Below are 1,153,433 nucleotides of genomic sequence, written 5' to 3' on the forward strand. Positions count from 1 at the left end.
GTACAACAGTATGTTTGGTGGCCACGAGACCCCTCGCTATGTTAATTGATTGAAAAAGGTCTGCTCCCGCTCTTCCTCTCTCTCTCTCTCTTCCTTTCTCTTTCTCTCTCTCTCTCTCTCTCTCTCGCTCTCTCTCTCTCTCTCTCTCTCCCTCGCGCGCGCGCCCTCTTTATAACCGGACACGTGCCGTGCCGCCGAACCGCAGACGTCCGACCGCTTACGTCACACGCCCTCGATCGCCCCCTCCATACACGCGATGGACGTAGTCTTCTATAAATATGCTAACACCCACATCGCGCGTCTAACCTATCAATCACCTAAGTACTTAACTGCATTTCAATTTTAATCATATTAAATAATTCAATTTACAATTTCATATACATATGCAAAGGTGCTCAACTACCTACTTTCAACTACTTTCAAGGACCAGACCGCCACCTCTTCCTAGGAACCCTCGCCGAGTTTGAATTCTGTCAGTAAGGAAAGGTCACTTGCACTATCACAACCATCCTAAGAAAATTGCTCGTAAAGAAAGGACACTTGTACTAACCTCAGCCACCCGACCGCCACTTCCTCCTAGGATCAGGCGCCAAGTGTGAAATCTGCCAGTAAACAAAGCTCACTTGCGTTTTCGCTACCAACGTAAGAAAATTGCTGCAAATGAAGCGTACCACTACCACCACTTCCCAGGGGGCGGGTTGTAAAAGGACTCAGCCCGCACTAGACTGATGGAGGGAGGAAGGAGTGGACTTTATTTATTTGGGAGCAATTTACTTAGGGATGGAGTATATGTATCACAGAACACACGCTCTGACACGCTCCACAGCTTACAGACTTGCAAACCACTCCTACACAACTCATGTATAAAGCTCTACACACACTCTTCCTAATTGTAAACCGTCATAAATAACATGTTGCACAGCCTACAGACAGGCGAACCACTCATAAACAATGCACAGAATTTACGTCCATATAGCCAAACAACTCCTAAATTGTCAAAATAATAATCCATGTAAAAGACTCTGCTTGCTGATCGTCAACTGTCGAAATCATACACCAGCCTTTATTTAAATATTTAGAGGCAACACCACCACCAAATGTATTCGCCACTCAGTCCATAGCCCAGCTGACTTAGTTCACATCGATGCCACTAGAGGCCGCTGTAGTGACGCAAGTACCATAATCTAAGATGGCGCCACCTAGTGTGTTCACCACAAGCTCCAGACCCCAACTGTCTTAGTACATTTCCTCGCCGTCAGAGGACGCCACAGTGGCACGCGCTGATGACGGAAGTACAGTTATCCACGGTGGCGGTAAACAGTGTGTTCTCCACGAGGCCTACGATACTGTCGACCACTTCGTGACGTAAATCAAGATCGTGAGGGATGACGACTCAGCCTGCTCTGGGCTGCTGGGGGGGCGTAAAGCACGAGTTCACTCTATTTAGTTTCAAACATTCTCTTTAGAGATCGAATATATCCATCACACTGATACAAAATATGCACCCTAATGTGCTTGGCGTCACAATACGCAGTCAGCAGACGTGCACACAGCTCCTAATTTCAGTACACAATAGCAAACTGCTCCTAAATAATGCAGTACACATATCTGCAGACACACTCAGTACTTTTAAACTGTCCAAATAACGCATGGAACAGACTACAGGGCCGCTCGGAAAATAACGCAACAGACGCGCACAAGCACCCACCACCAACCCTCTCCCCCGCGAAGTCACACACCTGACAGCCCTCAAACGGCACACGGCTCCCTGCTCGGCTTCCGCAAACGTGAGGTGGCGACAGCCGCGATCATAACGTGATAGCAATCCTGCTCGCAGCAAATGTTCTCACTGCTCCTATGTCACATCACAATCAATCGAGCATTCTCATTAGCTGTTATCGAATTTACCAGTCAAATTACTAGCGCCGTCGCTATCGAAGCACCATCCACCTTTTCTTTCAGGGGCTCTCTCTCGTTATTTTGCAAAGATTGCTAAATTGCACACACAGTTCCCTCAACCTATACACCGCAAACCTGTTCTTTCTTTGTACAGACGCTACACTCATTCGTAATAAACTATTTTACACTGATCACCATTTTTCACAGACAACTAAACATCGCAAAGTTGTGTACAGGTCATCAAATGCAAACGATACTAGCAAGAATATTGGACCGTCAAGCCGATCTCCAACCAGGGAATATATCACCGAGTACCGTCAATTTCCGCTGTACTTCTCGATATCAAGAACACTGCACTAGCCTCCCGATCACTAACGCGGCATAATGCATAACATAATACACTGTAAATTATTTCTCCACAAAAAACAAATTGCAGCGTGCTGTAAACCATTGAGTAACTAGAAACAAGTACAGTAAAATGGTAATCGCACTCTCGAATACCGAAGTCGGTCATCTAACAGATCCGAGATGATCGTTATTCTCAACAAACGAACTACGGTCTTTTCCCACGTCTAGAGAACATGCAAACGTGTGTCCAACACACCACAATCCATATTCCCCCAACTAAATAAAGTCATCAAATGTGCAGAAGCAGTCGACCGAGCAATTTACATGGCAGGGAATAACGCTCCGCCGGCCGGGGTGGCCGAGCGGTTCTAGGCGCTAGAGTTTGGAACCGCGTGACCGCGACGGTCGCTGGTTCGAATCCTGCCTCGGGCATGGATGTGTGTGATGTCCTTAGGTTAGTGAGGTTTAAGTAGTTCTAAGTTCTATGGGACTGATGACCTTAGAAGTTAAGTCCCATAGTGCTCAGAGCCATTTGAATTTGAATAACGCTCCACTGCAAACGCGCCATCTTCTCAAGTTAAACTTCATCACGAAAGCACCCCAGCACATACTTAGTTCGCTATTCTGTCGTCTAGAACATGGTAAAGTTAACTATCATACATTCCTACACTCCAACAGACCTCTGCATTCGGAAGACCACTACCATTAACGTGGGAACGCGAATCAATACTACCACAGACTTTGCATACACGAACACATTCTAGAGAACGCCTCACATATTTCTTATATCATTATACTTACAATTAAATCGTACGATCTTGGTCTCAACTGAACGGTATTCGGTAATGAGGGAAGTATTGGAAGTACACTCTGGTGAACGCTCTGGCTCTGGAAATACCTGGACCCTCCTTAGCATTAGACGCACTGTTTCCTTCGCTATCACAGTACCCCAAGTCAAATCCACACACCCGCTACAACAGCACATAGACATTTCATTTACACAAACAGATATACTTTATTAGCCTGATCCCCAAATGCAGCCATATCACACATCCGCCCGATGAATTTTGAAAGCCATTCAGCTAAGGAACGCAGTATGTTACCGGTACTTGCAACTCCCTCACGCCGCTAGATATTTATCCAGTACGTGTAACGTATTCTGTCTCGATACCATGTCAGATGTTCCGTTATATATCCACTGAGATAAAGGCGATGACTCATTGAGAAGGCTCACAGCCACAAGTGAATCATATCTCGAAACGAGGCACCTTTCTCGAACCTATCTGCCGCAGTAAAAATCCTACATGGTCTTAGTCAGTCCCTACACATCTTGCAACTGCTCTCATTTATACAGCTTTGCACATGTGATCATACCATTTTAAGTCTGGACTGAGCAGAAGTCGGACAAAGCCATATCTACCACCTTCTGTAGTCCGTCTAGAAACAGAGCGAACTGAGTTACTGCGACAGGACCCTGTTTTGACCATTCGGCGGAAATGCGCGCATTGTGGTGCACCCCCAAACTACATACAAGTACTACAGATCCACATCCATTCAAATCTATAAGCCCAACATCCTATCATCGCTATTCCTTACCCCCTACCCCAGCAGACATAAATTAACAACTATAGAAGCTCAAATAATTTCATCCGATATAGAAATCACATAGACGCCATTACTCATGCGTTGACGCAAAGGTGCATTGGGGGCCCAGCGTGGAGAGAGAGACAGAGACAGAGAGATAGAGAGAGAGAGAGATTTCGCAATGCTTTCCAGAATAGCGCAGCGTGCAGCCCCCCAGGCATTCCTAACGGCATACTTCGCCCCTCACTGAATTTACCCCTCAAGCTGCTGATGCTACTGCTCCCTGGGTCAACCAAACCTATTAAATACGCACTTATTGATACACTACTGAGGGTAGTTTAAAGTTTGATCACCTCTACTCTAGGAGAATGATCGTATCCCACGTACTATACTGTAAATCGCAAGAAACGCCCACTGTGGCCTGTTTAGTTGTTTGAGACATTGTTTTCTAACGCGCTTTGTACACTGCCAAACATTTTTTTTCTGCCACGACTTCGACCTCTATGTCAGATTCTAAACTGGCATTAAGACGCTCTGATCCACGACCTCTCACAGAAAACTAGACATCACACTATGTAAATCATATTCTTACCACGGATAGCATAGCACTGAATTATTTTTAAATAAAACACACTTACAACATAACGAAACTAGAAGAGTTTGGCAGCGTTGTGAAGACGTTCCAAACTACCGTGCGAAAGTCTTTCATGACCTCTACATTTAAGTTCATATGTCGCCGTGACGGAACAGATGATGGCTCGGCCTTCCATTTCGAGTTGTTCGTTATTCTGCACTCATGTACGCGGTCGCTGTTTAGCTGCTAGCAACCCCCAGAAGTGGCCTCCCACCCACAAAACTTCTCCCCCCAACTCCAACAGGCTATTTCACTCAATCACTAAATGGTAACCGATGCGCGGATGTGATGCAAAAGACACCTTCGATGTACTGTAATATTAAGCAACAGACTTGATAGTTCGAAGAATTTTACACTAAGTTCAGCACTGGCCATTGATGTGACAGCATGGCCCCCCAATTTCAGTATCACAGCTAAACAGTCCCTTTTGCATCACTTTGCCGTGCAGTGCTATGTTATACGTCCCGATCAATGCCTTTGGGAACTGTCTGTGCAATTTAGCAATCTTTGCAAAATAACGAGAGTGAACCCCAGAAACAAAAGCTGGATGGTGCTTCGATAGCGACGGTGTTAGTAATTCGATTGGTAAATTCGATAAGAGCTAATGAGAATGCTCAATTGATTGTGATGTGAGTATTGGGGCAACATATGTGCTACAACATGCTGCATTGTTGCCAAATTTATTCAAGATGGCGGCGATGACGTCATCCAAGATGGCGGCATGTAGTCTTGGCAACAGTGCATGATGTCATCCAAGATAGCGGCTTTTGGCGCGAAAATAGAGCAATTGTGCCACGTCCACTAACCTAACCTCCAGAAAAAATGGCGGTAATTTTGAATTTTGGCGGGAAAATAGACCAATTGGGCTACATCCACCAACCTAAGCCTCCAGAAAAAATAGGCGCGAAATTCAAATTCCAACCGGATAATGCATGCAAAACCATACTTCTCTTTATTATTATTCATTATCATTTATTGTCATTTATTATTATTTATGTTCATTTATTATTATTTATTAATATTATTGGCCTACCTCCAATAACATAGAAAATCGCGCCAAATTCAATCATTTATTATTATTTACTCAATACGCCTGATTTTGGCAAGGAGAAAGCCAATTCCGTTACAATCATAACAAAAAATGGGTCACAAGTTCAAATTCCAACATGATAATCAGTCACACATACTAAATAGTCCACCTCATCCTACCAAGTTTTAATTTTTTCGCAGTCACTTATTGTTTCACTTGTAAGCTATGAAAATCGCATCAAATAATAATAATAAACCGCACTTCCACTAATCTAAGTCAACTCCTGTGAATTCGTGGGAAAAGGACTGAAGTGTTTATTTCAAACAGTACGTTCATCACTTGTTCTCCAACATACTTAGCACACACTGTGCTCGCTACGAGGTCCGGAGTCCAACTGTGTATTAGTTCGTATCTCAGCCAGCCGAAGACGCCACCGTGACGTCATTTAAGATGGCGGCAAGAAAGGTAATAGGGCCATGTCCACCAAGTTTGAATTTTCGCTGTCATTTATGTTTCCGCCGCTAAATTATTAAAATCGCGCCACTTGTACTAACCTAAGTCACCAGGTGGGGAAATGACTCTTTATTTCAGGCATTACGGTCATGCAGGTGTGTCCCAGCTGACTTGGCGATGCTCACAAAACGAACTGCAGAGCGCGGCTGAGGCACTCCGCTCTGTGCCCCGCCTGTCGGCGACCGCGCGCGACTCTCTCCGAAGGCCCCGGAGCTGCAGGTAGGCGCCGACCGGCGTCCCATCCCGCGCTAGCCACTGCTCCAGAGGCCGCTACATAAACATCCTGTCGCACCCGCGAGCACTTAACGCTGGATAGGATGGAACCTGTCGACCACGTGCTGGACAAAGGGCACGTTCCACCCCAAATTTATTTTTCTGAACAGGTTCGAACCTGCCGATACCTACCTCACACAACCGCCCGAGATGTTTGGAAAGTTCTATCACGTGACACGATAAAAGCTATATCGGTCCTAAAGCTCGCAAATTCCCAGCATGGACGGACAGGAGCCGACACGCTTGCTTTGTCCAAACCACCCTCACGCCACATGCCGCGCCACCAGCACGTGTGGTGGAGCACAAAGGACGCCCTCATTCCCATAAAATTTGCAATTCGAGACCGATAGACAGGAACCGACATGCTCGAACTGGAGTGTTTTTTCTACCGAGCTGGAAACTTCCTTGACGTCACAACGCGCGATCGACCACGTGGCTGTCGGACAAAGAGCGCTCTCACTAAGTTAACTGATCACCTGATTCTCATTATTCAGCCCAAATGCTTCGATTAAACCCAAGATCTTCGCGAAAACACACGTCCGTACACATGAGCCAACGCGCGCACCTAGCTTAGTACCTCCGCAAGTGAATGTAACAAAGTTCGCATGACTATTTAATTAATCCGATCAATTAATTAACCTGTCTGAAGCGGAAAACTGCCACGTCCACCTAGATTTGGAATCAATTTTCGCCACTGCCACGCCCACCTGGACTTGAAATGAAGTAGTTAAAGTCCCTACCAACCACCACGTCCTTTTACCGACCCATGTTCGTTGGCTAACATGTACTAATGCTTGCTTCCGTTTACTAACGTGCACTAACGTGTACTAACCTACATTAACTTATATCACATTCTGTCTATACAAATAATCCAAGCTTCAATTCTGATGGTTAGTTCGTGTTTCGCTACCAACACAAGAAAATTGCGCAAACGAAGCCACTAACCTAAGTCACCTGTGATGATTCAAAATCGTCTGCTTTGCCTCTCTCACACACCACGAGCGCGAGACCGCCCACATCACAGTCTGGACCTTTATACTCGCGTCGGACATACTCCTCTATAAATATTCTAGCTAAACTATGACCCTAATACTGTTGTTCACTCCACACGGTCTAGGACATGGCCAGAGCACACCCACAGTACCTAAGCCAAGAACATTGCTCGCCCCATCTCTAGTTAACCGCTGAGAGACGGAGATATGCTGCAATCACATCCCTCGCCCTCTCGTAGCTACTCGCCTCAGCAATTCGATCTAACAAAACCTCCAAGTAGAAAAAATAAGAACCAATACGAACTCTCTCATATTCTATATTGTCCCACAAATACTTAGCGTACATTTTATTTACGCATCGAGTATACCTATCACTCTCATACAAAAAACACTCGCCCTGATGTACCTGGTGTCATGTTGCACAGTCAGCAGACACGCAAACAGCTCTTAATTTCAGTGCACAATATCAAACTGCTCCTAAATAATGCAGTACACATAACTGTAAACACCATAACTACTCTTAATCTGTCCAAATAACGCATAGCAAAATAACTCAACAGACACGCGCAATCAACCTGTCCCACATCCGACAGCTCTCAATTCGCTCAAAGGCCTCTGTTCGATCCCTCAAACATGAGTAACAGCCGCATTCACACCTAACACCTGGGAAATTCGTATCACCTAGACGCCGAACATGACCATCCAAGCCAGGCCGCGCGCGTCGTCTGTCACCGCCCTAACTCAGTGCGGTCCAACACACATGTTAAGCCCGCATTCCATTGCTTACTGGCCTATATGCGACACATCTCCACCTTCACGTCTGTTGTCAGAAAAGCCGAGAGCGAGTTCACACACACTCACCGTCCACACACATTCCAGCGCTTCCCTCCCCTAACAATCTAAAACGATCATCTGACAATGTAAAAAAAAAAATAAGAGCCAGTCAGCCTCTCCGAAATTGTATAGTGCCCCCAAAAATAGTTAACGTTCGCTTTCGTGTTTTCTCAGCTTATTTGTAAATTCAAATTCTTACCCTAACAGAACTTGTTCACCAAAATAATACTGAATGCCCTCCTAACCTTCTACCATTCCAGCTCTCAACATACGGAAATGTTCTCAACCCTCCTATATCCCAGCACAACCGATTAATCATTATTATTCCTTCTTATCGAACTGACTGGCGTAAATTCTTAAGGTCGCGTTATCGAAGTACCATCCCGCTTTTCTTTCTTTCTGTGCTTACTTTCACAGAGATCGCTAAATTACCTCCACAGGCCCCTCAATCTACACACGCACACACACACACACACACACACACACACACACACACGCACACACACGCACACACACACACACACACACACACACACACACACACACACACACACACACGGTCATCCTGTCTAATCATTCCATAACATAAGCAATAGTAACTTTACAATCCATTATATACAAACCCTACACAATGTAAGCGTTTTAACTTTACAATACCCATTACATGCCCCAATTCTCTCCATTCCTAAGGAAGCACTGTGAACCTGCTCTTTCTTTCTACACAAGCCACACTCAGCGGTAATCAGCCCTTCTACATCAACGGACAGAAGTCCCTCTCAGAACTGTTCCACAAATTCGGCGATCGCTTCCCCTCAACACAAATGCGTTACTCTCTCTTCTTCTTCCTTGCCTGCTCCCTTTTTTTCTACAAACACATCCAGACTCATAGACTACAAGAACACACCAATTTTTATTCTAAGTACAGCATCATGTAAACCACTGAATAACCAGAAACAAACAGACCAAAAAATGATATTCGCACTTTCGAATACCGAAGTCGTTGATCTCATTATACTTACAGTTAAGTCTTACGATCGCAGTCTCAATTGATTGGCATCCACAATGAGCTAAGTATCGGAAGTACACTCTCTTGACCGCTGTTACTTTGGAAATATCTCTACCGTCCTTACGACTTCCTCTCTACTCATCACATAACATAAACAATATTAACTTTACAATGCAATATATACAAACGCTGCACATTGTAAACCACATTAACTTTAAAATACAGTATATACACATTTGACGCAAAACAGTGCACTTATCCAGTATATCTCTACAGCATGCGAAAAAAATATCCTATTCCTACGGTGTCTATATACAGCAATGTTCTCCAGTCCTAGGAAAGTACCGTCAACCTGTTCTTTCTCTCTACAGACCCGACACTCAGAGCTAATCTTCCCTCTTACATCAGCGGACCTAAGACACCCTCAGAACTCTTTTAACAAATTCGGTATCGTCCCCCCTCAGCACAAACGCCTTACTGTCTCTCCTTCCTTATCTGTTCGCTTTTCTACAAACATCCTCAGACTCATAGACTGCAAGGACATATGTACTTTCTCCATAATATTACACCATTTTAGCTGTACTTCTCAATATCATGCACTAGGCTACACCCTACCGATCACTAGTTCATCACAATTCCCAAGATATAGAGTTCAAATTAATTCTCTACAAACGCCAAACTTAATCTATGTGCAGCATGCTGTAAACCACTGACTAACTAGAAACAAACATACGCAAAATGATATTTCCACTCTCGAATACCGGTCTCAGTCATGTAACATTTTCGAGATGTTGGCTATAATTTACACGTCAACTAAGGTCTGTCCCAGGTCTAGAGAACAGACAAGTGTGTATCCAACACACCACAATCGATCTTCACTCAGCTAAAATAATAAAGGAAGCAAATGTGCAGAAGTAGTCAACCGAACAATCTACATCCCATCTAATAACACTCCAACCCAAATCAATCATCTTCTCAAATTCTGACTTGATCACCAAAGCCGCCCAATACATACTATTACTTCGCTATTCAGTCATCTAGAGGACATCAAAGTTAACTCTTACAGATCCATACACTCCAACAGGTCTCTGCATTTGGACAGCTGCTCCAGTTATTTATTATCATTTATGATCATTAATTATTATTTATTATAATTTATTATTTATTATTATTTATATCATGCGCGTGGGTTCGCCACGAGGTCCGGAGACCAGCAGCGGGCCTCATTCAAGATGTCCGATTTTGGTAGGGAGTTTGAATTTTGGCGGAAGATCATACAATTCGTTTACCTAACAAAAATGGCTCCAAGTTCAACTGTGTTTAGCTCCTATCACAACCACCAGAGCGCTCTATCATCACGTCAGTTGATTAATTAATTACCATCATTCAAGACGGCTGCACCCAGTGCGAAACGTGTCACCTTTCCCGAACCTGCATGCTACAGTAAAATTCCAGTTTGGCTTTAGTCACACCCTACACATCGTTCAGCTGATCCCATTGCCAGATCTTTGCGCATCTGATATATGCAATTTAAGTCGGAGAAAGACATATCAATTACCTTCTGCAGCCTGTCTACAAACAGAATTACCTCAGTTACTGCAGCAGGACCTTGTCTTGACCATTCGCCTGAAATGCGAGCGCCGCCGGCGGCATGTCAAAGCCACATATCTGTCCACCTAAACAGCCGTCCACTCGGCCCCAGGACCAGCATGCCGAAGTGGGCTCTCTCTATACCTGCTCTCCAGCTATTGTCTAACGACATACACTGCACAATGGATTCCTGAATAGCGCAGATCTGTATCTTCCCCTGCATCTCCAACTCTATTTGTAAACAGTGTCCCTCCCAGCCAGTGAACCCGTCATCATTCACGCTGCGCTGACAATTTCCACTCACAAATCTTAAATACTCTCATATATAAAAGCCTATTCACTCCTGTCAAAACTCACTTAATAATAAAAAAGCATTCTCCCTTGAGTATGCATTTAGAACAAATAGACAAACGTAATTCCAAGCTGAAGTCATACATATGATTAAAAAGAAAAAAAATGACCTCAATTTACGTTATCCGACATTTATTTACATGTCCTAATGATACAGTCGTGGATGAGTCGTGTCATCCACTCGCTCACTCCTTCAACAGACGCTTTCACAGAACTTGTTCTACTTATATGCCACCCACCCTGTTATGATAATTTTGTACAAGCATTTACGCCCCCCCACATACAACCCAGCTCAATAGAACATAATAATTCCTTTTTCCACAGATAGTCATATTCGATGAACAATTAAACGTACTAAATTACGCATACATGTAGTCAAATAAGCAAATACTTTTACCGAAATACACACTCCTCTCACTGAGGATAGGGCATTTAATATTGTATACTTAAACACAAACCAATGATAACAATATTCCGACGCGCACCTTGTCCTCGTAATAAAACACACGGGCCAATCACGTGACAGCATGTTTTCCTTATTTCAGTATCATAGCTAAACCGTACCTCCTCTACTTTGCAAATATCATTGCGAGCATTGATAGATGACTGCTCAGTACGTCCATTCACACTTAATTCAAGAACACATAAAAACGATCAAAGTATACTAGACAACAATATACATATTTCTAAGACCTCGCGCATAGTACTTGATCAATATCTCTGCGTATGGCGGTCACAGAGCAATCTCGCCCTCTTACGTTAAAAGACCATCCTCACTTCGGCATTGACCACCCTACCCCGCAACATCGCTACCCACTTAATCCTCAACCGAGCAGAGGAATATTGCTACACTTCACCTCTCCTGTCTGAATAGAGCTTTCCTAGTCCTAACCCATCCAAGTGCACCACGTTTCTCGAGATGTAACCAAGTCTTGGAGCTTAGCACACCATATCGATCTATAGTAACAGATCTCAATGTGCCTTAATTTAATAGCATACAGTTAAGAAGAACAAGAATGGAGTGATATTTTTATGCAACGTAGTTCGACATATATTTACATAAATCATCCAATCTATCATGTGTAAAGCACTGTAGCTGCATACGACTAGAACGCAGGCTATATCACGTGACTACAGGATCCAGATAGAACACTGGAAAAAAATTGTCCTTCATCAACTTGTCCTTCTCTTGAATAAATGAGTCAACGTTTAAATCGTACCTAGTTACAGCTCTATCTCAATCGATCATCCCATACACTCTCTGTTATCATTTAACACAGATGGGAGTAAGTTTAGGTGTGAATGATTCTCTGTCCTCCTGAAAATCATCAAATACAATATTCAACTCGCGTATATCACTGCTATACTACGCTATAATACGAACTCAAAGAGAAAAAAATTGACTACCTTCCTCTCGGTTCAAATGGCTCTGAGCACTATGGGACTCAACTGCTGAGGTCATTAGTCCCCTAGAACTTAGAACTAGTTAAACCTAACTAACCTAAGGACATCACAAACATCCATGCCCGAGGCAGGATTCGAACCTGCGACCGTAGCGGTCCTGCGGTTCCAGACTGCAGCGCCTTTAACCGCACGGCCACTTCGGCCGGCCACTACCTTCCTGATTCCACTCACTTCGATGTCATGGTTTTACTACGTTCCTCTTGTTGCTGCATACTTGACTCCATGTATAAATTGCTCCCTGCAAACCAAAAGATAAGCAAGCACGTCCTCATTTTCACCACATTTCGGTCTATATTAGGTTAGTTTATACGTATGTGCTAATCAGTTTTTGCATTTCTTTCGATTTTATGTCAGATCGATCGTTGCGACCGCGACATAACATATCGTTCTGTGTTCTAAAATTGCCTGTAAATGTAAGCCACACGTATCCAGTCACCTCCAAATTCGGAGAGCGCTTGCTCTGTCTTCTGTATGTCTCTGTACATGCACGCCTCGCGTGAGCTACCGCCGACCGTTGGGGCCGGGGGGATAGGTCCCTCTGCTGGTGACGACGTGAACTAAACCATTTGGGCTCTGGAGACCGTGGTGTGACCATCTCGAAGTCAACTGGGACACATCCGCATGACCGTAATGCCTGAAATAAAGAGTCATTTCCCCACCTGGTGACTTAGGTTAGAACAAGTGGCGCGATTTTAATAATTTAGCTGCGGAAGCATAAGTGACAGCGAAATTTCAAACTTGGTGGACATGGCCCTATTACCTTCCTTGCCGCCATCTTAAATGACGTCACGGTGACGTCTTCGGCTGGCTGAGATACGAACTAATACACAGTTGGACTCCGGAGCTCGTAACGAGCACGGTGGATGCTGCTGCGATCTCTAAGATGTGTACTAAGTATGTTGGAGAACAAGTGATGACCGTACTATTTGAAATAAAGACTTCAGTCCTTTTCCCACGAATTCACAGGAGTTGACTTAGATTAGTGGAAGTGCAGTGTATTATTATTATTATTTGACGTGATTTTTATAGCTTACAAGTGAAACAATAAGTGACTGTGAAAAAATTAAAACTTGGTAGGATGAGGTGGACTATTTAGTATGTGTGACCGATTATCGTGTTGGAATTTGAACTTGTGACCCATTTTTTGTTATGGTTGTAACGGAATTGGCTTTCTCCCCGCGAAAATCAGGTGTATTGAATAAATAATAATAAATGATTGAACTTGGCGCGATTTTCTATGTTAGAGGAGGCAGGCCAATAATAATAACAAATAATGATAAATGATAATAAATGAACATAAATGATCATAAATGACAATGAATGATAATGAATTATAATAGATGATAATGAATGATAGTAAATGTTAATAGATGTTAATGAATAATACTGAATAAAAATAAAGAGAATTACGGTGTTGCAGGCATTATCCTGTTGGAATTTGAATATCGCGCCTTCTTTTTCTGGAGGCTTAGGTTAGTGGACGTAGCCCAATTGGTCTATTTTCCCGCCAAAATTCAAACTTACCGCCATTTTTCTGGAGGTAAGGATAGTGGACATAGCACAATTGGTCTATTTTCCCTCCAAAAGCCTCCATCTTGGATGACGTTATGTGCTGTTGCCAAGTCTACATGCCACCATCTTGGATGACGTCATCGCCGCCATCTTGAATAAATTTGGCAAAAATGCAGCGTGTCATAGCACATAAGTTTTCCCACTATCGATGTGATATAGGAGCGGTGAGAACATTTGCGTATGTAGTGAGCAGGAAGGCTATCATGTTATGTCCGGGAGGAAGACTGGATTAGGCGATATTTTGGTAAACAGGTTCTGTCAGGGTGAGAATTTCCGTGCATACAAGCTGAGGCATGAAGAAAGCGGGCGTTAACTATTTCTGGGACACTTTACAATTCCCTAGAGGTCGTCGTGGCTCTTATTTTTTTACAAAGAGATGTGACGTAAGAATAAGATTGGGAAGGTTGTTAGATGAGTTTGTAATTATGCGCGTGCACTTGGCAGTGTTGCGTCGGTCATACTTGGGGGAGGGGGGGGGGGGCGGGTACGTGCGGTTGAGCGCATGTGTCAACACGCTTGCATTCAACAGCAGAGACAAGCGGCGCCTAGAGATGCCTCGAATATGAGACTAGCATGGACGCGCTTTAGTGTGCTATGACAGTATAACGGTGACTGTATAGAGGAATGCAACTTTCACGTGGCTTTCACGTGACGTTCGGTGGCGGCGGCTGGCGGGTGCAGAGGGGCTCGCGTCCCAGGCCGGTCGCGCCAGGAGCTGTGTCTAGGCGAACACGTATTTGGATAGGGATTTCACGGGCGTGGAGTAGGACCGCGGCTGTCGCCACCTCACGTTTGCGGAAGCCGAGCAGGGAGCCGTGTGCCGTTTGAGGGCTGTCAGGTGTGTGACTTCGCGGGGGAGAGGGTTGGTGGTGGGTGCTTGTGCGCGTCTGTTGCGTTATTTTCCGAGCGGCCCTGTAGTCTGTTCCATGCGTTATTTGGACAGTTTAAAAGTACTGAGTGTGTCTGCAGATATGTGTACTGCATTATTTAGGAGCAGTTTGCTATTGTGTACTGAAATTAGGAGCTGTGTGCACGTCTGCTGACTGCGTATTGTGACGCCAAGCACATTAGGGTGCATATTTTGTATCAGTGTGATGGATATATTCGATCTCTAAAGAGAATGTTTGAAACTAAATAGAGTGAACTCGTGCTTTACGCCCCCCCCCCCCCCCCCCCCCCCAGCAGCCCAGAGCAGGCTGAGTCGTCTTCCCTCACGATCTTGATTTACGTCACGAAGTGGTCGACAGTATCGTAGACCTCGTGGAGAACACACTGTTTACCGCCACCGTGGATAACTGTACTTCCGTCATCAGCGGGTGCCACTGTGGCGTCCTCTGCTGGCGAGGAAATGTACTAAGACAGTTGGGGTCTGGAGCTTGTGGTGAACACACTAGGTGGCGCCATCTTACATTACGATAATGTCTAGTTTTTTGTGAGAACCAATGGCTCAATACGCGTTAATGTCAGTTTAGAACCTGACACGGACCTCAAAGTTGTGGTGAAAAAAAAAAGAAAAGAAAAAGAAAGAAAGACAGAAAGAAAATGTATGCCGGTGTCCAAAGCGTGTTATAGCAGAAAAGAACAATGTATCAGGCAACAAAACAGGGAGCCTCTCTTGCGACTGATAGTATAGTCTGTGGGATACGACACTCCCACTACAGTACAGGTTGACACTACACTGGTCTGTACAGGCGACTGAGTGGATCAGTACCAGTATATTTAATGGGAGTCGGCGCATACGCTCGATGCCAGCCCATAAACGGTATTTGTTCTCCTTATATTTGGAGTGGAGAAAAATTGTGTAACCTGGGTAGCTGGTGCCAGTAGGAACCGAGATTACTGATGTTGTGTAGGTCGACAGCGCACTATTTTTAAACCACAGAGACTTGGCGCCACGAGCTCCGATTGGCCGCGGGATTGCCATTTGCCGTTCGTTGGTTGATGGGCAGCGCTATGGTTGTCGGTTCACACATACAAACGTTCCTCGCCTCGTCACTGCCATTATGTGATATGCACAAATATCGAATAGGTCTTCCTGTTTGTCTCTACTTTACATTAGATGCATTACACGTAAGCTTCGCTTCGGAGCATGCACACGTAACCAGAGATTTTGTCATACAGTAAGTGTAGTCACACAGCATTTGCTCGAAGAACAACGAGATATGGCTTTTGTTTATGGACTAGCCAATGGTAATGCACATGAAGCTCGATGGTTGTATGAGGAACCGTACCCAGCAAGACGCCACCCACACCCGCAAACGTTTACAGCAATTCACCATGACTTGCCGAAACAGGCATGTTAGCGGGATATCGTGGCGATGCTGGAAGACCTGGAACATGATGGTACACTGCTTTTGAAGAGACCGTTCTCGAGTGCTTCGAGGAAGCGCCTACGACAAGTACTGAAGTGGTTGGACACAACATGGGGGGGAGGGGTCACTCATCGGTTAGTCTGGGAGGTTTTGAGGGATGATGGCTAGCATCCATTTAGTTTCCACCCCGTCCAAGACCTAAATCCTGAGGCAGACTACGAACACAGGCTAGGGTTCTGCCTGTGGTTTCTGTGACATGTTGCATGAGATCCCAACTTACCAACGAATGCACCTTCCATCAGGATGGCCTTTACAACTCTCGAAATTCTCATTACTGGGCAAGGGTAAATCCTCACATCACGTACGTCCACGGACACCAGAAATGATTTTCGCTCAAAATTTGGGCAGGCATTATGGATGACCATCTGATTGGGCCAGTCCGTCTACCTCCTTGACTTACCGGGGAAAATTACCTTAATTTTTTGCGAGAAACTCTACCCAGCCCGCTGGAAGATGTTCCCCTGGACATATGGCTACGCACGTGTTGCAGCATGATGAGGCACCCCACATAACAGTCGTGCTGTAAACAGATATTTAAATGAACTCTTCGAAGGCCGGGTAATTGGCAGAGGTGCTCGTAGGACACGGACCCGCAATCACCGGACCTCACGCCACTGGACTTATTCCTACGGGGATTGTTCAAGGTTCTAGGTCACGCACGCGGACCACCTACAAACGAAGAGGAATTAATGGATCGCATTCAACATGCCGTCAATCACATCAGGGCAATCCCAGAATTCTTTGAAAGAGTTCGCCAAAACACCATTCGACGTTACCAAGCTTGTGTCGTGTCAGAGGATCGCCAGTTCAAGCACCTGTTTTAAGTAAACGATGTCCTAGCGACAGAAAAGGCCCTTTTCAGGGCCGACACAATTTGTAAAAGACTTTCTCTATGCGAACTAACAGCTGTTGATGGGTTTGTTCCCGGTATATCTTATCATGAAACTACAATGTCGGGACCCTGGCGGATTCGCCCCCAGACCCCCAGAGTGGAAGACTGGTTCGCTACCACTGAGCGTGCAGTCCACTTTGGATACATTGCGATCTCTGGCAGGCAAAGCATTCGCATTCATGTATTCTCCAGAGCATCCAGAAACAGGGCAATCCTGCAGCCAATCGCAGCACGTCTCGCTAAGATTCCGTAGTTTAAAGACTGTTTGTTGTCGACCTACACAACATTAGTAATTTTGGTTCCTACTGACACACACACACACACACACACACACACACACACACACACATATATATATATATATATATATATATATATATATATATATATATATATATATATATATATATATGTCAGGTGAAGTTGGCGAAGCTTTTATAGGTCCTTGTTTTTTATTGTCTGTTGGGTGGTACATGATAGAATGTTTCGTTGACAGATGTGGATCCACCCTGACAGACAGATCTCCTTCGAACTGCAGTACCTGACCTGTATGTAGATGGAGACACATCGCAATGCAGTAGCAAAATCCTCGTCCTTCTCCCAGTTCCAATAACTGCTTGCACTATCTTTTATACTGCCTTGTGTTGCAAAAAAATGGCTCTAAACACTACGGGACTTAACATCTGAGGTCATTAGTCCCCTAGAACTTCGAACTACTTAAACTTAACTAACCTAAGGACATCACACACATCCATGCCCGAGGCAGGATTCGAACCTGCGACCGTAGCAGTCGCGCGGTTCCGGACTAAAGCGGCTAGAACCGCTCGGCCACTGCGGCCAGCCCTTGTGTTGCAGGAGCAGGTTTCGTTTTACACAAAGCTGCAGGGATGGCAGGGAAGAGTCTGAGGAACAGTTAAAAGATGCATAGGGACTGTCTAAAACCACGTTGGAATTTTACTGTAACAGATAGGGTCGCAGAGGGTGAATCGTTTCAAGATATGAGACTGCCGTGAATATGATTGACCAGTGGCTGTAATCATTAAAAGACATCACCATAGGATCCAACGCAGGTATGTGCCTGAATGGAAAAAACTTGATTCCAAATCGCAGACAGCATTTCTACCAGAAAGCGTAACGGTATATATCTGTAAAGCTATTGTGCATTTCTTACGATCTCAATTTAGTGTTGCATATTTTGAAAGTGATACGTCGCATAGCACACTATCTACTCTATATGGTCATTCTCAATCAACCGTCGCCTTAAACCAGAGGATATATCGCACAACTTGCGACATGGCATCAGGATAGAATGCATTACAAATACTGGAGAAATATCTAGCAGCGAAGTGAAGGCGTTGCAAATACCGGTTTCATACCATGTTTCTCAGCTGCATCACTTTTTAAATTCGGTGATTTTATTACGAGCTTAGACAGCAGGCGGTGTGTACCTACCCTGTCGGTCTGTTAATAGACACCCTGTGATCACCGTATATATTCAATGTCGCGGTATTTGTGTGGGAACCACTTCATTTGGATGCAATACCGTACCTCGAGTTATAAAGCTTGTATAGTTTTTAACATGGGTATCGTTAGCGATACCTATGTGCGCCTGCAGAACCAAGATCCACTTGAGACAGTAATGTAGTAGTTGCGATCGTGTTTTTAACATCTGGTACCTTGTACAGCGATTACATCTCTCTTTCTAAAACACACTCGTACCACTCACAAGAAAAGAAAATGAGACATTTCCATCCATCGCAGATTTTCGCTCAGTATTGTTTCATATCGCCAGCATTCAGTTACTGGTGAAGTATTTTACTTAGTAGAGGGGATGCTTGACAGATTCTCCACGAGCACGTTATGTATGTGATCCGACATGTGAAAAGAAAATGACTATATCCTGTCGTAAGGAAGGTATGGATCTGATATGGAAAACTGCGATGTCCGCAAATGGAATGACATTTTTTTTTTTTTTAGTTGGGAAATTATGTCTGGTCATAAGAATGGTACAGACATTGCTATTTCCACAGCCACAGTTGTCAGGACGGGGTATTTCTGATACTTTGCTCACTGTCGAATGTCTTCCAATTGAGGCTGCAGTCGAAATATTTAAGTACAGTGATAAAATATATGTGGCTGGTTTCCTGGGACGATTCTGTGTGGTGTGTAGGGAGTAGGTGGCGGCAGAGGCCTGTGGCGGCAATGGTTCAAGTTTCCAGCTGACGGCAGCAGCCGCCCGAATGGAGAGGCCGGCTGGGGTACAGGAGCGCAGCTCACCTCACCGTGCCGACCTCTAGACGCCTCAATAGCATGCACTGGGCAGCGTTGGTGATCACGTGTTTTCCGTGGAAATCTGAGAAAATTCAATATGGACGTATGTTTGCACTGGAACATTACTCTCTCCCGTGTAAATTGTCCAGTTGATTGCTTCTGCACATTTCCTGTCTTTATTTGGTTGAGAGAACATCGGTTGTGGTGTGTGTTGTGTGCATCTAGATGGTGAAAGACGGGTGGAAGACAGGTTTGCTGATTGTCTAGACATGGGGAACACCTTAGTTAACTTTGCAAAGTACAAGGGTGATTTGGAATCTGTTATATCATTGACATTGGTATTTGCAAGTGGAGCTATCACTTTCCTATATTTTTTCGATTTTTCACGCAAAGTTCTTCGCAGATGAGATGAGTTTCTACTAACTCAGTGGTTTGCTTCACACTCCACCTTGCTAAAGTTTCGGGTTTCTAGAGATATAATGTAAAATCTTATCTTCAGAAATAGACGTGCAAGCGATCGGTAGCTAACCGTTATGCGGCTTATATCGAAAACTATCGCGTAAATGCTTTGATATTCTGGCAAATCATGCAAAAATACGAATGTTCTTGTAATTGTAGAGTCTGAAGATGGGTGTAGAAAGCGTGGCAGCAAGCAAGCAGGTCAGAGCCGGAAACAGTAACGTGTTTGTTCCCAGACAGAAGCCAGCCCAGCCTTTGTCCAACAGTTCAGAGAGTGACGGCGATCTGCTGAGGGCGCTCTGATCACACGTTGGGCCAGTGTGTGTGTGGATGACTGACTGACCTCGCGAAAAATATCTAATGCTGCGAGGGCTATGTATGGTGCACGTGATTATGTTTTTTTTGGGGGGGGGGATCTGTGTGTCTTCACGGTATATATATTAGTGTCTGGTGGTCGATAGCTATATGCAGAATGCACAAGTGCTGATTTTGTATAGTGACGGATATGAATTGTGTGTTTACTACATCAATATGGTATGTGATATAGCCCGGTTCGAGACCAGTTTCACAGTGAAAAGTTCAAGCATGCTTCGTCAGTAGCAGAGCAGTGTATCTGAGGAAGAGTCTTTCCATATTTGATGATCTGTAGATCACTTTTGCAGGGTTTAACTGTCAGTGCAATATGACTGATGCCTATTTCTTTTTCGATCAGTACAAAGTACTTTTGCCACTAAAAGTCTCGTCTGGAGAAAAAATGGTGGACAGTGCTCCCATAGCAGTAGGCAGTAGCAGTAGTTTAGTGGGTTTCACGTGTAATTGAGGAAGTGTCTTTCTGTATTTCATGATCTGTAGGGCACTTCTGGAGGGCTTAACTGTCATTGCAATATGGCCTTCTGTACAAAATAGTTTTGCTGCTGAAAGTCTCATCTGCAGATAATGACAGACAGTGCTCCCACACCGGTAGTAGCAGTAGTTTTGCAGGTGAATTCAGTAGGAGCCAATCAGAATGCTCTATTCATTCACAAGACAATTCTTTGTGCAGGATATAGGAGCCTGTAGAGACAGGGTCGAACCAGATGGGGCAAGGTATCTAGGAAAAGTTCTGAGAGTAACGTGATGTCTTCTTTGTTCGGGGTTCGAGGACAAGTTCAGGCAGACCATCGTCCTCTGGTGGAGTGCTGTCCCTTATCCGCCATTGCGGCTTTAGAGCATTTCAGACCAGCAGCTGTAGGACACCGAAAATTCGCGGAAAATTCCAGTCATTTTCCTCGCCTGTAGGACAGTGCTTCGAATTTTGTTTGCATTATTGTTCTGATTTTCCAGTCTGTGTTTGGACAGTGCTTCGAGAAGTGAGGAAAAAATAATGTTCCTGACTCCAGCATTAGCAAATATGAACTAAACCCACTCAGCATTTCAGTAAAGTGATGAACATCTCAGCAGCTGTAGGACCCTGAAAGTTTTCTCTCTCTCTCTGTCTCTCTCTGGCAGTGCCTTCAAACGAGCAGCTAAAAATCGAAAAGTGGTGAGCGTCCTATTTTTAGAATTAGAGGGGTACTTGTTTCGACTTCCCGATAGCGTCGTTTTGATGTGTAGAGTCAGATGCAGCTGATGCCGGTTTCGGGATGTGTTTCCCACAAAAGCGTGCGACGCGTCTCAGAGAGGTCTCACAAGTGTGCTGCAATCTTTTTACAGTGCATATTGGAGTGTAGCGGTATACACCACAAAACTGAAGCAAACTACTGTGCGTCGACCTTATTGGAAATGTATTTACAGACTTATTCAGTTGGATTCAGTAATTACCGAAGCAGTTGGTGCTCAAAGACAAGTGCACTTCCCACAAAAGCGTGACGGTGGCGGTATTCATCGGAATGAAACGTGTAATTGTTTAAATATTTTCACGTCATCTGCAAAACTCTCTGTTTGGGGAGTGGTACATTTAGATCGTGTGATATCTTCAAGTTGCGTATGTAACAATCTTCCGCAACCCCATACGTAATAACTCCTGAAGCAGTTCGTGTTCAACGGTAAAGACCGTCCGTGTGCCGGGGATGAGAAGGGAGGGAGTCCGCGAGAGGAAGTGCTAAACCTTCAGCTGCCGTGAGGCGGCGCGCTTCCTGGCCGTGACGTGAGCCGACGGGGAGCCCGGTGCGTGGTCTCTGGGGCCGGCGGTGGACGGAGCGTGCATTGCGATCGAACGATTTTCAACAGCTTCATCACATACGACGGGTGTTTCGTGGCAGTACTCCTTGTGCGTCTGGAATTAAAAAAAAAGCTATCTATATAATTAGTTCTTACAAGGCCTGCATCTTCCCAAACAGTGGAGAATGATGAGCAAACAGAATTTTTTATAAATAAACAATATACCATTGAATTTCCTGTCACGAGATCCTTCCTCTCCACCACAGAGCCGCCATTTTTCAAGTATGGGAGGGGAGGGGAAGAGCAGAAGGGGAGGGAGGGGATGTTTACAACAGGGGGAGGGGCTAATTAGTTTATCAATTTAATTAAGTAGTCAATCAAATTGATAAGAGTGAGAGGGGGCTATTCGAATAATTCAGGTCTGAAAGTGTGCTTGTATCAGCGAGGGGGAGGGGGAGGTCTTCTGAGGGCTCGGGTGGAGGAGGGTGAGGGGTGGGGGAACAATAGGCTTAGGACCTGTCAATCAAAAGGACGGATTGTCCCCAGTGGCTCATAACCTGTGAATCAAAAGAGTGCCTCTGAGTGCATACTTGCCCCTGATATAAGCACACACACTGACGAAATTGTGTGATGCTGGCCTCGGCCCACTACTCAGGTCCACTCAGAATAGTTAGTTGCTGCCGAGGAGATAGAGGGTTGGCGTGGAAGGGGGAGGCCGACACAGTCAGAAACTACCTTATACTGTGATGCGACAATGAATTAAGTAAAATTGTAATGGTGCGGTCTTACTGCACATGTATTTTTTATTTTTAATAATAATATTACAAAACTAATGAAGCAGTGTTATGCTTTACCTTCGTGTATTCTGAAAGTCTCACGTAGACGGCATCACAAACAATTGACACAAATTTGGCAACTGTGGATTAAGGAACCCGACACAGGTACTGTACTGAAGAATATGAATCGTCACTTGCCAAGAAACGTAATGTGCTTTGTAATTTTAGCTTTGACGACGATGCTTCACGAATTACAGTGTCTTTTTTTCTTCTTGCATTCTTCACTGTATTTAAAAGATACTTGTACTGGTTTGGTGACATTCGAAAGTAATTGAAATAAGTTTTTGGAGCTTTCACTACAATTTCTTTCGGCAAGATCGCTGCGCAACCGATCTGTCGCCTTTTCTTAATCCACTTACGAACCCAATCACGTTTCTTAATTTTTTTCTTCCTTATGCAGCGATTTCACGCAAAGAAGCATCAACTACTCCACAACTCGTGTAGCTGCCAAAGAGTTTAGACAAGAATGTATTGGAGTCAGAAGCGACGAATCTGAAGTGTACGCTGATGGCGGCGGGTCTAGAGACGTATACGAAACCGCTTACGAGCGAGCCGTTTGGAGGGAGGGGCGCCGCCAGCCGGTGAGCCGGCGCCGTCGGGCAGACCCGGCGCACCTGTCGCGAGCCGCCCAGCCGCCCAGCCGCCCAGCCGCCCAGCCGCCGCTCTCGCACCGCCACACACTGCGGACAGGTTTGCTATTTAACCCGGGATATCGGCGCAGAATCTGGTGATCGCGAAATTTACACCGACATCCCGCCGGCCAAATACTGGCAGTGAGAATTTTTTAAGCGAAAGGAATCGTACCGACTTACCCACGTGTCCATCGTCAACGCACAAGCTCGCGTCTGCGACCTCTGAGAATGGTTGTCGAACTGATAGTTTAAAAAGAAGTTGTCGATTACTTAAGGAAATTGAAGAATTTTAATGAAATGAAAAATGGTTTAATAAATTTATAGGCGGAGGTGAGGAACTCAGTCGAGCTGAAGAAATCGTGACTCGGTTTCGGGTAAATTGTAAATTTAGATAAAAGATTGCAGTAGGAGAAAGTTAGCTGTTGTCAAAAGAGGTTTGAATCTGTTTAACTTTGGACCCGACATTAAGTTTTCCTGCTCTGCGATTGTGAACCTAATGTTACAAGTCTGAGATGTGTTTTGTTAACAAAGAGGCAATACGTTAGATTAGAGTTTTAATTCGTTTGGGAATAAAGTGAAGTTATAATATTGTCGAATAACGAAATATTTGATTTTGCATTTGGATACTGCACATATTCTTAAGAATAAATGCTAAACTTTTTTAAGAACAGCTTTCTTGCCTAATGTTTAGACAAAAACTTCTAAGGAGGCCTCTCAAAAGCAAAAAATTAAAAACGAAATAAATGCATTTTCAGAATAAATGAGAAACATGAGCCACTTTAGTGTCCTCTTTACCCAATTGGACCCCTCCCTTTCACTCAATCCTGGATACTTCCTCGACATCACCCACGATTTTGCGACGCCGAACTTGTGAAGCAGGTAACCTCATCTCGTACGTTACTATCTTCCGGACGCTTTAATCGCAGTTATGTTGTCATACGACATTTAACTGCAACAAATCGTACTAAGAAAAGTGTTTTTTGACGGATCTTCAATACGTCTTTGACTGGAAACGGCATACTTTGAGAACAGCAAGCTACAAATCAAAAATTCCTTAATCACGAATATGACATTTCATCATAACAAATCGTACCAATAAATGACAAGTTTTCGAGAGATCTGTTTGTCGGCGCCCTGAAACGGTATATATTCGTAGGAAGTAAGTTAGAATATAAAACGCAGCAAATATGGGTTCCATGTAAGTGCCAATACGGCTGCAGCGTCTCTCGACTTTGTACTTAAAAGTGGCTTTCTTCTGTTTCACCGGTCTACGTTCCGACGCACGTTCAGAACTCGTACGGTGCTCGGTGTCGCTGTGCACGATCGGAATGACTCCCCTTCGCTTTTTTTCCTCGGCACGACGTCAGAAACTCGGCGCGCTCTACGTCGGCGTCGGAAGGCGCGGCGCGGCTGGCTGGCTGCTGACGCAACGTGGGGCCGCCGCTGCGAGTGCCCCCCCCCCCCCCGCTGTACTCGGCGCCGGCCCCCGGCCCCCGGCGTCGCCGCCTAGTCCCGGCCGCGCCGCGCACGCCGCCACACGCACATCGCCTCGCTCCGTCTCCACGCCGACGTCGACGCTACGAGCCGGCCACATCCAGTAAGTGCGACTGTTACGTCTTTGCGAGGCGTACCTATCGGATTTTTCGTACTACTCGTTTATTGTTGTTAAAAATATTCCCCCGGAAAACATCGACACTTTTACACGCGTCGGAACCAATCCGTGACATATTTACTTCACTGTGACGCTGGTAGACCTAGCTGTTACACGAGAAAAGTTATTACAGAAGGACTCCGAAGCTCCTCACGAAACTCGCTATCGAAGCGTTCTTCGGTTTGACGGAAAGAAGGAACGAGAAATCGTCAGGTGGTGAGTCAGGGCAATCGTGCGGGCAGGACTGTCAGACACACTACACGGGGTGATGCAGCTGAGACTCGCTACCCCACACCTATCCAGAATGAATAAAGCAGACAGTATAAGCGAATTTCCTGGCATTCGCAAGTAATTTTTATCGTTCGTAGTCGCCGAAATACGACGCCGACTTCGTTTCCCCCTTTTTTTATTTTCTAGCAGAATTATATACTTTTTCTGTGCCATTTGAAAGAAGCTCCTAAGGGAGTTTGGACGACATAACACGTACGGAACTCGATCAAACAGGCTTCCACTCACAGTAATGTGAGCACGTGTAAGAAGCCCGAGTAACCGCGCACTGCTGTGAGGCGTGCAGGTTCCAGAAGGCAGCGACAGGGACGTGCGACCGTGCCCACTCCTCTGCCGCGGAGAGTCCGATTGTGCTCGTCCCACAGATCCTCGACTGGGTTTATATCGGGGGAGTTTGGCGGTCAGGGGGGCACCGTAAACTCGTCCTGTTCCCCTTCGAACCACGAACGTGCGCAGCAAGCTGTATGACAAGTGGCGCCTAGGAGTAGACACGGTCCCAGAGGTTAGCTGCATACTCGTGTCCACCCACCGTGCCTCCCAGATTAACGACGTCACCCGGGCAGTGCCACGAAATCGTTCCCCAGACCGTAAAGCACGCATCTGTCTGATGTAACGTAAGACTCGATTCGTCTGAAACGACCACCTGTCTCCAGCTGTGGTACTGGCGTGGAAACTCCGACCTTCGCGGGTGCACGAACCGGGCGCCTGCTGCGGAGACCGGTACACTGCAATTTTGTCTAAACGGTCACCGAGGAAAACTATTAGTCGCCCCTTCATTCATCTGGGAAGTCGGCTGCTGGACTGCTGCTATGATAATATACACTCCAGCGATCACCGTCTCGGTATTTGTCTGGACAGAAAACCACCTCATTCAGAGGTAATGCCGTACCTCGATTCATAAAGCAAGTATATCTTTTAACACGGACACTTGTCTTCACCTGTAGAACCGAGACCATGTCTGACAGTAACATACAGTAGTTTTTGTGATCCGGTTTTTTAAAATCTGGCCAGTTACGACTCTCTTTCTAAGACACAGTGGTAACATTCGCAAGAAAAACTTGTGAGACATGTCCACTCATTACTGATTTTCTCTCAGTATTCTTGTGTGTCGCCTGGAATCGCTTATTAGCCAAGTATTATATTTAGTAGTAGTAGGGGATCTGTGATAGGTGCACCTTGAGCATCGGGTTTATAAAGTATGTGTTTGTGTTCCGACATGTGCAAAGGAGATGACTGTGGAATACTGTATCAGAGGGAAGAGTATGTCAAGTCATAAGAATGGTACATATATTTCTATTTCCAGAACCACAACTGTCAACCAGGTGTATTTCCGAGACTTCACGCATTGTCAAATGTCGTTCAGTTGAGACCGCAATTGTAACATTTAGTTGTAAGTACAGGGACTATATATATATATATATATATATATATATATATATATATATATATATATATATATATATATATATATGTGTGTGTGTGTGTGTGTGTGTGACCGATTTCTTAGGTTGATGATTCTACCTATGTGTGCTCGGTATGCAGCGGAGATGACGGGAATGATTCACATTTCCCATTAACTGTAGGAGCTGTCAGAATGAAGAGGCCTGTTGGAGTGTAGGAATGTAGATGAAATAGCTGTGTTGTCCTCTAAACGACCAAACAGCGTACCAATACATAGTACGTGTTGGAAAGCTTTCGTGATCACGTGGAAACCTGATGAGATTGAATATGGAGGTGCCTTTGCGCTGGACCGTTATCCCCTCCCATGTAAATTGTTCAGATGACTGCTTTCGCACATTTCGCGCCTTTATTTAGTTGAGAGAAGCTCGATTGTAGTGAGGGCATCTAGCGTGTGGAAGACAAGTTTGCCAGTTCTCTAGGCATGAGAAACATCTTAGTTGACCTTGTAAATTATAGGGGTGATTTGGAATCTGCTACATCACTGACATCAGTGTTCGCTAGTGGAAATATTAGTTTTCTTTAATTTTTTTAGAGTTTCCCCGTGTCTTCGCAGATGGGCTAAGCGCTAAAGTTTCAGGTATGTAGAGAAATAATTTCCAGTCTATATCTTCGGCATTATGTTGTGCGAGCGATCAGTAGGCTATTAGTGTGTGCAAGCCGTGCGAAAACACATGTGTTCTTGTAATCCCAGAGTCTGGAGATGGGTGTAGAAAAGCAAGCAAGCATGCAGGTCCGGACCAGAAACAGTAACGCATTTATGCTGAGGGGAGGCGAGAGCGAATTTGTAGAACAGTTCTGAGCATGACATCGAACTGCTGAGGGTGCTCTGGTCACATGTTAGGGGTGGATGCTCGCCCGACCTTGCGGTAAATATCTAGTGCTGCGTGTATATATACCGTGCTGTCTGTCTTGGCGGTATATGTACGAATGATGTGAAAGGGCTGACTTTGTATGGCGCAGGACAGAAATTGTATGCTTACTACATCGACACAGTACACGGTGATATAGTGATGGGTCGGAGATCGGTTTCACATTCTAATATTCGAGCTCCTGTTCTCGGTGGGAGAGCAGTGTATTTGAGTACGAGTCTTTCCGTATTTGGCACTATGTAGGGCATTTTGCAGGGTTTGGTTGTCGGTGTAATATGGCGGCCAGTGTAAAATAGTTTTTGATGCTGAAAGTCTCGTCTGCAGAAGGAAAAAAGACAGACGGTGCTTCAAAACTGGCGGCATCAGTAATTCGGCGGGTAAAGTCGATAAGAGCGAATCATAATGCTCGATTTATTCACAAGACATTCTTTTGTGCTGGGATATAGGAGTCTCTACAGAGTGGTGGGAACGTTTGTGTATGTGTTGAAAGCAGGAGGATAAGACGTGATGGTCGGGATGCCACGTTAGGACTGCTAGCATGTTATTCTGGTTCAGTTAGGGCAAGAATTTCCGTGTATACAAGATGAGACGTCATGAAAGCGAGCGTTAACTATTTCTGGCACACTATTCAATTTCTGAGAGGTCTCCTCCGTTCAGATTTTGCATAGCCACATGATATCAATATAAGATTGAGAACCTCGTTAGATGCACTTGTGACGGTTTGTAGCTACGTGCATACAATTCGAGGCATTGTGTCTGTCACACTGGGCAGTTAAGCACGGTTACAGGCATCACGCATGTTGCACTAGGAACAATGCACCCTGTGCTATTCAGTGACGACAGTTTCCCTAGGTATTGCATCAGCAATGGTAAAACAGACGTGCTGCCCAGAGGTGTCTCGCATATGGGACTGGCGTGAGCACACATTGGAGTTCTGTGACATTAGTATAACAATGAGGAATTGTAACTGAATACTCGAAAATAGAAGCAACTTTCACCCAGTCACTGTAGGTCGGAGTGGTGTGAGAGTGATGGCTTGCACTGGCTTGCATCCGACGGTCGTTCCAATCAGGTCGGGTCAGCAACAGTGCCTAGGTGAACACGTATTTCGAGACGAATTTCTCAGGTACCAAGTGTGAAAGGGATGTCGCCGCCTCATGCTTGCGGGACCCAACCGGGCACCTTTGCGTGGATTGACAGCTGATGACTGCTTCACTTCGCAGGGCCTTCCGCTAGCCTCCTGTGAGGTCCAGTCGACAGGGTGCAGGCGGTGCTTGCGCGCATTGATTGCATGTCTGTTGCGTTATTTCGCAAGTAGGTTTGTAGGCTGTGGTATGCGTTATTTGGACAGTTTACGAGTTGATTTTGTGTCTACACATCTGTGTACTGCATTATTTCGGAGGAGATTGTGTGTCTGTACTGAAATTACGTCGGTAATTTAGGAGTTGTTTGCGTGTCTGCAGAGTGTTATTTAGGAGTAGCTTACAAGTCTGTGGTCTGTGTGGTGTGACCTGAAGCATGTCAGGGCCAGAGTTCTGTATCAGCGTGATAAATATTCTCCACCCCTAAATAAATTGTTCCAAAATAAATAAAGCACTCTTCTTCCTTACTCTCTCCAGCAGCCCAGCGCAGGCTGAGTCATTTTAGCGCCATTTACCCCTCCAGACTACCATCTTGGATTATGTCACAGAATGGATGACAGCACCCTCTGGTGGCAGTACTGTGTATTAGGTCAGTTGGACTCTAGATCTCTTGGTGGAGACACTGCCTGCAAAATAAAGACTTACTTCCAGCACAAGCAGAGTCCTTTTCCCGCCCTTTACTTCCGCACCACACCACAATCTTGGATTACATCACAGGATGGATGACAGCGCTCTCTGATGGTGGTACTATGTTCTAGACCCAGACCTTGTGGCGAGCTCACTGTTTCCCGCCATCTTGGATAACGATACTTGCGTCATCAGCTGACATCGTGGCGGCCATCTTGGATTATGTCAGACAATGGATGACAGCACCCTCTGGTGAAGGTACTGTGTACTAGGTCAGTTGGAGTCTGGACCCCTTGGCGACCTTACTGGATGGTGATAGTGCCTCTAATTGCTTAAATAAAGTAATGCACGCAAAATGATGAAGACTTTTGTCAGGCACAGGCCGAGTCCTCTCGCCGCCAGTCCCTAGCAAGAGGTGGGTCAGTAGAAGTAGCCCAACTGAGCTTCCTTTACCACCAACATTCAAACTTGGCGCCAGTTCCTAGGAGGAGGTGGCGGTCAGATGACTTAGGTTAGTGGAGGTAGCCCAAGTGACCTATATTCTTGCGATTTCCTTAGGTTAGTAAGATAATCGTGGTGTGATGGATTATCATGTTGCAATTGGAACTCCATGCCATTTTTCTGGGGGAGGGGAGGGGTCTTAGGTTAGTGGAGGTTGCCCAATTGGCCTATCTCCCCGCCAAAATCAGCTATCTTGGATGATGTCACGGCCGCCATCTTGGATGATGTGATGCATTTTTGCCACGTCTACATCCCGCCATCTTGGATAACGTCACCGCCGCAATCTTGGATACATGTGGCAACAATGCAGAGTGGCTCAGAACGAACTTTGCCCCAATATTGATGTTGTGTGGGATGTTGGTAAGAACATCCCAACTCCGTGCTTCCAATTCAGCCAGTGCTCCGTGTTTCGTCCAGTACACCTCCTCTTTTGACCAGATGCAGGGTGTTGGGTCTGGACTTCTTGCAGGCCATTCGTGAGGTCCACGTCTACCCAGTCGATGTCACAGAAATTTCTTATCCAACCAGTTCCGTACGACACTTGCGAAGTGAGGCGTGTGTCAGCTTTCATGCACACAGTATTGTCAGTATTTTCCCATACAGATACCAGGGGTCAAACGTAATCCTGAAGCATCTGAAGGTAGCTTCCCCGTTCATTGTGTCACGCAGGAGATATTGGTCGATGACATTTGTAGCTGTTATTCCGCAGCACATTGTCACTTTTCGATGAGAGTGCTTCTTGTCCACCCCTAACTCCAGGACACTGCTCGGCCCAGTAATGGAAAGTGTGCCGGCTGACGAAACCTGTGACACGGAATACGGCCTCATCACTCCAGAGGATGTTGTGGAACAACATGTAATGGGGTTCCCGTCCTTCTTTATGCAACACTTGGCGCACAGCGTGCCTTGTGAGACCGCCCTCACGAGCTGCCTGGCGTGTTGATTTCCCTGGACTACGACTGAACAGTTCTTTACAATCGCCACATTCTCAAGTCACCGAGACGTGGATGGACGACCTGCTTTTGTTGCATCCTTTACCGAAACTGTGGTCATTAGCTTCGTGTGACAATTCTCTGTTGTCTCCGGACAAATTGTGGCATTACTTCCCTTCATCGTACGCCACCTTCTCTGCACAAGAACGATCGAATTCCACACCACGTAGCGTGAAGAATTCTGTGCTCGATAGACCATTTTTATTGCTGCTGAGTGTACTGCCTCTCGTAGCCACTGTCGGTACTACACGACACGAGAAATCACTACCGTATTTAATGTTTGCGTTATTTCAAATATTATTCCACGAATATTAAAACCTTAACAGCCATTTAGTGATACCTAGTTACTTCCCGCCCACCCTGTATTTAGTCATTCTGGATATATTCGGGGTAGCGTGTCTTAGCTGCCTCACCCTGTATAATTCCATGTCTTTTTCAGTCAGCTAATCAACTGTTTGATGTGCTGTGAGGCACGATTTTCGATTGGTTTCCCTGATTTCACCGATGACACGTGCAAACAAAATGTTAGCGACCATTCTCACATGACAGTTCTTCGTTCCTGTTAGGGAACGGCCACTACATGTTAACAGTAACCAAAGTAACGAGCTACTGCTGGAAATCTTTGGTGAACGAAGCGCTTTGGCTGGTTTCGGTCCCTCTCAGAACAACCAAAAGTTTGCTGACTGCTGCTTAGTTTCCGGCTCTTACGAATGTATCCACATTTCAACGCCTTTTACAATGCCGTTAACGGATTTTTCATCTGCTCGACCCCAGTCTCGCAGCATTTTCTTACATTAGCTGACACAAGCCTGTTTTCCACCTTCGGTCAGTTATGCAGAGTACAAATTGGTTCTTGGCTCTGACTTCCGATAATTTTTATTTCCTGACTTTTCTTGTTGAATTTTTCTATTTAGTAGGAGTTGGTGGGCAATTTGATTGCATGTTACTATAGAAAGTTGTTTAACTATCCTAGGGTCACCGTTAAGTTTATTTTCTAGGTTCCAGGCCACTTTGCTGCTGTGGGTCACATCCATCCTTTCCAGAGTTTCCTTCCATTTTCTTTGTACCGACTCATTAATCATCGTATAACCGTAATGTGCCGAACGTTACATCTATCGAACTATGTCCACAAGTTGGAAGAAAGCACAGGTCACATCCACCGACATACACGATAGAAAAAGTGATTCATAAAACCGCCGTCACACGTCATCGACATGCATCGGTTGTAGAATCTAAGAACGTAATCTCAGTCCTAACATGATGAGGTAATGACAGTCTCCGTGCCCACCAGCAAGAATTCCGGAAATATCAGTCAGCTAGCCTAGCACTTTTCTCTCATGACATCCAGGGCATGCACTGAGGCAGTCAGATAGATGGAGTATTTCTTCATATCCGAGAAGCATTTGACTCGGTATTACACCAACATTTATTTCGACGCGCAAGTCGCCGAAGTGGCGTGAAATCGAAAGACTTGCACCCGTCGAGCGGTCTACCTGACGGGAGGCCCTATTCACACGACTAACACTTATTAACGCAAGTTCTATCATATAGAGTATCAAATAAAACTTGTGACTGGATTGAGGATCTTTGGTAGCGAGAACGCAGAAAGTTATCTTGGATCGAGAATCATCGATAGATGTAGGAGTAGCTTCAGGTATTCCCTAGACCTAGGGGCCACGCGGTATGAGGCGCCATGTCACGGATTGCGCGGCCCCCACCGTCGGGAGTTCGAGTCCTCCCTCGGGCATGGGTATGTGTGTTGTCCTTTGCGTAATTTAGTTTAAGTAGCGTGTAAGTCTAGGAATAGATGACCTCAGCAGTTTGGTCCCTTAGGAATTCACACGCATTTTATTTCGTAGGGAAAGTGTTGAGACACTTGCTGTTAACGTTAACGACCTCGCAGACTGTATTAGCAGCAACCTCACACGGATCGCAGGTGTGCAGTTATCTATAACGAAGTTGTATCTCAGTAAGATACTGATAAGATTACAAAGTGTGGCAAAGATTAGCAACTCTCTGCAAATGTTCAGAGTGCATAATTATTCATTTCATAAGACACAGAACTGTCATATCCTATGACTACAACATTAATGCCGAGTTATAACAATTTTGGGGAAATGAAAGGAAACACAATGACCACATAGGGTCAATCGTAGTTAAAGTAGATTCCGGTTCATTAGTAGGATTCTGGGAAATCGCAGTCAGTCTAAAATGGAGCTTGCTTACAAAACACTCGTGCAACCAATTCTAGAATATTTGTGAACTGTGTGGGACTCATATCGAATAGGACTAATAAAAATGTACAAAGATGAACAGCACAAATGGTCACAGGTGAGTTTGACCCGTGGAGGTGTGTCAAGTAGATGTTGAAACAGTCGAACTGGCAGTTTTTCGCCATCCACGTTTACGGTGAAAAACTACCGCACGACAGCATAACAACGCGGCCGGCCGTCAGAGCGCGGCCCTTATAAGACGTGCGGCCCTAAGACGTGCGGCCCGGCGCGGCGCGGCGCGGCGCGGTTTGCGCTGGCGAGGTCGCTGCCTCCAAAGACGTCGTAGGTACGACGAGAGTGTCGCGGCCCCTGTCAGCACGAAAACAGACACGGGGGTGGGACGTTGGCCCAATTGTTCAGAAGAATACTTCGACCCAGAGCTTTTAACTAGATTTCGTCTGTCGTCAGTCTGCAGTTTTTTCTCACCATTGTTAACTGTATCTGCAACATGTGGTGTTAAATGGCCATATGTTTTTCTTAAATAGGTAATACAAAATTTCATCTCATTACTTTTTTTGAGAACCGAGAAAGCTTTATTTAGCAGATAAACTGAGCGTCATCTATTTACACTGAAAGAGACTGCTGCTGAAAATTTTGGTGTCCCTGTTTTATGACTGTAGCTGTTTTCTCACAGTTCCTCGTATTATTTCACAAAAACAATGCAAAATAGGCCTACCAATGCTGAACAAAAATTCCTCCCTCAGCATTTATAATTGGATAGAACATACTAGCTCTATTGATTGCCGCTCTCGTGCTAGTAGTAATTTCTAAAATACCTGCAGAACCAACAAATTCATGGCGCATAGCTGGCAGTACAGTTGACTGGATATTGGCACAGGCTGCATTGTTTCCAGATTTTCCTGTCCACCTCAGATTTTCCTGACTACCTCAGCCTATGATATCATCGATGACATCATTCACTTATGAAATGTGTTTGCAAATTGCCAATATGGTTATACATCAGATACAGGATTTACACGCCACATACGAAAGTTTGTGCCGGACTGGGATTCGAACCTGGATTTCCTATTTGTCACGAGCAGCCACCTTATCTGAACACTGCTCCACCACCGACTCAGACCTAGTGTCTACGTCCCATAATGGCCACACACAGATCTTGTGATTCCTACATAGGGAGACACATCGCTTTTCTCCTCAGATTCTCTCGCTTTGGCACGAAATACAATAGTACGGTGATTGTATTTAAAGTGTCTGCACAGCTCGATGCAATAGTCATTCAAACGTGCATGTGTAGTGTGCTCAGACAGCCAAAGTGGTTAAAGTGACCGCTTGTGAGAAGCGGGAAAGCCGGGTTCTTGTCCCGGTCTAGCACACATTTTCATACGAGTATGTCACTAATAAATGGTGTAGCTGGTGTATGACTGTATTTGCAGTTTGCGAATACAGTTCATAAGTTAACACAGCTGTCGATCCTCAGTAGTGTCTCTTCCTCCAGACATACATGGCGCAGACAGCTGTCGACTGAGCACTTAGCGAAGCCATTCTGCACGATGCCCAAGGCGTGGTCCGAGCCGAGGTATCTGCGTTCAGCGTAAGCACTGCTCCGCCAGGCTCACAGCAGCCAGCAGCTAAACACCTCCAGCGGCAGGAAGCTTGATGCGCACCCTACGTCGCAGGTTTCCGCACTATTCCGCGGTGCTGCCCACGCCAACACATCTGCTTCCATCGAGATGTTTACCAGTGAGGGTACTGAAGAGAGGAATCTCGTTAATCATTGAGTTTTGGGAAGCATTGCATATAGCTGTTATCAAGTAATGAAGAAAACATTGCATATATGAGTAGCTGAGCGTGAAAGTGGTCGAAATAAGGTGGAAAAGCGAATAGGGTAGAATAAAACAACTAGCAAAGAAGTTGCAGTAAGTCACTCAAAACCAGACTGTGCCACACTTGGTAATGCACAGTAGAGCCAGCCCAGTACATCGTCAGTAAAACCTGCTGTGAAATGAATGAGATCTCATAACTCGAGGCTGTAAGAAAGATGAATGGAGAGATGAAACGAAGGCCGCTTGAACTACTTTGATCACAAGTTGAAGCAGATTCCGATCCTGAACCAAGAGATGAGCGATGTAGAGCGGTTGAAAGGGCGTGTTGAGGAGAGCGTGCATAATGAGGAAAGTCTAGAAAGCAAAGAAACGGTGCTAACCAAACAAACCAATTCTCAAAACACTGGTCACAGCTGTCATGTAACAATAGAAAATTTGTTGCCAGCCTGTACAGTTAAAAGTGAGAATGTTAGGATAACAATAGAGGATGAGGTATACAGGGAAAAGAGTCACTGAAGCCGCTTGTACTCGGCGTATTGAGATACAGGAAGCTGGAATGGAACTTTAACTTGATGTAAGTACAACCTATCTGGCTGTTATAAGTGAGGATATGTCAGACGGTATATTACCAGTTAGTGTGTGTGAGTCGAGTGGTGTTACCGCTGTTCGAGGGAAGATCATGTTTGTATCTACTGACCAAATCTTGTGTGTTGAAACAGATTTGGAAGTTGGATCAAATGTCGATTCATTACTCAAGTTTCTACATCTACATCTACATTTATACTCCGCAAGCCACGCATCGGTGTGTGGCGGAGGGCACTTTACGTTCCACTGTCATTGCCTCCCTTTCCTGTTCCAGTCGCGTATGGTTCACGGGAAGAACGACTGTCTGAAAGCCTCCGTGCGCGTTCGAATCTCTCTAATTTTACATTCGTGATCTCCTCGGGAGGTATAAGTAGGGGGAAGCAATATATTCGATACCTCATCCAGAAACCTACCCTCTCGAAACCTGGACGGCAAGCTACACCGCGATGCAGAGCGCCTCTCATGCAGAGTTTGCCACTTGAGTTTGCTAAACATCTCCGTAACACTATCACGCTTACCAAATAATCCTGTGACGAAATGTGCCGCTCTTCTTTGGATCTTCTCTATCTCTTCTGTCAACCTGACCTGGTACGGATCCCACACTGACGAGCAATACTCAAGTATAGGTCAAACGAGGGTTTTGTAAGCCACCTTCTTTGTTGATGGACTACATTTTCTAAAGACTCTCCCAATGAATCTCAACCTGGCACCCGCCTTACCAACAATTAATTTTATATGATCATTCCACTTCAAATCGTTCCGTACGCATACTCCCAGATATTTTACAGAAGTAACTGCTACCAGTGTTTGTTTCGCTATCATATAATCATACAATAAAGGATCCTTTTTATATGTATTCGCAATACATTACATTTGTCTATGTTAAGGGTCAGTTGCCACTCCTTGCACCAAGTGCCTATCCGCTGCAGATCTTCCTGCATTTAGCTGCAACTTTCTAATGCTGCAACTTCTCTGTATACTACAGCATCATCCGCGAAAAGCCGCATGGAACTTCCGACAGTATCTACTAGGTCATTTATACATATTGTGAAAAGCAATGGTCCCATAACACTCTCCTGTGGCACGCCAGAGGTTACTTTAACGTCTGTAGACGTCTCTCCATTGAGAACAACATGCTGTGTGCTGTTTGCTAAACACTCTTCAATCCAGCCACACAGCTGGTCAGATTTTCCGTAGGCTCTTACTTTGTTTATCAGGCGACAGTGCGGAACTGTATTGAACGCCTTCCGGAAGTCAAGGAAAATGGCATCTACCTGGGAACCTGTATCTAATATTTTCTGGGTCTCATGAACAAATAAAGCGAGTTGGGTCTCAAACGATCGCTGTTCCCGGAATCCATGTTGATTCCCACAGAGTAGATTCTGGGTTTCCAGAAAAGACATGATACGCGAGCAAAAAACATGTTCTAAAATTCTACAACAATGTCATATAGTTTTGCGCATCTGCTCGACGACCCTTCTTGAAAACTGGGACTACCTGTGCTCTTTTCCAATCATTTGGAACCTTCCGTTCCTCTAGAGACTTGCGGTACACGGCTGTTAGAAGGGGGGCAAGTTCTTTCGCGTACTCTGTGTAGAATCGAATTGGTATCCCGCAGGTCCAGTGGACTTTCCTCTGTTGAGTGATTTCAGTTGCTTTTCTATTCCTTGGACACTTATTTCGATGTCAGCCATTTTTTCGTTCGTGTCGATTCAGTCAAGATAAATGTTGAGCATGACGTATGTTCTGACGTGACCATGGAGCATGGCACGAGTAATATGGGAGAATGTAAAGCAGCTGTAAGTATGGTAACAGAAGCAGTTGAAGTCTTTCCTGTGGTGATTGTAAAACTCCAGGCACGACAGGAATTCGTGCCAGCGATTTGCGCCATTCAGGTGAGTATGCCAATCCAAAGAGGCTTGTTCATACGCAAATTCCGAGAATGTTTGGTGCCATAATGTCGCAAAATGAATTCTGTGTGTGGGGTAGACTTGTTGATTAAGCAAAGAGAGGAGCGAACCGCAAATGGTCACATAAACATGCCAAGACAAAGAAGCGAAAGGAATGATCACACAGCGCAGTTAAACTTAGACGAGTTTTTCGCAGAAAGAGTTAAATCAAACAGCTGGTGTGTCGGACAACAAGCAGTGTAGGTTCAATGCTCGGCATCTCTGCTGCGGGAAGATATAGTTTGTCCGCACAAGAGTTAGTTATATACCGAGGGATTGACAACCACGAGATAGTATCCTAGAATTAAAATATTTCCACCACAGACGAGATTATTGCAGTAAATCTGGCCCTGCAAAATGTCAAATTGTCCACAAGGAAAAGGAATGGGCTTGCCAACAGGAAAGCAAGTCCCATGTTGGTCAGAAGGTCTTAATGAAAACCCACAGGCTCTTGAATAAAGAAAAAAAAAACACTATTTCGTAAATTCTTCTCAGTATACAACGGGCCACTCGAAATTCGAAAGATTTTAGATGCAACTGCAGTTAAACTGGAGTCCGCAAAGTCGACGAAGTTGTAAAGCATTCATCAGAAATATGAGATGAGTACCGGTACCAGATGCGTGCGTTGTTTTGATGGCAATATGAGATATTTGATGGATTTCACAAGAGAGATTAAGTTCCATGAGAGAATTAAATGGGGAGTCAAAATGTACTTTGCAGTCATTGGAAACACGAAAAGATTTTTTCTGAGTCTAACGTAGTGTCGGGTATCGGAATTTTTTTGTTTTAAATTATCCTTGGTTTGGGGAAAGAGTTGTGTGGTGAGGCGATAGGTATTAATGTGCTCGCCAGATAAGCAAGCATATGTACCATGTTGAGAGCAAAGAATAGGAGGAAGAGTTATTTATGTCTACGCTAAATGAGCGTCTGGACCATAGTGTGTACAGAGGATAGTGGAATTGAGAAAATTAGCGATGTTCATCGACAGGTCTAGGGCCTATGTTATAGATACATGGGGACGTTTTTGATATTTGTGTTAGGGAGCATGGAATGCACTAAAATATAAGTTTTTGTAAGCAAGTTTTCTTGTCTTTGCATATCATAGGATCTGAGATCCATAGCTAGGAATATGGCGGCCAACAGCTTATCACTTCTTTCTCAGGCTTGGTGCAGTGGACGCCTTTCTCAGTTTAGAGCAGTACACTTCGATCCTAGACTTAGAGCACAGTTTTCTCTTGGAGAGGAGACACAGAAGGACTCAATGCAGCAGCAAGCAGAATTCCAACTTTGTAAGACGGCCTGAGATTTGTCTTACAGGTTCCAATAGTAGCCACCTACACCATCTCGATTGATGGCGAAAATATCGAGCGAATTGACTGGTTAGGAAGACGTGAAGTCAGGCATATTCTGATACTTAGTTGAGTTGATGAAGGCTCATCAAAGACCGAGCACAATCTTATTGTCACTGCATGTCTACCGCAGCTACGTTTCACACAATTAAGAATGTAGGATGTTGATTGCTCTCAATCCTCATCTCCATTTTTTAGATCTTTGCCAAGTTAATTGATTCCAGTGGATCTCAGTAACATGTTATCCATATATGTTTCTTTCATCATGTGCCGCATTAAGTCTTACGTTATGTCACTGATTTTCCTGTGCACATGGAATATGATTGGAAGATATTTTGGATGTATTTGTGCCAAAATTTTAATTTAGTAGTTAGTAAATCACTTATCCACACAGTACACTTCAATGATTTTGTGAATTGCAACACTCATGACTCACCTACCAGGTCCAGCCTTTTCATATCGATAAACCCATTGCGCAACAGTTATTAATTTAGTGGTGCTGAATTTAAAAGAGTGCAAACGTCCACTGAGAAGCCAAGCTGAAGCAGATCCAATATATTCTAGAGAGAAATGCATTGAGGGCTCAGTTGGCTTTCGCACCTTTTATTATAATTTACTTGTGTTACATCTTTTACCAAATCCAAAATCGACTTTATCTAAGTATCCTCTATAGCAAGATATCTATTACTAAACAGTTTTCTTTAATTGGCTTCTTCAGTATTTGTTTTTGTCGCGTGAGGTGATATGTCGAACAGTTTAATTCCTTCATAGATAATACTATTTTGAGTTATTTTTAACTACCTTTTCAAATTTCATTTTAGTAGTCTATTTATCCACATTGTTCAATTAATTGTACATTTTTTTCCGTCTATAAAGAACGCTATTTTTATTTTATGTTTACTCTTCCTTGGTAAAAATAACTTCATTCTATACGTATTCTATGGTTTTGGACAGAGCTGATTCTCCATTAATTATCAGCATTAGTTGTCCATCTCTAATTGATAAATGTAGAGTACACACACGGTGCAGTTAAAATCCCCTATGTTTTTAACTGATCTTTATATTTATAGTTAGTGCAGTTACTACTTTTTGGTTATTATTCTTATGAACCTCCTCTGAAAACTTTACTCGTATTTACTGCATGTGCATTTGTTTCCCACAAAGAATTGAATGTACTTCTGAGTAATGTGTAACTGCAAGGCGACAGTTGTTAGAGCTCCCACAAAATAAGGTGACCTGTGAACACAAACTCTCGTTCCGAGTGCTGGGCGAGTCCAAACCACTGTTCTGAAGGGGTGGCCGCCTCATTGACTGGCATCTACCAACCTGCACACTCAGTACATTGCAGAGTACTTGTGGAGTGCACATGACGGTTTCTTAGGCTAAGTGGCAGTTTGAGTAAAAACACTTCGACTGGCAGAATTTATCAGTAAACTGTCGAAGAAGTCCCAACGAAGTTCGCGAATTTACTGCCTTCCAGAAAAGCTCTCGCGCTCAAATTATTCTTGGGACCGACAGCTGGCTGAAACTGGAAGTGTAAAGTCCTGAGATATTTAGCGAGTAGTGGAACGTATGTAGGAAAGACAGAGGCCATAGGAGAGGGAGTGTTCATTGCATTTGTCAAAAAAATTGTCTCTATTGAGGTCGAAGCTGAGCTTGACAGTGAATTTATCTGATGCATATAACTGGTTTAATACTGGATGTTTTTATTGGTACCCGATTCTGCTGTCACAGTTCTAGAGTCATTCAGAGAATGTCTATAGTCAGTAGCGCGTAAATACTAACTGGAGTATGGAGTGGGATATCTATGGATTATTGCAGGAGATACAGACAGACAGTCATGCAGAGTACTTTTGCAACGTTTTCTGAAAACTGTCCTGAGCAGCTCGTTTGGTAGGTCACACGCAGTGGAAATATCTCAGACCTGCAAATAGCTGCAAATAGACCGGTCCTTATCGAAACCGTCAGTATGGAAATGGAGATTAGCATTCATTATAACATTATAGCAACTATGGTTACAAAAGTTAATAAATCAGTTAAGAAGGCTAGGAGAGTGTTCCCGCTAGAAAGAATAGATAAGCAGTTGTTAGCATCTCACTTAGACAGTGATCTGGCATCACTTACAGTAGTTCCAGTAAATGGAAGTAGAGGAATTGTGGGCAAAGTTTGAGCAGATTGTAAACCGTGATCCGGAGAATTATGCGCATAGTAAGAGAATTAAGGACGGAAAAGATCCACCACGGTTTAATAACGAGATTCGGAAAATGCTGAGGAAGCAGAGGCTGTTGAGTCTCGGTTCAAAAGAGAACGCACAAATGACGACAAGGAGAACTTAGTACAGATTCGTGCGTCTGTGAAATGTTCTATGTACGAAACATACGTCTAACACCGGTACCACCGACATACCGTAGCAAAACATCTGGCAGAGGACCCGAGAAAATTCTGGTCTTATGTAAAATTGCTAAGCCCAAGTTTTAAATTTCATATTCAAGAAATCGTTCACGCAGAAGAATCGTGCAAACGTACCGTCGTTTGACGATCGAACAGACTCTCATATGGATGACATAGCAATAAGCATCCTTGGCGTACAGAAGCAATTGAAAGAGTTGAAGAAAAATAAGTCACCAGGTCCGGATGGAATCCCTATCCGGTTTTCCAAAGAGTACTCTACGGCGTAAGCCCCTACTTAGTTTGCATTTATTGTGAATCTCTAGTCCGGCGCAAAGACCCAAGCCACTGGGAGAAAACGAAGGTGACTTCTCTGTATAAGAAGGCATAAGAATTTTCTCGGAGACTTAGAGATCAATTTCCCTAGCATCGGTTTGAACTATGGATACAGGCAAATTCTATATTTCTTGATTTCTGGAAAGCGTTCGACAAGGTGCCCTATTGCAGGCTGTAATCAAGGTACGAGCATATGGAATAGGTTCGCAGATATGTCAATGGCCTGAAGACTTGTTAAGTTACAGAACCCAGTTGTTGTCGTGGGCGGCGCGTGTTCATCACAGACAAGTGTATCTTCAGGAGTGTGACAGCACTGCTACTGTTCTCTACATACATAAATAATTTATCGGACAGGGTGGGTAGCAAAATGTAGAAAAATATGATTTAATGCGGATGAGTAGGGAAAACAAGCCCGAAATGTTTGGATACAGCATTAGTAATGTCCTGGTTGACACAGTCACGTCGTTTAAATATCTGGCTGTTATGTTGCAAAGTGAAACGAGCGTGAGAGGGTTGTGATAGAAAAGGCGAATGGTCGGTCTCGGTTTATTGGGAGAATCTAGGAATGTGTGGTTCATCTACAAAGCAGACCGCATATAGGGCGCCAGCGCGACCTATTCTTGAGTGCTGCTCATTCAAATGTTTGGGATCCTACCGGGACTGATTAAAAGAAGACAACGAATGATTTGTCACTGGTAGGTTCGAACATCACGTAAGTGTTACGGAGTTGCTTTGGTAACTCAAATGAGAATCGCTGGACAGAAGGCGACGTTTTTTCGGAGAATACTATTGGGAAAATTCTGTTGCCTCTAAAACCACATCACGTAAGGACCACGAAGATAAGATGCGGGAAATTAGGTCTCATGCGGAGGGATATAAATAATTATTTTTCCTTCGCTCTATTTGCGGGTGGAACAGGTAAGTGAGTGACTGGTAGTGGTAGATGGAGCCCTCCGCTCCGTCACGCACAGTACGACGCCTTGTGGAGTACCTGTGTAGATGTACCCCTTCTATTTGTAATGTGGAATAAATCTAAAAGTTTGTAAACTGTTCATTTGTTTCTTCAGAAGCATATAAACAGTAAACGAGCTGACTGAAAAATGCAAGGCCAGACTCCTCTTCATAGGCGAGTGTTTTGACTAAAGCACTACGTGCAGCTGCCACGAGGTGGAAGAGTCGTGCAACTGTGCATATGCTTTAAAAACAAGAAATTTCTTGTAATGCTTCAGTAGTGCAAGACGCTTTCTGTCAGGGCAATTAAATTATTTGCTTTTCGCGCCATAATCTTGGGACTCTAATTACGAAAGAGTTGTCTAATCTCTTTTTGTGTATCTTTCATAGCACAACGGTTTTGTTATCACAGTTTCAAAGTTCCTCTGGAGCTGGCTTGTGAGACACTCCCATCGCCGGTCTCGTCTCTCACACAAAAGGACGAGCTGTGGCGGGGACTGCGCGGCAGTGCGCGCAGTCTGTGTTCATATTACGGCCGCGATAATTCCTTTTAATCGCGGAGTATCCAGCCATTGTATGTCAAGTTCTTTCTGTGTGAGTCAATAAAAATCTACAAGCGGTAACACGAATGGCAAATTTAGTGCCTGCAGATGTAAAAGCTTATTAGCAGTTGCCTATGCACAAGACTGGAAATCAGTAATGGACGTCGCCTGTGAAATGTGAATGCTACCTGAAATAGATGCCTGGTTCAAATGGCTCTGAGCACTACGCGACTTAACTTCTGAGGTCATCAGTCGTCTAGAACTTAGAACTAATTAAACCTAACTAACCTAAGGACATCACACACATCCATGCCCGAGGCAGGATTCGAACCTGCGACCGTAGCGGTCACGCGGTCCAGACTGAAGCGCCTAGAACCGCACGGCCACAACGGCCGGCACCTGAAATAGAATGGTCGATGCTATACGCCTATAAATTACAAACAGAAACGCTCGAGAAAGATTCTTTTGTCTTTGTTCAGAGATTACCAAAATTTTAAATGTTCTGGGTTTGCGTTTTCTGCACAGATCCGAAGTAACTCACCAAAAGTCAACTTTCCCTGACGACCGATGTCAGTGCTGACTGTGCGTGAGGAAAGGAATACTGAAGAAATACTGGAGCGCGTGCCGTGTGAGTGAATAATTCTGGCGACCCTCGGAGAACGCTTTTCTGAATGGAGGGTTTTGCAAAACAAAAACAGAAAATGGTAAAATTCACACAATGGCTTGGGAACATCGCGATGCAGTTGGGAGGATGATGATCATTAATGCCGTCACTCACATTCCACGTGGAGAAGATGTGAGGAGACATTTATCCAGGTAAAATTTGGAGTGGATCTGGACTCAGCAGGCCGAGTTCAGGTGTCAGCAACTAGTGGTAGCTTCCAGTAACAAATTGTGGCCAGCCTCTATGTACAAACAGCCGGCCTACAGTGGTGTGTGTGTGCCTGAAGCAGGTCTCGTGTCGAGGCAACACTGGCCAGGGTGGTGCGCTGCGCTGGCGGCAGCGCGCGCGCCGGCCGCCCTCACACGAAGCCCCGGCGTGTGCCTGGGTGTGGCCGAGCCGTGAGCGAGCGACCGTGGATTCAGTCCTCAGGCGATTGGATTTTGTTCCGTGACTGAGGGTGTTTGCTTGTGAACCCACGTTAAAAAATCATTTTTTTTGTTTCCCATCATTAATCAACATTACGAGTTTTCTAAATACAATCTAAAATAGAATTTTACATCGAAAGTTTTTTAAACACCAGTTTAAAGGGCCTCTGGCACTGACCCCATTTCTCTGTTTGTATCACATGTCAAATGTTATCAGAAGAGAGTTATGACGTATGATATGTGAACTACCTCTGAGATTGAGACTCAATAGGGCTACAAAATGTGTTAAAAGACAGTGAGAAATTAGTGTGTGCTGGGAATGTGCGAAAAAAGTCAGACACGTGTTTATGTAAAGTGATTAGTGATACGAACCTGTAGGTGGTCGTGGTAGTCTCACTGAGGAAACGGTAGGCGAGCTGCAGCCTTACTGTGGTTTAGAAATAAGAAGGAATCCAGGTAATATACTGTAGAAGACGTGAGGAAAGAAGTTTGAGCTACTTTCTTCCATAAAGCTTCTGTTGACGACAATCCACACGGTCTTTGTGACAGTGGTGTAAACTCGTGTTGGGGATGCAGAAAAGCACTTGCACTCTCTGCCACTTTGAAGTGGAACCGTTTAAGCCCATCTACAGGAGGATAATCAGCAAAAAAATAATGTCACGGTGCTTAAATGGACACACACAAAACATGAACAAATGTTTCAGCCAACTGATATGAGAACGCGTGCCAAAAACAGTGTTTGTCGGTTTCAGCGCATTGAGATTAAATGTGTATTGTGTTTTAATGACTGGGCAGCATGTCACTATGAAGTTTCCGAATTCTAGGAATATTTCCTGGATCTGATACGAAACAATCACTTTGAGTCCTTGAGAGCAGCCCGAGCTGACAAGTGCATTCTCGAGGCAAATAAGGAGGCCAGAACAACAAGGAGAAACTAGAAAAGGAAAGGGAGAAGATGAAAAATATATAACAAGACGAACGTGCAACCAGAATGCGTTACGGGCAAAAGAGTTGAGTCACAGAATACTATTTGAAGAAAAGTAAGCTGTAGACAGTAACCTACTAACAATAGGAGGAAAACATGTACCATTAATTAGTAAAAAGTTACCCATATTTTGCTCATGAAATATAAATACTTCTAGAACGAAAAATTTATTGCTCATGCGACATGACACCAATACAGAAACTATTGTTTGCACCCTTAGTTCCTAGTTTCTCTACTTGAAATTTGCTATAACCCAGACAGATTTTGTCTAGAAACCTGTTTGCATTTTTAGTTGTTGCATCACTTCTGACTTTTCCTAAATGGAACCATGCCGTTTTCTTCTCCACGTAGCACTCCTCTCTCTTATCAGATTTTTTCTGGGTACTGAAGCCGTGGCAGATGCTTGAGGGATTGTCCTTTCTTTCTCTAACCATTTCTGAAGTGCAGTCTTGCATGTTATTCCAGGCTTTGCAGGTGCATTCTGAGTAATTTCGTACATGTTGTTTGTTTCCAGTACTGCAATAGTGGATGTGATTTCCTTAACGAGCAGTTCTTTTCCTTTGATACACCTCACGTCAATCTTTATATGTATTGGGTGAAAAATATTATTCTGAAGGACTACAGAGTTGTAAAGACTGGATCAAGTCAACTTGTTGAATACACGAGCTATTGCTATAAAAGAAACAAAATAGTAATCTGAAATAAATTAGAAAAAAAATTGATCTTTACAGCAAAATAGATTTGTGAAATGACAGTATGACCAAAATGAAATGTGATCTTCTTGGTGGTATTGCTGAATTAAAAAATGACATGGTTGCTTTGAAATGTAATCTTGGTGAGATAATAGGAAAACAAAGTGAACTGATTAAAGAACTTAATGTTCATGTAAGCTCAGTCAGTGGAAAACTAACTGCTCATCACCAGACAGATGACATCAATGGAAAATTTTCTTCCGAAATTAGCAGAATAGAAAAAGTGTCAAGCCTCTGATAAAAGCCAGAGTGTAGGAATGTATATTGTCTATTAGGAAAAAAGTATGAGCACGAACTAAGACGAAGATCTCAGAATTGAGGAATATTGCATCTAAAGTAAATATGAGAGCATGATGAAAAGTATTATCTCCGAAATTTGTATGTGAAAACTCTTCAAGCTTTTCGAATAAAACAAATGTTATTAACAGTCTACATATTCATTTGTCATGTCCTCTGTCACTAGAGTACAGGAAAGTCTGTTGTCAATTAGAAAAAAAAAATATGCGCACAAACTGAGACAAAGATCTCAGAATTGAGGAATATTGTATCTGAAGTAAATATGAGGGCATGCTGAAAAGTAATTTCTCCGAAAATTTCGCTCTTCAAGGTTTTCGAATAAAACAAATGTTATTAACATTGAACATATTCATTCATTCCTTCGACGACTTCACTTTGATAGTAATGAAGCGTTTCAAGCAGAAGTGAGGTTGTTTCTCCACCACCAGTAAAACTTGTTCTCATAGGGAGAAATGGGTTCATCGCCATTGTTACTACGCTGAGAAAAAATATGTAGACATGAAGACTTAAGATGTAGACTACCAATAACATCTGTTTCATTTAAAAAGCTTTAAGAGTCTGTACATTTGCAGTTTGTAAATTTCGGATGCCTTAGTTTTCAGCACCCCCTCACCTGTGTAAAACAAAGCATAACGCTCCAGATGAAGAGATACTGAATTTAACCCTTTGACTGTCAAGAGTGCAATGCACGAAGCCTTCAGTGACTACTGTTGCAGAATTTGTAAGATGATCTTTCACAAGCCCCAAAGAAATTCTGGTCGTATGTAAAGGCTGGTAATGGCACTGAAGTTTATGCCCATTTACTCGTGGGTGGGCAGGAAATGAAACTGAGAGTAGCAAAGCAGAAGTAGAAATGCTCAGCGCTGTTTTCAAATGTACCTTTAGATAGGAAAACCCAGGAAAATGACCTCAATTTAGTCCCCGTGACACTCAAAAGATGAGTGAAATAAATGGTAGTGTCAGTGATGATGAGAAACAGTTGAATCGTTAAAACTGAACACATCTCTAGGGCCTCATAGAAACTCTATCAGATGCTTTACTTAATTTGCGGCTGAGTTAGCCCCTCTTTTAACTATACTATATTGTAGATCTCTTTAACAAAAAACCATGCCCAATAGTTCAAATGGCTCTGAGCACTATGGGACTTAACTGCTGAGGTCATCAGTCCCCTAGAACTTAGAACTACTTAAACCTAACTAACCTAAGGACGTCACACACATCCATGCCCGAGGCAGGATTCGAACCTGCGACCGTGGCGGTCGCGCGGTTCCAGACTGTAGCGCCTAGAACCGCTCGGCCACTCCGGCCGGCGCCCAATAATTGGAAGAAAGCACAGGTTATATCCCTTTACAAGATGGGTGGTGGAAGTGATCCGCAAAAATACCAGCTGATATCCTTGACATGTGTTTGTCATAGAATCTTAGAACATATTCTGAGTTTAAACGTAGTGAGATATGTCAAACAGGACGACTTACTCGGCGCCAGCCAGAAGAGATTCCAAAAACATCGATTATGTGAAACAAAACTCACACTTCTCTAATGTACGAAAGCTTTGGATCCAGACACTCATGACACACGTAGTATTTCTTAATTTCCGAAAAGCATTTGACTCATTATCACATCTATGCTTATTATCGAAAATACCATGGGATGAGGCATCAAACGAAATTTTCGACTAGATTGAGGATGTTTTGGCAGGTACAATGCAGCAAAATTGACTTGGATAGAGTCATTGACTAAAGTAAAAATATCTTTGGGTGTGCTCCAGGCACTTGTGTTGGAACTTTGCTGTTTTTGTTGTACATTAATGCAGACAATATTAATAGCAGCTTCATTCCTTTTGTATATGACGCAGTTATCTGTGATTAGATGCAGATACTGTCTCAAAACAGCTTCATACATATTCAATCTGATCTCGATAAGATTTCAAAGTGGTGCAAAGGTTGGTAACTTGCAGTAAATGTTCAAAAATGTAAAACTTTATACTTCACAAAATGAAGAAACGTAGTTTACTATGACGATAATATCAATGAGTCGCAGTTGAACTCATTCAACTCATGCAAATACTTGGGTGTAACACTTTGTAGGGGTACGAAGTTGAATGATCATGTAGGCTCAGTCTTGGGCAAAGCAGGTCATAGGCTTCAGTTTATTGGTAGAAGACTGGGTAAATACAATCAGTCTAGAAAGCAGATTGTCCACAATGCATTTATGTCACCCAGTCTGGAATACTGCTTTAGTGTGTTGGACCTGTACCGCGTAGTACTAACAGAATGTATTGAACATACAAGTATACAAAGAAGGGCAGCATCCGTGGAAGAGTGTCACAAAGATGCTGAAGTACTGAACTGCCAGACTCTTGAAAACGGAGTAAACTAATCTAGGAATGCTTACTCAAAAACCTTCAAGAACTGTTTTACATTATGTCTAGGAGTGTGCTACAATCCCCTATGTACCACATCCATGGAGATCTTGAGGACAAGATCAGATTGTTTACAGCATGCACAGCGCCATTTAAAAAATCATTCATTCCGCATTAAATACGTGAATGGAATGGTAACAAATCCTTATAACTGGTACAGTGGGGCATCGCCTCTGCCAGACATTCTATAGTTTGCAAAGCATAGATGTAGATGTAGACGTACTATTACAATTATTACGACACCATTAATTTCACCTAATCTTTATAAATAATGGCCTGTAGCTGTAGTACTTCGAGAATTTCTGCGTAAATTCTAGAACCACTCGTCCATCTACTGTCTCGAACACATGATATCTTAAATATAAGTGGGAGGGTGGAAGCATATCTACTGTGCCACCTGTTTCTGTGTGCAGCTTGGAAGTTTGTTATGAAAAGACTGGAAGAGTGTTTGCCGCTAGCGCCATCAGGAAAGAACATGGAGTAATTATAGGCTATTCTTTCCTGTGTTAGTGAAAAAAAGTACTGTGTTAGTAAAAAGACAAACGAACAATTGCTTACAGACTTTTATCTTACTTCATGTCTTAGCCCTGTATGACGCAGACGTATGTGATGTCCATAAATCATCTAGTTGTTAGACCATCTTATTATAAATATGTTTAACAGAGTCTGATGTTTCATGACTAAGTCGATTTGCAGAAGTTGTTGTCTGCGAAAGTTGAAAATATATTATGATTGAACTGAAAGTATTCTATGAGTACCCAATTATTTCAAGAATAGAGAAAGACTCTAATGAATTCCTATAACCAGCGAAAATCTTCAGAGAAGAAGCTTTTGAGAGACCGACGTAGCTGAATATTCAGAGAAGAGGATCAGCTAGTCACATCACGTAAGTCAGCTGATGAGAGTGAGGTGTGAATTGTGAATGCAATCCAGTTTCGCACCGCTTCTCGTGTCGTCAAAACTATTATATCATGGCGACCGTGACAGGACTCGAAGAAAGTGTGAATTTTAAGACGGAAACGGGTAAAAGATATTTTGAGTTGCCACAGCAACCAGGCATAACAAGATACGAGAACTGTTTCGAGTAATTGGATTTAGTCCAAGGAACCAAATGGAAGAAAGTGGAGAATGCAACACAGTAAAAGACTTAAGAAAGTAATAACATCAAAGGAATGGAGAGTAAACCTCAACATTTTAGACTAATAAGAGTTACACGGAGAATACTTGGACTAAGAAGATTGAATGTGAAGAGTACACAGCTCTCTTACACATGGAAACCGACTCCGACGGTGCCAGCTGCTGCTCACCGGTGCTGACTCCACATCCACTCGCTGACGTCGACGCTGACACCAATGTTCGATGCCGCCGGTACCAGTGCTGTTCACCGGTGCACAATTCACAACTGCTCACCGTCGCAGCTAGAGCTCTACGCCAGGTGAGCATAATACAATAATTGTTTGAGTATAAAGCAGACTAGGATCAAGAACAGCAACTAGCTTCAGAACCAACCGTGGCTATCAAAGTGAGTAGGGAAATGTCAGACTAGACTGTTGGCAAATTTAATTAAAGCCCAAAGTGCAGCTTTAAGAAATGAGATAGGCTCAGTACATTCTAGATTAGATTTAGTAAATACTCAGTTGAATGCTAAGTTGGATGAACAGAAGGTAGATTTTACTTTAAGTGAAAAGCTCGATGCATAGAGTGCTAATTTAAGTAGAGAAATAGACACAGTGAATATCCAATTAAATATTAAGTTAGATGCTCAGAGTGAGGTTTTAAGTAACCAGAGTGAAACCTTGAACAATCAAGCAACAAATATAGGTTTATTAAAGACTGAATTTGACACTTTAAATAAGAAACTCGAAAATATGAAGTTAGAACTAACTAGTTCTTCAAATACGCACGTAAATCAGCTGTTTACTGACTTTGACCAGACAGAATGAGCAATTTCAGAATTGAAGCTAGAATTTGATACTGAAGACAAATGTAATAGTGTAGAATCTGAATTAAGTGAAAAATTAGGATCATTTCAGAGTGTATGTAATATTACATTTGATGCTGTAAAGCAAAGATTACACACTTTAAAGGAAAGTGTTGAGAATCAGGACAAGCTAATTCCTATAGTCCAATCGCAAATTGCAGACGTTAACACTCGAGTTGATAATGTGGAAAGGAGTTTTAAAGAGAAACTGGCAACGTCAGACACAATAGATATAAGCAGTCTGGAGGAACAGGTGCCGGCCGCGGTGGTCTAGCGGTTCTAGGCGCTCAGTCCGGAACCGCGCGACTGCTACGGTCGCAGGTTCGAATCCTGCCTCGGGCATGGATGTGTGTGATGTCCTTAGGTTAGTTAGGTTTAAGCAGTTCTCAGTTCTAGGGGACTGATGACCACAGATGTTAAGTCCCATAGTGCTCAGAGCCACTTGAGCCACTTTGAGGAACAGGTAGGATAGACAGAAAGGTTGCTGTGAGAGTAACATCCGACAACGTGTCTCGAATTTTATCTTCTGAACTTAGTAATTCTAAGAGAAATGTAGATGAACTATGGAAAGAATTCAAACTTATGCAGGACAAAGTAGAAAATAGGGTGACTTCTCCTAACGTAGTATTAACTAGTGAAGTAATAACAGATTTACAATGGGGAGCAAATTCAGGGTTATCTAGAGAGTTCCGTAACTTTAAGCTGGATGGGGAAGTACAGCCTACTCATTTTTTGAAAAGCTTCCATCAAGCCTTGCCCAAGACTTGGGAACTTTCAAAAAAAGACTGAATTTGCGGTGGGATATCTTTTAGGAGAAGTCTCAGAGTGGGGTACAGTAAACATCGAAAATTTTTCGTCTTGGCAGGCTTCCAGAAGAAGTTTCAGTAGAAGTATTGTTCAGCAAGCGCCCAGGAAAAACTAATATCCGATATGCGGGACCCGAAGTATTACAACAGTACATGGGATACGATGCGAAAAGTATTTCGACTGGCATTTAACGAGAGCGAAGTACTTAGATAAACCGATGGAGGAAGAAGGGTTGGTCCGAATTTTAATAAGACGCTTACCCGTCTACGTTAGGAAAAATGTATTATGTAGTGGGTGGAAAACCATAGAAGAATTATTATCCTTTGTAGACGCACTTGATGCTTTAAACAAAGACCGCAACGATAACGTACATCAACGTGAAAATCAGAGTTACAGAAGAGGTAGTGATAATAGTAATTTTAAAAGACATGAGGCAAACTCAGCTAGAGGACACCGGTGTAACTGGAATAATAGTAACGAAAATTACCAGAAGAAGCATCCACCTTCAAATTTAGGTGTAGTAATTTCGTAAGAATTTGTACCAAGGAGTAATAGAGTACAAAATGATATCGTAATACCCCGATTTGGTAACCAACCAGTGATTACCAATAATGAGGAAAACATAGTGTGAACTGGATCCAGGGCCAGAACCCAGGTCATAGAAATGCAGTAGGATGCCTGTTTTATAATAGGTATGTTAATTTCATGCATAAAATACCAACAAAAGAATGCTTGTTACTAGAAGTCTCAAGCTAGACTACCAGTAATCCACAACCAATAATAGTAGGAATAGTGGAGAATGTTGAAGTTAACATATTTATGGACTCAGGGAGTGAGATGTCACTGATTTCTAAAGCGTTCTTTAAGACATTACGGACTAAACAACACTTACCGCTGTGGCCAATAACTAGTGTACATAGTCGGTATAACTGGAACGAAAAGTAAAGTGGTCAAATACGAAACCCAAGTAAACTGTAACATTGGGGATAACTCATTTCGTCAGACACTTTTAGTAGTAGAAAATATTAACAGGGATACCTTATTTGGGTTAGATTGGCTGTTACAATATAAAGTCATTTTAAACTTTCAGGAAATTCTTCCATTTTTTGAAAAGGGGGATAGTAGATATTGGATATCTTTTGTGACACATAACTGTTCTGGTAAACAAACAACTGAGAGTCGATGTCTAGATTAACTGCTACAGTAAGATTGTTACCCGCGACCGACAACATAAGTCACGTATCACACTGCACTGTAAACGAATGTCCAATACTAACCAATGACAAAAAATTAGATTTATCTAAAATTCTATTGGAATGTGAAATGGTATTTTCCGATCGTCCGGGTAGTATTAGTGACTATACATGTAAATTTAAAATCAGAGATAATACTCCATTTTTCTGTAAGCCATATCCAATACCGTCAAGCTTGATACAAGCAGTTAAAGAGGAAATAGATGAAATGATTGACAACAAAATAATAGAACGCAGTACGAGTGTCATGACTAACCCTTTAGTGGTATTAAAAAATGTTACAGGAGGTGTGCGATTAGTACTAGATGCGCGCACTTTGAATAAGCATATAGAGACAGAACGAGACAGGCCAATTAACACCGATGAATTGTTGTCCAAATTTGAGAAAGCAAAGTTTCTTAGCACGATGGACATGACTGCTGGATATTGGCAAATTAGGCTACATCCTGATTCAAAGAAGTATACAGCGTTTCTGTTTGATGGAAATTCGTATCATTTCAATTTGTTACCGTCTGGACTAAATATTTCGGTATCCGTGTTTATACATGCGCTGGACGAGGCATTAGGAAGAGAATTATTGAAGAATTTAATAATATATGTGGATGATATCCTTATAATCTCCGCTACCTGGAAAAAAATTGTATAACTCTGAGTAAAACCCTGAAAAAATTTAAAGAAAAGGGCATTACAGTTAAGCTGTCTAAACCGCACTTTGCGAGGGAAGAGCTTAAGTTTTTGGGGCATATTGCAGGAGTGCAAGGGGTTAGACCAGATCCAGAATGCATAAAAGCTATTAAGGTGTGTCCGCCACCTAAAACCATAAGATGGTTCAAATGGCTCTGAGCACTGTGGGACTTAACATCTATGGTCATCAGTCCCCTAGAACTTAGAACTACTTAAACCTAATTAACCTAAGGGCAGCACACACATCCACGCCCGATACAGAATTCGAACTTGCGGCCGTAGCGGTTGCGCGGTTCCAGACTGTAGCGCCTAGAGCCGCTCGGCCACACCGGATTTATTGGGGTGGCCGGATACTGTAGACGATATATACGAAGTGAAGAACTGAACGACCCAATAATTTTGCATTTGTTAAGAAAGGGAGTGCCGTGGATTTGGGACCAAGAGGCAAATGAGGCATCTGAAAACGTAAAAAGAGCACCAGTAGAAGCACCCATATTGCATCATCCGAGTATGGGCCAACCATTTAAGATTGCAATCGACGCATCTAAGTTGCTATCGTGGCAGAACTATACGAAGGAGAGTGGTGTATGGATAATGTAAATCACAGATCTATAGCTTTTGCTAGCCCTAGTCTTAATAAACACGAATTAAACTACACAGCCACTGAAAAGGAACTATTGGCAATAGTATGAAATATCCAAAAGTTTCAAACACTAGTACTGGGGTAAGAAATCCTTGTGTATACGGATCATCAAGCACTATCCTTTTTAATGAGTAGTCGGTTGAGCATAGTAGATTAATGTGATGGATGTTATTCCTACAGGAATATGATATTAAGATACAGTATGTAAAAGGTTCTGAGAATATTGTACCTGACGCTTTGTCTAGGTTACCTATGGGCATGGACGAATTAAAACGTACGGAAGGACCTGGCGTAATTTTTGCAATTAATTTTATGACAGTAGAATATCCGCACACTAGGGTACAAGAGATGGCTCAAAGAATAACTGAAAACATCCATCATGATTCCTATTTTATGGAAATATTTGCTGTGTGCATTAGGAACTCTTTATCTCCTAATCAAGCAGGGAAATGGAAGGTTATAGGGAATAATTTGTTTTGGAGAGACAGTATAACATCGCAACGTTGGCGTTTATGCATCCCGAAGTTAATGGAGGACGAGATTGTGTGGTATGTTCATACTGGATATGGACACTTCAGGAGAAACAAATGTATAGCTCATATGAATAAGTTCTTTTGTTTTAAGAAGCTAGGACATAAGGTAGCATCTTTAATTAGGACTTGTGAAATTTGTCAGAAGGTAAAACAGGGTAGCACTCATGTTAAATGCAAAATGTATCCAATCCTTCGTAATGTATTACACTATCTTACAGCAGCGGATTTCTTTTGACCAATTCCGAAAGGAAAGGGAGGAGTATCGTACATTTTTGTCCTCATAGAGTGTTGGTCGAAGTATGTTAAGTTGTATCCTATTAAGAAAGCAAATACACAAACCGTGGTTCACTGTCTAAACAATACTTTCTCGAGGTAGGCAAACCAAAACGATTTCTTACAGACAATGGGCCACAATTTGTCAGTCACGAAGTTAAAGAATTTTTACCTCGGAAGATATTCGTCAAGTATTAATATCCAACTATAACCCATCTTCAAATCCATGTGAATGAGTAATGAAGGAGAAATTATGCCGCACCTTCTGCCATGAAAAACATACGTTACGGGCAACGAAGATCAAAGATTTTGAACTTATTTTAAATGATCTACCACATTTATCAATCGGATTAACACCTTTAGAAGTAATAGGCAAACCTTTTATAAGAGAACCTCTTATTAAATGTTTCATTTGGACTGAACAGCCTACTGACGATTGCCAACTTAAACAGGCAATAGTCTCTAAAAATCGAATTGACAAGGCACAACAACGAGTGAGTAGACATAATGAGAAGGCTATCGAACCTCAGTACAAGGTCGATGACGTAGTTCTCATAAAACAGCATCTTCAGAGCTCTGCCCTGAAGAAGGAGACATATAAATTTTTCCAAAGGTATGAAGGACCTTACCGAGTACATGTGCTAATACATCCCAAAGCCTTATTTTTTGTAGATCCTCCCAGGGACGTTAATGTTCTGAGTTAATGGGTGGAGTGACGACCGTCAGATCCCTAGTTGTTTTCGGTGTTTCTTCTATACTATTTTTCCTACACTGAATTCCCATCAAATCTTAAACTATCCTTTAATCTATTCTTGAATTCTTAAACTATCCTATAATTTTAGCGTATAGAAAACCGAATATGACAGAAAAATAATATACTTAAGAGAATCACGGATAAACAGTGATCCCTAAACATGAAATGAATAGAATATTCTATTAGTGGAAAAAATAATGTCATGGTACTATTCAAACAGTGTGATATCTAGACGACATGAACTGAACAGAGTCTTTTATGTGTGTATAAAAGTGTAGTATAAACTGAATAACTAAACAACTATTTGATCATAGTGTATAATTTTCTATTTTTATAGAATATTTTATACCTTTTATGAGATGTGATGTAAAGGGGAGGGTTTGTATTAGTATTGTAAGGGGTGAGTATTGTAGATTACAGCATGATTTACACCAATAAATAAATCAGTGCTGACACAGAACACACACCACACCTTTCAAACGACCCTCGCAAACAAGTGTGACTGATTCTTCACCTTTTGCCATTCCATACAGGTTGCTAAGGTTTTCTTCAGGGACCTCATGGGTGAAGGTGAGAATGTCTATTCTCTAGGAGATGATTTAACACCTTACCTCCTCCGGCTTCTCACTCAAGTACTAGTGAGGTAGGGATCCTATGGAAGTGGGATGGGAAGGGTTTCCTGCCTTTGGGGCTATCTTGTCTCACTTATTCGATCTTAGCAACCATTTCTACTTTTTCCTTTCTTACTTCTCATTTGAGTTCCTATCTATCTTTCTCTCTTTCCATATTCAACTACTTCTATCGCAAATGTCCTTCTTATTTACTGTGGTTTCCAATAACCTACAACTTATTTCATATAAGTAGGCCAAAGAATCAGGCTGCACAAACTCACATCAACAAACACACAAAGATACACTTTAACACAAACACGACAATTACAAATTAGAAACCTGAAGCGATTTCACAACCGCCAAAGGATGTAGGGGAATAAGAATATATGCACATATGGGTAGATGCACACATTACACTGTTTTTATAAGTGATGGTTCTACATCATTTCTTTTTACTTTGTCTCTTCTTATATATATATACAGGTATATAAAGAAAGAAGGGTGGCAATCAACCCATGCATCTAAAGAGACAGGAGAAGGAGAGCTGGTGTAGTAATTATAAAACAGTGATAAGCCTAATTGGAGTTAATCATGATAACAGTTTGAGAAAAATCAGGGTAGCTAATATTCAGGTGAGTTATAGAGTAGTGGGGCTTGATCAGTATGTGGAGACATAGTATCTATGATGAGTTGCATATCTACTAAGAGTTGGTAAATACAGGTAGACATAGCGTCTACTATGAGGTGAACAATATGTATAGGCATAGTATCTGTTTATATGATAGAAGTGAGGAGTGGAAGAGGACTCTAGGGTATTAGATGGAGTATTAGAAAGTGGAGTTGAGGTGTAAAATAGATGTGTAGCTTTACCAGAGAATATTTAAATATAGTGTACATAAATATGTATACTAGGGCAATGAACCATGACGCCTACCCAGAAAGGATAAGGAGGGCACACCCAGCATTTATTGAATATAAAAGGCAGATAGGCTGACCTAAGAAAGGCTGACTTGTACTGCACGGACAGTGGCACCAAGAAGGGGATTGACCTGTACCATAGGAGAATAGGAATCAAGAGGGGCGTACCTACCGAAACGGAGTAGGGAGTGCACTCATAGGGTCAACTCTTAGGTATAGGCACTGTTCCTAAAGGGGAAAAGTACAGTATCTTGACAGAAATCACACATTTTATAGGAATTAGTCTGGTAAGTTTGAATTCTATGCATCACCAGCCTTATTACGTTTTATGTTTACAAGTGACAAAAAAAGGCACACTTTTATTTTACCCAAAGTTCTTCCAAACAACAATAAGTAATGAATATGTACATACTTAGGAAAGGTAGAATGGAAAGTTGGAACAAACCGTAGATTACTAATGGGTCATGCACACCTGGAATTAACGATTGGAGAAAAAGCAGAAAATAGAAAAATTTTGAGCCTCTCGATTTTCAGATATTGAAAGAACTAACTCCAACATGGATTGAAAAGTTCACATTTTATAATTGCAGTAAAATGGAAAAGAGGTATGACTAGGTAATAAGAACAAGAGTATTTACGGTTATTAGTAGAAAAAGACGTATTGTTGAAAAATAGTGTTATCCTATGTGACATTAATGTACATGGTGATTATGTATAAAATATTGCGTGTTCAAGCCGAGGGTAGAGATATGTAGTGCTTCGAGAATTTCTGCGTAAATTCTAGAACCACTCGTCCATCTACTGTCTCGAACACATGATATCTTAAATATAAGTGGGAGGGTGGAAGCATATCTACTGCGCCACCTGTTTCTGTGTGCACCTTGGAAGTTTGTTATGAAAAGACTGGAAGAGTGGCGGTCCACTGACGACGACACGTGTTTGCCGCTAGCGCCATCAGGAAAGAACATGGAGTAATTATAGGCTATTCTTTCCTGTGTTAGTGAATGTGATTATTGTAAAAAGACAAACGAACAATTGCTTACAGACTTTTATCTTACTTCATGTCTTAGCCCTGCGTGAGGCAAGACATATGTGATATCCATAAATCATCTGGTTGTTAGACCAATCATATTATAAATATGTTTAATAGAGTCTGATGTTTCATGACTAAGTCGACTTGCAGAAGTTGTTGTCTGTGAAAGTTGAAAATATATTATGAATGAACTGAAAGTATTCTATGAGTACCCAATTATTTCAAGAATAGAGAAAGACTCTAATGAATTCCTATAAACAGCGAAAATCTTCAGAGAAGAAGCCTTTGGGAGATCGACATAGCTGAATATTCAGAGAAGAGGATCGGCTAGTCACATCACGTAAGTCAACTGATAAGAGTGAGGTGTGAATTGCGAATACAATCCAGTTTCGCGCCGCTTCTCGTGTCGTCAAAACTATTAGATAGCATACTTTCAGATCGGAAAATTCCCATGTTGCAGGCCGAAACTAATAACAGATATCCTTCCCTGCAGTCTTGGCATATAAAAAGCTTTCCTAAGGAAAACTACAACAAAATACTCCTGTTCCTGAATCTTTCTTGTATGACATTCAGAACAGAAAGACAGAGTCGGGAAAATTCAGTTTGTGATCAGTCTTTATGTGATTTAATATACCCTTGTAAGATACATCCAACACAGAAAAGTCCCAGATCGGTTGGAAATATATGTAATCCTGAAGTTTTGCGGAACATAGTTAATAGAAAAACATTCCAGTAAAACTTTGCTTTTATATGGTTGTATGGCTAAATCTGAATTTGAAATAAGTGAAATAATCTGTGGGTTACATGGATCAATTGGATTGAATACTGCATATCATTAAGTCACTGGATAATTGTACGTTTATAAAATTAATACTTAAGGCACGATATTGCTAAAATAGCTTTCTCCTGAATTAGTTTATCATCAGCTTATTATACAGATCCAATCTTTGCAGAATGACTACCCACTTGCAGAAGGATATCAACATGGTTTCACAGAGGCCTTTATACTTCTTACTTCATATACAAATGGGACCTAACATAGTTTGAAGTTATAACTTAAAAGTAACTATCTGGTACAGGAAATTACAGGCCTTTCTGTCTGTAATTCGCATTGTCTAAAGTGAAACCATATTCCACATAAGATTTCCAGAAAGGAACTAAAACAATAATCAGAGTATTGCACCTGTCGAAAGCTGGACAACTTACTTTGTAATACTCATACAAAAAAGACGTAATTCACCATACCTCCCATGCAGCAACTAAGTTTCCAGTCACAACAAAAAATTGTGATCATATGCTCTTGTTTTTTCAGAAGTGTTACAGAGTATGATGCAAGCCTTTGTCAGGATTGTCCGTTACCACAAGATTCTTGGAATATCATATTCCTTAAGCTATATGCCAAGAAGAACATAATTGAAACAAGCTTTATTAAATAAGTAAGCAAATACATCAATGTACACAAAACACAGCATAGTTACAGAACATAAGTAAAAATGTATACCATCGCTCATCTTTTTCTGTGATATGTACATGCATTTATACCCTGATTCACTATTCCAAAAAGAAATTCAGCAATTGTGTAACTTAACAAAACCTTACACTTTGCTTTCAGAACATATGGAGAATGCTTACACAAAGCATGGGTATTAATACAGTAGTATGGCATGGCTCTGCAGGGAGTGCTGAATAATATACATTCTGTACTTCTTTGTCGAAAACATGGCTCTGCAGGGAGTGCTGAATAATATGCATTGTGTACTTCTTTGTCGAAAACAAAAAGGTATATGATCAACAAGGCCTTTGGTGCAAAGCAAAAGATTTTATATATTATTTTTCTCTATGTAAATATCTATTCATACTTGACAGGACGGAACAGATCATTAAAACTTCCCACAGCGCAATTCAAATGATGACAGTGAACAGTGTGGAATGAGATGGGATAACCAGTACGTCAAGGCGAAAGTTTCTCGAGAAAAGAATTTTGAGGTTTACATTTGTGTGGGGGTGGTGCCCTCATGTGGTAACATGAGAAGTTAACCTTTTTTCGCCACACTCATACATTAGTGGACATTGTGCCTTATCGTCTTCTTAGACATTATTTTACTTTCAATATTATTCGCTATTGACTATTACATCACGGAAGACGCTTCATCTCTCATATATATTATCAGTGTGATAACTTATCTACATATTTACAGACATTTATCTCAAATTTTGAATTTTAACATTTCTTCACAACCTGTACATAAAAAAATTCTTTTCCATATAAAATGGAACTTCAATTAACCAGTTATACAACTTTCTGTTAAATAATTTACACGGCATGGACCACGCTAAGGGTGGTAGTTTGTTAAAGATTTTTAGTCAGTTGACACTGGTAGAGCTGGTTGCCTTTAACAGTCCTAGGCTTGGAATATCCATTTCAATTTCTCCCCTCATACTGTGCAGGTGCATATCTCCTCTTATTTGAAACTCTTTTGCATTTTGTTAAATGTATAGTAATGAGACATATAGGCGAAGATATACAATGAAAAAATTAAGTATATTAAATTTACTAAACAGAGATCGACAGTGACATCTTGGTATAGCCATAGGCTTTCATTTATGACTTTTTTTGTATCTTCTGTATCTACTTTATATGTGTAGTGTGCCCCCATACCAGCAGTCCATAAGAAATGTGAGACTGGAACAGCCCAAAATGAGCAAATCTTAAATATTCTGAAGTAAACAAATCTCTCAGTTTCTATTCGGGTATGTTATTGGTGACATTTTTTTTACAGATATATGGATGTGTTTCCCCCAGGTCAACTTGGAGTTATTATGGAATCCTAAACGTTCGACCATTGCATTTTCTATATCGTTAGATAGTCCTAACAGAAGACAAGGGCTGCTGTTAATGCTGCAGAGAACCATTTCCCTTCTACACCCAATGATTCCATTGACACATATGTATTACTGAGCTGTCTTCATGAGTTGCAGTTATTGTTGTGTCTTCAGCAACCCAGATCACACGTTGGTGAACACGATGTGGCTAATCATTGACTGAAATTAAGGAAAAGAATGGTCCAAGAACTCGTACCTGTGATACATCTGTCTCAACGGTTTTCTTCAGAGAATGTCTCATTGAGACATAGTTTTCTGCTACTTCAGTATGAAGCTACTGTTTTTAATAACGTATTCTGTACTCCACAAAGTAAAGCTACTCAAGCAATATTTCATAAGGAATACAATCAAATACTTTACTTACATCACAGAAAACAAGTGAGGCAGTATTCTTACTTTAATCTAGTTTACAATGTTAGAACTGCTGAAGTGGTATTTTGTCCCTGTCTGCAGCCAAACCGATTGTCTGAAAGCAGTTTTTTTTTATTCAAAATGATCACTGAGGTGATTGTATATAAGAGTCAAATATTTTGGAAATTATAGGAGGTACTGAGACAGGTCTATAAGCTTGGAAAAGACTTTTGCCTCTTTAAAAAAAACAGCTGTAAATTTCGAATATTTTTATGGTTAAGGGAACTACAAAACTGTAGATCAGATGAATAGTGTTCTTGGATGACCCATACTAAACTATAGTATTAGAGTTAGAGTATTTTTTACTGCTGTTATGACATCAGTGGATGTGATAATTTTCTATTTAAAAGACTGTATTACTGCCAGCTGCTAGCCAAGTGGTTAACTTGCAGACATGTCAATCAAATTGATTCTGTTTCGAATGTCTTTCACTAAAGACACGGAGAACTCCTTCAGTTGATGATGTTCAATTGACACTTCTTGTTTGTGATTAGGAGTGTATACTTGTGTGATAATTTGCCATGCCACTTTGCACTTATTTGGAGCCATTTCTGTAAACCTTTCATAAGCTAATTTTTTCGTATGAAGAAGTTGAGTTCCATAAAAAAATATATTTCAGATATGTTGTATAATCTATAGCAGCCTGTTTAGTGTCTCTCTTACAATTATATCTATATACACTTCACAGTATCAACATTTGTTCCCGAATGCTTTCAAGTTCTATAGTATACCAGCTTGGCAAGTTTGTTTTAGGCTTACTATTCAAATTAGTCTTCCTTTGAGGTCAATAAGGGTAGCATACATCAATATATTTGTCAAGGAATCTATCAAACATATTTTCAACATTAGTTTGTCCAATCTGTGTTTCGTACAAAAAACCCCATTTTATGTAACGTAGTCTACGAACAAATACATTCAAAAACTCATATTACAGAACTCTGATCCATGTCACTACATTTTATTCGTGATAGGTGTTACTGGTGTGACACGACAGTTTGCTATAGAGTACTGTTCATCATCAGAGAAACATCTGTCTGCATGGGTAACAGTAAAAGTTTCATTAGAGAAGTTAACAATAGTATTATTAAGTAGGTTTATTTATGAGTAGCACTTCTGTTTGTACAGACTAAATTTAATGGCCTAAAGAGACTGAAAAAAGATCTTGATTCACGTTTGTCAGAGTTTGATATTTCTGTAGTGAAGTCACTGCAGATGAAGATATTTTCTTTTTCGTTTGTTTTTGTGACACACTGCAAATGATTTGTGGCAATTTGGATTTTTTCCCTTTAGTATTCTTAGACATAAGATGTCAGATATCTGAAAGAAAAAAATTTTAGTTTTTAACATACCTGGACAGAGAGAAAAGCCTACATTGCATACAGATAAGATCGTTAGTTCATGAAGCAACTGTCACTTTTCTTGAAGTGAAAAAGTCAACTAAACTGAAGGACAAAAATGGTTGTTTTGGACAACTTTTTGCACTCATAAGGAGATAAACACAATGAATAAGGTAATCAGGTTCTATGGGTTGCCCTATAAATATTGGCTAATATGTTTCTTTGTGTATGTATTTCCACTAGCGAGTAAATATTGATATTTTGAAATGTTTGGAAGACAGTTTTCCTGCCATTCTACTTCTGAGCTGTTTATCATACCAAATTTATCAAGAATATCCATTATGAAGTTTACTTTGATCATTAATAAACTTTATCAGGACGGGTTCTATAATTTGTATACTATATTCTGACTTTTTTAATCGCAGATGGTATGTCATAATCTCACCATCACCATTTGGTACTGAGCTACGCAAAGTGATGTTGTGCTGATGTTCTGATTTGTGTGAACCATTTGACTGCAATGGTGCCTGTTATTGTATTTCGTTAACGCTTAGTGTGAGTTGGTCTTATGTGGCATAGATGTGTCATTTTTATTACATTGTTTCCACAAGAAACATGGTTTTTTTAGTTAAGCAGTATGAAATATTTAAACATTGTTGTTGTTGTTGTGGTCTTCAGTCCTGAGACTGGTTTGATGCAGCTCTCCATGCTACTTTATACTGTGCAAGCTTCTTCATCTCCCAGTACCTATTGCAGCATACATCCTTCCGAATCTGCTTAGTGTATTCATCTCTTGGTCTCCCTCTACTATTTTTACCCTCCACACTGCCCTCCAATACTAAATTGGTGATCCCTCGATGTCTCAGAACATGTCCTACCAACCGATCCCTTCTTCTAGTCAAGTTGTGCCACAAGCTCCTCTTCTCCCCAATTCTATTCAATACCTCCTCATTAGTTATCTGATCTACCCATCTAATCTTCAGCATTCTTCTGTAGCACCACATTTCGAACGCTTTTATTCTCTTCTTGTCTAAGCTATTTATCGTCCACCTTTCACATCCATACATGGCTACACTCCATACAAATACTTTCAGAAACGACTTCCTGACATTTAAATATATACTCGATGTTAACAAATTTTTCTTCTTCAGAAACGCTTTCCTTGCCACTGCCAGTCTACATTTTATATCCTCTCTACTTCGACCATCATCAGTTATTTTGCTCCTCAAATAGCAAAACTCCTTTACTACTTTAAGTGTCTCATTTCCTAATCTAATTCCCTAAGCATCACCTAAGTCAACTCAACTACATTCCATTATCCTCATTTTGCTTTTGTTGATGTTCATCTTATGTCCTCCTTTCAAGACACTATCCATTCCGTTCAACTGCTCTTCCAAGTCCTTTGCTGTCTCTGACAGAATTACAATGTCATCAGCGAACCTCAAAGTTTTTATTTCTTCTCCATGGATTTTAATACCTTCTCCGAACTTTTCTTTTGTTTCCTTTATTGCTTGCTCAATATACAGATTGAATAACATCGGGGAGAGACTACAACCCTGTCTCAGTCCCTTCCCAACCACTGCTTCCCTTTCATATCCTTCGACTCTTATAACTGCCATCTGCTTTCTGTACAAATTGTAAATAGCCTTTCGCTCCCTGTAATTTACCCCTGCCACCTTCATAATTTGAAAGACAATATTCCAATCAACATTGTCAAAAGCTTTCTCTAAGTCTACAAATGCTAGAAATGTAGGTTTGCCTTTCCTTATTCTTTCTTCTAAGATAAGTCGTAGGGTCAGTATTGCCTCACGTGTTCTAACATTTCTACGGAATCCAAATTGATCTTCCCTGAGGTCGGCGTCTATCAGTTTTTCCATTTGTCTGTAAAGAATTTGCGTTAGTATTTTGCAGCTGTGACTTATTAAACTGATAGTTCGGCTTAAACATTAAGAGATTGAAATGGTCTGCGATATCAACTACAGTATTAAATAATTAATGGACACTAAACGACCAGCTGAATATGCAGTTCCTGGCAGTAATAAAACGCCATGACCAACGATGTATTATGTTGATTATTCGTCTACTCTATTATTAATATTCGTAGATGGTTCAAAAATAGGACCTAAGGGATCACTTTGCTGATCTTTATTATGCCCACAACTATTACAATTCAAACAATATATTCTCCCACCACACTCCTGCTTCATTATGACACAAGCAATAGTCATAAAAGAGGCCCAAGTATATTACAGACAAACAGGACATCACAACACAGCAGTTATACCAGATTCCAAAAGTGTTATTCAGTCTACTGAAAGTCCAAAATGAAACTTCAATATGAACATATACACAAAAGAAATTTTCACATGGCGGCACAAAGGAATCACCTCTACTTTGACTTGGACCCCTGGTCACTCAGTCACACTTACAGCCATCCTGTGTGTTCAGCGGTTCAGTATACACTTTTCTCAATTGTGCATATATTTAAAAAATCATTAGCTGCTTCTTTCTCATATTAAATGATTTTATGTACGTTTTCATAGTACACTCACGTTCAGAAAAAACAGATCACCTCGAAAGATTAGAGATAGGAGGCCGACGCTAACAATGGGACAAAGTTTGTACCACCCCACAGTGCATTGTTGCCAAATTTATTCAAGGCAGTGAAAAATTAGTGTGTGTTGGGAATGTATGAAATGCCAAAGCATTGCCCTGGCACGTTCAGTTTCTCTTCTGAATGCCTGTGAGTATGTCTATGGGTGTTCCCTCATCAGGGAGGGGCAAGAGGAAACGTTAGTAGTGAAATGTGCATCAGCACTGGTGGAAGCAGCATCTGAAATGTGAGTCACACTGATGAGAACGCACGAATTTACCTGAATTAAGAAGCTGCAGTCAAGCATTTAGCATGTGTGCATTCACTGTAAAGGAGTGATTTTATTCAGTTATTTATTTTGCTTTAGTTTTCATATGCATATTCATCTGTTCTTGGAGTTTGTTTTCAAAAATATAATGAACAGCATTTAGTATCTTTCTTTTGACAGCTTTAAATTTGGAAGAGAAGACAGCGGATCCAAGAAGGCGGCGATAGATGTGGCAACCTCGCAATGATGTCATGGTGGGATGTTCAAATTTTGGCAGGGAGATAAGGGCACTTGAGCTACCTCCAACAACCTAAGAAAAAGGCGGGAAAATAGATCACATGGGCTACTTCCTTAGTCATCCAACCACCATGTCATCCTTGGAATTGGTGGAAAAAGGACTCAGCCTGTGCTCGGCTGCTGAATAGGATGGATGTAAGTCTTTATTTTGCAAGCAGTCTTTATTCAAACAATCTGAGTTGTCATAGGCAGTAGCTCCATTCAGTGTCTTCACCATGAGGCCCACTGTCCAACTGACCTAGTTCACAGTCGTCACTGACCAGAGGGCACTGTCATCCGATGGCAGTCTGGGGCAAAAATGGCAGGAAAAGGACTCTGTGTCTAGCTGCTGGGAGAGGAAGGTGTGTACTTTATTTATGTTGGAACAATTTATTTAGGGGTGGATTTCGCGTAGTTCATTTATTACACTGATAAAAGCACTCGCTCTGTCGTGTTTGGGGTCACACTACATAGCCTATAGACCTGCAAACTACTCATAAAACACCAAAATAATGCAGTATAGACATGCAAACAACTCGCAAATTGTCCAAATAAAACATATTTAACGCTCTGACAACATGCTTACTAATTGTAAACTGTCGAAGTAATTCATTGCACAGCCTACAGAACTATTCACATATGCAACCATCCACTACTTGCGAAATTGTCAAAAATAATGCATATTTGACACCCTGCTGACATGTTCACAAAGCTTGAACAGCCGAAAATAACGCACTGCCCAAACACTTATTGCATGTAAAAAAAGCTTTCGAATATCGTTATGAAATTCAACTGTGGCTTACGATGAAACTGTTCCAACGCGCGCACACGCCGACGCCAGCTGGATGCGGGCCAGCGCCGGAGAGATGAACGCTGGGGTGCGAGCCGTCACTCTGACACGTCTTTTTTAGGGTATACAGCTACAATGCTTTGAGTCTTATACTGACGTCATGAATAAATATCAGCCAAGTCTTTCTCTGAATGCGCTACAGAAATCTGTTGCAGTGCTTCCCAGAATAGCACAGGGTGCATTCTCCCAAGCGATCATAATGGGACAACCCGTCCCACATGCGAGACATGTCTAACTGTGTGTATGTGCTTACCTGCCCAGTGTGACAGACGCATTGCCGCAAAATGTTCACGCAGCAACTCACTGTCGCAGGTGCAGCTAGAAGGTTCTCAATGTTATACTGATATCACATGGCTATGTCAATAAGAGTCAAGTCTACCTATCGGAAATAGTAAAGTGCCGCAGAAATAGTAAACGGTCACTTTTGTAGGCTCTTTCGTGATCTCTCAGCTTGTCTGCATAAAAATTCTTGTTTTAACAGGACCTGTTTACGAAAATAGCTCGGAATAACACTGAATGCATACTTCCTGATGGTGCTAACGAGGCACCCCATCCATCAGTGTTATCCTTCCTGGAAATCGTGAAGTCCGGCTATCAACAAACATCTCTGAAACGTCAAACTTTCTCACTGCTGTGTAGTGGCTGCTATGTAGCATCACAAAGGATCTCTTGTAAACGAATGGAGCATTCTGATTGGCTCTTACTGAATTTACCTGCCAAATTACTGATGCTGCCAGTGTGGAAGCACTGTCTGCTTTTTTTTTCTGCAGGAGTTTGTCTTTCAGTGGCAAAACTTCTGTACAGGGCGAGTGTTTTTATCAGTGTAATACACTCCTGGAAATGGAAAAAAGAACACATTGACACCGGTGTGTCAGACCCACCATACTTGCTCCGGACAGTGCGAGAGGGCTGTACAAGCAATGATCACACACACGGCACAGCGGACACACCAGGAACCGCGGTGTTGGCCGTCGAATGGCGCTAGCTGCGCAGCATTTGTGCACCGCCGCCGTCAGTGTCAGCCAGTTTGCCGTGGCATACGGAGCTCCATCGCAGTCTTTAACACTGGTAGCATGCCGCGACAGCGTGGACGTGAACCGTATGTGCAGTTGACGGACTTGGAGCGAGGGCGTATAGTGGGCATGCGGGAGGCCGGGTGGACGTACCGCCGAATTGCTCAACACGTGGGGCGTGAGGTCTCCACAGTACATCGATGTTGTCGCCAGTGGTTGGCGGAAGGTGCACGTGCCCGCCGACCTGGGACCAGACCGCAGCGACGCACGGATGCACGCCAAGACTGTAGGATCCTACGCAGTGCCGTAGGGGACCGCACCGCCACTTCCCAGCAAATTAGGGACACTGTTGCTCCTGGGGTATCGGCGAGGACCATTCGGAACCGTCTCCATGAAGCTGGGCTATGGTCCCGCACACCGTTAGGCCGTCTTCCGCTCACGCCCCAACATCGTGCAGCCCGCATCCAGTGGTGTCGCGACAGGCGTGAATGGAGGGACGAATGGAGACGTGTCGTCTTCAGCGATGAGAGTCGCTTCTGCCTTGGTGCCAGTGATGGTCGTATGCGTGTTTGGCGCCGTGCAGGTGAGCACCACAATCAGGACTGCATACGACCGAGGCACACAGGGCCAACACCCGGCATCATGGTGTGGGGAGCGATCTGCTACACTGGCCGTACACCACTGGTGATCGTCGAGGGGACACTGAATAGTGCACGGTACATCCAAACCGTCATCGAACCCATCGTTCTACCATTCCTAGACCGGCAAGGGAACTTGCTGTTCCAACAGGACAATGCACGTCCGCATGTATCCCGTGCCACCCAACGTGCTCTAGAAGGTGTAAGTCAACTACCCTGGCCAGCAAGATCTCCGGATCTGTCCCCCATTGAGCATGTTTGGGACTGGATGAAGCGTCATCTCACACGGTCTGCACGTCCAGCACGAACGCTGGTCCAACTGAGGCGCCAGGTGGAAATGGCATGGCAAGCCGTTCCACAGGACTACATCCAGCATCTCTACGATCGTCTCCATGGGAGAATAGCAGCCTGCATTGCTGCGAAAGGTGGATATACACTGTACTAGTGCCGACATTGTGCATGCTCTGTTGCCTGTGTCTATGTGCCTGTGGTTCTGTCAGTGTGATCATGTGATGTATCTGACCCCAGGAATGTGTCAATAAAGTTTCCCCTTCCTGGGACAATGAATTCACGGTGTTCTTATTTCAATTTCCAGGAGTGTAAATGAACTACTCGAAGTTAAACCCTGCAAAAGTGGTCTACAGATCGTCAAATATGGAAAGACACTTGCTCAAATACACTACTCTGCCACTGAGGACGGAAGCTTGAATATCAAAGCGTGAAACCGATCTCCAAATCGGCAATATATCACCACGTACCATGTCGATGTAGTAAACATACGATTCGTATCCTGTGCCATACAAAATCATCTCTTTTGCATCATGCATATAGGTGTCGACTGCCAGACACTCGTACATATACTGCGAAGACAGGCAGCATAAGAACATGCACCATACATCTACATCTACGTGTTTACTCTGCAATTCACACTTAAGTACCTGGCAGGGGGTTCATCGAACCATTTTCATATTACTTCTCTACCATTCCACTCTCGAATGGCACATGGGAAAACGGAACACCTAAATCTTTACGTTCGAGCTCAGATTTTCTTATTTTGTTATGATGATCATTTCTCCCTTACATAGGTGGGTGTAAACAAGATATTTTCGCATTCGGAAGAGAAAGTTGGCGACTGAAATTTCGTAAACAGATCTCGCTGCAAAGAAAACCGCCTTTGTTTCAGTGACTGCCACCCTAACTTGCGTATCATATCAGTGGCACTATAAACCCTATTGCACGATATCATGAAATGAGCTGCCCTTCTCTGCACTTTTTATATGTCCTCCGTCAATCTTACCTGGTAAGGATCCCATACCGCGCAGTAATATTCCACCAGAGGACAGACAAGTGTAATGAAGGTTGTCTCTTTAGAGGGTTTGTCGTATCTTATAAGTGTTCTGCCAACAAAGCGCAGTCTTTCTTTCGCCTTCTCCACTATATTATCTATGTGGTCTTTCCAATTTAAGTTGCTCGTAATTGTAATTCCTAGCCATGTAGTCGAATTGACAGCCCTTCGATTTGTGCGATTTATTGTATACCCAAAATTTATCGGATTTCTTTTAGTACCCATGTGGATGACCTCGTACTTTTCTTTGTTTAGTGCCAATGGCCACTTTTCACACCATACAGAAATTCTCTCTAAATCATTTTGTAATTGATCATCTGATGATTTTACTAGATGGTAAATTACAGCTCATCTGCAAACAATCTAAGGGGGCTGCTGAGATCATCACCTAGATCTTTGATGTAAATCAGGGCCTATGACACTACCTTGTGAAATGCCAGATATCATTCCTGTTCTCCTAAATGATTTACTGTCTATCACTACAAACCGTGACCTCTCTGAGAGGAAATCATGAATCCAGTCAGACAACTGAGACGATACTCCATTTGCACACAATGTGATTAATAGTCGCTTGTGAGGAACGGTATCAAAAGCCTTCTGCAAATCTAGCAATATGGAATCGATCTGAGATCCCTTGTCGACAGCAGTCATTACTTCATGGGAATAAAGAGCTAGTTGTGTTGCACAAGAACGATATTTTCTGAATCTGTGTTGTTATGTATGAATAAGTCATTTTTCTGAAGGTGATTGTCACAGCACTAGATACTTCCCGTGAGGTCGGCGGTCATCCACTGCAGCCGATGGTCACAAGTAATCTGCCCCGATGCGTGACTAGAGTGCCCACAGTGGGCCACAGTCACTCTCTGAACTGTTGTACAAAGTCAGGTTCGGTTCCCCTCGGCACAAAGGTGCTTTTGTTTCTGGCTCCGACCTGTTTCCTTGCTTGCCTTCTACACTTATCTCCAGACTCTGGGATTACAAGAACGCATGTCTTTTCAATGTTGGAACACGTGAGGCAATACTGACCTTAGACTTATCTTAGAAGAAAGATTAAGGAAAGGCAAACCTCGTTTCTAGCATTTTAGACTTAAGAGAAAGTTTTTGACAATGTTAGCTGGCATACTCTCTTTAAAATTCTAAAGGTGGCAGGGGTAAAATACAGGGAGCGAAAGGCTATTTACAATTAGTATGGAAACCAGATGGCAGTTATAAGAGTCGAGGGGCATGAAAGGGAAGCAGTGGTTGGGAAGGGACTGAGACAGGGTTGTAGCCTTCCCTGATGTTATTCAATCTCTATACTGAGCAAGCAGTAAAGGAAATGAAAGAAAAATTCGGAATAGGTATTAAAATCCATGGAGAAGAAATAAAAACTTTGAGGTTCGCCAATGACATTGTAATTCTGCCAGAGACAGCAAAGGACTTGGAAGAGCAGTTGAACCGAATGGACAGTGTCTTGAAAGGAGGTTATAAGATGAACATCAACAATAGCAAAACAAGGATAATGAAATGCCGTCGAATTAAGTCGGGTGATGCTGAGGGAATTAGATTAGGAAATAATACACTTAAAGTAGTAAAGGAGTTTTGCTGTTTGGGAAGCAAAATAACTGATGATGCTCGAATTAGAGAGGATATAAAATGTAGACTGACAGTGGCAAGGAAAGCGTTTCTGAAGAAGAAAAATTTGTTAACATCGAGTACAGATTTAAATGTCGGGATGTCGTTGCTGGAAGTATTTGTATGGAGTGTAGCCATGTATGGAAGTGAAACATGGACGATAAATAGTTTAGACAAGAAGAGAATAAAAGCTTTCGAAATATGGTGCTACAGAAGAATGCTGAAGATTAGATGGGTAGATCACGTAACTAATGAGGAGGTATTGAATAGAATTGGGGAGAAGAGGAGTTTGTGGCACAACTTGACAAGAAGAAGGGCTCGGTTGGTAGGACATGTTCTGAGGCATCAAGGGTTCACAAGTTTAGCATTGGAGGGCAGTGTGGAGGGTAAAAATCGTAGAGGGAGATCAAGAGATGCATACACTAAGCAGATTCAGAAGGATGTAGGCTGCAGTAGGTACTGGGAGATGAAGAAGCTTGCACAGGATGGAGTAGCATGGAGAGCTGCATCAAACCAGTCTCAGGACTGAAGACCACAAAAACAACAACAACAAGTTATTTCACATGGTTGCCAGAATATCATACCATTTTCGCGATACTTCTCAATATCAAGCACACAGCAATACCGTTTGCTTAGCAGTACCGCTTGCGCAGTATATTTAGAAACTCGAAAATTTAGAGGTCGAGCGTGCTGTAAGCCACTGAGTGACTACACAAGGATCTCGTCTGCAAAGACCTTTATGTGAAACCTTGGAAAAATAAAGGAAACATATTTCCAATTGCAAAAACCGATGTCGGTGATATAAAATGATCCTTATTATTTACAAAGTCAACTAAGGTGTTTCTCATGTCTAGAGAACCAGCATACGTGTCTTCCACCCGTCTTTCACCTGTTGGATGCGCACGCCACAATTGATATTCTCACAAACAAATAACGATAGGAAATATGCAAATGCAGTCAACCGGACAATTTATATTGAAGGGAATAATAGTCCAGCGCAAACACACATCCATACTGTCTTCTGAAATTTCCACATGATCACAAAAACTGTCCAACACAGTGAGAATTAGTTTGCTATTCAGCCATTAGAGGACGACACGGTTAAGTCAGCTAGATTCCTGCATCGCAAGAGCCCTTTCCATTCAGACAGCTTGTAACACCACAATCGATAGTGAGTAGTTTATTATGTGAAGTATAAAGTGTTTACTCTTTTCTGCTTAATGTCTTTGCATTAGTGTAAGGAAGTGGAGTTTAGCGAAATATGTTTTGTGGAATTATAACGGTGTGAAACTTCATTAAATCTGTTCGTTTATGTACTAGAAACTGCAATGTAAAAACTGGTTCATATTTAGGGATTTTGTATTGTATAATATAAAAGACATATGATTCCTCTCCACTACGAAAGTGGTTTGGCATGCAAAGAAAAGATGGAAGTGGCGGTCAGGCTGAGTGGGATGTGAGAGAGCACAAGTGTCAGTCAGTGGCCAGCAGTTGTGGAGTCAACACCGCAAGTGCCGACTGAGGCATTCGGTATCCTCATCTACGATGGAATGGCCTCCGATGTGGTTACAGCTAAAAAAAAAAAGGGTTCTCTCGCATTGGGAATGGGTCTAAAAATAATATTTACGTCGACAAGAGAAAATGAAAGAGCAATAATCAGCCAGATGAGAGACTAGGTAACCGCCACGTGCTCTCCACCGCTATTGCGCCACTGCTCCGACAACTTCAGGAGGTTAGAACTGTATATCAGTATGAACCAGTGTGTGTGTTTAACTTTTTTGTATCCCGCCTGGATGGTGGCACAGGAAAAGGTGAAAATCTCTCAGTACCGCCGTGTGAATTAAAATCACCTTTACTTTAGCAGCAAGAGTAATCCATAACTTTGCTCTGAGGTGCGAAGCCGAAGCAAAGTGTCCCAGCCGTCTGCTCTCGATCAAACGGACATAATCAGGAGCGGAGGGGCGGAGCTCGTAGATGTTTCCCGCTCCGGCTAGAGTGCGCTGTCGTCGGTGTCTGTCGTAGCACCAACTGTAGAACTCGTATTTAGGCCGTGGCATCGTAGCTATCGATACCACAGCCCTCCCCCCTGAAACGACGCACGGTCGTTGAGTCCGGCTTCCGACGGCGGGTGGAGGGAGCCAGGGGCGGCGCAGCTGAGGGGGCGGGCAGCGGAACTGCCGGAGCGCGCTGTCCACCCGCGACCCCGAATTGCTCGCGAGGCGGCGAGGAAAACGCCTTGTGGTAAGCCTGTCCAGGCCGCGCACCGCCACTGGGTATGCTCGGATAAGGAGGCGGACCAACGACCTCCACGGACGGCGGCGGCGGTGGCGTGACGTCAGCCTCAGCGCCCATCGGTTCTGCCACCGCGGAGGAAGACGGCGGCGGCGAGAGGTGGTGCCTCGGCGGCGGCGAGAGGCGGCCGTCCGGTGCAGCTGACCAGACCGGCAGCGGCGACGACGGCAGGAGCGCCCGCGGACGCCGCGGAGCCTCCAGTTCTGCCTGAAAACAACCAGTGGCAGAAAACTGACAGTGACGGAGGGACCAGAAATAAGGTGTGGCCGAGCTGGCGAAGAATACGTCCCTGCCCCCAGCGCTGCCTGCCAGAGAAAGCGCGATACGACACCAAATCGTGCGGTGCCGAGCCAGAACGAGGCGAAGCAGCGGGAGCGAGCGGCGGCGGGTGCAAAAGCTGCAGGAGCGACCGATGGGCGCGGCCGTGTAGCAGTTCCGCTGGGGAACGGGTGCCTCGTGGCTGAGAGCGATACGAAGCGAGGGAAGTCCAGAGCGCCCGCTCGCGAGAGTGCGTGGTGCGCAACTTGCTCATCTGCGACTTAAACGTACGCACAAAGCGTTCAGCCTCGCTGTTCGACTGGGGGCGGAACGGGGCTGAGGTCAGATGGCGAATGCCATTAGCGGCACAGAACGCTTCAAACTCTGAGGACACGGATTGGCGGCCATTGTTGGAGACAATAACTTCAGGAAGGCCCTCGATGCAAAAAATAGACGTCAAAGCCCGAATAGTACTGGCAGATGTAGAAGACATAAGTACAACATAAGGAAAGTTGCTGTATGCATCAGTAACTATCAACCAGCGGGTGTCGCAGAACGGACCCGCAAAATCAATATGAACGCGCTGCCAAGGCGCAGTAGGAGTCGGCCACGCAAAGAAGCTCTGGCGGGGAGCAGATTGATGCTCCGCAGGATAGCTACAGTTAGCAAGCAAATTCTCAATATGTTTATCAATGCTGACCCAAGTGCAGTGACGGTGCGCTAATTGCTTCGTCCGCAATATACCCCAATGACCAGTGTGCAGTAATTGGAGGATTTCCGACTGCAACGAACGAGGTACAACCACACGAGACTGATCATTGTCAGTTTGTAACAAGATAACACCGCCGTGTACAGACAAGTTGTGACGTTGCGCAAAGTAACGCTGTACAAGGAGATCACTAATCTGGGTAGCAAATGGAGGCCATTGAGTAAGAATGTACTGCAAAAAATCTGAAAAGCAACATTGGCGGCTGTCGCGGAGGCTATGCGACGAAAATCCACCGGAAAACCATCAGCTAATTCCTTATCTTGCGAATCAATAAACATGCAGGACAGTTCGGAAGAATCAAACCCTTTGTTAGGACCGATAGGCAGACGAGACAAAGCATCAGCATTGCCACGGTGGGCCGTAGGCCGAAACAAGATTTCGTAATTGTAGTTCGACAAAAACAAACACCAACGCTGCAACTTTTGTGCCGTACGGTCCGGAACTGGCTTTGACAGGTGGAACAACGACGTCAAAGGCTTATCGTCGGTGACCAAATACAACTTACGACCACACAAAAAAATCATGAAACTTAGTTACTCCACATACAATAGCCAAAGCTTCCTTCTCGATTTGAGAATAGTTTTGCTGGGCAGAATTGAGCAACTTAGACGCAAAAGCGATCGGGCGATCGACAGAATTAATGCGGTGCGATAGAACCGCTCCGGTGCCGTTAGAAGATGCATCGACAGCCGAAACAACTGGTTTGGAGGGATCGATAGGAATCAAACAGCAATCACTCAACAAAACAGATTTGACCTTGTGGAAAGCAGCCGGACATTCCGAAGACCAAACAAAAGGAACGTTCTTACGCCGAAGGCGATGCAAAGGCGCTGCAATCTGCGCTGCATTTGGTATAAACCGAATATAACATGTAATTTTTCCCAAGACAGACTGAAGTTCTTTGAAGTTCCTGGGTGGTGGAAAGTCTCTAATCGCACGACATGTGACGGCGAGGGGTGGATACCCTGTCCGTTAATCGTATGTCCTAAATACTGAATCTCAGTTCGAAAAAATTTGAACTTGTCTTTGTGCCACTTTAGTCCTGTCTGCAAAAGAACAGTACATAAGGCATACAAGTTCTGCAAATGTTCGTCATGGGTGCGACCTGATACAGCAATATCGTCCAAATAATTTGAACAACCAGGGACAGTGGCACACAACTGCTGTAATTAAGACTGAAAAATAGCAGGAGACGAAGCACAACCGAACGGAAGGGGGCGAAACTTTAACAATCCAAGATGGGTGTTTATCACAAAATAGCGCCGTGACTGTTCGTCGAGCGGAATCTGAAAGCATGCGTCCCGCAAGTCAGTCGTGGAAAAGAATTTTCCCGCACCAAGCTTACCAAAAATGTCTTCAGGACGCGGTAAGGGAAACGTAGCTACCACTGTCTGGATATTTACTATAGACTTAAAGTCAGCACAAATACGGAGACGACCGTTTGGTTTCTTCACACAAACTATTGGCGAAGCCCACGGTATCGGTACAGGCGGTGGCGTCGGAACCGCCTAAGTAGCTGCAGTTTGCAGTGTGACCAGTCCATTTATGGCAGCAAGCAGCTGCGTCATTTGCTGAGCCTGAAAACGTACAAGATCGGACAGCGAAGCCTGTTCCTGTGGCGAAGCCATGGTGTACACAAGTGAAAGTCTTGTACTGAAGCTACCACGAAAAGAAAGCAGTACCGACCAAAAAGGAAATGATAAGGGAAACCTCGTCGCCAATTTTTGTATCCCGCCTGGAAGGCGGCGCGTGGGTAGGAGCAGGAAAAGGTGAAAATCTCTCGGTACTGCCATGTGAATTAAAATCACCTTTACTTTAGCAACAAGAACAATACATAACTTTGCCCTGAGGTGCGAAGCTGAAGCAAAGTGTCCCAGCCGTCTGCTCTCGATCAAACGGACATAATCAGGAGCGGAGCTCTAGATCTCTCCCGCTCCGGCTAGAGTGCGCTGTCGTCGGTGTCTGTTGCAGTGCCAACTTTAGAACTTGTATTTACGCCGTGGCATCGTTGCTATCGTTACCACAAATATAGCAATAATAATCCAAGTGTTGCAAAAACTGGTATTTGAACCATGAAATTTTCCCCTTCAAACAACCAAGCAAGGTTCTTTCCTCAAAATACTTAAATCCGGGTATCCTGTATGTGAAAGACTGAAATTAATCTATTTTATTTTACGTTGAATTTATGAGAAGCTCCAAATTACTTTGAATAGCTTCTAATTTATCAGTCTCATTGCTTAATGTGAAGATCGTCAGAGAAAACTACTTACTTCACGAGTAATATAAAGGGCACATAATATTTATCTGATGAAAAGTTTTTAATTTGCTGTGAAATACTTAAATAGGAAAGTGCCAAATGGTTAGTATTAATGAATTTTAATGTGATTGATTAACATCACTTGTTTCACAAGTGATGAAAGAGACAGAAAAATTTGAAACCTTTTGAATATTCGCCTCACTTTGAACTTTCTTACCAACCTATATAAAAATATTGCTAGTGTATATTGTTTTCAAGCTTTGAGGGCTAAATGATTACGTGGGGTTGTAGTTCAGCATTCATTATAATGCAAAGATTTTCTGTAAAGTGTGCTTATTTGTGGATAAAGGAGTGGTCAGTTTGTAGACTTCCACTATGATATTTAATAACACAAAAAGTCATACTGAAAGCAGGTTTCTGTTAATGAACCTAAAACATTGACAAAGTGGAATGCATATGAATTGTGAGTATTGTGAATTTTATTGCATTTGTGATATCTGTAAGTGTGTTAACCTAAATTTAACTCTGGTCAGATGCTATTTAGTCTCGAGTTAGTCTTTGAGAATATATATATATATATATACTCTCAAAGACTAACTCGAGACTAAATAGCATCTGACCAGAGTTAAATTTAGGTTAACACACTTACAGATATCACAATATATATATATATATATATATATATATATATATATATATATATATATATATACTCTCAAAGACTAACTCGAGACTAAATAGCATCTGACCAGAGTTAAATTTAGGTTAACACACTTACAGATATATATATTGCTGAATTATTTAAAGACTGAAGTACTGATTGTAGTCAGCAGGTATAAAGTCTATATTTTGTTCCTGGGAATGCGAGTCTATGAAATTGAGTATAACATGCTACCCACTGTGTAGTTACGTCTGGTTATTTTAGGTGTTCATTGCACTTTTATGAGAAAGAATCTATAAAAGTCACTTTTGGAGGAGTATAATCAAATCCATAGAAAATAATTTTTCACATTATTATGCCTAGTTAGGCTGGCGACCATTTATTATTTCATTTATGTTAAAACTGTTTCTGTAATTTCTTACCAAATTTCAGTGTTTCTGTTGTCTACCGACTGCCCCTTACGCATCTTATGTTCGATACCCTCTTTCCGTTTGGTAACACATGGTCCAATTCAAAATTCCTCCCAGAGGGCAACACCATACTGTGCAGGTTTAAACCATTTTTGGTAATTATTAATCCAGTAGTGTTATACGTGGCGCCGCGTGACAGGACGCAGTTCAGTTTTTCTGTCAGAAATAATTCAGAACAGAAAAATCTAGTGTAAAAACAAAAGTACAACGACCAATAGACGTCCAGTGGCACAAACCTGTAACATATTAGGCAAAATTGTTGGTAGATCATTTCCTGGAGTAGAAAGCTAAAGATACAAAATAGTAACAGAATATAAGAAATGGATATAAGAACGAAAGTAGACCAAGATGGACAGGATGGGAGAGTAGAGAATGTATTAGGTGTCAGTAGATGACGCTACAAGACGACAGCAGGCTTACATAGAATATCACACACATGTAAATGATCAGATTCGTACGATGAACGTATCACAAATGGAACAAGGCTAGGAAGAGGAAGTGAGCAAAGACAGGGGATAAATCAACGAATCAAGGGATATGTTTGATTTGCCAAAGGTTAAAAGTGAAGTAAGTGAGTCACGAGAAGTAGGATTTGAATATGTAAACGCATCAGGACGAGAAAGCGAAAAATCACTAGATATGACAAAACTGTTTAAAATGTTGGCCGCACAGATTGCAGCACAAGGTAAACCAATTAGTAATCAACTTGCAGTACAGGGTCAGCAAATTAAAGCACAAAATAGCAGTATAAACTATCAAATTGAAAAACACGGCATTAAGATCAGTAATCAGATCGAAAAGCTAGACGCAAAAGTAAGCGTTATAAGTAACGCAATCAGGGATCAGAATTTTGAAGTAGACACTATATTATTCAAAGTGATATCGAAAAAGCGCATTATGGAGAAGATAATCAAAACACCAAAGTCGATGAAACATCAACTAATGGATTGACTCATTGCCTAAAAGTTGCATCCTTACTTGAATCAGATAGTGAAGAAGAACTCAGTGATAGTTCAGACAAGGGAGAATATAAAGAAGTAGACTAGAATGAATACATTTTTACCGAAAATAGATATGAAAGAATACATGATTTTTTTTCAGAACAAAACCTGTAAATTGAAGCTGATCCGAAAAAGAAAGAGCCACCAGATAATTCGATGCTAGGGCACGAATTGAGGGAGCCTCCAGATGATATGATACTGGGGCAAGCCTTGATCACAGTCATGAAAGAATTTGAAATTCCAAAACTAGAAGAGCCACCTGATGAGATGATAGCGGAACAGTAGTTACAGAGGATCGCTAAAGAAGTAGAGAAAAAAAAACCGAAAAAACCCCTAGATATACAGGAACGGTCAGTTGATAACACTCTCAGAACAATCTAATGGTCAAACAAGATTTGTTATGGGGAGAACAGGAAGATACAGGACACAGGATAATTAAACAAACCATTGTCCCAATTAAAATTTATGGTACTGAATTACAAGTACTTTTGGATACAGGTTCCCAAATCAGTGACATTTCAGAATCGTTTTTCGAGCATATCTCGAATAAACCAAGATCAGTTATGATATCTGTGAATGGGGTAAAGATGATAGGAGCGACTGGCAAGTCGAGTAAGCCTATATGTAAACATGTACTGATTGATTTTGAGATAAAAGGGCAAAAGTTTGAACATGACTTCTTAGTCGTACCTGAGTTAAGTGTCGAAATGATCCTGGGTATTGATTGGCTGAACAAAGAAAAGGTATTTTTAGATTTTGGGAACGGAATTATTAAAATTAATATTGAATCAAGTATTTTGGATATTAAATTTGCAGAAAATGAAGTTTTATGTGAGGCCAATGTTGAATCACTAGTGTTAGAATTGGATCCAGGAAATGATGGTTTGTCCAACCTTCGTTAAATTTGCCATGTAAAGAACTTAATGAATAGTGAAGCGAAAACTGAAACTTTTAGACCAAATGTTGATGAGATTCAAGAACTTACATATGAACAAAAAACTGAATTGTTGAGCTTTTTAACTGTTAACCAGGAAGTGTTCTCTGATAAACCAGGTATGGTTAAAAACTTTGAATACCATATTGAGGCAATAGAACATGAACCGTTTTTTGTAAGACCTAATCCAGTACTGATAGCAAAGAAAAAAGCAGTGCAAGCTGAAATTGACAAAATGATCGAATGGGGAGTGATCGAAAGAAGTAATAGCAAATAAAACAGCCCACTTATTATTGTAAACAAGAAGGACGGAGGTGTGCGAATTGTAATTGACGTACAAACTCTGAACAAGATTGTCAGAAGAAAAATAGACCAACCAGAAAACTTAGACGATCTACTACAAAAATTCCATAATGTTAAGTATTTAACTAGCCTTGACCTCACTACGGGTGATTGGCAAATCCCTAATCAGTGAAACCCAAGTGTAAAGTAATTGGTCAATATAATTGTTCTAATACCAAATGTACCTTTATTGACTGATGGAGGTTTCATTTTGGTTTCCAAAGTTGTATGTTATTATTCATGCAATTATCTTGACTTTTTTACCAAGTGTTATCCTGTTGAAAAGAATACTGTTATCAATTTTTTAATACCTGTCTGTAAGTTCCAGATTCTATATAAAAATCCAAATGTACTTTGTGTATATGTGTTCCTGGATGTGACAAAATGAAGACTGGAATAATAAAATACTGCAGTATGGTAAAAATGTAACACTGGGCAGCTAAGTAAGAATGTCAAAAATGAAGGGGACTGTCTGGAATACTTTGAGGGCAGTGAAAATGACTTGCCAATATGGGGCAAAAATGCATATATTTAGCCTGGACTGCCATACATCAAGATTGGGCAGTGTGTAAATTTGAAATGGTTCTTTTAAGTGTTGTCTATGTAAAAATGTGTCTAAGTGTTTGTTAACATGGACTGCCAAATGCTAATGCGGGCGGCAAAATAACCTGTGTAATTTTCTAACTACTATTGTGTGTATTTTGCAATGGTTTTTCTATAACAGACGGTCTATTCCTAAATGTGGGCAGTGAAAAATGATACTTGGTTCAAGATAAGTGTTTCTATTTACCTATGTGATTAACAAAAGTTCGGACTGCTATTAATAAGAGCAGTATTGAAAAATCCCTTTTTTGATAAATTTGAAAATGTATTTTGGAATTTCAAGTGTACAGTGTAAAATGTTTTGTGCTTTTGTTATGTATGTTCTTTGCATGCATACTTATTTTTCTCTTGGATGCTATACGATTTTCCCAAGTTATGTAGAACATACTGTGTACTGTTTGCTTATTGTTTTATAGAATAAGAATGAATTGTGGTACACATGGATGAAATGAGTATGTTTGATGATGTATTGTTTAACAATGGACTTAATGTTTCTTAAAGTAATATAAGAATGAATTTTACTGTATATGTCTTATTTTGAAAATGATCTGGATAAAATGCATTGTTTCTTAGGGCATTTATTGTAAGTTGTGATAATTTTTTATGCCCAACTTTAGTTGGATTGATCAATATTTTTAAACAGCTCACACTACATAGGTGTTATTGATGTTTCATCGATGTATCCCTGATGGGAAACCTCAATGAAAGATGGGTCATGTGTAACACCATAATCGATAGTGAGTAGCTTATTATGTTTACTCTTATCTGTTTAATGTCTTTGCATTAATGTAAGGAAGTGGAGTATAGCGAAATATGTTGTGCAGAATTATAACTGTATGTTTAAATAATGAAACTTTATTAAATATGTTTTTTTATATACGAGAAACTGAAATGTAAAAATTGGTTCATACTTAGGGATTTTGTATTGTGTAATATAAAAGACATAGTGATTCCCCTCCACTACGGAAGTGGTTTGGCATGCAAAGAAAAGGTGGAAGTGGCGGTCAGGCTGAGCGGGAAGCCAGAGAGCACAAGTGTCAGTCAGTGGCCAGCAGTTGTGGACTAAACACTGCAAGTGCCGAGTGAGGCATTCGGTATCCTCATCTATGATGGAATGGCCTCGGATGTGGTTACTGCTAAAAAAAGGTTCTCTCGCATTGTGAATCGATCTAAAATTAATATTTACGTCATGTGTGGCCTGAGCTCCCAGCTGGTGCACATCGACAGAGCAGAAAGAGACGTATATAGCTTCTTTTCTGTGTTTACTTCGTAGATTCTTACTTAAATTGCGTGTGAGTTTCGCATGAGAGGTGTAATTTCGAGTTTTAGTTACTGTAATCGTAAATTCAGGCAGATTGTAGCGCAGTCGTTAGGCATTTGTACAGGTTAGTTCGTACATTCTTTGCGTGTTTCCCTTGCGTTATCTAGGCACGGACTCGTGTTTCAGTAACTGTTGTTCAACATCGATTAGAATGGACAGGGACTGTGATTGCTGTGTTCGGATGAGGGCTGAGTTGGCATGCCTTCGCTCACAGCTGCAGACGGCGCTGGCTTCAGTCGTGCAGCTTGAGGCTGTTGCCGATGGGCACCACTGTGGGGAGCCACACTTGGGTTTCACGGGGATGTCAACCTCGTCCCATCTGTTTCCAGATCGGTCTGCCGCTGTGGTTGCCCCGGTTGCTGCCCGCAGTGGGGCTTAGCCCTCGCCTGTGGTTGATTGGGAGGTCGTTCCAAGGCGTAGCAGGCAGCGAAAGACGTCCCTGGAGGCTGATCAGAAAGCCTCCCCCGTGCGTCTGACAAACAGGTTTCAGGTACTGTCTCTGGCTGAGCCAGATGCAGCTGCCTGCTCTGTTTCAGAGGATGATTCTCAGCCTTCAAGGTCCGGGCAATAGCAGAGGGTGGGCTTATCGGTAGTTGGGAGCATAATGGGGCCCCTTAGGGATATGGCGGCTAAGGAGGGGAAGGAATCCAGTGTGCACTTCGTGTGCATTCCGGGTGGAGTCATCCCTGATGTGGAAAGGGTCCTTCCGGATGCCATGAAGAGCACAGGGTGCAGCCAGCTGCAGGTGGTGGCACATGTCGGCACTAATGGCATGTGTCGCTTTGGATCTGAGGAAATTCTCTCTGGAATCCAGCAGCTATCTGATTTGGTGAAGGCTGCCGGACTTACTTACGAGATGAAGGCAGAGCTCACCATCTGCAGCATCGTTGACAGAACCGACTGCGGACCTTTGGTGCAGAGCTGAGTGGAGGCTCAGACGGTTTTGCGACCGTGTTGGTTGTAGATTCCTTTACTTGCGCTATAGGGTGGTGGGGTTTCGGGTTCCGCTGAATAGGTCAGGAGTTCACTACACTCAGCTAGCGGCTACACGGGTAGCGGAGGCTGTGTGGCGTGGACTGGGCGGTTTTTTACGTTAGAAGGCCTCGGGAAATTACGGGGTGGGCTGCAATCTCAAAGGGTGCATGGTAAATACAGGACGTGCTTGGATCAAGGAACAGTCGGAATTGTAGTTGTAAATTGTTGTAGTTGTGCTGGGAAAGTCCCTGAGCTTCAAGCGCTAATAGAAAGCACAGAAGCTGAAATCGTTATAGGTACAGAAAGCTGGCTAAAGCCTGAAATAAGTTCTGCAGAAATTTTTGCGAAGTACCAGACGGTGTTCAGGAAAGATAGATTAGGCAGAATTGGTGGTGGAGTGTTTGTGTCTGTCAGTAGTGGTTTATCTTATAGTGAAGTCGAAGTAGATACTTCGTGCGAATTGGTATGGGTGGAGGTTATACTTAACAGCCAAACTAAGTTAATAATTGGCTCCTTCTACCGACCCCCAGACTCCGATGATATAGTTGCTGAACATTTCAAAGAAAATTTGAGTCTCGTAACATATAAATACCCCACTCATACGGTTATAGTTGGAGGGGACTTCAACCTACCCTCGATATGTTGGCAAAAATACTTGTTCAAATGCCGGCCGAAGTGGCCGTGCGGTTAAAGGCGCTGCAGTCTGGAACCGCAAGACCGCTTCGGTCGCAGGTTCGAATCCTGCCTCGGGCATGGATGTTTGTGATGTCCTTAGGTTAGTTAGGTTTAACTAGTTCTAAGTTCTAGGGGACTAATGACCTCTGCAGTTGAGTCCCATAGTGCTCAGAGCCATTTGAACCATTTTGAACTTGTTCAAAACCGGTGGTAGGCAGAAAACATCTTCTGAGATTGTCCTAAATGCTTTCTCCGAAAATTATTTCGAGCAGTTAGTCCACGAACCCACGCGAATTGTAAGTGGTTGCAAAAATACACTTGACCTCTTAGCCACAAACAATCCAGAGCTACTAGAGAGCATCATGACTGATACAGGCATTAGTGATCACAAGGTCGTTGTAGCTAGGCTCAATACCGTTTCTTCCAAATCCACCAGAAACAAACGCAAAATACAGAATGAGATTTTCACTCTGCAGCGGAGTGTGCGCTGATATGAAACTTCCTGGCAGATTAAAACTGTGGGCTGGACCGAGACTCGAACTCGGGACCTTTGCCTTTCGCGGGCAAGTGCTCTACCAATTTTTTTTTTCTTTAATCTCAATTTATTCCACATTGTTCGTTGAATTTGTTCGTGGCGGACGTCCGATGACACCGGTTCAGGTTGCTCGTTGATCCGCTCACTCAGGTCTTTTTATTACAGAGGGTAGCTAAACCCTCTGACCGAACACGCTGAGCTACGGTGCCGGCTTAAATGGTTTTAATGGCTCTGAGCACTATGGGACTCAACATCTGAGGTCATCAATCCCCTAGACTTAGAACTACTTAACCCTAACTAATCTAAGGACATCACACACATCCATGCCCGAGGCAGGATTCGAACCTGCGACCGTAGCAGCAGCGCGGTTCCGAACTGAAGCGACTAGAACCGCTCGGCCACAGCGGCCGGCACCAACTGAGCTACCCAAGCACGACTCACACCTCGTCCTCACAGCTTTACTTCTGCCAGTACTTCATCTCCTACCTTCCTGACTTAACAGAAGCTCTTCTGCGAACCTTGCAGAACTAGCACTCCTGAAAGAAAGGAGTCGTGCTTGGGTAGCTCAGTTGGTAGAGCAGTTGCCCGCGAAAGGCAAAGGTCCCGAGTTCGAGTCTCGGTCCGGCACACAGTTTTAATCTGCCAGGAAGTTTCATATCAGCGCACACTCCGCTGCAGAGTGAAAATCTCATTCTGGAAACATCCCCCAGGCTGTGGCTAAGCCATGTCTCCGCAATATCCTTTCTTTCAGGAATGCTAGTTCTGCAAGGTTCGCAGGAGAGCTTCTGTTAAGTTTGGAAGGTAGGAGACGAGGTAGTGGCAGAAGTAAAGCTGTGAGGACGGGGCGTGAGTCGTGCTTCGGTAGCTCAGTTGGTAGAGCACTTGCCCGTGAAAGGCAAAGGCCTCAGTCTGCTTTCGGCCGGTGAGCGGCGAGGACGTCTTGTTTACGTCCCGTCCGCAGAGTCGCGAGCGCGCGTAGTTTGTTAACTTCCTCGCCGCAGCTAATACTCGCGTCCGTTTAACACTGAGTCGCCATGGCTCATTCGTACAGAAAAGCTACCATCAAGATCAGCTTCCAGCCCGACTACGCGCGACCACGAGCCTTTGAAGTCGAACGATTCATCCGTGACGAAGTTCAAATACCACTACAGCACATCATCGGTATCCACCTATCCATCACAAGTAGCGTCGTTTACGTCAAGATGGTCGATGACGAGTTATGTCATGCAGTTGTGAACAGATGCGCGAACACTGTCAAGTTCAAACACTCCGATGGTCACATCGGAGAGGTTACTGTTGACCATGCTGGACTAGGATTACGCACACTAAGAGTCTTCGAACTCCCTTTCGAAGTGCCACCGGACGTCGTTACCTCAGCTTTCCGCCCTTATGGGACGGTAATTAGCCACGTGGCCGAACAATGGAACACCTTCGAGACGTACCAGGTCCTCAACGGCGTCCGACAAGTGAAAATTGAATTAAAGAAACATGTGCCATCCTACTTAGTCATAGGTGGCTGTCGAGCAACCTCGTACTTGTTATGCTTGTGGCCAGGCGGGTCATGTGCGCTCGGCGTGTATTCAACGTCAGGTTACACAACTTCCATTACATGACACGACACCACCTCCTACGCTCACAGCCCTCCCCCTCAATTACTCAGAGGTGACACGATCGACCGTCATGACAGACGACAAACACCTTGGAAGACAGGAAGCGTTAGAATGCACACCTGTCGCCAGTCCTGGATTGACCAACATCATTACGGTGTCTGCAGAGATTGAAGAACGCCGCCCATCAACTCCACATGAAGATTCGGACGAGAGAATGGATCTCGACCCTAGGGTTGTACCGACCTCTGCCTTTCTACCTGCGGGGGATGCGATACGGGAACCTCAAACTCTTTCGGACACAGAAACCCACGTCTGCAAACAATGGTCACCGAGAAAACATAAAAAGCGACGTCGCACACCCTCAGACGATTGCCTGCAGCGGACGTCTTCTCCAGTTGACGACCGGACGGCCGACGAAACGACGAGGAAAATGGATGAAACGAGATCGCCCTCACCTGTCACTTTGTCTGACTTTGACAAACCCGATTCCGCTCTCTCGGGCAAACAGACGGCCAGCACAGCGCCCGCCGTTGGTACACAACCGGAAACAACTGCGGATTCACCCTTAGTCACTCAGCCCACAAGTGATCTACCGCAGCCACCGTTAACTTACGGACCTTGGGTGGATGACATTGAAGACGATTCTACGGCCGCTGTGGTGGATGAGGAGAGGGGTCTCTCCTCCCACACCTCGGACCCTCCCGAGTAGCAACAGATGACGGCGCGGACGCGGCCAGCAGAACACAGGCCCCACCTTTTACGGCGACACTGACGGGAGCCCCCACCTCAGGAGACGATCTACAAACCTATCGCTTAACGACCATCAACATTAACACCATTCGGTCACGTACGAAGTTGTCGCTGCTCCAAGACATGCTCAATGCAGCAGACGTTGACATTGTCTTTCTCCAAGAAGTCTTCGTCGCCGATTTCCCGGGTATGTATTGTTATACGGCTCATGCGTCCCACGCCTCGCCAACTAACAGTGGAGTCGCAGTTCTCCTCAGAGAAGGCCTCGAGGCGGAGGAAGTCCGATATCTCCCCGAAGCTAGAAGAATGGCCGTAACTGTACAAGGCGTCCGGTTGATCAATGTGTACGCCTCTTCCGGAACGAATCGCCGTCGTGACCGATCGCTCTTCTTCGCAGAAGGAATAGCACCTTTTTTTCAGGGCAGGCACGATGACTTGATATTAGGGGGCGATTTCAATTGCACCCAAGCACCTAAAGATCAGCTGCCACGCCATTCACCGTGCTCCGAACTTGGGACGCTCATCGGCGATCTCCAGCTGGTAGATACATGGGAACATGTCCGAGGAAATAGACCGGGACACACCCATTTCACGAGTCACTCGTCTAGTCGCATCGACAGGATTTACGTCTCCCGTTCTCTCGCGGCAACGGTGAGCGACGCGGAGGTGTGACCAGTAGCCTTTTCTGATCACGAGGCCTATATATGTGCCGTCACCCTTCGTCGCCAACGGGTGTGGCGCAGCCGACATCCCTGGAAATTAAACCTTGCTCATCTCGCTTCTCCGGATTGTCGACGCGCCATCGAAGACACGTGGAGTTTGTGCGTCCGCCGCCTCCCAACGTATCCTACGTCGATTAGTTGGTGGTTAACCTGCGACAAGCCGGCCCTACGGAGAACTTTTATTACGTATGGTCGTGAGACTGCTGCTTGGAGGCGGCAGACCCTCGATTTTTATTTCACCGTCCTTCGCGAATGCGCCTCCTTGCCACCCACACCGGAACGACAGTTGACAGTTTAGCGTGCGAAAGCAGAGATCGTAGCCCATATGCGCCGACACCTCGAAGGGACGATCGTCCGAGCGCGGACACAACACAGACTCGCAACGGAATGACCCACTATGTACCACGTCATCCGAGAACGTACACTGCGAAGACGGGCGCTGATACATGCCATCACCACTGAGGACAGCCGTCATCACACCACACAACGCGATATTGCTGCAGCCTTCTTCGACCATTACGCGCGACTTATTCTGCTCAATGTTCCGACCCGACGACGGTGACAGCAGTCTCACAACTGGTTTACGGCATTGTTCCACGTGGTTTACAAACTGAATTATTGAACGACATTACAGAAGACGAAGTTATCGACGCAATCGGTAAAGGAGCGGCGAATAAGTCTCCTGGCCCCGACGGGCTCCTTGTGGAGTTTTATAGAACTTTCCAGTATTTACTGGTTCCCAAGTTGACAGACATCTGTCGGGAGCTTATGTCCCCCGCGGTGCCACTCCCTGAGACCTTCGTAGAAGGAATAATTATATCGGTTCACAAACCTAAAGGTGGGGCTCGAAAACAAGATTTCCGCCCGCTAACACTCGTCAACTGCGACACGAAGATATTCACCAGACTATTAGCAAACCGTCTACGACCGACCCTGTCTACATCTGTATCTACATCCATACTCCGCAAGCCACCTGACGGTGTGTGGCGGAGGGTACTCTGAGTACCTCTATCGATTCTCCCTTCTATTCCAGTCTCGTATTGTTCGTGGAAAGAAGGATTGTCGGTATGCCTCTGTGTGGGCTCTAGTCTCTCTGATTTTATCCTCATGGTCTCTTCGCGAGATATACGTGGGAGGGAGCAATATACTGCTTGGCTCTTCGGTGAAGGTATGTTCTCGAAACTTTAACAAAAGCCCGTACCGAGCTACTGAGCGTCTCTCCTGCAGAGTCTTCCACTGGAGTTTATCTATCATCTCCGTAACGCTTTCGCGATTACTAAATGATCCTGTAACGAAGCGCGCTGCTCTCTGTTGGATCTTCTCTATCTCTTCTATCAACCCTATCTGGTACGGATCCCACACTGCTGAGCAGTATTCAAGCAGTGGGCGAACAAGCGTACTATAACCTACTTCCTTTGTTTTTGGATTGCATTTCCTTAGGATTCTTCCAATGAATCTCAGTCTGGCATCTGCTTTACCGACGATCAACTTTATATGATCATTCCATTTTAAATCACTCCTAATGCGTACTCCCAGATAACTTATGGAATTAACTGCTTCCAGTTGCTGACCTGCTATTTTGTAGCTAAATGATAAGGGATCTATCTTTCTATGTATTCGCAGCACATTACACTTGTCTACATTGAGATTGAATTGCCAATCCCTGCACCATGCGTCAATTCGCTGCAGATCCTCCTGCATTTCAGTACAATTTTCCATTGTTACAACCTCTCGATACACCACAGCATCATCTGCAAAAAGCCTCAGTGAACTTCCGATGTCATCCACAAGGTTATTTATGTATATTGTGAATAGCAACGGCCGGCGGCGGTGGTCTAGCGGTTCTAGGCGCTCAGTCAGGAACCGCGCGACTGCTACGGTCGCAGGTTCGAATCCTGCCTCGGGCATGGATGTGTGTGATGTCCTTAGGTTAGTTAGGTTTAAGTAGTTCTAAGTTCTAGGGGACTTATGACCACAGATGTTGAGTCCCATAGTGCTGAGAGCCATTTGAATAGCAACGGTCCTATGACACTCCCCCGCGGCACACCTGAAATCACTCTTACTTCGGATGACTTCTCTCCATTGAGAATGACATGCTGCGTTCTGTTATCTAGGAACTCTTCAAACCAATCACATAATTGGTCTGATAGTCCATATGCTCTTACTTTGTGCATTAAACGACTGTGGGGAACTGTATCGAACGCCTTGCGGAAGTCAAGAAACACGGCACCTACCTGTGAACCCGTGTCTATGGTCCTCTGAGTCTCGTGGACGAATAGCGCGAGCTGGGTTTCACACGACCGTCTGTTTCGAAACCCATGCTGATTCCTACAGAGTAGATTTATAGTCTCCAGAAAAGTTATTATATTCGAACATAACACGTGTTCCAAGATTCTACAACTGATCAACGTTAGAGATATAGGTCTATAGATCTGCACATCTGTTCGACGTCCCTTCTCGAAAACGGGGATGACCTGTGCCCTTTTCCAATTCTTTGGAACGCTACGCTCTTCTAGAGCCCTACGGTACACCGCTGCAAGAAGGGGGGCAAGTTCCTTCGCGTACTCTGTGTAAAATCGAACTGGTATCCCATCAGGTCCAGCGGCCTTTCCTCTTTTGAGCAATTTTAATTGTATCTCTATCCCTCTGTTGTCTATTTCGATATCTACCATTTTGTCATCTTAGCTCCACCCTCCCTTATGCCCCCACTGACGACGCAAGACCCTTCTACTACTTCGGCAACTTTTACATTGAACACAGCTATGTCCGTATCGCAGTACCACCGACGAAACAGGCGTCGGCGCGGGATATATATCATATCCTACAGAAGAGGCGCCCACCAAACATCGTGGAGACCAAAAGCCCTCAGGTTAATTGGAAGGTGGTGTGGAAGACGATTCACGCGGTTAGACTGGACACAGCCGTCCGATCCACATGGTACATCACAGTCAATGGTAAACAGATCACCCGATCACGCCTCCACAAGATAAACATGGCGGAATCGCCTCTCTGCGTAGACTGCGGGATACCAGACACGGACGAACACCGTCTCACATGTGGCGCAGCAGAAGACGTATGGCGCTTGGTGCGACAAATTTTGTCGTATTTTCTACGAGTGACTCCTGAACACATTACACCTGGGTTTCTACTATTTCCGGATCAACAGTATTTCCCGCGCGCCAAGACCAACGCTGTCACGTGGATCCGTGCGCATGCGGTACACTACTTATTTCACGATGGACCTAAAGATGTATTCGACTTTTGGAACTACCTACGAGAACGTCACTGCAAGATCGTACGGAACCCAAAATACAGACAGTATTTTTCTAATTACTTAGGGTGTGCCCTACGCGACCCTCCACGCAGCTGGACCATCAACAGGTAGGAAAAGGCACCCATTGGGTAAGCTGATAAGACCAAGTTCGATTCTCGGTGGAATAACATGACATACGTGAAGACGTACCTGGATGATGAAGCGTAAGGAGAGTAGCGACACACCCTTCTGCATCATGTATGCAGCACTTTTTTTTCGTTTCCCCATATACATTCCCTCGGTGTAGGAACGTGCTGAGATATTGTTTTCCTTACTCCGAGCACGATGCGGTGCTAGATACATTTATTTTTGTTGTGGTATAAAGTAAAACCAAATTAAGAACAGTAAATAAAAAAAAATAAGGCGCTTCAGTCTGGAAATGCGGCACTGCTACGGTCGCAGGTTATAATATTAAAAAAAAAAAAAAAAAAAAAAAAAAAAGTTGGTAGAGCGCTTGCCCGCGGAAGGCAAAGGTCCCGAGTTCGAGTCTCGGTCCGGCACAAAGTTTTAATCTGCAGGAAGTTGCAAACGCAAAATAATTTTATTTTAAAAAGCGGATAAAGTGTCACTAGAAGCTTCCTAAGGGACAATCTCCATTCCTTCCAAACTGACTATGCAAATGTAGACGAGATGTGGCTCAAATTCAAAGATATAGTAGCAACAGCAATTGAGAGATTCATACCTCATAAAATGGTAAGAGATGGAACTGATCCCCCATGGTACACAAAATAGGTCCGAACGCTGTTGCAGAGGCAACGGAAAAATCATGCGAAGTTCAGAAGAACGCGAAATCCCGAAGATTGGCTAAAATTTACAGACGTGCGAAATTTGGCACCGACTTCAATGCGAGATGCCTTTAATAGGTTCCACAACGAAACATAGTCTCGAAATTTGGCAGAAATTCCGAAAAAATTATGGTCGTATGTAAAGTACACAAGCGGCAAGACGCAGTCAATACCTTCGCTGCGCAGTGCCAATGGTACTGTTACCGACGACTGTGCCGCTAAAGCGGAGCTATTAAACGCAGTTTTCCGAAATTCCTTCATCAGGGAAGACGAATGGAACATTCCAGAATTTGAAACACGAAAAGCTGCTAGCATGAGTTTCTTAGAAGTAGATACCTTAGGGGTTGAGAAGCAACTCAAATCGCTTGATACGGGCAAGTCTTCAGGTCCAAATCGTATACCGATTAGGTTCCTTTCAGATTACGCTGATACAATAGCTCCCTACTTAGCAATCATATACAACCGCTCGCTCACCGATAGATCTGTACCTACAGATTGGAAAATTGCGCAGGTCGCACCAGTGTTTAAGAAGGGTAGTAGGAGTAATCCATCGAACTACAGATCTATATCATTGACGTCGGTTTGCAGTAGCGTTTTGGAGCATACACTGTATTCAAACATTATGAATCACCTCGAAGGGAACGATCTATTGATACGTAATCTGCATGGTTTCAGAAAACATCGTTCTTGTGCAACGCAGGTAGCTCTTTATTCGCGCGAAGTAATGGCCGCTATCGACAGGGGACTCAAGTTGATTCCGTATTTCTAGATTTCCGGAAAGCTTTTGACACCGTTCCTCACAAGCGACTTCTAATCAAGCTGCGGGCCTATGGGGTATCGTCTCAGTTGTGCGACTGGATTCGTGATTTCCTGTGAGGAAGGTCACAGTTCGTAGTAATAGACGGCAAATCATCGAGTAAAACTGAAGTGATATCAGGTGTTCCCCAGGGAAGCGTCCTGGGATCTCTGCTGTTCCTGATCTATATAAATGACCTGGGTGACAATCTGAGCAGTTCTCTTAGGTTGTTCGCAGATGATGCTGTAATTTACCGTCTAGTAAGGTCATCCGAAGACCAGTATCAGTTGCAAAGCGATTTAAAAAAGATTGCTGTATGGTGTGGCAGGTGGCAGTTGACGCTAAATAACGAAAAGTGTGAGGTGATCCACGTGAGTTCCAAAAGCAATCCGTTGGAATTCGATTACTCGATAAATAGTACAATTCTCAAGGCTGTCAATTCAACTAAGTACCTGGGTGTTAAAATTACGAACAACTTCAGTTGGAAAGACCACATAGATAATATTTTGGGGAAGGCGAGCCACAGGTTGCGTTTCATTGGCAGGACACTTAGAAGATGCAACAAGTCCACTAAAGAGGCAGCTTACACTACACTCGTTCGTCCTCTGTTAGAATATTGCTGCGCGGTGTGGGATCCTTACCAGGTGGGATTGACGCAGGGCATCGAAAGGGTGCAAAAAAGGGCAGCTCGTTTTGCATTATCACGTAATAGGGGAGAGAGTGTGGTAAATATGATACGCCAGTTGGGATGGAAGTCATTAAAGCAAAGACGTTTTTCGTCGCGGCGAGATCTATTTACGAAATTTCAATCACCAACTTTCTCTTCCGAATGCGAAAATATTTTATTGAGCCCACCCTACATAGGTAGGAATGATCATCAAAATAAAATAAGAGAAATCAGAGCTCGAACAGAAAGGTTTAGGTGTTCGTTTTTCCAGCGCGCTGTTCGGGAGTGGAATGGTAGAGAGATAGTATGATTGTGGTTCGATGAACCCTCTGCCAAGCACTTAAATGTGAATGGCAGAGTAATCATGTAGATGTAGATGTAGATGTAGATGTAGATGTAGATGTAGATGTAGATGTAGAAGAGAAAATGAAATAGAGCAATTATCACCCAGATGAGAGACCAGGCAGCGGCCACGTGCTCGCCACCGCTATTGCACCACTGCTGCATCAACTTCAGGAGGTTAGAACTGTATGTCAGTATGAACCAGTGTGTGAATTTAATTTTGTAATAATAATCCAATTGTTGCAAAAATTGGTATTTGAACCGTGACATTTTTCTTTCCAATCAACCAAGCAGGGTCTTTTCCTCATAATACGTAAGTCTGAGTACCCTGTTTGTGAAAGACTGAAATTAATCTATTTTATTTTACGTTGAATTTATGAGAAGCTCCAACTTACTTTGAATAGCTTCTAATTTATCAGTCTAATTGCTTAATGTGTGGGAACATTAAGATCGTCAGAGAAAACTACTTACTTCACGAGTAATATAAGGGGCACATAATATTTATCTGATGAAAAGTTTTTAATTTGCTGTGAAATACTTAAATAGGAAAGTGCCAAATGATTAGTATTAATGAATTTTAATGTGATTGATTAAAATCACTTGTTTCACAAGTGATGAAAGAGACAGAAAAATTTGAAACCTTTTGAATATCCGCTTCACTTTGAACTTTCTTACCAACCTATATAAAAATATTGCTAGTGTATATTGTTTTCAAGCTTTGAGGGCTAAATGATTTTACGTGGGGTTGTAGTTCAGCATTTATTATAATGCAAGGATTTTCTGTAAAGTGTGCTTATTTGTGGATAAAGGAGTGGTCAGTTTGTAGACTTCCATTATGATATTTAATAACACAAAAAGTCATACTGAAAGCAGGTTTCTGTTAATGAACGTAAAACATTGACAAAGTGGAATGCATATGAATTGTGAGTATTGTGAATTTTATTGCATTTGTGATATCTGTAAGTGTGTTAACCTAAATTTAACTCTGGTCAGATGCTATTTAGTCTCGAGTTATATATATATATATATATATATATATATATATATATATATATATATATATATATTGCTGAATTATTTAAAGACTGAAATACTGATTGTAGTCAGCAGGGATAAAGTCTATATTTTGTTTCTGGCAATGTGAGTCTATGAAACTGAGTATAACATGCTACCCACTGTGTAGTTACGTCTGGTTATTTTAGGTGTTCATTGCACTTTTATGAGAAAGAATCTATGAAAGTCACTTTTGCAAGAGTATATACAAATCCACAGAAAATAATGTTTCACATTATTATGCCTAGTTAGGCTGGCGACCATTTATTATTTCATTTATGTTAAATCTGTTTCTGTAATTTCTTACCAAATTTTAGTGTTTCTGTTGTCTGCCAATTGCCCCTTACGAATCTCATGTGCGATACCCTCTTTCTGTTTGGTAACACACGCTCAAATTCAAAATTCCTCCCAGAGGGTAACACTGTACTGTGCAGGTTTAAACCGCAGCAGTGCTATAAGCCTCCTTCTCTTAGCCACAAACATGCATCTTTCCCGCCACAGGCCACCGCCACGCACTCGCAGGCACAATCGTCCTAGGAAACTGCCTAACACTGCGCTTACAATTGAATATTACGATCGCGGTCTAAATTGGATGACATTCGACAATGAGCGAAGTGTTTGAAATACACCCTACTGACGCATGTGGCATTTCTTCTTTCTTTTACTGTTGAACCTGAGGTCGGTTTGCAGCAGAGCGCCATTCCTCTCTTCTGCCTGCCTTCCTCTTCATTTCCACGTATGCCCTACCTCCAGCGTCACTCATTATCTGTTGCATGTAAGATATCCTTGTTCGCCCCCTCCGATCCCTTCCCTCAATAGCTCCTTCTGCTATTGTTCCAATGATGTTGTTGTGTCGTAATATGTGCCCTACAAGTTTGTCTCTTCTTGTTTGGATGTGCCTCCACAGAGATCCGGTTTCCTGTACTCTTCTAAGCACGTCTTCATTTGTTACTTTGTCTCTCAAGCTGATCTTCATCATCCTTCTATAGCACCACATCTCCAGGGCCTCTATCCGTCTTCTCTCTTCTCTTCCAATTGTCCAAGATTCACATCCGTATAGGGCCACACTCCAAATGAAACCTTTCGTGACACGTTTCCTTATTTTCAGACTGATGTTGTTACTGGTGCGTAAGTTCCTTCTCCGATTAATTGCAATTTTGGCCTTTTGTATTCTGGTCGCAATTTCTTTCTGGCTTCTACCATCTCTTGTGATTTTGCTTCCCAGGTAAGTAAATTCCTCTATCACTTCCAGCTCTTCTCTTCCAATTCTCATTCTCAGAGGTTCATATTCTGCTTCTGTACTGCATACCATTACTTTAGTCTTTTTCTTGTTTATTCTCATTCCATACTGATTTCATAGAATTTTTTCCATCCCCACCTCAGTAGTTTCTCGCACTTGGTCTACATCTTCCTGGATGTAAGCACTGAATATAAGAGGAGAGAGAGCACATTCTTGCCTTACCCCTTTTCTAATATTTTTTCTTCTTGTTCATGGTGACAGCTCCTAACCACTGCCACCTCAGTCTTATAGAAACTGAGTATCACACTGATGTCTTTGTACTTCATTCCACTTTTCCTCACGACTCTGAACTTCTCTTGCCAGATAACGTTATCAAATGCCTTTTCCATGTCTACAAAGGCAATATAAGTTGGTTTATTTTTCTGTAATTGCTTTTCGATAACGAGTCTCAGTGCCAGAATCGTCTCTCTTGTTCCAAATCCCCTTCTGAAACCAAACTGATCTTCACTCAGCATATCCTCCACCTTCTCTTCAATTCTCTTCAGAACTATTTTTATGAGAATTTTTGATGCATGTGATATTAGGCTTAGAGTTCGGTACTGTTCACATTTTGTAGCTGTTCCCTTCTTTGGTATAGGAACAATGATACATTTCTGGAAGTCTGTCGGTATCTCTCCTATGTTATAGATGGACCATTTTCATGCTGTCACCAGCATTCTATATTGGTTCTGCAGGGATGTCAACAATACCCGTTGCTTTGTTGTCCCGTAGTTCTTTCAGAGCTCTGTCAAATTCTTCTTGCAGAATGTCATCTCCCTTGTCATCTTCGTCTACTTTTCCTCCTATTACTTCCTCCGTAAGAGGTGTTCCGGCATACAACTCCTCTATGTGTTCTTTCCATCTCTTCATCATGTCTTCACCAAATAGCATTTTCCCCTCTTTATTTTCTATTGTGCCTGAGAGTGTTGTTTTACGTTTGTTAAAAAACTGATTTGCTGTTCTGTAGGCTAAATCAGTTCTTCCGTTTTGCATACGTTCTTCCACTTCTCTGCACATTTCTTCAAGAAAATTTTCTTTTGCTTTCCTAGCTTCTCTATTAACTAAATTCCTTAGTCTTCTGTATTCAGCTTTTCCTTGTTCATCAGTTGCGTTTTTGTATAATCTCCTGTTTTCTATAAGCTCAATAATATCTGCTGTAATCCATTTCCTCTTGTTTTTGGGTTGAGTTCTTCCAACTATCTTTTCTGCTGCTGTGTATATAAGAGATTTAATTTGTTCCCAGTCTTCATTTACTCCACCATGTTAAAAATTCTTAACTAGGTTGTCTGTTTCATGAGCATAGCGCTTTGCCAGTCCCTCACTTTTCATTTTTTCTAGTTCCCATTTAAGTTTTACTGGCTTCTTCTTCAAATGTTTGAATCTCAATGCACTTTTCATCAGGACGAGGTTATGATCACTGCCTATGTCTGCAGATGGATAGCTCCTGCAATCTTTTATCTGGTTCCTAAAACGTGCTTTCACTAGAATGTAATCAATCTGATGTCTCCTCAGGTCTCCAGGGGCCTTCCATGTGTATCTTCTTCTTTTGTGATGTTGGTAAAATGTGTTTACAACAACTAATTGGTTCCTCGAGCAGAACTCGATAAGTGGACTTCCTCATTCATTTCTTCTTCCAATCCATATTTGCCAACAATTCCTTCCTCCGGTTCTTCACCCACAATTGCGTTCCAGTCCCCCATGGCAATCAGGTTTTCATCTCCCTTAACATTTCTCATCGCATTACTTATTTCTTCGTATATTTCGTCAATGACTGCATCTTCTTCTTTGGATGTTGGCATGTATATTTGTATTATGACAGTGTCCTTTGGTTTAGTTTCAAGTTTGACTTGTATTATTCGAGAGCTATATTGCACATATCCCTTCACATGTGAGCCATAGTTTTTCCTCAAAATTATTCCAACTCCTCCCATTCCTGGTCTACGCGATGTTTAATTTTCTGTGAGAAACAATGGAACAGAATGTGTTAATGTCAGTTTAGAACCTGATTGAGACCTCAAAGTCGTGGCGGAAAAAAACAAAATATATGGCAGTGTACAAAGTGTGTTACAGCAGAAAAAAAACAATGTTTCAAACGATGACACAGGGTCGCAGGGAGTCTCTCTTGTGACTTACAGTATAGTTTGTGGGATATGGTCATCCTCCTACAGTACAGGCAATGCAACTTTACACTGGTCTCTGCAATGGATGAATACCTGTATATTTAATATGATCATCACATGTGCTTGATGCCGGCACGCAGATGGTATTTGTTATCGATAAATGGGAGGAAAGAGACTTGGTAAAAATCTTATCGAGTTCTCTATTGGATGAAGTTATTGGAACTTTAATAGTTCCTAATTTTGTCTGTTCGATGGTACAGAACAACGATGATAGCATGTTGGGGTGATAGATATGAATAGGTACTGAGGGACGTGGATGTGCTTCAGACTGCAGTACCTGTATGTAGTTTGCACAATGCACTAGCAAAAGTTTCGTCCTTCTCCCAGTTCCCATACTGACTGTTACACTACCTTGTGTTGCAGGAGCAGGCTTTGTTTGGCGCTGATCTTCCACATCATACATTGTTAGGGGAGCTACAACAACATGTTCCCATTCCCAACGAATGGTCAAAACATGGTCCTGTCACTCTAACACAGGTCACTCTGTTTCTTCACAGGTTACTCCGACTTCTGCTCAGTTCCGACTTAAATTGGAACGATCACATGCACAAAGCTGCAAAAAATGGCGGCAGTTGCAAGAGGCATAGGGACTGCCTAAAAAGCCACGTTGGAATTTTACTGTGGAAGACAGGTTCGAAAAAGGTAACTCGTTTCCAGATGCGAGAGTGCAAGAAATATGATTCACTAGTGGCTGTAATCGTTAAAAGACTTCTCAATACGATACAATGCAGGTATGTGGTTGAGTGGAAAGACTTGATTCCAAATCATAGACACAGTTTCTACTGGAAAGCGTAGCACTAGAGATCTGAATAGCTAGTGTACATTTCTTATAACCTCAATTAGCATGCCATCTACTGTTTGTGATCCTTCTCAGTTAACCATTACCTACAACTCAGTGGATATATCGTCGAACCTCTGACGTGGCATCTAGACAGAATGCGTTACAAATACTGGAGAAATATGTAGCGGCGGCATGAGGGAGTCAAATATCGGTTTCATACCATGTTCCTTAGCTGAATCACTTTCTAAATTCGGTAATTTTATTGTGAGGTTGCACCATTCACCATGTGTAACTACACTGCTGGTCTGATAATATAAACTCTGGCGATCACTGTCTATGCCCAGTGTCGCGGTATTTGCTTGGAAAAATCACTCACTTGGAGATAATGCCATACCTCGATTTATAAAGCCAATATATCTTTTAATATGGATACTTGTGTGCACCTGTAGAACCAAGACTGCTTGTGACAGTAACATGCAGTTGTTGTTACAATCGTGTTTTTTTAACATCTGGCAGTTTGTAAGATGTTTACACCTCTCTTTGTAAGACACAGTGCTTCCTAAGGCACTCACAAGAAAAACTTACGACACATGTCCACCCATCGCTGATTTGCGGTCAGAATTATTTCATATCGCCAGCAATCATTTATTGGCGGAGTATTATACTTGGTAGCAGGGGATGTGACAGATTCACCTTGAGCATCAGGCTTATAAAGAATGTGTGTGTGTTTTCTGAAATGTGCAAAGGAAATGACTATGTCCAGTCATAATGAAGGTATGGATTTGACGTGGAATGCTGTGATACCAAGGGGAAAAGTATGTCAAGTCATAAGAATGGTGCAGATATTTCTATTTGCAAGGCGATAGACCATTATTCTCTCCAATATCAATTGTCCAGTTGACTGATTTTGCACATTCCCATCTTTATTTGGTTGAGAGAACATCGATTGTGGCGTGCGCATCCAGCAGGTGATAGACGGGTGGAAGACACGTTTGCTGGTTTGCTGGTTCTCTAGATATGAGAAACAAATTAGCTGACTTTGTGAATTATAAGGATGATTTGGAATCTTTTATATCACTGCCATTGATATTAGCGAGTGGAAATATCAGTTTCCTCTATTTTTCGAGGTTTCACGTAAACATCTTCGCAGGTGAGATCAGTTTCTAGTTACTCAGTGGTTTACAGCACGCTCCACCTTGTTAAAGTTTCGAGTTTCTAGTTAAATAATTTCCGATATATATATTCGAAATTATACTGCGCAACCGATACTGCTAAGCAAACGACATTGCTATGTGCTTGATATCGAGAAGTATCGCGAAAATGGTATTATATTCTGGCAAACCATGTGAAATTACATGTGTTCTTGTAATCCCAGAGTCTGGAGATAAGTGTAGAAGGCAAGCAAGGAAACAGGTCGGAGCCAGAAACAAAAGCACCTTTGTGCCGAGGGGAACCGAACCTGACTTTGTACAACAGTTCAGAGAGTGACTGTGGCCCACTGTGGACACTCTAGTCACGCATCGGGGCAGATTACTTGTGACCATCGGCTGCAGTGGATGACCGCCGACCTCGCGGGAAGTATCTAGTGCTGTGACAATCACCTTCAGAAAAATGACTTATTCATACATAACAACACAGATTCAGAAAATATCGTTCTTGTGCAACACAACTAGCTCTTTATTCCCATGAAGTAATTACTGCTGTCGACAAGGGATCTCAGATCGATTCCATATTGCTAGATTTGCAGAAGGCTTTTGATACCGTTCCTCACAAGCGACTATTAATCACATTGTGTGCAAATGGAGTATCGTCTCAGTTGTCTGACTGGATTCATGATTTCCTCTCAGAGAGGTCACGGTTTGTAGTGATAGACAGTAAATCATTTAGGAGAACAGGAATGATATCTGGCATTTCATGAGGTAGTGTCATAGGCCCTGATTTACATCAAAGATCTAGGTGATGATCTCAGCAGCCCCCTTAGATTGTTTGCAGATGACTAGTAAAATCATCAGACGATCAACTCCAATAACAAAATGATTTATAGAGAATTTCTGTATGGTGCGAAAAGTGGCCATTGGCACTAAACAAAGAAAAGTGCTAGGTCATCCACATGGGTACTAAAAGAAATCCGATAAATTTTGGGTATACAATAAATCGCACAAATTGAAGGGCTGTCAATTCGTTTACATGGCTAGGAATTACAATTACGAGCAACTTAAATTGGAAAGACCACATAGATAAATAGTGGAGAAGGCGAAAGAAAGACTGCGCTTTGTTGGCAGAACACTTATAAGATACGACAAACCCACTAAAGAGACAACCTTCATTACACTTGTCTGTCCTCTGGTGGAATATTGTAGGATTTACGGAGGACATAGAAAAAGTGCAGACAAGGGCAGCTCATTTCATGTTATCGTGCAATAGGGTTTATAGTGTCACTGATATGATATGCAAGTTGGGGTGGCAGTCACTGAAACAAAGGCGGTTTTCTTTGCAGCGAGATCTATTTACGAAATTTCAATCGCCAACTTTCTCTTCCGAATGCGAAAATATTTTGTTTACACCCACCTATGTAAGGGAGAAATGATCATCATAACAAAATAAGAAAATTAGAGCTCGAACGGAAGGATTTAGATGTTCCTTTTTCCCATGTGCCATTAGAGAGTGGAATGGCCGAGAAGTAATATGAAAATGGTTCGATGAACCCCCTGCCAGGTACTTAAGTGTGAATTGCAGAGTAAACATGTAGATGTAGAAGTATGGTGCATGTTCTTATGCTGTCTGTCTTCGCAGTATATGTACGAGTGTCTGGCAGTTGACAGCTATATGCATGATGCAAAAGAGGTGATTTTGTATGGTACAGGATACGAATCGTATGTTTACTACATCGACATGGTACGTGGTGATATATTGCCGAGTTGGAGATCGGTTTCACGCTTTGATATTCAAGCTTCCATCCTCAGTGGCAAAGCAGTGTAATTGAGAAAGTGTCTTTCCATATTTGACGATCTGTAGACCGCTTGTGCAGTGTTTAACTGTCCGTGCAATATGGGGATCTGTACAAAATAGTTTTGCCGCTGAAAGAAAAAAAAAAGCGGACACTGCTTCCACACTGGCAGCATCAGTAATTTGGCAGGTAAATTCAGTAAGAGCCAATCACAATGCTCCATCCATTCACAAGACATCATCTGTGATGGGACATAGGAGTCTCTACATAGTGGTGAGAACATTTGCCGTTTCAGAGATGTTTGTTGAAAGCAGGACTTCACTATTTCCAGGAAGGGTAACACTGATGGACGGGGTGCCTCGTTAGCACCATCAGGAAGTATGCATTCGGTGTTATTACGAGCTATTTTCGCAAATGGGTCCTGTTAGAGGAAGAATTTCCACGCAGACAAGTCGAGACATCACAAAAGCTCCTATAAAACCGACCGTTTACTATTTCTTCGGCACTTTACTATTTCCGAGAGGTAGACTTGGCTCTTATTTACATAGCCATGTGATATCAGTATTACATTGAGAACCTTCTAGCTGCACCTGCGATTGTGAGGCACTACGGGAACATTTTGTGGCGATGTGTCAGTCACATTGGGCAGGTAAGCACATATACACGGTTAGACATGTCTCGCACATGGGACAGGTTGTTCCATTAGGCTCACTATTCTGGGAAGCATTGCAACAGATTTCTATAGTGCATTCAGAGAAAGACTTGGCTGTTATTTATATAGACACATGACTTCAGTACAACACTCAAAAATTTGTAACTGTATACCCGAAAACAGACGCAACTTTCACTTGCTGACTGCAGGCGGCAGCAGTGCCAGAGCAATGGCTCGCACTCCGGCGTTCATCTCTGCAGCGTCCAGCTCTAGCTCGCACCCGGCTGGCCCACATTGGAACACTTCGCTGATACGCCACAGTCGGATTTCATATTGATTGTTTGAAAGTGTTTTTTATGTGCAATGAGTGTTTGTGAAGTGTATTATTTTCAGCTGTTTAAACGTTGTGAGCATGTTGGCAGAGCGTTAAATGTGCATTATTTTTGACAATTTTACAAGTAGTGGATGGTTGCATTATTTTGTGAACAGGTCTGTAGGCTGTGCAATGCATTATTTCGACGGTTTACAATTAGTGAGCGTGTTGACAGAGTGTTAAATATGCTTTATTTAGACAATCTACGAGTTGTTTGCATGTCTGTACTGCATTATTTAGGTGATTTACGAGCAGTTTGCATGTCTGTAGGCTATGTAGTGTGACCCCAAGCACGACAGAGTGAGTGTTTTTATCAGTGTAATAAATGAACTATGTGAAATCCATCCCTAAATAAGTTGTATCAAAATAAATAAAGTAAACTCCTTCCTCTCCCCAGCAGGTGGAGACAGACTGAGTCCCTTTCCCAGCATTTTTGCCCCAGACCGCCATGGGAACGACAGCGCTCTATGGTTTCAGTACTGTGTACTAGGTCAGTTGGCCTGCGAACCTCACGGTGAACGTAGTAGGTGGAGCTACTGCCTATGACAATTCAAATTGTTTGAATAAAGACCGCCTGCAAAATAAAGATTTACGTCCATACTATCCAGCACCCCAACACAGGCTGAGTCCTTTTCCCGCTAATTCCAAGGAAGACATGGTGGCTGGATGACTTAGGTTAGTGGAGGTAGCCCAAGTGACCTATTTTCCCGCCATTTTCTTAGGATAGTGGAGGTAGCCCAAGTGCCCTTTTTTCCCCACCAAAATTTGAACTTCCCGCCATTTTCTGGGGCATGCGAGAGGTCAGTGGAGTGGGAGGGGTTAGGTTAGTGGAGCTAGCCCAATTGACCTATTTTCCCACCAAAATTTGAACATCATACCATGATGTCATTGCGATGTTGCCACATCTATCTCCGCCATCTTGGATCTGCCATCTTGAATAAATTTGGCAACAATGCAATGTGAGGTGGTACGAACTTTGTCCTGTTACTGACACTCCATCACTTTGTTGCTGAAGCGGGAATGATACCAGGAAAAGCCGCTTTTCTCTTCTGCTGCTCTGACGTTGGCACAATATTGCCGGAATTCCTGGTAGTGCACTGCTGGTTGCGTGAACCAAGTCAGCAGTATCCTACTGACATCTCAGAGCAGCAGTCGAGTGGCTTTTGCTGATATATACATTATAATGAATATCAAACTTTAATTATTACTTCGTCTCACCAACACCCAGTGACACTTAACAAAGCTCTCGTTTGCGTATCGCGCGGGGAATATATTACAGGAATAAACCTATCACAAAGCGCTCTGTGCCTACACAAATTACAAATTTTACAATCTACCGGTACAAAATTACTATTATTCCCCTTAAATTCAGACACTAGGCTTTGCAAGAAATAGCTCTAAACTCACTTCACCTTATTCTGGACATTGTCACCACCAAAACATACTTGTGTGAGAAACAAAGCTTTCCAGTAACTCGCCCCACAATTGTTGTAACTGCTGGTGTCGCTCTGTACGAAAAGCGTCATACAGTCTTCTGATGTAGATGTTGCCAGTGTCAGAAGTACAACCATTTCCTGACACAAGTTTAGTAAGAGGCGACTACTGGCAGAGCGTAAGTAGAGCTGTTTCTGTGTCAGGAGGCACTCTCCCAGTTCGCTCCTTGCCAGTTTTCCTCAGAAGGATGGTAGCGACCTGTGGTCGCTGATAGGCTCAGCGAAAGAAGATTCTGAATTAGTTAATTTCCATAAAAATTCAGGCATATAGTTGGCATCGTCTCACTGAGGAATCGCATTGTAAGCAGCCTTCAGCCCACTGACGGTATAGGACACTGCACACATCGTTCTGGCCGGCTGCCGTACTGGTGGTTCACCACTCGCAGTGGTCCCAGCTCTGACTTATCGCGATGCCGATGCAATGAGTGATGGTGGTGTGTGTATTGCATTTGTACACGCCAGTATTGGGTAACAGGGGTACTGGCGTTTTGTTAATGGAGGTTACATACGTTTGAGAGCAAACTTGATTGATTTATGACCCACTCCCTATCCTCTTAACCTACTGTTCTGCTGAGTGGTTTACAACCTCCTGGAGGTTGATTTTGTGTCCCTGTGGATACTCTGTCCTCTCGCTCTTTAAGTTTGATTGATTAGTTAATTAAATCGATAAATTAATTAAATCTTCCCCCCTCTGGTAAATCTGTGAGCCCTTCCCTCCACTCCCCTCCTGGAAATTGACGAGTCTGCGCTGCAAAGGAAGAATCTCACGATACAAGATTCAATTGCCTAGCAGAGGATATATTGTTTATGTATAAAATTCCATTTGCAGGGGTTGGAAATCTCTTGCTCATCATTCTCTACTGTTTTTGGAGGATGTAAAATACGTCGAAAGAAGTAACTAAATCGATCGCCTTTTTTCCGATCGCACAAGGAGTACCACTGCATGTAAATACACTGCTAAAAATCTTTCGATTGCGATGCAAGCGCCGTCCGCCATCTTCTGGGCTGCGCCGTACACAGCTGCCTCTGATATTCTTGCATGCTGGGAGACAGCCCTCCACACAGTGCTGCGTGGCGCGCGGACTGTAAGTTGCACTAATCCCACAACAAAGTGTCAGGTGGTAGCAACCCTTTCATATTTGATACCTGAGAAATTCATATCAAAGCACATGATCTCCCTCTCCCTCTCTCTCTCAGGTGGCCCCGTCCTGTCATGTACCACTGCTTGGGAGAATTCCAACCAACCTGTCCGAAACAGCAGACAATAGTGTCTCAGAATACCGCACTCTTTTTTTTCTGACCATCCGGAAGCCAGGTCACCCCCACAACCGTGGGTTGTGGCTGTTTCCTTTACCATCTCAAGAGGCTGCTTCTCACTGCTTCACCTGGACAATCTGCTCCCAAACACTCACCTTTCATACCAGGTCAGTGGAAGCAGCTGTTGTATGTGCTTACCCTGCTGAGCAGATACTGACTGAGCTGGTTCACAATACCACTGGCAGAGGACGCTAGAAGAAGCAACAAAACCCTTCTAATCCCTCCAACTCCCTCTTCTCCCCCCCCCCCCCCCCGCGCCCCTCCCCTTACCAACGCTGAGACAAAGTGTCAGGTTATGGCAGCTCATTCATACAGGAGGCAGCAACTCTTTGTTACTGATACCTCGGAAATCTCAGTACCACTACTGGGAACAATAAGCTGACCAATCAGGCATTTCATGTCTTAGCTGGAAGCGGTGCTGTGTAAAATACTTGTTGGAATTTCACATTTTGGCATAAATTTATGTCGTCATGGTGATGGAATTCCCGACCATTAAGTCTGCTAAATGCATTTTATAGAGCACTTTAGAATTCCTAAGTTTGTTCTCTCAACTACACCAAGTCGAAAAAGGAGGAGGAAAGGGTCTAGTAACAACAACAAATACCACTACAAGACAGAGTGCACTGCAACGTATTGAGAATCACTAAACCACAATCCTAGCAATTGTCGCAGCTAGATGCCTGAGATCACTTAAAACACTCATCCATACGACCCCCTGAACCCTCCCCCCCCCCCCTCACCCCACCCAAATGTCAACACACAGGGCGGCCACGCCCTCAAACACCACCAGTGCCGATGCTCAGAGGGAGGTTGGAGAAACCTACCACCATGACTACAGCCATAGTCACAGACGCACATGCATGCTGGAGTGCAACACTCTGGCCATGGAGGGCATCCAGGGATGACTGGGGTGGTAGGAATTTAGATGTTATCAATATGTCCAATGCCAACACTTGGCAGTGATCGAAAGTGAATTGCTCAGTTTTCAACGGAGAATACATGCGACACACTTGATTGGAGAGACATCCCAACACATACTGAGTGTTAATTTACTATTCAGCTATCCCGAGAGCATTACACTGCAATGGACGAGAACTAACTAGCTGGCTGGCCAGAACTTTTCTTTGAATCTAACTGCCAGTCACAGGCTAAGCTAATCCGTGACTTCCGGTGACTGGCTACCCCGCGCCATTCACCTGAACAGCCGGAAGAGTTGTCCTAAGAAATCAGCCACTTATAATTAAAAATAAGCATTACGATTGCAGGCCCAATCTGGTGACATTCGACACTGGGCAAAGTATCGGAAATACATCCTCCTGACAATGTGGCTCTGGGACGAATCTCACATTGAAATATAAATATCAGTGTCCTCCTTATGACTCAACTTAATTTTGTACATAAAATCTTTCATCCCCCTTACTGCTATCCATGCAATGAAATCGCAATTTGCCACATCAAATCCATACCTCCTGTACAACCAATTATAGTCATTTCTGTGGAAATGTTGGAACATGGACAACAGAATCTTTACATCCCAAGACATACTTTATAAGCCTGCTGATCACAGTGAATGTATCAAATGTCCCCTACTAAGTATAATACTCTGCCAATAACTGAATGCTGCTGACATGAAACAATACCGAGCGAAAATCAGCGATTGATGGACATTCTCCATTTGTTTTCTTGCTAGTGGTACCAGTGTATCTCAGGAAGAGAGACGTAATCGAGTTATAAGCGAGCAGCTATTAAAAACGCGATCACAACGACCACGTTAGAATCTTGCTGCATAAAAGTGTTCTCGGTTCCACAGGCACACACAAGTTCCGCTAACGACATCCGTGTTAAAAACTATACATACTTTATAAATCAAGGTATGGTATTGCTTCTGAATGAAGTGCTCTTCCACACAAATACCCACGACATCGAATATAAAAGGGTGGTCACAGCGTGTGTGTTAACAGACCGAAACTGGCTTTGCAGATATCTTTAAATGAATACAGCCACTGGCGAATAATATTCGTGGCACTCTCATATCTCAAAATGAATCGCCTCTTCGAACCTATCTGCTAAGGACCCCACATGGCAGAAGTCCAACGTCGTGTTTGAGAGTCCCTCTGCAAGTTCCTCAGTCTCTGCCCTGCTCTGCCTGCAGTTTTGTCCATGTAATCCTTCCAATCTAAGTCGGAACTGACCAGAAGTCGGATAGTGCTATGTCTGCCATCTTGTGCATCTCTCGGAGAAACAGGGTGAGCTGAGTTAACGTGACAGGACTGTGTTTTAATCACTTGGTGGCAATGGCAACATGTTATCACAGCTATGCCCACCGTGTACAGTGTGTAGGACTAGTGCCGAACGAAGCTTTCTCGTGCAACATGAGTTAGTAGGAAACACAGTGCAGCCAGTTATGGTAGTGTTTCTTATAAGAAGAGCCCACATCGTGCAGGAACTGGAACAAGGGCGAGGATTTTGCTTATGCATTGCAGTGCGTTTCCGAACTATATACATGCACAGGAGTCTGAAGGAGATCTGCATCCCTCAGGGCGCGTTCATGTCTGTCACATAAACATTATCTCTATCCTCTTTATTTTGTGCCATCCAACGAAGAAAAACTACGAATTATAAAAGCTTCACTAACGTCACCTGGTAGAGAACTCAATAAGACATCACCGCGTCCCTCACTTCTGATATATCGAAAACAAATACCGTCTGCATACTGACAATGAGCATACGTAGCGAATACTATTAAATATGCAGGTACAGTACTGGTCTACTGGAGTAGGCAGGCAGTGATCGAGGTCACTTGCACTGACCAACACAAAGTTTCTTCGCCTGTACTGTAGGGAGTCCGTATCCCACAGACCATCATCCTCAAGAGAAGGTCCCTATAGTAGTCATTCATAAGCAGTTTGATATATTGTTTTTCTACTGTAACACATCCAAGCAGCGTACGGCTGCAGCTTTGTACACTTCCATACATTTTGTTTTTCTGCTATGACTTTGATGCCTGTATCAGGTGCTAAACTGACATTAATGTGTTTCAATCCATTGGCTCTCACAGAAAGGTGGACATTGCACATTAAACTGTGCTGCTCCCAGAGCACACAGGATGTTTGAGATAAAAGACAGAGGCAGTATTTCTTACTGAAAAAAACGTGGAAGACATCGCAACATATGTAAACTAGAAGAGTTTGCAATGTTGTGAAGGATTTCCAAACAGCTGCCTCTACATTTAATCTTATCTTTCAAAGTGACACGGTAGCAAATCTCTAGGTGCTCAGTTTCGAAGAACCACGCGCATCGATTCCTCGTATTGTGCCCGTGCTGACCGTCCCACCGAGACTCTCCGTCTCGAACGAGTGGTGTTAGTCAGTCATTATGTAGTAATCGTCAGCATACCAGTGGACAGATGATCAATGTCTAGAGAATCCTCAGAACCACAGTCTTGAGCTATAAAATTAAATGTCACTTCGACCCCATTCTTGTGTTCAGCAACAAGTGTTGGACTACAGTACCCATCTGAAAGCCAGGTATATTGAAGCATAGGCTGATACACTGGAGCAGACAGCTATTTATGAATAATAGAATGCATTTTCAGTATGAAACTTTTATTTCCTGATGTAGAGTCAAAGTCATTTCAGAGGGTCCTTACAGAGTCTGTTGTACTTTTGGCATATATTTTATATTACCAGAAGAAATACACACCCATAGGCTGTATGTATTTTGACGTTTTTGGCAGAATGATCATGCATTCACTGTCTTTACTCACAATTGAATCATTTAGTATTGTTGTGTCCTTGTGAACACCCACGCCCGGGTTCCCGGGTTCGATTCCCGGAGGGGTCAGGGATTTTCTCTGCCTCGTGATGGCTGGGTGTTGTGTGCTGTCCTTAGGTTAGTTAGGTTTAAGTAGTTCTAAGTTCTAGGGGACTTATGACCACAGCAGTTGAGTCCCATAGTGCTCAGAGCCATTTGTCCTTGTGAACACTCCAAGAAATACAAAGTAGTATGCAATTCTGGTTTTTTGCGACACTCTCATTAACAACAGTCACGAAAAAGTATTTTAAATGGTCCTTTGACATTTTCTCACCAGTGCTAGCATCCAAATGTATGTTTGATGGAAGATTGCCTTCAAAAGTTTTTTTAACTTTTGTGCACAAAGCTTTTTCCTTAAGACAAACATACAGATTTTTATTTTGTGTCCGTTCACTGAAATCCAACATCTATTGTAGAATTATGAGCTGTATTGTTTGCAGACTGGACAAAGTCAACTCTTGATTTTCACCCCTTTTTTAAATATGGTCGCATAAGAAGTTACTTAAATCCACTTTCATTAATATTCCTAATGCAGTATGGCTGTGTCTGTGAACTTGCAGTTTGCTGGACTACTTCGACAAATCAGGCCCCAGATTGGCAAAAATGTGGGTGTTACTGGACGTCTGTGGCTGACATGATAGCAGTGATATGTTTATGACATGTTCTGCATTCCTGCTTGAAACGTGCTACGAAAGCCATAGGACATTTAAACTATGTGTGCCCAATTTCTCTTACTTTCTGCATTGTCCAGAATTTACAGTGCAAGTAATGGGCACATTTTCCTTCATTAATTGCTGTGTCAAACTGGGATAGAATGTGTTGTTTTATCTCCAGTTCTTTGACTGCCTTGTTTGTCCTAAATGGATGTTCATTACGTTTTTTTCTCCGCATGTACAGCTATTATTTTGATGTTCGATGGGCTTTTTTACATGAATGTCTTTTCAGTCATGAACTGCAGGTCGCAACTTTACATGGAGGTATATGATAATCATCATAAATAGGTTCAAGACGTTCTTCCGAAAATTTCGTAAAACAAAAACGTTTTGTAAAACAAAATATTGTTCGATTTCTTTTCTGGTGAGGTTTCACATTCACCAGAATTTTAGCTTCTCTTTGAGGATTACTATTTCCGCCACTGCCAATAGCACTGCAGTCTTGAACACAACTGATCACGTTGTTGTCTATGAAACCGTTTCTTCATACGCTATCCTATCCAGTGTAACTTCAGTCAAACGAATACTCATGTCGCTGATTAATGAGGTCCACCAAAAACACTGCGAAAGTGTCATCCTTTTCTCTTAATACCGTCCCTCGTTGGATAATGCCTTCTTAATTTGGATACAACGATATTTAAAACGTTCCAAACATAAATGGTTTCGTTCATTTTTGCTGTCTATATATGACAGTACTTACACATATATATAAAATACGTCAACATCTTGCTGAGGTGACTGATTTCCTCGTGTGTTAACCTTCCCCCGTCCCTCCACCTGGTCTGCAAGTGCTGTTGTGTACAAACCAAGAGAAACACAGTCACACACCATAGCAGGCCTGGTTAGATATATTAGATGGGTCTGTATGCAGATGTTTAAATACAAATTCTTGTTCCTTCTCTTGTCATAACGGTAACAGGCAGAGTGATCGTTAGTTGACCTGCCACGAACTCCGTTGCTGTCGGTAGGCAGAAGGTCCTAATACGGCTAGTGACAATCGTCCTGGTCGTAACATCTGGGTCTGTATGTGTTGCTTCCATTCAAAGGTCGTTGTCGATCAGTGTGACCGCAACTTCATCTGGTTGAAAGTCGCCTATATCGACTGTGAGCATTGCTAGTTCAGAGGATCACGATCTGGCATATGAGGAGCGTCTGGATTACTGTCGTCCTGCAGATTGTTCATATCTTCTTCAGTTATGAGGGTTCACACTGGTTTTAGTCAGCTATTGGATAATGTTATAGGGTTTCCGTTCACATCGCTAACGATTGTGTGATTGCCGTGTCCTATCACACAGACAGGCTACAATGTTGGCCACACAGTGCCACCACAGAACATCAAAAGTGTGCATTGCACAAGTCTTTTATGTGTGGATGGTTTTGTAACCAAGTATGCTGACGGAGAGGAACCAGTGAATTGCGAATGTGGTTTTTGATCCAGTGCACCAACCTGGGAAGTTCTAATTTATGCAGACGCCAAGAAGCACCCGCAGAATGGCCTCGTTCCACGCATCTTTCTGGCACGTGAGAGTTGTTCATCATGCAGTGTCATTGTTCAGTGGGATCATTGCTCTGGAATAGTACGCCATCAAATGATAGTAGGAGATGCAACCAAAGTTGCAGAGGACAGTGTAAAGTGCCAATTCGAACTGACGCTCCTGATCAATGGTGGTGGTATCTGGGCTACTAACTGAACCGTGTGATTTACCACGGTTTCTGATTTTTCCCTTGGTTTATTCCTGTTTGGAGTTTCCGCACTTTCCTAGAGGGCGTTGTAGACACTCTGCAAGAGCGCTGCTAGCGCGCCCGCTAGGAGGAGGAGCTGTGTGCCGTGCTCAGGGCAGACGAGGCAGTTGAGACGAGTGTTTGGCCCTCGACGACCGTTCTGCAGCGGGACGCCCGGCCCCTCTATACTAAGTGTGGATGGGCCGAAAAACCTGGGGCGTGAGGACACAAGAGGCCGTAAATCTTTGGACAACGTTTGGTTTCTGTTCATGGGATGAGGAAGCTATGAAGTCCGTCTGCAGCTGCCACTAACCTCCGGAAGGTAGTGTCGTCAATGAAAGTAAAATTTTTCATCCAGTTAGTGCAATGGCCGTCGTCTGGTGGGGCCAATCTCCCGGTGTTGTGGGAGCTATTAATAACTGTGTGGCAACGTTTCTCTGCTTTGAGTTTGTGATCGGAAATTGCCTTGCATGTGTGTTACTGCCCCCTTAAACGATCATGCATTTGTACACAATACTGACTTAAGGCGCGCATTGTAAAGAAACAAAAAAGAAACATTTTTTGGCTGTGGACCTTCTGCAAACCATTCTTTTCCCATAGACGGCGTAGGTCACTGTTTGGATAAGCACGTTGTAAAATCTTAAATAACCTTGTACTGTCTGGCGGAGAGATAGAGCCAATTAATTTTATGATGTCTGATATGCGAGATTATGTTAATGTTCGCCAATATCTATTGTGTTTAGTAAGTAGGCATATTTAACTTTAGCCGTTATTGTGTATATATTCTTGTGTTAAGGAGTTTAGTCCCATGGCATTTAAGTGCTCTATGTAATTATATTTAAGATAGTGCTAGAGTTTCTATTTGGTAATCCGCCTAGCCATGACTGATGTCAGTTGCTCAGTCTGTTTGAAATGTTGGGCCTATTGGGTAGAGACCATTCTTGACCTGCTTTCCTCAGCTCCGAAGTTCCGTATTGATACTACGGCGGTAGTTCTGCTGGAATCTCACTTGCAGAAGTTATCAATTCTTGTGAGCACAAATAAAGTGTTTAAAATTGTTTTATTTTAAAATTTAATTATTCTGAAGCCCCTCCGGCCCCAGCACACAGACCAGAGCAGGATCAAATATCGCTGACATCTGCCGGTATAATGATCCTGTAACAGGTAAAAGAAAACGTTAGCCATACCTAAACATAAAAAATGTAAAAAGTTGAAACTGATCAACCTAAATATAATTTATGCCCCAGATTAGCAAAATAACTTCAAACTCACTGATGTAGTAAGAATCATTAACTAGTATAAACGTCACTGAGTAAGCAGCTGCTTCTGGTGACTTCATTCTAAAGAGTTTTAAAGTAATTTGAAATAACTTTTTGTTTGAAATTTTTAAAGTAAAGATGACATATGGGTAATTTTGCGATGACTTCATGAAGAAGTCACACATCACTATTTCTAATAGTTTCAGGGCCATTTAATCTGAATTTGAATTACAAAGAAACAATTACTTGAAGTCATATACACCTCATACTGTAAGCTTATAAGGAAACTACCGTTTAGAAAAATGTGGACGTTTTATTCTACCCACAATTACTTTTTGGCGAGTGAAACGGAATCAAAATGAAATAAAAGATGAAATCGAAATGAATTTCAGAAATTACCAGTTCAGTGGAACTGAAATACAAAAGAACAAAAAAAGGCGACATTTTAAAAAGGTAAAATAACATTAAGTTTTAATTTATTGGTGCCACATACTAGAGAGCTAGTTTAAAATGACCTATTTTTGCTGAACATCTTGTAATATGTATTCTTAGCTGGTAATCCGTTTTACTTTCACCCAGGCTCAATTTTTCTACGTAAAAGAATATGATATTTCTTTACATTACGTAATAATATTTAACATTTCTAATATTAACGTACCACCAGAGAAAAATGCACCAACGTACCTGTAATACACTATATATCCTCTTCAGACCCAGTGTAGCAGTAAGGCAGGAGACGCCACACACTTACCGAACTATTTTCCAGTATAAAACAAACTTCACAACAGTCAACAATCATTAACGCGCGTCACAAAGGTAAAATGGCCGTAAACCTAGCAGAGTCAGTGCAAGGCTTATAAACGCTTGTGGCGCTTCCCGTGGACGTCTATGGAAGCTATGCTGTGTGCGCATCTGCTGTACAGCCTTCCAGGGAAATTACAGTTTATTTCAAGCTTGGGAAAATTATTTTAATTCAAGCTAAATTTTTACAGCTTGATGTAAACTGTGTAACAGGTTGATTTTTCAATCTCGAATTTTCAACTGAACCTAAACTCAATATCCACCTTGAAATAAGCTGTGTAACAGGCTGATTTTTCAATATTGAATTTTCAACTGAACCTAAACTCAATATCCACCTTGGAATAAGCTTGAGTGCTATCTGGGATATCACCTACTGACTTCATTCAGAGACTGAAAAGGTGATCCTTGCTCAAGTTTATGGGACTTTATTAACTGTTGATGTTTATTGTTTATGGTCTTAAAAATGTTTGTTAAAAAGGACTAATTTTAGATTCCTATTGTTTATTAAATCTTAAGTAATATAGCAAATACACTCCTGGAAATTGAAATAAGAACACCGTGAATTCATTGTCCCAGGAAGGGGAAACTTTATTGACACATTCCTGGGGTCAGATACATCACATGATCACACTGACAGAACCACAGGCACATAGACACAGGCAACAGAGCATGCACAATGTCGGCACTAGTACAGTGTATATCCACCTTTCGCAGCAAAGCAGGCTGCTATTCTCCCATGGAGACGATCGTAGAGATGCTGGATGTAGTCCTGTGGAACGGCTTGCCATGCCATTTCCACCTGGCGCCTCAGTTGGACCAGCGCGCGTGCTGGACGTGCAGACCGCGTGAGACGACGCTTCATCCAGTCCCAAACATGCTCAATGGGGGACAGATCCGGAGATCTTGCTGGCCAGGGTAGTTGACTTACACCTTCTAGAGCACGTTGGGTGGCACGGGATACATGCGGACGTGCATTGTCCTGTTGGAACAGCAAGTTCCCTTGCCGGTCTAGGAATGGTAGAACGATGGGTTCGATGACGGTTTGGATGTACCGTGCACTATTCAGTGTCCCCTCGACGATCACCAGTGGTGTACGGCCAGTGTAGCAGATCGCTCCCCACACCATGATGCCGGGTGTTGGCCCTGTGTGCCTCGGTCGTATGGAGTCCTGATTGTGGCGCTCACCTGCACGGCGCCAAACACGCATACGACCATCATTGGCACCAAGGCAGAAGCGACTCTCATCGCTGAAGACGACACGTCTCCATTCGTCCCTCCATTCACGCCTGTCGCGACACCACTGGAGGCGGGGTGCACGATGTTGGGGCGTGAGCAGAAGACGGCCTAACGGTGTGCGGGACCGTAGCCCAGCTTCATGGAGACGGTTGCGAATGGTCCTCGCCGATACCCCAGGAGCAACAGTGTCCCTAATTTGCCGGGAAGTGGCGGTGCGGTCCCCTACGGCACTGCGTAGGATCCTACGGTCTTGGCGTGCATCCGTGCGTCGCTGCGGTCCGGTCCCAGGTCGACGGGCACGTGCACCTTCCGCCGACCACTGGCGACAACATCGATGTACTGTGGAGACCTCACGCCCCACGTGTTGAGCAATTCGGCGGTACGTCCACCCGGCCTCCCGCATGCCCACTATACGCCCTCGCTCAAAGTCCGTCAACTGCACATACGGTTCACGTCCACGCTGTCGCGGCATGCTACCAGTGTTAAAGACTGCGATGGAGCTCCGTATGCCACGGCAAACTGGCTGACACTGACGGCGGCGGTGCACAAATGCTGCGCAGCTAGCGCCATTCGACGGCCAACACCGCGGTTCCTGGTGTGTCCGCTGTGCCGTGCGTGTGATCATTGCTTGTACAGCCCTCTCGCAGTGTCCGGAGCAAGTATGGTGGGTCTGACACACCGGTGTCAATGTGTTCTTTTTTCCATTTCCAGGAGTGTATTATGAGTGCAAATATTCTCCCATTGTTACACTCGCATGTTCTGTGGTTTACACTGAAGGGTGTGACAATAAATGCAAAATCTAAAGTGAAGCGTTGGGGCGAATTAATCCTTTCCCTTATCATTACTGTTAAAGATAACTGATTGTTTGTCGCTTGTTATTGAAACTGGTTGGGAGAATAGTTTGACCCCGTAGAAAGAGTACATCAGATGGTAGCAGAGCATGGTTATTCCCCTTTGATCAGTGGGGGGAGTTTAAACTAACTGCTTCATTCTTTTTCGTTTGCTGTTTGTGATATTTCCTGAGTGTTGCTCAGGGCTTGGTATGTTAAAAAAGGATCAATTGATTTATGAACTCGGGATTCGGCAGCTAGATTGTGTGGGGCATTGCATAACCTGGTTGTAATTTTTTTTCTGGAGAGGTCATAGGGCAAGTTAGTGACGCCATAAGTTTGATTAGTGGGGGAGTTGAGGACTTGCTCCAAAATGTTATGTTTCTCCAGGGGACCAATGTGACTCCTTAACAGAAGGGGCGTGTGCAGGCCCAGGTATGCCACTGGTCCTCAAGTATTCGAGATCTGGAGGCGTTCTCCTTGAATAAAGAACAACAGAACTTGCTCGAGCAACTTGATCGGGAGATCAATGAATTTCAGGGCAAGGCGGGTGTATTAGGATTGGAACGAATTCGTGATGATGATGAGGAAAGTCTGAGCAGAGTTTGAGTGGTCAAGGGCCTAAGATCCAAAGTCCGAGTGTATTTGCTAAGTTACCAAATCCCATTATGCATTTGTTCCACGGGATTGTCCAACTAACTATTGGTGATTTGGACCAAGTGCAGAAGGTCTTGTGGTTGAGGGTAAGTCTTGAAATCCACACGGATGCTCTGCAGGTCTTCCAATTAGTTATTTTACGTTTGCTATACCCGTTCTGTAAGCGGGTGCTTACTGAGGTCCTCTTGGAAGTCTTGTGTGGACAAGCCACCTTGCGCCAATTTAGAGAGTGTATTATTAAAGGCAAGTTGTCTCCGTATGTTCGTCAGCATTTGGAAACTCAGTAGCACTGAAGGGTCCAAGGCCTGACTGAAACATTAGCTCAATACGTGGGGCAGCTGCAGATGGCTGTGCGTGCCCTTAATATAGCAGTGGGGGAGCGAGTTACTGTTTTGGTAATCGTCCAAGGAATGAGACCTGAGGACCAGTCACGCACTCAGTTTGTCCCAGAACCGAGATATTATACAGATTCAACTGATCTCGTCAACTCTATTGATGCATTTAGTTTTTCTGATCAATGTCGGCAGGAAACAGCTGTAGGTTCCGATAATACCACGATCGTGAAACACCCTGAGACGTCTCATTCCTTATTACCACCTCATCGTAAATGTTACAGGTGTGGATCACTCGAGCACTTAGTTCGCGATTGTCAGACCGAGCGAACCCCTCGTTCCAGCAAATGACGCCAGGGGAGAGAGAGGCGCGGGTTTAAAAGGTGCGTTCCTAAGGGGTGTGCACATGTCAAACTAGTCGAGAAGGCTTTGCTCCCACGTCTCTGTGCTTTTTTTAATCATGAACCGGTCTGTGCATTGCTCGATACCGGGAGTGCCGTTTCCTTACTTGATTACTCTTGGTATTTAGAGTTTCGCGGCATATGCAAGTTTCCCTCCTTTTCTCCCGCTATACAGGGATGTCGTACTGTCAATGGAGACAGGTTGCCTCTGGTGAGGGAGTTGATACTTGATCTTGGTGGTACTACCTTTAGTTTTCTGTTTTGTCCCCACGAGAAGTTCGCGTTTTGTTCTTGTAGGGAATCCCTCGGTTTGAATCCTGTTAATAATATTATCTCCGAATTCGATGTCGGTCACTTGTCTGCTTCGCAGTGAGATAGTTTGCTCCAATTGTTGGAGCGCTATCCCCAGGTTCTTACTAATCGTTTGGGGGTTACTGACCGAATCCACTATAAAATTCGGCTGGTTGACGATATCCCGGTACGACAAGCTCCTTATCGGTTATCACCTCCCTACATGTGTGTTTTGCGAAACAAAAGTCAGGAGATGTTAGCGAATGATGTCATTCTGCCATCCACATCACCTTATGCTTCTCCGAAGTTTTTGGTCCGCAAGGAGAATGGCAGGGATTATCGACCCATGGTGGACTATCGCCAGCTCAACCAGAAGGTAATATTGGAGTCAGTCCCCATGCCTGAGCTCCATAATTGCTTCACCTGGTTTGATGGAGCCAGTTGGTTTTCGGTGCTCGATCTTAATCAGGCATACCGTAAAATTCCCCTAACAGAGGATTCTAAACCGGTAACGACTTTTGTTACAAATTGGAACCTATTCGAGTTTAATCGTGTTCTGTTTGGAATTGCCACTGGAGCTACTGTGTTAGCTCGTTTATTGGATAACGTCTTGGGAGATCTTAAATTTAATTGCCTATAAAATTATTTAGATGACGTTGTTATTTATAGTTATAGTTAGTTTTGACAAACATTTCAAACATTTGAGTTTAGTTTTGGACTGTTTAGGACAAGCTAGTTTAACCTTCAAACCTAATAAGATCAAACTGTGTCGTCATCAAATTTCCTTTTTAGCACATTTGGTCTCGGCAGATGGGATCAGAATCGACCAGGAACGAACGGTTAGTCTGAGACGTTTTCCAGTACCCCAAAATAAGAAGGAATTTGCGAGATTCGTTGGCATGGCCAACTACTTTCGTAAATTCTTGTGCAATTTTGCCGCCCCCCTTGACAGCTTACACAGTCAGAACAAAGAGTTCCAGTGCGGAGAGATCCAGGAGGTAGCGTTCCAGGGTCTCAAGACTGCCTTGAATAATCCGCCGGTACTGGTAGTTCCTGATTTCAATAAGACTTTTATTCTGCAGCCTGATGTGTCCAGGGGAGGCTGCCGCACTCATGCAGAAAGTCGATGGGGATAAACGTCCTGTCGCCTACGCCTCGCGTTGCCTTTCTGAAACCGAGGACAAATATTCCATCTATGAATTGGAAGCCTTGGCCGTCCTCATTGCTCTGGAGAAGTTTAAATTTTACCAGGAGCATCGAGAATTTTGTTTGGAAACATATCATCAGGCCTTGAGTTGGGTGCTGGCTCTCCCTAGAAAGACCAGACGTATCGCGCGTTGGGCGGTGCGAATTTCAGCATTTCGGTTCCAGGTCAGGCACATACGTGGAGTTGATAGATAACCAAGTCGCTGACGCTCTCAGCTGTATGTTTAATCATGAGCAAGAAGAGCTACAGGGTCACGATCAATTAAATGTAGGAAGTGTTCTTAGCGAAATCCCGGCGTTGTTTGTTGACATTGCTAGTAAACAACAAGAAGACCCTAGGTGGAGTCCAATTAGGGAGGCCCTCCTCTCTGGTAAGCACATTCTGCAATACAGTTTAAGTAAAGGTATCTTATGTAAGCAAGTTGGTAAGACCAGCCAGTCCAGAATTTGTCTTCCTCAGCTGTTGGTGAACCCCGTTTTCCAGTATTTTCATAACTCTGTTATGCGGGGCGTTTGGGGGTGACTAAGATGCTGGGGAAGATTAGTCAGCAACTCACTCGGCCTTCCATGGGGCGTCAGGTAAGGAGGCTCGTTAGTCGCTGTGATTTGTGTAAGATGGGGAACCCTAATGATGGCAGACGTACGGGACTGTTACACTCCAAGAGGGAACAGAACCCAATGGATAAGTGTTTTATTGATTATGTTGGTCCCCTTCCTCGCACCAGTCAGGGCAGTAAATATATTTTCGTCGATATCGATGCTTTTAGTCAGTTTGTGTGGCTTTTTCACAGTTGAGGAATCACAGCCAACCACACTATCCAATATCTTACTAAAATATTTAGTGTCTTTGGCCCTTCCAAGACTGTGGTTAGCGATAATGCCTCGGTTTTTACATTCTGCCAATTCAAGCGTTTTTGTTTTGGGAATGGTGTTCGCCCCATGACAACAACTCATTATTACCCTCAACTCTTCTTTGCCGAACGTTTTAACAGTACCTTGAAGGTGGCCTTGATCATCTACCATACTCGTTCCTCATCTAAATGGGAGCAGTCTCTCCTGTGGCTAAATTTTGCCTTCAATTCTGCTCGTCATGAATCATCTGGGATGACCCCTGCCTCCTTGATGTTGGCATATCCAATCAATTGCCTTCTTAGTAACTTGTGGCATGTCGATGATCTCCTGCCACAGGTAATCGACTCTCAGCTTATTAAATCCAATTGGCATAAGGCTAGAGTTAATATCCAGTGGGTGTATCAAAGGGAAAGGGCTCGCTATAATAAAGCTAGATGTCCCTTTCAAGGTACAGTTGGAGACATGGTGTTTCTCAAGAACCTTACTCCGGTTCACCAATCGGGGAGGGGAGCTTGGGGTAAGCTCATCCCATGTTTTGTAGGTCCCTCTATCATACAGGAGATAGTTAACCCCGTCAATTTAATAATTACGCATCCAGATAGCGGAAAAGTAATCTGGGTGCATGTTAGTCAAGTTACAATCTGCGGTAGTTGAGGATTTTCCCTTCCCCCGCTTCAAGGTGGGGAGAGGGGGGTTTCTGTTTTGGAGGAGAGGGTTGAACCGTGTCATTTACCACGGTTTCTGTTTTTCCCTTGGTTTATTCCTGTTTGGAGTTTCCGCACTTTCCTAGAGGGCGTTGTGGACCCTCTGCAAGCGCGCTGCTAGCGCGCCCGCTAGGAGGAGGAGCTGCGTGCCGTGCCCAGGGCAGACGAGGCAGTTGAGACGAGTGTTTGGCCCTCGACGACCGTTCTGCAGCGGGACGCCCGGCCCCTCTATACTAAGTGTGGATGGGCCCAAAAACCTGGGGCGTGAGGACACAAGAGGCCGTAAATCTTTGGACAACGTTTGGTTTCTGTTCATGGGATGAGGAAGCTATGAAGTCCGTCTGCAGCTGCCACTAACCTCCGGAAGGTGGTGTCGTCACTGAAAGTAAAATTTTTCATCCAGTTAGTGCAATGGCCGTCGTCTGGTGGGGCCAATCTCCTGGTGTTGTGGGAGCTATTAATAACTGTGTGGCAACATTTCTCTGCTTTGAGTTTGTGATCGGAAATTGCCTTGTACTGTCTGGCGGAGAGATAGAGCCAATTAATTTTATGGATGTCTGATATGCGAGATTATGTTAATGTTCGCCAATATCTGTCGTGTTTAGTATGTAGGCATATTTAACTTTAGCTGTTATTGTGTATATATTCTTGTGTTAAGGAGTTTAGTTACATGGCATTTAAGTGCTCTATTTAAATATATTTAAGGTAGTGCTAGAGTTTCTATTTGGTAATCCGCCTAGCCATGACTGATGTCAGTTGCTCAGTCTGTTTGAAATGTTGGGCCTATTGGGTAGAGACCATTCTTGACTTGCTCTCCTCAGCTCCGAAGTTCCGTATTGATACTACGGCGGTAGTTCTGCTGGAATCTCATTTGCAGAAGTTATCAATTCTTGTGAGCACAAATAAAGCTACCCTTGCCTCTGTAATTTTCGTCCGCTGCCCAGCAAGCTTCGCTTAATGATTAAAAATCGCCAACTGGTCTTCGTCCAACCTAGTGCCTCATGTTAGACGAGTTCCCTTTCCAGTTCAGGTAAATGTTTCCTCCTCCTGGTGGAGCCATCCTCTCTCCCCAGCCACACTGGGGTAAGAATTGCCCGAGTGTCTATTGCCGCTCAATGTTCCAGGAGAATGAAATAAGAGGTTAATTATCTACTCCACCGTTATGCCCAAGAAAGGCGAATTAGAGCAGTTCTGGATAATCTAAGTATTGTACACTATTAAGATAGTTCTAGGCTTGGAGAAATTGCTGTTTGGTAAACTTTAGCCTTCTGTGTCGGTAATCCGGCGTATTACACGATCCAACATTGTTGTAGAAGTGAAAGATTTGGTTTTGATAAATTTGCTGAGACATGACTTAATTATTTGCTATTATGTTAATTGCTTTAAATGAATCTTCTTTAATTTGTGCTTATAATTCTTAATGAGTGATCATCCTTAATGATGTAACATTTAATGTGCATCTGTAATGGTACTTTATTTCCGAAACCATTACCACCCGCCAACCCTATTTTTTGATACCATAGATTAACGAATATTTTTCTACATAATGTCTCATATTTTTCACACTATTCAAATTTGGTTTCATTTTTTATAAGCATATATGTCGAAATTTTGAGATGTTGAAATCGATATGATATCTAGTGTGAATATCTTTGTACTTATTGTTGTCTTTGAGACAGGTTTGTGACTTTTGGCGCGGAAGCGTACGGGATAGTAAAGTTTTTGTGTTGAATATGAACAGTCTTGTGTTGGAAATGAAAAGATGAGTTGGGAGAATAGTTTGACCCCGTAGAAAGAGTACGTCACTAATGCACGATATCCAAGCTGTTATGAAAGCCTTGGCCATGGATTCCATGTTGACATCAGTCAGGGGAATCCCTTCTGCCCTACAGTCAACCGCACAGAGAAGGTATTTGTAGTCTTCTGACTCTCAAAGAGGTTGTATAAGGTCTAAATGTACATGATGGAAATGCCTGCATGGTATTTCGAAACTTCTAAGGAGCGTCTGGGCGTGTTGTTTCACTTTATATCACTGACAACAAAGCATATGCACATCAAAATATGGCAGTCACATCTGACACCCGGCCAAACAAAGTCAAACAACTGGGTGCACAAGAGTGTGTAGCAATTGAAGATTGCTAACTACATAGGTTTCGGTAGGATCTGTCAGATCTTGAGTTGTGACACATAGGGGCCGAATGTCGTTCGATTTTGAGGTTGGAAGAATTGTCCATGAGTAAAGCTTGAACTCTTGGGTCCCCTGGTTTAATCCAAAATGAAAGAGATCATCTGCACTCGAGAAAGGTAGCCAGCCATGATGCCATACACATGTGCCAGGCGCCAGTTGAATATTGTACAGTTCAGAGGAATTAGAATGGAAATATTTTTTTCACATTTTCAGATTTTTATCTCATTATAAAATTTGCAATTTGATTAAACACACGGATGAGAGCGTCCACGACCTGATTATCAACTCCACGTATGTGGCTGACCTGGAACCGAAATGCTGAAATTTAAGGTAATAGATTTCCAGATTTTAACCAATCATTATTGTAAGTGTAAATCAGGGAATGAGCAGGGCATATCTGTAACAGAAATTATGAAGGAACATGTGGTGGTATGGAGGCCTCTGCAGCTATTGAAATTTTTAGTCGATCTGTGAATGAAAGGGGAGTGTGTTGTACTAAGTTCTTAAGTAATGGAGACTCAAAAGCATATAACAGTGTAATAGCCTCTAAGCCTTATGATGAGAAAATTATCACAAAGCTGGAATGTGTTCGTCATGTCAAGAAGAGGATGGGCACCAGGTTGAGGAAGTTGAAACAAATTTTGAGTGACAAGAAACTTTCTGATCATAAAACCATAAGAGTCAGGTTGACAGACAAAATGATTGATGAACTACAGCAGTATTATGGGATGGGCATTAGAAATAATACTGAGGATTTGATGATATGCAGCAGGTAGTATGGGCTACATTCTTCCACAGACTGTCAACTGATGAAAAGCCAGTACACCACATTTGCCCTCCGGGACCTGATTCATGGTGATATTACCGCAATGCCCAGTGCTCAAACAGTTCATACAGTCATAAACATTCCATCCCAGCACCAGTCATCGATATCATAACGCCTATTTACAGATACCTGGCAAAACCTGAATTACTGAAGATGTGTCTGCATGATCAGACTCAAAATCTCAATGAGTCATTCAATAATCTTATATGGACTCACAAAAATATGCTATTGTTGGAATGAAGACACTAAAGTGGGGGGGGGGGGGAGGTGTAAGTGATTTATTGCTTTTAATTGTGGCAAAATTGGTAGAGTGAAAGTGCTACAGCATATGTGAATTAATTCTGGAACAAACTGCATGAGAGAACTTGAGTGGATGGACAAGGTTCGCATTGATAAACCAGAGTATGTAGCACAGTTGGCCGCTAGGGAATCCAGAAAGAAGAAAAAAACTAGAAAAAGATCAAGAGGATGATATACAATATGGTGCAGGGTGCTTCTGAGTGACTAAAAATAAAAAAAAAACAAGCATATATTGAGTTACAGTTGTTTCAAACTTTAGCAGCCGTTCCTGAAAATTTACATTTTCTGTTGCATTTTTCCCTAAAGGAGAGTATTCAAATTTTCAGGGAGTAATAACATACCAATCCTGAGTCTACTGAAGTAAAAGAAGAACATAATGTTATGTACAATGAAAATTATTTAGGATAACGTACAAAAAAAGTACACAAAATTTTAACCATGTGTAAAATTGTATTTCTGAAAGCAGTGGCTGAAATGCCATTGTAGTTCAGTAGACTCAGAACATACAGTTTAATGTGCTGTAAAAGTTTCATGTCAATGGCTACAGTGGTTCCTGAAATACAGGGAAGCCAAGTCACTAAATTTAACATTGTCGGAATAGAGCATTCCAGCTCCCTTTAAGTCAAGATCATGGAAGGCCTGAGTTGACCATTGCTGTTAGGTGTCAGACAGCATCTACTAGAGGTTTGTGGTCAATGTAAATAAAATGAGGTCCCTGATATATTCTCAAAAGTATCATACAGCCTTGTATATCAACAGTAATTCACAGTCGAACACTGATCCTTTTGTTTAGGCTTCTGTTAGTTGCCTGGAGAAGAATCTGAATGACCTTGAATCGCCTGGCCTTTCTTGCTGGAGGACCACTCTGACAGCGAAGAAGCTAGCGTCAGTTGTGACAGTTATTTTTGAGCAGCTGGTATAGGTAGTTCCAGTGAGACTGCTGTCACAAGGTATTACTTAGAACAGTTGAAGGCTGTTTGCATGCCTGCAATCCATGCACGTTTTTGCTGGCCGTAGTGACCGAGTGGTTCTAGGCGCATCAGTCTGGAACCGCACGACTGGTACTGTTGCACGTTCGATCCCCTGCCTTGGGCATGGATGTGTGTGATGTCCTTAGGTTATTTAGGTTTAAGTAGTTCTAAGTTCTAGGGGATTGATGACCTCAGATGTTAAGTCCTATAGTGCTCAGAGCCGTTTGAACCATTTTGAACCATGCAAGTTTTCGTTTCCCTTGTGTAGGAGAGCCCATCAGGGTTTCAGTCAGAGGCCTGAATTTCTGCTACATGAGGTAAGTGTTGTCGGTAGAAGTTTAGGATACCAGGAACCGGCGGAGATCATTGTAAGATGGTGGTGATGGCAGCTGTTGGATGAAACCAGCTCAGAATGAAATTGATCTGATTCGCTCTGTGTTCAGAGTGTACTCAAGGAATCGCCAGCATAATAAATTTGGATACAGCTTCATTTTTCCGCAATTACAATTTGTCTTTGTTGATTGTCACGCCTGTATCGTGAAGGGCAGTGAGAAAGAATTTTAGGTGTTTTTCATGACTGTGGGAGTCGATAGAAAAAATTAAATTGTTGTCATGGTACACGAAACAGTAATTCATCTTGAGAAGTACTCCTTCAATAGAATCGGTCATGTCTATGCAGCGTTTTTTCAGACAATATGGCATTACCAAGAACTCAAATTGGCTAAAGGGCATAATAATGCCTGTTTTACCAACCATGTCGTGAAGGGCAGTGAGAAAGAATTTTAGGTGTTTTTCATGACTGTGGGAGTCGATAGAAAAAATTAAATTGTTGTCATGGTACACGAAACAGTAATTCATCTTGAGAAGTACTCCTTCAATATAATCGGTCATGTCTATGCAGCGTTTTTTCAGACAATATGGCATTACCAAGAACTCAAATTGGCTAAAGGGCATAATAATGCCTGTTTTACCAACCATGTCATCTGGATGCATGGTAGACGGTACCCCCCACCACGGACTGTATGGTGGCTTGCGCAGTATCTATGTAGAGGTAGATGTAGATTTGATAAAAAGCTCTGCAGCAGTCAATCGCACAAAAGTTCATAGCTCCCATGAGCGAATTTGTGAAATGTTGAAATTTTGGAAGAGTAAATGTCACGAATTGTGTGAGAATTTAGAGACCTGTAGTCATGCATGGTCTCAAGGAACCATCTTTTTTTGTACTAATTTTACAGGCAACAGACAAGTGCTGTTCTAGGGGTGGACGATCCCCCTGGCAACGATTGCTGTCTTAGCTTCCAGAAGAAGAGCTGGTGCAAGGCACTGTGCCTTGTGAAGAATGAGTGGATCTGGGCTCATGTTGATACGACATTTCTAACAGCCCATTAATAAAGTATAACACATGGTATGTCAAGTGAGGGGTCACAACACAATTGTCGAAGTGAAGATAGCAAGGCAGATAGTGCTGTAGTGACCTGTTTAGTTTTCAGCATGACACGTTGTGTGTTGTGGTGTGGACCAGCTGTAGCTGTGGTATGTGGCCATCCAGTGGGGACATGGCCACATGTGTTGGTGCTGCTGCAATGTGTGACATTTATTAAAGCTGGTCACGTGCATGTGTGAGTGTGAGGATGTCTCATGTGTCTGCTGACACAGGTCTTCATGGCACTATGTAGCCATTGTGAATCAACGTAGGTCTCTTGGAGTCATTCTTGATTTGTGTTGATGTTTTGTATGGTCATAACACACTCATACAGAACAGGGTAGCTATTGGTCAAGGTCGAGACGTAGGTTGCAGATGGGTGTGAACATTGTTTCACTTCCCACAGCGAGGATAGGGCAAAAAGACCTCAGATGGATTGTTGTATGGCATGATGAAACAAAGCGCCATAATAGAGATCATGTGAGAGACCGTATTTTCAAAGGAAGTCGACATCTATCACAGGTTTGGTGATGACAACTGTGTAAAAGGTCCGAGTGCAACATAGCTCATCCATAAGTTGTACAGCTGGCTCCACAGTGCCATGCATGCAGATTCTGTCATCTTTAGCCATGTGTCATTGCAGTCCTTGGCTTGCAGCATGCACTTCAAACACTAGACAAGATAGTGTGCACACGTCTGACCCTGTGAATATCAGTAAGTACATGTCTGTGGAATGGTCTCGGCTATACAGACATCCTTTGCGAGAAGTCCCTGTGGTAGAAGAGAGTTGACTTGGTGTTTTGCCACAAACCGATACACCTATCACTGCCTGTGGTAGGTATTTAGGTACAAGCAAAGTTGCCAAAAGTTGCTGGGGGGGGGGGGGGGGGAGGTGATGTGATTGGGTACTGTTCACAGTCGGCACTTGTAGAAGGGAGCGTGACGTTGACGTTCACTTCGTGCAAGGCTGGGCAGAGTCGAGACTGTTCAGATTGCGTGCTGGACAGTTGGATAGTGGTGACAGAGGTGCCTAAGTTGATGTATTGCCTGTGCTGTACAACCAAATGTAATTTGTCCACTAAGTCAAGTTTTTTGTATCTAATGGTTCATGTGCAGTCATTGTGAATTGTAGCAGAGGCAGAAGTTTTACAGTCCACAATGTCCAAAGGGTCAGGTCCAGTATTGACATCCAATCCATTAGTGAAAGTAAACTGTGCCATAATTGGGAAGGAGATACTTCGGTTAGTTCCTCATCTTAGAACCCCTGTTACACTCGCTTCTCAGGGGTGTGATTAATCCATTGTAGCAGTGCACAGAACTAAATCTCATGCTAGTCACTGTGATACACCGCTTCTACATTAGCCACTCTTTGTTCAGCAACGAAAATTCGGCAAAAAATCCATTGCGTAATTTATAGCAAGTCATGTTTTCATGAGACTCAAACATTGGACCAATAACTGTAAAACATGAACAAATCTCGTTACGTTCTTTTTGTCACAGTAATTAAATTCATATAGTCACTTTCAGCTTATTAAATCATGTGTGCACACAAATACGTGACTATAATTAAACTTCTGATAAACGTATATGAAATACACTAAACTTTGATCCAACTCTGAAAAGAGATTCATTTCTGCCTAGCACACATTCTAATAAACATTTCGGAACAGTTTTAATTCTGTCCAACAGATGACAGTTTTTACTAGCTCATATGTCTGAGCTACTCTGCCACTCGCTATCTTACATTTTTTATGCTAATAAAATCTGTACTACTGTATTTTTGAGGTAATTTTTGTCAAGAAAACATTTTGCTACCAGAAAACCACTTAGCAAGTGGGCGAATGACATTCTTTTATCAGAAGAACTTAGTTATTGTCTAAATCATACCCACTGTACAGTCGTAAGCAACCATAAAGGTTATTTTCTGGGAAAACAGAGGGAAACTTTGCACCACTGACAAAAAAGAAACAGAATAGGTCCACAGTATTTTCATTAATTTGTTTTAGACCTGATTCAGCTAGGGAGAAACGTTATGTTAAAAATGATTGCTGCTACGAGATTAATGTGTTGTAGTATGGTACTAGTGCAAACACGTGCTATAAGTTCGCCATTATACAGTTTACAGCACTGATACTATTAAAGAATGCCTGGAACCTACAAGAAAAGGAACACTTGCTTGGGAATGTTAAAGAGCATGTCTAAACCACTGCTAGGTACTAGTAAAGAAGTTAAGGACAGAAAAATCCTGTCAGTGCTTGATTATTCTAGTGATGAAGGCCTATTAGAACAACAAAGTCAATGTTCAAACGAAGGTTGGGAATCCTACTGAAGAAATCAAATGGAAGTGTTAGCAGCATCAACAGAGAACGAAGAGAGCCTATAAAAACCACAGGAAAAACTGAAACCAACCAGCAAACAGATTGTGTGTTAGTGACTACACAGCATGAAAATAACCATTACCTTGATATTATTGAAAGATTTATCGAAAATTGTGCAACCATAAACACCATCTGCCATTTCTTCATAACTGGAAATGGCCTGTAAATAAAGATGTACTTTCTCAGAAATAAACTAGTCAAATGAAAACAGCATTTTCTCAATGACAGAGATGGTCGAAGGTGATGAATTTGTGCAAAATATTTTCCTAGTATAGTCACTGACATTTTGACACACCAGCATACCTAATCAAACATTGTACTTTTCTTTGATGATAAATTTTATTCGCATTTGTTACTTTTTTTACATTTTGAATAAAGAGATTAACACTGTCGTGAACTTTCATTATTTTTGTCCTTTTGATACAAAAAAGTAGTAAATGTTGGTTTACTATAAGGTAACACAATTAATATTAAAGAAGGTAACATCGCTGCTAGCTATTAACCTGTATTTACATCACATGGAGCCTGCTCCAGGGGCAACTTTGCTCCAATTTTTAAAACATTATAAAATTCCAGAAATAAATCTTTGATATCTTTTTATGTTACTAAATGGTTTTTACATTGCCTTAGAACAGTCTAACTTCGTTTTTAAAAGGGAGCAAAGTAATCCCACTTTACGGTGTATTTGTTTAAAGTATCTTGTAGTCCATCTCCTCTGGCATTGTCTCTCCAATTTTATCCTCAATTGTAATCATGCTGAGCCTCATATTTATTGGTTGCTCATAAAATACAAGAATCCTTCTTTGTATACAGGGCGAACCTTAATAAATCCGACACTCTGCAGGGACAGATTCCTGACTGGAAATGGAGGAAAACAGGTCTATAAACATGTGTTCAGAAATGAACAGTGTACATGCAACGACAACAAATCGTCCTGGAACACAGCACAGAGCTGCTTCGCATCCACATCACAACAAATGTTCAAAGTGGCCTCCATGGCAGCTGTTATCATGCAGGATGCACATAACCGTACTTTGGCTAACACAGTGTTGGCGGGCCACTTGCCTGGAGCTTGTATTAGGGGTCGTCTCAATACCCTATAGAACTCGGTCCTCCAAATCTAGTCTACACACAATCCGCTACGTCCATGCATGTTCGTCTGTCTAAAAGGACTCATGATCACAAAACGGGCTTGAAAAGTTGTGTGACGTGGTTGGTGTAGGTAAGGGCATTTGTTTTAGTATAGCCGTGCTGCCTCTCGACTGTCTCCTCTCCTTGGCCATACAAAAACACCATCTCGACTTGTTCCCAAGATGAATACCGGATCATTTTGCTCCTTACACCACGGTGTCTCAATCACACAGTCTGAAACACAAGGAACACATGGTCAGATGAACTGTCGTTTGTCAGCGCCGTCTATGGTGGCAACGATGGGTTTCCTGACCATGTTCAAAGACCTTTTTTCCTACATTTTGTCTGTTTTTAAGAGTTCACCCAGTATTTCGTCATCCCTGGCGCCAGATCGAACAGATTTCGTTATTTGATTAGCTCTTTCCGGTAAACTGTCTACAGAGATTTTTTATTTTTATACATTACCGTTTCACTGTTTGTCGTAGGGTGAACTGCTCGTGATTTTTCTGTTTAATAACTATAAGCTGCTGCCCTCTGATCTTGGTTGCTGTATTCCTTGCTCTTAAATTTTCCTACTCATTTCCATAAATTCATCAATCAACTCTCTACAACACTAACGTGTGTCTGCTATTTTAAAATTCACTATGCACACACAGACGAGAAACACTAGCCTGAACAGACCTGGTAACTTTCACGCGTACCATTTTTTTGGCAATCTCCTGTCCACACGTTACAACTTTTCAACATAGATGCGACTTGGCACACAGATTCGAGCAATGTTACTCAAACTTGCAACTCCAACTTCCATATTTCCACCAAAGAGTTAGAAAACTATCTCCAGCATCTGACTTTCTGCACAACTCAAATCTGCGCAAATATACTGAGCACAAACGACGATCAGTTCGCGGTGATATGTGCACAGACACATCGTTGGTTACGCCTTCACAGCAAATCCATATTTAAATGTCGAAGAGCACAAACGACTATTAGTTCGCAGTGATACGTGCATGGAGGTATACCTCCATGGATATGTGCGCAGACACATCGTTGGTTATGCCTTCACAGCAAATATTTAAATGTCGGAATCTTCCCTCAAACTGGGTTTACACTAGCAGTCGCTTGCAGAAGTTATTGCTGCAAGTTATTGCTAGCCTCTTGCAGCTGTGTTTACACAGCAGCGCAAGAATTAAGCAAGATTCTTCCACAAGTTCTTTGGCAAGAAACTTGCGTCAACAACTTGCTGATACTGTTTACATATGCTTTCAGTACCACTACAATTGTGAGCCGAAGTGTAAAATGACAAGTAGATGGATGAGATATGCTGCAGCTCTTGTAATTGTAATGCAAAACGTGAAAAAGAAAAAGAGAAGTATTTGGGTTAGAGAGTAGATAATGAGAACATCACAAATTGGTGCCTTTTGCAAGAACTTAGTATCGAGAGCATGGATACTTTTGAAAACTTTTGCAGAATGTCCTCAAATGATCTGGAATATTTGTTGATGTTAACAGCGCCCGTCGTATCAAAACGAGACACAAACTTCGGTACTGCTATTTCAGCAAAAGAACGTTTGCTAGTCACTCTGATTTATAGCTACCGGTGAGCTAGGAATAAAATAGGCATTTCATTTATTTATGTTAAACATATAACCAAAAAAAGTTTGAATTTTGAAATCTTTTCTTTGTAGGAGACTCATACAAGTCCCTAATGTACTTGTTTCATATTCGCGTCAGCACGATTTCTCTGATCGTACCCGATGTATGTAGAGCCATTTTAACGTCTTGAAAAGGGAAAATTATTTGAAGGTATGTGAAAACACAACAATGAAATTAAATTTGTATTGAAATAAACTGCATTTTACAGAATGATATGCTTATAAAAATGTTTTTTTCTTCTAATGCTCATAAAATGGAAAGTGACAAGCTAAGTAAATAGAACATGTAATAATTACACATCGTCTTTTTCTAGACTCCTAAAACAACAAGCGAGTGGATGCAGGTGGCAAAGGGGTTGTGTCTTCAAGTTATGCTACTTTCTATGCACTTCTTTTATAGATGTGTCGAAATCGACGAGATTTCATTTAATGCGCACATCTTCTTCACTCTATCCTTAAAGTCTCGGTTATGCACGTTCCGTATTTCAGGGTAGCTCTCCACGGCTTCAATAAAATGTTCTGTATCCTGCTTCATCCATTTCGGTTTCTTCCGCATTTCTGAAATTTGTTTGCATATAATACATAAGATGGTTGCACAAAATTAAGTCACCACATTAAGTAAAATGTTAAATATGAGTGTTATGCTTACTATAACTTGCGCTTCCTACTTGCAGGAAATAGAAATAAATCCTAAAAGCTGCAAGTTACTTGCCGATACTTCTTGCGTGGTGTTTACACTGGAAGCGGAAAACGTGTGCAAGTCACTTCCGCAATAAATTGCTAAGGTCGCAAGTCGTCTTGGCGATATGTTTACACTCGCAAATCGCGCGGCAAGTTCCTCCGCGGATGTAAATTGCTGCAATAACTTGCTAGTGTAAACCGAGCATATTAGATGCTCCGGAAATCAATATTTAAAATCATATTCGTATTTGTTATAACTGTTTGCAATGTACTGTAGACCCTATGGCTGTATTGTAACCCAAATGCCAAATAAAATAACTTAAAAATTATATATATTATATATCTTTGTCGGTAACCATAACACTAGAGTTCATTTCGTGTTAAATTAAGTGTCAAAGAATATCACAAGAAGTCAAACTTTGAGATCAGAAACCTTAGCCACATAATAATTCATGATTCAACCGTCGTGTGAAGTTTTAAAGAATACCATCCTGGATGTGATAGAATGGATCGTTTTCCCCACTCGTACCGCAGTTAAATAATATACACATTATTTCAGTTCTATAAATGAAGTATTTATTCAGGTTTTACTTTATCTTATGTACTTTAGTTGGAAGCTGTGCGTCGACTGCTTGTACAGTCTAGTGACTTATCTTAGTAACTGGTATGCCAAATAGGTTAATTCACTTGCGCCTTTATAGATAACGTAATGCAGTGTTTTAAAGTGAACTGTTTGTGCCAAAGGAGAACTATTCTTTTATCGAAGAACACTGCATAAGTAAAAGGTTATGTGTCGCTGGCTTCTGGATCGTATACAAAACGCTAGTGAGTACTTTCGTATTTCTTGATGTAGTAAGTGCAGTGCCAGTCTTTCAGAATGATCTTTTGTTGTAATCTCTGCAGATTTGAGCGGTATATCCATAAAGTACACTATGTACGATCGCATTTCATGAATCTGCTTTAACCGGAGTGTGTTCTAATAGTTCGTTACGATTGCGTTATTATTCTAAGACCTACCAAGATATACGCATTTTATGCAGTGTAAGACTTGATACATAGTTTCGTTTTTAACATTCAGTCGTACTTTATGTGGGATACATCGGAACCCACATCCAGCTATTATGTGTGCTATATTGACCACCAATTACATGTTTGTGACTTATTTGAACCCTTTCTACTTAAAGACTTTAACAAGGGAAGTACATCATTCTGGGGTTGAGGAAAAAAGACCGTCGTGTTTCATCATTGAGGTGCTGTACAATTACTATCACATTCTTTACAGTTAGGTGACGAAAAGTCGCACAAGCTTACTTTTGTAGAATTACATGCAATTCGATATTCTAGATTAAGGGTTTAAAAATTCGTCTTAGCTACGTAGCAAGTAGCGTTGTTCATTGTAAATTTGCATGACAAACAGCAGTGTCTTGTAAACAGACCTGTCTTGTTAAAAGTGCACGTGTCTATTTTCCTCGAAAATACATGTATAAATGTTAAGCAAATAATAAGAGAGAAACCGCTAGCGTTTATACTATTTGAGAAACCAGTAGCTATATTCGAATAGCAGCTTTCCCACAATTTTCTTAGGTAATGTTTAGCTGGTGTAATCTGAAAAAGTTGAACAGTGTATTAATGGTTTATTCTTAATGCAGTCGACAGATTAAGCCCTCATGATTTGCGTTTCTATTGTTAATGTTCACTTTGGTTGGTTCCACATTCTTGGAAGTTCTCTTCCTTGGTTGGATGAATGTCAACAAAAAATTTATGTAGTGAAGGTAGAAGCCTCAGCTTGCTACACACTAAGATTGTGTGCTTGTTAACTCAAGAGACTCTCATTGAAGAGGACTGGAATTCAGATCCTATAATGGTCATCTGAAGTTGATCTTTTAATGATCCCAAAGTTCAGATCGGGAAGGAAATTTTAAGGTTGTCTTTCATGGGCCCATCCTAGCATCCTCTTTAAGAAAAATCGGAGAACTATGGAAATTCAAACTTCAGATGGCCATGATTAGGATCTGAATTCCAGTCCTCTTCAATGAGTCTCTTGAGTTAACAAGCACACAATCTTAGTGTGTAGCAAGCTGAGGCTTCTACCTTCACTACATAAATTTTTTGTTGACATTCATCCAACCAAGGAAGAGAACTTCCAAGAATGTGGAACCAACCAAAGTGAACATTAACAATAGAAACACAAATCATGAGGGCTTAATCTGTCGACTGTATTAAGAATAAACCATTAATACACTGTTCAACTTTTTCAGATTACACCAGCTAAACATTACCTAAGAAAATGGTGGGAAAGCTGCTATTCGAATATAGCTACTGGTTTCTCAAATAGTATAAACGCTTGCGGTTTCTCTCTTATTATTTGCTTAACATAGAAACGAAACGTGCTTTAGAGTGATCCCGTAAACGTGCAGACAGGAAAAGGCCAAAATGATTCAGTCATGTTAAAATAATGGGAAAAAGAAGACGAGTGACCTGCACAAGCAGAAATGTTTCAGGTAGGAAAAAGGAGAAGATTGAAAACAATTGTGTGCCTATTTTGTACTACAACATTCACTAACCCATCCAAATCGTTATTCTTTTAATATTTTCATTATTTGAAAATGTGAGCAGACAGTGAGAGGGAGAATATCGTCACAATCACAAGTTTTAAAATTATCAGACTTCATTACTCGGCAATACTTCACTTCAGGAGCAAAATTTGGCACTATCCTGGTATTAGAAGCTAATAGTTCGTGCCTTTGGAAAGAGAGAGGGATAGGGAGGGAGAGGTTACAGGGGAAGGGCCGCTCACCCAGAGGAGACACACACTTGCATTGAGGACAAGGGCAGGTGACACTTGGATCCTGGTGACCTGCCCTTCTTCTGTAACCTCCTCCTGCTACCCCTCTCCCCTTCCTGAGGGAGGAACTATTAGCTCCTAACACTAGGGTAGTATCGTGTATTTTTGTGTGTCAATGACTCGTAGTGGTACAAGGTACACTCCACCATACACTGTATAGTGGCTCACGGAGTACGTATGTGGATATAGATGTATCTACGGTACTGAAATTTTGTCTCCTGAAAAAAAAGTATCAAGTGTGTGATAATTTCTTAGTTTTCTCGAGTGGATTTTCCTTTTGACACAATTAACACAAGTTTTTCCACTTTTTTAAATTGTCCATTGTATCATTTTTATGATGTGGAGTTCATGTTATTGTAAATGTGATCAAAAGGATTTATCTTAAGAGTTTTTACATATATATGTGTACTATAACAGTAAAAATTGCATATTATGAGCATAATTATGGATATGAAAATCAATTTCGTAAGAAAGTTTGCAACCAGATTATTAATGTGACGTATACTATATTTTGTTATCCAAACATTTGCGCTCTTGTTGGAAACAAGGCTGACCGGGCAGAATCCAAATGAAAGCTTAATGAGTCTATAATGGTGCACACCAAATATTTCAATCTGACAAACATAAGCATTGTGCAGTTTTAAGTAAGCAAAAATAGTCTGCCAACACCACAAGCAGACACTAATAGCCACACACTAAACGAAACACTGAGTGTAAAATTCCATTATCTGGCTGGGTAATGAGTTAAGATGGGGTCAACACATTGACTGAGTGATTGAGAAGCTCAGTTTGACAAATTTTGCGTCGCACTGACCTAAAGGTGAGGCTGTCGGCTTATTTTTCAGATTTTCTTTCTGTGCCATCTGTTATCTTTTGGGAAAGTACACCTATAAAAATTAAAATATTTATTCAACAATATCTTCTCAAGTATGTGTTGGAGAGATGGCTCTGAAAATCTTACTCTCACTTCCCACGGAATTCTGCCTCAGTTTATCTATTGGGAAGATGGGAAGGCACGAAGATGTAACAGGCATGGAAGCCCAGCCAAGGAGTTAGTGAGCGTAATGTAACTATAAATACATTTTGAGGGACACGAACTGTATAGGCCTATATCTATTTTCCATTCTTATCGGACTAAATTCTTGTGAGTGTTTATAAATATAGGAGTGTAAATTGTGTGGATTGGTGCTTTTAAGGTCCTGGCCTCATATTTGGGAGGAGGGAGGCTAATGCTCTGTCCACCCATCTCTATTTAGGTGTTTTGTTCTTTCTGCAGCCTTAAACGTCAGAATGTATGACCTTTTCCTTGTATTAAGCTGACAAATCCTATAGCATTGTGAAATGATCCCCATATGAATAAATTGGTACATTATGTTTTTTGTTGCTGATAGTAAAGACCGGTCGTAGGTGAGTGTGATTTGCACATTGTCAGTGCAAAGAAATTTAAAAAAAAAATGCTATTAGCCATTTCTTGTAAATATTATCTGATGGTCTAAACTAATGAACTGAACACTGCTTTTAGCTACATAACAAGCAGCAGTGTTGACTGCAAAGCTGCATGATGAGCAGCCTTATGCTGTAAACAGCCATCTGTAGTTAGAGATGTAGATATCATTTTTCTTTGAAAAACACTGATTTGATCAAGTAAATATAAAGCTATCAGTAGAAGGTAAACAGCAGCTATTTAATATAACTCAGCAAGCTCTCTCTTTCCCCCAAAGTAGTGGTTTTTTGCTTTCCTCTTAAATTATGTAGTGACTTATCTGACTCAAATACAAAAAGTATTAAGCATTGTAGAAATGGTTAACTGTTTACACAATACAGTGTAGAGATTAAGTTGTAGGTGTTGGTTGTCTTTTGTAAAGGTATACCGTGACTTGCTACACATCCTTGAAGTTCTCGAAGGTATCCAAGGCACATTGAGGATTGATGAATAATGCCAGTTAAGTATACTGATGATCATGGGAATTTACTACTTAATGTGCTGGCTTTATTCCTCACACAGTCATGGCATGTACTCAGCCGTTGGTTTCTCAAATGAATAGTGTCTTTAGGACAGGTGGAGTGCTTGTGCATAATGTTATTAACTTCAGATAGATGCAGAATCAAATATTTGAAAACTGTGTCAGTTGCTGTATATGGTGCCATTTTCACGATGTCTTCACAACCCATTTTTGCATGTCAAATAGTTTTAACCTGTGGTAGAAAAACCAAAAGAAATAACAACAGATGGTCAATTTACATAGTTCTTATCCTTACTAGATCATAATTTTGCCAGAGCATTCTAAATGTGCAGTGGAGACTGTGTAGTAATTTTGCTGAAAAGTGTATTTCTTGTGTTGGATGTGAGCTTGTTAAATAACTTGCACAGACTATGAAATTTAGCTTTGCTGGCATCCTTCTTGTTTTCAATGACTATTGGCTCAATACAGGGTACTTTTTTGAAGTGTCCCATACCCTTTCTGCTTATGGTAGTGTTAAAGATAAGTCCTATAAACATATGCCTGGAAACAAGTACTTGTTGAGATGCATGTCATTCTGCGATATGATGGCCATCTGTATGCTGGCACTACTAAAGGTGCTCAATGTGGTTTATATTCATTCTTGCACATTCTTCAGCCGTCTTCCTCAAAGAATGGTGAACTGGTGCAAACACACCTGACTACCCACAGATTTGGTCTCATCCCTTGGGGCCACACTCTGTTAATGTGTGTGTGGGATCCAAAAATCTAAGGGGCTAAAGTGAAGTGGACAGGGTGACCACCTTATTAGACATTCTCAACCACTATGCCAATCATTATGTTAGGTACACTTATCTTGTGCTATTGGCTAGACTATAGCAGAATACCATGTCTCCCATTCCCTACACGAAATAATAGGTTTCCATTCCACTGCTTGTGTTGTTCACACTGCATTTAACAACTTATCTTACTTTAATCCACCACAACCTCATAATGATATTATCACAATAGTGGCTGCTTTTGTTGGAGTTAGTTGTAAATGCTACATCTAACAACAGCATAACAGCCAGTGCAGCAAGATCAGAGAACAGTAAGAAGTGAGCAATAAATGTCAACTAATCGTTCTTGAGACAAGTAATGTGGCCCACATCTTAACAGGTAGACGTGTTATAGGACTACTTCTTGATTTGACCAGCAATGTATCCTGTAAGAACACTGGACACACTTCTTTAAACACGTTGTGTATGTTGGATGTGTTCCACGATCCCATCAAGAGCCACCACCTTTGTGATTGATTCATCCATCCAGTCATCCACCATGATCTGTAGATTCCTTGAAAAAGAAGAACCTATAGGCATATGGAATGACCCAAAATATGCATTAACAAAACAGAGTATCGCTATACTGGTTAATGTTATTAATGCTTATGCCAGATACATTTAATCAAGCAAATTAGAAAGATAGCTGTGCTTGAAAGAAACTACTGTCTTCTCAGTTATAATAAATAACTGTCATTTATATCTAGTCAATTGCTTGATTACATGAGTATTTTTCAAAGAAATCAGTTACCTATATCTGCAAACACAGTCGTGTCTACTGTACATTACTATTTGTTGTGCATCTTCACAAGAACTCTGATGTGCATTGTAGCTGACAGAACTGTGTAATTGTTGAAAAAACATTTTCAGATATTTTGTAGATAGTATCTTATGAGCTATTTCTTAAATTAGGATTCCCATTTTTCTGCTTTGTTAGAGGTTCTGTAACTCCTCTGCGAGCCCAAAATAAGACACAAAAGTACACATGGAAATCACTTTCGTGTCTCATGTACTTTTTGTGTGTATCACATTTCAGCTGATACTGATTTCCACTGTCAACATCTTCATTGAGGACTAAATGTATTGGAACTAAATATAAGAAATCCAAATTCTTTAAAAGGCTTCTGCAAAATGTACAGTTATCTACTTTACACAGTGTTCTCAGTGTTTGGATTTGCTGAATAAATACTTTGTTTACCTCAGGTGCACCACCACAGAAGATAATTTCGTAAGACGACAATTAGTGAATGCAAAATAAGCCAATGCACTTGTCCTTAGGTCAACACAATCGGAGATGCTTCCGAGGACCAAACTGCTGAACTGAGTGGTTTGTTTGGTTTATTTATGTGTTGGATCCATTTTATTTTGTTATTCAACAGGATCTCAAGGAATTGTGCATACTGCGTTTCATTTAGTGTATGACAATTGACATTTAGTTTTGGTGCATGCAGCTCTTTTGTGTACCTGAGACTGTATAATAAGGACCTTTGTATGAAAGGAAAATTCAGTTGAGTAAACTGTTACATGATACCAAAGAAAACTACTCACCAAAACTTACCTTCAGAAGTTAAAATACCTAGCACTGTTCCCCCCAGGGGGGCTCACAGTTCTTTCGTGTGTGGCACACATGGGCCCCTGAGCTATTGCAGCCAATTCTTCCTTTCCTGCCTATTTCCTTCACCCTGCCCTCCCTCCCTATCCTCGGTCCTTTTTCCTGTTCTTTTATCCTTTTTGGCATTTTGGGCCGCACTTGAAGTTTGACCTCCACTTGAAAAATTCCTGTTTTTTAGTTTGAGACATTTGGGAAAGAACTCCCTCCCTAGTGTCTGCAGTGTGGATTCCTCTCCCCCCTTCCTTCCTCTCACCTTGCTCACCTGTAGCCCCCTTCCACCCTGCTAGGTCACCGCACGTGTAGTCAGTCCATGTGATCGGGCTGTTATGTACCCATATGGCTGAGCCCTCTGACACCACAGGGATCACACTAATCGTACCTGAGGTGTTCCCTCCCCAGGTATGCCAAGGAGTGGTTGCTTATCTTCTTGGAGCATTGGAACTCCCTGCAATGGCCGCCGTGCCAGACGGCCCTTGCTGTGGCTGGGTGGTGCCCGTGGGGAGAGCCCCTGGTCGGAGTGGGTCGTATTGGGGCAGATGCTTGGCACGTGAAGCGTATCAAGCTGCAAAAATCTGGCTGTTCTCAAACAGCCGTCTCTTCAAATGACGAAGGATCATTGAATGCTGCTTCATATGACCTGGCAACTTTCCCTGCCCTGGCTACACCTCACCTGCATTAGGATGCATGGGGACACATTCACCACCACAAAACCATTGTTTTTCTTGGAAAATATTGAGGACACATTTGGTGAAGTAAGATGTGGTCAGGCTCCTTGTTGATCAAAGCTGCTTCTGCCACACAATCCGCAGCTCCTGATGTCTATTACTCCTTGCCAATCTCTGAATATGGTCCAGAGAGTAATTTTTCATAGGGACCTCATCCTGCAAACTGATGAGGAACTCGGGGCTAATCTGGAGTGGCACGGAGTTCATTTTGTTTGACATGCACAGAAGGGTCACAAAGACAACCGCATCGATACTGGTGTCTTCATTCTGGCTTTCAAGGGGTTACCCTCTCAGAGAAGGTCAAGATGTGATATGAAGCCATGCAACCTTCCACCTTCACAGTACTTTTGGTGCTTGCGTTTTGTGCATATGTCTTCCCGCTGTACAGCAGGCCCTTTATGCGGTGACTGTGGCCACCCACTCCATGAGGGAATCCCCTGTGTTCCGCTACCTGTGTATGTCAATTATGCTGACCGCCACTCCCCTCGCTCGCAGGATTGCTCAACTTACAGGAGAAAAAAGAAGACCCGAGAACACAAGTCCCTGGATCACCTGTCTTATGCTGAGAGTATGAGACTCTCCATCCAGTGTCACTATTTTCAACTTTTGCCTCTGTTACTTAATCTTCTCCTCCTCCCTCGTCCTTACTCAAGCCCTGTCCCACTCTTCCTCGTCACTTCTCCTTCAAGCTGACACTCTGTCTCCCTCTTCCTGGGCAGTAGATTCCGCTACCCGTTCTTCGCCCTCACCGGTGAAGGTGGTTGCAACTTAGCCAGCGAACCGTCGATTCAAAAAGGTTTATTCCTGGGAAGATCTCTTGTGTACCTCGGGTTTGCAGCCAATCGCCAAAATCCAAAACAATCATCCAAAGGCAAACAGTCTTCCCCCTCTCAGACTCGTCGGCCCTCTTCAACTCTTCGGTCCTTTTCAACTGACCGTCTGTCCTCCCTTGACAGCTCGCCCTAAGCGGCCGTCGAGGTGAGTTTCTTCTTCATTCTCCGGTGTTCATACATTTTATGGCCCTTTTACAGTGGAATATCTGTGGCCTTCAGTCTAACGGGGTGGACCTCCAGCTGTTCCTGCGATCGCAGTGTCCGCTTGTCATTTGTCTCCGAGAAACTCAGCTGTTTCCTCAAGGCCATTTGGTTCTCTCCCATTTTACTTTGCTCCGGATGGACCTTTCCCTTACGGCAGAGATTCCTGCTCGTGGTGGGGTCGTGCTGCTTCTATGAGATCATGTTTGTCGTAGTCCTGTCCCCTTGCACACCCACCTGCAAGCGTGCACACCCACCTGCAAGCGGTTGCTGCCCGTGTTTTCCTTCCCGAATTTACATTTTCGCTTTGCACATTTATATCCCTTCGTCTTCTGCTGTCACTTGGGCAGACTTGATGCAGCTTGTTGCTCAGCTTCCTCCACCATTTCTGCTCCTCGGTGACAACAATGCCCATCATCCTCTTTGGGGCTTACCTGTTGCCAGCCCGAGAGGTTCTCTTTTGGCAGATCTTCTTAATCGTCTTAATCTTGTGTGCCTTAACACCGGTGAAGCCATGTTTCTCTCTGATTCCACACACACTTACTCCCACTTAGACCTCTCGATCTGCTCTGCCCAGCTCGCTCGACGTCTCGAGTGGTGTACTCTTTCCAGTACTTACTCGAGTGACCACTTCCCTTGTGTGACTCGCCTGTACATTCATTCCCCACCACAGTGGCCTGCTCATTGGAAATTCTCTCTTGCTGACTGGAGGCTATATTTCTCCTTGGCAGTCTCTGATGAACGGCCATTTCCCATCTGTGATGATCATCTACATCTACATTTATACTCCGCAAGCCACCCAACGGTGTGTGGCAGAGGGCACTTTACGTGCCACTGTCATTACCTCCCTTTCCTGTTCCAGTCGCGTATGGTTCGCGGGAAGAACGACTGTCTGAAAGCCTCCGTGCGCGCTCTAATCTCTCTAATTTTACATTTGTGATCTCCTCGGGAGGTATAAGTAGGGGGAAGCAATATATTCGATACCTCATCCAGAAACGCACCCTCTCGAAACCTGGCGAGCAAGCTACACCGCGATGCAGAGCGCCTCTCTTGCAGAGTCTGCCACTTGAGTTTGTTAAACATCCCCGTAACGCTGTCACGGTTACCAAATAACCCTATGACGAAACGCGCCACGCTTCTTTGGATCTTCTCTATCTCGTCCGTCAACCCGATCTGGTACGGATCCCACACTGATGAGCAATACTCAAGTATAGGTCGAACGAGTGTTTTGTAAGCCACCTCCTTTGTTGATGGACTACATTTTCTAAGGACTCTCCCAATGAATCTCAACCTGGTACCCGCCTTACCAACAATTAATTTTATATGATCATTCCACTTCAAATCGTTCCGCACGCATACTCCCAGATATTTTGCAGAAGTAACTGCTACCAGTGTTTGTTCCGCTATCATATAATCATACAATAAAGGATCCTTCTTTCTATGTATTCGCAATACATTACATTTGTCTATGTTAAGGGTCAGTTGCCACTCCCTGCACCAAGTGCCTATCTGCTGCAGATTTTCCTGCATTTCGCTACAATTTTCTAATGCTGCAACTTCTCTGTATGCTACAGCATCATCCGCGAAAAGCCGCATGGAACTTCCGACACTATCTACTAGGTCATTTATATATATTGTGAAAAGCGATGGTCCCATAACACTTCCCTGTGGCACGCCAGAGGTTACATTAACGTCTGTAGACGTCTCTCCATTGATAACAACATGCTGTGTTCTGTTTGCTAAAAACTCTTCAATCCAGCCACACAGCTGGCCTGATATTCCGTAGGCTCTTACTTTGTTTATCAGGCGACAGTGCAGAACTGTATCGAACGCCTTCCGGAAGTCAAGAAAAATAGCATCTACCTGGGAGCCTGTATCTAATATTTTCTGGGTCTCATGAACAAATAAAGCGAGTTGGGTCTCACATGATCGCTGTTTCCCGAATCCATGTTGATTCCTACATAGTAGATTCTGGGTTTCCAAAAATGACATGATACTCGAGCAAAAAACATGTTCTAAAATTCTACAACAGATCAACGTCAGAGATATAGGTCTATAGTTTTGCGCATCTGCTCGACAACCCTTCTTGAAGACTGGGACTACCTGTGCTCTTTTCCAATCATTTGGAACCTTCCGTTCCTCTAGAGACTTGCGGTACACGGCTGTTAGAAGGGGGGCAAGTTCTTTCGCGTACTCTCTGTAGAATCGAATTGGTATCCCGTCAGGTCCAGTGGACTTTCCTCTATTGAGTGATTCCAGTTGCTTTTCTATTCCTTGGACACTTATTTCGATGTCAGCCATTTTTTCGTTTGTGCGAGGCTTCAGAGAAGGAACTGCAGTGCGGTCTTCCTCTGTGAAACAGCTTTGGAAAAAGGTGTTTAGTATTTCAGCTTTATGCGTGTCATCCTCTGTTTCAATGCCATCATCATCCCGGAGTGTCTGGATATGCTGTTTCGAGCCACTTACTGATTTAACGTAAGACCAGAACTTCCGAGAATTTTCTGTCAAGTCGGTACATACAATTTTACTTTCGAATTCACTGAACGCTTCACGCATAGCCCTCCTTACGCTAACTTTGACATTGTTTAGCTACTGTTTGTCTGAGAGGTTTTGGCTGCGATTAAACTTGCAGTGAAGCTCTTTGCTTCCTTAGTAGTTTCCTAACTTTGTTGTTGTACCACGGTGGGTTTTTCCCGTCCCTCACAGTTTTACTCGGCACGTACCTGTCTAAAACGCATTTTACGATTGCCTTGAACTTTTTCCATAAACACTCAACATTGTCAGTGTCGGAACAGAAATTTTCATTTTGATCTGTTAGGTAGTCTGAAATCTGTCTTCTATTACTCTTGCTAAACAGATAAACCTTCCTCCCTTTTTTTATATTCCTATTAACTTCCATATTCAGGGATGCTGCAATGGCCTTATGATCACTGATTCCCTGTTCTGTACATACAGAGTCGAAAAGTTCGGGTCTGTTTGTTATCAGTAGGTCCAAGATGTTATCTCTACGAGTCGGTTCTCTGTTTAATTGCTCGAGGTAATTTTCGGATAGTGCACTCAGTATAATGTCACTCGATGCTCTGTCCCTACCACCCGTCCTAAACATCTGAGTGTCCCAGTCTATATCTGGTAAATTGAAATCACCACCTAAGACTATAACATGCTGAGAAAATTTATGTGAAATGTATTCCAAATTTTCTCTGAGTTGTTGTGCCACTAATGCTGCTGAGTCGGGAGGTCGGTAAAAGGAGCCAATTATTAACCTAGCTCGGTTGTTGAGTGTAACCTCCACCCATAATAATTCACAGGAACTATCCACTTCTACTTCACTACAGGATAAACTACTACTAACAGCGACAAACACTCCACCACCGGTTGCATGCAATCTATCCTCTCTAAACACCGCCTGTACCTTTGTAAAAATTTCGGCAGAATTTATCTCTGGCTTCAGCCAGCTTTCTGTACCTATAACGATTTCAGCTTCGGTGCTTTCTATCAGCGCTTGAAGTTCCGGTACTTTTCCAACGCAGCTTCGACAGTTTACAATTACAATACCGATTGCTGCTTGGTCCCCGCATGTCCTGACTTTGCCCCACACCCGTTGAGGCTGTTGCCCTTTCTGTACTTGCCCAAGGCCATCTAACCTAAAAACCGCCCAGCCCACGTCACACAACCCCTGCTACCCGTGTAGCTGCTTGTTGCGTGTAGTGGACTCCTGACCTATCCAGCGGAACCCGAAACCCCACCACCCTATGGCGCAAGTCGAGGAATCTGCAGCCCACACGGTCGCAGAACCGTCTCAGCCTCTGATTCAGACCCTCTACTCAGCTCTGTACCAAAGGTCCGCAGTCAGTCCTGTCGACGATGCACCAGATGGTGAGCTCTGCTTTCATACCTCTAGCGAGACTGGCAGTCTTCACCAAATCAGATAGCCGCCGGAAGCCAGAGACGATTTCCTCCGATCCATAGCGACACACATCATTGGTGCCGACATGAGTGACCACCTGCAGATGGGTGCACCCTGTACCCTTCATGGCATCCAGAAGGACCCTTTCCACATCTGAAATGACTCCCCCCGGTACGCACACGGAGTGCACATTGGTTTTCTTCCTCTCTCTTGCTGCCATATCCCTAAGGGGCCCCATCACGCACTTGACGTTGGAGCTCCCAACTACGAGTAAGCCCACCCTCTGCGACCGCCTGGATCTTGCAGACTGAGGGGCAACCTCTGGAACAGGACAAGCAGCCATGTCAGGCCGAAGATCAGTATCAGCCTGAGACAGAGCCTGAAACCGGTCCGTCAGACAAACTGGAGAGGCTTTCCGTTCAGCCCTCTGGAATGTCTTTCGCCCCCTGCCACACCTTGAGATGATCTCCCACTCTACCACAGGTGAGGGATCAGCCTCAATGCAGGCAGTATCCCGGGCAACCACAGTCGTAGTCCGATCGGGGGATGCGTGGGACGAGCTGGCCGTCCCCGACAAACCCCCATCTGGACCCCCACAGTGATGCCCATTGGCAACAGCCTCAAGCTGTGTGACCGAAGCCAACACTGCCTGAAGCTGGGCGCGAAGGGATGCCAACTCAGCCTGCATCTGAACACAGCAGTTGCAGTCCCTATCTATGCTAAAAACTGTTGTGCAAAGAACGTCTGAACTAATCTACAGAGAGCGTAAACTAATCGACACAAAATTTAAACGGTTATTAAAATACAAGATTGCCTAGTAAATGCAGTAATGCTGCTACTTGCGCACTGCTGACACACTGCTCGGCAGCGGAAGGAGATTACGCGATTTTACACTATTGAGGTACTAAAACGCGATGCTACAACTCTCAAATACTATAATACGCCCGAAATTTATGAATTAAACAATGCAAGTACCAAACACACGCAAAGAAATTAAGAATTAAACTATGTAACAAATGAGTGAGCTAGGAGTATACGACTTGCTGCTGCAGCTGCTTATCCAACGGCGGCAGGGAGCACACTCAGGTCGAGCACTTCGTGGATGTTATTCTCTCGGCTGCCGAATCCTCTATCCCTTGTGCTACTACTTCTCCCTGTTGGGTCCCGGTCCCTTGGTGGACTGTGGAGTGTGGCAATGCAATTCGTGCCCAACGATGTGCACTTCGTGTCTTTCACCGTCATCCTATGTTAACGAACTGCATCCACTAAAAGCAAGTATGTGTGCAGTGCTGCCACACTATTAAGGAAAGCAAGAAAGCGTGCTGGGTTTCTTTCACCAGCTTGTTCAACAGTTTTACTCTGTCCTCTCTTGTTTGAGATGGCATGCGCTGGCTTCCTGGGACTATCGCCCACTCCCTGATCCATGGTCTGACTGTGGCAGGAAACGTCATAGTCAAGCATGTAGATGTTTCCAATGCTTTGGGCCAGTACTTTGTGGAGGTTTCAAGCTCCACCCACTACCATCCTGCCTTCCTTCCTCGGAAACAGGCAGAGGAGGCTCGTGCAATCTCTTTTCTCTCTTTGAATCGAGAATACTACAATACTCCTTTTAATATGAGGGAGTTCGAACAGGCTCTCTTCTCATCCAGGTCTTCTGCTCCTGGGCCGAATACAATCCACATCCACAGGCTGCAGAATCTTCCTCCTGCGGGAAAACGCTTTCTCTTCGATACCTACAACTGTATTTGGACTGACAGTGTATTTCCCACGCTTCGGAGTGAAGCTATTATTGTTCCCCTACCCAATCCTTAGAAAATTTAAAAAGGGAAATGGATAGGTTAATGTTAGATATAGTGGGAATTAGTGATGTTCGGTGGCAGGAGGAACAAGACTTTTGGTCACGCAAATACAGGGTTATAAATACAAAGTCAAATAGGGGTAATGCAGGAGTAGGTTTAATAATGAATAAAAAAGTAGGAGTGCGGGTAAGCTACTACAAACAGCATAGTGAACGCATTATTGTGCCCAAGATAGACACGAAGCCCATGCCTACTACAGTAGTACAAGTTTATATGCCAACTAGCTCTGCAGATGACGAAGAAATTGAAGAAATTTACGATGAAATAAAAGAAATTATTCAGATAGTGAAGGGAGATGAAAATTTAATAGTCGTGGGTGACTGGAATTCGGTAGTAGGAAAAGGGAGAGAGGGAAACGTAGTAGGTGAATAGGGATTGGGGCTAAGAAATGAAAGAGGAAGCCATCGGGTAGAATTTTGCACAGAGCACAACTTAATCATAGCTAACACTTGGTTCAAGAATCATAAAAGAAAGTTGTATACATGGAAGAAGCCTGGAGATACTGACAGATTTCAGATAGATTATATAATGGTAAGACAGAGATTTAGGAACCAGGTTTTAAATTGTAAGACATTTCCAGGGGCAGATGTGGACTCTGACCACAATCTATTGGTTATGAACTGTAGATTAAAACTGAAGAAACTGCAAAAAGGTGGGAATTTAAGGAGATGGGACCTGGATAAACTGACTAAACCAGAGGTTGTAAAGAGTTTCAGGGAGAGCATAAGGGAACAAATGGCAGGAATGGGAGAAAGAAATACAGTAGAAGAAGAATGGGTAGCTTTGAGGGATGAAGCAGTGAAGGCAGCAGAGGATCAAGTAGGTAAAAAGACGAGGGCTAGTAGAAATCCTTGGGTAACAGAAGAAATATTGAATTTAGTTGATGAAAGGCGAAAATATAAAAATGCAGTAAATGAAGCAGGCAAAAAGGAATACAAACGTCTCAAAAATGAGATCAACAGGAAATGCGAAATGGCTAAGCAGGGATGGCTAGAGGACAAATGTAAGGATGTAGAGGCTTATCTCACTGGGGGTAAGATAGATACTGCCTACAGGAAAATTAAAGATTCCTTTGGAGAAGAGCTCAGATGGAAACCCAGTTCTAAGCAAAGAAGGGAAAGCAGAAAGGTGGAAGGAGTATATAGACAGTCTATACAAGGGCAATGTACTTGAGGACAATATTATGGAAATGGAAAAGGATGTAGACGAAGATGGAATGGGAGATATGATACTGCGTGAAGAGTTTGACAGAGCACTGAAAGACCTGAGTCGAAACAAGGCCCCGGGAGTAGACAACATTCCATTGGAACTACTGACGGCCTTGGGAGAGCCAGTCCTGACAAAACTCTACCGTCTGGTGAGCAAGATGTATGAGACAGGTGAAATAACCTCAGACTTCAAGAAGAATATAATAATTCCAATCCCAAAGAAAGCAGGTGTTGACAGATGTGAAAATTACCGAACTATCAGTTTAATAAGTCACGGCTGCAAAATACAGACGAATGGAAATATTGGTAGAAGCCGACCTCGGGGAAGATCAGTTTGGATTCCGTAGAAATATTGGAACATGTGAGGCAATACTGACTCTACGGCTTATCTTAGAAGCTAGATTACGGAAAGGCAAACCTACGTTTCTAGAATTTGTAGACTTAGAGAAAGCTTTTGACTGGAATACTGTCTTTCCAATTCTGAAGGTGGCAGGGGTAAAATATTGGGAGCGAAAGGCTATTTACTATTTGTATAGAAACCAAATGGCAGTTATAAGAGTTGAGGGGCATGAAAGGGAAGCAGTGGTTGGGAAGGGAGTGAGACAGGGTTGTAGCCTCTCCCTGATGTTATTCAGTCTGTATATTGAGTAAGCAGTGAAGGAAACAAAAGTAAAATTCGGAGTAGGTATTAAAATCCATGGAGAAGAAATAAAAACTTTGAGGTTCGCTGATGATGACATTGTAATTTTGTCAGAGACAGCAAAGGACTTGGAAGAGCAGTTGAACGGAATGGATAGTGTCTTGAAGGGAGGATATAAGATGAACATCAACAAAAGCAAAACGAGGATAATGGAATGTAGTCGAATTAAGTCGGGTGATGTTGAGGGTATTAGATTAGGAAATGAGACACTTAAAGTAGTAAAGGAGTTTTGCTATTTGGGGAGCAAAATAACTGATGATGGTCAAAGTAGAGAGGATATAAAATGTAGACTGGCAATGGCAAGGAAAGCGTTTCTGAAGAAGAGAAATTTGTTAACATCGAGTACAGATTTCAGTGTCAGGAAGTCGTTTCCGAAAGTATTTGTATGGAGTGTAGCCATGTATGAAAGTGAAACGTGGACGATAAATATTTTGGACTAGAAGAGAATAGAAGCTTTCGAAATGTGGGGCTACAGAAGAATGCTGAAGATTTGATGGGTAGATCACATAACTAATGAGGTGGTGTTGAATAGGATTGGGGAGAAGAGAAGTTTGTGGCACAACTTGACTAGAAGAAGGTATCGGTTGGTAGGGCATGTTCTGAGACATCAAGGGATCACCAATTTAGTATTGGAAGGCAGCGTGGAGGGTAAAAATCATAGAGGGAGACCAAGAGATTAATACACCAAGCAGATTCAGAAGGATGTAGGTTGCAGTAGGTACTGGGAGATGAAGAAGCTTGCGCAGGATAGAGTAGCATGGAGAGCTGCATCAAACCAGTCTCAGGACTGTAGACAACAACAACAACAACAACCCAATCCTGGTAAAGATAAATCTCTTCCTTCCAGTCCAATTTCCGTTACCAGCAGTGTTTGTAAGGTGATGGAACACATGATCAATGGTCGATTGGTGTGGGGGCTGGGCACACCATCTTCTCACTAATGCTCAGTGTGGGTTCTAAAAGTGCCGCTCGGCAGTTGATCATTTCATCACCCAGTTGAGATTCATCATGAATAATTTTCTGCAGAAGTGACAAACAGTGGCCGTTTTCTTTGATGTGGAGAAAGCCTATGATACCTGTTGGTGACAAGGCATTCAGCGTACTATGCATACATGGAGTCTTTGCAGTTGTCTTCCCACTTTCATCCGGGAATTTTTAACAGACCAAGTTTTCCAGGTACATGTGGGTTCCTCCTTATCCCACACCTTTTCATAGGAGAACAGGGTGTCTCAGAGTTCTGTACCGAGTGACGTCCTCTTCGTCATAGCCATCAACCCCATTATGGACTGCCTTCCAGCTGGCATTTCCGGTTCTCTTTTTGTTGATGACTGCTATTTATTGCAGCTCCCAGCATACGTGTCTCCTGCAATGCTGTCTACAGCATTGTCTGGACCGTCTCTGTTCGTGGAGTGTCACAAATGATTTCCGTTTTTCTGCTACCAAATCTGTAAGCGTCAACTTCTGGTGGTACAACGCGTTTCTTCCACCAGTTTTTGCAACTGGGCCAAAATGCACTCCCATTTGTGGATGCAACGAAGTTCTTAGGGCTTACGTTTGTTAGGAAACTCATTTGGTCTCCCCACATGTCCTACTTGGCTGCATGCTGCACCCGGTCCCTAAATGTCCTTCGTGTATTGAGTGGTACCTCTTGGGGAGCTGACCAGACTGTCCTCCTCTGCCTCCATCGCTCTCTTGTCCACTCCAAGTTGGATTATGGATGCATTGTCTACTCCTCTTCACGGCCGTTTCTCTTACGCCATCAATTCAGTACATCATTTGGGGATGCGTTTCGCCACTAGCCCTGTTGAGAGTCTCTACTCAGAAGCCGGTGAACTACCACTCTCATACTGGTGTGACATTGTACTCAATAGGTATGTGTGTAGGCTGTCTTCCATGCCATCCCACCCAACCATTGACTGTTTTTTTTTTTTTTTTTTTTTTTTTTTTTTTTGTTTACATTCTTGACCCTCAGTACGAGATGTACATTTCGTCTCTGCAAACCTCCCAGTGTCCGCTTTCGTCACCTGCTTCAGCAGCTGCAGTTCACACTTTCTGCCACTTTCTGAATGGGAGAGAGCACTTCACCACCTTGTGTTTGTTTAGACCTCAGCTTGTTCCCAAAGGATTCGACTCCCAAGCTGACCTATCACTGCAAATTTCTCGAACTTTGCTCACAACTTGCCGATAGCATATTTTTGTACACTGATGTTTCCATGTCCGCCCAAGGTGTTGGCTGTGCTTTTGTCGTCGGGGCTGATAAGTTTCAATACCAGCTTCTCGACCAGTGCACAATTTTTATAGCAGAGCTTTTTGCCCTCTATCGGGCTGTTCACTACGTCCGGAGGCACCAGCTAACTTCCTGTGTGATCTGCTCTGACTCCCTTAGTGCCCTTCAGAGTCTAGACGATCCCGATCCAGTCCACCCCATCGTTCGACGGATCCAGGACTGCCTCCATTTGTTCCCAGATGGTGGGGCCCAAGTGATGTTCATGTGGGTTTCTGGCCATGTTGGTGTGCCTGGGAATGATGCCGCTGATGCTGCAGCCAAGGCCGCAGTCCATCTCCGTCGGCCCGCATCTTACTCTGTACCCTCGCAAGATATTTGTACTTTTCTTTATCAGCGTATCACGTCCCCCCTGCGGGTCCAGGGTAAGACTAGGCCCAAGGTATTCCTGCCTGTTGTAATAGGCAACTAAAAGGAGTCCCTCCCTCTCAAGGGGGTAGTTTGCGTCTGAGTCCAGAGACGGACGGTTCACCGACTTCCATTTGTGGTCATTTTGGTTTTCCCCTTATTCTGGTTTCTTCCTTCCTTTGTTTGTTTCATTTCTTTGTCCTTCTCCCTCTCTCACTGTCTTCCTTACTTTTTACCTTACCTTCTTCTCCTTGCCTTCTCCCCCCAGGGGATCCACAACTCTTTTGTGGGACAATCTCGGACGGCGGGGTGTTCACTTTGTTCGGCGTGTTCAGAAGGGTCCTAATGACAATCGCATTGATACTGGTGCCTTTATCCTGGCCTTTGAAGGGGATACCCTCCCTGAGAAAGTTAAGATCATGGTTTATCGATGTGATGTGAAGCCGTACATCCCACTCCTATGAGGTGTTTTAAGTGCTTGCGTTTTGGACACGTCTTCCCGCTGTTCACAGGCCCCCCTCGTGGTGACTGTGGACGTCCACTCCATGAGGGGAGTCTCTGTGTTCCCCCTCCTGTGTGTGTAAATTGTCATGGTAGTCATTCTCTACGTTCACCAGATTGCCCAGTATATAAAAAGGAAAAGAAGATACACGAGTATAAGTCCCTCGATCATTTAACCTACACAGAGGCCCGTAAGAAATATACACGTCTTCACCCTGTGTCCATGACATCTAGTTATGCCTTGGTTACATCTTCACCCCTTCCTACCCCTTCCTTACCCTCATCCCGGACCCCTCTCCTCCCCCCCTCCCCTGCGGCTCCCACACCTTCTCCTCTGGGCGCTGCTCCCCCTCCCCAGCCGGAGAAGTGTCCCAATCCTTCGGCGTCTGCCGGTCAAGGGCGCCTCTCCCGGGATGCCCCTTCCCGGCACCTTCCAGGTGCCGCTCGACGACCGCGAGAGCCGCGGTCTGTCGGCCCCCAGGTCGCCCGTTCTCTTTCTGTTCCTGATCTTGCTGCAGCTGGCTCCTTTACGCCACACAGCCCTCCTCGATCTCAGCCTGAAAAGAAGAAGAAACATAAGTCCCGGGGCAAAGAGCCTCTGGTGTCACTGGATGTCCCTTCCCCGACTTCACAACCGGATTCTGACCTGTTGTTCATGGATGTTGCCCCCTCCTCGTCGGTGACGGGTGGGGACCTGGCGGTATGACTGGCTTTAGCGTGTTCAGCCCCCATTTAAATCATCGTTCTGTGGTTCTCCAATGGAATTGTAATGGATACTGTCGTCACCTTCCGGAATTGAAATCCTTTCTTTCGTCCTACTCTGCAGCTTGTGTGGTTCTCCAGGAATCTCATTTTACTGATGCTCACTCACCAATCCTCCGTGGGTTCCGCGTTTTCTGTCGAAATCGGGTCGGACCCCTGCGAGCTTCTGGTGGCGTTTGTACGTTGGTCCGTACAGACATTGCTAGCACGTGGATTCCTCTTCAAACTACATTGGAAGCGGTTGCTGTTAGGGTCCACTTAGACTCTGCAGTCACAGTTTGCAATCTCTATCTCTCTCCTGACAGGACTCTTACACCTGCTGCCTTAACTGCCCTTCTTCAGCAATTTCCTCCTCCCTTCCTCCTCCTTGGGGATTTTAATGCTCATCATCCCTTGTGGGGCAGTGCCTTTCCATCTAGATGAGGTCTTCTTATAGACCAATTTATTGCAGACCACGACTTGTGCCTTCTTAATGATGGCTCCCCTACTCATTTCAGTGCCGGTCATGGTACCTTTTCTGCCATTGATCTTTCTCTTTCTTCTCCCTCTCTCCTCCCTTCATTACACTGGTCGCCACACGATGACCTTTGTGATAGTGACCATTTCCCGTTGATTATCGCTCCCTTCCCGCTCCCCGATGGACAGGTTACCTCGTTGGTCTTTCCAACGTGCTGATTTGCCTCTATACACTGCACAGGTCGTGTTTTCTCCCTCTTTGTCGGGTTGGATTGATGACGTCCTATGTGACGCGTCTGACGCGATTGTTCGCGCTGCTAGCCTTGCTGTCCCGTGCTCATCTGGGCCATTTCGTCACCGGCAAGTCCCATGGTGGAGTACGGCCATTGCCATTGCCATCCGTGATCGCCATCAAGCTTTGCAACACTTATGAGGCACCCATCCGTAGGCAGCCTTACTACCTTTAAACGCCTCTGCGCTAAAGCCCGTTATTTAATCAAACAGAGCAAGCAGATATGTTGGGAATGATTCGTTTCTTCTCTTGGTTCTACTGTCCCCCTGTCACGGGTATGGGCTCTCTCCAAGGTTGCCATCAGCAGTCCACCCTCCCAGGCCTTCACCTCCCAGATGGCCTTTGTACGGACCCATTAGTTCTTGCAGAACATCTTGTGACCCATTTTGCAGTGGCATCAGCATCAGCCTCCTATCCAGCTGCTTTCCTTCACCAAAAACAGCGGGCTGAAGCTTCCACCTTATGTTTCACCCCTTGTGAGTCAGAATCTTACAACAAACCTTTTACTGAATGGGAATTACTTTCTGCTCTATCTTCTTCTCATGATACGGCCCCTGGCCCAGATTCCATTCATAACTAACTCCTTCAACATCTCAGTGCTCCACAACGGCAACACCTTCTTCGGGTGTTTAACCGTATCTGGCTCCAGGGTGACTTCCCTTCTCAGTGGAGGGATAGCATCGTGGTTCCTGTCCTTAAGCCTGGTAAGAACCCCCTATCTGTTGAGAGCTATCAGCCAATTAGTTTGACAAATGTTGTTTGTAAGTTACTTGAAAGGATGGTAGCCCGTCGGCTCAATTGGGTCCTCGAATCTTGGGATCTATTGTCCCCTTACCAGTGTGGCTTTTGAGAGGGACGGTCTCCAATCGATCATTTACTTCACTTGGAATCCGCAGTTCGGCAGGCTTTTTCCCAGCGCTGCCATTTGGTTGCAGTGTTTTTTGACCTTCGCAAGGCCTATGACACAGCCTGGCGCCATCACATCTTACTTACCCTTCATCAGTGGGGTCTTCGGGGTCCACTCCCGATTTTTATCCGCCAGTTCCTGTTCCATCGGTCATTCAGAGTTCGAGTTGGTACTGTTTTTAGTTCTCCACGAACCCAGGAGACGGGCATCCCACAGGGTTCTGTCTTGAGTGTCCTTCTTTCCCTCATTGCTATCGATGGACTTGTGACCTCTGTCGGTCCCTTGGTCGCCCCTGCCCTGTATGTGGATGATTTCTGCATTTGGGTTAGTTCCTCCTCGATGGCATCTGCAGAACGGCAGCTCCAGGGAGCTATACGGCGTGCCTCTGCATGGACCCTCTCACACAGGTTTCAGTTCTTGTAACCTCCCCCTCACTTATCGACCTTAATGACAGTGAAAAATTAAACCGCGTGTACCTAATGGAAATTTGGGAAAAGCAATCGTCACCGAAGTTAATCTGTCGGTAAAGAGGGAGGAAAGGGTTACATCTAAATGAAAGGAAAAATGCAAATGAAACTGGTGGAAATTAATTTTGAAAAGGGGTAAAGTTAATGAAGAAAGTAAATGTGCGGCCGTTACATTAACAATTAACTAGCGGTAATTAGATATTTGAGATTTGGGGGAAATTACGGTCGCCAGTCCTAAGGACAATTACTATAGTAACTGAAAAAGAAAGGTAATTATACGTATAATGAGCACTAGAAGCGTGGCAACTGAAGGTTGACACGTGTAGTGTGAAAACTGAAAGTTTGTCAGAAGTAATAACTTTCGCTGCACTCTGACTTAATTTAGCAAAAGAATTAATAAAACCGGAAAACTGAAAGTTAATTTAGTGACTGAAATTAATAAGAAGCTTTCTTTCTTAGCACATCGAAATTCAGTAAAATACGGTTAGTCTTGGACTACCTCAACAATCATTTCAAAAGCTACTTGAATCTACACAATTTAGAAATAAGAGATTTAGCTTTGAACTTGAATTAAATGATTCTGAACAATTAACAATAGTAAGATTTAGTACGTACCAAGCTGAGCTGCAGTCACAGGTAAGCTAAAATACGGTAACAAAACTCGCACTCTTAATTTGTGCTTGCGTAATCTAAATATTGTAACCAGCTATGAATACTTAAACTGAACTTTGAAATTAAAGCAGTGAAATGAAATGGAATGATTGTACTTTAATGTTGGCATCTGAATTTCAACGACACCCGGGTTGATTTCGGAAAAGGAAGGGACCCTGCTTGGTAATGCAATTGGGACAATGAGCAACAAAAGTTCATGCTAAGTTGCTGTAATTTTGTGATGCAACAATTTTAAAAGTCTGAAAAGCTGAGGTCTGCCATACAGTTCTAAAACTTTACGTGCTTCCAGTCTTCCTTGTTGGTTGATTGAAGGTTTGAAGCCGTCGATCGAGGAGGCGGCGACAGTCACTCATTGTCGGCCGTCGCTGTTGCAAAAGCTGGATGTTGGCGCGCCTTCTTCTCGACACGGTCACCAGACGAAACGGGCTCTTGATGTGCGCCAGCTAATGCTTCCCGTCCGCGACACCATGTCAGAAACTATCATCGCAAGTCGAGCCAGACTCTCCCATGCTCTGCCTGCGCTCCACGCGGCAGAGTTAACACTACCAAAGATCCTACACACTTTGATTCTTCACACGACCTATCGATGTAATCGTTCGATAGCAGTTTTACCTAGGCAAGACCCAGCGTAAAAATACAAATAATATTTACGAAACAAACCAATTTTTTATATATATATATATATATATATATATATATATATATATATATATATATATATATATATATATATATATATAGTAAAATCAATATAATAGAAGGAAACATTCCACGTGGGAAAAATTATATATAAAAACAAAGATGAGGTGACTTACCGAACGAAAGCGCTGGCAGGTCGATAGACACACAAACACACACACAAAATTCAAGCTTTCGCAACAAACTGTTGCCTCATCAGGAAAGAGGGAAGGAGAGGGGAAGACGAAAGGAAGTGGGTTTTAAGGGAGAGGGTAAGGAGTCATTCCAATCCCGGGAGCGGAAAGACTTACCTTAGGGGGAAAAAAGGACAGGTATACACTCGCACACACGCACATATCCATCCACACACACAGACACAAGCAGACATATATAGTAAAACAATTACAATTAGTAAAGACACAGAAATATCATATATTCAGGTAGCAAAAATAAGGAAAACAAATTATAGTACAATAGATGGAAATAGGAGGATATGCATTTCCGGCGTTACATTCTCTCCTTCAAAATCGCGGGTAGTCCACTTCTGTCACCGTACTACGATCCACCCTGATCCAGAGCTCTATCTCGATGCACAACGATTGCTTGTGGTCCCACAGTTTCGTTTCCTGGGTTTTCTTTTTGACAACAAGCTCACTTGGCTGCCCCATATCAGACTCCTGAAGGTAGGATTTTTCCGTAAACTCAATGTCCTTCGCTTCCTTGCCCACTCCTCTTGGGGTGCGGATCGTTCCCTCATTCTCCGTCTTTATCGTGCTCTAGTTGTGTCTTGCTTGGACTATGGTTGTCAAGTTTATGGTTCAGCTGCTCCTTCCACACTGCACGTGCTGGATCCAGTCCACCATCGTGGTATCCGTTTGGCCACCAGTGCCTTTCCTACTAGCCCAGTTGATAGTCTGCTGGTTGAAGCTGGGATCCCCCACCCCTCTTTCTGTTCGGCGGTCCCAGCTACTGGTGTCTTATGCACTCGCTATCCGTTCCTCTCCCACTCATGCTTCCTATTATATCCTGATCCCAGACCATGGACGTCGCCCACCCAACTCCCGTCCACGGGCGTGTTTACCGGTTGGGCTGCCCCTTGCGTCTCTTTGCCGTGATTTTCAGCTTCCTTCTTTGTCCTGTCTTCCTCGCTCCCTCCCCTCCACCCCCCCCCCCCCCCCCCCCTTGGTTAGTTCCTCGGCCTCGACTTCGGATGGATCTCCGCCGAGGTCCGAAAGATTCCATCCCCCGGTGGTGTTCCGTTCCTTTTTCCGCCAAATTTTATGGGAGTTTCGGGATGCTGTTGTTTTTTTACACTGATGGCTCTAAATCTGCTGCTCATGTGGGGTATGCCTTCACGTCCTCTGTTGGAACGGAAAATCATCTGCTGCCACCTACATGTGGGGACCCCCCTGCGGGTCCGGGGATTAGAATAGGCCCGAGGTATTCCTGCCTGTCGTAAGAGGCGACTAAAAGGAGTCCCTCCCCCTCAAGGGGGTAGTTAGCGCCTGCGTTCGGAGACGGACGGTTCCACGACCTATATTTGCGGTCATTTTGGTTTTTCACTTCTTCTCGTTTCTTCCTTCCTTCGGTTGGTTCCTTTCTTTGTTCTTCTCCAACTCACTGTCTTCCTTACTCTTTCCCTTGCCTTCTCCTTGCCTTCTTCTCCTTGCCGTCTCTGGTCTCCGCCTCGGCGTTTGAGACAGTCTGTCCTCTCTCTCTCTCTCTCTCTCTCTCTCTCTCTCTTCTTTTTCCTCTTCTTCCTTCCTTCCTGTGCGCACCTGAAGGCCGACCCACGCGTTCGCATGCGTAGCCAGTGCCGGGGTAACGCGTAATTCCCCGCCCTGGGTAGACAAGTAAGGCACGCACGTACCCCCTGGTAAAGGCCAGGCCCAGGGAGGGGTGATTGCCTGAGCTGATACCTTCTGACCATGCCGATTGGTCCCTCCGTCTGTTTCTCGGGAGGTGTAAACATTCACCTAAGGTGGGAGTGCCCTCTGAGAGGGTCCCCACAAGGAAGGAGCGCGCCATTGGAGACGCTGACAATCATGGGGGATTCCTCCGCAATGGATTTCTCTTCTTCTTCTCTCTCGACTTCTGCCCATAAATGGAAACTTGACCAGCCACCAGTGACAAAAGTACTACCGCCTGCCCCATAGTTCCTCGTAGTTTCTCGATCTGAGGACGGCAAGGATTTTTCCTCTGTCAACCCTTTCGTTATCCAGAAGGGCGTAGATGCCATAGCCGGATCTGTCAAGTCGTGTACCAGGTTGCGTAATGGTACCTTGTTACTAGAAACTGAGAGCGCCTTTCAGGCACAAAAACTGCTTCGGGCCACACTCCTGTACACGTTCCCTGTCCGGGTGGAGGCTCACCGCACTTTGAATTCGTCTCATGGTGTGGTATATACTCGATCACTCGACGGATTGACTGACGAGGAGATTCAGTCTTTCCTCGCTGAGCAGGGCATGATGGCTGTCCATAGGGTCATGAAAGAGGTCAACAATGACCTTGTACCGACCCGGACACTTTTCTTGACCTCTGATAATGTTCAGCTGCCGTCGCGTATCAAAGCGGGCTACGAGGTTATTTCTGTTCGCCCCTATGTCCCGACACCTACGCGCTGCTACCAGTGTCAGCGTTTTAATCACACTCACCAGTCTTGTTCCAATGCGGCTAAATGTGTCACTTGTGGCAGGGATGCCCATGAGGGTGACTGTCCACCTCCGTCTCCTCATTGTGTGAACTGTCAGGGTGACCATGCAGCGTCCTCCCACGACTGTCCCACCTACAAGGAACCATGGTCATCTGTTCGGCCAGTGCTAAGATCACGTGTCGACGTCTCCTCTTCCTCCCGTCACACCTCAGACACAAGCACCTTCATCAGCTTCTGCCATGACGAAGACCCAGAAGTCAGATGCACAGGCCTTCAAGACGGAACTGTCCTGTGCAGACTTCCTACGTACCTCGAACTCCCAGCCGTCGACCAGTACTTCCACTAAACGACCTTCCAAGAAGGCTCATAGGAAGCACAGTTCTCCCTCTCCGCCACGGCACATTTCTTCTCCTGCACCACCCAGCGGTTGCCGTCCCAGGCCGTCATCCGTTTCGCCTGGCTGCACCGCTGGTAGCCAAACATCTGGCCGTTCACCTGCAGAGGAAGCTCCCCCTCCCGGCCATCTTAACAAGATGGCCGATGAACCTATAGAACCAATGGATGGTGACTGTCCACCTACTGATAGCGGCGGCAGTGCTCTCTCGAAGCCAGGCCCTCAGCGGCCTTCGAGGTGACCCCTTCTTTCATCTTCCTTTTCTTCTCACAATGTCACTTCTTCATTGGAATATTCATGGTATTTGCTCCAACCGAGAGGACTTAAAGTTGCTGCTATGCTTGCACTGTCCGCTCGTAGTAGCTCTCCAGGAAACGAAGCTACGCCTATGCGACCGTATTGACTTGGCACGCTATAACTCTGTGCGTTTTGACCTACCCCCTGTAGCAGGTATTCTGGCTCATGGAGGGGTTATGTTGCTGGTCCGGGATGATATCTACTATGATCCCATCACATTACACACCGATCTGCAGGCAGTTGCCGTCCGAATTACTCTCCCCACTTTCACAGTTGCCATTTGCTCTGTTTACACTCCGTCGTCGTCTGCCATTACTAGGGCAGACATGATGCAAATTATTGCTCAGCTACCTGCACCATTTTTGTTGACTGGAGACTGCAATGCCCACCACCCCCTTTGGAGCTCTCCAGCATCCTGCCCGAGAGGCTCCCTGTTAGCAGACTTTTTCAACCACTTCAATCTTGTCTGCCTCAATACTGGCGCCCCTACTTTTCTTTCGGACACAACTCACACCTATTCCCATTTAGACCTCTCTATATGTACTACCCAACTTGCACGTCGGTTTGAGTGGTACGCTCTTTCTGATATGTATTCGAGCGACCACTTCCCTCGTGTTATCCATCTCCTGCATCATACTCCATGCTCAACTAGTTAGAACATCTCCCAAGTAGACTGGGGGCTCTTCTCTTCCAGGGCGACATTTCAGGATCAAAACTTCGCAAGCTGCGATAGTCAGGTCGCACACCTCACGGAAGTCATTCTCCCTGCTGCTGAATATTCCATCCCTCATATTACTTCTTCTCCATGTCGCGTACCGGTCCCCTGGTGGACCGCAGCATGTAGAGACGCTATACGTGCTCGTCGACATGCTTTACACACCTTTAAACGCCACACTACGATGGCGAATTGTATTAATTATAAATGATTACGTGCGCAATGTTGTCGTGTTATTAAAGAAAGGAAGAAACCAGCTGGGCTGCTTTCACAAGCTCCTTCAACAGTTTTACTCCTTCTTCTGTTGTCTGGGGTAGCCTGCGCCGGCTATCTGGCACTAAGGTCCTCTCACCAGTTTCTGGCTTGACGGTCGCGAATGACTTCCTTGTGGCCCCTGAGGATGTCTCCAATACCTTCGGCCGACTTTTCGCAGAGGCTTCGAGCTTCGCTCATTACCACCCTGCATTCTCCACCGAAAACAGGCAGAGGAGGCTAGGCCATCTAACTTCCGCTCCTCGAATCGTGAAAGTTATAATGCCCCATTCACCATGCGAGAACTCGAAAGTGCACTTGACCGGTCACGGTCCTTCACTCCAGGGCCTGATTCTATTCATATTCAGATGCTGAAGAACCTCTCTCCTGCCGGTAAAGGATTTCTTCTTCATACGTATAATCACATCTGGATTGAGGGTCATGTTCCCACGTGCTGGCACAAATCTATTGCTGTCCCGATTTCTAAGCCAGGGAAGGACAAGCACTTGCCTTCCAGTTATCGACCCATTTCCCTTACCAGCTGTGTCTGTAAGGTGATGGAACGAATGGTTAACTCTCGTTTGGTTTGGCTGCTTGAATCTCGACACCTACTTACCAATGTCCAATGTGGATTTTGTAGGCGCCACTCTGCTGTTGACCACCTGGTTACCTTGTCGACCTTAATTATGAATAATTTCTTGCGGAAGCGTCAGACAGTGGCTGTGTTCTTTGATTTGGAGAAGGCTTAAGACACCTGTTGGAGGGCGGGCATTCTCTGCACCATGCATACATGGGGCCTTCGCGGTCACCTCCTTCTTTTTATTTGTGCGTTTTTAATGGATCGAAAGTTCAGAGTACATGTGGGTTCGGTCCTGTCCGATGCCATTCGCCAGGAGAATAGGGTGCCACAGGGCTCAGTTTTGAGCATCGCTCTCTTCGCCATAGCGATCAATCCAATAATGGATTCCCTGGAGCACTGTCTTCAGTGTTGTCTTGACCGTCTTTACTCCTGGAGTGTCGCCAGTGGCTTCCATTTTTCTGCCAAGAAGATGGTCTGGCGCTACAACCAGTTTCTCCCACCATCCTTACATCTCGGTCCCATTGCTCTCCAATTCGCGGAGATAACAAAATTTTTAGGTCTTACATTTGACAGGAAACTTAACTGGTCTCCACATGTGTCATATTTCGCTGCCCGTTGTACCCGTTCCCTAAATGTCCTCCGTGTTCTCAGCGCGGCGGTACGTCATGGGGAGCGGGTCGAACCGTCCTACTTCGCCTATATCGGTCGATTGTCTGCTCAAAACTGGATTATGGGAGCTTTGTATACTCCTCTGCGCGGCCGTCCATCTTACGCCGCCTCAACTCTATACAACATCAGGGGTTACTTCTTGTGATCAGAGCGTTCTATACTAGTCCCGTCGAGAGTCTTCATGCTGAAGCCAGTGAATTGCCGCTAACCTACCGGCACGATATACTGCTTTGTCGGTATGCCTGTCGGCTATTATCAATGCCCGACTACCCGTCTTATCGTTCCTTTTTTGATGACTCTCTCGACCGTCAATACGGGTTGTATGAATCTGCCCTGCTACCCCCAGGAGTTGGCTTTCGTTGCCTCCTTCAGCAACTTGATTTTCCACTCCCTGCAACCTTTAAAGTGGGCGAGAGCCAAACGCCAACTTGGCTCCAGGCTCAGGTTCGCGTTCACCTTGACCTCAGCTTGCTCCCAAAGGAGGTTACCCCAGCTTCGGGATACAGATGGCTCTAAGACCAATGACGGTGTCGGGTGTTCTTTTATTGTCAGGGCACACAGTTTCAAATACCGGCTCCATGGCCATTGTTCGGTCTTCACAGCTGAGCTGTTTGCCCTCTATCAGGCTGTTCTTTACATCCGCCGCCACTGACATTCTGGTTATGTCATCTGCTCTGATTCCCTGAGTGCCATCCAGAGCCTCAGTGATCTGTATCCAGTTCACCCGTTCGTGCACCAGATCCAACGCTCTCTTCAGCAGCTGGCGGACGACGGTTCTCCGTTCCGGTTACCTTTATGTGGGTTCCTGGCCATGTCAGTATTCCTGGGAATGAAGCTGCAGATGCCGCAGCCAAGGCTGCAGTCCTCCAGCCTCGGACGGCTTCTTGTTGTGTGCCTTCATCTGATTTTAGCAGGGTCATTTGTCAGCGCATTTTATCACTGTGGCATGCCGATTGGTCTACACTTACTGAAAACAAGCTTAAGGCCTTGAAATCTCTCCCTACAGCTTGGATGACCCCTTCACGCCCTTCTCGGCGGGAGGGGGTCATTTTGGCCTGGTTACGGATTGGACACTGCCGGTTCAGCCACCGCCATCTGCTGACGGCTGCGCCGGCGCCGTTCTGCCCATGTGGGCAAGTGCTGACGGTGCGCCACATTTTAATGTCCTGCCCGAATTTTAATACACTGTGCATTGATCTTGGCCTGCCATGTACTCTGGATGAAATTTTAGTGGATGACCCAGGAGCAGCTGCTCGCGTACTTCGTTTTATCCACATTATAAACCTGTCTAAGGACATTTGATTATGCTGTTTTCTTTTAATCCCTTGCCTGTTAATGTGCCTTTTATAGTGTTGTACTTTTTAGTTGCTGTTGTAACATTGTGCCTCGCAGTGCATTCATAATTTAGTCTGGGTGCTAATGACCACTGTAGTTGTGCGCCCTAAAACCACAAAAGAAAAAAAGGGAAAAAGAAAAAGCGTATCACGTCACTTTGGCATGACCATTGGTGCTCCCTTCATGGGAACAAACTCAAAGAAGTCAAACCTCTCCCAACAGCCCGGTCGACTTCCTCCAGCTGTCTCGCCATGAGGAAGTAATGTTAGCTCGGTTGCAAATAGGGCAGTGCTGCTTTAGTCACCGCCACTTGCCGAGTGGCGACCGTGCACCCAGTTGTCCTTTCTGTAGCCAGCCATTAACAGACAGGCATTTCCTGATCCGTTGCCCCTATTTTAGCCACTGAGGGTCGGACTGCCATCTGCTTTGCCAGACATTTTAGTGGATAACGTGCAAGCTGTGGCTTGTGTTTTAAGTTTTTTAAAAAGCAGTAATATGACAAAAGAGATTTGATTTCTACCTGGTGACTTGTGTCTTGTCGATGTCTTTTAGATACTCTTCTGTGACGTCTTGATGTTTTAGATTGGTATTTTCTTCCTTTTTGTATTGGACCTCTCAACGGTTTTTTACCCTTGTGGTCCCTATACTGAACACTTATGACCCTAGATGTTTTGCGCCCTAAAACCCAACTACATAAATAAATAAATCTCCCCTGCCCCTCCCCTGCAGTTCCCACGACCTCCTGTCAGGGAGCCGCACCCCCTCTGCAGATAAAGAAGTGGTCCCCCTTCTTCGACATCTGGTGCTGATTGCGTTACCTCCCGGGACCCATCTCCCTGGCATCCATCGGGCCAGGAGACTCTTACCAGCACTGGGTCATGAGGTGCACTATCTGTGTGCCACAAGGTCGCCCGCTCTCTTTCAGTTCAACATCTTCCAGAAGCCTTTACTCCACCTGTGCCCTGTCCTCCTCCACCTCAGAAAGAGAAGAAGAAGAAGAAACATAAATCCCAAGACAAGGGAGCCCCAGAGGTGCCATCTTACCCATCGCAACTGGAGTCTGATATCTTATTTATTGATGTCACCGTATCCTTGTCGGTGACGACTACTGACCGAGTGACCTGACCTCCTCCTCGGCTTCTTTGTATCTACCTTGGACTCTCACCACACGATCACCCAGTGGAATTGCAATGGATACTATCATCACCTACTGGAAGTGCAATGTCTTGTCTACTCCTATTCTGCGTTTGGTCTTGTTCTTCAAGAAATGCATTCCCGTGATGACCACTCTCCAACATTTCGTGGTTATCGGGCATTCTGTCAGAACTGTGCTGACCCCAGGGTAGCATCTGATGAGGTCTGCACTTTGGTTTGCTCCGATGTCATTAGTGACGCGATCCCCCTATGTACCAACTTGGAAACAATGGTGGTTTGAGAGCAAACGATTTTGGCAATCACCATTTGCAAGTCTACCTCCCTCCAGGTAGGCCACTACCTTACGTTGCACTGCCTATTTTAATCTAGCAACTCCTGCCACTGACTTCAATGCCCACCATCCACTGTGGTTGAGTATCACTTCAATGGGTAGGGTATTCAATTGACCAACTACACTGGTAATCCCATATGACCTTTGTGACAGTGACTATTTTCTGGTGATTGTATTGTATCTCTGGTACTACCATGCAGACAGGCCCACACTTTGGGCATTCTGCAGGGCCAGTTGGCCTTTATATACGTCTGCTGTGCACTTTGACGTCTCCCTCTCATATTCCATTGACGTAGTCATGCAAGGCACCTCTGCTACTATTCTTCATGCCGCTGACACTGCTGTCCCCCTACCTACAGGTCCCCCTCATTGTCGACCAATACCGTGGTGGACCGAGGATGTCGCAGTTGCCGTCCAGGACCACCGACAGCGATTTAAGCGACACCCTGCACAGACCAACCACCTCACCTTTGAGCGTCTCCATGCTAAGGCTCGTTAACTTATTAAGCGGAGTAAAAAGGAATACTGTGAGCACTGTGTTTCCTCCCTGGGGATGTATGCCTCTCCATTGCAGGTTTTGTCCAAGCTTTGTAGCTTTCTGGGCCACCAGTGACAGTCAACTGTCCAGAGTTTGAACATCCATGGTGCTCTGTGCACTGATCCATTGGTCCTTCCAGAACACATTGCAACACACTTTGCGATAGCATTGTTATCCTCTTCCTATCCTCCTACCTTTTTCCAGCAGAAACCCTCTGTTTCATCCCGCACGATGTTGAGCCCTATGATGCACCCTTCACTGAATGGGAGTTGGTGCAGGCTCTTAAGTCTTCAAGAAACATGGCTCCAGGCCAAGATTCCATCCACAACCAGATGATCCAACACTTGGATGTTCCCCAGAGGCAGCAGCTCCTCAGAGTCTTCAACCGCATTTGGCTCATGGGTGCTTTTCCGTCACAATGGTGAGACAGTATAGTTATCCCCATCATTGAACCTGGGAAAAACCCAATGTCTCTAGATAGCTACTGCCCAATTAGCCTGATGAGAATGTATTTTGTAAACTGCTGGAAAGGATGGTCAGCTTAAGATTATTTTGGGTATTCGACTCTCGGGGCCTTTTTTCCCTGTATCAGTGTGGCTTCTAGGTAGGGCGATCTCCGACTCGCCTTTTACTCCGATTGGAATCAGCCATGCGACAGGCTTTTACTAACTGCCGGCACCTTGTCGCAATCTTCTTTGACTTCCATAAGGTGTATGACATGGTTTGGTGCCATCACATTTTAGTTACCCTCCATGACTGGGGCTTCCGTGGTCCCCTTCAAATTTTTATCCGTGAGTTTTTATCTCACCAGCTATTCCAGGTTCGAGTTGGCACTTCACTCAGTGCTAGAGATGGCAAACTCGTTCATCCTTGGTAACTAGTTCACTGCCGATCGTTCTTTTTTGGGAACCGTTCATTTTTACTCGTTCACCGTTCATTTGTGCTTGGTATATGGTTCTTATGAAAAACTGAAAACTAGTAGTGTAAGTGACTGAAGGATGGAGGGCACCAACAGGGGGCATTTGCCTCCCCCCCTGGAGTATAGAGTTTATATTCATTACAGAATTCTTATACACTTTTAGATGTAATTTCTGTGATTATGCAGAACCTCTCGTTTAGCCAACCATAGTGTGGCTGATTGCAGGGAAATAATATAGGGTGGCGCAGAGAAAACCTGCCCCGAGTACAGACTGCTTGCCAATTACGGACGATGTGTTGCCCGTTACGAGCTGATAAAACAACAGACAAACATGTAATAATTAGGCAGTGAAGAAATAACAAGCTGATGCCAGCAACAATTGCAAAACAATTGATGACGATGTGTAGAGAGCTGGAGAAGAGAACATGAAAATCTCACGCGACGCGCATGGGCTATAGCTCATGTAGTCTTGTAAACCTGTTGGTGGCTGTTTCCCAACTTAATAGAAAACAAGTGTCTTGTATAAAATTCTTCGTTTCGACTTCCACTACATAGCTATGCTACGTTGTAAACAATAATCGTTTACAGCCTATAAATACTTCACGTTGTCTCTTGAGTTTGTAGGCGAAGTAGAGACTTTATGGAAGCATAAAATAAAATGTAGTTTTCTCATGGTTGCGCCATACTCTTAGTAAAAATTAGGTTTTTATGTTGCGTTATTAAAGTTAATGCAGCAATAATAATAATAATAATAATAATAATAATAATAGTTAAGTTCGCAGTACTAAAGTTTTTGGTTTGAAAGCTCCTTCTGAACAAATGTTTTTGTGATAATAAGTAAGTACGATTTTATGGCAATCTGTCTGTTCAAATGGAGAGGCACCGCTTTTCCTACTGAGCCAAAATGACCCACAAACCATTTTTTTTTTTCAAAGAAATCAAATTAGCAGGTAATGCAAATTGGAAACACCCAAACTTAAAAGTAATTAGAGCCTTCCTAAATGGAATGTTTTGTATATGAAAGATACATGAAAATCGTTTTATATGAGTTTTTTTACTCTAAAAATTAAGCAAATTATTGAAAGTTAGCTGCTAAATCAAGTCGATGAAACCAAAAAATTTATGAATAACAAAAAGAGACTTGCCTTATTATAAGTATGTCTTCTGCTGTTCATCGATATAATGAAGTGAACTCATATGCCCGTTTATTACCTGAAAAGACGTACCTATTAGGTACAATGTAATTTTTATGTAATTTACTTAACTATAAAATACTTTTTGATTACCAGTCGTGGACACTGATTAGCCAGAACCAAGTGCAAGAACAGTTTGGAACACATGTAAAATAGGCGAGCGCAGTGAACAAAACGAACAACTGGATACTGAACTAACTAGGAGCAGTCGGCAGTGGAACTGCGACAGGTCGTCATGCGAAGAATTATGAGTATGGCCGAGGAAGGCCGAGACTGAGACGAGCACGCGACTGAGGCTGGAACGAGAACTGCCGAAGTGACCGCCACGACCGAAGTGAACTAGTGAACTATGAACCGATCGTTCCTCGTTCCCGGGAACTATAAGTAGACTGCCGCGACTGAAGTGAACTATGAACCGATCGTTCCTTGGAATTCATTCCTCAGTCCTTTCGTTCATCTTGGTGAACCGTTCCTTTGCACCCTTTCGTTTGCGAACTACCCATCTCTACTCAGTGCCCCTCAGGCTCAGGAGAATGGTTCTGTGTTAATTGTCACACTGTTCCTCATTGCTGTCAATGGGATTGTGACCTCTGTTGGACCTCTGGTTACCATCGCGTTGTACATTGACGATTTTTGCATCTGATGCAGCTCCCACTAGGTAGCATCTGCTGAGTGCCAGCTCCAAGGTGCCATCCGACAGTACTCTGCGTGAGCCACTGTCCATGGCTCCCAGTTTTCTCCCTCCAAAACGTGGGTTGTGCATTTTTGTTGTCAACCCACATTACACCCCCAATCCAGAACTTTATTTAGACAACCAGCTCCTTGACGTTGTAGCACAGTCGCGTATCTTGGGCCTTATTTTTGAACGGCTGCCCCACATTCTCCACCTAAATACTACATGTATGCAGAAGCTTAATATCTCCGCCTCTTGGCCAACACATCTTGGGGTGCAGACCATTCCACTCTTCTCCATCTTTACTGTGCTCTGGTCTTGTCCAGACTGGATTATGGTGGTCTGGTTTATGGCTCAGCAGCTCTTTGACCCTGCCCGTCACTGTGGGGTGCATCTGTCTATTGGTGCCTTTCGCAATAGTCCTGTTGATGGTCTCCTCACAGAAGTGGGAATTCCCCCTCTACACATCCAACAGAGCCAACTTCTTGTTTCTTATGCAATCGCCATTCACCAATTCCCTGACCATCCTATGTACCCTGTGCTCTTTGCCAATGAGGGATGTCTCATGTCTCCCTCCTAACACCTGCCCACGGGTAGGATTGCTGGTTGGCATGCGTTTCACTCCCCCGTTGGGATCTCTATGTCCACTCACTGGACTGCACCCCGTGTCTTTCCTCCCTAACCCTCCCGCCTCCCCCTCCTCCTCGGATGGTTCCTAGACCATGGATTAGGACCAATCCATCCCAGGGTCCTAAGGTCTCTGTCGCTCCTATGGTTTTCCGCTGTCTTGTATGTGTCATCCTTACAGAGTTCCAGGGTGCCACCATCTTTTACACTGATGGTTCTAAGACAATCAATAAGATGGGATACGCTCTCACACCTGGCTACAAACACCATTTATTGCAAGGATCATGTAGTGTGTTCACAGCAGAGCTTGTAGCCGTTCACAGGGCCCTCCTTTTATGTTTCTCTGGCCTCCCTACACAGTGTTTTAATTTGTTCAGAATCCACGAGCAGCCTGCAGGCTATCAACCAATGCTACTCTCGTCACCCTTTGGTGTCTGCTCTGGGTCCAAAGTCATGTGGTCATCTCAGGGAATGAACTGGTTGACCATTTGGGTAGAGAAGCAGGATACTTACTCCCCTTTCCTTTCATGATTCCAGCTGCGGATATGCGGATCTGCATCGAATCTCTCTTTGCCTAAAAGTGGAATGCCATCTGGAGCACTACTGCTCATAGTAATAAACTCCGCACAATCAAGGAGTTTACTGCAGTTTAGCGCTCGTCCTTCCACTCCTCACGTAAGGAGTCCACTGTTTTATGCCGTTTACACATTGGTCATACCCAGCCCATCAATTGTTTCCTCCTCCATAATGACCCACCCCCACAATGTGGTTATGGTGCCGTACTGACGATCTCTCACATATTGGTGGAATGTTCCCATCTTTTTGGCCCTTCGTGGTATGTATACTCTTCCCGATTCCTTAAATTTAATATTAGCAGACCATCCACAGGTGGTTGAACTGGTCCTCAGTTTCCTCTGTGAAAGTGGTTTTTATTTCCAGATATAAGGTTTTCCTTTAGTCTTGGAGCAGGGCCAGGTTGGTTGTGGTTGGGACTTCTTTTACAGTCTTCTCGGTCTGTGACCAGATGACTGCCACCCCCTTTTTTCCCCACTAGATTTGGTATCACCTTTTATGCCTTTACTGTGTGTGTTTAATGTTTATTATTTTATAATTTGACTCCCCTTACTGGATCCATCCACTTTTAGCAGATCCTCTTTCTTCTATGACTAACTTTGGAATCGCAGGACTGATGACCTCGCTGTTTGGTCCCATAACCCCTCTCAATTAATCAGTCAATCAACATAGCACAGCTGATAGACTGCTTTTGGAAATATTGGTGCCATCCTTTGGAGGAGATAGCAGTAACATGTGAAACTTTAAAAAGAAGGGCTTGTCCCTCAGACCCCAGGATCAGAGAAACAAATCTGTAGTAAGGACAAAGATGAAAGGGAAAGTATTAGTGAGAGAAGAATGTAAAACATGCTACACTGTGCCAGCTTCTGTCCAGAGATTATGATGATAATAGAGGAGGAAAATATCAAAGTGGGGTAGGGGATTAGGGAAGGAGAATGGAGATGAAAAGGTAAAAATGAATGATGAAAGTAGAGTAAATAAATAATAAACATATCTACTTGTTGAAATGAAATAATAATAATAATAATAATAATAATAATAATAATAATAATGAAAAGAGAGGAGGAAGGATTTTGTAGTAATGGAGGGTTAAGTTCAGAAGGATGTGGGATGTGAGGATATGCTGGAAGACTCATTTCAGTCTCTAGAGTACAAAGAAACTGGATGAATTATTCAACTAGAATGTGTGGTTTAGCTGACACGCACATCCCTGAATTGGTGGCGGAGGGAGGCAGGCAGGCTTTAATGCATTTAATCTGCTCCATATATGGGACAGCCTTTGTCCCCACCCATGAGATTGGCATGCTGACTTTTTGTCAAGCCGCTGATGATTATGATGTTGAGCACCCCTCACCGAAAATATTATTATTATTATTATTATTATTATTATTATTATTATTATTATTATTATTATCAAACATCATCTGGCACCCAGATCATGTTGTAGATCATGTTCTTCAATTTGGTCCTGGACATCTGCGGACAAAAGTTACGCAGGGAATGATATGCAGTATGCACTGTACCAAAAGTTACTTTATCTTTGATATTGTAGGATTTACCAGTGGTTGAGTGCTTAGCATAGGTTCTACAGCTGAAAATATTGCGGGGGCATGAACCCTGGTTGGATAGCAATAATGGTTTGGGAATGTCATACAGTTTGACAAAAATGTAATGGAAGTTAGGAGCTTGACCAGCTTGGTGTGTGGAGGGTCTCATTTCATGGTTTGTCATGAGAAAGTCATAGTCTCAGTGGAATGCTGTGTTGGGCCCAGGGTGGTACAGAATGACAAGGGGACTGCTGCTTAGTTTTTGAAAATTTGAGCTGTATTAGAAGTTGAGGAGGATAGTGCCCAGGAGATTTATTTGTGAATAACATCTGTGGAATAGTTGTGGGACAAGAAAGCCTGGGAAACGATGTGGGCATAGATGTTTGGGGATACATTTGTGGTGCACACACACTTGTGTTGTGAATGGCTTTGCTGTAGGGAGGAGAATATTCTATGTGGAGAGGTTGAAGCTGTCAAAGTGTAGGTATTGTTTGCTTACAAGGGAACCTCCCCATCGCACCCCCCTCAGATTTCGTTATAAGTTGGCACAGTGGATAGGCCTTGAAAAACTGAACACAGATCAATCGAGAAAACAGGAAGAAGTTGTGTGGAACTACGAAAAAAATAAGCAAAATGTACAAACTGAGTAGTCCATGTGCAAGATAGGCAACGTCATGGATAATGTGAGCTCAGGAGCGCTGTGGTCCCGTGGTTAGCGTGAGCAACTGCGGAACGAGAGGTCCTTGGTTCAAGTCTTCCCTCGGCTGAAAAGTTTAATTTTTTATTTTCAGGCCATTATTATCTGTCCGTCTGATGCAAAGTAACTGCGGTGTAGTATGGGGATGCTACACCTAAACAAACGTCGAAACACACGACGTCAGTTGACTACAGCGTAGGGAAAAGAGAGTATTCCTGCTAACGAGGCTCCCTGGCTGGCAGTTGACTGTTCGCTACTATGGACGAGAGTGCATTAAATATGTGAGATGTATTCCGTGGGCAATATGAATCCAGCAAATATAGCTCGCGACTTCAATAACAAGGTCAATGAATATTTTCCGAACTGTAAGGAATCGGAAAGTTCCTTAAGGGATCGAATGATTGTCGAACATTTGTATGATTATTTCCTACATTTGTTGATAAACAGTATGTTTGGTGATGATGATACCTTGCTGATTGGTACGGGGCTGTATGTACCAGATGATGAGATTGTTGACGATCCGTGTGAAGAACACGAAGAGGAAATACTGCGACTTCAATCTGATGGTTTTTCTTTGGGTTACATGAAGGAAATGCTCCAATACAGGTTACTGTCCAAACCAATTAAAAGATGCAAATATAGGTTATGGAGTTGTACACCTCTTGTGCAACCGCTAGATGTGTTGAAAATGTTAAAAACGTTTGTTTTGACAAAGCACAGGGAAAATTGTGAAACTGTTGCATTCATTTGTTGCAGTTTATGTGACAAACTCTTATGTTTTCATCACTTTTTTGGGAGTGATTATCACATCCACAAGAAAACCTAAATCGGGCAAGGTAGAAGAATCTTTTTACCCATTCGCCAAGTGTACAAGTTAGGTGGGTCGACAACATATTCCTGTCATGTGACGCACATGCCGTCACCAGTGTCGTATAGAATATATCAGACGTGTTTTCCTGTGGAGGAATCGGTTGACCTCTGACCTTGCGATCAAATGTTTTTTCAGTTCCCATTGGAGAGGCACGTCCTTTTGTCTACTAATCGCACGGTTTTGTAGTGCAGTCGCAAAACACAGACACTAAACTTATTACAGTGAACAGAGACGTCAATGAACGAACGGACAGATCATAACTTTGTGAAAATGAAGACAGTAAACTTTCCACTCGAGGGAAGACTTGAACCGAGGACCTCTCGTTCCGCAGCTGCTCACACTAACCATGGAACCACGACGCTCCTGATCTCACACTATCCTTGATGTTGCCTATCTTGCGAATCGACTACTCAGTTTGTACATTTTGCTTATTTTTTTCATAGTTCCACACAACTTCTTCCTGTTTTCTCGATTGATCTGTGTTCAGTTTTTCAAGGCCTATCCACTGTGACAACTTACAACTAAATCTGGGGGGGGGGGGGGGGGTGCGATGGGGAGGTTCCCTTGTTAGTGGTTGATATATGGACCGAGGTTTGGATGTAGGCTTAGTGAGATGGAGCTCATCATCAAAGACATGAAAACAATCAAGTGAATTTTGGTTGGGTAAAACAGTTAAGCTGTTGCAGGAAAAATGTCCTCCTTCACTCTGAGTCCAGACCATAAAGATGAACGCTGTAGCCAAAAGTTTCTGTTATACCAGAACCAATTTTTATTATACAAAAAAATTAGTTTATGATGAACAAAGAACCTTCAGAATTGATGATAATATGTAAGCAATGACTGTAGGCTTTCCCAGCTGATAGTCGTGTTATTGTCTATATTGAATTTATGGGCATAACTCAGTGGTTCAAGGCATAATTCTCTGCCTAACATTTAGTCTTCCAATGCTGGGGACATTTATGAGATTTTAATGACCGTTGTGGGAATACATATACAACTCGGCTTGCTGAGCTTGTTTCGGACTGTAACAGCTTTCTGAGTCATTGAGGCCTCTGATGATGTCTCCAGCATTGGAAGATGAAATGTGAGGCAGATAATTATCTATGTTATGCCCATAAAATACACTGATGGAAAGAATCACAACACCCTGAAGTAATTAATGTAGAATAATGAAATTTCGGTAATACATTTGTCTGGGTAATATATTTAAGTGATTAACATTGAAAGATCACAGGCTGGTGTGTGTGTGATATAAGCCATTGCAAATGTAAAATAGTGGTATATTAATAACTGTTGTAACCACCAGCATGTTGAATGCAAGCATACTAATGTGCATGCATTGTATAGCACAGGTGCCAGAAGCCAGTTTGTGGGATGGAGTTCCACGCTGTTGCACTTGTACGGTAAATGTAGAGATAGTTCATGTCGCTTGTGGAGACACTAGAGTTGTCGTCCAATGATGTCCCACACGTCCTCGATCTGATCTGGTGATTGAGCAGGTGAAGGCACAATGTTGACACTCTGTAGAGTTTTCGGGTTGCAACAACGGTATGTTGGCGAACATTATCCTGTTGGGGGGGGGGGAAAAAATAAATAAATAAATAAAGAAATAAAAATAAAAAATAAATAAAAATAAAATAAATAAATAAATGGCATCACAGCATGTCAAATCACAAGCTTGATGTACAAATTTGCAATCAGCACATATGGTATAACCACGAGAGTGCTGTCATATGATATTACTCTCCAGACCATGAGTCTAGGTATAGGTCCAGAATGCAGAACAGGTTGGTTGCAGGCCATCAGCTGGCCTTCTCCTAACAAACATGCAGTCACCACTGGCACAGAGGCAGAACCAACTTTCATCAGAAAGCAGAGCAGACCTCCACCCTGCCCTCCAATAAGCTCTCACTTGACACCCTCGAAGTCAAATGGGGGTGGTATGGGGTAAGTGGAATGCACATTACAGGGTATCTGGCTTGGAGCTGTTCTCGAAGTAACCGATTTGTAACAGTTTGTCGTGTCACTGCGATGCCAACTGGTGCCGTGTGGCCATCTGGCGCCCGGTCTTCTTGCGACCGTACGTACTCGTGACGACAGCTGCCAGCAGTCGTGTACAGTGGCCACATTGCTGCCAAGTATCTTCTCTGTAAGATCATGGAAGGAACATCCGGCTTCTCGTAGCCCTGTTACGTGACCTTGTTCAAATCAGTAAGGTGTTGATAATGGAATCTTTGTTGCCTTAAAGGTGACAGTGATGAAAAAAAGCTTGTAGGGTTCAGTAAAATTAAACTCTATTTCAGTTGGATTAAAAATGTTAGCCATACAGTTATGAAAAATAATAATAAAAAAAATTTACATGACACCATTTCTTGAACAGCATTGTCTTATCGTATTTTATAGGTCTGCAAGAGTATACTGGCTGTGTGCAGTGACATCTTGGGGTCAACTGATCAGAGAACAGCTTGGATTACAAGATATGCCCTATGTATTATTCAAATTTAGCTTGATGTATTCTTCCAGAACAAAACAAATATAAAATTGGCTCGGAATGAGAAAAATGAAACTGACTATATTTTCAAACAATGGAAAATCCGAGATGGAATGTAACAATATTATGAAAAGCAAAGCTGCTAATTACCATATTGCGGAGGTGCTGTGTCACAGATAGGCACGACAAAAAGACTTTCACAAATGAAGCTTTCAGCCAGCAAGACCTTTGTCAAAAATAGGTGATGCACACACAAACACACTCACGCAAATGCAACTCGCACACACATCTGACTATACTTTAACATACGACAAAAAAATTGTACCGGTCGAGCAATCCTAAATCCCTTTTCTATTACAAATGGTGATAGACTCGTGAGATAGTGAGTAAAAGTATATCAAAGCTAGAAAGAAAAAGACTCATCAAGTAAAAGTCAGAAATATAGATTGATAACTTATTCCAAAATAGGAATGTATATTAGAATATGTAAGCAACAAGTAAATAATCTTAGAAAATGAAGGTTATAAAAACAAACAAAAGAACAGTTATTTAAGAAAAGTAGTAATGCAAACAGGAAAAGGTGTTGAAGGTTCAGTGTGATGTAAGCAAAAGAGAAGGAAATCGTGTATAGGACAAAGCAACTATTAAAGATAAGGTAAGAATTCCAGGCAGACAAAAATAGGAACATGATACTGTATGATATATTAAACAACTATCTTCAAATGCTTTCAAGACAATGTGATAAAGTGCCATGAAAGTATCAACAATTGAAAACAATGAAAGTATGAGAGAGACTAAATGGAAACATGTTGGGTGGGCACTATGTTTCATCGGTTACGTTGCCAAAAATCACTTTAATAACAAAGAAAATTTTGTAAGTATTCCAAGTTTTGTTTAAATGTTCATATAGATCAAGAGATGAATTTTTTAAAAAAGCAGATGGGTTATAACAAAAATATTAACATTTTATTCATATCGGCCAAATGGGGTGCACACAGTAATTCGAAGTATAATGAGAACAATGTCATCTGGATATGGTGGTGTTTTAATAAAAATGGTTGAAGCTATTGTTATAGAATGTGGTGTGGGACAAAAATCCCCCAAAACTGTAGTAGTGGTGTAATGATTCCACTTCATATCAAAGGAGACAACCAAAACAAAAAAATAAATATGAATTATGCCATTATCTATGGTTTTCAGAAAGCTGTTCACTCAGATACAATGGAACCAGCCTGTATTAATTAACAGATTAAACAAGTCATTGATCATTGATGCTAAAGCTTCAATTTAGATGTCATCTGGTAATGAGAAATTAGGAATTTAAAGAGGAGTAAAGAAAGGAGTATCCATACAACGAATACTCTTCTCAACAGCTTTACAAGATCTTTTCAGGTCATTAGGAAACAGGAAAAATAAAGGAACTTGTGTTAATGGAACATTTTCAAACCACCTTTGCTATTATGACAACATTGCTTTGTTTATTTCTACTAAAGATGAAATTCGATGATAAACAGAACAACATAATGCTGCAAGTTTAGGAGGCAGCCTGAAAATCAACTACAGTAGAACATCGCTTATCCAAATTTCGGTCAACTGATTTGTTATGTGTGCTGCACTCTCCCAAGTACAATCTCCTTTGGCCCCGTTTAACACCCCACACCAATGCCGAGTAACTGACAATTTTAACCATTTGCGTTCTGTAATGATCTCTTATGTCAACTTTCTGCATAACGTAAAATTGTGATATAAAATGTCTGAACATAAATGTGCTGCCCTTTCTGTGAGAGGTAAATACAAGAGTAATAGGTAGCTAGAGGAAGGTGAATATGCAACCAAGCTATCTAATGAGTACAAGGTTGATAAGTTGATGACCAAGGATATCAAAAAACAAAAGACGAGTATTACAAATTTTATATCAGAGCTTGGTTCTATTGATTGATGGATAAACCATAAAACTATGAAGTTCACTGCAAACATGAATGTAGATGGTGCTGTTAAAAAAAATAATCAGAGGGAGAACCTGTCTCTGACCCCATTCTGTGTAAAGTGGCAAATCAATTAAATGAAACTCTTGGAGGACCAGTGAATTTGAAAACAAGTATGTGCTGGTTAAAATGCTTAAAGTCAAGACACTGCATTTGTGACTTCAAATATATGGGAAAAAACTGCTTGTTGATTCTTGCAAAATCAAACTAAGGATCGTATTAAGGAAAGAAGATTATAGTTTCAAAAATGTTTACAATGCGGATGAAACTGGGTTCAATTGGAAAAATCTGTTGTTTCATGTTGTGAATTAGTCGCCTGCTTCCAAAATAAACAATGCTCTTATTGCTGTTTTAGTTTGTGTCACTGCTACTGTAGTCCACCAACTGCTATGGTAAGTCATTGGTGAAAGTGAGAAACCATGTTGTTTCAAATATAATGATTGCCTGCTGTGAGGTATTGTTTACACATGACAAGAGTACCGGGATGGATAGTACAATTTTCATGGAATGGTTTAAGGGAGTTTTTGTACCCTCTGTATAAACTATCTGTTAAAGAATGACAAAAGGGAGAAAACATTACTGCTGCTTGGCAAGGCACCAACTCTTCCATCAGTTAGTATCTTAAACGAAAAGGACAAATTCATAAAAATGCTGTTTCTTCCACCTGATGTAATCTTGTTACAGCCCATAGGTCAAGGCGTTAATGAAACTGTCAAATGGTATTATAGAAAACAGTTGTTAAAGTTATTGTTAGAAAGAGAAGAGGAGGGAGAAAAATGTGTGTTAAGAAATCATAAAAATATTGATTTTAAAGGTGTGTCCTACATGATCGAAGCAGTGTGGGCTAGTGTAATAGTAAAGGTTTTGAGAAAAGCCTAGAATGGCAAAAATTCTAATTCAGTGTGTATCTTTCCTGGAGAGGGGGAATGCATGACTAAACTATTCATATGTGGCTAGGCTTGCTGAGACATAATATATAATGCTGTTATAAATGTATACTGGTATAGTTTTTATTGGTGAATAAAGGTGTACAGTTAAGATTATCTGAATACCCATGTCCCCCAGTTCCGATAATCGACACTGTCCCATACAATAAGACAGGTATAAAGTATTACCAACACATCGAGAAAAAAATAATAGTAAAAAACAATGGAGTGACAGAACCAATTAATGAGTTTTTGTGTTAGAGCAGTTGAAGGAATTCACTAGAAGGTGCTGAGTAAGTAAACAGAAGAGGTAAAATGGTCAGATGAACTTTTGGTTAGCAAAATAGGGTCCCAAATCTAAGGTTCCAGTGTGTCTGGAGTAGAAAATTTACAATCAGCACATATCACAAGGTTGACTTATGACAGTGAGGTATGGACTTTAGCTGCAAGAACCATTCAAACGGTAACTGAGGTTTTCTCATCTCACTGAGAAGTAGGCTGCTAAACAAATTGACTGGGTACTTATACTTGGCCCCTAAGCTGAGTATACTGGGAGTGGAAGATTGCGATTGGTTCCTAGCACATTTGTTGCTGAGACAAGCCCCAGCTCCTCCCAGAGCAGCCGGTTTACAGACTGTATAAGAAACAAACATGTTGCAGGTTAATGCATTACGGGTGTAACGTGAAAGTTTATGGCGAGTTGCTACAAGGACCGGTACAGCCTCTTCGCTCATTTTTGTAAATGGTATTAACAATCAATACACTCAACACTGCATAGGAATCAAAACTATATACACTGATGCTGATTATTGTTAGGGCACATGATACTGTTAAATAGCTAATTTTGGCAGCAACCAAAAACATTCCATAGCTGGCTCCACAAAGTTAGCTAGGTTCTGCTAATTGTAGAGGGGCTGTTTATGGCCCTCATTGAACCACCTCTGTCAGTTTTATAAAAATCATTTTTCAGTTTCCTTGTGCCCCAATAGTTATTCATTATCTTGGATCTCAGCTTTCTACCTTTGTCCCATTTGTTCGTTTGTTGTTCTTGGTTTGCAGACTGGTGTGTTTCTCTTTGTGGTTTTGTCCATTTTGTTTTTAAATATTCTGTTATAATTTGAAGTTTCCTCGTATCTTCCTTAACTTCAATAACCATCTGACATTGCTCATACTGTTCCACAATTTCCCTGTTGTTCATTTTATGATTTTGTTTTCTGGTTAACTGATTAGAAGTCCAAAGAGCAAAATGCATTTCTTCCTGTTTGTGCTCATCACCACTTCCATTTCCTTGTAGACTTTTTCACTGTAAACTCCATTGTCCATTTTTGGGTATTTTTTTGTTTATATACATTCTTATTGTTCTTCATTGTATATAGACTATTTGTGTAGCATTAGTTATTCTGAAAATGGTTCCACTTGCATATACTGTTTCTGGTTGTGTACATGTTTTCCAGTGAATTATTTTTGTGGCTATTGAGAAAACTTTTTGTCGTATTGAAGTATAAAGTATCACTTCATGAATGTGATAAGTTACTCCTGTTACCTGTATCTCTTACCAATGAATGATTAACATCATTTGCACATAGAAATTGCGCTAACAGTTAAGTGTATAATAATTGTGAATGTGCATATTGTCCACAAATTTGTTTGTATGTGCATGAAATTGGGAGTTTGTATGCTGCATTTCTGCAAGACAATTACCACCATTCATCATTTGCTTGGATGAAAGTTGCTCCGTGGAGATGTGCCCATTTCAGTTCTTTCTAAACCTACTGAGGATTTGAAATGTACTGGCGGATAAACTGACCAGCTTATGAAACTTCTGTTCCATCAATTAGCTTGTTCATTGAATGTTGTCAAATTCGAATCAGTAAAAGCAGTTATCGGTACATACCAGTTTATTTGACAAATCTCTAAAATATTTGTTCTTGGTTGTGTATCTGAGATTTGTTCGCTTATTTCACTGAATTCAGGTTCAGTAAAACCCTTAATTTGTTTCACTGGTTTCTTGGAATTTCTCCTTAACTTCATTCTGAACCAAATCACATTGTTGTATTACATGTATATGTAACTCTGTAGGTAACCCTTAGCTTCCATGTCATTTTTTGTCACACACTGTCCCAGGTCTGACAGACTGCTAGATTTAAATAGCCAAAAAGGTTACATTAAAACCACCTGAAAAAATATATTGAAATAAATTTTAAAGTTTATTTTTACATAAAAAATGCATTTCAACAGAAAGCTGCACAAATGAACATAATAATACATGATAATATCAACGCAATGAAAACTCAAATACCCTGCAGTCTAAAGTTTACTTTTTTTATGTTGTATTGTTTAATGTACTTGTAATGGTGAAAACATTAAAACTCCTATAAAAAGTTTTAAAAATGAAGAGGCTTTCTTTGCACTCACTGGAAATGTTTGTAGAGAATTCAAGTTAGATTGGCTTCTTGCAACAATGACAAATATAAAGTGTCTTCAGAATGAGATTTTCACTCTGCAGCAGAGTGTGCGCTGATTGATATCAGCAGAGTGAAAATCTCATTCTGGAAACATCCCGCAGTCTGTGGCTAAGCCATGTCTTCGCAATACCCTTTCTTTCAGGAGTGCTAGTTCTGCAAGGTTCGCAGGAGAGCTTCTGTTTAGTTTGGAAGGTAGGAGAAGAGGTACTGGCAGAAGTAAAGCTGTGAGGATGGGGGCGTGAGTCGTGCTTTGGTAGCTCAAGTGGTAGAGCATTTGCCCGTGAAAGGCAAAGGTCCCGAGTTCGAATCTCGGTCTGACACACAGTTTTAATTTATCAGGAAGTTTCATAAGGGGTGTTTTTTTTTTTTTTTTTTTTTTTTTTTTTTTTTTTTTTTTTTTTTTTTTTTTTTTTTTTTTTTTTTGTCACAGTTGGGACAAGTTTTGCATGTTTCAATTGTTCTACGATTTCTGCTCTTGTTTCTGCTACACCCAAAATACAGTGAAGGATGTACAAAGTTCACAGGGCATGTGACAGTTGTTGACTTGCTTTTTATTACCAATGGTTATGCAAGCTTCTTCAAAAAATTAAATTGGTTCACCTGACTTTTGTCTTTGTAGGAATTGTGAAGGACAAATGCATTCACCCAACTTATGTCCAACATGCGCAAAAATAATGCCACTGGTCCTCAATGGAAGAGGCTTCCCTAATCTTTGTTTCCACCAAACATATTTCTAGCAGAATATTTAGATAAAGATTTAGTCTCTACACTTTACCCTCATTACTCTGACCACTTATCATTCACAGAATTCATAGGTGGGAAAACAAATCTGTCTTCACTTTCGTACTGTTCCTATTCTGAATTACATTCACTTTCAAGTTCATTGTCACTATCTGATCCAACATCACTTCCGAAACTGTCTGCCTCGATAGCTGAGTGGTCGGAACGATGGAATGCCATGCAGGAGGCCAGGTTTGATTCCCAGCTGGGTCGGAGATTTTCTCTGCTCAAGGACTGGGAGTTGTGTTGTCTTGCCTTCATCATCATCATCATCATCATCATCATCATCTCATCCCTATTGATACCCAAGTCACCGAAATGGCACCAATCAAAAAGACTTGCCCCCAGGCGACCGGTCTACCCAACGGGAGGCCCTAGCCACATGACATTTCATTTCACTTCCCAAACAACCATCTAGCCATTTTCAAACAGTATCCTCAAAGTCGGGGTCCAAAAGGTGAACAGTAGACGAAAATCTGGCTAGTGAACCCATAAAGCAAAGTCCCAGGTACAGTCTCAGAGATCGCTAGCACGAAAGAAGCAGTAGGTTCACATCACATTCAAGTGGGTACTGACAAATGAAACAGCAGCAGCCTCGGGGGGAAAAAAACTACACAACACTGTAACCTCCTACACCATCTCTATGCAGTAGAAACAGAGTAAGAATAAATGCTAGAAGTCTGTCAGACTGAACCTGGGATGTTTAAGTGTTAAAGAGGCTATCGAGTTTTGCAGGACAGAAGTTACTCTGTTTTCAGGCTATATTTTAGTCCTGTTTTTAATCCAGAAGTTAATTCAGTTCTTGATGCATGAGGGGAGGGAGCACTGCACGTTGCTCGTATTTAGTTTGTGTGCTGTATCTGAATATAAGTTGTTGAGCCTGTTGTCAAGAACAACCCACATGTTTATTCTCAATTAACCAGATGAAAATACTTTACTTCTTCGCAATTATCATGTAATTTTGTCTTCTTTAAATGTTTTTGAGCCTCTGGCACATAATTTTATTGTTTTATGCACTTAACTGCTACTGTGAGACCGACTTCGTGGCTTACTATTACTTTTCGATTTAGTAGTACTGCAACTTAATTACGATTTTCTGCACTCTTTATTTTCTTTGTTCTTGTTCCCTTCCTCTTTTCTAGCTTGCAGATTTCATGTTCTTTGGCACGGTCACCTGTGTCCTTCATCAGTTAATTGTAGTTATAACGGTCGTTAAAAAAAAAGCCAGAGGCATAATTACCAAAACCAGTGCCTGTATGTTACACCCTGGCTGTTGACACTAGTCTCACTGTGACACAAGGAAGTGAATGGTTATCTCATAAAATTGCTGGGGCTGCAATGTTAACCATTTCCACATATACAGCTGGATGTCATCATCCAAGGTGAATTGTTTGCCTCTCAGAGCCTTTTTAAGGGGACCAAAAATGGCATAATCACAGGAGGAGAGGTCTGGACTGTATGGAGGGTGGCCGAGAACATACCATTTGAATTTCTGCAGGACTGCTGTGACTGTGTTGGCAGTATGTGGTTTTGCATTGTAGTGGAGCAGAATGACCCTACGGGTGAGACTGCCTGGTCGTTTTGATTTTATCGCTTGGCAAAGGGTGGTGAAGGTTTGCGAGTAACGCCGGGCATTCACTGTTGTCCTGTGCTGCAGGAAGTGAATCAGAAGGAGGTCATTTTGGTCAAAGAAGAACGTCAGCATAACCTTTCCTACACTCATGTGAATGTCCTTGGCTTTTTTTTTATGGTGGTGACCCTGGAGACACTGTTGTTTTGATTCTGGTTCATCTCCAGCCACCACTCGTGCCAGGAATGCATTCCCTTCCATAGCATAGTGCTGCAGATGAGCAAGACAGAGGGTCATTCGACTTGCTTCCTGGTGTGGCTGAAGACTGTCAGGCACCCATCGGGCACACACTTTGCGCATGTGCAGTCATTCCTTCACGATGTTGTGAACACTTCCAACATTCAATACGACCACGGCGGCTATGGCTTCCACTGTCACTCGGTGGTCCTGGGTAATGAGTGCATCCACCAACTGGACGATGTCATCAGGAATGCAGTGTGGTGTTCCAGACTGCATCATCATAACCTAACGACATCCATCCTTCCCTGAAGTGCTTGTGCTACATCTTGACCCTTGCAAGGAACGTGCAGTTTTCGCCGTACACTTGTGACATTTGTCGATGAGTGTCCGTCCCTCCTACTCCTTTCGCTGTCAGAAAACAAACACCTCTTTGCTCTCCTGTGGACGCCTCCATGTAGGGTGACCAGATGCAATTGTTTAAAAAGGAGGACAAACCGCTTCAAAAACAGGGTGTATGTGACTCGGAAGATCCGGGAAAAACCCGGGAATTTTTTCGTCCGGCAGAAAACCGGGAAAAACCCGGGAATTTTTTATAATTCCGTGAATTTTTCATTGTTTAGTTACCAGTTAAATTTTTGTGATTTTGACTGGTAATAACCAATACTCTAACGAAGGATATTACTGTATCCCGCTTCTGCAGAATAATACTGCAGCAACAAAACATGAACGAGAGGGAAAAAAAAAAACGAAAATAAAACTTAAGTTGCAAAGGAAATGCGCCATATACAACAACGAAACACAGCGTCTGCCAACCAAAGTGTGTCAAAGGCATTAGGAAGAATATGCAGTGCATCCTAACAACAAATTGCCTCCAATGAGCGTGATGTGACAGTGTTTTTACATTAGATTCATTTGAGCAGTTGCGGGCGAGCTCTTGCGCATGCGCAGTTGAGTCGCGTCTGAGTAGTACTTTCTCCCGCTTCTGGCTACAGAAGTGTGGCTGGGTGCCACTATCTAGTATTGTCCCGGTTCGGAAATATCGTAGATCCAGGGCTGATGCACAGAGCAGTCTGAGTTGTAGTGGGGAGGTGGGTAGTCTCCACGTGACCTGTGTTTAGATTTAGTGTTTGTGATGTTTCCTCTTCGTTTATTGCTCTCACATTAAATGAAAACATAACGAATTTCTGTGGCCAGGGGCTACCATATGAATTAAAATACGTTTGCATAATTAGGGAAGGCTAAAACATGTTGTTAGTTTCAGGTTTTATTTCCACCTTTCTGACAGTCAAACATTAATCGCCTTGCAGAACAATGAAGTTATTTTTGTCTGTTTGCTAAAGAGATTTGGCTTTTATTAGTCTTTTGCACCGAGGCAGTCAATTTATTTGAAACTAAGTGTTTAATTCCACATTGTTAGCTAGTTTCAACTGTTCGCTGCATTTCAAGTGCACGTTTTCCATCTTCTAGCTCGTATGGCATTATGCCATAATAAAGAACCAAACATGAGATAAAGCAGTACTGGTGCTCAAGAAAATTTACATCCGAATCTGGACATACGATTGTCCACTTTAAGGCGAATTATGCATTTTAGTATGGTTCACAAAATTCAGATGCTCTTGAAGTATCCTGTGGTGTCTTGTTTCTTTTATGACATAATGCAAGATCTCTTAATGTTTTACACGTACGAACATGCGGGCTTCCTGAGTCATCGTAGCTGCGCAGGTGCAGAGTGACACCTGTTATCTGGCGCTCTCTGTTAACTGCTGAAACGAACCAATTTCTAACAGGTCACGGGAAAATATTGCGAATGGTGGTTTGAAAAGTATTACTTTCAAAGTAAATTTCCTTTTACGCAAGAAGAACTATGTGAGAGAATGTACGATGAATTTCTTAAATCACAGAGCGTTTGACTCTCATTTAAAAATCAACTCTTTGAGGACGACCATCTAGAAGAATTATTAGCCCAGAAGATCAGACATTTACGTCGTTATTAAAATTTTTACTGGCACATTTCTGTGATGTATCTTGAAGTGTAACGCGCGCAAAGAGATCAGCATTATATGTGGAAGCCCCGCGTTTCATTTTCTACAGTGCTGGCAAACCACAAACATTCTAGGGATTGATAAGTTTTACAGCGCCGAGGAAAAGTATACTGTCACTTAAAACGAAAAAAGTGTATTTTCACCCGGGAGAAAGTGTATTTTCAACCGGGAAAGCAGGGATTTTTTTTTTCTTGTCCATGTATACACCCTGAAAAAGGATGACAAAGGAAGAAAAAAGAGGACACATCAAACGGGTCAACTGCAGATGAGGGTACCACCCGTCAGCTTTGGACAAGTCACGTAACTGCATGGAATTACCGATAAAACTAGTAGTTCATTGTTACTGATGGTCAGGTAGTGGTTAGCTGAGCGATATAAAAACAATTAAAAACATTGATTGTGGTGACAGTGTGGTGTCAATTGTTTTGTTATCGCAACAGCACGGAATTGTTTACAAAGCGAAAAATGTAAGACCATTCACCTCCCTTCATTTGACACCACGCTACCAACCTCTACAATTCAAGCAGCAGCTGACGACATGTAAACTGCACTTTAACCTTCAGAATACAAATAAATTGAATGACTATGAAACAATGAAATAAAACCACGACAGTTAATCTGTCGAGTTATTTCTTACCTTTTGGCCACTGAGACGTACGTTCCAGATCCACATATCTTACATTCCGCTTCAAATTCACTTCTCCCTTTCTTAAAGCGGGATATTTGCAGGAAAGGACATCAGAAACTGTACACTTTCGTTTAGGCATAGCCAAATATTTTACATAACTCACTCGGTTAAAAATTACACTCACAAATTACACGTGCACTACAGGAAGCCAAGCCAATACAAAGCGAAGATACGAAATGAAAATTTTAAATAATCGATATTTTGATCAACGATAACATCGACGATCCTGGTGCCACTAACTAACACTGCCTTCGTGCGTGTTTTTCACGAAGGCTGCGCCAATAGTTAAGGTATTTAAGAAAAGAGCAACAGAACAGGACAAATTGTAAATTTAACTGTATTACGCTCAACTTTGCGAAAAAGCCGGACACTGTAAAAATCCGCCTGGACCAAGGGCTAAAAAGGAGGACATGTCCGGATTAATCCGGACGTCTGGTCACCCTACCCCCATGTCACTGTTTGCAATGTGACTGGAGTGTTGGGTGATTAATGCATGCTGCTGGTAGCTCTATATAGTCACATGACGTGCATGCATGCCCGATGGGCTGTGAACTTCCACGCTCTGGTCAGAACCACATCTCGTTACACACGCCATGATCTTACCCTCCTGTCACCGGTTTGCGCATGTCACAGGTTTGCATATTCCACACTGTGGCTCATTTCTCATTTCTTTTTGTGTTCCCCTTATTCCTAAAAAGTGAAGGCTGAAAGGGTACAGGAACAATAGTACGATCACTTGAGATAAGCCTTTTTCTTTGTTGTGCTTGTGTACTGAGCTTATACTTTCCACTGATTTCATTTCCATCGTCTGAGATCTTGAAGCTGAAAATGTAAGTCCAAACTATCTGTCTAATCCACAAAATAAGAAATTTTACATTCTAACTGAATAAGATAGCAGGAAACTCTTCTTGTCTTACACTTCTGCCGATAAACATTAACACCCGTTACATTAACTGAACAGTCTTTCCACTTCCTGGGATTGAGGCAAATGAGACCTCCACATTCTCCTCCTTATTGTCACAAGCTTAAGCATCCTCTGGGATAAGATAGTGAAAACCAAAGATGAGCTAAGAGCGAATTCTGTGAAAGTAATTGCCTCTCACCACAAACTATTGGAGAACTGAATCTAGGAAATAGTATTAATTTATCTAAACATTTTCCAAAGTATAAACCTGAAGGGGATGTCCATCACATACATTTCTTAAGGTGCATCTGTTTCCCAAACCCAGGCGGTGGATGTGTTAATTCATATGGAGGGCACATAAAATCATTGTGGATGCAGTGTTCCTCATGAAGAACAGTGACTGAATTAGCAAAGGACTGTTACAAATAAAGAAAGAAAGTAGATTATGCGTAGATACCATCATAAGTGACTGGTAGATTGTAAGTGAAAAATTGTTGGACACTAGGTTAGATACTTTACTACAAAATACAAATAGGCAAGCTTTATGTTAGAAAGCAGCAAAATGACCAGATTAACTATTAAAGACAGCCAAACTACCATAGGAAGGAAGTGAGGATGTGAGAACAATGATTAACATGTCAGCAATAGGAGACATGGTTCTCTGTCTTGTAACCTGATTTCATAAACATTGTATATAATTAGAGTGTGCAACATCAGACATTGTTATGGTTTAACAACGAGTTAAGAAGTGTAGCAAAAATGATAACTAAATAGCAATATTTATTTTGCAAGGTTTGAAGGAGAGGAGGAAACAGAGACAACTTACAGGTATGGAAAATACTGGCATGGCACAAGAGCTAACACAGAGGAACTTTCTTTTTTTTAATGAAGGGAAGAGAATTGTTTTTAAAGCTCTGCATGTGGGCAATTCTAGCACTAATGTGAACGAGTCTCCCTAAATGAAGAGACTTATTTCCGGCAGTATACAGTACTGTATGTTTAAAAAGCAATATGGAGAAGTAAATGGAATTTCACTGCTGAATAATACTTGGAAGCAGAGAGAATGTAAAAGGTTTTAGATTCAACTGGAGGTATTAATTAGTTAATCTGTGTTTGTGGTGACATACCATACAAGGAGTGAAACTAAGAAGAGAATGAAAGTGTATTAGAGTAATAGAAGTTTATTTATACAGGGGTGTACATAAAGTCCAAGAACACTTTGTTTTTTATTGCACAAGAACTAAACATTGTACAGATATCATACATATGTCATTTTGAAGAGAAACCCTGAAAGTTTTTTTTTTTTTTTTCATGTATACCGCCACAGCGTAGTTTAGTAATTTGCTGATAGTCAGCGCTAGTTGCAAACATGAGTAGTTCAGGTGCAGAGTGAGCTTTCTGTGTTTTGGAGCTTGGCACAAACAAGTGTGGTAGAGTTGTTCAATGAATGTTTAGAACCAAGTATGGTAAGAAGCCACCAACAAGGAAGGCCATTTACCACTGGCACAACAAATTCATAATGACGGGTTTCTTGTTCCTGGCAAAGAGAAGCAGACGTCCCAGTGTGGGTGAAGTGAATATGTAGCATGTAAGAGAGACATTCATAAGGAGTCCTAAGAAATCGGTGCGTCGTGTATCCCATGAACTCGAAATGCCTCCAATGACAGTGTGGAAAGTCCTACAACAGAAGCTGTCTATGAAACCATTCAAATTGGAGCTAGTACAGAACCTCAATGATGACGACAAAGACAAGCAGCTGAACTCGCTATGTTTGTGACTAGCACTGAATATCGGCAAATTTCCAAGCTACGCTGTGGCAGTATACATGGAAAAAAAACTTTCAGGGTTTCTCTTCAAAATGACGTGTATGATATCTGTACAATGTTTGGTTCGTGCACAATAAATAATTGAAAGTGTTCCCGGACTTTATGTACACCCTGTATTTGTGGGAAGAAATAAATAGGGTGGTGGTGCTAGTGTGAAGACCCCACAGGATATAAATGGAGATTTATGTGCAGAAGATTTTTAATTGGTGATGAATATGAAGATGAATATTACAGTGGTACCTAGGAAAGTGCCATAAGAAAGAATAGATTATATACTTTTAAGTCTTAGACTGAATGATCGTAGGGATGTGGAAAACGAAGTATGATGATACATGCACGGTAAATGATTGTGAAAATGAACATCTTCAAGCAGCAGTGAAGAGTAAAGAAGAGGCAGTGAAGTCAGTAGCACAAATGTACATGGTACATTTAACGTGCACCACAGCACAGGAATTTCCTACACATACATCAGAATGAAAAAGAACTTAGTGTGGAAACTATTTCCTTAGCGACTGTTACAGATTGAGCAACCATAAGGTGAATATAAATGAAAATATAATATACAATTCGTATGTGAGGTGAACACAACGTGAACTGAAACAATATTTTCTAAACTGAGTTCTTGACACATGCAGAAGCGAAAGCAGTACATTTAATGTAAGCGCCTTCTTTAGTGGGAATGAATTATGAGTGAAATTACACATGACAAAAATACAGTAATGTTGCCGGTCACTCGTTATGCAGGTAAACATGTATATGTTATTGCCCCAATAAGGCAGTTATACAGCTTGAAATATGTGTACACAAATGTGAAATATTACGATGATTAACAAGCAGTGATGAAGGTAGGACTGTCAAGGGATAAAACATCCCTCATACTCACTCACAAACAAGCAGTCGTAAATATTGTACATAATATTTTCTGTGTGTAGTTGTGAAGGTAAAAATGCGCAGGAGGTTGGTCCTTCGCAACAAGAAAGGAAAAATACAAATATTCAGAATAAATGCAAGATTAATTCTAATTTACATGTTAGTGTACAGTAAGTAAAAATGTGTACCTTTTAGTTGAAGGTGGTGTACAGGGTGGTACTGCAGTTTTAGCTTGATGACACGTAGGCCTTTCCTAAGTTGCCAGGTACTCGTGTGTATGAGTACCTGTGTTACATGGGAAGGACGACATAGGGAAGATTGGTTCTGTCCATGAGTTGTTCATGGATACCCAGAATGGGTAAGGCAACTGCTCATGTAAAGTGGGAAATCCAGCTTCAAGGCCCAGTCCGGTACAGATTTTTACTGTTATATTTCCCTTATATGACTAATAGTTGTATGTATTCACAACTTCCAATAAAGTTCATGTATTTTGTAATGGCTATACCCACCACAGTGGACGTTCCTTCAGACATGTATGCATATCTGCAGGAATATTGCATCATTCTTCGTAACAGAGGTGCTGTAATATCATAATTAACTGCTGAAACCGACCATTGACTGTCAATTAAAATGACTCCCCTGTACGGGATTTACATAATATGTATGCAAGTACAGGTTGTGATGCAGGAACGATGACAAATGGAGTTTTGGGTCTGGTCAAGAGTCATGTACAAATAGCCAAGGCGGTTAAGGCAACCAATTACGTAAAGTGGGAAATCCGGGTCTGGTACAGATTTTCACTCTCATCTTCCCCTTATATGACTGATGGTTGTTCGTATTTAAAACTTGCAGGTGGTAGGACGACTGTTGCAGAGAGCACAGAGGCCATCGTGTTGAGCTCTAGTCATGTTTCATGCTGACGGTTTGGATTTTAAAATAATGCAGCTTGTTTCTTTGCTAATTTCTTGTTCCATGTCGCTGGGAAACGTATGAACTGCTTGTTCAAGACCACTTACTATGTCAGTGCTGGGTACATGGTGGTGAAGGAACAAAGTTAAGTCCCTTAACATGTGCTGAGATGGGACCCACATCAAGGTTACTTGCTGTCATGTCGATCACAGTACACCTGCAGTTTTTAATTCTGCCGCATGCTGTTGTGAAAGCTGACTGAATTTCCCTTTCCTTCTCCATGGCTCTCTGCCTTGATGATGATACTTGTGTCACCATTGCTGCGTCGATCCATCCCCAGTCTAAAGCTGAAAATGACTGCCAGTAGGAGCAGAACAAGCAAAAGCTCAAAGTCGCTTGTGTCCAGCTGTTTTCTGGTGAAGTGTATCCTCTCCTGCAGCTAGGTGAAACTGGGATGGCAAAATATTTTTGTGGTTACTGTAGAGTTGGTGGGATAATTAATGCTGGAAAATTGTGGGAACATTTTCTCATCACAATGGCATAGTAGGAAGCCTAGCTTTATAAATTGGCCTTCTTAACATGCAACTTCCCCAGGCATGTGATGTTGTACCACATCTCTTCTCTATAGAGCTACATTATGTACGAATTCATGCTTTCACAGTCATATGCAGTAATAAAATATTCTCGGGTTTCAAGCACGTCAAGTAGTTAACTGCCCATGAGCTTTCGCCAGAGATCTCTTCTGCCACTGTCAACTGGTTCACTGTCCCCCAGGGGCCTCACCACTCTTCAGTGGGTTTGTCCTTGGCCACTATCGGGCCTCAGCCCTTTGCAGCATCTCTTGCATGCTGCATGTCTATCCTCTTGCTATTCTTTTTCCCCTCCTATGGGGCACATGTCTGTTATTGGGAATGTTCCCCATTGTCTCTGGCTGACATAAGAAGTCTCACCACTGTTTTTTGTTCCCATTCCTTTCTTTGTTTCGCTTCTCCTCTTGTTCCTCTGCATCAGCATTTGAGGTTCTTCTTTTTCCTCTCCCACGTGTGCGCTCGCAATGGCCGGCCCGTGCATCTGACGCGTAACAGGTGGGTATACACCCTCTTGTGAAGGTGGACCCCAGTTGGAAGGAGGGGGCCATCAGAGATGCTGGCAATTGTGGGAGTTCTTCTCACAATGAGCCAATCATCTACACATTCAAAATACATGAAATGTAAAATGAAGCTAACAATTCAAAGACCCTTCCAACTGCACCACTATTTCTCATGGTTTCACATACTGAAGACGGTCAGTCTTTTGTAATGGTAAAACCATTTATTATTCAGAAAGGTGTTGATGCTATTGTCAGTCTTGTGAAATCGTGCTCTTCTTTACAGGATGGCGCTTTGCTTTTGGAGACTACTTCTGATTCTCAAACACAACAACTGCTTGCCACCTTGCTTCTCCATGGCTGTCCTGTTAGTGTTGATGCCTGTAGAACTCTGAATTCTTCCCATTTTGTTATGAACACTAGGCTGCTCGATGGTCTGACCGAGGCCAAAATCCGATCTTACCTCTCTGAGAAGGGTTGCTGTCCATCGGGTGATGAAAAAGGTAGATGCATCCTTAGTGCCCACCCACACTCTTTTTCTCACCTTTGATAGAGTGCTGCTTCTGTTCAAGATCAAAGCAGGCTATGAAATTATCAGTCTGACCGTGCATTCTGAACTTGGTATGTTGCTATCAGTGTCATTGTTTCAACCACACTAGATTGTTCTGTCAACACCCAGCCAAATGTATAACCTGTGGTAGGGATGCACATGAGGGCAATTTTTCGCCGCCTCCTCTCTGCTGTATCAACTGCAATGGTGTACGTACTGCCTCCTCTCGGGATTGTTCTGTGTATCTTGATGAGCAGGCTGTCCAGGAGATCCGGGTCAAGGTAGAAGTACCTTACTGAGTCACTCACAAGTTATTGGCTAGCCACAAACTGCGTTCTCCCGTCTGGCACTTATAGTTCTGTTCTTGTTACCTCTTGCTCCATGAAGGACGTGGCCATGCAGACATATGACCTCAAATTCAGCTCTGAGGCTGTGAAATCGCCCAGTGTCGAGATAGCATCACCTTCCCTGTCCAGCTGTACAACAAGCCATCAAACTCTCGCCTCAGGAGGCGAAGCCACCAGCTACACAACTGGTAGGATGAATGGACAGAAGGAGTACTCCTGTGAAGACTTCCTATGTCCCTCCAGCCAAACAACACCTGAGTCTTCCTCTGCTAACCGGAAAGGCTTGAAGAAATCCAACAAAGGCAAACGGTCTTCTCCTTTGCTTCGCCGACTCAAAGATCCTCTTAGACGGTTTTTCTGCGTTGGACTCCACAGACCAACAGCACAAGCAGGCCAATGCTTCTGTGGACCTTGTGGAGCAGGATCCTCCTCCTCCTGTGCCTTGTAGCAGCGAGACTTTGCAGACTGTCACTAGGCATTTCATGTGCTCCTGATCACAACTCTCCTCCAGCGGAACATTTGTGGTCTTCGGTCCCACAAAGAGTATTTATGGCTGCTTTTAGCTTTGCAGCATCCTTCTGTACTCTGCCTTCAGGAAACAAAATTGCATCTTCACGACCGCTTTGAACTTCCGCATTTCTCCCCGGTTCATTTTGACCTTCCCTCTGAGGTCAGCATACCATCTTATGGGGGCGTCATGCTTCCCATATGGGCTGACGTTCATAGTCAAGCCATCTCCCTGACTACTTGTCTTGAAGCTGTAGCAGTTTGCCTTTTCCTTCCTCATCTGACTTTTTCCTATGTACCATTTGCGTCCCTCTGTCATTCCATGTCACCAGGGCAGATTTCCTTCAGCTTATTGGGTAGCTACCCCCCACCCCCTACACCCATTTTTGCTACTTGGTGACTTTAATGTGCATCATTCCCTTTGGGGTTCTTCCAGAACCTGTCAGAGAGGTATCCTCATGGCTGATCTTAATCAACTCAATGTTTTCTGCCTTAACACTGGAGCACCCACATTCCTTTCAGACTCCTCGCACACCTATTCAGATTTCAACCTGTGCTTCTACACTGTCCATCTTGCCCATTGTCTTGGGTGGTCCACTCTTTCCGACATCTACTTGAATGACCATTTTGCATGTACTATCCGTTTGCTGACTCCTACCCCACCTGTGTGTACACCCAAATGGCAGCTTGCTAAGGCTGAGTGGTGGCTTTACTCCTCCCTGGCGGCCTTCAAGGTCCAGTTGTGATGATCAGGTGGAATACCTTCCAAACATTATCCTTACTGCTGCAGAATGTTCCATTCCTCGCACTTCCTCTTTACCATGCCTTGTCCCAGTCCCTTGGTGGACTGAGGCATGCTGTGACACAATTCACACGCGGAGACATGCTCTGTGTTTTTAATCGTCATCCTATGATGGCAGACTGCATTCATTATAAACAGATGAGTGAAAAGTGTCGTTGCCTTCTTCGGGATAGCAAAAAAGCTAGCTGGATTTCATTAACTTGTTCTTTTAACAGTTCCATCCCTTCCTCTGTCATGTGGACCAACCTCTGATGGCTCTCTGGGACCAAGATCCATTCCCCAGTTTCCAGCCTGACAGTAGCAGGCAATCTCATTGTGGACCCTATTGATATCGCCAACACCTTGGGTCACCATTCTGTGGAAATTTCGAGCTCTTCTCACTATCACCCTGCCTCCCTCCATTGGAAACGAGCAGAGGCAGCTCAGGCGATACCCTGTTCTTCTCAAAATTGAGAGTGGTACAATGCTGCCTCTACTATGAGGGAGCTAGATCATGCCCTCAGTTCATCCCAATCCTCCGCCTTAGGGCGAGACAATGTCCACATTCAGATGTTGCAGCACCTTTCTCTTGCAGGCAAGCACTGTCTGCTTAATATGTACAACCGATCTGAGCAGCAGGCACATTTCCGATACGTTGGCATGAAGCCACCATCACACTCATATTTCAGCCCGGTAAGGACAAAAACCTTCCTTCTAGCTACTGCCCCATCTCTCTCACCAGCTGTGTTTGCAAGGTAATGGAACATATGATTCATGCCCAGCAGGTATGGTGGCCCGAGTCTTGCAGTTTACTAACGACTGCGCAGTGTGGATTTTGAGCATGCTGTCCTGCAGTTGACCATCTCGTTAGTTTGTCCACCCTGCAGTTGACCATCTCGTTAGTTTGTCCACCCATGTCATGAATGGTTTTCTGTGGCAACCCCAGACTGTGGCCATGTTTTTTTGATTTGGAGAAGGCCTATGATACTGCTGGAGAGCTTGTATCCTCTGTACTCTTTACACATGGAGCTTCCGTGGCTGCCTGCCATGTTTCCTTCAGGATTTTTTAAAAGACTGAGTTTTCAAGGTATGCGTGGGTTCTGCCTTGTTGGACACCTTTATACAGGAAAACAGCGTGCCTCGGGGTTCCGTCTGAGCATTGTCTTCTTTGATATCATCATTAACCCTATAATGGCCTGTCTCTTTTTGTTGATGATTTTGCCATCTATTGCAGGTCTCCATGGATCTGTCTCACTGAGCAGCATCTTCAGCAATGTCTTGATCATCTTTACTCCTGGAGCATCGGCAGTGGCTTTCGTTTTCCAACTGACAAAACCATCTGTATGAATTTCTGGCAGTGCAATTGGTTTTTCCCACCATATTTACATCTTGGGCCTTTTGCTCTCTGCTCTTTGAAACTACAAAAATCCTGTGCCTCACGCTCGATAGGAAACTGTCTTGGTCCTCCCATGTGTCTTACCTGACAGCCTGCTGTACGCTGTGCCTTAATGTCATATTTGTTCTCAATGGTACTTCCTGGGGTGCAGACCAAACCACCCTTCTCCATTTCTATCGGTCTCTTGTCCTTTCTTCCCTGTGGGTCCAGGGGCTAGAATAAGTCTTGAGGTATTCCTGCCTGTCATAAGAGGCAACTAAAAGGAGTCTCACACGTTTTAGCCTTTGTGATGGTCACCTGTAGGGTTTGACCTCCATATTCCAAAATTTTACCAATGAGCAAATCGATTGGGGAGGGGCACCTTACATAGTGCATCGTGACTATCATGTGCCAAGACCTATCGCATCCGTTGTCGATGAGGATCTGCACTTCTCCTCATTCTCCAGCTGGTGGGTGGGTCACCCTCCTGGGTGCGTATTTTTCAATCAACTTTGTAGTATTGTTTTCTACACTGATGATGATTCTGGACTTGTTAGCTTGGTTGCACCTGATAACCAGCACGGTAGACAGTCCGTTGTGGTGGGGCCTCCTTGTACCCCGTTGGTTGTTGGTTGTAGCCCCCTGACCACACAGGGATCGCTCTGATAATGCCTGCACTCTTAACTCTCGACGTATGCCAAGGGGTAGATGCCCATCCCTTGGGGCATCGGGGCTCCCGGCAATGGCCATCCTGCCAGGTGGCTTTTGCTGTGGCTGGGTGGCGTCTGTGGGGAGGACCCCTAGTCGGAGTGGGTGGCATCATGACAGATGACACGCGATGAAGCGTAGTCCATCGTCTCTTGCTGGTGGTGAAACACCAGCAGTCTCTAAGCATTCACAAGCTCAATTCAGTGCACAGAAGTATGACCTCAAATTGTTACCCTCCCTGGCCACACCATGGGAGGAACGTCAGGCTAAGGATGGCAGCAGATCTTATTCACCTCGGTACCTTGTATGTTCGAGAGCTGATGGGGGGAATCTTTAAATGACGATGAAGCCTCAGTTTTTTTGTTGAGCATTTAGAGGACAAGTTTGGGGAGGTGGAGGGATTGTCCAAAATAAGAGCTCGGTCAGTCTTGATCAAAACGGCATCCTCTGCCCAGTCATGGGAGTTACTTGCTTGTGGCAAGCTGGGGGATGTTTCTGTAACCATAACGCCCCATAAGAGCTTAAATATGGTCCAGGGTATCATATTTCACAGGAACTTTGTTTTGCAGTCTGAGGATGAGCTGTGCGTCAATTTAGAGGGGCGAGGTGTACATTTCATCCAGCATGTCCACCGGGATCCGAGGGATAATCAGATTGCCACCGGTGCCTTCATCTTGACCTTCAAGGGTGACACATTGCCTGGGAAGGACAAGGTGATAGTCTATCGCTGTGATGTAAAGCCTAGATCGCCCCCAGTTCGGTGCTTTAAGTGCTGGAAGTTCAGCCATATGCCTACCCGCTGTACTTCCAGTGTCACATGTCGAGATTGTGGATGCCATTACATCCCGATACTCCAACTTGTCAACTGTGGGGAGTGCCATTTTCCTTGCTCGCCAGACTGCAGGATTCTCCAGAAAGAAAGGAAAATCATGGAGTAAAAGACCCTGGACCGACTGACCAATGCTGAGGCTAAGAGAAAATTTGAACGCCTGCACCCTGTACTTATGACATTGTCTTACGCCGCCGCTACAACAGTTCTGACACCATCAGCTCCACCGGCCGCTGTCATCACCTCTCACAACAGGAAGAATACACCTGCCCCCTTGATGGTGGGGGACATTTCCCACCCTGTTCTCCCTGTTGCTCCTGCACCATCTATTTCGGGAGCAACACCGCCCCCCCCCCCCCCCCCCAACCATCAGGGACCTCTGTCCCCACTTCTAAGCCGGTAGCTGGACAAGTGTAAGCCTTTGGTTCCTCTTATTAGGAAGGGGTCCCTTGGACACTCCCTTCCCAGGTTTCTGCTAGTGGAAAAGATGACACCTGCCAGTGGCTGAAGAGCTCAAAAGCATCCGGTTGCAGGGCTTCACGCATATCCTCAGTCCTGGAGACTGAGTCAGAGATGTCCTCCCAGCCAGGGAAACCCAAGGAGCAGTGAGTGAAATCCAGAAAGAAGACACCTAAGACCAAGGAAATTGCAGTGGTACCCACACCACCAGTACCTACAAGCTCTGCGTCCAAGGATGGGTTGGAGATTCTGGCATCCGCTGAGGACCTAGATCTCGCCAGACCTTCAGACACAGTGGATATAGACTGCTCAGGCAATGAGTTGGTGGCAGCAGGTGACTCTGAGGTGTAAACTGCCTCATGGAATGTTCCATGCCTTCCCAGTCTCACAATGTCATCATCCAGTGGAATTTCGGTGGTTTTTTCCACCACCTGGCTGAGCTACGGCAATTGTTAAGCTTTACGCATGCTTTCTGCATTGCCCTCCAAGAATCCTGGTTCCTGGCAATGTGGACCCCTGCCCTCCGCAGCTATAAGGGATATTACAGGAACAATAGCGACTATAATTGAGTGTCAGGTGGAGTTTGTGTTTATGTCCTAGACTCGGTCTGTAGTGACACTGTGGCCCTTCAAACCCCTCTTGAAGTTGTGGCTGTCAGAATAAGTATGACACAGGAAATAACTGTCTGCAATGTATATCTTCCTCCAATGGTGCAGTACCCCTGGATGTATTAGCTGCACTGATTGGTCAACTCCCTAAACCTTTCTTACCTTTGGGAGACTTTAATGCCCATAACCTCTTGTGGGATGGCACCTGCTTACTGGCAGAGACAGAGATGTCGAATCTTTACTGTCTTGGTTCAGCCTCTTCCTCTTAAATACTGAGGCCACCACACATTTCAATGTGGCTCATGGTAGTTACTCGGCCATTGATTTATCAATTTGCAGCCCAGGACTTCTCCCATCTATCCAGTGGAGAGCACATGATGACCTGTGTGGTAGTGATCACTTCACCATCTTCCTGTCACTGCCCCGGCATCAGGCCCACGGGCGCCTGCCCAGGTGGGCTCTAAACAAGACGGTCTGGGAAACTTTCACCTCTTCTGTCCCGTTGAATCTCCCCTACATGCTAACATCCATACGATGGTTGAGGAGGTGACAACAACAATTGTTTCTGTGGCAGAAAACGCGATCCCTCGCTCTTTAGGGTGCCTCCAGCGTAAGGAAGTCCCTTGGTAGTCGCTGCAAGTCGCTGAAGCAATTAAGGAGCGTCGGCGAGCTCGGCAGAGGCATAAGTGGCACCTTTCCCTGGAGCTCCTCATACCCTTTAAATGGCTATGTGCCCGCGTTCGCCAACTTACCAAACGACAGAAAAAGGAGTGTTGGGAGAGATATGTCTCGACCATTGGGTGCCATACATCACCTTCCCAAGTCTGGGCAAAGATAAAATGTGTTTCTGGTTACCAGACCCCAACAGGTGTTCCCAGTGTTACCATAAATGGTGTGTTATCTACCGACACAAACCTGATTGCCAAGCACTTTGCGGACCACTATGCTCGAGCCTCTGCATCAGAGATTTACCCCCCAGCCTTTCACACTCTCAAACGGTGGCTGGAAGGGAAAGTCCTCTCATTCACTACACGCCACAGTGAATCCTATAATGCTCCATTTACAGAGTCGGAGCTCCTCAGTGCCCTTGCACATTGCCCCGACACAGCTTCTGGGCTTGATCGGATTCACAGCCAGATGATAAAACATCTCTCATGTGACTACAAGCGACGTATACTCATCATCTTCAACCGGATCTGGTGTGATGGTGTCCTTCCATCACAATGGCGGGAGAACACCATCATTCCAGTGTTCAAACCCTGTACAAACCCGCTTGATGTGGATAGCTATCGGCCCATCAGCCTCACCAACATTCTTTGTAAACTGCTAGAACATATGGTGTGTCGGCAGTTGGGTTGGGTCCTGGAGTCACGTGGCCTACTGGTTCCATGTCAGGGCGGCTTCCACCAGGCTCACTCTACCATTGATAATCTCGTGTTCCTTGAGTCTGCCATCTGAACAGACTTTTCCAGACGCCAACACCCGGTTGCCATCTTTTTTGAATTACGTAAAGCATACGACACGACCTGGTGACATCATATCCTTGCCACATTGTATGAATGGGGTCTCCGGGGCCCACTCCCGATTTTTATCCAAAACGTCGTGTGAGAATGGTGTCCAATTACAGTGAAATGAACACCCTTAGCTGCTTAAAGGCGTTGACATGTGTCAACGGGGACAGATGAAAATGTGTGCCTGGGATCTCCTGTTTACATGGCGGACACTATCCATCTGAGCCACAGAGGACACAGAGGACAGTGCGACTGCAGGGATGTATCTCTGGCACGCCTCCCGCGAAACCCACATTCTCAACGTACTGTCCCGCACTACATTCGTAGTGCCCCACGTATTATACTCATTACTCGTGGCGCATTGCTGATTCCCGTAAGAGTTCAGGCACTGTTTGTGCATTTGCACAGAAGAAGAACATGGTCAAGTGGCTGGTGAGCCTTAACTATGTATATACTAAGATGGTATCTGTTCTTTCGGACATGTCCGAAAGAACAGATACCATTGGTGACCTTGCAGCTCGTTAGACTGAAATTACAATGAAATGAACACCCTTAGCTGCTTACATGTCTGAAAGAACAGTGTGTGACACACACACACACACACACACACACACACACACACACACACACGTGCGAATGCACAATCAGTGCCTGAACTCTTACGGGAATCGGCAATGCGCTGAGAGTAATGAGTATCGCGGGAGATGTGCCAGAGATACACCCCTGCAGTTGCACTATCCTCTGTGTCCTCAGTGGCTCAGATGGATAGAGTATCTGTCATATAAGCAGGAGATCCCGGGTTCTAGTCCCGGTCAGGGCACAAATTTTCATCTGTCCCCGTTGATGTATGTCAACGCCTGTAAGCAGCTAAGGGTGTTCGTTTCATTGTAATTTCATTCTAGCGAGCTGCATGGTCACCGATGGTATCTGTTCTTTCGGACATGTCCGAAGGAACAAATATCATCTTAGTATATATATATATATATATATATAGAATGGAGACCCGCAGGGCTCTGTATTGTCTCTCTATTTTTAGTGGCCATTAACAATCTAGCAGCAGCTGTCAGGCCCTCCATCTCACCTTCTATGTATGCAGGCGACTTCTGCATTTCGTACTGCAGCTCCAGTAATGGTGTTGCTGAGCGTTGCTTACAGGGAGCCATCCACAAGGTGCAGTCATGGGCTGTAGCCCATGGCTACCAGTTTTTCACCATGAAGATGTGTGTCATGCATTTCTGTCGGCAGCACTTTACCTTAATGACGATCCACTCACTGTAGTGGAGACATATCGATTCTTAGGTCTGTTTTTCGATTCTTGTTCGACTTGGTTTCCTCATCTTAGTCAGCTTAAACAGAAGTGTTGGCAGCACCTCAATGCCCTCCGCTGCCTGAGCAACAACTGGGGTGCAGATTACTCCATGCTGCTGCAGCTGTAAAGAGCACTTGTTCGATCCCATCACAACTATGGGAGTGTGATCGATGGTTCGGCGGCGCCCTCAGCGTTGTGTTTGCTCGACCCATTGCACCATTGCGGAGTTCGGCTAGCGACAGGAGCTTTTAGAACGAGTCCGGTGACAAGCGTACTGCTTGGGGCTGGAGTCCCTCCACTGAAGATCAGGTGTGCACAACTGTTCGCTAGTTACGTTGCACACATTCATCGCTCTCTTGAACATCCGAATTACCGTCTCCTTTTCCCACCTGCGGCAGTCCATCTCACACACCAGCAGCCCAGGTTCTCTCCAAACTGGAGTCCTTCCCCTACCACCTCTACTTGAATTCTGTTCATGTACGCCTTCATGGTGTACGCCTCGGCTGCAGCTTTGTCTGGACCTTCTGCATGGCCCTAAAGACTTTGTTAACCCCACAACTCTCCACTGTCACTTCCTCTTGATTCTTGACGTGTTCGGGGGCTCTGATATGGTTTACACCAATGGCTCGATGGCTGATGGTCATGTAGGCTTTGCGTTTGTTCGTGGAGAACGTATTGAACAGCACTCCTTGTCAGATGCCCCTCAGGGGGCTCAGCATTTAGTTGCTGGGTACGGGCTTGGTGACCCTGGGGTCCCTGAGCTGGGGACTGGGAAGCGCCACCAGTCCTCAATGCTGTAAGCTCTGAGCATGCTTCAACGACCTCCATAAGGCGTGACAGTGGAATGTTGTATGGTACAGAGCCCAGGGAACTTGGCTTAATTGCCTGGGTTGTGAGGATGGTATAAACCTCTATAAAAAAAACCTCAATCTCAAGGTGTGCTGTGCACCGAGACGCATGGCTGTTGAGGTAGAACAGTTACTAGCGAGTGACCTCTGGGGAACCTGCCACCCACCCAGTTGTATTAGGCTTACCCAGGCAAGTGGGGCTCTGTCTGGGTGGACATTCCTTCCCCTAGCTGCTCGTGGGACCACCATGAAACAAAATATGAATAGTGCGCAAGCACGAGTCTCTAAGAAAGGAAAGTTCAATGATTTACAGTATGACCCCCAATCGTTCCCTTCCCTGTCCACACCAGGGGAGGAACGGCGGTCTAAATTACCTGGTGAGACGTATTGTCCTCGATTTCTGGTTTTCAGCTGAACACATGGGGACTTATTTCTGACCACAAAGCCTCAGTTTTTTGTGGAAAATTTATAGGACAAGTTCAGAGAAGTTGAGGACCTATCTAAAATGAGATCTGTAGCAGTCCTCATACAGACAGCATCCCCAGCACAGTCACGGGGATTGCTTGCTTGTCACAAGCTCGGTGATGTTGCAGTCTCCATTATGCCTCATAAGAGCCTCAATATGGTTCGGGAACTTATTTTTCATCGTGACCTGTTGTTGCAGTCTGACAACGAGCTTCGTGCAAATCTGGAACGCCACGGTGTCCACTTTGTACGACATGTCTTCAGGGGACCTAAAGATAGTAGGCACCTTAATCTTGGTCTTGGCTTTCGAGGGAGACACCCTGCCTGAGAAGGTCAATGTGATGATATATCGATGTGATGTCAAGCCTTACGTCCCTCCTCCCATGTGCTGCTTTAAGTGCTGGAGGTTTCGGCACATGTCATCGAGATGTGACGCCAACCCTACCTCTTGGGATTGTGGACGTGCCTCCCACCCCAATGTTCCGTGTTCGCTGCCCCATGTTTGTTTCAACTGTGGACAGAAACATTCACTTTGCTCGTCAGACTGCGCGGTTTATCAAAAAGAATGGAAGATTATGGAGTATAAGACCTTGGACGGCCTCACTTACACAGAGGCTAAACGCAAGTACGACCGACTTCACCCTGTGCGCATTTCATCGACGTTTGCTGCAGCAGCTTCAATGTCACCGTCCCTGGCAACGAGCCCCCAAGCTCGGCCGCTTTTTGTGGCCCCTCCAGCCCGGCTATCTATTCCTGCCCCCCCCCCCCCCCCCAGGTAGTTGGGGGAACACCCTCTTCCGTTGCTCCCCTGTTATCAACATCGGGAGTAACAACCTCTCCTTCTTTGGGGACTTCAGTCCCCACCTCTGCACCGGAGAAGTGCCCGCCTCCTCTGGCTCCCCTCGTGTGGAAGGGATCGCTTGGTGCCCACCCTTCCACAGTTACAGCCCCTCCAGGTGTCAGCCAGTGGCTGAAAAAGCCACCAACTGAGGGCCGTAGGGCTTCCAGGTCTTCCTCGGTCCGTGAGACTGGGTCGGAAAGCCCACCCAGCCTGATAAACTGAAGGACAAACCAAAAAGAAGAAAAAGCAAAAGAAGGACATAGAGACAGAAAAGGAGTTCACCACTGCACCTGAAGATGATGTGGAGCATCTAGCGTCCCCTCAGGAGCTAGATGTTGCTCGACCCAAAGCTCCTATGGAAGTGGATCAGGCTACTTCACATTCGGTGGTGGCGAGCGTTTCTAAGGCGTAACCTATGCCCCCCCACCAGGTTCTTTCATGTCTTTAAAGTCAGACACCATTATCCTTCAATGGAATTGCCGTGGTTTTTTCCATCACCTTGCTGAGTTGAAGCAGCTTTTGTGCCGCTTCCCTGCCACTTGTCTGACTTGTCTGGCCCTACAGGAAACCTGGTTTCCTGTTCGGCGGACCCCCTCCCTCTGTGGCTACTGGGGTTACTATAAGAACCGTGTAGAATGCGACAGGGTGTCTGGCGGTGTCTGTGTTGATGTTCTTGCCACTGTTCCTAGTGCCCCAGTGCCACTTCATACGGCTTTCGAAGCTGTGGCTGTTAGAATCCAGGCAGGAATGGAACTTACCATCTGTTCCCTCTACCTTCCCCCGGACGAGGTTGTCCCTCTTGCTGCCCTAGCTGCCTTGTTTGCCCAGCTCCCCCCGCCATTCCTCCTTTTGGGGGACTTTAATGCCCACCACCCTTTATGGGGTAGGGCCCAGATCTCGGGCCAGGGTAGGAATGTTGAGGCTCTCTTGACACAACAGGACATTCACCTCCATAACACTGATGCTCCCACATTTTTTAACTTGACTCATGGCACATACTCAGCCATTGACCTCTCTCTTAGTAGCCCAGGTATTCTTCCATACCTCAGTTGGAGGGTCGATGACGACCTTTGTGGTAGCGACCAATTTCCTATCCTGGTTTCTCTTCTTCAATCCCAACCCCCTGACCAGCTGCCACGATGGTCTCTTCGTGGAGCTGACTGGGCAGCCTACACCTCAGCTACTATAGCTATTGCTCCGCTTCCTGGTGGTATTGATTTGGCAGTGGATGAGATCACTATGGCCATTGTTTCTGCTGCTGAGGCAACTGTCCCCTGTGCTTCAAGTCCCTTGGTGGACACCAGAGATTGCAGAAACTATCAAGGACCGCCGGCGAGCCCTGCAGCACCGGCGCCATCCTTCCCTAGAGAATCTGGTTGCCTTTAAATGGCTGTGGGCCTGGACTCTGTGGTTAATCCGGTGGAATAAACAGGACTGCCGTGAACGGTATGTTGCCACCATAGGTTCTTGCACCTCCCCATCTCAGGTGTGGTCGCAGGTTTGGCGCATTTTTGCCCTTCGCCCTCAAACCTGTGTCCCTTGCCTTTCTCTTCGTGGTACACTTTGTACTGACCCAATCGCCATCGCCGAACATCTGGCAGAGTACTTCGCTTGTATTTCCGCGACAAAGCAGAATTCTGCGCCATTAAAGAGCAGGCTGAGCGTACGCAGTTGTCGTTTCGCACGCATCGTTGGGAATGATACAACACCCCGTTTAGTGAATGGGAGTTCCAAAGTGCCCTTACAGCTTGCCCCGATACCTCTCCAGGTCCAGACTGAATTCACAACCAGTTTCTTCGCCATCTCTCGGCGGGACTGTCGGGGTGAATTACTCGCCCTGTTTAACCGCATCTGGACGGAGGGCATTTTCCCAACTCATTGGCAGGATAGCATTACCATCCCAGTGCTGAAACCTGGTGCAGATCTGCTGGTGGTTGATAGCTATCACCCTATCAGCCTTACCAACGTTATGTGCAAACTCCTGGAACGGATGGAGTCGGCAGCCCATGTGGATCCTCGAAGCTCAGGGCCTCCTAGCCCAGCAAGAGGGGGGCTTCCGTCAGGGCCGCTCAGCGATCGACAATTTAGTCTTGCTAGAGTTGGCTATTCGTACAGCTTTTACTCGGTGAGAACATCTAGTTGCTGTTTTCTTTGATCTTTGGAAGGCTTATGATACCACCTGGCGCCATTGTATTCTTGCTACGCTGTATGAATGGGGCTTACGGGGTCCACTTCCGATTTTTCTATGGAATTTCCTCTCCAATCGCTCCTTTCGGGTTCGAGTTGGCACATATTTTAGCTCTGCTCATATTCAGGAGCACGGTGTCCCACAGGGCTCGGTTCTCAGTGTTCCCCTCTTTTTGGTGGCTATTAATGGTCTTGCAGCTGTGGTGGGCTTATCGGTCTGTTCCTCTCTTTATGCCAATGACTTTTATCTTTATTACAGTTCCCCAAGCATCAGTGTCACTGAACAGCGGCTGCAGGGAGCTACCCGTAAGGCACATTTTTGTGCATCCAACCATGGTTTTCAGTTCACAGCCTCCAAGACATGAGTGATGCATTTCTGTCGTCGTGGCACGGTCTGTCTCCATCCGGACCTCTACCTTGCCAATGAACTCCTTCGTATTGAGGAGACGCATTGCTTCCTTGGCATGCTGTTTGATGCTCAGCTCACTTGGACACCTCATCTTCGCGAGCTTAAACAACGGTGCCGGCGGCACCTCAACATCCTTCACTGCCTCAGCCACACCGTTTGGGGGGGCTGCACGAACAACCCTCCTACAGTTCTATAAGGCCTTAGTCCAGTCCCATCTCGACTACGGGAGCATGGTGTATGACTCAGCAACACCTTCAACGTTGCAGATCCTCGACCCGATTCTCCATTGTGGCGTCAGACTGGCGACAGATGCCTTCCGCACTAGTCCGGTGACTAGCCTTCTTGTAGAAGCTGGAATCCCTCCCCTACGATTCCGCCGAAAACAGTTGCTTGCCTCATACATCGCCCGCGTCCATGTCTCGCCCAACCACCCAAACCGCAGGCTCCTTTTTCCATCTTCTGCGCTCCCCTCCCCACTACGGCGGACTAGGTCGGGTCTCCCGATTGCGGTCCGCGTTTGTTCCCTTCTCTCGTCACTCGAGTCCTTTCCCCTTCCTCCATCCTTCTGGCCCCCTTCTTCTACCCCTCCTTGGTCCCTCCCTCGCTTGCGGGTTTGATTGGATTTGTCCTGCGACTCCAAGTCCTCCGTTCCACCTGCCAGTCTTCGTCAACAATTCCTGGCTCCTCTTACCTTGTTTTGCGATGTAGATGTAGTCTACCCTGATGGTTCTGTGGTCGATGGACGCACTGGGTTTGCTTTCATCCACAGCGACTATGTTGAGCAGCATTCCCTGCCTTGTGGGAGCAGTGTTTTCACTGCAGAGCTGGTTGCTCTTTATCATGCACTCGCTCACCTTTCCTCCTGCCCTGGGGAGTCATTTGTCATATGCAGTGACTCCCTGAGTGGATTGCAAGCACTCGACCAGTGTTTTTCTCGGGACCCTTTGGTGGACGGTATTCAAGATGCTGTTTCTGCTTTCGCCGAGTGTGGTCGTTCAGCGACATTTGTGTGGACCCTGGGCCACATCGGCATTCCAGGAAACGAACGTGTCAATTGGTTGGCCAAGCAGGCCACCACTTCGCCACCCCTGGAGCTTGGTATCGTGGAAAGAGACCTCCGGTCAGCCCTACATTGCAAGGTCCGCGATGTCTGGAGCTCTGAAGCTCTGAATGGTCTGTCTTGAACACGCCAAATAAGCTCCGCATGGTAAAGTCATCCACAGCCGTATGGAACTCATCCTTGAGGACACGCGTATGGACTCAGTTGTTCCCTTCTGTCTCCGAATTGGACACACGCGGTTTACCCACAGCTATCTCCTTCGTCGTGAGAACCCGCCCAAGTGTCGCTGTGATGCAGGGCTGACAGTAGTCCATCTTCTGATGGACTGCCCCCTTTTAGCCCCCTTGCGGCAGTCCTTTAATTTACCAGCTGCACTTCCTTTAATTCTAGGTGGCGATGCCTCTATAGCTGACTCAGTTTTACGTTTCATCCGTGCAGCTGGGTTTTATCACTCACTCTAGTGTGGGCACTCTTGCATGATTTCTCAGGCTACACCCACTCCAGCGACTTTTAATTGTGATGTGGATACCAAAATAGTGTCTTTTATGGTAACAAGTTGTGTTGGTACCTCTATCAATGCTTTCCAGCTGGAGGTTCTTCATTTGTAGTTGAGAGGTTGACCTTTTACCTGATCCATCAACTACTGTAGTCTGTTTTACTCTAGTCAACTATTTGCTCTGCTCCTTTTAAGTGTCCTCTATTTTGTGTTACTGCGGTGTTCATTTTATCTCTGTACCCCTTGGTGTTCCCTCCCTCTGGATGCAGAGGTTACGCTTTTATTGTATAGGCCTTTTACAAGTATGTCTGTTTGGAACTGGGGCTGATGACCTCGATGTTTAGCCCCCATCAAACCCCAAAACCAACCAACCTTGTCACATGGTTGCAGTGTTTTCACTGCAGAGCTGGTGGCCATATCTCATGCTCTTGAGCACATCCGCTCATGCCCTGGCACGTCATTTCTCCTGTGCACTGACTCATTGAGCAGCCTACAAGTTATCGACCAGTACTACCCCCGCCATCTATGCCTTGGATGGTCCTGCTGTTCAGTGATGTTTGTGTGACCCTAGGACAAGTCGGAATCCCTGGCAACGAACTTGCTGACAGGCTGGCCAAACAGGTGACATGGAAACTGTTTCAGGAGATGGGCATCTCTTAAGCTGAGCTGTGTAATGTCTTACGCTGCAGGGTTTTCAGGCTTTTGGAGACAGAATGGCACAACAGTACGCACAACAAACTGTGTGCCATTAAGGAGACTACGAATGTGTGGCAGTCTTCCATGCGGTCCTCTCGCAGGGAATCGATTGTCCTCTGTCAGCTCCGCAGTGGCCATACATGGCTAATGCATGGTTACCTACTCCATCCCAAGGACCCACCTCAGTGTCGCCTGGCTCCCAAATGACAATCGTCCACCTCTTGCTGGACCATCCACTTTTCGCCGCTCTGCTGCAGACTTAAACTTTCTCAGCACCCTACCTTCAGTGTTGGGCGACAATGCCTCAGCAGCAGCAGCTTTAGTTTTACGTTTTATCTGTGAGAGTGGGTTGTATACTTCTACGTAGGTTTTAGCGCGTGTCTTTCGTCCCTCTGTGCCCTCCACCCTAATGCTTTTAGGGTAGAGGTTTTAATGTGTTGCAGTGTGGCTGGCTTTTCCTTTTTATTCTTGTGGTCCGCCAGCCACTGTAATCTGCTTTCTTGTTTTACTCTCTTCTGTTTCTAGCATCTCTCTGTTGTTTTCTTGTCCTCTTTTGTTCCTTTTAGTGTTTGTTGCCTTTCCTTCGTTCTTGTGGCTTTTCCTTTCTTTCTGTTTTGTGTTATATGTCTGGTATGTTTCATCCTCACACTTGTGGCATTGTTTTATGAGGAACAAGGGACCGATGACCTTGTAGTTTGGTCCCTTTCCCTCTCTTTTAAACCAACCAACCAACCTTGTCCTTTCACAACTAGACTATGGGTGCTTTCTTTATGCCTCTGCACGTCCATCCCTCTTACGCTGTCTCAACCCCATCCACCATAGTGGCACCCATTTGGCCACTGGCACCTTTTACACTAGCTCATTTGAGAGTCTGTATGCTGAACCTGCTGAACTACCACTGTCCTACCGCTGTGACTTTTTCCTCAGCAGGTATGCATGGCTACCCATCTCGTGCCCCCTCCTTTGACGATTCCTTGGATCACCAGTGTGGGTTGCATCCCTCTTCTCTGTTACTTCCTGGAGTCCGCTTTCAGCACTTGCTCCCCCCCCCCCCCCTCTCTCCCCCCCCCCCCACCTGGGGGGTCCACAACTCTTTTGTGGATACGTGCGTAGTGAGCACGGGACCCTGAGCTAATGTGGTCCTCCTTCCTTTCTGGGTTGCATACCTTCCTTTTCCATATCCTTCCCCATCCCCCATCTTCGCCCTCCCCTCTTTTCCTCTGCCTCTGCCTTCCATTTCTCCCCCTCTGGGAGTATGTTTTGTGCCTACATTCGGAGACGGATGCTCGAAAATGTAAAACAGTCTCTCTTCTTCGCTTTTTCTGCTGGCAAGTGTGTGAAGGCCGACCCACACATTCCCATGTGTAGCCGGTGACGGGGTAACGTGTAATTCCCCGCCCCGGGTAGACAGGTAGGACACGTATGTACCCCCTGGTAACAGCCAGGCCCAGGGAGGGGTGATTACCCGAGCTGATAACTTGCAAAAGTGCTGATTGGTCCCTCAGTCTGTTTCTCGTGAGAGGTGACCTGAGGTGTGAACAATCACCTAAGGCAGTAGTGCCCTCAGAGAGGGCACCCACGAGGAAGTTGCGCGCCATCAGAGATGCTAGTAATCGTGGGGGATACTTCCACAATGGTTTCCTCATCGTCTACTATTTCTGCTCACAAGCGTAAGTTCAATGAGTCTCAGCCACAGACAGTTCTTCCATCGTTGCCACAGTTCTTTGTTGCTTCTCGGTCTGACGAAGGTCAAGACTTCTCCATGGTCAACCCTTTCATTATTCAGAAAGGTGTCGATGCAATTGCAGGTCCTGTAAAGTCTTGTTCCCGATTACGAAATGGCACCTTGTTGTTAGTGTGGTGTCACCGCCAGACACCACACTTGCTAGGTGGTAGCTTTTAAATCGGCCGCGGTCCGCTAGTATACGTCGGACCCACGTGTCGCCACTATCACTGATAGCAGACCGAGTGCCGCCATACGGCAGGTCTAGTCTAGAGAGACTTACTAGCACTCGCCCCAGTTGTACGGACGACTTAGCTAGCGATGCAACACTGACGAAGCCTCGTTTATTTGCAGAGAAGATAGTTAGAATAGCCTTCAGGTAAGTCAATGGCTACGACCTAGCAAGGCGCCATAGCAATTGATAGTTATCGTATGAAGCATGTCTCATCAAGAACGATGTATACAAATGATGGATTAAAGTTAAGTATTCCAGAAGCTACGTACTTTTCTTTATAGCATTCATTACGTATCCTGTTTGACCTCACGCCATCCTGCGTGAGCTTATAGCGTGCATTTCGGCCTTCTCTAGCAATATAACAGTTAGAAACAGTCAGTGCCCTCTAGGCACAAAAATTGCTGCGTACTTCACTGCTACACACCTTCCCTGTCTGGGTGGAAGCGCACCGCACTTTAAATTCATCACATGGGGTCATTTATACATGCTCACTCGATGGATTGTCTGACGAGGAAATTCAAAACTACCTGTCTGACCAGGGTGTCACGGCTGTTCATTGAGTCGTGAAAAGGGTTGACAAGAACATCGTTCCAACCCGTACTGTCTTCTTGGCTTTTGACAGAGTTCAACTCCCATCGAACATAAAAGCGGGCTATGAGATAATTTTTGTTTGCCCTTACATCCCAAACCATATGAGTTTCTATCGGTGTCTGCGGTTCAATTCTACCAGCTAGTCATGTTCCAATCCGGCCAAATGCGTTACGTGTGGCAAGGATGCCCATGAGGGTGCTTATCCACCTCCATCCCCTCATTGCATCAACTGCATGGGTGACCACGCTGCTTCCTCTAGAGATTGCCCCATTTTTAAAGACGAACGGCTCATTCAGGAAATCAGAGTGAAGGAAAAGGTGTCGACCTTTGCTGCTCGAAAGTTGTTTGCCAGTCGAAAGCCCACTGTGCCTCACACACTGTCCTTGCCTCTCCTCGGCCAACAAAGGAGGCAGCCACTCAGACTTGTGATCTCACCTTTAGTGCCACGGTTGTCAGATCAGCCAGCGCAAAGATCGCCCGTTCAACCTCCCCACTCTCACCTGCTCACTCTATGGCTCACCCTTCATCGGAATCTGCTAAATCTCTAGCCCCAAAAGTCAGACACCCCGACTTCCAAAAAAGAGCCTACTCGTTAAGACTTTTTACGTACCCCAATTTCACAACCATCGGTTCCTCCTTCATCTTAACATTTTATTTCCAAAAAGGCTAATAATAAACCCAGTTCCTCTCCTTCTCCGCCACGGCATGTCTCATCTACAGCACCGCCTAGCGGTAACCGCCCTTGGCCGACTTCTGTGTCGCCGAGGCGCACTGCTGGTGGCCGATCAACCGGCTGATCGCTGGTGGCAGGAGCTGCTCCTGAACAACCTATGGATCAACATCTTCTGCCTTCGGCTAACTGCCTTTCCACGCTGTTGGTTGCATGCTCTGAGCAGTCGTTGAATTGAGGGCAACCTTGGTCACATTCTTCCATTTTCTGTCCACCCTATGTCCATTATCCATTGGAATATCCGCAGCATCCGAGCCACTCGGGATGAATTGTCGATCCTCTTACGATCCTACTCGCCGGTCATCTTCTGTCTTCAGGAAACAAAGCTGCGTCCCCGCGACCGCTTTGTTTTCCCCCATTTTCAGTCAGTCCGATTTGATCTTCCCTCTGTTGAAGGCAGTCCAGCACATGGAGGACTCATGATTCTTCTCCATGATACTCTCCATTATCACCCAATCCCCTTAAACACTTCCTTCCAAGCTGTCGCTGTCTGTCTTTTCCTTTCTGGATAAACCTTCTCTCTTTGTACTGTCTACATTCCATCGTCCACACCAATGGCACGAGCTGATCTCCTTCATCTTCTTGGTCAGCTTCCACCCCCCCATATTTACTGATTGGGGACTTCAATGCCCACCACCCGCTTTGTGGATCTCTGCATCCTTGTCCGCACGGCTCCCTATTGATAAACGTCTTCCACCAAGCGGATCTTGTTTGCCTCAACACTGCGGACCCTACGTTTTTGTTTGCCTCCATGACAAATTTCTCTCATTTGGACCTTTCGGTCGGTACTGTTCCGATAGCTCGGCGCTTCAAATGGTTCGCTCTTGCTGATACACACTCGAGTGACCACTTTCTATGAGTCCTTCAATTGCAGCCACAACTGCCATATATGCGCCCGAGACGCTGGAAGTTTGCCCAAGCCAATTGGACACTTTTCTCGTCTCTAGCGACATTCGATGACTGTCACTTTCTTAGCATCGACGATGAGGTCACTCATATTACAGAAGTTATTCTTACAGCCTCGCACCTCTGAATTGCCCCGGTGCCCCCCAGTTCCTTGGTGGAACGAGGCGTGCCATGACACAATACGTGAGCGGCGATGTGCTCTTCGCGTTTTCAGACACCATCCTACTTTGGCCAACTGTATCCGCTATAAGCAGTTCCGTGCGCGATGCCGTTGCGTCATCTGCGATAGCAAGAAGGCAAGCTGGGAATTCTTTACTAGCTCATTTAACACTTTCACTCCCTCCTCGGAAGTTTGGAGTCGGATTCGGCAGTTATCTGGAGCGCCTAGTTTCTTCCCGGTCTCTGGGCTCACTGTCACGCATGATAAATTAGTGGACCCCGTCGCAATTTCTAACTCATTGGGTCAACACTTTGCTGAGATTTCAAGCTCTTCAAATTACCCACCAGCGTTTCTCCCGAAGAAACGTGCAGCGGAAGTGCAACCTCTTGCTTTCTCTCAAAACTGCGAAAGCTACAATACTGTTTTCTCCATGCGGGAACTCCAACATGCACTCTCTTCTTCTCACTGTTCTGCCCCAGGACCGAATGGTATCCACATACAAATGTTGCTGCATTTATCATACCATAGTCTGCGTTATCTCCTTCGCCTTTATAATCGAATTTGAACCAACAGTTTTCCCAGACGATGGCGGGAAGCTATCGTTGTTCCTGTTCCGAAACCTGGAGAGGACAAACCTCTCCCCTCTAGCTATCGCCCCATTTCTCTCACGAGTAGTGTGTGTAAGGTTGTGGAGCGTATTGTGAATTGCCGTTTAGCCTGGAGGCTGGAGTCCCGCAGTCTTTTAACACCTGCCCAATGCGGTTTCTGAAAGCATCGTTCTGCAGTTGACCATCTTGTTGCTCTCTCCACTTATATCATGAACAATTTTCTCCAGAAATGCCAAACAGTAGCGATATTTTTGGATCTGGAGAGATCATACGAAACCTGTTGGAGGACAGGCATCCTCCATACACTGTTCTCTTGGGGCTTTCGAGGTCGGCTGCCCCTTTTTCTTTGTGAATTTATGGCAGAGCACACATTTAAAGTGCGGGTGAACACTACTCTCTCCCATACCTTCTCCCCAGGGCTCCGTGCTAAGTGTTGTACTGCCATAAATCCAATTATGGAATGTCTCCTTCCTAATGTCTCGGGCTCCCTCTTTGTGGACGATTTTGCAATCTACTACAGCTCTCAACGGACCAGCCTTCTTGAACGTCGTCTTCAAGGATGTCTCGATCGCTTCCACTCTTGGAGCATCGAAACCGGCTTTTCTCCCAGTAAGACCGTTTGTGTTAATTTTTGGCATTGTACAGAGTTTCTTCCGCCTTCCTTACATCTAGGCCCTATCAACCTTCCATTCATGGATGTCGCTAAATTCTTGGGTCTTATGTTTGACAGAAAACTGTGCTGGTCCTCCTACGTTTCCTAGCTTTTGGCTCGCAGTCTGCGATCCCTTAACACCCTCCGTGTCCTGGGGAGCGGACAGAGTGGTCCTTCTCCGCCTCTATCGCGCCTTAGTGCACTCGAAATTGGACTATGGCAGCATAGTTTACTCCTCTGCTCGACTGTCTATTCTTCGGCGTCTCGACTCTATCCACCACCGTGGATTACATTTAGTGTCTGGAGCTTTTTACACCAGCTCTATGGAAAGCCTGTATGCTGAGAGTGCTGAACCTCCACTGTCCAATCGGCGAGCTGTCCTTCTGAGTCATTATGCTAGCCATCTGTCTTCCATGCCTGCAAATCCAGCCCATGACATTTTTTCGACGCCTCCTTGGATTTAGGGTATGTTGGCCGTCATTCCTCCCTACTACCACCGGGAGTCTGCTTCCGTCAACTGCTCCATTCTCTTTCCTTCCACTTTCCTAAAACTTTCTTGACAACTTGGGGTACAGCACCGCCTTAGCTCCGGCCCCGGACCTGCCTGCTCCATGACCTTTGTCAGTTTCCCAAGGATGGTACCCCTTCTCTTGTTTATCATCGGGCATTTGCTGCTCTCTCTGCACAAATGAAGGATGCCACATTTATTTACACTGATGGCTCAAAAACATCGTTTGGTGTTGGGAGTGCCTATATTGTTGGCGACACCCCAAATCGATTTCGGCTTCCCGACCAGTGTTCAGTTTATACTGCGGAGCTTTACGCTGTTCTCCAGGCTGTCTAATACATCCGTCGCCATCAGCGGATACAGTATGTTATCTGCTCAGACTCTCTCAGCTCTCTCCTCAGTCTCCAAGCTCTCTACCCTGTCCACCCTCTGGTCCACAGGATTCAGGACTGCCTCCACTTGCTCCACTTGGGGGGCGTCTCTGTGGCATTCCTCTGGATCCCAGGACATGTTGGTATCTGTGGAAATTTGGCGGCCGATATAGCAGCCAAGGCTGCAGTCTCTCTTCTTCGGCCAGCTATTCGCATGATTCCCTTCGCCGATCTACGGAGTGTTTTATGTTGCTGTGTTGCTCTTTTATGGCATGCACATTGGTCAACACTTCCCAATTATAAATTGCGGGACGTGAAAGCTCTTCCCTGTGCTTGGACCTCTTCCTCCCAAACTCGTCATCGGGAGGAGGTAATTTTAACTAGACTCCGGATAGGGCACTGTCTTTTTAGCCATCGACACCTTTTAAGCGGCGATCCTCCCCCACTCTGTCCCCACTGTTCTCAACTGTGGATGGTGAGACACCTTTTACTTGAGTGCCCCTATTTTACTTCATTATGCGCCCGTCTACAGCTGTCGCCTGATATATCTTTCATTTTAGCAGGTGACATGCGATGAGCCGATCGTGTTCTCGAGTTCATTAGTGCCAGTGAGATGATGTCAGTCATTTGAAGCTCTTTTTGGGGACAAACAACCCCCCTTTCTACAGTGTTTTTTTAAGCTTTCTTTCTGTTTTTGGTTTCCCCACTTTTTTGAGCTTTGCTCTCATTGCTGCTGGTTTCCAGTTTCGTTTTTTGGCCTTTCCTAAGTCACAGACCGGGCACTAATGACCGTAGCAATTTTGTGCCCTAAAATCATAACCAAAAAAAAAGCACTTGCTCCGGTGGCTTAACTTTACACTACCTGCAACTTTCCCAGAGAGTGTGAACCCTTCACCATTTTGGATTCGTGAAACAGCCTGTGTTAACCTTGGCCTTCATTTGCTTCCTAAGGACACTACTCCAGTCTCACTGTATCGCCTTTAGTTTCACGAACATCACACTGAACTTCGCGGTAGTACCTTTGTGTAAACTGATGTCTCTGAATGACCGTGTTGTCGGGTGTGCCTTCGTCATTGGCGCCCGTGTCTTTTGATATCAGCTTCCAGCGCACTGCTCACTATTTACAGCTGTGCTCTTCGCCCTGTATCAGGCCACAGAGTACATCTGGCGACATAGATGTTTCAGTTGTGTCCTCCGCTCAGACTTTCTCAATGCCCTTCAAAGCCTATGTGCACTGTACCCCACCCATCCCTTAGTGCAAAGGTTCCAGAAAAACTGTCACTTGCTCACTCTTCGTGGAGCCACTGTGATGTTTGTGGGTTCCTGGTCATGTGGGTCTGCCAGGAACCAGGAAATGAGGCTGCTGATGCTGCTGCCAAGGCTTCTTCATACCGCAGGCCACTAGTTTCCTGTATTTCCTCCTCTGTGTTGCCATCTGTCAGGAGGTGGTGTCTCTTTGGCATCACCATTTGTCCTCCCTTCATGGGAATAAGCTCTGGATTATTAAGCCTCTCCCAGTGGCTTGGATGACATCCTCTCGGCCCTCCCGCAGGGAGGAGGTCATTTTAACTAGGTTGCGAATTGGGCTCTGCCTTTTTGGCCATCATCATTTGATAAGTGGTGCTCCCCCACCACTTTGTACACATTGTGCCAAAGTCTTAACTGTCCACCACTTCCTGACGGAATGCCCATTTTTTTAACCTTTTGCATTCTTGCATGGGTTTGCCGTCTGAGTTATTGGCTGTTTTGGCAAATGACGCATGGGCTGTCAACCGCGTTTTGTGTTTTATCCATCAAAGCATTATGGCGAAGGCCATTTAATTTTTAGTATTTGATCTCTGTTTCTGTATGGTGTTTTTTGTAGCCCTTTCTCCACATCCCTGTTTTTAGCTGTCTCCTCTCTTATGTCAGTTGGGATTGACATATAGTTGTTTTTTAACTCCTCTCCATCTTCATGTTCTATAGTTTTGACCCCAGTTGTTTTTGCGCCTCAAAACAAAACAAATAAGCGGTTGACTGTTGTGGATGCTGCTGAAATACAGTTCACGTATTTCATAACAGCTGTAGTCGCCGCAATGCTTTTTCCTTCAGACATGCATACATGTCCGCAGGAATATTGCATTGTTCTTGACAATACAGACTATACAATATTGTATCTATCCACTGATACTGGGCAGTGACTTCCAATTAAAATGTCCTCCTCTGTACGGGAATTACATAATGCGTCTAAGAGTTCAAACAGTCCTGCAGGAACAATGACATACGGAAGCTCGGGTCTCGCAATGAGTCGTGCGTGGATGGCCAAAGTGGGTAAGGTGACCTCTTGTGTAAAGCAGGAAATCTGGTTCAAGTCCTGGACTGACGCAGATTTTTCATGTCATCTTTTCCTCGTACTTCTAATTGTTGTTAGTATTTGCAACTGCAAATACCTTTTGTGTATTTCATAACGGCTTTATTCACTTCAGTGCCTGTTCCTTGAGACGTGCCTGTATTTCTGAAGAAATATTGCACAATTCTTCTTAATGACACAGACACTTCGTGAATCGTGAGCAGTTTAAAATTTGTGTCCTGTTATGGTCTTCAAATTTTGATGTGCTTTTGGTTAACCTTGCACCATTCTCTCTCTCTCATTGTCCGAGGACATGCTGAAAATTAATGCCTCTGAATTTTTTATGTGGAAGCTCATAAAGCATTTTCAGTAAAGCAAGAGTTCTTAACATTCTACATCTTTGTTCTTCATGTCCGCATTCTAATTTCTCAACACAGTCAACCAGATGAACGCATAGCTCCCAGCGAGTGACCTGTTTGTTGTTACTGTCGCTATAGAATGTTTGACTATGTAGACTGAGCCACAACCTCATCTCTGCTTGCACTGCTTCATCACTATCAAAGTGAAGTCCTCAAGGGTGTTCTTTAAGTTTTGGAAACAGATGAAAACTCGCTGGAGCCAAATCAGTACTGTATGGAGGATGATAGATGTCAGTGAACTCAAGGTATCAGATTGTTGCAGATGTCAGAGCACTCATTTGTGTCCGACATTGTCAAGCTAAAGGAGAGGATGCTCCATGTGTGGATGAACGTTTTATGTGGTAAGAAACATCAATTACAGCATGATGTTTCTCATGCACCAACATAGTTACATTACACACCACCATATTGCGTGCTAAAATTTGGAACCCTTTGGCAGTAGAGAGCTGCAAATATGAGAAGATGTAGAATGTTAATAATGTTGACCATATTTGAAAAGCTTTGAGAGTTCCATCTAAAAAATATGGTGGCATTACTTTTCAGCATGGCAGAGTATATTCCAGTGCACAGTTGAAGAGAGGTGGTTACAAGTAGTCTCCATGTCTTAAACCTGTTTTTATGGAAAATGGATCTGAAAATTATCCTCTAAAATGTACTCTTTTTGGTGGTTAATGTGAGTTCCATCATTTTGAATAATTTTGGGTGTAGTCTGAAATTTCTTAGGATTTTCAACAGTGAAGTTTCGTGGACATAGTCATATGCAGTGTTAAAATTGCAAAGATCATTGTGAGAAGCTTGTTTCCTGCTATATGCCACAACTAATTTTAAAGTGATGGTTTGTTGTGTGCAGCTACCCCAGGATCTATACTCTCACCAATTTCTAACTGTAGTGACTGTTTAAACCTACCATTTAATATTCTGGAGAACATCTTGTACATCCAGTCCTAGAGATATACACCTCTGTAGTTATTTCTAGTGCTTTGTTGCCTTTTATGTGGAATGGTATCAAAGGGTCATGAGTCACTATACAGAGGAGACATTGAGTCAGACAGGCACAATGAAAAGACTGCCAACATTCAAGCTTTGAGACAGAAAAAGCACACACTCTTTTGCTCAAGTACGACTCGTACACACGTGGCTACTGTCTCCTCCCACTGCAGTTTCGCGCATCCGATAATTGATGTGGGTTCAGCTAGTCCAATTACATCCAGATAGCTTCACAGTTAGACTCAATGATAACCTCGATAGAGGCAAAAGTTTTTTCAATTGCAATGAACACTGTTCCCTCATACAGTGTGTAACCTGTCTTTTCTAAGTACATTACATATTTTGGAGGTCCCTACTTTGGGTGTAAGTCAACTCTTGGTTTCAAGAATAATTTTAGCATGACAACTTTCTTGGAGGACAACAAATTCAGGAAGTTTATTATGAATACTTCGACAACATACAGTTAAAATTTTGGCAATCAGTTTGTCTTTGCTTATTGCACAGTCTGATTTTGCTCTTTGCATACTGACTGGCGAGCATCCATCAGAGGATCTCAAACTATCACCTAGCCTAAAACAGACCCATGTGCACTCCACAGGTTCTCAGCTATCTAGTACCTGCTTCAGTTATTTCACTTGTGTAGTGCACCCCTGATCCATCAAGGGAAGTCCTAAATTCTCCACCCCAAATGGAAGGTTCAGAAATCTGCAGGTTTTATATGTAACTTCAAAACATATTACTTCACAGTAACTTAAAAAAAATCATATCTTTTGCCTGGATGTATCAGGTATTTGCCCGTTACATCCTCTTGATTGAAATTATTGATCTTTACACCTTTTCCTTGGTCTTCTTAAAGGCATTATGCCCACTGGGTAATAATTCATCATTATTTCATGTATTCTGTCATCTTCCATTCTTGTGACATTGTCCATTCAGTTGTTCCTGCATTCCTTAATCTACTCATTTGAGCTTTTCATTCCCTGTCTTCTTTGATGTCAGCATTCGTCCTCCTGTTAGTGTGTACCAAGCTACACTTCTCAGAAACAACATCTCCAATGCTTGTATTTTTTATTCATTTCTTTTTGTTACAGGCAATTATTGACTTCCAAATGTTTTGTAGAACTTAGACAGAATTTTCTTTCTTACTTTAGTTCCTGAGGTTCTATATACTGTTCTGTTAACATAATGAAATATTTCTGCTTTCTTTTGTGCGTCCATTTCTATCATGAATGAGATACTTTGTTATTACTTTGACAGGGATTGGCTCCTAGCTCCCTGAAAGCCATAATGTCTTTTTTCTTTGAAGATACATGCAGATTATATCCCTCAATGATTGTGGATAAAACATTAACAGCTGCCTGGAGTGTGTTCTCAGCTCCAAGGTCATCATGACTTGGGGTGTGTGGCGATTGTTGAACAACTATCAGATTTTTTTTAAATTTATTATTATTATTATTATGGAGACTCAAGTTTAAGCTTTAATTAGAAGCAAACCAATAGACCTATCGCAAAGTGAGTTGCACCAGTATTTTTCTTGGTTTATTCTGGATTAGGCTATATGGAGCAGTCTTCATTTTAAAGTTCAGTATATATATTTTTATTGTAGATTGTAGTAGGGATTGTCTGATTTTCGGCATCTTCGCTATGAACTGCTCACTTTGAAACTATATAGCTTGGAATGTAAACGTCCGATATTAATGAAATTTTAATACATTACAGGCACATATATTGGTAGTGGAAAATCTCAAGTTACAGAATTTTTCAATCACGCAAAGAAAAGTTATGATTTTTCTAAAACAACTTTTTCTGAGCGCTGGATAAACATGTGACAGGAAGTGTGGGTTTGTTTTGAAGGTCTCGTTTGTTTTTTATTTATTTAGTTATTTTTATTCATTCATTCATAGATACGTTTCTTTGTATGGCTGTCGTCATTTCACACACCTGTATGCATCATTTATAATAGAGGTACGTAAGATGATAATGAAAACAGGTTATACAAAATAAATTCATTTTACAAATATTCATATGCACAATTTATCACCGCATTACGTAAAACAGAAGAGCCTACTACAAACTAGAGGAATGAATCATAAGACTTCTCCAATAAAACACCTTGGTTTCCTATTGCATGGAGTAAATTACAAACTGCAATGTATTTTGTTGCTTACAAGCTTATCCATCGTTTTTCTCTCCTTTGTAATTGGGCAACCTGCTTATTTATTTGTAATAATTTCATGTTGCATAAACTCTTTAATGGAATAAAAACTATATTTTTGTGATTAGCTTACTCTTTAATATATGTTTTAAGTTTGTATGGTTCTTTTATGTTTTTGATCCCTTTTGGCCGCTTATAATATATTTTGACTCTTTGATAAAGCATAGTGGCTATCTGACTGGGACACATTAAAATGTGCAGTGCCATAAGGCTCCATTTTGGGATTTTTACAGTTTATCATCTTCATCAATGACCTCCAATTTTGTACAAATGTGGCACAACATTTTCCTTTTATGGGCATACGCACCATTGATGAGGTTCTGGGATTCCAGCTTGCTCTCCGATTCCCTGCATATGAGCTCCCTTTGTTTTGTTTCAGAACTGAGATGGTTTCTGTTGCAACATTCAGTTCCGCAGTGAATTTTGCAGTTGTCGTCGTACTTTTCATCACAGTCCTCTTCAGTGACCATATTTCACAATCACTTAACACACATTTTTGTCCAGATGATGACCATTTATGCAGTATAAATCTTCAATACAATGTCTCTTGACACACCAAACACTTTGTGTTCTTCATGGGTAAGCAGCCAGATTTCACCATCCTGACAACATGATATTTCTATAGTCCAACAGGCCGCCATCTTCAAGTGATAGTGCAACTCACCTGAACATGGTGGCCAGTTGGACCACAGTAATATCGTGTTGTCAGGATGATGAAATCTCACTGCGTACTGTTGAAGAGCATAAACATTTACAACACGAGAAAAATCTACGTAATAACACCAAACACTTCAGCTACCTTGGTTATGGAAGCACCCACCATACGGTCTCCAACAAATGACCCACATTCAGATTCACATGACTGTGACATAATGCACTGACAGCTACCCAGAACAGTGTTCCAATGATGACTGACACTAGCAATCTATGGAGGACACTACACGAGTATCATTCACGGACAAATACAAAAGTGCAACCTGCAGGCTTGGCTATCATCTACATTTATGTTCAAGCATGAACCTCTGTTTTTTTGCAACCTTTGTAATTTAAAAGTGGAAAAGAAACGGTTTCTAGCTTTTAGAACTATTAGTTCCTTCATCAAGGACAAAGAAGGTGAGGTAGGGAAGGTTGGAAAGGATGGGCATGGATTTAGAGGTCAGGATGAGAATGATGAGGACAAGGCCACATTTCTGGGATTTTGGTTGTGGTACTTTATTCTATCTGTAATTTTCTACTTTTCTCAGAAGTACCTTACTAGCCACTCCTGTAATTTGCTGAAGTAATTGGACTAAAGGATATAAATTATGCTTGACAATGATATTTGTATTAAATGTAATCTAGAGATGGGTAAAACATTCTCAGTTAACTTGACACAGTAAATTGACTGATAACTTTTTATTGGAGGATTCAGTCACCAAAGGCTTTGTAGCCACAATGTAGAAGTAATTCAAATAATTATCAATGTGATTGATTAAATTAGCAGTAGCCATAATTGGTTTTTAATGTACTTTATAGAAGTAGTCTGCCACTGTTGCCTTTGCCTGTTGTATCATTGAAGGAACTTATTCTGTAGTTTTTTTGTCATGGAAGCAAAAACTTCTAATCTCTTCTTGTTAACTAATTTCACTGTAATTTTTAACAGCTGTTATCCTGTGTATGGAGATATGGAACTGTGGGCAAAGACATCACTTTTGCTGTGTTCCTTTGGATTCCTGAAAGAGTTCAGGCCATCTGAACCTTTCATAACCAGCTTCTTATTAGGGCCATGGAAAAATTTTACTGAAGAACAGGTAAATATCTGTGTAGATATAAGATATACACCATCAGTACAAAAAGTTCCGAAACTGGTTTTATTCCTGGCATGAAGTGACATCGTTGAACTAACTATTTGGCAGCTTTAACTGACAACAGTAAACAATAGATGTGTTTTTGACCAGGCAATGTTAGGTAGTGCCTGTGCAGCTGTAATGTGTCAGCATGGCCATGTCACAAATTGCTGTCGAGCAACATTTCTAAATCGAGTGTTGAAAGATATTTTCCACAATGTTTTGAAGAAGAGAAAAGTGTGTGTATAGTTTGTCCTGTACACCTTGACTCCCAAACAAACACGATGCATGAACAACTCCTGTCACTTGAGTGAAACATGAACTGCAGACAGTTGTTTTTAGGAACAATTATCACTGGTGATGAGATTTGGTGTTATCAATACAAACCTACCACAAAATGACAAAGTGTAGAAATCCACATAAAGGGTCAATGTTCAGACAAAGTAACTGACATTCAAATCAACATGATGTGCAAGTTGAAGAGTGACAATTTTACATGGTTGTGTGAACATTCGGTGCCTTATACTCAAGTGGGTGAAGACTATGTAGAACACCTGAAGCATTTAAACTGCCATCTTAACTTTTCAATATTTTTTGTTAATCCAGGTTTGATGCTTTTTGGATGGTGGGATATCATTTACAACAAAGATTAATGTTTTGAATGTGTTAGTGTAGATAAAGTTTATGAGATAAATGGAAAGAGAATTCTAACTAATGAGTACATAGTTGTATTTCTGATACAGAGTTTATCAAATTTATTGTGTTTTGTGGTATATAAATATTCAACAAATCATGGTGTGTGCAGTTTGCACTTTTTTCTCTTTTTGATATATACTGCCAGTTTTTTATCACTTGTGTGGTTATTTGTCATTTAGAGGTATCTTCCCGTGTCAGGTCACTGCTAATCCTATTTTATTCTTTGATTTAAAGTTTAAGCAATGTTTATCTTTGTGCTTCAGTGTTACTTTTATATGCACTTGAGAAAGTAGGGACTCGTAAAATATATCATTTGCATGATTAAATTGTGTGGAAGAGAACTGTTCAGTTTATCTACAGTATTAGTCACTTGATGAGCTCTGGAGCATCTGTGGTGCCTTTATTATACTCTGTTGCAGCCCCAGTGTCAGTGTAATGAATATTTTCAAGTGTCACTCAAAATGTTATAAGAAACAAATTGGTGGGTAACCGAACCTCAGATCGATCCATCTCACAGACCTAGATATTCTGCTACCGTATGGGATTTTCCCCACTTCCTTAATTTGATGCTTTCTTGGTCTTCCTCACTCCTTTGTATGGTTTTGCTTTGATACTGCACTTACAATATGTTCAAAGGTTGTGCCTGATTTTAGTGTGTTGCCTGTTTACAGATATTTGGATCTTTTTCTTCACTGTAAATTATTGTTCCTTTCATTGCAGTTCAGCTGATTGCTATGCTTGATTGTTTTCTGGTTTTGATTCAAATGTCTACTATTAACTGCACTGGTGCTATTTCTCTCAATATTAATTCATGCCCAAACAAGACAGTTAGACAGTATTCTTTTTTTGATTTTACTAGTCAACTTGTCTACATAGAGCCCCTTTCCTCTTGCTCCATTTGCAAGGAGAACAGGAAAGAAAATGACTAGTAGTGGTACAGGACACCCTCTGCCATGTGCCATACAGTGGCGCACAGAGAGTGGATGTAGATGTAGATATAGATATAGAAGTTCAACTTCTCCCCCCAGGGATCTCGCCGCTCCTTGGTGCTGAAGTGCTCGGTTACCATGGGCCCCCAGCCTTTGCATCATCTTTCACTTGTGTGCTGTATGTCTGTCCTCTTTTCCCCTCCACTTCAGTGTTTGAGCTTTTCTTCTTCTTCCTCCTCCTCCTCCTCCTCCTTATGTGCTCCTGAAGCTGGCCCATGCATCTGACGTGTAACAGGTGACTGACAGTGTAACGCATAATTCAGAGCCCTGGGTTGACTGGTAGGGTTCACACACATCCCCTGGTACAGGCCAGGCCAAAGGAGGGGAGATTGCCTGAGCTATTACCTTCCCAAATTGCTGATTGGTCCCTCTGCCAGGTGTTTAGCTCCCCCCCCACTCCCCACCCCCACCCCTCTGAGGAAGGTGGGGGGGGGGGGGGGTTGGAAGGAGTGCACCGTCAGAGAAGCTGGCAGTCATGGGGGATTTTCTAGCCAATCGTTCTCACAGCCAATGGCTATGAAACATAAACGGACTGAGGCTGACGATTCAGACTCTCCCAGCTTCACCACGGTTCCTTGTCGTTTGACATTCTGGAGACAGTCAATCCTTTGTAACAGTAAATCTGTTTCTTATTTGGAAAGGTGTTTATGCAATTGCTGGCCCTATGAAATTCTGCTCTCGTTTGTGCAAAGGTACTTTACTTTTGGAGACTATTTCTGATTCTCAAGCACTACAATTGCTTGCCACTTTGCTTCTCCGCGACTATCCTGTTTGTGTTGAGGCCCATAGAACTCTGAATTCTTCCTGTGGTGTTATTTACACTAGGCTGCTTGATGGTTTGACCGAGACAGAAATCCAAACGTACCTCTCTGATCAGGGTGTCATTGCCGCCGATCGGGTTACGAAAAAGGTAGATACATCCTTAATGCCCACACACACACACACTTTTTCTCACCTTTGATAGATGGGTGCTTCCATCCAAGATCAAAGCAGGCTATGAAGTTACCACAGCCTGACTGTACATTCTGAACCCAATGCACTGCCACCAGTGCCATCATTTCAACCACACTCGAATGTCTTGACACCCGGCCAAATGTGTAACCTGTGGTAGGGATGCACATGAGAACGATTGTCCACCTCCTCGTCTCCCATGTATCAGCTGCAATGGCGACAATACTGCCTCCTCTCGAAATTGTCTTATGTATCTCATGAGCGGGCTGTCCAGGAGATCTGGGTAAAGGAAAAAGTGCTTATCCAGTCACTCACAAGTTACTGGCTAGTCGCAAATCCTGCGTTCTACCATCTGGCACTTAAAGTACTGGTCTTGCTACATCTTGCTCCATGAAGGACATGGCCAAGCAGACATGCAACCTTAAATGCAGCTCTGAGGCTGCAAAATTGCCCTGTGTCGTGGTAGCATCTCTGTCTCCTCATCTAGCTGTGCAACAAGCCATCAGACAGTCACCTGCCATGGCAAAGTTATGTGCTACACAACTGGCAGGCCGGAAACGACAGAAGGAATACTCCTACGAAGACTTCCTACATGCCTCCAGCCAACAAACATCTGAGTCTTTCTATGGCAACTGGAAAGGCTCCAAGAATCAAAGGCAGACCGTCTTCTTCTTCATCCACTTGGAGGTCCTCTTCGATGGTGTCACCACATGATAACTTTACGCGGCCAATCTCAGTGTTACCTGTGCACACCACCATTCTTTTTCTGCAGATCGGTAGAGGGAGAATGCCAATGCTTCTGTAGATCTGATGGAGCAGGATCCTCCAGCCTCTGCACCCTGTAACAGCGAGTCTTTGAAGGCTGCCACTCCGCAGCCACCGAGGTGACACCCCTTCATTTTTTCCCCTCATTCCCTTTCTTTGTTATGACTCTCCTTCAATGGAACATTCATGGACTTCGATCAAACAAAGAGGATCTATGGTTGCTCTTAGAATCACAACATTTGCTTGTTCTCTGCCTCCAGGAAACAAAATTGACCATGACCACTTTGAGCTCTTGCATTGCTTTCTGGTCCATTTTGACCTTCCCCTCGTGGATGGCATTCCATCTCATGGGGGAGCCATGCTACTCGTATCGGATGACATTCATAGTAAACCTATTTCCCTGACTACTTACCTTAAGCTGTTGCAGTTCACCTTTTCCTTCCTCATGTGACCTTTACCCTTTGTACCATTTACATGCCTCCGTCATTTGAAGTCACCAGGGCAGACTTCCCCCGGCTTATTGGGCTTCTACCTCACTCCTTTCTGCTGCTCAGTGACTTTAAAGCACACCATTCCCTTTGGGGTTCTCCCAGAACCTGTCAGAGAGGTGCCCTCTTGGCTGATACATTCTCAATTAACTTAAATCCCTCTGCCTTAACACAGGAGCACCCACATTCCTTTCAGACTCCACACTCACTCACTCATTCTCATCTGAACCTATCCTTTTGCACTGCCCAGCTTGCCCATTGTCTTGAGTGCTCAGGTCTCTCTGATACATACGTGAGCAACCATTTCCCATGTGCTGTCCGTTTGCTGACACATACCCCACCTGCGTGCACACTCAAATGGCAGCTTACTAAGGCTGACTGGAGGCTTTATTCCTCCCTGGTGACCTTTGACAAACAACATTTTCCTGGTTTTGATGACCAGATAGAATATTTTATGAACATTATCCTTACCACCACAGAACATTCCATTCCTCGCACTTCCTCTATACCACGCTGTGTCCCAATCCCTTGGTGGACCAAAGTGTGCTGCAACGCAACTTGTGCGCGGAGACGTGCTCTCTGTATTTTTATCCGTCATCCTACAATGGAAAACTGCATTCATTTTGAACAGTTGCATGCACAGTGTTGTAGTGTTCTTTGGGATAGTGAAAAAACTAGCTGGATTTCATTCAGTTACACTTCGTCTTCCATCATGTGGGCTAACCTCCGACAGCTCTCTGGGCCCAAGATCCATTCCTCAATTTCTGGACTGACAGTAGCCAACGATGTCATAGTGGAACCTATTGCTATCTCCAACACCTTGGGCCATCATTTTGCAGACACCCAGCCTTCCTTCATCAGAAACGAACAGGGAAAGCTTGTGTGATTCCCTTCTCTTCTGAGAATCGGGAGTGCTGTAATGCCACCTCTACTATATGAGAGCTATATCGTCTTCTCACTTCATCCCGATCCTTTGTGAAAGGGCCAGACAGCATTCACATTCAGGTATTACAACACCTTTCTCCTGCGTGCAAACACTTTCTGCTTCATACATACAACTGCATCTGGGCAGAGTGCACGCTGGTGTGAAGCCACTGTCATACCTACACCTAAACTTGGTAAGGACAAAAAACTTCCTTCTAGCTACTGCCCGATTTCTCTCTTCAGCTGTGTTTGCATCTTGTTTATGCAATTTATTAAGCATTGAACTGTGTGGCTTTCGAGCATGCCATTATACGGTTGACTGCCTCGTCACTTTGTCCACCCTTGCCACGAATGGTTTTTTGCAGAAATCGCAGACTGTGTCTGTGTTTTTTTGATTTGGAGAGAGCTTAAGACACCTACAAGAGGACTGGTACCTTCCGTACTCGCTATATGTGGGGCTTTCCAGGCTATGTGCCTCGTTTCTTTCAGAAATTTTTAAAAGACCCAGTTTTCGAGGTACACGTGGGTTCTGCATCGTCGGACACCTTTACCCAGGAAGACGGTGGGCCTCAGGGTTCAGTCATTAGCGTGGTCCTTTTTAGTATTGCCATTAATCCTATAATGGCCTGTCTCCTGCTGGGCATATTCACTCTCTTTGTGTCGACTCGTCTCATCGAGCAGCGTCTTCAGCGATGTCTCGATCGTCTTTACTCGTGGAGCATCGACAGTGGCTTTCGTTTTTCTGCTGACAAAACCATTTGTTTGAATTTCTGACGGTGCAATTGTTTTCTTCCACTATCTTTACATCTTTGGCCAATTGCTCCTCAGTTCGTCGGAACTATGAAGTTCCTGGGGCTCCTGATCGATAGAAAACTTCCCGGGCCGTCCCTCGTCTTACGTGGCAGCCCACCTTATGCGGTCCCTCAATGTCCTGTGTGTCCTCGATGGTACTTTCTGGGGAAAGGTCGAACCACCCTCACTCCTCCGTTTGTACTGGTCCTTTGTCCATTCATATCTAGACTATGGGTGTTTTGCTTATGCATCTGCATTTCTACGCCTCTTATACCATCTTAGTACTATCCTCCACCATCGTGGCATCTGTTTGGTCACTGGCACTGGCACTGGCACTGGCACTGGCACTGTATGCAGAAGCTGCCAACTACTGCTGTCCTACTGCCATGACTTTCTTCTCAACAGATACACGTGCTATTTGTCTGCTATGCACAGCCACCCATCCTATGCCTCCTCCTTTGATGACTACTTTGATCACCAGTATGGGACACGTCCCTCTTCTGTTATCTCCTGGAGTTCACTTTCAGCTCCTGCTCCAGCAGCTAGCTGCAACTTTCCCGGTGGGTGTGAACCCTTCACCACCTTGGCTTCGTGTGGCAACCCGTGTTAACCTTGCCCTTCATTTGCTTCCTAAGGACACTACTGCATCCTCGCTCTATCGTCTTCAGTTTCTCAAACTTTGCACGCAACTTTGTGATAGTACCTTTGTATGCACTGACGGCTCTCGGACTGACTGTGGTGTCAGGTGTGCCTTCCTCGTTGTCACCGACATTTTTTGGTATCAGCTTCCGGAACAGTGCTCAGTATTTACAGCAGATCTCTTCGCCCTATATCGAACCACACAGTACGTGCGGCGACGTAGGCTTTTCGGTTGCGTAATATGCTCAGACTCTCGTAGTGGCCTTCGGAGGCTCCGTGTGCTGTACACCGTCCGTCCCTTGGTGCGACAGGTCTAGTAAAGCTGTCACTTGCTCACTCTTAATGGAGCCACTGTGATCTTTATGGGGATCCTGGCCACTTCGGTCTGGCAGAAAAAGAGGCTGTCGATGTTGCTGCCGATGCGGCAGTCCTCGTACCGTAACCCACTAGTGCTTACATTCCGTCCGATGATGTCTGTGTTGCCGTCTGTCAGCGAGTGGTGTCACTTTGCCGTCACTGCTGGTCCTTCCTTCGTCGGAACGTGCTGTGGGTTATTAAGCCTCTCCCAGCGGCTCAGACAATCTCCTCTTGGCTCTCTTGCCCTTCTTGCCACGAGGAGACCATTTTAATTAGGTTTTGTGTTGAGCACTGTCTTTTTATCCATTTGTTAAGTGGTGCTCCCCCACCACTTTGTGCACATTGCACTCAACTTTTTACGGCCCACCATTTCCTGACGGAATGCCCTTTTTTTAACCATTAATGTTCTTGTTTGTATTTGCCGTATGAGTTATCAGCTGTTTTAGCAAACGAAGTGTGGGCTTTTGACTGCGTTTTACTTTTTACACATCGTAGCAATATGGCGAAGGCCATTTAGTTTTTATTTCTGGACCTCAATTTGTCTGAGGTGTATTTTATAGACTTTTCCCCTCGTCCCTGTTTCGAGCTGCCTTCTCTTCTGTTTGGGATTGACGTGTAGTTGTTTTCAACTCCTCTCTTTGTATTAGTGTTCTACAGTTTTGACCTGGATGTATGTGACCCTAGTTGTTTTTGCACCCTAAAAAAAAATCTCTAATTTCTTTATTAGTATGTTTTACCAGATAGATCTGGACTCATTATAATTGTCTTCTTTATATCTGAGATCCATGTGGCCACAAGTGGATCTACATGGAATCCAGTTTAGCCATGGCTGTGCACCTATTCACAGAACTCTTTTTCTTGATGAGTTCCTAATCCAGAATTTTGTGCATCTACGGGTTGGCCAAAATTGAAGTGGTCTAGGCATTTGCACACCAGATACCAATCTTTTCATTATACAGTGCCTTTTCAGCATACAAGTCAGAATTTTCTTGATAATGGCATATAGACAGGCTGAATCTGAAGAAGTGAAAAGTAGAGTATCCAGATGTCTTGAGTCCATTCCATCCAGAAATTACCAGCAGACTTGAATATGAGGAGATTGGTGTGAAAGCTGTAACTAATGCTCAGCAGAAAATGTGTAAAGATAAAGCAGCAAATCCTATATGAGAACATTTTATTACAGTAATCTTTTTCTTTTATTTCTCTCTCTCTCTCTCTCTCTCTCTCTCTCTCTCTCTCTCTCTCTCTCTCTCTCTCTCACACACACACACACACACACACACACACACACACACACACACACACACACACACCCCTAATCAGCATTGTAATTTTGCCTGACCTTTCTGCAGACTGTCCTTTGCGTGGACAGCGCTTTCTAGTTGTTGGATTCATTTCAGACAGTTTCCTAAAGATATTGTCAAGAAATCCTAAAAATACTTTCTGTGCCAATTTTATTTTGATCAACTTTCTATGATTTCATCTTATTCACAGGAGCAAAATCTCCCATTCATGGATATTACTTGGGGTTCAGATTGTGCAATTTTCACTGAATGCCTTTAGTGCATGTACAGTGCATGATTGGTATTTTGAGACTATGTGTGTGTTTTTTTTTTAAACAAGCTTTGCATTACCGTTGTAAAATAAATGAAACTTTATATGGTTCCGGAGACCTTTTCCAGTCTCCAACATCTACGGTTTATATACGGTGACTGAAGCAGTGAATGGAAAATTTGTGGCAAAGCTGGGATTCAAACCCGGGTCTCCTCCTCACTAGCCAGATTTGCTAACCACTATGCCACCCTGGCACAGTGTCTTTGCACAGCTGTACGGAGTACCCTGGCATGACTCCCTCCTCAGTCCAAATTCCTGTTCATGCCTCGGCCCATTTGGTATTCCCCCTAAACTCAAACAGCATTGCAAGGGCTCGTCAACTACATTGGAAGAACACCTCAGCTTAGGTGTAAATCAGAATTTGTATTGAGGAAGGAGGCATGCTAGGGTAGTCAACGCAGTTGTGCAAAGGCTCTGTTCCAGGGTGGTGTAATGGTTAGTGCATTTGCCAAGTGAGCAGGAGACCTGAGTTTGAATTCCAGCCTTGGTACAAATTTTCGTTTGGCGTTTGTCTGCTTATACGCATCATAGACATTTGAGATTTGAAAAGCTCTTTGGAATTGTACATAGTTTCATTTGATTAAAAGAGTGTATGCCTGGGTTTCAGATAGGATTCCTCATTTTCTTCAGTGTTGAGGTTCTATTTCACTACAGTTGGAGATTCTCTGCAATGGTGTTCAAGTTTGGGGGGGGGGGGGGGTACCAGGTGGGCTGAGGAGTGAATGGGAATTCGGATTGAGGAAAGAAGCATGCTAAGGTAGTCTGTGCAGTTGTGCAAACCCATTATGCCAGGGTAGCATAGTCGCTAGAGTATCAGTCTAATGAGCACGAGCCCCAGGTTCAAATTCCAGCCTTGGTACAAATTTTCATTTGTTGCTTCAGTCTGCATATGTACATTTCTTAAGACTTTTTGAATGAGGCATGTAATATTATATGTGATGATAGTGGAATAAATACAATGTGTTAAGTCAATCAATTTGCTTCTGAAAAAAATCCGAAAATAATGTAGGGAAGAGAACAAATAAAACTAATTAATTGCCTTAGAATTTCTAGGTACAACAGTAGGATATGTTAGTGAAATATGAACTTTTAATACCAGATTATGAGTGCTAGAAGGGACAAAGGGAAACATGCATAAGGGACAAACAGTGGATTAAATCTTTAATTTTTGTCACAATTTGAGGTAGATTGAGGTTAAACAGAAATTTATAGCTGCAGTGGGACTGAAATTTTGAGAAAAAAAATGTTGTGTAGAAGAACCTACATGCAGGAATATATAGAGAAGAGAGATTTTGGGGCAGTTGTACACACAGTGACCATTGATTGGGGAGCAGAAAAGGGAAATAAAAAGAAATAAAGGAAAATGAGTTGGGGTTAGAATGAGAAGGACAAAGGGCAGGAAGTAACGAGGAGAAACAGAAAGGAGGGGGAGACAAAAGGTTGTTCTCTGAGGAGTTGGTTGAGGAGGAGAAGAATGTACAAAAAGAGAAAGAAGGGAATAAGAGTCCAGTACATGCTGGGCAGTACGTCATTTGCTGAAAGCTTGTCATGTGGTACTGAGAAGAGGATTGGAGTGAGGTACAGATGAAGTTTACTCTTCCTACTGCAGGAGTTTGTGTGTGGAAGTGTACTGTATCCTTTTAGTACCCTGTCTGATTGTGTCCATTTATTGCCACTTGAGGTTCAATAAATGTGTATAGTGCTGTAAATGCTAATGTGTGCATTGACAAGTAACTTGAATTAATTCTACTAGTGTGTTTCTCTGTATAATGGACTAATTTGCCAGTGCTTAGATGTTAAGTGGTTTCCGCCAGGAGAGAGTAATTGTAAAGTGTCAAATGGGGACATGTCAGGTTCTGTTTGTGTTAACATGTGTTTCCATTGCTCCTCACATGAGGCAGTGCAGTCATTAAAGTGCTGCACTTGTATTCAGGAAGACTGCGGTTGAATTCCATGTCTGGCCATCTGGTTTCTTTAAATTCCTTAAGGCAAATGCTGGGCCGATTCCTTTGAAATGTTTGTGGTCACATCCCTTCCTCAACCTTACCAATCAAAGCTTGTCTTCTGTAACTAATGACCTAATCATTAATGGAATATAGCCCTAATTGTTTACCCTTCATTGCATTCTTCCTTGCTGCTCCTGGTAGTCCTAGTGAAGAAGATGCACTGTTGGTAAAAACTAACACACAACCATGTTTGGGAAACTGTTATGTATGGTGATCATGTTTACAAATTCATGCCAATTATAACAGTGCACTACAAGTGTCTTAGAAAGTATTTCTCTTTATAGAGAGATACAAGTAATTTGGAAAAAAGGTTAACTTTTATATCTAGAAATGACTAGAGTGACTTGCTGAAACCTCAACTTCTTGACTAGACTCTTAAATGAATCATCTATATCTCACCTGGTTACTTTCCTTAAAAATTTGCTAGGAGAACACCCCATTGTAGAATAACTGCAAGGATGTTGTAATATGCAAAGATCCCACTATCAGAATAGTAGGAGGAATGCGAAGAATAAGGGAGTTTAAGTGTATGTAACATCATCAAGATAGTAAATGGAGATCGGGAAGAAACAATGAGTTTCATTCTGATCTTTGAGACTATAAAGTTGTCTGAACACACTAAAGCAAGATTTACACATCACAAGATACAGCCCTATGTTCTGGATCTCATTTATTATTATGAATGTCAGAAGTTTGGATTTGTTTAGAGGCAAAGAAAGAAGCAGAAAGTATGCATCAGATGTACTTGAATTTAGTTGGAGACCCCATGCTTCTCCATTCCAGTTTCCCTCACTTACTCCAACTGCCAATCTTTGAGTAAGAGTTGCTCTGTGTTTGCCAAAGTGCATAAAAGCTCAGCATTTAGTTACAAAACAAACATTGTGTGGTGAGCCAAGCAAGGCAGTTAATCAATAATGTACCACTGTTTGCTGTTAAATTTTTGATAACCCTGAAAAAAAAAAAATCATTAAGGAATATAGTTCAACACAGATACATGGTGATGCAATAGCAGATAACACTTACATATGAAAATCTATTTGCAAGGTACAAAATAAGATATCAGCCAACAAGGCCTTTGTCAAAAATACCCCCCCCCCCCCCCCACACACACACAGTGATGCAAGTGCATCCCACACACACATGACCACAGTCTGTTGCAGCTTAAGCCACACTATGAGCAGCAGCAGTGGCAGCAGCAGTGCATGATGGGAGAGGCAGCTGGGTGGGGATAAGGTGGTGGTTAGGGTGGGGAGGGAAAGGGATAGCAGGGTAGGAGTGGGGAATAGGGAGTGTGCAGGGATGATGTGGAGAGAGGGTAGGGCAGTTATGGCAGTCGAGAGCTTAGATGGAGAGTGGATGGAGGGGCGGGGGGGGGGGGAGGGAGGTTAGTGCAAAAGGAGAGAAGTAAAAAGTGCATAGGTGGAATAGAGCGCTGTGTAGTGCTGGAATGGGAAAAGGGAAGGGGCTGTGGGTGAGGACGACGACTGACGAAGGTTGAGGCCAGGAGGGATACGCGAACATAGGATACATTAACATAGGATACATTGCAGGGAGAGTTCCCACCTGTGCAATTCAGAAAATCTGGTGTTGGTGGAAAGGAACCATATGACCATATGATACAGGCAGTGAAGCAGTCATTGAAATGAAGAATGTTGTGTTGGGTGGCGTGCTCAGCAACTGGGTGGTCCAGTTGTTTCTTGGCCACAGTTTGTCATTGGCCATTCATACGGAAAGACAACTTTGTGGTTGTCATGCCCACATAGATTGTAGGACTGTGGTTGCAACTTAGCTTGTAGATCAAATGGCTGGTTTCATGAGTAGGCCTGCCTTTGATGGGAGAGGTGGTGTCTGTGACTGGACTGGAGTAGGTGGTAGTGGGAGAATGTATGGTATAGGTCTTGGATCTAGGTCCATTACAGCAATTTGAGCCATGAGATGGGTGGGTGGGAGGATGGGTTGTGTAGGAATGGATAAGTATAGTATGTAGGTTTGGTGCATGGCGGAATACCACTGTGGGAGGGATGGGAAGGATAGTGGGCAGGAAATTTCTCATTTCAGGGCATGACAATAGGTAGTCTAAACCCTGGTGGAGAATGTAATTCACTTGCTCCAGTCCTGGGTGGTACTGAGTTACGAGGGGAATGCTCCTCTGTGGCTGGACAGTGAAACTTTGGGAGGTGGTGGGTGACTGGAAAGTTAAAGTGTGGAAGATTTGTTGTTGTATGTGAATGGGAGGATAATTACGGTCTGTAAAGGCCTCAGTGAGACCCTTGGTATGTTTAGAGAGGGACTGCTTGTCATTGCAGATGTGATGACCACGGGTGGGTAGGCGGTATGGAAGGGACTTCTTGGTATGGAATGATTGGCAGCTGTCAAAGTGGAGGTAAGTTCAATATGGACAGAGGTAGCCATCTTTGAGGTGGAGGTCAATATCTAGGAAGGTGGGTTGTTGGGTTGAGTAGGACCAGGTGAAGTGAATGGGTGAGAACCTGTTGAGGTTCTGGAGGAATGTGGATAGGGTGTCCTCATCCTCGATTCAGATCCCAATGATGTCATTAATGAATCTAAACCAAGTGAAGGGTTTAGGATTTAGGATGTTTGGGTAGCAGTTCTCTAGATGGCCCACGAATAGATTGGCATAGGATGGTGCCATGTGGTTGCACATAGCCTTACCCCAGATTTGTTTCTAGGTAGTGTCTTCAAAGGAGAAGTAATTGTGGTTGAGGATACACTTGGTCATGGTGACCAGGAAGGAGGTTGTTCATTTGGTATCTGTTGGGCATTGGGAAAGGTAGCGTACAATAACAGTACAGCCATGGGAATTAGGGATGTTAGTGTAAAGGGATGTGGCATCAATAGTGATGATCAGAGCACTGTGAGGGAAAGGGACAGGAACTGTGGAGAGTCGGTGGAGGAAATGGTTGGTATCTTTTATATGGGAGAGTAGGTTACATGTAATGGGCTGAAGGTCTTGGTCTACAAGAGCAGAAATTCTCCCTGTGGGAGCACGGTAACTGGCCACAATGGTGTGTCCTGTGTGGTTGGGTTTATGGACTTTAGGAAGCATGTAGATGGTAGGAGTGTGGGAAGTGGTAGGGGTGAGGAGAGAGATGGATTCTGGGGAGAGGTTCTGGATGGGTCTAAGGATTTGAGGAGAGACTGGAGAGCCTGCTGGATTTCTGGAATGGGGTGACTGTGGCAAGGTTCGTAGTTAGATGTATCTGCCAGCTGGCAGAGTCCTTCTGCCAGATAATCCTTGTGGTTCAAAACAAGTTTGCATGTTGAGGGATTTGGGGAATGATGGTGAGGCAGGGTTTGAGGTTAAGAAATTCTGGAAATTTGAACAAGGGGGGTTAACAGGGTTGTTGTTGTTGTTGTTGTTGTTGTTGTTGTTGTGGTCTCCAGTCCTGAGACTGGTTTGATGCAGCTCTCCATTTTACCCTACCCTGTGCAAGCTCCTTCATCTCCCAGTACCTACTGCAGCCTACATCCTTCTGAATCTGCTTAGTGTATTCATCCCTTGGTCTCCCTCTACGATTTTTACCCTCCACCCTGCCCTCCAATACTAAATTGGTGATTTCTCGATGTCTCGGAACATGTCCTACCAACCGATCCCTTCTTCTAGTCAAGTTGTGCCACAAGCTCCTCTTCTCCCCAATTCTATTCAATACCTCCTCATTAGTTATGTGATCTACCCATCTAATCTTCAACATTCTTCTGTAGCACCACATTTCGAAAGCTTTTATTCTCTTCTTGTCTAAACTATTTATCGTCCACATTTCACTTCCATACGTGGCTACACTCCATACAAATACTTCCAGAAACGACTTCCTGACACTTAAGTCTAAACTCGATGTTAACAAATTTCTCTTCTGCAGAAACGCTTTCCTTGCCATTGCCGGTCTATATTTTATATCCTCTCTACTTTGACCATCATCAGCTATTTTGCTCCCCAAATAGCTAAACTCATTTACTACTTTAAGTGCCTCATTTCCTAATCCAATTCCCTCAGCATCACTTGACTTAATTAGACTACATTCCATTATCCTCGTTTTGCTTTTGTTGATGTTCATCTTATACCCTCCTTTCAAGACACTGTCCATTCCGTTCAACTGCTCTTCCAAGTCCTTTGCTGTCTCTGACAGAATTACAATGTCATCGTCGAACCTCAAAGTTTTTATTTCTTCTCCATGGATTTTAATACCTACTCCGAACTTTTCCTTTGTTTCCTTTATTGCTTGCTCAATATAGAGATTGAATAACATTGGGGATAGGCTACAACCCTGTCTCACTCCCTTCTCAACCACTGCTTCCCTTTCATACCCCTCGACTCGTATGACTGCCATCTGCTTTCTGTACAAATTGTAAATAGCCTTTTGCTCCCTGTATTTTACCCCTGCCACCTTCAGAATTTGAAAGAGAGTATTCCAATCAACATTGTCAAAAGCTTTCTCTAAGTCTACAAACGCTAGAAACATAAGTTTGCCTTTCCTTAATCTTTCTTCTAAGATAAGTCGTAGTGTCAGAATTGCCTCACGTGTTGCAACATTTCTACAGAATCCAAACTGATCTTCCCCGAGGTTGGCTTCTATCAGTTTTTCCATTCGTCTGTAAGGAATTCGCATTAGTATTTTGCAGCTGTGACTTATTAAACTGATAGTTTGGTAATTTTGACATCTGTCAACACCTGCTTGCTTTGGGATTGGAATTATTATATTCTTCTTGAAGTCTGAGGGTATTTAGCCTGTCTCATACATCTTGCTCACCAGATGGTAGAGTTTTGTCAGGACTGGCTCTCCCAAGGCTGTCAGTAGTTCTAATGGAATGTTGTCTACTCCGGGGTACCACTATCTAATCCCTCCAACCCTGTTGCACTCATGAATAGTGCATGGAAAGAATGATTGTCGGTAAACCTCTGTATTGGCTCTAATTTATCGAATTTTCTCCTCGTGCTCAAATGTGAGATGTATGTCAGGGGAAGTAATATGTTGTCAGACTTGTCCTGAAAAGTACTGTTCCAGAACTTCAATGGTAAATCTCTCTGAGATGCACAACACCCTCTTGTAACATCTGACAGTAGAGTTTGTGCAGCATCTCCGTAACACACTCCCATCAGCTAAACGATCCTATGACAAAACACGCCACTCTTTGTTGGTTTTTCTGTATCTCCTCTATCAGTCCTACCTGACAGGGACCCCAGATAGATGAACAATACTCAAGAATCTGGTGAACAAGTGCCTTGTAAGCCACTTCTTTTGTGGATGAGTTACATTTCCTTAAGATTCTTCCAATGAATCTGTCTGGCACCTGCTTTTCCCACTATCTGTTGATGTGGTCATTCCACTTAAGATCGCTTTGGATAGTTACGCTTAGATATTTTATGGCAGACGCTGTCTCTAGCTGTTTGTCATCAATATTGCAGCTGAACATTAGTAGATTGGTCTTTGGTTGAATCTGATTGGTAGGGTTGATGGTGAAAAAGTGGTTCCAGTGTAGGGACTATATAAAGGAGAGAAAATCTTCAGCAAGTTGTGCATGGTGGAATTTGGGACTGAGGCAAATGGTGAAGCTTTTGGAAAGGACTGATATTTCTGCAGGGCTAAAGCTTTTGGAGGAAAGGTTAATGACTGTGTTTCGGGCCTGTTTAGGTTTTGGATTCTGTGTGGTGGTGGGAGTGAGTTTTGGAGGGTGGGGTAAATGTAGTAGGTCTGTGAAATGGGGTTTGTCAGCTATCAGGGGATGTGAGGAGGTTTGGAGGTTGTTGAAGGGCTGGTGGTACTCACATGTTGGTAGTAGGAAGTGAACAAGGTGGAGACTTTTTGAGGTGGCATTGTGCATGTTCCTGAAGGGCAAGAGTTTCAACGTGTGTTATGGGATCCAGGAGTTTGGGATTGCAAGGTAATGTAGGCAGGAACCAGTGATAAATTTGGAGAGTGCCAACAATGAAACCAAAATCAGTGGCAAACAAATGAGGGTACCTAGATGGTGACGGGGCCAAAGTTGGGATAACTGTTTTTCTTAATACTATCTGACAGTCCTAATGAGTACTTCTTATCATCAAATTACAAGCAGCTACTGTCTTAATGTAGGGGTCACTGATGATAACAACTTGCTTTTTATAGTTGTCTGTGCATGACTCTAATAACAAACATCAGAGATTTCCCCATCTATTCCTCATTTTACAGACTTTGACATATAATGAGCTATAGTCCAGTGTTGAACTGTACAGAACTTCATTCTCACAAAGTACATTGATCTTTAGAACAGAGGGCTACTGTCATTCATCAGCATTGCAGTAGAGTTTTACTCATTTATTGGCCTCTCATTATGTTCACTTGCTATTGGAGATACTACTTGGTGGAAAGCTGGTAATGATTTGCCATATAGTGACTACTTCCAAATACAGTTTGACTTAGCCAGATTCGCAGCACCTGAAAGGAAATCCTAGATGGATTCTCAGCAGAGAAAACTGGATGCTGTACAGACAACTTAGTGTTTCAGAGCTACAGTAGCTCTGGTATGTAACAGATTTCATTACCAGTGTGATTTACCAATCTGCAGAAGTTATCAGCATATTCATCAGATGACTCTCTCTCTCTCTCTCTCTCTCTCTCTCTCTCTCTCTCTCTCTCTCTCTCTCTTGTTCGTAAGAGTTTTTAAGCCACATAGTCATGGGACTGGTCATTACATATTCAACAGAGAACTGATAAAGATTTAAAAATAGTAAGAGGAAACTAAGTAAAAGGTAAAAGTAAATTATCTATTGTTATGTGTACAAATAAATTACACATTACTTCAAATACCCCTAAGTGCTGTACGGAATGATGTTAGGGAGAAAACTGGTAAAACTGTTGTTTATTAAATAGTAAACAACAATTTGTTGTTTGTTATCCAAGTGCAAATGTAGTGCATCCATGGTGGAGCAAGGAATGCCACTTTGCAATAACCGATAGGCAGGTAACTTTTCAAAGGTTCAAATGGAAACAATTAACAAGAAACATCTCAGTCTATATATATAAACACAGATGATGTGACTTACCGAACGAAAGTGCTGGCAGGTCGATAGACACACAAACAAACAGAAACATACACATGAAATTCAAGCTTTTGCAACAAACTGTTGCCTCATCAGGAAAGAGGGAAGGAGAGGGAAAGACAAAAGGATTTGGGTTTTAAGGGAGAGGGTAAGGAGTCATTCCAATCCCGGGAGCGGAAAGACTTGCCTTAGGGGGAAAAAGGGGTACACACACACACACACACACACACACACACACACACACACACACACACACACACACACATATATATATATATATATCCATCCGCACATACACACACAGACACAAGCAGACATTTGTAAAGGCAAAGAGTTTGGGCAGAGATGTCAGTTGAGGCGGAAGTACAGAGGCAAATATGTTGTTGAAAGACAGGTGAGGTATGAGCAGCGGCAAATTGAAATTAGCGGAGATTGAGGCCTGGCGGGTAACGAGAAGAGAGGATATACTGAAGGGCAAGTTCCCATCTCCGGAGTTCTGACAGGTTGGTGTTAGTGGGAAGTATCCAGATAACCCGGACGGTGTAACACTGTGCCAAGATGTGCTGGCCGTGCACCAAGGCATGTTTAGCCACAGGGTGATCCTCATTACCAACAAACACTATCTGTCTGTGTCCGTACATGCGAATGGACAGTTTGTTGCTGGTCATTCCCACATAGAAAGCTTCACAGTGTAGGCAGGTCAGTTGGTAAATGACGTGGGTGGTTTCACATGTGGCTCTGCCTTTGATCATGTACACCTTCCGGGTTACAGGACTGGAGTAGGTGGTGGTGGTGGTGGGAGGGTGCATGGGGCAGGTTTTACACCGGGGGCGGTTACAAGGGTAGGAGCCAGAGGGTAGGGAAGGTGGTTTGGGGATTTCATAGGGATGAACTAAGAGGTTACGAAGGTTAGGTGGACGGCGGAAAGACACTCTTGGTGGAGTAGGGAGGATTTCATGAAGGATGGATCTCATTTCAGGGCAGGATTTGAGGAAGTCGTATCCCTGCTGGAGAGCCACATTCAGAGTCTGATCCAGTCCCGGAAAGTATCCTGTCACAAGTGGGGCACTTTTGGGGTTCTTCTGTGGGAGGTTCTGGGTTTGAGAAGATGAGGAAGTGGCTCTGGTTATTTGCTTCTGTACCAGATCGGGAGGGTAGTTGCGTGATGCGAAAGCTGTTTTCAGGTTGTTGGTGTAATGGTTCAGGTATTCCGGACTGGAGCAGATTCGTTTGCCATGAAGACCTAGGCTGTAGGGAAGGGACCGTTTGATGTGGAATGGGTGGCAGCTGTCATAATGGAGGTACTGTTGCTTGTTGATGGGTTTGATGTGGACGGACGTGTGAAGCTGGCCATTGGACAGGTGGAGGTCAACGTCAAGGAAAGTGGCATGGGATTTGGAGTAGCACCAGGTGAATCTGATGGAACCAAAGGAGTTGAGGTTGGAGAGGAAATTTTGGAGTTCTTCTTCACTGTGAGTCCATATCATGAAGATGTCATCAATAAATCTGTACCAAACTTTGGGTTGGCAGGCCGGGGTAACCAAGAAGGCTTCCTCTAAGCGACCCATGAATAGCAACAAGATTTTCGCACAAATTCTATTCCAAAAAATGTCTTTTCCATAATTTTTTCTGATTGCCATATCTCGTTTGTTCGCTCGATGTAAATTGTATTGGATGGTGTTTGATGCATGTAACAAATCAAAAGCACAAGATTAGCTACAATTCTTTATGAAAATTTCCACAATGTGCATCTTACTAAAAAATTTTAATTCCTTTGAGCAGTACACAAGTGTTGTGACTCGCCGATCTTTCAAAGTGCCGCCGCGCAGTTACGCGCGTCCTCTACATGCGGCGCTGTCTGCCAGCCATGCAGCAGCAGTGCCACCTAAGCGGCCAGCCAGCCAGCGGCCGCTAGACTTGGACTCAGTTATGATTTGACTGTTAAAGTGTACACACTTCTTACTCTGTTTACTTGATCTGTGACTTTCATGTATTGCGACTTCCTTGATATATATTTGTTCAGCTTGAAGTTATAACAATTGGCGGTGAGGTAGTGATGTTTCTTTTCCATCGTTGACCCACGTGTTTCCATGGCTACTTTAGAGCAACTATTGCAAGGTCTCATAGAACAGCAAACGCCTCTCACAAATGTGATTCATGATTTCGTCGCGCCATCAAATGCTGGGCGTCTCTTGTCGTCCTCTCTACTTCCTTTTCCTCCTTACGACGAGATGGTGGAAGAGTGGTCTGATTACGAAAAAAGTCTTCGACAGCACTTCTTGGCATTTCATGTCATGGATGAACAAACACGTAAGTCTCTGTTCCTTTCATGGATTTCACCTCAAATGTATCGGTTGTTGTCACAATTGGCTCCGTTGAAAGATCCTGCATCTTTGTCCTTTGCTAAAATGTGCTCACTTCTGTCCGTCTATTTTCAAAAGCATACGCATGTGGTAGCCTCTCGTGTTGCCTTTTATTGTTGTCAAAAACAACTGAATCAATCTTATCGCGCTTGGGCTGCTGAACTTCACGGCCTCAGTACAAAGTGTCAATTTGTTACTGAAATTCACAAAGAATCGTACACCGATTCCATGGTACAGGATGCTATTATCCGATCGCCGCCCGACAAAGAAGTTAGGCAACGTGCCCTTCAGTTGGCAAATCTGACTCTAGATGAAGTCCTATCCATCGGTCAGTCTATTGAAATTTCTCATGCTGCTGGAGCGCAAATAGAGGCATGGGGCGGCGTCGGGGAAATACAACCTCTGTGCGATGTTGATGAAGCGTGTGGCGTGTCCCCACCGGCCAACATGGCCGCAGTACACTCCCAAGTGCAGCCTCGGCCTAACTGTAAACAAACCTCTAAGAAACTGCAGCAAAACCCACGGCAACTTCCTTCATGTCCACGGTGTTTTACAAAACATTCACGAGAAGATTGTCCACAACGTTGGCCCTTGTGTCACAAATGCAAAAAAAAAAAAAGTCATGTGTCATCCATTTGCAAATCTGACCACATACACGATGTTCATGAACATGACACTGATTCTGATTCTGTGTTGTCTGTCAATTGTACTTCTTCCCTTTCAGGGAAGTTATTCCTCACTGTCCTGTCCAAATACTTGGTCGAGATGTTCGCATGCAGGTGGATACTGGTTCTGCTGCCACTATCATAAATTCCCAGACGTATCTTCAGTTGGGTTCTCCAATCCTGTCACCTGTCACTAGGCAATTACAGACTTACAATAAACAGAAGATTTCTCTCTTGGGACAATTTGATGCTGAGGTATCTTACAAATCTGTCGTTCGCACTGTTCCCATATTTGTGGTCAACCATAGTAACGCGGAGAATCTTTTCAGTTTCGATGCCTTTTGCGTTCTTGGGTTCTCCATAGATGACTCTGTCACTATCGTCTCTGGTGCTATCCCTTATGCTCAAATGGATTCCTTGTTGACGACATTTTCGTCCCTTTTTTTCTCCTGGGTTAGGCCATGCAAACGACTTTGAAGCTCATATCACGCTCAAACCCACTGCTCGGCCTAAGTTTTTTCGGGCTCGGCCCATTCCTGTGGCCCTTCATGATCGGATCAAACGGGAGCTGGATCGTCTCACTGCTTCAGGGGTCTTGCTTCCTGTCACTTCCAGTGAGTGGTCCTCTCCTGTCGTTGTCGTTGCTAAGCCAAATGCTGATATTTGTCTTTGTGGCGATTTCAAAGCCACTGTAAATGCTCAATGCCTTATCGACACTTACCCTATGCCTCGACCTGAAGAATTGTTCACTAAACTTGCTGGAGGCCAGTATTTTTCTAAACTTGACCTGTCAGAAGCTTATCATTAACGTCTTCTTGACGCTGCTTCCCGGCAGTTTCTGGCCCTTAACACGCCTTTTGGCCTCTATCAATACCAACCATTGCCATTCGGGGTTGCCAGCGCCCCTGCTCTCTTTCAGCGATTCTTGGATCAATTATTGCTCACTGTCCCTGGGTGTATAAATTACCAGGACGACATTGTTGTCACTGGTTCCACCAGTGATGAACATCTTCAAAATCTCTGCACACTTTTTCATGTCTTACAGACTGCTGATCTTAAGTGCAATCTTCAGAAATCCAAATTTTTTCGGGCATCTATCACGTACTTGGGGATTCAACTCTCTAGGGATGGTATTCGTCTGCTTCAGCAAACTGTCGCTGTGATTGATGCCCTTCCTCGCCCTACGTCTGTTAAGGAACTGCAGGCCTTCTTGGGGAAAATAGCATACTATCACAAGTTTTTACTGTCTGCTGCTTCAGTGGCTCAGCCGTTGCATCGTCTGTTGCATAAAAACGTGCCTTTTCACTGGTCCGCGTCATGCGATGCGGCTTTCCAGAAATTGAAGACTATGCTGAAACAGGCCCCGTGCCTGGCTACTTATCGACCTGGCCAACATCCTGTTCTTGCCACGGGCGCCTCTCAATACGGGGGCGGTGCAGTCCTTGTGCACAGTTTTTCTGAAGGTTCTGAACAATCCCATTGCTTATGCCTCCAAAACGCTCACGGATGCCCAACAAAAGTATTCTCAAATTGAAAAAGAAGCTCTGGCCATTATTTATGCTCTTCATAAGTTTGGTGTTTTTCTCTATGGATCCAAAATTCGTCTTGTTACGGATCACAAACTACTTGTTTCCTTGTTTCATCCATCAATGTCACGTCCAAACAAAGCTGCACATCGCCTCCAGTGTTGGGCTCTTTACTTGTCTCATTTCAATTATGAGATTCATTTCCGGCTGACGGCTCAACATGATAATGCTGATGCACTGTCTCACCTTCCCATCGGTCCTGATCAGGCATTCGATAGGGACGAACTTTTGTGTTTCCACCTGGATGTTGCCGAGCAGCGGGTTGTGGACGGGTTCCCCATCACTGGGGACCGGCTGGCGGTTGCTACGGGTTCTGACCCTACCCTCTCCCGGGTTTTACGCTGTATTCAGAAGGGGTGGCCAGATCGTCCGTCCACTAAGACTTCTGATCCGTTGTGGAACTACTACACTTTGCGTTACCACCTCACGGCTAGGGATGGTGTTATCCTCCTTTCCACCAAAAATGCTTCGCCGCGTGTTGTGGTACCTGCGTCTTTGCATGCTTCGGTCTTGCGCCTCCTTCACCAAGGGCGCTGGGGTGTCTCTCGCACAAAATCTCTGGCGCACCATAACGTGTACTGGCCCGGCATCGACTCTGAAATCGCACACATGGTCGCTGCCTGCGGCCTTTGTGCATCACAGGCCACTGTCCCGAAGTCATCTTTGTCACCGTGGCCTTCGCCTGAGAAGCCCTGGGAGCATATTCATGCTGACTTCACGGGACGTTTTTTAGGTACTTATTGGCTTCTCGTTATTGACGCCTACTCTAACTTTCCTTTCATTGTCCGTTGCACGTTGCCACCGCGGCAACCACCAATGCTCTAGCTTGCATTTTCTCTTTGAAAGGCCTTTTCTCTACTCTTGTTACTGATAATGGTCCGCAATTTGCCTCTTCCAATTTTGCAGATTTTTGTGCCCGTCATGGCATGTCACAGCCCCTCCGTTCCATCCACAGTCAAACTGTGAGGTTGAATGACTGGTCTGCACATTTAAGGCTCAGATGAGGAAACTCCTGACTTCTGCTGCTGGTGATGCGCTTCTCCAATTTCTGGCTTCTCCAATTTCTGGCTTCTTACCGTTTCACCCCCATGGGCGACCACAGTCCGGTTGAGCTCTTACATGGCTGACAACCCTGCACGCTACTTCATCTTCTGTGGCCTTCCACCCCACGGCCGCGGGTGCCTTCACTTGGCCGGTTCACCGCCAACGATCTTGTATGGGTACGGGGATATGGCAGGCGGCCAAAATGGAGTCCTGGCCGCATCGTACGACGACACCGTGTTGCAGTGCGTCATTCGGACCAGCTTCGGCCTCGTGTGTTGGCAACGCCTGTTCCGGATGCTGCTACACCACCTTCGGCTCTACCTGACGCTCGGGATACTAGAATCTCTCATTACTCACAATGCAGTCCTCTCACTATCATATCGGTGCCAGCACAAGAACTGATGCCACCAGGAGACGTCCCCATGCAGAAACCAGATGACAATTATCTGTTGGAGCAACTCTACTTGCCTCCTCCTCCTACGTGCCTCCTCCTCCTACGGACGCGGACATATCGTCCATGTCTCCTGTTATAACAACCGGACTTGCCGCAACGGGCAGATTGGTGCACGGGGCCCCAGCAGATTCAACCCCCACGTCTCCTGTCATCTCGACCCGTTATCATCGGGGACACTTCCGTCTGTACGGGAAGCCGCCTCCTCGAGACTTTACAGCCAGTGAAACAGCACCTATGGATGTTAGCAATCTATACAGGCCACCTCCATCAAGACCTGTGCAAAAACTTCAAAGGGGGGGAAAAGTGTTGTGACTCGCTGATCTTTCAAAGTGCCGCCGCACAGCTATGTGTGTCCTCTACATGCAGCGCTGTCTGCCAGCCATGCAGCAGCAGCGCCACCTAAGCAGTCAGCCAGCCAGCAGCCACTAGACTCAGACTCGGTTATGATTTGACTGTCAAAGTGTACACTTGTCTTACTCTGTTTTACTTGATCTGTGTCTTTCATGTATTGCGTCTTCCTTGAAATATATTTGTTCAACTTGAAGTTATAACAAAAAGTTTTTTTAATTCGTGTCCCTCTTCAGAGGTGCCAGTTATAACATTATGTTTACTTTTGTGCATTAACATACAGCTATAATCGGCAGTGGAAATATATTTGCAGAGAAAAGCACACAAATATATATATATTGTAGTTTAGGCCAATAGACATAACTAGTTATTGTAGTGGTTTTGAATGTCTTCACTGGTCAGGAATTTTACACCGAATGTGTGCACCTGTTTCTTTTTGAATCATCTGATCAGCCTGAAGTTGCTTTGCAGAGGAGGGTAAATGACTATTGAAAATATAATTGTTTTTGGATAGCTCAACCTGAATTTCCTAAGGGACTGAAGTTTATCATGCATATACCAGTAGAATAAGATGCAGAGAAAATATTTAGCTGTATGCAGCTTCCGTCCGATTTTGATGAAACAAAATTGTACAACTGTTACGGCGCCTTCCCTGGCCATCAATGGCCTACGTTGGCCCCACATAGTGCCACCCCAAAACAGCAGGGAATCTCCACCTTTCTGCACGTGCTGGATGGTGTGTCTAAGGCATTCAGCCTGAAGGTTACCACCAAACACATTTCCCGCGGATGTGGGGTTGAAGGCATATGCGACACTCACCAGTAAGAGAACATGATGCCAATCCTGGCGGTCCATTCCGCATGTTGTTGGGACCATCTGTACCGTGGTACATGGTGTCAGGATTGCAAAGATGGACCTCGCCATGGACATCGGGAGTGAAGTTGCGCACAGTTTGAGTTGTAACAAGACGTTCTGTGGCTCTATGGAAAGCGTTATTCAACATGGTGACATTGCTGTTAGGGTTCCTCTTAGCCATAATCTGCAGGAAGTGGTCATTCACTACAGTAGTAGCCCTTTGATGGTGTGAGCAAGGCATGTCTTTGACAGTTCCTGTCCCTCTGTATCTCCTCCACATCTGAACGACATCGTTTTGGTTCACTCAGAGACACCTGGACACTTCCCTTGTTGAGAGCCCTTCCTAGCACAAAGTAACAATTTGGACATGATCGAACTGCGGTATTGACCATCTAGGCATGGTTGAATGACAGAAAACGTGAGCCGTGTACCTCCTTCCTGGTGGAGTGATTGGAACTGATCAACTGTCGGACCCCCTCCGTCCAATAGGTGCTGCTCGTGCATGGTTGTTTACATCTTTGAGCAGTTTTAGTGATATCTCTGAACAATCAAAGGGTCTGTGTCCGTGGTATAATATCCACAGTCAATGTCTGTCTTCAGGAGTTTTGGGAACCGGGGTGATGCAAATCTTTTTTTGAGGTGTGTATATTGAAATTTTGTTCACACTAAAAAGTAATGTACTCATATTTGAAATAGGAAACATTGTAGGAATAGTGTAGTTTCAGTATAATTAACAAAAATGTAATTAGTGTTGTTACTTATTTTTCCTTGAAAACAAGAGCTATGTCACCAATTTTATATCATATTCCATGCATTTCAAATGTAACCACCGGACGATGACACCGTTTTTAAAATTAACAGCAACTTCTGTATTTGTAATTAGTGATTTTACTATATGCAACAATACATCAGCTGTTAGCAAGAGTATATAAGACCCATGCGAAATCGTGTGGGGAAGCCCAGTACGATGATAATATCATGAGCAGCACTCTGTGCATAATAAATTCTACACCTGAAACAATAACAGACTTTTCGCATGTTTTGAGAACCACGGTGTTTTCTGTCATGTTTTCACTAAAGAAACTTACAGGAAACATCAACTGTGGTGAAGGAATGGAATGAAGATATGTTCTGGTCAACTTTTATTATTTTGAACAAATGGAATTACACCCACCACAGCTACCACTGACGAAATTAATATTTCATAAAGATGTTTACTTTCAATTAGTTTCTATTGACAACATTCATCCTCATCAAGGTGGTTACATCGCAGTGGGAAACTTTGTGAGTGGAGATAAAAAAAAAAGTTACCACCATGAGATGGACTTTCTGGATTGGATAACACTTCACTAACACTAACAACACTGACAACAGGGCCTTGTTCCTAATGCACTAATTTATGTTAGAAATGAAGCAAAATATGGTGTTGCTGAACTTTGTAATTTGATTGGGAAGATAAATATCTACTCATCGATTGGTGACAGGAGAAAACACATAAAAGATATGGAAATAGGCAAGCTTTCGGATTCAGTGGCTCCTTCTTCTGGCAGAAGGATTGAAGGGAAAGGAAAACGGATGAAGATAAATGACTGGTGAGCCTTAGGAAATCGGGAGAGTTATGGAAAAATTTCCCAGAGGTCAGGGAAGACTTACTGAGTGGAATGAGAAGCAAAGACTGATGTTTGGTGCTTGCACCAGACAGCATTTGGAAATCTGAGAACTTAAACATGGAAGATAGGCTATTAATGACAACAGAAATTACTAAAAAAGAATTCTTGCATGACTACCACCAACTTATCAGTTAGGATAAGTGGACATAGACAGAGGGTGTACACCAGAAACACACAGTATCCTGTTGCAGAGCACAAACTGCAGCATGACAGTCATGACTGTGATGGCTGTTTCACCACACGTCGTCTTCTTACTGACAGCAGTTTCTCAGAACTTTGCAAGTGCAAAGAGGCATTACAAGATGTATTTAGTTCCCAACACCCCACTGGCCTAAATTTATGTTAACTTCTGTCATATCAGTATTTCTTTTCAGTAATTATTCCTTTTCTTCATTCTTTTTTATTTTTCTACAGCCTTTATTTTCCTACCTGTCTATTACCCCTCTTTCCCCCTCCTCCATCACCTGCAGCTGCCCGACATTTATAATGCACTGAGCTTTCCACTCTTATTGACTCTTGCATGATATTTTTCCTGGGATCTCTGTCTTGATTAATATCCTATCTGGAATCGTATCTGGTGCAGACTCCAGCAATCAGTCTTTCCTTCCCATTACACCTGGTGAGTCTCCCCTGACCCAGCATTTTGGGCAAATTCTCTATTACTCCCCATTTTCTAAATCTTGCTAGTTCTTTTCTGTCATCGCTCTTCCTTCTCCTTCGACCCTTCTGCCAAAAGGAGCAGCCACTGACCCGAAAGCTTGCCCATTTCTGTACCTTTTATGTGTGTTTCCTTCTGCCAGCTCTTGGTGAATAGTTTTTTTTATCTATCCAATCTTATTATATTATCAAACATTAATTTTTTGTTTAACTTTTTACATTGGTAGTTTCACAATTGTGTTGCAGTTGACTCCGAAAAATTAAAGTTGATCGTATTGCGAGATATTTCGTGTGGAAGATCACTTTCAGAGAGTTCCTTCAGAAACCTGTCCTATCGTCAACAGATACATTTTCCATAAAGAGGATCGTGACAAGCATTGAAGGATGAAGTGATTGTAATTTAACTTGGACAAGACAGTGAACTCGTGATGATTATGAAATGTACAAGTTAGACATTGGAAGTTGGTGCACTTTTCTCTCTGACACGAAAATTGTCATACACGACATAGATGCATCTTGTATGTCATATTGTTGGATGTTAATTTGCATTTGAATGAACAGTATCTTCGTGCTTTTGCATTATAAACTAAGCAACATACAAGCAGCAATGTTTGCAATAAAAAATAGTGCTGGAACCATTATCAGTTGTAACAAAAGTGGTGCAAATATATTGAATCCAATGATGCACCAAATATAGTGATGTGTAATACTGTTAATGATAGTGTCTATAAGCTCTTAGGGAAATTAATGCTAGCAAATATAGTGTTGCGTGGTGCTTTTAATGAGCTTCATAGGATGACAGTCTTCTTCCTAAAGTAGTCTCAGAGCAGCAAGAAAGAGACTATGAGCAACAAAATTCTACCCAGTGCCATTAGTTTGGGGAAATGAGTAGATTATTCATCCACTCATATTGTTCCATAGGTGCTATTAAGGAGGAGAACCTTCAGTTATGTTGAATGAGTCAAGGTATACTCATATATTAACAAAAGGCAACCAAATCATAGAAACTTAGTCTGTACACTTTGGTAACATTAAACTGTCACTGTAGTGCTTGATACTGTTAATGTTCATATCAGCTAAATTACAAAGAAATCTGGTGCCTCCTCAGTTACAATGAATGCCTACTGAGTAGCATATTAACTCATTACATTGGTATTTATTGGAGAACAGAAAATTTCAATCCTTGAATCTAGATATTCATATAATTTACAGAAAGAGTGATAAATGAGATATGTTTTTAATATTTGCATAAAATGATGGAAATTCCCAATTGATTGCTTCATGTTGCAAGGGACTATGTTGAATAGCTTATGCATCATGGTGCATAACTCCATTCTAAACCCTACACAAAGAGGAAAATCAACATAGTAATTACCTTTGTGTTTTGTACTTTGAATTTAGTAAAACTAATTTAATTATCAAAACCATAAATCATTCAGGAGTAAATATATTGGGAAGTTATTGTAAGAATTCCACCACATTTATAAAGACTTCTGCACAATGTGTGATTATCTACTTTACACAGTATTCTTATTACTTGATTCTGCAGAATAAATACTTTATTTACAGGTACTGTAGCTGCACTATTCCAGAAGAATATTGCATAAGAGAACAAGGAGTGAAAAGATGCAGAATAAGCTGATACTTCTGTCTTTAGGTCAACACAATGAGAGCTGCTTCCAGTGACAAAAAATGCTGCATTGAGCTCCTTATTAGTTTCTGTACTTTGACTTCACCCCAACGAATTTTATACAGTGTGTTTCACTTATCTACCATTAAAATCTACCTCTGGTACTAGCAGCTCATTTTTGTTTGCATTAAATCATGAAGTATGATTTCTTATGAAATTAAGACTTAAACTGTTTTCTGGAAACCAGTTGTTAGCCTTTTCAGCTATCATCTGATCGTAAAGATAATTTAATGCTAGTTCCATCAACTTGGTTCAAAATGGTAATATTCTTCTAGAAGCAACACCACAACCAGGAAAGTTGCTACTTTTTAGTGAGTTAGTGAATTTTGTAATTGTAATGACAGAGGCTGTAGCAACGGCAGAGTGTTGTATCTAGAACCTTAGCATGCTCCACCAGCAGCTGCAGTTGGTGATATGCCAACATGGCACACAGTCGGAGTGGGAAGCTTCCCAGTTTGACCTACTGCCATCTGGGCAACAGCCGGGCCTAGGTCACTGGCTCCTGCTAGAGATGCTTCTGCATGACAGAAATGTGATTTATTCTGCATGGTTAGCCTCAGACATTTATATTTAAATCTGTCAAAGCCAGTCTGTCATTATCGAACAGCTGCGCTATCATGTCCAGTCTGTGCTAGAGTGTGCCATACTGATTACGCAGCTGCTACTACTGCCACTGGCCTATAACCTTCAACTGCTGCCACAAGGCTTCAAACCTCCAACTGGCACCTGAGCACCTGGGCTTTGGACAGCTCTGCTCTCTGCCACTCCACAGGTTTATGATACCTGTGCCTGGCCAACTTTACGTGCTCTGAGACTCAAACTGGTGATTTTTTTCACCCTGTGCTATGTGGCAAACTGCAGCCTGCTGTATGCTGAGTGACAGCAACCATTGCTGCGGCCGTCCCATCCTGTTACCACTGGAAACTCTAGACATACACTGACACGTTGGGGCAAGCACAGTAGGTGCTCGCTACAGCTGATGAGGCTGACACTGGGAGGTTGATGCACCATGAGATACCATGTTGATGTATGTGCTGTACTCACCAAGGATTGACACTTGTTGCAACAAAGACTGAATGGATGTAAATAAACAACAATAAAGTGGGCCTTCTAACCGTGATCTGCCTTTTTCTCTTCCACTAGAGAATCACTGCCCACACCAAACCATCCTAGAAACCCCCCATTCATAATCTGCTGCTAGGGGTAGAATTTTGGAAAATAGTGTTTGCTGGTGTTCCATGCAATATCTGTACGAGTAAATGTAATGCATCTGAATTTCGTTATAACAGGGTGTATTGTATGCTGCCTCTGTGAAGAAGTATTCATTGAATTTTGTGCCCAGTGATTTGAATGTGTCACTATTTTCACACAAGCTATTTTCTGGGGTTTAGCCATCTTCCCATAATTTCTCTCTTAACATGGTAATTGAATTACTTCTTTGGTATAGTATTTTTTACCCCTTGGAATATGTACATAACCAGTCAGTACATTGTATTAACATTTGACCATCATGACAATACAAACCATTAACTATTGTTTTTATAAGTGAATTGTTGAAAATTGTTGGGTGTACAAACAAATTTTCAAGGCTTTACACTGTGCTCCTCAACCTCTGAATGGAATTTTACTGTTTACTGTGGCAAATAGTCCAAAGCCAGACATCAAGAACTTCAGGTGCCATTAACTAGAAATTCAGCATGAAGGTCTTCACAAACAGTGATTCTCTTGTGAAGTCTTCATAATCTTACTAAAACTCTCTGCTTTATGAAATTTAATACACCTTGCACAGGAGGTCCACTAGTACTACAAGCTTGTGTGTGTGTGTATATATATATATATATATATTTATATATATATATATATATAAAAACAAAGATGAGGTGACTTACCGAACAAAAGCGCTGGCAGGTCGATAGACACACAAACAAACACAAACACACACACAAAATTCAAGCTTTCGCAACAAACTGTTGCCTCATCAGGAAAGAGGGAAGGAGAGGGGAAGACGAAAGGAAGTGGGTTTTAAGGGAGAGGGTAAGGAGTCATTCCAATCCCGGGAGCGGAAAGACTTACCTTAGGGGGAAAAAAGGACAGGTATACACTCGCACACACACACATATCCATCCACACATACAGACACAAGCAGACATATTTAAAGACAAAGAGTTTGGGCAGAGATGTCAGTCGAGGCAGAAGTGTAGAGGCAAAGAAGTTGTTGAAAGACAGGTGAGGTATGAGTGGCGGCAACTTGAAATTAGCGGAGATTGAGGCCTGGCGGATGACGAGAAGAGAGGATATACTGAAGGGCAAGTTCCCATCTCCGGAGTTCGGATAGGTTGGTGTTGGTGGGAAGTATCCAGATAACCCGGACGGTGTAACACTGTGCCAAGATGTGCTGGCTGTGCACCAAGGCATGTTTAGCCACAGGGTGATCCTCATTACCAACAAACACTGTCTGCCTGTGTCCATTCATGCGAATGGACAGTTTGTTGCTGGTCATTCCCACATAGAATGCATCACAGTGTAGGCAGGTCAGTTGGTAAATCACGTGGGTGCTTTCACACGTGGCTCTGCCTCTGATCGTGTACACCTTCCGGGTTACAGGACTGGAGTAGGTGGTGGTGGGAGGGTGCATGGGACAGGTTTTGCATCGGGGGCGGTTACAAGGATAGGAGCCAGAGGGTAGGGAAGGTGGTTTGGGGATTTCATAGGGATGAACTAACAGGTTACGAAGGTTAGGTGGACGGCGGAAAGACACTCTTGGCGGAGTGGGGAGGATTTCATGAAGGATGGATCTCATTTCAGGGCAGGATTTGAGGAAGTCGTATCCCTGCTGGAGAGCCACATTCAGAGTCTGGTCCAGTCCCGGAAAGTATCCTGTCACAAGTGGGGCACTTTTGTGGTTCTTCTGTGGGGGATTCTGGGTTTGAGGGGACGAGGAAGTGGCTCTGGTTATTTGCTTCTGTACCAGGTCGGGAGGGTAGTTGCGGGATGCGAAAGCTGTTTTCAGGTTGTTGGTGTAATGATTCAGGGATTCCGGACTGGAGCAGATTCGTTTGCCACGAAGACCTAGGCTGTAGGGAAGGGACCGTTTGATGTGGAATGGGTGGCAGCTGTCATAATGGAGGTACTGTTGCTTGTTGGTGGGTTTGATGTGGACGGACGTGTGAAGTTGGCCATTGGACAGGTGGAGGTCAACGTCAAGGAGGGACTGCGTCAGCTTTCAGACAACACCACATACAAAGTTTGCCAAGGTAACCCCATTCCCGATGTCCAGGCGGAGCTTCAAGGAATCCTCAGAACCTTAGGCCCCCTGCAAAACCTTTCACCTGACTCCATCAACCTCCTGACCCCACCGACACCCCGCACCCCTACCTTCTACCTTCTTCCTAAAATCCACAAACACAATCATCCCGGCCGCCCCATTGTAGCTGGTTACCAAGCCCCCACAGAACGCATCTCTGCCTACGTAGATCAACACCTTCAACCCATTACATGCAGTCTCCCATCCTTCATCAAGGACACCAACCACTTCCTTGAACGCCTGGAATCCTTACCCAATCTGTTACCCCCGGAAACCATCCTTGTAACCATTGATGCCACGTCCTTATACACAAATATTCCGCACGTCCAGGGCCTCGCTGCGATGGAGCATTTCCTTTCACGCCGATCACCTGCCACCCTACCTAAAACCTCTTTCCTCATCACCTTAGCCAGCTTCATCCTGACCCACAACTTCTTCACTTTTGAGGGCCAGACATACCAACAATTAAAGGGAACAGCCATGGGCACCAGGATGGCCCCCTCGTACGCCAACCTATTCATGGGTCGCTTAGAGGAAGCCTTCTTGGTTACCCAAGTCTGCCAACCCAAAGTTTGGTACAGATTTATTGATGACATCTTCATGATCTGGACTCACAGTGAAGAAGAACTCCAGAACTTCCTCTCCAACCTCAACTCCTTTGGTTCCATCAGTTTCACCTACTCCAAATCCCATGCCACTTTCCTTGACGTTGACCTCCACCTGTCCAATGGCCAACTTCACACGTCCGTCCACATCAAACCCACCAACAAGCAACAGTACCTCCATTATGACAGCTGCCACCCATTCCACATCAAACGGTCCCTTCCCTACAGCCTAGGTCTTCGTGGCAAACGAATCTGCTCCAGTCCGGAATCCCTGAATCATTACACCAACAACCTGAAAACAGCTTTCGCATCCCGCAACTACCCTCCCGACCTGGTACAGAAGCAAATAACCAGAGCCACTTCCTCGTCCCCTCAAACCCAGAATCCCCCACAGAAGAACCACAAAAGTGCCCCACTTGTGACAGGATACTTTCCGGGACTGGACCAGACTCTGAATGTGGCTCTCCAGCAGGGATACGACTTCCTCAAATCCTGCCCTGAAATGAGATCCATCCTTCATGAAATCCTCCCCACTCCGCCAAGAGTGTCTTTCCGCCGTCCACCTAACCTTCGTAACCTGTTAGTTCATCCCTATGAAATCCCCAAACCACCTTCCCTACCCTCTGGCTCCTATCCTTGTAACCGCCCCCGATGCAAAACCTGTCCCATGCACCCTCCCACCACCACCTACTCCAGTCCTGTAACCCGGAAGGTGTACACGATCAGAGGCAGAGCCACGTGTGAAAGCACCCACGTGATTTACCAACTGACCTGCCTACACTGTGATGCATTCTATGTGGGAATGACCAGCAACAAACTGTCCATTCGCATGAATGGACACAGGCAGACAGTGTTTGTTGGTAATGAGGATCACCCTGTGGCTAAACATGCCTTGGTGCACAGCCAGCACATCTTGGCACAGTGTTACACCGTCCGGGTTATCTGGATACTTCCCACCAACACCAACCTATCCGAACTCCGGAGATGGGAACTTGCCCTTCAGTATATCCTCTCTTCTCGTCATCCGCCAGGCCTCAATCTCCGCTAATTTCAAGTTGCCGCCACTCATACCTCACCTGTCTTTCAACAACTTCTTTGCCTCTACACTTCTGCCTCGACTGACATCTCTGCCCAAACTCTTTGTCTTTAAATATGTCTGCTTGTGTCTGTATGTGTGGATGGATATGTGCGTGTGTGCGAGTGTATACCTGTCCTTTTTTCCCCCTAAGGTAAGTCTTTCCGCTCCCGGGATTGGAATGACTCCTTACCCTCTCCCTTAAAACCCACTTCCTTTCGTCTTCCCCTCTCCTTCCCTCTTTCCTGATGAGGCAACAGTTTGTTGCGAAAGCTTGAATTTTGTGTGTGTGTTTGTGTTTGTTTGTGTGTCTATCGACCTGCCAGCGCTTTTGTTCGGTAAGTCACCTCATCTTTGTTTTTATATATAATTTTTCCCACGTGGAATGTTTCCTTCCATTATATATATATATATATATATTGCTCCTTCCCTCTTTCCTGATGAGGCAACAGCTTGTTGCGAAAGCTTGAATTTTGTGTGTATGTTTGCGTTTTTTGTGTGTGTGTATATATATATATATATATATATATATATATATATATATATAAAAAACAAAGATGAGGTGACTTACCGAACGAAAGCGCTGGCAGGTTGATAGACACACAAACAAACACAAACACACACACAAAATTCTAGCTTTCGCACCCAACGGTTGCCTCATCAGGAAAGAGGGAAGGAGAGTATATATACAAAGATGATGTGACTTACCAAACGAAAGTGCTGGCATCTCGATAGACACACAAACATACACACAAAATTCAAGCTTTCGCAACCAACGGTTGCTTCGTCAGGAAAGAGGGAAGGAGAGGGAAAGACGAAAGGATGTGGGATGTGGGTTTTAAGGAAGAGGGTAAAGAGTCATTCCAATCCCGGGAGTGGAAATGTAAAATTGAGAGTGGAATGATGAAATATTATGAAAATGACAGATTGCTACTCACCATATAGGGGAGTAGTAGAGTTACAGACAAGTGCAACAAAAAAAAGACTGCTATACATTTAAGCTTTTGGGTAAAAGGGACTCTTCTAAAGTAGAACACACACACACACACACACACACACACACACACACACACACACACACACAAAAACTACAATCTGAAACACAAAATGATTTTATCTGGCCACTAGGTCCGGCCTCAGTGGCCAGAGACAGTACCTTTTTGTGTGTGTGTGTGTGTGTGTGTGTGTGTTTCATAATTTGGAAGAAAGCCTTTTGGCTGCAACCTCAGAGGTATAGCAGCCTGCGACTTATTGTCTTCTTTATATAGTGATCAGCAATCTGTCCTTTCCATTATACTGTTGTTAATATATATATTACTCACTTTTGCAGCAGTGTGAGTTTCAAGATGAGGCAAAACTCCTGTGTTTTGTGTTGTAAAGGAACATATAAAAAAGAATTCAGCAGTTTTGATGTCATTGCTACTCTCATTTTCAGTTGGTGGCTTGTTCATGAGTTTTTGGAGACTATTTTTGTAACCATTGACAGCCTTTACATATGACCAGAGTTCCTGCTACAGCAGTTGTCGAAAGCAGCATCCATTGCTCTCTTGACAACTAAACACATTTCATGCAAGATCTCTCTATCTATAGTCCTATGCTTCGTTTTTTCATTTTACATCTGTTATGTAGTCGTGTATGTCTTTAGAAGTTGCTTTACACTGACTGTGTACCAGGGAGTGTGTCTACCATCATGAACAGTTTCGCTAGGTACATAACTATCAAGTGCCTTATGGTCACTGACAACTGTTACCATTATCACTATTAAACTGATATTGTGTTGTGAGAAGTGGGGGGGGGCTGTGAGGGGGGGGGGGGGGGGGAGAGAGAGAGAGTGCACAGTTTTACTATCACGAAGCTGTGGGTTGATAGGTATATGATTCCAGATGGTCTTTTAAAGTACCTACTGCTCTAATACAACTTTTAATAAACGCAGAGATACAGTTACATACTATGTTAGATATATTTAAATAATTGTGTGGATCTGGGATGTGAAAGTGCTGATATGTGGATGTATTCAGTAATAGTGCTAATATTGATATCTAGTATAATTAGCAGTTGTATTACTATGAGTACTAACACCCTCTACATTACATAACTAACAAATGGCTAGACTATGTCTATAAATAATGTAAACAGGCAGACAATGTAATATGTTAAAGTATGGAACTTCACTTCAACAGGTATCGCTCTCTTCATTTCATGTCTAGGGGATATCAATTAGTTCATTGTATCATTTTTGTATACAAAATTCAGACAAAAAGCTGTAGATACACTTTTGGGGTAGCACTTGTGCAAACAGTGATTGTGTGTGTCATTCTGCCATGCCCAAAGACCAGCAATTAGTAATTTATTTACGTTTTGTTTGTACAGTATAGAATAAAAATATTTGAGCATAAATTAATTTTCATAATTGCAAATTACTGTAACAAGTACATAAAAATCTTAAAAATGAAACTTATTATTTTATATCAACTTAAACAAACTGTGTCTAGCACTTTCTTTGTGCATAGGAAATGTAATAACCTTACTTTGTATCAAGTGTTTCAGAGAGAGAGAGATGATGATGATGATGTAAATGAATTGTACAGGGGGAGTCACTGCAAAAAAATTTTGCAGTACGAATGGAAGTGTGTAATGTTGTATGCAGTAAAGAGTTTCAATGTTACATGCGTGTAGGGATATGTGATAATCAAAAAAATATTGAATTTAGTTGTTGAAATTAAATCAGAAAGTGCTAGTTCCACATTGCAATCTGGTTTCGCAGGACAGAGCAGATCAGGTTGTGGAAAGGGCCCCAAATCAATTGCTGCTAGTTGCACAAACGTACAAACTTTATTTGCTAACATTTTTTAATCATAACTGTCCTTAAAAGAATTCAGGAACAATAAGGCTGAAGGCCAGAACACAGGTTATTAAAATTGTGTTAAGTAATGCACACGGCTGAAGGCCTTATCTTAAAATCTTTCACATAAGGTTTGGCTGAAGGCCACATACAGAACATTAAAACAAATTAAAATAATACATGGCTAAAGGCCTTGCACAGTACTTGAGACAAAAGAAAATGAAAATTCCAAACAACAGAACAGTGGTTCTCAAAAGTGTTCCAATGATCAGCCTGGGGAGGAAACTCTAACAACAGGTTAGGTGAGACAGGCAGCCAAGCATAACACTACATAATCGGGTGGCAGTACGACCTAGGGACGGCTGAGGAACCAACCAGCAACCTAATCAATTCCCTTCCACCCAGCCAACAGCACGGCGACCAAAAATATCAGTGAGGACGAAGATCGCAGCAGCACTACATCTAGATAACTGGCATCTAAGCACAGTCGAGGCACAATAATCACTCAGAGAGAGAGAGAGAGAGAGAGAGAGAGAGAGAGAGAGAGAGAGAACATCAGCAAGCTGTCAAACTACATGTCATGCCGAACAACATCAACAAGGTGAGGCAAACACACTATTAAGTTACAATCATTCGCATAATTAAACACCATACAGGAAGACGGCCGCAAAATTTGCTGACTCCAGCACACCATACGTTGCTGCTTGCGGGAATGGCCCAGGAAGCAATAACCGGCAATGAACGAAGTGATGTCACAGCAGTTGAAGTTCCGTAACAGGTTAACTGATTACTCAACTCCAGTATCCAGGTTCGGTGGGCAACGAACTTTGCAGCTCTCGCAGCTGGAGCCTCACAACTGACTGTGCGTGCATGCCGCCAGTGCCCCCGGCATTACCACATGCTGCGGAGACTTCCTTGCTGCTCTGTCACAACTGACCAACTGCCTACTCCAGTACACATACAGCTTTCATCTCCCCAATGAAAATCACACAAGCTACACACAATTCCATGTAAACACTTGCACCAAGAACTCCGACAATCCTAAAACCAATCACCATGGAACACCAAGGAGAAATGATAAGTCACACACATAGTGTTTCCTAAGCGGTCGGTGACCAAATACCCATCGTCTGATGAGACGACTGAACGACCAACCGAGGTCGTCCCCACTCAAATTATGAGTGTCGGCAACGGTCGGGTGAGTCTTGGTTGGCCGGAGCTCGCTGCAGCTCCAACCCGACTCAACTCGATGTCTATTCAAAACTCGAAGACACGGCGACCCGGGCACACTGGCTGGGACCCAAACTTGCCCATCGGTGATGACATCTCTGCATGAGGAAGGAACCGACCCACATCTGGCAAGATGACCAACTGACGAGACCCAGAAACGGTTAAAAGACCAAATACACGTTGCTCAATGAGATGACCAACCGACGGTTGTTCCCGCTCTAATCTCCTTCCATCGGACAGTTCACGTGTGTGGCCAGCGGTTGGCAAGTACTGTCTGTCTGTGCCTCACTGGCACTCCGTCCCCGACTGAACTTGCGAAACACAACGAACCGGAAATACTAGCGTTCGCTTCAAAGATAATGCAACAGTGCTCTTATTGATAAGCCCTGCTGCTGCTGCCGTCTCTCGGGCAGGTAAGACAGGAACTTAGTGATGCCAGTAAATCGAATAAGAAAATGAGGTGGCAGTACCGTAAAGAGAAGATGACAACATTAAGCGGCTTGAACACGAGCCACGCACAGCTCACACACGTTTGCAAAACGATAAAAATCCAAGCTGTTTACATAATGACTATAGTCAACAATTGTTGAGAGCATCAATTCAATATGATTAGTACAAAATATGTTTCACTTCCTGCTCTTGAATAATTTTAAATATGTTGCAACAAACTTGTTGTTTTGGTTACAGATAAATTCTGTATAAATTCAACAAAAGGAGGAGCATTGCAATATGCACTCAAGCTTAGAGGGTCATGAGCTGCAAACAAATAGGTCGTGTGTGAATGAGTTTGTTGAGTTTTTATGAGCTACACCAGATAACTTTCGTATATAAACCATGAAGGAACATGCTGACAACCAACCATCCAGTAACTACTCAGGTGGAGAGAGAGAGAGAGAGAGAGAGAGAGAGAGAGAGAGAGAGAGAGAGAGAGAGAGAATGTGTGTGTGTGTGTGTGTGTGTGTGTGTGTGTGTGTGTGTGTGGTGGCACTGTTATATGTAATAATTTAGGCTGCTGTTAGAAACAGAGATGATAATGTTGCAAATTTGTATCATTTAGGATGGACTCAGATTTGGAGTGTTGGAAGACTGAGTAGTTTTTGCTTTTGAGTTGGATGCTATTGTTGTTTAAATGAGGTGATGTTTCAAGTAGACAAGGGTTGGTGCTGATGTGATGTGTGGTATTTTATGTATGCTAGTGTTTTAGTGTTATCCTTGAATCTCGTGTCAACTGATCAACCTGCCGAACTTGTGTAGAATCACAACATGATGTGGCTCAAACATTTAATCTTGTGTGCACCTGTATAGTCTGCGGGTTTTCATATATTGCTAGTGTGAGGTAATGTCCACACAATGTTGTTATCAGTCATGAAAGATATGTTAACACCTTTGTGTTTAAAGACATTGACAATTTGATATGAAATATCACCCAGAAAGGGGCTGTGTGGATGGTTTTATTCTCATTGAGTTTTTCGTGGTGTGGATGCCTCAGCATTATTGATTGTTTTATTGTATGTATTGTAGAGCTACTATAACCATGTGCATTGCCTGTTTGTTTCCCTTTTTATTTCTTGTGTAAACGTAAGTTTGTGAAGTGGTATTTGCCCAGCACTTTTTACCAGATACTAGAATGCTGCCGTCTTTGGGCTGTGGGGTGACAAGAAGAGTTGTAAGTTTTTGAAAACAGCCACAAATCATGCTTTGTATTTTTTATTGACCAGATTTGCTCTTCAAATGAACAAGAACATCACCAGTACATACAGATTAACGTTGGCTGACAGCATTAAAAATTGTGTTTAAAATTGGCTGATGGCTCTAAAGATTAAAGCTACTGTACTACAGTACCTAAACTTACATTTAAAGTACTTTAAACATCCTTTAAACGTAAGGATAGGTACTTTAGTACAACCAGTTTAATCATTAGAGCTGTCAACCAACTTTAAACTGTATATTTGGATGATTTTCTTGTTCATTTGATGAGCAAAATTGTTCAATAAAAGACATGACTTGTGGCTGTTTTAAAACTTGGGTTTAACTGGAGTTCCCCCTGTGTGCAGTGCCAGCTCTTCCTAAAGAAGAGTTTTGGTTGGTAATGTGTGTTGTAGGTTTCCTAATAACTGCAAATTGTTGTTTATTATCCATTATTCTAATGGTAATATATAGCAAGTCATCTATTTGTAGTTCTACAGTGAAAATTGTTTGACAGTTGGTTTATTCACTGATATCACCTTTAGTGCCATTCATTAAAATTACAGCATCATCTGCATGATTACAGAAGCAAATAATGTTTTTTGAGGATGTGGTGGTGAGAATTAAGGCTCTTATCTTCTAAGTTCTTTATGAATATTTCAGCCAAGCCATGTTTTTGCTTGTAGAATTTATTGATGAATTTAATTAGAATTGTGTGAGAATGTGAATTCTAGCAGGTGCAACACTTCCATAATGTTTGAGAGATCTATTTTTCACAATAATGAAACAATGGAAACTCCAGGTTGGAATATCAATAATGCAAGGAAAAGGATATATTGCTACTTACCATAAAGATGACGCATTAAGTTGCAGACAGGCACATTTAAGAGACACTTAAACACTAGCTTTTGGGCACATATTCACCAGAAAAAGAAAAAGAAAGGGAAAAAGAAACACACACCATTCGTTTACTCAAGCAGGCACACGTCATGCACACAACTGCCAACTCCGGCAGCTTGGACTAAAATGCAGCTTTCACATGGAATGGAACCAGCAATGTGGAGGAGTTGGGTAAGGTGAAAGAATGGAACTATATGGTTGGGGCGAGAGGGGAGCGCTGTCTGCTGAAGTGTGTAGGGCTAACAGGTGCAGAATTACGAGGTTGTGCGTCATGAGGTGGGAAAAAGTAGAGGAGTGGCGAAAGTTGGGCAGTGGCGTTGGCAGAGAGAAGCATTAAGAGGGTGGGAAACAAAAACAGGGAGGAAGTGGTAGGACAGAGGGAGGTGGAAACTGTTGGGTGGAAGGTGTTGGCACAGTATGTTCGAGGTCAGGATGATTTTGGGAGCGGAGGATGCCAGGATAACTCCCATCTGCGCAATTCAGAAAAGCTGGTGGTGGAGGGGATGATCTGGATAACTTGGGTAGTGAAGCAGCCATTGAAATTCAGCTGCATGTTGTGCCACAGGGTGGTCTACTTTGCTCGTGGCCATAGTTTGGCGGTGGCCATTTATCCTGGTGGACTGCTGATTGGTAGTCATACAAATATAAAAAGCTGTGCAATGATTGCAGTAGAGTGGGTATGTGACATGGCTGCTTTCCCAGGTACCCTGGCCTCTGATGGGGTAGGGTAAGCCTGTCACAAGACTGGAATAGGAAGTGCTGGGTGGATGGATTGGCCACATGTTGCACCTGGATCTTCCATAGGAGTGTGATCCTTGTGCATGAGGTTGAGATTGAGAGTCGTATAAGGATGGACTAGAATGTTGTGAAGGTTGGGTGGGCAAGGGAACATCTTCAGTTAGATGTACCCAATTTCAAGGCATGGTAATAGGTAAAGGAAGCCCTGGCCTCTCCACCAAATACAGACCCAAAACATACCCGTAATACTGTTGTTAACCTTTCCACCAGAACCCTCAGCACCATGGAAGTTTCAGTCCTATCCTATGTCCTCACTTTTGAGCCCTACACCCAAATTTAACCGAGCTGGACTTTTCAGGAGCCCACTCAACCAAACCCCTCAGCACCACGGGAGTTTGTCCTATCCAGTGTCCTCACTTTTGAGTTCTACGCCCAAATTTAACCGAGCTGGACTTCTCAGGAGCCTACTCAACCAAAGCCAACCTATTCCAGTTCATACCACTATCCAATCATGATCCTTCCCATCCTCCCACCTAACCACATGCTATTCACTTGCAGGAATTCCTTACCTCTTGGCCTCGCCATCCTTTCCCAGGTCCCTTCCTCAGAACACCAACCCTTCAGCAGAAGAAAGAATAGCCTTACAAAACAAATCCTGACCTGATAATCCTACCCGCAGACAAAGTTTCCACCACTGTCGTTATGAATGGCAGTGACTACTTGGCAGAAGGCTTCTGCCAATTATCTGACTGCACCTATAAACTATGCCAGAGTGATCTCATCCCAGAAGTCCTATACAACTTCGAATCCTTGCTGAAAAGTCTTAGCCCCTTCCCGGAACCTCTCCCCTGAATCCATTTCCCTGCTCGCCCCTGTGACACTCTGCACAGCCACCTTCTATATGCTCCCCAAAATCCACAAACCCAACAATCCTGGATTCTCCATTGTGGCTGGTTGTTATGCCCCATCTAAAAGAATTTCGGCCCTCATTGATCGACACTTGCAGCAATTGCCTGTAATCTAGCCTGCCACGTCAAGGATACCAACCACTTCCTTCACTAACCCTCCAGCATCCCCTTTGCCTCCTGGATTCATATTCATCACTGTTGATTCCACCTCTCCATGCATCAACATCATTCATGCCCATGGTCTTGCCACTATTACACACTGACTTTCACTACATCTTTCAGACTCCAACCCCACTACCTCAGACATCTTACTAACTTTATCCTAACTCACAACTACTACTTCTTTGAAGGTAAGGTATACAGACATATCCACAGCACAGCCATCTGCAAATACGTGGCACTCTCCTACGCCAACCTGTTTAGGGGCCATCTGGAGAAGACTTTCATAGCCTCCCGAAATCTCAAACCCCAGTCTGGTTCAGGTTCACTGATGATCATGATGTGTACTCAGGGCCAAGTCACTGTATCTTCAGTCCTTTAAACAGTACCTGCAGTATGGCAGCTGTCATCTCTTTCACACAAAAAATCCCTCTGGTACAGCCTGACCACCCAGGGATGGCATATCTGCAAGCTGAGGGTCTCACCAAGGCCTTCACAGACAGACACTGTCTCTGTCCTAGTCCACCAACAGATCTCCTGTGCCATTTCCTATCACACCCCCAATTATCCCACCACCCCAAGAATCAACCACAAGGGATGCCCTTCATCAACAAATACCACCCTGGACTTGGACAACTGAACAACATCCTTCACAATGGCTTTAATTACCTATCATCATTTCTTGAGATGAGGGACATCCTACCCAAGATACTTCACACCCCTTCTAAAGTGGTTTTCTGTTGTCCACCCAACCTCATCATCATCATCATCATCATCCGAGTCCATCCCTATGCCACTCCCAATCCCTTGCCACAAGGATCATATCCCTGTGGGAGACCCAAGTGCAAGATGTGGCCTGTCCATCCACCCAGCACTTTCTCTTCCAGTCCTGTCACAGGAAACCAGGTGTCTGTGAAAGCAGCCATGTCATATACCAGCTCTGCTGCAATCATTCCACAGCTTGATATTACTACCAACAAGCTGTCCACCCTGGTGAACAGCCACCGCCAAACTGTGGCACAACAAGCAGCTGAACATAACGTGCTTGACTTAAGTGGCTGCTTCACTGCCAGACTATTCTGAATCCTCCCCTCTACCATCAGCTTTTCTGAACTACGCAGATCAGAATGATCCTTACAGCACATTCTCTGCTCTCGAAATTATCCTGGTCTCAATCTACAGTAACGTACTGTCTCCACACCCTCCATCCAGTATTTTCCATTCCCTCTGTACAATCACATCCTGTCTATTTTCATTTCCCAGCCTCTTTGTGTGCCTACCTCTGCCAGTGCATCCGTCCATCTTTCCCCACTTCATTTCTTTTTTTGTTCCTTTTTTTTCCCCCACCTCCATGCCCCACAACTTCCCAACACTGCATCTATTGGCACTCTAACCCTGCACACTGTACCAGGCAGTGTTCTTCACCCCCCCCCCCCTCCCCCCGGTGCTCTTGCATCTCTTCACCTTCCCAACACCCTCCAGATTTCTGCTTTAATTCCATGTTACAGTTGCATTCTGTTTCGAGCTCCCAGAGTTGGAGGTCATGTGTGCATGAGGTGTGCTTGCTTGTGTGAGTGAATAGTGTATGTCTCTCTTTCTTTTTCTGATGAAGTCTGTGGCTGAAAGCTAATGTGTAAATGCCTTTCAATTCTGCCTGTCTCCAACCTAACGTGTCATCTTTATTGTAAGTAGCAATCTACATTTTCCGCACATTATTTAACAATAAAGGAAATTGCTGGATGAAAAAAATGAGGGAAAGGCATAGATCTCTTTTTACAAGGATATAGGACATGTCAAAGTATTTACAAATTTAGCTCAATTTAAAATAAGCTAATTCATATACACATATATTTACAGGCTTCTAGTTAGACACAGTCATTAGGTTTACTCCTAGTATCCAATACTTTTTTTTTACAAATAACTTATTTAATAATGTAATGCCACATCGTTCAGTCATATCTCACTATCAGTTACTGCACACACTATACACACATTGTTTCATAACACTTGGCTCACTACACACACACACACACACACACACACACACACACACACACTGGTGATCTCTGGGTCATTTTCTGTACCGCAACTTCCCATTTGCTATCCTGAAAAACTGAGTCACCATCCCTCCATAATGAGTGAGATGTTGAGCTCAGAAAGAGGAAGGGGTGTTAGTATTGTGCCATGCATAACTTTGGGGTGGATAAGTATTTCTAGAAAGGAAAAAAAGACGGAAAAAAACACAAAGTGAAGGTATTATGTGGAATGTTGGATATTTGATTATTATTATTACTATTTATTTGTATAACATTTTTTTTATCAAACCCCTACTCTGTTTTAGCTAAGTAATCCTTCAATGTATAAAATGTATTACATAACGGGTACTTTTTAGCTGCCATTTTAGATAAGTGTATTTTTGCAATTTCTTTCATCTCTTTTGGTAATTTATTGTACAGTTTTATTCCTTGGTAGAAAATGCTGTTTTGACTTCTTTGTTTATTTTTTCTTGGTTGAGTCTCTCTCTTGTTACATGGTCATGGACAGAGCTGTTTGTGCAGTAATTACCAATGTTATTTTTGATGATGAGTACAACTGACTGGCAGATGTATTCACATGGAGCAGTTAAAATCCCGAGTGTTCTGAACAGATCTTTGCAATGAGCTCGACTACTATCTTTAGTTATTATTCTTATGACTCTTTTCTGGAGTTTGAAAATTGTGTTCATATTTTGTGCATTTGTTCCCCTAAAAAGAATGCCATAGCTAAGAATTGAGTGTACATATGAATAATATGTAACTAAAAGACATTGCACGTTATACACTTACGAGAGGATTCTAAGGGCACAACATGCTGATGACATTCTGTGTGCAAGTACCTTAGTGTCTTCACACTACTTCAACTGAGAATCAATATTCATTCCTAGAACTTTTGCATTTGTTACACAGTCTATAGAGGAGCCATATACATTTAATTTAACGTTGTAATTTTTCCTCTTCAAACAGAAATTCATGGCATTAGTTTTCTTTATGTTCAATGTCACTTTCTTACTTATTGACCAATCATAAACTTCCTTGAGAGTTTCATTTGCTTGCCTGTTTTGACTGTGCTGGAAATGTCCCTGATGTGAAGGATTCATTTATTATATTTGTTAAGGGGCCTTGTATAAGCCCTGTGCATTGTATCAGTACACACATTGATACTTCATCTAAGCCTACTGACTTTTTATTTTTTAGTTTTTGAATTGTTTTACTGACTTCATTGTCTGTGATTGGAAGTAACATCATTGTATTTAGTACAACATTATTTACAAGTGTTATATTTGTTTGGGGGAATGTTTGCTGTAACTTCTATGCAATACTTCAAAAATGCTCGTTACATAGTTTAAGTGCTGTGGATCATTTATTACTTTATCCCCCTCCTTTAGAAGTATGTTATTCTGTGTTTGTTTGCCCCTCTTCTTTTCCCTTTCTATAACATCCCAGACTTTTATTCTCTACATTATGTATTATTTTGTCATTAAATGACTTTTTTGCAGTCATCAGCACCTTCCTATAGATATTTTTGTATTTATGATAGAAATTTAAGAATTCTGGCTTCTTAATACATGCTGTTATCCATCTGTTTTTGTGGGATGTTGAGACAGACATGCATACTTTTGGAAATGCCTTTTCAAAGTTCAATTTAAACAGCATGGAGAATTTAGAGAATTTTATATTCACATTGGTTTCCTTATACACTTCATCCCAGCTTTGTTTTTCAAGTTCCTTTGAAAAATCTTTAATTTTGATTTCTGTTAGTTGTCATTTGTAGGCTTGTAGTTGAGGGAATGATTCGATGCCTGACTTTACTGTTGTTATTTGACAGATATGGTCTAATAGTCAGAGATCTTTTACAGCTACATCACATTTTTCCCTGTCCATATTTGTGACCACATGGTCAATTACTGATGAAGTCATTGTGGTAACCCTTGCTGCACTATTGACCAATAGGGACATGCCAAAACTTTGAAGGATATTTATGAAGGTGCTGCTGGATTCATTTATGATGTTAGTGTTGATGTCCTCCCCCCATGAACCTTGCCGTTGGTGGGGAGGCTTGTGTGCCTCAGCGATACAGATAGCAGTACCGTAGGTGCAACCACAATGGAGGGGTATCTGTTGAGAGGCCAGACAAACACATGGTTCCTGGAGAGGAGCAGCAGCCTTTTCAGTAGTTGCAGTGGCAACAGTCTGGATGATAGACTGACCTGGCCTTGTAACACTAACCAAAACGGCCTTGCTGTGCCAGTACTGTGAACAGCTGAGAGCAAGGGGGAACTACAGCCGTAATTCTTCCCTAGTCCCCCATTCGGATCTCCGGGTGAGGACTACTCAAGAGGACATTGATATCAGGAGAAAGAAAACTAGTGTTCTATGGGTCGGAGCATGGAATGTCAGATCCCTTAATCAAGCAGGTAGGTTAGAAAATTTAAGAACGGAAATGAATAGGTTAAAGTTAGATATAGTGTGAATTAGTGAAGTACGGTGGCAAGAGGAACAAGACTTTTGGTCACGTGAATACAGGGTTATTAATACAAAATCAAATAGGAGTAATGCAGGAGTAGGCTTAATAATGAAAAAAAAAAAGGAGTGCAGGTAAGCTACTACAAACAGCATAGTGAACGCATTATTGTGGCCAAGATAGAAACGAAGCCCACGCCTGCTACAGTAGTAAAAGTTTATATGACAACTAGCTCTGCAGATGACAAAGAGATTGATGAAATGTATGATGAGAGAAAAGAAATTATTCAGATAGTGATGGGAGATGAAAATTTAATAGTCATGGGTGACTGTAATTCGGTAGTAGGAAAAGGAAAAGAAGAAAACGTAGTAGGTGAATATGGATTGGGCATAAGAAATGAAAGAGGAGGCCGCCTGGTAGAATTTTGCACAGAGCACAACTTAATCATAGCTAACACTTGGTTCAAGAATCATGAAAGAAGGTTGTATACATGGAAGAACCCTGGAGATACTAAAAGGTATCAGATAGATTATATAATGGTAAGACGGAGATTTAGGAACCAGGTTTTGAATTGTAAGACATTTCCAAGGGCAGATGTGGACTCTGACCACAATCTATTGGTTATGACCTGTAGATTAAAACTGAAGAAACTGCAAAAAGGTGGGAATTTAAGGAGATGGAACCTGGATAAACTGAAAGAACCAGAGGTTGTACAGAGTTTCAGGGAGAGCATAAGGGAACAATTGACAGGAATTGGGGAAAGAAATACAGTAGAAGAAGAATGGGTAGCTTTGAGGGATGAAATAGCCAAGGCAGCAGAGGATCAAGTAGGTAAAAAGACGAGGGCTAGTAGAAATCCTTGGGTAACAGAAGAAATATTGAATTTAACTGATGAAAGGAGAAAATATAAAAATGCGGTAAATGAAGCAGGCAAAAAGGAATACAAACGTCTCAAAAATGAGATCGACAGGAAGTGCAAAATGGCTAAGCAGGGATGGCTAGAGGACAAATGTAAGGATGTAGAGGCCTATCTCACTAGGGGTAAGATAGATACTGCCTACAGGAAAATTAAAGAGACCTTTGGAGATAAGAGAACGACTTGTATGAAGATCAAGAGCTCAGATGGAAACCCAGTTCTAAGCAAAGAAGGGAAAGCAGAAAGGTGGAAGGAGTATATAGACAGTCTATACAAGGGCAATGTATTTGAGGACAATATTATGGAAATGGAAGAGGATGTAGATGAAGATGAAATGGGAGGTATGATACTGCATGACGAGTTTGACAGAGCACTGAAAGACCTAACTTGACACAAGGCCCCGGGAGTAGACAACATTCCATTAGAACTACTGACAGCCTTGGGAGAGCCAGTCCTGACAAAACTCTACCATCTGGTAAGCAAGATGTATGAGACAGGCGAAATACCCTCAGACTTCAATAAGAATATAATAATTCCAATCCCAAAGAAAGCAGGTGTTGACAGATGTGAAAATGACTGAACTATCAGTTTAATAAGTCACAGGTGCAAAATACTAACATGAAATCTTTACAGATGAATGGAAAAGCTGGTAGAAGCCGACCTTGGGGAAGATCAGTTTGGATTCCGTAGAAATATTGGAACACTTGAGATAATACTGACCCTACGACTTATCTTAGAAAATAGATTAAGGAAAGGCAAACCTATGTTTCTAGCATTTGTAGACTTAGAGAAAGCTTTTGACAATGTTGACTCGAATAATCTCTTTCAAATTCTGTAGGTGGCAGGCGTAAAATACAGGGAGTGAAAGACTATTTACAATTTGTGCAGACACCAGACGGCAGTTATGAGTCGAGGGACATGAAAGGGAAGCGGTCGTTGGGAAGGGAGAGAGACAAGATTGTAGCCTCTCCTCGATGTTATTCAATCTGAATATTGAGCAAGCAGTAAGGGAAATAAAAGAAAAATTTGGAGTAGGTATGGAGAAGAAATAAAAATTTGAGGTTCGCCGATGACATTGTAACTGTCAGAGACAGCAAAGGACTTGGAAGAGCAGTTGAATGGAATGGACAGTGTCTTGAAAGGAGGATATAAGACGAACATCAACAAAAGCAAAATGAGGATAATGGAATGTAGTCGAATTAAGTCAAGTGATGCTGAGGGAATTGGATTAGGAAATGAGGCACTTAAAGTAGTAAATGAGTTTAGCTATTTGGGGAGCAAAATAGCTGATGATGTTCGAAGTAGAGAGGATATAAAATGTAGACTGGCAATGGCAAGGAAAGCGTTTCTGAAGAAGAGAAATTTGTTAACATCGAGTATAGATTTAAGTGTCTGGAAGTCGTTTCTGAAAGTATTTGTATGGAGTGTAGCCATGTATGGAATTGAAACATGGACGATAAATAGTTTTGACAAGAAGAGAATAGAAGCTTTCAAAATGTGGTGCTACAAAAGAATGCTGAAGATTAGCAGTGAGGAGGTATTGAATACAATTGGAGAGAAGAAAAGTTTGTGGCACAACTTGACCAGAAGAAGGGATCGGTTGGTAGAGCATAGTCTGAGGCATCAAGGGATCACAAATTTAGCATTGGAGGGCAGCGTGGAGGGTAAAACTCGTAGAGGAAGACCAAGAGATGAATACACTGAGCAGATTCAGAGGGATGTAGGTTGCGGTAGGTACTGGGAGATGAAGAAGCTTGCACAGGATGGAGTAGCATGGAGAGCTGCATTAAACCAGTCTCAGGACTGAAGACAACAACAACAACAACAACAACAACAACAACAGTGTTGATGTTAATGTCCCCACACAGAATTATGTTGACCTTTGTACTTGAGACTTTATGTAGAACTTTGAAAAAAGTGTCCACACTACCATTGGGAAATTTATACACTCCCTTGAAGTAGTTCTGCAGTAAGAGTTTGCCTTTTCATACAATGATAATACTACATGTTGGATTTCTGTGTCTCTGCACCAGTGCGGAGTAATACAAACTACTGTGCAGTTCAAAGATTGTAGCTCAACTTCTAATAGTTGTATTTTATTTTTTATTGATTGCATCGAGTGACATTATACTGAGTGCACTATCCGAAAATTACCTCTAGCAATTAAACAGAGAACCGACTCGCGGAGATAACATCTTGGACCTACTGATAACAAACAGACCCGAACTTTTCGACTCGGTAAGCGCAGAACAGGGTATCAGTGATCATAAGGCCGTTGCAGCATCCCTGAATATGGAAGTAAATAGGAATATAAAAAAAAAGGAGGAAGGTTTATTTGTTTAGCAAGAGTAACAGGAGGCAGATTTCAGACTACCTAACAGATCAGAAATGAAGATTTCTGTTCTGACACTGACTATGTTGAGTGTTTATGGAAAAAAGTTCAAGGCAATTGTAAAATCCTTTTAAGACAGGTACGTGCCGAGTAAATCTGTGAGGGACAGGAAAAACCCACTGTGGTTCAACAACAAAGTTAGGAAACTACTGTGAAAGCAAAGAGAGCTTCGCTGCAAATTTAAATCCAGCCAAAACCTCTCAGACAAACAGAAGCTAAACGATGCCGAAGTTAGTGTAAGGAGGGCTATACGTGAAGCGTTCAGTGAATTTGAAAGTAAAAGTCTATATACCGATCTGACAGAAAATCCGAGGAAGTTCTGTCGTACATTACATCAGTAAGTGGATCGAAACAGCATATCCAGACACTCTGGGATGGCATTGAAACAGAGGATGACACGCATTAAGCTGAAATACTAAACACCTTTTTCCAAAAGTATTTGACTTGTTGCCCCACTGCACACTGTTAATGAAGGTATGAGCATATGGAAAAGGTTCCCAGATATGTGAGTGGGTCAGAAACTTCTTATGTAATAGAACTCGATGTGTTGTCTTTGAAGATGAGTGTTCATAAAGAAAAGTTCATTATCAAGAGTGCCCTAGGAAGTATGATAGGACTGTTATTTTCTATATACAAAAGTTTTCTGGTGGACGGGGTGGACAGCAATCTGCAGTTGTTTGCTGAAGGTGCTATGTAGTGGCACCACCGTGTAGTATAGGGAATTTTGTGCGATATTCGGAGTTACAGCCAGGTGCGGGCCAGATTGCTGTAAGTTACACATACCAGCAATTGCGAAGTCATAGAGAGGCCACAGGGGCATAGAACTGCCTGAGAGGGTGCACACAGCAGTTTGCATGGCGCAAGTCGCAGGCAGAAGGGTTCCAATGGCCAGCCTAGCATGTTATGTGTATGTGACTCGGAGCAGCATGTTAACAAAACAGAGGCGCACAGCTGAGTATAAATAGGTGCTGTTTTCTAACGAGATTCATTGAAGTGTGACAGCTCTCCTGGACGATGGGGCGTATCACACCACTGGGCTACGTGCAGCAGCAGATGAGGCGACAGCATCTCAGTCCATAGCGGGTCATTGGTTCGACCCTCTGAGGCTGACGCAGGGTCCACAGCCAGCCAGGGCGGCCCACTCCTCGGCTCACTATCGCAGGCAGACTTCTGAGGCGAGGGCCGCAGGTTCGGATGCCAGATTGCGGGCAGATGTTGCCGCCACATTCTCAGCTATGCCAGCGAGGAAGAAGTGACAGTGGGGCCTGCGATGGCTTCTGGTAGAGCAGCGTGGCTCACACCGAGCAGCGCTGAGTTGCCAGCTGGCACAGCCATCCTGATGTAATCGGAACTCTGCAGCTGGCGAACAAAGCCAGCACAACACAGTATTGCATTGCGCGGGCCTCTGGGGTGCTACCTCAGCATTGCAGGGCCTGTGACACAAAACGAGGTGAATGGAACTCTGTAGAGGAAATGAATAAATCGTTTGGAAAGTTCTCGCCGAGTTTTAATATGGCACCTCATGGCACCCACCCACTACATTTGTTGTCAACACACCACATTTGTTGTCAACACACCACATTTGTTGTCAACACACCACATTTGGCGTTGGATACCACAACATATGGTGTCAGAATAGTGGACGTCGTCTGTACAGTACTACGTTCGAGCCCACCGCCTGCAGTGCAGTCACAAGATGTAGTGAGTGCTGACAAAATAGTTCTTGCTGAGTATTGAACATTTTCTTTCTTTTCTGTTTTTTCGAGTATGGCTCCAGGCAGGCCACATTTTAGATATTTTGCATAGACATATTATTTTGTCAGAATAAGTGTTAATGTGTTTGGAGCAGTAAGATGTTGTTTCTCATGGTATTTAATTACTTTTGTATTGGTTTATGATGATACTGAGTATAATGATACGGAGCTGTAGGAAGTCGGGTTATTTTTGTACTTAATGACTAGCTGGGAATGAAAGCAACACAATGCCAGAGTCGAGGACACAAGGTGTGTCGGAACCAGAAGTGGTGCGGATTTTGATGGGAAAGATAGCACAATTGATAGCGGACAATACACAGTTGAGAAATGAATTAACACATAGAAGTGAGCCGGAAACCGCATCTGATCAGTCGTTGTTGCCTAGGGTGCAGGAGATTGATCCAGCTGCCACAAGTTTGATTATTCCATTTTCTGGCAAGGCATCTGAGGAATTGCGTTCGTTTGTGGAGGACTTGGAGACTTCAGCGGTGATGAATGGTTGGTGTGATGAGCATTTGTTACATATAGCCAAGATTGGATTAATGGGTGAAGCAAAAACATATGTAAGGTGTTCTGAGACCTTAAGGAGGGCAGAACAGTTTAAGCAGTTAAAGGAAGGGCTTTTACAAAGGTACAAGAAAGAGAATAGTGCTCGGTACTGTAGGGAGAGGTTAAGTACAATGACAAAGAGAGAGGGGGAGACGGTGGAGAAAGTTGCGGACAGGATAGGGGAAATTAGTGAGTATACTTAAGAGTTGGGTCAGAGCGATGAGGCGAATAGTGTTCTGTTGCAGGAGGCTGAGCTGATGTATTTTTGAGAGGGTTACCGGCGCATATGTCATGGAAAGTGTGTGAAGGGACTCTGAAAGATTTGTATTCAGCTATTCAGCTAGCAATTCAATGTGAGGAAGTAGACACAGCTACAGGGGCATGCGAGTGGCAAACAGTGTTTGCAGCGGGTATAAAATGTTATAAGTGTGGTCGTACGGGACATGTGCAGAGGCAATTTACCCAGTCACCGAGGGATAGAGGAAGGGGTGGAAATCAGCAGTGTGTAGGATGAAGAAGTGGAGATAGGAGAGTTGGACAATCATTAAATGGCAGAGGGAACTCCCGTTTAATTTCAGTGCTACGAATACATATGCAGAGGTGGAATGTTCAGTGGTAGGATCCATAGAAACTAAAAAGTTAAAGATTTTGTTGGACACGGGGGGCAATTGTCAGTGGCTACTAAGAATATAATGGGACGAAGGGAGTTAGACCCACCACGTTATAGGTTGCATGGAGTGGGGGATAAGGAGGTCACACCTCTGGGGTCGGTGACAGTTGATTTTTGCATAGGGCAAGTCCAATTTAATGTATGCATGGAGGTAGTACCATGGGTGAGTGAGGGCTATGACATGATCCTAGGAGTAGATTTATTGCATCAACACCATGCCAAAATTGACCTTGGACAATGAACTGTGGAACTTGGAGGAATGTTATTTCCACTGGGGGAAACTTTCGTCAATCATTCTGTCGCGAGGGGCGGTCAACGTAATGGACAAGCCAATTGAACCACGTACATTACCATTAAGGCTTAATTCACATGAGTGTGGGACAAAGGGAGTTAGACCCACCACGTTATAGGTTGCATGGAGTGGGGGATAAGGAGGTCACACCCTTGGGGTCGGTGACAGTTGATTTTTGCATAGGGCAAGTCCAATTTAATGTATGCATGGAGGTAGTACCATGGGTGAGTGAGGGCTATGACATGATCCTAGGAGTAGATTTATTGCATCAACACCATGCCAAAATTGACCTTGGACAATGAACTGTGGAACTTGGAGGAATGTTATTTCCACTGGGGGAAACTTTCGTCAATCATTCTGTCGCGAGGGGCGGTCAACGTAATGGACAAGCCAATTGAACCACGTACATTACCATTAAGGCTTAATTCACATGAGTGTGTGTCGAGTGGCACTGGGAAGTCACTTTGGATAAGTGTCGAGTCGAATCTACCTGTGGGTACAGTATGTGTTATTGAATCATTGGAGGACAATGAAGATTTTGATTCATTGGGTTGTTTTGTGAAACTTAGTGTTGTACGCATACAGGAGAGGAACGACAGGCGAGGAGTTCCTGTGGACGTGGATAATTTTAGTGCTGTAGACGCGAATTTGAGGAAAGGAGTTGTAGATGTGCCAGATACGAAGACTGGTGTTCGGGAGGTAGGCAAAGCGATCAGCCACTAACTGCCAATAGAACTGCATTGTGTGACAAAATTAATGATTTGAAAGGAGGAGAAAGAGAGCATACGGAAAAATTATTGTAGAAATTTAAGGATTTGTTTTTTCCACAAAGGCCATTGCCAGCAACTCCATTAGTTCAACATAGGATACCAACAGGGAATGAAGCACCTGTGTACCAAAAACCATACAGAATACCAAGGTATTTGAAGCCAATTGTGAAGGATTTCATTGATCAGCATCTTGGGCACGGTGTTATAGAGTGTAGTAATAGTTGCTGGGGAGCGGGCATTGTTGTTGTGCCTAAAAAATCTGCAAATGGAACTAAGTAATACAGGTTCTGTTGTGACTACCGATACCTCAATAATAAGACAGTAATGGATGCATACCCCATTCCAAACATATGGCTCCAGAGGAACATCCAAAAACTGCTTTTCTATACCTGGAGGTCATTACTAGTACATTAGAATGCCATTCAGTTTGAAAAATGCTCCAGCAACATTTCAGAGGTTGCTAGACAGTGTCTTGAGGCGTTTGAAACCATGACAGTGTCTTGTCTATTTGGATGACATTATAGTGTTTTCAGGTAGTATGGAGCAACAAAGACGGCGGTTAAGCGATGTCTTTATGAGGTTAAGAGCAGCCCATTTGACATTGAGCCTGGAGAAGTGTAATTTAGCATTAGAAGAAGAAAAACATTTGGGTCATATTATCAGTAAGGACGGAGTGCGAACAGATCTGTGGTTGGTACAGGCTGTAACGGATTTTCGGGAACCGAAAACAGTTAAGGAAGTGCAGTCATTCATCAGAATCTGCAATTTCTATTGAAAGTTCGTTAAGGGTTTTGCAGATTTAGCATAGCCATTGATGTGATTGTTATGGAGCAGTGTGAAATTTGAGTGGACAGAAGAGTGTCAGAAAGCGTTTGACAAACTGAAAGAAGTGTAAACATCAAGTCTGGTTCTTGTGTTTCCAGATTTTGAAAAGGAGTTTATACTGGCAGAGAGAGAGAGAGATGCTTAGCATAATCTATGGAATCACATATATTAATGTTATTTATATGGGAGAAGATTTCGGGTAGTGACAGATCATGCTGCGTTGAAGTGGTTGTTGGGGTTGAAGGATCCGTCCACCAGACTTGCTTGCTGGGCTGTGAGGCTTAGTGAATTCAACTACGTGGTGGTGCACAAGCCTGGGAAGAGGCATGGTAATGCGGATGCACTAAGTAGGAAGTTGGCGAAAGTCATAGGTTATGACCTAGCAGTATGGCAAAAATTACAGGACGTGGACAATGATTGTAAATTATATCAGACACAGCCACAGTTTAATGTATACGACAGTCTTCTATGCAGGGAAACGAAGTCAGGGCCAAGGGTAGTAGTGCCAGTGAAGCTGAGGGCTGAGGTTTTAAAGGAAGCGCATGATCACGTGTTATCTGGACATGGAGGATGTAGAGCGACGAATAGGAGAGTGGCAGAGAGGTATTGGTGGAGAGGTAGGAAAGGAGATGTGGATCAGTATGTCAAAAATTGTGTACCATGCGTGCAGAGAGCAGATTTGAGCCAGAAACAGATAAAGCTACAATGATTACCAGAAGCAACATGTCCATTCTCTTTGCTGGGGATCGATATCTTAGGACCTTTTAGGCGAACACCATTGGGGAACAGATTAGTTCTGAACGTAAAGAAGTTGAGGACGAGCACGTTGCAGGAGGACAGAATGGGTACACAGAACAATTGGGAAGATTGTGAGTTTTTATGTGGATGCACATCACCATCAGTGGGACGAGTATTTGAAGCATATTGTATGTGCATACAATGCAAAAGTCCATACAAATACTGGTTTGTCTCCATATGAGATAGTGTACGGGCGAAAATGACATTACCATTTGCTTTAGTGAAGCTACGGAAAGGGACTGGTGAATCTGTATGTCAGTTCGCGAGAACAATTCAGGATGTTTGGAAATGGGTACAAAAGGCGAATACAAAGGCTCTGGAAAGGCAGGAAGATGCAATAAAGCAGAAATGAAGTTTACTGCAGTATAAAGTAGGGCCCCTATACTCAAAAAGGGAAAACAAAGAAGTTCCTCACGAGGTATCAAGGGCCATACCAAGCTGTTGAAACCACATCCCCCGCTAATGTTAAGCTTCAGCTGCCAACGAGGACAACGATAGTACACATTGGGCGGTTACGGCCATTTAAGGGTTGCCCAGATGTGATTCCAGGCATGTCACAGGAAGTAAAGAGGAAGAAAAAGAGAGTGAAGCGAGGTGCTAAGCACGGAGAAAACCAAGAAGATAGGGTACAGCATGAAGTACCATATGCTTTGCGATCTAGAAAGTAGTAGAGTATTTGTAATTTTTTTTTTTTTTTTTTTTTTTTTTTCGTGCCATGTATCATTGGGTTTGTATAGATTAATTAGGCATTGTATTTTATATGTGTTTTAGAGTATTGTGAGCCTGCTAGGGGCAGCAGTCTTTTTGAAGAGGGAGGAAGAGTGATGGTGATACCTGTCCTCAGGTCACTGAAAAGGGAAGTGTAGCGTCTGACGTATGTGGAGTGTTGTTGGAGGAGAAATCGAATGCAGTCCTGGAGAAATAAGTGTGTTGGAGTAAATTTTGTGGCAAAGCTGTAGTAAATATGTGTTGAATGATGTCAGAGTTATACGATTTCTTGTTTAAATTTTTAGTTATCGACAGTGCTGGGTCAGGAAAGTCGTGTTTATTGCACCAGTTCATATAATGTAAATTTAAAGATGAAAGTAGTCACACAGTTGGTGTTGAGTTTGGATCAAATATTGTGAATGTTGGAGGAAAATCTGTGAAGCTACAAATATGGGACACATGCACAGTGCAGTTATTCTTAACCAGGGGGAAAGGAATAGACTGTCCAAGTGACATCGTGGATCCAAAATTGAGCTTGCAACGGGTCGGAATTCATTGGATCTTCTCCACCTACGAGAATTTGGTAGTAATAGCAAGTTGTTTTGAGCAAGGAGTGTTTACAGAAGCGAAATGTGTAGAGCTCGAAGGAAGCAGAATTTTAATCAATGGAACTAAGTGTAACATAATAGGACCAACCTTCCACCTGCCAGCATTAATTTCAGGAGTCAAGCAATTGAATGTTACGCAGCCACAGCTGTACTGGCCAGAAACCACTTTAGAGTTTTTGCCAAGGCAGAATCTGACCATGTTAAATCAAACTCTGGAGCCAGGTGTGTTGAGATCTGTAAACCAGTTCATTTTAGAGCAAGAGGGGCACATATCAGCCAAACAGCTTGTTCAACACGTTGCTCAGTATAGGGAAAGGCACCTCTGTGCCAAGTGTCATCGCGGCCTTAATTTTTTTTGTGTGTGTGTGTGTGTGTTTTTTTTTTTTTTTTTTTTTTTTTTTTTTTTTTTTTTTTTTTTTTTCTGATAAGGCGGAGAGCTAATTCCAGGAGGGAACCAAAGGTAGCCCAAGTCCCAGTGGACTGGATACCGAGGGAATGAAACGACTAGGTACCATATTTACTTGAATCTAAGTCACACTCGAATCTAAGCCACACATGAAAAATTAGACTCAAAATCAAGGAAAAAAAATTTTCCCGAATCTAAGCCACACCTGAAATTTGAGACTCAAAATTCAAGGGAGAGAAAAGTTTTAGGCCGCACCTCCAAATCGAAACAAAGTTGGTCCATTGTAATATGAGACACAATTTATGTCAAATGAATGACGATACAGCTACAGTAGGGTGGTTCGAGTCGTAAGCTTAGCAGTTAAGCTTTACCAGGTAGCCATTGCTATGCGTCAGGCCCGTATTTATATGGGTACCCTTCTTTTTTCACGTGCTTCATTTGTTTTGAATCGATTGCTTATTTTTCTTTGATCTGATAAGTGCTGTTCTCTTTGTTATAGGTGTTTACGTCACTCTAAGCTGAAAATGCGTTGTTGCACTGTTGCCATCTACTCTCACCTATATACATGCAGAGCAGCACTGAGTCAAGCTCACTAAGCTTTTTTAGCTTGTACCACTCACATCAGTTGTTATATGTATCACTTACGTTAAGCCTTCTGTACAAGTCTTTTTGTCTTGTTATGTATGGAGTAAGGAGAGGTTTATTTATGTTATTGTTCAAAGGTTTATGAATAAAGCTATGTTTGTGTTACACGGATCAGTTTCATGTATTACTTGGTTACTTTGCAACTGGCAATGAGTTTGAAATGGTTTCCGCATGAGCAGTTTTTCCAGTTTTAGTTATTGTAGATGTCGTGCTACTTTGATAGTGACCACTTTATTGGTTTCCATTAACAGACACGTTACTATTCCATCGGTCTATCCACCCACTTTTCTTCTGGATGATGATTCAGCTGAGGATTTGAAAGCGTACAAAAAAGACCCAGACAGCATTTTTTTGACTTTCAGTGTGACAGACTTGAATTTGTACAAAGCCTTAGTCCTCTTGTGGATTCCACCCATGGTGTATCAATCGATTGCTATGTCAGTTTGTCCCTTTACAAGAATGGAAAGTTTTACTTTTGATCACATGCGCTATTTATTGTCCAACTACCATTGCAAATGAATGCATTGGGGTGAGTAGAATTCTTCCGCTGCCCAAACACACCGAAAAAGTCAACAAGGCCTTGGCAGCCGAGCTTCGTGGCCTTAGGTGTAAGTGTAAATTTGTTACTGATGAACACAATGACTCTTATGCAGATTCTGTGGCACATGATGCAATTATTCTGTTTAGGAAGTGTGACAGAATGATTTATTCTGTGAAAAATCCCCATTGGCAAAAATTTTGCAAATAGCACAGTCTTTTGAAGTTTATCGGGCAGCGGGTGACCAAATTGGAGGGTGGTGTGATATGGTAGCAGTGTCACAAGAGGTACTATCTAAGATGACAGGTAGCTTGCACGAGGAAGTGGGAGTGGCAGCAGTAAACATGTAGGCCCAGTGCTGAGCACACACATGCCACCTCAAGCAGCTACAACTGCCACGGCACCAGCATCAGTGTTCTCTGTTTCCATCTTGTCCAGCATGAACATATGGCATGCCCTAACCACTGGGCCACTTGCAATGCTTGCCAGAAGAAAGGCCACATCACCTCTGCATATTGTTTGCCAAAGGCTGCTGTTTAGGCTTGCCTCCACTGATACCGTGCATGGGGAAGGTGGTCACTTATAACAAGCAGAACATTGCACTTTGGGACAGTTTACAGCTTCTGCCTCTTACAAGTCAGTGGTTCATTCCATTAAATTTTTGGTGGTTGCTGATGCTGGTGGTGAGAACTTGTTTGGAATGGAGACATTTCATTTGGACTTTCTATAACCATCGCAGTCCACCTTGTGACTGATTAGGTACCGTATTCTCAATAGGAAAAACTGTATGAGGAATTTTTGACTTTTTTTCAGAAGGTATAGTGTATGCTTGAATTTTTCTGCTCATATTTTTTTTTGAAATCCACTGTTCGGCCTCATTTTTGTTGTGGATGTCCTGTTCCTGTCACCTCGAAAGATCAAGCGAAAGCAGAATTGGCTAGACTTCAATCTCTAGGGGTGATGCAGCCTCTTATGGCTAGTGAATGGTAGTCTCCGCTGGTTGTAGTTCAGAAGCCGTCGGGGAAACTTTTTCTCTGAGTCAAAATCAGTAGTACTGTCAACACACAGTTGATTGTGGATACATATTCTCTACTGCACTCAGGGAAAATGTTGGAAAAAATATTGGGTGGCCATTACATTTCTAATATTGATTTTCTGAAGCGTATCTGCAGATTCCTAGGGACGAAGAGTCCGTGTCAATTCTCTATCAATATTTTCACCTTCCTTTTGGTGTGGCTAGTGCTCCTGCTATTTTCCAATGATATTTTAGAGCAATTGACCATGCCTGTACTGGGTTGCATTGATTATCTGGATAATATTGTTGTGACAGGCTCCTCCATGTCCGATCACTTGAACTATCTGCGCACTTCATTTTCTGTGTTACAGTCTGCAGGCTTATGCTGTAACCTCACAAAATTTCAGTTTTCACAACCTTGTACTGTTTGTTTGAGGTTTGAGGTCTTGTGGGATAGGATTTGCCTTCTGGTAGACCACATATCCACTGTTACGTATATGCTTCGCCCCTCATCCACGAAGGAACTTCAGACGTTCCTAGGGAAGGTAGCCTACTACGATAAATTCCTGCCGGGGCAGTCACATTCGTCCACCCATCGCATATCTTGTTATGCGAGAATGTACCTTGTTGCTGGAGACTGAATTGTGAAAATGCTTTTTAAATTTTGAAATCTAAACTACTCTCGACTCCTTGTTTAACTACATTCTCTCCAGACCAGAACATTGTTTTCACAACTGACACCTGACGGTACAGCTTTGGCACGGTCGTACTGTACGGCTATGCAAACGTCTCTAAAAAAAACTTTGTCGTTTTTGCCTCTAAAGCTCTCACTCTGGCCCAGCAATGTCACTCTCAGGTGGAAAAAGCAGCTCTTGCCATAGTGTATGCTCTCTGAAAATTTCAAATTTTTTGTATGGCTCCAAGTTTCCCATTATTGCTGACAATAAACACTTGGTTTACTTGAGAACAAAGTCTTTTGCGATGCCACTGATATGTAAAACTGATATGTACAATGTTCTCGGTTTTCTTGTCGCATCAGTTTGGGATAAAATTTTGAGCATTCAACTATAGCCTCCATCGTCATTGTCAGGAGCAACTGTCTGTCTTCATTACTGCTGCGGTGGCCCTATGTAGCTCATGGACGGCTTCTGATTTGTCGGTTTGTGATTGGTTGGCGATTACGTACTGCTGTCGCAGGTGGTATCAGTGCCTGCAGGGGAGGCACCGCCGCTTCTGTGGGAACTTGAACACTCGAAGGAATGTCTCTGCTGGTTCTCTGCATAAAGCGCTCATTTCCATGCACTTCTCAGGTAACGTCTGCTATCGTGGTTAAAGTTCTTTTAGCTCATTCTTATTCCAACAGCCTCCTTAATGACAGAATCACAGTATGTGGAGGCAAGGGGCAAAATTTTTGTTTCATCAAACAGTATTTTGTTTGTTAGTGAGGCTGTGCTTCACAATTGCCAATTTATTTAGTTGTATATTTTTAATATGCTGTTAGTGTTCTGCACAGCTGTTGGGAAATGGTACAAATTATCTGACCTATATAATTACTTCCACACTTACAGGGGATATAAATCAATTCCAGAGACCCTGAGGCCGAGACTGTCCTTAACAGGACTCATCATCTCCTTAATTTTCCTAAGACGACAAAAAATCAGTCTTATACCCCTTCTACCCAGGACCCTTCATGTTTTACTGGATGTAGCACCATAAAGAGGAAGAACTGCAATTGGTGGTTCATTCACTGAATGTGCAGCATTTTCACGTTTCCTATTCTTGGGGAACACTGCCTTTATATGGTGTGCACCATAGCCATTCTTTCGGAACACATACTCCAGATGGTTAATTTCAGACTTCGAGTGGTTCTTGTTAGAAGCAGTTTTTGCTCTATATACCAATGTTGTTTAAAATGGCTCTTCTGAACAGGATGATGGAAACTCTTTGCATTAAGATATAAATCGGTAGGCAGTACACAGAGTGCCCGAGACGCCCGTCTGCCTGTTGTTGTACTAAAACGTCTAAGAACGGCAACCTTCCTTCCTTCTCCATCTCGACAGTGAGCCGTATGTTGGGATGTATGCTGTTCGTGTGTTCCACGAATTGTTCGAGAGCTTCTGTGTTTTGTGGCCAGACTGTAAACATATTGTTAACATTATGATAAAATTAGGATGAGCAGAGGAGAGCCAAATTTAAAGCGCATTCCTCAAACTCTCCATAAAAAAGTTAGCCAATGATGGAGACAACGGGGAGCCCATCGCAGTACCGTCTGTTATTGCATAAAATTTATTGCCGTACAAGAAGTAGGTGGTCATTGTCACGTGCCAGAACAACTTAGCAGTTAAGGAGATGATGTGCCGTGTCAAGGACAGGATTCCTGGAATTTATAATATCCCCTGTGAGTGTGGAAGCAATTATATAGGTCGGACCATTTCTACTGTTTCCAACTATAGTGCAGAACACCAATGCATATTAAAAATAGAGAACTAGCGAAACTGGCAATTGCGGAGCACAGCCTCATTAACGAGCATAAAATACTGTTTGTTGAAACAAAAATTTTGTTCCGTGCCTCCACATACTTGGATTTTGTTATTAAGGAGGCTGTTGAAATACAAATGAGCTAGAAGAACTTTAATGGTGATTGTGGATTTTATCTGAGCAGTGCGTGGAAACAAGCACTCGATGCAGAGAAGCAGAAGAGAGATTCCTTGCAGGGTTTATGTTCCAACAGAAGCAGTGGTGCCACCCACACAAACATCGACACTGTCTGCGACAGCAGCACGTAATCTTCAACCAATTAGACGCAGTCCGTGAGCTATATAAGGTCACCACAGCACCAGTGATGACAGTCAGTTGCTCTGGATGACGATGACGGAGGCTATCGTCGAAAGCTCGAGATTTTATCGTGAATTGGTGTGGCAAGAAAACTGAGACTGTTTTGCATAACTTGGTTTCCTTGTTTAAACCTCACACCTCCTTGCCTGACAATGCAGCACATCACTTACAGCACTGGGCACTGTTCTTGTCTCGCTATAATTATGAAATCCATTTTTGACCTATGTTTAAATATGCTAGTGTGGATGCCTTGTCCCATCTTCACATGGATCCTGATCCTGACTTTGATCATGAAGAATTGCATTGTTTCCATCTTGATACTGAAATGCAGGCTGAAGTCAGGGGTTTCCCAATTATGAGCTTGCAATAGCAGCTGATGTTGCCATTGACCCAGTTCCCCACCAGCTGGTTCAGATTTTCAACAGGGCCGGTCAGATAAACTACCGAGTTGGGCTTTGGACCCCTGTGCAACTATTTTTCCTTACTGTATGGCCTCTCTGTTTTTCATGTCATTTTGTTGTTGTGCACGGAAGACCTCTCTCCCAGAGTAGTCGTTCCCACCGTGTTAAGGCTGCATTCTCCAGCAGGTCATTGGAGGGTTTCCTGCACTAAACTATTAGCTAGAAGACATGTTTCTTGGCCAGGGATTGATGGCAAAATTGTCCATTTTGTCAGAGGATCTGAGCAGTGCACCCAACAACAGTTAGCTCCCAGAACAGCTCTGTCCCACTGGCCCACTCCATAGGAATGCATTCATGTGGACTTTCCCGATCACTTCTCGAATTCCTATTGGCTCTTGGATGTGAATACATTTTCCCAGTTTCCTTACTTTTCTGTGTCAACATCGGCTGAAGTCATGATTTGCACACTTTTGAGGGATTTTTCTATTGAGATGTTGCCTTGTACTTTAGTTTCCAATAGTGGTCCCCAGTTCATGTCTCACAACTTTCAATTGTTCTATTCCAGTCACGACATTCCTCATGTTATGGCTCCACCACTCCACCCTCAATCAAGTGGGGAGATGGAATGACTAGGTGTAGGTTCGAGTCCCAAATGAAAAAATTTGTTGTAGATTCTTTGCCAGATGACGCCCTTCTCTGTTTTCTGAGCACCTAGCACTTCACACCTATGAAGTTGAATTGTTCCGTGGCTGATAGTTACTCGTGCTCCTCCAACTTCTGTGGCCTGCGCTGCACCTGCTGCAGTCGGATTTGTCCATCTGCTTCGTGCTAGGATTGCCGGTTTACGCATAAGGGTTTGGTCACTGGCACAACTGGGTATCAGCTATTGTTGTCCGCTGCTTGGGACACCACCATTGTGACTTCGTTACAGCCGATGGGCTAGTAGTGTGCCACTATAATCAGTTGCACCCTTGCTCGCCGTTAGAAGCTGCTCGTTTATGGGTGCGGCCCCCATCACTGCAGCCCGCCCTGCCCCACCCTGCCACCCTCCCCTCGAGACCATCGTCACCTGCTGCGTAGGTGTCTCCATCCCGTTGGCTGCCTCCTCCGTGTGCGTTGCCCTGAGGTTGCAGCTTCCTGGCAACAAGGGCTGCACCCACACACTGCCACATCTTTGTATCAACTGCAGGAACAATCACGGTTCCTGAGTCCTGAATTGTGCTAACCTACACGAAGAATGCAAAATCCAGGCACTAAATTTCACAATTCATCTCTCATATTTTAAGGCTCAAAAAAAAAATTACCAGGCATCTTGTCAGAACTGAACTCGTCCAGAACGAGCATCTGAAGTGAGTTCGTACATTGGTTCACTCAGATGTCTCAGTGATTGGATACCCTCCATACCATGTTTGAAGCGACAGCAGTTGGAGGTGCAAACAAGCCCAGCAATCACCATTTGTAACATTTATTTACCACCCTGTATGGAGAAGTATCACTTTCTCTGGTAAGGACCTTCTTTCTAACCAGCTTTTTTCTGCTCTTGATCTGTATGTCCTCAATGAAATACTCCTAGTCACTTTTGTGTTGCCCATGTCACCTCTTTAGCTGCCGAGCTTATAATCTATTCCCCCCAATCTCGTGGCTTCACAACAGTGGTCGCTACATGATGATATTTGTGCTAGTAACCAGTTTAAAATGATTGTGTTGGTTCTCCGTCACACTTTAGCTCTATGGAGAGCCATTTGCAGTTTTATAACTGTACTGTCATCTTTGCCCTTTCTCTGTCAGACTGCATTAATGAGGTTGTGAGAGACATCTCTGATTTGATGAACCACACCACTGGAAGTGCTGTTCCCCCTTCTGCAAGCCCCCTCTGACACCATCCAGTGTGTTGGTGGATTATCCCAGGACCCTGTAACATCTAAAGTGACTCTTCACAGACAAACTTCCACACTTTTAAGCAGTTTCGTAAGTACAGTTGCTCACTATCTAAAGTGCCACATCTCCTCCTTGGGAACATAAGCCTCCTCAAGTATGGGCCAGCTTCTGTAATCTTCTGGGCTGCCAAAGATCAAGAACAGTTCCAAATTTCTTCCTAGTGTGGTATTTTTACCGATGCCTTGGCCTTGCTGAACACCTTGCAACTCACTTTACAATAGCATTGGTGTCCTCTTGTTACCCAGCTACCTTTCAAATGCATAAATGACAAGCTGAAAATATGTACCTATCCTTCACACACCATCACACCAAATTATGTAATTAACCATTCACTGACTGGGAGCTACTTCAGATTCTTGAGTCATCTCATGATATGGCTCCAGGCCCTGATTTGATTCATAATCAGATGATCCAACATCTGAATGTTACTCAAAGACTCCCCCTCTGAGCGGAGTTTAGAAAGTAAGTTATTTGTTATTATGGTAGGCCAAGTTCATTATATGCTGCACTAAACTTCAAAGTGACACACATAAATGACACTATTTTTCAACATGGTCACCAGGTCTCTGTAAGCAGTGGTTGGAACATTTTATTAGTTGTTCAGTTTCTCTACAGTAGAAATCTGCCCCTTGGTCACAGAATCATTTGGAGACTGCTGTGATTGCTGCAAATCAATTTGTTGATTACCTGGACATTGTCATCTGTTGTCGATGTCAACAGCCTTCCTTCCCAGTCAGCATCACCAACATTTGTGTGGCCTTGGTCAAATTGTTGCCATGGTGCATTTTGTCCCCATATCACTGTGGTTTCTGGGAGGGCAGTCATAACAGGTCATGTGATTAGATTGGAAACAGCAATCAGAAAGGGTTTTCCTAAACTCCAGCATATCATTACTGTATTTTTTGATCTACATAAACTGCTTGGTGCCATCACATTTTACTCACCCTTCATGACTGGGGCTTTTGAGGTTGCCTACCAATTTTTATTCATTACTTTTTATCCCACCAGTTGTGTCGAGTTGGAGTTTGCACAGTCCCCACACAGAGAATTCTGCCCCACAGGGCTCTGTGCTGAGTGTTTATGTCAAGAGTTTTGCATGTGGTGTAGCTCCCTCTCAGTAGCCTCAGTTGAATGCCAGCTCTAGATATCAACCTAAGGACCTCCATTTTTATTCTTTCGCATGGCTTCCAATTCTATCCCATGAAAACGTGAGTCTTGCATTTCTGTCACTGTGACCCGTAACTCTACTTAGGTATCCAGCACTTGCACGCTGTAGCAAAATCCTGATTTTTGGCACTCCTCTTTAATGAAAATCTGACAAGTCTGCCCATATTTGTCAACTGAGAATCAGCTACATGCTCTGCTTTCTTACCTACATCTCTTTGGAGGGGGGGGGGGGGGCAGATAGGACTACTCTTCTCCATATTTACCAGACCCTGGTCTCATCTTTCTTGGACTCAGTGGCAATGTCAGCTTTGGAATTGTTTGATCCAGTCCATGCCCATGGACTAAGACTGCCTGCTGCTGCTTTCTGGAGTAGTCCTGTAGACAGTATTCCTATCAAAATGGGAAACTTCCCTATTCAGTTCCAACACTCTCCAGTCTTGTTCTCTTATATAACTGCAATCCGACAATTTCCTACTCATTCAACTTACCAAATTCTGTTTTCGGATACAAGGGGCATTGATTACTTGATACCTTATGTGTGATTACCATTCGGAAAGTATATCAATGCCCTCTGCCGGTTTGTCCACGTAACCCCCTTAGAATGTGCAGCCTGCCCCCTTCCCACCCCCTCCTTGGTTTTCCACACATGCCCCTCGGTTAGTATCCAGACCACAATTTAGGATCGATCTATTTTGAGAACCTAGTACTTCAGTCCCTTCCATGACCTACTAGCATCTGTATCTCTGTTCCTCAGCAGTATCAGGGTGCAACTGCCATTTACATTGATGGTTCTGAAACGTTGTATAGGGCAGCAGTTGCTGCCAGGATAATGTGTTTTTACTGTGGATCTGACAAGTATTAACATTTACTTTCAGTAACTGATTCTTTACATTTATCAATTAATTATCTGATAATTTTGGATACCTATTTACTATCAGGAAGTGTGTGTGAAGTAATAGAATGACTTATTCTTGCAAAACATATTTCTAGTTCCCGAATGAGTTAGAATTTCTTTACAATGATGTTAATAGTAACTGAAAAAGCAATTTTACATCTACATCTACATGATTACTCTGCAATTCACATTTAAGTGCTCGGCAGAGGGTTCATCGAACCACAATCCTACTGTCTCCCTACCATTCCACTCCCGAACAGCGCGAGGGAAAAACGAACACCTAAACCTTTCTGTTCGAGCTCTGATTTCTCTTATTTTATTTTGATGATCATTCCTACCTATGTAGGTTGGGCTCAATAAAATATTTTCACATTCGGAAGAGAAAGTTGGTGACTGAAATTTCGTAAATAGATCTTGCCACGACGAAAAACGTCTTTGCTTTAATGACTTCCATCCCAACTCGCGTATCATATCTGCCACACTCTCTCCCCTATTACGTGATAATACAAAACGAGCTGCCCTTTTTTGCACCCTTTCGATGTCCTCCGTCAATCCCACCTGGTAAAGATCCCACACCGCGCAGCAATATTCTAACAGAGGACGAATGAGTGTAGTGTAAGCTCTCTCTTCAGTGGACTTGTTACATCTTCTAAGTGTCCTGCCAATGAAACGCAACCTTTGGCTCGCCTTCCCCACAATATTATCTATGTGGTCTTTCCAACTAAAGTTGTTCGTAACTTTAACACCCAGGTACTTAGTTGAATTGACAGCCTTGAGAATTGTACTATTTATCGAGTAATCGAATTCCAACGGATTTCTTTTGGAACTCATGCGGATCACCTCACACTTTTCGTTATTTAGCATCAACTGCCACCTGCCACACCATACAGCAATCTTTTCTAAATCGCTTTGCAACTGATACTGGTCTTTGGTTGACCTTACTAGACAGTAAATTACAGCATCATCTGCGAACAACCTAAGACAACTGCTCAGATTGTCACCCAGGTCATTTATATAGATCAGGAGCAGCAGAGGTCCCTAGACGCTTCCCTGGGGAACACCTGATATCACTCCAGTTTTACTCATTGATTTGCCGTCTATTACTACGAACTGTGACCTTCCTCACAGGAAATCATGAATCCAGTTGCACAACTGAGACAATACCCCATAGGCCCGCAGCTTGACTAGAAGTCGCTTGTGAGGAACGGTGTCAAAAGCTTTCTGAAAATCTAGAAATACGGAATCAACTTGAGATCCCCTGTCGATAGCGGCCATTACTTCGTGCGAAGAGCTAGCTGCGTTGCACAAGAATGATGTTTTCTGAAACCATGCTGATTACATATCAGTAGATCGTTCCCTTTGAGGTGATTCATAATGTTTGAATACAGTACCTACTGCAAACCGACGTCAATGATATAGGTCTGTAGTTCGATGGATTACTCCTACTACCCTTCTTAAACACTGGTGCGACCTGCGCAGTTTTCCAATCTGTAGGTACAGATCTATCGGTGAGCGCACGGTTGTATATGATTGCTAAGTAGGGAGCTATTGTATCAGTGTAATCTGAATGGAACCTAATTTGTATACAATCTGGACCTGAAGACTTGCCCGTATCAAACGATTTCAGTTGCTTTGCAACCCCTAAGGTATCTACTTCTAAGAAACTAATGCTAGCACCTGTTCGTGTTTCAAATTCTGGAAAACTGCGTTCAATAACTCTGCTTTAGTGGCACAGTCGTCGGTAACAGTACCATTGGCACTGTGCAGCGAAGGTATTGACTGTGTCTTGCCGCTTGTGTACTTTACATACGACCAGAATTTCTTCGGATTTTCTACCAAATTTCGAGACAATGTTTTGTTGTGGAACCTATTAAAGGCATCTCGCATTGAAGTCCGTGCCAAATTTTGCGCGTCTGTAAATTTTAGCCAATCTTCAGGATTTCGCGTTCTTCTGAACTTCGCATGCTTTTTCCATTGCCTCTGCAACAGTGTTCGGACCTGTTTTGTGCACCATGGGGGATCAGTTCCATCTCTTACCAATTTGTGAGGTATGAATATCTCAATTGCTGTTGCTACTATATCTTTGAATTTGAGCCACATCTCGTCTACATTTGCACAGTCAGTTTGGAAGGAATGGAGATTGTCTCTTAGGAAGGCTTCTAGTGACACTTTATCCGCTTTTTTAAATAAAATTATTTTGTGTTTGTTTCTGGTGGATTTGGAGGAAACGGTATTGAGTCTAGCTACAACGACCTTGTGATCACTAATCCCTGTATCAGTCATGATGCTCTCTATTAGCTCTGGATTGTTTGTGGCTAAGAGGTCAAGTGTGTTTTCGCAACCATTTACAATTCGCGTGGGTTCGTGGACTAACTGCTCGAAATAATTTTCGGAGAAAGCATTTAGGGCAACCTCGGAAGACGTTTTCTGCCTACCACTGGTTTTGAACAAGTATTTTTGCCAACATATCGAGGGAAGGTTGAAGTCTCCACCAACTATAACCATATGGGTGAGGTATTTATTTATGAGACTCAAATTTTCTCTGAACTGTTCAGCAACTGTATCATCGGAGTCTGGGGGTTGGTAGAAGGAGCCAATTATTAACTTAGTTCGGCTGTTAAGTATAACCCTCCACCCATACCAATTCGCACGGAGTATCTACTTTGACTTCACTACAAGATAAACCACTACTGACAGACACACACACTCCACCACCAAATCTGCCTAATCTATCTTTCCTGAACACTGTCTGAGACTTTGTAAAAATTTATGCAGAACTTATTTCAGGCTTTAGCCAGCTTTCTGTACCTATAACGATTTCAGCTTCTGTGCTTTCTATTAGCGCTTGAAGCTCAGGAACTTTCCCAGCACAACTACAACAATTTAAAACTACAATTCAAACTGTTCCTTGATCCAAGCACGTCCTGTATTTGCCATGCACCCTTTGAGTTTGCAGCCCACAACAAATAATTCAAAAAGAGGTAATTATAAAAGGACATAAAGTTTTGCATTAATATCATTTGAGTCTAAATACTATTTACAGGTGTATTTTGCATTGATAAATATGTGCATCATGTTGTATACTAATCCATTGTATCATGTTCTTCAGCAGAGAGCGAGAGTTTATCTTGACCAGTTTCATTACAACATATAAATCTTCCTACTTGTTTTGGTTGCCCTTTTTATGCCCATCACATACAACACTGTAACTCTACTACTCAATTATTGTATATTTAAAGTCTCCTCTGCTGACGACTGTATGATTGGCAAATGTATGTAACTTGTTCAAACTTCCCTGTATTTTCAAATTAACTGTCCAGTGTCTCATTGCTGTTAATTTTGTCTTGAGTATGATGATACTTACTCTAGTATGGTGATACTCATTACAATTCTTCCTTGTTTTTCTTATGCCTCCCTCATTTACTGAAGATCTTCAATTTATGTAAGGACTATGATCAGCTGCACTTCCACTCTTTGTCCTACTACTGTTATTTTGCCTACATTATTCAGGACTTCAGCTTGTAACCTGGCATCATAGATGCCCAGTAAGTAATAATACATGGGAACAACTCACAGTCTCTGATGGTTGACAGTGGCACCCCCCTGGGGGTTAGAGTAGGCCCATGGTATTCCTGCCTGTCGCAAGAGGTGAGCAAAAGGAGTGTCATATGTCTCGGCCATTATGTGATTGTCCCCTCTTGGGTTTGACCTCATATTTAAAAATTATTCTGAAGAGTGAGCCACTTGAGGAAGGGTGCCTTACTTGGGGTATTATGTCCATCGTGCGTTGAGATCTTTAGCCCCTTTCTTGTCGTCACATTGCAGTCCCGCCCATTCTCCATCCCTTGGGCGAGGATAAGCTGTCCATTATGCAGTGTCACTTTCTGTGCTGATGACAACCAGGGACTTCTTTGTGCCTGATATCCAGCACGGTAGCCAGTCCATTGTGGTGGGGCCACCATGTACCCTTTTGGTTGTAGCCCCCTGACAACACAGGGATAGCTCTGCTGATGCCTGCGGTGTTAACTCCCCATGTCTGCCAAGGAGTAGATGCCTATCTCCCTGGGGTATCAGGACTCCTGGCAATGGCCATCCTGCCAGGTGGCCCTTGCTGCGGCTGGGTGATGCCCGTGGGGAGGGCCCTTGATCAGAGTGGGTGGCATCAAGACGGATGACACACAATGAAATGTGGTACATCATCTCTTGCAACCAGCAGTCTCTTAAGTGTTGGGGGGCTCAATTTAATGCAAACACATATGACCCCAAATCATTACCCTCCCTGCCCACATAATGGGAGGAACAAAAAGCTAAGGTTGGCAGTGAAGCTTATTCGTCCCGGTACCTAGTATGTACGAGGGCTGACGGGGGGTGGGTGGGTGGGGGGGGTTGTGTCTTTCACGACGATAAAGCCTCAGTTCATTGTCGAGCATTTAGAGGACACGTTTGGGTAGGTGAAGCGCTCTGGATCAGTCTTAATAAAAACAGCATCCTCTGCCAAGTTACAGGCATTACTCGCCTGTAGCAAGATGGGGGATGGTTCTGTTACCATCACACCCCATAAGAGTTTAAATATGGTACAGGGTATTATATTCCACAGGGACCTTCTTTTGCAGTCTGATGACGAGCTGCGTGCCAATTTGTAGTGGCGAGGGGTTCATTTGGCTGGCGCATTCGTTGGGTTCCAAGGGATAATCAGGTTGTCACTGGAGCCTTCATCTTGGCCTTCGAGGGTGATACATTGCCTGAGAAGGTCAAGGTGATGGTCTACCACTGTGATGCCAAGCCCTATATCCACCCCCTGACCCGGTGCTTTAAGTGCTGGAAATTTGGCCATGTCTTCTTGCTGTACTTCCATGTCGAGATTGCGGAAGCCCATCACATCCCAATACTCATGTGCCCCACCTACCATCTGTGTCAACAGCGGAGAACATCATTCACCTTGCTCACCAGACTGCAGGATTTTACAGAAAGAGTGGAAAATCATGGAATATAAGACCCTGGACTGACTGACTTACACTGAGACTAAGTGGAAGTTTGAACGCCTCAATCCTGTTCGTATGACCTCCTCTTACGCCGCTGCTACCATTGTTCTAGTCCCATCAGCTCAACCTACAACTTTCACCTCTCAGAGCCCCCCTTGCTTGTGGGGGGGGGGGGGGGCACTACCCTCCCTGTTCCTCCTGCACCACCTACTTCAGGAGAGCAACACCCCCCACCCATCGGGGACATCCATCCCCACTTCTAAGCCAGAGAAGCGTCCAACTTCTTTGGCTTCTCTCTCTCACAAGGGGCCCTTGGGTCCCTCCCTTCCCAGGTTTCCACAAGTGGGAAAGATGATGCCCGCCAGTGGCTGAAGTGCCCACGAGAAAAGACCAAGAAGAAGACCTCTAAGACCAAAGAACTTGCAATGGCACCCGCCCCACTTCTCCCAACATGCTCTGCATCTGAGGATGGGGTGGAGATTCTGGTGTCTACTGAGGACCTAGATCTCGCCAGACCCACAGATACAATGGATGTCAATCACCCACGTCCTCAGTCGGTGGCAGCAGGTGATCTGGCGGCGTAATCTACCTCCTCGTTCCTTTCACGCTTTTTTCGGCCACGGGCAATGTCATTCTCCAGTGGATTTGCAGCGGTTTTTTCCACCACCTCGCTGAGCTCTGACAACTTCTCAGCCTTCACCCTTATTGTGCATTGCTCTCCAGGAAACTTGGTTTCCGGCGATGCGAACCCCCGCCCTCCGTGGCTATCGGGGATGTTATAAGAATTGGGCATCTTATGAGAGGGTATCTGGTGGCATCTGCATCTATGTCCTTAACTCTCTTTACAATGAGTGTGTGTGTACCTCTCCAAACACCTTCAAAGGCTGTTGCTGTTTGGGTGTGGACGCCTCAGGCTGTTACTGTCTGCAGTATCCGTCTTCCATTGGGTGGTGATGTCCCACAGCATGTATTGGCTGTGCTAATAGCCCAACTGCCGCCCCCTTTTCTGTTACTTGGCGACTTCAGTGCCCATAACCCTTTGTGGGGTGGCTTGGTGGTAACAGGCCGAGGCACTGTCGTTGAGCAGGTATTGGCACAGCTTGACCTTTCTCTCTTAAATAATGGTGCCTCCACACATTTCAGTGTGGCGCATGGCACATACTCGGCCATCGACTTTTCGGTCTGCAGCCCTGGCCTTCTACCATTTGTCCAATGCAGTGTGCATGATGACTTGTGTAGTAGTGACCATTTCCTGATCTTTCTGTCAGTGCCACAGCGTCACTCTTCTGGGCACCCCTCCGGATGGGCTATGAATAAGGCCGACTGGGACTTGTTCGCCTCCATTGCCACTATTGAGCCTCTTTCTAATGACACCATTGATGTGGTGGTTAATACGATCACCACGAGCATCGTTTCTGCCGTGGAATCTGCAGTTCCCTGTTCTTCCAGGTCCCCTTGGTGGAGGACTGTGCCGTGGTGGTCACCTGAGATCACTGAGGTGATTAGAGATCGCAGGCAGGCCCTCCAACATCATAAGTGGCACCCATCATTGGAACACCTTATCTCCCTTAAGTGGCTCCGTGCCCGAGTCATTGGCCTCAGTACCTCTCCATCACAGGTTTGAGCCAAGATTAAGTGACTCTATGACTATCGGACCCCCGTCAGTGTATCTGGGCTTTCCCTGAATGGAGCAGTCTGTACTGACCCTGACACAATTGCAAAACTGTTAGCAGAGCATTATGCTCAGAGTTCCGCTTCTATGAGTTACCTGCTAGCCTTCCGCTCCCTGAAAGAGTGGTTGGAACGTTGGAGCCTTTCATTCCACACGTGCCACCCTGAATTGTGCAATGCTCCATTCAGTGAGTGGGAATTCCAAAGTGCTTGTCCTGATACAGCTCCCAGGCCAGATCGCATCCACTATCAGATGCTCAAACACCTCTCAGTGAACTGCCAGCGATGCCTCCTAGACCTTTCCAACCGTATCTGGGTTGAGGGTGAGTATCCATCTCAATGGTGGGAAAGCAATATCATCCCAGTATTGAAGCCTGGCAAGAACCCTCTGGAGGTGGACAGCTACCACCCCATTAGCCTCACCAACATTCTGTGCAAGTTGCTCGAACACATGGTGAGCCTGAGGTTGAGTTGGCTGCTTGAGTCTCGGTGCCTTCTGGCTCCCTCTCAGAGTGGATTCCGTAAGGGCCGCTCTGCCACTGAGAATCTGGTCTGCCTGGAGTCTGCCATTCGTACGACATTTGCCCGCCATCAGCATCTGGTTGCCATCTTTTTTGACATGTGGAAAGCATACGATATCACGTGGCGACATCACATCCTCACCGTGCTTCATGGGTGGGGTCTTAGGGGCCCGCTCCCAGTTTTTATTCAAAATTTTCTGTAGCTTCGTTCCTTCTGCATGCAAGTTGGTTCCTCCCATAGTTACTCCCGAGCCCAGGAGAATGGGGTCCTGCAAGGCTCTGTCTTGAGTGTCTGGCTCTTTTTAGTTGCTATCAATGGGCTAGCTGCAGCTGTAGGAACATCCATATTGGCTTCTTTATATGCTGATGACTTTTGCCTGTACTATAGCTCCACTAGCATTGCAGCTACAGGGCACTATCAGCAGGTCGCAGTCTTGGGCAGTCACGCACTGCTTCCAGTTCTCAGTCGCCAAGACCTGCGTCATGCTTTTTTGCTGGTGTCATGCAGTTCACCCTGAGCCACGGCTTTATCTTGACAGTAAACCTCTTGCTGTGGTGGAGATGAACTTTTTTTTGGGCTTGCTTTTCGATAACCGGTTGACTTGGCTCTCTCATATTCGGCAGCTTAAACAAACGTGCTGGCGCCATCTTAACACTCTTCATTGCTTGAGTCACACCAGCTGGGGTGCCGATCGGTCTACCCTTCTATGACTGTATCAGGTGTTGATTCAGTCCCATCTCCATTACGGGAGCCTGGCTTATGGTTTGGCATCACCTTCCGTGTTGTGGTTGCTTGACACCATACTTCACTGTGGGATCTGACTTGCAACTGGAGCTTTCGGCACAAGCCCTGTAGAGAGCATACTTGGAGGCTGGTGTCGCACCATTGCAGATCTGGCGCCTACCTCTACTGGCCGCTTATGCTGCGCTTGTTTGTAGCTTGCCCGGGCATCCAAATTACTGTCTCCTGTTCCCCAACTTGGTCGTCCATCTTCCAGAACCAGGTCAGGGTCTACGATCGTAGTTTGCGTCCGGGCTCTTCTCTCTGGGCTCCAGTTTTTCCCTCTCCCATCTCTTTTCCGGGCCCATATACATATACCCTCATGCTGTGTGCCCTGCCCATGCCTTTGGCTGGATTTGGCACACGGCCCGAAGGACTCCGTCCCTCCTGTGGCCCTCTGCCGCCGCTTTCTTTCCGTCCTTGCTGCATTTCACAGCTTTGATGTGGCCCATACCAACTGTTTGATGTTTGCTGGTAGAGTTTGTTGTGTTGTTACTCTTGGGTATAATTCTGAACAACACTCTTTGCCGACTGGCTGCAGTGTTTTCACTGCAGAGCTTGTCACCATCTCTCGCACCCTAGAGTATGTCCGCTCCTGCCCATATGAGTCCTTCGGTATCTGTAGTGACTCCCAGAGCTATTTACGAGCTATCAACCAGTATTTCCCTCGCTCTTGTCTGGTGATGGCTATCCAGGAGTCCCTCCATACTCTTTCCCATTGCAGCTGTTCTATGGTCTTTGTGTGGACCCCGGGTCACGTCGGCACCCCGGGTAATGAATGTGTTGACACGCTGGCCAAACAGGCTGTCTGTGCACTGGCCTTGGAGACTGGCCTTTCGGACTGTGTTCTCCAATCAGTTTTGTGGCAGAAGGTCCTTGGCACCCTGCCTTCACCCGGCAAACTTCGGGTCGTCAAGGGGACTACAGGTGTGTGGCGCTCCTCCTTATGAGCCTCCCACAAGGAATTCGTTGTTCTCTGCCATCTACACATTGGCCACATCTGGCTGATGCACGGTCATCTCTTGCACTGCAAGGACCCACCTCTCTGTTGCTGTGGATCAGTGTTGACAGTGGTCCACATCTTGTTGACCTGTCCGCTTTTAACTGTGCTCAGGCAGACATTTGCACTGCCTGATACGCTCCCTGCACTTTTAATGGATGACACTGCAGTGGGAGACTTAGTTTCAAGTTTTATTTGTGCAAGGGGCTTTTATCGCTCAATCTAAGGGTTTGTCTTTTTTTTGGGTTGAGTCTGGCCTTTGGCCTATGGTTTTAAATTGGGGTTTTTAGTGTCTCTCTTGGTGGTTGGCTTTCCCTTTTTTGTTTCCATGGTCGGCCAACCACTGTCACACTATATGTGCTTTTAATTCCTTTTGTCTGATCTTTGCCTGTGTCTTTCTTGTTCTATGTTGTCCCTTGTCATCTCTGTTGCTTGTTTTTTGCCCACCCCCCCTCCCCTCCACTCCCTTGTGGGTGCTTCATGGTTGTGGAGAAGGGGACCGATGACCTTTGCAGTCTGGTACCTTCAACCCCCACAAACCAACCACCAATCACAGTGGCACTTCAGTTTGCTCTGTGACTCGAGTGTGTTATGTCATGTAATCTTATAGATATTGAATTTCTATCAAGTAAAGTGTGTTGTATACTCTGTAGCATTGTGTTGTCAATCATTTGCAATCACTATGTACTGGAGTTCCACAAATATATTTTAAACAGAGCTCATCATTTACAGATGTCGGTAACTATTTTCTTCGAAAAATAAGTCTTATGAAATAAAGTTTAAGCTACGATAGGCAATAAATAGTTGTCAGTTAATATTATGTTGGAGGCAGCAGCCTTTCTCCAAGAAGCAGTTTCTTTGTCATTTAGTTTACTTAGGTGGGTACTGTGAATACTATTAAGGAGTATAATGACAACTAATTGTTGCAAAACAGTATTCAGATTAATTCTATGATTTACTAGTCTTTTCTTAATAAATATGTTGACTTATTCCACATCCATGAAGATTCTCCTGCTTGAAGAGGTCTGAGGAACATGGTGAATGAATGAATGAATGAATGAATGAATATTGAACTGTCCTGGAGACGTGCAGTCACCTTGTCTGATACCTCTCTTACTAGCTATCTGATTCTGTTCCACAAAGTTATTCTCATTGGAGTAAGCTGCAGAACAAAAAAATCTATTCAAAATTATAGACAGTAATATTTTGCTATTCGTGTCACTTCTGCATAATTTTCATTGATGTGTCAGTACAGTTTACAAAGCAGTTTTTATTGTGCTTATTTCCCTAGTGTCTGAAATTATTCTTAAGGCAAACGTTGCTGAGCTTAGCCTTTTGCACAGATCTTGAATATGGTGGTGCCACTTCATTTTGCTATCTATATACAGACCCAAGAATTTGGAGGACTCAACCTTCAAAATCTCATGCTCACTCATCTTTAGGTTCATTTCATTAGTAACATTTGTGTTAGAAGAGAAATGAATGTAATTAGTCTTTTTTAGGTTGACTTTAAGGCCATTGGTTAAAAACCAGTTTGTCAAATCTGCAAAAGCTTTATTTGCAGCCTCATTTGACACATTCCCTGAGAGATTATTAACTGATAAAGTGGTGTCGTCAGCAAACAAGAGTATTTGCCCATATTCTGTACATAGTGCTAAGTCATTTATAAATATTAGAAAGAGCAGTGGGCCCAATACTAAGCCTTGAGGTACTCCTGCAGTAATGGAGCCCCATTCTGAAGATACCTGGCCACCATGCAGTCCTTCCACAATTACTTTCTGCTTTCTACCACACAGATAGGATTCAAGCCACATGCCTACGGTTCCACCCATTCCTAGCGTCTTGGCTTTACTCAAGAGAATATGGTGTCTTACACTGTCAAAAGCTTTTGACAGGTCACAAAATATTCCAACCGTCGTCATATTATTATTTATGGCTTCCATAACATTGTCAACAAAGGCATGTATTGCATCCACGGTTGATACCCCTTTCCGAAAGCCAAAGTGGCTACTGCTGAGGATGTTATATTTATTAAGATGCTCAACCATTCTACTGTGCATAAATTTCTCTAGTACCTTGGATAAAACTGAGAGTAATGAAATTGGTCGATTGTTTGTAGCCTCAGTCTTTTCTCTCTTTTTATAGATTGGCCATGTAAGCCCATATTTTAGCCTGTCGGGAAAAACGCCTTCTTCCAATGACGTATTACTAATTTAATTACTTATTTCTTTACAATAGTATTTCAGTAACTTACTGGAAATGTTGTCAACTCCAGCAGAATTTTTACATTTTAAAGACATAATTATTTTTTCTAATTCTATCACTGTAGTTTTTCGAAGATGCGTCTAATTTATTTTGTTAGTTAAGGTGTTATGCAAGTATTCTGTAGCTTTCTTTACAGAACCCTGGCATCCCATTTGGTTGGTGACTGTTAGGAAATGATTGTTAAAGATATTAGCCACCATTTTGGGAGCATCCACTGAAAAGATCCCAGTTCTTAAGCTAATCACTTCTTTGGCAGATAGGCTTTTCCCCGTCTCACTTTTAACATATTTCCATATGGTTTTCATTTTGTTATTTGATTTGTCAATTTCGTTTTTTAGATACATACTTTTAGATTACTGGATCACCTTCCTTAATATCTTAGAGTACACTTTATATTGCCCCATCACGAAATTTTGATGCCCTGGGTAATCCATGACTTAAATGCAGGGTTACATTGATTTTCTCTGACTCTTTTATTTGGAAACACCTCCTCAGAAAGATTTGATGTTAAATTAATAAATACATTAAATTTTGTGTTGACATTTGCTGAGTTCAGTACTTCAGACCAGTCTAATAACTGTAGTTTCTGCCTGTATCTCTCCATTGTTTCTTTATTTATTGGTGTCACATTTTTTCCAGATAGCTTTTGGTTTTCTGTTAAGATTTAAATGGGGGATTGTCAGAAGTATATCATAATGGTCTGACAGCCCATTTAGTACTTGACCGACTGTCAAGCTACTGTGCCTAGACTTGTCAACAAACACATTATCAATTAGAGTACTGGAGTGATCAGTTACCGTAGTGGGAAATTCAACTACTTGCATTAGACTGTAACAGCTCATTAGTTGCTCCAGCTCCATTCTGTCATTACTTTCATTCAGGAAATTTACATTAAAGTCGCCTAGTACTATGACTGAATTTTTTTTGATAACATTGCTTCAGTCTGTTTGAGAAAGATTCCAAGATTCCCTGCAGGTGCTCTCTAAATTGATAATATGACTAGTGATACACTATTTGTTACCAGTTCTATACCACACACTTCAAAGTGCTGCTCAATACAAAATTTGCTTACATCAAGAGTTCTAAATACTACATTATTTCTAACATAAAGCACTGTTCTGCCCCTCTCCATGTTGGATCTGCAATATTGAGATGCTGAACTGAATCCGTCTAAGCACAACATCTGAATATCACAAGTGACATGATGTTCAGTGAACCATAGTATATCTGGTTGCTTTTCTCTTTCAATATCATTTATGTTTATTAGTAGCTGGTCTAGTGAATTTTTAAGTCCTATTAGGCCAATGTTCTGATAGAAAATTGTGAGTGGTTTAGTCTTTATTAAAGCTGCACCATTTTTACGACTAGGCTTACTTGGTATCAGAGTACTTTCACTGTGAACATGTAGGCATACTGTTGGTTTGAGCTTCGGAACTTATGCTATATCCTCTTCTACTGCATTGAAGGATACCAAAAATCCTCCTGGAGCCTGGAAATTATCTTTCTTCGTGACTGCTTCACCACTTTTATGGTCGCTGCTGGAGATTCCAATGGTTCTGTCTGGCTGGTGTGTTGAACACTGTATGTTGCTGGCACAGGATACTGTATTTGAGTGAGTTGGCAAATCAGTTGAGAACGAACTGTTTTCGTAAATTAGGGTACTTAGTTCGCCATTTTCTATAATCAGTTCGTTTAATCTTTCACACAAAAATCGCTTCCCCTCATAGTTCAAATGTAATCCATGTACAGTATGCATGCATTTATCTAATGTCCCTATATCCAAAATCAAACATTTTTCATATCTTGAACAAAGCAGTTTAATCCTTGCATTTGTTTTTCTGGTCTCTTTGTTAACACACGAATGGTATGTTAAATCATGCCGATGTGGACTGGTAGCAACAACAGTATTTTTAGATTTGTTTTGTTCTAGAAACATGGACAAGCCTTCGACACATGTCTCAGCTTCATTAAACGCCATGTTATTTGCACCTGCTATACATACGATAAAATCATTGCCCAGCAACATTTTGCATTCTAAGTCTACATTTGCTACAATGTTTTTGGTTCTTGCTCCTGGCTGCACCACGCTGCTTACTTGGATTTTATTGTTTACACTTTTTCAGGGTTTCCGCTAACTTTCTTCCGTGGCTATCAGCAAGCAAGAGAATATTGCACTTTGATTTGGATTTCGGAGTGAATTTACAGTTGTCATCGTGCAGTTTATTGGGCTTGTTTATCTTGTTAACTGTCTTCTTTCCACTTGTCAGGACTGTTTCACTACCTTTAGTTACAGGGCTTCGATTTATGTAGCAATTTTCTTTTGTGACCTGGTTTGTTTTGGTACTCACTCGCTGTTTATGGAGCTCATTGTCCTTAGGGTGTTCGTCACTATTTGTCGACAGTACTGTGAGTCTGTTTTTTTTTTCAGCGAACACAATATCATTTACAAAGTTAGATACATGTTTTGCACAGCCTTTCCACTTCTCAAGATTCTCTACAGCTCCAGTTTGCAATTTATTTACAGTTTTATCATTAGGAACACGACACACCTTCTGCAGCTTTGTATTTTCATTTCTTAGTTGCGAAATTTCACGTCTCAGGACTTACACGATTTTTTTGTATACCATACTTGGAATTGTTTGTTTAATTTAGCTATTTCACTGTCACACTTCCCACAATTTCCTTTTTTTATGGCAAAACTGTAACTTCTTTTCGCTTGACCTCTATGAACAACCACACTAGACGCCATCTTGCACTACATCCAAACTAGCTGACAACTGATGTCTACTGAGGTAAGTTAATTAAATCCATCTACTTTTCATATGATTACATAAATTTTATGAATAAGTAAGTTTGTGTGCAGCATTTGGTGTAATAACATGTATTTTCGTGGGTCACAAGTGGAGCAACTGACATCTCACAGCGGAACCTGTAACTAGCGGAGACGGCACGCTTTTTCTTCTACTCTCTATGTGAGAACTATGGATGAGGGCAGCAGCCAGATTTCCTATTTCTAGACGTCCAGGATGTATTTGTCATGATGCCCCTTTGCAGGCTGTTAACAAAGGTATGAGCATATGGAATAAGTCTCCAGAACTTACTGTGGCCCTCTGGCCCTGAGTTGGTAGTAACAAGCTAGTGACAAGCTAGGCTGCGACTTCCTGGACTTCCACCATAGAACCCAGAAATGTAGGATCCCCAAAAATGGGTCAGATGTTCACTATACATCAGAGTCTGCTACTCAGGCAGCTGGCTGAATGTGGCCTCCACACAAGGTATTTTTTGATTAGGAAACTCACCATCCAGTTCAGATAACGACTGCTCTAGGAGACTTTAAAGTATTGGTGTAAGATACAAAGGAATGTACCCCACAGTCAAGAGTATTAAAATTCTAGTAGTTAACTGCAGCTGCAAGATACAAAGGAATGTACCCCACAGTCGAGAGTATTAAAATCATAGTAGTTAACTGCAAATGCATTCACAACAAAGTGCCAGATTTTGAAGCACTCCTGAGAAGTAGTGAAACTCACATAATACTAGGTACAGAGAATTGGTTAATATTTGAAGTTGACAGCAGTGAGATATTTGGGGAAAAAGTTAAGTGTACATTGAAAGGATAGCCTAATGGGAAATAAAGGTGGTACATTTGTTGCACTGGACAAAACCCTCAAATCCATTGAGATAGAAATTGAAGCTGCTTGCGAGATGGTTTGGGAAAGACTCGATATCAGTGATGAACATAAAATTTTAATTGGGGCCTTGCGTCAACCACCAGACTCACCTCATGATGTAACTGAAAGTTTTAAAAAACTCTCAGTTGGCTTATATGTAAGTTAATAATAATAATAATAATAATAATAATAATAATAATAATAATAATAATAATGATGATGATGATGATGATGATGATGATGATATTTATTCCACATTGAATAATCAAACACAATCCTGAGAAATAATACAATTTCAGGACATCATACAGATTATTGTTCTGAATAGATCAGTTTATAAGTTACAAACTAAAGGTTTGTTTGTATTAATAAATTTTACATTTTGCTGCATTTTACATTTGGTAATATACAAATAACAAACATGATTGTTATCAACATTAGATAACCTGTGGGTTGCTTGAAACTGAGCTTGACTTACTTACAAAGCATGTTTCATAAAGATAATGTACTCGTCTAGGGAATAAAAAGTGTTTTCAATTAGAATTCTTTTTAGCTGGTCTTTTATTTTGTTAGTAGAAAGGGCTGTAAAACTTTTTGGTGGGGCATTGTCTAGCTTCAGCCTAATATGAACTGTATTTTTTCATATAAAGCTGTTCTGTGGTTATTTACATAGTATCTAATTTTTGTCTTGTATGATTGTGATGCAGGGTCACAGATGAAATCTGAATATTGTTTTCATGAGCAATATAACTTTTCAACATGTATACACCTACAATGATAAGCACACCAAATTTTGGGAAAAGGTTCCGACATGATTCTCTATGTTTGGCACCACAAATAATTCTGAAAACTTTTTTCTGAACTGTTAATAGTGTGCTTGTGTGGGCTTCAGTTGTTGCGCCCCATATTTCTACAGCATAGTGTAAATTTGATGAGAAAAGTGCGTGGTAAGCAGCTTTTAGTACACACACACACACCCTTACAACATTTGGTAATGAGGTTTATGGCAAATACGTTCTTTGACAGCTTATAGGCTAAGGAGTCTATGTGCATGTTCCATTTGAGGTTGTGCTTCCCAAGAATTTTATCTATTTTTCCTTTTCTTACAATGTCATTTCCCATGGATAATCTGATGCCAAATTCTGTTTGTTTCTTTGTGTTAAATTCCTTAATTGCAGTCATTGAAGCCTTACATTTTGAAGGCTTACATTGAAACACTTGACTATTTTATTGGTTACACTGTTGCACAGCACCTCCAGTCTGTCATAGGCTTTGTGTTTGCACACAATTGATGTATCGTCTGCATACAATATTTTTTTACAGTAGAACAATACTGTATATCATTAACATAAATCAAGAAAAGGAGGAGTCAAAAGACAGAACCATGGGGCACTCCATACTAGATAAGAGTAATTTTGGATTTGAAAGACCTACTCTTTCTTTTGAGGAAGACAAATTGTTTTATATTGCTGATATATTATTTTATTAACTCAAAGCCAGTTCCTCTAATACCAAGGTTCTACAGCTTGTCAAGTAATATGGTGATGTTGACACAATCAAAAGCTTTTTCTAGTTCAAGGCACACTCCAGTAACATGCTTCTTGTTATCTATGGTGGTTATTATTTGTACTATTAATTGTGCTGTGGCCACAGAATTTGGCTTCTTTTTCATAAAGCCATTCTGATTTTCAAATATTAAGTTCTGTTGGCTCAGGAATGTCATTAATCTAGTATAAATAACTTTCTCAACTACCTTAGAAAATGCAGGTAAGATTGATGTGGGGCAATACTTTAAAATTTTACATTTATTATCTTTCTTGTGAGCTGGGGTTACTTGTGCTATCCTTAGACTATCTGGGGAACAACCTGATGCAATTACATCATTTATTGCTGTGGCCATGGCATGAGATATGTTGTCTATCCATCTTTTCACTGTGTTGATAGACAATCCATAATAGCCTGGTGAGCTTGTATTTTTTAATGACCTTACTATGTTTTTCATTTCCTTGCTATTAGTTGGATCCAAGTACATGCTTTGTTTGATTGGAACGCTCTTATATTTATACTGAAGATTAATGAAATGGTTATTGATGGATTTTCCAACAGAATGAAAATACTCATTAAAATCATTTGCGATCTGATATCGGCATTTCATGATACAACCTTTATGGTTTATATTAAGATCACTAGTTCATATAACCTTACAATCCCTAAAGCTATTTATTTATTTATTTATTTATTATTTATTTGTCCCGTAGATCAAATCAGTACAATGGCTTGTACAACTGATATGGGATAAGTCAGTACAAATATACAGTTTACAGGAGTCTAAAACAGTAAACAAGAACACAGAAGAATGATTATTTTACATTACCTACAAATTATGTTACCTAAAGTTACAGGTTTACAGAGAATTGTTACATGATGTGACAAAATTGACTTAACAACATTCAGCTTTGATACATTATCATGCACTAAGACAATTTTGATTCCAAATATTCCTGGATGGTATAAAAGCAGTCTTTTACTAAAAGAGATTTCACTGTCTGTTTGAATTTATTTATTTCTTGGATTTCTTGTATAAAAGTTGGAAGATGGTTATATAATTTTATTCCCATGCACTTGACACCATCACTGTACAGTTTTGTTGAGTGGGGAAGTATTCTTAGAGAGGTTTTTGATCTTGTGTCATAATCGTGGTAATCCATATTTTTGCTAATTTTGTCGATACTTTTTTTGGTAAAGAATAATAATTCTAGTGTGTATTGGCATGGGAGGGGCAAAATATTTAGTTTCTTAAATAATGGTTTGCAAGTGTCTCTTTGTTTTTTGAACATAATTGTTGTGACTATCTTCTTTTGCAGTTTGAATATCTTAATTGATTCAGAATTTTGGCCCCAGAAGATGATTCCGTAGTTAAGTACAGAGTGAAAGAGTGCATGGTACATTGTGGTTAGGGTACTTGTGTTAGTGACGTTCCTTACTGATCTAATCGTGAAGCATACTTTATTAAGTTTTGTGCTGGTAACATCAATGTGCCTTTTCCATGTGAGCGTATCAGTAATAGTGACCCCCAAGAATTTTATTTCATTTTCAAGTTTAACATTATTTTTTTCCAGTGATATAGTTGGTAGTAATGGTTTTTTGTTTTGGGCAGTGTGGAAGGTTATTCCAATTGTCTTTTTTGCATTAAGAAGCAGCCTGTTACTTTGAAGCCATCAACTTATTTGACCTGTGGTCCGATCTATATTAGATTGGAGAATTTGTTCGGGTGCAGATATGAGTACAGAGGTGTCATCAGCAAACAAAAGGGTTTTTGTGAGTGGTAGGCTGTGAGGAAGGTCATTTATGTAAAGTAAGAACAGCAACGGGCCCAGGACGGAGCCTTGGGGAACACCTTGCTTTATGGTATGTATGGAGGAATGTACAGTGCTAGCTGTACCTGAGAGCTTAGTTTCATTTAATTCGACATACTGCTTTTAAACCAGTCATAGGCATTTCCTCTTATTCCATAGGAATGCATCTTTTGCAAAAGTATACTATGATTAACCATGTCAAAGGCCTTTGTTAGATCTAGGAAGATGCCTATGGCTGGGAGTTTTTTGTCCACAAGCTCCAGTGCATGATCTAGAAATTCTTGTATTGCATCAGTTGTAGCTTTCTTACTTTGGAAGCCGAACTGAGCAGGTGACAGGATATTTTCTTTGTCTAGAAAGGACATGATTCTGGTGGCCATTATATATTCAAATACTTTAGTAAAAGTTGAAAGCAGTGCAATGGGTCGATAATTACTGGGATCCTCTTTGCTTCCTTTTTTGTGGACAGGTATAATTTTTGCAATTTTGAGCATACCAGGAAATGCACCATTCAGGAATGAGAAGTTTATTATGTGGGCTAGGGGTTTACTGATAAAGTTACTGCAATTATGAAGGAGGAAGCATGGAATTTGATCTTGTCCAGCAGAGGATTTTTTTTAATTTTGGTATGAAGTGTCTTTTCTATTTCAATTTCAGATTTAGTCCTTAAAAATAGAGTCTCAGAGCATAAGTTTGGTTCCAGTTGTAAGGGACAGCTATTTTTAAGGTGGTTAGCCAGGTTTTCCACTGTTTCTGTAAAGTAGTTATTGAATTCCTCTGCTGTTTCTTTCCCACTGGAGACTAATTTTCCATTTTTCTTAAGCTAATATCACTTTGTAGTTGTTTTCCTCTATTAGTATTCATATTAGTAAGTTGCCACATGCTTTTGCTCTTATTTGATGACAATTTGAGGTAGTTATCATTCTGTAGCTTTTTGGCTGCATTTACTACGTTCCTTAATATCTTTTTATATAGAGTAAAGTATGACTTAAATGCTTCACTACTGCCTAGTTTGGATTTGCTAATGTAAAAAAGTTCTCTTTTTCTTTGTGATGATCTAATGATTCCTGGGGTGATCCAGCTGGAGAGTTTTCATCTTTGTTGATCATTTTGTTTGTAAGGGAAAGTGGCAATTAAAATAATAACAGAAAATATCCAAGAATGCTTCATATTTGCTGTCTACTGTTTGAGCCTCATATAAATTTTGCCAGTTTTCATTTTGTATATCAAAGAGGAAAGTATGCATGTGGGTTTTATTGAAGTTTCTCCTCTGTACAGTGATTTTATTGTGTTCGTAACTGTTATTTTGCAACAAGACCCACATAATTAATGCATTGTGGTCTGAAAATCCTAGTTTGATGGAGGATACAGCACAATTTATATTGCTTGCTACTTGATCCAGACCAGTGGTACTGTGATTTGTTATCCTGGTTGGAGTGTTAACCATTAGGTCTAGGTTGTAGCTGTTCATAAAATTTTTAATGCTTAGATGGCTAGAGTTTTCTGAGAGAAAATCTATATTATAGTTACCACATATTAGAGCACTATATGATTTTCTTTTACTTAGATTTTCTATTACTGGTGCTACATTTTTGTAGAAAGTCCCTATGTTACCAGAGGGTGACCTGTAAAGTGCTATTATATAAACATTAAGATCTGTAAGCTCTGCACCTGACAGTACTATACGAATAGCAAATATCAGGAAGTGTAGCAGTACAAAAATGCAACTACCTCCACCTTTGTAAGATGTTCTTGAGAAGTGAGCTACAAGTTTAAAATTTGGTATCACAACACTTTCTATTTCAAAAGACTTCATGAAATGTTCATTAATACATAATATCTGTGTATCTGACAGTTCACTTGCACTTGATAGCAAAATTTCTAATTCATTAAGTTTGGTTTTGAGCCCTTGTACATTATGGATGTATACTTTTAGATCAAGAATTTTTTTGTTTAATTTTTTTTATAGATTGGTGAGGAGGTTCAGACTTTACCTTATTTACTACAATTTGCTGATGGAGTCATTTGCAAGTTTTATGGTGTATCTTTAACTTGTTTGATGATACTATCTTTAACTTGTTTGGTGATGCTAAGTTTTTTCTTTTCTCAGAGGGAGATAGAAAAGATCCTCCTTCTTGGGTATATTCTGCCTTGATCTTAAATTAACTCTTACAGGTGTAGCTGCTGCAGTCCTTTGTGGATCTTCTGATGTCTCCTCTTTCCTGCTTTCTTCGTTCTTGTCGAATTTGCTTTCCTCATTTTTGCCTGCAAGTCTTTCAGGAAGCTGATAGACAGATCTATTTCGTAATAGTCTTTCTTTAATTATTTCACTGATGTGATCGCACATAACACTTTTTCCGTCGTAATTAAGGTGCATTCCGTGTCTGATGTGTAGGTTTCGATGTAGTTTACTTACGTCCAGTACATTGCACTTTGCATATTCTGCACACAATTTCTTAATTTTGATGTTAGTTTTCCTAATTTCTTTATTAACACACGATCTGTAAATTAGGTCGTGTCTATGAGGCACAGTGGCTACTATTGTGTTCCTAGATTTATTCACTTCTAGAAAGTTCTGTAGCGTTTTAATGCAGGCATCGGCTTCATTTTTAGCTATGTCATTCGAACCCGCTATACGAGGTGCATTCAAGTTCTAAGGCCTCCGATTTTTTTTCTCCAGACTGGAAAGAGATAGAAACATGCGCATTGTTTTAAAATGAGGCCACATTCATTGTCAATATGTCCCAGAGATGGCAGCACTGTACGGCAGATGGAATTTTACCGCCAGTGGCGAGAATGAGAACTGTTTTAAATAGTTAAAATGGCGATGTTTTCCTTACTTGAACAGCGTGCAATCATTCGTTTTCTGAATTTGCCTGGTGTGAAACCAATTGAAATTCATCGACAGTTGAAGGAGACATGTGGTGATGGAGTTATGGATGTGTCGAAAGTGCGTTCGTGGGTGCAACAGTTTAATGAAGGCAGAACATCGTGTGACAACAAACCGACACAACCTCGGGCTCGCACAAGCCGGTCTGACGACATGATCGAGAAAGTGGAGAGAATTGTTTTGGGGGATCACCGAATGACTGTTGAACAGATCGCCTCCAGAGTTGGCATTTCTGTGGGTTCTGTGCACACAATCCTGCATGATGACCTGAAAATGCGAAAAGTGTCATCCAGTTGGGTGCCACGAATGCTGATGGACGACCACGCAGCTGCCCGTGTGGCATGTTGCCAAGCAATGTTGACGCGCAACGACAGCACGAATGGGACTTTCTTTTCGTTGGTTGTGACAATGGATGAGACGTGGATGCCATTTTTCAATCCAGAAACAAAGCGCCAGTGAGGTCAATGGAAGCACACAGATTCACCACCACCAAAAAAATTTCGGGTAACCGCCAGTGCTGAAAAAATGATGGTGTCCATGTTCTGGGACAGCGAGGGCGTAATCCTTACCCATTGCGTTCCAAAGGGCATTACGGTAACAGGTGCATCCTATGAAAATGTTTTGAAGAACAAATTCCTTCCTGCACTCAACCAAAATGTCCGGGAAGGGCTGTGCGTGTGCTGTTTCACCACGACAACGCACCCGCACATCGAGCTAACGTTACGCAACAGTTTCTTCGTGATAACAACTTTGAAGTGATTGCTCATGCTCCCTACTCACCTGACCTGGCTCCTAGTGACTTTTGGCTATTTCCAACAATGAAAGACACTCTCTGTGGCCGCACATTCACCAGCCGTGCTGCTATTGCCTCAGCGATTTTCCAGTGGTCAAAACAGACTCCTAAAGAAGCCTTCGCCACTGTCATGGAATCAAGGTGTCAGCGTTGTGAAAAATGTGTACATCTGCAGGGCGATTACGTCGAGACGTAACGCCAGTTTCATCGATTTCAGGTGAGTAGTTAATTAGAAAAAAAATCGGAGGCCTTAGAACTTGAATGCACCACGTACATACTATAAAGTCATTATCCTGTATTGTGTTCATCTGAAGATCAGTGTCTACGACATGGTGTGTTCCCGCTCCAGGTTTCACTATGCTAGTCACTGCCGTTTCTCGATTTTTCTCTCGGGGCATGCTTGATAGCTTTCTGCCGTGGCTGTCGGCAAGCAAGAGAATACCACACTTTTTCCTTAATGATACGTGTTTGCCCTTACCACTGTTTCCAAGTTTACTGTTGGTGTCTGAATTACAGGTTTTTACAACGTCACAATCAGTTGTACACTCGTTATGACACAAGACATCATATTTGTTTTTATCTAAGACAGTAACACTTTCAACAGTTTTTGTGATTTGAGACCGAACTTTTTGCGACACTGCTATCCACTCGGATGATTTATCATGTGTATCTTGTTTCACTTCACACGAGTTTTCCACTGTTTGTACTTCGCCAATTTCTTTCTTCAGTGCAGCTATTTCCCTTTTTAAATTATTGACTATGAATTGTAGGCTTGAAATTCATTTGTTTAGGGTTGTAATTTCAGCTTTACAATTTTCACAGGTTTTCTTTTTAACTACATAACTATAACTATTTCTCGTGTTAAAATTTCTGACTTCCACACTCGTTGCCATCTTGCTAAAGCCTCTTACTTTCCAGATGGCTAAGCCAGTGTTAGTATAGGTTCGTAACATTGCAGCTACGAATTTCCTTTTAGTTTCTAGCAGCAGATCTTCATAATAATCATGACAGCTCTTAAACTTTATCTGTAGTCTATTATTATTGTTATTGTTTATCATTGCATATTGGAAAAGTCTAAGCTCTTCTCTTGCTGTTTTTACTTCATGATTTATCAAGGGTGTTTTTTTTTTTTTGCAGTCATTTACTGGAAAGGTAATTTCTGGGCCTGAGATATGAAGCAATAATACAAATCTGATGCAAATCCACTGAAAGTAATGGTGTTTTTTCATCCCAGTGTAAGCTTTTCAGCAAACTGTTGAGATCTTTAACATTGTCATCATGGGTAGTTCTTTTACCACATATTGTTTCTTTTTGCTGTTGACATGAAGATTTGCTGCTTCTGTCAGTACCTGTACAGCATGGTGATCAGAAACGGCAACGGCAAGCTTCAGAACTGATGCATTGTATGTAAAGTGGTACATGTTAGTTACAATGTTGTCAGTGGATTATTTTATACTATTGATCTCTCTAGTGGGCTTGTTTCTTTGAAATGTTGAAGTTAAATTGTGCTATATTAGCATTAGTTTTTTTTAGAGCTGGAGTCATTGGACAGCATTAAGTTGCTGTTGTTGTGGTCTTCAGTCCTGAGACTGGTTTGATGCAGCTCTCCATGCTACTCTATCCTGTGCAAGATTTTTCATCTCCCAGTACCTACTGCAACCTACATCCTTCTGAATCTGCTTAGTGTATTCATCTCTTGGTCTCCCTCTATGATTTTTACCCTCCACGCTGCCCTCCAATACAAAATTGGTGATCCCTTGATGCCTCAGAACATGTCCTACCAACCGATCCCTTCTTCTGGTCAAGTTGTGCCACAAACTTCTCTTCTTCCCAATCCTATTCAATACTTCCTCATTAGTTATGTGATCTACCCATCTAATCTTCAGCATTCTTCTGTAGCACCACATTTCGAAAGCTTCTATTCTCTTCTTGTCCAAACTATTTATCGTCCACGTTTCACTTCCATACATGGCTACACTCCATACAAATACTTTCAGAAATGACTTCCTGACTCTTAAATCTATACTCGATGTTAACAAATTTCTCTTCTTCAGAAACGCTTTCCTTGCCATTGCCAGTCTACATTTTATATCCTCTCTACTTCGACCATCATCAGTTATTTTGCTCCCCAAATAGCAAAACTCCTTTACTACTTTAAGTGCCTCATTTCCTAATCTAATTCCCTCAGCTTTACCAGACTTAATTAGACTACATTCCATTATCCTTGTTTTGCTTTTGTTGATGTTCATCTTATATCCTCCCTTCAAGACACTGTCCATTCCATTCAACTGCTCTTCCAAGTCCTTTGCTGTCTCTGACAGAATTACAATGTCATCAGCGAACCTCAAAGTTTTCATTTCTTCTCCATGGATTTTAATACCTACTCCGAATTTTTCTTTTGTTTCCTTTACTGCTTGCTCAATATACAGATTGAACAACATCGGGGAGAGGCTACAACCCTGTCTTACTCCCTTCCCAACCACTGCTTCCCTTTCATGTCCCTCGACTCTTATAACTGCCATCTGGTTTCTGTACAAATTGTAAATAGCCTTTCGCTCCCTGTATTTTACCCCTGCCACCTGTAGAATTTGAAAGAGAGTATTCCAGTCAACATTGTCAATTGCTTTCTCTAAGTCTACAAATGCTGGAAATGTAGGTTTGCCTTTCCTTAATCTTTCTTCAAAGATAAGTTGTAAAGTCAGTATTGCCTCACGTGTTCCAGTGTTTCTACGGAATCCAAAGTGATCTTCCCCGAGGTTGGCTTCTACTAGTTTTTCCATTCATCTGTAAAGAATTCGTGTTAGTATTTTGCAGCTGTGACTTATTAAACTGATAGTTCGGTAATTTTCACACCTGTCAACACCTGCTCTCTTTGGGATTGGAATTATTATATTCTTCTTGAAGTCTGAGGGTATTTCGCCTGTTTCATACATCTTGCTCACCAGATGGTAGAGTTTTGTCGGGACTGGCTCTCCCAAGGCCGTCAGTAGTTCCAATGGAATGTTGTCTACTCCGGGGGCCTTATTTCAACTCAGGTGTTTCAGTGCTCTGTCAAACTCGTCATGCAGTATCATATCTCCCATTTCATCTTCATCTACATCCTCTTCCATTTCCATAATATTGTCCTCAAGTACATCGCCCTTGTATAGACCCTCTATATACTCCTTCCACCTTTCTGCTTTCCCTTCTTTGCTTAGAACTGGGTTTCCATCTGAGCGCTTGATATTCATACAAGTCATTCTCTTATCTCCAAAGGTCTCTTTAATTTTCCTGTAGGCAGTATCTATCTTACCCCTAGTGAGATAGGCCTCTACATCCTTACATTTGTCCTCTAGCCATCCCTGCTTAGCCATTTTGCACTTCCTGTCGATCTCATTTTTGAGACGTTTGTATTCCTTTTTGCCTGCTTCATTTACTGCATTTTTATATTTTCTCCTTTCATCAATTAAATTCAATATTTCTTCTGTTACCGAAGGATTTCTACTAGCCCTCGTCTTTTTACCTACTTGATCCTCTGCTGCCTTCGCTACTTCATCCCTCAAAGCTACCCATTCTTCTTCTACTGTATTTCTTTCCCCCATTCCTGTCAATTGTTCCCTTATGCTCTCCCTGAAACTCTGTACAACCTCTGGTTCTTTCAGTTTATCCAGGTCCCATCTCCTTAAATTCCCACCTTTTTGCAGTTTCTTCAGTTTTAATCTACAGGTCATAACCAATAGATTGTGGTCAGAGTCCACATCTGCCCCTGGAAATGTCTTACAATTTAAAACCTGGTTCCTAAATCTCTCTTACCATTATATAATCTATCTGATACCTTTTAGTATCTCCAGGGTTCTTCCATGTATACAACCTTCTTTCATGATTCTTAAACCAAGTGTTAGCTATGATTATTTTGTGCTCTGTGCAAAATTCTACCAGACGGCTTCCTCTTTCATTTCTTTCCCCCAGTCCATATTCACCTACTATGTTTCCTTCTCTCCCTTTTCCTACACTCGAATTCCAGTCACCCATGACTATTAAATTTTCGTCTCCCTTCACAATCTGAATAATTTCTTTTATTTCATCATACATTTCTTCAATTTCTTCGTCATCTGCAGAGCTAGTTGGCATATAAACTTGTACTACTGTAGTAGGTGTGGGCTTCGTATCTATCTTGGCCACAATAATGCGTTCACTATGCTGTTTGTAGTAGCTTACCCGCATTCCTATTTTCCTATTCATTATTAAACCTACTCCTGCATTACCCCTATTTGATTTTGTGTTTATAACCCTGTAGTCACCTGACCAGAAGTCTTGTTCCTCCTGCCACCGAACTTCACTAATTCCCACTATATCTAACTTCAACCTATCCATTTCCCTTTTTAAATTTTCTAGCCTACCTACCCGATTAAGGGATCTGACATTCCAAGCTCCGATCCGTAGAACGCCAGTTTTCTTTCTCCTGATAACGACGTCCTCTTGAGTAGTCCCCGCCCGGAGATTCGAATGGGGGACTATTTTACCTCCGGAATATTTTACCCAAGAGGATGCCATCATCATTTAATCATACAGTAAAGCTGCATGCCCTCGGGAAAAATTACGGCTGTAGTTTCCCCTTGCTTTCAGCCGTTCGCAGTACCAGCACAGCAAGGCCGTTTTGGTTATTGTTACAAGGCCAGATCAGTCAATCATCCAGACTGTTGCCCTTGCAACTACTGAAAAGGCTGCTGCCCCTCTTCAGGAACCACACATTTGTCTGGCCTCTCAACAGATACCTCTCCGTTGTGGTTGCACCTATGGTACGGCTATCTGTATCGCTGAGGCACACAAGCCTCCCCACCAACGGCAAGGTTCATGGTTCATGGGAGGGACAGCATTAAGAAAAGGCCTATAATAATTAAGTTCTCTTTCCCCCACTTGTAATTCATTGCTGCTAATTCTATAGCACCCTCAGTGCTGGTAGCACTTATATCTATTACATTATAGTTACTACCACTCACTGCAGAGCAAAAGATCACGGAGAGTAGCATACATACACTTAATTAGCTCATCTGTGTACCAATGTTCACATGTAACTAGAACATCAGGGTTATCAATTGCTGCAATGGTATCCACCTCATTGTACTTATTGCTAAGACTTTCAAAGCCCTGCAAAATTGATTTGAATGTGAGTTTGGATTGTTGAATGCTAGTTCGAGGTGTCACCCTACCAGGGCATTGTCTGTAAGACAACAGAAGTTGCACTGTATTATATTATGGCTGAGTTTCTCCTGCTGTACCATATAGGGCGATTTAGAGGTGCCAGGCTGCCCAGCGGGGTTTACAACTTTCTGCGGCTTGTCAGCAGTGGCTGTTTGTGCGGCAGGTCCTTTTATTGTGGGCTGTGCCATTCCATGGCAATGCACTTATTTACACTGTGTTGCATAATGTTTCGTCCAATTTAACTGATAATTAATTTACTCTCAATCTTTTTACCTCTCTTATTGATGTGCATACCATGAGCTGTATGCAGGTCTCTTTCTAGATTACTGACATTTACCAAAGTTACATTGCGAAATTTATTACATATTGCTTTAAGCCTATCATTTGTTTTATGCACTTCCATGTTCACAATAGATTGTTCCATAAGATCTTGTCTCTGTGGAATGTTAATGACAATTACTTTAGTGCCAGTCAACTAATCGACTCTTACTTTCATATGCATTTCCTTGATTTTTTGCCACATAATCTGTACCCCCCCCCCCATGCAAATGACACAATCATTTGCTGAGAAAGATGTACTATTTTGCATACACGGCTTCACCACAGCAGCAAGAGGTGCACCAGACGTTTGAACAGTCATTCTGTAATTATCAATGAAGACTTTAATAATCCTACAATCAGTTGGGAAAATTACAGCTTTGTTAATGGTGGGCATCCTGGGAAACATTATTAAATGCCTTCTCTGGAAATTCCTTAGAACAGGTAGTTTAGAAGCCTACTAATGATGAAAATATGTTAGATTGAATTGCAACAACTAGACTGGACCTTTTTGAGGAAGTTCCCATCAAAATAGTGTCAGTGACTATGATGCTGTTGTGGCAAGAATAATTACCATAGTACAAAGGGCAACTAACACAAGGAAAAAGATAGATATTTTGTGTAAACTAGAGGAAAAGCAGTATGTCATATCTCAGTGAGGTACTTGAAGCCTTTAGCACAGAACAGGAGCATGTAAAAAAATCATGGCTCAAGTTTACAACAACAGTTGACCATGCACTGCATAGATATGTACCCAGTAGAATAGATAATAATGGGAGGGACCCTTCTTGGCATACAGTCACTGTAAAGAAACTTTTAAAGCTACATAAGCTACTGCATAATAGGTAAGAAGCAAAGCATGCGGCTATAGATAGAGAGATGCTGAATGAAATGAATTTACCTGTTAAGAGAGCAAAGTGTGAAGATACAATGACTGCTTTAACAGAATATTGTCAAATGATCATTCCCAAAATAGAAAGAAATTCTGATCGTATGTATGTGCTATTAGTGGCATCTAAGCTAGTGTCCAGTCACTAGTGAATGAGACAGGGCTGAAATTCAGGGTAGCAAAGCTAGAAAAGAAATGCTTAACTCTGTTCCATTACAAAGGAAAACTAAGGAGAGTTGTTCGAATTTAACCCTCATCCCACTGAAAAGATGAGTGAAATTAAGTGTTAGTATCAGTGGTGTTGATTAACATGACTCCAGGGCCTTCCTGAATTCCTGGCAGATTCTATATTGAATTTGGGTTGAGTTACCCCTCTTTTAACTGTTGTAGATCATTTGAACAAAAAAATTGTGCCCAGTATTTGAAATAAGCATAGCTCAGATCTGTTTACGAGAAGGCTAGTAGGAGTAATCCACAAAACTACTGTCCATTACTCTTGACATCAGTTTGTTGTAAAATCTTAGAACATATTCTAGGCTTAAACATAATGTGTGCAAAATGACCAACATGGATCCCAAAAACACTGATCATCTGAAACCCAATGTGCACTTTTCTTACATGACATTCTGAAAGTCGTGGATCGAGGTGATTATGTAGATACAGTGTTTCTTGACATCGTAAAAGAATAACTACCCTATAGTTTATTAGCGAATGTGTGATCATATCAACTATTAAATTAACTTTGTTACTGAATCAAGGTTTTATTGGTAGGGAGGATGCTGAATGTTATTTTGATGGACAGTCATCAATAGTAGTAGAAATTGTTCCAGTCTTTCCCCAGGGAATTGTATTGGGATCCTTACTGTTCATGATGTATATTAATTTTGCACATAACATGACATAAAATCTTTGTCCCAGCAGCTAATGAACATGATGGATCCAGTCATTCTAACTGTGGTTACTCTATCTATTGAACTCTGCATGTTGCTTTCTCCCAGTATAGGAACATTACATAACTTTGTAATTGTTTACAGGTGATGTATCTAGTAAAAATTTCTTGCTTGATTAGGTGTCAGTTGGGGGTTGATTATAAAATTTCAGCGACTTACATTCCAATTGTGGTCAGTGGAGTGTATTTCAGTGGCTGATTACAGCTATATTTAGCTAGTGTGGTGATGTTTTGACTGTTTGAGCAACATGTGTTCTAGACCTGTTAATGAGAGATCTTTGAGACAGTAATATTGGTTGGTTCCCATGTAACTTAACAGTTTGTGACAATATACAGAGTTAATTAGAACCAGTCTACACTTTATTTAAATAGAGAAGCAGCTACACCTATCACTGCCATCTTAACACTCTCTTATTAGACTGAAACTCTTGTTATGTACCTCAGGGTTCAGCTGTTCTGTGCCCTGTTCTTTCTTGGCATCAGACTTTTCTTCTGTGCAGATTTATATATGTAAACTGGCTATAAAAGTAGACACTGCTTCTCTTTGCTCCATGGAGATTATGAATACTATCCAGCAGGTAGCTCTGCACTTATCGATTAATACTTTCCCACAGTATGTGGCTCAATGTTTACAAACTAATTGCAATAACACACATCTTTACTTTGAGTTCTATATTTGACATATGTGATACATGTGCTTCCCTGAATGACATGGATCACTACATCAGGACTAGAAAAGCTGATTACCAAGATGTGTCACTGTTCCCAATGTACTCCACTGGCCAATAAAGTTGCTACATCACGAAGATGATGTGCTACAGATGCGAAATTTAACCGTCAGGAAGATGCTGTGATATGCAAATCATTAGCTTTTCAGAGCATTCACACAAGTTGACGCCAGTGGTGACACCTACAATGTGCTGACATGAGGAAAGTTTCCAACCGATTTCTCATACATAAACAGCAGTTGACCGGCATTGCCTGGTGAAACGTTGTTGTGCTGCCTCATGTAAGGAGGAGAAATGCGTACCATCATGTTCCCAACTTTGATAAAGGTTGGATTGTAGCCTATCGTGATTACAGTTTATTGTATCGCGACATTGCTGCTCGCGTTGGTTGAGATCCAATGACTGTTAGCAGAATATGGAATCGGTGGGTTCAGGAGGGTAATATGGAACGCTGTGCTGGATCCCAACGGCCTCGTATCACTAGCAGTTGAGATGACAGGTATCTTATCCGCATGGCTGTAACAGACTGTGCAGCCATGTGTCGATCCCTGAGTCAACAGATGGGGACGTTTGCAAGACGACAACCATCTGCACGAACAGTTCGATGATGTTTGCAGCAGCATGGACTATCAGCTCAGAGACCATGGCTGCGGTTACCCTTGACACTGCATCACAGAGAGGAGCACCTGCGATGGTGTACTCAACGACGAACCTGGGTGCACGAATGGTAAAACGTCATTATTTTAGATGAATCCAGATTCTGTTTACAGCATCATGATGGTCACATCCCTGTTTATGACATTGCGGTGAACGCACATTGGAAGTGTGTATTCATCATCGCCATACTGGCGTATCACCTGGTGTGATGGTATGGGGTGCCATTGGATACACGTCATGGTCACCTCTTGTACGCACTGACGGCACTTTGAACAGTGGACGTTACATTTCAGATGTGTTAAGACCCACGGCTCTACCCTTCATTCGATCTCGGCGAAACCCTACATTTCGACAGGATAATGCACGACCGCATGTTGCAGATCCTGTATGGGCCTTTCTGCATACAGAAAATGTTCGACTGCTGTCCTGGCCAGCACACTCTCCAGATCTCTCACCAATTGAAAACGTCTGGTCAGTGGTGGCCGAGCAACTGGCTCATCATAATACGCCAGTCACTACTCTTGATGAACTGTGGTATCATGTTGAAGCTGCATGGACAGCTGTACCCCGTACACGCCCTCCAAGCTCTGTTTGACTCAATGCCTAGGCGTATCAAGGCTGTTATTATGGCCAGAGGTGGTTGTTCTGTGTATTGATTTCTCAGGATCTATGCACCCAAATTGCGTGAAAATGTAATCAGATGTCAGTTGTAGTATAATATATTTGTCCAATGAATACCCGTTTATCATCTGCATTTCTTCTTGGTGTAGCAATTTTAATGGCCAGTAGTGTAGGTACCAGTGGGCAGGAAACAATGCCATACTTATTGATAGTCTAATCAAACAGGAGCAACAGTGATACGGGTACTGACCTTCATCGTACATGTATTTATTGTCACTGTTTGTTTACAACCATTTCAAACTATTACTCTTCTCCATGTACAGCACTGAGAGAGGTGGGGTAATGGTTAGCATGCAGGTCTTGCATTTTGGAGTACGATAGTTCAGATTCTCGTCTGGCCACTCAGATCTAGGTTTTCTGTGATTTCCCTAAACCATTTCCAGCAAATGGCAGAATGGTGCCTTTTAGCGAGCACAACCAATTTCCTTCCCAACCTTGAAAAAATCTGAACTTTTGCCCCATCTCCAAAGACCTAAACATCTGTGGATCATTAAACTCTAATCTTCCTTCCTTGTTTTAATCTTCCTTCCTTGTTTTGTGTGCAGCACACACTTCCACCCTGAACTCAGCAAGTAACCTGGTTTTGTGAAACTCAGGGCCATTGAGGTGAACTTCCAATGCTTCCTTTATAACTGAATCCTAATACATTCTCGTCTGAGTCTGGGTGATTGTCTTTTGGAACCTTATTTTGCAACTGTTTTCCAAGCTGTGCTCTGCCACTGCCAATATATCTGATTCTCTGTGTTTTAAGTGACAGTTGGGTTCCACACAGTATACAGCTACAGTTCAGATGGTCTGACCAATATATTTAACATTACATTCATACAGAATTTGGCATAATTAACAGCTGAAGCCAATGGGAACTGAAGCCATAAAAAAATAAGTGTTGCTCTGTGATACTGGACAGCAGTTTTGCAGATCAATTCTTCTACCTTTCTTGTTGTTGATTATGATCTGTGTGTCCTTCCAACTACTGGGCACAGTTTTTAGGTTGAGGAAGTCATGGTGTGATATAGTAAAAACGGGGCTAAGTCAACTGCAAATTCTGTTTATAATCTGAAAGTGAGTGTTTCTCAACACTGCTCACACTAATGGATATGTCACCAATCTGTGCAGTGGTATAAAAATTAAACTGGGGAAGTGCTCGTGCATCCTTCTTTAGAAAGGAACATTTTAAACAGGGCTCTAGCATATCTACTTTTATTTTTTTACCCTGGATTTTGATTCTTATGTCGTCAATAAGTGTCCCCAAACCAGTGACACAGAGAGCCTTTTCATATTATTGGAATTTCTCTGGGTTTTTGGGGGAGATCTTTGGATATGATTCTGCAGTGGTAGTTGTTGAGGATTTCACACACTGCCCTTTTACAGCCAAAAGCAGTCACTCAACATTTATCTGTGTATAATTTTTTGCTCTGTTTTATGCCTATTATGCAGTAACCACTGTTTGTTTAGCAGTTTGTTTATAGTAATGTATGCTGTGGAAGGTCCATCACATACATATATATTCAGATCTTGGTTGACTATTCATCTCATCTTGAGAAATAGTTCCTCTACAGGTTCATACACTGTGTTAATTGTTTTGGCCTCCACCATGGCTTATGACATTGCTGTCTCTGTGACTAGTTTACTGGAAACATAAATCTTGTTTCTTATTTTAGTTGCCCTCAGTAGGTTGGCAATAATTGTTGCTATAACTCTCATGGTTACTGATAGCAGTCTCACTGTTGACATTCTCAAAAAGGTCAGGTCTACTAGTTGCCATTACATATAATATTTTTCTGTAATGACTGGACATGCATACTATTCAGAACTTTTCAGAGAAAGCATTTAATATTATTTTGCAGGTTGTCTTGTCACACTTGCTACTTACAAAGCTGTAATAATCCGTATTGATTAAACTTGCCTCAAGTGATACAGTGTAGTTGATGATCATGTGTATTAGTGAGCTGTCTCTCTAATTCTTTTGGTTACCCCTAAGGACACATTGGTGGTCAACAATGGATTTGGTTGTAAATTTTACCCACTCTTTGCTCTGAGTCTTGCCCAAACAATCTCTTATGCTGATGCAATTTCAATGACTTTGGATTTGAGTTTCTTGTCTGTTATGACAAATACACCACCTGCACTTCTCATTAGCCTGTCCTTTTGATATACACCAAAAAATTTCATCTCTGTAAATTTTGGATGTAAGCCAAGTTACTGCACCTAGTGTTACTTGAGTGCCATTGGTTTTTGTGTGTGCTTCACACAATTGGCCTTGTTGCAAATACTTCAGTAGTTGACCATTTGGATTTTAATAGTCTCATCTGTGGGTGGTTTTGAATATTATTTTAATACTATGGGGTCTTGTACATTACCTTGACTGGGCAGGGATTTGCCTCGTGTAAAAAGGGAGAGAAGGAGGGGGGGGGGGAGAGAGAGAGAGAGAGAGAGAGAGAGAGAGAGAGAGAGAGAGAGAGAGAGAGGCTTCTTGTGTACACCAAAGTCAGTGTAAGCTATCTGGGTAGCAGCCTCTGATGTGTAGTTTACAGTGTACCCCTAAACCACTTAAGTGGACACTACCACCCTCAACACAATATGTAAGGATGGGAAGTCACAGAACCTTCAAAGTCTATGGTTCAATCCTTCTACTTGATTCAGAGTCAGACTGCCATGATCATTTCTGAGGTCATGCTGCAGAGACCATACTGCAGATTCTGAGCTTTGTAGAACAAGGCTAGTCTTCTCCACTTTCTCAGCTAGTCACTGGAATAATTGAAGTATGACTTCTTAATCTTGAATGTGGGCATTCTTTTTCCAACACACACCACAGGCTGCAACAGGTTACAATGTATTCCATCAATGTGTGCTGTAACAGGTTGTTCGATGTCTCAGATAAGGATCCCAGGCACGTTCACTGAGTGTGCAAAGTGCTCCATCCCATCCCTTGTTGACATCTCCCTAAGGGAGCCAATCTACATTTAATATACACACTCTGCAAACCACTGTGAACTTTGAGGCAGAGTGCACCTAGCATGCCATCAGGGGCTCAGCATTGATTTATTGAGTACGGATTTGGCGACCCTGGGGTGCTTCAACGACCACCGCGCAGCATGGCAGTACAATGTTGTGTGTCTCAGAGAACTGGCAATAATATATATATATCCCTCAATCTCAAGGTGTGCCGTGCACTGATGCTGCCACATTTCAGTTGTATAAGGCTTACTCAGGCACATGGGGCTGTATGAGTGAGTGGACCCTTAGTTTCCTAGCTGCTCATGGGACAGATGGAATCCTTGAAATCATCTTCTTTTCCTCCCAGAGGGAAGTGTATACTGCCTGAGAATATTCACATCCATTCATCCAAAAGATTGAGAGAGGCTAGTCCTCCTGATAATAAGAATACTTTGGAATGCAGTAACAGTGCTCATGGAGTTGTGAATAATAATGTGTTTCTGGTGATATCCATAAGTATTTGGGAGGCCCTCCTGGAACAATTAAATCTATAAAATGGCTGCATAATGGCTCATTGTTTGTTGAAACTAACAGATCAAAGCAGGTAGACCTTCTTAAGAAATCATAAAAACTGGGTGACTATGATATCATTGTTGAGATGCACCTCTCTCAACGCCAGTAAGAGCATGGTCACATGCCGAGATATCGTGGACATGGACATAGCAGAACTGAAGCGACAATGGGCATCCAAGGGAAATGTTGACGTGGAGCAATGAATGCACAGGAATAATGGAGCAACTAAAAAGACTGCCACTTTCATTGTCACATTCAATTCTCTGACACTGTCTGAATATCTAATGCGGGATTCCTTTGACTTAATTTTTGGCCTTACATTCCAAACCCTATGCGGTGCTATGAGTTGTGAGGGTGAAGCAATCTGCGGGAACCGTGGAAAAGCAGTCATGGTGCTGGGACTGACTGACTGCCTGTCTCTGACGATCTGCATCAGCTGTTCTGGGAATCATCCAGTTTGGAGATGAGGCTGCCCTGTTATTGCTGAAGAACACAAAATACAGGAGATAAGTGACCTAGCAGATCCCCTATGCTGAAGCCAAAAAAGAATATAAGGCAATGGAATTCCCTGTGTTTGCCACCTCATATTCTTCCATGGTGCAGAAACCTATTCTCAAGGAGGACTGTTGGACACAGACGACGCCTAGTGTGCCTGTAACCACCACAAGCACCTGTACTTCCATGGGTACATGTCAATGAAAAAACAGTAAGGACAAAGCAATCCAGGCAACTGCACCAGGAAAGACCGACAACGGCTCCACGGCGAGCATCCAGAAAGTACAAGAAAAGAAGAGTGCCTCATCCTTGAAGGGACAGGGTGCAGTGAAAGACTCGAGACGTTCGGGACAAGCTGTCCTGAGTGCCGTCAGACATCATTCTTTTCCATCTAACTGATGAGGAGGATATCATGGAGTTAGATGCCTGGGATCCAGGCAGCCCCTCCACTCTCCCTCACTCTTCAAGTGCTTCACCTCCCCGGTGCAAAGACAGGAGTAAATTAAAACTGCACCAATGACTTGGTTTCCACTTTACAGTGGAACATGAATGGGTTCAGGACTCACATGGAGGAACTGAAACTCCCAGCACAGGCACGTCCCTTGTGCTATTATTTACAAGAAATATACGCTATACCTATACAAACACAGGGATATACACTATACCAAAAGGATGAACTGTCGGGGGAAAGGGCCAAGGGAGGTGTCGTAGTGTTTGTCACTAACACGCACTATCCTCTGCTCTCTCCTTGGCTACTGATCTGCAAGCAGTTGCAGTTCAAATTCATGTGTGTTGAAGAATCATTGTTTGCTGACTGTATTTCTCTCTGCAAGATGCACTAGACTCTGAGGCTGTCACGGATCTTATCATACAACTTCCATGACCATTCCTCCTCCTGGGAGACTTCAATGCCCATCATGTCCTTTGGTGCTCGACCAATAGTTGCCAAAGGCGTCGGATAATGGAAGGCCTCATGACATCTCATGAGCTGTGCACCCTCAACACAGGTACTCACACATTTCTCTACCACTACTGGCTCATTCTCAGCCATTGACCTTTCTTCTATTCTCCCACCCTCACTGACTCTGTTCAGTGGGAGGTCATTGATGACTTTCATTCCAGTGACCACTTCCCCATCCGCCATGACCTAATAAATGGCTCACCACCTGAAGTTAATCTCCCAAAATGGATGATCAGCAGGGCCAAATGGATGCGTTTCAGCCAGCTGGTTGTGTTCGAACACTGTGACAGTATCCAAGGATGGGTGAAGCACATCACACGAGTGATCCATCGTGCCACTCACTTCTCCATCCTGCAGTCCTCACATCATCTCAGGCGGCGACCAGTACCTTGGTGGACAGATGAGTGCTGTTCTGCGATCCGGACATTTTAAATGTTGACCAACATCAGATAACCGTAGGGCCTTTAGAGTCGTGAGGGCCAAGGCTTGACACATCGTTAGTTAGAGTAAGAAAAGGTCATGGCAAGCATTCCTGGACTCCATCATTCATTCCACTTCTTCTATAAAAGTATGGGAAGACATCCAGAGGATTTGCTATAAACACACAGCCATTTACCGATAGCAGCAGTACTGAAACAGTGATGTCTCCAGACACCACCCAGAGATATTTCTCAGATGCTGGCCGAACATTTTGCACAAATTACTGCCAATGTGAGCCAAGATCCAGCATTTTGTCACTATCGTGTGACTATAGAGGGAAAAGTTGGACTTCATGTCCAAAAGTTCTGAGGCCTACAACTCCCCTTTCTCCATGTGGGAGCTCAAATCAGCACTGACCCAGAATTGTGACACTGCACCCGGTCACAACCACATCTGGTACTGCATGCTTAGACATTCGCCAGTGGCATCAAAAGAAATCCTCCTCAGTTGTTTTAATCTAATATGGCAGACAGGCAACTTCTCCAACTCATGGAGGGAGGCAATTCTGATCCCTCTCCTCAAACCAGGAAAGGACTGTGCATGTCCCAGTAGTTATCAGAGTATTGCCTTAACAAGCTGTGTGGGAAACCATTGTCTGGTCTAGTTGTTAGAGACCAGGCAACTCCTTAGCTGCTGTCAGTATGGATTCCAAAGATTTTAGTTACTGTCAACAATCTGATGCTCCTAGAGGTGGTTATTCAACAGGCTTCCTTCCAGAAGCATCACAGTATTGGCATATTCTTCGATATAAAGGCATACGATACTACTTCGAGACACTGTATACTCACACAACTGCATCGATGGGGCTTTCATGGCCACCTCCTTATCTTTATAGAGTCTTTCCTGTCTCAGCAGTTTTTTAGGACCTGAGATGGTGACATGCTCTATGACTGATTTGAGCAGGAGAATGGTGTTCATCACGGCAATGTTTTAAGTGTAACCCTCTTCGCCATAGCCATCAACAGTATCACATCTGTGGTAAGGAGTCCTGTACAATGCTCCTTTTCTGTACCTCCTCCAGTGTTGCAATGGTGAGCCATCAGTTGCAACTTACAGTGCAGAGGTTAGAGGAATGGGCTATAAATATAGGTTTCCAGTTTTCTGTGTGTGTGTGTGTGTGTGTGTGTGTGTGTGTGTGTGTGTGTGTGTGTGTGTGTGTGTGTGTGTGTGTGTTCACTTTAATCTTTCTTGTCATATTTTTAATTACCTGCCTTGAATATGGCGGACACCATTCTACGTTTTAGAGACAGTGCACTTTCTGGGCCTCAACCCTGAAGGCAGTGAACATCATCAAGTGTCTTATCCACAGGTCTTGGGAGCAAACAGGATGTGTCTCCTTCAGTTTTATCAGGCTTTTGTGCATTCGTGGCTGGACTATGGTTGCACATGTATGGGTCAGTTAGGCCTTCTTACTTGTGGATCATTGACACTGTCCATCATAAGGAGATTTGGCTGGCCATGGGTGCTTATTGGACCAGTCCCATATCTAGCATCTGTGGTGACATGGGGGAACCACCACTTACCATTTGGTGCCAGCTCTTGATAGTGCGTCAGGTGTCTAAATTCTGTGCAGCTCCAACTTCAGGTGCACACTGTACTGTTGCTCGTCCACCTCTGGAACTCCTTTTTCCAACTCTCCATCAGCCATGATGCCTTTTGGGATCTGTGTGCAGTGTGTGCTGGAGTCACTTGATGTGGAGCCAGTATGACCCCAGATCCAGGGTTTTAACTGTCTGCTGCCCTGGTTACTGGAGAGGCCCAGAATGATTTTAGGTTTTGTGCGGTACAGGAGAGAGAGCACTCCTGCTTCCATTTTTAATGCCATATTTTCTGATATTTTATCTGAATACGACAACCATGTAGCTGTCTTTACAGATGGGTCCAAGCAGGGGGACTCTGTTGGTTGCATCCTGGTTCATGTACTCAGGCTCAGGCTGCCTTCAAAACTCACTGTCTTTGACACAGAGTTATATGTGATCTTGTGAGCACTGGAGCATCTGAGTCATTCTCCCAGTGTTAATTTCTCATCTGCTCAGATTCTCTGAGTGCCCTTTACTCTCTCCAACGTTTGTACCCAGCCGATACAGTAACCCAGAATATCCAGGATGCCCTCCTACAACTATGATTGGGGAAGGAGGTGTCTTTCTGCTGGATACCTGGGCACAATGGAATTGTGGGGAACGAAAGGGTGGATGAAGCAGCCAAGGCGGTGTGTTGTGATTGTCTGGTATTTTGGTGTGCTATCCCCCTGCACGCTATCACCTCGCTGTTGAGGTACAAAGTCACGTGTCGATGGGAAGACGAGTGGCTGACAGTGACTGGTAACGAGCTCTGTGTCATCACAACTTGGCCGTGGAGTACTTCCTTCCAGCCACATCGATGAGTTGAGGTCCTTCTTTCTCGGCTTCACGTAGGCCACAGCCCTGCGACACATGGATTCTTACTCTGGCGAAAGGACCATCCAATGTGTGGTGCTTGTGGCATGCGGATCAAGGTATTCCACATTTTAATGGACTGCGTTTTATCTGCCATCTATTTTATGTACTGATCAAGCAAATGTGGTTATGGTTTTAAAGTTTTGTGAATTGTCCAACGTTTTTAACAAGATTTTAGGGAGATGTTCTTAATGTGTCAAAGGGTGGCTGGCTCACCTTAGTTTTTTGTAAGTTGTCAGCCAGTCACATGTCCCTGAGTTTTTCTTTTAGTTCTTCTGTGTTTGGTTTTCTTTGTGTTTTAATTTCTTGATTAGCTCTCTTCCCTCCTAATTGGTTTTAGTGCATGTGATACAGAGTGACTTGTGTGTCGTTTAGAGTGCATGTGTGTCCAACACTTTTTGTTTATCTCCACATCATTTGTTTTCATGACCTTGCTGTTGCATGCCCATCAGACACACACACACACACACACACACACACACACACACACACACGCACACCTACCTGTACCTAGCACAGTACCACTTGTCAGTATGGAATGTGGGATGAATGACTCATTAAATGTTTCTCTGTGCTGTAATTAGTTTGTGAATACCCTATTGCAGGATCGTTTTCCTCATCTTCAAGAGGCTGTCAGTTTAGTGTTTTCAACATTTATCTGACACTCTCCTGTGAATAAAACAATCCTGTGACAATTTCCTCTGTCATTATTTGTATACATTCTGTATCTCTTATGAGCTGTATTTGGTATCTGTCCTACACATATGAGCAATATTTTAAGATGGGGCACAAAATTGATTTGTAAGCAGTCTGCTCTGTGGTCTGACTATGTTTTCCTGTACCCTGCCAATGTCTAAATCTGCCACAGGCCTTACCTGTGACTGAGAATGTGGCATTTAATTTCATACTCTTACGAAGTGTTAGACTTCAGTATTTGTTTGAATTGATTGACTACAGTATCAATCATTCACAGTTAATCATATGATATTACCTCAAATATGGACTTTCTGCTCAAGAATCTGTGCTGCAGACAACTCAGTGATTCAGTTTGGCTGTGTTCCATAATAAATGTATTATTGGTGATACACAGGCTACCTCACTATGGAATGAAAATATTTCCTGGAGACTTGAGATCCCTGCTGGCACATGGTTAGAATGAAAATGGTAATTCCAGTCTCAGGAATGTGGAAGGACTCACAGTTGGTCTAAGACTATGACTAGCATAGCTCTGCCTTGTTTACATGTCTTGCTAACTTTTTACGACCTGGCAGGTTTTATACTGTAGGTATGGTTGTCAGAGGACCTACTGCTACACATGAGTTCCTGGGATGCTGAGATAGTGGCTGAAAGAACATTAAGAGCAGCACACTGAGGGACTTCAGTCAGTGGCTGAGGCTGTGGGACATTCTCCATTATTTCTTGGCTTTCATTTTTCCTAAGTGAAGTTGGCGTAAATAGATAATAACGTGAATCTTAAACACCTGTATGCTTCTACCACTGCTTTAACAATGGATACTCCTGGTTGGACTATCAACAATATAAGGGAAAGGATAAATTGATACTCATCGAAAGATGAAACACTGAGTTGCAGACAGGCACACTGAAAAGACTGTTACAATTTACCTTTTTGCCAAAGCCTTCTTTAGAAAGAAAATGCACACACATTCATTCATATGAGTAAGCATACTTCACACACACTCCAGCAGCTCAGACCAGAATGTAACAGCAGTTCAGGAAAGCTGGTGCTGCAGGAGTGGATCCAGATGACTTGGGTTGATTTCATTGGCTGCTTCACATTCTGTGCCATCTGGATTCCCCTCCACCACAAGCTTTTCTGAACAGCACAAGTGGGAGTTATCTTACAACACATCCTCCATTCCCAAAATTATCCTGGCCACAACCTGCAGTAACCTACTGTCCCCACACATTCCACCCAATATTATGTGCCACCATCTTCCAATACATGTCCCTCATTGTGTGCCGCCTCTGCCATTTCACCCACCTGTCTTTCCTCTTCCCTGCTCCTCTCTTTTTGTACTTCCTCCATCCCTCCCCCATCTACATGATGCTGTGCCCGGTAGTCTTCATCCTTCCATCCAGTCCCTGCTTTCTCCAGCAGACAGCACTCCTCTCCCCCCCCAGCCATTCCCTGCAATCCCTTAGATCAAATATGGTATAATAGGATTATCAGGAGAGTGGAAAAAAAGAAAAGAAGTGCAGAATAATTAAAATTAGTGTGTGTGTTTTGTTACAGGGGAACAGAGCAGGAACAAAAATCAGGAATAGACTGATTTTCATTCTAAACAAAATTATTACACACAATATTGTAGATGTTCAAATAACTCAGAGAATTCAGCAGGGTGACGTCATCAACAACTGCTGATATTTCAACAGGAGCACACCCTCCCATTTTCAATGCATCACTACAGCAAGTAACTACTGTGCAAGGGAATTAAAATGCAAGTTTTCTGAGAAACTCTGGAAGGTGAAACTCACACACACTGTAAACACTAGCACCGTCACAAACCAAAGTTATCAACAATGAAGTTGATAATCAACAGGTGAGGTAGCTTTAACTCTGCCCCTCTGTCTTTTGACGAAGGAGAGAGCAGCATTCCTTGCAAAATTCAAACAAAAACCACCATCTCTCTTTTTAATGTGACTTGCTAATGTAATTTCAACAGCTTCCTTAATAGCAGTATCCCACTAGCTGGAAGTGCATACCATAATCTCTGTGTCATATTCCATAGAATGACCAGAGTGAAGACTACATTCCACAACAGTGGATTTGCTTGGCTGTTGTAACTGTGTGTGTTACTTATGCTCAATACACAGATCTTCCACAGTTTTGATAATCTGTCCTGTATATGACATGCCACAACTGCAAGGAATATATTAGATACCAATCTTACGCAAACTGAGATCATCCTTTACAGAACCTAAAAGGACCCTGATTGTAGGTTGCAGTCAAAAAACACACTTTATAGTATATTTCTGCAAAATGCAACCTATTTGTTATGTAAAATGCTCCCTGCTTAAGACAAAAAGGCCATAGACTTTGATGTCAACTCAGTATTATCATCACTCACTCATGGCACAGTTGGTCTATAGCACACTGCATTTCCGATCTGTCTTTCACTATAACCAGTCTGATGAAAGGTGACTTCAACATGGGCTAACTCAGCTGACAAACTCTCAGAGTCTGAGATGATATGGGCCCTGTGAACCAAAGTATGTGATTGAGCTGAATGGTGGCAACTGGTAGCTTTCAGAATCAACCTTCCTCTCTACCATCACTCTAAACATTCTACACTCCGTCTGAAGAGACTGTGAAAGGCCCAGTGGTACCAATTAGCTCCCGTGTCATCCTCTCAGCCCAGGTGCGTCACTGGATGTGGATATGGAGGAGCATGTGGTCAGCATGCCACTTTCCCAGCCGTTGTCAGTTTTCGTGACTGAAGGCACAACTTCCCAGTCAAGTAGCTCCTCAGTTTGCCTCACAAGGGCTGAGTGCACCCAGCTTGCCAACAGAGCTCGGTAGACTGTACGGCCACCCATCTGAGTGCTAGCCCAGCCGGACAGCACTTAACTTCGGTGATCTGATGGGAACCACTGTTATCATTGCGGCAAGGCCGTTGGCCAACAGATATTAGGGTGGGTTAAATTCGAGTGTCCTAAAAAAATTGTTCAAATTCACACTGCCATGAGGCCAAACAGTGAGCAGGGGAAACAAAGAAAAAAGTAGGCAGGTTTCAAAGCCACTGGCTCCAAGGCCCGTTCCTCAAACTCTTCCTTAAACAAACTGGCAATAATAGGTGGCAATAGCTGTACCATCACAACTCCACCTGTCTACTCCTAGTATTGGTCATTGAGTAAAAAGTAACTGGAAGTCAACACATGTTTGTTAATTCAGCACCAAACCTAACCTTAATCGACTGTACAGATCAGACAGAGTAACACTAGTGGAGAGAGAGACCACATCAAAACTTACTAGAATATCAAAGTCATTCAAATGCATCCCCTCTGATCATTGTAAGTAATCTGCTGAGTTCTTAACATGGTGCTTACATCAACCTACTGTAGGGCTCAATGGAGTAGCAAGGTGTTTTGCTACACCATATGTCAGAGCATAAATGTTACAAATGGATGAAGATTACCACTTCCTTGTGGACCTTAGGAAAGCCGTATAACCTAAGGGAACAATACAATAAGAATTAAGACTCTTGATAATCTTCTGCAATTAGGAACTTTTCTTCAGGACACTGCTAGTCTTTCTCTCAACACTTTTTGTGGGTTCAGCTCTAATCCTGTGACCTGCTGAATCAGACAGTAAATTATGCATCTCTTGAAAGTAGTCCTGCTTACCCAAAACAATGGTAGCACTGCCTTTGTCCACAGGTAAAATAACATCATCTGGATCAACTTTAATTGAATGTAAGGCAGCTTCTCATCTGGTGTGGTTTTACTCGTGGATGGTCTTGGGTGGACTTGCTCCACTCAGCACATGACATGCCTCCCTCCCAGCATCATCTGCAGCATCAGGAGGTAGTTAGAACAGCCTATTCAACAGAACTAATTAAATCAGTTTCTGAGTAATGCTATTTGAACCTTGCCCTAGCACTGATCAAGCTGTGTCATCAAAAGTATCTCTGTGAGGTTTATCATAGATCGTCAAGATATAATAGTAGTCTCTGAGTCATGGAAGTATTCAAACTTCACCAAATGCTTGGCAGTTACAGAATGAAATTCCCAGTCAGACTGTGATCAAGAAGCACCATCTATCATATCCCAAGAAAAGGCCAAAATTTTTGAGACAATCATTAAGTGAAGCCAAAACAATTCCTTGAAAACAATATCCAACTGTTGATGAGTGTAATGGATCCATTAACGAACAAGAGCTCGGCCAGCACATTGCTCGTTGTGGTTGATGGCAGGAAAACTAATATGAAGCACAATTTTGGCAAATGTTGGGAAAATATTTTGATCATTTGTCCTAAGAAAAAATGACACCACACACTGAAATCTTACTCTACTGGAGGCAAAGTTTATCCAGTGCAAGCAATGATACATCTCCCCCCCCATAGAAGTAAACAATTGAGACCTGAGTTTCTTCCAGTGTATGAATGTTCAAATAACTTGCAGGAATGTATCTAGTTGGCATCATTGATAACCACCAATTTTTTGACACGAGCATGCCCTGCCGTTTTCAAGGCATAACTGCAGCAAGTAATCACTGAGCAAGGGAATGTAAAACCTCAGTATTCAGAGAAAACTCTGGAACTGTAACACTCACTCACACTGTAAACACAGACGACACCACAAACCAAAGATGCCCAAAGTCAGAATTTATCGATAGTGGATTTAATAATCAATGGCTGAAGTAGCACTAACTCTGAGCCTCTGTTTTTTTGACAAGCGAGTGAGCAGGATTTCATCCAGAATTTAAACAAAAACCATCATCTGTATTTATAAAGTTAGTTGAACAGTGGAAAATCAAGGATGGAATTTAACAATACTGTGAAAAAAAAAAAGGTTTGCTACTCACAAGTCAGAATAGAAGCTGAGTCACAGATAGGCATAACAAAAAGACCGTCAGAAAGTGAGCTTTTGGGCAACTTGCCTTTGTCATAACACACACACACACACACACACACACACACACACACACACACACACACACAGGCGCACAAACATAGCTCACACACATGACCACAAGTCTCTGGCAGCTGAAACTAGACTGCGAGGAGTAGAGTATGATCATGGAGGCAACTGGTTGGTGAGGTAAGGAGGAGGTGGTGTGGGGAGGCGGACGGATAGCAGGATAGCCCATCCTCTGCTAGTAGGAGCATGCAGTAATGAGGTGCAGAGAAGGTAGGGCAGCTATATGCTGTCAGGAGGTTAATCAGAGGGTGGGGGAGGGGGTAGCAGTTAGGAGAGAAGTAAAAAGAGTGCGTGCATTGGTGGAATGTGTAGTGCTGGAATGGGAACAGGTAAAGGGCTAGATGGATGAGGGCAATGACTAATGAAGGTTGAAGCCAGGAGGATTACAGAAACGTAGGATATATTGCAGGGAGGGTTCCCACCTGTGCAATTCAGAAAAGCTGTGTTGGTGGGGAGGATCCTGATAGCACAGGCTGTGAAGCAGTCATTGAAACAAAAATCATAGTATTGGGCAGTTGTCCAGCTCCTTCTTGGCCAGTTTGTCTGTGGCCCTTCATGCGGACAGACTGCTTGATTTTTGTTGTGCCCACATAGAGTGCAACACAGTGGTTGCAGCTTAGTTTGTAGATCATGTGGCTGGTTTTATGGGTAGCCCTGCCTTTGATGGTATAGGTGATGTTTGTGACTAGACTGAACTAGCTGGTGGCATGAGGATGTGTGGGACAGATCTTGCATATAGGTCTGTTAGAGGGATATGAGCCATGAGGCAAGGATTTGGGAACAGGGGTTGTGTAGGGATGGATGATGATATTGTGTAGGTTCAGTGGGTGGTAGAATACCACTGTGGCAGGGTTGGGAAGGATAGTGGGTGGGACATTTCTCATTTCAGGGCATGACGGGAGGTAGTTGAAACCTTGGCTGAGAATGTAATGCAATTGCTCCAGTCCTGGGTGATACTGAATCACTAGCCTCCTCAGTGGCCAGATCGTGGGTCTTTAGGAGGTGATGGGTGATTAGAAAGATAAGGCTCAGGAGATCTCATTTTGTTCAAGGTTGGGTGGGTAAGTATTGTTTGTGAAGGCCTCAGTGAGACCCTCAGTATATTTTGAGAGGGGCTGCTCACTACTGCAGATGTGACAAACATGGGTGGCTAGGCTGTATGCAAGGGACTTCTTGGTATGGCATTGGTGACAGCTGTCAAAGTGGAGGTATTGCTGTTGGTCAGTAGATTTGATGTGGACAGAGGCACTGTTGTAGCCACCTTTGAGGTGGAGGTCAACATGAGGAAGATGTCATCTTTGTGTTCTGGATTAAGGATGAGATCACCCTATCCACATTCCTCCAGAACCTGAACACCTTCTCCCCCATTCGTTTCACCTGGTCCTGCTCAATCCAGTAAGCCACCTTCCTCTCGTGGCTCAGTACCGCCCTCGACTGGAGCAACTGTGTTACATTCTCTGCCAGCGTTTCGACTACCTCTCATCATTCCCTGAAAGGAGAAATGTCCTACCCACTATATGTGCCAGCCCTCCCACAGCAGTTTTCCACCACCCACTGAACCTACACCATATCCTCATCCATCCCCACACAACCCCTGCTCCCAACACCTTGCCTCATCTCTTATATCCCTGTAATAGACCTGTCCCATACATCCTAGTCCACTCCAGTCCAGTCCAGACACAAACATCACCTATCCCGTCAAAGGCAAGGCTACATGTGAAACCAGTCATGTGATCTACAAGCTAAGCACATACATTGTGCTCCACTCTACGTGGATGTGGCAACTAATAACCTGCCAGTCTGCATGAAAGGCCACCAACAAAACGTGGCTAAGAAACAGCTGGACCACCCTGTTGCTGAGCAGAGCATATTGCCGAACATGATGTTCTTCATTTCAGTGACTGCTTCACAGTTGTCCCATCTGGATCCTTCTCATCAACACCAGTTTTTCAGAATTGCACAGGTAGGAACACTCCCTGCAACATATTCTATGTTTCCATAACCTTCCTAGCCCCAACCTCCATTAGTCACTGTCCATACCCATCTATCCCCTTACCTGTCGCCATTCCTGCAGTACACATTTGACCAATGCACACGGTCTTTCTACTTCTCTCCTATCCACTAGCCCGCCTCTGCCCCACCCTCCGCGTAACACATCTAGCTGCCCTACCTTCCTACTAGCAGCACTTTACAGTCCCCCCCATCGCTACCCTGTTGTCCCTTCCCCTCTCCATCCCAGCACCCCTCCCCCCTCCCCCCTCCGCCCCTTACTCCCACTACCCGGTTGGCCTCTATCCTCATGTACTGCTGCTCGCAGTCTGGCTTCAGCTGCCAGAGACTGTGGTCATTTGTGGATGAGTTGTGTTTGCATGAGTGTGTGTGTCTATGTTGTCTTCTTTTGACAAAGGCCTTGTTGGCTGAAAGCTCACTTCCTGACAGTCCTTTTGTTTTACCTATCTGCAACTCGGCGTTCTCCACTACGTGTCGAGTAGCGACTATCGTCTTCACAGTATTGTTGTAAAGTTATTTGCTAACTTAATTTCAACAGCTTCCTTAGTAACAGTATCCCACTAGCTGGAAGTGCACATCATGATCTCTGTGTTGATGACTCTATAAGCAGACTGGTGCAAAGACTTTGTTCTGCAGTGGTGGATTTGCTCAGCATAAGTGTGTGTGCTGCATGTGCTCAGTACACTGGGCCTTACTGTCCTGATAGTCCAACCAGTATATGACATGCTACAAGTGCAACAAATATGGTAGACACCTGGCTTATGCAAACAGAGATCATTCTTACTGAACCTAAAAGGACTCTGGTGACTGTAAAACACACTTCACATCATATTCCATGGAAATACAACCAATTTTGTTTAAAATGTTCTTTATGTAAGGCTAAAAGACCTTAGATTTTCATGCAAACCCAATATTATCCATCTCTCACCCATTGCAATGGTCAAGAGCACAACACGTGTCTGGTCTGTCTTTCACTATAACCATTCTGATGAAGGTGACTTCGAGATGTGCTAACTCAGCTGACGAACTCTCAGGATCTTGGATTACATGGGCCTTGTGAACCAAGGTACAAAGTACCTCTTCATGTTAAGCCAGCTGGCCAGCACATACAAGTCAACCTGAGTGTCCCAACATACCGTCGGCCTTCCTTTCTGTGGCTCGGAGTCTCATACTGTATCTTGACATTTTGTAATGATTCTTATGGAGAAAGTATTTGATGTGGCAGCTTCATCTGTGTTAGGGAAAGTTAAATTTTTCTCTGACTCCCAAGTGTTTGCTAGTGTTTGATTTTATTAGTTTTGTTGATGAGCTGTTTTTAAATCACCTGATAATACAGATGAGGCATGTGGTGTGCTGATTCTGGGACATCCACCCAAGAGTAATGTCACAGCAGCTGAGAGGACTGCTTTACATTCACTTAAAGAGTTGATCCAGATATTGTTATTTTACCTGCAGACTAGGGCAGCGCCACCATTGCTTTGGGTAAGCAGGACTACTTTCAAAAGATGCAGTACCTACTGTCTGATTCAGCGTGTTCCAAGATCAGTGCTGACACCGTATAAAGTGTTGAGAGGAAGACTAACAGCATCCTGAAGAAAAGTTCCTTATTTCAGGAGCCTATCAGGAGTCTTAATTTCTATTGTGTCATTCCCCTTAGGTTATATGGCCTCCCTAAGGTCCATGAGGAAGTGGTCCTCCTCATCTGATTGTAACATTTGTGCTCAGATGTTTTGTGTAGCAAAACACCTTGCTACTTTATCAAGACTTTGATAGTCTAGTAAATTTGATGCGGTCTCTCTCTTCACTAGTGTTCCTCTATTTCATCTGTTACAGTTGACTGAGGTTAAGTTTGATGCTGAATTAAAAAACGTGTTGACTACCACTTACTTTTTATTCAATGGCCAATACTGGGAGCAGACACAACCATTGCAATGGTAAGCCCATTGTCACCTATTATTGCCATTTTCTTAACTGGAAGACATCAAGAAAATTGTCTTGGAGTCGGCAGCTTTGAAACCTACATGTTTTTTTCAGGTATTTAGATGATACTTTTATTGTTTGGCCTCATGGCAGTCAGAATTTGAATGACTTTTCAGAACACCTGAATTCAAGCCACCATCCAACTCAACATGCATGGATACTCTATACTTTTCTTCACAGGACCCATGTCATCTCAGACCCTGAGAGTTTGTCAGCTGAGTTAGCCCATCTTGAAGTCGCCTTTCATTGTAATGGTTATAGTGAAAGACAGATCAGACATGCATTGTGCTATCGACTGAATTTGCAATGGGTGAGTGATGATAATACCGAATTGGCACTAAAATGTACAGCATTTTTGACCTACACAGGGAGCATTTCAAACAGGATTGATTGTATTTTGCGGAAATATGATATGAAGTGTGTTTTCTGACCACAATCGATGATCAGGATACTTTTAGGTTCCATAAAGAATGATCCCAGTTTGCATGTGGCAGGTTTCTACCATATTCACTGTGTGTCATATATTGGTCAGACTACCAGGAGCGTGAGGACCAGCGTACTGAGCATAAGCATCACACATGCTTAGAACAGGAAAGCAAATCTGTCATTGCAGAACATTATCTTGGCACCATTCATCCTCGGTAATATAACAACATGGAGATTATGGCATGTGCTTCCAACTGTTGGTATAGTGTGTGGTGTTGAAATTAAATTAGCAAGTAACCTTATAAATAGAGATGGTTGTCTTTGTTTAAACTCTGCATGTAACCCTGCTCTCTCATAAAACAGAGGGACAGAGTTAATGCTCCCTCAGCTGTTGATTATTAATTTCACCATTGAGAAATTTTGATGTTAGTAATCTTTGATTTTTGATGGTGCTGATGTTTAACATTATAGGTAACTGAAGAAACCTCATACACAATAAAAACATTTGTTTAAAAAATGAAAGGAAAACGTAATCTGTGAAAATCCTTCATATGTATGGAGCAACATGATTCTAATGGGTATGTAGCAGAATTTCTATATAAAGCTACACAGTGTGGTAAATTAACAGGAAATCACACAACAAGTAAACATATGTTGGTAAGACTTGAACAGGTTAGTAAGAATCCAGAATTGAAAGAGGAGTTAGACATGAGGCTTTCATATCACCAAAACTATTTTCTTCACTGTATTTTCAAATCCCTAAACATGGACGAAGGAAGAAAGAATACTTATTATTGGTACATATGTGAAGCAACCTCATTTTGCTAGGTAATAACTGTGTAATGTCCGTTTCTCTCTGGTGCCTATCAGTTTGAATAACAAATGGAAGAAATGCAGCCAGTGTGGAAGAAGGCCAAAAAATAATTTATAACGGAGACTGAAATTTGTACAGCAATCCCACTGAGAAGAAAATAATACAAAATAAGAACAAAGTTGTGGAACTAATAATTACTATTTGTGTTATAAGCAGATGGACAGGAAAAGACATAAAAATGGAAGTAAAAGTGATCTGCATTTGCCTCTGTAAACTGAATGGGGTTTTCAAACTTACCTTCCAGTGTGTTTGGAAACTTCACAATTAGTATCTATTATCAGTTTTTATTTTTGGCAGCTGTAAGTTTGGTCATCTGGTATGCAGCCTTCAGTAGCTACATAGTTGCTACATGATGTACACCACACTGCTGTGATTAATTTTTGAGCTATTCGTGTTTGTTTATAATGGCTGACCCCTCTCTGATGAACAGCTTCATCACAAGTAATAGGCTAAATATCCATATCAGGTAGGCAAACTCCATTCATAAGCACTGTATGATGAAGTTCTGTGGTGGAAAACTAACACATTTTTGATAGCAGATTAAGACATTAATTCTTGCATTATTGACAGCCTGAATGGATTCACACTTTTCACACTCAGGCACTGATCAGTTAAAACACATGTTTAAGCAGCATAAAAGCCTTTACAACTGGTGACTTAGTGAAACAAAATAAGTGGACGCTATATATTAGAAATGGTCTATGTGCTAAAAATAAAGAACCAAGACAGGTCAATAGGCATGTTTTGTTTCAATACAAGGTTATTAGTAAGAAAATTAAATACATTCTGTGATAGACATTCTTGATGTGGCATGTTACACAATAAAGTAATCAAGAAAATGCACTGTTCCAACACAACAAAACTTATTTGAAAACTGATATTTGAATAAGGGTGTGTGTACCATTTTGACTAACAAATAAAGGTCTATGTCCAAACATATATTACTAATTTGTTTCTCTTTGCGAAGTATGTGGCGCAGATATTCAGCATTTGGATTTGCAGCTCCTTGTGTTGACCGTATTTGCAGTTAAAATTGTAGAATGTGAGGTCCGCCAGATATGCAAAACACTGTTTTTTCTCAATACCCAAATATGTTTCAGCACCACTGTGCCATCATCAGGGGGTTTATATTTTATTTATTCTGTAATGTGAATATTTTTATACAATTATTACAAAATTATGTGAATGTTTAGTTCAGACAATAGTTCTTTTCTTTTTGTTAATACCTTTACACTTGATGTGCATGATTTTTCCATATCTCGTGTATATTATTTACTACAGGTAGCTTGTCATCTGCAACCAAATGATGTTGATGATAAATTTTGCTGGGAGTTATCGTATCTGCTAGAATTTAATTTAGTTTGTCATTATATTTTGTGCTTATATTCATTTTTACTTAAGTTTTTCATGTGGCAAGCCATTTTCTCTCCCCATCATGGTGAGGTGTCATGATGCACACCTAAATATAGCACGTATTTTTGTGGAAAATATGTTTATTTTATTTAAAAGATGAGACTGAACATCTACGGTCAACTTTCATGAATAATGGCTATTCTAGCAAGGAGATAGACCGAGCACTTCACTCTGGGCAGAGAGTCGAGAGCAACAACAAACAGCAGCTGCCCAATGGCAAGGTTTTTCTTCCGTTCCTTAGTAATGTCACAAATTGTATTGGGAGAGTGATAAGCAAGTATGGGGTGTAAACTATTTTCAGACTCACCAGCAAAATAAAAGAATACTTAAGACCAGCAAAAGATGCGTGACCTCCTTTGGCTACATGAGTGGTATATAAAATTCCATGTAGTTGTGGACAGGCTTATATCAGTACCACAAAGAGAAGTGTGAACACCTTTCTGATGGAACATAAGATGAATTTCCACCTGGGTCACATGGATAAATCGGCTGTAGCAGAACACGAAACTTCCTGGCAGATTAAAACTGTGTGCTGGACCGAGACTTGAAATCAGGACCTTTGCCTTTCACAGGCAAGTGCTCTCCCAGATGTTATCGCTGTGTTGATGATGCTTTTGTAGTATGGACACACAGAGCAGAGGAGTTGGATGCCTTCCTCATACATCTAAACAGCTTTAATCCAAAAATCTAATTTACTATGGAGACAGAGAGTCATGGGCAATTGAATTTTCTGGATGTGTCTGTGATTAAATGATGGGACTTGCCCTCAAAAGGTAAAGATTCCGAGTTTGAGTCTCTGCCCGGCACACAATTTTAATCTGCCAGGAAGTTTCATATCAACGCACACTCCGCTGCAGAGTGAAAATTTCATTCTTGTAGCAGAACATGTTTACCAGGAAGGTAATCATGAAATAAAATTCAGCAATCTCTAACACTGTCTGAAAAGTGCTCAAAAGAGTCTTTTGATTATTTAGCAGGGGGAACTGGCTTTCTGCTAGAACCACTTATGTATTTTTATAAAATACAAGCACTGATCTACATCATCTCTGGATCACGCAAAAAGCAGGTGATGCAACATGATGCCCCCCCCCCCCCCCCTCCCCATATCCTGCACTGGACACAGTGATACGTGTAACCTACTTCAGACACTGACAGAACTGTGTCATTGATTGCACAGTAGAGTTTTTGTAGTGGTGACTGATGTAAAGAGCCACCCACGATTATGCCTGCCTATTTCTCTACGGTATCCTTCCTACTGAGAGCTCCACTGTATTTGCTCTCACGGTGATTGGCTGTGTGAAAACGTAACCATGCTCACTCAAAAGATAGTGTCGTAACTTGTTACTAGGCTGAAACTACTGTTCCTTGTGCCTCTCGCTCATCATGGTGATGGGGTTGAAAGATATATTCTTTCGATATACAGATGATGACAGTTTAGTCATAAACTGCTACATGAATGTACCGATACATAGACTCCCAAATTGTATTTGTGATTAATGATGAACAAAGTTTGATGAACTGTACAACTCACAACCAAAATACTAGAAGTAAAAATAATAATTACATTATAGAGTACTCATCCCTATCTAGGGTCCTATAATAGGTTGCCATCAGGTATAAAGCAAGGCACTGAAAATTTCTATAGACTCAAAATCAAAGTAAAAGTATATGTTATCAGCCACTTTTCCAAATTACAGAAGAGCTGAACTCAGGGACAAAAATACTGCATAACTGTCATGTGTGTATTAATGAGCTCTTTACTTTTCTGGTACACAAGAAAGTGAAAGTGTCCTTTGTAAAGTGACATAAGTGCTTTGTGTGAAGAAGTGTATGAAAACAGCAGCTGAGTAGTGTAAGATAAAGAATAATTTCTTTGTTTTTCTTCTGCTACATATATGCTGATATGTAAAGTAATACCAGCATTACCACTGTAAGCAGATTAGCACTAGTGATACTGTGGACAATTAGCCTGCAGTACCTGCTGCTGCCTGTTAATATACACTGTCACTCATCCCATGTCCATGAAGAATCTGCTTCATTATGAAGGTTACAGAACATGATGTGCCAAAAAATGAATAAGTATAGTTGTTGACTTGTTCTGCTCTGGTAATCCTTTTCATGCACAGAATAATGATTTCTCTGGATTTATTCTTCTTTACAGGACACTAAACACACCACAAACTGTTTATTTGCTTGCACATATGTTTATACATTGTAGTGTGGCTGAAAGAGGGGGCATTATGTGTAGTAAAGGCAGGACTGATCCCGTGCATGTATGGACGCCATACTTCTGGATATTTTGAACATTGTGTCTGTGCTGTAATTGACGATATGAAAATATGTTGAAGTTACAGGTTGTGTGGTGACTGCTTTCTTCGATGACATGTTTTGAATTATACGTCATATAATTAATAGAGATTGAGGAGGACACATCATCCATAGGTATTTATATTTGACTTCTTACCTGTGTGTGATGTGTTCTCCTTAACCTTGATTAATTTGATGATGCATAGATTGAAATTAGAGACTTCATGTTACACCTATTACTTGCACCTTTTCTTCGTGGGTATGTATGCCCTCTGCCTTACCTCATGAGTTTGTCAGTTAGAAGTAGAGTCACTGAACTATTACTCCCAAGTCTCTTGCAGTTGCCACAGTATCTGGGGAGTGCAAGCCATCCCAATAAATGGCATGCATCTCACTGTAAACAGTGCTGCAGTCACAGGCACCTACCCGCATCTGCGTGGTTACTTGTCCGTGTGACACCATACCTGCATTCCTCTGCTGACAGATACTTAAGTGAGCGCTCAGCCCCTCGACAGCCACTCAAACTCCGAGCTCCACACTGACCTCCAGCCATCCTTGAGTCTCTGCTTGAGACTACCATCCTCGCCACTGCTGCTACCCGTCAGAAAGTGCCATCTCGTGCCTTTGCCAGGATCACAGCCATTAGACATCCATTAACCTCTCCAGAAGGCTGTGCTTCAGTGAATGTGCTCCTTGCCTGTCTGTAAGCTCACAGCCTCATGGAACAGTGTCACTATGCATCCAAATCACCTCCCTGCTCATTGCCACTAACAACAATAGTGGACATTGTCATAGTGGCCTCTTACTATGCATTGTCATAGATGGACTTGCAGTTGCACTCTGCCATGGTTTTTTTCCTCTAAAGCTGTACTAAGTTCTTTCATGGTGAATAAACAAAGTGTCGTTACTGCAACACTTGCTCATCAATCGCTTCTTTGCTACATCACTTGGCCAAAGATACCACGTTGGGCAGTTAAAATTGTGACAGTCTCAGAAAGTGTCTTAAAGGGCATTCACTTACAGTATTTGCAGGTATCTTTTGTAATTCTTTCAGTGTATATCGTAACTAAGGGGTCTGGAAAAAATGTTTAAACCTCCCACAGACATCTCACGCTATCTCCAACTTGTAGCACTCCAGATTATATCCAGTTGCCTTGGTAGTTTGAACTGAAATATTAGAGATCTGAGATTGTGGCTTGTCCAGGATTTGGTGAAACTCATTAGCTTAATCACTGAAGTACTGTGCAGAATAATGGAATAATCAGTGTGTGTGGATATCCAGAAATTTGTTTTCTCTGAGTCGAGCGGGGAAGAATTTAAAAACTATTATCTGTAATGGCTTGTATTCTATACCATTCTCCCCTTTACACCTACAACCACACTATGCGAACCACCGTGAAGTGCATGGTGTAGGGCACATGCAATTGTACAAGTTCCATCCTGTTCCATTCATGTATGGAGGGCAGGGAGAATGAGTATTTGAATGCCTCTGTGTGTGTTGTAATTATTCTCGTCTTATCCTCACGATCTAGTGTTGGTGATACATAGGACTTTATAGTATATTCCTAGATTCGTCATTAAAGGGGACATTGTACGTGAAATTTGTTAAAATTTGACATTTCCTGTTATCTACTCCATAATGTACTTTGGACTTACCTGAACATTTTGGTATATAATACATTAAAATCAGACAATCATGAGACCTTCAAATAATATTTTGAATGTTGACGTGTGACTGTCAAATTTCGTGGCTACGCATATACTGCCACAGTTGAGCAGTCATATCTTTGGAACTACACAATTGCTTTGTTTTGTGCCTACTGCTACATTTCAGAAGTTGGCATTACTAATAAAAAAAAAATCAGTCCTTTGTATCTGATACTATTTCTCGTTGAAAGTAGTGTGATTATCAGCTATGTTTGTAGTAAACTAACTTCTATTGCTTTTTATAAATAAATAAAATGACTAAGCATAAAAGTAACTTCAAGAAACACAAATTTGTGGGTAACAGATATGTGAGACTTTCATTTCCTTCTGAAGTACTTGAAAACGTGTGCTAGCAGTGAAGGATGCCCCCTAGTGCATCGAAAAGGAAAGTAACTTTAGAAATGTGTGACAGTGATAAAAGTAATGATATTATGGACAAAGTCATTATTGATATGCAAAACCTTTCTGAAACTGTCTCTTGCTGTCTTTGTGGTGGTGAAGTTAAGGATATTGGAGCTAGAATAGGTGTGTCTAAATTAATTATTAAATGTCAGAAGCACAAAAACGAAAAAAAACTTTTCATACTTCATCAAAGTGTTCAGGTAATGAATTGTATGAAACTAATACGAGACTGTTCTATGGCCTTAGATTCATTGGTAAAGGTTCGAGGGCTGGTAATGTTCTCTGCACTGTGTTGAATTTGCCAAAACCACCTTCTAGGTATACGAAATATGCAACAGCAATTGGGGACTGTAAATGCTGTGGCTGAAGATTCAATGGTTGCTGCTATCAGAAGCTGTTGAACAAAATGAGGGCGACACAGACATCAGCATTGCCATGGGTGGATCCTGGCAAAAGCGTGGGTTTACTTCTAAAAATGGTTTTAAATCTGCAATAAGTACTGATACTGGAAAAGTTTTGGATTTTGAAGTTCTCAGTAAGTACTGCCAAGGTTGTACAGTGAACCAGAACAACAGATTACTTCGTAAGCAGCAGTGTATTGTTGGCCTTATTACTCTAAAGTTAGCAGTGTTTGAGGGTGCAATAACTTTTAATGGTGGGAACTATGAAAGACTTAAGGTTTTGTGGAAGTTAGGGGTAAGATTTGGACAGAACACAGCTAAAGGAACTCGGGAACTGGATGAGCTTCATGTACGTGAAGCAGAGTAAACTGCTCAGCAAATGACAAAAGAAACAAGAAAGAAAAGGAGGAGCAAGCACTGGGTTGTTGTGACACTGAAGAAGACACAGACTATGGACTAGGGCAATTCTAGTGCATAAAAGATGTAGAAATGTAAGTCTGTATAAGAATTTGTAATAAAAAGAGTTTTAAACCTCAATATCCCTGAACTACATTTTTTGCAATAAATGATACATTTTCTAAAAAAGTACTGATGGTAGGGAAGAAATTTTTGCAGCATAACAAGTGTGAGATTCAACACACATGGAACTAGAATAATTAAAATATCAAGTTTTTTATGTTCATTTATTTACAAAATTCTGTCAAAAAAATAAGTGTTTGAAAAAAAAAAAAAAAGAAAGAAAACGAAAACATGCCTCACAATACAATTTTAGTAATAATTCTAGTCCAGTGTGTCTTGAAAGGTGAATTCAATAATTATGGAAAATAAGTAAGTTTCCAAGATAATGGATCACAAAATTCAATAATTTGACATTGGTTGCGTAGGACATACAATGTCCCCTTAAAGCAGGTTTTTGAAACTGTGTTAGTAGACTTTCTCGGGGTAGTTTGCATCTATCTTCAAGAGTTTGTCAGTTCAGCTCTTTCAACATCTCGGTGACACTCTCCCGTGGGTCAACCAAAACTGAGACCATTTGTGCTGTCCTCCTCTGTATTTGTTCAATATTCCCTGTTAGTACTATCTGGTACAGGTCCCTCATAATTGAGCAATGTTCTAGAAGTAGTTGCATGAGTGATTTGTAAGCAGTCTCCATTGTAAATTGATTGCACTTCTCCAGTATTTCACCAATAAATTCGCCTACCACTTGCTTTACCCACAAGTGGACCTATGTGATCATTTCATTATGTATCCCTACAAAGTGTTACACCCAAGTGTATGTATGAGTTGGCCAGTTCCAAGAGTGACTCATTAATATTACGGTCATAGGATACTAGGTTTTAGAACATTTAAAGCATACTGCCAATCTTTGCACCACTTTTAAATCTTATTAGTATCTGACTAAATATTTAAGATGATTCTTTCAGACAGTATTTTAGAGTAGTAATACTAAAGAAAAAGGAAGAAAGAGAATTCTGGCATTCTTTTCCCAAAGAAGTTCAAAAATGTGCAATTGCCCTGCAAGACACACATGTTCCTTGGGTAAACTGTATAATGTTGTAAAATTCATTATGTTAACAGAGATGATAGCTAACTGTGGCCTGGAAAAGAATTGTGGCCTAATAATAGAGAAATGGATCCTCCAGCTCTTCAACATGGTATGAGCATATACTATATTCCAAAGATATGGCGAAAAAGCCAAGTAGCTGCCCTGCTAAAACCTGGCAAAGAAGAGGAGACAAAAAAAATTAGGCCAGTTACACTACTATGTCACTTCTGAATGGTGTGGCAAAACATCCTCCCTAATTTAAAGTTAAAAAATTAAGTAATTAATTTAAAAATAATAAAAATAAAAAATAAACAGTAATTAACACGAGTGATATCTACGGAATAGGAAGCTTTGTTTATGCGCATACTGTAGTGATATATTGACATAGTGACAGTGAATGAGCAACAAGACTTCAATAGGACATTGAACATATGGAACTATCTTTCAGGTTGTGCAGATTGTAATCTGTAATGATTCCAACCACACCACGGTGAAGATTATGCTGCTGGTGTGGAATCATTTCTGGTAAAGAGTTACTCATTTGCTGCTGCCCAGAGTGCTTTCTGGAGATGCTGGGACATTCCCTCTCATGGTGCAGCTCCTAACCAGAAAACCATTAGCTTATAGTTATGAAGCCTTAAAGCACATGGGGACACAGTTAGAAAAAGAGGAAGAAGGCCACATTGCATTCTAACTCCAGAAAACATTAATGCAGTAACTTTTTCATTTCAGCATTCTCCAAAGAGATATTCTTGAAAGCATCCTAAAGCTCTTCAGTTATCTGATAGGAATGTAAATTGAATTTTTAAACTGGACTTATGATTCCGTCTACACAAGATGGTAATTATTATAATGTTTGAGCAAGATTATGACGTTATGGTATGTTGATAATTTTTACTTTTGGACCATCTAATTACAGCTGAATGAAACACAGTTTTCGTGCCATACACATTTCACATTTATTCTTTGCAAGGCGTCTTCAGTGGCCTGGAAAATACACAAATTTTTGTTTATACTATTTAGTTTATACTTTGGGATGATGTATATGTGGGTTGTAAACAGTTCTGGCTATTACCTTTTATCATCATCATCATCATCATCATCATCATCATCATTTAAGAGTTCCAGTTTCCCAGGTACTGGTAATGAGCCGCTTCCACTTTGTTCTGTCCAAATACACCTGTTCATGGAGAACATCATCCACTGTCCATCCTCTGGTCACTAGATCAGCCTTAATCTAGTCCATCATCGGGTTTGAGGTCTCCCTTGAAGTCTTTTCCCGTCCACCTGTCTTTCCAAAATTATTTTAGCTGTTCTATGAGGGTAATCCCAAAAGTAAGGTCTCCTATTTTTTATAAGTACTTAGACCTGTTTATTTCTACAATGATTTACATCAGTTTACAGCTTGAACATTTAGCTATTTTTCAATATAATCACCATTTCTGTCGATGCCTTTTTGTTTAGACTCTGTGGCAGTATGCCCATGTCATACCAGTTTGCAGCCATGCTCGTCATCAAAGCTGAATCGCTTTTCAGCCAAATGTTCTTTTAACCTAGAGAACAGGTGTTAGACACTGGGTGCCAAGTCGGGACTATAGGGTGGGTGGGTGATTGTGTTCCACTGAAACTGTTGCAGGAGAGCAATGGTTTGCCAAGCGATGTGTGGGCGAGCGTTGTCATGGAGAATGTGTACACCCTTGCTCAACAGTCTTCTTCTCCGGTTCTGAATTACCCGTTTGAGTTTTTTCAGAGTCTCACAGTACCTGTCAGCATTAATTGTGGTCCCAGCGATTCATCTCTGATGACGAGGTGAAAGAAGAGGTTCGTAACTTTCTGAACACCATGGTGGTGAGTTGGTATGACATGGGCACACAAAAACTGCCGCAGTGTCTACAAAAATGCATTGACAGAAATGGTGATTATGTTGAAAAATAGCTAAATGTTCAAGCTGTAAACTGATGTAAACCATTGTAGAAATAAACAGGTCTATGTACTTATTAAAAAAAAGGAGACATTACTTTCAGGATTACCCTCGTAGTTGGCTCAATTCTCATCACATGCCCACACCATTGAAGTCTAGGTGCGCCAGTTGCATCTGATAGGGATATGTCTTTATTCCGGCTGCTTTCATCACCTCCTCATTCCTTAACTTGTCCATCTTAGTCTTCTGGATGGTGTATGTAAGAAATTTCATCTCTGATGCTTGTAGCCTTGATGATTCTCTTTTTGAGAGGGTACATGTTTCAGTACCATAGGTCAATACAGGTATGAAATAGCTATTAAACATCATCAGTTTGGCCAGTTTTGGAATCAGTTCATCCCATAAAAGTGATATTACTTGTTGGTCCTTTTTGCACTCTGTTGGTGATTTCATTTCTGACCAAGTTATCTCTGGAGATTACGCTTCCAAGTTAAGGAAAGCTGTCCACACACTTTAGTTGGTGGTCTCCTAGTTTTACACTTGCTGGTTGTCCAGCTCTGTTGACGGCCATCACCACTGTCTTGGTCTTGCTGATGTTGAGATTAACTGAGATTTCCGTTCATTGAGTCTGATCTGTACTTCCTCTACAGTTTCACCCCATATCATGCCAAAAGCAAAGGCAAATGTATTCAGTTCACCTGACTTCTCCTTGATGTTCATCATCATAGTATCCATAACAGTGATGAATAGTAGTGGGGACAGTGCATTTCCTTGCTGAACTCCACTCTCATTCGCAAACCATGACGATTGTCCTTCCCCAATTTGTACATAGTTAGTACAGTCTTTGTACAACATCTGAATTTTTCTTATTAGTACTTCAGACACATTCTTTTTCCTCAGGTATTCCCAGATCTTATCTCTTATAACACTGTCATAAGCTTTTTCTATATCCAGAAATACAATGACTAGGCTCTTGACTTTCTCCCAATACTTTTCCATCAACATGCAGGTGAAAAAAATTTATTGTTCATCTGTTACTTCTGAAGCCATGTTCCTCCTCCTCTAGCTGTGGTTCTATGTTAGTTCTCAGCCTCTTTTCTATGGTCTTATCAAGTATTTTCAGCCCAAGAGACAATAGGGTTATTCCTCTATAGTTGGTGGGTTTCCGCCTGCTATCTTTCTTAAACAGGGGAATTATTACACCCTTGCTCCAATCTGCAGGTATTTTGTTATCTGCCGATATGGCATTGAGTACTCAGTGCAGCGATTGTATGCCTTGGATACCTGCTGCCTTTATCATGTCTGCATTCATTTCATCTGCACCTGAAGATTTTCCTTTAGGCATAGATTTTAAGGCTGCCTCTGTTTCTGTCCAGGTGATTGGAGTTTCCTCATTGTAAGTGTGGATTTCCAGTTCTGTATTTGGTTCTTCAACTGATCTGTTTAATAGGAGGTCAAAATGGTTTTTCAGGATTTCTCTCTCGTCACATGTCACATTCTGTCCTAACCAGATTTCCATTTTAATCTTAAAGTGCTTTATTTGGTGTAGTAATATTTTAAAGATCTACTTAACAGGTTTCATGAATGTTGTTCTACATGTTGTGTTCTTGTTCCATTTTTAGCACTGAACTTTTTCTTATGACTGCAATTTGAAATTTTGTTTTTCAGACTTCGCAGTACTAGGAACTATACACTTGTTTTGATGTTATGTTTTGGTTTGTATTGCCAGCTGTTATTGCCAAAGATTGAATGTTATTGCCAACTACTGAATGTATTTTTGTGATACTATGCTCTCTCTCTCTCTCTCTCTCTCTCTCTCTCTCTCTCTCTCTCTCTCTCTCTCTGTGTGTGTGTGTGTGTGTGTGTGTGTGTGTGTGTGTGTGTGTGTGTGTGTGTGAGAGAGACTGACTGATCAGATTTATTTATTTATTTGTTTCTTACACCATGGACCCAATTATGGTTCTCTCACACGGATGTAGTGAGTGTCCAATTTTTAGTGTGTCAATGACAAGTACTTATAACTATGTTTACAAGTAAAGATTAGAATGTGTATAATATAGAAAACTGCATGAGACGTAGCCTTATCGCCCAGAGACCTAAATACAAATACGACAACACTGAGAGAGTTACATAACTAGTAAACTGTTTCATAATACAAGATCACAAAAATGAGAACCTTATAGATGCCAAAGAAAAACGTGGAAAATTAAGTATAGAATGACATATAAACCAGAAAGCCAAATATAAGCAGGACAACACTGCAAGAATTACATGTGTTATTTGAAAGTACAACTTAATGCTCAATTTATGTGATAATACACCTTACAGATTTTATGAGGTTTTAAGGCAGTTTTTCATTGTGTTTCATAAACTCTTCCATACTGTAAAATGACATGGCTAAAATGAATTGCCTCAGAAGCTCTTTAAATGTAGTTTTGTAGCCTATTTCACATTTGCCTTATGGAAGAAGGGCATTAAATATCTATACACCAGGGTATTGTACACCTTTCAGCACCACTATCAAATTTTTACATTTAGTGTGGAAATCTTGCTTTCTCCTCGAGTTGTATTGGCAGTATTCACATTTACATAAATTAGCATTGTTACTGACGTTCAGTAATTCTTACATCTGTCAACACCTGCTTTCTTTGAGATTGGGATTATTATATTCTTCTTGAAGTCTGAGGGTATTTCGCCTGGCTCATACATCTTGCTCTCCCAAGGCCATCAGTAGTTCTAATGGAATGTTGTCTACTCCTGGGGCCTTGTTTCGACTCAAGTCTTTCAGTGCTCTGTCAAACTCTTCATGCAGTATCATATCTCCCATTTCATCTTCATCTACATCCTCTTCCATTTCCATAATATTGTCCTCAAGTACATCGCCCTTGTATAGACCCTCTATATACTCCTTCCACCTTTCTGCTTTCCCTTCTTTGCTTAGAACTGGGTTTCCATCTGAGCTCTTGATATTCATACAAGTGGTTCTCTTTTCTCCAAAGGTCTCTCTAATTTTCCTGTATGCAGTATCTATCTTACCCCAAGTGAGATAAGCCTCTACATCCTTACATTTGCCCTCTAGCCATCCCTGCTTAGCCATTTTGCACTTCCTGTTGATCTCATTTTTGAGACGTTTGTATTCCTTTTTGCCTGCTTCATTTACTGCATTTTTATATTTTCTCCTTTCATCAATTAAATTCAATATTTCTTCTGTTACCCAAGGATTTCTACTACCCCTCATCTTTTTACGTACTTGATCGTCTGTTGCCTTCACTACTTCATCCCTCAGAGATACCCATTCTTCTTCTACTGTATTTCTTTGCCCCATTCCTGTCAATTGTTTCCTTATGCTCTCCCTGAAACTCTCTACATGTTAACTAAATGTTAACTTATTTTTAATGAAAATACCTACACTATCTTTTTCCTTGCTATCTTTACAGTGGTGGCTGGCTTCTTGTACCATTTGAATTCCTTCAGCAATGTGGTGGTCAGAGAAACATAAGATCTGAGCATTGTTTATGCAGTTTTTGGCATTTATGTTCACTTCTAGTTCAACTAGTTTGCTTTTAATTCCCGTTAAGTTTTGATGAAAAATGGACAGCTTGTCTGAGGTATTGCTTATCTTGTGGTTTCCTCTTCCTTGTGCTCATGGTTAAAACTTCTTCAGATGAGGACGACACACTACTTTGTCTACCTGCTATGTGCTGTGTGGGAAGCTGTTGATTCTCCTTTTCCTGATGCTGTGGCTGTCATTTCCACTGAAGACGATGGAGCTGTTGACTTGCTTGTGTGGGTGCAAAATTGCTGTTACTGTAGGTTCTGTGGGTGGTACTGGCCTTTTTGGTGAAGATGATATTGTTGATGACCTCCATGCAGTTGGGTGCACAGCTAGTGCTGCTGTAGGTTTAGTTGGCGTTATTGCTTCCTTTTCTGCTGTCATTGTGATTGATGTGACCTTAAGTTTGCTCTATTTTATGATGAAACTGAATCATCTTTAAATGCTCTCATTTCCTTTGTTCATGTTGTTAAGCTTACTGGCGGAGGGATTATTACATGACCTTCCATTGTGGTGCAGCTGATAGCACCATGCCCTGTAAAATGGCCTCTCTCCATGCCATTTGCATCAATAAAGGCAGCCAGTGGGAAACTGCAGCAGTATGTCTCTCTTTTCCCGTTGATTGTCTTAATTTCCGAGTTACACACTATTTATTAGGTCATGCCTATGTGGGACACTAAGGACGAGAACTTTAATTGTGACAGTTTTTCCAGAATTCATTTGAGTAATCTCATTGGATGACATTTTTCAGTACAATAGACATGATTTACACCCAATTACTGGAACATGCATTTTTTTGTTAATTGTTCACAGTTTTTCACAATCATGCCTAACAGAACTGTGGTTTTAATACCACTTGTAATTTTATAATGAAACTGCATAGCTGTCATTATACTGGCTACTTCTTTGGCATGGCCATCTCCTAAGATACATATTTCGCTTTTTTCTGCCACAGACTTGACATTTTGCTTCTCCATTGTAGATTCATTTTGTAAATACTCATTTTTGAGGTTTAAGTTTTTGCTGTTTACAGAATTAAACAAACCCTTTCCAACATTTAATTGGCAAGTATATGATACCAGCTTGTTGGGTTTGTTGTTAGGATGAACGTGAGCTTGGAATTTGTATGCTGCAGATAATGTAAATGCAGGGTTGTAAGGTTTTGAGTGGAGGTTTAAGGAAACAATAGTTCATAACACTTTCTTCAGAATTTCTTCTGTTTTTTGATACTACTTCCCACTTTTTCGATGTCAAGGCTGTATCTTCTTGCATTCTGCATATCCTGCTGTAAGCAATCTTAAACAGATTCATTTTGACCATTTAAAAATTTAGAGGTATCAGTTAGTTGTGAGGCATGCTGCACCAAGGAACAGCAACATGAGGCATCCGTCATATTTATTTTTGACAAACACGATGAGCGAATCCACCTATAAATCACTTAACACTATCTGATACCATCTGTAACTTTTTACACAACACACAATTTATATTGATTACATTACCAGAGTTGGTGGAGCAGTTTGCTTTAACTTAATCCTACCTACTGTGCATCACATGTCTGTGTGTGCAGGTTTAAAGTCAGTTGCGGGAAGAAGGTAGACGTGGCGGTCGAACGGCACGGACGAGTACCTGTTGAACAATCGATAGATGTGTTAGTGTGTGTTTATGGAAGAACCATGGAGTTTTTATGCAGCTCTGTGTCTATTGTGTCACTGACTATTGTTATGTGAAACAAGAACAATTGAGAAAAAGTATTCTTAAAGACTCTTTATCCGGCCTTGGTAAAGGCAAGACTTATTTTATGATTCAGGTGAAACAAAGTCATGATTATTAAGCTAGCTCTTTTATAAATGTCATTAAATTTGTTTCTGACATTGGACGGAGCGAGTGACTTACTGGAAGTCATATATGTATGTGGAAAGTGAGTTCAAATATACTGTTGGTTGGTTAATGAAATGTAAAGTTCGTGTATCTACTTATTTCACAAGTAGAGAGAGAAACTTAAATATTCCCGTACCTAGCATCATTCTATGGAGACAAAGTCAAGAGAGTTTTCGAGCAGCCAGCTGCGAATTTCAAGTAATTCACCTCATATGAAAGGAGTGGGAAGTTTGTACATCTACTTCACACTTTAAATCGGTATTTTAATGTGGCTGCATGCCAAGTGGAATGATTTTTATCATATTATTTATTTCATTACATGTGGTAGGGAGTTTGTATTGATGTGTGTCTGCTCATTTATCACATCTTTGTTTTCACAATGACTTTCTGGATGTGATAGTTTTCTTGCATTTGTGTAAGGTATTTGTCAAGGTTGTTTATCCTGGTTCTTTTCATATATTGTTTCATGTTTGTAGGATGGTGGTTGTGGTGTTTAAAGTGTTTTTCAAGTGTAAAGTGGTTTGTTTCATAATTCATTTCATCCCTATGCGTTGTGTCACAACTTTAATATTCGAGATTGTGACTTCCTGAACCCTAGAATATGTCCCTCTGGATTGTTGGTTGGCTTAAGTTTGTTGGATTTGCACAGTTTTATATGATATTTGGAAGCCCCGTTTCTTTAGTGTGTTGCACTCTGCTTTTTAATTTGTGTGTATAAATCATAGAGTATAATCAGTTTCTTTTCTGTGTCATGTTGTCAGCATGTATGTGTGTTGGGTGTGTTTGTGAGTTTGCAGATTGAGAGTTTTCTTGCATTCTGGAAATGCTGTGTATGTTTTGTATTTGTATTTTTATTTTTTGATTGAGTCTGTGTGCTACAAGAATGTCATACCCTTTGTTCTTAACTATTTGGATGACCGTACACATTTCTTTTCTATAGTTTCTCTTGTTGAGCAGAATCCTGTTTAATGTTTTTAACACATGGCTTAGTGCTGCAATCTTCTGGTTGTAAGGATGGTTAGATATTGAATGTACTGTTATGTCTGTGGTTGTTGGTTTTCTGAAAATGTTAAATGTATGTTTACTGTTTCCTTTTATTATATTCTTCAAGTGTGAATTTTATGTTCTGATGTGCTTGGTTGATTTCAGAGTGGAGTTCACCTGGTTATTTTTTTCTTCTTCCCCCCCCCCCTCTCTCTCTCTCTCTCTCTCTCTCTCTCTCTCTCTCTCTCTCTCTCTCTCCTTCCCTCCCCCCCCCCCCCCCCCTTCTTCCATGTATCTGTACGAATTTGATTATATGTCTTTCGTAAGTAGTTATCTTTTCAAATATCCAATTTTCTAAATGACAGATAAAATGTTGGTTAAATTTCCTTATCTTAGGGATCCCATGTGCAGTCAATCACTTTGCAATTAATATTCAGTCTCAAACTGGAAGTCGTTTTGTTCAGTTGTTAATCTGAGTAATTTATTATTTCTGTTGTTGCTTATGTAGTGAGGTTGCCATGGGATGTGAGATTTTGCTGTGCGTTTTCCATTTTTTTTTGTCTGATAGGAATGGAGGTATCCACATTCTCTATGTTGAATGAAATCAGTGATGCTGTGTGTCATACCTGTATGTTCTGGATCACTGTTCTGTTGTTTTCTATTTTATGATTAACTTCATTTGATGATTAACTTTGGAGACGTTTGGCTATGAAGTATCCTGGGGCTTTCCTGAGGTTAGCAGCTGATGTCATTGGTGTATCATTTTTTATACAGGGTGTTACAAAAAGGTACAGCCAAACTTTCAGGAAACATTCCTCACACACAAAGAAAGAAAATATGTTATGTGGACATGTGTTCGGAAATGCTTACTTTCCATGTTAGAGCTCATTTTATTACTTCTCTTCAAATCACATTAATCATGGAATGGAAAAACACAGCAACAGAATGTACCAGCGTGACTTCAAACACTTTGTTACAGGAAATGTTCAAAATGTCCTCCGTTAGCGAGGATACGTGTATCCACCTCCGTTGCATGGAATCCCTGATGCGTTGATACAGCCCTGGAGAGTGGCGTATTGTATCACTGCTGTCCACAATACGAGCACAAAGAGTCTCTACATTTGGTACCTGGGTTGCATAGACAAGTGCTTTCAAATGCCCCCATAAATGAAAGTCAAGAGGGTTGAGGCCCGGAGAGTGTGGAGGCCATGGAATTGCTCCGCCTCTACCAATCCATCGGTCACTGAATCTGTTGTTGAGAAGCGTACGAACACTTAGACTGCAATGTGCAGGAGCTCCATCGTGCATGAACCACATGTTGTGTCGTACTTGTAAAGGCACATGTTCTAGCAGCACAGGTAGAGTATCCTGTATGAAATCATGATAACGTGCTCCATTGAGTGTAGGTGGAAGAACATGGGGCCCAATCAAGACATCACCAACAATGTCTGCCCAAACGTTCACAGGAAATCTGTGTTGATGATGTGATTGCACAATTGCGTGCGGATTCTCATCAGCCCACACATGTTGATTGTGAAAATTTACAATTTGATCACATCGGAATGGAGCCTCATCCATAAAGAGAACGTTTGCACTGAAATGAGGATTGACACACTGTTGGATGAACCATTCGCAGAAGTGTACCCGTGGAGGCCAATCAGCTGCTGATAGTGCCTGCACACGCTGTACATGGTACAGAAACAACTGGTTCTCCCGTAGCACTCTCCATACAGTGACGTGGTCAACATTACCTTGTACAGCAGCAACTTCTCTGACACTGATATTAGGTTTATCGTCAACTGCACGAAGAATTGCCTCGTCCATTGCAGGTGTCCTCGTCGTTCTAGATCTTCCTCAGTCGCGAGTCATAGGCTGGAATGTTCCGTGCTCCCTAAGACGCCGATCAATTGCTTTGAACGTCTTCCTGACGGGACACCTTCATTCTGGAAATCTGTCTTTATACAAACGTACCTCGCCACGGCTATTGCCCCGTGCTAATACTTACATCAAATGGGCATCTGCCAACTCCGCATTTGTAAACATTGCACTGACTGCAAAACCACATTCATGATGAACACTAACCTGTTGATGCTACATACTGATGTGCTTGATGCTAGTACTGTAGAGCAGTGAGTCGCATGTCAACACAAGCACCAAAGTCACCATTACCTTCCTTCAATTGTGACGACTGGCGGTGAATCGAGGAAGTACAGTACATACTGACGGAACTAAAATGAGCTCTAACATGGAAATTAAGCATTTCCGGACACATGTCCACATAACATCTTTTCATTATTTGTGTGTGAGGAATGTTTCCTGAAAGTTTGGCCATACCTTTTTATAACACCCTGTATATCTTTGATTGGCTGCAAAGTATCAGTGCTTCTGGGTTCTGCTGTTTTATGTAGTATTTCTGTTTTTCAGTGAGTGCATGTTCAGTGTTTCACAATGTTTGTTTCAGTATTGCCTGAAATTGTGCAGTTGGGTCTGATTTCAGTATTTGTATGGTGTTGGGATTTATGTATTCCTGGAGTTGGGAATTACGTATTCCTTTATTTATTATTTTTTTAATGTAATGTTCTCTATCCATAAGTATTGTAACATTTCCTTTGTCTACTCTCATTATTACTGTGGTACTGGTTATTAACTTTTGTTTCAACACTTTCACAGTTGCTGCTTCTATGGTGGTTACTCTTATTATTCGTCTTCTGTGTGTGTTTATGTTACTAATTATCTTGTCAGTCCTTTGTTTATTTCATAATTATTTTGTTATTCTTCACATGTAAGGATGTGTTCAGTCTCTGCTATAAAAATTTCTATGTACTGATTGTTTAACTTTTGGTTGGTGCAGTGTTTCAACCCTTTGCCCAAGAGCATTTTCTCCTTTGCGTGTAGTTCTGTCTCTGTCAGGTTAACTAAACATGGGAGAAATGTTTGTTGGTGTTCTTGTGGTTTCACATTCCACATGTAAATGCATGTTTGTGTCTTTTATGTTGTTAGTTTCATTTTTTTCTGTCTACACCTATTTTGTGAATGTTTTACTGTTGTGTATATTTTGTTTTCAGGTTTTTCTGTCATGCAGAACTGTGGGGTTTCCTATGCGTTGTGATACCTGTAAATGAATCTCATACAGTATCATGTTTAGGTACTGTTTTTTTCTCAAATATAGTTGCTTCATTAAAGAATATAGCTTATTAATTAAAGATGATACACCAATGACAGCGGTTATTAACTTCAGGAAATTCCCAATATACCACCTAGCCAAACATCTCCAAAAGTTTATTTGATGATTAAGTTAATAATAAAATAGAAAACAACAGAATAGTGATAAACATAACAGACTTAATAGAACACACCCAGAACATACAGGTACCACACATAACCTCAGTGTTTTCATTTGACATAGAAAATGTGGATACTTTCATCACTATCACACAAAAAATAGAAGTCACACAACAAAATCTATCATTCCACAGCAACCTAATTACAAACTAATTACAGAAACAATGACAGAAATGACAACTATGCTCAGATTGATAGCCGAACAAAACTACTTCCAGTGTGAGAATGAATATTACTTGCAAAGTGATGTATTACCTGTGGGATCACCAACATCAGGAACTTTACCCAACATTTGTATCAGTCTTTCAGAAAATAAGATGCTTGAAAATGTAATCACTTATGGAAGATTAAAATTCATATTTTGGTACAGATATATGGATGAGCCAGATAAAAAAAAAAAACTCTACTCTGAATCAACCAAGCACATCAAAACAGCCACAAACACAATAACACATTAAACATCTAATCATCCTCACATCAGAACTTGTGGCACTGAGCCATATGTTAAATAGATTAAACAGGATTCTGCTCAGCAAGAGAAACTATGAAAAAGAAACGAGCACATTCATTCAAATGGGACAATGGGTGTGAAACACATGTAGTATGCACACTTGATCAAAAAATAAAAACACAAATGCAAAAAAAACACAATGTTCCCAATATTTTCATAATGGAAGAAAAATCACAATCCATAAACTCGAAAATTCACACAACACACACACATGCTGACAGCATCACACAGAAAAGTAGCAGATGGTACATTATGACTTACACACACAAATTAAGACACTGAGTGCTAAACATACAAAAGAAACAAGTCTTCCAAATAGGATATAAACTGTGCATATCCTCCAATCAAATGTAAGCCAACTAACAATCAAGAGGGATAAAGTCCAGGGCTCAGGAATTTACAAACTTGTGTGTCAAGGTTGAGATATTGTATCCATAGGAATGACATGTGTGAATACTAAAACAACCGTAGAATAAGATATGAAAAGAATCAGAATAAACAACCTTCACAAATATCTTACACAAATGCAAGAAAACTGCCACATCCAGAAAGTCATAGCTGAAAACAAACTTGTGATAAATGAGCAAACACAATTCAATACAGATTCTCTACTACACACATTAAAGGAAGTAATAAGATAAAAGTCATCTCACTAGCATATGCAGCCACATTAAAAAAGTACATATTCTACCTCCCTCCCCCCCCCCCCCTGTCCCTCTTCCACCCAGTCCACCACCTCTCCCCCCCTGTCCCTCTTCCACCCAGTCCACCACCTCTCCCCCCCTGTCCCTCTTCCACCTAGTCCACCACCTCTCCCCCCTGTCCCTCTCCACCCACTATCCTCTCCACTCTCCCCCTCCCCTTCACACACACACACACACACACACACACACACACACACACAGCATAGCATTTAAAAAAACCGTAGTTGGTAATAATATTCGACACTTGCCAACACCAACCAAATCTAACAGTTACAGTGCAATGAAGCCTGGAAACAAACATTTCAAATGGCAATTATGTGAATCAGATGAACAGTGCAAAAAATATAACAAAAGCATATTGTGTAGAACAACATCCATGCAACTTGTAAGTAGAAATTTAATTTACTACTACATCATGCAACTGTTTTGGACCTATATAAACTATATGCACAAACTAAGTTGACACTTGATGTGGTTGCTGATGGGAACGACTAAATGGGAAATGCATTTGCAGTCACTCCCATCAGTCACTGCCAAGTGTCAACTTGGAATGCATGTGTTTTACATCATCCCAAAATGTAAACTAAAAAACATAAACAGAATTGTGTACATATTCCAGGCTATTGAAGATTTCTTGAACAGAATAAAGGGAAATGCATATAGCATGAAGGTTGTGTTTCATTCAGGTGTAATTAGATGGTCCAAAAGTAAAAATTATCAACATATTATAATATTGTATGTAACTGAGGAAGACAGGACTGCCAGCTGCTTGGCCGAGCAGTTCTCGGTGCTTCAGTCCAGAACCACACTGCTGCCTCGGGCATGGATGTGTGTGACGTCCTTAGGTTAGTTCTAAGACTAGGGGACTGATGACCTCAGATAAGTCCCATAGTGCTTAGAGCCATTTGAATGATTTTTGAAGACAGGACTACAGTTGTGTGCAAACATCCTTGAAAATGTGCCTGACAATGCTGTGGTCCTTGGCAGTGATTAACATTTTCACTCATCAGGATATGTTAATTGTCTCTTGATATTAGACCTGATGGAATGCATGTGAACTTAATGGAAAGCTGCAGTGGCACGGTGTAATGTTTAGCTCTCTCTATACAGCTTAAGCGTTTTCGTTGACCTACTTGTTGAAGAATGATGGTTCTGCTTTCTTGCAGTATCGATGTCTTTTGCTAGCACCGGATGCTTCTCCGAAGATTTCACTGCTAGGAAGAGGAAATTTTCACTCTCTCGCTCTCTCTCTCTCTCTCTCTCTCTCTCTCTCTCTTCTTATTTAAAAAATACGCTACTCTTGGAATATCATTCAATGCACCAGAACATATTTATTGCCACTTTGTACAAAAAACAACTAAATTTTATGACGAAAGACAACACATTACCGGGCACCCAGAATCATTTAATTACACATTTTTGAACACAATTAATACATAAGCTTTTATCATGGCTGACTATCCACGTCCAGTCCACGTACTCTCAACAGCAGTTCAATGTCCAATAAACAGTCCCTGTTACGAGTCTCTCCATTTGTTTTTTAACAATACAAAGCTACATTACAAACAGCTGGCCAAGGAGCTTCCGGGCCGTATTTGTTTATTCTTGGCAGGTCACGCTGAACACTCGCCAGTGCCGACGAATTATCTCCCTTCCAGTTTTGCCTGCACAAACAATAAATGGGTGCAGTATCCCAGGCTCATCCTTATGCCCTGCTTTAAAATAATGCGTATTTGAAATGGCTGGAACACAAGTGTCTCCAGACTTTCATAAAATTCTGGGGGTACTACATGTCCCTCCCCTTAGCTCAAACACTCGTTATTTTGCACACAACATATAATTTAATAATTTTTTTTCTTAACACTTATCTTGTTACTTTGTACTACATAAAAACATTAGGTACAAAAGCTCTCTTCCATCTCCAGTATATCATTAAGCTGTTGGTAATATCTTTCATAGATATAGTACTATGATAAACTAATAGTACAACAAGTATTTGCTATTTCCAATAGATTTATCTACTCTTGCTTCCAGGATTGAGAAAAAATAAATCCCTCCCCTTAGCCAGTTTCAAAGTTCAGGTGTTATTCTGACTAGCTCACTTATATAGCCTTAATAACTAAATGTGTTTCGTCCGTGGTTGTAACTTTATTTCTTTTCATCGGGCTATTCGGTCTGCACAATCCTATTATTCATCAGAAATTTATTTGACTCGATACCTCTGGCTTAATATCTGTTTCTTTTTATCGCCATTCATATTACTTTGTACTACTATAGCTATGATCACAGGTGGATATACACTTCGTCCCCCCTTGTTCCTTTAGCTTAAGCTTACTATACCATTTCACTTGAGATGTGCAACCATCATTACTTAGCACATGTGCTCGAGCCCTTCCTGAGCACTACTTCCTCCCTTATCTGTGATGGTTGTTGTATTACTTGTCTGGGTCTTTGTATTTAATTGTTTGAGTGTGGAAGTGTGATCATGCGTCCTGATTCTTCGGCCCACTAAGGTTCCTAGTTGCAGATTTATAGCAATCACAGAAAAGAGAAGGACTTCAGCACTAGAAGTATAGGAATGTGGACAGAGGGAAAGATAGATTGGTACTCTTAAGAGAAGTAAGAAAGGAGATAAAAGAACTGGTTGTTAAGATCAAAGAAAGAAAGAAGACAGCCCCAAAGACAGGAAACCCTTCCCACCCCCCTTCCCCAGGATCCCCACTTCACCGGTACTTAAGTGAGAAACCAGAGGAGGTATGATGTTCCGCGTCTCCTGCAGAACAGACATTCTCACCATCACCTTTAAGTCCCCAAAGAAAAGATCTTAGCAACTCATATGGAACGGCAAATGATGAAGAACCAGTCACACTTGTTTGTGAGGGTTGTATGAAGGGCGTGGTGTGTAGGTCATGTCTGTGCCTATGCTACCCACCCCTTTCAAAATTAGATATAAACCCTCCCCAATCACATCACAGTTTACAAAAAATATAAAACATTCTATAAAAATAGAAATTATATACACTATAATCAAATAGTTACTCAGTTCGTCACTTCAATCTGTATTTCATACACATGTTCAGTTTATGTCATCTACGTATCATTCTTCCTAAACAGTACCATCATATTATATCTCCTGTTAGAATGTTACCCTGTTAGTTTTACCTCATGCTTAGAGGTTACTGTTTATTGTGACTCCTTAAATTAGTCACAATCGTGTAGTCATAATTGGTCTCTCTTAATACTAATATGAAAGGATAGCTTAAGGACTATAAATAGATTACAGGATAGTCAAAGATTTGAAGGGAGTTCAGTGTAGGAAAACTAATGTGGAAGTAACACCAAACCCAACTCAGGAACCGGCGGACATCACTGCACCCGTTGACACAGAACGTCAACGTCCTGGGGGGTTTTGTACATATCCTTGACAAATTTACATTCCCTTTTCCTCTCCCGTCACAGGATCTACTAAATATAGGGTTTTTTGATGCACTATTGATTGAATATGATAAGGTTCTACATATTTCAGAAAAAAATTTGTGTGTTTCTTTTTTCAGTGCTGAACTTCGAAGGTGTTGTTTTACTAACACTAAGTCATCTACATGGTATTCTGGGTCAGTTGCGGTTGCATTGTATTTATCTACCCTTTGTTGGGCGCTCCTGTGTAAGTTTCTACCAACTCTTTCCTGAATTGCTTGGTGATCAGTAGCTTTTTGCTGTGGCCACGTAAAACACTTAATTAGAGGTTCTCCTATAAATGGCTTGCCAATGGCTTCTATGGGCATCATTCCTGTAGACAAATGCGGTAGTTCGTTTAGAATAAGCTCAAAATCTTTCATTCTTTCTGCCCATGAGGTATGAGTGTCGTGGCAATATGTGCAGCACAACCTACCAATCTCTCTCATTACTCTTTCACTTGGGTTCAAAGATGGATTATAGTTGGATATTAAAATGTGTCGTACATTTCCCCAGGCTAAAAATTCCTTAACTTCATGGCTGGTAAACTGAGGTCCATTATCAGAAAGAAAACACCTCAGTTTACTTGTAGCTATAAAATATTCTTGCAAACACTTGATCACGGTTTGCTTATTAGCCTTCTTAATAGGATACAGTCTTACATATTTCGACCAACATTCTATAAGTACTAATATATAAGCAATGCCTCCCTTCCCTTTGGGTATGTGTCCAAAAAAATCGGCAGCTGTAAGGTCATGTAATGCTTTAGGAATAATCGGATACATCTTATACTTTACATGGGTATTATTCGCCTTAGCTCTCTGACAGATGTCACACATTTTAATAGTAGTAGTTACCTTACGTCCTAATTGCTTAAAATAATAAAACTTATTCATGTGAGCTATGCACTTTTTCACTCCAAAGTAGCCATATCCACTATGAATGTACTGTATTAATTTAGACTCTGCTATTTGTGGTATACACAGCTGCCAATAGCTTGACTCTTTGCTGTTTCTCCATAACAAGTTGTGATTTGTTACCTTCCACTGTTCCGTTTCGTTTACCGGTAATGACTCTCTTATACACATGGCATAGATCTCTGTAAAATAAGGGTCATGTTTAATATTTTCCGTTATCGTTTGGGCTAACTCATGTACTTTCCTTGTTGGATATTCTGTTGGTATAAAATTGATCACAAAAACTACCCCAGGTCCTTCTGTACGTTGTAGATCTTTCATGTTTTGAGGTAGTCGCGACGAAGCATCCGGTTCTGTATTCTCTGATCCTTTTATATATTGTATTTTAATATCATATTCTTGTAAAAACAACATCCACCTCATTAGTCTACTGAATAATAATCTACTACTCATTAGGAATGAAAAAGCTTGGTGGCCGGTATATATGTAGATTTCCGAACCCCATATCAAAGTTTGGAACTTTTCTATACTCCACACTGTCGCTAGCAATTCTTTCTCGGTAGCAGTATAATTTTGTTCATGCTTATTTAAGCTTCGACTAATAAATGCAATAGATCTATAATCATAGGTTACTATCTCCCATTCTCCTTGGAATAATTCTGCTGCAATGCTGTAATCTGAGGCATCAGTTGCTATCTTAAAAGGTTCATTCATTATGGGATGTTGTAAGATAGGCACATTTACTAAAGCTTGTTTTAGTTTGTCGAAGGCTTCTTGGGTCCCTTCGTCCCAATTCCATGATATACCTCTACATAATAATCTTAACAGTCTAGGGTCATTCATTTCTTGGCTTTGCACATAGCGTCGATAATAACCTGCCATTCCCAGAAACCCTTTTAATTGTTTAACGTTTCGAGGAGATGGACAGTTTGTAATAGGCTCGATTCTCTCAGGGTCTGGTTTAATGCCTTTTACTCCCACGATGTGTCCTAAAAACTTTAATTCCGGCCTTGCAAAGTGAGATTTCCTTAACTTTAAGGTGATACCCTTGTCCTTAAATTGCTCGAAAGTTTTTTTCAGTGTCCTACAATGTTCTTCCCAAGTAGGTGAAATAATCAAGATGTCATCTACATAAATAACTAGTTCTTTCAATAACTCTCGTCCAATAGCCTTATCAAGTGCTCTTATAAATACTGGTAAGATTTTCTGTCGAACAAAAAAGCAGTATACTTTTTTGAATCGGGATGTAACCAGATTTGCCAGTACCCAGCCGTCAGATCAACGAAGCTAAAATACTGTGCATTCTTAAATTTAGTTAATAATTCATCTATATTAACCGGACAATCTCTTTTGGTTTCAGTACGACGGTTGAGAGTGCGTGCATCTAGCACCAATCTCACTCCACCTGTAGCTTTTTTCACTACTACTAAGGGATTATTGTAGACATTCATACTCCTTTCTATTATGTCTTGATCAATCATTTTATTAATCTCCTCCCAAACCTCTTCTTTAAGGCTTATAGGTATAGGATATGGTTTGCAAAAAAATGGAGTCTCGTCCTTAATCTTAAATTTGCAAACATAATCGCTAACGGGACCTGGATTCTCTGAAAATACTGAATGGTATTTAGACAATATTTTCACTAAATCCGTTTGCTGTTCAATATTTAACACTTCAGATTCACTTACCTTCTTGCGAAAGTCGTCTTGTGGACATGCAGTATTAGTTAACTCTATCTCTGGAGACAACTGAGCTGACGCGGTTAATTGTAAACTTTGGTGTTCAGATATTTGTTTATACACACCGCTGTCTGTCGCAAACTTAATGCAATGTTTATTCTCGGGTTCCCCCACATAAATACAGTTCTCATTGAAATTTAGTATAACATTAAAATCGATTAACCAGTCTAAACCAAACAATGTCTCTATTTATGTCTTCCACTACTAGCAAAGGTTGTCAAAATGTCATATCACTTATACGGCAGTGTGCCAAGGTTTTGTATTTAACAACCTTACTCTTCTTTCTTCTATACCAACTATGTATACCCCAGTTACTGGTAAAACAGGTAAATTACTTTTAGTTTTTAATGTATTAAAGTATTCATTAGAAAAAAGTGATACTTCACTACCAGAATCTATGAATATGTCTACTTTGTGGTTTTCTATCTCTCCTGTTATAAAAGGTTGTGGTGGTGTAGTTATTTTGTTCATTTCCTCCAGCAGTAGCCACTCCTTGGTAGGTAGTTCATGCATAAAGGAAACCTGTACCCTCTTATTTAGGCTTCTCAATGTATTTCGACGACCTGGGCCCCGGCCCTGGGTCCAGATCGCTCCACGTTTTCCTCACGGGTAGCAACCACAGGACGATTTCCAAACGTTGGAACTGCAGTACCCCCTGTTCCACAGCTGTTGCTGGGCACGAATTCCTGCGTAGTTACCGGACCGAGGTTGGACGTTAATGGTCCTCATGAGCAACCCCCCTCTATTTACATTCCTGCTAGGTCGGTGGACTCGGGCAAGATTGTATTTATAAGGCTTTGACTGGTTATTATGATTCATGTTATTCCCCCTAAAATTTGTTTTTTTTTTTCTGCATGCAAGTTCTCATTCCTGTCTTTATTGATTGCATCGAGTGCGTCTACAAAGGATAACAGTTCCTCCACCGTTTTCCACTCACTGCATAGAATATCTTTTCTAGCATAAGTAGGTAGACATCCTATTAAAATTCTAACTAATCCCTCTTCTTCCATTGGTCGATCTAAATATTTCGCCCTTGTCAAATGCCAGTCAAAATACTTGCGCATTGTACCCCAGGCATTACTATAGTATTTAGGATTCCACAAATCTGAGATTGACTTCTCTTGTGCACTTGAGACCAATATTTTTTTTTAAACTATCTCTGAAAATCTTCCCAGATGCGAAGTTTTCGATATTTACTGTGCCCCATTCTGAAGCTTCACTTTCCAAATAACCTACCGCAAACTCTATTTTCTTAGCATCCTCCCAACTTTTAGGTATGGCTTGGTTAAACTGTTTTAAGAAATGTGTGGTGTGTACCTCCCCATCTGGTTTGAATGTCACATTGCAAATCAGTTATCATGTCCTTATTTAATATAATATTTTGGGAAACTGTGCCTTTCTCTGGTTTCTCCTGCATAAGCTAGAATTCTTTCCTCAACATTTCTGTCTTTCTTGGTGTTATCTAAATTGGAAGTTACTCTAGGCAAAGAGATATCAACACTTAGTTTCTCTTCAACCTTTCCTCCTATTAATTATTCTACTTGTTTTTCTAAGCCATTCAAATTTATAAGCTCTGCAGTCATTAACTTTTCTTTGAAGTTCTGTTCTACGGTTTCCACCCGTGATTTGACCCCTGAAATTTGCACCTGTACTAGAGGGAGCAACTTATCTTGTTTCTGGACATGGGTTTTTAGCGTAGTTAATTCTTGTTCGACCACCTCAAATGTAATGTTACATACATTTTTCAAAGAGTTGTATTTTTCATTAAATTGTGTTTCCAAATTACTACATTTACACTCTACATCATATTCTAATTTTTGAACTAAACCTTTTAGATTAGCTTCATTTATTTGTTCTAAATCCTTAAATAAAATATTTGTCTGTTCACTAAGGGAATCGGACAATTCTTTTTTCAATTCTTTTTTCCATTCTTGCATCTGATTACTTACGATATTAACTTGAGCCTCTAGTTTTGTGTTTTGAAAATCTAACTTAGAGTTTAATTCTGTCTTCAGTTTGTCTTGTTTTGTGTTCTGTGATTCATACTGCGCTTTGATAAACCTCATTAATTTGCCTAAATTTGGCCCCTGTTTTTTTATTCCCATAGCCCCAACAGACTCTATGGATTGATGTTCCTTTTCCATTGTGTTTTGTTTTGCCTTTAATCTAGTTATCATTAAAAGTACACTCACTTATTTCCACAACCCCCCCCCCCTCCACACACACTTCACAAACAATCAAAGGTCAGTAGTAGCTCACCCGGCATCGATGGAAGGCAGCGCCGGCACCGGTGTTCGGCGGCGTCAGCGTCGATGGACGGCGGTGTCGGCATAGGTGGATGGTGGCGCCGGCGTAGGTCGATGACTGCGTCAGCTTTTGTGGATGGCTGCAGCGGCGTTGGTGTGATGCGATGTCTGCATTGGTGTACGGCAGCGTTGGCATTGGTGGATGGCGCTGTCGGCGTAGGTAGACGTCGGCGTTGACGTTGGTGTGATGCGACTTCAGCGTTGGTGTGATGCGACTTCAGCGTTGGTGTACGGCGGCATCGGCATTGGTGGATGGCAGTGTCAGCATAGGTAGAAGGCGGTGGCGGTTTTTGTCTGCACCGCTGTTGGTGTGATGTGACTTCAACGTTTGTGTGCTGCGGCGTCGGCGTTGGTGTGCTGCGGCTTCGGCGTCGGTGTGCTGCGGTGTCGGTGGCGGTGTGCTGCAGCATCGGCGTTTTGAGACTAACTGCAGCGTTATGTGATTTTATTGATTCCCTTTATCATTTCACCATTTATCAACACGATATTTCTGGATAAGTTTTGTGGAATTGCTCTCCATCCTCGCTGTTATGGGTTGCTAAGGCAACTCCCAACTGCTTTTTTTTCCTTTTTCTTATAACTCCTTTAATATTTCCCCTTCTTTCTCAGGTCCTTTCTTTATGGTCGCCCCATTCTTGTGGTGGCCTGGTGTAACGTTAAGCTCTGTCTATACAGCTTAAGCGTTTTTGTGGACTTACTTGGTGAAGAATGCTGGTTCTGCTTTCTTGCAGCGCCAATGTCTTCTGCTAGCACCGGACACTTCTCTGAAGGAAGGGGAAATTTTCACTCTCTCTCTCTCTCTCTCTCTCTCTCTCTCTCTCTCTCTCTCTCTCTCTCTTTTCTTATTTAAAAAATAAGCTACTCTCAGAATATCATTCAATGCACCAGAACATATTTATTTCCACTTTGTATAAAAAAACAACTAGACTTTATGACGTAAGCCCACACATTATCGGGCACCCAGAATCATTTAATTACACATTTTTGAACACAATTAATATATAAGCTTTTATCGTGGCTGACGATCCACATCCAGTCCACATACTCTCAACAGCAGTTCAGCATCTAATAAACAGTCCCTATTTCGAGTCTCTCCATTTGTTTTTTAACAACACAATGCTAAATTACTCTTTGAAGCCAGCCACGGAGCTTCCGGGCTGTATTTTTTTATTCTTGGTAGGTTGTGCAGAACACTTGCCAGTGCCAACGAATTATCTCCCTTCCAGTTTCGCCTGCACAAACAATAAATGGGTGCAGTATCCTATGCTCATCCTTACACCCTGCTTTAAAATAACACGTGTTCGAAACGGCTGGAACACAAGTCTCTCCAGACTTTCGTAAAATTCTGGGGGCACTACAAAACTACTATTAAATATGAATGCATGGTATTTGTTCTTTCTGACATGTTCAAAAGAACAGACAGCATGCAGAATCTGCAGCTGTGATACATTACCTGTAAATTGGAGGTGGATGTGGGGGAAGGGGATTATTGATGTGAACTGCATTGGGGTCCTTTCTTGGATTCAGCGGTGATGATTGAAAATGTGAACTGAACTGGAATTTGAACCTGGGGTCTCCTGCTTACTAGGCAGTTGCATTAACCCCTTGTGGCACCAAGACACAGTGTTTACCACAAATGCATAGGCTATCTGATTCTGCACAAGTCTTGATCAATACAGCTGACATCAACAGCCCCTTCCCCTTCCTTTTCTCCCCCCCCCCTCCTCCACCTTCAATTTACACATAGAAATAAAAACCACTATATTATAACTATGCTGTTGTACTGAGTGTCATTGGAAAAGTTGAGAGAATTGTTTCTTACTGTTTTGAAGATGATGGTACTACTCTGAAAGTAAAATCTCAACAATACATTCACATGATCAACACTTTTTTGTACCAAGACTCAATATGCTGCAGATTGGCAATGAATGGTTGCAGCAGGATGGATTCAGTACTCATACATCTCAAATTTCCTTCAAGTGCTGGGATAGGTGTTTCCCAAATGCTTAATTTCTCTATGTGGCAATGCTGCCTGGCCAGTAAGATCACTGGACCTTACACCCTGTGATTTTTTTTCTTTGGGTGCATCTTAAGGCTGAGGTGTTCCAGTACCAGCTTGTGACTTTGTTAGTCTAAAAAATGGAATATGGGAAGAAACTGATCATAGTCCCCAAGAAATGCTCATCAGAGTGATACAGAATTTCTGAAGTTGAATTCAACAATACATTGATAGTGAGGGACACAACTTGAGTGATGGGTTGTTTAAACAGTGAAAAATTCATACTGTGTGGATATCATTCAAGCTAATGCAGCTTCTTTATTCTGATCCATTTGTTTTTTATTTGCACTTTAACTTAAACAGGTTTCTCACTGCAAGGTTAGGGAAGAATTGTCTTCCTCAGGGAAATGAATTGGTCCCAGGCCTCTTCAGTGACCAACCTATATCTCCCAATGTCAGGAGTTTCTTGTGTGCTGATCATCTCACTCTTACCTCACTTTGAATCCATTGAAGATACTACAGTGCAAACCAGCTTGATCCAAAATCCTGTAAGACATAAGTATGTACTTTCCATTTAAGAAACTTGGAAGTCAGTCAGAAATTAAAGGTAGTGTGAGTGTGAGTTGAAGTGTAACAATGTGATACGCAAAGTACTTAGGACTGATTGTCAGGGATCTCTTACTTATGAGAAGCATTGCATGAACACTAAGTTGAAAGTTTCCACCAGGAACAATCTCTTTAAAAAAACAGGCTGGCTCACAATGGGGTAATCAGGCCGAAACAATTTGAATTTCTGCAGTGACACTGTGTTATTCTATTGCACTGAGCACCTGTCCTGTTTTATTTAACTAAAGTCACACTAGGCGGGTGGATGTTGCCCTCAATGACACAAGTAGACTTACCATCTGGCAGGAATAGCTCCATCTTATGTATGAAGAGAAATAGCTTTGATTAAGGAAAAGAAGAAAATGAAGCAGGAGGTAACTTATCCATTACATGAATATGAAATGCTTGGGCAAAGACTGAAATCCAGGAAGAGCTTTCTCAGCACATCAGACATACTCTTTACCACAAATGTAATATCCATTTGTGGAAAGCTAAGAGACCCATTTTCTGGTAAGTATCTGAAACTCTACCACCTGGTTATGACAAGGAATCCAGGGTTATAATGGCAAGATAAGGCTACGACAATGAAGATAATATCAAGTGCAGATGTGGAGATGATTAGGCTGGGAGATGATTAGGCTGTTGAACATTTGCTTCAATGGTGTCATCTGTGTCCAAGTTCATGCATAGATGGGCCTTGGAGAATGCACTAGAAGTGGCAAAGTTGTGTTCAAATTTTATGTAATGTGATGTTTGTTAACTGCAAAACTTTTGCTTCTGACATGAGAATACTAATAATAATTACCATTCTGTATGTCAGTTTTTGTGCTTTTATGTCTGAGAATTCATGAACAAGATTTTTTTTTACGCCGGTACCCTACCAGATACTGTTATTGAGATGAAAGTATGAAGCTGATGTGTTCTGATATGATAAATAGTGTTGTAAACTGAGTGACAGTTGCACAACCACTGCCTTCTCCATAATTTTAATTTCCTTAATCTCTTTTCCATTTTAAAACATGTAGCATATAAATGAGCTTAACATTCAATTATCAGTGATTTTTTTTTTTTTTTTTTTTCCAGGTCAATCAAGAAATATATGCTGTAGGCACATATTCGTATTTGGCAGTTTTAATTGTGATCTTCCTTGTGACAGATGGACTGAGATACAAACCAGTGATAATTTTAACTGGGTTGACGGGAATTGCCACATGGAGTGTCCTGACATGGGGAAAGACCATCCCATTGATGCAGGTCTTTTCTTTTTTTTTAAATTCTAATGCTATAATAAGTGTTAAACGTACAGATCATTCTGTGTGCATATACAGATTAATGCAATGGACAAAAATGAGAAACAAAGATTAGAGTTTAATGTAGCCTAGACAAGGTTATAGAGACACAGTACAAGCCTGGATTAGGTAAGGAAGGGGAAGGAAATTGGCAGTGCCATTTTCAAAGGAATCATCATGACATTTGCCTTGAAAAATTTACAGAAAGCATGGAAAACCTGAATCTGCATCGCTAGATGCAAACTTGAACCATTGTCCTCTGAAGTGTGAGTGCGTTTGGCTAACCACTATGCCACCTTGCTCAGTATTGAAATGAACACTGGAACAGTTGATAATATGAGGGTCATCCACAAAGTATGTTCCGTTTATATTTCTATCCGCGGCAGCACTACGATTGCAGTTCTGAGCATGCACGGAAGTTACTCTGACTCAAGGAGAAGACATGTACACAAGTTTCAGATCACTGCTGCTGACTAATGCTTTGTAGTGCTTATTTATAATGTCAGCCATAATTGAAAATGTTGCCATGTGTGAAATCAGATATGTGTTTTGTTTTCTAAATGCAAAGAAAGTTAAACCAAAGGAAAGTCATTCACAAATCTGTGAGGTTTACGGACACAATGCTATGAGTGATTCAATGGTTAGAAGATGGGTCAGACTGTTCAATGAAGGATGTGATCAAGTGCACAATGAAGAATGAAGCGGACACCCATCTGTGGTTACTGATAAACTGGTTCACACAATTGAAGAGAAGATTAAGCACAACCATAAGTTTACACTTAGTGCCCTCGCTATGGAAGTTCCGCAAATCTCACGATCACTAATTCATGAAATTGTTACTGTAAAACTGAAATTTCGAGAACTTTGCTCACATTGGGTACACAAAGTTCTTACTGAACAACACAGAAAACAACAGATGGGCAGTGCACTTCAGTTTTTGACACGCAGCAATGATGAAGGCGATGGTTTTCTTTCTTGGATAGTCACGGGGGATGAAACTTGGGTATTGTACGACACCACTGAAACAAAATCTCAGTCAGGGGAATAGAGGCACACTTCATCCCCAATGAATGTTGAGCTTAAGCAAATCTTGACACCTCAAAAAGTCATGTGCACCATTTTTTGGGACAGAAAAGGCATTTACCTGGTTGATTTCTTACCACAAGGCCAAACAATCAATGCACATGGTTACTGCGAGACTGTTAAGAAATTGCATCGCGCAATACAAAACTAGGGCCAAGTTTTACGATCAAAATGTTTTGTTTTTTTCCACAATAATGCCCAACCTCACATGGTGAATGTGACGAAACAACTCTTATGGGAATTTCACTGGGACGTGTTTGATCATCTTCCGTACAGCCCGGACCTCGCTCCTAGTGACCTTCATCTCTTCTTACACTTAAAATCTGTCCTTGGTGGTCAACACTTCAACGATGATGACAACCTGAAAGAACTTGTTACCACATGGTTGAATACACAGGAGACAACCTTCAATGAAGAAGGCATACAAAAACTTATGCCACACTATGACAAGCGCCTACAAAATTTAGGAAGCTATGTAGAAAAGTAGTATAACAGTTGTAGATTTTTGTACAATAAATATTTTTTCTGTATCTGTACACATTTGTTTTATGTAACCAAACAGGACTTACTTTGTGGACATACCTCGTAGCATGTATAGTTTCGTCTGTGTCACTCGGGTACTTGTCTGCTTGAATACTGTGTCTCCATGTTCAGTTAATCAACATTAACAATATTTTTCATTATTTTCAGGAAGTTGTGTATGATTTTACTTAGATAGTCTTCTTTATCTCCCTTAATAGTAAGCTAACAAAAGAGTTAACATATATATTTTTTTAAATTTTATGATATGGAGTTTATTTAACTGATAAGTACAAATACCAGCGAATGTTTCAGTTGTGTGAAGAGACAGGAGGGTATGCAATTCAATACAATTTAACAAAATGGTAAATCTGAAGGTACTTTATTCAGCTGCTGAACATATTGGGGGAGACTTAAATGCTAAAGTTTTGATGTTAAATCTTGGCTTCACATTTCATTTAAGAAATGTGTCGTAAGGTTAATCTCATCCTTTCAAGCTTTATGAATTTTACTAGTTAAGAATGCTTCATGACTGGGATACTAAATTGTACAGAGACAACTGAACATGTGTACAGTTGGCAAAACAAAACTGTTCACATAAAAAATAACCAACAAGAGGAGCGTGCCTATTCACCGTCACTGATTTTGTCCTAATTTTTGGTATTTGAAGGGCTTATTCAGAAATGAAGGTGACAGAAGTAGGAGCTGCTGAGAACCAAGAGTTTAGGAAAAATAGCATTTTCAACATAGGTCAGGTGAGACATGGGCCATTTCAGTTAGCACAGTTTTTAGACAGCAGATAGCACACAGGAAGTGTATAGAATGAAAATCTAAGGACCAGGAGAGCGGGGGGAGGGGACGGTTGAGACCCTTTGGGTAAACTTTTTTTTCCTTTTTAATTTTTGCATTACTTACACTGCAATAAATCGAAATAATGCTCAATATATTGTATTTATTAATGTAGGCAAAATAGAATGTGGAATTGCAAATAATTTCCCAGAAAGGACTACACTTATATCATACACAAGAACTATGCAAAAAATTTTGTGAGAAGGGGTAGTAATTGTGGCATACAGGACTTCATATTCTGTTAGTCTCATTTTGACCTTTGAGCAGCCCTTGGCACGTGCACACAAATGATACGTTCCCTTTTTTATGATCAGTATCATCCCAGTACATGTAAATCATCAACTGTAAAATAAGAAAAGAATCTAATTCTTTATAAGAAGTCCTCATGTATGTGTTACAATCCCTTCCTGGAAATTTTTTAGCAATCCCAAATTTTCCTATGCCTCTTCTTTTCATACCTTTAATGGAAATATCAGTAAATACAGTATATTGAGCATTATTTCAGTTTATTTGCAGTACAAGTAGCATAAAGGTTGAAAAAAAAGTTTCTGCATGGGATCTCAGCCTCATGACCCTTGCATTACTGCTCTGAAACCTTTGCACTGGACCAAGCACTGCTTAGAAATTATTCTAACATAAGTGGCTCATGTCTCGTGCTGCCTGTTTTTTCCCTAAACACTTGGCCACCTGGAGCTTACATTTATTTCCCTTTAATTTCAGGCCAAGCCCCGTTTATACCGCAAATTTGAAAGAAACCAGTCATGACAAGTAGAAGTCACAAATTGTGGCAACACTTTTTCCCCGTTAATGCACATTTTGGATTATAGCGGCAATGTATTATCATATAAGCAAGACATACTATACAGTGTGTTCGAGAATTCCCATTACTAACTTGTAGACTTGTAGAGGGGAATGAGAGTACATAATATTTTGAATAGGAACCCATGTCAAGAAATTACAATTTCCATTCTATGACAGTTTCAATTCATATGTTAAAATTGTCCTCTTCTGCTTGAGGAATTGAATTAGCTGTTACAAACTACAATATTAGGAAAAAATTCAAAAGGAAGTGTAATGAAACATCCAGTTATCATTGAAGCACATTTATTTGTATTGTCAGTTAAACATTATGTGCTTACATTACTCCAAAACAATAAAGAACCCAGCGTACTGTATGTACAGAACAGTTCTGCTGCGTTACACCACTGACATGATGTGGAAACCGCCAACGTTGCTATAAACATTGTACCTACGAGGCATATTTGGTATACATTCTCCCTCAAACCTAGTGTCTCTTCAGTTTCTAGCATAGCAGCCAGAACACTTGCCAGCAAATCTTCCTCTATCTCTACAGTAGTCTAGTAAATTAAACTTTGTGTAAAATCCCACAGGAAGTAAATGTGGCAGTCATGGCTGCAACATGGTTGAACCACCTTGGCCTATCCATCTTTCACCACATTGTGTGTGGAGATATCTCTAAACTGTACATGAGAAATGAGGAGTTGTGCACCATCATGCTGAAACCACATTTCCTGATGGCCGTTTAGTGGCACAGCTTCCAAGAATGGGTATAATATATGTTATCCTGTCAACCCTATTACATACCAGGACAAGCAGTTCTGAGACTTTTCTCTTGCTCTCGCCAGACACGAACACGTTACGCAGCTGAATTGAAACCGTCATAGAATGGAAATGATACATTTCTGGGTATGGGTTCCTATTCGGAATATTATGTACCCCCACCCCTCTACAAGTCCTAGAACTCTGTAATGGGAATTTTCAAACAGTGCTAGATGCAGTAGGAAGTAGGTGTTAGCATCTTTGCACAAGTAGCTTGCAGTCAAACTACCTGGTCATTGAATCATATACTGGTTTCACCATCTGGACTTTTTTCCTATGTCCACATTGTGGAAAGTGCCAATAGCATTTCTTGGTAGGTTCTCTTGTCTTCATACCTACAGCATGTAGTCTTTAAGAGAGTTAATAGAGTATGAGCTATCAAAAACAGTATTACAAAATTTTAAGCAAAGTTCATTCAAGTTTTTTCAAAGCCATTCATTCTGTAAGGATGAGAGAGTGTTGTTACTTTGATGAGTAAGTGATTTTAGATCAGACAGACTTCTAACAAAATCTTACCTTTTATGAAAGTCATATTTGAAATGAAATGCAGCAGATAGTAACTAATCAAATAATTATCCAATTCTTTCACAGAAATGAAACTGGTAATTTTTTTTTCAAACTACGCACTCAAATGTAAGCACAATCTCAACAGCAATTGTCTGTCCCATCATTTGGGAACACTAAAATTCACTGTTACTTTCAATTTAGAAAACAATCAGGTCCAAATTAAGTTGCTGCAGAGAAGGTTTTTATCTGTATGCATAAAATTATTCACAGACAGAAGTAGCAGTCAGAATGGGATAGCAGATGCAGTAGACAAAATCATTAAAATGAAATTGAGTAAGTAAATATTTAACAGTGAGCTCATAAATTTTGGTCTTGAAATAAAATTACAAATATTCTGGGAAAAATAAGTTCAACTATTGAACATAATGGGTCTAAATAACATGTTATCGATGGATTGTTTATAACTACAGTACCATGGCTATCCTAAAATGTGACAGTATAGCATGTTAGGATATGCCATCTCATATTAGGGTAACTTCAGTTTGCCATTGTAGACTCATAGTTTTAGTGAGTGGTTTGACAATTTTGTTAACTTTGTGAAGACATCTGGTGATGATCCTGGTGTGCTAATACCAGATGGTCTTCATATCAGGTTTGTGTGGTAGAAGAAGCAAAATAAAACCATGTCAGCATCATGTGTTTACCCCAACGTTCCACATATAAAATATAGACTCTTTTTCAGAATTCATAGGACTGTTTAAATCGCTTTATTCCCAAGAAATAGAACTGGTGAGCAAATAATACAGGTGAAGTCATTTGAAGAGTCCTATTTGAGAGCAGTAACATTGGAAAATTCTATAAGCAGCTTCTGGAAAATGGGACTCTTCCTGTGTAACAGGCTTATACTTAGAGGCATAGACAATGCAATTTACCAGAAGTTTGACTTAAAAGTTGCATAAAATGGAATAAATGTAAGTACAAATGATATCTGCAAAGCTCGCAACATCACCAAGCCACATAAAGAGCCATCAATTATAGCAAAATCAATTTGTTAGGTAGCTAACATCTTCATACAGGGGGCATTTGGTACAATTCCAAGAGAAAAAACTTGTTTGGAATCAATGGAGACGGATTTGAAAGTTACATTCTTGAAAAAGGAAAAAAGAAGAAAAAAAGAAAAGTCTTCCAATCATTTGATCTTGATAAAACTTTAATTGAGGACAATGCTTTAGATGTGAATTCGGAAGATAAAGACACTGGATGCACATTCTGCAGTGGTTATTTCTGTGAAGACTAACACAGAAATGAATACAATGCAAGGATTGCTGTTCTTCTGCTGTCAAAGAATGTTGACTTGAAAAAAGAGTTTGATGTGCTTTACTGCAGTTCTTTTCCACAGTAAATGCAGAAAAAGTTAGAGTAAGGAAGAGCATATTATTATTTTATAGTTTTCCTGTTCTTATATTGCTTGATATTAAGTGTTTCCTCTGGCTGCCTCATAATAGGACATCATTTATATTTCAATTCAAATTGACTGATTCAAAATTTGCATGTTTCAAGTGTTAAGTAGCACAAATTCAATAAAAAATTTCAAATGCAAACATTTCACATAGATTTCCTATAACAAACATACAGTTATATCAAATACTGTAATATAAAGAGAAGATACGTGAGACAAGGAAAGATTCACATCAGGGATGAGGCTAGTCTGAGGTCCATCCACAATTGGCACCAATTACCAGCCTCATCTGACAAGCCATGGAAGCAGTTATCCTAAGGTAATATATCTCATCAATTGCAAGACTCTCCCATGTATCCAGCACTAGATCCGTGGTTGGTGACTGTGGTGCTAGTGTTGGCTAGTGTAAGTTCATGTGATGCTTCATTTTGACCCACAAATTTTCAATGGGTTTTACATTTGGCTCTCAAATGGGGCAGTCCACCGGTTCCAAGCTAGTCCATTACAAAAATTATTGCTCCACAGTTCAACTCGTGTGAACCAGAGAATGGTCCCGCTGGAACTGGATCACTCCACTGGGATAGCAGAGCTTCACACTTGGTATGTTTCATGATCTACATCCAGGTAGATACTCTACAAGCCACTGTATGGTGCATTGCAGAGGGTATCCCGTATCACTACTAGAAATTTATCAGTTTAATAAGTCACAGCTGCAAAATATTAACATGAATTCCTTACAGACGAATGGAAAAACTGGTAGAAGCCAACCTCGGGGAAGATCAGTTTGGATTACGTAGAAACATTGGAACACGGGAGGCAATACTGACCTTACAACTTACCTTAGAAGAAAGATCAAGGAAAGGCAAACCTACATTTCTAGCATTTGTAGACTTAGAGAAAGTTTTTGACAATGTTGGCTGGACTACTCTCTTTCAAATTCTAAAGGTGGCAGGGATAAAATACAGGGAGCGAAAGGCTATTTAGAATTTGTACAGAAACCAGATGGCAGTTATAAGAGTCGAGGGACATGAAAGGGAAGCAGTGGTTGGGAAGGGAGTGAGGCAGTGTTGTAACCTCTCCCCCATGTTATTCAATCTGTATATTGAGCAAGCAGTAAAGGAAACAAAAGAAAAATTCGGAGTAGGTATTAAAATCCGTGAAGAAAAAATGAAAACTTTGAGGTTCGCCGATGACATTGTAATTCTGTCAGAGACAGCAAAGCACTTGGAAGGGCATTTGAATGGAATGGACAGTATCTTGAAAGGAGGATATAAGATGAACATCAACAAAAGCAAAACAAGGATAATGGAATGTAGTTGAATTAAGTCGGGTGATGCTGAAGGAATTAGATTAGGAAATGAGACACTTAAAGTAGTAAAGGAGTTTTGCTATTTGGGGAGCAAAATAACTGATGATGGTCAATGTAGAGAGGATGTAAAATGTAGACTGGTAATGCCAAGAAAAGCGTTTCTGAAGAAGAGAAATTTGTTAACATTGAGTATAGATTTCAGTGTCAGGAAGTCGTTTCTGAAAGTATTTGTGTGGAGTGTAGCCATGTATGGAAGTGAAACACGGACGATAAACAGTGTAGACAGGAAGAGAATAGAAGCTTTCGAAATGTGGTGCTACAGAAGAATGTTGAAGATTAGATGGGTAGATCACATAAATAATGAGGAGGTATTGAATAGAATTGGGGAGAAGAGGAGTTTGTGGCACAACTTGATGAGAAGAAGGGACCGGTTGGTAGGACATGTTCTGAGGCATCAAGGGACCACAAATTTAGCATTGGAGGGCAGCGTGGAGGGTAAAAATTGTAGAGGGAGACCAAGAGATGAATAGACTAAACACATTCAGGAGGATGTATGTTGCATTATGTACTGGGAAATGAAGAAACTTGCACAGGATAGGGTAGCATGGAGAGCTGCATCAAACCAGTCTCAGGACTGAAGACCACAACAACAACAACAACAACTAGAAATTTCCTTTCCTGTTCCACTCATAAATAGAGCCAGGAAAAAACGACAGTCTATATTCTTCCATACGAGTCCTAATTTCTCATATCTTATCTTCACAGTCCTTACACGCATTGTATATTGGCGGCAGTAGAATCGTTTGGCAGTCAGCTTCAAGTGCCAGTTTTCTAAATTTTCGCAACAGTGTTTCTTGAAAAGAATGTCACTTTCCCTCCAGGGATTCCCATCTGAGTTCTTGAAGCATCTCCATAACACTTACGTGTTGTTCCAATCTCTGGTAACACATCTAGCAGCCAGCCTCTGAATGGCTTCGACGTCTTCCTTTAATCCAGCTCGGTACGGATCCCAGACACTCGAGCACTACTTGAGTATAGGTCACACCAGTGTCCTATATGTAGTCTCCTTTAAAGGTGAATCAGTCTTTCCTAAAATTCTCCCAATAAACTGGAGTCAGCCATTCACTTTCCTTGCCACAGTTCTCACAGGCTCGTTCAACCTCATATTGCTTTGCAACATTGTGCCCAGGTGTCACGCAGGACACTAATAATACTGTATCCGAACATTACAGGGTTTATCTTCCTACTCATCCACATTAACTTACATTTTTCCACATTTAGGGCTAGCTGCCATACATCAAAGACATTTTGTCTAAGTAATCTTAATCTTCCTAAAGTCACTCAACTTTGGCTTCTTACCATACACCCCAGCATCAACAATAAACAACTGCAGATTGCTGCCCTGGCTGTCCGCCAAATCATTTACGTAGCAAGAGAACAACAGTGATCCTATTACACTTCCCTGGGGGCACTCCTGATGATACCCATGTCTCAGATGAACAATCGCCATCAAGGACAACATACTGGGTTCTATTTCTTAAGAAGTTTTTGAGCCACTCGCGTATCTGTGAACTTATTCCATTTTCTTGTACCTTTTTTAACTGCCTGCAATGGGGCACTGTGTCAAATGCTTTCCATTAATCTAGAGGTATGGAATCTTCCTGTTGCCCTTCATCCATAGTTCTAAGTATATTTTTATGAGAAGGAAAGTTGCTACTCACCATATAGCAGAGATGCTGAGTCGCAGATAGGCACAACGAAGACACTCACAATTATAGCTTTCGGCCCTTAACGTCTTCGTCAACAATTGACACACACACACACACACACACACACACACACACACACACACACTCTCTCTCTCTCTCTCTCTGTCTCCCACGTGTGTGTGTGTGTGTGTGTGTGTGTGTGTGTGTGTGTGTGTGTGTGTGTGTGTTAATTGTTGACGAAAGCCTTAAGGGCCGAAAGCTATAATTGTGAGTGTCTTTCTCATAATATTGTTACATTCCATCCTGGATTTTCCATTGTTTAATTGTTCTCAGTATATTTTGTGAGAAAAGGGTAAGTTGAGTTTTACATGAATGATGCTTTCTAAAACAATGCTGATTCGTGGACAAAAGTTTGTCTGTCTAAAACATATTTACTATGACTGAACTGAGAATATGTTCAAGGGTTCTGCAGCAAACAGAAGTTAGGGATATTTGTCTGTAATTTTGTATGTCTACTCATTTACCTTTCTTATATACTGGAGTTCATGCCCACTTTTTCCAGTCGCTTCGGACTTTGTGCTGGGCAAGAGATTCATAATATATGCAAGCTAAGTAGGTGGCCAGTGCTGTAGAGTACTCGTCATACAATTGAACTGGGATTCCATCTGGACATGATGATTTGTATGCTTCCAAATCTTTCAGCTGTTTCTCTGTGCCCATATGTCATCCATATGGGAGTCAGTCCAATGGTCAAATGATGGTATGTTTGTACAATTCTCCTGTGTGTAAGATTTCTTGAATGTGAAATTTAAATCTTCAGCTTTCGTTTTGCTGTCTTCAACTGCCCCATCAGACTGGTCAACAAGGGACTGAATGGAAGTCTTAGACCTGCATGGTGATTTTACATACAACCAGAATTTTCTTGGGTTCTGTGCCAGATCTTTTGCTAAGGTGTGATGGTGGTAGTTGTATGCTTTGTGCAAAGATCCTTACACAGATGCACAAATTGCTACTAACCTTCCCTTGTTGTCATTTATGCATTCTCTTTTGAACAGAGAGTGCAACAGCCTCTGCTTCTTCAGCATTCACCAAATTTTGTTGTTAAACCATGGTAGGTCTTTTCCACCCTCTATCCTCTTGCTAGGCACATACACTATGTGATCAAAAGTTATGTGATCAAAATTATCCGGGCACCTGGCTGGAAATGACCTAAAAGTTCGTGGCGCCCTCCATAGGTAATGCTGGAATTCAATATGGTGTTGGCCCACACTTAGCCTTGATGACAGCTTCCACTCTTGTTGCAAGCATACATTCAGTCAGGCACTGGAAGTTTTCTAGGGGATGGCAGCTCATTCTTCACAGAGTGCTGCACTGAGTAGAGGTATCAAAGTCGGTCGGTGAGACCTGGCACAAATTCAGCATTCCAAATCATCCCAAAGGTGTCTGTAGGATTCAGGCCAGGAATCTGTTCAGGGTAGTCCATTACAGGGATGTTATTGTCATGTAACTTCTCCTCTACAGCCAGTGCATTATGAACAAGTGCTCAAGGCTGTTGAAAGATGCAGTCACCATCCCCGAATTGCTCTTCAACAGTGGGAAGCAAGAAGGTGCTTGAAACATCAGTGTAGGCCTGTGCTGTGGTAGTGCCATGCAAATCATAACCACATCATAGCACCATCGTCTCCAAATCTTACTGTTGGCACTACACACTCCGGCAGATGATGTTCACTGGGCATTCACCATACCTACACCCTGCCACCAGATTGCCACATTGGGTATCATGATTTGTCACTTCACACAACATTTTTCCACTGTTCAGTCATACAATGTTTATGCTACTTATACGTGATAGATGCCTAAAGAAATTTGGATTTCTGAAGATTACTCTTAAGACCGGCAGTCTGTAAGACATGAAAAAGTGTGGGGACAATTTGAAGATGTTCGTCACTGGTGGAGCCAGTGACAACAATGTCATCCTGGTAATTTATACACCCAGGGATAGTGAGCAATAATTGTTCAAGAATCACTGAAAGAGAGCGTGGACGCTGGCAACCCCGAATGGTAATCTTTGGTATTGATAGAGGCCGAAAGGCGTGTTAAGGACCAGAAACTGCCGGGAAGCAGTGTCAAGAGGAAGTTAATGATAAGCTTCTGACAGGTCAAGTTTAGAAAAATACTGGCCTCCAGCAAGTTCAGTGAACAATTCTTCAGGTCGAGGCATAGGGTAAGTGTCGATAAGGCATTGAGCATTTACAGTGGCTTTGAAATCGCCACAAAGATGAATATCACCATTTGGCTTAGCAATGACAATGACAAGAGAGGACCACTCACTGGAAGTGACAGGAAGCAAGACCCCTGAAGCAGTGAGACAATCCAGCTCCCGTTTGACTTGATCACGAAGGGCCACAGGAATGGGCCGAGCTCGAAAATACTTAAGCCGAGCAGTGGGTTTGAGCATGATATGAGATTCAAACTCGTGTGCACGGCTTAAACCAGGAGAAAAAAGGGACGAAAATGTCGTCGACAGGGAATCCAATTGAGCATAAGGAATAGCATCAGAGACGATATTGACAGAGTCATCTATGGAGAACCCAAAAATGCAAAAGGCATCGAAACCAAAAAGATTCTCCATGTTACTATGGTCGATCAGAAATATGGGAACAGTGTGAATGACAGATTTGTAAGATACCTCAGCATCGAATTGTCCCAAGAGCGAAATCTGTTGTTTATTGTAAGCCCGTAATTGCCTAGTGACAGGTGACAGGATTGGAGAACCCAGTTGAAGATACGTCTGAGAATTGATGATAGTGGCAGCAGAACCAGTATCCACCTGCATGTGAACATCTTGACCATGTATTTGGACAGTGAGAAATAACTCCCCCCCTCCCCCCCCCCCCCGCGACCGCCCCCCCCCCCCCCCCCCCCCCCCCGCAACAACCATGAACCTTGCCATTGGTGGGGAAGCAACCACAACGGAGGGGTATCTGTTGAGAGGCCAGACAAATTTGTGGTTCCTGAAGAGGGGCAGCAGCCTTTTCAGTAGTTGCAGGGGCAACAGTCTGGATGATTGACTGATCTGGCCTTGTAACACTAACCAAAATGGCCTTGCTGTTGTGGTACTGCGAACGGCTGAAAGCAAGGGGAAACTACAGCAGTAATTTTTCGTGAGGGCATGCAGCTTTACTGTATGGTTAAATGATGATGGCGTCCTCTTGGGTAAAATATTCCGGAGGTAAAATAGTCCCCCATTTGGATCTCCAGGCGGGGACTACTCAGGAGGACGTCGTTATCAGGAGAAAGAAAACTGGCATTCTACGGATCGAAGTGTGGAATGTCAGATCCCTTAATCGGGCAGGTAGGTTAGAAAATTTAAAAAGGGAAATGGATAGGTTAAAGTTAGATATAGTGGGAATTAGTGAAGTTCGGTGGCAGGAGGACCGAGACTTCTGGTCAGGTGAATACATGGTTATAAATACAAAATCAAATTGGGGTAATGCAGGAGTAGGTTTAATAATGAATAAAAAAGTAGGAGTGCGGGTAAGCTACTACATAGCATAGTGAACGTATTATAGTGGCCAAGATAGACATGAAGCCCATGCTTACTACAGTAGTACAAGTTTATATGCCAACTAGCTGTGCAGATGACGAAGAAATTGAAGAAATGTATGATGAGATAAAAGAAATTATTCAGGTAGTGAAGGGAGACGAAAATTTAATAGTCATGGGTGACTGGAATTCGACAGTAGGAAAAGGGAGAGAAGGAAACATAGTAGGTGAATATGGATTGGGGCTAAGAAATGAAAGAGGAAGCCGTCTGGTGGAATTTTGCACAGAGCATAACTTAATCATAGCTAACACTTGGTTCAAGAATCATAAAAGAAGGTTGTATACATGGAAGAATCCTGGAGATACTAAAAGGTATCAGATAGATTATATAATGGTAAGACAGAGATTTAGGAACCAAGTTTTAAATTGTAGGGTATTTCCAGAGGCAGATGTGGACTCTGACCACAATCTATTGGTTATAAACTGTAGATTAAAACTGAAGAAATTGGAAAAAGGTGGGAATTTAAGGAGACGGGACCTGGATAAACTGAAAGATCCAGAGGTTGTGCAGAGTTTCAGGGAGAGCATAAGGGAACAATTGGCAGGAATGGGGGAAAGAAATACGGTAGAAGAAGAATTGCTAGCTCTGAGGGATGAAGTAGTGAAGGCAGCAGAGGATCAAGTAGGTTAAAAAGACGAGGGCTAGTAAAAATTCTTGGGTAACAGAAGAAATATTGAATTTAATTGATGAAAGGAGAAAATATAAAAATGCAGTAAATGAAGCAGGCAAAAAGGAATACAAACGTCTCAAAAATGAGATCGACAGGAAGCGCAAAATGACTAAGCAGGAGGACAAATGTAAGGAAATAGAGGCTTATCTCACTAGGGTTAAGATAGATACTGCCTACAGGAGAATTAAAGAGACCTTTGGAGAAAAGAGAGCCACTTGTATGAATATCAAGAGCTCAGATGGAAATCCAGTTCTAAGCAAAGAGGGGAAATCAGAAAGGTGGAAGGAGTATATAGAGGGTCTATACAAGGGCGATGTACTCGAGGACAATATTGTGGAAATGGAAGAGGATGTAGATGAAGATGAAATGGGAGATACGATACTGTGTGAAGAGTTTGACAGAGCACTGAAAGACCTGAGTCGAAACAAGGCTCCGGGAGTAGACAACATTCCATTAGAACTACTGACGGCCTTGGGAGAGCCAGTCCTGACAAAACTCTACCATCTGGTGAGCAAGATGTACGAGACAGGCAAAATACCCTCAGACTTCAAGAAGAATATAATAATTCCAATGCCAAAAGAAGCAGGTGTTGCCAGATGTGAAAATTACCGAACGATCAGTTTAATAAGTCACAGCTGCAAAATACTAACGCGAATTATTTACAGATGAATGGAAAAACTGGTAGAAGCTGACCTCGGAGAAGATCAGTTAGCATTACTTAGAAATGTTGGAACACGTGAGGCAATACTGACCTTATGACTTATCTTAGAAGGAAGATTAAGGAAAGGCAAACCTTCGTTTCTAGCGTTTGTAGAGTTAGAGAAAGCATTTGACAATGTTGACTGGAGTACTCTCTTTCAAATTCTAAAGGTGGCAGGGGTAAAATACAGGGATCGAAAGGCTATTTACAATTTGTACAGAACCCAGATGGCAGTATAAGAGTTAAGGGGCATGAAAGGGAAGCAGTGGTTGGGAAGGGAGTGAGACAGTGGTGTAGCCTCTCCCCAATGTTATTCAATCTGTATATTGAGCAAGCAGTAAAGGAAATAAAAGAAAAATTCGGAGTAGGTATTAAAATCCGTGAAGAAGAAATAAAAACTTTGAGGTTCGCCAGTGACATTGTAATTCTGTCAGAGACTGCAAAGGACTTGGAAGAGCAGTTGAACAGAATGGACAGTATCTTGAAAGGAGGATATAAGATGAACATCAACAAAAGCAAAACGAGGATAGTGGAATGTAGTCTAATTAAGTCGGGTGATGCTGAGGGAATTAGATTAGGAAATGAGACACTTAAAGTAGTAAAGGAGTTTTGCTATTTGGGGAGCAAAATAACTAATGATGGTCGATGTAGAGAGGATATTAAATGTAGACTGGCAATGGCAAGGAAAGCGTTTCTGAAGAAGAGAAATTTGTTAACATCGAGTATAGATTTAAGTGCCCGGAAGTCGTTTCTGAACGTATTTGTATGGAATGTAGCCATGTATGGAAGTGAAACATCGACAATAAATAGTTTGGACAAGAAGAGAATCGAAGCTTTTGAAATGTGGTGCTACAAAAGAATGTTGAAGATTAGGTGGGTAGATCACGTAACTAATGAGGAGGTATTGAATAGGATTGTGGAGAAGAGACGTTTGTGGCACAACTTGACTAGAAGAAGGGATCGGTTGGTAGGACATGTCCTGAGGCATCAAGGGATCACAAATTTAGCATTGGTGGGCAGTGTGGAGGGTAAAAATTGTAGAGGGAGACCAAGAGATGAATACACTAAGCAGATTCAGAAGGATGTAGGTTGCAGTAGGTACTGGGAGATGAAGGAGCTTGCACAGGATAGATTAGCATGGAGAGCTGCATCAAACCAGTCTCAGAACTGAAGACCACAACAACAACAACGCATAACTTCCCTGAAAGGTAAGAAGTACAATTGACAGACAACACAGAATCAGAATCTGCGTCATGTGCATGAACAACATGTATGTGGTCGGATTTGCAAACGGATGACACATGACCCTTTTTTTGTATTTGTGACACACGGCCCAATGGTTTGGACAATCTTCTCATGAATGTTTTGTAAAACACCCCAGACATGAAGGAAATTGCCATGGGTTTTGCTGCAGCTTCTTAGAGGTTTGTTTACGGTTCGGCCGAGGCTGCACTTGGGAGTCTACTGTGGCCACATCGGCCAGTGGGGACACGCCACCAGCTTCGTCATCATCGCACAGAGGTTGTATTTCCCCGACGTCGCCCCATGCCTCTATTTGCGCTCCAGCGGCGCGAGAAATTTCAAAAGACTGAGTTGGATTTGCCAACTGAAGGGCACATTGCCTAACTTCTTTGTCGGGCACCGATCGGATAATAGCATCCTGTACCATGGAATTGGCATAGGATTCTTTGTGAACTTCAGTAACAAACTGACACTTTCTACTGAGGCCGTGAAGTTCGGCAGCCCAAGCATGATAGGATTGATTCGATTGTTTTTTACAATGATAAAAGGCAACACGAGAGGCTACCACAAGCGTTTGCTTTTGAAAATAGACAGACAGAAGTGAGCACATTTCAGCAAAGGTCAAAGACGCAGGATCTTCCAAAGGAGCCAATTGTGACAACAACCAATACATTTGAGGTGAAATCCATGAAAGGAACAGAGACTTACATGTTTGTTCATCCGCGACATGAAATGCCAAGAAGTGCTGTCCAAGACGTTTTTCGTAATCAGACCAGTGTTCCACCGTCTTGTCGTAAGGAGGAAAAGGAGGTAGAGAGAACCATGAGAGACGCCCCGTGTTTGATGCCATGATGAAATCATGAATCACATTTGTGAGAGGCATTTGCTGTTCTATGAGACCTTACAATAGTTGCTCTAAAGTAGCCATGGAAACACTTGGGTCAACGATGGAAAAGAAAAATCACTACCTCATCGCCAATTGTTATAACTTCAAGCTGAACAAATATGTTTCAAGGAAGACACAATATATGAAAGTCACAGATCAAGTAAACAGATTAAGACGTGTGTACACTTTAACAGTCAAATCGTAACTGAGTCCAAGTCTAGTGGCCGCTGGCTGGCTGGTCGCTTAGGTGGTGCTGCTGCTTGGCTGGCAGACAGCGCTACATGTAGAGGATGCGCGTAACTGCACGGCGGCACTTTGAAAGATCGGCGAGTCACAACAAGCTGGGCCTCCTTTGAAAACTGGCTGATAATTGGTATTGAAAGTAGGGTATTGTCAATAATGTAGTCCACAACAGAACTTGTTTTTCATACACTTTTATGACACTTGAGTGTGATCCAAGCTATTTCTTATGGCCAGTTTGGGTCTCTTACACTTCAGTTCAGAACAGATAAACAGACAGCTAAATACTACACATGACTGATATTCTACAAAATAGCTAGAGTGCAGTAACTTACCACTGACAATTAATCATAAATGTCTTCCTGTGGTAAATTAGGAGTCAAAACAGTCACTTAATAGGTCACTCAATACACTAACCTTCTGTACTAGTGAACATATAGCACAACGTGCACAGTAAGTATCAGTTTTCATCAGCAACATTATTCATGAACTAACACTATTGCCACAGTTTATTATTGAAGATTAACACTGGCAATGAGAATAACTACAAGTTCACACCCAAATTAATTGTTTATTATTCACTGAATCACAGGTTAATAAGCAGCAGGAAGCAGGACATGAAACATGTCATGAACACTGTACACATTTTGGTTTAACATATCGACCAGCCTGACAGTGATGAATTTTCCATATAGGCAGACATAGGTGTTACTCCACTACAGACTCACTGTAGAATGCATCCTTCACAGTAATGGTTGGCCTTATAAAGAGGCGCATAAGAATAAACTATTATTTTGGACACCACATAACACTTTAAAATTTGGCTAGGCCAGAACATACTATTTCATATCCAGAAGAAGAGGAGGAGGCCTTTCAAATAACACACTTTGATCCTAAAACAAATAATTTCTAGTAGGCTTGAACTTTAAAAAGTACCCAGTTTTAGGGAATTATAAATTTAGAACATTTCATCAAAGGAATTGTGCCATCAAAAACTAATTATACATTATCATCATTGGTCTAAAAACTACACACTCTCATTTGTTGGGTAGATGTTTGGCAACCCCAGGGTTCCTGAGCTGGGGCCAGTAAGTATTGACAGTCTTCTGTCACTGTAAGCTCTTCATGTGCTTCAGCAACTACTGTGCAGTGCAGCAGTGGTATGCTGTCACAGGAAACAGGGATCTTGGCTTACCGCCTGGATCGCAAGGATGGTAAAAGCCTCTGTAAAAGAAAATCCTAAATCTCAAGATGTGCTGTGTGCCAATGAGATGCATGGCTGTTAAGGTGGAACAGTCATTATTGGGCAAACTCTGGGGAACCTGCTGCACCTCAGTTGTATAAGGCTTATTTGGACATGTCAGGCTCTGTCTAGGTAGACTTTTATTTTCCTGGCTGCTTGTGGGACCATGATGAAATCCTTGAAATTATCTCTTCCTCCTCCCAGCAGTAAGGGTAGGCCACTAATACGTACAATCATCCAAACAAGATCAAGTAGCCTGTCCTCCTGACACAGGAGTTAATTTTAAAAGTTTTGGGTCTTGTAACAGAACACATGCTAGTAATCAGAATGTTTTTTAAAAGTGAAAAGAAAAGTGGGAAAGTTCAAGAAAGATTCAACTTTCTATAATCAAGAAGTCTTTGAGGGATTGCTGGCACTTAAAAATCAGTTAAGCAGTTGCATAATGGGACACCATTTGTAGAAACTTCTAGTCCCCAACAAATTAAGAACCTCCAGAAAGCTGAAAGCGTAGGAGAATCTGCCTAAAAACTGAGCTACATACCATCTTGAATTACAGCGAAGGTGTTGTGACATGCAGGCATCTGGCAGATATTGGTGAGTAGGAATTGAAAGTGAGTGGGCTCCAGAAGGCATAGTCGATGTGCAAAACATCATCAAGAGGGTGGCTGGAGATCTTGTAAAATCTGGCACCTTTCTCCTGACATTCAACAGCACGAGACATCCTGAGCATGGTGAGGCAGGTTTCCTTCCCCTAAGTGTGCATTCTTAGGTCCCCAAACCAATGCACCATTTCATTGTGAGCTCCATTAAGTTTCTTGGTATATAACTTGGTTCTTTAGGAGCAAGTCAGAGATTTCTCATTTTTGAGATGAGAGGCTGAAACTTATGTACATTGTTTTTGCACATTTTTGGTGAGATTATTCTTACTGAACCATATGCTCAGTGATGACATAAGTGGTTTAAACTTTTGATCATGGTCAGCTTTGTCTGTGCCTGTTACTGTTTTACTGTCTGTTTTAATATGTCTGCTTGTGTCTGTATATGTGTGGATGGATATGTGTGTGTGTGCACGAGTGTATACCCGTCCTTTTTTCCCCCCCTAAGGTAAGTCTTTCCGCTCCCGGGATTGGAATGACTCCTTACCCTCTCCCTTAAAGCCCACTTCCTTTCGTCTTTCCCTCTCCTTCCCTCTTTCCTGATGAGGCAACAGTTTGTTGCGAAAGCTTGAATTTTGTGTGTATGTTTGTGTGTCTATCGACCTGCCAGCACTTTCGTTCGGTAAGTCACCTCATCTTTGTTTTTATATATAATTTTTCCCACGTGGAATGTTTCCCTCAAAAAAAAAAAAAAATATATATATATATATATATATATATATATATATAAAAGAAAGATGATGAAACTTACCAAACAAAAGCGCTGGCAGGTCGACAGACACACAAACAAACACAAACATACACACAAAATTCTAGCTTTCGCAACCAATGGTTGCCTCGTCAGGAAAGAGGGAAGGAGAAGGAAAGACAAAAGGATATGGGTTTTAAGGGAGAGGGTAAGGAGTCATTCCAATCCCGGGAGCGGGGGGGAAAAAAGGACAGGTATCCTTTTTTCCCCCTAAGGTAAGTCTTTCCGCTCCCGGGATTGGAATGACTCCTTACCCTCTCCCTTAAAACCCATATCCTTTTGTCTTTCCTTCTCCTTCCCTCTTTCCTGACGAGGCAACCATTGGTTGCGAAAGCTAGAATTTTGTGTGTATGTTTGTGTTTGTTTGTGTGTCTGTCGACCTGCCAGCGCTTTTGTTTGGTAAGTTTCATCATCTTTCTTTTTAGATATATTTTTCCCACGTGGAATGTTTCCCTCTACTATATTCATATATATATATAAAATAGAGGGAAACATTCCACGTAGGAAATATATATCTAAAAACAAAGATGATGTGACTTACCAAATGAAAGTGCTGGCAGGTCGACAGACACACAAACATACACACAAAATTCAAGCTTTCGCAACAAACTGTTGCCTCATCAGGAAAGAGGGAAGGAGAGGGAAAGACGAAAGGATGTGGGTTTTAAGGGAGAGGGTAAGGAGTCATTCCAATCCCGGGAGCGGAAAGACTTACCTTAGGGGGAAAAAAGGACGGGTATACACTCGCACACACACACATATCCATCCACACATATACAGACACAAGCAGACATATTTGTGTTTGTTTGTGTGTCTGTCGACCTGCCAGCACTTTCATTTGGTAAGTCACATCATCTTTGTTTTTGTGTGTGTGTGTGTGTGTGTGTGTGTGTGTGTGTGTGTGTGTGTGTGTGTGTGTGTGTGTTGAGATATTCACACACTGCTGTGGTGGTTGTTCTAGCTTGTTGTCTAAATCGCTGCTAGTGCTCTGATATTAAAGAGAAACTGTTAATACAACTTTCTAATCTAGTGTAAAACAATTTCTCTGATATTTTTGAAAATGTGCTGAGTTGTGCTACTGGACCGTAATTAGCTACATCATTTTCTAGTTCCTTTTTGTGGAGTGGGGGGTAACTTTAGCATTCTTTAGGAGATAAGGGAAAACTCCATTACTAAATGGTGCTTTAGTTATAACAGTTAATGGTTCTACTGGTTCTACAATACATTCTCCAGAATTATTTACAATAAAATCTGGTATGTTGCCACTGCCATTGTAGTATTTATTTTTTAGTCTTTTTATAAGTGTGAGCACTTCAGTGTTTGAGGCTTTGTGGAAAAGCAGTGATTCTTTAATGTTTCCACATGTGTTAGGTGTTGAGTACTGGCTCTATCGCAGTTCTTATTTATCAGGAAGAAAATTGAGAGCAAATGATGAAGCTGATATTAATGATAATAATGGTTAAAATTATGTTGCAAAGGGAAGGGATTAAAATTACATTTAAATTAAGTAACTGAATAAAAATTATGATCTAAGATTTAAAAAAAAAAAAAAATGTATCTGATGAGATTTGAACCCGCAACCAACTACATGTCAAACTTGTATTCTATCCATTACACCATGGAACTAACTACATTATTCAGCCTTTTTTAATGGTATTAATTTGTCACACAAAATTCCAAATTTTTCTTTCATCAATTACTTGCAAATGAGGGTCCACCAGGGTGAATGGCTGCAGTGTGTGCTACATGGGATCTTAACTGTATCAGTGTATCAGTAGTTTCAAAACGTCTATCACAATCCTGTGGACCTCTCCTTGTGAACAATAAACTGTAGCAAAACAATTAAGTGTAGCAAAATACAATGTCAATAAGAATTTAGCAACTTTAACTATTCATTGTGTACGCATTACGTGTACTACTGAAAACAGAAAAGAAAAAAAAAATCTATATTTAAGGAGTGGGACTATGTTGAGTAGAGCTATCCCACCTTGCCTTCTTGTGACTCTCAGCTGTCACACAATGTTATAAGACGCATTCTGTTCCCTCATAAGGTGTGCCTAATCATCACATTATCACTGACAACTTACAGTTTCATAATATGCAAGTTATTTACGTTCAAAAACACATTTCATGGGCTCATGTTGCAGATGACATATTGTATGAGAAAATAGCATGTTGACAAAATTAATGTCGTGTAAGGAACAGATAGAGGAAAAGGCATCACATTGAAACACATACATGACCATACTATTAATCATATAAACATTTAAAAGGAATTTACCTTTACTCTGTAACAAACTGCATTTAACACCAAAAAAATACACAAAACTTTTTAATTGTGTGATTTGAAACAGTACGCAACATTAAATCTGATAACTAGTTTGGCTATTTATACAACCATCTTCAGGTCAATCATGGTAGTGAAATAGTGTCAATGTGTATTTATATCTGATGATATATCTCAGTACATTCTCATATAAGAAAGAACTTCAGTATGAGAATCTACAAAGATATGCAGACGTCACGACGTAACTTTACTATATATATGTTGACACCATGTCTTCAGCATGATTAATCTACATCTACATCTACATCGATACTCCGCAAGCCACCCAACGGTGTGTGGCGGAGGGCACTTTACGTGCCACTGTCATTACCTCCCTTTCCTGTTCCAGTCGCGTATGGTTCGCGGGAAGAACGACTGTCTAAAAGCCTCCGTGCGCGCTCTAATCTCTCTAATTTTACATTCGTGATCTCCTCGGGAGGTATAAGTAGGGGGAAGCAATATATTCGATACCTCATCCAGAAACGCACCCTCTCGAAACCTGGCGAGCAAGCTACACCGCGATGCAGAGCGCCTCTCTTGCAGAGTCTGCCACTTGAGTTTATTAAACATCTCCGTAACGCTATCACGGTTACCAAATAACCCTGTGACGAAACGCGCCGCTCTTCTTTGGATCTTCTCTATCTCCTCTGTCCATCCGATCTGGTACGGATCCCACACTGATGAGCAATACTCAAGTATAGGTCGAACGAGTGTTTTGTAAGCCACCTCCTTTGTTGATGTACTAAATTTTCTAAGCACTCTCCCAATGAATCTCAACCTGGTACCCGCCTTACCAACAATTAATTTTATATGATCATTCCACTTCAAATCGTTCCGCACGCATACTCCCAGATATTTTACAGACGTAACTGCTACCAGTGTTTGTTCCGCTATCATATAATCATACAATAAAGGATCCTTCTTTCTATGTATTCGCAATACATTACATTTGTCTATGTTAAGGGTCAGTTGCCACTCCCTGCACCAAGTGCCTATCCGCTGCAGATCTTCCTGCATTTCGCTACAATTTTCTAATGCTGCAACTTCTCTGTATACTACAGCATCATCCGCGAAAAGCCGCATGGAACTTCTGACACTATCTACTAGGTCATTTATATATATTGTGAAAAGCAATGGTCCCATAACACTCCCCTGTGGCACGCCAGAGGTTACATTAACGTCTGTAGACGTCTCTCCATTGATAACAACATGCTGTGTTCTGTTTGCTAAAAACTCTTCAATCCAGCCACACAGCTGGCCTGATATTCCGTAGGCTCTTACTTTGTTTATCAGGCGACAGTGCAGAACTGTATCGAACGCCTTCCGGAAGTCAAGAAAAATAGCATCTACCTGGGAGCCTGTATCTAATATTTTCTGGGTCTCATGAACAAATAAAGCGAGTTGGGTCTCACACGATCGTTGTTTCCGGAATCCATGTTGATTCCTACATAGTAGATTCTGGGTTTCCAGAAATGACATGATACGCGAGCAAAAAACATGTTCTAAAATTCTACAAGAGATCGACGTAAGAGATATAGGTCTATAGTTTTGCGCATCTGCTCGACGACCCTTCTTGAAGACTGGGACTATCTGTGCTCTTTTTCCAATCATTTGGAACCCTCCGTTCCTCTAGAGACTTGCGGTACACGGCTGTTAGAAGGGGGGCAAGTTCTTTCGTGTACTCTGTGTAGAATCGAATTGGTATCCCGTCAGGTCCAGTGGACTTTCCTCTATTGAGTGATTCCAGTTGCTTTTCTATTCCTTGGACACTTATTTCGATGTCAGCCATTTTTTCGTTTGTGCGAGGATTTAGAGAAGGAACTGCAGTGCGGTCTTCCTCTGTGAAACAGCTTTGGAAAAAGGTGTTTAGCATTTCAGCTTTACGCGTGTCATCCTCTATTTCAATGCCATCATCATCCCGTAGTGTCTGGATATGCTGTTTTGAGCCACTTACTGATTTAACGTAAGACCAGAACTTCCTAGGATTTTCTGTCAAGTCGGTACATAGAATTTTACTTTCGAATTCAATGAACGCTTCACGCATAGCCCTCCTTACGCTAACTTTGACATCGTTTAGCTTCTGTTTGTCTGAGAGGTTTTGGCTGCGTTTAAACTTGGAGTGGAGCTCTCTTTGCTTTCGCAGTAGTTTCCTAACTTTGTTGTTGTACCACGGCGGGTTTTTCCCGTCCCTCACAGTTTTACTCGGCACGTACCTGTCTAAAACGCATTTTACGATTGCCTTGAACTTTTTCCATAAACACTCAACATTGTCAGTGTCGGAACAGAAATTTTCATTTTGATCTGTTAGGTAGTCTGAAATCTGCCTTCTATTACTCTTGCTAAACAGATAAACCTTCCTCCCTTTTTTTATATTCCTATTAACTTCCATATTCAGGGATGCTGCAACGGCCTTATGATCGCTGATTCCCTGTTCTGTACATACAGAGTCAAAAAGTTCAGGTCTGTTTGTTATCAGTAGGTCCAAGATGTTATCTCCACGAGTCAGTTCTCTGTTTAATTGCTCGAGGTAATTTTCGGATAGTGCACTCAGTATAATGTCACTCGATGCTCTGTCCCTACCACCCGTCCTAAACACCTGAGTGTCCCAGTCTATATCTGGTAAATTGAAATCTCCACCTAAGACTATAACATGCTGAGAAAATTTATGTGAAATGTATTCCAAATTTTCTCTGAGTTGTTGTGCCACTAATGCTGCTGAGTCGGGAGGTCGGTAAAAGGAGCCAATTATTAACCTAGTTCGGTTGTTTAGTGTAACCTCCACCCATAATAATTCACAGGAACTATCCACTTCTACTTCACTACAGGATAAACTACTACTAACAGCGACGAACACTCCACCACCGGTTGCATGCAATCTATCCTTTCTAAACACCGTCTGTACCTTTGTAATAATCTGAGGATAGTGATATGAACAGCTGAAACTAGTTATGAAATTTAATGTTGAATATGGTATGAGATCTGTAGACAGTGAACAATTTTTGTGTGAAATATTTAAAAAAATTTTAAGAATATATAGGCTAACTGCCGGCCGGGTTGGCCGAGCAGTTCTAGGTGCTACAGTCTGGAACCATGCGACCGCTACGGTCGCAGGTTCGAATCCTGCTTTGGGCATGGATGTGTGTGATGTCCTAAGGTTAGTGAGGTTTAATTAGTTCTAAGTTCTAGGGGACTGATGACCTCAGAAGTTAAGTGCCATGGTGCTCAGAGCCATTTGAACCATTTGAACCATAGGCTAACTTTTTTGCAATTTTCTGATAGTTTCAGGTATTACTGCATTTAATATGATAAAAAAAACACATGATTGTGAAATTATCTCCAAATCAAAGATCAAATCACATTCACGCACTACAATTTGTGAATATAGGATGTTGTTTAATTTCTATTAAGCAGAAATGATTTATTTATTTTGGTTTCAATTATTTATTCATTCAGGAGTCGTCTGAAAATGATAGAAGGCTTGTCAATAAAATGTAATGAAATTAAATAGCTGAAGTGTTGCTTATTTTGCCTTAAAAATTTTTTTCCAAAAATTTTGTGTTCACCATCTTAACATTTGCTATTTGGTTAGATTTACTCTTGAAAAAAATTTCATCTCAGTAGGATTACATTAACCCCTGCCAACTAGAGGAAAAAATTTAATTTCGAGAATTTTAGGTTTTTCAGTTTTTAGCCATTGTAAAAGTTATTGAGGTCTGTATAAAATCAAAATTAAATAGCATTCAATTTCTAGACGGCCGTTTATATTCTCAAGGATGTTTTCAGTTTCTTGCAATAATGGTACAGTTTATGATGTTCTTCAACACAACACAATATAAATTCCATTTGATCCTCACCTAGCCAGTAGTCCATGATAATCTTGTGTCAATTTAACACACATTTCAACAGAGTCATTAAGAGCTTTTAACTCCTTCACTATCCTTTTGTGTCTAAATATGAAGTGCTGGTTGTCCATATCAAAGGGCATTCTTGAATAAAACCAGTGTCTATAATCTTCAGGCAAGCCAACAGATCATTGCTCTTGCTTGGTACGAAGTTGTCTCTTTTCTCTGATATGAAATTGTGTTAGGGGATGGAAATTAACAAATAAAAATCTATAATTAATGATAATCAGAATAATGTTAAACTTACCATTTAATGGACCATCCAGTTCTCCACAAAAAAGGAATTATCTGCTTTAAATTTGTAGATTCTCTTTGTCCAAATTTGCTACCATTTTGACTCTGGTCTGTAAATCTACTTCTCATCAAAGAGCAATAACAGAAAGAATTGTTCAAATAAATACTACAATAGGTGACTTTTGAATCATGGATCTACCTTTTCATATGATTTCAGATCTTTTATGAAGCAGAGATCTAGATGAGTAGCTTTCACAGCTCCACTGTACTGAAGCCACAGATTGGTATAAACAATTACAATGAAACAAGAGACATCTCTCAGTACATTCTGATTTTCAATAAATATTCAATTTGTGTTCTGAGAAGAAACTTTTTTAAGCAATAAAGTGTCCTTGCAACATGTCTTGTTCAATGTGTTGCACCAGGAGGGTGTAATTTACGTTCCCCCCACCCCCACCCCCCCACCCCCCTTTCCACCGAGTATCTTCCCAACATTACACAGACCTCTATGAGTTCACGATATCACCTCTCACTGCCGGTTAATCTAATTCACTTCCAAAAAGTCTAACATCTCCTTAATTTTTGCCTTGTTAAGAACAAATCTACAATCTTTTTCCCAGTGTGAAAATTACCGACATTAATACTTTTCCAGTTTTCTCTCAAATATAGAAAAACTGGTGCATCAGGGCTGCTTGTTACATCCTGACACTTTACATTCAAATACACTTTTGGAAATAAGTTTATATATTTGATGACAACATGGGAAATACAACTACTGCCTGTCCTCACTGTGTTCACATAAGATGCATACCCCATCAGGATAGACAGTGTTTGAGACAGTCGTGCCACTGCAGAGATTCTGTACATTTTTGTCAATACCCCAGTATGTTAATGCATTTTAAACAGCATTTGCTTGCTCTTTACCAGAACTATTCTGTAATTTTCAGACCCCAATGAGCTGTTCACTGTACAATTTTCGGGTCGCTAACCATTTGTACAGCTAATCTATAATTACGTTCACAATTTGTGAATACAGTTTTTCAATTTAATTGGCTGTAGATCATCAGCAGTGTCTGAAGGACATTGTGTAGCACTATTAAGACAGTGCAAAATACAGATATTGCAAACCTGAATGTTTAGGAAGTTAATACTGATTTCACCATCAAGACCTGTAGCCTTCAGATGTTGTTATTTAATTTGGGGGCTGTGACTCTTTCTAGGACTTCAGTTAATTTGTTGGAGAAAGAGTTCAGATTACCATTAGGTAAACAAACAGAGTAATTAACTTTTCATGGATATCTAACTTTGTTCATTTAATAGCTGCCAATTCAAAATATTTATCTACAATAATTGTCTGTAGATCTTCTCTAAGTTTAATCTGTATGCCACTTCTGATAGAAATAGTAAATCCCCACACTTTTTTAATGTAGCTCTGCAGTAGCAATTTGCACACTCATATGTTAGCAAAATATGCTGGATTTCGCTCTCGCTGCACTGGTGATATGTGATGCGTACCATTGCGCTATCCAAAGACTGTTACTTAACTTCAAGCTGATGCACTTTATTTGCATATTTTGGTGGAGCATAAATATTCTGAGCAAATGTCTTTTGTGTTGGTTCGCATGATTTTTCCCCCTCTGCCAACTGGTGGGTGTGCACCCCAGTGTTAGACATTATGTTCAGTGTACATGTTGAAGAAATTTCTATACTGATTGAGACACTTTTTAATGGAGTGGAACCTATTCTCATGATTTATCCTAAAAAGACCTAGTTCTCCTACCTATGATGACAGGCATTTTACCATTTGTGTCTCCACACACACCTGTTCTGCTCTCATTAATTACCACTCCCATTCCAGTCATGTTGACATGTAGACCATGCCTCATATAGCTGCATCTCCTGATAGTCCCCAAGGCACCAGGGCTGTGTGTACCTGGTCAGCAGTAATCAGTGCCACGTCCAGCTCTACATACATAGCTTAGCAGAGAGCAGTGTACAATAGGTTGATAGGAGGCCATCTGGAAAACTGTTTGCATAAACAAAATGAAAAATGTCATATAGTATGGCAGCCTGGTGCAAGTATTTCATTGGATGCCACTTGGGTGACTTGCGCAAAATCCACAATAGAGTTGTCCAGTTGAATCTTTGTAATTGTTAACATTACTACCACTATTACTCCAGCAGAGTTAAATAAGTGACTCTGCACTTGGAAACTCTTGATCCTGAAAATGTTCGCTGGTTTTTGTTTGGTATGTAGAGGAAATTATCCTTGTCTTTTAGATAATTTAATGGTTAAGAACATTTCTTACTACTTTTCTTAATTATTTGGGCCTTCAGCATGTAGTAATTGTTATTACATTTGATGTCATCACAATTTCAATAGATCATATTTCAGAATATTTTATTTAATGTATATCCACGTTCTGTTCCAGCTGGTGGAGGTACTCTACGGCGTTTTCATGGCATCTGAAGTTGCTTATTACACATACATTTATGCTAAGGTTGATCGTGTCCATTACCAGAAAGTCACTAGCCACACAAGAAGTGCCTACCTCACAGGGAGATTTACTTCATCAGTAGTCAGCCAGATATTGGTCTCTACTGGCACAATGAATTATTTTGAACTCAATCATCTCACTGTTGGTGGTAAGATAGACATTCTATTTTGAACACACACAATAATAATAATAATAATAATAATAATAATAATAATAATAATAATAATAATAATAATAATAAAATTTTATTGTCATTCAGCTGATTACAGCAATAGACAAAGTCAAGAGCATATATTTCTACATAAACTACTATTTTGTTGTAAATTGGTTTACATAAAATAGGTACACATTAGAATACAGTATTTTCATCTTCAAAAAATTCATCAATGGTGTAAATCAGATTGTTCACTAGTAGCTTGTATAATTTAGCTTCAAAAATATTTACACGCAGTTCTTTAAAGTCAGCACTTAGTCTATTAAACATCCTTAGTCCAAGAACTAGGTAGGAGATCTGCAATTTTGATAATCTATGATATGGCACATCTACAGATGTTCTGTTTCTAGTAATATGGCGATGAATATCACTTCTCAACACAAAATTAGACATTGTTTCTAATATACAATAAAACATTGTAGATGAGTAAGTTTACTACTATCATGATCTGTTGTTTAATACATGCAGCATTCAATGATAAAGAATGAGTAATCAAACAGCAACTCAAGTATCTTATGAATTTTCAATACACAATTATGGGAATGATAGATTGCTACTCACCCTAAAGGTGGCTTGTAGAGCTGCAACAGGCGCAGTGAAGAGTCTGTTACACACACACACACACACACACACACACACACACGACCGCTATCAGAGATGGTGGTCAAGTGCTTCTCAGACTACAGCAGTCGAATGTGTGTGAGGTGTGCTTGCTTGTATGAATGCATGCATGCTTTTCTATTCATTTCCTGATTAAGGCTTTAGCCAAAAGCTTAATGTGTAACAGTCTTTTCATTGTGCCTGTCTGCGACTCAACATGTCATCTTTAGGGTGAGTAGCAATCTATCCTTTCCATAATTGTTGATATTTCAACCGGCAGTTGCATTTTAGATAAACGAAGAGGTTTATGTAGCCACCTTATCACATTGAATATCATCATTTGTGTCAAAGTCAAAATGTGAATATGTCTTACCCTGTTCATAGATTATCCACCTTCAAGATGCCATGTGTTGTTCCAGTATGGAAATCAGCACTACTAATTACAGAACAAACCTACTTACCAATTATGCATCACAAAGTATGGCTGATCCACAGAATAATTTAAAAATATGGCTAAATTTTGAGCTTTTAGAATTTTCTAAAATTCCATCATTTCGTTTGAGATACGGGAGCAAGCTGCAGATGAAATGGGAACGTTATTTGAAGAATGGGGAGTGAAAACATAGAGGCTTTGAAGTAACAATCAGTAAATGCCTAGATCCAAATTAATTTAGTGTAATTTAGTGTAAACTTGCATGTGCATTTCACAAATTAACATTACATTCAGTATTTAATTATCCTCCCAACCTGGTACAAAAGCAGATCTGTGCCTTATCTTTCCAGTCTCCCACCACCTTCCAAAGTCCCACCATCTGGCCACAGAGGAGCATTCCTCTCTTAGCTCAGTATTACCCAGGACTGGAGCAACTGAATTACATTGTCCACCAGGGTTTTGACTAACTCTTGTCATGCCCTGAAATGAGAAATGTCCTGGTGACTATCTTTCTCACCTCTCCCACAGTGGTATTCCACTGTCCACCGAATCTTCAAAAGATACTCATCAATCCCCATGCTCCCAACCTCCCTTACCTCAAGGCTCATGCCCCTGTTTTAGACCTGTCCTACACATCCTCCCACCACCATCTACTCCAGCCCGGTCACTAACATCACCTATCCCATCAAAGGCAGGGCTACTTGTGAAACCAGTCACGTGATCTACAAGCACCCACTGTGCTGCATTATATGTGGGCATGACAACCAACAAGCTGTCTGTCTCCATAAATGGCCATGCAGGTGGGAACTTTCCTTCCAATAAATCCTACATTCCCATAACCCTCCTGGCCTCAACCTTCATTAGTCACTGCCCTCACCCATCCAGCCTGCTCTCTCCCTGTTCCCATTCCAGAACTACACAGCCCTCATTCCACAATTGTACCCAGTCTTTTTACTTTTTTCCTTTTCTGCTACCCCTGTCTCCCTCACCTCTCCCCTGCCCTCTGTCTAACCTGCAGCACTTCACTGTCTGTCACCCCTACTCTACTATCCCACCCCCTTCCCATCCCAGCCTAGCCTCCTCCTTACCCCCACCTATTCATCACTCCCATCATGCACTGGTGCTGCTGTTCACAATGTGGTTTCAGTTGTGTGTGCGGGCGCGCATGTGCGCATACGTGTAGTCTATTGTTGACCAAAAGCTTTATTTGTGACAGTCTTTTTGTTGTACCTATCTGCAACTCAGCATCTCTACTATATGGTGAGTACCAACTTTTCTTTTCATTGTTACAGTTCATCCTGGATTTTCCTTTGTTTGATTTATGTTCAGTATTTTTATTAGTGTTAATACTAACCAAATGTTTATAATCTCCTGTAAACTGACTTGTCCACATTGTTGTCATAAAATAATTTTCAAATGATCTATGGAACATGTTCGTAACTAACTAACTAACTCATACTATTAGAAGTGGTATGCCGCCTGTAAGCACTTTGAGTTGACAGTTCACATCTATGTATAACTACTTATCTCCCCTCAAACTGACTGGGCATGTGTGGTGGAGGGTACTTCTGGTTGTACCACAATCTGTTCTCTCCCCCTCCGCATTGTTCATGGCAACTGAATGGGCATAAATTGCTCCATAGTATAATGGAGCTTTAAGTTCATATCCTGTTTGGTAAGTTAATTTTTGCAGCCAATTCATTGTGCAACTCTTACACAATGGTTCTTGTGAAATACCAAATAGATTGTAAAGGCCAAAAATGAATTCTCACTTCCAGTTTGGAAACATTAGTGTCGTCAGGAGAAAACCACCTTTCACAATTGGTGACAGGTATCTTATCACTGTGTAACAGCAGAATGTTGAATGTTGACAGTCCTTTTTCATTTCTCCCCAGTCCATTATTAATTTATTTGTGGTCTTGTTAAGAAGAAAAAGTGTAACATGGCTTTCAGATCACTTTGTGTTCTCAGAAGTTACCCTAAATCTGGTTATGTGTGTATTGTGTGTAGATTAAATTTTTCCAGAAGGCACATGCAGGTTAATTAATGCAGGTGAAACATATATCATAACAAAACATTGGAAAGGGAATATTGTGTTTAACAGATCTTTAAGTGCATTTTCAAATGATCTATGGAACATGTTCGTAACTAACTAACTAACTCATACTATTAGAAGTGGTATGCCGCCTGTAAGCACTTTGAGTTGGCAGTTCACATCTATGTATAACTACTTATCTCCCCTCAAACTGACTGGGCATGTGTGGTGGAGGGTACTTTTGGTTGTACCACAATCTGTTCTCTCCCCCTCCGCTTCTGTGGTCAATATGTAACCACATGAACTAGTGATGTCGATAGTGTAAAGGGCATCCAATATTTTCAGTTTTGCCAAATAGAATCATTGAGTAGTAATGAGATTATGCAGAATTTAGTGAAGATTCATTGTAGATACAGTAGCAGTTCAGTTTTAGATTCTTTGATTTTATGTTTTTCACAATTTTATACCATAATCTTGTAGCCCCTGCGAAAAACCCATAAGACCAAAGCTAAAGGTTCCCTGATTTTACATTTCTTCAGAGTATGGTTCACTTTGATTCTATATTCTTATCAGAGTTTCTCTTCACTTCCTCCCATTTTCTTCCTACTGACATTGATGTGACTGAACGAGTTATAAGTGGCACAAACTAATGGTTTCCACTGCGGGTGGTGGAGGAGTTAAGGGAATATTTTAGGCCAGTGCAAAGAGGGGAGATGCGAGAAGGAAATGTTGGTGTAATCCACGGTCAGCATCTCACAATGTTTAGCTTCACCATGCAATTATGGTTGAAACTACTGGTAGGTGGCATCAGCAATGGAAAAACAGGATAGTTGACGTGAAGTGTTCCGGACCAAGCCAATACATGACAAAGAGGCCCAGCCCCCATCTTTTCTTGTGCCACTTATAACTCAGTCTCGTCTTTTTGCATGCATTCTGATGTACTGTGTTCAGCAACAGTAATGATCATTAACCTTTTAAATACAAACATTGAGTCTCGAAGAGTATGCTCAGTCAGAATAGAGGAAACATCAGTTATTTCTGACTAGTGAGCTCTTATTTGCTGATGTCTTGTTACATCACCCAGTAGCCAATGCAACCATCACACCAGACCAACATATGCAATAAACGTACCAACCTTACCCTACAAAACATTTGAAAATCTTAAAATATAAACAGGCACAGAAGTAATAAATCAAAGTCAGAATGAGAATTTATTTCTTATCCTCCTAGGTAGCAGTTTTACCAACACTCATAATGTCAACTGACATAACATAATTGCAAATTGATAAACAAACAAAGAAATTTCAAAATTTTATGTCAAATAATAGACCTATTTACAAAATGGTTTTTTGCAACTAGTAATACTGTATGTTTCTTGTGGTTGTGGTCTTCAGTCCTGAGACTGGTTTCATGCAGCTCTCCATGCTACTCTATCCTGTGCAAGCTTTGTCATCTCCCAGTACCTACTGCAACCTACATAATTCTGAATCTGCTTAGTGTATTCATCTCTTGGTCTCCCTCTACAATTTTTACCCTCCACACTGCCCTCCAATACTACATTGGTGATCCCTTGATGCCTCAGAACATGTCCTACCAACCAATCCCTTCTTCTACTCAAGTTGTGCCACAAATTTCTCTTCTCCCCAATTCTACTCAATACCTTCTCATTAGTTACGTGATCTACCCATCTAATCTTCAGCATTCTTCGGTAGCACCACATTTCGAAAGCTTCTATTCTCTTCTTGTCGAAAATATTTATCATCCATGTTTCACTTCCATACAAGGCTACACTCCATACAAATACTATCAGAAATGACTTCCTGACACTTAAATCTATACTTGATGTTAACAAATTTCTCTTCTTCAGAAACGCTTTTCTTGCCATTGCCAGTCTACATTTAATATCCTCTCTACTTCAACCATCATTAGTTATTTTGCTTCCCAAATAGAAAAACTCATTTAATACTTTAAGTGTCTCATTTTTTAATCTAATTCCCTCAGCATCACCCCAGTTAACTTGACTACATTCCATTATCCTCGTTTTGCTGTTGTTGATGTTCATCTTATATCCTTTCAAGACACTGCCCATTCCACGCAAGTGCTCTTCCAGGTCCTTTGCTGTCTCTGACAGAATTACAATGTCATCGGCGAACCTCAAAGTTTTTATTTCTTCTCCATGGATTTTAATTCCTACTCCAAATTTTTCTTGTGGTTCCTTTATTGCTTGCTTAATACACAGATTGAATAACATTGGAGAGAGGCTACAACCTTGTCTCACTCCCCTCCCTATCACTGCTTCCTTTTCTTGCCCGTTGCCTCTTATAACTGCCATCTGGTTTCTGTACAAACTGTAAATAGCCTTTCGCTCCCTGTTTTTACCCCTGCCACCTTCAGAATTTGAAAGAGGGTAATCAAGTCAACATTGTCACAAGCTTTCTCTAAGTCTACAAATTTTAGAAACATAGATTTGCCTTTCCTTAATCTATTTTCTAAGATAGGTCATAGGGTCAGTATTGCCTCACTTGTTCCAACATTTCTACGGAATCCAAACTGATCTTCTCTGAGGTCGGCTTCTACCAGTTTTTCCATTCATCTCTAAAGAATTCATGTTAGTATTTTGCGGCCGTGACTTATTAAACTGATAGTTCAGTAATTTTCACATCTGTCAACACCTGCTTTCTTTGGGATTAGAATTATTATATTCTTCTTGAAGTCTGAGGGTATTTCTCCGGTCTCCTACATCTTTCTCACCAGATGGAAAAGTTTCGTCAGGGCTGGCTCTCCCGAGACTGTCAGTAGTTCTAATGGAATGTTGTCTACTCCCAGGGCCTTGTTACAATCTAGATCTTTTAGTGCTCTGTCAAACTTGTCATGCAGTATCATATCTCCCATTTCATTATCATCTAAATTCTCTTCCATTTTTCCATAATATTGTCCTGAAATACATCTTCCTTGTATAGATCCTCTATATACTCCTTCCGCCTTTCTGCTTTCCCTTCTTTGCTTAGAACTGGATTTCCATCTGAGCTCTTGATATTCATACAAGTGGTTCTCTTTTTCTCCAAAGGTCTCTTTAATTTTCCTGTAGGCAGTATCTATCTTACCCTTAGTGATATATGCCTCTACATCCTTACATTTGTCCTCTAGCCATCTGTGCTTAGCCATTTTGCATTTCCTGTCGATCTCATTTTTGAGACGTTTGTATTCCTATTTGTCTGCTTCATTTACTGCATTTTTATATTTTCACCTTTCACCAATTAAATTAAATATATCTTCTGTTACCCAAGGATTTCTACTAGCCCTCGTCTTTTTACCTACTTGATCCTCTGCTTCCTTCAGTACTTCATCCCTCAAAGCTACCCATTCTTCTTCCACTGCATTTCTTTCCCCCATTCCTGTCAATTGTTCCCATATGATCTCACTGAAACTCTGTGCAACCTCTGGTTTAGTCAGTTTGTCCAGGTCCCATTTCCTTAAATTCCCACCTTTTTGCAGTTTCTTCAGTTTTAATCTACAGTTCATAACCAATAGATTGTGGTCAGAGTCCACATCTGCCACTGGAAATGTCTTACAATTTAAAACTTGGTTCCTAAATCTCCGTCTTACCATTATATAATCTATTTGAAACCTTCTAGTATCTCCAGGGTTCTTCCATGTATACAACCTTCTTTCATGTTTCTTGAACCAAGTGTTAGCTATGATTAACGTTATGCTCTGTGCAAAATTCTACCAGGCGGCTTTCTCTTTCATTCCTTAGCCCCATTCCATATTCACCTACTACATTTCCTTCTCTTCCTTTTCCTACTACCAAATTCCAGTCACCAATGACTATTAAATTTTTGTCTCCCTTCACTATCTGAATAATTTCATTTATCTCAACATACATTTCATCAATCTCTTCGTCATCTGCACAGCTAGTTGGCATATAAACTTGTATTACTGTGGTAGGCGTGGACTTCATATCTATCTTGGCTACAATAATGCATTCAGTATGCTGTTTGTAGTAACTTACCCACATTCCTATTTTTTTATTCATTAGTAAACCTACTCCTGCATTACCCCTATTTGATTTTGTATTTATAACCGTGTATTCACCCGACCAGAAGTCTTGTTCCTCCTGCCACCGAACTTCACTAATTCCCATTAATCCAACTTTAACCTATCCATTTCCCTTTTTAAAATTCTAACCTACCTGCCCAATTAAGGTATGTGACATGCCACACTCCAATCCATAGAACGCCTGTTTCCTTTCTCCTGACAACGACGTCCTCCTGAGTAGTCCCTGCCCGAAAATCCAATTGGGGGACTATTTTACCTCTGGAATATTTTACCCATGAGGATGCCATCATCATTTAACCATACAGTAAAGCTGCTTGCCCTTGGGAAAAATTAAGGCTGTAGTTTCCCCCTTGCTTTCAGCTGTTCGCAGTACCAGCACAGCAAGACCGTTTTGTTTAATGTTACAAGGCCAGATCAGTCAATCTTCCAGACTGTTGCCCCTGCAACTACTGAAAAGGCTGCTGCCCCTCTTCAGGAACCACACGTTTTTCTGGCCTCTCAACAGTTACCCCTCTGTTGTGGTTGCAACTATGGTACGGCTATCTTTATTGCTGAGGCACACAAGCCTTCCCACCAACGGCAAGGTCCATGGTTCATGGGGGAGAGGGGGGTACATAATTGAAAATGCTATCACTTTTGCTATTGGTGTATGAGGTAATTGAGCCATTTCCCAACACACTACTGTTACAAAGCGTACCTTAAAACACACAGTTTTGAGGGTTCTTTCCTTTTATGTTCATCTCAAAAGTAGCAAAAAATTATAGGCTACGTGGAGAAATAAATTGAGAACTGTGAAATATGGTGAAAACTGCTGGATTACAATGTCTCAGATGTTTGCAACACTTAGATGTTTGTTTTCCACCAGCTGTCTAGCATGATGATGTCACGTATGCAATGGCTTCTAGCATATAGAGTGATAGCAGGAAGCTTAATTGGTGGCTTGTTCCAAAATATGACTGATGTGATCACTGTATATTGCAAAACGATTTAGAAAAGATATCTGTGTGGTGCAAAAAATGACACTTGACCCTAAATAATGAAACTTGTGAGGTCTTCCACATGAGTGCCAAAATGAATTCATTGAGCTTCAGTTACATGATAAATCAGTCAAATCTAAAGGCTATAAATTGAACTGAATACCTAGGAATTATGATTATGAACAACTGAAATTGCAAAGAACACAAACAAAATGTTGTGGGGAAGGCAAACCAAAGACAGTGTTTTATTGGCAGGTCACCTAGAAAAGAGACACCCTACTCTACACTTGTCCGTGCTCTTTTGGAGTACTGCTGCATGGTCTGGGATCTTACCAGATGTGGTTAACAGAGTACATTGAGAAAGTTCAAAGAAGAGCAGCATGATTTGTATTATTGCAGAACAGGGAAGAGAGTGTCACTGATATGATACAGAATTTGGGGTGGGCATCATTAAAACAAAGGTGGTTTTCATAGCAGTGGGGGAATCTTGTTGTGAAACTTCAATTAAAAACTTTTTTAACCGTTTGCAAAAATGTTTTGTTGATCCCAACCTACATAGGGAGAAATGATCATTGTAATAAAATAAGGGAAATAGGAACTCGCACGGAAAATATAGGTGTTCATTTTTTCCACAAGCTGTTCAAGATTAAAGTAATATAGAATTATTTTGAAGGTGTGCGATTTTAAGAGTATCCATATAGATGTAGACATAGATAACAAATGGAGTTACTGTGGCTTCCACTTTGGTTTAATTTTAATAGTTACACCTCCTACACCCTTCACTGCCATGCATTAATTTTACTTTCATTAGTTCTGCTCAGGGCCTGTCAACAGAATCCGGAACATATCCTGCCTCTAGAAACTGCAGCCAATGTAGGGTACTCCGTCTGCGATATTCAGCACCACGATCAACAGGACATGGTCAGTGTTCAATGGCTTGTACCTCTTTGTTGCAATTCTCAATGGTCTGTAATGCAATGTGATGGCAGACAGATTGTTATAAATGTAACAGATTGGTGGAACAGAGAAACACTCAAATCACAGCAGGCTTAACTTTATTTCATATTCATTGGTATAAATACAGTGAAGAGTCAAAGAAACTGGTACACTTGCCTAATATGGTGTAGACCCTTGGAGCATGCAGAAATGTAGCAAAATGACATGACGTGGACTCAACTAATGTCTGAAGTAGTGATGGAGGGAACTGACACCGTGAATCCTACAGGGCTGTCCATAAATCCATAAGAGCATGAGTGGGTGGAAATCTCTTCTGAACAGCACGTTGCAAGGCATCCCACATATGCTGAATAATGTTCATGTCTGGGGAGTTTGTGGCTAGCGATAGTAGTGTTTAAACTCAGAAGTGTGTTCCTGGAGCCATTCTGTAGCAATTCTGGGCATGTGGAGTGTCACATTGTCCTGCTGAAATTGCCGAAGTACATTGGATTGCACGTGGACAGGAATGGATGCAGGTGATCAGAGAGGATGCTGAAGTACATGTGACATGTCATATCTAGAAATATCAGGGGTCCCATATCATTCCAACTGCACATGCCCCACAGTGTTACAGACCCCCCACCAGTTTGAACAGTCCCCTGCTGACATGCGGGGTCCATTGATTCGTGGGGCTGTCTCCAAACCTGTACACATCCATCCACTCAATATAATTTGAAATGAGATTCATCCGACCAGGCCTCATGTTTCCAGTCATCAACAGTCAATTCTCAGTGTTGACAGGCCCAGGCAAGGCATAAAGCTTTGTGTCGTGCAGTCATCAAGGGTACACGAGTGGGACTTCAGTTCTGAAAGCCCATATCAATGAAGTTTCATTGAATGGTTTGCACACTGACACTTTTTGATGGCCCAGCATTGAAATCATCAGCAATTTGCAGAAGAGTTGCAATTCTGTCACGTTGAATGATTCCCGTCGGTCATCATTGGTCCCATTCTTGCAGGATATTTTTCCACCTGTGGTGATGTTGGAGATTTGATATTTTACCAGAGTTCTGATATTCATGGTACACCTGTGAAATGGTCATACGGGAAAATACCCACTCCATCACTACCTGAGAGATGCTGTGTCCCATTGTTCATGCACCGACTATGACTCCACGTTCAAACTCACTTAAATCTTGATAACCTGCCGTTGTAGCAGCAATAATTGATTCAACAACTGCACTGGACACTTGTTGTCTTATATTGGCATAACCGAGTGCAGTGGCATATTCTGCCTATTTACATATCTTTGTATTTGAATACACATCCCTATACCTCTTTCTTTGGCACTTAAGTGTAAGTACCACGTGAGTAGGAAAACTTGTGTATATGTACATGCTTTCACGAAATGTGCAGTGTTTACACTACAGCAAGCAATGAGTTTGAAGTGCAAATGGTGCATGTTGGCAATACTGGAAAATGCTCCAATTCAACTGTTCACCTCAATGAACAAGGAAAATTTTACAAGCAATACACTAGAGGTCACTGTGTTCGTGTCACCTGAGTTTGCTGCAATGGCATTGGCTACTGAAGGAAAACACACAACCTAATGTTAGATTCTGATGCCTGTCACGGCATGTCACAGTTTTTGGTTTAATTCATCATGTTTATATATTTTTGCTTTTTCCTGAATAAGCACAAAGAACAGAACTATCAAAAATGCATGACATTGTACCCAGCTAGCAATTTCAAGTTCTTGATAGGATTGTTGTTATACATCAATGATTCCTTGAGTACTGATGAAATTCGTTACCACAAATTATTGTATAAACATTGCATTGTACATTTAATTTCCTTCACTTGTACAGATGTTATACAATGTATTGGAGATAATTATGATTTTAAATCTCATATTCCAATTACATATGTTTCTGCTTGTATTTTGGGGGTTTTAACATTTTCTTTGATTCTGTATTGTCCTTACTTTTGCCTATATATATATATATATATATATATATATATATATATATATATATATATATATATATATATATATATATATATATATATATAGTCTGGACCACTCATAATAGTAATCAGACACGCTGTATAGGTGTCAATCTTTTCAGAGTTTTTCAATTTGAAGGGTGTAGAACAACTGCTGTCCTCAGCATGAACTTAGACCCAACTCACGTGTTTGTTGTTTCTGCTGCTGCTGCTTCTGCTGCTGCTCTCTTTGTTCTTGTTGTGGTGCTGGTGGTTTTCGGCCCATTAACTGGTTTGATGCAGCTCTCCACTCTACTCTATATATCCATTTGAATCTTATTGCAGTAAGCAAGACTTGGTCTTTGTCTGCAAGTTTTACTCTGCACACTTTCCTCCAGTACCAGATTGACCATTGTTTGATGGCTCAGAATGAGTTTGATCAGTTTTAGTCAGTTTGTGCTGCTTATTTCTTCTCCCCAATTTGATGGAGTACTCCTTATTAGCTATTCGATGTGCCCATCTAATTTTCAGCACACTTCTGTAGCACCACAGTTCAAAAGTTTCTATTCTGTTCTTGTCCGAACTTCTTATTATCCATTTCTGTATTTATTTCATTTTTTATTTATTTTGTGTTCTGGTGATTTGTATTGTGAATATATATGAAAGGATATGGAATGAGTCAGTTTACAAGTTTTTTGTAGTTATGTTGTATATTATTTTGTACATAGTTCGAATAAATTGTATATTAAAGTACCTACAATTCAGAAACTCAGAAGTATTTAAATATGCTTACAATTATGTACAGACGTGTACACAAATAGTGATCTGAGAATGTATCTGATTGTTGCAGGTACATGCTTCAGGAACTCTTATTGTGTAAAATGGCCCTTACAATAGGAACTGTCTTATGTATTTTTTCATCCACTAAATAAATTATTTGTGAAGGAAGAACATTAAAAATCTTACACGCACTGAAATTGCCCTCCTCCCCTCCCATTTCTACCATACTCAGGTTCAAGTGCTCATAGTAGATGCCTTCTTTTCTTCTGCTACCATGATAGTGATACACCCTCCTAGGTTCAGAAAGGTTCCTTTCTCTCCTCCCCAGGACATTTCTAAAGGGAAGGCATGGCTTGTAATATGATGTCTGATCATGACAGTTGATAATGCATGTTCTGCACCATGCTCCCATGCTGGCTGCAAGGTTGGTAAGACATTCTTGTGGTAAGGCATTCCATTCCTCCAACAGCACGCTTGATAACTGCTGCATGGTTACTGGTGCATTTGGATATTCTGCAATGTGTCTCCCCAATGCATGCCAATGTGCTTCAAGTTGGGCCAAATGCCCTCTCATTCCAAGAGGTGTTCCATGTGTGCAGTTCAATGTGGCTGCACATTTTCATTCATAAAATTTAAGTTGGAGTCAAATGCAACCTGTAATGCCACATGTTGTCTGCCCTCTACACACATACTCCTTCAATGTCATTGCCCCCAAGCATGCAGTCTACCCCACATAACCTAGGTCTATGGTTTGTGGGGGCCTGTGATGATAAAATATTAATAACGAAGTTGGCTCATCAGTTAAGTCAAAATAATAATAGGAACATACTGTTCAACACAGTCATAGCAAACAACTCTGTCAGATTAGTTCAAGAAGACGTACAAGCAGAACACAGCATAGTATCTCTTGAAAATGGTGTAACTGTAGGAGTGCTGAGGTGATGAGATTGCTGTAGCCACCAACATTGGGCACCAAGCCAGCAAGGACAGTATCAGGCTGAATTGGCAGACCAACAAAAAACCAGTAACAACCCATGTCATTATGAGCTGAAGTTCATAGAACCTGACCGAAACTCCACAGCATGTATCAAATAAGAGACAGGTCTAGTAGCATATATTACTAGAAACCTGATGCACTACACTTCTGTGCCAGACAGTGGAATGTACTGGCTCACTGCAGGTTGCTAATGCTTTGGATTGATGGAATACTAAAATGCTGGTTTGGGCACGCATAATTTGTCTACTTTAAAGTCCAGATTGATATTGGCATTGAGGCTGCTAAATGGGAGGAGAGCTCTATTTACCTTGAGAACTGCGTTGTAAATTCCTCTTAACTGTTATGAAAAGGCAAAATACATAAACTGTGTACATTCAATGAAATGTCCCATGCAGTAAGCAACAACCGTGCAGGTTTACTAGATAAGAAATAAAAATGACGAGACAAATAAAATTCTGTTTACAGACAATATTTGTAGCAAGCATTGAAATTGTCAGCTGCTTCTAGAACCCTACAAGTAATACTTGGATACGCGCTGTGGCACTAGGCCACTGGTGTGCTACACTTTGAATATTCCTCCAAAGGTTCTGTGCAGGCCGGCCACCAGAGACCACCTGTGGAGGGCCAAATGACTTGTACACTCGGCATGGCATCTGCCGCATCATCTACTGGAGCCTTCCTCTTTATAAACGCAGTGCAGCCAGCACTCACACTCATATTGAGTTTATATTTACTGTCAGCAACTGGTTGTATCAGTACCCGAATTATTTTTATGTTTGAGTCTATGTTCTCAACTGTCGTTCAGTTGTATGTGGAAGAAGAATGAACGTTTAGTCATTATGGCTGTGCTGGCTCTCCTTGAGCAGCATCAGACTCTTACTGTAGCTGTCATGAATGTGTCGGCCACCTTGACTACACAGGCTTCCACACCATCAGTGTATCCACCACTCTTAGCCCTATATTACAATGTACCCCAAGGCTGGGAGGCTTATGAGAAGTAGCTTTGGCAATACTTCCTTGCTTTTGGTGTCACTGATGCAAACAAGTGTAAAGGTTTTTTACTTTCTTGGATTTCTCCTCAGATCTGCCAGTTGCTATGACAGGCAGCCCCATTCCAGGAACCTGTTTCACTTTTGATCAATGAAGTGTGTAAGTTGTTGTCAAATTATCACCATAAACATATGCAGTCTTCACAGCGCATGTAGAGTTATATTGTTGTCATAAACAGCCCCACAAGTCCTACCAGACTTGGGCAGCCAAACTCCGCATCCTCAGTCACAATTGTCAGTTTGTTACCAGTACTCATGGTGACTCCTATGCTGATTCTGTGGTCCATGATACTCCAGATGAGGAGGGGCATCAACACGCACTACAGTGTGAGAATTCGTCATTGGCTGAAGTGTTAAATATTGCTCAATCTTTCGAGGCATCTTGTGCTTGAGGCTTGGTGTGACATCACTGCAGTGGCTTCCATTCTTGGTCATTAGGTGTCAGATAGTTCTCGGGGGAAAGGAAAACATGGCAGCCATACAAACGCAGCCTCCACACTGCACTGGAAGCAATGCGCCAAACAACAACAGCAACAACAACAACAGAAGCACTCTACACTCCTGTCTGACCCATACTGTTTTGTGCAACATGACAGGCCCACCTGACCTAAGCACTGGGTGATTTACTACTACTATAGGAAAATAGGACAAATAGAATCAGGTGTCATTTCTTGTCTCTTCCTGTGAACATGGATATGGATGTTAATTGTATGCCTGCAGTGTTCACGAATCATTAAAAAAGTGTTTATTGAGGTGTGAGTGATGGGCAAAGTGCCCAGGCAAGAGGACAGCAGTGCAGCCATGATTTTACTAAACTCAAACATATGCAGATATGGGATCTCCAGCATTGTCTCTGGTTATTTGACATTTGGTGAGTTACAGCAAGCAGAATATTCCAATTTTGGGGCACTTTACAGCTTTCGCTACGTATTAATCTGTGGTTTCTTCCTTGAGTTTTTGATTATGGATTATGCTGGCACCCCAAGTTTGTTCAGTTTGGATGCTTTCAATGCTTTTGGCTTTTCCATTTTGGACACATGGCACCTCTTTTACCAATGATGATCATTACCAGGAGTTAAACTCTTCGTGTTCAGAGTTCTGATCTCTTTTCTTGGAGGGGTTAGATTATTCTACTAATTTTGTGGTCCACATTATCATGAAACCTACGCACAGGCACACTTTTTCTGTGTGCAACCTGTTCCATTGGCTTTGTTTGATCAAGTGAAATCAGTATTCGACAGGTTTATGTCATTGGGATTCATACATCGTATCATGTGACACTGAGAGAATAGTCTACCCCCCTCATGATTGTCAAAATCTCGAACAATCAGTTTCACCTTTACAGCAACTTTAAAGTTTCAATTAATGCTTAGTCTGTCATTGAACCTACCCTATGTCCCCTCCAGACAATTTGTTAGCTAAACTCACCAAACGGTTCCATGTGATTAACAAATCCCTTGGATTGTACCAATATTAGCACCTCCCACTCAGTGTGGCTAGCACCCAGAAATTCTGCAGCATTTCTTGGAATAACTGACTATGTCCATTGCAATGTGCATCAACTATCTCCGTGACATCATTATTATGGGTGTATCTACAGAAAATAATTTACGTAACTTATGCACATTGTTTGTAGTCTTAAGATATTGCAGGGTTGAAACTGAACTTAAATCAAGTCACACTTTTTTCAGTCATCTGTTGTGTATTTGAGGTTCAAGGTTTCTGAGGATAGTGTTGGGTCCTTACATCATCATATCACAGACACAGCTCTGCCTCACCCTACAATTGTCAGAGAACTCCAAACACTTTAGGTAGAATTGCTTACTATCACAAATTTATTTTTGGTGTGGCCACATTGGCCAATTCACACCATGAGTTGATCCACAAGAACATTCCTTTCCAGTGGATGCTGGCCTGTGACAGTGCATTCATGCTTTCGAAATCTAAATTACGTTGTGCTCTTTGTTTGGCTATTCTCCAGCCTGGCCATCACCCGGTTTTGGCTATGGATGTCTCTCAGTGTGGTCTCGAGGCTGTTCTTCACACATCAATATGAGGATGTTTCTGAACATCCAGTACCTCATACATCAAAAAATGCTCAACTCTGTTCAGCAGCACTACTCCCAAGGTGAAAAGGAAGCACTGCTATTGTCTATGCCCTCATAAAGTTTCATGTGAGCATTACTAACCACAAGCTCTTGGTTTTGTTGTTTAATGCTTCTGCTTTGTTTCCCAATAAAGCAGCACATTGCCTCCAGTATTGGGCCTTGTTTTTGTTTCACTACATCTATGAAATTCATTTTTCACATATCGCACATCTTGCCAATGCTGATGCACTGTTGGCTTCTAGTTGATCTGGATTCTACTTTTGATCATGATGATGTTGAGACACAATGTACAGTGAAAGGCACCAGAATCACAGCTGCTGTTGCTACCATTCCAGTTTTGCATCAAGTTATTTGCCTTGTTCAGCTAGGTTGGCCAGACAGGCATGTACACAGGTCTTCTGGTCCTCTGTATAACTCTTTTGCCCTCCATCATCCATTTTGGTATTTGATGGTGGTGTTCTCTTTGCTACTGATGAGCTGTTGCCTAGGGTTGTGATCCCAGGTGTTCTATGGCTGGATGTGCTTCAGCTCCTATATCGGAGACTTTGGAGTGTCCGCATGCCAAGTTATTGGTCCTTTGGGCCATGTTTTCGACTAGTGTTGATGGTAATGTACATCTCATGGCCTGCTCTCAGTGTACTACTCTGTGGGTGTCATCATGGGTGACACATTTTCCTTGGCCAACACTGCAGCATCCATGGGAATACATCTGTGTTGATTTTTCAGGACCCTTTCCAAATTCTTACTGGTTGTTGGTTTCTTGTGACACTCAGTTCTTGCTCTTTCTGAAAAACTGATGAAGTACCTCTTATGATAACTATTTTGATTTACTTCCAATAATTGCTTATATTTGGAGCTGTATATTGCAGTATCTATTTGAGCTACACACTTAAAGTGTATTTTCCAATAGCAACTAAGATTTTCTTATGATAGATAACACAGGCCAACGATGGAAAAACTTTTTTGCTGAAAATTCCTTATTCTGATGAATGAGTTTGGTATCGAAAGGAAGACTGGAGGCTTTTTATTGATTCATCCAAAACTAGGTTAAAGGCTGTTTTATTACACAATGGTAAAATGTATGCATCTATACCTATTGGACATTTTGTACATTTGAAAGGAAGCTATGAAAACCTAGAAATAGTGCTAAATAAAATATGCTGTTCTGCTCATGGTTGGATGATATATGGCGATCTAAAAGTAACATGCATGCTCCTTGGTCACTAAAGTGGCTTTACCAAATTTCCATGTTTCTTGTGTGAATGGGACAGTAGGTCTAGGGATCAACACTGGTGCAGAGAGAGCTGGCCCGTGAGGGATTCTTTAAAACCTAGTGAGAAAAACATACTACGAAAAAACCTTGTAGATCCAAAAACTGTACTTCTACCACCTCCACATATAAAGTTAGGTGTAATGAAACAGTTTGTAAAGGCTTTGCCTAAAGATGGTCCATGTTTTAGGTATCTCTGCCAAAAATTTCCACACCTTTCAGAAACTAAACTAAAAGAAGGCATCTTTGTCAGACCTGACATTAGAAAATTGATGTTTGATGTTAACTTCGAATCCACAGTGACCTTAAATGAGAAAGATGCATGAGTATCATTCAAGCAAGTCATTACAGAGTTCTTAGGCCATGAAAAAAGTCCCAGAATATGTTTCTATTATAACCACAGTGTTAAAGAAGTTTAAAACTTTAGGATGTTTAATGAGCCAGATAGTTCACTTTTTGAACAGTCACCTTGATTACTTCCCAGACAATATGAGAGATTAATTTTAATTTTAATAATCAACAGCCTCAGTTCCACTGTTTACCTAGAATTTACCTAGGTTTCAGTTGGGATAACCCAACCTTCTTCAGAATAACAGTGACTACCATTTGTCCATAGTGGACAACTAAAACTACAAATCCATAAATTATCGTTGCACTATAAAAACTTATCTGAAACTGCCTCGGCCCCACTTTGCGACTGCAATGCGGCGGCCTCGAGTGCTGTACTGGAACTGACCCTAGTGTCATGAGGCCTGCCTAGGTGGACACAATAACTTGCACTTGCCCATAAACTGTATGATAGTTACTTGTTGGGACAAGATGTGAACTTAAATCCTGAGCTTGAATTTACTAGTAAAGTGAAATAAAAGGTATAGCTGAGGAAAAGGGCATATATGTTATCCTGTGCAGAAGGTACTTAGATTGACTGTCTTAACCTGTATGATGTATTCATTGGTCATGGTATGAGGAAGACGACATGTGCTTACAAAGTATGGCCTATCTAGGAAAATTTTTGTGCTTAAGCATGAAGTTTAATCACCTAAAAAGACCTTAGGAGTGGGAAGGATAATATAAAGCCAACATTGTCTTTATTATGACTAGGTCTAGAAATTTTTAAGACGTAATTGTTAAGCACTTGCTTAGCTATGGTTACAATGCATGAATATCCTATTGACTTGGCACACAAATGGTCATGATTGAACTTATGAACAAGTCTGTATCTAATCTGTAACATCCGCCGATACGGGCCATATAAAATAGATGGTCATTATTCAAGATTAGTATATTTGACCTGAAATGATTTAGAATCAAGTCAAAAACTAACGCACATGCCTGATTGAGCTTCTTGGCGAAGTTATGGCTATGAGTTGCAGAAAACACTATAGTAGGGGATAATGTGGCAGCAATGGGGTACTCAATTTGCTTTCATGGAGGTGATCCACACACATACTGTAAAAACTGTGTGTGGACCATTGCCATTTAACTTAGGGAATGACAGCTGAATTATGTTTAAAACTAAAGTGTGACTTGGCAAACATCGCTCCGGTCAACAGACTTAAAATAATTGACTGACATGGGTCAATAGGTCAGTGTGTAGCCATACCTAAGCAAGTGCTTAACAATTATGTCTTAAAAATTTCTAGACCTAGTCATAATAATAATGATGATGTTGGCTTTATATTATCTTCCCCACTCCTAAGTTCTTTTTAGGTGATTAAACTTTGCGCTTAAGCACAAAAATTTTCCTAGATAGGTGTAAGCACATGATGTCTTCCTCATATCATGACCAGTGAATACTTCATAAATGTTAAGACAGTCGATCTAAGTACATTCTGCACAGGATAACATATACGCCCTTTTCCTCAGCTATACCTTTTATTTCACTTTACTAGTAAATTCAAGCTCAGGATTTAAGTTTGCGTCTTGTCCCAACAAGTAACTATCATACAGTTACTGTGCGAGCGCAAGGTATTGTGTCCACCTAGGTGGGTCTGATGACACTATGGTTAGTTCCAGTATAGCACTCGAGGCTGCCACATTGCGGTGACGAAGTGGGGCCGAGGCAGTTTCAGATAAGTTTTTATAGTGCAACGATAATTTATGGATTTGTAGTTTTAGTTGTCCACTATGGACAAATGGTAGTCACTGTTATTCTGAAGAAGGTTGGGTTATCTCGACTGAAACCTAGGTAAATTCTAGGTAAACGGTGCAACTGAGGCTGTTCATTATTAAAATTAATATTTATACAGTTGCTGACAGGGCCGCAAAATGTTGAAGATATTTAAATATGGGAGATGTTAGTGAGGAGCAAGGAGAGCATTTTCACCAGGACATTAATGTGATGGAAAAACGCTACCAAGGCTGCTGGAACACCAACATGTTGGTCACTTCACTGAGAAGTTCAGCAAGCAACTCATCGTAGAAAAAGCTACACAAGAAGCTTCAGAGAAAAAAGAGAAAGAAAATACAAACCAGTTCCAGCGGACAAGTGAAACCTCTATTAACTCATATCATAGTTGTAAGTAGCTTACTGTAAATACAGACCATGCTTATGTTGTAACAATGCGTTTCATTAATTTCCCCATTTACCGCATAGCATAGGATTTTTATACTATATAATAAAGAGCATATTGCTCAAAAACTATGGGTGATACAAAAAACTAATGCTAGATTTGGTTTCAGCAACATCAACTATCAAAGTAAAAAAAGTTTTTCAAAAAAAATTTTTCATTGATCTGTGTAATTTTTTGGGTCATACTGTATCATGATTTCCATTACAGCTGTTACATATTTTATGCTACATGATTAATTTCATTTGTTTCCCTTCTTTTTTATATGAATGATCATAATAGTTGCAGTTTGAACTACTTTTTCCCGTAGTTAAAACTATCTAGACTTTTTATCTTTCAACTTAACACCAATGATTTGATGTGTATAGCTGCCATGTTTGTGACATCTGTCGCATGTTCATTACATAATTGGCCAAAGCTGAAGGTTAATACCACACCTACAGTGGATCCATAATTCTCCTGATCTTGACGTCAATTGACAGTTGGATGATATGGGAACAGAAAGAAATACCAATACTGGAATGTCGTTTCCTACAAAGGAAGTGGAAACATGATAGAACAACAACAACAACAACAACAACAACTGATGATTCCTGATTACAGGTGACAGGCCAAGCATATTTGTTTCCAGTCTGATATCTCAACCCAACAGCTCTAGACTGATGAGATATATCTGTTAATATAACAATGAAAACAATAAATTATTGATAATATAAAGTAAATAAGAAGTGGTAGGAGAAAACACACACACACACACACACACACACACACACACACACACACACACACACACACACACAAAATTGTGTAACTTTTACAAGCTTTTGGAGCCAGTGGCTCATTCTTCTGGCAGAAGAGTTGAAGGGAGAGGGGTGAAGGAAAAGGATTGGAGAGGTTTAGGGAAAGGGTACAGTTCAGAAAAGTCACACTCCCCTGGTCAGGGAAGACTTACCGGAAGGGATGAGAAGAAAAGTCCCTGCCCAGAAATCCAAATGGGAGACTAATTTACCTCCAGAATGTTTCACCCAAACAGTAACCGAACAGTAGAGCTGGATGCCCTCAAGCAAAATTATAGCTGTAGTTTCCCCTGCTTTCAGCCTATTCCCACTATCAGCTTGGCAAGGCCATTTTAGTTGATGTTACAAGGCTAGGTCAGTCAGTCTTTCAGATTGAAAAGGCTGCTGCCTCTCTTCAGAAACCATACATTTTCCTGGCCTCTCAACAGATAACCCTCCTTTGTGGTTGCACCTGCAGTATGGCTATCTGTATCAATCAGGCATGCAAGCCACCCCGCCAGTGGCAAGGTTCATGGTTCATGGAGCCTAGAAAGTGTATATGATGTGTTCTTCTGTTACAGAAACAACATTACATGAAGTTTATTGGCACAGATTGTTCCCTTGAATGCATATAACTTTGGCAATGGTTTCATTAACCTTGCCTCTGACTCACAAATAGTACTTGGTATTTCACAAGAGATTGACCATGATGAACAGTGGTGAAAAGTTCCTAGAGCCATTTTTAGTAAACTCTCAGCAGAGGCACAGTACAGTTGTACTTTAATACAAAAATTGCCTTTGTATGTGCTTATATCACCACAATAAGCAGTTACCACGTTTTCTGATCAAGCCCTGACACTTCTACAACAACACTGCTTGTGCAGGGCACCAAACACACCACTTGTTTCTGACCAATTCCCTCAGCCCACCACTACACCTCATCTGCCATGTTTCCAGCTTGCCCCACTCGAGTCAACCACCTCCTTCCTCTCTAGCCAACCACTGCATGAGAGAGAGAATGGAGCTTCACAGACTGACTATTAATCACTGCTAGCATGGCACATACTCCCCTTATATTTTGACCATTGGGGAAACACATACTTGCCTTGAGGACCTAGTTTTATCTGGAAGATGTGAGCTCTAATTTGTTTGTTAGTCCAAGGTCCCTTAAGTTCACCATAACTAGTATAAAAAATTCAGTGTCCTCCAAGGGCAGCAACTTTTTATTGATTTTTGTCTGATGCCTTAACTACTCCTTTGTAGTTCTTAATGAGCACCCAGTCCCCCAATCTGGCAAGTGTTCAGCTGCCTCCCTTGATTATAGCATTTATTTTCTCTTTTGTAGGTTCACCACTATTTTGTTTTGACAACAGCTTCTTTGCAATCACCTGGTAAGAACCCATATTTTAACAAGTCCTCAGTGGACCACAAATTGCAAACAAGGGTGGCCTATCTATAACCCAACATGAGATCGGCCAGGGCACACTTATCACTCTCATGCCAAGCAATGTTGAAGGCCATTATGAACCATAGCAATTAACAGTCCCATCAACTTTGATGGCTACTACGTTATGCTGTTAATACAGATTTCAAATTGTGATTAATTCTCCCCACATGTGAAGGATTAGGATAATGGGATGCTGTTGTATGGTGATGTATTCCTATAGCAAGAGAAAATTATTTGAACTTGATGATGTAAACATGGTAGCATTATCCATCACCAAAGATTGGGGCAGGAAAAAGATTTAAAGAAAAATGCCTTGTAAATTCTGAATAACTACCTGGATGTTAAAAAGCTCGAGATGTTAACAACTAAACAAATCACGCAAACATGTCTACACACATGAGAATAACTTTACTACCACTAACTTATTGAGGTACAGAACTGACAAAGTCAATATATGTTCATTGAAAAGGTTTCTCCACTACCTTCAACACCAAGAATCCCACCTTACTGCTCCATGCTGGCTGAATAAAGGCACAGACATCCTAAGATGCTACACCTTTCAGATCTCCTTGTCCGTTCCTTTCCAAATGAACAGCTGCCTGATCTTTTCCCTGGTTTTCAAGATTCCAATCCCCCACTCCCCACCCCCACTCCTATCCACACAGGTGAGTTATGAAAATAACAGAACAACAGTGGGCACAGCCCCCTGGTGTGTGACAACCTCCAATTGTTTTGAGCTGTGTTCTGCAACATATGACACTGTCCTTCACCATGTATGGTTTTACCACTTCATACCATTTCAGCCTTTCTTTGGTCATGCACAGATGGTGGTCCTGATCATAAAAGACTCAAATACTCGGAAGAGGAGACAGAGTATGAGTCAAAATAGATGCTGGAATATGCTCATCATTCGCATCCACTGAACAGTGTTCATTCGCATGTTGTTCCTCTTCTTCTGCAGATACTGGGCTCACGCCATCAGTGATCATATTTGCTGACCCCTTAATGTTATGCCCATCAAATTTAAAACTCAGAATTCTAGTGGCCCACCTTGCAATGTGTCCATTTTTCTGTAGCCTGCCTAATACCCAACTGAGAAAATTTACAGCATTCAAGATAGTACTTAAACCTTTCAATTCCAAATAGAACAGCCAGTGCCCCAGGTTGTAGACTGAATATCTCTTCTCCGGTTTGTTCAATGCTTGGGAGGCATAGGCAGTCATCTTTTTACCCCCTTCGCACTTTTGCAACAAAACTCTCCCAAGCCCGGAAGCTGATCCATCCATTTGTAATATGAAGTCGATGTTAAAACTGTGTAAATCAAGCATTGGTGACGTTTTGAAGGCTTCCTACAAACTGGCAAATGTTGCATGCTGTGAGTACCCTCAATAAAATTTACATCCCTTTTTATGAAGCTAATTCAATGGGGTAGCTTTCAGCAAATCCACCAATGAATTTCCTAAAAAATGATTATTGTCCCAATGGTTTGAGATACTTCCGATAAACAATGTGGTGCTGGGAACTCCTCAATTGCTCTTACCCTTTCAGGATCAATACGTAAACCTTCTCCTGTTACATTATGTCCCAAGAACTTCATAGACAATCAAGCAAATACTGCCTTTGTAGGACTGACTGTTAACCCAGCCATTCCCATCTGTTCAGATACTTCACGTCCATATCTGGATGTATTCGTATCTGATATCTGAAAATACCACATCCATTAATTGGGAACGTACAACCACCCATGCTCCTAGAACAAACAAGATTTGATTAAACTTGAATAACTTCCAGTCAGTAACACAAGTTGTTTCTTACTTGGAACCTTCAGACAGTGATATCTGATTGTAGGCCTGGTTAATGTCAAGCTTGGTGAGACATGGTATTTACTGGTTCAAATGGTTCTGAGCACTATGGGACCTACCATCTGAGGTCATCAGTCCTCTAGAACTTAGAACTACTTAAACCGAACTAACCTAAGGACATCACACACACCCATGCCTGAGGAAGGATTTGAACCTGTGACCATAGCGGTCACGCAGTTCCAGACTGAAGCACCTAGAACCGCTCGGCCACACCGGCTGGTGGTATTTACTGGTATTAAGGAAAACATGGAAGGGAGGACCTTCCCCCACCAATGTAACTTTCTTTTCACACAACCTATTTATTTAACAATATATAATCATAAATTTATTTTCTATACAAATTAACAAATTTGTGAAATGAGTAAGCTTTTACAAGAGAAATCAAAACAAGAACAACATGACAATAGTTACAAGGGCCTGGACCTGTAGCATGCCCATTATCAAGTTAAACAGTGATGTTTACTACCGCACTGAACACAGTTTCTCTTATTAAATGCTCTTCTGTGACACATGAAAACATGTAAGTAATATTGATGACAAGAGTGTTTCAGTTATTCAACCAAATGATGTAAAATTTTTATTTTATTTGGAAACTGTATGTTGAGAGGTTCGGGGTTAAGATGCACACCTATGCTTAAAGGTTAAGCAAATTAGGAAACAATTATGACAATGATAAGGCATGCTTCAAAGCGAGCAACCTTTTCATTTCAATCAGCAACAAGATGTGACTGGATCCCAACCTGTCCCTTTTCACAATCTTGTTCTGACTAAGGCGCTGGTGACAGTTGGCTGTTAATACGTCAAAAGTTAAATTGCTTATCAGTTATGAAGGCCGCTCTGAAAGAACATTTTAAAACATTACGTATGAGCACTTATTACAAGAGAACTCACTCGGCAGAACCACAGGATCCAGTTAAAAATACACCAGTAATGACTTGGTCTTTCAAAAACAGGAATGCACAGCTTAGTACAACAGGTAGTTCTGATTGTCTCAAATACCATTACAATCAAGGAATTGAAGTGGTTAACATCTAAATCTAACGACAAGACCCCTGTTGGTTTAACGGCAACCTGTGCCTTGGTACAATTGTTCGACTATATTTCCGACCAGGAGCTGATTCTTTAGAACTAGAAAGGAACGGCAATATAATATAATATAATATATTTGAAACGAGAATATCTTCAAGGGTTCTGCAGCAAACCAAAGTTAGGAGTATTGGTCTGTAATTTTTCTGGGTCTGTTCTTTTACCCTTCTTATATACTGGAGTCACCTGCATTTTTTTCCACTTGCTCGGAACTTTGTGCTGGGTGAGGGATTTGCAATAAATGCAAGCCAGGTAAGGGGTCATTGCTCTTGAGTACTCTTTGTAAAATTGAACTAGTGTTCCACCTGGACCTAGTGATTTATTTGCTTTTAAATCTTACAATTGTTTCTCTGTTCCAGAGACGCTTATAACTATGTTGTCCATATGTAAGTCTGTCCAATGGTAAAATGGCGTTATGTTTGTACAGTTCTGTTGTGTGAACAATTTCTTGAATGTGAAATTTATAACTCTGGCTTTTGTTTTGCTTTCTTCAACTGTCTATCGTTGCCAATGTCAGCTGATGGACATTCTCCTGGGAGTCAAGTTTGTTGTTTCCGACGAAAAACTGACATTTAATTGCAACCCTCATACCCTCATAATGAGAATGGAACACACAAATTGCATCAGTCTCCAGCTGGCTTCTCTCCAAGGGTCTACCGCAGTCACGGTCACCGGATGGATGTTCTCCTGGGAGTTAGATCTGCTTAGCTTTTTTATGTAAGACAATAATTTTCTTGGGTTCTCTGCCAGATACTCTGCTAATGTTGACAGTGGCCGTTGGGGTATGATTTGCTTGCAGATCATTTTACAGATGCATGAATCTCTACTAACCTTTGCTTCTCATGTTTTGCGTGTTCCTGGAACAGCATCTGCTTCCTCAGCATTGTGATGTACAAATAACAAAGACTCGTCTGCAAAGATTCAGGGTGCCACTCCTTGTCCATTGTTGTCATCGCATGCACCACTTGTGTCATGCCTGTGTCAGCTGTGCTGACTGTCTGCAGTGTTCCATTTGTTGCAAACAAACCCATTTCCATGCTCAAGGTATGATGTGGCCAAATGATCCCAGTCAAGTGAGCGAACAACATGTCTGTCCTCTCGGGTGCTGTTCCAATAGGGCCATCAAGACCCTGCATGACATCAAATTTAGTCCTCTTAAATCCACCAAGAGTAGAATGACAAACGGCAGTCTCTGTTGATCTTAATCCTACAACTATCAAATTCTGACACGTGTCGGAGAAGAAAGACATAAATCTGTGACCTAAGACAGATGCACAAGTTAAGTGATCGAAAGTAAAAGTTTTATGTAGTAGCCAAATGAGAGCCCCATAGTACTGCTAGAGTCTTCATATTATGCCTCAGCTAGCATGCAATTTCAGGTCAGAATTTTGTGCTATGATATTTCCACTTAAGTATCATCAAGAGTAGAGATCAGAGATAGATTGTGAAACTGCAAACATCTGTTTATGAGAGATTCTGTTTAATGTACAAGAAGTGTTTCTTTCACATTCTCTTGTATCTAACTTTTAAGCTAGACTATTTTGCTCTTCCCTCTTCTTAACTTTCTTCCCATATCTTTCTTCTGAAGGTAACATCTATGAAACTTTACTCATTAAGAATGTTTTAGAAGGACGATGTTGAGGTTTTGACCACAGATGTGGCAATTATAGAGAATTTGGGTCAAACAACTGTACTTTAGCTGTACCTTTGAGAATTCCGTACAATGTGAAAACATAGTGTGGTTAAATCGGAGTCTGTAAACATTGTGGAATTGAACAAAAGTGGACTTGGATGTGGTGCCAGGAAATCTTCCTCTAAGCGGTTCATATGAAGCATCTATAGTACAGTGGTTTTCTGGAGAGTGTAACAAATGAGTCATATAACAGGCACATTCAGTGAGCAGACATGCAGGCCATGGAAGCCACAGTTTTTATTGTTCTTCAGAGAGGGCTGCAATAACTCCCAATATGTGAGAGAACATTTTCCTGCTGAAATATGGCCTGCAGACGTGTCTGAAAAATGGATGGGGGAATGGCAGCACCTCAGTTCTCAAATGTCCCAGATGTACTAGTTGTTGTCCAGGTTGTCCTTAAAATTTAGGAGTTGAGACAGCATGTTCATTGTGTTCTGTCAGTTCCATCATGAAAGTGGAGGCACAAGGAATGTGGAAGAGCTGAGTTATACAGAAACAGACAGGAGCAGCCACTGAGAGCTGCTTCTATTAAGAGTACTGGCAGAAAATTATGACTAGGGTTAATATAGTCTAACTGATATTATGGTAACTATCTCTAAATTACTTTATATGTGAATGTTAGAGACAAACAGCTATTTTGAAAGAAGCCACTGTTCCTTCCTATGTACTCCTAACTGTGCTACAGTTATTTACCTAACACTTCAAAGAAAGCATTTTAAGTTTACACAGACAGCTTACTATTAGGTGAATATAAAACGCAGTTCTGAACCCCAGGGAGTGATACATAATCTGTATAGAAATTATTTCTACTTCTAGTTTTGCAGTTGTGATCTGCTGAGTTCATCCTAAATCCACTCTTATTACTACATGTACCCTTATGAATTACTTGTATTGGCTTGTGAGAATCCCTGCATCCCTGAAGGGGCTTCTGCTAGATGTTCACGTGTCAGCTGTACACACTATTCTTGTTGCATACTTCTGTATAAAAAACACTTTTTCACCTTAGCTGCAATGCCACAGGTCATGCCACAAGACAGAACTGGCTTTAAATATGCTGTATCAATCTAGTCTACTGGTCAACACAGTGAGGAAGGTTTCTGAGATAGAACTGAGCTTTTTGGTTGAGTTATCCACATTCTGGAGCCACCTCATCTTATTGTCTATCTGGATGCTGAGAAACTTTACATATAGATCATCATTCAGTGTGTGCCCATCAAGTGTGTGCCCTTCTGGTACCTGTAACTAAGGTTTATTCATAATCTTAAGGGTTCCATTGTTGGCGATGGATCAATTGTAAGCCTGTTCCATTATTATCCTCACTCTGTATGGTACGGATGTGTTTGAGTCCTTTACCAAAATACTTGCGTTAGCAACAAATGTAACAATTTGTGTGGAGTACCCTGATTTCTGCAGTAAACCATTTATGTAGACCAAGAACAAAAGCCATCCAAGCACCAATTCTTGCAATACACCATATTTAATGTCACTTCGCTCTGAACTTAATCTCATTTCTGTTGCTTAATTTGCTAATGTGACCCTCTGTTTTCTATCGATAAGGAATGACTAAGTATAGGGGTAGTTTCTTTGACTAGTAACTCACCTGCTGCTTTAATTCTGAATAGAAATCATCAGGAACTGTGGCCAAAGACTCTTGGCATAATAAGTCACACTCAGTCTCCCAACAGCCATGTCAAAGAGGACAGAGGAGAGGACAGAGGTTCAGGGCACTCTCTTGCCCTCGGGGTGGTGTGGCGTTTGCTTGCTTTATTTCCTAATTGATTGACCTAAGTGTCAACATACTGCATTGATACACTTGCTGAAAAATGGGGGTTGAGGTTTAAGTCCAACACTGACTACTTTAAATGATGCAGCAGACAGGTGCCCATTTTCATTTCACAGTTCTTTACTTTCACTGTTCTCAAACACCCAATAATACACAGTTATAAGACCAGTGCACTATTGTTTAACTTTTGATAAGTCTCATTAATAGATTGATAGTGAACATCAACATACTGCTACAATAGTTTACTGTTGAAGGTCTATGAGCAGTAAAAACCTAACCACACAGTTCTTGCCATGTAATACAGTACTTGTTGAACAGACAGTGTCATTGTTTTAGCACTTGGCCTACTACACTTATTTCACAGCTAAGTGGATGCATTGTTGTTGATCTAACCAATACAGATTCCTTGTCTGAAACTCGGTCATGGACTGACTGTCTTGAGACCAAAAATTGGGTCCTTATATATCCTTACAATAATAGGTACTGAAACACTGAAACTATACATTGTTCGATGTTTAATTTACAGAAATTACTATTGAAACTTAACTCATTCAATTAACTGCATATATAGAAAAATTCCATCTTTTTAACAGTTTCTTCTACTACAAGGGTTAAGCTGTATTATTTGTTTAAAACATGAAATTAACATATATATATCTAAAAACAAAGATGTCAATATAATAGAAGGAAACATTCCACGTGGGAAAAATTATATATAAAAACAAAGATGAGGTGACTTACCGAACAAAAGCGCTGGCAGGTCGATAGACACACAAACAAACACAAACATACACACAAAATTCAAGCTTTCGCAACAAACTGTTGCCTCATCAGGAAAGAGGGAAGGAGGGGGGAAGACGAAAGGAAGTGGGTTTTAAGGGAGAGGGTAAGGAGTCATTCCAATCCTGGGAAAAATGGACAGGTATACATTCGCACACACACACATATCCATCCACACACACATATATATAGTTATAGAAACAATACTTCTGACAAAAGTGGTAATTACTTTGGAATTAATTAAGCCCTGGCTTTGCTAACATGTTTTCAAATAGACCCAGGTAAATACTTTAAGAATGCTATTAGTTGTTCCTCTAAATGTTTATAATTAGTATAGAATTTATATTTGTTATAAATCAACAATAGAATCTAAGTCGTGGAACAATTACTGATTTCACTCTTATAATGAAGGACATTAACTAGAAATAGTCAAAATAAATTAGGAAATCAATTACATACATAAAACTAAGCACAAAATTAGTTCTAGTGTTATATTCTTTAAGACCGTGGGCCAACTTTTCTCTTTTATAGAAATGCAGATTATACTCATGTATGTTAATGGTAGTTAGTAAGAAATGAAAAACTGAATTTTAAGGAGGCAGATGGCAAAACAAGAGGGGAAGTAAAAATATCTCAGCTTGCTTTGTCACAGTGGGAAATTGCCCCCAAAAGACAGAAGACTCAGGAGTAATCAGTGTCATGAGAAGATGCAAAAGGTAATGGAAACCACTGGATTAAAGATACATACAGTATATCCACAGGACATATGGTCTGTAATTGAAAAGTATCACAATGAGCTCTCCATTGTCAAAAGTCTCTGGATTAGTGCCCCATACAGATCTCTGGGAGGGGATTACCAAGGGGGAAATGACCATGAGAAAAAGATGGACTAATCAACAAAAGGATAACAGTGTACAAGGGATGTAGCAAGTTTGAATGTGGTAGGGATGCCAGAAAATTTGAAAAGGGAAATGCAGAGGCTAAATTCGCATACAGTTGGGATTAGTTAAGTAAAATGGAAAGAGGATAAGGATTTCTTGTCAGAAGAATAAAGGGTAACATTAACAGCAGCAGAAAATGGTATAACAAGATTAGGATTTGTTATGAATACGGCTGGTCCCGGCGGAGGTTCGAGTCCTCCCTCGGGCATGGGTGTGTGTGTTTGTCCTTAGGATAATTTAGGTTAAGTGGTGTGTAAGCTTAGTGACTGATGACCACAGCAGTTTAAGTCCCATAAGATTTCACACACATTTGAACATTTTTGTTATTAATAGTGTGTTGTAATAATAAAAAAAATACACTATACTTATATGAATGGAAAGAAAAATTAATTTAAAGTATATTACAATTGCATTATTAGAAATGTTGTACTTCTACAATTTTTGGCAAATTGGATTTCCTCTCTTACATGTCAACTGTAGATGCAGGCAGTGGACTTCAGGTTCATTAGTGCGTGTCAAAAATAAGAAAATCCTCCTTACTTAGTTCCACTTCACTTCAATAAAAAATACTTAATAGCGATATCAAATCTTCTCTTATTTCACAACATATGTGATACAAAACACTTGTAGTGCATCATACTCTGAGCTGCACTTCTTAACAGAAGCTTCTACATACAAGTGTCAGAAACAAAATTATGTACAAGGAAACTGAATAATTTTTTTTCTTCATTTGTCTGCACCTTACTGCACATTCATAATTAACATCTTTGCCAGTGCTTGTGATCGATCAGTTTTTCACTTTTTGTTTTTAATAAATTTTAACTTTACGATGTCCTAGGGTCTTTCACCATGTACCTACGCAATTGCCCCCACACTGTACACTGACATGGTATGGAGATATACAGTTTCTTTTTCTTTTTTGTTTCCAAAGAAAACTCATACATGTACTGAGTTACAACAATGTACATAACATGATAGCTTATAGCTTATACCTATGGTTGACATTCCATCCATGGCTTATACTACAAACATAAATTTCTTAAGTTTTAAAACGTAATAAAATTTTCATTAACTCGGTTCTGTTATTACTGTTTGTTAGTTTTGACTTAGCCTCGTTCATATCACATATAGTAATTAATTATGTAACACATTATTATGATACATTCATACTTCATTTTATAAATAGGCTTTTGTCACATATGGGAGCTCATTTCTTCCTTAGGTAGAGGCGGAAGGTAAACATTGGAAATAGGACTAAAACATTATGCATTGCTAGCCTAACTATGCTTGGCACCACCTCCTTTGTTTGGGAGGAAAGAAGGAAATACTCATCAACTGGTTCAAGGATATATGAGAAGATGTTACTCATACAGTCATGGATTAGTTGCCAAGGAACTTTTGTTTCATGGAAATAATGTGTACTGACTAATCATTCACATAGTGTCATATTGTTTCTTCATGTGCTAGTGCTGTTTACTTCAATTCAGGTGTAACTTAGTGTGAAATATGAAGTTTTAAACATTGTAGACTTATCTTTCTTTAATACCTGGAAATGTCAAGATTTCATGTGACACAATAAAAAGTAATTGGTTTTTGCAAAATCACATGCTTAAATGTTTATGTGTACTCTGCAGTGAATAGGTACTGATAAATGTCACGGAGATATACTGAGATGATGCATGATTTTATTTTCCATTGCCTTATGACCTTTTGATAAATATCCTTATAACTAAACTGTTTACTCAAGGTGTGGCCCATTTCTTCATTTGGTACGTGCTACTCCTGATGTAATTCTTTACTTCTGTGGTGTGATGATGCACTGGTTGCTGAAAGAAAAAAACTTAAAACTAACTCACAACTAATTGCATTATGTAGTTTGGTGGCCACTGATACATTTGGTCATTACATCCATGTGCAGATATTTCCATACTTTGTTTAAATTCATAGATATTCCTTTATTCTGTAACCCTTTATGATTACTTACCTTGCAAAGAAAATTATTTGATACTTCTTGCAGTATTTTGTCATTTGTCCTTAGTGTACACGTCTTGTATAATTTTTCATATTGCTTCCTTTAGCATGTAAATATGTGGTATATAGCTTAGTATTTAATTTAATCTCTGTGTATATATATCAATATTTTCCTTAGTTCTTAGACAACAGATGTAATTGTGTATTATTTCTGTTTACTTTGTATTTAAGTACTTGTGCATATTGCATTCCTATTTGGTTACACCTTCTGCCAGTCTGTTGTACATGTGCAATAGGTCAATGCCTCCTCTCCTACTACTGACGCCAATGCGTATTGCTGAGCACAGACAGCTGATCCATAAGCTAATTTTGCTTACATCTTCACTTTGCATGTAGTGGTGTATTACTTCTTATTGCTGTTAATTTTATGCCTATGTGTACAAATCAAAAGAATTACTTATGCTTCACATATTACTTTACCTTAAAATACACTCCATAAGAAAAATCACACTTAAAGTTATGTACTCTATGTACAATTATCTTGTGATAGAAAGAAAAAGTGTTACCTAGCTTCGTCATTCTATTCTTTTATATCTTTGTGAGGGTCGAGACCCTTGTCTCTCCCTGTTTTCTCATACATCTGTACATCTCAGGGTATGGTATTTTGCAAAATTTAGGGTGTGTACTTAAGAGGACTTGTTGCCCTTCAAAAAAATGTGTAACACATTTCAGTTTCTTATTATAAACTTTCTTTCTATACTCATCCCTGTTTTCTAGTGTAACCATGGCTTGTTTGATTTTGTCTCATAGTGGGTACCTTTGGTATGGGCGACTCCCACTCATTCATTTGTTTTGTGCGGAACATCAATTTGTTAGGTGTGAAACCTGTTGAAGAATGTGGAAAGTTGTTGACAACTTGCATGAAAGGCATTACATATCCTATCGATGGGGTGTGTTTGTGATGGGTGTATGTCCTAATAAACCAGTTAAATTCCTTATTGACTCGTTCTACTGGGCTTGCTTCTGGGTGAAAAAATGTTACTAATATGTGCTTTATGCCCTGTGTGGTCTCCCTCAATTCTTTTGCCATAATTTGTGGCTGTTGCATTTTTAGTGGCATACATTTTGATATGTTTTGAGAAAATATTGTATAGTGCTACTTTGTATCTTACTCCTCCTTTACTTTTTGGATACGTACCAGCTATGTCCAGGGATACTATATTTAGAGGGTTTTTTTGTGGGTACTGGGTATAACTCATTATATTTTGACACATTGGACACTTTATTAATACGTGTAGGACTCACCTCCTAAAATTTGGAAAATAACAAAATGCTGCAATTTTTTCAATATATTTGCCTACCCCATAATGTCCCCATACTTCATGTGTGTGACTTATAAATTTGTCGACATAATCTTCAGGAATACACACACACCATTGATGTGATTTTTCATGTTTCCTGTGAAACAAAATGTCATTGTACTCCTTATACCATTTACTTACCCTTCCACCTTCATCCTGCCTAAGGTTTTGCATGACTTTACTCCATCTGTGATCTTGCTGTTGTATAATTTTAATTTTCTTATTAAACTTATGTAATCAGACTGTTGCATTGTACCTTGCATGAATAATGTTTTGATTTCTGCATCTTTCTCTGTTGATTCACCAAATTCCTTTAAACCTTGTGGTAACCTAGACAAGGCATCTGCAATAACCTTCTTACTTGCTTTAATATAAAAGATCTCAAAATTGAATTCTTGTAAATATAGACACAAATTAGCTATTCTAGGATGCAATAGTTTACAGGTGAAAAGAAATGACATTGTCTCATGGTGACAGTAAACTTTGGTATTCTTGCACCACAAAAAAAATTTCTAACTTTTTGAATGCCCATATTACAGCTACACTTTCCAATTCTGACACAAAGTAAGAGCTTTCTTTTCCTGATAATGTGCGACTAGCAAAACTGATGGCCTTGGGTATTTTTTATACCTTCTCCTTCTTGCATCTTGAACAGGCATGTCCCCAGCCTTTGAGATCAGGCATCAGTGCATAGACAAAAATCCTTCTACATATCAGGGTGGCTAAGAATATTTGCATTGACTAATGGCTGCTTAATGTTATTAAAGTCCTCCTGACACTTATCATCCCATAACCAAAGCCTATTTTTTCATAACAAATTGAGTAATGCATCACTGTTCATCAATTGCTGTGGTACAAATTTAAGAAAAAAATGATGCTAGTCCTAAAAACGCTTTTAGTTGTTTATTATTCCTTGGAGCTGGACAATTGTGTAAGGTATCAAGTTTTTTTGGATCAGGTAATATACCGTCTTCTGACACAACATGTCCTAAAAATTTGACTTGCTCCCTACAAAAACTAGACATTTTTTCAAATTGGCTGTTACTCTGTAATCTGCATATTGTTGAAGCACCTGTTCAATGAGCCTGATATGTGGGTGTGGCTATTAGCATGTTGTCTACAGAAACAGGACTTTGCTAAGCAATTCTGGTCCTACAACAATATCCAATGCAGATATAAACACACTTGCACTAATTTCAGTCGAAAAGATAGGACATGGAATTCATAAATTCTGCCACCACCACATATTTTCAACTTTCTTTATGGAGCTTAATTTGCCAGTAGGACAACTTGAGATCGAGTATACTGAAATAATTTATATTGTAAAACTCTAGGAGCTGTTCATCCAATTTGTCTTGTCTTATGCATACTGGTACTATAATTTTATTGATACATCTAGCATCAAGAAATAATCTTACAGAACTGTTCGTTTTCCTATCTTATAATATAGGACTACAATAGGATGAAAATGAAGGTTGTATAATTCCCCTTAATCATATGATTGATCTCTTCCCTTACTGCCTCTCGTTTTGCCCATGGAATAGAATATGACATTACACAAAATGTTTCATGTGGATAGACTTCAAATTTATATTCATAGTCTTTGATTACTCCTGGCTCCTTTCTGAAAAATTTGCATACTTAAATAACTAGTTAGAAAGTTCTTGTCATTGGATATCATTAGTATCTGTGATTCACATAGTTTCTGCTCTGCCATTTCATAACTAACCTCAGTGTTTGCTTCTTGTTCAGTATCAAATTTGTTTGTGAAATATACAACTGGAAAGGAATATTGTAATATTACATTTGACTCTTGTTTGTTTTTGTTACTTTCATCAGGTGTTTTGACTAAATCAATAGAAAAAATCTGATCCTTTACATAAAAGTGGCATTTACCATTACCTACATCAATCTGTGTTTTGTATGTTCAAAACGTGTCCATACCAATGAGACAATGAACTATAAGTTTGTCAATTATAAGAAAATTGCACTTCACTGTAGAATGTTCAATTTGTAATGGAATAAATGCCCGATTTTTAACCAATTTAGTCTTACTGCTTGTAGCAATTTGCACCTTGCAATTTTGGACAGACAATATTTGGAATTTACCTCACTTCTTCAATTCATAAAAAAATGCATTTGACATTAGGTTGATGCTTGAACCTGTATCTAAAATTAACTGTGTGTCAATGTTATATGTGTTCAACTTAATGATTGCCTGTGTTGTATCTAGCTCAAGCTGATACAGATCATCCTTGATGTCACTTTGTTTGTTAAACCTAATGAAACTTGTTTGTAATTTTACTTTGCCCCCACTCCCTGAGAGATCAATAGCCTGGGACTGAACTATGGCCAGTTAGTGTTTTCTGATGGCATAGTGTGACTGAATTTATTACCTGGAGTGATTTCAGTTAGTTGCACTGTGTGGGTATTTCGCCAATTTGTGATCGCCAATTTGTGTTGTTAGCTGCTGTGGCATTATTTTGCTGCTCGAAGGTCAGCCGCAGCATAATGTAAGGCATGGCATTGTTGCCATACATCGGGCACTGATGCAGCTGACTTTTCTGTACATATTTGGTATAGGGCCTTGTGATGGTGGATTGTAATTCACTCATACATTGAAATTACTCCAGATGTTTTGAAAATATCTTTTAAAAATATCTTTTAATTTTTTTTTTTTTTTTTTTTTTTTTTTTTTTTTTTTTTTTTTTTTTTTTTTTTTTTTTTCCATTTCTGTTACTGTACTTGTTACCTCTGGGTATATAACTTTGCTGTTGTGTGTACCATTATTGCTGTGTGTTTGATCATGTTTTACTGACTGATTTACATAACTATGTTGTTGTTGTGGCCGATTTTCTGTTGCTCTATTGGGTTCAGGTCTTTCCTCATACATTAAGTCCATAGAATCAAGCACTGTCAGCAAACATTCAGTGTTGTGCTCTGCCATTGTGACTAATTTTTCTCTAATGTGCGATGGTAAATGACTTTTCAAAATTTTTGACACATCTACCTGTGATATTGGGTTCACCCAGTAGCGTGTCTTGTTCAGGTATTTTTCAAAGTATCTACGTAGACTACCATATTTGCCATTGAATAGTGCGGGGTTGAAAACCTCGCATCTGAGTCTTTCTTGCACTGCCTCAGACCAGTATTTGTCAAGGAAAACTCATTCAAATTGGATATAAATGCTACAATGTTCAGCCACACCAGTTGCCCATAGAAGAACGTCACCTTGCACATATCCCACGACAAATCTAATGTTCTGTGTGTGCGTCCAGTTGTCTGGAAAAAATGACTAAAAGCACTGATAAATACTACCGGATTCATTCTTTTGCCTTCTGTATTGAATGTAGGAAACTGTCGATGTCTCAGCAAACCTTGATCTGCAAAAACAGTTGATAAGACACATGGCAGGTTTGGTCGTATTTATGTTGTTACCTGTAATTCTGTCTGGTAATTGTTCAGATATTGGAGTTGTGGGTATGTTTACATTTTGCACTCTACAACTGTCACTGATACCTGCTGTGGGACTTGCGACAATTTGTGGATAAATGCCGATAGATTGTTATTTGTTCACTGCGGCCTGTGTATTACTTACATGCATATTTCGAGATCCAGTAATATTTTCTTCTAAAAATGTATGGATCCTATTATCCGTGGCTTGTAGGTTAATGTTTACCTTGTCCACTATTTCATTTTCTTTTTTCTGAATAGTCCTTTCTACTACATCTGTGTATAGCTTACAACTGGTTACTAACTTCTCGGCAATGGTATTACCCTTATTTAATGTACCTGCTTCAGCTTGTCTAATGATATCACTCAGATTTTCACTGATCTTCTCTCTCTCCTTCTTAGCATATGCTCCGAGTCAACTTCTAATGTTGCTACCCTTAAAGTAAGCTCTTCTACAGTTTGTGGTATGACTTTATAGTCTTTATTTAGTTTTTTAATAAGAGTGGTTACTTTTTTTTACTGTCAAAACCAATTGGTTTTGTGTGGCTTTAGTATTTGTGTTTGAATGTGTGATTTTCTTTATCTGTTGCTCTACTAGATCATGCTGATCATTAAAAGAATCTACCTTCTGTCTTAACTCCATAATATTACCTTTAAGTTCGGAAAGTACTTCATGCTTTAGTTGTTTTTTCATATTATTAAACTTTTCGTCACTTTCAGTGCAAAAATTCTGTAAGACCACGTCTTGCAAATCCTTGAATATTTGGTTTTGTTCTTGTTTTATTGTATTTAGGTCTTGTGTAACAGTGTTTTGTTGTGGTTTTATCATGTTCACATCTTGTTTCATATTACTGAAATTTGTATTGATACTATCTAATTTCATGGTTATATTAGATAGTAACTGCCATAGCATTGTGTCAGTTGTTCTGCTGTGGTTGCTGTCAGCTGTACTTTCCAAGTTAATGTTTGTGTTGTGCCTAAGTGGTGTTTGTAATGTGTTGTCAAAATTAATATTGGAATGGCTCTCCAATGTTTCATTCATGAGTAGTATATCAGTCTGGGTGATGCGTGACATTGTCTCATCAATTGTATACATTGTGTCATCAAGGTTATTGTGCTGTGGAGCGTCGCTATCATTTGTCACACCTACGACACTCATCTCTGACTTACTTAAACCTTCTGTAGTAGGCATGCATGACGCCTGAACTTCAATTGTTCGGTATCACAATTCTACACCACCTTGGCTGATTGTGTTTACGCTGTTGCTATCAATCATCGACTTATAGTTTTCTGCCATGCCGTATGAATACGGAAAAATAAAAATTTTACAAAAATGTTAAAATTTCATATGCTAATTATTACACTTGATAATTGTAATTTATGTGATGTGAAAGCCCATTTTGCATTTAGTATGATGTGCAAACTATTGTATTGGAATTCTTTATGTTTTACTAATAATGTGTATCCCACTGAAAAATCCCTGTAAATTTTTCACAATAAAATTCAAGGAAGGGAATAATGAAGAAAAGGTTTCTATCTACTTTGAAAGAGGTTCTACCAAGCAAACAAATTGCGTAGCTGTCCCACCTTTGCCGCACTGAAGAAAACAGCTTACTATGGAAAATTTTATGTCACTTGGGTCCAATTCTTATTGCTTTCCAAAATTTTCTCCTAGTTTTTGCCTTTTTGCTTTACTTACTCAGTGTTGTGATTCATGCAAACAGAAAATACCGACAATTAGTTTTTATGATCAATAACAATGTCATAGAAATTTTTTACTATATCAATAGTTAACAAACCCTACTCACTGGCAGTGCCCTGAAGTCCTGGAAGTTGTGTTGTAATAATAATAATGAAAATTTACAGTATAATACTAATATTGATATGTATATAAATGGAAAGTAAAATTAATTTAAAGTATATTACAATTGCATTATTAGAAATGTTGTGCTTGTAGAATTTTTGGCAAATTGGACTTCCTCTCTAACATTTCAATTGTAGATGCATTCAGCGGAATTCAGGTATGCCAGTGCATGTCAAAAATAAGAAAATCCTCCTTACTTAGTTCCACCTCACTTCAGTAAAAAATACTTAATACCGATATCAAATCTTCTCTTATTTCGCAACATATATGATACAAAACACACGTAGCCCGTCATACTCTGAGCCGCACTTCTTAACAGAAGTTTCTACATATGAGAGAGTCAGAAACAATATTATGTACAAGGAAAAATGAATAATGTTTTTTTTTCTTCATTTGTCTGCACATTACCGTGCATTTGCCAAGATTTATGGTTGATTGGTGTTTCACTTTTCGATTTAAATAAATTTTAACATTTTGATATTTTGGGGTCTTTCGCCGTGTACCTATACAGTAGGAAAGTAGGACAGAGAGCAAGTTACTGTTAACAGTACACTAATGGATTGTTCTCATCAGATTTGACAGCAAACAATATTTCTGGTATACATGCTAATGTGCCAGCAGGGGATGGAGATATAGAGAAAGTATATGAGGATACTGAATAGGTAATTCATGTGGTAAAGGCAGATGAAAATCTAATAATCATGGAGGATTGGAACAAAGTTGTAGGAGAAGGAATAGAAGAAATAGTAAAGGGAGAATAAGGGCTTGGTAGTAGGAATGAGAAGGGAGGAAGACTAACTGAGTTCTACAATAAATTTCAACTAGTAGTAGAGAATACTCTGTTCAGTAATCACAAGAGGAAGAGCTATGCTTGGAAAACTTCCAGAGATACTAGATGATTCCAGCTGGATTACCCAATGATCAGACAAAATTCCAACATCTATGATGAATGCTCAAGAAAAGATATAGACTCACATCACAATTTAATAATGAAGAGCAAATTTTAGTTTGAGAGAATCATCCAGTAGAACAGTGTGGAAGCAAGTGTGACACTGAAGTACAGAGGAATGATCAGATGAGTTAAAAATTCGTTAAGGATGTTGATACTGTGATACGGAATACCACAATAAGCAGTTCAATTGAAGAGGAGTTGATATCTCTAAAGAGGGCAATCACAGATGGTGGACAGACAAAGAATGGTAACTGCAACGAAACCTTGGATAACTGGAGAAATCACGCAATCAATTTAAAAAAGGGGGAAGTTAAAAAATTTTCAGCAAAAGACAGGAATACAGAAATACAAAACACTTTGGAATGAAATAAATAGGAAATGTTGAAATGTGAAGAAACTGAAAAAGAAATGATTGTTATAAGGATTGATTCACCATATAGAAAAATCAAAACAATCATCAGTGAAATAAAAAGCAGCAGTGGCAACATTAAGAGTGCAATGGAAGTCCAACTGTTAAAGACAGAGGTGAGAGAGGGTAGGTGGGAAGAGTATATTGAAGGCTATATGAGGGGAAGGAATTGTCTGATAACGTGATAAGAGAAGAAAATCTACATCTACATGACTACTTCACAATTACTTAAGTGCCTGCTAGAGGGTTCTTCAAACCACCTTCAGACTATATCTCTAACTTCCCACTCTCTTACAGTATATGGGAAAAATGAACACTTAAATCTTTTCGTTTGAACTCTAATTTCTCTTATTTTATTATGAGGATCATTTCTCCCTACGTAGGTTGGTGACAATAATATACATATTTTCACATTCAGAGGAAAAAGTTAGTGATGGAAATTTCATGAAAAGATCTCATCACAATGGAAAACCTTTCTGTTTTAATTATTACCACTCTATTCGCTTATCATATCTGTGACACTTTCTCTCATATTTTGCGATAATACAAAATGGACATCTTCGAGGTTCTTTGACAGTAAGGATCCCATACCACACAGCAATACTATAGCAGAGGTGAACAAGTATATTGTAGGCAGTTTATTTAGTAGACCAGTTGCATCTGCATTCTGCTAATGAATCACAGTCTTCGATTTGCCTCACCCAGAATGTCTTCTGTGTGATCATTCCAATTTAAGTGTTTTATAATTGTAGTTCCTAGACATTTAGTTGACTTGACCACCATTAGATCTTGTGGTTTATAGTGAAACCAATATGTAATGGATTTCTTTTAATACTCAAGTTGATAACCTCACACTTTTTTCTTATTCAATGACAACTGCCACTTTTCGCACTATGCGGATATCGTGTCTGAGTCATTTTGCAGTTGGTTTTGTTCTTCCAGTGACTTTACTAGACAGTAAATGACAGCATCATTTGCAAACAAGTGTAATGTGCTGCGAATACATAGAAAGAAAGATCCTTTATCATTTAGCTACGATATAGCAGGTCAGCAACTGGAAGCAGTTAATTCCATAAATTATCTGGGAGTAGGCATTAGGAGTGATTTAAAATGGAATGACCATATAAAATTAATCGTCTGTAAAGCAGATGGCAGACTGAGATTCATTGGAAGAATCCTAAGGAAATGCAGTCCAAAAACAAAGGAAGTAGGTTACAGTACACTTTTTCACCCACTGTTTGAATATTGTTCACCGGTGTGGGATCTGTACCAGATAGGGTTGATAGAAGAGAGAGAGAAGATCCAATGGAGAGCAGTGAGCTTCATTACAGGATCATTTAGTAATCACGAAAGCATTACGGAGATGACAGATACACTCCAGTGGAAGGCTCTGCAAGAGAGACGCTCACTAGCTTAGTACGGGCTTTTGTTGAAGTTTTGAGAACATACCTTCACCGAGGAGTCAAGCAGTGTGCTGCTCCCTCCTATGTATATCTCACGAAGACACCATGAGGGTAAGATCAGACAGATTACAGCCCACACAGAGGCATACCGACAATCTTTCTTTCCACGAACAAGACTGGAATAGAAGGGAGATACTCAAGGTACCCTCCTCCACACACTGTCGGATGGCGGAGTATGGATGTAGATGTAGAAGATGGCTGTTCAGATTGTCTTCTAAACCATTTATAGACATTAGGAACAGCAGAAGGCCTATAACACTTTCTTGGAGAACACCAGATATAACTTGTTTTGCTCAATGATTTTCCCTCAGTTTCTATGTACTGTGATGTTTCTGACAGGAAATCATGTATCCAGTCACACAACTGAAGTGATACTCCATAGACATGCAATTTGATTAGAATTCTCATTTGAAGAATGGTGTCAAAAGCCTTCTTAAATATAAAAATATGGATTCAGTTTTAGAACCCCTGTCAGTAGTACTTATTTCTTCACATTCATAAAGAGCTAGTTGTGTTTCACAAGAATGATATTTCCTGAATTTGTGCTGACTATGCGTCAATAGATCGTTGAGATAAATGTTTGAACACAGTATATGTTCCAAAATCCTAATGCAAATAGATGTCAGTGATAAGGGTTACAATTCATTGGATTACTTTTATTTTCTTTCTTGAGTATTGGTGTGACATGTTCAACTTTCCAGTCTTTTGGTATGGATCTTCCATCATGCAAGGGGTTCTGTATAACTGCTAACTACTCTGAAAGGAACCTAATTGGTATACTAACTGTGTCAGGAGTCTTGCATTTATTAAGCAATTTAAGCTGTGCCAATACACCAAGGACATTTACTTCCAAGTTATTGATGTTGGCAGCTGTTCTTGATTCAAATTCTGGAACATTCACTTCATTGTCTTTAGTGAAGTAATTTCAGAAAACTGTGTTTAGTAGCTCACCATATAGCAGAGATGCTGAGTTGTAGATAGGTACAATAAAAAGCTTGCAGCCAATCATTTGGTTGTGCCTATCTGTGACTCAGCATCTCCGCTGTATGGTGAGTGGCTACTTTCTTTTTCATTATATTGTTACATTCCATCCTGGATTATCCATTGTTTGTGTTTATTAACTCCACTTAAGTGGTGCTGTCATCAGTAATATTGCAGTCAATATCATGCAGTGAAGGTTTTGATTGTGTCTGATCACTGGTGTACTTTACATACAACCAGTGTCTTTTTAGATTTCCTGACAGTGTTTGAAATGGAGTTTTGCATCTTGCATTGAAGTTCATGCAAAGATTCAAGCATGATAAAACATATCCAATCTTCTTTTAAATTTATCATGCTATTTTTGGTGCTTCTGCAACAGTTCTGACCTATTTTGTGTATCATAGGAGATCAGTACAATCTTTAATTAATTTATTTGGTATAAATCTCACAACAGTTGCTAGTACCATTTATTTGAATTTAAGCCACATCTGGTGTACACTTAGATACTTAGTTGGGAAGGAATGGAGACTCTCTCTTAGGAAGGTGTAATGCAGATTTTTATTTGCATCTTTTATACATAAAGTGTGCATTAAATTTGGGTGGATTTGGATGTTGTGGTGATACGTTTTGTTACAACCACCTTGGTGCATCATGATGCTCCCTATTTACTAGGGTTAGTTTTTGCTAAAATTTCAAGTATGTTTCTGCAACCACTTACACTTTGAACAGGCTGCTGAACTAATTGCTCAAAATAACTTTGGGAGAAAGGATTGAATTCAATTTCTGACAGTGTTTAATACCTACCACTGGCTTTGAACATGTATTTTTGCCATCATATTGAAGGTAGATTGAAATCAACATCAACTATTATTGCATGACAGGGATACCTATAGGATGTGAGACTCGAGTATTGTTTGCACTGTTTAGCATCTGTTTCATCTGAGTTGGAGGGTCAATAAAAGGAACCAATAATTACAAGAAGTGTAGTCACTATTGAAAATACAATGAGACAGCATCTGTGCAATTTATTGGTGACATGTGAAAATTTATGCCAGATCAGGACTCAAACCCAGATTTCCTGCTTTACGTAGGCAAGCATTTGCCTTAACCACTTCAGTTGTCCTAGCATGCTTCCAGGACTGACAAAAATGTCCACATCTCACCATGTGTCCATGTCATGCACTTGCACAACCACTGTGGCTCCTGCACAGGAAGAGACTTACTTATCACTGTTGTGGCATTTGCCTAGGCATGCAAGTACTATTTGCTGTGTCTGTGTTTTAACAATCCTATGCAATGCCCTTCAGACACGGATGCATATCTGAAGGAAAAGATGCAGCTGCCATCTACAGCATATGAAATACAAGAAACGTATTTGCAGTTGTGAATGTAATGAGATTCAAGCTGCATAATTTATTAGTGATGTATGAAAACTGTGCTGGACTGGGGCTTGAACCCAGATTTCCATGCATGCATGTCTTAAGGATTTTGCACAGTAGACCATTAAATGCAGACACTGCAAATAGTATAGAACTAATTACAAATTAATCTGGTTGTCAAGTATAACCTCTGCCCATATTAACTGATTACCTGCTTGCCGAAGTGGCCGAGTGGTTCTAGGCGCTGCAGTCTGGAACCGCGAGACCGCTACGGTCGCAGGTTTGAATCCTGCCTCGGGCATGGATGGGTGTGTTGTCCTTAGGTTAGATAGGTTTAAGTAGTTCTAAGTTCTAGGGGACTGATGACCTCAGATGTTAAGTCCCATAGTGCTCAGAGCCATTTGAACCATTTGATTACCTACTTCAGTGTCACCACAAAACAATCTACTTCTAACAGCAACAAACACATTGACACCAAATGTATTTAATCTATGCTTTCTGAACACCATTATACACTTTATAAAAATTTCAGCTGTACTTGTCTTTGGCTTCAGCCAACTTTTGGTGTTTATAACAATTTGAGCTTCAGTACTTTCTATTTAGCACTTGGTGCTCTGGTTGTTTCTCAACAAAGGTATATTAATTATTGATTATGTCTACCCTCTTCTTCTGTTTGATGTGTATTTTTTAAAACTGAAGCATGTTCTCTACTTTCCCCAAGGCCTGTCCTTAAAACTGCCCAATTCATTCCACACAGTCTCTGATACCTGTGTGGCCACCTCCTGTTTGTAGTGGACTACAGGCCTATGTGAAACCTGAAACATGAGCCACCCTGTGGTGCAATTTGAGAAATATCTGCAAATTACACTGGTGCATAACTGCTTGAGCCATCCAATCAGCTTTGTACCAAAGGTTCATAATTACTACTTTCAATGATTCTACAGACGGTGAGCTCTGCCTTCATGATGCAAGCAAGGCTGGGAATCTTCATCACTTCAGCTAACCACACAAATCCAGAGAGATTCTCTTCTGAGACAAAGTGACACACCGTTAGTACCGACTAGAACCACACCGGCAGTTGGCTGCACTTGCACCCTGCTCTCTTCATGGCATCAAGAAGCACCTGGAATGACTGCCACCCAGTGTCCACACACTATGCAAATTAGATTCCTTCCTTTCCTTGGCCTAAGGGTCCCTACTATATGCCTAACATTGGAGCTCCCAATTACCTGTAATCTCACCCTCTGTGAATGCCTGGAATGACTCCTGTGTAACATCTGATTCAGCACCTTTATCAGCCAGAGTCAGCATCTGAAACTTACTTATCGGGTGAACTGAGGAGGGCTTCCAAACGGGCGCCCATAAGTCTTTTGCCTGAAGGGTCACCAACTGAGCTCAAATGCATATTTTGTTTCAGTCATTAGGTATAGTATAATTTTCTGGGGGTCTGAAAAAACAAATTTACTCAGAGCTTTTAGACTACAAAAAAGAATCATCCGAGCAATGGTGGGAGCAAAACCAAAGCAACATTGCAAACCTTTAACTTTTGTGGTCCTGTCCTCCTCAGTTGCGCGTAATACTACGGTATATTGATAATTTTTGTTTATGGACCGTCTGACAGCAACTGAATAAAACACAATTTTAGTGCCATACGCGTTTCGCCTTTATTTTCTGCAAGGCATCATCAGTGGCAGGTTGCGTAGACAGTTTCTTACATATTACGCTCCTGTTGCATTTTTGGTGTTGTTCTTCTTCCTATGAGCGCCAATTTGCTGTTTTTTCCGCATTCCACAGCACTATGCACTGAACGCTTGTTTTAATGCATTTAATGCATTAAAACATGCGTTCAGTGCATAGTGCTGTGGAATGCGGAAAAAACAGCAAATTGGCGCATTAAATGCATTAAAACAAGCGTTCAGTGCATAGTGCTGTGGAATGCGGAAAAAACAGCAAATTGGCGCATTAAATGCATTAAAACAAGCGTTCAGTGCATAGTGCTGTGGAATGCGGAAAAAACAGCAAATTGGCGCATTAAATGCATTAAACAAGTGTTCAGTGCATAGTGCTGTGGAATGCGGAAAAAACAGCAAATTAGCGCTCATAGGAAGAAGAACCACACCAAAAATGCAACAGGAGCATAATATCTAAGAAACTGTATACGCAACCTGCCACTGATGATGCCTTGCAGAAAATAAAGGTGAAACGCGTATGGCACTAGAATTGTGTTTTATTCAGTTGCTGTCAGACAGTCCATAAGTGAAAATTATCAATATACCGTAGTATTGCAAACCTTTATTTGTAAAAATCGATCTAATGTACATTCCAAGCATATACATCTATGAAACTCTCACTTTCACAAAAAGAAACCCACAACTTTTTGAGGGCAACTTCTTCTTGCTACATGTTACCTACCCACTGTTTAAAATCATATGAAAAAAACCCATACTATATGGGCATGAAATTTGTAAATAAAATATGGAAAGATATGGATGACCCAAATGTAAAAGGTACCAAAAGAGACCTGGAAAAATATGTGAAAGATAAATGTTACTATAGTGTAGAAGATTTCATGAATGGCAACAACGCATTATAATTGTAATTAAAATACCTCTTTGAAGATGTTACACCATATATATTATTAGTTTATTGTCTATTTTTAGTATTGTTATATATAGTGTAAAACTGACAAGTCACCTATGTCACAATCTTTGATTGTATAAGGCATGTTATGTGATAATAAAAATTGAATTGAATTGAATCTGAATGCAGCAATCATTTGCTCTATCCATCCTGAAGGTGGTGGAACTATTGAATAAACAGCTATTGAAGTGTATTGAAAGTGTACAAACACATCACTGCTTCAGAAGCGGGAGCTGCAGCCAAGCTAATGAGTTATACGAGTTAACTGGCTTTACAAATGAAATACAAATTATGTAAATATGCATTACACAGGTATTAAAATCCAGAACCATGGAGTTGATATGGAAGAGATAGGGGCTTCAGTATTAGAGTCAATATTTAAAAGAGATGTGGAAGACCTGACAGCTAAGTAAGTAGAAGGGACACTTCATGGGAATTTCAAAAATCACTGGAGAAAATGGCAACCAAACAACTATTCAAGTTGGTGTGTAGAATCTATAGTCAGGTGACATACCATCAGAATTTTGGAAAATGCCATCCACACAAGTACGAAGATAGTAAGAGCAGATAAGTACGAGAAATGTCCCACAATTAGCATAATAGATTGAGCATCCAAGAGAAAAGAAAATTATGGATCCTTTTGCACTTGGTAAAGAAAACAAAACTGAAGAAAATTCAAGACACATTTATAGAATATGTCATCAATTTAAAATCTACATCTACATCTACATTTATACTCCGCAAGCCACCCAACGGTGTGTGGCGGAGGGCACTTTACGTGCCACTGTCATTACCTCCCTTTCCTGTTCCAGTCGCGTATGGTTCGCGGGAAGAACGACTGTCTGAAAGCCTCCGTGCGCGCTCTAATCTCTCTAATTTTACATTCGTGATCTCCTCGGGAGGTATAAGTAGGGGGAAGCAATATATTCGATACCTCATCCAGAAACGCACCCTCTCGAAACCTGACGAGCAATGGTGGAAGATGTTCAAAATCCTGAGAAGTATGGAACATTGGGTGTTATACTAGCTAAGTATATATATGAGAATTAGATAGACATACTAACCTCCTTCTTTCCCTTCTCTCTGCCATCTCCTCCTCTCCCTCTCTCTGACCATCAACTCCTTCCACTTACATCTGTCCATTACCTCCTCCCCCATCACTCTGACCACCTTCTCCTCCCCTCTCCCCCCCCCCTCTCTGTACCATCTCCCCTTTCTCTCTCTCTATGTCCATTGTGTTGGTACAGGATGAAAGACCCTAAGGATATCGTAAAGTTAAAATTTATTAAAAACAAAAAGTGAAACACCGATCGACCATAAGCGTTGGCATAGACATTAATTATGAATGCGTGATAAGGCGCAGACCATCATTCAGTTTTTGGTACATGATTCTCTCTCTCTCTCTCTCTCTCTCTAGTATGTAGAAGTTCTTAAGAAGTGCCATTTTGGAAATATCAATGGCTACAAGTGTTTTGTATATTACGTGTTTCAAAATAAGAAAAACTTTGATACCAGTATTAAGTATTTTTTATTCAAGTGAAGGGAAACCAAGTAAGGAGGATTTTCTTAACTTTTACATGCACTCGTGTACATGGAGTCCACTGCCTGCAACTGCAACTGAAATGCAAGAGAAGTAGTCCGATAACCTAAAAATTCATACAAGCACAGAACATTTCTAATAACGCAGTTGTATTATCCTTTTAAAATGTTCTTCATATGTATATTTATTTTTAGTTTTTTTTTATTTACAACACAACTGTGCCAGGACTTATGGCACCAGTTGTGAGTAGGGTATGTTAACTATTGTTATGGTATGAAATTTCTAAGACATTGTTATGAATCATAGAAACTAATCGTCTGAATTTTCTATTTTTATGAATCATGACAGGGAGCAAGTAAAGCAAAAAGGCAAAATTTGAGGGGAAATGTTGGAAAGTAAATAAGAATTGGAAGTAGGTTACATAAAATTTTCCATATTAAGCAGTTTTATTTGGCGCAGCAAAGGTAGGACAGCTATGCAAGTTGCTTCGATGGTTACACTTGGTAAGGCCTCTTTTGATGTAGATAGAAACCTTTCCAACATTATTCCTTTCCTTGAACTTTATTTGTGAAAAATTTACAAGAATTTTTCAGTGTGATACATATTGTCAGTAAAACATAAAGAATTGCAATGCAATAGTTTACACATCATACTAGATGTAAAGCAGGCTTTGACTTCACAGAAATTACGATTATCAAGTGTAATAATTAGCATATTAAATTTTAACATTTTTGTGAAAATTTTATTTTTTGCATATTTACATAACATGGGTGAGAAGTATATGCCCATTTTTGATAGGGGTAGCAAAAATGCAATCAGCCAAAATGACGTAGAATTGTGTGATCGAACAATTGAAGTTCAGGCTCCATGCATGCCTACTGCAGAAAGTTTAAGTAGATCAGAAATGAGTGTCACAGGTGTGACAAACGATAGTGATGCTCCTCAGCAGAATAACCTTGGCTACACTATGTTTAAAATTGATGAGACAATGTCACGCATCTCCCAGAGTGACATACCACTCATGAATGAAACATTGGAGAGTGATTCTAATAAGAATTTTGTCAACACGTTACAAACACCAGTTGGTCACAACACAAACATTAACTTGACATGTATAGGTGACAGCAAGCACAGTAGTAGAACTGATACACTGCTATGGTAGTTATATCTAATATAAACACAAAATTAGATAGTATCAATACAAATTTCAGTGATATGAAACAAGACATGAACATGGTAAAACAGCAACAAAATGTTATTACACAAGGTCTAAGTAAATGGAACAAGAACAAGAACAAGTATTCAAGAATTTTCAAGACACGGTCTCACAGAAGTTTGATGACTTAGCCAAAAATTTTCGCACTGAAATCAATGAAAAATTGAATGATATGGAAAAAACAACTAAAGCATGAAGTACTTTATGAATTCAACAGTAATATTATGGAATTAAGACAGAAGGTAGATTCTTTCAATGACCATCATGATCAAGTAGAGCAACAGATAAAGAAAATCACAGCAGCAAATACAAACATTGAAGCCACACAAAACCAGCTGGTTTCGACAGTAAAAATGGCAATCACGGTCATTAACAAACTAAATAAAGACTATGAAGGTGTATCTCTAGCTGTAAAAGAGCTTACTTTAAGGGTAGTAACATTAGAAGTTGACTCCTGGCTTGGAGCATGTGCTAAGAAGGAGAGAGAGAGAGAAGATCAATGAAAATCTGAGTGATATCATTAATCAAGCTGAAGGAGTCAGACGACTTAAAGCATTGAAGTATGTATGCAAACTTTCACTCCTTTTACGCAGCCGATCTTCTTCGCTGGCTTCTGGAATCTCTTTAAACTTCTTCTCCAAAATGTGATGCTAGGTACAGATATTTTGAAAATTCTTCCTCTACTTGTGAAATAAGTAGATACTCGAAAGTTACTTTTCATCAACTAACGCTATATTAAAACTTCATACAGAACATAACTCTCACTGCTCACATAAACATCTGACTTCGTGTAAGTCACTCATATCGTCTCGCATCAGAATCAAAGTTAATTACATTTGCAAGTGAGTTGGCTTAATAACCATGACTCTATCACAGGATTCATAAAATACATCTTGCCTCTAGCAAGTCTGGAATAGTTGTTTTTTGTAAGAGTTAACTCTCCACTGTTCTTTTTTCACTAACAAAAGCCACTGACACTATTATCATTGAGTTACATAAAGGCTCCATGGTCCTCTCATATCCACTTTCACTAAAACTTCCATGTATTGCCCGACAGGTACTTGTTGGTGCCATTCGACTGCTGTGTCTACATTCTTCTCGCAACTGAATTTCAAACCTGTACACACACACACACACACACACACACACAAACACACACAAACAAACATGGGACACGCAGTAGGTAGGATTCTATCATCCCACACTCACATCTAAAGTACTGTGGGTTCGAGATGGTAGAAGGCTGAGTGGTTCTAGAATTTACACTGAAATTCTCGAATCACTACATGTCCCCCCCCCCCCCCCCCCCCCCCCCCAGATTGAACACATGATATTTTATACATAATCATTACGCAAGTAATATCATTCATAATAACATTTCATATCTTAACAATATACATTTTTTACATAAGTTTATATACATATCTCTTCTTACAGAAACAATTCTTTGTTCTTTCTTGAACAATTTTTCGTTCGACATGAGCATATACTTGAGGTTTTAGTCAGCTTTACTAATATTTAGGAATTGTGAGGACTTTTTTTTCTTTATTTTCTTTTTAAATTGAAAACTTCACGTGTTTATGACACATGAGTAATCTATTTTCTTCAGGTTACCCTCCATTCAGGGGCTGTTGCATGCAGCTACCATTATTTTGATTTGTAAATAATAGAGTTCAGCTATCAGTTGTTCTTTGGAATTTTTATTGGCAGATCTAGATTTTAGCTAGCAACTAGCCATTCTCAATGCTAAGAATAAAACAGGTACATAGTTAGATGATGTCATAAAAAAGTTGCAATTAGTGGCTTAATTCATATGGTTTGTATATTACATACCACTATCCTTTTTTTGGTCAATGCATGTAATGCCTGTTGGTCTGGCTTTGTACACAATTCATTGAATACTAATGTTTGTGGAAGGCGGACTGTGTGGAGAACACACTGGTTGGTTTTATCGCACCATCTTTGTGAAGTACATATAAACCTCAATGGAAGTAAACCACTTTTAATTTGAAACTTCCTGGCAGATTAAAACTGTGTGCCAGACCGAGACTCAAACTCGGGACACTTTTAATTTAATTACATGAAATGGAACATAAGTAAAATTCTTACATTGTCGTCTGACTTATTTCATCTTTATCGTCAAGTAATAAAATTTCCATGTTCACTCCTTGTGAGTCCGTTATTATTATTAAAACATTTAAATTACGTCAGGTGGCTAAAACTTTTTTAATTAAAAAAAAACACTTATTAAATTTATAAAAACACTGGAGGACACATGCTGTATAGATCTGTTGGTTGATGTGGCTTAGATATATTTATTTATATATTATATCTCCCTTTATTAAAACCTAATAAGTATATTGTTCATCATATTTACTAAATAGTTCATAGATGGTGCCAAACACCAGTCAGATGCATGGTTATTGCAATGTGGCTATTCCACTATACATATAGAGGGTGCTAACCTCTTTATTCCTTAAAGCCAATTTTCATTGTAAATGTAAAACAACCAATATATGGAATTGCTGTTAATAATACTGTTTATGCATCTGACCTAACATATCATGTACGAAGTTCTATTGGTTCAGAATTATGCTCATCATACTCGTATAGTGTACTGTAAATACCATAGTAACCTTATTTAATAATTTGCATCAGACAATTAAATTTACTTGTGAGACTGAAATAAATAAGTCTATTATTTTTCTAGACCTATCAATTCGAAATGAAAATGGTAGGCACACATTTGGTATATTTCATAAAGAGAGTTGTACTGATGGGATTGTGGATTTTACTTCAAACCACCCAGTTCAACATAAAAAGGCGTTTTTCAATTTTGCTATCAACCGTTTGTTTAAAATTCCTCTGTCAAAAAACGAACACAATGAGGAAATGGCAACAATAAGGCACATTGCAAAAGTAAATAACTATCCACGGGACTTTGTGCTATGTATAAGAACATAGCTAATAAATGCAAAAATAGGATGATGCCTTACAATAATAATACAGCTTCTAAAGAACATAGTATGTTTGTCAGCTTACCTTACTATGGAAAAATGAGCTCTAGGATTGCAACTATCCTTATAAAATACAATATGACTCTCTTTTGGTACCAAAAATATCTTAGGATGTATTTTGCAACACTCTGTAGACGTAAAAAAAAAAAAAAAAAAAATATGCATGCATCTGGAGTTCATAAAATTGATTGCCCAGACTGTAAGGCCTGTTATGTTGGCCAAACAGGAAGGAGGCTGGAAATCAGGTTTGGGTAACACATCGTATTGGGAAGAAAAGATACCATGGAAAAATCGAGTATGTCGGTGCATTTGCTTACGACAAAACATAAGGTGCTGACTTTGACATCCAATGTGAGGTTTCTGCATAAGTGTGAGAAGGGCGGGTTCCTCAACCTTCTGGAAGAGCTCAAAATCTCCTACCATCACAAAGATACCAGCAGCAAACTCATTAACGATCAGGTTGTTGTGAAAAATGCATGGTTCTGGGAGTTGTTCGAGGACTTGTTGCTGGGAACAGGTGTAGGGTTTGACCCAGGGGGAATGAGGTAACTCCTACCATCTTACCAATATGTAGCAACCATTTGCTGTATACTATATGAGTACGATGAGTATAATTCTAAACCAATAGAACTTCTTCCATGATATGTTAGGTCAGATGCATAAACAGTATTATTAACAACAATTACATATATTGGTTGTTTTACATTTAAAACGAAAATCATCTTTAGGGATGAGATAGGTTAGCACCCTCTATATGTATAGTGGAATAGCCACATTGCAATAACCATGCATCTAACTGATGTTCAACACCATATATGAACTATTTAGTAAATATTATTAGGTTTTAGTACAGGGAGACATAATATAAAAATAAATGTATCTAAGCCATATCAATCAATAGATGTATACAGCACATGTCCTCCAGTGTTTTATATATTTAAAACATTAAAAAAGTTTTACCCACCTGATGTAATTTAAATGTTTTAAGAATAATAACAGACTCACAAGGAGTGAACATGGAAATTTTATTACTTGACGATAAAGACGAAATAAGTCGGATGACAATGTAAGAATTTTACTGATGTTCCATTTCATGTAATTAAATTTGAAGTGGTTTACTTCCATTGAGATTCATATGTAGTTCACATAGATGGAGCCATATAACCAACCAATGTGTTCTCCACACAGCCCGCCTTCCTCAAATATTAGTATTCAGTGAACTGTGTACAAAGCCAGACCAACAGGTATTACATGTATTGACCAAAAAAAGGATAGTGGTATGTAATATACAAACCATATGAGTTAATCCCTTAATTGCAACTTTTTTATGACATCATTTGACTATGTACCTGTTGTATTCTTAGCATTGAGAATGGCTAGTTGCTAGCTGAAATCTAGATCTGCCAATAAAAATTCCAAAGGACGACTGATAGCTGAAATCTATTATTTACAAATCTATTTTCTATTCTTATCTTTTTGTACTACCTTTTCCCTAGTATGTACTATTTTCATTAGTTGTAGCTTGGAGGAACTTTGGCCGAAATGAAAGTGTTCTTTTGACACTCATTTATTTCTACAAAACACAATAATACTATTCATTCATAGAATTTATAATTTACAGAATAATTCCTATAAAATTTGTGACTTTTGTCATGATACTGTCCCCTTCTCCTAGGATCAGTACCTGTACCTTGCTTGTGGGTTGACCTTATGAGAGCACTTCCTCTTTCCATTCTGGTAGGTACATCCCTTATAAAACATCCCTATTTTTTAGGCCACAGGTCGTTCTATCTCCACGTAGGTACGCCTGCTCTATATACTTAATGAATGCTGGGTACGCCCTCCATATCCTATCTGAGTAGGCCTCATGGTTCATTACCCTAGTATACATTTCTATGTAAAACATAATTAAGTATTTTGTGGTAAAGATAGATTTATATCTTATGCTTCACATTTATTCTTTAATGCATCATTTACTCCCTAGCATGCTCCTCCCACTTATCAACATCTATACTTTCAATAGATACTATGTCAACATACACTATTCATGTCCCACTATCCTTCAATTCATTAGAGTATTTATTATACTGACATTTCTTATTGATCATCATGATTAACATTCTCTCTTGCTTGCTCATGTCTCTTTCTTAGTTTATATACACCTTTTCTTATGTATATTCAATGTAGAACCATCATAGCTTCCTATATACATGTGCATATTTATAGATGTACCCATATTTTCCCCTACAACACTTGGCAGTTCTCACTTCGTGACAGGCTTTCTAGTCTGTAATTGTATGTTTGTGTCTAAGTGTATATATGTGTATATGCAGATGTGTGTTCATGTAGTCTGATTCTTCAGCCTTCTTATCTAAAGATAAGATGTAGGTTATTAGAAACTACGGAAATAAGGAAGGACTTCAGCGATAGAAGTTTATGAATATGGAAAAAAGAAAAAAATATATGTGCTTGCTAAAATCAAAGAAGAGAAAGAAGATAGTCTGAAAGACAGGAAACCCTTCCCACACAGCCCCCTCTTCCACCTCCCCCCCCCCTCCCCCCCCCCCCCCCCCCCTCCGGATCTCTACTTCTCAGGTACTTGAGTGAGACGCCGGATGCAGTAGGTTTGGTGTTAAATCGTCTGCTATGGCACAGACTTGTCCCGCTTTCACCGTCAAGGTCCCCAAAGGAAATCCTAGCAACCCTATGGAAATGGAAAATGATGAAGAATCAGGCACACTTGTTTGTGAGAGTTGTTTGAAAAGTGTGCTGTGTGTTTTGTGTTAGTCATAATTTTTCTGTTCGTGTAAATCATGCTCTTGTCTACAATACCCACCCTCTTTCAAAATTTATACAAACCCTCCCATCTGTATCACATCTCATGAAAGGTATAAAATACTCTATACAAAATTGAAAATCTATACACTATGGTATCACAGTTGTTCAATTAGTCACCTAATATTATATTATCCATAAATATAATAATCTATTCATTTTTTTTGTTAAAATCACTTTCTTTCTTATTCTGAGATTCTCTTAAGATTTCTGTCTCTTGTAGTCATATTCAGTTTTTCAAGCACTAAAATTACAGGATAGTTTAAGATATTAGGAATAGATGACAGAATAGTTAAATATTTTAAGGGAATTCAGTGCAGGAAAACTATTTTGGAAGAAACACCAAAAACAACTCATGATCTGACAGTCGTCACTCCACCCATTAACCCCAAACATTAACATCCCTGGGGGATATACAACTTTACATCTTTCACATTGTACTTTCCTTTCTCTGATACAGTTGTAGGATCTACTAAAAAAAGAGTCTTAGTATAGATCACCGTTTGTACTCAGTATGGTCCTTCATATTTTTGGAAAAAACTTATGGGTCTCTTTTTTCAGAGTCGAGCTTTGAAGATGTTGTTTTATAAGGACCAGGTCATTGACATGGTACTGAGGTTCTATAGCCTTTTCATTATGCTTACTTACTCTTTCTTATGATTTTTCAATTAATTTTTTAGAAACTATTTTTTGATTTATTTCATAATCAATACTCGGTTGTTCAGGCCAATTAAAAAATTTAATTAGAGGTTCTCCTATAAATGATTTACCTACAACTTCTAAAGGTGTCAACCCAATCAGTAGGTGTGGTAATTCATTTAGTATGAGTTCAAAGTCCTTAATTTTTGTTGCCCACAAAGTATGTTTCTCATGACAGTAAGTACATCATAGTTTTCCAGTTTCCTTCATACTCGTTAACATGGGTTTGACAATGGGTTATAATTGGATATTAATACCTGACAAATACCTTCCCATGTTAGGAATTCCTTAATTTCATTACTCACGAATTGTGGTCCATTATCCGTAAGTAATCATTTTGGTTTCGTACTTCCAGAAAGTATTGCTGTAAACAGTGTATAACTGTTTGGGTATTTGCTGTTTTAATGAGATAAAGTTTAACCTATTTTGATGAGCATTCTATGATGACCAAAATGTATGATACTCCTCGCTTTCCTTTTAGAAATGGTCAAAAAAAAAAAAAAAAAAAAAAATGTCGCTGTGAGATTGTGCAATGACTTAGGAATAATAAGATACATTTTCTATTTCACATGAGTATTATTCTCTTTCACTTTCTGGCAAATTTCACAAGTTCTTATCAGAGATGCTATTCTATGCCCTAGCTTCATAAAATAATAAAATTTATTCTTATGGGCTATACACTTTTTGATTCGGAAGTGTCCATATCCTGTATGAACATATCACACAAATGCATCTTCCATTACCTTCGCAATACACAAGCGCCGATGTTGTGATGTTACAATGTCTCTCCAGGTATGACCTATAATTTTACATTTTCCTACTTTATTAGGAGGTAATGGGTTCCAAATACGCATAGAGAATATTTCTTGTAAAACAGGGATCATGATGGATATTTTCTGTTATTCTTTGCGCCATTTCCTTTACTCTGATGTTGGGATATTCTGCTGACATAAAATTAATGGCAAAAAAATGCCAGTTCCTTCCATACGTTTTAATTCTTCCATTCCTATGGGTAACCTTGATAAAGCATTGGTTACAATACTCTCAGAACCTTTTATGTATTGTATTCTAATATCATATTCCTGTAAGAAGAGTGTCCATCTCATTAACCTACTGTGCAGTTATTGGCTAGTTTTAGAAAGGATAAGTCTTGCTGATGTTTATAAATGTGGACTTCTGTTCCTCCTACTAGTGTTTGAAATTTTTGAATACTCCATACAATTGCCAATAGTTCTTTTTTGGTAGCTGTATAATTTAGTTTATGCTTATTTAGGGCTACGACTTGCAAAAGCTATGGTTCTGTGTTTTACATTATTTGGATCCCACACTCCTTGGAAAAGTTTGGCAGCAATACTGTAATCAGATGCATCTGTCAAGATTTTAAACAGTTTGCCCACCACAGGATGATGTAATATGGGTGATCCAACAAGCGCTCTTTTAACGTTTTCAAACACATCATTTTCACCTTGATCCCAAATCCACGGTACTCCATTTCTTAGTAAACAGAAAATTCTTGGGTCATTTAGTTCTTGCCCTTGTACGTACCATCTATAGTATCTGGCCATACCTATAAATCCTTTTAATTGTCTTACATTTTGGGGTGTGGATATTCTTTGATAGCTTTTACGCATTCTGGGTCTGATCTAATCCCCTATGCCCTTACAATGTGACCTAAGAACGTAAGTTCTTGGCACTGAAAGTATGATTTAGACAATTTCATTGTAATACCTTTCTCTTTAAATTTTTTCCGTCTTGCACAAAGTTAAACAATGTTCTTCCAAAGTAGCTGATATTATCAGGATATATACTACATATATTAGCAAGTCCTTTAATAACTCTCCTTAGTGCCTCATATAACACATGTATAAATATGGACACAGAGATATTAAGTCCAAATGGCAATACATTAAAATGGTATGATTTACCATAAGACAAAAATGCTGTATACTTTTTGGATTCAGGATGTAACTTAATTTGCCAATATCCCACAGTCAAATCCATCGTGATAAAGAACCTTGCCTTTTCTAATCTGGATAACAATTCATGAGTATTAATTAGTTGGTCTCTCTTGGTCTCTATATGTCTATTCAATGTACGAATGTCTAACACTAATCATACCCCACCTGTAGCTTTTTTAACCACGACCAGAGGATTGTTTATTATTCTGGAACTTCAATCTATAATATTGCTATCAATCATTTACTGATTTCATCCCTAACTGCTTCTTTCAAACTTACAGATATTGGATATGGTTTGCAAAAGAATGGGGTGTCATCCTTGATTTTAAATTTACAGATGTAGTCACTGATGTTACCTGGAAGATTGGAAAATACTACTTCATACTCCATTAGAATTTTATATAAATCTTGTCATTGTTGACTGGGCAATGTTAGGGGCTCGTTAACTTTGTCTTGTATATCAGTTCAGTGTGATACATGATTACGTTATTGATCTTTGGTGGCAATTGTGCATTAGCCCTTAATCGCAAGCACTGACACCCAGTTGTTTCTTTTCCAATGTAGTAATCTGTCACAAATGGTATCCAACATCTCCTGTCCCCTTTACCAAAACAAAGAAGATTTTCATCAATGTTTAAGATAACTTTAAACTCTAATAACCAATCTGAACCCAATAATAAGTGTCTATTAAAAATTTTTCTACTATAAACAGCATTTGACAGAAGAACATATTTCCAATACTACAGTTCACTTGGGTTTCGTATTTCACAATTTTACTTTTTGTTCTTGTTATTCTGACTATGTAAACTCCAGTTACTGTCAATAGCAGTAAGTGCTGCTTAGTCTTTAATGAATTAAAGAATGCGTTGGAGATGAGTGATACCACACTCCCTTAATCTATAGATATGTTAACTCAGAATTTTCTACAGTTCCTGCTATTATAGTTTGTGGGTTATAAGTAGCTAAGCTTTGTTCTTCAAGCAGCAACCATTCCTTTGTGGGTATTTTGTGGGTAAAGTTAACATACTTATATGGAACAAGGCCTCCTAATGTATCTCCATGACCTGGGCCCCGGCCCTGGATCCAAATCAAACTACGTTTTCCTCATTACTACTAATTACAGTCTGGTTACCGAAATGAGATATCACATCACCATTTTGTGTTCTATTGTTACTTGGTACAAATTCCTGAGCAGTCACTGGACCTAAATTTGAAGGTGGATGCGTTTTCTGATAATTGTCATCATACTTTTTCTTATTGCATTGGTGACTCTTGCTAAGTTAGTCTCATGTTTCTTAAAATTATTCCCACTACTTCTTTTGTAGTTCGGACTTTCACTTTTGTGTAAGTTTTCATTGCAGTCCTTATTTAATGCACCAAGGGCATCAACAAAAGATAGCAACTTCTCTACTGTTTTCCAACCACTACATAAAATATCTTTCCTCGCATTGCTCGGTAATTGTCTACTTAAAATTCCCACTAATCCTTCCTCTTCCATCAGCTTATCTAAATACTTTGACTGTGTTAGATGCCAATCAAAATACTTCCTCATAGTACCACATGTGTTATTGTAATTTTCTGGGTCCTATAGATCAGATATTAATTTTTCCTGGGTACTTGCAGACCGATACGTCTCTTTTGGAAATCTGCTCAAGAAGAAAAGTTCTCAATATTTACAGTCCCCCATTCTGTGGCTTCCCCTAAAAGGTAACCCACAGCAAATTCTATCCTTTTAGAATCTTCCCAATTTTTCGGTAAAGCTCAGTTAAACCTTTTCAAGAAATGTGTCAGATGTACATCTCCATCGGGCTTGAATTTAGGGAATTGTCTGGATAACCCCAAATTAGCTCCTTTCTACATTGTCTACTCATGTACTTACACCTTGTTGTTGTTGTGGTCTTCAGTCCTGAGACTGGTTTGATGCAGCTCTCCAAGTAAAGCTGCATGCCCTCGGGAAAAATTACGGCTGTAGTTTCCCCTTGCTTTCAGCCGTTCGCAGTACCAGCACAGCAAGGCCGTTTTGGTTATTGTTACAAGGCCAGATCAGTCAATCATCCAGACTGTTGCCCTTGCAACTACTGAAAAGGCTGCTGCCCCTCTTCAGGAACCACACGTTTGTCTGGCCTCTCAACAGATACCCCTCCGTTGTGGTTGCACCTACGGTACGGCTATCTGTATCGCTGAGGCACGCAAGCCTCCCCACCAACGGCAAGGTCCATGGTTCATGGGGTGGGGGGGGGGGGGGGGTACTTACAACTGTAATTTGCAATTGAATGACAGGCATTAATTTGTTCAGCTTACCTGCATTCTCTTTTAAAGTATTTAATCCCTGCTTTACAGCATTAAACTTAACATTACATACATTTTCAAAGGATCCTAACTTTTCATTGAGTTTGGATTCTACAGTATTACAGCTGTCTTCAATGTCAAATTCTGACTTTTTTGTTGGATCTAGGAAATTGCCATTTTGTTTCTGACTAAGGTCAGTAAACATTTGATTTGCATGACTGGTCAAGGAACTAGTCAATTCATTCTTTAAATCTTTTTTTAAAATTATCTACTTTATTATTCAATGCATCGAATTCAGTCTTCACAGCACCCATGCCTTTGCTTAGATTACTAAATTCTTTACTTTGTGAATCGAACTTGGCATTTAACAAACCCAAAGTTTCACTCTGAGCCTTCAATTGAGCATTTAATTGAGTACTTAAAGCTTCACTCTGGGCATCTAATTGAGAACTCATTTAGCCTAATTCTTTCCAGAGAGTCTCATTGTGAGAGGCTGAAAGTGCACTTTGGGCTTTGATTAGATATACTAACTCTGACCAGTCAGGCATTTCTTTGCCGACTTTGATAGCCATGGCTGGTTCTTGGGTTTCCTTGACTTGTTCAATGTTATTCATTTTCTTGCAAGCTTTAGATCTTGTAAGCATTTAACTAACTTTAAGTATGATAACTACACTAAAAAGATCACTGAACAGTTTGTACCACTTTGTACTAAAAGAATAAAGCTCTGTTTTACGCTCACCTGGCAGAGAATTTGTGCTGCGTTCGTGAGCAGATGTGGAGGCAGGTCAGCACTGGTGAACAGCAACTGGTGCTGGCAGGTCACATGTTGGTTTTTGTGTCTGCGTCCTCACCATGTGTGTGAGAGTTCTACAGTCTCTAATGTTTTTTGGGTGACAAGGGACAGTGTGGTACTGAGGTGCAAGACTCACACGTCTCTTGCAGTTGACTTACATATTGTGTGCAGCCAATCTTCTTCTCTGGGTAATCAGCTACGTCGATCTCCCAAAAGCTTCTTCTCCAAAGACTATAGTGGGTTACAGGAATTTATTAAGCTACTTCTGTATTCTTGAAATAATTTGTGTACTTGTGGAACACTTTCAGATCATTCATGGTATATTTTCAACTGTCAACACAAAGTAACATTTACTCCTTTTCACATAATTAAGTAAGCTCATACAAGTCAACTGGTATCTTTAAACATCAGACTCAATAAACACTAGTACACTATCATATGTTGTAACAATCCAATAATTTATGAACATCACATGTGTCCAGTCTCATGCAGAGCTAAGCTGTGAAGTAAGTTAAAAGTCTCTAATTTCAAGTGAGTCCAATGTGTGAATGTGCATAGAAATCTCTATTCAATTGTTCATTAGTCTTTTTTACAATGACCACAGACACTAACATGTCAAAGAATACTACATAATTATTCCCTGAGTTTTCATCACGTCTTCTGTGGTGCTGGCGGCAAACACTTGCTGTTGTCAGTGACTCACCCCTCTTACAGTCTTCTAATAACAAACCTCCAACCTGAACATAGAAACAGGTGGATCGGTAGAAACTTTCTCACTCTCCCGCACTCACACCTAAAATATTGGGCATTCGAGACGGTGGGTGGCTGAGTGTTTCTAGAATTTACACCAAAATTCCCGTTAGCTCAAACACGCGATATTTTATACAAATTAATTATGTACAATAATCTCTCACAAGATAATCCTTTATCATTTAACAGTACATCTCTTTCTACTAATAACTGTGCATATTTTACCACAATTATAAAACTTGAACCTTTCAATTTATGTTGGAGTTAGCTGTGTTCACTCTCCAAAAATTTGTGAGTACCAAATTTTTGTTTTTTATGCCTCTTCCAGTTGTAAATTCCAGGTATACATAACTCATGAATACTCTACTGCTTTGTTCTTACTTCCTGTACTACTTTTCCTAAGTATGTACTTATTTGTTACTTATTGTAATCTGGAGGAACTCTGGATAGAATAAAAGTGTTCCCTTCTTCTGACACTTGTAAATCTAAAACATAATAAGGCTATTGATGCATAGAATTCAAACTTACCAGACTATTTCCTTTAAACATGTGACTTCTGTTACGATACTGTCCCTTTTCCCTTTTAGTAACAGTACCTATATCTTACATGGGTTGATCGTAGGAGTACCCTTTCTCCTTCCGTTTTGGTAGGTACGCCCCTTTTTTATTCCTATCCTCCTATGGTACAGATCAATCCTCTTCTTGGTGCCCCTTTCCACTCAGTATAGGTCAGCCTTTCATAGGTCTGCCTATCTGCCCTTTTTCTCATCCAATAAATGTCGAGTGTGCCCTCTGTATCCTTCTTGAGCAGGCCTCCTGGTTCGTTGCTCTTGCATACATCTTTATGAATACTATTCTTAAATATTATCTGGTAAAATTACAAATCTACTTTACACCTTAACTCCACTTTCCAATACTCCCTGTAATACCCTAGAGTCCTCTTTCACTCCTCACTTCTACTATATAGACAGATATCATGCCCACATGTGGTAGATGCTATGTCTACCTGTATTTACCAACTCCCAGTAGATACTATGCCTTTTCTCAAGGGACTAGCACAGCATGTGCATTGATTGTTATTCTCCTGTCTTTATATACATGTAAATATATATACGAGAGTGACAAAAAATAACGATGCAGAACCTTCACATATCAACAATGTAATATGTGCATCTACTCAGATGTGGATATATCTGTATTCCCCTACATCCCTTGGCAGTTCTGACATCACTTCAGCTTTCTAATTCGTAATTCTCCTGTTTGTGTTTAAGTGTGTCTTTGTGTGTATGTATATGTGTGTTTGTGTATCCTCATTCTTCGGACTACTTATTGAAATAAATTGAAGGTTATTGGAAGCCACGGAAAATAAGAAGGACTTCAGTGATAGAAGGAGTATATTCATATGGAAAGAGGGAAAGATAGACCGGTACTCAAATGAGAAATAAGAAAGGAAAAAGTAGAAGTGGTTGCTAAGAGCAAAGAAGTGAAAGAAGATAGCCGCAAAGACAGGAAAACCCTTCCCACCTCCCTTCCCCAGGATCCCTACTTCGCCGGCACTTGAGTGAGAAGCCAGAAGAGGTACGATGTTAAACGTCTCCTACAGAACGGACATTCTCACCATCACCTTTGACTCCCCTGAAGAAAAATCTTAGCACCTATGGAACGGCAAATGGTGAAGAATCAGTTACACTTGTCTGCGAGGGTTGTCTGAAAGGTGGGTTGTGTGATTAGTGTTAGTCTTGCTTGTACTTACACTACCGACCCCTTCCAAAACTGATACAAACCCAGCCATTTACATTACATCTCACAGAAGGTATAAAATATTCTATAAAAATATAAAATTATACACTACAGTCAAATAGTTGTTTAGCCAATCACTTTACACTATATTTTATACACACATAAAATATTTTGTTCAATTTATGTCTTCTAGATGTCACTCTGCTTGAATAGTATCATGATATTATCTTTATACTAGTACTATATCCTATTTGTTTCATTCCATGTTTAGAGATCACTGTTTATCCTTGATTCTCTTAAAGAGGTCTCCATCTTGTAGTCATATCCAGTTTCCTACTTACTAACATTATAGGATAGTTTAAGAATTCAAGAACAGATTTGAGAGTAGTTGAAGAATTGAAGAGAATTTGGTGCAGGAAAACTAAGTTTGAAGAAACACCAAAAAGAACTAGGGATCCAATGGTCGTCACTCCACCCATTAACATCTCTGGGAGATTGTCTTTTACATTGTATTTTCCTTTTTCTGATCCTATTATAGGATCTACTTCAACTAAGGCTTTTGGATGTACCACCGTTTGCACTCAGAAAGGTCCCTCATACTTTTGAAAAAAATTGTGTGTTCCTTTCTTCAGGGCAGAGCTCTGAAGGTGATATTTTACTAGGACTAGGTCATTAACTTTATACTTAGGTTCAACAGCCTTCTTGTTATATTTACTCACTAGTTATTGTGCTTTTTCAATCAAGTTCTTTGAAACTATTGTTTGATTAAGTTGGTAATCAACAGTAGGTTGCCCAGACCAAGTAAAACATTTAATACATATTACTTCCACAGGTCTTAATCCAGTTGATAAATGTGGCAATTCATTTAAAATAAGCTCAAAGTCATTAACTTTCATTGCCCATGAAGTATGTTTTTCATGGCTGTATGTACGACATAGTTTCCCACTTTCTTTCATAAGCCTTTCACATGGGTTAGAAGACGGATTATAGTTGGAGGTTAATACCTAACTAATATCTTCCAATGCTAAGAATTCTTTAAAGTCATTATTAACAAATTGTGCTCCATTATTAGAGAAGAATCATTTTGGTTTGCGCACCTCGAGAAAGTATTGTTGCAGACAGTGTATCACTGTTGGTGTATTTGCTTTATTAATAGGATACAACTTAACATACTTAGACCAACATTCTATGAAGACAAAAATGTATGACACTCGTCCCTTTCCTTTTGGAACTGGTTGGAAGAAATCCGTTGTTGTAAGATCGTGTAGTGCCTTAGGAATGATTGGAAACATTTTGTATCTAACATGATGGTTACTCCCTTTTACTTTCTGACTGGTTTCACAAGTTCTAATTAAAGATGCTATCTTATGTCCCAACTTTTTAAAATAATAGAACTTGTTCATGTGGGGTAAGCGCTTTTTTATTACAAAGTGTCCATACCCTGTATGGACATACCACACAATTTCGTCCTCCATCAACTTGGGATGCATAAACGCCACCATTGAGATTTTATGCTGTCTCTCCAAAATAAATTTTGCCTTATATTTTTCCATTTCTCTGCTTGATTAGGAGGTAAAGATTTTCTATTAGACGTAGCATGTATTTCAGTAAAGTAGGAATCATGATGGATAGTGTCAGTTATTCTGTGAGCCATTTCTTGTGCCCTGTTGTGCGGATATTCTATTGTCATAAAATTAATCACAAAAATTACACCACGTCCTTCTGTACATTTTAAGTCTTTCATATCTACAGGTAATCTAGACAAAGTGTCAGGTACAATATTTTCAGAACCTTTTACATAATGTATTTTAATGTCGGATTCCTGTAGGAACAACAACCACCACATTAATCTACTATGGAATAAGCGACTACTCATTAAAAAAAGGTAGAGCTTGATGATCAACATATACATGGATCTCTGACCCCCATACTAACTTTTGTAATTTTTGGATACTCCATACTACTGGTAACAGTTCTATCTCTGTAGCTGTATAGTTTAATTCATGTTTGTTAAGACTTCGGCAAGCAAAAGCTATAGATCTGTGATTTGAACTTTCTAGACCCCATTCTCCTTGAAAAAGTCCCATTGTTATACCATAGTCAGATGCATCTGTAGAAATTTTTAATGGCTCACCCATAACTGGATGGTTTAGTATAGGGGATTCGACCAGTGTTTTTTTTTCACATTTTCAAATGCATCATTAGCCTCTTGGTCCCAAACCCATGGTATTCCCTTCCTTTATAAACGTGAAAGTCTTTGGTCGTTCAGCTGGCCATTCCAATAAATCCCTTTCAATTGTCTTATGTTTCTAGGGCGTAGACACTTCTTGTTGGCCTTTATATGTTCCGGATCGGGCTACTCCTACAATGTGCTGTAAAAACTTAAGCTCTTGCCTCACAAAATGCGATTTAGATAATTTTTCCTTTTCTTTAAATTTTTTCAGGGTTTTCCTTAAGGTTTTACAATGTTCTTTCCATGTAGCAGAGATTATAAGGATATCATCCACATATATTATTAAATCCCTTAACAATTCCCTTCCTAACACCTTGTCCAGTGTGTGTATAAACACGGATACCGAGATATTTAGTCCAAACAGTAACACATTAAAATGATATGATTTCCCATCAAATAGAAATGCTGTATACTTCTTTGAATCAGAATGTAACTGAATCTGCCAATACCTGGTAGTCAGGTCCATCCTTCTGAAATATTGTGCTTTCTCAAATTTGGACAGTAATTCACTGTTGTTAATTGGTCTGTCTTGTTCCGTCTCTATATGCTTATTCAAAGTGCATGCATCCAGCACTAACCACACATCTCCTGTAGCCTTTTTTGCCACTACTAAAGGCTTATTCATAACACTTGCACTACATTCTACTATTTTATTGTTGATCATCTTATCTCTTTCTTCTTTAACCACTTTCTTCAGGCTTACTGTTATCTGATGGGGTCTACAAAAAAATGGAGTATTATCTTTGATCTTAAATTTACAACATAGTCACTAATACTACCTAGACTATCAGAAAATACCATTTCATATTCCAATAGAATTTTAGATAAATCCAATTTTTGGTCATTGTTTAACACTGGGGATTCATTTGCTTTATTTTGTATGTTAGCTCGGTGTGATGCATGACTTAAGTTTTCAATCTCTGGTGACAATTGCTCTGTCGCTGTTAATCATAAATGCTGATTCTCAGTTATTTGTTTACCATTATAGTCATCCATCACAAACTTTACACAGTACCTGTCGCCACCTATTCCAAAATAAGGAAAATTCTCCTCAAAATTGAATATGATGATAAATTTTGATAGCCAATCTATGCCAAATAATACGTCTCTATTGATATTTTCCACTATTAAAAATGTCTGATGAAATGGGACATTCCCCATGATTCAGTTCACCTGGGTCTCGTGTTTAACAACATTACTTTTGGTTCCAGTAATGCCTACTACATACACTCCTGTTACCAGTAATAGCAGTAAGTTATGTTTAGTTCATAATGTATTAAAGAAACCACATGAAATAAGTGACACTTCACTACCAGAATCAATAAATGTGTTAACTTCAAAATCTTCTACCTTTCCAACTGTAATTGGTTGTGGATTAACAGTAGTTAAACTAGCTTCTTCTAGCAACAATCATTCTTTGGTCAGCACTTTATGCATAGAGCTAACATATTTATTACAAGCTAGGCTTCCTAATATATTCTACGACAGGATATTACATTTCCACTTTGTACTCTATTGCTACTAGGTACAAATTCCTGGGACATTACTGGGCTTATTTTCGAAGGTGGATGTTTCTTTTGATAACTTTTCGTTACTGCTATTCAGACTACACCAGTGTACTGTAGCTAGATTAGCCTCATGTCTCTTAAAATTACTATTAGTACTATTGTTACTTCTTCAGAAATTCTGACTTTCACTTTGATGTATATTCTCATTCCTGTCTTTGTTTAGGGCATCAAATGCGTCTACAAATGATAACAATTCTTCTATGGTCTTCCACCCACTACATAGTATATCCTTACTAACTAACCCCTCTTCCTCCACAGGTTTATCTAAATACTTTTCCCATGTCAGATGCCAGTCAAAATACCTTCTCACCATTCCCCACATACTGTTATAATACTTTGGGTCCCACAAATCAGATAATAATTTTTGTTGGGCACTCGCTGACCGATATACTTCTCCTTATGCTTTTTCTGGAAGTCAGCCCAACACGAAAAATTCTTAATGTTCACAATGCCCCATTCTGAAACTTCTCCTAAAAGGTACCTTACCATGAATTCTATCTTTTTTGAGTCTTCCCAGTTTTTCGGGAAGGCTTGGTTAAAACGTTTCAGAAAATGAGTTGGGTGTATGTCCCCATCTGGCTTAAATTTTGGAAACTGCCTGGATAGTCCAGAATTTGCTCCCCATTGTAGGTCAGTTATCGCCTCACTGGTTAACACAATGTTAGAAGAAGTCACTTTTTTGTCTACCTTATCCTGGATAAGTTTGAATACTTTCCATAAACTACCTATGCCTTTCTTCCAAAGCTAAATATGAAGAAACATTGATATGGGTTACACTCTCGGCCAATTTTTGTCTATTATTTCTTCTACTTGTTCCTCCAGACTGCTTATGTTTAAGGTATCTGATGTTGCTAGTTTCGCTTTAAAATCCCTTTCCACAGTATCAACCCGAGTGTTGGCACCTACAGTTTGCGATTGTACAAAAGGAATTAACTTATCCTGTTTTTCAATACTCTCCTTCAGGCTGTGCAACCTCTGATTTACAACATCGAAGGTAACACTGCATATGCTTTGAAATGATCCTAATTTTTTGACAAGTTCTGTTTCTACAATGTTACATTTATCTTCAATGACATATTCTAATTTTTTAGTTAAATCTTGAAATTGCTCATCCTGTCTCTGGTTAAATTCAGTAAATAGTTGATTAATGTGAGTATTCAAAAAACTACTGAGTTCACTCTTTAAATCTAACTTCAGATTTTCTACCTTATCATTTAAAGAGTCAAATGCAGTCTTTAATAAATCTATATTTGCCGCTTGATTGTTCAAGGTTTCATTCTGACCATTTAAACTAGAATGTACTAAACCTATTTGTCTCCTTAGAGCTTCATTCTAAGCATTTAATTTTTCACTTAAAGTTACACTTTGTGCTTTTAGTTTTTCACTTAAATTCACACTCAGTTCATCTCTCGAGGAAGCATTTTGAGCATATGACTCTGTTCTTAAAGTCCCGGAAGAGGTTCGAGTCCTCCCTCAGGCATGGGTGTGTGTGTTTGTCCTTAGGATAATTTAGGTTAATTAGTGTGTAAGTTTAGGGACTGGTGACCTTAGCAGTTAAGTCCCATAAGATATCACACACATTTGAACATTTTCTGTCCTTAAGGAAGCAATTTGAGTGTTTACAGCTGCTGAATCTGCATGCTGGGCTTTGATTAAATTCACTATTTGAGACAAGTATGGCCTTTCCCTATTCACCTTAATGGTCATGGTTGGTTCTGAAGTTTTTGCTGTTCTTGATCCATAATTTTATTGATCTTAGACCTAGTAATCATCTAAGAGAAAATTCACCCCTGAGTACAATAACTGTTATATATCATTCAACCGTCCCCTCATTTTACCAAATAATTACTGCTTTTCGCTCACCCAGCATAGAATTCTAGCTGCGTTGGTGAGTGAATGTGTAATCAGCACCGGTGGACAGCACTGGCAGCGGTGTTGAATGTTGGTTTCAGCATCGCATCAGCAAGCAGACGCAGAGTCGACACCTGTGAGCAGCATCTGTTGCAGTCGGCTAGTGAAGTGGCTGGTTACTGCGTCGGTGTCAGCGTGAGGTATGTGTGTGATGACTGCGTACTCTCCACACCCAATCTTCTTAGTCAAAAAGTTGAGGTCTTGTCTCTATTATTTTCTCACATCATTTGCTGTGTTGCACTTGTAACTTTCTTCCATTGGTTTGTTGGACTCAGTACGGTTACTGGAAACAGTTCTTGTAACTTGCTAGGCCTGGTTGCTATGGCAACACATAATATCTTCTTTCCATTTCTGTCTTGAAATTCCTGTTTTCTTTTGGTCCTGTCACTTGGGTTGCCACGTTCTATCATTTTTTGACAACAGACAATAATATCTTCTTTTTTCTGTAATCTATTGATCACTTATATGAACTTTAGTGTCAACATACCTGTTGTTTAATGATGTACTAGAACTGCCATGCAGAACATAATTCTCTTCTTAGACATATAAATATCTTTGTCATCTAACTCGTATCTTGAGCTTTAGAAATAATTAAGTACATTGAGACATAAGAGTTGGCTTAAAAACCATATGAAAATATGAACATGCATCTTGACTTCTCCAAGTCCAAGAAATGAATTAAGATAAAATTCTCTAGTCTCAAGTGAGTCCAGTACATGAATGTGCATAGAAATTGATATTCAATTGGTCATTAGTTTTTTTTTACAATCACCACAGACACTAAATGTCAAAGAATACTACATAATTATTCCCTGTGTTTTCATTACATCTTCCGTGGTGCTGGTGGCAAACACTTGTCATTGTCAGTGACTCACCCCTCTTACAGTCTTCTAACAACAAACTGCCAACCTGCACATAGAAACAAATGGATTGGTAGAAGCGATCTCACTCTCCCATGCTCATACCTAAAATATTGGGTGTTCGAGATGGTGGAAGGCTGAGTTTTTCTAGAATTTACACTGAAATTATTGAGGCACTACAACTCCCCACACCGGTTCTTCTTAATTGAAGTGTTATAGTCGTATTTCTTCTTAGAGAAACACACTGGGATCTTCTTCTCTATTTCTCAATTCAAAATTATGCTCCTTTAAATACTTTAGCACGTTCCATTGTCTCAGAGTAAATTCTCTGTCGTATTTGGTTTAATTACTATGGCAACATACAACAGCTTCTTTCCTCATTTTTTCCTGTTATTTCTGTCCTTCCTCACTGGTTGCCATGTTCTAACAGTTTGGACGACTAAAAGTGTATGTATGCAAACTTCCACTCCTCTTACAAGATGACTTACTTGTTATCCACAGCTGATCTTCTTCACTGGCTTCTGGAATCTCTTTAAACTTCTTCTCCAAAGAGGGATGACAGGAATATTGAAAATTCTCCCTCTAATTGTGAAATAAGTTGATACTCGAAGATTACTTTTCATCAACTAACGCTATATTACAATTTCATACAGAACAGAATTCTCACTTCTCACGTAAACATCTGACTTCTTGTAAGTCACTCGTATCATCTCACATCAGAAACAAAGTTAATTACATTTGCAAATGAGTTGGCTTAAGAACCATGACTCTATCACAGGATTCATAAAATATGTCTTGCCTCTAGCAAGGCTGGAATAATAGTTTTTTTTAAGAATTCTCTCTCCATTGTTCTTTTTTCACTACAATAGCCACTGACACTATTATCACAGAATTACATAAAGAATCCATGGTCCTCTCGTACCCACTTCCACTAAAACTTCCATGGATTCCCCGACAGATACTTGTTGGTGCCGTTCGACCACTGCATCTACGTTCTTCTCGCAACTGAATTTCAAACCTGCACACACAAACATGCGACGTGCAGTAGGTAGGATTCTATCATCCCACACTCACATCTAAAATATCGTGTTTTCGAGATGGTAGAAGGCCGAGTGGTTCTAGAATTTACACCAAAATTCTTGAATCACTACAGCAGGTATGTCAGATAAGGGTAATACCATTGCAAAGAAGTTAGTAACTGATTGTAAGTTATACACGGATGTAGTAGAAATGGCTATTCAGAAAAAAGAAAATGAAACAGTGGACAAGGTAAACATTAACCTACAAGCCATGGAAAATAGGATTCGCACTCTTTTAGAAGAAAATATTACCAGAACTTGAAATATGCATGTAAGTAATACACAGACTGCAGTGAACAAATCGCAACCTGTTGGTATTTATCCACAAATTGTCATGAGACCCACAGCAGGTACCAGTGACAGTTGTAGAGTGTAAAATATAAACATACTCACAACTCCAATACCTGAACAATTACCAACCAGAATTAGAGGTTACTACAATATCATCATAAATATGACCGAATATGCCACATGTCTGTCAACTGTTTTTGCAGATGAAGGTTTGCTGAGACATCAACAGTTTCCTACTGTAACTACCGAAGGTAAAAGAATGAATCCGATAGTATTTATTAGTGCTTTTCATCATGTATTTCCACCAAACAGGACGGAAGCACAGAAAATCAGATTTGTCATGGGATATATGCAAGGTTATGTTCTTTTATGGGCAACTGATGAAGCCGAACGTGCAATACTTATATCCAATTTGAATGAGTTTTCCTTGACAAATACTGGTCTGAGGCAGTGCAAGAAAGACTCAGATGCACGATTTTCAACACCGCACCACTCAATGGCAAATACGGTAGCCTATGTGGATACTTTGGAAAATACATGAACAAGACACACTACTGGACAAACTCAATATCACAGGTAGATGTGTTAAAATGTTTGAAAAGTGGTTTACCATCACACAGAAAAATTAGTCACAATGCCAGAGCACGACCCTGAATATTTTCTGTCATTGCTTGATTCTGTCCATTTAATCTGTGAGGAAACACCTGTACCCAATTGAGCAACAGAAAAACAGACACAACAACAACATAGTTATGTAAGTCAGTCAGTAAAACGTGATCTAAACACACAGCAATGATGGTACACACAACAGCAAAGTTACATACCCAGAGGTAACAAGTACGATAACAGGAACGGGGAAAACAAAATATTTAAAAGACATTTTCAAGACATCAGCTGTAATTTCAATGCATGAGTGAATTACGATCCAGCATCACAAGGCCGTGTGCCGAACATGAACAGAAACAGTCAGCCGTAACAGTGGATAACACGCAGCAACAATGCTATGCCTTACGTTATACTGCAGCCAACCTTTGGACAGCAAAATAATGGCACAGCAGCTGATGACACAAAATGGTGAAGTACCCACACAGTGCAACTAACTGAAATTACTCCAGGTAATGAATTAAGTCACACTACACTGTTGGAAACACCAACTGGTCATAGTTAGGTCCCAGGCTATTGACCTCTTCTCAAAGGCTGGTGGACTTGCTTGTTCCAGATATGGGAAGAATAAGGTAAAGATTTCAGTTTCGAGATAATTTGTATTAAAGGAAGTAAGAATGTTACTGCAGATGCCTTGTATAGGTTACTACAAGGTTTAGAGGAATTTGGTGAGTTAACAGAGCAAGATACAGAACTCACAATGTTATTGATACAAGGTACAACACAACAGTCTGATTACCATAAGTTTTGTAAGCAAATGAAAATTATACAACAGCAAGATCGCAGTTGGAGTAAAGTCATGCAAAAGCTTAAGGAGGATGAAGATGGAAAGGTAAGTAAATGGTATCAGGAGTACAAGGATGTTTTGTTTCATAGAAAACATGAAACATCTGATCAATGATGTGTGTGTATTCCTGAAGATTATGTCAGCGAATTTATAAGGCACACACATCTAATATGGGGACATTATGGAGTCGGCAAATGTACTGAAAAAATTGCAACACTTGGTTATTTTCCAAATTTTAGAAGGCAAGTCCTACAAATTTAAGAAAACGTTCAGTATGTCAAAAATCAAAACAGTCCACTGTTTCAAAATATACTGAGCTACACCCAATACTCACAAAAACCTGTCTGGATTTAGTATCGCTGGACATAGATGAACCATATCCAAGATGTAGAGGAGGAGGAAGATATGTAGTATCACTATATGATATTTTCTTGAAACATATCAAAATGTATGCCATTAAAAATGCAACAGCCACAAATTTCAGGAAAAGAATTCAGGGAGACTATTTGGGAAGAGTAGGTAAACCAAAGGTACTACTAACTGATAATGCTTCATATTTCATTGGGCAAAAGTGAAAACAATTTATGACCTCACCCAGAAGCAAGCCCAATTGAACGAGTCTTTAAAGAATTAACCGGTTTATTAGGGCATACACCCCTCGCAAACATAGTCAATGGGTAGAATACGTAACTCCTTTCATGCAAGCTGTCAATAACCTTCCACATTCTTCAACAGGTTTCAAACCTAACAAATTGATGTTCCAGACAAAACAAACAAATGAGTGGGAGTCGCCCATACCAAAGGTACCCACTACAGAAATAACACTACAAGACAAAATCAAACAAGCCATGGTTACACTAGAAAATGGGGCCGAGTATAGAAAGAAAGTTTATAATAAGAAACTGAAATGTGTTACACCATTTTTTGAAGGGCAACAAGTCCTCTTAAGTACGCACCCTAAATTAACAAAATTTGGCAAACTGAATTAAAAGTGGCAATTACTCTATTCAGGACCATATATAATTTCCAAAATACCATACCCTGAGACGTACAGATTAGTCTATGAGAAAACAGAGAGAGACAAGGGTCTCCACCCTCACAAAGATATAAAAGCTAGTATAGAATGATGAAGCTAGGTAACATTTTTTCTTTCTATCACAGTATAATTATACATAGTATACATAACTTTAAGTGTGATTTTTATTCTGGAGTGTATTATAAGATAAAGTAATGTGTATAGGCATAAGTAATTCTTTTGTTTTGTACACATAGGCATAAAATTGACAGCAATAACAAGTACTACACCGCTTCATGCAAAGTGAAGGTGTAAACAAAATTAGCTTATGGCTCAGCTACCCATGCTCAATAATACACGCTGAGGTCAGTAATAGGAGAGGAGACATTGACCTATTGCACATGCACGACAGACTGGCAGAAGGTGCAACTAAATAGGAATGCAATATGGACAAGTACTTAACTTAAATACAAAGTAAACAGAAATACTACACAATTACATCTATTGTCTTAGAATTAAGGAACATATTGATAAAAATACAAAGATGAGGTGACTTACCGAACAAAAACGCTGGCAGGTCGATAGACACACAAACAAACACAAACATACACACAAAATTCAAACTTTCGCAACAAATTGTTGCCTCATCAGGAAAGAGGGAAGGAGAGGGGAAGACGAAAGGAAGTGGGTTTTAAAGGAGAGGGTAAGGAGTCATTCCAATCCCGGGAGCGGAAAGACTTACCTTAGGGGGAAAAAAGGACAGGTATCCAGATTACGGTAAAAAGGAGAAGGTGAATTCAAAGTGAAACCAAAGTGAAACTACTGGCAAAAACAGAAAGAGGAAAATAAGATGACAGAAAAGATTTCGAAATGCAACAGTGACAATAACAAACGTAATTGTTGGATTCAAATTAATGATATCAATATAATGGAAGGAAACATTCCACGTGGGAAAAATTATATATAAATACAAAGATGAGGTGACTTACCGAACAAAAACGCTGGCAGGTCGATAGACACACAAACAAACACAAACATACACACAAAATTCAAACTTTCGCAACAAATTGTTGCCTCATCAGGAAAGAGGGAAGGAGAGGGGAAGACGAAAGGAAGTGGGTTTTAAAGGAGAGGGTAAGGAGTCATTCCAATCCCGGGAGCGGAAAGACTTACCTTAGGGTAAGTCTTACCTTAAGGTAAGTCTTTCCGCTCCCGGGATTGGAATGACTCCTTACCCTCTCCTTTAAAACCCACTTCCTTTCGTCTTCCCCTCTCCTTCCCTCTTTCCTGATGAGGCAACAATTTGTTGCGAAAGTTTGAATTTTGTGTGTATGTTTGTGTTTGTTTGTGTGTCTATCGACCTGCCAGCGTTTTTGTTCGGTAAGTCACCTCATCTTTGTATTTATATATAATTTTTCCCACGTGGAATGTTTCCTTCCATTATATTGATATCATTAATTTGAATCCAACAATTACGTTTGTTATTGTCACTGTTGCATTTCGAAATCTTTTCTGTCATCTTATTTTCCTCTTTCTGTTTTTGCCAGTAGTTTCACTTTGGTTTCACTTTGAATTCACCTTCTCCTTTTTACCGTAATCTGATACCTGTCCTTTTTTCCCCCTAAGGTAAGTCTTTCCGCTCCCGGGATTGGAATGACTCCTTACCCTCTCCTTTAAAACCCACTTCCTTTCGTCTTCCCCTCTCCTTCCCTCTTTCCTGATGAGGCAACAATTTGTTGCGAAAGTTTGAATTTTGTGTGTATGTTTGTGTTTGTTTGTGTGTCTATCGACCTGCCAGCGTTTTTGTTCGGTAAGTCACCTCATCTTTGTATTTATATATAAGGAACATATTGATATATACACAGAGATTAAATTAAATATTAATCTATATAAAACATATTTACAAGCAAAAGGAAGCATTATGAAAAATTATACGAGACGTGTAAGCTAAGGACAAATGCAAAATACTGTTAAGAAATGTCAAATAATTTTCTTTGCAGAGTAAATGTTCATAAATGGTAACAAAATAAATGAATGTCTATGAATTTAAACAAAGAATGGAAACATTCCCAACAGTGAAGACCGATCTCCCGATTTTCAGGGCAGTTTCAATACTTTCCTTACTATCTGAAAATCCTGCACCTTCGATATATTGGTGAATGACAATGTATGGCTGCTACTTGTCTATGTTAACTTGGTAGATTGGTGCGGTGGCTGTCGGGAGTGGCAGTAGGCGTAGCTCATGCTTCGTATGTACAAGGAAGTAAGGAACTTATCATTGGCATCATTCGGGGACAAATGAATATATTTCAACCAGTGCCAATTTCCTCCACTTCTGGTAGCACCAGCACAATCTTAAAGTTATCGTGGACAAGGAGTAGTCGATAGTTGTTCCAAGTGAAGTGTTTAGCATTGTTGTGTCTAAAAGGCAGTGTTGCCAAGTTTGGGGATTTCCTCCTAATAAATTTAGGGGAAATTAAGCTGCCTAGGGGGAAGCTAGAGAGATAAATGTTTCAGGGGGAAAAATATTTAAGGTTACTACCCTCCCATCCCCGCCCCTCCACCCTACAATTTCATTCTTGACTCCCTTTGACTGCCCCACTACCCTACTTGCTTACCTGACGGTGTGATAAATTATTTAGGGGAATTCGAAGTGTAATATAGGGGGAAACGGTGCGCGAGGGTTGGCATCACTGCTACAAGAGCATTGTCTAGAACTTAGGATCATTGTGTTCTCAGTTCTGTTGCATGATTTGTGTACTCAGTAGTGGTTGTTGGCTGCATTTCTTGGAGGTGTTGGTTATTTTTCATGCAGAATGGCGAAGAAATATGATGCAGTGTTCAGAAATGTGTATAAGGAAGAGTTTCCATGTTTAAGTGAATCGAGGAAGAGACAAACTTGTGCATTTTTAGTGTATGTAGATGTGACTTTTCAGTAGCTCATGGCAGGAAATGCGACATTCTGAAACATGTGTGAACTAAAAACACCAGGAGTGTGTCTACTGTGTAGAATGGAACGAGAAATTTAACTTCTCGTGTAAATCCTAAAATGTAGATTCTGTGATGAATGGCGGGGCTTTATTTACCGCATTTATTGCAGAAAATAACTTGCCTATAAACTGTGCCGACTATGCTGGACCTTCGTTTTGCAAAATGTTTCCCAATTCTGAAATTGCGAAACTTTATGGGTGCGCCAGAACAAAAATGACTGCTTTCCTTATGGAAATGTGCATGGAAGAAAAAGCGAAAGTTATTACGCACTTGCAGTCAAATCCATTCGCTATTGCTACCGATGGTAGTGATAAAACAGACTTTAAGTTATATCCTATTATTGTATCTTTCTTCAGCCCTGAACTTTGTGAAATTCAAAATTGCCTACTCTCTGTGCCTAATTTAAAAGGGGATGCCACTGGAGCTAATATTGCTGATCTTCTGCTTTCAACTTTACAGAAATTCCGTATTCCATTAGAAAACTGTCTGGCTTTTTGGTGCCGATAATGCTCCTGTAATGGTAGGGCAAAAAAAGGGTGTGGCAGGATGCTTGAAGCAAGAAATTGCTAACTTTATCATTGTAGGCTGTTCTTGTCACCTAATTAATCTTGCTGCTGAGAAGTGGGCGGCATGTTTGCCTTTAAACTTTGAAGAAAATATTATTGACATATTTTATTATTTGGAAAGGAGTGCAAAGAGTAAAGAAAAATGTAGAAAGTTTCAAACTTTAAATGACACAGAAATGAGGAAAATTCTGAAACGTGCCTACACAATGGTTATCGTTGAAAAGATGTTTGGATAGGATTTTGGAGCAGTGGGACCCTTTGGTTAGTTTGTTCAAGAGTGAAGTTGTAAGTAAGGATTCTGAAGTGGAAACTTTGAAGAATTATAAAATTCCAAAACATACTCAAAATGTAGATGTGTCTACTTCGTATCACAAGTCCAAGCACTGTGATAAGATTTCACCACACTCCCCGCTTAAAAGAAAAACCCAATCATCAGCTTTACAGAAAACCATTGACACTGTGGACCATGCTTTATCATGTGAGGAACAACTGTTCATGTTTCTGTCATCAAATTTACATAAATCTTTATGCCTTTTGCTTTCAAGTTTTATGCCTGTCTTTGAGAGCCCAATTGTAGCTCTTCAGTCAAGTGCCCCACATATTCACTTATTGAGGTCAATTTTGGAGGAACTATTGAAGAATGTGATGGCAAGATTTGTGAGACTACTCATTATTAAAACCTCCAGCTCTCTTATTGATGTAGATTATCACACTCCAGCAAATCAAAAGGATGATTGTGATCTGATGATAGGAAATTCTACATTTGCTTTGGTGACTACTTTGAAGCCTGAAAAAAGTCTATATTCTTTAAGTCTGTAAGAAAATGTTTCTTATCATCATGTGATTACATGACACAAATTTCCATTCAAAGATGAATTTTTAATGCATGCAGAAGTTGCAAATATTTCTATAATTGACAAAGCATCGTTTTCCAGACTTAGATTTTTCATAAACAGATTTCATAATATTCTGACTAGCGAAAGTGAACACTTAGATACAGAAGTTGATATTCTCCACTCTCAGTTCTGTAACTTTCAGCTGGAAGAAACCAACTTGGCAGCAGAGGGCGTTGGTAGGTCGGAAGAAATTGGCTGATGGGGTTCTTCAATATGATAAACTTACAAAGGTGATGCTGGCTATTTTGTCAATTCCAGATAGTAATGCGGAATGTGAGAGAATTTATAGCACCAAAACGCAGTTCAGGTCCATGCTTTCAGAAATGCCTTTGGAGAAATTTTTGATTTTAAAATCAGTTCAAAAAGGCAAGTGCTTTGAACAGAAATTTAGTTCAGAGTTTTTGAAGAAGACTAAGTCAGCTACGGGTGTGCTGAATAAGTAACTACTGTAATCGAACAAATTCAGACTGATAAACTATTCAGATTATTTGCTAAGCCTAACATGAACATCCTGTATAAAATTAATTTAAATTTGGGAAAGACGTCTTAAGGATATAAGATGCCGTGCAAATATGGGTTGCATTATGAAATGAAAATGCGTGTTCATTTAACAGTGACTTCTTCATACAAAAACTGTGCTAATGTCAAAACAGAAATCTAATATACGTTAATTTGTTTCCTCTGATCATAATTTCGAAATGTAGTTCTCTCGAGAGTGCTTCATTTGAATGTGTGAGAACCCAAAGAAACCTGCAGAGCTCATCATTCATATTGTTCAGCATGTTGAATGATAAATTATAAAGTCCGAAGGCTCAGGTATGTCCATTATTTAGTATTTATATGTAAATAATGAAGCAAATGTAATTGAACTGTTACAGTTATTGAACTATTGCAACTTTAATCGTCAGGGATGTGTTGTAATTCACAAAAGTACATCGCTAAAATTTTCCTGATTTTTCACTTTTGAAAGTTGGCATGTCTGCAATTAGCTTTAAGTTAGTTTTAAGTTGTTTTTTTTTTTTCAGTGACCAGTGCATTATCATGGTGTAGAAGAAGAGAATTAAGTAAAGAGTAGCAGGTACCAAATGAAGAAATGGGCTGCACCTTGAGTAAACAATTTAGTTATAAGGATACTAATACAAAGGTCATAAAGAAAATGAAAAATGAAATACATGTTGTTGCAGTGTATCTCCATGACAATTATCAACACCCATTCCCTGCAGAGTACACATAAACATTTAAGTATGATATTTTATCAAAACAAATCAATTTTGTCTCGTGTCACAGGAAAGCTTGGATAATGACATTTCCAGGTATTCAAGAAAGATAAGTCTATGATGGTTAAAACTTTATATTTCACACTAAGCTACATGTGAATTGAAGTAAATAGCAGTAGCCCATGAAGAAACAACATGACACTGCATGAATGATTAGGCAGTACACATTTCCTTGAAACAAAAGTTCCTTGGCAACTAGTCCATGATTGTACGAGTAGCATTTCCTCATAAGCCCTTGAACCAGTAGATGAGTATTTCCTCTCTTCCCTCCCAAACAAAGGAGGTGGCGCCAAGCATAGTTAGGCCAGTAATGTATAATGTTTAGTCCTCTTTCCAATGTTTACCTTCCTCCTCTACCTAAGGAAGAAATGAGCTCCCATAAGTGAGAAAAGCCTGGCTATAAAATGAAGCATAAATGTATCATATATTGTATCATGATAATGAGTATGTAATTAATTTGTATATGTGATGTGAACGAAGGTAAGTTGAAGCTAACATACAAACTGTAGTAACAGAACCCAGTTAATGAAAATTTTATGACATTTTAAATTTTAGGAAATTTATATTCGTAGTATAAGTGATGGATGGAATGTCAGCCATACGTATAAGCTATCATGTTATGTGTATTGTTGTAAATCAGTACTTGTATGAGTTTTCATTGGAAACTAAACTCCATATGAAGAAATGAACTTTAAAAATAAGCAATTTATACTATGTTTTGGATAGATATATGTGTCTTTCAACAACTAGGTGGTCAAGTGGGATGACATGAACATGCGTGTGCAACAAAATAATTCCTGAGTATCATGACTCACAATGCTTGACACATTTACAAGTGAACTATAGTTGGTCGAGCCAGTGCTTACCTCCTTGATGGATGCTGTTGGTTGGGGTTCCCTCCACTGCAAATGTGAGTATGACAGGTAAAAATGATGCCCAGACTGTAAAAATGGAGATTTTTCTGCCACAGTGTCGGATTTTGAACAATAAGCACACACCCACTGCACCCAGAATGATGACAAACACCACGGCAATTCTTCAGTATGTGACAGTCAATGTGAAATCAATACTAAGAATATGAGTGCACGCACATGTGATGGTAGCAGCTAACATGTTGACCATTGGTGACTAGTTCGTTGCCGCAAAATCGGCCAGTGTGCAAGCGCGTAACCTGTTAGCAAGAATGAAGCAAACTGAACAGTACTGTTAGGGCGGTAAATTAAAATATGTAATGGGTTATCATACTATGTATATAATCTTTTAATTTCCTGTAGAGCTCTAACATACATAGGAATAGGTGAGATATCCATTCCATTAAATAAAAGAGAAGCCAATAAATAAAGGGCATCGACCCCTATCGGCAGAACATGTACAAGCAGAAAACTGTACATCTCTATACCACGTCAACGTACAGTATGGGGGCAGTTGTGTAGGTACATGATGAAAGATCCCCAGGATATTGTAACATTAAAATTTATTAAAAACAAACAATGAAACCCTGATTGACTATAAACATTGGCAAAGATGTTAACTATAAATGCGCGGTAATATGCAGACAATTGAAAAAAACCATCATTCAATTTTCGGTACATGATTTTATTTATCACTTTTTCTAGTATGTAGAAGTTGTTGAGAAATGATGTTTCGGAAATATGACGGGCTACAAGCGTTTCGTATTATACATGTTTCTAAATAAGAAAAAAATTGATACCTGTGTTAAGTTTTTTATATTCAATTTAATGGAAACCAAGTAAGGCGGAATTTCATAACTATGACATGCTCTGTTGTACTTGGAGCCTGCTGCTTGCATCTACAATTGAAATGTAAGAGAATTAGTCTGATAGCCTAAAAATTCATACAAGCACAGAACATTTCTAATAACGCAATTGTATTATCCTTTTAAAATGTTTTTCATATGTACCCTGTGACCTTGATCCCTGTTTATAGTTATTGCCAATGAAACCATGACTGGGAATTGAAATTGCTCAAAATGAGTGGGTAAATTGGGAAAATTGGTATAAATGATATGAGAGAGACCGTCTGGCTGCTGGATCTATGTGGATATTAGCTTCAGTGACAATGTTTCACATAGTTTTAATCAGCAAATGGATAGGATTACAATGTTCAATTCACATTCCATAGTATTATTTGAACCATCAGCTGATAAGCCAAAAATACTACTTTCCTGTTACCTCTCAAAACCAAATGAGAGGAAGAAAACGAAACAGCACATATTTGTGTATACAATTTTTGTTTAAAATTGTATATAAGGAAAAATAATGCATATGGGTGGTACAGTTTGTCTAATGGTTTAAACACCTGTCTAAAGTAGTTAAATGTTTCTGCAAGAAAGAAATCGAAATAGCATATTTTCACAGCACAGGGCAGTACTTTCTTTCTTGCAGTTTGTATTTTCTTTCTTGCAGTTTGTACTTTCTTTCTTGCAGTTTGTACTTTCTTTCTTACAATTTGTTTTAATAGAAAACCTGTACATTGTTGTTTAAAACAGTTTTGCCTATGTCTGCCTGAATGCTTGTTAGAGTACAGTGAAAAATTTTAAGTAAGTTGGTTAATAACTATTTCAGATTTTTGCTAACAACGTTTCCCTATTATGTGTTATGTATATTTATACATTACATGTATTGAAGAAATAAAATGCAATTGGAGGGATAACATTTTTTTTCATCGAGTGGCAGCAGGGTAACACACTATAAGGGTATTAAAATTTGCAAACTGTCCCAACCAGTGCTCCCTTCTTGTGGTGGAAGACTTGATAGTGAAGGAAGAGGGATGAAGGAAACAGACTGCTGAGGTTTAGGAAGTGGGGTGAGTCAGAAAAAATCGCCAAGGACCCTGGGTCAGTGAAGCTTTCTGGAGGGGATGAGAATGTAAGATAGACTAAAGAAATGTATGGCTTATGTCTGCCCAAGTGTTTATTAGAAAATTGTCTAAATATGTAAAGTAAATCACTCAATAATTCTTGAGTTTTTTTGGTAGCAATGTTTGCCGCGCGCGCTGCCGGAGGTGTGTGTGTGTGTGTGTGTGTGTGTGTGTGTGTGTGTGTGTGTGTGTACACACACGAAAAAAGGTTTTGTGTCACCTCGGTTCTGAGAGTTCCAGAACCTCTACAGAAGATTAGAATAGAGATCAACAAATAACATTCTTTCCGCCATTTTTATTGCTTATGAAAATCACACATTGCGTGTTGTACCACCATACAGTGAGATATCCAGAGTTGGTGGTCCAGATTGTTGTACACACCGGAGGAAAAAAACCTTGTTTCACAAAGCGCCTAGCATCCATCGCACTTTGGTACTCATATGATTTTGAAACGCATCCCTTTTGGTTTTTGAACACATTCTAAGCTGATTTCGGAATGAGGGCGGCTAGTGTTGATATGCATAGTGTTCATGCGAAAAAAAGTGAAAATTACACCGATAAAAACAGCGTGTGCACGTATTGTAGTGATGAAATCAGAAAGTTAAATGATCGTGTAAATAGTCTGCAACTAACCATTAATACTCTGATGAGCAAACTAAAAATACTTACTACCAGATAGTGTGGACCTACATCAAACTTGCCTCACAGTAACCATGAAATTCCAGGCAAAGTGAAAAACGAAGTGCCTCATTCTCAACGAAGCTTATTGTATGAGCCTAATATCATGTTTACAAGCAGGTTCAGTGTGCAATCAACTATGCAAGATAAGAAACATTGTGCATATGATAAAACTAACTTCCGAGCTGAATATAAAACTACAAATATGCGGAGCGATACTTCCAAAAGAATGCCTAACAACTCGACTACTTTTAAGAAAGGAAATGAAACTGAAAGACCTGAACACTTGCGTGACCTAAATGTCAAGTATTTGTACAGCACTGATACTAAATTGTTTGGCCATGACGCCGGTGGACCTTCTAAACATGCAGAGAAACCTAAACGAAGAAAAGTAGTTGTGATGGCAGACAGTCATGGTCGTGGATTTGCTCGCCTTCTGAACGGTCAGTCCAGTGTACAAACAATCGCTTACATAAAGCCTGGTGCTTCTATGTCAGAAGTTTGCAATCGTGTATGATCCACAGACATTGCTGACTTATCCTCTGAAGACTTTGTTGTGCTAATTGGTGGGTCAAATGACGTATATAAAAACGAAACACACAAAGGAAAACAAGAACTAAAAAGGTGCTTAGGACAGTTGCCACACACAAATGTTTTAGTGCTGAACATCCCACATCGGCATGACTTACCGTCTTGGTCATGCGTAAATAAAGAAATATCAATGCCAACCAACAAATTTCAATACTTTGCAAACATTTCAGAAATGTAGAACTCGTAAATGTTAACAATATTGGGCGCAGATTCCACACATTACATGGATTGTATGTTAACAACATGGGGAAAAAACTGCTCGTCGGAAAAATTGAAGAAATTATCATCAAGAGGCATCAAACACTCAAAAGTAAAATCATCCTGGATTGGCCCCCCAAATGTTCGAAGGAAACAACGCCAGCAAGACCTCACTCACCAACATCAACAACAAAAGAAGGAACTAGGTGCCTCCAGTATTCAGGCACAGCAACAACCATGAATGCAGTAACAGCTCTACCAATTGCAGACCCAGCTCTAACACCAGCAGCAATATTATCAACAGTAGGATCAGCAGCTGAACAACTACCAGGGGAGCCAGACACAGAAAAAAATTCTGCTGCAGATGATAATAGAAGATTAGGTGCAGTCGGGAAAAGAAAACAGTACTTCCAGCACACCTGAATGATTTTTTATTGACAAGGTAAAGGTAAGTGATCAATTACATATGCCAAAGTCAAACAATATGCCAAAGCCTAACAAATCCTTTAATTTCATGCTGATTCATCAAAATGTCCAATCATTGCTAAACAAATTAAGTGATGTTGAAATTTTATGTACTGATGAGCTAAAAAACGCTTCTGTAATGTGTATAACTGAACACTGGCTGCCTAAAGATGCAATGTCAGTCACAAAACTTGCAGACTTCAATCTTTCATCATCATTTTCTAGAATTACATCCAGTCATGGAGGGTCACGTACATTTGTTAAAAGTGGCATTGATTATTGTAACATAAAACCCATTGAACTGTTAGCTGAAGAGAGAGTTTTTGAAGTATCTTGCAGTTGAACTCTCTGCATTAAAATTAATAATCATCTGTGTATATAGGAGCCCGGATGGGAGCTTAAATGATTTCTGTCATCAACTAGAAGCAGCTTTAAATACTATAAAAAACTTCAACAAAACAGTGAACTTATGTGGAGATTTGAGATTTCTTGAAAATCAATATTAAAAAGACCAGCAAAGCTTGATGATCCTACTGGAAACAAATAACATAAAAGCCACCATAGACTCTCCAACAACTAGCTCAACAATTGATCAGATACCAATAAACACAAACGTCAATCACAATTTCTGTGGCGGAAATCTTCAGTGATCACTATGCACAGTTTATTGCTTTGCACACCCCAAGTGAAACAACTGAGAAAGAGGAACTTAAAAAGAAACAAGGAAATTCACTTATATACAAATAAACCTTTTTGTTCAGAGACTAAGTGAAGAAATTTGGTATGAAGTGTATACTTGTGAAAATACTAACAAAAAGTTTGAAAAATTCATGGAAATCTTCGTCATACTTTGAAGCTGCATTTCCATTAAAAAACAAAAATGTCAACCTAACTACAAAAAGAACAAATGGATTACAACAGGTATTAGAATCTCTTGTGCAGAGAAACGAAGATTACACGATATAGCAAAGACAGAGAACATGCCTCCTGAATTTCATTTGTACCTAAAGAATTACAAGAGGATCCTCAAAAATGTTTTAAGGAAAGCTAAAACAGTGGCAAGTGACAAATACATTGAAAATTCAAAAAAGAAATCGAAAGCTACATGGGAAGTTATAAAAAATCAAACAAGTGAAAGTAAACAATATAAAAATATGAACTTATGTTATGAATGACAAATGATTTCTTGCCCAACAGAAATTGCGGACCTTCAACAAATATTTTGCAAACATAAGTGAACAGTTGGTGCGTGAACTGGAAGAACACAACAAAATATCACCTCCATCATGCAATAGTGTGAGAAATGTGTCTACATCTTTGTTCCTTTCACCCACAAATACTGAAGAAATTTTATCAGTTATAAAAACCTTGAAAACAGGGTACTCGTGGAAATGGTGGAATACCAGATGCAATTATTAAAAAATGCTGTCTTGCCTTAGCTGAACCCTTGACACACTTGTGCAACAGCTCACTGGCATCAGGAATCTTCCCTTCATGCTTAAAAACAGCAAAACTGAAACCACTTCAAAAAAGGAAATCCAGAATGTGTTTCAAATTATAGACCAATAGTCCTACTGCCTGTATTTTCAAAAATTTTAGAAAAAGTTCTTTTTTTATAAGAGATTGTTTGATTTCCTAAATAAAAATAAAATTCTCTCTCCTTCACAGCATGGCGTCGGGAAAGGCTATTCAACTGAAAGTGCAATATTTGAATTTCTTGATGAAATCTATACTAAACTGGATGCAAGTGAGTTTGTGACAGGCATATGTCTTGATTTATCTAAAGCTTTTGACGTCATTGACCATAATGCCCTACTGCAGAAGCTTGACCGATCAGGAATTAGAGGTATATCCAATGTGTGGCTCAAGACATACCTATGTGGTCGCAAACAGGTGGTTGAAGTGCAATATACTGACCATAACAAAATCAGCTACTACTATTCAGGATACGAAAATGTGAAATATGGTGTCCCTCAAGGATCAGTATTAGGACCCATTCTGTTTCTCCTCTATGTCAATGATCTTATGTACAACAAGTATTGCCAAACTACCCTCCAATTTGCAGATGATACAAGCTTCCTTATTAGTGGTAAAACAGAAGAAAAACTTAAAGACTCCACTATCCAAACAATGAACAGTGTAGAACAGTGGTTCAGCTACAACAAGCTAATTATAAACAAAGAAAAGAAAGTAGCGCTGAACTTCTATAATGTAAAAGGAGGACACCATCCAAACTTAGAAATAGAACTTAGGGACAGAGCTCTTGAAAGTGTTGACAGCACTAAATTTCTGGGACTCTGGCTCCAGAACAACACAAAATGGGAGGTACACATTGAATATTTCTAAAGAAAACTAAGCAAAACCTGTTACATGATATAGATCTTAAAATGTTGTTGCAGCAAAGCCAGCCTGTTAAATGTACACTACTCCTATGTGCATTCTGTAATTAAATATGGAATAATCTTCTGGGGCAATACAACAACAAATATTAAACTTTTCAGGATGCAAAAGAGAATACTAAGAATTATTGAAGGGGTAAGCAATATGAAATCATGCAGACCCATATTCAAAATACTGTCAGTTCTTCTTCTTCCTTGCATTTTTATCTATGAAACATCAGTTTTCATCAAACAATATATCAATAGACACCCAGATATCTTATTAAAAAATGAAGATATACATGCACACAATACAAGGAAAAAATCTGACCTTCATATGAAACAGGTGAGAACATCATTATGCCAAAAAGGCACACTACATACTGGGATAAAGATTTTCAATAATCTACCTAACCATATTAAATCAATCACTCTGGTCAAAGCGAGGTGGCGCAGTGATTAGCACACTTGACTCGCATTCAGGAGGATGATGGTTCTGTTCCGCATCTGGCCATCCTGATTTAGGTTTTCCGTGATTTCCCTAAATCTCTTCAGCAAATTCTGGGACGGTTCCTTTGAAAAGGGGATTACTGACTTCCTTCCTCATCCTTTTCTGATCTGATGAGACCGATGACCTCCCCAAAACAACCCAACCCTCACTCCGAGATGCCTGGACACTTTCCTTGTTGAGAGCCCTTCCTGGCACAAAGTAACAATGTGGTCATGATCGAACCACGGTATTGATCATCTAGGCATGATTGAACTACAGACAACATGAGCTGTGTACCTCCTTCCTGTTGGAATGACTGGATCTGATTGGCTATCAGACCCCCTCCATCTAATAGGCACTGCTCATGCACAGTTGTATACATCTTTGGGTGGGTTTAGTGACATCTCTGAACACTCAAAGAGACTGTTCCTGTGATACAGTCAACGTCTATCTACAGGAGTTCTGGGAACCGGGCTGATGCAAACCTTTTTTTGATGTGTGTATTAAAAATATGTGTAGCTTATGACTGTCCAAATATTTATTAGAGCATTGTGTAAATATTGGAAAGAAATTGGTTGAGGCCTTTTTAAGATTTCTGCTAACTATAAGGTGCAATCATAAAGTTACTACTATTTGAGGGTTGTTGTAGCAGTGTCTACTATTTGAGGGTTGTTGTATCAGTGTATATGCAACTTTGCACAACTCTGACATGGAGTTAAGTGTGGCATTCATGTCTTTCTGATGTGTGTGCGGTAAATGCAGAAATGTGGACTAGGATGACATTATTACCTAATCCATCCAAACAGGACCCCTGCGTTGTTTTTCTTTTGTGGGCTGCCAAAGGACAAAAACTGGCAAACATCCATCAGAGAATGAAAAATGTGTATGAGGCAACATGTCTGTCAAAAACCACTGTTGTGGGATAGTAGTGCTGCTTTATGATAACGCACGTCCCCATATTGCAAATGTCATAATGCAGGAGTTACTACAACTCAAGTGGGAGACACTTGAACACTTGCCATAGGTTGAGGGTTCGATTCTCAATTAAGGCTTATTTGTTTTTATTTGCTAAAAGTAGTCTGTGTGGTACACTATCTGGAGTCTTAATCACCACACAGCAATTACAGTGGGTCTTCTACATAACATTTACAGTTAGTACTATGAATACAGAAATGGAATACAATCGCTTTCGTTGGTCAGCTTTTAAAGAAACCTTTTGTCATGGCCTCAAATTGTTTCACACCACTGCATCTACTAGATTCCAACTTGTTTTGTGTGTACCCTCCCCCAATGGTCCCATCGATTAATACCAATTGTTATTCTTGCTATGTTCAGGCCCATTACATTTAGTTACAACCTTTGTCATCAGTAGAGCTAGCAACAAGCATTGCAAATAATTTTGATGGGACCATTGTGGGAGGGTACACAGAAAACAGGAGGACCTCCAGCATGCTAACGCAGATGGCAATCCACTGCACGAATTGCACAGCAGTGCTTTGGCTGCTGACAAAGGTAGTTATCATACATGTCATTATAGTGTTGCCAGAGTTCCAATCTTTAATGTCCATGTTCTACTCAGAATACAACAAAATTTTATGACTGACATTTTTGTATTGGTAGTGTGTGAGGAATCGCACTGTGAAGTCAGTATGCAAATTTGATTTTTCTTCACCCTGTATATATCTGTGTGTGTAAGTATATGTAATAAAAATGTAGCTTGTGTCTCCACAACCATTCATTAAAGTAGTATGTAAAAATTTGTAGTAAATCAGTCATGAACTTTTTGAGGTTTTTGGCAGGAGCTTTAAATGATGACTTGTCTTTATGTAGTAGTAAAAATGTACAAGAACCAAGAGGGGACAATAAGATCGGGAAACCAAGAATGAAGTGCTTGGTGTAAGGCAGGGATGCAGTCTTTTGCCCCTGCTGTGCACTCTGTACATAGAAGAATCAATGACAAAAATAAATGAAAGGTTCAAGAGTGAGTTTAAAATTCAGGGTGAAGTATGTCAGTGATGAGGTTCACTGATGACTTTGGTATCCTTGCTGAAAATGAAGAAAAATTACAGAATGTTTTGAACAGAATGAATGGTCTTACGTGTACAGAATGTGGATTGAGAATAAACCAAAGAAAGATGAAAGTAATGAGACGTAGCAGAAATGAGAACAGCAAGAAGCTTAACATCTAAACTGATGATCACAAAGTAGGTTAAGGATTTCCGCTTTCTTGGAAGAAAAATAACTCATGAAAGATGAAGCAAAGAGGAGACAGAAAGCAGACTATCACAGGCAGAGAGCGTGCTCCTGGCCAAAACAGTTCTATTAGTATGAAATATGGGACTCAATTGGAGAAAGAAATTTCTGAGAATGAATGTTTGGAGAATGGCATTGTGTGGTAGCAAATTATGTATTGTTGGAAAACTGGAAGAGAAGAGAATCAAAGCAATTGAGATATGGTGTGACAGAAAAACATTGCAAATTAGGTGGAATAAGGTATGGAATGAGGACGTTCTCCACATAATTGGCAAAGAAAGGTATATATGGAAAACACTGGCAAGAAAAAGGGGCAGAATAGTAGGTCATTTGCTATGTCAATCTTAGCCAATGTCACTGCCATTAGACACGAAAAAAAGTGTATCATAGCTTCTTTGAGGCAACAGTGAAATACGGCATTATCTTGTGGGGAAATGCTAGCAATTTGACAGGAATAAAGAATATTAACTTCAAGGAAAAAAATTATAAGGAACATGTGTAGTACAAAGCCAAGAGAATCTTTTTGGCCACCTACTAAGTGTTCCCTCACTGTATTTATATGAAATAATTCTTTTCACAAATAATAATCCAGAATTATCTGCTCCAAATAACTTCTGGCATGGATATGAAGCTAGAAACAAAGAAAGTTTCATGCTTCTTATGCATAGACTCAATCTAGATTCAATCTTTTCACACAGACCCCACAATGTATGGGGATGAAAATACACAAGAAGTTAAAAAAGACAAATTCTGGAAAGACTGAAACTGATCTGGTAGAATGAAAGTTGTGTATCACTCTGGTGCAAAAATGCTGTTACTCTAATGATGAATTTTTTAATGATGGCATGACCATTTGAGCAGCACAAAAATTAGTAGTATATACATACAAATAATTTATAGTTCTAGTAGATGTTGTGTTCCGTGTACAATCTGTCATAGTTACAAGTGTGACAAGTCTCCAGTATGCTAAATCAATGATTTAACAAGTATGTTATGAGACAATGAATTCTCATTCTGTGTTAAGACATCAGTGAATATTATCTATGGTACTAGAGGGAGCTGTAGAGGGTAAAAACTGTAGAGGAAGAAAGAGGTTGGAATACATCAAAAAAATAATTGAGGACACTGGGTGCAAGAGATACTGTGAGATAAAGAGAGAAGTGGAATTTGTTGGAAAACCGGAACAGAAGAGAATCAAAGCAATTGAGATATTGTGTGACAGAAAAACATTGCAAATTACAGCTGAAGACTGATTGATCATTCAAAAAGAGATAGATAGATAGATAGATAGATAGAGAGAGAGAGAGAGAGAGAGAGAGAGAGAGAGAGGGGGGAGGGGGGGGATAAGAGGAGGAGAAGAAACAGAAGAAGAAGAAGTTATGACTCAATCCATGCCATTTCTTACCTGGTAGAATTGTATGATCTACACAGTCAAAGGCTGTAATGAAATCACAGAAAAGGCCAATAGGGTAATTTTCATTATTTCGTTCTATTACAATTGATTTTTGGAGATCATATATTGCATTCTCAGTAGAGAATTCTTTACATAAACCAAACTGGCCTGCTTTTAAAAGCTTGTTTTCAAAATCATGATTCAGTACTCTGTCATAAGTTACTTTCTCAAAAAGATTTGAGTACACTGGAAGGAGTGAGATTGGTCTACAACTAGAAGTCAATTGCTTATTTCCATTTTGAATACTGGCATTACTACTCCATACTTCAGTTTTTCAGAAAATATTCCTTGAGTCTTCAATGGATTACAAAGGTAACCCAAGGGTGAAACAATAAAAACATATTTGAAGACAACAATACAAAAGTTCGTATTATTTTAAATATTTAAAATCAAAGTCTCAACCACTTAAAATCGTCCCTTGGTATTACTGAGGGGGTGGGGGTGGGTGGGGGCTTCTAAGGCCCATGGAGAATAAAATCAAATAAATTAATTTTAATTAACAAATTCTATAGTCACTCAGATGCAAATGCAGTAATGAACAATTAGCTTTGACTTCAACTTCATGTATCAAAGGATGTGACATATAGGTACTGAGCCAGTAGGCCTGCAGAGCCCCTTCTCCTTTCTCCACCCCATTTGTAATCTAGGTCTAAGTATTGGTTGCTATGTACTATTATTATTTCACATTCCTACCATTTGCACCATGGAACCCTTCTCATCCTAGATTCTGAATTAATTTCCGGTCCCGCTATTTCCATAGATATATTCCTCCTTTCCATATCTACTATCTACATAGCTCACGTTAACAAAGGAATAGTTGGTGGTGAAAGCTGAGTGTTATTTTCTTATTCATGTTTGTTGATTGCCAAGAAGGTACTCTTTTTCAATGTTATTGTATTTTTATGGAAACATTTATATCTACCTACACTGTGATGCCTATCTTTGTTATCAGTAAAGAGATCATATCAGTCTGTTTCCTTCCTACTTTCCTACCTTTGGTAGTATGGTAAAATTTTTAAATTCCTTTGGGGAATCAATACACAATCATTTCAAATTAAAAATGGAACTTAACAATATTATGAAAAGAATAGTCGCTATTCGCCATATAGCATAGAAGCTGAGTTGCAGGTAGGCACAACCAAAAGACTGTCAGGCAATGAGCTTTTGGTCAACAAGGCCTTCTTTGGAGATAGAACATGCACACATACACTCATGCAAATGAAACTCACACACAGTCTTAGAGGCTGCTGAGACCTTAGCAGCCTGAGACTGTGTTCATGTGTGTGTGAATTGCGTGAGTGTGTGCGTGCATTTTCTGTCTACATTGGAGACTTTGTTGACCAAAAGCTCATTTCCTGACAGTCTTTTTGTTGTACCTCTCTGCAACTCAGCATCTCCGTCATACACACATCAAAAAAAGTTTTGCATCACCCCGATTCCTAGAACTCCTGAAGATAGACAATGACTGTGGATATTGCAACACATACACACTCCCTTTGACTGTTCAGAGATGCCACTAAACCTGCCCAAAGATGTAAACAACCATGCATGAGCAGCGCCTATTAGACGGAGGGTGTCCGACGGCCCATCAGTTCCAGTCATTCCACCAGGAAGGAAGTACGCGGCTCATGTTGTCTTTAGTTCAGCCATGCCTAGGTGGTCAATACTGCGGTTCGATGGCATCAGCATTGTTACTTTGTGCTAGGAAGGGCTCCCAACAAGGGAAGTGTCCAGGCATCTTGAAATGAACCAAGGCGGTGTTCGGACATGGAGGAGATACAGAGAGAGAAGAACTGTCCATGACATGCCTCGCTCAGGCTGCCCAAGGGCTACTACTGCAGTGGATGACCACTAACTACGGATTATGGCTCAGAGGAATCCTGACAGTAACGGCACCATGTTGGATAATGGTTTTTGTGCAGCCACAGGACATAGTGTTATGACTCAAACTGTGCGCAATAGGTTGCATGATGCGCAACTTCACTCCCAACATCAATGGCAAGGTCCATCTTTGTAACCACGACACCTTGCAGCTTGGTGCAGATGGGCCCAACAACATGCCGAATGGATTGCTCAGGATTGGCATCACTTTCTCTTCACCGCTGAGTGCCGCATATGCCTTCAACCAATCGCTGGAGAGATGTTTGGAGGCAACCCGGTCAGGCTGGATGCTTTAGAGTAGACACACTGTCCAGCGAGTGCAGCAAGGCGGAGGTTCCCTGCTGTTTTAGGGTGGCATTATGTGGGGCCGACGTACACCACTGGTGGTCACGGGAGGCGCCGGTAACGGCTGTACGATACGTGAATGTCATCCTCCGCCCAGTAGTGCAATGACATCGGCAGCATATTGGCAAGGCATTGATCTTCATGGATGAGAATTTGCACCCCCATCTTGCACATCTTGTGAATGACTTCCTTCAAGACAACGATAGCGCTCGACTCGAGTGGCCGGCATGTTCACCAGACATCAACCCTATCAAACCTGCCTGGGATAGATTGAGAAGGGCTGTTTATGGACAGTGTGACCCATCGACCTCTCTGAGGGATGTACACCAAATCGCCATTGAGTAGTGGGTCAGTCTGGACCAACAGTACCTTGATGAACTTGTGGATAATATGCCATGACAAATACAGGCATGCATCAATGCAAGAGGACATGCTACTGGGTATTAGAGGTACCGTAGTGTACAACAATCTGGACCACCATCTCTGAAGGTCTCACTGCATGGTGTTACAATATGCAATGTGTGGTTTTCATGAGCAATAAAAAGGGTGGAGATGATTTTTATCTTAATCTCTATTCCAATTTTCTCTACAAGTGTGTACATGTGTGTATGTGAGTAGTAACTGTCCTGTTCATAATATTGTAATATTCCATCCTGGATATTCCATTATTAAAAATGGAATATGTTTCCTTTTGATGACACCTTTTGTTTGAATGGGTGATTCGCCGGTGTCATTACAGAACTACAAAGTCTAGAAAAGTAATCGAGGGTCAATATTGTTTATTTGAGACTTGCATTGTTTATTTGAGGCCTACAGAATTCTTGAAAACAATTTTGTCAAAATGCAAAACCAGTTTGTTTGCAACCTCATTCCGTTCCTTTCTCACTAGGATGTTAAACCAGTCACTAAAAGTGTTGTTCATGTCTGTCATGCAATCTGTATTTAAGGTGAGTGTTGCTAAGCATCATAAATGGACAAACCCCTTAACACATATTCTGAACAGAATATCCAAGCCAATGTAGAATCCAAAAGAGTTGATTTCCTCTCTTCTTGATTTCATATCACCATCACTTTCTATGAGTTGGGTATGTGTCTCATTGGCTGGGACTTGCTTTCTGGTATTTGGTTTAAAATTCATGTGTCAGCATCAGAATGGGGATTTTCTGATAGTAAATCACAAAAATTAAGGCAGTTTCCATCTTTCATCTCAGTACCATGTATTCTGTTCATAGTACAGTTAGTTTTGTCAACTATATTTATAATGCAAAAGTCGCTACAGGGATCACTAATATACTACTAACATTTTGAAGCTTCCAATTTTACACAGTCCTACATAATGTCACTTGTGCTTTTCTTGTTGAGTGCTGCTCTCTCTCTCTCTCTCTCTCTCTCTCTCTCTCTCTCTCTCTCTCTCTCTCTCTCTCACTGACACACACACACACACACACACACACACACACACACACACACACACACAGAGAGAGAGAGAGAGAGAGAGAGAGAGAGAGAGAAACTATAAACTCAACATTTGTAAATTAATTCCAAACAGCACACAAATCCTTCACTCATTCAATTTTGGTAGAACTTTTTAATTTTGTGTCATGCTTTGATAATATTTCATCTTTCTCCTGTTTCTTTAAAAGTGTGTTGTCCTTCCTGAGATTCTGAGTTTAAGAAACTCAGTGCTTTGAGCACTTTTAAAGTAATATCCATTTTTTTCTGCCTCTTATTGCTTACCTTGTTTGCCTGCTGTTGATCAGCTGGTACTCTCTTTATAGATGTTTCTTCATTCTCTCAAATATTATTCTTTCCATCTGGTTACTCATTTGCTCACACGCTACAGTTTTTTTACACTGTGTGTAACTTTTTTATATCTTGTCTGTTTTGACCTGGAAGTTTTATTTTCCCTCTTCATCATACAAAACAGTGATGTTTTTTGGCCACTTCTTGATGTGCTGCTGCTTGATATTCTTTAGCTGGTGGGGGTTTAACTGTTTTTCTGCTAGTTAGGTAGAATGAGGGGCTCACATGGCAGTCATTAGTGATGGTGCACTGAAGCTGAGCCTGAACCTGGTTGGAATTGCTTTGACCTTGATTTTAGTCTATCACATATAATAGAATGTGAATATGAATCAGGTTTGGTTTAGGTGAACCATCATAAAAATAATCAAATACCCATTAGCCACAGGCCTCAAGAACAACTCCACACTACATTTTTATATGGTGCATCATCCTGCCTCTTTATCAGTTATTACTATTAGTAATTAATACTACATTACACAAAATTAAATCAAACTATATGCAGCATTTCAAGCCATTGTTTTTGCATTACTAAATCACATGTATACTGTTTCTACAAAACATTTATGAGACATTGCAGAAATGTTACAATAATCTTTTTTGTCAAACATGCTTCATAATCATTTGTATTTATTTTTTGTGAAATATGTTTTTCAGCAATGGTTATAGCAACAGTGATTGCATTTTGTCTGCCAACTGTGCCACGAAGCATATATTTTCATCCGGAGACAAATAACAATCTTAATCAGCACTTGAAAAGTGTTGAGAGTCAATCCATATCAACAGCAGATCTTCCTGTAAGTGGTGATGCACCAGTACACGAAATAAAAAAAGAAAGATTTGTGGATATGCTGCTACGAGTATACATACATCTCTGGAAAGATTTTAAACTTGCTTACACAAATATATATGTTTTGAAGTGGTCACTTTGGTGGTGCGTTGCAACATGTGGCTTTCTGCAGGTGAGTATATTTTTACCATAACAGGTTTAATTAGTATCATTGCCAGACTTTAAGCGACCTTCAGGTCTTTTGAAGTATGGCAAAGGTTTTTTACTGTCATGTATATTTCCATAGACTGCCTTGGTGTAGTGTGAGCTGCTATGTCTTAAATTCTATAAAATATGAGATCAAGAAAAGCTTATCAAGTATGATCAATATTTCAACTTAAGTAGTGATATGTGGGAAAATGGCAACATTGTTAGGAAAACAATGTTTGAGGAAGGCTGCTTAACAATTCTACTGCATTCATTGTTTGCTTTTTGTGGGAATTGTGAGTGAGAGAATATGTAAAGTCATTGGACTAAGCCTCTGAAAAGTAATCCATCCATGAAAGGAATAGCTTATAAACCCTCATTTGACTGATTCCTTTGTACTGCTTTTCAGTGTCAGAGCCTAAATGGGTAGGAATATTCAAAGACAAACAGTGTGTTTTGTTATGAATTAGTTTAGTGAGTGTAGGAGTGTCATGCAATTCCTCATCCATCGCCCATGGCAGCTGCTACAATAATGTCATTGCGCATGATCTGAGCTGTCCTAGATTGCGGTCATGTGTGGATGAGGTGTGCAAGCTTGTGTGAATGAATGTGTGTGTTCCCATTTCTGAAGAAAGGCTATGGCCAAAAGCCAGTGTGTAAGTGTCTTCTAGTTGTGCCTGTCTGCTACTTAATGTGTCACCTTTAGGGTAATCAGCAATCTATATATTCATTACATTATTGATTATGCAATGGCTAAAAATTCCTATGAAGAGTGAAGCAAGATACTACTCCCTCCTATATGTATCTTATAAAGGAACCACAGTTTTAAAATAAGAGGAATTTGATCTCATACAAAGGTTTACCAACAGCTGTTTGTGCTCCACACACTTTACAAACAGAACAGGGGGATTTGATATGATACTGCTTTGTGAAGTGCTTTCTGCCAAACACTGTAAGGTGGCTTGTGGAGTACGACTATAGCTGTAGACATAAATGATACTCATGTTCTTAATGTGTATTAAGATAAAGTGATGGACAAGGGTAAAATGAATTTCAAAATTCCATTGCTACAGTGGTATTGTCATTGAATGTCACAGTCTTTCGCTTGTGTGATACAGCTTATTTTCTAGACTAGGACGTTGTCAGCAGACTCTAAGATAATTTCATGTATTTATTAAAGAAATATGAAAGGAATTCTCTCTTGCAGGCTCTATATTAATGACATTTTAATTTCTTCATTCATTCTACTAGTTCCATTGACATCGTCGAGAAAAAGAACCTTTGGGAATTTGGAAAAAGTCAAAGTATATACTAACAAAAGACCAGTGAATTATAAAAGGTTAATTTTTGTATTGTTTTAACAATAAGCTGACACTCTAGTTGTTAATGCCATTCATGCTTATGCCATATAAATTTAATTGAGTAAATTAAACAATGGAAAAATCTGGGATAGAATAACAAAGTGAATTAGGATAGACAAGAAAGAATCAAACCCACATGTATAAAACATCATCAAATTTCATTTTACAAATGAGTAAATGTGTTGAATATTTGATGATAAGCATATAATGGGGAGAAACCTGAGGAAAGATTTGAAACTGTTTTTAATGTTTGTTGGAGGGCACTAAGTGCTATCACTATCAAACACTGGAAGAGTACAGTTATGGTAATTTGTTCTCCATCTGAAGCAAACATTAGATTTTTCCTCATCTCAGTGTTCATGAGATTGTATCTCCTGAACTGTGTGTCATGCAACAATATAATTTTACAGGTACATTCAGTGGTATATGTAGATACTATCAGCAAAATGTGTCATGAAGAGAACTTGTAATAGAATAGTAGTTAAGTAATAAATTGAAACATTATGCCCGATGTTGAAGTTTATCTGCAGGAACAGTGAAAATGTAAGTGATAAACTTTTTTCCTTCCATCATTTTGCGCAGGGTGTCAGTAAGAAAAAGTTTGGCAAAGGTTTGAAATTATGCATAAAGTTTGTTGCAGGTCTTTAAGTGCTCTCATTCTCAAATGCTGGTTGAATAATCTGTATATTTGCTCAGTATGAGTTATGCTGCCTCAAGATATATACACAATTTTAAATGTAATATTTATCTTACCTTTAACATAATATTGTTCTGGTCTTCAGTCCAGAGACTGGTTTGATGCAACTCTCCATGTTACTCTATCCTGTGAAAGCCTCTTCATCTCTGAATAACTACTGCAACTTTCACCCTTCTGAATCTGTTCACTGTATTCTTCTCTGGACCTCCCTCTACGATTTTTGTCCTCCACGCTTCCCTCCAGTACTAAATTGGTGGTCCTTTGATGCCACACAATATGTCCTACCAACCAATCCCCTCTAGTCAAGTTGTGCCACGAATTCTTCTTCTCCCCAAATCTATACAGTACCTCCTCTTTAGTTATGTGATCTACCCATCTAATATTCAGTATTCTTCTGTAGCACAACATTTTGAAAGCTTCTATTCTCTTCTTGTCTAAGCTGTTTATTGTCTATGTTATAATAATAATAATAATAATAATAATCATATATAATTAATAAGATAGTTATTTTTTGTGGAATGTGTAATCAGTAATTGATTAGTCAGGAGGAAAGCTAATAATTGAATAGTAAAATGAATTTAAATATCTCATTAACACACACAAATCACTTTCTTAATCTTTTTTACCTTTTTTGTTGTTTGAAGTGAAAATCATTAGACTCTTAACATGCTGGAAAAACATTTTGTTTGCAATCTTAAAATCTCAGCAGAATGGAAAATTGTCTTCTCGCCTCCCAAGAAAATTCAGATCAGCTCTAAATTAATTTCATGGGTATCATGTTGACAATATAAGAAAAAATGTAGTAAAGCAAAATCTGTAACATTGTATAAATTGGGGATTGATAACCATTAGTATGAAATCAAAGCGGAAATGCCAAATTAATCAATTATTATTTCACAAAGTAAGTTGTTTATACAGACATCTGACATCTCAAACACTAATCACACAGTTCTGAACAAAATAAAGAATTGTGCCATATTTTGGTGAAACATGTCGAAATTACAGAAATCTCAGCTTGATTCTGGAGCAAAAGAAAAATATTCATAGTAAAGTCATTTTGGTAATTGCAGTTGCCGATAATAATGACACAACTAAACAAATTCCTAACAGGAATACAATTTCAGTTCATTTGAAACAAAATGGAAGAATGTAGGAGTCTGATAGCGTAAGGTGCTGTCGGAAAGGCGCGTGACTAAAGAGAGAGAAAGAAAAGACTAGTGCGCATTCTTATATAGGACAAAATACAGATGATAATGCTATGCCATTCTCATTATCCTGGGTCTACATATTCACTGACTTGCAGTGCAGTTAATTGGCACAAAGATTAAATTATATCTTTAACTTTTGATGTTTCGATAGGAAAGGAAAATAGTACATTATTACGTTGCGGGCAGGACGCAATATTAGAATGTTTCACTTCCATACATGGCTACACTCCATACAAACACTTTCTGAAAAGACTTTCTGACACTTCAATCCCTACTCCATGCTAACAAATTCCTCTCCTTCAGAAACTATTTCCTTGCCATAGCCAGTCTACACTTTATATCCTCTCTACTTTGACCATCATCAGTTATTTTACTCCCCAAATAGCAAAAATCTCATTTACTACTTTAAGTATCTCATTTCCTAATCTAGTACCCCCAGCATCACCTGATCTAAATTGACTACATTCCATTATCCTTGTTTTGCTTTTGTTGATGTACTTATTATATTCTCCTTTCAGGACACTGTCCATTCCATTCAAATGCTCTTCCAAGTCCTTTGATGTCTCTGACAGAACTAAAATGTTGCCGGCATACCTCAAAGTTTTTATTTCTCCTCCATGGATTTTAATTCCTACTCTTGTAACTGCCATCTGGTTTCTGTAGAAATTGTAAATAGCATTTCACTCCCTGTATTTTACACCTCCCACCTTCAGAATTTGAAACAGAGTATTCCAGTCAGCATTGCGAAAGCTTTCTGTAAGTCTACCAATGCTATAAACATAGGTTTGCCTTTCCTTAACCTACCTTGTAATGTAAGTGTTAGGGTCAGTATTGCCTCGCGGGTTCCAACATTTCTATGGAATCCAAACTGATCTTTCCCAAGGTTCAGCTCCTGCCAGTTTTTCGATTTGTCTGTGAAGAGTTCATGTTAGTATTTTGCAGCCATGACTTATTAAACCGATAGTTCAATAATTTTCACACCTGTCAACACCTGCTTTCCTTGCGATTGGTATTATTTTATTCTTGTTGAAGTCTGGGGGTATTTTGCCTGTGTCATACATCTTGCTCAGCAGATGGAAGAGTTTTGTTGTGGCTGGCTCCCTCATAGCTATCAGTAGTTCTAATGGAATGTTTTCTACCTCAAGGACCTTGTTGTGATTTAGGTCTTTCAATTCTCTGTCAAATTCTTCATGCTGTACCATATCTCCCATGTCCTCTTCCATTTCCATAATATTGCCCTGAAGTACATTGCCTTTGTATAGACCCTCTATATATTCCTCCCACATTTGTGCTTTCCTTTCTTTACTAAGGATGGGTTTTCTATCTGAGCTCTTGATATTCATGCATGTGGTTCTCTTTTCTCCAAAGATCTCTTTAATTTTCCTGTAGGCAGTATCTATCTTACCCCTAGTGATACATGATTCTACATCCTTACATTTGTCCTCTAGCCATCCCTGCTTAGCCATTTTGCACTTCCTGTCGATTTCATTTTTGTGACGTTTCTATTCTTTTTTGCCTGTTTCATTTGCTGCACTTTTATATTTTTTCCTTTTGTCAATTAAATTCAATATCTCTTCTGTTATCCAAGGATTTCTACTAGCCCTCATCTTTTTACCTAATTGATCCTGAGCTGCCTTCACTATTTAATCTCTCAAAGCCACTCATTCTTCTTCTACTGTATTTCTTTTCCCTGTTCTTGTCAGTCGTTCACTAATTCTCTCTCTGAAACTCTCTACAACTTCTGGTTCTTTCAGTTTATCCAGGTCCCAGCTCCTTAAATTCCTACCTTTTTGCAGTTTCTTCAGTTCTAGTCTACTGTTCACAACCAATAAATTATAGTGAGAGTCCACATCTGCTTCTGGAAATGTCTTACAATTTCAAAGCTGGTTCTGAAGCCTCTGCCTGACCATTATGTAACCAAACTGAAACCTTCTGGTGCCTCCAGGTGTCTTCCACATATACAATCTCCTTTCATGATTGTTAAACCATGTTTCAGTGATGATTACGTAATGCTTTGTGCAAAAGTGTACCAGGCAGCTTCCCCTTTCAATCTACTACTTTTCCTTCCCTTCCTTTTCCTACAGTCGCATTCCAATCCCCCGTGACTACTAAATTTTCATCTCCCTTAACCATCTGAATAACTTCTATCGCATCATACATTTTTTCAATCTCTTCATTGTCTGTGAAGCTCGTTGGCTTATAAATTTGTACTGCTGTGGTAGGTGCTGGCTTCGTGTCTGTCTTGGCTACAATAATGCATTCACTATGCTGTTCGCAGTAGTGTATCCACATTCCTCTTTTTTATTTTTATTCATTATTAAACCCACTCCTGCATTATCGTTATTTGATTTTGTATTTATAACCCTGTATTCACCCAGCCAGAAGCCTTGTTCCTCCTGCCACCAAACCTCACTAATTCCCACTATATCTAACTTTATCCTATCCACTTCCATTTTTAAATTTTCTAACCTACCTGCCCAATTAAGAGGTGTGACAGTCCATGCTCCAATCCATAGAACACTGGTTTCGTTTCTCCTGATAACGACATCCTCCTGAGTATTTCCCACCTGGAGATCTGAATGGGGTACTATTTTACCTCTGGAATATTTTACCCAAGATGATGCAATCATCATTTAACCATATAGTAAAGCTGAATGTCCTTAGGAAAAATTTTGGCTGTAGTTTCCCTTGCTTCCACTCATACACAGTACCAGCAGAGCAAGGCTGTTTTGGATGATATTACAAGAACAGATCAGTCAATCATTCAGGATGTTGCCCCTGCAACTACTGGTAAGACAGCTGCCCGTCTTCAGGAACCACACATTTGTCTGGCCTCTCAACAGATACCTCTCCATTGTGGTTTCACCTATTGTACGGCTATCTGTATTGCTGAGGGATGCGAGTTTCCCCACCAATGGGAAGGTCCGTTTTTCATTGGGGGTGGGGGGGGAGGGGGGGACACATAATGTTATACATTTTAATTAATAAATTATGGCAGTATTTTAAATTTTTAATTTTGGATGGTAATTATATGAAATACTGAACTGAAATTTTTTTGCCGCTGGGACCCATTAGAAATGCAGCCTGCAACGTAATCCATGCATTGTGAATCATGAACCATAAATGATGAACCGGGTTAGCCATATGGTAATGTAGATTACCACTCACCTCGTAGAAGAGGTGTTGACTAGCAGACAGACACATTCAAAAATAGGCAGTTAGTTAAGGTGTCATATTAAGTCCTTCACCAGATGTATATTCACATGCATGTGCCCAGCCACCCACATGCCCACCCACCAACACACACACACACACACACACACACACACACACACACACACAGCCACTGTTAGGAATGGAGGAAGATCTGTATCCTCTGGAGGCTGTGCTTTGGGGCAAAAAGAAAGAACAGAGAAAAGGAAAGAACTATGTAGATGGACTGGGTGGGGTGGTGAAGGGGTGAGGAGGGGGGGGGGGGATGGAAGGTGTGTGTGAGGCTCGACACAGGGAAGGGCATAGAGGCAGATAGAGGACAGAGACTAGTGATAGTTGAGGGCAGGGGGCATTATGGGCATGAAGGTTTGTTTCAGGGAGACTTCCCACCACTGCAGTTTAGAAAAAGTGGTGTTTGAGGAGAAAAAAAAAATAGATGAAACAGCCTGTTGAAGTCGAGCACACTATGTTGTGCTACATGCTAGCCAACTGGTTGGTTCAGCTATCTCTTGGCCAAATTTTGGTGGTGGCATTTCATGCATGCTTCACAAGCCACCATACGCTGCATGCTTCACAAGCCAACATTCACTGCATGGCAGAGCGAACCTGACACCGCTGGTGGTTGTTCATTTTCTTGTTCTACTCACAGATAGAAGGAGTGAAAACTGACTGACTGTATACGTCTGTAAGGCCCCTTATTTCTATTACCTTGCCTTTGTGGTCTCTGTGCAAAATGTGTGTTGATGACCATAGGATCATTCCAGTTCTCTAAACTTTCTGAATAGCATTCCATGAAAAGAACATAATCTTTCCTCCAGTAATTCCAATTTTAGTTCATGAAGCCTCTGTAACACATGTTGATCGAAACTGCTGCTACCAAATGTAGCAGTATGCTCCAGAATTTCTTTGATGTCTTCCTTTAATACCCATGATAGTGATCCCAGACACCTGTGCAATTCTCAAGAATGGGTTGTACAAGTGTTCATTAAGCTGCCTTCTGTACAAATGACCTACATGGTCCTAGAATTTTCACAATATTGCAGTGCTGACCATTCACATTACCTGTTGATGGTCCTATTGCTTGCTCCATCACTTTGCAGCATTACTCATAGGTGTTTAATCACTATGACTGTGTGAAACAGCACATTACTAATACAGTATTCTTATATTACAGGATAAATTTTATACTGCCTTGGATTACATTGCATTTTCCCACAATTGGCACACACTGCCATTCATCACAGTAAATAAAAATTTTATCCAAGTCACTAAGTCTACCTGCACTCACTCAAAGAAGACACTTTCCCATGCACTTCAGTGAACATCCATACTCTGAAAACCACTGTGAAGTACATGAAAGAGAGTACTCCCTGTTGTACCAGTTATTAAAGACTTCTTCACATTCCATTCATGCATGGGGCGAGACAAGAATGATTGTTTAAACACCTCTGTGCATGCTGTAATTAGTTTAATCTTGCCCTCACAATCTGTATGGCAGTAATATGTTGGAGGGTTACAGTTTATTTCTAGATTTATAATTTAAAATGTAACTCAATAAGTAGACTCTCTCCCAGTTCTGTTTCTTCAGCCTCTGTCTTGTGGTCCAAACAAATTTTGGATCATCCTTGCAGTCCTTCCCTGTTGTTGTTGTTGTTGTTGTTTTCAGTCAAAAGACAGGTTTGAAGCAGCTCACCATACTAGTCTATCCTGTGCAAGCTTTTTCATCTGTGAATAATTACTGCAATGTATACTCTTTGAACTTGCTTATTGTGTTCATATAAAGTCCTAACTCTACAATTTTTACCTCCCCTATCCCCACCCCTCCCTCCATTCCCAAACTGACTAGTCTCTGGTGTCTTACGGTAAGTCATCACAACCGATCCCTTTTTTTAGTCAAGTTGTGCCATAAATATCTTCTTTCACTTCATTAGTTATGTGATGTACCCATCTAATCTTCATCATTATTTTATAGCATCACATTTTAAAAGTTTCTGTTATCTTCTACTCACAACTGCTCATCTTGACCATTTCACTTATGTACACTAGTACACTCCAGACAAATACATCTAGAAAGGACTTCCTAATATTTAAATTCATAGCAGATGTTAACAAATTCCTCATTTTCAGAAATGCTTTTCTAGTTGTTGCTAGTCTGCATTTTGTATGGCTCCAACTTTGGCTGTCATCAATTATTTTGGTGCCCATATAGCAAAAATCCTGCACTACATTTACTGTCTGATTCCCTCAGCATCACCTGATTTATTTCAGCTGTATTCTTTCACCATTCTTTTATGGTTGTTGATATTCATCGCATAATCTCTTTTCATGGCTCTATTTCTCCCTCAACTTTAATTCAGTTTCCAAATTTCTCCTTGGTTCGCATCACTGTTTGCTGAATGTATAGATTGAGTAACATCGGAAATATGCTGCATCCCTGTTTCACTACTTTGTCGACCACTGCTTCCTTTTCATGCTCTTTGATTCTTATAACTACTGTATGGTGGCTATACAAGTTGTAAATGACCAATTACCCCTTGTATTTTATCTCTACTATCATCACAATTTCAAAGAGAGAGTTCCAGTCAACATTGTGGAAAACTTTCTCTGAATGAATATATCCTGTGAATACTAGTTTGTCTTTCTTTAACCTAGCTTCTAAGATAAGCCATAGGGGCAATATTGGCTTGCGTGTTTAAACATCCCTCACCTACCCAAACTGAAGTCAGCCTTTACCAGTTTTGAGTTCTTCTGTCAATAATTTGTGTCAGCATTTTGCAGCCATGCCTTATTAAGCTAATGGTACAGTAATAGTCACACCTGTCAATGCTTGCATTATTTGGAACAGAAATTATTACATTCATAATGAAGTCTGATAGTACTTCTTTTCTTTCACAGTAGTTTTGCCATGGCAGCCTTGCTAAATCTCAGGCAATGTTACGTATTTCAGGGCTTTGTTTCCACATAGGTCTTTTAATGCTCTGTCAATTTTTCTGGTGGTATCATATCTCCCCCCCCCCCCCCCCCCCCCCGCCCACCTCGCCTCCTCCCCCATGAACCATGGACCTTGCCGTTGGTGGGGAGGCTTGCGTGCCTCAATGATACAGATAGCTGTACCATAGGTGCAACCACAACTGAGGGGTATCTGTTGAGAGGCCAGACAAATGTGTGGTTCCTGAAGAGGGGCAGCAGCCTTTTCAGTAGTTGCAAGGGCAACAGTCTGAATGATTGACTGATCAGGCCCTGTAACACTAACCAAAATGGCCTTAATTTGTAGTACTGCGAATGGCTGAAAGCAAGGGGAAACAACAGCCATAATTTTTCCTGAGGGCATGCAGCTTTACTGTATGATTAAATGATGATGGCGTCCTCTTGTGTAAAATATTCCGGAGGTAAAATAGTCCCCCATTCGGATCTCCGGGGAATACTCAAGAGGACGTCGTTATCAGGAGGAAGCAAACTGCCGTTCTACGGATCAGAGTGTGGAATGTCAGATCCCTTAATCGGGCAGGTAGGTTAGAAAATTTAAAACGGGAAATGGATAGGTTAAAGTTAGATATAGTGGGAATTAGTGAAGTTCGGTGGCAGGAGGAACAAGACTTTTGGTCAGGTGAATACAGGGTTATAAATAAAAAATCAAATAGGGGTAATGCAGGAGTAGGTTTAATAATGAATAAAAAAGTAGGAGTGCAGGTAAGCTACTACAAAGAGCATAGTGAATGCATTATTGTGGCCAAGATAGACACGAAGCCCACGCCTACTACAGTAGTACAAGTTTATATGCCAACTAGCTCTGCAGATGACGAAGAAATTGATGAAATGTATGATGAGATAAAACAAATTATTCAGGTAGTGAAGGGAGACAAAAATTCAATAGTCATGGGTGACAAATTCGACAGTAGGAAAACGAAGAGAAGGAAACGTAGTAGGCGAATATGGATTGGGGCTAAGAAATGAAAGAGGAAGCCGCCTGATAGAATCTTGCACAAAGCACAACTTAATCATAGCTAACACTTGGTTCAAGAATCATGAAAGAAGGTTGTATACATGGAAGAACCCTGGAGATACTAAAAGGTTTCAGATAGATTTTATAATGGCAAGATAGATATTTAGGAACCAGATTTTAAATTGTAAGACATTTCCAGGGGCAGATGTGGACTCTGACCACAATCTATTGGTTATGAACTGTAGATTAAAACTGAAGAAACTGCAAAAATGTGGGAGTTTAAGGAGATGGGACCTGGATAAACTGAAAGATACAGAGGTTGTACAGAGTTTCAGGGAGAGCATAAGGGAACAATTGACAGGAATGGGGGAAGGAAATACAGTAGAAGAAGAATGGGTAGCTTTGAGGAATGAAATAGTGAAGGCAGCAGAGGATCAAGTAGGTGAAAAGACGAGGGATAGTAGAAATCCTTGGGTAACAGAAGAGATACTGAATTTAATTGATGAAAGGAGAAAATACAAAAATGCAGTAAGTGAAGCAGGCAAAAAGGAATACAAACGTCTCAAAACTGAGATCGACAGGAAGTGCAAAATGGCTAAGCAGGGATGGCTAGAGGACAAAAGTAAGGATGTAGAGGCTTATCTCACTAGGGGTAGATAGATACTGCCTACAGGAAAATTAAATAGACGTTTGGAGAAAAGAGAACCACTTACATGAATATCAAGAGCTCAGATGGAAGCCCAGTTCTAAGCAAAGAAGGGAAAGCAGAAAAGTGGAAGGAGTATGTAGAGGGTCTATACAGGGGCGATGTTCTTGAGGACAATATTATGGAAATAGAAGAGGAGGTAGATGAAGATGAAATGGGAGATGTGATACTGCGTGAAGAGTTTGACAGAGCACTGAAGGACCTAAGTCGAAACAAGGCCCTGGGAGTAGACCACATTCCATCAGAACTACTGACAGCCTTGGGAGAGCCAGTCCTAACAAAACTATATCATCTGGTGAGCAAGATGTATGAGACACGTGAAATTCCCTCAGACTTCAAGAAGAATATAATAATTCCAATCCCAAAGAAAGCATGTGTTGACAGATCTGAAAATTACCGAACTATCAGTTTAATAAGTCACAGCTGCAAAATACTAACGTGAATCCTTTACAGACAAATGGAAAAACTGGTAGAAGTGGACCTCGGGGAAGATCAGTTTGGATTCCGTAGAAATGTTGGAACACGTGAGGCAATACTGACCCTATGACTTATCTTAGACGAAAGATTTAAGGAAAGGCAAACCTATGTTTCCAGCATTTGTAGACTTAGAGAAAGCTGTTGTCAATGTTGACTGGAATACTCTCTTTCAAATTCTGAAGGTGGCAGGGGTAAAATTCAGGGAACAAAAGGCTATTTACAATTTGTACAGAAAGCATATGGCAGTTATAAGAGTCGAGGGACATGAAAGGGAAGCAGTGGTTGGGAAGGGAGTGAGACAGGGTTGTAGCCTCTCCCCGATGCTATTCAATGTGTATATTGAGCAAGCAGTAAAGGAAACAAAAGAAAAGTTCGGAGTAGGTATTAAAATCCATGGAGAAGAAATAAAAACTTTGAGGTTTGCCGATGACATTGTAATTCTGTCAGAGACAGCAAAGGACTTGGAAGAGCAGTTGAACAGAATGGACAGTGTCTTGAAAGAAGGGTATAAGATGAACATCAACAAAAGCAAAACCAGGATAATAGAATATAGTCGAATTAAATCGGGTGATGCTGAGGCAATTAGATTATGAAATGAGACACTTAAAGTAGGAAAGGAGTTTTGCTATTTGGGGAGAAAAATAACTGATGATGGTCGAAGTAGAGAGGATATAAAATGTAGACTGGCAATGGCAAGGAAAGCGTTTCTGAAGAAGAAAAATTTGTTAACATCGAGTATAGATTTAAATGTCAGGAAGTCGTTTCTGAAAGTATTTGTGTGGAATGTAGCCATGTATGGAAGTGAAACATGGATGATGAATAGTTTAGACAAGAAGAGAATAGAAGTTTTCAAAATGTGGTGCTACAGAAGAATGCTGAAGATTAGATGGGTAGATCACATAACTAATGAGTAGGCATTGAATACAATTGGGGAGAAGAGGAGTTTGTGGCACAACTTGACTAGAAGAAGGGATCGGTTGGTAGGACAATTTCTGAGTCATCAAGGGATCACCAATTTACTATTGGAGGGCAGCGTGGAGGGTAAAAATCGTAGGAGACCAAGAGATGAATACACTAAGCAGATTCGTAAGGATGTAGGTTGCAGTAGGTACTGGGAGATGAAGGAGCTTGCGCAGGATGGGGGAGCATGGAAAGCTGCATCAAACCAGTCTCAGGACTGAAGACCACAACAACAACAACAACAACAACAACAACATCGTATCTCCCATCTCATCTTAGCCTACTTCCTCTTTGCTTTCTATAATATTGTCGTCAAGTTTGTTTTCCTTTTACAGACCCTCCTTCCACCTTTCCATTTTCTGTTCCTTGTTCAGCACTTGCCTACGATGTGAGGTGTTAATATTCATAGTGCTACTTCTCTTTTCTCCAAAGGACTCATTAATTTTCTTGTAGGTGGCATCTATTCTTTCTACATCCTTGTGCTTGTCCTCTAACCATTCCTGCTGAGCCATTTTCCATTCTCTCTCAGTATGTCTTTCTAGAGTTATGTATTCCCTTTTGCCTGCTCCATTTTCAGCATTTTTGTATTTTATCCTTTCTTCAACTACACTGAACATCTCCTATGCTATTCGAGCACTTTTGCTGTGTCTGTGGCAGCTGTGCTGCAAAAATGTATGAAGAGACCCAGAGTTGTAAAATTTGAAATTTTCACGGCAAATCAACTGTTCAAAAAGATTTCAGGCTGTACGCATTGTCTGTCCTATATAGGCCATACCACATTGGCACGGTATTTTGTAAATTCCTGTCTTCTGCAGTAGAGCGTTGTACAGAACATCAACGTTGCATTCACCTACTACAACCCAGTAAGTCTACAGTTGCGGAACATTGTATTTCAAGCGGACATTCAATGAAGTAGGACAAAACTTCGATTTTGGCCACTGCAACAACTTTTTGGGACTCCATTATCAAAGAATCAGTTGAAATACGCATTGTGGGAAATCTAATGTACCGTGACAGTGGTTACCAATTAGATAACGCATGGAATCCCGTCATCTCCAAAATTTGCTCGAAGACTTCGACAGCTGCGGCCAGCGACAATACTGACGGCACCTGAGTACTGCAGTTCCACCAGTGAGGGCGCTGCCGCTGGGTGGTGTGGCCCCTCTGTCCACACAATTGCAACGCATGCGCGGCATTACTATCAGCGCACTATATAAGCTGGAGCGGAGAACTTCTTCGTTAGTCCCCGTTCGGCTCACCTGAAGATGGCTGGCAGTTTTCCAGCCAAAATATCATGCAATGAAGTTCACGACAGCTGGCTGCAAGCCCGAAATATTTTTGAACAGACCCAGAATTGCTCACGACCGTCCCAAGTCACCTGCATCCGTTAATGTGCATACCAGCCGATAGACAAAATTGCAGCAACGTTTGTCGCACGTGGATGTGAGCCAAGAAAAAAGCAATGGCAGTGCAAACTGAGCTGCTGTACAGTACAGATGCTTATTTCCAGAGTCTTAACTTCAATCTGCAGGCCACATGAGTTGAACTTAATGCTAGCGTCCCACAGATGCGTACAGAGGGTTGTTTGGTACTCTCCATTCATTTCCGTCTTCATCCCATCTGTAAAACATATGGTGCCCTTGGGTCATGAGAAAAAGGTTCATTTCATTCAGTATTTGCGTCCATTGTTCTCCCACGCTCACACGATCAGATGACATGCTCATCACCGAGGAGTGTATACCCTCCAACATTGGTGTTTGATTGGAACTTTTGTGCAAACACATTTATCACCATCACCGTTTAATGGACATTGTGGTGTGATCTGATTTTTATCACTCATTCATTTACCCATTTGACAGAATAAAAACATTTTCGGCAAGTGTTCTTATCAGTTCTCATTACCACACAATCACCATAGCCTACATCGTGAACAAAGTGCATGGGTGTGACAGTAATGTTGGCTCACTGCGTGACTGACATGTACGCGGTCACATGTTCCCCCTTCATTTGTGACCCATATGTGATGGCTAGGCCAAATACATGGTGACAAAGTTTGATCAGTGTGAGTTATGTGGAACTGCAAGTGCTCTACCATCCTGAACTTGGTGCTAAAGCAGAATGATGACTTTGGAAGAACTGCAAGAGACAGTAGACAGCAGACAAAAGACAATAAATGAACTGCTAGTATGCAGGGACTGGAGATCGAGCTACAGGCACTCTCCGTATGCACTCTCCACTGTTATGGGAGGGGCAGCCAATGCAGGATGTGTTTTGGATAAGTTGCTGTCCTTCTTTCCTCTGGACCCAAGTTTGTGGATCAGCCAAATTGAGGCAGTTTTCCTGAGCAACAACATCACTTGCAAAATCACCAAATTCTGGCATGTCGTGAGCCAGCTAGATCAAGACTATGCAACTGAAATGCAGAACATAATCACCGCCCTGCCGATCCTGTCTTCATATACACTACTGGCCTTCAAAATTGCTTCACCAAGAAGAAATACAGATGATGAATGGGTATTCATTGGACAAATACATCCTACTAGAACTGACATGTGATTACATTTTCACGCAATTTGGCTGCATAGATCCTGAGGAATCAGTACCCAGAACAAGCACCTCTGGCCGTAATAACGGCCTTGATATGCCTGGGCATTGAGTCAAACAGAGCTTATGTGGTGTGTGCAGGTACAGCTGCCCATGCAGCTTCAACACGATACCACAGTTCATCAAGAGTAGTGACTGGCGTATTGTGACAAGCCTGTTGCTCAGCCACCATCGACCAGACATTTTCAATTGGTGAGAGATCTGGAGAATGTGCTGGCCAGGGCAGCATTTGAACATTTTCTGTATCCAGAAAGGCCCGTACAGGACCTGCAACATGCAGTCGTGCATTATCCTACTGAAATGTAGGGTTTCGCAGGGCTCGAATGAAGGGTAGAGCCATGGTTCGTAACACATCTGAAATGTAACATCTACAGTTCAAACTGCCGTCAATGTGAACAAGAGGTGACTGAGACGTGTAACCAATGGCACCCCATACCATCACGCCAGGTGATACACCAGTACGGTGATGACTAATATACACTTCCGATGTGCGTTCACCACCATGTCGCCAACATGGATGCGACCATCATGATGCTGTAAACAGAACCTGGATTCATCTGAAAAAATGACGTTTTGCCATTCGTGCACCCAGGTTCGTCGTTGAATACACCATCGCAGGGGCTCCTGTCTGTGATGGAGCGTCAAGGGTAATCGCAGCCGTGGTCTCTGAGCTGATAGTCCATGCTGCTGCAAACGTCATCAAACTGTTCGTGCAGATTGTTGTTGTATTGAAAATGTCCCCATCTGTTGACTCGGGGATCGAGACGTGGCTGCAGGATCCGTTACAGCCATGCAGATAAGATACCTGTCATCTTGACTGCTAGTGATATGAGGCCATTGGGATCCAGCACGGCATTCCGTATTACCCTCCTGAACCCACCGATTCCATATTCTGCTAACAGTCATTGGATCTCGACCAACGTGAGCAGCAGTGTCGTGATACGATAAACCACAATCGTGCTGGGCTACAATCCGACCTTTATCACACAATCGTGCTGGGCTACACTCCAACCTTTATCAAAGTCAGAAACGTGATGGTATGCATTTCTCCTCCTTACACGAGGCATCACAATGACGTTTCACCAGGCAATGCTGGTCAACTGCTGTTTGTGTATGAGAAATCGGTTGGAAACTTTCCTCATGTCAGCACGTTGTGGGTGTTGCCACTGGTGCCAACCTTGTGTGAATGCTCTGAAAAGCTAATCATTTGCACATCACTGCATCTTCTTCCTGTCAGTTAAATTTCGCGTCTGTAGCACGTCATCTTTCTGGCGTAGCAATTTTAATGGCCAGTAGTGTAAGTGCCTAAGAGAGGAGTTAGTCCAGTGGGAGAGTAAGGTGACAGGAAGCCATTTCAGTTCCTGCTCCATCTGCAGGTCCTCATGCTATCCGGAAGCACAGTGTTCCAACACAAGTGCATGCGGTCAACCGGCAGTGTGGTATCAGCAGTTTTGCAGGTACTCCAATGGCATTAGAGCAGCTGCCGAATGGGTTTTTCTGGTATCATGCCAGCTTTTGCAAGGAAGCGACAAAGTGTTGGCCTCTCTGCTTGCACCCAAATGCCAGCTGCAACCGTGCCTAGGTGCACCTTGCTGTGGTCCATTATCCAGGTGTCTCTTTTTAATGGAAAGGGCTGGTAGTATGAAATAAATTGTTGACACTATTACAGATCTGTTTGTTTTCTCTCGATCTATGCTAAGAGACTGCCAGAAGGCCAAGACACTGTCTTTTTCAGTGGCAACAGTTTACAATACAATTGCATGGCATTTGTCACTGAAATTGGGACCTTGGACAGTGTCTTACATTCCCATGGATATTTACTGTGGCTAATGTCAATGACCCAATCCTGGGTGCAGATTTCCTCAACCGCTACAACTTATTAGCTGACATATTTAGCAACATGCTAATTGATTTGACAACAAATTTGAAAATAGTGGGACAGCAGTGGCTGGCCACCTTCTTCCCTCACACTGTGTGCAGACGTACAGGACAAATTTCGAGAATTCACACACCCACCCGTTACACTGAGGGACGTCCAACATTCAACAGTCCACTATATAGTGACTATGTACAGTCTGCCCTCCTCGTGCTGTCCACATGGACTTGCGCTTAGCAAATCACTATAGAGCAAAGGCTGAGTTGCGACAGGATATTGTTCAGCTATCATGCAACATGTGGTCCTCTGCAATGCTCTTAGTGCTAAAGAAAAATAATTTGTGGCATCCATGCAGAGACTATCATGCCTTAAATGCATGAACAGTGACAAACTGATATCTGGTACTGCACCTGCAGTATTTTAGCCGTGCCCTGGGAGGCTCAGCTATATTGACTGGGCAAACTCATTCATGCAGATCCCTGTGGCACCTGAAGCAATTATCACGCCCTTGGGCTTTTCGAAAGCTTGTACATGATGTTTGGCCTTTGGAATGCTGCCAAGACCTGGCAGCGTTTCCTGGATGGCATCTTACAATGCTTATTGTGGTGTTTTGCGAACCTCAGTGACATCCTCATCTATTTGAAGTCTCCTGAACTCCACAGCTGCTGCCTACTGACCATCTTTCGGCACCTGAGTGAGGCTGACATCCTCATTAACCCCTCTAAAAGTATATTCAGAGTCACAGAGATTGAGTGTCTAGGGCATTTAATCATCCCAAGAGTATCCACAACACTACCTCGCAAGGTACAGGTGATCCTGAACATGACGCACCCACAGACATCCGAAGACTTACGCCGCTATCTTAAAACAATAAATTTTTATCAGTGTCATATGCCTAATGGTGCTGGAGCCCCTGACTGCAGAGTCATTTCACCCTACCTCGAAAGGAGGGATTCCCATTAACTGGACAGATGCGATGGAAATAAGATTTATTATATCCAATCAGAGCCTCAAAAAAGCAGTCATGCCCACTTGCACAGTCCACAATGATGTTTGCCCATGGTCGTGGATGCTAGCCAGACAGCCATAGGTGCAGTGCTTCAACAATGTGATGGTAACACCTCACAGGTACTCGGTTTCTGCTCACAGAAGCTTTCAGAGTCGTAGTGCACTAGGAGTCCTTACGATTCTGAGTTGCTTGTGATGTTTGATGCAGTAAACTACTTCTGCCCATCTGTAGAAACTCGTCCTTTCATAATTTTCACTGGCCACAATCCCCTGACTCACACGTTTTGGTACAATAATACCAAATGTACACTGTGCCAATTCTGGCAGTGGGAGTATGTGTCACTGTTCTCCATGAACATCTGCCATGTATCCAGAATTGATAACACCATTGCTGACTGCTTGTCCCCGACTTGTGCCATTATCTGTTTTCCTGTGAACTTGGAGAACATTGTCCAAGAACAAGAGCATGACAAACAACCGAACAGCTGCTACCACCACACCTTCCAAGCCCTACAGCTCAAGCTAATTCCCGTTACTGGCTCCGCCCATAAAATGTGGTCCAATGTTTCAAGAGGGGCACATCACTCGTTTCTCCCAGAGAAATTCAAGCACAATGCTTTCGAATGAATCCATGGACTGTCACACCACAGTATCAACACCATTGTGTTACTAACGGCCACACATTTCATATGGCCAGGATTATGGAAAGACTGCCATCAATGGGCATGCCAGCGTGCCAAAGTCAGAAAGAATACCCGTGCACCCATCAGGACCATTCCCGATGCAACATGCAATGTTGTATATGTTCATGTTAATATTGTGAGTCCACTCCATCTGTCCTAATCCAAGCATTATCTTCTGGTGATGGTAGATCGCTTCACACACTTGCTGCAGGCAACGTCCATAGTGGATATCACTGCCGTGATCATCACAACAGCCCTCGTCGACACTTGGGTATTGTGCTTCATTTGCCCCAGTCACCTCAGGACGGATTGCAGCTGCCAGTTTAACTGTGAGCTGTTCACACAATTCACCTGACTGTGTGGTTTGCAGTCACACACAACTACCAGATACCACCCAGCATCAAAGGCATGGTCGAGTGGCCCCTTTGAACACTAAAAGCCGTCCTAACTTGGCATGACATGGCTTAGATGGAAGCACTCCTCCTGGTACTGCACGGCCTAAGAGTAGCATTGAAAGAAGAGGGCACTTCATCTGCTGACCGTGTGTGCGGACAGTCTCTTGCCTTCCCTGGTGCTTTTATGGAGGAGGCACCAATACTGTGTGATGCATCAGTCCTGCCACTGGCAGAATGCCTGCCTGCTCACATGGCCCACCTACAGCTTCACCCACCAATGCAGCACGGCACTAGCAAAGTGACCTACAGTGCCTTACATATGTCATGCTGTCTACTGACAAAGTAGAGCCATCATTTCGACCACTGTACTTGGGTCCACACCATGTCATCACCCACATCAAGAGAAAGCCGACCAAAGCATCAGTCGACAGATTCGAGCTGGATTATGTCCTGACTGCTCCTGACACCATTCATTTCTTCAACCCAGTAAGAGATCTGTTGATGGATGACACTTCCTCCGCTACCAGTCAAACAGAGCCTGCACCCACGACTGCCAACGATGCACGCATTCAGCCAGCTGTCATTGCACTGCCACGTGTGCTGTAGCCATGCCTCACCTTGCCGGGCCAGCTGGCTACTGCTCACTAAAACACTCTGCCCACCCCCACCACAGCCACCACCTAATTATATCGTGCACTCCAGCCACCAAGTCTGATTCAAATGCCCATGCTGCATCATAACAATGCCCCAGCTTGCACCTGCTGTAGACACCTTTCTCCAGTGAGCTGTGTCATCAACACATTGTCATCAGTCAAACTTCAGAACCTAACACCCACGTAACTGGCTGCTCGTCTGTTGTGTTCATGCCCCTGCACCTGTATCGTATCAGGCATTGAGGCCCAATTAACTTAGGGTGGGATTTTGTGTCCTATTCCGTCAAGCTCCAGACATCTCCCTCTGCACCACCAGGCTTATATGTTGCAGTTTGGGGAACCACGTTCGTGTGGCAACACCATTCTCATGTGAGTGTAGGTGCTTAGCACAATCTCCACACCTCCACAGTGCTGAAATGTCAAGTCCAGACTGAACCACTCATTGTGCTGCCATGACAGAGTATGTCTGTGAACTCTTAACAGTTAAATTCATAAACGTATTGTTAGCAGTGTTCGTTTTGAGACATCATCTTTTCATGTAACTCACAGCCTGCACTGCTTGCCGCTACTGTCACAAGCCAGCTGCACAAGGCCACACACACTGTGCACCTGCACCCTGACACCGTGCACCATTGCCGAATCACAGCTGACTTTGCTGCCTCCATTGTGCTCATGTTAATGAACAATGAAGTGCGCGAAACCAAACATCTGTCACACAAGCTGGATGCCTGCACTTTCTCACAGCTTCTGAGCTCTGCTCTCCAAGAGAGGATCTGTGCGGCAACTATGCTGCAAAAATGCACAAACAGACCAGAGCCACTCACAGCTGGCCCAAGTCAGCTGCATCAGATATCCGTCGTCACTAATACCTGGCGACAGACAAAATTTTGGAAATGTGCAGTGCACACGGATGTGGTTCAGGAAAGAACATCAGCCATGCAAACTGAGCTGCCGTACAGTGCAGATGCCTATCTTGAGGGTCTGTAACTTCATTCTGTTCAGCTTAATGTGAGTTCCCAACAGACATGTACGGAAGTTTGTTTGGCACTCCCCATTTGTTTCTGCATTTGCTTCATCATGTCCACGATATATGTGGTACACTGTGATTGTGAGAAAAAGGTTTGTCTCATAACAGACACGCATTCCCTGTTCTCCCGTGGTCACACGATCGGATGACGCGCCGCTCGTCACTGAGGAGTGTACACTCTCCAGGAATGGTTTTCGTACGGAACTGTTGCACAAACACAATTATCATAATTTCTAAGCAGTAATCTGATTTCATTTTTGTCACTTGTTCATTTACCCATTTGGCAGAATCGGTACATTTTCAGTGTACTTATCAATTCTCATTACCACGCGATCACCGTAGCCGACATCCTGAACAAACTGCGTAGGTGCGACAGTAATGTTGGCTCACTGCATGACTGACATGTAAGCAGTGATACCCACATGTTGGTGACCCGTATGTGATGGCTAGGCTAAATACATGGTAATGAACTTTCATCAGTGTGAGTCATGTGGACATGCTAGTGCTCTATCATTTACGCCTCACAAACGATGAATGAGTTTGTGAACAAACGATCCTGAACTTGGTGCTAAAGCAAGATGACGACTTTTGAAGAACTGCAAGAGACAATAGACAGTAGACAGTAGACAAAAGACAATAGATGGGCTGCTAGTATGCAGAGACTGGAGATCAAGCTACAGGCACTCTCCATATGCATGTTCTCTGCCCTCCTGGAACCAGCTGAGGAAAACTTCCATGTGCAAGGGAAGGCGAAACCAACACCTCCCACTGTTATGGGAGTGGCGGCAAGTGCAGGATGTGTTTTGGTTAAGTTGCTGCACTTTTGTCCTCTGGACCCAAGTGTGTGGATCAGCCAAGTGGAGGCAGTTTTCCTGAGCAAAAACTTCACATGCAAAATCACCAAATTCTGACATGTCATGAGCCTGGAGATCGATCTACAGGCGCTCTCCGCATGCATGTTCTCTGCCCACCTGGAGCCAGCTGAGGAAAACTTCCATGTGCAAGGGAAGGTCATACCTACACCTCCCACTGTTATGGGAGTGGTGGCAAGTGCAGGGCTTTTGAGTAAGTTGCTGGCCTTTTGGCCTCTGGACCCAAGTGTGTGGATTAGCCAAGAGCAGGTGGTTTTCCTGAGCAACAACATAACATGCGATATCGCCAAATTCTGACATGTTGTGAGCCAGCTATATCGAGACTATGTAACTGAAGTGCAGAACGTACTCACAGCCCTGCCAATCCTGTCTTCATATAAGCAACTAAGAGATGAGTTAATCTGGTTAACTTCATCATCACAAGAGCAACGTGTGCATAAGTTGTTGTGCCAAGAGGAGTGTGGTGACAGGCGCCATCTCAGTTCCCACACCGTCTGCGGATCCTCACACAGTTCAACATTGTCCCTGACTCACTGTTGCGTGCCATCTGGAAGCACAGCCTTCCAGTACAACTGCAAGCGGTCACTGCTGTGCAAACAGATATGCAGCTGGATGCTGTCTTGGGCTTGGCATATCGGTTGCATGACGCACTGGCAATGGTGCCCAATGGTGCAGTCATGGCAGCCTACAGTGCCATTGCTGCACCAGCAAATTTGACTCTGTGAAGACACACGTGTCCCGCAGCCACTGGCATGTGTTGGTGTGACATTAATGTTGTCTCACTGCACAATAGATATGTAACTAACAATACCCAAACATTCCTGCTTCGAGTCTTCTATTATTTCATTTTGATCCTCTTACTTTTTTCTGTACTTTTCTCTCTCAAAACAACCAGCTTGTCTTTTATTGTATTCTTTTTCCCCTCTTTCAGTCCAATATTGCCTAATACTTCCTCTGAAATGCTCAACAATCTCTGGTGTCTTCAATTTAGCCAGGTCCTAAACCTTCGTTTCGTACCTTCTAAACCTCTCAAAACAACCAGTTTGTCTTTTATTGTATTCTTTTTCCCTCTTTCAGTCCAATATTGCCTAATACTTCCTCTGAAATGCTCAACAGTCTCTGGTTTCTTCAATCTAGCCAGGTCCTAACACCTTCATTTCGTACCTTCTAAACCATTCTCTAGTCTTAATCTGCAATTCATAACTAATAAATTATGGTTAGAGTTCACATGTGTCCCTGGAAAAGGTCTTAGAAATTAAAATCTGGTTTTGAAATCTCTTTTGTACCACTGTATAATCAATCTGGTCAATGACGTCACCCAGCAGCAAACCCGTAAGTTATTTGAACAATCTGAAACCTTCTATACTCCCTAGCTTCCTCCACAGATACAATCATCTACCATGACCCCTAAACCAAGTGTTTGCAATTATTAAATTATATTCTGTGTAAAATTCTACAACACAGCTGTAGCTTTGATTTCTTTCCTTCAGCCCATGTTCTCCTTCTATCTTTCCTTTTCCCACAGTTGAATTCCAGTCACCCATAATAATTAGACTTTTTTTTGTCTATCTGAACAATTTCTTTTATATCATCATACATTATTTCTATATCTTTATTTGCAGAGCTACGTGGAATATGAACTTATACTACTGTTGTTGGTGTTATAATGAGATTGGAGGGATAAAAAAAAATCTACTCACCAAGCAGCGGCGGGATAACACACACACACACACACACACACACACACACACACAAAGGTTTAATTTATGCAAGCTTCAGGAGCCAGTGGCTCCTTCTTCCAGCAGAAGAGGTGAAGGGGAAGGAAGAGGGGTGAAGGAAAAGGACTGGAGAACTTTAGGAAAAGGGGTAGAGTTTGGAAAAGTCACCCAGCGAAGGGAGACTTAATGGATGGGATGAGAAGGAAAGACCCTTTTTTTCAGAAAATGAAAGATATATAAAACTGAAATGGAGTAAAGAAAGGAGTAGTTACTGTAAAGAAATCCTGAGATGGAAGGAATTAATGTAAATTAGGGCCATATGGGTGGCAAGAGCCAAGGACATGCTGTAATGCTGCACGAGTTTGGAGAAACTAGTGTCTGGTGAAAGAATCCAGATGGCATGTGTGGTGAAACAGTCATCGAGGTCACGACTGCCATGTCATTGAACATGCTCTGCAACAAGATATTGTGTGTTGCCGGTATACATCCTCCACCCATGCCCATTCACCCTAACTGATAACATGTTGGTAGTCATTTTCAGTGTAAAAATGCTGAACAATGTTTACATAACAGCTGGTATATGACATGTTGTTTAACAGGTGGCTCTCGGTTTGATAGTATTTGTTTTTCCAGTTATAGGGCTGCTACATGTGATAGAAGGATGCACAGGGCAGGTGTTGCATAAGGGAGCCATAAGGTAGGGGGATGGGTGTAGAAGGAGCTTATGGTCTGATGAGGATATTGCAGAGATTGAAAGGCCAATGAAAAGTATTCCAGGTGTGATGGGCAAAATCTCAGACAGAATGGATCTCATTGCAGTGCACAGTTTCAGGAAGTCATGGCCTTCTCAAAGTAGCTAATTAATATATTCAAGGCCAGGATAATACTGATTGACAAGTGGTGTGCTCTGAAGTAAATGTTTGGAGGGATCAGCAGTACCAGGATTAAATGTGCTGTCTGAGGATATCTGTTTTTGGACTAGGCTGGTGGGGTAATTACATCCAGTGAAGGCTGAGATGACAATGGTGATGTGTTGCTGTAAAGAGTCAGCATCTGAACAAATACGTTTGCCTCTAACGCCAAGGCTGTACGGTAGGGAATTTTTGAGCTGGAAAGTATGGCAACTGTCAAAATGTAAGTACTGTTGTTTTTTAGTAGCTTTGCTGTGGACAGAAATATGTAGCTGGCCTTTGGTGAGGAGGAGGTCAACATCAAGGAAAGTGGAATGGGATTTGTAGTAGGACCATGTGAAATTTAATTGGGAGACAGTATTTCTCATCCCATCCAGTAAGTCCCCCCTGACCCTGGGTTCAGGGTGACTTTTCTGAACTGTACCCCTTTTCCTAAACCTCTGCAGTTCTTTTCCTTCCCCTTCAACTCTGCTGTTGGAAGGAGCCACTGGATCTGAAAGCTTGCATAAGTTAAACATTTTTGCGTGTCATTATCATGTCACAGCTTGGTGAGTAGATATTTTTATCTGTCCACTGACATTATATTGTCAAAAATTGTTTATTTTTGTTGTTGTATGTTGTTGGTGTTAGCTTCACGTATATCTTGGCTATAATGGTGTATTCACTGTACTGTTCATAGGCATATTTCAGCTTTGCCCTTATTTGATTTTGTGTTGCACTGACATGACCAAAAGTCTTGTTCTGCCTGCCACTCCACTTCACTAATTCCCACTTTATCTAACTTCAGCTTCTATATTTCCTTTTATAAATTCTCTAGCCTAGCTATTCAATTAAGGGATCTAACATTCCATGCTCTGACCTGTAGAATGCCAGTTTGTTTTTCCTGATGACAACATCTTCCTGTTCCATTTCATATACTTACAAATTATTACACTCAGGTATTAGTATGGGTTGCCTGATTCCAGTTGTAACTCACTGATATTGTAGTCATAAGCTATTGTGTTTTTTGTCTTGTGAAGAGGAATGTTTTAAGTTTATGAACATTTGAAGCAAGTTGCCAGTTGCCAATCTTTGAAGCACTTTGACACCTTATCAAGACTGCACTGACTATTTGATATTTGTGAGCTTTTTCCAGACACTGCTTCATTGTAGATAACTGCATCATCTGCAGACTGTCTGTGGATATTGTTAGTATTGTCTACAAGTTTGTTAATGTACAACATGATAGCAAGAGTCTAACACATTTTCCTGTGGCACACCTGAAGTTCCTTATACATCTGTTGGAGACCTTCAATCCGAGACAACTTGCTGTGACCTCCCTATGAAGGAATACTCTACACAGTTACTAATTTCACTTGATGTACCATACTACTGTACTTCAATAATAAGTGTGGTTGTAATACTGAGTTAAATGCTTTTTGAAAATCAAGAGATATCGCATCTGTCTTTCAGGATTTCATATGAAATGAGTTTGAGTTGAATTTAACATGATCATTGCTTTCAGAGTCTGTGCTGGGTGGTGTGTGTGAAGTCATTTTGTTTGGGAGACCTCATGTGTTTGAGCTCAGTGTATGTTCGGAGTTCCTACAATAAATGAATGTCAAGGATACTGGACACGAGTTTTGTGATCACTTCTGCTACACTTCTTACCATCCATGCGTTATTCCAACTACTGGACACAGTTTTTTGTTTGAGGGATATATGATAAATTATTGTTAAAAGGGGAGTAACTCAGACTCAAATTCACTACAGGATGATAAGGATTCCACAAATTTCTGGAAATTTGTTCAATTTAAGCAGTACCTTCTGTTTCTCACTGCCAGTAATACCTGTATCACTCATCTTTGCAGTGAGCCAAGGATTAAATTGGGTCAATAATTTTTGATTTTGTTTTTTAATGGAACATTTGATAATGGAGTTTTTGTGCTTTTGTGCTTTTGCTTTGCTACCCTCAATTTCAGTTCCAGTCTCATCCATGATTGTGTGGACAATAACATTGGTACCACTAAGAGCCTTTACACATGATCAGAATTTCTTCAAGTTTTGCGACAGATCTGTCAATAATATTCAGCTGTGGTAGTCACTGAAGGCTTCATACATTGCCCTCCTGACAGCCAGATGAGTTTCATATGTATAGCACGATGCATTGTTTTACACCAGTTTTGCACTAGTCTCTGTCCCTTTAGAAAATTTCTTTGTGGTAGCTGTCTACTATGGAGACGATCTGTTCCATCATGAACTGTTGAACTATGTACCTTTCTATCCATTCCATGGTCAACTTTCCTTTTAAACCTGAGTGACAAGTTTTCTGCATGCTCATTTTCAGAGCTAAATGTTTCAAATTTGTTATTGAGGTACAACATATAAGATATTTCTGTAGTTTGTTGAACATATAAATAATTCTATTTGTTTTATTTGGCCTTTGAACTTTGGTAATCATTACTGGTATAACTGTCACACGCACACTGATACCATTTTAACTGTGGACAGCTAAAAAAAGTTCAAGTCTATTAGTTGTCAAGGGATCCAATATATTTTTATCATAATTAGGCTTCCAAACTATGTGTACTAAGTGTTTTCAGAGAAGGCATTTAGTAATGTGTCAAGGGTATCTTGCAACACACACCCCTTACAGAACTATATATTTCCTCTGATGATGACAGCATGATTGGGGGACTTATGTACTAGTGAATTTTCTCTGAAGTTTTTGGTTACATATGAGGTGAGTCTGGTGGTTGCTAGAATGAAACAGTTATAAGTTTATGCCCACTCTTGTGTCAAGGGTATCTTGCAACACACACCCCTTACAGAACTATATATTTCCTCTGATGATGACAGCATGATTGGGGGACTTATGTACTAGTGAATTTTCTCTGAAGTTTTTGGTTACATATGAGGTGAGTCTGGTGGTTGCTAGAATGAAACAGTTATAAGTTTATGCCCACTCTTGACACTGAGTCTTTCCATGCAGTCGTGCCTGCAGCTTCAATTTCAATGTTGGTGGCTTTGACTTTCTGGTTGATTGTGACAGATACACCACCTCCATTTTTTCATTTCAATATACAGTTACATTTTCCCCAAAATTCTCATTATCATCAATTTTTGATTTTGAAGTCTTTCCTGTACCTAATGTTATTTGAGCTCCACTGCTTTTAGGAGCACGTCAGACTCTAGCAGCTTATCACTAGGATTTTAACACCCTCACATGGCGGGGGGGGGGGGGGGGGGGGGGAGGAATTATTTTTTCTATCCTACACTGGCACTTCTGGGTCTCATTGTATCTATCATCATAGAGACTGGATAAAGAGTCACCGAATCTAATAACCCATGTGTGCGCCATACACACACCTACCTGGGTAACAGCCTATGATGTGTAGTGTACACCAACCCTTTTAGGCGAACACTACAGTTCTCAGCCTCGTGGTGTAATGCCAGGGAGTTTTAGCCTAAGTTTTTATAGAAACTACAAAGTCTGTAGTTCAGTCCTCTCACTTACTCAGAAACAGGAGGCCATGATCAGTTCTGGAGACAATACTGCACATTGTGTATTTGGTTGAAACTTCATGGGCACAGGTGTTCTTCTGAACTTTCTCTGACAGTTACTGAAATGATCCAAGTATGACCTCAGAAACCATATGACAAGCTTTGTTTGTTTCAACATGCAAAATCTACAGTTGATTATGTCATGTTCCCACAAGGGCTGTAGGAATAGCCTCTTCAACAACATTACATAGCTTTGGCATTGTGTCAACTGTTGGGCGCAGTCTCAATTCCTATATTGTTCTTAAAGAATCAGGTTCACCAACATCACTTGTAAATCTTGTTATTGATAACGAGTTTACACAGATCTAGATAGCTAGCAAGTTTGTAAAGAACTTGTGTTAATATGTTACAAGATTCAATGATGACAGCACATATCTGTTGAAACCAGTAAAAAGATTTTAAGAGGTCTTGGTGAACCTGATTCCTTAAGAAAATGTAACATCTTCAACATGTTGAATGAGACCCTCGGGCATGCACAATTTTTTAGCAGTACAATACTTTTTTTTTATAGAGATGTTACTTACCCTGTTTAAATTATCACTTCATCGTTTATAAACTCCTTCACTTACTTACCCTGTTTAAATCATCACCTCATCGTTTATACACTCCATCACTGAATAATACTATTTTTTCACTAAGAGTTCATGTAATTTTTTTCTTTAGATGACCAATTTCCATGCTCAGAATATCACAGCCCTTTAATTGATTGTATATTTTCATGTTAATGTATTTAGGAACCATAGAATATAGCTTTAATTTGTGTGGAAGAAGCATAAAATTTTGTTTTTGCCTAGTTGTGTAAGTATGTTTGATGTGAAATTCTTTGAAAAGTTCAGGTTTACTGTAGCGGAAAATTAGAATTTTAAAAATGTATAATGATGGGACAGATAATATTTAGTTTTTCAGACAATGGGCGACATGAGCTTCTTGGACATGTGGCACACATCTTCCTAATGATTCTTTTTCGAATTTTTAATATACATACCAGATAACCTGAATTACCCCAAAAAATTATGCCATATCTGATGACAGATTCGAAGTAACTATGATACACAATTTTTTGGCTGTCATGTCTATTACTTCATGTAACATTCCCATTGCAAAAGAAAGGCTACGTAGTTTGTTAACTAAATATTCTGAATATGCCTGCCAGCTTAAGTTTTTGTCCAAGTGTAGTGGTAAGAATTTCACTGTGCTTGCTGGTTCTATCTTCTCATTTTTATGTAGGACATAGATCTCACTCAGTTTGGATTGTTTTGTTTTGAACTGTGTGTGTCATGTTTTAGTAATGTTTAGTTTCAGATCATTTAATTGAAACCAGGCTTCCAGAGAATCCAAAGTGTTTACAACATAGTCAGTGATTTCTGCACAGCAATTTTTTTCAATCAGCACTAAAGTGTCATCTGCAAATAGGACAGACTTTACAATGATGTTCAAGGGTAAATCATTTATATAAAACAGGAAGAGGATTGGTCCCAAAAACAAGCCCTGGGGAACACCTAGTGAGATAGTTTTCCATTTATATGAGTAATTTGCAGAGTTAGATGTTATTATAACTCTTTGCTTCCTGTTTGTCAAATATGAGGTCAGCCATTGGAGGGCACTCCTGTCGATCCCACTTCTCTCTCATTTATAGAGCAGCATGGAGTGATTCACTGAATTGAATGCTTTGCTTAGATTACAGAAGATTCCTGCCACTTAGCTGCTGTTGTCCAATGAGGAGCTAATTCTTTCAACAAATGTGTTTATTGCATCTGATCTACTTTTTCCTTTTTGGAACCAAAAATGATTTTTGTCAATGATATTAAATTTTTAGACAAAATTTAATATCTTTTCAAATAACTTAGGGAAAACTGACAGGTTAGAGACATGTCTGTAATTTCCCATTTCTTCTTTTGGGACTTCTTTGTGTACTGGTCTTACTTTGGTTATACGTATTAACTCTGGGAAGCAACTGTGCTCAAAACGATTGGTTAATTATTTCTGTCAGAGGATGATACATTATTTTAAACACCATTTTAATTACTTTATTTGGGAGACCATCCCATATTGCAGAATTTTTTTTCAGGGATACATCTTTCGTTGTAACATTTGTAAATGCAGGAAGCTATTCTGAATTATAAGTAGACACATTTACATTAGATTTAGCTACATTTATAAGAAAATTATTGAAGCAATCAGATATTTGAACAGGGTTTACAGTGGTAAAATCCTGGTATTTGATTTTTGAAATTTCGTGGCTGTTTGATGATGTACCTAATTCAGAACTGATAATGGACCAGACAGCTTTTGACTTGTTCTTATGACCTCTGATGAACTTACTGTTAGACATTCTTTTGGCAGCCTTTACAACCTTTTGGAACACAGCTTTATATCATTTCACATATTCAACACAGTCTGGATTTATATTGAATTTCAGTTCATTATGCAAGTTTCTTTTTCTTATACTAGATATTTACATTAATCCATCTTAGTTTATTTATAGTTTTTTTATGTCCAATGCTAGGTGGAAATAACTCATTGAATATTTCTAAAAATGTTTCTAGAAATCTTCTAAAGTTTTAGGTAAGCCTACATGAAATGTTATAATCTACGGACCAGTTTATTTAATTTAGATTAATGTAAAACATATCCGTATTGTTTTTGTTGAAGTTTGTTTTTATATGCGTTTCGCTATCACTTTGTTTATTTATTTGAGAAGGTAGCTGGATAAACAAAGCAGTATGGTCAGAGATTCCCAAGTCAAAACTAAACTTACATTCACAGACAAACACATACTTTGTTCGTATATTATCTATACAAGTGGCTGAACAGGCATGTGTTCTAGCGGATTCTAAAAAAATTAATTTAAAACCAGAGTTTTGGATTATGTTTGTAAATTTTGCAATGTTACTGTCTTGAGTTAGCACATTTAAGTTGAAATCACCTGCAGTAACAACATTTTTCTTATTTTCTTTCTTGATCTTTTCTAAAAGACTGTGTAATTTAGATAGGAAAATTTTTGTTGTTGGATACCCTGGAATTCTATAAATAGAGATGACTAATGTATTTAGGTCTGTCAGTTCTATGCAGCAGCTCTCAAAAGAGCATTCCTCATTTAAATATTCATAGTTTCTTTTTAGATCATATCTCAAGCAAGCATTGACAAGTATGCATGAGTCTCCATGACTTCTATTTTTTCTAAAAAAGCTGCTAGCTGCATGAAAATTCTCTATTTTATTTAAAATATTTATGGAATTATCTGACAGCCAATGTTCATTTAAGCAAAGAACTTTAATATATTTGGCTTCTGCAAGTATAATTTGAAATTCTTCAAGTTTTGTACCTCCTTCCATTAATCCACTTACATTCAGATGCATCAAATAACTGTTTTTGGTTTTATTTATTTTACTAATTGCTTCTTTCACTAGACAACAATTATTATTAAGCTTTTCATGGGTATTTTAGATTCATGAATTGCTAACAACTTTTGCCTACCAAGATTTGCATTTTTTTAAATTGAGTGTGTGATAATCTATGTTTCCCAGGATTTTCTGAATTTTATTTCTAAAAAACAGTGAATCATTTCTGTCATTAGTCCACTTATATGCCACATACTTCTCCAGAGTGATTTACAGTTGGTTTCAACATTGTGCTTAATTTCTCTACATCCATCATACTCGAACTGATTTGCATTCATTATCTAAGTAGGATGCTAACATCTGCTTATCTGCTCTTTCCAGCATAAAAATTCTCCTTTTCTTCTTACTGAACTTATTAACAATGACAACTATTGTGACTTTTATGAAATTATGAACGCTAATCCCTGTCTCTATACTGACACTGTTGATAATGTCAGCCCATGTTTATTGCTATGAGGTCTAAAATATTTCCGTTGCTTGTGGGTTATTGTACTAGTAATTTGGGAGATTTTTTATGAAATCATTGACAACATCACAAGACTGACCTGCAGTTATCCTATTGATGACCCAATCTTTGCCTGGTAGGTTAAAGTAATCTCTAACTAATTTGACACAATCAGGATACTGAGTGTAGACTTTCTTTTTCATGATCCTACAACTATCACAGCAGAATTGAATGGCCAGTGAATACATCCAGTGCTTAATATGAGTTCATCTAGGCCAAATGCCTGTGTCCAGATAACATTCCAATCAGGTACAATTTCTATCTCAGTGGACACAGTATTTTTCTCAAATGCAGTGAATGCTCCCCTTTCTATGATGTCTTAACTTGTCTTTTCAGTATACATTCTGTGCCTCATTAAATACTTTCAACATTTCTAATTACTTCAGATTTGATACAGCTCATAGTTCAGAATATAATTTGAGTGTGATAGCTTTCTTGGATGGTGGTTAACTATAGGACTTTGTTATCAATGAAACTTCCTGGCAGATTATAACTGTGTGCCAGATCGAGACTTGAACTCGGGACCTTTGCCTTTCGCAGGTAAGTGCTCTATCATCTGAGCTACCCAAGCACGACTCACACCCCATCCTCTCAGCTTTACTACTGCCAGTACCTTATTTCCTACCTTCCTAACTTTGCAGAAGCGCTTCTGTGAACCTTGCAGAACTAGCACTCCTGAAAGAAAGGATATTGCGGAGACATGGCTTAGCCACAGCCTGGGGGATGTTTCCAGAATGAGATTTTCACTCTGCAATGGAGTGTGTGCTGATATGAAACTTCCTGGCAGATGGTAGAGCACTTGCCCGCGAAAGGCGAAGGTCTCGAATTTGAGTCTAAGTCTAGCACACAGCTTTAATCTGTCAGGAAGCGCACACTTCGCTGCAGAGTGAAAGGCTCATTTTGTTATAAGTGTTTTGGCAATTTACTGTTAGATTTTAACAGTCTAACAGACATTTGAAGTGCCTCTACCTTGTATGCAAAAGTGCCTTATTTTCTGCATACCGATTAGTAAGTGTTCATCAGAGGAACACAAACTGACACCTAGCCTAAAAGCATCTGTGTGCACACTACATGTACTGTACTCAGATAGCTGCTTATTTTGTGCACCGAGCGAGGTGGCGCAGTGGTTAGCACACTGGACTCGCATTCGGGAGAACGACGGTTCAATCCCGTCTCCAGCCATCCTGATTTAGGTTTTCCGTGATTTCCCTAAATCGTTTCAGGCAATCCATCTCTAATGACCTCGTTGCCGACGGAACGTTAAACAACACTAACCTAACCTATTTTGTGCAGTGCATTCCTGACCGATCTAGGGAAATTCTACAATTCTCCACTCCATAGTGCAGGTCCAGAAATCTGCAGTTAAGACCATCACAGAATAGACAGTCTCTGCTTGAGGCCCTCCATCTACTCCAAACCAAAAAGCACCTGGTCAACTCAGGGAATGGTACTACAAATTGTAGGCTCTGTGTGCATCCCGTGAAGAATGAGGGCAGCAGTTTTCACCATTTTGGTAATGAGATGAGCTGCAACTTGAAGGTAACTGCACTCTGCACTCTTGATAGCTGCAAGCAGGGTGTCCATCACATCTGGAATGAGGCCTCCTGGTAGATGCTCTTAGCGCACACTTGATTTCTTTCCAACTCTGGACGCTATTTCCCTAAGGACTTCCATAATGTGCCTAATACTGTAGCTCCTGGTAAGTAACAAACCTCTCTCCACGTGCCTGCCGGGACTCTGCTGATGAAGCAGCCACATGTCCATCACTGGGTGAATGGATGTGGTCAGATGGCCAGTATGCGCATCCACCTTCCATCTTGAGTGATGCACTTACAGTTCCTCCACATTGGGTGCCATGGAAGGTGCCTCAACAACTCACTCCAAGGATAAAACAAGCAACACTTGCTGTGCCCCCTGCGACATACCAGTTCCTCCACCTCGACTACACCTCAAGACGGCAGCCTGCACGTGGCTGACTTTGGACAGCTGCACCTTAAGCTGTTTGCGAATTGTGGCCAGCTCCTCCTTTGTCCACATACAGCAGGCACAGTCGTTATCCACCATAATTTGTTTTTATGGTCATGCTCACATAGAACACCACACAGGGGCTTCAGCTAAAGTGGTAGACCACGTGGCTGCTTGCACACGTGACCCTGCTTTTAGTGTGATAGGGAATGCCTGTGGCAGGACTGGAATGGGTGCTAATGCAACGATGTATGGAACTGGTTCTGCATGTAGATCTTTTACCATGATACATTATGCGATCAAAAGTATCTGGACACCTTGCTGAAAATGACTTACAAGTTCGTGGCACCCTCCATCGGTAATGCTGGAATTCAATATGGTGTTGGCCCACCCTTAGCCTTGATGGCAGCTTCCAAACTAACAGGCATATGTTCAGTCAGGTGCTGGAAGGTTTCTTTAGGAATGGCAGAGATGAGGCAAGAGCCTGAAGGAATTCCCAGTCTGTGAAAGTTTCATTACATGATTCAGCTTGGTGGGGCTAGGAGACATAGGAGGACTGTTAAACCTGTCATTTCTGCAGTAGCAGATAGCTAGACAAGAAGAGGGTGCCAATGTTGTCACAAAGTGGGTCACCAGGTGTTCAGCAAGAACTGACACCTTTGTACAAAGACAACCCTGTAGGAAAATACCTGAGAAACAGTTGTTGATTGTTGGTGGCCCAGAAGACTGTGGACTGTGGCCCACACATGGGATGAAGAGGGATATATTCCCAGGGAGTAGATGTAGCACTCCCAGCATTCCTTCTTACTGCATTTACATAGACAGCGAGCCTTAACACAATGTCAGTTAAAAGTGATAAGCTCGCTCTGCAAAGGCCATTGCTTGGGTGTTGCATGGCTCTTCAGTGATCCTCAGTGGCAATTGCAATTCTTAGGTCCACTGTGACACTGGCTTGTGGTCGAGGGGACCTGTGGAGAGGGGAACAGTAGTTCCTGCGAGATGGGTAATCGTGTCAGAGGCATCTTGCACAACCTTGTCAGTGAAATCTGACAGAGAGGGAGCAAAAGTAACATCAGAAAGTGGCCACTGTCACAAAGATCACCATGTAATGACCAATACAGTGAATCTACAAGACTGGAGGAAGAGATTGTTAGAATCATAGCTGAAAAGGTGATATGGGTGGCAATGAAATGGGTACCAGTAGCATCACCAGTGAGACACAGCTCATCGTCAATATGAAGTAGATGGCTTCTACCTGACAAAGTGTTACTCCCCCACAAGGGATGGTATGCATTGAAATCCCCAAGTAGGAGAAAAGGGAAGGCCGAAAGGTGTTGGATTAAGGTGGTCAACTCAATGTAAGTAAGTAGCTTACCTGGAGGTATGTAAATATTGGCAAATTTACACTTGCACTGCTATTGCTTCCAATGTTGTACAGAGAGGAAATCACCCACTGACCACATCTGTGCAAAACAATGTGTATATCCCTCCAGATGCCCTCTCAGGGCCAGCATGGTTTGAACATATGCACAAAAACAATGGAGTATTCTGGAAAGGTCATCAGTGAAGTGCATTTCTTGTAGAGGAAGGGGAGAAAAGTAAGGTGTTGTAGTTTCAGCAGGTGACAGTAATATCAGTTACCGTCTTGGTTGTCTGGGTCAGGTACGGAGGAGGACCGTTCCCACCCCAGGATCACTGCCTGTCACTGAAAGGGGTGCAACCCCATGAATGAACATTGGTTCAAAATCCACTGACATAGGGGGATCAGACATCTCTGGGGTCACCAGGGTATCCTTGTCCTGATTCTTCTTCTTTTTCTTCTTATTCTTCTTCTTCCCCATCACAGCCTTTGGTGGCCAAGATTCGTGTGAGGGCCCATCCATCAGATTTGCTATCTGTGCTAAGTCTGCTGACTCAGTGGCTACCAACTTGTGGGCCACCTGCTAGCTACCTTCTGATCACTGCTGACTGCCTGCTCTTGGGTCCCATGGTTCAAACCTGGTCCATCTAGCTGCCCAGCCATTGCTGCCTTCACAGGCAGGTTCTGTTGCCATCTGCAATCACCTGTGCAGGAACACATCACCATTGTGAGCTGCAATTGTCCATGCCGGGGTTCACAGTTTGATTCTGCATGGTCCAGTGCTTCCCACGCTTACACTATGGGATCAAAAGCATCCTGACACCTAGCTGAAAATGACTTACAAGTACATGGTGCCCTCCATCGGTAATGCAGGAATTCAGTATGGTGTTGGGCCACCCTTAGCCTTGATGACAGATTGCACTCTCACAGGTCAGGAGCTGGAAGGTTTCTTGGGGAATGACAGTCCATTATTCATGGAATTCTGCACTGAGGAGAGGCATCGATGTCAGTCGGTAAGGCTTGGCACAAAGTTGCCATTCCAAAACATCCCAAAGATGTTCTATAGGATTCAGAGGATTCAGGTCAGGAATCTATGCAAGCCAGTCCATTACAGGGACGTTGATGTCATGTAACCACTCTGCCACAGGCCGTGCATTATGAACAGGTGCTCGATTGTGTTGAAAGATGCTATCGCCATCCCTGAATTACTCTTCAATAGTGGGAAGCAAGAAGGTACTTAAAACATCAATGTAGGCCTGTGATGTGATAGTGCCACACAACACAACAAGGGATGCAAGTCCTCTCCATGAAAAATATGAGGTGCTATCCAAAATTTTTGGGTCTGGTGCTGCCATCTGTTGAAAACCTTAACTTTGGACTAATGGTCACCACCACCCTCCAAGTAGTTCCCATCTGCACATACACACTGGTCCCAGCACTTCTGCCACTGATCAAACATTTTCTGGAAGTATGTTCTTTGAGGGCATTTATCATCGCCAGCAATGCTTCCTGAAACATCTCTAGAGTGTCGAACCGATGACCTTTCAACTTGAGTTTCAGTTTTGGGCATAGCGCAAAGCCGTAAGATGCCAAATCTGGCGAGTATGGTGGGTGGGGTACAACTGCCATGTTTTTTGCCAAAAAGGTCCTGGTGAGCAAGGATGTGTGACAGGGTGTGTTGTCGTGATGCAGCAGCCAGTTCCCTCGATGCCAAAGTTCAGGCTGTCATCGCCGCACATTTTCACAAGGGCATCGCAAAACATCACAGTTGTTGTTGTGGTATTCAGTCCTGAGACTGGTTTGATGCAGCTCTCCATGCTACTCTATCCTGCGCAAGCTTCTTCATCTCCCAGCACCTACTGCAACCTACATCCTTCTGAATCTGCTTAGTGTATTCATCTCTTGGTCTCCCTCTACGATTTTTACCCTCCACGCTGCCCTCCAATGCTAAATTTGTGATCCCTTGATGCCTCAAAACATGTCCTACCAACCGATCCCTTCTTCTAGTCAAGTTGTGCCACAAACTTCTCTTCTCCCCAACCCTATTCAATACCTCCTCATTAGTTACGTGATCTACCCACCTTATCTTCAGCATTCTTCTGTAGCACCACATTTCGAAAGCTTCTATTCTTTTCTTGTCCAAACTAGTTATCATCCATGTTTCACTTCCATACATGGCTACACTCCATACAAATATTTTCAGAAACGGCTTCCTGACACTTAAATCTATACTCGATGTTAACAAATTTCTCTTCTTCAGAAACGATTTCCTTGCCATTGCCAGTATACATTTTATATCCTCTCTACTTCGACCATCATCAGTTATTTTACTCCCTAAATAGCAAAATTCCTTTACTACTTTAAGTGTCTCATTTCCTAATCTAATTCCCTCAGCATCACCCGATTTAATTTGACTACATTCCATTATCCTTGCTTTGCTTTTGTTGATGTTCATCTTATATCCTCCTTTCAAGACACTGTCCATTCCGTTCAACTGCTCTTCCAAGTCCTTTGCTGTCTCTGTCAGAATTACAATGTCATCGGTGAACCTCAAAGTTTTTACTTGTTCTCCATGAATTTTAATACCTACTCCGAATTTTTCTTTTGTTTCCTTTACTGCTTGCTCAATATACAGATTGAATAACATTGGGGACAGGCTACAACCCTGTCTCACTCCTTTCCAAACCACTGCTTCCCTTTCATGCCCCTCGACTCTTATAACTGCCATCTGGTTTCTGTACAAATTGTAAATAGCCTTTCACTCCCTGTATTTTACCCCTGCCACCTACAGAATTTGAAAGAGAGTATTCCAGTTAACATTGTCAAAAGCTTTCTCTAAGTCTACAAATGCTAGAAACATAGGTTTGCCTTTTCTTAATCTTTCTTCTAAGATAAGTCGTAAGGTTAGTATTGCCTCACGTGTTCCAACATTTCTACGGAATCCAAACTGATCTTCCCCGAGGTCCACTTCTACCAGTTTTTCCATTCGTCTGTAAAGAATTCGCGTTAGTATTTTGCAGCTGTGACTTATTAAACTGATAGTTCGGTAATTTTCACATCTGTCAACACATGCTTTCTTTGGGATTGGAATTATTATATTCTTCTTGAAGTCTGAGGGTATTTCACCTGTCTCATACATCTTGCTCACCAGATGGTAGAGTTTTGTCATGACTGGCTCTCCCAAGGCCATCAGTAGTACTAATGGAATGTTGTCTATTCCCGGGGCCTTGTTTCGATTCAGGTTTTTCAGTGCTCTGTCAAACTCTGCATGCAGTATCGTATCTCCCATTTCGTCTTCATCTACATGCTCTTCCATTTCCATAATATTGTCCTCAAGTACATTGCCCTTGTATAAACCCTCTATATAATCCTTCCACCTTTCTGCCTTCCCTTCTTTGCTTAGAACTGGGTTGCCATCTGAGCTCTTGATATTCATACAAGTGGTTCTTTTCTCTCCAAAGGTCTCATTAAGTTTCCTGTAGGTAGTATCTATCTTACCCCTAGTGAGACAAGCCTCTACATCCTTACATTTGTCCTCTAGCCATCCCTGCTTAGCGATTTTGCACTTCCTGTCGATCTCATTTTTGAGACGTTTGTATTCCTTTTTGCCTGCTTCATTTACTGCATTTTTATATTTTCTCCTTTCATCAATTAAATTCAATATTTCTTCTGTTACCCAAGGATTTCTATTAGCCTTCGTCTTTTTACCTACTTGATCGTCTGCTGCCTTCACTACTTCATCCCTCAGAGCTACCCATTCTTCTTCTACTGTATTTCTTTCCCCCATTCCTGTCAAATGTTCCCTTATGCTCTCCCTCAAACTCTCTACAACCTCTGGTTCTTTCAGTTTATCCAGGTCCCATCTCCTTAAATTTCCACCTTTTTGCAGTTTCTTCAGTTTCAATCTGCAGTTCATAACCAATATATTGTGGTCAGAATCCGCATCTGCCCCTGGAGATGTCTTAAATTTAAAACCTGGTTCCTAAATCTCTGTCTTACCATTATATAATCTATCTGATACCTTTTAGTATCTCCAGGATTCTTCCAGGTATACAACCTTCTTTTATGATTCTTGAACCAAGTGTTAGCTATGATTAAGTTATGCTCTGTGCAAAATTCTACAAGGCGGCTTCCTCTTTCATTTCTTCCCCCCAATCCATATTCGCCTACTACGTTTCCTTCTCTTCATTTTCCTACTGTCAAATTTGTGTCACCCATGACTATTGAATTTTTGTCTCCCTTCACAACCTGAATAATTTCTTTTATGTCGTCATACATTTCATCAATTTCTTCATCATCTGCAGAGCTAGTTGGCATGTAAACTTGTACTACTGTAGTAGGCATGGGATTTGTGTCTATCTTGGCCACAATAATGCGTTCACTATGCTGTTTGTAGTAGCTTACCCGCACTCCTATTTTTTTATTCATTATTAAACCTACTCCTGCATTACCCCTATTTGATTTTGTATTTATAACCCTGTAATCACCTGACCAAAAGTCTTGCTCCTCCTGCCACCGAACTTCACTAATTCCCACTATATCTAACTTTAACCTATCCATTTCCCTTTTTAAATTTTCTAACCTACCTGCTCGATTAAGGGATCTGACATTCCACGCTCTGACCCGTAGAACGCCAGTTTTCTTTCTCCTGATAACGATGTCCTCTTGAGTAGTCCCCGCCCGGAGATCCGAATGGGGGACTATTTTACCTCCAGAATATTTTACCCAAGAGGACGCCATCATCATTTAATCATACAGTAAAGCTGCATGTCCTCGGGAAAAATTACGGCTGTAGTTTCCCCTTGCTTTCAGCCGTTCGCAGTACCAGCACAGCAAAGCCATTTTGGTTAATGTTACAAGGCCAGATCAGTCAATCATCCAGACTGTTGCCCCTGCAACTACTGAAAAGGCTGCTGCCCTTCTTCAGGAACCACACGTTTGTCTGGCCTCTCAACAGATACCCCTCTGTTGTGGTTGCACCTACGGTTTGGCCATCTGTATCGCTGAGGCACGCAAGCCTCCCCACCAACGGCAAGGTCCATGGCTCATGGGGGGAACATCACAGTAGTACACGGAATTCACTGTTTGGTTGGGTGGGATGAATTCTTTGTGCACAATTCCCTTGGTATCAAAGAAAACGATGATCTTGCTCTTCACTTTGCTCTTCACCTGTCTCGCTCTTTTGGGTCTTGGAGAGCCCGGGCTATTCCACTGGGACGGCTCATTGTCTGTCCCCCAAACACTTGTTGAATCATTGCAAGGGTCTCTGTAGCATTTTTCCCAAGATTCACACAGAATTTGATACACACGTGCTGTTCTGTTCACAGATCTATGATAAAATCGCCACACACCAAAAACAGAGTATTATGGAAATCACTTTGGTCACGCAACACATCCACCCATCTCAATACCACACCGCACACTGACTCATCAGATATGCAGCTCTCGCCACCTAGCGGTACAAAGATCTGCTACTTCTACCTTCCAGATGGCAGCACTGAAAATTTTGGATTCCACCTCGTACAACCACACCATAACACCACAAATAGTGGCACCCTCCATTGGTAATGCAGGAGTTCAGTACGGTGTTGGCCCACGTTTAGCCTTGATGACAACTTCCACTCTTGCAGGCATATGTTCAGTCAGATGCTGGAAGGTTTCTTGGGGAATGGCAGCCCATTCTTCATGAAATGCTGTACTGAGGAGAGGTATCGATTTCGGTTGGTAAGGCCTGGCACGAAGTTGGCATTCCGAAACATCCCAAAAGTGTTCTATAGGATTCAGGTCAGGGCTCTGTGCAGGCCAGTCCATTACAGGGATGTTATTGTTGTGTAATCACTCCGCCACATGCCATCCATTATGAACAGTTGCTCGATTGTGTTGAAAGGTGCAGTCGCCTTCGCCAAATTACTCTTCAGTAGTGGGAAGCAAGAAGGTGGCTGAAACATCAATTTAGGCCTGTGCTGCAATAGTGCCATACAAAACAACAAGAGGTGTAACCGCTTTCCATGAAAAACATGACCACACCATAACACCACTGCGTCCGAATTTTACTGTTGTCACTATATGTGCTGGCTGATGACATTCACCATATCCACACCCTGTCATCAGATCACCACGTTGTGTACCACACTTCGTCACTCCACACAGTGTTTTTCCACTGTTCAATAATCCACTGTTTATGCCCCTTCCACCAAGCGAGGCATCGTTTGGCATTTACTGGCGTGATGTGTGGCTTATGAGCAGCCGCTCGACCATGAAATCCAAGTTTTCCTACCTACTGCCTAACTGTCACAGTACTTGCAGTGGATTCTTATGAAGTTTGGAATTCCTGTGTGATGGTGTGGAGAGGCATCTGCCTGCTACACATTATGACCCTCTTCAACTGTCGGCGGTCTCTGTCAGTCAACAGACGAGGTTGTCCTGTATGCTTCCATTTTAAATCACACCTAATGCGTACTTCCAGATAATTTATGGAATTAACTGCTTCTAGTTGCTGACCTGCTATATTGTAGCTAAATGATAAAGGATCTTTCTTTCTATGTATTTGCAGCACATTACATTTGTCTACATTGAGATTCAATTGCCATTCCCTGCACCCTGCATCAATTCATTGCAGATCCTCCTGCATTTCAGTACAATTTTCCATTGTTACAACCTCTCAATATACCACAGCATCATGCGCGAAGAGCCTCAGTGAACTTATGATGTTATCCACAAGGTCATTTATGTACATTGTGAATAGCAACGGTCTTATGACACTCCCCTGCAGCACACGTGAAATAACTCTTACTTCGGAAGACTTCTCTCCTTTGAGAATGACATGCTGCATTCTGTTATCTAGGAACTCTTCAATCCAATCACACAATTGGTCTGATAGTCCATATGCTCATACTTTGTTCATTAAACGACTGTGTGGAACTGTATCGAACGCCTTGTGGAAGTCAAGAAACACGGCATCTACCTGGGAATCTGTGTCTATTGCCCTCTGAGTCTCATGTACGAATAGAGCGAGCTGGGTTTCACACAATCGTCTCTTACGAAACCCATGCTGATTCCTACAGAGTAGATTTCTAGTCTCCAGAAAAGTCATTATACTCGAACATAATATGTGTTCCAAAATTCTACAACTGATCAACGTTAGAGACACAGGTCTGTAGTTCTGCACATCTGTTTGATGTCCCTTCTTGAAAATGGGGATGACCTGTGCCCTTCTCCAATCCTTTGAAACACTACGCTCTTCTAGAGTCCTACGGTACACCACTGCAAGAAGTGGGGCAAGTTCCTTCGTATACTATGTGTGAAATTGAACTGATATCCCATCAGGTCCAGCGGCCTTTCCTCTTTTGAGCAATTTTAATTGTTTCTCTATCTCTGTGTTGTCTATTTTGATATCTACCATTTTGTCATCTGTGCGACAATCTAGAGAAGGAACTACAATGTAGTCTTCCTCTGTGAAACAGCTTTGGAAAAAGACATTTAGTATTTCGGCCTTTAGTCTGTCATCCTCTGTTTCAGTACCATTTTGGTCACAGAGTGTCTGGACATTTTGTTTTGAGCCACGTACCGCTTTGACATCAGACCAAAATTTCTTAGGATTTTCTGCCAAGTCAGTACATAGAACTTTACTTTCAAATTCATTGAACGCCTCTCGCATAGCCCTCCTCATGCTACATTTCGCTTCGCGTGATTTTTGTTTATCTGCATCCTTTCAGAAATGTATACCTGAAGGTTGGGAACTTCATAAAGTTGATCATACATGCAATGTAATACAAGTGTCATCCACAAAGTAAGTTCCATTTCTATTTCTATCCATGGCAGCACTACGATCGCAGTTCCGAGCATCCATGGTAATTACTGTGACAGAAGGAGAAGACATGTACACCATTTTGAGATCGCTACTGCTGATGTGTGCTGTGTAGTGCTTCTTCATAATGTCAGCCGTAATTGAAAATGCCATCGTGTGTGAAATCAGATCTGTGATTCGTTTTCTAAATGAAAAAACAGTTAAACCAAAGGAAATTTATTAGCAAATCTGTGAGGTTTACAGACAAAATGCTATGAGTGATTCAATGGTTAGAAGATAGGTCAGAGTGTTCAGTGATGGACGTGATCAAGTGCACAATGAAGAACGAAGTGGACGCCCATCTGTGGTTACTGATGAACAGGTTCACACAATTGAAGAGAAGATTAAGCACAACCATAAGTTTACACTTGCTATGGAAGTTCCTCAAATCTCACAATCACTAATTCATGAAATTGTTACTGAAAAACTGAAATTTTGAAAACTTTGCTCACGTTGGGTACCCAAAATTCTTACTGAACAACACAAAAAACAATGGATGAGCAGTGCACTTCAGTTTTTAACACGCTACAATGAAGAAGGCGATGGTTTTCTTTCTTGGATAGTCAGGGGGGATGAAACTTGGGTTTCGTATGACACCCCTGAAAAAAAATAAATGGCAATCAATGGAATGGAGGCACGCTTTATGCCCAATGGAGGTTAAGACTAAGCAAATATTGACACCTCAAAAAGTCATGTGCACCATTTTTTGGGAGAGAAAAGACATTTTGCTGATTGATTTCTTACCACGGGGCCAAACAATCAATGCACATGGTTACTGCTAGACCATTAAGGAATTGCACCAGCCAATACAGAACAACCGCCAAGGATTACTGTCAAAAGGTGGTGTTTTTTTCCACAATAATGCCCGACCTCACATGGCGAATGTGACCAAACAACTCTTACGGGAATTTCACTGTGACACCTTTGATCATCCTCCGTACTACCCAGCCCTCACTCCTAGCGACTTTAATCTCTTCTTACACCTAAAATCTGTCCTTGGTGGTTAACACTTCAGTGATGATATGACCTGAAAGAACATGTTACCACATGATTGAATACACAGGCGGAAACCTTCTATGAAGAAGGCATACAAAAACTTGTGCTATGCTATGACAAGTGCTACAAAATTTTTGAAGCTATGTAGAAAAGTAGTTTTAACAGTTACAGATTTTTGTACAATAAATATTTTTTTCTGTATCTGTACACGTTTGTTTTATGTAACCAAATGGAACTTATTTTGTGGACATACCTCACATGAACTGGAGGTTGTAGGAAGCATCATATGAAAACTGATCATCAGCAGAACACAGTAGAAATTGGTGGAGTGTTGCTCCAATTGAGAGAAGCTGTTGCCAGTGAATGCTATACTGCTGCAAGGTTCATCCCCCCTCCCCAAAGTTGAGACTGAATAAATTGCATGCAAATCATTAAGACTGAATTTGTATGATATGATACTGTAGGCAACAAACAAATGTAGCATTACAAAATGGAGTTAACTTGTAATTAACATTTAAGTAAGGGGAATAAATGAGACTACTGTAGAGGATATTGCTAGTACAATATATGGGTTATGTGTCAGAATAGTTTTAGAGATAAATTTCTTGATATATATCATTGCAAACTTTTATTCCAAAGTGAAAGTACCAAAGGACATACCAAAACAGCGGAGTAAGAAAACACCAGGTAAACTAAAAGGAATAAGAAGTGTTGTTGTTGTTGTTGTGGTCTTCAGTTGTGAGACTGGTTTGATGCAGCTCTCCATGCTACTCTATCCTGTGCAAGCTTCTTCATTTCCCAGTACCTACTGCAACCTACATCCTTGTGAATCTGTTTAGTGTATTCATCTCTTGGTCTCCCTCTACGATTTTTACCCTTCATGCTGCCCTCCAATGCTAAATTTGTGATCCCTTGATGCCTCAGAATATGTCCTACCAACCGGTCCCTTCTTCTTGTCAAGTTGTGCCACAAACTCCTCTTCTCCCAAATCCTATTCAATACCTCCTCATTAGTTACATGATCTACCCATCTAATCTTCAACAATCTTCTGTAACACCATATTCCGAATGCTTCTATTCTCTTCTTGTCCAAACTATTTATTGTCCATGTTTCACTTGCATACATGGGTACACTCCATACAAATACTTTCAGAAACGACTTCCTGACACTTAAATCTATACTCGATGTTAACAAATTTCTCTTCTTCAAAAACGCTTTCCTTGCCATTGCCAGCCTACATTTTATACCCTCTCTACTTCGACCATCATCAGTTATTTTGCTCCCCAAACAGCAAAACTCCTTTACTACTTTAAGTGTTTCATTTACTAATCTAATTCCCTCAGCATCACCCAACTTTATTCGACTACATTCCATTATCCTTGTTTTGCTTTTATTGATGTTCATCTTATACCCTCCTTTCATGACACTGTCCATTCCATTCAACTGCTCTTCCAAGCCCTTTGCTGTCTCTGACAGAATTACAATGTCATCGGCAAACCTCAAAGTTTTTACTTCTTCTCCATGGTTTTTAATACCTACTCCGAATTTTTCTTTTGTTTCCTTCACTGCTTGCTCAATATACAGATTGAATAACATCGGGGATAGGCTACAACCTTGTTTCACTCCCTTCCCAACCACTGCTTCCCTTTCATGCCCCTCGGCTCTTATAAATGCCATCTGGTTTCTGTACAAATTGTAAATAGCCTTTCGCTCCCTGTATTTTACCCCTGCCAACTTCAGAATTTGAAAGAGAGTATTCCAGTCAACATTGTCAAAAGCTTTCTCTAAGTCTACAAATGCTAGATACGTAGGTTTGCCTTTCCTTAATCTAGCTTCTAAGATAAGTCGTAGGGTCAGTATTGCCTCACGTATTCCAATATTTTTACGGAATCCAAACTGATCTTCCCCGAGGTTGGCTTCTACCAGTTTTTCCATTAATCTGTAAAGAATTCGCATTAGTATTTTGCATCTGTTATTTATTAAACTGATTGTTCAGTAATTTTCACATCTGTCAGCACCTGCTTTCTTTGGAATTGGAATTATGGTATTCTTCTTGAAGTCTGAGGGTATTTCACCTGTCTCACACATCTTGCTCACCAGATGGTAGAGTTTTGTTAGGACTGGCTCTCTCAAGGCTGTCAGTAGTTCTAATGGAATGTTGTCTACTCCCGGGGCCTTGTTTTGACTCAGGTCTTGCATTGCTCTGTCAAACTCGTCACGCAGTATCGTATCTCCCATTTCATCTTCATATACATCCTCTTCCATTTCCATAATATTGTCCTCAAGTACACTGCCCTTATATAGACCCTCTATATACTCCTTTCTCCTGGTAATGGCGTCCTCCTGAGTAGTTCCCACCCGGAGATGCGAATGGGGGACTATTTCACCTCTGGAATATTTTACCCAAGAGGATGCCATCATCAGTTAACCATCCAGTGAAGCTGCATGCCCTCGGGAAAAATTACGGCTGTAGTTTCCCCTTACTTTCAGCCGTTAGCAGTACGAGCACAGCAAGGCCGTTTTGGTTAGTGTTACAAGGCCAGATCAGTCAATCCTCCAGACTGTTGCCCCAGCAACTACTGAAAAGGCTGCTGCCCCTCTTCAGGAACCATGCGTTTGTCTGGCCTCTCAACAGATACCCCTCTGTTGTGGTTGCACCTACGGTACGGCTATCTGTATCGCTGAGGCACGCAAGCCTCCTCACCAACGGCAAGGTCCATGGTTCTTAGGGGGGGGGGGGGGGGGTAAGAAGTATAAAAATCAAATTAGTAAGATTTATGCTTTTAAAAGATGATTTGTTAAGGGAATTTGTTAAAAAGAAAGAGCTGTGGATATTATTTAATTAGTTTGTTCTGTATTTATTGCATTATGGTTTAATGAACTATTGGGTATGTGTGAAAATTTAGGGAAGTTCACTCGATAAATAGCAGCCACAAAAGGATGCATTACTGTGGAAAAGATGCTCCAGCATGTTCAACATTACTGTAATGATTGATGCCGAAAGTCTTAATGATGAGCATCTGATTTTCTAGCACCATCCTGGTTCTGACTCTGGTTTGTGTAGACTGTATCCATTTTAGATGGAAAACTGTCCACCCATGTGAAGTCCCAGTGCATCAGTTGCCAGTGAATTGGGTCAACTTTAGGAAATAATGAATGGTACGTAAGTAGTCACTAAACGTTGTGCTTCATTCTAGATTTTATAAGAGAGATCAACACGTGTTGCATATGTATTGCAAATTATGAGATGTTTTGCCAAGACTTTTTCCAGAGATATAGATGGTCCCTGATCCGGTGGCCCAGAAATTCCGAAGAGGGGAGGCATGTTGCACCACAGCTCTGCCTGTCACAGCAGAAAAGTCCTATAACTGACTAAACAGGAGACACCACACTAAAGTGACACAAGAAGCCACATTATGGGGACAGTTAGGTGATTTTGTGTAAAGCTGATTATGCTGACACTATGGAAACTGCTTGTGGGAGGCTAAATCACTATACAGTTGCCAACATGAAGGAAAGTCGGGGCAACAGTAGTGTGGTCAGCCACTGGTCACACCTTGCCCCTCAATGCTGTTGTGGCTTAAAGACAAAAGCACCGCCATCTCGGAAATGGTAGCAGGCCAGGACGGTGTATATATTGCCAATTTTAGACAGGGATTGTGCAGTCGCCACCAGTACCCAGTTACAAGGGGAAATCTACACCAATGCCCAAGTCGAAATGGATCAGTGAACTTGTGTTGCCCGACTCTGTCTTCACTAGCAGTGAACTCGCTGTCTGCTCCGAGTCTGAATGCTGCTCCCAAATGGCAGACCACCTTTTGAGTAATAAGTGACTGCGTGTCGGGGCCCACGGTGAGGTTCTCCACACTCTAGCGTGTCCCTCATGCAGCCACTTATTCCTGCTCGCCTGTGTGGTTACCTTTGCCAACAGCAATTCAACAGACCCCTCCCATACTCGATTTGACACCAGCCCGTATTGCCGACCGTGTAGCCTCACTTACATGCTGCCTGTCATCTAGGGGAACACACTGTGTTAGCCATCAGGAAGGGCCACTGTTATAACCTTTAATCCTAATAAATTGCGTGGATATACAACGTAGAGCAATAGCAAGTTACATGCTTCCAACTCTGAATCTGTCACTCCACTGCCATGCCGTGACATGCGGCCAGCGCCGTACATAGCCAGGTGGCGCTCCCGCGCTCAGTGGAGCTGCGGAGTGCCTCTATCGCCGTGTTCGCGTACTGACGTAGCGGCACTTTTAAATCTCGTGGCACTGTCACAACACTTTTCCCCCCTTGAAAAAAAAAAACTCACTTCCTTGGAGACACGGACAGTGTGGAGACATCCGTGGCCTCTCGGGAGGCCCCGAGAAGATCCCGCAGAGAAACACGAGAGTATGGTCGAAAATGTCCAGGATGGAAGCTTGCGCGTGGAACGGGCCTCCTGGGTGAAAACTCCGAAGCAGCATCCATAGGTGTCGTGGACCTTGGGGTGTACTCCAGCGAGATGGGTCCCGGAGAAGGCGGCGTCGCGACTGGGGCCAGTTCCGGCGTACTCGGAAGCGGTAGCGACGTCGGCTGCAGCAACATGCACGGAAGATGAGCAGCAGTGACAGGACTGGCTTCTCGGGCTGGTGGAGCCGAAAGAAGGGGCGGTGGCACCGGCGTGGCCACCACTCGTGGGCACATCTGGTCGTAATGGCGAACAACCATGCCGTCGTCCATACGTATTTCACAAAGCCGGCGGCCGCGAAGAGCCTTGACCACCCCTGGAATCCATTTAGGGCGAGATCCGTACCCTCGTGCCTACACGTCGGCGCCCACTGAGTACTTGCCCGCACTGGGGGACACAGTACAAGGCCTGACAGGGTGAAGCAGGTGCAGTAGAGTTCGCGGTTGGCGGCCATGCAAGTGTTCAGCAGGGCTGCGATCACCCAGAGGCATGAAGTGATAAGAACTCAGAAATTGCAACAGAGTGTCATCTGTGGAAAAATCACTAAGGAATTTTTTCATCTGGCTTTTGAAAGTGCGGACAAGGCGCTCGACCTCCCCATTCGATTGCGGATGGAAGGGCGGTACTGTAACATGATGAATCCCTTGTCCAGTACAAAAATCACGGAAGGCCTGCGAAGAGAACTGAGGGCCATTGTCTGTGACAATCGTGGATGGAAGACCTTCTAGCGCAAAGATTTTGGACAAAGCCAGCGTTGTCACCACAGTGGTGGGCGACGGACATTGAACAACAAACGGAAACTTCGAGAAGGTGTCAATCAACAGTAGCCAATAAGCGCCGAGGAAGGGGCCGGCAAAGTCAGCGTGCACCCGTTCCCACAGCTGCACCAGATCAGGCCACGGAGAGGGCATTGTACGGGGTGCAGCCAGTTGTTGAGCACACTGACCACACGCAGCGACCATGTGGGCGATGTCTGAATCAATACTGGGCCAATGAACGTGCGTGCGGGCCAGGGACTTAGTCCGAGAAATCCCCCAATGGCCTTCATGCAATAGTTTGAGAACATCTTTGCAAAGAGAGGCTGGCACCACGACCCGAGGAGATGCGCCATCCATGGCCAGAAGAACAACACCATCACAAACAGACAGACGAAGGCGCAATTCATGGTAGTTGCGAAGGGGATCTGATGCCCGGCCCTTGGTCCTGTCCGGCCAACCCCGTTGAACAAAACCAATCACCTGACGCAGGACCGGGTCCTGCGCAGTAGCCGACGCGACCTGCGAACCTGTAAGTGGAAAACCCTCGACCGCACGACGTTCTTCCTCATCAATGTGGAAACAGAGGGGTTCATCTCGATCGAAAACCAGGTCGAGGCCCATTGGCAAACGCGACAACGTGTCAGCGTTGGCGCGCTGGGCCGTGGGGCGATAGTGAATCTCATAGTGAAAACGAGACAAGTATAAGGCCCAACTTCCAGGCGGTGAGCTGCCTTATCTGGAAGCGACGCCGAGGGGCTGAACAGAGCGACCAGCGGCTTGTGGTCGGTGATGAGGTGAAACTTAGAACCATACAAAAAAACACTGAACTTTTTTAGAGCATAAATGATAGCGAGCGCCTCCGTTTCGATTTGAGAGTAATGCCGTTGGGCATCGTTGAGGGTCTTGGAAGTGTAGGCGATGGGTCATTCCGACCCATCCTCATACCGATGGGCGAGAACAGCCCCTAGGCCATACTGGGACGCGTCAGTCGCCAGAACCAAGTGCTGACCTGGACGGAATGTGGCAAGACAAGGCGCCGACTGCAAATGAGCCTTCAGGTGGACAAAAGCCTGCTCACACTCGTCGGACCAACAGAAAGGAACGTTTTTGCGTAACAGCTGATGCAGAGGATGAGCTACCACCGCCGCGGATGGGATGAATTTGTGATAATAAGCAATCTTGCCTAGAAACGCCTGAAGTTCTTTGATCGTAGACGGCTGGGGTAGAGCGGTAATGGCCACAACGTGCTGTCGTAGAGGACGTATACCCTCATGGGACAAGTGGAAACCAAGATACACAATGGAGGGTTGGAAGAACTGTGGCTTGTCCAGATTGCACTTCAACCCAGCCGAATGCAGAACCCGAAACAGCGAACGCAAATTGCGAAGGTGCTCCTCAGTGGAGGCCCACATGACAACAGTGTCATCCAGATAGTTTATGCAGCCGGGAACGGAAGCCGTGAGCTGTTCCAAAAACTGCTGAAAAATGGCCGGCACGGTAGCGACGCAAAATGGTAACCGCTGGTACTGATACAACCCACAAGGAGCGTTGATGACAAGAAATTCCTTGGAAGAAGCATCCAACGGCAACTGATGGTACGCCTGCGATAAGTCAAGTTTGGAAAAGAACTGGCCCCCAGCGAGCTTGGTAAATAACTCCTGAGGACGGGGAATAGGATAAGTGTCAATGAGGCTCTGAGCGTTGACAGTGGCTTTAAAATCATCACACAATCGCAGACTCCCGTTTGGTTTAGAAACCACCACAATTGGCAAAGCCCATTCGCTGGAGGTAACAGGAAGGAGAATCCCTGAAGCTGTTAACCTGTCTATCTCAGCCTTGACAGGTGCACGCAACGCCATCGGAATAGGGTGTGCCCAGAAAAACTTAGGGCGAGCCGTAGGTTTAAGAGTAATGTGGGATCAAAATCCTTGGCACGACCCAGACCAGCAGAGAACACGGACGAGAATTCAGAACACAGTCCATCCAGCTGTTGATACGGAATATCCTCAGATATGAAGTGCACCTCATCATCAATGGAGAACCCGAACAACTGGAAAGCATCATAACCGAACAGGTTTTCTGTGCCCGCATTATCCACCACATAAAACGTGAGGGGCCTAACAACAGACTTGTAGGCAGTGGAAGCATCAAACTGGCCAACGATAGGAATTTTCTGCTTATTATAAGTTCGCAGATTCCGCATAACGGGAGACAAGGGAGGGGAGCCCAACGCCAAATACGTGCAAGAATTAATGAGATTTACTGCAGAGCCAGTGTCCACTTGCATGCGAATGTCTTTATCCAGAACACGAACCGTAACAAACAACTTATTTGTTTTAGAAAGCACACAGTTAACATCCATGTCCGATGCCTCGTCCTTGTTGACAGAAACTTTAGGGGACTGACACACAGAAGCAATGTGGCCTTTTTTCCGACATGAATTACACGTGGCCCAACGTTTTGGACATGCGGCCCTGTCATGCTGTATGAAACAATGTGGACAAGAAGGAAGTGCGGAACGAACCGGCTTCTGTGGTTGCTGTTTTCGCTGCGAGCGGGGTGGCCCAACGCGACGTTGTTGACGCGAGTGAACCACCGTCACGTCGTCGTTCCCCTGCGAAACAGGCAAATTGTCTGCGTCGAAAGTGGTCTGTACAGCGCCCACATCACACCACACATCTATTTGTGCACCAGCAGCGTGAGACACTTCAAAAGATTGAGCGATGCTGAGAACTTCGGACAACGACGGGTTTGGCAGTTGTAAGTCACGTTGCCGAACTTCTTTATCAGGAGCAAGCCGCAGAATAGCATCCCGAACCATTGAATCCGCATAAGACTCATGATGAGTGTCCGTGACAAACTGACATTTCCTACTCAGACCGTGTAGTTCCGCCGCCCAAGCCTGGTAAGATTGATGGGGCTGTTTACAACACCGGTAGAACGGCACATGGGCGGCAATGACGTGGGTGTTTTTTCGGTAATAGTTAGACAATAAGTCACACATTTCTTGGAAGGACAGAGAAGCAGGTTCCCACAGAGGGGCTAACTGAGATAGCAGCTGATAGATCCGTGGGGAAATCCAATATAGAAATAACGACTTACACATAGGAGCGTCGACAACGCCGAAAACCAAGAAGTGTTTCCGCAAACGCTTCTCATAATCCTCCCAGTCTTCAGCGGCCTTGTCATAAGGAGGGAATGGAGGCGGAGAAGAGGAAGACAGACGATGAGTAAGCGACATCGACAACGCCTGAATAGCAGCTGTCAGCTGTGTTTGTTGCGCCTGAATAGCAGCCGTCAGCTGTGTTTATTGGTCAATGAGCACTTGCATAAGCTGTTCCATGTCTGCCCCGACACGAACACACAATTCCACAACGCAGGAAAAAAAAATCCGACCTCAGCGCCAAAAAGTGTTATAACCTTTAATCCTAATAAATTGCGTGGATATACAACGTAGAGCAATAGCAAGTTACATGCTTCCAACTCTGAATCTGCCACTCCACTGCCGTGCCGTGACATGCGGCCAGCGCCGTTCATAGCCAGGTGGCACTCCCGCGCTCAGCGGAGCTGCGGAGTGCCTCTATCGCCGTGTTCGCGTACTGACGTAGCGGCACTTTTAAATCTTGTGGCACTGTCGCAACAGCCACCACAGTGCACACACACATCATTGGCTGTTGTCTAGTACATCTACGACTATTGCATTTGGGCACAAAATGAGTATCTGACATTGCTGTTTTTATGACAGGCCATCAGACAGCCATCTGGTATCCACCCATCACATCACTGTGATCAGGTCTTCATGACCTATAGCATCTCAGTTGCATAAATGACTACAGAGGTCCAAATTAGGAGCTGTTAGTTACTTTTGCCAAGAAGGCAAGTGGGGTAGGTCTGAGAAGATTGTGGAGTGAACTAGGTCAGTCAGACCCCAGATTGTGGGTGACCAGATCCTCCCCCTCCATAACCACTGTAAAAATGAGGGGAACTGAAGTCTTAAAAGTTAACAATGGTTTCTAATGTGTATCAGCTGTACTGAGGGTGAGTAGTGTTTAGTTATTCTCTCATCTTGTAATGATCCAGATTTCTCAAGTAAATAATCTGGAAAAAAACTGCTTTTGTTACATTGAGCTGAAATGTAGTGTGAACTTCCATTCTACACTGGAGCAAATTGAGTAAGCCAAACAATATTAAAGTTCACTATTATGTAAGATGGTTATACTTGATAGAAATTTTGTGTTGAAGTATCTCAATAGTTTGCTTATTTTCATACAATTTTATATGTCTGCAGACTAGTGAAAATAACATGAAATTTAGAAATTCTTCTCTCATGTGTCATCAGTTTGATTCTGTGTGCATGTAAAATGAAATTTTTTGAATATTTTATTTATTTTTGGGGATGAGAAGAAGAAAAAAAGATGAAATCTAACATGTAGATATTAGTTTGCGAACAGGATTTATGAAGGAGCTGATGTATTTTCTGACTTGCAACAATCTGACTTGCAACAACCTGACTTGTTCAAGCTGAGTTTTCTCAGATTTGATAAAGACATAAAAACATCACATCAAACTATGACATATCTCAGTCAGGCATCTCAGGAACCCTTGTATAAATGCTACATGCATCTAACAACACCAGAGAAGGAAAGTTGCTACTCACTATATAGCAGAGATGCTGAGTCACCATAGGCACAATAAAAAGATTCACACAATCGTAGCTTTTGGGCATTAAGGCCTTTGTCAGCAGTAGACACACATACACACACGCACACACACGCTCATGCAAAAGCAACTTGCACACATGTCTGCAGTCTCAGAGAGCTGAAACTACACTGCCAGCAGCAGCACCAGTGCATGATGGAAGTGGCGACTGGGTGGGGCTAAGGAGGAGGCTGGGCCGGGGAGGGGGAGGGATAGTATGGTGGGAGTGGCGGGCAGTGAAGTGTTGCAATTTAGACGGAGGGCAGGAGAGAAGGTGCGGAGGGGGGGAAGGGTTAAGTAGCTGAAAGGCGAGAAATAAAAAGAAATTAAAAGACTGGGTGTGGCGGTGAAATGACAGCTGTGTAGTGCTGGAATGGGAGCAGGGAGGGGACTGGATGGGTAAGGACAGTGACTAACGAAGGTTGAGGCATCTAACATTATTACGATAAAGTCTTATTTATTATCTACTGTAATCTAGCAATGGTTTTTTGAATTCTCCTAAAAAAGTGGAATATGGTGAGCTGGAGTGTGTGAACTTTTGACAGAGTAAGTATCCCTTAATCAATTTTCAGGAAAATTAAATGAAGTACCACATGACAAATGAATGAGAGCCTGTGATTTTGGTACCATGTGGGGTAATGAAGTAGTTAGCACACTGGACTCACATTCAGAAGGACATTGCTTCAAACCTCTGTCTGGCCATCCTCATTTAGGTTTTCCATGCTTTCCCCAAATCACTTAAGGGAAATGTTAGGCTGATTCCTACGAAACAGCATGGTCACTTTCCTTCCCCATCCTTTCCTAACTGAGCTTGTGCTCCAACTTTAATGATCTCATTGTCAATAAGACGTTAAACACTTCTCCTCTCCTCCTCTGTAATTTTGGTATGGAGGTATGGATTCTAAGATATTGACGCAGGGATGCAGAATCTGAGCCATTGTGTGCTATCTCATATATTACTACCTTAAAAATTTGAACCATTAAAATTTTAAAAGATGACAGTTAGATCAAAAATTTTTGTTCCACTGGAACAGTTATTTCTGATGAGAAATGATTAATAAATACATCTGCTTTTCTCTTCCACTTACTTAATGCTCTGGCCACTTTTGTCACTGCAGAATAATCAAACAATACTCCATTCACCAAACTCCAAATATTATCCAAAAGGCTCCAAAGACATGGTAATCTTAGTATTACAAGATGCATCAAAGCAGTAGCCTTTGTATTTATAAGTAATCAATGACTGTGTGCCTTCTTCTATAGCTAAGGCGTATTTTATTGTTTTGATGTCCACTGTTGTAATGTAGTTATTCTCAAAAGCTAATAAATGTATAGTCTGGTTATTAAGTATACCATTACTAGTAAAGGGATTAACTAGCAAAACATATATATGAAGGAACTAAAGGGCAGTCATTTAGCACTAAAACAAAAGTTGACTGAATAAAACATGAGGTGCAAGACCAGTGTGGCATCAGTATAAACATCGACCTGCAAACGAGGACTCTCTCTCCACTCACGAGTTCTTTGGATGAAAACTTTGAGATGATTATGTGACTTGTTGTATATACACGTGTAGATGCTTTTACTTAAATATACATCTATCTTGAAATATAAAGTGGAAGTGTTTGATTTCAGGATAGTAACCCATCACATTCCTACACTAGCAAGTCGGAGGGCTTCATCATCCCGCAACAGCCTGAAGTGGAACACATGATCCAGCCATTTCCTCCAAATGGCTTTGTGTTTGGTACCTAGGAGAGATTTCACATGTCACTAGTTCAGATATTCATGAAGCTTTTGAGTTGTTGAATCAAACATTTCTCTTTCAAAGGGATTGGTTCCTGATGCTCCTGCGATCATAAAACTTTCATTATAGTAGCCTTATCCTGTTGCGTCCATATAAAAAATTTTCGAGATAGGGAACAAGTATGGACACCTATTCAGTATAACTTTCCTCCATACATTCATTAACATTATAATTTGATCTCTAAATACTCATACAAAGGCATTCTACATAGGAAGGGAGATTAAACTTGACATCTTCATTAGCATCATCATCATCATCATCATCATCATCATCATCATTTCTGAACATTTGTTGCATTAGCTTGAAAATATTCTGTGCCACTACTCCATTAGGATGACTAGTATACATCTTGTTACAGGTATTGACATACATTCAACTTTTGTGGGACTCTATTCTGAATGAGAACAAAAAGGAAGAACAACAGCTCCTTTATAATGCTGCAGTTGAAGCAATTTACACAATTATTGGTAAGTAGGAGTGCAAAATATGGCACATTTTCATAAGTTTACAATTTTATTCTATGTGTTGGTCGTTCAGGTTCCATGAATATCATCAGTGTCACTGTTTCACTTAGAGTAATGTTACCGTTTGTACTTCCATTCCTTAAACAATTAAATAAATTTGATAATACCAGTGAAAAGCTTGCATGAAAAGTAAATAGGAAGATAGACTATATCACTCAATTCATGTGCATCTGCAGATATGCAATACATTACTACTTGTCACACAACTCCACAACGACCACTGCCACTTATCACATAGCTAAGAGAACCTGTCAATTTGTAGAACAATGGGGATTGTGTTTAAATTTCTTTTGAAGTAGTTGGAATTATCTACTTCTTGCCTTATGTTAGACGGGAAGTTGTTGAATACATTTGTAGCAGATTACATAACCCCCCCCCCCCCCCCCCCCCTCTGAATCCTAGGTAGGGCAAGGTCTGTTATTTTTGTGTCGTGCATTGTGATCTGCTTCACAGATTATTATTATTTATCTTTAGTTTGAATTTATAATTGGAGACAGCTCACAGAAATTTTATTTAGTTATATTAGCAACTGGTAACTAGACGACAATATTGCTTGTTCCTAATTACTTTAGTTATAGTGTGCATTACTTCATTTACTTTATGAATGAAACCTTGTGAGATTACAAAATACATTGCACTGGGAAATGGTCTCAGCCACATCCCTCTGAGAATTTTCAGCTGATGATGGCCATGTTATGTTGTGCTGATGACAGAGGAGAGGGATCTCCTGGGAGTTGGGAACTGACTCTGTGCACCAGATGTTGGACCTGTCATTTTCCGAAGCTCAGTAAGCTTGTGAACAGAAGTGCAACAGAGAAATGTTTAAGATTCAGTTTTGACACTGTTTTGCAAAGGTTTCTATCCCTCTTCATTGTATGTTGGCTCTGAAACTTGTAACCTCACAAGGTTTTTGTTCATGGAGCAAATGAAATACTTCCCGTTATACCTAAAATAGTTACAAATAACCAGTACAGTTACCAGGATACCAGTTCCTAGTATAACTGTATCCAGTATCAGTGAGCTGTCTCCGATAACGAAATTCAAATAGGAGAAAAATAATAATGATCTGTGAAAGAGATACTGAAGTGAATTACCAGAGGTTGAAAATACTGCTGCAGTTGTAAGATTCTTTTATTTAAAACAAGACTGATATCGGGCTCTTATACACTCATCTTCAGGTGTTATACGTTTGTGCAGTGACCCTGAGCACCACAATGGACGAGCATAGGATGCAGTGTATTAACAGCAAACACAAAGCTCTGGTATAATGCTCAGTTGCAGATGTTCCTCCAACAGCATTATTTGAAGCGAATTAATTGGCTGCAAAAACAAAATTAGGTAGCTATTTTCTAAGATACAGATTTGTAAACGTTTCATTGTGGTGACTTAATAGAGGAACAGTTTATCTCCAAACAACTTGACCATACATGTTTAAGTTCAAATGAAGTTTACCTACAGCACCACATGATAACCATTTTCATTAATATTCAGATTTTAGGAAAATGTGTAATGTATGTCAGGAAATACCTCAAAAGGCTTACTCCTTCCCATAGCTGTGAAGAATTATTATACAGTCACAGGCACAATAAAGAGAAACAACAATTCATACAAATCTTGTGATTTGGAAATAGTTGTGTCACAATCATGCAAGAGCAGTGTAGTTGTGCAAGACACAATCAGAAATGTATGTCATTGGAAACTAATGACGGATAAAAAAAGTTGTGGCGTTGATAGGTCATACGGACCATAGACAACATTAATCTTTGGGACTCAGGTCACTCATCCGAGCCACCATGTTAATTCAGTCTGTTCTGATACCTTGTACTATGTGCACATGTATGATAATTGTCAAAATATATGTATGTGCAGATATTAGTGGGGGCAGTTTATTCCATATACTGCTATTTGTATCCTGTTCCCATTAAGTTATTCGCCTTGGACTCACCCCATATTCGTAAAAGTGTATGAGAATTCTGCTTAGGATGAAACGTCTGTGTTACACTTTCAGAAGATGGTAGGTTTTGTGAAGAGTGTCTTCATTCATTGTGAGACATTCATTTGGCCTTCATGTGGAAACACTGTTCACCCGATAGTCTCTGTGCAAAGAAGAGGTTCAATTACACCCACCTCAAGCAGTTACACTGAGACATTTTACAATGGTGCTCATCACATGATGTGAATAATGGGTGGGAACTGCTGTTAAACCAAAAATAGTGGTTGTAGAAATTTATAATCACATCTAAGTGAATCTACATTACTAATGATGAAACAAATATGTTTCTGTGAGACATGCACAAAAGGAACATATGATGATGTGTGAGTGAATTATAAATCATGTCTAGCATTTTTCCCTAAAGAAAAATAACTATGCTAATTTTGGAAATGAAATAAGAAATTGGAAAATGTTTAATTATCTAAGTATGTTAAAGTGAAGTGTGAAGGCTGATACACTCGTCAATGCTGATTTTGGAAGTAAAATAAGAAATAGGAAAAATGAGTTATCTGACTGTGGTAATATGAAGTTATAATGGCCAATGGGAAATTTTTCATACTTTGTAAAGAATCACAGTAGTAGGAAACTTATGAACTTCCATCATTATTGTTTACACATTATGGCTGACTTTTAAGATTTGTGTTAGTAGACTGCTATTAAAAAATTATAAATACCTTTTCAAATATTTTATTCATATTTATAAACACTAACTATCTGTTATTTAAATACAATTTTGACATGCATGTGTAATAAGAAGCTAATGCAGCAGTTATTTTCTTTTTAGGAGCAATTTCATCTCTTGCCTGTGGCTGGTTAAGGTTCAATTGGCAACTGATTGGAGAATTATTTCTTACAATTTGTTCACTGCTACAAGGGAGTGCACTTTTAATTTCGGCTCTGACTAATTCATTATGGGTTTCATACGCACTTTACATTGTTTTTGGAATACTGTATCATACAGTGATGACAATCACAAAGTAAGTAAACATATTGTGTACATTGTTCTCATTTTGTTATTTTGTATAGCATACATGTGACATGTACCTGTCATAATCTTTGATTTAAAAAAACATATGTAACACAGTTGTGAAAGTAAGTGTTAGAAATTTGTGTTGCTTGTTTAGCACCAATATGGTAACCTAACTAACCTAACATCTTACATATAGGCAAATTCAAGGTAGCTTGCCTTCCCACACCTGCCGCATGTATGCCCTCACACCCACCCATCCATCTGAATGTGCATCATCTTCTAATGTCATCCTCCATTCAAATTCTCTTGCTGCCTTTTTGTCTCATTGCTTCCAGTTCTTGTACAGTTCTCTGTAGCAGAAAATTCACATGCAGCAGTGTCCCAATCAAGATATTTCTTCTTCCTGTTCACTCCCAATAATCTTCTTCCTCTTCTATTTTCTTCATCACTTCTTGACAGTAGCAGTAATATAAAATAAATAGTAAACTAGCTGAGAAAAAAAAATATGATCCACGTAAGAAAATGACCCAGATTCCAAGCTAGCACCACAATCCCACAATGAGGTAGTTGTCTCCAATATAATTAGCAATTGAACAAATTGACTCAGATCTGATGCAACTGCATTGTTTAATGCTTTGAGTGAGTTTCAACTGTAGGGTAACATTTGTAGGCCACCGCAGAGTTTGTAATGAATGTTATTTTATTATTGTATAATGAAACAGAGATTTAGCTTTTGTAATGTAAGTTCATTTTACCGTCATTTATTTAAACTAAGATTAAATTGTGATTTTGCTCATCCATGTTTACCTTGGTAATATAAAGACAGCTATTCTGTACACATGTACAAAGTACACCAAATGCCCACTCATGTTATAAAAAGCAGTGTGCCCACTCAAGAGTTAAGTCTGTCAGCCCACTTCAACTTAAGGACTTTGTAAGGTAGACATGCTGTGCTTTGGGGCAAATGGTAGGAGCAAAAATGAACACACTTTGTGCACTGTGATCACAGAGCAGAGCCTTATTGTTCCAAGATAACTGATTTCAACAGTCATCATCTGATCTTATGGAACTTGTTATAAAATTGTAATGTAACATTACATGAAGTCAAGACATGTGTATATGACAAATGACTTTTATGTGTATATGACAAATGACTTTTATGCTTTGACTTCATGAAATGTAACAAGACCATTTTATGATAAGTTTCATAACATCAGATGATGGCAGCTTAAGACTGTTGAAAGCAGTCATCTTGGAACAATAAAAATGTCTACACTGTGATTGTGCGATCGCAGCATAAGAAGTGTGTTTGTCTTCAAACTTAAGTGTTTCCTCAATAGCCATAGCCATATTTAATCCTTGACTCACTTCTTTAAAACTGTACACTCCATACACAACATTCAGTAAATCTTTTCTCAGCTCCTTTAGGATTCTTCTACATCTCCATACATAAACACACCACAGGCCACCATATTATGCATAGTGGAGGGTAAGTGTACCAGTACTGGTCGTTTCCTTTCCTGTTCCACTTCCAGATATAGTGAGGGGAAAATGACTGTCTACAAGCCACAATTTTTTACATCTTATTTTCGCGGCAAAGTGAGCTTTCCAAAATAAAAGGAATTTACTAACAGACAATCATATGAGCCTAGAAAGTAGGAAAAAGTTTGCCAAAACTTTTGTCTGGAGTGTCTTAACATACAGATGTGAAGTGTGGACTCTCAGAAAGGCAGAGAAAAAGAGACTGGAAGCAATGGAAATGTGGATATGGAGAAGAATGACAAAAACAAGTTGGGTAGATAGAAAAAGTAATGAACAGATCTTAATAGAAGTGAATGAGAACAGAATGCTGCTAAATTATATAGGAAGAAGAAAATCAAAAATGATAGAGCACACAATGAGAGACAAGCAATTCCTAAAGAATGTATTTGAAGGAAAAGTTTTAGGGAAAAAACCAAGAGGCAGGCCAAGAGCAATGTATTTTAATAACATCAAAGGAGATATGGGGATAAAATCATATGAAGAATTGAAGAGGATGACAGTGGAGAGAGGGACGTGGCTAAATCGACAAGGCATAGCCTTTAGTTTATGGTGATGATTTTCGTGGTCCTTACATGAATTGGGCATTGGCAGCAGTAGTATCATTTTGCAGTCAACATTAAATGTCAATTCTCTAAATTTCTGCAATAGTGCTTCATGAAAAGAGCTTTGACTTCCCTCCAGTAATTCCCATTTGAGCTTAAAAGAATCTCTGTAATATATGCATACTGATCAAACCTACTGGTAACAAATCTAGCAGCACACCTCTGAATTGCTTCGATGTCTTCCTTTAATTAGGCCTGGTGGGAATCCCGAACACTCAAACAATACTCAGTAATGGGTTATATTTGACTGATGTGATTGTGTCAGGCACAGCCTACTAATTTTGTATTTGGACATTACAGATTGGGTTTTGCACTCATCTGCATTAACTTACATTTGTCTACGTTTGGAGCAGTCTTCCATTCATTACACCAACTTGAAATTTGTCTATGTCACCTTGTATCCACCCCACAGTCACTCAAGGACAACACTTTCCCATACACAACTGCATCATCAACAAAAGCCATAAACTGCTGTCCACTCTGCCCATTAGATCATTTATATACATAGAGAACAAGAGCAGTCTTATCACATTTCCCAGGGGAACTCTTGACAATACCCTTGTCTCTGATGAATATTCACTTTAAAGAACAATGTCCTGGGTACTGGGCTCTATTACTTAGTCTTCAAGCCACTCACATATCGGGGATCCTAAACCATATGCTCATACCTTCATCAACAGTCTGCAGTGGGTCACTGTAGATGCCACATATACGCTAGTACCATGTAACACACTACTTTCCAAGATGTGCCAAGCACACATAAATGTAGAATCTTGTCTGTAAGTATGTGAATGAAGACAGTGACATAACAGTATTTCAAAAAGCCAAAGTGAGCAAGCAACAAAACAGAAATGATGAGCAAATGTGAACCAATTGTGCGACATCTAGCAGTACATTTAGAGAATGGAGAGAGAGTTTACTTCACAAAAGACCTCCAAGAACAGAACATTAACAGCTTTTTGCCAACTGTACCAAACTGATCCAGTCACAAAAACATTACTATATATCAACGTCCTACCTATTATACACTCCTGGAAATGGAAAAAAGAACACATTGAAACCGGTGTGTCAGACCCACCATACTTGCTCCGGACACTGCGAGAGGGCTGTACAAGCAATGATCACACGCACGGCACAGCGGACACACCAGGAACCGCGGTGTTGGCCGTCGAATGGCGCTAGCTGCGCAGCATTTGTGCACCGCCGCCATCAGTGTCAGCCAGTTTGCCGTGGCATACGGAGCTCCATCGCAGTCTTTAACACTGGTAGCATGCCGCGACAGTGTGGACGTGAACCGTATGTGCAGTTGACGGACTTTGAGCGAGGGCGTATAGTGGGCATGCGGGAGGCCGGGTGGACGTACCGCCGAATCGCTCAACACGTGGGGCGTGAGGTCTCCACAGTACATTGATGTTGTCGCCAGTGGTCGGCAGAAGGTGCACGTGCCCGTCGACCTGGGACCGGACCGCAGTGACGCACGGATGCACGCCAAGACCGTAGGATCCTACGCAGTGCCGTAGGGGACCGCACCGCCACTTCCCAGCAAATTAGGGACACTGTTGCTCCTGGGGTATCGGCGAGGACCATTCGCAACCGTCTCCATGAAGCTGGGCTACGGTACCACACACCGTTAGGCCGTCTTCCGCTCACGCCCCAACATCGTGCAGCCCGCCTCCAGTGGTGTCGCGACAGGCGTGAATGGAGGGACGAATGGAGACGTGTCGTCTTCAGCGATGAGAGTCGCTCCTGCCTTGGTGCCAATGATGGTCGTATGCGTGTTTGGCGCCGTGCAGGTGAGCGCCACAATCAGGACTGCATACGACCGAGGCACACAGGGCCAACACCCGGCATCATGGTGTGGGGAGCGATCTCCTACACTGGCCGTACACCACTGGTGATCATCGAGGGGACACTGAATAGTGCACGATACATCCAAACCGTCATCGAACCCATCGTTCTACCATTCCTAGACCGGCAAGGGAACTTGCTGTTCCAACAAGACAATGCACGTCCGCATGTATCCCGTGCCACCCAACATGCTCTAGAAGGTGTAAGTCAACTACCCTGGCCAGCAAGATCTCCGGATCTGTCCCCCATTGAGCATGTTTGGGACTGGATGAAGCGTCGTCTTACGTGGTCTGCACGTCCAGCACGAACGCTGGTCCAACTGAGGTGCCAGGTGGAAATGGCATGGCAAGCCGTTCCACAGGACTACATCCAGCATCTCTACGATCATCTCCATGGGAGAATAGCAGCCTGCATTGCTGCGGAAGGTGGATATACACTGTACTAGTGCCGACATTGTGCATGCTCTGTTGCCTCTGTCTATGTGCCTGTGGTTCTGTCAGTGTGATCATGTGATGTATCTGACCCCAGGAATGTTTCAATAAAGTTTCCCCTTCCTGGGACAATGACTTCACGATGTTCTTATTTCAATTTCCAGGAGTGTACGTGGAACACAACAAGAAAAATCTTTCAGTGATAAAAACAAGTGATTCCAGTAGAGGATCTTCCAGGAATCATGAAAATTCATGCACTAGTCTGAGTATAAACTCTATGTCCAAACAATGCCGAATGTTTGTAAATGTAGGAATATGGGATGCAGGAATATGAAACCTGCCTCTTTTGCTCGATCCAAGTTTTTTTGGATATCATGGGAGAAAGGGCAAGCTGAGTTTCATGCAAGTGATGCTTTCTAAGTCCATTCTGATTTGTGGACAGAAGATTTTCTGTCTCAAGAAAATTTATTACATTTGAACTCAGAATGCACTTAAGAATTTGTGGCATATGGATGTTACAAATATTCATCTGTGAGTGGCCCATTCTTTTACCATTTTTGTGTACAAGGGTCGCCAGTGCTTACTTCCAGTCACTTAGCACTCTGCTAAGTAAGGGCCCAATGCTGCAGAGTAATCTTTGTAAAACCGAATCGAGATTCTGTCTGGACGTGGCAGCTTATTTGCTTTCACCTCTTTCAGTTGCTTCTCTGTGTCATCCATGCGGGAGTCCATATGACAGTCATTCGACGGTATGTTTGTATGATCATCTAGCATGAATGATTTCTTAAACTTTGACTATCAAACTTAACATTTCCTTTTGCTGTCTCCTGTTGCCAGCTCAGACTGGCCAATGAGTGACTGGACAGAAGCTTTCATTCTGCTCAATGATACCACATGCACTGAAGAGCGAAAGAAACTGGTAAACCTGCTTAATATCATGTAGGGCCCCCACTAGCATGCAGAAGTGCTGCAGCATGACATGACATGGACTCGACTAATATCTGAAGTACTTAAATGGATATGGTGTCTGTTCTTTCAGACATGTCCAAAAGAACAGACACCATTGATAACCTGCAGCCGTCTAGGACAAAATTAGAACTATACACTACTGGCCGTTAAAATTGCTACACCGTGGAGATGATGTGCTACAGATGTGAAATTTAACCAACAGGAAGAAGATGCTGTGATATGCAAATGATTAGCTTTTCAGAGCATTCACACAAGGTTGGCGCCGGTGGTGACACCTACAACATGCTGACATGAGGAAAGTTTCCAACCCATTACTCATACACAAACAGCAGTTGACCGGTGTTGCCTGGTGAAGTGTTGTTGTGATGCCTCATGTAAGGGGGAGAAATGCGTACCATCACGTTTCTGACTCTGATAAAGGTTGGATTGTAACCTATCATGATTGCGGTTTATCGTATCATGACATTGCTGCTCACGTTGGTTGGTAACCTATCATGATTGCGGTTTATCGTATCATGACATTGCTGCTCACGTTGGTTGAGATCCAATGACTGTTAGCAGAATATGGAATCGGTGGGTTCAGGAGGGTAATATGGAATGCCGTGCTGGATCCCAATGGCCTTGTATCACTAGCAGTCAAGATGACAGGCATCTTATTCGCATGGCTGTAATGGATCTTGCAGCCACGTCTCTATCCCTGAGTCAAAAGATGGGGACATTTGCAATACAACAACCATCTGCATGAACAGTTTGACAACGTTTGCTGCAGCATGGACTATCAGCTCGGAGACCATGGCTGCAGTTACCATTGACGCTGAATCACAGACAGGATTCCCTGCGACAGTGTACTCAATGACGAACCTGGGTGGATGAATGGCAAAACGTCATTTTTTTGGATGAATCCAGGTTCTGTTTTCAGCATCGTGATGGTCACATCTGTGTTTGGCGACATTGTGGTGAACGCACATTGGAAGCGTACATTAGTCATTGCCATACTGGCATATCACCCGGCCCGGTGTGATGGTATGGGGTGCCATTGGTTATACGTCTCGGTCACCTCTTGTTTGCATTGATGGCACTTTGAACAGTGGACGCTACATTTCAGATGTGTTACAACTTGTGGCTCTACCCTTCATTTGATCCCTGCGAAACCATACATTTCAGCACGATAATGCATGACCGCATGTTACAGGTCCTGTACGGGCCTTTCTGGATGCAGAAAATGTTCGACTGGTGCCCTGGCCAGCACATTCTCCAGATCTCTCACCAATTGAAATCGTCTGGTCAATGGTGGCCGAGCAACTGGCTTGTCACAATACGCCAGTTACTACTCTTGATGAACTGTGGTATTGTGTTGAAGCTGTATGGGCAGCTGTACCTGTACATGCCATCCAAGCTCTGTTTCACTCAATGCCCAGGCATATCAAGGTTGTTATTACGGCCAGAGGTGGTTGTTCTGGGTACTGATTTCTCAGGATCTATGCACCCAAATTGCATGAAAATGTAATCACATGTCAGTTATAGTATAATATATTTGTCCAATGAATAACCGTTTATCATCTGCGTTTCTTCTTGGTGTAGCAATTTTAATGCCAGTAGTGTATGAATATCCTCAGCTGCTGACGGGTGTTGATGTATACCAACCGGGACAGGTGAAAATGTGTGCCCTGACCGGGACTTGAACCCAGGATCTCCCACTTGCATGGCAGATGCTCTATCCATCTGAGCCACCGAGGGCACAGAGGATAGTGCGACTGCAGGGACTATTTCATGCATGCTTCCTGCGAGACCCACAGTCTCACCTTGTGTGTTGCACTCCAATACACTCATTACTCATGGAAGACATTCTTACCAAGTCCTGTAAGAGTTCAGGTAATATGTGTGCATCTGTCAGAAGAAGAAGGTCATGGTCGGTATTGCCAGAAATATATACTTATATGGATATGGTGTCTGTTCCATATAAGTATATAGTTCTGGATATACCAGCCATGACCTTCCCCTCTTGTGCGGATGCACACGTTCCGCAAACACTACGAATGTAGTGTGTGGACGTACAAGGTGAGAATGTGGGTCTCGCGGGAAGCGTGCACGAAATAGTCCCTGCAGTTGCACTATCCTCTTTGCCCTCGGTGGCTCAGATGGATAGTAGAGCGTCTGCCATCTAAGCAGGAGATCCCGGGTTTGTGTCTTGGTTGGGACACATTTTCACCTGTCCCCGTTGATCTATATCAATGCCCTTCAGCAGCTGAGGGTATTAATATAATTCTAATTTTAATAGGGCAGGGAGGGCTCTAAAGGTGTGGTGAAGCTAGTCTCCCTAAGGGAGTACACCCAATACAAATCACCTGTTGCCTTGCAGTTGATAGAGAGATCTACAAAGGCTAAGGATGCACAAGGATGCTACCCTGCGAGCTGTCAGGGGCAACCCCCCAAATGGTTGGGCAGAAGATTAACACTCTCCCCCTGTAAAATATCAATTGTTGCGAATGCTAGCAAGGGAATAAGCCAGACAGATATTTCGATGACGACCCCAACAAACAAAAAAAGGATAAGAGATATGTACACAGGAACATAGAATGTGCAGAGCCTATACCAAGCTGGAGCCCTACATCAGCTGCTAACACAAGCAAACGACGACAGTATAAAAATATCGGCTCTTCAGGAAATTAGGTGGAAGGGGAGTGACACAATCGATGCAGGAAATTTCACTATCTTCTATAGTGGTGGGAGGATGAATACCTTTGGAACAGATTTTGTGGTCGCTAAGGAACTGAAACATGTGGTGATGTGCTTCCAACCAATCAATGAACAAATGTCCATAATAAGATTAAGGGGAAAATTTTTCAACATTACATTGATAAATGTACATTCACTCACAGAGGAGGCAGTGAACAACAAAAGAATGAGTTTTACAGTAAGGTAGAACAACTGTATGATCAGGCTCCCAAACACGATATCAAGATATTAATAGGAGACCTGAATGCAAAAATAGGAAAAGAAAAGGCCTTTCAGCCAACCAGAGGAAGACATAGCCTACATGAAATATCAAATGACAATGGATTTAGGGCTGTGGATTTTGCTATAAGCAAAGCATGACTGTCGGCTGTACATGTTTCCCACATAAAAAAAATACACAAAGAAACATGGATTTCACCAGATAGACAAACCAGAAATCAGATAGACCCTATATTGCTTGATCGGAGACATGGATCGGACATAGTGGATGTTAGGAGTATAATTTTAACTAATATTGTGTTTATACTGGTTGCTGTTGAGGAGGAAAGTTAGTTATTAGTATTTTATTAATGATCTCATTCATAAGCAGCCATTTCACAATCATCACGGTCACTCAAGAAAGTTATAATTAAGCTTTACTTGTTTAATCAGAATCGGACGATGACTCTCCTTGTCTGCAGTCTCGATGATTCGAAGTGATCTACAATCCTGTGTAAATAAAATGTCTTGGTTTTCTTGCATTGCGTAGTCAGTCAGAAAACCACAGATCAAGCAGAAAGTTTGCTTTGATAGAGTTTAATTATATGATGAAATAATGGAGCTCTTGGATCTAATAACTGCAGGTTCATTTCCAATTCATTGGAAGTTCACTTCTGATTACGAACGAAACGACAGCCTCCGTGCAAATTTCCAATTAGAGAATACATATATAATGAAATTCCTTACACCTTTGATGTAAATGCTCAGTATATATTTTCTTGAGTAGCATACAATATATTTTCAATCTCTTTCTTCCAGTAATCTCGATAACAAAATTACAATTATTCAATGCGTCTATTTGGCACGGAGAAGATCCTAGAAGTCCTCTCAACACACCAGAGATAATATTACAAAGAGTAATTATGCACTCATAGAATAGTAATAGTACTGTACTACTTTGCACATCGATTCTGCGAGTATATAGATGGTCAGGTAGGAAACGTAATTCACTCATAGAATTGTGCAGGGATAATTAGTAGAATATAAAGAGAAATTAAAGGAGCCAATGTGGAGCTGACTGCAATTCAGACCACCATCTAGTGAGAATTAAATATAGACAAATGATCTCAGTATTGAGTAAACAAAAAGGCCCCAAACAAAAGAGGTCTGACATTAAGAAACTGAAATTAGAAGAAATACAGAGAACATATCAGATGAAAATAGAAGAGAGGATTAAGAATGAGACTGACACAGCAAATGAACATATAGAAGTAATGTGGAAACGATGTAAGACTGCAATCCTTGAGGCAGCTGGAGAGATCTTAGGACATGAACAGGCTCAAAGAAAGGAAGATTGGTTTGACGAAGAATGTATGAGAAGAATTGAGGAACGTAATATAGCATGAATGAAATTATTGCAGATAACGACTTGAGCAAATCTGAGCGAATATAATGAAAAGCACCGTATAGCGAAGAGGGTCTGCAGACAGAAAAAAAGAGCACTAGAAAAGAAAAAAACTGGAAGAAATTGAACAGCTAGGAGAAGAGAAGCAAAGTCATGAAATGTACCAAAAGATTAAAGAAGGAAAGACCAGGTTCCAAGCCAGAACAAATATGTGTAGGAACTAAGAAAGGGATTTGATAGGGGAGAGTAATAAAATACTTGACAGGTGGGCAGAACACTTCAAATAGTTACTGAACCCGGAAGTAGAAGGGTTAGAATGAGAAGAACAGGTGGAACTAACTTACTATGGACCAAAGGTTTTAACACCAGAACCTACACTGGGGGGAGTGATGCAAGCCATTAAGACCTTAAAAAACAATAAGGCACCTGGAGAAGATCAGATCCAGGCTGAACTTCTCAAGTATGGTGGGGAAACACTGTGGAAAGCAATTCATAAAATAATACTGAATATCTGGCAAGAGGAGAGCATGCCAAAGGAGTGGAAAACAGCTATAATGTGCCCTATACATAAAAAAGGGGATAAATTAAAGTGCCAAAACTATCAAGGAATCTCCCTAATAAATATTACACATAAAGTTTTCTCCAAGATTCTAACCAGCAGGCTTACTACATATGTGGAAGAGAGAGTTGGAGAATATCAGAGTGGCTTTAGAAGAAATAGGTCAACAACTGACCAGATATTCACATTGCACATACTACTTGAAAAATGTTTCGAACCTCAGATTAACATACACTAATTTTATATCGACTTTAAACAAGCCTATGATAGCATCTCAAGAGTGGCATTGCTAAAAAGCTCATTAAACTTTCTATGATGCCCCTCAGCGAAACCAACTGTAAAGTAAAAATACAGGGCGAAATCTCCAGAGAAGTGGAAGTGTGGAAGGGACTTAGACAGGGTGACAGTATCTCCTCATTACTATTCAACCTTTGCCTAGAAAAAGTCATAAGTCAGATAGAGTTAAATAAATGGGGAACCTTCTTAAATCGTTCACTACAGTTCCTAGCCTACACTGACAATATGGCATTACTCATACGAAACACTGCTGTGCTAGGTGAAGCCTATCAACAACTGGAGAAAGGTGCATGGGAACTTGGCCTGACAGTCAACATAAAAAAGACCAAGTATATGACAATGACCAACCAACAAAAACTACCAAATTTAAGGATAGCCGACAGGGAGTTTGGAAGGGTGAGAGACTTCAAGTACCTTTGGTCAACTATCACTGAGATAAATGACATTGGCAGTGAGGTGAAATCCAGAATAGCAGCAGGTAACAGATACTGCTTTGCCACATTACCCATGCTTAGGAGTTCGCTTCTATCACGAAAATCCAGAATCCTCATTTACAAAACAATTATAAGACCAGTTGTTATGTATGGTGCCGAAATGTGGACCATGACTGTAAATGAGGAACGGATCCTTAGCATACGGGAGAGAAAGGTGCTACATAAAATATACATCCCAGTATATGAGCAAGAAGATTGGCGCATTCATACAAATGCAGAACTACAATACCTTTTTGAAGAGCCAGACATTGTTACTACCATTAAAATAAGAAAACTGTGGTTGGCAGGGCACATGGTCAGAATGGAAGAAGACAGAGCATGTAAGAGGATTTTTGATGGCAAGGCTGGAGGCAGACGGTGGAGGGGATGCCTCAGAAAGAGATGGGTGGATGGAGTTGAAGAAGACATGAAAAAGCTGGGTGTCAGATGATGGAGATGGAAAGCCATGGATCGGATAGAATGGCAGAATATTGTGATGCAGGCCAAGGCCCTTCAAGGGCTGGAGAGCCAAGGAGCAAGTAAGTAAGTGATTTCGTTCTAGATGGCTGCAGGTCATCAATGGTGTCTGTTCTCTCCTACATGTCTGAAAGAACAGACACCATATACATGTAAGTATATAGTTCTGGAAATACCGGCCATGACCTTCTTCTTCTGTGTGGATGCACACATATTCCCCGAACTCTTATGGGACTTGGTAAGAATGTCTTCCACGAGTAATGAGTGTGCTGGAGTGGGACACTATGAATGTAGTGTGTGGACATACAAGGTGAGAATGTGGGTCTCGTGAAAAGTGTGTGCGAGATAGTCCCTGCGGTCACACTATCCTCTGTGCTCTCTTTGGCTCAGATGGATAGAGCGTCTGCCATGTAAGCAGGAGATTCCGGGTTTGAGTCCTGGTCGGGGTACACGTTTCACCTGTCCCTGTTGATATATATCAACACCCATCAGCAGCTGAGGGTATTAATATAATTCTAAATATCTCAAGTGGTTCTTGAGGAAACTGAGACCATGAATCCTGTAGGGCTGTCCATAAATACGTTAAAGGTCGAGGAGGTGGAGATCTCTTCTGAAATCCAGGGTGCAAGGTATTCCAGATATGCTCAGTAATGTTCATGTCTGAGGAATTTGATGCTCAACAGAAGTGTTTAAACTCAGAAGAGTGTTCCTGGAGTCATTCTGTTGCAATTCTGGATGTGTGGGGTGTAGCAATGTCCTGATGGAATTGCCCAAGTCTGTCAGAATGTATAATGGAAATGAGTGGATGCAGGTGAACAGACAGTATCCCTACGTGTGTGTCACCTGTCAGAGTCATTTCTGGATATATCAGGGGTCTCATATCCAATTGCACATGTCCCACACCATTACAGAGCCTCCACCAGCTTGACAGTCCCCTGGAGACAAGCAGGGTCCATGGATTCATGAGGTTGTCTCCATCCACTCAATACAACTTGAAATGAGACTCATATGACCAGACAACGTGTTTCCAGTCATCAACAGTCCAATATCAGTGTTGACAGGCCCAGGCGAGGCATAGAGCTTTGTGTTGTGCAGTCATCAAGTGTACACGAGTTAGCCTTCAGCTCCAAAAGCCCATATTAATAATGTTTCAGTGAATGGTTCACTCACTGACACTTATTGATTGCTCAGAATTGAAATCTGCAGCAATTTGGGTAAGGGTTGCACTTGTATTCTCTTCAGTCATCACCATTCCCATTCTTGCAGGATCCTTTTACAGCCACAGCAATGTTGGAGATTTAATGTTTTGCCAGATTTGTGATATTCATGGTACACTCATGAAACGGTCATATTGAAAAATCCCCACTTCATCACTACCTCGGAGATGCTGTGTCCCATCTCTCATGCGCTGACTATATCACCACGTTCAAACTTACTTAAATCTTGGTAACCTGCCATTGTAGCAGCAGTAATTGATCTAACAACTATGCCTGTTTTCATATCTCTGTTTTATTTATTTATCATATGGCAATACAGACATGTAAGAAACAAACAGACAAATCACTAATATAACAAATGTTAATAATTGCAAACCAACATTACTAATATAACAAAGTTTACAGATTACAAACAAACATCAAGTCTATTAATATAATCTATTGACTCTGGAGTTGCCAGCAGGAAGTCATCAGGGCTCCCATTATAGGCTCTTCTGAAACACTCTTCAACAATGTGGCTGATGGTCTGACTTTCTCCGCAGTCACACTGAGGGGATGGTATTTTACCCCATTTATACAGGGAGTAAGCACATCTGCCATGACGAGTTCTAATCCTATTTAGAGTGGACCACGTTTTGAATGGTAGGTCAAAACCAGGTGGCTTTTGTGTGATGAAAGGCATGTTATGATTTTGCCATGCATTCCATTTTTCAGACCATGCATTTGTGATACTGAAACCTTCTTGTACACAGTTCCTTGCTGTTCTTGTTGGCGGGTTCCTAGATCGAAGCCTATTAGTGTCTGCAGCCTCAATGTCTTGGTTGATTGGCAGGCTTCAATTTCTCATGATGTTTTTGTATTCACGTACAAGGGCGTCAGTACGTCGCAGATGTGGTGGCGAGATGTGGCTTAATGTTGGGAGCCATTACGTTGGAGTGGGTTTAATTACTCCAGAAATCATCCTTAGAGTGTTATGCAACTGGACATCCACCTTTTTTATATGTTGGCTGTTTAGCCAAATTGGAGCACAGTATTTGGCAGCTGAGAATACAATTGCTAAAGCAGAGGTGCAGAGAGTGGAGGCCGTTGCTCCCCAGGTAGTACCACAGAGTTTTTGAATAATGTTGTTTCTTGTCTTTAATTTTTCAGCAATCTTTGTTAGGTGTTCTTTAAAAGATAGTGTTCTGTCCAGCGTCATCCCCAAGTACTTCAGAGTTTCATTATGCCTGAGAACGGTGTTTTCAAATCGAATGTTGAGTTCCTTTCCAGCGAGTTTCTTGTTGAGATGGAAGCAACTAACCTCTGTTTTGGAAGCATTTGGTTGAAGTGTCCACTTACAGAAATATTCTCCCATTATCTTCAGGTCTTTTGTTAGGATATCCTCAGATGCTTCAATTGTGCTACATCTTGTAGCAAGGGCCCAATCGTCAGCATACCCGAACTTTCTCGATTGTGTTTCCTGCAGGTCTGCAATATAGAGGCTAAACAGCAGTGGTGCAAGCACTGATCCTTGTGGTAAGCTATTCTTTAGTTTTTTGATGGAGCTGTAGTCAGTGTCCATACTTATTTGGAACACCTTATCATTGAGCATGCTGTTTATTAAGCGTGCTATAGATTTGCAAGGAATTACTCGAAGAATTTTGTACATGATGCCTTCTCTCCACACAGTGTCGTAAGCTGCTGAGAGGTCAATAAAGGCGACTGATGTTTTCAATTTTCTCTGGAATCCAGCCTCAATGTAAGTAGTGAGTGACAACACCTGGTCAGTACAACTTCTTCCTGGCCAAAAGCCTGCCTGTTCAACTGGGATCGCCCTGAACAATTCTGGGCTAATTCTGCTATATATAAGCCTCTCTAGTAATTTGTAAATTACAGACAGCAGGGCAATTGGTCTGTAGTGTTTTGGGTTGTCAGCTGGCTTCCCAGGCTTTAGAATAGCTATTACCTTAGATCGTTTGAGTTCTTGTGGGATATTGCCAGTTTGCAGTATGTTTGTGAAAAGTTGAGCCAGCCATACTTTTGTATACTTGCCACAGTTTATTATGAATTCAGGGTGAACGTTGTTGAAACCTGGTGCCTTTGTTGGTTTGACATCTTTCAGAGCTTTTTCTATGTCTTCGCTAGAGAAAGGGTGAGAGTGTTCAGTTTCTGTGGCTTCATGTTTTAAGATTTTGAGTTTTCGCTTCACTTGGATTGTATGCGTTTTATCCATTGGTGTCCTAGACGTGTTAACTAGATGTGCAGCTATGGCATTTGGTCTTACAGCTGCTTTTTGTCATTGTGTTGGTGGGCTGCTACCTAATTTTCTCAGCAGTGACCATGCTTGCCTGCTAGATGTTTGGAAATTGAGGCTTTCTACAGTTTCCGTCCACTTTTGTCTTCTGGCAGCATCCAAGCTGTGAAGCAGTTCATCTGCTATTTCTTGATCTCCGGATTCAAGGAAGCTCTGGTATAGTTCTACGCTGGTTTGGAACCATCCAGGGATGTATTCTTTGCGATACGCTCTTGGTGTGTGCTTCTTGGCCATGCTTGTCATGGCACCAACAAATCTTTGGTAATTTTTGCTAGTAGGTGGTATCCATCCCAAACATTTGTCCAGATCTGTGGAGAACCCTGTCCAATTGGCTTTTTAAAAATTCCATCATGGGCAAGGAATAGAGGTAATTAGGGGAATTTGAGTTCCTACCTCTATTATGATTGGACAGTGTTGACTGCGGAAAGTCTGGCAGAACTCTACGCGAGGGCATGTTGTTGGACGAGATGAAACACAGGTCAGGGTTCTATTCCTGTCTCCAGGCAGCTGATATAAATGTAAATCGATCCTTAGCATCAAGTACATGGTATAAGTATTCGTCTTCTGCCCATTTTGCTAGTGCTTCTCCATTTGCATCATTGTCTTTATACTTCCACTGTTCATGATGACTATTGAAATCCCCAGCGTATGCAGCAGGATGTGGCTGAGTTTGAAGAATGTGGGCTGGCCAACGTGTAGCAGGTGGCTTATAAATACAAGTACATGGTATAAGTATTCGTCTTCTGCCCATTTTGCTAGTGCTTCTCCATTTGCATCATTGTCTTTATACTTCCACTGTTCATGATGACTATTGAAATCCCCAGCGTATGCAGCAGGATGTGGCTGAGTTTGAAGAATGTGGGCTGGCCAACGTGTAGCAGGTGGCTTATAAATATTGGAGTCGGTAATGCTTCCGATTTTTGTGACAACGTTATGAATGTCTTTGTTGGTGGATGTAGAAATTAGGAAAGCATTTTCAATATCTTGTTTGACATATGTGGCTACTCCATAAGACCTATGACAGATCGCTCCCTACAGTTCCTAGCCTGGTATTTTGCCCCTTTTATTTAGTTGTTGCACTGTATCACAATGAGTTTCCTGTATAGCAACCAAGTCAATGTTGTCATTTTTTAATAGTTTTGATAGAAACTGGCACTTAGCATAACTTATGCCTTCTATGTTTATGTGACAAATTCGAACCATGGGTCCGAGTTTTCTGGTCAGAGGAACCTGAGAAGTGCCGTTTGGTCTGTCTGGTGACATAACTCAGATTATCTGACTGCCAGTATGTGCTAGTTCATTTAGCGTTACCCAGGGTGCACATGTAGTGTTACACTACAGACGCGAACTAGCTTTACACCCCCATATCTCTATATTTGAATATGCCTGCCTGTACCAGTTTCTTTGGCACTTCAGCGTATGTCCAGGATTTTCTGATGTTCTAGGCAAGACGTGGTGCTAAGATATGATGGAGGAAGTTTTGTGCTTTATACACTGACCTTTGTAAGGACATACAAATTTCTACTAACTTTTACCTGTCAACATTTATGCATTTGTTTTTGAACTGAGAGTACAACAATCTCCATTTCCTCAGTATTTACCCAATTTGGCTAGTAAACCACGGAGGATCCTTTCCATCCCTAATTGACCTACTTGGCACACACATGACGAGAGCACAATTTACAGTCATTTTAAACTATGCCTGTAATTCCTCTATGTCTATCATATTGGAGCTAAATGATGCCCATTTATTGCCTAAGTGAGATGCTAACAATGCTTATCTGCTTTTTCTAGGACAAATTCTCTCCTAGCCTCTCGGACAAGTGTATTAACTTCAGTAACCACTACTGCCTGTCTCTATACGACACTGTAGATAAGGTCAAGCCTGTCCGTGACTACAAGATCTGAAACATTTCCATTGCATATGAGTTTTCTAACTAGTTGTTCAAGGCAGTCTTTGAAAACCATGTTCAGACATCAGAAGACTCTTCAGTTGAAACTTCAAGGCCGAGAGGCTGTGGTCGACGTATAAAATTTCCACCTAACGTTTCGTCTCTGTCTAAGGGAGACATCTTATGCCCAGTAGCCAGACGACCTCAGAAGATGTCACCCACAGATGGAACGAAACGTCAGGTGGAAATTTTAAACGTCAACCACAGCCTCTCGGCCTTGAAGTTTCAACTGAAGATGACACTGGCTGCGAAAGCCTACATTGTACAATCGTCATGAGACTGCTTATCCGTACAACGTGCAGTGAATCCACAGATGTCCCATTCTACGCTCAGTAGATGAAAGTCACCCCCAACTGACGCTCGATGTTCGGGGCATATCCGCACTACTGGGCACAGAGCTTCCACTAATGATTCTACAACTGTTATGGCAGAATCAGATTATCATATGAACAACAGTGCAGCCACAATGCACCTAAGTTTGTTCTCCTTCCACATACAAGCAAACAACAGTTGACAACATAGACGCAAACATATAAATGATCCATATGGTGATACAAGTAGTTTCTGACAATAAGTATAACTTAATATGAGAGCGAGTGCCCGCTGCACTGCACTTACAAGGAGGAGGTTTCCAGTAGATGGCACAGTGGATACTGTGTTACGGGCACAAGTCATATGGCATACCACAGGTGGCCTCAGGTGGCTGGCCAATGCAAATGCCATTGATGGGATATTCAGAATATAGCACACCAGCAGCAAGGTGCCACGGTGCATATTCAAGCATCACACGAACGGTTATAGTACCCCTGCCCTTTTGGGGAAAGGGTCCTCCACTGACGTCGGCATCAGGACAACTGGTGAATCATCCGTGCCCTCTGCAGTAGGAATGGCAGGCAATGACAGTGGCAGCAGAAAGAGATTCCGGGCCAGAATCGGAGAGTAGGTGACAAACGGTGCAGTCACGAACAGATACCGCTGCCACTCCCCCAGGTGCAATGTTAAGGGCACCGGTATATTCTCAACACGATAGAACTGTGCTAATGCTGAATGTGTCAACTGCTCGGTCAGGGAATCTGGGGGCACCAGTGCCGAAGAACCCAAAGGCAGTGGAATTGCCGGTGGCAGCAAATAAAGTGAGAAGATCCGGCAGAAATCAGGGGGCGGGACCCTGAAGGGGAGGCAAGTGGCAGTGATAACCACAAGGAGAGCAGGTCTGGTCCTACAGCACGGATGCTCCACGAACCTGGGACAGGCACGGAGGGAGGAGCTGGAGCTGGTGGCTCACTGGCAGCTGCCACCACGGCACGAGGATGTAGCAGGTTGCGGTGCACACTGTACAGCGACAGTGGCCCGGGCGGCTGTCGACCGTCGGTACACTCTACTTCGGTCGGCAGCCGAAACCCTGAGCCCGGACTACTGAACCACTAGCAAATCGTAATGGGGGCTGTGCCAGTGGCCATTGTTGCTGATCATTGAGCACCGTGGCTGGACTCTCGTCCCACACCGGCACAGACTTGCAGTAATCGTCAGTTGTAGGCTTAAATTTATTTGTACTGCGGTGGCCCGGTGTAATATTAAGCTCTCTCTACACAGCTTAAGCGTTTTCGTGGACTTATTTGTTGAAGAATGCTGGTTCTGCTTTCTTGCAGCGCCGATGGCTTCTACTAGCACTGGACGCTTCTCCGAAGATTTCACTGCTAGGAAGGGGAAATTTTCACTCTCTCGCTCTCTCTCTTCTTATTTAAATAATACGCTACTCTTGGAATATCATTCACTGCACCAGAACATATTTATTTCCACTTTGTACAAAAAAAACAATGAAACTTTATGACATAAGCCCACACATTACAGGCCTCCCAAGATCAGTTAATTACACGTTTTTGAACACAATTAATACATAAGCTTTTATCGTGGCTGACTATCCACGTCCAGTCCACGTACTCTCAACAGCAGTTCAACATCTACTAAACAGTCACTATCTCGTCACTCCATTTGTTTTTCAACAATACAAAGCTACATTACTCTTTGCAGCTGGCCACAGAGCTTCCGGGCCGTATTTTATTTTTGGCAGGTCGTGCTGAACACTTGCCAGCGCCTACGAATTATCTCCCTTCCAGTTTCGCCTGCACAAATGGGTGCAGTATCCCATGCTCATCCTTATGCCCTACTTTAAAATAACGCGTATTTGAAATGGCTGGAACACAAGTGTCTCCAGACTTTTGTAAAATTCTGGGGGCACTACATATCCCTCCCCTTAGCTCAAACACTCATTATTTTGCACACAACATGTATTTTAATAATTTTTTTCTTAACACTTACCTTGTTACTTTGTACTACATAAAAACATTAGGTACAAAAACTCTCCTCCATCTTCGGTATTTCATTAAGCTGTTGATAATATCTTTCGTAGACATAGTAGTATGATAAATTAATAGTACAACAAGTATTAGCTATTTCCAATAGATTTATCTACTCTTGCTTCCAGGATTGAGCCAAAATAAATCCCTCCCCTTAGCCAGTTTCAAAGTTCAGGCGTTATTCTGAGGCGAGTCTTTTTTTTTTTAAGCTGTTGCAATGATAACCACTGGTTTTCCGGGTCTGAAAAAAATTTGTTGTTCTGAGGGTTTTCTCCTTTTTCTATTTCCTCGCGCAGGACTCATCTTTTCTATTTAAAAAATTTAAATTTTAGAATTCAAATTTACCAGGAGAAACTTTCCACTACAATCTCGGGTCACTATACCACCCTTTCCCTTTGGGTTCCAATTGACGTAAGGTTTGATACTATGAAAACATCTTCTTCCTCATCCTTGGGTAGGTACGCCCCTTCCATTTATACTAAGCTATGGTACAGGTCATTCCCCTTTTTGGTGCCCCTGCCCGCACAGTATAGGTCAGCCTCCTCTGGGGCTGCCTTCCTGCCTCTCTTCTCTCATTTCATCTATATTGGATGCACCCTCCCTATCTTCTCTAACAGTGATTCCTAGTCTTGCCCCTTTTGTACTCCTCTGCACACTATTTTATTTAAAATTTCCTGGTAAAATTTCTATGTACCTCCTCTCCTTTCCTCCTCCTGAGTCCTTCAGCCTACCTGCTTAAATTCTTTGCTTGTTCACTGCTTACAGCTCACTTATATAGCCTTAATAACTAAATATGTTTCGTCCATGGTCGCAAATTTATTTATTTTCTTCGAGCTATTCAGTCTGCACAATCCTATTATTCATCAGAAACTTATTTGACTCGATACCTCTGGCTTAATATCTTTCTTTTTATCTCCATTCATATTACTTTGTACTACTATAGCTATGAACACAGGTGGATATACACTTTGTCCCCTCTTGTTCCTTTAGCTTAAGCTTACTATACCATTTCACTTGAGATGTGCACCCATAATTACTTAGCACATGTGCTCAAGCCCTTCCTGAGCACTATTTCCCCCCTTATCTGTGACGGTTGTTACACCTCCCTGTGTATTACTTGTCTGTGTCTTTGTATTTAATTGTTTGAGTGTGGAAGTGTGATCGTGCGTCCTGATTCTTAGGCCCTCTAAGGTTCCTAGTTGCAGATTTATCACGGAAAAGAGAAGGACTTCAGCGCTAGAAGTATAGGAATGTGGACAGAGGGAAAGATAGATTGGTACTCTTAAGAGAAGTAAGAAAGGAAATAAAAGGATTGGTTGCTAAGATCAAAGAAAGAAAGAAGACAGCCCCAAAGACAGGAAACCCTTCCCACCCCCCTTCCCCAGGATCCCCACTTTGCCGGTCCTGTGCGTCGTGCTATATACATCATGATCGGTCAGAGTGCCCCCAGCGTTGGGCCGTTTGTCGCAAATGTAATAAAAAAGGACACATTGCTAAAGTTTGCCGCTCAGCCTCAAAAGAATCGAAGGAAGCAGGTACAGAGGACATGGACGTTGACGTTCAGGTAGTTTCATCGGGACAGGCTCCTGACGCATCGGCCCACAAACTCTTTATCGAGGTGTTGGTTCTGTCGCGCTGGTTACGACTGCAAGTAGATATGGGCGCGGCAGTTTCGTTGTTGAATGCCCAAACTTATTCTGACCTTGGATCGCCCCCATTGGCGCCAGTTTACCGGCGCCTACGCGGTTATGGTAAACAGTTAATGGTCAATTCACTACCGACGTGACTTACAAATCAGTCACTCGGCCTATTACTTTTATTGTTGTCAGTGATGCGAGCTCCGCTAACCATTTTGGCCTGGATGCCTTTCAAGCGTCCGGTTTTTTATCGCTGACACCATACAGTTGGTCTCCGAAGATGTTCCCTACCAATCATTGGAATCTTTGATCTCAGACTTTCCAGATATCTTTGAGGAGGGCCTGGGGCGTGTTTCAGATTTTGAAGCTCACTTAACTTTGAAGGCGTCGGCTCGCCCACGTTTTCTACGCACGAGGCAGATCCCCTTGGCTCTCCGCCCTCAGGTAAAGGAAGAGCTAGACCGGCTGACAGCCCTAGGGGTCGTTCTTCCCATTTCTTCTAGTGAGTGGGCTTTGCCCCTCGTTATTGTAAGGAAGCCCTCGGGAAAATTACGTCTTTGTGGCGATTCCAAGGCCACCATTAATTCCCAATTGGTGGTGGACACCTATCCTTTGCCTCATGCTGATGAATTGTTCTCCGCCGTGGCAGGAGGCCAATATTTTTCGAAAATCGATCTTTCGGAGGCTTATCATCAGATACCACTTGATGAGGACTCCAAACGGCTGGTGGTTGCCAACACCCCGTTTGGCCTATACCAATACCAGTGGTTGGCCTTCGGAATATCCAGTGCCCCGACGACATTCCAGCGTTATCTTGAGCACGTCACGTTGACAATCCCTCATTGTATTAATTACTTGGATGACATAATTGTCACAGGCCGCAGCGCGAAGGAACACTTGCACAACCTTCGCACCCTCTTTCTCAAATTCAGGTCTGTGGGCTTGCGTTACAACCTGCATAAGTCAAACTTCTTCCAACCGTCCATTGAGTATGTGGGCTACACCATCTCTCGGCATGGTGTCCAGCCACTAGGAAGTTTGGTCCAAGGTATCGTCGACCTTCCTCGGCCCGCTTCACTGAAAGAGTTACAAGCTTTTTTAGGCAAGATAGCCTATTACCACCGGTTCATTCCCAGGACTTCCACCGTAGCCCGCCCCCTGTACTGCCTTCTGCGCAAGGGTGTTCCTTTTGACTGGTCGCCTGCATGCGAGCGAGCGTTCACCTTGTTGAAGGGCCTCCTCACGTCAGCGCCTTGTTTGGCTATTTTTGACCCCCATAAGCCGTTGGTCCTCGCTACCGATGCTTCGCAGTATGGGGTGGGGGCGGTCCTGGCCTATCGCAACACAGATGGTTCCGAGCAACCGCTGGCGTTTGCGTCTAAAACTCTTAGTCCCGTCCAGGACCAGTACTCCCAGGTGGAAAAAGAGGCTTTGGCCATTGTCTATGATGTTATCAAGTTTCACCCTTTCTTGTATGGCACGAAGATTCAGTTAATCACTGACCATAAGCCGTTAATATCGTTATTTGGCCCTGCCTCTCAGATTCCGGATAGGGCGGCCCACAGACTACAGCACTGGGCCTTGTTCCTCTCTAAGTACCATTATGACATTCATTTTCGCCCTACCGGACAGAATGCCAACGCTGACGCTCTTTCCCGTCTTCTGGTGGGCCCGAATCCTACGTTCGATCGAGAGGAGATTATGTGTTTTCATTTGGATGTGGCGTCCCGCAAAGCGGTTGATGGCTTCCCGATCACTAGTTCTCGAGTCACCAGGGAAACGGCTGCTGACCTGTTTCTCTGGCAGGTAGTTTGCCTCATTTAGCAGGGGTGGTCATCCCGCCCTCCAGGCCAGGCCTCAGACCCTCTTCGTAATTATTTTATTCTACGAGACCGCCTCTCGGTCTTGGACGGAGTTCTCCTTCTGACTACCGATGATACAGCTCCTCATGTGGTTGTTCCTGCAAGTTTATGAAGGTAGGTCCTCACGTTATTACATGAGGGGCACTGGGGTGTTTCCCATACTAAAACCTTGGCTCGCAGACATGTGTACTGGCCCGGTATTGACAGAGAAATTGAGCACTTGGTGGCAGCCTGTTCCCAGTGTGCGAGCCAACAGGCATCTCCCAGTGCAACATTCTCTTCATGGCCGCCGGCAACCCATGCATGGGAACGTGTTCACATCGATTTTGCGGGCCCTTTTCTCAATGGCTTTTGGCTCATTGTCATTGATGCTTATTCCCGATTCCCATATGTGGTTCACTGCTCCTCAGCCACTTCAGAAGTTGCAATCCAGGCACTAGCAAAAATCTTTTCTGTGGAAGGTCTGCCATTCACCCTGGTCTCGGACAATGGACCACAGTTTATTTCGCAGACCTTCCAGGATTTTTGTAGGTGCTTCGGTATTCGGCACGTTTGCTCTCCCCCCTTCCATCCACAAACGAATGGGGAAGCCGAGCGCATGGTGTGCACATTTAAGACACAGATGAAAAAGTATGTGCGCGACTTTCCTGCGGAGGAGGCACTGACGTTTTTCCTGACGGCATACCGGACCACACCAATGGGAGACCGCAGCCCTGCAGAGCTCCTCCATGGGCGCCAACGTAGGACTCTGCTGCACCTCCTCTGGCCTGGTCCTCGCCAGTCTTCGCAAAATGGAGTACCTGGCTTTCCACTGGGTATGTCGGTCTGGGCACGTGGGTTTGGTCGCAATCCACGTTGGATACCGGCGGTGGTCCTGCGCCGAAATGGCCACCGGCTCTATAACTTGCAGGCGGAGGACCGGGTGGTATGTTGTCACCAAAATCAGCTACGTCTATGTTTGAGCACCCACCCTCTGAACTCTCGTACACCGGCTTCCCCATTGCCGCCACCCTGCTGTGACTCTGCTGCACTGTGATGGTTCTCAGACTTGGCAGCCTCCAGTAGCTCCAGCACCGGTATCGCCATTGTGCGAGATGCCCCAGCGAGAGCCGGCCCCCCTCGCAGGCCCGGTTTCTCAGGAGGCTGGCTCACCTGTGGTCGTCCCTTCCCCATTGTCGCCGCCACTGGGTCTTGCCCCTCCAGAGGTGGAACAGGATCTGGAGTTCGACAGCTTGTCACCCGTTCTGTCTCGGGCTCCGGTGGTGGAACGACGAGGGCCTCTTTGTGTGGGTCACTTCCAGCCGTATTCGAAGGTTCCGGCTCGAGGGTTGGCAGATCCCCTCGACTCCGGCCTTCCAATGGATATGGAGGTCATCGCTCCTGCCCGACGCTCCACCTTCCAACGCAGTGGATCACAGTGGCTTCACCCCCCGAAGGAGGAGGAGTGCACTAGCCACCGGAAAGATTGCGGGAGGCGCACATCGGCACGGCGCGTCACGGACGGCAGTTGCCGCAAGTAGAGTCCCGTCCACCAGAGGGCACGCGAGAATTCGGACGCGACCTCTGCCGGCGTAACAACAACAACAACTCAGTCAGCACGGGCCGTGCCCAGTCAGTAAACATCGGGCATGCATAGGGCACAGTCCCGGTCTACGCTAAGTGAAGTGCGACGTAAACGTGAACAGTGTTACTACAGCGCCCGTTGACACAGAACATCAATGTCCCGGGGGCTTTTGTACATATCCTTAACATTATACATTCCTTTTACCTCTCCCGTCACAGGATCTACTAAATATAGGGTTTTGTGGTGTAATATTGACTGAATACGATAAGGTCCTACGTATTTCAGAAAAAAATTTGTGTGTTTCTTTTTTCAGTGCTGAAATTTGAAGGTGTTGTTTCACTAAGTGGTATTCTGGGTCAGTTGCAGTTGCATTGTATTTATCTACCCTTTGTTGGGCGCTCCTATGTAAGTTTCTACCAACTCTTTTCTGAATTGCTTGGTGATCAGTAGCTTTTTGCTCTGGCCACGTAAAACACTTAATTAGAGGTTCTCCTATAAATGGCTTGCCAATGGCTTCTACGGGTATCATTCCTGTAGACAAATGCGGTAGTTCGTTCAGAATAAGCTCAAAATCTTTAATTATTTCCGCCCATGAGGTATGAGTGTCATGGCAATATGTGCGGCACAACCTACCAATCTCTTTCATTACTCTTTCACAAGGGTTCAAAGATGGATTATAGTTGGATATTAAAATGTGTTGTATATTTTCCCAGGCTAATAATTCCTTAACTTCATTGCTGGTAAACTGAGGTCCATTATCAGAAAGAAAATGCCTCGGTTTACTTGTAGCTATAAAATATTCTTGCAAACACTTGATCACGGTTTGCACATTAGCCTTCTTAATAGGATACAGTCTTACATATTTCGACCAACATTCTATAAGTACTAATATATAAACCACACCTCCCTTCCCTTTGGGTATGGGTCCAAAAAAATCGGCAGCTGTGAGGTCAAGTAATGCTTTAGGAATATTCGGATACATCTTACACTTTACATGGGTATTATTCTCCTTAGCTTTCTGACAGATGTCACATGTTTTAATAGTAGCAGTTACCTTATGTCCTAATCACTTAAAATAATAAAATTTATTCATGTGACCTATGCACTTTTTCACTCCAAAGTGGCCATATCCTTATGAATGTTCTGTATTAATTTAGACTCTGCTATTTGTGGTATACACAACCGCCAATAGCTTGACTCTTTGCTGTTTCTCCAGAACAAGTTGTGATTTGTTACCTTCGACTGTTCCCTTTTGTTTACCGGTAATGACTCTCTTATACACATGGCATAGATCTCTGTAAAATAAGTGCCATGTTTAATATTTTTTGTTATCGTTTGGGCTAACTCATGTACTTTCCTTGTTGGATATTCTGTTGTTATAAAATTGATTGCAAAAACTACCCCCGGTCCTTCTATACGTTGTAGGTCTTTCATGTTTTGAGGTAGTCGCGACAAAGCATCGGGTTCTATATTCTCTGATCCTTTTATACATTGTATTTTAATATCATATTCTTGTAAAAACAACATCCACCTCATTAGTCTACTGTGTAATAATCTACTACTCATTAGGAATGACAAAGCCTGGTGGTCAATATAAATGTAGATTTTATGCTCCAAACTATCGCTAGCAATTCTTTCTCGGTAGCAGTATAATTTTGTTCATGCTTATTTAAGCTTCGACTAATAAATGCAATAGATCTATGATCATAGGTTACTATCTCCCATTCCCCTTGGAATAATTCTGCTGCAATACCATAATCTGAGGCACCAGTTGCTATCTTAAAAGGTTCATTCATTACGGGATGTTGTAAGATAGGCGCATTTACTAAAGCTTGTTTTAGTTTGTCAAAGGCTTCTTGGATCTCTTGGTCCCAATTCCATGATATACCTGTACGTAATAATCTTAATAGTCTAGGCTTTGCACATAGCGTCGATAATAACCTGCCATTTCCAGAAACCCTTTTAGTTGTTTAACGTTTGGAGGAGATGGACAGTTTTTAATAGCCTCGATTCTCTCGGGATCTGGTTTAATGCCTTTTACTCTCACGATGTGTCCTAAAAACTTTTAATTCCTGCCTTGCAAAGTGAGATTTGCTTAACTTTAAGGTGATACCCTTTTCCTTAAATAGCTCCAAAGTTTTTTTCAATGTCCTACAATGTTCTTCCCAAGTAGGTGAAATAATCAAGATGTCATCCACTATCAAGTGCTCTTATAAATACTGATACTGATATTTTTAGTCGAAAAGGTAGTACATTAAAGTGGTAAGATTTTCGTTGAACAAAAAATCAGTATACTTTTTTGAATCGGGATGTAACCGGATTTGCCAGTACCCAACCATCAGATCAATGGAGCTAAAATACTGGGCATCTTTAAAGTTAGTTACTAATTCATCTATATTAACCGGACGATCTCTTTCGGTTTCAATATGACGGTTGAGAGTGCGTGCATCTAGCACCAATTTCACTCCAACTGTAGCTTTTTTCACTACTACTAAGGGATTATTATAGACACTCATACTCCTTTCTGTTATATCTTGACCAATCATTTTATTAATCTCCTCCCTAACTGCTTCCTTAAGACTTATAGGTATAGGGTATGGTTTGCAAAAAACGGAGTCTCATCCTTAATCTTAAATTTGCAAACATAATCGCTAACGGTACCCGGATTCTCTGAAAATACTGAATGGTATTTAGACAATATTTTCACTGAATCCATTTGCTGTTCAATATTTAACACTTCAGATACACTTACCTTTTTGTGAAAGTTGTCTTGTGGAGATGCAGTATTAGTTAACTCTATCTCTGGAGACAACTGAGCTGATGCAGTTAATTGTAAACTTTGGTGTTCAGATATTTGTTTATACACATAGCTGTCCATCACAAACTTCATGCAATGTTTATTCTCAAGTTCCCCCACATAAATACAGTTCTCATCGAAATTTAGTATAACATTAAAATCGGTTAACCAGTCTAAACCAAACAATACGTCTCTATTTATGTCTTCCACTACTAGCAAAGGTTGTCTAAACGTCATATCACTTATACGGCAGTGTGCCAATGTTTTGTATTTAACAACCTTACTCTTCTTTCCAGTTATACCAACTATGTATACCCCAGTTACTGGTAAAACAGGTAAATTACTTTTAGTTTTTAGTGTATTAAAGTATTCTTTAGAAATAAGTGATACTTCACTACCAGAATCGATGAATATGTCTACTTTGTGGTTTTCTATCTCTCTTGTTATAATAGGTGGTGGTGGCATAGTTATTTTGTTCATTTCCTCCAGCAGTAGCCACTCTTTGGTAGGTACTTTATGCATAAAGGAAACATGTACCCTCTTATTTAGGCCTCTCAATATATTTCGAGGTCCTGGGCCCCGGCCCTGGGTCCAGAGATCGCTCCACATTTTCCTCATGGGTAGCAACCATGGGACAATTTCGAAACATTGTAACTGTGTTACCCCCCGTTCCACAGCTGTTGCTGGGCACGAATTCCTGCGTAGTTACCGGACCGAGGTTGGACGTTAATGGTCCTCGCGAGCAACCCCCTCTATTTACATTCCTGCTAGGTCGGTGGACTCGGGCAAGATTGGATTCATAATGCTTTGACTGATTATTATGATTCATATTATTCCTCCTAAAATTCAAATTTTCTTGCACATGCAAGTTCTTGTTCCGGTATTTATTGATTGCATCGAGTGCATCTACAAATGATAACAATTCCTCTACACCCACTGCATAGAATATCTTTTCTAGCATAAGTAGGTAGATGTCTTATTAAAATTCTAACTAATCCCTCTTCTTCCATTGGTCGATCTAAATATTTTGCCCTTGTTAAATGCCAGTCAAAATACTTGCACATTGTACCCCAGGCATTACTCTAGTATTTAGGATTCCACAAATCTGAGATCAACTTCTCTTGTGCACTTGAAGACCAATATTTTTCCTAAAACTATCTCTGAAAATCTTCCCAGGATGTGAAGTTTTCAATATTTACTGTGCCCCATTCTGAAGCTTCACCCTCCAAATAACCTACTGTAAACACCATTTTCTTAGCATCCTCCCAACTTTTAGGTATGGCTTGGTTAATCCGTTTTAAGGCCTTCACATATGTCTGCTTATGTGTGTGTGTGTGTGTGTGTGTGTGTGTGTGCGCGCGCGAGTGTATACCTGTCTCTTTTTCCCCCTAAGGTAAGTCTTTATGTGTGGATGGATATCTATGTGTGTGTGTGTGTGTATACCTGTCCCCCTAAGGTAAGTCTTTCCACTCCCAGGATAGGAATGACTCCTTACCCTCTCCTTTAAAACCCACAGCCTTTTGTCTTTCCCTCTCCTTCCCTCTTTCCTGATGAAGCAACTGTGGGTTGCGAAAGCTTGATATTTGTGTGTGTGTTTTTTATTGTGTCTATCTACCAGTGCTTTCCCGTTTGATAAATCACAGCATCTTTTTTAATATATATATTCTTTAATATTTCCCCTTCTTTCTAGGGTCCTTTCTTTATGGTCGCCACGGTCTTGCGGTGGCCCAGGGGTAATGTGAAGCTCTCTCTATACAGCTTAAGCGTTTTCATTGACTTACTTGTTGAAGAATGCTGGTTCTGCTTTCTTGCAGCGCCGATGTCTTCTGCTAGCATCGGATGTTTATCCAAAGATTTCACTGCTAGGAAGGGGAAATTTTCACTCTCTCGCTCTCTCTCATCTTATGTAAAAAATACACTACTATTGGAATATCATTCAATTCACCAAAACATATTTATTTCCACTTTGTACAAAAAAAAAACAATGAAACTTTATGACATAAGCCCACACATTACCGGGCACCCAGAATCAGTTAATTACACATTTTTGAACACAATTAATTCATAAGCTTTTATCGTGGCTGACTATCCACGTCCAGTCCACGTACTCTTAACAGCAGTTCAATGTATAACAAACAGTCACTATTTTGAATCTCTCCATTTCTTTTTCAACAATACAATGCTACATTACTCTTTGTAGCCGGCCATGGAGGTTCTGGGCCGTATTTGCTTATTCTTGGCAGGTCACGCTGAACACTTGCCAGCGCCATCGAATTATCTCCCTCCCATTTTCCCCGGCACAAACAATAAATGGGTGCAGTATTCCATGCTCATCCTTATGCCCTACTTTAAAATAATGCGTGTTCGAAATGGCTGGAACACAAGTGTCTCCAGACTTTTGTAAAATACTGGGGGCACTACAGTACTCTTTTAATGTTTTTGAGAACAGTAGGCCTATCCTCATTCAAAAGAGTCATTTTCTGATTTCATTGTATAATTACATGAGAAACAGCTTATTTTTGAGAATTTTTGGATGCTTACAAACATATATTTTCATAACTTACCAGTATGAGTGTTTTGGATATGTGATGTATTTCATAGCAAATCAGCATTTGTCACTCTCAGTTCCAACGAATATATCATCTCTGAATTTCATTGTATATCAGTGTAAATAAAATTGTGTTTTTGAAAATTTTCAAAAGCTACCATTGTCCTGTGCATAATCTGAGTAATTTGTAGTAAGTCGGCATTTGTGATTTTTATACTGTAGCAGATATTCCAACAAATATCTTGTGTTACATCTAGTTTTCCCTTAAAGATGAGTACCCCTATGTATTATCTAGATTTATCATAAATTACTCTGTTTTTGAGTTTTCTTACAACTATAACTAATCTCAAAAGATTTTTGGGAACTAGTAATTTTTCCCACAGGATTTTGTGTTGCCTTAATACAAATCTTGTTTTATGTATTCACTTCAGTTTTTAGCTCAACAGATTAAAAGCTAATTAGCAGGCATACATTTAAAGTCATTTGTTCACTGTCTTATAATACATTGCACCAGCCAAAATGCAGCCCCACTGTGAATGCTGTTCTGGAACATGGGATGAACTGGTTGATGTTCATAAACAGCTGGAAGTCCCTCCAACTACTGTCAAATGATAGGAAGCTGCTGTGAATTGCTGTGTTGGATGAGATCTCAAGAGTAGTGTACCTGTGATACCAGTACTAGAGGTGGCCCAAGTGCTATCCCTCTTGTGGATCCTGTCTTCTCTGCAGAAAGTACAGGATCCATAATTACTCATCCACTGTACTGTGAGTGGTGTGTCAATGTTTGATCTAGGCATCCTGTACAAGGTGGACAAGGCCCAGGAAGGACACAAGGTATTGTACAAATTCACCTAACCAGCAAGTTTCATCGGAACTGAGCCAGCGGGACTCACTTAACCTGTTTGGGGAAACCTGTTTTGTCTGGTGTCAAGAAGAGGCAAATACAAAAGATTATGGGTCTATTAATCATGGGCAGTTCAATCATATGGCAAATGGTGGTACCCCGTAGGGAAATGGTAGCAAGGAATAGGGTGGGTCACCAGGTACATTCAGTAGGTATGCCCGGTGGCCTCCTTCACCGTGTTGAAAGAGGCCATTCCAGCAGCCACTGAGGGACCAGGGCACAACCAACTGCAGAATGTGGTGAATACTGGAACAAATTATGTTTGTCATCTGGGCTCTGAATTCATACTTGGATCATTCAAGCAACCTGCAGAGAATGTTAAGAAAACCAGCCTTGTGCATGGAGTTTAAATGAAGCTCACAATGTGCAGCATCATCCACAGACCTGATCGTGGCCCTTCGGTTCTGAGTCGAGTGGAAGGACTGAACCGGAGACTTCAAAGGTCCTGCGACAAGCTAGGCTTCAGCTTCCTGGACTTGCGCCGTAGAATTGACAACTGCAGGGTCCCCCTAAATGGGCCAGGTGTGCTCTTACACACCAGAGGCTACTACTCAGATACTGACTATGTGGGGGGTGCACACAAGGGTTCCTGAGATTAGGAGACTCATCATCCAATCCAAATAACAATATCTGTAGGAAATCCAGAAGTATCAGTGTAATATCAAAAGATATGCCTCCCACAGGTGAGAGTATTAAAATCCTAATGGTTAATTGCCAAAGCATTTGCAACAAAGTGCCAGAGTTTGTAAGGCTCAAGAAAAGCAGTGAAGTTCACATAATATTAGGTACAAAAAGCTTGGTGAAACCAGAAAAAGACAGCAGTGAGATTTTTGGGAAAATTCAAGTGGACACCAAAAGGATAGGCAAACAGTAAATGGAGGTGGTGTATTTATCACAGTAGACAAGATAGTCAAATCCACTAACATAGAAATTGAAGCTGCATGTGAGATTGTTTGGACATGACTCATTAACAGGGGTAGGCATAAAATAATGATTGAATCCTTCTATTACCCACCACATACATCTCCTGATGTAAATGAACACTTTAGAAAAAACATTGGTTCATTTGTATGTACATTCCCAAAGCATACCGTAATCATCGGTGGAGACTTTAATCATCCAAGAATAAGTTGGGAAAATTACATTATTTTTAGTGGAGGGCTTGAGACATCCTGTGAAGTCTTACTGAGTGCCTTCTCTGAAAACTACCTAAAAGTACCTAGAACAGTTAGTTGAGAACTCCATTTATGACAGAGCTATATCGGATCTAATAGCAACAAATAGACTGACCTCTTTGAAAATGTCCACATTGAAACTGGTATCAGTGACAATAACATGACTGCGGCAACAGTGATTACCAAAGCGAAAAGCATGACTAAAACAGCAGAAATATGTTCAGTAAATTAGATAAAAAATTATTAGCGTCATACCCCAGTGAGAACTCGAAACTTTCAGCATAGGGCAGGAGTGTGTAGAGGAGCTATGTCTCAAGTCTAAAAGAATAGATGACTATGCACTGGACTGATATTTCCCCAATAGAACAGTTCATAATGGGAGGCACTCTCCGTGGTATAGTCACTGTAAAGAAACTTCTAAGGAAATGGAGATTACTGGATAGTAGGCGTAAAACAAAGCATAGGGCTATAGATAAAGAGATGCTGAATGAAACACATTTGGCTTTCAAGAGAGTGATATATGATGCCTTCAGCAACTACCATAGGAGTCTATTGTTAAATGATCTTTCACAGAACCCAAAGAAATTGTGGTCATATGTAAAGGCTGTTTGTGACACCAACATTAGTGTCGAGTCCCTAGTGAATAAGACAGGAATTTAAATTGAGGGTAGTAAAATAAAAGCTGAAGTGCTTAACTGCATTTTTAAATGTCCATTTGGAAAAGAAAGCCCAGGAGAATTGCCTCAGTTTAATTGTCTCACCACAAAAGAGATGGGTGAAATAAGTATCAGTATCAGTGGTGTTGAGAAACATTTGAAATCATTATGTTAAGAAACATTTAAAATCATTAAAATTGAACAAAGCTCCAGGGCCTGATGGAATCCCTGTCAGATTCTGTACTGAATTTGTAGCTGAGTTAGCCCCTCTTCTTACTATAAACTACTGTAGATCACTTGAACAGAAAACCATGCCCAGTTCCTAGAAAAAAGTGCTGGTCACACCCATCTACTAGAAGGGTATTAGAAGTGATCCACAAAATTACCATCCAATATCCTTGAAATCAATTTGTTCTAGAAGCTTTGAATATATTCTGAGCTCAAACACAATGAGGTACCTCAAACAGAATGACCTCCTCTGTGCCAACCAGCATGGATTCCAAAACCATTGCTAATGTGAAACCTAACTCACACTTTTTTCACATGACATACTGAAAGTGTTGTATCAACAGCTGTTGAAACCAAACTATCAAGCAACCTTATAAACAGAGATGGTGGATTTTGTTTAAATGCTGCTTGGAATCTGGCTCTGTCTCTCAGCAAAAACAGAGGGACAGAATTAGTGCTCCCTCACCTGCTGGTTAATAGTCACATCGATATTTCTGATGTTGGTTTCTTTGGTTGTGTGTTGACTCTGCGGTTACTTGTTCTGTGTGTGGTATCTTCCTTGTTTCCCCTCTGTGAACCAAGGTATTAAATTTCCTTACACATTGCTTCTTCCTTGCAGTTGTGCCTTGAGAATGGCAGGGTGTGCTCCTGTTGAAATACTGGCAGTGGTTGACATCATCTGGCAGCAAACCCATAAGTTATTTGAACGCCAGGAAAAGTTATGATCTCACAATTTGAGTTCACCTCTTCTCACGATAGCTTCACAGTAAGACTCAATTTTGACCACACTAGACACAATATTTTTGTCTACAGCAGTGGCACCTAATCTTTTTTTTTATGTATGTTGCAGGCCTCACTTGATATTTCAGAGCTTTCTACCTCACATTTCAGCCAGCACTTGTTGCCAAGAGTAATTTGGGTGTGATAACTTTTTTGGAGGGCAGTAATCTCAGGAACTTTGTTATGAATATTTTGACAATTTACTGTTACAGTTTTGGCAGTCAAGGTATCTCTACTTTGTGCACGAACTGATTTCATTCATGTGTATTGACTGGTGAACATTTGTCAGAGGACCTCAGACTGCCACCTAGCCTAAAAAGCCCCTAAACTCACACCACAGGTACTCCACTACCCAAGTAGTTGCTTTATTTGTATAGTGCATCCCTGACATATTAGCGGGAGTCATATAACGCTCTGCCCCATAATGCAGATCCAGAAATCTCCAGCCGTGACCATCACAGAGCTGACGGAACTTCTGGTTGAGACCCTCCTCTCTGTTCCAAACCAAAAGACCTCGATTGACTCTCGGTGTGATGCTGCAAATTGTGAGCAATGCTTGCACCCCATGAGTGAGGCCAGCAGTCTTCACCATTTCGACCAGCTGCCTGTAGGAACTAAGGATGTCCTCAGAGCCCAAGCGTCACCATCATTTGTGCTAACATGAAGAACTACTTGCAGACTGATGCACCCTACATGCTCAACAGCTAGAGGCAGAGCCTCCTCCACATCTCAGATGAGTCCCCTTGCAGACACATAAGTGCACTTTGGAGTTGCTTCCAATCCTGGGCACAACTTCCCTAAGGGCCACCTGTCCACTCACAAAAGAAATGGTCAAGGTATGATGGCCAGCCTTCTGACTCCACACTGATTCTCCATTTTGAGCAATGCAACTGTATAACAGCCTGCCACTCACGCTGCAGTGAGTGTGGAGCCACCACGTTGGATATGCTGGAAGGTATCTTGACAGCATGCATGTGGGTGAAATGAGCAACACCTAAGGTGTTGCATGTGACATTCCAGTTTGTCTGTTATCCTCACACCCTGATGGAGCATCCTGCAGAAAGTTGACTGTGGTCATAAGAGTCAGCAGCTGTTCCCAAACAGTGGCCAGTTCCTCCTATGTCCACACACAGCAAGCTCACACACTGTTGATCCAACTACTACTAACATGGGAATTAATCTGTGAGGGGAAAAAAAAACAGATAAAGCTAAAAACATTGCTTCGCTAGATAAAAAAAATCTTCTGAACAAGTGGCAACAGGAGAACACGTATAGAAAAAGCTATTCAAGCTTTTGGAGCCAGTAGCTCCTTCTTCTGGCAGACAGATACAAGAGAAAGGAAGAGGGGTGAAGGAAAAGGACTAGAGAGGTTTAGGAAAAGGGGTAGTGTTTGGAAAAGTCACCCAGAACCCTTGATCAGGAGAGACTTACTAGACGGGATGAGAAGGAAAGGCAGATTCAGTAACAGTCAACAGGTGCAGTCCATCTGAATCTAACAAACAAATGATTACTGTGGTACAGACTGTGCGAATGTACACATTACTTTCAGTAAAACATGCAACTATACGTCTCAAACACAAAAATACACAGTGAATTTAAGAATTAGATGTTGTAAGCATACAAAACTTACAAGTGGTTAGCATACTGGACTCACATTTGAGAGGACAATGGTTCAAACCCATGTCCGTCCATCCTCATTTAGGTTTTCTGTGATTTCCCTAAACCATTTCAGGCAAATGCCGGGATGGTTCCTTTGGAAAGGCATGGCTGACTTCCTTTCCTGATCAGATGGGACTGGTAACCTCAGTGTTTGGTCCCCTTCCCCCAAATCGACTAACCAACCAATCCTCTTCTGGTTTCACCAATACTGCATTTTCATCTATTTATTTTATAGTCTTCATCCTTTCCAATTTGATTACAGTGCCTCTTGAACCCTCTACAGTCTTATCTATCAGTTCTTGTCTGATTGTGTTGAACAGGTTTGTTGACAGTTAGCATCCATGACTTACACCCCTCACTTCTCAACTCTTTCCTGTCCCCCCCCCCCCCCCCCCCACTCCTACTGTCAATTTTTGCTTTCTGTAGATTTACATTATTAAACTTCCATCTGTCCAGTCTATATTTTAAAACTGCCAGCAATATGCTTCAGTTGAATCTATCAAATGCCTTCTTCCAGTCAATAAAACGATATGCTCGCCCTTGTTCCTTTCCACAATTCTTTTTCTAGTCATCTTCAAACTATGAGTAGCATCTCATTTTCCTTTACCTTTTACACCATGCTGGTTTATTAAGCATAAACCTGTTGGAGACGGAAAGACTGTGCCTCACTCTGACCTTAGAACTGTACCAGTCAAAGGAGGGACCCACAGCTAGACTCAGAATCTGAACAACAGTTCATCTTTGGCATTATTTGCATAAAAATCACAGAGAGCAGTGAAAGAAGTGACAAATAGCAGAGAAAAATCCTACAATTGAGTGGGAAATGAACTCTGGGCCACTGAGTTTGTCGCCTGACAGTTAGTCATACCATATACTTTGCAAAAATGGATAAAACAAAACAGAATGAACTTAGAAATATTACTGCGGTCTAGAAAACACAATAGAGACCAAACAATACAATGAGAAGCTATTGAGATTATTTAAAGCAACATGTATGAAACAGAAGTGATATCTGCTTACAAGTATTCTGCAAATATGAGTAGTTAAGCATGACTGATTCATTTTGTTAAACATATAACATTTTAATGTACGTGGACACTGAGTGAAGCCATTATTACTCTGCAGATCAGTCTGAAAAGCCCAGTACTTTACTAGACATCACTGTTGTCTTCTGCTGACCCTTGAACTAAATTACCCAACCAGTTTTAGGGGAACTTACAGTTTATTGTGGGCAGTTTTCACATTAACACATACTAGCGGTGTTGAAAGAAATGAAATGATAAGTGACAGATAAAAATCCTGGAACTGTTTGGGGCTGGAATCCTAGACCTTTAGATTCACAGCCTGGAACTGGCTCACTGAAACACTATAAAAGGTTTACAGTTTAAGATGAGTGAGATGGGAGGATGAAAGTTCAAATCCTCACCAGGAAATCTAAATTTAGTTTTTTTGTTTTTTCATTAAAAAAAAATTGCTGTAATTCACAAAATGGCTGAAGTTATAAGTGCCAAAATCATAACTTAAAAATTGTCTTCTGTAACCCACTTAAGGCAGTTATTGGGACCGTTCTTCTGAAAAATGTGGGGCCAATTTCCCTCCACATACTCCTCCAGAGCTTGTGCTCAGTTTCAAATGATGTCATCAATGGCACATTAAATCATAAACTTCCTTGCTTTCCTTACAGCTAAAAATGAAGTAAATATGGTGTTAACCACATGATAAGCTGCTATATTCATTGTAAATAGACCTTCATTGTTGCAAATAAAGTTTTGTCATTGGTGACTAAAGCAGTGGTATGTAAATATTTTAAACATGGCTGCACTTTAGTGCAAGTGAATGAAAGAGCCAAACAGTGTGGTGGTATTCAGTTATTCAGAAGGACAAGAAACTGGCATACAATGTGACAACATAAATTACAATCAAAACATCATGGGCCAATAACATGTGTCATGCAGAAACTGCTAACTACAAAAAGCGTAGGCATGTCACAAACAACAAAATATATACTAACATAGGAAGTAGTACTTACAAACTTCACATTAGCAAACATTAAGTTAGTGAAGCGATCTAAGATGTCCACATGAAATGTGTCAGCAATGATCTGTACATCCATTTGTAAATGTAAAGACCCTTAAAATCAAGGGCTTGTCACATCAATAAAAACAATCACATAAAATGCCAGACCATATTAAAAGCTACATGCCGACTGAGGAAGAGTGAAGAGCATGGATACTGGGGAAACAAATCCTGAGGTGCATGCACCAATAGACATGTATGCTTGGTGGTATAAACAGCCAATAAGTGTGAGCACATTGAAATTACTAACAAAATTACAGAAATACACCAAGTGAATAAACTAATATTCAATAAAATGTTGAAAAAGACTAATACAAAATGAAATATGCTGCCATATATTAGGACCCTTATAGGACCATATGTGTATCATCATACAAAAATAATGCTGGCTTTGTATAAGTACGTTATTAGAAACATAATGACAGTAAACATATTAATATGACCACCAGTACATCATCATATGAAAACTGAAAATGACAGTGCACACACATGCTATTAAACATAGTGACAGTAAATTTGGAAGACACAGCTATTCTCCACAGAGAAGTCAAAGGGTATAGGATGGACCTTCAGGAACAATTAGAGATGTGTCAAAATGTATAAGTGCAAAGATGGAAATTTACTAAATGACCAGCTGCAGCTTGCCTGTAGACAATTTTTTGATGGCTTCAAACCCATTCTGTTAATGAAAAAATCTTCATGCGACTGCTGGTAGCCTTTGCGAGCAGTTAATTTCCTGAAAATTCTATTGTACAATTTTTGCGCATACGGTTTCATCTGTCAGTTTATGTTGTACTTTTGTTACACTTGCTTACTGTACAGGGACCTATGAATATTTGCTCTTTACTTTCACTATGTTTAATAGTGTGTGTGTGCACTGTCATAATTACTTTTTGTATTATTATGCACTGGAGGTCATATTACTCTGTTTACTGACATTATGCTTGTAATAATGTACTGATACACAGACATCATTATTTTCAAACAATAATTTACTGATGGTCCCATTAGGGTCCAAATGTATATATTTTATTTTGAATTAGTCTCTTTCAGCCTTTAATACTATACTTGTTTATTCGCAGGGAATATTTGTGTAATTTAGTTAGTAATTTCAAAGTGCCCATGCTTATTGCCTGTTTATGCCACCAAGAATACAGGGCTATTACAAATGATTGAAGCGATTTCTTAAATTCACTGTAGCTCCATTCATTGACATATGGTCACGACACACTACAGATACATAGAAAAACTCATAAAGTTTTGTTCGGCTGAAGCCACACTTCAGGTTTCTGCCACCAGAGTGCTCGAGAGCGCAGTGAGACAAAATGGCGACAGGAGCCGAGAAAGCATATGTCGTGCTTGAAATGCACTCACATCAGTCAGTCATAACAGTGCAACGACACTTCAGGACGAAGTTCAACAAAGATCCACCAACTGCTAACTCCATTCGACGATGGTATGCGCAGTTTAAAGCTTCTGGATGCCTCTGTAAGGGGAAATCAATTGGTCGACCTTCAGTGAGAGAAGAAACGGTTGAACGCGTGCGGGCAAGTTTCATGCATAGCCCGCGGAAGTTGACGAATAAAGGAAGCAGGGAGCTAAACGTACCACAGCCGACGGTTTGGAAAATCTTACGGAAATGGCTAAAGCAGAAGCCTTACCGTTTACAATTGCTACAAGCCCTGACACCCGATGACAAAGTCAAACGCTTTGAATTTTCGGCACGGTTGCAACAGCTCATGGAAGGGGATGCGTTCAGTGCGAAACTTGTTTTCAGTGATGAAGCAACATTTTTTCTTAATGGTGAAGTAAACAGACACAATGTGTGAATCTGGGCAGTAGAGAATCCTCACGCATTCGTGCAGCAAATTCACAATTCACCAAAAGTTAACGTGTTTTGTGCAATCTCACGGTTTAAAGTTTATGGCCCCTTTTTCTTCTGCAAAAAAAATTTACAGGACATGTGTATCTGGACATGCTGGAAAATTGGCTCATGCCACAACTGGAGACCGACAGAGCCGACTTCATCTTTCAACAGGATGGTGCTCCACCGCACTTCCATCATGATGTTCGGCATTTCTTAAACAGGAGATTGGAAAACCAATGGATCGGTCATGGTGGAGATCATGATCAGCAATTCATGTCATGGCCTCCACACTCTCCCGACTTAACCCCATGCAATTTCTTTCTGTGGGGTTATGTGAAAGATTCAGTGTTTAAACCTCCTCTACCAAGAAACGTGCCAGAACTGCGAGCTCGCATCAACAATGCTTTCGAACTCATTGATGGGGACATGCTGCGCTAAGTGTGGGAGGAACTTGATTATCGGGTTGATGTCTGCCGAATCACTAAAGGGGCACATATCAAACATTTGTGAATGCCTAAAAAAACTTTTTGAATTTTTGTATGTGTGTGCAAAGCATTGTGAAAATATCTCACGTTATTGTAGAGCTGTGAAATCACTTCAATCATTTGTAATAACCCTGTACATGTTTATTGGTGCATGCACCGTACGATTTGTTTCCATGGTATCCATGATCTCCTCTCTCCCTCAGTCGACATGTAGCTCTTAATATGGTCTCGCATTTTATGTGTTTGCTTTTACTGATGTGACAAGCTCTTGATTTTAGGGACCTGAACTTCTACACATGCATGTACAAATCATGGCTGACACATTCCCTGCAGAGATGTTAGATTGCTTCAATGACTGACTGTTCGCTAATCTAAAGTTTGTAAGTACTACTTTCCTATGTTGGTATATGTCATGTTCTTTGTGATGTGCCTACACTTTTTGTAGTTAGCAGTCTCTGTATGACCCATATTATTGGCCCATGATGTTTTGATTGTAATTTATGTTATCACACTATATGCAAGTTTCTTGTCCATCTAAAGAAGATGGGTTTAAATCTGCTGAAACTATGGTAAAGGTTAACTGAATTTATTACAACCAGTTGGCTGTCTCATTCACCAGGTATGTAAATATTATTTATTTATATGCTAATATTTATTACATTTATTTCCACATTTACTAAACCTAGCCTTCAAATGCTCTCTTACATATAGCCAGAGAATCTTTTCCAGTTAACATTATAACAGATCCTATGGAAAAAAGAATCACAGTGAGTTTCATTTCAAGTTAGGTCTTTCTTTAGAAAAATACATTCCATCAATCAGACTGCAACAAAACTGTGAATTTTATTCTCAGGAGTGGGACAAGTTAGTCAGCTTTCATAATCAGCTGGAAATCACTCTGACTGCTGTGAGTGGATATGCTGTATGAAATACTGAGAGTCACATACCAAGAGATATTAAAGGTACTGAGAGAACTGCCATTTCCTGTGGATATGGTCTCCTCTCCAGGAAATACAAGAGCAATCATAATCTACCTACCAGACTGTGAGTGAAATGATGGTGGTAGATCTAGGAGCTCTATACAGGGTAGGCATGGGCAATACTATATCGATATGTGTCACTGTAACCAATGTTCAAGGTGCTGTTTCCAACTGAAATTGAAACCAAGCCAGATGACACTCTTCACCTGAAGTGAAGTGTACTACATCCTAGGTCAGATCATGAGGAAGTGTGTGGAAAAGGGCAGGGGACTGTTAATGTTGGCAATTCAGACATATGGTGAATAATTGTACCGTTTGTGGAAATGGGAGCTAAAGATGGCAGCCACTGAGAGAGCAAGGTATTACCAGCCACAGATTGTGGCACTCGTTGCCAGTGAATGATGTCTATCATCTTGTCTTGAGGGTCATACTTGGATCATTCCAGCACATAGCAGGAAAAGTTGAGAAGGGCAGCATTACTAACAGAATTTCCACAAAGCTTACAATCAGAAGCATTGTCCCCAGAACCTGTCGTCCCTCTCTAACCAAAGACTTTTAAGTTTCCATGCCAAGCAAGGCTGTGACTATTTTGACTTGTGCCAAAGAACTGGTGGTGGTGGTTGTTAGTGTTTAACGTCTCGTGGACAACGAGGTCATTAGAGACGGAGCGCAAGCTCAGGTTATGGAAGGATGGGGGAGGAAATCGGCCGTGCCCTTTCAAAGGAACCATCCCGGCATTTGCCTGAAACGATTTAGGGAAATCACGGGAAACCTAAATCAGGATGGCCGGAGACGGGATTGAACCGTCGTCCTCCCGAATGCGAGTCCAGTGTGCTAACCACTGCGCCACCTCGCTCGGTGCCAAAGAACTGAAAACTTCATGGTTTCTCTAAACAGGCTGTTTGTGGATTTTTTTTAGGTTAGGCAACTCTTCATCTAGTCCAGATAATGATAGCTATAAAAAACTCTGAAGTATTAGTGTAAGATGCAAAGAAATGCCCCTTACAGATGAGACTATTAAAATTCTAGTGATCAGGTACCAGTGCAATGTAGTTACAGAAAATGGGCTAAGACATGAAATTGAAAGCACTGAGATTTCTGGAGAAAAACTAATTATTTATCAAAAAGATAGGGCAATGGAAAACAGAGATGATGTTTTCATTGCAGTAGTCAGGAGATAGAACTTGAAGCTGCATGTGAGCATATCTGGGCAAGATTCGCATCGAGGATAATCATGGAGCCTTCCATCATGTAGTATATGCTTCACAATAGTACAGTCATCAGTGGATGAGACTTTAACTATCAAAAAATTGATTCAGGCTGTTAAGGTTTACAAAGATCAGGCAAGACAAGGCATTCTGTAAAATAGTTCTAAATGCTTGCTCTGAAGGCTGCTTACAGTTAACAATGTATAGTTCCTAACCACATTCACAGTGGAAATCTATTAAATATAATGTCAACAAATAAACATGACATCAACAAGGATTTCCACATTGAAACCGATGTCAGTGATCATGAAGCAGTTGTAGCACTAGTGGTTAACAAAGTACAAAGAGCAACTAAAACACGTAGAAAAATAGTCATCAAAGTAAATTATGAGGCAGTAGTGTCATATCTCAAGGAATGACTTGAAACCTTTGTCTCTTAGCGTGGATGTGTAGATGAACTGTGGTGCAAATTTACCAGAGCAGCTGACCAAGCACTGGATAGGTATGTACCTTTTAGAAGAGTTTATGATGGGAAGGACTTTCATGGTATACACCCACTGAAAAAAATACTTCTAAACATACAGTGGCTATTGTACAATAGGTCTAATACAAAGCATAAGGCTACAAATAGAGAGATGCTTATTTAAACTAATTTGGCTATTAGAAAGTCAGTGGGGGAAGCCTTCGTGCACTACTGTAGCTGATTATTATCAAAAAATCTCTTACAAAATGCAAAGAAATTATGCTCATATGCAAAGAACATGGGCGACACACAAGTTAGTGTCCAGATGCTCATGGATGATACAGAAACTGAAATTGAGGGAACCATTGCAAAAGTGTAATTCCATTTTCGAATGTTACTTCAGAAAGAATTATCCAAGATTATGTCCCAATTTAATTCTAGCATCACTGCAAAGATGAGTGATATAGATACTAGTGACAGTGGTATGGATAAACAACTTAAATCTCTAAAATTGATCAAGGTTGTAGGCTCCAATGGTATCCCTATCAGATTCTACACATAATTTGCAGCTGAGCTAGCTGCTCTTTTAGCCAGAATGTATCGTGACCCCTGACAAAATACTGTGCCCAGTAATTGCTAGGAAGCACACATCACACCTATCTCCAGAACTATCATCCAATACAGGCACTGAAGTACAAATAATTAGTCCAATTTTCTTCCTACACAACTGTACATCAAGTGAAATTATTTCAGCTAGGTTCGACATAGGGAGAAGTCATCTTTAAAAGGACCTGGCTTCGTTCATCTTCAAACTTCTGTGGGGTTTATATTGGCACTTTTATGTACCCCTGTTGTAGGCTTGAACGAAGCTTACTGTTATGTAGCTGCAACCTCAAAATCTGTCAGGAACTTGGACAATTGGCTATGGGATATTGGTCATGATCCAGAAAATATGCAAAAGTCAAAACCTATGAAGAATTGTTGTTTCAAGATGGCACAGGTGCTTCACTGAAGGTCAAGAGAGACAAACCCTGTGCAGAATTCATGTCCATGAACTGAAACAAGGATAAACTACAGCATATGCATGATATGTACAAGTCAGACTGGCAGCTAGGTTTTTGAATGATTGGAGACCACATAGAAACTAATGAAATGACTGTGTACATCGTCATTACCCAGGACTTGCAGACGAGAAAAATCATTCTCAAGTTCATCCTAAAAGTTTTGACGAAAGATCAAAGGCAAAGCTGTGAGACTGTTTGTGAAGATCTTTTGCACCACATTCAAATAGACCATAAGTTTTTGGACAATGTGATAACTGGCAACAAAACATAGGTTTCTGCATATGACCCTGAGACAAAATGCCAAAGTGCCAAATGGTACTGATATTTCCTCACTAATAAAATAAAAGGTACAAAGGAGCAGGTCAAAGGTCAAAGCCATACTAATCTTCCTAACCTTCTTTTTTGTGATAACTGTGTGGTCTGTCACAGATTTTTACCAGAGGGACAGCCAGTAAGGGGTAGTTTCCTTGTGAAAGCAGAGAAGACTGAAAATAACAGTCAGCAGAATGGGGCCAATCAATACTTTAAACTGGAACGTGCATCATGAAAATGTGCCAGACCACATGCTTTGTGATAAATGCTGGCCTGAAATAGTACTGAAACTCTTCCCCAGCCTCCCTATAGCCCTCATGTAGCTCTGATGGACATTTTCATGTTCAATTGAGTGAAGACCACTCTCAAAGCCATGAGATTGTGTGGAAGTTAGAAGTGGATTTGGTATACTGCTCTAACATTTGAGAAAATAACTTTCAGGGTGCCTTCTAACAATTAAAAACTCGTTTGCAGAAGTGTACTGGTAGCTGTGGTTCCTGTTTTAAAGAATTTTAATTGTGTGTAATGATTTCCCCCTATACCCTTTTTTCCCCCTCTGAATTTGGATTCATTTCTTTTTATACAGTTGCTGTATCACTGATGTCAAGTTGCTGTTGGAACATATTTATAACTCAAATGTAATTTATTACTCAGATTTTATTTATTTATTTAGTCTGACCAGATTAGGTTCAAATGGTTCAAATGGCTCTGAGCACTATGGGACTTAACATCTTTGGTCATCAGTCCCCTAGAACTTAGAACTACTTAAACTTAACTAACCTAAGGACAGCACACAACACCCAGTCATCATGATGCAGAGAAAATCCCTGACCCCGCTGGGAATCGAACCCGGGACACGGGCGTGGGAAGCGAGAACGCTACTGCACGACCACGAGCTGCAGACTGACCAGATTAGGGACTTACATTTGAGTAAGAACAAAACATACCTAAAAAATGACATAACAATCACAATAATAATAATCTGCATTAATAATAATAATAATAATAATAATAATAATAATAATAGTAGAGGGCATTATGTTAAGTCCCATAGTGCTCAGAGCTCAGAGGGCATTAGGAATGATATTGATTAGTTTAGCACATTTCTGTATTATCAGAAGTGGAATAGATAATGAAAGAGGAGAAGACTGAAATGAAATAGTGACTGGCTGTTAAGAAATAGAGAACATTGTAGACAAGGGGGAGGGAAAAGTAGTGATGGAGGAAGGATTGACTATAGTGAGCACTGCAAACAAGCGTATGGAAGAGATAGCTATTGTGATAAAAAGTGTACCATTAGCCGCCTTTTGAAGTTTCAAAGATTTCAGATTTCTCTGATAGTTTGAGAAAGTTTGTTCCAAAGTCAGATTTCTGATACAGAAAATGATTTAGCAAACATGTAAGTGGTAAGTAGAGGTACAGAAAGGATTTTACTTTGTTGAGAACAAATATGTCTGATGTACTGTTCAGCTAGAAGTATAAGGCTTGAAGATAAGTGAAAATGAGTGCAATGATTGAGAAGACAATAGAGCAAACACAAGATACAATAATCCGTATGTTTTTTGGGACATAGCCATGATAACTGTTTATAGGCTGTAGTGATAAGATTGAAATAGTGAACATCAGAAATGGGTCATTCCACATCAAGGGGACCAGGGGTCACCACTCAGCCACCTGCAAATCTAATGAAATTTTGTGTGAAGGTTCTATATAGTCTTTGACGGTTATATACCAAATTTTAGACTAGTATCTTCAATGGTTGAATTTTTAGAGGCTTTTAAAGAGACACTGCTCATCTTTGTATCACATATGAAGGTGCAAATGTGCCAAGTTTTCTAGGCTTTTTGAAAGTTCTAGAAGACATTTTGTCATTTGCTTTAATATACGTAGACAACGTTTTATTCTGAATCATGTCTTGGCAAAAACTGCATATTTAGTCACACCTAAATGTAGATATAAGCCTCTAAGTGGCTAAAAAATTTGTCGCACCATTCGGAGAGCCAAAATTTGACCGACCATTGCTACTTTTCATATGAACCATTCACACCAAACTTTCAGGGGGTTATTCCTACCTATCATGTCTACATATGGATCCAATTTAATTAACATTGCATGCCTAGATTAAAAGATATGCATCTGAAAAGTTGGCCAAAATTTTCTGTGTGCAAATTTTAGGGTATTTTTGGTGGGCAATGTATCTCAACTGTGTCTTGTTCAATCATTTTATTCTTGCCACAGATGAAGAGAGCATGCTTTAGGCTTTGAAAACTGTATTATTTGACTTCTGGATCTTGCATTTTGATGAGTAAGAATATATTTCAAAAGTTATTATTTTAGCACTTGTAGAAGAATGAAAAAGAGATACTTTGCTCATTTAAATCTTATAATTAATTTTCTACTAAAATATGTAAATTAGTTTCAAACATTAATTTAACACGTGCCATAAAATTAAGTGTAGTACACAACACAGCAAATTTGTAAAAGAAAAATTCTAAAGAGTCAGCTCCATTTCTGGTTAAACAGTTCTACAGTTTTGTCAAGGACAGATTGTGGATAACTGTATTGTCTTCCTGGTGATGATGTTGATGGTGTATCTAAAGTCATGAAAATATGTTGATCAGGAATCCAGCAGGTGTGTTTAGCAGTTGGCCAGTGAAAGGAATGAACAGAACCATGTGGGTGCATAAAGCTGATGAGGACATCTTGTTGTTCATGTGAAACTTCACACACGTTTCCAAGCCACCAGCAATTGTCATGCATACATGCAACATACTATCCTGATTGTAAACATGCAATTGAGATAGCTGGAATTTCTTCATCTGCTTTGAAGGCATTAAATGTGAATGCTGTAGCATCATTGAAAACTCTGCATACTCTGAGGTGATTGCAATTAATTATCTTAAATTGATGGTTTACTCATGTTCCAGATATTTTATGTTCCATGGCAAATCTTGTTTCTCGATCAGGCTGAATTTTTTGATTTCTTCTTCTGGTACATAAAGAGTTTATGCCTGGAATACTATCATCACAGCATTTGAACAAATCATATGGAGACAATATTTGGTTATCTAAGGGCCTCTGCAGACTAGCACAGGCTCCTAGTCTCCTTGCACAATGTGATGTACAGTGGCTTGTTTGACAGTGATGCCAAAATCTTCTTCATGCAGACATAAACTGATGACATTTTTGAAATCCTTATGCTGAACAGTTGAACCTTCACTAAAGTAATAAATGTTCTTCATGTTTTCAGTCTTTGTCTTTAAATATGCTGTTAACTTTATTTGAATAGCATGGACAGCAATCATATCATGACGAAGACAGCTGCTGATGTAACATATGCTAATTCTCAGATATTCTTTGCCACCAAAATAGATAATAAATGGATGTCATGTGGCATGACTATTCTCCCAATGAAATCCTTGCACAGCATCTTGAACAACAAATTAATAATTTCCAGCAAAATCCATCAATATAATTAATTTATTTTCTGTGAGATTTCTTTTTAGCTGCTTAAGATATAAACTTTGATGTGTTGACACAAAGTGATGGCTTCTTAAACCAGTAATTTTCAAAATCAGTGCCTCCATGAAATCTTCAACAGTTCTGTGATGTGCCTCCAATTCTGCGTACTGTTTCTCTGTCAGTATGAACCCATTGCTTGAATTCCATTGGTTTTTCAGGGTCATAGTGTTTAAAAGCATCTTAAAGAAAAGCCTCTAGTTGCATTTTTCCTGGACATTCCTCACAATGTTGCATCATACAGTCTTTTGATTCTGAACTGCATACTGTTTTTTTCATCAAATCTTTATAGCCAGCTTGGATGGATATTGCTGAAGCCAACATTAATTTGGCATTTTGTTGAACTACACATACACATACTGAATGTGATTCCAGAAGCACCAACTGCAGTGCACCATTTCAGTTTGAGTTCACAAAATTTTGAGAAGCTCAGTTGATTTTCATATGCTTACAATAAGCAATGAACATTTCTTTCCAGTCACAAAGGAGTTAGCATTTCTACTTGTGAATCTTTTCCCCATTTATTCTTATTGCAACACAACCCTTTTTGCCTAAAAACAAGAAAACTCGTCATCTTAAAAAAAAAAAAATTAGGACATCTTGTTTACTTCATCATTGAGATTTTTTCATTTTTGGTTTGCAAGTGTTGCCAAAACCCTGTCTTCCATCTTTAGTTTCCTGGCCTCCTTCACCATTTTAACTGAAACAGCAAATTCTTTAACCACTTTTTCAGTAGTCCAACTGTTCAGGGCCAGTGTCCAAATTTGAATTAAAGTGCAATTTCTTGAAGTTTGACGCTTAATCTTAAGTTCTTTAAAGATGTCCATATCTTTACATGTTTGGCATTCTTTCGTTTGTATTTGAGCAATATCTTTTTGGGTCACACCAGCAGCTGTGGCAATTACCTTAGTGATGCTGCCTTGGGCTTTCAGAACTTTGTGCTTTATCTATTCCATTGAATCCCTTTTGCTGGTCTGTTGAAGCATCAACAACAACCATGTCTTCAGTGGATAGTGATTCTTGCTTATCCTGGTGGGATGAGTCTTTATTTATTTATTTATTATCATCCCAGTGATCACATTTGTGATATAGTATTTGTCAGGATACATTTTAACAACTGTATAATATCTTTACAACAATTTTTTCTATACTGAATTCATATGAATCTATCTTATGTTTAATTCAATATACAACTAATAAGTGTTTTTATAACATAATTTCTTGTGTGACCTATTCCTTGATGTTGTGATTTCATTTGTCACATTTATGATATCATATATTCTTATACAGTTGAGCAGAGCTATTCACTTATATTGTAGTGACATTTGTCAAGCATGTGGTTCTTTATATTCTAATACAGTTGAGCATAGAAATTCAGTTACACTGTAATAACATTTGTCAAGCATGTGATTTTTATAACAGTTTTAAATTTTGCCTCATTTTCCAGCTCTTTGATATGTTTTGGTAGTGCATTAAAAAGTTAGATGGCTTGATTACATACATGTTTCTGACTTCAGGTCCTTGTTACAGCTTGTAAGTGGAGATCTTTACATTGCCTTGTATCGTAATTATGGTAGTCTGTGTTGGTTTTCATTTTGTCATGATTTCTTTTGATCACCAACAGACATTTCAGAATGTATACTGATGGAATTGTTAAAATTTTCAATGCTTTAAAAAGGGGCCTACAATGTGTTTGAGGTGGGCTCTGGGTCATTATCCGAATAGTGCATTTTTGTAATTTGAAAATCTCATTTAGATGACAATTTGTTTTTCCCCAGAATACTATTCCATAGGATGTAATGGACTGAAAATAACCAAAATATACTAATCTGGTACAGTCATTACTACAAACTCTTGAAATTAGTATAAGTACAAAACATGCTGAATTTAGTTTTAGTGCTAAGCTCACCACATGGTCCTTCCAGTTTATCTTCTCATCAATGTGCATACCCAGGATTTTTGCACACTGTACTCTTTCAAGTTGTTTGCCCTCCATGGTGGGATTTAGGTCGTCATGTTCACTTATTTTCCCATATTGCACATAATTAGTTTTTTTTTTTTTTTTGCATTCAGTGTTAGCTTGTTTGCACTAAACCATTTTTGTATATCTTGTAGGATATGGTCCACAGTACTGTGCAATGACTGCTTCATATCACTAACTATTAAACTAGTATCATCAGCAAATAACATGATTCTAGCTTTCCTCTCTGACCCCTGAATATCATTAATGTAAATGAGGAACAGTTGGGTCTGATCTCAGTTTAATTTTTTGGTTAATATTTGGTGCTGTAATTTCAACCACCTGCATCCTCTTTTCCAGATATGACTCAAACCACTTTTTACCAGTCCTCTGATACCTATAGCTTCAAGCCTTTCCAAAAAGATGCTGTGGTCAACAGTGTCAAACGCTTTTGACAAATCTAGATTTATCCTGGCTACACTTTTTCCCTCTTCCAATTTACTGATTATTTCTTTTGTATATTCCAGTACAGCTGTCTCAATACTTCTCCCAGCTTGAAATCCATGCTGATTACTGTTTATGAGATTGTGGATATTAAGATAATGTGTGACTTTATATTTCATTAGTATCTCTAAAACCTTAGAGAAAGTTGGGAGAAGTGAGACAGGTCTGTAGTTTTCTATTTTAAGCTTATCACCCTTTCCAATGGGGTAACAACTTTAGAAATTTTCAGTTTCTGTGGATACATGCCCTCAGCCATTGACAAGTTTGCTATGTGTGCCAATGGTTTCACTATTTGATTAGCTGTTTTCTTTACTAGTATTATTGGCACCTCATCTACTCCAACTGACATCTTGGACTTGAGACTTTTAATCACTTTTAAAACTTCCTTTTTGTTTGTTGGAACTGCCATCATACAACTGGCTGCCTTGGGTGCTTCCATCTTAATCTGCTCCCCAAAATTCCTGCTTAATGTCTGGGGTACATTTAAAAAGTAATTATTTACATAATTAGGCATGGCATATTTATCTACCATTTTATTCTCCTCCTCTTTTAGAATAATTTCCTTATCTTTGATTGGTACCCCGGTTTCTTTTCTCACAATTTCCCATGCTATTTTAGTTTTATTTCTGGACTGGTTTATTTCCATATCATTACTTAGTAACTTTGCATTTGCAATTACTCTGCAGTATATGTTCCTATACCTTTTTACATATTCTATACAATCAGTATCTGCACACTCCCTCAACTCTGAATTAAGTTTTTTCATGTTTTCACATGATTTCTTAATGAGTCAAAGACTCACCATTAACAATTCAAGTATTTGTGAGATTAATAGTGGTACCAACTGGAAAATTACTAGGAAATCTACTGATGAAACTATTGAGATCTTTAAATCATGTCTCCAAAACGTAGACTGGAGTCCAGTATATAATGTAGAAAATGCCAATTCCAAATACAACCTTTTCAGTAATGAAGTGGCTCTAATATTTGAAAGTACCTTCCCAAAAAGAATATATAAAACTCATACTAAAAAATCCACCAACAAGCCTTGGATTACCACTGGAATTAGGATTTCTAGCAAAAGAACGAGAGAGTTGTACATTGCCTCAAAAAAATCAGATGACCCTAACCTTTTAAATAACTATAAAAAATACTGTAAAATATTGAACAAAGTCATTCTGAAATCAAAAAGTATGTATCTGTGCTCAAAAATTAATAACTCCACTAATAAAACCAAAACTATATGGGAAGTGATACGAAATGAGACTGGTGCAAATTACCCCAACAAGACCCAAAATATTGCTCTTAACAATGAAGGTAAGCTAGTTCAAAATCAAGATATTGTAGCTAAAATCTTTAATGAGCACTTTTTACTGTTGCTAAGAAAACAGCATGCAAAGGCTCCTCAAAAAAGGCAATAAAAACTCTGAAAGAATTTTTCCCTAACTCTATAGACATGATAGGTATGACCCCCATAACTGTGCAAGAAGTAAAAAAAAACCATAATGTCTCTAAAAAGTAAAAATTTGTCGGGTGTAGACAATATTTCCAGCCAACTGCTAAAAGCCAGCTGTAATCAACTCTCTAAAGTTCTAGCTCATATATTCAATTCCCAACAATTTGGTTTCAGATCAGGCATATCTATAACTGAAGCAAATTACACACTTACAAATAATGTTTTAGAATGCCTTGACAAGAAAAAATTACCCGTTAGCATATTCTGTGACCTGACTAAGGCTTTCGACTGCGTCGATCACACAACACTTTTAGGAAAAGCAGCCCAATATGGAATTCGTGGACAAATGGGTAACTGGCTCAGATCATATCTAGAAGACAGACAGCAGAAAGTAGTATTAGGTGTTAACAATTTACAAGTAGGAGAGGTAGAGTCTGACTGGGCAACAGTACATCATGGAGTTCCACAAGGGTCAGTCCTTGGTCCCCTCCTATTTATTATATATATTAATGACCTACCCCTGTCCTCAAATAGTGCTAGCAACATCACAATGTTTGCCGATGACACAAGTATAGTGACAGCCAGCAAAACCTCCACTGACGTAGAGTTAAATGCCAACCAAGCACTCTGCTCTAAACTGGTTCATGGCAAATTCTCTAGCAATAAACCTCAGCAAAACAAATTACATGCAGTTCCAATCCAGTTACATAAGCTCAGAAGAGATTAACATTGCACACGAGAGCCAACAGTTGCAGAGCGTTCAGTGCACAAAGTTCCTAGGCATTCACATAGATAACCGGCTCAACTGGGAATTCCACATACAGCAAACACTAAAACAGCTTAGCTCAGCAACATTTGCCATCCGAATAATCTCCAAAATTGGAGACATCAACGTATCAAAGTCTGCGTATTTTGGCTACTTTCATTCAGTGATGTGCTATGGAATAATCTTTTGGGGCAACTCACCACTTTCAAATAAATTTTTGTAAGCCAGAAAAAAGTAGTCCGAATTATTTGTAGTGTCCCTCCAAGAACCTCATGTCGAAATCTCTTTAAACAGTTGGGTATATTAACCACTACCTCACAATATCTCCTCTCACTCATGGCTTTTACTCTTCTCAATTCCTCTGAATATGAAACAAATGAGGCATACCATCATTATAACACAAGGCGGAAAGGTTATATGCACTGTGAACGGAAAAATCTCTCTCTGGTGCAAAAAGGGGTAAAGAACACAAATACTAAAATCTTTAACGCACTCCCGAGTAATATAAAGTGCCTTAAAGAAAATAAAATGCAATTAAAAAGAAAGCTAAAGGAATTTCTATTGGAAAAATGTTTCTACTCTTTAGATGAATTCTTCAATAGAGATCAGTAATTTGAGTAGTAATTCAGATTATTTCCTTTGTCATTGTTATCTGTATTTGTTTTTTATCACTATTGTATTTTTGTATTGTATTGTTTATTATCTTGATTATATTATTGTATTGTACCAATTCTGAATCATTCATCTACCATGTGTAATATATCAGTATGTTTTGTATTGTATGATATCTATGTTGTATCTGCTTTGACTCGTTCCACACTCAAGCGTAATCATGCCAGACTGGATCTTAGGAATATGTATCTTAAATAAATAAATAAAAAGTCATCCAGGAACTTGACTTTATGTGTCCAGTAGACTTGATTCTGGTCAGTTTATTTGGAAAACACATATCAAAGTTCATCATATAAATCGATGCAAATGCACTATGTGCCTCATCTGTACTTGTTTGGTTCATAACATCTAACCAGTTTTCATTTTCTAAGATACTTATTAAATGATGACAGCTGGCCACAGAGAAGTTTCTTTTGTAAATATTATTTACACCTTTATCTTCCTTTGACCTTAAAGGGATTTAAATAGTGAGAGCATTGTGGTCAGACAATCCTAAATCTATGTTTGTTACCTCTATGTCAGTTGCTGACAGAGAATATGTTATCTATGAGGCTGTTGGAGGTGTTTGTTATTCTAGTTGAATTGTTTATGTATGGTGACATGTTGAAACTCTTTAATATGTCCAAAATTTGCCTTTTTTGTTGACTTTCAACTAGAAGATTAATATTGAAATCAGTGCAAAGAATAATCAGTTTCTTTTTTGTAAAAAGTATTTAGCAACAATTCTAATTTATCAAAAAAGACTTCTATATTTCCACATGCTGATCTATACAGTGTTGTGACTATGACTTTTTTCATCAGGCCATATAGCTGGACAGCACCTGCTTCAAAAAACTTTTCAACACTTAAGTTCTCTGCTTCACATCTCTTTTTTAATTCCAACTCTTGTCTTAGGTTATTACCGATTCCACCCCCTTTTGCAATTTTCCTACAATAATGATTTGCCAGTTTAAATGGATTAATGTGAATACTACTAAATTCATGTTCCTTACACCAGTGTTCACTAATACACAAAACTTCAGGTTGGGTGTTACTTACTGCTATTTCGAGTTCACAATATTTGTTCTTGAAGCACTGCACATTTAGAGTCATAATCTTTAGAGCAGGGCAGTGAACACTGATGGCATTTCTCCTTTCGTTTAACACTGTTAACTTGGAGTTTTCATTAAGGCTAAATACCAAAAATCCTGTTGTACCACAGGTTTCTTGTTTCTGTTTCTTTTCCTACTTGAAGTGGATGATGCTGATTGATTGTTTATACTAGCTGTGGCAGCTGATGACATTTTAATATTAACTATAGCAGATGTTGATGTTTTTAGTGCGTCAGCAAATGTTTTCATTTCTTCTGCTCCTGCCCTCATTTGGAGTGGGATTTTAGGGCACTTTTCTATTGATATACAGCTTATTTCTTCTAGTATTTTTTCACCCATCATCTTTTTTCCATAATAGATCCTGTGCTGTCCATGCCTCATGAAATGATTACTCTCTGAGCTGTTTGCATCCGAAAAAGTTGCACACTTAAAAGCATGGCAGATCTTCCTAAATTTATTATTTCTTGACTTTTTGGCCCACTTCAAGTTTACATCTGGTACAAATTTTCTGACCAGGTTTAGAAACTGCAGTAGTCAGTAACTTCAACCTATCAGACATTGCAATGGTTACTGGTGTTAAAGTCTTCTTGGTTGTGTGTTCTGCTTTACCAAATGGGTTGCAACAAATTTTCTGCAGGAAGTGAAATTTTCTCATTGAAAAGGCATTAACGTAAGAAGAATTTGGGCATCTTCAGTAATATCATGTCTTAGAAGCTCCTTGTCCATTGGCATCATTTCCTTAACTGATTGTAGTTGACGTTTGCCATGATAGAATGGTGATGAAAGTCCTTGGTGAATAGGACCATCGCAATGAAGAATTTTGAAGTATTAGTGCCTCTATGAGTTTCTTTTTAAGCTGGAGAGAAAATACCTTTTTTATGTTTCTGTAGTGAATGAAGTGATACTGATATCTTTTTCATGGACTGCAGGTTTGTGCTCAGTCCAGTCTATGTGGTGGTCCAGAATTATCCCCATGTTCTTTGAATAAGAAGAAAAGCTTTTTTATGTGTCATTTAGGATTAAAAGTGGAACAGTCTTTTGTGAGCAATAAGTGAGTAAGCCAGCATTTACATACTGGATGGATGTGCACAGGCTGTTGGAGTTGCACATAGCTATAACTGAAAGTTATCAGCATGTAAATGATATTTGCAGTGAGACAGAATAATTGATGCATCATTAACATATAATGAGGAAGTAATGGGTTTAATACTGATCCTTGTGGGACACCTGATGTTCCAGTCATTATACACTGTTGGTAGCATAGTATCCTATTCACAATGCCTTATTTGTGCCAACCAGCAAGATCCCAAACCCATCGGTCATGTGGAATCCAACCTGCTCTTTTGTCACATGACATCCTGAAAGCTTCAGATCAAAGTAATTAGGTAGATTCCGTATTTATTAATGAAACTGCAATCATGTGGGGTACTGAATAGAATTTATGAATAGATTTAGGATTTACTGGTAGGGAAGATACATTTTCAATGGAGTGTAATTTACAGAACTAAAAGTAACTTTAGATGTGGTCCAGGTAAGGTTGTTGGTACCGCAGATGTCGATGTTGTATATTAGTGAACTGGGAAATATATTAATAGTAGCCTCAGACTTTTGCAGATGATACAGTTATCTATAAGTGCTATCTGGAAAGAGTTGCACAAATATTCATTCAATCTTGATAAGATTGCAGAGTGTTGCAAAGATAGTCTGTGTGACTTAAAAGTTCAGATATGTAAAATTGTGTCCTTCAGATGACACAAAAAAGTGGGATTCTGTGACTACAATATGAGTGAGTCACAGGACTCAGTCATCACATACAAATAACTGGGTGAAGAATTTGGAGGATTATAAAATGGAATGACTGTATACACTGATGAGTCAAAATATTATGACTACCTACTTAATAGCTTGTCTGTCTGTCTTTGGAGCAAAACACATCGCTGAGCCTGCATATCAGGGATCCAGCAGTTCACTGGTAGGTTTGTGGATGTTTGTGGCATTAGATGTCTCTGTACAAATCATTTAATTTGCATAGATAATGGGCCGCTGATTTACATACGCGATGATGGCACCTTATAGCTACCCAGATGGGTTCCACGGGATTTATATCAGGCGAATTTGGTCACCAAGCCATCAACATGAGTTCACTATAATTCTCCTTAGACCACTGTAGCATATTCTGGCTCCGAGATGCAGACAATTATACTGTTGAAATATGACATAGCCATCGAGCATGAATGAATGCAGGCGGTTTGTGCCTGTCAGCATGTCTTTGATTACTACCACAGGTCTCATGCAGGTGCAGGAGAATGTCTCCCTTAGCATTTTTTGAGCTCAGTGAGAACCACCTTGCAGGATTATCCCTGATGTAACATTCATATTGGTTGTGAGTAGAGTCATAATTGCACACAACTTGATATGATGATGCATACAATGCATACCTTTCTCTGAAGGTGGTATGGAAGGCACAACATGCCACAGGCACCCAAAATTGGCATAAATTATGAATGGACATCACTCTTGGTTGCGAACATTCTTAATATTTAAGAACTTTTTATTCTCTGTAGGCATTTCCACATATACCAGTTCCTGGTTCAAGAAATCTAGAGCATCACTTGTGGTAAATGAACTGAGAGATCTGCAACAAAAATACTTTGCACATTTTCTTGTACAGTTTGGTGGAAAGTAGAGATGGGCAAAGTTGTTCACTTCAGAGATTGATAGTTCCATTGAATTCCTCCCAGACTGAAGAAGTCTCATGTGTCAGGGTGGTGACAGGCTGAGAAATGAGCTCTGTTTTTTCTTGTTGAACAGCCAATTCTTTCACTTCTGCAATAGCCTTCACATGGCAGTCCTGAAATGTTCTGTTGTCTGAAAATCCTTTCCTGTAAATCAGGGGTCCAGTAACATAGCCTGATTAATCAATTTGTTACTGGAGTTAACCGTTTAAGCAAATTATCAGCCAATGACTGTTTTGTGAGGACATTCTTTGTTTTTGTCTTTAAAGATTTTAGTTGCTGTTCTATTAATCTTGGAAAGATTTTAATTTTTGAAAGTGAGACTTTTCTGTAAGGACAACTCTTTGGTTATCTCATCTAAAACTTTCAAAATGTATAAAGCCTGTTGCATTATCTTCCAGTCTGTATCTTTTATGTTTAAGGTGATTGATTTCCAACCTAAAATAGTCAGGGAAGAAATTATGGGACCTTTATTTAAAATAAATTTTTTGCAACATTTTGCAAGTAGGTTCCATTTGGTTGTGACATCTTGTTCCAGTTTCAGTCAGTCTTTTTTAAAGGTCAGCATGTCTGCGTGAGGCAAAGGATATCTCCTTGAGAAACATAACAACTTGTTTAATGTCGTCAATGGGTTCTGTATGGATTTCTGAATTGTGTGTCACGCAGTGAGGTTAAAAAATATATGCAAAGCATGGGATATGTGGAAGTTTGATAAGCATGGCAGTTAATTTCATATTTGAACCATCTTTTGTTATTATAGAAGTGATTTTAAAAGTGATATTGTATCTGTGATAACAGACTACCCAGTTCGAGATATTTTCTGCAGTGTGTCTATTTTTGAATTGTGAGCATTCTAAGAGATATTAGTTTAGCTGACTCTTTTCTTCTATAAAATGTGCAGTGAGTGCATAGAAGCTAATGTTATTTACAGTCACCCATGCATCAGACGTAAGGTAGACTCCCTTTGCGGTGGCCAAATCATTTTCAATTTTATTGAATAGCTCATGGGGCAAACTGAGCTGTAGAAAGTTTGGCAATGTTTTTCAACTTTGTTAATTATAATTTGGGCACAGCATACACACACACACACACACACACACACACACACACACACACACACACACACACATATATATATATATATATATATATATATATATATATATATATATATATATATATATATATATATATATATATATATAAAAAACAAAGATGATGTGACTTACCAAATGAAAGTGCTGGCAGGTCGACAGACACACAAACAACCACAAACATACACACAAAATTCAAGCTTTCGCAACAAACTGTTGCCTCATCAGGAAAGAGGGAAGGAGAGGGAAAGACGAAAGGATGTGGGTTTTAAGGGAGAGGGTAAGGAGTCATTCCTATCCCGGGAGTGGAAAGACTTACCTTAGGGGGGAAAAAGGACGGGTATACACTCGCACACACACACATATCCATCCACACATATACAGACACAAGCAGACATATTTAAAGACAAAGAGTTTGGGCAGAGATGTCAGTCGAGGCAGAAGTGCAGAGGCAAAGATTTTGTTGAATGACAGGTGAGGTATGAGTGGCAGCAACTTGAAATTAGCGGAGATTGAGGCCTGGTGGATAACGGGAAGAGAGGATATATTGAAGAGCAAGTTCCCATCTCCGGAGTTCGGATAGGCTGGTGTTAGTGGGAAGTATCCAGATAACCCGGACGGTGTAACACTGTGCCAAGATGTGCTGGCCGTGCACCAAGGCATGTTTAGCCACAGGGTGATCCTCATTACCAACAAACACTGTCTGCCTGTGTCCATTCATACGAATGGACAGTTTGTTGCTGGTCATTCCCACATAGAATGCGTCACAGTGTAGGCAGGTCAGTTGGTAGATCACGTGGGTGCTTTCACACGTGGCTCTGCCTTTGATCGTGTACACCTTCCGGGTTACAGGACTGGAGTAGGTGGTGGTGGGAGGGTGCATGGGGCAGGTTTTACACCGGGGGCGGTTACAAGGGTAGGAGCCAGAGGGTAGGGAAGGTGGTTTGGGGATTTCATAGGGATGAACTAAGAGGTTACGAAGGTTAGGTGGACGGCGGAAAGACACTCTTGGTGGAGTGGGGAGGATTTCATGAAGGATGGATCTCATTTCAGGGCAGGATTTGAGGAAGTCGTATCCCTGCTGGAGAGCCACATTCAGAATCTGATCCAGTCCCGGAAAGAATCCTGTCACAAGTGGGGCACTTTTGTGGTTCTTCTGTGGGAGGTTCTGGGTTTGAGAGGATGAGGAAGTGGCTCTGGTTATTTGCTTCTGTACCAGGTCGGGAGGGTAGTTGCGGGATGCGAAAGCTGTTGTCAGGTTGTTGGTGTAATGCTTCAGGGATTCCGGACTGGAGCAGATTCGTTTGCCACGAAGACCTAGGCTGTAGGGAAGGGACCGTTTGATGTGGAATGGGAGGCAGCTGTCGTAATGGAGGTACTGTTGCTTGTTGGTGGGTTTGATGTGGACGGACATGTGAAGCTGGCCATTGGACAGGTGGAGGTCAACATCAAGGAAAGTGGCATGGGATGATGTGACTTACCGAACGAAAGTGCTGGCAGGTCGATAGACACACAAACATACACACAAAATTCAAGCTTTCGCAACAAACTGTTGCCTCATCAGGAAAGAGGGAAGGAGAGGGAAAGACGAAAGGATGTGGGTTTTAAGGGAGAGGGTAAGGAGTCATTCCAATCCCAGAAGCGGAAAGACTTACCTTAGGGGGAAAAAAGGAAAAAAGGACAGGTGTACACTCGCACACACACACATATCCATCTGCACATACACAGACACAAGCAGACATATGATATGTGTGGATGGATATGTGTGTGTGTGTGTGCAAGTGTATACCCGTCCTTTTTTCCCCCTAAGGTAAGTCTTTCCGCTCCCGGGATTGGAATGACTCCTTACCCTCTCCCTTAAAACCCACATCCTTTCGTCTTTCCCTCTCCTTCCCTCTTTCCTGATGAGGCAACAGTTTGTAACGAAAGCTTGAATTTTGTGTGTATGTTTGTGTTTGTTTGTGTGTCTATCGACGTGCCAGCGCTTTCGTTCGGTAAGTCACATCATCTTTGTTTTTTTTATATATATATATAAAAAACAAAGATGAGGTGACTTACCGAACGAAAGCGCTGGCAGGTCGATAGACACACAAACAAACACAAACATACACACAAAATTCAAGCTTTCGCAACAAACTGTTGCCTCATCAGGAAAGAGGGAAGGAGAGGGGAAGACGAAAGGAAGTGGGTTTTAAGGGAGAGGGTAAGGAGTCATTCCAATCCCAGGAGCGGATGTCTGCTTGTGTCTGTATGTGTGGATGGATATGTGCGAGTGTATACCTGTCCTTTTTTTCCCCCTAAGGTAAGTCTTTCCGCTCCCGGGATTGGAATGACTCCTTACCCTCTCCCTTAAAACCCACTTCCTTTCGTCTTCCCCTCTCCTTCCCTCTTTCCTGATGAGGCAACAGTTTGTTGCGAAAGCTTGAATTTTGTGTGTATGTTTGTGTTTGTTTGTGTGTCTATCGACCCGCCAGCGCTTTCGTTCGGTAAGTCACCTCATCTTTGTTTTTATATAAAATTTTTCCCACGTGGAATGTTTCCTTCTATATATATATATATATATATATATATATATATATATATATATATATATATATATATATAAAAACAAAGATGAGGTGACTTACCGAACAAAAGTGCTGGCAGGTCGATAGACACACAAACAAACACAAACACACACACAAAATTCAAGCTTTCGCAACAAACTGTTGCCTCATCAGGAAAGAGGGAAGGAGAGGGGAAGACGAAAGGAAGTGGGTTTTAAGGGAGAGGGTAAGGAGTCATTCCAATCCCGGGAGCGGAAAGACTTACCTTAGGGGGAAAAAAGGACAGGTATACACTCGCACACACGCACATATCCATCCACACATACAGACACAAGCAGACATATTTAAAGACAAAGAGTTTGGGCAGAGATGTCAGTCGAGGCAGAAGTGTAGAGGCAAAGAAGTTGTTGAAAGACAGGTGAGGTATGAGTGGCGGCAACTTGAAATTAGCGGAGATTGAGGCCTGGCGGATGACGAGAAGAGAGGATATACTGAAGGGCAAGTTCCCATCTCCGGAGTTCGGATAGGTTGGTGTTGGTGGGAAGTATCCAGATAACCCGGACGGTGTAACACTGTGCCAAGATGTGCTGGCTGTGCACCAAGGCATGTTTAGCCACAGGGTGAGCCAGCACATCTTGGCACAGTGTTACACCGTCCGGGTTATCTGGATACTTCCCACCAACACCAACCTATCCGAACTCCGGAGATGGGAACTTGCCCTTCAGTATATCCTCTCTTCTCGTCATCCGCCAGGCCTCAATCTCCGCTAATTTCAAGTTGCCGCCACTCATACCTCACCTGTCTTTCAACAACTTCTTTGCCTCTACACTTCTGCCTCGACTGACATCTCTGCCCAAACTCTTTGTCTTTAAATATGTCTGCTTGTGTCTGTATGTGTGGATGGATATGTGCGTGTGTGCGAGTGTATACCTGTCCTTTTTTCCCCCTAAGGTAAGTCTTTCCGCTCCCGGGATTGGAATGACTCCTTACCCTCTCCCTTAAAACCCACTTCCTTTCGTCTTCCCCTCTCCTTCCCTCTTTCCTGATGAGGCAACAGTTTGTTGCGAAAGCTTGAATTTTGTGTGTGTGTTTGTGTTTGTTTGTGTGTCTATTGACCTGCCAGCACTTTTGTTCGGTAAGTCACCTCATCTTTGTTTTTATATATAATTTTTATATATAATTTTTCCCACGTGGAATGTTTCCTTCCATTATATTGATATATATATATATATATATATATATATATATATATATATATATATATATAGTCTCGTCAGCTACAGACAAAGGATGGTATTTCTGAAAATCGTTGTTAAAAGCTGTACATCTAATGCCATACTTTTATTTAATGTGAGTGACTTAATAATATTAAAAAATTCACTTATTGGTTGTTAGTGATGGCATTACAAAAGGAAATAAATCAAGACTTGGTCCAGAACCTGATGACACCGATGTGCTGGATGCAGCTTGAGACTTAATCTGCCTTTTTCAGAGGATACCTTCACCTGAGGTGAAGTGAGAATGGTTCACAAGAAATGATTTCTCGAATTTCTGCTGTATACAGTGATCTTGATGAGCTTCCTGACCTACATCGTTCCATATTTACTGTAGGATGCTTTGATTGTAAATGTCTCTTCAATTTTGATGATGGCAATGAGCTGCTGACAGTAGCGGCATTTTCCTTTTTCTTCCATTTTAGTAAAAATGGTGCCAAACATCGCTCCTAATTCTTCTAGGTGAAGGAAATGTGGATGACATGTTGTTGTGCAGCACTGAAAAGTACACATTTTAAATTGTGAAAACTTAAAGTGAGAACAAATATACATGCAGCACATTCAGTAATCAGAAGTTATAGAGTAGGCTTGGAACACTGTGATCTGTGAAACATGAACCTGCAATTGTAAAATATGTATCATATACAAAATGGTCTGAAACAGTCATAGTGATTAAGAAACACATGAAGACAAACCTGACAATATGTGAGGATTTCACTGCTGAAAGATAATTTTGAATAATGTGATATGTGAGTTTGAGCTACATAGCATGTGAACAAGTAATGGAAGGATATTGCTGCAGACAAAGGTTGGAAAAAGAAGTGCAAATGAGCTCTAAGGCCTGTGCTTTAGGAGCTAGGAATTTGTGTACTCATGCAGCCACTAGTTCTACCAGAGTGTCTGTATTGTTATTGTAGTACATAGTTAGCCATCACTTTCAACTCATTTTGACGAATTCTGCCATATATTTCAGAATATCAACATCCATGTCTTTCTTCTGATAAACATGGACACCTTGTCCAAGCCAAGCATGCTCTCAAGTGTCCTAAGACACCACAGAAGTGATAGATGAGGAGGTGGAGTATTGGCATACAAATGCTTCGACCATGCTACTCACATCAAATAGTAATGAAGACAAACAAGTAAAATATATTATAAGGATATAGGTTCCACCTTTTTCCAAACACACTGTTTTTTATTTTTACCCAAACATGTATCAGCACCTTTGTGCCATCACCAGTGGGTTTTTCTTTATTGAAAACTGTAAAAAGTGAATTATTTTAGATTATAACTGATTTTAATAAAGTGAGGCCTAAAGAACATTTTTGTTCGTTTTGGTTCTTACCATGATTTTATATTACATGGTTTTGCAAGACCAACTGTATGGTGTCCTGCACTGATAGCTTCTCATCTGCAAATGTTTTGTGTATATAATTACTTACATTTTGTTGTGACTAATCCTTCTTCTTTTAGGTTCCCAGGACACTGCACACACCTTGTGTAGTTTCTTTCTTTATAAACATCTTTTTACTTCACAGAATGTGGTGAGGACTGTGTTGTTGCATTTCCTAATCTTGTTGGTGTTCATTTGTTCCTAAGAGAGTTTGATGCCAAATTCAAATTTTGTTTACTTTGCTCTCTCTCTCTCTCTCTCTCTCTCTCTCTCTCTCTCTCTCTCTATGTGTGTGTGTGTGTGTGTGTGTGTGTGTGTGTGTGTGTGTGTGTGTGTGATTTTTGTGCTTTTGTTCCTTTTGTGTTTACAAATTTTTTGGTTTAATTTTTCTTTCATGTGGGACTTCTACTATTTTCCTCTCCTTTCCTCTCCTATCTGTTTTATGGTGTTTAGCTCCTGTGTGTTATTCTGTTTGTTTATGGGTGTTCTGTTCAATCTGTAGAGCATGAATCTGAAGTTGCTTGCTTGTGTGTCACTAGGTGCTTTGACAGATTTTGAATGGTGGTGCTTGTGGTTCTCAGTTTCCTGAATATTATGAAATCTTGGGTGGCTCTTGTTTTTGGTATGGTGAGGTCCAGAAAATTTTGTTTGTTGTCTGTTGCTGTTTCTAATGTGAAGTGGATTTTTGGGTGTAAGTCTATTATTTCCTTGCACAGCTGTTCTATATGTGTGTGTGGCTCATCAATCAGGCATATTATGTTATCAACAGAATGGTACCAGTATATGACTTTGTATTCTTTTGGTCTTATTATGTGTGTGAAGATCCTATTCTCTAGGTTGTTCATGAATATGTCAGCTAGGAGGCTACTAATTGGTGATCCCATTAGCAGTCCTTCATGTTGGGAATAAAATTCTTTGTTGAACATAAAGTAATTTTGTACTGTTATGGTCTTGAGTATGGTTGCTATTTCAATAATGTGTGAGACTGGTATGTTTTCTTGTAGTTCTAGTCTTAGTTTGATGATACTGATTATTTTATTTATTGGATTAGAAGTGTACATTTATGTGACATCAAATGATATGAAACTTGCTGTGTCTCGTATGTCTTTGTTCTTGATTCTCTCTACTAGTTGCATTGAGTTCTCTAGATTTATGTTGGTCTCAAAAGTGTATATGTTCTTTAGTAATGTGTATGTATGGTGGGCTAGGTGGTACAATGGAGCATTTCTGAAGTCAATGACTGGCCTTAAAGGGGTATGTTCTTTGTGCACCTTTAGTAGGGATTTTAGAGTGGGTGCCTTTTTTGTGTTTTTCATTTTATCTGGTGTTTTGAGAATGTATATTTTGATGCTTTTTAGTGTTTATTGGATGTTTCTCTGATATATTTTTGTTGGGTCACTGGTCAGGGTGATGTTGTTGTCCTTCAGACAACAAAAAGAAAAAGACAGAGTGCTTGCAAAAAGGCAGAACCCATATGCTATAATTGAACTGCAAATGAGGAAAGAAAGGACTAGAGCTGCTGATTCAAAAAATGAATAAGTCAAATATATGTTTGTAAATATTATATGTTTGTAAATGTCAAATCCCTTAAGAAAATTTGCCTAATATGCATCCTCTACAGACTTCCAAAAGTTGGTGGGGTAGCCTGTCTCAAAACTGACCTTTCAAAATTTGACTCAACTTGTTGTTGTTGTTGTTGTCATCTTCAGTCCTGAGACTGATTTGATGCAGCTCTTGATGCTACTCTATCCTGTGCAAGCTTCATCATCTCCCAGTACCTACTGCAGCCTACATCCTTCTGAATCAGCTTAGTGTATTCATCTCTTGGTCTCCCTCTATGATTTTTACCCTCCACACTGCCCTTCAGTACTAAATTGGTGATCTCTTGATGCCTCAGAACATGTCCTACCAACCAATCCCTTCTTCTAGTCAAGTAGTGCCACAAACTCCTCTTCTCCCCAATTCTATTCAATATCTCCTCATTAGTTATGTGATCTACCCATCTAATCTTCGTCATTCTTCTGTAGCACCACATTTTGAAAGCTTCTATTCTCTTCTTGTCTAAACTATTTATCGTCCATGTTTCACTTCCATACATGGCTTCACTCCTTACAAATACTTTCAGAAATGACTTCCTGACACTTAAATCTATACTCGATGTTAACAAATTTCTCTTCTTCAGAAACGATTTTGTTGCCATTGCCAGTCTACATTTTATATCCTCTCTACTTTGACCATCATCAGTTATTTTGCTCCCCAAATAGCAAAACTACTTTAAGTATCTCGTTTCCTAATCTAATTCCCTCAGCATCACCCGACTTAATTCGACTGCCTTCCATTATCCTGGTTTTGCTTTTGTTGATGTTCATCTTATATCCTCCTTTCAAGACACTGTCCATTCCATTCAACTGCTCTTCCAAGTCCTTTGCTGTCTCTGACAGAATTACAATGTCATCGGTGAACCTCAAAGTTTTTATTTCTTCTCCATGGATTTTAATACCTACTCGGAACTTTTATTTTGTTTCCTTTACTGCTTGCTCAATATACAGATTGAATAGCATCGGGGAGAGGCTACAACCCTGTCTCACTCCCTTGCCTACCACTGCTTCCCTTTCATGTCCCTCGACTCTTATAACTGCCATCTGCTTTCTGTAAAAATTGTAAATAGCCTTTTGCTCCCTGTATTTTACTCCTGCCACCTTCATAATTTGAAAGAGAGTATTTGGGTCAACATTGTCAAAAGCTTTCTCTATGCTAGAAACATAGGTTTGCCGTTCCTTAATCTTTCTTCTAAGATAAGTCAAAAGGTCAGCATTGCCTCACATGTTCCAACGTTTCTATGGAATCCAAACTGATCTTCCCCGAGGTCAGCTTCTACCAGTTTTTCCATTCGTCTGTAAAGAATTCGCGTTAGTATTTTGCAGCTGTGACTTATTAAACTAATAGTTCAGTAGTTTTCACATGGGTCAACACCTGCTTTCTTTGGGATTGGAATTATTATATTGTTCTTGAAGTCTGAGGGTGTTTCGCCTGTCTCATACATCTTGCTAACCAGATGTTAGAGTTTTGTCAGGACTGGCTCTCCCAAGGCTGTTAGTATTTCTAATTCCCTTCACCCATGACTATTAAATTTTCATCTCCCTTCACTACCTGAATAATTTCTTTTATCTCATCATACATTTCATCAATTTCTTCATCATCTGCAGAGCTAGTTGGCATATAAACTTGTACTACTGTAGTAGGCGTGGGCTTCGTGTCTATCTTGGCCATAGCAATGCGTTCACTATGCTGTTTGTAGTAGCTTACCTACACTCCTGTTTTTTTTATTCATGATTAAACCTACTCCTGCATTACCCCTATTTGATTTTGTATTTATAATCCTGTATTCACCTGACCAAAAGTCTTGTTCCTCCTGCCACCAAACTTCACTAATTCCCACTATATCTAACTTTAACCTATCCATTTCCATTTTTAAATTTTCTAAGCTACCTGCCCAATTAAGGGATCTGACATTCCATGCTCTGATCCGTAGAATGCCAGTTTTCTTTCTCCTGATAACGACGTCCTCTTGAGTAGTCCCCGCCCGGAGATGCAAATGGGGGACTATTTTACCTCCGGAATATTTTACCCAAGAGGATGCCATCATCATTTAACAATACAGTAAAGCTGCATGCCCTCAGGAAAAATTATGGCTGTAGTTTCCCCTTGCTTTCAGCCGTTCCCAGTACCACAAATTAAGGCCGTTTTGGTTAGTGTTACATGCCCAGATCAGTCAATCATCCAGGCTGTTGCCCCTGCAACTACTGAAAAGGCTGCTGCCCCTCTTCAGGAACCACATGTTTGTCTGGCTGCTCAACAGATACCCCTCCGTTGTGGTTGCACCTACAGTACTGCTATCTGTATCGTTGAGGCACGCAAGCCTCCCCACCAACGGCAAGGTCCATGGTTCATGGGGGGGGGGGGGGGGGGGGAGACTCAACTTAGGATCATATAAATAAAGCTAGGAAGACTACCTATTCACTGTGAAATTCCAGTGTGTAGTTTCTACTTCAAATGTAACAGTATTTCAGCTTGCACCTAACCATAATGCAGCCTATAGTCAGACCCCATATATGTATTTGCCACAAAATCCACAAGCAAAGAAATTCATACCTGGAGAATCAGTTCACAACACCATGACTTACTCTCTAAAATATACAAGGAATAAACTGTGACCATCTACAGATAAATTAAGTGTATCAGTGTACCTGAACTTGCAGTGGAGGCACAACGGATAATTTGGGAGATGACTTCCATATCAGTCACGGACATGAAAGACCAGCTCCTTAGATTTACTACCAAACTAATTGTATTACACTATAAGTATGTTCCTCCAAAGACTGGAAACCTGAAGGGAAAATCTGTGTCTTGACTAACGGAAGAGCTAAAACATTTCATGAATTTCGGAGACACTGCACATCAGACTCACAAATGATCTCCTACCCATGAAAATAAAATTGATTACAAGCAGAGAGCAAACAGAGTCAATCAATCTGAGAGAAATTGTAAGTAAGACATGTCAATATATTAATCTAAAACATGAAGAGCTCTGTGGAAAAGCTTCTGTGATGTAGGGAAGATGAATAAATTACAGCACCATGAACCAAAGTGGAAGCTGCAGCAGATCCCATTGTCTCAACCAAGGAAGTAAACCAGCACTTGACTTTACTGGTAACCTTTATTGACCCATAAACAAAACATAGATTTATTGGTTATTTCGAGGTAAATGACAGTAATTCAAAAATTTTCTTGAGATGACATTTACTGTACAAGATGGCATCGCAGTCCAAATGATAAGCCTATTGTTGACCCAATACTGCTCATAATAAGTATTGCTCCCTATACCTTGAAGATCTTGTCTGCAAAGCACAGCAGAACACTCGTTCCCCCATCAGAATACAAACAGTAGAGATCCGATTACTAAGAAGAGTACCTGTATACGTTTTGTCTGACAGGAGAGTGAATGTAGACGTCAGAAAAGAATTGTGAGTGAAAAACTTAAATGACAAGATTGAAGAATAAAGAAGCAACTGGAAGGATTATGTCACAAGAATGGGAGATGACAGATTACCAAAATTTGTGATATTTATTACCCAGTGGGGAAAAGATATTTAGGAAGACCAAGGCAAATGAACAATTTCGTTGAAGAGGTCATAACAGGCATCTCCTAATACATGCAGAGAGAAGAAGAGATAATGCATTAAAAATATTATACACTCCTGGAAATGGAAAAAAGAACACATTGACACCGGTGTGTCAGACCCACCATACTTGCTCCGGACACTGCGAGAGGGCTGTACAAGCAATGATCACACGCACGGCACAGAGGACACACCAGGAACCGCGGTGTTGGCCGTCGAATGGCGCTAGCTGCGCAGCATTTGTGCACCGCTGCCGTCAGTGTCAGCCAGTTTGCCGTGGCATACGGAGCTCCATCGCAGTCTTTAACACTGGTAGCATGCCGCGACAGCGTGGACGTGAACCGTATGTGCAGTTGACGGACTTTGAGCGAGAGCGTATAGTGGGCATGCGGGAGGCCGGGTGGACGTACCGCCGAATTGCTCAACACGTGGGGCGTGAGGTCTCCACAGTACATCGATGTTGTCGCCAGTGGTCGGCGGAAGGTGCACGTGCCCGTCGACCTGGGACCGGACCGCAGCGACGCACGGATGCACGCCAAGACCGTAGGATCCTACGCAGTGCCGTAGGGGACCGCACCGCCACTTCCCAGCAAATTAGGGACACTGTTGCTCCTGAGGTATCGGCGAGGACCATTCGCAACCGTCTCCATGAAGCTGGGCTACGGTCCCGCACACCGTTAGGCCGTCTTCCGCTCACGCCCCAACATCGTGCAGCCCGCCTCCAGTGGTGTCGTGACAGGCGTGAATGGAGGGACGAATGGAGACGTGTCGTCTTCAGCGATGAGAGTCACTTCTGCCTTGGTGCCAATGATGGTCGTATGCGTGTTTGGCGCCGTGCAGGTGAGCGCCACAATCAGGAATGCATACGACCGAGGCACACAGGGCCAACACCTGGCATCATGGTGTGGGGAGCGATCTCCTACACTGGCCATACACCACTGGTGATCGTCGAGGGGACACTGAATAGTGCACGGTATATCCAAACCGTCATCGAACCCATCGTTCTACCATTCCTAGACCGGCAAGGGAACTTGCTGTTCCAACAGGACAATGCACGTCCGCATGTATCCCGTGCCACCCAACGTGCTCTAGAAGGTGTAAGTCAACTACCCTGGCCAGCAAGATCTCCGGATCTGTCCCCCATTGAGCATGTTTGGGACTGGATGAAGCGTCGTCTCACGCGGTCTGCACATCCAGCACGAACGCTGGTCCAACTGAGGCACCAGGTGGAAATGGCATGGCAAGCCGTTCCACAGGACTACATCCAGCATCTCTACGATCGTCTCCATGGGAGAATAGCAGCCTGCATTGCTGCGAAAGGTGGATATACACTGTACTAGTGCCGACATTGTGCATGCTCTGTTGCCTGTGTCTATGTGCCTGTGGTTCTGTCAGTGTGATCATGTGATGTATCTGACCCCAGGAATGTGTCAATAAAGTTTCCCCTTCCTGGGACAATGAATTCACGGTGTTCTTATTTCAATTTCCAGGAGTGTATGTTATGATTTCTAATGAAATGTGGTTTTAATAAGTTTTGCAATTATATATAAAACACTGGTCTGATGTAAGAGGACTCCTGAAGGTCTTAATCTGTTCAGATTAAATCAATAAATAAAAGATTAAACATAATATACAAGTTGCCCCAGGCTGAATGTTAGTATTCAGGGATATGACAGGAACAATCATCTGAAGTAAAAAACTTCATGTGGACGTATGCACTGTTCTGAATGGCTTCTGACATAGAACATATTTCATGCACATTATTACCTTTTTTTTATTTTTTTATACCTCAGTATGTGACCTTTGCCTGCTTTATTTCTTGACTGATAGCCCTCAGTGTCAACGTACTGTTTTGTTATACTGGCTGCAAAATGGGTTGGGGGGGGGGGGGGGGGGGGAGTTCAACACTGACTACTGTAAATGAGGTAGTCGACAGTTGCTTAATTGCATTTCACCGTTATTTACTTTCAGTTTTCACAACCCCCTAATATTACACAATTGATATGGCCAGTTCACTACTGGTTAACTTTTGAAAAGCCTCATTAATAATTTGCAGGCAAATGTCAGCATAATGCTACAATAGTTTACCAGTGAACATGTATGAGCAGTAAAAACCTAACCACACAGTTCTTGCAGAATAATACGGTATGCATGATACTATTGAACAGACACAGTCATTATTTAACACATGGCCTATTTGTCACTTATTTCATGGTTGACATGTTTTTGAAATAGATCCAAATAAGTACTTAAAGAATGCTAGTGGTTCATCTTCCAAATGTTTACAATTAGTACAGAATTTATATTTGTTTATAAGTCAACAATAGAATCTAAATCACAGAACAATTACTGATTTCACCTCATAACAAAAGATATTAACTAGGAATAGTCAAAATAAATTAGGAAATTAATTACATACACAAAAGTAAGCACAAAATTAGATCTGGTGCTATATTCTCTTTTATGAAAATGCAGAGTGTGCTGATGTGTGTTAATAGTAATTAGTCGAAAATTAGAAAAAAATGAATTTAAGGAGGCAGATGGTAAAACAAGAGAGGAAGTAAAGAGATCCCAGCTTGCTTTGTCACATCACCCTTTCATTTGATTGACCAGATAGATATTGCAAATAGCTAACTGGGCAATTCAATGACCACAAGTGACCCCAGAAAATGAGTTTAACATTCTATACAAAAAAGCATATTACATACGAAGTCTTATCAAAAACTATTGTACATTGTGTTTTTCAAAATTTGTGCTTACTGGTATATGAACTGGCCATATGAAAATTTCCATACAAAATATTTACATACAGTGTATTGTACAGTGCCACAAAATATCTACAAGTTATATTTTTAATACAGATTATGCATCTTCATCATAAGTGATGTCCTTTTTGGAGAAACAAAGATTAAATTCTAACATACATATCACTTTATACAAGTCCTGTCTTGCTTAAAAAAAATAAATCACATGGGTTGCAAAAAGTTAAATTACACCATGCATAGCAGTCCATTTTTAGACAGAAAATTTCACGTTTTCAATATTTAGTATTTTTCACAAGCACTTCCACTCTTTTAATGAGTTTAAACACATTTTCTCATCATGTAGTCCACATCTTCAACAAGCCCAAGTGGCAGTTAGTACGGAAATGCACTGCTACCATTTCACTTGGAGGTGGTTCTCCTCCACCACAATACATGATAAAAGTTAGACAAAATACCCTAACTTTAGTACACTCACTTTTACTTCTAAGTAAGTATGAGAGAAAAATGTTTCACACCAATGGCAAATAATAGTTATTACTTCGTAAATAGATACATTACATAGTGCTCATAACATCACAATAATTAGCACAGAAATTGACTATAGTACGATAGGTGGGGTCTAGTATAAAATTTTAAAATCAAGTACACACCACACTGCAAAACATTACACTAGGTCATAACTCTGTCTGAAATGGGTTAAACTTGAAAGATTTGTGTTTGTTTTCTATTTGCAAAATAGTAAGAACTCAAGATGTGCAGTAGCATGGATTTATTAATCATTACATTATGAAGAAGAGTACAGTCACAATCACATAACTTAATCACTACTCAAAAATTAAGGATATGGAAGTTGTACCAAATCATTACCCTAATTCTCCACTCAACTCTGAGGACTACTGTCATTAAACCAGAAAATTAAATCCTCACAAAATCACAAAATGTTACCAAATAGTTGATCTGCCAGATTCACATCACTCTATCACCACAGTTATCAATTAATCAGCAATATTACTGTTCTTCTTTCCAGTATTACCATTTCAAGCTCATAATTCCTCAGAACAAACAGAAGTTTCCACAGTACCCTTCCTAGAGTCAAAGCTCTCTCCTCCCCAAAATTCACTCAAAATTCTCTGCTGCTTCTTTTTGGACCAATATTCATCAAAAAATGCTTTCTTAAAGCTGTGCCAAGAAGTACAACTATCAGTTACCTGAGCTGCCCGTCCATAAGCATCCATTTTCAAAAAACCTCTCACAAATGACATTTTCTCTTTGTCATTCCATTTTTCAGGCAAATCATTAAATTCCCTAATGAAATCCAGTGGATGCACTTCCCCATATGGTTCAAAATTATTAAATTTCTTACAACGAAGGACTGTTTGGGACACTAAATACTCTATTCTTTAGATTTTGTATCTCTTCCATCTTTTCCTCCATTTCAGCCCATTTTGAATCTACATTTTTATTTACTTTTACAACCTTTTCCTGTACCACTACTGTACACATTGTTTCTACCTCTGTTTCTACATCATTTTTAATCTGATCAATTTGGTTCTCCAGTTTAACCCTATTTTCAGCACAAAATTTCCTGGCTGCTTTGACTTCATCTTTACACTGTTTCTCAGAAGCCCCCACCCTCCTACTATAGTCATCACAAAGTTTCTTTTTCTCTTCTGCACATTTACTACTCATGAATGTTAATTTCTCATTAGTATTCTGTAGTACTTTCTTTACCTTCTCATCACAATCTTTCCCTATTGCCTCAAGCTTCTTATTTAATTTTGAAAGATTAGAGCTGACTACCTTAATTTTCTTTTTAATTTCTTTCTTCAGTTAATCCTCTAAGCTAGTCATGTCAGTTTTAATACTACTGTCTTCTTTCATACTGTTTTCCATCCTACTAATGTCTTCTTTCATACTTATATTACTCAAACTACTCTTATATTGCCTTAACATCATTACAATTTTCTGTCTGCCATAAACTTTTGCCCTTTCTGACTTTCGCTACTGGGTTCCTCCCCCTTAGCCTTAACAATTTCCTCCACTTCAGTACTGTTTTTGTCCATTTCACTCACATCACCACACTGTGTAGAAGATGCTTTTATGATTTCATCTACAATAGGACTTTCATTCTCATCATTCAAAGTTACATTCATGTCTGATTTGTAGTCACTAGTATCTACAGAACCAGTCCCCATTAAATCTTTCTGTTCATTTAAAAACTTAACCTCTACAGCTTTGTTATCAATCACATCCCTCTCTTGTTATCCATTTTCCCCCATCACACTGTCTTGTCCGTTAAGGCCACTCATTATGTATCACTTAATATAAAATGGCTTTTGCTATGGATTACCTTATCTTTATTCACTCATATCCTGCTGCTGCTGTTGTCATCTCAATTCGTCATCTGCACGGCTGCTGCAAGCTGTAATTTTTTCGATGAGGCGAGTTGTTTATCCCGGTTGGCTGCATCCACCTGCATGCTGATTGGCTCTTCCTGTACTTAATGGCTCATTCAATAGAACTCACTCGCTGAATGGCTGCTCTCACACTTTGGCACCTCCTTCATTAAACCACTGTACTGTAAATCATTTTTCAGTTCACTGTTCAGAGTTCATGAGTCCTAGCTTATTGTGCTGAAATACAACAGTCCTCACCCACCCAGGGCACAAAATGTGATGTACGCCTACTTTATTTCTTTGTTGATAGTCCTCGGTGTTGACGTACTGCGTTGTTATACTGGCTGAAAAATTGGGGGGGGTGGGGGCTGGAAGTTCAGCACTGGCTACAGTAAATGAGGTAGTTGACAGCTGTATAGTTGCATTTCACAGTTCTTTACTTTCACTTTTCACAACACCCCAATATTACACAGTTGATACGGCCAGTTAACTGTTGGTTAACGTTTGCTAAGCCTCATTAATAATTTCCAGGCGAATGTCAGCATACTGCTACAGTAGTTTACCATTCAACATGTATGAGCAGTAAAAACGTAACCACACAGTTCTTGCAGAATAATACGGTACATGTGGCACTATTAAATGGACACCACTGTTTTAATACCAGGCCTATTTGTGTTAAACATATTTTGCAGTTAAGTTGATGCATTGTTGTTGATATAACCAATACAGGTTCCTTGTCTGAAAATCGGCTGTGGACTGACTGTCTCAGAACCAAAAATCAGACCTTTATATATCCTCACAATAATAGGTACTGAAATTATACATTGTTTGATGTTTAATTTACAGAAATTACAATTAAAACATAACTCATTCAATTAACTGAATATATAGAAAAAATCCTTTTTAACAGTTTTAACAGTTTCTTCTACTACAACGATTAGGCTGAATTAATTCTTTAAATGATGAAATTAAAAGATATAGTTATACAAACAATACTTTTGACAAACCTGGTAATTATTTTGGAATGAAGGGCTGGCTTTGCTAACATGTTTTTGAATAGAGCCAAATAAATACTTAATGAATGCTAGTGATTTGTCTTCCAAATGTTTATAATTAGTACAGAATTTATATTTGTTTATAAGTCAACAATAGAATGTAAGTCATGGAACTATTACTGATTTCACGCTACAAGAAAAGATATTAACTAGGAATAGTCAAAATACATTACAAAGTTAATTTAACAATGGAAAATCCAGGATGGAATGTAACAATATTGAGAAGGAAAAGGCATTAATGGCCGAAAGCTATAATTGTGTGAATCTTTTTGTTGTGCCTATCGTGACTCAGCATCTCCACAATATTGTTAGGAAGTTAATTATATACACAAAACTAAGCACAAAATTAGATTTGGTGCTATATTCTATAAAACTAGGGTCCATCGTTTCTCTTTTATGAAAATGCAGATTATACTCATGTATGTTAATAGCAATTAGTTAAAAATGAATTCAAGGAGGCATATGGCAAAACAAGGGAGAAAGTAAAGAGATCCTATCTTGCTTTCTCACAAGTATATTCTCATTTTTACAGTGTACCATAGCAGTGTGGATATTGCTGCTAGCAACTGTCAGACTGAAATGTCCTCTCACATCAAAATAACTAGTATTTGTAGTCGACAACCATATTCCTTTGCTTATTCCAACCAATGAGTAAAGAATAATCGTATGTCTAGTGGGTCCAGGGCAAGCCTACTGCCACTCAGGCAAGCTGCAAAATTGCTGCCCCCCCCCCCCCCCCCCCCCGCCCCCCATTTTTTTATAAAAATTTGTGTAATGTTAAAATCTGCCTCTTTTTTGATATGTATGAAAACTTGACTTGAAAAGTTAGTCGTATGATTTAAAAAAATCTAACTCTTAAAAATAATTTTAATAAACCATGCAAATTTATGGTCATTGTAAATGAACATTTTTACGGTCGTGTACCGATAATGTAGTTTGCGGAAAAAATATAATTACAAGTTAATTTGCTTTGAACAATGAAGTGTACAATAACAAATTGTTTTCCGTTGAACAACATAAAAAAATAACGCACTAAAGAACTAAGCATCCGAACATTTAAAAAAACTGGAGAAATCCAACCATCATGGCTTTTGCTTGCACAAGCTCTTTCATTCGATCCGCATAAGTTTTGTTCTTTGCATGAATATATATTGTTGCAAGTTAATTTAAATAAGTTTGGCTCATCGATGATTTGAGATATGTTTTTTATCAATTTTAGCTTTGAGAAACTTCTCTCTCCGTTCGCAACCGTCACCGGTAGTGTTACACATTGGGGCAAAAATTATTTTGCACTATAAACTTTAAAGTCTCTGTTGGACCCATTCCGGGTTTCATAAACGCTGAAAGCACTTTTAAGTTCTTTCATCAAGTCCTGCGAGGCTTCGTCACATTTCGTCGAGACTATCAGAAGGTGTATTCTTCAGCTTGCCGATGTCATTCAGAAAATCAAAATGACCGCAATGAGACATCAGCTGAATGAATCTCTTGTCCAAAGATGTGGTGACTTCGTGTAAAAGATAATACTAGAATTCATTCTTGTAACGTTTCACGTTTCATTGGATCCTCTATTGTCTCATTCCTTTCTTCGTAGGTAAAGTGTCTTGGCCTCTTACGTTGTCAGGAAACACTTATCCATGGTAGCGATGGCTCTTCTGATTCTAATTCTGTAGCCAGTTCTTTGGAATCCGTCAAGAAAGACGAACTCTTCTTCAGTTCTGCAGTTCTCGAAACATTCTCACAAATTTTGAACTTTCCCACAGCCTCGAACATTTATGCCAGTGCTTTGGAGGGTCTTACTGACTACAGTAATGTGAAGCAGTACGCCTTACCATGTTGGCGGAGAAGTAAGAAAGGTGTATTATTTTATTTGATTCGCAAATGTCGTGGTTTCGTCAGCAGTCATATCACCAAATTCTTCTGATATGTGCACAAGCGCCCCCTAAACTCCTCCAATTGGAAACCTCAGCTTACTAAGTGCATCTATGCAGCTTTGCCACATAGTATCACTCAGCGCTTCAGCATCAGGTTAAGCAGACACATCTTCAAGACATCCAAACGGCGAACGGAGGACGAGAAATTTTCACTGTGGAAAACATAGAACCATCATGTTAGGAAAACATAGTGTAATTGTTTACAAGATTCAATGGGTAACTGCTACATGGTACATAGAATGCTCTATTGGTCAAATCTAAAATTCTTTCCCGAAGACTAAAATGCTCTCCCTTCCTGTTCGTACCATTGTCGTACCCTTGACCTCTCGTATTACACAACGTGTTTTTTTTTTAAATCTTCCAAGAACTTCGACCTGCGTGAAAGAGGAGATTGAAGAATCGAGCATTGGAAGAAATACCAGGAAATGCTTGCAAATTCTGACATTGTATACCCCTTCGGGTCGTGTCTTCTAGTTGAAGAGTACCACCACTGTTACCTGCTCCACTTTGGAAATGTATGGAGTGCAGTCTAAACTCATGCAGTAATACTTTGCGGATTTCGTCATTAATAAAATGTTGTTAGTTATAGATGACCCAATAAAATGAATTTCTTGCTTCTATGAGTCTTTTCCAAGGTATTAAAATTCCTGATTCAGCAATGTCTGCCTTTGAGAGGAAGTGAGATATACTCTTTCAGCGTAACAACGGAAAACTCTTGAAACAGTTGTACGATGTTCGCTTTCAATATTCAGTACCCTTTGATGATGGGCACGAACAATTCGTGAGTTTTTCAGTCCTTCAGACAACACGATCCATTTTTTTATCCGGATTCAAACGCCTAGTAGACTTCTCATGGCCTTCGAGATAAGAAACAAAGTATCGCCAGTCGCTTATACCGTTTGCAAGAAAAGCAGAAGACTGCGTCCTTGCTCTTTGAGCATACTAAACCAATGTCTATCCGCTTTTTCTAGATTGTTGGAAGAATAGCTGTAATGCACAAGATTGGAGGACCAGTTATCCTCTTTTTTGGGATATTCTCCAGCTCCTTTAACGTTGTCGAGAGAACTTCACGTGACCATTGTCATTCGAACGCAGTCGTCAATAACTTTCTGCCATAATCCGATATCTGAGTCAATTGTGTCGTCAAGTTTGGGTTTACCTTCAACCCCATCTGCGATGGTGGCTTCCGCAGGTGATCTCTCTCCGGTATGTTCCGAGTCGGGTCGCCTAGTTTCAGTTCTGCCTGATGTGTCGTTCTCCGAGCTTACCTCGCAAACCAGGTCTTCAGGCGAATGGAGTCCTGTTGAACATCTTCTATCAGCATTGCTACTGTGTTCGGTGAGCTTCAGTAGTTCTACTAGTTTCTTCAGTCTATGGCTCAGCATGCACCTTTCCACTCTAGACGCTGCTAGGTCGCTCTCTCTTTGGATTGATATGTTGTCGAGGTGCATCCTTTGCATCTTATCTTTTTCATCTTTGAGCGCCCCTTTTTTCTTATATTCAATGCCAGACAGTCTTTTCCTCCCGTCGGGCATGTCTAAAAAAAAAAAAAAGAAAATCCTAGAACTTTTTTTTTTAAATCTTTATTTCCAAAATCTTAATAATTATACAGTTTTAACCCACTACCTTACATGATTAGTGGGTCCAGATAATGCAATGATTACAATTGCAGCTAAATCCTAAGTTATATTTAAGTAACTAATTAGTATCGTACGCTGCAATGGGCAAAAACTAGTTGATTTTAATTTTGTAGGAATTACTTAATAAACCTAACTATTAACTAGTTACTACTGCCTACAGCGTTACATATGTGTCAGTCAAAATATAAACCTGCTTGTAGAGCCTTACTCATGAAGCTAAACCCAATGAGCGTGCCCCTGACACTGGGCAGGCCAAGATGTTAGTCGCTGCAAGTTTCTAGAAATGAAGTACCAAAAATCTAAGTCCTACAAGTAATTCTAACCTAAAGTCAAGTTTGGTGCTTGTCGTTGATCGGTAGTGTTGCACCCCACGCCCTCTAGTCCCGAACGCGGCGGATTCCAGACTGTAGAAGTTGGCCTGTACACGCTCAGGCGGTATGGGAATAGGGTACTGGACTCAGTAGGTGTTAAGTATTTCTCAAGTCCTTGCTAGTTTAGGTCTCTCAGATATTCCCTTAAAACTTTTTGTGATACTACGTTTGCCAATTTGTTGATAGTCTGAAAAGTGTCGTGTTGTCTGAGTAAGCTGTATGTGTTATGGTGTGGCAGTTGGTCACGTAACATTGAAGCTACATCATTGAAAAGGGGGCACTCGTAAACAACACGGTCAGGAACACCCTCCGGAATGCCACAGTCACTTGTGGGTGTAGCCTTCTTCCCGAATCGACATAAATATGTTGGGTAGGGCCCATGACCAGTGAGAAAGTGGAATAGTCCCCGGATTGGTTCGAAGTATTTCATTCCCATCCGTTCCCTAATATCCGGAAGAGGATCAAAAGTTCTATGTCCGGTTTCTTCAGCTTCCCAGGATTCTTGCCATAATTGGTCTCCTCTTAGTCTGATCTCAACCCTGTTCCAAGCCCTGAGCTCTGATGCCTAAAATCTCTACTGTTTTTTTCTATGTTCCCTTTCTTGGCCCAGTACCATGCAGCCTGTTCACGAATTTTGATGTCCAGGGGGCAGAGCCCCATTATGACTAACAGGGCTCCTCCCAGCGTTGTCCTGTATGCCCCCACTGATCTCACTATCATGTTCCTCTGGGCTCTTCTCACTGTCACGGCAGGCGCCACCCTCGTGAGTCTGTGCGCCCTGACTCCCGAGCCGTAACCCACTATTGATGTAAGTATGCTATTGTGATATAATTTAATGAGATGTGGTGGGAGATGAAATCTTTTATGTCCAATGGAAATGAGGTTATTCAGTACTTGAAGGGCTCTCTGGGTTACGGTGTCAGTGTGCTTCCCGAAGGACCACCTTTCGTCAATGATGATTCCGAGGCAGAGAGTCTCTCGTTGCTGGAGAACTGGTGAGCCCTCAATCCTCACTGTTGGGTTATGAATTAACTGTTCTTTCAGAAGAAGGTAGGTAGACTTGCCTGGTGAAATTTTCGTCTTTGTACTTCGGCACCAAAGTTGCAGTATCTCTATAGCTCTTTCTATCTTGGGCTCTATATCTTCTCGGCTATGGCTGCCGACCAGTAGGAGGAGGTCATCTGCGTAGGCTAGCACTACATCACTTTGCTGTAATTTGTCCAGTAACGGCTCCATATGGATGTCCCAAAACAGGGGACTTAGGACAGAGCCCTGGGGACATCCTTTAGTAATAGATTTTCCCACTCTTCCGCTAGGGGATGATAGCCAGACCTCCTGATCCTTGCAATAGCTCCTCAGAAACCCATATAACGGCCCTGGATACTCTTTCTCCCGTAAACAGGAGAAGAGCGAAGGCCACCACAGGTTGTTAAAGTCGCCACTTATGTCCACCATGATGCCGACAACGTACTTGTATGGGGTAGAGGCACAGACCTCGGCCACCAGGGCGAATGCATCAGATGCCACCCGCCAAGGCCTGAAGTCGAACTGCCTGCTGCTCATCCCGCACAGCACTCAGTGTGCAGCGTCTGTCAGCCAGTAGTCTTTCTAAGATCTTCCCCAGCAGGTCGAGCAAGCAGATTGGTCTGTAAGACTTCGTTTCTGCTTGGTCTTTAGCGTGTCCCTTCTTGACAATCACCAATTTTCCAAATCCGTGGGAACTTTTTCTGCCTAAGGCATTCATTAAAGAGGTGAGTTAGTGGCGCAACTATCGGGGGGCCAGGAATTGCACCACCTCCACCACAATGCCGTCCAGCCTGGGAGCTTTCCCTCTCTTTAGAGATCTTATATGGGCAGCCACCTCCTCTTCAGAGAAGTGGTAGACTGCCGTTGCATTGTCGTATTCATTGTTGTCATCAGGCAGCAGGGACTGGAGAAGGACCTCAGCAGTCTCCTGCCAAGACTCCATCATCCCGCCCCCGTGCCCGACGGTCGATAGCTCCATGGGAGAGCAGATTTTTTCTTGGACTAACTTGTAGGGTACACCCCATGGGTGTTCTCAACTCCTGGATCTCACTTCACGCAGTTCTTTTTGGAATCTGTCTTTTGCTTTCCGGTACAGTTGGAACCACCTTTGTCTTTCCAGCCAGACGACACTGCGCTGATAATGTCTCCTGAAACTTCTGACAGACCGGCGCATATCCTCCAGTTCGGCTGACCAAGGTGACAAAGAGGCCGCCATGGCCTTCCTCCTAGTAGGTACAGCAGCTTTCACCGCTAGAGTTATCACGCTTACCAGTTCCTCAGCTCTTTTGTCCACGTCAATGTCCTGGTGTATGTCACCCTCTGGCAATGCAGGAATGTCGCACTTCCTTGCTAGTCGTTCCCAGCCGGCTGTTTTGTAATTGTATTGCACCTCCTACTCCATAGCGCAGCAGCTCTCTCTGTCTCCTATGGTAAATGTTATGAGACTGTGGTCACTAGTGGTGGCGTTCTCTTCTACCTTCCATTGTTGAATGTGGTTGACTGTATTGGGTGTGATGAAGGTCAGATCAATGTTTGTTCCTTGACCACCTCCCACCACATAGGTTGGAGGGTTGCCTGGCTTGTTGGCCACCATCAGTTGCAAAGCCATAATGACCTCTTCTGCCTTCTCTCCATTTGGGTCCCTGGTGCTGCTGTACCATAGGGGGGATTTAGCATTAATATCGGCAGTTATTATTACTCTCCGACACTGCAACACCGTGATCACTGTGATCAGATGTCTCAGATGTCTCTCGATATCGTCCCCATACTGGAAGTACATGTTGATAATTATGATCACTCCCGTTGGAGATTGCAACTCCACGACGTTGCAGTGGCTAGTTGTAAATTGTGACAGTATTGCAGCCCTCAGGAGTTTGTTAGTTATTACAGTTGTCGCTATTGGGTCCTCTCCTTTACTTACAACTTGCCAAGTCGCAGCTGCAAAAGCTATTTTCCCAGCTTGGGAGTACGGTTCCTGCAGGCAGAGCACATCCAGTCTCCTCTCCCCCACCTCCTTACTTAGCTCCTGCATCACCAGTCTGCTGTTGTGAGTGTTAAGTTGGCTGATGGTAATTTTAGTCATTTATGGAATGTACATATGAATTCTGTCATTTGGCCAGGTCTTGCTCCAGTCGAAAGTAATACGCCTATTTGCCAAAACTGCTTGTTCATAGATGTTGTCAAGGTCGAATTTTTTTCCTCGTCTTTCAAAGGCTTTCTTAAGTAGGTCGCACAGGGCTCTGAAGTTGGTGGGGAGATTCACTGACTTAAGCTGTATCCTGTCCATAGCCTCCATTACCAAGAAGGTGACTTTCCTACCGTTTTCGTCTCCCACCCAGACCACGTGTCTTAAGGCAGTGGTCAGGGTAGTTGGCTGCTCTAATCTCGCTAATTGCATTGTGAATTCAATATTGGGATATACTCTAACTGGGTCATCTGGTGGCGATCTGACAACAGGAGTATCTGGTGTGGTGAGTTTTTAGCTAGAGCTAGTTACTATGTTTTCTTGGACTGGTTTCTGCTGAGCTTTGTTCTTCTCTGTCTTTGGGATTGCCACCGGCGCAGCCTCCACTACAGGATGCCGTTGATCTTTAGTCGGCCATGTCTCCCGGCTTGGGGAGGAGGGAGTTGCAGCTGTGAAAGGGAGCTCAGTTTGAGTCCCGCTATCCATTGTAAGTCAGTCTGAGTGCTCATATCAGTGGTTTCAATTTTGGTGGCGCCTGAAAGCGACCTCAAGAATTGCTTGAAAGCACTTGCCCACATGGCATCCCTCCTCCTTTTGCCTGGGGATTTTCTCTTAGGCATCCTGTTAGCCTTAGGACTGTCAGCCATAATCCGTTCTTGATACCAGTCTCTGTTCTAACAGCCTGTAAGTAGGGCAGTTGTGTCCGGTGGCTCCACAAGGTCTCTACCCCATCTTTTGCAAGGGATGCACACTGCTGCAGCCTTGCATTCTTTTCTGACATGACCGTCCTCACCACATTTTCAGCAGGCTGACCCCCTGGTACAGTGCCTGAGAACATGGTCAAGGTCTCCACAATTGTGGCAACATGGTACCACAAGATAGTCTCTTGTGTTGACCACGTGGAATCCAATGTATAGTTTGCCCATTGAAGTAATTAATTCTTTTCCACATGTGAGCGGAGACCTCGGCAACGTGATGGATCACATCATGGTCCCGAGGCCCCATTTTGAATCTCAACTTGAAGCTGTCTTTAAATTCATCATCTTTTAAGTCTTCGAAGTCCTGAGCCCTTACAGTTTCGCATAATTCCTCATTGGTCATAATAGTTGGCACATCATATAAGATTACTAAGGGGTTTCTTTTTCTTGGTGGCTCACATTTGACCACTGAGTTTAACTTGGTATTGTTTAGTAGTTTCTCTTTATCGTCCTCCGAGGCAACCTCAACAATTACTGAGTTTCTACTAGGTTTTACTTTATTTATTTTAATTTTGTCGTTAACTGAGTTAATTGTAGTCGTTAGCAATTCCTGAATCTTTCTAACACTAGTGCCTTGGCCAGGCAGGGTCCTTAGAAATACCATTGTGTATGGCCGTTTTGCTACACGTGCGATGGTATCTTTTGTAGTTTGCGGTTTGGGTGGCGCTTGTGTGTCCACTCCCGTCCAGGTCTTGCTCGGTTGCTTTCTCAGCCTCTCATTTTCTTTCTCTAATTCTTCCACGTGGCCCTCGAGCTTGGCATTGGCCATGGCCCATGCTGCCGGCTCGTTCTTGATAATTGTTAGTGCCACTTGACTGATCTTGCCATTCTTTGTATTCTGCTCCAAGAGCAGCGTGATTCTGGCATGTCTCTGCAAGACATTTTCATCAGCTGCCTATCCCAGCTCGTCCTGTGGAGTGGGTTCAGGCATCAAAGAAGCTGTGAGGGCGCACTATCACTCACTTCGGATGTGGCCATTTTTAGTACGAGTGATATAAAATATAAAGGTGGGAACCTGTCTCTTGCCCTGGACCGACTCCTCTGGCATAAGGGGCCGGGGGGGGGGGGGGGGGGGGGACTTCTGCAGCTCACCCACCGACCTCGCCCCTAGGTCAAGGCCACTCCCGAGCTGCTGGGCTCAACGCACCGTCGCCAGTGCAGTGGTCCCCTTCGGTGACTCCGTCATCGACGATTTCACGCGACGCTCCTCAGAAACTGCACCCCTCACTCTGGAGAGGCATATGCACCTCTCGTCCTTCGTCGCCTACTAGCCCGAGCTTCCACCTCTCGGCCAAGGACCCACTCCTACTCAGGTGGCGGGCCGGTCCCCCCAGTCGTTCGGCGGTCTGGACCCATCTAACCTGGCCCAGGCGATGTCACCACCTCCTTAGTTTGGCAGAACATGCCGGCCGTAGTGGCCGAGAGGTTCTAGGTGCTGCAGTCCAGAACCGCGCGACCGCTACTGTCGCAGGCTTGAATTCTGCCTCGGGCATGGATGTGTGTGATGTCCTTAGGTTAGTTAGGTTTAAGTACTTCTAAGTTCTAGGGGACTGATACCTCAGAAGTTATAACCCATAGTGCTCAGAGCCATTTGAGCCATTTGGCAGAACATGCCCCGGTTACCCAGGGGTACGGCGAAGCACCCTTGCCGATTCGCGCCGCGATCCCAAGCCGACAAACGAAGTCGGCGGCATGCAGAGCACCTGCTGGTCTGTGCCCTGCGAACAGAATGGGACTGGTGTTCGGTCCCTCGACACAGCTCCCCCTGTGCCACGCACCCTTTCTCTTTCGCATCGGGTTGGGTCGCAGCTCTCCCTTTTGTCGGAAGGCAGAAATGCCGAGCTTGACGTCTGGTACCACGGGAATGCGGAGAGAGCCAGTTGGGAAGGAGAAGCTATGGGACTTAACTTATGAGGTCATCAGTCCCCTAACTTAAAACTACTTAACCCTAACCTAGGTACATCACACACATCCATGCCCGAGGCGTGATTCGAACCTGCGACCGTAGCGGGCGCGCGGTTCCAGACTGTAGCGCCTAGGACATGTCTCAATCCGGCCTGTAAAGAACTAACTGTTAATATCGTTGTTTTTTATATATTTATCTTCATTGCGTTCTTCTTCTTCACTTTGCCCATTTCTCAAACTAAAGTGATGCCGGCACTGGTTTCATGGAGCTGAGGAATCCTTTTCTTGTTCTGCAATTTATTGAGATTATTTCACATTTCACCGAACCCATAGAATTTTTTTTCCGAATTACTAGTTAGGACTTCGGAATCTTGTGTAGATTGGGTTTCTGTTATTTTTCTTGAAATTAATTTTTCTGGATTAAAATTCCTTGAACTCATACAATAATAAATATCACATCGGAATATTATAGACTTTATATTGTGAATTATTAATGACGCAACAAATTAAAATTTTAAAAGGAGCGAGGTGACGTACAGTCAACAAAATAAATAACTTGTTGTTACAACAGTTAAAATTTAAAATTCTAGTCAAGCAACTAGGTTGTTCAGTGTGACATCAGGATATTTTTGTTGAAAAAAATACACGCACATGCATGTACTTCAATCGAACACTTTAAAAGAAAAATACTAACGCCCTTGGTTGATTGGACATATATGAACCTAAGAAAAAATTTACTGTTGAGAAGGTTTTAAAGGTCATTCCACAAAAACAGCTGGATCATTCAGCATCGTTCACAGCGCGCTAATTTATAATAATATACATTAATAAAGATCAGTTGCCACGTGTATGAAAACTCTACGTTGTTACCAAAAATATCGACAAATCGTGATGGATTTACTTCAGATTTTTAAACGACACGCCACTGAACATTCAGACATAAATGGCCATAGAGAAGACGGGGAGGAGTGGATGTACGGAGCTACTGAAGGAGGAGATGGGCAGAGAGAGGAGGGAAATGAGAAGAAGGGCAGAGAGAGAGAGCGCCAAGGAATTTAGGACCTATATGAAGTTCATCGCGCGGGTGGCGCAGTGGTCAGCACACTGAACTCGCATTCGGGAGGACAACGGCTCAAACCCATCTCCGGCCATCCTGATTTAGGTTTTTCATCATTTCCTTAAATCATTTCAGGCAAATGCCGGCATGGTTCCTTTGAAAGGGCACAGTCGATTTCCTTCCTAATCCTTCCCTAACCCGAGCTTGTGCACCGTCTCTAATGACCTCTTTGTCGACAGGGCGTTAAACACTAATCTCCTCCTTCTATATGAAGTTTCCTTAAATACTGAGCAACTGCAAAGCACTGCCTTTTTCACAAGTAATTTCTATAAATATACAAAATTACGTGTTCCTCAATCAATTACATTTGGAGGAATAACTAGTTGTTGTTTTTGTTGTTGTTGTTGTTGTTGGTGGTGGTGGTGGTCTTCAGTCCAGAGACTGGTTTGATACAACTCTACATGCTACCCTATCCTGTGCATGCTTCTTCATCTCCAAGTACCTACTGCAACCCACATACTTCTGAATCTGCGTAGTGTATTCCTCTTTTGGTCTCCCTCTACGACTTTTACCCTCCGCGCTGCCCTCCGATACTAAACTTGTGATCCCTTGATGCCTCAGAACATGTCCAACCGATCCCTTCTTCTAGTCAAGTTGTGCCACAAATTCATCTTCTCCCCAATTCTATTCAATACCTCCTCATTAGTTACGTGACCTATCCATATAATATTCAGCATTCTTCTGTACCACCATATTTCGAAAGCCTCTATTCTCTTCTTGTCTAAACTATTTATCGTCCATGTTTCACTTCCACACATGGCTACACTACATACAAATACTTTCAGAAAAGACTTCCGCACACTTAAATCTATTCTCGATGTTAACAAATTTTCTTGCCATTGCTAGTCTACATTTTATATCCTCTCTACTTCGACCATCATCAGTTATTTCCCTCCCCAAATATCAAAACCCATCTACTACCTTAAGTCACATTTTTAATCTAATTGCCTCAGCATAACCTGATTTAATTCAACTACATTCCATTATCTTCGTTTAGCTTTTGTTTATGTTCATCCTACATCCTCCTTTGCAGACACTATCCGTTCCGTTCAGCTGCTCTTCCAGGTCCTTTGCTGTCTGACAAAATTACAATGTCATCTGCAAACCTCAAACTTTTTATTCCTTTTCCGTGGATTTTAATTCCTACTCCAAATTTTCCTTTCGTTTCCTTTACTGCTTGCTCAGTATACAATTTAATAACATCGGGGGTAGGCTACAACCCTATCTCACTCCCTTCCCAACCACTGCTTCCCTTTAATGCCCCTGAACCCTTATAACAGTCATCTGGTTTCTGTACAAATTGTAAATAGCCTTTCGCTCCCTATATTTGACCCCTGCCACCTTCAGAATTTGAAAGAGAGTATTCCAGTTAACATTGTCAAAAGCTTTCTCGAAGTCTACAAACGCTAGAAACATATGTTTATCTTTCCTTAATCCATCTTATACGTCGTAGCGTCAGTATTGCATCACGTGTTCCAACACTTCTACAGAATCCAAACTGATCTTCCCCAAGGTCGGTTTCTACCAGTTTTTCCATTCATCTCTAAAGAATTCATGTTAGCATTTTGCAGCCGTGACTTATTAAACCGATAGTTCAGTAATTTTCACATCTGCCAACACTTGCTTGCTTTGGGATTGATATTATTATATTCTTCTTGAAGTCTGAGGATATTTTGCCTGAACCATACATCTTGCTCACCGGATGGAAAAATTTTGTCATGGCTGCTTCTCCCACAGCTATCAGTAGTTCTAATGGAATGTTGTCTACTCCAGGGCCCTTGTTTCGACTTAGGTCTTTCAGCGCTCTGTCAAACTCGTCACGAAGTATCATATCTCCCATATCATCTTCATCTACGACCTCTTCCATTTCCGTAATATTTCTCTGAAGTACATTGCCCTTGTATAGACTGTCTATATACTCCTTCCACCTTTGTGCTTTCCCTTCTTTGCTTAGAACTGGTTTTCCATCTGAGTTCTTGACATTCATACAAGTGGTTCTCCTTTCTCCGAATGTCTCTTTAATTTTCTTGTAGGCAGTATCTATCTTATCCCTAGTGATATTTGCCTCTATATTGTTACATTTGTCCTCTAGCCTACCCTGCTTAGCCATTTTGCATTTCATGCCGATCTCTTTCTAGAGACGTTTGTATTCCTTTTTGCCTGCTTCATTTACTGCATTTTTATACTTTCTCCTTTCATCAATTAAATTCAATATCTCTTCTGTTACCCAAGGACTTCTACTAGCCCTCGCTTTTTACCTACTTGATCCTCTCTTGCCTTCCCTATTTCACCTCTGAAAGTTACCCATTCTTCTTCTACTGATTTCTTTCTCCTGTTCTTGTCAGTCGTTCCCTAATACTCTCTCTGAAACACTCTAAAACTTCTGGTTCTTTCAGTTTATCCAGGTCCCACCCCCTTAAATTCCTACGTTTTTGCAGTGTCTCCAGTTTTAATCTACAGTTCATAACCAATAAATTGTGGTCAGAGTCCACATCTGCCCCTGGAAATGTCTTACAATTTTAAACCTGAAACCTTCCACTATCTCCAGGCTTCTTCCATGTACACAACCTTCTTTCATGATTCTGAAACCAAGTGTTAGCTACGATTAAGTTATGCTCTGTGCAAAATTCTAACAGGAGGCTTCCTCTTTCATTCCTTACCCCCTTCCATATTCACCTACTACGTTTCCTTCTCTTGCTTTTCCTACTATCGAATTCTAGTCTCCCATGGCTATTAAATTTTCGTCTCCCTTCACTATCTGAATAATTTCTTTTATCTCATCATACATTTCTTCAGTATCTTCGTCATATGCGAGGCTAGTTGGCATATAAACGTGTACTACTGTGGTAGGTGTGAACTTCGTGTCTGTTTTGGCTACCATAATGCGTTCACTATGCTGTTCGTAGTAGCTTACCCGCGCTCCTATTTTTTATTCATTATTAAGTCTACTCCTGCATTACCCCTATTTGATTTTGTATTTATAACCCTGTATTCACCAGACCAAAAGTCTTGTTCCTGCTGCCACTGAACTTCACTAATTCCCACTGTATCTACGCATTTCCCTTTTTTAAATTTTCTAACCTTTTTTTCCGATTGAGGGATCTGACATTCCACGCTCCGAACTGTAGAACACAAGTTTTGTTTCTCTTGGTAACAACATCGTCCTGCGGAGTCACCGTCCGGAGATCCGAATGGCTGACTATTTTACCTCTGGAATATTTTCCCCAAGAGGACGCCATCAGTTTACCATACAGTAAAGCTGCATGTCCTCAGGAAATATTGCGGCTGTAGTCCCACCTTGCTTTCAGCCGTTCGCTGTACCAGCACAGCAAGGCTGTTTTGGTTAATGTTACAAGGCCAGATCAGTCAATCCTCCATACTGTCGTCCCTGAAACTACTGGAAAGGAACCTCTCCACGAACCACACGTTTGTCTGGCCACTCAACAGATACCCCTCCGTTGTGGTTGCACGTACGGTACAGCTATCTGTATTGCTGAGGCACGCAAGCCTCCACACTACTGGCGAAGTCCATAGTTCAAGGTTAATTGACTGTACATGAAATAAAATTTGCTTTCTGCAGACCAAAGTATCTAATATGATAATGTCAAAATAATCTTAAATTCCTCTCTCTCTCTACTCTGTTCAGTGTAAGAATAAACCTGATGTAAACAAACATAAACACGATGATTGGTCAGAAGCCGCGGCACACGTTCACTGTGATGTTACGTTCGAAGTAGGTCCTACTTATGTATTAGAGATATTATTATTTATTACTAAGTTACGTTAAATGTAACCTAGTTATTATAATGTATTGACAGCCATCAGCTTTTTCGTGATGAAGTTTTAGTTGTGAATTTTTTTTATTTAAAAATCATGTACAGTTACGGTCGTGGTACTGTTGTGCTGATTGTCACGCAGTTAATACGCAGTATGAAAATGGCCGAGGCTTTTTCTGTTCTGTAGTGAAACACACATGTGGAACACGGTTAAAAAGTCCTTGAAAATAGGTTGATCCTAATGTTTTTCGTAAATTTAAGAGAAAAATCAGCTTCGAAGTTTTCCGAGGGACTGTGATACAGGATCGATACAAGTAACACATTGGATGCAGAGCGGAGTCAGTAGCGTAGTAGATTGATAACCTAATGCAATTCATGAGTTGCTATAATCAGTCTCGAGCTGTCTTTTCTTCGTTCAATTTGAAATACCTACATCTCGTTATTGTAAAATTCATCATCTTTTTATGAATAATGCTCGTTGCCTTATTTCTAATTACATACTGCAAGCGAAATTCCTGTTTCATTTCAAATAGAAATTCTTAATTATCAATATTTTATTAAAGATAGGTAACAAAAGCTGCTTAAATTAAGAAAACGTAAGTTAATATTTTAGGGCAAAAATGAAAAACCATATTGTCTTTATTTGGATTGTTCATTGTTTTATACTTCAGATGTCGTCACACACGAATCAGGGTGATAAGTGTCACAGAAACATGAAGATCATTTTCACAATATCAAGTTTTGTATCCCGCCTGGAAGGCGGCACATGGGTGTGCTCCTGTAAACTGAAGGGTAGGATGAATGTAGGAAGTGAGTAGGAGCAGGAAAAGATGAAAATCTCTCGGTACTGCTCTTAGAAATGATTTTACTATATCACAATAATTGCTGAATACATAATAACGTGAATACTTAACTTTGCACTGAGGAGCACGTAGGTGCGAAGCCTCAGACCTGTCTTAAGTAGTGCGAAGTCTCTACATGAAGCGAAACTGGAGCCAAGTGTGCCGGCCGCCTCGTCTCCATCAAGTGGGTAACACCTGCAGCGGCGCTCGTAGAGCTGAACAGCGCCTGCTAGAGGGCGCTGTCGTCGGTGTAATAGTGCCAACCCATCAACTTGCACCTACGCTGTGGCATCGCAGCTATCGATACCACATCAAGCACACCGTGCAAATGCTGCATTTTTACATTTGCCACTGTACCATTGCAATATGTTTTGTGGTGGTGTTCGTAGCGACAAACACTTGGCTGTAGAAATGGCTTACGAAGTCACCGCCACACTTTTTAATAGCGGGCCGACCGGTCCGCTGGAACAGTGAACAGAAAGATGAAAACCCAAACACTCTGATTAAATAAAAGTCGGTACTTATCTTTATTAACGAAGATACACAAACACAGTAGTGAACTCCGTATCTACAGAAATCTGTCTAGTTCGAGTCAGAGCGGCTAGGTCAGCGTCGGCTGACGACAAACAACAACTCTGCTGCGATGAACACACAACTGACTAGCAAGTACACAATTCGGTGGCGAGTATACAACTGTCCTAGCGCTCGCGACTCCAGCGCTTAAGAACCCAGAAGCCAGCGGTGGCGCGCGCAGACTTGCGGCGATTTCCTGTCTCGCTGGTGCTGCTTATGCAGACGGCGTCCGGACTTTGATGCTGCCAACCTTTTGGCAGCGGGCTCGGGTGGCATTACTGGCTAGGATATAACACTCCTCCCCCCCCCCCCCCCCCCCAAATCGCCGCACCGTCGTTGAATAATGACGTGGCGAGCGTCGACGGCGGGGGAGGGGTCTGGCCGCAGGCGTAGCAGAAGAGACCGGGGCGGAGACTGTTGTCGGTGGCAGTCCCCGGTCCGCACCCCAGCATTGGCTGCGCGGGGCCTCGGGAAACACCAACTGAAAACCGAGGTCAGGGTGCACGCCTGTGACCACGGGCGCAGCTTCTGGTACTGGACGCGACGGGGCGTCGGGACCCACGAAGAGAGGCAGCGTCTCCTGACGCTGCGTCGACGGCTGCTGAGTGGGCGCCGGACAAGGCGCTGCGGTGTCAGACTCCTTGGGGGTGCCCAAGAAAAGCGGCTGCAGGACAGGCTGCACAGCTACCGCTTGGGAAGGCGGGCCGGCTGAGGGGTCGACGTCCATCAGCTCCGAAGGCGGTGGCGACTGAAGAGGGACCGCAGGCGCTGGAGCGACCACCTGGGGCGCTCCCGGATGAAGCTGCACGGGATGCATCAACGGGACGGGCTGTCGGCGTGGTAGCGGCGACGGCTGCTGCTGCTGCCCTGGGGGCGGCAGCGAAGTCGGAAGGCGCGGCTGGAACCCGCCGCGGACCAAATCTGTGGACAAAGAACGAGCGGCAGAATCCGGGCGGCCAGCGCGGCGCAACTGGTTCTGATGCCTCCTGTGCACCCGAGTAGCACCTTGAACAGTATAAAAACCGCGACCCTGGACACTTATCACGGTACCACGTTCCCAACGACGGCGACCGTGATAAACTCTGAAAAAAACGGCGTCGTTGCGCTGAAAACGCGTGCGATGCTCAGAAGCGGCGGGTCGATCCGGGGGGTGCAACAACCGTAGTAGGGTGCGATGACGACGGCCGTGGAGAAGCTCCGCAGGCGAAGGGCCGTCGCGTGACGTGGTCCGGTACGACGACAGGAACGTGATGAGGGCCTGCTGACGAGAGTGCGTAGCACGAAGGCGGTCCATATGATCCTGGAATGTGCGTACAAAACGTTCCGCTGCACCATTCGATTGAGGGTGGAACGGCGGAGTAAGAACATGGCGAATGGCATTGGCAGAACAAAAACTTTCAAATTCAGCAGAGGTAAATTGTGGACCATTGTCAGACACTAACACTTGTGGAAGACCCTCAATACAAAAAATTGAAGTCAACGCCTGTATAGTTTGTGCAGACGTTGTAGACTGCATGGGCACAACAAACGGAAAATTACTAAATGCATCTATCACGATGAGCCAACGAGAATTCCAATATGAACCAGCGAAATCAATATGTACTCGCTGCCAGGGACCGGCAGGGCGTGCCCACTCAAAATAGCGTTGAGGCGGAGCAGCTTGGTGTTCGGCACACGTCGAACAATCTGTAGACATCTGCGTAATCTGCTTATCAATGCCGATCCATGTACAATGACGGCGGGCAAGCTGCTTGGTGCGGACCACTCCCCAATGACCTTGATGCAACAATTCGAGGACCTTGGATTGGAGCACTTGGGGAACCACTACACGAAGCTGGTCATTCTCGGTGCGTAACAGCAAAACTCCGTGCGAAACAGACAACAGATGACGTTGCGGATAATAGCGACGAACCACAGGATCCGATATGTCCTTTGCCTTGGACGGCCAACCACGTTCAACAAAACGTAATAGTAAACTCAGATGAGGATCCATAGCTGTCTCACGTGCCACCTGACGATAATCAATCGGAAAATCCCGGAGGGATTGATGCTCATCGGCGTCAATCTGATGGCAAGAGTCGTCAGAGGAATCGAAGTCATCATCGGCAGCAATCGGCAATCTAGAAAGCGCGTCAGCGTTTGCATGCTGAGCTGTAGGGCGATACAGTATCTCATACTGGTATTGTGATAACAAAAGAGCCCAACGTTGTAGTCTCTGAGCTGTCCGCTGAGGAACTGGTTTAGACGGATGAAACAGTGACGTCAGAGGCTTGTGATCTGTTACTAAATAGAATGGTCTACCATAGAGGTAGTGATGGAATTTTGTGACACCGAACACAATAGCCAACGCTTCCTTGTCCAATTGGCTATAATTACACTGAGCTTTGTTTAGCAATTTAGTTGCGAACGCAATAGGACGTTCGGTGTTACCGACTCGGTGAGACAACACAGCACCGAGGCCGAAAGAAGAGGCATCACAAGCTAACACCAGAGGCTTGTTAGGGTCGTAATGGACCAGACAACGATCATTCAATAAAGCCTCTTTAAGCTGCTGAAAGGCTGATTGGCAATCAGCTGACCACACAAACGGAACATTCTTACGGCGGAGACGATGCAACGGTGCAGCAATCTGTGATGCATTAGGTATAAACCTAATATAATACGTCAAGTTGCCAAGAACTGCTTGCAATTCATGCAGATTGCGAGGGGCGGGCAAATCACGAAGAGCTGCTAAATGTGACTGGGAGGGATGAATGCGTTGAGCATTAATAACATGTCCCAGATACTCCATCTCCGTAAGGAAAAATGAACATTTATCGATGTTGCAACGTAGGCCTGCCTGAGACAACACTTTAAACAAACACTCCAAATTACGGAAATGTTCAGCAGGCGTCCGACCGGACACAATATCGTCTAAATAGTTGCAACACGATGGCACATTAGCCAGAAGTTGTGACAAAAAACGCTGAAAAACAGCTGGAGCTGACGCACAACCAAAAGGCAAACGCAGGAAACGGAACAACCCCAACAACGTGTTTATGACAAAATACTGTTGTGATTGCTCGTCGAGGGGCAATTGCAAATATGCTTCACGGAGATCAATTTTGGAAAAGAAACGAGCTTCCCCTAACTTATCCATCAGCTCGTCCGGTCTAGGCAAAGGAAAAGAATCAATGACAGTCTGAGGATTAACTGTCGACTTAAAATCAGCACACAAACGTAACTTGCCAGACGGTTTCTTTATAATAACTAAGGGAGAAGCCCACTGGCTCGCTGAAACGGGTTGAATAACACCGTTGTTTTGCCAATGACGAAGTGCATCTTCTACAGGTGCCCGGAGGGCGTGAGGCACTGGACGAGCACGACAAAATCGAGGCTGAGCATTATCTTTTAACGTAATATGATCGGCAAAGTTCGCAGTGCAACCTAGTTCTTCTTTAAATATGTCACTGTATTGTTTACACAAAGCGGTTATGCTGTCTTGAGGAACAACAACAGAATTAATTTGCAACACATTGTCTTGGATAGACAGGCCAAACAAGTCAAAACAGTCTAATCCGAAAATGTTTACACTGTCTGCAGCGCGGAGCACTGTGAATGAAACTGTTTTTGTATTGCCACGGAATGTGGCTGGCACGCTACATACACCTAACACAGGAATTTGTTCTCCACTATAAGTAGCCAAAGAATGTTTTGCCGCTGAAAGTTTAGGGCGGCCGAAAGCCGCATATGTAGCACTATTTATGAGAGTCCCAGACGCACCAGTGTCTAATTGAAAATTGAAGGTCTTATCCTGGATGCGTAGTTTCACAAATAGTTTATTACACTGTCACTGGATCGGTGCAGTGGAGGCGGAAGACACAAAATCAGTGCGGTTAGCGCGTGTTCGCTGCTTACGACAACTCGTGGGTTGGGCGGGTGGAACAACAACACCCGCTTCACTTGCAGTCTGTACATTACTGTTTACAGCGTTTGAATTACGCTTGGGTCGCATAGTAGAGGGCTGGGTGGGTGGCTGATTGCGAACAAGTTTATTACCCACACGAAACGTGGAAGAGTCTTTAAACGCGACCTTCTGGGCGGGCTGGCTTTGAAGAACATGAATATCCATGGGCTGGGCAGCACTAGAATTGTTCTTGCGTTTACGCAAACAAACAGTCTGGATGTGTCCTTTCCTTTGACAAAAGTGACAAACCGCGTTTCTTAACGGGCAACGTTCACGTGGATGAGCAAGAACACACTTAGGGCAAGACTTAACTGTATCATGTTGCACACGCGGCTGACGAATGTGTTTAACATGACGCGGCCGGCTAGTGTTTACAGTCTGACTCTGCTGGTGGGGCCGCGGGCGTGACATAACTTGCTTAGCACAGGCAATTTGAGAAATACATGGCTGATCTAACTCACACTCAGCATAGTCAAAAGTATCTTGGGCTTCAATGATGTTCATCACAGTCTCTAATGACGGGTCAGGCAACTTTAAGATAGCAGCACGAATACGAGAATCTGCAATGTTTTGAGTAATAGCGTCTCGTAGCATGACATCACTGTAGGAAGCTCCACACACACAATTAAATCGGCACTGACGGGTGAGGCCCCGTAAATCTGTTAACCACTGTTTATTAGATTGATGTGGCAGTTTCTTTAATCTGAAGAACTTGAATCTGGCTGCTGCCACATGAACTCGCGACTCGAAATACTCAGCAAGGTTGTTAACAACAACGTCATAGTCTAAAGCTTCTGGCTGGGATTCCGGGAACAACTTACAAAGTAGTCGATAGATTTCCACGCCTGCAGTGGAAATTAAATAAAGCTGCCGCTCAGTACCTGTGATTTTGTAGACTGTCATGTGCGCCTGCAACTGCGCGAAATATTCTCGCCATTCTTCTCTTGATGCATCAAAAGCACGGAAATGTGGTGCTGCCTGTGCTTGTTCCTTTTGTGTTGGAAGATTAGCCGCTTGTTTGGCGATTGCTTCCACCAGACTTTGTATTTGCTGACTCTGTAACAAGATCAACTGTTGTAATTCGGCAGACATAGTGAACACAAATTAAACCAGCCCCCAAAAGTTTATCGCTATAATTAGTATAACCAGAAACAAGTTGAACCAGCCCTGCACACGAGTTCGGAAGTCCTCGTCGCCAATTTTGTGGCGGTGTTCGTAGCGACAAACACTTGGCTGTAGAAATGACTTACGAAGTCACCGCCACACTTTTAATAGCGGGCCGACCTGTCCGCTGGAACAGTGATCAGAAAGATGAAAACCCAAACACTCTGATTAAATAAAAGTCGGTACTTATCTTTATTAACGAAGATACACAAACACAGTAGTGAACTCCGTATCTACAGAAATCTATCTAGTTCGAGTCGGAGCGGCTAGGTCAGCGTCGGCTGACGACAAACAACTACTCTGCTGCGATGAACACACAACTGACTAGCAAGTACACAATTCGGTGGCGAGTATACAACTGAGCGGCGAATACAGATCTGTCCTAGCGCTCGCGACTCCAGCGCTTAAGAACCCAGAAGCCAGCGGCGGCGCGCGCAGACTTGCGGCGATTTCCTGTCTCGCTGGCGCTGCTTATGCGGACGGCGTCCGGACTTTGATGCTGCCAACCTTTTGGCAGCGGGCTCGGGTGGCATTACTGGCTAGGATATAACAATATGCACACAACAGAACTGATCTGGAATCAAGTAAATAGACTTGGCCCTAGAAATAACAAGACTATTAAATTGCCGGACTCGGATTCGAATAAGGAAGGAGCTAAGATATTACCAGACGACTGACTCAGTATGCTATTGCTCACACATAGCTCGCTCAGAAAAATTGCCCTGTGCTTAACTTAGGAAATTTCATCACTCTTGTTTGTAATTAGGACACTATGTTAGGTGAGAACGACAGCATTTTATGCTTTTCGTCAGGTCACCTAAGCAGCGTGTGGTTGTGCTGTATTTTTGCCGCATATTATTTCATTAACTTTAAAAATTCAATGATATTCGAAGCTATATTCTTTCTTTGCTCTTCTCTCTTTGCGTCTGAACTGAAACTGCTCATATCATTGCAGGTTAGTTGGACCAGCTGGCTGGCCAGTGCCGTCCAAGTTCAGTGCGCCGGTAAAACTGTTGTCCCGCATTATCACTCAGTCTATGCGTGTGTAAGAGTATCCTTACGTTCGAACTTGACTGTACTGGACACAACTTGGCTTCCTCTCACATGAAAGGAAATCCAGTGAGATTCAAGCAAACGCAGAAGAGTACATGGCGTATTGTTTATATCAGGTTCAGTCTTATGATTAAGAGAGTATAGTTGCGCTTCTGCCCGCTCTTTGAAATGTAGCCTTTTCCTAACCGTTCCTGTGGGTTTAACTTTTCATACAACAGCGAAGGAAGCGTTACAGAGAAGCGCAGCCTACTGAGAGGGTCCGACTTGATGCTTCAATAAGACTCAATGGCTCTATTTCGTAAATTTTATTCACTTTCTTCTGAACTTGCTGTTTCCGATGTAGCGCCTAGTGGAGAGTATGCGACTCGTAGTAGCATCCACAGAGATGAGGAGACGATTCATTTGCCGCCCTGCCAATTTTTCAAGTAATGTGTCATAAGGAAACAAATTTTCCTTTCTGCAGCCTTGAACAAAAATAAGTCTAACTCATCAGAAACGTGCATTCACAATAACAATTATGCTGTGCATGAAAAACACCTGTTACATAAGTGTAAATTATGTAATCCCAAATTACAACAAATATCGACGTGCCACTTTTTCCGCGGGGAAAGCAATAAAAGGGCATCTGATCAGTCAGGTTCCCTCGGCCAACTGCCAAAGTCAATTCTGTATTTTAAGTCGTAAAGACTGCAACAGTAGCTACAGTGGTTGTTCTAAAAATAAATACAACAACTCACAAAAATAGTAGTCATACTCAGCGGGTACATGAACACAACAATCGATACTCTGAAAACAAAATAAGGAAGAAATGAGTTCTCCCTCGCCCTGTTCCACAGGGGCGGAAAAGCTGCCAGTGCGATTCTGTACAGCACATGTGGCTCCCCGTGCGGCCGCACTCCTGATCTCTAGTCACGTGATTCCAGGCACGATGGAGACTGCTTGCGGCCTTGCGTAAGCGCTCATATCGCTCAGCGCTGCTGATATTTCAGTATAGGTTGGCACACTGTTCCATCACGTTGCACCCCTTCCCGCTGTTAAAAAAGTATGAAGAATTTACCGACTATCTGAGGCCCTTGCGCACTACAGCCAGCATCTGCAGCTCAGTATCCAACGCATTAGACATACCCTGTCAAGGAATACTGTGCATGTTCTTTTAGTAACGCACCTTTGCAACATCCATTAGCACGGAAGCGATCGATGTAAGCATCAGATGTTGTTCAGAGTCCTCCACACACCGCTTGTGCAATAATATTAACAATAATTACGGAACGTAGCGAGGGCCCTACACAACACCATGTAACAGTTCCGGGCGGTCTCTATGACCTGTGAGTCAGCTACCGTTATCGAGTGATACAGAAGCGAGTATGTATCGGAACGCTACCAGCCCGAGTAGTGTTTAGCACTCTGCGACGTGGATTTCTACCATCACTAGTTTACGTAATCGATTTCCACATTAAATAACTAAAACTGTAGACAGACAGCTGATATTTTGCACACGTCAAACACAGTTTAGTTGACGATTTGTATAAAACATCCATGTAAAGGCTCATAATCACACTTTTCGGTCATACTTTATACCTGTTGTCGTAATTACACTAATTTATGCGTGTGCTGCAACGTGAATGCTCCATGGCCAGCAGGATGTGATTTTTCTGTATGCATGATATCACACGAAACGTCTACTAATGAAGGAAATTTACTTTAAAGACACGCAGACCACTTTACAGCAAGACAGTAATTGTTTATTTAAATTACAATGACCTATGGCGGCAAAGTGCAAGGGATGGATACAGGTGGTCACAAGCGGACAGATCTAGCTGTTTGGAGGACCCTAACTATCCTGCCGCACAGCGCTGTAGCTATGACATATGGAGCAGTATCAATGCTGACAGTGCCTAAGACCATTCTACGTCAACACGCTTTTTCTCCACCAAAAAACTCCATTGTATATGTGTGGAAAACAGTAAATTTGCCATAATTGATACAACAGGAGAGAACAGTCGAAAAAATGGTTAAATGTGCCAAAGATGAGGTTAAATAAATAGACAAACGCTAAGCAACTGTATTAGGAGCTACTCTAAGTCATGTAGATCAAAAATTGTGCTGCCCGTGCTATCCAGAGAGCCAGTTTTTATCCTTTGTCAGGGAACTTCCCATGATTACATCTAAAGGAACGTTAGTGTGTGATCAATATTTTTCGATTCTGAAATTTACACTTCATCAAAATATTTTTTACGAGTCCATATACGTATCACATGCAGCTAGCAACTATTGCTTTGGAGAATGCCACAGCATTCAGAATAAGAGAACCTTACTGGTTCATCGAGCGCGCGCGCAAGCACGCACGCACGCACGCACGCACGCACACACACACACACACACACACACACACACAGACAGAACTAATAGGAGTACGACAGATTCGCCTTGTCTCTCTAGAATGCACCATTGTTCTGCAGAAGGAAAAAGCGCTGTTGCTATCCTTCTCATACACTATGTGATCAAAAGTATCCGGTCACCCCCAAAACATACGTTTTTCATATTAGGTGCATTGTGCTGCCACCTACTGCCAGGTACTCCATATCAGCGACTTCAGTAGTCATTAAACATCGTGAGAGAGCAGAATGGGGCGCTCCGCGGAACTCACGGACTTCGAATGTGGTCAGGTAATTGGGTGTCACTTGTGTCATATGTCTGTACGTGAGATCTCCACAGTCCTAAACATCCCTACGTCCACCGTTTCTGATGTGATAGTGGAGTGGAAACGTGAAGGGACACGTACAGCACAAAAGCATACAGGCCGACCTCGTCTGTTGACTGACAGAGACCACTGACACTTGAAGAGGGTCGTAATGTGTATAGTAGGCATGCATCTATCCAGACCATCATACAGGACTTCCAAATTGCATCAGAATCCAATGCAAGTACTATGACATTGAGGCGGGAGGCGAGAACACGGTCGATCGGCTGCCCATAAGCCACACATCTCGCCAGTAAATGACAAACGACGCCTCGCTTGGTGTAAGGAGCGTAAACATCGAACGATTGAACAGAGGAAAAACGTTGTGTGGAGTGACGAATCACGGTACACAATGTGGCGATCCGATGGCAGTGTGTGGTTACTGGGAAGGCCCAGTGAACGTGATCTGCCAGCGCTTGTAGTGCCAACAGTAAAATTCGGAAGCGGTGGTGTTATGGTGTGGTTGTGTTTTTCATGGAGGGGGCTTGAACCCCTTGTTGTTTTGCGTGGCAATATCACAGATCAGACCTACACTGATGTTTTAAGCACCTTCTTGCTTCCCACTGTAGAAGAGCAATTTGGGGGTGTCGATTGCATCTTTCAACACCATCGAACACCTGCTCATAATGCACGGCCTGTGGCGGAGTGGTTACACGACAATAACATCCCTGTAATGGACTGGCCTGTACAGAGTCCTGACCTGAATCCTATGGAGCACCTTTGGGATGATTTGGAATGCCAACTTCGTGCCAGGCCTCACCGACCGACATCGTTACCTCTCCTCAGAGCAGCACTCCGTGAAGAATGGGCTGCCATTCCCGAAGAAACCTTCCCACACATGACTGAACGTATGCTTGCGAGAGTGGAAGCTGTTGTAAAGGCTAAGGGTGAGCCGATACCATATTGAATTCCAGCATTACCGATGGAGGGCGCCACGAACTTGTAAGTCATTTTCAGCCAGGTGTCCGGATACTGTTGATCACATAGTGTATGTACTCGCTGCAGCTTCACTCTAGCGAATGCCTCATCTATAGTTTGTTTCCTTGAGTGTACCTTCGACATCATGTCGACCCATCCCTCTGTATAAATAACTAAATCTGTATTTTTTTCCACAAGCGGTCTACAATGAGCGCTCTCTCTCTCTCTCTCTCTCTCTCTCTCTCTCTCTCTCTCTCTCTCACACACACACACACACACACACACACACACACACACACACACACATAACCAACCTTTAGTGCAGTTCTCTATTAATTCAGAGGCACCTGGTGCTCTTATTCTAAGAATGCATCCAAGACTTCTCGCCAGACATTTTGACGTAGTACTTACGTCACTGTGTCACTAATTTAGGCAAATGTGCCAAATGTACATGGACACTGACGTTCACCTGCGCACAGACATTTTTGGTTGGTTCCAAAATGTATGTCTGGGCACATACCCTCTGGATTCTGCCTTCTATTTAACCGTGCCTGGGCTTTTCTGGGACGCAGTGCTTAGGAAGAAATGTGCCGACTTTGAACTTGTGACCGATATTGACAGCTCCTATTCTTCGAACGCGGGATTCGCTGTGGCCTTTGCCAGTGTGTGCACAGGTGAGCCAAGGAGTGAGGGGGAGTACAGGCCATCTGATGATTTACGTTACTATCTTTACCTGGATGTGAACTACCTCTATAGGCAAGGCATGCAACAAAGCCTGCCATTTGGAGGTTCCGCTGGATTTCCAAAGGAGAAAGCGACAGACTGAGGAAGAAGATCAAACATGTGGCTGCGGATGCAGATGATGCATATGTTCTGGATGTAGAGCTGGAATGTTCAACCCTCCTGCACGATGAGCACCGTGACTTGCCTTTATGTCTGGAGCGTCTAACCCTGCGATATGGTCCTGTCCTGAAGCTGTTGACAACTTTGGGGAAAAAAACAAATTTATATAGTTCACCACAGAAACTACCAGCAATGTCTTAGGTTGGAAATGAAAATTGTTAGTATCACCCACCGAATCTCCTTCAAGCAGGATCCCTGGTGGAAGGAGTTCATTGATTTGAGTAGCGAACAGAGGGCTCTCGTGACGTGTGATTGCCAAGAGCACTTTTACAAATTAATGAATAAATCAGTTTGCGAAAAAACCATAGCGAATGTTAGTACCGCAAACGGCGTTTTGGCGCGACATGTTACACCAAGTTTCAAACGGGTCACCATATTCAGTGAAGTACTAGTTGCTGTGGAGATGAATAAGATTAAAGTGCAGGTCGCGAAACCTTTCTATATCTCCAAACTTAACATATACAGTTTTTACTACAAGTTCGAAAAGCTAGACTGTGATGACGCCAAGTGACTTTGTGTGCGTACGATACTTTCATCTACTGGGTGAAAGGCTGAGATCCATGTGAAGTAATTTGGTACAGTCACAAAGAATTCGACACGTATGATTATTCGGCTGATAGTCCTTTTGGGATATCACCTCAAAACACATGCTCTGATAAAGTACGAGGCAAATAGTTTCACAAATTGTGGCGTGTATGTACACCCACTGTAAAGGTACAAATGCCACCTAGAGGCTCGCTGAAGGTGTGCATCGTGCGGTCTCAAAGGCTCTAATGATTGATGATTACAAGAGGTGCCTTCACGAAGGCGTTGCCACAGTTCGTGTGCTTGTAAAAAAAAATTGTGTGTGTGTGTGTGTGTGTGTGTGTGTGTGTGCGCGCGCGCGCGCGCGCGCGAGTGGGTGTGCGTGCGTTCTTTTTTCTTCACTTTCTGCTGCTAAGTTCTGCTTCCCATCTATATAAAACAGAAATCATTGATTAGATACTTGATATACTGAAATAATTGATTAAGAAATGTAAATAGAATGATCAGAGAGAAAACCGGTGTGAAATATCGAAAGAAATCTATTAGAAGGCAAATATAAATGTTGCATGAAAGCATATATAGAAACAAAAATGGGAGACGTAGAATTTAAGTTCTTGTTTCAGATAGTCATAAGAAGGAGAAAACACATTTGTAAGTAAAACTATTGCAAATTAGAAAAAACAGCTGTGTAAACACATCAAAAAATTGTAAAAAAACAGCATACCAAATTATAGGCTTAAATAGTGTTGTATAAAAAACAGTGTCTGATATGTCATCAGAAAATATTGCAAATAAAAGAACAAATCGTTAACAAAAAATTCCCAATAAACCATAATCTATTTTCCTATCACTGTTATTATTCCCACAGTAAGCCCTTATGGTATTATTGTTTATAACAGACCTGAACCTTTTCTCATAATGCACAGACACTGAATTAAGAAGCCTATGCAGTTGAGCTAGTTATACAGGATAATAAGGGGGAGAAAGAAGGGCTGCTCTATCCTCATTGGTCCTCTTAGGTTTCCTGCCATTCTTGTCATGTGACCGAACTGACTCGTCTTAATGTAATTTGTTATCAACAATTGGATACAGCTTACAAACTCTCCCTGTGATCCAGTGTTTCTCCACTTACAAAATAGAAAATTTGAGAAAATACATAAAATTGAGAAAAACGTTGAAAAATATGTAAAAATCAGTGTAGTTGCTTATCAACTTGCGTGTTGTTTTGTTGGCGCCACGTAATTTGTTACAACAAATAGATATGTCCCTTCCCTATGGTGCCCAGCTGCATAGCAACCCCTGCCACTCAAGCGTCCCGGCCATAAAAGATGTGGAGGGTGTTGTTAATGCCAATTGGTCCACAGGGGTGGGGAGGGGAGGGGAGGGAGGGGAAGACGGGATTACCATCATTTTTATGACACATTACGACTATAGCGCTATGTCATGACGTTGAATATAAGTCGCACTGCTGCCTGTGTGATGCCCCTGTGTAATCTTGATCAATTCCCGGTGGTTTTCCAGGGGAGAGGAAGTGGGGACCCAACAAGCCCAAGTGGGTAACCTGACACCAGATGTGTGACATGATACTCTCTTATCTCACCTAAGGTATGGGCACTACTCTCACTGCTATCATAGCGCACAGCACTGTATCGTGCTCCCTGCCGCCGTTGGATAAGCAGCTGCCAGCAGCAAGTAGTATACTCCTAGCTTACTTATTTGTTACATAGTTTAATTCTTAATTTCTTTGCGTGTTTTTGGGTACTTGCATTGTTTAATTCATAAATTTCGGGCGCATTGTAGTATTTGAGAGTTGTAGCATCGCGCTTTAGTGTTTACTTCGTAGATTCTTACTTAAATTGCATGTGAGTTTCGTATAGGAGGTGTAATTTCGAGTTTTAGTTACTGTAATCGTAAATTCAGGCAGATTGTAGCGCAGTCGTTAGGCATTTGTACAGGTTAGTTCATACATTCTTTGCGTGTTTCCCTTGCGTTATCTAGGCACGGACTCGTGTTTCAGTAACTGTTGTTCAACATCGATTAGAATGGGCAGGGACTGTTATTGCTGTGTTCGGATGAGGGCTGAGTTGGCATCCTTTCGCTCACAGCCGCAAGCGGCGCTGACTTCGGTCGCGCAGCTTGTGGCTGTTGCCAATGGGCACCACTGTGGGGAGCCGGACTTGGGTATCACGGGGATGTCAACCCCGTCCCATCTGTCCCCAGATCGGTCTGTCGCTGTGGTTGCCCCGGTTGCTGCCCGCAGTGGGGCTGAGCCCTCGCCTGTGGTCGATTGGGAGGTCGTTCCAAGGCGTAGCAGGCAGCGAAAGACGTCCCCGGAGGCTGATCAGAAAGCCTCCCCGGTGCGTCTGACAAACAGGTTTCAGGTACTGTCTCTGGCTGAGTCAGATGCAGCTGCCTGCTCTGTTTCAGAGGATGATTCTCAGCCTTCGAGGTCCGGGCAATCGCAGAGGGTGGGCTTATTGGTAGTTCGGAGCTCCAATGTTCGGCGCATAATGGGACCCCTTAGGGATATGGCGGCTAAGGAGGGGAAGAAATACAGTGTGCACTCCGTGTGCATTCCGGGTGGAGTGATTCCTGATGTGGAAAGCGTCGTTTCGGATGCCATGATGAGCACAGGGTGCAGCCAGCTGCAGGTGGTGGCACATGTCGGCACTAATGACGTGTGTCGCTTTGGATCTGAGGAAATTCTCTCTGGATTCCAGCGGCTATCTGATTTGGTGAAGGCTGTCAGTCTTGCTTACGAGATGAAGGCAGAGCTTACCATCTGCAGCATCGTTGACAGAACCGACTGCGGACCTTTGGTGCAGAGCCGGGTGGAGGGTCTGAATCAGAGGCTCAGACGGTTTTGCGACCGTGTTAGCTGCAGATCCCTTGACTTGCGCCATAGGGTGGTGGGGTTTCGGGTTCCGCTGAATAGGTCGGGAGTTCACTACACTCAGCTGGCGGCTACACGGGTAGCGGAGGCTGTGTGGCGTGGACTGGGCGGTTTTTTAGGTTAGAAGGCCTCGGGAAAGTACGGGGTGGGCTGCAATCTCAAAGGGTGCATGGCAAATACAGGACGTGCTTGGATCAAGGAACAGTCGGAATTGTAGTTGTAAATTGTTGTAGTTGTGCTGGGAAAGTCCCTGAGCTTCAAGCGCTAATAGAAAGCACAGAAGCTGAAATTGTTATAGGCACAGAAAGCTGGCTAAAGCCTGAAATAAGTTCTGCAGAAATTTTTACGAAGTCTCAGGCGGTGTTCAGGGAAGATAGATTAGGCAGAATTGGTGGTGGAGTGTTTGTGTCTGTCAGTAGTGGTTTATCTTGTAGTGAAGTCGAAGTAGATACTCCGTGCGAATTGGTATGGGTGGAGGTTATACTTAACAGCCGAACTATGTTAATAATTGGCTCCTTCTACCGACCCCCAGACTCCGATGATATAGTTGCTGATCAGTTTAGAGAAAATTTGAGTCTCGTAACAAATAAATACCCCACTCATACGGTTATAGTTGGTGGGAACTTCAACCTTCCCTCGATATGTTGGCAAAAATACTTGTTCAAAACCGGTGGTAGGCAGAAAACATCCTCTGAGATTGTCCTAAATGCTTTCTCCGAAAATTATTTCGAGCAGTTAGTCCACGAACCCACGCGAATTGTAAGTGGTTGCAAAAATACACTTGACCTCTTAGCCACAAACAATCCAGAGCTACTAGAGAGCATCATGACTGATACAGGCATTAGTGATCACAAGGTCGTTGTAGCTAGGCTCAATACCGTTTCTTCCAAATCCACCAGAAACGAACGCAAAATAATTTTATTTAAAAAAAAAAAACGGATAAAGTGTCACTAGAAGCCTTCCTAAGAGACAATCTCCATTCCTTCCGAACTGACTATGCAAATATAGACGAGATGTGGCTCAAATTCAAAGATATAGTAGCAACAGCAATTGAGAGATTCATACCTCATAAATTGGTAAGAGATGGAACTGATCCCCCATGGTACGCAAAACAAGTCCGAACGCTGTTGCAGAGGCAACGGAAAAAGCATGCGAAGTTCAGAAGAACGCGAAATCCCGAAGATTGGCTGAAATTGAAAGAGGCCCGAAATTTGGCACGGACTTCAATGTGAGATGCCTTTAATAGGTTCCACAACGAAACATTGTCTCGAAATTTGGTAGAAAATCCGAAGAAATTCTGGTCATACGTAAAGTACACAAGCGGCAAGCGGCAAGATGCAGTCAATACCTCCGCTGCGCAGTGCCGATGGTACTGTTACCGACGACTGTGCCGCTAAAGCGGAGTTATTGAACGCAGTTTTCCGAAATTCCTTCACCAGGGGAGACGAATAGAATATTCCAGAATTTGAAACACGAACAGCTGCTAGCATGAGTTTCTTAGAAGTAGATACCTTAGGGGTTGCGAAGCAACTCAAATCGCTTGATACAGGCAAGTCTTCAGGTCCAGATTGTATACCGATTAGGTTTCTTTCAGATTACGCTGATACAATAACTCCCTACTTAGTAATCATATACAACCGCACGCTCACTGATAGATCTGTACCTACAGATTGGAAAATTGCGCATTATTAATCACCTCGAAGGGAACGATCTATTGATACATAATCAACATGGTTTCAGAAAACATCGTTCTTGTGCAACGCAGGTAGCTCTTTATTCGCGTGAAGTAATGGCTGCTATCGACAGGGGACTCAAGTTGATTCCGTATTTCTAGATTTCCGGAAAGCTTTTGACACCGTTCCTCACAAGCGACTTCTAATCAAGCTGCGGGCCTATGGGGTATCGTCTCAGTTGTGCGACTGGATTCGTGATTTCCTGTCAGGAAGGTCGCAGTTCGTAGTAATAGACGGCAAATCATCGAGTAAAACTGAAGTGATATCAGGTGTTCCCCAGGGAAGCGTCCTGGGATCTCTGCTGTTCCTGATCTATATAAATGACCTGGGTGACAATTTGAGCAGTTCTCTTAGGTTGTTCGCAGATGATGCTGTAATTTACCGTCTAGTAAGGTCATCCGAAGACCAGTATCAGTTGCAAAGCGATTTAAAAAAGATTGCTGTATGGTGTGGCAGGTGGCAGTTGACGCTAAATAACGAAAAGTGTGAGATGATCCACGTGAGTTCCAAAAGAAATCCGTTGGAATTCAATTACTCGATAAATAGTACAATTCTCAAGGCTGTCAATTCAACTAAGTACCTGGGTGTTAAAATTACGAACAACTTTAGTTGGAAAGACCACATAGATAATATTGTGGGGAAGGCGAGCCAAAGGTTGCGTTCCATTGGCAGGACACTTAGAAGATGCAACAAGTCCACTAAAGAGGCAGCTTACACTACACTCGTTCGTCCTCTGTTAGAATATTGCTGCGCGGTGTGGGATCCTTACCAGGTGGGATTGACGGAGGACATCGAAAGGGTGCAAAAAAGGGCAGCTCGTTTTGTATTATCACGTAATAGGGGAGAGAATGTGGCAGATATGATACGCGAGTTGGGATGGAAGTCATTAAAGCAAAGACGTTTTTCGTCGCGGTGAGATCTGTTTACGAAATTTCAGTCACCAACTTTCTCTTCCGAATGCGAAAATATTTTGTTGAGTCCAACCTACATAGGTAGGAATGATCATCAAAATAAAATAAGAGAAATCAGAGCTCGAACAGAAAGGTTTAGGTGTTCGTTTTTCCCGCGCACTGTTCGGGCGTGGAATGGTGGAGAGATAGTATGATTGTGATTCGATGAACCCTCTGCCAAGCACTTAAATGTGAATTGCAGGGTAGTGATGTAGATGTAGATGTATCGTCGTACATGCGGGTTGCCTATCCTCCTCGCCTTGGGCTCGTACCCGTCCTCTACTCTGCTGCCTCTAACTTCATACGAAAAATTGGTGCGGAGATGCATGCGAAAAGGCAGTCACTCAATGAACGACCTGTGTTGGGTTCCGTGCTCTCGTCGAATATTGTTCCATCACGCTGGGGCATTCATAATGGTGATAACAGATACTCGCTCTCTTTCGTTATGCACAGTCATGGAGTTATTTTAAAGTTCAAATGTCAAAGTATATTGTGAAATTAGCTGTCGTTAGATGTGTCATTGGTCAGAAAATGCTATCTTTCTGAAGAAATTAAGCAAATCATCAAGTCCCACGCCTATTCTAGTTCAAAGCTGCCATCACGATCAATAAGGTCTTCCGCTAAACGTATTTCGATTGATTACTTAATTGCTGAATCCCAGAAGGATTTAGTCAAGGCCAAGATTTCCATGGCAGAATAATCCGTGGAATGTCCTGTGGCGATGCAATGCTCGGCTGTGGCTAACTTACTGGACTGCTAAAGGTGAATGTGGCGATCATGTTTAACGCATCTTTCACGCACTGTGCGCGTTGTCTGACCAATGTAGACTTTGCACAGTGGCATCGTATTCTGTGGATTCCAGCTCTCCCCAATCCCAGACGGTCCTTGCCAAACCGAGAAGACCACAAGACTTTGTAGCTGGACGGAACATTACTTTGGCATAATGTTTTCTTAGGATTGCCCTAATTTCGACCAAATCTCACTGCAAGTTTAGGAGGAGCGCCCTGGACTTGAAGCACTCCCTCTCCTCCTGATATTGTGGGTGATCAAGTTTCTCTTCCTTGAAGCTATGGTCACCTGATGTGGAAAATATCCATTATCTTTGAACTCTGATTGTAGGTGTTCCAGCTCCTTTGCATGGCTGTCTTCATCAGATACAACGAATCAATGCACCAACATTCGAAGGAAGTTCATAATTTGTGATGGATAGATGCCTGCAAATACAGGTCTGTATATATGGACTTATGGTAAACGGAATGTTCCAATGGTCAATTCACTTTCTGGCCTCTAGTTGCCACCACCCGTCACAAACTATGAGCGTCCTTCGAATTTTCGTGCACTGAGTATATGTTGTGTCTGATGGAAACAGCCTCGCAAAGGAGATCGAACACCTACAATCAGGGTTCAAAGGTAATGGATACTCTTCACATCAGATCAGAGCAGCTTTAAGGAAAAAGGAACGTGACCACCATAATATCAAGAGGAGAAGGAGTGATTCGAGTCCAGGGAGTCTCTCCCGTATATCGACAATATTTTGTCGCATTTGCGATTGCGGAGAGCTGTAATCTACGGAATGCATTGCCAATGCGGCAAAGTCTACAGTGTTCAGACTACGTGCACATTGCGTGAAAGATGCGTTGAACGTGATCGCCACACTCGCCTTTAGCAGCCTAGTACACGAGTCCTGCATCTCCACAGGACAAATGGCTCAAATGGCTCTGAGCACTATGGGGCTTAACATCTGAGGTCATCAGCCCCTAGAAGTTAGAACTACTTAAATCTAACTAACCAAGGGACATCACAAACGTCCATGCCCGAGGCAGGATTCGAACCTGCGACCGAAGCAGTCGCGCGGTTCCAGACAAGCGCCTAGAACCGCTCGGCCACTACGGCCGGCTCCACAGGACATCCAGTGGATTATTCTGCCATGGAAATCTTGGCCTTGGCGAGATCCTTCTGGGATTCTGTTACTATGGAATCAGTGGAAATACGTCTAGCAGAATACTTGTTAATCGTGATGGGTGCTTTCTACGAGATACGGCGGGGGACCCGGCGATTTCTTTAATTTCTTCAGACCAGTGACATGTCTAGTGACGGTGATTTTAAATTCCGCGAGTGCGCATTCCGACATAGAGTGCTCATGTTGTAGCACCATTACACATGCGCCTGCGTGTCATTAGATGGAGCGGTATTCAAAGAGGGCACGAAACTCGACAGAGGTCGCTCATGCAGTGGCTGCCTTTACGCATGCGTCTTCACGGGGATATTTGGTAAAAAGTTAGCACTGGGAACTGGCATCTTCATGCTTCGCAATACAGCCAGAGTTGGAACAACACTGGTGATCCCCCTCTCCATATTAGGAGACTCGTACAATGACTATGGTCAACAAAGAATGAAAATTATCTACCCTCAAATCTGAATGAATATCTCCACTGGATACAGACACGTGCATCCAAACCCTCCAGATGAACAAGAATAAACGAAACAGTAATAAAAGTTGCAGTGCAGAACACTCACCTAAAAGCGGATGAATGGGTGTCTCATCCGAAATATAGTGGCGAGAAGTCAATGTTATGCGGCTGTTGTCCCGAAAATTCATTGAATACTCTTTAGACCGGGAAAATTTCAAAACTGAGAACTGGTTATCTGTTTATAATTATCTGGCAGATCAGACCCATTGTTTCACAGTATGCAACCATTCCCATTCTGCCATGAAAGGGAATGGTAGGACTTATGTAATTTTATTGTCATTTGTATGCCTGTAATGGTAAGTCTGCGGCAAGTATATGTCACCTACTGTGTTTCGTAACCGTCAAGGGCCAGTCCACGAAAGCACTTGTGTTTTGGAATCGGCGGTTGTTTTGTTTTATCCATGCTGTATGGGAGTAGACTGTGAGAAGTTCTTTAGCAATGGTAATGGAGACATCACGCATAGTGCATTGTCTTATTCTGTGGCAGTTTATAAGTCTGAAGATCTTGTTGATGCTCAACATGTATCACCCAGTAGTTTGTGTGCTATCAAGTCTGATTTACATAAATAGTCGAAAGGTTAATACCGTTGCTGTAGTGACACTAACGACACCGACATAATAAGCCTACAGGCTAGAAAAAGAAGTACAACTTTTCGTGGATTTACTACAATACAAGGTTGCTGTAAATGTTCATTCACTTAATAAGCTCTATACTGTTCAAAGTATTACATGTACAAATATGGTTGATACATGAATACAGCCATGAACTCACCAACTTTGCATTTTGCACTCTACAAATGTTTTGTGAGTGCTGTTCTGTTCACAAGAGACACGTCCAAGTGGTAGTCAAGTTTGTTCCATGCTTTATATAGCAACATCACCACAGCAGCATTGATGGGTTCTCTGGGCTGTTCATGTGTTCTTGGTGTTCTTGGCAGGTGGAGTACGATCCTTGATGTATCCCAGAGGAAAAGGTCACAAGGTGTGCCAGTGTGGCAAAGTCTGTTGATCAGACTACGTGCACGTAGCGTGAAAGATGCGTTGAACATGATCGCCACACTCGCCTTTAGCAGCCCAGTACACGAGCCCTAATGACGCACAGGCGCATGTGTAATGGTACTATAACATGAGCACTCTATGTCGGAATGCGCACTCGCGGGATTTAAAATCACATGTCAAAATTAATAAATACAGGCAACATGGGTGAGGGGGGGGGGGATGAGGGGGGGAGCAAGGGAACAGAACCGTGTCAGCTTCGCTTCTGCAACCAAAACCAAGGGAACAGAACCACATCAGCTTCACATCTACACTCAATCCAGCGATGTGGAAAAATCATCATGTAGGAAGCGACAAACATCAATGCACGAGTGGCGTGGTGCCCTGTCTTATTCGAAGACGAAATTCTTGGAATCAGCACTCAGTTATAGAAACAACCACAACTGCTACACATCAAGGTTAGTAGTACTTGTCATAGTTTTCTCATAGATGAATAACAACTCAGACACCTTCATCTGTGCCTTCAGACAGAAAATTTTAACCTATGGTGAATCTCGTTCATGAACTACAATTTCATGAGGATTTTAAGTGTCCTGCGCACTCACAATGTGTCGATTAAGCTTGCCAGATGAATGAAAGATCACTTTATCACTAAATATCAAGTTGGAGGCAAAAATGTTCATTCTCAAGTAGTTGCTTCCTGCGTTGTGGCGCAAAATTGATGGCACCGGTTAATTGTACAATTTGAAATGTAATCGCCAACGCAAAATCTTCCACACAGTTTGTTGTGGTATTCCAAGTCCCTAACTTGCGCGGGCTGTTGATTTCTTTGGACTGCATGTAATACTTTCCCTCACACAGCCCACAGTGACATCTAGCATGGTTGGTCGAATGGTACTTTTCTTTTCACAGAGACAACCAGTGTCTTTAAATCGTTGATACCAACGCGCAAGCCTCTCTTCACATGATTGTTATTTTCCATAATTTCTTCTGAATGCACGCTGCGCTGTTGTAATAGATAACATCTCGCATATTCCAACACACAAAAACTCTTCTCCTGCTTTGTTGCCATTTTGTCAAGCCACTGCACTCAAAACGTCCACTGGTGGGCTCAATGCAAACTCGGTGAGTTTATGGTCCAATTCAAGCATCAGTCATACTTATTTATGTAATACTTTGGAAAATATAGAACTTTAAAATAAATTAATCATTTATAGTAGCCCTGTATTTTAACTACTAAAATGCAAGACACTGTAAGCGCTGAAGGTGTGACAGTGTCACCACTTGTGGTGCGATTGCTGTCATTTTGGCTTCACAGATCAGCTCCTTGATTTGCGCAGGTAGAAGCAAATTTTCATTTTGCAGGAATAACCATCGATTCTGTAAAGTTTGCTCCATTGGTCAGTCAGCTCGACCACCACTATGCGGCCAAAGTTGAAGGCATAATCAGAGCATCTCCTGCACGAGATTTGCACGATAAAGTGAAGTCACATTGCATCGTACTTCCTAATGAGACAATCTCTACTATTTCGTATTTATTCGCAAATCCCAGACCGTCGACTCTCAATAAATTTGTCCTTCTTGGATGGCGAAACGTAATGTATGATTGCAGATTGTATCACAAGGATTTGTGCTTGGATAGCCGAAGTAGTTAAGGCGACCGCTCACCTCAAGTGAGAAATCCAGGTTCAAGCCCCTGTGTGGCACAAATTTTCATTGCCATCGTTGTAACTCTTTGAACAAAATTGGTCCATATGACCTTTTTACTCATGGACTTTTGTTAAAATAAACTTATGCTTACCTTTTAACAGCTCAGAGGTAGCGAAGCACATCAGTGAAGACAGTTATGGACTCGTATTTGGAATTAACACATTCTTTGCCCTCATTCTACAATCCGTACTCACTGCTGTTGTTGTTGGGAATGGAGGCCTTGAACTGAATGCAAAAGACCAGGTAAGTTATTTGCTATTTACAAAATATATAATTTTGAGAATTAAAATGTATATTGCACTATATAGCAGTAGAATGATTAGTCATACGGACAAATGTTAGGTAGTTTGGTACTGTATGTTGTCAGCCATACAGAGAGATTGGGAGAGGGCGGAGGGAGGGGGAAGGGGCAGAGGGAGAGAGTGAGAGGGGCATGAGGGTGGGACGGGTGGGGGATGGGAGAGAGTCAAGGAAGCATCATGGCAAAAATAACTGATCTATACAACAAAAACCCAACTAGTGTTGCATAAACATTTTATTGAAAAATTGTTCTGTACTCCTCTTTTTATCCATCATTTGGCATTATCTGTTTGATTGCATGACAGTTGATTCTTCTTACAGCAAAGCTCTGTTACCACGTGGATTGCTGTACTTTCTGTGATTTAATATTCATCCCCCCCACTTCAGCTATTCATCCCATCACTGCCATTAACATCAAATTATCATCATGATTAAGACAGAAGATTCTAGTTCTTACATGATAGTAATCTCGTTCTTTGGCGTATTTTATGTGATTTTTGTCTTTTTTGGCATACAGCATGTCATCAGCAACATTATAAGCGGCTCTTATTAAGAAATATGAAAATTTGAACTTACATGCTGTAGTCAGTGCTATACTATTATTGCTTTAGTGTTATTATACCATTTTGGTGGGTACTAGATTGTAACATATGTATAAATAAAACGTGGGAAGATTGTGATAGTTTGTAAGTTTATAGAAGGCATGCTATCAGCTGTAAAAATGAACTGGGGTTAAATTCTATTGATGCATGGTTTCAAAATCGATCACCAGCAATTGACACTGATTCACCACCAACAGAGAGTCCTTCTCAACTGCCCCCAGGGGCTCGGCATTCATTTGCTAGATACGGGTTTGGCGACCCTAGGGTTCCTGAGGTGGGAGCTGGTAAGCGCTGCTGCCAGTCCCCTGTCACCATAAGCTCTGGGCTTGCTTCAGCGACCACCATGGTGGCGGTGGAATGTTGTGTGTTACAGTGAATGAGGATCTTGGCTTGACTACCTGGATCGCAAGGATGGAATAAACCTCTATAAAAAACCTCAATCTCAAAGTGTACTGCGCGCTGATGAGATGCATGGTTTTTGAGGTGGAACAGTTGTTAGGGGGCAACCTCGCCACACCTCATTTGTATAATGCATGTTACTCAGGCTCTGTCTGAGTGGACCCTTATTTCCCTAGCTGCTCGTGGAACCGAGATGGAACCCTTGAAATATTCTTCTTCTCCTCCCAGTGGGAAGGGTGTAACACCTGGGAGTTCTCACACCCATTCATGAAAAAGAATGAAGGGGGATAGTCCTGATAAGCAGCTTCTTGTCAGTAATGGGGCTCAAGGAGTCATGAATCACGTTGTCTTTGTAGTGATCAAGAGGAAGAAGGGGACGTTTGAAAAAGTGCCCCCTTCTGTATCCATAAAGGCTTAGAAGGGCTGGCTGATACCCTAAAGTCTATTAAGTGGTTGCACAATGGGTCCTTGGTTGTTGAGACTGACTGGGCAAAGCCGGTGGTACCTGTACTCCTTAACAAGTCATAGAAATTGGGTGAGTACGACATCATTGTTGAGTTACATTACTCCCTTATCTTCAGCAAAGGTGTGGTAACCCACCGTGGTATTATGGATATCGACGTTGCTGAACTCAGACAAGAATGGGCACCACAGGGGATCATAGATGTCAAACAAAGGACATGCAAGAACAATGGAGTGACTGAGAAAACTACCACTTTAATTGTGACATTCAATTATCCAATGCTACCTGAACACATTATGACAGGTTTCCTCTGACTTAGGGTTCGGCGCCGTGTACCTAACCTTATGTGACGCTTCAAATACCAGCGTTTTGGCCATACAACACTGCGTCGTAGATGTGAAACGACTTGTGGGAAGTGTGGAAAGGCAGCCCGTGAAACTGGGATGGACTGTCCATCTTCAGCAGTATGTATTAACTGCTCTGGAAGCCACCCAGTCTGGAGCCGAGCCTCCCCTGTTTTTGTAGAGGAACACAAAATTCAGGAAATCAAAGTGGCGAAACAGATCCCGTATGCAGAAGCCAAAAAGGACTATCAGGCGATGAAACCCCCTGTCTTTGCCACTTCTTATGCTTCGTAGGTGCAGAAACCTGTTACTAAGGTCGACGCTTCGACTCAGACGATGTCCAGTGTTCCATTATTCACCTCTAGCACCTATACTTGCACCTGTATGTGCCAAAGTAAAGTGAAAGACATAGCGATTCAAACAGCTACGATGGAAGGGACCAGTAATGCTTCCACAGTGCACAACCTGAAGGTACCCCAAAAGCAGAGTGTCCCTCAACGCCTAGTTTCTTTGAAGAAAACTGGCTCTCACCATCCCCTTTCCCCCTCATTCTTGCTGGAAACAGAGCAGGGAAAGGATCCCAACATTTGGGTCGAAAGCTGACCTGGGTGCCATCAGGTGTCATTCTGGCATGTCTGATTGATGATGAGGATATCATGGATTTTGATGCCTCATCACCAGACCCAGTCAGCCCCAAAATCTCGCCTCACTCTACAAGCGCCTCACCAGCTTGACACAAAGACAGGGGTAGATCAAGACTACATTGACGAAATGACTCCCATACTTCAATGGAATATAAATAGATACAGGACTCATCTGGCGGAACTGAGACTCCTTGTACAGGATAGAACCTTTTGCCTCTGCCTTCACGAGACTCATTTTAAATAGACTGACACACCTGTACTTGGAGGTTATCACCTTACTGGTGACTGGACAGAAGACGGGGTTGCAATGTTTGTAAAGGACACTTTTCACTCCTCACCTATTTCCTTAACAACAACACTACAAGTGGTTGCTGTTCGGATAGTGGCCCATGTTGACATCACAGTGTGTTCTGTGCGCTTATCACCCCATGAGCCTCTTAACAGTGGGGTCCTCACTCAACTTCTTGATGAACTACCCCAACCCTTTATCCTTTTGGGGGACTTCAGTGCACACAGTGCACTATGGGGCTCTAACACCACTTGCCCCAATGGTTGGGTACTCGAGGATATGCTACACACAACATTCTTATACTGTTGAACATGGTTCAAGCCACACATTTTAGGACTGCTACAGGTTCGTCTACAGCCATAGACCTCTCCTTCTGCTCGCCTGCTCTTGGGGACACTGCTCAGTGGGCAGTGGACAATGACCTTCATGGTAGTGACCATTTCCCAATCTGGATCCATTTGCCTCATGGAGCAGATCCTGAAAGAAAGCCACTGAGGTGGTTACTCAAGAAGGCTAGCTGTTTTAGAGCAATGTGATGGCGTCCAGGACTAGATGGATCACATTACAGCTGTGATCATGCTGCCGATGCATCCATCCCAAAGTCTGTGGAAGTGCCTAGGAGGTGACCTGTCCCTTGGTGGAACGATGAGTGTCGTTATGCAATCAGGCACAGGAGGGCAGCTATGCGCGGATTCAATCGATGCCCTACAGATGTAAATCTTACAAATTTTCGAGTAGCGCGCACAAACGCGAGGAGAATAATTCGGGAGAGTAAGCAGAGGTCTTGGCAAGAGTTCCTGCACTCCATCAATAAGTCCACATCCACAAGTAAAGTATGGGAAGCCATCATGAGAATCTCAAGGCACAACTCTTGACCGCCAATAGCAGCTGTACGAATACAGGAGTCTCTTGTAACATCGATGAGGGATATAGCTCAGACAATGGCTGAATCATATAATTCCATTACAGCTTATTCCAGCCAGAATCCCACCTTCCATCGAAATCGGGAGGTCCAGGAGAAGGCTGATCTTGTTTTCCGTTCCAATAACATGGAAGAATACAACCAGCCTTTTTCTCCGTGGGAGCTGGAGTCTGCATTGTCAGTTGCTTGTGATACGACCCCTGGAAACGACCTGATAACAGTTGGATCGACGGTCAAAGGAAGTCCTCCTTAAGCTCTTCAATAAAATTTGGATAATTGACGACTTTCCCAACTCGTGGAAGGAATCTATTTTAATCCCAATTTTGAAACCAGGAAAGGATCGGACAGACCCTGGTAGTTATCGTAGTATTTGCCTGACAAGCTGCGTGGAAAAGACACTGCAGCATATGGTCAATCAACGCCTCGTGTGGGTTCTTGCAACCAGGTCCCTACTCAAGTCACTCCTAGTGTGAGTTCAGGAGGTATCGCTCTACTCTCGATAACCTGATCCTGCTTGAAGCTGCAATTCAGTGAGCTAACCTTCATAATCAACACCTTATCGGTGGTTTCTTTGATTTGGAAAAGGCCTACGATACTACCTGCAGGCATAATATTTTGTCGCAGTGGGGATTCCGCGGACGTGTTCCGACCTTCATATGGTCCTTTCTCTTGGACAGATGTTTTAGATACAGGGTTGGGAATGCCCTGTCTGACCGTTTTAAGCAGGAGAATGGTGTCCCTCATGGGAGTGTTATAAGTGTCACGGCCTTCTCATTGCAATCAACAGTATTACAACCACAGTGGGACGTTCAGTACTATGTTCCTTGTTTGTGGACGACTTCTCCATCTTCTGTGCATCCTCCAGCCTCACCACAGATACTCGGCAATTGCAACTGACGATCAGGGGGTTGGAGGAATGGTCTTGCACCACAGGTTTGAGATTCTCATTAGAGAAAACAGCTTGTGTTGGTTTTAATCGTTTCCGCTATCTCTTTAATTTGCCCGTTTTAAAACTGGGGGACACCGTTCTCACTTTTAAGGAAAAGGTTAAGTATCTGGACCTTATCTTTGACGGAAAGTTAACATGGTTCCCACACTTTAAAGAACTGAAACTGAGATGTCTTCAGGCCTTAAACATGCTTAAATGTGTCAGTCATTGGTCTTGGGGAGCCGACAGAGTGCGTCTGCCCCAACTTTATAGGGCCTTTGTGTGATCACAGCTTGAATACGGATGCCAGATTTATGGGTCAGCAAGGCCTTGTGATGTAACAAAATAAAAGTGATGTTGTTATTCAATGGAAAAGTTGGAAATTGAGATTTCGTTTACTGTTTTATCAATCACAATTGGCGTAGGAATTATGGATTGACCATTGTCATAAACTATTGCATTATGAAATGTGAATAGTCTTTACTTGCAGTTTCGCGTTGCTTGAAGCAGTCACAGCTAGCGTGCTATTGATTAATAAATTGCATTATCGTCTTTCTAATTACTTCATGATCGTAGATACGATCATACCCGGTCGTGAAGTTATTGTTATGACAAAACATTTTTATAAGGGACCAGAAAGTTCTTAAGGGCGCAAAAACAGCTGTAACATCACACAAAAGGGAAATTCAATATTAAAGCCGATGCAAGAAGGCGATAAAGTAGTTTCCTTTTTGTCAATGTAACACGCACATTGGACTGCTGATCTTGGCGTCTGTAATCTTAGCAAAATGCGTAATTAAAATGAAAATAATACTGAAGAGATGATAGGAATGAGCACTGCTAAATGATTCAGTATTCCCAGAACTAATATTTATTATAACTAAAACATATATCGTACCTTAAGCTTAGTACTACAATGTCCGTTTCATGTCCATTGAGCGCTCTTTTATATAGCCATTGTCCTCTTGAGTCGCTCGTGCGTGGTCACGATAAGTTATAACAGTTCTTCCTCTTACACTTCACTCAAAGTTAGACGGAACACGTTTTTATTCATTTAGTAAAAATTACTTCAGACCGCTACAAATCTGCGTCCGTCTTAAGAAAAACAGTACAAGTCTTAGCGCTCAGGCTTCATTTGTTCTCCAGCGAAAAAAATAGGGAAGGATCGCATATCTATCCGTATTCTTCTGTTTATATTGCCGCCCAAATACGACGAATTACTTTATGTAGGAGATTCCACGGTCGCTATGCGACGCCTTATTATACATTAATCAATCTTTATAAACAAGTATTTGCCTTCTGGCTGAAAGTATTAACTATTTGCTGTTTTAATGAAGCCAAAAATAGCGAATATCACACCGCCTCCCACGAGGAGAGAGGGAATGCCGAAGGATTACCTCGATATTCGTGAGATATTCGTGAGTTTTGGTATGACACTTACATAATGTTACTGGCGTACTAAGTACATAAATTGAAATTACATTTATAAACATATATCAGATATTTATCATTTTTCAAAATAAAGTTTTTCACACTTTGTTCACCAGTCACTTAATACCAAGATTCACATTTACGTGCATATTTATGTTTGGTCCATATTTGCTTATAACAATAAGTGAACGTTCATTTCTCACTTCAGGGGATAGAATTCAGAAATTACATTCTCTTGAGCTTGACAACTAATACCTGAGTACAGTGAGTGTTTATTTTCACTAAACTGGAGTGGACAATGTTCGAGCATCTGTTGACTGATTGTGGTTCAGTTACAGTTTAACAACGTAGGACTACACTTGGTGATGCTTTCACTTTCTGTGCTAGCTGTCTGCGGCGTTCATCGTGCAGTACATCTGTCCTTTCCACTGTGGTGCCAGGAGTTCAAGTGGCTTCCCGGGTTTTTAATTTACAATATGAAACAGAAGAAGTGGAAAATTATTAGTATAACTTACAACCTATTGGATACATTGGTTAAGGATCGGGACCAGAGTCTTCCTATAGTTCACATTCATTTTGTTTTGTCCATCAAGGGACAGGATTCTAATTCATTTTAGCAGTGTTCAGGAGTGCCGGTATTATTGGCTTTAAGGTCTGAGTAATCTGACAATCTACTTCTCACTCATCTTAACTTCAACTCAAGAAAATTGCTTAATTTACGTATGAAAATGTAGTCACACAAGTGTGCAAATGTCTTTCCTCCAGTATGTACGATTGAAGTCATGTCGCTTAGCGGTTTAAAGTTTGGATTGTTTCGTCACCCACACGTGCGCCCCTCACAGCGGCTGCACAGTGTTGCGTGAGCTCCAGTACTCAGTATCCGTTCGCGCTCAGGCTGTGACTGAGCTGCAGGTCGTCGATCGCTCTTTCTTCTTCTCTTTTTTTTTTTTTTTCCCCCTTGTGAACTTTGTATCACGCGAGTGCATCGATACACACACATCGCGCACGTTTTCCATCGGAGGAGCCGGACACTCAAGCTGCCTCCATACTTCCCTGTCAACTGCCTCCCGTGGGGCTCACAGGTAAGTGACGACGAATATTTTAGCTGTCGCTGCACTTAGAACAACACTAAACTTTGCGTTACACCTATTGTCGTAGTCTTGACTTATTTTTACACTTGCAGGATAACACTACCACTATACCACTAATACACACTGAACAGTTACTATGCACGTCGCACTTTAGTGTGCATCTTCACACAGCATTCTTGCTCAGTTCCTTCGTCGATAGCATTCATTTACAAAACAATCAAATTTGCAGGTTTCCTCCATTGGTACAAAAAGATTTATATTCTACTATTTACAAAAGATCACTTACGAGCTAATATTTACAATTAATGGTCACTCTGGTTGAGTACTGTCGTGGAAATGAATTCTTGCGTACTGGAAATTTTCTTGTGTGAACTGTTAATGATAAGTATTGTGTTGAACAGCGCACTGACTACATGGTAACGGCTACTACATGTAGACTTTAAGTATTAAATATTAAGTATGGAAAAATTGTCTAGAGTGATGGACATGAAATGATACTTCTTCAACAAGCTGAAGCAGGAAATTAAGGTTTCAGAAAGAATTTCAATTCAACTTTAAGTTAGTATACAAAAAAAGTGCTTGCGAGGTGATTGCCCGGAGCTATATAAATATGTAAAGGTGAGAAATGGAGGAGGAAAGACATTTGCACACTTGTGTGACTACATTTTCATACGTAAATTAAGCAATTTTCTTGGGTTGACGTTAAGATGAATGAGAAGTAGATTGTCAGATTACTCAGACCTTAAAGCCATTAATACCGGCACTCCTGAACACTGCTAAAATGAATTAAATCCTGCCTCTGGATGGACAAAGAAAATGAATGTGCACTATAGGAAGACTGAACTCCAGACCAGTCCCGATCCTTAATCAATGTATCCAATAGATTGTAAGTTATACTAATAATTTTCCACTTCTTCTGTTTCATATTGTAAATTAAAAACCCGGGAAGCCACTTGAACTCCTGGCACCACAGTGGAAAGGACAGATGTACTGCACGATGAACGCCGCAGACAGCTAGCACAGAAAGTGAAAGCATCACCAAGTGTAGTCCTACGTTGTTAAACTGTAACTGAACCACAATCAGTCAACAGATGCTCGAACATTGTCCACTCCAGTTTAGTGAAAATAAACACTCACTGTACTCAGGTATTAGTTGTCAAGCTCAAGAGAATGTAATTTCTGAATTCTATCCCCTGAAGTGAGAAATGAACGTTCACTTATTGTTATAAGCAAATATGGACCAAACATAAATATGCACGTAAATGTGAATCTTGGTATTAAGTGACTGGTGAACAAAGTGTGAAAAACTTTATTTTGAAAAATGATAAATATCTGATATATGTTTATAAATGTAATTTCAATTTATGTACTTAGTACGCCAGTAACATTATGTAAGTGTCATACCAAAACTCACGAATATCTCATGAGGACGTGAGGATCGAGGTAATCCTTCGGCATTCCCTCTCTCCTCGTGGGAGGCGGTGTGATATTCGCTATTTTTGGCTTCATTAAAACAGCAAATAGTTAATACTTTCAGCCAGAAGGCAAATACTTGTTTATAAAGATTGATTAATGTATAATAAGGCGTCTCATCATAATTAACAGAGTTTCTTTGCTTCCCAAAAAAGAATAGCCTTCAGTACCAGCTCCGAAAGAAGTTTCTCGAAAACTGGAAGAGTAAGTGGTGCATATCTCTTGTGGGAAAACAGAGGCTGAAGCTAGATGTCCATTGAACTGGAATATTTCTTTCGCCACGTAACGTATCACATACTCTTTTGCCTCTCATGGTGGATTACGCATTGCTCCTCCATATTGAGTTCTCCCTCTTTTATGACACTCGTGCAAATCTGTTCAAGTTATGTTCACTCATTCCCTAATTTTTGTAACTTCGCGCTCTAAAGCTGTCAGGTGATTTTCGAAGATGGGTCAATATTCATTTCTGTAGCCGATTCTGCACAAATCCAGACGGATCATAATTTTATGAAAGAACGAGAGCCATAAATTTAAAGAACGAGACGTATGAATTAACCATTCATCCTTTAAAATCGTTACTAAGCCATTGGTTTGTAGGATGGTGTTTTCATTACACAGTTTTACCCAGTTACTCGTATTATTGATGCACTTCCCTATATTTGAAACACTATTGACACTCCTTGACAAGCAGTTACATCGAGTAGACACTAAATAAACTTGACAGTCCTTTTTCTACAATGCCGTCGAGGTCTGCTGCTGTGTATTGAGTTGCTGAAAGAAAGCTGCAAAGCCCCTGAATATTAGCGCACATCTGTTGATCCAAGCAGATGTAAGTATGAGAATCAACTGGTGGACATAACAGTGAATCTATGAGGCATTGGAAAACTTTTCCCAACATGACGAGACACTCATGACTGCTGCACCATTGTATGTTTGTGCTGTCAGTTTGAGTTGACAGTTATCCAAGTGCTAATTTGTCTGCTCTATAATACACATTGCCAAAGACTGAACAACATACTTTTCTGGTGCTGTGAAGTCCCAAAATCTTTCAATTATTCATTCATTAATGATGCATCTATATAATATAGCATCTGTATAACCCAAGATAAATAAGTGGTCTTGTCAGCTGTTACAGCCTAAAACTCCACATCCTTAATTTCATTTTAGCAGACTTGAAGCGTGTATTGGAGGAATCATTCTGGTTGGTTTTAGAGATGCATTTGAAAACTATTGCTTCATCTAAATGAGATCTTAAAACAGAGTCTAATTCTGGGCCAAAATTAATCAAGAACGAAAAACAAGATTTCGGAGATGATTCAGTCTCATTACGTCCACAGAAATGTATACAGTTAATAATTAGCTTTAGTATCAGTGGCAGCTCCTGTGTAAGAGCACAAGTGGCTGTGGACACCCTAACTTTCGACATCTTGTGGATTTATTGGTTATTTTTCTTTGAATGTTGTTAAATGTAGCAGATGCTGCAACCTGAAAGGTATAGGACTTAAATCTACAACGCAGCTGCTCCTCCAGACACCATGAAACTTGGCAACAAGGTCCCGAGCACACCTTCAGTTGTGCACGTTGTACGGAGCTTTTGCGCATGCGCACCTTGCGTGATGCAATTGCCTTAAGGGCCAAGTACATATGGATTTGATAAAATAAGGTGCACGGTTCACAGTGCTACTCAACTAGTTTACATCAGTGCCACTAGGTGGTAGCACACTGCAGCAGATTTTTATGCCTGTTCGGTCGGCATAAATCATAAGCACCTAAAGGACACCAGCGTCGATTGTGAGATTGTAGCATTTATACGTGCCTCTGAAATCTGATGATCTTATGGTGTGTCAGGTTTATCTCTGCCCACATTGTATGTATGAAAATTCACGAAAATCTGTATCACTTAAAAGTGGGATCAATGGCAATGTGCTTTAGGCCCTTATGGATCTCTGTGCCTCATTTATGCTCTAGTCAAATGACCATATTGAGAGACATCACTACTTGAACTTATTCATTTCCGCCAACGGCATTTTGTGTTTGGCGCTGGTTATTTACTGTGCGGGTATCGGCTTTCGTGTGCAATGTAAACATGAAGTATGCTGAATATATTTTAAATACTAACGCAAAAATAAAGCTGTGAGGACGGGTCGTGAGTTGTGCTTGTGTAGCTCAGTCGGTAGAACACCTGCCCGCGAAAGGCAAAGGTGCCGTGTTCGAGTCTCGGTCCGGCACACAGCATTAAACTGCCAGGAAATTTCATATCAGTGCATACTCCACTGCACAGTGAAAATCTCGTTCTGATAACGGAAAAGTAAATTACAAGGAAGAGTTAACCGCAAAGAAACTAGGGCCTCCGAGAACAGATCCTTTGATTGAGAGGGTGACAAAATGAAATAAGCATGACTGCAAGCGAACATTTAACAAGGAAGTGTACAATTAACACAAGTTCCTGTGTGGGTGCAGCGTAAGAATATCTGATGTTCAGCGTTGTAGTAAATTCGTGAATTAATGCATCTGTTAGGTATCATGTACATTTATACGAAAAATGGGAAAGCACTAAAACTTCCACTTACAGAAAAATGCGAAGTTGAGACCCGTGGAAACTTACACATTATTTCGTTATTGATCTAAACAGTACTTCATTATGTACAGAATAACAATTCATTCTTTTGACAGATAAGCTACGCATATTATTATTATTATTGTTATTATTTTTGGCAGTGGCTATAGTTGTATAAACTTACTGATAAGCGTAACTGTTATACAGCAGTTGCTATTAATTTCAGATTCTCAGATTTATCTGAATCTAAAAATTTGTGAACACCCAGAATGTACACTCACGAGTCGCCGTTTTTTACTATATAGCTATTATCCCTAACTTTTTGATTGTCTGACTCTGTGGAACTCCTGTACCTGCTGTCTAGTTGGGTAGCAATAAAGGCGTTTTTCAAATCAGTACCACACAGCTGTTCAGGTTTGTTGTACAGTTCAGAGTTAAGTTCTCTATCAAACTAAAGACCTTTTTCTTTCAGCTGTCTGCGAAATTGTTAAAGTCAGTGTACTCAGCCTCATGAGTTCTGATTTTTTCTTCAGACTTGGGTAAACTGAAGGGTTCAGGGAGCAAAGATGTTATTTCACATATTCACTTGTTATTACTTGAGCCTCAAAATTCACTACAGCACACGCTAAAATAACGGAGGCAACGCACAGGAAATAGTTATTTCGCTCGCAGCTAGATGTAAACTGGTAAGGATGTTGGAGAATCCCGCCTTGTTCAAAGATCTGAGTTCCAGTTTGCTTTGGAGTGTTATGACCCTGCTTCTGGAGCTGGCTGGGTTGCCTCAGGTGAAATGTTTATACAATGTTTATACACTTGCCTCCATACCCCCTCCTCCAACCCAACCCCCTCTCAGACACCCATGTCCACGTTTGCAAGCAGAATGCAACCCCAAGTCACCGTCGGCGCATTTTCATACCACCTGGATGCTTTCGCCACTTGGAGAAGAATCGGAGCATTTCATGAGATAAATAGCACACTACGTCACTAGTGGGACAAGGTTTGTAGGAGGACACGCTGCATTGTTGCCAAATTTATTCAAGATGGCAGCGATGACGTCATCCAAGATGGCAGCATGTAGACTTGGCAACAGTGCATGACTTCATCCAAGATGGCGGCTTTAGGCGGGTAAATAGGTCAATTGTGCTATGTCCGCTAACCTAAGCCTCCAGAAGAAAAAATGGCGGGAAGTTTGAATTCCAACAGGATAATGCATGCAAAACCCTACTTATCTTTATTATTATTCATTATTATTGATTATCATTTATTAACATTCATTATCATTAATTATTATTTATTATCATTTATTATTATTTATTATTATTGACCTGCCACCACTAGGAAATTCCCTTAAAATTCAAATTCCAACACGATAATAGCTGCAAAACCGTACTTTTGTTTATTATTCATTATCATTTAGTATAATTCATTATCATTGTCATTTATTATCATTCATTATCATTTATTATCATTCATTATCATTTATTATTATTATTATTATTTGTTATTATAGGCCTACCTCCACTAGAGAACTGCGCCAAATTCCAACACGATAATGTCTCGAAAACTGTACTTCTATTTATTGTTATCATTTATTATTTATTCAAGATGTCCGATTTTGTCGGCGAGAAAGCCATTTTCCTTACATCCATAACAAAAATCAATCACAAGTTCAAATCCCAACACTATAATCGATCACACGTACGAACTTTCTCCATCACTTATCTTTTTTCACTGGTAGCCTATCAGAATCGCGCCAAATAATAAACTGCACTTATAGTAACGTAAGTCACATCCCTGAAGACTTTATTTCAAGCAGTACGGTCATCACTTGTTCTCCAACACAAGCAGCACACATCTTTGATATCACAGTGCAGTCGCCACTACGTCTGCACTCCAACTGAATTAGTTCAAATCCTCGCCAGCCCCTGGCCAGCGCGCGGAGACACTGCTGATGCCTGTCACGTGAGGCGGCCGGCCGCGGTCCCTTGTCCGCTCACCACATGTATTCGTCGCCTCCGCACGTTTCCTGCCCAAACTGTTTGCGTCGGAGCTGAATCACAAAACGGTCGGCCGATCCCTGCCACACTTTTGGCGCCAAAGTTGTTTTCCTGGGCACGTTCAAACCTATCGATGCCGACCACTCACCATCCACCACGTGTCCTTGTGCAAGCGGCCGGCCGGTGTGGCCGTGCGGTTAAAGGCGCTTCAGTCTGGAACCGCGTGATCGTTACGGTCGCAGGTTCGAATCCTGCCTCGGGCATGGATGTGTGTGATGTCCTTAGGTTAGTTAGGTTTAAGTAGTTCTAAGTTCTAGGGGACTGATGACCACAGATGTTAAGTCCCATAGTGCTCAGAGCCAGCCTTGTGCAAGCGAGAACGCAGTGCTACACTTTTGGCGGCAAAGTCTGCTCGATAGTGGAATCCGCCATGACTGCATAACAGCACGTTTGGTCGGCACTAGAACGCTCGCTAATTGACTCTCTCTCGCATGAACATTATAACTGTACAATCGCTGCGCCACCGCCCCACTTACGTCCCACACGACGGACATAGTCTTCTGTAAATATGCTGATCTAACCTATCAATTACCTAAGTACTTAATTCCATTTCAGTTTTAATCATATTAAATAATTCAATTTACAATTTCATATATGTATGCAAAGGTGTTCAACTACCTAATTTCAACTACTTTTTGAAGACCAGACAGGCACCTCTTCCTAGGAACCAGCGCCGAGTTTGAATTCTGGCAGTAACGAAAGGTCATTTCTGCTTTCTCTACCAACATAAAAAAGTTGTTGGAAGGAAAGGGCACTTGTACTAACCTCAGCCACCCGACCGCCACTTCCTCCTAGGAACCAGCGCCAAGTTTGAAATCCGCCATTAAACAAAGCTCACTGGCGCTTCCGCCACCAACCTAAGAAAATTGTTGCAAACCAAGCTCATCACCGCTAAACTAAGCCACCAGCACTCAGCCTCTTCCTACACGTTTTGGGTAAAAGGACTCACCCTGCAATAGGCCCGTGGATGGAGGAACCGATGTACTTTATTTAGGAATGGAGTATATGTATCCCACCGACATGTTTCACTCCATACAGACCTGCAAAACACTCCTACATAACTCATTTACAATGCTCTAGACACACACTTGCTAATTGTAAACAGTTAAAAAAAACGCATACCACAGCCTTCAAACATGCGTACCGCTCGTAAATAATGCAAAATATTTACGTCCAAAGAGCCAAACAACTGCTAATTTTCGGAAATAATTTCAGTGCATAGGCTAGTGGAAGGAGGAACGAGTGTCCTTTATTTATTTGGGACATTATTTTCTTGAAACTTTTGCTTCTCATAGGTTTCGATATGTAAGGCTGACCTAAGGCATGTTCTGAACTCCACTAGTGCACTATACTTGGCAACACAACCACACCCATCAAGATATTGATTCCAATCCAGACCTGTCACTCCTCTACAGATAAATTTTTCCAGTTATTTGTCGACTCACTCACAGTCTGACCGGATTGCTGTTATCGCGCAAAAACGCTCTGGTTGCGCTGTGCTGCTCAGGGAAGTGAGGAAGAACTGCACTGTATTTATTTCACGCCCCTTTATTTAGTCGTGGAGTATATTTGTCACAAAACACCTGCACTGATCCATCTGTGGTCATCTGACACAGGCCACAAACACGTAAACAACTTCTAATTTCACCACACAATAGCAAACAGCTCTTAAATAATGCAGTACACAATATCAGCAGACGAGCTCTGTACTCTTAAACTCTCCAAATAAAGCACAGCACAGTGCACAGACATGCTCGCAAAATAGTGCAACAGACGCGCCCGAACACCACAGCTGCCAAACCGACCAAAAGTCTCTGGTCGGCCTCCCCCCAAACATGACCTCTACCCAGTCGCCTTCGCGCCTGACACCGAAGAAATTGATATCGCCTATGCGCCTTAGATTACGCTCCAAGGCAGGCAGCGCGAGTGCGGTCGGCGGGGGTGGGGGTTCCAGAGCCTCTAGCCAAGCTCAGCTTCCGAGCGCTTTGACAGCCGATCAGAAAGGGCACTCTCCTCTGACACATGTCAAAGCTGCATTGTTGTTCTCATGTATACCGCCGGCGTCTCAGGTCTGGACCTGCCTTCACGTCTATTGTCAGAATAGCCCATAGTTCGTTGCACACACGATTAATACGGCCGGGAAAACATTTACTACTCACCTGCAACCGAGATGGTGACGGAAAACCAATCACTGTGATCTGTGCTGCAGGCACGTGTAATCATTGAGAACACTCTATATATTTTTTCGAACAACTTATTTAACCATACAACATATCTATCCCACTATCACAATACAACCACCCAGGTGTGCCCTGGCCATGTTGCACAGTCCACAGACACACACCCAATCATAATGTCAGTACACACTATACCAAAATGCTACTAAATAATTCTTCATACAGATGTGGATATACGCTCAGTACTCGTAAACTATCCTAATAACGCATAGCAGAGCCTGCAGATCCGCTTCCAGAATAACTCATATATGTCCGAGAAGGGATTCACTACACTTTCAACTACCTAGTTTCAACTACTTTTCAAGGTCATTCAACGGCTCAGTTCCACATCCGAAATACAGGCTCATAGATCGTTGTATATGGGAAATATCTTACGATTTTCGCTAGCTTAGCAAATAAGAGAGGTCTAAATTCTCGTATAAAATATTTATTACCGTTGCATATTCATCTACACACAGAAAACAACGCTTTCTTTATTTTTCTTAGGTGTAGTTTTAATAATGTCCAACTTAATTTTTAACTTATAAATTAAATCCACATCCAAATCATCTATTTCTTCCTCCAAAGAGTAATTTGACAAATACAGAGAAGGTATATTCTCGAATTCTAATACATATCTAATTTTCTTCCTCTAAAATACTTATTTTATGGCTTTAACTATTAGCTCTGTTCCTTCCCACAGCTTTTCTAGGCGAGAGCATTCGGGGATTTTAATTTTTCCTCGTTATCTCCACCATGACGGTAGAGTTAAAGCGTTCCACGTCTTCCTGTGTATGTTGGCAACTCTTCTGCTCCACATTCTTGCGGGATTTCTGTGTGGAACATTAAGTTTACAACTTTTGCAAACGAGTGTTCATAAATGTAGTTATTCGATCAATTTTAAATTCGGCAAATTGCTGTTCTGTTGCTAGGTGGACAACATCTAGTTCGCCACACTTAGACATAATATAACCATCCTTTTTAAGCCGATCCAAATGGGAACAGAGCTTAATAAACACATTTTTCGTCTATCCCTTGGTATAGTAAACGTTCTCGACTCCACTGATTTCGGCCAGTACTTCAACAGGCTACCAGTTTCCATGGCTGTTTACTGTAAATGCCAATATTTTGTATTCCCCCTTCGTAGAGAGATTTTTCCATACACTGTGTTTCCCTGGCCTGCACATCCGCAATAGCCTCCTCCCTTTCCATTTGCAGCTTATATTCTTCCTTTATGGCAGCTATCTTCTCTGTATACTCTAGTTTTCTTTTCTTTAGCTCAATGTCATCCATATCCAGTTTCCTTTTTAGTGCACATAAAACATTAACTGCACTTGAAAGAGTTATTTCTTTAATGGGCAATGGTTTAAGTCTGTGTGATACAATTACCCTTTTTCTTAAGGCTTGGGGTATAACCAGCCCCAATTCGGCGATACCTATATCGTACGGTATTGTGGAGAACAGGGTTCTAGATTGAGAAAAATAAGTTTCTCCTGTTTTAACATAACACTTCTGCGTAATACTAATATTTTCTTTGTTGGAGTCTGTGTTAAGAACCTCTACATAGTTTACAGGTAGGTAATTAAAACTGTTTGCAGACAGAGCATATCTTATAAGCTTTTCTCGGTCCTGAGAATCCGGCAGACTCACGTGCACACCAGTCAATTTTCGAGTGTTCTTATTACCCCAGTAGACAACTTGCAGAACGTTGTTAAACACCACACAGCAACTGTTCTGTAAATTATTAGTTGGCCGACACCACATAGACGCAATTGGCACAGAGTAAAGTGGAGCCCATTGTAAATACCGCTTGTTAGTGCCTAATACACGTAAACAGCTCTGCACTGGGTCGAACACACGATCCATTCTGTAGTTGTATATAGTAACCTCACCTGTCCCTAACCTGCATGCTACAGCAAAATTCCGACTTCGCTTTAGTCACACCCTACACATCGTTCAGCTAACCCCATTTCCAGATCTTTGCGCATCTGATATCTGCAATTTAAGTCCGAGAAAGACATATCCATTACCTTCTGCAGCCTGTTTAGAAACAGGACGACCTCATTTACTGCAACAGGGCCTTGTCTTGACCATTCGCTGGAAATGCGAGCGCCGTCAGCAACATTTCAAAGCCACATATCTGTCCATCTAAACAGCCGTCCACTCAGCCCCAGGACCAACATGCCGAAGTGGGCTCTCTCTATACCTGCTCTCCAGCTATTGTCTAACGACATTCACTGCACAAATGGATTCCAGAATAGCGCAGATCTCTATCCTCCCCTGCATCTCTAACTCGACGTGTAAACACTGTCTCTCCTCTAGCCAGCGAACCCGACGTCAATAATGCTGCGCTGACAATTTCCTCTCACAAATCTTAAACACTCTCATATATAAAAGCCTATTCACTCCTGCCAAAACTCACTTATAATAAAAAACATCTCCCTTTCTCAGCATATATTAGTATGCATTTAGAACAAATAGACAAACATAATTCCAAGCAGAAGTCATACATACGATTAAAAAGAATAAAAAGACCTTAATTTAGGTTGTTGTTGTTGTGGTCTTCAGTCCTGAGACTGGTTTCATGCAGCTCTCCACGCTACTCTATCCTGTGCAAGCTTCTTCATCTCCCAGTACGTAGTGCAGCCTACATCCCTCTGAATCTGCTTAGTGTATTCATCTCTTGGTCTTCCTCTACGATTTTTACCCTCCACACTGCCCTCCAATACTAAACTGGTGATCCCTTGATGCATCAGAACATGTCCTACCAACCGATTCCTTCTTCTAGTCAAGTTGTGCCACAAACTCCTCTTCTCCCCAATCCTATTCAATACCTCCTCATTAGTTATGTGATCTACCCATCTAATCTTCAGCATTCTTCTGTAGCACCACATTTCGAAAGCTTCTATTCTCTTCTTGTCCAAACTAGTTCTCGTCCATGTTTCACTTCCATACATGGCTACACTCCATACGTATACTTTCAGAAACGACTTCCTGACACTTAAATCTATACTCGATGTTAACAAATTTCTCTTCTTCAGAAACGCTTTCCTTGCCATTGCCAGTCTACATTTGATATCCTCTCTACTTCGACCATCATCAGTTATTTTGCTCCCCAAATAGCAAAACTCCTTTACTACTTTAAGTGTCTCATTTCCTAATCTAATACCCTCAGCATCACCCGACTTAATTCGACTACATTCCATTATCCTCGTTTTGCTTTTGTTGATGTTCATCTTATATCCTCCCTTCAAGACACCATCCATTCCGTTCAACTGCTCTTCCAAGTCCTTTGCTGTCTCTGACAGAATTACAATGTCATCGGCGAACCTCAAAGTTTTTATTTCTTCTCCATGGATTTTAATACCTACTCCGAATTTTTCTTTTGTTTCCTTTACTGCTTGCCCAATATACAGATTGAATAACATTGGGGAGAGGCTACAACCCTGTCTTACTCCCTTCCCAACCACTGCTTCCCTTTCTTGTCCCTCGACTCTTATAACTGCCATCTGGTTTCTGTACAAATTGTAAATAGCCTTTCGCTCCCTGTATTTTACCCCTGCCACCTTTAGAATTTGAAAGAGAGTATTCCAGTCAACATTGTCAAAAGCTTTCTCTAAGTCTACAAATGCTAGAAACGTAGGTTTGCCTTTCCTTAATCTTTCTTTTAAGATGAGTCGTAAGGTCAGTATTGCCTCACGTGTTCCAGTATTTCTACGGAATCCAAACTGATCTTCCCCAAGGTCGGCTTCTACTAGTTTTTCCATTCGTCTGTAAAGAATTCGAGTTAGTATTTTGCAGCTGTGACTTATTAAACTGATTGTTCGGTAATTTTCACATCTGTCAACACCTGCTTTCTTTGGGATTGGAATTATTATATTCTTCTTGAAGTCTGAGGGTATTTCGCCTGTTTCATACATCTTGCTCACCAGATGGTAGAGTTTTGTCAGGACTGGCTCTCCCAAGGCCGTCAGTAATTCCAATGGAATGTTATCTACTCCGGGGGCCTTGTTTCGACTCAGGTCTTTCAATACTCTGTCAAACTCTTCACGCAGTATCGTATCTCCCATTTCGTCTTCATCTACATCCTCTTCCATTTCCATAATATTGTCCTCAAGTGCATCGCCCTTGTATAGACCCTCTATATACTCCTTCCACCTTTCTGCTTTCCCTTCTTTGCTTAGAACTGGGTTTCCATCTGAGCTCTTGATGTTCATACAAGTGGTTCTCTTATCTCCAAAGGTCTCTTTAATTTTCCTGTAGGCAGTATCTATCTTACCTCTAGTGAGATATCCTCTACATCCTTACATTTGTCCTCTAGCCATCGCTGCTTAGCCATTTTGCACTTCCTGTCGACCTCATTTTTGAGACGTTTGTACTCCTTTTTGCCTGCTTCATTTACTGCATTTTTATATTTTCTCCTTTCATCAATTAAATTCAATATTTCTTCTGTTACCCAAGGACTTCTACTAGCCCTCGTCTTTTTACCTACTTGATCCTCTGCTGCCTTCACTACTTCATCCCTCAAAGCTACCCATTCTTCTTCTACTGTATTTCTTTCCCCCATTCCTGTCAATTGTTCCCTTATGCTCTCCCTGAAACTCTGTACAACCTCTGGTTCTTTCAGTTTATCCAGGTCCCATCTCCTTAAATTCCCACCTTTTTGCAGTTTCTTCAGTTTTAATCTACAGGTCATAACCAATAGATTGTGGTCAGAGTCCACATCTGCCCCTGGAAATGTCTTACAATTTAAAACCTGGTTCCTAAATCTCTGTCTTACCATTATATAATATATCTGACACCTTTTAGTATTTTACTGCCTAGGTAGCAGAATTCCTTAACTTCATTGACTTCGTGACCATCAATCCTGATGTTAAGTTTCTCGCTGTTCTCATTTCTACTACTTCTCATTACCTTCGTCTTTCTCCGATTTACTCTCAAACCATACTGTGTACTCATTAGACTATTCATTCCATTCAGCAGATCATTTAATTCTTCTTCACTTTCACTCAGGATAGCAATGTCATCAGCGAATCGTATCATTGATATCCTTTCACCTTGTATTTTAATTCCACTCCTGTACCTTTCTTTTATTTCCATCATTGCTTCCTCGATGTACAGATTGAAAAGTAGGGGCGAAAGGCTACAGCCTTGTCTTACACCCTTCTTAATACGAGCACTTCGTTCTTGATCGTCCACTCTTATTATTCCCTTTTGGTTGTTGTACATATTGTATATGACCCGTCTCTCCCTATAGCTTACCCCTACTTTTTTCAGAATCTCGAACAGCTTGCACCATTTTATATTGTCGAACGCTTTTTCCAGGTCGACAAATCCTATGAAAGTGTCTTGATTTTTTTTAGCCTTGCTTCCATTATTAGCCGTAACGTCAGAATTGCCTCTCTCGTCCCTTTACTCTTCCTAAAGCCAAACTGATCGTCACCTAGCGCATTCTCAATTTTCTTTTCCATTCTTCTGTATATTATTCTTGTAAGCAGCTTCGATGCATGAGCTGTTAAGCTGATTGTGCGATAGTTCTCGCACTTGTCAGCTCTTGCCGTCTTCGGAACTGTGTGGATGATGCTTTTCCGAAAGTCAGATGGTATGTCGCCAGACTCATATATTCTAAACACCAACGTGAATAGTCGTTTTGTTGCCACTTCCCCCAATGATTTTAGAAATTCTGATGGAATGTTATCTATCCCTTCGGCCTTATTTGACCGTAAGTCCTCCAAAGCTCTTTTAAATTCCGATTCTAATACTGGATTCCCTATCTCTTCTAAATCGACTCCTGTTTCTTCTTCTATCACATCAGACAAATCTTCACCCTCATAGAGGCTTTCAATTTATTCTTTCCACCTATCTGCTCTCTCCTCTGCATTTAACAGTGGAATTCCCGTTGAACTCTTAATGTTACACCCTTGCTTTTAATGTCACCAAAGGTTGTTTTGACTTTCCTGTATGCTGAGTCTGTCCTTCCGACAATCATATCTTTTTCGATGTCTTCACATTTTTCCTGCAGCCATTTCGTCTTAGCTTCCCTGCACTTCCTATTTATTTCATTCCTCAGCGACTTGTATTTCTGTATTCCTGATTTTCCCGGAACATGTTTGTAGTTCCTCCTTTCATCAATCAACTGAAGTATTTCTTCTGTTACCCATGGTTTCTTCGCAGCTACCTTCTTTGTACCTATGTTTTCCTCCCTGTTGCCAGTCTACTCTTTATAACCTCTCTACTTCGACCATCATCAGTTATTTTGCTCCCCAAACAGCAAAACTCCTTTACTACTTTCAGTGTCTCATTTCCTAATCTAATTCCCTCAGCATCACCCGACTTAATTTGACTACATTCCATTATCCTCGTTTTGCTTTTGTTGATGTTCATCTTATATCCTCCTTTCAAGACACTGTCCATGCCGGCGGCCGGTGTGGCCGTGCGGTTCTAGGCGCCGCTACGGTCGCAGGTTCAAATCCTGCCTCGGACATGGATGTGTGTGATGTCCTTAGGTTAGTTAGGTTTAAGTAGTTCTAAGTTGTAGGGGACCGATGAGCACAGATGTTAAGTCCCATAGTGCTCAGAGCCATTTGAACCATTTGGATAGACGAAAAATGTGTTTATTAAGCTCTGTTCCCATTTGGATCGGCTTAAAAAGAATGGTTATATTATGTCTAAGTGTGGCGAATTAGATGTTGTCCACCTAGCAACAGAACAGCCATTTTCCGAGTTTAAAACTGATCGAATAACTACATTTAATGAACACTCGTTTGCAAAAGCTGTAAACTTAATGTTCTACACAGAAACCCCGCAAGAATGTGGAGCAGAAGAGTTGCCGACATACACACGGGAAGACGTGGAACGCTTTAACTCTACCGTCATGGTGGAGATAACGAGGAAAAATTAAAATCCCCGAATGCTCTCGCCTAGCAAAGCTGTGGGAAGGAACAGAGCTAATAGTTAATGCCATAAAACAAGTATTTTAGAGGAAGAAAATTAGATATGTATTAGAATTCGAGAATATACCTTCTCTGTATTTGTCAAATTATTCGTTGGAGAAAGAAATAGATGATTTGGATGTGGATTTAATTTATAAGTTAAAAATTAAGTTGGACATTATTAAAACTACACCTAAGAAAAATAAAGAAAGCGTTGTTTTCTGTGTGTAGATGAATATGCAACGGTAATAAATATTTTATACGAGAATTTAGACCTCTCTTATTTGCTAAGCTAGCGAAAATCGTAAGATATTTCCCATATACAACGATCTATGAGCCTGTATTTCGGATGTGGAACTGAGCCGTTGAATGACCTTGAAAAGTAGTTGAAACTAGGTAGTTGAAAGTGTAGTGAATCCCTTCTCGGACATATATGAGTTATTCTGGAAGCGGATCTGCAGGCTCTGCTATGCGTTATTAGGATAGTTTACGAGTACTGAGCGTGTATCCACATCTGTATGAAGAATTATTTAGTAGCATTTTGGTATAGTGTGTACTGACATTATGATTGGGTGTGTGTCTGTGGACTGTGCAACATGGCCAGGGCACACCTGGGTGGTTGTATTGTGATAGTGGGATAGATATGTTGTATGGTTAAATAAGTTGTTCGAAAAAATATATAGAGTGTTCTCAATGATTACACGTGCCTGCAGCACAGATCACAGTGATTGGTTTTCCGTCACCATCTCGGTTGCAGGTGAGTAGTAAATGTTTTCCCGGCCGTATTAATCGTGTGTGCAACGAACTATGGGCTATTCTGACAATAGACGTGAAGGCAGGTCCAGACCTGAGACGCCGGCGGTATACATGAGAACAACAATGCAGCTTTGACATGTGTCAGAGGAGAGTGCCCTTTCTGATCGGCTGTCAAAGCGCTCGGAAGCTGAGCTTGGCTAGAGGCTCTGGAACCCCCACCCCCGCCGACCGCACTCGCGCTGCCTGCCTTGGAGCGTAATCTAAGGCGCATAGGCGATATCAATTTCTTCGGTGTCAGGCGCGAAGGCGACTGGGTAGAGGTCATGTTTGGGGGGAGGCCGACCAGAGACTTTTGGTCGGTTTGGCAGCTGTGGTGTTTGGGCGCGTCTGTTGCACTATTTTGCGAGCATGTCTGTGCACTGTGCTGTGCTTTATTTGGAGAGTTTAAGAGTACAGAGCTCGTCTGCTGATATTGTGTACTGCATTATTTAAGAGCTGTTTGCTATTGTGTGGTGAAATTAGGAGTTGTTTACGTGTTTGTGGCCTGTGTCAGATGACCACAGATGGATCAGTACAGGTGTTTTGTGACAAATATACTCCACGACTAAATAAAGGGGCGTGAAATAAATACAGTGCAGTTCTTCCTTACTTCCCTGAGCATCACAGCGCAGTCCGAGTGGTTTTTGCGCGATAACAGCAATCCGGTCAGACTGTGAGTGAGTCGACAAATAACTGGAAAAATTTATCTGTAGAGGAGTGACAGGTCTGGATTGGAATCAATATCTTGATGGGTGTGGTTGTGTTGCCAAGTGTAGTGCACTAGTGGAGTTCAGAACATGCCTTAGGTCAGCCTTACATATCGAAACCTACGAGAAGCAAAAGTTTCAAGAAGATAACGTCAAAAAAATGGCTCTGAGCACTATGGGACTCAACTGCTGAGGTCATTAGTCCCCTAGAACTTAGAACTAGTTAAACCTAACTAACCTAAGGACATCAGAAACATCCATGCCCGAGGCAGGATTCGAACCTGCGACCGTAGCGGTCTTGCGGTTCCAGACTGCAGCGCCTTTAACCGCACGGCCACTTCGGCCGGCAAGATAACGTCCCAAATAAATAAAGGACACTCGTTCCTCCTTCCACTAGCCTATGCACTGAAATTATTTCCGAAAATTAGCAGTTGTTTGGCTGTTTGGACGTAAATATTTTGCATTATTTACGAGCGGTACGCATGTCTGTAGGCTGTGGTATGCGTTTTTTTTTAACTGTTTACAGTTAGCAAGTGTGTGTCTAGAGCATTGTAAATGAGTTATGTAGGAGTGTTTTGCAGGTCTGTATGGAGTGGAACATGTCGGTGTGATAGACATACTCCATTCCTAAATAAAGTACATCGGTTCCTCCATCCACGGGCCTATTGCAGGGTGAGTCCTTTTACCCAAAACGTGTAGGAAGAGGCTGAGTGCTGGTGGCTTAGTTTAGCGGTGATGAGCTTGGTTTGCAACAATTTTCTTAGGCTGGTGGCGGAAGCGCCAGTGAGCTTTGTTTAATGGCGGATTTCAAACTTGGCACTGGTTCCTAGGAGGAAGTGGCGGTCGGGTGGCTAAGGTTAGTACAAGTGCCCTTTCTTTCCAACAATTTTGTTAGGTTGGTAGAGACTGCAGAAGTGACCTTCCTTTACTGCCAGAATTCAAACTCGGCGCTGGTTCCTAGGAAGAGGTGCCTGTCTGGTCTTCAAAAAGTAGTTGAAATTAGGTAGTTGAACACCTTTGCATACATATATGAAATTGTAAATTGAATTATTTAATATGATTAAAACTGAAATGGAATTAAGTACTTAGGTAATTGATAGGTTAGATTAGCATATTTACAGAAGACTATGTCCGTCGTGTGGGACGTAAGTGGGGCGGTGGCGCAGCGATTGTACAGTTATAATGTTCATGCGAGAGAGAGTCAATTAGCGAGCGTTCTAGTGCCGACCAAACGTGCTGTTATGCAGTCATGGCGGATTCCACTATCGAGCAGACTTTGCCACCAGAAGTGTAGCACTGCGTTCTCGCTTGCACAAGGCTGGCTCTGAGCACTATGGGACTTAACATCTGTGGTCATCAGTCCCCTAGAACTTAGAACTACGTAAACCTAACTAACCTAAGGACATCACACACATCCATGCCCGAGGCAGGATTCGAACCTGCGACCGTAACGATCACGCGGTTCCAGACTGAAGCGCCTTTAACCGCACGGCCACACCGGCCGGCCGCTTGCACAAGGACACGTGGTGGATGGTGAGTGGTCGGCATCGATAGGTTTGAACGTGCCCAGGAAAACAACTTTGGCGCCAAAAGTGTGGCAGGGATCGGCCGACCGTTTTGTGATTCAGCTCCGACGCAAACAGTTTGGGCAGGAAACGTGCGGAGGCGACGAATACATGTGGTGAGCGGACAAGGGACCGCGGCCGGCCGCCTCACGTGACAGGCATCAGCAGTGTCTCCGCGCGCTGGCCAGGGGCTGGCGAGGATTTGAACTAATTCAGTTGGAGTGCAGACGTAGTGATATCAAAGATGTGTGCTGCTTGTGTTGGAGAACAAGTGATGACCGTACTGCTTGAAATAAAGTCTTCAGGGATGTGACTTACGTTACTATAAGTGCAGTTTATTATTTGGCGCGATTCTGATAGGCTACCAGTGAAAAAAGATAAGTGATGGAGAAAGTTAGTACATGTGATCGATTATGGTGTTGGGATTTGAACTTGTGATAGATTTTTGTTATGGATGTAAGGAAAATGGCTTTCTCACCGAGAAAATCGGACATCTTGAATAAATAATAAATGATAATAATAAATAGAATTACAGTTTTCGAGACATTATCGTGTTGGAATTTGTCGCAGTTTTTTAGTGGAGGTAGGCCTATAATAATAAATGATAATGAATGATAATAAATGATAATGAATGATAATAAATGACAATGATAATGAATGTTACTAAATGATAATGAATAATAAACAAAAGTACGGTTTTGCAGCCATTATTGTGTTGGAATTTGAATTTGGAGGGAATTTTCTACTGGAGGCAGGTCAATAATAATAAATAATAATAAATGATAATAAATAATAATAAAATAATAAATAATAATTAATGATAATGAATGTTAATCAATAGTAGTGAATAATAATGAATAATAATAGTCAATAATAATAAAGATAAGTACGGTTTTGCATGCATTATCCTGTTGGAATTCAAACTTCCCGCCATTTTTTCTTCTGGAGGCTTATGTTAGTGGACATAGCACAATTGGTGTATTTTCCCGCCAAAATTCAAACTTCCTGCCATTTTTTCCTGAGGTTAGGCTAGTGGACATACCCCAATTGACCTATTTTCCGGCTGAAAGCCGCCATCTTGGATGACGTCATCGTCGCCATCTTGAATAAATTTATCAACAACACAGCATGCCCTCATATGAACATTGCCCCACTACTTACGTCCCCATTTGTTTATGAAGTTCAAAAGCAAACACAGTTGAACAAAATTATTGGTGGGTAGTGCGAACTTGCAAACCTGTACCAGAGCCATCCCTGGAAATTTTTGCTTCTATGAATGGCAAATACTCACGTCTGCCATCAAGGATTATAGCTCAGGGCCCAAATGCTGAATTTATACATTCATCGACACACAATTTAGATTTGGTACTAAATGATTTTGTAATGAATATAAAAGTCCGGCATTTGTGTTTTCTTTAACAAATCTGTGGGGCAACAGGTAAGTGAGGGATTAGCTGTGTTTTTCAAAGTAACAGCTTGGATCTCTTAAGCTTAAATAGCATTAAGTGGTGGAATGATAGTTAATAATGAACATAGTACAGATTAAATTTGTATGATGCCTTTGTGTCATGTTAATATATATCTTGATTCTTTCCACATCCCTGGAACGTTTTCCTTCTGGGTAGCATATATGGTAACACAATGAGCGGATGAATATGCATTGGTTTGTTTCACTTTTTATGAGATTCCAAGCTGCTTTACAACTATTTTTGGGTTTTAAAATGTTGTTATCATTCACTTCACACTCATCTCTTTTAATTTTACTTTTGCAGTCTTCTTTGAGGTTTGTGTATATTTTCTTTCTTTAATCAGCTTATGTAGATCTATCTTCAATTATAAGAATCAGTATTCTTATTATATTCAGTCCTGAAAAACACCACATCATAATACTCTGTGGTCTATATTAAATATTGTTAACATTTTTGGAATTGGTTGCGCAGTTGATATTTAGTATACATTGTACAATTGGTAGAAACAAAAGTGGGATCCCTCATGTTCAGTATACTGATTTTAGTTCCCTTATCACATTTTCAATGTTTTTATTTTTTTAATGTAGTACTATATTTTTCACAAAACCTTTCTTACATACAGAGAGTAACTGCATTATTTTTAAACTTAGTCTTTTGTAACAAGATTCTCCTAATTTAATCACACTACATTCTACAGTCTCTATGCTCATTCTTATTATATTATAAGTTTTTCATTGAGGCAGTAGAAATTAAGTGAAACACAATATTTCTTTTTTTCTGTTATGTCCATGTTAATGCCACATTTTGTACTATTGACATCATGTGTGAAGGCAAATGGGCAGCTGTTAAAAACAACATAATGGTGATCTCTTTTGACCGAATGTGAATTATTGTCAAAAATGTGTACAATCAAAAAACATAAGTAAAAGCACTTATTTCTCTCTTGTTATTCTGATTGTTATCGCTATAATATTACAAAGTTGTTGTGTAATATGAGTATTAGGACTATTGCAGGATATTGATTTGAGATTATTCTGTTTCAGTTCCTTGTTTATGGAGGCTACTTCTTGGTTCTGGGTGCTTTCTTTTCTGTGGCGACAGTGTATACACTGTGCAGGCGTAACATATGCAGAGAAAAACTGTGGCTTTCCAATGATACAATGATCTCTGGCAACTGACACACTGTATTGTAATAATAGGTTTTTTTAACTTTGGCTTGTACTTAATGAGTAATTAGGTGATATAATTTTAGAAAATGAGCTAGTTTTCTTTCCTGTTGTGCACAATATTTTGTTTAATATCTATTAGGCAGTGCACAAAACGTAAATGAGTAGTAGTAATATTAAAGGGAAACTGCCTTGAGGTATTTCTTTCATTTTCACTTAATTTGATACATGTAAATGTAGAAGAAAACTGTAATAATACCATGCTGGTATTGCTTGTGGGAGTGGAAATATTGTTCTACAAAAATTAAAATTAATGTTTTTGTATTTGTGATCCAACCCATGAAAGTCAAATGACTTATTATTTCAAACTCAGGCTGGTAAAATGGTAAAAAGAACTATTTCTATCAGTGATATACATCAGTTGCCAATCTGAGAACTTAGTGTACACTATCTTTGTTCCAAGTAGTAAGGTGGAATCAGTAATGTTTTAAATCCACATTTTAAAACATAGGTCTTAAAAAAACAATTAACTACTCAACAAACATCCATTGGTTGAAGAATACGTGCTAATTATATGCACAAACCAAATGTAATAGGATGCAAATGTTCTGAGGAAGGAGGACGGATCTGTCAATATAGGAAGATAGCATAAAATTTGTTGTGGGCTACCACATATCCACATGAAAAAATGAAACAGTAATTAGAAAAAGCACTGAAATTTTTTAAACACATTCACAAAATGATTTTTGATCATGTCCCTGTTCGGGCGCCAAGTGTTGTGTTATTCAAGATACAGTGATGTTTTGTGTGTAACTTGGCGACAGAATCAGAGAGTGATTGAATCATCTTATAGTAACAAGTCACTAAATACCTGACATTCTTTGGACAGGAAGCAGCAGATTAATTTATTTGAGTTTAGTAGGAAGCAACATTATCATTTCCACGCGTTTTCACGACCGCGATGCAGTCATACTCGGATCGACACTAAGGGACCAAAATATTTACTGACTTTAAAAAAAATCAATACTACACAACTGAAAAGGATTGTTTCAGAAATGATAGGAAAACGATACTGTTCCTCCTGCCTCCGTGCTGCGTGGGTTCCATCAGCGTGATCGTAATTTCTGGAGATAAACTAATACAAAATGATTAACATTCAAGTAATGAGGAGACGGAGATACTTAAGTATAATTTGCCTAAATAAGCACACTTCATGTATAACACACGTTTTTTAATGCTACGTACCTTTTTATATTACAGTTACAATAGCTGGTGCGTATTAACAAAATCTTTGCACATCACAGACAATACTTGAGTTTCATGTCCTCTTGATGGTGCCTGTTCGTAATTAATTACATAAACCTGTGTTTCCTGATTGAGAAGACAATTAGCACATTTACAGACTATTTTGCACAAATTATAAAATACAGATTGCCACCTTTCATTTTTTCCTTTTTATGTCGCTATGTCTGCCAGCCCTTTTTTCGCACTACCTTTCTGTTGTGACATATATGCTTACTTAAGCATTTTAAACTACTGTAATGACCATAAGATACGAAGTTGCAGTAATTAACTCAGTTTGAGGAAGAATGTCGGAACAAAGTTAGCCAGGAAGTCTTTGAAAACGACAAAACAGTACGAATCGACAGATATGTTTTGAAATACGTCAGCGCCTATTGTTCTGTAGCAGTGTACAGTTCCAAATTTGATTTGTAATCATAAATTGATTCATTAGTCGTCTTGTTTCGTCTCTTCCCGCAGACGATTCTTGTGCTTGCGCTGTAGTATGGACCACGACCCGAATGCCAGCGAGCGACAGTCGAGCAAAGTCGGGACAAGCCGGGACGGGGATAGGAATGGGGCGCACGCAAATTACGCAAATATCCCGGTTGAGGCGAAGGCGCTCACTTCGCTAGCAGTGGTGCCCTCCAGCACGACACCGCCACAACACTCGAGTAGTGGACTTCCTACGCAAATCCTCAAATTAGAATGGTTTCACAATGTTGTAGCTAGGAGATATCCTTCTGGACGCAGCGCACATCTGAATTTTACCAGTAATGTCTCAAAGATGCCTTAAACTCCCCCGTCGGAACAAATGACAATCTCCACCTCCGCTTAAACCGTATCAACCCAAAGATTCTCCGCATACATACTGAAAACGCAAAAGGCATCTTGGTCCGTAGTCGCGCCTTGTGCGCTCTGGACGACGAAGAACTGTCGTCCTATCACCTCGCGCGTGTTAAAACACGGGCAAGATGTAATCATGTGACAGCGGTATTAACGGCGACTGGCGAGCGTCTTAGATAGAAAGCAGAGATTCTCCAACATATTACAGCCCACTACAGTGCCTTATTTCGAGACGTTGAGGTAGATGACGTAGCATTAAAGTATGACGTGCAGTCTGACATTTCAGACGCGGACTGTGAACAGTTGAGAGCGGAGGTGACAATACGAGACACAAAATCTGTTATACAATCATGCTCTAAAGGAAATTCTCTGGGATCCGATGGACTCCCAACCGAATTCTGTCAGGTCTTCTGGGACATCTTTGGAGAAAAACTCACCGATATAGTTAACGAAGTAGTTCGTGACACCAAAATTTTCTGGAAGGTCGAGTTGCGCTCGTCCCCAAAACACGACACACATGCCGTTTCCAAGAATTTCGACCCATCACGCTACTCAACACGGATTACAAAATCGCTGCAAAGTGCATTGCAGCGAAGATGAAGCCAGTTATGAACAAAGCTATCAGCTCCTACCAGACATGTTGAGTCACACACCGCAATATTTTGCACACAGCGTCTGTATACCGAGACATAGTAGGGCACACGGCAGCCATTCTATCCGTAGACTTCGCGAACGCATTCGATCGCATAAGCCATAAGTACCTGCTACAAGTCATGGCAAAAATAGGGTTTGACGGAGAATTTATCAAAATTATTCAAAATGTTCTCACGAGAGGAAGATCAGTAGTCACAATAAATTGATGGCAAACTAAACCGATCCCTATCTGCCGCTGTGTCAGACAAGGATGTCCGCTGTCGCTGTTCCTATTCGTTATTGCCACAGACCCGCTTCTCAGAACAATAGGCCGGACATCAAAAGCTGTACAAATATACAATGCTTCCATTAAATGTGTAGCGTACGCAGACTATGTAGGTACTTTCATTGACCGATTCGGTCCTCCCTTCGCCAGTACGAACGTGCGTTGGGAGCAGCGATCAGTACTCGTAAATCTGTGCTACTTCCACTGGGTCTGCAAGCCACCGATGTTGTCCGTCCATGGTACATAGTTGTGAGAGATCACAAGGTGACGGGCCTAGACGTAACTGCGTGTCCGCAGCATATGCAAGCACGAAATTGGAGAAGGCTTCTGAACTCCATGAAAGGCCTTTGCAGAAGCCATGCAATCCAGCAGCTTAACTTGCACCACAAAGGGAAGCTCTTCAGTTGCTTTATCCTCTGTAAGGCATGGTATGTGGCGCAGTTGCTTAGTGTGCCGAAACTAATAAGATGCGTTATATCTCAAGCAGTTTACTGGCTACTCTGGCGCCAGAAAATTTTTAAACTGCAAGCAACAGTCTGTGGCTTGGACCCTGCATGGGGAGGACCTGGACTAGTAGATTTCAACCGCAAATGTGCAGCATTGCTCACGAACGGCACTGCCACACGGCTGATGGCAGCCCTGCTGGAAACCTATCGGTCACACTCTGAATGCGTCCCAGTGTCGCTGGCGAACATCCCTTGTACGAGAATATATGCTGAATAGAAGTTATGTCCTCCGCACAGCCACGGATCCACACAGGACAGCACGGCAACTGTATATGGAATTGATGGAACAACCTCCGATTAATCAATTGCAAGTTCGCCTACCTACTGTAAACTGGAAGCAAATGTAGTCAAATATCAATAACAGTGCTTTTCGTCCGATGTGTCTGCACTGTGGTACGAAGTTGTCAATAATACACTACCCACCAATCAGCGTTTAGCCGATATCCATCTTCTTGCCTCCCCCATCTGTGCAGGTGTGGCGTGCCTGACACCAGAGAACACCGCCTGAAATGTCATGCTGTTTCTGACGTGTGGAGGACTTGCCAGTCGATGACAGCTCTCATTACTCAAACTACACCGGCCCACCTCTTTTTTGACAGTGTCATTGTACCAGACTTTAAATAGTTTCCACGTGCAAAACACAATATTGCTGTGTGGTTGTTGGGCCATACCGTCTACGCCCTCATCGATTAGCAAATTCGTGATGGGCTGTTTTATCTGACCTACGTTTGGGAACAATATTTTAAGACCAAAAACAGTGAGAAACATAATGAACATTCTGCAAATTTCTTATCAGCTGCATTGCATCATGCTTATGAGGAACTACTCAACTGTTAAGTTTTCCTGTGAAGATGTGTGCGAGCTCCTCTTGTTTCCTGCAATTGTCCTTTTACTCTCGCAATAGAGATTCGATGATTCGCAATGTAATCTCATTCTTGTGTGCTACATGTTGTTCTAGCAGAGATAATTCTTGACATATAGTTAACGTCAGGTGGTGAAATGGAATCAGCCACCATGTATGTGTCTATATCGACAAAAAAATTAAAAAATAATATATATTTAAAAAAAAAAGAGGGAAAGTCAGACAGAGACTACTGAGTAATAGGGTGCGGTTCCAAATGGAGAGTGGTGGTGGTGGTTAGTGTTTAACGTCCCGTCGACAACAAGGTCACTAGAGACGGAGCGCAAGCTCGGGTTAGGGAAGGATTGGGAAGGAAAACGGCCGTGCCCTTTCAAAGGATCCATCCCGGCATTTTCCTGAAACGATTTAGGGAAATCACGGAAAACCTAAATCAGGATGGCTGGAGACGGGATTGAACCGTCGTCCTCCCGACTGCGAGCCAAACGGAGAGTATCAGGAAAAAATACACCAGAAAAAAAAATAATAAATGATACACCGGTTCTCGTCTGGTCACCGAAGTTAAGAAACATCAGGTAACTGCCTGGGAACACCAGGTGCTGGGTTGCTGTTGGCTCCCTTTCATTTTCTCCTTTTTATGTCGCTACACCTGCCAGCTCTCTTTTCATACTACATTTCTGTTGTGACAAAGATGTTACCTTATGCATTTTAAACTACTATAATGACCGTAAGGTACGAAATTGCAGTAATTAACTCAGTTTGGAGAAGAATGTGCGAACAAAGTTTGCCGGAAGTCTCTGAAAACGACGAAACGGTACGAATCGACAGATATATTCTGAAATACGACAGCGCCTATTGTTCTGTAGCAGTGTACAATTGAAAATTTGATTTGTAATCATAAATTTTATCTTTCATCTTCTCGTCTCCTCATGTAGATGTTTCTCGTGCTTGCGCTGTAATACGGACCACGACCCGAGTGGCACCGAGTGACAGTCGATCAAAGACAGGGCCGAGACGAGACGGTGATAGAAATGAGGCAAAGAAGCTCACATCGCTAGTAGTGGCGCCCTCCAGCATGACACTGCCACTCCCCGCACAGGCTACACTCTAGTCAGCGGGACAGCAGGGACGAGATGCGTGGTCTCCGAGTGTCGGAGGCCGGCCGCGCCTGGCAGTGACAGGTGGTGCATCTAGCAGCTGTGCATCTCACACACGCGGCAGCGCGCCCCCTAATTCGGCAGTCGCTCTGCTGGGACATCGGGCGCGCGTTTTGCGCTGTACTGGGTGCCTGTTCTCTATCTTCCCGCCATTGGCCGATCGTTTCGGTACTCGAGAGCACCGAACGGTCTAGTGCTCGAATTAGAGTCCCTGCATTATTCAGTATGCACTCCCGGTAGCGATACCGTTCGGATCTACAGAACCGAAGCGCTGTTGTCGGTTTGTGTCACGCAAGCCAATAAAAAGCAAGCGCACTGCAGCGCGCACAGCGCCACGAACACAAAGCGGCCAGCAGACGACACAGGCGCGATATTCTTCCGAGTACCGAAAATTGTGTGTACGTTGCCGTAACGCATGGCGCCGCATTCCATCGAGCTCACGTGTCCGCCTTCATCGCCCTTGCTTCCTCCTTAACAGTATCAGGCGCAGTATATCCATTTCCATGATTCTCAGCTGAAATGCATAAAAAATTTTACAGTTTCTCCGACCACATGTGTCCATGCATGCATAATAACGATAGAGTATTTGACTGTATTCTGTAGATTGTCGTAAATGCCACATTATGTCATCTTATTCTCATTCACACTGACATCGTGTTTTGGATTTTACGTTTTGGAAAATGAGTTAGGAATTGTGTGTAGTACCACATTGTACTAATACATCTATAAACAACACCCGAAAAATTGATTCTGAGGGTTTCAAAGAATAAGAAGATAAACAGAATGTGATTATAACTCGCTCCTAGAGATCCAGATGATTAACTAGCTCGCTTCCCTATATGATACATCAATGATTTGGGTGTTAAAAACAAAATTGAAAAAAAAAGAAACGCATTTTCGAGAGCTCCTGCAGTTCGTCGAAGTTTATAACATGAATCTCATGAATGAAAATGTTTCGTATATGGTGCTACAGTCGAAAAATATTACGGCAGAGATCTTTCATCTCTGTCTACTGTGGCTGAGGACTCGATCGCAGATAAATGCTTGTGACAAGCAAGATTATGAAGATGACTGCTGCTAGTTACATTACCAGTAATTTAAGTTGTGCTCTTAGATTCCTGTCTAACCGCATACTCAGAAATCGCTACATATTCGGAAGAAATGGTGAATTATTTCTCATAAGCAAAGTTATAAAGGTCACTGTCGGTTGTTTCACTAGCAGCAGTTTCATCTCCAACAATATTTCGTATTATAAACATGCAGAAATCACGAAATTACGTGCATTATCTGAAAACTACCTTGAGCTGTTAAACAGACAACTGAACCGTGGCGATAACATATTAGACCTTCTGGTGTCAAACAGACCCGAACTATTTGAAACACCTAGCGAGGTGGCGCAGTGGTTAGCACACTGGACTCGCATTCGGGAGGACGACGGTTCAATCCCGTCTCCAGCCATCCTGATTTAGGTTTTCCGTGATTTCCCTAAATCGTTTCAGGCAAATGCCGGGATGGTTCCTTTGAAAGGGCACGACCGATTTCCTTCACAATCCTTCCCTAACCCGAGCTTGCGCTCCGTCTCTAATGACCTCGTTGTCGACGGGACGTTAAACACTAACCACCACCACCACCTATTTGAAACAGTTAACGCAGTACAGGGAATCAGCGATCATAAAGCGGTTACTGCATCGATGATTTCAGCCGTAAATAGAAATATTAAAAAAGGTAGGAAGATTTTTCTGTTTCGCAAAAGTGACAAAAAGCAGATTTCAGAGTACCTGGCGGCTCAACACAAAAGTTTTGTCTCAATTACAGATAGTGTTGAGGATCAGTGGACAAAGTTCAGAACCATCGTACAATATGCATTAGATGAGTATGTGCCAAGCAAGATCGTAAGAGATGGAAAAGAGCCACCGTGGTACAACAACCGAGTTAGAAGACTGCCGCGGAAGCAAAGGGAACTTCACAGCAAACATAAATATAGCGAAAGCCTTGGAGACAAACAAAAATTACGCGAAGCGAAATGTAGTGTGAGGAGGGCTATGCGAGAGGCGTTCAGTGAATTCTAAAGTAAAATTCTATGTACTGACTTGGCAGAAAATCCAAAGAAATTTTGGTCTTATGTCAAAGCGGTAGGTGGATCAAAACAGAATGTCCAGACACTCTGTGACCAAAATGGTACTGAAACAGAGGATGACAAACTAAAGGCCGAAATTCTAAATGTCCTTTTCCAAAGCTGTTTCACAGAGGAAGACTGCACTGTGGTTCCTTCTCTAGATTGTCGCACAGATGACAAAATGGTAGATATCGAAATAGACGACAGAGGGATAGAGAAACAGTTAAAATCGCTCAAAAGAGGAAAGGCCGCTGGACCTGATGGGATACTAATTCGATTTTACACAGAGTACGCGAAGGAACTTGCCGCCCTGCTTGCAGCGGTGTACCGTATGTCTCTAGAAGAGCGTATCGTTCCAAAGGATTGGAAAAGGGCACAGGTCATCCCCGTTTTCAAAATGGGACGTCGAACAGATGTGCAGAACTATAGACCTATATCTCTAACGTCGATCAGTTGTAAAATTTTGGAACACGTATTATGTTCTAGTACAATGACTTTTCTGGAGACTAGAAATCTACTCTGTAGGAATCAGCATGGGTTTCGAAAAAGACGATCGTGTGAAACCCAGCTCGCGCTATTCGTCCACGAGACCCATAGGGCCATAAACACGGGTTCCCAGGTAGATGCCGTGTTTCTTGACTTCCGCAAGGCGTTCGATACAGCTCCCCACAGTCGTTTAATGAACAAAGTAAGTGCATATGGACTATCAGACCAATTGTGTGATTGGATTGAAGAGTTCCTAGATAACAGAACGCAGCATGTCATTCTCAATCGAGAGAAGTCTTCCGAAGTAAGAGTGATTTCAGGTGTGCCGCAGGGGAGTGTCGTAGGACCGTTGCTGTTCTCAATATACATAAATGACCTTGTGGATAACATCGGAAGTTCATTGAGGCTTTTTGCGCATGATGCTGTGGTATATCGAGAGGTTGTAACAATGGAAAATTGTACTGAAATGCAGGAGGATCTGCAGCGAATTGACGCATGGTGCAGGGAATGGCAATTGAATCTCAATGTAGACAAGTGTAATGTGCTGCGAATACATAGAAACAAAGATCTCTTATCATTTAGCTACAATATAGCAGGTCAGCAACTGGAAGCAGTTAATTCCATAAATTATCTGGGAGTACGCATTAGGAGTGATTTAAAATGGAATGATCATATAAAGTTGATCGTCGGTGAAGCAGATGCCAGACTGAGATTCGTTGGAAGAATCCTAAGGAAATGCAATCTGAAAACAAAGGAAGTAGGTTACAGTACGCTTGTTCGCGCACTGCTTGAATACTGCTCAGCAGTGTGGGATCCGTACCAGATAGGGTTGATAGGAGAGAGAGAGAAGATTCAACGGAGGGCAGCGCACTTCCTTACAGGATCATTTAGTAATCGCGAAAGCGTTACGGAGATGATAGATAAACTCCAGTGGAAGACTCTGCAGGAGAGACGCTCAGTAGCTGGGTACGGGCTTTTGTTGAAGTTTCGAGAACATTCCTTCACCGAGGACTCAAGCAGTATATTGCTCCCTCCTACGTATATCTCGCGAAGACACCATGAGGATAACATCAGAGAGATTAGAGCCCACACAGAGGCATACCGACAATCCTTCTTTCCACGAACAATACGAGACTGGAATAGAAGGGAGAATCGATAGAGGTACGCAAGGTACCCTCCGTCACACACCGTCAGGTGGCTTGCAGAGTATGGATGTAGATGTAGAAATCATTACTGAGGAAGTGGTCTCTTACATGTAAGTAATAATGAATATTGCAGAAAAATCTTAACTTACATAAATAACGTGTTAGATATATGAAGAGGAAAAAAAAATAAAAAATTGCGACCACCCATGCGTGTCCTATCGTATCGCATTCCCTGCTAACCACTTGGCCGCGCCAAACAACAGATGTGCAGAACTCAATTCTTGTAGTATTGTGTAGAGGAACATAGGCTGACTTCATTGTCAAACGGTGCTGCGTAAGTCATAAATGTGTGATAGTTTGGAAGGTTTCCAATTTCAGGCTTCACATAACTGCTTTCCATTGTTACTTGAAAGTTGTAAACACATTTCGATAGTTACTAACTAACCCATTTAAGGGAAAAATTACACAAAGGCACTAGTAGCGTCAGTTCACACTAATGTAATATACGTTAGCAGAGCTGATGTCTTGATATTTAATGATCTTTAAACTCTTATTTGTATAAAAATAACACGTATTTTGAGAGAATATTGACCGAAAACTTTTTTTTGATGTAACCATTCACAGTAACAACCTAACCTAATCATATTTCTAACAAAGGAAAATAGTCAATTATGAACTCACTTTCCAACTGGATGCGTTCTCTGGTGATTCTTTAGTAACACAGTCACTAAATCCAAAGCTAAAACTGCTAAATATGTTTAAAATAACAAATTATAGGTGTAAGTAAACCACAGCTCACCGATCGACACGGCCAGACCGAAATCCAAATCCTCTCGGTGCAATTGTAAAATCTGTGGGAGAACTGTTCGATAACAAGTCTCAGAAGGTTACTGAATAGGATATTTCGATAAAGAACCAAAAATGACGTCACTAATGAGACTAACGTACTACACCGATCGGTACAGGATAGGGCCCTGGAGGCACACGTTGATGCGGAAGGAAGTGCTTCGCGTCAAATGCGGCCGATTTCGACCGAAAACTGCAATTTTGTGTATAGGGAGGCGAGCCGAATGTGATTTCTGCCGTGCTCCTACAGTATGAGCATGCCAACGGCCATACCGTGTCGAATACACTGGTTCCCGTCCGAGCACCGAAGTCAAGCAATATCGCAAATATACTTGGCTGCCCGGCTGCCTGGTATCACCTCGGTGCCTCGCGAGCAGTGTTTCTGCGTGCGACTCGGCCGCGCCGCCTCGGCGTTCTTCTGCTTCCTCTGCCGAGCGGCTGTTTTTCTTCTGGACTGTAAGTAATGGATACGATTTACGACGACAGTGAGGAAAGGCAGAACAATGTGGAGTGCGAATTTGATCGTTCCGTCGACAAACCCTCGGCTTTTGAAATTCATCGTTGGATACTTGAGAACTTGATGATAACGACCGATGACGTTTTTGGTATACAATTTGATGCGTTTCTAAATTCAGTGTTCTTTAAACCGAAATCTACCTATATGTGTGACGCTTTTGTGTCTTTCAATGGTGGTGCTCGGAAATTTCGGTATCTTGACTTTAGAATTGTAATGTGGCTGTGTCGCACGCTGGCTTTGGAGTTAGGCAAATTAAATTATTTAATCTGGCGTTTGAAATACGGAACGACACTAGCTCTCGTCATTTGCGGCCGTACGGCACTGTGTTGTCTGTTGACAAAGAAAAGTGGTCGTCTGCATACCTCTTTCAAGTTGAAAACGCTGTGCGGAGTGTGAAAATGGTTGTCAGACAACATATACCGTCTTTTGTTTTGGTCAACGGACACCGCGCGTTTGTGACATATAGCGGACAGCCACAAATTTGTTCTTTTTGCAGTGGGGTTGGCCATTACCGCCAAAACTGTCCGAAACGTAAACGACTTGCTCAGCTTCCGATTGAGGATTCATTTGCGCGGGGTGCGGGGCCAGCTTTGCTCGTGTCGCCGTCCCCCGCCGCAGCCGCTCACCGTGTTGCCGACGATAAGCTCGGTGCCGCCGCGGCGTCCGCGCGTGTGTCCACCATCGACAGCCACTGTGCTCTGCTTCTGTGCCTACCGTCTCAGAACCTTTGTCTCCGGCTCAGGGCGACGTGCCAGTTGTAGAAAATCCAGTTGTAGAAAATGTTTCACCAGAGACAGTGTCTGAACCCGTAGAAAAGTCGGCAAACGATTTTGTATCGGAATCTGTTTCGCAGTCTGTGACGGTACCAGAACCCTCTTCTCCCTTGACTGAACCCGTTGCTGTGACTGCCAGAGCTCGCATTCCAACTGCTGATGTGGAATCACAGGCATTTTTCGCAACACCTAAACCACGACGGGATGAACATACTTCTCGGAGTTCCAGTAGGCATCTGGTGGAACAGATTCTGGGACCACCCCCTCCCCCCCCCCCCCCCCCCCCCCGTTAACCCCACGGCGCGGGCGGCGGATGTCGAGGGCGGTGAATAGACTTAGTGTGTGGTGTAGCTTCCCCCTCCTCCCTCGCACATCTGCATATTGCGTGTTTTGTAGCTGTTTCGTCACTGCTTCTGACGTGGCTCCGCTGCAACTAACAGTCGAACGGAAATCTGAGGAGCCTGACCACCGGCCGCTAACGCAGGATCCCGTGTCGGACTGGACTCAGACGTCGATGCACTGTCTACAACAGTGACGCTGTCTGGATTCGATTTCCGCATTGACCTGGGGGACGTAATGTCACAGACGTCCTTCAGTGAATCATTGGAATGGTCGGATGACGTGGTTCAGGATGACGGAACCTAAACCTGTCTCTCTGATGTGCATTCCATCTATTCTTTGGTGGCTGAATTCCGTCCATCTTCACTATTTTTAACATGTAAGGTTTTTGTTTCTTGTATACTTTAATTGTGTATGACACTTGAGATTGGTTCGTGAAACATTTTAACTGTCAATGTCAACAAACAGAGCAACGAGCACAAGTTGTCGGCTCTGCTCACCTTTTAATGTGATTCCCATTGTCATGTAGGCTTCTTACAGGAAGTCACACGTATGGCTCTGTTGTTTTTTATCGACTCCACTGATTTTACCGTCGTGGATAACACAATGTAGGACGAACAGACTAGTACTGCTATTTTAATATGCCCCGATTTTGATGTTAGCAATATTGAAATGCTGCCCAATGGCCGCGCAGTAGACTTTATCGTTAATGGTGTTGCTTTTGTCAATGTGTACGCCCATGCCGGTGACAAACCGGCGAGGAATCGATTTTACGGTCAGTATCTCTGTCAGCTTCTCAATCGTAATAATAATGAATTAGTGCCTGCCTGGTTCATTGATGAATGAATGCGAAATTTTCATGCTTAACAAAATTTATTCACATTAATTGACATCGGAACTGCACACTCGTCATGTAAACAAACACGGACAGACTTCACTGATCTCTGTGACTTCCAAAAGTAACTTCAAAACTGACTGACAAAACAACAACTCAACAAATAACTCGCAGCCTCGCTGCATCGCTTTTTAGAGAATTTGAACAATAACTTCCAAAATAAAACATTATTAATTTTGTACAATTTTGATGTCACAATTAAAATTTACAAAACGTAAAGAAACAGCCGAATAACGTATAAAATACAAAATTAATTACGATACTGTCTCGTATTATTGTAGCTACGTAATTAATTACAGTTTGGATTTGGTTGCTAACATGTAATGGTAGTAGAGAGCTCGTACTTTATCCGATTAAATACATAGAACGTACAAATTAGGCCACAAATTCTGGAATTAGCAAAACTGCGAGATGTAAACAATTGGAGAGTTAATTAGAAATGCAGTTAGAACGACTATTAACTGCAGAGGAAGACATAGAAATAAATAATACATGAAAATACATCGCCTGGCAATAACTTTTAAGCTGTTTCTTAAGTTCAAGACGTTTTCCATTACTGGATTTTTAGATTACCATTTTGTTAATTAGAAGCATTGATTTTTCATGCTAACATCTCTGGAGTCTCTAGTTATTTATTGGTAAGGACTTATTACTTCAATTTCTTATTTACTTACTTAATTTAGTGTATGTACATAATTTTATTAATGACAACAATCTACCGATAATTATGACAACGCACGATCTTCTAGAACATTCTATACGCCTTCGCAATGAATATCAAGTTTTTTATCAGATAGGACTGAATGATATATATAAAGACACACACAAGGTCTTAAGAAGTACTGAATTATCCGATAACTATCTGGATGCATATAAAAAAGAAGGTGGTATCAGACATTTCATATGAATTTTGGGGAAAGCTGTATCGTTACAATTGGTTGACAGTTTTCAGCTCCGGGACACGTGGCGTGTGCTCACTCCGGACAAGACTCAGTTCACCTACTTTTACGCCACCGGCCACAGTAGGCTAGACAAGATTTGTGTGTCGTCGCTGCTCGCCGCCCACATCAGGAGGGGGGAAGTGATACGAGTTATTTTTTCCGCCACTGCAGTTATATGTGTCAACCCGTCGTACCACGTGCGCGGCCACCTCGACGCGAAAACATTTAGAAGCTTAACTGCAGTCTTTTGGATGACGCCAGCCTCACGCCACAATTGACTGACTTGTGGCGCAGGCTCCTGCGTGACAAGAGCGGTGACGGCAGTACCACACGGTGCTGGGGGTGGCGGTTGCTCAGCCGGCTATCAGGCGTTTTTTAATCGATTTTAATCGAGACGCGGCGCATTGGCGTCTGTCGACGACACACTTTTCACAGACCTTTCTGAAGGATCTGGCTCAGCGAGTCACAACGTCTCATAATCTGCTTTCTGTTTTTAACCAATTCAAAGCAAAACTCATCAATGATCTCCGATGGAAGAGTGTTGGGACAGTCACGTGGAGCCAACCTGTAGGTGACGTAGAAGGGGAACGGCTCTCTCTTTACCGTCTGAACAGAGAGCGAAAACGGCGCGAGAGGTTGGCCGTACGTGCCTAGATCAAACAGGATGGAACGACAACTTCTGATAGGGCAGAAATTGAGCGGGAGGTTCATGCATATTTTTCAACGCACTTTTTTTTTTGCAGAGGATACCACATGTTGTCATGTTGTAACATGAGCGGACAGAGCCCATCTAAATGAAATTTTCCTTTGGTGATTTAGGGGAAGCAGTGAAAAGAAGTCCTAGGGGAAAATCCCGTGGACTGGACGGAATCCCTGCAGAATTTTATTTAAAATTTTTCCGTCTTTTAAGTGACGAGTTAATTGCAATAATGAATGAAATCCACAACGGCACTGATATACCGCCGGAATTTGGAGAAGGGCGCATTGCACTACTCCCAAAATCGAACGCAACGCCGAATATCGACAGTGTTCGCCCTATAACATTACTGAAGGCCGACCATAAGATCGTCGTGCGGTGTGTTACGCACAGAATGAAGGAAGTTATGCCGAAAGTCGTAAGTGAACATCAGACTTGTGCTGTGAAAGACAGGAACATTTTGATGTCATTCTAGCATATCGGAATTGCGTCGGATATGTTAAAAGTAACAGGCTACGAACGGCTGCGATATTGCTGATCGATTTTAAAAATGCCTTTGATCGGATAACTCACACTTATCTGCGGCAAGTGATGGTCGGAATGGGATTTGGAACTAAAATAACAAAGATGGTGGAAAATATTTTGCGGAATGCCACGTCACGAGTCGTCATCAACGGTGTTCCAAGTAGTGTGATGCCCGTTACTTCAGTCCATGACGCTCTACGCCTTGGCGTTAGATCCGCTCGTCCGCTGCATCGCCCAGGAATGTCAGCTGATCTGCAGAGCATATGCTGACGACCTAGGAATGTTCCTCGACCAGCCGGCGGACATTGACAGACTGCACGGTGTTTTGAAACAATTTGATAGGGCAAGAGGGGCTCACTCGGAAAACCGTTTTACTCCCTCGTACACCTCGACTGCGCAGTGTACACGGCGATTGGTTCTGTGTTAAGCAACGCCAAACAGTGCTCGGTGTCATTTTGATTGACAATCCGCAGCGCATGGAAGCTCTTCACTGGCGGTCCACGTTGTATAAGATTCGGGCTGTTGCAAAAATATATGCACCCAGGAATTTGGCACTCCGTCAAAAGGTGGCTCTCATCAACACGCATATTTTGGCCAAAGAATGGTATGTGGCCCAAGTCCTACTGGTGCCGAAAGAACTGGAACGGGCCATTCAACAGGCGGTCTATTGACTGCTATGGAAGGGTGACATTTTTAAGGTTTAAATGGCAACCTGTAACTTGAACCTGACTGAGGGGTGGGGGGTTAGGCTTAGTTGATTCTCGCACCAAGTGAGCGGCGCTCTTAGTGAAGCCGATGATTGGAAATGGGCCACGCACTCCAACGGCTGCATTGTTACATAAATACCGTGCGCAGCCAGTGATCGCTCCAGTGTCCGTCATTCACATTCCGTACACGTTGAACTTCGTGCTCCGTTTCTATATTCACAACAGCTATCTTGTGCTTGTTGATGTCTGTGAGTGCAGTGTCAGTTATACCGTTCGAGCTTTTCGCGGATCGCTGGAGAAACCTCGCCACCGTCGCCATTCCGGAAAAAGTTCATGCGACTTGGTACAAAGTAGTGAATCGTACAATTCCGACCAGTGCCAAACTTCATTCTATTGACTTTATGTCGTCGGGAGCATGCAGCATGTGATTCGTGCACTGAGGAGGATACCATCGCACATCGATTCGTGTGTCGCAAATTCCGTGTTATTTTGGATATTGCGTGTGACATGGTTCGCTTAATTAATAGGGCGGACAGGCAACATGTGACAGGCGTGGACGCAATCGTGCCTCAGTGCGCGGCTTACTCGCCCACTAAACGTAATGCCACACTTTGGAGTCTTGGACACACAATTTATTGTTTTTTTCCCCTAAAATTGACTGAAGTTGTGGACAGAACATGGTCAGGACCTAGCTCGAGCAGCTTATCACCAAGTTTTTTACGGGTCGTCTTGGATCATGCATTTACCAAATTGTCAATTGCTTCATAGGACTGCCTACCTAATTTTGACTCATAACACATTATCGTCAGGTAATAATGCCAATAGTACTAATTAAGGTGGTTCAACGGGACTTTGATTACCAAAGTACTTACTTTCATCGAGTGATGGAACTATAGTTTGGTAAAGCTGCGTTTATATGGCACGAAAATTAGCGAAAAAGTAGAATGCTTTAAAGTTATGTAAATGGTGTTTTGTCAGTAGTAGTTTATATGTGCTTCTTTCCGTTTGCTTTTTTTCCCATGTGGATTGTTATTTGTAATTTTTTTCAACCACAACGAATGAAGGAACAGTCTTGTGAAGATAGTTTTCCTTAATTTTGATTTTGTATGTGCATTGAAGATGGATACCTTACCCTTTGTGCGGGTGGACATTCTGTTTTATTCTCAACGTAACCTCCATCGACCATTGGCGGCGACTGTTCCGAATGGTTCTAATTTTTATTTCCGGTGGATTTAGTTTTTCGGCAGACGCCAAGTATTGGTTGCCTTGGAAGATTGTGGTCACTGTGGTGACCAGGTGTGGCCAGGTGACACGGCGTTAAGAAGCCTATTTTTTCTGTTATTTGGAACACCATCAGGAAGACATTCTCATTTCAGGTCATTCTCAGGAATTGGAGAATATATTTCTTTTCTGTTTTCCGTACAGGAAGCCAACTGCACATATTACATTCAGAAAAGCTCGAAGATGAAGGCAATACTTGGAGAGCGTAAGGCTGGGCTACGAGGGGAGTTGGGAGGCCCACCAAAAATTTAAAAAATAATAAAAATAAAAATTAAAAAGGTACACAAAAAGAAATCATCATCATCATCATCAGCCAATTCAATCATTAAACGATGTGGCCTCTTCGTGTCGTGGATTCAGGTAGGCTTTCAGCATACTTCTCCAAGATGGACGGTCTTGGGCAGTTCTCTGCCAGGTGTTACCAGCGATCTCCTTGATGTCTTTGTCCCACCTGTCTGGTGGTCTTCCTCTAGGCCTCCAGTGCTCTCTCAGACTCCACTCCAGTACTAGCTTCCTCCATCTGTTGTCTTTTCTTCTTGCGACCTGGTCAGCCCACTGCCATTTCAAGGAACCTACTGTCTCTAAGATGTCATTAACCTTCGTCACAGACCGGATGTCATCTGCCCTTTTCCTATCGTTTCTTGTATAGCCCAGCATTGATCTCTCCACGGATCTCTGTGGTGTCCTAAGTTTCCCTTTTGTAAATGAGTTCAGTGTCCATGTCTCGCAGGCATACGTCTTCACAGGAAGAATGCATTGATCAAATACTGCTTTCTTCATATTTACTGGCATTTTTGATCTGAATACTGTCTGGCCGTATGTCTCCCTTCATATTTGTAATCTGGCCAAGGTAGACATATTCACTGACCTCTTCTAATAGACTGTCCGTGACTTTCACATCTCCAGCTGGGACCCATTTGTTAGACATCACTTTTGTTTTGGAAAGGTTCATGTTCAGGCCAAACGATTGACATTCCGATGCAAGATCTGTAACTAAGTTTTGGAGCTCAGCAAAGTCTTACGTTCCCAGCTCAGCTTTGACATAGCCATTTTCAGTACAGCAGAGAAGAGTTTGGGGAGATGGGATCGCCTTGCTTGACACCCCTCATGATGCGAAATTCTTGAGTTGATTCGCCGGTGTTAACATAAGCTGAAGAATTCTCGTAGATTTTCCTGAGCACTTCAATGTATGCTGCTCCCACTCCTTGCTCACTCAAAGCTTGGAGAACAGCTACATGGTTAACGTAGTCAAATATCTTTTCAAAGTCATCAAAGGCAATGCGGAGAGGCACTTGGTATTAATTCGCTCTGTTTATCACTTCACTAACGGTCAGAATGTGGTCAATAGTGCTAAAATTTCTTCGGAATCCTGCTTGTTCTATAGGCTGGGCTGAGTCTAGGGTGGAACTAATTCGGTATAACAAGATCTTTGTGAAAATTTTTTACAAAATTGAGAGCAAACTGATAGGGCGGTAGTTTTTAATATTGTGAATACTTCCTTTCTTGTGTATCAAAATAATCTTAGCCTTGTTCCACGATAGTGGGATTGAAGCATAGTGCAGGCAGGAAGTAAATACTTTTGCCAAGTGATTTATTGTTACCTCTCCTGCCAGTTTGAGCAGGTCAACACTGAGCTCATCATCACCCGGCACTGTTCCCTTCTTCGTGCTATCTGGAGCGCACTTGACTTTCGATGGGAGTAAAAGAAATGAAAAAAACAAAAAAGGTGATTTTGGGTCTCCTTCATTTTCCCCTTTTTATGTAGCTAAGATACGAAATTGCAGGAATTAACTCAGTTTGAGGGAGAGTGTGCTAACGATGTTTGCCAGGAAGTCTTTGAAAACGACAAAACAGTACGAATCGACAGATATGTTTTGAAATACGTCAGCGCCTATTGTTCTGTAGCAGTGTGCACTTCCAAATTTGATTTGTAATCATAAATTTGTTCTTTAGTCGTGTCGTCTCGTCTCCTCTCCTCCCGCAGACGTTTCTCGTGCTCGCGCTGTCGTACGGACCGCGACCCGAGCGGCACTCGAGCTAAGTCGGGACGAGTGTAAACGAGGAAATGGACTGGTGCGAATGCAAACAGTCTGTGCACTGTGCTCGAGGAACTCGCTGTTGCGGAAGGAAGTGTCTCGCGTCAAATGCGGCCGATTTCGACCGAAAACTATGATTTTGTGTGTCGGAAGAAGAGCGGAATGCGAATTCCGCCGTGCGCCTACAGTATACGAACGCCAACGGCCGTACGGCGTCGAACTACACCGGTTGTCGTCCGATCGCCGTAGTTAAGCGGCGCCGGGACCGGTGAGTAGAAGCCCGGCTGGGCCGGCTGGCCCGTGGCCGCAGCGCTGCGCGGCGCTCCGGCCGGCGCCCGCCCTGCTCTGCCTCGCGGCGTGTTTTTCGCTTGCCTTCTTCATTTCTACTCACGGTATGCGAAGATCGCGAGAATAAAAATCGGTGCGAATTCGACAGAAATGTAGCTCGTCCGTCCACCTCAGAAATTCACCGTCGGACGATTGCCGAGTTGAAATTAACGGACAGTCACGTCACGGGATTGCAGTTAGACGTGTTCTCGTATTCTCTCTTTGTGAACTAAATGACTCGGAACTCTGTGATACTATAGTAAACGTGATCGGTGGTGTGAGCAAGTTTAAGCGTGCCGACGGTAGTGTCAGCAACGTAAATGTGTCCGATGTCGGTTTTGGCGTGCGTACTGAGCGTGTCTTTAACCTTCCTTTTGAAGTAAAGAACGAGACTATCTCCCGTTGCCTCGGCTCGTACGGAACTGTTTTGACGTTCGTCAAAGAAAAGTGGTCGTCTGCGTACCCTTTTCAAGTTGAAAATGGAATTCGCAGTGTGAAAATGATGGTGCGAAAGCACGTTCCGTCATTCTCGTACGTGGCCGGTCATCGCGCCTTTATTAGCCATAGCGGGCAAGCTCAGACTCGCTGCTGCTGCTGCTGTCAAACTGACCACTTTGGCCGACATCGGCCGCGTCGTAGGCTCGGCGGTAACGCCGGCGCACAGACGACAGGGGCGGCCACTTGCTACGGACGTCACTCCCGACGCGGCTCGCCTCTCCGTTAGCTGGTGTAGATACCGCTTCGTCTGAACGATCTCACATGCCGGTACATTCGTCTGTGACGGGTTCAGAACCTGTTCCGACTATTGTTCCTCACACGGAAATGACAACGTCGCCCTCAGATATAGCTAAGACGGAAATTGACCCCACGGTTTCTTCCAGCGTTGCAGTACCTGTACAGTCAGACCCTTCTGATTCTATCCCTATTGACTGTGTTATCGTGCCGCCACAGACAGTATTTGACATGTCAGTGGCACCGTAAACAGAACCTGTCGGAGTGAGTAGCCTACTGTTCCCGTTTCGAACTCTCGTCAATCGGCTCCCGTTTCCGTGGCTGCTTCCGCCCAGACACGAGACGCTGGCGACCTCGCTTCTGTGAAGCGCGGTTCCGCTGACCGTCTACGCAGTGCCAGTACTCGTGCGTTTATGCCGCAGCGGCCGTCCTCCAGGTGGGAGCGTAGCCCGACACAGGAGAGGAGGGCCGTGTTCGCGCTCCAGGCCTCCACAGCAGCAGCGCCAGCAGCAGCAGCAGCAGGCGGCGTCGCAGCCGTGCCGCGTGTCACGACAGCGTCAGCCCGCGCGTGCGGACGACCGGCGGGCGTTTGAAGAATGCGTTACATTCTGAGAAAGTAGGCTCTGCAACCCGCGTCACCCCCGGTACAGTTTTCAAACGAGCGGAAAGCTGGAGACCCCCTAAGAGGCGCGCGCGCCCCTCTGCGCGACACTTTGTGTCGCTCCCTCGAAGACGAGACACGTCTATTTATTTCGGCAACCTCCGTATCACCACAACTGCCTGAGTAATTTGCCCTACACGTATCACTATGTTCGTTATTAGTTTATTAGCACAGTCACAGTATTTTGAGAGTACAGCCACGTCAGTGACCTTTCTGGTACGACCACTACTGCGACTCCTTTCCTGCCACGTTCCATCCAAAGCTGCATCTTGTACAGTTTGATGCGTAGCTTGTTGGGCTGCATCCCTAGCTGCGAGGTCTAATGCGTAGTCGTACGTGTCCATTTTGAAGGGGGTTAGGAACATTGGTAACACCACACAGCGTAGCTCCAGTTGCTCTACACAGCCTATTTACCGACCTTTCATTCGTGCAATAAACTTCAGTGTCATTAATTTTCGATGAAAGAAAACCGAAGATTGGTATAAAGTGACCAGCCAGATGAATACAGCGTCCAACTCTGTTCCAGAAAATCAGATCATTTATTTACGTCGATATATTCAGAAAATTCCTTGCCCTCGACAAGCATCTCAACATATCTTCAGCATGTTTCACTTTCCTAGTAGAAGTAATAGCAGGAGGAGAAGGTGCATAACTTCTGAGGATCACCTGCATTGGGATGTCTTCATTCTTCCGTGTTTGATGACGTTGAAACTATATTCCCCATTGACTGCGAGCTGTTTTTCAGTTGTTTCTGCCAAATCATAATTTTGAGTAACTTTATACTAGTCCTGGTTATTTTTACATGAAAATGCAGACCGTAAGTGGGAATGTTCTTCAAATAACTATCACATTCAGCACATGTAAATAAACAGTGAAGACAAAGATATAAACCGACAATGAGAGAGCAACTTTTGCAAACTGGCAAACACTGATGCTTTGTATGTGTCACATACCAACCAAATTAAAATGTGAACAGGTAGAGTCTGCAAATCGTGGCAAAATGTTGACAGAATTCCAATTTGTCACGGTAGCACACGGGCAAAACTCGTATAGAGACTTCTGGTAGCACAATCTCGGTTCGCTGCCAGGGAATTTGGAGTGTCGAACATGTATCAGACTTTCGTCATCTCCTATTCTTAGTGTGTCATTTAAAGTGTTCCATATTTGTTTTCATTTTGTAGTAGAAGCGACTTTCCTCACATTGTGTTTCTGATTACAACTTCTCGGGTATATTGCACTCTTCAAATTGTACTGTTAATATGTTCCTCGTATTGTGCTTGACATTTGCTGGCATCCGTTACTTTGGGCAGAGTAAATGATTCTGTCCAAATCCCACCCCACACACAATAAAAGACACTGTTGTAAGAAACCAGCTATTTATTACATCACGGTGTGGACAGCCTCAGTACAAAGATACATAAAACTGCTGGTGAGAGACGGTGCACAGCTGTACACAAAGCATTTGCCAGCCAGGGGATGCTCGCCATCGGCAGCAGGTGGCAGAGGCACCTCACCTAGGTCAGCGGTCTCTGGGCCCAGAGCGACTGAACGGTGTGCTACCTGAACAAAAGTACGTGTCGATGTGCGCTGCGATGGAGGTGTAAAGGTGCAGTAATGTGTGGGTTACTGATACCCTCCTTCCCCGAGCGGGGGAGTGGGGGTGGGTAGCAGAAAAGCTGAGAGATGCCCCCTCACCTACAGTGCATTGACTATCGTCTGAAGTGGGCGCCCTGGGCTCGAGCAGTACGTACTGGTAGCCAGGGAGGAGAGAGGCGTGAGCGCAGCCACCTGCACCTGCACCTGCACCTGCACCTGCACCTGCACCTGCACCTGCACCTGCACCTGCACCTGCACCTGCACCTACTCCCCCCACTCACCACCTCTAGGAGAGCAGGCGCAGGACCGTGCCATCCCGTACACGTCGGACTAGTGTCCAGAACAAATGAAGGCGGCACTGGCAGGTGGACTGCAGTTGTCGAAATCCGTGTGGGAGGCGCCAGCGCCAGTGTACGTAGCCCCGGCATCCCGCCCTGTGCCTGTGAGAGAAGGCACTGCAGGAGCGACGAGAGGCCGAGCCGTATCGTCCGCGCGGTGCCAGTCGACTGACGGGGCAGCCGGACACCACATCGGGAGGGTGGCCGGCCGAGGCCCGTGGACGTGGCGCCCGTGGCAAACTGCAATGACGGCGGAAGAGTTCTGCGTGTGGCGATTCGCGGGGAGTCTGTGCGCACCGAGTGCACGACTGATTATAATAGAATGCCACGAAGTGGTCGTCGGTTCGTGCCGTGAAAACGCGGTGCCCCCACTGACTGTGACGGTGTCTAGAATCCGATGCGGGTGTCGTACGAATGCTCAGGACTGCAGTTCTGGACACAAACCGCGACAGGGCCAGTGCCTCTGTATGACACAGGATACAGAGCAGTGCCTGTGGCTGTGGCTGCTGGCCGTGTAAGAGAAAAAGGTAAAGCACTCCTCTGCCAAAAATTTCGTGATATAAGTGCGCATTTTAGTTTTGAAGGTCCACACAGTATGTTCTGCCCCGTCATCGGATTACACACGAAAGACGGACACCGTCACACGTAGAAGGTAGGCCGCAGAGAGAAAAAGTTCTGACAGAGCCTCGACAGTTGCATCTGCTGTCGTACTGACGACGAAATACTTAAGGAAATGTGGAAAAGGCGTCGACAACCGATAACAGAAAAGTGTGTCTACAGGTCCAGGAGGTAGTGTGGGTACTGCCCAGGATGTTGGGGTATATTGCACAGCGCTACCTCTTTATTCCGACACTCGAGACAGGCCACAACCGGAGTAGAAGGGCAACCTGCGTGCCACACCACATTCCATTGTTGCCAAATACGAGGTGCATTCAAGTTCTAAGGCCTCCGATTTTTTTTTCTCCAGACTGGAAACAGATAGAAACATGCACATTGTTTTAAAATGAGGCAGCGTTCATTGTCAATACGTCCCAGAGAAGGCAGCACCGTATGGCAGATGGAATTTTAACGCCAGTGGCGAGAATGACAACTGTTTTAAATACTTAAAATGGCGACGTTTTCCTTACTTGAACAGCATGCAATCATTCGTTTTCTGAATTTGCGTGATGTAAAACCAATTGAAATTCATCGACAGTTGAAGGAGACATGTGGTGATGGAGTTATGGATGTGTCGAAAGTGCGTTCGTGGGTGCGACAGTTTAATGAAGGCAGAACATTGTGTGACAACAAACCGAAACAACCTCGGGCTCACACAAGCCGGTCTGACAACGTGATCGAGAAAGTGGAGAGAATTGTTTTGGGGGATCGCCGAATGACTGTTGAACAGATCGCCTCCAGAAACGGCATTTCTGTGGGTTCTGTGCACACAATCCTGCATGACGACCTGAAAATGCGAAAAGTGTCATCCAGGTGGGTGCCACGAATGCTGACGGACGACCACATGGCTGCCCGTGTGGCATGTTGCCAAGCAATGTTGACGCGCGACAACAGCATGAATGGGACTTTCTTTTCGTCGGTTATGACAATGGATGAGATGTGGATGCCATTTTTCAATCCAGAAACAAAGTGCCAGTCAGCTCAATGGAAGCACACAGATTCACCGCCACCAAAAAAATTTCGGGTAACCGCCAGTGCTGAAAAAATGATGGTGTCCATGTTCTGGGACAGCGAGGGCGTAATCCTTACCCATTGCGTTCCAAAGGGCACTATGGTAACAGGTGCATCCTACGAAAATGTTTTGAAGAACAAATTCCTTCCTGCACTGAAACAAAAACGTCCAGGAAGGGCTGCACGTGTGCTGTTTCACCAAGACAACGCACCCGCACATCGAGCTAACGTTACGCAACAGTTTCTTCGTGATAACAACTTTGAAGTGATTCCTCATGCTCCCTACTCACCTGACCTGGCTCCTAGTGACGTTTGGCTTTTTCCAACAATGAAAGACACTCTCTGTGGCCGCACATTCACCAGCCGTGCTGCTATTGCCTCAGCGATTTTCTAGTGGTCAAAACAGACTCCTAAAGAAGCCTTCGCCGCTGCCATGGAATCATGGCGTCAGCGTTGTGAAAAATGTGTACGTCTGCAGGGCGATTACGTCGAAAAGTAACGCCAGTTTCATCGATTTTGGGTGAGTAGTTAATTAGAAAAAAAAAATCGGAGGCCTTAGAACTTGAATGCACCTCGTATATTAGAGATGGCGGCAACGACGTCATCTGAGAAGGCAGCACGCAGACTTGGCAACAGCGCATGACGTCATCTGAGATGGCGGCTTTTGGCTGGAAAATAGGCCAATTGTGCTATGCCCACTAACCTAACCTCCAGAAAAATGGCGGGAAACTTGAATTTTGGCGGGACAATAGACCAATTGGGCTACGTCCACTAACCTAAGCCTCCAGAAGAAATAGGCGCCAAATTCAAATTCCGACGAGGTAATGTGTGCAAAACCGTGCTTGTCTTTATTATTATTCATTATTATTGATTATCATTTATTAACATTCATTATCATTTATTATTATTTATTATCATTTCTTCTTATTATTATTATTACTTTTATTATTTATTATTATTGGCCTACCTCCACTAGAAAATTTGCGCCAAATTAAAATTCCAGCACGATAATGGCTGCAAAACGATACTTGTCTTTATTATTATTGATTATCATTCATTATCATTCATCATTTATTATTATTTATTATTATTATTGGTCTATCTCCACTAGAAAATTGCGCCAAATTCAAATTCCAACACGATAATGTCTCCAAAAATGTTCTTCTATTTGTTTTTATCATTTATTATTTATTCCAGATGTCCGATTTCGGTGAGGAGAAAGCCATTTGCGTTGCATCCATAACAAAAAAAAAAACCTCTCACTAGTTCAAATTCCAACACCATAATCTATCACATATATCAAGTAGCCCACATCCTATGAACTTTCGCGCTCGTTTATCATTTCACTGCTAAGCTTTGAAAATCGTGTCAAATAATAAAATGCACTTATAGTAACCTAATTCACATCCTTTCATTTTGTGTGGGAAAAAAGGGCTTATGTCTTTATTTTAGGCAGTACGGTCATCACTTGTTCTCCAACACAATCAGTACACATCTTCGAGATCCCAGTGCGGTCGCCACGACGTCCACGCTACAACTGAATTAGTTGAAATCGTCGCCGCACCTGGCCCCTCTCCAAGGCGCCACGGTCGCCGAGCGAGCGGCCGCATAGCCACGCGCGCCACAGGTAAGGGAGCGGCCGCACCGCCCTACGTCACAGCCGGTCCGGCGCTCTCGTCAACATCACGCTTTCATGGAGTGGCTAGTCAGCCCCACGTGTCTTTCTGCGACCGAGAACGCCGTGCTACACTTTTGGCGCCAAAGTTTGCTCGTCAGTGGAATCCGCCATGACTATATAACAGCACGTTTGCTCGCCACGAAATCCCTCGCTAAGTTAATTGACTATCTCTCTCGCGCGCGTTATAACCGGACACTCGCCGCGCCGCTGCCCCGCTGACGTCCGACTGCTTACGTCACACACCCTCGATCGCACCCTCCATACACAAGACGGACACAGTCTTCTGTAAATATACTATCTCCCACATCCCTCATCTAACCTATCAATCACCTAAGTACTTAATTCCACTTCAGTTTTAATCATATTAAATAATTCAATTTACAATTTCATATACATATACGAAGGTGTTCAACTACCTACTTTCAACTACTTTTCGAGGACCAGACCGCCACCTCTTCCTAGGAACCCCCACCGAGTTGAATTCTGTCAGTAAAGAAACGTCACTTGCGCTTTCGCTACCAACCTAAGAAAATTGTGAGTAAAGAAAGGGCACTTGTACTATTCTCATCCACCCGACCACCTCTTCCTCCTACGATCAGGCACTAAGTGTGAAATCTGCCAGTAAACAAAGCTCACTTGCATCTTCGCTACCAACTTAAGAAAACTGCTGAAGACGAGGCGTACCACCACTACCACTTCCTAGGGGGCTGTTGGTAAAACGACTCAGCCCGCACTAGGCTGATGGAAGGAGGAAGGGCCGACCGGGGTGGCTGAGCGCTTCTAGGCGCTACAATCTGGAACCGCGTGACCGCTATGGTCGCAGGTTCGAATACTGCCTCGGGCAGGGATTTGTGTAATGTCCTTAGGTTAGTTAGGTTTAAGTAGTTCTAAGTTTTATGGGACTGATGATCACAGATGTTAAGTCCCATAGTACTCAGAGCCGTTTTTTGAAGGAGGAAGGAGTGTACTTTATTTATTTGGTAGCAATTCATTTAGCGCTGGAGTACACGTATCACAGAACACACGCTCTCACATGCCCCCCACAGCATACAGACCTGCAAACTACTCCTACATAACTCATGTACTACGCTCTACACACACACTTGCTAATTGTAAACCGTTAAAAAAGCCCGTGCACAGCCTATAGACATGTGAAGCACACCTAAATATTTCAAGACATTCAAGCCCATAGAACCAAACAACTCTTAATTTCTCTAAATAATAATCCATCTAAAATACCCTGCTCCATAATCGTCAACTTTTCAAAATCATACGCCTGTCTTTATTTAAACAACGAGAGATAGAAGCGCCACCACAGTCCACGGTCCAGTTGACTTAGTACACAGGACAACCCCGCCCCCCTCCCCCCGACATCAGAATATGTGAATAGTTTCACACATTTTTTTGAAACTTTTGCATCTCATAGGTTTCGATATGTAAGGCTGACCTAAGGCAGGTTCTGAACTCCAGTAGTACACTACACTTGGCAACATAACCACGCCCATCAAGATATTCATTCCAATCCAGATAAATTTGTCCATTTATTTGTTGACTCACTCACAGTCTGACCAGATTGCCGTTTTGGCGCAAAAAACGCTCTGGTTGCGCTGTGCTGCCCGGGGAAGTAAGGAAGGACTGCGCTCTATTTATTTCGAGCCCTTTTATTTAGTCATGGAGTATATTTGTCACAAAACACCTGCACTGATCCATCTGTGGTCATCTGACACAGGCCACAAACACGTAAACAACTCCTAATTTCACCACACAATAGCAAACTGCTCTTAAATAATGCAGTACACAATATCCGCAGACGAGCTCTGTACTCTTAAACTCTCCAAGTAACGCACAGCACAGTGCACAGACATGCTCGCAAAATAGTGCAATAGACACGCCCAAACACCCTCGCCCAATACCCTGCCCCAGCTGCCAAACCGACCAAAAGCCTCTGCTCGGCCTCCCGCAAACATGACCCCCTCACATTCGCATTCGCGCCTAACACCGGAGAAATTCATATCACCTATGCGCCTTAGATTACGCTCCAAGGCAGGCCGCGCGCGCGTGCGGTCGGCGGGAGGGGGGGGGGGGGTTCCAGAGCCTCCACCCAAGTTCAGCTTCCGAGCGCTCGTGACAGCCGATCAGAAAGGGCGCTCTCCTCTGACACATGTAAAAGCTGCTTTGTTCTTCTCGTGTATACCGCTAGCGTCTCAGGTCTGGACTTGCCTTCACGTCTATTGCCCATAGCTGGTTGACACACACGATTAACGCCTCCGCGAAAACACTTAGTACTCGCCTGCAGCAGAGATGGTAATGGAAAACCAATCACTCTGATCTGCGTTGCGGGGTCGTGTAATGATTGACAGCACTCTATTTTTTCAAACAACTTATTTAACCGTACAGTATATCTATCACACTATCACAAAATACCCACCCAGATGTGCCCTGGGTCGTGTTGCACAGCACCCAACTCATAATTTCAGTACATACAATAACAAACTGCTATTAAATAATTCTGCACACTGATGTGCAGATACGCTCAGTGCACGTAAACTTTCCAAATAAAACATAGCAGAGCCTGTAGATCCACCCGCAAAATAACTCAGCAGAAGTGCGCAGCTACCCCCCACCCCCACCCCCCCCTGCACCCTGTTCACAGGATCGTGAAGTCACTCATCCGTCTGATTACAGACCACCCACAGCCCCTGCTCGGCTTCCGCAAGCGTAAGTTGGCGCGGTCGACGCGCTCTTCAGTGTCAAAGCACACACAGACGTCCGTCCAGGACTGCGATCCGTCACAACCCTGAGCCGCGACCACTGCACGCGGGTGAAAGTCAACTTTATATCAACGTAGCAAAATTCCAAAGCGCAGCCTCCATATGCTAGACACATCATAGCAGCAGCACATGTCTTTACCTCCTATGACACACTGCGCATTGCTCCTGACACGACATTACACGGCCCTTTAATTAAACATAACTACATGTCCCTGCTCTCGCCTCATCGTGTGACCAGCCATCTAAAACCTTCTCAATATTATTATAAGTTTACTACATTTTTTTTAAATACATCTAATTTACTCCTCCCACCGCACGTAGCATCAGACCCGTCCTACCATCAACATACGCAAACGTCCTCAACCCTATCTTAACGCTCATATATCACCCCACAAACCATGTCCATGAATCAATTTACCATTCTCAACCCCTCTTTTAGAATCACAAACGTAGCCTCTATCTAAACACCAATCAACTCATCTTTCTCGCACTTTCAACAGTAAAATTAATTGTACACACACCCCGAAATGCGAAATGCAATTAAAGAGTCAAATTTTTATACAGACCATCAAGCACATACCAAACTCACACCAATACTCAAAGCCTGGTCCATATGTACCACCTCCAACGTGAATTAAATATTATTACCATTGCCACAATATTCTGCCAGCGCTCGATTTGGACCTTTTTCGGCTCTTAACTCTTGTCACTAGCAGTCCAATATCACTATCTATAGATTGCATTAATTTCCACATAAAAAAATCTAGTCCAGTTATCTATGTCATCAAACTGCCCCCTCTCACAATAGCATACAAACTCATCTTCTCCAGTCCTTATACAACTTTTATCAGCGACACGCTTCAGCCGCTATCCTCGATACTGAATACCCGACCAGCGTGCGTAAGGCCTGTGAAGACATCGCCGACGCGGGGTTGTATACTATAATCATCATCACATTTCACTGAACGACACGGAAAGACGCCAATTCGCTTGTCCTCGATGTTCCAATGGCTCACTCCTTCCATCCTGCATTACACTTCATCCATTCAACATACACATTCATTCGAGCCGCCGTTTAGAGACTCATACACTCCTGGAAATTGAAATAAGAACACCGTGAATTCATTGTCCCAGGAAGGGGAAACTTTATTGACACATTCCTGGGGTCAGATACATCACATGATCACACTGACAGAACCACAGGCACATAGACACAGGCAACAGAGCATGCACAATGTCGGCACTAGTACAGTGTATATCCACCTTTCGCAGCAATGCAGGCTGCTATTCTCCCATGGAGACGATCGTAGAGATGCTGGATGTAGTCCTGTGGAACGGCTTGCCATGCCATTTCCACCTGGCGCCTCAGTTGGACCAGCGTTCGTGCTGGACGCGCAGACCGCGTGAGACGACGCTTCATCCAGTCCCAAACATGCTCAATGGGGGACAGATCCGGAGATCTTGCTGGCCAGGGTAGTTGACTTACACCTTCTAGAGCACGTTGGGTGGCACGGGATACATCCGGACGTGCATTGTCCTGTTGGAATAGCAAGTTCCCCTGCCGGTCTAGGAATGGTAGAACGATGGGTTCGATGACGGTTTGGATGTACCGTGCACTATTCAGTGTCCCCTCGACGATCACCAGTGGTGTACGGCCAGTGTAGGAGATCGCTCCCCACACCATGATGCCGGGTGTTGGCCCTGTGTGCTTCGGTCGTATGCAGTCCTGATTGTGGCGCTCACCTGCACGGCGCCAAACACGCATACGACCATCATTGGCACCAAGGCAGAAGCGACTCTCATCGCTGAAGACGACACATCTCCATTCGTCCCTCCATTCACGCCTGTCGCGACACCACTGGAGGCGGGCTGCACGATGTTGGGGCGTGAGCGGAAGACGGCCTAACGGTGTGCGGGACCGTAGCCCAGCTTCATGGAGACGGTTGCGAATGGACCTCGCCGATACCCCAGGAGCAACAGTGTCCCTAATTTGCTGGGAAGTGGCGGTGCGGTCCCCTACGGCACTGCGTAGGATCCTACGGTCTTGGCGTGCATCCGTGCGTCGCTGCGGTCCGGTCGCAGGTCGACGGGCACGTGCACATTCCGCCGACCACTGGCGACAACATCGATGTACTGTGGAGACCTCACGCCCCACGTGTTGAGCAATTCGGCGGTACGTCCACCCGGCCTCCCGCATGCCCACTATACGCCCTCGCTCAAAGTCCGTCAACTGCACATACGGTTCACGTCCACGCTGTCGCAGCATGCTACCAGTGTTAAAGACTGCGATGGAGCTCCGTATGCCACGGCAAACTGGCTGACACTGACGGCAGCGGTGCACAAATGCTGCGCAGCTAGCGCCATTCGACGGCCAACACCGCGGTTCCTGGTGTGTCCGCTGTGCCGTGCGTGTGATCATTGCTTGTACAGCCCTCTCGCAGTGTCCGGAGCAAGTATGGTGGGTCTGACACACCGATGTCAATGTGTTCTTTTTTCCATTTCCAGGAGTGTATATCCGAACACATAGCATCATTCAACAACCATCACTTGCTCTTATCTAATAACTCATCCATCAGGTCTGGGGGCGAGGTAACCCCTTTCTTTCTTTCTTTCAGCAGGAGAGAGCAATTTTTTTTTATAGTGGCAGCTAAATTGCGCCATCAACTTAACACCACCAATCGCGAAACATATCTTCAAATACGTAAACACTCTTACTCAATTAAACAGCGTTCCCGCTGAGGACATGACCTTCAATATTACAGTTCTTAATCCGATAACCACCAAAACAAGTACTAAATGCTCAAACTAATCCCATTGCACCTTACAAAGCGGGAGTCCGAGCGCCTCCGGCGGCATATCAAAGCCACATATCTGTCCACCTAAACAGCCGTCCACTCGGCCCCAGCACCAGCATGCCGAAGTGGGCTTTCTCTATACCTGCTCTCCAGCTATTGTCTAACGACGTACACTGCACAATGGATTCCTGAATAGCGCAGATCTCTAGCCTCTCCTCCATCGCCAACTTGACATGTAAACAGTGTCTTCCCCAGCCAGCGAACCCGACGTCATTCACGCTGCACTGACAATTTCCACTCACAAATCTTAACGACTCGCATATATAAAAGCCTATTCACTCTTGCCAAAACTCACTTAATAATAAAAAAGCATTCTCCCTTGAGTATGCATTTAGAACAAATAGACAAACGTAATTCCAAGCTGAAGTCATACATATGATTAAAAAGAAAAAAAAAATGACCTCAATTTACGTTATCCGACATTTATTTACATGTCCTAATGATACAGTCGTGGATGAGTCGTGTCATCCACTCGCTCACTCCTTCAACAGACGCTTTCACAGAACTTGTTCTACTTATATGCCACCCACCCTGTTATGATAATTTTGTACAAGCATTTACGCCCCCCCACATACAACCCAGCTCAATAGAACATAATAATTCCTTTTTCCACAGATATTCATAATCAGTGAACAATTAAATGTACTAAATTACGCATACATGTAATCAAATAAGCAAATACTTTTACCGACATACACACCCCTCTCACTAAGGATAGGACATTTAATATTATATACTTAAATACATACCAATGATAACAATATTCCGACACGCGCCTTGTCCTTGTAATAAAGATACAATTCATTTTCCTATACTGTACAAAATCACCATTCTACATCAGAGCACCCTCAGTCGACCCAAGTCGCTCTCAGAACAGTTCAGCTAATCTGAGAGCTTTTTCCGGTTGGCGGAAACGCGTCAGTCTTTCTGATCACAGCCTGCTCGCTTTTCTACAGATATCTCGAGACTCACGTATTAGAAGACCAAAAATATTTTTAATATTATAAAATTCACCTCGTACTCGTCGATATTGAGCACAGTCCTAGTACTTTAGCGTGCCATAGACCTCTGACTAACTAGAATTCCTGACCAGCCGGCCGGAGTGGCCGTGCGGTTCTAGGCGCTACAGTCTGGAACCGAGCGACCGCTACGGTCGCAGGTTCGAATCCTGCCTCGGGCATGGATGTGTGTGATGTCCTTAGGTTAGTTACGTTTAATTAGTTCTAAGTTCTAGGCGACTGATGACCTTAGAAGTAAAGTCGCATAGTGCTCAGAGCCATTTTGAGCCAATTTCTGACCTGCACAGACATTAACACAGACTGATGCACGGTCTCTCACAGGAAACTATACCTTGCACCTTGTGAATCATATTCTTACAGTCGATACCATAACACTGAATGATATTAAATAAAGGACATCCACAACACAAGGAGACTAGAAGAGCCTGGCAACTTTCCAAACCTCCGGCCGAAAGTGATTGACGGCCTCTACATTTAAACTCAAATGTCGCAATGACCCAATAGTTGATAACTCTGCATTACATTTCTAGTGATTGTTCATTTTGCACACAAGTACGGGATCACCGTTTTCAGTGCTAGCAACCCCAGAAGTTGCGGTCCATCAACCACAATTTCTTCCCCAACTCAAACAAGTATTGCCACTCAATCATTATGTGGTACCCAACGCACGGATGGGATGGATAAGACACCACCGATCTACGTTAATATTATCCATCACAGCTGATATCGCAAAAAAATTTTACAGTAAGTACAACACTGACCAATCATGTGACAGCATGTTTTCTTGATTTCAGTATCATAGATAAACCATACCTCCCCTACTTTGCAAGTATCATTGCCAGCATTGATAGATGACTGCTCAGTACGTCCATTCACACTTAATTCTCGAACACATAAAAACGATGAAAGTATAACAGACAATGCTATACATATTTCTAAGACCTCGCGCATAGTACTCGATCAATCTCTCTGCGTATGGTGGTCACAGAGCAATCACGCCCTCTTACGTTAAAAGACCGTCCTCACCTCGGCATTGACCAGCCTATCCCGCAACATCGCTCCTCAATTATTCCTCAACCGAGCAGACGAATGTAGCTACACTTCACCTCTCTTGACTGAACAGAGCTTTCCTAGACCTAACCCCTCCAAGTATACCTCATTTCTCGAGATGTAACCAAGTCTTGGGGCTTAGCACACCATATCCATCTAAAGTAACAGATCTCAAAGTTCCTTAATTTAATAGCATACAGTTAAGAAGAACAAGAGCGGAGTGATATTTATACGCAACGTAGTTCGACACATTTTTACGTAAATCATCCAATCTATCATGAGTAAAGTATTGTACCTCCATACGAATAGAATGCGGGCTGTATCACTTGAATAAGACATCCAAATAGAACACTGGGGGGAAAAAATTGACTTTCAGCAACTTGTCCTTCTCTACAATAAATGAGTCAACGCTTAAATCGTACCTAGCTACAGCTCTATCTCAATCGATCATCCCATACACTCCTTCCGCCTTTCGCGAGGTGTACATGTACATAGAGATACAGAAAACAGAGCAAGCGCTCTCCGAATGTGGAGGTGGCTGGATACGCCTGGGTTACATTTACAGGCAATTTTAGAACACAGAACGATAGGTTATGTCGCGGTCGCATGGATGGATCTGACATAAAATAGAAAGAAATGCGAAAACTGATTATCGCATACGCATAAACTAACCTAATATACACCGAAATGCAGTGAAAATGAGGACATACTTGCTTAGTTCTGGTTCGCAGGGAGCAATTTGTACATGGAGTCAAGTATGCGGCAACAAGAGGAGTGAAGGAAAACGATGACATCGAACCGAGAGGAATCAGGAAGATAGTCAATTTTTTCTCAATGAGCTCGTATTACAGTGTATGTCTACTGAGGTAGCAGCGATACACACGAGTTGAATACTGTATTTGATGCTTTTCAGGAGGACAGAGAATCATTGTCTAAACTTACTCACATCTGTGTTAAAGGATAAGAGAGAGCGTACGGGATGATCGATTGAGATAGAGCTGTAGCTAGGTACGATTTAAACGTTGACTCATTTATTCTAGAGAAGGACAAGTTTCTGAAGGTCAATTTTTTCTCCCAGCGTTCGATTTGGATGCCTTAGTCACGTGATACAGCCTGCGTTCTATTCGTATGCAGCTACAATACTTTACACATGATAGATTGGATGATTTACGTAAAAATGTGTCGAACTACGATGCATATAAATATCACTCCGTTCTTGTTCTTCTTAATTGTATGCTACTAAATTAAGGCACTTCGAGATCTGTCACTATAGATCGATATGGTGTGCTAAGCTCCAAGACTTGGTTACATCTCGAGAAATGTGGTGCACTTGGAGGGGCTAGGACGATCATTCATCACAATAGTAATTACAGTTTTTTTTCTCAAAGTCTGAACTGTAAAAGAAAAAGACCACGGAAGTAGTGGATTTCCATGCAGTCTTGAAGAAGTAGTGTTGTCCATCCAACGGAAAGACAGAGCTGACTCTTGACATGCAGACAGGTAATGGGCCACAACAGAGCAAACCCACAACAGAGTCATTCGAATTTTTGAAGAATATTGGTAGGTAGGTCATCACAGAACAGATCCACTGTAGTCCTGGTAGAAAGTATGGTACTGGTGGGCCATCAAAGGTGCAGACCCACAGCAGTCCTTGTAGAGACGGCCAGCAGCCATCTGTTGCGGCTGTGCAGGTGCACAATCACCATCAAAGAGTGATGGACAATGTAGCAAGTCGATAAACCACTATTTATGCACTCACAAAGTTTTTGGAGTGGTCCTTAGAACCAGCAATGCTGTTAACCAGGCCCTTGCTGAATTATTAACACACGTGCAAACACTAACAGTCCCAACTTTTCGCATATTGTGCATATACTATGACCAACTGAAATGTGTGCATTGATATGAATGCTTATTAGTTACTTAATTTGATGGACTGGTGTCAATTACAATTTTATAACATTAGAAGACAATTACAAAGGTACAAAATGGTTCAAATGGCTCCGAGCACTATGGGACTTAACGTCTGTGGTCATCAGTCCCCTAGAACTTAGAACTACTTAAACCTAACTAACCTAAGGACATCACACACATCCACGCCCGAGGCAGGATTCGAACCTGCGACCGTAGCAGTCGCGCGGTTCCGGACTGAGCGCCTTAACCGCAAGACCACCGCGGCCGGCACACAAAGGTGCAGGAAACGTCATTAAATACATAATAATATGGATAACATTTGTATTAATACAAGCATTACAAAAGAATAGAAATAAACATACACATCAGTGTTACAGGAATTATGACATAAGTAAATACGTAATAGATCAGAACAGCTTTCGAAAATAATGTCTAACCATCTTTACGAAATAAATAACATATTATTAATGCAAATTACATTTGAGGATAACTGTATTCCTCATCATAGTGAAAATAACTTAGAAATGAAGAAATTCTACAACATAAACCTTGTTATCTAAACGCATAAAGACAAGAAAAACACAAATACACAAGTGTACACAAACACATAACGGAATAACACAAAAGGAAAGGTCAGGGTTTGTTTTCACTGTAACATTTGGTACTGCAGTCCAAACCAAAACTTCAATCCATAGATCTTTCCTCCTATTTCAGTATTCGTTCACACACAAAAAAATTCTATTAAAGCACGCATTCTGGATTTATATGTAAACATATTTCTTACCTCATAATTTATTTTCCATTATCTTACCTCATCCTTTGTTTCCAAGAAAATCCTACCTAAGCCTGGCAATAGACACTCACATCAGCCACTGCTCCAACACCTCGCACATTGTGCTACCCAGGCCCAGGTCCAGGCAATAGACGCTCATATTGGCCACCGCTCCACCTCCACACACCTGCTGCCACCCTGGCTCATGTCCTCAGAACAGGCGCTCACATCGGATACTGTGCCACCTCCAAACACTGGGTGCCACCCTGGTCCAGGTGATGGCAATCGAAACTCACATCTGCGTTCGTGCCACATCCTTGCTCTTGCTGCCACCCTGGCCCAGGTCCTAGCAATAGACGCTCACATTAGCCACTGCTCCTCCTCCACGTGCCCTCTGCTACCCTAGCTCAGGTCATGACAATAGAAAGCTCACTTTGGTGAGCGGTCCATTTCACCACACCTTCAGCCACCCATTCACAGGCCCTGACAATCGATGCACACACCTGCCACCACGCCACCTCCCGACACCTGCTTCCACCCAGGCCCAGGGACTGGCAATTAACGATCAATCAGCCACTGCACCACCTCGTCATGCCTGCTTCCACCCTGGCCCAGGACTTGGCGATGGACGCTCACATCAGCCACCACTCCACCTAATCGTGACTGCTGCCACCCTGGTCCAGGTAATGGCAAAGAGACGTTCAAACCAGACACAGCACCACCTCCCCACAAATGCTGTCATCCTAGCCCAAGTCTAAATCAACCAGCACTCCACCTCCGCTCACCTGCTGCCACCGTGGCCCATGTCCTAGCAATAAAGACGCTCAAATTGGACACGCTCCACCTCCACACACCTGCTGCCACCTTGGCCCAGGTCCTCAGAATAGACGCACGCATCAGCCACCACTCCACCTCCTCGAGCCTGCTGCCGTCCTAGCTCACGTCATGGCAATATACAGTCACATCAGCCACTCCTCCACCTCGTCATGCCTGCTTCCAACCTGGCCCTGAGTCCTGAAAATAGCCGCTCACATCGGCCACCGCGCCATCTCTAACACGCAGGCCCAGGTCCTGGCAATAGACACTCACGTCAGCCACGCTACACCTCCTCGCTCCTGCTGCCACCCTGGACCAGGTCCTGACAGTAGACTCTCACGTTGGTCACCGCGCCATCTCCTCCCGCTCTACTGCCTCCCTGGCCCAGGACCTGGCGTGAGCCAGATCGCTGGTCGATCATCAGCGATCGGCTTGTTATCTTTGGTGCGTCCCCGGGCATGAGCATCTTTGCGTTTTGGGCTAGGGCGCGTGGGACGGCCAGAGGCAGTCGGTTTGGGGCAGTCGGTGAGACTAGAGGAGTTAGGCTCGGGCCTAAGCAGAGGTGTGATGTCTGTTACGCTGGGGCATTTTGCTAATCGTGAAATTCCTGCAGCGGTTACTGGTTGCCTGGAAGGCATCTCATATAAAGTGTACAAAGCCTCGCAGTGAGAGGGGAATATGGAGTTGGTGTTGGCCTAGATGTTTGTACAAATTTTGAGGTGCCTGTGTGAGAAACACGGCGTGGGCCTGTTGGTTGCTTTGTCCTTCTGGCAGCCACCGCAAGCGGATTTCTGCCGGAATGTCTACAGTTTGTGGTGAGCGTAGTGTGAGCAAGTTCTCGTAGGATGTGCTCCCAGCCTGAGTCTTAGCCTGTGGTTTTTGTGGGTGCCAACCCCTTGTCTGTTACTGCTTCCGGGTGTCCTGTAAGATTTCACAGCAAAACTGTGTTTTTGTGGCATTCTGTGTTTCTGGCTCAGCCTCCGCCCAGGAAGGGGAAAGATTTGTGCCTCAACTGAAAGTAGGGGGGGGGGGGGGAGGGGGGAAGGTTCGATTGGACATCTTTGGAATTCCTTAATGCTGTAATTTAATCATAAAAAATTGTTCTTTCAGAATAAGCGCCTGTTTCCTTGGGACACTACAGTTCAAACAGGAGTGGCGTAATGCTAATGAGTATTTGTTATCGTCAAATGAAGTGTATTTAATGTCTTGCAGTTTTCTGGGGCACACAGCTGTGTTATTGAACTCATTTTCAAGTGTTCTGTCAGGTAAATGACTGCTTCCCACTTCAGTGTATTGTTTTGAGTAGTATTGTAAGGTTTTTTGGATATTTGTCAGTGGGGTGTATTGATTCAATTTTGTTTTTCTCTTTCTTTTGAATTACGGAGAATTGTTTAGTTTATCTGGTTATTGGCTTAACTCGCGCTTCACGCAGTAAATCAGCTGATATCGAAATTGTTTTTTTTATATTCCTGTTTAATGTCTGACAGATTCAAATGTAACTTCATTTATGTTATCTGAAATAAATGTGTTGGATTGATCTTAATGAATTATGTGCAATCGAAGTAAGGGACCCAGTCTTTCATTAGTGCTCAGCAGTGGCGTGTGCTTCGGGTTGTGAGCCCAGTGCTCGGACCAGTTCTGGTAGCAGAGCGTGGTTGCTCTGTGGTTACTGCTATTGCACATGCTTCATTTTTTAGTTAATGGCTATTGTCTTTAAATTGTAAATTTGTGGTTCTGCTGTGTGCTGTTCGTGTGTGTATTTTACAGAATTGTCATGTCGGGATGGTCGGTCATGGGGATTGGGTGCCTGAAGAAGGACCAATTGCAATACGAGTTACGGATTCGAGGGCAGCCTGACGACGGTGGCGTGAGTGAACTGTCTGCGCAACTGCGAGGTGGGCAGGTGGCCGCTCCTTCAGCAGGGCCTGAGCAGGCACACGGGGGCAAAGGCTTGCTGGTTATTGGAAGCTCCAGCGTTAGGCGGGTGTTGGAGCCCCTTAGGGAAATAGCGTACAGGGCTGGAAAGAATTGCAGCTTGCACTCGGTTTGTCTGCCGGGGGGCCTCATCCAAGATGTGGAAGCGGCCTTGCTTGCGGTAATCGAGCTTACAGGGTGCAGTCGTCTGCAAGTAGTTGCTCACGTTGGCACAAGTGATGCCTGTCACTTGGATTCTGAGGCGATCCTCAGTTCGTACAGGCGGCTGGCGGATTTGGTGAAGACTGCTGGCCTCGCTCACGGGGTGCAAGCAGAGCTCTCTATTTGCAGCATTGTTGCCAGAGTGGATTGGAGTCCTTTAGTTTGGAGCCTAGTGGAGGGTCTCAACCAGAGGTTTCGTCGACTCTGTGACGGCCTTGGCTGCAGATTTCTAGACTTGCACTATTGGGTGGGGAATTGTAGGACGCCCCTAGGTAGGTCAGGGGTGCGCTACACAAAGGAAGCGGCTACTCGGGTAGCAGAGTACTTATGGCGTGCACATGTTTTTTTTTTTACACTAGGCAGTAGTGCGAGATGTCCTGATGAACACTCACCAGTCGACGTGCAGGCAGGGAAATCAGGACGTGCTCAGTGTAAAGACACTTCTGCTATCAAGATATTAGCAGTAAATTTTCAGAGTGTTCAGAATAAAGTTCCTCAATTTACTGCCCTCCAGGAAGCGTGTGGTGAGCAAATTATTCTTGGGACTGAGACCTGGCTGAACCCTGAGATAGGAAGTTCTGAAATATTTAGTGAGAGTTGGAACGTGTATCGGAAAGACAGATTAGACACCGTAGGAGGTGGTGTCTTAATTGCAGTTGACAAAAATATTGTGTCTACTGAGGTCGAAGTAGAGTGTGATTGTGAAGTTATCTAGACACGTTTAACAGGGCTAGGAGAAATAAAGTTAATTGTTGGGTGTTATTACCAGCCACCAGGTTCCATTGTGACGGTTCTAGAATCATTCAAAGGGAGTCTACACTCTGTATCGCAGAAGTACCCGGATCATGCTGCATTAGTCGGAGGCGACTTCAATCTACCTAGTATACACTGGAATGTCTATGGATTCATTACAGGTGGTACAGACAAGCCGTCGTGTGAATTACTTTTGAACACATTATCCGAAAACTGTCTTGAGCAGCTAAATCGACAGCCAACGCATACTGGAAATATTTTAGATCTGGTAGCCACGAACAGACCAGACCTCATCGACGGTGTCAGTGTTGAGACAGGGATTAGTGATCATGATGTTGTCATTACGACTAAGGTTCCGAAAGTTAAAAAGTCGGTCAAGAAGGCTAGGAGAGTATTCTTACTAGAAAGAGCAGATAAGCAGTTCTTAGCATCCCACTTGGTAAATGAATCGACTTCATTTACTTCCAGTACGATGGACGTGGAAGAATTTTGGGCAAATTTTAAACACATTGTAAATCACGCATTGGACAAGTATGTGCCGAAAAAGTGGGTTACGGACGGAAAAGACCCACCGTGGTATAACAGCGAAATTCGGAGAATGCTCAGGAAGCAAAGACAGTTGTACTCGCGGTACAAGAAAGATCGGGAGAATGAGGACAGGCGGAAGTTAGTAGAGATTCGTGTTGTTGTAAAAAGAGCGATGCGCGAAGCATCCAACCACTACCATCGTCATACCTTAGCAAAAGATCTTGCTGAAAACCCAAGGAAATTCTGTCTTACGTAAAATCGGTAAGCGGGTCGAAGGCTTCCATCCAGTCACTCACTGATCAGTCTGGCCTGGCAACGGAAGACAGCTAAACGAAAGCTGAAATTTTAAATTTAGCATTTGAGGAATCTTTCACGCAGGAGGATCGTGCAAACATACCGCCGTTTGCGTCTCGTATAGATTCCCTTATGGAGGACATAGTGATGGACATCCATGGGGTTGTGAAGCAGCTGAGTGGGTTGAAAATAAATAAATCGCCAGGTCCTGATGGGATTCCAGTTCGGTTTTATAGAGAGTACTCTACTGCATTGGCTCCTTACTTGGCTTGCATTTATCGCCAATCTCTTGCCCAACGTAAAGTCCCGAGCGATTGGAAAAAGCGCAGGTGACCCCTGTATATAAGAAGGATAGAAGGACGGATCATCAAAATTACAGACCAATATCCTCAACATCGGTCTGTTGCAGGATTCTCGAAAATATTCTCAGTTCGAATATATGGAATTTCCTTGACACAGAGAAGTTGCTGTCCATGCATCAGCACGGCTTTAGAAAGCATCGCTCCTGCGAAACGCAACTCGCCCTTTTTTCACATTGTATCTTGCGAACCATGGATGAAGGGTATCAGACAGATGCCATATTCTTTGCCTTCCGGAAAGCGTTTGACTCGGTGCCCCACTGCAGACTCCTAAGGTACGAACATACGGGATTGGTTCCCAAATATGTGAGTGGCTCGAAGACTTCTTAAGTAATAGAACCCAGTACGTTGTCCTTGACGGTCAGTGTTCATCGGCGGTGAGGGTATCATCTGGAGTGCCCCAGGGAAGTGTGGTAGGTCAGCTGTTGTTTTCTATCTACATAAATGATTTTTGGATAGGGTGGATAGCAATGTGCGGCTGTTTGCTGATGATGCTGTGGTGTAGGGGAAGGTGTCGCCGTTGAGTGACTGTTGGAGGAAACAAGATGACTTGGACGGGATTTGTGATTGGTGTAAAGAATGGCAGCTAACTCTAAATATAAATAAATGAAAGTTAATGCAGATTAATAGGAAAAAGAATCCCGTAATGTTTCAATACTCCATTAGTAGAGTAGCGCTTGACACAGTCACGTCGATTAAATATTTGGGCGTAACATTGCAGAGCGATATGAAGTGGAACAAACATGTAATGGCAGTTGTGGGGAAGGCGGATAGTCGTCTTCGGTTCATTGGTAGAATTTTGGGAAGATGTGGTTCATCTGTAAAGGAGACCGCTTATAAAACACTAATACGACCTATTCTTGAGTACTGCTCGAGTGTTTGGGATCCCTGTCAGGTCAGATTGAGGGAGGACATAGAAGCAATTCAGAGGCGGGCTGCTAGATTTGTTACTGGTAGGTTTGATCATCACGCGAGTGTTACGGAAATGCTTCAGGAATTCGGGCGGGAGTCTCTAGAGGAAAGGAGGCGTTCTTTTCGTGAATCGCCACTGAGGAAATTTAGAGAACCAGCATTTGAGGCTGACTGCAGTACTACTTCACTGCCGCCAGCTCACATTTCGCGGAAAGACCACAAAGATAAGATAAGAGAGATTAGGGCTCGTACAGAGGCATATAGGCAGTCATTTTTCCCTCGTTCTGTTTGGGAGTGGAACAGGGAGAGAAGATGCTAGTTGTGGTATGAGGTACCCTCCGCCACGCACCGTATGGTGGATTGCGGAGTATGTATGTAGATGTAGATGTAGAGTTGCAGGAGCGGGTTTTGAAATTTCAAGTTCAGTTGAGTGCTTTGGAATGGGAAAGCGCTGCGGTGGAGGGTGAACAGGGAGGTGACGCTTCGTTGAATTTGCCAATGGAGTCCTCTGGCACCGGATCCCGAGATCAGACTAGTGGGACAATTATTTTGCTAAACTTCCAAACCCCTTGGTGCCCATATTTCAGGGAGTTTGTAACAACAACTGCACATATAATAATTTGTTCTTCTGATTTTCGATAAATTAGTGTAAGCAATGTTTTGATTTCATTTCTTTTTCTTTTCGTGTCATTATGTTAAAGAAACTGTAAGCAACTTTCGATGTGAATATTAATATTTATGTCAAATTTCAAGCAATGCTATAACAGAATTGAAGTGTAACCCATGTTGAATCTATTGTAACATGTTTAAAATTGTAATTGTGCGCCTGGTCCATACGTAGGCAATGGATTAGGATATGTGGAATGCAAAACCTTTGGTGAATACCCTGTCTGGAGGGGAGCGGTAAAAGGTGGATGGCAGGCGAGCGCGGGAAAATGCACACGGGCGCTGCACGGCATAACGGGCTCAGCAGAAGTAGTCGGAGTTAGGCGTCGGTCTGAGAAACACGCTCTGGATCGAGGAGGCTCTCCTGGAAAACGTGATTTCATTGAGCATCGGATGTGCTGTTTCCGACGACTGTACAGCATGGCTATATTCCATTTGCACTAAATGAAAAAGGATTGCGACGCTAAGAAGAAGCAAAGTGCCGATACATCAAGAGCTATAGCTGTGATTGTACGTGTGCTGTGCGCCTCGCCATCTCGCCGCCCGCCAACCGCCGCATCGACACGAACAGGTTGAAACATTTAGTACTGTACTCGTGTGGACCAGTGTTAATTTTGTTCCTGACTGTTCAATAACAACTTAACTTTTACCAGAATTGTCCTATCATTTAAGTATCCTCATCACTAACCTAGACAGGGTCCTTTCCACATGTTGTACAATCCGAGTGTCCCGAAATGAAGATTTAAAGTTTATGTTAATAAGAATTACCTGCAGACCTATCTATGCTAGAATAATGTTTAAGGAACTTTATTGTTAATGAATATACAAGTAAAGAACATAGGTCTGACAAAGTTGGAAGATAATGTTGAAATTGGTTTAGTAATGAAGTATAATTAATTTGAGACAAAAATAATGGTAGTTAAATAAGCAAGAAATAAGACAAAAAGAGTAGTAATTCATATATTGGAAACCTTGAGTGCTTAATGAGTTCAATAGTTAAAGAATTTCAATACAGTGACAATTACAGTTTCAGGGTCCCCCCCCCCCCAACCCCCTTTTCCTTTTCTATTCATTTAAATTCTGAAGTGTACTGAACTGATCTGACCAGCAAAGTTAAAGTCAATATAAAAAACTAAATTTATCAGTGTTTTACCCTTCTTAAAATTGACATTGTATGTGTGTTTCAAAAGTGCTATTTCTAGGGTAACCTATGCCCGATTTCAGTCGGATCAATAGACAAAACGCAGTTTGTAGTAATCATTATACTGTAATGTTGTGTATTTATAGCTTGTCCAAATTAGTACAGAAAGGGAAAATATTAGTTCAGTAGATTTTTCTGGTTCTAAAATTTATCATATAATGCAGTATTACTACGTGTTGTTATGCTTGTACATACATCCACTTGTACAAGGAAAAAACTCACTTAATGCCTAATCAGGCTGGCGACCGTATTATTAACAATTGGTAGTATCTGCTGTGTATGTTTCTTGCCCGTCCTAACGTGTAGTTGCACTTTAGACTTGCTTGATGTATCATTGTTGTTACTGAGTGGGTGTAAGTCTGATTTTGCCTCCATTCAGGTACACGCGGTCAACATAATTACTAAAATCCTTTCTTATAAGGTGAAGCCCGTCAACTTACCATAGTACAGGCTTTAAAGAGTTAACGTACGCCCGAGCGTAGACGTTACAAGTGGTGACCGTGACAGGACATCCAATTGTTATCGGTGACAAATTAATGTGAATACCGAGCAGTGGATGTTCAGTGGCACGAATTGCAATATTATTTAGTAAAATAAATAACAGTGAACGTCAAATACGATAGTGTAGTGCAATTTGCATTCAGTATGGACGGGAGAGTAGACAGAGTAGATGTGCCGAGCGTAATGGAAGAGGCGCATGGCAATAGCAGGAGTTTACGCGGACAGATAACAGATGGCGTTAGCGAAAGGCAATTGGCGTATATACAATACCATGAACATGTTAATGAACAGATTGAAATGTCGAGATTGCCTCGAACACAGCAAGAGATAAAACAAGAATTAGGGGATGACTTTGTAGACGATAGTGGGTACGTGAACGAATCCACTGACATGTTTGATTCTCCACAGATAAAGAAAGAACCGAAAGAAACTTTTGAAGTAGGATCGGAACACACCGATTCCGTAGAACAGAATAGTATGAAAATTTTAAGCATGAACGATTTGTTTGAACAATTAACCAAACAAATTGTAGGACAGAGTGATCAGCTTCAAAAACAAGCCAGTAATCGGGTTAGTCAGCTCAAAACACAGAATGATCAACTTAAAACACACGTTGCAGAGCAGCTCAAAACACAGAATGATCAACTTAAAACACACGTTGCAAAGCAGCTCAAAACACACAATGATCAGCTTAAAACACAGGTTAGTCAGCTTAAAACACACGTTGACGAGCAGCTTAAAACACAAAGTAATCAGATTAAAGCACAGGTCGAAGAACAAGGAATTAAAATTAGTAAACAAATAGAACAGGTAGAACAGAAAGTGGGTAATTTAAGTTCTGTGGTAAATACTATGAAAATTGAAATTGACACAATTAACAAAAATATGGATACTATGCAGGGGGAAATTGACAACATTAACAGTAGGTTTGATGTTGAAATTCTCAACATCCAAGAGAAAGTAGAGCCTCTAGTTGAAACGAAAGTAGACGAAAAAGTTTTCGGTCTTAAAACTGAGATCGTAAACGAATGTCAACACGGAATATCACAGTTGAAAAAGACAGTTTCAGACACTGAAAGAGAATTAGGCGAAAAGGTGACCGGATGTGTACTAAAGTGTGAACAAAATACATCGAAAATTCAAGGCAAAATTTTCGATCTTGAGGGTAAAATTAGAGATAGGCCTGGTGTTGTCTGTAATGGCACACCACTTACGAAGCTATTGGAAGGTGAGGAACGCTTCGATCCCGCCGAGAAACATAACGGATGGCATCCGTTAGATTTCATCAAAAATTGCGAGAGAATATTTCCTGAACACTTGTCTGATCAGGAAAAGATAAACGTAGTAATTAGCGCCTTAGCAGGTGACGCTAAGCGCTGGGGAATTAATTTGAATACCGAACGAATGACGTTCGAAGAATTTAAGCAAAAGTTTACGGAAAATATTGGTCCGAACAAAAACAGGATCATTTGTGGCGCGAGTTTATCATGGCCAAACTTCATGATAACAGGGGCAGGAATTCTTTAAAAGATTTCTGCGAATATTGGTACCGGAAGTTGACGCATTTAAGAGGAAGAAGATCCAATTCTGAAATAATATGGGAGTTATATAAAAAGCTTCCAGAAGATTCGAAGAGATACTTGGGAAGCAATCATCGTAGCTTCCAAGCTTTTCTCGAAAGGGTCGAAGACGAAGACCACTGGCGCGAAAGTCGTGCCAATTATCAAAATATTGGTAACAGGAATAATCGTAATAATGACGAGAGAAATCACGGCGAAGGGTTTCGCGTCAACGTGATACAGAGAGGAAGAGGCAGAGGAAGAGGAAGGGGAGGTTATCTAGGTCGCGCTAGAGGGTATACCGCGCAAGATAATAATGACGCGGGAAACTGATTTCCGCGAACGTTGCGGGCCAAACGGAAGCGGACAGTACATACCGGCCCCGATTTAAGAAATGTTACCGGACCGACAGTAAAGTTACGAGACAGGTTAGAGACAGGCGACATGTTGTTGCGAAACAAGCGTCAGGTGCGGGCATAAATGCGTCATCGTTGCCGCGCATATTAACAGGCGAGTGGAGCATCAGAGGGCAACGGCCCAGCCTAGCAAAACAGCTGTTCAGAGAGAAACCGATAACAATGCGGCAGCATTAGATACGAGCACTGCCGTAAGTACTGGTGCACACATTACGAGTGGTAATTCCGTGGCGAAGGAAATAGTAGATGAAACGGTGGAGACAAAGAGAGGCGCCGTTAGCAGTGTTAGCAAAAAAGTAAATGGCGAGAATGATCTAGCAGAAGTAATTGGCGGTGTGTGCAGATCGACGATCTGTACAAGGGCCTAAAGAAATGTGAGTGGGAGGATTTTAAGAAGGAGTATGAGGCAAGAAAGTTGATTAGAGAAAAAGGAGATAATAGAGACGTCGACTTAAGTACAAGAAGACAGACTCCTCTTACTGTCTATGATTTGAATCTTTCCTGGAGACCAGTTTTAGATTCCGATGCTTCACTTCAGGTTTACTATATCCCTTGGACCTTCACATTGACGATGAAACACAGAGATTGCATCGGAATTAAATACAAAAGGCACAATGCCGACTTAAGTACAGGAAGACTGACTCTTCTCACAGTCTATGTTTGAGTCTTTCCTGTGTCACCAGTTTTAGATTCCGATGCTTCACTTCAGGTTTACTGTATCCCTTGGACCTTCACATTGACGATGAAACACAGAAATTGCATCAGAATTAAATAAAAAAGGCACAATGCCGCCTTAAGTACATGAAGACTGACTCTTCATAGTGCCTATGCTTTGAGACTTTCCTGTGAGACCAGTTTTAGATTCCGATACTTCACTTCAGGTTTACTGTATCCCTTGGACATTCACACTGACGATGAAACACAGAAATTGCATCGGAATTCAATACAAAAGGCAAAATGCCGACTTAAGTACATGAGGACTGACTCTACTTACTGTCTATATTTCGTGCCTTCCCTGTGAGACCAGTTTTAGATTCCGATGCAAAACTGCAGGTTTACTGTATCCCTTGGACATTCACATTGACGATGAAACACAGAAATTGCATCGGAATTAAATACAAAAGGCACAATGCCGACTAAAGTACAAGAAGAGTGACTCTTCTTACTGCCTATGCTTTGAGCCTGTTCTGTGAGACCAGTTTTGGATTCCGATGCTTCACTTCAGGTTTACTGTATCCCTTGGACCTTCATATTGACGATGAAACACAGAAATTGAGTCTGAATTAAATCCAAAGGGCATAATGTGGACTTAAGTACAAGAAGAGTGACTCTTCTTACTGCCTATGTTTTCAGCCTTTCCTGAGAGGCCAATTTTAGATTCCAATGCTTCACTTCAGGTTTACTGTATCCCTTGGACGTTCACATTGACGATGAAACATTGAAATAGCATCGGACTTAAATACAAAAGGCACAATGCCGACTTCAGTTCATAAAGACTGACTCTTCTTAAGGTCTATAAATGAGTTTATACTGTCTCACCTGTTTTAGATTCCGATGCTTCACTTCAGGTTTACTGTATCCCTTGGACCTTCGGACTAACGATGAAACACAGAAATCGCATCGGAATTAAATGCAAAACGCACAATGCGGACGTAAGGATAAAAGGAGTGATTCCTCTTACAGCCTATGCTTTGAGCCTTTCCAGTGAGACCAGTTTTAGATTCCGATGCTTCACTTCAGGTTTACTGTATCCCTTGGAACTTCAAATTGACGATGAAACACAGAAATTGGCTCGGAATTTAAGGGGATACGGAATCACCTATCCCCGCAATGTTAATATATGCCTACTATAGGGAACATTTTCTCACAAACTACTGGAGACAGAGAGGTAAAAATTTTACTGTATGTGCATTCATATGTTACAACAATACTGAAACAACAGTTTATTGTCAAAGTATTATCTTACAGAGATATTGTACATTTATTTTTAAGTAAATTTTTTCCATCGCTTTTTACTAGACTATCACCCCTAAGTCTTTTGTAAATCAAGTAATTAAAAAATCGTTGTTTCAGTATGTAATAGGGACCTATGTCACTACGTCATAAAAATTTCAGACTTCTAGGTTGACCAGTACCTGAGATAATGTTCCTAGATGAAGTAAAAAGTAAACTTACGGGAAACGGAGAAAGAAGATTAAAACATTCCTGATCCGTAGCTAATACCCCCTTCACAGTCTTCATAATCATCTTCAAGTCTTCTTTTGGCACCCCTCTGCACCTGTCTTGCTTTTTTCACTAATGTCTTGATTATATTATCAGCATGCCTTAGTCTGTGCTGATCTAAAAAGAACATAGCACGTACCGTACGGGAACCAACACACATACCCAACTTTTGAAGGACCTGGCATTTAGTTATATTTCCAAGATTGAAGGTTGCCACAGCATCATACACACCAAAATGTAGTGTATTACTTCCGACAAACACTGTTTTTGGGAGACGATGCCATATCACACTATTCAAGCACTCGTTGGGGTTCTGCGTTTTTCCGTGAAGACATTTCATCAGAATACTTCTGTCAGCCAGATCTCTGAAAATGGGCTTTATTTCTGCCATGATGGCTGATGGTAGACTGTGGTGGTGAATGTATTTCTCTCCTGTTGTTAGTCCCCTATTGTATTTACACCAGCTGTTTTCACCTTTGGGGCACAAACCATGTTGTGGATGCTCATCCGTGGATGCGGTGTGGAAATATAAAGCCCATATAGCTCTCCTCATTTCTTCAAGATTGCCTGTATTTTGCCTGATTGCAAGGCCATAGCAGTTCTGAATGTGGTCTATTATGGAATCAGTCAATCTTCCTCTGCCATCCAAGGTTTTCCCATCATCTAGTTTTTTCCCTTTCATAACTGATTTTAACCTTCTCAGCCTGGCACCCATTCTCTTCTGCACATGTCCTATACATTCAAGTTTGCTTATATTTACACTGTTCCCATATGGTTTGCTTTCCAAAACTTCTTTGAATGCTTTAGAGTCACTATCTCCCAGATATTTGACATAGCGAACATTATACCACTGTGAAGAGCGATGAAAAATTTTCTTCACCCCAGCAACCTCCATGCCACCATTACTACCATAATAATTAGCAATACAGTCATCACTGTGTTCATTTTTCAGCCTGCCTGTGCAGCTACAGTATTTAGACATTATTGCAACATCAATAACCTTGCCAGTATCAACACTAGTTGCTGTTACAACACCATTGTTGGAGGTGTGGCCCCTTTTCTGCCACGTGCCATCAAACGCCACTGTGAGGTCACGACTGCCGTCATTTTCTTCCACTGCTTCTTCCACAGCAACCTGCATTGACTTCTGTGCTACATCTTCAACTGCAGATCCTAGTACATAATTGTAAGCTTCAAACTTTGAAGGTGCACTTGGAAGATTTAGAACACCACATAGCATATCACCAGCTGCTTTGCCCTTACCAATTGCTCGCAATCCATAAACTAACCTAATATTTACACTATAAAGTTCAGTTTTCTTGTATCCATTATTTACAGTTACTGAAACCGAACTTGGAAACTTACAGCTGTATTTACAAACACTGCATATTAAATTAAACTGGGCAGCCAGGCCAACATGGGATTCTACTTTCAGAGAAACGTTTCCATGACATTTTTTGCAGCACAAACTGTTTTCAAGAGCTTCACACAATATATTCGTATCAATGAGTTCAAAAACTTCATTCCCTCTATCAAGTAAATTATATTTCTCTTCCAAATCTCTTAGTTTTTTATGAGAAGCACTGTTTTCATTTGGTGTAAGTTCGTTCGGCAAATCAGTAATAAGTGGATTCACATTTTCCAACAGTGATGATGATGAACTGCTTTGCTTTGCTAATGAATCATTATTTCTTTTCTTTTGCCAGTTCACACGCTTTTTAAATACTTTTGCTTTAGCTCTAGGCTTTTTCACTGCGAAAAATGAAGCACTAAATACGAAATAACTCAACAACAACTACTTTCTTATATCACACTGTTTACAAAACAGTCCCGCCACAAAGTCAAAGAGTAACTTGAGGAAACCAGAGAGAAACATTTTCGGGCAACTAGTGTATAAATAGTCGCTGGAAACCGGGATATTTGAATTCATGTCACTTTAAAGGTACTGCCAAAAAGTTCATGGTCAGCCACGAGAGACGTGTATAACTAAAGCGCAATACCCGATCTCACAAATATATAAAAATAAAATAGTTATAATTGTAGTAGAGCTATGTATGATACGTCATTTTAAAGAGGAAACGTGGCAGAATATAATACGCCAATAAAAAAAAATTCGATTTTTTAACCCAAAATCCGATTCCGTATCCCCTTAATACAAAAGGCACAATGCCAACTAAAGTACAGGAAGACTGACTCTTCTTACTGTCTATGTTTGAGTCTTTCTTGTGTCACCAGTTTTAGATTCCGATGTTTCACTTCAGGTTTACTGTATACCTTGGACCTTCACATTGACGAAGAAACACAGAAATTCCATCAGAATTAAATACAAAAGGCACAATGCCGACTTAAGTACAAGAAGAATGACTCTTCTTAGTGCCTATGGTTTGAGTCTTTCCTGTAAGACCAGTTTTAGATTCCGATGCTTCACTTAAGGTTTACTGTATCCCTCGGACCTTTACATTGACGATAAAACACAGATATCGCATCGGAATTAAATGCAAAAGGCACAATGCCGACTTAAGTACAAGAGGAGTGACTCCTCTTACGGCCTATGTTTTGAGCCTTTCCTGTGAAACCAGTTTTAGATTCGGATGCTTCACTTCAGGTTTACTGTATCCATTGGACCTTCACCTTGACGATGAAACACAGAAATGGCATCGGAATTAAATACATAGGGCACAATACCGACTTAACTACAAGAAGACTGACTCTTCTTAGTCTCTATGATTTGAGCTTTTCCTGTGAGACCAGTTTTAGATTCCGATGCTTCACTTCAGTTTTACTGTATCCGTTGGACCTTCTCATTGACGATGAAACACAGATATTGCATCGGAATTAAATACAAAAGGCACAATGCCGACTTCAGTTCATAAAGACTGACTCTTCTTAATGTCTATATATGAGTTTATACTGTCTCACCAGTTTTAGATTCCGATGCTTCACTTCAGGCTTACTGTATCCCTTGGACCTTCACATTGACGATGAAACACAGAAATTGCTTCAGAATTAAATTCAAAAGGCACAATGCCGACTTAAGTACAAGAAGACGGACTCTTCTTAGTGCCTGAGCTTTGCGTCTTTCCTGTAAGACCAGTTTCAAATTCCGATGCTTCACTTCAGGTTTACTGTATCCCTTGGACCTTTACATTGACGATAAAACACAGAAATCGCATCGGAATTAAATACATAAGGCACAATACCGTCATAACTACAAGAAGTCTGACTCTTCATAGTGCCTATGATTTGAGCCTTTCCTGTGAGACCAGTTTTAGATTCCGATGCTTCACTTCAGGTTTACTGTATCCCTTGGACCTTCAAAATAACGGTGAAACACATAAATTGCATCTGTATTAAATACAAAGGGCACAATGTCGACTTACGTACAAAAAGAGTGACTCTTCTTACTGCCTATGTTTTCAGCCTTTCCTGACAGACCAGTATTAGTTTCCGATGCTTCACTGGAGGTTTACTTTAGACCTTTGATCTTTACATTGACGATGAAACACAGAAATTGCATCTGAAGTAAATTCAAAAGGCACAATGCCGATTTAAGTACAAGAAGACTGACTCTTCTTACAGTCTATGTTAGAGCTTTTCCTGTGAGACCAGTTTTAGGTTCCGATGCTTCACTTCTGATTTAATGTATCCCTTGGACCTACACATTGACGATGAAACACAGAAATTGCATCGGAATTAAATACATAAGGCACAATGCCGACTTAAGTACAAGAAGACTGATTCCTCTTAGTGTCTATGATTTGAGCCTTTCCTGTGAGATCAGTTCTAGATTCCGATGCTTCACTTCAGGTTTACTGTTTCCCTAGGACCTTCACTTTGACGATGAAACACAGAAATTGTAACGGAATTAAATACACAAGGCACAATGCCGACATAAGTAAAAGGAGACTGACTCTTCTAACGGTCTATGTTTAAGTCTTTGCTGTGTCACCAGATTTGGATTCCGATTCACCATTCCAGATTTAATGTATCCATTGGACCTTCACATTGACGATGAAACACGGAAATTGCATCGGAATTAAATACAAGACTCACAATGCCGACTTAAGTACAAGAAGAGTGACTCTTCTTACTGCATCTGGGATTGAGCCTGTCCTGTGAGACCAGTTTTAGATTGCGATGCTTCACATCAGGTTTACTGTATCCCGTGGAACTTCACTTTGACGATGAAACATAGAAATTACATCGGAAGTAAATACAAAGGGCCCAATGCCGACTAAAGTAATAGAAGACTGACTCTTCTTACTGTCTATGATTTGAACCTTTCCTTTGAGACTAGTTATAGATCCCGATGCTTAACTTCAGGTTTACTCTATGCCTTGGTCCTTCGCATTGACGATGTAGCACAGAAACTGCAGCAGAATTAAATACAAAAGGCACAAAGCCGACTTAGGTACAAGATGACTGACTCTACCTACTGTCTATGTTTTGAGCCTTTAATGTGAGACCAGTTTTAGATTCCGATGCTTCACTTAGGATTTACTGTATGAAGTGGACCAACACATTGACGATGAAACACAGAAATTGCATCGGAATTAAATACAAAAGGCACAATGCCGAGTTAGGTACAAGAAGACTGACTCTACTTACTGTTTATGTTTTTATCCTATCCTGTGGGACCAGTTTTAGATTCCGATGCTTCACTTCAGGTTTACTGTATCCCTTGGACCTTCACATTGACGGCGAAACACGGAAATTGCATCGGGATTAAATACAAAAGGCACAATGCCGACTTAAGTACAAAATGACTGACTTATCTTACTCTCTATGTTTTGAGCCCTTCCCCTGAGACCAGATTTAGATTCCGATGCTTCCCCTAAGTTTTACTGTATCCCTTGGACCTTCACATTGACGAAGAATCACACATAAACCATCGGAAGTAAATACAAAATGCACAATGCCGAATTAACTACAAGAAGACTGACTCTCCTTACTGTTTATGCTTTGAGCCTTTCCTGTGAGACCAGTTTTATATTCCGATGCTTCACTTCAGGTTTACTGTAACCCTTTGGACCTTCACATTGACGATGAAACACAGATATTGCATCGGAATTGAAAACAAAAGGCACATGCCGACTATGTACAAAAGGCACAATGCCATCTTAAGTACAAGAAGACTGACTCTTCTTACTGTTTATGTTTTGAGCCTTTCGTGTGAGACCAGTTTTAGATTCCGATGCTTCACTTCAGGTTTACTGTAACCCTTTGGACCTTCACATTGACGATGAAACACAGATATTGCATCGGAATTAAAAATAAAAGGCACATGCCGACTTGTGTACAAGAGGACTGACTCTACTTACTGTGTATAGTTTGAGCCTTTCTTCTGAGATCAGTTTTAGATTTCGATGCTCCACTTCAGGTTTACTGTATCCGTTGGTCCTTCACATTGACGATGAATCACAGAAATTGTTTCGCATTAAATACAAAAGGCACAATGCCGACTCAAGTACAATAAGACTGACTCTTCTTACTGTCTATGTTTTGACTCTTTCCTGTGAGATCAGTTTTACATTTCTATGCTTCACTTCAGGTTTACTGTATCCCTTGGACCTTCACATTGACGATGAAACAAAGAAATAGCATCGGAATTAAATACAAGACGCACAATGCTAACATAACTACAAGAATACACTCTCATCTTACTGTCTATGTTTGAGCCATTCCTGTGAGTCGTGTTTTATATTCAGATGCTCCACTTCAGGTTTACTGTATTCGTTGGTCCTTCACAATGACGATGAATAACAGAAATTGAATTGCATTATATACAAAAGGCATAATGCCGACTTAAGTACAGAAAGACTGACTCCTCTTACTATCTATGATTGAGTCATTCCTGTGTCACCAGTTTCAGATTCCGATGCTCCACTGCGGGTTTACTGTAGTCCTTGGACCATCACATTCACGATGAAACACAAACATTGTATCGGAATTAAAAACAAAAGGCACAATTTTGAGTTACGTACAAGAAGAGTGACTCTTCTTACTGTCTTTGATTGAGTCTTCCTTTGTCACCAGTTTTTGATTCCGATGCTTCACTTCAGGTTTACTGTATCCCTTGGACCTTCACGTTGACGATAAGTCACAGATATTGCAACGGAACTAAATATAATAGGAACAATGCCGACTTATGTACAAGAGGACTGACTCTACTTGCTGTCTATGGTTTGAGCCTTTCCTGTGAGACCAGTTTAAGATTCCGATGCAAAACTGCAGGTTTACTGTATCCCTTGGACCCTCACATTGACAATGAAACACAGAAATTGCATCGGTATTAAATACAAGACGCACAATGCCGATATGAGGACACTCTCGTCTTACTGTCTATGTTTGAGCCATTCCTGTGAGACCAGTTTTATATTCCGATGCTTCACTTCAGGTTTACTGTATCCCTTGGTCATTCACATTGACGATGAATCACAGAAATTGTATCGGAATTAAATACAAAATGCGCAATGCCGACTTAAGTACAAGAGGACTGACTCATCTAACCGTCTATGATTTGAGCCCTTCCCCTGAGACCAGTTATAGATTCCGATATTTAACTTCAGGATTACTGTATCGCTTGGACCATCACATTGACGATGTAGCACAGAAACTGCAGCAGAATTAAATACATTAGGCCCAATGCCGACTTAAGGTCAAGAAGACAGACTCTTCTTACTGTCTATGTTTGAACCTTTTCTTTGAAACCAGTTATAGACCCCGATGCTTAACTTCAGGTTCACTCTATCCCTTGGACCTTCACATTGACGATGTAGCAGAGAAACTGCAGCTGAATTAAATACATAAGGCCCAATGCCGACTTAAGGTCAAGAAGACTGACTCTTCTTACTGTCTATGATCTGAGCCCCTCCTGTGAGACCAGTTTTAGATTCCAATGCTTCACTTCAGATTTACTGTATCCCTTGGACCCCCACATTGACGATGAAACATAGAAATTGCATCGGAAATAAAAACAAAGGACACATGCCGACTTAAGTACAAGGAGACTGACTCTTCTTACTATCTATGATTTGAGCCCTTCCCCCGAGACTAGTTTTAGACTCCGATACTTCAATTAAGATTTACTGCATCCCTTGGACCTTCACACTGACGATGAAACACAGATATTCCATCGGAAGTAAATACAAAATGCACAATGCTGACTTAAGTACAAGAAGACTGACTCTTCTTACTGCCTATGTTTGAGCCTTTCCTGTGAGAACAGATTTACATTCCGATGCTTTACTTCAGGGTTACTGTATCCCTTGGTCCTTCCCACTGACGATGAAACACAGAGAATGCATCGGAATTAAATACAACGGCACAATGCCGACTTAAGTACAAGAAGACTGACTCAACTGTCTGTCTATATTTTGAGCCTTTCCTGTGAGACCAGTTTTAGATTCCGATGCCTCACCTCAGGTTTACTGTATCCCTTGGACCTTCACATTGACGATGAAACACCGTAATTACATCGGAATTAAATACTGAAGGCACAATGCCGTATTAGTACAAGGAGACTTACTATTCCTACTGTCTATGTTTTGAGCCCCTCCTGTGAGACCAGTTTTAGATTCCAATGCTTCACTTTAGATTTACTGTATCCCTTGGACCCCCACATTGACGATGAAACATAGAAATTGCATCGGAAATAAAAACAAAGGACACATGCCGACTTAAGTACAAGGAGTCTGACTCTTCTTACTATCTATGATTTGAGCCCTTCCCCCGAGACCAGTTTTAGACTCCGATACTTCAATTAAGATTTACTGCATGCCTTCTACCTTCACATTGACGATGAAACACAGATATTCCATCGGAAGTAAATACAAAATGCACAATGCCGACTTAAGTACAAGAAGACTGACTCTTCTTACTGCCTACGTTTGAGCCTTTCCTGTGAGAACAGATTTACATTCCGATGCTTTACTTCAGGGTTATTGTATCCCTTGGTCCTTCCCACTGACGATGAAACACAGAGAATGCATCGGAATTAAATACAACGGCACAATGCCGACTTAAGTACAAGAAGACTGACTCAACTGTCTGTCTATATTTTGAGCCTTTCCTGTGAGACCAGTTTTAGATTCCGATGCCTCACCTCAGGTTTACTGTATCCCTTGGACTTTCACATTGACGATGAAACACCGTAATTACATCGTAATTAAATACTGAAGGCACAATGCCGTATTAGTACAAGGAGACTTACTATTCCTACTGTCTATGTTTTGAGCCTTTCCTGTGAGACAAGTTTTAGATTCCGATGTTTCACTTCTGGTTTACTGGATCTCTTGGACACTCACATTGACGAAGAAACACAGAAAATGCATCGGAATTAAATACAAAGGGCACAATGCACACATAGGTAGAAGAAGACTGGCTCTACTAACTGTCTATGTTTTGAACCTTTCCTTTGAGACCACTTATAGAACCAATGCTTAACTTCGGGTTTTCTCTATCCCTTGGATCTTCACATTGACGATGTAACACAATTATTGCATCGGAATTAAATATAAAAGGGACAATGGCGACTTACGTACAAGAAGACTGACTTATCTTACTATCTATGTTTGAGTCTTTCCTGTGTCACCAGTTTCAGATTCCGATGCTTCACTTCAGGGTTACTGTATCCCTTGGACTTTCACATTCACGATGAAACACAGAAATTGTATCGGAATTAAATACAAAAGGCACAGTGCCGACTTAAGTACAAGAAGACTGACTCTTCTTACTGTCTATGATTTGAACCTCTCCTTTGAGTCCAGTTATCGTTTCCGATCCTTATCTTCAGGTTATTCTATGCCTTGGACCTTCGCATTGACGATGTAACACAGAAACTGTAGCAGAATTAAATACAAAAGGCACAATGCCAACTTAGGTACAAGATGACTGACTCTACTTACTGTCTATGTTTTGGCCTTTAATGTGAGACCAGTTTTAGATTCCGATGCTTCACTTCAGATTTACTGTATGAAGTGGACCAACACATTGACGATGAAACACAGAAATTGCATCGGAATTAAAAACAAAAGGCACAATGCCGACCTAAGTACAAGAAGACTGACTCTTCTTACTGTCTATGTTTGGGCCTTTCCTGTGAGAACAGATTTACATTCCGATGCTTCACTTGAGGGTTACTGTTTCCCTTGCTCCTTCCCATTGACGATGAAACACAGAAAATGCATCGGAATTAAATACAATGGGCACAATGCCACTTAAGTACAAGAAGACTGACTCTTCTTAGTGTCTATGCTTTCGGCCTTTCCTGTGAGAACAGTTATAGATTCCGATGCTTCACTTCAGGTTTACTGTATCCCTTGGACCTTCACATTGACGAAGAAACACAGAAAATGCATCGGAATTAAATATAAAAGGCACAATGCTCACATAGGTAGAAGAAGACTGACTCTACTAACTGTCTATGTTTTGAACCTTTCCTTTGAGACCAGTTATAGAACGCATGCTTCACTTCAGGTTTACTGTATCCCTTGGACCTTCACATTTACGATCAAACACTGAAATTGCATCGGATATAAATACAAAAGGCACATGCCGAATTATGTACAAGAAGACTGACTCATCTTACAGTCTATGAGCTGAGCCCTTCCCCTGAGACCAGGTTTGGAATCCGATGCTTCACTTAAGTTTTACTGTATCCCTTGGACCTTCACATTGACGATGAAACACAGATATTACATCGAAAGTGAATACAAAATGCTCAGTGCCGACTTAAGTAGAAGAAGACTGACTCTTCTTACTGTCTATGTGTGGGCCTTTCCTGTGAGAATAGATTTATATTCCGATGCTTCACTTGAGGGTTACTGTTTCCCTTGGTCCTTCCCATTGACGATGAAACAAAGAAAATGCATCGGAATTAAATACAATGGGCACAATGCCGACTTAAGTACAAGAAGACTGACTCTTCTTACTGTCTATGCTTTTGGGCTTTCCTGTGAGAACGGTTTTAGATTTCGATGCTTCACTTCAGTGTTACTGTGTCCCTTGGACCTAGACATTGGCGATGAAACACAGAAATTGCATCGGAAGCAAACACAAACGGCACAATGCCGACATAAGTACAAGAAGACCGACTCTTCTTAGTGTCTACGATTTGTGCCTTTCCCGTGAGACAAGTTTTAGATTCCGTTGCTTCAATTCAGGTTTGCCGTATCCCTTTGACCTTCACATTGACGATGAAAGACAGATATTGCATTGGAATTAAACACAATATGCACAATGCTGACTTAAGTGCAAGAGAACTGACTCTTCTTACTGTCTATGTTTTGTACCATCCTGTGAGATCAGTTTTAGATTCCGATGCTTCACTTCAGGTTAACTGTATCCACTGCTCCTTCTTATTTACGATGAAACACAGAAATAGCACCGGAATTAAATACAAAAGGCACAATGCCGACCTAAGTAGAAGAAGACTGACTCTTCTTACTGTCTATGTTTTGAGACGTTACTGTGAGACCAGTTTAAGATTCCGATGCTTCACTTCGGGTCTACTGTATCCCTTGGACCTTCTTATTGACGATGAACACAGAAATAGCATCGGAATTAAATACAAAAGGCACAATGCCGACTTACGTACAAGAAGACTGACTCTTCATAGTGTCTACGATTTGAGAATTTCCTGTGTGACCAGTTATAGAATCCGATGCTTCACTTCAGGTTTACTGTATCCCTTGGACCTTCTTATTGTCGATGAAACACAGAAATTGCATCTTATTTAATTACAAAAGGCACAATGCCGACATAGGTACAAGGAGACTGATTCTTCTTACAGTCTATGTTTTGAACCTTTCCTGTGAGACCAGTTTTAGATTCCGATGCTTCACTTCAGGTTTACTGTATCCCTTGGACCTTCTTATTGACGATGAAACACAGATATTGCATCGGAATTAAATACAATATGCACAATGCTGACTTAAGTGCAAGAGAACTGACTCTTCTTACTGTCTATGTTTTGAACCATCCTGTGAGATCAGTTTTAGATTCCGATGCTTCACTTCAGGTTTACTGTATCCCTTTGACCTTGTTATTGACGATGGAACACAGAAATTGCATCGAAATTAAATACAAAAGGCACAATGCCGTCTGAATTACAAGAAGACTGACTCTTCTTACTGTCTATGTTATGAGCCTTTCCTGTGGGACCAGTTTTAGATTCTGATGCTGCACTCCTGGTTTACTGTATCCCTTAGATCTTCTTATTGTCGATGAAACACAGAAATTGCGTCGGAAATAAATACAAAAGGCACAATGCCGACTTAAGTACATGAAGACTGACTCTCATTTCAGTTTATGTTTTGGGCCTCTCCTGTGAATCCAGTTTTAGATTCCGATGCTTCACTTCAGGTTTACTGTATCCCTTAAACCTTCTTATTGACGATGAAACACAGAAATTGCATCGGAATTAAATACAAAAGGCACAATGCCGACTTAAGTGCGAGAGGACTGACACTTCTTACATTCTATGATTTGAACCTTTTTTGTGAGCCCATTTTGAGATATCGATGCTCCACTACTGGTTTACTGTATCCCTTGGACCTTCTTATTGACGATGAAACACAGAAATTGCATCGGAATTAAATACAAAAGGCACAATGCCGACATAAGAACAAGATGACGGACTCTTCTTACAGTCTATGGTTTTAACCTTTCCTGTGAGCTCTGTTTTAGGTTCCGATGCTTCACTACAGGTTTACTGTATCCTTTGGACCTTCTTATTGACGATGAAACACAGTAATTGTATACGAATTAAATACATAAGTAACAATGCCGACTTAAGTACAGGAAGACTGACCCTTCTTACTGTCTATGATTTGAACCTTTCCTGTGAGACCAGTTTTAGATATCGATGTTTCACTTCAGGTTTACTGTATCGCTTCGACCTTCTTATTGACGATGAAACACTGAAATTTCATCGGAATTAAATACAAAAGGCACAATGCCGACAGACGTACAAGGAGACTGACTGTTCTTACTGTCTATGTTTTCAACCTTTCCTGTGAGACCAGTTTTAAATTCCGATGCTTCACTTCTATTTTACTGTACCCCTTGGACCTTCTTATTGACGCTGAAACACAGAAATTGCATCGGAAATAATTGCAAAATGCACAGTGCCGTCTTAAGTACAAGAAAATGACTCTTCTTACTGTATATACTTTGAACCTTTCCTGTGCGACCAGTTTTAGATTCCGATGCTTCAGTTCAGGTTTACTGTATCCCTTGGACTTTCTTATTGACGATGAACCACAGAAATTGCATCGGAAATAAATACAAAAGGCACAATGCCGACTTAAGTACAAGAGGACTGACTCTTCATACTGCCTATGTTTTGAACCTTTCCTGTGAGAGCAGTTTCAGATTCCGATGCTTCACTTCTAGTTTACTGTACCCCTTGGACCTTGTTATTGACGATGAACCACAGAAATTGCATCGGAAATAAATACAAAAGGCACAATGCCGACTTAAGTACAAGAGGACTGACTCTTCATACTGTCTATGTTTTGAACCTTTCCTGTAAGACCAGTTTTAGATTCCGATTCTTCACTGCAGGTTTACTGTATCCCTTGGAACTTCTTATTGATGATGAAACACAGAAATTGCATCGGAATTACATACAAAAGGCACAATGCCGACTTAAGTACAAGAGGACTAACTCTTCTTACATTCTATGATATGAGCCTTTCCTGTGAGACCAGTTTTAGATATCGATGCTTCACCTCAGGATTACTGTATCCCTTGGACCTTCTTATTGACGATGAAACACAGAAATTGCATCGGAATAAAATACAAAAGGCACAATGCCGTCTTACGTACAAGAAGACTGACTCTTCATAGTGTCTACGATTTGAGAATTTCCTGAGTGACCAGTTTTAAGTTCCGATGCTTCACTTCAGGTTTACTGTATCCCGTGGACCTTCTTATTGACGATGAAACACACAAATTCCATCGGAATTAAATACAAAAGGCATAATCCCGACTTAAGTACAACAAGACAGACTCTTCTTACTGTCTATGAGTTGAGCCTTTCCTGTGAGACCAGTTTTAGATATCGATGCTTCACTTCAGGATTACTGTATCCCTTGGACCTTCTTATTGACGATGAAACACAGAAATTGCAACGGAATTAGATACAAAACGCCCAATGCCGACTTAAGTACAAGAAAACTGACTCTTCTTACTGTCTTAGTTTTGAACCTTTCCTGTGAGACCAGTTTTAGATTCCGATGCTTCACTTCAGGTTTACTGTATCCCTTGGACCTTCTTATTGTCGATGAAACACAGATATTGTATAGGAATTAAATACAATAGGCACAATGCTGACTTAAGTGCAAGAGAACTGACTCTTCTTACTGTCTATGTTTTGAACCATCCTGCGAGATCAGTTTTAGATTCCGATGCTTCACTTCAGGTTTACTGTATCCCTTCGACCTTCTTATTGACGATGAAACACAGAAATTGCATCGAAATTAAATACAAAAGGCACAATGCCGACTTAAGTACAAGAAGACTGATGCTTCTTACTGTCTATGTTATGAGCCTTTCCCCTGGGACCAGTTTTAGATTCTGATGCTGCACTTCTGGTTTACTGTATCCATTGGACCCTCTTATTGACGATGAAACACAGAAATTGCGTCGGAATTAGATACAAAATGCACAATGCCGACTTAAGTACATGAAGACTGACTCTTATTACTGTCTATGTTTTGAGCCTCTCCTGTGAGTCCAGTTTTAGACTCTGATGCTTCACTTCAGGTTTACTGTAACCCTTAAACCTTCTTATTGCCGATGAAACAAAGAAATTGCATCGGAATTAAATACAAAAGGCACAATGTCCACTTAAGTGCAAGAGGACTGACACTTCTTACATTCTATGATTTGAACCTTTTTTGTGAGACCAGTTTCACATATCGATGCTCCACTTCTGGTTTACTGTATCCCTTGGACCTTCTTATTGACGATGAAACACAGAAATTGCATCGGAATTAAATACAAAAGGCACAATGCCACACAACAACAAGAAGACCGACTCTTCTTACAGTCTATGGTTTTAACCTTCCCTGTGAGTTCAGTTTTAGGTTCCGATGCTTCACTTCAGGTTTACTGTATCCCTTGGACCTTCTTATTGACGATGGGACACAGATATTGTATCGGAATTAAATACAATAGGCACTATGCTGACTTACGTGCAGGAGAACTGACTCTTCTAACTGTCTATGTTTTGAACCATCCTGTGAGATCAGTTTTAGATTCCGATGCTTCACTTCAGGTTTACTGTATCCCTTTGACCTTCTTATTGACGATGAAACACAGAAATTGCATCGAAATTAAATATAAAAGGCACAATGCCGACTGAACTACAAGAAGACTGACTCTTCTTACTGTCTATGTTATGAGCCTTTCCTGTGGGACCAGTTTTAGATTCTGATGCTGCACTTCTGGTTTACTGTATACCTTAGATCCTCTTATTGACGATGAAACACAGAAATTGCGTCGGAATTAAATACAAAAGGCACAATGCCGACTTAAGTACATGAAGATTGACTCTTATTACTGTCTATGATTTGAGCCTCTCCTGTGAGTCCAGTTTTAGATTCCGATGCTTCACTTCAGGTTTACTGTATCCCTTAAACCTTCTTATTGCCGATGAAAGAAAGAAAGTGCATCAGAATTAAGTACAAAAGGCACAATGCCGACTTAAGTACAAGAGGACTGACTCTTCATACTGTCTATGTTTTGAACCTTTTCTGTGAGACCAGTTTTAGAATCCTATGCTTCACTTCACGTTTACTGTATCCCTTGGAATTTCTTATTGACGAAGAAACACAGAAATTGCACCGGAATTAAATACAAAAGGCACAATGCCGAGTTAGGTACAAGAAGACTGACTCTACTTACTGTTTATGTTTTTATCCTATCCTGTGGGACCAGTTTTAGATTCCGATGCTTCACTTCAGGTTTACTGTATCCCTAGGACCTTCACATTGACGACGAAACACGGAAATTGCATCGGGATTAAATACAAAAGGCACAACGCCGACTTAAGTACAAAATGACTGACTCATCTTACTCTCTATGTTATGAGCCCTTCCCCTGAGACCAGATTTAGATTCCGATGCTTCCCCTAAGTTTTACTGTATCCCTTGGACCTTCACATTGACGAAGAATCACACATAAACCATCGGAAGTAAATACAAAATGCACAATGCCGAATTAACTACAAGAAGACTGACTCTCATTACTGTTTATGTTTTGAGCCTTTCCTGTGAGACCAGTTTTAGATTCCGATGCTTCACTTCAGGTTTACTGTAACCCTTTGGACCTTCACATTGACGATGAAACACAGAAATTGCTTCGGAATTAAATACAAAATGACAATTCCAACTTAAGTACAAGCAGACTGACTGTTGTTACTGTTTATGTTTTGAGCTTATCCTGTGAGACCAGTTTTATATTCCGATGCTTCACTTCAGGTTTACTGTAACCCTTTGGACCTTCACATTGACGATGAAACACAGATATTGCATCGGAATTGAAAACAAAAGGCACATGCCGACTATGTACAAAAGGCACAATGCCATCTTAAGTACAAGAAGACTGACTCTTCTTACTGTTTATGTTTTGAGCCTTTCGTGTGAGACCAGTTTTAGATTCCGATGCTTCACTTCAGGTTAACTGTAACCCTTTGGACCTTCACATTGACGATGAAACACAGATATTGCATCGGAATTAAAAACAAAAGGCACATGCCGACTTGTGTACAAGAGGACTGACTCTTCTTACTATCTATGATTTGAGCCCTTCCCCCGAGACCAGTTTTAGACTCCAATACTTCAATTAAGATTTACTGCATCCCTTGGACGTTCACACTGACGATGAAACACAGATATTCCATCGGAAGTAAATACAAAATGCACAATGCTGACTTAAGTACAAGAAGACTGACTCTTCTTACTGCCTATGTTTGAGCCTTTCCTGTGAGACCAGTTTTATATTCCGATGCTTCACTTCAGGTTTACTGTATCCCTTGGTCCTTCCCACTGACGATGAAACACAGAGAATGCATCGGAATTAAATACAACGGCACAATGCCGACTTAAGTACAAGAAGACTGACTCAACTGTCTGTCTATATTTTGAGCCTTTCCTGTGAGACCAGTTTTAGATTCCGATGCCTCACCTCAGGTTTACTGTATCCCTTGGACCTTCACATTGACGATGAAACACCGTAATTACATCGGAATTAAATACTGAAGGCACAATGCCGTATTAGTACAAGGAGACTTACTATTCCTACTGTCTATGTTTTGAGCCCCTCCTGTGAGACCAGTTTTAGATTCCAATGCTTCACTTTAGATTTACTGTATCCCTTGGACCCCCACATTGACGATGAAACATAGAAATTGCATCGGAAATAAAAACAAAGGACACATGCCGACTTAAGTACAAGGAGACTGACTCTTCTTACTATCTATGATTTGAGCCCTTCCCCCGAGACCAGTTTTAGACTCCGATACTTCAATTAAGATTTACTGCATCCCTTGGACCTTCACATTGACGATGAAACACAGATATTCCATCGGAAGTAAATACAAAATGCACAATGCCGACTTAAGTACAAGAAGACTGACTCTTCTTACTGCCTACGTTTGAGCCTTTCCTGTGAGAACAGATTTACATTCCGATGCTTTACTTCAGGGTTATTGTATCCCTTGGTCCTTCCCACTGACGATGAAACACAGAGAATGCATCGGAATTAAATACAACGGCACAATGCCGACTTAAGTACAAGAAGACTGACTCAACTGTCTGTCTATATTTTGAGCCTTTCCTGTGAGACCAGTTTTAGATTCCGATGCCTCACCTCAGGTTTACTGTATCCCTTGGACTTTCACATTGACGATGAAACACCGTAATTACATCGTAATTAAATACTGAAGGCACAATGCCGTATTAGTACAAGGAGACTTACTATTCCTACTGTCTATGTTTTGAGCCTTTCCTGTGAGACAAGTTTTAGATTCCGATGTTTCACTTCTGGTTTACTGGATCTCTTGGACACTCACATTGACGAAGAAACACAGAAAATGCATCGGAATTAAATACAAAGGGCACAATGCACACATAGGTAGAAGAAGACTGACTCTACTAACTGTCTATGTTTTGAACCTTTCCTTTGAGACCACTTATAGAACCAATGCTTAACTTCGGGTTTTCTCTATCCCTTGGATCTTCACATTGACGATGTAACACAATTATTGCATCGGAATTAAATATAAAAGGGACAATGGCGACTTACGTACAAGAAGACTGACTTATCTTACTATCTATGTTTGAGTCTTTCCTGTGTCACCAGTTTCAGATTCCGATGCTTCACTTCAGGGTTACTGTATCCCTTGGACTTTCACATTCACGATGAAACACAGAAATTGTATCGGAATTAAATACAAAAGGCACAGTGCCGACTTAAGTACAAGAAGACTGACTCTTCTTACTGTCTATGATTTGAACCTCTCCTTTGAGTCCAGTTAACCGTTTCCGATCCTTATCTTCAGGTTATTCTATGCCTTGGACCTTCGCATTGACGATGTAACACAGAAACTGTAGCAGAATTAAATACAAAAGGCACAATGCCAACTTAGGTACAAGATGACTGACTCTACTTACTGTCTATGTTTTGGCCTTTAATGTGAGACCAGTTTTAGATTCCGATGCTTCACTTCAGATTTACTGTATGAAGTGGACCAACACATTGACGATGAAACACAGAAATTGCATCGGAATTAAAAACAAAAGGCACAATGCCGACCTAAGTACAAGAAGACTGACTCTTCTTACTGTCTATGTTTGGGCCTTTCCTGTGAGAACAGATTTACATTCCGATGCTTCACTTGAGGGTTACTGTTTCCCTTGCTCCTTCCCATTGACGATGAAACACAGAAAATGCATCGGAATTAAATACAATGGGCACAATGCCACTTAAGTACAAGAAGACTGACTCTTCTTAGTGTCTATGCTTTCGGCCTTTCCTGTGAGAACAGTTATAGATTCCGATGCTTCACTTCAGGTTTACTGTATCCCTTGGACCTTCACATTGACGAAGAAACACAGAAAATGCATCGGAATTAAATATAAAAGGCACAATGCTCACATAGGTAGAAGAAGATTGACTCTACTAACTGTCTATGTTTTGAACCTTTCCTTTGAGACCAGTTATAGAACGCATGCTTCACTTCAGGTTTACTGTATCCCTTGGACCTTCACATTTACGATCAAACACTGAAATTGCATCGGATATAAATACAAAAGGCACATGCCGAATTATGTACAAGAAGACTGACTCATCTTACAGTCTATGAGTTGAGCCCTTCCCCTGAGACCAGGTTTGGAATCCGATGCTTCACTTAAGTTTTACTGTATCCCTTGGACCTTCACATTGACGATGAAACACAGATATTACATCGAAAGTGAATACAAAATGCTCAGTGCCGACTTAAGTAGAAGAAGACTGACTCTTCTTACTGTCTATGTGTGGGCCTTTCCTGTGAGAATAGATTTATATTCCGATGCTTCACTTGAGGGTTACTGTTTCCCTTGGTCCTTCCCATTGACGATGAAACAAAGAAAATGCATCGGAATTAAATACAATGGGCACAATGCCGACTTAAGTACAAGAAGACTGACTCTTCTTGCTGTCTATGCTTTTGGGCTTTCCTGTGAGAACGGTTTTAGATTTCGATGCTTCACTTCAGTGTTACTGTGTCCCTTGGACCTAGACATTGGCGATGAAACACAGAAATTGCATCGGAAGCAAACACAAACGGCACAATGCCGACATAAGTACAAGAAGACCGACTCTTCTTAGTGTCTACGATTTGTGCCTTTCCTGTGAGACAAGTTTTAGATTCCGTTGCTTCAATTCAGGTTTGCCGTATCCCTTTGACCTTCACATTGACGATGAAAGACAGATATTGCATTGGAATTAAACACAATATGCACAATGCTGACTTAAGTGCAAGAAGACTGACTCTTCTTACTGCCTATGTTTGAGCCTTTCCTGTGAGACCAGTTTTATATTCCGATGCTTCACTTCAGGTTTACTGTATCCCTTGGTCATTCACATTGACGATGAATCACAGAAATTGTTTCGGAATTAAATACAAAATGCGCAATGCCGACTTAAGTACAAGAGGACTGACTCATCTAACCGTCTATGATTTGAGCCCTTCCCCTGAGACCAGTTATAGATTCCGATATTTAACTTCAGTATTACTGTATCCCTTGGACCATCACATTGACGATGTAGCACAGAAACTGCAGCAGAATTAAATACATTAGGCCCGATGCCGACTTAAGGTCAAGAAGACTGACTCTTCTTACTGTCTATGTTTGAACCCTTTCTTTGAAACCAGTTATAGACCCCGATGCTTAACTTCAGGTTCACTCTATCCCTTGGACCTTCACATTGACGATGTAGCAGAGAAACTGCAGCTGAATTAAATACATAAGGCCCAATGCCGACTTAAGGTCAAGAAGACTGACTCTTCTTACTGTCTATGATCTGAGCCCCTCCTGTGAGACCAGTTTTAGATTCCAATGCTTCACTTCAGATTTACTGTATCCCTTGGACCCCCACATTGACGATGAAACATAGAAATTGCATCGGAAATAAAAACAAAGGACACATGCCGACTTAAGTACAAGGAGACTGACTCTTCTTACTATCTATGATTTGAGCCCTTCCCCCGAGACCAGTTTTAGACTCCGATACTTCAATTAAGATTTACTGCATCCCTTGGACCTTCACACTGACGATGAAACACAGATATTCCATCGGAAGTAAATACAAAATGCACAATGCTGACTTAAGTACAAGAAGACTGTTTCTTCTTACTGCCTATGTTTGAGCCTTTCCTGTGAGAACAGATTTACATTCCGATGCTTTACTTCAGGGTTACTGTATCCCTTGGTCCTTCCCACTGACGATGAAACACAGAGAATGCATCGGAATTAAATACAACGGCACAATGCCGACTTAAGTACAAGAAGACTGACTCAACTGTCTGTCTATATTTTGAGCCTTTCCTGTGAGACCAGTTTTAGATTCCGATGCCTCACCTCAGGTTTACTGTATCCCTTGGACCTTCACATTGACGATGAAACACCGTAATTACATCGGAATTAAATACTGAAGGCACAATGCCGTATTAGTACAAGGAGACTTACTATTCCTACTGTCTATGTTTTGATCCTTTCCTGTGAGACAAGTTTTAGATTCCGATGTTTCACTTCTGGTTTACTGGATCTCTTGGACACTCACATTGACGAAGAAACACAGAAAATGCATCGGAATTAAATACAAAGGGCACAATGCACACATAGGTAGAAGAAGACTGACTCTACTAACTGTCTATGTTTTGAACCTTTCCTTTGAGACCACTTATAGAACCAATGCTTAACTTCGGGTTTTCTCTATCCCTTGGATCTTCACATTGACGATGTAACACAATTATTGCATCGGAATTAAATATAAAAGGGACAATGGCGACTTACGTACAAGAAGACTGACTTATCTTACTATCTATGTTTGAGTCTTTCCTGTGTCACCAGTTTCAGATTCCGATGCTTCACTTCAGGGTTACTGTATCCCTTGGACTTTCACATTCACGATGAAACACAGAAATTGTATCGGAATTAAATACAAAAGGCACAGTGCCGACTTAAGTACAAGAAGACTGACTCTTCTTACTGTCTATGATTTGAACCTCTCCTTTGAGTCCAGTTAACCGTTTCCGATCCTTATCTTCAGGTTATTCTATGCCTTGGACCTTCGCATTGACGATGTAACACAGAAACTGTAGCAGAATTAAATACAAAAGGCACAATGCCAACTTAGGTACAAGATGACTGACTCTACTTACTGTCTATGTTTTGGCCTTTAATGTGAGACCAGTTTTAGATTCCGATGCTTCACTTCAGATTTACTGTATGAAGTGGACCAACACATTGACGATGAAACACAGAAATTGCATCGGAATTAAAAACAAAAGGCACAATGCCGACCTAAGTACAAGAAGACTGACTCTTCTTACTGTCTATGTTTGGGCCTTTCCTGTGAGAACAGATTTACATTCCGATGCTTCACTTGAGGGTTACTGTTTCCCTTGCTCCTTCCCATTGACGATGAAACACAGAAAATGCATCGGAATTAAATACAATGGGCACAATGCCACTTAAGTACAAGAAGACTGACTCTTCTTAGTGTCTATGCTTTCGGCCTTTCCTGTGAGAACAGTTATAGATTCCGATGCTTCACTTCAGGTTTACTGTATCCCTTGGACCTTCACATTGACGAAGAAACACAGAAAATGCATCGGAATTAAATATAAAAGGCACAATGCTCACATAGGTAGAAGAAGATTGACTCTACTAACTGTCTATGTTTTGAACCTTTCCTTTGAGACCAGTTATAGAACGCATGTTTCACTTCAGGTTTACTGTATCCCTTGGACCTTCACATTTACGATCAAACACTGAAATTGCATCGGATATAAATACAAAAGGCACATGCCGAATTATGTACAAGAAGACTGACTCATCTTACAGTCTATGAGTTGAGCCCTTCCCCTGAGACCAGGTTTGGAATCCGATGCTTCACTTAAGTTTTACTGTATCCCTTGGACCTTCACATTGACGATGAAACACAGATATTACATCGAAAGTGAATACAAAATGCTCAGTGCCGACTTAAGTAGAAGAAGACTGACTCTTCTTACTGTCTATGTGTGGGCCTTTCCTGTGAGAATAGATTTATATTCCGATGCTTCACTTGAGGGTTACTGTTTCCCTTGGTCCTTCCCATTGACGATGAAACAAAGAAAATGCATCGGAATTAAATACAATGGGCACAATGCCGACTTAAGTACAAGAAGACTGACTCTTCTTACTGTCTATGCTTTTGGGCTTTCCTGTGAGAACGGTTTTAGATTTCGATGCTTCACTTCAGTGTTACTGTGTCCCTTGGACCTAGACATTGGCGATGAAACACAGAAATTGCATCGGAAGCAAACACAAACGGCACAATGCCGACATAAGTACAAGAAGACCGACTCTTCTTAGTGTCTACGATTTGTGCCTTTCCTGTGAGACAAGTTTTAGATTCCGTTGCTTCAATTCAGGTTTGCCGTATCCCTTTGACCTTCACATTGACGATGAAAGACAGATATTGCATTGGAATTAAACACAATATGCACAATGCTGACTTAAGTGCAAGAAGACTGACTCTTCTTACTGCCTATGTTTGAGCCTTTCCTGTGAGACCAGTTTTATATTCCGATGCTTCACTTCAGGTTTACTGTATCCCTTGGTCATTCACATTGACGATGAATCACAGAAATTGTTTCGGAATTAAATACAAAATGCGCAATGCCGACTTAAGTACAAGAGGACTGACTCATCTAACCGTCTATGATTTGAGCCCTTCCCCTGAGACCAGTTATAGATTCCGATATTTAACTTCAGTATTACTGTATCCCTTGGACCATCACATTGACGATGTAGCACAGAAACTGCAGCAGAATTAAATACATTAGGCCCGATGCCGACTTAAGGTCAAGAAGACTGACTCTTCTTACTGTCTATGTTTGAACCCTTTCTTTGAAACCAGTTATAGACCCCGATGCTTAACTTCAGGTTCACTCTATCCCTTGGACCTTCACATTGACGATGTAGCAGAGAAACTGCAGCTGAATTAAATACATAAGGCCCAATGCCGACTTAAGGTCAAGAAGACTGACTCTTCTTACTGTCTATGATCTGAGCCCCTCCTGTGAGACCAGTTTTAGATTCCAATGCTTCACTTCAGATTTACTGTATCCCTTGGACCCCCACATTGACGATGAAACATAGAAATTGCATCGGAAATAAAAACAAAGGACACATGCCGACTTAAGTACAAGGAGACTGACTCTTCTTACTATCTATGATTTGAGCCCTTCCCCCGAGACCAGTTTTAGACTCCGATACTTCAATTAAGATTTACTGCATCCCTTGGACCTTCACACTGACGATGAAACACAGATATTCCATCGGAAGTAAATACAAAATGCACAATGCTGACTTAAGTACAAGAAGACTGTTTCTTCTTACTGCCTATGTTTGAGCCTTTCCTGTGAGAACAGATTTACATTCCGATGCTTTACTTCAGGGTTACTGTATCCCTTGGTCCTTCCCACTGACGATGAAACACAGAGAATGCATCGGAATTAAATACAACGGCACAATGCCGACTTAAGTACAAGAAGACTGACTCAACTGTCTGTCTATATTTTGAGCCTTTCCTGTGAGACCAGTTTTAGATTCCGATGCCTCACCTCAGGTTTACTGTATCCCTTGGACCTTCACATTGACGATGAAACACCGTAATTACATCGGAATTAAATACTGAAGGCACAATGCCGTATTAGTACAAGGAGACTTACTATTCCTACTGTCTATGTTTTGATCCTTTCCTGTGAGACAAGTTTTAGATTCCGATGTTTCACTTCTGGTTTACTGGATCTCTTGGACACTCACATTGACGAAGAAACACAGAAAATGCATCGGAATTAAATACAAAGGGCACAATGCACACATAGGTAGAAGAAGACTGACTCTACTAACTGTCTATGTTTTGAACCTTTCCTTTGAGACCACTTATAGAACCAATGCTTAACTTCGGGTTTTCTCTATCCCTTGGATCTTCACATTGACGATGTAACACAATTATTGCATCGGAATTAAATATAAAAGGGACAATGGCGACTTACGTACAAGAAGACTGACTTATCTTACTATCTATGTTTGAGTCTTTCCTGTGTCACCAGTTTCAGATTCCGATGCTTCACTTCAGGGTTACTGTATCCCTTGGACTTTCACATTCACGATGAAACACAGAAATTGTATCGGATTTAAATACAAAAGGCACAGTGCCGACTTAAGTACAAGAAGACTGACTCTTCTTACTGTCTATGATTTGAACCTCTCCTTTGAGTCCAGTTATCGTTTCCGATCCTTATCTTCAGGTTATTCTATGCCTTGGACCTTCGCATTGACGATGTAACACAGAAACTGTAGCAGAATTAAAAACAAAAGGCACAATGCCGACTTAAGTACAAGAAGACTGACTCTTCTTACTGTCTATGTTTGGGCCTTTCCTGTGAGAACAGATTTACATTCCGATGCTTCACTTGAGGGTTACTGTTTCCCTTGCTCCTTCCCATTGACGATGAAACACAGAAAATGCATCGGAATTAAATACAATGGGCACAATGCCACTTAAGTACAAGAAGACTGACTCTTCTTAGTGTCTATGCTTTCGGCCTTTCCTGTGAGAACAGTTATAGATTCCGATGCTTCACTTCAGGTTTACTGTATCCCTTGGACCTTCACATTGACGAAGAAACACAGAAAATGCATCGGAATTAAATATAAAAGGCACAATGCTCACATAGGTAGAAGAAGACTGACTCTACTAACTGTCTATGTTTTGAACCTTTCCTTTGAGACCAGTTATAGAACGCATGCTTCACTTCAGGTTTACTGTATCCCTTGGACCTTCACATTTACGATCAAACACTGAAATTGCATCGGATATAAATACAAAAGGCACATGCCGAATTATGTACAAGAAGACTGACTCATCTTACTGTCTATGAGTTGAGCCCTTCCCCTGAGACCAGGTTTGGAATCCGATGCTTCACTTAAGTTTTACTGTATCCCTTGGACCTTCACATTGACGATGAAACACAGATATTACATCGAAAGTGAATACAAAACGCACAATGCCGACTTAAGTAGAAGAAGACTGACTCTTCTTACTGTCTATGTTTGGGCCTTACCTGTGAAAATAGATTTATATTCCGATGCTTCACTTGAGGGTTACTGTTTCCCTTGGTCCTTCCCATTGACGATGAAACAAAGAAAATGCATCGGAATTAAATACAATGGGCACAATGCCGACTTAAGTACAAGAAGACTGACTCTTCTTACTGTCTATGCTTTCGGGCTTTCCTGTGAGAACGGTTTTAGATTTCGATGCTTCACTTCATGGTTACTGTGTCCCTTGGACCTAGACATTGGCGATGAAACACAGAAATTGCATCGGAAGTAAACACAAACGGCACAATGCCGACATAAGTACAAGAAGACCGACTCTTCTTAGTGTCTACGATTTGTGCCTTTCCTGTGAGACAAGTTTTAGATTCCGTTGCTTCAATTCAGGTTTGCCGTATCCCTTTGACCTTCACATTGACGATGAAAGACAGATATTGCATTGGAATTAAGCACAATATGCACAATGCTGACTTAAGTGCAAGAGAACTGACTCTTCTTACTGTCTATGTTTTGAACCTTCCTGTGAGATCAGTTTTAGATTCCGATGCTTCACTTCAGGTTAACTGTATCCGCTGCTCCTTCTTATTTACGATGAAACACAGAAATAGCATCGGAATTAAATACAAAAGGCACAATGCCGACCTAAGTAGAGGAAGACTGACTCTTCTTACTGTCTATGTTTTGAGACGTTACTGTGAGACCAGTTTAAGATTCCGATGCTTCACTTCGGGTCTACTGTATCCCTTGGACCTTCTTATTGACGATGAACACAGAAATAGCATCGGAATTAAATACAAAAGGCACAATGCCGACTTACGTACAAGAAGACTGACTCATCATAGTGTCTACGATTTGAGAATTTCCTGTGTGACCAGTTATAGATTCCGATGCTTCACTTCAGGTTTACTGTATCCCTTGGACCTTCTTATTGTCGATTAAACACAGAAATTGCATCGGATTTAATTACAAAAGGCACAATGCCGACATAGGTACAAGGAGACGGATTCTTCTTACAGTCTATGTTTTGAACCTTTCCTGTGAGACCAGTTTTATATTCCGATGCTTCACTTCAGGTTTACTGTATCCCTTGGACCTTCTTATTGACGATGAAACACAGATATTGCATCGGAATTAAATACAACATGCACAATGCTGACTTAAGTGCAAGAGAACTGACTCTTCTTACTGTCTATGTTTTGAACCATCCTGTGAGATCAGTTTTAGATTCCGATGCTTCACTTCAGGTTTACTGTATCCCTTTGACCTTGTTATTGACGATGGAACACAGAAATTGCATCGAAATTAAATACAAAAGGCACAATGCCGTCTGAAGTACAAGAAGACTGACTCTTCTTACTGTCTATGTTATGAGCCTTTCCTGTGGGACCAGTTTTAGATTCTGATGCTGCACTCCCGGTTTACTGTATCCCTTGGACCTTCTTATTGTCGATGAAACACAGTAATTGCGTCGGAAATAAATACAAAAAGCACAATGCCGACTTAAGTACATGAAGACTGATTCTCATTTCAGTCTATGTTTTGGGCCTCTCCTGTGAATCCAGTTTTAGATTCCGATGCTTCACTTCAGGTTTACTGTATCCCTTAAACCTTCTTATTGACGATGAAACACAGAAATTGCATCGGAATTAAATACAAAAGGCACAATGCCGACTTAAGTGCAAGAGGACTGACACTTCTTACATTCTATGATTTGAACCTTTTTTGTGAGACCAGTTTCAGATATCGATGCTCCACTTCTGGTTTACTGTATCCCTTGGACCTTCTTATTGACGATGAAACACAGAAATTGCATCGGAATTAAATACAAAAGGCACAATGCCGACATAAGAACAAGATGACTGACTCTTCTTACAGTCTATGGTTTTAACCTTTCCTGTGAGCTCTGTTTTAGGTTCCGATGCTTCACTACAGGTTTAGTGTATCCTTTGGACCTTCTTATTGACGATGAAACACAGAAATTGTATACGAATTAAATACATAAGTAACAATGCCGACTTAAGTACAGGAAGACTGACCCATCTTACTGTCTATGATTTGAACCTTTCCTGTGAGACCAGTTTTAGATATCGATGTTTCACTTCAGGTTTACTGTATCGCTTCGACCTTCTTATTGACGATGAAACACTGAAATTTCATCGGAATTAAATACAAAAGGCACAATGCCGACTTAAGTACAAGAAGACTGACTCTTCTTACTGTCTATGTTATGAGCCTTTCCCGTGGGACCAGTTTTAGATTCTGATGCTGCACTTCTGGTTTACTGTATCCATTGGACCCTCTTATTGACGATGAAACACAGAAATTGCGTCGGAATTAAATACAAAATGCACAATGACGACTTAAGTACATGAAGACTGACTCTTATTACTGTCTATGTTTTGAGCCTCTCCTGTGAGTCCAGTTTTAGACTCTGATGCTTCACTTCAGGTTTACTGTAACCCTTAAACCTTCTTATTGCCGATGAAACAGAGAAATTGCATCGGAATTAAATACAAAAGGCTCAATGTCCACTTAAGTGCAAGAGGACTGACACTTCTTACATTCTATGATTTGAACCTTTTTTGTGAGACCAGTTTCGCATATCGATGCTCCACTTCTGGTTTACTGTGTCCCTTGGACCTTCTTATTGACGATGAAACACAGAAATTGCATCGGAATTAAATACAAAAGGCACAATGCCGACACAACAATAAGAAGACCGACTCTTCTTACAGTCTATGGTTTAAACCTTCCCTGTGAGGTCAGTTTTAGGTCCGATGCTTCACTTCAGGTTTACTGTATCCCTTGGACCTTCTTATTGACGATGGAACACAGATATTGTATCGGAATTAAATACAATAGGCACTATGCTGACTTACGTGCAGGAGAACTGACTCTTCTAACTGTCTATGTTTTGAGCCTCTCCTGTGAGTCCAGTTTTAGATTCCGATGCTTCACTTCAGGTTTACTGTATCCCTTAAACCTTCTTATTGCCGATGAAACAAAGAAAGTGCATCAGAATTAAGAACAAAAGGCACAATTCCGACTTAAGTACAAGAGGACTGACTCTTCATACTGTCTATGTTTTGAACCTTTTCTGTGAGACCAGTTTTAGAATCCTATGCTTCACTTCACGTTTACTGTATCCCTTGGAACTTCTTATTGACGAAGAAACACAGAAATTGCATCGGAATTAAATACAAAAGGCAGAATGCCGACTTACGTACAAGAAGACTGACTCTTCATAGTGTCTATGATTTGAGCATTTCCTGTGTGACCAGTTTTGGATTCCGATGCTTCACTCCAGGTTTACTGTATCCCTATGACCATCTTATTGACGATGAAACACATAAATTGCGTCGTAATAAAAAACAAAATTCACGATGACGACTTAAGTACCAGAGGACTGACACTTCTTACATTCTATGATTTGAGCCTTTCCTGTGGGACCAGTTTGAGATATCGATGCTTCACTTCATGTTTACTGTATCCCTTGGTCCTTCTTATTTACGATGAAACATAGAAATTGCATCGGAATTATATACAAAAGGCATAATGCCGACATAAGTACAAGGAGACTGACTCTTCTTACTGTCTATGATCTGAGCCTTTCCTGTGAGACCAGTTTTAAATTTTGATGCATCACTTCAGGTTTACAGTATCCCTTGGACCTTCTTATTGACGATGAAACACAGAAAAGTCATTGGAATTAAATAGAAAAGGCCCAATGCCGACTTAAGTACAAGAGGACTGACTCTACTTACTGTCTATGTTTTGAACCTTTCCTGTGAAACCAGTTTTAGATTCCGATGATTCACTTCAGGTTTACTGAATCCCTTGGACCTTCGCATTCACGATGAAACACAGAAATTGCATTGGAATTAAATACAAAACGCACAATGCCGACTTAAGTACAAGAAGACGGATTCTTCTTACTGTCTTAGTTTTGAACCTCTCCTCTGAGACCAGATTTAGATTCCGATGCTTCACTTCAGGTTTACTGTATCCCTTGGACCTTCTTATTGTCGATGAAACACAGATATTGCATCGCAGTTAAATGGAATAGGCACAATGCTTACTTAAGTGAAAGAGAACTGACTCTTCTTACTGTCTATGTTTTGAACCATCCTGTGAGATCAGATTCAGATTCCGATGCTTCACTTCAGGTTTACTGTATCCCTTGGACCATCTTGTTGACGATGAAACACAGAAATTTAATCGAAATTAAATACAAAAGGCACAATGCCGACTGAAGTACAAGAAGACTGACTCTTCTTACTGTCTATGTTATGAGCCTTTTTCTGTGAGACCAGTTTTAGATTCTAATGCTGCACTTCTGGTTTACTGTATCCCTTGGAACTTCTTATTGACGATGAAACACAGAAATTGCTTCGGTATTAATATCAAACGGCAGAACGCCGACTTGCGTACAAGAAAACTGACTCTTCATAGTGTCTATGATTTGAGCATTTCCTGTGTGACCAGTTTTAGATTCCGATGCTTCACTCCAGGTTTACTGTATCCCTTGGACAATCTTATTGACGATGAAACGCATAAATTGCATCGGAATAAAATACAAAAGGCACAATGACGACTTAAGTTCAAGAGGACTGACACTTCTTATATTCTATGATTTGAGCCTTCCCTGTGGGACCAGTTTTAGATATCGATGCTTTACTTCAGGTTTACTGTATCCCTTGGTCCTTCTTATTGACGATGAAACATAGAAATTGCATTGGAATGAAATACATGAGGCATAATGCCGACTTAAGTACAAGGAGTTTGACTCTCCTTACTGTCAACGATCTGAGCCTATCCTGCGAGACCAGTTTTAAATTTTGATGCTTCAGTTCAGGTTTACTGTATCTCTTGGACCTTCTTATTGACGATGAAACACAGAAATGGCATTGGAATTAAATACAAAATGCACAATGCCGACTTAAGTACAAGAAGACTGACTCTTCTTACAGTCTATGTTTTGAACCTTTCCTGTGAGACTAGTTTTAGATTCCGATCCTTCAATTCAGGTTTACTGTATGACTTGGACCTTTTTATTGACGATGAAACACAGTAATTGTATCCGAATAAAATACATGAGTAACAATGCCGACTTAAGTACAGGAAGACTGACCCTTCTTACTGTCTAAGATTTGAACTTTTTCTGTGAGACCAGTTTTAGATATCAATGCTTCAATTCAGGTTCACTGTATCCTTTGGACCTTCTTATTGACGATGAACCACAGAAATTGCATCGGCAATAAATACAAAAGGCCCAATGCCGACTTAAGTACAAGAGGACTGACTCTTCTTACTGTCTATGTTTTGAACCTTTCCTGTGAAACCAGTTTTAGATTCCGATGCTTCACTTGAGACTTACGGTATCCCTTGGAATTTCTTATTGACGATGAAACACAAAATTGCATCGGAATTAAATACAAAATGCACAACGCCGACTTACGTACAAGAAGACTGAATCTTCATATTGACTATTATTTGAGCATTTCCTGTGTGACCAGTTTTAGATTCCGATGCTTCACTCCGGGTTTACTGTATCCCTTGGACCTTCTTACTGACGATGAAACACAGACATTGCATTGGAATAAAGTACAAAAGGCACAATGAAGACTTAAGTATCAGAGGACTGACTCTTCTTATATTCTATGAAATGAGCCTTTCCTGTGGGACCAGTTTTAGATATCGATGCTTCACTGCAGGTTTACAGTATCCCTTGGACCATCTTATTGACGATGAAACACAGAAATTGCATCGGAATTAAATACAAAAGGCACAATGCGGTCTTAAGTACAAGAAGACTGACTCTTCTTACTGTCTATGCTTTGAGCCTTTCCTGTGCGACCAGTTTTGGATTCCGAATCATCAATTCAGGTTTACTGAATCACTTGGACCTTTTTATTGACGATGAAACACAGAAATTGCCTGGGAACTAAATGTAAAATTCACAATACCGACATAAGGACAAGACGACTGACTCTTCTTACTGTCTATGATCTGAGCTTTTCCTGTGAGACCAGTTTTAAATTTCCATGCTTCACTTTAGATTTACTGTATCCCTTGGACCTTCTTATTGACGATGAAACACAGAAATTGCATCGGAAATAAATACGAAAGGTACAATTCCGACTTAAGTACATGAGGACTGACTCCTCTTTCATTGTATTATGTAACCCTTTCTTGTGAGACCAGTTTTAGATATCGGTGCTCCACTTCAGGTTTACTTAATCCCTTGGACTTTCTTGTTGACGATGAAACACAGAAATTGCATCTGAATTAAATACAAAAGGCACAATGCCAGCTTAAGAACAAGAAGACAGACTCCTCATACTGTCTATGTTTTGAACCTTTCCTGTGAGACCAGTTTTGGTTCCGATGCTTCACTTCAGGTTTACTGTATCCCTTGGACCTTCTTATTGATGATGTAACACTGAAATTGTATCGGAATTAAATACAAAAGGCACAATGCCCACTTAAGTACAAATAGACTGACTCTTCTTACTGTCTATGTTTGGAACCTTTCCTGTGAGACCAGTTTTACATTCCGATTCTTCACTTCAGGTTTACTGCATCCCTAGGACCTTCTTATTGACGTTGAAACACAGAAATTGCAACGGAATGAAATACAAAGGCACAATGCCAACTTAAGTACAAGAAGACCGACTGTTCTTACTGTCTATGTTTTGAACCTTTCCTGTGAGACCCGTTTTAGATTCCGAAGCTTCACTTCAGGTTTACTGTATCCCTTGGACCCTCTTATTGACGATGAAACACAGAAATCGCATCGGAATTAAATACAAACCCACAATGCTGTCTTAAATACAAGAAGACTGACTCTTCTTACTGTCTAAGTTTTGTACCGTTCCTGTGACTGTAGTTTCAGATTACGATGCTTTACTTCTGGTTTACTGTAACTCTTGGCCCTTCTTATTGACGATGAAACACAGAAATTGCTTCGGAATTAAATACAAAAGGCACAATGCCGACTTCAGTACAAAAAGACTGACTCTTCTTACTGTCCATGTATTGAGCCTTTCCTGTGAGACCAGTTTTAGAGTCCGACGCTTCGCATCAGGTATACTGTATCCCTTGGACTTTCTTATTGACGATGAAACACAGATATTACATCGGAATTAAATACAAAAGGCACATTGCCGACTTAAGTACAAGAATAACGACTCTTCTTGCTGTCTATGATTTGAACCATTCCTGTGAGACCACTTTTAGGTTCCGATGCGTCAGTTCAGGTTTACTGTATCCCTTCGACCTTCTTATTGATGATGGAACACAGAAAATTCATCGGAATTAAATACAAAAGGCACAATGCCGACTTAAGTACAAGAGGACTGACTCTTCTTACATTCTATGATTTGAACTTCTCTTGTGAGACCAGTTTTAGATATCGATGCTCCACTTCAGAATTACTGCATCCCTTGGACCTTCTTATTGACGATGAAACACAGAAATTGTATCGGAATTAAATACAAAAGGCACAATGCTGACTTAAGGCAAGAGGACTGACTCTTCTTACTGTTTATGCTTTGAATCATTCCAGTGAGACCAGTTTTAGGTTCTGATGCTTCACTTCAGGGTTACTGTATCCCTTGGACCTTCTTATTGACGATGTAACAGTGAAATTGCATCGGAATTAAATACAAAAGGCACAATGCCGACTTAAGACAAGAGGACTGACTCTTCTTACTGTCTATGTTTTGAACCTTTCCAGTGAGACCAGTTTTAGGTTCTGATGCTTCACTTCACGGTTACTGTATCCCTTGGATCTTCTTATTGACGATGTAACAGTAAAATTGTATCGGAATTAAATACAAAAAGCACAATGCCGACTCAAGTACAAGAAGACTGACTATTCTTAAAATCTATGCTTTGAACTTTCCTGTGAGACCAGTGTTAGATATCGGTGCTTCACTTAAGGTTTACTGTATCCCTTGGACCTTCTTATTGACGATGGAACACAGAAATTGCATCGGATTCAAATACAAAAGGCACAATGCCGACTTAAGAACAAGAAGACTGACTCTTCAAACTGTCTATGCTTTGAACCTTTCCTGTAAGACCAGTTTTAGGTTCTGATGCTTCACTTCAGGTTTACTGTATCCCTTGGACCTTCTTATTGATGGTGTTACACTGAAATTGTATCAGAATTAAATACAAAAGGCACAATGCCACTTAAGTACAAGAAGACTGTCACTTCTTACTGTCTATGTTTAGAACCTACCTGTGAGACCAGTTTCAGATTCCGATGCTTCGCTTCAGGTATACTGTATGCCTGAGACCTTCTTATTGACGATGAAACACAGATATTGCAACGGAACGAAATACAAAAGCACAATGCCGACTTAAGTACAAGAAGACGGACTCTTCTTACCGTCTATGTTTTAACCTTTCCTGTGATACCAGTTTTACATTCCGATGCTTCATTTCAGGTTTACTGCATCCCTAGGACTTTCTTATTGACGATAAAACACAAAAATTGCATCGGAATTAAATACAAAAGGCACATTGCGACTTAAATACAAGAGGACTGGCTCTTCTTACTGTCTATGTTTTGAACCTTTCCTGTGAGACCAGTTTTAGAATCAGATGCTTCACTTCAGGTTTACTGTATCCCATGGAGCTTCTTAATGACGATGAAACACAGAATTTGCATCGGAATTAAATACAAAAGGCACAATGCCGACTTAAGTACAAGAAGACTGACTCTTCTTACTGTCTATGTTTTGAGCCTTTCTTGTGAGTCCACTTTTAGATTCCGATGCTTCACCTCAGGTTTACTGTATCCCTTGGACCTTCTTATTGAAGATGAAACATAGAAATTGCATCGAAATTAAATATAAAAGGCACAATGCCGACTTAAGTACAAGAGGACTGACTCTTCTTACATTCTATGGTTTGAACCTTTCTTATGAGACCAGTTTTCGCAATCGATGCTCCACTTCAGGTTTACTGTATCACTTGGACCTTCTTATTGACAACGAAACACAGAAATTGCATTGGAATTAAATACAAAAGTCACAATGCCGACTTAAGTACAAGAAGACTGTCCCTTCACACTGTCTAAGCTTTGAGCCTATCCTGTGAGACCAGTTTTAGATTCCGATTTTTCACTTCAGGTTTACTGTATCACTTGGACTTTCTTATTGGCGATGAATCACAGAAATGGCATCGGAATTAAATACAAAAGGCACAATGCCGACTTAAGTACAAGAAGACCGACTCGTCTTACTGTCAATGTATTGAGCCTTTCCTATGACACCAGTTTTAGATTCCGATGCTTCATTTAAGGTTTACTGCATCCCTTGGACCTTCTTTTTGACGATGAAACAAAGAAATTGCATCGGAATTAAATACAAAAGGCACAATGCCGACATCAGTACAAAAAGACTGACTCTTCTTACTGTCCATGTATTGAGCCTTTCCTGTGAGACCAGTTTCAGATTCCGATGCTTCGCTTCAGGTATACTGTATCCCTAAGACCTTCTTATTGACGATAAAACACAGAAATTGCAACGGAATGAAATACAAAAGCACAATGCCGACTTAAGTACAAATAGACGGACTCTTCTTACCGTCTATGTTTTAACCTTTCCTGTGATACCAGTTTTACATTCCGATGCTTCATTTCGGGTTTACTGCATCCCTAGGACTTTCTTATTGACGATAAACCACAAAAATTGCATCGGAATTAAATACAAAAGGCACATTGCGACTTAAATACAAGAAGACTGGCTCTTCTTACAGTCTATGTTTTGAACCTTTCCTGTGAGACCAGTTTTAGAATCAGATGCTTCACTTCAGGTTTACTGTATCCCATGGACCTTCTTAATGACGATGAAACACAGAAATTGCATCGGAATTAAATACAAAAGGCACAATGCCGACTTAAGTACAAGAAGACTGACTCTTCTTACTGTCTATGTTTTGAGCCTTTCTTGTGAGTCCACTTTTAGATTCCGATGCTTCACCTCATGTTTACTGTATCCCTTGGACCTTCTTATTGACGATGAAACAGAGAAATTGCATCGAAATTAAATATAAAAGGCACAATGCCGACTTAAGTACAAGAGGACTGACTCTTCTTACATTCAATGGTTTGAACCTTTCGTATGAGACCAGTTTTCGCAATCGATGCTCCACTTCAGGTTTACTGTATCACTTGGACCTTCCTATTGACAACGAAACACAGAAATTGCACTGGAATTAAATACAAAAGGCACAATGCCGACTTAAGTACAAGAAGACTGACTCATCTTACTGTCTATGCTTTGAACTTTCCTGTGAGGCCAGTGTTAGATATAGATGCTTCAGTTCAGGTTTATTGTATCCTTTGGACCTTCTTATTGGCGATGAAACACAGAAATTGCATCGGAATTAAATACAAAAGGCACAATGCCGACTTAAGTGCAAGAGGACTGACTTTTCTTACTGTCTATGATTTGAGCCTGAGCTGTGAGTCCAGCTTTAGATTCCGATGATTCACTTCAGGTTTGCTGTATCCCTTGGACATTTGTATTGACGATGAAACACAGAAATGCATCGGAATTAAATACAAAAGGCACAATGCCGACTGAAGAACAAGAGGACTGACTCTTTTTACATACTATGATTTGAAACCTCCTTGTGAGACCAGTCTTAGATATCAATGCTCCACTTCAGGTTTACTGTATCCCTTGGACCTTCTTATTGACGATGGAACACAGAAATTGCATCGGATTCAAATACAAAAGGCACAATGCCGACTTAAGAACAAGAAGACTGACTCTTCAAACCGTCTATGTTTTGAACCTTTCCTGTAAGATCGGTTTTAGGTTCCGATGCTTCACTTCAGGTTTACTGTACCCTTGGACCTTCTTATTGATGGTGTTTCACTGAAATTGTATCGGAATTAAATGCAAAAGGCACAATGCTGACTTAAGTACAAAAAGACTGACTTTTCTTACTGTCTATGTTTGGAACCTACCTGTGAGACCAGTTTCAGATTCCGATGCTTCGCTTCAGGTATACTGTATGCCTGAGACCTTCTTATTGACGATGAAACACAGATATTGCACCGGAATGAAATACAAAAGCACAATGCCGACTTAAGTACTAGAAGACGGACTCTTCTTACAGTCTATGTTTTGAACCTTTCCTGTGAGACCAGTTTTAGAATCAGATGCTTCACTTCAGGTTTACTGTATCCCATGGACCTTCTTAATGACGATGAAACACAGAAATTGCATCGGAATTAAATACAAAAGGCACAATGCCTACTTAAGTACAAGAAGACTGACTCTTCTTACTGTCTATGTTTTGAGCCGTTCTTGTGAGTCCACTTTTAGATTCCGATGCTTCACCTCAGGTTTACTGTATCCCTTGGACCTTCTTATTGACGATGAAACATAGAAATTGCATCGAAATTAAATACAAAAGGCACAATGCCGACTTAAGTACAAGAGGACTGACTCTTCTTACATTCAATGGTTTGAACCTTTCATATGAGACCGGTTTTCGCAATCGAAGCTCCACTTCAGGTTTACTGTATCACTTGGACCTTCCTATTGTCAACGAAACACAGAAATTGCATTGGAATTAAATACAAAAGGCACAATGCCGACTTAAGTACAAGAAGACTGACTCATCTTACTGTCTATGCTTTGAACTTTCCTGTGAGGCCAGTGTTAGATATCGATGCTTCAGTTCAGGTTTAGTGTATCCTTTGGACCTTCTTATTGGCGATGAAACACAGAAATTGCATCGGAATTAAATACAAAAGGCACAATGCCGACTTAAGTACAAGAAGACTGACTTTTCTTACTGTCTATGATTTGAGCCTCTCCTGTGAGTCCAGGTTCATATTCCGATGATACACTTCAGGTTTACTGTATCACTTGGACCTTTTTATTAACTATGGAACACAGATTAAGCATCGGAATTAAATACAAATGGCAAATCCCGACTTGAGTGCAAGAAGACTGACTCTTCTTACTGTCTATGTTTCGAGCCTGTGCTGTGAGTCCAGCTTTAGATTCCGATGATTCACTTCAGGTTTACTGTATCCTTTGGACATTTTTATTGACGATGAAACACAGAAATTGCTTCGGAAATAAATGCAAAAGGCACAATGCCAACTTAAGTACATGAGGACAGTCTCTTCTTACATTCCATGATTTGAGCCTTTCCTGTGAGACCAGTTTTAGATATCGATGCCTCACTTCAGTTTTATGGTATACCTTGGACCTTCATATAGACGAATAATCCCAGAAATTGCATCGGAATTAAATACAAAAGGCACAATGCCGACTTAAGAACAAGAAGACTGTCCCTTCACACTGTCTAAGCTTTGAGCCTATCCTGTGAGACCAGTTTTAGATTCCGATGTTTCACTTCAGGTTTACTGTATCACTTGGACTTTCTTATTGACGATGAATCACAGAAATCGCATAGGAATTAAATATAAAAGGCACAATGCCGACGTAAGTACAAGAAGACCGACTGTTCTTACTGTCAATGTATTGAGCCTTTCCTGTGACACCAGTTTTAGATTCCGATGCTTCACTTCAGGTTTACTGCATCCCTTGGACCTTATTATTAGCGATGAAACACAGAAATTACATCGGAATTAAATACAAAAGGCACATGGCCGACTTAAGTACAAGAAGACTGACTCTTCTTGCTGTCTAAGATTTGAACCTTTCCTGTGAATGTAGTTTCAAATTATGATGCTTCACTTCTGGTTTACTGTAACCCTTGACCATTCTTATTGACGATGAAACACAGAAATTGCTTCGGAATTAAATACAAAAGGCACGATGCCAACTCAAGTACAAGAGGACTGACTTTTCTTACATTCTATTATTTGAGCCTTTGCTGTGAGACCAGTTTTAGATATCGATGCCTCACTCGAGTTTTATGGTATCCGTTTGACCTTCTTATAGACGAAGAATCCCAGAAATTGCATCGGAATAAAATACAAAAGGCAGAATGCCGACTTAAGAACAAGAAGACTGTCTCCTCATACCTCTCTATGTTTGAGCCTATCCTGTGAGACCAGTTTTAGATTCCGATGCTTCACTTCAGGTTTACTGTATCACTTTTACTTTCTTAATGACGATGAATCACAGCAATTGCATCGGAATTAAATACAAAAGGCACAATGCCGACTTAAGTACAAGAAGACCGACTCTTCTTACTGTCAATGTATTGAGCCTTTCCTGTGACACCAGTTTTAGATTCCGATGCTTCACTTCAGGTTTACTGCATCCCTTGGACCTTTTTATTGTCGATGAAACACAGAAATTACATCGGAATTAAATACAAAAGGCACAATGCCGACTTAAGTACAAAAATACTGACTCTTCTTACTGTCCATGTATTTAGCCTTTCCTGTGAGGCCAGTTTTAGAGTCCGATGCTACGCATCAGGTTTACTGTATCCCTTGGACTTTCTTATTAACGATGAAACACAGATATTACATCGGAATTAAATACACAAGGCACATTGCCGACTTAAGTACAAGAATACTGAGTCTTCTTGCTGTCTATGATTTGAACCTTTCCTGTGAGACTAGTTTTAGGTCCGATGCATCAGTCCAGGTTTGCTGTATCCCTTGGACGTTCTTATTGACGATGTAACAGTAAGATTGTATCGGAATTAAATACAAACGGCACAATGCCGATTTAAGTACAAGAAGAGTGACTCTTCTTACTGTACATGTATTGAGCCTTTCCTGTGACACCAGTTTTAGAGTCCGATGCTACGCATCAGGTTTACTGTATCACTTGATCTTTCTTATTGACGATGAAACACAGATATTACATCGGAATTAAATTCAAAAGGCACAATGCCGACTTAAGTAAAAGAAGACTGACTTTTCTTACTGTCTATGATTTGAGCCTCTCCTGTGAGTCCAGGTTTATATTCCGATGATACACTTCAGGTTTACTGTATCCCTTGGAACTTTTTATTAACGATGAAACACAGAATAAGCATCGGAATTTAATACAAATGGCACATCCCGACTTGAGTACAAGAAGACTGACTCTTCTTACTGTTTATGTTTCGAGCCTGTCCTGTGAGTCCAGCTTTAGATTCCGATGATTCACTTCAGGTTTGCTGTATCCCTTGGACATTTGTATTGACGATGAAACACAGAAATGCATCGGAATTAAATACAAAAGGCACAATGCCGACTGAAGAACAAGAAGACTGACTCTTCAAACCGTCTATGTTTTGAACCTTTCCTGTAAGATCGGTTTTAGGTTCCGATGCTTCACTTCAGGTTTACTGTATCCCTTGGACCATCTTATTGATGGTGTTTCACTGAAATTGTATCGGAATTAAATGCAAAAGGCACAATGCTGACTTAAGTACAAAAAGACTGAATTTTCTTACTGTCTATGATTTGAACCTTTCCTGTGAATATAGTTTCTCATTACGATGCTTCACTTCAGGTTTACTGTAACCCTTGGACCTTCTTATTGACGTTGAAACACAGAAATTGCTTCGGAATTAAATACAAAGGGAACAATGCCAACTTAAGTACAAGAGGACTGACTCGTCCTACATTCCATGATATGAGCCTTTCCTGTGAGGCCAGTTTTACATTCCGATTCTTCACTTCAGGTTTACTGCATCCCTAGGACCTTCTTATTGACGTTGAAACACAGAAATTGCATCGGAATTAAATACAAAAGGCACATTGCGACTTAATTACAAGAAGACCGACTCTTCTTACTGTCAATGTATTGAGCCTTTCCTGTGACACCAGTTTTAGATTCCGATGCTTCACTCAGGTTTACTGCATCCCTTGGACCTTCTTATTGACGATGAAACACATAAATTGCATCGGAATTAAATACCAAAGGCACAATGCCGACTTAAGTACAAGAAGACTGACTCTTCTTACTGTCCATGTATTGAGCCTTTCCTGTGACACCAGTTTTAGATTCCGATGCTTCACTTAATGTTTACTGCATCCCTTGGACCATCTTATTGACGATGAAACAGAGAAATTGCATCGGAATTAGATACAAAAGGCACAATGCCGACTTAAGTACAAGAGGACTGACCCTTCTTACATTCAGTGATTCGAACCTCTCTTGTGAGACCAGTTTTAGATATCGATGCTCCACTTCAGGTTTACTGTATCCCTTGGACCTGCTTATTGACGATGAAACACAGAAATTGTATCGGAATTAAATACAAAAGGCACTATGCCGACTTAAGTACAAGAAGACTGTCACTTCTTACTGTCTGTGTTTTGAACCTTCCTGTGAGACCAGTTTCAGATTCCGATGCTTCGCTTCAGGTTTACTGTATCCCTTGGACCTTCTTATTGACGATGAAACACAGAAATTGCAATGGAATGGAATACAAAAGCACAATGCCGACTTAAGTACAAGAAGACGGACTCTTCTTACTGTCTATGTTTTGAACCTTTCCTGTGATACCAGTTTTACATTCCGATGCTTCATGTCAGGTTTACTGTATCCCTTGGACCTTCTTATTGACGATGAAACACAGAAATTGCATCGGAATTAAATACAAAATGCACAATGCAGACTTAAGTGCAAGAAGACTGACTCTTCAAGCTGTCTATGCTTTGAACCTTTCCTGTGAGACCAGTTTCAGATTGCGATGCTTCACTTCAGGTTTTCTGTATCCTTTGGACCATCTTATTGACGATGAAACACAGAAATTGCTTCGCAATTAAATTCAAAAGGCACAATGCCGATTTAAATACACGAAGACAGAATCTTCTTACTGTCTATGTTTCGAGCCTTTCCTGTGAGTCCAGTTTTACATTCTGATGCTTCACCTCAGGTTTACTGTATCTCTTGGACCTTCTTATTGACGATGAAACATTGAAATTGCATCTGAATTAAATACAAAATGCACAATGCCGACTTAAGTACAAGAGGACTGACTCTTCTTACATTCTATGATTTGAACCCTTCTTGTGAGACCAGTTTTCGATATCGATGCTCCACTTCAGGTTTACTGTATCACTTAGTCCTTCTTATTGACGATGAAACACAGAAATTGCATCGGAATTAAATACAAAAGGCACAATGCCGACATAAGTACAAGAAGACTGACTCTTCTTACTGTCTATGATTTGAGCCTCTCCGGTGAGTCTATTTTTAGAATCCGATGATTCACTTCAGGTTTACTGTATCCCTTGGTCCTTTTTATTGACGATGAAACACTGAAATTACATCGGAATTAAATACAAAATGCACAATGCCGACTTATGGACGGGAAGACTGACTCTTCTTACTGTCTACGTTTTGAACCGTTGCTGTGAGACCAGTTTTAGATTCCGATGTTTCACTTCAGGTTTACTGTATCACTTGGACTTTCTTATTGACGATGAATCACAGAAATCGCATAGGAATTATATATAAAAGGCACAATGCCGACGTAAGTACAAGAAGACCGACTGTTCTTACTGTCAATGTATTGAGCCTTTCCTGTGACACCAGTTTTAGATTCCGATGCTTCACTTCAGGTTTACTGCATCCCTTGGACCTTATTATTGGCGATGAAACACAGAAATTACATCGGAATTAAATACAAAAGGCACAATGCCGACTTAAGTACAAGAAGACTGACTCTTCTTGCTGTCTAAGATTTGAACCTTTCCTGTGAATGTAGTTTCAAATTATGATGCTTCACTTCTGGTTTACTGTAACCCGTGGCCCTTCTTATTGACGATGAAACACAGAAATTGCATCGGAATTAAATACCAAAGGCACAATGCCGACTTAAGTACAAGAAGACTGACTCTTCTTACTGTCCATGTATTGAGCCTTTCCTGTGACACCAGTTTTAGATTCCGATGCTTCACTTAAGGTTTACTGCATCCCTTGGACCTTCTTATTGACGATGAAACACAGAAATTGCAATGGAATGGAATACAAAAGCACAATGCCGACTTAAGTACAAGAAGACTGACCCTTCTTACATTCAGTGATTCGAACCTCTCTTGTGAGACCAGTTTTAGATATCGATGCTCCACTTCAGGTTTACTGTATCCCTTGGACCTGCTTATTGACGATGAAACACAGAAATTGTATCGGAATTAAATAAAAAAGGCACTATGCCGACTTAAGTACAAGAAGACTGTCACTTCTTACTGTCTGTGTTTTGAACCTTCCTGTGAGACCAGTTTCAGATTCCGATGCTTCGCTTCAGGTTTACTGTATCCCTTGGACCTTCTTATTGACGATGAAACACAGAAATTGCAATGGAATGGAATACAAAAGCACAATGCCGACTTAAGTACAAGAAGACGGACTCTTCTTACTGTCTATGTTTTGAACCTTTCCTGTGATACCAGTTTTACATTCCGATGCTTCATGTCAGGTTTACTGTATCCCTTGGACCTTCTTATTGACGACGAAACACAGAAATTGCATCGGAATTAAATACAAAAGGCACAATGCAGACTTAAGTGCAAGAAGACTGACTCTTCAAGCTGTCTATGCTTTGAACCTTTCCTGTGAGACCAGTTTCAGATTGCGATGCTTCACTTCAGGTTTACTGTATCCTTTGGACCATCTTATTGACGATGAAACACAGAAATTGCATCGCAATTAAATTCAAAAGGCACAATGCCGATTTAAATACACGAAGACAGAATCTTCTTACTGTCTATGTTTTGAGCCTTTCCTGTGAGTCCAGTTTTACATTCTGATGCTTCACCTCAGGTTTACTGTATCCCTTGGACCTTCTTATTGACGATGAAACATTGAAATTGCATCTGAATTAAATACAAAATGCACAATGCCGACTTAAGTACAAGAGGACTGACTCTTCTTACATTCTATGATTTGAACCCTTCTTGTGAGACCAGTTTTCGATATCGATGCTCCACTTCAGGTTTACTGTATCACTTAGTCCTTCTTATTGACGATGAAACACAGAAATTGCATCGGAATTAAATACAAAAGGCACAATGCCGACATAAGTACAAGGAGACTGACTCTTCTTACTATCTATGCTCTGAACTTTCCAGTGAGACCAGTTTTAGATATCGATGCTTCACTTCAGGATAACTATATCCCTTGGACCTTCTTACTGACGATGAAACACAGATATTGCTTCGGAATTAAATACAAAAGGCACAATGCCGACATAAGTACAAGAAGACTGACTCTTCTTACTGTCTATGATTTGAGCCTCTCCGGTGAGTCCATTTTTAGAATCCGATGATTCACTTTAGGTTTACTGTATCCCTTGGTCCTTTTTATTGACGATGAAACACTGAAATTGCATCGGGATTAAATACAAAATGCACAATGCCGACTTATGGACGGGAAGACTGACTCTTCTTACTGTCTACGTTTTGAACCGTTGCTGTGAGACCAGTTTTAGGTTCCGATGCTTCACTTCAGGTTTACTGCATCCCTTGGACCATCTTATTGACGACGAAACACAGAAATTGCATCGGAAATAAATACAAAAGTCGCAATGCCGACTTAAGTACAAGAGGACTGACTCATCTTACCTTCTATTATTTGAACTTTTCTCGTGAGACCAGTTTTAGATATCGATGCTCCACTTCAGGTTTACGGTATCCCTTGGAACTTCTAATTGACGAAGACACTGAAATTGTATCGGAATTAAATACAAAAGGCACAATGCCGACTTAAGTACAAGAAGACTGACTCTTATTACTGTCCATGTATTGAGCCTTTCCTGTGAGACCAGTTTTAGAGTCCGATGCTACGCATAAGGTTTATTGTATCGCTTGGACTTTCTTAATGACGATGAAACACAGATATTACATCGGAATTGAATACAAAAGGCACATTGCCGTCGTAAGTACAAGAATACTGACTCTTCTTGCTGTCTATGTTTTGAACTTTTCCTGTGAGACCAGTTTTTGGTTCCGTTGCTTCAGGTCAGGATAACTGTATCCCTTGGACCTTCTTATTGACGATGAAACACAGAAAGTGCATCGGAATTAAATACAAAAGGCACAGTGCCGACTTTAGTACAAGAGGACTGATTCTTCTTACATTCTACAATTTGAACCTTTCTTTTGAGACCATTTTTAGATATCGATGCTTCATTTCAGGTTTACTGCATCCACAGGACTTTCTTATTGACGATGAAACACAAAAATTGCATCGGAATAAAATACAAAAGGCACAATGCGACTTAGATACAAGAGGACTGACTCTTCTTACAGTCTATGCTTTGAACCTTTCCTGTGAGACCATTTTTAGAATCCTATGATTCACTTCAGGTTTACTGTATCCCTTGGACCTTCTTATTGACGATGAAACACAGAAATTGCAACGGAATTAAATACAAAAGGCACAATGCCGACTTAAGTACAAAAGGACTGACTCTTCTTACATTCTATGATTTGAACCTTTCTTGTGAGGCCAGTTTTCGATATCGATGCTCCACTTCAGGTTTACTGTATCCCTTGGACCTTCTTACTGACGATGAAACACAGAAATTTCATCGGAATTAAATACAAAAGCACAATGCCGACTTAAGTACAAGAAGACTGACTCTTCTTATGGTCTATGTTTTGAACCTTTCCTGTGAGACCATTTATAGATTCCGATGCTTCACTTCAGGCTTACTGTATCCCTTGGACCTACTTATTGACGATGGAACACACAAATTGCATGGGAATTAAATGCAAAAGCCACAATGCGGAGTAATGAACAGGAAGACTGACTCTTCTTACTGTCTACGTTTTGAACCGTTCCTGAGAGACCAGTTTTAGGTTCCGATGCATCACTTCAGGTTTACTGCATCCGTTGGACCATCTTATTGACGACGAAACACAGAAATTGCATCGGAAATAAATACAAATGTCGCAATGCTGCCTTAAGTACAAGAGGACTGACTCATCTTACCTTCTATTATTTGAACTTTTCTCGTGAGACCAGTTTTAGATATCGATGCTCCACTTCAGGTTTACGGTACCCCTTGGAAATTCTAATTGACGAAGACACTGAAATTGTATCGGAATTAAATACAAAAGGCACAATGCCGACTTAAGTACAAGACGACTGACTCTTATTACTGTCCATGTATTGAGCCTTTCCTGTGAGACCAGTTTTAGATTCCTATGATTCACTTCAGGTTTACTGTATCCCTTGGACCTTCTTATTGACGATGAAACACAGAAATTGCATCGGAATTAAATACAAACGGCACAATGCCGACTTAAGTACAAGAAGACTGACTCTTCTTACTGTCTATGTTTTGAGCCTTTCCTGTGAGTCCAGTTTTAGATTCCGATGCTTCTCCTCAGGTTTACTGTATCCCTTGGACCTTCGTATTGACTATGAAACATAGAATTTGCAACGGAATTAAATACAAAAGGCACAATGCCGACTTAAGTACAAAAGGACTGACTCTTCTTACATTCTATGATTTGAACCTTTCTTGTGAGGCCAGTTTTCGAAATCGATGTTCCACTTCAGGTTTACTGTATCCCTTGGACCTTCTTACTGACGATGAAACACAGAAATTTCATCGGAATTAAATACAAAAGCACAATGCCGACTTAAGTACAAGAAGACTGACTCCTCTTACTGTCTATGATTTGAACCTTTCCTGTGAATGTAGTTTCTCATTACGATGCTTCACTTCAGATTTACTGTAACCCTTGGACCTTCTTATTGACGTTGAAACACAGAAATTGCTTCGGAAATAAAAGCAAAAGGCACAATGCCAACTTAAGTACAAGAGGACAGTCTCTTCTTACATTCCATGATTTGAGCCTTTCCTGTGAGACCAGTTTTAGATATCGATGCCTCACTTCAGTTTTATGGTATACCTTGGACCTTCATATAGACGAATAATCCCAGAAATTGCATCGGAATTAAATACAAAAGGCACAATGCCGACTTAAGAACAAGAAGACTGTCCCTTCACACTGTCTAAGCTTTGAGCCTATCCTGTGAGACCAGTTTTAGATTCCGATGTTTCACTTCAGGTTTACTGTATCACTTGGACTTTCTTATTGACGATGAATCACAGAAATCGCATAGGAATTAAATATAAAGGCACAATGCCGACGTAAGTACAAGAAGACCGACTGTTCTTACTGTCAATGTTTTGAGCCTTTCCTGTGACACCAGTTTTAGATTCCGATGCTTCACTTCAGGTTTACTGCATCCCTTGGACCTTATTATTGGCGATGAAACACAGAAATTACATCGGAATTAAATACAAAAGGCACAATGCCGACTTAAGTACAAGAAGACTGACTCTTCTTGCTGTCTAAGATTTGAACCTTTTCTGTGAATGTAGTTTCAAATTATGATGCTTCACTTCTGGTTTACTGTAACCCTCGGCCCTTCTTATTGACGATGAAACACAGAAATTGCTTCGGAATTAAATACAAAAGGCACGATGCCAACTCAAGTACAAGAGGACTGACTTTTCTTACATTCTATTATTTGAGCCTTTGCTGTGAGACCAGTTTTAGATATCGATGCCTCACTCCAGTTTTATGGTATCCGTTTGACCTTCTTATAGACGAAGAATCCCGGAAATTGCATCGGAATAAAATACAAAAGGCAGAATGCCGACTTAAGAACAAGAAGACTGTCTCCTCATACCTCTCTATGTTTGAGCCTATCCTGTGAGACCAGTTTTAGATTCCGATGCTTCAATTCAGGTTTACTGTATCACTTTTACTTTCTTAATGACGATGAATCACAGCAATTGCATCGGAATTAAATACAAAAAGCACAATGCCGAGTTAAGTACAAGAAGACCGACTCTTCTTACTGTCAATGTATTGAGCCTTTCCTGTGACTCCAGTTTTAGATTCCGATGCTTCACTTCAGGTTTACTGCATCCCTTGGACCTTCTTATTGTCGATGAAACACAGAAATTACATCGGAATTAAATACAAAAGGCACAATGCCGACTTAAGTACAAAAATACTGACTCTTCTTACTGTCCATGTATTTAGCCTTTCCTGTGAGACCAGTTTTAGAGTCCGATGCTACGCATCAGGTTTACTGTATCCCTTGGACTTTCTTATTAACGATGAAACACAGATATTACATCGGAATTAAATACACAAGGCACATTGCCGACTTAAGTACAAGAATACTGAGTCTTCTTGCTGTCTATGATTTGAACCTTTCCTGTGAGACTAGTTTTAGGTCCGATGCGTCAGTCCAGGTTTGCTGTATCCCTTGGACCTTCTTATTGACGATGTAACAGTAAGATTGTATCGGAATTAAATACAAATGGCACAATGCCGATTTAAGTACAAGAAGAGTGACTCTTCTTACTGTACATGTATTGAGCCTTTCCTGTGACACCAGTTTTAGAGTCTAATGCTACGCATCAGGTTTACTGTATCACTTGAACTTTCTTATTGACGATGAAACACAGATATTACATCGGAATTAAATTCAAAAGGCACAATGCCGACTTAAGTAAAAGAAGACTGACTTTTCTTACTGTCTATGATTTGAGCCTCTCCTGTGACTCCAGGTTTATATTCCGATGATACACTTCAGGTTTACTGTATCCCTTGGACCTTTTTATTAACGATGAATCACAGAATAAGCATCGGAATTTAATACAAATGGCACATCCCGACTTGAGTACAAGAAGACTGACTCTTCTTACTGTCTATGTTTCGAGCCTGTCCTGTGAGTCCAGCTTTAGATTCCGATGATTCACTTCAGGTTTGCTGTATCCCTTGGACATTTGTATTGACGATGAAACACAGAAATGCATCGGAATTAAATACAAAAGGCACAATGCCGACTGAAGAACAAGAGGACTGACTCTTTTTACATACTATGATTTGAAACTTCCTTGTGAGACCAGTCTTAGATATCGATGCTCCACTTCAGGTTTACTGTATCCCTTGGACCTTCTTATTGACGATGGAACACAGAAATTGCATCGGATTCAAATACGAAAGGCACAATGCCGACTTAAGAACAAGAAGACTGACTCTTCAAACCGTCTATGTTTTGAACCTTTCCTGTAAGATCGGTTTTAGGTTCCGATGCTTCACTTCAGGTTTACTGTATCCCTTGGACCTTCTTATTGATGGTGTTTCACTGAAATTGTATCGGAATTAAATGCAAAAGGCACAATGCTGACTTAAGTACAAAAAGACTGACTTTTCTTACTGTCTATGATTTGAACCTTTCCTGTGAATATAGTTTCTCATTACGATGCTTCACTTCAGGTTTACTGTAACCCTTGGACCTTCTTATTGACGTTGAAACACAGAAATTGCTTCGGAATTAAATACAAAAGGAACAATGCCAACTTAAGTACAAGAGGACTGACTCTTCCTACATTCCATGATTTGAGCCTTTCCTGTGAGGCCAGTTTTACATTCCGATTCTTCACTTCAGGTTTACTGCATCCCTTGAACCTTCTTATTGACGATGAAACACATAAATTGCATCGGAAATAAATACCAAAGGCACAATGCCGACTTAAGTACAAGAAGACTGACTCTTCTTACTGTCCATGTATTGAGCCTTTCCTGTGACACCAGTTTTAGATTCCGATGCTTCACTTAAGGTTTACTGCATCCCTTGGACCTTCTTATTGACGATGAAACACAGAAATTGCATCGGAATTAAATACAAAAGGCACAATGCCGACTTAAGTACAAGAGGACTGACTCTTCTTACATTCTGTGATTCGAACCTCTCTTGTGAGACCAGTTTTAGATATCGATGCTCCACTTCAGGTTTACTGTATCCCTTGGACCTTCTTATTGACGATGAAACACAGAAATTGTATCGGAATTAAATACAAAAGGCACTGTGCCGACTTAAGAACAAGAAGACTGACTCTTCAAGCTGTTTATGTTTTGAACATTTCCTGTAACACCAGATTTAGGTTCCGATGCTTCACTTCAGGTTTACTGTATCCCTTGGACCTTCTTATTGACGATGAAACACAGAAATTGCATCGGAATTAAATACAAAAGGCACAATGCAGACTTAAGTGCAAGAAGACTGACTCTTCAAGCTGTCTATGCTTTGAACCTTTCCCGTGAGACCAGTTTCAGATCGCGATGCTTCACTTCAGGTTTACTGTATCCTTTGGACCATCTTATTGACGATGAAACACAGAAATTGCATCGCAATTAAATTCAAAAGGCACAATGCCGATTTAAATACACGTAGACAGAATCTTCTTACTGTCTATGCTTTGAGCCTTTCCTGTGAGTCCAGTTTTACATTCTGATGCTTCACCTCAGGTTTCCTGTATCCCTTGGACCTTCTTATTGACGATGAAACATTGAAATTGCATCTGAATTAAATACAAAATGCACAATGCCGACTTAAGTACAAGAGGACTGACTCTTCTTACATTCTATGATTTGAACCCTTCTTGTGAGACCAGTTTTCGATATCGATGCTCCACTTCAGGTTTACTGTATCACTTAGTCCTTCTTATTGACGATGAAACACAGAAATTGCATCGGAATTAAATACAAAAGGCACAATGCCGACATAAGTACAAGGAGACTGACTCTTCTTACTATCTATGCTCTGAACTTTCCAGTGAGACCAGTTTTAGATATCGATGCTTCACTTCAGGTTTACTGTATCACTTAGTCCTTCTTATTGACGATGAAACACAGATATTGCTTCGGAATTAAATACAAAAGGCACAATGCCGACTTAAGTACAAGAAGACTGACTCTTCTTACTGTCCATGTATTTAGCCTTTCCTGTGAGACCAGTTTTAGAGTCCGATGCTACGCATCAGGTTTACTGTATCCCTTGGACTTTCTTATTAACGATGAAACACAGATATTACATCGGAATTAAATACACAAGGCACATTGCCGACTTAAGTACAAGAATACTGAGTCTTCTTGCTGTCTATGATTTGAACCTTTCCTGTGAGACTAGTTTTAGGTCCGATGCGTCAGTCCAGGTTTGCTGTATCCCTTGGACCTTCTTATTGACGATGTAACAGTAAGATTGTATCGGAATTAAATACAAATGGCACAATGCCGATTTAAGTACAAGAAGAGTGACTCTTCTTACTGTACATGTATTGAGCCTTTCCTGTGACACCAGTTTTAGAGTCTGATGCTACGCATCAGGTTTACTGTATCACTTGAACTTTCTTATTGACGATGAAACACAGATATTACATCGGAATTAAATTCAAAAGGCACAATGCCGACTTAAGTAAAAGAAGACTGACTTTTCTTACTGTCTATGATTTGAGCCTCTCCTGTGACTCCAGGTTTATATTCCGATGATACACTTCAGGTTTACTGTATCCCTTGGACCTTTTTATTAACGATGAATCACAGAATAAGCATCGGAATTTAATACAAATGGCACATCCCGACTTGAGTACAAGAAGACTGACTCTTCTTACTGTCTATGTTTCGAGCCTGTCCTGTGAGTCCAGCTTTAGATTCCGATGATTCACTTCAGGTTTGCTGTATCCCTTGGACATTTGTATTGACGATGAAACACAGAAATGCATCGGAATTAAATACAAAAGGCACAATGCCGACTGAAGAACAAGAGGACTGACTCTTTTTACATACTATGATTTGAAACTTCCTTGTGAGACCAGTCTTAGATATCGATGCTCCACTTCAGGTTTACTGTATCCCTTGGACCTTCTTATTGACGATGGAACACAGAAATTGCATCGGATTCAAATACGAAAGGCACAATGCCGACTTAAGAACAAGAAGACTGACTCTTCAAACCGTCTATGTTTTGAACCTTTCCTGTAAGATCGGTTTTAGGTTCCGATGCTTCACTTCAGGTTTACTGTATCCCTTGGACCTTCTTATTGATGGTGTTTCACTGAAATTGTATCGGAATTAAATGCAAAAGGCACAATGCTGACTTAAGTACAAAAAGACTGACTTTTCTTACTGTCTATGATTTGAACCTTTCCTGTGAATATAGTTTATCATTACGATGCTTCACTTCAGGTTTACTGTAACCCTTGGACCTTCTTATTGACGTTGAAACACAGAAATTGCTTCGGAATTAAATACAAAAGGAACAATGCCAACTTAAGTACAAGAGGACTGACTCTTCCTACATTCCATGATTTGAGCCTTTCCTGTGAGGCCAGTTTTACATTCCGATTCTTCACTTCAGGTTTACTGCATCCCTTGGGCTTTCTTATTGACGATGAAACACATAAATTGCATCGGAATTAAATACCAAAGGCACAATGCCGACTTAAGTACAAGAAGACTGACTCTTCTTACTGTCCATGTATTGAGCCTTTCCTGTGACACCAGTTTTAGATTCCAATGCTTCACTTAAGGTTTACTGCATCCCTTGGACCTTCTTATTGACGATGAAACACAGAAATTGCATCGGAATTAAATACAAAAGGCACAATGCCGACTTAAGTACAAGAGGACTGACTCTTCTTACATTCTGTGATTCGAACCTCTCTTGTGAGACCAGTTTTAGATATCGATGCTCCACTTCAGGTTTACTGTATCCCTTGGACCTTCTTATTGACGATGAAACACAGAAATTGTATCGGAATTAAATACAAAAGGCACTATGCCGACTTAAGAACAAGAAGACTGACTCTTCAAGCTGTTTATGTTTTGAACATTTCCTGTAACACCAGATTTAGGTTCCGATGCTTCACTTCAGGTTTACTGTATCCCTTGGACCTTCTTATTGACGATGAAACACAGAAATTGCATCGGAATTAAATACAAAAGGCACAATGCAGATTTAAGTGCAAGAAGACTGACTCTTCAAGCTGTCTTTGCTTTGAACCTTTCCCGTGAGACCATTTTCAGATCGCGATGCTTCACTTCAGGTTTACTGTATCCTTTGGACCATCTTATTGACGATGAAACACAGAAATTGCATCGCAATTAAATTCAAAAGGCACAATGCCGATTTAAATACACGAAGACAGAATCTTCTTACTGTCTATGCTTTGAGCCTTTCCTGTGAGTCCAGTTTTACATTCTAATGCTTCACCTCAGGTTTCCTGTATCCCTTGGACCTTCTTATTGACGATGAAACATTGAAATTGCATCTGAATTAAATACAAAATGCACAATGCCGACTTAAGTACAAGAGGACTGACTCTTCTTACATTCTATGATTTGAACCCTTCTTGTGAGACCAGTTTTCGATATCGATGCTCCACTTCAGGTTTACTGTATCACTTAGTCCTTCTTATTGACGATGAAACACAGAAATTGCATCGGAATTAAATACAAAAGGCACAATGCCGACATAAGTACAAGGAGACTGACTCTTCTTACTATCTATGCTCTGAACTTTCCAGTGAGACCAGTTTTAGATATCGATGCTTCACTTCAGGTTTACTGTATCACTTAGTCCTTCTTATTGACGATGAAACACAGATATTGCTTCGGAATTAAATACAAAAGGCACAATGCCGACTTAAGTACAAGAAGACTGACTCTTCTTACTGTCTATGATTTGAGCCTCTCCGGTGAGTCCATTTTTAGAATCCGATGATTCACTTCAGGTTTACTGTATCCCTTGGACCTTTATATTGACGACGAAACACTGAAATTGCATCGGAATTAAATACAAAATGCACAATGCCGACTTATGGACGGGAAGACTGACTCTTCTTACTGTCTACGTTTTGAACCGTTGCTGTGAGACCAGTTTTAGGTTCCGATGCTTCACTTCAGGTTTACTGCATCCCTTGGACCATCTTATTGACGACGAAACACAGAAATTGCATCGGAAATAAATACAAAAGTCGCAATGCCGACTTAAGTACAAGAGGACTGACTCATCTTACCTTCTATTATTTGAACTTTTCTCGTGAGACCAGTTTTAGATATCGATGCTCCACTTCAGGTTTACGGTATCCCTTGGAACTTCTAATTGACGAAGACACTGAAATTGTATCGGAATTAAATACAAAAGGCACAATGCCGACTTCAGTACAAGAAGACTGACTCTTAATACTGTCCATGTATTGAGCCTTTCCTGTGAGACCAGTTTTAGAGTCCGATGCTACGCATAAGGTTTATTGTATCGCTTGGACTTTCTTAATGACGATGAAACACAGATATTACATCGGAATTGAATACAAAAGGCACATTGCCGTCGTAAGTACAAGCATACTGACTCTTCTTGCTGTCTATGTTTTGAACTTTTCCTGTGAGACCAGTTTTAGGTTCCGTTGCTTCAGGTCAGGATAACTGTATCCCTTGGACCTTCTTATTGACGATGAAACACAGAAAGTGCATCGGAATTAAATACAAAAGGCACAATGCCGACTTTAGTACAAGAGGACTGATTCTTCTTACATTCTACAATTTGAACCTTTCTTTTGAGACCATTTTTAGATATCGATGCTTCATTTCAGGTTTACTGCATCCACAGGACTTTCTTATTGACGATGAAACACAAAAATTGCATCGGAATAAAATACAAAAGGCACAATGCGACTTAGATACAAGAAGACTGACTCTTCTTACAGTCTATGCTTTGAACCTTTCCTGTGAGACCATTTTTAGATTCCTATGATTCACTTCAGGTTTACTGTATCCCTTGGACCTTCTTATTGACGATGAAACACAGAAATTGCATCGGAATTAAATACAAACGGCACAATGCCGACTTAAGTACAAGAAGACTGACTCTTCTTACTGTCTATGTTTTGAGCCTTTCCTGTGAGTCCAGTTTTAGATTCCGATGCTTCTCCTCAGGTTTACTGTATCCCTTGGAACTTCTTATTGACGATGAAACACAGAAATTTCATCGGAATTAAATACAAAAGCACAATGCCGACTTAAGTACAAGAAGACTGACTCTTCTTACAGTCTATGTTTTGAACCTTTCCTGTGAGACCATTTATAGATTCCGATGCTTCACTTCAGGCTTACTGTATCCCTTGGACCTACTTATTGACGATGGAACACAGAAATTGCATGGGAATTAAATGCAAAAGCCACAATGCGGAGTAATGAACAGGAAGACTGCCTCTTCTTACTGTCTACGTTTTGAACCGTTCCTGAGAGACCAGTTTTAGGTTCCGATGCATCACTTCAGGTTTACTGCATCCGTTGGACCATCTTATTGACGACGAAACACAGAAATTGCATCGGAAATAAATACAAAAGTCGCAATGCCGACTTAAGTACAAGAGGACTGACACTTCTTACTTTCTATTATTTGAACCTTTCTTGAGAGGTCAGTTTTCTACATCGATGCTCCACTTCAGGTTTACTGAATCCCTTGGACCTTCTAATTGACGATGACACAGAAATTGCATCGGAATTAAATACAAAAGGCACAATGCCGAATGAAGTACAAGAAGACTGACACTTCTTAATGTCTATGTTTTGAACCTTCCTGTGAGCACAGTTTTAGATTCCGGTGCTACGCTTCAGGATTACTGAATCCCTTCGACCTTCTTATTGACGATGAAACACAGATATTACATCGGAATTAAATTCAAAAGGCACATCGCCGACTTAAGTACAAGAATACTGACTCTTCTTGCTGTCTATGATTTGAACCTTTCCTGTGAGACCAGTTTTAGGTTCCGACGCTTCAGGTCAGGATTACTGTATCCCTTGGACCTCCTTATTGACGATGAAACACAGAAAGTGTATCGGAATTGAATACAAAAGGCACAATGCCGACTTAAGTACAAGAGGACTGACTCTTCTTACATTCTATGATTTGAACCTTTCTTGTGAGACCAGTTTTAGATATCGATGCTTCATTTCAGGTTTACTGCATCCCTAGGACTTTCTAATTGACGATGAAACACAAAAATTGCATCGGAATTAAATACAAAAGGCACAATGCCGACTTAAGTACAAGAAGACTGACTCTTCTTACATTCTATGATTTGAATCTTTCTTGTGAGACCAGTTTTCGATATCGATGCTCCACTTCAGGTTTGCTGTATCCCTTGGACCTTCTTATTGACGATGAAACACAGAAATTGCATCGGAATTAAATTCAAAAGGCACAATGCCGACTTAAGTACAAGAAGACTGACTCTTCTTACTGTCTATGTTTTGACCTTTCCTGTGAATGTAGTTTCTGATTACGATGGTTCACTTGAGGTTTACTGTAACCATTGGACCTTCTTATTGACGATGAAACACAGAAAGTGCATCGGAATTAAATACAAAAGGCACAATGCCGACTTAAGTACAAGAGGACTGACTCTTCTTACATTCTATGAAACGAGCCCTTACTGTGAGACCAGTTTTAGATATCGATGCTTCACTTCAGGTTTACTGTATCCCTTTCACATTCTTATCGACGATGAAGGAGAGAAATTGCATCGGAATTATATACAAAAGGCTCAATGCCGACTTAAGTACCAGAAGACGACTCTTCTTACAGTCTATGTTTTGAATCTTTCCTGTGAGACAATTTATAGATTCCGATGCTTCACTTCAGGCTTAATGTATCCCTTGGACCTACTTATTGACGATGGAACACAGAAATTGCATGGGAATTACATACAAAAGCCACAATGCGGAATAATGAACAGGAAGACTGACTCTTCTTACTGTCTACGTTTTGAACCGTTCCTGAGAGACCAGTTTTAGGTTCCGATGCATCGCTTCAGGTTTACTGCATCCGTTGGACCATCTTATTGACGACGAAACACAGAAATTGCATCGGAAATAAATACAAAAGTCGCAATGCCGACTTAAGTACAAGAGGACTGACACTTCTTACTTTCTATTATTTGAACCTTTCTTGAGAGGTCAGTTTTCTATATCGATGCTCCACTTCAGGTTTACTGAATCCCTTGGACCTTCTAATTGACGATGACACAGAAATTGCATCGGAATTAAATAGAAAAGTCACAATGCCGAATGAAGTACAAGAAGACTGACACTTCTTACTGTCTATGTTTTGAACCTTCCTGTGAGACCAGTTTTAGATTCCGGTGCTACGCTTCAGGTTTACTGTATCCCTTCGACCTTCTTATTGACGATGAAACACAGAAAGTGCAACGGAATGAAATAAAAAGCACAATGCTGACTTAAGTACAAGAAGACGGACTCTTCTTACTGTCTATGTTTTGAACGTTTCCTGTGAGACCAGCTTTACATTCCGATGCTTCATTTCAGGTTTACTGCATCCCTAGGACTTTCGTATTGACGATGAAAGACAAAAGTTGCATCGGATTAAATACAAAAGGCACAATGCGTCTTAAATACAAGAAGACTGACTCTTCTTACTGTCTATGATTTGAACCTTTCCTGTGAGACCAGTTTTAGATTCCGATGCTTCACTTCAGGTTTACTGTATCCCTTGGACCTTCTTATTGACGATGAAACACAGATATTGCATCGGAATTAAATACAAAAAGCAAAATGCCGACTTAACTACAAGAAGACTGACTCTTTTTACTGTCAATGTTTTGAGCCTTTCGTTTAAGACCAGTTTTACATTTTTTACATTCCGATGCTTCATTTGAGGTTTACTGTATCTCTTGGACCGTCTTATTGACGATGAAACACAGAAATTGCATCGGAAGTAAATACAAAAGGCCAATAAGGCCGACTTAAGTACAAGAAGACTGACTCTCCTTACTGTCTATGTTATGAGCCTTTCCTGGGAGGCCCGTTTTAGATTCTGATGTTTCACTTCAGGCCTCCTGTATCCCTTGGACTTTCTTATTGACGATGAAACAGAGAAATTGCATCGGAATAAAATACAAAAGGCACAATGACGACTTAAGTACAAGAATACTGACTCTTCTTAGTGTCTATGGTTTGAACCTTTCATGTGAGACCAGATTTAGATTCCGATGCTTCACTTCAGGTTTACTGTATCCCTTGGACATTCTTGTTGACGATGAGACGCAGAAATTGCCTCGGAATTAAATACAAAAGGCACATTGCCATCTTAAATAGAGGAAGACAGACTCCTCTTACAGTCTATGTTTTGAACCTTTCCTGTGAGTCCAGTTTTAGATTCCGATGTTTCACTTTAGGTTTACTGTATACCTTGGACCTTCTTATTGACGATGAAACACATAAATTGCATCGGAATTAAATACAAAAGGGACAATGCCGACTTAGGCACAAGAAGACTGACTCCTCATACTGGTTATGATCTGAGCCTTTCCTGTGAGACCAGTTATAGATTACGATGCTTCACTTCAGGATTACTGTATCCCTTGGACCTTCTTATTGCGTCTGAAACACAGAAATTGCATCGGAATTAAATACAAAAGCCACAATGCCGTCTTAAGTACAAGAGGACTGACTCTTCTTACATTCTATGATATGAGCTTTTCCTGTGAGACCAGTTTTAGATATCGATGCTTCACTTCCGGTTTACTGTATCCTTGGACATTCTTATTGACGATGAAACACAGAAATTGTATCGGAATTAAATACAAAAGGCAAAATGCCGTTTAAGTGCAAGAAGACTGACTCTTCTTACAGTCTAAGGTTTGGACCATTCCTGTGAGACCGGTTTTAGATTCAGATGCTTTACTTCAGGTTTACTGTATCCCTTGGACATTCTTATTGTCGATGAAACACAGAAATTGCATCGGAATAAGATACAAACCAACAATGACGGCTGAAGTACAAGGAGACTGACACTTCTTACTGTCTACGTTTTGAACCTTTCCTGTGGGACCTGTTTCAGATTCCGATGCTTCACTTCAGGTTTACTGTATCAGTTGGACCTTCTTATTGACGGTGAAACACAGAAATAGCATGGGAATTAAATACAATAGGCACAATGCCGACTTAAGTACAAGAAGACAGACTCTTCTTACTGTCTATGTTTTGACCCTTTCCTGTGAGACCAGTTTTAGATTCCGATGCTTCACTTCAGGTTTACTGTATCCCTTGGACCTTCTTGACGATGAAACACAGATATTGCATCGGAATTAAATACAAAAGGCACAATGGCGAATTAAGTACAAGAAGACTGACTCTTCTTAATGTCTATGTTTTGAGCCTTTCCTGTAAGACCAGTTTTAGATTCCGATGCTTCACTTCAGGTGTACTGTATCCCTTGGACCATCTTATTGACGATGAAACACAGAGATTGTATAGGAATTAAATACAAAAGGCACAATGCCGACTTACGTACAAGAAGACAGACTCTTCTTGTTGTCTATGTTTTGAACCTTCCAGTGAGACCAGTTTTAGATTCCGATGCTTCACTTCAGGTTTACTGTATCCCTTGGACCTTCTAATTGACGATGACACAAAAATTGCATCGGAATTAAATACAAAAGGCACAATGCCGAATGAAGTACAAGAAGACAGACTCTTCGTACTGTCTATGTTTTGAACCTTCCTGTGTGACAAGTTTTAGAGTCCGATGCTTCACTTCAGGTTTACTGTATCCCTTGGACCTTCTTATTGACGGTGATACACAGAAATTGCATCGGAATTAAATACAAAATTCACAATGCCGACTTAAGTACAAGAAGACCGACTCTTCTTACTGTCCATGTTTTGGTCTTTTTCTGTGAAACCAGTTTTAGATTCCGATGCTTCACTTCAGGTTTACTGTATCCCTTCGACCTTCTTATTGACGATGTAACACCGAAAGTGCAACGGAATGAAAAAAAAAGCACAATGCCGAATTAAGTACAAGAAGACGGACTCTTCTTACTGTCTATGTTTTGAACCTTTCCTGTGAGACCAGTTTTACATTCCGATGCCTCATTTCAGGTTTACTGCATCCCTAGGAGTTTCGTATTGACGATGAAACACAAAATTTGCATCGGAATTAAATACAAAAGGCACAATGCGTCTTAAATACAAGAAGACTGACTCTTCTTACTGTCTATGATTTGAACCTTTCCTGTGAGACCAGTTTTAGATTCCGATGCTTCACTGCAGGTTTACTGTATCCCTTGGACCTTCTTATTGACGATGAAACACAGAAATTGCATCGAAATTAAATACAAAAGGCACAATGCCGACTTAAGTACAAGAGGACTGACTCTTCTTACATTCTATGATTTGAACCTTTCTTGAGAGACCAGTTTTCGATATCGATGCTCCACTTCAGGTTTACTGTATCTCTTGGACTTTCTTATTGACGATGAAACACAGAAATTGCATCGGATTATATACAAAATGCACAATGCCGACTTAAGTACAAGAAGACTGATTCTTCTTACTGTCTATGTTTTGAACCTTTCCTGAGAATGTAGTTTCTGATTACGATGCTTCACTTCTGGTTTACTGTATCACTTGGACTTTCTTGTTGACGATGAATCATAGAAATTGCATAGGAATTAAATACAAAAGGCACAATGCCGACTTAAGTACAAGAAGACCGACTCTTCTTACTGTCAATGTATTGGGCTTTTCCTGTGACACCAGTTTTCGATTCCGATGCTTCATTGCAGGCTTACTGCATCCCTTGGATATCCTTATTGACGATGAAACACTGAAATTGCATCGGAATTAAACACAAAAGGCACAATGCCGACTTAAGTACAAGAAGAGTGACTCTTCTTACTGTCCATGTATTGAGCCTTTCCTGTGACACCAGTTTTAGAGTCCGATGCTACGCATCAGGTTTACTGTATCACTTGAACTTTCTTATTGACAATGAAACACAAATATTACATCGGAATTAAATTCAGAAGGCACATCGCCGACTTAAGTACAAGAATACTGACTCTTCTTGCTGTCTATGATTTGAACCTTTCCTGTGAGACCAGTTTTAGGTTCCGACGCTTCAGGTCAGGATTACTGTATCCCTTGGACCTCCTTATTGACGATGAAACACAGAAAGTGTATCGGAATTGAATACAATAGGCACAATGACGACTTAAGTACAAGAGGACTGACTCTTCTTACATTCTATGATTTGAACCTTTCTTGTGAGACCAGTTTTAGATATCGATGCTTCATTTCAGGTTTACTGCATCCCTAGGACTTTCTAATTGACGATGAAACGCAAAAATTGCATCGGAATTAAATACAAAAGGCACAGTGCCGACTTAAGTACAAGAAGACTGTCTCTTCTTACATTCTATGATTTGAACCTTTCTTGTGAGACCAGTTTTCGATATCGATGCTCCACTTCAGGTTTGCTGTATCCCTTGGACCTTCTTATTGACGATGAAACACAGAAATTGCATCGGAATTAAATTCAAAAAGCACAATGCCGACTAATGTACAAGAAAACTGACTCTTCTTACTGTCTATGTTTTGAACCTTTCCTGTGAATGTAGTTTCTGATTACGATGGTTCACTTGAGGTTTACTGTAACCATTGGACCTTCTTATTGACGATGAAACACAGAAAGTGCATCGGAATTAAATACAAAGTGCACAATGCCGACTTAAGTACAACAGGACTGACTCCTCTTACATTCTATGACACGAGCCCTTACTGTGAGACCAGTTTTAGATATCGATGCTTCACTTCAGGTTTACTGTATCCCTTGGACATTCTTATCGACGATGAAGGAGAGAAATTGCATCGGAATTATATACAAAAGGCTCAATGCCGACTTAAGTACCAGAAGACTGACTCTTCTTACAGTCTATGTTTTGAACCTTTCCTGTGAGACCATTTATAGATTCCGATGCTTCACTTCAGGCTTAATGTATCCCTTGGACCTACTTATTGACGATGGAACACAGAAATTGCATGGGAATTACATACAAAAGCCACAATGCGGAGTAATGAACAGGAAGACTGACTCTTCTTACTGTCTACGTTTTGAACCGTTCCTGAGAGACCAGTTTTAGGTTCCGATGCATCGCTTCAGGTTTACTGCATCCGTTGGACCATCTTATTGACGACGAAACACAGAAATTGCATCGGAAATAAATACAAAATTCGCAATGCCGACTTAAGTACAAGAGGACTGACACTTCTTACATTCTATTATTTGAACCTTTCTTGAGAGGTCAGTTTTCGATATCGATGCTCCACTTCAGGTTTACAGAATCCCTTGGACCTTCTAATTGACGATGACACAGAAATTGCATTGGAATTAAATAGAAAAGGCACAATGCCGAATGAAGTACAAGAAGACTGACACCTCTTACTGTCTATGTTTTGAACCTTCCTGTGAGACCAGTTTTAGATTCCGGTGCTACGCTTCAGGTTTACTGTATCCCTTCGACCTTCTTATTGACGATGAAACACAGAAAGTGCAACGGAATGGAATAAAAAGCAGAATGCCGACTTAAGTACAAGAAGACGGACTCTTCTTACTGTCTATGTTTTGAACGTTTCCTGTGAGACCAGCTTTACATTCCGATGCTTCATTTCAGGTTTACTGCATCCCTAGGACTTTCGTATTGACGATGAAACACAAAAGTTGCATCGGAATTAAATACAAAGGGCACAATGCGTCTTAAATACAAGAAGGCAGACTCTTCTTACTGTCTATGATTTGAACCTTTCCTGTGAGACCAGTTTTAGATTCCGATGCTTCACTTCAGGTTTACTGTATCCCTTGGACCTTCTTATTGACGATGAAACACAGATATTGCATCGGAATTAAATACAAAAAGCAAAATGCCGACTTAACTACAAGAAGACTGACTCTTTTTACTGTCAATGTTTTGAGCCTTTCGTTTAAGACCAGTTTTACATTCTGATGCTTCATTTGGGGATTACTGTACCTCTTGGACCGTCTTATTGACGATGAAACACAGAAATTGCATCGGAAGCAAATACAAAAGGCCTATAAGGCCGACTTAAGTACAAGAAGACTGACTCTCCTTACTGTCTATGTTATGAGCCTTTCCTGGGAGGCCCGTTTTAGATTCCGATGCTTCACTTCAGGCCTCCTGTATCCCTTGGACTTTCTTATTGACGATGAAACAGAGAAATTGCATCGGAATAAAATACAAAAGGCACAATGCCGACTTAAGAACAAAAATACTGACTCTTCTTAGTGTCTATGGTTTGAACCTTTCATGTGAGACCAGATTTAGCTTCCGATGCTTTACTTCAGGTTTACTGTATCCCTTGGACATTCTTGTTGACGATGAGACGCAGAAATTGCCTCGGAATTAAATACAAAAGGCACATTGCCATCTTAAATAGAGGAAGACGGACTCCTCTTACAGTCGATGTTTTGAACCTTTCCTGTGAGACCAGTTGTAGATTCCGATGTTTCACTTCATATTTACTGTAACCCTTGGACCTTCTTATTGACGATGAAACACTAAAATTGCATCGGAATTAAATTCACAAGGCACAATGCCGACTTAAGTACAAGGGGACTGACTCCTCTTACAGCCTATGATTTGAGCCTTTCCTGTGAGTCCAGTTTTAGATTCCGATGTTTCACTTTAGGTTTACTGTATACCTTGGACCTTCTTATTGACGATGAAACACATAAATTGCATCGGAATTAAATAGAAAAGGGACAATGCCGACTTAGGCACAAGAAGACTGTCTCCTCATACTGGTTATGATCTGAGCCTTTCCTGTGAGACCAGTTTTAGATTACGATGCTTCACTTAAGGTTTACTATATCCCTTCGACCTTCTTATTGCGTCTGAAACACAGAAATTGCATCGGAATTAAACACAAAAGCCACAATGCCGTCTTAAGTAAAAGAGGACTGACTCTTCTTACTGTCTATGCTTTGATCCTTTCCTGTGAGACCAGTTTTAGATTCCGATGCTTCACTTCAGGTTTACTTTATCCCTTGGACCTTCTTGACGATGAAACACAGATATTGCATCGGAATTAAATACAAAAGGCACAATGGCGAATTAAGTACAAGAAGACTGACTCTTCTTAATGTCTATGTTTTGAGCCTTTCCTGTAAGACCAGTTTTAGATTCCGATGCTTCACTTCAGGTGTACTGTATCCCTTGGACCATCTGATTGACGATTAAACACAGAGATTGTATAGGAATTGAATACAAAATGCACAATGCCGACTTACGTACAAGAAGACAGACTCTTCGTACTGTCTATGTTTTGAACCTTCCTGTGTGACAAGTTTTAGAGTCCGATGCTTCACTTCAGGTTTACTGTATCCCTTGGACCTTCTTATTGACGGTGATACACAGAAATTGCATCGGAATTAAATACAAAATTCACAATGCCGACTTAAGTACAAGAAGACCGACTCTTCTTACTGTCCATGTTTTGGTCTTTTTCTGTGAAACCAGTTTTAGATTCCGATGCTTCACTTCAGGTTTACTGTATCCCACGGACCTTCTTGACGATGAAACACAGGTATTGCATCGGAATTAAATACAAAAGGCACAATTCCTACTTAAGTACAAGGGGACTGACCCTTCTTACATTCCATGATTTGAGCCCTTCCTGTGAGAACAGTTTTAGATATCGATGCCTCACTTCAGGTATACTGTATCCGTTGGACCTTCTTATTGGCGATGAGACACAGATATTGCATCGGAATTAAATACAAAAGGCACAATGCCAACTTAAGTACAAGAACAGAGACTCTTCTTGTTGTCTATGTTTTGAACCTTCCAGTGAGACCAGTTTTCGATTCCGATGCATCACATCAGGTTTACTGTATCCCTTGGACCTTCTTATTGCCGATGAAACACAGAAATTGCACCGGAATTAAATACAAATGGCACAATGCTGACTTAAGTACATGAAGACTGACCCTTCTTACTGTCTATTTTATGAGCCTTTCCTGTGAGACCAGTTTTAGATTCCGATGCTTCACTTCAGGTCTACTGTATCCCTTGGACCTTCTTATTGGCGATGAAACACAGAAATTGCATCGGAATTAAATACAAACGGCACAATGCCGACTTAAGTACTAGAAGAATGACTCATCTTACTGTCTACGATTTGAGCCATTCCTGTGAGACCAGTTTTAGATTCCGATGCTTAACTTCAGGTTTACTGTATCCGTTGGAACTTCTTATTGACGATGAAACACAGAAATAGCATCGGAATTAAATATAAAAGGCACAATGCCAACCCAAGTACAAGACGGCTGACTCTTCTTACATTCTATGAATTGAACCTTTCTTGTGAGACCAGTTTTAGATATCGATGCTCCACTTCAGGTTTACTGTATCCCTTGGACCTTCTTATTGACGTTGAAACACAGAAATTGCATCGGAATGAAATACAAAAGGCACAATGCCGACATAAGTACAAGAAGGCTGACTCATCTAACTGTCTATACTTTGAACCTTTCCTGTGAGACCAGTTTTAGATATCGATGATTCACTTCAGGTTTACTGTATCCCTTCGACCTTTTTATTGACGACGAAACACAGAAATTGCATCGGAAATAAATTCAAAAATCGCAATGCCGACTTAAGTACAAGAGGACTGACTCATCTTACCTTCTATTATTTGAACATTTCTCGTGAGACCAGTTTTAGATATCGATGCTCCACTTCAGGTTTACGGTATCCCTTGGAACTTCTTATTGACGATGACACAGAAATTGCATCGGAATTAAATACAAAAGGCACAATACCGTCTTAAGAACAAGAAGACTGTCCCTTCATACTGTCTATGCTTTGAGTGTATCCTATGAGACCAGTTTAGATTTCGATGCTTCACTTCAGGCTTACTGCATCCCTTGGATCTTCTTATTGACGATGAAACACGGAAATTGCATCGGAATTAAATACAAAAGGCACAATGCCGACGTAAGTACAGGAAGACTGACTCTTATTACTGTCCATGTATTGAGCCTTTCCTGTGAGACCAGTTTTAGAGTCCGATGCTACGCATCAGGTTTATTGTATCGCTTGGACTTTCTTAATGACGATGAAACACAGATATTACATCGGAATTAAATACAAAAGGTACATTGCCGTCCTAAGTACAAGAATACTGACTCTTCTTGCTGTCTATGTTTTGAACCTTTCCTGTGAGACCAGTTTTAGGTTCCGTTGCTTCAGGTCAGGATAACTGTATCCCTTGGACCTTCTTATTCACGATGAAACACAGAAAGTGCATCGGAATTAAATACAAAAGGCACAATGCCGACTTAAGTGCAAAAGGACTGACTCTTCTTACATTCTATGATTTGAACCATTCTTGTGAGGCCAGTTTTCGATATCGATGCTCCAATTCAGGTTTACTGTATCCCTTGGACGTTCTTACTGACGATGAAACACAGAAATTTCATCGGAATTAAATACAAAAGGCACAATGTCGACTTAAGTACAAGAAGACTGACTCTTCTTACAGTCTATGCTTTGAACCTTTCCTGTGAGACCATTTATAGATTCCGATGCTTCACTTCAGGCTTACTGTATCTTTTGGACCTACTTATTGACGATGGAACACAGAAATTTCATGGGAATTAAATACAAAAGCCACAATGCGGAGTAATGAACAGGAAGACTGACTCTTCTTACTGTCTACGTTTTGAACCGTTCCTGAGAGACCAGTTTTAGGTTTCGATGCATCACTTCAGGTTTACTGCATCCGTTGGACCATCTTATTGACGACGAAACACAGAAATTGCATCGGAAATAAATACAAAAGTCGCAATGCCGACTTAAGTACAAGAGGACTGACACTTCTTACTTTCTATTATTTGAACATTTCTTGAGAGGTCAGTTTTCGATATCGATGCTCCACTTCAGGTTTACTGAATCCCTTGGACCTTCTAATTGACGATGACACAGAAATTGCATCGGAATTAAATACAAAAGGCACAATGCCGAATGAAGTACAAGAAGACTGACACTTCTTACTGTCTATGTTTTGAACCTTCCTGTGAGACCAGTTTTAGATTCCGGTGCTACGCTTCAGGTTTACTGTATCCCTTCGACCTTCTTATTGACGATGAAACACAGAAAGTGCAACGGAATGAAATAAAAAGCACAATGCCGACTTAAGTACAAGAAGACGGACTCTTCTTACTGTCTATGATTTGAACCTTTCCTGTGAGACCAGTTTTGGATTCCGATGCTTCACTTCAGGTTTACTGTATCCCTTGGACCTTCTTATTGACGATGAAACACAGAAATAGCATCGGAATTAAATACAAAAGGCACAATGCCGACTTAAGTACAAGAATACTGACTCTTCTTAGTGTCTATGGTTTGAACCTTTTATGTGAGACCAGATTTAGACTCCGATGCTTCACTTCAGGTTTACTGTATCCCTTGGACATTCTTGTTGACGATGAGACGCAGAAATTGCCTCGGAATTAAATACAAAAGGCACATTGCCATCTTAAATAGAGGAAGACAGACTCCTCTTACAGTCTATGTTTTGAACCTTTCCTGTGAGACCAGTTGTAGATTCCGATGTTTCACTTCATGTTTACTGTAACCCTTGGACCTTCTTATTGACGATGAAACACTGAAATTGCATCGGAATTAAATTCAAAAGGCACAATGCCGACTTAAGTACAAGGGGACTGACTCCTCTTACTGCCTATGATTTGAGCCTTTCCTGTGAGTCCAGTTTTAGATTCCGATATTTCACTTCAGGTTTACTGTATACCTTGGACCTTCTTATTGACGATGAAACACATAAATTGCATCGGAATTAAATACAAATGGGACAATGCCGACTTAGGCACAAGAAGACTGACTCTTCATACTGGTTATGATCTGAGCCTTTCCTGTGAGACCAGTTTTAGATTACGATGCTTCACTTCAGGTTTACTGTATCCCTTGGACCTTCTTATTGCGTCTGAAACACAGAAATTGCATCGGAATTAAATACAAAAGCCACAATGCCGTCTTAAGTACAAGAGGACTAACTCTTCTCACATTCTATGATATGAGCCTATCCTGTGAGACCAGTTTTAGATACCGATGCTTCACTTCAGGTTTACTGTATCCTTGGACATTCTTATTGACGATGAAACACAGAAATTGTATCGGAATTAAATACAAAAGGCACAATGCCGTTTAAGTGAAAGAAGACTGACTCTTCTTACAGTCTAAGGTTTGGACCATTCCTGTGAGACCGGTTTTAGATTCAGATGCTTCACTTCAGGTTTACTGTATCCTTGGACATTCTTATTGACGATGAAACAGAAATTGTATCGGAATTAAATACAAAAGGCACAATGCCGTTTAAGTGCAAGAAGACTGACACTTCTTACTGTCTATGTTTTGAACCTTTCCTGTGGGACCTGTTTCAGATTCCGATGCTTCACTTCAGGTTTACTGTATCAGTTGGACCTTCTTATTGACGGTGAAACACAGAAATAGCATGGGAATTAAATAAAATAGGCACAATGCCGACTTAAGTACAAGAAGACAGACTCTTCTTACTGTCTATGTTTTGATCCTTTCCTGTGAGACCAGTTTTAGATTCCGATGCTTTACTTCAGGTTTACTGTATCCCATGGACCTTCTTGTCGATGAAACACAGGTATTGCATCGGAATTAAATACAAAAGGCACAATTCCGACTTAAGTACAAGGGGACTGACTCTTCTTACATTCCATGATTTGAGCCCTTCCAGTGAGAACAGTTTTAGATATCGATGCCTCACTTCAGGTATACTGTATCCGTTTGACCTTCTTATTGACGATGAGACACAGATATTGCATCGGAATTAAATACAAAAGGCACAATGCCGACTTAAGTACAAGAAGACTGACTCTTATTACTGTCCATGTATTGAGCCTTTCCTGTGAGACCAGTTTTAGAGTCCGATGCTACGCATCAGGTTTATTGTATCGCTTGGACTTTCTTACTGACGGTGAAACACAGAAATTTCATCGGAATTATATACAAAAGGCACAATGCCGACTTAAGTACAAGAAGACTGACTCTTCTTACAGTCTAAGGTTTGGACCATTCCTGTGAGACCGGTTTTAGATTCAGATGCTTCACTTCAGGTTTACTGTATCCTTGGACATTCTAATTGACGATGAAACAGAAATTGTATCGGAATTAAATACAAAAGGCACAATGCCGTTTAAGTGCAAGAAGACTGACACTTCTTACTGTCTATGTTTTGAACCTTTCCTGTGGGACCTGTTTCAGATTCCGATGCTTCACTTCAGGTTTACTGTATCAGTTGGACCTTCTTATTGACGGTGAAACACAGAAATAGCATGGGAATTAAATAAAATAGGCACAATGCCGACTTAAGTACATGAAGACTGACCCTTCTTACTGTCTATTTTATGAGCCTTTCCTGTGAGACCAGTTTTAGATTCCGATGCTTCACTTCAGGTCTACTGTATCCCTTGGACCTTCTTATTGGCGATGAAACACAGAAATTGCATCGGAATTAAATACAAACGGCACAATGTCGACTTAAGTACTAGAAGAATGACTCATCTTACTGTCTACGATTTGAGCCATTCCTGTGAGACCAGTTTTAGATTCCGATGCTTAACTTCAGGTTTACTGTATCCGTTGGAACTTCTTATTGACGATGAAACACAGAAATAGCATCGGAATTAAATATAAAGGGCACAATGCCAACCCAAGTACAAGACGGCTGACTCTTCTTACATTCTATGAATTGAACCTTTCTTGTGAGACCAGTTTTAGATATCGATGCTCCACTTCAGGTTTACTGTATCCCTTGGACCTTCTTATTGACGTTGAAACACAGAAATTGCATCGGAATTAAATACAAAAGGCACAATGCCGACATAAGTACAAGAAGGCTGACTCATCTATCTGTCTATACTTTGAACCTTTCCTGTGAGACCAGTTTTAGATATCGATGATTCACTTCAGGTTTACTGTATCCCTTCGACCTTTTTATTGACGACGAAACACAGAAATTGCATCGGAAATAAATACAAAAATCGCAATGCCGACTTAAGTACAAGAGGACTGACTCATCTTACCTTCTATTATTTGAACTTTTCTCGTGAGACCAGTTTTAGATATCGATGCTCCACTTCAGGTTTACGGTATCCCTTGGAACTTCTTATTGACGATGACACAGAAATTGCATCGGAATTAAATACAAAAGGCACAATACCGTCTTAAGAACAAGAAGACTGTCCCTTCATACTGTCTATGCTTTGAGTGTATCCTATGAGACCAGTTTAGATTTCGATGCTTCACTTCAGGCTTACTGCATCCCTTGGATCTTCTTATTGACGATGAAACACGGAAATTGCATCGGAATTAAATACAAAAGGCACAATGCCGACGTAAGTACAAGAAGACTGACTCTTATTACTGTCCATGTATTGAGCCTTTCCTGTGAGACCAGTTTTAGAGTCCGATGCTACGCATCAGGTTTATTGTATCGCTTGGACTTTCTTAATGACGATGAAACACAGATATTACATCGGAATTAAATACAAAAGGCACATTGCCGTCCTAAGTACAAGAATACTGACTCTTCTTGCTGTCTATGTTTTGAACCTTTCCTGTGAGACCAGTTTTAGGTTCCGTTGCTTCAGGTCAGGATAACTGTATCCCTTGGACCTTCTTATTCACGATGAAACACAGAAAGTGCATCGGAATTAAATACAAAAGGCACAATGCCGACTTAAGTGCAAAAGGACTGACTCTTCTTACATTCTATGATTTGAACCATTCTTGTGAGGCCAGTTTTCGATATCGATGCTCCACTTCAGGTTTACTGTATCCCTTGGACGTTCTTACTGACGATGAAACACAGAAATTTCATCGGAATTAAATACAAAAGGCACAATGTCGACTTAAGTACAAGAAGACTGACTCTTCTTACAGACTATGTTTTGAACCTTTCCTGTGAGACCATTTATAGATTCCGATGCTTCACTTCAGGCTTACTGTATCCCTTGGACCTACTTATTGACGATGGAACACAGAAATTTCATGGGAATTAAATACAAAAGCCACAATGCGGAGTAATGAACAGGAAGACTGACTCTTCTTACTGTCTACGTTTTGAACCGTTCCTGAGAGACCAGTTTTAGGTTTCGATGCATCACTTCAGGTTTACTGCATCCGTTGGACCATCTTATTGACGACGAAACACAGAAATTGCATCGGAAATAAATACAAAAGTCGCAATGCCGACTTAAGTACAAGAGGACTGACACTTCTTACTTTCTATTATTTGAACATTTCGTGAGAGGTCAGTTTTCGATATCGATGCTCCACTTCAGGTTTACTGAATCCCTTGGACCTTCTAATTGACGATGACACAGAAATTGCATCGGAATTAAATACAAAAGGCACAATGCCGAATGAAGTACAAGAAGACTAACACTTCTTACTGTCTATGATTTGAACCTTCCTGTGAGACCAGTTTTAGATTCCGGTGCTACGCTTCAGGTTTACTGTATCCCTTCGACCTTCTTATTGACGATGAAACACAGAAAGTGCAACGGAATGAAATAAAAAGCACAATGCCGACTTAAGTACAAGAAGACATACTCTTCTTACTGTCTATGATTTGAACCTTTCCTGTGAGACCAGTTTTGGATTCCGATGCTTCACTTCAGGTTTACTGTATCCCTTGGACCTTCTTATTGACGATGAAACACAGAAATAGCATCGGAATTAAATACAAAAGGCACAATGCCGACTTAAGTACAAAAATACTGACTCTTCTTAGTGTCTATGGTTTGAACCTTTCATGTGAGACCAGATTTAGACTCCGATGCTTCACTTCAGGTTTACTGTATCCCTTGGACATTCTTGTTGACGATGAGACGCAGAAATTGCCTCGGAATTAAATACAAAAGGCACATTGCCATCTTAAATAGAGGAAGACAGACTCCTCTTACAGTCTATGTTTTGAACCTTTCCTGTGAGACCAGTTGTAGATTCCGATGTTTCACTTCATGTTTACTGTAACCCTTGGACCTTCTTATTGACGATGAAACACTGAAATTGCATCGGAATTAAATTCAAAAGGCACAATGCCGACTTAAGTACAAGGGGACTGACTCCTCTTACTGCCTATGATTTGAGCCTTTCCTGTGAGTCCAGTTTTAGATTCCGATATTTCACTTCAGGTTTACTGTATACCTTGGACCTTCTTATTGACGATGAAACACATAAATTGCATCGGAATTAAATACAAATGGGACAATGCCGACTTAGGCACAAGAACACTGACTCTTCAGACTGGTTATGATCTGAGCCTTTCCTGTGAGACCAGTTTTAGATTACGATGCTTTACTTCAGGTTTACTGTATCCCTTGGACCTTCTTATTGCGTCTGAAACACAGAAATTGCATCGGAATTAAATACAAAAGCCACAATGCCGTCTTAAGTAGAAGAGGACTAACTCTTCTCACATTCTATGATATGAGCCTATCCTGTGAGACCAGTTTTAGATATCGATGCTTCACTTCAGGTTTACTGTATCCTTGGACATTCTTATTGACGATGAAACACAGAAATTGTATCGGAATAAAACACAAAAGGCACAATGCCGTTTAAGTGAAAGAAGACTGACTCTTCTTACAGTCTAAGGTTTGGACCATTCCTGTGAGACCGGTTTTAGATTCAGATGCTTCACTTCAGGTTTACTGTATCCTTGGACATTCTTATTGACGATGAAACAGAAATTGTATCGGAATTAAATACAAAAGGCACAATGACGTTTAAGTGCAAGAAGACTGACACTTCTTACTGTCTATGTTTTGAACCTTTCCTGTGGGACCTGTTTCAGATTCCGATGCTTCACTTCAGGTTTACTGTATCAGTTGGACCTTCTTATTGACGGTGAAACACAGAAATAGCATGGGAATTAAATAAAATAGGCACAATGCCGACTTAAGTACAAGAAGACAGACTCTTCTTACTGTCTATGATTTGATCCTTTCCTGTGAGACCAGTTTTAGGTTCCGATGCATCACTTCAGGTTTACTGCATCCGTTGGACCATCTTATTGACGACGAAACACAGAAATTGCATCGGAAATAAATACAAAAGTCGCAATGCCGACTTAAGTACAAGAGGACTGACACTTTTTACTTTCTATTATTTGAACCTTTCTTGAGAGGTCAGTTTTCGATATCGCTGCTCCACTTCAGGTTTACTGAATCCCTTGGACCTTCTAATTGACGATGACACAGAAATTGCATCGGAATTAAATACAAAAGGCACAATGCCGAATGAAGTACAAGAAGACTGACACTTCTTACTGTCTATGTTTTGAACCTTCCTGTGAGACCAGTTTTAGATTCCGGTGCTACGCTTCAGGTTTACTGTATCCCTTCGACCTTCTAATTGACGATGAAACACAGAAAGTGCAACGGAATGAAATAAAAAGCACAATGCCGACTTAAGTACAAGAAGACGGACTCTTCTTACTGTCTATGTTTTGAACCTTTCCTGTGAGACCAGTTTTACATTCCGATGCTTCATTTCAGGTTTACTGCATCCCTAGGACTTTCGTATTGACGATGAAACACAAAAGTTGCATCGGAATTAAATACAAAAGGCACAATGCGTCTTGAATACAAGAAGAGTGACTCTTCTTACTGTCTATTATTTGAACCTTTCCTGTGAGACCAGTTTTAGATTCCGATGCATCACTTCAGGTTTACTGTATCCCTTGGACCTTCTTAGTGACGATGAAACACAGAAATTGCATCGGAATTAAATACAAAAGGCACAATGCCGACTTAAGTACAAGAAGACTGACTCTTCTTACATTCTATGATTTAATCCTTTGTTGTGAGACCAGTTATCGATATCGATGCTCCACTTCAGGTTTACCGTATCCCTTGGACCTTCTTATTGACGATGAAACACAGAAATTGCATCGGAATTAAATACAAAAGGCACAATGTCGACTTAAGTACAAGAAGACTGACTCTTCTTACAGTCTATGTTTTGAACCTTTCCTGTGAGACCATTTATAGATTCCGATGCTTCACTTCAGGCTTACTGTATCCCTTGGACCTACTTATTGACGATGGAAAACAGAAATTGCATGGGAATTAAATACAAAAGCCACAATGCGGAGTAATGAACAGGAAGACTGACTCTTCTTACTGTCTACGTTTTGAACCGTTCCTGAGAGACCAGTTTTAGGTTTCGTTGCATCACTTCAGGTTTACTGCATCCGTTGGACCATCTTATTGACGACGAAACACAGAAATTGCATCGGAAATAAATACAAAAGTCGCAATGCCGACTTAAGTACAAGAGGACTGACACTTCTTACTTTCTATTATTTGAACATTTCTTGAGAGGTCAGTTTTCGATATCGATGCTCCACTTCAGGTTTACTGAATCCCTTGGACCTTCTAATTGACGATGACACAGAAATTGCATCGGAATTAAATACAAAAGGCACAATGCCGAATGAAGTACAAGAAGACTGACACTTCTTACTGTCTATGTTTTGAACCTTCCTGTGAGACCAGTTTTAGATTCCGGTGCTACGCTTCAGGTTTACTGTATCCCTTCGACCTTCTTATTGACGATGAAACACAGAAAGTGCAACGGAATGAAATAAAAAGCACAATGCCGACTTAAGTACAAGAAGACGGACTCTTCTTACTGTCTATGCTTTGAACCTTTCCTGTGAGACCAGTTTTACATTCCGATGCTTCATTTCAGGTTTACTGCATCCCTAGGACTTTCGTATTGACGATGAAACACAAAAGTTGCATCGGAATTAAATACAAAAGGCACAATGCGTCTTAAATACAAGAAGACTGACTCTTCTTACTGTCTATGATTTGAACCTTTCCTGTGAGACCAGTTTTAGATTCCGATGCTTCACTTCAGGTTTACTGTATCCCTTGGACCTTCTTATTGACGATGAAACACAGAAATTGCATCGGAATTAAATACAAAAGGCACAATGCCGACTTAAGTACAAGAATACTGACTCTTCTTAGTGTCTATGGTTTGAACCTTTCATGTGAGACCAGATTTAGATTCCGATGCTTCACTTCAGGTTTACTGTATCCCTTGGACATTCTTGTTGACGATGAGACGCAGAAATTGCCTCGGAATTAAATACAAAAGGCACATTGCCATCTTAAAGAGAGGAAGACAGACTCCTCTTACAGTCTATGTTTTGAACCTTTCCTGTGAGACCAGTTGTAGATTCCGATGTTTCACTTCATGTTTACTGTAACCCTTGGACCTTCTTATTGACGATGAAACACTGAAATTGCATCGGAATTAAATTCAAAAGGCACAATGCCGACTTAAGTACAAGGGGACTGACTCCTCTTACGGCCTATGATTTGAGCCTTTCCTGTGAGTCCAGTTTTAGATTCCGATATTTCACTTCAGGTTTACTGTATTCCTTGGACCTTCTTATTGACGATGAAACACATAAATTGCATCGGAATTAAATACAAATGGGACAATGCCGACTTAGGCACAAGAAGACTGACTCTTCATACTGGTTATGATCTGAGCCTTTCCTGTGAGACCAGTTTTAGATTACGATGCTTCAGGTTTACTGTATCCCTTGGACCTTCTTATAGCTTCTGAAACACAGAAATTGCATCGGAATTAAATACAAAAGCCACAATGCCGTCTTAAGTACAAGAGGACTGACTCTTCTTACATTCTATGATATGAGCCTATCCTGTGGGACCAGTTTTAGATATCGATGCTTCACTTCAGGTTTACTGTATCCTTGGACATTCTTATTGACGATGAAACACAGAAATTGTATCGGAATTAAATACAAAAGGCACAATGCCGTTTAAGTGAAAGAAGACTGACTCTTCTTACAGTCTAAGGTTTGGACCATTCCTGTGAGACCGGTTTTAGATTCAGATGCTTCACTTCAGGTTTACTGTATCCTTGGACATTCTTATTGACGATGAAACACAGAAATTGTATCGGAATTAAATACAAAAGGCACAATGCCGTTTAAGTGAAAGAAGACCGACTCTTCATACAGTCTAAGGTTTGGACCATTCCTGTGAGACCGGTTTTAGATTCAGATGCTTCACTTCAGGTTTACTGTATCCTTGGACATTCTTATTGACGATGAAACACAGAAATTGTATCGGAATTAAATACAAAAGGCACAATGCGGTTTAAGTGCAAGAAGACTGACACTTCTTACTGTCTATGTTTTGAACCTTTCCTGTGAGACCATTTATAGATTCCGATGCTTCACTTCAGGCTTACTGTATCAGTTGGACCTTCTTATTGACGGTGAAACACAGAAATAGCATGGGAATTAAATAAAATAGGCACAATGCCGACTTAAGTACAAGAAGACAGACTCTTCTTACTGTCTATGATTTGATCCTTTCCTGTGAGACCAGTTTTAGATTCGGATGCTTCGCTTCAGGTTTACTGTATCCCATGGACCTTCTTGTCGATGAAACACAGGTATTGCATCGGAATTAAATACAAAATGCACAATTCCGACTTAAGTACAAGGGGACTGACTCTTCTTACATTCCATGATTTGAGCCCTTCCTGTGAGAACAGTTTTAGATATCGATGCCTCACTTCAGGTATACTGTATCCGTTTGACCTTCTTATTGACGATGAGACACAGATATTGCATCGGAATTAAATACAAAAGGTACAATGCCGACTTAAGTACAAGAAGACTGACTCTTATTACTGTCCATGTATTGAGCCTTTCCTGTGAGACCAGTTTTAGAGTCCGATGCTACGCATCAGGTTTATTGTATCGCTTGGACTTTCTTACTGACGGTGAAACACAGAAATTTCATTGGAATTATATACAAAAGGCACAATGCCGACTTAAGTACAAGAAGACTGACTCTTCTTACAGTCTATGTTTTGAACCTTTCCTGTGAGACCATTTATAGATTCCGATGCTTCACTTCAGGCTTACTGTATCCCTTGGACCTACTTATTGACGATGGAACACAGAAATTGCATGGGAATTAAATACGAAAGCCACAATGCGGAATAATGAACAGGAAGACTGACTCTTCTTACTGTCTACGTTTTGAACCGTTCCTGAGAGACCAGTTTTAGGTTCCGATGCATCACTTCAGGTTTACTGCATCCGTTGGACCATCTTATTGACGACGAAACACAGAAATTGCATCGGAAATAAATACAAAAGTCGGAATGCCGACTTAAGTACAAGAGGACTGACACTTTTTACTTTCTATTATTTGAACCTTTCTTGAGAGGTCAGTTTTCGATATCGCTGCTCCACTTCAGGTTTACTGAATCCCTTGGACCTTCTAATTGACGATGACACAGAAATTGTATCGGAATTAAATACAAAAGGCACAATGCCGAATGAAGTACAAGAAGACTGACACTTCTTACTGTCTATGTTTTGAACCTTCCTGTGAGACCAGTTTTAGATTCCGGTGCTACGCTTCAGGTTTACTGTATCCCTTCGACCTTCTTATTGACGATGAAACACAGAAAGTGCAACGGAAGGAAATAAAAAGCACAATGCAGACTTAAGTACAAGAAGACGGACTCTTCTTACTGTCTATGCTTTGAACCTTTCCTGTGAGACCAGTTTTACATTCCGATGCTTCATTTCAGGTTTACTGCGTCCCTAGGACTTTCGTATTGACGATGAAACACAAAAGTTGCATCGGAATTAAATACAAAAGGCACAATGCGTCTTAAATACAAAAAGACTGACTCTTCTTACTGTCTATTATTTGAACCTTTCCTGTGAGACCAGTTTTAGATTCCGATGCTTCACTTCAGGTTTACTGTATCCCTTGGACCTTCTTATTGACGATGAAACACAGAAATTGCATCGGAATTAAATACAAAAGGCACAATGCCGACTTAAGTACAAGAATGCTGACTCTTCTTAGTGTCTATGGTTTGAACCTTTCATGTGAGACCAGATTTAGATTCCGATGCTTCACTTCAGGTTTACTGTATCCCTTGGACATTCTTGTTGACGATGAGACGCAGAAATTGCCTCGGAATTAAATACAAAAGGCACATTGCCATCTTAAATAGAGGAAGACAGACTCCTCTTACAGTCTATGTTTTGAACCTTTCCTGTGAGACCAGTTGTAGATTCCGATGTTTCACTTCATGTTTACTGTAACCCTTGGACCTTCTTATTGACGATGAAACACTGAAATTGCATCGGAATTAAATTCAAAAGGCACAATGCCGACTTAAGTACAAGGGGACTGACTCCTCTTACTGCCTATGATTTGAGCCTTTCCTGTGAGTCCAGTTTTAGATTCCGATATTTCAGTTCAGGTTTACTGTATACCTTGGACCTTCTTATTGACGATGAAACACATAAATTGCATCGGAATTAAATACAAATGGGACAATGCCGACTTAGGCACAAGAAGACTGACTCTTCATACTGGTTATGATCTGAGCCTTTCCTGTGAGACCAGTTTTAGATTACGATGCTTCACTTCAGGTTTACTGTATCCCTTGGACCTTCTTATTGCGTCTGAAACACAGAAATTGCGACGGAATTAAATACAAAAGCCACAATGCCGTCTTAAGTACAAGAGGACTGACTCTTCTTACATTCTATGATATGAGCCTATCCTGTGAGACCAGTTTTAGATATCGATGCTTCACTTCAGGTTTACTGTATCCTTGGACATTCTTATTGACGATGAAACACAGAAATTGTATCGGAATTAAATACAAAGGGCACAATGCCGTTTAAGAGAAAGAAGACTGACTCTTCTTACAGTCTAAGGTTTGGACCATTCCTGTGAGACCGGTTTTAGATTCAGATGCTTCACTTCAGGTTTACTGTATCCTTGGACATTCTTATTGACGATGAAACACAGAAATTGTATCGGAATTAAATACAAAAGGCACAATGCCGACTTAAGTACAAGAAGACTGACTCTTCTTACAGTCTATGTTTTGAACCTTTCCTGTGAGACCATTTATAGATTCCGATGCTTCACTTCAGGTTTACTGTATCAGTTGGACCTTCTTATTGACGGTGAAACACAGAAATAGCATGGGAATTAAATAAAATAGGCACAATGCCGACTTAAGTACAAGAAGACAGACTCTTCTTACTGTCTATGATTTGATCCTTTCCTGTGAGACCAGTTTTAGATTCCGATGCTTCACTTCAGGTTTACTGTATCCCATGGACCTTCTTGTCGATGAAACACAGGTATTGCATCGGAATTAAATACAAAAGGCACAATTCCGACTTAAGTACAAGGGGACTGACTCTTCTTACATTCCATGATTTGAGCCCTTCCTGTGAGAACAGTTTTAGATATCGATGCCTCACTTCAGGTATACTGTATCCGTTTGACCTTCTTATTGACGATGAGACACAGATATTGCATCGGAATTAAATACAAAAGGCACAATGCCGACTTAAGTACAAGAAGACTGACTCTTATTACTGCCCATGTATTGAGCCTTTCCTGTGAGACCAGTTTTAGAGTCCGATGCTACGCATCAGGTTTATTGTATCGCTTGGACTTACTTACTGACGGTGAAACACAGAAATTTCATCGGAATTATATACAAAAGGCACAATGCCGACTTAAGTACAAGAAGACTGACTCTTCTTACAGTCTATGTTTTGAACCTTTCCTGTGAGACCATTTATAGATTCCGATGCTTCACTTCAGGCATACTGTATCCCTTGGACCTACTTATTGACGATGGAACACAGAAATTGCATGGGAATTAAATTCGAAAGCCACAATGCGGAATAATGAACAGGAAGACTGACTCTTCTTACTGTCTACGTTTTGAACCGTTCCTAAGAGACCAGTTTTAGGTTCCGATGCATCACTTAAGGTTTACTGCATCCGTTGGACCATCTTATTGACGACGAAACACAGAAATTGCATCGGAAATAAATACAAAAGTCGCAATGCCGACTTAAGTACAAGAGGACTGACACTTTTTACTTTCTATTATTTGAACCTTTCTTGAGAGGTCAGTTTTCGATATCGCTGCTCCACTTCAGGTTTACTGAATCCCTTGGACCTTCTAATTGACGATGACACAGAAATTGCATCGGAATTAAATACAAAAGGCACAATGCCGAATGAAGTACAAGAAGACTGACACTTCTTACTGTCTATGTTTTGAACCTTCCTGTGAGACCAGTTTTAGATTCCGGTGCTACGCTTCAGGTTTACTGTATCCCTTCGACCTTCTTATTGACGATGAAACACAGAAAGTGCAACGGAATGAAATAAAAAGCACAATGCCGACTTAAGTACAAGAAGACGGACTCTTCTTACTGTCTATGTTTTGAACCTTTCCTGTGAGACCAGTTTTACATTCCGATGCTTCATTTCAGGTTTACTGCATCCCTAGGACTTTCGTATTGACGATGAAACACAAAAGTTGCATCGGAATTAAATACAAAATGCACAATGCGTCTTAAATACAAGAAGACTGACTCTTCTTACTGTCTATTATTTGAACCTTTCCTGTGAGACCAGTTTTAGATTCCGATGCTTCACTTCAGGTTTACTGTATCCCTTGGACCTTCTTAGTGACGATGAAACACAGAAATTGCATCGGATATAAATACAAAAGGCACAATGCCGACTTAAGTACAAGAAGACTGACTCTTCTTACATTCTATGATTTAATCCTTTGTTGTGAGACCAGTTATCGATATCGATGCTCCACTTCAGGTTTACCGTATCCCTTGGACCTTCTTATTGACGATGAAACACAGAAATTGCATCGGAATTAAATACAAAAGGCACAATGTCGACTTAAGTACAAGAAGACTGACTCTTCTTACAGTCTATGTTTTGAACCTTTCCTGTGAGACCATTTATAGATTCCGATGCTTCACTTCAGGCTTACTGTATCCCTTGGACCTACTTATTGACGATGGAACACAGAAATTGCATGGGAATTAAATACAAAAGCCACAATGCGGAGTAATGAACAGGAAGACTGACTCTTCTTACTGTCTACGTTTTGAACCGTTCCTGAGAGACCAGTTTTAGGTTTCGATGCATCACTTAAGGTTTACTGTATCCGTTGGACCATCTTGTTGACGACGAAACACAGAAATTGCATCGGAAATAAATACAAAAGTCGCAATGCCGACTTAAGTACAAGAGGACTGACACTCCTTACTTTCTATTATTTGAACATTTCTTGAGAGGTCAGTTTTCGATATCGATGCTCCACTTCAGGTTTACTGAATCCCTTGGACCTTCTAATTGACGATGACACAGAAATTGCATCGGAATTAAATACAAAAGGCACAATGCCGAATGAAGTACAAGAAGACTGACACTTCTTACTGTCTATGTTTTGAACCTTTCCTGTGGGACCTGTTTCAGATTCCGATGCTTCACTTCAGGTTTACTGTATCAGTTGGACCTTCTCATTGACGGTGAAACACAGAAATAGCATGGGAATTAAATAAAATAGGCACAATGCCGACTTAAGTACAAGAAGACCGACTCTTCTTACTGTCTATGATTTGATCCTTTCCTGTGAGACCAGTTTTAGATTCCGATGCTTCACTTCAGGTTTACTGTATCCCATGGACCTTCTTGTCGATGAAACACAGGTATTGCATCGAAATTAAATACAAAAGGCACAATTCCGACTTAAGTACAAGGGGACTGACTCTTCTTACATTCCATGAATTGAGCCCTTCCTGTGAGAACAGTTTTAGATATCGATGCCTCACTTCAGGTATACTGTATCCGTTTGACCTTGTTATTGACGATGAGACACAGATATTGCATCGGAATTAAATACAAAAGGCACAATGCCGACTTAAGTACAAGAAGACTGACTCTTATTACTGTCCATGTATTGAGCCTTTCCTGTGAGACCAGTTTTAGAGTCCGATGCTACGAATCAGGTTTATTGTATCGCTTGGACTTACTTACTGACGGTGAAACACAGAAATTTCATCGGAATTATATACAAAAGGCACAATGCCGACTTAAGTACAAGAAGACTGACTCTTCTTACAGTCTATGTTTTGAACCTTTCCTGTGAGACCATTTATAGATTCCGATGCTTCACTTCAGGCTTACTGTATCCCTTGGACCTACTTATTGACGATGGAACACAGAAATTGCATGGGAATTAAATACGAAAGCCACAATGCGGAATAATGAACAGGAAGACTGACTCTTCTTACTGTCTACGTTTTGAACCGTTCCTGAGAGACCAGTTTTAGGTTCCGATGCATCACTTCAGGTTTACTGCATCCGTTGGACCATCTTATTGACGACGAAACACAGAAATTGCATCGGAAATAAATACAAAAGTCGCAATGCCGACTTAAGTACAAGAGGACTGACACTTTTTACTTTCTATTATTTGATCCTTTCTTGAGAGGTCAGTTTTCGATATCGCTGCTCCACTTCAGGTTTACTGAATCCCTTGGACCTTCTAATTGACGATGACACAGAAATTGCATCGGAATTAAATACAAAAGTCGCAATGCCGACTTAAGTACAAGAGGACTGACACTTTTTACTTTCTATTATTTGAACCTTTCTTGAGAGGTCAGTTTTCGATATCGCTGCTCCACTTCAGGTTTACTGAATCCCTTGGACCTTCTAATTTACGATGACACAGAAATTGCATCGGAATTAAATACAAAAGGCACAATGCCGAATGAAGTACAAGAAGACTGACACTTCTTACTGTCTATGTTTTGAACCTTCCTGTGAGACCAGTTTTAGATTCCGGTGCTACGCTTCAGGTTTACTGTATCCCTTCGACCTTCTTATTGACGATGAAACACAGAAAGTGCAACGGAATGAAATAAAAAGCACAATGCCGACTTAAGTACAAGAAGGCGGACTCTTCTTACTGTCTATGTTTTGAACCTTTCCTGTGAGACCAGTTTTACATTCCGATGCTTCATTTCAGGTTTACTGCATCCCTAGGACTTTCGTATTGACGATGAAACACAAAAGTTGCATCGGAATTAAATACAAATGGCACAATGCGTCTTAAATACAAGAAGACTGACTCTTCTTACTGTCTATTATTTGAACCTTTCCTGTGAGACCAGTTTTAGATTCCGATGCTTCACTTCAGGTTTACTGTATCCCTTGGACCTTCTTAGTGACGATGAAACACAGAAATTGCATCGGAATTAAATACAAAAGGCACAATGCCGACTTAAGTACAAGAAGACGGACTCTTCTTACATTCTATGATTTAATCCTTTGTTGTGAGACCAGTTATCGATATCGATGCTCCACTTGAGGTTTACCGTATCCCTTGGACCTTTTTATTGACGATGAAACACAGAAATTGCATCGGAATTAAATACAAAAGGCACAATGCCGACTTAAGTACAAGAAGACTTACTCTTCTTACTGTCTATGTTTTGAACCTTTCCTGTGAATGTAGTTTCTGATTACGATGGTTCACTTGAGGTTTACTGTAACCATTGGACTTTGTTATTGACGATGTAACACAGAAATTGTTTCGGAATTAAATACAAAAGGCACAATGCCAACTTAAGTACAAGAGGACTGACTCTTCTTACATTCTATGATTTGAGCCTTTCCTGTGAGACCAGTTTTAGATATCGACGCCTCACTTCAGTTTTATGATATACCTTGGACCTTCATATAGACGAAGATTCCCAGAAATAGCATCGGAATTAAATACAAAAGGCACAATGCCGACTTAAGTACAAGAAGACTTACTCCTCTTACATTCTATGATTTGAACCTTTCTTGAGAGACCAGTTTTCGATATCGATGCTCCACTTCAGGTTTACTGTATCACTTGGACTTTCTTATTGACGATGAAACACAGAAATTGCATCGGATTATATACAAAATGCACAATGCCGACTTAAGTACAAGAAGACTGATTCTTCTTACTGTCCATGTTTTGAACCTTTCCAGAGAATGTAGTTTCTGTTTACGATGCTTCACTTCTGGTTTACTGTATCACTTGGACTTACTTATTGACGATGAATCACAGAAATTGCATAGGAATTAAATACAAAAGGCACAATGCCGACTTAAGTACAAGAAGACCGACTCTTCTTACTGTCAATGTATTGAGCTTTTCCTATGACACCAGTTTTCGATTCCGATGCTTCACTGCAGGCTTACTGCATCCCTTGGATATTCTTATTGACGACGAAACACAGAAATTGCATCGGAATTAAACACAAAAGGCACAATGCCGACGTAAGTAGAAGAAGAGTGACTCTTCTTACTGTCCATGTATTGAGCCTTTCCTGTAACACCAGTTTTAGAGTCCGATGCTACGCATCAGGTTTACTGTATCACTTGAACTTTCTTATTGACGATGAAACACAGATATTACATCGGAATTAAATACAAAAGGCACATCGCCGACTTAAGTACAAGAATACTGACTCTTCTTGCTGTCTATGTTTTGAACCTTTCCTGTGAGACCAGTTTTAGGTTCCGACGCTTCAGGTCAGGATTACTGTATCCCTTGGACCTCCTTATTGACGATGAAACACAGAAAGTGTATCGGAATTGAATACAAAAGGCACAATGCCGACTTAAGTACAAGAGGACTGACTCTTCTTACATTCTATTATTTGAACCTTTCTTGTGAGACCAGTTTTAGATATCGATGCTTCATTTCAGGTTTACTGCATCCCTAGGACTTTCTAATTGACGATGAAACACAAAAATTGCATCGGAATTAAATATAAAAGGCACAATGCCGACTTAAGTACAAGAAGACTGACTCTTCTTACATTCTATGATTTGAACCTTTCTTGTGAGACCAGTTTTCGATATCGATGCTCCACGTCAGGTTTGCCGTATCCCTTGGACCTTCTTATTGACGATGAAACACAGAAATTGCATCGGAATTAAATTCAAAAGGCACAATGCCGACTTAAGTACAAGAAGACTGACTCTTCTTACTGTCTATGTTTTGAACCTTTCCTGTGAATGTAGTTTCTGATTACGATGGTTCACTTAAGGTTTACTGTAACCATTGGACCTTCTTATTGACGATGAAACACAGAAATTGCATCGGAAATAAGTACAAAAGTCGCAATGCCGACTTAAGTACAAGAGCACTGACACTTCTTACTTTCTATTACTTGAACCTTTCTTGAGAGGTAAGTTTTCGATAACGATGCTCCACTTCAGGTTTACTGAATCCCTTGGACCTTCTAATTGACGATGACACCGAAATTGCATTGGAATTAAATACAAAAGGCACAATGCCGAATGAAGTACAAGAAGACTGACACTTCTTACTGTCTATGTTTTGAACCTTCCTGTGAGACCAGTTTTAGATTCCTGTGCTACGTTTCAGGTTTACTGTATCCCTTCGACCTTCTTATTGACGATGAAACACAGAAAGTGCAACGGAATGAAATAAAAAGCACAATGCCGACTTAAGTACAAGAAGACGGACTCTTCTTACTGTCTATGTTTTGAACGTTTCCTGTGAGACCAGCTTTACATTCCGATGCTTCATTTCAGGTTTACTGCATCCCTAGGACTTTCGTATTGACGATGAAACACAAAAGTTGCATCGGAATTAAATACAAAAGGCACAATGCGTCTTAAATACAAGAAGACTGACTCTTCTTACTGTCTATGATTTGAACCTTTCCTGTGAGACCAGTTTTAGATTCCGATGCTTCACTTCAGGTTTACTGTATCCCTTGGACCTTCTTGTTGACGATGAAACACAGATATTGCATCGGAATTAAATACAAAAAGCAAAATGCCGACTTAACTACAAGAAGACTGACTCTTTTTACTGTCAATGATTTGAGCCTTTCGTTTAAGACCAGTTTTACATTCCGATGCTGCACTTCAGGTTTACTGTATCTCTTGGACCTTCTTATTGACGATGAAACACAGAAATTGCATCGGAAGTAAATACAAAAGGCCTATAATGCCGACTTAAGTACAAGAAGACTGACTCTCCTTACTGTCTATGTTATGAGCCTTTCCTGGGAGGCCCGTTTTAGATTACGATGCTTCACTTCAGGCCTCCTGTACCCCTTGGACTTTCTTATTGACGATGAAACAGAGAAATTGCATCGGAATAAAATACAAAAGGCACAATGCCGACTTAAGTACAAGAATACTGACTCTTCTTAGTGTCTATGGTTTGAACCTTTCATGTGAGACCAGTTTTAGATTCCGATACTTCACTTCAGGTTTACTGTATCCCTTGGACATTCTTGTTGACGATGAGACGCAGAAATTGCCTCGGAATTAAATACAAAAGGCACATTGCCATCTTAAATAGAGGAAGACAGACTCCTCTTACAGTCTATGTTTTGAACCTTTCCTGAGAGACCATTTGTAGATCCCGATGTTTCACTTCATGTTTACTGTAACCCTTGGACCTTCTTATTGACGATGAAACACTGAAATTGCATCGGAATTAAATTCAAAAGGCACAATGCCGACTTAAGTACAAGGGGACTGACTCCTCTTACTGCCTATGATTTGGGCCTTTCCTGTGAGTCCAGTTTTAGATTCCGATGTTTCACTTCAGGTTTACTGTATACCTTGGACCTTCTTATTGACGATGAAACACAGAAATTGCATCGAAATTAAATACAAAAGGCACAATGCCGACTTAAGTACAAGAAGACTTACTCTTCTTACTGTCTATGTTTTGAACCTTTCCTGTGAATGTAGTTTCTGATTACGATGGTTCACTTGAGGTTTACTGTAACCATTGGACCTTGTTATTGACGATGTAACACAGAAATTGTTTCGGAATTAAATACAAAAGGCACAATGCCAACTAAAGTACAAGAAGACTGACTCTTCTTATATTCTATGATTTGAGCCTTTCCTGTGAGACCAGTTTTAGATATCGATGCCTCACTTCAGTTTTATGGTATACCTTGGACCTTCATATAGACGATGATTCCCAGAAATAGCATCGGAATTAAATACAAAAGGCACAATGCCGACTTAAGTACAAGAAGACTTACTCCTCTTACATTCTATGATTTGAACCTTTCTTGAGAGACCAGTTTTCGATATCGATGCTCCACTTCAGGGTTACTGTATCCCTTGGACTTTGTTATTGACGATGAAACACAGAAATTGCATCGGATTATATACAAAATGCACAATGCCGACTTAAGTACAAGAAGACTGATTCTTCTTACTGTCTATGTTTTGAACCTTTCCAGAGAATGTAGTTCCTGATTACGATGCTTCACTTCTGGTTTAATGTATCACTTGGACTTTCTTATTGACGATGAATCACAGAAATTGCATAGGAATTAAATACAAAAGGCACAATGCCGACTTAAGTACAAGAAGACCGACTCTTCTTACTGTCAATGTATTGAGCTTTTCCTGTGACACCAGTTTTCGATTCCGATGCTTCACTGCAGGCTTACTGCATCCCTTGGATATTCTTATTGACGACGAAACACAGAAATTGCATCGGAATAAAACACAAAAGGCACAATGCCGACGTAAGTACAAGAAGAGTGACTCTTCTTACTGTCCATGTATTGAGCCTTTCCTGTAACACCAGTTTTAGAGTCCGATGCTACGCATCAGGTTTACTGTATCACTTGAACTTTCTTATTGACGATGAAACACAGATATTACATCGGAATTAAATACAAAAGGCACATCGCCGACTTAAGTACAAGAATACTGACTCTTCTTGCTGTCTATGTTTTGAACCTTTCCTGTGAGACCAGTTTTATGCTCCGACGCTTTAGGTCAGGATTGCTGTATCCCTTGGACCTCCTTATTGACGATGAAACACAGAAAGTGTATCGGAATTGAATACAAAAGGCACAATGCCGACTTAAGTACAAGAGGACTGACTCTTCTTACATTCTGTGATTTGAACCTTTCTTGTGAGACCAGTTTTAGATATCGATGCTTCATTTCAGGTTTACTGCATCATTAGGCGTTTCTAATTTGACGATGAAACACAAAACTTGCATCGGAATTAAATACAAAAGGCACAATGCCGACTATAGTACAAGAAGTCTGACTCTTCTTACATTCTATGATTTGAACCTTTCTTGTGAGACCAGTTTTCGATATCGATGCTCCACGTCAAGTTTGCCGTATCCCTTGGACCTTCTTATTGACGATGAAACACAGAAATTGCATCGGAATTAAATTCAAAAGGCACAATGCCGACTTAAGTACAAGAAGACTGACTCTTCTTAGTGTCTATGTTTTGAACGTTTCCTGTGAATGTAGTTTCCTGATTACGATGGTTCACTTGAGGTTTACTGTAACCATTGGACCTTCTTATTGACGATGAAACACAGAAAGTGCATCGGAATTAAATACAAAAGGCACAATGCCGACTTAAGTACAAGAGGACTGACTCTTCTTACATTCTATGATACGAGCCCTTACTGTGAGACCAGTTTTAGATATCGATGCTTCACTTCAGGTTTACTGTATCCCTTGGATATTCTTATCGACGATGAAGGAGAGAAATTGCATCGGAATTATATACAAAAGGCTCAATGCCGACTTAAGTACAAGAAGACTGACTCTTATTACTGCCCATGTATTGAGCCTTTCCTGTGAGACCAGTTTTAGAGTCTGATGCTAAGCATCAGGTTTATTGTATCGCTTGGACTTACTTACTGACGGTGAAACACAGAAATTTCATCGGAATTATATACAAAAGGCACAATGCCGACTTAAGTACAAGAAGACTGACTCTTCTTACATTCTATGATTTAATCCTTTGTTGTGAGACCAGTTATCGATATCGATGCTCCACTTCAGGTTTACCGTATCCCTTGGACCTTCTTATTGACGATGAAACACAGAAATTGCATCGGAATTAAATACAAAAGGCACAATGTCGACTTAAGTATAAGAAGACTGACTCTTCTTACAGTCTATGTTTTGAACCTTTCCTGTGAGACCATTTATAGATTCCGATGCTTCACTTCAGGTTTACTGTATCAGTTGGACCTTCTCATTGACGGTGAAACACAGAAATAGCATGGGAATTAAATAAAATAGGCACAATGCCGACTTAAGTACAAGAAGACCGACTCTTCTTACTGTCTATGATTTGATCCTTTCCTGTGAGACCAGTTTTAAATTCCGATGCTTCACTTCAGGCTTACTGTATCCCTTGGACCTACTTATTGACGATGGAACACAGAAATTGCATGGGAATTAAATACGAAAGCCACAATGCGGAATAATGAACAGGAAGACTGACTCTTCTTACTGTCTACGTTTTGAACCGTTCCTGAGAGACCAGTTTTAGGTTCCGATGCATCACTTCAGGTTTACTGCATCCGTTGGACCATCTTATTGACGACGAAACACAGAAATTGCATCGGAAATAAATACAAAAGTCGCAATGCCGACTTAAGTACAAGAGGACTGACACTTTTTACTTTCTATTATTTGAACATTTCTTGAGAGGTCAGTTTTCGATATCGCTGCTCCACTTCAGGTTTACTGAATCCCTTGGACCTTCTAATTGACGATGACACAGAAATTGCATCGGAATTAAATACAAAAGGCACAATGCCGAATGAAGTACAAGAAGACTGACACTTCTTACTGTCTATGTTTTGAACCTTTCCTGTGAGACCAGTTTTACATTCCGATGCTTCATTTCAGGTTTACTGCATCCCTAGGACTTTCGTATTGACGATGAAACACAAAAGTTGCATCGGAATTAAATACAAAAGGCACAATGCGTCTTAAATACAAGAAGACTGACTCTTCTTACTGTCTATGATTTGAACCTTTCCTGTGAGACCAGTTTTAGATTCCGATGCTTCACTTCAGGTTTACTGTATCCCTTGGACCTTCTTATTGACGATGAAACACAGAAACGGCATCGGAATTAAATACAAAAGGCACAATGCCGACTTAAGTACAAGAGGACTGACTCTTCTTACATTCTATGATATGAGCCTATCCTGTGAGACCAGTTTTAGATATTGATGCTTCACTTCAGGTTTACTGTATCCTTGGACATTCTTATTGACGATGAAACACAGAAATTGTATCGGAATTAAATACAAAAGGCACAATGCCGTTTAAGTGAAAGAAGACTGACTCTTCTTACAGTCTAAGGTTTGGACCATTCCTGTGAGACCGGTTTTAGATTCAGATGCTTCACTTCAGGTTTACTGTATCCTTGGACATTCTTATTGACAATGAAACACAGAAATTGTATCGGAATTAAATACAAAAGGCACAATGCCGTTTAAGTGCAAGAAGACTGACACTTCTTACTGTCTATGTTTTGAACCTTTCCTGTGGGACCTGTTTCAGATTCCGATGCTTCACTTCAGGTTTACTGTATCAGTTGGACCTTCTCATTGACGGTGAAACACAGAAATAGCATGGGAATTAAATAAAATAGTCACAATGCCGACTTAAGTACAAGAAGACCCACTCTTCTTACTGTCTATGATTTGATCCTTTCCTGTGAGACCAGTTTTAGATTCCGATGCTTCACTTCAGGTTTACTGTATCCCATGGACCTTCTTGTCGATGAAACACAGGTATTGCATCGGAATTAAATACAAAATGCACAATTCCGACTTAAGTACAAGGGGACTGACTCTTCTTACATTCCATGAATTGAGCCCTTCCTGTGAGAACAGTTTTAGATATCGATGCCTCACTTCAGGTATACTGTATCCGTTTGACCTTGTTATTGACGATGAGACACAGATATTGCATCGGAATTAAATACAAAAGGCACAATGCCGACTTAAGTACAAGAAGACTGACTCTTATTACTGTCCATGTATTGAGCCTTTCCTGTGAGACCAGTTTTAGAGTCCGATGCTACGCATCAGGTTTATTGTATCGCTTGGACTTACTTACTGACGGTGAAACACAGAAATTTCATCGGAATTATATACAAAAGGCACAATGCCGACTTAAGTACAAGAAGACTGACTCTTCTTACAGTCTATGTTTTGAACCTTTCCTGTGAGACCATTTATAGATTCCGATGCTTCACTTCAGGCTTACTGTATCCCTTGGACCTACTTATTGACGATGGAACACAGAAATTGCATGGGAATTAAATACGAAAGCCACAATGCGGAATAATGAACAGGAAGACTGACTCTTCTTACTGTCTACGTTTTGAACCGTTCCTGAGAGACCAGTTTTAGGTTCCGATGCATCACTTCAGGTTTACTGCATCCGTTGGACCACCTTATTGACGACGAAACACAGAAATTGCATCGGAAATAAATACAAAAGTCGCAATGCCGACTTAAGTACAAGAGGACTGACACTTTTTACTTTCTATTATTTGAACCTTTCTTGAGAGGTCAGTTTTCGATATCGCTGCTCCACTTCAGGTTTACTGAATCCCTTGGACCTTCTAATTGTCGATGACACAGAAATTGCATCGGAATTAAATACAAAAGGCACAATGCCGAATGAAGTACAAGAAGACTGACACTTCTTACTGTCTATGTTTTGAACCTTCCTGTGAGACCAGTTTTAGATTCCGGTGCTACGCTTCAGGTTTACTGTATCCCTTCGACCTTCTTATTGACGATGAAACACAGAAAGTGCAACGGAATGAAATAAAAAGCACAATGCCGACTTAAGTACAAGAAGGCGGACTCTTCTTACTGTCTATGTTTTGAACCTTTCCTGTGAGACCAGTTTTACATTCCGATGCTTCATTTCAGGTTTACTGCATCCCTAGGACTTTCGTATTGACGATGAAACACAAAAGTTGCATCGGAATTAAATACAAATGGCACAATGCGTCTTAAATACAAGAAGACTGACTCTTCTTACTGTCTATTATTTGAACCTTTCCTGTGAGACCAGTTTTAGATTCCGATGCTTCACTTCAGGTTTACTGTATCCCTTGGACCTTCTTAGTGACGATGAAACACAGAAATTGCATCGGAATTAAATACAAAAGGCACAATGCCGACTTAAGTACAAGAAGACGGACTCTTCTTACATTCTATGATTTAATCCTTTGTTGTGAGACCAGTTATCGATATCGATGCTCCACTTGAGGTTTACCGTATCCCTTGGACCTTTTTATTGACGATGAAACACAGAAATTGCATCGGAATTAAATACAAAAGGCACAATGCCGACTTAAGTACAAGAAGACTTACTCTTCTTACTGTCTATGTTTTGAACCTTTCCTGTGAATGTAGTTTCTGATTACGATGGTTCACTTGAGGTTTACTGTAACCATTGGACTTTGTTATTGACGATGTAACACAGAAATTGTTTCGGAATTAAATACAAAAGGCACAATGCCAACTTAAGTACAAGAGGACTGACTCTTCTTACATTCTATGATTTGAGCCTTTCCTGTGAGACCAGTTTTAGATATCGATGCCTCACTTCAGTTTTATGGTATACCTTGGACCTTCATATAGACGAAGATTCCCAGAAATAGCATCGGAATTAAATACAAAAGGCACAATGCCGACTTAAGTACAAGAAGACTTACTCCTCTTACATTCTATGATTTGAACCTTTCTTGAGAGACCAGTTTTCGATATCGATGCTCCACTTCAGGTTTACTGTATCACTTGGACTTTCTTATTGACGATGAAACACAGAAATTGCATCGGATTATATACAAAATGCACAATGCCGACTTAAGTACAAGAAGACTGATTCTTCTTACTGTCCATGTTTTGAACCTTTCCAGAGAATGTAGTTTCTGTTTACGATGCTTCACTTCTGGTTTACTGTATCACTTGGACTTACTTATTGACGATGAATCACAGAAATTGCATAGGAATTAAATACAAAAGGCACAATGCCGACTTAAGTACAAGAAGACCGACTCTTCTTACTGTCAATGTATTGAGCTTTTCCTGTGACACCAGTTTTCGATTCCGATGCTTCACTGCAGGCTTACTGCATCCCTTGGATATTCTTATTGACGACGAAACACAGAAATTGCATCGGAATTAAACACAAAAGGCACAATGCCGACGTAAGTACAAGAAGAGTGACTCTTCTTACTGTCCATGTATTGAGCCTTTCCTGTAACACCAGTTTTAGAGTCCGATGCTACGCATCAGGTTTACTGTATCACTTGAACTTTCTTATTGACGATGAAACACAGATATTACATCGGAATTAAATACAAAAGGCACATCGCCGACTTAAGTACAAGAATACTGACTCTTCTTGCTGTCTATGTTTTGAACCTTTCCTGTGAGACCAGTTTTAGGTTCCGACGCTTCAGGTCAGGATTACTGTATCCCTTGGACCTCCTTATTGACGATGAAACACAGAAAGTGTATCGGAATTGAATACAAAAGGCACAATGCCGACTTAAGTACAAGAGGACTGACTCTTCTTACATTCTATTATTTGAACCTTTCTTGTGAGACCAGTTTTAGATATCGATGCTTCATTTCAGGTTTACTGCATCCCTAGGACTTTCTAATTGACGATGAAACACAAAAATTGCATCGGAATTAAATACAAAAGGCACAATGCCGACTTAAGTACAAGAAGACTGACTCTTCTTACATTCTATGATTTGAACCTTTCTTGTGAGACCAGTTTTCGATATCGATGCTCCACGTCAGGTTTGCCGTATCCCTTGGACCTTCTTATTGACGATGAAACACAGAAATTACATCGGAATTAAATTCAAAAGGCACAATGCCGACTTAAGTACAAGAAGACTGACTCTTCTTACTGTCTATGTTTTGAACCTTTCCTGTGAATGTAGTTTCTGATTACGATGGTTCACTTAAGGTTTACTGTAACCATTGGACCTTCTTATTGACGATGAAACACAGAAATTGCATCGGAAATAAGTACAAAAGTCGCAATGCCGACTTAAGTACAAGAGCACTGACACTTCTTACTTTCTATTACTTGAACCTTTCTTGAGAGGTAAGTTTTCGATAACGATGCTCCACTTCAGGTTTACTGAATCCCTTGGACCTTCTAATTGACGATGACACCGAAATTGCATTGGAATTAAATACAAAAGGCACAATGCCGAATGAAGTACAAGAAGACTGACACTTCTTACTGTCTATGATTTGAACCTTTCCTGTGAGACCAGTTTTAGATTCCGATGCTTCACTTCAGGTTTACTGTATCCTTTGGACCTTCTTGTTGACGATGAAACACAGATATTGCATCGGAATTAAATACAAAAAGCAAAATGCCGACTTAACTACAAGAAGACTGACTCTTTTTACTGTCAATGATTTGAGCCTTTCGTTTAAGACCAGTTTTACATTCCGATGCTGCACTTCAGGTTTACTGTATCTCTTGGACCTTCTTATTGACAATGAAACACAGAAATTGCATCGGAAGTAAATACAAAAGGCCTATAATGCCGACTTAAGTACAAGAAGACTGACTCTCCTTACTGTCTATGTTATGAGCCTTTCCTGGGAGGCCCGTTTTAGAATCCGATGCTTCACTTCAGGCCTCCTGTACCCCTTGGACTTTCTTATTGACGATGAAACAGAGAAATTGCATCGGAATAAAATACAAAAGGCACAATGCCGACATAAGTACAAGAATACTGACTCTTCTTAGTGTCTATGGTTTGAACCTTTCATGTGAGACCAGTTTTAGATTCCGATGCTTCACTTCAGGTTTACTGTATCCCTTGGACATTCTTGTTGACGATGAGACGCAGAAATTGCCTCGGAATTAAATACAAAAGGCACATTGCCATCTTAAATAGAGGAAGACAGACTCCTCTTACAGTCTATGTTTTGAACCTTTCCTGAGAGACCAGTTGTAGATCCCGATGTTTCACTTCATGTTTACTGTAACCCTTGGACCTTCTTATTGACGATGAAACACTGAAATTGCATCGGAATTAAATTCAAAAGGCACAATGCCGACTTAAGTACAAGGGGACTGACTCCTCTTACTGCCTATGATTTGGGCCTTTCCTGTGAGTCCAGTTTTAGATTCCGATGTTTCACTTCAGGTTTACTGTATACCTTGGACCTTCTTATTGACGATGAAACACAGAAATTGCATCGGAATTAAATACAAAAGGCACAATGCCGACTTAAGTACAAGAAGACTTACTCTTCTTACTGTCTATGTTTTGAACCTTTCCTGTGAATGTAGTTTCTGATTACGATGGTTCACTTGAGGTTTACTGTAACCATTGGACCTTGTTATTGACGATGTAACACAGAAATTGTTTCGGAATTAAATACAAAAGGCACAATGCCAACTAAAGTACAAGAAGACTGACTCTTCTTATATTCTATGATTTGAGCCTTTCCTGTGAGACCAGTTTTAGATATCGATGCCTCACTTCAGTTTTATGGTATACCTTGGACCTTCATATAGACGATGATTCCCAGAAATAGCATCGGAATTAAATACAAAAGGCACAATGCCGACTTAAGTACAAGAAGACTTACTCCTCTTACATTCTATGATTTGAACCTTTCTTGAGAGACCAGTTTTCGATATCGATGCTCCACTTCAGGTTTACTGTATCCCTTGGACTTTGTTATTGACGATGAAACACAGAAATTGCATCGGATTATATACAAAATGCACAATGCCGACTTAAGTACAAGAAGACTGATTCTTCTTACTGTCTATGTTTTGAACCTTTCCAGAGAATGTAGTTCCTGATTACGATGCTTCACTTCTGGTTTAATGTATCACTTGGACTTTCTTATTGACGATGAATCACAGAAATTGCATAGGAATTAAATACAAAAGGCACAATGCCGAATGAAGTACAAGAAGACTGACACTTCTTACTGTCTATGTTTTGAACCTTCCTGTGAGACCAGTTTTAGATTCCGGTGCTACGCTTCAGGTTTACTGTATCCCTTCGACCTTCTTATTGACGATGAAACACAGAAAGTGCAACGGAATGAAATAAAAAGCACAATGCCGACTTAAGTACAAGAAGGCGGACTCTTCTTACTGTCTATGTTTTGAACCTTTCCTGTGAGACCAGTTTTACATTCCGATGCTTCATTTCAGGTTTACTGCATCCCTAGGACTTTCGTATTGACGATGAAACACAAAAGTTGCATCGGAATTAAATACAAATGGCACAATGCGTCTTAAATACAAGAAGACTGACTCTTCTTACTGTCTATTATTTGAACCTTTCCTGTGAGACCAGTTTTAGATTCCGATGCTTCACTTCAGGTTTACTGTATCCCTTGGACCTTCTTAGTGACGATGAAACACAGAAATTGCATCGGAATTAAATACAAAAGGCACAATGCCGACTTAAGTACAAGAAGACGGACTCTTCTTACATTCTATGATTTAATCCTTTGTTGTGAGACCAGTTATCGATATCGATGCTCCACTTGAGGTTTACCGTATCCCTTGGACCTTTTTATTGACGATGAAACACAGAAATTGCATCGGAATTAAATACAAAAGGCACAATGCCGACTTAAGTACAAGAAGACTTACTCTTCTTACTGTCTATGTTTTGAACCTTTCCTGTGAATGTAGTTTCTGATTACGATGGTTCACTTGAGGTTTACTGTAACCATTGGACTTTGTTATTGACGATGTAACACAGAAATTGTTTCGGAATTAAATACAAAAGGCACAATGCCAACTTAAGTACAAGAGGACTGACTCTTCTTACATTCTATGATTTGAGCCTTTCCTGTGAGACCAGTTTTAGATATCGATGCCTCACTTCAGTTTTATGGTATACCTTGGACCTTCATATAGACGAAGATTCCCAGAAATAGCATCGGAATTAAATACAAAAGGCACAATGCCGACTTAAGTACAAGAAGACTTACTCCTCTTACATTCTATGATTTGAACCTTTCTTGAGAGACCAGTTTTCGATATCGATGCTCCACTTCAGGTTTACTGTATCACTTGGACTTTCTTATTGACGATGAAACACAGAAATTGCATCGGATTATATACAAAATGCACAATGCCGACTTAAGTACAAGAAGACTGATTCTTCTTACTGTCCATGTTTTGAACCTTTCCAGAGAATGTAGTTTCTGTTTACGATGCTTCACTTCTGGTTTACTGTATCACTTGGACTTACTTATTGACGATGAATCACAGAAATTGCATAGGAATTAAATACAAAAGGCACAATGCCGACTTAAGTACAAGAAGACCGACTCTTCTTACTGTCAATGTATTGAGCTTTTCCTGTGACACCAGTTTTCGATTCCGATGCTTCACTGCAGGCTTACTGCATCCCTTGGATATTCTTATTGACGACGAAACACAGAAATTGCATCGGAATTAAACACAAAAGGCACAATGCCGACGTAAGTACAAGAAGAGTGACTCTTCTTACTGTCCATGTATTGAGCCTTTCCTGTAACACCAGTTTTAGAGTCCGATGCTACGCATCAGGTTTACTGTATCACTTGAACTTTCTTATTGACGATGAAACACAGATATTACATCGGAATTAAATACAAAAGGCACATCGCCGACTTAAGTACAAGAATACTGACTCTTCTTGCTGTCTATGTTTTGAACCTTTCCTGTGAGACCAGTTTTAGGTTCCGACGCTTCAGGTCAGGATTACTGTATCCCTTGGACCTCCTTATTGACGATGAAACACAGAAAGTGTATCGGAATTGAATACAAAAGGCACAATGCCTACTTAAGTACAAGAGGACTGACTCTTCTTACATTCTATTATTTGAACCTTTCTTGTGAGACCAGTTTTAGATATCGATGCTTCATTTCAGGTTTACTGCATCCCTAGGACTTTCTAATTGACGATGAAACACAAAAATTGCATCGGAATTAAATACAAAAGGCACAATGCCGACTTAAGTACAAGAAGACTGACTCTTCTTACATTCTATGATTTGAACCTTTCTTGTGAGACCAGTTTTCGATATCGATGCTCCACGTCAGGTTTGCCGTATCCCTTGGACCTTCTTATTGACGATGAAACACAGAAATTACATCGGAATTAAATTCAAAAGGCACAATGCCGACTTAAGTACAAGAAGACTGACTCTTCTTACTGTCTATGTTTTGAACCTTTCCTGTGAATGTAGTTTCTGATTACGATGGTTCACTTAAGGTTTACTGTAACCATTGGACCTTCTTATTGACGATGAAACACAGAAATTGCATCGGAAATAAGTACAAAAGTCGCAATGCCGACTTAAGTACAAGAGCACTGACACTTCTTACTTTCTATTACTTGAACCTTTCTTGAGAGGTAAGTTTTCGATAACGATGCTCCACTTCAGGTTTACTGAATCCCTTGGACCTTCTAATTGACGATGACACCGAAATTGCATTGGAATTAAATACAAAAGGCACAATGCCGAATGAAGTACAAGAAGACTGACACTTCTTACTGTCTATGATTTGAACCTTTCCTGTGAGACCAGTTTTAGATTCCGATGCTTCACTTCAGGTTTACTGTATCCCTTGGACCTTCTTGTTGACGATGAAACACAGATATTGCATCGGAATTAAATACAAAAAGCAAAATGCCGACTTAACTACAAGAAGACTGACTCTTTTTACTGTCAATGATTTGAGCCTTTCGTTTAAGACCAGTTTTACATTCCGATGCTGCACTTCAGGTTTACTGTATCTCTTGGACCTTCTTATTGACGATGAAACACAGAAATTGCATCGGAAGTAAATACAAAAGGCCTATAATGCCGACTTAAGTACAAGAAGACTGACTCTCCTTACTGTCTATGTTATGAGCCTTTCCTGGGAGGCCCGTTTTAGAATCCGATGCTTCACTTCAGGCCTCCTGTACCCCTTGGACTTTCTTATTGACGATGAAACAGAGAAATTGCATCGGAATAAAATACAAAAGGCACAATGCCGACATAAGTACAAGAATACTGACTCTTCTTAGTGTCTATGGTTTGAACCTTTCATGTGAGACCAGTTTTAGATTCCGATGCTTCACTTCAGGTTTACTGTATCCCTTGGACATTCTTGTTGACGATGAGACGCAGAAATTGCCTCGGAATTAAATACAAAAGGCACATTGCCATCTTAAATAGAGGAAGACAGACTCCTCTTACAGTCTATGTTTTGAACCTTTCCTGAGAGACCAGTTGTAGATCCCGATGTTTCACTTCATGTTTACTGTAACCCTTGGACCTTCTTATTGACGATGAAACACTGAAATTGCATCGGAATTAAATTCAAAAGGCACAATGCCGACTTAAGTACAAGGGGATTGACTCCTCTTACTGCCTATGATTTGGGCCTTTCCTGTGAGTCCAGTTTTAGATTCCGATGTTTCACTTCAGGTTTACTGTATACCTTGGACCTTCTTATTGACGATGAAACACAGAAATTGCATCGGAATTAAATACAAAAGGCACAATGCCGACTTAAGTACAAGAAGACTTACTCTTCTTACTGTCTATGTTTTGAACCTTTCCTGTGAATGTAGTTTCTGATTACGATGGTTCACTTGAGGTTTACTGTAACCATTGGACCTTGTTATTGACGATGTAACACAGAAATTGTTTCGGAATTAAATACAAAAGGCACAATGCCAACTAAAGTACAAGAAGACTGACTCTTCTTATATTCTATGATTTGAGCCTTTCCTGTGAGACCAGTTTTAGATATCGATGCCTCACTTCAGTTTTATGGTATACCTTGGACCTTCATATAGACGATGATTCCCAGAAATAGCATCGGAATTAAATACAAAAGGCACAATGCCGACTTAAGTACAAGAAGACTTACTCCTCTTACATTCTATGATTTGAACCTTTCTTGAGAGACCAGTTTTCGATATCGATGCTCCACTTCAGGTTTACTGTATCCCTTGGACTTTGTTATTGACGATGAAACACAGAAATTGCATCGGATTATATACAAAATGCACAATGCCGACTTAAGTACAAGAAGACTGATTCTTCTTACTGTCTATGTTTTGAACCTTTCCAGAGAATGTAGTTCCTGATTACGATGCTTCACTTCTGGTTTAATGTATCACTTGGACTTTCTTATTGACGATGAATCACAGAAATTGCATAGGAATTAAATACAAAAGGCACAATGCCGACGTAAGTACAAGAAGAGTGACTCTTCTTACTGTCCATGTATTGAGCCTTTCCTGTAACACCAGTTTTAGAGTCCGATGCTACGCAGCAGGTTTACTGTATCACTTGAACTTTCTTATTGACGATGAAACACAGATATTACATCGGAATTAAATACAAAAGGCACATCGCCGACTTAAGTACAAGAATACTGACTCTTCTTGCTGTCTATGTTTTGAACCTTTCCTGTGAGACCAGTTTTAGGCTCCGACGCTTTAGGTCAGGATTGCTGTATCCCTTGGACCTCCTTATTGACGATGAAACACAGAAAGTGTATCGGAATTGAATACAAAAGGCACAATGCCGACTTAAGTACAAGAGGACTGACTCTTCTTACATTCTGTGATTTGAACCTTTCTTGTGAGACCAGTTTTAGATATCGATGCTTCATTTCAGGTTTACTGCATCATTAGGCCTTTCTAATTGACGATGAAACACAAAAATTGCATCGGAATTAAATACAAAAGGCACAATGCCGACTGTAGTACAAGAAGTCTGACCCTTCTTTCATTCTATGATTTGAACCTTTCTTGTGAGACCAGTTTTCGATATCGATGCTCCACGTCAAGTTTGCCGTATCCCTTGGACCTTCTTATTGACGATGAAACACAGAAATTGCATCGGAATTAAATTCAAAAGGCACAATGCCGACTTAAGTACAAGAAGACTGACTCTTCTTAGTGTCTATGTTTTGAACGTTTCCTGTGAATGTAGTTTCCTGATTACGATGGTTCACTTGAGGTTTACTGTAACCATTGGACCTTCTTATTGACGATGAAACACAGAAAGTGCATCGGAATTAAATACAAAAGGCACAATGCCGACTTAAGTACAAGAGGACTGACTCTTCTTACATTCTATGATACGAGCCCTTACTGTGAGACCAGTTTTAGATATCGATGCTTCACTTCAGGTTTACTGTATCCCTTGGATATTCTTATCGACGATGAAGGAGAGAAATTGCATCGGAATTATATACAAAAGGCTCAATGCCGACTTAAGTACAAGAAGACTGACTCTTCTTACTGTCTATGTTTTGAACCTTTCCTGTGAGACCATTTATAGATTCCGATGCTTCACTTCAGGCTTAATGTATCCCTTGGACCTACTTATTGACGATGGAACACAGAAATTGCATGGGAATTACATACAAAAGCCACAATGCGGAGTAATGAACAGGAAGACTGACTCTTCTTACTGTCTACGATTTGAACCGTTCCTGAGAGACCAGTTTTAGGTTCCAATGCATCACTTCAGGTTTACTGCATCCGTTGGACCATCTTATTGACGACGAAACACAGAAATTGCATCGGAAATAAATACAAAAGTCGCAATGCCGACTTAAGTACAAGAGGACTGACACTTCTTACTTTCTATTATTTGAACCTTTCTTGAGAGGTCAGTTTTCTATATCGATGCTCCACTTCAGGTTTACTGAATCCCTTGGACCTTCTAATTGACGATGACACAGAAATTGCATTGGAACTAAATACAAAAGGCACAATGCCGAATGAAGTACAAGAAGACTGACACTTCTTACTGTCTATGTTTTGAACCTTCCTGTGAGACCAGTTTTAGATTCCGGTGCTACGCTTCAGTTTTACTTTATCCCTACGACCTTCTTATTGACGATGAAACACAGAAATTGCTTCGGAATTAAATACAAATGGCACAATGCCGACTTAAGTACATGAAGACTGACACTTCTTACTGTCTATGTTATGAGCCTTTCCTGTGAGACCAGTTTTAGATTCCGATGCTTAACTTCAGGTTTACTGTATCCGGTGGAACTTCTTATTGACGATGAAACACAGGAATAGCATCGGAATTAAATATAAAAGGCACAATGCCAACCCAAGTACAAGACGGCTGACTCTTCTTACATTCTATGAATTGAACCTTTCTTGTGAGACCAGTTTTAGATATCGACGCTCCACTTCAGGTTTACTGTATCCCTTGGACGTTCTTATTGACGTTGAAACACAGAAATTGCATCGGAATTAAATACAAAAGGCACAATGCCGACATAAGTACAAGAAGACTGACTCTTCTAACTGTCTATACTTTGAACCTTTCCTGTGAGACCGGTTTTAGATATCGATGATTGACTTCAGGTTTACTGTATCCCTTGGACCTTTTTATTGACGATGAATTACTGAAATTGCATCGGAATTAAATACAAAAGGCACAATGCCGACTTATGGACGGGAAGACTGACTCTTCTTACTGCCTACGTTTTGAACCGTTGCTGTGAGACCAGTTTTAGGTTCCGATGCTTCACTTCAGGTTCACTGCATCCCTTGGACCACCTTATTGACGACGAAACACAGAAATTGCATCGGAAATAAATACAAAAGTCGCAATGCCGACTTAAGTACAAGAGGACTGAGTCATCTTACCTTCTATTATTTGAACTTTTATCGTGAGACCAGTTTTAGATATCGATGCTCCACTTCAGGTTTACGGTATCCCTTGGAACTTCTAATTGACGATGACACAGAAATTGCATCGGAATTAAATACAAAAGGCACAATGCCGACATAAGAACAAGAAGACTGTCCCTTCATACTGTCTATGCTTTGAGTGTATCGTATGAGACCAGCTTAGATTTCGATGCTTCAGATCAGGCTTACTGCATCCCTTGGATCTTCTTATTGACGATGAAACACGGAAATTGCATCGGAATTAAACACAAAAGGCACAATGCCGACGTAAGTACAAGAAGACTGAGTCTTATTACTGTCCATGTATTGAACCTTTCCTGTGAGACCAGTTTTAGAGTCCGATGCTACGCATCAGGTTTATTGTATCGCTTGGACTTTCTTAATGACGATGAAACACAGATATTACATCGGAATTAAATACAAAAGGCACATTGCCGTCGTAAGTACAAGAATACTGACTCTTCTTGCTGTCTATGTTTTGAACCTTTCCTGTAAGACCAGTTTCAGGTTCCGTTGCTTCAGGTCAGGATAACTGTATCCCTTCGACCTTCTTATTGACGATGAAACACAGAAAGTGCAAGGGAATTAAATACAAAAGGCACAATGCCGACTTTAGTACAAGAGGACTGATTCTTCTTACATTCTACAATTTGAACCTTTCTTTTGAGACCTTTTTTAGATATCGATGCTTCATTTCAGGTTTAGTGCATCCACAGGACTTTCTTATTGACGATGAAACACAAAAATTGCATCGGAATTAAATACAAAAGGCACAATGCGACTTAGATACATGAAGACTGACTCATCTTACAGTCTATGCTTTGAACCTTTCCTGTGTGACCATTTTTAGATTCCGATGATTCACTTCAGGTTTACTGTATCCCTTGGACCTTCTTATTGACGATGAAACACAGAAATTGCATCGGAATGAAATACAAACGGCACAATGCCGACTTAAGTACAAGAAGACTGACTCTTCTTACTGTCTATGTTTTGAGCCTTTCCTGTGAGTCCAGTTTTAGATTCCGATGCTTCTCCTCAGGTTTACTGTATAGCTTGGACCTTCTTATTGACTATGAAACATAGAAATTGCAACGGAATTGAATACAAAAGGCACAATGCCGACTTAAGTACAAAAGGACTGACTCTTCTTACATTCTATGATTTGAACCTTTCTTGTGAGGCCAGTGTTCGATATCGATGCTCCACTTCAGGTTTACTGTATCCTTTGGACCTTCTTACTGACGATGAAACACAGAAATTTCATCGGAATTAAATACAAGAAGCACAATGCCGACTTAAGTACAAGAAGACTGACTCTTCTTACAGTCTATGTTTTGAACCTTTCCTGTGAGACCATTTATAGATTCCGATGCTTCACTTCAGGCTTACTGTATCCCTTGGACCTACTTATTGACGATGGAACACAGAAATTGCATGGGAATTAAATACAAAAGCCACAATGCGGAGTAATGAACAGGAAGACTGACTCTTCTTACTGTCTACGTTTTGAACCGTTCCTGAGAGACCAGTTTTAGGTACCGATGCATCACTTCAGGTTTACTGCATCCGTTGGACCATCTTATTGACGACGAAACACAGAAATTGCATCGGAAATAAATACAAAAGTCGCAATGCCGACTTAAGTACAAGAGGAATGGCACTTCTTACTTTCTATTATTTGAACCTTTCTTGAGAGGTCAGTTTTCGATATCGATGTTCCACTTCAGGTTTACTGAATCCCTTGGACCTTCTAATTGACGATGAATCAGAAATTGCATCGGAATTAAATACAGAAGGCACAATGCCGAATGAAGTACAAGAAGACTGACACTTCTTACTGTCTATGTTTTGAACCTTCCTGTGAGACCAGTATTAGATTCCGGTGCTACGCTTCAGGTTTACTGTATCCCTTCAACCTTCTTATTGACGATGAAACACAGAAAGTGCAACGGTATGAAATAAAAAGCACAATGCCGACTTAAGTACAAGAAGACGGACTCTTCTTACTGTCTATGTTTTGAACCTTTCCTGTGAGACCAGTTTTACATTCCGATGCTTCATTTCAGGTTTACTGCATCCCTAGGACTTTCGTATTGACGATGAAACACAAAAGTTGCATCGGAATTAAATACAAAAGGCACAATGCGTCTTAAATACAAGAAGACTGACTCTTCTTACTGTCTATGATTTGAACCTTTCCTGTGAGACCACTTTTAGATTCGATGCTTCACTTCAGGTTTACTGTATCCCTTGGACCGTCTTATTGACGGTGAAACACAGAAATTGCATCGGAATTAAATACAAAAGGCACAATGCCGACATAAGTACAAGAAGACTGACTCTTCTTACATTCTATGATTTGAACCTTTGTTGTGAGACCAGTTATCGATATCGATGCTCCACTTCAGGTTTACCGTATCCCTTGGACCTTCTTATTGACGATGAAACACAGAAATTGCATCGGAATTAAATACAAAAGGCACAATGCCGACTTAAGTACAAGAAGACTTACTCTTCTTACTGTCTATTTTTGAACCTTTCCTGTGAATGTAGTTTCTGATTACGATGGTTCACTTGAGGTTTACTGTAACCATTGGACCTTGTTATTGACGATGTAACACAGAAATTGTTTCGGAATTAAATACAAAAGGCACAATGCCAACTTAAGTGCAAGAAGACTGACTCTTCTTACATTCTCTGATTTGAGCCTTTCCTGTGAGACCAGTTTTAGATATCGATGCCTCACTTCAGTTTTATGGTATACCTTGGACCTTCATATAGACGAAGATTCCCAGAAATAGCATCGGAATTAAATTCAAAAGGCACAATGCCGACTTAAGTACAAGAAGACTTACTCCTCTTACATTCTATGATTTGAACCTTTCTTGAGAGACCAGTTTTCGATATCGATGCTCCACTTCAGGTTTACTGTATCCCTTGGGCTTTCGTATTGACGATGAAACACAGAAATTGCATCGGATTATATACAAAATGCACAATGCCTACTTAAGTACAAGAAGACTGATTCTTCTTACTGTCCATGTTTTGAACCTTTCCAGAGAATGTAGTTTCTGTTTACGATGCTTCACTTCATGTTTACTGTATCACTAGGACTTACTTATTGACGATGAATCACAGAAATTGCATAGGAATTAAATACAAAAGGCACAATGCCGACTTAAGTACAAGAGGACTGACTCTTCTTACATTCTATGATACGAGGCCTTACTGAGAGACCAGTTTTGAATATCGATGCTTCATTTCAGGTTTACTGTATCCCTTGGACATTCTTATCGACGATGAAGGAGAGAAATTGCATCGGAATTATATACAAAAATCTCAATGCCGACTTAAGTACAAGAAGATTGACTCTTCTTACAGTCTATGTTTTGAGCCTTTCCTGTGAGACCATTTATAGATTCCGATTTTTCACTTCAGGCTCAATGTATCCCTTGGACCTACTTATGACGATGGAACACAGAAATTGCATGGGAATTACATACAAAACCCACAATGCGGAGTAATGAACAGGAAGACTGACTCTTCTTACTGTCTACGTTTTGAACCGTTCCTGAGAGACCAGTTTAGGTTCCGATGCATCACTTCAGGTTTACTGCATCCGTTGGACCATCTTATTGACGACGAAACACAGAAATTGCATCGGAAATAAATACAAAAGTCGCAATGCCGACTTAAGTACAAGAGAACTGACACTTCTTACTTTCTATTATTTGAACCTTTCTTGAGAGGTCAGTTTTCGATATCGATGCTCCACTTCAGGTTTACTGAATCCCTTGGACCTTCTAATTGACGATGACACCGAAATTGCATTGGAATTAAATACAAAAGGCATAATGCCGAATGAAGTGCAAGAAGACTGACACTTCTTACTGTCTATGTTTTGAACCTTCCTGTGAGACCAGTTTTAGATTCCGATGCTTCACTTCAGGTATACTGTATCCCTTGGACCTTCTTATTGACGATGAAACACAGGTATTGCATCGGAATTAAATACAAAAAGCAAAATGCCGACTTAACTACAAGAAGACTGACTCCTTTTACTGTCAATGATTTGAGCCTTTCGTTTAAGACCAGTTTTACATTCCGATGTTTCACTTCAGGTTTACTGTATCTCTTGGACCTTCTTATTGACAATGAAACACAGAAATTGCATCGGAAGTAAATACAAAAGGCCTATAATGCCGACTGAAGTACAAGAAGACTGACTCTGTTTACTGTCTATGTTATGAGCCTTTTCTGGGAGGCCCGTTTTAGATTCCGATGCTTCACTTCAGGCCTCCTGTATCCCTTGGACTTTCTTATTGACGATGAAACAGAGAAATTGCATCGGAATAAAATACAAAAGGCACAATGCCGACTTAAGTACAAGAATACTGACTCTTCTTAGTGTCTATGGTTTGAACCTTTCATGTGAGACCAGTTTTAGATTCCGATTCTTCACTTCAGGGTTACTGTATCCCTTGGACATTCTTGTTGACGATGAGACGCAGAAATTGCCTCGGAATTAAATACAAAAGGCACATTGCCATCTTAAATAGAGGAAGACAGACTCCTCTTACAGTCTATGTTTTGAACCTTTCCTGAGAGACCAGTTGTAGAGTCCGATGTTTCACTTCATGTTTACTGTAACCCTTGGACCTTCTTATTGACGATGAAACACTGAAATTGCATCGGAATTAAATTCAAAAGGCACAATGCCGACTTAAGTACAAGAAGACAGACTCTTCTTACTGTCTATGTTTTGATCCTTTCCTGTGAGACCAGTTTTAGATTCCGATGCTTCACTTCAGGTGTACTGTATTCCTTGGACCATCTTATTGACGATGAAACACAGAGATTGTATAGGAATTAAATACAAAAGGCACAATGCCGACTTACGTACAAGAAGACAGACTCTTCGTACTGTCTATGTTTTGAACCTTCCTGTGTGACAAGTTTTAGATTCCGATGCTTCACTTCAGGTTTACTGTACCCCTTGGACCTTCTTATTGACGGTGATACACAGAAATTGCATCGGAATTAAATACAAAAGGCACAATGCCGACTTAAGTACAAGAAGACTGACTCTTCTTACTGTCTATGCTTTGGTCTTTTTCTGTGAAACCAGTTTTAGTTTCCGATGCTTCACTTCAGGTTTACTGTATCCCATTTACCTTCTTGACGATGAAACACAGGTATTGCATCGTAATTAAATACAAAAGGCACAATTCCGACTTAAGTACAAGGGGACTGACTCTTCTTACATTCCATGATTTGAGCCCTTCCTGTGAGAACGGTTTTAGATATCGATGCCTCACTTCAGGTATACTGTATCCCTTGGACCTTCGTATTGACGATGAAACACAGATATTGCATCGGAATTAAATACAAATGCACAATGCCGACTTAAGTACAAGAAGACAGACTCTTCTTGTTGTCTATGTTTTGAACCTTCCAGTGAGACCGGTTTTAGGTTCCGATGCTTCACTTCAGGTTTACTGTATCTTTTGGACCTTCTTAATGACGATGAAACACAGAAATTGCATCGGAATTAAATACAAATGGCACAATGCCGACTCAAGTACATGAAGACTGACTCTTCTTACTGTCTATGATATGAGCCTTTCCTGTGAGACCATTTTTAGATTCCGATGCTTCACTTCAGGTTTACTGTATCCCTTGGACCTTCTTATTGGCGATGAAACACAGAAATTGCATCGGAATTAAATGCAAACGGCACAATGCCGACTTAAGTACTAGAAGAATGACTCATCTTACTGTCTACGATTTGAGCCATTCCTGTGAGACCAGTTTTAGTTTCCGATGCTTAACTTCAGGTTTACTGTATCCGTTGGAAGTTCTTATTGACGATGAAACACAGAAATAGCATCGGAATTAAATATAAAACGCACAATGCCGACCCAAGTACAAGACGGCTGACTCTTCTTACATTCTATGAATTGAACCTTTCTTGTGAGACCAGTTTTAGATATCGATGCCCAATTCAGGTTTACTGTATCCCTTGGACCTTTTTATTGACGTTGAAACACAGAAATTGCATCGGAATTAAATACAAAAGGCACAATGCCAACTTAAGTACAAGAAGACTGACTCTTCTAACTGTCTATACTTTGAACCTTTCCTGTGAGACCAGTTTTAGATATCGATGATTCACTTCAGGTTTACTGTATCCCTTGGACCTTTTTATTGACGATGAAACACTGAAATTGCATCGGAATTAAATACAAAAGGCACAATGCCGACTTAAGAACAAGAAGACTGTCCCTTCATACTGTCTATGCTTTGAGTCTATCCTATGAGACCAGTTTCGATTTTGATGCTTCACTTCAGGCTTACTGCATCCCTTGGATCTTCTTATTGACGATGAAACATGGAAATTGCATCGGAATTAAATATAAAAGGCACAATGCCGACTTAAGTACAAGAAGATTGGCTCTTATTACTGTCCATGTATTGAGCCTTTCCTGTGAGACCAGTTTTGGAGTCCGATGCTACGCATCAGGTTTATTGTATCGCTTGGACTTTCTTAATGACGATGAAACCCAGATATTACATCGGAATTAAATACAAAAGGCACATTGCCGTCGTAAGTACAAGAAGACTGACTCTTCTTGCTGTCTATGTTTTGAACCTTTCCTGTGAGACCAGTATTAGGTTCCGTTGGTTCAGGTCAGGATAACTGTATCCCTTGGACCTTCTCATTGACGATGAAACACAGAAAGTGCATCGGAATTAAATACAAAAGGCACAATGCCGACTTTAGTACAAGAGGACTGATTCTTCTTACATTCTACAATTTGAACCTTTCTTTTGAGACCATTTCTAGATATCGATGCTTCATTTCAGGTTTACTGCATCCACAGGACTTTCTTATTGACGATGAAACACAAAAATTGCATCGGAATTAAATACAAAAGGCACAATGCGACTTAGATAGAAGAAGACTGACTCTTCTTACAGTCTATGCTTTGAACCTTTCCTGTGAGACCATTTTTAGATTCCGATGATTCACTTTAGGTTTACTGTATCCCTTGGACCTTCTTATTGACGATGAAACACAGAAATTGCATCGGAATTAAATACAAACGGCACAATGCCGACTTAAGTACAAGAAGACTGACTCTTCTTACTGTCTATGTTTTGAGCCTTTCCTGTGAGTCCAGTTTTAGATTCCGATGCTTCTCCTCAGGTTTACTGTATCCCTTGGACCTTCTTATTGACTATGAAACATAGAAATTGCAACGGAATTAAATACAAAAGGCACAATGCCGACTTAAGTACAAAAGGACTGACTCTTCTTACATTCTATGATTTGAACCTTTCTTGTGAGGCCAGTTTTCGATACCGATGCTCCACTTCAGGTTTACTGTATCCCTTGGACCTTCTTACTGACGATGAAACACAGAAATTTCATCGGAATTAAATACAAAAGGCACAATGCCGACTTAAGTACAAGAAGACTGACTCTTCTTACAGTCTATGTTTTGAACCTTTCCTGTGAGACCATTTATAGATTCCGATGCTTCACTTCAGGCTTACTGTATCCCTTGGACCTACTTATTGACGATGGAACACAGAAATTGCACGGGAATTAAATACAAAAGCCACAATGCGGAGTAATGAACAGGGAGACTGACTCTTCTTACTGTCTACGTTTTGAACCGTTCCTGAGAGACCAGTTTTAGGTTCCGATGCATCACTTCAGGTTTACTGCATCCGTTGGACCATCTTATTGACGACGAAACACAGAAATTGCATCGGAAATAAATACAAAAGTCGCAATGCCGACTTAAGTACAAGAGGACTGACACTTCTTACTTTCTATTATTTGAACCTTTCTTGAGAGGTCAGTTTTCGATATCGATGCTCCACTTCAGGTTTACTGAATCCCTTGGACCTTCTAATTGACGATGACACAGAAATTGCATCGGAATTAAATACAAAAGGCACAATGCCGAATGAAGTACAAGAAGACTGACACTTCTAACTGTCTATGTTTTGAACCTTCCTGTGAGACCAGTTTTAGATTCCGGTGCTGCGCTTCAGGTTTACTGTATCCCTTCGACCTTCTTATTGACGATGAAACACAGATATTACATCGGAATTAAATACAAAAGGCACTTTGCGGTCGTAAGTACAAGAATACTGACTCTTCTTGCTGTCTATGTTTTGAACCTTTCCTGTGAGACCAGTTTTAGGATCCGTTGCTTCAGGTCAGAATAACTGTATCCCTTGGACCTTCTTATTGACGATGGAACACAGAAAGTGCATCGGAATGAAATACGATAGGCACAATGCCGACTTTAGTACAAGAGGACTGATTCTTCTTACATTCTACAATTTGAACCTTTCTTTTGAGACCATTTTTAGATATCGATGCTTCATTTCAGGTTTACTGCATCCACAGGACTTTCTTATTGACGATGAAACACAAAAATTGCATCGGAATTAAATACAAAAGGCACAATGCGACTTAGATAGAAGAAGACTGACTCTTCTTACAGTCTATGCTTTGAACCTTTCCTGTGAGACCATTTTTAGATTCCGATGCTTCACTTCAGGTTTACTGTATCCCTTGGACCTTGTTATTGACGATGAAACACAGAAATTGCATCGGAATTAAATACAAACGGCACAATGCCGACTTAAGTACAAGAAGACTGACTCTTCTTACTGTCTATGTTTTGAGCCTTTCCTGTGAGTCCAGTTTTAGATTCCGATGCTTCTCCTCAGGTTTACTGTATCCCTTGGACCTTCTTATTGACTATGAAACATAGAAATTGCAACGGAATTAAATACAAAAGGCACAATGCCGACTTATGTACAAAAGGACTGACTCTTCTTACATTCTATGATTTGAACCTCTCTTGTGAGGCCAGTTTTCGATATCGATGCTCCACTTCAGGTTTACTGTATCCCTTGGACCTTCTTACTGACGATGAAACACAGAAATTTCATCGGAATTAAATACAAAAGGCACAACGCCGTCTTAAGTACAAGAAGACCGACTCCTCTTACTGTCTATACTTTGAACCTTTCCTATGAAACCAGTTTTAGATTCCGATGCTTCACATCAGGTTTAGTGTATCCCTTGGACCTTCTTATCTACGAGCAAACACAGAAATCGCACCTTGAGCGTCTCCTGCGAGACCAGTTTTAGTTATCGATGCTTCACTTCACTTTTGCTGCATCCCTTGGCCCTTCTTATCGACGATCAAACACAGAAATTGCATCGGAATTACATACAAAAGGCTCAATGCCGAATTAAGTACAAGAAGACTGACTCTTCTTACTGTCGATGCTTTGAACCTTTCCTGTGAGACCAGTTGTAGATTCTGATGCTTCACTTAAGGTTTACTGTATCCCTTGGACCTTCCTATAGACGATGAAACACAGAAATGGCATCGGAATTAGATACAAAAGGCACAATGCCTACTTAAGTACAAGAAGACTGACACTTCTTACTGTCTATGTTTTGAACCTTTCCTGTGAGACCAGTTTTAGTTTCCGATGCTTCACTTCAGGTTTACTGTATCCCTTGGACCTTCTTATTGACGATGAAGCACAGAAATTGCATCGGAATGGAATACAAAAGGCACAATGCCGACTTAAGTACAAGAGGACTGTCTCTTCTTACATTCTATGATTTGAGACCTTCCTGCGATACCAATTTTCGGATATCGATGCTTCACTTCATGTTTACTGTATCCCTTGGACCTTCTTATTGATGATAAAGGACAGATACTGCATCGGAATTGCATACAAAAGGCACAATGACGACTTACGTACAAGAAGACTGACTCTTCTTACTGTCTTTCCTTTGAGCCTTTCCTTTGAGACCAGTTTTTGATTCCGATGCTTCACTTCAGGATTACTGTATCCCTTGGACCATCTTATTGACGATGAAACACAGAAATTGCATCGTAATGAGATACAAAATGCCTACAATGCCTACTTAAGTACAAGAAGTTTGACTCTTCTCACTGTCTATGATTTTAACCTGTCCTGTGAGACCAGTTTTAGATTCCGATGATTCACTTCAGGTTTACTGTATCCCTTGGACCTTCTTATTTACGATGAAACACAGAAATTGAATCGGAATTAAATACAACAAGCACAATGCCGACTTAAGTACAACAAGACAGACTCTTCTCACTGACTATGTTTTCAACCTCTCCCGTGAGATCAGTTTTAGATCCCGAAGCTTCACTTCATGTTTGCTGTATCCTTTGGACCTTCTCATTGACGATGAAACACAGAAATTGCATCGGAATTAAATACTAAGCTCACAATGCCGACAAGTACAAGAAGACTGACACTTCATACTGTCAATGTTTTGAATCTTTCGTGTGAGACCAGTTTTGGTTTCCGATAATTCACTTCAGGTTGACTGTATCCCTTGGATCTTATTATTGACGTTGAAGCACAGAAATTGCATCGGAATGGAATACAAAAGGCACAATGCCGACCGAAGTACTAGAGGACTGTCTCTTCTTACATTCTATGATTTGAGACCTTCCTGCGAGACCAATTTTCGGATATCGATGCTTCACTTCAGGTTTACTGTATCCCTTGGACATACTTATTGACGAGGAAGGACAGATATTGCATCGGAATTAAATACAAAATGCACAATGCCGTCTTAAGTACAAGAAGACTGACTCTTCTTACTGTCTACGTTTTGAACCTTTTCTGTGAGCCCTGTTTCAGTTTCTGATGCTTCACTTCACTTTTACTGCATCCCTTGGACCTTCTTATTGACGATGAAACACAGAATTTGCATCGGAATTAATTACAAAAGGCACAATGCCGACTTAAGTACAAGAGGAATGTCTCTTCTTACTGTCTATGTTTGAACCTTTCCTGTGACACCAGTTTTACATTCCAATGTTTCTTTTCAGGTTCACTGTACCCCGGGGACCTTCTTATTAACGATGAAACACAGAAATTGCATCGGAATTAAATACAAAAGTTACAATGCCGACCTATGTACAAGAAGACTGACTCCTCTTACTGTCTATGTTTTGATCCTTTCCAGTGAGACCTCTTTTGGATTCCGATGCTTCACTTCAATTTTACTGCTTCCCTTAGACCATCTTATTTAAGATGAAACACAGAAATTGCATCGCAATTAAATACAAAAGGCACAATGCCGACTTAAGTACAAGGGGAACGTCTCTTCTTACTGTCTATAATTAGAACCTATCCTGTGAGAACAGTTTTAGATTCTGATGCTTCACTTCAGGGTTACTGTATCCCTTGGACCTTCTTATTCACGATGAAACCCGGAAATTGCATCGTAGTTAAATACAACAAGCACAATGATGACTTAAGTACAACGAGACAGACTCATCCCACTGTCTGTGTTTTAAACCTCTCCCCTGAGATCAGTTTTAGATCCCGAAGCTTCACTTTACGTTTGCTGCATCCTTTGGACCTTCTCATTGACGATGAAACACAGAAATTGCAACGGAATTAAATACAAAAGGCACAATACAAAATAGAGTACAAGAAGACTGACTCTTCTGACTGTCTATAATTTGAACCTTTCCTGTGAGACCAGTTTTACATTCCGAAGCTTCACTTCAGGATTACTGTATCCCTTGGACCTTCTTATTGCCGATGAAACACAGAAATTGCATCGGAATTAATTACATAAGGCACAGTGCAGACTTAAGTACAAGATGACGGACCCTTCTTACTTTCTATGTTTTGGCCTTTCCTGTGAGACCACTTCTAGATTAAGATGCTTCACTTCAGGTTTACTGTATCCATTGGACCGTCTTATTGACGATGAATCACAGAAATTGCATCGGAATTAAATACAAAACGCAAAATGCCGACTTAAGTACAAGAGGACTGACACTCCTTACTTTCTATTATTTGAACATTTCTTGAGAGGTCAGTTTTCGATATCGATGCTCCACTTCAGGTTTACTGAATCCCTTGGACCTTCTAATTGACGATGACACAGAAATTGCATCGGAATTAAATACAAAAGGCACAATGCCGAATGAAGTACAAGAAGACTGACACTTCTTACTGTCTATGTTTTGAACCTTCCTGTGAGACCAGTTTTAGATTCCGGTGCTACGCTTCAGGTTTACTGTATCCCTTCGACCTTCTTATTGACGATGAAACACAGAAAGTGGAACGGAATGAAATAAAAAGCACAATGCCGACTTAAGTACAAGAAGACGGACTCTTCTTACTGTCTATGCTTTGAACCTTTCCTGTGAGTCCAGTTTTACATTCCGATGCTTCATTTCAGGTTTACTGCATCCCTAGGACTTTCGTATTGACGATGAAACACAAAAGTTGCATCGGAATTAAATACAAAAGGCACAATGCGTCTTAAATACAAGAAGACTGACTCTTCTTACTGTCTATGTTTTGAACCTTTCCAGTGAGACCTCTTTTGGATTCCGATGCTTCACTTCAATATAACTGCATCCCTTGGACCTTCTTATTTAAGATGAAACACAGAAATTGCATCGAAATTAAATACAAATGGCACAATGCCGACTTAAGTACAAGAGGAACGTGTCTTCTTACTGTCTATGATTTGAACCTATCCTGTGAGACCAGTTTTAGTTTCCGATGTTTCACTTCAGGTTTACTGTATCCCTTGGACCTTCAAAATGACGATGAAACACAGAAATTGAATCGGAGATAAATACAAAATGCACAATCCCGACTTAAGTACAAGATGACTGACTCTTCTTACAGTCTATGTTTAGAAACCTTCCTGTGAGACTAGTTTTAGATTCCGAAGCTTCACTTCAGGTTTACTGTATCCCTTGGACTTTCTTATTGACGATGAAACACAGAAATTGCATCGGAAATAAATTCAAGAGGCCTACAATGCCGATTTAAGTACAAGAAGACTGACTCTTTTAACTGTCTATGTTTTGAACCTTTCCTGTGAGACTAGTTTTAGATTCCGATGCTTCACTTCAGGTTACCGTATCCCTTGGACCTTCTTATAGACGATGAAGCGCAGATATTGAATCGGAATTAAATACAAAAGGTACAATACCGACTTAAGTACAAGTAGACTGACTCTTCTTACTGTCTATGTTTTGAACCTTTCCTGTGAGACCAGTTTTAGATTCCGATGCTTCACTTCAGGATTACTGTATCCCTTGGACCTTCTTATTGACGATGAAAGACATAAATAGCTTCGGAATTACATACAAAAGGCACAATGGCAACTTAAGTACAAGAAGAGTGACTCTTCTTACTGTCTATGTTTTGACCTTATCCTGTGTGACCAGTTTTAGATTCCGATGCTTCACTTCAGGTTTACTGTATCCCATGGACATTTTTGTTGACGATGAAACACGGAAATTGCATCGGAATTAAATACAACAAGCACAATGACGACTTAAGTACAACAAGACAGACACTTCTCACTCTCTATGTTTTGAACCTCTCCCGTGAGATCAGTTTTAGATCCTGAAGCTTCACTTCATGTTAGCTGTATCCTTTGGACCTTCTCATTGACGATGAAACACAGAAATTGCATCGGAATTAAATACAAAAGGCACAATGCCGACTTATGTACTAGAAGACTGACTCTTCTTACTGTCTATGCTTTGAACTTTCCCTGTGAGACCAGTTTTGGATTCCGGTGCTTCACTTCACTTTTACTGCATCCCTTGGACATTCTAATTGGCGAAAAAAACTCAGAAATTGAATCGGAATTAAATACAAAAGGCACAATACAAAATAGAGTACAAGAAGACGGGCTCTTCTTACTGTCTATGTTTTGAACCTTTCCTGTGAGACCAGTTTTAGATATCGATGCATCACTTTTGGTTTACTGTATCCCTTTGACCTTCTTGTTGACGATGAAACACAGATATTGAGTCGGAATTAGATACAAAAAGCGCAATGCCGATTTAAGTACAAGAAGACTGACTCTTCTTACTATCAATGTTTTGAGCCCTTCCTTTAAGACCAGTTTTACATTCCAATGCTTCACTTCAGGTTTACTGTATCTCGTGGACCTTCTTATTGACGATGAATCACAGAAATTGCATCGGAAGTAAATACAAAAGGCACAATGCTGACTTAAGTACAAGAAGACTGACTCTCCTTACTGTCTATGTTAAGAGCCTTTCCAGTGAGGGCAGTTTAAGATTCCGAAGCTTCACTTCAGGATTACTGTATCCCTTGGACCTTGTTATTGACGATGAAACACAGAAATTGCATCGGAGTTAAATACAAAAAGCACAATGCCGAATTAAGTACAAGAATACCGACTTTTCTTAGTGTCTATGATTTGAACCTATCCTGTGACACCAGTTTTAGATTCCGACGCATCACTCCAAGTTTACTGTATCCGTTGGACCTACTTATTGACGATGAAACACAGAAATTGCTTCGGAATTAATTACAAAGGGCACAACGCCGACTTAAGTACAAGAAGACCGACTCCTCTTGCTGTCTATACTTTGAACCTTTCCTATGAAACCAGTTTTAGATTCCGATGCTTCCCATCAGGTTTAGTGTATCCCGTGGACCTTCTTATCTACGAGGAAACACAGAAATTGCACCTTGAGCGTCTCCTGCGAGACCAGTTTTAGCTATTGATGCTTCACTTCACTTTTGCTGCATCCCTTGGACCTTCCTATCGACGATCAAACACAGAAATTGCATCGGAATTACATACAAAAGGCTCAATGCCGAATTAAGTACAAGAAGACTGACTCTTCTTACTGTCGATGTTTTGAACCTTTCCTGTGAGACCAGTTTTAGATTCTGATGTTTCACTTCAGGTTTACTGTATCCCTTGGACTTTCCTATAGACGATGAAACACAGAAATGCCATCGGAATTAGATACAAAAGGCACAATGCCTACTTAAGTACAAGAAGACTGACACTTCTTACTGTCTATGTTTTGAACCTTTCCTGTTACACCAGTTTTAGTTTCCGATGCTTCACTTCAAGTTTACTGTATCCCTTGGACCTTCTTATTGACGATGAAGGACAGAAATTGCATCGGAATGGAATACAAAAGGCACAATGCCGACTTAAGTACAAGAGGACTGTCTCTTCTTACATTCTATGATTTGAGACCTTCCTCCGAGACCAATTTTCGGATATCGATGCTTCACATCATGTTTACTGTATCCCTTGGACCTTCTTATTGACGATGAAGGACAGATACTGCATCGGAATTACATACAAAAGGCACAATGACGACTTACGTACAAGAAGACTGACTCATCTTACTGTCTATGTTTTGAACCTTTCCAGTGGGACCAGTTTTAGATTCCGATGCTTCACTTCACTTAGTGCATACCTTGGACCTTCTTCTTGACGATGAAACACAGAAATTGCATCGGAATTACATACGTAAGGCACAATGCCGACTTAAGTAAAAGAGGATTGCTTCTTCTTACTGTCTATGATTTGAACCGTTCCTGTGAGTTCAGTTTTGGGTTCCGATGCTTCATTTCAGGTTTACTGTATCCCTTGGACCTTCTTATGGACGATGAAACACAGAAATTGCATCGGAATTATATACAAAATGCACAATGCCGACTTAAGTACAAGAAGACTGAGTCATCTTACTGTCTATGTTTTGAACCTTTCCTGTGAGACCTCTTTTGGATTCTGATGCTTCACTTCAATTTTACTGCATCACTTGGACCTTCTTATTTATGATGAAACACAGAAATTGCATCGGAATTAAATACAAAAAGCACAATGCCGACTTAAGTACAAGAGGAATGTCTCTTCTTACTGTCTATGTTTTGAACCTTTCCTGTGAGTCCAGTTCAGTTGCTGATGCTTCACTTCACTTTTACTGCATCCCTTGGACCTTCTTATTGACGATGAAACACAGAATTTGCATCGGAATTAAAAAGAAAAGGCACAATGCCGACTTAAGTACAAGAGGAATGTCTCTTCTTACTGTCTATGTTTGAGCCTTTCCTGTGACACCAGTTTTACATTCCAATGCTTCTTTTCAGGTTTACTGTGCCCCGCGGACCTTCTTATTGACGATGAAACACAGAAATTGCATCGGATTTAAATAGAAATTTACAATGCCGACCTATGTACAAGAAGACTGACTCCTCTTACTATGTTTTGATCCTTTCCAGTGAGACTTCTTTTGGATTCCGATGCTTCACTTCAATTTTACTGCTTCCCTTAGACCTTCTTATTTAAAATGAAACACAGAAATTGCATCGTAATTAAATACAAAAGGCACAATGCCGACTTAAGTACAAGAGGAACGTCTCTTCTTACTGTCTATAATTAGAACCTATCCTGTGAGACCAGTTTTAGATTCTGATGCTTCACTTCAGGGTTACTGTATCTCTTGGACCTTCTTATTGACGATGAAACACGGTAATTGCATTGGAGTTAAATACAACAAGCACAATGATGACTTAAGTACAACGAGACAGACTCATCCCACTGTCTGTGTGATAAACCTCTCCCCTGAGATCAGTTTTAGATCCTGAAGCTTCACTTCACGTTTGCTGTACCCTTTGGACCTTCTCATTGACGATGAAACACAGAATTTGCAACGGAATTAAATACAAAAGGCACAATGCCGCCTTATGTACTTGAAGACTGACTCTTCTTACTGTCTATGTTTTGAACCTTTCCTGTGAGACCAGTTTTAGATTTCGAAACTTCACTTCAGGTTTACTGTATCCCTTGGACCTTCTTATTTACGACGAAACACAGAAATTGCATCGGAATTAAATACAAAAGGCACTATGCCGACTTTGTACAAGAGGACTGACTGTTCTTACTGTCCATATTTTGAGCCTTTCCTGTGAGACCAGTTTTAGGTTCCGATGTTTCACTTCAGGTTTACCGTATCCTTTTGACCTTCTTATTGACGATGAAACACTGAAATTGCATCGGAATTAAATGCAAACGGCGCAATGGCGACTTAAGTACAAGGAGACTGACTCTTCTTACTGTCTATGGTTTGAACCTTTCCTGTGAGACCAGTTTTAGATTCCGAAGCTTCACTTCAGGATTACTGTATCCCTTGGACCTTCTTATTGCCGATGAAACACAGAAATTGCATCGGAATTAATTACATAAGGCACAGTGCAGACTTAAGTACAAGATGACGGACCCTTGTTACTGTCTATGTTTTGAACCTTTCCTGGAGACCACTTCTAGATTAAGATGCTTCACTTCAGGTTTACTGTATTAATTGGACCTTCTTATTGACGATGAATCACAGAAATTGCAACGAAAATAAATACAAAAAGCACAATGCCGACTTAAGTACAAAAAGACTGACCCTTCTTACCGTCTATGTTTTGAACCTTTGCAGTGAGACCAGTTTTTGATTCCCATGCTTCATTTCACTTCTACAACATGCCTAGGACATTCTTATTGACCATGAAACACAGAAATTGCATCGGAATTAAATACAAAACGCAAAATGCCGACTTAAGTACAAGCAGACTGACACTTCTTACTGTCTATGGTTTGAACCTCCCCTGTGAGACCAGTTTTAGATTCCGACTCTTCACTTCAGGTTTACTGTATCCCTTGGACCTTCTTATTGACGATGAAACACAGAAATTGCATCGGAATTAAATTCAAAAGGCACAATGCCGACTTAAGTACAAAAAGACTGACCCTTCTTACCGTCTATGTTTTGAACTTTTCCAGTGAGACCAGTTTTAGATTCTGATGCTTCATTTCACTTCTACAACATCCCTTGGACATCCTTATTAACGATGAAACACAGAAATTGCATCGGAATTGAATACAAAACGCAAAATGCCGACTTAAGTACAAGAAGACTGACACCTCTTACTGTCTATGTTTTGAACCTCCCCTGTGAGACCAGTTTTAGATTCCGAGGCTTCACTTCAGGTTTACTGTATCCCTTGGACCTTCTTATTAAAGATGAAACACAGATATTGCATCGGAATCAAATACAAAAGGCACAATGCCGACTTAAGTACAAGAAGACTGACTCTTCTTACTGTCTATGTTTTGAACGTTTCCTGTAACACCAGTTTTAGATTCCGATGCTTCACTTCAGGTTTACTGTATCCCTTGGACCTTCTTATCGAAGATGAAACACGGAAATTGGATCGGAATTGAATACAAAAGGCACAATGCGGACTTAAGCACAAGAAGACTGACCCTTCCTACTGTCTATGTTTTGAACCTTTCCAATGAGACCACTTTTAGAGTAAGATGCTTCACTTCAGGTTTACTGTATCCATTGGACCTTCTTATTGACGATGAATCACAGAAATTGCAACGGAAATAAATACAAAAGGCACAATGCCGACTTAAGTACAAGAGGAATGCCTCATCTTACTTTCTATGATTTGAGCCATTCCTGTGAGACCAGTTTTAGATATCGATGCTTCACTTCAGATTTACTGTATCCCTTGGACCTCCTTATTGACGATGAAGGATAGAAATTGCATCGGAATTAAATACAAAATGCACAATGCCGACTTAAGTACAAGAAGACTGACTCTTCTTACCCTCTGTGCTTTGAACCTTTCCTGCGAGACCAGTTTTAGCTTCCGATACTTCACTTTAGGTTTACTGTATCCCTTGGACCGACGATGAAACACAGAAATAGCATAGGAATTATATACAAAAGGCACAATGCCTACTTAAGTACAATAAGACTGACTCTTCTTACTCTCTAAGTTTTGAACCTTTCCTGTGAGACCAGTTTTAGCTTCCAATGCTTCACTTCAGGTTTACTGTATCTTTTGGACCTTCTTATTGACGAAGAAACACAGATATTGCATCGGAATTAAATACCAAAGGCACAATGCCGACTTAAGTACAAGAAGACAGACTCTTCTTACTGGCTATGTTTTGAGCCATTCTTGTGAGCCCAGTTTTAGATTCCGATGCTTCGCTTCAGGTTTACTGTATACCTTTGACCTTCCATCGGAATTAAATACAAAATTCACAATGCCGACTTTAGTACAAAAAGACTGACTATACTTTCTGTCTCTGTATGAACCTTTCCTGTGAGACCAGTTTTAGATTCCGATGATTCACTTCAGGTTTACTGTATCCCTTGGACCTTCTTATTGACGATGAAACACAGAAATTGCATCGGAATCAAATCAAAAGACGTACAATGCCGACTTAAGTACAAGGAGACTGACTCTTCTTACTGTCTATGATTTGAACCTTTCCTGTGAGATCAGTTTTAGATTCCAATGCTTCACTTCAGGTTTACTCTTTCCGTTGGTCCTACTTATTGACGATCAAACACAAAAATTGCATGGGAATTAAATACAAAAGGCACAATGCCGACTTAAGTACAAGAAGACTGACTCTTCTTACTATCTATGTTTAGAACCTTTCCTGTGAGACCAGTTTTAGATCCCGATGCTTCACTTCAGGTTTTTCTGTATCCTTTGGACCATCATATTGTCGGTGAAACACAGAAATTGCACCGGAATTAAATTTAAAAGGCACAATGCAGACTTAAGTACAAGAAGACTGACTCTTCTTACTGTCTATTTTTTGAACCTTTCCAGTGAGACCAGTTTTAGATTCTGATGCTTCACTATACTTTTACTGCATCCCTTGGACCTTCTTATTGACGATGAGACACAGAAATTGCATCGGAATTAAATACAAAAGGCACAATGCCGACTTAAGTACAAGAGGACTGACTCTTCTTACATTCTATGATTTGAGCGTTTCCAGCGAGTCCAGTTTAAGGTATCGATGCTTCACTCCAGTTTTAATGCATCCCTTGGACCTTCTTATTGACGATGAAACACAGAAGTAGCATCGGAATTAAATACAAATAGCACAATGTCGACTTAAGTACAAGACTGACTCATCTCACTGTCTATGTTTTGAGCATTTCCTGTGTGACCAGTTTTAGACTCCGACGCTTCACTTGAGGTTTACTGTATCCCTTGGACCTTCTTATTGACGTTGACCCACAGAAATTGCATCGGAATTAAATACAAAAGGCACAATGCCGACTCAAGTACAAGAAGACTGACTCTTCTGACAGTCTATGATTTGAACCTTTCCTGTGAGACCAGTTTTAGATTCCGATGCTTCACTTCAGGTTTACTGTATCCCTTGGACCTTTTTATTGACGAGGAAACACAGAAATTGCATCGGAATTAAATACAAAAGGCACAATGCCGACTTAAGTACAAGAAGCCTGACTCTTCTTACTGTCTATGATTTGAACCTTTCTTGTGAGACCAGATTTACCTTCCAAAGCTTCTTTTCAGGTTTACTGTATCCCTTGGACCTCCTTATTGTCGATGAAACAGAGAAATAGAATCAGAATTAAATACAAAATGCACAATAGAGACTTAAGTACAAGAAGACAGACTCTTCTTACTGTCTATGTTTGAACCTTTAGAGTGAGACCAGTTTTAGTTTCCGATGCTTCACTTCAGGATTACTGTATCCCTTGGACATTCTTAATGACGTTGACCCACAGAAATTTCATCGGAATTAAATACAAAAGGCACAATGCCGACTTCAGTACAAGAAGACAGACTCCTCTTACTGTCTATGATCTGAGCATATCTTGTGTGACCAGCTTTAGATTCCGATGCTTCACATCAGGATTACTGTACCCTGTGGACCTCCTTAGCTTTTCCTGGGAGACCAGTTTTAGTTTCCGTTATTTCACTTCAGGTTTACAGTATCCCTTGCACCTTCTTATTGACAATGAAACACAGAAATTGCATCGGAATTAAATACAAAAGGCACAATACCGACTCAAGTACAAGAAGACTGACTCTTCTGACAGTCTATGATTTGAACCTTTCCTGTGAGACCAGTTTTAGATTCCGATGCTTCACTTCAGGTTTACTGTATCCCTTGGACCTTTTTATTGACGAGGAAACACAGAAATTGCATCGGAATTAAATACAAAAGGCACAATGGCGACTTAAGTACAAGAAGCCTGACTCTTCTTACTGTCTATGATTTGAACCTTTCTTGTGAGACCAGATTTACATTCCGATGCTTCTTTTCAGGTTTACTGTATCCCTTGGACCTCCTTATTGTCGATGAAACACAGAAATTGCATCGGAATTAAATACAAAAGGCACAATGCCGACTTAGGTACAAGAGGACTGACTCTCGTTTCAGTCTATGTTTTGAACCTCTCATGTGAGACCAGTTTTAGATTCCAATGCTTCACTTCAGGTTCACTGTATCCCTTGGACCTTGTTAATTACGATGAAACACAGAAATTGCATCGGAATTAAATACAAAAGGCACAATGCCGACTTAAGTTCAAGAGGACTGACTCTTCTTACATTCTATGATTTGAGCGTTTCCTGCGAGACCAGTTTTAGATATCGATGCTTCACTTCACTTTTAATGCATCCCTTGGACCTTCTTATTGACGATGAAACACAGAAATTGCATCGGAATTAAATACAAAATGCACAATGCCGACTTAAGTACAAGAGGATTTTCTCTTCTTACTGTCTATGTTTTGAACCTTTCCTTTGAGATCACTTTTAGATTCCGATGCTTCACTACAGGTTAACTGTATCCCTTGGACCTTCTTACTTTCCTGTGAGATCAGTTTTAGATTGCGATGCCTCACATCAGGTTTACAGTATCCCTTGGACCTTCTTATTGACGATAAATCACAGAAATTGAATCGGAATTAAATACAAATTGCACAGTACCGACTTACGTACAAGAAGACTGACTCTTCTTACTGTCTATGTTTGAACCTTTCCTGTGAGACCACTTTTAGATTCGAATGCTTAACTTCAGTATTACTGTATCCCTTGGACCTTCTTATTGACGATGTAACACAGGAATTGACTCAGGAATAAAATACAAATGGCAAAATGCCGACTTAAGTACAAGGCTGACTCATCTTAGTGTCTATGCTTTGAGCATTTCCTGTGTGACCAGTTTTAGACTCCGACGCTTCACTTCAGGTTTACTGTATCCCTTGGACCTTCTTATTGACGTTGACCCACAGAAATTGCATCGGAATTAAATACAAAAAGCACACTGCCGACTTCAGTACAAGAAGACTGACTCTTCTTACTGTCTATGTCTTGAGCCTTTCCTGTGAGACCAGTTTTAGATTCCGATGCTTCACTGCACTTCTACTTCATCCCTTGGACCTTCTTATTGACGAAAAAAGCAGAGAAATAGAATCGGAATTAAATACAAAATGCACAATTCAGACTTAAGTACAAGAAGACTGACTCTTCTTACTGTCTATGTTTTGAACCTTTAGTGTGAGACCAGTATTAGATTCCGATGCTTCACCTCAGGATTACTGTATCCCTTGGACCTTCTTATTGACGTTGACCCACAGAAATTGCATCGGAATTAAATACAAAAGGCAAAATGCCGACTTCAATACAAGAAGACTGACGCTTCTTACTGCCTATGATCTGAGCATTTCCTGTGTGACCAGTTTTAGATTCCGATGCTTCACATCACGATTACTGTATCCTGTGGACCTCCTTATTGCCGATGAAACACAGAAATTGCATCGGAATTAAATACAAAAGGCAGAATGCCGACTTAAGTACAAGAAGACTGACTCTACTTACTGTCTATGTTTTGAACCTCTCCTGTGAGCCCAGTTCTAGATTCCGATGCTTCACTTCAGGTTGACTGTATCCCTTGGACCTTCTTATTGACGATGAAACACAGAAATTGCATCGGAATTAAATACAAAAGGCAAAATGCCGACTTTAGTACAAGAACACTGACTCTTCTTACTGTTTATGCATTGAGCACTTGCTGTGTGACCAGTTTTAGATTCCGATGCTTCACTTCAGGTTTACTGTAACCCTTGGACCTTCTTATTGACGATGAAACACGGAAATTGCATCGGAATCAAATACAACACGCACAATGCCGACTTAAGTACAAGAAGACTGACTCTTCGCATTGTCTATGTTTTGAACCTCTTTTGTGGGATCAGTTTTAGATTCCGATGCTTCACTTCAGGTTCGCTGTAAAGCTTGGACCTTCTCATTGACGATGAAGCACAGAAATTGCATCGGAAATAAACTGAAAACTTACAATGCCGACTTAAGTACAAGAAGACTGACTCTTCTTACTCTCTATGTCTTTAACCTCTCCTGTGAAACCAGTTTTAGATTCCGATGCTTCACTTCAGGTTTACAGTATCGCTTGGACCTTCTTATTGATGATTAAACAGAGGATTTGCATCGGAATTAAATACAAAAGGCACAATGCCGACTTAGGTAGAAGAAGACTGACTCTCCTTACTGCCTATGTTTTGAGCCTTACCTGTGGGACCAGTTATAGATTCCGATACTTCGCTTCAGGTTTACTGTATCGCTTTGACCATCTTATCGACGATGAAACACAGAAATTGTTTCGGAATTAAATACAAAAGGCACAATGCCGACGTAAGTACAAGAAGAATATTCTTACTGTCTATGTTTTGAACCTTTCCTGTGAGACCAGTTTTAGATTCCGATGCTTCACTTCAGATTAACTCTATCCCTTCGACCTTCTTATTGACGATGAACCACAGAATTTGCATCGGATATAAAAACAAAAAGCAAAATGCCAACTTAAGCACAAGAAGACTGACTCTTGTTGTTGTCTGTGTTTTGAACCTTTCCTGTGAGACCAGTTTTTGATTATGTTGCTTCACTTCAGGATTACTGTATCCCTTGGACACTCTTGTCGTCGATGAAACGTAGAAATTGCATCGGAATTAAATACAAAAGGCAAAATGTTGACTTAAGTACAAGAAGACCAACTCTTCTTACTGTCTATGTTTTGAACCTCTCCTATGAGATCAGTTTTAGATTCTGATACTTCACATCATGTTTACTGTTTCCTTCGGACCTTCTTATTGACGATGACAGACAGAAATTGCATCGGAATAAAATACAAAAGGCACAATGCCGGCTTAAGTACAAAAAGACAGACCCTACTAACCGTCTATTTTTGAACTTTTCCAGTGAGACCAGTTTTAGATTCCGATGCTTCACTTCACTTCTGCTCCATCCCTTGGACCTACTTATTGACGATGAAACACAGAAATTGCATCGGAAATAAATAAAAAAGGCACAATGCCGACTTAAGTAGAAGAAGACTGAATCTTCTTACTGTCTATCTTTGAACCTTTCCTGTGAGACCAGTTTTAGATTCCGATTCTTCACTTCAGGTATTTCTGTATCCCTTAGACCTTCATATTGTCGATGAAACACGAAAATTGCATCGTAATTAAATACAAAAGGCACAATGGCGACTTAAGTACAAGAGGAATGTCTCTTCTTACTGTGTATGTTTGATCCTTTCCTGTGAGACCAGTTTTAGATTCCGATGCTTAACTTCACTTTTACTGCATCCCTTGGATTTTCTTAGTGACGATGAAGCACAGAAATTGCATCGGAATTAAATACAAAAGGCAAAATGCCGACTTAAGTACAAGAAGAATATTCTTACTGTCTATGTTTTGAACCTTTCCTGTGAGACCGGTTTTTGATTCCGATGCCTCACTTCAGGTTTACTGTATCCCCTGAACCTTCTTATTGACGATGAAACACAGAAATTGCATCGGAATTAAATACAAAAGGCAAAATGTCTACTTAAGCACAAGAAAAGAGACTCTTCTTACTGTCTATGTTTTTAACCTTTCCTGTGAGACTAGTTTTAGATTCCGATGATGCACATCAGGTTTACTGTACCCCTTGGACCTTCTTATTGTCGATGAAGGACAGAAATTGCATCGGAATTAAATACAAAAGGCACTATGTTGACTTAAGTAGAAGAAGACTGACTCTTCTTACTGTCTATGTTTTGAAACTTTCCTGTGAGTCCAGATTTAGATTCCCATGCTTCAATTCAGGTTTACAGTATCCCTTGGACCTTCTTACTGACGATGAAACACAGAAATTGCATCGGAATTAAATAAAAAAGGCACAATGCCGACTTCAGTACAAGAGGACTGACTCTTCTCACATTCTATGAATTGAGCCAATCCTGTGAGACCAATTTATTGATATCGATGCTTCACTTCAGGTTTACTGTATCCTTTGGACGTTCCCATTGACGATGAAGGACAGATATTCTATCGGAATTAAATACAAAAGGCACAATGCCGACTTCAGTGCAAGAAGACTCACTCTTCTTTCTGTCAATGTTTTAAAACTATCCTGTGAGACCAGTTTTAGATTCCGATGCTTCACTTCAGTTTTACAGTACCCCTTGGACCTTCTTATTGACGATGAAACACAGAAATTTCATCGGAATTAAATACTAAAGGCACAATGCCGACTTATGTACAAGAAGAATGACTCTTCTTACAGCCTATGTTTCGAACCTTTCCTGTGAGACCAGATTTACAATCCGATGCTTCTTTTCAGGTTTACTGTATCACTTGGACCCTCTTATTGACGATGAAACACAGAAATTGCATCGGAATTAAATACAAAAGGCACAATGCCGACTTAAGTACAAGAAGACTGACTCTTCATACTGTCTATGTTTGAACCTTTCCTGTGAGACCAGTTTTAGATTCCGATGCTTCACTTCAGGCTTACTGTATCCTTTGGAACTTCTTATTGACGATGAAACATAGAAATTGCTTCGGAATTAAATACAAAGGGCACAATCCCGACTTAAGTAGAAGAAGAGTGACTCTCCTTACTGGCTATGATTTGAGCCTTTCCTGTGGGACAAGTTTTAGATTCCGATACTTTACTTCACGTTTACTGTATCCCTTAGACCATCTTATTGACGATGAAGCACAGAAATTGCATAGGAATTAAATACAAAAGGCACAATGCCGACTTAAGTACAAGAAGACTGACTCTTGTTAGTGTCAATGCTTTAAACCTTTCCTGTGAGACTAGTTTTAGATTCCGATGCTCCACTTCAGATTAACTCAATCCCTTGGACCTTCTTATTGACGATGAAACACCGAAATTGCATCGGAATTAAATTCAAAAGGCAAAATACTGACTTAAGTACAAGAAGACTGACTCTTCTTTTTGTCTATGCTTTGAACCATTCTTGTGAGACCAAATTTTTCTTCCGATGCTTCTTTTCAGGTTTACTGTATCCCTTGGACCTTCTTATTGCCGATGAAACACAGAAATTACATCGGAATTAAATATAAAAGACACTGCCGACTTAAGCACAAGAAGACTGGCTATTCTTACTGCCTATGCTGTGAACCTTTCCTGTCAGACCAGTTTTGGATTCCGATGCTTCACATCAGGTTTACAGTATCCCTTGGACCTTCTTATTGACGATTAAATACAGAAATTGCCTCGGAATTAAATACAAAACGCACAATGCCGACTTCAGTACAAGATGAGTGTCCCTTCTTACATTCTATGAATTGAGCCCATCCTGTGAGACCAATTTTTTTATATCGATGCTTCAGTTCAGGTTTACTGTATCCCTTGGACGTTCCTATTGACGATGAAGAACAGATATTGCATCGGAAATAAATACAAATGGCACAATGCCGACTTCAGTACAAGAAGACTCACTCTTCTTACTGTGTATGTTTTGAAACTATCCTGTGAGAGCAGTTTTAGATTCCGATGCTTCACTTCAGGTTTACTGTATCCCTTGGACCTTTTTATTGACGAAGAAACACAGAAATTTCATCGGAATTAAATACTAAAGGCACAATGCCGATTTAAGTACAAGAAGACTGACTCTTCTTACAGTCTATATTTTGAACCTTTCCAGTGAGACCAGATTTACATTCCGATGCTTCTTTTCAGGTTTACTGTATCACTTGGACCTTCGTATTGACGATGAAACACAGAAATTGCATCGGAATTAAATACAAAAGGCACAATGCCGACTTAAGTACAAGAAGACTGACTCTTCTTACTGTCTATGATTTGAACCTTTCCTGTGAGACCAGTTTTAGATTCCGATGCTTCACTTCAGGATTACTGTATCCCTTGGAACTTCTTATTGACGATGAAACACAGAATTTGCGTCGGAATTAAATACAAAAGGCACAATGCCGGCTCAAGTACAAGAAGACTGACTCTTCTGACAGTCTATGATCTGAACCTTTCCTGTGAGACCAGTTTTAGATTCCGATGCTTCACTTCAGGTTTACTCTATCCCTTGGAAATTTTTATTGACGAGGAAACACAGAAGTTGCATCGGAATTAAATACAAAAGGCACAATGCTGACTTAAGTACAAGAAGACTGACTTTTCTTACTGTCTATGATTTGAACCCTTCTTGTGTGACCAGATTTACCTTCTGATGCTTCTTTTCAGGTTTACTGTATCCCTTGGACCTTCTTATTGTCGATGAAACACAGAAATTGCATCGGAATTATATACAAAGGGCACAATGACAACTTAAGTACAAGAAGACTGACTCTTCTTACTGTCTATGTTGTGAACCTTTCCTGTCAGACCAGTTTTAGACTCCGATGCTTCACATCAGGTTTACCGTATCCATTGGACCTTCTCATTGACGATGAAGGACAGTAAGTGCATCGTAATTAAATACAAAAGGCACTATGCTGACTTAAGTAGTAGAGGACTGACTCTTCTAACTGTCTATGCTTTGAAACTTTCCTGTGAGACCAGTTTTAGATTCCCATGCTTCACTTCATGTTTACTGTATCATTTGACCCCCTTATTTACGATGAAGCACAGAAATTGCGTTGGAAGTAAATACAAAAGGCACAATGCCGACTTCAGTACAAGAGGACTGACACTTCTTTCATTCTATGAATGGAGCCCATCCTGTGAGAGCAATTTTTTGATATCGATGCTTTACTTCAGGTTTACTGTATCCCTTGGACCTTCCTATTGACGATGAAGGATAGATATTGCATCGGAATTAAATACAAAAGGCACAACGCCGACTTCAGTACAAGAAGACTCACTCTTCATACTGTCTATGTTTTGAACCAATCCTGTGAGACCAGTTTTAAACTGCGATGCTCCACGTCAGGTTTACCGTATCCCTTGGACCTTCTTATTGACGATGAAACACAGAAATTTCATCTGAATTAAATACTAAAGGCACAATGCCGACTTAAGTACAAGAAGACTGTCTCTTCTTACAGTCTATGCTTTGAACCTTTCCTGTGAGACCAGATTTACATTCCGATTCTTCTTTTCAGGTTTACTGTATCACTTGGACCTTCTTATTGACAATGAAACACAGATATTGCATCGGAATTAAATACAAAAGGCACAAGGCCGACTTAAGTACAAGAAGACTGACTCTTCTTACTGTCTATGTTTGAACCTCTCCTGTGAGACCAGTTTTAGATTCCGATGCTTCACTTCAGGTTTAATGTATCCCTTGGACCTTCGTATTGACGATGAAACACAGAAATTGCATTGGAATTAAATACAAAATGCACAATGCCGACTTAAGTACAAGAAGACTGACTCTTCTTACTGTCTATGTTTGAACCTCTCCTGTGAGACCAGTTTTAGATTCCGATGCTTCACTTCAGGTTTACTGTATCCTTAGGACCTTCGTATTGACGATGAAACATAGAAATTGCATTGGAATTAAATACGAAATGCACAATGCCGACTTAAGTACAAGGAAACTGACTCTTCTTACTGTCTATGTTTGAACCTCTCCTGTGAGACCAGTTTTAGATTCCGATGCTTCACTTCAGGTTTACTGTATCCCTTGGACGTTCTTATTGACGATGAAACTCAGAAATTGCATCGGAATTAAATACAAAAGGCACAATGCCGACTTAAGTACAAGAGGACTATTCTTACTGTCTATGTTTTGAACCTTTCCTGTGAGACCAGTTTTAGATTCCGATGCTTCACTTCAGGTTTACTGTATCCCTTGGACCTTCTTATTGACGATGAAACACAGAAATAGCATCGGAATTAAATACAAACGGCACAATGCCGGCTTAAGTACGAGAAGACTGACTCTTCTTACTGTCTGTGTTTTGAACCTTTCCTGTGAGACTAGTTTTAGATTCCGATGTTTCACTTCAGATTAACTGTATCCCTTGGACCTTCTTATTGACTATGAAACACGGAAATTGCATCGGAATTAAAAACAAAAGGCAAAATGCCAACTAAAGCACAAGAAGACTGACTCTTGTTACTGTCTATGTTTTGAACCTTTCCTGTGAGACCAGTTTTTGATCATATTGCTTCACTTCAGGAATACTGTATCCCTTGGACCCTCTTATCGTCGATGAAACGTAGAAATTGCATCGGAATGAAATACAAAAGGCAAAATGTTGACTTAAGTACAAGAAGAACAACTCTTCTTACTGTCTATGTTTTGAACCTCTCCTATGAGATCAGTTTAGATTCCGATACTTCACATCATGTTTACTGTTTCCTTCGGACCTTCTTATTGACGATAACAGACAGAAATTGCATCGGAATAAAATACAAAAGGCACAATGCCGACTTAAGTACAAGAAGACTGAATCTTCTTACTGTCTATGTTTTGAACCTTTTCTGTGAGAGCAGTTTTAGATTCCGATTCTTCACTTCAAAATTTTCTGTATCCCTTAGTCCTTCATATTGTCGATGAAACACGGAAATTACATCGGAATTAAATACAAAAGGCACAATGCCGACATAAGTACAAGAGGAATGTCTCTTCTTACTGTCTATGTTTGATCCTTTCCTGTGAGACCAGTTTTAGATTCCGATGATTCACATCAGGTTTACTGTACCCCTTGGACCTTCTTATTGTCGATGAAGGACAGAAATTGCATCGGAATTAAATACAAAAGGCACTATGCTAACTTAAGTAGAAGAAGACTGACTCTTCTTACTGTCTATGTTTTGAAACTTTCCTTTGAGACCAGATTTAGATTCCCATGCTTCGATTCAGGTTTACAGTATCCCTTGGACCTTCTTACGGACGATGAAACACAGAAATTGCATCGGAATTAAATACAAAAGGCACAATGCCGACTTCAGTACAAGAGGACTCACTCTTCTTTCTGTCTATGTTTTGAAACTATCCTGTGAGACCAGTTTTAGATTTCGTTGCTTCACTTCAGGTTTACTGTATCCCTTGGACCTTCGTATTGACGATGAAACACAGAAAATGCATCGGAATTAAATAAAAAAGGCCAAATGCCGACTTAAGTACAAGAACTCTGACTCTTCTTACTGTCTATGTTTTGAACCTTTCTTGTGAGACCAGTTTTAGATTCGATGCTTCACTTATGGTTTACGGTATCCCTCGGACCTTCGTATTGACGATGAAACACAGAAATAGCATTGGAATTAAATACAAAAGGCACAATGCCGACCTAAGTACAAGAAGACTGAACCTTCTTACTGTCTATGTTTTAAGCCTTTACTGTGGGACCAGTTTTAGATTCCGATATTCACTTCAGGTTTACTGTATCCCTTTGACCATCTTATTGACGATGAAACACAGAAATTGCATCGGAATTAAATACAAAAGGCACAATGCCGACTTAAGTACAAGAAGAATACTCTTACTGTCTATGTCTTGAACCTTTCCTGTGAGACCGGTTTTAGATTCCGATGCCTCACATCAAGGTTTACTGTAGCCCTTGGACCTTCTTATTGACGATGAAACACAGAAATTGCATCGGAATTAAATACAAATGGCACAATGCCGACTTAAGTACAAGAAGACTGACTGTTCTTACTGTCTATGTTTTAAACCTTTCCTGTGAGACTAGTTTTACATTCAGATGCTTCACTTCAGATTAACTCTATCACTTGGACCTTCTTATTGACGATGAACCACAGAATTTGCATCGGAAATGAATACAAAAGGCAAAATGCCTACTTAAGCACAAGAAGACAGACTCTTCTTACTGTCTATGTTTTGAACCTTTCCTGTGAAACCAGTTTTGCATTCCGATGCTTCACTTCAGGTTTACTGTATCCCTTGGACCTTCTTATTGACGATGAAACACCGAAATTGCATCGGAATTAAATACAAAAGGCACAATGCCGACAAAAGGACAAGAAGACAGGCTCTTCTTACTGTCTATGTTTTGAACCATTCCTGTGAGACCAGTTTTAGGTTCCGATGCTTCACTTCAGGATTACTGCATCCCTTGAACCTTCTTATAGACGATGAAACACGGAAATTGCATCGGAATTAAATACAAAAGGCACAATACCGACTTAAGTACAAGAAGACTGACTCTTCTTACTGTCTATGTTTTTGAACCATTCTTGTGAGACCAGATTTACCTTCCTATGCTTCTTTTCAGGTTTACTGTATCCCTTGGACCTCCTTATTGTCGATGAAACACAGAAATTGCATCGGAATTAAATATAAAAGGCACAATACCGACTTAAGTACAAGAAGACTGACTCTTGTTACTGTCTATGCTGTGAACCTTTCCTGTCAGACCAGTTTTCGATTCCGATGCTTCACATGAGGTTTACTGTACCCCTTGGACCTTCTTATTGTCGATGAAGGACAGAAATTGCATCAGAATTAAATACAAAAGGCGCTATGCTCACTTAAGTAGAAGAAGACTGACACTTCTTACTGTCTATGTTTTGAAACTTTCCTGTGAGACCAGTTATAGATTGCCATGCTTCAATTCAGGTTTCCAGTATTCCTTGGACCTTCTTGTCGACGATGAAATACAGAAATTCCCTCGGAATTAAATACAAAGGGCACAATGCCGACTTCAGTACAAGAGGACTGACCCTTCTTACATTCTATGAATTGAGCCCATCCTGTGAGACCAATTTTTTGATATCGATGCTTCACTTCAGGTTTACTGTATCACTTGGAACTTCTTATTGACGATGAAACATAGAAATTGATTCGGAATTAAATACAAAAGGCAAAATGCCGACTTAAGTACAAGAAGACCGTCTCTTCTTACTGTCTATGCTTTGAGCATTTCCTGTGTGACCAGTTACAGATGCCGATGCTTCACTTCAGGTTTACTGTATCCCTCGGACCTTCTTATTGACGATGAAACACAGAAACAGCATTGGAATTAAATACAAAACGCACAATGCCGACTTAAGTACAAGAAGACTGACTCTTCTTACTGTCTATGTTTTTAACCTTTCCTGTTAGACCAGTTTTAGATTCCGAAGCTTCACTTTAGGTTTACTGTATCCCTTGGACCTTGTTTTTTACGATGAAACACAGATATTGCGCCGGAATTAAATTGAAAAGGGACAATGCCGACTTAAGTGCAAGAAGACTGACTCTTCTTACTGTCTTTGTCTTGAACCTCTCCTGTGAGACCAGTTTTAGATTCCGATGCTTCACTTCAGGTTTACTGTATCCCTTGGACCTTCTTATTTACGATGAAACACAGTAATTGCATTGGAATTAAATACAAAAGGCGCAAAGCCGACTTAAGTACAAGAGGACGGACTATTCTTATACTCTATGATTTGTGCGTTTCCTGCGAGACCAGTTTTAGATATCAATGATTCACATCACTTTTACTGCATCCCTTGGACCTTCCCATTGACGATGAACCACAGAATTTGCATCGGAATTAAATACAAAAGGCAAAATGCCTACTTAAGCACAAGAAGACTGACTCTTGTTACTGTCTATGTTTGAACTTTTCCTGTGAGACCAGTTTTACATTATGATGCTTCACTTCAGGATTACTGTATCCCTTGGACCCTCATATCGTCGATGAAACGTAGAAATTGCATCGGAATTAAATACAAAAGGCAAAAAGTTAACTTAAGTACAAGAAGACCAACTCTTCTTACTGTCTATGTTTTGAACCTCTCCTATGAGATCAGTTTTAGATTCCGATATTTCACATAATGTTTACTGTTTCCCTCGGACCTTCTTATTGACGATGACAGACAGAAATTGCATCGGAATAAAATACAAAAGGCACAATGCCGACTTAAGTACAAGAAGACTGACTCTTCTTACTGTCTATGTTTTAAACCTTTCCTGTGAGACTAGTTTTAGATTCCGATGCTTCACTTCAGATTAACTCTATCCCTTGGACCTTCTTATTGACGATGAACCACAGAATTTGCATCGGAAATAAATACAAAAGGCGAAATGCCTACTTAAGCACAAGAAGACAGACTCTTCTTACTGTCTATGTTTTGAACCTTTCCTGTGAGACCAGTTTTACATTCCGATGCTTCACTTAAGGTTTACTGTATCCCTTGGACCTTCTTATTGACGATTAAACACCGAAATTGCATCGGAATTAAATACAAAAGTCACAATGATGACTAAAGGACGAGAAGACAGGCTCTTCTTACTGTCTATGTTTTGAACCTTTCATGTGAGACCAGTTTTAGATTCCGATGCTTCACTTCAGGATTACAGCGTCCCTTGAACCTTCTTATAGACGATGAAACACGGAAATTGCATCGGAATTAAATATAAAAGGCACAATGCCGACTTAAGTACAAGAAGACTGACTCTTCTTACTGTCTATGCTGTGAACCTTTCCTGTCAGACCAGTTCTCGATTCCGATGCTTCACATAAGGTTTACTGTACCCCTTGGAACCTCTTATTGACGATGAAGGGCAGAATTTGCATCGGAATTAAATACAAAAGGCACTATGCTAACTTAAGTAGAAGAAGACTGACTCTTCTTACTGTCTATGATTTGAAACTTTCTTGTGAGACCAGTTTTAGATCCCATGCTTCAATTCAGGTTTACAGTATCCCTTGGACCTTCTTATTGACGATGAAATACAGAAATTGCCTCGGAATTAAATACAAAAGGCACAATGCCGACTTCAGTACAAGTGGACTGACCCTTCTTACATTCTATGAATTGAGCCCATATTGTGAGACCAATTTTTTGATATCGATGCTTCACTTCAGGTTTACTGTATCCCTTGGACGTGACTATTGACGATGAAGGACAGATATTGCATCGGAATGAAATACAAAAGTCACAGTACCGACTTCAGCACAAGAAGACTCACTCTTCTTACTGTCTATGTTTTGAAACTATCCTGTGAGACCAGATTCAGATTCCGATGCATCACTTCAGGTTTACTGTATCCCTTGGACCTTCTTATTGACGATGAAACACAGAAATTTCATCGGAATTAGATCCTAAAGGCACAATGCCGACTTAAGTACAAGAAGACTGACTCTTCTTACAGTCTATGATTTGAACCTATCCTGTGAGACCAGTTTTAGATTCCGATGCTTCACTTCAGGATTACTGTATCCCTTGGAACTTCTTATTGACGATGAAACATAGAAATTGCTTCGGAATTAAATACAAAACGCAAGATGCCGTCTTAAGTACAAGAAGACCGTCTCTTCTTACTGTCTATGTTTTGAGCATTTCCTGTGTGACCAGTTACAGATTCCGATGCTTCACTTCAGGTTTACTTTATCCCTCGGACATTCTTATTGACGATGAAACACAGAAATAGCATTGGAATTAAATACAAAAGGCACAATGCCGACATAAGTACAAGAAGACTGACTCTTCTTACTGTCTATGTTTGAACCATTCTTGTGAGACCAGATTTACCTTCCGATGCTTCTTTTCAGGTTTACTGTATCCCTTGGACTTTCTTATTTTCGATGAAACATAGAAATTGCATCGGAATTAAATACAAAAGGCACAATGCCGACTTAAGTACAAGAAGACTGACTCTTCTTACTGTCTACGCTGTGAACCTTTCCTGTCAGACCAGTTTTAGATTCCGATGCTTCACATCAGGTTTACTGTATCTCTTGGACCTTCTTGTTGACGATGAAACACAGAAATTGCATCGGAATTAAATACAAAAGGCACTATGCTGACAAAAGTAGAAGAACACTGACTCTTCTTATTGTCTATGATTTGAAACTTTCCTGTGAGACCAATTTTAGATTCCCATGCTTCAATTCAGGTTTACTGTATCCCTTGGACCTTCTTATTGACGATGAAACACAGAAATAGCATCGGAATTAAATACAAAAGGGAAAATGCCGACTTAAGTACAAAAAGACTGACTCTTCTTACTCTCTATGTTTTGAACCTATCCTGTGAGACCAGTTTTAGATTCCGATTTTTCACTTTAGGTTTACTGTATCCCTTGGACCTTCTTATAGACGATGAAACACAGAATTTGCATCGGAATTTAATACAAAAGGTACAATGCCGACTTAATTACAGGAGTACTGACTCTTCTAACATTATATGATTTGAGCGTTTCCTGCGGGACCAGTTTTAGATATCGATGCTTCACTTCACTTTAATTGCATCCCCTGGACCTTCTTATTGACGATGAAACACAGAAATTGCATCGGAATTAAATACAAAAGGCACAATGCCAACATAAGTACAAGATGACCGACTCTTCTTACTGTCTATGTTTTGAACCTTTCCTGTGAGACCAGTTTTGGATTCCGATGCTTCACTTCAGATTTACTGTATCCCTTGGACCTTCTTATTGACGATGAAACACAGAATTTGCATCGGAATTAAATACAAAAGGCACAATGCCGACTTAAGTAGTAGAGGACTGACTCTTCTTACTGTCTATGTTTTAAACTTTCCTGTGGGACCAGTTTTAGATTCCGATACTTAACTTAAGGTTTACTGTACCCGTTTGACCATCTTGTTGACGATGAAACACAGAAATTGCATCGGAATTAAATACAAAAGGCACAATGCCGACTTAAGTACAAGAAGACTCTTCTTACTGTCTATGGCTTGAACCTCTCCTGTGAGACCAGTTTTAGATTCCGATGCTTCACTTCAGGTTTACTGTATCCCTTGGACCTTCTTATTTACGATGAAACACAGTAATTGCATTGGAATTAAATAGAAAAGGCGCAAAGCCGACTTAAGAACAAGAGGACGGACTATTCTTATATTCTATGATTTGTGCGTTTCCTGCGAGACCATTTTTAGATATCGATGACTCACATCACTTTTACTGCATCCCTTGGACCTTCTTATTGACGATGAACCACAGAATTTGCATCGGAATTAAATACAAAAGGCAAAATGCCTACTTAAGCACAAGAAGACTGACTCTTGTTACTGTCTATGTTTGAACCTTTCCTGTGAGACCAGTTTTACATTATGATGCTTCACTTCAGGATTACTGTATCCCTTGGACCCTCATATCGTCAATGAAACGTAGAAATTGCATCGGAATTAAATACAAAAGGCAAAAAGTTAACTTAAGTACAAGAAGACCAACTCTTCTTACTGTCTATGTTTTGAACCTCTCCTATGAGATCAGTTTTAGATTCCGATATTTCACATAATGTTTACTGTTTCCCTCGGACCTTCATATTGTCGATGACAGACAGAAATTGCATCGGAATAAAATACAAAAGGCACAATGCCGACTTAAGTACAAGTAGACTGATCTTCTTACTGTCTACGTTTTGAGCCTTTACTGTGGGACCAGTTTAAATTCCGATATACACTTCAGGTTTACTGTATCCCTTTGACCATCTTATTGACGATGAAACACAGAAATTGCATCGGAATTAAATACAAACGGCACAATGCCGACTTAAGTACAAGAAGACTGAATCTTCTTACTGTCTATGTTTTAAACCTTTCCTGTGAGACTAGTTTTAGATTCCGATGCTTCACTTCAGATTAACTCTATCCCTTGGACCTTCTTATTGACGATGAACCACAGAATTTGCATCGGAAATGAATACAAAAGGCGAAATGCCTACTTAAGCACAAGAAGACAGACTCTTCTTACTGTCTATGCTGTGAACCTTTCCTGTCAGACCAGTTTTCGATCCTGATGCTTCACATCAGGTTTACTGTACCCCTTGGACCCTCTTATTGACGATGAAGGGCAGAATTTGCATCGGAATTAAATACAAAAGGCACTATGCTAACTTAAGTAGAAGAAGACTGACTCTTCTTACTGTCTATGATTTGAAACTTTCCTGTGAGACCAGTTTTAGATTCCCATGCTTCAATTCAGGTTTACAGTAACCCTTGGACCTTCTTATTGACGATGAAATACAGAAATTGCCTCGGAATTAAATACGAAAGGCACAATGCCGACTTCAGTACAAGTGGACTGACCCTTCTTACATTCTATGAATTGAGCCCATACTGTGAGACCAATTTTTTGATATCGATGCTTCACTTCAGGTTTACTGTATCCCTTGGACGTGACTATTGACGATGAAGGACAGATATTGCATCGGAATGAAATACAAAAGTCACAGTACCGACTTCAGCACAAGAAGACTCACTCTTCTTACTGTCTATGTTTTGAAACTGTCCTGTGAGACCAGATTCAGATTCCGATGCATCACTTCATGTTTACTGTATCCCTTGGACCTTCTTATTGACGATGAAACACAGAAATTTCATCGGAATTAGATCCTAAAGGCACAATGCCGACTTAAGTACAAGAAGACTGACTCTTCTTACAGTCTATGATTTGAACCTTTCCTGTGAGACCAGTTTTAGATTCCGATGCTTCACTTCAGGATTACTGTATCCCTTGGAACTTCTTATTGACGATGAAACATAGAAATTGCTTCGGAATTAAATACAAAAGGCAAAATGCCGACTTAAGTACAAGAAGTCCGTCTCTTCTTACTGTCTATGTTTTGAGCATTTCCTGTGTGACCAGATACAGATTCCGATGCTTCACTTCAGGTTTACTGTATCCCTCGGACCTTCTTATTGACGATGAAACACAGAAATAGCATTGGAATTAAATACAAAAGGCACAATGCCGACATAAGTACATGAAGACTGACTCTTCTTACTGTCTATGTTTGAACCATTCTTGTGAGACCAGATTTACCTTCCGATGCTTCTTTTCAGGTTTACTGTATGCCTTGGACTTTCTTATTTTCGATGAAACATAGAAATTGCATCGGAATTAAATACAAAAGGCACAATGCCGACTTAAGTACAAGAAGACTGACTCTTCTTACTGTCTACGCTGTGAACCTTTCCTGTCAGACCAGTTTTAGATTCCGATGCTTCACATCAGGTTTACTGTATCCCTTGGACCTTCTTGTTGACGATGAAGGACAGAAATTGCATCGGAATTAAATACAAAAGGCACTATGCTGACTTAAGTAGAAGAAGACTGACTCTTCTTGTTGTCTATGATTTGAAACATTCCTGTGAGACCAATTTTAGATTCCCATGCTTCAATTCAGGTTTACTGTATCCCTTGGACATTCTTATTGACGATGAAACACAGAAATAGCATCGGAATTAAATACAAAATGCAAAATGCCGGCTTAAGTACAAAAAGACTGACTCTTCTTACTCTCTATGTTTTGAACCTTTCCTGTGAGACCAGTTTTAGATTCCGATGTTTCACTTTAGGTTTACTGTATCCCTTGGACCTTCTTATTGACGATGAAACACAGAATTTGCATCGGAATTAAATACAAAAGGTACAATGCCGACATAATTACAGGAGTACTGACTCTTCTTACATTCTATGATTTGAGCGTTTCCTGCGAGACCAGTTTTAGATATCGATGCTTCACTTCACTTTAATTGCATCCCCTGGACCTTCTTATTGACGATGAAACACAGAAATTGCATCGGAATTAAATACAAAAGGCACAATGCCGACTTAAGTACAAGAAGACTATTCTTACTGTCTATGTTTTGAACCTTTCCTGTGAGACCAGTTTTGGATTCCGATGCTTCACTTCAGGTTTACTGTATCCCTTGGACCCTCTTATTGACGATGAAACACAGAATTTGCATCGGAATTAAATACAAAAGGCACAATGCCGACTTAAGTAGTAGAAGACTGACTCTTCTTATTGTCTATGCTTTGAAACTTTCCTGTGGGACCAGTTTTAGATTCCGATACTTAGCTTAAGGTTTACTGTACCCGTTTGACCATCTTGTTGACGATGAAACACAGAAATTGCATCGGTATTAAATACAAAAGGCACAATGCCGACTTAAGTACAAGAAGACTATTCTTACTGTCTATGTTTTGAACCTTTCCTGTGAGACCAGTTTTGGATTCCGATGCTTCACTTCAGGTTTACTGTATCCCTTGGACCTTCTTATTGACGATGAAACACAGAAATTGCGTCGGAATTAAATACAAAAGGCACAATGCCGACTCAAGTACAAGAAGACTGACTCTTCTGACAGTCAATGATTTGAACCTTTCCTGTGAGACCAGTTTCACATTCCGATGCTTCACTTCAGGTTTACTGTATCCCTTGGACCTTTTTATTGACGATGAAACTCAGAATTTGCATCGGAATTAAATACAAAAGGCACAATGCCGACTTAAGTAGTAGAAGACTGACTCTTCTTACTGTCTATGCTTTGAAACTTTCCTGTGGGACCAGTTTTAGATTCCGATACTTAACTTGAGGTGTACTATACCCCTTTGATTATCTTATTGACGATGAAACACAGAAATTGCATCGGAATTAAATACAAAAGGCACAATGCCGACTTAAGTACAAGAAGACTATTCTTACTGTCTATGTTTTGAAACTTTCCTGTGAGACCAGTTTTTGATTCCGATGCTTCACATCAGGTTTACTGTATCCCTCTGGGCTTTCTTATTGACGATGAAGGACAGTAATTGCATCGGAATTAAAAAAGAAAGGCACTATGCTGACTTAAGTAGTAGAAGACTGACTCTTCTTGCTGTCTATGCTTTGAAACTTTCCTGTGATACCACTTTTAGATTCCGATGCTTCACTTCAGAGTTACTGTATCCCTTGGAACTTCTTATTGACGATGAAACACAGAAATTGCTTCGGAATTAAACACAAAAGGCAAAATGCCGATTTAAGTACAAGAAGACTGACTCTTCTCTCTGTCTATGAATTGAGCAATTCCTGTGTGACCAGTTACAGATTCCGATGCTTCACTTCAGGTTTACTGTATCCCTTGGACCTTCGTATTGACGATGAAACACAGAAAATTTATCTGAATTAAATACAAAAGTCCTAATGCCGACTTAAGTACAAGAACACTGACTCTTCTTACTGTCTATGTTTGAACCTGTCCTGTGAGACCAGTTTTAGATTCCGATGCCTCACTTCAGGTTTACTGTATCCCTTGGACCTTCGTATTGACGATGAAACACAGAATTTGCATCGGAATTAAATACAAAAGGCACAATGCCGACTTAAGTACAAGAAGACTATTCTTACTGTCTATGTTTTGAACCTTTCCTGTGAGACCAGTTTTGGATTCCGATGCTTAACTTCCGGTTTACTGTATCCCTTGGACCTTCTTATTGACGATGAAACACAGAAATTGCGTCGGAATTAAATACAAAAGGCACAATGCCGACTCAAATACAAGAAGACTGACTCTTCTGACAGTCTATGATTTGAACCTTTCCTGTGAGACCAGTTTTAGATTCCGTTGCTTCACTTCAGGTTTACTGTATCCCTTGGACCTTTTTACTGACGAGGAAACACAGAAATTGCATCGGGATTAAATACAAAAGGCACAATGCCGACTTAAGTACAAGAAGACTGACTCTTCTTACTGTCTATGATTTGAACCTTTCTTGTGAGACCCGATTTACCTTCCGATGCTTCTTTTCAGGTTTACTGTATCCCTTGGACTTTCTCATTTACGATGAAACACAGAAATTGCATCGGAATTAAATACAAAAGGCACAATGCCGAAATAAGTACAAGATGACTGACTCTTCTTACTGTCTATGTTTTGAACCTTTCCTGTGAGACCAGTTTTAGATTCCGACGCTTCACTTCAGGTTTACTGTATCCCTTGGATCTTCTTATTGACGATGAAACACAGAATTTGCATCGGAATGAAATACAAAAGGCACAATGCCGACTTAAGTACAAGAGGACTATTCTTACTGTCTATGTTTTGAACCTTTCCTGTGAGTCCAGTTTTAGATTCCGATGCTTCACGTCAGGTTTACTGTATCCCTTGGACCTTCTTATTGACGATGAAACACAGAAATTGCATCGGAATTAAATACAAAAGGCAAAATGCCGACTTAAGTACAAAAAGACTGACTCTTGTTTCAGTCTATCTTTGAACCTCTCATGTGAGACCAGTTTAAGATTCCGATGCTTCACTTCAGGTTTACTGTATCCCTTGGACCTTCTTAATTACGATGAAACACAGAAGTTGCATCGCAATTAAATACAAAAAGCACAATGCCGACTTAAGTACAAGAACACTGACTCTTCTTACTGTCTATGATTTGAAACTTTCCAGTGCGACCATTTTTAGATTCCGATGCATCACTTTACTTTTACTGCACCCCTTGGACCTTCTTATTGACGATGAAACACAGAAATTGCATCGGAATTAAATACAAAATGCACAATGCCGACTTAAGTACAAGAGGATTTTCTCTTCTTACTGTCTATGTTTTGAACCATTCCTGTGAGATCAGTTTTAGATTCCGATGCTTCACTTCAGGTTTACTGTATCCCTTGGGACTTCTTACTTTCCTGTGAGACCAGTTTTAGATTGCGACGCCTCACTTCAGGTTTACCGTATCCCTTGGACCTTCTTATTGACGATAAATCACAGAAATTGAATCGGAATTAAATACAAATTGCACAGTACCGACTTAAGTACAAGAAGACTGACTCTTCTTACTGTCTATGTTTTGAACCTTTCCTGTGAGGCCAGTTTTAGATTCCAATGCTTCACTTCAGTATTACTGTATCCCTTGGACCTTCTTATTGACGATGTAACACAGGAATTGGCTCAGCAATAAAATACAAAAGGCAAAATCCCGACTTAAGTACAAGACTGACTCATTTTACTGTCTATGTTTTGAGCATTTCCTGTGTGACCAGTTTTAGACCCCGACGCTTTACCTCAGGTTTACTGTATTCCTTGGACCTTCTTATTGACATTGACCCACAGAAATTGCATCGGAATTAAGTACAAAAGGCACAATGCCGACTTCAGTACAAGAAGGCTGACTCTTCTTACTGTCTATGTTTTGAACCTTTCCTGTGAGACCAGTTTTAGATTCCGATGCTTCACTGCACTTCTACTTCATCCCTTGGACCTTCTTATTGACGAAAAAAGCAGAGAAATAGAATCGGAATTAAATACAAAATGCAGAATACAGACTTAAGTACAAAAAGACTGACTCTTCTTAGTGTCTATGTTTTGAACCTTTAATGTGAGACCAGTTTTAGATTCCGATGCTTCACTTCAGGGTTACTGTATCCCTTGGACCTTCTTATCGACGATGAAACGTAGAAATTGCATCAGAATTAAATACAAAAGGCAAAATGTTGACTTAAGTTCAAGAAGATCAACTCTTCTTACTGTATATGTTTTGAACCCCTCCTATGAGATCAGTTTTAGATTCCGATACTTCACATCATGATAACTGTTTCCCTCGGACCTTCTTAGTGACGATGAAAGACAGAAATTGCATCGGAATAAAATACAAAAGGCACAATGCCGACTTAAGTACAAAAAGACAGACTCTACTTACAGTCTATTTTTGAACCTTTCCAGTGAGACCAGTTTTAGATGGCGATGCTTCACTTCACTTCTGCTACATCCCTTGGACCTACTTATTGACGATGAAACCCAGAAATTGCATCGGAATTAAATACAAAAATCACAATGCCGACTTAAGTGCAAGAAGACTGAATCTTCTTACTGTCTATGTCTTGAACCTCTCCTGTGAAACCAGTTTTAGATTCCGATGCTTCACTTCTGGTTTACTGTATTCCTTGGACCTTCTTACTTACGATGAAACACAGAAATTGCATCGGAATTAAATACAAAAGGCAGAAAGCCTACTTAAGAACAAGAGGACTGACTCTTCTTACTGTCTATGTTTTGAACCCTTCCTGTGAGACCAGTTTTGGATTCCGATGCTTCACTTCAGGTTTACAGTATCCCTTGGACCTTCTTATTGACGATGAAACACAGGATTTGCATCGGAATTAAATACAAAAGGCACAATGCCGACTTAAGTAGAAGAAGACTGACTCTCCTTACTGCCTATGTTTTGAGCCTTTCCTGTGGGACCAGTTTTAGATTCCGATACTCCACTTCAGGTTTTCTGTATCCCTTTGACCATCTTATTGACGATGAAACATTGAAATTGTTTCGGAATTAAATACAAAAGGCACAATGCCGACTTAAGTATTAGAAGCATATTCTTACTGTCTATGCTTTGAACCTTTCCTGTGAGACCAGTTTTAGATTCCGTTGCTTCACTTCAGGTTTACTGTATGCCTTGGACCTTGCTACTGACGATGAAACACAGAAATTGCATCGGAATTAAATACAAAAGGCACAATGCCGACTTAAGTACAAGAAGACTGACTCTTCTTACTGTCTATGTTTTAAACCGTTCCTGTGAGACTAGTTTCAGATTCCGATGCTTCACTTCAGATTAACCCTATCCCTTGGACCTTCTTATTGACGATGAACCACAGAATTTGCATCGGAATTAAAAACAAAAGGCAAAATGCCAACTTAAGCACAAGAAGACTGACTCTTGTTACTGTCTATGTTTTGATCCTTTCCTGTGAGACCAGTTTATGATTATGTTGCTTCACTTCAGGATTACTGTATCCCTTGGACCCTCTTATCGTGGATGAAACGTAGAAATTGCATCGGAATTAAATAAAAAAAGCAAAATGTTGATTTAAGTACAAGAAGACCAGCTTTTCTTACCGTCTATGTTTTGAACCTCTCCTATGAGATTAGTTTTAGATTCCGATACTTCACATCATGTTTACTGTTTCCTTCGGACCTTCTTATTGACGATGACAGACAGAAATTGCATCGGAATAAAATACAAAAGGCACAATGCCGACTTAAGTACAAGAAGACTGAATCTTCTTACTGTCTATGTTTTGAACCTTTCCTGTGAGACCAGTTTCAGATTCCGATGCTTCACGTCACTTCAGCTGCATCCCTTGGACCTACTTATTGACGATGAAACACAGGAATTGCATCGGAAATAAATACAAAAGGCCCAATGCCGACTTAAGTACAAGAAGACTGAATCTTCTTACTGTCTATGTTTTGAACCTTTCCTGTGAGACCAGTTTTAGAATCCGATTCTTCACTTCAGGTTTATCTGTATCCCTTAGGCCTTCATATTGTCGATGAAACACGAAAATTGCATCGGAAATAAATACAAAAGGCCCAATGCCGACTTAAGTACAAGAAGACTGAATCTTCTTACTGTCTATGTTTTGAACCTTTCCTGTGAGACCGATTTTAGATTCCGATGCCTCACTTCAGGTTTACTGTATCGCTTGGACCTTCTTATTGTAGATGAAACACAGAAATTGCATCGGATTAAACACAAAAGTCACAATGGCGACTTATGTACAAGAAGACTGATTCTTCTTACTGTCTATGCTTTCAACCTTTCCAGTGAGACCAGTTTTAGATTCCGATGCTTAACTTCACTTTTATTGCATCCCTTGGAACTTCTTACTGACGATGAAGCACAGAAATTGCATCGTAATTAAATACAAAAGGCAAAATGCCGACTTAAGTACAAGAAGAATATTCTTACTCTCTATGTTTTGAACCTTTCCTGTGAGACCGATTTTAGATTCCGATGCCTCACGTCAGGTTTACTGTATCCCTTGGACCTTCTTATTGACGATGAAACACAGAAATTGCATCGGAATTAAATACAAAATGCAAAATGCCTACTTAAGCACAAGAAAACAGACTCTTCTTACTGTCTATGTTTTGTACCTTTCCTGTGAGACTAGTTTTAGATTACGATGATTCACATCAGGTTTACTGTACCCCTTGGACCTTCTTATTGTCGATAAGGACAGAAATTGCATCGGAATTAAATACAAAACGCACAATGCTGACTTAAGTAGAAGAAGACTGACTCTTCTTACTGTCTATGCTTTGAAACTTTCATTTGCGACCAGATTTAGATTCCCATGGTTCAATTCAGGTTTACAGTATCCCTTGGACCTTCTTACTGACGAAGAAACACAGAAATTGCATCGGAATTAAATACAAAAGGCACAATGCCGACTTCAGTACAAGAGGACTGACTCTTCTTACATTCTATGAATTGAGCCAATCCTGTGAGACCAATTTTTTGATGCCGATGCTTCACTTCAGGTTTACTGTATCCCTTGGACGTTCCTATTGACGATGAAGGACAGATATTGCATCGGAATTAAATACAAAAAGGCACAATGCCGACTTCAGTGCAAGAAGACTCACTCTTCTTTCTGTCTATGTTTTGAAACTATCTTCTGATACCAGTTTTACATTCCGATGCTTCACCTCAGGGTTACTGTATCCCTTGGAACTTCTTATTGACGATGAAACATAGAAATTGCTTCGGAATTAAATACAAAAGGCAAAATGCCGACTTAAGTACAAGAAGACTGACTCTTCTTACTGTCTATGCTTTGAGCAATTCCTGTGTGACCAGTTACAGATTCCGATGCATCAATTTAGGTTTACTGTTGTGGCGGCAGCACCGTCCAACGCACGAAGGGCTGAACTACGGCACTGCCGACACAAGTAGGGGCAGCTGTACCGTTATGCGGAATTTCGGCAACGGTGCGTCGCACACCGGACCGCACGGGAACAAAGCTGCCACCAGTGCGAGCTAGTCGACGCGACGCGACACACGTCTCCCCAGTTCTTCCGCCGCGGACCACGTGCGTCGAGTCAACGTGACTCCGCCGTAAATGCGTACGCGCGGTGGTAAACGCAGTCGCCGTTAAATTGTCTTTCGTTTCTTCGCGGACGTTACGGCGCCTCCGGTCGCGCCAAGAGCAGAACATTCTGTGACGCGGTCTTTTGTCTCGCTCGGTCCACGCGGTCGCGCCACGGCTCGTCACTGGAGTGTACACCCTCCGGGATCGGTGACCGAGCCGTGCCGCCAGTGCAACGCGCCTATGTAGACGGACATTAGCGAAGTATATTATTTGTCATTTATTGTAACGGCAGGAAAAATAAATGTGTCCGGTCCAGAAACCGCTTTAGTCATTTATTGCCACAAAGCCTCTCCCATGAGCATAGTGCGTGGGCGCGGCGATAAATGCCGGTACACTGCACATGAGCGACTGTAAGCGGAGATACAACACGTTCCCGCTACACTGGTGACCCCGACGTGATCTGAGGCTAAAAAAAAACACGTGGTGACAAACGTTCGTCGGTACGAGAGACGTGGAACCGCGAGTGGGCTTGCGCGCATACGCCCGCGCCGAACAGTGCTCCGTAGTAATTTTTTTTAACTAACTTTTTCTTGTATTGTTTTTGTGTGCGTATATTTTGATCGCGAACTGCTTAGTGTTATTTTTTTTTTCTTTTCGTGTGTTTCCCTTGTGTTATTTTCACTGTGTACTTTCCTCTTGTACGAGGATTCGACTCTGAGCTAAGATGGCGACACTAGAGGAGTTGCGAAAGACCGTCGAGGAACTGCTCGCACGCAACACGAGGCTAGAGAATGAGCTACAGGCACGGACTACACGCGCGGACGCCGCGCAGCCGCAGACAGCTCAGGACAATGTTGGCGCGCAAATCCCCGCCACAGCGACGCCTCCTACGACCGCCGGAACGCCGACAGGCGCAGGACGGGCACTGATCAGGCTGCCTCCCTTTTGGCCGCGCAACCCTGTAATGTGGTTCAGCCAGGTTGAGGCGGTATTTATGAGCAACCACGTGACCTGCGACCTGGCGAAATTTGGGCACGTAGTGAGCCAGCTGGACCAGAACTATGCGGCAGAAGTGCGGGATATAATCACCGCCCCACCGACGCAGTCGAGCTACAAACGGCTCAAGGAAGAGCTGATCCGGCGGATTTCGTCGTCAGAGGAACAGCGTGTGCACCAACTGCTGCGGCAAGAGGAATGCGGCGATCGGAGGCCCTCGCAATTCCTGCGCCACTTGCGGAGCCTCGCGCAGTCCGATATGGTGCCAGATTCGCTGTTGCGCACTATCTGGGTGCGCAGCCTCCCAGCTCAGGTGCAGGCAGTGATAGCCGCACAGACGGAGATGCAGCTGGACGCCGTCGCTAACTTGGCCGACAGGGTGCACGACGCACTGACAACGGCGCCTAGCACCGCGGCTGCGGCAGCTTACGACTCCGTCCCCCCACCTCCGTGGCGGCCAGCGCCTCCCGCACCCGCATCGGATGCCGACCTGCACCAGCTAGTGCAAAACTTGACCGCACAGGTGGCAGCTCTCTCGACGCAAGTCGACCGGTTGGCGCGCTCGCAGCAAGAGGGCAGTACGCGCCGCAGCGGCAGCAGACCGGGCGACAGGCGGCGTGGCTCGCGCAGCCGGCAACGCAGCAACAGCCGCTCCAACGGTACCCCGCCGACGTCACACCACGCACAAAGCGGCTACTGCTGGTACCACGCCCGCTTCGGCAACGAAGCAACCAGGTGCCGTGCTCCTTGCTCGCACCCAAACGCCAGCTGCGACCGGACCTAGGCGCACCCGGCTGCAATATGATATCGAAGCGTCTGTTTGTTGCGGAACGGGGGGCAGGCGTGAGGTACCTCGTCGACACGGGTTCGGACCTCTCGATCTTCCCCCGTTCTATGTTACGAGACCGCAGGAGGGCCGAGGCACTCTGCCTTACAGCGGCGAACAACTCCACTATTAAAACTTACGGCACACACAGCCGCAATATAGATCTGGGCCTACGGCGCACGTTCTCGTGGACTTTTACCGTGGCCGACGTCAATGAGCCGATCCTGGGCGCAGACTTTCTCGGCCACTACGGGCTACTAGCCGACATCGCAAACGGCCAGCTCATCGACGCCACGACTAAGTTAAAGATAGCGGGACAGCGCCGGCAGGCTGCATACTACAGCGTTAAACCCGTGAAGTGCACCGGACCGTACGCTGACATTCTGGAACAATTCCCCGACCTCACCCGCCCAGCCGGTGCACCGAGAGACATCAAACATTCGACGGTGCACCACATAATAACCATACCCGGACCCCCCACATCGTGTCGCCCACGTCGACTCGCGCCGGACAGACTCGCAGCAGCAAAGGCGGAGTTCGAGGCCATGTTGCGGCAAGGCATCGTGCGACCATCGAGCAGCCCATGGTCATCGGCGTTGCATTTAGTGCCCAAGAAAGACAATTCGTGGCGCCCGTGTGGGGACTATCGCGCCCTTAATTCGCGAACGGTGCCGGACCGATACCCAGTCCCACACCTTCAAGACTTCAGCTACGCCTTGGCGGGCTGCGCGGTGTTCAGCAAGATTGACTGCGCAAAGGCGTACACCCAAATTCCGGTGGCGCCCGAAGACATCGAAAAAACAGCCATCGTAACGCCCTTTGGGCTTTTCGAAAGCCTGTTTATGACTTTCGGTCTTCGGAATGCTGCCCAGACTTGGCAGCGGTTCCTGGACGGCGTCTTGCGAGGCTTGCCATTTTGCTTCGCGTACCTCGACGACATCTTGGTGTATTCCAAGTCGCCCGAACTCCACCGCCGCCACTTAACGACCATCTTTCAGCGCCTGAGTGAAGCCGACATCGTCATTAACCCCGCTAAATGCGAGTTCGGCGTGACGGAAATTGAGTTCCTCGGCCATTTAATTACGCCCACCGGATCGACACCGCTACCGGAGAAAGTTAAGGCAATACAGAACATGCCGCGTCCGCAGACGCACAAAGAATTACGACGCTACCTCGGCATGTTGAACTTTTATCGTCGACACCTGCCCAACGCCGCAGCAGTGCAAGAGCCGCTGACTAAGGCGTTACAAGGTCCTACTTCAAAAGGAAAGACCCTCGTGAATTGGACAGACGCAATGGAGCACAGCTTCACGGACTCAAAAAGGAATCTCGTGGAAGCGACGCTGCTCGCGCACCCGGTACATGACGCGGACTTAGCTGTAGTCGTGGACGCCAGCCAGGCCGCCATCGGCGCGGCGTTACAACAGCGCGTCGGCGGGAGTTGGCAGCCTCTCGGTTTTTTCTCCAAAAAGCTTTCCGATTCGCAACGTGCTTGGAGCGCTTATGACCGAGAGTTGCTTGCGGTGTACGCGGCGGTGAAATACTTCCGACCGTCCATAGAAGCCCGACAGTTCATCATTTTCACCGATCACAAACCCATTACCCACGCGTTCGAGAACAACCACACTAAGTGTTCACCGCGCCAACTCCAGCAGTTAGAGTACGTGTCGCAATTCACGACTGACATTCGACACATTTCGGGGATAGACAATATCGTCGCCGATTGTTTGTCCCGAGCGTGTGCCGTTATTTCACCCCCTGTGAACTTTGAGGACGTGGCCCAAGTACAGGAGAGTGACGAAGAACTACACCGATTCCGTCACGACACTTCCAGCGGCCTGCAACTGGAGCTGGTGCCTGTCCCCGGCTCCGCACGGAAGATTTGGTGTGACACCTCAACCGGCACGCACCGACCGTTTCTCCCGGAGAAATTCCGACGCAGTGCCTTCGACCGTATCCACGGACTGTCACACCCCGGCACCAACACCACTGCGACGCTCGTGGCTGCGCGTTTCGTCTGGCCCGGGCTTCGGAAGGACTGCCGCGAATGGGCGCGCACTTGCACGTCATGTCAGCGCGCCAAAGTCGGGAGGCACACCCACGCACCCGTGGGCACCTTCCCGGACGCGACACGCCGATTTGCACACGTCCACGTGGACCTCGTCGGCCCGCTTCCTCTCTCACAAGGCAAGCGGTACCTCCTAACAATGGTGGACCGCTTCACTCGCTGGCCGGAAGCAACGCCCGTCGCGGACGTCACAGCCGAGACCGTCGCCACCGCATTCGTCGACACCTGGGTGGCACGCTTCGGATGTCCCAGTCACGTGACAACTGATCGCGGCCGCCAGTTTGACTGCGCGTTGTTCACGCACGTCGCCAGATTGTGTGGCACCCGGTTACACAGGACAACCAGCTACCATCCGGCGTCGAATGGCATGGTCGAACGGTTCCACAGGACCCTCAAAGCCGCTCTAACCTGCCACGACACCTCATGGCCAGAGGCGCTTCCACTGGTGCTGCTCGGCCTGCGAGTCACGCCGAAGGAGGAGATCGGCGCGTCACCTGCCGACCTCGTTTACGGGCAATCCCTGACAATCCCGGGCGATTTTGTCGAAGATGCAAGACTCCCACGCGACGCCGTGGCACCCACTCTGGCGGAACGTCTGCGCAGTCACATGGCCGGCCTCCGAGCGCACGCACCGACGCGGCACGGCACCGGGAAGATATTCGTCCACGCCGACCTGCAGCGCTGCACGCACGTCATGTTGCGTACCGACGCAGTACGGCCACCTCTCCGACCGCCCTACAGTGGACCGCACCGCGTGATCGCCCGAGGAGACAAAACGCTGGTCCTCGAGTGCAACGGAAAGCCGTCGACAGTGTCAGTCGACCGCGTCAAACCAGCCTACGTCTTGCCCGCTCCATCAGCCACGCATTTCTTCGACCCGGCAGAAGATCTGTTCACGGACGACACGCCCTCTGCCAGCGGTCAGACGGAAAACGCACCCGGAGCCGCCGGTGACACGCAGCTGCAGCCCGCTGTCATCGCGCCGCCACGTGCGCCTCCCACCACCACGCCCAGGCAGCTGGTACGGCCGCCCGGACCGCGCCCACCACAGGCGCACCGGTCGCCCCCACCACAGCCGCCAGCGGACTACGTCACGCGCGCCGGCCGCCGCGTCCGATTCAAACGGCCGTGCTGCGTCGCCAGCGCGCCACGACACCGAAACCGGCAGTCACGCGCCCGAGCCGCCGAACGCCGTCAGAATTCGGCGCCCACGAGCCGCCGTCCGCTGTAGAGACCCGACCTCCAGCTGGAAGTGCCTTCGGCCGGTAACTCCAGTCGAGCGTTCGTCACAGCTCCTGGACCCGCGTTCGCGTCTTTTGCCTCCGCCGCGTCGGGCGTTGAGGCCGGATCGGCACCCGCGCCTGCTTACCTCATTCGCTTCTCCGTCGAGCTCCGGACATCGCGCACCACACCGCCCGGCTTGTCCGTAGTAGCTCCCGGACCCGCATTCGAGTTCCGACGGTAACGCACTCGCGCAAGCGCCTTCGAGACGTCACCACCAATGACCTGCAACGCGCGCCTTCACGCGCATCGCCACGGACAGTCGCAGCCAGTGCCTGCTGCCGCTGTCACTAGCCGCCAGCGCGAGGACACGCCCACCGCACGCTCGCCGGTCCGGCGCGCTGACGTCACGGGCCGCCGCCCTTCCGACGCCGACCGACCCCCACCAAAGCTGCCGCACTGCCATCACGCAGCGCGCGAACTTTAAACACACGCGCGCCACCGAACGATCGCCGCGTTTTCGCAGCTACGGGCTCCGCTCTCCAAGGGGGGATCTGTGTGGCGGCAGCACCGTCCAACGCACGAAGGGCTGAACTACGGCACTGCCGACACAAGTAGGGGCAGCTGTACCGTTATGCGGAATTTCGGCAACGGTGCGTCGCACACCGGACCGCACGGGAACAAAGCTGCCACCAGTGCGAGCTAGTCGACGCGACGCGACACACGTCTCCCCAGTTCTTCCGCCGCGGACCACGTGCGTCGAGTCAACGTGACTCCGCCGTAAATGCGTACGCGCGGTGGTAAACGCAGTCGCCGTTAAATTGTCTTTCGTTTCTTCGCGGACGTTACGGCGCCTCCGGTCGCGCCAAGAGCAGAACATTCTGTGACGCGGTCTTTTGTCTCGCTCGGTCCACGCGGTCGCGCCACGGCTCGTCACTGGAGTGTACACCCTCCGGGATCGGTGACCGAGCCGTGCCGCCAGTGCAACGCGCCTATGTAGACGGACATTAGCGAAGTATATTATTTGTCATTTATTGTAACGGCAGGAAAAATAAATGTGTCCGGTCCAGAAACCGCTTTAGTCATTTATTGCCACAAAGCCTCTCCCATGAGCATAGTGCGTGGGCGCGGCGATAAATGCCGGTTCACTGCACATGAGCGACTGTAAGCGGAGATACAACACGTTCCCGCTACACTGTATCCCTTGGACCTTCTTATTGACGATGAAACACAGAAATTGCATCGGAATTAAATACAAAAGGCACAATGCCGACTACGGTTCAAGAGGACTGACTCTTCTTACTTTCTATGAATTGAGCCCATCCTGTGAGACCAATGTTTTGATATCGATGCTTCACTTCAGGTTTACTGTATCCCTTGGACCTTCCTATTGTCGATGAACGACAGATATTGCATCGGAATTAAATACAAAAGGCACTATGCTGACTGAAGTAGAGGAAGACTGACTCTTCTGACTGTCTATGCTTTGAACCTCTCCTGTGAGACCAGTTTTAGATTCCGATGCTTCACGTCTGGTTTACTATATCCCTTGGACCTTCTTATTTCGATGAAACACAGAAATTGCATCGGAATTAAATTGAAAAGGAACAATGCCGACTTAAGTACAAGAAGACTAACTCTTCTTACTGTCTATGTCTTGAACCTCTCCTGTGAGACCAGTTTTAGATTCCGATGCTTCACTTCAGGTTTACTGTATCCCTTGGACCTTCTTATTTACGATGAAACACAGAAATTGCACCGGAATTAAATACAAAAGGCACAAAGCCGACTTAAGTACAAGAGGACTGACTCTTCTTACATTCTATGATTTGAGCGTGTCCTGAGAGACCAGTTTTAGATATCGATGCTTCACTTCACTTTTACTGTATCCCTTTGACCATCTTATTGACGATGATACACAGAAATTGCATCGGAATGAAATGCAGAAGGCACAATGCCGACTTAAGTACAAGAAGACTATTCTTACTGTCTATGTTTTGAACCTTTCCTGTGAGACCAGTTTTGTATTCCGATGCTTCACTTCAGGTTTACGGTATCCCTTGGACCTTCTTATTTACGATGAAACACAGAAATTGCCTCGGAATTAAATACAAAAGGCACAATGCCGACTTAAGTACAAGAAGACTGACTCTTCTTACTGTCTATGCTTTGAACCTTTCTTATGAGACCAGATTTACTTTCCGATGCTTCTTTTCAGGTTTACTGCATCCCTTGGACCTTCTTATTGTCGACGAAACACTGAAATTGCATCGGAATTAAATAGAAAAGACACAATGCCGACTTAAGTACAAGAAGACTGACTCTTCTTACTGTCTATGCTGTGAACCTTTCCTGTCAGACCAGTTTTGGATTCCGATGCTTCACATCAGGTTTACTGTATCCCTTGGACCTTCTTATTGACGATGAAGGACAGAAATTGCATCGGAATTAAATACAAAAGGCACTATGCTGACTGAAGTAGAAGAAGACTGACTCTTCTTACTGTCTATGCTTTGAAACTTTCCTGTGAGACCAGTTTTAGATTCCCATGCTTCCATTCAGGTTTACTGTATCCCTTGGATCTTCTTATTGATGATGAAACATAGAAATTGCATCGGAATTAAATACGAGGGCAGTTCAATAAGTAATGCAACACATTTTTTTTCTGAAACAGGTGTTGTCTTATTCAGCATTGAAATACACCAGGTTATTCCCCAATCTTTTAGCTACACAACACTATTTTTCTACGTAATCTCCATTCAATGTTACGGCCTTACACCACCTTGAAATGAGGGCCTGTATGCCTGCACAGTACCATTCCACTGGTCGATGTCGGAGCCAACGTCGTACTGCATCAATAACTTCTTCATCATCTGCGTAGTGCCTCCCACGGATTGCGTCCTTCATTGGGCCAAACATATGGAAATCCGACGGTGCGAGATCGGGGCTGTAGGGTGCATGAGGAAGAACAGTCCACTGAAGTTTTGTGAGCTCCTCTCTTGTGCGAAGACTTGTGTGAGGTCTTGCGTTGTCATGAAGAAGGAGAAGTTCGTTCAAATTTTTGTGCCCACGAACACGCTGAAGTCGTTTCTTCAATTTCTGCACAATACACTTCAGAGTTGATCATTTGACCATGGGGAAGGACATCGAACAGAATAACCCCTTCAGCGTCCCCAAAGACTGTAACCATGACTTTACCGGCTGAGGGTATGGCTTTAAACTTTTTCTTGATAGGGGAGTGGGTGTGGCGCTACTTCATTGATTGCCGTTTTGTTTCAGATTCGAAGTGATGAACCCATGTTTCATCGCCTGTAACGATCTTTGACAAGAAATTGTCACCCTCAGCCACATGACGAGCAAGCAATTCCGCACAGATGGTTCTCCTTTTCTCTTTATGGTGTTCGGTTGGACAACGAGGGACCCAGCGGGAACAAACCTTTGAATACCCCAACTGGTGAGCAACTGTGACAGCACTACCAACAGAGATGTAAAGTTGAGCACTGAGTTGTTTGATGGTGATCCGTCGATCATCTCGAACGAGTGTGTTCGCACGCTCCGCCATTGCAGGAGTCACAGCTGTGCACGGCCGGCCCGCACGCGGGAGATCAGACAGTCTTGCTTGACCTTGCGGCGATGATGACACACGCTTTGCCCAACGACTCACCGTGCTTTTGTCCACTGCCAGATCACCGTAGACATTCTGCAAGCGCCTATGAATATCTGAGATGCCCTGGTTTTCAGGCAAAAGAAACTCGATCACTGCCCGTTGTTTGCAACGCACATCCGTTACAGACGACATTTTAACAGCTCCGTACAGCGCTGCCACCTGTCGGAAGTCAATGAAACTATACGAGACGAAGGGGGAATGTTTGAAAATATTCCACAAGAAATTTCCGGTTTTTTCAACCAAAATTGGCCGAGAAAAAAAACGTGTTGCATTACCTATTGAACTGCCCTCGTACAAAAGGCAGAATAACGACTAAAGTACAAGAGGTATGTTTCTTCTTACTGTCTAAGTTTTGAAACTTTCTGTGAGACCAGTTTTAGATTCCGATGCTTCACTTCAGGTTTTCTGTATCCCTTGGACCTTCATAAAGACGATGAAACACAGAAATTGCGTCGGAATTAAATACAAAATGCACAATGCCGACTTAAGTAGAAGAAGACTGACTCCTCTTACTGTCTATGTTTTGAACCTTTCCTGTGGGACCAGTTTCAGATTCCGATGCTTCTCTTCACTCTTAGTGTATCCCTTGGGCCTTCTTATTGTCGATGAAACACAGAAATTTCATCGAAATTAAATACAAAAGGCAGAATGCAGACTTAAGTACAAGAGGAATGCCTCTTCTTACTGTCCATGTTTTGGACCTTCCCTGTGAGACCAGGTTTAGATTCCGATGCTTCACTTCAGGTTTACTGTATCTCTTGGACCTTCATATTGACGATGAAACACAGAAATTGCATCGGAATTAAGTACAAACGGCACAATGCCGACATAAGTAGAAGAAGACGGGAACTTATTACAGTCTATGTTTTGAGCTTTTCCTGGGAGATCAGTTTTGGTCTCCGATAATTCACTTCAGGTTTACAGTATCCCATGCACCTTCTTATTGACGATGAAACACAGAAATTGCATCGGAATTAAATACAAAAGGTACAATGCCGACTTAAGTACAAGATGACTGACTCTTCTTACTGTCTATGTTTTGAACCTTTCGTGTGAGACCGGTTTTAGATTCCGATGCTTCACTTCAGGTTTACTGTATTCCTTGGACCTTCTTATTGACGATGAAACACAGAATTTGCACCGGAATTAAATACAAAAGGCACAATGCTGACTTAAGTACAAGATGACTGACTCTTCGTACTGTCTATGATTGAACCTTTTCTGTGAGACCAGTTATAGATTCCGATGCATCACTTCAGGTTTTCTGTATCCCTTGCACCTTCATAAAGGCGATGAAAGAAAGAAATTGCATCGGAATTAAATACAAAACAACACTGTCGACTAAAGTACAAGAAGACGGGCTCTTCATACTGTCTATGTTTGAGCCTTTCCTGTGAGACCAGTTTCAAATTCCGATGCCTCTCCTCACTCTTACTGTATGCCTTGGACCTTCATATTGACGATGAAACAGAGAAATTGCATCGGAATTAAGTACAAACTGCACAATGCCGACATAAGTAGAAGAAGACTGGCACTTCTTACAGTCTATGTATTGAGCTTTTCCTGGAAGACCAGTTTTGGTTTCTGATAATTCACTTCAGGTTTACAGTATCCCTTGCACCTTCTTATTGACGATGAAACACAGAAATTGCATCGGAATTGAATACAAAAGGCACAATGCCGACTTAAGTACAAGAAGACTGACTCTTCTTACAGTCTATGCTTTGAACCTTTTCTGTGAGACCGGGTTTAGATTCCGATGCTTCACTTCAGGTTTACTGTATTCCTTGGACCTTCTTACTGACGATGAAACACAGAATTTGCATCGGAATTAAATACAAAACAACACTGTCGACTAAAGTACCAGAAGACGGGCTCTTCTTACTGTCTATGTTGTGAGACATTCCCGTGAGACCAGTTTCAAATTCCGATGCTTCTCCTCACTCATACTGTATCCCTAGGACCTTCATATTGACGATGAAACACAGAAATTGCATCGGAATTAAAAACAAAAGGCACAATGCCGACTTAAGTACAAGAAGACTGACTCTTGTTACTGTCTATGTTTGAACCTTTCCTGTGAGACCAGTTATTGATTCCGATGCATCACTTCAGGTTTTCTGTATCCCTTGGACCATGATAAAGGCGATGAAAGAAAGAAATTGCATCGGAATTAAATACAAAATGCACAATGTCGGTTAAAGTACAAGAAGACGTTATCTTCTTACTGTCTATGTTTTGAGCCTTTCCTGTGAGACCAGTTTCAGATTCCGATGGTTCTCCTCACTCTTACTGAATCACTTGGACCCTCATATTGACGATGGAACACTGAAAATGCATCGGAATTAAATACAAAAGGCACAATGCCGACATAAGTACAAGATGACTGACTCTTCTTACTGTCTATGTTTTAACCTTTCCTGTGAGACCAGTTATAGATTCCGATGCCTCACTTCAGGTATTCTGTATCCCTTGGACCTTCATAAAGGTGATGAAAGAGAGAAATTGCATCGGAATTAAATACAAAGCAACACTGTCGACTGAAGTACAAGAAGACGGGCTCTTCCTACTCTCTATGTTTGGAGCCTTTCCTGTGAGACCAGTTTCAAATTTCGATGCTTCTCCTCACTCTTACTGTATCCCTTGGACCATCTTACTGACGATGAAACACAGAAATTGCATCGGAATTAAATACAAAAGGCACAATGCCGACTTGAGTACAAGAATACTGACTCTTCTTACTGTCTATGTTTTGAACCTTTCGTGTGAGACCGGTTTTAGATTCCGATGCTTCACTTCAGGTTTACTGTATTCCTTGGACCTTCTTATTGACAATGAAACACAGAAATTGCATCGGAATTAATTACAAACGGCACAATGCCGACATAAGTACAAGAAGACGGGCTCTTTTTACAGTCTATGTTTTGAGCTTTTCCTGGGAGATCAGTTTTAGTTTCCGATAATTCACTTCACGTTTATAGTATCCCTTGCACCTTCTTATTGACGATGAAACACAGAAATTGCATCGGAATTAAATACAAAACGCACAATGCCGACTTAAGTACAAGAAGACTGAGTCTTCTTACAGTCTATGTTTGAACCTTTCCTGTGAGACCAGTTATAGAATCTGAAGCATCACTTCAGGTTTTCTGTATCCCTTGGACATTGATAAAGGCAATGAAAGAAAGAAATTGCATCGGAATTAAATACAAAACGCACACTGTCGACTAAAGTACAAGAAGACAGGCTCTTTTTACTGTCTATATTTTGAGCCTTTCCTGTGAGACCAGTTTCAGATTCCGATGCTTCTCCTCAGTCTTACTGAATCCCTTGGACGTTCATATTGACGATGGAACACAGAAATTGCATCGGAATCAAATACAAAAGGCACAATGGCGACATAAGTAGAAGAAGACGGGCTCTTCTTACTGTCTATGCTTTGAGCCTTTCCTGTGAGACCAGTTTCAGATTCCGATGCTTCTCCTCACTCTTACTGAATCCCTTGGACATTCATATTGACGATGAAACACAGAAATTGCAACGGAATTAAATACAAAAGGCACAATGCCGACTTAAGTACAAGAAGACTGACTCTTCTTACCGTCTATGTTTGAACCTTTGCTGTGAGACCAGTTTCAGATTCCGATGCTTCTCCTCACTCTTACTGAATCCCTTGGACCTTCATATTGACGATGGAACACAGAAATTGCATCGGAATTAAATACAAACGGCACAATGCCGACATAAGTTGAAGAAGACGGGCTCTTCTTACTGTGTATGACTTAAGCTTTTCCTGGGAGACCAGTTTTAGTATCCGATATTTCACTTCAGGTTTACAGTATCCCTTGCACCTTCTTACTGACGATGAAATACAGAAATTGCATCGGAATTAAATACAAAAGGCACAATGACGACTGAGGTACAAGAAGACTGACTCTTCTTACTGGCTATGATTTGAGCTTTTCCTGGGAGACCAGTTTTAGTTTCTGATAATTCACTTCGGGTTTACAGTATCCCTTGCACCTTCTTATCGACGATGAAACACAGAAATAGCATCGGATTTAAAAACAAAAGGCACAATGCCGACTTAAGTACAAGAAGACTAACTCTTCTTACTGTCTATGTTTGAACCTTTCCTGTGAGACCAGTTTTAGATTCCGATGCTTCACTTCAGTTTTACTGTATTTCTTGGACTTTCTTATTGACGATGAAACACAGAAATTGCATCGGAATTAAATACAAAATGCACAATGCCGACTTAAGTACAAAATGACTGTCTCTTCTTACTGTCTATGTTTGAACCTTTCATGTGAGACCAGTTATAGATTCCGATGCATCACTTCGGGTTTTCTGAATCCCTTGGACATTCATAAAGGCGATAAAAGAAAGAAATTGCATCGGAATTAAATACAAAAGGCACAATGCCGACTGAGGTACAAGAAGACTGACTCTTCTTACTGGCTATGATTTGAACCATTGCTGTGAGACCAGTTTTAGATTCCGGTGCTTCACTTCAGGTTTAATGTATCCCTAGGACCTTCATATTGACGATGAATCACAGAAATTGCATCGGATTTAAATACAAAAGGCACAATGCCGACTTAAGTACAAGATGACAGACTCTTCTTACTGTCTATGTTTTAACCTTTCCTGTGAGACCAGCTACAGTTTCCGGTGCATCACTTCAGGTTTACTGTATCCCCAGGACCTTCATATTGACGATGAAACACAGAAATTGCATCGGAATTCAATACAAACGGCACAATGCCGACATAAGCAGAAGAAGACGGGCTCTTCTTACTGTCTATGTTTTGAGCCTTTCATGTGACACCAGTTTCAGATTCCGATGTTTCTCTCCACTCTTACTGAATCCCTTGGACCTACATATTGACGATGGAACACAGAAATTGCATCGGAATTAAATACAAAAGGCACAATGCCGACTTAAGTACAAGAAGACTTAGTCTTCTTACTGTCTACAATTTGAACCTTTCCTGTGAGACCAGTTTTAGATTCCGATGCATCACTTCAGGTTTACTGTATCCCTAGGACCTTCATATTGACGATGAAACACAGAAATTGCATCGGAATTAAATACAAAAGGCACAATGCCGACTTAAGTACAACATGACTGACTCTTCTTACTGTCTATGTTTGAACCTTTCATGTGAGACCAGTTATAGATTCCGATGCATCACTTCAGGTTTTCTGTATCCCTTGGACCTTGATAAAGGCAATGAAAGATAGAAATTGCATCGGAATTAAATACAAAACGCACACTGTCGACTAAAGTGCAAGAAGACAGGCTCTTCTTACTGTCAATGTTTTGAGCCTTTCCTGTGAGACCTGTTTTAGATTCCGATGCTTCTACTCACTCTTTCTGTATCAATAGGACCTTCATATTGACGATGAAACACAGATATTGCATCGGAATTAAAAACAAAAAGCACAATGCCGACATAAGTAGAAGAAGACGGGCTCTACTTACTGTCTATGACTTGAGCTTTTCTGGGAGACCAGTTTTAGTATCGGATATTTCACTTCAGGTTTACAGTATCTCTTGCACCTTCTTATTGACGATGAAACACAGAAACTGCATCGGAATTATATACAAAAGGCACCATGCCGACTTAAGTACGAGAAGACTGACTCTTCTTACTGTCTATAATTTGAGCCTTTCCTGTGAGACCAGTTTTAGATTCCGATGCTTTACTTCAGGTTTACTGTATCCCTAGGACCTTCATATTGACGATGAAACACAGAAATTGCATCGAAATTAAATACAAACGGCACAATGCCGACATAAGTAAAAGAAGGCGGGCTTTTCTTACTGTCTATTATTTGAGCCTTTCCTGTGAGACCAGTTTCAGAATCCGATGCTTCTCCTCAATCTTACTGTATCCCTTGGACCTTCATATTGACGATGAAACACAGAAATTGCATCCGAATTAAATACAAACGGCACAATGCCGACATAAGTAGAAAAGACGGGCTCTTCTTACTGTCTATGACTTGAGCTTTTCCTCGGAGACCAGTTTTAGTATCCGATATTTCACTCAGGTTTACAGTTTCCCTTGCACCTTCTTATTGACGATGAAACACAGAAATTGCATCGGAATTAAATACAAAAGGCACAATGCCGAATGAAGTACAAGAAGACTTACTCTTCTTACTGTGTATGATTTGAACCTTTCCTGTTAGACCAGTTTTAGATTCCGATGCTTCACTTTAGGACCTTCATATTGACGATGAAACACAGAAATTGCATGGGAATTAATTACAAAAGGCACAATGCCGACTGAAGTACAAGAGGACTGACTCTTCTTACTGACTATGATTTGAACCATTCCTGTGAGACCAGTTTTAGATTCCGATGCTTCACTTCAGGTTTAGTGTACCCTAGGACCATCATATTGACGATGAAACACAAAAATTGCTTCGGAATTAAATACAAAAGGCCCAATGCCAACTTAAGTACAAGATGACAGACTCTTCTTACTGTCTATGTTTTAACCTTTCCTGTGAGACCAGTTATTGATTCCGATGCATCACTTCAGGTTTTCTGTATCCCTTGGACCTTCATAAAGGCGATGAAAGAAAGAAATTGCATCGGAACTAAATACAAAACGCACACAGTCGACTAAAGTACAATAAGACGTTATCTTCTTTCTGTCTATGTTTTGAGCCTTTCCTGTGAGACCAGTTTCGGATTCCGATGCTTCTCCTCACTCTAACTGTATCCCTAGGACCTTATATTGACGATTAAACACAGAATTTGCATCGGAATTATTAACAAAAGGCACAATGCCGACTTAAGTACAGGAAGATTGACTCTTCTTACAGTCTATGTTTGAACCTTTCCTGTGAGACCAATTATAGATTCCGATGCATCACTTCAGGTTTACTGTATCCCTAGGACCTTCATATTGACGATGAAACACAGAAATTGCATCGGAATTAAATACAAAAGGCACAACGCCGACTTAAGTACAAAAAGACGGGCTCTTCTTACTGTCTATGTTTGCGCCTTTCCTGTGAGACCAGTTTCAGATTCCGATGCTTCTCCTCACTCTTACTGAATCCCTTGTACCTTCATATTGACGATGGAACACAGAAATTGCATCCGAATTAAATACAAACGGCACAATGCCGACATAAGTAGAAGAAGACGGGCTCTTCTTACTGTCTATGATTTGAGCTTTTCCTGGGAGACCAGTTTTAGATTCCGATATTTCACTTCAGGTTTACAGTAACACTTGCACCTTTTTATTGACGATGAAACACACAAATTGCTTCGGAATTAAATACAAAAGCACAATGCCGACTTAAGTACAAGAAGACTGACTCTTCTCACTGTCTATAATTTAAACCTTTCCTGTGAGACCAGTTTTAGATTCCGATGCTTTACTTCAGGTTAACTGTATCCCTAGGACCTTCATATTGACGATGAAACACAGAAGTTGCATCGGAATTAAATACAAACGGCACAATGCCGACATAAGTAGAAGAAGACGGGCTCTTCTTACTGTGTATGACTTAAGCTGTTCTTGGGAAACCAGTTTTAGTATCCGATATTTCACTTCAGGTTTACAGTATCCCTTGCACCTTCTTATTGACGATGAAACACAGAAATTGCAACGGAATTAAATACAAAGGGCACAATGCCGACTGAGGTACAAGAAGACTGACTCTTCTTACTGGCTATGATTTGAACCATTGCTGTGAGACCAGTTTTAGATTCCGGTGCTTCACTTCAGGTTTCGTGTATCCGCAGGACCATCATATTGACGATGAAACACAGAAATTGCATCGGAATTAAATACAAAAGGCACAATGCCGACTTAAGTACAAGATGACAGACTCTTCTTACTGTCTATGTTTGAACCTTTCCTGTGAGACCAGCTATAGTTTCCGATGCATCACTTCAGGTTTACTGTATCCCTAGGACCTTCATATTGACGATGAAACACAGAAATTGCATCGGAATTAAATACAAAAGGCACAATGCCGACTTAAGTACAAGATGACAGACTCTTCTTACTGTCTATGTTTGAACCTTTCCTGTGAGACCAGCTATAGTTTCCGATGCATCACTTCAGGTTTTCTGTATCCCTTGGACCTACATAAAGGCGATGAAAGAAAGAAATTGCATCGGAATTAAATACAAAACGCACACAGTCGACTAAAGTACAATAAGACGTTATCTTCTTTCTGTCTATGTTTTGAGCCTTTCCTGTGTGACCAGTTTCAGATTCCGATGCTTCTCCTCACTCTTACTGAATTCCTTGGACCTACATATTGACGATGGAACACAGAAATTGCATCAGAATTAAATACAAAAGGCACTATGCCGACATAAGTAGAAGAATACGGGCTCTTCTTACTGTCCATGATTTGAGCTTTTCCTGGGAGACCAACTTTAGTTTCTGATATTTCACTTCAGGTTTACAGTATCCCTTGCGCCTTCTTATTGACGATGAAACACAGAAATTGCATCGGAATTAAATACAAAAGGCACAATGCCGACTTAAGTGCAAGAAGACTGACTCTTCTTACTGTCTATGATTTGAAGCTTTCCTTTGGGACCAGTTTTAGATTCCGATGCTTCACATCAGGTTTACTGTATCCTCTAGGACCTTCATATTGACGATGAAACACAGAGTTTGCATCGGAATTAAGTACAAAAGGCACAATGCCGACTTAAGTACAAGAAGACTGACTCTTCTTACTGTCTATGAATTCAACCTTTCCTGTGACACCAGTTTTCGATTCCGATGCTTCTCTTCGGGTTTACTGTATCCCTAGGACCTTCATATTGACGATGAAACACAGAAATTGCATCGGAATTAAATACAAAATGCACAATGCCGACTTAAGTACAAGAAGACTTACTCTTCTTACAGACTACGACTTGAACATTTCCTGTGAGACCAGTTTTAGTGTTCGATGCTTCACTTCAGGTTTACTGTATCCCTAAGAACTTCGTATTGACGATGAAACGCAGAAATTGCATCGGAATTAAATACAAAAGGCACAATGCCGACTTAAGTACAAGAAGACTGACTCTTCTTACTGTCTATGATTTGAACCGTTCCTGTGAGACCAGTTTTAGATTTCGATGCTTCACTTCAGGTTTAATGTATCCCTTGTACCTTCTTATTGACGATGAAACACAGAAATTGCGTCGGAATTAAATACAAAATGCACAATGCCGACTTAAGTACAAGAAGACTGACTCTTCTTACTGTCTATGATTTGAACCTTTCCTGTGAGACCAGTTTTAGATTCCGATGCTTCACTTCAGGTTTACTGTGTCCTCTAGGACCTTCATATTGACGATGAAACACAGAAATTGCATCGGAATTAAGTACAAAAGGCACTATGCCGACTTAAGTACAAGAAGATGGCCTCTTCTTACTGTCTATGTTTTGGGCCTTTCCAGTGAGACCAGTTTTAGATTCCGATGCTACACTTCAGGTTCACTGTATCCCTTAGACCTTCTTATTGAGGATGAAGCACAGATATTGCATCGGAATTAAATACAAAAGGCACAATTAAGCCGTAAGTACAAGAAGACTGACTCTTCTTACTGTCTATGCTTTGAAACTTTCCTGTGCAACCAGTTTTAGATTCCGATGCTTCACTTCAGGTTTACTGTATTCTTTAAACCATCTTATTGACGATGAAACCCAGAAATTGCATCGGAAGTAAATACAAAAGGCACTATGCCGACAAAAGTAGAAGAATACGGGCTCTTCTTACTGTCCATGATTTGAGCTTTTCCTGGGAGACCAGCTTTAGTTTCCGATATTTCACTTCAGGTTTACAGTATCCCTTGCACCTTCTTATTGACGATGAAACACAGAACTTGCATCGGAATTAAATACAAAAGGCACAATGCCGACTTAAGTACAAGAAGACTTAGTCTTCTTACTGTCTACAATTTGAACCTTTCCTGTGAGACCAGTTTTAGATTCCGATGCTTGACTTCAGGTTTACTGTATCCCTAGGACCTTCATATTGACGATGAAACACAGAAATTGTATCGGAATTAAATACAAACGGCACAATGCCGACAGAAGTAGAAGAAGACGGGCTCTTCTTACTGTCTATGCTTTGAGCTATTCCTGTGAGACCAGTTTCAGAATCCGATGCTTCTCCTCACTCGTACTGTATCCCTAGGACCATCATATTGACGATGAAACACAGAAATTGCATCGGAATTAAAAACAAAAAGCACAATGCCGACCTAAGTACAAGAAGATTGACTCTTCTTACTGTCTATGTTTGAACCTTTCCTGTGAGACCAGTTTTAGATTCCGATTTTTCACTTCAGGTTTACGTTATACCTAGGACCTTCATATTGACGATGAAACACAGAAATTGCATCGGAATTAAATACAAAAGGCACAATGCCGACTTAAGTATAAGAAGACTGACTCTTCTTACTGTCTATGTTTGAACGTTTCCTGTGAGACCAGTTTCAGATTCCGATGCTTCTCCTCACTCTTACTGAATCCCTTGGACCTTCATATTGTCGATGAAACACAGAAATTGCATCGGAATTAAATACAAGAAGCACAATGCCGACTTAAGTACAAGATGACTGACTCTTCTTACTGTCTATGTTTTAACCTTTCCTGTGAAACCAGTTATAGATTCCGATGCATCACTTCAGGTTTACTGTATCCCTAGGACCTTCATATTGACGATGAAACACAGAAATTGCATCGTAATTAAATACAAAAGGCACAATGCCGACTTAAGTACAAGAAGACTGACTCTTCTTTCTGTCTATGATTTGAACCTTTCCTGTGAGACCAGTTTCAGATTCCGATGCTTCACGTCAGGTTTACTGTATCCTCTAGGACCTTCATATTGACGATGAACCACAGAAATTGCATCGGTATTAAGTACAAAAGGCACAATGCCGACTTACGTAGAAGAAGACTGACTCTTCTTACTGTCTATGATTTGAACCTTTCCTGTGATACCAGTTTTAGATTCCGATGCTTCACTTCAGGTTTACTGTTTCCCTAGAACCTTCATATTGACGATGAAACACGGAAATTGCATCGGAATAAAATACAAAAGGCACAATGCCGACTAAAGTACAAGAAGACTGACTCATCTTACTGTCTATTATTTGAACCTTTCCTGTGAGACCAGTTTTAGATTCCGATGCTTCACTTCAGGTTTACTGTATCCCTAGGACCTTCATATTGACGATGAACACAGAAATTGCATCGGAATTAAATACAAACGGCACAATGCCGACTTAAGTACAAGGACACTGACTCTTCTTACTGTCTATGATTTGAACATTTCCTGTGACACCAGTTTTAGATTCCGATGCTTCACTTCAGGTTTACGGTATCCCTAGGACCATCATATCGACAATTAAATACAGAAATTGCATCTGAACTAAATACAAAATTCACAATGCCGAGTTAAGTACAAGTAGACTGACCCTTCTTACTGTCTATGATCTGAACCTTTGCTGTGAGACCAGTTTCAGATTCCGATGCTTCTCCTCACTCCTACTGTATCCTTTGGACCTTCATATTGACGATGAAACACAGAAATTGCATTGGAAATAAATACAAACGGCACAATGCCGACATAAGTAGAAGAAGACGGCCTCTTCTTACTGTCTATGATTTGAACCTTTCCTGTGAGACCAGTTTTAGATTTCGATGCTTCACTTCAGGTTTAATGTATCCCTTGTACCTTCTTATTGACGATGAAACACAGAAATTGCATCGGAATTAAATACAAAATGCACAATGCCGATCTAAGTACAAGAAGACTGACTCTTCCTACTGTCTATGATTTGAACCTTTCCTGTGAGACCAGTTTTAGATTCCGATGCTTTACTTCAGGTTTACTGTGTCCTCTAGGACCTTCATATAGACGATGAAACACAGAAATTGCATCGGAATTAAGTACAAAAGGCACAATGCAGACTTAAGTATAAGAAGACGGCCTCTTCTTACTGTCTATGTTTTGGGCCTTTCCAGTGAGACCAGTTTTTGATTCCGATGCTACACTTCAGGTTTACTGTATCCCTTAGACCTTCTTATTGACGATGAAGCACAGATATTGAAGCGGAATTAAATACAAAAGGCACAATTAAGACGTAAGTACAAGAAGACTCACTCTTCTTACTGTCTATGTTTTGAAACTTTCCTGTGCAACCAGTTTTAGATTCCTATGCTTCACTTCAGGTTTACTGTATTCTTTAAACCATCTTATTGACGATGAATCCCAGAAATTGCATCGGAAGTAAATACAAAAGGCACAATGCCGACTTAAGTACAAGAATACTGACGCATCTTACTGTCTATGATTTGAACTTTTCCTGTGAGACCAGTTTTTGATTCCGATGCTTCACTTCAGGTTTACTGTATCCCTAGGACCATCATATTGACGATGAAACACAGAAATTGCATCGGAATTAAATACAAAAGGCACAATGCTGACTTAAGTACAAGAAGACTGAGTCTTCTTACTGTCTTTGATTTGAACCTTTCCTGTGAGACCAGTTTCAGATTTCGATGCTTCACTTCAGGTTTACTGTATCCCTAGGACCTTAATATTGACGATGAAGCACAGAAATTGCATCGGAATTAAATACAAACGGCACAATGCCGACATAAGTAGAAGAAGACGGGCTCTTCTAACTGTCTATGATTCGAGCTTCTCCTGGGAGACCAATTTTAGTTTCCGATATTTCCCTTCAGGTTTACAATATCCCATGAACCTTCGTATTGACGATGAAACACAGAAATTGCATCTGAATTTAATACATAAGGCACAATGCCGACTTAAGTACAAGAAGACTGACTCCTCTTACTGTCTATGATTTAAACCTTTCCTGTGAGATCAGTTTTAGATTCCGATGCTTCACTTCAGGTTTACTGTATCCCTAGGACCATCATATTGACGATTAAACACAGAAATTGCTTCGGAATTAAATACAAACGGCACAATGCCGACATAAGTAGAAGAAGACGTGCTCTTCTAACTGTCTATGATTCGAGCTTCTCCTGGGAGACCACTTTTAGATTCCGATATTTCGCTTTAGGTTTACAGTATCCCATGAACCTTCGTATTGACGATGAAACACAGATATTGCATCGGAACTGAATACAAAAGGCACAATGCCAACATAAGTACAAGAAGACTGACTCTTCTTACTGTCTACGGTTTGAACCTTTCCTGTGAGACCAGTTTTAGATTCCGATGCTTCACTTCAGGTTTACTGTATCCCTTGGACCTTCTTATTGAATATGAAACCAGAAATTGCATCGAAGTTAAATACAAATGCACAATGCCGACTTAAGTAGAAGAAGACTGACTCATCTTACCGTCTATGATTTGAACCTTTCCTGTGGGACCAGTTTTAGTTTCCGATGCTTCACTTCAGATTACCTTATCCCTTGGACCTTCATAAAGGCGATGATACACAGAAATATCATTAGAATTAAATACAAAAGGCATTATGTCGACTAAAGTACAAGAAGACGGCCTCTTATAACTGTCTATGTTTTGAGCCTCGCCTTTGAGACCTGTTTTAGATTCCGATAATTCACTTAAGGTTCACTGTATCCCTTGTACCTTCTTATTGACGATGAAACACAGAAATTGCATCGGAATGAAATACAGAAGGCACAATTCCGACTTAAGTACAAGAAGACTGACTCTTCTTACTGTCTATGTTTTGAACCTTTCCTGTATGACCAGTTTCAGATTCCGATGCTTCACTTCACTCTTACTGTATCCCTTGGACCTTCTTATTGACGATGAAACACAGAAATTGCATCGAAATTATATACAAAAGGCAGAATGCCGACTTAAGTACAACAGGAATGTCTCTTCCAACTGTCGATGTTTTGACCTTTCCTGTGAGTCCAGTATTAGATTCCGATACTCCACTTCATCTTTACTGTATCCATTGGACCTTTTTATTGACGATGTAACACACAATTCGCATCGGAATTAAATACAAAAGGCACAATGCCGACTGAGGTACAAGAAGACTGACTCTTCTTACTGGCTATGATTTGAACCATTGCTGTGAGACCAGTTTTAGATTCCGGTGCTTCACTTCAGGTTTAGTGTATCCCTAGGACCTTCATATTGACGATGAAACACCGAAAGTGCATCGGAATTAAATACAAAAGGCACAATGCCGACTTAAGTACAAGATGACCGACTCTTCTTACTGTCTATGTTTTAACCTTTCCTGTGAGACCAGCTATAGTTTCCGATGCATCACTTCAGGTTTACTGTATCCCTAGGACCATCATATTGACGATGAAACACAGTAATTGCATCGGAATTAAATACAAACGGCACAATGCCGCAATGAGCAGAAGAAGACGGGCTCTTCTTTCTGTCTATGTTTTGAGCCTTTCCTGTGTGACCAGTTTCAGATTCCGATGTTTCTCCTCACTCTTACTGAATCCCTTGGACCTACATATTGACGATGGAACACAGAAATTGCATCAGAATTAAATACAAAAGGCACTATGCCGACATAAGTAGAAGAATACGGGCTCTTCTTACTGTCCATGATTTGAGCTTTTCCTGGGAGACCAGCTTTAGTTTCCGATATTTCACTTCTGGTTTACAGTATCCCTTGCGCCTTCTTATTGACGATGAAACACAGAAATTGCATCGGAATTAAATACAAAAGGCACAATGCCGACTTAAGTACAAGAAGACTTAAGTCTTCTTACTGTCTACAATTTGAACCTTTCCTGTGAGACCAGTTTTAGATTCTGATGCTTCACTTCAGGTTTACTGTATCCCTAGGACCTTCATATTGACGATGAAACACAAAAATTGTATCGGAATTAAATACAAACGGCACAATGCCGACATAAGTAGAAGAAGACGGGCTCTGCTTACTGTCTATGCTTTGAGCTATTCCTGTGAGACCAGTTTCAGAATCCGATGCTTCTCCTCACTCGTACTGTATCCCTAGGACCTTCACATCGACGATGAAACACAGAAATTGCATTGGATTTAAAAACAAAAAGCACAATGCCGACCTAAGTACAAGAAGATTGACTCTTCTTACTGTCTATGTTTGAACCTTTCCTGTGAGACCAGTTTTAGATTCCGATGCTTCACTTTAGGTTTACTGTATCCCTAGGACCTTCATATTGACGATGAAACACAGAAATTACATCGGAATTAAATACAAACGGCACAATGCCGCAATAAGCAGAAGAAGACGGGCTCTTCTTTCCGTCTATGTTTTGAGCCTTTCCTGTTGACCAGTTTCAGATTCCGATGCTTCTCCTCACTCTTACTGAATCCCTTGGACCTACATATTGACGATGGAACACAGAAATTGCATCAGAATTAAATACAAAAGGCACTATGCCGACATAAGTAGAAGAATACGGGCTCTTCTTACTGTCCATGATTTGAGCTTTTCCTGGGAGACCAGCTTTAGTTTCCGATATTTCACTTCTGGTTTACAGTATCCCTTGCGCCTTCTTATTGACGATGAAACACAGAAATTGCTTTGGAATTAAAAACAACAAGCACAATGCCGACCTAAGTACAAGAAGATTGACTCTTCTTACTGTCTATGTTTGAACCTTTCCTGTGAAACCAGTTTTAGATTCCGATGCTTCACTTTAGGTTTACTGTATCCCTAGGACCTTCATATTGACGATGAAACACAGAAATTGCATCGGAATTAAATACAAACGGCACAATGCCGACATAAGTAGAAGAAGACGGCCTCCTCTTACTGTCTATGTTTTTAGCTTTTCCTGGGAGACCAGATTAAGTTTCCGATATTTCACTTCAGGTTTACAGTATCCCTTGCACCTTCTTATTGACAATGAAACACAGAAATTGCATCGGAATTAAATACAAAAGGCACAATGCCGACTTAAGTGCAAGAAGACTGACTCTTCTTACTGTCTATGATTTGAAGCTTTCCTTTGAGACCAGTTTTAGATAACGATGCTTCACATCAGATTAACTGTATCCTCTAGGACCTTCATATTGACGATGAAACACAGAATTTGCATCGGAATTAAGTACAAAAGGCACAATGCCGACTTAAGTACAAGAAGACTGACTCTTCTTACAGACTATGACTTGAACATTTCCTGTGAGACCAGTTTTAGAGTTCGATGCTTCACTTCAGATTTACTGTATCCGTAAGAACTTCGTATTGACGATGAAACGCAGAAATTGCATCGGAATTAAATACAAAAGGCGCAATGCCGACTTAAGTACAAGAAGACTGACTCTTCTTACTGTCTATGATTTGAACCTTTCCTGTGAGACCAGGTTTAGATTCCCATGCATCACTTTAGGTTTACAGTATCCCATGAACCTTCGTATTGACGATGAAACACAGATATTGCATCGGAACTGAATACAAAAGGCACAATGCCGACATAAGTACAAGAAGACTGACTCTTCTTACTGTCTACGGTTTGAACCTTTCCTGTGAGACCAGGTTTAGATTCCCATGCATCACTTCAGGTTTACTGTATCCCTAGGACCTTCTTATTGACGATGAAACACAGATATTGCTTCGGAATTAAATACAAAAGGCACAATGCCGACAAGTACAAGAAGACTGACTCTTCTTACTGCCTAAGTTTTGAACATTTCCTGTGAGACCAGTTTTAGATTCCGATGCTTCACTTCAGGTTTACTGTATCCCTTGGACCTTCTTATTGAATATGAAACCAGAAATTGCATCGAAGTTAAATACAAATGCACAATGCCGACTTAAGTAGAAGAAGACTGACTCATCTTACCGTCTATGATTTGAACCTTTCCTGTGGGACCAGTTTTAGTTTCCGATGCTTCACTTCAGATTACCTTATCCCTTGGACCTTCATAAAGGCGATGATACACAGAAATATCATTAGAATTAAATACAAAAGGCATTATGTCGACTAAAGTACAAGAAGACGGCCTCTTATAACTGTCTATGTTTTGAGCCTCGCCTTTGAGACCTGTTTTAGATTCCGATAATTCACTTAAGGTTCACTGTATCCCTTGTACCTTCTTATTGACGATGAAACACAGAAATTGCATCGGAATGAAATACAGAAGGCACAATTCCGACTTAAGTACAAGAAGACTGACTCTTCTTACTGTCTATGTTTTGAACCTTTCCTGTATGACCAGTTTCAGATTCCGATGCTTCACTTCACTCTTACTGTATCCCTTGGACCTTCTTATTGACGATGAAACACAGAAATTGCATCGAAATTATATACAAAAGGCAGAATGCCGACTTAAGTACAACAGGAATGTCTCTTCCAACTGTCGATGTTTTGACCTTTCCTGTGAGTCCAGTATTAGATTCCGATACTCCACTTCATCTTTACTGTATCCATTGGACCTTTTTATTGACGATGTAACACACAATTCGCATCGGAATTAAATACAAAAGGCACAATGCCGACTGAGGTACAAGAAGACTGACTCTTCTTACTGGCTATGATTTGAGCCATTGCTGTGAGACCAGTTTTAGATTCCGGTGCTTCACTTCAGGTTTAGTGTATCCCTAGGACCTTCATATTGACGATGAAACACCGAAAGTGCATCGGAATTAAATACAAAAGGCACAATGCCGACTTAAGTACAAGATGACCGACTCTTCTTACTGTCTATGTTTTAACCTTTCCTGTGAGACCAGCTATAGTTTCCGATGCATCACTTCAGGTTTACTGTATCCCTAGGACCATCATATTGACGATGAAACACAGTAATTGCATCGGAATTAAATACAAACGGCACAATGCCGCAATGAGCAGAAGAAGACGGGCTCTTCTTTCAGTCTATGTTTTGAGCCTTTCCTGTGTGACCAGTTTCAGATTCCGATGTTTCTCCTCACTCTTACTGAATCCCTTGGACCTACATATTGACGATGGAACACAGAAATTGCATCAGAATTAAATACAAAAGGCACTATGCCGACATAAGTAGAAGAATACGGGCTCTTCTTACTGTCCATGATTTGAGCTTTTCCTGGGAGACCAGCTTTAGTTTCCGATATTTCACTTCTGGTTTACAGTATCCCTTGCGCCTTCTTATTGACGATGAAACACAGAAATTGCATCGGAATTAAATACAAAAGGCACAATGCCGACTTAAGTACAAGAAGACTTAAGTCTTCTTACTGTCTACAATTTGAACCTTTCCTGTGAGACCAGTTTTAGATTCTGATGCTTCACTTCAGGTTTACTGTATCCCTAGGACCTTCATATTGACGATGAAACACAAAAATTGTATCGGAATTAAATACAAACGGCACAATGCCGACATAAGTAGAAGAAGACGGGCTCTGCTTACTGTCTATGCTTTGAGCTATTCCTGTGAGACCAGTTTCAGAATCCGATGCTTCTCCTCACTCGTACTGTATCCCTAGGACCTTCATATCGACGATGAAACACAGAAATTGCATTGGATTTAAAAACAAAAAGCACAATGCCGACCTAAGTACAAGAAGATTGACTCTTCTTACTGTCTATGTTTGAACCTTTCCTGTGAGACCAGTTTTAGATTCCGATGCTTCACTTTAGGTTTACTGTATCCCTAGGACCTTCATATTGACGATGAAACACAGAAATTACATCGGAATTAAATACAAACGGCACAATGCCGCAATAAGCAGAAGAAGACGGGCTTTTCTTTCCGTCTATGTTTTGAGCCTTTCCTGTTGACCAGTTTCAGATTCCGATGCTTCTCCTCACTCTTACTGAATCCCTTGGACCTACATATTGACGATGGAACACAGAAATTGCATCAGAATTAAATACAAAAGGCACTATGCCGACATAAGTAGAAGAATACGGGCTCTTCTTACTGTCCATGATTTGAGCTTTTCCTGGGAGACCAGCTTTAGTTTCCGATATTTCACTTCTGGTTTACAGTATCCCTTGCGCCTTCTTATTGACGATGAAACACAGAAATTGCTTTGGAATTAAAAACAACAAGCACAATGCCGACCTAAGTACAAGAAGATTGACTCTTCTTACTGTCTATGTTTGAACCTTTCCTGTGAGACCAGTTTTAGATTCCGATGCTTCACTTTAGGTTTACTGTATCCCTAGGACCTTCATATTGACGATGAAACACAGAAATTGCATCGGAATTAAATACAAACGGCACAATGCCGACATAAGTAGAAGAAGACGGCCTCCTCTTACTGTCTATGTTTTTAGCTTTTCCTGGGAGACCAGATTAAGTTTCCGATATTTCACTTCAGGTTTGCAGTATCCCTTGCACCTTCTTATTGACAATGAAACACAGAAATTGCATCGGAATTAAATACAAAAGGCACAATGCCGACTTAAGTGCAAGAAGACTGACTCTTCTTACTGTCTATGATTTGAAGCTTTCCTTTGAGACCAGTTTTAGATAACGATGCTTCACATCAGATTTACTGTATCCTCTAGGACCTTCATATTGACGATGAAACACAGAATTTGCATCGCAATTAAGTACAAAAGGCACAATGCCGACTTAAGTACAAGAAGACTGACTCTTCTTACAGACTATGACTTGAACATTTCCTGTGAGACCAGTTTTAGAGTTCGATGCTTCACTTCAGGTTTACTGTATCCGTAAGAACTTCGTATTGACGATGAAACGCAGAAATTGCATCGGAATTAAATACAAAAGGCGCAATGCCGACTTAAGTACAAGAAGACTGACTCTTCTTACTGTCTATGATTTGAACCTTTCCTGTGAGACCAGGTTTAGATTCCCATGCATCACTTTAGGTTTACAGTATCCCATGAACCTTCGTATTGACGATGAAACACAGATATTGCATCGGAACTGAATACAAAAGGCACAATGCCGACATAAGTACAAGAAGACTGACTCTTCTTACTGTCTACGGTTTGAACCTTTCCTGTGAGACCAGGTTTAGATTCCCATGCATCACTTCCGGTTTACTGTATCCCTAGGACCTTCTTATTGACGATGAAACACAGATATTGCTTCGGAATTAAATACAAAAGGCACAATGCCGACAAGTACAAGAAGACTGACTCTTCTTACTGCCTAAGTTTTGAACCTTTCCTGTGAGACCAGTTTTAGATTCCGATGCTTCACTTCAGGTTTACTGTATCCCTTGGACCTTCTTATTGAATATGAAACCAGAAATTGCAATGAAGTTAAATACAAATGCACAATGCCGACTTAAGTAGAAGAAGACTGACTCATCTTACCGTCTATGATTTGAACCTTTCCTGTGGGACCAGTTTTAGTTTCCGATGCTTCACTTCAGATTACCTTATCCCTTGGACCTTCATAAAGGCGATGATACACAGAAATATCATTAGAATTAAATACAAAAGGCATTATGTCGACTAAAGTACAAGAAGACGGCCTCTTATAACTGTCTATGTTTTGAGCCTCGCCTTTGAGACCTGTTTTAGATTCCGATAATTCACTTAAGGTTCACTGTATCCCTTGTACCTTCTTATTGACGATGAAACACAGAAATTGCATCGGAATGAAATACAGAAGGCACAATTCCGACTTAAGTACAAGAAGACTGACTCTTCTTACTGTCTATGTTTTGAACCTTTCCTGTATGACCAGTTTCAGATTCCGATGCTTCACTTCACTCTTACTGTATCCCTTGGACCTTCTTATTGACGATGAAACACAGAAATTGCATCGAAATTATATACAAAAGGCAGAATGCCGACTTAAGTACAACAGGAATGTCTCTTCCAACTGTCGATGTTTTGACCTTTCCTGTGAGTCCAGTATTAGATTCCGATACTCCACTTCATCTTTACTGTATCCATTGGACCTTTTTATTGACGATGTAACACACAATTCGCATCGGAATTAAATACAAAAGGCACAATGCCGACTGAGGTACAAGAAGACTGACTCTTCTTACTGGCTATGATTTGAGCCATTGCTGTGAGACCAGTTTTAGATTCCGGTGCTTCACTTCAGGTTTAGTGTATCCCTAGGACCTTCATATTGACGATGAAACACCGAAAGTGCATCGGAATTAAATACAAAAGGCACAATGCCGACTTAAGTACAAGATGACCGACTCTTCTTACTGTCTATGTTTTAACCTTTCCTGTGAGACCAGCTATAGTTTCCGATGCATCACTTCAGGTTTACTGTATCCCTAGGACCATCATATTGACGATGAAACACAGTAATTGCATCGGAATTAAATACAAACGGCACAATGCCGCAATGAGCAGAAGAAGACGGGCTCTTCTTTCTGTCTATGTTTTGAGCCTTTCCTGTGTGACCAGTTTCAGATTCCGATGCTTCTCCTCACTCTTACTGAATCCCTTGGACCTACATATTGACGATGGAACACAGAAATTGCATCAGAATTAAATACAAAAGGCACTATGCCGAAATAAGTAGAAGAATACGGGCTCTTCTTACTGTCCATGATTTGAGCGTTTCCTGGGAGACCAGCTTTAGTTTCCGATATTTCACTTCTGGTTTACAGTATCCCTTGCGCCTTCTTATTGACGATGAAACACAGAAATTGCATCGGAATTAAATACAAAAGGCACAATGCCGACTTAAGTACAAGATGACTTAAGTCTTCTTACTGTCTACAATTTGAACCTTTCCTGTGAGACCAGTTTTAGATTCTGATGCTTCACTTCAGGTTTACTGTATCCCTAGGACCTTCATATTGACGATGAAACACAAAAATTGTATCGGAATTGAATACAAACGGCACAATGCCGACATAAGTAGAAGAAGACGGGCTCTGCTTACTGTCTATGCTTTGAGCTATTCCTGTGAGACCAGTTTCAGAATCCGATGCTTCTCCTCACTCGTACTGTATCCCTAGGACCTTCATATCGACGATGAAACACAGAAATTGCATTGGATTTAAAAACAAAAAGCACAATGCCGACCTAAGTACAAGAAGATTGACTCTTCTTACTGTCTATGTTTGAACCTTTCCTGTGAGACCAGTTTTAGATTCCGATGCTTCACTTTAGGTTTACTGTATCCCTAGGACCTTCATATTGACGATGAAACACAGAAATTACATCGGAATTAAATACAAACGGCACAATGCCGCAATAAGCAGAAGAAGACGGGCTCTTCTTTCCGTCTACGTTTTGAGCCTTTCCTGTTGACCAGTTTCAGATTCCGATGCTTCTCCTCACTCTTACTGAATCCCTTGGACCTACATATTGACGATGGAACACAGAAATTGCATCAGAATTAAATACAAAAGGCACTATGCCGACATAAGTAGAAGAATACAGGCTCTTCTTACTGTCCATGATTTGAGCTTTTCCTGGGAGACCAGCTTTAGTTTCCGATATTTCACTTCTGGTTTACAGTATCCCTTGCGCCTTCTTATTGACGATGAAACACAGAAATTGCATCGGAATTAAATACAAAAGGCACAATGCCGACTTAAGTACAAGAAGACTTAGTCTTCTTACTGTCTACAATTTGAACCTATCCTGTGAGACCAGTTTTAGATTCCGATGCTTCACTTCAGGTTTACTGTATCCCTAGGATCTTCATATTGACGATGAAACACAGAAATTGTATCGGAATTAAATACAAACGGCACAATGCCGACATAAGTAGAAGAAGACGGGCTCTTCTTTCTGTCTATGCTTTGAGCTATTCCTGTGAGACCAGTTTCAGAATCCGATGCTTCTCCTCACTCGTACTGTATCCCTAGGACCTTCATATCGACGATGAAACACAGAAATTGCTTTGGAATTAAAAACAACAAGCACAATGCCGACCTAAGTACAAGAAGATTGACTCTTCTTACTGTCTATGTTTGAACCTTTCCTGTGAGACCAGTTTTAGATTCCGATGCTTCACTTTAGGTTTACTGTATCCCTAGGACCTTCATATTGACGATGAAACACAGAAATTGCATCGGAATTAAATACAAACGGCACAATGCCGACATAAGTAGAAGAAGACGGCCTCCTCTTACTGTCTATGTTTTTAGCTTTTCCTGGGAGACCAGATTAAGTTTCCGATATTGCACTTCAGGTTTACAGTATCCCTTGCACCTTCTTATTGACAATGAAACACAGAAATTGCATCGGAATTAAATACAAAAGGCACAATGCCGACTTAAGTGCAAGAAGACTGACTCTTCTTACTGTCTATGATTTGAAGCTTTCCTTTGAGACCAGTTTTAGATAACGATGCTTCACATCAGATTTACTGTATCCTCTAGGACCTTCATATTGACGATGAAACACAGAATTTGCATCGGAATTAAGTACAAAAGGCACAATGCCGACTTAAGTACAAGAAGACTGACTCTTCTTACAGACTATGACTTGAACATTTCCTGTGAGACCAGTTTTAGAGTTCGATGCTTCACTTCAGGTTTACTGTATCCGTAAGAACTTCGTACTGACGATGAAACGCAGAAATTGCATCGGAATTAAATACAAAAGGCGCAATGCCGACTTAAGTACAAGAAGACTGACTCTTCTTACTGTCTATGATTTGAACCTTTCCTGTGAGACCAGTTTAAGATTCCGATGCTTCACTTCAGGTTTACTGTATCCCTAGGACCATCATATTGACAATTAAACACAGAAATTGCATCTGAACTAAATACAAAATTCACAATGCCGACTTAAATACAAGTAGACTGACCCTTCTTACTGTCTATGATCTGAACCTTTGCTGTGAGACCAGTTTCAGATTCCGATGCTTCTCCTCACTCCTACTGTATCCTTTGGACCTTCATATTGACGATGAAACACAGAAATTGCATTCGAATTAAATACAAACGGCACAATGCCGACTTAAGTAGAAGAAGACGGCCTCTTCTTACTGTCTATGTTTTTAGCTATCCTGTGAGACCAGTTTTAGTTTCCGATATTTCACTTCAGGTTTACAGTATCCCTTGCACCTTCTTATTGACGATGAAACACAGAATTTGCATCGGAATTAAGTACAAAAGGCACAATGCCGACTTAAGTACAAGAAGACTGACTCTTCTTACTGTCTATGAATTCAACCTTTCCTGTGACACCGGTTTTCGATTCCGATGCTTCTCTTCGGGTTTACTGTATCCCTAGGACCTTTATATTGACGATGAAACACAGAAATTGAATCGGAATTAAATACAAAAGGCAAATTGCCGACTTAAGTACAAGAAGACTTACTCTTCTTACAGACTATGACTTGAACATTTCCTGTGAGACCAGTTTTAGAGTTCGATCCTTCACTTCAGGTTTATTGTATGCCTAAGAACTTCGTATTGACGATGAAACGCAGAAATTGCATCGGAATTAAATACAAAAGGCACAATGCCGACTTAAGTACAAGAAGACTGACTCTTCTTACTGTCTATGATTTGAACCTTTCCTGTGAGACCAGTTTTAGATTTCGATGCTTCACTTTATGTTTAATGTATCCCTTGTACCTTCTTATTGACGATGAAACACAGAAATTGTATCGGAATTAAATACAAAATGCACAATGCCGACTTAAGTACAAGAAGACTGACTCTTCTTACTGTCTATGATTTGAACCTTTCCTGTGAGACCAGTTTTAGATTCCGATGCCTTACTTCAGGTTTGCTGTGTCCTCTAGGACCTTCATATTGACGATGAAACACAGAAATTGCATCGGAATTAAGTACAAAAGGCACAATGCCGACTTAAGTACAAGAAGACGGCCTCTTCTTACTGTCTATGTTTTGGGCCTTTCCAGTGAGACCAGTTTTAGATTCCGATGCTACACTTCAGGTTTACTGTATCCGTTAGACCTTCTTATTGACGATGAAGCACAGATATTGCATCGGAATTAAATACAAAAAGCACAATTAAGCCGTAAGTACAAGAAGACTGACTTTTCTTACTGTCTATGTTTTGAAACTTTCCTGTCCAACCAGTTTTAGATACCGATGCTTCACTTCAGGTTTACTGTATTCCTTAAACCATCTTATTGACGATGAGACCCAGAAATTGCATCGGAAGTAAATACAAAAGGCACAATGCCGACTTAAGTACAAGAAGACTGACTCATCTTACTGTCTATGATTTGAACTTTTCCTGTGAGACCAGTTTTTGATTCCGATGCTTCACTTCAGGTTTACTGTATCCCTAGGACCTTCATATTGACGATGAAACACAGAAATAGCATCGGAATTAAATACAAAAGGCACAATTCCGACGTATGTACAAGAAGACTGACGTTTCTTACTGTCTATGCTTTGAAACTTTCCTGTGAGACCAGCTTTAGATTCCGAAGCTTCACTTCAGGTTTACTGTATTCCTTAAACCTTCTTATTGACGATGAAACACAGAAATTGCATCGGAATTGAATACAAAAAGCACAATGCCGACTTAAGTACAAGAAGACTGACTCCTCTTACTGTCTATGATTTAAACATTTCGTGTGAGACTAGTTTTAGATTCCGATGCTTCACTTCAGGTTTACTGTATACCTAGGACCTTCATATTGACGATGAAACACAGAAATTGCATCGGAATTAAATACAAAAGTCACAATGCCGACTTAAGTACAAAAAGACGGGCTCTTCTTACTGTCTATGTTTGAGCCTTTCCTGTGAGTCCAGTTTCAGATTCCGATGCTTCTCCTCACTCTTACTGAATCCCTTGTACCTTCATATTGACGATGGAACACAGAAATTGCATCCGAATTAAATACAAACGGCACAATGCCGACATAAGTAGAAGAAGACGGGCTCTTGTTAGTGTCTATGATTTGAGCTTTTCCTGGGAGACCAGTTTTAGTTTCCGATATTTCACTTCAGGTTTACAGTAACACTTGCACATTTTTATTGAGGATGATACACACAAATTGCATCGGAATTAAATACAAAAGGCACAATGCCGACTTAAGTACAAGAGGACTGACTCTTCTCACTGTCTATAATTTAAACCTTTTCTGTTAGACCAGTTTTAGATTCCGATGCTTTACTTCAGGTTTACTGTATCCCTAGGACCTTCATATTGACGATGAAACACAGAAATTGCATCGGAATTAAAAACAAAAGGCACAATGCCGACTTAAGTACAAGAAGACTGACTCTTCTTACTGTCTACGTTTGAATATTTCCTGTGACACCAGTTTCAGATTCCGATGCTTGTCCTCACTCTTTCTATATCCCTTGGACCGTCATATTGACGATGGAACACAGAAATTGCATCGGAATTAAATACAAACGGCTCAATGCCGACATAAGTAGAAAAAGACGGGCTCTTCTTACTGTGTGTGACTTAAGCTTTTCCTGGGAGACCAGTTTTAGTATCCGATATTTCACTTCAGGTTTACAGTATCCCTTGCACCTTCCTATTGACGATGAAACACAGAAATTGCATCGGAATTAAATACAAAAGGCACAATACCGACTGAGGTTCAAGAAGACTGACACTTCTAACTGGCTATGATTGGAACCATTGCTGTGAGACCAGTTTTAGATTCCAGTGCTTCACTTCAGGTTTAGTGTATCCCTAGGACCTTCATATTGACGATGAAACACAGAAATTGCATCGGAATTAAATACAAAAGGCACAATGCCGACTTAAGTACAAGATGACAGACTCCTCTTACTGTCTATGTTTTAACCTTTCCTGTGAGACCAGCTATAGTTTCCGATGCATCACTTCAGGTTTACTGTATCCCTAGGACCATCATATTGACGATGAAACACAGAAATTGCATCGGAATTAAATACAAACGGCACAATGCCGACATAAGCAGAAGAAGACGGGCTCTTCTTACTGTCTATGTTTTGAGCCTTTCCTGTGAGACCAGTTTCAGATTCCGATGCTTCTCCTCACTCTTACTGAATCCCTTGGACCTACATATTGACGATGGAACACAGAAATTGCATCAGAATTAAATACAAAAGGCACTATGCCGACATAAGTAGAAGAATACGGGCTCTTCTTACTGTCCATGATTTGAGCTTTTCCTGGGAGACCAGCTTTAGTTTCCGATATTTCACTTCAGGTTTACAGTATCCCTTGCACCTTCTTATTGACGATGAAACACAGAAATTGCATCGGAATTAAATACAAAAGGCACAATGTCGACTAAAGTACAAGAAGACTGACTCTTCTTACTGTCTATGTTTGAACGTTTCCTGTGAGACCAGTTTCAGATTCCGATGCTTCTCCTCACTCTTACTGAATCCCTTGGAGCTTCATATTGTCGATGAAACACAGAAATTGCATCGGAATTAAATACAAAAGGCACAATGCCGACTTAAGTACAATATGACTGACTCTTCATACTGTCTATGTTTTAACCTTTCCTGTGAAACCAGTTATAGATTCCGATGCGTCACTTCAGGTTTACTGTATCCCTAGGACCTTCATATTGACGATGAAACACAGAAATTGCATCGTAATTAAATACAAAAGGCACAATGCCGACTTAAGTACAAGAAGACTGACTCTTCTTACTGTCTATGATTTGAACCTTTCCTGTGAGACCAGTTTTAGATTCCGATGCTTCACGTCAGGTTTAGTGTATCCTCTAGGACTTTCATATTGACGATGAACAACAGAAATTGCATCGGTATTAAGTACAAAAGGCACAATGCCGACTTACGTAGAAGAAGACTGACCCTTCTTACTGTCAATGATTTGAACGTTTCCTGTGACACCAGTTTTAGATTCCGATGCTTCTCTTCAGGTTTATTGTATCGCTAGGACCTTCATATTGACGATGAAACACAGAAATTGCATCGGAATTAAATACAAAAGGCACAATGCCGACTTAAGTACAAGAAGACTGACTCTTCTTACTGTCTATGATTTGAACATTTCCTGTGAGACCAGTTTTAGAGTTCGATGCTTCACTTCAGGTTTACTGTATCCCTAAGACCTTCATATTGACGATGAAACACAGAAATTGCATCGGAATTAAATACAAAAGGCACAATGCTGACTTAAGTACAAGAAGACTGACTCTTCTTACTGTCTATGATTTGAACCTTTCCTGTGATACCAGTTTTAGATTCCGATGCTTCACTTCAGGTTTACTGTTTCCCTAGAACCTTCATATTGACGATGAAACACATAAATTGCATCGGAATAAAATACAAAAGGCACAATGCCGACGTAAGTACAAGAAGACTGACTCATCTTACTGTCTATGATTTGAACCTTTCCTGTGAGACCAGTTTTAGATTCCGATGCTTCACTTCAGGTTTACTGTATCCCTAGGACCTTCATATTGACGATGAACACAGAAATTGCATCGGAATTAAATACAAACGGCACAATGCCGACTTAAGTACAAGGACACTGACTCTTCTTACTGTCTACGATTTGAACATTTCATGTGACGCCAGTTTTAGATTCCGATGCTTCACTTCAGGTTTACTGTTTCCCTAGAACCTTCATATTGACGATGAAACACATAAATTGCATCGGAATAAAATACAAAAGGCACAATGCCGACGTAAGTACAAGAAGACTGACTCATCTTACTGTCTATGATTTGAACCATTCCTGTAAGACCAGTTTTAGGTTTCGATGCTTCACTTCAGGTTTAATGTTTCCTTTGTCCCTTCTTATTGACGATGAAACACAGAAATTGCATCGGAATTAATTACAAAATGCACAATGCCGACTTAAGTACAAGAAGACTGACTCTTCCTACTGTCTATGATTTGAACCTTTCCTGTGAGACCAGTTTTAGATTCCGATGCTTTACTTCGGGTTTACTGTGTCCTCTAGGACCTTCATATTGACGATGAAACACAGAAATTGCATCGGAATTAAGTACAAAAAGCACAATGCCGACTTAAGTACAAGAAGACGGCCTCTTCTTACTGTCTATGTTTTGGGCCTTTCCAGTGAGACCAGTTTTAGATTCCGATGCTACACTTCAGGTTTACTGTATCCCTTAGACCTTCTTATTGACGATGAAGCACAGATATTGCATCGGAATTAAATACAAAAGGCACAATTAAGACGTAAGTACAAGAAGACTGACTCTTCTTACTGTCTATGTTTTGAAACTTTCCTGTGCAACCAGTTTTAGATTCCGATGCTTCACTTCAGGTTTACTGTATTCTTTAAACCATCTTATTGACGATGAAACCCAGAAATTGCATCGGAAGTAAATACATAAGGCACAATGCCGACTTAAGTACAAGAAGACTGACTCTTCTTACTGTCTTTGATTTGAACCTTTCCTGTGAGACCAGTTTTAGATTTCGATGCTTCACTTCAGGTTTACTGTATCCCTAGGACCTTCTTATTGACGATGAAACACAGAAATTGCATCGGAAATAAATACAAAAGGCACAATTCCAACGTATGTACAAGAAGACTGACGTTTCTTACTGTCTATGCTTTGAAACTTTCCTGTGAGACCAGCTTTAGATTCCGAAGCTTCACTTCAGGTTTACTGTATTCCTTAAAACTTCTTATTGACGATGAAACACAGAAATTGCATCGGAATTAAATACAAAAAGCAGAATGCCGACTTAAGTACAAGAAGACTGACTCCTCTTACTGTCTATGATTTAAACATTTCGTGTGAGACCAGTTTTAGATTTCGATGCTTCACTTCAGGTTTACTGTATCCCTAGGACCTTCATATTGACGATGAAACACAGAAATTGCATCGGAATTAAATACAAAAGTCACAATGCCGACTTAAGTACAAAAAGACGGGCTCATCTTACTGTCTATGTTTGAGCCTTTCCTGTGAGTCCAGTTTCAGATTCCGATGCTACTCCTCACTCTTACTGAATCCCTTGTACCTTCATATTGACGATCGAACACAGAAATTGCATCCGAATTAAATACAAACGGCACAATGCCGACATAAGTAGAAGAAGACGGGCTCTTGTTACTGTCTATGATTTGAGCTTTTCCTGGGAGACCAGTTTTAGTTTCCGATATTTCACTTCAAGTTTACAGTAACACTTGCACATTTTTATTGACGATGATACACACAAATTGCATCGGAATTAAATACAAAAGGCACAATGCCGACTTAAGTACAAGAGGACTGACTCTTCTCACTGTCCATAATTTAAACCTTTTCTGTGAGACCAGTTTTGGTTTCCGATATTTCACTTCAGGTTTACAGTATCCCTTGCACCTTCTTATTGACGATGAAACACAGAAATTGCATCGGAATTAAATACAAAAGGCACAATGCCGACTGAGGTTCAAGAAGACTGACACTTCTTACTGGCTACGATTGGAACCATTGCTGTGAGACCAGTTTTAGCTTCCAGTGCTTCACTTCAGGTTTAGTCTATCCCTAGGACCTTCATATTGACGATGAGACACAGAAATTGCATCGGAATTAAATACAAAAGGCACAATGCCGACTTAAGTACAAGATGACAGACTCTTCTTACTGTCTATGTTTTAACCTTTCCTGTGAGACCAGCTATAGTTTCCGATGCATCACTTCAGGTTTACTGTATCCCTAGGACCCTCATATTGACGATGAAACACAGAAATTGCATCGGAATTAAATACAAACGGCACAATGCCGACATAAGCAGAAGAAGATGGGCTCTTCTTACTGTCTATGTTTTGAGCCTTTCCTGTGAGACCAGTTTCAGATTCCGATGCTTCTCCTCACTCTTACTGAATCCCTTGGACCTACATATTGACGATGGAACACAGAAATTGCATCAGAATTAAATACAAAAGGCACTATGCCGACATAAGTAGAAGAATACGGGCTCTTCTTACTGTCCATGATTTGAGCTTTTCCTGGGAGACCAGCTTTAGTTTCCGATATTTCACTTCAGGTTTACAGTATCCCTTGCACCTTCTTATTGACGATGAAACACAGAAATTGCATCGGAATTAAATACAAAAGGCACAATGTCGACTTAAGTACAAGAAGACTTAGTCTTCTTACTGTCTACAATTTGAACCATTCCTGTGAGACCAGTTTTAGATTCCGATGCTTCACTTCAGGTTTACTGTATCCCTAGGACCTTCATACTGACGATAAAACACAGAAATTGTATCGGAATTAAATACAAACGGCACAATGCCGACATAAGTAGAAGAAGACGGGCTCTTCTTACTGTCTATGCTTTGAGCTATTCCTGTGAGACCAGTGTCAGAATCCGATGCTTCTCCTCACTCGTACTGTATCCCTAGGACCTTCATATTGACGATGAAACACAGAAATTGCATCGGAATTAAAAACAAAAAGCACAATGCCGACCTAAGTACAAGAAGATTGACTCTTCTTACTGTCTATGTTTGAACCTTTCCTGTGAGACCAGTTTTAGATTCCGATGCTTCACTTCAGGTTTACTGTATCCCTAGGACCTTCATATTGACGATGAAACACAGTAATTGCATCGGAATTAAATACAAAATGCACAATGCCGACTTAAGTACAAGAAGACTGACTCTTCCTACTGTCTATGATTTGAACCTTTCCTGTGAGACCAGTTTTAGATTCCGATGCTTTACTTCGGGTTTACTGTGTCCTCTAGGACCTTCATATTGACGATGAAACACAGAAATTGCATCGGAATTAAGTACAAAAAGCACAATGCCGTCTTAAGTACAAGAAGACGGCCTCTTCTTACTGTCTATGTTTTGGGCCTTTCCAGTGAGACCAGTTTTAGATTCCGATGCTACACTTCAGGTTTACTGTATCCCTTAGACCTTCTTATTGACGATGAAGCACAGATATTGCATCGGAATTAAATACAAAAGGCACAATTAAGACGTAAGTACAAGAAGACTGACTCTTCTTACTGTCTATGATTTGAAACTTTCCTGTGCAACCAGTTTTAGATTCCGATGCTTCACTTCAGGTTTACTGTATTCTTTAAACCATCTTATTGACGATGAAACCCAGAAATTGCATCGGAAGTAAATACATAAGGCACAATGCCGACTTAAGTACAAGAAGACTGACTCCTCTTACTCTCTATGATTTAAACCTTTCCTGTGAGACTAGTTTCAGATTCCGATGCTTCACATCAGGTTTACTGTATACCTAGGACCTTCATATTGACGATGAAACACAGAAATTGCATCGGAATTAAATACAAAAGGCACAATGCCGACTTAAGTACAATAAGACTGACTCTTCTTGCTGTCAATGATTTGAACCTTTCCTGTGAGACCAGTTTTAGATTCCGATTCTTCTCTTCAGGTTTACTGTATCCCTAGGACCTTCATATTGACGATGAAACACAGAAATTGCATCGGAATTAAATACAAAAGCTCAATAACGACTTAAGTACAAGAGGAATGTCTCTTCTTACTGTCTATGTTTTGAAACTTTCTGTGAGACAGTTTTAGATTCCGATGCTTCACTTTAGGCTTTCTGTATCCCTTGGACCTTCATTAAGACGATGGAACACAGAAATTGTATCGGAAGTAAATACAAAACGCACAATGCCGACATAAGTAAAAGAAGACAGGCTCTTCTAACTGTCTATGTTTGAGCCTCTCCTGTGAGATCTGTTTTTAATTCCGATAATTCACTTAAGCTTTACTGTATCCCATTTACCTTCTTATTGACGATGAAACACTGGTATTGCATCGGAATGAAATACAAAAGGCACAATGAAGACTTAAGTACACGAAGACTGTCTCTTCTTACTGTCTATGATGTGATTCTTTCCTGTGGGTCCAGTTTCAGATTCCGAAGCTTCTCCTCAATCGTACTGTATCCCTTGGACCGTCTTATTAACGATGAAACACAGAAATTGCATCGGAATTAAATACAAAAGGCACAATGCCGACTTAAGTACAAGGAGACTGACTCTTCTTACTGTCAATGATTTGAACCTTTCCTGTGAGACCAGTTTTAGATTCCGATTCTTCTCTTCAGGTTTACTGTATCCGTAGGACCATCATATTGACGATGAAACACAGAAATTGCATCGGAATTAATACAAAAGGCACAATGCCGTCTTAAGTACAAGAAGACTGACTTTTCATACTGTCTATGATTTGAACATTTCCTGTGAGACCAGTTTAAGAGTTCGATGCTTCACTTCAGGTTTACTGTATCCCTAGGACCTTCATATTGACGATGAAACACAGAAATTGCATCGGAATTAAATACAAAAGGCACAATGCCGACATAAGCAGAAGAAGACGGGCTCTTCTTACTGTCTATGTTTTGAGCCTTTCCTGTGAGACCAGTTTCAGATTCCGATGCTTCTCCTCACTCTTACTGAATCCCTTGGACCTACATATTGACGATGGAACACAGAAATTGCATCAGAATTAAATACAAAAAGCACTATGCCGACATAAGTAGAAGAATACGGGCTCTTCTTACTGTCCATGATTTGAGCTTTTCCTGGGAGACCAGCTTTAGTTTCCGATATTTCACTTCAGGTTTACAGTATCCCTTGCACCTTCTTATTGACGATGAAACACAGAAATTGCATCGGAATTAAATACAAAAGGCACAATGTCGACTTAAGTACAAGAAGACATAGTCTTCTTACTGTCTACAATTTGAACCATTCCTGTGAGACCAGTTTTAGATTCCGATGCTTCACTTCTGGTTTACTGTATCCCTAGGTCCTTCATACTGACGATAAAACACAGAAATTGTATCGGAATTAAATACAAACGGCACAATGCCGACATAAGTAGAAGAAGACGGGCTCTTCTTACTGTCTATGCTTTGAGCTATTCCTGTGAGACCAGTGTCAGAATCCGATGCTTCTCCTCACTCGTACTGTATCCCTAGGACCTTCATATTGACGATGAAACACAGAAATTGCATCGGAATTAAAAACAAAAAGCACAATGCCGACCTAAGTACAAGAAGATTGACTCTTCTTACTGTCTATGTTTGAACCTTTCCTGTGAGACCAGTTTTAGATTCCGATGCTTCACTTCAGGTTTACTGTATCCCTAGGACCTTCATATTGACGATGAAACACAGTAATTGCATCGGAATTAAATACAAAATGCACAATGCCGACTTAAGTACAAGAAGACTGACTCTTCCTACTGTCTATGATTTGAACCTTTCCTGTGAGACCAGTTTTAGATTCCGATGCTTTACTTCGGGTTTACTGTGTCCTCTAGGACCTTCATATTGACGATGAAACACAGAAATTGCATCGGAATTAAGTACAAAAAGCACAATGCCGTCTTAAGTACAAGAAGACGGCCTCTTCTTACTGTCTATGTTTTGGGCCTTTCCAGTGAGACCAGTTTTAGATTCCGATGCTACACTTCAGGTTTACTGTATCCCTTAGACCTTCTTATTGACGATGAAGCACAGAAATTGCATCGGAATTAAATACAAAAGCTCAATAACGACTTAAGTACAAGAGGAATGTCTCTTCTTACTGTCTATGTTTTGAAACTTTCTGTGAGACAGTTTTAGATTCCGATGCTTCACTTTAGGCTTTCTGTATCCCTTGGACCTTCATTAAGACGATGGAACACAGAAATTGTATCGGAATTAAATACAAAACGCACAATGCCGACATAAGTAAAAGAAGACAGGCTCTTCTAACTGTCTATGTTTGAGCCTCTCCTGTGAGATCTGTTTTTAATTCCGATAATTCACTTAAGCTTTACTGTATCCCATTTACCTTCTTATTGACGATGAAACACTGGTATTGCATCGGAATGAAATACAAAAGGCACAATGAAGACTTAAGTACACGAAGACTGTCTCTTCTTACTGTCTATGATGTGAATCTTTCCTGTGGGTCCAGTTTCAGATTCCGAAGCTTCTCCTCATTCGTACTGTATCCCTTGGACCGTCTTATTAACGATGAATCACAGAAATTGCATCGGAATTAAATACAAAAGGCACAATGCCCACTTAAGTACAAGAAGACTGACTCTTCTTACTGTCTACGATTTCAACCTTTCCTGTGATACCAGGTTTAGATTCCGATGCTTCACTTCAGGTTTACTGTATCCTCTAGGACCTCATATTGACGATGAAACACAGAAGTTGCATCGTAATTAAATACAAAAGGCACAATGCCGACTTAAGTACAAGGAGACTGACTCTTCTTACTGTCAATGATTTGAACCTTTCCTGTGAGACCAGTTTTAGATTCCGATTCTTCTCTTCAGGTTTACTGTATCCGTAGGACCATCATATTGACGATGAAACACAGAAATTGCATCGGAATTAATACAAAAGGCACAATGCCGTCTTAAGTACAAGAAGACTGACTTTTCATACTGTCTATGATTTGAACATTTCCTGTGAGACCAGTTTAAGAGTTCGATGCTTCACTTCAGGTTTACTGTATCCCTAGGACCTTCATATTGACGATGAAACACAGAAATTGCATCGGAATTAAATACAAAAGGCACAATGCCGACTTAACTACAAGAAGACTGACTCTTCTTAATGTCTATGATTTGAACCTTTCCTGTGAGACCAATTTTAGATTCCGATGCTTCACTACAAGTTTACTGTATCCCTAGGACCATCATATTGACGATAAAACACGGAAATTTCATCGGAATTAAAAACAAAAGGCACAATGCTGACATAAGTACATGAAGACTGACACTTCTTACTGTCTATGATTTGAACCTTTCCTGTGAAACCAGTTTTGGATTCCGATGCTTCACTTCAGGTTTACCGTATCCCTAGGACCTTCATATTGACGATGAAACACAGAAATTGAATCAGAATTAAATACAAAAGGATCAATGCCGAATTAAGTACATGAAGACTGACTCTTCTTACTGTCTATGATTTGAACCTTTCCTGTAAGACCAGTTTTAGATTCCGATGCTTCACTTCATGTCTAGTGTATCCCTAGGACCTTCAAATTGAGGATGAAACGCAGAAATTGCATCGGAATTAAATACAAAAGGCACAATGCCGACTTAAGTACAAGAAGACTGACTCTTCTTACTGTCTATGATTTGAACCTTTCCTGTGAGACCAGTTTTAGATTCCGATGCTTCACTTCATGTTTACCGTATCACTAGAACCTTCTTATTGATGATGAATCACAGAAATTGCATCGGAATTAAATACAGAAGACAGAATACCGACTTAAGTACAAGAGGAATGTCTCATCTTACTGTCTATGCTTTGGGCCTTTCCTGTGAGACCAATTTTAGATTCCGATGCTTCACTTCAGGTTTACTGTGTCACTTGCACCTTCTTAGTGACGATGAATCACAGAAATTGCATCGGAATTAAACACAAAAGGCACAAGTCCAATGTAAGTACAAGAAGACTGACTCATCTTACTGTCTATGCTTTGAACCATTCCTGTGAGGCCAGTTTTAGATTCCGATGCTTCACTTCAGGTTTTCTGTATCCCTTGGACATTCATAAAGACGATGAAAGAAGAAAATTGCATCGGAATTAAATAGAAAACGCACACTGTCGACTAAAGTACAAGAAGACGGGCTCTACTCACTGCCTATGTTTTGAGCCTTTCCTATGAGACTAGTTTTAGATTCCGAAGCTTCACATCCGGTTTACTGCATCCCTTGGACTTTCTTATTGACGATGAAACACAGAAATTGCATCGGAACTAAATACAAAAGGCATAATGCCGACATAAGTACGAGAAGACTGACTCTTCTTACTGTCTATGTTTTGAACCTTTCCTGTGAGACAAGTTTTAGATTCCGATGCTTCACTTCTGGTTTTCTGTATCCCTTGGACCTTCATAAAGACGATGAAAGAAAGAAATTGCATCGGAATTAAATAGAAAACGCACACTGTCGACTAAAGTACAAGAAGACGGGCTCGTCTTACTGTCTATGTTTTGAGCCTCTCCTTGGAGACTTGTTTTAGATTCCGAAGCTTTACTAGAGGTTTACTGTATCCCTTGGACCTTCGTATTGACGATGAAACACAGAAATTGATTCGGAATTAAATACAAAAGCACAATGCCGACTCAAATACATGAAGACTGACTCATCTGACTGTCTACGATTTGAACCTTTCCTGTGAGACCAGTTTTAGTTTCCGATTTTTCACTTCAGGTTTACTGTATCCCTAGGACCTACATATTGACGATGAAATACGGAAATTGCATCGGAATGAAATACAAAAGGCTCAATGCCGACTTAAGTACAAGAGGACTGACTCTTCTTACATTCTACGATTTGAACCTTTCCTATGAGACCAGTTTTAGTTTCCGATGTTTCACTTCAGGTTTACTGTATCCCTAGGACCTTCTTATTGACGATGAAACACAGATATTGCTTCGGAATTAAATACAAAAGGCACAATGCCGACTTAAGTACAAGAAGACAGGCTCTTCTTACAGTCTATGTATTGAGCCTCTCCTGTGAGACCAGTTTTAGATTCAGATAATTCACTTCAGGTTAACTGTATCCCTTGGACCTTCTTATTGACGATGAAACACAGAAATTGCATCGGAATTAAATACAAAAGGCACAAAGCCGACTTAAGTACAAGACGACTGACTCTTCTTCCTGTCTATGTTTTGAACCTTTACTGTGAGACCAGTTTTAGATTCCGATGCTTCACTTCAGGTTAACTGTATCCCTTGGATCCTCTTATTGACGATGAAACACAGAAATTGCATCGGAATTAAATACAAAAGGCACAAAGGCGACTTATGTACAAGACGACTGACTCTTCTTCCTGTCTATGTTTTGAACCTTTCCTGTGAGACCAGTTTTAGATTCCGATGCTTCACTTCAGGTTAACTGTATCCCTTGGATCCTCTCATTGACGATGAAACACAGAAATTGCATCGGAATTAAATACAAAAGGCATAATGTCGACTGAAGTACAGGAAGACGGTCTCTTCTTACTGTCTATAATTTGAGCCTTTCCTGTGAGACGAGATTTAGATTCCGATGCTTCACTTCAGGTTTACTGTATCCCTTGGACCTTCTTGTTGACTATGAAACTCAGAAATTGCATCGGAATTAAATACAAAAGGCACAAAGCCGACTTAAGTACAAGACGACAGACTCTTCTTCCTGTCTATGTTTTGAACCTTTCCTGTGAATCCAGTTTTAGATTAAGATGCTTCACTTCAGGTTAACCATATACCTAGGACCTTCCTATTGACGATGAAACACAGAAATTGCATCGGAATTAAATAGAAAAGGCACAATGCCAACTTGAGTACAAGAAGACGGGCTCTTCTTACAGTCTATGATTTGAGCCTCTCCTGTGAGACCAGTTTTAGGTTCCGATAAATCACTTCAGGTTAACTGTATCCCTTGGACCTTCTTATTGACGATGAAACACAGAAATTGCATCGGAATTAAATACAAAAGGCACAAAGCTGACCTAAGTACAAGACGACTGACTCTTCTTCCTGTCTATGCTTTGAACCATTCCTGTGAGATCAGTTTTTGATTAAGATGCTTCATTTCAGGTTAACTGTATCCCTTGGACCTTCTTATTGACGATGAAACACAGAAATTGCATCGGAATTAAATACAAAAGCACAATTCCGACTTAAGTACAAGAAGACGGGTTCTTCTTACTGTCTATGTTTTGAATCTTTCCTTTGAGACCAGTTTTAGATTCCGATGCTTCGCTTCAGGTTTACTGTATCCCTTGGACCTTCTTATTGACGATGAAACACAGAAATTGCATCGGAATTAAATGCAAAAGGCACAAGCCGACTTAAGTACAAGACGACTGACTCTTCTTCCTGTCTATGTTTTGAACCTTTCCTGTGAGACCAGTTTTAGATTCCGATGCTTCACTTCAGGTTAACTGTATCCCTTGGATCCTCTTATTGACGATGAAACACAGAAATTGCATCGGTATTAAATACAAAAGGCACAAAGCCGACTTAAGTACAAGACGACTGACTCTTCTTCCTGTCTATGTTTTGAACCTTTCCTGTGAGACCAGTTTTAGATTCCGATGCTTCACTTCAGGTTAACTGTATCCCTTGGATCCTCTAATTGACGATGAAACACAGAAATTGCATCGGAATTAAATACAAAAGGCATAATGTCGACTGAAGTACAGGAAGACGGTCTCTTCTTACTGTCAATAATTTGAGCCTTTCCTGTGAGACGAGATTTAGATTCCGATGCTTCACTTCAGGTTTACTGTATCCCTTGGACCTTCTTGTTGACTATGAAACACAGAAATTGCATCGGAATTAAATAGAAAAGGCACAATGCCGACTTGAGTACAAGAAGACGGGCTCTTCTTACAGTCTATGTTTTGAGCCTCTCCTGTGAGACCAGTTTTAGGTTCCGATAATTCACTTCAGGTTAACTGTATCCCTTGGACCTTCTTATTGACGATGAAACACAGAAATTGCATCGGAATTAAATTCAAAAAACACAGTGCCGACGTAAGTACAAGAAGAGGGGCTCTTCTTACTGTCTATGTTTTGAACCTTTCTGTGAGACCAATTTAGAATCCGATCCTTAACTTCAGGTTTTCTGTTTCCCTTGGACCTTCATAAAGACGATGAAACACAGAAATTGCATCGGAATTAAATACAAAAGGCATAATGTCGACTGAAGTAGAAGGAGACGGGCTCTTCTTACTGTCTATGATTTGAGCCATTCCTGTGAGACGAGTTTCAGATTCGGATGCTTCACTTCAGGTTTACTGTATCCCTACGACCTTCATATTGACGATGAAACACAGAAATTGCATCGGAATTAAATACAAAAGGCGGAATGAAGACTTAAGTACAAGAGGACTGACACTCTCACTTTCTACGATTTGAACCTCACCTGTGAGTCCAGTTTCACATTCCGATGCTTCACTTCAGGTTTACTGTATCCCTTGGAGCTTCGTATTGACGATGAAACACAGATATTGCATCGGAATTAAATACAAAAGGCACAATGGTGACTTAAGGTCAAGTGGAATGTCTCTCCTTACTGTCTATGTTTTGAACCTTTCTGTGAGGCCAAGTTGGAATCCGAACCTTAACTTCAGGTTTTCTGTTTCCTTTGGACCTTCATAAAGACGATGAAACACAGAAATTGCATCGGAATTAAATATAAAAGGCATAATGTCGACTGAGGTACAAGAACACAGGCTCTTCTTTCAGTCTATGTATTGAGCATCCCTGTGAGACCAGTTTTAGATTCAGGTAATTCACTTCAGGTTAACTGTATCCCTTGGACCTTCTTATTGACGATGAAGCACAGAAATTGCATCGGAATAGATTATAGATTATGATGTATCAGTTTAGGTTTTCTGTATCCCTTGGACCTTCATAAAGGCGATGAAAGAAAGAAATTGCATCGGAATTAAATACAAAACGCACACTGTTGACTAAAGTACATGAAGACAGGCTCTTCTTACTGTCTATGATTTGAGCCTTTCCTGTGAGACCAGTTTCAGATTCCGATGCTTCTCCCCACTCTTACTGAATCCCTTGGACTTTCATATTGTCGATGGAACACAGAAATTGCGTCGGAATTAAATACAAACTGCACAATGCCGATAGAAGTAGAAGAAAACGGGCTCTTCTTACTGTCTATGATTAGAGCTTTTCCTGGGAGACCAGTTTTAGTTTCCGATATTTCACTTCAGGTTTACAGTATCCCTTGCACCTTCTTATTGACGATGAAACACAGAAATTGCATTGGAATTAAATACAAAAGGCACAATGCCGACTTAAGTACAAGTAGACTGACTCTTCATACTGTCTGTAATTTGAACCTTTCCTGTGAGACCAGTTTTAGATTCCGTGGCTTCACTTCAGGTTTACTGTATCCCTAGGACCTTCATATTGACGATGAAACACAGAAATTGCATCGGAATTATATACAAACGGCACAATGCCGACATAAGTAGAAGAAGACGGGCTCTTCTTAGTGTCTATGATTGGAGCTTTTCCTGTGAGACCAGTTTCAGATTCCGATGCTTCTCCTCACTCATACTGTATCCTTAGGACCTTCATATTGACGATGAAACACAGAAATTGCATCAGAATTAAAAACAAAAGCCACAATGCCGACTTATGTACAAGAAGACTAACTCTTCTTACTGTCTATGTTTGAACCTTTCCTGTGAGACCAGTTTTAGATTTCGATGCTTCACTTCAGGTTTAGTTTATCCCTATGACCTTCATATTGACGACGAAACACAGAAATTGCATCGGAATTAAATACAAACGGGACAATGCCGACATAAGTAGAAGAAGACAGGCTCTTCTTACTGTCTGTGATTTGAACTTTTCCTGGGAGACCAGTTTTAGTATCCGATATTTCACTTCTGCTTTACAGTATCCCTTGCACCTTCTTATTGACGATGAAGCACAGAAATTGCATCGGAATTAAATACAAAAGCACAATGCCGACTTCAGTACAAGAAGACTGACTCTTCTTAGTGTCTATGATTTGAACCTTTCCTGTGAGACCAGTTTCAGATTCCGATGCTTCTGCTCACTCTTACTGTATCCTTTGGACCTTCATATTGACGATGAATCACATAAATTGCATCGGAATTAAATACAAACGGCACAATGCCGACGTAAGTAGAAGATGACGGGCTCTTCTTACTGTCTATGTTTGTAGCTTTTCCTGGAAGGCCAGTTTTAGATTCCGATATTTCACTTCAGGTTTACAGTATCCCTTGCACCTTCTTATTGACGATGAAACACAGAAATTGCATCGGAATTAAATACAAAAGGCACAATGCCGACTTAAGTACAAGAAGACTGACTCTTCTTACTGTCTATGATTTGAACCTTTCCTGTGACACCAGTTTTAGATTCCGATGCCTCACTTCAGGTTTATTGTATCCTCTAAGTCCCTCATATTGACGATGAAACACAGAAATTGCATCGGAATTAAAAACAAAAGGCACAATGCCGACTTAAGTACAAGAAGACTGACTCTTCTTGCTGTCTATGATTTGAACATTTCCTGTGAGACCAGTTTTAGATTCCGATGCTTCACTTCAGGTTTACTGTATCCCTGGGACCTTCATATTGACGACGAAACACAGAAATTGCATCGGAATTAAATTCAAATATCACAATGCCGACTTAAGTACAAGAAGACTGACTTTTCTTACTGTCTGTGATTTGAACCTTTCCTGTGAAACAAGTTTTAGATTTCGATGCTTCACTTCAGGTTTACTGTATCCCTAGGACCTTCATATTGACGATGAAACACAGAAATTACATCGGAATTAAATACAAAAGGCACAATGCCGACTTAAGTACAAGAAGACTGCCTCTTCTTGCTGTCTATGATTTGAACATTTCCTGTGAGACCAGTTTTAGATTCCGATGCTTCACTTCAGGTTTACTGTATCCCTGGGACCTTCATATTGACGACGAAACACAGAAATTGCATCGGAATTAAATTCAAATATCACAATGCCGACTTAAGTACAAGAGGACTGACTCTTCTTACTGTCTATGTATAGAACCTTTCTTGTGAGACCAGTTTTAGATTCTGATGCTTCACTTCAGGTTTACTGTATCCCTAGGACCTTCATATTGACGATGAAACACTGAAATTGCATCGGAATTAAATACAAAAGGCACAATGCCGACTTAAGTATAAGAAGACTGACTCTTCTTACTGTCTATGATTTGAACCTTTCCTGTGAGACCAGTTTTAGATTCCGATGCTTCACTTCAGGTTTACTGTATACCTAGTACCCTCATATTGACGATGAAACACAGAAATTGCATCGGAATTAAATACAAAAGGCACAATGCCGACTTTAGTACAAGAAGACTTACTCTTCTTACTGTCTATGATTTGAACCTTTCCTGTGAGACCAGTTTCAGATTCCGATGCTTGTCCTCACTCTTAATGTATCCTGTGGAGCTTCATATTGACGATGAGACACAGAAGTTGCATTGGAATTAAATACAGACGGTACAATGAAGACATAAGTAGAAGAAGACGGGCTCTTCTTACTGTCTATGTTTTAGCATTTCCTGGGAGACCAGTTTTAGATTCCGATATTTCACTTCAGCTTTACAGTATCCCTTGCACCTTCTTGTTGACGATGAAGCACAGAAATTGCTTCGGAATTAAATACAAAAGGCACAATGCCGACTTAAGTACAAGAAGACTGACTCTTTTTACTGTCTATGATTTGAACATTTCCTGTGAGACCAGTGTTAGATTTCGATGCTTCACTTCAGGTTTACTGTTTCCCTAGGACCATCATATTGACGATGAAACACAGAAATTGCGTCGGAATTAAATACAAAAGGCACAATGCCGACTTAAGTACAAGAAGACTGACTCTTCTTACTGTCTATGATTTGAACATTTCCTGTGAGACCAGTGTTAGATTTCGATGCTTCACTTCAGGTTTACTGTTTCCCTAGGACCATCATATTGACGATGAAACACAGAAATTGCATCGGAATTATATACAAACGGCACAATGCCGACATAAGTAGAAGAAGACGGGCTCTTCTTACTGTCTATGATTGGAGCTTTTCCTGTGAGACCAGTTTCAGATTCCGATGCTTCTCCTCACTCATACTGTATCCTTAGGACCTTCATATTGACAATGAAACACAGAAATTGCATCGGAATTAAAAACAAAAGCCACAATGCCGACTTATGTACAAGAAGACTGACTCTTCTTACTGTCTATGTTTGGACCTTTCCTGTGAGACCAGTTTTAGATTTCGATGCTTCACTTCAGGTTTAGTTTATCCCTATGACCTTCATATTGACGATGAAACACAGAAATTGTATCGGAATTAAATACAAACGGCACAATGCCTACATAAGTAGAAGAAGACAGGCTCTTCTTACTGTCTGTGATTTGAGCTTTACCTGGGAGACCCGTTTTAGTATCCGATATTTCACTTCAGCTTTACAGTATCCCTTGCACCTTCTTATTGACGATGAAGCACAGAAATTGCATCGGAATTAAATACAAAAGCACAATGCCGACTTCAGTACAAGAAGACTGACTCTTTTTAGTGTCTATGATTTGAACCTTTCCTGTGAGACCAGTTTTAGATTCCGATGCTTCACTTCACGTTTACTGTATCCCTAAAACCTTCATATTGACGATGAAACACAGAAATTGCATCGGAATTATATGCAAATGGCACAATGCCGACTTAAGTACAAGAAGACTGACTCTTCTTACTGTCTGTGATTTGAACCTTTCTTGTGAGACCAGTTTTAAAGTCCAGTACTTCACTTCATTTTTACTGTACCCCTAAGACTTTCATATTGACGATGAAACACAGAAATTTCATCGGAATGAAATACAAAAGGCACAATGCCGACTTAAGTACAAGAAGACTGACTCTTCTTACTGTCTAAGATTTGAACCTTTCCTGTGAGACCAGTTTCAGATTCCGATGCTTCTGCTCACTCTTACTGTATCCTTTGGACCTTCATATTGACGATGAAACACAGAAATTGCATCGGATTTAAATACAAACGGCACAATGCCGACGTAAGTAGAAGATGACGGGCTCTTCTTACTGTCAATGTTTGTAGCTTTTCCTGGAAGGCCAGTTTTAGATTCCGATATTTCACTTCAGGTTTACAGTATCCCTTGCACCTTCTTATTGACGATGAAACACAGAAATTGCATCGGAATTAAATACAAAAGGCACAATGCCGACTTAAGTACAAGAAGACTGACTCTTCTTACTGTCTATGATTTGAACCTTTCCTGTGACACCAGTTTTAGATTCCGATGCCTCACTTCAGGTTTAGTGTATCCTCTAGGACCCTCATATTGACGATGAAACACAGAAATTGCATCGGAATTAAAAACAAAAGGCACAATGCCGACTTAAGTACAAGAAGACTGACTCTTCTTGCTGTCTATGATTTGAACATTTCCTGTGAGACCAGTTTTAGATTCCGATGCTTCACTTCAGGTTTACTGTATCCGTGGGACCTTCATATTGACGACGAAACACAGAAATTGCATCGGAATTAAATTCAAATGGCACAATGCCGACTTAAGTACAAGAAGACTTACTTTTCTTACTGTCTGTGATTTGAACCTTTCCTGTGAAATAAGTTTTAGATTTCGATGCTTCACTTCAGGTTTACTGTATCCCTAGGACCTTCATATTGACGATGAAACACAGAAATTACATCGGAATTAAATACAAAAGGCACAATGCCGACTTAAGTACAAGAAGACTGACTCTTATTACTGTCTATGATTTGACCCTTTCCTGTCGGACCAGTTTTAGATTCCGATGCTTCACTTCAGGTTTACTGTATCCCTAGGACCTTCATATTGACGATGAAACACGGAAATTGCATCGGAATTAAATACAAAAGGCACAATGCCGACTTAAGTACAAGAAGACTGACTCTTCTTACTGTCTATGATTTGAACCTTTCCTGTGAGACCAGTTTTAGATTCCGAAGCTTCACTTCAGGTTTACTGTATCCGTAGGACCTTCATATTGACGATGAAACACAGAAATTGCATCGGAATTATATACAAAAGGCACAATGCCGACTTAAGTACAAGAAGACTGACTCTTCTTAGTGTCTATGATTTGAACGTTTCCAGTGAGACCAGTTTTAGATTCCGATGCTTCACTTCAGGTTTACTGTATCCCTAGGACCTTCAAATTGACGACGAAAAACAGAAATTGCATCGGAATTAAATACAAAAGGCACAATGCCGACTTAAGTACAAGAAGACCGACTCTTCTTACTGTCTGTGATTTGAATCTTTCCTGTGAGACCACATTTAGATTCCGATGGTTCACTTCAGGTTTACTGCATCACTAGGACATTCATATTGACGATGAAACACGGAAATTGCATCGGAGTTATATACAAAAGGCACAATGCCGACTTAAGTACAAGAAGACTGACTCTTCTTACTGTCTATGATTAGAACCTTTCCTGTGAGACCAGTTTTAGTTTCCGAAATTTCACTTCAGGTTTACAGTATCCATTGCACCTTCTTATTGACGATGAAACACATAAATTGCATCGGGATTAAATACAAAAGGCACAATGCCGACTTAAGTACAAGAAGTCTGACTCTTCTTACTGTCTATGATTTGAACCTTTCCTGTGAGACCAGTTTTAGATTCCGTTGCTTCTCTTCAGGTTTACTGTATCTCTAGGGCCTTCTTATTGACGATGAAACACAGAAATTGCATCGGAATTAAATACAAAAGGCACAATGCCGACTTAAGTACAAGAAGACTGACTCTTCTTACTGTCTATGCTTTGAACATTTCCTGTGAGACCAGTTTTAAAGTTCGATGCTTCACTTCAGGTATACTGTATCCCTAGGACCTTCAAATTGACGAAGAAAAACGGAAATTGCATCGGAATTAAATACAAAAGGCACAATGCCGACTTAAGTACAAGAAGACTGACTCTTCTTACTGTCTATGATTTGAACCTTTCCTGTGAGACCAGTTTTAGATTTCGATGCTTCACTTCAGGTTTACTGATTCCCTTGTACCTTCATATTGACGATGAAACACAGAAATTACATCGGAATTAAATACAAAAGCTCAATAACGTCTTAAGTACAAGAGGAATGTCTCTTCTTACTGTCTATGTTTTGAGACTTTATGTGAGACAGTTTTAGATTCCAATACTTCACTTCATTTATACTGTATCCCTTGGACGTTCCTATTGAGGATGAAACACAGATATTGCATCGGAATGAAATACAGAAGGCACAATGCCGACATAAGGTCTAGAGGAATGTCTCTTCTTACAGTCTATGTTTTAAACCTTTCGTGAGACCAGTTTTAGAATCCGATACTTCACTGCAGGTTTTCTGTCTCCCTTGGACGTGCATAAAGTCGATGAAACAGAGAATTTGCATCGGAATTAAATACAAAAGGCATAATGTCGACTGAAGTACAAGAAGACGGGCTCTTCATACTGTCTATGTGTTGAGCCTGTCCTGTGAGACGAGTTTTAGATTCAGATGCTACAGTTCAGGTTTACTGTATCCCTTGGACCTTCTTATTGACGATGAAACACAGAAATTGCATCGGAATTAAATACAAAAGGCACAATGCCGACTTAAGTACAAGAAGACGGGCACTCCTTACTGACTATGTATTGAGCCACTCCTGTGAGACCAGTTTTAGATTCCGATGCTTCACTTCAGGTTAACTGTATACCTTGGACCTTCTTATTGACGATGAATCACAGAAATTGCATCGGAATAAAATACAAAAGGCACAATGCCGACTTAAGTACAAGAAGACTGACTCATCTTACTGTCTATGATTTGAACCTTTCCTGTGAGACCAGTTTTTGTTTCCGATGCTTCACTTCAGGTTACCTTATCCCTTGGACCTTCATAAAGACGATGATACACAGAAATTGCATCGGAATGAAATACAAAAGGCAGAATGCCGACTTAAGTACAAGAGGAATGTTTGTTCCTACTGTCTATGTTTTGGACCTTTCCTGTGAGTCCAGTTTTAGATTCCGAAGCTTCACTTCATTTTTACTGTATCCAACGGAGATTCGTATTGACGATGAAACACAGAAATTGCATCGGAATTAAATACAAAAGGCACGATGCCGACTTAAGTACAAGAAGACTGCCACTTCTTACTGTCTATGTATTGAACCTTTCCTGTGAGACCAGTTTTAGATTCCGATGCTTCACTTCAGGTTTACTGTATTCCTTGGACCTTCTTATTGACGCTGAAACACAGAAATTGCATCCGAATTAAATACAAAAGGCACAATGCCGACTTAATTACTAGAAGACTGACTCTTCCCACTGTCAATGTTTTGAACCTTACCTGTGAGACCAGTTTTAGATTCCGATGCTTCACTTCAGGTTTTCTGTATCCCTTGGACCTTCATAAAGACGATGAAAGAAAGAAATTTCATCGGAATTAAATACAAAACGCACACTGTGGACTAAAGTACAAGTAGACGGGCTCTTCTTACTGTCTATGTTTGAGCCTTTCCTGTGAGGCTAGTTTTAGATTCCGATGATTAACTTCAGATTTACTGTAGCCCTTTGACTATCTTATTGACGATGAAACACAGAAATTGCATCGGAATAAAATACAAAAGGCACAATGTCGACTTAGGTACAAGACGACTGACTCTTCTTCCTGTCTATGTTTTGAGCCTCTTCTGTTAGACCAGTTTTAGATTCCGATAACTCACTTAAGGATTACTGTATCCCTTTGACCTTCTTATTGACGATGAAACACAGAAATTGCATCGGAATTAAATACAAAAGGCATAATGTCGACTGAAGTACAAGAAGACGGGGTCTTCTTAGTGTCTATGATTTGAGACATTCCTGTGAGACAAATTTTAGATTCCGATGCTTCACTTCAGGTTTACTGTATCCCTTGGACCTTCTTATTGACGATGAAACACAGATATTGCATCGGAATTAAATACAGAAGGCACAATGCCGACTTAAGTACAAGAAGACTGTCTCATCTTACTGTCTATGATTTGAACTTTTCCTGTGAGACCAGTTTTTGTTTCCGATGCTTCACTTCATCTTACCTTATCCCTTGGACCTTCATAAAGACGATGATACAGAGAAATTGCATCGGAATGAAATACAAAAGGCAGAATGCCGACTTAAGTACACGAGGAATGTGTCTTCTTACTGTCTATGTTTTTGGCCGTTCCTGTGAGTCCAGTTTTAGATTCCGATGCTTCACTTAATTTTTACTGTATCCATTGGACCTTCTTATTGACGATGAAACACAGAAATTGTATCGGAATTAAATACAAAAGATACAATGCCGACTTAAGTACAAGAAGACTGCCCATCTTACTGTCTATGTATTGAACCTTTCCTGTGAGACCCGTTTTAGATTCCGATGCTTCACTTCAGGTTTACTGTGTTCCCTGGACCTTCTTATTGACGCTGAAACACAGAAATTGCATCGGAATTTAATACAAATGGCACAATGTCGACTTAAGTAGAAGAGGACTGACTCTTCCTACTGTCAATGCTTTGAATCTCTCCTAAGAGACCAGTTTTAAATTCCGATGTATCACTTCAGGTTTTCTGTATCCCTTGGACCTTCATAAAGACGATGAAAGAAAGAAATTGAATTGGGATCAAATGCAAAACGCACACTGTCGACTAAAGTACAAGTAGACGGGCTCTTCTTACTGCCTATGTTTGAGCTTTCCCTGTGAGACTAGTTTTAGATTCCGAAGTTTCACTTCTACATCTACATCTACATCTACATCTACATTGATACTCCGTAAGCCAAACAACGTTGTGTGTCGGAGGGCACTTTAAGTGCCACTGTCATTACCTCCCTCTCATGTTCCAGTCGCGTATGGTTCGCGGAAAGAACGACAGCCGGAAAGCCTCCGTGCGCGCTCTAATCTCTCTAATTTTACATTCGTGATCTCCTCGGGAGGTATAAGTAGGGGGAAGCAATATATTCGATACCTCATCCAGAAACGCACCCTCTCGAAATCTGGCGAGTAAGCTACACCGCGATGCAGAGCGACTCTCTTGCAGAGTCTGCCACTTAAGTTTATTAAACATATCCGTAACGCTATAACGGTTACCAAATAACCCTGTGACGAAACGCGCCGCTCTTCTTTGGATCTTCTCTATCTCCTCCGTCAGACCGATCTGGTACGGATCTCACACTGATGAGCAATACTTCAGGATTACTGTATCCGTTGGACCTCCTTATTGACGATGAAACACAGAAATTGCATCGGAATTAAATACATAAGGCACAATGTCGACTAAAGTACAAGCAGACTGACTTATCTTACTGTCTATAATTTGAACCTTTCCTGTGAGACCTTCACTTCAGGTTTACCGTATTCCTTGGACTTTCTTATTGACGATGAAACACAGATATTGCACCGGAATTAAATACAAAAGGCACAATGACAACTTAAGATCAAGAGGAATGTCTTTTCTTACTGTCTATGTCTTGAACCTTTCTGTGAGACCAGTTTTAGAATCCGATCCTTCACTTCAGGTTTTCAGTATTGCTTGGACCTTCATAAAGACGATGAAACACAGAAATTGCATCGGAATTAAATACAAAATGCATAATGTCGACTGAAGTAGAAGAAGACGGGCTCTTCTTACTGTCTATGATTTGAGCCTTTCCTGTGAGACGATTTTTAGATTCCGATGCTTCACTCCAGGTTTCCTGTATCTCTTGGACCATCTTATTGACGATGAAACACAGAAATTGCAACGGAATTAAAGACAAAAGGCACAATGCTGACTTAAGTACAAGAGGAATGTCTCTACCTACTGTCTATGTTTTGGAACTTTCCTGTGAGTCCAGTTTTAGATTCCGATGCTTCACTTCATTTTTACTGTATCCATTGGACCTTCTTATTGCCGCTGAAACACAGAAATTGCATCGGAATTAAATACAAAAGGCACAATGCCGACTTAAGTACAAGAAGACTGCCTCTTCTTACTGTCTATGCATTGAACCATTCCTGTGAGACCTGTTTTAGATTCCGATGCTTCACTTCAGGTTTACTGTATTCCTTGGACCTTCTTACTGACGATAAAACACAGAAATTGCATCGGAATTAAATACAAAGGGCACAAAGCCGACTTAAGTACAAGACGACTGACTCATCTTCCTGTGTATGTTTTGAACCTTTCCTGTGAGAGCAGTTTTAGATTCCGATGCTTCACTTCAGGTTTTCTGTATCTCTTGGACATTCATAAAGACGATGAAAGAAAGAAATTGCATCGGAATTAAATACAAAACGCACACTGTCGACTAAAGTACGAGTAGACGGGATCTTCTTACCGTCTATGTTTGAGCCTTTCCTGTGAGACTAGTTTTAGTTTCCGAAGCTTCACTTCAGGTTTACTGTATCCGTTGGACCTTCTTATTGACGATGAAACACAGAAGTTGCATCGGAATTAAATACAAAAGGCACAATGTCGACTTAAGTACAAGAAGACTGACTCATCTTACTGCTAATGATTTGAACCTTTCCCGTGAGACCAGTTATAGTTTCCGATGCTTCACTCCAAGTTTACTGTTCCCTAGGATCTTCATATTGACGATGAAACACAGTAATTGCATCGGAATTAAATACAAAAGGCTCAATGCCGACTTAAGTACAAGAGGACCGACTCTTCTTACATTCTATGATTTGAACCTTTCCTGTGAGACCAGTTTTAAATTCCGATGCTTCACTTCAGGTTAACTGTATCCCTTGGACCCTACTTATTGACGATGATACACAGATATTGCATCGGAATTAAATACAAAAGGCACAATGCCGACTTAAGGTCAAGAGGAAAGTCTCTTCTTACTGTCTCTGTTTTGAACCTTTATGTGAGACCAGTTTTAGAATCCGATCCTTCACTTCAGGATTTCTGTATCCCTTGGACCTTCATAAAGACGATGAAACACAGAAATTGCATCGGAATTATATACAAAAGGCATAATGTCGACTGAAGTACAAGAAAACGGGCTCTTCTTTTGCCTATGATTTGAGCCTTTCCTGTGAGACGAGTTTTAGCTTCCGATGCTTCACTTCAGGTTTAATGTATCCTTTGGACCTCCTTATTGACGATGAAACACAGAAATTGCATCGGAATTAAATACAAAAGGCTCAATTCCGACGTAAGTACAAGAGGACGGGCTCTTCTTACTGTCTATGTTCTGAGCCTCGCCTTTGAGACCTGTTTTAGATTCCGATAATTCACTTAAGGTTTACTGTATCCTTTGGACCTCCTTATTGACGATGAAACACAGAAATTGTATCGGAATTAAATACAAAAGGCACAAAGCCGACTTAAGAACAAGACGACTGACTCTTCTTCCTGCCTATGTTTTGAACCTTTCCTGTGAGACCAGTTTTAGATTAAGATGCTTCACTTCAGGTTAACTGTATCCCTTGGACCATCCTATTGACGATGAAACACAGAAATTGCATCGGAATTAAATACAAAAGGCACAATGCCGACTTAAGTAAAAGAAGACGGGCTCTTCTTACTGTCTGTGTTTTGAGCCTCTCCTGTGAGACCAGTTTTAGATTCCGATAATTTACTTCAGGTTTACTGTATCCCTTGGACCTTCTTATTGACGATGAAACACAGAAATTGCATCAAAATTAAATACAAAAGGCACAATGCCGACTTAAGTACAAGAAGACTGACTCTTCTTACTGTCTATGTTTTGAACCTTTCCTGTGAGACCAGTTTAAGATTCCGATGCTTGACTTCAGGTTTAATGTATATTTTGGACCTTGTAAATGACGATGAAACACAGAAATTGCATCGGAATTAAATACAAAGGGCACAATGCCGACTTAAGATCAAGTGGAATGTCTCTTCTTACTGTCTATGTTTTGAACCTATCTGTGAGACCAGTTTAGAATCCGATCCTTCACTTCAGGTTTTCTGTTTGCCTTGGACCTTCATAAAGTGGATGAAACACAGAAATTGCATCGGAATTAAATACAAAAGTCATAATGTCGACAGAAGTAAAAGGAGATGGGCTCTTCTTACTGTCTATGATTTGAGTCATTCCTGTGAGACGAGTTTTAGATTCCGATGCTTCACTTCACGTTTACTGTATCACTCGGACCTCCTTATTGACGATGAAACACAGAAATTGCATCGGAATTAAATACAAAATGCACAATGCCGACTTAAGTACAGGACGACTGACTCTTCTTCCTGTCTATGTTTTGAACCTTTCCTGTGAGACCAGTTTTAGATTCCGATGCTTCACTTCAGGTTCTCTGTATCCTTTAGACCTTCATAAAGACGATGAAAGAAAGGAATTGTATCGGAATTAAATACAAAACGCACACTGTCGACTAAAGTACAAGAAGACGGGCTCTTCTTACTATCTATGTTCTGAGCGTTTCCTGTGAGACTAGTTATCGATTCCGAAGCTTCACTTCAGGTTTACTGTATCCCTTGGACCTTCTTATTGACGATGAAACACAGAAATTGCATCGGAATTAAGTACAAATATCACAATGTCGACTTAAGTACAAGAAGACTGACTCATCTTACAGTCTATGATTTGAACCTTTCCTGTGAGACCAGTTTTGGATTCCGATGCTTCACGTCAGGTTTACTGTATCCCTTGGAAGTTCTTATTGACGATTAAACACAGAAATTGAAACGGAATTAAATACAAAAGGCACAATGCCGACGTAAGTACAAGAAGACTGTCTATGATTTGAACCTTTCCTGTGAGACCAGTTTTAGATTCGGATGCTTCACTTCAGGTTTACTGTATCCCTGGGACCTTCATATTGTCGATGAAACACAGAAATTGCATCGGAATTAAAAACAAAATCATAATGCCAACTTAAGTACAAGAGGACTGACTCTTCTCACATTCTATGATTTGAACCTTTCCTGTGAGACCAGTTTTAGATTCCGATGCTTCACTTCAGGTTTACCGTATCCCTTGGTCCTACTTATTGACGAAGAAACACAGAAATTGCATCGGAATTAAACATTAAAAGCACATATCCGAATTAAGTACAAGAGGTATGTCTCTTCTTACTGTCTATGTTTTGAAACTTTCTGTGAGACCAGTTTTAGATTCCGGTGCTCACTTTAGGTTTTCTGTATCCCTGGGACTTTCATATTGACGATGAAACACATAAATTGCATCGGAATTAAAAACAAAATGTATAATGTCGACTAAAGTACAAGAAGACGGGCTCCTCTTACTGCCTATGCTTTGAGCCTTTCCTGTGAGACTAGTTTTAGATTCCGATGCTTCACTTCAGGTCACTGTATCGCTTGGACCTTCTTATTGACAATGAAACACAGAAATGGCATCGGAATTAAATATAAAAGGCACAATGCGGACTTAAGTAAAAGAGGACGGGCTCATCTTATAGTCTATGTTTGAACCTCTCCTGTGACACCAGTTTTAGATTCCGATAATTCACTTAAGGTTTACTGTATCCCTTGGACCTTCTCATTGACGTTGAAACACAGAAATTGCATCGGAATTAAATACAAAAGGCACAATGCCGACTGAAGTTCATGAAGACTGACTCTTCTTACTGCCCATGTTTTGAACCTTTCCTGTGAGACCAGTTTCAGATTCCCATGCTTCTCTTCACTCTTACTGTATCCCGTGGACCTTCTCATTGACGATGAAACGCAGAAATTGCATCGCATTTTAATACAAAAGGCACAATGCCAACTTAAGTACAAGAAGACGGGCTCTTCTAACTGTCTATGTTTTGAGCCTCTCCTGTGAGACCTGTTTTAGATTTCGAAAATTCACTTAAGGTTTACTGTATCCCTTGTACCTTCTTATTGACGATGAAACACTGATATTGCATCGGAATGAAATACAAAAGGCACAATGCCGACTTAAGTACAGGAAGACTGACTCCTCTTACTGTCTATGTTTTGAACCTTTCCTGTGAGACCAGTTTTAGATTCCGATGCTTCTCTTCACTCTTACTGTATCCCTTGGACCTTCTTATTGACGATGAAACACAGAAATTCCATCGGAAATAAATACAAAATTTACAATGCCGAATTAAGTACAAGAAGACTGACTCTTCTTACCGTCTATGTTTTGCACCTTTCCTGTGAGACCAGTTTTAGATTCCGATGCTTCACTTCAGGTTAACTGTATCCCTTGGTCCTTCATAAAGACGATGAAAGCTAGAAATTGCATCGGAATTAAATACAAAACGCACACTGTCGACTACAGTACAAGAAGACGGGCTCTTCTTGCTGTCTATGTTTTGAGCCTATCCTGTGGGACTAGTTTTAGTTTCCGATGCTTCACTTCAGGTTTACTGTATCCCTTGGACCTTCATATTGACGATGAAACACAGAAATTGCATCGGAATTAAATACAAAAGGCACAATGCCGACTTAAGCACAAGAATAGTGACTCTTCTTACTGTCTATGTTTTGAACCTTCCTGTGAGACCAGTTTTACATTCCGATGCTTCACGTCAGGTTTACTGTATCCCTTGGACCTTCTTATTGATGATGAAGCACAGAAATCGCTTCGGAATTAAATACAAAAGGCACAATGCCGACTGAAGTACAAGAAGACTGACTCTTCTTACTGTCTGTGTTTTGAACTCTTCCTGTGAGATTAGATTTAGATTCCGATGCTTCATTTCAGGGATACTGTATCCCTTAGACCTTCTAATTGACGATGAAACACAGAAATTGGATCGGAATGAAATACAAAATCCACAATGCCGTCATAAGTACATGAGGACTGACTCTTCTTACATTCTGTGACATGAGCCTTTCCTGTGAGACCAGTTTTAGATTCCGATGCTTCACTTCAGCTTCACAGTATCTCTTGGACCTTCTTATTGTCGATGAAACACAGAAATTGCATCGGATTTAAGTACAAAACTCACCATGCCGAATTAAGTAGGACTGGCTCTTCTTACTGTCTATGTTTTGAACCTTTCCTGTGAGCCCAGTTTTAGATTCCGATGCTTCTCTTCAGGATCACTGTATCCCTTGGACCTTCTTACTGTCGATGAGAGACAGAAATTGCATCGGAAGTAAATACAAAAGTCAGAATGCCGACTTAAGTACAAGAGGTATGTCTCTTCTTACTGTCTATGATTTGAACCTTTCCTGTGAGACCAGTTTTAGATTCCGATGCCTAACTTCAGGTTTACTGTATCCCTTGGACCTTCATATTGACGATTAAACACAGAAATTGCGTAGGAATTAAATACAAATTGCACAATGCCGACTTAAGTACATGAGGACTGACTCTTCTTATATTCTATGATTGGAGCCTTTCCTGTGAGACCAGTTTTAGATATCGATGCTTCACTTCTGGTTTACTGTATCCTTTGGACCTTCTTATTGGCGATGAAACACACAAATTGCATCGGAATTAAATACAAAGGCACAATGCCAACCTAAGTACAAGAAGACTGACTCCTCTTACTGTATATGATTTGAACCTTTCCTGTGAGGCCAGCTTCACATTCCGATTCTTCTCTTCACTCTTCCTGTATCCCATGGACCTTCTTATTGACGATGGAACACAGAAATTGCATCGGAATTAAATACAAAAGGCACAATGCCGACTTAAGTACAAGAAGACGAGCTCTTCTTACTGTCTATGTTTTGAGCCTCTCCTGTGAGACCTGTTTTAGATTCCGTTAATTCAGTAAAGGTTTACTCTATCCCTTGTATCTTCTTATTGACGATGAAACAGAGAAATTGCATCGGAATGAAATACAAAAGGCACAATGCTGACTTAAGTACAAGAAGACTGACGCTTCTTACTGTCTATGTTTTGAACCTTCCTGTGACATCAGATCTAGATTCCGATGCTTCACTTCAGGTTTACTGTATCCCTTGGGCCTTAAAATTGGTGATGAAACACAGAAATATCTTCGGAATTCAATACAAATGGCACAATGCCGACTTAAGTACAAGAAGACTGACGCTTCCTACTGTCTATGCTTTGTACCTTCCTGTGAGACCACTTTTAGATTCCGATGCTTCACTTCAGGTTTACTGTATCCCTTGGACCTTCTTATTGACGATGAAACACAGAAATTGCATCGGAGTTAAATACAAAAGGCACAATGCCGACTTAAGTACAAGAAGACTGACTCTTCTTACAGTCTATGTTTTGAACCATTCCTGTGAGACCAGTTCAGATTCCGATGCTTCCCTTCACTCTTACTGTATCCCTTGGACCTTCCTATTGACGATGAAACACGGATTTTGCATCGGAATTAAATACAAAAGTCAGAATGCCGACTTAAGTACAAGAGGTATGTCTCTTCTTACTGTCTATGATTTGAACCTTTCCTGTGAGACCAGTTTTAGATTCCGATGCCTAACTTCAGGTTTACTGTATCCCTTGGACCTTCATATTGACGATGAAACACAGAAAGTGCATCGGAATTAATAACAAGAGGCACAATGCCGACTTAAGTACAAGAAGACTGATTCTTCTTACTGTCTATGTTTTGCACCTTCCTGTGAGACCACTTTTAGATTCCGATGCTTCACTTCAGGTTTACTGTATCCCTTGGACCTTCTTATTGACGATGAAACACAGAAATTGCATCGGAATAAAATACAAAATGCACAATATCGACTTAAGTACAAGATAACTAACTCTTCTTATTGTAATTAGATTAAAAACAGCCGACCCGTTGCAAAGGATAAAGTAATCTTTACCTAGGTTTCGATTAGTATAAACCTATCTTCTTCAGAAGTAAGCCTGAGGAAAATGAACATCGTGATTTATATGAAAGGTATACACATAAGATTAGAGTTTAACATATATTAAGAGAATATTGTGCTAGAAAATATGAGAAGGATTTGTTGTACTTACAGTATTACATTAACATGGAGTGATACGTCGCTGACATTTTTACAAAGTTCTCCATAGCTCCATTAGTCAAAATCGTATATAGCCCTAAGAGTAGGGTTTGTCAGATAAATAAAATTAAGTACATGGAAGTTGGAGAGTGCATAAGCAACTGAGTAAAATCGGCCTGCGTGGTAGCACTGCGGCCAGGGCAGGTGGCGCTCACGTCGCGTACTATGTGTCGATTGGTTTACTGAAGCAACATGTAAAATATAAATATTAATTGCGTCCTTAGATAGAGTGACAGTAAATAAAAGGAAAGCATTTAACATTCCCATTATGACAATGTAGGAGCCTTAGAAACAATAACGTTGAAACATATTTCAAAAAGGTAGGTGGCGCATACGCCATGAGTTACATGCAGTGGCTTATACAGCCCAAAATAAAATTATGTTACCATATTAGTGAAGCACATAGAACGTATATAAGTCAAAACCTTAAGAATAAACAGTAATGGCATCCTAAGACATAAATCATGAAAGCTCGTCTACAATCCAGCTAATACACATTCACTGGGATCCGAGGTTTTAGGATAAGCGAGAATTACATGAGGGCCAGTGTAGTGGCAGCCATACATCAAGAGTAAATCACATTGCATAAAAGGTAGTGAGCTTAGAGATATAAAAATGCATTATAGCTTCCTGAGGAAATAGACAATTGAGGTTATCAACATTAATGTTACGAATTAAATAGTACGGGTTTAAAGCCTTCAAAAAATTGTCTACAGGCAAGGTTCAACTGATCGTTGAGTATATTACCGTCATTGAGCTCTAGATGTTTAAAAATAAATAACTCTTCCCACAGATCTAGTCTCCGTTCGTTAACTTGTCTGTGTAGGATAACCGTGTCTTCTAACTGTTTATTCGTGTGGCCGGCTATCAAGAGGTGTCCAGCAAAAGTAGAGTTGTGAACATTAGCTCCTTTTTTACGTAATAGATGTTCTTTACATCGAGTTTTAACAGCTCTGCCTGTTTGACCAATATAATATGAGGGGCATTTATTACAGGTTAGTTTGTATACACCTCAATTAGAAAACCAATCGTTAGCAATTTCTACTGAATGTATAAGATTTCTTTTTAGACTATCGTCTGTAGAAAAGGAGACGTTACAGTTATATTTTTTATTCAGAAGAGGTTTAATCCTATACGATACGTTACCCAAGAAAGGGATGGAAATAAATTTTTTAGTTTCTGTGGTATCTGTGGGGAGGTTACTACTCAAAGTCGAACAATTTTGGGAAATTTTCTTATTAAGCAATTGATCGATCATATTCTGGTTGTATCCATTATTAACAGCAATCGTTTTGATGACATTCAATTCCTTTTGTTGATCCGCAGGTGATAAGTCGTGGTTACCATTCGGTGAATGGCGGAATGAAAAAACGCCAGTTTGTGCGCTTTAGGATGAGTTGAGTCAGCAGGAATGACATTATCTGAATGTTTCCTTGCGGAAGATATTGAATTGAAATGTATTATCTTGTATAGAAATTGTTGAATCTAGAAAATTAAGCTCACGTTTATCATTTTGAAGTTCTTTTGTGAAGGAAATTTTTTCATGTAAACCATTGAAAGTGTTGAAGAGCTGCTCTAACTCATGGTCAGTGCCATCAAAAGCAATGAAAATGTCGTCCACATAACGTGCATAATAGCGGATTTTTTTGTGTAATTCTGAACTAGAATTGAAAAATGCTGTTTCCAGGGCGTTAATGAAAACCTCTGCTAGAATACCGGCAAGGGGGCTGCCCATTGCCAGGCCATCTGGCTGTATATACATTTTCCCATTAAATGTGAAATAATTGTATTTTAATATGACCTTAAGCAAACCAATAAGTTCAGCAATCTGAGTTTCACTTAGTTTTTTATGCTTAAAAAGATTTTCTTTTACAAGGCCTATGGTTTCATCCACCGGGACATTTGTATAGAGGTTGACGATGTCGAAGGACACCATTCTAGTGTCAGGTGTACATTTTACAGATTGAATATTGTTAATTAATTCCTTACTATTTCTTATAGAAAAGTTATTTTCAAATGTGAAAGCATCTTTAATTTTAAAATGGATTCGCCTAGCAAGAGTGTGATGTGGACTGCCTATACCATTCACTACATGGCGGATCAGATGATCTTGTTTGTGCAGTTTAAACTGGCTTCTGAGCACGGGTGGTTTGGGGTTCATATTTATAAACCCTTTCTTTTGAAACTTATTAAACAGGCTGACGGAATTAGTTAGAGTACGCCAGATTTCATTTTGCAGTTCAGCAGTAGGATCTACGGTAACCTCAGTGATGTCGTTTTCCTCAAAAAACTTTAGAGTTTTCTCTATATACTCATTTTTATAAGCCACGAGAATGGTGTTACCTTTGTCACTCTTAGTGACTAAGGCGTCGTGTTCTCTAAGTTTATGATTAATGCTTTTTACTATACTATATTCGCCCGACTGACTATTAGGAGCTAATTTAATTTCTTTTTCTATTATGTTATTACATTCGTAGGCAGATTTAACTTGCTCCGTTTTCTCTAATTTCAGAGATTCTAAACCGGATATCAGATCTACAATGAGATTACAAATAACTGGATATTTATCGAGTTTAGAAGGCAAGTTATATTTAAGGCCTTTACAAAATAAGTAATTCTCAGCCTGCGTAAAAGTGATATTAGTTTTATTTAGTACTCTTTCGTAAAATAGGTGCTTGCCACTATTGTGTGCTGTATTAACACTTTTACTTGTGGTCCTATTACTAAACTTCAAAAGCTTTCTTTCATGTCTAGCCTTGATTTCTTCTTTACGATTAAAGAGCCATTCATTAATATTATTTAACAGGTGGTCAATTTGAAAATTACAAAGATCTTTAAAAGCTTTAGAAATTGCTAACGATTGGTTTGCTAATTCAGGTGTATACAAACTAACCTGTAATAAATGCCCCTCATATTATATTGGTCAAACAGGCAGAGCTGTTAAAACACGATATAAAGAACATCTATTACGTAAAAAAGGAGCTAATGTTCACAACTCTACCTTTGCTGAACACCTCTTGATAGCCGGCCATACGCCTAAACAGTTAGAAGACACGGTTATACTACACAGACAAGTTAAAGGACGGAGACTAGATCTGTGGGAAGAGTTATTTATTTTTAAACATCTAGAGCTCAAAGACGGTAATATACTCAACGATCAGTTGAACCTTGCCTGTAGACAATTTTTTGAAGGCTTTAAACCCGTACTATTTAATTCGTAACATTAATGTTGATAACCTCAGTTGTCTATTTCCTCAGGAAGCTATAATGCATTTTTATATCTCTAAGCTCACTACCTTTTATGCAATGTGATTTACTCTTGATGTATGGCTGCCACTACACTGGCCCTCATGTAATTCTCGCTTATCCTAAAACCCCAGATCCCAGTGAATGTGTATTAGCTGGATTGTGGACGAGCTTTCATGATTTATGTCTTAGGATGCCATTACTGTTTATTCTTAAGGTTTTGACTTATATACGTTCTATGTGCTTCACTAATATGGTAATATAATTTTATTTTGGGCTGTATATGCCACTGCATGTAATTCATGGCGTATGCGCCACCTACCTTTTTGAAATATGTTTCAACGTTATTGTTTCTAAGGCTCATACATTGTCATAGTGGGAATGTTAAATGCTTTCCGTTTATTTACTGTCACTCTATCTAAGGACGCAATTAATATTTACATTTGACATGTTGCTTCAGTACCCCAATCGGCACATAGTACGCGACGTGAGCGCCACCTGCCCTGGCCGCTGTGCTACCACGCAGGCCGATTTTACTCAGTTGCTTATGCGCTCTCCAACTTCCATGTACTTAATTTTATTTATCTGACAAACCCTACTCTTAGGGCTGTATTTGATTTTGACTAATGGAGCTATGGAGATCTTTGTAAAAATGGCAGCGACGTATCACTCCATGTTAATGTAATACTGTAAGTACAAGAAATCCTTCTCATATTTTGTAACACAAGATTCTCTTAATATATGTTAAACTCTAATCTTGACTTATGTGTATACCTTTCATATAAATCAAGATGTTCATTTTCCTCAGGCTTACTTCTGAAGAAGATAGGTTTATACTAATCGAAACCTAGGTAAAGATTACTTTATCCTTTGCAATGGGTCGGCTGTTTTTAATCTAATTACGTGGAACCGTCGCTGTTACGCAGCTATGTTTAAAATAATGAAATTCTTGCCTGGCGAGGTATCAAAAGCTGCATCAGGGATATGGACATCACATTAAAAATTGTGAAAGCAGGTATGGCTATTGACTTTAATCAACAGTGCCTAGATAAAGACATTATCCCTGATTACGTGAAGGCGTACGTAAACATTAAACAGTGTAACAGAGTGCCTTCTATTAAAAAGGAGTTAGTGCATTTAGTCATTTCGGATAGCGTAGTGAATTTGTACAAGAAAAAAGATGTTCTTAATAGTGAAGCCCACTGTATACACCTATTTTTAACTAAAGCTTTTAAAGATCTTTGTAATTTTCAAATTGACCACCTGTTAAATAATATTAATGAATGGCTCTTTAATCGTAAAGAAGAAATCAAGGCTAGACATGAAAGAAAGCTTTTGAAGTTTAGTAATAGGACCACAAGTAAAAGTGTTAATACAGCACACAATAGATGCAAGCACCTATTTTACGAAAGAGTACTAAATAAAACTAATATCACTTTTACGCAGGCTGAGAATTACTTATTGTGTAAAGGCCTTAAATATAACTTGCCTTCTAAACTCGATAAATATCCAGTTATTTGTAATCTCATTGTAGATCTGAAATCCGGTTTAGAATCTCTGAAATTAGAGGAAACGGAGAAAGTTAAATGTGCCTATGAATGTAATAACATAATAGAAAAACAAATTAAATTAGCTCCTAATAGTCGGTCGGGCGAATATAGTATAGTAAAAAGCATTAATCATAAACTTAGAGAACATGACGCCTTAGTCACTAAGAGTAACAAAGGTAACACCATTATCGTGGCTTATAAAAATGAATATATAGAGAAAACTCTAAAGTTTTTTGAGGAAAACGACATCACTGAGGTTACCGTAGATCCTACTGCTGAACTGCAAAATGAAATCTGGCGTACTCTAACTAATTCCGTCAGCCTGTTTAATAAGTTTCAAAAGAAAGGGCTTATAAATATGAACCCCAAACCACCCGTGCTCAGAAGCCAGTTTAAACTGCACAAACAAGATCATCCGATCCGCCATGTAGTGAATGGTATAGGCAGTCCACATCACACTCTTGCTAGGCGAATCCATTTTAAAATTAAAGATGCTTTCACATTTGAAAATAACTTTTCTATAAAAAATAATAAGGAATTAATTAGCAATGTTCAATCTGTAAAATGTACACCTGACACTAGACTGGTGTCCTTCGACATCGTCAACCTCTATACAAATGTCCCGGTGGATGAAACCATAGACCTTGTAAAAGAAAATCTCTTTAAGCATAAAAAAACTAAGTGAAACTCAGATTGCTGAACTTATTGGTTTGCTTAAGGTCATATTAAAATACAATTATTTCACATTTAATGGGAAAATGTATATACAGCCAGATGGTCTGGCAATAGGCAGCCCCCTCGCCGGTATTCTAGCAGAGGTTTTCATTAACGCCCTGGAAACAGCATTTTTCAATTCTAGTTCAGAATTACACCAAAAAATCCGCTATTATGCACGTTATGTGGACGACATTTTCATTGCTCTTGATGGCACTGACCATGAGTTAGAGCAGCTCTTCAACACTTTCCAATGGTTTACATGAAAAAATTTCCTTCACAAAAGAACTTCAAAATGATAAACGTAAGCTTAATTATCTAGATTCAACAATTTCTATACAAGATAATACATTTCAATTCAATATCTTCCGCAAGGAAACATTCAGATAATGTCATTCCTGCTGACTCAACTCATCCTAAAGCGCACAAACTGGCGTTTTTTCATTCCGTCATTCATCGAATGGTAACCACGCCTTTATCACCTGCAGATCAACAAAAGGAATTGAATGTCATCAAAACGATTGCTGTTAATAATGGATACAACCAGAATATGATCGATCAATTGCTTACTAAGAAAATTTCCCAAAATTGTTCGACTTTGATTAATAACCTCCACACAGATACCAAAGAAACTAAAAAATTTATTTCCATCCCTTTCTTGGGTAACATATCGTATAGGATTAAACGTCTTCTGAATAAAAAATATAACTGTAACGTCTCCTTTTCTACAGACAATAGTCTAAAAAGAAATCTTACACATTCAGTAGAAATTGCTAACGATTGGTTTTCTAATTGAGGTGTATACAAACTAACCTGTAATAAATGCCCCTCATATTATATTGGTCAAACAGGCACAGCTGTTAAAACACGATATAAAGAACACCTATTACGTAAATAAGGAACTAATGTTCACAAATCTACCTTTGCTGAACACCTGTTGATAGCCGGCCATACGCTTAACAGTTAGTAGACACGGTTATCCTATACAGACAAGTTAAAGGACGGAGAATATACCCGTGGGAAGAGTTATTTATTTTTAAACATCTAGAGCTCAAAGACGGTAATATACTCAACGATCAGTTGAACCTAGCCTGTAGACAAATTTTTGAAGGCTTTAAACCAGTACTATTTAATTCGTAACATTAATGTTGATAACCTCAGTTGTCTATTTCCTCAGGAAGCTATAATGCATTTTTATATCTCTAAGCTCACTACCTTTTATGCAATGTGATTTACTCTTGATGTATGGCTGCCACTACACTGGCCCTCATGTAATTCTCGCTTATCCTAAAACCCCAGATCCCAGTGAATGTGTATTAGCTGGATTGTGGACGAGCTTTCATGATTTATGTCTTAGGATGCCATTACTGTTTATTCTTAAGGTTTTGACTTATATACGTTCTATGTGCTTCACTAATATGGTAATATTATTTTATTTTGGCCTGTATATGCCACTGCGTGTAACTCATGGCGTATGCGCCACCTACCTTTTTGAAATATGTTACTACGTTATTGTTTCTAAGGCTCCTACATTGTCATAATGGGAATGTTAAATGCTTTCCTTTTATTTACTGTCACTCTATCTAAGGACGCAATTAACATTTATATTTTACATGTTTCTTCAGTACCCCAATCGGCACATAGTACATGACGTGAGCGCCATTTGCCCTGGCCGCAGTGCTACCACGCAGGCCGATTTTACTCAGTTGCTTATGCGCTCTCCAACTTCCATGTACTTAATTTTATTTATCTGACAAACCCTACTCTTAGGGCTGTATTTGATTTTGACTAATGGAGCTATGGAGATCTTTGTAAAAATGGCAGCGACGTATCACTCCATGTTAAAGTAATACTGTAAGTACAAGAAATCCTTCTCATATTTTGTAACACAGGATTCTCTTAATATATATTAAACTCTAATCTTGACTTATGTGTATACCTTTCATATAAATCACGATGTTCATTTTCCTCGGGCTTACTTCTGAAGAAGATAGGTTCATACTCATCGAAACCTAGGTAAAGATTTCTTTATCCTTTGCAACGGGTCGGCTGTTTTTAATCTAATTACGTGGTACCGTCGCTGTTACGCAGCTATATTTAAAATAATGATCTTCTTACTGTCTATGTTTTGAACCTTTCAGTGAGACCAGTTTTAGATTCCGAAGATTCACTTCAGGTTTACTGTTTCCCTTGGAACTTCTTATTGACGTTGAAACACAGAAATTGCATCGAATTAAATACAAATGGCACAATGCCGACTTAAGTACAAGAAGACTGACTCTTCTTACTGTCTATGTTTTGAACCTTTCCTGTGGGACCAGTTTTAGATTCCGAAGCTTCACTTCAGGTTTACTGTATCCCTTGGACCTTCTTATTAACGATGAAACACAGAAATTTCATCGGAATTAACTACAGAAGGCACAATGCCGACTTAAGTACAAGAAGACTGACTCTTCTTACTGTCTATGATTTGAACTTTCCTGTGAGCCCAGTTTTAGATATCGATGCTTCACTTCAGGTTTACTGTATACCTTGGACCTTCTTATTGATGACGAAACATAGAAATTGCATCGGAATTAAATACAAGAGGCACACTACCGACTTAAGTACAAGAAGACTGACTCTTGTTACTGTCTATGCTTTGAACCTTTCCTGTGGGACCAGTTTTAGATTCCGATGCATCACTTCATGTTTTCTGTCACCCTTGGACCTTCATATTGACGATAAAACACAGAAATTGCATCGGAATTAAATACAAAAGGCACAATGCCGACTTAAGTCCAAGAAGACTGACTCTTCTTACTGTCTATGTTTCGAGCCATTCCTGTGAGACCAGTTTTAGATTCCGATGCTTCACTTCAGGTTTACATTATTCCTTGGACCTTCGTATTGACGATGAAACACAGAAATTGAATCAGAATTACATAAAAAAGGCACAATACCAACTTAAGTACAAGAAGACTGACTCTTCTTACTGTCTATGTTTTGAACGTTTCCTGTGAGACCAGCTTTAGATTCCGATGCTTCATTTCAGGTTTACTGTATCCCTTGGACCTTCTTATTGACATTGAAGCACATAAATTTCGTCGGAATTAACTAGTAAAAGCACAATGCCGACTTAAGTACAAGAAGACTGACACTTCTTACTTCCTATGTTTTGAACCATTCCTGTGAGACCAGTTCTAGATGTCGATGCTTCAGTTCAGGTTTACTGCATCCTTTGGACTTTCTAACTGACGACGAAGCACAGAAATTGCATCGGAATTAAATACAAAAGGCACAATGCCGTCTTAAGTACAAGAAGACTCACTCTTCTTACTGTCTATGATTTTAACCTTTCCTGTGAGACCAGTTTTACATATCGATGCTTCACTTCAAGTTTACTATATCACTTGGACCTTCTTATTGACGATGAAGCACAGAAATTGCATCGGAATTGAAAACAAGAGGCACAATACCGACTTAAGTACAAGAAGACTGATTCTTCTTACTGTCCATGCATTGAACCTTTCCTGTGAGACCGGTTTTAGATTCCGATGCTTCACTTCAGGTTTTCTGTATCCCTTGGACCTTCTTTTAGGACGATGAAACACAGATATTGCATCGGAATTAAATACAAAAGGCACAATTCCGACTTAAGAGAAGAAGACTGACACTTCTTACTGTCTATGATTTGAACCTTTCCTGTGAGACCAGTTTTAGATTCTGATGCTTCACGTCAGATTTACTGTATCCCTTGGACCTTCTTATTGACGATGAAACACAGAAAATGCATCGGAATTAAACACAAAATGCACAATTCCGCCTTAAGAACAAGAGGACTGACTCTTCTTACATTCTATGATTTGAACCTTTACTGTGAGACCAGTTTTAGATTCCGATGCCTCACTTCAGGTATACTGTATCCCTTGCACCATATTATTGACGATGAAACCGGATATTACATCGGAAATAAATACAAAATGCACAATGCCGACTTAAGTACAAGAAGACAGACTCTTCTTACATTCTATGATTTGAGCCTTTCCTGTGAGACCAGTTTTAGATATCGATGCATCACTTCATGTTTACGGTATCAATTGGACCTTCTTATTGACGATGAAACACAGAAATTGCTTCGGAATTAAATTTAAAAAGCACTATGCCGACTTAAATACAAGAAGACTGACTCATCTTATTGTCTATGTTTCGAACCTTTCCTGTGAGACCAGGTTTAGATTCCGATGCTTCACTTCAGGTTTACTGTATCCCTTGGACCTTCTTATTGACGATGAAACACAGAAATGCATCTGAATTAAATACAAAAGGCACAATACGGACTTAAGTACAAGAAGAATGCCTCTTCTTACTGTCTATGTTTTGAACCTTTCTTGTGAGACCAGTTTTAAATTCCGATGCTTCACTTCAGGTTTTCTGTAACCCTTGGACCATTATATTGACGATGAAACACACAAATTGCATTAGAATTAAATACAAAAGGCAAAATGCCGACTGTAGTGCAAGAAGACTGACTCTGGTTACTGTCTATGTTGTGAGCATTTCCTGTGTTACCAGTTTTAGATTCCGATGCTTCATTTCAGGTTCACTGTATCCCTTAGACCTACATATTGACGATGACACACAGAATTTGCATCGGAATTAAATACAAAAGGCACAATGAAGACGTAAATGCAAGAGGACTGACCTTTCTTACATTCTAGGATTTGAGCCTTTCCTGTGAGTCCAGTTTTAGTCATCGATGCTTCACATCAGGTTTACTGTATCCCTTGAACCCCTTATTCACGATGAGACACAGAAATTACACCGGAATTAAATACAAAAGGCACAATGCCGACTTAAGTACAAGAAGACTGACTCTTCTTACTGTCTATGATTTGAGCCTTTCCAGTGAGACCAGTTTTAGTTTCCGATGCTTCACTTCAGGTTTACTGTATCCCCTGGACCTTCGTAAAGACGATGCTACACAGAGATTGCATCGGAATGAAATACAAAACGCACAAAGTCGACTAAAGTACAAGAAGACTGGCTCTTCTTACTGTCTATGTTTTGAACCTTTCCTGTGAGACCAGTTTTAGATTCCGAAGCTTCACTTCAGGTTTACTATAACACTTGAACTTTCGTATTGACGATGAAACACAAAAATTGCATCGGAATTAAATGCAAAAGGCACAATGCCGAGTTAAGTACTAGAGGACTGACTCTTCTTACATTCCATGATTTGAGCATTTTCTGTGAGACGAGTTTTACATTCCGATGCTTTACTTCAGGTTTAATGTATCCCTTGGATCTTCTTATTGACAATGAAACACACAAATTGCATCGGAATTATATACAAAACGCACATTGTCAACTTAGGTACAAGAAGAATGACTCTTCATACTGTCTATGCATTGAACCTTTCCTGTGAGAACAGTTTTAGATTCCGATGCATCACTTCAGTTTTCCTGTATCCCTGGGAGCTTCTTATTGACGATGAAACACAGAAATTGCATCGGAATTAAATACAAAAGGCACAATGCCGACTTAAGTACAAGAAGACTGCCTCTTCTTACTGTCTACGTTTTGAGATGTTCCTGTGAGACTAGTTATGGATTCCAATGCTTCACTTCAGGTACACTGGATCCCTTAGACCTTCTAATTGACGATGAAACACACAATTGCATCGGAATTAAATACAAAAGGCACAATGCCGACTTAAGTACGAGAAGACTTACTCTTCTTCCTGTCTATGTTTTGAACATTTCCTGTGAGACCAGTTTTAGATTCCGATGCATCACTTCAGGTTTACTGTATCCCTAGGACCTTCTTATTGACGATGAAACACAGAAATTGCATCGGAATTACATACAAAATGCACAATACCAACTTAAGTACAAGAAGACTGACTCTTCTTACTGTCTATGCTTTGAACCTTTCCTGTGAGACCAGTTTTAGAGTTCGAAGCTTCATTTCAGATCTACTGTATCCCTTGGACCTTGTTATTGACGATGAAACTCAGAAATTGCATGAGAATTAAATACAAAAGGCACAATGCCGACTTAAGTACAAGAAGACTGACTTTTCCTACTGTCTATGTTTTGAACCTTTCCAGTGAGACCCGTTTTACATATCGACGCGTCACTTCAGGTTTACTGTATCCATTGGACCTTCTTATTGACGATGAAACCCAGAAATAGCATCGGAATTAAATACAAGAGGCGCAATACCGACTTAAGTACAAGAAGACTGACTCTTCTTACTATGTATGATTTGAGCATTTATTGTGTGACCAGTTTTAGATTCCGATGGGTCACTTCAGGTTCACTGTATTCCTTAGACCTTCATAATGACGATGAAACACAGAAATTGCATTGGAATTAATTACAAAAGGCACAATGCCGACGTAAATACAAGAGGACAGACCATTCTTACATTCTATGCTATGAACCTTTCCTGTGAGTCCAGTTTTAGATATCGATGCTTCACTTCTGGTTTACTGAATCCGTTGAACATTTTATTGACGATGAGACACTGAAAATGCATCGGAATTAAATGCAAAAGGCACAAAGCCGACTTAAGTACAAGAAGACTGACTCTTCTTACTGTCTATGATTTGAGCCTTTCCAGTGAGGCCAGTTTTATATTCCGATGCTTCACTTAAGTTTTACTGTATCCCTTGGACCTTCTTATAAACGATGAAACACATAAATTGCATCGGAATTAAATACAAAAGGCACAATGCCGACTTAAGTTCAAGCATACTGCCTCTCTTAACTCTCTATGTTTTGAACCTTTTCTGTGAGACCAGTTTTAGATTCCGATGCGTCCCTTCATGTTTACTGTATCCCGAGGACTTTCTCATTGACGATGTAACACAGAAATTGCATCGGATTAAAATACAGAGGGCACAATGCCAACTCAAGTACAAGAAGACTGACTCTTCTTACTGTCTATGTTTTGAACCTTTCCTGTGAGACCAGATTTAGATTCCGATGCTTCACTTCAGGAATACTGTATCTCTTGGACCTTCTTATTGACGATGAAACACAGAAATTGCATCGGAATTAAATACAAAAGGTTCAATGTCGACTTAAGTACAAGAAGACTGACCCTTCTTACTGTCTCTGTTTTGAACCTTTCCCGTGAGACCAATTTTAGATTCCGATGCTTCACTTCAGGTTTTCTGTATCCCTTGGACCTTCTTATTGGCGATGAAACATAGAGATTGCATCGGAAAGTAATACAAAAGCACAATGCCGACTTAAGTACAAGAAGACTGACTCTTCTTACTGTCTATGTTTTGAACCTTTCCTGTGACACCAGTATTAGATTCCGAAGCTTCACTTCAGGTTTACTGTATCCCTTGGACCTTCTTATTGACGATGAAACTCTGAAATTGCATCGGAAATTAATACAAGAGGCACAATGCCGACTTAAGTACAAGAAGACTGACCCTTCTTATTGTCTATGTTTGAACCATTCCTCTGAGACCAGGTTTAAATTCCGATGCTTCACTCCAGGTTCACTGTATCACTTGGACCTCCTTTTTGGCGATGAAACACAGAAATTTCATCGGAATTGAATACAAAACGCACATTGAAGACTTAAGTACTAGAAGACTGACTCTTCTTACTGTCTATGATTTGAACCTTTCCTGTGAGACCACTTTTAGATTCCGATGCTTCACTTCAGGTTTACTGTATCCCATGGACCTTCTTATTGTCGATGAAACACAGAATTTGCATCGGAATTAAATACAAAAATCACAATACCGACTTAAGTACAAGAAGACTGACTCTTCTTACTCTCTATGTTTTGAAGCTATCCTGTGCGACCAGTTTTAGATTTCGATGCTTCACTTCAGGTTTCCTGTATCCCGTCGACCTTCTTTTGACGATGAAACACAGATATTGCATCGGAATTAAACAATAAATGCACAATGCCGACTTAAGTACAAGAAGACGGACTCTTCTTACTGTCTATGTTTTGAACCTTTCCTGTGAGACCAGTTTTAGATATCTATGCTTCACTTCAGGTTTACCGTATCCCTTGGAACTTCTTATAGACGATGAAACACAGAAATTGCATCGGAATTAAATACAAAAGGCAAAATGCCGACTTAAGTACAAGAGGACTGACTCCTCTTACCGTCTATAGTTTTGAACCTTTCCTGTGAGACCACTTTTAGATTCCGATGATTCACTTCAGGCTTACTGTATCCCAAGGACCCTCTTATTGATTGATGGAACACAGAAATTGCATCGGACATAAATACAAAACGCTCAATGCCGACTTAAATATTAGAAGACTGACTCTTCTTACTGTCTATGTTTTGAATATTTCCTGTGAGACCAGTTTTAGATTCCGATGCTTCACTTCAGGTTTACTGTATGCCTTGGACCTTCTTATTGACGATGAAACACAGAAATTGTATCAGAATTAGATACAAAAGGCACAATACCGACTTAAGTACTAGAAGACAGACTCTTCTTACTGTCTATGATTTGGACCTTTACTGTGAGACCAGTTTTCGTTACACGACAGACTCTTCTTACTGTCTATAGTTTGAACCCTTCCTGTGAATCCAGTTTTCGATTCCGATGCTTCACTTCAGGTTTTCTGGATCCCATGGACCTTCTTATTGACGATGGAACACAGAAATTGCATCGGAATTAAATACCAAAGGCACAATGCCGAATTAAGTACAAGAAGACTGACTCTTCCTACTGTGAATGCTTTGAACATTTCCTGTGAGACCCGTTTCAGATTCCGATGCTTCTCTTCACTCTTACTGTATCCCTAAGTCCTTCTTATTGACGACGAAACACGGAAATTGCATCGGAATTATATACGAAAGGCAGAATGCCGACTTAAGTACAAGAAGTATGTCTCTTCTTACTGTCTATGTTTTGAACCTTTCCTGTGAGACCAGTTTTAGATTCCGTTTCTTCAATACAGGTTTACTGTATCCCTTGGATCTTCTTATTGACGATGAAACACAGAAATTGCATCGGAAATAAATACAAAACACATAATGCCGACTTAGGTACAAGAAGACTGACTTTTCTTACTGTCTATGTTTTGAACCTTTCCTGTGAGACCAGTTTTACATTCCGATGCTTCGCTTCAGGTTTACTGCATCCCTTGGACCTACTTATTGACTATGAAACACAGTAATTGCATCGCAATTAAACACAAAAGGAACAATGCCGACTTAAGTACAAGAGGAATGTCTCTTTTTATTGTCTATGATTTGAAAATTTCCTGTGAGACCAGTTTAAGATTCCGATGCTTCACTTCAGGTTTTCTGTATCCCTTGGACCTTCATATTGACGATGAAACACAAAAATTGCATCGCAATTAAACACAAAAGGAACAATGCCGACTTAAGTACAAGAGGACTAACACTTCTTACATTCTATGATTTGAGCATTTCCTGTGAGACCAGTTTTAGATATCGATACTTCACCTCAGGATACTGTATCCCTTGGACCTTTTTACTGACGTTGAAACACAGAAATTTCATCGGAATTAAATACAAAAGGCACAATTCCCACTTCAGTACAAGAAGACTGACTCTTCTTACTGTCTATGCTTTGTACCTTTCCTGCTAGATGAGTTTTAGATTCCGATGCTTCACCTGATGTTAACTGTATCCCTTGGACCTTCTTATTGACGATGAAACACAGAAATTGCATCAGAACTAAATACAAAAGGCACAATGCCGACTTAAGTACAAGAGGACTAACACTTCTTACATCCTATGATTTGAGCCTTTCCTGTGAGACCAGTTTTAGATATCGATACTTCACCTCAGGATACTGTATTCCTTGGACCTGTATAGTGACGTTGAAACACAGAAATTGCATCGGAATTAAATACAAAAGGCAAAATGCCCACTTAAGTACAGGAAGACTGACTCTTCTTACTGTCTATGCTTTGAACCTCTCCTGTGAGACCAGTTTTAAAATCCGATGCTTCACTTCAGGTTTAGAATATCGCTAGGACCCTCTTATTGACTATGAAACGCAGAAGTTGCATCGGAATTAAATACAAAAGGCACAATGCCGACTTAAGTACAAGAAGACTGACTCTTCTTACTGTCAATGTTTGAACCTTTACTGAGAGACCAGTTCTAGATTCCGATGCTTCATTTCATGTTTACTGTATCCCTTAGACCTTCTTAATGCCAATGAAACACAGAAATTGCGTCGGAATTAAATAAAAAAGGCACAATGCTGACTTAAGTAGAAAACGACTGACTCTTCTTACTGACTATGCTTTGAACTTTTCCTGTGAGACCAGTTTTAGATTCCGATGCTTCACTTCAGGTTTGCTGTATCCCTTGGACCTTCTTATTGACGATGAAACACAGATATTGCATCGGAATTAAAGACAAAACTCACAATGCCGACCTAAGTACAAGAGGGCTGACTCTTCTTACATTCTATGATGGAAGCCAATCCTGGGAGACCAGTTTTATATTCCGATGCTTCACTTCTGGTTTTCTGTATCCCTTGGACCTTCTTACTGACGATGGAACACACAAATTGCATCAGAATTAAATACAAAAGGCACAATGTCGACTTACGTACAAGAGGATTAACTCTTCTTACTTCTATGATTTGAGCCTTTCCTGTGAGACCAGTTTTAGATATCGATGCTTCACCTCAGGGTACTGTATATTTTGGGAGTCCTTATTGACGTTGAAACACAGAAGTTGCATCGGAATTAAATACAAAAGGCACAATGCCGACTCAAGTACAAGAGGACTGACCCTTCTTAGTGTCTATGTTTTGAACTTCTCCTCTGAGACCAGTTTTAGATTCCGATGCTTCAATTCAGGTTTACTGTATCCCTTGGACCTTCTTAATGACGATGAAACACAGAAATTGCATCGGAATTATACACAATACTCACAATGCCGACTTAAGTACAAGAGGACTGACTCTTCTTACTGTCTATGTTTGAACCTTTCCTGAGAGACCAGTTTTAGATTCCGAAGCCTCACTTCAGGTTTACTGTATCCCTTTGTCCTTCTTACTGACGATGTAACACAGAAATTGCATCGGAATTAAATACAAAAGGCACAATGCGGACTTAAGTACAAGAAGACTGACTCTTCTTACTGTCTATGTTTTGAACCTTTGCGTGAGACCTGTTTTGGATTCCGATGCTTCACTTCATGTTTACTCTATCCCTTGGTCATTCGTATTGACGATGAAAGACAGAAATTGCATCGGAATTAAATACAAATGACACTCTGCCAAGTTAAGTACAAGAAGACTGCCTCTTTTTACTGTCTATGTTTTGAACCTTTGCTGTGAGACCAGTTTTAGATTTAGATGCTTCACTTCAGGTTTACAGTATACCTTCGACCTTTTTATTGACGATGGAACACAGAAATTGCATCGGAATTATATACGAAAGCTCACAAAGCCGATTTAAGTACAATAAGACTGACTCTTCTTACTGTGTCTGTTCTGAACCTTACCTGTGAGACAAGTTTTAGATTCCGATGCTCCACTTCAAGTTAACTGTATCCCTTGGAAAATCTTATTGACGATGAAACACAGAAATTGCATCGGAATTAAAAACAAAAGGTACATTGCTGACATATGTACAAGAAGACTGACTCTACTTACTGTCTATGGTTTGAAACTTCACTGTGAGACCAGTTTTAGCTTCCGATGCTTCAGGTCTGGTTTACTGTCTCCCTTGGACCTCGATATTGAATATGAAATACAAAATGCACAATGCCGACTTAAGTACAGGAAGACGGGCTCTTCTTACTGTCTACGTTTGAACGTTTCCTGTGAGACCAGTATTTGATTCCGATGCTGCACCTCAGGTTTGCTGTATCCCTTGGACTTTCTTATTGGCGATGAAACACAGAAACTGCATCGGTATTAAATACAAAGGCACAATGGCGACTCAAGTACAAGAGGACTAGCTCCTCTTACATTCTATGATTTGAGCCTTTCCTTTGAGACCAGTTTTAGATATCGATGCCACACCTCAGGATACTGTATCCCCTGGACCTTCTTATTGACGTTGAAACACAGAAATTGCATCGGAATTAAATACAAAGGGCACAATGCCAACTTAAGTGCAAGAAGGCTGACTCTTCGTACTGTCTATGCTTTAAACTTTTCCTGTGAGACCAGTTTTAGATTCCGAAGCTTCACTTCAGGTTTACTGTATAACTTTGACATTCTTATTGACGATTAAACACAGAAATTGCATCGGTATTAAATACAAAAGGCACAATTACGACTTAAGTACAAGAAGACTAACTATTCCTACTGTGTATGATTAGAACCATTCATGTGAGACCAGTTTTAAATTCCGATGCTTCACTTCAGGTTTACTGTATCACTTGGACGTTCTTATTGTCGATGAAACACAGAAAATGCATCGGAATTAAATACATAACGCACATTGCCGACGTAAGTACACGAGGACCGACTCTTATTACATTCTATGATTTGAACCTTTCCTGTGAGGCCAGTTAATCCGATGCTTCACTTCAGGTTTACTATATTCCTTGGACCTTCTTATTGACGATGAAACACAGAAATTGCATCGGAAGTAAATACAAAAGGCACAATACCGTCTTAAGTACAAGAAGACTGACTCTTCTTACAGTCTCTGTTCTGAACCTTTACTATGAGACAAGTTTTAGAATCCGATGCTCCACTGCAAGTTAACTGTATCCCCTGGACCTTCTTATTGACGATGAAACACAGAAATTGCAGCGGAAATAGATACATATGGCACAATGTAGACTCAAGTACAAGAGGACTAACTCTTATTACATTCTCTGATTTGAACCTTTCCTGTGAGACCTGTTTTAGATATCGATGCCTCACCTCAGGATGCTGTATTCCTTGGACCTTCTTATCGACGGTGAAGCACAGAAATTGTATCGGAATTAAATACAAAATGCACAATGCCGACTTAAGTACAAAATGACTGACTCTTCATACTGTCTATGTATTGTACCTTTCCTGTGAGACCAGATTTAGATTCCGATGCTTGTCTTCAAGTTTACTGTATCCCTAGGACCTTCTTATTGACGTTGAAACACAGAAATTGCATCGGAATTAAATACAAAAGGCACATGCCGACTTAAGAACAAGAGGACTGACATTTCTTACAATCAATGATTTGAGTCTTTCCTGTGAGACCAGTTTTAGATTCTGATGCTTCACTTCAGGTTTACTGTATCGCTTGGAACTTCATATTGTTGATGAAACACAGAAATTGATCGGAGTTAAATACAAATGGCACAGTGCCGATTTAAGTCCAAGAAGACTGACTCTTCTTGCTGTCTTTGATTCGAACCTTTCCTGTGAGACCAGTTTTAGATTACGATGTTTCCCTTCAAGTTTACTGTATCCCTTGGACCTTCTTATTGACGATGAAACACAGAAATCGGCTCGGAATTAAAGATAAATAGCACAATGCCGACTTAAGTACAAAAGGACTGACCCTTCTTACTGTCTATGTTTGAACCTTTCCTGTGAGACCAGTTTTACGATCCGATGCATCACTTCAGGTTTACTGTATTCCTTGGACCTTCTAATTGACGATGAAACAGAGAAATTGCATCGAAATTAAATACAAAAGGCACAATGATGACTTAGGTACAAGAAGACTGACTCTTCTTACTGTCTATGTTTGAACCTTTCCTGTGAGACCAGTTTTAGATTCCGAAGCTTTACTTCAGGTTTACACTATCCCTTGGACCTTCTTATTGACGATGAAACACAGAAATTGCATCGGAATTAAATACAAAATACACAATGCCGACCTTTGTGCAAGAGGACTGACTCTTATTACATTCTATGATTTGAATCCTTGCTGTGAGACCAGTTAATCCGATGCTTCACTTCAGGTTTACTGTATCCCTAGGACCTTCTTATTAACGATGAAACACAGAAATTGCATCGGAATTAAATACAAAAGGCTCAATGTCGACTTAAGTACAAGAAGACTGTCTCTTCTTACATTCTATCATTTGAACCATTCCAGTGAGACCAGTTTTAGATTCCGATGCTTCACGTCAGGTTTACTGTATCAATTGGTCCTTCTTATTGACGATGAAACACAGAAATTGCATCGGAATTAAATACAAAAGGCACAATGCCGACTTTAGTACAAGAAGACTGACTCATCTTACTGTCTATGATTGATCCTTTCCTGTGAGACCAATTTCAGATTCCGATGCTTCAATTCAGGTTTACTGTAACCCTTGGACCTTCTTAATGGCGATGAAACACAGAAATTGCATCGGAATTAAATACAAAACTCACAATGCCGACTTAAGTACAAGAGGACTGACTCTTCTTACTGTCTACGTTTAAACCTTTCCTGAGAGACCAGTTTTAGATTCCGATGCCTCACTTCAGGTTTACTGTATCCCTTTGTCCTTCTTACTGACGATGAAACACAGATATTGCTTCGGAATTAAATACAAAAGGCACAATGCCGACATAAGTACAAAAAGACTGACTCTTCTTACTGTCTATGTTTTGAACCTTTGCTATGAGACCTGTTTTAGATTCCGATGCTTCACTTCAGGTTTACTCTATCCCTTGGTCCTTCTTAATGACGATGAAACACAGAAATTGCATCGGAATTAAATACAAATGTCACACTGCCAAGTTAAGTACAAGAAGACTGACTCTTCTTACTGTCTATGTTTTGAACTTTTGCTGTGAGACCAGTTTTAGATTCCGATGCTTCACTTTAGGTTTACAGTATACCTTGGACCTTTTTATTGACGATGGAACACAGAAATTGCATCGGAATTATATACGAAAGCTCACAATGCCGACTTAAGTACAAGAAGACTGACTCTTCTTACTGTCTCTGTTCTTGAACCCAACCTGTGAGACAAGTTTTAGATTCCGATGCTCCACTTCAAGTTAACTGTATACCTTGGACATTCTTATTGACGATGAAACACAGAAATTGCATCGGAATTAGAAACAAAAAATACATTGCTGACATATGTACAAGAAGACTGACTCTACTTACTGTCTATGGTTTGAAACTTTACTGTGGGACCAGTTTTAGGTTCCAATGCTTCACGTCTGGTTTACTGTATCCCTTGGACCTCCATATTGACTATGAAACACAGAAGTTGAATAGTAATTAAATACAAAATGCACAATGCCGACTTAAGTACAAGAAGACGGGCTCTTCTTACTGTCTACGTTTGAACCGTTCCTGTGAGACCAGTATTAGATTCCGATGCTGCACCTCAGGTTTGCTGTATCCCTTGGACCATCTTATTGGCGATGAAACACAGAAAGTGCATCGGATTTGAATACAAAATTCACAATGCCGACCTATGTATAAGAAGACTGACTCTTCTTACTGTCTATGTATTGAAACTTACAAGTAAGACCAGTTTTAGATTCCGAAGCTTGACTTCAGGTTTCCTGTATCCCTGGGACCATTATACCGACGATGAAACACAGAAATTGCATCGGAATTAAATACAAAAGGCACAATGCCGACTTAAGTACAAGAAGACTGACTCTTCGTAATGTCTATGATTTGAACTTTTCTTGTGTGACAAGTTTTAGATTCCGATGCATCACTTCAGGTTTACTGTATCCCTTGGACATTCTTATTGACGATGAAACACAGAAATTGTATCGGAATTAAATACAAAAGGCACAATTCCGACTTAAGTACAAGAAGACTGACCATTCCTACTGTGTATGTTTTGAAGCATTCATGTGAGACCAGTTTTAAATTACGATGCTTCTCTTCAGGTTTACTGTATCCCTTGGACCCTCTTATTGACTATGAAACACAGAAATTGCATCGGAATGAAATACAAATGTCACAATGCCGACTTAAGTACAAGAAGACAGACTCTTCTTACTGTCTAAGTTTGAACCTTTCCTGTGAGACGAGTTTTAGATTCTGAAGCTTCACTTCAGGTTTACTGTATCCCTTGGCCCATCTTATTGACGATGAAACACAGAAATTGCATCAGAATTAAATACAAAAGGCACAATGCCGGCCTAAGTACAAGAAGACTAACTCCTCTTACTGTCTATGATTTGAAGTTTTCCTGTGAGACCAGTTTTAGATTCCGATGCTACACATCAGGTTTACTGTATCACTTGGACCTTCTTATTGTCGGTGAAACAGAGAAATTGCATTGGAATTAAATACATAAGGCACATTGCCGACTTAAGTAGAAGACGACGTTCCCTTCTTACTGTCTATTTTGTGAACCTTTAGTGTGAGACCAGTTTTAGATACCGATGTTTCACCTCAGGTTTACTGTATCCCTTGGACTTTCTTATTGGCGATGAAACACAGAAATTGCATCGGCATTAAATAAAAATGGCACAATGCCGACTCAAGTTCAAGAGGACTAACTCTTCTTACATTCTGTGATTTGAGCCTTTCCTGTGAGACCTGCTTTAGATATTGATGCCTCACCTCAGGATACTGTATTCCTTGGACCTTCTTATTGACGTTGAAACACAGAAATTGCATCGGAATTAAGTACAAAATGCACAATGCCGACTTCAGTACAAAATGACTGTCTCTTCATACTGCCTATGTATTGTACCTTTCCTGTGATACCAGATTTAGATTCCGATACTTGTCTTCAAGTTTACTGTATCCCTAGGACCTTCTTATTGACGTTGAAACACAGAAATTGCATCGGAATTAAATACAAAAGGCACATGACGACTTAAGTACAAGAAGACTGACCCTTCGTACTGTCTATATTTTGAACTTTTCCTGTGAGACCAGTTTTAAATTCCAACGCTTCACTTTAGGTTTACTGTATCCCTTGGACATTCTTATTGACGATGAAACACATGAATTGCATCGGAATGAAATACAAAAGGCACAATTCCGACTTAAGTACAAGAAGACTAACTCTTCTTACTGTCTATGTTTTGAACCTTTCCTGTGAGACCAGTTTTAAATTCCGATGCTTCACTTCAGGTTTACTGTATTGCTTGGACCCTCTTATTGACCATGAAACACAGAAATTGAATCGGAATAAAATACAAATGGCACAATGCCGACTGAAGTACAAGAAGAGTGACTCTTCTAACTGTCTATGTTTGAATCTTTCCTATGAGACCAGATAATCCGCTGCTTCACTTCAGGTTTACGGTATCCCTTGGACCTTCTTATTGACGATGAAACACAGAAATTGCATCGGAGGTAAATACAAAAGGCACAATTTCGACTTAAGTACAAGAGGACTGACTCTTCTCACATTATATGATTAAAACCATTCCTGTGAGACCAGTTTTAGATTCCGATGCTTCACGTCAGGTTTACTGTATCAATTGGTCCTTCTTATTGACGATGAAACACAGAAATTGCATCGGAATTAAATACAAAAAGCACAATGCCGTCATACGTACAAGAAGACAGACTCTTCTTACGGTCTATGAATTGAACCTTTCCTGTGAGGCCAGTTTTAGATTCCGGTGCTTGACTTCAGGTTTACTGTATCCACTGGACCCTCTTATTGACGATGAAACACAGAAATTGCATCGGAATTAAATACAAAAGGCACAATGCCGAATTAAGTACAAGAAGACTGACGCTTCTTACTGCCTATGTTTTGAACCTTTCCTGTGAGCCCAGTTTCAAAATCCGATGCTTCACTTCAGGTTTACTGGATCCCACGTACCCTCTTACTGACTATGAATTCAGAAAATGCATCAAAATTAAATACGAAAGCACAATGCCGACATAAGTACAAGTAGACTGATTCCTCTTACTGTCTATGCTTTAACATTTCCTGTGAGACCAGTATTAGATTCCGATGATTCACTTCAGGATGTCTGTATGCCTTGGACCTGCTTATTTAAGATGAAACACAGAAATTGCATCGGAATTAAATACAAAAGGCACAATGCCGACTTAGGTACATGAAGACTGACTCTTCTTACTGTCTACGATTTGAACCTTGCCAATGAGACCAGTTTTAGATTCCGAAGCTTCACTATATGTTTACTGTATCCCTTGGACCTTCTTATTGACGATGAAACACAGAAATAGCATCGGAATTAAATACAAAATGGACAGATCCGACTTAAGTACAAGATGACTGACTCTTCTTCCTGTCTATGATTTGATCCTTTCCGGTGAGACGAGATTTAGATTCCGATACTTCACTTCAGGTTTACTGTATCCCTTGGACCTTCTTATTGATGATGAAACACAGAAATTGCATCGCAATTAAATACAAAAGGCACAATGCCGACCTGGGTACAAGAAGACTGACTCTTCATACTGTCTATGTCTTTGAACCTTTCCTGTGAGACCAGTTTTAGATTCCGATGCTTCCCTTCAGGTTTGCTGTATCCCTTATACCATCTTATTGACGATGAAACATAGAAATTGCATCGGAATTAAATACAAAAGGCACAAAGATGACTTAAGTAGAAGAGGACGGACTCGTCTTACAGTCTATGAAATGAGCCTTCCCTGTGAGGCCAGTTTTAGATATCGTTGCTTCACTACAGGTTTACTGTATTCCTTGGACCTTCTTATTGACGATGTAACACAGAAATTGCATCGGAATTTAATACAAAAGGCACAATGACGACTTATCTTGTTACATTCCATGATTTGAGCCTCTTCTATGAGACCAGTTTTAGATATCGAAGCTTCACTTCAGGTTTACTGTATCCCTCTGAGCTTCTTATTGACGATGAAACACAGAAATAGCATTCGAATTAAATTCAAAAGGCACAATGCCGACTTCAGTACAGGAAGACTGACTCTTCTTACTGTCTATATTTTGAACGATACCTGTGAGTCTAGTTTTAGTTCCGGATGCTTCACTTCAGGTTTACTGTATACCTTGGACCATCATATTGACGATGAAGCACCGAAATTGCATCGGAATTAAATACAAATGGCACAATGCCGACTTAAGTACAAGAAGACTGACTCTTCTTACCGTCTACGATTTGAACCTTTCCTGTGAGACCAGTTTTAGATACTGATGCTTCACTTCAGGTTTACTGTATCCCATGGACCTTCTTATTTACGATGAAACACAGAAATTGCATTGGAATTAAATACAAAAGACGCAATGACGACTTAAGTACAAGAAGACTGACTCTTCTTACGGTCTATGCTTTGAACCTTTCCTGTGAGTCTAGTTTTAGTTTCCAAAGCTTCACTTCAGGTTTACTGTATCCCTTGGACCTTCTTATTGACGATGAAACACAGAAATAGCATCGGAATTAAATACAAAATGCACAGTTCCGACTTAAGTACAAGATGACTGACTCCTCTTACTGTCTGTGATTTGAACCTTTCCTGTGAGACCAGTTTTAGATTCCGATGCTTCACTTCAGGTTTACTGTATCCCTTGGACCTTGTTAATGACAATGAAACACAGAAATTGATCGGAATTAAATACCAAAGGCACAATGCCGAATTAAGTACAAGAGGACTGACTCTTCTTACATTCTATGATTTGAACCTTTCCTGTGAGACCAGTTTTAGATTCCGATGATTCACTTCAGGTTTACTGTATCCCATGGACCTTCTTATTGACGATGAAATACAGAAATAGCATCGGAATTAAATACAAATGGCACAATGCCGCCTTAAGTACAAGAGGAATGACTCTTCTTACATTCTATGACTTAAACCTTTCCTGTGAGACCAGTTTTGAATCCCGATGGTTCAGTCCAGGTTTACTGTATCCCTTGGCCCTTCTTATTGACAATGAAATACAGAAATTGCAAAGGAATTAAATACAAAAGCCACAATGCCGACTTAAGATCAAGAGGACTGACTCTTCCTACATTCTATGATTGGAACGTTTCCTGTGAGACCAGTTTTAGATTCCGATGCTTCACTTCAGGTTTACTGTATCCCTTGGACCTTCTTATTGACGATGAAACACAGAAATTGCATGGGAATTAAATACAAAAGGTACAATTCCGACTTAAGAAGAAGACGACTGACTCTTCTTACTGTCTATGCGTTAACCTTTCCTGTGAGACCAGTTTTACATTGCGATGCTTCGGTTCAGGTTTACTGTATCCCTTGGAACATCTCATTTACGACTAAACACAGAAATTTCATCGGAATTAAATGGAAAAGGCACAAGTACAAGGGAACTGACTCTTCTTACATTCTATGATTTTGGCCTTCAATCTGAGACCAGTTTTAGATATCGATACTTCACATTAGGTTTACTGTACCCTTCGACCTTCTTGTTGACGATGAAACACAGAAATTGCATCTGAATTAAATATAAAAGCCACAATGCCGACATAGGTACAAGTAGACTGACTCTTCATACTGTTAATGTTTTGAATCTTTCCTGTGAGGCCAGTTTTAGATTCCGTTGATTCACTTCAGGTTTACTGTATCCCTTGGACTATCATATTGACGATGATACACAGAAATTGCATCGGAATTAAATACAAAAGGCACAATGCCGACTTAAGTACAAGAAGGCCTACTCTCCTTACTGTCTGTGTTTTGAACCTTTCCCGTGAGACTAGTTTTAGATTCCGATGCTACACTTCAGGTTTACATTATACCTTGGACTATCTTATTGACGAAGAAACACAGAAATTGCATCGGAATTAAATACAAAATGCACAATGCGGACTTAAGTACAAGAAGAATGACTCTTCTTACATTCTATGACTTAAACCTTTCCTGGGAGACCAGTTTTGAATTCCGATGCTTTACTTGAGGTTTACTGTATCGCATGGACGTTCTTATTGACGATGAAACACAGAAATTGCATCGGAATTAAATATAAAAGGCACAATGCCGACTTAAGTACAAGAAGAATGACTCTTCTTACTGTATATTATTTGTACATTTCCTGTGAGACCAGTTTTACTTCCCGTTGATTCACTTCAGGTTTACTGTATCCCCTGGACTATCATATTGACGATGATTCACAGAAATTGCATCGGAATTAAATAGAGAAGGCACAATGCCGAAATAAGTACAAGAAGACTGAATCTTCTTTCTGCCTGTGTCTTGAGCCATTCCTGTGAGACCAGTTTGAGATTCCGATGCTCACTTCAGGTTTACTGTATCCCTTGGACCTTCATGTTGACGACGAAACACAGAAATTGCATCGGAATTAAATACAAAAGGCACAATCCCGACTTAAGAACAAGAAGATTGACTCTTCTTACTGTCTATGCTTTAACCTTTCCGGTGAGACCAGTTTTACATTCTGATGCTTCACGTCAAGTTTACTGTATCCCTTGGACCTTCTCATTTACGATGAAACACAGAAATTGCATCGGAATTAAATGGAAAAGGCACATTGCCGGCTTAAGTACAATAGAACTGACCCTTCTCACATTCTATGATTCAGGCCTTCAATCTGAGACCAGTTTTAGATATCGATACTTCACTTTAGGTTTACTGTATCCTTTCGACCTTCTTATTGACGATGAAACACAGAAATTGCATCTGAATTAAATACAAAAGCCACAAAACCGACTTAAGTACAAGAGGACCGACTTTTCTTACATACTATGATTTGAGCCTTTCCTGTGAGACCAGTTTTAGATATCGTTGGTTCACTTCACGTTTACTATATTCCTTGCAGTTGCTATTGACTTTGAAACACAGAAATTGCATCGGAATTAAATACAAAAGGCACAATGCCGACTTAGGTACAAGAAGACTGACTCTTCTTACTATCTATGTTTGAGCCTCTCCTGTGAGTTCAGTTTTAGATTCCGATGCTTCACTTTAGGCTTACTGTTTCCCTTGGAGCTTCGTATTGACGATGAAACATAGAAATTGCATCGGAATGAAATACAAAAAGCACAATGCCGACTTAAGTACAAGAAGACTGACTCTTCTTACTGACTATGCTTTGAACCTTTCCTGTGAGACCAGATTTAGGTTCCGATGCTTCACTTCACGTTTACTGTATCCCTTGGACGTTCTTATGGACGATGAAACACAGAATTTGCATCGTAATTAAATACAAAATGCACAATGCGGACTTAAGTACAAGAAGACTGACTCTTCTTACTGACTATGCCTTGAACCTTTCCTGTGAGACCAGTTTTAGGTTCCGATGCTTCACTTCAGGTTTACTGTATCCCTTGGACCTTCTTATTGACGATGAAACACAGAAATTGCATCGGAATTAAGTAGAAATGGCACAATGCCGACTTAAGTACAAGACAACTGACTCTTTCTACATTCCATGATTTGAGCCTTTCATCTGAGACTGGTTTTAGATATCGATGCTTCGCTATAAGTTTACTGTATCCCTTGGACCTTCTTGTTGACGATGAAACACAGAAATTGCATCGGAATTAAATACAAAAGGCACAATGGCGACTTAAGTACAAGAGGACAGACTTTTCTTACATTCTATGATTTGTGCCTTTCCTTTGACGCCAGTTTTAGATATCGATGCTTCACTTCATGTTTACTATATCCCTTGGACCTTCTTATTGACGATGAAACACAGAAATTCCATCGGAATTAAATACAAAATGCACAATGCGGACTTAAGTACAAGAAGACTGACTCTCCTTACTGACTATGCTTTGAAACTTTCCTGTGAGACCAGTTTTAGGTTCCGATGCTTCACTTCAGGTTTACTGTTTCCCTTGGACGTTCTTATGGACGATGAAACACAGAAATTGTATCGGAATTAAATACAAAAGGCACACTGCCGACTTAAGTACAAGAAGACTGACTCTTCTTACTGTCTATGTTATGAACCTTTCCTGTGAGACCAGATTTAGATTCTGATGCTTCACTTCAGGTTTACTGTATCCCTTGGACATTCTTATGGACGATGAAACCCAGAAATTCCATCGTAATTAAATACAAAATGCACAATGCCGACTTAAGTACAAGAGGACTGGCTCTTTTTTCACTCTATGATTTGAGCCTTTAATTTGAGACCAGTTTTAGATATCGATGCTTTACTTTAGGTTTACTGTAACCCTTAGACCTTCTTATTGACGATGAAACACAGAAATTGCATCGGAATTAAATACAAAAGCCACAATGCCGACATAGGTACAAGTAGACTGACTCTTCATACTGTTAATGTTTTGAATCTCTCCTGTGAGACGAGTTTTAGATTCCGTTGATTCACTTCAGGTTTACTGTATCCCTTGGACTATCATATTGACGATGATACACAGAAATTGCATCGGAATTAAATACAAAAGGCACAATGCCGACTTAAGTACAAGAAGACTGACTCTCCTTACTGTCTGTGTTTTGAACCTTTCCTGTGAGAGTAGTTTTAGATTCCGATGCTACACTTCAGGTTTACATTATACCTTGGACCATCTTATTCACGAAGAAACACAGAAATTGCATCGGAATTAAATGGAAAAGGCACATTGCCGGCTTAAGTACAATAGAACTGACCCTTCTTACATTCTATGATTCAGGCCTTCAATCTGGGACCAGTATTAGATATCTATACTTCACTTTAGGTTTACTGTATCCCTTGGACCTTCTTGTTGACGATGAAACACAGAAATTGCATCGGAATTAAATACAAAAGGCACAATGGCGACTTAAGTACAAGAGGACGGACTTTTCTTACATACTATGATTTGAGCCTTTCCTGTGAGACCAGGTTTAGATTCCGATGCTTCACTTCACGTTTACTGTATCCCTTGGACGTTCTTGTGGACGATGAAACACAGAAATTGCATCGTAATTAAATACAAAATGCACAATGCCGACTTAAGTACAAGAGGACTGGCTCTTTTTACACTCTACGATTTGAGCCTTTAATTTGAGACCAGTTTTTGATATCTATGCTTTACTTTAGGTTTACTGTATCCCTTAGACCTTCTTATTGACGATGAAAAACAGAAATTGCATCGGAATTAAATACAAAAGGCACAATGCCGACATAAGTACAAGAGGACTGACTTTTCTTACATTCTATGATTTGAGCCATTCCTGAGAGACCTGTTTTAGATATCGATGCTTCACTTCAGGTTTACTGTATCCCTTGGACCTTCTTATTGACAACGAAACACAGAAATTGCATCGGAATTAAATACAGAAGGCACAATTCCGACTTAAGTACATGATGACTGACTCTTCTTTCTGTGTAAGTTGGAACCTTTCCTGTGAGACCAGTTTCAGATTCCGATGCTTCACTTTTGGTTTACTGTTTCCCTTGGACCTTCTTATTGACAATGAAACACAGAAATTGCATCGGAATTAAATACAAAAGGCACAGTTCCGACTTAAGTTCATGATGACTATCTCTTCTTACTGTGTAAGTTTGAACCTTTCCTGTGAGACCAGTTTCAGGTTCCGATGCTTCACTCTTGGTTTACTGTTTCCCTTGGATCTTCGTATTGACGATGAAACACAGAAATTGCATTGGAATGAAATACAAAAAGCACAATGCCGACTTAAGTACAAGAAGACTGACTCTTCTTACTGTCTTTGCTTTGAACTTTTCCTGTGAGACCTGATTTAAATTCCGATGCTTCACTTCAGGTTTACTGTATCCCTTGGACGTTCTTATTGACGTTGAAACACAGAAATTGCAATGGAATTAAATACAAAAGGCACAATGCCGACTGAGCTACAAGGAGACTGACTTTTCTTACTGTCTATGTTTTGAACCTTTCCCATGAGGTCAACTTTAGATTCCGATGCTTCACTTCAGGTTTACTGGATCCCTTGGACCTTCTTATTGACGATGAAACACAGAAATTGCATCGGAATTCAATACAAAAGGCACAATGCCGACTTAAGTACTAGAGGACCGACTTTTCTTACATACTATGATTTGAGCCTTTCCTGTGAGACCAGTTTTAGATATCGTTGCTTCACTTCAGGTTTACTATATTCCTTGCAGTTGCTATTGACTTTGAAACACAGATATTGCATCGGAATTAAATACAAAAGGCACAATGCCGACTTAAGTACAAGAAGACTGACTCTTCTTACTATCTATGTTTGAGCCTTTCCTGTGAGTTCAGATTTAGATTCCGATGCTTCACTTTAGGCTTACTGTTTCCCTTGGATCTTCGTATTGACGATGAAACACAGAAATTGCATCGGAATGAAATACAAAAAGCACAATGCCAACTTAAGTACAAGAACACAGACTCTTCTTACTGACTATGCTTTGAACCTTTCCTGTGAGACCAGTTTTAGGTTCCGATGCTTCACTTCAGGTTTACTGTATCCCTTGGACCTTCTTATTGACGATGAAACACAGAAATTGCATCGGAATTAAGTAGAAATGGCACAATGCCGACTTAAGTACAAGACAACTGACTCTTTCTACATTCTATGATTTGAGACTTTCATCTGAGACTGGTTTTAGATATCGATGCTTCACTATAAGTTTACTGTATCCCTTGGACCTTCTTATTGACGATGAAACACAGAAATTGCATCGGAATTAAATACAAAAGGCACAATGGCGACTTAAGTACAAGAGGACAGACTTTTCTTACATTCTATGATTGGTGCCTTTCCTTTGACGCCAGTTTTAGATATCGATGCTTCACTTCATGTTTACTATATCCCTTGGACCTTCTTATTGACAATGAAACACAGAAATTCCATCGGAATTAAATACAAAATGCACAATGCGGACTGAAGTACAAGAAGACTGACTCTTCTTAGTGATTATGCTTTGAAGCTTTCCTGTGAGACCAGTTTTAGGTTTCGATGCTTCACTTCAGGTTTACCGTTTCCCTTGGACGTTCTTATGGACGATGAAACACAGAAATTGTATCGGAATTAAATACAAAAGTCACACTGCCGACTTAAGTACAAGAAGACTGACTCTTCTTACTGTCTATGTTATGAACCTTTCCTGTGAGACCAGATTTAGATTCTGATGCTTCACTTCAGGTTTACTGTATCCCTTGGACATTCTTATGGACGATGAAACCCAGAAATTGCATCGTAATTAAATACAAAATGCACAATGCCGACTTAAGTACAAGAGGACTGGCTCTTTTTTCACTCTATGATTTGAGCCTTTAATTTGAGTCCAGTTTTAGATATCGATGCTTTACTTTAGGTTTACTGTATCCCTTAGACCTTCTTATTGACGATGAAACACAGAAATTGCATCGAAATTCATACAAAAGGCACAATGCCGACTTAAGTACAAGAGGACTTACTCTTCTTACATTCTACGATTTGAACCTTTCCTGTGAGACCAGTTCTAAATTCCGATGCTTGACTTCGGGTTTACTGTATCCCTTGGACCTTCCTATGACGATGTAACACAGAAATTGCATTGGAATTAAATACAAAAGGCACAATGCCGACGTAAGTACAAGAAGACTGACTCTTCTTACAGTCTATGTGTTGAACCTTTCCTGTGAGACCAGTTTTAGATACCGATGTTTCACCTCAGGTTTACTGTATCCCTTGGACTTTCTTATTGGCGATGAAACACAGAAATTGCATCGGCATTAAATAAAAATGGCACAATGCCGACTCAAGTTCAAGAGGACTAACTCTTCTTACATTCTGTGATTTGAGCCTTTCCTGTGAGCCCTTCTTTAGATATTGATGCCTCACCTCAGGATACTGTATTCCTTGGACCTTCTTATTGACGTTGAAACACAGAAATTGCATCGGAATTAAGTACAAAATGCACAATGCCGACTTCAGTACAAAATGACTGTCTCTTCATACTGCCTATGTATTGTACCTTTCCTGTGATACCAGATTTAGATTCCGATACTTGTCTTCAAGTTTACTGTATCCCTAGGACCTTCTTATTGACGTTGAAACACAGAAATTGCATCGGAATTAAATACAAAAGGCACATGACGACTTAAGTACAAGAAGACTGACCCTTCGTACTGTCTATATTTTGAACTTTTCCTGTGAGACCAGTTTTAAATTCCAACGCTTCACGTTAGGTTTACTGTATCCCTTGGACATTCTTATTGACGATGAAACACATGAATTGCATCGGAATGAAATACAAAAGGCACAATTCCGACTTAAGTACAAGAAGACTAACTCTTCTTACTGTCTATGTTTTGAACCTTTCCTGTGAGACCAGTTTTAAATTCCGATGCTTCACTTCAGGTTTACTGTATTGCTTGGACCCTCTTATTGACCATGAAACACAGAAATTGAATCGGAATAAAATACAAATGGCACAATGCCGACTGAAGTACAAGAAGAGTGACTCTTCTAACTGTCTATGTTTGAATCTTTCCTATGAGACCAGATAATCCGCTGCTTCACTTCAGGTTTACGGTATCCCTTGGACCTTCTTATTGACGATGAAACACAGAAATTGCATCGGAAGTAAATACAAAAGGCACAATTTCGACTTAAGTACAAGAGGACTGACTCTTCTCACATTATATGATTAAAACCATTCCTGTGAGACCAGTTTTAGATTCCGATGCTTCACGTCAGGTTTACTGTATCAATTGGTCCTTCTTATTGACGATGAAACACAGAAATTGCATCGGAATTAAATACAAAAAGCACAATGCCGTCATACGTACAAGAAGACAGACTCTTCTTACTGTCTATGAATTGAACCTTTCCTGTGAGGCCAGTTTTAGATTCCGGTGCTTGACTTCAGGTTTACTGTATCCACTGGACCCTCTTATTGACGATGAAACACAGAAATTGCATCGGAATTAAATACAAAAGGCACAATGCCGAATTAAGTACAAGAAGACTGACGCTTCTTACTGCCTATGTTTTGAACCTTTCCTGTGAGCCCAGTTTCAAAGTCCGATGCTTCACTTCAGGTTTACTGGATCCCACGTACCCTCTTATTGACTATGAATTCAGAAAATGCATCAAAATTAAATACGAAAGCACAATGCCGACATAAGTACAAGTAGACTGATTCCTCTTACTGTCTATGCTTTAACATTTCCTGTGAGACCAGTATTAGATTCCGATGATTCACTTCAGGATGTCTGTATGCCTTGGACCTGCTTATTTAAGATGAAACACAGAAATTGCATCGGAATTAAATACAAAAGGCACAATGCCGACTTAGGTACATGAAGACTGACTCTTCTTACTGTCTACGATTGGAACCTTGCCAATGAGACCAGTTTTAGATTCCGAAGCTTCACTATATGTTTACTGTATCCCTTGGACCTTCTTATTGACGATGAAACACAGAAATAGCATCGGAATTAAATACAAAATGGACAGATCCGACTTAAGTACAAGATGACTGACTCTTCTTCCTGTCTATGATTTGATCCTTTCCGGTGAGACGAGATTTAGATTCCGATACTTCACTTCAGGTTTACTGTATCCCTTGGACCTTCTTATTGATGATGAAACACAGAAATTGCATCGCAATTAAATACAAAAGGCACAATGCCGACCTGGGTACAAGAAGACTGACTCTTCATACTGTCTATGTCTTTGAACCTTTCCTGTGAGACCAGTTTTAGATTCCGATGCTTCCCTTCAGGTTTGCTGTATCCCTTATACCATCTTATTGACGATGAAACATAGAAATTGCATCGGAATTAAATACAAAAGGCACAAAGATGACTTAAGTAGAAGAGGACGGACTCGTCTTACAGTCTATGAAATGAGCCTTCCCTGTGAGGCCAGTTTTAGATATCGTTGCTTCACTACAGGTTTACTGTATTCCTTGGACCTTCTTATTGACGATGTAACACAGAAATTGCATCGGAATTTAATACAAAAGGCACAATGACGACTTATCTTCTTACATTCCATGATTTGAGCCTCTTCTATGAGACCAGTATTAGATATCGAAGCTTCACTTCAGGTTTACTGTATCCCTCTGAGCTTCTTATTGACGATGAAACACAGAAATAGCATTCGAATTAAATTCAAAATTCACAATGCCGACTTCAGTACAGGAAGACTGACTCTTCTTACTGTCTATATTTTGAACGATACCTGTGAGTCTAGTTTTAGTTCCGGATGCTTCACTTCAGGTTTACTGTATACCTTGGACCATCATATTGACGATGAAGCACCGAAATTGCATCGGAATTAAATACAAATGGCACAATGCCGACTTAAGTACAAGAAGACTGACTCTTCTTACCGTCTACGATTTGAACCTTTCCTGTGAGACCAGTTTTAGATACTGATGCTTCACTTCAGGTTTACTGTATCCCATGGACCTTCTTATTTACGATGAAACACAGAAATTGCATTGGAATTAAATACAAAAGACGCAATGACGACTTAAGTACAAGAAGACTGACTCTTCTTACGGTCTATGCTTTGAACCTTTCCTGTGAGTCTAGTTTTAGTTTCCAAAGCTTCACTTCAGGTTTACTGTATCCCTTGGACCTTCTTATTGACGATGAAACACAGAAATAGCATCGGAATTAAATACAAAATGCACAGTTCCGACTTAAGTACAAGATGACTGACTCCTCTTACTGTCTGTGATTTGAACCTTTCCTGTGAGACCAGTTTTAGATTCCGATGCTTCACTTCAGGTTTACTGTATCCCTTGGACCTTGTTAATGACAATGAAACACAGAAATAGATCGGAATTAAATACCAAAGGCACAATGCCGAATTAAGTACAAGAGGACTGACTCTTCTTACATTCTATGATTTGAACCTTTCCTGTGAGACCAGTTTTAGATTCCGATGATTCACTTCAGGTTTACTGTATCCCATGGACCTTCTTATTGACGATGAAATACAGAAATAGCATCGGAATTAAATACAAATGGCACAATGCCGCCTTAAGTACAAGAGGAATGACTCTTCTTACATTCTATGACTTAAACCTTTCCTGTGAGACCAGTTTTGAATCCCGATGGTTCAGTCCAGGTTTACTGTATCCCTTGGCCCTTCTTATTGACAATGAAATACAGAAATTGCAAAGGAATTAAATACAAAAGCCACAATGCCGACTTAAGATCAAGAGGACTGACTCTTCCTACATTCTATGATTGGAACGTTTCCTGTGAGACCAGTTTTAGATTCCGATGCTTCACTTCAGGTTTACTGTATCCCTTGGACCTTCTTATTGACGATGAAACACAGAAATTGCATGGGAATTAAATACAAAAGGTACAATTCCGACTTAAGAAGAAGACGACTGACTCTTCTTACTGTCTATGCGTTAACCTTTCCTGTGAGACCAGTTTTACATTGCGATGCTTCAGTTCAGGTTTACTGTATCCCTTGGAACATCTCATTTACGACTAAACACAGAAATTTCATCGGAATTAAATGGAAAAGGCACAAGTACAAGGGAACTGACTCTTCTTACATTCTATGATTTTGGCCTTCAATCTGAGACCAGTTTTAGATATCGATACTTCACATTAGGTTTACTGTACCCTTCGACCTTCTTGTTGACGATGAAACACAGAAATTGCATCTGAATTAAATATAAAAGCCACAATGCCGACATAGGTACAAGTAGACTGACTCTTCATACTGTTAATGTTTTGAATCTTTCCTGTGAGGCCAGTTTTAGATTCCGTTGATTCACTTCAGGTTTACTGTATCCCTTGGACTATCATATTGACGATGATACACAGAAATTGCATCGGAATTAAATACAAAAGGCACAATGCCGACTTAAGTACAAGAAGGCCTACTCTCCTTACTGTCTGTGTTTTGAACCTTTCCCGTGAGACTAGTTTTAGATTCCGATGCTACACTTCAGGTTTACATTATACCTTGGACTATCTTATTGACGAAGAAACACAGAAATTGCATCGGAATTAAATACAAAATGCACAATGCGGACTTAAGTACAAGAAGAATGACTCTTCTTACATTCTATGACTTAAACCTTTCCTGGGAGAAAAGTTTTGAATTCCGATGCTTTACTTGAGGTTTACTGTATCGCATGGACGTTCTTATTGACGATGAAACACAGAAATTGCATCGGAATTAAATATAAAAGGCACAATGCCGACTTAAGTACAAGAAGAATGACTCTTCTTACTGTATATTATTTGTACATTTCCTGTGAGACCAGTTTTACTTCCCGTTGATTCACTTCAGGTTTACTGTATCCCCTGGACTATCATATTGACGATGATTCACAGAAATTGCATCGGAATTAAATAGAGAAGGCACAATGCCGAAATAAGTACAAGAAGACTGAATCTTCTTTCTGCCTGTGTCTTGAGCCATTCCTGTGAGACCAGTTTGAGATTCCGATGCTCACTTCAGGTTTACTGTATCCCTTGGACCTTCATGTTGACGACGAAACACAGAAATTGCATCGGAATTAAATACAAAAGGCACAATCCCGACTTAAGAACAAGAAGATTGACTCTTCTTACTGTCTATGCTTTAACCTTTCCGGTGAGACCAGTTTTACATTCTGATGCTTCACGTCAAGTTTACTGTATCCCTTGGACCTTCTCATTTACGATGAAACACAGAAATTGCATCGGAATTAAATGGAAAAGGCACATTGCCGGCTTAAGTACAATAGAACTGACCCTTCTCACATTCTATGATTCAGGCCTTCAATCTGAGACCAGTTTTAGATATCGATACTTCACTTTAGGTTTACTGTATCCTTTCGACCTTCTTATTGACGATGAAACACAGAAATTGCATCTGAATTAAATACAAAAGCCACAAAACCGACTTAAGTACAAGAGGACCGACTTTTCTTACATACTATGATTTGAGCCTTTCCTGTGAGACCAGTTTTAGATATCGTTGGTTCACTTCACGTTTACTATATTCCTTGCAGTTGCTATTGACTTTGAAACACAGAAATTGCTTCGGAATTAAATACAAAAGGCACAATGCCGACTTAGGTACAAGAAGACTGACTCTTCTTACTGACTATGCTTTGAACCTTTCCTGTGAGACCAGATTTAGGTTCCGATGCTTCACTTCACGTTTACTGTATCCCTTGGACGTTCTTATGGACGATGAAACACAGAATTTGCATCGTAATTAAATACAAAATGCACAATGCGGACTTAAGTACAAGAAGACTGACTCTTCTTACTGACTATGCTTTGAACCTTTCCTGTGAGACCAGTTTTAGGTTCCGATGCTTCACTTCAGGTTTACTGTATCCCTTGGACCTTCTTATTGACGATGAAACACAGAAATTGCATCGGAATTAAGTAGAAATGGCACAATGCCGACTTAAGTACAAGACAACTGACTCTTTCTACATTCCATGATTTGAGCCTTTCATCTGAGACTGGTTTTAGATATCGATGCTTCGCTATAAGTTTACTGTATCCCTTGGACCTTCTTGTTGACGATGAAACACAGAAATTGCATCGGAATTAAATACAAAAGGCACAATGGCGACTTAAGTACAAGAGGACAGACTTTTCTTACATTCTATGATTTGTGCCTTTCCTTTGACGCCAGTTTTAGATATCGATGCTTCACTTCATGTTTACTATATCCCTTGGACCTTCTTATTGACGATGAAACACAGAAATTCCATCGGAATTAAATACAAAATGCACAATGCGGACTTAAGTACAAGAAGACTGACTCTCCTTACTGACTATGCTTTGAAACTTTCCTGTGAGACCAGTTTTAGGTTCCGATGCTTCACTTCAGGTTTACTGTTTCCCTTGGACGTTCTTATGGACGATGAAACACAGAAATTGTATCGGAATTAAATACAAAAGGCACACTGCCGACTTAAGTACAAGAAGACTGACTCTTCTTACTGTCTATGTTATGAACCTTTCCTGTGAGACCAGATTTAGATTCTGATGCTTCACTTCAGGTTTACTGTATCCCTTGGACATTCTTATGGACGATGAAACCCAGAAATTCCATCGTAATTAAATACAAAATGCACAATGCCGACTTAAGTACAAGAGGACTGGCTCTTTTTTCACTCTATGATTTGAGCCTTTAATTTGAGACCAGTTTTAGATATCGATGCTTTACTTTAGGTTTACTGTAACCCTTAGACCTTCTTATTGACGATGAAACACAGAAATTGCATCGGAATTAAATACAAAAGCCACAATGCCGACATAGGTACAAGTAGACTGACTCTTCATACTGTTAATGTTTTGAATCTCTCCTGTGAGACGAGTTTTAGATTCCGTTGATTCACTTCAGGTTTACTGTATCCCTTGGACTATCATATTGACGATGATACACAGAAATTGCATCGGAATTAAATACAAAAGGCACAATGCCGACTTAAGTACAAGAAGACTGACTCTCCTTACTGTCTGTGTTTTGAACCTTTCCTGTGAGAGTAGTTTTAGATTCCGATGCTACACTTCAGGTTTACATTATACCTTGGACCATCTTATTCACGAAGAAACACAGAAATTGCATCGGAATTAAATGGAAAAGGCACATTGCCGGCTTAAGTACAATAGAACTGACCCTTCTTACATTCTATGATTCAGGCCTTCAATCTGAGACCAGTATTAGATATCTATACTTCACTTTAGGTTTACTGTATCCCTTGGACCTTCTTGTTGACGATGAAACACAGAAATTGCATCGGAATTAAATACAAAAGGCACAATGGCGACTTAAGTACAAGAGGACGGACTTTTCTTACATACTATGATTTGAGCCTTTCCTGTGAGACCAGGTTTAGATTCCGATGCTTCACTTCACGTTTACTGTATCCCTTGGACGTTCTTGTGGACGATGAAACACAGAAATTGCATCGTAATTAAATACAAAATGCACAATGCCGACTTAAGTACAAGAGGACTGGCTCTTTTTACACTCTACGATTTGAGCCTTTAATTTGAGACCAGTTTTTGATATCTATGCTTTACTTTAGGTTTACTGTATCCCTTAGACCTTCTTATTGACGATGAAAAACAGAAATTGCATCGGAATTAAATACAAAAGGCACAATGCCGACATAAGTACAAGAGGACTGACTTTTCTTACATTCTATGATTTGAGCCATTCCTGTGAGACCTGTTTTAGATATCGATGCTTCACTTCAGGTTTACTGTATCCCTTGGACCTTCTTATTGACAATGAAACACAGAAATTGCATCGGAATTAAATACAGAAGGCACAATTCCGACTTAAGTACATGATGACTGACTCTTCTTTCTGTGTAAGTTGGAACCTTTCCTGTGAGACCAGTTTCAGATTCCGATGCTTCACTTTTGGTTTACTGTTTCCCTTGGACCTTCTTATTGACAATGAAACACAGAAATTGCATCCGAATTAAATACAAAAGGCACAGTTCCGACTTAAGTTCATGATGACTATCTCTTCTTACTGTGTAAGTTTGAACCTTTCCTGTGAGACCAGTTTCAGGTTCCGATGCTTCACTCTTGGTTTACTGTTTCCCTTGGATCTTCGTATTGACGATGAAACACAGAAATTGCATTGGAATGAAATACAAAAAGCACAATGCCGACTTAAGTACAAGAAGACTGACTCTTCTTACTGTCTTTGCTTTGAACTTTTCCTGTGAGACCTGATTTAAATTCCGATGCTTCACTTCAGGTTTACTGTATCCCTTGGACGTTCTTATTGACGTTGAAACACAGAAATTGCAATGGAATTAAATACAAAAGGCACAATGCCGACTGAGCTACAAGGAGACTGACTTTTCTTACTGTCTATGTTTTGAACCTTTCCCATGAGGTCAACTTTAAATTCCGATGCTTCACTTCAGGTTTACTGGATCCCTTGGACCTTCTTATTGACGATGAAACACAGAAATTGCATCGGAATTCAATACAAAAGGCACAATGCCGACTTAAGTACTAGAGGACCGACTTTTCTTACATACTATGATTTGAGCCTTTCCTGTGAGACCAGTTTTAGATATCGTTGCTTCACTTCAGGTTTACTATATTCCTTGCAGTTGCTATTGACTTTGAAACACAGATATTGCATCGGAATTAAATACAAAAGGCACAATGCCGACTTAAGTACAAGAAGACTGACTCTTCTTACTATCTATGTTTGAGCCTTTCCTGTGAGTTCAGATTTAGATTCCGATGCTTCACTTTAGGCTTACTGTTTCCCTTGGATCTTCGTATTGACGATGAAACACAGAAATTGCATCGGAATGAAATACAAAAAGCACAATGCCAACTTAAGTACAAGAACACAGACTCTTCTTACTGACTATGCTTTGAACCTTTACTGTGAGACCAGTTTTAGGTTCCGATGCTTCACTTCAGGTTTACTGTATCCCTTGGACCTTCTTATTGACGATGAAACACAGAAATTGCATCGGAATTAAGTAGAAATGGCACAATGCCGACTTAAGTACAAGACAACTGACTCTTTCTACATTCTATGATTTGAGACTTTCATCTGAGACTGGTTTTAGATATCGATGCTTCACTATAAGTTTACTGTATCCCTTGGACCTTCTTATTGACGATGAAACACAGAAATTGCATCGGAATTAAATACAAAAGGCACAATGGCGACTTAAGTACAAGAGGACAGACTTTTCTTACATTCTATGATTTGTGCCTTTCCTTTGACGCCAGTTTTAGATATCGATGCTTCACTTCATGTTTACTATATCCCTTGGACCTTCTTATTGACAATGAAACACAGAAATTCCATCGGAATTAAATACAAAATGCACAATGCGGACTGAAGTACAAGAAGACTGACTCTTCTTAGTGATTATGCTTTGAAGCTTTCCTGTGAGACCAGTTTTAGGTTCCGATGCTTCACTTCAGGTTTACCGTTTCCCTTGGACGTTCTTATGGACGATGAAACACAGAAATTGTATCGGAATTAAATACAAAAGTCACACTGCCGACTTAAGTACAAGAAGACTGACTCTTCTTACTGTCTATGTTATGAACCTTTCCTGTGAGACCAGATTTAGATTCTGATGCTTCACTTCAGGTTTACTGTATCCCTTGGACATTCTTATGGACGATGAAACCCAGAAATTGCATCGTAATTAAATACAAAATGCACAATGCCGACTTAAGTACAAGAGGCCTGGCTCTTTTTTCACTCTATGATTTGAGCCTTTAATTTGAGTCCAGTTTTAGATATCGATGCTTTACTTTAGGTTTACTGTATCCCTTAGACCTTCTTATTGACGATGAAACACAGAAATTGCATCGAAATTCATACAAAAGGCACAATGCCGACTTAAGTACAAGAGGACTTACTCTTCTTACATTCTACGATTTGAACCTTTCCTGTGAGACCAGTTCTAAATTCCGATGCTTGACTTCGGGTTTACTGTATCCCTTGGACCTTCCTATGACGATGTAACACAGAAATTGCATTGGAATTAAATACAAAAGGCACAATGCCGACGTAAGTACAAGAAGACTGACTCTTCTTACAGTCTATGTGTTGAACCTTTCCTGTGAGACCAGTTTTAGATTCCGATGCTTCACTTCACGTTTACTGTATCCCTTGGACCTTCTTATTGACAATGAAACACAGAAATTGCATCGGAATTAAATACAAAAGGCACAATTCCGACTTAAGTACATGATGGCCGACTCTTCTTACTGTGTAAGTTTGAATTTTCCTGTGAGACCAGTTTTAGATTCCGATGCTTCACTTTTGGTTTACTGTTTCCCTTGGATCTCCGTATTGACGATGAAACACAGAAATTGCATTGGAATGAAATACAAAAAGCACAATGCCGACGTAAGTGCAAGAAGACTGACTCTTCTTACTGTCTATGATTTGAACCTTTCCTGTGAGACCAGTTTTAGATTCCGATGCTTCACGTCAGGTTTACTGTATCCCTTATACGTTCTTATTGACGATGAAACACAGAAATTGCATCGGAATTAAATTCAAAACCCTCAATGGCGACTGAACTCCAAAAGGACTGACTCTTCTTACTGTCAATGCATTTCAACCTTTCCTGTGAGTCCAGATTTAAATTCCGATGCTTCACTTCAGGTATACTGTATCCCTTGGACGTTCTTATTGACGCTGAAACACAGAAATTGCAATGGAATTAAATACAAAAAGCACAATGCCGACTTAGCTACAAGGAGACTGACTTTTCTTACTGTCTATGTTTTGAAACTTTGCCGTGAGACCAGCTTTAGATTCCGATGCTTCACTTCCGGTTTACTGTATCACTTGGACCTTCTTATTGACGATGAAACACAGAAATTGCATCGGAATTCAATACAAAAGGCACAATGCCGACGTAAGTACAGGAAGACTGACTCTTCTTACAGTCTATGTGTTGAACCTTTCCTGTGAGACCAGTTTTAGATTCCGATGCTTCACATCAGGTTTACTGTGTCCCTTGAACCTTCTTATTGACGACGAAACACAGAAATTGCATCGGAATTAAATTCAAAGGGCACAATGCCGACTTAAGTACAAGAAGACTGATTCTTCTTACTGTCTTTGTTTTGAACCTTTCCTGTAAGACCAGTTTAGATTCCGATACTACACTTCAGGTTTACTGTATACCTTGGACCTTCTTATTGACGATGAAACACTGAAATTGCATCGGAATTAGATACAAAGGCACAATGGCGACTTACGAACAAGAAAAGTGACTCTTCTTACTGTCTGTGCTTTGGGCCATTCCGGTGAGACCAGTTGTAGATTCCGATGCTTCACTTCTGATTTATTGAACCCCTGGACCTTCTTGTGGCGACGAAACACAGAAATTGCATCGGAATTAAATACAAAAGGCACAATGCCGACTTAAGTACAAGAAGACTGACTCTTCTTAGTGTCTATGATTTGAACCTATCCTGTGAGACTAGTTTTTGATTCCGATTCTTCACTATATGTTTACTGTATCACTTGGACCGTCTTATTGACGATGAAACACAGAAATTGCATCGGAATTAAATACACTCCTGGAAATTGAAATAAGAACACCGTGAATTCATTGTCCCAGAAAGGGGAAACTTTATTGACACATTCCTGGGATCAGATACCTCACATGATCACACTGGCAGAACCACAGGCACATAGACACAGGCAACAGAGCATGCACAATGTCGGCACTAGTACAGTGTATATCCACCTTTCGCAGCAATGCAGGCTGCTATTCTCCCATGGAGACGATCGTAGAGATGCTGGATGTAGTCCTGTGGAACGGCTTGCCATGCCATTTCCACCTGGCGCCTCAGTTGGACCAGCGTTCGTGCTGGACGTGCAGACCGCGTGAGACGACGCTTCATCCAGTCCCAAACATCTTCAATGGGGGACAGATCCGGAGATCTTGCTGGCCAGGGTAGTTGACTTACACCTTCTAGAGCATGTTGGGTGGCACGGGATACATGCGGACGTGCATTGTCCTGTTGGAATAGCAAGTTCCCTTGCCGGTCTAGGAATGGTAGAACGATGGGTTCGATGACGGTTTGGATGTACCGTGCACTATTCAGTGTCCCCTCGACGATCACCAGTGGTGTACGGCCAGTGTATGAGATCGCTCCCCACACCATGATGCCGGGTGTTGGCCCTGTGTGCCTTGGTCGTATGCAGTCCTGATTGTGGCGCTCACCTGCACGGCGAGAAACACGCATACGACCATCATTGGCACCAAGGCAGAAGCGACTCTCATCGCTGAAGACGACACGTCTCCATTCGTCCCTCCATTCACGCCTGTCGCGACACCACTGGAGGCGGGCTGCACGATGTTGGGGCGTGAGCGGAAGACGGCCTAACGGTGTGCGGGACCGTAGCCCAGCTTCATGGAGACAGTTGCGAATGGTCCTCGGCGATGCCCCAGGAGCAACAGTGTCCCTAATTTGCTGGGAAGTGGCGGTGCGGTCTCCTACGGCACTGCGTAGGATCCTACGGTCTTGGCGTGCATCCGTGCGTCGCTGCGGTCCGGGCCCAGGTCGACGGCACGTGCACCTTCCGCCGACCACTGGCGACAACATCGATGTACTGTGGAGACCTCACGCCCCACGTGTTGAGCAATTCGGCGGTACGTACACCCGGCCTCCCGCATGCCCACTATACGCCCTCGCTCAAAGTCCGTAACCTGCACATACGGTTCACGTCCACGCTGTCGCGAAATGCTACCAGTGTTAAAGACTGCGATGGAGCTCCGTATGCCACGGCAAACTGGCTGACACTGACGGCGGCGGTGCACAAATGCTGCGCAGCTAGCGCCATTCGACGGCCAACACCGCGGTTCCTGGTGTGTCCGCTGTGCCGTGCGTGTGGTCATTGCTTGTACAGCCCTCTCGCAGTGACCGGAGCAAGTATGGTGGATCTGACACAACTGTGTCAATGTGTTCTTTTTTCCATTTCCAGGAGTGTACAAAAGGCACAATGCCGACTTAAGTACAAGAAAACTGACTCTTCTTGCTGTCTATGTTTTGAACCTTTCCTATGAGACGAGTTTTAGTTTCCGATGCTTCACTTCAGGTTTACTGTATCCCTTGGAAATTCTTATTGACGATGAAACACAGAAATTGCATCGGAATTAGATACAAAGGCACAATGGCGACTTACGAACAAGAAAAGTGACTCTTCTTACTGTCTATGCTTTGGACCATTCCGGTGAGACCAGTTGTAGATTCCGATGCTTCACTTCTGATTTATTGAACCCCTGGACCTTCTTGTGGCGACGAAACACAGAAATTGCATCGGAATTAAATACAATAGGTACAATGCCGACTTAAGTACAAGAAGACTGCCTCTCCTTATTGTCTATGTTTTGAACCTTTCCTGTGAGACCAGTTTTAGATTCCGACGCCTCACTTCAGGTTAACTGTATCCCTTGGACCTTCTTATTGACGATGAGACGTAGTAATTGCACCAGAATAAAATAAAAAATGCACAGTGCCGACTTAAGTACAAGAAGACTGACTCTTCTTACTGTCTCTGTATTGAACCTTTCCTGTGAGACCAGTTTTTGATTCCGATGCTTCACTTCAGTTATCCTGTATCCCTTGGACCTTCTTATTGACAATGAAACACAGAAATTGCATCGGAATTAAATACAAAGGGCACAATGCCTACTTATGTACAAGAAGACTGACACTTGTTACTGTCTATCTTTAGAACCTTTCCTGTGAGACGAGTTATAGATTCCGATGCTTCGCTTCAGGTTTACTTAGTCCCTAGCCCCGTCGTATTGACGATGATACACAGAAATTGTGTCGCAATTAAATACAAAAGGCACAATGTTGATTTAAGTACAAGACGACTGCCTCTTCTTACTGTCTATGCTTTGAACCTTTAGGGTGAGACCAGTTTTAGATTCCGATGCTTCACTTCAGGTTTACTGTATCCCTTGGACCTACTTATTGACGATGAAACACGGAAATTGAATTGGAATTAAATACAAAAGGCACAATGCCGACTTAAGTGCAAGAAGACTGACTCTTGTTAGTGTCTATGATTTGTACCTTTCCTGTGAGACCAGTTTTAGATTCCGATGCCTTACTATACGTTTTCTGCATCCCTTGGACCTTCTTATTGACGATGAAACACAGAAAGAGCATCGGATTTAAATGCGAAATTCACAATGCCGAGTTAAGTACAAGAAGACTGACTCTTCTTCTTGTCTATGTTTTGAACCTTTCCTGTGAGACCAGTTTTAGATTCCGTAGCTTCAGTTCAGGTTTACTGTATCCCTTGGACCTACTTATTGACGATGAAACACGGAAATTGAATTGGAATTAAATACAAAAGGCACAATGGAGACTTAAGTGCAAGAAGACTGACTCTTGTTAGTGTCTATGATTTGTACCTTTCCTGTGAGACCAGTTTTAGATTCCGATGCCTTGATATAAGTTATCTGTATCCCTTGGACCTTCTTATTGACGAAGAAACACAGAAAGAGCATCGGAATTAAATGCAAAATTCACAATGCCGACTTAAGTACAAGAAGAGTGACTCTTCTTACTGTCTATGTTTTGAACCTTTCCGATGCTGGACTTGAGGTTTACTGTATCCCTTGGACCATTTTATTGACGATGGAACACAGAAATTGTATCGGAATTTAATACAAAAGGCACAATGCCGACAGAAGTACAAGAAGACTGACTCTTCCTACTGTCTGTGTTTTAACCTTTCCTGCGAGACCAGTTTTAGATTCAGATGCTTCTCTTCAGGTTTACTGTATCCCTTGGACCTTCTTGTTGACGATGAAACACAGTAATTGCATCGGAATTAAGTACAAAGGCGCAATGCCGACTTAGCTACAAGAAGACTGACTTTTCTTACTGTCTATATTTTGAACCTTTCCTGTGAGACCAGCTTTAGATTCCGATGCTTCACTTCAGGTTTACTGTATCCCTTGGACCTTCTTATTGACGATGAAACACTGAAATTGCATCGGAATTAGATACAAAGGCTCAATGGCCACTTACGAACAAGAAGAGTGACTCTTCTTACTGTCTATGCTTTGAACCATTCCTGTGAGACCAGTTGTAGATTCCGATGCTTCACTTGAGATTTACTGAACCCCTGGACCTTCTTATTGACGATGAAACACAGAAATTGCATCGAAATAAAATACAAAAGGCACAATGCCGACTTAAGTACACGAAGACTGACTCTTCTTCTTGTCTATGTTTTGAACCTTTCCTGTGAGACCAGTTTTAGATTCCGTAGCTTCAGTTCAGGTTTACTGTATCCCTTGGACCTACTTATTGACGATGAAACACGGAAATTGAATTGGAATTAAATACAAAAGGCACAATGGAGACTTAAGTGCAAGAAGACTGACTCTTGTTAGTGTCTATGATTTGTACCTTTCCTGTGAGACCAGTTTTAGATTCCGATGCCTTGATATAAGTTATCTGTATCCCTTGGACCTTCTTATTGACGAAGAAACACAGAAAGAGCATCGGAATTAAATGCAAAATTCACAATGCCGACTTAAGTACAAGAAGAGTGACTCTTCTTACTGTCTATGTTTTGAACCTTTCCGATGCTGGACTTGAGGTTTACTGTATCCCTTGGACCATTTTATTGACGATGGAACACAGAAATTGTATCGGAATTTAATACAAAAGGCACAATGCCGACAGAAGTACAAGAAGACTGACTCTTCCTACTGTCTGTGTTTTAACCTTTCCTGCGAGACCAGTTTTAGATTCAGATGCTTCTCTTCAGGTTTACTGTATCCCTTGGACCTTCTTGTTGACGATGAAACACAGTAATTGCATCGGAATTAAGTACAAAGGCGCAATGCCGACTTAGCTACAAGAAGACTGACTTTTCTTACTGTCTATATTTTGAACCTTTCCTGTGAGACCAGCTTTAGATTCCGATGCTTCACTTCAGGTTTACTGTATCCCTTGGACCTTCTTATTGACGATGAAACACTGAAATTGCATCGGAATTAGATACAAAGGTTCAATGGCCACTTACGAACAAGAAGAGTGACTCTTCTTACTGTCTATGCTTTGAACCATTCCTGTGAGACCAGTTGTAGATTCCGATGCTTCACTTGAGGTTTACTGAACCCCTGGACCTTCTTATTGACGATGAAACACAGAAATTGCATCGAAATAAAATACAAAAGGCACAATGCCGACTTAAGTACACGAAGACTGACTCTTCTTAGAGTCTATGATTTGAACCTTTCCTGTGAGACCAGTTTGAGAATACGACGACTCACTTCAGCGTTACTGTATCCCTTGGACCTTCTTATTGACGATGAAACATAGTAATTGCATCAGAATAAAATAAAAAATGCACAATGCTGACTTAAGTACAAGAAGACTGACTCTTCTTACTGTCTCTGTTTTGAACCTTTCCTGTGAGACCAGTTTATGATTCCGATGCTTCACTTCAGTTATACTGTATCCCTTGGACCTTCATAATGACGAAGAAACACAGAGATTGCATCGGAATTAAAATCAAAAGGCACAATGATGACTTCAGTACAAGAAGACTGACTCTTCTTCCTGTCAATGTTTTGAACCTTTCCTGTGAGACCAGTTTGAGATTCCGTTGCTTCAGTTCAGGTTTACTGTATCCGTTGGACATTCATATTGACGAAGAAACACAGAAATTGCATCGGAATTAAATACAAAAGGCACAATGCCGACTTAAGTACAAGAAGACTGACCATTGTTAGTGTCTATGATATGTACCTTTCCTGTGAGACCAATTTTAGATTCAGATGCCTTACTATGCTTTTACTGTATCCCTTGGACTTTCTTATTGACGATGAAACACAGAAATAACATAGGAATTAAATGCAAAATTCACAATACCGACATAAGTACAAGAAGACTGACTCTTCCTACTGTCTGTGTTTTAACCTTTCCTGCGAGACCAGTTTTAGATTCCGATGCTTCACTTCAGGTTTACTGTATCCCTTGGACCTTCATATTGACGATGAAACACAGAATTTGCATCGGAATGAAATACAAAAGGCATAACGCCGACTTAAGTGCAAGAAGAGTGACTCTTCGTGCTGCCTATGTATTGAACCTTTCCTGTGAGACCAGCTTTAGATTCCGATGCTGGACTTCAGGTTTCCTGTATTCCTTGAACCTTCTTATTGACGATTAAACGTAGTAATTGCATCAGAATAAAATAAAAAATGCACAATGCCGACTTAAGAAAAAGAAGACTGACTCTTCTTAGTGTCTCTGTATTGAACCTAACCTGTGAGACCAGTTTCTATTCCGATGCTTCACTTCAGTTATCCTGTATCCCTTGGACCTTCTTATTGACGAAGAAACACAGAGATTGCATCGGAATTAAATACAAAAGGCACAATGCCGACTTCCGTACAAGAAGACTGACTCTTCTTCCTCTCTATGTTTTGAACCTTTCCTGTGAGACCAGTTTTAGATTCCGTTGCTTCAGTTCAGGTGTACTGTATCCGTTGGACCTTCATATTGACGATGAAACACAGAAATGGCATCGGAATTAAATACAAAGGGCACAATGCCTACTTATATACAAGAAGACTGACACTTGTTACTGTCTATCTTTAGAACCTTTCCTGTGAGACGAGTTTTAGATTCCGATGCTTCACTTCAGGTTTACTTAGTCCCTAGGAACTTCTTATTGACGATGATACACAGAAATTGTGTCGCAATTAAATATAAAAGGCTCAACGCTGATTTAAGTACAAGACGACTGCCTCTTCTTACTGTCTATGTTTTAAACCTTTAGTGTGAGACCAGTTTTAGATTCCGATGCTTCACTTCAGGTTTACTGTATCCCATGGACCTACGTATTGACGATGAAACACAGAAATTGAATCCCAATTAAATACAAAGGGCACAATGCCGACTTAAGTACAAGAAGACTGACGCTTGTAGTGTCTATCATTTGTACCTTTCCTGTGAGACCAGTTTTAGATTCCGATGCCTTACTATACCTTTACTGTTTCCCTTGGACCTTCTTTCTGACGATGAAACACAGAAATAGCATCGGAATTAAATGCAAAATTCACAATGCCGACTTAAGTACAAGAAGACTGACTCTTCTTACTGTCTATTATTTGAACATTTCCTGTGAGAACGGTTTTAGATTCCGATGCTTCACTTCAGGGTTACTGTACCCCTTGGACCTTCTTATTGACGACGAAACACAGAAATTGCATCGGAATTAAATAGAAAAGGCACAATGCCGACTTAAGGACAAGAAAACTGAGTCTTCTTGCTGTCTATGATTGAACCTTTCCTGTGGGACCAGTTTTAGTTTCCGATGCTTCACTTCAGATTTACTATATCCTTTGGACCTTGTTGACGATTAAATACAGAAATTGCATCGGAATTTAATACAAAAGGCACAATGCCGACATAAGTAAAAGAAGACTTACTCTTCCTACTGTCTGTGTTTTAACCTTTCCTGCGAGACCAGTTTTAGATTCCGATGCTTCACTTCAGGTTTACTGTATCCTTTGGACCTTCTTGCTGACGATGAAACACAGAAATTGCATCAGAATTAGATACAAAAGGCACAATGCCGACTTAAGTACAAGAAGACTGACACTTCTTAGGGTCTATGATTTGAACCTCTCCTGTGAGACCAGTTTTAGATTCCAATGCTTCACTATTTGTTTACTGTATCTCTTGGACCGTCTTATTGACGATGAAACACAGAAATTGCATCGGAATTAAACACAAAAGGCACAATGCCGACTTCAGTACAAGAAAACTGACTCTTCCTGCTGTCTATGCTTTGAACCTTTCCTATGAGACCAGTTTTAGTTTCTGATGCTTCACTTCAGGTTTACTGTATCCCTTGGACCTTGTTATTGACGATGAAACACAGAAATTGTATCGGAATTAAATACAAATTTCACAATACCGACTTAAGTACAAGAGGGCCGACTCTTCTTACAATCTATGATATGAACCTTTCCTGAGAGACCAGTTTAGATTCCGATGCTTCACCTCAGGTTTACTGTATCCCTCTGACCTTCATATTGACGATGAAGCACAGAAATTGCATCGGAATTAAATACAAAGGGCACAATGCCGACTTAAGTACAAGAAGACTTGATACTGTCGATGTTTTTAACCTTTCCTGTGAGACCAGTTTTTGATTTCGATGCTTCACTTCATGTTGACTGTATCCTATGGACCTTCTTATTGACAATGAAACAGAGAAATTGCATTGGAATTAAATACAAATTTCACAGTGCAAACTTAAGTGCAAGAGGACTGACTCCTCTTACGTCCTTTGATTTGAACCTTTCCTGTGAGACCAGTTTTAGATTCCAATGCTTCACTTCAGGTCTAATGTATCGCTTCGACCTTCATACTGACGATGAAACACAGAAATTGCATCGGAATTAAATACAAAAGGGACATTGCCGACTTAAGTACAAGAGGACTGACTCTTTTTACATTCCTTGATATGAAGCTTTCCTGTGAGACCAGTTTTAGATTCCGATGCTTCACTTCAGGTTTACTGTACCCTTTGGACCTTGTTATTAACGATGAAACACAGAAATTGCATCCGAATTAAATAGAAAAAGCACAATGCTGACTTACGTACAAGAAGACTTCTTACTGACTATGTTTTGAACCTTTCCTGTGAGACAAGTTTTAGATTTCGATGCTTCACTAAGTGTTTACTGTGTCCTTTGGACCTTCTTATTGACGATGAAACACAAAAATTGCATCGGAATTAAATACAAAATTTATAGTGCAGACTTAAGTGCAAGAGGACTGACTCTTCTTACATTCGAAGGTTTGAACCTTTCCTGTGAGACCAGTTTTAGATTCCGATGCTTCACTTCAGGATTAATGTATCCCTTGGACCTTCATATTGACGATAAAACACAGAAATTGCATCGGAATTAAATACAAAAGGCACAATGCCGACTTAAGTACAAAAGGACTGACTCTTTTTAAATTCTTTGATTTGAATCTTTCCTGTGAGACCAGTTTCAGATTCCGATGCTTTACTTCAGGTTTTCTGCATCCCTTGGACCTTGTTATTGACGATGAAACACAGAAATTGCACCGGAATTAAACACCAAAGGGACAATGCCGACTTAAGTACAAGAGGACCGACTTTTCTTACATTCGATGATTTGAACCTTTCCTGTGAGACGAGTTTTAGATTCCGATGCACACCTCAGGTTTACTGTATCCCTTGGACCCTCTTATTGACGATGAAAAACAGAAATTGCATCGGAATGAAATACAAATGGCACAATACCGACTTATGTACAAGAAGGCTGACTCTTCTTAATGTCTATGATTTGAGCCTTTCCTGTGAGACCAGTTTTAGATTCCGATACTTCACTTCAGGTTTACTGTATCCCATGGACCTTCTTATTGACGATGAAACACAGAATTTGCATCGGCTTAAATTACATAATGCACAATGCCGAATTAAGTACAAGAGGACTGACTCTTCTTACATTGTATGATTAGGGCCTTTCCTGTGAGACCAGTTTTAGATTTCGTTACTTCACTTAAGGTTTACAGTATCCCATGGACCTTCTAATTGACGATGAAACACAGAAATTGCATCCAAATTAAATACAAATGCACAATGTCGACTTAAGTACAAGAGGAATGTCTCTTGTTTCTGTCTATGATTTGAACTATTCCTGTGAGACCAGTTTTAGATTCCGATGCTTCACATCATGTTTACTGTATCTTTTGGACCTTGCTATTAACGATAAAAACACAGAAATTGCATCGGAATTAAAAACCAAAGGCACAATGCCGATTAAAATGCAAGAGGACTGACTCATCTTACATTCAATGATTTAACCCTTTCCTGTGAGACCAGTTTTAGATTCCGATGCTTCTCTTCAGGATTACTGTATCCCTTGGACCTTCTTATTGACGAAGAGATACAGAAATAGCATTGGAATTAAATACAATTTGCACAATGCCGACTTAAGTACAAGAGCAATGTCTCTTCTTTCTGTCTATGTTTTGAAATAATCCTGTGAGACCAGTTTTAGATTCCGATGCTTCACATCAGGTTTACTGTATCCCTTGGACGTTTTTATGGACGATTAAACACAGAAATTGCATCGGAATTAAATACCAAAGGCACAATGCCGACTTAAGTACAAGAGGACTGACTCTTCTTACATTCTCTGATTTGAAACTTTCCTATGAGACCAGTTCTAGATTCCGATGCTTCACCTCTGGTTTACTGTATCCCTTGGACCTTCTTATTGACGATGAAACACAGAAATTCCATCGGAATTAAATACTAATGGCACAATGCCGACATAAGTACAAGAAGACTTACTCTTCTTACTGTCTATGATTTGAGCCTTTCCAGTGAGACCAGTTATGGATTCAGCTGCTTCACTTCAGGTTTACTGTATCCCTGGGTCCTAGTTTTTGTCGATGAAACACAGAAATTCCATCGGAATTAAATACAAAATCCTTAATGGAAACTTAAGTACAAGAAGACTGACTCTACATACTGTCTATGATTTGAGCCTTTCATGTGAGACCAGTTTTTGATTCCGATACTTCACTTCAGGTTTACTGTATCCCATGGACCTTCTTATGGACAATGAAACACAGATATTGCATCGGAATCAAATACAAAAGGCACAATTCCGACATAACTACAAGAGGACTGACTCTTCTTACTGTCTATGTTTTCAACTTTTCCTGGGAGACCAGTTTTAGATTCCGATGCTTCACTTCAGGTTTACTGTATCTCTTGGACCTTCTTAATGACGATGAAACAAAGAAATTACATCGGAATTAAATCCAAAATGCACAGTGCAGACTGAAGTACAAGAGGACTGACTCTTCTTACATTCTATGATTTGGACCTCTAATCTGAGAGCAGTTTTAGATTCCGATGCTTCACATCAGGTTTAATGGATCCCTTGGACCTTCGTATTGACGAAGAAACACAGAAATTGCATCGGAATTAAATAAGAAGCACAATGCCGACTTAAGTACAAGAAGACTGACTCTTCTTACTGTCTTTGTTCTGAACCTTTCCTGTGAGACCAGTTTTACATTCCGATGCTTCACTTCAGGTTTACTGTATCCCTTGGACCCTCCCATTGACGATGAAACACTGAAATTGCATCGGAATTAAATAGAAACTGCACAATGCCGACTTATGTACCAAAAGACTTCTTACTGTCTATGTTTTCAACGTTTCCTGTGAGACCAGTTTTTGATTTCGATGCTTCACTTCAGGTTTACTGTGTTCTTTGGACCGTCTTATTGACGATGAAACACAGAAATTGCATTGGAATTAAATACAAAAGGCACAATGCAGACTTAAGTACAAGAGGACTGACTCTTCTTACTGTCTATGTTTTGAACATCTCCTGTGAGACCAGTTTTACATTCCGACGCTTCACTTCAGGTTTACTGTATCACTTGGACCCTCTTATAGACGATGAATCACAGAAATTGCATCGGAATTAATTACAAAAGGCACTATGCCAAATTAAGTAAAATAAGACTGACTCTTCTTACTGTCTATGTTTTGAACCTTTCCTGTGGGACAAGTTTCAGATTCCAATGCTTCACTTCAGGTTTACAGTATCCCTTGGACCTTCGTATTGACGATGAAACGCAGAAATTGCAAAGGAATTAAATACAAAAAAGCACAATGCATGCTAAAGTACAAGAAGACTGACACTTCTTACTGTCTATGTTTTGAACCTTTCCTGTGAGACCAGATTCAGTTTTTGATGCTTCACTTCAGGTTTACTGTATCTCTTGGACCTTCTTATTGACGATGGAACACAGAAATTGCATTGGAATGAAATAGAAAAGGCACAATGCCGACATCAGTACAAGAAGACTTCCTCTTCTTACATTCTGTTATTAGAACCTTTCTTGTGAGACCAGTTTATGATTCCATTGCTTCAGTTCAGTTTCTCTGTATCCCTTGGACCTTCTTATTGACGATGAAACGCAGATATAGCATCGGAATTAAATACAAAAGGAACAATGCCGACTTAAGTAGAAGAGGACTGACTCTTCTTACTGTCTATGTTTTGAACCTTTCCTGTGAAACCAGTTTTAGATTCCGATGCTTCACATCTGGTTTACTGTATCCCTTGGACCTTACTATTGACGATGAAACACTAAACTTGCATCGGAAGTAAATACAAAAGGCACAATTCCGACTTAAGTAGAAGAGGACTGACTCTTTTTACATTCGTTGCTTTGAACCTTTCCTGTGAGACCAGTTTTAGATTCCGATGGTTCACTTCGGGTTTACTGTATCCCTGGGACCTTCTTATTGACGATGAAACACAGAAATTGCATCGGAATTAAATACAAAAGACCCAATGCCGACATAAGTACAAGAAGTCTGACTCTTCGTACTGTCTATGATTTGAAACTTTCCTGTGAGTTCAGTTTTAGATTCCGATGCTTCACCTCAGGTTTACTGTATCCCTTGGACCTTCGTATTGACGGTGAAACCCAGAAATTGCGTCGGAATTAAATACCAAACACACAATGCCGACTTAATTTCAAGAAGACTGACTCTTCTTACTGTCTATGTTTGAACCTTTCCTGTGAGACCAGTTTTACATTCCGATGCTTCACTTCAGGTTTACTGTTTCCCTTGGACTTTCTTATTGACGATGAAACACAGAAATTTCATCGGAATTAAATGCAAAAGGCACAATGCGGACTTAAGTACTAGAAGACTGGCTCTTCTTACTGTCTATGTTTGAACCTATCCTGTGAGACCAGTTTTACATTTCGATGCTTCACTTCTGGTTTACTGTATCCCCTGGACCTTCTGATTGACGATGAAACACAGAAATTGCATCGGAATTAAATACAAAAAGCACATTGCCGACTTGAGTACAAGAAGACTGACTCTTCTTACTGTCTATGATTTGAACTTTTCCTGTGAGACAAGTTTTAGATTCCGATGCTTCACTTCAGGTTTACTGTATCCATTGGACCTTCTTATTGACGAAGAAACACAGAAATTGCATCGGAATTAAATACAATAATCACGATTCCGACATAAGTACAAGAGGACTGACTTTTCTTACATTCTCTGATTTGAGCCTTTCCTGTGAGACCAGTTTTGGGATCCGATGCTTCACTTTGGGTTTACTGTATCCCTTGGACCTTCATATTGACGATGAAACACAGAATTTGCATGGGAATTAAATACAAAAGACCCCATGCCAACTTAAATACAAGAGGAGTGACTCTTCGTACTGTCTATGATTTGAACCTTTTATGTGAGTTCAGTTTTAGATTCCGATGCTTCACTTCAGGTTTACTGTATCCCTTCGACCTTCTTATTGACGGTGAAACACAGAAGTTGCGTCGGAATTAAATGCAAAACACACATTGCCCATTCAAGATCAAGAGGACTGACTCTTCTTACTGTCTTTGCTTGAACCTTTCCTGTGAGACCAGTTTTACATTCCGATGCTTCACTTCAGGTTTACTGTATCCCATGGATCTTCTTATTGACGATGAAATCAGAAACATCATCGGAATTAAATACAAAAGGCACAATGCCGTCTTAAGTACAAGAAGACTGACTCTTCTTACTGTCTATGTTTTGAAACGTTCCTGTGCGACCAGTTTTAGATTCCGATGCTTCATTTCAGGTTTACTGTATTCCTTGGACCTTCTTATTGACGATGAAACACAGAAATTGCATCGGAAATAAATATATAACGCGCAATGGAGACTTAAGTACAAGAGGACTGACTCTTCTTACATTCTGTGATTTAAACCTTTCCTGTGAGAACAGTCTTAAATTCCGATGCTTCACTTCAGGGTTACTGTATCCCTTGGACTTTCTTATTGACGATGACACACAGAAATTTCATCGGAATGAAATGCAAAAGGCACAATGCGGACTTAAGTACAAGACGACTGGCTCATCTTACTGTCTATGTATTGAACCATTGCTGTGCGACCAGTTTTAGATTCCAATGCTTTACTTCAGATTCACTGTATCCCTTGGACCTTCTTATTGACAATGTAACACAGAAATTCCATCGGAATGAAATGCAAAAGGCACAATGCCGTCTTGGGTACAAGAGGACTGCCTCTCCTTACATTTAATGATTTGAACCTGTCCTTTGAGAGTAGTTTTTGATTCCGATGCTTCACTTCAGGTTTACTGTATCCCTTGGACTATTTTATTGACGATGAAACACAGAAATTGCATCGGAATTTAATACAAAAGGCACAATGCCGGTTAAGTACAAGAGGACTGACTCTTCCCACATTCTCTGTTTTGAACCTTTCCTGTGAGACCAGTTTATGATTCCGATGCTTCACTTCAGGGTTTCTGTATCCCTTGGACTTTCTTATTGACGATGAAACGCAAATATAGCATCGGAATTAAATAAAAAAGGAACAATGCTGACTTAAGTACAAGAAGATTGACTCGTCTTACTGTCTATGTTTTGAACCTCTCCTGTGAAACCAGTTTAGGATTCCGATGCTTCACGTCAGGTTTACTGTATTCCTTGGACCTTCTTATTGACGATGAAACACAGAAATTGCATCGGAATTAAATACAAAAGGCACAATGCCGACTTACGTACAAGAGGACTGACTCTTCTTACATTCTATGAATTGAACCTTTCCTGTGGGACCAGTTTTAGATTGCGATGCTTCACTTCAGGTTTACTGTATCCCTTGGACCTTCATATTGACGAAGAAACACAGAAATTGCATCGTAATTAATTACAAAAGGCCCAATGCCGACTAAAGTACAAGAAGTCTGACTCTTCTTACTGTCTATGTTTTGAACCTTTCCTGTGAGACCAGTTATAGATTCCGATGCTTCACTTCAGGTTTACTGTATCCCTTGGATCCTCTTATCGACGATGAAACACAGAAATTGCATCGGAATTAATTACAAAAGGCACATTGCCAACTTAAGCACAAGAAGACTGACTCTTCTTACTGTCTACGCTTTGAAACTATGCTGTGAGAACAGTTTTGCATTCCGATTTTTCACTACACGTTTACTGTATCCCTTGGAACTTCTTATTGACGATGAAACACAGAAATTGCATCGGAATTAAATACAAAAGACAGAATGCCGCCTTATGTACAAGAAGACTGATTCTTCTTACTGTGAATGTTTTGAACCTTTCCTGTGAGACCAGTTTTAGATTCCGATGCTTCACTTGAGGTTTACTGTATCCCTTGGACCTTCTTATTGACGGTGAAACAAAGAAATTGCGTCGGAATTAAATACAAAACACACAATGCCCATTCAAGTTCAAGAGGACTGACTCTTCTTACTGTCTTTGTTTGAACCTTTCCTGTGAGACCAGTTTTACATTCTGATGCTTCACTTCAGCTTTACTGTATCCCATGGATCTTCTTATTGACGATGAAATCAGAAATATCATCGGAATTAAATACAAAAGGCACAATGCCGTCTTAAGTACGAGAAGACTGACTCTTCTTACTGTCTATGTTTTGAAACGTTCCTGTGAGACCAGTTTTAGATTCCGATGCTTCATTTCAGGTTTACTGTATCCCTTGGACCTTCTTATTGACGATGAAACACAGAAATTGCATCGGAAATAAATATATAACGCACAATGGAGACTTAAGTACAAGAGGACTGACTCTTCTTACATTCTGTGATTTAAACCTTTCCTGTGAGAACAGTCTTAAATTGCGATGCTTCACTTCACGATAAGTGTATCCCTTGGACCCTCATATTGACGATGAAACACAGAAATTGCATCGGAATTAAATACAAAAGGGACAATGTCAAATTAAGTACAAGAAGAGTGACTCTTTTTACATTCTTTGATTTGAACCTTTCCTGTGAGACCAGTTTTAGATTACGATGCTTCACTCCAGGTTTACTGTATCCCTTGGACCTTCTTATTGACGATGAAACACAGAAATTGCATCTGAATTAATTGCAAAATGCACAATGCCAAATTAAGTAAAAGAAGATTGTCTCTTCTTATTGTCTATGTTTTGAACTTTTCCTGTGAGACCAGTTTTAGATTCCGATGCTTCACATCAGGGTTTCTGTATCCCGTGGACCTTCTTATTGACGATGAAACGCAAATATAGCATCGGAATTAAATAAAAAAGGAACAATGCTGACTTAAGTACAAAAAGATTGACTCGTCTTACTGTCTATGTTTTGAACCTCTCCTGTGAAACCAGTTTAGGATTCCGATGCTTCACGTCAGGTTTACTGTATTCCTTGGACCTTCTTATTGACGATGAAACACAGAAATTGCATCGGAATTAAGTACAAAAGGCCCAATGCCGACTAATGTACAAGAAGACTGACTTTTCTTACTGTCTACGTTTTGAACCTTTCCTGTGAGACTAGTTATAGATTCCGATGCTTCACTTCAGGTTTACTGTATCCCTTGGACCGTCTTAACGACGATGAAATACAGAAATTGCATCGGAAGAAGTTACAAAAGCCACAATGCCAACTTAAGCACAAGAAGACTGGCTGTTCTTACTGCCTATGCTTTTAAACTTTGCTGTGAGAACAGTTTTACATTCCGATGCTTCACTTCACGTTTACTGTATCCCTTGGAACTTCTTATTGATAATGAAACACAGAAACTGCACCGGAATTAAATGAAAAAGTCACAATGCCGACGTAAGTACAAGAAGACTGACTCTTCTTACCGTCTATGATTTGAACCTGTCCTGTAAGACCAGTTTTAGATTCCGATGCTTCACTTCAGGTTTCCTGTATCCCTTGGACAATCTTATTGACGATGAAACAGAAATCGCATCGGAATTAAAAACAGAACGCACAATGCCGACTTAAGTACAAGAGGACTGACTCTCCTTACATTCTATGATTTGAGCCATTCCTGTGAGACCAGTTTTAGAAATCGATGATTCACTTCAGGTTTACTGTATCCCTTGGACGTTCTTATTGGCGATGAAACACAGAAATTGCATCGGAATTAAATACAAAAGGCACAATGCCGACGTAAGTACAAGAAGACTGACTCTTCTTACCGTCTATGATTTGAAGCTTTCAGGTAAGAACAGTTTTTTATTCCGATGCTTTACTTCAGGTTTCCAGTATACCTTGGACCTTCCTATTGACGATGAAACACAGAAATTGCATAGGAGTTTAATAGAAAAGGCACAATGCCGACTTAAGTACAAGAAGAGTGAGTCTTTTTACTGTCTATGATTTGAACCCTTCCCGTGAGACCAGTTTCAGTTTGCGATGCTTCACTTCACGTTTACTGTACCCCTTGGACCTACTTATTGAAGATGAAACAGAGAAATTGCATCGGAATTAAATACAAAAGGCAGAATGCCGCCTTATGTACAAGAAGACTGAGTCTTCTTACTGTGTATGTTTTGAACCTTTCCTGTGAGACCAGTTTTAGATTCCGATGGTTCACTTCAGGTTAGGGTATGCCTTGGCCCTTTTAATTGACAATGAAACATAGAAATTGTATCGGAATTAAATACAAAAGGCACAATGCAGAAGTAAGAACAAGAAGACTGACTCTTCTTACGTCTATGATTTGAACCTTTCCTGTGAGACCGGTTTTAGACTCCGAAGCTTCACTTAAGGTTTACTGTTTCCCTTGGACCTTCATATTGACGAAGAAACACAGAAATCGCATCGGAATTAAATACAAAAGGCCCAATACCGACTTCAGTACAAGAAGACTGACTCTTCTTACTGTCTATGCTTTGAACCTTTCCTGTGAAACCAGTTTTAGATTCCAATGCTTCACTTCTGGTTTACTGTATCCCTTGGACTTTACTATTGACGATGAAACACTGAAATTGCATCGGAATTAAATACAAAAGGCACAATGCCGACTTAAGTACAAGAGGACTGACTCTTCTTACATTCTATGATTTGAACATTTCCTGTGAGACCAGTTTTAGATTCCGATGCTTCATTTCGGGTTTACTGTATCCCTTGGACATTCGTATTGACGAAGAAACACAGAAAGTGCATCGGAATTAAATACAAAAGGCGCAATGCCGACTTAAGTACAAGAGGACTGACTCTTTTTACATTCGTTGATTTGAACCTTTTCTGTGAGACCAGTTTTCGATTCCGATGCTTCACTTCAGGTTTACTGTATCCCTTGGACCTTCTTATTGACGGTGAAACAAAGAAATTGCGTCGGAATTAAATACAAAACACACAATGCCCATTCAAGTTCAAGGGGACTGACTCTTCTTACTGTCTTTGTTTGAACCTTTCCTGTGAGACCAGTTTTACATTCCGATGCTTCACTTCAGCTTTGCTGCATCCCATGGATCTTCTTATTGACGATGAAATCAGAAATATCATCGGAATTAAATACAAAAGGCACAATGCCGTCTTAAGTACAAGAAGACTGACTCTTCTTACTGTCTATGTTTTGAAACGTTCCTGTGAGACAAGTTTTAGATTCCGATGCTTCATTTCAGGTTTACTGTATCCCTTGGACCTTCTTATTGACGATGAAACACAGAAATTGCATCGGAAATAAATATATAACGCACAATGGAGACTTAAGTACAAGAGGACTGACTCTTCTTACATTCTGTGATTTAAACCTTTCCTGTGAGAACAGTCTTAAATTCCGATGCTTCACTTTAGGGTTACTGTATCCCTTGGACTTTCTTATTGACGATGACACACAGAAATTGCATCGGAATTAAATACAAAAGGGACAATGTCAACTTAAGTACAAGAAGAGTGACTCTTTTTACATTCTTTGATTTGAATCTTTCCTGTGAGACCAGTTTTAGATTACGATGCTTCACTTCAGGTTTACTGTATCCCTTGGACCTTCTTATTGACGATGAAACACAGAAATTGCATCCGAATTAAATAAAAAAGGAACAATGCTGACTTAAGTACAAGAAGATTGACTCGTCTTTCTGTCTATGTTTTGAACCTCTCCTGTGAAACCAGTTAAGATTCCGATGCTTCACGTCAGGTTTAGTGTATTCCTTGGACCTTCTTATTGACGATGAAACACAGAAATTGCATGGGAATTAATTACAAAAGGCCCAATGCCGACTAAAGTACAAGAAGACTGACTCTTCTTACTGTGTACGTTTTGAACCTTTCCTGTGAGACTAGTTATAGATTCCGATGCTTGACTTCAGCTTTACTGTATCCCTTGGACCGTCTTAACGACGATGAAACACAGAAATTGCATCGGAAGAAGTTACAAAAGCCACAATGCCAACTTAAGCACAAGAAGACTGGCTGTTCTTACTGCCTATGCTCTTAAACTTTGCTGTGAGAACAGTTTTACATTCCGATGCTTCACTTCACGTTTACTGTATCCCTTGGAACTTCTTATTGATAATGAAACACAGAAACTGCACCGGAATTAAATGAAAAAGTCACAATGCCGACGTAAGTACAAGAAGACTGACTCTTCTTACCGTCTATGATTTGAACCCGTCCTGTAAGACCAGTTTTAGATTCCGATGCTTCACTTCAGGTTTCCTGTATCCCTTGGACCATCTTATTGACGATGAAACAGAAATCGCATCGGAATTGAAAACAGAACGCACAATGCCGACTTAAGTACAAGAGGACTGACTCTCCTTACATTCTATGATTTGAGCCATTCCTGTGAGACCAGTTTTAGAAATCGATGATTCACTTCAGGTTTACTGTATCCCTTGGACGTTCTTATTGGCGATGAAACACAGAAACTGCATCGGAATTAAATACAAAAGGCACAATGCCGACGTAAGTACAAGAAGACTGACTCTTCTTACCGTCTATGATTTGAAGCTTTCCGGTAAGAACAGTTTTTTATTCCGATGCTTTACTTCAGGTTTCCAGTATACCTTGGACCTTCCTATTGACGATGAAACACAGAAATTGCATAGGAGTTTAATAGAAAAGGCACAATGCCGACTTAAGTACAAGAAGAGTGAGTCTTTTTACTGTCTATGATATGAACCCTTCCCGTGAGACCAGTTTCAGTTTGCGATGCTTCACTTCACGTTTACTGTACCCCTTGGACCTACTTATTGAAGATGAAACAGAGAAATTGCATCGGAATTAAATACAAAAGGCAGAATGCCGCCTTATGTACAAAAAGACTGATTCTTTTTACTGTGTATGTTTTGAACCTTTCCTGTGAGACCAGATTTAGATTCCGATGGTTCACTTCAGGTTTACGGTATCCCTTGGTCCTTCTAATTGACAATGAAACATAGAAATTGTATCGGAATTAAATACAAAAGTCAAAATGCAGAAGTAAGAACAAGAAGACTGACTCTTCTTACGTCTATGATTTGAACCTTTCCTGTGAGACCGGTTTTAGACTCCGAAGCTTCACTTAAGGTTTACTGTTTCCCTTGGACCTTCATATTGACGAAGAAACACAGAAATCGCATCGGAATTAAATACAAAAGACCCAATACCGACTTCAGTACAAGAAGACTGACTCTTCTTACTGTCTATGCTTTGAACCTTTCCTGTGAAACCAGTTTTAGATTCCAATGCTTCACTTCTGGTTTACTGTATCCCTTGGACTTTACTATTGACGATGAAACACTGAAATTGCATCGGAATTAAATACAAAAGGCACAATGCCGACTTAAGTACAAGAGGACTGACTCTTCTTACATTCTATGATTTGAACATTTCCTGTGAGACCAGTTTTAGATTCCGATGCTTCATTTCGGGTTTACTGTATCCCTTGGACATTCGTATTGACGAAGAAACACAGAAATTGCATCGGAATTAAATACAAAAGGCGCAATGCCGACTTAAGTACAAGAGGACTGACTCTTTTTACATTCGTTGATTTGAACCTTTTCTGTGAGACCAGTTTTAGATTCCGATGCTTCAATTCAGGTTTACTGTATCCCTTGGACCTTCTTATTGACGGTGAAACAAAGAAATTGCGTCGGAATTAAATACAAAACACACAATGCCCATTCAAGTTCAAGAGGACTGACTCTTCTTACTGTCTTTGTTTGAACCTTTCCTGTGAGACCAGTTTTACATTCCGATGCTTCACTTCAGCTTTACTGTATCCCATGGATCTTCTTATTGACGATGAAATCAGAAATATCATCGGAATTAAATACAAAAGGCACAATGCCGTCTTAAGTACAAGAAGACTGACTCTTCTTACTGTCTATGTTTTGAAACGTTCCTGTGAGAACAGTTTTAGATTCCGATGCTTCATTTCAGGTTTACTGTATCCCTTGGACCTTCTTATTGACGATGAAACACAGAAATTGCATCGGAAACAAATATATAACGCACAATGGAGACTTAAGTACAAGAGGACTGACTCTTCTTACATTCTGTGATTTAAACCTTTCCTGTGAGAACAGTCTTAAATTCCGATGCTTCACTTCAGGATAAGAGTATCCCTTGGACCCTCATATTGACGATGAAACACAGAAATTGCATCGGAATTAAATACAAAAGGGACAATGTCAACTTAAGTACAAGAAGAGTGACTCTTTTTACATTCTTTGATTTGAATCTTTCATGTGAGACCAGTTTTAGATTACGATGCTTCACTTCAGTTTTACTGTATCCCTTGGACCTTCTTATTGACGATGAAACACAGAAATTGCATCTGAATTAATTGCAAAATGCACAATGCCAAATTAAGTAAAAGAAGATTGTCTCTTCTTATTGTCTATGTTTTGAACCTTTCCTGTGAGACCAGTTTTAGATTCCGATGCTTCACTTCAGGGTTTCTGTATCCCTTGGACCTTCTTATTGACGATGAAACGCAAATATAGGATCGGAATTAAATAAAAAAGGAACAATGCTGACTTAAGTACAAGAAGATTGACTCGTCTTACTGTCTATGTTTTGAACCACTCCTGTGAAACTAGTTTAGGATTCCGATGCTTCACGTCAGGTTTACTGTATTCCTTGGACCTTCTTATTGACGATGAAACACAGAAATTGCATCGGAATTAATTACAAATGGCCCAATGCCGACTAAAGTACAAGAAGACTGACTCTTCTTACTGTGTACGTTTTGAACCTTTCCTGTGAGACTAGTTATAGATTCCGATGCTTTACTTCAGGTTTCCTGTAACCCTTGGACCTTCTTATTGACGATGAAACAGAAATCGCATCGGAATTAAAAACAGAACGCACCATACCGACTTAAGTACAAGAGGACTGACTCCTCTTACATTCTGTGATTTGAGACATTCCTGTGAGACCAGTTTTAGACGTCGATGATTCACTTCAGGTTTATTGTATCTCTTGGACCTTCTTATTGACGATGAAACACAGAAATTGCATCGGAATTAAGTGCAAAAGGCACAATGCCGACTTAAGTACAAGAAGACTGACTCTTCTTTCTGTCTGTGTTTAGAACCTTTCTTGTGAGACCAGTTTTAGATTCCGATGCTTCACTTCAGGTTTACAGTATCCCTTGCACCTTCTTATTGACGATGAAACACAGAAATTGCATCGAAATTAAATACAAAAGGCGCAATGCCGACTTAAGTACAAGAAGACTGACACTTCTAACTGTATATGATTTGAGCCTTTCCTGTGACACCAGTTTTAGATTCCGATGTTTCACTTCAGGTTTACTGTATCTCTTGGACCTTCTAATTGACGATGAAACACAGAAATTGCATCGGAATTAAATACAAAAGGCACAATGCCGACTTAAGTACAAGAAGACTGACTCTTCTTTCTGTCTATGTTTAGAACCTTTCCTGTGAGACCAGTTTAAGATTCCGATGCTTCACTTCAGGTTTACTGTATCCCTTGGACAATCTTATTGACGATGAAACACAGAAATTGCATCGGAATTAAATAGAAAAGGCACAATGGCTACCTAAGTACAAGAATACTGAGTCTTCTTACCATCTATGATTTGAAGCTTTCCGGTAAGAACAGTTATTGATTCCGATGCTTCACTTCAGGTTTCCGGTATACCTTGTACCTTCTTATTGACGATGAAACACAGAAATTGCATCGGAAATAAATACAAAACGCACAAAGCCGACTTAAGTACAAGAGGACTGACTCTTCTTACATTCTATGATTTGAGCCATTCCTGTGAGACCAGTAATAGATATCGTTGTATCACTTCAGGTTTACTGTATCCCTTAGACCAGAACACAGAAATTGCATCGGAGTTGAATAGAAAAGGCACACTGACGAGTTAAGTACAAGAAGAGTGACTCTTTTTACTGTCTATTATTTAAACCCTTCCCGTGAGACCAGTTTCAGATTCCGATGCTTTACTTCACGTTTACTGTATCCCTTGTACGTTCTTATTTACAACGAAACACAGAAATTTCATCGGAATTAAATACAAAAGGCAGAATGTCGCCCTATGTACAGGAAGACTGATTCTTCTGACTGTGTATGTTTTGAACCTTTCCTGTGAGACCAGTTTTAGATTCCGATGCTTCACTTCAGGTTTACTGTATCCCTTGGACCTTCTAATTGGCAATGAAACATAGAAATTGCATCGGAATTAAATACAAAAGGCACAATACAGATGTAAGTACAAGAAGACTGACTCTTCCTGCGTCTATGATTTGAACCTCACCTGTGAGACCAATTTTAGATTCCGATGCTTCACATCATATTTCCTGTACCCTTGGACCTTCTTATTGACGATGAAACACAGAAATTGCATCGGAATCAAATACAAAACGCACAATGCCGACTTAAGCACAAGAGGACTGACTCTTCTTACATTCTATGATTTGAGACTTCCTGTGAGTCCAGTTTTAGATATCGACGATTCACTTCAGGTTTACTGTATCCCTTGGCCCTTCTTACTGTCTATGTTTTGAACCTATTTGTGAGACCAGTTTTAGAATCCGATGCTTCACTTCAGGTTTACTGTATCCCTTGGACCTTCTTATTGGCGATGAAACACAGAAATTGCATTTTAATTATATAGAAAATGCACAATACCGACTTAAGTACAAGAGGACTCACTCTTCTTACATTCTATGATTTGGACCTTTCCTGTGAGACCAGTTTTAGATTCCGATGCTTCACTTCAGGTTTACTGTATCAATTGGACCTTCTTATTGACGATGAAACACAGAAACTGCCTCGGAATTAAAAACAATAGGCACAATGCCGACTTGAGAACAAGAGGACAGACTCTTCTTATATTCTGTGATTTGAGCCTTTCCTCTGAGATCAGTTTCAGATTTCGATGCTTCACTTTATGTTTACTGTATACCTTGGAAATTCTTATTGACGACGAAACACAGAAACTGCATCGGAATTAAATACAAAAAGCACAATGCCGACTTAAGTACAAGAAGACTGACTCTTCTTACATTCTATGATTTGAGCCTTTCCAGAGAGACCAGTTTCAGATTCCGATGCTTCACTTCGGGTTCCTGTATCCCTTGGACCTTCTTATTGACGATGAAACACAGAAATTGCATCGGAATGTAATACAAAACGCACTATGCCGACATAAGTACAAGAGGACTGACTCTTCTTACATTCTATGATTTGAGCCAATCGTGTGAGACCAGTTTTAGATATCGATGATTCACTTCAGGTTTTCTGTATCCCTTGGACCTTCTTATTGGCGATGAAACAGAAATTGCATCGGAATTATATACAAAAGGCACAATGCGGACTTAAGTACAAGAAGACTGACTCTTCTTACTGTATATGTTATTAACCTTTTTTTGAGACCAATTTTAGATTCCCATGCTTCACTTCAGGTTTACTCTACCCCTAGGACCCTTTTATTGACGATGAAACACAGAAATTACATCGGAATTAAATACAAAAGGCACATTGCCGACTTATGAACAAGAGGACTGACATTTCTTACAATCAATGATTTGAGTCTTTCCTGTGAGACCAGTTTTAGATTCTGATGCTTCACTTCAGGTTTACTGTATCGCGTGGAACTTCATATTGTTGATGAAACACAGAAATTGCATCGGAGTTAAATACAAAACTCACAATGCCGACTTAAGTACAAGAGGACTGACTGTTATTACATTCCTTGCTTTGAACATTTCCTGTGAGACCAGTTTTAGATACCGAAGCTTCACTTCAGGTTTACTGTATCCCTTGGACCTTCTTATTGACGATGAAACACATAAATTGCATCGGAATTAAATACAAAAGGCACAATGCCGACTTAAGTACAAGAAGGCTGACTCTTCTATCTGTCTAAGTTTGAACCGTACCTGTGAGACCGGTAATAGATTCCGATGCTTCACTTCAGGTTTACTGCATCCCTTGGACCTTCTTATAGAGGATTAAACACAGAAATTGCATCGGAATTAAATACAAAAGGCACAATGCCGACTTAAGTACAAGAAGACTGACACCTCTAACTGTCTATGTCTGAACCATTCCAGTGAGACCAGTATTACATTCCGATGCTTCACTTCAGGTTTACTACGTCCCTTGGACCTTCTTATTGACGATGAAACACAGAAATTGCATCGGATTTAAATACAAAAGGTACAATGCCGACTTATGTACAAGAAGACTGACTCTTCTTACTGTCTATGATTTGAACCTTCCTTGTGAGACCAGTTTTGGATTCCAATGCTTCACTTCAGGTTTACTGTATCCCTTGGACCCTCTTGTTACGATGAAACACAGAAATTGCATCCGAATCATATACAAAAGGCACAATGCCGACTTAAGTACAAGAAGACTGGCTCTTCTTACCCTCTATGCTTTGAACCTTTCCTGTGAGAGCAGTTTTAGATTCCGATGCTTCACTTCAGGTTTACTGTATCCGTTGGACCAACTTATTGACGATGAAACATAGAAATTGCATGGGAATTAAATACAAAAGGCCCAATGCCGACTTCAGTACAAGAAGACTGACTCTTCTTACATTCTATGATATCAGCCTTTGCTGTGAGACCAGTTTCAGAATTCGATGCTTTACTTCAGACGTACGGTATCACTTGGACCTTCTTATTAACGATGAAACACAGAAATTGCATCCGAATCATATACAAAAGGCACAATGCCGTCTTAAGAACAAGAGGACTGACAATTCTTACAATCAATGATTTCAGTCTTTCCTGTGAGACCAGTTTTAGATTCTGATGCTTCACTTCAGGTTTACTGTTTCCCTCGGACCTTCTTATTGACGATTAAACACAGAAATTGAATCGGAATACAAATTCATAAGGCACAATGCCGGCTTAAGAGCAAGAAGACTGACACTTCTTATTTTCTAAGCTTTGAACCGTTCGTGTGAGGCAAGTTTTTGATTCCAATGCTTCACTTCAGGTTTACTGTATCCCTTAGGACTTCTTATTGACGATGATGCACAGAAATTGCTTCGGAATTAAATACATAGGGCACAATGCCGACTTAAGTACAATAAGACTGTCTATTCTTAGTGTCTAAGTTTTGAACCTTTCCTGTGAGAGCAGTTTTGGGTTCCGATGCTTCACTTCTGATTTACTGTATCCCTTGGACCTTCTTTTTGACGATGAAACACAAAAGTTGCTTCGGAATTAAGTACAAAATGCACAAAGCCGACATAAGTAAAGCAGACTGACTCTTCTTACTATCTATGATTTGAGCCTTTCCTGTGACTCCAGTTTTAGATTCCGATGCTTCACTTCAGTTTACTGTATCGCTTGGAACTTCATATTGATGATGAAACACAGAAATTGCATCGGAGTTAAATACAAAACTCACAATGCCGACTTAAGTACAAGAGGACTGATTCTTATTACAATCTTTGCTTTGAACATTTCCCGTGAGACCAGATTTAGATTCCGACGCTTCACTTCAGGTTTACTGTATCCCTTGGACCTTCTTATTGACGATGAAACACAGAATTGTTATATACAAAACGCACAATGCCGACTTAAGTACAAGAAGACTGACACTTCTTACTGTCTATGATTTGAACCTTTCCTGTGTGACCAGTTTTAGATTCCGATGCCTCACTTCAGGTCTACTGTATCCCTTGGTCCTTCATATTGACGAAGAAGCTAAGAAATTGCATCGGAATTAATTACAAAAGGCACAATGCCGACTTAAGTACAAGAAGCCTGATCTTCTTGCTGTCTATGTTTTGAACCTTTCCCGTGAGACCAGTTTTACATTCTGATGTTTCACTTCAGGTTTACAGTATCCCTTGGACCTTCTTATTGACGATGAAACACAGAAATTGCATAGGAATTAAATACAAAAGGCACAATGCCGACTTATGTTCAAGAAGACTGACTCTTCTTACTGTCTATGTATTGAACCTTTCCTGAGAGACCAGTTTTAGATTCCGATGCTTCACTTCAGGTACTGCATCCCTTGGACCTTCGTATTGATGATGAAACACAGAAATTGCATCGGAGCTAAATACAAAAGCCACAATGCCGACTTAAGTACAAGAGGACTGAATCTTTTTACATTAATTGTTTTGAACCTTTCCTGTGAGACCAGTTTTAGATTCCAATGCTACACTTCAGGTTTACTGTAACCCTTAAACCTTCTTAATGACGATGAAACACAGAAATTGCATCGGAATTAAATACAAAACGCAGAATGCCGACTTAAGTACGAGGAGACTAACTCTTCTTACTGTGAGACCTGCATTTGATTCCGAATCTTCACTTCAGGCTTACTGTATCCCTTGGACCTTCTTATTGACGATGAAGCACAGAAGTTGCATCGGAATTAAATACAAGATGCACACTGCCGACTTAAGTACGAGAGGACTGACTCTTCTTACATTCTATGATTTGATCCTTTCCTATGAGGCAAGATTTGGATTTCGATGCTTTACTTTAGGCTTACTGTATCACTTGGACCTTCTTATTGACGATGAAACACAGATATTGCATCGGAAATAAATACAAAAGTCACAATGCCGACTTAAGTACAAGAAGACTGACACTTCTTACTGTCTATGCTTTGCACTTTTCCTGTGATCCCAGTTTTAGATTCCGATGCTTCACTTCAGGTTTACTGTATCCCTTAGACCTTATTAATGACGATGAAGCACAAAAATTGCATCGGAAGTAAATACATAAGGCACAATGCCGACTTAAGTACACGATTACTGACTCTTGTTACTCTCTACGCATTTGAACCCTTCATGTGAGACCAGTTTTCGATTGCGATGCTTCACTTCTGGTTTACTGTATCCCTTGGACCTTCTTATTGACGAAGAAACACAGAAATTTCATCGGAATTAAATACAAAATGCACAATACCGACTTAAGTACAAGAAGACTAACACTTCTTACAGTCTATGATTTGAAACATTCGTGTGAGACCAGTTTTTGATTCCGATGCTTCACTTCAGGTTTTCTGTATCCCATAGACCTTCTTATTGACGATGAAGCACAGAAATCGCATCGGAATTAAATACATAAGGCACATTGCCGACTTAAGTACAAGTTTACTGACTCTTCTTCCTGGCTATGATTTGAACATTTCGTGTGAGACCAGCATTTGATTCCGATGCTTCACATCAGGTTTACTGTATCCCTTGGACCTTCTTGTTGACGACGAAGCACAGAAATTGCATCGGAATTAAATACAAAATGCACAATACCGACTTAAGTACAAGAAGACTGACTCTTCTCACTCTCTATGTTTTGAACTTTTCCTATGATACCAGTTTTAGATTCCGATGCTTTACTTGTGGTTTACTGTGTCCCTTTGACCTTCTTACTGACGATGAAACACAGAAATTGCATCGGAATTAAATACAAAAAGCACAATGGCGACTAAAGTTCAAGAGGATTGACTCTTCTCACTGTCTATGCTTTGAACCTTTCGTGTGCGACCAGTTCTTGATTCCGATGCCTCACTTCAGGCTTACTATATCCCTCAGACGTTCTTATTGACGATGAAGCACAAAAATTGCATCGGAATTAAATACAAAAGCACAATGAAGACTAAAGTACAAGAGGATTGACTCTTCTTACATACTATGATTTGATCCTTTCCAGTGAGACCAATTTTAGATTCCGATGCTTCACGTCAGGATTACTGCATCCCATGGACCTTCATATTGATGATGAAACACAGAAATTTAATCGGAGTTAAATACAAAAGGCACAATGCCGACTTAAGTACAAGTGGACTGACTCTTTTTACATTCTTTGATTTCAACCTTTCCTGTGAGACCGGTTTTAGGTTCCGATGCTTCACTTTAGGTTTATTGTATCCCTTGGCCCTTCATATTGTTAATGAAACACAGAAATTGCATCGGAGTTAAATACAAATCTCACAATGCCGACTTAAGTACAAGAATACTGACTCTTATTACATTCCTTGCTTTGAACATTTCCTGTGAGACCAGTTTTAGATTCCGAAGCTTCTCTTCAAGTTGACCGTATCCCTTGGACCTTCTTGTTGACTATGAAACACAGAAATTACATCCGAATCATATACAAAAGGCACAATGCCGACTTAAGAACAAGAGGACTGACAATTCTTACAATCAATGATTTCAGTCTTTCCTGTGAGACCAGTTTTAGATTCTGATGCTTCACTTCAGGTTTACTGTATCCCTCGGACCTTCTTATTGACGATTAAACACAGAAATTGAATCGGAATACAAATTCATAAGGCACAATGCCGGCTTAAGAGCAAGAAGACTGACACTTCTTATTTTCTAAGCTCTGAACCGTTCGTGTGAGGCAAGTTTTTGATTCCAATGCTTCACTTCAGGTTTACTGTATCCCTTAGGACTTCTTATTGACGATGATGCACAGAAATTGCTTCGGAATTAAATACATAGGGCACAATGCCGACTTAAGTACAATAAGACTGGCTATTCTTAGTGTCTACGTTTTGAACCTTTCCTGTGAGAGCAGTTTTGGGTTCCGATGCTTCACTTCTGATTTACTGTATCCCTTGGACATTCTTATTGACGATGAAACACAAAAGTTGCTTCGGAATTAAGTACAAAATGCGCAAAGCCGACATAAGTAAAGCAGACTGACTCTTCTTACTATCTATGATTTGAGCCTTTCCTGTGACTCCAGTTTTAGATTCCGATGCTTCACTTCAGGTTTGCTGTATCGCTTGGAACTTCATATTGATGATGAAACACAGAAATTGCATCGGAGTTAAATACAAAACTCACAATGCCGACTTAAGTACAGGAGGACTGATTCTTATTACAATCTTTGCTTTGAACATTTCCTGTGAGACCAGATTTAGATTCCGACGCTTCACTTGAGGTTTACTGTATCCCTTGGACCTTCTTATTGACGATGAAACACAGAAATTGCATCGTAGTTATATACAAAACGCACAATGCCGACTTAAGTACAAGAAGACTGACACTTCTTACTGTCTATGATTTGAACCTTTCCTGTGAGACCAGTTTTAGATTCCGATGCCTCACATCAGGTCTACTGTATCCCTTGGACCTTCATATTGACGATGAAGCTAAGAAATTGCATCGGAATTAATTACAAAAGGCACAATGCCGTCTTAAGTACAAGAAGCCTGATCTTCTTTCTGTCTATGTTTTGAACCTTTCCCGTGAGACCAGTTTTAGATTCTGATGCTTCACTTCAGGTTTACAGTATCCCTTGGACCTTCTTATTGACGATGAAACACAGAAATTGCATAGGAATTAAATACAAAAGGCACAATGCCGACTTATGTACAAGAAGACTGACTCTTCTTACTGTCTATGTATTGAACCTTTCCTGTGAGACCAGTTTTAGATTCCGATGCTTCACTTCAGGTACTGCATCCCTTGGACCTTCGTATTGATGATGAAACACAGAAATTGCATCGGAGCTAAATACAAAAGCCACAATGCCGACTTAAGTACAAGAAGACTGACACTTCTTACTGTCTATGCTTTGCACCTTTCCTGTGATCCCAGTTTTAGATTCCGATGCTTCACTTCAGGTTTACTGTATCCCTTAGAACTTATTAATGACGATGAAGCACAAAAATTGCATCGGAAGTAAATACATAAGGCACAATGCCGACTTAAGTACACGATTACTGACTCTTCTTACTCTCTACGCATTTGAACCTTTCATGTGAGACCAGTTTTAGATTGCGATGCTTCACTTCTGGTTTACTGTTTCCCTTGGACCTTCTTATTGACGAAGAAACACAGAAATTTCATCGGAATTAAATACAAAATGCACAATACCGACTTAAGTACAAGAAGACTAACACTTCTTACAGTCTATGATTTGAAACATTCGTGTGAGACCAGTTTTTGATTCCGATGCTTCACTTCAGGTTTACTGTATCCCTTAGACCTTCATATTGACGATGGATCACAGAAATTGCATCGGAATTAAATACAAATGGCACATTGCCGACTTAAGTTCAAGAGGACTGACTCTTCTCACTCTCTATGTTTTGAACTTTTCCTATGATACCAGTTTTAGATTCCGATGCTTTACTTGTGGTTTACTGTGTACCTTTGACCTTCTTACTGACGATGAAACACAGAAATTGCATCGGAATTAAATACAAAAAGCACAATGGCGACTAAAGTTCAAGAGGATTGACTCTTCTCACTGTCTATGTTTTGAACCTTTCGTGTGAGACCAGTTCTTGATTCCGATGCCTCACTTCAGGCTTACTGTATCCCTCAGACGTTCTTATTGACGATGAAGCGCAAAAATTGCATCGGAATTAAATACAAAAGCACAATGAAGACTAAAGTACAAGAGGATTGACCCTTCTTACATACTATGATTTGATCCTTTCCAGTGAGAGCAATTTTAGATTCCGATGCTTCACGTCAGGATTACTGCATCCCTTGGACCTTCATATTGATGATGAAACACAGAAATTTAATCGGAGTTAAATACAAAAGGCACAATGCCGACTTAAGTACAAGTGGACTGATTCTTTTTACATTCTTTGATTTGAACCTATCCTGTGAGACCATTTTTAGATTGAGATGCTTCACTTCAGGTTTACTGTATCCCTTGGACCTTCGTATTGACGATGAAACACAGAAATTGTGTCGGAATTAAATACAAAAGGCGCAATTCCGACTTAAGTGCAAGTGGACTGACTATTTTACATTCTTTGATTTGAACCTTTCCTGTGAGACCAGTTTAGTATTCCTATGTTTACTTCAGTTTTACTGTATCCCTCGGACCTTCGTATTGACGATGAAACACAGAAATTTCATCGGCATTAATTGTAAAAGGCACAATGCCAACTAAAATACATGAAGACTGCCTCTTCGTACTGTCCATGCTTTGTACCTTTCCTGTGAGACCAGTTTTAGATTCCGATGCTTCACTTGAGGCTTACTGTATCCCTTGGACCATCTTATTGACGATGAAACACCGAAATTGCATCGGAATTTAAATACATAAGGCACAATGCCCACTAAGTAAAAGAAGACTGACACTTCTTACTGTCTATGATTTGATCCTTTCGTGTGAGACCAGTTTTAGATTGCGATGCTTCACTTCTGTTTTACTGTATCCCTTGGACCTTCTTACTGACGATGAAACACTGATATTGCATCGTAATTAAATTCAAAAGGCACAATGCCGACATAAGTACAAGAAGAATGACTGTTCTTACTGTCAATGATTTAAGCGTTCCTGTGAGACCAGTTTTAGATTCCGATGCTTACCTTCCGGTTTACTGTATCCCTTGGACCTTCTTATTGACGATGAAACACAGAAATTGCTTCGGAATTGAATACAAAATGCACAATGCCGACTGAAGTACTAGAAGGCTGATACTTCGTACTGTCAATGGTTTGAACCTTTCTAGTGAGACCAGTTTTAGATTCTGATGCTTCACTTATGGTTTACTGTATCTTTTGGCCCTTCTTATTGACGAAGAAACACAGATATTGAATCGGAATTAAATGCAAAAATCACAATGCTGACTTAAGTACAAGAAAAATGACACTTCTTACTGTCTATGTTTTTAACCTTTCGTGTGAGACCAGTTTTTGATTCCGATGCCTCACTTCAGGTTTACTGTATGATTTAGACCTTCTTATTGACTTTGAAGCACAAAATTGCATCGGAGTTAAATACATAAGACACAAAGCTGACTTAAGTACAAGAAGACTGACTCTTCTTACTGTCTATGTTATGAACCTTTACTGTGAGATGAGTTTTAGCTTCTGATGCTTCACTTCAGGTTTACTGTATCACTTGCACCTTCATATTGATGATTAAACACGGAAATTGCATACGAGTTAAATACAAAAGTCACAATGCCGACTTAAGTACAAGTGAACTGACTCTTTTTACATTCTTTGATTTGAACCTGTCCTGTGAGATCAGATTTAGATTCCGATGCTTCACTTCAGGTTTACTATATCCGTTGGACCTCCGTATTGACGATGAAACACTGAAATTCCATCGGAATTAAATACAGAACCACAATGCCGACGTAAGTAGAAGAAGACTGACTCATCACGCTTTCTATGTTTGAAGCTTTCCTGTGAGACCAGTTATAGATTCCGATGCTTCACTTCAGGTTAACTGTATCCCGTGGACCTTTATTTTGACGATGAAATACAGAAACTGCATCGGAATTAAATACAAAAGGCACAATGCCGACATAAGTGCAAGAGGACTGACTCTTTTTACATGCTTTGATTTGAACCCTTCCTGTGAGACCAGTTTAGGATTCCTATGCTTCACTTCAGGTTTACTGTATCACTTGGACCATCTTATTGACGATGAAACACAGATATTGCATCGCAATTAAATAAAAAGGCATAACGCCGACTTAAGTACAAGAAGACTGATTCTTCTTACACTCTGTGTTTTGAACCTTTCCTGTGAGACCAGTTTAGGATTCCTATGCTTCACTTCTGGTTTACTCTGTCCCTTGGACCTTCTGATTGACGGCGAAACACAGAAATTGCTTCGGAATTAAGTTCGCATGGCAGAATGCCGTCTTAAGTACAAGAAGACTGACACATCTTACTGTCAATGTTTTAAACCTTTCCTGTGAGACCAGTTTTCGATTGCGATGCTTTACTTCAGGTTTACTGTATCGCTTGGACCTTCTTATTGACGATGATACAAAGACATTGCATCGGAATTAAATACAAAAGGCACAATACCGACTTAAGTACAAGAGGACTGACACTTCTTACATTCAATGATTTGATACTTTTCTGTGAGACCTGTTTTTGTTTCCGATGCTTCTCTTCAGGTTTACTGTATCCCTTGGACATTCTTACTGTCGATGAAACACAGAAATTGCATCGGAATATAAATACATAAGGCACAATGCCGACCTAAGTACAAGAAGACTGACACTTCTTACTGTCTATGTTTTGAACTATTCGTGTGAGACCAGTGTTTGATTCCGATGCTTCACTTCAGGTTAACTGTATCCCTTGGACATTCTTATCGATGATGAAACACAGAAATTGCATCTGAATTAAATACAATGGGCACAATGCCGACTTAAGTACAAGAATACTGACACTTCTTACTGTCTATGCTTTTGAACCTTTCCTGTGAGACCAGTTTTAGTTTCCGGTGCTTCACTCAGGTTTACGTCAGACCTTGCACCTTCTTATTGACGATGAAACACAAAAATTGCATTGGAATTAAATACAAAAGGCACTATGTCGACTTAACTAGAAGAGGACTAACTCTTGTCACTGTCTATGATTTGAACCATTCCTGTGAGACCAGTTTTAGATTCCGATGCTCCACTTTTGGTAAACTGTATCCCTTGGACCTTCGTATTGACGAAGAAACACAAAAATTGCATCGGAAATAAATGCAAAAGGCACAATGCGGACTTAAGTACAAGAAGACTGACTCTTCTTACATTCTATGATTTGACGCTTTCCTGTGATACCAGTTTTAGATATCTTTGCTTCACTTGAGGTTTAGTATATCACTTGGACCTTCTTATTAACGATGAAACACAGAAATTACATCGGAATTAAATACAAAAGGCACTATGTCGACTTAACTAGAAGAGGACTAACTCTTGTCACTGTCTATGATTTGAACCATTCCTGTGAGACTAGTTGTAGATTCCGATGGTTCTCTTCAGGTTTACTGTATCACTTGGACCTTCTTATTGACGAAGAAACACCGAAATTGCATCGAATTTGAGTACAAAAGGCACAATGCCGCCTTAAGTACAAGAAGACTGACACTTCTTACTGTCTACGTTTTGTACCTTTCCTGTGAGACCAGTTTTAGTTTCCGGTGCTTCACTCAGGTTTACATTATACCTTGGACCTCCTTATTGACGACGAAACACAGAAAATGCATCGGAATTGAACACAAAAGGAACAATGCCGACTTATGTACTAGAAGACTGACTCTTCTTACTGTCTATGTTTTGACCTTTCCTGTGAGACCAGTTTTAGATTCTGATGCTTCACTACTGGTTTACTGTATCCTTTGGACCTTCATGTTGACAATGAAACACAGAAATTACATAGGAATGAAATACAAAAGGCACAATGCCTTTTAAGTACAAGAGGACTGACCTTTCATAGATTCTATGAAATAAACATTTCCTGTGAGACCAGTTTAAGATTCCGGTGCTGCACTTCAGTTGTAATGTATCCCTTGGACCTTCTTGTTGACCATGGAACACAGATATTGCATCAGAATTAAATACAAAAGGCACAATGCCGTCCAAAGTACTAGAAGACTGACTCATCTTACTGTCTATGTTTTGAAACTTTCCTGTGAGACCAATTTTAGACTCCGATGCTTCACTTCACTTTTACTGTATCCCTTGGACCTTTTTATTGACGATGAAACACAGAAATTGCATTGGAATTGAATACAAAATGCACAATGCCGAGGTAAGTACAAGAAGACTGACTCTTCTTACCGTCTATGCTTTGAACGTCTCCTGTAAGACCAGTTTTAGATATCGATGCTTCACTTCAGGTTTACTGTATCCCTTGGACTTTCTTATTGACGATGAAACACAGAAACTGCATCGGAATTAAATACAAAAGGCACAATGCCGACTTAAGTACAAAGGGATTGAATCTTCTTACATTCGGTGATTTTAGCCTCTCCTGTGAGATCAGTTTTAGATATCGATGCTTCACTTGGGGTTTACTGTACCCCTTGGACCTTCTTATTGACGATGAAACACAGAAAATGCATCGGAATTAAATACAATAGGCTCAATGCCGACTTAAGTAAAAGAAGACTGACTCTTGTTACGGTCTAGGTTTTCAACCATCCCTGTGAGACCAGTATCAGATTCCGATCCTTCACTTCAGGTTTACTGTATCCCTTGGTCCTTCTTATTGACGATGAAACACAGATATTGCATCGTAATTAAATACAAAAAGCATAATGCCGACTTAAGTACAAGAAGACTGACTCCTCTTACTGACTATGATTTGAAACTTTCCTGAGAGACCAATTTTAGATTCCGATGCTTGACTTGAGGCTTACTGTAGCCCTTGGATCTTCTTTTGACAATGAAACACAGAAAGGGCATCGGAATTAAATACAAAAGTCATAATGCCGACTTAAGTACAAGAGGACTGACTTTTCTTACATTCAATGATTTAAACCTTTCCCGTGAGACCAGTTTTAGATTCCGATGCTTCACTTCAGGTTTCCTGTATCCCTTGGACCTTCATATTGACGATGAAACACAGAAATTGCATCGGAATTAACTACAAAAGGCACAATGCTGACTTAAGTATAAGAGGTCTGACTCTTTTTACATTCTATAATTGGAACCTTTCCTGTGAGGCAAGTTTTAAATTCCGATGATTCACTTCAGAATTACTGTATCCCTTGCACCTTCCTATTGACGATGAAGCCCAGAAATTACATCGGAATTAAATACAAAAAGCACAATGCCGACTTAAGTGCAAGAAAAATGTCTCATCTTACTGTCTATGCTTTGAGCCTTTCCTGTGAGACCAGTTTTAGATTCCGATGCTTCACTTCTGGTATACTGTATCCCTTGGACCTTCGTATTGACGATGAAACACAGAAAATGTATCGAAATTAAATACAAAAGGCACATGGCCGATTTAAGTACAAGAATACTGACTCTTCTTACATTCTATGATTTGAGCCTTTCCTGTGATACCAGTTTTAGATATTGATGCTTCCCTTTAGGTTTACTGTATCCCTTGGACCTTCTTATTAACGATGAAACAAAGAAATTGCATCGGAATTAAATACAAAAGGCACAATGTCGACTTAACTACAAGAAGACTGACTCTTCTCACAGTCGATGATTTGAACCTTTCCTGTGAGACCAGTTTTGGATTCCGATGTTTCACTTCAGGTTTACTGCATACCTTGCACCTTCTTTTTGACGACGAAACACAGAAATTGCATCGAAATTAAATACAAGAGGAGCAATGCCGACTTAAGTACAAGAAAACTGGCTATTCTCACTATCTATGATTTGACCTTTCCTGTGAGACCAGTTTTAGATTCCGATGCTTCACTTCAGGGTTACTGTATCCCTTGGACCTTCTTATTGACGATGAATTACAGAAATGGCATCGGAATTATATACAAAAGGCACAATGTCGACGTAACTACAAGAAGACGGACTCTTCTTACTGTCTAATTTTTGAACCTTTCCTGAGAGACCAGTTGCCGATTCCGATACTTCACTTTAGGTTTACTGTATCCCTTGGACCTACTTATTGACGATGAAACATAGAAATTGCATTGGAATTAAATACAAAATGCACAATGCCGACTTAAGTACAAGAAGACTCTCACTTCTTACTGTCTATGTTTTGACCTTTCCTGTGAGACCAGTTTTAGATTCCGATGCTTCACTCCAGGTTTACTGTATCCCTTGGACCTTCTTATTGACGATGAAGCACAGAAATTGCATCGGTATTAAATACAAAAGGCACAATGCCAACTTATGTAGAAGAAGACTGCCTCTTCTTAATGTCTTTGATTTGTACTTCTCCTGTGAAACCAGTTTTAGATTCCGTGCTAGACGTCAGGTTTACTGTATCACTTGGACCTTCTTATTCACGATGAAACACAGAAATTGCATCGGAATTAAATTCAAAAGGCACATTGCCGACTTAAGTTCAAGAAGACTGACTCTTCTAACTGTCTATGCTTTGAACCTTTCCTGTGAGACCAGTTTTAGATTCCGATGCTTCACTTCTGGTATATTGTATCCCTTGGACCTTCTAATTGACGATGGAACACAGAAAATGTATCCAAATTAAATATAATAGGCACATTGCCGAATTACGTACAAGAATACTGACTCTTCTTACATTCTATGATTTGAGCCTTTCCTGTGTTACCAGTTTTAGATATCGATGCTTCCCTTTAGGTTTACTGTATCGCTTGGACGTTCTTATTAACGATGAAACACAGAAATTGCATCGGAATTAAATACAAAAGGCACAATGTCGACTTAGCTACAAGAAGACTGACTCTTCTCACAGTCGATGATTTGAACCTTTCCTGTGAGACCAGTTTTAGATTCCGATGCTTCACTTCAGGTTTACTGTATCCCTTGGACCTTCTTATTGACGATGAGACACCGAAATTGCATCGGAATTAAATACAAAAGGCACAATGTCGACTTAGCTACAAGAAGACTGACTCTTCTCACAGTCGATGATTTGAACCTTTCCTGTGAGACCAGTTTAAGATTCCGATGCTTCACTTCAGTCGTACCGAATTACTTGGACCTTCTTATTGACGATGGAACACAGACATTGCATCAGAATTAAATACAAAAGGCACAATGCCGACTTAAGTACAAGAAGACTGACTCTTCTTACTGCGTATCATTTGAATCTTTCCTGTGAGACCAGTTTTATATTCCAATGCTTCACTTCTGGTTTACTGTATCCCTTGGACCTTCTTATTGACGATGAAACACAGAAATTACATCGGAGTTAAATACAAAAGGCACAATGCTGACTTAAGTACAAGAAGACCGACTCTTCTTACATCCTATGATGTGAGCATTTCCTGTGATACCAATTTAAGATATTCAAGCTGCACTTCAGGTTTACTGTATCCCTTCGACGATCTTATTGACGATGAAACACAGAAATTGCATCGGAATTAAATACAAAAGGCACAATGTCACTTAACTACAAGAAGACGGACTCTTCTTACTGTCCAAGTTTTGAACCTTTCCTGTGAGACCAGTTGCAGTTTCCGATGCTTCACTTTACGTTTATTGTATCCCGTGGACCTTCTTAGTGACGATGAAACACAGAAATTGCACTGGAATTAAATACAAAATGCACAATGCCGACTTAAGTACAAGAAGACTGACTCTTCTTACTGTCTATGTTTTGAACCTTTCCTATGCGACCAGTTTTAGTTTCCGATGCTTCACTTCAGGTTTACTGTATCCCTTGGACCTTCTTATTGACGACGAAACACAGAAATTGCATCGGAATTAAATACAAAAGGCACAATGCCGACTGAAGTACAAGAAGACTGGCACTTCTTCCTGTCTATGTTTTGAAACTTTCCTGTGAGACCAGTTTTAGAATCCGTGCTTGACTTCAGGTTTACTGTATCCCTTGGACCTTCTTGTTGACGATGAAACACAGAAATGGCATCGGAATTAAATACAAAAGGCACAATGTCGACTTAACTACAAGAAGACGGACTCTTCTTGCTGTCTAATTTTTGAACCTTTCCTGAGAGACCAGTTGCCGATTCCGATACTTCACTTTAGGTTTACTGTATCCCTTGGACCCTCTTATAGACGATGAAACATAGAAATTGCATTGGAATTAAATACAAAATGCACAATGCCGACTTAAGTACATGAAGACTCATTCTTCTTACTGTCTCTGATTTGACCCTTCCAGCGAGACCCGTTTTAGATTCCGATGCTTCACTTCAGGTTTAGTGTATCCCTTGGACCTTCTTATTGTCGATGAAGCACAGGAATTGCATCGGAATTAAATACAAAAGGCACAATGCCAACTGATGTAGAAGAAGACTAACTCTTCTTACAGTCTATGATTTGTACTGTTCCTGTGATACTAGTTTTAGATTCCGTGCTTGACGTTAGGTTTACTTTATCCCTTGGACCTTACTGACGATGAAACACACAAATTGCATCGGAATTAAATACAGAAGGCACAATGCAGACTTAATTACAAGAGGACTGACTCTATTTACATTCTAGGATTGAGCCTTTCCTGTGAGACCAGTTTTAGATTCCGTGCCTGACTTCAGGTTTACTGTGTCCCTAGGACCTTCTTATTCACGATAAAACACAGAAAATGCATCGGAATTAAATAGAAAAGGCACATTGCCGACTTAAGTACAAGAAGACCGACTCTTCTTACATTCTACGATTTGAGCCATTCCTGTGATACAAATTTTAGATATCGATGCTTCACTTCAGGTTTACTGTATCCCTTTTACCTTCTTATTGGCGATGAAATACAGAAATTTCATCGGAATTAAATACAAAAGGCACAATAACGACTTAAGTACAAGAAGACTGACTCCACCTCCTGTCTATGTTTTGAACCCGTCCTGTAGGACCAGTTTTAGATTCCGATGCTTCACTTCAGGTATACTGTATCCCTTGGACCTTCTTATTGACGATGAAACACAGAAATTGCATCGGAATTAAATACAAAAGACACAATGCCGACTTAAGTACAAGAGGACCGACTCTACTTACATTCTATGACTTGAACCTTTCCTGTGAGACCAGTTTAAGATTCCGATGCTTCACTTTAGGTTTTCTGTATCCCTAGGACCTTCATATTGACTATGAAACACACAAATTGCATTGGAATTAAATACAGAAGGCACAATGCAGACTTAATTACAAGAGGACTGACTCTATTTACATTCTATGATTGAGCCTTTCCTGTGAGACCAGTTTTAGATTCCGTGCCTGACTTCAGGTTTACTGTATCCCTTGGACCATCTTGTTGACGATGAAACACAGAAATGGCATCGGAATTAAATACAAAAGGCACAATGTCGACTTAACTACAAGAAGACGGACTCTTCTTACTGTCTAATTTTTGAACCTTTCCTGAGAGACCAGTTGTCGATTCCGATACTTCACTTTAGGTTTACTGTATCCCTTGGACCCTCTTATAGACGATGAAACATAGAAATTGCATTGGAATTTAATACAAAATGCACAATGCAGATTTAAGTACAAGAGGACTGACTCTTTTTACATTCCATGATTGAGCCTTTCCTGTGAGACCAGTTTTAGATTCCGTGCTTGACTTCAGGTTTACTGTATCCCTTGGACTTTCTCATTGACAATGAAACACAGAAAATGCATCGGAATTAAATACAAAACGCACAAAGCCAACTTAAGTACAAGAAGGCTGACTCTTCTTACTGTCTATGTTTTGAACCTTTCCTGTGAGACCAGTTTTAGATTCCGATGGTTCACTTCAGGTTCACTGTATCCCTTGGACCCTCTTATTGACGATGAAACACGGAAATTGCATCTGAATGAAATACAAAAGGCACAATGCCGGTTTAAGTACAATATTACTGCCTCTTTTTACATTTTATGATTGAGCCTTTCCTGTGAGACCAGTTTTAGATTCCGTACTTGACTTCAGGTTTAATGTATCCCTTGGACCTTCTTATTGACAATAAAACTCAGAAATTGCATCGGAATTAAGTACAAAGGCACAATAACGACTTAAGTACAAGAAGACTGACTCTTCTAACTGTCTAGGCTTTGAACCTTTCCTGTGAGACCAGTTTTAGATTCCGATGCTTTACTTCAGGTTCACTGTATTCCTTTGACCTTCCTATTGACGATGAAACACAGAAATTGCATCGGAATTAAATACAAAGGGCACAATGCCGGCTTATGTACAAGAAGAGTGACTGTTCTTACTGTCTATGATTTGAACCCTTCCTGTGAGACCAGTTTTAGATTCCGATGCCTCTCGTCAGTTTTACTGTATCCCTTGGACCTTCTTATTGACGATGAAACACAGAAATTGCATCGAAATCTGATACAGAAGGCACAATGCCGACTTAAGGACAAGAGGACTGACTCTTCTTACATTCAATAATTTGTGCCTTTCCTATGAGACCAGTGATAGATGTCGCTGCTTCACTTCAGGTTTACTGTATCCCTTGGACCATCTTATTGACGATGAAATACAGAAATTGCATCGGAATTAAATACAAAAGGCACTATAACGACTTAAGTACAAGAAGAATGACTCTTCTTCCTGTCTATGATTTGAACCATTCCTGTGAGGCCAGTTTTAGATCTGATGCCTCACTTCAGGTTTACTGTATCCCTTGTACCTTCTTATTGACGATGAAACACAGAAATTGCATCGGAATGAAATACAAAAGGCACAATGCCGGCTCATGTACAAGAAAACTGACTCTTCTTACTGTCTATGATCTGTACTTTTCCTGTGCGACCAGTTTTAGATTCCGTTCTTGACGTCAGATTTACTGTATTCCTTGGACCTTGTTATTGACGATGAAACACAGAAATTGCATCGGAATTAAATACAAAATGCACAATGCCGAAGTAAGTACAAGAGGACTGACTCCTCTTCCTGTCTATGTTTTGAACCTTTCCTGTGAGACCAGATTTAGATTCCGATGCTTCACTTCAGGTTTACTGTATCCCTTGGACCTTCTTATTGACGATGAAACACAGATATTGCACCGGAGTTAAATACAAATGGCACAATGCCGACATAAGTACAAGAAGACTGACTCTTCTTACATTCTATAATTTGAACCGTTCCTGTGAGTCCAGTTTTAGATTCCGATGCCTCAGTTTAGGTTTACTGTATCGCTTGGACCTTCATATTGACGATGAAACACAAAAATTGCATCGGAATTAAATACAAAAGGCACAATGCCTACTTAAGTACAAGAGGACTAACTCTTTTACATTCTATGATTTCAACCTTTCCTGTGGGACCAGTTTTAGGTTCCGATGCTTCACTTCTGGTTTACTGTATCCCTTGGACCTACTTATTGACGATGGAACACAGATATTGCATCGGAATGAAATACAAAAGGCACAATGCCGACATATGCACAAGAAGACTGACTCTTCTTCCTGTCTATGATTTGAACCTTTCCTTTGAGACCAGTTTTAGATTCCGATGCTTCACTTCAGGTTTACTGTATCCCTTGGACCTTCTTATTGACGATGAAACACAGAAATTGTATCGGAATGAAATACAAAAGGCACAATGCCCACTTATGTACAAGAAGACTGACTCTTCTTACTGTCTATGATTTGTACTTTTCTTGTGAGACCAGTTTTAGATTCCGTGCTTGACTTCAGGTTTACTGTATCCCTTGGACCTTCTTAATCACGATGAAACACAGAAAATGCATCGGAATTAAATACAAAAGGCACAATGCCGACTTAAGTACACGAAGACTGACTCTTCTTACTGTCTATGTTTTGAACCTTTCCTGTGAGACCAGTTTTAGATTCCGTTGCTTCACTTCAGGTTTACTGTATTCCTCTGACTTTCTTATTGACGATGAAACACAGGAATGTAATCGGAATGGACCCTAGCATTATCGACGTATTTTTTGTTACATGTAATACCAACGGGGGGGCCTCAAAGGCCCATAAAGAATACCACAATTTATTTTATCATAAATCAAGTTTGTTTACTTCTGATACCTCTAATAACAATTCAAAATGCTTAGACATTGTTTTTGTATACTGGATATTAAAAGATGTTATTATAATAGGAATAAAATGACTAAATCACGAGATTCAGTTTATATATTTTTTGGAATAATGTTTCAAAATAGTGTTTTCTTATAAAAACGACTTTTTTAATTCGATACACTACATGAAGCAAACAAAATTTACTGTCTCATTCTGCAACGCATTTTTCACACAACACTGTCTTCCTGCTGTGTTTCCCACAGACGTGTTTGTGGCACTGAGAGCAGGTAACAGTTGACTTTCCCAGCTTGTTGTACTTGATCTCTTTAGATGCAGCTTCTTGGCAGCATAGGTGGCACCGTCCATGTGTTCCTGGTTCTGCTGTTGAGGATGATGGTTCTACAGAGCAGCTGAGCTTTCGTTGTGTGATGCTTTCCATTGCCATTATTACTGGCTTCTGAAGTCCATACAAATTTTGTGCCCGTATATCTACTTGAGATCTTATTAGTTCGATACCTAAGTTAGTGATAAAATTTCTTCTGCGGTTTAGCAAATTGTTTTTCCAATTCGGAAAGTTGAGGAGGAAGAGTGAATATGCATTTATTGCTGCTATGTCAATGAGTGTGTAGAAGAGGGACAAAGGCCATCTTCTTGTTCCTCTCTTTGTGCTGTAGTGTCTTGCCATCTGGTCTATGGTGTCCACGCCTCCCTTTGTAGAATTATAAAAAAGATTTATGTTAGTCTTTTTTGAGTCTTCATTCAACACCCCTTCTGAGTGATAAGTTGAAAGCATCAACAGCAGGCGTTTTGGCTTCTCGCGGACTAGCGTTGATGCAAGAGTAACTGGTGGCCTCTGTGTCTGAGGGTCAGTATAAGCAAAGATGGAAGAGTGTAAACTGCGGCCAGTTGTAGTCTTCAGCTCTTCAGGTATGTGTCGTCTGTTAGACTGTAGGGTGCCAAAAGTGTGAGGTGAAAATCATTCCATAGAGTCTCAGCAAGCTCCACTGAAGTATAGTACCGATCTGTCGTAACATTACGGCCTTATTTTTCAATAGGTTTTATTAGTCTCTTTACAATTTCCATCGGTCCATTTGAATGCTGTGTATTTCCTGACTTGCCTGTATAGTTGTCCATGCTGATCACATATCTAGTCTCAGAATCAGACAGCATTCGAATTAGAAAGCCGTATTTTCCAGGTTTTTCTTTTAGAAACACCTTGAATGGACAGCGACCACGGAACAAAGACAACATCTCATTCACTGTTGTATGTAGACCAGGAATGAAATACAATGGAAGTGAAGAATTCAAGCTTCCAAAAATTTCCCTCATTGGAACAAACTTGTCAGTCTGGCGACGAATTTCTCTTGTGTTCTTATCATCAAACCTCAATATTTTAGTCAATTCGAAAAATCGGGTCCGACTCATTGATCCATAGTACACTTGTCGGCCCTGAAGCAAAGACCATAAATCTTGGACAGGTATCTTATTGTCATGATTTGAACCCATGATTAGCAAGAGTCCTATATAACAAAATAACTCATCTTCATCTGTGTGCTGAATACCTAGCCGAGAAGCCTCTTCATTTGAGTGTAGTTTTATTAGATTCATAATTTGAGGTGTAAAAAAGAGCTCTATAGCCTCTTTCGGAGACGCAATTCTTCCTTGTTGTCCTAGCCCCATTCTTTCTCGCACTATATTTTGTACAGAACGCCGATATTGTCGAGATGACTTCGTAATATACTCTCGTCCACTTTTTGCAATGAATTTATCACATTCCGTATCATTATCATCTGGTGGATTGGCTTCAACCTCATCTTCATTCTCAGACGATGAATCAGTTCTAATTTCTTCCACATCATCATCCACTTCACTTTCCTCTAAATATGATTCGTTCAAAACTTCTTCTAGCACTCTTTCAATCGAACTATCACGTAAACGATGTCTACTCATGTTGCTGGTTCAACAGCAGCAAAAACACTGAAAATAACAATGGTCCGGTTCATAATAATATGTCTGAAGGCAACAATGCCAAAATTCGTTTCATGGTAAGAATTCGAAACGAGAGACTCAACCTCGTAAATCTTTCCTTGCTATTACCAACGGGTGGGCTTCTAAGGCCCACAGATAATTAAATCAAGTAAATGAATTTTAATTACATTTTTATTCCGAAATTCTGTAATGACTCAATAGTAAATTCAATAACGAACATTAACCTTTGCTTTCAAGTTCACATATCAAAGGGTGTGGATACAACATAGAAAAACTGAGTCAGTGGGCCTACGAGGCCCCCCCGTTGGTAATGCTAGGGTTAAATACAGAAGGCTCCATGCTGACTTAAGTACAAGAGGACTGACTCTTCTTACATTCTATGATTTGTGCCTTTCCTGTGAGACCAGTTTTAGACATCGCTGCTTCACTTAAGGTTTACTGTATCCCTTGGACCTTCTTATTGAGGTTGAAATACAGAAATTGCAGCCAAATTAAATGTAAAATTCACAATGCCGACTTAAGAACAAGAAGACTGACTCCTCTTCCTGTCTATGTTTTGACCCCTTCCTGTGAGACCAGTTTTAGATTCCGATGCTTCACTTCAGTTTTACTCTATCCCTTGGACCTACTTATTGACGATGGAACACAGATATTGCATCGGAATTGAATACAAAAGGCACAATGCTGACTTAAGTACAAGAAAACTGACTCTTCTTACTGTCTATGGTTTTGAACCTTTCCTGTGAGACCAGTTTTAGATTCCGATGCCTCTCGTCAGGTTTACTGTATCCCTTGGACCTTCTTATTGACGATGAAATACAGAAATTGCATCGAAATTAGATACAGAAGGCACAATGCCGACTTAAGTACAAGAAGACTGACTCTTCTTCTTGTCTATGATTTGAACCTTTCCAGTGAGACCAGTTTTAGATTCCGATGCTTCACTTCAGGTTTACTGTATCCCTTGGACTTTCTTATTGACGATGAAAAACAGAAATTGCATCGAAAATAAAAACAAATTCACAATGCCACTTAAGTACAAAAAGACTGACTCTTCTTACTGTCTACGTTTTGAACCTTTCCTGTGGGACCAGTATTAGATTCCGATGCTTCACTTCCGGTTTACTGTATCCCTTGGAATTTCTTATTGACGATGAAACACAGAAATTTCATCGGAATGACATTCAGAAGGCACAATGCCGACTTATGTACAAGAAGACTGACTCTTCTTCCTGTCTATGATTTGTACTTTTCCTGTGAGACCAGTTTTAGATTCCGTGCTTGAAGTCAGAGTTACTGTATCCCTTGGACCTTCTTATTGACGATGAAACACAGAAATTGCAACGGAATTAAATACAGAAGGCACAATGCCGACTTAAGTACAAGAGGACTGACTCTTCTTACATTCTATGATTGAGCCTTTCCTGTGACACCAGTTTTAGATTCCGTGCATGACTTCAGGTTTACTGTATCCCTTGGACCTTCTTATTCACGATGAAACACAGAAAATGCATCGGAATTAAATACAAAAGGCACAATGCCGACTTAAGTACAAGAAGACTGATTCTTCTTACTGTCTATGATTTGAACCTTTCCTGTGATACCAGTTTTAGATTCCGATGCTTCATTTCAGGTTTACTGTATTGCTTGAACCTTCTTATTGACGATGAAACACAGAAATTGAATCGGAATTAAATACAGAAGGCACAATGCGGACTTAAGAACAAGAGGACTGACTCTTCTTACGTTCTATGATCTGTGCCTTACCTGTGAGACCAGTTTTGGACATCGATGATACACTTCAGGTTTACTGTATCCCTTGGACCTTCAAATTGACCATGAAACACAAAAATTACATCAGAAATCAATACAACAGGCCCAATGCCGACTTAAGTATTAGAGGACTGACTCTTTTTAGATTCTATGATTTGAACCTTTCCTGTGAGACCAGTTATAGATTCCGATGCCTCACTTTGGGTTTACTGTATCGCTTGGACCTTCATATTGACGATGAAACACAAAACTTGCATCGGAATTAAATACAAAAGGCACAATGCCTACTTAAGTACAAGAGGACTGACTCTTTTACATACTACGATTTCAACCTTTCCTGTGAGACCAGTTTTAGATTCCGATGCTTCACTTCGGGTTTACTGTATCCCTTGGATCTTCTTATTTACGATGAAACACAGAAATTACATAGGAATTAAATACAAAAGGCACAATGCCGATTAAGTACAAGAGGACTGACTTTTCTTACATTCTATGATTTAAATCATTCCTGTGAGACCAGTTTAAGATTCCGATGGTTCACTTGAGGTTTGCTGTATTCCTTTGACCTTCTTATTGACAATAAAACACAGGAATTCAATCGGAATTAAATACAGAAGGTTCAATGCCGACTTAAGAACAAGAGGACTGACTCTTTTTACATTCTATGATTTAAACCTTTCCTGTGCGACCAGTTTTAGATTCCGATGCTTCACTTATGGTTTACTGTATCCCATAGACCTTCGTATTGACGATGAAACACAGAAGTTGCTTTGTAAATAAACACAAAAGGCACAATGCCGACTTAAGTACAAGAAAACTGACTCCTATTATGGTCAAAGTTTTGAAACTTTCATGTGAGACCAGTTTTAGTTTCCGATGCTTCACTTCAGGTTTACTGTATCCCTTTGACCTTCTTACTGACGACGAAACACAGATATTGCAACGGAATTAAATACAAATGGCACAATGCCGACTTAGGTACAAGAAGACTGACTCTTCCTCCTGTCTATGTTTTGAACGTATCCTGTGAGACCAGTTTTAGATTCCGATGCTTCACTTCAGGTTTACTGTAACCCTTGTACTTTCTTATTGACGATGAAGCTAAGAAATTGCATCAGAATTAATTACAAAATAAACAATGCCGACTTATATACAAGAAAACTGACTCTTCTTACTTTCTATGATTTGAACCTTTCCTGTGAGACCAGTTTTAGAATCCGTGCTTGACTTCAAGTTTACTGTATCCCTTGGACCTTCTTATTGACGGGGAAACACAGAAATTGCATCGTAATTAAATACAAAAGGCACATTTCCGACTTAAGTACATTAAGACTGACTCTTCTTACTGTCTATGTTGTGAACCTTTCCTGTGAGCCCAGTTTTAGATTCTGATGCTTCACGTCAGGATTACTGTATCCCTTGGACCCTCTTATTGACGATGAAACACAGAAATTGCATCCGATTTAAATACAAAAGGAACAATGACGACTTAACTACAAGAATACGGACTCTTATAACTGTCTTTGTTTTGAACCTTTCCTGTGAGACCGGTATCAGATTCCGATGCTTCACTTCTGGTTTACTGTATCCCTTGGACCATCTTATAGACGATGAAACACAGAAATTGCTCGGGAATTAAACACAAAAGGCACAATGCCGACTTAAGTACAAGAAGACTGACTCTTCTTACTGTCTATGTTTTGACCTATTCTATGAGAGCAGTTTTAGATTCCTATGCTTCACTTCGGGTTTACTGTATCCCGCGGACCTTTTTTTTGACGATGAAGCACAGAAATTACATCGGAATTAAATACAAAAGGCACAATGCCGGCTTATATACAGGAAGACTGACTCTTCTTACTGTCTATGATTTGAACCTTTCCTGTGAGACCAGTTTTAGATTCCGTGCTTGACTTCAGGTTTACAGTATCCCTTGGACCTTCTTATTGACGATGAAACACAGAAATTGCATCTGAATTACACACAAAAGGCAGATTGCCGACTTAAGTACATGAAGACTGTCTATGTTTTGAACCTTTCCTGTGAGACCAGTTTTAGATTCCGATGCTTCACGTCAGGCTTACTGTATCCCTTGGACCCTCTTATTGACGATGAAACACAGAAATTGCATCTTAATTATTTACAGAAGGGACAATGCCGACATAAGTACAAGAGAACTAACTGTTCTTACATTCAATGATTTGTGCCTTTCCTGTGAGACCAGTTTTAGATATCGATGCTTCACTTCTGGTTTACTGTATCCCTTGGGCGTTCTTATTGACGATGAAACACAGAAATTGCATCGGAACTAAATACAAAAGGCACAATGACGACTTAAGTACAAGAAGACTGACGCTGCTTACTCACTATGTTTGAACCTTTCCTGTGAGACCAGTTTTAGTTTCCGATGCTTCACGTCCGGTTTACTGTATCCCTTGCACCTTCTCATTGACGATGAAACACAGAAATTGCATCGGAATTAAATACCAAAGGCACAATGCCGACTTAAGTATAAGAAGACTGACACTTATTACTGTCTATGTTTTGACCTTTCCTATTAGACCAGTTTTAGATTCCGATGCTCCACTTCAGATTTACTGTATCCCTTGGACCTTCTTTTTGACGATGAAGCACAGAAATTACATCGGAATTAAATACAAAAGCCACAATGCCGACTTATATACAAGAAGACCTACTCTTCTTACTGTCTATGATTTGAACCTTTACTGTGAGCCCAGTTTCAGATTCCGATGCTTCATTTCAGGTTTACTGTATCCCTTAGACCTTCATATTGACGATGAAACCCAGAAATTGCATCGGAATTAAATACAAAAGGCACAATGCCGACTTAAGTACAAGAAAATGTCTCATCTCACTGTGTATGATTTGAGCCTTTCCTGTGAGACCAGATTTAGATTCCGATGCTTCACTTCAGGTTTACTGTAACCCTAGGACCTTCATATTGACGATGAAACACAGAAATTGCATCGGAAAAAAATTAAAAGGCACAATGCCGACTTAAGTACAAGGAAAATGTCTCATCTCACTGTGTATGATTTGAGCCTTTCCTGTGAGACCAGATTTAGATTCCGATGCTTCACTCCAGGTTTACTGTATCCCTTGGACCTTCATATTGGAAACACAAAAATTGCATCAGAATTAAATACAAGAGGCACAATGCCGACTTAAGTATAAGAGGACTGACTCTTTTTACATTCTATGAATTTAACCTTTCCTGTGAAACACAGGTTTACTGTATCCCTTGGAATTTCTTATTGACGATGAAACACAGAAATTTCATCGGAATGACATTCAAAAGGCACAATGCCGACTTATGTACAAGAAGATTGACTCTTCTTCCTGTCTATGATTTGTAGTTTTCCTGTGAGACCAGTTTTAGATTCCGTGCTTGACGTCAGATTTACTGTATCCCTTGGACCTTCTTATTGACGATGAAACACAGAAATTGCATCGGAATTAAATCGGGTCCGACTCATTGATCCATAGTACACTTGTCGGCCCTGAAGCAAAGATCATAATTCTTGGACAGGTATCTTATTGTCATGATGTGAACCCATGATTAGCATGTTGCTGGTTCAACAGCAGAAAAACACTGAAAATAACAATGGTCCACTTCATAATAATATGTCTGAGGGCAACAAAGCCAAAGTTCGTTTCATGGTAAGAATTCGAAACGAGAGACTCAACCTCGTAAATCTTTCCTTGCTATTACCAACGGGTGGGCTTCTAAGGCCCACAGATAATTAAATCAAGTAAATGTATTTTAATTACCTTTTTATTCCGAAATTCTGAAATGACTCAATGGTACATTCAATAACGAACAATTACCTTTGCTTTCAAGTTCATATATCAAAGGGTGTGGATAAAACATAGAAAAACTGAGTCAGTGGGCATACGAGGCCCCCCCGTTGGTAATGCTAGGGTTAAATACAGAAGGCTCCATGCCGACTTAAGTGCAAGAGGACTGACTCTTCTCACATTCTCTGATTTGTGCCTTTCCTGTGAGACCAGTTTTAGACATCGCTGCTTCACTTAAGGTTTACTGTAGCCCTTGGACCTTCTTATTGACGATGAAATACAGTAATTGCAGCCAAATTAAATGGAAAATGCACAATGCCGTCTTATGTACAAGAAGACTGACTCCTCTTCCTGTCTATGTTTTGAACCCTTCCTGTGAGACCAGTTATAGATTCCGATGCTTCACTTTATTGACGATGAGAAACAGAAATTGCATCGAAAATAAAAACAAATGCACAATGCCGACTTAAGTACAAGAAGACTGACTCTTCTTACTGTCTATGTTTTGAAGCTTTCCTGTGGGACCAGTTTTCGATTCCGATGCTTCACTTCAGGTTTACTGTATCCCTTGGACCTTCTTATTGACGATGAACCACAGAAATTGAATCGGAATTAAATACAGAAGGCACAATGCCGACTTAAGGACAAGAGGACTGACTCTTCTTACGTTCTATGATCTGTGCCTTACCTGTGAGACCAGTTTTTGACATCGATGCTACACTTCAGGTTGACTGTATCCATTGGACCTTCAAATTGACGATGAAACACGAAAATTACATCAGAAATCAATACAACAGGCCCAATGCCGACTTAAGTATTAGAGGACTGACTCTTTTTACATTCTATGATTTGAACCTTTCCTGTGAGACCAGTTATAGATTCCGATGCCTCACTTTGGGTTTACTGTGTCGCTTGGACCTTCATATTGACGATGAAACACAAAAATTGCATCGGAATTAAATACAAAAGGCACAATACCTACTTAAGTACAAGAGGACTGACTCTTTTACATACTACGATTTCAACCTTTCCTGTGAGACCAGTTTTACATTCCGATGTTTCACTTCGGGTTTACTGTATCCCTTGGACCTTCTTATTGACGATGAAACACAGAAATTACATAGGAATTAAATACAAAAGGCACAATGCCGATTAAGTACAAGAGGACAGACTTTTCTTACATTCTATGATATAAATCATTCCTGTGTGACCAGTTTAAGATTCCGATGGTTCACTTCAGTTTAACTGTATCCCTTGGACCTACTTATTGACGATGGAACACAGATATTGCATCGGAATTAAATACAAAAGGCACAATGCCGACTTAAGTACAAGAAGACTGACTCTTCTTACTGTCTATGTTTTGAACCCATCCTGTGAGACCAGTTTTAGATTCCGATGCTTCACTTCAGGTTAACTGTATTCCTTTGACCTTCTTATTGACGATAAAACACAGGAATTCAATCGGAATTAAATACGGAATGCTCAATGCCGACTTAAGAAAAAGAGGAATGACTCTTCTTACATTCTATGATTTGTGCCTTTCCTGTGAGACCGGTATCAGATTCCGATGCTTCACTTCAGGTTTACTGTATCCTTTGGATCTTCTTATAGACGATGAAACACAGAAATTGCTCGGGAATTAAACACAAAAGGCACAATGCGCGACTTATGTACAAGAAGACTGACTCTTCTTACTGTCTATGTTTTGACCTATTCTATGAGAGCAGTTTTAGATTCCGATGCTTCACTTCAGGTTTACTGTATCCCTTGGACCTTTTTTTTGACGATGAAGCACAGAAATTATATCGGAATTAAATAAAAAAGGCACAATGCCGACTTATATACATGAAGACTGACTCTTCTTACTGTCTATGATTTGAACCTTTCCTGTGAGACCAGTTTTAGATTGCGTGCTTGACTTCAGGTTTACAGTACCACTTGGACCATCCTATTGACGATGAAACACAGAAATTGCATATGAATTACACACAAAAGGCAGATTGCCGACTTAAGTACAAGAAGATTGTCTATGTTTTGAACCTTTCCTGTGAGACCAGTTTTAGATTACGATGCTTCACGTCAGGTTTACTGTATCCCTTGGACTCTCTTATTGACGATGAAACACAGAAATTGCATCTTAATTAATTACAGAAGGGACATTGCCGACATAAGTACAAGAGAACTAACTGTTCTTACATTCAATGATTTGTGCCTTTCCTGTGAGACCAGTTTTAGATATCGATGCTTCACTTCTGGTTTACTGTATCCCTTGGGCGTTCTTATTGACGATGAAACACAGAAATTGCATCGGAACTAAATACAAAAGGCACAATGACGACTTAAGTACAAGAAGACTGACGCTTCTTACTCACTATGTTTTGAACCTTTCCTGTGAGACCAGTTTCAGTTTCCGATGCTTCACGTCAGGTTTACTGTAACCCTTGCACCTTCTCATTGACGATGAATCACAGTAATTGCATCGAAATTAAATACAAAAGGCACAATGCCGACTTAAGTACAAGAAGACTGACTCTTATTACAGTCTATGTTTTGACGTTTCCTATGAGACCAGTTTTAGATTCCGATGCTCCACTTCAGGTTTAATGTATCCCTTGGACCTTCTTTTTGACGATGAAGCACAGAAATTACATCCGAATTAAATACAGAAGGCACAATGCCGACTTATATACAAAAAGACCTACTCTTCATAGTGTCTATGATTTGAACCTTTACTGTGAGACCAGTTTCAGATTCCGATGCTTCACTTCAGTTTTACTGTATCCCTTGGACCTTCTTATTGACGATGAAACCCAGAAATTGCATCGGAATTTAATACAAAAGGCACAATGCCGACTTAAGTAGAAGGAAAATGTCTCATCTCACTGTGTATGATTTGAGCCTTTCCTGTGAGACCAGATTTAGATTCCGATGCTCCACTTCAGGTTTACTGTATCCCTCGGACCTTCATATTGGAAACACAAAAATTGTATCAGAATTAAATACATAGGGCACAATGCCGACTTAAGAATAAGAGGACTGACTCTCTTTACATTCTATGAATTGAACCTTTCCTGTGAGACCAGTTTTAGATTCCGATGCTTCACTTCAGGTTTACTGTATTGATTGGACCTTCTTATTGACGATGAAACACAGAAATTGCATCGGAATTAAATACAAAAGACACAATGCCGACTTAAGTACAAGAGGACCGGCTCTACTTACATTCTATGATTTGAATCTTTCCTGTGATACCAGTTTCACATTCCGATGCTTTACTTTAGGTTTTCTGTATCGCTTGGACCTTCTTATCGACTATGAATCACAAAAATTGCATCGGAATTAAATACAAGTGGCACAATGCCGACTTAGGTACAAGAAGACTGACTCTTCCTCCTGTCTATGTTTTGAACGTATCCTGTGAGACCAGTTTTAGATTCCGATGCTTCACTTCAGGTTTACTGTAACCCTTGTACTTTCTTATTGACGATGAAGCTAAGAAATTGCATCAGAAATAATTACAAAATGAACAATGCCGACTTATATACAAGAAAACTGACTCTTCTTACTGTCTATGATTTGAACCTTTCCTGTGAGACCAGTTTTAGATTCCGTGCTTGACTTCAAGTTTACTGTATCCCTTGGACCCTCTTATTGACGGTGAAACACAGAAATTGCATCGTAATTAAATACAAAAGGCACATTTCCGACTTAAGTACATGAAGACTGACTCTTCTTACTATCTATGTTGTGAACCATTCCTGTGAGCCCAGTTTTAGATTCCGATGCTTCACGTCAGGATTACTGTATCCGTTGGACCCTCTTATTGACGATAAAACACAGAAATTGCATCGGAACTAAATACAAAAGGCACAATGACGACTTAAGTACAAGAAGACTGACGCTGCTTACTCACTATGTTTGAACCTTTCCTGTGAGACAAGTTTTAGTTTCCGATTCTTCACGTCAGGTTTACTGTATCCCTTGCACCTTCTCATTGACGATGAAACACAGAAATTGCATCGGAATTAAATACAAAAGGCACAATGCCGACTTAAGTATAAGAAGACTGACACTTATTACTGTCTATGTCTTGACCTTTCCTATGAGACCAGTTTTAGATTCCGATGCTCCACTTCAGGTTTACTGTATCCCTTGGACCTTCTTTTTGACGATGAAGCACAGAAATTACATCGGAATTAAATACAAAAGGCACAATGCCGACTTATATACAAGAAGACCTACTCTTCTTACTGTCTATGATTTGAACCTTTACTGTGAGCCCAGTTTCAGATTCCGATGCTTCATTTCAGGTTTACTGTATCCCTTAGACCTTCATATTGACGATGAAACCCAGAAATTGCATCGGAATTAAATACAAAAGGCACAATGCCGACTTAAGTACAAGAAAATGTCTCATCTCACTGTGTATGATTTGAACCTTTCCTGTGAGACCAGATTTAGATTCCGATGCTTCACTTCAGGTTTACTGTATCCCTAGGACCTTCATATTGACGATGAAACACAGAAATTGCATCGGAAAAAAATTAAAAGGCACAATGCCGACTTAAGTACAAGGAAAATGTCTCATCTCACTGTGTATGATTTGAGCCTTTCCTGTGAGACCAGATTTAGATTCCGATGCTTCACTTCAGGTTTACTGTATCCCTTGGACCTTCATATTGGAAACACAAAAATTGCATCAGAATTAAATACAAAAGGCACAATGCCGACTTAAGTATAAGAGGACTGACTCTTTTTACATTCTATGAATTTAACCTTTCCTGTGAAACACAGGTTTACTGTATCCCTTGGAATTTCTTATTGACGATGAAACACAGAAATTTCATCGGAATGACATTCAAAAGGCACAATGCCGACTTATGTACAAGAAGATTGACTCTTCTTCCTGTCTATGATTTGTACTTTTCCTGTGAGACCAGTTTTAGATTCCGTGCTTGTCGTCAGATTTACTGTATCCCTTGGACCTTCTTATAGACGATGAAACACAGAAATTGCATCGGAATTAAATCGGGTCCGACTCATTGATCCATAGTACACTTGTCGGCCCTGAAGCAAAGATCATAAATCTTGGACAGGTATCTAATTGTCATGATGTGAACCCATGATTAGCATGTTGCTGGTTCAACAGCAGCAAAAACACTGAAAATAACAATGGTCCACTTCATAATAATATGTCTGAGGGCAACAAAGCCAAAATTCGTTTCATGGTAAGAATTCGAAACGAGAGACTCAACCTCGTAAATCTTTCCTTGCTATTACCAACGGTTGGGCTTCTAAGGCCCACAGATAATTAAATCAAGTAAATGTATTTTAATTACCTTTTTATTCCGAAATTCTGAAATGACTCAATGGTACATTCAATAACGAACAATTACCTTTGCTTTCAAGTTCGTATATCAAAGGGTGTGGATACAACATAGAAAAACTGAGTCAGTGGGCCTACGAGGCCCCCCCGTTGGTAATGCTAGGGTTAAATACAGAAGGCTCCATGCCGACTTAAGTGCAAGAGGACTGACTCTTCTTACATTCTCTGATTTGTGCCTTTCCTGTGAGACCAGTTTTAGACATCGCTGCTTCACTTAAGGTTTACTGTAGCCCTTGGACCTTCTTATTGACGATGAAATACAGTAATTGCAGCCAAATTAAATGGAAAATGCACAATGCCGTCTTATGTACAAGAAGACTGACTCCTCTTCCTGTCTATGTTTTGAACCCTTCCTGTGAGACCAGTTTTAGATTACGATGCTTCACTTTATTGACGATGAGAAACAGAAATTGCATCGAAAATAAAAACAAATGTACAATGCCGACTTAAGTACAAGAAGACTGACTCTTCTTACTGTCTATGTTTTGAAGCTTTCCTGTGGGACCAGTTTTCGATTCCGATGCTTCACTTCAGGTTTACTGTATCCCTTGGACCTTCTTATTGACGATGAACCACAGAAATTGAATCGGAATTAAATACAGACGGCACAATGCCGACTTAAGGACAAGAGGACTGACTCTTCTTACGTTCTATGATCTGTGCCTTACCTGTGAGACCAGTTTTGGACATCGATGCTACACTTCAGGTTGACTGTATCCATTGGACCTTCAAATTGACGATGAAACACGAAAATTACATCAGAAATCAATACAACAGGCCCAATGCCGACTTAAGTATTAGAGGACTGACTCTTTTTACATTCTATGATTTGAACATTTCCTGTGAGACCAGTTATAGATTCCGATGCCTCACTTTGGGTTTACTGTGTCGCTTGGACCTTCATATTGACGATGAAACACAAAAATTGCATCGGAATTAAATACAAAAGGCACAATACCTACTTAAGTGCAAGAGGACTGACTCTTTTACATACTACGATTTCAACCTTTCCTGTGAGACTAGTTTTACATTCCGATGCTTCACTTCGGGTTTACTGTATCCCTTGGACCTTCTTATTGACGATGAAACACAGAAATTACATAGGAATTAAATACAAAAGGCACAATGGCGATTAAGTACAAGAGGACTGACTTTTCTTACATTCTATGATATAAATCATTCCTGTGTGACCAGTTTAAGATTCCGATGGTTCACTTCAGTTTAACTGTATCCCTTGGACCTACTTATTGACGATGGAACACAGATATTGCATCGGAATTAAATACAAAAGGCACAATGACTACTTAAGTACAAGAGGACTGACTCTTTTACATACTACGATTTCAACCTTTCCTGTGAGACCGGTATCAGATTCCGATGCTTCACTTCAGGTTTACTGTATCCCTTGGACCTTCTTATAGACGATGAAACACAGAAATTGCTCGGGAATTAAACACAAAAGGCACAATGCCGACTTATGTACAAGAAGACTGACTCTTCTTACTGTCTATGTTTTGACCTATTCTATGAGAGCAGTTTAGATTCCGATGCTTCACTTCAGGTTTACTGTATCCCTTGGACCTTTTTTTTGACGATGAAGCACAGAAATTATATCGGAATTAAATACAAAAGGCACAATGCCGACTTATATACATGAAGACTGACTCTTCTTACTCTCTATGATTTGAACCTTTCCTGTGAGACCAGTTTTAGATTGCGTGCTTGACTTCAGGTTTACAGTATCCCTTGGACCATCCTATTGACGATGAAACACAGAAATTGCATATGAATTACACACAAAAGGCAGATTGCCGACTTAAGTACAAGAAGATTGTCTATGTTTTGAACCTTTCCTGTGAGACCAGTTTTAGATTACGTTGCTTCACGTCAGGTTTACTGTATCCCTTGGACCCTCTTATTGTCGATGAAACACAGAAATTGCATCTTAAATTATTACAGAAGGGACATGGCCGACATAAGTACAAGAGAACTAACTGTTCTTACATTCAATGATTTGTGCCTTTCCTGTGAGACCAGTTTTAGATATCGATGCTTCACTTCTGGTTTACTGTATCCCTTGGGCGTTCTTATTGACGATGAAACACAGAAATTGCATCGGAACTAAATACAAAAGGCACAATGACGACTTAAGTACAAGAAGACTGACGCTTCTTACTCACTATGTTTTGAACCTTTCCTGTGAGACCAGTTTCAGTTTCCGATGCTTCACGTCAGGTTTACTGTAACCCTTGCACCTTCTCATTGACGATGAATCACAGAAATTGCATCGAAATTAAATACAAAAGGCACAATGCCGACTTAAGTACAAGAAGACTGACTCTTATTACTGTCTATGTTTTGACCTTTCCTATGAGACCAGTTTTAGATTCCGATGCTCCACTTCAGGTTTAATGTATCCCTTGGACCTTCTTTTTGACGATGAAGCACAGAAATTACATCCGAATTAAATACAGAAGGCACAATGCCGACTTATATACAAAAAGACCTACTCTTCATAGTGTCTATGATTTGAACCTTTACTGTGAGACCAGTTTCAGATTCCGATGCTTCACTTCAGTTTTACTGTATCCCTTGGACCTTCTTATTGACGATGAAACCCAGAAATTGCATCGGAATTTAATACAAAAGGCACAATGCCGACTTAAGTACAAGGAAAATGTCTCATCTCACTGTGTATGATTTGTGCCTTTCCTGTGAGACCAGATTTAGATTCCGATGCTCCACTTCAGGTTTACTGTATCCCTCGGACCTTCATATTGGAAACACAAAAATTGTATCAGAATTAAATACATAAGGCACAATGCCGACTTAAGAATAAGAGGACTGACTCTCTTTACATTCTATGAATTGAACCTTTCCTGTGAGACCAGTTTTAGATTCCGATGCTTCACTTCAGGTTTACTGTATTGATTGGACCTTCTTATTGACGATGAAACACAGAAATTGCATCGGAATTAAATACAAAAGACACAATGCCGACTTAAGTACAAGAGGACCGACTCTACTTACATTCTATGATTTGAATCTTTCCTGTGATACCAGTTTCAGATTCCGATGCTTTACTTTAGGTTTTCTGTATCGCTTGGACCTTCTTATCGACTATGAATCACAAAAATTGCATCGGAATTAAATACAAGAGGCACAATGCCGACTTAGGTACAAGAAGACTGACTCTTCCTCCTGTCTATTTTTTGAACGTATCCTGTGAGACCAGTTTTAGATTCCGATGCTTCACTTCAGGTGTACTGTATCCCTTGTACCTTCTTATTGACCATGAAGTACAGAAATGGCATCAGAAATAAATACAAAATGCACAATGACGACTTATATACAAGAAGTTTGACTCTTCTGACTGTCTATGATTCGAACCTTTCCTGTGAGACCAGTGTTAGATTCCGATGCATCACTTTAGGTTTACTGTATTTCTTGCCCCATCTTATTGACGATGAAACACAGAAATTGCATCGGGATTAAATAGAAAAAGCAAAATGCTGACTTACGTACTAGGGACCGACTCTTCTTACTGTCTATGTATTGACCTTTCCTGTGAGACCTATTTAAGATTCCGATGCTTCACTTCAGGTTTACTGTATCCCTTGGACCTTCGTATTGACGATGAAGCACAGAAATTGCATCGGAATTAAATGCAAAAGGCACAATGCCGACTTATGTACAAGAAGACTAACTGTTCTTACTGCCTATGATTTGAACCATTCCCGTGAGAACAGTTTTAGATATCGATGCTTCACTTCAGGTTTACTGTATCCCTTGGACCTCCTTATTGACGATGAAACACAGAAATTGCATCGGAATTAAATACAAAAGGCACAATGCCGACCTAAGTACAAGAAGACTGACTCTTCTTACTGTCTATGCTTTGAACCTTTCCTGGGAGACTAGCTTTAGATTCCGATGCTTCACTTCAGGTTTTTTGAATCCCTTGGAACTTCTTATTGACGATGAAACAAAGAAATTGCATCGGAATTAAATGCAAAAGGCACAATGTCAACTTAAGTACAAGAAGACTGACTCTCCTTACTGTCTATGTTTTGAACCTTCCCTGTGAGACCAGTTTTAGATTCCGATGCTTCACCTCAGGTTTACTGTATCCCTTGGACCCTCTTATTGACGATGAAACACAGAAATTGCATCGGAATAAAATACAGAAGGCACAATGCCGATTTAAGTACAAGAGGACTGACGCTCCTTACATTCTATGATTTGTGCCTTTCCTGTGAGAACTGTTTTAGATATCGATGCTTCACTTCAGGATTACTGCAACACTTGGACCTTCTTATTGACGATAAAACACAGAAATTGCATCGGAATAAAATACAAAATGCCCGATGCCGAATTAATTACAGGAAGACTGACTCTTCTTACATTCTATGATTAGAGCCTTTGCTGTGGTACTAGATTTAGATATCGATCCTTCACTTCTGGTTTACTGTATAGCTTGGACCTTCTTATTGACGAGGAAACACAGAAATTTGATCGGAATAAAATACAAAAGGCACAATGCCGACAAGAGTACAAGAAGACTAACTCTTATTTCTGTCTATGTTTTGAACCTTTCCTGTGAGACCAGTTTTAGATTCCGATGCTTCACTTCAGGTTTACTGTATCCCTTGCTCCTTCTTATTGACGATAAACACAGAAATTGCATCGGAATTAAATAGAAAAGGCAAAATGCCGACTTATGCACAAAGTACCGACTCTTCTTACTGTCTATATTTTGAACCATTATTGTAAGACCAGATTTAGATTCCGATGTTCACTTCAGGTTAACTGTACCCATTCGGCTTTCTTATTGACGATGAAACACAGAAATTGCGTCGGAATTAAATACAAAATGCACAATGCCGGCTTAAGTACAAGAAGATTGACTCTTCTTACTGTCTTTATTTTGAGCCATTACTCTAAGACCAGTTTTAGATTCCGATGCTTCACTTCAGGTTTACTGTATCTTTTCGGCCTTCATATTGACGATGAAACACAGAAATTGCGTCGGAATTAAATACAAAAAGCACAATACTGACTTAAGTACAAAAAGACTGACTCTTCTTACTGTCAATGTTTTGACCTATTCTATGAGACCAGTTTTAGATTCCGATGCTTCACCTCAGGTTCAGTGTATCCCTTGGACCTTTTTTTGACGATGAAGCACAGAAATTACATCGGAATTAAATACAAAAGGCACAATGCCGACTTATATACATGGAGACTGACTCTTCTTACTCTCTATGATTTGAACCTCTCCTGTGAGATCAGTTTTAGATCCCGTGCTTGACTTCAGTTCTACAGTATCCCTTGGACCTTCTTATTGACGATGAAACACAGAAATTGCATCCGAATTACACACAAAAGGCAGATTGCCGTCTTAAGTACAAGAAGACTGACACTTCTTACTGTCTATGTTTTGAACCTTTCCTGTGAGACCAGTTTCAGATTCCGATGCTTCACGTCAGGTGTACTGTATCCCTTGGACATTCTTATTGACGATGAAACACAGAAATTGCATCGGAATTAATTACAGAAGGAACAATGCCGTCATAAGTACAAGAGGACTGCCCGTTCTTACGTTCAATGATTTGTGCCTTTCCTGTGAGACCAGTTTTAGATATCGATGCTTCACTTCTGGTTTACTGTTTCCCTTGGGCGTTCTTAATGACGATGGAGCACAGAAATTGCATCGGAATTAAATACAAAAGGCACAATGCCGACTTATATACAAGATGACTGACTCTTCTTACATTCTATGATTAGAGCCCTTCCTGTGGTACCAGTTTTAGATATCGATGCTTCACTTTAGGTTTACTGTATCCCTTGGACCTTCTTATTGACGATAAAACACAGAAATTGCATCGGAATAAAATACAAAAGCCACAATGCCGACTTAAGTACAATTAGACTGACTCTTCATACTGTCTATGATTTGAACCTTTCCTGTGAGTCCAGCTTTAGATGATGATGCTTCACTTCATGTTTACTGTATCTCTTGGACCTTCTTATTGACGATAAAACACAGAAATTGCATCGGAATTAAATACAAAAGGCACAATGTCGACTTAACTACAAGAAGACGGACTCTTCTTACTGTCTATGATTTGAACCTTTGCTGTGAGACCAGTTTCAGATTCCGATGCTTCACTTCAGGTTTAATGTATCCCTTGGACCTTCTTATTGACGACGAAACACAGAAATTGCATCGGAATTAAATACAAAAGCACAATGCCGACTTAAGTACAAGAAGACTGACTCTTCTTACTGTCTATGTTTTGAACCCTTCCTGATAGACCAGTTTTCGATTCCGATGCTTCACTTCAGGGTTACTGTATCCCTTGGACCTTCTTATTGACGATGAAACACAGAAATAGCTTCGGAATTAAATACAAAAGGCACAATGCCGTCTTATGTACAAGAAGGCTGTCGCGTCTTACTGTCCACGATTTGAACTTTTCCTGTCAGACCAGCATTAGATTCCGTGCTTGACGTCAGGTTTACTGTATCCCTTGGAGCTTCTTTTTGACGATGAAACACTGATATCTCATCGGAATTAAATACAGAAGGCACGATGCCGACTTAAGTATAAGAGGATTGACTCATCTTACATCAAATGATTTGAGCCTTTCCTGCGAGACCAGTTTCAGATTCCGAAGCTTCACTTCAGGTGTACTGTATCCCTTTGACCTTCTTATTAACGATGAAACACAGAAATTGCATTGGAACGGTATACAAAAGCCACAATGCCGACATAAGTATAAGAAGACTGACTCTTCTTACTGTCTATGTTTTGAACCCTTCCTGATAGACCAGTTTTCGATTCCGATGCTTCACTTCAGGGTTACTGTATCCCTTGGACCTTCTTATTGACGATGAAACACAGAAATAGCTTCGGAATTAAATACAAAAGTCACTATGCCGTCTTATGTACAAGAAGGCTGTCCCGTCCTACTGTCCATGATTTGAACTTTTCCTGTCAGACCAGCTTTAGATTCTGTGCTTGACGTCAGGTTTACTGTATCCCTTGGAGCTTCTTTTTGACGATGAAACACAGAAATAGCATGGGAACGGTATACAAAAGCCACAATGCCGACATAAGTATAAGAAGACTGACTCTTCTAACTGTCTATGTGTTGAACCTCTCCCGTGAGACCAGTTTTAGATTCCGATGCTTAAGTTCAGGTTTACTGTATCCCTTGGACCCTCTTATTGGCGATGAAGCACAGAAATTGTTTCGGAATTAGATACAAAAGGCAAAATATCGACTTAAGTACAAGAAGACTGACTCTTATTCCTGTCTATGTTTTGAACCTTTCCTGTGAGACCAGTTTTAGATTCCGATGCATCACTTCAGGTTTACTGTATCCCTTGCCCCTTCTTATTGACGATGAAACACAGAAATTGCATCGGAATTAAATAGAAAAGGCAAAATGCCGACTAACGTTCTAAGGACCCGACTCTTCTTACTGTCTATGTTTTGACCATTCCTGTGAGACCTATTTAAGATTCCGATGCTTCAGTTCTGTTTTACTGTATCCCTTGGACCTTCGTATTGACGATGAAGCACAGAAATTGCATCGGAATTAAATGCAAAAGGCACAATGCCGACTTATGCTCAAGAAGACTAACTCTTCGTACTGCCTATGATTTGAATCATTCCTGTGAGAACAGTTTTAGATATCGATGCTTCACTTCAGGTTTACTGTATCCCTTGACCTCCTTATTGACGATGAAACACAGAAATTGCATCGGAATTAAATACAAAAGGCACAATGCCGACCTAAGTACAAGAAGACTGACTCTTCTTACTGTCTATGCTTTGAACCTTTCCTGGGAGACTAGCTTTAGATTCCGATGCTTCACTTCAGGTTTTTTGAATCCCTTGGACCTTCTTATTGACGATGAAACAAAGAAATTGCATCAGTATTAAATACAAAAGGCACAATGTCGACTTAAGTACAAGAAGACTGACTCTCCTTACTGTCTATGTTTTGAACCTTCCCTGTGAGACCAGTTTTAGATTCCGATGCTTCACTTCATTTTATCTGTATCACTTGGATCTTCTTATTGACGATGAAACACAGAAATTGCATCGGAATTAAATACATATGGCACAATGGCGACTTCAGTACAAGAAGACTGACCCTTCTTACTGTCTATGTTTTGAACCCTTCCTGATAGACCAGTTTTCGATTCCGATGCTTCACTTCAGGGTTACTGTATCCCTTGGACCTTCTTATTGACGATGAAACACAGAAATAACTTCGGAATTAAGTACAAAAGGCACTATGCCGTCTTATGTACAAGAAGGCTGTCCCGTCCTACTGTCCATGATTTGAACTTTTCCTGTCAGACCAGCTTTAGATTCTGTGCTTGACGTCAGGTTTACTGTATCCCTTGGAGCTTCTTTTTGACGATGAAACACTGATATCTCATCGGAATTAAATACAGAAGGGACGATGCCGGCTTAAGTACAAGAGGGCTGACTCTTCTTACATCAAATGATTTGAGCTTTTCCTGCGTGACCAGTTTCAGATTCCAAAGCTTCACTTCAGGTGTACTGTATCCCATTGACCTTCTTATTAACGATGAAACACAGAAATTGCATTGGAACGGTATACAAAAGCCACAATGCCGACATAAGTATAAGAAGACTGACTCTTCTAACTGTCTATGTGTTGAACCTCTCCCGTGAGACCAGTTTTAGATTCCGATGCTTCAGTTCAGGTTTACTGTATCCTTTGGACCTTCTTATTGGCGATGAAGCACAGAAATTGTTTCGGAATTAGATACAAAAGGCACAATGCCGACTTATGTCCAAGAAGACTAACTCTTCTTACGGCCTATGATTTGAACCATTCCTGTGAGAACAGTTTTAGATATCGATGCTTCACTTCAGGTTTACTGTATCCCTTGGACCTCCTTATTGACGATGGAACACAGAAATTGCATCGGAATTAAATACAAAAGGCGCAATGCAGACCTAAGTACAAGAAGACTGACTCTTCTTACTGTCTATGTTTTGAACTTTTCCTGGGAGACTAGCTTTAGATTCCGATGCTTCACTTTAGGTTTTTTGAATCCCTTGGGCCTTCTTATTGACGATGAAACAGAGAAATTGCAACGGAATTAAATACAAAAGGCACAATGTCGACTTAAGTACAAGAAGACTGACTCTCCTTACTGTCTATGTTTTGAACCTTGGCTGTGAGACCAGTTTTAGATTCCGATGCTTCACTTCAGGTTATCTGTATCACTTGGACCTTCTTGTTCACGATTAAACACAGAAATTGCATCGGAATTAAATACATATGGCACAATGGCGACTTCAATACAAGAAGACTGACCCTTCTTACTGTCTATGTTTTGAAGCTTTCGTGGGAGACCAGTTTTTAATTCCGTTGCTTCACTTTAGATTTACTGTATCCCATAGACCTTCTTATAGACGACGAAGTACAGAAATTGCATCGGAATTAAATACAAAAGGCACAATGCCGACTTATATACAAGATGACTGACTCTTCTTACATTCTATGATTAGAGCCTTTCCTGTTTTACCAGTTTTAGATATCGATGCTTCACTTTAGGTTTACTGTATCCCTTGGACCTTCTTATTGACGATAAAACACAGAAATTGCATCGGAATAAAATACAAAAGCCACAATGCCGACTTAAGTACAATTAGACTGACTCTTCTTACTGTCTATGATTTGAACCGTTTCTGTGAGACCAGCTTTAGATGACGATGCTTCACTTCATGTTTACTGTATCTCTTGGACCTTCTTATTGACGATGAAACACAGAAATTGCATCGGAATTAAATACAATAGGCACAATGTCGACTTAACTACAAGAAGACGGACTCTTCTTACTGTCTATGCTTTGAACCTTTCCTGGGAGACTAGCTTTAGATTCCGATGCTTCACTTCAGGTTTTTTGAATCGCTTGGAACTTCTTATTGACGATGAAACAAAGAAATTGCATCGGAATTAAATACAAAAGGCACAATGTCGACTTAAGTACAAGAAGACTGACTCTCCTTACTGTCTATGTTTTGAACCTTCCCTGTGAGACCAGTTTTAGATTCCGATGCTTCACCTCAGGTTTACTGTATCCCTTGGACCCTCTTATTGACGATGAAACACAGAAATTGCACCGGAATAAAATACAGAAGGCACAATGCGGACTTAAGAACAAGAGGACTGACTCTTCTTACGTTCTATGATCTGTGCCTTACCTGTGAGACCAGTTTTGGACATCGATGATACACTTCAGGTTTACTGTATCCCTTGGACCTTCAAATTGACCATGAAACACAAAAATTACATCAGAAATCAATACAACAGGCCCAATGCCGACTTAAGTATTAGAGGACTGACTCTTTTTAGATTCTATGATTTGAACCTTTCCTGTGAGACCAGTTATAGATTCCGATGCCTCACTTTGGGTTTACTGTATCGCTTGGACCTTCATATTGACGATGAAACACAAAACTTGCATCGGAATTAAATACAAAAGGCACAATGCCTACTTAAGTACAAGAGGACTGACTCTTTTACATACTACGATTTCAACCTTTCCTGTGAGACCAGTTCTAGATTCCGATGCTTCACTTCGGGTTTACTGTATCCCTTGGACCTTCTTATTTACGATGAAACACAGAAATTACATAGGAATTAAATACAAAAGGCACAATGCCGATTAAGTACAAGAGGACTCACTTTTCTTACATTCTATGATTTAAATCATTCCTGTGAGACCAGTTTAAGATTCCGATGGTTCACTTGAGGTTTGCTGTATTCCTTTGACCTTCTTATTGACAATAAAACACAGGAATTCAATCGGAATTAAAAACAGAAGGTTCAATGCCGACTTAAGAACAAGAGGACTGACTCTTTTTACATTCTATGATTTAAACCTTTCCTGTGCGACCAGTTTTAGATTCCGATGCTTCACTTATGGTTTACTGTATCCCATAGACCTTCGTATTGACGATGAAACACAGAAGTTGCTTTGTAATTAAACACAAAAGGCACAATGCCGACTTAAGTACAAGAAAACTGACTCCTATTATGGTCAAAGTTTTGAAACTTTCATGTGAGACCAGTTTTAGTTTCCGATGCTTCACTTCAGGTTTACTGTATCCCTTTGACCTTCTTACTGACGACGAAACACAGATATTGCAACGGAATTAAATACAAATGGCACAATGCCGACTTAGGTACAAGAAGACTGACTCTTCCTCCTGTCTATGTTTTGAACGTATCCTGTGAGACCAGTTTTAGATTCCGATGCTTCACTTGAGGTTTACTGTAACGCTTGTACTTTCTTATTGACGATGAAGCTAAGAAATTGCATCAGAATTAATTACAAAATGAACAATGCCGACTTATATACAAGAAAACTGACTCTTCTTACTTTCTATGATTTGAACCTTTCCTGTGAGACCAGTTTTAGAATCCGTGCTTGACTTCAAGTTTACTGTATCTCTTGGACCTTCTTATTGACGGGGAAACACAGAAATTGCATCGTAATTAAATACAAAAGGCACATTTCCGACTTAAGTACATTAAGACTGACTCTTCTTACTGTCTATGTTGTGAACCTTTCCTGTGAGCCCAGTTTTAGATTCTGATGCTTCACGTCTGGATTACTGTATCCCTTGGACCCTCTTATTGACGATGAAACACAGAAATTGCATCCGATTTAAATACAAAAGGAACAATGACGACTTAACTACAAGAATACGGACTCTTATAACTGTCTTTGTTTTGAACCTTTCCTGTGAGACCGGTATCAGATTCCGATGCTTCACTTCTGGTTTACTGTATCCCTTGGACCATCTTATAGACGATGAAACACAGAAATTGCTCGGGAATTAAACACAAAAGGCACAATGCCGACTTAAGTACAAGAAGACTGACTCTTCTTACTGTCTATGTTTTGACCTATTCTATGAGAGCAGTTTTAGATTCCGATGCTTCACTTCGGGTTTACTGTATCCCGTGGACCTTTTTTTTGACGATGAAGCACAGAAATTACATCGGAATTAAATACAAAAGGCACAATGCCGGCTTATATACAGGAAGACTGACTCTTCTTACTGTCTATGATTTGAACCTTTCCTGTGAGACCAGTTTTAGATTCCGTGCTTGACTTCAGGTTTACAGTATCCCTTGGACCTTCTTATTGACGATGAAACACAGAAATTGCATCTGAATTACACACAAAAGGCAGATTGCCGACTTAAGTACAAGAAGACTGTCTATGTTTTGAACCTTTCCTGTGAGACCAGTTTTAGATTCCGATGCTTCACGTCAGGCTTACTGTATCCCTTGGACCCTCTTATTGACGATGAAACACAGAAATTGCATCTTAATTATTTACAGAAGGGACAATGCCGACATAAGTACAAGAGAACTAACTGTTCTTACATTCAATGATTTGTGCCTTTCCTGTGAGACCAGTTTTAGATATCGATGCTTCACTTCTGGTTTACTGTATCCCTTGGGCGTTCTTATTGACGATGAAACACAGAAATTGCATCGGAACTAAATACAAAAGGCACAATGACGACTTAAGTACAAGAAGACTGACGCTGCTTACTCACTATGTTTGAACCTTTCCTGTGAGACCAGTTTTAGTTTCCGATGCTTCACGTCCGGTTTACTGTATCCGTTGCACCTTCTCATTGACGATGAAACACAGAAATTGCATCGGAATTAAATACCAAAGGCACAATGCCGACTTAAGTATAAGAAGACTGACACTTATTACTGTCTATGTTTTGACCTTTCCTATGAGACCAGTTTTAGATTCCGATGCTCCACTTCAGATTTACTGTATCCCTTGGACCTTCTTTTTGACGATGAAGCACAGAAATTACATCGGAATTAAATACAAAAGCCACAATGCCGACTTATATACAAGAAGACCTACTCTTCTTACTGTCTATGATTTGAACCTTTACTGTGAGCCCAGTTTCAGATTCCGATGCTTCATTTCAGGTTTACTGTATCCCTTAGACCTTCATATTGACGATGAAACCCAGAAATTGCATCGGAATTAAATACAAAAGGCACAATGCCGACTTAAGTACAAGAAAATGTCTCATCTCACTGTGTATGATTTGAGCCTTTCCTGTGAGACCAGATTTAGATTCCGATGCTTCACTTCAGGTTTACTGTATCCCTAGGACCTTCATATTGACGATGAAACACAGAAATTGCATCGGAAAAAAATTAAAAGGCACAATGCCGACTTAAGTACAAGGAAAATGTCTCATCTCACTGTGTATGATTTGAGGCTTTCCTGTGAGACCAGATTTAGATTCCGATGCTTCACTTCAGGTTTACTGTATCCCTTGGACCTTCATATTGGAAACACAAAAATTGCATCAGAATTAAATACAAGAGGCACAATGCCGACTTAAGTATAAGAGGACTGACTCTTTTTACATTCTATGAATTTAACCTTTCCTGTGAAACACAGGTTTACTGTATCCCTTGGAATTTCTTATTGACGATGAAACACAGAAATTTCATCGGAATGACATTCAAAAGGCACAATGCCGACTTATGTACAAGAAGATTGACTCTTCTTCCTGTCTATGATTTGTACTTTTCCTGTGAGACCAGTTTTAGATTCCGTGCTTGACGTCAGATTTACTGTATCCCTTGGACCTTCTTATTGACGATGAAACACAGAAATTGCATCGGAATTAAATCGGGTCCGACTCATTGATCCATAGTACACTTGTCGGCCCTGAAGCAAAGATCATAATTCTTGGACAGGTATCTTATTGTCATGATGTGAACCCATGATTAGCATGTTGCTGGTTCAACAGCAGAAAAACACTGAAAATAACAATGGTCCACTTCATAATAATATGTCTGAGGGCAACAAAGCCAAAATTCGTTTCATGGTAAGAATTCGAAACGAGAGACTCAACCTCGTAAATCTTTCCTTGCTATTACCAACGGGTGGGCTTCTAAGGCCCACAGATAATTAAATCAAGTAAATGTATTTTAATTACCTTTTTATTCCGAAATTCTGAAATGACTCAATGGTACATTCAATAACGAACAATTACCTTTGCTTTCAAGTTCATATATCAAAGGGTGTGGATAAAACATAGAAAAACTGAGTCAGTGGGCCTACGAGGCCAGCCCGTTGGTAATGCTAGGGTTAAATACAGAAGGCTCCATGCCGACTTAAGTGCAAGAGGACTGACTCTTCTTACATTCTCTGATTTGTGCCTTTCCTGTGAGACCAGTTTTAGACATCGCTGCTTCACTTAAGGTTTACTGTAGCCCTTGGACCTTCTTATTGACGATGAAATACAGTAATTGCAGCCAAATTAAATGGAAAATGCACAATGCCGTCTTATGTACAAGAAGACTGACTCCTCTTCCTGTCTATGTTTTGAACCCTTCCTGTGAGACCAGTTATAGATTCCGATGCTTCACTTTATTGACGATGAGAAACAGAAATTGCATCGAAAATAAAAACAAATGCACAATGCCGACTTAAGTACAAGAAGACTGACTCTTCTTACTGTCTATGTTTTGAAGCTTTCCTGTGGGACCAGTTTTAGATTCCGATGCTTCACTTCAGGTTTACTGTATCCCTTGGACCTTCTTATTGACGATGAACCACAGAAATTGAATCGGAATTAAATACAGAAGGCACAATGCCGACTTAAGGACAAGAGGACTGACTCTTCTTACGTTCTATGATCTGTGCCTTACCTGTGAGACCAGTTTTGGACATCGATGCTACACTTCAGGTTGACTGTACCCATTGGACCTTCAAATTGACGATGAAACACGAAAATTACATCAGAAATCAATACAACAGGCCCAATGCCGACTTAAGTATTAGAGGACTGACCCTTTTTACATTCTATGATTTGAACCTTTCCTGTGAGACCAGTTATAGATTCCGATGCCTCACTTTGGGTTTACTGTGTCGCTTGGACCTTCATATTGACGATGAAACACAAAAATTGCATCGGAATTAAATACAAAAGGCACAATACCTACTTAAGTACAAGAGGACTGACTCTTTTACATACTACGATTTCAACCTTTCCTGTGAGACCAGTTTTACATTCCGATGCTTCACTTCGGGTTTAGTGTATCCCTTGGACCTTCTTATTGACGATGAAACACAGAAATTACATAGGAATTAAATACAAAAGGCACAATGCCGATTAAGTACAAGAGGACAGACTTTTCTTACATTCTATGATATAAATCATTCCTGTGTGACCAGTTTAAGATTCCGATGGTTCACTTCAGTTTAACTGTATCCCTTGGACCTACTTATTGACGATGGAACACAGATATTGCATCGGAATTAAATACAAAAGGCACAATGCCGACTTAAGTACAAGAAGACTGACTCTTCTTACTGTCTATGTTTTGAACCCATCCTGTGAGACCAGTTTTAGATTCCGATGCTTCACTTCAGGTTTACTGTATTCCTTTGACCTTCTTATTGACGATAAAACACAGGAATTCAATCGGAATTAAATACGGAATGCTCAATGCCGACTTAAGAAAAAGAGGAATGACTCTTCTTACATTCTATGATTTGTGCCTTTCCTGTGAGACCAGTTTTAGATTCCGATGCTTCACTTCAGGTTTACTGTATCCCTTTGACCTTCTTACTGACGATGAGACACAAAAATTGCATCGGAATTAAATACAAAAGGCACAATGCCTACTTAAGTACAAGAGGACTGACTCTTTTACATACTACGATTTCAACCTTTCCTGTGAGACCGGTATCAGATTCCGATGCTTCACTTCAGGTTTACTGTATCCTTTGGATCTTCTTATAGACGATGAAACACAGAAATTGCTCGGGAATTAAACACAAAAGGCACAATGCGCGACTTATGTACAAGAAGACTGACTCTTCTTACTGTCTATGTTTTGACCTATTCTATGAGAGCAGTTTTAGATTCCGATGCTTCACTTCAGGTTTACTGTATCCCTTGGACCTTTTTTTTGACGATGAAGCACAGAAATTATATCGGAATTAAATAAAAAAGGCACAATGCCGACTTATATACATGAAGACTGACTCTTCTTACTGTCTATGATTTGAACCTTTCCTGTGAGACCAGTTTTAGATTGCGTGCTTGACTTCAGGTTTACAGTACCACTTGGACCATCCTATTGACGATGAAACACAGAAATAGCATATGAATTACACACAAAAGGCAGATTGCCGACTTAAGTACAAGAAGATTGTCTATGTTTTGAACCTTTCCTGTGAGACCAGTTTTAGATTACGATGCTTCACGTCAGGTTTACTGTATCCCTTGGACCCTCTTATTGACGATGAAACACAGAAATTGCATCTTAATTAATTACAGAAGGGACATTGCCGACATAAGTACAAGAGAACTAACTGTTCTTACATTCAATGATTTGTGCCTTTCCTGTGAGACCAGTTTTAGATATCGATGCTTCACTTCTGGTTTACTGTATCCCTTGGGCGTTCTTATTGACGATGAAACACAGAAATTGCATCGGAACTAAATACAAAAGGCACAATGACGACTTAAGTACAAGAAGACTGACGCTTCTTACTCACTATGTTTTGAACCTTTCCTGTGAGACCAGTTTCAGTTTCCGATGCTTCACGTCAGGTTTACTGTAACCCTTGCACCTTCTCATTGACGATGAGTCACAGAAATTGCATCGAAATTAAATACAAAAGGCACAATGCCGACTTAAGTACAAGAAGACTGACTCTTATTACAGTCTATGTTTTGACGTTTCCTATGAGACCAGTTTTAGATTCCGATGCTCCACTTCAGGTTTAATGTATCCCTTGGACCTTCTTTTTGACGATGAAGCACAGAAATTACATCCGAATTAAATACAGAAGGCACAATGCCGACTTATATACAAAAAGACCTACTCTTCATAGTGTCTATGATTTGAACCTTTACTGTGAGACCAGTTTCAGATTCCGATGCTTCACTTCAGTTTTACTGTATCCCTTGGACCTTCTTATTGACGATGAAACCCAGAAATTGCATCGGAATTTAATACAAAAGGCACAATGCCGACTTAAGTAGAAGGAAAATGTCTCATCTCATTGTGTATGATTTGAGCCTTTCCTGTGAGACCAGATTTAGATTCCGATGCTCCACTTCAGGTTTACTGTATCTCTCGGACCTTCATATTGGAAACACAAAAATTGTATCAGAATTAAATACATAAGGCACAATGCCGACTTAAGAATAAGAGGACTGACTCTCTTTACATTCTATGAATTGAACCTTTCCTGTGAGACCAGTTTTAGATTCCGATGCTTCACTTCAGGTTTACTGTATTGATTGGACCTTCTTATTGACGATGAAACACAGAAATTGCATCGGAATTAAATACAAAAGACACAATGCCGACTTAAGTACAAGAGGACCGACTCTACTTACATTCTATGATTTGAATCTTTCCTGTGATACCAGTTTCAGATTCCGATGCTTTACTTTAGGTTTTCTGTATCGCTTGGACCTTCTTATCGACTATGAATCACAAAAATTGCATCGGAATTAAATACAAGTGGCACAATGCCGACTTAGGTACAAGAAGACTGACTCTTCCTCCTGTCTATGTTTTGAACGTATCCTGTGAGACCAGTTTTGGATTCCGATGCTTCACTTCAGGTTTACTGTAACCCTTGTACTTTCTTATTGACGATGAAGCTAAGAAATTGCATCAGAATTAATTACAAAATGAACAATGCCGACTTATATACAAGAAAACTGACTCTTCTTACTGTCTATGATTTGAACCTTTCCTGTGAGACCAGTTTTAGATTCCGTGCTTGACTTCAAGTTTACTGTATCCCTTGGACCCTCTTATTGACGGTGAAACACAGAAATTGCATCGTAATTAAATACAAAAGGCACATTTCCGACTTAAGTACATGAAGACTGACTCTTCTTACTGTCTATGTTGTGAACCTTTCCTGTGAGCCCAGTTTTAGATTCCGATGCTTCACGTCAGGATTACTGTATCCGTTGGACCCTCTTATTGACGATGAAACACAGAAATTGCATCGGAACTAAATACAAAAGGCACAATGACGACTTAAGTACAAGAAGACTGACGCTGCTTACTCACTATGTTTGAACCTTTCCTGTGAGACCAGTTTTAGTTTCCGATGCTTCACGTCAGGTTTACTGTATCCCTTGCACCTTCTCATTGACGATGAAACACAGAAATTGCATCGGAATTAAATACAAAAGGCACAATGCCGACTTAAGTATAAGAAGACTGACACTTATTACTGTCTATGTCTTGACCTTTCCTATGAGACCAGTTTTAGATTCCGACGCTCCACTTCAGGTTTACTGTATCCCTTGGACCTTCTTTTTGACGATGAAGCACAGAAATTACATCGGAATTAAATACAAAAGGCACAATGCCGACTTATATACAAGAAGACCTACTCTTCTTACTGTCTATGATTTGAACCTTTACTGTGAGCCCAGTTTCAGATTCCGATGCTTCATTTCAGGTTTACTGTATCCCTTAGACCTTCATATTGACGATGAAACCCAGAAATTGCATCGGAATTAAATACAAAAGGCACAATGCCGACTTAAGTACAAGAAAATGTCTCATCTCACTGTGTATGATTTGAACCTTTCCTGTGAGACCAGATTTAGATTCCGATGCTTCACTTCAGGTTTACTGTATCCCTTGGACCTTCATATTGGAAACACAAAAATTGCATCAGAATTAAATACAAAAGGCACAATGCCGACTTAAGTATAAGAGGACTGACTCTTTTTACATTCTATGAATTTAACCTTTCCTGTGAAACACAGGTTTACTGTATCCCTTGGAATTTCTTATTGACGATGAAACACAGAAATTTCATCGGAATGACATTCAAAAGGCACAATGCCGACTTATGTACAAGAAGATTGACTCTTCTTCCTGTCTATGATTTGTACTTTTCCTGTGAGACCAGTTTTAGATTCCGTGCTTGACGTCAGATTTACTGTATCCCTTGGACCTTCTTATAGACGATGAAACACAGAAATTGCATCGGAATTAAATCGGGTCCGACTCATTGATCCATAGTACACTTGTCGGCCCTGAAGCAAAGATCATAAATCTTGGACAGGTATCTTATTGTCATGATGTGAACCCATGATTAGCATGTTGCTGGTTCAACAGCAGCAAAAACACTGAAAATAACAATGGTCCACTTCATAATAATATGTCTGAGGGCAACAAAGCCAAAATTCGTTTCATGGTAAGAATTCGAAACGAGAGACTCAACCTCGTAAATCTTTCCTTGCTATTACCAACGGGTGGGCTTCTAAGGCCCACAGATAATTAAATCAAGTAAATGTATTTTAATTACCTTTTTATTCCGAAATTCTGAAATGACTCAATGGTACATTCAATAACGAACAATTACCTTTGCTTTCAAGTTCATATATCAAAGGGTGTGGATACAACATAGAAAAACTGAGTCAGTGGGCCTACGAGGCCCCCCCGTTGGTAATGCTAGGGTTAAATACAGAAGGCTCCATGCCGACTTAAGTGCAAGAGGACTGACTCTTCTTACATTCTCTGATTTGTGCCTTTCCTGTGAGACCAGTTTTAGACATCGCTGCTTCACTTAAGGTTTACTGTACCCCTTGGACCTTCTTATTGACGATGAAATACAGTAATTGCAGCCAAATTAAATGGAAAATGCACAATGCCGTCTTATGTACAAGAAGACTGACTCCTCTTCCTGTCTATGTTTTGAACCCTTCCTGTGAGACCAGTTTTAGATTCCGATGCTTCACTTTATTGACGATGAGAAACAGAAATTGCATCGAAAATAAAAACAAATGTACAATGCCGACTTAAGTACAAGAAGACTGACTCTTCTTACTGTCTATGTTTTGAAGCTTTCCTGTGGGACCAGTTTTAGATTCCGATGCTTCACTTCAGGTTTACTGTATCCCTTGGACCTTCTTATTGACGATGAACCACAGAAATTGAATCGGAATTAAATACAGACGGCACAGTGCCGACTTAAGGACAAGAGGACTGACTCTTCTTACGTTCTATGATCTGTGCCTTACCTGTGAGCCCAGTTTTGGACATCGATGCTACACTTCAGGTTGACTGTATCCATTGGACCTTCAAATTGACGATGAAACACGAAAATTACATCAGAAATCAATACAACAGGCCCAATGCCGACTTAAGTATTAGAGGACTGACTCTTTTTACATTCTATGATTTGAACATTTCCTGTGAGACCAGTTATAGATTCCGATGCCTCACTTTGGGTTTACTGTGTCGCTTGGACCTTCATATTGACGATGAAACACAAAAATTGCATCGGAATTAAATACAAAAGGCACAATACCTACTTAAGTACAAGAGGACTGACTCTTTTACATACTACGATTTCAACCTTTCCTGTGAGACCAGTTTTACATTCCGATGCTTCACTTCGGGTTTACTGTATCCCTTGGACTTTCTTATTGACGATGAAACACAGAAATTACATAGGAATTAAATACAAAAGGCACAATGCCGATTAAGTACAAGAGGACTGACTTTTCTTACATTCTATGATATAAATCATTCCTGTGTGACCAGTTTAAGATTCCGATGGTTCACTTCAGTTTAACTGTATCCCTTGGACCTACTTATTGACGATGGAACACAGATATTGCATCGGAATTAAATACAAAAGGCACAATGCCTACTTAAGTACAAGAGGACTGACTCTTTTACATACTACGATTTCAACCTTTCCTGTGAGACCGGTATCAGATTCCGATGCTTCACTTCAGGTTTACTGTATCCCTTGGACCTTCTTATAGACGATGAAACACAGAAATTGCTCGGGAATTAAACACTAAAGGCACAATGCCGACTTATGTACAAGAAGACTGACTCTTCTTACTGTCTATGTTTTGACCTATTCTATGAGAGCAGTTTAGATTCCGATGCTTCACTTCAGGTTTACTGTATCCCTTGGACCTTTTTTTTGACGATGAAGCACAGAAATTATATCGGAATTAAATACAAAAGGCACAATGCCGACTTATATACATGAAGACTGACTCTTCTTACTCTCTATGATTTGAACCTTTCCTGTGAGACCAGTTTTAGATTGCGTGCTTGACTTCAGGTTTACAGTATCCCTTGGACCATCCTATTGACGATGAAACACAGAAATTGCATATGAATTAAACACAAAAGGCAGATTGCCGACTTAAGTACAAGAAGATTGTCTATGTTTTGAACCTTTCCTGTGAGACCAGTTTTAGATTACGTTGCTTCACGTCAGATTTACTGTATCCCTTGGACCCTCTTATTGTCGATGAAACACAGAAATTGCATCTTAAATTATTACAGAAGGGACATGGCCGACATAAGTACAAGAGAACTAACTGTTCTTACATTCAATGATTTGTGCCTTTCCTGTGAGACCAGTTTTAGATATCGATGCTTCACTTCTGGTTTACTGTATCCCTTGGGCGTTCTTATTGACGATGAAACACAGAAATTGCACCGGAACTAAATACAAAATGCACAATGACGACTTAAGTACAAGAAGACTGACGCTTCTTACTCACTATGTTTTGAACCTTTCCTGTGAGACCAGTTTCAGTTTCCGATGCTTCACGTCAGGTTTACTGTAACCCTTGCACCTTCTCATTGACGATGAATCACAGAAATTGCATCGAAATTAAATACAAAAGGCACAATGCCGACTTAAGTACAAGAAGACTGACTCTTATTACTGTCTATGTTTTGACCTTTCCTATGAGACCAGTTTTAGATTCCGATGCTCCACTTCAGGTTTAATGTATCCCTTGGACCTTCTTTTTGACGATGAAGCACAGAAATTACATCCGAATTAAATACAGAAGGCACAATGCCGACTTATATACAAAAAGACCTACTCTTCATAGTGTCTATGATTTGAACCTTTACTGTGAGACCAGTTTCAGATTCCGATGCTTCACTTCAGTTTTACTGTATCCCTTGGACCTTCTTATTGACGATGAAACCCAGAAATTGCATCGGAATTTAATACAAAAGGCACAATGCCGACTTAAGTACAAGGAAAATGTCTCATCTCACTGTGTATGATTTGAGCCTTTCCTGTGAGACCAGATTTAGATTCCGATGCTCCACTTCAGGTTTACTGTATCCCTCGGACCTTCATATTGGAAACACAAAAATTGTATCAGAATTAAATACATAAGGCACAATGCCGACTTAAGAATAAGAGGACTGACTCTCTTTACATTCTATGAATTGAACCTTTCCTGTGAGACCAGTTTTAGATTCCGATGCTTCACTTCAGGTTTACTGTATTGATTGGACCTTCTTATTGACGATGAAACACAGAAATTGCATCGGAATTAAATACAAAAGACACAATGCCGACTTAAGTACAAGAGGACCGACACTACTTACATTCTATGATTTGAATCTTTCCTGTGATACCAGTTTCAGATTCCGATGCTTTACTTTAGGTTTTCTGTATCGCTTGGACCTTCTTATCGACTATGAATCACAAAAATTGCATCGGAATTAAATACAAGAGGCACAATGCCGACTTAGGTACAAGAAGACTGACTCTTCCTCCTGTCTATTTTTTGAACGTATCCTGTGAGACCAGTTTTAGATTCCGATGCTTCACTTCAGGTGTACTGTATCCCTTGTACCTTCTTATTGACCATGAAGTACAGAAATGGCATCAGAAATAAATACAAAATGCACAATGACGACTTATATACAAGAAGTTTGTCTCTTCTGACTGTCTATGATTCGAACCTTTCCTGTGAGACCAGTGTTAGATTCCGATGCATCACTTTAGGTTTACTGTATTTCTTGCCCCATCTTATTGACGATGAAACACAGAAATTGCATCGGAATTAAATAGAAAAAGCAAAATGCTGACTTACGTACTAGGGACCGACTCTTCTTACTGTCTATGTTTTGACCTTTCCTGTGAGACCTATTTAAGATTCCGATGCTTCACTTCAGGTTTACTGTATCCCTTGGACCTTCGTATTGACGATGAAGCACAGAAATTGCATCGGAATTAAATGCAAAAGGCACAATGCCGACTTATGTACAAGAAGACTAACTGTTCTTACTGCCTATGATTTGAACCATTCCCGTGAGAACAGTTTTAGATATCGATGCTTCACTTCAGGTTTACTGTATCCCTTGGACCTCCTTATTGACGATGAAACACAGAAATTGCATCGGAATTAAATACAAAAGGCACAATGCCGACCTAAGTACAAGAAGACTGACTCTTCTTACTGTCTATGCTTTGAACCTTTCCTGGGAGACTAGCTTTAGATTCCGATGCTTCACTTCAGGTTTTTTGAATCCCTTGGAACTTCTTATTGACGATGAAACAAATAAATTGCATCGGAATTAAATACAAAAGGCACAATGTCAACTTAAGTACAAGAAGACTGACTCTCCTTACTGTCTATGTTTTGAACCTTCCCTGTGAGACCAGTTTTAGATTCCGATGCTTCACCTCAGGTTTACTGTATCCCTTGGACCCTCTTATTGACGATGAAACACAGAAATTGCATCGGAATAAAATACAGAAGGCACAATGCCGATTTAAGTACAAGAGGACTGACGCTCCTTACATTCTATGATTTGTGCCTTTCCTGTGAGAACTGTTTTAGATATCGATGCTTCACTTCAGGATTACTGCAACCCTTGGACCTTCTTATTGACGATAAAACACAGAAATTGCATCGGAATAAAATACAAAAGGCCCGATGCCGAATTAATTACAGGAAGACTGACTCTTCTTACATTCTATGATTAGAGCCTTTGCTGTGGTACTAGATTTAGATATCGATCCTTCACTTCTGGTTTACTGTATAGCTTGGACCTTCTTATTGACGAGGAAACACAGAAATTTGATCGGAATAAAATACAAAAGGCACAATGCCGACATAAGTACAAGAAGACTGACTCTTATTTCTGTCTATGTTTTGAACCTTTCCTGTGAGACCAGTTTTAGATTCCGATGCTTCACTTCAGGTTTACTGTATCCCTTGCTCCTTCTTATTGACGATAAACACAGAAATTGCATCGGAATTAAATAGAAAAGGCAAAATGCCGACTTATGCACAAAGTACCGACTCTTCTTACTGTCTATATTTTGAACCATTATTGTAAGACCAGTTTTAGATTCCGATGTTCACTTCAGGTTAACTGTACCCATTCGGCTTTCTTATTGACGATGAAACACAGAAATTGCGTCGGAATTAAATACAAAATGCACAATGCCGGCTTAAGTACAAGAAGATTGACTCTTCTTACTGTCTTTATTTTGAGCCATTACTCTAAGACCAGTTTTAGATTCCGATGCTTCACTTCAGGTTTACTGTATCTTTTCGGCCTTCATATTGACGATGAAACACAGAAATTGCGTCGGAATTAAATACAAAAAGCACAATACTGACTTAAGTACAAAAAGACTGACTCTTCTTACTGTCAATGTTTTGACCTATTCTATGAGACCAGTTTTAGATTCCGATGCTTCACCTCAGGTTCAGTGTATCACTTGGACCTTTTTTTGACGATGAAGCACAGAAATTACATCGGAATTAAATACAAAAGGCACAATGCCGACTTATATACATGGAGACTGACTCTTCTTACTCTCTATGATTTGAACCTCTCCTGTGAGATCAGTTTTAGATCCCGTGCTTGACTTCAGTTCTACAGTATCCCTTGGACCTTCTTATTGACGATGAAACACAGAAATTGCATCCGAATTACACACAAAAGGCAGATTGCCGTCTTAAGTACAAGAAGACTGACACTTCTTACTGTCTATGTTTTGAACCTTTCCTGTGAGACCAGTTTCAGATTCCGATGCTTCACGTCAGGTGTACTGTATCCCTTGGACATTCTTATTGACGATGAAACACAGAAATTGCATCGGAATTAATTACAGAAGGAACAATGCCGTCATAAGTACAAGAGGACTGCCCGTTCTTACGTTCAATGATTTGTGCCTTTCCTGTGAGACCAGTTTTAGATATCGATGCTTCACTTCTGGTTTACTGTTTCCCTTGGGCGTTCTTAATGACGATGGAGCACAGAAATTGCATCGGAATTAAATACAAAAGGCACAATGCCGACTTATATACAAGATGACTGACTCTTCTTACATTCTATGATTAGAGCCCTTCCTGTGGTACCAGTTTTAGATATCGATGCTTCACTTTAGGTTTACTGTATCCCTTGGACCTTCTTATTGACGATAAAACACAGAAATTGCATCGGAATAAAATACAAAAGCCACAATGCCGACTTAAGTACAATTAGACTGACTCTTCATACTGTCTATGATTTGAACCTTTCCTGTGAGTCCAGCTTTAGATGATGATGCTTCACTTCATGTTTACTGTATCTCTTGGACCTTCTTATCGACGATAAAACACAGAAATTGCATCGGAATTAAATACAAAAGGCACAATGTCGACTTAACTACAAGAAGACGGACTCTTCTTACTGTCTATGATTTGAACCTTTGCTGTGAGACCAGTTTCAGATTCCGATGCTTCACTTCAGGTTTAATGTATCCCTTGGACCTTCTTATTGACGACGAAACACAGAAATTGCATCGGAATTAAATACAAAAGCACAATGCCGACTTAAGTACAAGAAGACTGACTCTTCTTACTGTCTATGTTTTGAACCCTTCCTGATAGACCAGTTTTCGATTCCGATGCTTCACTTCAGGGTTACTGTATCCCTTGGACCTTCTTATTGACGATGAAACACAGAAATAGCTTCGGAATTAAATACAAAAGGCACAATGTCGCCTTAACTACAAGAAGACGGACTCTTCTTACTGTCTATGATTTGAAGCTTTGCTGTGAGACCAGTTTCAGATTCCGATGCTTCACTTCAGGTTTAATGTATCCCTTGGACCTTCTTATTGACGATGAAACACAGAAATTGCATTGGAATTACATACAAAAGTCACAATGCCGACACAGGTATAAGAAGACTGACTCTTCTTACTGTCCATGTTTTGAACCTTTCCCGTGAGACCAGTTTTAGATTCCGATGCTTCACTTCAGGTTTTACTGTATCCCTTCGACCTTCTTTTTGACGATGAAGCACAGAAATTACATCGGAAGTAAATACAGAAGGCACGATGCCGACTTAAGTATAAGAGGATTGAATCATCTTACATCAAATGATTTGAGCCTTTCCTGCGAGACCAGTTTCAGATTCCGAAGCTTCACTTCAGGTGTACTGTATCCCTTTGACCTTCTTATTAACGATGAAACACAGAAATTGCATTGGAACGGTATACAAAAGCCACAATGCCGACATAAGTATAAGAAGACTGACTCTTCTTACTGTCTATGTGTTGAAACTCTCCCGTGAGACCAGTTTTAGATTCCGATGCTTCAGTTCAGGTTTACTGTATCCCTTCGACCTCCTTATTGGCGATGAAGCACAGAAATTGTTTCGGAATTAGATACAAAAGGCAAAATAGCGACTTAAGTACAAGAAGACTGACTCTTATTCCTGTCTATGATTTGAACCTTTCCTGTGAGACCAGTTTTAGATTCCGATGCATCACTTCAGGTTTACTGTATCCCTTGCCCCTTCTTGTTGACGATGAAACACAGAAATTGCATCGGAATTGAATAGAAAAGGCAAAATGCCGACTAACGTACTAAGGACCGACTCTTCTTACTGTCTATGTTTTGACAATTCCTGTGAGACCTATTTATGATTCCGATGCTTCAGTTCTGGTTTACTGTATCCCTTGGACCTTCGTATTGACGATGAAGCACAGAAATTGCATCGGAATTAAATGCAAAATGCACAATGCCGACTTATGCTCAAGAAGACTAACTCTTCGTGCTGCCTATGATTTGAATCATTCCTGTGAGAACAGTTTTAGATATCGATGCTTCACTTCAGGTTTACTGTATCCCTTGGACCTCATTATTGACGATGAAACACAGAAATTGCATCGGAATTAAATACAAAAGGCACTATGCCGACCTAAGTACAAGAAGACTGACTCTTCTTACTGTCTATGCTTTGAACCTTTCCTGGGAGACTAGCTTTAGATTCCGATGCTCTACTTCAGGTTTTTTGAATCCCTTGGACCTTCTTATTGACGATGAAACAAAGAAATTGCATCGGAATTAAATGCAAAAGGCACCATGCCGACTTAAATACAAGAGGACCGACTATTGTTACTGTCTTTGTTTTGAACTTTTCCTGGGAGATCAGTTTGAGATTCCGTGATTGACTTCAGGTTTACTGTATCCCTTGGATCTTCTTATTGGCGATGAAACACAGAAATTGCATCGGAATTAAATACAAAACGCCCAATACTGACTTAGGTACAAGAAGACTGACTCCTCTTACTGTCTATGTTTTGACCTTTCCTGTGAGACCAGTTTTAGATTCCGATAGTTCTCTTCAGGTTTACTGTATCCCTTGGACCTTCTTATTGACGATGAAACACAAAAATTGCATCGGAATTAAATACAAAACGCACATTGCCGACTTAAGTACAAGAAGACTGACACTTCTTACTGTCTATGTTTTGAACCTTTCCTGTGAGACCAGTTTTAGATTCCGATGCCTCACGTCAGGTTTACTGTATCCCTTGGACCTTCTTATTGATGATGAAACACAGAAATTGCATCGAAATAAAATACAGAAAGCACAATGCCGACTTGAGTACTAAAGGTCTGACTCTTCTTACATTCTATGATTTGCGACTTTCCTTTGAGAACAGTTTTAGATATCGATGCTTCACTTCAGGTTTACTGTATCCCTTGGACCCTCTTATTGACGATGAAAAACAGAAATCGCATCGGATTGAAATACAAAAGCACAATGCCGACTTAAGTATAAGAAGACTGACTCCTCTTACTGTCTATGTTTTGAACCCTTCCTGATAGACCAGTTTTCGATTCCGATGCTTCACTTCAGGGTTACTGTATCCCTTGGACCTTCTTATTGACGATGAAACACAGAATTAGCTTCGGAATTAAATACAAAAGGCACAATGCCGTCTTATGTACAAGAAGGCTGTCCCGTCCTACTGACCATGATCTGAACTTTTCCTGTCAGATTCTGTGCTTGACGTCAGGTTTACTGTATCCCTTGGAGCTTCTTTTTGACGATGAAACACTGATATCTCATCGGAATTAAATACAGAAGGGACGATGCCGGCTTAAGTACAAGAGGGCTGACTCTTCTTACATCAAATGATTTGAGCCTTTCCTGCGTGACCAGTTTCAGATTCCAAAGCTTCACTTCAGGTGTACTGTATCCCTTTGACCTTCTTATTAACGATGAAACACAGAAATTGCATTGGAACGGTATACAAAAGCCACAATGCCGACATAAGTATAAGAAGACTGACTCTTCTAACTGTCTATGTGTTGAACCTCTCCCGTGAGACCAGTTTTAGATTCCGATGCTTCAGTTCAGGTTTACTGTATCCCTTGCCCCTTCTTATTGACGATGAAACACAGATATTGCATCGGAATTAAATAGAAAAGGCAAAATTCCGACTTACGTACTAAGGACCGACTCTTCTTACTGTCTATGTTTTGACCTGTCCTGTGAGACCTATTTAAGATTCCGATGCTTCACTTCAGGTTTACTGTATCCCTTGGACCTTCGTATTGACGATGAAGCACAGAAATTGCATCGGAATTAAATGCAAAAGGCACAATGCCGACTTATGTCCAAGAAGACTAACTATTCTTACTGCCTATGATTTGAATTATTCCTCTGAGAACAGTTTTAGATATCGATGCTTCACTTCAGGTTTACTGTATCCCTTGGACCTCCTTATTGACGATGAAACACAGACATTGCATCGGAATTAAATACAAAAGGCACAATGCCGACCTAAGTACATGAAGACTGACTCTTCTTACTGTCTATGTTTTGAACCTTTCCTGGGAGACTAGCTTTAGATTCCGATGCTTCACTTTAGGTTTTTTGAATCCCTTGGGCCTTCTTATTGACGATGAAACAGAGAAATTGCATCGGAATTAAATACAAAAGGCACAATGTCGACTTAAGTACAAGAAGACTGACTCTCCTTACTGTCTATGTTTTGAACCTTGGCTGTGAGACCAGTTTTAGATTCCGATGCTTCACTTCAGGTTATCTGTATCACTTGGACGTTCTTGTTCACGATGAAACACAGAAATTGCATCGGAATTAAATACATATGGCACAATGGCGACTTCAGTACAAGAAGGCTGACCCTTCTTACTGTCTATGTTTTGAACCTTTCGTGGGAGACCAGTTTTTAATTCCGTTGCTTCACTTTAGATTTACTGTATCCCATAGACCTTCTTATAGACGATGAAGTACAGAAATTGCATCGGAATTAAATACAAAAGGCACAATGCCGACTTATATACAAGATGACTGACTCTTCGTACATTCTATGATTAGAGCCTTTCCTGTTTTACCAGTTTTAGATATCGATGCTTCACTGTAGGTTTACTGTATCCCTTGGACCTTCTTATTGACGATAAAACACAGAAATTGCATCGGAATAAAATACAAAAGCCACAATGCCGACTTAAGTACAATTAGACTGACTCTTCTTACTGTCTAAGATTTGAACCGTTCCTGTGAGACCAGCTTTATATGACGATGCTTCACTTCATGTTTACTGTATCTCTTGGACCTTCTTATTGACGATGAAACACAGAAATTGCATCGGAATTAAATACAAAAGGCACAATGTCGACTTAACTACAAGAAGACGGACTCTTCTTACTGTCTATGATTTGAACATTTGCTGTGAGACCAGTTTCAGATTCCGATGCTTCACTTCAGGTTTAATGTATCCCTTGGACCTTCTTATTGACGATGAAACACAGAAATTGCATCGGAATTAAATACAAAAGGCACCATGCCGACATAAGTACAAGAAGACTGACTATTCTTTCTGTCTTTGTTTTGAACCTTTCCTGGGAGACCAGTTTGAGATTCCGTGTTTGACTTCAGGTTTACTGTATCCCTTGGACCTTCTTATTGGCGATGAAACACAGAAATTGCATCGGAATTAAATACAAAAGGCACAATACTGACTTAGGTACAAGAAGACTGACTCCTCTTACTGTCTATGTTTTGACCTTTCCTGTGAGACCAGTTTTAGATTCCGATGCTTCACTTCAGGCTTACTGTATTCCTTGCCCCTTCTTATTGACGATGAAACACAGAAATTGCATCGGAATTAAATAGAAAAGGCAAAATGCCGACTTCAATACAAAGGACCGACTCTTCTTACTGTCTATGTCTTGACCTTAACTGTGAGACCTAATTTAGATTCCGATGCTTCACTTCAGGTTTACTGTATCCCTTGGACCTTCTTATTGACGACGAAGCACAGAAATTGCATCGGAATTAAATACAAAAGGGCAAGAAGCCGACTTATGTACAAGAAGATGGAGTCTTCTTACTGTGAATGATTTGAACCTTTCCTGTGGGACCAGTTTTAGATTCCGTGCTTGACTTCAGGTTCACTGTAGCCCTTTGACCTTCTTATTGACGATGAAACACAGAAATTGCATCGGAATTAAATACAAAACGCACATTGCCGACTTAAGTACAAGAAGACTGACTCTTCTTACTGTCTATGTTTTGAACCCTGCCTGATAGACCAGTTTTCGATTCCGATGCCTCACGTCAGGTTTACTGTATCCCTTGGACCTTCTTATTGTCGATGAAACACAGAAATTGCATCGGAATAAAATACAGAAAGCACAATGCCGACTTGAGTGCAAAAGGTCTGACTCTTCTTCCATTCTATGATTTGCGCCTATCCTTTGAGAACAGTTTTAGATATCGATGCTTCACTTCAGGTTTACTGTATCCCTTGGACCCTCTTATTGACGATGAAAAACAGAAATTGCATCGGAAGTAAATACAAAAGCACAATGCCCACTTAAGTACAAGAAGACTGACTCTTCTTACTGTCTATGTTTTGAACCCTGCCTGATAGACCAGTTTTCGATTCCGATGCTTCGCTTCAGGGTTACTGTATCCCTTGGACGTTCTTATTGACGATGAAACACAGAAATAGCTTCGGAATTAAATACAAAAGGCACAATGCCGTCTTATGTACAAGAAGGCTGTCTCGTCTTAGTGTCCATGATTTGAACTTTTCCTGTCAGACCAGCTTTAGATTCCGTGCTTGACGTCAGTTTTACTGTATCCCATGGAGCTTCTTTTTGACGATGAAACACTGATATCTCATCGGAATTAAATACAGAAGGCTCGATGCCGACTTAAGTACAAGAGGGCTGACTGTTCTTACATCAAATGATTTGAGCCTTTCCTGTGAGACCAGTTTCAGATTCCGAAGCTTCACTTCAGGTGTACTGTATCCCTTTGACCTTCTTATTAACGATGTAACACAGAAATTGCATTGGAAAGGTATACAAAAGCCACAATGCCGACATAAGTATAAGAAGACTGACTCTTCTTACTCTCTATGTGTTGAACCTCTCCCGTGAGACCAGTTTTAGATTTCGATGCTTCACTTCAGGTTTACTGTATCCCTTGGACCTTCGTATTGACGATGAAGCACAGAAATTGCATCGGAATTAAATGCAAATGGCACAATGCCGATTTATGTTCAAGAAGACTAACTCTTCTTACTGCCTATGATTTGAACCATTCCTGTGAGAACAGTTTTAGATATCGATGCTTCACTTCAGGTTTACTGTATCCCTTGGACCCCCTTATTGACGATGAAACAAGGAAATTGCATCGGAATTAAATACAAAAGGCACACTGCCGACCTAAGTACAAGAAGACTGACTGTTCTTACTGTCTATGTTTTGAACCTTTCCTGGGAGACTAGCTATAGATCCCGATGCTTCACTTCAGGTTTTTTGAATCCCTTGGACCTTCTTACTGACGATGAAACAAAGAAATTGCATCGGAATGAAATACAAAAGGCACAATGTCGACTTAAGTACAAGAAGTCTGACTCTCCTTACAGTCTATGTTTTGAACCTTCCCTGTGAGACCAGTTTTAGATTCCGATGCTTCACTTCAGGTTAACTGTATCACTTGGACTTTCTTATTCACGATGGAACATAGAAATTGCATTGGAATTAAATACAAGAGGCACAACGCCGACTTAAGTACAAGAAGACTGACTGTTCTTACTGTCTATGTTTTGAACCTTTCATGTGAGACCAGTTTTAGATTCCGATGCTTCACTTCAGGTACACTGTATCCCTTGTACCTTCTTATTGTCGATGAAACAGAGATATTGCATCGGAATTAAATACAAAACGCACAATGCCGGATTAAGTACAATAGGACTGACTCTTCTTACTGTCTATGTTTTGAACCTTTCCCCTGAGACCAGTTTTAGATTCCGATGCCTCGCTTCAGGTTAACAGTATCCCTTAGACCTTCTTATTGACGATGAAACACAGAAATTGCATCGGAATTAAATACAAAAGGCACAATGCCGACTTAAGTACAGGAGGACTGACTGTTCTTACTGTCTATGTTTGAACCTTTCTTGTAAGACCACTTTTACATTCCGATTCTTCACTTGAGGTTTACTGTATCCCTGGGACCTCCTTACTGACGACGAAGCACAGATATTGCATCGGAATTAAATACAAATGGCACAATGCCGACTTAAGTACAAGAAGACTGACTCTTCTTATTGTCTATGTTTTGAACCTTTCCTGTGAGACCAGTCTAAGATTCCAATGCTTCACTTCAGGTTTACCGTATCACTTGGTTCTTCTTATTGACGATGAAACACAGAAATTGCATCGGAATAAAATACAAAAAGCACGATTTCGACTTAAGTACAAGAAGACTGACTCTTCTTACTGTTCATGATTTTAACATTTCCTGTGAGACCAGTTTTAGATTTCGATGCTTCACTTCAGGCTGACTGTATCCCTTGGACCTTCATATTGACGATGAAACACAGAAATTGCATCGGAATTAAATACAAAATGCACAATGCCAACTTAAGTACAAGAGGACTGACACTTCTTACATTCTATGATTAGAGCCTTTCCTGTGATGCCAGTTTTAGATATCGATGTTTCACTTCAGGTTTACTGCATCCCTTGGACCTTCTTATTAACGATGAAACACAGATTTTGCATCGGATTTACTTCTTACTGTCTATATTTTGAACCTTTCCTGTGAGACCACTTTTAGATTCCGATGCTTCACTTCAGGTTTACTGTATCCCTTGGACCTTCTTATTGACGATGAAACACAGATATTGCGTCGGAATTAAATACAAAATGCACAATGCCGACTTAAGTACAAGAATACTGACTCTTCTTACTGTCCTTATTTTGAACCATTACTGTAAGACCAGTTTAACATTCCGATGCTTCACTTCAGGTTTAGTGTATCCCTTTGGCCTTCATATTGAAGTTGAAACACAGAAATGGCGTCGGAATTAAATACGAAAGTCACAATGCCGACTTAAGTACAAGAAGACTGACTCTTCTTACTGTCTATGTTTTCAACCTTTCCTGTGAGACCAGTTTTATATTCCGATGCTTAACTTGAGGTTTACTGTAGCCCTTGGACCTTCTTATTGACGATGAAACACAGAAATTGTATTGGAATTAAATACAAAATTCACAACGCCGACTTAAGTACAAGAAGACTGACTCTTCTTTCTGTCTGTGTTTTGAACCTTTTCTGTGAGACCAGTTTTAGATTCCGATGCTTCACTTCAGGTACCCCGTATCCCTTGTACCTTCTTATTGACGATGAAACAGAGGTATTGCATCGGAATTAAATACGAAAGGCACAATGCCGGCGTAAGTACAAGAGGACATTCTCTTCCTACATTCTATGCTTTGAACCTTTCCTGTGAGACCAGTTATAGATTCCGATGCTTCACTTCAGGTTTACTGTATACCTTGGACCATCTTATTGACGATGAAACACAGAAATTGCATTGGAATTAAATATAATAGGCACAATGCCGACGTAAGTACAAGTAGACTGACTCTTCTTACTGTGTTTGCTTTGAACCATTCCTGTGAGACCAGTTTTAGATTCCCATGCTTCAATTCAGGTTTACTGTATCGCTTGGGCCTTCTTATTGACGACGAAACACAGAAATTGCATCGGAATTAAATACAAAAGGCACAATGCCGACTTAATTAAAATAAAACCGACTCTTCCTGCTGTCTATGTTTTGAAACTTTCCTGTGAGACCAGATATAGATTCCGATGCATCACTTTACGTTTACTGTATCGCTTGGACGTTCTAATTGACGATGAAACAGAGAAATTGCATCGGAAATAAATAAGTAAGGCACAATGGCGACTTAAGTAGATAAAGACTGACACCTCTTACTGTCCACGTTTTTAACCTTTCCTGTGAGAACCGTTTGAGATTCCGATGCTTCACTTCAGGCTGACTGTATCCCTTGGACCTTCATATTGACGATGAAACACAGAAATTGCATCGGAATTAAATAAAAAAAGCAAAATGCCGACTTAAGTACAAGAGAGCTTACTATTGTTACATTCGATGATTTGAGCCTTTCCTGTGATACCAGTTTTAGATACTGATGCTTCACTTCAGGATTACTGAATCCCTTGGACCTTCTTATTGGCGATGAAACACAGAAATTGCATCGGAATTAAATACAAAAGAATCAATGCCGACTTGAGTACAAGAGGACAGACTCTTCTTACTGTCTATGTTTTAACCTTTCCAGTGAGACCACTTTAAGATTCCGATGCATCACTTCAGGTTTACTGTATCTATTGGACCTTCTTATTGACGATGAAACACAGAATTGCATCGGAATTAAATACAAAAGGCACAATGCCGACTTAAGTACAAGAAGACTGACTCTTCTTACTGTCTCTATTTTGAACCATTATTGTAAGACCAGTTTTAGATTCCGATGTTTCACTTCAGGTTTACTGTACCCATTCGGCCTTCTTATTGGCGATGAAACACAGAAATTGCATCGAAATTAAATACAAAAGGCACAATGCCGACTTAAGTACAAGAAGACTGACTCTTCTTACAGTCTTTATTTTGAACCATTACTGTAAAACCAGTTTTAGATTCCGATGCTTCACTTCAGGTTTACTATATCCCTTTGGCCCTCATATTGACGATGAAACACAGAAATTGCGTTGGAATTAAATACAAAAGGCACAATGCCGACTTAAGTACAAGAAGACTGACTCTTCTTACTGTCTATGTTTTCAACCTTTCCTGTGAGACCAGTTTAGATTCTGATGCTTAACTTCAGGTTTACTGTAACCCTTGGACCTTCTTATTGACGGTGGAACACAGAAATTGCATTGGAATTATATACAAAAGGTACAACACCGACTTAAGTACAAGAAGCCTGACTCTTCTTACTGTCTGTGTTTGAACTTTTCCTGTGAGACCAGTTTTAGATTCCGATGCTTCACTTCAGGTACCTTGTATCCCTAGTACCTTCTTCTTGACAATGAAACAGAGATATTGCACCGGAATTAAATACAAAAGGCACAATGCCGGCTTTAGTACAAGAGGACATGCACTTTTTACATTCTATGCTTTGAACCTTTCCTGTGAGACCAGTTATAGATGCCGATGCTTCACTTCAGGTTTACTGTATCCCTTGGACCATCTTATTGACGATGAAACACAGAAATTGGATTGGAATTAAATACAAAAGGCACAATGCCGACTTAATTACAAGAAAACAGACTCTATTTGCTGTCTATGTTTGAAACTTTCCTGTGAGACCAGTTATACATTCCGATGCTTCACTTCAGGATTACTGCATCCCTTGGACCATCTTATTGACGATGAAACACAGAAATTGCATCGTTATTAAGTACAAAAGGCACATGCTGACGTAAGTACAAGTAGACTGACTCTTCATACTGTCTACGTCTTCAACATTTCCTGTGAGATTAGTTTTAGATTCCGATGCTTCACTTCAGGTTTACTGTATCCCTCGGACCTTCTTATTGACGATGAAACACAGAATATGCATCGGAATCAAATGCAAAAGGCTCAATGCCGACTTGAGTACAAGAGGACTGACTCTTGTTACTGTCTATCTTTTAACCTTTCCTGTGAGACCACTTTAAGATTCCGATGCATCACTTCAGGTGTACTGTTTCCATTGGACCTTCTTATTGACGATGAAACACAGAAACTGCATAGGAATTAAATACAAAAGACACAATGCCGACTTAAGTACAAGAAGACTGACTCTTCTTACTGTCTATATTTTGAACCATTCCTGTAAGACCAGTTTTAGATTCCGATGTTTCACTTTAGGTTTAATGTATCCCTTCGGCCTTCTTATTGACGATGAAACACAGAAATTGCGTCGGAATGAAATACCAAAGGCACAATGCAACTTTAGTACAAGAAGACTGACTCTTCTTACTGTCTATAGTTTCAACCTTTCCTGTGAGACCACTTAAAGATTCCGATGCTTAACTTCAGGTTTACTGTAACCCTTGGACCTTCTTATTGACGATGAAAAACAGAAATTGCATTGGATTTAAATACAAAAGGCACAACGCCGACTTAAGTACAAGAAGACTGACTCTTCTTACCGTCTGTGTTTTGAACCTTTCCTGTGAGACCAGTTTTAGATTTCGATGCTTCACTTCAGGCTGACTGTATCCCTTGGACCTTCATATTGACGATGAAACACAGAAATTGCATCGGAATTAAATACAAAATGCACAATGCCGACTTAAGTACAAGAGGACTGACACTTCTTACATTCTATGATTAGAGCCTTTCCTGTGATGCTAGTTTTAGATATCGATGTTTCACTTCAGGTTTACTGTATACCTTGGACCATCTTATTGACGATGAAACACAGAAATTGCATTGGAATTAAATATAAAAGGCACAATGCCGACGTAAGTACAAGTAGACTGACTCTTCTTACTGTGTATGCTTTGAACCATTCCTGTGAGACCAGTTTTAGATTCCCATGCTTCAATACAGGTTTACTGTATCGCTTGGGCCTTCTTATTGACGACGAAACACAGAAATTGCATCGGAATTAAATACAAAAGGCACAATGCCGACTTAATTAAAATAAAACCGACTCTTCCTGCTGTCTATGTTTTGAAACTTTCCTGTGAGACCAGATATAGATTCCGATGCATCACTTTACGTTTACTGTATCGCTTGGACGTTCTAATTGACGATGAAACAGAGAAATTGCATCGGAAATAAATAAGTAAGGCACAATGGCGACTTAAGTAGATAAAGACTGGCACCTCTTACTGTCCACGTTTTTAACCTTTCCTGTGAGATCCGTTTTAGATTCCGATGCTTCACTTCAGGCTGACTGTATCCCTTGGACCTTCATATTGACGATGAAACACAGAAATTGCATCGGAATTAAATACAAAATGCACAATGCCGACTTAAGTACAAGAGGACTGACGCTTCTTACATTCTATGATTAGAGCCTTTCCTGTGATGCCAGTTTTAGATATCGGTGTTTCACTTCAGGTTTACTGCATCCGTTGGACCTTCTTATTAACGATGAAACACAGATTTTGCATCGGATTTACTTCTTACTGTCTATATTTTGAACCTTTCCTGTGAGACCACTTTTAGATTCCGATGCTTCACTTCACGTTTACTGTATCCCTTGGACCTTCTTATTGACGATGAAACACAGAAATTGCATCGGAATTAAATAAAAAAAGCAAAATGCCGACTTAAGTACAAGAGAGCTTACTATTGTTACATTCGATGATTTGAGCCTTTCCTGTGATACCAGTTTTAGATACTGATGCTTCACTTCAGGATTACTGAATCCCTTGGACCTTCTTATTGGCGATGAAACACAGAAATTGCATCGGAATTAAATACAAATGAATCAATGCCGACTTGAGTACAAGAGGACAGACTCTTCTTACTGTCTATGTTTTAACCTTTCCAGTGAGACCACTTTAAGATTCCGATGCATCACTTCAGGTTTACTGTATCTATTGGACCTTCTTATTGACGATGAAACACAGAATTGCATCGGAATTAAATACAAAAGGCACAATGCCGACTTAAGTACAAGAAGACTGACTCTTCTTACTGTCTCTATTTTGAACCATTATTGTAAGACCAGTTTTAGATTCCGATGTTTCACTTCAGGTTTACTGTACCCATTCGGCCTTCTTATTGGCGATGAAACACAGAAATTGCATCGAAATTAAATACAAAAGGCACAATGCCGACTTAAGTACAAGAAGACTGACTCTTCTTACAGTCTTTATTTTGAACCATTACTGTAAAACCAGTTTTAGATTCCGATGCTTCACTTCTGGTTTACTATATCCCTTTGGCCCTCATATTGACGATGAAACACAGAAATTGCGTTGGAATTAAATACAAAAGGCACAATGCCAACTTAAGTACAAGAAGACTGACTCTTCTTACTGTCTATGTTTTCAACCTTTCCTGTGAGACCAGTTTAGATTCTGATGCTTAACTTCAGGTTTACTGTAACCCTTGGACCTTCTTATTGACGGTGGAACACAGAAATTGCATTGGAATTATATACAAAAGGTACAACACCGACTTAAGTACAAGAAGCCTGCCTCTTCTTACTGTCTGTGTTTGAACTTTTCCTGTGAGACCAGTTTTAGATTCCGATGCTTCACTTCAGGTACCTTGTATCCCTAGTACCTTCTTCTTGACAATGAAACAGAGATATTGCACCGGAATTAAATACAAAAGGCACAATGCCGGCTTTAGTACAAGAGGACATGCACTTTTTACATTCTATGCTTTGAACCTTTCCTGTGAGACCAGTTATAGATGCCGATGCTTCACTTCAGGTTTACTGTATCCCTTGGACCATCTTATTGACGATGAAACACAGAAATTGCATTGGAATTAAATACAAAAGGCACAATGCCGACTTAATTACAAGAAAACAGACTCTATTTGCTGTCTATGTTTGAAACTTTCCTGTGAGACCAGTTATACATTCCGATGCTTCACTTCAGGATTACTGCATCCCTTGGACCATCTTATTGACGATGAAACACAGAAATTGCATCGTAATTAAATACAAAAGGCACATGCTGACGTAAGTACAAGTAGACTGACTCTTCATACTGTCTACGTCTTGAACATTTCCTGTGAGATTAGTTTTAGATTCCGATGCTTCACTTCAGGTTTACTGTATCCCTCGGACCTTCTTATTGACGATGAAACACAGAATTTGCATCGGAATCAAATGCAAAAGGCTCAATGCCGACTTGAGTACAAGAGGACTGACTCTTGTTGCTGTCTATCTTTTAACCTTTCCTGTGAGACCACTTTAAGATTCCGATGCATCACTTCAGGTGTACTGTTTCCATTGGACCTTCTTATTGACGATGAAACACAGAAACTGCATAGGAATTAAATACAAAAGACACAATGCCGACTTAAGTACAAGAAGACTGACTCTTCTTACTGTCTATATTTTGAACCATTCCTGTAAGACCAGTTTTAGATTCCGATGTTTCACTTTAGGTTTAATGTATCCCTTCGGCCTTCTTATTGACGATGAAACACAGAAATTGCGTCGGAATGAAATACCAAAGGCACAATGCAACTTTAGTACAAGAAGACTGACTCTTCTTACTGTCTATAGTTTCAACCTCTCCTGTGAGACCACTTAAAGATTCCGATGCTTAACTTCAGGTTTACTGTAACCCTTGGACCTTCTTATTGACGATGAAAAACAGAAATTGCATTGGATTTAAATACAAAAGGCACAACGCCGACTTAAGTACAAGAAGACTGACTCTTCTTACCGTCTGTGTTTTGAACCTTTCCTGTGAGACCAGTTTTAGATTCCGATGCTTCACGTCCGGTTTACTGTATCGCTTGGACCTTCTTATTGACGATGAAACACAGAAATTGCATCGGAATTAAGTACAATGGGAAAATGGCGACTTAAGTACAAGTAGACAGACTCTTCTTACTGTCTATGATTTGAAACATTCCTGTGAGACCAGTTTTAGATTCCGATGCTTCACTTCAGGTTTACTGTATCCCTTGGACCTTCTTATTGACGATTAAACACAGAAATGGTATCGGAATTAAATACTAATGGCACAATGCCGACTTATTTACAATAAGACTGACTCTTCTTTCTGTCTATGCTTTGAGCCTTTCCTGTAAGACCAGTTTTAGATTCCGATGCCTCACTTCAGGCTTACAGTATCCCTTAGACCTTCTTATTGACGATGAATCACAGAATTTGCTTCGGAATTACTTCCTACTGTCTACGTTATGAACCTTTCCTGTGAGACCACTTTTAGAATCCGATGCTTCACTTCAGGTTTACTGTATTCCTTGGACCTTCTTATTGACGATTAAACACACTAAAGGCATCGGAATTAAATACAAATGTCACAATGCCGACTTTAGTACAAGAAGACTGACTCTTCTTCCGGTCTATGATGTAAACCTTTCCTGTGAGACCAGTTTTAGATTCCGATGCTTGACTTCACGTTTGCTGTATCCCTTGGACCTTCTTATTGACGATGAAACACAGAAATTGCATCGGAATAAAATACAAAAGACACAATGCCGACTTAAGTACAAGAAGGCTGACTTATCTTACTGTCTATGTTTTCAACCTTTTTCTGTGAGACCAGTTTTACATTCCGATGCTTAACTTCAGGTTTACAGTAACCCTTGCACCTTCTTATTGACGATGAATCACAGAAATTGCATTGGAATTAAATACAAAAGGCACAACGCCGACTTAAGTACAAGAAGACTGACTCTTCTTACTGTCTATGTTATGAATCTTTCCTGTGAGACCAGTTTTAGATTCCGATGCTTCACTTCAGGTACACTGTATCCCTTGTACCTTCTTATTGACGATGAAACAGAGATATTGCATCGGAATTAAATACAAAACGCACAATGCCGGATTAAGTTCAAGAAGACTGACTCTTCTTACTGTCTATGTTTTGAACCTTTTTTCTGAGACCAGTTTTAGATTCCGATGCCTCACTTCAGGTTAACAGTATAACTTAGACCTTCTTATTGACGATGAAACACAGAATTTGCATCGGAATTAAATACAAAGCGCACAATGCCGAATTAAGTACAAGAGGACTTACTCGTGTTACATTCTATGATTTGAGCCATTCCTTGATACCTGCTTTAAATATCGATGCTTCACTTCAGGTTTACTGTATCCCTACGACCTTGTTATTGACGACGAAACACAGGAATTGCAACGGAATTAAATACAAACGGCACAATGCCGACTTAAGTACAAGAAGACTGACTCTTCTTGCTGTCTATGTTTTAACCTTTCCTGTAAGACCACTTTTAGATTCCGATGCTTCACTTGAGGATTACTATTTCCCTTGGACCACCTTATTGACGACGAAACACAGATATTGTATCGGAATTAAATACAAACGGCACAATGCCGACTTAAGTACAAGAAGACTGACTGTTCTTATTGCCTATGTTTTGAACCTTTCCTGTGAGACCAGTCTTAGATTCCGATGCTTCACTTCAGGTTTACTGTATCCCTTGGACCTTCTTACTGACGATGAAACACAGAAATGGCTTCGGAATTAAATACAAAAGCACAATGCAGACTTAAGTACAAGAGGGCTGACTCTTCTTACATTATATGATTTGAACCATTCCTGTGAGACCAGATTGAGAGTCCGATGCATCACTTTAGGTTTACTGTATCCCTTGGACCTTCTTATTGACGATGAAACACAGAAATTGCATCGGAATAAAATACAAAAGGCTCAATGCCGACTTGAGTACAAGAGGACTGACTCTTCTTACTGTTTATGTTTTAACCTTTCCTGTGAGACCACTTTAAGATTCCGATGCTTCACTTCAGGTTTACTGTATCCTTTGGACCTTCTTATTGGCGATGAAACACAGAAATTGCATCGGAATTAAAAACAATAGGCACAAAGACGACTTATGTACAAGAAGAATGACTCTTCTTACTGTCTATACTTTGAACCATTCCTGTGATACCTGTTTTAGATATTGCTGCTTCACTTCAGGATTACTGTATCCCTTCGACTTTCTTATTGACAATCAAACACAGAAATTGCATCGGAATGAAATACAAAAGGCACAATGCGGACTTAAGTACAAGAAGACGTACTCTTCTTATTGTTTGTGTTTTGAACCTTTCCTGTGAGACCAGACTTAGATTCCGATGCTTCTCCTCAGGTTTACTGTATCACTTGGTTCTCCTTATTGACGATGTAACACAGATATTGCATCGGAACAAAATACAAAAGGCACGATGCCGACTTAAGTACAAGAGGAATGTCTCATCTTACTGTCTATGATTTGAACCTTACCTGTGAGACCGGTTATAGATTCCGATACTTCACTTTAGGTATACTGTATCCCTGGGACCTTCTTATTGACGATGAAACACAGAAAATGCATCGGAATTAAATACAATAGGCTCAATGCAGTCATAAGTACAAGACGACTGACTCTTCTTACTGTCTATGTTATAACCTTTCACGTGGGACCACTTTTAGATGCCGATGCATCACTTCAGGTTAACTATATCCCTTGGACCTTCTTATTGACGATGAATCACAGCAATTGCATCGGAATTGAATACCAATTGCACAACGCGACATAAGTACAAGAAGACTGACACTTCTTACTGTCTGTGTTTTGAACCGTTCCTCTAAGACCAGTTTTAGATTCCGATGCCTCACTGTAGGTTTACAGTATCCCTTAGACCTTCTTTTTGACGTTGAAACACAGAATTTGCATCGGAATTAAATACAAAACGCACAATGACGACTTAAGTACAAGAGGACTTACTCTTCTTACTTTCTATGAATTGAGCCTTTCCTGAGATATTAGTTTTAGATATCGATGCTTCACTTCAGGTTTACTGTATCCCTTGGTCCTTCTTATTGACGATGAAACACAGAAATTGCATCGGAATTAAATACAAAAGGCACAATGCCGACTTAAGTACAAGAAGACAGACTCTTCTTACTGTCTTTGTTTGAACCATTCCTCTGAAACCAGTTTTAGATTCCGATGCTTCACTTCAGGTTAACTGTATCCCTTGGACCTTCTAATTGACGATGAAACACAGAAATTGCATTGGAATTAAATACAAAAGGCACAATGCCGCCTTAAGTACAAGAACACTGACTCCTCTTATTTTCTGTGCTTTGAACCAATCCTGTGAGACCAGTTTTAGATTCCAATGCTTCACCTCAGGTTTACTGTATCCCTTGGCCTTCATATTGACGATGAAACACAAACATTGCAACCGAATTAAATACAAAAGTCACAATGCCGACGTAAGTAGAAGAAGACTGACTCCTCATACTGTCTATGATTTGAACTTTTCCTGAGTGACCAGTTTTAGATTCCGATGCTTCACTTCAGGTTTACTGTATCCCTTGGACCTTCTTATTGACGATGAAACACAGAAATTGCTTCGTAAGTAAATAAAAACGGCAAAATGGCGACTTAAGGAGAAGAAGACAGACTCTTCTTACTGTCTGTGTCTGAACCTTTCCTGTGAGACCAGTTTTAGATTCCGATGCTTCACTTCAGGTTTACTGTATCCCTTGGACCCTCTTATTGACTATGAATGACAGAAATTGCATCGGAATTAAATACAAAAGGCACAATGCCAACTTAAGTACAATTAGACTTACCCTTCTTACTGTCTATGTTTTAACCCCTCCTGTGAGACCAGTTTTACAGTCCGATGCTTCACTTCAGGTTTACTGTATCCCTTGGAACTTCTTATTGACGGTGAAACACAGAATTTGCATCATAATTAAATACAAAACGCACAATGCCGTCTTATGTACAAGAAGACTGACTCTTCTTATTGTCTATGTTTTGAACCTTTCCTGTGAGACCAGTTTTAGATTCCGATGCTTCACGTCAAGTTCAATGTATCCCATGGACCTTCTTATTGTCTATGAAACACAGAAATTGCATCGGAATCAAAGACAAAAGGCACCATGACGACTCAAGTACAAGAGGAATGTCTCTTCTTACTGTCTATGATTTGAACCTTTCCTGTGAGACCGGTTATAGCTTCCGATACCTCACTTTAGGTTTACTGTATCCCTTGGACCTTCTTATTGACGATGAAACACAGAAATTGCATCGCAATTAAACACAAAAGCACAATGCCGACTTAAGTACAAGAGGGTTGTCCTTGTTTACTGTTTAAGCTTTGATCCTTTCCTGTGAGCCCAGTTTTAGATTCCGATGGTTCACTCCAGATTTACTGTATCCCGTGGACATTCTTATTGACGATGTAACACAGAAATTGCATCGGAATTAGATACAAAAGGCACAATGCCGACTTAAGTACAAGAAGACTTACCCTTCTTACTGTCTATATTTTGAACCTCTCCTGTGAGACCAGTTTCAGAGTCCGATGCTTCACTTCAGGTTTACTGTATCCCTTGGACCTTCTTATTGACGGTGAAACACAGAAATTGCATCGGAATTAAATACAAAACGCACAATGCCGACTTATGTAAAAGAAGACTGACTCTTTTTATTGTCTATGTTTTGAACCTTTCCTGTGAGACCAGTTTTAGATTCCGATGCTTCACTTCAGGTTTACTGTATCCCTTGGACCTTCTTATTGACGATGAAACACAGAATTTGCATCGGAATTAAATGCGAAAGGCACAATGCCGAGTTAAGTACAATGAGACTAACTCTTCTTACATGCTATGATGTGAGCCTTTCCTGCGATACCAGTTTAAGATATCGATGCTTCACTTATGGTTTACTGTATCCCTTGGACCTTCTTATTGGCGATGAAACACAGAAATTGCTACGCAATTGAATACAAAACGCACAATGCCGACTTAAGTACAAGAAGACTGACTCTTCTTACTATCTATGTTTTCAACCTTTCCTGTGAGACCAGTTTAGATTCCGATGCTTCAGTTCTTGTTTACTGTATCCCTTGGACCTTCTTATTGACGATGAAACACAGAAATTGCTTCGTAATTAAATAAAAATGGCAAAATGGCGTCTTAAGGACAAGAAGACAGACTCTCCTTACTGTCTGTGTTTGAACCTTTGTTGTGAGACCAGTTTTAGATTCCGATGCTTCACTTCAGGTTTACTGTATCCCTTGGACCCTCTTATTGACGATGAAACACAGAAATTGCATCGGAATTAAATACAAAAGGCACAATGCCAACTTAAGTACAATTAGACTTACCCTTCATACTGTCTATGTTTTGAACCCCTCCTGTGAGACCAGTTTTACAGTCCGATGCTTCACTTCAAGTTTACTGTATCCTTTGGAACTTCTTATTGACGGTGAAACACAGAATTTGCATCGGAATTAAATACGAAACGCACAATGCCGTCTTATGTACAAGAAGACTGACTCTTCTTATTGTCTATGCTTTGAACGTTTCCTGTGAGGCCAGTTTTAGATTCCGATGCTTCACTTCAGGCTTACTGTATCCCTTGGACCATCTTATTGACGATGAAGTACAGAAATTGCATCGGAATTAAATTAAAAAGGCACAATGCCGACTTAAGTACAAGATGACTGACCCTTCTTACCATCTATGTTTGAACCATTCCTGTAAGAGGAGTTTTAGATTCCGATGCTTCACATCAGGGTTACTGTATCCCTTCGGCCTTCTTATTGACGATGAAACACAGAAATTGCTCGGAATTAAATACAAAAGGCACACTTCCGACTTAAGTACAAGAAGGCTGACTCTTCTAACTGTCTACGTTTTGAACCTTACCTGTGAGACCGGTTTTAGACTCAGATGCTTCGCTTCCGGTTTACTGTATACCTTATACCTTTCTATTGACGATGAAACAGAGAAATTGAATCGGAATTAAATGCAAAAGGCACAATGCCGGCTTAAGTACAATAGGACTGTTTCTTGTTACACTCTATGATTTGAACCTTTCCTGTGAGACCAGTTTTAGATTTCGATGAATCACGTTAGGTTTACTGTATCCCTTGGACCTTCTTGTTGACGATGAAACACAGAAATTGCATCGGAATTAAAGACAAAAGGCACAATGCCGACTTAAGTACAAGAGGAATGTCTCTTCTTACTGTCTATGATTTGAACCTTTCCAGTGAGACCGGTTACAGATTGCGATACTTCACTTTAGGTTTACTGTATCCCTTGGACCTTCTTATTGACGATGAAACACAGAAAATGCATCGGAATTAGATACTAAAGGCACAATGCCGACATTAGTACAAGAAGACTGACCCTTCTTACGGTCTATGATTTGAGCCTTTCCTGAGAGACCAGTTTTAGATTTCGATGCTCCACCTCAGGTTTGCCGTATCCCTTGGACCTTCGTATTGACGATGAAACACAGAAATTGCTTCGGAATTAAATACAAATGGCAAAATGGCGACTTAAGGGCAAGAAGAAAGGCTCCTCTTACTGTCTATGCTTAAACCTTTCCTGTGAGACCTGTTTTAGATTACGATGCTTCACTTCAGGTTTACTGTATTCCTTGGACCTTCTTATTGACGATTAAACACAGAAATGGCATCGGAATTAAATACATATGGCACAATGCCGACTTAAGCACAAGAAGACTGACCCTTCTTACTGTCAATGTTTTGAACCTTTCCTATGTGAAAAGTTTAAGATTCCGATGCTTCACTTCAGGTTTACTGTATCCCTTGGACCTTCTTATTGACGATGAGACACAGAAATGGCATCGGAATTAAATACAAAAGGCACAATGCCGACTTAAGTACAAGAAGACTGACATTTCTTACTCTCTATGTTTGAACCTTTCCTGTGAGACCAGTATTCGATTCCGATGCTTCACTTCAGGTTTACTGTATCCCTTTGGCCTTCTTATTGACGATGAAACACAGAAATTGCGTCAGAATTAAATACAAAAGGCACAATACCGACTTAAGGACAAGAAGACTGACTATTCTTTGTGTCTATGTTTTGAACCTTTCCTGTGAGACCAGTTTTAGATTCCGATGCTTAACTTCAGGCTTACTGTATCCCTTGGACCTTCTTATTGACGATGAAACACAGAAATTGCATCGGAATTAAATACAATGTCAAAATGGCGACTCAAGTACAAGTATACAGACTCTTCCTACTGTCTATGCTTTGAACCTTTCCTGTGAGACCAGTTTTACGAGGATCAGTCAAAAAGTAATGCCTCCTATTTTTTTTTCTACGTTTAATTGTCAGGAAATTTAAATGCAATTACATAGGTTGAAAACCACAACATTGAGGATCATTTTGTCATTTTTCAATGTAATCTCCGCCCATCTCTACAGTTTTGGTCCATCTTTGAACAAGGGCATGTATCCCAGCACGGTAAAAATCACAGCTCTGCTTCCTAAGCCATTGACGCACGGATGTTTTGACGGCCTCCTCATCTTCAAAATGAATCCCACGATGAGCTTCTTTTAGTGGCCCGAACAGATGGAAGTCTGATGGTGCCAGGTCAGGGCTGTATGGGGGATGAGGCAAAACTTCCCATCCAATTTTGACAATCTCGTCAGAGGTGTGACGACTGGTGTGTGGTCTTGCATTGTCATGCAAAAGAAGAACATCTGCCATTGATTTTGTTGGGCGAACTCGCTGAAGACGTGCTTTAAGTTTGTTGAGGGTTGTGACGTATTGATCAGAATTTATTGTGCATCCCTGCTCCAAAAAATCAACCAGAATCACACCCTCTGTATCCCAGAAAACTGTTGCCATAACTTTCCCTGCCAATCGCACAGTTTTGAATTTTTTCTTCCTCGGCGAGCTTGTGTGACGCCACTCCATTGACTGCCTCTTTGATTCGGGTTCAAAAAAATGCACCCATGTTTCGTCCCCGGTCACAATTTTTTTCAGAAACTCATCTCCCTCCAAACGGAAGCGCTGCAAGTGTTGGGAGGCTATTGTTTTCCTTGCCTCTTTATTCTGATCGGTTAACATTCTTGGAACCCACCGTGCACAAACTTTTGAGTACCCCAATTGTTTAATAATCGTGATCACACTGCCTTTACTAAGAGAAATAATGCGACACACTTCATCTGCAGTCACCCGACGGTCACCACGAATGATGTCATCAACTTGCTGAATGTTGTGTGGAGTCACTGCACTCACCGGCCTGCCGCTCCGCTTTTCGTCAGTCAACGGTGTTTGCCCTTCAGCTTCCTTACAACGACGAACCCATCGTCTAACAGTGCTGACATCCACTGTCACAACACCATACACCTTCTTCAGTCTTTCATGAATGCGTATGGGCGTTTCACCTTCTGCATTCAAGAATTCAATCACACAACGCTGTCTCAAACGAACATCGATGTCGGCCATCTTACAAACTTCTGCTGTGCTGCCACCTGTTGACACAGAAAGTTACTACTGCAGTGGATTGCAGAAGAAGGTTTGAGGAATGGCGCCAAATTCAAATTATTCACTTAACTTAATTTCTTTAAGTAGAAAAAAAATGGGAGGCATTACTTTTTGACCGACCCTCGTAGATTACGATGCTTCACTTCAGGTTTACTGTATCCCTTGGACCTTCTTATTGACGATGAAACACAAGAATTGCATCGGAATGAAATACAAAAGGCAGAATGCTAACTTAAGTACAAGAAGACTGACTCTTCTTACTGTCTATGTTTTGAACCATTCCTGTAAGAGCAGTTTTAGATTCCGATGCTTCACTTCAGGTTTACTGTATGCCTTGGACCTTCTTATTGACGATGAAACACAGAAATGGCATCGGACTTAAATACAAAAGGCAAAATGCAGTCTTAATTACAAGAGGACTGACTCTTCTTACATTCTATGACTTGAACCTTTCCTGTGAGACCAGATTTAGAGTCCGATGCATCACTTCAGGTTTACTGTATCCCTTAGGCCTTCGTATTGACGATGAAACATAGAAATTGCGTCGTAAATTAATACAAAAGGCTTAATGCCGACTTCAGTACAAGAGGAATGACTCTTCTTACTGTTTATGTTTTAACCTTTCCTGTGAGACCACTTTAAGATTCCGATGCTTCACTTCAGGTTTACTGTATCCCTTGGACCTTCTTATTGACGATGAAACATAGAAATTGCATCGGAATTAAAAACAAAAGGCACAGTGCCGACTTAAGTACAAGAAGACTGACTCTTCTTACTGTCTATATTTTGAACCACTCCTGTAAGACCAGTTTTAGTGTCCGATGCTTCACTTCAGGTTTACTGTATCCCTTCGGCCTTCGTATTAACGATGTAACACAGAAATTGTGTCGGAATTAAATACATAAGCCACAATGCCGACTTAAGTACAAGAAGACTGACTCTTCTTACTGTCTATGTTTTCAACCTTTCCTGTGAGACCAATTTTAGATTCCGATGCTTAACTTCAGGTTTACAGTAACCCTTGGACCTTCATATTGACGATGAATCACAGAAATTACATTGGAATTAAATACAAAAGGCACAACGCCGACTTAAGTACAAGAAGACTGACTCTTCTTACTGTCTACGTTATGAACCTTTCCTGTGAGACCAGTTATAGATTCCGATGCTTCACTTCAGGTACATTGTATCCCTTGTACCTTCTTATTGACGATGAAACAGAGATATTGCATCGGAATTAAATACAAAACGCACAATGCCGGATTAAGTACAAGAAGACTGACTCTTCTTACTGTCTATGACTTGAACCTTTCCTCTGAGACCAGTTTTAGATTCCGATGCCTCACTTCAGGTTAACAGTATCCCTTAGACCTTCATATCGACGATGAAACACAGAAATTGCATCGGAATTAAATACAAAGCGCACTATGCCGACTTAAGTACAAGACGACTTACTCGCGTTACATTCTATGATTTGAGCCATTCCTTGATACCTGCTTTAGATATCGATACTTCACTTCAGGTTTACTGTATCCCTTCGACCTCCTTATTGACGGCGAAACACAGAAATTGCATCGGAATTATATACAAAAGGCACAATGCCGTCTCAAGTACAGTAAAACTGACTCTTCTTACAGTCTATGTTTGAACCTTTCCTGTAAGACCACTTTTAGATTCCGATGCTTCACTTCAGGTTTACTGTATCCCTTCGGCCTTCTTATTGACGATGAAACACAGAAATTGCATCGGAATTAAATACAAAACGCACAATGCCGACCTAAGTACAAGAGGACTTACTCTTCTTACACTATATGATTTGAGCCTTTCCTGAGATGCCAGTTTTAGATATCGATGCTTCACTTCAGGTTTACTGTATAACTTGGACCTACTTATTGACGATGAAACACAGAATTTGCAACGGAATTACTTCTTACGGTCTACGTTTTGAACCATTCCTGTGAGACCACTTTTAGATTCCGATGCTTCACTTCAGGTTTACTGTATCCCATGGACCTTCTTATTGACGATGAAACGCAGAAATTGCATCGGAATTAAATACAAAAGGCACAATGCCGACTTAAGTACAAGAAGACAGACTCTTCTTACTGTCTATGTTTTGAACCATTCCTGTGAGACCAGTTTTAGATTCCGATGTTTCACTTCAGGTTAACTGTATCCCTTGGACCTTCTTATTGACGATGAAACACAGAAAATGCATTGGAATTAAATACAAATGCACAATGCGGACTTAAGTACAAGAAGACTGACTCCTCTTATTGTCTATGCTTTGAACCTATCCTGTGAGACCAGTTTTAGATTCCGATGCTTCACCTCAGGTTTACTGTATCCCTTGGACCTTCTTATTCACGATGAAACACAAAAATTGCAACCGAATTAAATACAAAAGGCACATTGCCGACGTAAGTACAAGAAGACTGACTCTTCATACTGTCTATGTTTTGAACCTATCCTGTGAGACCAGTTTTAGATTCCGATGCTTCACCTCAGTGTTACTGTATCCCTTTGACATTCTTATTCACGATGAAACACAAAAATTGCAACCGAATTAAATACAAAAGGCACAATGCCGACGTAAGTACAAGAAGACTGACACTTCATACTGTCTATGTCTTGAACCTTTCCTGTGTGACCAGTTATAGATTCCGATGCTTCGCTTCAGGTTTAGTGTACCCTTCGACCTTCTTATTGACGATGAAACACAGAAATTGCATCGGAATAAATACAAAAGGCACAATGCGGACTTAAGTACAGGAAGACTGACTCTTCTTATTGCCTATGTTTTGAACCTTTCCTGTGAGACCAGTCTTAGATTCCGATGCTTCACTTCAAATTTACTGTATCCCTTCGGCCTTCTTATTGACGATGAAGCACAGAAATTGCGTCGGAATTTAATACAAAAGACACAATGCCGACTTAAGTACAAGAAGACTGACTCATCTTACTGTCTATGCTTTCAACCTTTCCTGTGAGACCAGTTTTACATTCCGATGCTTAACTTCAGGTTTACAGTAACCCTTGGACCTTCTTATTGACGATGAATCACAGAAATTGCATTGGAATTAAATACAAAAGGCACAACGCCGACTTAAGTACAACAAGACTGACTCTTCTTACTGTCTATGTTATGAATCTTTCCTGTGAGACCAGTTTTAGATTCCGATGCTTCACTTCAGGTACACTGTATCCCTTGTACATTCTTATTGACGATGAAACAGAGATATTGCATCGGAATAAAATACAAAACGCACAATGCCGGATTAAGTTCAAGAAGACTGACTCTTCTTACTGTCTATGTTTTGAACCTTTCCTCTGAGACCAGTTTCAGATTCCGATGCCTCACGTCAGGTTAACAGTATCCCTTAGACCTTCTTATTGACAATGAAACACAGAATTTGCATCGGAATTAAATACAAAGCGCACAATGCCGACTTAAGTACAAGAGGACTTACTCGTGTTACATTCTATGATTTGAGCCATTCCTTGATACCTGCTTTAAATATCGATGCTTCACTTCAGGTTTACAGTATCCCTTCGACCTTGTTATTGACGACGAAACACAGGAATTGCAACGGAATTAAATACAAAAGGCACAATGCCGACTTAAGTACAGGAAAACTGACTCTTCTTGCTCTCTATGTTTTAACCTTTCCTGTAAGACCACTTTTAGATTCCGATGCTTCACTTGAGGATTACTATATCCCTTGGACCTCCTTATTGACGACGAAGCACAGATATTGCATCGGAATTAAATTCAAACGGCACAATGCCGACTTAAGTACAAGAGGGCTGACTCTTCTTACATTCTATGATTTGAGCCATTCCTGTGAGACCAGATTTAGAGTCCGATGCATCACTTTAGGTTTACTGTATCCCTTGGACCTTCTTATTGACGATGAAACACAGAAATTGCATGTGAATAAAATACAAAAGGCTCAATGCCGACTTGAGTACAAGAAGAATGACTCTTCTTACTGTCTATATTTTGAACCATTCCTGTAAGACCAGTTTTAAATTCCAATGTTTCACTTCAGGTTTACTGTATCCCTTGTACCTTCTTATTGACGATGAGACACAGAAATTGCATTGGAATTAAATACAAAAGGCACAATGCCGACTTAAGTACAAGAAGACTGACTCCTCTTATTGTCTATGCTTTGAACCTAACCTGTTAAACCAGTTTTAGATTATGATGCTTCACCTCAGGTTTACTGTATCCCTTGGACCTTCATATTGACGATGAAACACAAAAATTGCAACCGAATTAAATACAAAAGGCACAATGCCGACGTAAGTAGAAGAAGACTGACTCCTCATACTGTCTATGATTTGAACCTTACCTGTGTGACCAGTCTTAGATTCCGATGCTTCACTTCGAGTTTACTGTATCCCTTGGACCTTCTTATTGACGATGAAGCACAGAAATTGCATCGGAATTAAATACAAAGCGCACAATGCCGACTTAAGTACAAGAGGGCTTACTCGTGTTACATTCTATGATTTGAGCCATTCCTGTGATACCTGTTTTAGATATTGCTGCTTCACTTCAGGATTACTGTATCCCTTCGACTTTCTTATTGACAATGAAACACAGAAATTGCATCGGAACGAAATACAAAAGGCACAATGCGGACTTAAGTACAGGACGACTGACTCTTCTTACTGTCTATGTTTGACCTTTGCTGTAAGACCACTTTTAGATTCCGATGTTTCACTTGAGGTTTACTATATCCCTCGGACCTCCTTATTGACGAGGAAACACTGATATTGCATCGGAATTAAATACAAATTGCACAATGCCGACTTAAGTACAAGAAGACTGACTCTTCTTATTGTCTATGTTTTGAACCTTTCCTGTGAGACCAGTCTTAGATTCCGATGCTTCTCCTCAGGTTAACTGTATCACTTGGTTCTTCTTATTGACGATGAAACACAGATATTGCATCGGAATAAAATACAAAAGGCACGATGCCGACTTAAGTACAAGAAGTCTGACTCATCTTACTGTTGATGTTTTTAACATTCCCTGTGAGACCAGTTTTTGATTCCGATGCTTCACATCAGGTTTAATGTATCCCTTGGACCTACTTAGTGACGATGAAACACTGATATTGCATCGGAATTAAATACAAAAGGCACAATGCCGGATTAAGTACAAGAAGACTGACTCTTCTTACTGTCTATGTTTTGAACCTTTCCTCTGAGACCAGTTTTAGATTCCGATGCGTCACTTCAGGTTTACTGTATCCCTTGGACCCTCTTATTGACTATGAGTGACAGAAATTGCATCGGAATTAAATACGAAAGGCACAATGCCAACTTAAGTACAATTAGACTTACCCTTCTTACTGTCTATGTTTTAACCCCTCCTGTGAGACCAGTTTTACAGTCCGATGCTTCACTTCAGGTTTACTGTATCCCTTGGACCTTCTTATTGACGATGAAACACAGAATTTGCATCGGAATTAAATGCGAAAGGCACAATGCCAAGTTAAGTACAATGAGACTATCTCCTCTTACATGCTATGATGTGAGCCTTTCCTGCGATACCAGTTTAAGATATCGATGCTTCACTTATGGTTTACTGTATCCCTTGGACCTTCTTATTGGCGATGAAACACAGAAATTGCTACGCAATTAAATACAAAACGCACAATGCCGACTTAAGTACAAGAAGACTGACTCTTCTTACTAACTATGTTTTCAACCTTTCCTGTGAGACCAGTTTAGATTCCGATGCTTCAGTTCTTGTTTATTGTATCCCTTGGACCTTCTTATTGACGATGAAACACAGAAATTGCTTCGTAATTAAATAAAAATGGCAAAATGGCGACTTAAGGACAAGAGGACAGACTCTCCTTACTGTCTGTGTTCGAACCTTTGTTGTGAGACCAGTTTTAGATTCCGATGCTTCACTTCAGGTTTACTGTATCCCTTGGACCCTCTTATTGACGATGAAACACAGAAATTGCATCGGAATTAAATACAAAAGGCACAATGCCAACTTAAGTACAATTAGACTTACCCTTCATACTGTCTATGTTTTGAACCCCTCCTGTGAGACCAGTTTTACAGTCCGATGCTTCACTTCAGGTTTACTGTATCCCTTGGAACTTCTTATTGACGGTGAAACACAGAATTAGCATCGGAATTAAATACGAAACGCACAATGCCGTCTTATGTACAAGAAGACTGACTCTTCTTATTGTCTATGCTTTGAACGTTTCCTGTGAGGCCAGTTTTAGATTCCGATGCTTCACTTCAGGCTTACTGTATCCCTTGGACCATCTTATTGACGATGAAGTACAGAAATTGCATCGGAATTAAATTAAAAATTCACAATGCCGACTTAAGTACAAGATGACTGACCCTTCTTACCATCTATGTTTGAACCATTCCTGTAAGAGGAGTTTTAGATTCCGATGCTTCACATCAGGGTTACTGTATCCCTTCGGCCTTCTTATTGACGATGAAACACAGAAATTGCGTCGGAATTAAATACAAAAGGCACAATTCCGACTTAAGTACAAGAAGGCTGACTCTTCTAACTGTCTACGTTTTGAACCTTACCTGTGAGACCGGTTTTAGACTCAGATGCTTCGCTTCCGGTTTACTGTATACCTTATACCTTTTATTGACGATGAAACAGAGAAATTGAATCGGAATTAAATGCAAAAGGCACAATGCCGGCTTAAGTACAATAGGACTGTTTCTTGTTACACTCTATGATTTGAACCTTTCCTGTGAGAGCAGTTTTAGATTTCGATGAATCACGTTAGGTTTACTGTATCCCTTGGACCTTCTTGTTGACGATGAAACACAGAAATTGCATCGGAATTAAAGACAAAAGGCACAATGCCGACTTAAGTACAAGAGGAATGTCTCTTCTTACTGTCTATGATTTGAACCTTTCCAGTGAGACCGGTTACAGATTGCGATACTTCACTTTAGGTTTACTGTATCCCTTGGACCTTCTTATTGACGATGAAACACAGAAATTGTATTGGAGTTAAATACAAAATTCACAACGCCGACTTAAGTACAAGAAGACTGACTCTTCTTTCTGTCTGTGTTTTGAACCTTTTCTGTGAGACCAGTTTTAGATTCCGATGCTTCATTTCAGGTACCCCGTATCCCTTGTACCTTCTTATTGACGATGAAACAGAGGTATTGCATCGGAATTAAATACGAAAGGCACAATGCCGGCGTAAGTACAAGAGGACATTCTGTTCCTACATTCTATGCTTTGAACCTTTCCTGTGAGACCAGTTATAGATTCCGATGCTTCACTTCAGGTTTACTGTATACCTTGGACCATCTTATTGACGATGAAACACAGAAATTGCATTGGAATTAAATGTAAAAGGCACAATGCCGACGTAAGTACAAGTAGACTGACTCTTCTTACTGTGTATGCTTTGAACCATTCCTGTGAGACCAGTTTTAGATTCCCATGCTTCAATTCAGGTTTACTGTATCGCTTGGGCCTTCTTATTGACGACGAAACACAGAAATTGCATCGGAATTAAATACAAAAGGCACAATGCCGACTTAATTAAAATAAAACCGACTCTTCCTGCTGTCAATGTTTTGAAACTTTCCTGTGAGACCAGATATAGATTCCGATGCATCACTTTACGTTTACTGTATCGCTTGGACGTTCTAATTGACGATGAAACAGAGAAATTGCATCGGAAATAAATAAGTAAGGCACAATGGCGACTTAAGTAGATAAAGACTGACACCTCTTACTGTCCACGTTTTTAACCTTTCCTGTGAGAACCGTTTTAGATTCCGATGCTTCACTTCAGGCTGACTGTATCCCTTGGACCTTCATATTGACGATGAAACACAGAAATTGCATCGGAATTAAATACAAAATGCACAATGCCGACTTAAGTACAAGAGGACTGACGCTTCTTACTGTCTATGTTTTAACCTTTCCAGTGAGACCACTTTAAGATTCCGATGCATCACTTCAGGTTTACTGTATCTATTGGACCTTCTTATTGACGATGAAACACAGAAATTGCATCGGAATTAAATACAAAAGGCACAATGCCGACTTAAGTACAAGAAGACTGACTCTTCTTACTGTCTCTATTTTGAACCATTATTGTAAGACCAGTTTTAGATTCCGATGTTTCACTTCAGGTTTACTGTACCCATTCGGCCTTCTTATTGGCGATGAAACACAGAAATTGCATCGAAATTAAATACAAAAGGCACAATGCCGACTTAAGTACAAGAAGACTGACTCTTCTTACAGTCTTTATTTTGAACCATTACTGTAAAACCAGTTTTAGATTCCGATGCTTCACTTCAGGTTTACTATATCCCTATGGCCCTCATATTGACGATGAAACACAGAAATTGCGTTGGAATTAAATACAAAAGGCACAATGCCGACTTAAGTACAAGAAGACTGACTCTTCTTACTGTCTATGTTTTCAACCTTTCCGGTGAGACCAGTTTAGATTCTGATGCTTAACTTCAGGTTTACTGTAACCCTTGGACCTTCTTATTGACGGTGGAACACAGAAATTGCATTGGAATTATATACAAAAGGTACAACACCGACTTAAGTACAAGAAGCCTGACTCTTCTTACTGTCTGTGTTTGAACTTTTCCTGTGAGACCAGTTTTAGATTCCGATGCTTCACTTCAGGTGCCTTGTATCCCTAGTACCTTCTTCTTGACAATGAAACAGAGATATTGCACCGGAATTAAATACAAAAGGCACAATGCCGGCTTTAGTACAAGAGGACATGCACTTTTTACATTCTATGCTTTGAACCTTTTCTGTGAGACCAGTTATAGATGCCGATGCTTCACTTCAGGTTTACTGTATCCCTTGGACCATCTTATTGACGATGAAACACAGAAATTGCATTGGAATTAAATACAAAAGGCACAATGCCGACTTAATTACAAGAAGACTGACTCTTCTTACTGTCTATATTTTGAACCATTCCTGTAAGACCAGTTTTAGATTCCGATGTTTCACTTTAGGTTTAATGTATCCCTTCGGCCTTCTTATTGACGATGAATCACAGAATTTGCTTCGGAATTACTTACTACTGTCTACGTTATGAATCTTTCCTGTGAGACCAGTTTTAGATTCCGATGCTTCACTTCAGGTACACTGTATCCCTTGTACCTTCTTATTGACGATGAAACAGAGATATTGCATCGGAATTAAATACAAAACGCACAATGCCGGATTAAGTTCAAGAAGACTGACTCTTCTTACTGTCTATGTTTTGAACCTTTCCTCGGAGACCAGTTTTAGATTCCGATGCCTCACTTCAGGTTAACAGTATAACTTAGACCTTCTTATTGACGATGAAACACAGAATTTGCATCGGAATTAAATACAAAGCGCACAATGCCGAATTAAGTACAAGAGGGCTGACTCTTCTTACATTATATGATTTGAACCATTCCAGTGAGGCCAGATTGAGAGTCCGATGCATCACTTTAGGTTTACTGTATCCCTTGGACCTTCTTATTGACGATGAAACACAGAAATTGCATCGGAATAAACTACAAAAGGCTCAATGCCGACTTGAGTACAAGAGGACTGACTCTTCTTACTGTCTATGTTTTAACCTTTCCTGTGAGACCACTTTAAGATTCCGATGCTTCACTTCAGGTTTACTGTATCCTTTGGACCTTCTTATTGGCGATGAAACACAGAAATTGCATCGGAATTAAAAACAATAGGCACAAAGCCGACTTATGTACAAGAAGAATGACTCTTCTTACTGTCTATATTTTGAACCATTCCTGTGATACCTGTTTTAGATATTGCTGCTTCACTTCAGGATTACTGTATCCCTTCGACTTTCTTATTGACAATCAAACACAGAAATTGCATCGGAATGAAATACAAAAGGCACACTGCGGACTTAAGTACAAGAAGACGTACTCTTCTTATTGTTTGTGTTTTGAACCTTTCCTGTGAGACCAGACTTAGATTCCGATGCTTCTCCTCAGGTTTACTGTATCACTTGGTTCTCCTTATTGACGATGTAACACAGATATTGCATCGGAACAAAATACAAAAGGCACGATGCCGACTTAAGTACAAGAGGAATGTCTCTTCTTACTGTCTATGATTTGAACCTTTCCAGTGAGACCGGTTACAGATTGCGATACTTCACTTTAGGTTTACTGTATCCCTTGGACCTTCTTATTGACGATGAAACACAGAAAATGCATCGGAATTAGATACTAAAGGCACAATGCCGACATTAGTACAAGAAGACTGACCCTTCTTACGGTCTATGATTTGAGCCTTTCCTGAGAGACCAGTTTTAGATTTCGATGCTCCACCTCAGGTTTGCCGTATCCCTTGGACCTTCGTATTGACGATGAAACACAGAAATTGCTTCGGAATTAAATACAAATGGCAAAATGGCGACTTAAGGGCAAGAAGAAAGGCTCCTCTTACTGTCTATGCTTAAACCTTTCCTGTGAGACCTGTTTTAGATTACGATGCTTCACTTCAGGTTTACTGTATTCCTTGGACCTTCTTATTGACGATTAAACACAGAAATGGCATCGGAATTAAATACATATGGCACAATGCCGACTTAAGCACAAGAAGACTGACCCTTCTTACTGTCAATGTTTTGAACCTTTCCTATGTGAAAAGTTTAAGATTCCGATGCTTCACTTCAGGTTTACTGTATCCCTTGGACCTTCTTATTGACGATGAGACACAGAAATGGCATCGGAATTAAATACAAAAGGCACAATGCCGACTTAAGTACAAGAAGACTGACATTTCTTACTCTCTATGTTTGAACCTTTCCTGTGAGACCAGTATTCGATTCCGATGCTTCACTTCAGGTTTACTGTATCCCTTTGGCCTTCTTATTGACGATGAAACACAGAAATTGCGTCAGAATTAAATACAAAAGGCACAATACCGACTTAAGGACAAGAAGACTGACTATTCTTTGTGTCTATGTTTTGAACCTTTCCTGTGAGACCAGTTTTAGATTCCGATGCTTAACTTCAGGTTTACTGTATCCCTTGGACCTTCTTATTGACGATGAAACACAGAAATTGCATCGGAATTAAATACAATGTCAAAATGGCGACTCAAGTACAAGTATACAGACTCTTCCTACTGTCTATGCTTTGAACCTTTCCTGTGAGACCAGATTTAGAGTCCGATGCATCACTTCAGGTTTACTGTATCCCTTAGGCCTTCGTATTGACGATGAAACATAGAAATTGCGTCGTAAATTAATACAAAAGGCTTAATGCCGACTTCAGTACAAGAGGAATGACTCTTCTTACTGTTTATGTTTTAACCTTTCCTGTGAGACCACTTTAAGATTCCGATGCTTCACTTCAGGTTTACTGTATCCCTTGGACCTTCTTATTGACGATGAAACATAGAAATTGCATCGGAATTAAAAACAAAAGGCACAGTGCCGACTTAAGTACAAGAAGACTGACTCTTCTTACTGTCTATATTTTGAACCACTCCTGTAAGACCAGTTTTAGTGTCCGATGCTTCACTTCAGGTTTACTGTATCCCTTCGACCTCCTTATTGACGGCGAAACACAGAAATTGCATCGGAATTATATACAAAAGGCACAATGCCGTCTTAAGTACAGTAAAACTGACTCTTCTTACAGTCTATGTTTGAACCTTTCCTGTAAGACCACTTTTAGATTCCGATGCTTCACTTCAGGTTTACTGTATCCCTTCGGCCTTCTTATTGACGATGAAACACAGAAATTGCATCGGAATTAAATACAAAACGCACAATGCCGACCTAAGTACAAGAGGACTTACTCTTCTTACACTATATGATTTGAGCCTTTCCTGAGATGCCAGTTTTAGATATCGATGCTTCACTTCAGGTTTACTGTATAACTTGGACCTACTTATTGACGATGAAACACAGAATTTGCAACGGAATTACTTCTTACGGTCTACGTTTTGAACCATTCCTGTGAGACCACTTTTAGATTCCGATGCTTCACTTCAGGTTTACTGTATCCCATGGACCTTCTTATTGACGATGAAACGCAGAAATTGCATCGGAATTAAATACAAAAGGCACAATGCCGACTTAAGTACAAGAAGACAGACTCTTCTTACTGTCTATGTTTTGAACCATTCCTGTGAGACCAGTTTTAGATTCCGATGTTTCACTTCAGGTTAACTGTATCCCTTGGACCTTCTTATTGACGATGAAACACAGAAAATGCATTGGAATTAAATACAAATGCACAATGCGGACTTAAGTACAAGAAGACTGACTCCTCTTATTGTCTATGCTTTGAACCTATCCTGTGAGACCAGTTTTAGATTCCGATGCTTCACCTCAGGTTTACTGTATCCCTTGGACCTTCTTATTTACGATGAAACACAAAAATTGCAACCGAATTAAATACAAAAGGCACATTGCCGACGTAAGTACAAGAAGACTGACTCTTCATACTGTCTATGTTTTGAACCTATCCTGTGAGACCAGTTTTAGATTCCGATGCTTCACCTCAGTGTTACTGTATCCCTTTGACCTTCTTATTCACGATGAAACACAAAAATTGCAACCGAATTAAATACAAAAGGCACAATGCCGACGTAAGTACAAGAAGACTGACACTTCATACTGTCTATGTCTTGAACCTTTCCTGTGTGACCAGTTATAGATTCCGATGCTTCGCTTCAGGTTTACTGTACCCTTCGACCTTCTTATTGACGATGAAACACAGAAATTGCATCGGAATTAAATACAAAACGCACAATGCCGACCTAAGTACAAGAGGACTTACTCTTCTTACACTATATGATTTGAGCCTTTCCTGAGATGCCAGTTTTAGATATCGATGCTTCACTTCAGGTTTACTGTATAACTTGGACCTACTTATTGACGATGGACTTAAGTACAAGAAGACAGACTCTTCTTACTGTCTATGTTTTGAACCATTCCTGTGAGACCAGTTTTAGATTCCGATGTTTCACTTCAGGTTAACTGTATCCCTTGGACCTTCTTATTGACGATGAAACACAGAAAATGCATTGGAATTAAATACAAATGCACAATGCGGACTTAAGTACAAGAAGACTGACTCCTCTTATTGTCTATGCTTTGAACCTATCCTGTGAGACCAGTTTTAGATTCCGATGCTTCACCTCAGGTTTACTGTATCCCTTGGACCTTCTTATTTACGATGAAACACAAAAATTGCAACCGAATTAAATACAAAAGGCACATTGCCGACGTAAGTACAAGAAGACTGACTCTTCATACTGTCTATGTTTTGAACCTATCCTGTGAGACCAGTTTTAGATTCCGATGCTTCACCTCAGTGTTACTGTATCCCTTTGACCTTCTTATTCACGATGAAACACAAAAATTGCAACCGAATTAAATACAAAAGGCACAATGCCGACGTAAGTACAAGAAGACTGACACTTCATACTGTCTATGTCTTGAACCTTTCCTGTGTGACCAGTTATAGATTCCGATGCTTCGCTTCAGGTTTACAGTACCCTTCGACCTTCTTATTGACGATGAAACACAGAAATTGCATCGGAATAAATACAAAAGGCACAATGCGGACTTAAGTACAGGAAGACTGACTCTTCTTATTGCCTATGTTTTGAACCTTTCCTGTGAGACCAGTCTTAGATTCCGATGCTTCACTTCAAATTTACTGTATCTTTTCGGCCTTCTTATTGACGATGAAACACAGAAATTGCGTCGGAATTTAATACAAAAGACACAATGCCGACTTAAGTACAAGAAGACTGACTCATCTTACTGTCTATGCTTTCAACCTTTCCTGTGAGACCAGTTTTACATTCCGATGCTTAACTTCAGGTTTACAGTAACCCTTGGACCTTCTTATTGACGATGAATCACAGAAATTGCATTGGAATTAAATACAAAAGGCACAACGCCGACTTAAGTACAAGAAGACTGACTCTTCTTACTGTCTATGTTATGAATCTTTCCTGTGAGACCAGTTTTAGATTCCGATGCTTCACTTCAGGTACACTGTATCCCTTGTACATTCTTATTGACGATGAAACAGAGATATTGCATCGGAATAAAATACAAAACGCACAATGCCGGATTAAGTTCAAGAAGACTGACTCTTCTTACTGTCTATGTTTTGAACCTTTCCTCTGAGACCAGTTTCAGATTCCGATGCCTCACGTCAGGTTAACAGTATCCCTTAGACCTTCTTATTGACAATGAAACACAGAATTTGCATCGGAATTAAATACAAAGCGCACAATGCCGACTTAAGTACAAGAGGACTTACTCGTGTTACATTCTATGATTTGAGCCATTCCTTGATACCTGCTTTAAATATCGATGCTTCACTTCAGGTTTACTGTATCCCTTCGACCTTGTTATTGACGACGAAACACAGGAATTGCAACGGAATTAAATACAAAAGGCACAATGCCGACTTAAGTACAGGAAAACTGACTCTTCTTGCTCTCTATGTTTTAACCTTTCCTGTAAGACCACTTTTAGATTCCGATGCTTCACTTGAGGATTACTATATCCCTTGGACCTCCTTATTGACGACGAAGCACAGATATTGCATCGGAATTAAATTCAAACGGCACAATGCCGACTTAAGTACAAGAGGGCTGACTCTTCTTACATTCTATGATTTGAGCCATTCCTGTGAGACCAGATTTAGAGTCCGATGCATCACTTTAGGTTTACTGTATCCCTTGGACCTTCTTATTGACGATGAAACACAGAAATTGCATCTGAATAAAATACAAAAGGCTCAATGCCGACTTGAGTACAAGAAGAATGACTCTTCTTACTGTCTATATTTTGAACCATTCCTGTAAGACCAGTTTTAGATTCCAATGTTTCACTTCAGGTTTACTGTATCCCTTGTACCTTCTTATTGACGATGAGACACAGATATTGCATTGGAATTAAATACAAAAGGCACAATGCCGACTTAAGTACAAGAAGACTGACTCCTCTTATTGTCTATGCTTTGAACCTAACCTGTTAAACCAGTTTTAGATTATGATGCTTCACCTCAGGTTTACTGTATCCCTTGGACCTTCATATTGACGATGAAACACAAAAATTGCAACCGAATTAAATACAAAAGGCACAATGCCGACGTAAGTAGAAGAAGACTGACTCCTCATACTGTCTATGATTTGAACCTTACCTGTGTGACCAGTTTTAGATTCCGATGCTTCACTTCAAGTTTACTGTATCCCTTGGACCTTCTTATTGACGATGAAGCACAGAAATTGCATCGGAATTAAATACAAAGCGCACAATGCCGACTTAAGTACAAGAGGGCTTACTCGTGTTACATTCTATGATTTGAGCCATTCCTGTGATACCTGTTTTAGATATTGCTGCTTCACTTCAGGATTACTGTATCCCTTCGACTTTCTTTTTGACAATGAAACACAGAAATTGCATCGGAACGAAATACAAAAGGCACAATGCGGACTTAAGTACAGGACGACTGACTCTTCTTACTGTCTATGTTTGAACCTTTGCTGTAAGACCACTTTTAGATTCCGATGTTTCACTTGAGGTTTACTATATCCCTCGGACCTCCTTATTGACGAGGAAACACTGATATTGCATCGGAATTAAATACAAATTGCACAATGCCGACTTAAGTACAAGAAGACTGACTCTTCTTATTGTCTATGTTTTGAACCTTTCCTGTGAGACCAGTCTTAGATTCCGATGCTTCTCCTCAGGTTAACTGTATCACTTGGTTCTTCTTATTGACGATGTAACACAGATATTGCATCGGAATAAAATACAAAAGGCACGATGCCGACTTAAGTACAAGAAGTCTGACTCATCTTACTGTTGATGTTTTTAACATTCCCTGTGAGACCAGTTTTTGATTCCGATGCTTCACATCAGGTTTAATGTATCCCTTGGACCTACTTAGTGACGATGAAACACTGATATTGCATCGGAATTAAATACAAAAGGCACAATGCCGGATTAAGTACAAGAAGACTGACTCTTCTTACTGTCTATGTTTTGAACCTTTCCTCTGAGACCAGTTTTAGATTCAGACGCCTCACTTTAGGTTTACTGTATAACTTGGACCTACTTATTGACGATGAAACACAGAATCTGCATCGGAATTACTTGTTACTGTCTACGTTCTGAACCTTTCCAGTGAGACCACTTTTAGATTCCGATGCTCCACTTCAGGTTTACTGTATCCCTTGGACCTTCTTATTGACGATGAAATACAGAAATTGCATCGGAATTAAATACAAAAGGCACAATGCCGACTTAAGTACAAGAAGACTGACTCCTCTTATTGTCTATGCTTTTAACCTATCCTGTGAGACCAGTTTTTGATTCCGATGCTTCACCTCATGTTTACTGTATCCCTTGGACCTTCATATCGACGATGAAACACAAAAATTGGAATCGAATTAAATACAAAAGGCACAATGCCGACGTAAGTAGAAGAAGACTGACTTCTCATACTGTCTATGATTTGAACCTTTCCTGTGTAACCAGTTTTAGATTCCGATGCTTCACTTCAGGTTTACTGTATCCCTTGGACCTTCTTATTGACGATGAAGCACAGAAATTGCATCGGAATTAAATACAAAGCGCACAATGCCGACGTAAGTACAAGAGGGATTACTCGTGTTACATACTATGATTTCAGCGAATCCTGTGATACCTGTTTTAGATATTGCTGCTTCACTTCAGGATTACTGTATCCCTTCGACTTTCTTATTGACAATGAAACACAGAAATTGCATCGGAATGAAATACAAAAGGCACAATGCGGACTTAAGTACAGGAAGACTGACTCTTCTTACTGTCTATGTTTGAACCTTTGCTGTAAGACCACTTTTAGATTCCGATGCTTCACTTGAGGTTTACTATATCCCTTGGACCTCCTCATTGACGACGAAACACTGATATTGCATCGGAATTAAATACAAAAGGCACAATGCCGACTTAAGTACAAGAAGTCTGACTCATCTTACTGTTCATGTTTTTAACATTCCCTGTGAGACCAGTTTTTGATTCCGATGCTTCACATCAGGTTTGCTGTATCCCTTGGACCTTCTTAGTGACGATGAAACACAGAAATGGCATTGGAATTAAATACAAAAGGCACAATGCAGACTTAAGTACAAGAAGACTGACTCTCCTTACTGTCTATGTTTAAACCTTACCTGTGAGACCAGTTTTAGATACCGATGCTTCACTTCAGTTTTAGTGTATCCCTTATACCTTCTTATTGACGATGAAACAGGGAAATTGCATCGAAATTAAATACAAAAGGCACAATGCCGGCTTAGGTACAAGAGGACTGTCTCTTCTTACACTCTATGATTTGAACCTTTCCTGTGAGACCAGTTTTAGATTCCGATGCTCCACGTCAGGTTTACTGTATCCCATGGACCTTCATATTGACGATGAAACACAGAAATTGCATCGGAATTAAAGACAAAAGGCACAATGCCGACTTAAGTACAAGAAGAATGTCTCATCTTACTGTCTATGAGTTGAACCTTTCCTGTGAGACCGGTTATAGATTCCGATACTTCACTTTAGGTATACTGTATCCCTTGGACCTTCTTATTGACGATGAAACACAGGAAATGCATCGGAATTAAATACAATAGGCTCAATGCAGTCTTAAGTACAAGAAGACTGACTCTTATTACTGTCTATGTTTGAACCTTTCACGTGGGACCACTTTTAGGTTCCGATGCATCACTTCAGGTTTACTATATCCCTTGGACCTTCTTATTGACGATGAATCACAGCAATTGCATCGGAATTGAATACCAATTGCACAACGCGACATAAGTACAAGAAGACTGACACTTCTTACTGTCTGTGTTTTGAACCGTTCCTCTAAGACCAGTTTTAGATTCCGATGCCTCACTGTAGGTTTACAGTATCCCTTAGACCTTCTTTTTGACGTTGAAACACAGAATTTGCATCGGAATTAAATACAAAACGCACAATGACGACATTAGTACAAGAGGACTTACTCTTCTTACTTTCTATGAATTGAGCCTTTCCTGAGATATTAGTTTTAGATATCGATGCTTCACTTCAGGTTTACTGTATCCCGTGGTCCTTCTTATTGACGATGAAACACAGAAATTGCATCGGAATTAAATACAAAAGGCACAATGCCGACTTAAGTACAAGAAGACAGACTCTTCTAACTGTCTTTGTTTGAACCATTCCTCTGAAACCAGTTTTAGATTCCGATGCTTCACTTCAGGTTAACTGTATCCCTTGGACCTTCTAATTGACGATGAAACACAGAAATTGCATTGGAATTAAATACAAAAGGCACAATGCCGCCTTAAGTACAAGAACACTGACTCCTCTTATTTTTTGTGCTTTGAACCAATCCTGTGAGACCAGTTTTAGATTCCAATGCTTCACCTCAGGTTTACTGTATCCCTTGGCCTTCATATTGACGATGAAACACAAACATTGCAACCGAATTAAATACAAAAGTCACAATGCCGACGTAAGTAGAAGAAGACTGACTCCTCATACTGTCTATGATTTGAACTTTTCCTGAGTGACCAGTTTTAGATTCCGATGCTTCACTTCAGGTTTACTGTATCCCTTGGACCTTCTTATTGACGATGAAACACAGAAATTGCTTCGTAAGTAAATAAAAACGGCAAAATGGCGACTTAAGGACAAGAAGACAGACTCTTCTTACTGTCTGTGTCTGAACCTTTCCTGTGAGACCAGTTTTAGATTCCGATGCTTCACTTCAGGTTTACTGTATCCCTTGGACCCTCTTATTGACTATGAATGACAGAAATTGCATCGGAATTAAATACAAAAGGCACAATGCCAACTTAAGTACAATTAGACCTACCCTTTTTACTGTCTATGTTTTAACCCCTCCTGTGAGACCAGTTTTACAGTCCGATGCTTCACTTCAGGTTTACTGTATCCCTTGGAACTTCTTATTGATGGTGAAACACAGAATTTGCATCGGAATTAAATACAAAACGCACAATGCCGTCTTATGTACAAGAAGACTGACTCTTCTTATTGTCTATGTTTTGAACCTTTCCTGTGAGAACAGTTTTAGATTCCGATGCTTCACGTCAAGTTCAATGTATCCCATGGATCTTCTTATTGTCTATGAAACACAGAAATTGCATCGGAATCAAAGACAAAAGGCACCATGACGACTCAAGTACAAGAGGAATGTCTCTTCTTACTGTCTATGATTTGAACCTTTCCTGTGAGACCGGTTATAGCTTCCGATACCTCACTTTAGGTTTACTGTATCCCTTGGACCTTCTTATTGACGATGAAACACAGAAATTGCATCGCAATTAAACACAAAAGCACAATGCCGAATTAAGTACAAGAGGGTTGTCCTTGTTTACTGTCTAAGCTTTGAACCTTTCCTGTGAGCCCAGTTTTAGATTCCGATGGTTCACTCCAGATTTACTGTATCCCGTGGACATTCTTATTGACGATGTAACACAGAAATTGCATCGGAATTAGATACAAAAGGCACAATGCCGACATAATTATAAAAAGATTGACTCTTCTTACTGCCTATAATTTTAACCTTTCCTGTGAGACCAGTTTTAGAGACGGATGCTTCACATTAGGTTTACTGTATCCCTTTGACCTTCATATTGACGATGAAACACAGGAATTGCATCGGAATTAAATACAACAGTCACAATGCCGACTTAAGTAAAAGAAGACTTACCCTTCTTACTGTCTATATTTTGAACCTCTCCTGTGAGACCAGTTTCAGAGTCCGATGCTTCACTTCAGGTTTACTGTATCCCTTGGACCTTCTTATTGACGGTGAAACACAGAAATTGCATCGGAATTAAATACAAAACGCACAATGCCGACTTATGTAAAAGAAGACTGACTCTTTTTATTGTCTATGTTTTGAACCTTTCCTGTGAGACCAGTTTTAGATTCCGATGCTTCACTTCAGGTTTACTGTATCCCTTGGACCTTCTTATTGACGATGAAACACAGAATTTGCATCGGAATTAAATGCGAAAGGCACAATGCCGAGTTAAGTACAATGAGACTAACTCTTCTTACATGCTATGATGTGAGCCTTTCCTGCGATACCAGTTTAAGATATCGATGCTTCACTTATGGTTTACTGTATCCCTTGGACCTTCTTATTGGCGATGAAACACAGAAATTGCTACGCAATTAAATACAAAACGCACAATGCCGACTTAAGTACAAGAAGACTGACTCTTCTTACTATCTATGTTTTCAACCTTTCCTGTGAGACCAGTTTAGATTCCGATGCTTCAGTTCTTGTTTACTGTATCCCTTGGACCTTCTTATTGACGATGAAACACAGAAATTGCTTCGTAATTAAATAAAAATGGCAAAATGGCGTCTTAAGGACAAGAAGACAGACTCTCCTTACTGTCTGTGTTTGAACCTTTGTTGTGAGACCAGTTTTAGATTCCGATGCTTCACTTCAGGTTTACTGTATCCCTTGGACCCTCTTATTGACGATGAAACACAGAAATTGCATCGGAATTAAATACAAAAGGCACAATGCCAACTTAAGTACAATTAGACTTACCCTTCATACTGTCTATGTTTTGAACCCCTCCTGTGAGACCAGTTTTGCAGTCCGATGCTTCACTTCAGGTTTACTGTATCCCTTGGAACTTCTTATTGACGGTGAAACACAGAATTTGCATCGGAATTTAATACGAAACGCACAATGCCGTCTTATGTACAAGAAGACTGACTCTTCTTATTGTCTATGCTTTGAACGTTTCCTGTGAGGCCAGTTTTAGATTCCGATGCTTCACTTCAGGCTTACTGTATCCCTTGGACCATCTTATTGACGATGAAGTACAGAAATTGCATCGGAATTAAATTAAAAAGGCACAATGCCGACTTAAGTACAAGATGACTGACCCTTCTTACCATCTATGTTTGAACCATTCCTGTAAGAGGAGTTTTAGATTCCGATGCTTCACATCAGGGTTACTGTATCCCTTCGGCCTTCTTATTGACGATGAAACACAGAAATTGCGTCGGAATTAAATACAAAAGGCACAATTCCGACTTAAGTACAAGAAGGCTGACTCTTCTAACTGTCTACGTTTTGAACCTTACCTGTGAGACCGGTTTTAGACTCAGATGCTTCGCTTCCGGTTTACTGTATACCTTATACCTTTTTATTGACGATGAAACAGAGAAATTGAATCGGAATTAAATGCAAAAGGCACAATGCCGGCTTAAGTACAATAGGACTGTTTCTTGTTACACTCTATGATTTGAACGTTTCCTGTGCGACCAGTTTTAGATTTCGATGAATCACGTTAGGTTTACTGTATCCCTTGGACCTTCTTGTTGACGATGAAACACAGAAATTGCATCGGAATTAAAGACAAAAGGCACAATGCCGACTTAAGTACAAGAGGAATGTCTCTTCTTACTGTCTATGATTTGAACCTTTCCAGTGAGACCGGTTACAGATTGCGATACTTCACTTTAGGTTTACTGTATCCCTTGGACCTTCTTATTGACGATGAAACACAGAAAATGCATCGGAATTAGATACTAAAGGCACAATGCCGACATTAGTACAAGAAGACTGACCCTTCTTACGGTCTATGATTTGAGCCTTTCCTGAGAGACCAGTTTTAGATTTCGATGCTCCACCTCAGGTTTGCCGTATCCCTTGGACCTTCGTATTGACGATGAAACACAGAAATTGCTTCGGAATTAAATACAAATGGCAAAATGGCGACTTAAGGGCAAGAAGAAAGGCTCCTCTTACTGTCTATGCTTAAACCTTTCCTGTGAGACCTGTTTTAGATTACGATGCTTCACTTCAGGTTTACTGTATTCCTTGGACCTTCTTATTGACGATTAAACACAGAAATGGCATCGGAATTAAATACATATGGCACAATGCCGACTTAAGCACAAGAAGACTGACCCTTCTTACTGTCAATGTTTTGAACCTTTCCTATGTGAAAAGTTTAAGATTCCGATGCTTCACTTCAGGTTTACTGTATCCCTTGGACCTTCTTATTGACGATGAGACACAGAAATGGCATCGGAATTAAATACAAAAGGCACAATGCCGACTTAAGTACAAGAAGACTGACATTTCTTACTCTCTATGTTTGAACCTTTCCTGTGAGACCAGTATTCGATTCCGATGCTTCACTTCAGGTTTACTGTATCCCTTTGGCCTTCTTATTGACGATGAAACACAGAAATTGCGTCAGAATTAAATACAAAAGGCACAATACCGACTTAAGGACAAGAAGACTGACTATTCTTTGTGTCTATGTTTTGAACCTTTCCTGTGAGACCAGTTTTAGATTCCGATGCTTAACTTCAGGTTTACTGTATCCCTTGGACCTTCTTATTGACGATGAAACACAGAAATTGCATCGGAATTAAATACAATGTCAAAATGGCGACTCAAGTACAAGTATACAGACTCTTCCTACTGTCTATGCTTTGAACCTTTCCTGTGAGACCAGTTTTACGAGGGTCAGTCAAAAAGTAATGCCTCCTATTTTTTTTTCTACGTTTAATTGTCAGGAAATTTTAATGCAATTACATAGGTTGAAAACCACAACATTGAGGATCATTTTGTCATTTTTCAATGTAATCTCCGCCCATCTCTACAGTTTTGGTCCATCTTTGAACAAGGGCATGTATCCCAGCACGGTAAAAATCACAGCTCTGCTTCCTAAGCCATTGACGCACGGATGTTTTGACGGCCTCCTCATCTTCAAAATGAATCCCACGATGAGCTTCTTTTAGTGGCCCGAACAGATGGAAGACTGATGGTGCCAGGTCAGGGTTGTATGGGGGATGAGGCATAACTTCCCATCCAATTTTGACAATCTCGTCAGAGGTGTGACGACTGGTGTGTGGTCTTGCATTGTCATGCAGAAGAAGAACATCTGCCATTGATTTTGTTGGGCGAACTCGCTGAAGACGTGCTTTAAGTTTGTTGAGGGTTGTGACGTATTGAACAGAATTTATTGTGCATCCCTGCTCCAAAAAATCAACCAGAATCACACCCTCTGTATCCCAGAAAACTGTTGCCATAACTTTCCCTGCCAATCGCACAGTTTTGTATTTTTTCTTCCTCGGCGAGCTTGTGTGACGCCACTCCATTGACTGCCTCTTTGATTCGGGTTCAAAAAAATGCACCCATGTTTCGTCCCCGGTCACAATTTTTTTCAGAAACTCATCTCCCTCCAAACGGAAGCGCTGCAAGTGTTGGGAGGCTATTGTTTTCCTTGCCTCTTTATTCTGATCGGTTAACATTCTTGGAACCCACCGTGCACAAACTTTTGAGTACCCCAATTGTTTAATAATCGTGATCACACTGCCTTTACTAAGAGAAATAATGCGACACACTTCATCTGCAGTCACCCGACGGTCACCACGAATGATGTCATCAACTTGCTGAATGTTGTGTGGAGTCACTGCACTCACCGGCCTGCCGCTCCGCTTTTCGTCAGTCAACGGTGTTTGCCCTTCAGCTTCCTTACAACGACGAACCCATCGTCTAACAGTGCTGACATCCACTGTCACAACACCATACACCTTCTTCAGTCTTTCATGAATGCGTATGGGCGTTTCACCTTCTGCATTCAAGAATTCAATCACACAACGCTGTCTCAAACGAACATCGATGTCGGCCATCTTACAAACTTCTGCTGTGCTGCCACCTGTTGACACAGAAAGTTACTACTGCAGTGGATTGCAGAAGAAGGTTTGAGGAATGGCGCCAAATTCAAATTATTCACTTAACTTAATTTCTTTAAGTAGAAAAAAAATGGGAGGCATTACTTTTTGACCGACCCTCGTAGATTACGATGCTTCACTTCAGGTTTACTGTATCCCTTGGACCTTCTTATTGACGATGAAACACAAGAATTGCATCGGAATGAAATACAAAAGGCAGAATGCTTACTTAAGTACAAGAAGACTGACTCTTCTTACTGTCTATGTTTTGAACCATTCCTGTAAGAGCAGTTTTAGATTCCGATGCTTCACTTCAGGTTTACTGTATCCCTTGGACCTTCTTATTGACGATGAAACACAGAAATGGCATCGGACTTAAATACAAAAGGCAAAATGCAGTCTTAATTACAAGAGGACTGACTCTTCTTACATTCTATGACTTGAACCTTTCCTGTGAGACCAGATTTAGAGTCCGATGCATCACTTCAGGTTTACTGTATCCCTTAGGCCTTCGTATTGACGATGAAACATAGAAATTGCGTCGTAAATTAATACAAAAGGCTTAATGCCGACATCAGTACAAGAGGAATGACTCTTCTTACTGTTTATGTTTTAACCTTTCCTGTGAGACCACTTTAAGATTCCGATGCTTCACTTCAGGTTTACTGTATCCCTTGGACCTTCTTATTGACGATGAAACATAGAAATTGCATCGGAATTAAAAACAAAAGGCACAGTGCCGACTTAAGTACAAGAAGACTGACTCTTCTTACTGTCTATATTTTGAACCACTCCTGTAAGACCAGTTTTAGTGTCCGATGCTTCACTTCAGGTTTACTGTATCCCTTCGGCCTTCGTATTGACGATGTAACACAGAAATTGTGTCGGAATTAAATACATAAGCCACAATGCCGACTTAAGTACAAGAAGACTGACTCTTCTTACTGTCTATGTTTTCAACCTTTCCTGTGAGACCAATTTTAGATTCCGATGCTTAACTTCAGGTTTACAGTAACCCTTGGACCTTCATATTGACGATGAATCACAGAAATTACATTGGAATTAAATACAAAAGGCACAACGCCGACTTAAGTACAAGAAGACTGACTCTTCTTACTGTCTACGTTATGAACCTTTCCTGTGAGACCAGTTATAGATTCCGATGCTTCACTTCAGGTACATTGTATCCCTTGTACCTTCTTATTGACGATGAAACAGAGATATTGCATCGGAATTAAATACAAAACGCACAATGCCGGATTAAGTACAAGAAGACTGACTCTTCTTACTGTCTATGTCTTGAACCTTTCCTCTGAGACCAGTTTTAGATTCCGATGCCTCACTTCAGGTTAACAGTATCCCTTAGACCTTCATATCGACGATGAAACACAGAAATTGCATCGGAATTAAATACAAAGCGCACTATGCCGACTTAAGTACAAGAGGACTTACTCGCGTTACATTCTATGATTTGAGCCATTCCTTGATACCTGCTTTAGATATCGATACTTCACTTCAGGTTTACTATATCCCTTCGACCTCCTTATTGACGGCGAAACACAGAAATTGCATCGGAATTATATACAAAAGGCACAATGCCGACTTAAGTACAGTAAAACTGACTCTTCTTACAGTCGATGTTTGAACCTTTCCTGTAAGACCACTTTTAGATTCCGATGCTTCACTTCAGGTTTACTGTATCCCTTCGGCCTTCTTATTGACGATGAAACACAGAAATTGCATCGGAATTAAATACAAAACGCACAATGCCGACCTAAGTACAAGAGGACTTACTCTTCTTACACTATATGATTTGAGCCTTTCCTGAGATGCCAGTTTTAGATATCGATGCTTCACTTCAGGTTTACTGTATAACTTGGACCTACTTATTGACGATGAAACACAGAATTTGCAACGGAATTACTTCTTACGGTCTACGTTTTGAACCATTCCTGTGAGACCACTTTTAGATTCCGATGCTTCACTTCAGGTTTACTGTATCCCATGGACCTTCTTATTGACGATGAAACGCAGAAATTGCATCGGAATTAAATACAAAAGGCACAATGCCGACTTAAGTACAAGAAGACAGACTCTTCTTACTGTCTATGTTTTGAACCATTCCTGTGAGACCAGTTTTAGATTCCGATGTTTCACTTCAGGTTAACTGTATCCCTTGGACCTTCTTATTGACGATGAAACACAGAAAATGCATTGGAATTAAATACAAATGCACAATGCGGACTTAAGTACAAGAAGACTGACTCCTCTTATTGTCTATGCTTTGAACCTATCCTGTGAGACCAGTTTTAGATTCCGATGCTTCACCTCAGGGTTACTGTATCCCTTGGACCTTCTTATTCACGATGAAACACAAAAATTGCAACCGAATTAAATACAAAAGGCACATTACCGACGTAAGTACAAGAAGACTGACTCTTCATACTGTCTATGTTTTGAATCTATCCTGTGAGACCAGTTTTAGATTCCGATGCTTCACCTCAGTGTTACTGTATCCCTTTGACCTTCTTATTCACGATGAAACACAAAAATTGCAACCGAATTAAATACAAAAGGCACAATGCCGACGTAAGTACAAGAAGACTGACACTTCATACTGTCTATGTCTTGAACCTTTCCTGTGTGACCAGTTATAGATTCCGATGCTTCGCTTCAGGTTTACTGTACCCTTCGACCTTCTTATTGACGATGAAACACAGAAATTGCATCGGAATAAATACAAAAGGCACAATGCGGACTTAAGTACAGGAAGACCGGCTCTTCTTACTGTCTAAGTTGGAACCTTTCCTGTAAAACCACTTTTAGATTCCGATGCTTCACTTGAGGTTTACTATATCCCTTGGACCTCCTTATTGCCGACGAAACACAGATATTGCATCGGAATTAAATACAAACGGCACAATGCCAACTTAAGTACAAGAAGACTGACTCTTCTTATTGCCTATGTTTTGAACCTTTCCTGTGAGACCAGTCTTAGATTCCGATGCTTCACTTCAAATTTACTGTATCCCTTCGGCCTTCTTATTGACGATGAAACACAGAAATTGCGTCGGAATTTAATACAAAAGACACAATGCCGACTTAAGTACAAGAAGACTGACTCATCTTACTGTCTATGCTTTCAACCTTTCCTGTGAGACCAGTTTTACATTCCGATGCTTAACTTCAGGTTTACAGTAACCCTTGGACCTTCTTATTGACGATGAATCACAGAAATTGCATTGGAATTAAATACAAAAGGCACAACGCCGACTTAAGTACAAGAAGACTGACTCTTCTTACTGTCTATTTTATGAATCTTTCCTGTGAGACCAGTTTTAGATTCCGATGCTTCACTTCAGGTACACTGTACCCTTGTACATTCTTATTGACGATGAAACAGAGATATTGCATCGGAATAAAATACAAAACGCACAATGCCGGATTAAGTTCAAGAAGACTGACTCTTCTTACTGTCTATGTTTTGAACCTTTCCTCTGAGACCAGTTTCAGATTCCGATGCCTCACATCAGGTTAACAGTATCCCTTAGACCTTCTTATTGACAATGAAACACAGAATTTGCATCGGAATTAAATACAAAGCGCACAATGCCGACTTAAGTACAAGAGGACTTACTCGTGTTACATTCTATGATTTGAGCCATTCCTTGATACCTGCTTTAAATATCGATGCTTCACTTCAGGTTTACTGTATCCCTTCGACCTTGTTATTGACGACGAAACACAGGAATTGCAACGGAATTAAATACAAAAGGCACAATGCCGACTTAAGTACAGGAAAACTGACTCTTCTTGCTCTCTATGTTTTAACCTTTCCTGTAAGACCACTTTTAGATTCCGATGCTTCACTTGAGGATTACTATATCCCTTGGACCTCCTTATTGACGACGAAGCACAGATATTGCATCGGAATTAAATTCAAACGGCACAATGCCGACTTAAGTACAAGAGGGCTGACTCTTCTTACATTCTATGATTTGAGCCATTCCTGTGAGACCAGATTTAGAGTCCGATGCATCACTTTAGGTTTACTGTATCCCTTGGACCTTCTTATTGACGATGAAACACAGAAATTGCATCTGAATAAAATACAAAAGGCTCAATGCCGACTTGAGTACAAGAAGAATGACTCTTCTTACTGTCTATATTTTGAACCATTCCTGTAAGACCAGTTTTAGATTCCAATGTTTCACTTCAGGTTTACTGTATCCCTTGTACCTTCTTATTGACGATGAGACACAGAAATTGCATTGGAATTAAATACAAAAGGCACAATGCCGACTTAAGTACAAGAAGACTGACTCCTCTTATTGTCTATGCTTTGAACCTAACCTGTTAAACCAGTTTTAGATTATGATGCTTCACCTCAGGTTTACTGTATCCCTTGGACCTTCATATTGACGATGAAACACAAAAATTGCAACCGAATTAAATACAAAAGGCACAATGCCGACGTAAGTAGAAGAAGACTGACTCCTCATACTGTCTATGATTTGAACCTTACCTGTGTGACCAGTTTTAGATTCCGATGCTTCACTTCAAGTTTACTGTATCCCTTGGACCTTCTTATTGACGATGAAGCACAGAAATTGCATCGGAATTAAATACAAAGCGCACAATGCCGACTTAAGTACAAGAGGGCTTACTCGTGTTACATTCTATGATTTGAGCCATTCCTGTGATACCTGTTTTAGATATTGCTGCTTCACTTCAAGATTACTGTATCCCTTCGACTTTCTTATTGACAATGAAACACAGAATTTGCATCGGAACGAAATACAAAAGGCACAATGCGGACTTAAGTACAGGACGACTGACTCTTCTTACTGTCTATGTTTGAACCTTTGCTGTAAGACCACTTTTAGATTCCGATGTTTCACTTGAGGTTTACTATATCCCTCGGACCTCCTTATTGACGAGGAAACACTGATATTGCATCGGAATTAAATACAAATTGCACAATGCCGACTTAAGTACAAGAAGACTGACTCTTCTTATTGTCTATGTTTTGAACCTTTCCTGTGAGACCAGTCTTAGATTCCGATGCTTCTCCTCAGGTTAACTGTATCACTTGGTTCTTCTTATTGACGATGTAACACAGATATTGCATCGGAATTAAATACAAAAGGCACAATGCCGGATTAAGTACAAGAAGACTGACTCTTCTTACTGTCTATGTTTTGAACCTTTCCTCTGAGACCAGTTTTACATTCAGACGCCTCACTTTAGGTTTACTGTATAACTTGGACCTACTTATTGACGATGAAACACAGAATCTGCATCGGAATTACTTGTTACTGTCTACGTTCTGAACCTTTCCAGTGAGACCACTTTTAGATTCCGATGCTCCACTTCAGGTTTACTGTATCCCTTGGACCTTCTTATTGACGATGAAATACAGAAATTGCATCGGAATTAAATACAAAAGGCACAATGCCGACTTAAGTACAAGAAGACTGACTCCTCTTATTGTCTATGCTTTTAACCTATCCTGTGAGACCAGTTTTTGATTCCGATGCTTCACCTCAGGTTTACTGTATCCCTTGGACCTTCATATCGACGATGAAACACAAAAATTGGAATCGAATTAAATACAAAAGGCACAATGCCGACGTAAGTAGAAGAAGACTGACTTCTCATACTGTCTATGATTTGAACCTTTCCTGTGTAACCAGCTTTAGATTCCGATGCTTCACTTCAGGTTTACTGTATCCCTTGGACCTTCTTATTGACGATGAAGCACAGAAATTGCATCGGAATTAAATACAAAGCGCACAATGCCGACGTAAGTACAAGAGGGATTACTCGTGTTACATACTATGATTTGAGCGAATTCTGTGATACCTGTTTTAGATATTGCTGCTTCACTTCAGGATTACTGTATCCCTTCGACTTTCTTATTGACAATGAAACACAGAAATTGCATCGGAATGAAATACAAAAGGCACAATGCGGACTTAAGTACAGGAAGACTGACTCTTCTTACTGTCTATGTTTGAACCTTTTCTGTAAGACCACTTTTAGATTCCGATGCTTCACTTGACGTTTACTATATCCCTTGGACCTCCTCATTGACGACGAAACACTGATATTGCATCGGAATTAAATACAAAAGGCACAATGCCGACTTAAGTACAAGAAGTCTGACTCATCTTACTGTTCATGTTTTTAACATTCCCTGTGGGACCAGTTTTTGATTCCGATGCTTCACATCAGGTTTGCTGTATCCCTTGGACCTTCTTAGTGACGATGAAACACAGAAATGGCATTGGAATTAAATACAAAAGGCACAATGCAGACTTAAGTACAAGAAGACTGACTCTTCTTACTGTCTATGTTTAAACCTTACCTGTGAGACCAATTTTAGATACCGATGCTTCACTTCAGTTTTAGTGTATCCCTTATACCTTCTTATTGACGATGAAACAGGGAAATTGCATCGAAATTAAATACAAAAGGCACAATGCCGGCTTAGGTACAAGAGGGCTGTCTCTTCTTACACTCTATGATTTGAACCTTTCCTGTGAGACCAGTTTTAGATTCCGATGCTCCACGTCAGGTTTACTGTATCCCATGGACCCTCATATTGACGATGAAACACAGAAATTGCATCGGAATTAAAGACAAAAGGCACAATGCCGACTTAAGTACAAGAAGAATGTCTCATCTTACTGTCTATGAGTTGAACCTTTCCTGTGAGACCGGTTATAGATTCCGATACTTCACTTTAGGTATACTGTATCCCTTGGACCTTCTTATTGACGATGAAACACAGGAAATGCATCGGAATTAAATACAACAGGCTCAATGCAGTCTTAAGTACAAGAAGACTGACTCTTATTACTGTCTATGTTTGAACCTTTCACGTGGGACCACTTTTAGGTTCCGATGCATCACTTCAAGTTTACTATATCCCTTGGACCTTCTTATTGACGATGAATCACAGAAATTGCCTCGGAATTGAGTACAATTTGCACAACGCGACATAAGTACAAGAAGACTGACACTTCTTACTGTCTGTGTTTTGAACCTTTCCTCTGAGAACAGTTTTAGATTCCGATGCCTCACGTTAGGTTTACAGTATCCCTTAGACCTTCTTATTGACGTTGAAACACAGAATTTGCATCGGAATTAAATACAAAACGCACAATGACGACATTAGTACAAGAGGACTTACTCTTCTTACTTTCTATGAATTGAGCCTTTCCTGAGATACCAGTTTTAGATATCGATGATTCACTTCAGGTTTACTGTAGAACTTGGACCTACATATTGACGTTGAAACGCAGAATTTTCATCGGAATTACTTGTTACTGTCTACGTTTTGAACCTTTCCTGTGAGACCACTCTTAGATTCCGATGCTTCACTTCAGGTTTACTGTATCCCTTGGACCTTCTTATTGACGATGAAACACAGAAATTGCATCGGAATTAAATACAAAAGGCACAATGCCGACTTAAGTACAAGAAGACAGACTCTTCTTACTGTCTTTGTTTGAACCATTCCTGTGAAACCAGTTTTAGATTCCGATGCTTCACTTCAGGTTAACTGTATCCCTTGGACCTTCTTATTGACGATGAAACACAGAAATTGCATTGGAATTAAATACAAATGGCACAATGCTGCCTTAAGTACAAGAGGACTGACTCCTCTTATTGTCTATGCTTTGAACCAATCCTGTGAGACCAGTTTTAGATTCCGATGCTTCACCTCAGGTTTGCTGTATCCCTTGGACCTTCATGTTGTTGTTGTTGTGGTCTTCAGTCCTGAGACTGGTTTGATGCAGCTCTCCATGCTACTCTATCCTGTGCAAGCTTTTTCATCTCCCAGTACCTACTGCAACCTACATCCTTCTGAATCTGCTTAGTGTATACATCTCTTGGTCTCCCTCTACGATTTTTACCCTCCACGCTGCCCTCCAATACTAAGTTGGTGATCCCTTGATGCCTCAGAACATGTCCTACCAACCGATCCCTTCTTCTGGTCATGTTGTGCCACAAACTTCTCTTCTCCCCAATCCTTTTCAATACTTCCTCATTAGTTATGTGATCTACCCATCCAATCTTCAGCATTTTTCTGTAGCACCACATTTCGAAAGCTTCTATTCCCTTCTTGTCCAAACTAGTTCTCGTCCATGTTTCACTTCCATACATGGCTACACTCCATACGAATACATTCAGAAATGACTTCCTGACACTTAAATCAATACTGGATGTTAACAAATTTCTCTTCTTCAGAAACGCTTTCCTTGCCATTGCCAGCCTACATTTTATATCCTCTCTACTTCGACCATCATCAGTTATTTTGCTCCCCAAATAGCAAAACTCCTTTACTACTTTAAGTGCCTCATTTCCTAATCTAATTCCCTCAGCATCACCCGACTTAATTAGACTACATTCCATTATCCTTGTTTTGCTTTTGTTGATGTTCATCTTATATCCTCCTTTCAAGACACTGTCCATTCCATTCAACTGCTCTTGCAAGTCCTTTGCTGTCTCTGACAGAATTACAATGTCATCGGCGAACCTCAAAGTTTTTATTTCTTCTCCATGAATTTTAATACCTACTCCGAATTTTTCTTTTGTTTCCTTTACTGCTTGCTCAGTATACAGATTGAACAACATCGGGGAGAGGCTACAACCCTGTCTTACTCCCTTCCCAACCACTGCTTCCCTTTGATGCCCCTCGACTCTTATAACTGCCATCTGGTTTCTGTACAAATTGTAAATAGCCTTTCGCTCCCTGTATTTTACCCCTGCCACCTTTAGAATTTGAAAGAGAGTATTCCAGTCAACATTGTCAAAAGCTTTCTCTAAGTCTACAAATGCTAGAAACGTAGGTTTGCCTTTCCTTAATCTTTCTTCTAAGATAAGTCGTAAGGTCAGTATTGCCTCACGTGTTCCAGTGTTTCTACGGAATCCAAACTGATCTTCCCCGAGGTTGGCTTCTACTAGTTTTTCCATTCGTCTGTAAAGAATTCGTGTTAGTATTTTGCAGCTGTGACTTATTAAGCTGATAGTTCGGTAATTTTCACATCTGTGAACACCTGCTTTCTTTGGGATTGGAATTATTATATTCTTCTTGAAGTCTGAGGGTATTTCGCCTGTTTCATACATCTTGCTCACCAGATGGTAGAGTTTTGTCAGGACTGGCTCTCCCACGGCCGTCAGTAGTTCCAATGGAATATTGTCTACTCCGGGGGCCTTGTTTCGACTCAGGTCTTTCAGTGCTCTGTCAAACTCTTCACGCAGTATCATATCTCCCATTTCATCTTCATCTACATCCTCTTCCATTTCCATAATATTATCCTCAAGTACATCGCCCTTGTATAGACCCTCTATATACTCCTTCCACCTTTCTGCTTTCTCTTCTTTGCTTAGAACTGGTTTTCCATCTGAGCTCTTGATATTCATACAAGTTGTTCTCTTATCTCCAAAGGTCTCTTTAATTTTCCTGTAGGCGGTATCTATCTTACCCCTAGTGAGATAGGCCTCTACATCCTTACATTTGTCCTCTAGCCATCCCTGCTTAGCCATTTTGCACTTCCTGTCGATCTCATTTTTGAGACGTTTGTATTCCTTTTTGCCTGTTTCACTTACTGCATTTTTATATTTTCTCCTTTCATCAATTAAATTCAATATTTCTTCTGTTACCCAAGGATTTCTACTAGCCCTCGTCTTTTTACCTACTTGATCCTCTGCTGCCTTCACTACTTCATCCCTCAAAGCTACCCATTCTTCTTCTACTGTATTTATTTCCCCCATTCCTCTCAATTGCTCCCTTATGCTCTCCCTGAATCTCTGTACAACCTCTGGTTCTTTTAGTTTATCCAGGTCCCATCTCCTTAAATTCCCACCTTTTTGCAGTTTCTTCAGTTTTAATCTACAGGTCATAACCAATAGATTGTGGTCAGAGTCCACATCTGCCCCTGGAAATGTCTTACAGTTTAAAACCTGGTTCCTAAATCTCTGTCTTACCATTATATAATCTATTTGATACCTTTTAGCATCTCCAGGGTTCTTCCATGTATACAACCTTCTTTCATGATTCTTAAACCAAGAGTTAGTTATGATTATGTTGTGCTCTGTGCAAAATTCGACCAGGCGGCTTCCTCTTTCATTTCTGTCCCCCAATCCATATTCACCTACTATGTTTCCTTCTCTCCCTTTTCCTACACTCGAATTCCAGTCACCCATGACTATTAAATTTTCGTCTCCCTTCACAATCTGAATAATTTCTTTTATTTCATCATACATTTCTTCAATTTCTTCGTCATCTGCAGAGCTAGTTGGCATATAAACTTGTACTACTGTAGTAAGCATGGGCTTCGTATCTATCTTGGCCACAATAATGCGTCCACTATGCTGTTTGTAGTAGCTTACCCGCATTCCTATTTTCCTATTCATTATTAAACCTACTCCTGCATTACCCCTATTTGATTTTGTGTTTATAACCCTGTAGTCACCTGACCAGAAGTCTTGTTCCTTCTCCCACCGAACTTCACTAATTCCCACTATATCTAGCTTCAACCTATACATTTCCCTTTTTAAATTTTCTAACCTACCTGCCCGATTAAGGGATCTGACATTCTACGCTCCGATCCGTAGAACGCTAGTTTTCTTTCTCCTGATAACGACATCCTCTTCAGTAGTCCCCGCCCGGAGATCCGAATGGGGGACTATTTTACCTCCGGAATATTTTACCCAAGAGGACGCCATCATCATGTAATCATACAGTAAAGCTGCATGCCCTCGGGAAAAATTACGGCTGTAGTTTCCCCTTGCTTTCAGCCGTTCGCAGTACCAGCACAGCAAGGCCGTTTTGGTTATTGTTACAAGGCCAGATCAGTCAATCTTCCAGACTGTTGCCCTTGCAACTACTGAAAAGGCTGCTGCCCCTCTTCAGGAACAACACGTTTGTCTGGCCTCTCAACAGATACCCCTCTGTTGTGGTTGCACCTACGGTACGGCTATCTGTATCGCTGAGGCACGCAAGCCTCCCCACCAACGGCAAGGTCCATGGTTCATGGGGGGGTTGGACCTTCATATTGACGATGAAACACAAACATTGCAACCGAATTAAATACAAAAGGCATAATGCCGACGTAAGTAGAAGAAGACTGACTCCTCATACTGTCTATGATTAGAGCCATTCCTGTGATACCTGTTTTAGATATTGCTGCTTCACTTCAGGATTACTGTATCCCTTCGACTTTCTTATTGACAATGAAACACAGAAATTCAATCGGAATGATATACAAAAGGCACAATGCGGACTTAAGTACAGGAAGACTGACTCTTCTGACTGTCTATGTTTGAACCTTTGCTGTAAGACCACTTTTAGATTCCGATGCTTCACTTGAGGTTTACTATATCCTTTGGACCTCCTTATTGACGACGAAACACTGATATTGCATCGGAATTAAATACAAAAGGCACAATGCCGACTTAAGTACAAGAGGAATGTCTCATCTTACTGTCTATGATTTGAACCTTTCCTGTGAGACCGGTTATAGATTCCGATACTTCACTTTAGGTATACTGTATCCCTTGGACCTTCTTATTGACGATGAAACACAGAAAATGCATCGGAATTAAATACAATAGGCTCAATGCAGTCTTAAGTACAAGAAGACTCACTCTTCTTACTGTCTATGTTTGAACCTTTCATGTGGGACCACTTTTAGATTCCGATGCATCACTTCAGGTTTACTATATCCCTTGGACCTTCTTTTTGACGATGAATCACAGAAATTGCATCGGAAATGAATACAATTTGCACAACGCGACATAAGTACAAGATGACTGACTCTTCTTACTGTCTGTGATTTCAACCATTCCTGTAACAGCAGTTTTAGATTCTGATGCTTCACGTCAGATTTACTGTATCCCTTCGGCCTTCTTATTGACGAAGAAACACAGAAATTGCGGCGGAATTTAATACAAATGGCACAATGTCGACATAAGTACAGGAAGACTGACCCTTCTTACTGTCAATGTTTTGAACCTTTCCTGTGAGACCAGTTTTAGATTCCTTTGCTTCACTTCAGGTTTACTGCATCCCTTGGACCATCTTATTGACGATGAAGTACAGAAATTGCATCGGAATTTTAAAAAAAAGGCACAATGCAGACTTAAGTACAAGAAGACAGTCTTTTCTTACACTCTATGATTTGAACCTTTCCCGTGAGACCAATTTTAGATTCCGATGCTTCACGTCAAGTTTAATGTATAACATGGACCTTCTTATTGTCTATGAAACACAGAAATTGCATCGGAATCAAAGACAAAAGGCACCATGCCGACTCAAGTACAAGAGGAATGTCACTTCTTACTGTCTATGATTTGAACCTTTCCTGTGAGACCGGTTATAGATTATGATACTTCACTTTAGGATTACTGTATCCCTTGGACCTTCTTATTGACGATGAAACACAGAAATTGCATCGCAATTAAACACAAAAGGCACAATGCCGACTTAAGTACAAGAGGGTTGTCTCTGTTTACTGTCTAAGCTTTGAACCTTTCCTGTGAGCCCAGTTTTAGATTCCGATGGTTCACTTCAGGTTTACTGTATCCCGTGGACATTCTTATTGACGATGTAACACCGAAATTGCGTCGGAATTAGATACAAAAGGCACAATGCCGACATAATTATAAGAAGATTGACTCTTCTTACTGCCTCTAATTTTAACCTTTCCTGTGAGACCAGTTTTAGAGACGGATGCTTCACATTAGGTTTACTGTATCCCTTGGATCTTCGTATTGACGATGAAACACAGGAATTGCATCGGAATTAAATACAAAAGTCACAATGCCGACTTAAGTACAAGAAGACTTACCCTTCTTACTGTCTATATTTAAACCTCTCCTGTGAGACCAGTTTCAGAGTCCGATGCATCACTTCAGGTTTACTGTATCCCTTGGACCTTCTTATTGTCGATGATACACAGAAATTGCTACGCAATTAAATACAAAACGCACAATGCCGACTTAAGTATAAGAAGACTGACTCTTCTTACTGTCGATGTTTGAACCTTACCTGTGAGACCAGTTTTAGATGCCGATGCTTTACTTCAAGTTTACTGTATCCCTTATACCTTCTTATTGACGATGAAACAGAGAAATTGCATCGGAATTAAATACAAAAGGCACAATGCTGGCTTAAAAACAAGAGGACTGTCTCTTCTTACACTCTTTGATTTGAACCTTCCCCGTGAGACCAATTTTAGATTCCAATGCTTCACGTGAGGTTTAGTGTATCTCTTGGACCTTCTTATTGACGATGAAACACAGAAATTGCATTGGAATTAAAGACAAAAGCACAATGCCGACTCAAGTACAAGAGGAATGTCTCTTCTTACTGTCTATGATTTGAACCTTTCCTGTGAGACCGGTTATAGTTTCCGATACTTCACTTTAGGTTTACTGTATCCCTTGGACATTCTTATTGACGATGAAACACAGAAAATGCATCGGAATTAAATACAAAAGGCACAATGCCAACTTTAGTACAAGAAGATTGACCTTTCTTACGGTCTATGTTATGAGCCTTTCCAGTGAGACGAGTTTTAGATTCAGATGCTTCACCTCCGGTTTACTGTATTCCTTGGACCTTCTTATTGACGATGAAACACAGAAATTGCTTCGGAAATAAATACAAATGGCAAAATAGCGACTTGAGGACAAGAAGACAGACTCTTCTAACTGTCTACGTTTGAACCTTTCCTGTGAGACCAGTTTTAGATTACGATGCTTCACTTCAGGTTTACTGTATCCCTTGGACCTTCTTATTGACGATTAAACACAGAAATGGCATCGGAATTGAATACAAATGGCACAATGCCGACATAAGTACAAGAAGACTGACCCTTCTTACTGTCAATGTTTTGAACCTTTCCTGTGAGACCAGTTTTAGTATCCTTTGCTTCACTTCAGGCTTACTGTATCCCTTGGACCTTCTTATTAACGATAAAACACAGAAATTGCATCGGAATTAAATACATAAGGCACAATGCCAACTTAAGTACAATTAGACTTACCCTTCTTACTGTCTATGTTTTGAACCCCTCCTGTGAGACCAGTTTTACAGTCTGATGCTTCACTTCAGGTTTTCTGTATCCCTTGGAGCTTCTTATTGACGGTGAAACACAGAATTTGCATCGGAATTAAATACAAAACGCACAATGCCGTCTTATGTAGAAGAAGACTGACTCTTCTTACTGTCTATGTTTTGAACCTTTCCTGTGAGACCAGTTTTAGATTCCGATGCTTCACTTCAGGTTTACTGTATCCCTTGGACCATCTTACTGACGATGAAGTACAGAAATTGCATCGGAATTAAATAAAAAAGGCACAATGCCGACTTAAGTACACGATGACTGACCCTTCTTACTGTCTATGTTTGAACCTTACCCGTGAGACCAATTTTAGATACCGATGCTTCACGTCAAGATTAATGTATCCCATGGACCTTCTTGTTGTCTATGAACCACAGAAATTGCATCGGAATCAAAGACAAAAGGCACCATGCCGACTCAAGTACAAGAGGAATGTCTCTTCTTACTGTCTATGATTTGAACCTTTCCTGTGAGACCGGTTATAGATTCCGATACTACACTTTTGGTTTACTGTATCCCTTGGACCTTCTTATTGACGATGAAACACAGAAATTGCATCGCAATTAAACACAAAAGGCACAATGCCGACTTAAGTACAAGAGGGTTGTCCTTGTTTACTGTCTAAGCTTTGAACCTTTCCTGTGAGCCCAGTTTTAGATTCCGATGGTTCACTTCAGGTTTACTGTATCCCGTGGACATTCTTATTGACGATGTAACACAGAAATTGCGTCGGAATTAGATACAAAAGGCACAGTGCCGACATAATTATAAGAAGATTGACTCTTCTTACTGCCTATAATTTTATCCTTTCCTGTGAGACCAGTTTTAGAGACGGATGCTTCACATTAGGTTTACCGTATCCCTTGAACCTTCATTTTGACGATGAAACACAGGAATTGCATCGGAAATAAATACAAAAGTCACAATGCCGAGTAAGGTACAAGAAGACTTACCCTTCTTACTGTCTATATTTTGAACCTCTCCTGTGAGACCAGTTTCAGAGTCCGATGCTTCACTTCAGGTTTACTGTATCCCTTGGACTTTCTTATTGGCAATGAAACACAGAAATTGCTGCGCAATTAAATACAAAACGCACAATGCCGACTTAAGTACTAGAAGACTGACTCTTCTTACTATCTATGTTTTCAACCTTTCCTGTGAGACCAGTTTAGATTCCGATGCTTCACTTCTTGTTTACTGTATCCCTTGGACCTTCTTATTGACGATGAAACACAGAAATTGCTTCGTAATTAAATAAAAATGGCAAAATGGCGACTTAAGGACAAGAAGACAGAGTCTTCTTACTGTCTGTGTTTGAACCTTTCCTGTGAGACCAGTTTTGGATTCCGACGCTTCACTTCAGGTTTACTGTATCCCTTGGACCCTCTTATTGACGGTGAAACGCAGAAATTGCATCGGAATTAAATACAAAAGGCACAATGGCAACTTAAGTACAATTAGACTTACCCTTTTTACTGTCTATGTTTTGAACCCCTCCTGTGAGACCAGTTTTACAGCCCGATGCTTCACTTCAGGTTTACTGTATCCCTTTTTAACTTCTTATTGACGGTGAAACACAGAATTTGCATCGGAATTAAATACGAAACGCACAATGCCGTCTTATGTACAAGAAGACTGACTCTTCTTATTGTCTATGTTTTGAACCTTTCCTGAGAGACCAGTTTTAGATTCCGATGCTTCACTTCAGGTTTACTGTATCCCTTGGACCATCTTATTGACGATGAAGTACAGAAATTGCATCGGAATTAAATAAAAAAGCACAATGCCGACTTAAGTACAAGATGACTGACCCTTCTCACTGTCTATGTTTGAACCTTACCTGTGAGACCAGTTTTAGGTTCCGATGCTTCTCTTCAGGTTTACTGTATCCCTTGGACCTTCTTATTAACGATGAAGTACAGAAATTGCATTGGAGTTAAAAAAAAAAGGCACAATGCAGACTTAAGTACAAGAAGACAGTCTCTTCTTACACTCTATGATTTGAACCTTTGCCGTGAGACCAATTTTAGATTCCGATGCTTCACGTCAAGTTTAATGTATCCCATGGACCTTCTTATTGTCTATGAAACACAGAAATTGCATCGGAATCAAAGACAAAAGGCACCATGCCGACTCAAGTACAAGAGGAATGTCTCTTCTTACTGTCTATGATTTGAACCTTTCCTGTGAGACCGGTTATAGATTCCGATACTTCACTTTAGGTTTACTGTATCCCTTGGACCTTCGTATTGACGATGAAACACTGGAATTGCATCGGAATTAAATACAAAAGTCACAATGCCGACTTAAGTACAAGAAGACTTACCCTTCTTACTGTCTATATTTTAAACCTCTCCTGTGAGACCAGTTTCAGAGTCCGATGCATCACTTCAGGTTCACTGTATCCCTTGGACCTTCTTATTGACGGTGAAACACAGAAATTGCATTGGAATTAATTACAAAACGCACAATGCCGACTTATGTACAAGAAGACTGACTCTTTTTATTGTCTATGATTTGAACCTTTCCTGTGAGACCAGTTTTAGATTCCGATGCTTCACCTCAGGTTTACTGTATCCCTTGGACCTTCTTATTGACGATGAAACACAGAATTTGCATCGGAATTAAATGCGAAAGGCACAATGCCGAGTTAAGTATAAAAAGAGTAACTCTTCTTACATTCTATGATTTCAGCCTTTCCTGCGATACCAGTTTAAGATTTCGAAACTTCACTTCCGGTTTACTGTATCCCTTGGACCTTCTTATTGGCGATGAAACACAGAAATTGCTACGCAATTAAATACAAAACGCACAATGCCGACTTAAGTACAAGAAGACTGACTCTTCTTACTGTCGATGTTTGAATCTTACCTGTGAGACCAGTATTAGATGCCGATGCTTTACTTCAGGTTTACTGTATCCCTTATACCTTCTTATTGACGATGAAACAGAGAAATTGCATCGGAATTAAATACAAAAGGCACAATGCTGGCTTAAAAACAAGAGGACTGTCTCTTCTGACACTCTATGATTTGAACCTTTCCCGTGAGACCAATTTTAGATTCCAATGCTTCACGTGAGGTTTAGTGTATCCCTTTGACCTTCTGATTGACGATGAAACACAGAAATTGCATTGGAATTAAAGACAAAAGGCACAATGCCGACTCAAGTACAAGAGGAATGTCCCTTCTTACTGTCTATGATTTGAACCTTTAATGTGAGACCGGTTATAGTTTCCGATACTTCACTTTAGGTTTACTGTATCCCTTGGACCTTCTTATTGACGATGAAACACAGAAAATGCATCGAAATTAAATACAAAAGGCACAATGCCGACTTTACTACAAGAAGAATGACCCTTCTTACGGTCTATGTTTTGAGCCTTTCCAGTGAGACGAGTTTTAGATTCCGTTGCTTCACCTCCGGTTTACTGTATTCCTTGGACATTCTTATTGACGATGAGACACAGAAATTGCTTCGGAAATAAATGCAAATGGCAAAATGGCGACTTAAGGACAAGAAGACAGACTCTTCTAACTGTCTACGTTTTAACCTTTCCTGTGAGACCAGTTTTAGATTACGATGCTTCACTTCAGGTTTACTGCATCCCTTGGACCTTCTTATTGACGATTAAACACAGAAATGGCATCGGAATTGAATACAAATGGCACATGGCCGACATAAGTACAAGAAGACTGACCCTTCTTACTGTCAATGTTTTGAACCTTTCCTGTGAGACCAGTTTTAGAATCCTTTGCTTCACTTCAGACTTACTGTATCCCTTGGACCTTCTTATTGACGATAAAACACAGAAATTGCATCGGAATTAAATACATAAGGCACAATGCCGACTTAAGTACAAGAAGACTGACTGTTCTTACTGTCTGTGTTTTGAACCTTTCCTGTGAGACCAGTTTTAGATTCCGATGCTTTACTTCGAGTTTACTGCTCCATTGGCTATTCTTATTGACGATGAAACACAGACATTGCAACGGAATTAAATACAGAAGGCACAATGCCGACGTAAGAACTAGAAGACTGACTCTTCGTACTGTCTCTGCTTTGAACCTTTCCTGTGAGACCAGTTTTAGATTCCGATGCTTCACTTCAGGTTTACTGTATCCCTTGGACCTTCTTATTGACGATGAAACACAGAAATTGCTTCGTAATTCAATAAAAATGGCAAAATGGCGACTTAAGGACAAGAAGACAGACTCTTCTTACTGTCTGTGTTTGAAACTTTCCTGTGAGACCTGTTTTCGATTCCGATGCTTCACTTCAGGTTTACTGTATCCCTTGGACCCTCTTATTGACGACGAAACACAGAAATTGCATCGGAATTAAATACAAAAGGCACAATGCCAACTTAAGTACAATTAGACTTACCCTTCTTACTGTCTATGTTTTGAACCCCTGCTGTGAGACCAGTTTTACAGTCTGATGCTTCACTTCAGGTTTTCTGTATCCCTTGGAACTTCTAATTGACGGTGAAACACAGAATTTGCATCGGAATTAAATACAAAACGCACAATGCCGTCTTATGTAGAAGAAGACTGACTCTTCTTACTGTCTATGATTTGAACCTTTCCTGTGAGACCAGTTTTAGATTCCGATGCTTCACTTCAGGTTTACTGTATCCCTTGGACCATCTTACTGACGATGAAGTACAGAAATTGCATCGGAATTAAATAAAAAAGGCACAATGCCGACTTAAGTACACGATGACTGACCCTTCTTACTGTCTATGTTTGAACCTCACCCGTGAGACCAACTTTAGATTCCGATGCTTCACGTCAAGTTTAATGTATCCCATGGACCTTCTTGTTGTCTATGAAACACAGAAATTGCATCGGAATCAAAGACAAAAGGCACCATGCCGACTCAAGTACAAGAGGAATGTCTCTTCTTACTGTCTATGATTTGAACCTTTCCTGTGAGACCGGTTATAGATTCCGATACTACACTTTAGGTTTACTGTATCCCTTGGACCTTCTTATTGACGATGAAACACAGGAATTGCATCGCAATTAAACACAAAAGGCACAATGCCGACTTAAGTACAAGAGGGTTGTCCTTGTTTACTGTCTAAGCTTTGAACCTTTCCTGTGAGCCCAGTTTTAGATTCCGATGGTTCACTTCAGGTTTACTGTATCCCGTGGACATTCTTATTGACGATGTAACACAGAAATTGCATCGGAATTAGATACAAAAGGCACAGTGCCGACATAATTATAAGAAGATTGACTCTTCTTACTGCCTATAATTTTATCCTTTCCTGTGAGACCAGTTTTAGAGACGGATACTTCACATTAGGTTTACTGTATCCCTTGGACCTTCATTTTGACGATGAAACACAGGAATTGCATCGGAAATAAATACAAAAGTCACAATGCCGAGTTAAGTACAACAAGACTTACCCTTCTTACTGTCTATATTTTGAACCTCTCCTGTGAGACCAGTTTCAGAGTCCGATGCTTCACTTCAGGTTTACTGTATCCCTTGGACCTTCTTATTGACGATGAAATACAAAAATGGCATCGGAATTAGATACAAATGTCACAATGCCGACTAAAGTACAAGAAGACTGCCTCTCCTTACTGTCCATGTTTTCAACCTTTCCTGTGAGACCAGTTTTCGATTCCGATGCTTCACTTCAGGTTTACTGTATCCCTTGTACCCTCTTAATGACGATGAAACATAGAAATTGCATCGGAATTAAATACAAAAGGCACAATGCCAACTTAAGTACAATTTAACTTACCCTTCTTACTGTCTATGTTTTGAACCCCTCCTGTGAGACCAGTTTTACAGTCCGATGCTTCACTTCAGGTTTACTTTATCCCTTGGAACTTCTTATTGACGGTGAAACACAGAATTTGCATCGGAATTAAATACAAAACGCACAATGCCGTCTTATGAAGAAGAAGACTGACTCTTCTTATTGTCTATGTTTTGAACCTTTCCTGTGAGACCAGTTTTAGATTCCGATGCTCCACTTCAGGTTTACTGTATCCCTTGGACCTACTTATTGACGATGAAACACAGAAACTGCATCGGAATTAAACACCAAATGCACAATGCCGACTTAAGTACAAGAAGATTGACCCTTCTTACGGTCTATGTTTTGAGCCTTTCCTGTGAGACGAGTTTTAGATTCCGATGCTTCACCGCCGGTTTACTGTATTCCTTGGACCTACTTATTGACGATGAAACACAGAAATTGCTTCGGAAATAAATACAAATGGCAAAATGACGACTTAAGGACAAGAAGACTGACCCTTCTTACTGTCAATAATTTGAACCTTTCCTGTGAGACCAGTTTTAGAATCCTTTGCTTCACTTCAGGCTTACTGTATCCCTTGGACCTTCTTATTGACAATAAAACACAGAAATTGCATCGGAATTAAATACATAAGGCACAATGCCGACTTAAGTACAAGAAGTCTGACTGCTCTTACTGTCTGTGTTTTGAACCTTTCTTGTGAGACCAGTTTTAGATTCCGATCCTTTACTTCGAGTTTACTGCTCCATTGGCTATTCTTATTGACGATGAAACACAGACATTGCAACGGAATTAAATACAGAAAGCACAATGCCGACGTAAGAACTAGAAGACTGACTCTTCGTACTGTGTCTGCCTTGAACCTTTCCTTTGAGACCAGTTTTTGATTCCGATGCTTCACTTCAGTTTTACTGTATCCCTTGGACCTTCTTATTGACGATGAAATACAGAAAAGGCATCGGAATTAGATACAAATGTCACAATGCCGACTTAAGTACAAGAAGACTGCCTCTTCTTACTGTCTATGTTTTCAACCTTTCCTGTGAGACCAGTTTAGATTCCGATGCTTCACTTCTTGTTTACGGTATCCATTGGACCTTCTTAATGACGATGAAACACAGAAATTGCTTCGTAATTAAATAAAAAAGGCAAAATGGCGACTTAAGGACAAGAAGACAGACTCTTCTTACTGTCTGTGTTTGAACCTTTCCTGTGAGACTAGTTTTCGATTCCGATGCTTCACCTCCGGTTTACTGTATTCCTTGGACCTTCTTATTGATGTTGAAACACAGAAATTGCTTCGGAAATAAATACAAATGGCAAAATGGCGACTTAAGGACAAGAAGACAGACTCTTCTAACTGTCTACGTTTGAACCTTTCCTGTGAGACCAGTTTTAGATTACGATGCTTCACTTCAGGTTTACTGTATCCCTTGGACCTTCTTATTGGCGATTAAACACAGAAATGGCATCGGAATTAAATACAAATGGCACAATTCCGACATAAGTACAAGAAGACTGACCCTTCTTACTGTCAATAATTTGAACCTTTCCTGTGAGACCAGTTTTAGAATTCTTTGCTTCACTTCAGGCTTACTGTATTCCTTGGACATTCTTATTGACAATAAAACACAGAAATTGCATCGGAATTAAATACATAAGCACAATGCCGACTTAAGTACAAGAAGTCTGACTGTTCTTACTGTCTGTGTTTTGAACCTTTCCTGTGAGACCAGTTTTAGATTCCGATGCTTTACTTCGAGTTTACTGCTCCATTGGCTAATCTTATTGACGATGAAACACAGACATTGCAACGGAATTAAATACAGAAGGCACAATGCCGACGTAAGAACTAGAACACTGACTCTTCGTACTGTCTCTGCTTTGAACGTTTCCTGTGAGACCAGTTTTAGATTCCGATGCATCACTTCAGGTTTTCTGTATCCCTTGCACCTTCTTATTGATGATAAAACACAGAAATTGCATCGTAATTAAATACAAAAGGCGCAATGCCGACTTAAGTACAAGAAGACTGACTCTTCTTACCATCTATGTTTGAAACATTCCTGTAAGAGCAGTTTTAGATTCCGATGCTACACATCAGGGTTACTGTATCCCTTCGGCCTTCTTATTGACGATGAAACACAGAAATTGCGTCGGAATTAAATACAAAAGGCACAATTCCGACATAAGTACAAGAAGACTGACTCTTCTTAGTGTCTATGTTTTGAGCTTTTCCTGTGAGCCCAGTTTTAGATTCCGATGCTTAACTTCAGGTTAACTGTATCCACTGGATCTTCTTATTGACGATGACACGCAGAAATTGCATCGGAATTAAATAAAAAAGGAACACTTCCGACGTAGTACAAGAAGGCTGACTCTTCTAACTGTCTACGTTTTGAACCTTACCTGTGAGACAGGTTTTAGACTCAGATGCTTCCCTTCCGGTTTACTGTATACCTTATACCTTCTTATTGACGATGAAACAGAGAAATTGCATCGGAATTAAATGCAAAAGGCACAATGCCGGCTGAAGTACAAGAGGACTGTCTCTTGTTACACTCTATGATTTGAACCTTCCCTGTGAGACCAGTTTTAGATTTCGATGCTTCACGTTAGGTTTACTGTATCACTTGGACCTTCTTGTTGACGATGAAACACAGAAATTGCATCGGAATTAAAGACAAAAGGCACAATGCCGACTTAAGTACAAGAGGAATGTCTCCTCTTACTGTCTATGCTTTGAACCTTTCCTGTGAGACCAGTTTTAAATTCCGATGCCTCACTTCAGGTTTACTGTATCCCTTGGACCTTGTTATTGACGATGAAACAGAGATAATGTATCGGAATTAAATAAAAAAGGCACAATGCCGACTTTAGTACAAGAAGGTTGACCCTTCTTACGATCTATGATTTGAGCCTTTCCTGTGAGACCAGTTTTAGATTCCGATGCTTCACCACAGGTTTACTGTATCACTTGCACCTTCTTATTGACGATGAACCTCAGATATTGCTTCGGAATTAAATACAAATGGCAAAATCACGACTTAAGGACAAGAAGACAGACTCTTCTTACTGTCTATGTTTGAACCTTTCCTGTGAGACCTGTTTTAGATTACGGTGCTTCACTTCAGGTTTACTGTATCCCTTGGACCTTCTTATTAACGATTAAACACAGAAATGGCGTCGGAATTAAATACAAATGGCACAATGCCGACTTAAGCACAAGAAGACTGACCCTTCTTACTGTCAATGTTTTGAACCTTTCCTGTGTGACCAGTTTAAGATTCCGATGCTTCACTTCAGGTTTACTGTATCCCTTGGACCTTCTTATTGACGATGAAAAACAGAAATTGCATCACAATTAAATACAAAAGGCAGAATGCTTACTTTAGTACAAGAAGACTGACTCTTCTTACTGTCTATGCTTTGAACCTTTCCTGTGATACCAGTTTTAGATTCCGATGCCTCACTTCAGGTTTACTGTATCCCTTGGACCTTGTTATTGACGATGAAACAGAGATAATGTATCGGAATTAAATAAAAAAGGCACAATGCCGACTTTAGTACAAGAAGGTTGACCCGTCTTACGATCTATGATTTGAGCCTTTCCTGTGAGACCAGTTTTAGATTCCGATGCTTCACCTCAGGTTCACTGTATCACTTGCACCTTCTAATTGACGATGAACCTCAGATATTGCTTCGGAATTAAATACAAATGGCAAAATCACGACTTAAGGACAAGAAGACAGACTCTTCTTACTGTCTATGTTTGAACCTTTCCTGTGAGACCAGTTTTAGATTACGATGCTTCACTTTAGGTTTACTGTATCCCTTGGACCTTCTTATTGACTATTCAACACAGAAATGGCATCGGAATTAAATACAAATATCACAATGCCGACGTAAGTGCAAGAAGACTGACCCTTCTTACGGTCTATGATTTGAGCCTCTCCTGTGAGACCAGTTTGGATTCCGATGCTTCACCTCAGGTTTACTGTATCCCTTGGACCTTCGTATTGACGATGAAACACAGAAATTGCTTCGGAATTAAATACAAATGGCAAAATGGCGACTTAAGGACAAGAAGACAGGCTCTTCTTACTGTCTATGTTTAAACCTTTCCTGTGAGATCTGTTTTAGGTTACGATGCTTCACTTCCGGTTTACTGTATCCCTTGGACCATCTTATTGACGATGACACACAGAAATTGCATCGGAATTAAATACAATGTCAAAATGGCGACTCAAGTACAAGTATACAGACTCTTCCTGCTGTCTATGCTTTGAACCTTTCCTGTGAGACCAGTTTTAGATTCCGATCCTTGACGTCAGGTTTACTGTATCCCTTGGACCTTCTTATTGACGATGAAACACAGAAATTGCATCGGAATTAAATACAAAAGGCACAATCCCGACTTAAGTACAAGAAGACTGACTCTTCGTACATTCTATGATTTGAGCCTTTCCTGCGATACCAGTTTAAGATATCGATGCTTCACTTCATGTTTACTGTATCCCTTGGACCTTCTTATTGACGATGAAACAAGGAAATAGCAACGGATTTAAATATAAAACGCACGATGCCGACTTAAGTACAAGAGGACTTACTCTTGTTACATTCTATGATTTGAGCCTCTACGGTGATACCAGTTTTAGATATCGATGCTTCACTTCTGGATTACTGTATCCCTTGGACCTTCTTATTGACGATATAACATAGAAATTGCATCGGAATTAAATACAAAAGTCTCAATGCCGTCTTAAGCACAAGAAGACTGACTCTTGTTACTGCCTATGTTTGAACATTTCCTGTGAGACCACTTTTAGATTCCGATGCCTCACTTCAGGTTTGCTGTATCCCTTGGACCCACTTATTGACGACGAAACACAGAATTGCATCGGAATTAAATACAAAAGGCACAATGCCGACTTAAGTACAAAACGACTGACTCTTCTTACTGTCTATGATTTGAACCATTCCTGTAAGAGCAGTTTTAGATGCCGATGCTTCACTTCAGGTTTACTGTATCTCTAGGACCTTCTTATTGACAATGAAACTCAGAAATTGCATCCGAATTAAATACAAAAGGCACAATCCCGACTTAAATACAAGCAGACTAACTCTTCTTACTGTATATGATTTGAACCATTCCTGTAAGACCAGTTTTAAATTCCGATGCTTCACTTTAGGTTTACTGTATCCCTTGGACCTTCTTATTGACGATGAAACACAGATAATGTATCGGAATTAAATAAAAAACGCACAATGCCGACTTTAGTACAAGAAGGTTGACCCTTCTTACATTCTATGATTTGAGCCTTTCCTGTGAGACCAGTGTTAGATTCCGATGCTTCACCTCAGGTTTACTCTATCACTTGGACCTTCTTACTGACGATGAACCACAGAAATTGCTTCGGAATTAAATACAAATGGCAAAATCGCGACTTAATGACAAGAAGACAGACTCTTCTTACTGTCTATGCTTGAACCTTTCCTGTGAGACCAGTTTTAGATTACGATGCTTCACTTCAGGTTTACTGTATCCCTTGGACCATCTTATTGACGATTAAACACAGAAATGGCATCGGAATTAAATACAAATGGCACAATGCCGAGTTAAGTTTAAGAAGGCTGACCCTTCTTACTGTCTATGATTTGAACATTTCCTGTGAGACCAGTTTTTGATTCCGATGCTTCACTTCAGGATTACTGTATCCCTTGGACCTTCTTATTGACAATGAAACACAGAAATTGCATCGCAATTAAATACAAAAGGCACAATGCCGACTTAAGTATAAGA

The 1,153,433-nt window shown here is 41.0% G+C and overlaps 3 protein-coding genes and 1 non-coding gene across 11 annotated transcripts; 3 read left to right on the plus strand and 1 right to left on the minus strand.

Moving 5' to 3' along the window:
* Positions 1-33,687: 33,687 nt before the first annotated feature.
* Positions 33,688-76,589, minus strand: LOC124776165 (branchpoint-bridging protein-like). The gene is made up of 3 exons (XM_047251006.1): positions 76,551-76,589; positions 73,743-74,141; positions 33,688-33,804 (listed from the first exon to the last, which is right to left on the minus strand). Exons 1-3 carry the CDS (start codon positions 76,587-76,589, stop codon positions 33,688-33,690), a joined length of 555 nt encoding a protein of 184 aa, XP_047106962.1.
* An 8,699-nt stretch (positions 76,590-85,288) lies between these two features.
* On the plus strand, positions 85,289-85,363 carry Trnas-cga. Its single transcript has one exon. It is a non-coding gene; the product is annotated as a tRNA-Ser (tRNA).
* A 47,163-nt stretch (positions 85,364-132,526) lies between these two features.
* LOC124776255 (thiamine transporter 1-like) lies at positions 132,527-695,218 on the plus strand. Of its 8 annotated transcripts, none has more exons than XM_047251128.1 (9): positions 132,527-132,987; positions 221,063-221,210; positions 370,845-371,015; positions 398,992-399,205; positions 494,956-495,260; positions 551,277-551,385; positions 554,220-554,412; positions 666,660-666,801; positions 694,786-695,218. In XM_047251128.1, exons 2-9 carry the CDS (start codon positions 221,085-221,087, stop codon positions 694,918-694,920), a joined length of 1,395 nt encoding a protein of 464 aa, XP_047107084.1. In that variant the 5' UTR covers positions 132,527-132,987; positions 221,063-221,084; the 3' UTR covers positions 694,921-695,218. The 8 variants fall into 8 exon arrangements, with proteins under 8 accessions (XP_047107084.1, XP_047107088.1, XP_047107091.1 ...); XM_047251130.1 differs by lacking the exon at positions 132,527-132,987 and adding an exon at positions 133,100-133,412; XM_047251129.1 differs by lacking the exon at positions 132,527-132,987 and adding an exon at positions 134,478-134,663.
* Positions 695,219-894,186: 198,968 nt separating this feature from the next.
* On the plus strand, positions 894,187-895,278 carry LOC124776166. Its single transcript, XM_047251007.1, has one exon. The coding sequence runs from the start codon at positions 894,187-894,189 to the stop codon at positions 895,276-895,278; it is 1,092 nt and encodes a 363-aa protein (XP_047106963.1).
* The last annotated feature ends 258,155 nt before the right edge of the window (positions 895,279-1,153,433 follow it).

Source organism: Schistocerca piceifrons, chromosome 2, assembly GCF_021461385.2.
Source record: "Schistocerca piceifrons isolate TAMUIC-IGC-003096 chromosome 2, iqSchPice1.1, whole genome shotgun sequence".
Classification (NCBI taxonomy): domain Eukaryota; kingdom Metazoa; phylum Arthropoda; class Insecta; order Orthoptera; family Acrididae; genus Schistocerca; species Schistocerca piceifrons.

Bases quoted from the DNA above. Each gene is read 5' to 3' on its own strand.
- LOC124776165 (XM_047251006.1), bottom strand. From the start codon at position 76,589: ATGGCTTCGCCACAGGAACAGGCTTCGCTGTCCGATCTT. The intron at 74,142-76,550 runs GTACGTTTTCAG...GGTTGTTTTCAG, and splicing joins AGGCTTCGCTGTCCGATCTT to GCAGAACTGGAGGCTCCGCG. The intron at 33,805-73,742 runs GTGCGTCGTTTC...TCGTGCTGACAG, and splicing joins GGAAGCCGGACTCAACGACC to GGGCCGCGACACTCTCGTCG.
- LOC124776255 (XM_047251128.1), top strand. From the start codon at position 221,085: ATGGAACTGTGGGCAAAGACATCACTTTTGCTGTGTTCCTTTGGATTC. The intron at 495,261-551,276 runs GTGAGTATATTT...ATCTTGTTACAG, and splicing joins CAACATGTGGCTTTCTGCAG to GTATTGACATACATTCAACT. The intron at 554,413-666,659 runs GTAAGTAAACAT...ACCTTTTAACAG, and splicing joins ACAGTGATGACAATCACAAA to CTCAGAGGTAGCGAAGCACA.
- LOC124776166 (XM_047251007.1), top strand. From the start codon at position 894,187: ATGGTGGACCGCTTCACTCGCTGGCCGGAAGCAACGCCCGTCGCGGAC.